We start from the raw sequence: 1,153,433 nt of genomic DNA on the forward strand, positions 1-1,153,433 counted from the left end.
AAAGCAGTGGGCCAATATATTCAATGTGCTAAGAGAAAAAACCTGTCAAACAAGAATCCCATATCTAACAAAACTGTATTTCAAGAGTGTGAGAGAAATTAAGGCATTCACGGATTAACAAAAGCTGAGGAAGTTGATTATCACTACACCTGCCTGGCAAGAAATGTTTAAGAGTCCCGCAGGGTGTAATGAAAGGACATTAGACAGTCAAAGCTGGTGTGAAGAAATAAATATCTTGATAAAGGAATCTGGGTGATGGCAGGCATCTGATTGAAGACAACAGCATCTGAGAAAATAGAAACCCTACCATTTGGATGATTCAGTGAACAAACCGTGGATTCATGGCTGTGGTTTTTCCATAGACTCTTAATCATTTCCTATTTAGGACTGTTGCAAAATAATTCATATATGTAATGGGGATGTGTAAAGTCTCAAAGGATGACAGAAAAGCTATACATTTAAAGTAAGATCTGGGAAAAAAAGCATTTATAGGACTCACTCTCACAGGTCACATTTACATTTAAAATAAAAGCAACCATATGGAAATATTAGGCCAGTTTGTTTTTAAATGTCTATTTCTGACTTCTGAATGTATTTACTTGAGTTTGTAAATGTCTCAAAGAAATGAGGGAAACATGATGTTCTCAAAGGCCTACTTCTTCTTTGCCAAAGTGTCAAGAACATTCATGGTAACAAAACTATATCTACATAGCCACTCTAACACACTCATATGAATTAAAGGGCTTAAAAGTTATACTTCCAAAAAAACATATTTCTTATTTCTTAATAAAATTTTAAACATTCTACTTCTTCAATGGGTTTTTTGAAGAGAGGTTCTACAGTTTCTTGGTCAGCAAATAGAGGAACTGAAGAGCTTGTGTTCTGTAGGCAAATGTTAACTGACACATACCTAATGTCTGTAAGACTAAAAAATGTTTGGAGAGTTGTACATCTGCATGTTGTAGTTGGGTTAAGGAGTTTCAAATTATATAACAGAAGCAACATAATTTTTTTAAAATTAAAGTCAACCTTTTCCCTTAAGGAGTCTACAGTATAAAACAATGATTTTCAATGTGTGCTTATGGATCCCTGGAGGGGGTTGTCCTGAGACCCCTTCACTTACCGAAGAGTCAAAACTATTTTCATCATAATACTAAGATGTTATTTGCCTTTTACACTGTGTCAATATTTGCAATGATAGTACAAAAGCAATGGTGGTGAAACTGCTGGCACAAATCAAGGCAGAGGCACCCGACTGTTAGCAGTAACCATTGCATTCTTCATAGCCAGGCATTCACAGTATTGAAAACAAAAGATGACCTTCACTTAAGAATGTTCTTGATAAAGGAGTAAAAATTAATTTTATTAAACTTCAACTTTACATATTAATATGAACTCACATTTGAATACATACCAATATTACTTAGTTAAAAGGTATTATTAAAAATAAAATTACATAAACTGACAGTTCAATAAATCATATTTGAAAGTATTATATCTACTGTATCCCTATATGGGAAATACCGTGTGTGTGTGTGTGTGTGTGTGTGTGTGTGTGTGTGTGTTTCTCAACATTTCTGCACATTCGGTGATAATATATTAGTAGTTTGAAGTCAGACATGGTGGGTGTGCCTATACCACAGAAATCAGTAAATGGTACATGTCTAAAATTTTACCCCTGAAGAAATATTTACCCCAGTTGTTAAACATTTACCAGCACATCACTGGATATAATCTACCTAAACAAAAGTTCAGTGGGATCTGTGATGGTTAATTTTATGTGTCAACTTGACTAGGCTAAGGGATGCCAAGACAGACGGTAAAACATTATTTCTGGGTGTGTCTGTGTTTCTGGAAGAGATTAGCATTTGAATCAATATACCGAGTAAAGAAAATCTGCCCTCACCAATGTGGGCATGCATCATCCAATCTGCTGAGGGCCCAAATAGAACAAAAAAGGTGAAAGAAGAGTGAATTCTTATTGTCTCTTTCTGAGCTAGGATGTCAGATATAGTAGCTTCTGGTTTTCAGGCCCTTCAGACTCTGGGACTTACACCAGCAGTCCCCCAGTTCTCAAGCCTTTGGCCTGAGACTGGGAGTTACACCACTGACTCCCCTAGTATTCAGGCCTTTGGACTGGGACTAAATTATACCACTGGCTTTCGTCGTTCTCCAGTTTGCAGAAGGCAGATTGTGGGACTTATCCTCCTTAACCAGTGAGCCAATTTCTACAGTAAATCTCTTCTTATATATAACTATACATCTATAAAAAAGATGTATTCGTTCTGTTTTTTCCAGAGAACGCTAATACAGAGTCATCATTAATTTAAGTATATTAGGTGGTCCTGAAACTCAAAAGTTTAAGAACTCCTGATCAAAGATAATCTTGCAGCATTAGTCTTTAACAGTTTGTCCCTTACCTAGTCTATCTGAGAATGTAAGGATATGCTATTCATAGACCCTTCATCAAATCATCCCACCTTGCCTCTTTTCAGTAACCTAACTATACTACTCCTACTCCTAATCCTACTCCTTCTCCTACAACTGCTGCAGTTGCATTTCATTGCAACTATTGCAATAAATAGTTGACATTTATTGTGTGATATGTGCCTGACTCTGCTAAGTATTTTATGATCATTATTTCATTAATTTCTTACAAGAACCCTACAAGATAGGAACATTTATAATTTTCATTCTATAGATGTGAAAACTGAAGCTGTGAGACATTGACTAACTTGCCCAAGTTTAAATCCCGGTCTATACAACTCTAAAATGAACCACTTATTCATTTCAATTAATCATCTATTCATTCACTCACTCTTTTGGTACTTGAGATTTACGTAGGTATTTAATTGGTTGCGTGAAAATGGCCCATCTGCTTTATGGAACATCTCTTGAGGGCTGGGATGGTGCCCTATAATTTTTTTTAGTCCCTCAACTATTATTTATGAACTTTGAGGTACTCAATTAATAATTGTTAAAGACTGAGTTCTCAGTATTTGACAAAGTGTCTATTACGTCAGAGATTTTAAACTCTAAGATACTATTCATTCAGTGAATACCTATAAGCATCTATGATGTAAAAGATGCTGTGCTAGATGCAGAAGGCACATACAGTCTCTGCTAATGGAGCTTATGTTCCAATAGAAGAGATAAACATTAAACAAGTAAATGATTTAAAGTGTGATGACTATTATTTTGCAGGAAATGATGTGTATATGAGAGTCACTAACTTAGTCTGGGAGATGACCAGAAGAAGCCCCTCAAAGAAATGAACTAAAGAATGAACTGAGTGAATTACAGAAAGTTAGATGAAATGAAATGGCAGAGGATTATGTCTCAGATGAAGGAACAAGATAAAACCCCAGAAAAACAACTAAATGAAGTGGAGATAGGCAACCGTCCAGAAAAAGAATTCAGAATAATGATAGTGAAGATGATCCAGGGTCTCAGAAAAAGAATGGAGGCAAAGACTGAGAAGATGCAAGAAATGTTTAACAAAGATCTAGAGGAACTAAAGAACAAACAGAGATTAACAATACAATAACTGAAATGAAAAATACACTATAAGGAATCAATAGCAGAATAAATAAGGCAGAAGAATGGATAAGTGACCTGGAAGACAGAATAGTGGAAATCACTGCCATGGAATAGAATAAAGAAAAAAGAATGAAAAGAAATGAAGACAGCCTAAGAGACCTCTGGGACAACATTAAATGAAGCAACATTCACATTATAGGGGTCCCAGAAGGAGAAGAGAGAGAGAAAGGACCTGAGAACATATTTGAAGAGATAATAGCTGAAAACTTCCCTAACATGGGAAAGGAAACAGTCAACCAAGTTCAGGAAGGGCAGAGAGTCCCAGGCAGGATAAACCCAAGGAGGAACACACTGAGACACATAGTAAAAAAATTGACAAAAATTGAAGACAAAGAAAAAAATATTAAAATCAACAAGGGAAATATGTCAAATAACATACAAGGGAATCCCCATAAGATTATCAGCTGATTTCTCAGCAGAAACTCTGCAAGCCAGAAGGGAGTGGCAAGGAAATATTTAAAGTGATGAAAGGGAAGAACCTACAACCAAGAATACTCTACCCAACAAGTCTCTCATTCAGATTTGATGGAGAAATCAAAAGCTTTACAGAAAGCAAAAGCTAAGAGAATTCAGCACCACCAGACCAGCTTTGCAACAAGTGCTAAAGGAACTCCTCTAGGTGGGAAAGAGACTAGCAACTAAAAAAAACCTTGTACATATATACACTGCTATAGCAAAACCTCATGGAAACAGCAAACCCAAAAACTACAATAGATACACACATGAAAAAGAAAAAGCAACCCAAACACAACACTACAGATGTTCATCAGACTACAAGAGAAGAGAACAAGAGGAAGGGAAGAAAAAAGACCTACAAAAACAAACACAAAACAATTAAGAAAATGGCCATAGGAATACATATATTGATAATTACCTTAAATGTAAATGGATTAAATGCACCAACCAAAAGACACAGACTGGCTGAGTGGATACAAAAACAAGACCCATATATACGCTGTCTAAAACAGACCCACCTCATACAGGGACACATACAGGCTGAAAGTGAGGGGATGGAAGAAGGTATTCCACACAAATGGAAATCAAAAGAAAGCTGGAGTAGCAATACTCATATAAGACAAAATAGACTTTAAAATAAAGACTGTTATAAAAAACAAAGAAGGAAACTACATAATGATCAAGGGATCAATCCAAGAAGAAGACATAACAATTATAAATATATATGTACTCAACATAGGAGCACCTAAATATATAAGGCAGATACTAACAGCCATAAAGGGAGAAATCGACAGTAACACAATAATAGTGGGGGACTTTAAGAAGCCAGTTTCATCAATGGAAAGATCATCCAGACAGAAAATCAATAAGGAAACATAGGCCTTAGGTGACACATTAGACCAGAGGGACTTAATTGATAGAACATTCCATCCAAAAGCAGCAGAATACACATTCTTCTTAAGTGCACACGGAACATTCTCCAGGATTGACCATATGCTGGGCCACAAGACGAACCTCGGTAAATTTAAGAAAACTGAAATCATATCAAGCATTTCTTCCGATCACAACACTATGAGATTAGAAATAAACTACAAGGAAAAAAACTATAAAAAACACAAACACGTGGAGGCTAAACAATATGCTACTAAACAACCAATGGATCACTGAAGAAATTAAAAAATACCTAGAGACAAATGAAAATGAAAGCACAATGATCCAAAACTTATGGGATGCAGCAAAAGCAGTTCTAAGAGGGATGTTTATAGCAATAAAATCTTACCTCAGGAAACAAGAAAAATCTCAAATAAACAACCTAAGCTTACACCTAAACAAACTAGAGAAAGAAGAACAAACCCCAAAGTTAGTAGAAGGAAAGAAATCATAAAGATCAGAGCAGAAATAAATGAAATAGAGACAAAGAAAACAATAGCAAAGACCAATGAAAGTAAAAGCTGCTTCTTTGAAAAGACAAACAAAATTGATAAACATTTAGCCAGAATCATCAAGAAAAAAAGGGCAAGGACTCAAATCAATAAAATTAGAAATGAGAAAGGAGAAGTTACAACTGACACTGCAGAAATACAAAGGATCATAAAAGACTACTACAAGCAACTATATGCCAATAAAATGACAACCTGGAAGAAATGGACAAATTTTTAGAAAGGTACAGTCTCCCAAGACTGAAGCTGGAAGAAATAGAAAATATGAACAGACTAATCACAAGCACTGAAATTGAAACTGTGATTAAAAAACTCCCAACAAACAAAGGTCCAGGACCTGATGGCTTCAGAGGCAAATTCTATCAAACATTTAGAGAAGAGATAACACCTATCCTTCTCACACTCTTCCAAAATATAGCAGAGGGAGGAACACTCCCAAACTCATTCTATGAGGCCACCATCACCCTGATACCAAAACCAGACAAAGATACCACAAAAAAAAAGAAAATTACAGGCCAATATCACTGATGAACACAGACGCAAAAATTCTCAACAAAGTACTAACAAAGTGAATCCAACAATACATTTAAAGGATCATACACCATGATCAAGTGGGATTTATCCCAGGGATCTAAGGATTTTTCAATATCCACAAATTAATCAGTGTGATACCCCACATCAACAAATTGAAGAATAAAAACCATATGATCATCTCAATAGATGCAGAAAAGCTTTTGACAAAATCCAGCACCGATTTATGATAAAAACTCTCCAGAAAGTGGGCATAGAGGGAATATACCTAAACCTAATAAAGGCCATATACAACAAACCTACAGCTAACATCATACTCAATGGTGAAAAGCTGAAAGCATTTCCTCTAAGATCAGGAAGAAGACAAGAATGTCCACTCTTGCCGCTTTTATTCAACATAGTTTTGGAAGTCCTAGCTATGGCAATCAGAGAAGAAAAAGGAATCCAAACTGGAAAAGAAGACGTTAAACTGTCACTGTTTGCAGATGACATGATACTATACATAGAAAATCCTAAAGATGCTACCAGAAAACTACTAGAGCTCATCAATGAATTTGGTAAAGTTGCAGGTTACAAAATTAATAAACAGAAATCTGTTGCATTTCTATACACTAACAATGAAAGATCAGAAAGAGAAATTCAAGAAACAATCTCATTTACCATCGCATCAAAAAGAGTAAAATACGTAGGAATAAACCTACCTAAGGAGACAAAAAACCTGTACCCTGAAAACTATAAGACACTGATGAAAGAAATCAAAGAAGACACAAACAGATGGAAAGATATACCATGTTCTTGGATTGGAAGAATCAATATTGTCAAAATGAGTATACTACCCAAGGCAATCTACAGATTCAATGCAATTCCTATCAAATTACCAATGGCATTTTTCACAGAAGTAGAACAAAAAATCATAAAATTTGTATGGAGACACAAAAGACCCCGAATAGCCAAAGCAACCTTGAGAAAGAAAAACGGAGCTGGAGGAATCAGACTCCCTGACCTCAGACTATACTACAAAGCTACAGTTGTCAAAACAGTATGGTACTGGCACAAAAATAGACATATAGATCAATGGAACAGGATAGAAAGCCCAGAAATAAACCCACACACCTATGGTCAATTAATCTATGACAATGGAGGCAAGACTACACAAAGGTGGAAAGACAGTCTCTTCAACAAATGGAGCTGGGAAAACTGGACAGCTACACTAAAAAAATGAAAATAGATAATTCTTTAACACCATGCACAAAAATAAGCCCAAAATGGATTAAAGACCTAAATGTGAGACCAGACACTATAAAACTCCTAGAGGAAAACATAGGCAGAACACTCTCTGACATAAATCGCAGCAATATTTTTTTCGATTTGTCCCCCAGAATAATGGAAATAAAAACAAAAATAAACAAATGGGACATAATTAAACTCAAAAGCTTTTGCACAGCAAAGGAAACCATAAACAAAATGACAAGACAACCCACGGAGTGGGAGAAAATACTTGCAAATGATGTGACTGACAAGGGATTAGACTCCAAAATTTACAAACAGTTCATGAGGCTTAATATCCTCAAAACAAACAACCCAATCAAAAAATGGGCAGAAGACCTAAGTAGACATTTCTCCAAAGAAGACATACAGATGGCCAAGAGGCACATGAAAAGATGTTCAACATCACTAATTATTAGAGAAATGCAATAACTATGATATCACCTCACACCAGTCAAAATGGCTATCATCAAAAAATCCACAAACAGTAAATGCTGGAGAGGGTTTGAAGAGAAGGGACCCCTCTTACACTGTTGGTGGGAATGTAAATTGGTACAGCCACTTTGGAGAACAGTATGGAGAATAGTTCATTAAAAAACTAAAAACAGAGCTACCATATGACCCTGCAATCCCACTCCCGGGCATATATCCAGAGAAAAATGGTCTGAAAGGATACATGCACCCCAATGTTCATTGCAGCACTGTTTACAATAGCCAAGACATGGAAGCAACCTAAATGTCCATTGACAGAGGAATGGATAAAGAGGATGTGGTACATATATACAATGGAATATTACTCAGCCATTAAAAAGAATGAAATAATGCCATCTGCAGCAACATGAATGGACCTAGAGATTGCCATACTGAGTGAAGTAAGTCAGATAGAGAAAGAGAAATATCATACGATATCCCTTATATGTGGAACCTAAAAAGATATGATACAAGTGAACTTATTTAGAAAATAGAAACAGACTCACTGACCTAGAGAACAACTTAAGGTTACCGGGGGGAAGGGTGGGGGGAAGGGATAGTTAGGGAGTTTGGGATCGACATGTACACACCGCTATATTTAAAATGGATAACCAACAAGGACCTACTGTATAGCACAGGAAACTCTGCTCAATGTTATGTGGCAGCCTGGATGGGAGGGGAGTTTGGGGGAGAATGTATACATGTATATGTATGGCTGAGTTGCTTCGCTGTGTACCTGAAACTATCACAATATTGTTAATTAGCTATACTCCAATATAAAATTTAAAAAATTTTAAATATAGAAAATAAAATATAAAGTGGATAGAAAAAAAATAAAGAATTTTATGATTAAAAAAAAAAAAGAATGGGGCTTCCCGGGTGGCGCAGTGGTTGAGAGTCTGCCTGCAAGTGCAGGGGACACGGGTTCGGGCCCTGGTCTGGGAAGATCCCACATGCCGCGGAGCGGCTGGGCCCGTGAGCCACAATTACTGAGCCTGCACGTCTGGAGCCTGTGCTCCGCAACAAGAGAGGCCGCGATACTGAGAGGCCCGCGCACCATGATGAAGAGTGGCCCCCGCTTGCCGCAACTAGAGAAAGCCGTCGCACAGAAACGAAGACCCAACACAGCCAAAAATAAATAAATTAATTAATTAATTAAAAAAAAAAAAGAATGAATTGAGCAGCTCAAGGAGTAGAAGGGGAGTGTTCCATGAAGAGGGAATGAAAAAATAGTATACCTATTGAACCAATATATTATGAAGAAGGCATTTGGTAACTATTTGTTGAGTGCAGATTTGGCTAGCACACATGGAAAAGTGGTCTTGCCCTCCCATTAAGAGACCCAAGCAATTTTAAGTGCTTTGAATTCTCATGTAATACACTCAAAAAAATATCTAATAGGCAGAATAGAAAGATTAAAAAAATAAATCAAGTTAAAGTAATAAATATGGAATGAATAAATTGGCTTCATAGGATGCCCATAAGACATAGAGAAGACAAGAGAGTTGAGGGACTTTCTTGGTGATCCAGTGGTTAAGACTCCATCCTCCCAATGCAGGGGGCCTGGGCTCAATTCCTGGTCAGGGAACTAAATCTCGCATGCCACAACTAAAAGATCCTGCATGCTGCAACTAAAGATCTTGCACACCACAACGAAGATCCCGTGTGCTGCAACTAAGACCTGGTGTAGCCAAATAAATAAATATTAAAAAAAAAAAGAGAGAGCGAGTTGAGGCAAGGTCCTCGATGGCTGTCTCTAGAATGTGCAACCCTCAGCACCACACAGGCATAAAGAAGTCATGTATCTTATTGGAAAAGAGTCTCCAAGGGAGCAGAGACTCAACACCTGTGTCCCTACAAGAGTCCTAAAAGGTGTCTTATTACTGGGTCTATAAATTATGCAGCCAAATCTTTCACTCATGTTAATCAGCCTGTATTTCTTGTGCCTGTCAGCCTAATTAAAATGTGTGTAAGGCAAGGACATTAGAAGGTTGGTAATCTTGAAGGCTGAGAGGAATGAAGCAGGAGAGAAAGGCTAGGGCTGCACTTCCTTCAGAGGTCAGAAGAGAGACTGTTAACTGCTGGTTATACAAAACCTATTAATATCTTAGTTTTGACTCTAGGTTGAATACACCTTCCTAAACAGCATGCGTAGAGCTCTACAGTAATAAATGCAGAAAATCTCTTAATTGTTAAAGAAATCTTCTAATAAAGATCAAGGAGAGTTCATTGAGCAGGACACACCTAGGACAATTTAGAGATGTTTAGGAGGTCTACAGACATTCTCACAATATCTGCTCTACATGCAAATTTATTAGTTATATCAGCAGTAGTGGGGTAACTTTGTTAGTCTTGGTGATATTCTAGACTAGGAATATTGATGAGGGTAGGCTTTAGTGATACAGTCCTTGAAAGTACCTATGAAGCATATCAGAGATGTCAACTTGATATGTAACTTGAGTTCTAGTGACCTCTTTGTGGTAGTATATTAATCATTAAATATAGTTGTATCCTGAGGGACTTTTATAGTACTTGGGAGTTCTCCAAAAAAGGGGCCTACCACATCCGCTAAGATACATGATAAGAACATTCTTCAAATTGATGGGCTAGAGAAGTCTCCATCACAAAGCCTGCTTAAAGGACCGAGATTTATTCTTAGATCCCAGATAAAAAATAAGCCACATAAAGTGCCTGACGTATGGTCTGTGCTTAGTAAGTATTTGTTGAATCAATGCTGAATAAGAGCTGTATGGTTACATCTCTTAGGAATTTTCTTCTCTTTGATTTCAGGTTCCTCATGCCCTTGGCTCTAGGTGCCTCAGGATGAGAAAGTCACCACTGCTCCCCATATGACTTCCTCACATATTGTAAATGCTCAGTAACAATTCATATAGAAATAGTAACTGAGTTCTTGTGGCATAAATGTTGCTTCTCCTCTACAAACTACCGTGGCTTCATCCCCTATAGAGAATACTTCCACTTGTTTCAGCCATTCCCACCCTTTGCCTACCAGGGCTTCCAAGATTTTCTGCCTGGCTCTACATGTTCCATGAAGTATCCAGAGCCTGCTGATTCTGTGGGGGAAGACTCTTGAAGTTAGAAGAGGCCTCAATCAATTCTCCTGGAGCCTGGATTATTCCAGGCCTTTGAGTCAAACAGTTATAGCATCTCTAGCCCCTGAAGACACAGGGGGAGTTTTAACAGTGGTTTCTTCTTCAGCTGTCAGAGGAGCAGATCCTAGCAAGAGCTGGGAGACAACTCTTGCCATCTTCCAGGCAACGATGTCTGGCCTCTTCAGTTCTCCTGTTCTCCCATGTGCCAGGGTTTCTGCTTAGCCCTGCCCACCTTTGGGCAAAACCGCTGCTGCTTGAGGATGCTCAGCAAGAGCTGAAAGACAGGTACCAGGGCCTTAATAGCAAGATAAGAGCATAAATCAGCAAGTTTCTGTATCCCTCAGGCATCTCTGATGCCTCTGAGAAGCCTGAATCAGGACATCTACTCATTCCACACTTATAGCCTTCTCAAGAAACAACCTGCCATCCTTGGTCCCCATCCCAAAGTTCATCCAGCAGGAGGCAAGGAGACACCTGCAGCTCCACAGACAGAAGAGCCCCCAAATCCTAATCTCTTCCATCATCAAAGAGAGACTATCTACAGGGACCCATGGAGAGCAAAAACTGGAGCTGGGCTGGAAAAAAACACATCCAGGGTTGCTGTACATTTCAAGTTTTAAGGAGTACAGGAAGCTGGAAGTCATCAGGCCTGGTCTCAGTTTTCCTAACGTCAGCTCAGTCTCTCCATGGGTCTAGTGCTTAATCAGGAGTGCCGACATTCCCAGGAGGAAAGTCAGGAGAACAAAAGTCCCAATTCCTGTAGAGAGCTTCCTCTGGCATCTGTTTCTAGGAGTTAATTGGTATGAAGGATGACTACCAACTGCGACATGGAGACAAATGGCCTGAAATCTACCCCATGTCATATTGGCCTCCTTGGGACACCAGAACAAAGCCCAAACAATTCACACAACGGCAGTCCCTCTGTCCTCAACATAAGTGGGACACCAGTTCCCGTCTACTGTGGCTGCATTCTGTAGGCAGGCCCTAGTCAAGAAATGGGCACCAAAGTATGCACAGGCATCTCTGCACTTCCAGAGGAGACAGTGACTTATGATAGTGACCTATGACTTCCCATGACTTACTACTTATGAGGGCTAGGGATTTCAGAACAGTCTTTTCTTAGGCTTTGAGTATTGGGTATTTGGTACACTCTGGATCCTTCTGGGATTTTTGCTGACCTAGGGGAATATAGATAAAGACCCAGACCTCTGTGGGTAAGTATACACAGATACTTTCATACAAAATCCAGATCTCATAAGTTAGACTTCTTTACCACTAGGGAATCCTGATTAGTGAGGATTTTATTTAATGACTGTATTTAAATATAACTCACAGAGACCAGCTACATGAAAGGTCTGCACATCATCAGGGAGCAATTTCAGCTGTTGATGCAGTCAGCTGGGTGCCTCAACCCTCAACAGCTGCAGTTGATATACAGCAACATTCCCTTGCTCACTGACCTCAAATAAAATCTCTTGGAGAGCCTGCAGAATAAGCCCTGCAAGCCCTGGCTCATGTTGGGCCCTGGAAGGGCTGCCCTTTACATTCCAAGTTTTAAGAAGTACAAGAGAATGAAGCAAAAGCCAGCATGCCTGGTCTCAGTTTTTCTAAAATTGCAGTCCCCTGCACCCACTATACCCCATCTCTGCTTGCATTTTTCCTAAGCATTTTGCCATCTACCATATTACAGTTGACCCTTGAACAACGTGGGAATTAGGAGCACTGACCCTCTGTAGTCGTAAACCCCAGAATAAATTAGGGAGTTGGTTCTCCCTATACGTGTTTCTTCCTTACAGGTGGTTCTGTTCATGGGTTCAACCAGGCCAGACAGTGTAGTATTTATTACTGAAAAAAAATCAGTGTATAAGTGGACCCGTGCAATTCACACTTGTGTTGTTCAAGGGCCAACTGTTTATTTTCTCTCTCCTCACTAAATTATTATTTTCAAAAGGGCAGGAACTTTTGTTTCTTGATCTTAGCTATATCTCCAGGTCTAAGAACAGTACACAGTGATTACAGGGGACTACAATTTTAGATGGGTAGCCAGCAAAGGCCTTACTGATGTTCGAACCTCAAAGGGTTATGTAAGCACTAGGGTGAGGATGCATATAGTGGGCTGAGTGCCTGGTACACAGTAAGACTCAATAAATTCAAATAATACTCATCGTCAAGAGAGTGCCTTAAATCACAGGAACTGGCTACTTTCCCCCTTTCCTTAGGGGCTTAAGGAGAGCAAGCATGTTTTCTGTGACTATTACTGGAGCGCCTAACTGACTCCCATTCCAGGACCCAAGCCCTCAAACCCTCAACCTCTGTTTAAGGGCCAGTTCAAGCCCCACTTCCTAAAAGGCATTTCCTAGTATTCACTATTCTCTCTCATTCATGTCCTTAAAAACATCTCTGATCCTTTCATACAGATGCCAGGTTCTTGTCCGAGTTCCATCAGTAAGTCGCTGTTTGTCTTTGGACAAGTCACTTTAAACTGGTTCTCATTTTTCATCAGTAAAATGAAAAAGTCATATTAGACCACCTACCTTCTGGCTCTAATATTTTGACTCTAAGAGCAAAACCCACATCCCCACTCCCTTCACAGCTCATTCAACAATCCTAACGGCAGCTGGTTTCCCGGGGTGCAGTGTCTCACCAAAAGCCCAAGCCCTAACCCGGGTCAGGCACCGCCAACCCCGCGGAGGAATGAGAAGAAATCGGCCGTCCCATCAACACCTGACCTTACCAGAACGCCCGCCCTCCCGGCATTTCCGGCTCTTCCTTAGATTTTCTTCCGGAACACTTGCTCCCGTCTGACTCCGCCCCTCCTCCACTCTTTAGAGTCTATTGGCTGTTTCTTTGAGGAAGCGAAGCACTTCCCGACGTTGATTGGTCTCTGTCATTGTTGATGGGTTAGTTACAAACAAGGCGTGCCTGGTCTCCCTGGTAACGCTCTGCTGATAGTCCTGATTGGTCCATAGCCTAATCCCGTTTTCCGTCCCAACTGCCAGTGGTTGAGTCCCTTGGCGGGGCGCTGCAGCGGTAGGTGTCGCGTACGGGATTCCCGAGCTGACGTGGCTTAAATTTGGGAGGGGGGCAGCTGGAGCCTCCGGCGACAGCCTCTTCCAGGTGAGTGGGGGACGCGCCCCAACTCTTCGCCTCCTTGAGCCTTGTAACGGTCACCCCCGCCACAGGGCCCGCGGGGCTGCCAAAGCAGCCACACTCGGGTTCTCTCCCCATCCTGATTCAGTCCCGGATCCGGCCGTTCAGTCCGCCTCCCTTCACCTACCAGGCCTAGTTCTAATCGTCCACACGCCAGCTGGCCCCGCCAGATGGCTTCGGGGTCGCCCTGTGTGGCCTCTAGGCACATATGCGCTGTCTACCCCATCCCCAGGACGTTTTTCCTCCGGGAGCGACGGAGAAAGGCGCTCCGGTCGGTCCTGTCAGGACGGCCTTGTTCCCTGAGCGGCCTGCTCAGGCTGACCTGTGTACGAAACAGCTGACGTCGGAGAGAACCTGCCAGACCCCTGCGCTGAGGCCCTAAACAAACTTAGTGTCGGGAAGGGGAGGCGGGACCCAGACAAACCGAAAGTCTTGAGGGCAGAGATCGCAGAAACATTGGCGACAGTAACTCAAACGAGGGCCTGACGAATGATCCTGCTAATGATTTGCTGGAGAGATTGGGAGAGAGGGAAGATCCTTGCGATCCCATCAACACTAAAGTCCCAGGAATCAGAGGTGGTCAGGCAGTTAGAGGAATGGGAACCCTGAATAGAGTTCTGGAGGAAAAAGAACTTGATTTGGTGGTGTGGAGGATGTTTATTCTGCGTAACAGGAGTGGTGCGTAGGAGTGTGAAGCAGAGGATGAGCCCCTCGACAAATGAGGAATATATTTGTCTGACTTACGCAAAGAGTTCCAGGTGGTCTGTGGGGAGAGGACAGTTTAAGAGTGGGGCAGAGATATATAAAAATCACTGGATAAGTACTTTCACTTTTGGAGGTAGTTGGAAGCTTTCTGAGCTTTTAAAGACTCTCACAGTTCTGTGCAAGATGGCAGTGGAGAACTCCCCGCAGAAAGGCTGGAGGCCTTTTCAGAAGAATGAAGTAATTAAATGTGGATGGTCAGAATGATTGTGAATGGTCAAAAAATTGCAGACGTTGTACACTGACTGTTTCACAGCTTTTATTTTTCATCCTTTGACCATGGAATGGCCATTTAATGCTTTCCTCTTCACTGCATTAAATTTGTTGGACTACATCAGTAGTTTCCAAACATTTTTAATTGCTTGCCCTATCAGTAAAACTTTTTTTTTGAGCAACCATCCTCTAAATACTGTATATTTAATTATAAATAATGTATGAATAACACTGTAAATATATTACTTATAAAATATACAAAAACATACATATTTAAAAGGATGAAAACAAATTCTTGCCCATTTTCTGGCACACTCCCAACCCAATCTGGGGATCACATAAAGATGTTTCCTTATTTTTTTAGAAAGGTGTTTGCATCTCTGAGGACTTCCAGATTGGGGGAATCCTTTTTATTTTATTTTAATTTATTATTATTATTTTATTATTTTTGAGGACCTCCATTCCTCTGAGATGCAGCCTCTTCTAAAAATAATCATCCTTAGGATATAATTCTCTTTTCCCTCTGCTTGAATATTAAAGTCTCTCTTTTTTTCCCCGTTACATTAGTGGATTAATTAAAAGGATGTTGATTTTATTCTTGTTTATAAAAAATCATTCATAAACTTCTCTAGCTTAACTATATTAGAAATAAATTATTTGGAACACATCTCACCACTGATCATTACCTTCTAGTATATTGTTAGGAACCACTATATGAAAGGATGTTAAGCTCTACAATACTCCATTTTTAATTAAGCTAATTTAAAATCAGCAATATGTGCTTTTGGTAAAAGTAAATTCAATACAAAAGGATATAATATAAAAACAAAAATCTCTTTCTCCTCTATGTACTGATCCTTTTCCACATTCCCTATTTCCCAGAAGTAAGCACTGTAAATAATGTTTATTCTTAAGAAAATTTCTGATTATATTCGAGCACATGTATAATATATATCCCTCTCCTTTTCTCTCTCAAACAAGTTGAATCATAATATACCTGCTATTCTACACCTTTTTTTTTCCACTTTATACTATAAGGTATTTTTTCCATATCCATAAGTATAAAACTACCCCATTCTTTTAAAAGGCTGTACAGCATTCCCCTGTAGAAATATCAAAATGTATTTAGCCTGTCCCCTATTGATGGACATTGATATTGTTTTCAGTCATTAGTCATCACAAACACTGCTGTAGTGACTTCCCCGGCAGTCCAGTGGTTAAGACTCTGTGCTTCGACTGCAGGGGGCACAGGTTTGATCCCTGGTCCAGGAACTAAGATCCTGCATGCCTCGAGGCCAAAAATTTTCAAAAGTAAAAATAAACTCTCTTAAAAACAAACAAACAAAAACCACTGCTGTAGTGAATATCCATGTGCAAATATCCTTTGTTCCCTTGCATGAGCCTATCTATGGTATAAACAATACGGAATTCTTTAGAGCCCTACTACTGTGAGTCATTTCATTTTAGTCTAGTGGTTATATAACTGTAAGTATATGCAAGTATACAAGTGCCCTCATGCCTCCAGCACTATTTTCAGCCCCAGTGAAGAATGTTGGGTGATGAGGTTGCTCAGAAAATAGGTTATCTTCTGAATCTCTACCAGTAAAGAAGCTTTGTCGAGCTCTGTGACTGGGAAGATTACTTAACTTCCCTATGCCTTACACACTTTAATACTAGGGATATTGATAGAACTCCTCCTTGGGGTTGTTTTAAAAATAAAATGAGTAAAATGATGAGGATAAATAAGTTATTATATATAAAGCAATTGGAGTAATATTTAGTACATAGTACTGTGTTTATAAATTATAGCTACCATTTACTTCCAAATTTGTTTAATAAAAACAGGTTTTTTTGTGTCATGAAAACTAGTTTTCCATTTTCTAATTGTAAAATTATATCATAATATTGCATATGCTTTTCCCAGCTATATAGCACCATTTCCTATCAGCTTCTCAAACTGGTTGAGGATCACTTAGAATTAAGGAAAACTACTGAGGCTCAGCTAAACATACATTGAGTGAGTTTGAGGAGTGATCTGGAAATACAGCCATTTTCTATGTTGTTGTTTCTGTGGGAAAATGTGATTTAAATTCCAAAGCAAATGGTGCGTATGCATGTAGTCATAGGCATGTGCTCACTGTCTTCAGTTACTTTATTTTCCCATGCATTTTGTACTAGGTTCTCTGTGATTGGGGCATGCCTTATATTTCTTTTTATATTTTTGTGGTTCTTAGCATAATGCTCCACACCAAGTAGATATTTTGAAAATAATTAGCAGTGAATATTGAGAAAATAAGACTCATGGAATTCTAAATGCCACCTCAACACAGAAGTGTTGGGATCCTGTGGCAGAATTTATAGGTGTGGCCAGCATTGACTTTGAGGGATTGTTTTATTTGCCTGAATGTTTTATTGAACCCTGACCTTGGCATGAAGCTCTTTATTTTATTCTTTTTCCAAATTGCTATTCATGATTCTGGTGCTTTATAAAACAACAGCAAGAGCATTGCTTGTCCAGTAGTCACAGATATTCCTTACATGAATTTATTACTATATCTTTTCCCCTTTACTAATTTTTTTTTAAATTAATAGCTACTTTATTTATTTATTTATTTATTTGGCTGTGTTGAGTCTTCGTTTCGTGCGATGGCTTTCTCTAGTTGCGGCAAGCGGGGACCACTCTTCATCGCAGTGCGCGGGCCTCTCACTATCGCGGCCCCTCCTGCTGCGGGGCACAGGCTCCAGACGCGCAGGCTCAGTAGTTGTGGCTCATGGGCCCAGTTGCTCCGCGGCATGTGGGATCCTCCCAGACCAGGGCTCGAACCCGTGTCCCCTGCATTAGCAGGCAGATTCTCAACCACTGCGCCACCAGGGAAGCCCTACTAATTTTTATATATGCATTTGCCCATTTCTATCCTACAGTGAGCCTCTCAGAGGCAGAGATCCATCTTTCTTCGTTTAGCTTAAGCATGGCTACTTAGTGGCTCTCTTGCCCTCAAGTTCCCAACCTCTGAGCTACCTAAAGACCCTAACTGGGCCTGAGGTGCCCATCCTTTTACACTTCCATGTTATTCCTTTAATGTCAACAGCTATAGAAATCACTCTTGCATCATGGAGTCATAAGGCAAAGTCCAAATAGAAAAGACAAGATAAATCCTTGTACTTAACCTAGTTTTCACGATACTTAGTTCAGATGATGACCAGTTTATTATTATTATGAACTTGTGAATTTAAATATTTTCGGTGGATTTAAATATCTGTTGCAATTTAATTCATAATCTTATTAGAAACTCAGTTGTTCCTTTGGCCTGTGGGAACTTCTTCAGTTTGTCTCCTGGATCCTTTTGACATGACTCTATGTTAGTCTTTGATAGCTTCTTTGCTATTTTGTATGAAAAAATGTTTCAGGCTCATTTTGTACCATTTCCTGCTTCAGAATTGAAATCAGCCATTTCTCTAAGAAGCCCTCCTATTAAAAAAAAATTGTTTTTAAACTGGGGAATAGTATTTCAAGACTAGAAATACTTATTGCTTCTCAGTTTGTCATAGTGTTTTTCAATGGACAGAGCTAGGAAAATATATGTACTAAGATAAAATACCTTGTAGGTTCATACTGGTACTTTTTTTTTTAAAATTAATTAATTAATTTATTTTTGGCTGTGTTGGGTCTTCGTTTCTATGCGAGGGCTTTCTCTAGTTGTGGCGGGCGGGGGCCACTCTTCATCGCGGTGCGCAGGCCTCTCACTATCGCGGCCTCTCTTGCTGCGGAGCACAGGCTTCAGACGCGCAGGCTCAGTAATTGTGGCTCACGGGCCTAGTTGCTCCGCGGCATATGGGATCCTCCCAGACCAGGGCTCGAACCTGTGTCCCCTGCATTGGCAGGCAGACTCAACCACTGCGCCACCAGGGAAGCCCCATACTGGTACTTTTGATTCAAATTCAAGGTTAGTTTTTATTTTGGGGTTCTTAATTTCTTTTGTGTTATATGTCTATCTCCTTTTTTCATAATGACTATATGATAGAATTACTATGCCCATAATTGCTCATTTAATTCCACAGGACACATATAATAGTCAAGGAATAATAATGATAATGACTGCCACCAATTTGGGTTGTTAAAATTTTTATAAGTTTTATTTTGTATATGCTATTTACATTTTCCCCATTTTTAAAAATTGGAGCCCTATATGTTGTCAGAGCATATAATCATTAAATACTATGCTGTCTCCATCCCAGCCTTAGTTCTATGAATAACATATTTAGTGCTCACATCAGTCCTTATGATGATGTTTCTTTAGTCATTTTGGTTATCTCAAGCTTTTTCTCTAATAGATGCCTTAGGAAAGGCTCCTGGGAAAATTTTTCATTAATTTTCTTGCAAGTTGGTAACATTCTGTGTGTGCTCTTTATATCTGAAGGTCATTTTTGCTGAAAATAAAATCCTTAGCTCACATTTTCTTTCCTTAAATATCTCAAATCTGTAACTCCATTTTTTTTTCTGGCAAAAACATTGCTGTTGAAAAGTCTGACCATAGTCTTTTTTTTTTTTTTTTTTTTTTGCTTGTAAGTCACATTTCAGCCTAAACCTCAAAGAATTCTTTTTAAGTCCATTAATTTTACTAGAATGTCTTGTTGGTCATTCTGTTGATATTCTCAGGTATCTGGTGGCCTCTTTCAATATGTAACTTCAAATCTTTTAAAATTTCAGATAAGTGCTCTTGGCTTTTGTTTTTTGCGTTTGTTCTGTACCTTTGCTTTGTTTTTCTTTTTCAGGGGGTCCTATTATCCTCATTGCTTATCTGCAATATTTATCACTTTCTCTTGATTCCTTCTTTACTATTTATTTCTTTGAATTTTTTAAGAAACAAAGCATTAGGAACAATTTTAAATTTACTATAGAAAATATGCAAAGATAGTTCAGAATTCAGTATACCTCTCACCCAGTATTCTCTAATGTTAGCATGTTACAGTAGAAAAGTGCATTTGTCAAAACTAAGAAATCAACACTGGTGCATTACTATTAACTAAACTCCATACTTTGGATTTCACTTATTTCTCCATTGATGTCCTTTTTCTATTCCACGGTATTATCGTAAGATATCACATTTAGTTTAATCTTTTTCTTTTTTAAATTGAGATAATTGTGGATTCACATACAATTCTAATAAATAATACAGAGAGATACCTTGTATGCGTTGTTCAGTTTCCTTCAGTGGTAACATTTTAGAAAACTATTGTATAATATCACAACCAGGATGCTGATAATACATTCCCCAATTTTATTTGTATACGTGTATGTTAAGTTCTATAAAATTTTATCACCTATGTGTAGGTTCCTGTATCCACCACCATAGTTAAGATATTGAACAATTCTAACACCACAAGGATACCTTGTGTTGCCTTTTTATAATTATAACCACCTCCTACCCTCTCACCTTCAGCTTCTCCCTAAGCACTGGTAACCATTCATCTGTCCTCCATTTCTAAAATTTTGTCATTTCAAAATATTATGTAAATGTGGAATTATATAGCATGTAACCTTTTGGAATTGGCTTTTTCTTTTTCGTTCAGCATAATTTCCTGGAGATTCATTCATCTAAATTGTTAGGTGTATCAGTAGTTTGTTCCTTTTTATTGCTATGTAGTATGCCATGGTATGTATGTACAGGCGTATCTTGGAGATATTGTGGGTTCAGTTCCAGACCACTGCAATAAAGCTAATATCACAATAAAGTGAGTCACGCAAATTTTTTGGTTTCCCAGTGCATATAAAAATTATGTTTACACTATATTGTAGTCTTTTAAGTGTGAAATAGCATTATGTCTAAAAAATATACATACCTTAATTAAAAAGTGCTTTATCATGAAAAATGCTACCATCTGAGCCTTCAGCAAGTTGTAATCTTTTTGCTGGTAGATACAGGATCTTGCCTTGATGTTCATGGCTGCTGACTGATCAGGGTGGTAGTTGCTGAAAGTTGGAATGGTTGTGGCAGTTTTTAAAAATAAGACAACATTGAAGTTTGCTGCATCGATTAATTCTTCCTTTCATGAACAAATTCTCTGTAGCATGCAATGCTGTTTGATAGCATTTTAACCACAGTAGAATTTCTTTGAAAATTGGAGTTGATCCTCTCAAACGTGCCACTACTCTGTTAACTAAGTTTATGAAATATTCTAAACGCTTTGCTGTCATTTCAACAGTCTTTGTAGCATCTTCACCAGGAGTAGATTCCATCTCAAGAAACCACTTTCTTTGCTCATCTAGAAGCAGTAACTCCTCATCCGTTAAAGATTTATCCTCAGATTGCAGCAATTCAGTCACATCTTCAGCCTCTACTTTTAATTCTAGTTCTCTTGCTGTTTCCACCACATCTGCAGTTACTTCTTCCACCAAAGTCTTGAACCTCTCAGAGGTCATCAGTGAGGGTTGGGCTTGACTTCTCCCAAACTCCTGTTAATGTTAATATTTTTACCTTTTTTCGTGAAGCATGAATGTTCTTAGCAGAATCTAGAATGGTCAGTCCTTTCCAGAAGGTTTTCAGTTTACTTTGCCCAAATCCATCAGAGGAATCTATGACAGCTATAGCCTTAGGGAATGTATTTCTTAAATAATAAGACTTGAGAGTTGAAATTACTCCTGGGTAATTTCAAAAAGAATTTGGGTTGCAGAATGGATGTTTTGTTAGTAGGCATGAAAACAACATTAATCTCATTATACATTTCCATGAGAGCTCTTGGATAACCAGGTGCATTGTTAATGAGCAGCAATAATTTGAAAGGAATCTTTTTTTCTGAGCAGTAGGTCTCAACAGTGGGCTTAAATATTCAGTAAACCATGTTGTAAACAGACGTGCTGTTATCCAGGTTTTGTTGTTCCATTTATAGAGCACAGGCAGAGTAGATTTAACATCATTCTTAAGAGCCCTAGGATTTTCAGAATGGTAAATGAGCATTGGCTTCAACTTACAGTCTCCAGCTGCATTAGCCCCTAACAAGAGAGTCAGACTGTCCTTTGAGCTTTGAAACCAGGCATTAACTTCTCTCTAGCTATGAAAATCCTAGATGGCATCTTCTTCCAACAGGAGGCTGTTTTGTCTACGCTGAAAATCTGTTGTTTAGTGTAGCCACCTTCACTAATTATCTTAGCTAGATCTTCTGGATAACTTGCTACAGCTTCTACATCAGCACTTGCTGTTTCACCTTGTTTCAACCTCATGAACCAACCTCTGCTAACTTCAAACTTTTCTTCTGCAGATTCCTCACCTCTCTCAGCCTTCATAGAATTGAGGAGAGTTAGGGCCTTGCTCTGGGTTAGGGTTTGGCTTAAGGGAATGTTGTAGCTGATTTGATCTTCTATCTAGACCACTGAAACTTTCTCCATATCAGCAATAAGGCTCTTTTGCTTTATTATCATTGTGAGTTCACTGGAGTAGCACTTTTAATTTCCTTCAAGAAATTTTCCTTTGCAATGACAACATGGCTGTTTAGCGCAAGAGGCCTAACTTTCGTCCTCTCTTGGCTTTTGACCTCCCTTCCTCACTAAGCTTAATCACTCCTAGCTTTTGATTTAAAGTGAGAGACGTGTGACTCTTCCTTTCACTTGAACACTTAGAGGCCATTGTAGGATTATTAATTGGCCTAATTTCCATACTGTTGTGCCTCAGGGAATAGGGAAGCCCAAGGAGAGGGAGAGACAGGGGAACGGCTGGTGGGTGGAGCAGTTAGGACACATACAGCATTTATTGATTAAGTTCACCACCTGATAAGGGTGTGGTTCATGGTGCCCCACAACAATTACAATAGTAACATCAAAGATCACAGACCACCATAAATATAAGAATAGTGAAAAGGCTTGAAATAGTGCGAGAGTTACCAAAATGTGACACAGAGAGAGATATGAAGTGAGCAAATGCTATAGGAAAAATGGTACCAGTAGACTGGATCAATACAGAGTTGCCACAAACCTTCAATTTGTAAAAAATGCAATATCTGCAAAGTACAGTAAAGCAAAGCTCAATAAAACAACCTATGCCTGTACCATAGTTTATTTAACCATTTACTTGTTGAAGGACATCCTTGCTGATTCCAGTTTGGGGTGCTTAAAACTAAAGCTGCTAAGAACATTCATGCATAGGTTTATGGGTGAATTTAAGTTTTCATTACTCTGAGATAAATGCCTAGGAGTAAAATTACTGGGTCACAAAGTAGTTACATGTTTAGTTTATGGCTAATTTCTTTTTGATTTTTAAAATTATCCTTCATTTCAACTTGCTTTTTTTTTTAAGGCAACTTTGTTGTGATTATTCATATACGTATTCCCTTTAGTTTCATCTTTATTTCCAAAATATTTTTTTTTAATTTTAAATTATTTCTTGTGTTTCTGCTTCATTTCTGGGTTTTTCTATTTTTGATGGGGGATAATTGATAAATATTTGTTTTAATTCATATGAAGAAATCACATATATACCTGTGTGTGTGTGTGTTCACCAAAGTTTGCATCATAGAAAATGATAAGAATATCAAAGTTTAATTTTTCTTTTGTAAAAGTAAATATGATACACATTTCTGTCATATACCTACTGTTTGTGCTCTGCTGTACTGTTAGGTGCTCTACATTCATTTAGCAATTAATACTTAGCCATTAATTTTTGTTAAGTAGGTGTCAATATTGGAAGTAGATATTAATCATTTTTTAAAGCTTCTTTGAGGTGTAATTGACAAAAATGTATATATTTAAGGTGTAAGTGATATATTGATATATGTATACATTGTTAAATGATTACCACAGTCAAGCTAATTAATATATTTATCATCCTACCTAGTTACCTTTTTTTTTTTTTTTGGAGGTGAGAACATTTAAAATGTACTCTCTTAGCAAACTACCTGTATTCACCATGCTGTACATTAGATTCCCAGACATTATTCATCTGGTGTAATTGAAATTTTGTACCCTTTAACAAATATCTCCCCATTTCCCCTACCCTCTACTACCTGGCAATCACTATTCTACTCTCTGCTTCCTTGAGTTTGACTTTTTAAAATTCCATATATAGATGAGATCATGCAGTACTTGTCTTTCTGTACCTGGCTTATTTCCCTCCACATAATGTCCTCCAGGTTCATCTATGTTTTCACAAATGTCAGGATTTCCTTATTTTTTTAGGACTGAATAATATCCCACTGTGTGTATATACTGTATACGTTTTCTTTATCCATTCTTCTGTCAGTGGGCACTTAGGTTGATTCTGTATTTTAGCTGTTGTGAATAATGCTGCAGTGAACATGGGAGTGCAGATATCTCTTCAAGATACTAATTTCATTTCCTTTGAATATATGCCCAGAAGTGGAATTGCTGGATCAGATGGTAGTTCTATTTTTAATTCTTTGTAGAACCTCCATACTGTTTTTCATAATGGCCATGCCAATTTACATTCCCACCAACAGTGTTCAAGCGTGCCTTTTTCTCCACATCCTGGCCAACACTTGTTATCTTTCGTCTTTTTGATAATAGCCTTTCTAACAGGTGTGAGGTGATGTTGTGATTTTGATTTGCCTTCTCTTGATGTTAGTGATGTTGAGCATTTATCATATACCTGTTGACCATTTGTATGTCTTCTTTTGAGAAGTGTCTATCTAGGGCTTCCCTGGTGGTGCAGTGGTTGGGGATCTGCTTGCCAATGCAGGGGACACGGGTTCGAGCCCTGGTCTAGGAAGATCCCACATGCCGCAGAGCAACTAGGCCCGTGAACCACAATTACTGAGCCTGCGCGTCTGGAGCCTGTGCTCCGCAACAAGAGAGGCCGCGATAGTGAGAGGCCCGCGCACCGCGATGAAGAGTGGCCCCTGCTTGCCACAACTAGAGAAAGCCCTCGCACAGAAATAAAGACCCAACACAGCCATAAATAAATAAAAAATTAATTAATTAATTAAAAAAAAAGAGAAGTGTCTATCTAAATCCTTTGCCCATTTAAAAAATTGGGTTATTTGTTTTCTTGCTATTAAGTTGTTTGACTTACTTATATATTTTGGATATTAATCCTTTATCAGGTGTGTGGTTTCCAAATATTTTCTTCCATTCCATAGTTTGTCTCTTCATTCTCTTCATTGTTTCCTTTGCTATGTAGAAGCTTTTTAGTTTGATGGAATCTCATTTTTCTATTTTTGCTTTTGTTGTCTGCACTTTTGGGAACATAGCCAAGAAATAATTGCCCACACGAATGTCGGGAAGCCTTTTTTTCTGTGTTTCTTCTACTAGTTTTACAGTTCAGGCCTTGTGTTCAAGTTTTTAACCAAGTTGGAGTTAATTTTTGTATATGGTGTGAGATAAAGGTCCAATTTCATTCTTCTGCATGTGGATATCCAGTTTTCCCAATACCATTTATTGAAGAGACTGTCCTTTACTCATTGTCTATACTTGGCACCTTCTTTGATGATGAATTGATCATCCTTGCTTTGGTCATTCAGGGTCTTTTGTGGTTCTATATGATTTTAGGATTTTATTTTTTTCTATTTCTGTGAAAAAAGCCAGTGGAGTTTTGATAAGGATTGTGCTGACTCTGTACATTGCTTTGAGTGGTATGTACATTTTAACAATATTAACTCTTCTAATCCATGAACACAGGATATCTTTGCATTTATTTGTGTCTTTCTTAATCTCTTTCACCAATATTTTATAGTTTTCAGTGCACAGATCTTTCACCTCCTTCGTTAAATTTATTCCTAAGTACTTTATTATTATTTTTGGTGCTATTAAACATGGGGTTGTTTTCTTAATTTATTATTTTTTTGGCTAGCTCATTGTTAGTGTATAAAAACAATAATTTTGTATACTGATTTTGTATCCTGTGACTTTACTGAGTTCATTTATTAGTTTTAACAGCCTTTTTGTGGATTCTTTAGAGTTTTCTATATATAAGATCATGTCTTCTGCAGAGACAATTTTACTTCTTTCTTTCTGATTTGGATGCCTTTTATTTATTTTTCTTGCCTAATTACTCTCCCTAGGAATTCCAGTACTATATTGAGTAGAAGTGGTGAGAATAGGCATCCTTGTCTTGTTTCTGATCTTAGAGGAAAAGCTTTCAGCTTTTCACCATTGAGTATGATGTTAGCTGTGGGCTTGTCATATATAAACATTATGTTGAGGTACATCCCATCTGTATCTAATTCAGTTTTTATCATGAAAGAGTGTTGGATTTTGTCAAATGCTTTTTCTGCATCTATTCAGATGATTTTATGATATTTATCCTTCATTTTGTTGATGTGGTGTATCACATTAATTGATTTGTGGATGTTGAACCATCCTTGCATCCAAGGAATAAATTCTACTTGATCATGGTGTATGGTTCTGCTAGTGTGAAGTTGAATTTGATCTGTTAGTATTTTGTTGAGGATTTTTGCATCTATGTTCATCAGGGACATAGGGCTGTAATTTTCTCTTCCTGTAGTGTCCTTGTATGGATTCATTATCAGGTAACACTAGCCTTGTAAGATGAATTTGAAAGTGTTCCCTCCTCTTCGATTTTTGGGAAGAGTTTGAAAAGGGTTGGCATTAATTCTTCTTTAAACATTTGGTAGAATTCACCAGTGAAGCCACCAGGTCCTGGACATTTCTTAGTTGAGAGGTTTTTGATTACCGTCTCTTACTGTTATTGGTCTGTTCAGATTTTCTATTTCTTCATGAATGAGTCTTGGTAGGTTGTGTGTTTCTAGAAATTTATCCATTTCTAACAGGTTATCCAATTTTTTGGCATATAATTGTGTATTGTAGTCTCTTATGATCCTTTGTATTTCTGTGATATCCATCGTAATATCTTTTATTTATTTATGTATTTATTTTTGGCTGCGTTGGGTCTTCATTGTGGTGCACGGGCTTCTCATTGTGGTGGCTTCTCTTGTTGCGGAGCACGGGCTCTAGGTGCGCGGGCTTCAGTAGTTGTGGCACATGGGCTCAGTAGTTGTGGCTCGTGGGCTCTAGAGCACAGGCTCAGTAGTTGTGGCGCACGGGCTTAGTTGCTCATGGCATGTGGGTTCTTCCTGGACCAGGGCTTGAACCCGTGTCCCCTGCATTGGCAGGCGGATTCTTAACCACTGTGCCATCAGGAGAGCCCCTGTCTCTTCTTTCACATATACTTTTATTTGAATTTTCTCCTTTCTTTCTTAGTTGATGTACCTAAGAGTTTGTCAATTTTATCTTTATAGAAAATCACTTAGTTTCATTGAAAAACTTAGTTTCATCGATCTTTTCTATTGTTTTTATATTCTTCAGTTCATTTATTTCTGCTCTGATCTTGGTTATTTCCTTCCTTCTGCTAACTTTCACTTAGTTTATTCTTCTTTTTCTAGTTCCTTAAGGTGTAAAGTTACGTTGTTTCTTCGAGATTTTTTTTTTTAAAGTAGACATTTGTTGCTATAAACTTCCCTCTTAGGGAACTTACCTCAATATAATAAAGGCCATATATGACAAACCCACAGCCAACATCATTCTCAGTGGTGAAAACCTGAAACCATTTCCTCTAAGGTCAGGAACAAGACAAGGTTGTCCACTCTCACGACTGTTATTCAACATAATTTTGGAAGTTTTAGCCACAGCAATCAGAGAAGAAAAAGAAATAAAAGGAATCCAAATTGGAAAAGAAGAAGTAAAGCTGTCACTGTTTGCAGATGACATGATACTATACATAGAGAATTCTAAAGATGCTACCAGAAAACTACTAGAGCTAATCAATGAATTTGGTAAAGTAGCAGGATAAAAAATTAATGCACAGAAATCTCTGGCATTCCTATATACTAATGATGAAAAATCTGAAAGAGAAATTAAGGAAACACTCCCATTTACCACTGCAACAAGAAGAATAAAATACCTAGGAATAAAGCTACCTAAGGAGACAAAAGACCTGTACGCAGAAAACTATAAGACACTGATGAAAGAAATTAAAGATGATACAGACAGACGGAGAGATATACCATGTTCTTGGATTGGAAGGATCAACATTATGAAAATGACTATACTACCCAAAGCAATCTACAGATTCAAAGCAATCCCTATCAAACTACCAATGGCATTTTTCACAGAACTAGAACAAAAAATTTCACAATTTGTATGGAAGCACAAAAGACCCTGAATAGCCAAAGCAATCTTGAGAAAGAAAAATGGAGCTGGAGGAATCAGGCTCCCTGACTTCAGACTATACTACAAAGCTACATTAATCAAGATAGTATGGTACTGGCACAAAAACAGAAATATAGATCAATGGAACAGGACAGAAAGCCCAGAGATAAATCCATGCACATATGGTCACCTTATCTTTGATAAAGGAGGAAAGACTATACAATGGAGAAAAGACAGCCTCTTCAATAAGTGGTGCTGGGAAAACTGGACAGCTACATGTAAAAGAATGAAATTAGACCACTCCCTAACACCATACACAAAAATAAACTCAAATTGGATTAAAGACCTAAATGTAAGGCCAGACACTATAAAACTCCTAGAGGAGAACGTAAGCCCAACACTATGACATAAATCACAGCAAGCTCCTTTTTGACCCACCTCCTAGAGAAATGGAAATAAAAACAAAAATAAACAAATGGGACCTAATGAAACTTAAAAGCTTTTGCACAACAAAGGAAACCATAAACAAGACGAAAAGACAACCCTCAGAATGGGAGAAAATATTTGCAAATGAAGCAGCTGACAAAGGATTAATCTCCAAAATTTACAAGCAGCTCATGCAGCTCAATATCAAAAAAAGAAACAACCCAATCCAAAAATGGGCAGAACACCTAAATAGACATTTCTCCAAAGAAGGTATACAGGTTGCCAAGAAACACATGAAAGGATACTCAACATCACTGATCATTAAAGAAATGCAAATCAAAAGTACAATGAGGTATCACCTCACACCAGTCAGAATGGCCATCATCAAAAAATCTACAAACAATAAATGCTGGAGAGGGTGTGGAGAAAAGGGAGCCCTCTTGCACTGCTGGTGGGAATGTAAATTGATACAGCCACTATGGAGAACAGTATGGAGGTTCCTTAAAAAACTAAAAATAGAACTACCATACGACCCAGCAATCCCACTACTGGGCATATACCCTGAGAAAACCATAATTCAAAAAGAGTCATGTACCAAAATGTTCATTGCAGCTCCATTTACAATAGCCAGGACATGGAAGCAACCTAAGTGTCCATCAACAGCTGAATGGATAAAGAAGATGTGGTACATATATACAATGGGATAATACTCAACCATAAAAAGAAATGAAATTGAGTTACTTGTAGTGAGGTGGATGGACCTAGAGTCTGTCATACAGGGTGAAGTAAGTCAGAAAAAGAAAAACAAATATAATATGCTAACACATATATATGGAATCTAAAAAAAAAAAAAAAGGTTCTGAAGAACCTAGGAGCAGGACAAGAATAAAGACGCAGACATAGAGAATGGACTTGAGGACATGGGGAGGGGGAAGGGTAAGCTGGGATGAAGTGAGAGAGTGGCATGGACATACATACACTACCAAACGTAAAATAGCTAGCTAGTGGAAAGCAGCCACATAGCACAGGGTGATCAGCTCGGTGCTTTGTGACCACCTAGAGTGGTGGGTTGGGGAGGATGGGAGGGAGACGCAAGAGGGAGGAGATATGGTGTTATATGTATATGTATAGCTGATTCATTTTTTTATAAAGCAGAAACTATCACACCATTGTAAAGCAATTATACTCCAATAAAGATGTTAAAATAATAATAATAAAAAAACAAAAAAACTTCCCTCTTAGACCTACATCCCATAAGTTTTGATATGTCATGTTTTCATTTTCATCTGTCTCAGGATAGTTTTTGATTTCCCTTTTGATTTCTTCTTTGACCCGTTGGTTTTTCAGAGTGTGTTAATTTTCACTTATTTGTGAATTTTCCATTTTTCCTCTTGTTACTGATTTCTAGTTTCATGTCATTGTGTTAAGAAATGATACTCAATGTGATTTCAGTCTTAAATTTGTTAAGACTTGTTTTGTGGTCCAACATATGATCTATCCTAAAGAATGTTACATATGCACTTGAAAAAAGTGCATGTTCTACTGCTGTTGGATGGAATGTTCTATATATGTTTGTTAGGTCTTTTCTGTATAATGTGTTGTTCAAGTCCAGTGTTTCCTTATTGCTTTTGTGTCTGGATGATCTATCCATTGTTGAAAGTGGGATATTGAAGTCTCCTACTGTTATTGTATTGCTACCTATTTCTCCCTTCAATTCTGTTAAAATTTGCTAAATATAATTAGGTGCTTTAATTTTGGGTGCATATATATTCACAAGTGTTATATCCTGTTATAGACTTACAAGTTCATATCCTGTTATGTATGAATTGATCTCCCCTGTCATTATATAAAAACCTTCTCTGTCTCTTGGTCAGTTTTTTACTTGAAGTCTGTTTTGTCTGTTATAAGTACAGCTACCCCTGCTTTCTTTTGGTTACTATTTGCATGGAATATCTTTTTCCATCCTTTCACTTTCAGCCTGTGTGTATCCTTAGAGATCAAGTGAGTCTCTTGTGGACAGCATATAGTTGGATCTTGTTTTTTTAATCCATTCAGCCACTCGATGTCTTTTGATTGGAAAATTTAATCCATTTAGTTTTAAAGTAATTATTAAAAGGTAAGGGCTTACTATTGCCATTTGGTTAATAGTTTTCTCACTATTTTATAGTTCCTTTGTTCCTTTCTCTTCTCTTGCTGTCTTCCTGGGTTTTTCAACTTCTGATGTATATTTTTTTCATGTCTTAATAATTTTTAATGCCTTTCAGTTCTTTTTAGTAGGTTATGGTTCTGAAGTGTATTTGAGAATGGCTCTTTGACATGCTTCTATTTCCTTTATGGATATTGTTTTCCTCATTTTCCTTATAATAACTTTGTATGGAGATTGTGTTACTTTTCAGCTGTGCATCTTTATGTTTATTTACTGTTGCTGAACTTCTAGAATACTTATTTTGCATAGCTTTTCTAACCTCACAGAGCTTCTGCTTATGTTTTCCACTATTGTTCAAATATATGGCAGCTGGATTTCTGAGATTTCCTGACTCTTCTCCTACCAACCCCATTTTATCTTTATATGGATCTTCCTTTGGTCTCTGTTAGTTCTGTCTTGATGATTTTTCATTCTACTCTCAGAAAATTCTCCTCAGTGGAGGCCCTATTCTGAAAAAGAGCCCTGGCTCTTCGGTTGGAGAATTAATGTGGCCTGCGCTGCCTTAGCCACTTCAGACCTTGCAGGTTTCTTGTACTTACCTGTTGTTGGAGTGGGGATGCATTTCCCTTTTCCAGCTACTGTTCTTTAATTGACTGGACACATTTTCCAGTGAATACCCACTGGATTTTTTGTGGTTCTCTTGGTATTAGGTCTGTTGTGCTCTTACAGTTTCTATAGGGGAGATAAAATTTTGCCTCTGTCCTCTAAGGGTTTTTGGCTAGGTCTGAGAATTAAATTGATGTAGGAAAGATTAACAGGCGAAAAGCATACAAATTTATTTAATATCAGTTTTATGTGGCATGGGAGCCCTTATAAGGAAATGAAGACCCAAAGAAGCAGTTAGAATCTAACATCTATACACTGAGTTGGTCAAACAGTAGTAAATTGTGAAAATGAGACAACACAAGGAGGTCATTAATCATAGAGCAGTGACTTGGGAGATAAGGGTTAGTTTACAAGGTTTGTTTTTACAGATTTCTTTTGGCTTCAGCTCCCATCCCTGGAGACAACAATATTACTTTCTTCCTGGTATAGAGAGAACATCTTCCATATGGGTGTTTTATCTCTTCCTTTCAGGGAGAAAAAGGGGAGATCAGCACACCCTACTTGTACCTGCTGTTTTTCAAGTGCGTTAGCTCAAAATAATCCTTCTGCCAAGTGGCATATTTTGGAGTGAGTGGCACATTCTGCTACCCTTTGCTTCCCTTTATTCCTCCTGCATGGACAACAGTGATACACAGATCTTGTGGCTTTTGGTGTTTTTTCTATATCCATGTTTATTTTGGAGTTTGTGGGAAACTTTGCCTCATTTTATTTATTTGCTTGTTCGTTTTGATAAAGGCTGTCCATGGGTTTTTTATTTTGTTATCTAATTGCTTTGTCTGATTTTATGGGGGAATTTAGGAAGATCCAAAAGCTATGCTATCTGCTATTACCATCTTCTCAGAGTCCTATCAGTTGGTTTTTTTTTGTTTTTCCTTTTGCTTATTCCCAACAGGCTCTGAAAAATCTGAAGATAAAGTGCTTCTGCTTGATATGTTAGGTTCTATTATGACTATTTGATTAGTACACATTTCTGTGCCTAATAAAGACTCTTTAGTTATAGTGTTCATTTCCTTCATTAATGATTACTATAGAAAATTGAATGTCTAGAGCTAAAAAGAAAGTTTAGAGTCTGTGTCCTGGTGAGTTTTGTTTGTTTTTCAGCTGACTGTAGTTGTGAGTCTCATAACTTGATGAGTGACTGATTATTATGTCCCTATGCACTTATATATGACTTTGTGTTGCCCTTTCAGTAATTATATATGTAGTTATATATGGTCCTATGTTGCCCTCCTAGTGGTTCTCTCTTCCTTTCCTGTTTCACACGTCTTTTCCAAATGCTATATGCTGCTTATCTAAGTAACCTGTTATAGAAACAAAGGTCTTGCCATTTCTTAATTAATGACCATGGCTGCCCTAAACACTGTTACTGAGTGGAAGAAAACTATAGCAGAGACTAGTTTTATTCAAGTGCTTATTTTGTGCAATAGCTTTTACATTTCTTCCTGCTGAGGATTTTAAAAGCCGAATAATATTTTGTCACTCAGCATAAAATTTAGCATAATTGCTTATAATAATGCTATGACAGTCCAGTTTATTTTGATTTTTCCTATCAAAACATTAATATTCTCACTTTTAATGAGTTTATGGACTGGCAAGTGACACTGATCTGAATGAATGAATAAATGATTAAATAAATAATGAAGGAAAAAGGAAGACAGAGAGAGAGAAAGGGTATGTGTGCTTGCGTGTGTGTGTGTGTGTGTGTGTGTGTGTGTGTATTCAGGTTGTCTATTTCTTCTTGAGTGAGTTTTGGTGGCTTGTTATCTTTCAAGGAATTGGCTTATTTCATCTATGTTGATGAATTTATGGGTATAGAGTTATTTGTAGTGTTCCTTTATTACCTTTTAATGTATGGTAGGTCAGTAGTGATGTCTCTCTCCTCTTTCATATCTGATATTGATAATTTGTGTCTTCTCTCTTTTTTTGTTTGTCAGCCTGACTGAGCTTTATGTATTTTATTCATGTTTTCAAAGAATCAACTTTTAGTTTTACTGATTTTCTCTATTTTTCTATTTTCAATTTTATTAATTTCTGCTCTAATATTAATTTTCTTTTTTCTGCTTAAATTTGTTTTAATTTGCTCTTCTTTTTCCAGTTTCCTACAGAAGAAGCATAGGTTATTGATTTTAGTCATTCTTCCTTTTTTTCTAATGTATGCATTTAATGCTATATGTTTTGAACAAGGATTACATTTAAATTTTAGTGAAACCACATGGTTTATTGAGAAAGCTTCCTGAAAGAACAAGGTTCATGAGGCACATAAAAAAGAAAAATTTTGTTGAATTATGGGGTGTATATGACCGATTAGAAGTGAATAACAGTCTGGCAGGGGAAGGAATAGTTAGAACTCCATGTTTGCCAATGAAATTATGATGAAAGAAAAGGCATTAAAGATAACCTGTAAGGTGTATTATTTTCCACTAAACAATTATGTATTTGTATTTCATTTTTAAAACATTAGTGATGGTGATTAAAATCTCTGTGTAGTTGTCACTGAAAAGAACAGTGTTTGACTACAGTGTACATACTTAAATGCCTTTTTAAAGACATCATCGTGATGTAGTCTGTGTCTAATATATATCACCTGCACAGTTTTCTTATTTAACTTATAGGTGGTAGTTACCATCATAGGAGAAGCATGTATCTACTTGACTGATTCTTATGTTTTCTTTTCTTGCAGAAATGCTGAGCCGATTGTCAGGATTAGCAAATGTTGTTTTGCATGAATTATCAGGAGATGAAACTGATGAGAATATGAGGGCTTCCATAGAACCTGTGAGTAGCTCTGTTCTGAACTGAACTAATGAGAAATATGTTCCGTGTTCTTCTGAAGACAAGAATTTAAGATAGAAGGGTGTGAGCAGCCTTCCTTGTGCTAGGTGGAAGAGAAGACTAAGAAAAATATTGAGACTTTGTAAATGATCCTTTTCCTGTAAGTTTGTAGCCTATGAGACACAGTGATGGGAATCAAGTCCTGGATGAGATTAGAAACATTGTCCTCATTTGTCCCCCTGGGGCTTACTTAGTGCTAGATTGTTTTAACTCCTCGGATATGTATTCCTGTTTCATAGGAAAAGTTTGAAACAACAAATGGTGGAACTGGAGCACCTTTTGGGTTTCAGACCATCTGTTTGCTATTGTAAATTCATCTATCACTTCTCTTATAGTTTGTATTGTATTTTTTTGAAGGTCACATAGGACTCAAAAAAAGTCCTTTCACTTTCTTAAAAGACAAGCAGTATTCCCTGGTGATTAAGAGAATTTTATTCAACTACTTTCTTAATTTTAAATTTTGAGCTCTTCCACTAAATGTTTCGTGATCTTTGCTTCCCTTTATTTTTCTCTTTGGTAAAATTAGTATGATAAGACTGTAAATGAGATAATATTTGTAAAATGGTTAACATTAACAAAATACTTAATATATATTGCAATGGCTATGATAATAATTATTGGTTAATAATAATATTGGGTAATAACTAATATTGGGTAGTTATTATTGGAAAGATTTCTTTTTAAAATTTAAAAAATTTTTTATTTTTATTTCCTCTGCCAGGTAAGTATGAACGTGTCCCTGTCCATCCCTGCACAGCCTTGGACACCTTACAGTGTACACACATGCTCACTTTGCTCCCCCTCCCTACCCATTCCCCCTCCTCCACCCTCCACCATCCTCCACACCCCCTCCTTTTCCACAACTCTCAGCCCCTCCAAACAACTCTTCTAATAATATCCAAGCAACATCTCTGGAGGACTTCCACAGCCCAGGGCATTCATTCCCCGGGAATTTTACCACTAGGCTGCAAGATTTACATAAGCCAAACCCCATTCTTGACAACTAAGGCTCCTCCTTTCCTCCAACCCATACCCTGCCCCTGGGTCCTCATCTCCTTGGAAAGATTTCTTAAGTAAGGATATGAGTTGGACAAGAGATAAGATAAAGTTGGAATGAAGGAACTCCTGTTTGGAAGCTGATACCTTTTCCCTTGTAAATTGGCAACTTTTTGTCTAAATACCAGGAATTACCCCAAGAATCTGACATGGAGTTTAATGATAGAACACAAGAGGATGTTCTGGAGCGCCTGGCTTATACAGAGCAGTTGGTGCAGGAACTAAAAGAAATCATTGGACAGAAGGATGCTCAACTACAGCAGAAGGATGAAATTCTACAGGTACCATTGTCCTTTCTTGCCAAGCACTTGATAAAAGACATAACAGTCACTTTGATTTTTTTCTTCACTTAGATTATTAGAGAATCTGATTTCCCTACTAGTCTAAGATGATGCCTACTGAGAATAACTTGTTATATGCTGGATAAGTGATGAATAAGCATTTGTGTATTTACCATCATTGTTCTCTGACAGGAAGAAAGAAAAGCTGCTGATAACAAAATTAAAAAACTAAAACTTCATGCTAAGGCCAAATTAACTTCTTTGAATAAACACATAGAAGAGATGAAGGCACAAGGAGGGACTGTTCTGGCCACAGAACCTCAGTCAGAGGAGCAACTCTCCAAGGTATGGTGACTGGGTATAATATACATTTTCTGAGTAGAAAAAGGCTCTCATTATAGCAGATCTTCACTAATCACAAAAATTTATGAAGCTAAAGTAATGCAGCACTAAATGCAGTCCTTTTTTTAAAAAAATATTTATTTATTTATTTATTTGGCTGTGCTGGGTCTTAGTTGCAGCACATGGGATCTTCGTTGTGGCATGCGAGATCTTTTATTTGCGGCATGCAGGATCTTTAGTTGCGGCATGCAAACTCTTAGTTGTGACATGTGGGATCTAGTTCCCTGACCAGGGATCGAACCCAGGCCCCCTGCATTGCGAGCTCAGTGTCTTAGCCACTGGACCACCAGGGAAGTCCCCAGTACCGTCCTTTCTTTTTGAGCTTGCAGTCTAGCTGGGCTATGGGCCAAACACAGAATAAAAGGCCAACAGAAAATATGGAAATTAAATATTAGTTGTGACCTAAACTTTCAGGGAGTTAAAAAGGCTAACAGGAAGAAAAAAAAAATTAAATTGAGGCATTTAAGTAGGAGAGACACATAGCTTTTGGAGGAGTTTTATCTTTAGTTAGAAGATTAAACTAGGTGAACTCTAAGGTTTCTCCCACCTCTGAAATTCTTTAGTTCAGTGACTTGATACAGAATATTCTTTGTCTTTATATGGCCACATAATAGTATATTAAAGTTTCATGCATTGTGGGCTTAATCAGCTAGATTACTTTGGGCTTCTCTAAGTGATGCTCTGTAGGTTTATGACTGCCACCAACAAAAACGTTCAAGGTTGGGGATGGAGAGAGGAGTGAGGAAAGTGCCTATGCCTTTTGAGGAATAGAGCATTGTCCTAATACTTGTTCTTATTACCTTTCCTCTATGGTTAAACCCCAAATATTCACATTCAGCCAGCTAGTTAGAGAACAAGAAACTTCAGTTGTTTGGAGAGTTTGGTATAGAATACAGAGAGGCCAGCACATCACAGTACACATTACCAGTTTGCTTAGATGTAACTCTACGTAAGAAACCTTTTAATTTTTTCTTAGATTTCACCCTGTTTTATTTTTTGACCCACTAGTATTCTTATTCACAATGATTTTAGTTTTTGGGAAATGAGATTTTAATCAATTCTCTAGGCACAACCTTTGGGGTCACTAGTTAGCTCACTAGTACTGTGGTTAGTCTTTCCTTCCTGGGTGTAATGCTCAGAAGATATTACTTTTCCTGAATTGATAGCCTTATTTAACTTCTCAAAGCTTATTTTAGAAGCTTCTCTTACTCTTCTCAACTAATGTATTCATTTTGATTCTTCTTTTCTTACTTTTTGTTTTTTTCCTCTCATTATTCTTTCTTCCCCCTGGCTGTGGGAGCACCAACCTGTCTCTCCCCATGTGGCTTTGTTTCTTTTAACTTTTCCCTCTGCTATGTTGTTAGATTTTTAAATCATCCATTTTATACTCTGCCTTTTTTTTTTTTAAAGCTCTGAGACCTTAAACAAATTAGCATCGTGTAGCTTCATTTCCTTCCTCTGTTAAATAAAAGGGTTGGATTAAATGATTTCTAAGTTCCAGCAATCAGTCACAGCAGCTTTTTAACTACTGTATACCCATGACAGAGCTTGATAGTCTCTGGAAAGCGTAGTTGAAGAAATGATGGCAATCCTCAGATACTTGACTATTATGTGGAAGAAAGTGTAAAATTATTCTGTGTGGTTCCAATAAGCAGACTAGGTTCATTTTGGGGGGTAGGGGCTGGTGGTGACTTCAGATGAGAGGTAGAATCTGGTTCAGTTGAAGGAAGAGATTTTGGAAAAAAATAGATTATTGAAATATTTGAATTCTTCCCCCCACCCTGCCACTGTCTCTTTTATGATGCTTTGCCCCTCACTTAGCAGCTGTGTTTTCCTGAATTCTGTCCTCTAGTTCTTCAAGGCAGTGAGACTATGAGTTTTCTGTTATGTTTTACTCCTGTATGTCACTGACTGGTTTTGCCTTCAGACTAAAAACTATAAAAATGGGAAACATGGTGCCATTACTTCCAAGTATTGACTCCCCTCTGGTATCTTCCTGCTTTTGGTTGCTCTCCAGCATTTTCAGATAGCTGTTTTTCTATATTGTCCAGTTTATAGTGGTTATCTGAGGGAGGATGGTTCTAATAGGAACTACTTGGCCATTCTGAAACTGGAAAACTCTTAAGATTCCTTCCTTGTTGTTACGTCAGGTGTTATTTTTTGCTCCCATCAGTTGGATAACACTATAATCAAATGGCTGTATAGGGCAAATTAGATTCTTTTATTTAAATGACTTTATCTCCTGCGTTTTCAGCATGACAAGAGTTCTACAGAAGAAGAGATGGAAGTAGAAAAGATAAAACATAAACTCGAGGAGAAGGAGGAACTAATTAGCAGTTTGCAAGCCCAGCTTAGCCAGGCACAGGCAGAGCAAGCTACACAGGTAGGGGTGTAAGTCACCTCATAATCATTAAGTTAACAAATCACTAAAGCCCAATGGATTATTATATGACTAATAACATTAGTTCTATAATATTTGTCTATGAATCTATCAATTTCCTTCCTTCCTTCTTCCTTTTCCTTCTCTTTCCTCCCTTCCTTCTTTCCCCACTAAGTCTAGTAACTAGACTGTGCATTGGTGTTTGTCATCCATGGTTGATATTTGTAGATACCCAGTATGCTTTTTCAATATTTGATTTTGCACATTTTTATTTCAGAAGAGTTTTCTTGAATTATATAGCTGTAGTATTTAGTCTGTTTTCTTTTTTGGGGACTTCTATTATCCATATGTTCCATCTTTGATTATCTTCCATTTTGTCACTTTTGGTTCCTTTTTACCTCTTCATTTTCAAAAGTTTCTTCTTTTTTTTTCTTATTTTATTTAAGGCATTCTATTTTATGGTTATTTACTTTTGTGTTCCTTCTTGTTTTGTGTTCTTTTCTGAAATGAATTTTCAGAATTCATTTTGATTCAGAAGAATCAAATTTTTCCTGAATTCTGTCACTTCATTTCTGAGTTTTTCTAATTCTCATTTTTTAATTTTATTCTTTCATGTCTTGTATAATTTTCTTAATTTTTTAAACACCTGTTGAAATAAATTGCAATTTTGATTTTTTTTAAATTAATTAATTACTTTTATTGGAGTATAGTTGCTTTACAATGTAGTGTTAGTTTCTACAGCAAAGTGAACCAGCTATACGTATACTTATATCCCCTCTTTTTTGGATTTCCTTCCCATTTAGGTCACCACAGAGCATTGAGTAGAGCTCCCTATGCTATACAGTCGGTTCTCATTAGTTATCTATTTTATACATAGTAGTGTATATATGTCAATCCCAATCTCACAATCCATCCCATCCCCACTTCCCCCTTTGGTATCCATACTCGATTTGGTTTTTGAGCATGCCTATGGTATGCTTTTCTCACCTGCTCCTTAGTTTTCTTTTTTTTTAATAATAACTTTGGATGGGATTTGACCTTGATCATTTTATGTTTCTTATTTTTGTGTGAAATTAATTTTCCTAAACTTTTAGAAGGAGGCTTGATTCAGGAAAACTTTTTTTATTTAACAGACTTTTTTCTTTTGTTGTTTTTGTGTTGTGTTCAAAGATAAGGCAGGTGGATTTCTGAGACTTCCTGGCTTTCTTCTTCCTGCCCTTCACTCTGGTCTATACCAAATTTGCTCAATAGTAATATAATGTGGGTCATGTGTATAATTTTAAATTTTTTAGCAGCTACATTATAAAAGGTAAAGAAGAAACAGGTAAACTTAATTTTAACAATATATTTAATTTAGTTCAATTTATTAAAAGTATACTTTTAAGATTAATATAAAATTATTTTTGTGTAAATTTATAATCTTTTTTCTGCACTAAGTCTGAAATTTGGTGTGTATTTTATATTATATATCAACTTGGATGCTAAATTTTCATTGGAAATACTTCATCTGTGTTTAGATTTCATAAAATTTTCAATTGAGAAAATAGATTCATATACTCAAGTTGTTCCATGCATATATAGAAACTTTCTAATAACTGAACTGAGTGCTGAAACATCATTTTCCTTTAATATTTGCATCCACGTCTAGAAACTGGTTAATTATTTAGAATCGTTAATTTGACTTTGAAAAACATATCAGCTTTAAAGCTACATCTGTGAGAAATGAAAGCACATGTCCACATAAAGACTTGTATATGCATGTTCATAGCAGCTTTACTTGTGAAACCAAAAACTAGAAACAACATGTCTATCAACAGGAGAATATTTAAACACACAATGGAATACTACTTAGAAATAAAAAGGAATAAACTATGCATCGGTAGTACACCTTTATTTTATTTTATTTATTTTTTTTTTTTTTAAAACATTTTAAATTTTATTTATTTATTTATTTATTTTTGGCTCTGTTGGGTCTTTGTTTCTGTGCGAGGGCTTTCTCTGGTTGCGGCAAGTGGGGGCCACTTTTCATCGCGGTGCGCGGGCCTCTCACCATCGTGGCCTCTCTTGTTGCGGAGCACACGCTCCAGACGCGCAGGCTCAGTAGTTGTGGCTCACGGGCCCAGTTGCTCCGCGGCACGTGGGATCTTCCCAGACCAGGGCCCGAACCGATGTCCCCTGCATTGGCAGGCAGATTCTCAACCACTGCGCCACCAGGGAAGCCCAGTACACCTTTATTTTAAACTTAAAAGTGTGTCTATACTTATTTTTGAACTAGAAAAATAATTCAATAAAAATAAGTATTTATATTTTAATTACCAATTATGATTTACATAGGTATTAACTGTTATTCATGCTCTCTGCATAAAGTATTCTAATAAACACATCACATAGGTGTGTAGGAAAAAAATTATTTAAATGGAATCAATCCATTGCCACTGGCTAGATAGCTGGTATGTTTATTATAACACTAGGAGCAACATGGACACTTATTACTTGCACAACAATTCAGCAGTATATTATGTGATGCAACAAGTAAAGTGAAATATAATCATACCAAAACACAATTGTATTTAATGGAAAAATAATTTATACTTAAGTTAATTAAAATTAAATAATATTAATAATTAAATTTCTCATTTACATTAAGCATATTTCAAGCCCTTGATAGCCACATGAATTGATATATGAAAATATCATAGTTGACAATGAATAGTATAGCACGTGTATAGCCCTTTGTCTTCTATTTCTGTTATCCCTATTCTGTTTAATTTCTATTTCACACCTAGAAGTCTTTTCTTGGTGCAGTCGGTGTCTTGGAAGGCAGCCCTGATGAGTTAGTTTTGAGACTTCAGCTGGGCCAGATTGTTCTAGCACTTTTGTCCTTTTTTCTGTGGACCTCTTGCATTCAGCCAGTATTGGAGAATGGGAAAGCCCTGCCAATTTAAGCTGTTGTTCTAAGATTGGCCAACTGTGCTTTCCAATAAGAATTTACTGGCTATTTGGAGGTTTTCCTGTTCTCAAGGCCATCAGATGTTGCTCTGTGGCTGCCTTCTTCCTATTGTACAGACTCTAATACCAGAGTCTTTTGGTGGCTTGTCTCTACCTACTTGTATTTTGGGGTTTGTAGTACTACCTTCCTAATTTATTGTAAATATTGTCCATGGGTTTTTGATTTTATTATCTAGTTGTACTGTCTGGTTCTATGTGAGGATTCAGAGAAATTGAGCAACTGCTGCTATTGTTTCTGTTTTCCTCTGACAAATAATTTTGATAATTAAAAAAAAAAAAACACAGTACATGCAATTCCCTTCAGTGTTAAGTAGAAATTAGAAGGATATTGGTAGGTATTTAGGGCAAATGAGAAAGGGAGGTCCAAGAATTAAGAGTGCCAATTCTTTTGCTTAAATATTTTTTTCTTCTATGTCTTCAGTTTGCTAAGAGTTCAACAGAGATGGAAGAATTTTTAATGATGAAGAAACAGCTCCAAGAGAAGGAGGAACTCATTAGCACTTTGCAAACCCAGCTCAGCCAGACACAGGCAGAGCAAGCTGCTCAGGTAGGGTGGAAGGTACCTCAGAATCATTAGAATAAAGATCATGAAAGTTTAAGATTATTACATGACAAGTCAATTCAGACAGTCTATTTTTAAAACTTTAGTAGATGAAAGTATAGTAGCTAGAATGTTACAGTAGAAATTAGAAGGGTGTGGTAGTAGAAGAAATTAGAAGTGTTATTTACCTTGATGAATACACCATAGCTTAATTTATGACTGTTTCTTAGTTCCACAGGCCCAGAAACTTGGTTTTAATAGCACACAGAGATTCGGTCTTTTAGGAAGGAATGAGCTTATGCTAAGTTCAAAAGAGACTGTTAGATAAACCAAAAGAAATACAAGTGATTAGGTCCATTATTTCTTTATAGTAAAATCTTAATGATAAGTTAAATTATAGTCAGAAGATTACTTAGTGATTATGTAATGAGAAAGTGGCATAGGTTATGTGATTCAATGTTAAAAGGCACCAACCAGTATGTGACTTTCTTCTTCATAGTTATTTCTGCTACCAGGACCAGACTGTTTGGACTGGCATCCTCAACTCTTTCTCTCTATTTTTCTAAATTTCCAGTTTGACCACCCACTCGTATTTTACCTTTGAGAATGCTTTTGACTCAAGAAACATTTTTTTTTTCTTTTTTCCCTCAAGTGCCTTTGTATAATAGCTAATCTTATCCATTGGGTGTTTGGTGTTTACTTTATTGATAACTTGTAGTATTAGTGGTGCTCTCTGTCTACAGATGACCTACTGCTGTGTATACATTTAAAACTGGATATCCTAAAATCCTTAGTTTTACCTATTAGCTTTTATTGTGTCCTTTTTTGTACACTTTATACAATGTAGGATGGAGAAATACAAAATATTTTTACCGAGTGGCTTAAAACATGGCAAGCCAAGATACACACACACACACACACACACACACACACACACTATGATGGATCTGTTAATACATTTATGTGTATTAACAGATCCATCGTAATACAAGCCATTCAGAATGTGCATCACAAGCAACAATACAAACTGAAAGTATTTTGAGAAGTGAAAGGGGTTACTTGCATGTGACAACCAAGGAAGGTTACATGGAAAACTCAGGATTTAGGTAAAACTATGATGGATAGATAATATAGTTTCAACAGGGTGGGGAAAGGTATTCCAATTGTGGGGAATGGTGTGAGCAAAGTCTCTGGAAAGAGAATATGGTACATTTATGGGAAAGGATGTGTAGATGTGTTTGGCTCATGAAGGACTCCAATGCCTATACATTTGAAACACAGGATTTCAAATTCATAGTGATTTCAGAATTCAGATAATCAAAAATATTATGAAGATTTTTTTTCTCCGACCTAGAAGGAGAGCCAAGGTTGGTTCAAGGTGTCACAAATTGAAAAATCAATAATAGTTGAAGGACCTGTGCAAAATGGACACGCTAAGAGCTGTTTGGCATGCTTAACCACAGATCTTAAGGAAACGAATAAGCAGGTGCGCGCGCGCACCTACACACACACACAAAACCTATGAACAAAACAAAAACACTGCTACCGAGCAACTCACAACCAGTCAATTTATTTCCATTTCATTTTGTTAAGAGCCAGTTACAAATGAGGGTGATCTAGAAGCCTGAAAGTAATGACAGTTGAAAATAGCTGTCTGAGGAGGTGGTGTGGATTTGGATGGAAATATACCAAGTTCTTTGGTAGAAGCAATTCTTTGAAAATGAGATCTGAAGGAAAGATTTGTATTTCCAGTTGTAGAGAATCTTGAGTAAAAGATACATTAGTTTGAAGTTTATATTTATAGGGCATGAGAATTTCACTGAAACTTTTTGAGAGTGAGTGTGATATTCAAAGAATTGTCTAGGGCTTAACAGGAATCTAACTTTGTATGTTTAATATTCTAATCTCCTTAGATCTTTTAAAAATATACCTCTTGTATATTTAAACACTTCTACTAACCATGCAAATACAGTTTTTATTCAAAATTTATGTTTAGACTGACATCTGAATTTGATGATAGGCTTTCTCTCTCATTCCGAAGTTAGCATCAAAGCCTATCTCTCTTCCAAAATTCTCATCCTTGGCATTCAAAATTTAATCTGAAAAACCTATTGTCTATCAATTCTCAGTGTCTGTGTTTGGAGAATAGTCTGTGAGTTTTGTTTGTGCGATATTCTGGGAGTGTAACTTGTATAGTTTCTCTGGTGTGTGTCTTCAGTTGAGTTCCATGCAGCAGGTGGTCCGAGAGAAAGATGCCCGCTTTGAGACACAAGTTCGTCTTCATGAAGATGAGCTTCTTCAGTTAGTAACCCAGGCAGATGTGGAAACAGAGATGCAACAGGTGTGTTGCTAAAACCTAGTAGAATGATTGTAGTTTTGGTTAACATTTAATTAAGTTATCACAGCCACTTTTCCACCCTTACCCACTGCTCTTCACTTGGTCTGGGTTTGCTCATTAATTGCCTTCTTTTTTGGTGTTCTCTTCTGTTGCATATTGCTTATTTATTTTCCCTTACCTTGCCTCTTACCCCTCTAATCAGGTTGTCACTACTCAAAAGCTGAGTTTAATTGGCAAATGTATGTGGTAGTCAGAAATTGGTTTCTCTTCAGTTTGCTGATTGTATCTACCTTTGTGCATTGAAAACCTGATCCAAAGCTTCAAAAACAATGAAGTCAGTTTTAAACTTTAGAAAATTTAAAGATAAAAAGCAGTGATTTTGAAGCTATAAGGTCTTTTATTAACTCATTCATTTTTTTTAATTCATTGAGTAATTTTTGAAAATTGGCTTCATTGTTTTTAAGTTTATCATCTACTAACTCAAAAGTATCTGTTTCTGTTTAGTACGTAGTGCAGTGTGGTACCCAAAGGCACTCCAGCGGTATTTCATGGCTGATTCATTTAATTGTTTTTGAGTGAAAACTTCTTCCAAGTTCTAGGCAATCCTTCAGAATATACCACTAAATAAAGTTTCAGAATATAGCACTTTTTAAAGTAGAATATTAATATATACATGTATCATTGACTTATTCATTCAACAAATGTTTATCAAGTGCCTGTCCCATGCATGAAACTAGAAGAGAAATGGTTCTTGCCTATAGAGAATATTCTCTTTGGTGAGTGGGATATACGTGTACCTATGTTATTTAGGTACAGGACATGACTATATAATTTTAAAAGTGGATATGTGTAATAAATATCTAATTATTAGAAAGGCTCCCTAATTCAGGGACTTCCTTGTGTCAGTTTGGTTGTCGTTGGTGCTCTGAAGAAGACATTTTTGGAGATTCTTTGTTGCTGCTGGATGGGAAGCATGGCATGCTGGTGTCCGACCCTTTAATCTGTCATCCTCACCATCTAAAAATCTTAAGTACACAAGTCTACCTGACATTTTGAAAGGTAAGCAGATAATGACGCTCATGTGATAGCACATTATGTCTAAACGTTTTCTTCTCAGAAATTGAGGGTGCTGCAGAGGAAGCTTGAGGAGCATGAAGAAGCCTTGTTGGGCCGTGCTCAGGTTGTGGACCTGCTGCAACAGGAGCTGACTGCTGCCGAACAGAGAAACCAGGTACTGCCTTGTGATCTCTACTACCTGCCTTGGGAGTATTCATTTCCACTTTAGTTTGCCAGGCAGCAGGTATAAAATCCTGTTAGAAGCCTTCAGAGAATTGATGCCATTTATTCATTCTTTCAACAAATTCCCTGTGCTTAAGTGGTGGTAATACTATGATGAGCAAAATATATACAGTTCCTTCCCTCATGAGGCTTACATTTCACATCTTTTATTGTTGTTCTTTTCCTTTGTGATTTTAGGTCTAGGGTCCTAGTTTCTTTAGAATGTCATATTTTCCTCTAAGGAGTTTCTTTTCTGTCAGTTTACCCCTTCTCTGTCTTCAATGGTTCTTGTGCTTTATGTACTGTCCCTTCTTTGTTTGTTTTGTTGTTTAACTTTATGTTGGTTTGAAATAATCCCACCATGCAATATTCCCTTAAATTTAAAGGTGATTAAGGATGCTGATGTTCTAAAATCTTAAACTCAGGTATCCTATTCCCTGACTGTAGCTCATCCTGTCATTGCCTTTCTTAGGCTGTCCTGACTTTCATTCTCATGAAGATTCCTTGATCCTTTCATGTGTTGCTCTGGTATGTTGGTTCTTTCTTGGCCTCGCTCCTTTCCTTATCTGGTATAGATCTGCGACTGACCATTTGGACTACTCCTTCACCAGCCCTTGGAGTCCCTGTGTCCCTGCCCCTTCACATCCAGGGAGCCAAATCCTAATGTGGAATCGGTGCTATGGTCCACATTCTCTGCTTGTTCATCTGGATCCTGCATGCTGCTGGAGAAAGTCATATCCTTTCTTCTTAATTTTCAACTCTCCTTGAGAAGGACTGTCTTTCTTGCATAGAAACATGTTCCCATATCTCCAGTTCTAACAGAACCCATACCCTGACCCTGAGTCCCCTTTCTGGCTGTCATTGGATAGTCAGGTTCAAATCCCAGTTGTGCTACTTACTAGATAGGTACTATGGAGATAGTTACATATGTGTGATGTTATGGTAAGTTTCCCTTCTCTGCTCCTTTTAGTACCTTGTAAATATCTCTCTCATGGCCTCTAACATTTTGTATTATAATGATCTGTTTAAGTGTGACTCTCCCACTAAACTCTTGAGTTCCTTGAGGGCAGGGACTGGATCCATTTATTCAGTATTTATTGAGTACCACGTACTCAGTATGCCATATATTATGCTAGATGCTGGAGAACAGTGATGATAAAACAGGCACAGTCCCTTTCCTTATTGAACTAATTTTGTATTGGGAGACACATAAGTGAAAAGCTAATGACACAAATAAATATATATATGAATAGAAACTGTCAAAAGAATCAAGAAGCAAAAACAGAGGGTCTTATGCAATTGTAGGTTTGGTCCTGAGTGTCTAGGCCTGGGTTTCACCTAGAAGAGGCTCTTCACTATGCTTATTGAAATGAAAGAATGAATTTATGGTTCATGAGGCTTTGTCTTTTCTTCTTAGATTTTCTCCCAGCAGTTACAGCAGATAGAAGCTGAGCAGAGTACTTTAAGGAACACTATAGAAACAGAAAGACAGGAGTCCAAGATTCTGATGGAAAAGATGGAACTTGAAGTGGCAGAGAGAAAGCTATCTTTCCATAACCTGCAGGAAGAAATGCATCATCTTCTAGAACAGCTTGAACAGGCAGGTCAAGCCCAGGCTGAACTGCAGTCCCGGTACAGTGCTTTGGAGCAGAAGCACAGAACAGAAATGGCAGAGAAGACCTCTCACATTTTGAGTCTTCAAAAGACTGAACAAGAGCTGCACTCTGCCTGTGATGCCCTAAAGGATCAAAATTCAAAGCTTCTCCAAGATAAGAGTGAACAGGCAGCTCATTCAGCTCAGGTCATTCAGCAGCTGGAAGGTCAGTATTTGATTACATTTGAAGCCCATTTGTCTAGCCCATTTGTCTAGCATCCCTTTAAAATTTCAGGGGTCTCTTAGTGACATCATTTGCTTAAACCAATTGAATGAATAGAATGATTAAGAAAGGTGTCTCTTCTGAACTCTTTGTTGCATTTCTCCCATCTCTGACTGAAGTTATAATCTGGCTTAATAAAATTATTATTATAGTACTAAAAACTATTGATAGTAATGTGTCAGGCGTTAAAAAGAACCCTGTGTGAAACATGACTGTGGTCTGAAGGGTTCACTGACTGAAATGAGTAGGATTTGAATTTGTGGAAAACTCAGGCCAGATCTAGTTGCAAAGGTAGGGAGACTGAATTGCGTGGAGTCATCTTTACTTCTAAAGATGGATCTGAATGCTTTTCTTATAGGTGAAAATTTCTTTTTAAAAACTTTTATCCTTTAAGGAGGTTTAAAGAAAACTTTTTTTTTTAAAATGTGTTATTATTAAAGTAATACATGCCTCTGATTTAGTTTAATTCTAAAAGATAGGCATACAGGAAAGATTTTAGAAAGCATTAAATTGAAGATCTGTATTGAAGAGAGCTGAACATTAACCAGAAAGCCTTAAGGGACATTACATGGGAACAGTGTGTTACATGAGCATGCTGTTCTCTTAACTGAACCACGTTCATGTTTAAAACTGTGCTGTAGAATCTCAGTAGGATTTATAATGCTTACGTGGAGAGTGAAGAAAATAAAATAAAAAACACTAAGGGCGTTTTCAAGGGGGAAAGGAAAAATGACTTTTTAAAAAAAATAACTAGACCTGTTTTATTTTACCTTTGAAGGAGGTTTACTGAGATGTCCTTTGGTCCTTGAGAGCATTTAAACAATTTATAAAAATGCTGGTATTGGCATCGTAATTTTAATTAAGATAACTGAACTAGAATAAACAGCATATGGTGTATCCCTAGAAGATAACTCACTAAGTTTCAGGCTTGAGGCAAAGATCATTTCAATTTTATTTTCTTTTCCTTAGATCAACTCCAGGAAAAATCCGAAGAAATCAACCAATTTCTAAATAAGGCAACGTTGCTAAAACATGAAATAGCATCTCAGACTTCTTTGCCAGATGTTTCTAACGAGGGCACACAGGTAATTAAATGTGTACTTCTTATGAATATGATCTATTTGTCTTTGCTGTATCTATACTTGGGTGTTCTAATAGAATTTGTTCCAGAAAGCAGTATAAGCCTTCTGTCTTTTCTGCCTGATAAAATGGTTTTTTGGAGCCAATTCTGTTTGAAAGGAATCATGAAAGACAGTAGTGTCCCAACAATGAATAATGAGAAAAAAGTAGACAATGAGCAGCATAACCTCAAGAGCCTTTCTAATTCTGAGGTCTTAGAACTCTGTATTAGAGATGAGTCATTAATTTTAATCTTATAATCAGCTTTCCCAGTTGAGAAATCAATTTTGTTTTTGGTAGACTGAGATTTGATCAGATTTAAAGTATACAATTCAGTCTAACCAAACTTAAAAGTCTATTGTAGAAATCATAATGCCCACATTAATCAGTTAACAGTAAAAAGTTTAATTTCCTGTTGATTGGCCAGTATATTCTCTCTGCCTTCTATAAAAGTCTCTGGGGAGTTAGATTTTAATCACCAGAAGGCTGCTTATTGAGCTTGAATATCAGAACAAGGAGAGTTAGTTTGATGATCTTAATTAACTAGTGTCAAGCTGGGATAACTGGATTAATTCATCTCCATTATAAGATTATACCCTTCCAAACTGACAGATATATTGGTCAGCAGAGTCCCATAGTTCCTGGGCAGTACTGTGCACTGATAAAAATTTTTGCTTCCTGGTTTTTGGCATCTAGGCTTTCCAATCTCTTCTATTCTCCCATTCTCAACTTTTTCCTCCAATATTTTGTTAAAACATTTTTCAGCAACTCTAAAAAATTCAGATTCCATATATATGTGTTAGCATACAGAATTTGTTTTTCTCTTTCTGACTTACTTCATTCTGTATGACAGACTCTAGGTCCATTCACCTCACTACAAATAACTCAATTTTGTTTCTTTTTATGGCTGAATAATATTCCATTGTATATATGTGCCACATCTTCTTTATCCATTCATCTGTCAGTGGGCATTAGGTTGCTTCCATGTCCTGGCTCTTGTAAATAGAACTGCAATGAACATTGTGGTACATGACTCTTTTTGAATTATGGTTTTCTCAGGGTGTATGCCCAGTAGTGGGATTGCTGGGTCGTATGGTAGTTCTATTTTTAGTTTTTTAAGGAACCTCCATACTGTTCTCCATAGTGGCTGTATCAATTTACATTCCCACCAGCAGTGCAAGAGGGCTCCCTTTTCTCCACACCCTCTCCAGCATTTATTGTTTGTAGATTTTTTGATGATGGCCATTCTGACTGGTGTGAGGTGATACCTAATTGTACTTTTGATTTGCATTTCTCTAATGATCAGTGATGTTGAGCATCCTTTCATGTGTTTGTTGGCAATCTGTATATCTTCTTTGGAGAAATGTCTGTTTAGGTCTTCTGCCCATTTTTGGATTGGGTTGTTTCTTTTTTTGATACTGAGCTGCATGAGCTGCTTGTAAATTTTGGAGATTAATCCTTTGTCAGTTGCTTCACTTGCAAATATTTTCTCCCATTCTGAGGGTTGTCTTTTCATCTTGTTTATGGTTTCCTTTGCTGTGCAAAAGCTTTTAAGTTTCATTAGGTCCCATTTGTTTATTTTTGTTTTTATTTCCATTTCTCTAGGAGGTGGGTCAAAAAGGAGCTTGCTGTGATTTATGTCATAAGGTGTTGGACCTAGGTTTTCCTCTAAGAGTTTTATAGTGGCTGGCCTTACATTTATGTGTTTAATCCATTTTGAGTTTATTTTTGTGTATGGTGTTTAGGGAGTGTTCTAATTTCATTCTTTTACATGCAGCTGTCCAGTTTTCCCAGCACCACTTATTGAAGAGGCTGTCTTTTCTCCATTGTATATTCTTGCCTCCTTTATCAAAGATAAGGTGACCATATGTGCATGGGTTTATCTCTGGGCTTTCTATCCTGTTCCATTGATCTATATTTCTGTTTTTGTGCCAGTATCATACTTTCTTGATTACTATAGCTTTGTAGTATAGTCTGAAGTCCAGGAGCCTGACTCCTCCAGCTCCTAAAAAAAAAAAAAAGGTTCTGAAGAATGTAGGGGCAGGATAGGAATAAAGACGCAGACGTAGAGAATGGACTTGAGGACATGGGAAGAGGGAAGGGTAAGCTGGGAAGCATTGAGAGAGTGGCATGGACATATATACACTACCAAATGTAAAATAGATAGCTAGTGGGAAGCAACCTCATAGCACAGGGAGATCATCTCTGTGCTTTGTGACCACCTAGAGGGGTGGGATGGGGAGGGTGGGGGGGAGACGCAAGAGGGAGGAGATATGGGCATACATGTATATGTATAGCTGATTCACTTTGTTAAAAAGCAGAAACTAACACACTATTGTAAAGCAATTATACTCCAATAAAGATGTTATAAAAACAAAAAATAAATAAAAACAAAAATTCAAAGAATTTTATAGTGAACACCTGCATACTCACCATCTAGATTCTATTAATATTTACTATATTTGCTTTATCATATATCTATCCATTTATCCATCTACCAATTCATCTTAATTTTTTGTACATTTCACAGTAAGTTGTAGACATCAGTGCATTTTTCTCTAAATATTTCATCATGCATATCATTGACTAGATTTTAATATTTGTTTATAGTTCTTTTTCTTTTGAAGTGAGATTTACAAAACATGAAATGTACAGGTGCTAAGTGTACCATTCATTGAGTTTTATCAAATGCGTTGCCCAAATCCCTATCAAGATATCACCCACAAAGTACCCTTTTGCAGTCAACCGCATTACTTCCCTCCAAAGATGAACCAATGTTCTATATTTTCACCGTAGATTCATTTTGCATGTTTTATATCCTATAAATGTAATCATACATTTGTGTTATTTTGTAGAAAACTTCTTTCACTCAGCATATTTTGAGATTCATTTATATTATTGTATGTATCATAATTTATTCTTTTATATTGCTGAGAAGTGTTCCACTTTATGAATATACTGTATTTTCCTTTTGCATGACTGTGCTATAATTTCCTTTTGATGGATAACTGGTCTTTTTATGCTTTGGGTATTATGAATTAAGCTGCTAAGGACATTCTTGTACAAGTATTTGTGTGGACATATGTTCTCATTTGCCTTCATTAAATGCTAGTTGAGGAATTTCTGGGCCATAGAGTAAGAATATATTTAGCTTTATAGGGAAATGCCAGATCTTCTTCCAAAGTGATTATATTGTTTATACTCTCACCTAGAATATATGAGAATTCTAGTTGTTCTACATCTTCTCTAAGATTTGGTATTATCAATTTTTAAAATTTTAGCCATTTTAATGGGTGTGTAGTGGTAGGTCAGTGTGGTTTCAATTTGCATCTCCCCAATGACAAATGATGTTGAACATGTTTACTTGAGATTCTTGGACATTTGTATATCTTCTTTTGGTGAAGTATCTGTTCATGTCATTTCCTCATTTTAAAAATTGAGTTTTTTGCCTATTTATCAAGTTGTAGTAATTCTTTATACTTCCTGAATGCCAATTTATTATCAGGCATGTTTGGTGAATATCTTCTCCCATGCTGTGTCTTGCTTCTTTTTCTTTTTAAATTTTTTTAAATTGAAGATCACATATTGAATTTTTTTTTATTACAAGTGGAAAATTTTTAAAATATTTATTTATTTATTTATTTATTTGGTTGCACCGGGTCTTAGTTGCGGCAGGTGGGCTCCTTAGTTGCAGCTCGTGGACTCCTTAGTTGCAGCTCACCGGCTCCTTAGTTGTGGCATGCAAACTCTCATTTGCGGCATGCATTTGGGATCTAGTTCCCTGACCAGGGATCGAACCTTGGCCCCCTGCATTGGGAGCGCGGAGTCTTATCCACTGCACCACAAGGGAAGTCCCTGTGGCTTGCTTCTTACCCATTTTCTTCATGATGTTCTTTAATTAGCAGACATTTAAAATTTTGATCAAGTCTATTATTTATCAGTTTTTTTCTGGTTATAATTTTCTTTGTCCTGTGTGTGAAACCTTTGCTTAACCCCAAGTCATGAAGATATTCTCTTATGTTTTCTTCCACAAGCTATATAGTTTTAGCTTTCACAGTTAAGTCTCTGAACCTCAATAAATTTTTGTGTGTGGTGTAAGATAAGGGTCAAGTTTTATTTTTTTCCCTATATGGATATCAAATTGTCTCTGCACCATTTCTTGAGAAGACTTTACTTTCCTCATTGGATTGCTTTGGTACCTTTGTTGAAAACAAATGATTAATAGGTCTATTTATGAGCTTTCTAGTCTATGAGCTTTGTAGTCTAGTCTAGCCAATTCTTAGGCCTGTATCATATTTTTTTTCGGGCAAGTCTTTATTGGGGCAACAGGAGGAAGCGAGAACAAGTAACAGGTTCCCTTGCTGGCTGGCTCCCTGAGGGGAGGCGAGCTTGTTCCTTATATGGGGTGAGGGTAGGGGTGTGTCCTGGGGTCTTGCCGGAGGGGTGGCTTAGGTGGTTTGCCCACCCCTTAGGTGGTGTTGTGGCATATGCTCAGTACCCTGCTTTTGCTCCCAATACCCTGTTTTTGCTGCAAGCGCTTCAAAAGTGGCAGTTGGGTTTTTTTGGTCTCTTTGTATCTTTTGGGTCCAGAATTTGCCCCAACTGCACATGCACGCAGTTATTTTTAGTGCCATATAGTTTCTTTGTATTTTGTTGCTCGAGGAGATGTTTGTCCAGGTGCAAGCACTGCAGCACTGCAGCAAAGGGTCCCAGGTCCCAGCCTGTCTCATCCCGCCCTGAGAGACTCTACACCCTTATTCTTAAGGGGTAAGGGACCGAAGGTCTCTTCTTCTGAAACTTCTTCCTGCATAAGGGGACAGGGGCCACAGACCCTAGCCCCTAGAGGTGTAGAAGTCTCTTGCTGACTGTCCCAAGGACCTGTGGGACCTGGGCCACTTTCTGCTGGAGTGGGCTGAATTCCTTGAGCCATCATGAGCCTTACTTCAAATTGTCGGAGCCTAGAAGACACAAACTCAATCAAAAGGTTAAACAAACAAGGACTAAAAAGGAGAAAAACAACAATAGCCATTAAAGGGCCTAGAAAGGAAAGGAACCAGGTTACTTTGGGAGGGCTTCCTTAACTGTTGACCTGACAGGGGAGGCAATGCCGCCCCTGCCAAGAAGCCATTCTGTTTGGGTGTATATTTTTGTTAATCTCGGGGTTAAAGTTCAACATGTTTCTCTATTTTTAGAATGGAATATCTCGACCTGTTGGTCCCAGGTCTCCTTCTTGGACCGAAAAGTCTTAGTCACAGGTTTACAACAGTAGGGAAGACAACAGAGTACTAGACAAAATATAGCCTAAATCAGTATGACTGAAAAGAAAAGGGTTATGAGAAAACAAAAACCTCCTGCCAGAAAGCTTTTTATAGCTAGTGGTATCCAAGGAACGAACTGGAGAACCATTTTTCAGTTTCCCCGACCATATTGAATAGCAAGGATTGGTGGTTAATTGTCTGCTGAAACCAGGTGGTTTGTTGTCAGATATTCTCAATTTTGGTTTCTACCTGGTATGGGCATCAGGACTGTTTTCTTTGCCTCCCAATCTGCCCTGTTCCCTTAAGTAATTTGAGAATTTTCCTTTTGGTGCCCACAGCAGTGAATGACTTCTACTAGTTTTGATTTTTGAGCATTTCTATGTGTTGTAATATCTCAGCCCCGTATGTTACAGTGGAATATTTTGCATTTAAAAGTCCTCTTTCTTTCCAGATTAGCTGCATGGGCATGTAAAACAAGGAAGGCATATATATATATTTAAATTTTATTTATTTTATTTATTTATTTTTGGCTGCATTGGGTCTTCGTTGCTGCGCACAGGCTTTCTCTAGTTGCGGCGAGCGGGGGCTACTCTTCGTTGCAGTGCGCGGGCTTCTCATGGTGGTGGCTTTTCTTGTTGCAGAGCACGGGCTCTAGGCACGTGGGCTTCAGTGTTGTGGCATGTGGGCTCAGTAGTTGTGGCTTGCGGACTCTAGAGCGCAGGCTCAGTAGTTGTGGCGCACGGGCTTAGTTGCTCCGCAGCATGTGGGATCTTCCCGGACCAGGGCTTGAACCCGTGTCCCCTGCACTGGCAGGCAGATTCTTAACCATTGCGCCACCAGGGAAGCCCAGAAGGCATATTTTGAGTCTGTATATATATTTAAAATTTTCCTTCCCCCAAAGTTAAGGCTCAAGTTAGGGCTATTAGCTCAGCCCTCTGGGCTGAAGTGTTAGGTGGCAAAGGTTTTGCTTATATAACACTATAAGTGCTCACAGTAGCATACCCTACCCTCCTGACTCCATCTTTAATGAAACTACTGCCATCAGTAAACCATTCTTCCTCAGGGTTTTCTATGGCCTGGTCTGTTAGATCAGACCTACAGGCATAAACCTAGTCAAGGGTTTCAGGGCAGGAATGTGTTAGTTCTGGGCCTTCAACCAGCATTAGAGTAGCCAGATTGAGGGTGTGGCAAGTTTTGAGAGTTAGTTCTGGGGAGTCAAGGAGTAAAGCCTGCTACTTAGTAAGGCAGCCTCCAGTTAGCCAATGGTGGCCTTTAATTTCCAGAATCTTTTGTACTTGATGAGGGGTCTGGACTTCCAGTGGCTGTCCAAAGGTAAGCTTGTTAGCTTCTTCCACTAATAAAGCAGTGGCAGCTACCGCCCGGAAACAGCCATGTCAACCTTGGGCCATGGAATCTAGTTGTTTGGAAAAATAGCCTATAGGTTGAGGAACTTCTCCTAGCTTTTGTACAAGGACTCCCATAGCTGTCCCCTGTTTTTCAGCTATGTACAAGATAAATGGCTTTTTTAAATTGGGGAGACCCAGAGCAAAAGCTTTGGTGAGGGTCTGTTTGATCTTATTAAAAGCCCTTTCTTGTTCCCCAGTCCAAAGTAATGGCTCTGTATCTGGGCCTTTAGTGGCTTCATATAGAGGCTTAGCCATTAGTCTGAATCCTGGAATCCAAATTCTGCAAAATCCTGCCATGCCTAAGAAAGTACGAGGATTTTTTTTTGGTCTTTGGGGCACTTAGTTCTAATATAGCTTCTTTTCTATCTGGAGATAGCTGTCTGCTTCCAGGGTTTATAATATATCCCAAATATTTAACTTGTTACTTTGAGATTTGTGCTTTTTTCTGGAAGATCCTGTAACCCTGGGTCCCAAGGAAATTAAGGACTTAAATGGTATTCTGATCTGAGGCCTCCATGGTGGGACTACATATTAATATGTCATCTACATACCGTAGACTGTCCCCTTCTTTTAGGTGTATTTCCCTTAGTTTTTTTTTTTTTTTTTAATAAATTTATTTATTTATTTATTTTTATTTTTGGCTGCGTTGGGTCTTCGTTGCTGTGCGCGTGCTTTCTCTAGTTGTGGCGAGCTGGAGCGACTCTTTGTTGCGGTGCGCGGGCTTCTCATTGTGGTGGCTTCTCTTGTTGTGGAGCACGCGCTCTAGGCACACGGGCTTCAGTAGTTGTGGCACATGGGCTCGGTAGTTGTGGCTTGCGGGCCCTAGAGTACAGGCTTAGTAGTTGTGGCGCACAGGCTTAGTTGCTCCATGGCATGGGCATGTGGGGTCTTCCCTCACCAGGCCTCGAACCTGTGTCCTCTGCATTGGCAGGCAGATTCTTAACCACTGTGCCACCAGGAAGGCCCCTCCCTTAGTTCTTTTCTTAGGGCCTGAGTGAACAAGTGTGGGCTGTCCTGAAACCCCTGAAGCAATACTGTCCAGGTATATTATTGCATTTGACCTGAGTGGGGGTTAGTCTACTAAAAGGCAAACAGATACTGAGATGAGAGATGAACTGGGATGCAAAAGAAGGCATCCCTGAGGTCAAGCACTCCAGGAATCTGGACTAATATATTATAAGGATTGGCCACAAGGGGATGTATAGGGACCACTGCATCATTTACTGCTGTAAGGCCTTGTACCATTCGATAGTCCCTATTTGGCTTAACAACTGGCAGAATAGGGGTATTGTATGGAGACTGACAGGGCACTAAGAGGCCATGTCTTAAAAATTTATGTATGAGGGGTTGCGAACCTTTTTTTGCTTCCAACTTTATGGGGTACTGTCTCTTGTTAGAATAAGTGACTTCTGGCTTAAGGCTAATTTTTACAGGTTGAGCATTTATAGCCTTCCCAGGGATTCCTTTGTCCCAAACTGCAGGGTTTACTGTGTGTAGAATATGGCTGGGAATAGGCCCTTGTTCTTCCACTTGATTTGTCTTAGTCAGAGTCAAGATAAGGGGCTGCTTCGGGCCTCCTAACTGTAATATGGCTCCAAGGGAGCCCAGAAGGTCTCTCCCCAGTAGTGGGATAGGACACTCAGGCCCAACTAAAAAGGCACATGAGATCAAACACTGTTCAAATTGGCAAGTGAGAGGCCCAGTGAAGTAACGGGTGTGAGGCTTTCCATCAACACCAGTCACAGTATAGCTTTTGGAGGAAGGAGGCCCAGTGTGAGAGATCAGGACAGAGTAAGTGGCTCCAGTATCACTTAAAAAATTGATTTTCTTACCTGCTATGTCAAGGACCACCCGGGCCTCCTTGATGGAGATAGACATCTCGTTGCGGGGAGCCACCAGAATCCCCAGGCCCACTCAGTCGTCCAGCATGGCCATCTCAGGAGAGGGAGCCCCCCAAACATGGTGACACTGAAACAAGAGGTTCAGGTGGCTACTTGTCACCCACAGGGAAGCTGCATTCAGTGGTCCCGGAGGTGCCCAGATCCTCTCCCTGGAAGAGGACAACTGCCCCACATTGAGCACTGTAAATCTGATACTGACCAGGGTTCTTGGCCTTCCCCAATCAATAGAAATTGATTAGAGGCCAGACAAGAAATTCAGGCAAGGCTTTATTGGGGCCCCTGCTGCAGCAGGGCGGAGTGAGAAAAAGTGATAAGTTCCTCTGCTTGCTCGCTCCTGCCTGTATCACATTGTTTTCATTACTGTAGTTTGTAGTTAATCTTGAAGTCAGGTAGTATAAGTCCTCTGAATTTGTTCTTCTTTTCAAGATTGCTTTGATTATTCTAGGTTCTTTGCATTTCCACAGAAATTATACAATCAACTATCTCAAATTATATTTGAAAAAAAGAAGAAGCTGGATGGGATTTTGAATTGGCATTGTGTTGAATCTATAGATCACTTTAGGGAGAATTGACATCTTAATACTACTGAACTTTTCAATCCATGAGTATAGTATCTCTCTTCACTTATTAAGATCTTCTTTAATTTCTTTCAGCAATGGTTTGTAGTTTTGGTTGGAGGAGTTGTGCACATTTTAAAATTTATTCTGAAATAGTTCATATTTTTTAATGCTGTTGTAGGTGGAATTTATTCTAATTTCACCTTTCCAACTGTTTGCACTTTTATGTAAGTATACAATTGAATTTTGCTTATGTGAACTTGATATTTATTTTATTAATTCTAGTCTCATTCTGTAGATTCTTTAGGATTTTCTACATAAACAATCATGTCATCTGCAAATAAAGACAAGTTTTACTTACTCCTTGCTAATCTTTATGCCTTTATTTCTTTTTCATGCAATGGCTAGGACCTTCATAACACTGTTTAATAGAAGTGGTAAGACTGGGCCTTCTTGCATTTTGCCTGATCTTAGGGGAAAGTATTTCATATTTTACCATTAGCTGTGTTACTAGTTTTAAGTTTTCATTAGTCTTCTTTATCAGATTGAGGACTTTACCCTCTATTCTTAATTTGGTAAGAATTGGTATTAAATTTTGCCAAATGCCTTATCTGCATTTATTGAAATGACCATATGGGTTTTCTTCTTTATTCTGTTCATATGGTACATACTTTAATTTTTGACTATTAAACCAACCTTGTATTGTTAGGATAAACCCAACTTGGTCATAAAGTATTATCCTTTTTATATATTACTGAATTTGATTTACTACTATTTTTGGAAGCATTTTTGTATCCGTACTTATGAAGGATATTGGTCTTTGTTTTGGTCATGAAGATTTTCCTTTGTTTTGTAGTACTTTGTCAGATTTTGGTATTAGGGTTATTATGGCATAAAAAAAATGAGTTGGGGAGTGTTCCCTTTTATTTGAGAGTTTGTGTAAAATTGGTATTATTTCTCAAGAATTGGAAAGAATTCACCAGTGAAACTATCTGGGTCTGGAGTTGATAATGAATTGAATTTCTTTTACAGATATAAGACTAATAAGATTCTCTTTTTCATCTTGTGCCAGTTGGATTTTAGTTTTGTTTTGTTTTGTCCATTTCATTGAAGATGTCAAATTTTTGTTATAACGTTGGTTATAATATTCCCTTTTTTATCCTTTTAATGCTTGTATGCTCTGGAGTGATACCCACCCCTACCCCAATCCCTATTTTTTTTTAATTAAGATATATAATTGACATATAACATTGTGTAAGTTTAAGGTGTACAACTTGTTGATTTGATACATGTATATATTGCAATAGGGTTACCACCATAACATTAGCTAACACCTCCATCATGACACATAATTACAATTTCTTTTTTGTGGTGAGAACATTTAAGATGTAGTCTCTTAGCAACTTTGAACTATATAATACATTATTGTTAACTATAATCACAATGTTGGGTGTTAGATCTTCAGAACTTTTTCATGTTCTATCTGCAAGTTTCTACTGTTTGGCCGACATCTCCCCACTTTGTGCTTCATTTTCTTGATCAGACTTTAAACTAGAAATTATTTGAGTTTTAAAAAAAATCTTTTCAAAGAACCAACTTTTGGCCTTGTCAATTTTCTCTAATGCTGGTCTGTTTTCACTTTTATTGATTTTTGTTCTTTGGTATTCTTTCTATTTATTTGGTTTTACTTTGCTCTTCTGTTTCTAACTTCTTAAGGTGTAACTTTATATCAAACACTTCAGATCTTCTTTTCTCATTTAAACATTTAAAGTTACACAATTCCCTCTTAAGCACATGGTTTGATATGTTGTGTTGTTATCATTCAGTTTTTGAAGAGTTTTCTAATTCTCCTTATGATTTCTTCTTTGATCATGGATTATTTAGAAGTGTGTTATTTAATATCCAGATATTTGGTTTTATTTCTAGATATTTTATTATTATTGATTTCTAATTTAATTTCATTATGATCAGGTAATATGTTCTATATGATTTCAGTGCTTTGAAATTTATAGAGACTTGTTTTATGACATAGCATATGGTGTGTCTTGGTGAATGTAGCTTGTGCACTTGTAAAAAATGTATATTCTGTAGTTATTGGCTGTACCATTTTATAAATATCACTTAAATCATAGTATTATTCAAATTATATTTGACTGATTTTTGTCTAGTTGTTGAAAGTTGACTGATTTTTTTTAGCATTTGACAAAATTTAATATCTATTCATAATAATAAGTTCTTAACAAATTAGACATAGACAAATGTAGCTTAATGTAATAAAGGCCATATACAACAAGCCCACAGCTAACATCATACTCAATGGTGAAAGGCTGAAAGCTTTTCCTCTAAGATCAGGAACTAGACAAAGGTGCCCACTCTCATCACTCCTATTCAACATAATAATGGAAGTCCTTGCAAGATCTGGAATAGCCAAGCAGTCCTGAGAAAGAACAAAGAAGGAGGCATAAAATTCCGGATTTCTTTTCTTTTCAATTCTGTGTTCCAGAGATTTGGAGAGGAATGAATGATGGGGATGGCTCTCTTCTCCGTGAAGTCTGGAGCCTTCTGTAGGAGAATCAAAGACTGGAGTTGACTTGAAAGCTGGCAGTTGGAATTATCTGGAGGCTTTTTCAACTCAATTCTGGCACCAGGAGTAGGATGACTTGAGTTTGCTGACATAATCACATGCCCTTCTCTTGTGGCTTGGCTGGTGTTTTGGTTGCTCTTTCTTCATTGGGATGATTTAGTTGTTCTTCTAAACAGAAAGTTATGAGATTCCTCGAGTTCTAGAGATCAGAAATCAAAATCGGTTTCTCTGGCCAGAAATCACGATGTCAGCTGAGCTGCAGGGAAGGAGGCTTTAGGGAAGAATTCATTTCCTCCTTTTTTCCAGTGACTAGAGCTGTATTACTTACACCCTTGGTTCCTGGTTGTTCTTCCATCTTTAAAACCAGAAGCCTAACATCTCGTCTTAGTCATCAGGTTGCCTCCCAACTCTCGAAACTAGACTGATTTTTTTTTTAAAAGAGTTTTTTTTTTTAAGTAATTTATTTATTTATTTATTTTTGGCTGTGTTGAGTCTTCGTTGCTCCACTTAGGCTTTCTCTAGTTGTGGCGAGCGGGGACTACACTTTGTTGTGGTGCCCAGGCTTATCATTGCGGTGGCTTCTCGTTGCAGAGTACAGGCTCTAGGCATGCAAGCTTCAATAGTTGTGGCACACAGGCTCAGTAATTGTAGCTCACGGGCTCTAGAGCACAGTCTCAGTAGTTGTGGCGCACGGGCTTAGTTGCTCCACGGCATGTGGGATCTTTCCGGACCAGGGATCGAACCCGTGTCCCCTGCATTGGCAGGCGGACTCAACCACTGCACCACCAGGGAAATGCTGCATACTTTTAAAGTGTACAACTTGATAAGTTTTGACATGCATGAAGCCATCACCACTATCAAGAAAATGAACATATTCATCACCCCCCAAAGTTTCTCATGCCCCTTTTTAATTTTTCTCTCACATCTCCCCCTACCCAGGCAACCACTTATCTTCTTTCTGTCATTATAGATTAGTTTGTATTTTTTAGAATTTTTAATAAATTATATGTGCTCTTTTTTTTTCCTGGCTTCTCTCACTCAGCATACTTATTTTGATGTTCATCCTATTGTATGCAGCAAGAATTCATTCCTTTGTATTGTTGAGGATATTGTACATACCACAATTTGTTTATCCATTTACTTGTTGATGAACAAACTTGGATTGTTAACAATTTTTGGCTATTACAAATAAAGCTTCTATGAATATTCTTTTACAAAATCTTTGTTTGGACCTGTGCTTTCTTTACTCTCAGTAAATACCTAGAAGTGAAGTGTCTGGATCATATGGGAGGTTTTAAGACCTTGGCAGTTTTCCAAAGTGGTGTTACCATTTTCTGTTCCCAGCAGCAGTGTATGAGAGTTCCAGGGGTAAACCTCACTTGGTAGTGATATATTATCCTTATACTTTCTTGAATTCACTTGCTAAAAATTCTATTTGTTTCATAACTATTTGGCTGTTTAGGTTATCTATTTCTTCTTGAGTGAGCTTTGGTGTTTTATATCTTTTAGGGGATTTGTCCATATAAAGTGTCAAATTTATAGGCAAAAAGTTATTCATAATAGTCTCTAATTATTGTTTTAATATGTATAGAATCTGTAGTGATGTTACCTCTCTCATTTCTGATATTGGTAATTTGTGTTTTCTTTCTTACACAGGTTAGACTGTCCAGAGGTTTATTAACTTTACTGATCTCAAAACCAGCTTTGAGTTCATTGATTCTGCCTTGTTTTCTGTTTTCTATTTTATTGATTTCTACTTTGATCTTTATTATTTCCTTTCTTCTGTTTACTTTGGATTTGATATCCTCATTTCTTAGCTTCTTAAGGCGAAAGCTGAAGCCATTAGTTTGAGACCTTTCTTATTTCTAATATAGGCATTTTGCATTATAAATTCCCCCCCAAAAATCTACTTTAACAGTATCTCACAAATTCTGTTGTATTTTCGTTTTCACTCAGTTCACAATACTAATTTCCATTTTAATTTCTTTGCCCCCGGGTTACTTAGTTTCCAAATATTTGGGAGTCATATGTCTAGAGGTCTTTCTGTTATTGATTTTTATTTTAATTCCATTGTGGTCAGAGCGCATACTTTATAAGACTTGGCTCTTTAAGAATTGATTGAGACTTGTTTTATGGCCCAGAATATTGTCTGTTTTGGTAAATGTTCTATATGTACTTGAAAATAATGTGTAGTCTGCTGTTGTTTGCTGGAATGTTCTATAAATGCCAATCATGTAAAGTTGATTGATAGTCTTATTCAAGTGTACTATGTCCTTGCTGCTTTTCTGCCTCTCAGTTATTGAAATCCCATATTATACTTGTGGATTTATTTACAGTTCTATCAGTTTTTTTTTAAAATTAATTTAATTTGTTTATTTGTGGCTGTGTTGTGTCTTCGTTTCTGTGCGAGGGCTTTCTCTAGTTGTGGCAAGTGGGGGCCACTCTTCATCGCGGTGCGCGGGCCTCTCATTATCGCGGCCTCTCTTGTTGCGGAGCACAGGCTCCAGACTCACAGGCTCAGTAATTGTGGCTCACGGGCCTAGTTGCTCCGCGGCATGTGGGATCTTCCCAGACCAGGGCTCAAACCCATGTCCCCTACATTGGCAGGCAGATTCTCAACCACCGCGCCACCAGGGAGGCCCCAGTTCTATCAGTTTTTACACCATGTATTTTCAAGCTGTGTTATTGGGGGCTTAGATATTTAGGATGTTTATGTCTTCTTGATTAAGTGACCCATTGATATTATGAAATGACCTTCCTTATCCCTGGTGACATTCTTTGCTGTGAGATGTACTTCTTTCTGATATTAATATAGCTATTCCACTTTTCTTTTGAGTAGTGTTAGCATGGTGTATCTTTTTTCACTCTTTAACTTATTTGTGTCTTTATATTTAAAGCTTATATGCAGCATAGAGTTTGAGCCTACTTCTTATCCAATCCGTCAATCTCTGCCTTTTACTTGGAGTGTTCAGACCATTTCCATTAATGTTGTCGTTGATATAGTTTTAAGTCTCTCACCTTGTTATTTGTTTTCCATTTTTCCAACTGTCGTCTTTTACTTTTCCTTCCTTTTAAAAAATTGGTTGAGTATCTTTTATGATTCTGTTTTTCTCCCTTTTCAGCGTATTAGCTATAATTCTTTATTTTGTTATGATAGTGACTGCATTAGGGATTATAGTCTGCATTTTTATCACAGTTACCTACATACAATATTGTGCTTCTTCAAGTATAGAATAAAAACCTTACAATTATATACTTCTATTTCTTCACTCTTGGGATTTATATTATTATTATTTTACTTATGCATATATTATAAACAAAAAGTACAAAAATATAACATGTTATAAACAAAAATTTTTATTTTTGTTTAGTCATTTATCTTTTAGAAGATTCAAATAATAAGAAAATAAATCTTAACTACCATTGCAGTTACCATTTCTGGTACTTTTCTTTAAGGTAGATCAAGAGTTGGCTGTCTTTTTCCATAAAGGGTCAAATGGTAAATATTTTAAGCTTTTAGGCCATAAATAAAACTTTATTTACAAAAACAGGTGGAAGGCTCCAAATTTTGCCAAACTCTGGTGTAGTTTCATATTTCCATCTGGTTTTGTTTTCCTTCTGCCCAAAGGACTTCTTTTAATCTGTGTGTGCTGTCATGAGCACGCAAGTCTGCTGGTGATGGGTTCTTATAGCTCTTGTATGTTTGAAGACATTTTTATCTCTCCATTGTTTTTATTTTTTTTTTTTTTTATTTTTTTTTTTTTTTCGCAAGGTGGTACCTCATTGTAGTTTTTTTTTTTTTTTTTTTTTTTTCTCCTTTTTTTCTCCATTGTTTTTAAAAGATATTTTTAAAAGCTGACTAGAGAAGCTACATTGATAGGTTTTTTTTTTTCTCTTTCAGTACTTTAAGGCTATTACTCTACTATCTTTTTTCTTGCATTTTGTTTTTGACAAGAAATCTGTCATCCTTGTCTTTTTTTTTTTTTCCCTGGTTGCTTTTAGGATTTTATCACTGGTTTTGAGCACTTGGGTTATGATGTGCCTTTGCATAGTTTTCTTCATGTTTCTTTTGCTTGGAGTTTGCCTTTTGAATCTCTATGTTTATAGTTTTCATCAATTTGGAAAATTTTCTGCCGTTAATTAGTCAAATATTTTTTTGACTCTCTCCCTTCCTTTGGAGACTCCAATTACACATATATTAGATTACTTGAAGTTTTTCCAGAACTCATAATGCACTTTTAGTTTTTTGGATTCTGAAAATTTTCTTTCATGTGCAGTAGACTTGGGATTTCTCTCTTTGTAATCCAGACTTCAGTCTTAAATTCAAAAGCCAACGAATTGGAAATTTGTGTGAAAGATTTTTCTCTTTCTGTCTTCAGATGAAAAGTATTACTTTAAAGGTTACCTAGGCAGATAAGTAGATGCTATTTTTAAAGTATTTTCATGGCTGGAGAACTTTTAGAAGACAAAAATGCCAGAGGCTGTCTGGACATTAGTATGAGAGTTTTGTACTGGAGAATCATTAATTTGTTGTCTTTCTACAATTTAGGCAGTCACTGAGGAGAGTATTGCCTTTTTGCAGAAGAGAGTGGTAGAACTAGAGAATGAAAAGGGAGCCTTGCTCTTTAATTCTATAGAGCTGGAGGAGCTGAAAGCTGAGAATGGTACGTATAAATGAAAACCATAATTCTCTGACTTCTTAGCCCACAAGTGCCTCTAATTTTATCACTATATATGTATAACATGTAGATTCTCTGATTCTATGATAATAAAGGTCTTAGACAGCATGGCTGGTAATTATTGAAGTTAGGATTAATACACATTAAACAATTTAAGCACAATACCAGTGTTTACATAAGTATAACATTTTGCAGTATGGGCTATAGATGCTGCAGGAGATCTGTATTATATTCATTTTGGAGTGGCCAAGGAATCTTCTCAGAAGTATGGCTTGAATAGGACCTTAATAAGACAATGAATTTTTAAATAGCCAAAATAAAGAGAGAAAAGACTTTCCTAGTAATAAATTTGTGGGGTGAGATAATAGAGATCAGTATAAATAAAGGTTCAGAGGTAGAAACCATTTTGGTTTTTTGCTCATACTATATACTGTTTAGAACCTTATCCCTTTTCTTTAGCTTGGCTAATTCTTACTCATGTTTCAGACCTCAACTAGGGCATTACCTTTTTCAGGAAGTCGATCCTAATTTCCCAAAGTTGGGTTAAATGCATTTTTGTGCTTCCAAATTGCATTCCTTTAACATTGTATTAAGATCATCTATTTATAATTTTATGTCTTATACTATAAGCTCTTCAGAGATAAAGTACAAGCTCTTCAAGGGCAGGGGCCATTTTTTTTTTCATCTTTTGCTTTACCAGGAACTAGAATAGTACCTGGCAGATGAGTGGCTGCTGAATAAAGTTTTGTTTGATTGAACTAAATTTAGCACTTTATTCTATTGGACTGTGTGTGAACAGTTAGTAAGAATGAAGATAATACCTCCTTCCATTTGTCACCTGCTTCATAAGGACCTTATGGTTTTAATAACTTGTAGTTAATAACGTTTTACTTATCTATTTTATCCTGGAGTAACTGACTACCATGCTTTATCTTTAAGAGTGAGGATGAATACCAAATAAAGTTTGTACCATTTCCTAAAGTCTATAGCCAATATTTCCAACTTAACCATCTTACAGTTCCACTTAGCTATAAACTAGGGATCGTATACCTTTATTAGACTAGTCCCACCATTGCTGATAAAGAAAGAACACCACAAATTCAGTTCATTATTCAACCCACTGGAAATACTTCTTTGAGATCTTATCCATGATGCTTATTTTGTAGTTTTGCAAGCAGTCCCTGTCACTTTCATGTAGCTCACTGTGGTTTAGAGGTTATGTGAGTTCCATTCTCTTTGTTCTTTCCTGCAGGGGTCACTGGACTTGTTTTCTGTATTAGTTTTTGTGTCTGGTCTCATAGGTTACCTTTGCTTTATGAGTCATGTTCTATTAAACTCACCTTTTGTGCTTCCATTTCTACCACTGTGCTCCTTCCTCAAATAATCTTGTGAAATGTCTGAACATATTATATACAATCTTGAATTCATTTGTTTCATAAATGTTCATTCACTCATTCAGCAAATATCTATGGTGCCTTTCCTATGTACCAGGCACTAATTTAGTTGCTAAGGATACTGCTCTGAACATATTAGAGGACAAGACAGGCTATAAACATGTATATACATAAGAAAATTTCAGGGAGTGGTAAGTATTAGGTTAAAAATAGAACAGGCTACTGCACATGTGCCTGGGGGAAGAAGAAAGTAGCGTCAGAGTGGTTAGGGTGGGCCTCTCTGAGCACTTGATACCGGAATGATGAAAAGGGGACAGCCATGCAAAAAGAGGCTGAGCAAATCGAATCCCAAGCAGAGAAGAGCAGTGCAAACACCCTGAGGTATGAATAGATTTGATATGTTTGCAGACAGAAAGAACGCCAGTGTTCTTGGGATTAGAGTGAGCAAAAAAGGGGTAGTACAAGCAGAAGAGTTTGTAGAATAAGTGGGGTCAAATCATGTAGGTCACGTTAAGACATTTGGATGTAGTGTAAAAAAAAAAGCTTCTTTTGTTTGTTTCTTTAGTATATTTGTCTTCTCAGAAAGAGTATAAACTTCTTGGGGGCTTATTAATACTCAATATTTTTATCCTCCAAGGTACTACTACCCTTTTTAAATATACACTTTGTAAACATGGGGTGGAACTCAGAAGACTGAATTCTGATCCCAGCTCTATGAACTAGCTGTAGGTCATGTCATTTCTTTGTTTCCTCATATGGTGATTGAGGAGATTGGATAGCTCCCTTCTAGTGCTAAAATTTGACATCCTTATGAACATATGTGAAAGAATGTTGAAGACATTATAAGTGCTATATTAATACATGATGTATAATATGAATACAGAAGGGTTATAGATAAGTTAAATTTATTGCCCTAGAAGTCCCAAATTATGCCACAGAAATAGCTGCTTTTTGTCATATGCTCTGGCATTTTTTTAAATGCCTTCCACTATTTATTATACTTCACTCAGGTTAATAATTAACACCTAGTACCATTCTATCTTATATCTCATCTTCTCATCTTCTTTTGCAACTTCTTTAATAAAATAAACGTTTTATCTCCCCCGAACTATTTTGTCTGTTCTTTCCTCTTGGTTATTTCATGCATCTCAAATAGCCTCATACACAATCATACCTCTGTTTTTTTCAAACACTCTACATTTATCTTCTAAGGATATTTATTTTGTGACTTTCAGAAAAACTGTCCTCTCAGATTACTCTCCTAGAGGCTCAGAAGAGAACTGGAGAGGCAGATAGAGACGTCAGTGAGGTAAGTGATGCATTCTTTTTTTTAAAAAATTATTTATTTTATTTATTTATTTTTGGCTGTGTTGTGTCTTCGTAGCTGTGTGTGGACTTTCTCTAGTTGCGGTGAGTGGGCACTCTTCGTTGTGGTGCGCAGGCTTCTCATTGTGGTGGCTTGTCTTGTTGTGGAGCACAGGCTCTAGGTGCCCGGGCTTAGTAGTTGTGGCTCGCGGGCTCTAGGACACAGGCTCCGTAGCTGTGGCGCACCGGCTTAGTTGCTTCGTGGCATGTGGAATCTTCCCAGACCAGGGCTTGAACCCATGTCTCCTGCATTGGCAGGCGGATTCTTAACCACTGCGCCACCAGGGAAGACCGATGCATCCTTAAAATAATCAGAATATGAGCTCAATCAAAGGGAGGTAATTTCAAACCTAAGCTTTTCTGCAATTTTCTAATGTTGACAGAGAATTACATTACCTGGAAAGTGAGATTTAAGAGTCATAATGGTTATTATTTATCTTTTACTCTCATTTGTTTCTAAATATTTGGAATTTTTTTGTTCGTTCAGAACCAACGCAAGTACAGTAGCACTTGCTTGGGATTTGATAACCCATTTTTCATGCTAGGTTATCATTTATTTCAGCTTCTTTACCCATCTCAGAAAAGTTTCTCAGTGAAGAGATTAGATAAAGTCTCTAGTCTCTCCCCAAATCCCCTTCCCCAGTTGGCACAGTTTCACTTAGGATTATATTAAAAAGGGTATCGTCAGAGAATGGTGCTTTTTATAACCTAAAAATTACTGTAAGAAATGTATGGTTGCTCAATATTCTGCTGATTTAAGAGTACTATTAGCTGTACTGTGTTTAATTGTCCTTCCAATCAAGAAGTCAGTGATAGACTCATAAATGGCTTTGGGGAATAATGTAACTTCCTTTTTTAAAAAAAATTAATTAATTTATTTATTTTTGGCTGTGTTGGGTCTTCGTTGCTGCGTGTGGGCTTTCTCTAGTTGTGGCGAGCCGGGGCTACTCTTCGTTGCAGTGCATGGGCTTCTCATTGCGGTGGCTTCTCTTGTTGTGGAGCACGGGTTCTAGGTGCACAAGCTTCAGTAGTTGCAGCACATGGGTTCAGTAGTTGTGGCTCACGGGCTCTGGAGCACAGGCTCAGTAGTTGTGGCTCACGGGCTTAGTTTTTCTGTGGCATATGGGATCTTCCCAGACCAGGGATTGAACCCATGTCCCCAAACTCATTTAATAAAATACTAAATTTGCCATGAGAGTCACTGGTTTTGTTTCCCAAGAAAACAATTATAGAATAATTTATGTGGATTGAGCAGTCTAACACAGTAATCCTTGTAATAGTAACTTGGTTAATATTTTGTAAAACAGGTCCATAATGTCTTCCCAATCCCCAACAGAACTCCTTTTTGATTATTTTATCCTGGTAATTTATCTCAATCAACATGTTTGATATTTGTCTGTTAATGGCTGTCTTATCTAATGCTTCCCATTTCAATAGATAGTTTAGGAAAAGGAATCCCTAACTTCCTCCTTGGCATGGGATGAAACAAAAATTTAATTCATTTCCTGCTTCCCTTTTTATTTTTAAGCAGTTCTTAGGAGAAATAAGTAGTTTTAATCTGAAGAAAGTTTCCCAAGTGAGGAATATTTAGACAATGAGTCTCAGGTTTCCTTAGGTCTTATGAATATGACATGACCTCAGTGCAGGATTGACAGGATGCCCTCAGAGGTCCAAGTTGGGAAAACTGATTTTAAAAGTATTTAGCAGTTTTATGGTAGGAAGGTTTGGACAGAAAAGTTTTAGGTTTTGGAAAATGCACAAAATACCAGTTTTTACTTAGGCTCCTTCCTTCCTTCCTTCCTTCCTCCCTCCCTCCCTCCCTTTCTTTCTTTCTTTCTAATAAAGTTATTTATTTATTATTTATTTATATTGGAGATTTATTTATTTTGGCTGCACTGGGTCTTCGTTGCAGCATGCAGGCTTCTCTAGTTGCAGTGCACAGGCTCTAGAGTGTGCAGGCTCAGTAGTTGTGGCGTGAGGGCTTAGTTGCGGTATGTGGGATCTTAGTTCCCTGAGCAGGGATTGAACCTGGGCCCCCTGCATTGGGAGTGCGGAGTCTTAACCACTGGACCACCAGGGAAGTCCCTACTTAGGCTCTTTTCTATAAAACATTTGATTGAGGCTTTTTCTTTCTTTTTTTAAAAACAGATGAGCATGGTTGATATTGCCAGGCTCAACAAGAGCAGCTCTTCTGCTGAGGAAAGTGGCCAAGATGTCCTGGAGAACACATTTTCTCAGAAGCATAAAGAACTATCCATTTTATTGTTGGAAATGAAAGAAGCCCAAGAGGAGATTGCATTCCTTAAGTTGCAGCTTCAAGGCAAAAGGGCAGAGGGTGACCCTGAGGTCCTTGACCAAAAAGAAATGAAACAGACAGAGAGTGAAGGAATACCTCCAGTTAAAATGACAGTATTGCTTGAAGATACAGGGCAACATTTTCCCCCCATGCCAAATGAAGAGAGCAGTCTTCCAACAATTGAAAAAGAAGAACAGATGAGCATTAAATACCAACACAGAACATCTGAGCAAATATCTTTAAATGACACTGGAATGGAATTAAAATCAGCAAAGCAGGATGATGATGATAAATCCCCTTCTGTGGTATCAGGTATTTGTCAGTATCACCAGGATGAATTGGAAAAGCTAAAAGGTCAAATTTTGGAGCTTGAGCTAAACCTTCATAAAGCAGAAGAGATCTATGAGAAAAATTTAGATGAGAAAACTAAGGAAATAGGAAACCTAACCCAGCTGATTGAAGAGTTTAAGAAAAATGCTGAAAACACCAATAGTGCATTCACTGCTTTGTCTGAAGAAAGAGACCAGCTTCTTTCTCAGGTGAAGGAACTTAGTGTGGTAACGGAACTGAGGGCTCAGGTACAGCAACTGGAAGTGAACCTTGCAGAAGCAGAAAGGCAAAGAAGACTTGACTATGAAAGCCAGACTGCTCATCACAACTTGCTCACTGAACAGATCCACAGTCTCAGCATAGAAGCCAAATCTAAAGATGTAAAGATTGAAGTTTTACAGAACGAACTGGATGATGTGCAGGTTCAGTTTTCCGAGCAGAGTACAATGATCAAAAGCCTGCAGAGCCAGCTGCAGAAGAAGGAAAGTGAAGTGCTCGAGGGGGCAGACCGTGAGAGGGATATCTCAAATAAGGTGGAAGAACTTTCACAGGCTCTTTCACAGAAGGAACTTGAAATAGCAAATATGGACCAACTCTTACTAGAGAAAAAGAAAGATGTGGAAATTCTCCAACAAACCATCGAGGAGAAGGATCAGCAAGTGACAGAAATCAGCTTTAGTATGATGGAGAAAATGGTTCAGCTTAATGAAGAGAAGTTTTCTCTTGGGGTTGAAATTAAGACACTTAAAGAACAGTTGAATTTATTATCCAGAGCTGAAGAGGCCAAAAAAGAGCAGGTGGAAGAAGATAAAGAAACAGTTTCTGGCATTAAACAGAATTATGATGAGCTGAACCCAGTAGGGCTAATAAGTAAAGAAGAACTTCAGTATGAATTAGACCTTGTAAAGAAAGAAAGTGAGCAGAGAAAAAGAAAGCTCCAGGCTGCTCTTATTAACAGAAAGGAACTTCTACAGAGAGTCAGTAGATTAGAAGAGGAATTGGCCAAAGTGAAATATGAACCCAGGAAAGACACCCCACTCAGTGAGAGTGAGAGGAGGGAAATGGAGGAAGATAAAGAAAGCAAAGAAGACTTAGAAAAATGTGTGACTTCTAAGTGCCAAGAAATAGAAATGGTAATATCTTTAAAACAGGTAATATCCGAGAAGGAAGTGGAACTAGAGCATGTAAGGAAGGATTTGGAAGAAAAGGCAGCAGCTGAAGAACAGTTACAGGCTGTGGTCAAACAGATGAATCAGAATTTGCAAGAGAAGACAAACCAAATAGATCTGCTCCAAGCAGAAATCATTGAAAACCAAACAGTTATCCAAAAGTTAACCACAGGTAACAAGGATGCAGGTGATGGGGACTCAGCAGCACCTGTAATAGAAGCAGCAGCCATCAGTCCACTTGGTGCAGGTAGTGGAGAACACTGGAAACCAGAACTGGAAGAAAAAATAATGGACCTTGAAAAAGAAAAGGAACAACTTCAAAAGAAGCTACAGGAAGTATTAACCTCTCGCAAGGTGATTCTAAAAAAGGCACAGGAGAAAGAAAGACATCTTCGGGAGGAACTCAAGCAACAGAAAGATGACTATAATCGCTTGCAAGAACAGTTTGATGAGCAAAGCAAGGAAAGTGAGAACATTGGGGACCAACTAAGGCAACTACAGATTCAAGTAAAGGAATCTTCGGACAGAAAACTCCCAGGCAGTGGCCAGCGGGAACCAGGTTCTCCCAGTCAAGGTTTAGAAGAACCTTTATTCAAAGCCACAGAGCAGCAACCTGCTCAACCTGCTTCAGAGTCTGACTTGTGCCCAGACTGGCCTTCTCATCCTGGAGATACAAATGGTCTGCAGGGCAATACTGCTATTGCCCGGATTAAGACACAGCTGAAAGAAATAGAGGCTGAGAAAGAAGAGTTAGAGTTGAAGGTTAACTCTACAGTAAGTGAGCTGACTAAAAAATCAGAAGAGGTATTTCAGTTACAAGAGCAGATAAATAAACAGAATTTAGAAATCCAAAGTCTGAAGGCAGCATCCCATGAAGCTGAAGCCCACGCAGAAAGCCTGAGGCAACAACTGGAAAGCAGTCAACTAGAAATCACTGGATTAGAACATTTAAGAGAATTACAGCCTGAACTAGGTGAACTGCAAAAACTCATAAGCAAAAAAGAAGAAGAAGTTAGATACCTTTCTGGACAGCTTAGTGCGAAGGAAACAGCCCTTACTAAAGTACAGACAGAGATAATAGAACAAGAGGATTTAGTGAAGGCTCTGCATACACAGCTGGAAATGCAAGCCAAAGCACATGATGAGAAGATAAAGCAGGTACAGGTGGAGCTTTGTGAAATGAAGCAGAAACCAGAAGAGATTGGAGAAGAAAGTAAAGCAAAGCAACAAATACAGAGGAAACTGCAAGCTGCCCTTATTTCCCGAAAAGAAGTACTAAAAGAAAACAAACGTCTCCAAGAAGAGTTGTCTTTGGCCAGAGATACCACTGAACATCTCACCAAGTCTCTGGCAGATGTGGAAAACCAAGTTTCTGCTCAAAATAAAGAGAAAGATATATTCTTAGGAAAGTTAGCTCTTTTTCAGGAAGAAAGAGACAAACTCATTGCAGAAATGGACAGATCTTTAATGGAAAATCAAAGTCTCAATGGTTCTTGTGAAAGTCTGAAATTAGCTCTGGAGGGTCTTACTGAAGACAAGGAAAACTTAGTGAAAGAAATTGAATCTTTGAAATGTTCTAAGATTGCAGAAAGCACTGAGTGGCAAGAGAAACACAAAGAGTTACAAAAGGAATATGAAATTCTTCTGCAGTCCTATGAGAATGTTAGTAATGAGGCAGAAAGGATTCAGCATGTGGTAGAAACTGTGAGGCAAGAGAAGCAAGAACTATTTGGCAAGTTAAGAAGCACAGAAGGAAACAAGAAAGAGACAGAAAAGCAGTTGCAGGAAGCTAAACAGGAAATGGAGGAGATGAAAGAAAAGATGAGAAAGTTTGCTAAATCTAAACAGCAGAAAATCCTAGAGTTGGAAGAAGAGAATGAGAGGCTTAGAGCAGAGGTACACCCTGCAGGAGGTACATCTAAAGATAGTATGGAAGCACTTCTTTCTTCCAATTCTGACATGAAGGAGGAACTAGAAAGGGTCCAAACAGAGTATAAAACCCTTTCTAAGGAGTTTGAGGCTTTAATGATGGAGAAGGACTCTTTAAGTGAAGAGGTTCAGGATTTAAAGCATCAGATAGAAGGTAATGTATCCAAACAAGCTAGCCTGGAGGCCAGTGAGAAACATGATAACCAGATGGTTGTCACTGAAGAGGCAACCCAGTCTGCTCCAGGTGAGGCCCATGAGCAAAACTCTCCCAGTGTGAACCCAAGGTCTGAAAATTCAGAATCCATTCATTCAGAGAACAGTGCCAAGCCTGATATAAGTGAGAATGTCAGCTTACATGATGCAATTAATAATTACCTACAGCAGATGGATCAGCTCAAAGAAAGAATCACTGAATTAGAGGAGGACAAGCAGAAAGACAAGGAATTTAGCCAGACTTTAGAAAATGAGAGAGCTGCTTTATTGAGTCAAATATCAGCAAAGGATGGTGAACTAAAAATGCTTCAGGAAGAAGTAGCCAAAATAAACTCGATAAATCAGCAAATCCAAGAAGAACTTGCCAGAGTTACCAAGCTAAAGGAGACAGCAGAGGAAGAGAAAGATGATTTGGAAGAGAGGCTTATGAATCAATTAGCAGAACTTAATGGAAGCATTGGGAATTATTATCAGGATGTTACAGATGCCCAAATCAAAAATGAGCTACTAGAATCTGAAATGCAGAACCTTAAAAAGTGTGTGAGTGAATTGGAAGAAGAAAAGCAGCAGTTAGTCAAGGAGAAAACTAAGGTGGAATCAGAAATACGAAAAGAATATATGGAGAAAATACAAGGTGCTCAGAAAGGGCCTGGCAATAAAAGTCATGCAAAGGAACTTCAGGAGCTGTTAAAAGAAAAACAGCAAGAAGTAAAGCAGCTGCAGAAGGATTGCATTAGGTACCAAGAGAAAATCAGTGCTCTGGAGAGAACTGTTAAGGCCTTAGAATTTGTTCAGACTGAGTCCCAAAAAGATTTGGAAATAACCAAAGAAAATCTGGCTCAAGCCAATGAACATCGCAAGAAGGCAGAAACAGAATTAGCTAGCTTCAAAGTACTGCTAGATGACACTCAAAGTGAAGCAGCAAGGGTCCTAACAGACAATTTCAAGTTGAAAAAGGAGCTTCAGTCAAATAAAGAATCAGTTAAAAGCCAAATGAAACAAAAGGATGAAGATCTTGAGCGAAGACTGGAGCAGGTAGAGGAGAAACACCTGAAAGAGAAGAAGAATATGCAAGAGAAACTGGATGCTTTGCATAGAGAAAAAGTCCACTTAGAAGAGACATTTGGAGAGATTCAGGTTACTTTGAACAAGAAAGACAAGGAAGTTAAGCAACTTCAGGAAAACTTGGATAGTACTGTGGCCCAGCTTGCAGCTTTCACTAAGAGCATGTCTTCCCTCCAGGATGATCGGGACAGGGTGATAGATGAAGCCAAGAAATGGGAGAGGAAGTTCAGTGATGCTATTCAAACCAAAGAAGAAGAAATTAGACTTAAAGAAGAGAATTTCAGTGTTCTAAAGGATCAGCTTAGGCAGATGTCCATCCACATGGAGGAATTGAAGATCAACATTTCCAGGTAAATGAATAATGACTTTTTTTGCTCTTCCAAAGGTAATTGAAGGCAAAGGAAGTCTCTATTTAAACTATTTCTATTCTCTTTAATATTATGGGACTAATTTTGGTTTAAATTCTCCCCGAAGATGTATTCCCTCTCACTTCTGTCTCTCTCGCTCTCTTGCAAATGACATGCAAATGACTTTCTGCTACAACTTGTATTAACATGAAAAATTCACGTCTGCTTCTCTACCCATCTTTCTACTGAGAGATCTCTTAGATTTCTTCCTTTCTTCTCATTTCCGTTATCGTTGTCTGAATTTTTACCATAGTACATATTATTGTACTCTCAAATTACTGCCTTAGCCTCTGAAACGATCTCCTCTCTTCTCTTCCTCATATTCCACATCAATTCATACTGCATATGCCTGCTAGAGTTACTTTCTTCAAACTCCAATTTTATATCACTTTTCAGGCTCAGGAAATAACAGTGTCCCCCACACTTTGTACTCTCATCTTTAGTAGGATCCTTCTGCCCTGAGACAGGTCTCCTCATTGCCTCTCATACCAAGATTATTCCGTTAAGGGGCCAGACAACAGCTTGTCTAGAGCAAAGAACAAAATTGGGGGCACTCTTTAGAGTGTCCAAGGTCATGTCACTAAATTAGCAACATACTTTGGAGTTTATTTTTATACGAATTCTTAGGTGCAATATACCTTTAATACAGAACATTCAGTAGAGCTAATACCTCTTTATTAAAAAGATGAACACCTTCAATTATGAATATTTATTCACTTGTAGATCTGAGTACATGTTGTAGTATGTGTTCCCTAGGCATCAAGTACTTTTCCCTTGAAATCTGTAATTAATGACCTTCTCTCTTTTTCTAGGCTTGAACATGACAAGCAGATTTGGGAGTCCAAAGCTCAGACAGAGGTCCAGCTTCAGCAGAAGGTCTGTGATACTCTACAGGGAGAAAACAAAGAACTTTTTTCCCAGCTAGAAGAGACTCGACATCTATACCGTAGTTCTCAGGATGAATTAGCTAAGTTGGAATCAGAACTGAAGATTCTCAGAGACCAGTCAACTGATTTAAATAACTCTTTAGAAAAATATAAGGAAAATAAAGAAAATTTGGAAGGGATCATAAAGCAGCAAGAGGCTGATATCCAAAATTGTAAGTTCAGTTATGAACAGCTAGAGACAGATCTTCAGGCCTCCAGACAACTGACCAGTAGGCTGCATGAAGAAATAAACATGAAAGAGCAGAAGATTATAAGCCTGCTTTCTGCCAAGGAACAGGCAGTCCAAGTAGCTGTTGCTGAACTGCATCAGCAGCATGATAAAGAAATTAAAGAATTGGAAAATCTGCTGTCCCAGGAGGAAGAGGAGAATACTGTTTTAGAAGAAGAGAACAAAAAAGCTGTTGACAAAACCAATCAGCTTATGGAAACACTGAAAAACATGAAAAAGGAGAACATGCAACAGAAGGCTCAGTTGAATTCCTTTGTTAAATCCATGTCTTCTCTCCAGGATGACCGAGACCGTATAGTAGGTGACTACCAACAGCTGGAAGAGCGACATCTCTCTGTGATCTTGGAAAAAGACCAACTCATCCAGGATGCTGCTACTGAGAATAATAAGCTGAAGGAAGAAATTCGATGCTTGAGAAGTCATATGGATGATCTCAATTCTGAGAATGCCAAGCTCAATGCAGAACTGATCCAATATAGAGAAGACCTGAACCAAGTGATATCAAGGAAGGACTGTCAGCAAAAGCAGCTCCTTGAAGCTCAACTTCAGCAGACTAAGGAGGTGAAAAGTGAGTATGCTAAATTAGAAGAAAAGCTCAAGGAGTCTGAGGAAGCAAAGGAGGAGCTGCAGAGGTCCTCTCTTGCCCTCCAGGAGGAGAAACGAGGTTTATCTAAAGAGATTGAGAACTTAAAAGTATGTCTGTCCCAACTAAAGAAACAATTGACAGGCTTGCACGAAGAAGGTACTTTAGGAATATTCCAGGCCCAATTAAAAGCAAAAGAAGAGGTACAGAAGTTAAATACTACCCTTTCTTTGTCTCAGAAGAGAATTACAGAACTGGAGGAGGAATTGGTTCGTGTTCAGAAGGAAGCTGCCAAAAAGGTAGGTGAAATTGAAGTTAAACTGAAGAAGGAATTAAAGCATCTTCATCATGATGCAGGGATAATGCGAAATGAAACTGAAACAGCGGAAGAGAGGGTGGCGGAGCTAGCAAGAGATCTGGTAGAGATGGAACAGAAGTTACTCATGGTCACCAAAGAAAATAAAGATCTCACAGCACAAATCCAGTCTTTTGGAAGGTCAATGAGTTCCCTACAAGACAGTAGAGATCATGCCAATGAGGAAGTTGAGGAACTGAAAAAGAAATATGAGGCCAGTCTGAAGGAGTTGGCACAGCTGAGAGAAGAGCAGGGCCTCTTAAGCAAGGAGAGAGATGTTCTTGTTTCTAAAGCTGCATTTCCAATTAACTCCACTGAGGATAACAGCTTGCCCCACCTTGAGAAACTTAACCAACAGCTTCTATCCAAAGATGACCAACTGCTTCACTTGTCCTCACAACTAGAAGACTCTTACAACCAAGTGCAGTCCTTTTCCAAGGCTATGGCCAGTCTACAGAATGAGAGAGATCGCCTGTTGAGTGAACTGGAGAAATTCCGCAAGTCAGAGGAAGGGAAGCAGAGGTCTGCAGCCCCACCTGCAACCAGCCCAGATGAAGTACAGAGTTTAAAGAAAGCTATGTCATCACTTCAGAATGACCGAGACCGACTAGTGAGTATCTAGGTTTCTCTTTCCAATCTTCTTTTGAGAGTTTTTGAAACTTTCTTTAAATTGATTTTCATTTTTATAGAAAATGATAAAAAAAATTTTATTCATATTATCTGGGCACTCTAGGATGATTCAAACCTCTTAGTCTGGATTTAATACCCTATAGTTTGTTTTTGCCTCTCTTTCCAGCATCCTCTTTTACTGCTTCTCTACTCATCCTCTTCATTTCAGCCAAACTGATTTACTCACCCACAAACTGATCTACTTACCCATGTTACCATCCTCTGAACCAAAATGTCCTCTCCATTTTCCTTTTTTGGGCACATATTTCCTACTCTTTAAAGGTTGCCCCAGAGCTCAAATCCTCCGGCTACATTTCCAGATCACTTGATTGTCTATTACCTTCTGTCTGTACTTCCCTAGTGCTTCTCTTTTCCTTTGTCCCATATTGCCTTGATATAATATGGGTGTGTGTGTGTGTGTGTGTGTGTTTAATTTCTATACCTTTATTTTTTATTTCCCCAATTAAATTGTAAACTCTTGGTAAATGTGTCATATCTTATACTTGTTCATATTTCCCATGGTTTTTAGCAGAAGGGTAGTTAATCATATGGTAGATAATCAAAAATTGATGCGTATTCTCTATATGTGTGGTTGTCACTGAAAACACTTTTCTCTATTTTGTGAAATTGTCGTGTAGGGAAATTATAGGAACTTTTGAGACTGAGGCTTTTATATCTGCCGTGAACAAATCATAAAGCCTAGGCAGGGTTAAAAATCACATGAAGGCCTGACAGTCTGACTCAATGTCATTGCATACAGGCTCTGCTACAGCCGCTGAGGCCCTTCTGCATACTTGCTGAATGTATTGTTAATTGTCCATCAACTCTTCCACAGTTCTCAGTCTGTCTCATGAGCATTGAAGTTTCTAGTCTCTCAGCCACTGGCTGCATGTACGATAACTTATTTCAATCACTATCAGTTTAAACATTCAGCCTAGGCCAGCAGTTTGTCACCTCTGCCTACACTATGCTTCCTTTCCCTCAGGACCACCCAAGAGATGAGCTAGGTCTGAAAGGAGCTTAGGTGACTTTGGTTTTCTTCTTTACGTAATTAGTCAAAGGGAAGTTTCGCAAATAAAGTCTGAGGGTCTAAGTGGCAAGGAGTTAACCCAGGGGATTCTAGGATTCTACTAGGGCATAACAAACAACTCTGAAAACATTCTGGAGTTTTCATATGTGTTCAAACTTCCTTAGGATTTTCGCATAATCAAATGAAGCACTCCTACCTAAAGGCTGTAGAGCAAATCTCTAGGGGTGCCTTTTTGTTTGTCTATACTTATTTCAGTCTGAAAATGATTTGAGGTAGCATATAAAGATATGAACAGTTTTTCAAGATAATATAAGGTGAGGAACTGGGAAGGAAAAGAAAATTAGGATCTGAGAGAAAAAGATTAAACCAGGAGTAAGTTTAGTTTAGGAGTAAGCTTATCCCAAAGGGATATCATAATATCCTATTAGAAAGATGGACCACTAATTTTGCTCTGAGGTCTGGCAGCCATCAGAAGTACAGAATTTTAAAACCTTGTGTATGAATTGCAGTGTCCATATTTTAGGGAAAAGGAAGAAAGTAAAACTACTTGGAACAGATAAGAATAGTTATTCTTTAAGTATTGAGGCCTGCAAGAAATTTCTTCTGTGTTTCCATAGGGAGGACACTATGAAGTTATGAAACATTCTTTATTTCTCTACAGTAAATATAATAATTGTTTTATAGGGTTTTTATTTAGCTGTCCCTTGATGTAAGTGCATACCAAAAGAATTTTGAGTAATTCACTAAAGTTACCTCTGCAAGTGGCTAAAATGCAGTTCCAGACACACAGCTTTCTGATGATCTGCTCTATTCCAAAGGTAACATTTAGAGTATCTGGACTAGAGGAGTGAGTGGATTGCATAAAGAATATATGTTTGCTTTAAAACAAAACAAAAATATGTTTTTATTTTAGTTTTGGGTTAAAAGATAAAGCTATACACACATATTTGATGAGTCACTAAATTCTACAATGTTTGATAAGAAAAACGAACAGTAGCATTCCCAACCCTGTTTCTCCTTCTTCTGAGGCAGTCTGCTTTCAACCCTTTTAATTTGTTATTTTGGTGTTTCCTGAGTAGCTAAATATCATGTTTATAGTGCATCTTGGCTTTTCATTCTTTGTATTAGCTGTTGACTTTCTTATATGCTAACAGGGTTTAGTTCTCTTTACTCCCTCTGTTTTCACAGTATAGACGTACATTTTCAATATACAACCCCTTCCCCATTGTCCTGATGTAATTTAATTTTAATTTTGATTAAATCAATATTCAATGTTTACATTTTTATGACTACAAATGCTGTTAGACCTGAGACATGTGTTACTGTTATTTTCCTCAACACCTTTGTTTTTCCTGGAGTGAATAACTGTGTTTTTGTTGTTGTTGCTTACTTAGTTTTCTTTGTACTTATCAATGTAATTAACGCCAGATTTACTGCCATTTAATCCACATTTTTCAAGATGTTTATTCCTATCTATTTAGTCTTCAGGAAGAAATTCTCTTGGAATCTCTTTTTTGCTCTTAAATGAATCAGTTGCCCTGTACTCCTAGGACACAGTTTTCATCTTAGAATACCCCCCTCCATTTCTCTCCTGTGTTAGAGTTCCTGTTTCTTGTATTCCGTGTTTTCCTCATCTTGGTTTTGTGCCATCATTTTGTTGGAATAAATAATTCAGTAGCTCTCTAAGAAAAGATACAGGGGAGGTAAATTTATTGAAAATGTCTTGTCATCTCTTACACCTGATTGATAGTTTGGCTGAGTATAGAATTCTAGGCTGGAAATACTTTCCCTTCAAAATTGTGAAGACATTGGTCTGTTCCCTTTTAGCTTACATTGTGGTTCAGGAGTCTGAAGATATTCTGATCCTTGATCCTTTGTATATGAGATAGTTCTGTCTCTGTCTCTCTCCCTCTCTCCCTCATCTTATCTCTTTCTCTCTCTCTGGAAGTACAGCTGGATCTTGAACAACATGGCTTTAAAATGCATGGGTTCACGTATACGTAGATTTTTTTCAGTAGTAAATACTACAGTACTACAGGATCAGTGGGTGGTTGGCTCTGTGGATGCAGAACAGCGGATATATTCAGTAGAAGAACCGCATATATGAAGGGCCGACAATAGTATACATGGATTTTTGACTTCACAGTGGGTGGGTACCCCCACTCCTTCCTTGTTCAAGGGTCAACTGTAAATAGAATCTTTTAGTCTTGTGTGTTCTGACGTTTCATGATAATGTATTTTGGTGTGGGTCTATTTTTATCATTCTGTCTAGTCCTTTGAATCTAAGAAGTCATGCTCATCAATTTTTGGCAATTCTTTTGAATTCTATTTTACCATTTCCCCCCATCCTTTTTCTCTATTGCCTATTTTTCCCTGGAAATCCTGTTGTTTAGGTGTAGGGCCTTCTGGATTGGCTCTATAATTTTCTTACCTTTTTTATTGTTTTTGCTTTACTTGGGGAAGATTTTCTCACCTTCATCATATGAATCCTATATTGAAGTTTTCATTTTTGCTATCATGTTCCTGATTTCTAAAGATTTTTTTTTTTTTTTTTTTTGTCTCATGGATATATATTCTTAATTTATCTCTCCAAGAAGATTAGGGGTAGTTTTGTTCTTTGAAATTTTTTCATAATGAGTTTTTCTTTATAATTTTAAAATTTCTACTATAATGTTTCTAATTTCCAATATTCTCTTAAGTCTTTGAGTACATGACATTCTTTCTTCTGCTGATGTCTTCTGAATTACTTTTCTTCTAGTTTCTTTTTATCCCTGCCTAATGTTAGCTGTTCTTCAGGTGAGTGTTAATCCTTGGTTTATTCTTCATGTTTGTGGGCAGAGTCTAAAATGCTTGTGGGTGGGACTTACCAGCTGTGAGTTTCAGTGCATGGTGATCTTGCTGAGCTTTTTGAGGGTAGTCCCCATGTTGATATTTTTAGTTCCTCTGGGGTTGGTCAGATTTTCTAGAGAAGACTTCTCAATTTCCCTTATGGACGGTAAAGGCCTGTGTGCCAGCACTCTTCAAGCTAAGTAGGGGAAAGGCTTCAAGCATTCAGAAAGCATACATTCACTTGATCACCCTTGTTTTGGAGCAGTACCCTTACCTTCTACTGTACCTAGTATTCCATAGTCCAGAGACACTCTTTTAACTTTTTCTAGAGAATAAAATTCTAGTTGTCTGTCAGAGTAACAAAAAGTGTGGAACTGGGAGGGTATTTAGGGATGTAGTTGTTCTCAAGCAGTTTTCATCGAATCCTCCTTATTTCAGCTATCACCTCCTCCTCCCTACCCCCATCACCATCTTTTCCAGAGGTACTTGGTGCTGTTAATTCCTGAGCCTTTTGAAGAGTCTGCAGAGTAAATTCTGTTGGTTCTTGGCTTTTCCTACTGCCAGCTTAAGACTTGCCTTTCCCAGATCTGTTAAGTCAGTTACCATTTATGCATCTGCTTTTCAGCTTCTAAAATTAATTTTGTTGCTGCTGACTCCTCTCTTGTTCTTGTTCTTGTGTTTTATGCTTATAAAATGATGCCTTTATTGTAGCTTTAGTGATGTTTCCAGAGAGGGTGAAAGTGATGTGTGTTCAAGGCCTCTCTCTTTGCCTAGATGTCCTGACATTATTTCTTACTACCAAGCTTTTAAAGAATATTGGGGATAAAGAGTTAGAAGATATATCTGGAATGTAGATAGGCAGTTTTACTAATTAAAGGCAAGTTCATCATCATCATCACCACCACTAACTTTTATGTGTGGAGTGCATTAATTTTCTCATTGAATTCTCATAATCTTTATGAGGAGTACTATAATTACATTCATTTTATAGGTGAAGGAAATTAAGGCTTAGAAGGTGTGTGGAACATGCATAGAGTCACACACTATGTGGGCAGGATAGCTGACTCCAAATTCTAACTGCTCTTAACACTGGGCCTGGGCATCAATGCCTTCTTTATAATCAACATCAGCTAAGCTAGAACTAAGATTGGTATTCATATAAGAAAGTTTAGAAGCCTAGCCAGGGCACATGGCTAAATAGGAAGCCAATCTATCTTTACACTTCTTGTTCTAGGGAGTTACCACCCACCAAGAAACTGTAAAGTCCTTTAAGTCTATTCTGTCTCAGAGTTGTAGATCTAGCGTCAACTTAGGACTTCAGGGCCAGTGGGCTGGGGTTGAAGTTGCAGTAGTGGTCAGGCCCTACAGCCTTGATGGCCGCTCCATCAGGAGATTCCCACCAGCCTGGCTGCATGTATTTCACCATTTTAGGGATTCATGCTGCCATTATGTCAGTGGACTGTTAGATGCTGGTAGTCAGTTGTGATGTTGACTGACTTAGCAGGGAGGTGCTGCTGACTTACAGCTGAATGAATGAAATGTGATGAATCACCCTTTTACTTTGCTTTTGGTTAAAGCTGAAGGAATTGAAGAATCTGCAGCAGCAATACTTACAGATTAACCAAGAAATCACTGAGTTACGTCCACTGAAGGCTCAACTTCAGGAGTATCAAGATAAGACAAAAACATTTCAGATTATGCAAGAAGAGCTCAGGCAGGAAAACCTCTCCTGGCAGCATGAGCTGCATCAGCTCAGGTATGGTAATCCCTGCTTTTTAACCCTTTTCTTTTAGTTTTTTGTGTTTCTTTAAATGAAATAATTATAGATTTATGGGAAATTGCAAAAATAGTACAAAGAGCTTTCATGTACCCTTCATCCAGTTTCCCATCACTATAGTACAATTTCAAAACCAGGAAATTGATATTGGTACGATTCAGAGATCTTATGCAGATTTCACACCAATTTGACATTCACTCAAGTATGTGTATAGTTCTGTGCAACTTTATCATATGTGTGGACTCATGTAACCACCACTACAACAAGATATACAGCTGCCCCATCATCACAAATATGTCCTTTGTGCTACTAGTTTATAGTCACACTTTTCCCCTCCCTCCCATCCCCATATCCCTAACTTCTGGCAACCACTAACTGTTCTCCATCTCTATAATTTTGTCTCATTCTGAGAATTTTTTAAAGTATGCAACCTTTTGAAATTAGCTTTACTCATGCATAATGCCCTTGACATCCATTAACATCATTGCGTGTATCAATACTTCATTCTTTTTATTGATGAGTAGTATTTCATGGTATGAATGTACTGCTTTAACCATTCACTCATTGAAGGACATGTGTTGTTTCTAATTTTTAGCTATTATAAATAAAGCTGCTATAAACATTTGTGTATTGGCTTTTATGTGGACAATAAGTTTTAATTTCTCTGAGATAATTGCCCAGGAGTGCAAATGCTAGGTCATATAATAAGTGGCGTTTAGTTTTTTAAGAAACTGCAAAACTATGAATGCAAAACCAGAATGACTGTATTATTTTATACTCCTACCAGCAATATATGAGTGATCCAGTTTCAATATCAAATGCTACATCCTTATCAGCATTTGATATTGTAACTAAATTTTAGTTTTTTACAGGTATGTAATGCTGTTCCACTGTGGTTTTAATTTGCATAATGGATACTAATGTTGAACATTTTTTTACATGCTTATCTATAGGTCCTTTTTGATGAAATATTTGATCATGTGTTTTGTCTATTTTCTAAGTGGGTTGTTAATTTTTACTGTTGAGTTTTGAGAGTTCTTTATGTATTCCAGGTACAGGTTTTTTTTTGTTTGTTTGTTTGTTTTCTCTCTCTAGTTGTGGCATGCAGGCTCCGGGGCGTGTGGGCTCTGTAGTTTGCGGCACGCAGGCTCTCTAGTTGAGGTGTGCGAGCTCAGTAGTTGTGGTGCACAGGCTTAGTTGCCCCGTGGCATGTGGGATCTTAGTTCCCTGACCAGGGATCGAACCCGCACTCCTGCATTGGAAGGCGGATTCGTTATCGCTGGACCACCAGAGAAGTCCCCAGATACAGGTTTTTTGGTCATATACGTGGCTTGCAAATATTTTCTTCCAGTCTGCACTTTATTTTTTTCATCCTTCCATTGAGAAGTTCTTTTTAATTTTGATGAAATCAATTTATTGATTATTTTCTCTTTATTCAGATTCAGTAATTTTTATTGTTCTGTCTTCAAGTTCACTGATTTTTTTTCTTTTTCCTTCATCACTTCCAATCTGCTATTGAGTCCATTGAGTTAGCTTTTTATTTTGGCTATTGTATTTTTCCATTCTAAAATTTCCATTCAGGTCTTCTTTATATCTTGCTGAGGCTTTCTCTGTTTTCATTTATTTCCAGTGTGTTAGTAATTGCTTGTTGAAGCATTTCTATGCTTGGCCACTTTAAAATACTTCTATAATTCCGTATATATAGGCCAACATCTGTGTCATCTCGGGTGTTGTAATCTATTGATTTTCTTTTCTCAATCAAGTTGTGATTTCCCTGGTTTTTAGTATGATGAGTGATTTTCAGTTGTAACCTGGACGTTTTGGAGTCCTGTAAGTTTTAAGACTCAGTCTTACTTAAATCTTTGGTAGGCTTCCACTGACACAATGCCAGCAGGGGAAGGGGAACACTGCCACTTTACTGCTGGAGGAGGGTGAAGTCCAGTGGGCTCCCTACTCAGCCTTCATTGATACCCCTAGTGGGAGGCAGTGCCCTGATACTGCCAGAGGAAGTCCAGGCTCCCCACTTAGTTAGCAGTTAGCAGGGAGCAGTGCCTCATTACTGTTAGGTGAGAGTAGAAGTCTAAGCTCCACACATGGCTTCCACTGATACCACTCAGGGGTGTGGAGGGCAGCACTTCATTGTCACTGGGCAGTGGTGAAAGTCCAGGCTCCCCACTCAATCTCCACTGACACTGCAGGAGGGTGACTGAGGAGGGGCACCTGTTACCACTGGTTAGTGCCCACAGTCCAAACTTCCCTTCTGGCCTCTTCTGTTACTACCTCTGCAGGAACAGGGGGAAACATTTTAGTCTGTTATGGGTGGAGGTGGATGTCCAGGCTCCACATGTTGTCTCCACTGACACCATAGCGAGGGTGAGAGTGAGGGTGGTCAGAGAGAGGCACCTCTTTACCAGAGTGGTGGACAGTCCAGTGTACACACTTGGCCACTTCTTCTTCTTCTTTTTTTTAAAAAAATATTTATTTATTTATTTATTTGGCTGCACCAGCTCTTAGTTGCAGCACGAGGGATCTTTATTGCCGTGCGTGGAATCTTTAGTTGCAGCATGCAGGATCCTTAGTTGCAGCATGCGGGATCTTTTAGTTGTAGCATGCGAGCTCTTAGTTGCAGCATGTGGATCTAGTTCCCTGACCAGGGATCGAACCCGGGCCCCCTGCATTGGGAACGCAGAGTCTTAACCACTGGCCCACCAGGGAAGTCCCCACTTGGCCTCTTCTGACACCACCCAGCAGGGAGGGTGAGGTGCACCTAGTTACCTCCAGGCAAGAATGACACTAATCTGTCCACTAGGAGTTTGTTAATGGCGGTAGGGAGACACTGTAGTCTTTCCATGGTGTTCTGCTGCAGTTGGGTGGTTATTGTCATTAATGTTTCTGTCTTGCTAGTCCTCCCCTTCCTGGGCCTTTGGCAAAAGACAGCAAACTTTTCTTGGCACTCATTCGTGTTCTAAGTTGCTGGATCCTCCCTCACCCAGTTTGGGATATGTAGAATTCAAAAAGAAAAACCAGTGTAGTCACCACCGTGTCATTCCTTAAGTCCTAGAGTCCTGAGCTTCTCTACCTTCTTCTTCATCTTTTCCAGTCGTCTTATGTTTGGTTTTATATATAATTTCCAAGGTTTTTTATCTATACTTAGTGGGCGGAATAAGGAAAAATGCATCTACTCCATCTTGTCTGGATCTAGAAATCCAAGCCCTTTTCCTTTAAAGGTGACTAACAGTGCTATATGTTCTATTAGAGGGAAAAAAATTATGATAGGAACTCAAATTTTGGATGGTTTTTTAATTCATTGTTTCAGATTTGATCTGAAAAGTAAAGGTAACGAATAAGTGCTTAACAGTATATAAAAACAGGTCCTGTTGTTGCAGCCTCATTGTTGGGACTTTATTACTGTTTAGTGTAAGATGGTGGTACATGCCACCTTAGTAAAATCAAACCCAAAGCTTTCAGAGTTTGATACTAAAAGGGGAATCTCCATGTTGGAGAGTGCTGCTGATCAAGCAGCACCTGCTTTGTCTCACCTGCTGCTACAGGACAAACATAGGCAAGTGAATACAGAGAATATGAGGTGGAATCTAGAGTCCCATCCAGGTTACATTATCTACCATGATGACAGATATCAATATAGTAAAATAATTATTGTAACATCCCTAAGAGAACTCTTAATGTGTAGATAGAAGAGATTTGTTCCTTCACAGATCCTAGATGCCATGCACTTTCCTAACGTGATATTTCAAAATAAACCTTAAGCAAGGTTTATAGAGCAAAATGCTTTTTAGAATTTGGTCATTTAAATTTTATGGAGTGAAATTACATCCGAAAGATTTTCATATTCAACATCTTTACAGACTTTCTTATAAGTGAAAATATATTAAACTTATTCCATGGAGTTGGCAACTTCCCCAGATAATACAAGAACACATTTTTTAAATCAAAGGATGATTGCAGAGAAGGTAAAAAAACTGAATTTTTGCTCTCTGGGAATACAAATTGCTTCTGTTTCTTCTTTCTGGAATTGAATCCTAGAAGAAAGATGCTCCATTTCGACCTCATCCTTTTTTCCACCAGGGAATAGCTGCCCTAGCTTATTCTGTTAGAATTTCAATTCACCATCAAGAGATCATCTTCCCTCAGATGCACATTAATGTTCACCACTGAATTTAGGGCCCCCAAAGGTGATTGGGAGCACATGGGAACATCATCTTGACGTCTCCCATATTATCTCCAGAACTAAAAAAATATTGGAACTAAAAAAAATATTGTGTCCAGTTTCTAGTGTAAACGGAAGAAGGGCTGCAAGGCTCTAAAGGGTTATTTTCTGCAGCCACTTGTTCCTCTTTAAACTTCCTCACAGGGCATTCTGAAAGGATACTTTCCTTATAAAGTTGACCCTTAAGGGAAGAGAAAAAGAGGGAGAAAAAAAAATGATTTCTGGTCTATTGATTTTTTTCTTCCCTCATTTTCTCCCTTTCCACCTTTCTCTTAGCCTTTCTCTCTTTACCTTCCACATTTGAGCGGTTTTGAAGAAAAGAAAAATTGTATATCAAGTGGATGTGAGTAAATTATGAGAAGGAAAGGAAGACATTTTACTTCACTTTTAGAAGAAGAAAATGAGGACACAGATTTGACTCACTGACTCTAGGACCAGTTTCTTTAGCCGAATATCTTTAAGACTCCCTGTTTTTTGCTCTTGAAATACTTGGGAGAAATGAGGTTTTCAAACATGAAAAAGCTGGAACATCTCATTCAGGCTTCTATGGCACTGGGTTTGGCTTATGAGAAGAGCCTGGACTTATACAATAACATTTCTCTTCCACTTGTAGCTACTGATTTGCTTATTCTGCTCTGGTTCCTGTGCTCTCTTACTTAAGGGGTAAGTGAGGTATAGCCCATTTATGGCTGTGTTCTCTTAAGTAATCAGGTTTGTTCCTTAGTGCCTCTTCTCCACTGAGGGTCTCTCCACACCATAACTACTTGTCCATCTTTCTAAACAAAATGGCGGCTTAAAGCTTTATGGAAGAATTGTGATCTTTCTTGTGCATTCTCAGTCTTACACTCCTTCTTTCTTATTCTCTCTCATTTTTCACAGACAAATATCGGAGAAAGTGTTTTAGAAAATTTCTGTGCCTTTTCCATATAGTGGCCTTGTAATAAAAATTTATTTTAGTTTCTAAGTTTTAGCTCTGCCTTTTAAAAAAATCTGACTGTAATCCAAGTCACCTCTTGACATAGCAGGATTATTTCATAATTGGTGTTTGTCCTTTAGAAAAGAAAGGACCATTTTACCTTACTTCTAGAGAGAAACAAAAAAGTCAGATGCAATTCAAATAAAACCTTATATTATTAGGAAAAATTAGAGACATGGGTACTATTCAAAGTAAAGAGATGCTGCAGAAATTTGATTACAATCCTAATGGTTTTCTTCAATCATAGTGTAGAAAGAAGTAGAACTAAAGAATATGGCAGAGAGGCAGTTTTTGATAGAACTACAGAAAATTAGCTGGGGTCAAATAGAAGCTTCCCTCTTGGTCAAATTCAGGGGATAAATAAATATCAGCAGTTGATATTTGTTGAGTGATTGTGATATGCCAGGCTCTGTGTTTGGTGCATGACATAAAGTATCTCATTTAATCCTCACAATAATCCTAAGGAATAGATCATTTATTTCCATTTTACATGAGGCTCAGAGAGATTAAGTTACTTTTACTCAGAGTCTCATGCCTAGTGTATGATAGAGCCAGCATTTGAACCTAGATCCTTCAGACTCTACAGTTGCATTCTCATAACCCTGATAGTATACTGCATCATGGCATCGCCTGTCTGAAGAATTACAGTGGTTTCCCATTGCTTAGAGTAAGTTTTACTTAGCATGGTGTTCAATGCCCCACAGGGTCTGACTTCTTTCCTCTCCACCCTCATTTCCTGCCCTATCCACTCTACACACTACTACAACAATTCCAAAACTCACTATATATATTCATTCTTGTGCCTTTTTTTCTGTTTGCTCCCTGAACCTGGAATGCTTTTCCCATTATGGAAACCTGCCTGACTCATTGTTCAGGATTCAGACCAAATGCCTGCTTTTCTTCCCCAATCCTGCCAGTTGCAGTTCTTTTTTAAGTTCTGCTCCATCTTCTTGCTGCACATTTCTGTTTATAACATAAATTTCTCTCTGGTTATGTATTTTCTTTACTACACCTCTACAGCCCATAATACTGTTTTAAATATGCAATTATTCATCTTTGTCTCACAAGTATATTTTTGCCTGTGACTATTTCATGTTTTTTCTAGAATGGAGAAGAGTTCCTGGGAAATTCATGACAGGAGGATGAAGGAGCAGTACCTTATGGCTATTGCAGATAAAGAGCAGCAGCTCAGCCATATGCAGAATCTTATGAGGGAATTGAGGTCTTCTTCCTCCCCGACTGAGACCCACAAAGTGCAATATCAAAGACAGGTGAGTGATTTCAGCGCTGATTGCTACTCAGAGGTAACCACTACCCAGGAAACATCAGCTTCCCGCAAGCTAAGTGCCCATCTGCCACTATTAGGCAAACCGTCTGATGACTTCCTATGAGGTGGGCAGGGTTTCTGGAAGGAAGGATTTAAGCATGAACAATGTTAAGAGAGAATTTCATCAGTGTTTGTATCCTGGCAGGCATCCCCAGAGACACCAGCTTCCCTAGATGGATCACAAAACCTAGTTTATGAGACAGAACGTCTTAGGACTCAGCTCAATGACAGCTTAAAGGAAATTCACCAAAAGGAGTTAAGAATTCAGCAACTGAACAGCAAGGTAGGTGTTTCCTGCTAGGCTGGAGTTCAATTTCTTGTTTCCATGACTAGAATCAAGAAGGTAAGTAGAATCTGGTTAAGCCTGGCTCTAGCTATATTAGGGGACAGAAGTTTTACCTTTCTCAGAGCCTGGGTTGCTTACCCCAAAGCACTGCACACAGGGCCATTTCCTTTTCCTCACCCTTGGAGAGCCCTTGTGAGTGATTTGGAGAAACCCATTCAGTAAGAATAAAAAAGCCAACTCCTTTAGGGAGACTTCCTCCCCAACATCATCTCCCCATCTGTATCACGTGTTAGTAATATTGAGTTAACTCCCCACAAATCCTCCAGCAAGTTTCTCTGTATTTCCCAATAGTGTGTAACAGGGAAGAGTCTCAGGAAAGAGGATTTTCACGTGTGATTAGATAACAGGGACAGAGGTGAGAGATCTGCTCTTCATTTCACTCCATTTGTAAGCTTCCTCATTGTGTATTTAATGTTCTGGAATTAAAGAAGCCAGCTTGCTTTTTCCCAAACGCCAGCCTTGCCACTCTAGACACTCTAGGGAAGCATGATGAAGTAGGGGACCTCTTTCTATAGGGAAGAGCTGCTTTGCCATATGGTTCCTAGAGCAAAAGTCAAGGCAAGATAAAAAAAGATTATTCTTGGTGACTTCACATCTCTGTCTTCTCCCCTCATCCATTCTCTGGCTTCTCTTCTTCCTTCATCTGCTTCCCCTCCACCACCCTCTTATGAATTATTATACTCCTGTTGCTCTCTGACTAGTCAAAGTATTCTCTAGTGGCACCTCCTCTAGTTCTGCCTTCTTCAGAGGAAACCAGCTAGGTAGTGTATGTTAGCACTGGAAGGGATTTAAGTAATCATTGAGACTCTGGAATCCAAAAATTAGCTTTGAGGAGGGCTATAAATGTCCAAAAAATATATGCAAAATGGGGTGTATGTGTGTGTGTGTGTGTGTGTGTAAATTTCTCATCACAAGAACTCAGGCATTCACCAAGGGATCTGTGATCCAAAAATGGTAAAGATCAGTAGGCTGTATCACAGATGAGGAAACTAAGGCCCAGAGGTATTAAGTAATTTGCCTGAGGTGTTAGGAGGAGGTCAGTCTGAGGTAAATATGATAATGTACATGGTAAAGCACAGTGCCTGGTTTATGTAGAAGGTACTTATTAAATGTTGTTAAATTCAACTAATTGACATTGAAGTATCAGAGACTGATAACACTATTAATTTTGGCAGAGAAATTTGCATTTTTTTAAGTAGGTTTGCTGATCAAAATGAATTGGTAAAATTGCAGACCCTTTTTGGGGAGGTTGTCTGGGAGTTTTTAGGGGGGCAGTGGAGAGACTCCAGAGCAGATCCTACCCAGTTCCTCTTCTAGCCTAGTCAGTTTTTTCCAGAAAGTTCTGCCCTTCATTGCTCTGTAACACCTCCTCTTTCTAGAAACTATTCAATAGACCCCATCTCAGCCTTTGTTATATTTGCCCTCCTGAACATTAGACTGTGAATCACTCTGGGCATTTGTCTTTTCCAGACAGTACTTTAAACTGCAATTCAGGGCTATTAGTAGATGATGAGGTCATTTTAGTGGACAGCAACTGAAACATTTTTCATGTAAATGTTTTACTGAAGTAAAACACCGAAAAGCACACAAATCACAAGTACATCATGGTATATTTTCAGAAAGTGAAGACACCTGTATAAGCAGCACCCAGATCAAAAATCAGAACATACCAGAACCCCAGGAGTCCCTTGTGTCTTCTATTCACTACCACCACCTTAGAACTACGTATAAATGGATCATATCTTCTCTTTTGTTTGCTTCATTTATTTTGTGAGATTCATCCATGTTGTTATGTATACTGTGATTTTTCTGTTCTCATGCTGTGTAGTATTTATTACATTGTAGGCATATAACAATTTCTCTGTTCTGCTGTTAAAGAACTTTTGGGGTTTTCCAGTTTAGAGCTATTACAAATAGTGCATATAGTTTTTTTTATAAAACAAGTAAAAGAGATTGAAAATATGTATTATGTAATATATAATAAAGAATATAATTTGTTTTGAGAAACTTTAGTTTCAGTTACTTATATTTATATACTGCGTTCTGGGTCATTATCAAAGTTATGTTTTCTTTAACAGCTTTATTGAGATATACTTCACATACCACTTAAAGTATGAGAAACACTGCTTTAGATCACTGTCATTCTGGGTGAGAAAGAGTTCTTCCTTTAGAAATCAGCTGTAAGGAGGCATCTCCGTCCCTAGGGTTGGTCATTTACTTATTCATCATTCATCAAAAACAAATAACTATTATCTGCCTTCTGTGAGCCTGGCCATACATTAGGTATTGAGGATACACAGTGACCGCTCATGGAGCTAATTGTTTGGTGATATTAAAGCCTCACTCTAAATGGGTCCCAGCTAGCTAGGAGGACTGCTTCTTAGGTCCTAGCATGGGATGGTAGTAGATGGGCTGTCAGCATAGAATGTCTCCTCTCCAAGCCACTGCCCTAATTCTTTCCATGGATGCTCAGATTTTATATGTATCTCTGCCAGCATGGTTGGATATTTGTATGTAATGCAAACTTAAAACATGAAACTTAAAACTTAAAAACATGAGGGGAATGATTATTGGTATCATGTAGTCTCTATTTTTCCCTCCTATTCTGTTTTTCCAGTTATAGATATGATGAAATACAGTAGCTTATGAGTTAGAGCAGAGGTCAGCAAACTTTTTCTTAAAGACTCAATAAATATTTTGGGTTTGTAGGCCATACCATTTCTGTTACAACTACTCAGCTCTGCAGTTGTAGCACAGAAGCAACCACAGATAACACATAAACAAATGGGGTGGTTATGTTCCAATAAAACCTCATTTACAAAGAAAAGGCAGAGACTTCCCTAGTGGTGCAGTGGTTAAGAATCCGCCTGCCAGTGCAGGGGACACGGGTTAGATCCCTGGTCTGGGAAGATCCCACATGCCGCAGCGCAACTAAGCCCGTGCGCCACAACTACTGAGCCTGCACTCTAGAGCCTGCAAGCCACAACTACTGAGCCCGCATGCCACGACTACTGAAGCCCGCATGCCCTAGAGCCCGTGCTTCTCAACAAGAGAAGCCACCACAATGAGAAGCCTGTGCAGTGCAACGAAGAGTAGCTCCTACTCGCCACAACTAGTGAAAGCCCATGCGCAGCAATGAACACCCAACACAGCCAAAAAAAAAAAAAAAAAAAAAAAAGGCAGTAGGCCCTGGCTCATAGTTTGCCAACCCCTAAACTACAGGGATCTATGTCTATCCTAGACAGAACAGTGCAGACATTACAAAAGGTGGTTTGTATGAGGGTGGCTTAAAAGCAGTTAGACTTCTTCAGTTATGGGAATTTTTGCTTCCAGTGAGTTTTACTGGTCTCCCCTTTCTCCTCTAGATCTTCCAAGAAAAATGTGTTGGATTTTTTCAACACTGAGTGATTTTGGGGGGGTTTTTTTCATTTATTTGTTTGGTTTTTCTTGGTGTGGTTTGGGCTGCTTACTGTGGCCAGGGAAGTTGACTTTCTTCTATATTAGGAGAGGACCATATTACTCCCTGTCTCAGAACCCAGTAGTTGTCATTGTACCCAGCTACCTTTGTTTTCCAATTAGTATTGCTTCTTAAACATTTATATTCTTTCCTTTACTAACCGTTCCCAGCCCTGAAAAAACCTACAACCTACTTAAGTTCCCTTGCTGAATTCTCAGATGGGACACCATCAAAAAGCAGATAGAGCTCTAGACTTGGATTCAAGAGCCATACTTGAGTCCTGGCCTGCCATCTTTTAGCCACATAACATTGGACAAGTCACCACTCATCTCTTTTTTGTCATTTGTAAGTGAAGATAGTAGTTCTTCCTCTAACTCTCTCAAATAAGATAATACTTTTGAAAGTGCTTTGTAAACTGAAAATTGCTCTTTAGAGGTAAGGTTATTTGTTGTGTTTTTCATTCTGGCTATGCAAATATTTTTGTTATACCACATGGATTTCTTGTTCTAATTTTCCATATGCATTAAATGTCCTTCCCAGTCAGAGTATCTCTAAAAAACTGTTTATCCTTTCTCCTGTAAATGTTGATTCAACTTTTTTACACAAACATTAACCCAGAATACTTAACAAAAAAGAATACTTGAGAGAAGATTGAATGTGCAGCCAGGTACACCAGTTTCCTTTCACATAATGTACATTATCCAACAAAAGTACTTCAGAGAGACATCTCTGTGGTTGTTAATGTATCTGGATGTTAATCATAACTAAAACTTAAAATTTGACAGCCTGCAAGTGAGGAATTAGAATTATAGTTCCAGGGGAACCGAATTCAAGTCATTGGGTAGAAGCTACAATGGGTAAATTTTTTATTCAATATGAAAAAGAAAAATATCTGTTTTTGACATGGTAAAAAATGGCTTGGGCTGCTGGACACATTCAAGGGAAGACTGAATTACTACCTGTTACTCTTGCAGTAGAGGAGAGCCCTGCCTTGAGTAACTGAAATGCTTCCCCCTGAGTTGATGCTCCCAATATAGTTTCTTACATACATAAGCATAGTAGGATTTATTCTGTTTCTCCCTCTTACCACCTGTTATCATTTTTACTTTCTCGGTAGTTTGTAACTCTCTACAGCATTGAAGAATCTGCCCAGGAATATTATTGTATGAATTTTTAGGTGATAGCTCTGTCTCCAGCCATATTGAGCTCTGAGGATTATAGTCATTTATTAGTAATCTCAACTTGGACCGAAGCTATTGCCTTTCTCCTTTTACAGGCCTCGGTTAGCCTATCCTGTGAGATTGCTTTTGGGTTTCTGCCTCCTAGTTTTTCAGTTAATGTACTAGGCACCATAAATAAAGTTTTTTACCACTCTTCCAGAATTGTCTTCCTTTCTCAGTTGAAAAATTCTGAGTTTTCTCACGTTGGAGGAACACAGTGCTATTTTTGCTATTAATTGAAAGAAAGGTCTTGCATAAAAAAATTAGATCCTTAAGACTCAGGACAGCTTGCCTACACACTGCTCGTAGTGAAACTAGTGAAACAGTCCTATGGGCTGGTGCTCATCCTCTCTCCTATTTCAGTTCTCTCAACTGCTGGAAGAGAAAAATACTCTTTCCATTCAGCTCTGTGACACCAGTCAGAGTCTCCGTGAGAACCAGCAGCACTACAGCGACCTTTTCAATCACTGCGCGGTTCTGGAGAAGCAGGTTCAAGAGCTGCAAGTGGTGAGTGAGAAGGTGAGAGGCCGGGAAAAGTGTTGGGAAATTGAGTGCAGATGATAAAGCGTAAAATGCAGCATCAAAGAGGTGGATGTCTTCAGGCTGAGGATTCATTAGGTGTGATGGAGACAGTGAGAGGAGAGGAGAGGAGGAATAAGGTCCAGGAAAAACTAAAGAGTGAACGGATTAGGGGCTTCCCTGGTGGTGCAGTGGTTAAGAATGCACCTGCCAAAGCAGAGGACCCGGGTTCGAGCCCTGGTCCGGGAAGATCCCACATGCCGCCGAGCACCTAAGCCCGTGCACCTCAACTACTGAGCCTGCGCTCTAGAGCCCGCAAGCCCCAACCACTGAAGCCTGCACGCCTAGACCCCGTGCTCAGCAACAAGGGAAGCCACCACAATGAGAAGCCCGTGCACCGCAACGAAGAGTAGCCCCTGCTCGCCACAACTGGAGAAAGCCCGCGTGCAGCAACAAAGACCCAACTCAGCCAAAAATAAATAAATAAATAAATAAATTAATTAATTAATTTTTAAAAAGAGTGAATGGATTAGAAGGAAAAAGATGAGAGAGGTGGTGGGAGAGAAATCAAAAAGTGAGTGGGAAACAGTGATGACTGAGGCTTTTGGAAGGCTTTTTGCGTTAAGTAATAAGAAAGCTGTAGGAAGATTTGGACCTGAGAAACAAAATAGGCAGAGCTGTTGACAGCAGTGGAGAGGAGAGGTTGTTGAAGTTGGAGGAGACTGAGAGTTAGGGTGGAGGTGAATAGGACATGGAAGGAAGAGGAGGGGTTGGGGAGGAGTTGTTGAATAAGGGAAGGAGCAGAGTAGCTTCTGGAATGTACATGAACCTCCACTAGAAGAAAGCAGATTTCAGTGATAAGCCTTTAAACTTTTAAGAGGAGAGATTCAAGAATGAGAATCTGAAGGAAAATCTAATAAAGAGTTTTATGTAGGAGATTAATCTATTAGAACAAAAGATTCTCACTCTAAATCTGTACTTGAAGAGAGTGATAACGGAGGTATTCCTCTCCACATTTCTCTTTCTCTCCAATGCCTAAGTGAGTTCTCAGTTTGCCTAAGCACAGTTTCTAAACTGCTTTCATCACTGAATTACTAAACTTATTCTTCTTCTAGGGACCACTGAATATAGATGTTGCTCCAGGAGCTCCCCAGGAAAAGAATGGAGCTCACAGGAAGGGTGATCCTGAAGAACTGAGGGAGCCACAGCTAAGGTTGGGGAGGAGTTCTCAACCCCGGAGCGTGTGCTATGTTTGCAGAAATTGGGCGGTCATCGAGTTAGAACAGGAGTCCGTTGTATGGATTTACTATGCCTTCTTATCTTACTGGCCTCACAGAATTAATGTGAGGATTAAAAAGTGACAATTCTAATAACAAATTGTGTGTGAATAGTTCATACAGCAACCCCCCCTGCCACACACACACCTTACTAACGTTATGGTGTTCAAATGAAAGCTATTCAGTCAGTCCCTAAAATCTCTTAAAGCATTTCCTACAGCTTTAAGAGATTTTCCTACATCTCTTGACAGGTATGCTTTTAAAATATTCTTTGTGTTTGTACAGTCTTCTGTAAATTTTCATGCTTTGTAACCTTATGAAGACTTCGGATCCCTTGTATCAGCAACTATGTCCTGCATCTAGTGATGCTGTTGTTCTCCTTTTGTCCCGAAGCTTTTCTGAAGCCCAGCAGCAGCTGTGCAACACTAAACAGGAGGTGAATGAATTGAGGAAGCTGCTGGAAGAAGAACGAGACCAAAAAGTGGCTGCTGAGGCTGCCCTCTCCATGGCCGAGGAGCAGATCAGGCGGTAAAGGGCCGAGGGACACAGCCTCTGTTCACTTCTGACCCTTTCTGATCATACTCATGTGCATTTCAGTGGCCAGACTTGGGACTAATTAGGATCTAGTTCTCATCCTGAGATGGGTGCTGTAGTGAGGGTAGGATCAAGACAAGCCACGTTAATCCAAGCTCAGCCCCTCCACAATTCCCTCTTTGGCCCTGATGCAGAATGGAAATTGAGGCAGCTAATCAAGCACTGCCTCCCAGGCCTGGCGCTGCTGTTGTCATGTTAGCACCTCACACGCAATCTGCAGTGCTTGTGGAACTCAGCGGACTTGCCATTTAAAAGCAGCTCACCAATACTTATAAACATCTCCTCCTTCCTCAGCCTAGCCTACAGAAGGTGACAGACGGACCTACGTGGTACCAGACCATTCTGTCCGCATCAAGGCTGCCCCTGAAAAGCTTATCTTATGGAGGAACAGACACAGAAGGGTTCCTGTGCAGCCAGCCTGGCTCTCATGAGGAGAACAGGCAGGATGGAGCTAGGCTGGGCATGTTCAGTTTCTCTTTCCAGGCTCACAAATCAGATTGAAGTGTTCCTTCTCTCCTGGAGAAAAGTGTGGGCCCTGCCAAGAGAGTCCAGGAGTTTTAGGCTAATGGACATCCCTTCACATGGAGGAAACATCAGGAGTAGAGTTCCATCCTCCCCACCACGATTAAAAAGTGCATCCCTGGGCTTCCCTGGTGGCGCAGTGGTTGAGAGTCTGCCTGCTAATGCAGGGGACACGGGTTCGAGCCCTGGTCTGGGAGGATCCCGCGTGCCGCGGAGCGGCTGGGCCCGTGGGCCACAATTACTGAGCCTGCGCGTCTGGAGCCTGTGCTCCGCAACGGGAGAGGCCGCAATAGTGAGGGGCCCGCGCACCGCGATGAAGAGTGGCCCCCGCTTGCCACAGCTAGAGAAAGCCCTCGCACAGAAACGAAGACCCAACACAGCCATAAAATAAATAAACAAATACATAAAAAAAAAAAAAAAGTGCATCCCTCTAGGCAAATGCTTGATCAAGTGTGTGCTGTGTTTACTCACAGCCCCTTGATACATTTCTCATTTTTGTGAGAAACCATTGAGTGGTTAAAGGCAGCTTCTTCATTAAATGGAGAAGTTCCAGTATTAAATAAATAAGCAAATCAGCAAAAAATGAAGCAGAAAGCAGTAGAGGCTGCCAGTTCAGTTTAATTGTAAGAACCCCACAAAAATCTTTCTTGGATGCTTTTGCCTATTAGCTTTTAATAAATGGAAAAAAAATTAATGAGCTTCTCTGACTCAGGTGTGGTATAGCAGAGGTTTAGAGACACACCTGGGCTTTGAATTCTAGCTCTACATCTCACTGGCTGTGCCACCGTGGAAAAGTACTTTTACCTCTTTAAGCCTTACTTTGAAGATAATAGCACCAACCTCAAACCTGAGGATTAGATGTATGTAAAGCACGTGATCCAGCATCTGATCCACAGTGGGCAGTCAATTCCTGGTAATTATTACCATCTCTACTGCTGCTGAAAGAAATCTGTCTGCCCTTACACTCCTTGCATGGGGGTGGGGCCGTGGGAGCAGCCCTTGCTGCAAGTCCCTTACCCTGCATCACATGACAAGAAGGCCATCAGCCTCTCATGCCATGGACCAATGCCTCTTTTTCTTCTCAACACAGGTTGGAGCATGGTGAATGGGACTCTGCCCGGTCTCCTATCATTGGCTCCTGTGGCTCCCAGGAGCAGGCACTGTTAATAGATCTCACAAGCAACAGTTGTCGAAGGGTAAGAAGGGGGAAGGATAAAGAGAGGGTACTGTGCTCTCAGACAGGGCTGGCTGTGTTGAGGGCAAGGGGTCAAGGAGAAGGAATGTGGGCCTGAGACTGGAAGGGTATGGAAGGTTGGAAGAAACTAGTGGAATCTGCCAAGTTGTTGGCCCCAAGGGGCTTTCTCTCAGGTTACCTCTTTTCTACAGTGGTTGGAGAAGGGAAAGGGACAGATCTCTTTAGGGCAAAACTCTCTGACTTTCAAATTTTCCTTTCAGACCCGGAGTGGTGCTGGCTGGAAGCGGGTCCTGCGTTCGCTATGTCATTCCCGGACACGGGTGCCACTGCTGGCAGCCATCTACTTTCTGATGGTTCATGTCCTACTCGTTCTATGTTTCACAGGCCATCTGTAAACCTAGTTCTCACCTTTTGGATCACTCCCCTCAGAACTTGGAATTCCCTCACCTCTAGCATCAAAACCATCAATTCCAATGGAACAATCTTCCCACTTACAGGTCCTCTCTCCAACTCTCCACAGAAAGTGCCTGCAAAAACAGAGGTGGATATGAGCACAGGTTAGAGCTGCAGGGACCAGTGAGTCTGCTTTCTTCTACTGTCCAGGGCCTGACACTTCTGCATAATCTGAGGAGGCCCCATAGTTGGTTATTGAGCCCAGTATTTGTTCAGATTTTTCAGGGCCCTGATCTTTTATGGTCCTATGAAAGATGCTGAGGAATGTCTTTCAGCCAGGAGGATGGTTCCAATAAACCTAATAATCAGAAGTCCAATATCATTTTGATTGATACTTTCTTTGTCTCATGTACCTTATATTTTCTCCTGCTTCAGAGGGAAGTTGAACCTGCCATAAACAATGGCAGGGGGAGTGTTCTGGGGAACATTATCTCATAGGATATCTAATTAGGTCTCTGGCAAAATGGAGCCAGAATAGAAGAACTCCCCAGGGCTTTTAGCTGTTGGATCACAGGGGAGGACGGCGTCTCTTTCCCTGGCTGTTCAGACATGATTGGAGTGAGAGTCATGGTCCTGGACTATAGGGTGAGGATCCCACTGCTTATCCCTTGATCACATGTGTACTAAGGTATTCAGTGGCCTGTGCCTTTCCTTTCACTGAAAGGCAAGAGGAACTGGCTGTGGACAGTGGGATTCAATTCTTGTCATTCGTGTGTTATCTGAATAAGCCTCGAATGTGGGCCCTAAGACAGTACACTAGGAACCAGTCCTAGGTGAGGCACTGACTGCCAGCCAGGGAGGTCTGACTGGTGTGACAACCACTCCTAGCCGCTTGAAGTACGAAGCTGCTTTGCTGTTGGTGACAGTTATTCCAGTTTCTCATTGCGTCGTCATCTGCCCTCTGCGGTAACAGAGAGCTGAGGAAAATGGAAGGAGATTATAGAGAAGACAAAATATTTAAATCCAAGCCTGAGAATGACAGCCGGGTTTTGAATTCCATTTGTGCCTATTCCCCACCTCTCCTTTCTCCAACCCTTACCCGTTGGTTATTTTCTCATTTTGCACATGTTCCCTGCCTGGTCTCACCACCCAGAGAGGAGAGAGAAAACTGGTGGACGGACTGATCCGCTCTAATCCTTTGTTCTGTGGTGACCAAATCATGGTCACAGCAACCCAGGAACTTTCCTGAACAACTGTAAAATAATAAAATTATTTTCAGAATGAAATACTGTGGTGGCGTGTAAATGCATGTATACACAGTTGCTTACATATATGTGTTTGCATGCTGAGGAGAGGAAGGTACATAGAGGAAGTAGGGATGGAGTAGCCAGGAATTTACCATAGGAGTAGAAAGCTCTGCATATCCAGGCTTCATTCTCACTGGCCAGCATCTGGCTGCTTGCGTCCTTCTAGCCTTAGCTGCTAGACCCCAGGGTGGTGAAGCGGAGTAAGGAAATTCCATCCTAATACTGAACCAAACAAGCTGGGCCTTAGGGCATGAGATTCATGCAGGTTTTTGCCTGGGCCTGGGAGAACTGTCTGGTGCATATTGAAAACATTTTGTCCCTAGGGATCCCTCTGGGTAGGAGTGGGGGAAGGGAAGTCTCATAGGGGGAAAGCAGGATGGGCATTATGATGTGTTTATATCAAGTCACTGCTTGAGAAATGCTAGCTCACTTTCTCAAGGTGCAATAAGTAAATTGAACCACGTCTATCTGGCTTTAAGGCCCCATGCTTGCTATGTCTCACTGCCTCTCATCAAGAGTGAACTTGGGGGACTTCCCTGGCGGTCCAGTGGTTGAGACTTGTGCTCCCAATGCAGGGGGCACGGGTTTGATCCCTGGTCAGGGAACTAAGATCCCGCATGCCACACGGTGCAGCCAAAACAAAAAACAAAAGAGTCAACTTGGGACAGTTGCTAAGGAGAGATGGACTTGATTGTTTTTTAATTTTATTTTATTGAAGTGTAGTTGAGTTACAATGTTGTGTTAGTTTCTACTGTACAGCTAAGTGATTCAGTTATACATATTTTTCATATTCTTTTCCATTGTGGTTTATTACGGGATATTGAATATTGTTCTCTGCTATACAGTAGGAACTTTTTGTTTATCCATTCTTTATATAATAGTTTGCATCTACTAATCCCAAACTCCCATCCCTCTCCCCCCCACCCCCTTGGCAGCCACAAGTCTGTCCTTTATGTCTGTGAGTCTGTCTCTGTTTCGTAGATAAGTTCATTTGTGTCATATTTTAGATTCCACATATAAGTGATATCATATGGTATTTGGCTTTCTCTTTCTCACTTACTTCACTTAGTATGATAATCTCTAGGTCCATCCATGTTGCTGCAAGTGGCATTACTTCATTCTTTTTTATGGCTGAGTAGTATTCCATTGTATATATGTACCACATCTTGTTATCCATGATGGGCTTTCTCGTCATCTATGATTAAATTCTATGATTTCTCTAAACAGCTGTATCTGGATGGTGTATCACAATATCTGGTCTGATCATTTCTATTTTTGACCCAAAATTAGGACTCAAAATGTTCTAAAAGATTTTTTTTTCCTTCTACAAATTTACTCTTCCTTAAAATAATTTTGGTGCTGCCATAATAAATAGGTTATGAAGTAGGAGAAATAATCAGTTGATCTCCATGCTAAGCATAGAATCCTTAGATTTGGAAGTGACTAAAGTCTTACGTTCCTAATGCAGAAATCCCCTCCTCTGTATCTTGGACAAATTTCATCCATTATCTCTTTGAATCCACTGGGGAGCGCACAACTGAGCAAATCAGGTCAGAACTCCATGTCAATCAAGATTAGGAGAGGCTTGGTCAGATAGAGTAACAAACACCCCCAAATTCTCAGTAGCTAAAACAGCAATTATTTTTTAGGATTATTTTTTAGTCAAAGACTCCCAAGTCCCTCACACAATGGATGGAGCTCTACTTGTATTGTCATTCTTAGTTGGGGACCCTCTCACTCAGGGACCTAGGCTGCCAGAGGAGCCACTCTGGAGAGTTGCAGGTTGCCTTGTGTCTACTGCGAAAAAAATGCACAACCTAAAAGTTGAGAATTATGTTTTATTTGGCAGACAAAACTGAGGACTTAAACCCGGGATGCAGCCTCTCAGATGCTCTGAGGGACTGCTCTGAAGAGATACGGGAGGAGCCAGGATATATAGGAGTTTTTGCAAAGACCAGATAGTCGGAACTTCAAAAGATTACTGTTAATGAAAGAAAAACAGATATCTCAAGTTGATGAATTTTCTGTGTATGGGAAGAGGTAAGAGTCTGGGCTCATTGATATGCACCTTAGCTATCTAGGGCCAGTGTCCTGTTCTTTCCCATCCTGAGTCCCCTCAGGCATCACCCGTGGCTTGATAGCTGCAGCATCCTTTATTTACTGATAATGACAGGCAACATTTTTTTCATTCACACTTGGTAAGCAGCGGACAAAGGAGCATAGCAAAGCTTGCGCTGGTCTTGAAGTCTCACTTCAAGTCTCACTTGATGTTTCACTTCTTACATTTCACTGGTCAAAACAAAGTCACCTGAGCAAGTCTGACTTCAAGAGGGAAGGGAGGGGCAGCAAATCTTACAGAACAGTAATACAGAATACCACAGAGACCTTCCATCATCTGGTACCACCTAGTTTTTTCAGACTTCTTCCTACTACCTGGGACCAAATCTTTCTGAATTAGCTCACACTCCTCACTGCCCCCTAAACAATCTCTGAACTTTCCTCCCTCCATGTCTTGCCTTTCCCCTATGAGTTATGCCCTTCCATCATTTGATTGATCAATGTTTATTTGAACATCTACTGTATGCAAACCCCAGTTTTTAGTACTGTGCGTAATGTGGAAGTGACTTTCTTTTTAAATGTTATCTTTCAAAATCACATAAAAATCATTTTTTCCATTAAACCTTTCTTGATTCCTTCAGCCCATACCAAATTCTCTAAATTTCTTCAATATAAACAGATACAGTTGTCCACCTCTTTAGGACACAAATGCTGTTGTACAGAATTCTTCTATGTGTTTTCTAGTTGAATGTTTTGCTCCCCTGACCAGATTATAGACTCTGAGAGTAAGAGCAGCACTTTCTTATGACCTCTGGAACCCTCAAAGCCTTGCAAAAGAGTAAGCACAGAGCATTTAATCCTTATTTATTTCAATGCCTCAGCAGAAGGAACTGACTCAAACTTCAGGAAGTAGCTGTGAAGACAGGGTAGCAGGAAATGACAGAAAACCTGAATACGGAACTGAAGCAGCAGCTCAGAGTTTCTTGCTCTGAAGTGGCAGCAGCTAGAGAGGAGCCGAGTGTCTACTTGAGGAGCCGAGAGCTTAGAGCAAACGCTTGCACGGTTGAAGGTGGGTACTCTGGGCAGTGGGAAAGTTGGGGAGCACAGGACAGGAGTTGAAGTGAGAGGACTCTGCCTGGCTTTTCGTCCTCGCTGAGAAGTAAAGTCCCTGCTAGTAAGCTGCTAACCTTTCATGGCCAGAAGGCCGGCCTGGGTGTGAGGGGTTGTGGATAACAAGCATCTGGGGATGGAAACAGCAGGGAGACGCTGGAGCCCAGGGAATGCGATCCAGCAGCCATCCAGGACCCCTGGTTTCTGCCGACAATCTACAATCCTCTCTAAGGCCCGATGGTCCTAGGCACTGAGCTGGGAGGAGGACCACTGGAGATGAGACAGTCTCTGTCCCTGGAGAGCTTATGGTCTAGCAGAGAGACAAAACCCACAGGAGACATTGCAACAGATCAGGAAGTAGTAGTAGCTAGCGTACACCAGTGCTGAGAACCAAGTGCCAGATGAAGGTATGGCGGTTCGATTAGGGCTAGTTTCTCTGATTGTAGGGTCACAGGATCCCAGAATGTTAGAAATGGAGGGGACTTGATGAATTAGCAAGGTTAACCTCTCCATTTATTTTCCATTGGGAAAAACAGTATCAGAGATGTTCAGTGATTTACCAAATTATTTAAGTTAATATTTGTAAATTGCCTAACCTGGTACCTGGCAAATAAGTACATACCCTCTCTACTTTGACTCCCTAACCCATATTCCCACAGAGCTGGGTAGTCTGACTCTCTGTCCGTGTACTTTACTCAGGCAGCCTCAAGAAGAGGCCCTCGATTGTGCCTGATATGCTGGCCACCAGGCCTCACCGACTTATTCTCTGGTCTCCCACCTCTATATAGTACCTCTTGGCTTCCCTATTTCCGGCCAGTAGCTCAAGCATACTAAATTGTCTCTGTGTCAGAAACCCTTCCCTCTGTTTCAAAAATACATGAGGATGGCAGGCTTATGGGAGAGTCAAGCTGAGACCTGGGAGGAACAGCAAGAAAGAGGACAGGACCATCGGTCCTCACTGCTTCCTTATTGCTCACGAATATTTCAGAAACTTCTCTTTTCCAGTTTTCTGTGTGAACTCCTTTTGTTGCGGAGCAGCCCAGGAGCCAGGACCGTAGGTCTTATCTACGTGCCCCCCTTGCATTACTGTTGCCCCACAGGGGAAGGCAGAGCTGCTCTTGGCAGTGACTCATCCCACAGTCCATCTGACTCGGTCCGTACTTCCCCAGTGTCCTCTTTGCATCTTGTTAACCAATCTACCCCCCAGATTTCCCTTGGACTGGTTTCCAAGGGGTTTTTCAAAGAGCTGGAGAAGGGTGGAGTTTTCAAGTGGAAAGGAGAATTGGAGAGTCTGAGCACCTCTCTGGAGAGACTGGAGCGTCTTAGGAGTGGTTGTAAGAAGGGCTCGTTTAAAAGACAGTAAAGAGTGTGGGGAAGGAGTCTGAGCAGGGAAGGGTGGGCAGGGAGTTGCCAGCCAGCAAGTGGTACCGGGGTCAAGAAGTCTCAGCACCAGAAGAGATGAGCATTGTCTGTTGTTTCCTCTCCACACCAAGATCCAGGATCCCACAGACGCAGAGCACCTGTGCAGCTCCTCGTGCAGGGCCGGCAGGGCAGCAGAAACACTGGGGATGCCCTAGCGGAATAACAGCTTGGCACCCCCTCAAAGCGGTGTTCTCTAAATATTTCTTTAACATTTATTTAGTTAATAAAAGTCAAATAATTCTTAATGTTCAAAACAAGGGACTTATTGCATGCTCTTTTTTGAACCAGCTATCTACTTTCAAAGTATAACTAAACTGTTTTTAAAAATTGAACAATAAATGAATTATTCTCAGCAAATAATGCTTCCCCATGCCTTGTTCAGTTGAGGAATTTCAGCTGAGTGCCCCTACTGACACACAGCTGTGCAGTGGCCAGTCTCAGAGTGGAGGTTGGAAAAATTCTCAATGGTGTTTAGCAGGTTGTAGAGAGGAGTGTAGATGTTCACATTATCAAGAGCTGGACAAATATATATCTCAAGAACTGTGAAAGAAGTTATATGTAGATACCTGAGTGAAATGATGCTGTAATTCCAGGGGTGTTCTAACATCCCTCATTGATTACCTCTTCAAGCCACTAGCTGGCTGGCCTCTTGACACAAGTGAAGGATCTCAGCAGTTTTGACACCCGGGTTATTTAGTATTACCTACACTCATGATGACTTCTGTCCAGACTAATGAGCCCAGGCCACATTAGTTTGTCTTAAATAAATCCACATCCCCCTTCCTCTAACTGAGAAAAAGTGCTTTCCTAAAACTTCCATCTGCTTTGCCTCAGATTCTATTTTCTTCTAAGAAAAAAATAGCATGAAACTTTGGCTGCTATATCATTGACTTCAGCATTCTTGTTTTCCCTCTTCTTGATTTTTTCACCTAATCATTCCCATTTTCTGTCACCCTCAGATGTGGAAGTCTGTAGTAGGTCATGATGTATCTGTTTCCGTGGAGACCCAGGGTGATGATTGGGACACAGACCCTGACTTTGTGGTGAGTGTGGAAATAGCTTTTCTTGGACAATGAAGGGCAGTGGGCAGGCATGTGGGCCACTCTGTAACCCTTGAGGGGGCTTAGAAAAAGTCTGGGACTGGGATAGCCCTCATGGTGGGACTGCCTGGCAGGACAGTTTGCTGTCATGAGTGGGGCCTGCATGATAGCCTGTGCTGAGGATGGAAGGAGACAGGTGCGGAGGAGTTTGACATTGTGATTGACAGACTATGGCAGGCTATGCTGAGGGAACAGGTTAACTGGGTGTCCTTTGGCCTGTGAGCCAGGATTTGATCTGGACATGTATAATTTGGGGGAATTTGGAAGTTGTAGGAGACCTAAAGAAGAAAGTTTGAGGGATGCAGAGTAGAAAGGGAGGTTTCAGAGCTCACCAGCTTAATTTTAACATGGGGGCCTGGGTGGGATAAGCACAGAGAGGAGTCTGAGTAAAGTCTGTGAGTGCCGGAAGCAGCTGATGCAGGGGACGTGGGGGGCATGTGTGTCAGCTGTGTGGCCTCTCTCAGCCTGGCACATTTCTTGCCATCACTTATTGCTGAGTGTTGTCTTTTGTAGAATGACATCTCTGAGAAGGAACAACGGTGGGGAGCCAAGACCATCGAGGGCTCTGGACGCACAGAGCACATCAAGTAAGTACCAAAAGGACTGGGAGGAGGGAAAGAGGTATGGGAAGAGCCCAAGGAAAACTTGGAGACTCAGGAGAAGGTGAGGGGGGAAGGAAAGAGGGAAATTCCTGTCTGTGTGTCTTTGCTTTTCCTTCAGTCTGTCCTCATGTGTCCCTTTGGGTGTCATTGTGTATTTGTTTCATGTCTCTCCTCTTATTCCCCCAACCCTATTATCTGTCTTTTATTTCTAACCACTCTGATATTTCCCCAACTGTGTCTATTATTTTAACTGTTTCTCTTCTGTCAGTAAGGCATGAGGAATTCAGAGAGGGAAGTGCTGAGCTTGTATCATTTACTATCTATCTATTCACATAAATATAAATGTGTGTCTGGATTGTAGGGTGACTTCTGATGGGCCAAGGAGGATTCAGTAGAATGTCAAGGTAAAGAACTCAGAATAAATGCTGTAAAACGAGGACAATATCAGGTCCCATACCTAGTCTAATTGACTTTTAAAATAAAAATTTGTGTTTGGCTACTTAATAGAAGTAGGAAGCCATGAATGGTAATATGAAGAAATATGACACTTGGAAAACCTGTTGATGTATAGGGATCTTAAAGATTATAACCCAGTATTTTACCAGAAAAAAAAAAGCAAAACAAACAATAAACTCTGATACCATAACAGAAAAGGAAGTTACTCACAGACAAATCCAGGGGTTTCTGTGGGATATATTGTGTATTAGGATTGAGAGATTCTCTCTTCTTTAATAATCCACGGATTATTTGGGATCATCTAACCAGGGCTGTTTGCTTTGGATAGTGTCAGAATGTCCAATAGACGCAATAAACAGTATAACAGGAGCAAAATTAAAAAGTAAATAAATTGGCAAAATTAATCTTTTTAAGCTCCATTTTAACTCCCCTCCCCCACAAACAGCAGTGTTTTTACCTCATTTTCTTCTAGATTTTAAAAAGTGTCAGTGGATTATCACATGGCACAAGCAACATACTATGAAAACCTGGCACATGTTTATACAATTTGATAATATTCAGTACTCCGCAGTGTTGTTTAATCAGACATAAATGACTTATTTCAAGTAACTGTAATGAATATCATATTTAAAGAAAGTAGGCAATTCTGGAAGCAGTTGGAAAGCAAAAACATGGAATTGGGTCATGCAGGAAGCTTCTCTGATGCTCCTCTGCAGGCTCATCAATGCCACCCAAATTAAGACGTCTTTCCTTTTCTGAGAAAAGGCCGCTCAGTCCTAGTATCCTGAGAACTGTTAAGATAAGCATACAAACTCTCCTTGTACCTTTCCCCTCCCAGTGCCTGTCTTATGCAGAGTAGGAGTAGGACATTTTAAAGAAGACTCCTAAATCCCTGCCATGATCTTACGGAAAGAGCTGGAGTTTGGATATCAGATAGATTCAGATTCAATTCACAGCTCTACCATTAATAGCAGTGTGAGTTAGACATACAGCCTCTCTGAAACTCAGCTTATTTATTTATCAAATGGGGATAATAATAGCTACCTGGCAGGTGTATGGTTAGAATTCAGTGAACTAGCATATAGCAAAATCTAGTGCAGTACTTAGCACCACTTAGCAGCTCAATAATGCTATTTCTCTTTCCTGTTAATATAGATTAGTTGAATCAGATTTTCTTCCTAAAAACCTAAAAATAAACATGTAAACAGATGGAGATCTTCCTTCTTCCTAAGTGGCGTTTACCTGAACTGTTGTGTTACACAGTCCAGTGTATATATTACTCTGACTGGTGACCCCTGGAGTTGTAAAATGTGGTGACCCTGGGTGTTTCCTTATTAGCCTAACTGAATCTATATCTGATAGAATAAATGGTGGAGACATTTACACAAAAACCCACTGCCCTCCCGTTTACCCAGGCTACTGAGGTATAAAAGCTCAGTCTCTGCTAGTAACTAACCAGGTGATCCTGGACAGGTCACTTCCCTCTCTGATTCCCAGTCTTACCACTGGGATCAAAAAGACCTCTAGAGGACCTTCCAGTAGTAAGCCTCCAATACTCTGGGATTCTTTCTGGCTAGTGTGGGCTAGGACAACCTTTAAGGTCAGATGGGAATCACTAAAGTCCTTGGAAAGGAGGGGAAGTTGAACGGGAGAACAGTAGCTGCAGAGCTCAGATGACTCAAAGCAGGAAAAGGAAGTGATTGTGGTTCTCATTAATCTCACTACCATCCCCCACACCATGATCTTTCTTTTTTAAGTCTGCCTGAAATATATTTAGTTTGGGGAATGGTTTGGTAATTTGGTGAATAGTTCAAATGATCCTATCCATCCTTCATCTATTGTGTAGAGAAGTCCTGGGCCAGGCGGCTCCAAGCAGCCTAGTGTTTCCAGGAGCTGCCAGGTTTTCAAGGGCTCTTGCATTTTCTCCATCTTCTTCTCCCCACTTTTGCTCGCTTGCCCATGTGCCTCTTTACAGTCGATATACCCCCACCCCCACCCCTGGCTGGATGTAAACACTGATCTGCTTCTTGTCACTACAGATTAGTTTTGCCTATCCTAGAATTTCATGTACGTGGAATAATATAGAAGGTATTCTTTTGTGTCTGTCTCCTTTCACTAAGCATAATATTTTTGAGATCTATTCATGGTCTTGTGTATATCAGTCTTTTGTTCCTTTTTAATGTCAAGTAATTTTGTGTTGTACAGATAAACCAGAGTTTGGTTTATTAGCCTGTTGATGGACATTTGGGTCGTTGACAATTTGGGACTATTACAAATAAAGCTGTCATGAACATTTTGATCCAAATCTTTTTGTTAACATATATTTTTACTTCTCTTGGGAAATACCTAAAAGTAGTAGAATTCCTGAATCATATAAAAAGTGTGTTTTAACTTTTCAAGAGACGAGTAAACTGTTTTCTGAAAGAAACATTTTTTCACTCCTACAAATAATGTATGGGTTTCAATTGCTCCACATCTTTGTCTATACTTGTTATTGTTAATATTTTTAATTTTAACTATTTTTGTAAGTGTGTGGGGATTTCAATTTGTATTTTTCTGCTGCCTAATTTTATTGAGCATCTTTTCTTGTGCGATTCATACATCTTTATTTATCTTCATTTTGAAGTGTCTATTCAAATCTCTTCCCCACTTTTAAAGTGGGGTCTTTGTATTCTTATTGAGTTTTAAGAGTTCTTTATATATTCTGGATAAAAGTCTTTTGTGACATATGTGTTTTACAAATATTTCCTTCCAGACTGTAACTTGCCTTTTCATTTTATTAATGGCTTCTATTGAAGATCAGAAGATATTAATTCTGATGAAGTCTAATTTATCAAAATTTTTTATGGTTAGTGCTTTATGTGTCTAAGAAACTTTTGCCTACCTCAAACTGTGAAGATTTTTCCTATGTTTTGTCCTAAAAGATTTATAGTTTTAGCTTTTACATTTAAGTCTATGATCTATTTCAAATTTGCTTTTGCGTACAGTGTGAGGCAAAGATTGAGGTTCATTTTATTTCCATAAGGATATCTCATTATTCCAACATCGTTAAAAGACTAATCTTTCCCCACTGACTTACCTGGCATCTTTGACCATGTACATGAGGGTCTATTTCTAGACTATTTTATTGATTTATATGTCTGCTCTGACCCACACCATACTGCACTGGTTGTTGTAGCTTTATTGTACTGCATTTTTTATTGCAGTCATGAAATCAGGTAGTCCTTCTCCTTTGCTCTCCTTTGAAAAAAAAAACACTTTTTACTATCCTAGGACTTTACATTTCCACATACATTTTAGAATTAGCTAGTCAATTCCTGCAAAAATGCCTGTTGGTGTTTTGAATGGGATTGCACGGAATCTATAGATCATTTTAGAGAGAACTCACATCTTAATAATCTTGAGTTTTCCAATCCATGAACATGGGATATGTCTCCATTTATTTAGGTCTTCTTTAATTTTTTCAGAAATGTTTTTCAGTGGTCACATCTTGCACATATTTTATTTTATTTTTGCACATATTTTATTAATAAGTTATGCTAAAATATTTTGTGTTATTTCATGTGATGGTAAGTGGTATTTATTTTTAACTTTAAATTTCCAAATGTCTGTGACTAGTATGTAGAAATAAAATTGCTTTTAATAGTGATCTTGTCTCCTGGTACCTTGCTAAATATACCTAATCGTTCTAGTAGCACATTTATGTAGATTCCTTAGGATTTTCTACAACTATGATCATACTGTCTGTGAATAAAATCTTACAGTCTGTCACTCACTTTTGTGCTTTTACTTTTGTAATAAAAACAAAAAAATCTGTTCCTTCTCTTAGCTCATCTTTGAGGTCCTGGGTGTCACTTGGTTTCTATAAACTGTATTGCTTCATCAATTCCAAGGTATTTTAAGCCTTAAAATAGGCATCTGAGAGTTAATGTGTTAAAAGTTTCTTAGGTATGCCAATTAGGACATTGAATTACAATTTTTTTTCCTTTCTATATTTCCACCTGATCACTATTTTCATACATTAATTATCTTTGTATTGTCAGAGCCTAATGGTGCCTCACACTCAAAAAAGTTTAATATTTATTTAATAAAGGAATAATATAACTAACACATTTATAGTGGCTTCAGCTATATTCTGAAGAATTTGGTAAGAAGTTGGTCTTCGTTGGCCCCAACATTTTCATTCAAATTATATTATCTATTGTCATGATTCTCTGACTAACCTCATTGTTATCTATTAGGTGAATATTCCTGAATCTCATTTTCTAATCCCTTTTAAAAACTTGTTTCAACTATAATACAGTTATGATCCATGTAACAGTAATTGGATTTATTAAAACTTTGCTAATTTTTCCCATTTGAAAGTAATGTTTAGTCCCATTTTCTTCATTCTTCATCTGAACACTTTGGTTGGGAAATATTGGTCATTTACCTGTTCTTGGAACCAATAACTTTTCTGACACTGACAGTTCTAAAGTGTTGAGGCTGTCGAACTAGCAACACAGGATCTCTGCCTTCACTGCTGCCAAAGGGTTTAGAGCAGGCACAGGAACAGAGGGTTCTTCCAGCTGTTAGCTTAATTTCATCTGGCTCAAAGCCAGTTTTCTAAAATTAACTTTGACTAAAGCTGAGAAGGCTTTTAAAAAAGACCTCTGTTGGGCTTATACTACAAGGCCACAAGATGGATCTATTCTTCCATGAAAGAGGAGACTTTCGGCTGTGAGATGGCCATTCTACCTGTAACCAATATATCTGGTTTTTCTGAGCTAGTGAAGTCCCAGGAACATCACTATCTCAGTTTCCTAAACCTCCATTTCTTGCTGCAGGAAGTCAAATTTTTTATTTAGGGTTCTCTTGCCCAAATGTTTCTCAGAATCCCCGGTGGTCCTTATATGTGTCCAAGTATCAGTCCTGATTGTCACTTATTGGTGCTGGTGTTGGTTCTGGTGCTGAGCTGTCACTTCTTATCTTCAGCCAAAACAAATACACAGAGGTATTCTCTACCCACATGGTAGAGATGAAAGTGAAGTAAGAAAGAGAATGCCTCCTTTTGGTGTTACGTTCTCTTAAGGACAGAAGTGTCCCAAATCAAGGTTATTTGAGCCTTAAAGTTTTGCAACAATTAGTGATGAGAGTGAATTTTATTAGTGAGCCCCTTTTTTAGTTTTTAGTTCTCTCAGGAATTAGATATAGGGGCAGTGTGAAGGGCATTCATTTTTGACAAGAAGAGACACAAAATACTTAATGTATAGATAAATTTCCCAATGCTGCATTTTTCATAATCATCGTTTTTAATGACTTCCTCATGTGCCATTGAAAAGTAATATTGCAATTTACTTAACTATTCCCCATCTTTTCCATATAAATTGTTTCTTGGTTCTTGCTATTAAATACAATGTTTCAGTGAATATCATTAGACATTAAGCTTTGCCATATTTAAAACTATTTCCTTGGGGTAGACTTCTAGGACTAGAATGTGTGGGTAAAGGGTATATGATTAATATCTTTGTGCTTCTTGAGGTAGAGTACCGAATTGTTAAACAACAAATCCATTCAGAGAGGAAAATAACTTTTCGGTTGCTAGAATATAGGTAACACTGTCCTCTAATATTTAGGAACATGAGACTAAATATCAGAAGGTTATTTAGTGAGCAAAATAACAGACTAGAAGAAATACTATTGGCTTATGGAGAGTTTATATCAGGCTATATATGCAGACCACACTAACCTCCTACTCCCAGACCCAACACAGGTATACTTTGGGGGCTATTGCTAAAAATGAACAGAACACACTGCAAGATTTCAATTTTTCTGTGAAGGAGGGTTCGTTGACATCTCTGTGCTAGATGAGTCTCTGTGATGTGGTTACTTCCAGCATTCACCAGCTGAGGAACAAAGTGTCAGAGGAGCATAATGTTCTCAAGAAGAAGGAGATGGAATCAGGGCCCAAAGCATCCCACGGCTACGGAGGTCGGTTTGGGGTGGAAAGAGACCGAATGGACAAGGTGAGTTGAAAGGGGGATATTTGCTTTAAAAAAGTAAATAAATGAATTGATTCATTTGTTGGTTTTATGGTTTAAAACTTATTCAAAAGTAAAATATTCATTTGGGTTTTAATAGAGAATGTCCACATATTATTTGTGTCATTTTTCCCCTGATTTCAACACATAAAATATAGATGATGGAAAATGGGAGCCAAGAATTTAGAAGGGCTGGCCTAGTGTAGACCCAGCCACACTGTAACTCCTAGACTAAGGACACACACATAGAGAAGGGGAAAATATGTTTTAAAATCATTTACTGCTTTTAAATGGATGTGTATTATATCTCTGCTGCAACTTCTCTTACTGTTTTCTTTACTGTATATTTAGTGTTCTTTTTGTACATATTTTATACATCACTTAATATGATTTGCACATAGATGTGAAAAATATTTATGTGACTTTATCTATTAGATGTCCTCAAATATATTATTATTTTTCCTTTATCCATTAGATACTATGAAAGTATGATAAAAAGAAAGCCTGTATGTTGAATCGTATTTTTCCATTGACTTTCCTAACCTCAAAGATAAAGATATAGGACTTCCCTGGTGGTGCAGTGGTTAAGAATCCGTCTGCCAATGCAGGGGACACGGGTTCGATCCTGGTCGGGGAAGATCCCACATGCTGAGGAGCAACTAAGCCCATGGGCCACAACTACTGAGCCTGCATGCCACAACTACTGAAGCCTGCGCACCTAGAGCCCATGCTCTGCAGCAAGAGAAGCCACTGCAATGAGAAGCCCGTGCACCACAACAAAGAGTAGCCCCCACTTGACACAACTAGAAAAAGCCCGCACGCAGCAACAAAGACCCAATGCAGCCAAAAATAAATAAATAAATAATAAATAAATTTATTTTAAAAAAAGATAGAGATATATTCCTATAAGAAAAAAAATTTAATCTCCAAGGAGAAAAAGCAATTTAATGAAAGCTGTTAGTTCACCCTTTTGTCATTGTGTAAAGTGCAAAGTAGGCATTGTATTCTCTCACAGAATTCCTAGGAAAGAGTAAAATAGATAAGCAGTCATTCATTCTGGAATTCAGCAAACAAAGTTGACCTACACAGACCCAAAAACACTGCAAAATGAGCTCCCAGGAGCTCATATAGGGCAGTGCTTCACATCAATCTCTGTATTAATATTTATCCCAGCATGGAATCGGAAATACAGGAGGAAGAAGAAACTTTCTAATTTCTTCTTAGTTGAGACTCTGCAAGGTATCACTATTTGGTTTGAAGTATTATTCAATTCCAAGATTATTAAAGCATCCATATCCAAATATTAAAAGAGACATACCTTTCAAAACCAAGTAGAAAATGGTAGATGGTGAAAAAAGTGGAGGGGAATAAAAAACAGTTAAATTATATGCCATCTTGGACTACTCACGGTGTTGTCTACCAGCCCCCTTTGGTATAAGGAGTCAATCACTGTTAATATCAGGGCTCAGGCTGCACTTCTGAACTTTGATGGTTGTGTAGGAACAAAGATCCAGAACAAAAGCACCTGGCTGTGTTAAATATTCAATCTGGGCTATGGCATCTAGTCAGTCCCCTTAGGTGTCTCCCCAGTAACTACCCTCATTTCTATTTTGATGCACAAAGCCCTTGTTTCACCCTCTTTTTAAGCAGTGGTTTAAACACTGCCCTGTCTATGTAGTCTCTATCCTTCTGGTTCCCAACCCATCCTATGGGAGTTTCCTAAATGATGGGCTCCTAGTGGTATTAAAGAAGAGTCAGGATGTGCAAGGTTCCAGAAAAAGTCATCTTGCTCTCCCATCACACATTCCTCGGCACTCTGTCAGAGATTATCAGTGTGACCTAGAATGGAATTTCTTGTATTCTTACATCCCATCCTATCTCTGATCATTTTATATTTTCATGGTCATTTTTATCTTCTCACTCATTCTGACCTTGATTTTTCTCAGAGTGCTGTGGGCCATGAGTATGTTGCTGAGGTGGAGAAGCAGTCTTCTCAGACTGATGCTGCCAGAGGCTTTGGGGGCAAATACGGAGTTGAGAAGGACAGGGCAGACAAGGTAAGTGACAACTCTCTCCCTGTGCCACCCAACTCAGATCATGTGGGACTACCAACAATCACCTTGAATGTAGGTCTATGCTTCTCCTGTGGAAAGATGGGGCAGTGGCCTCAAGGAGGGTCCATCATGAGGATGGCTCCCACACCTCCCTCAGCAAGTTCTTTGGTGCCGCTGTTGGAGGCCACATGCTGACCTGAAAGGTGTTCATTTAAAAGAGACAAAGACTCTCAAACTCTGAATAAGGAATCCCTAAGCCTTTGTTTTTTTTTTCCCCCCCTGCATTTTATTTAATTAATTTATTTATTTGTTTATTTTTTAAACATCTTTATTGGGGTATAATTGCTTTACAATGATGTGTTAGTTTCTGCTTTATAACAAAGTGAATCAGCTATACGTATACATATATCCCCATATCCCCTCCCTCTTGCATCTCCCTCCCACCCTCCCTACCCACCCCTCTGGGTGGTCACAAAACACCGAGCTGATCTCCCTGTGCTATGTTAAGCCATTGGTTTTATCATACCTGTACGCATGAAGAGAGAAGAGGAAATTCCAAAGCTCCTCCTTTGGTCTAATATGAAAGCCTTATAAATATTTATGCCTTTCAGGAAAACAGACATATCAGCTGAAATATTACTACAATGGTAGCAAATTATCAAGTAAAACAACTAATTAAGGTTACAATGTTTTTAGAAGGTGAAGGTTACTTTTCATAGGACTTAGTACTAACTCCTTGAAGTCCAGGTGTTTTAAAGACTCCTTTGTACAAAAAAGTAGTGATAGTTTTAAAGAGAGAAAGAGAAAAAGGACAGCATGATTACAGATGATAGAGTGGTCCGGGGAGTACGACTGATAACTCATTCATGTTCTCATTTTCACACCTTAGTAGATTGGATTCTCTGAGCTCATTCTTTATGGGGCAGAGTAGTGTCCCTGCCTGGCAGCAGCACAGAGGGGACATCTCCTTCACAGCTAGCTGAGATTTTGTTTGTTTGTTTGTTTGTTTAACCTGCAGTTGTTAATAAGTGGGCCTGAATCCTTAAAGCTAAGTGTTAGAGTGTTATTTGAATTGTAGGGGTAAAAAAACCAGAAAAGTTCAAAACATACTGTAAGGTAAAGGAAAAGCACAGAGGATAATTTTTAAAAGCAGTAATGGAATATGGAGCATGTAATGTTCTCTAATCAGGGTGAAGTTTCTCTTCCTTCTTGGCTCCCCTCCTGCCTTTGCCTAATCTTTCACTGTTCTTTCTTTCAACTCCTGCCTCACCAGCCACAAACCGAATCACTTTAACAATCAGTGTGTCTTGTAAATCAAGAAACAATACATACTAATAACTTTTTATTTTATAAATTTATTTATTTTTGGCTGCGTTGGGTCTTCATTGCTGCGCATGGGCTTTCTCTAGTTGCGGCGAGCGGGGCCTACTCTTTGTTGTGGTGCGCGGGCTTCTCATTGCAGTGGCTTCTCTTGTTGCAGAGCATGGGCTCTAGGCGCATGGGCTTCAGTAGCTGTGGCACGAGGGCTCAGTAGTTGTGGCTCTTGGGCTCTAGAGCACAGCCTCAGTAGTTGTGGCCCACGGGCTTAGTTGCTCCGCAGCATGTGGGATCTTCCCGGACCAGGGCTCGAACCTGTGTCCCCTGCATTGGCAGGCGGATTCTTAACCACTGCACCACCAGGGAAGTCCCATACTAATAACTTTTAAAATGCAAAATCTAGACTTGCTTAGGGACCTATTACTGAGCCATATGGGGACATAGCTAGGTTAGATATTTGCCAACATATCCAGTCCCAAAGCAGCTAGCATCCAGATTCTCCTGGTTGCCTCTCATCCCACCAAAATCTACATCTCTGGGTTTCCACTGTTGTGTAAAGAAAGAGAAGAGGCACAGTATAATCAGTCAGTATAGGATGATATCTCTTGCATGTGCACAGTGCTGCTTTATAGTTTACAAGGCAGTTTTCTAGCTATTATCTCATTTTAGTTTCATGAGACTTAGGAAGAAAAACACTGATTTACTGAGTGCCCACACTTTATGTATCTGGCCCCATATAGTCCTCACAATATGCCAAATAAGTTGGAATCATTTTACAGTTGAGGTTAATAAGGCAGGTATACCTATTTTCATTTCATATTTAAAGGGCCCAAGGGGGACTTCCCTGGCGGTCCAGTGGTTAAGACTCTGCACTTCCACTGCAGCGGGGGCACGGGTTCCATCCCTGGTCAGGAAATTAAGATCCCACATGCCTCCGTGTGGCCAAAAGAAAAACAAAACAAAAAATAGAGGCTGCGGCTCAGTAATATTAAAGGACATACCTAAAGTTACACAACTACAAATAGGAAAGGTGGGGTTGGGGTTTGGATCTAGAGCTATCTGTGTCCAGGGCCCATGGTCATTGGTTTGTAGCACACTGCCTTTATACCAGCCTGTCAGGGTACTGTCTGTTTCTACATTGAACCCCCATACGCAGCTCTGAGCCCCTATAACTAACCCCTGGGCTGAGCTATAGGTGTAAGGGTAAGCGAGAGAGGGAGAAAATGTTCATCTCTGACTCTAATCGATTCTCTCTCCTTTTCTCTGTAGTCAGCTGTTGGCTTTGATTACAAAGGAGAAGTGGAAAAACACACATCTCAGAAAGGCAAGGACCCTGCACTTCAGCCTTAGCAACCTGACTGCCAGACTGCTCAGACCTCAACTCCCAGCAGCCATCATCGACACCCTTTAGTTCCATGGCCCAGCTCCCTGCTATTTTATTTTATTTTTAAATCCAAGCATGTACTTGCTTCTTTTTTTCTCCTATATTGCTTTCTATGAGCTTGATCAAGTTTTCTTTAGTCCCATTTCCCCTCTAATGGATCAAAAATAGGATATTATACTCCTTTATTTTAGGAAGTTATTCCTAAGTTTTAATGTGCATCTGCGGCTTAAGTTTAAAATTAATCACTCTTTCTTCCTGAGTAACACAGGAAATGAAGAATAATTTAATTACATTTCTTCTACATTCTACAGTCTTTGTACCAACTGAACAATTGTTTAGTATATCGATTACATGTGTTTGTTTTTAAACCCTACAAAAATTATTCATTATTATTACTAGGTGAAGGCTTATTTAAATTGACCAACATATTTACCAGTTTACTAGCTCATCATTGTTTATAATATTTCATTGTTTCCTCCTTGCTTCTTCTATTCCTTCTTGCTAGAGATATCCTTTGGTAATTCTTTCAGTGAGAGTCTATGAGAGAACTCCCAGGCTTTGTCTGAAAAAAAAATTTAGTTTGCTCCATTCTTCATTGTTATTTTCCCTTCATCATGTTGAAGATACTATTCCATCTTCTTGCTAGAGATATCCTTTGGTAATTCTTTCAGTGAGAGTCTATGAGAGAACTCCCAGGCTTTGTCTGAAAAAAAAAATTTAGTTTGCTCCATTCTTCATTGTTATTTTCCCTTCATCATGTTGAAGATACTATTCCATCATCTCTGGCATTTCTCTTGGGTTAGTCTAATCATCATTCCTTTGTACATAACATGTCTTGTCTCTCTGTTTTTGTTTTGTCTCATGAAAATTTTTCTTTTTGTCTCTGATATCCTGAAATATCATCAGGCTATACCTAGGTGTTGGATCTATTTTTATTATTCTACATGAGACTTATTGCTCCTCTTCAACCTGAGAATTAACTTTCAATATGAAAAGTTCTCGGGCATTTTCTCTTTAGATAGTGTCTCTCCTCTCTTCTCTTTTATTCTTTCTTCTGGAACTCAGATGTAATGTATTAGAACTTTTTATTCTCTTCTCCATCTCTCTCTCTCTTTTAAAAAAGACTTTATGTTTTCAGAGCTTTTTAGATTTATGACAAAATTGAGAGGAAGGTACAGTCCTGCACCCATACATGCATAGCCTCCCCCATTATCAACATCACTGACCAGAATGGTGTGTGTGTGTGTATATATATTTTTTTCTTTTTTCTTTTTTTTTTTTACCAAGGATGATTCTACACTAACACATCAAAGTCAGCCAAAGTCCATTGTCTCTATAGTTTTGCGTTTTACAAGATATTATATGGTTGGAATCATATACCATGTAGCCTTTCCAGATTGGCTTCTTTCACTTAGTAATATGCATTTAAGTTTCCTCTATGTCTTTTCATAGCTTGATAACTCATTTCTTTTTGCTGAATATTATTCCTTTGTCTTGATGTACCCCAGTTTATTTATCCGCTCACCTACTGAAGAACATAGTGTGGTTGCTTCCAAGTTTGGGCGATTATGAATAAAGCTGCTATAAACATCTGTGTGCAGGTTTTTGTGTGGACCTACATTTTCAACTCCTTTGGGTAAATACCAAGGAGTGCAATTGCTGGATCCTGTGGTAAGAGTATGTTAAGTTTTGTAAGAAACTGCCAAACTGTCACTCAAAGTGGCTGCACCATTTTGCATTCCCACCAACAATGTATGACAGTTCCTGTTGCTCCACATCCTCACCAGCATTTGGTGTTGTGAGTAGTCTGGATTTTGGCCATTCTAATTGGTGTGTAGTGTTATATTATTGTTTTAATTTGCATTTCCCTGATGATATATGATGTAGAGCATCTTTTCATATGCTTATTTGCTATCTGTATATCTTCTTTGGCAAGGCATCTATTAATATATTTGGCCTATTTAAAAAGTTGGGTTGCTTGTTTTCTTATTGTTGAGTTTTAAGAATTCTTTGTATATTTAGGGTAACAGTCCTTTATGACATGTGCCTTTTGCAAAGACTTTCTCCCAGTGTAAGGCTTGTCTTCTCATTTGCTTGACATTGTCTTTCACAGAGCAAAAGTTTTTAAAATTTTAGTGAAATCCAGCTTATCAATTATTTCTGTCATGTGTTGTGTCTTTGGTGTTATATCTAAAAAGGCATCACCATACCAAAGGTCATCTAGGTTTTCTCCTATATTATCTTCTAGGAGTTTTATAGTTTTGCATTTTACATTTAGGTCTATGATCCATTTTGATTTAATTTTTGTGAAAAGAGAATTTTTGTAATGCATGTGTCTAGATTCATTGTTTTTTTAATCTGTGGATGTCCACTTGTTCCAGCACCATTTGTTGAAAAGACTATCTTCTCTTCATCGTGTTACCTTTGCTCCTTTGGCAAGCATCAGTTAACTATAATTATGGAGGTCTATTTCTGGGCTCTCTGTTCTGTTCCACTGATTTATTTGTCTATTTTTTCACCTCTACCACACTGTCTTCATTACTTTAGCTTCATAGTAAGTCTTAAAGTCTGGTAGTGTCAGTCTTCTAACTTTGTTCTCCTTCAATATTGTGTTGGCTATTCTGGGTCTTTTGCTTCTTCATATAAACTTTAGAAACTGTTGATCCAAAAAATAACTTGCTGGGGTTTTGATTGGGGTTGCACTGAGTCTATGGATCAAGTTGGGAAGAACTGACATCTTGACAACATTGAGTCTTCCTATCCATGAACGTGGAATATCTCTCCATTCACTTAGTTTTCTTTGATTTTGTTCATCAGAATTTCATAGTTTTCCTCATATAGATCTTATACATATTTTAAGTTAATACCTAAGCATTTCTTTGTTGGGGTAGTAATGTAAATGATATTGTGCTTTTAATTTCAAAATCCACTTATTTGTTGCTTGTATATAGGAAAGCAATTGACTGTTGTATATTAACCTTGTATCCTGCAACCTTGCCATAATTGCTTATTAGTTTCAGGAGTCTGTCAATTCTTTTGGATTTTCTACATAGACAGTCATGTCATCTGTGAACCAAGACAGTTGTGTATCTTCTTTTCTAGTCTACATACTTCTTCTTTTCTTGCATTATTGCATTAGCAAAGACTTCAAGTACAATGTTGAAAAGGAGTGATGAGACAGGCCATAGTTGCCTTGTACCTGATCTTAGTGGGTGGGAAGGCTTTAACTTTATCACCATTAAGTATGATACTGGCTGTAGAGTTTTTGTGGATAGTCTTTATCAAGTTGAGAAATTTCCCCTCTATTTCTAGTTTACTGAGAATTTTTATTGTGAATTGTGTTGGATTTTGTCAAATGCTTTTTCTGCATCTATTGATATGATCATGTGATTTTTCTTTTTTTCTTGTTGATGTGATGGATTATGCTAATTTATTTTCAAATGTTGAACCAGCATTGCATACTTAGGATAAATCCCACTTGGTCATGGTAGATAATTATTTTTATACATTGTTGGATTTGATTTGTTAATATTTTGTGGAGGATTTTTGAATCTGTGTTCATGAGAAATACTGGTCTCTAGTTTTCTTTTATTGTAATGTCTTTGTCTGGTTTGGGTATTAGAGTAATGCTGACTTTATAGAACAGTTGTGAAGTATTCCCTGTGTTTTATCCTCTGAAAGAGTGTGCAGAGGACTGGTAAAATTTCTCCCTTAAATATTTGGAGGAATTCACCAGTGAACCCATATGGGCCTGGTGCTTCCTGTTTTGGAAGATTATTAATTATTGATTCAATTTCTTTAGTAGATATAGGCCTTTCAGGTCATCTGTTTCTTTTTGTGTAAGTTTTGGCAGTTGTGTCTTTCAAGGAACTGGTCCATTTCATCTAGGTCATCAAATTTGTGGGCATAAAGTTGTTCATAGTATTATTTTATTATCCTTTTAATTTCCTTGGAATCTGTTGAAATGTAGCCTCTTTCATTTCTGATATTATAATAATTTATGTTCTCTCTTTTTTTCTTTGTTAGCCTGACTAGAGGCTTATCTATTTTATTGATCTTTTCAAAGAATCAGCTTTAGGTTTCCTTGATTTTCTCTATAGGCTTCTTGTTTTTAATTCCATTGATTTTTTTTGCTTCAATTCTTATTTCTTTTTTCTGCTTACTTTGGATTAAATTTGTTCTTCTTTTTCCAGTTTCCTAAGGTGGACACTTAAATTGTTGATTTTAGGTCTTTTTTCTTTTCTAATATTTGCATTGCTTTTCCTTATGCACTGCTTTCACTGCATCCAAAAATGTTTGATAAGTTGTGTTCTTGATGTCTCTTAATTTCTCTTCTCTATCTCCATCTCTTCATCTCCCTGTGTTGTATTCTGGGTAATTCCCTTGGATCTATGTTAAGTTCTCTAACTCTCCCTTCAGCTGTATTTAATTATCATTTAAGCTGTCCACTAAATTTTTTAACTTTATTTCATGTATTTTCATTTGTGAAAGTTCCCTTTGATTCTATTGAAAATCTGCTGATTCCTTTTCCATAATGCCCTATTGCTTTCACTATGTTTTTCACCCTTCTTTAACTCTTTAATTATTTTTAAAGTATTCATTTTATAATTTCTTTCACATTGTTATATTATTTGCAGTTCTTGGGGGTGCTAATTCTTCTGTTCAGTTAATCTGTTTTCCCTCATGGTTATTTATTTTTTTGATGGTTTGTAATTTTTGTTTGCAAATTTATTTCAGTGGGGGGAAAGGGATATTTGTTTTATGAGAGTTTTATGTGCCCTGGGTTGAGAAGTTTCCCATCAGAGAAACTTTGCCTTTATTTCTGTCTGAGTTCTAGGGGTTTTAATAGTAATAGATCATGTTTTCTTTATGATTTTTGTTTTCTATTATGAATTCAATTTCTTAAATAGATACAGGTCTATTCAGTCTTCTGATTTTTTCTTAAGTCAGTTATGGTATAGTGTGCTTTTCAAGGAATTTTTCCATTTTTATCTATATTTTCAAATATATTGGCATAACTTCATTTATAGTATTCCCTTATTTTCTTTTTAACCTCTGTAAGATCTGTAGTGATATGTTCACTTTCACTTCTGATATTGTTAATTTGTGTTTTTTCTCTTTTTAATTATTTTTGCTAGAGATTCATCAGTATTATTTTTTATTAATTTCAAAGAAGTATCTTTTGGCTTTGCTCATTTTCTCTATTGTTTACTTGTTTTTAAAATTTTATTGAATTCTGCTCTTATCTTCATTATTTTTTCTTTCATTTTAATGTGGGTTTAGTTTGTTCTTTCTGTAGCTTCTTAAGGTAGAAACTTAGATAATTGATTTTAAACCTTTGTTTACTGTATGGGCTCTTAAAACTATATATTTCCCTCTAAACACTGTTTTTGCTACATTCCACAATGTCATGCGTATTTTAATTTTCATTCAGTTCAAAACATTTTCTAATTTTCCTTTTCATTTCTTCTCTGACCCATGAGTTATTTAGAAGTGTGTTGCTTATTTTTCAGGTACTGGGGAAATTTTCTAATTTTATTGTTATTAACTTCTAATTTAATTCTATTGTGATCAGAGGATATGTTATCTCATATTCCAATCTTTTGAAATGTATTGAAACTTTTTATAAGGACAAGCATGTGGTCTATCTTGGTGAATGTTATATGTGCATGGAAAAAAATGTGTATTATGCAGTTTGGGGGTGCAATATTCTGTAAATGTCACTTAGGTCTTGATAATGTTGTTTGGGCCTTCTATAATTTTAGATTCTTTTTGTCTAAATTTTCTATTAAATAATGAGAAAAGAGTGTTAAAATTTTCAACTATGATCATAGATTTGTCTATTTCTCTTTCTGCTTTGCTTCATGAGTTTTGATTCTGATAATAGGTTTATATCAGTATATGTATTCCTGATGAATGACAAATTGCACTCTTATCATTGAGTTATGTCTCTCTTATCTTTTATAATGCATTTTGTCTTGGGGTCCATTTTGTCTCATATTCATGCCATCCTTCTGTGGTATATATTTTCCTACATCAGTATTCAATTAATTTCTCAGCTTAGAATTTCTGTATAATATAAGTAGTATGAAACTGGGTATTTGTATCCCACACCTTCAGGTGTAGGCTTGGAGTTTCCAAGTCCCATAGGTAAAATTTCCTTCTCCAAATGCTAAAAAAACCTACAATTCCTCTCACTATTTCCCTGGACAGGTGAGTAGACTTTTTCTAGAATTCTTTTATAGGAGTGGGCAGAACCTTACTTCCTGCTCTCCAGCCACCTGTTCTTATAGAAAGTAGAACCCCAGACCCTAGATCCTAATCCCTAGGCACTAAATTTGGGACTTAAAACAGCTTGGGTTTTCTATGTCAGCTCATAATTACCATCATATCAACTGTTTTGATTCATCTGTTTGTTTCTGGAGCTGGGAATTTTTTTCTTCTTTTCTTTTGAGATTCACTATTTAAAAAAAAAAAAAAGAGAGATTGCTCTATCTTTCTGACGTTGCTAAGTGTTTATATAGGATTAAGGAAAGGCATATATTTCATATGCATCTCTCTTTTTTTCTGGAAGTCTCTCCTTACATTCTCTATACTTTCTCCTTCCTTGAAGAAGAGAGAAAACTCAAATGATCTTCTCATCTTGGAATGGAAGTAAGGGAGGAGAGGAAAAGAGTGAACATTGTTTAAAGCTTACAAAAGTTGCTTAGAACAACATTTCTCTTTCATTTCCCAGTATTCAAGCCCCGCTCTCTTCCTGGGCCGCTATCACCCTGCACCCATCCCTCCTGACTCCTCTCTCCCACAGCACTTCCCCATGGGCTGAGAGTGAGCTCTCACGACTGCTCCTTCCACCATAGATTACTCTCGTGGCTTCGGTGGCCGTTATGGGATAGAGGAGGACAAACGGGACAAGGCAGCTCTGGGATATGACTACAAGGGAGAGACAGAGAAACACGAATCCCAAAGAGGTAAGTTGGGATTGGAGAGGAAGGAGGTCACAGGGTACATGGAGCCCTCCTTCTGTCCCTGAAGGCTGACATGGAGGACCCAGAATATGAGGGGCAGGTATGCAGAAAGTGGTGGGATGAAGAGTAAGTGTACGTATATGGGGGTAGGTGGGAGGAGACCAACAGGGGTGGAGGGGAAAACAGCAAGCTAAGGAGCAGGACAGAGGAGGGTGACCAAAGAGAAGGGGTCACTGAGAAAGGGATGAAGACGGACAGGCCGGGTGATGGCAAGAGGGTGATTTGGCTGTAAGTCTTAGAGGCCCCTCTGCTTCACAGAGAGAAGGCCTTCTTCCCTGGGACACATAGGGGATGGCTGGGGGGCGCTCTTCAATTTTTCCTGTTTCTTCCCTTATATTTTCCCCTTTTCTGTCACTTCTTTCTTTTTGTTTCTCTCTTCCCATCTCTCATCCCTCCATTCTCTCTCAAGTGTTTTTCTCCCCATCCTTTTTCGTCTTTTCCCACCCATGCCTCTCTCTATCCTCTGATTTTCACACTTTCTCATTGATCTTTCTCTTTTCCTCATTCCTGTCTTCTGGTCTTCCTTCTCACTGCTCCTACTCCCTCTTCCCATACATTTCTAGCATTTTAACTCCTCTTATGACTCTCAGATCTTTCCATCCTGCAGATTATACCAAGGGCTTTGGTGGTCAGTATGGCATCCAAAAGGACCGAGTGGATAAGGTAAAGCACCAGAACACCAGTGTCTTGAGAATGGTTCCCTGAAGTACATGGAGAAGAGTGAGAGGCAAAGCTGGAAAAAGGATGGGCAAAGCTAGGTGCCCTGCACTGTCCTCTTGGTGTCCTGCTCTCCCCATTGACTGCCCTCAGCATCTAAGGGGCATGTCTTCTGAAGCCTGAGCTTTTTTTTTTTTTTTAATATTTATTTATTTTGGCCGTGCCGGGTCTTAGTTGTGGCACGCGGACTCTTAGTTGCGGCATGCGTGCAGGATCTAGTTCCCCAACCAGGGATCGAAACCTGGGCCCCCTGCATTGGGAGCATGGAGTCTGACCCACTGGACCACCAGGGAAGTCCCAGAAGCCTGAGCTTTAACTAAGGAGAGTGAAGGGAGGCAGAGAGAGACAGAGAAACAGAAAAACTCCAGGGAAAGGTATTCGAAATTTCATTGATTGCTTGGCATTGATTAACTCAATCAATAATTTCTTCCCACTCCATTCAGTCTTCCCCTACACCTCTTCATGTACTGGCCTGAGACCCTCCTGCATTCCAGGCAACTGGACTTAGAGATGTGAGATTCCAGGAACACTGAGCTTTTTAAAAGGAGAGCTAATCCCACCAGTCTAGAACTTCTTTACCCCTCCCTCTGCCACAAAACAACACTATTTGAATACCCTGTCTAACTATAGAGCATCAAAAGGTTAGGGAGACCTCCTATAGTGACCCAATCACCGATACTGCCTTCTGGATTATTACCACTCCCTTCCCCCTCCCCACCACTACACATACTGTTCTCTTACCTGCAGAGTGCTGTTGGTTTCAATGAAATGGAGGCCCCAACCACAGCTTATAAGAAGACAACACCCATAGAGGCTGGTGAGTTTTAATTCCCTTTCTCTGTGCTCTTCAACCTCTTCTCCCTTCTCGTTCTTTTTTCTTCCTAGACTACCTATTCCAAGCCTTTACCTGCCTAGATTAGCTGAGGTAGATTTGACCCCTACCCTCATATTCCCAGATTCCCTCTCCTAGAAAAAATTAGGTTAAGCGGATATCTGAGTGACACTGGTAAAGAAACTGTAAGCAGAGAACCGAGGGAGGAAGGGAGGGAGCCATTTGGGAAGAACACATAGGGAAAGGAGCTTTGGATGGGGGATAGAGGGTAGATGATGGCCAGAGGGCATACAGATTTAAGAAATGTGGACAGGGAAGATGCAGGTTAGGAGAACAAGCCTTATGATTTAAAAAGGGCAAGAGTCTGAGATCACATGGCCTGGCTGTATGGAAATCTAGGCATCAGGGTTACCTTATCCTCCTATAATCCCCTTGTTCCTTCATTGATACCTCTTTACCTCCCTTTCCATGAGTCCCCTCTCTACCTACTCTTCTTTCGATATTTAACTGGTTCCTCTTCTTCATTCCAGTGCCACTCCCCTACCTCCAACCCAAGACAACCCTAATTTTTCTTGCCTGTGTCTGCAGCTTCCAGTGGTGCCCGTGGGCTGAAGGCAAAATTTGAATCCATGGCTGAGGAAAAGAGGAAGCAGGAGGAAGAGGAGAAGGCACAACAGATAGCCAGGCAGCAACAGGAGAGAAAGGCCTTGGTAAAGATGAGCCAGGAGGCTAAGCCACCAGTGGCCACTATGGAAGAGCCGGTGGTGTCAGCCCCATTGCCCAAGAAAATCTCCTCAGAGGTAAGTGTTTGGCCCTTCGGGATCCACATCAAGGATTCCTTGCCCAGACAAGAGCCTAAGGGGTCTGTATCCTTAGGAGAAAATAAGGCACAGGCCTCCCCTGTGTTAGGCAAAGTCTACAGTTGCTATCCCTGTCTTCAGGAAGATTTCAATCTGATTGTGTAATTAAGCTTCATATATACATATGAGAATGTTAGCTGAAAAAAACCAAGATTTACATAGTACAACAGAAGATAGGTCACTAGCCAGTGCAGTCAATTACTGCTGCAACAACAAGAGGAAGGAGCTGTCATTTCAGGTTGGAGCCCATCTTGAGGAATGGTTGATTTGAACTGGCAGAGGTAGGAAGGGGTATTCCAGGTCAGTACAAGAGAGAAGATGGAAGTTTCTTGCTCACTGGAAAGATGCTTCATCTTCCACAGGCCTGGCCTCCAGCAGGGAGCTGTCTGTCATCAGAGTGTGGGCCTGTGAGAACCAGTAGGGAACAACCAGTGCCTACCCAGCCCCCAAGGCAGAATCCCCCAGAGGTAAGCAGAGCTCCAAAGATTCTCTGCTCCTTCACCATCTCCTCATGTCCTAGTAGGTGGGCTGTACAGGGTGATCAACAATCCTGGTTTGTCTGGGACTATCCTGGTCTTAGCGTTGAAAGTCTTATATTCTGGGAAATCACCCAGTCCTGGGCAGACTAAGATAGTTAGTCATCCTAGCTGTCATCTTTCACCTTTTTTTTTTTTTTGCTTTTGCTTTTGCTTCAATGTTTTCCTTGTCTTCCAAGGATTCTGACTTGCTTTCTGCTTCCCTTCTATCATCTTTTGGTAGGTGTTTTGAGTGGGTGGGTGTGGGAGGTTGATGAATGAAGAGGGATGAAAGATTGTGTTCCCTAGGAGAGGCTGTTAGAAGGATGCAAGGATGGAGGGTAGAATGGAAGCATGGGGATGGGTGGGGTCTTAGCAGTCCTCCATTGGGAGATTTTGGAGAGGCATCTCCTGGTGGACAGAAGTCACCCTGCTTCACACTGTCTCTTCTCAGGACAATGAGGAGCCCCCAGCTTTGCCCCCCAGGACTCCAGAAGGCTTCCAGATGGAGGAAGAGCCAGTGTATGAAGAAGCACCTGAGCCTGAGCCCGAGCCTGAACCCAAGCCTGAACCTGAGAATGACTATGAGGATGTTGGGGAAATGGACAGACATGAGCCGGATGAGGAACCAGAGGGCGACTATGAAGATGTGCTCGAGCCTGAGGATCCCTCTTTTTCCTCCACTCTGGCTGGTGAGTGGTGGGGCAGCTCCTGGATTTGGTCAGCTGTAGGGGAGAGGAAGAGGGAGAATTCCCCCATTACACAGAAGGACCTGTCTATTTTCCTTCTCCATGTTGATGAGACCATATTCATATTTCTCATTATGCAGGATCATCAGGCTGCCCGGCTGGGGCTGGGGCTGGGATCTCAGCTGTAGCCCTGTATGATTACCAAGGAGGTAGGTTGGGAGTGGCCTGAGGGGTCTGGTGCCTGGAGGCCCGTGATACGTGAAAGGGGGGATGGATTCTGGGGGTCAGGATAGGGCCCAGACTTGGCATCAAGAACAGGCCTATTTCCCTTCCTGAGGTTTAAAGGGGACACAGGGGTGGAGGGATTCCTGCCTGACCATCCTAATATCCTGTCAATTTTCTCCCCAGAGGGAAGTGATGAGATTTCCTTTGATCCAGATGACATCATCACTGACATTGAGATGGTGGACGAGGGCTGGTGGCGGGGACGTTGCCATGGCCACTTTGGACTCTTCCCTGCAAATTATGTCACGCTCCTCCAGTAACTGTGGCTGTCTGTCTTCTGCACTGTGACTTCCCTTGTCCCAAGTGGCTCTGCCTCCACCCACTTTTCATTTCTGCTGCAAGTGTCTGACAGGATGTCATGAGTTGCCTAAAGCTCTAGACAGACTTCCCTCTCCCTCTCCATTAGGGTTTGGGGCAGAGACAGCATGAGGAAGGAGGTCTCCTTCCCCTTGGTGTCCTGTCTATCCTGGATACCCTAGATGATCTCAGGGATGTTTATCTTGTATCCTGCCTCCTTCCCCATGAATCCCCCCTCTAACACCCACCCCCCCCCCCACTCTACCTTCCTTTGTTTGTGAACTCTGAGCTTCCTGGTTTGCTTACCTGGGAAGGTATGTTTATATTTCCTGGTTGTGCTGTTTGCTTACTTTCCTTCTCTGCAGAAATATCTCTGAATCTTCTCTCTGCTCAGTCCTAAAGTGGAAATAAAGTGGGACCATGGCTCACCTCTATTCTGAGGTAAATAGTACTTTTTATGCAGCCCTCAATGGTCCTGACTCTCATGGCTCCAATTCTCCTTCCATCTTTCAGGGATATCCAGAAAACTCTCTCCTCCACTGCCCATCACTCTGCACCCTGGGTGTCAAGGGCTGTGCCCTTTCCTTAGACTCTACTGATACCCAGTCCAAAACAAGATGGGCCTGGGGAATGGCAATAAGGTAGGGGAACAGGGGCCAGGAAAGGTCCACGATAAGACAGTTCAACTTCTGCTGGCTTCAGCAGTTGTGAGAGGCCAGCCACTTTCTGCCTGGGAGTAATGACTACACTCTTTTAGTGCATAATGATTCTTGAGGCAAAAGCACAAATTAGGGGAAAGAAAGGAGGAAAAGATTTAGCCAAGAAAAAAAGACAAAAACTAAAGAAACAATGAGGTGTTAAGAGGATTTAGAGTGACAGTGGCCTCTACTAGAGAAAGTCTAGGCTTCCTTGTAGCTGGATGAATGAAATCCATGGTCATGTAAGAAGGTAGATTGAGGAAGCTCATAAAGTTTCTGTGTGGTCCAGAGCTGAGGCTGCTGATAGGAGAAGAAGTGAGGACCTTTGGATGGCCAGTGATAGGCAAAAAGCAAATCACCAAGCAAAGTATGGGGATGAGGGAGAATGAAAGGCCAGGACACGGTGAGTTTATCCTAACCCCAGGCCATTGGGCTCGGCAAGGTCTAGAATAGGAGATCCTAGGCAAAACCAAAATCAAATCGAAATGAAAGTCAGGGATTTGGTATAGGGGATCTTTGGTGGGTGGAAAATAGAAGTCTGTGCTATAACTGGTATCTGAAGTTGGGTTCAGCTTTCAAAGATGGAGAAGACAGTGGGATCAAGGAAGAGCTAGGATTGGTGTCTGAGACCCATAGTTGCTGCAGGACTTTATAAAAGTTCATTGGTGAGCTGTGCATGTGCTTAGAGCACTGCATCCCTCAGGCTCATTCCTTGGCTTTTCTTCAAGACACACACACCTTTGTTTCCACAGCGACCTCTATGCCAGTGAGTCACACATCTGTCTCTACACCTCACTTATAAGATTCACCCAGTTAGACTTTCAGAGTGAAAAGCAGCTTTTATTTCTGCCTATAGAGACATTGGGGTTTCCAGTGTGTAGAGGTAAGTCACACTAGATATACACAATCTCATTCTTCACTTCAGTTTGATCTGACATCACACATAGATCAGACTTTTGCAGTGGTTTTATTCTTACATCCAAGTTCCACCTTGCTTTTCACTTTTCCCTTCATTATAAGACAGAAACTTCTTTTCCAGATCCTTATATTATTAAGGCAATAAAGTCCTTTCTGCCTCAGTTCTATAGACCTCGCCCTCCACATTCGGCTGATCTCTACTTGGACTGACTTTCTTGGCGGTGATTCTCTTCAAGGGCTCTGCTCACAGACACCTCCCTGTCCAGGCTCCTGTTCTTGGGTCCACAGTCCCCTTTCACTCTCCTTAGCTGCTTCTTAATCTGAAGCCGTGTCTAGCCGTCTTGCCTCTCTCAGATGATGCTTGCTGCACGTGCTGCTCACTACAGCTTCATCCCACTGATCAAATCATCTGTCTACTCCACCGTCTCTCTAAAAGGCTTCCCTTTTTCTCCAATTGCCCTCTCACCATAAAATGTGCTTGATTGTGTAGGCCAGTGGATACCTGCAATACTCTGGTTTCCTGCGACATATACAATCAGATACCTTGTAAAATGCGTTTGATGATGTTGATCAGCTCAGTATTGTGCTGAAGGCAGCAGCTGGGAAAGTAAAGTGTGCCTGGAAGGGTGGGGCCCACAGAGCAGTGCGGTTAGTCTCCTGAATGCCCTCCCGAACCCTGGGCTGCCCAGAGTGTCAAGGAAGAGCCCTCTGCTCTCTTCCTTTCTCTGTACTTCTCATCCAGCTCACGGTAGCCCCAGATTTTCACCTCCCTTAGTCTACAGCTCCCCTTGCTTTCTTTTTCTAATAAAATAAGAAACCCAAAATGGATTTTCAGAAACTTCATCCTCCATATAGGAAGGACTAGATTCAAAACACACGGAACTGAACCCTGGATCGGTTCCTTTTCTCCCACTTCACTGCTTAGCTGTCGCAGTTATTCATCTTCACTGAATAAAATCTTAGCTCACACTCTAGTTATATTTTTTAGAAAATGGCGCCTTATATACAAATGTGAAATATAAACCAAACAATAAGGATTAGGAAAAATAGAGTTACGTTACTGAATAGTCCCAAGTGGCACATTATAATGGAAGATAAGCATACTTCTACTCTGGGATTTGCTCTAATGCCTTCTTGACTCTTCTCAGGGGTGTCATCTACTTCATCTATACCAGCTCTGGACCATGTTCAGAGGGAAACCCAGGCAATAACAAACATTCATATTGACTAGACTCTTTTTTCTTGTTGTTGGTTAAATTCTTTGTTCTCTGCTTCCCCACAATGCCCATCCTCCTTTTCCCTTCTTTCTCACTTGCTGAGGACTGCTAGGAAAACGGCATCGATTAAGGAGAGAGGGTTAAGGTTAGGGCTAGGGCTAGGGTGAGAGTTACAGTTAGGGTTAAGATAAATAGCTCAACCTTCCTGGCTTTAGCTATACCTGGAGAGCTGATAGGATATACTTTTTGCACTGTGACCCAAGGACGTGAAGCCACACCAAACAAACCAGCTCCATTTGGTTCCCAACTTAAAATCATCATGTGTCTAAAACCTATTTGGTAAAGAAAGAAGAGCTACATGAAATCATGACCATTGTAGATAACTATGTGAGATAAGAATTTGCTGTACTAAAAAGCTTATCCTAATTTACTGCCATTGGCATGTCATTCTTTAGGGCAGTTGTTCTCAACCAGGAGTGGTTTTGCTCCCAGAGGATTTTTAGCAATGTCTGGAGACATTTTTGGTTGTTATAGCTGTAGGGGTGCTACTGGTATCTATTGGATAGAGGTCAAGGATGTTGCTAAACATCCTACAACACATAGGACAGTCCCTTATGACAAAGAATTATCCAGTCTAAAATGTCAGTAGTTCCATGAAACCCTGCTTTAGGGGATGCCAGTATCTATTGTGTATTTTTATTTTACTTTTGTTCTCATAAGTTTTAACTATTTGTTACCAAAACCCAGAAGTGTCACACATTTTTGACAGAATGCAGTCATGGCCAGCAATAGGTAAGAGCAATTATAGGGAATCACTATGTTCAGATGTCTTCCTTCTCAAGATTCCCGATGGGGTACTCAAGTGATGTCTAGGACCTGGCGACTGGTACCACAGGAGCTGCAGTGGGCCTTGTCTGGACTTTTCCAGATACGAGGTCTCCTTGGGCTACCCTGTGCATTCTGACATGACACTGAAGTTGGTGTTAGTGTCTCGTGATCATTTCACTTAGCCCAGGGTGGTGCTGGCCCATGCCTGTGGTCTCCTTAATCCAGACGGATAATATAATTTTCAGAGGAAAAGAACCTTGACTCTCAAATCACTATTAAAATGTTTGAAAGTAGGCTCTGGCTTTTGGTCCTAATTTTCTCCATAAATATAATATCTCCTCTGGATTCTTCTTCATTTTCCAAGGCTGTCCTTCTATATGTTGCCAAGATTCTACACAACAATCTCATTCTAGGACCTCATTTCCACCTCTCATCCTGTGGCCTTTGGTGTCCTCGAGGCTGTTGTGCTTAGCCTAGGTCTCTATTCTTTCAGGCTGTTTGGACTGTCTGGGCTTAGAGGCAGTGGGGCAACTAAAAAAAGCCCTGGACTTGACTGTCAAGACAACCCCAGGTCCAGAAACTTCAAACTGTGCCCTTCACCCTGGGTGCCCTGGGAGGCATGTCAGTCCCCATCCCTACAATGCCTACTCCATATCATTGAAAGTGCTTATAAACTGAAAAGCTCTCCACAAAAGCACAGGCCTGTGCTGGTTATGGAATTTCACGGCTCTCTCATCTCCTAAGGACTTGGACTCATCTTCCAAATGGCCTCAAGTCACCTATTTAAAATACTTCACAGACTGATTTATTTTAGAAAAAAAGTGGTGGCGGGGGGGGGAATAAGTTATCAGTATGGCACTATAGCAGTTATACAAGCCGTGGCTTAGGAAATTCTTCGACCTTGTGCAGCTGCTCAGGTTTTGAAGGACATTGCATGTTCCAAAACACCCAGATAAGCACATTTGCAGTTTACAGAAGGAAGTCCTCAAAACCAAACTCTGTCGAACTTTCAGTAACCCTGAGTGGGAATCCAAGAATGGTGGCTTCTGAGCCTTTAGTAGGTGTGTCTTCCTCTTGGTCTGGCTTTAAAGGTGGTGACTAAAGTCTCTCAGGCCTGCTCACGGGGCTGACACATGCTGGTCAAAAGAATCGGGTCAGTCTTGTGTTCTACAACGTTGAAAGGACAGGACTTCAGGTGCTCAGACATGGAGGCAACTTCATTAAACTCCCAGCTCTTGATTTTGGAGAAGAGGCTGCTGAACTGCCAGATCTATGAGGAAAGAGAGAAGCTCCAAAGTAAACACTGGGGTGATAACCCTCAGGCCGGCTTTGTTTGAACAGTGTGGGGAAATGCCTTTCTGTTCTTCCTGTTCTTAGATTCCTGAGAGTATTTAGTGGCTGCAGCATACATTTGTTAGTCCTTTCTCCAGCATCCAATTCCTAGTTCCCCCTTCCAACTGATAATCATCCCAGCCAGCCATGTGTTGTGTGGAAATGACTAACACCAATCTGCTTATTGACATACACCCTTCCCCCATCCCCCACCTCCCCAGGAACAGTGGTTAGTTCTAGAATAGACATATGGTTCAAATCAGGACAACCAGTGCCAATGAGACTCTACTCCAGAACTTTTGTTTGTGATACCAAGAAGCAGAGTCTCTTTTCCCCTCTGTGCTTGAACTTGGAAGCTAAAGTCTTAGGAGCTTCTGGCAGCCACCAGGGACCATGAAGGGAGAACTGTGTCTTAGAGTGGAGCCACAAGCGAGGAAGTAGAGATAAGAAATAGAGAGTAAAACGGTCATTTGGGGGCATTTTGGGCTGCTAGATCAAGCCATACCTGAAGCCATCACCTTTGCACTCTTCAGTTATATAGGCCAATAAATTCCCTTTATTGTTTGTCCTGTTAAGTTGGTTTTCTATTGCTTAAAACTAAAAGTATGCTAACTAATAAGAGTCTCACTAGAACAGAAACCTTAGGAGAAATCTAGAAGTCTGGCACTCAAATCCCTATGGGCCTTTCCACCTAGGATGTGGTGGCAAAGCCACTAGTTTTAAAATCTGGCTATGAGGATAGACATAATCTGATATCCTTCAACCTGATCATTTCACCCTCAGTTTCTTGTCATTGTTACTATATAAGAAAAGTGTATCCTGTGATCTTGGAACTATTTCCCTTTGTACTTTAAAAGGCCATTTTAATATGAGCATTCTTTAGCTCCAACTAAATTCTCTTTCTTCCTTTCTGCAAGGAAATTAGTTTGTCCCAAATGATATTTAAGAGTGGTCAGCAATCACTGAATTGGGAAAAAATGTGAGCCAAAAAATAATGAAATTTCTAGTATGTAACTTAAATTATTTGCATTTGATTTTACAGAGGAAGATATTAGGTAGTTCTAGATGATACATTGTATCTTGGCGATACAGTTCCCAAAGGCAGGGTCTTAGTCTCATTCATGTTTATCCCTAACACATGGTTGGTTGGCAGTCATTATCTAACACATGGATTGCAGGCATGGATTCAAGCATGAATTCATGAGAGAGAGTCTGATAATTATTTTTTGAAGAAGACTGCTCCGGGAATAAATAATAGAAAATATGCAAGATGTTTTAGACATAATCAATAAAAATAGATGTAAACATCTCCTAACTCCCCAATACCAGTTTGCATATACCCACATACTGGGAAGAGACTCAACAGTGAGATTTTGGAATTATTGACCTAAATGGGCATCGTAAATTTGTGATTCGCATTACCAATATATGTACCATAAGAGAGGATGCTACGGCACCTTGGATATGACGAATTGGGAGTTTCACTTCTATACAGTACAAGCCAATAGAACTTATAATACAGTTAAGCAAGCCTAACCTGATTGGGAAAAGGGAATGAGGTTTTTCCAAAGGGAAAGATTCTTTCATCTATACAGCAGAGTTTTTTTAAAAAATTAAATAAGCATTTGAACCAGGGGAAATCAGTGGACCAAATTATTTTAGAATTTCAAAATGAATTCAACAGGGGCAAAACTTGTTTGTAAATAAATTAGTTGACATAGGGCTGAGGAGAATTTGTTGGCATATTGTATCAGTTGGAGTCCAGGCAGAAAACAGATGGCACGCTCAAACTGGGTAATCTGAAGACAATTTTATAAAGGAATGATATACAAATGTGTGGGCAGAGTATAGAAAACCCAGGCTAGTAACAATCTAGAGTGTTACTACCCTAGGCCTGAAAGGGAGGAAGGAAGTCAATGGAACCCAGAATCGGTAACCTGTGTGGAGAGAGCCATCAGATACAGCTGGAGGGACATGGCCAGTGCAAAATGTCGTGCAGGGGAGAATGCATGCAGGGAGGAAGCCAGAAGAATAGCTATGTCAACCTCACTCTTCTCCCTCCTGACCATCTCCTGCTGATACACTCCCGTTAGATTAGCCCAACTGGAAGCTGGAGGGCAGGGGAGCTGGTTAAGCTAGTCTGTAAAGATCAGCCTCCTGGGGGACAGATCACGATGGAGAATGGATCATGTGAGCAAACGGAAGACATGCAGGACACATACATAAATAGGCATTACCATTTGTATTGCCATTTTTAAGTTTATGGGTCTGTCTCCTCTACTATGCTGACCTCCTTGAGTTCATAGACTGTGTTTTATTCCCGGTAACCTAGTACAATCTCAGTGCCTAGTACACTGCTTGGTGCACAGAAGGCCCTTAGTAAATACTTGTTGAATGAATGAATAAGTGAATGACTATTTACTTGCCTTTCTGTGAACTCTCCACGAGGTGCCTCCATGGGAATACCTCTTCTTCTTCCACTGCAGGAGGACCATCCCTCTCTCTTGTAACAAAGTGGCACAGATATTCCTCATCAGCACGGACACCTGGGAGAGCTGGGATAGGCTGACGCTGTCTAAGAACCCAGCAATGTACTGCAAAACCTCCAGGGGCAGGCTGGTTAGAGAATTCTGGCTTTTTCCTTCACGGCCTGAGAGATGGCTGTTCCCTCCCTCACTCAGCTCTGAAGCAACCTCCGGCTTGATGGCAAAGGTCTTGAGCTCCTGACTATAGATTACTTTTGCCTTTTGCCCTGGGGGACAGAAATGGTTTTGAATAAAGGTACATCCCAAGTAGGCAAGGGGGCATCGGTGCTGGAACCAACCATTGAGACATGACTGAATGTCTGTGTGGACATTCTTGAAATGTAGGGGGAATTCATCCCTCCTGAAGAATTTGTTGCAAGTGAAAGTAAAGGCAGAACTGCTCTTGTTGTGTCTCCTGGTCACACACTCACTGTGGAGCTCCATATGGAGCCCATTCAGGTTGGCAGTGGTTAGAAGGTCAGCCAGCACCGTCCTGGAGGAAAATTCTTCTGGCTCAAAACTGTATGTCTGTGTAGCAAAATCCATGAACAGCCCATCAATGCTCCTGGATTCAGAGATGACATGACCTTTGAGTTCTCTTTCCAGAGCACACAACAGGGTGGTCTTGATGAGATCTGATTTGGGCAGGTCCTCCACAGTGATCCCTAAATCCAAAGTATCTACTGCCTTGTGTTCACTTGGCCTACAACTCGACAAGGTGTCTCTGAGGTGAGCCCGCTTCCAGCAGTAGCTCACGGGAACTTTGAAGGTGTAAACCGTCTTCACTTCCTGAGCCTCAAGTTTGCCATAAACAAAGTCTCTCTCTTTAGGTGTACAAGCAGGCAACTGACCAAAGTGAATAAGCATCCTCCCATTGTGCACCAGGTACATATTATAGTCCTTTGCATCCATAGCTGTTTTCAGTCTTTCCAGAACACCATCCTGCCAAGGGGCAAGCCCTGACTTTTCTATGGCTGCATGAAAGTCCCGCTGCTTCTGGTCTTCCTGTGTCTCTTTCCCTTTGGCAGCGCTCTCTTCTACTGTGTTGTTGCTGCTGGAAATCTGTTCTATCTCTGGGCCGTCCCTGCTCGTGCCCTCACTGCTCACTGATGAGCTCATTAAAGCAGAGGCCGCGTGCTCTTTGCTGAACATATTTTCCCACTTGTCAAACTTGGCTAGGTCCATCCCTTCTTTGGTTTTGGCTAATACCTCTCGTTCTTCTTGGCTCAGCTCTGCCACCTCTCCGTTGGTGGTTGACAGAGAGCCGCTTGTTACCAAACCAGCATCTGCCCCGCCCACCGCTCCTTCCATTTCCTTCCAGCTGGCTTCACCATTCATGGTAGGTTCCTCTTCCATGGGTTCTCTAGCTTCTGGGAAAAGTTCTACCATTTTCAGAGATCTAAAGAGGACCTTCTGGTCTTGGAGGGCCAGGGCTGTGTCCAAGCACTCCTCATTGGGGGTCTCTTTCATGATGTTCTCGTGAAGGGCTGTTTCAGAGTCCACGTTTGGCCAGCGGTTCCACTCCATCGAGCAGCAGACCACGCTGGCGGGGCACACTTGCAGGTGCTTGGCCAGCTTGTGGCGGGAAATGGAAAGGGGGCAGCCAGATTCGGAGTTGAGGCACGGAACCTGCTCTAAAGGGCACAGGAGCTCGTGCTCTGCTTCTTTGCACATGTGGAAGGTAGCGCCGCAGGACAGGTGGCAGTTTATCACCAGGCAGGAGACACCAGGCTCCACAGGCATGTGGCAGTGACGGTTGAAGCATCTGTCACAGTGCCTGTGCTGCCCTGGTGGAGGCCTGTGCGCCCTACGCTGGAGACACCAAAGGCAAGGGGAAAGAGAAAACAAATGACTGCTGGAAGAGAAGCTCTATGCATGTCTGTGAGTGTTTAAGTTTTAATTGACTTATTTCCTGTTTATTCATGTTTATTGTAGGAATCTTGAAAAATATAGAAAATCATAAGAAGAAAGCAAAAACACTCATAATCCCACAACCTAGAAACAACAGCTATCAATACTCTTCTCTTTATTTTCCAATAGTTTATTCTATGTATTAGCTGTGTTGAGAATAGAAAAAAAACAAAGGTGAAAGTAATGGGCTACAAGGTTGACAATTGCTGTTTTTGAGTTGTGGGTTGTGGAGGATTTATATGACACAGTTAATACTATGAATACAATTTTGCGTTCTGCTTTAACTTGCTATTATGACCTGTCTAGGCTGTTTTATTAATTTTTCTTTGCAAACTTTCTTCATAATGGGAGTGTAACCTTCCAGAATGAGTGTTCTGTCATTCATTTAACCAACTACCACTAGGGGGTATGCTGGGAGGACATGGGGCATGTCTGATTTTGTTCACATTTTGGTCCCCAGCACCTGTCACAGGACCTGGACCATTGTAAGCATTCAGTAATATTTGCTGAATGAAGGAATTGTTAGCCATTTAGATTATACCTGGATTTTTTGCTTTTTCATATGTAAAATTTTACTAAAAATCTTTGCTCACAGATCTTTCTCAGGTCTCTGCTTTCCCCCTATTCTGTGTCGGTTTCTTCTAGGTTCTGCTCTAGCATCTCTGGTTTGGCAAAAAGCCAATATATATCATCAGAGCAAAAGGATAAATCTGCCAGATGCTTGGGCTACAGGCTAAATGAAGCCAGACCTGGACCTGTGAAAGGTAAAGTTCCAATAAACACCTGGTACTTACCATAGCTTCCAAATTTCTTCTTGCTTTGTAACTCTAGGGGAAAATATAAGTATGAATGATTAGTAAGAAAAGTATTTTATCTGTTTTAACAGGGGCTAAAGAGACTTCACATATTCTTCCACCACCCTGGAGGTAAGTGTCCTGGCCCACACTTTGCAGTCAAATATACTCTACCTAGATATAACAATTGTTAACATTTTGCCCCTTTCACTTTCTCTCTCTCTCAACAAACACACACACACACACACACACACACACACATACACACACACATTTTTTGCCAAACCACTTGAAGATAAGTTGCTGATGTCATGACACTTCATCTGTAAGTACTTCAGCATGTATTTCCTAAGAATAAAGACATTTTTTGTAACTACAGTAACATTATCTCACCTAAGAAAACTAAAAATAATTTTCTAATATCATGTAACATGCTGTCTATATTCAAATTTCCCCAATTATCCCCAAAATATCTTCTGTACTTTTTAAAAAACAACTCAGTTTTGAACCAGGATCCCTTTAAGGTTAATTTATTACATTTGTTTGTTAAATCTTTTTAGCCTCTTTTCATCTGGAAAATCCCCCTCAACTTTTCTTTTTTAGAAGAGACAGCCTTAAATCTCAAGGAAATTGTATGCTACTTCATTCATGTATTCATTTGTTCATCCATTCATTCAACAAACGTTTTTGATTACCTACTATGTACCAGTAAGTGAGCATAAGGGTCACCTGGACTGCTTGTTAAAGTGGCTTTAAACACTATTGTTCATTAGAATCAACTGTGATTCTTGTTAAATATATAGATCCCTCCATTTCATTTCTTTTTATGGCTGAGTAATATTCCATTGTATATATGTGCCACATCTTCTTTATTCATTCATCCGATGATGGACACTTAGGTTGCTTCCATGTCCTGGCTATTGTAAATAGAGCTGCAATGAACATTTTGGTACATGACTCTTTTTGAATTATGGTTTTCTCAGGGTATATGCCCAGTAGTGGGATTGCTGGGTCGTATGGTAGTTCTATTTTTAGTTTTTTAAGGAAACTCCATACTGTTCTCCATAGTGGCTGTATCAATTTACATTCCCACCAACAGTACAAGAGTGTTCCCTTTTCTCCACACCCTCTCCAGATGGGAATAAAGACACAGACCTACTAAAGAATGGACTTGAGGATATGGGGAGGGGGAGGGGTGAGATGTGACAGGGTAAGAGAGTGTCATGGACATATATACACTACCAAATGTAAAATAGATAGCTAGTGGGAAGCAGACGCATAGCACAGGGAGATCAGCTCAGTGCTTTGTGACCGCCTGGCGGGGTGGGATGGGGAGGGTGGGAGGGAGGGAGATGCAGGAGGGAGGAGATATGGGAACGTGTGTATATGTGTAGCTGATTCACTTTGTTATAAAGCAGAAACTAACACACCATTGTGAAGCAATTATACTTCAATAAAGATGTTTAAAAAATATATATATAGATCCCCACTGTTCAATATGGTAGCCACTGGCCACATGTGGCTATTTAAATTTAAATTAATCAAAATGAACTAGAATTAATAATTCAGTGCCTCAAGTCATATTAGCTACACTTCAAGTGATCAGTAGCTACTCTGTTGGACAACACTGCTCTAGATGCTGGCTGCACCCCTGACCTGAGCGAAGGGTGTATCCTGGAATTTACATTCTTAACACATTCCCCATCTGACTCATGCACTATAAGTGTGAAAGAGGGATCACGCCAGAATCCCTCTTAGGGTATAGAGGGATACCCCATACCCTAATAGTCAGCCTGACCATCAGTAGCTTCAGGGCTAACTAGAAGATTAATCAGACAGAGAGGGAGCTGAGCAGAGTGGAAAGGCTGTGAGGGTAGGACTGAGATGGAGCAGAATAGGATCAGGCAAAGAGCACATCTTTTGGATGCAAGAGTCTAGCTACTTGATCTTTTAACATACAATTTAACATTCAGGTAGGCTCCTGCCATATTCCAGATCACTCCTGGGGGGAAAAAGCCCATTATGGACTTGTAGAAATTCATAAATATTAGGCTCAAGCATCTAGAATTATTTGGTACCCGATAAGGAACCATTTACCATTGTAATTGGGGTGTTAACCAGTAGTAGTGGAAGAATGGAGTGGAAAGACCTAGAGTTAGAAACTGCTATGTAGAGAACATGATGGAGGCTGAGATTGTGAGACTGATGACAGTAGAAATAGGCAAGATGAGACAGACAGGAGACATTACAAGGGAGGATCAACTAACATTTTTGTTTCTGGCTGGAGATGGGGGAAGAAGAAGAGTCAAAGGTGATGCCAAGAAGGTGAACTAAGAAGAGAGAATGTTGGGTGTAATTCTGAGAAAAATAGAGGTCTAAGGAGAGAACTGTTTTGGGAAGAAAAATGGGTCCAGCGAGTGTAATACAAGTTGCTTTAGGTGATGACAGATCATGTGGGTGGGAAGATGAGGGGTTAGAATATAGAGGTGCAGACTTGAGAATTATCCACTTAAAAGTAAGAGGAAGCCATAACTGGGGAAGTGAGAACACAGAATAGAAATCTGAGCCATGAAGGTCAAGGCTAAGTATGACCACTTTGGGGACAATAAGAAGAAGCAGAGCCAGAGGAGAGACCAGTGAGCTAAGAGAGTCAGGACTATGTTGCCAGATGTAAAGGAAAGGGTGAGTGATGGCCTCCAATGCTGCTGTGAGGTTAAGAACAGGGAAGACAATGCCACTGCTCATGGCAGGTCCCCAAAGAGCTCTTGCCAGAGCATTTGCATTTCAGCTGTGAGGTGGGACCCTTGGCCATTCAAAATCTAGTGTTTGTTTGGAGTCGAGGAGAAAGCTATTAAGCACACACTCCAATGTTGGCAGGGCCTGTGCCCTGGCTGGGAGAATGTGATCATCTGCTTTCTATTCATAACAGACATTCATCAAGAATGGACTCTGGATGACTCAGGGTCCCCTGTTGGTTTTTAAGTGGGGAAGAAGAGGCAGGTCACAAATGGAGTAAGGTTATGTGAAAAAAGCTAACAGCACCAGGAATGTCCAACTTCATATTTGCCAACCGGGTTCTGTCACAAAGTTGAGCCCAGTTTCCAGCAAGGGCAAAGCAGCCCTGGCTAGTTCTGTGCACTCAGTGTATGTAGTGAGAACTCTGCCCCTATCAGCAGGCATGTGTCTGGCTGGAGGGACAATAGTGATGAACTCTAAGCCCAGTCATTTCTTTTTCTCCCTCTTCTTCCTCTTCCTCTTCCTCTCCTTCTCCTTCTTCTCCTTCTTCTTTTTTTAATTGAAGAATAGTTGATTTACAATGTTGTGTTAGTTTCAGGTGTAGAGCAAAGTGATTCAGTTATATATACATCTATATCCATTTTTTTTCAGATTATTTTCCCTTATAGGTTATTATAAAATATTGAGTATAATTCCCTGTGCTACACATTAGGTCCTTGTTGCCAATCATTTCTTATCCTTCAGCATTATAAAGATGGTTCTTAGCAACAGCATTATTGAAGCTGGGAACATTTGTGGTGGAGTCTTATTGCTCTCCATCTCTTTGAGGTTATATGAAAATATTCCTTTAAGAGGAAAGAAAAGCAATGCAGGCAGGCAACAAAGATGCTGTTGCTTTATGTTGCTATTTAAAGATCTTCTGCCAGGCTCTGGAGCTACCCCAGATGAGTGACTTTGAGAGAAGGCATGTGCTGAGCAGAAAGACACTGAGTGGAGATGACTTTGTGGAGACATTTGGCAGTGGAGGAAAGGAGAAAGACAAATATAGCCTAAGGGCATAAAAAAAATCACATCTGAACCTTTTGTTGTATATCTGGGGGAAATCTTTCCCACTGAGATAAAGGACAATCCAAAATTGTTGATAGTCTAATTATTGCTGGAGAAACAGTGTAACCAATCATCCTGGTTTGCCTCTGTCCGGTCTCTCCTGGTTTGAGCACTGAAAGTCCCAGGTCCCAGGAAACCTCTTATTCCCAGGCAAACTTAGACAGCTGATTGGTCACCTTAGATTGGAGTCAGCTGGTGTTGCCTCAATTTAATCAAATTAGATTTATCATTGGTTGTCTTGTGACATGAGATGCCCTGTTCTCCCAATTTCTGTTCCTGTGCAGTGACTGGATCCTTATCCTCCATGGGGTCTGTCTGACTTTCCCAGATGGAGTGATTTCTCCATTTTGGATGTCATAGTGGAAGAGAAATAAAATATTAGTGCTTAACATGTGCGTTTACATAACATCTCATTTAATCCTCACAATAATAATGTGAGGTGGGTATTACCATCTCCAGTTTACTGATAAGGACACTGAGGCACAAAGAAGCCTAAGTTTGTCTGGCTTCAAACTCTACTGTCTGCTACCTCACACTGTGTCCGTCAGAGACCCATAGAGACATTTGTGGTCCATCTCCATGATTTGGGGAGAATGCAAGCCCATGGCTAGAGTCTGTAAGGGGAAAGCCTTTTTTCCCCCAGTTGGGGCACAGAAAGGTGTCTACCTGTATAATCTTTCCAAATAGTAGAGAAGCTGGATGCTTCACATTAGGAAGCACCTCCATGCCTATGATGAAGTTTATTTTTTTGGTCCCCCTCTGGACCACAACCCATACTGTGCCCTTCTGAATAGAGGAAACAAGAAGACTGCGCAGGTCCCATGCCTTTGCATTTCAGGGAATACAAATGTGGCAGGGAAGATTTTTAAGGTTAAAAATCTGCACTATAGGGACTTCCCTGGTGGCTCAGTGGTTAAGAATCTTCTTGCCAATGCAGTGGACACGGGTTCGATCCCTGGTCCAGGAAGATCCCACATGCTGCGGAGCAGCTAAGCCTGTGCACCTCAACTACTGAGCCTGTGCTCTAGAGACCACGAGCCACAACTACTGAGCCCGTGTGCCACGACTACTGAGGCCTGCGCACCTAGAGCCCGTGCTTTGCAATGAGAGAAGCCACTGCAATGAGAAGCCCACACACTGCCACGAGGATTAGCCCCCCATTGCCGTAACTAGAGAAAGCCCACTCGCAGCAACGAAGACCCAAGGCAGCCAAAAATAAATAAATAAATAAATTAAAAACAAACAAATTTTCAGGTGTTTATCTGCCATTATCGTTAAAAAAAAATCTGCACTATAATATGGAGTCTGACATTTAAAATGAAATACCTACCAAATCAAAGCATATAGATTATAGAAACTCTTCACTGTGAAAAAGCTGACAAAATTCTATGCCTGAAACAGAGTATGGTTATCCAGGTGACATTTTCCCCTTCAGTTTCTATGCCCCTATATTCACCTTTAAATTCTTGCTTCCTGTCTGAAAAGGCAGTACATACATTCCCTCCTCTTAAAAATGAACTTCAATCAAGTCTATGGCCAAAAACACTCTCCCCAAAATATGTTTGTTTTTTTTTAATGTACCATTTTGACCATTTTTTTTAACATAAATTTATTTATTTGTTTGTTTGTTTATTTATTTATTTATGGCTGTGCTGGGTCCTCATTGCTGCACACGGGCTTTCTCTAGTTGTGGCGAGTGGGGGCTACTCTTCGTTGTGATGCATGGGTTTCTCATTGTGGTGGCTTCTCTTTGCAGAGCACGGGCTCTAGGCGCGCGGGCTTCAGTAGTTGTGGCACGTGGGCTCTAGAACGCAGGCTCAGTAGTTGTGGTGCACGGGTTTAGTTGCTCTGCAGCATGTGGGATCTTCCTGTACCAGGGCTCAAACCCGTGTCCCCTGCATTGGCAGGCGGCTTCCCAACCACTGCGCCACCAGGGAAGCCCCCAAAATTTGTTTTAAAGTTCTCCTGTCTAGAGGAGACAAAGTAATACAATTTAGACTTAAATAGTTGAGAGAGCTGCACAGAACTAGATTTTACTGATTGTACTGTATGAAGTTTAACTAGAATATGAGTAGGTAGAAGGACCAGGTGCCTGAGTTTGGGGGATGAATATTTCTTTAAAGAAATAGAGGAGAATTTAGAAATTGTCAGGGGAGCAGACACTATTTGACGCAGGTTGTGGTGCTTTGTGGATCACTCAGAAAGGAGTAAGTTAATAAGCAAAGGCAAGTCAACTAGAATAGTGGTCCTTAAAATGTGGTACCTAGACCAATAGCATCAGAATTACCTGGGAACTGGTTAGAAATGTACATTATTGGGCCCCACCAAATCAGACCTACTGAATCAGACCTACCAGCTGATTCTACTGTAAGTTCAAGTTTGAGAGCTAGATGAGCCTGATATTGTGCCCCAATCACAAAGAAACTACTGCCCAGTTAGGTGGGAAGGCCTAGGAGAAAGATCTGTAAAGGCAGTTGGCAAATCTATCCATTTCTTTCAATCTCCACCACCAGGCCCAGGTCCAAGCACCATCATCTCTCATCCAGTCTGGAGAAACGGCCTTATAATCAGTCTTACTTCTCCCATTTTGATGCCCATTCATCAGCAGAAAGAGTGATTTTAACAACTTTTTTTTTTTTTTGCTGCATTGGGTCTTTGTTGCTGTGCGCGGGCTTTCTCTAGTTGCAGTGAGCAGGGCTACTCTTCATTGCGGTGCACAGGCTTCTCATTGCGGTGGCTTCTCTTGTTGTGGAGCACGGGCTCTAGGTGCGTGGGCTTCAGTAGTTGTGGCACGTGGGCTCAGTAGTTGTGGCTTGCAGGCTCCAGAGCGCAGGCTCAGTAGTTGTGGCGCACAGGCTTAGTTGCTCCGCGGCACGTGGGATCTTCCCGGACCAGGTCTTGAACCTACGTCTCCTGCATTGGCAGGTGGATTCTTAACCATTCTTAACCCAGCAACTTTTAATTTTAGATCATTACTTCCCTGCTTAAAATCTTTAGGAGATTCTATCCCATCACAAGGAATAAGCTCTGATGTCCTTTTCTTGGCCCACAGGGCCCTACATGAATGTCCCTTGCTTGCCTCTTTTACCTCACCTCTCGCCCTTGAGCACTTAGCTCCAGCCTTGCTGCTCATTCCTAATTCCTGTACTTGTTCTTTCTCCCAAGAGAATTCTTCCCTTGCTCTTTAATTGCTTATGGGTTCCTTCTTGCTATTCAGATATCACCTTACCTGCTACCTCCACAGAGTTCTTACCTGACACACCCAATCTACAGTAAATTAATGAGGGAATTCCCTTGAGGTCCAGTGGTTAGGACTCTGCTCTTTCATTGCCAAGAGCGCAGGTTTAATCCCTGGTCAGGGAATTACGATCCCATAAACTGCACGGAGCGGCCAAAAAAATTAAAAAATAAAAATAAAATAAAGTAAATTAATGAACACTCTCATGTTCTGCTGAGTAATTTTTGACAAGTTATTGAATCTCCCTAAAGGTAATTTATTCATCCATAAAATGGGGCTCATCATAACTCATAGGATTGTGTGAGGATCAAATGAGATAAGGAACGTGTCTAGTGTACAAGAGTCACTCAACTGTTCATCCTTCCTCTATCAGGAAGGTCATTCTCATGGTTACTACCCTTGTCCAGACCTTATTTCTTCCCATTACATCACTCCCAGAGCCCTTGGCTGGTTGTTCAATTTTTAGTTCTCCCCCACTCCAATGGATCTTACATACACTGCCAGCTTAATCATCCTCAAACCCCATTAAAAAAAAAATCTTACCTCACTCCTTTAAGGATGTGAATCTCCCTAATTTCCCCCACTTTTGGCCCCTTGTAAACACCACAAAGTAGTCATTTCTCAAGCACTTAGGAATTCAAATAGTACAGTATCAGGCCCGGAGGACCTTTCAGATGCCCCCAAGGCAACTTGAAGGCCTCTTTGCTTCCCAGGCCTCAAGTTCATAATTTTAATTGTTTACCTACATTAGTTTGTTCATTAATTTGAAAAGGAAGGTTTTGGACTTCCCTGATGGTGTGGTGGTTAATAATCCGCCTGCCGGTGCAGGGGACACAGGTTCGATCCCTGGTCCAGGAAGATCCCACATGCCATGGAGCAACTAAGCCCGTGCGCCACAACTACTGAGCCTGTGCTCTAGGGCTCGCGAGCCACAACTACTGAAGCCTGCGTGCCTAGAGCCCGTGCTCTGCAACAAGAGAAGCCACCGCAATGAGAAGCCCGCGCACCGCAACAATCTGAATGCTGCCAGAATTGTTTGTAGGAGGTTACACTTGTTCTCAACACTTACAGTCATAGAATCAGAAATCTGGATCAGATAGATAAACAGAAATCCTCTGCTCCGGAGCTTCTCAAACTTCAGTGTGCATAGGAATCACCTGGGCAATCTTTTTTGAAATGCAGCTTCTGATCTGGTAGAACAAATGGTCTAGGAAAGGGTCTAGGTTAAACTCTTCATTTTTTACAAGAGAAACTGAGGCCCAGAGAAGTAATGTGTCTTGCTTATGCTCCCACAGTCTCTGACTCTAATCACATGCTTTTCTTTTTTCTACTTCACCTTGATAGTTTACTGAGAAATTCTGTAGAAACCAGTGCCACACAGAGCTACCTGCATGACGATGACCAAGGGCATGTGGGCAGCTTAGATGGTACCAAGGGCAAAGCAGGACAAGGCCTGGAAGAATGAGGAAGAGGTGGTGACCAAGTGTCACTGGCCAACAAGGTCATGAGAAGGCATAAAGCAGGTATATTTAAATCACTGACTCAAGCACTAGAGAATGCAATTAACAGAAAATAGTTTTAACGTTCTTCACTATAAAGTTAGTAGGCAATCAGGGTTGGTGTCAGGGAGATATTTTTAGGCAAGGGGCCCTCCCAGCACCCCTCACATGATGCAGCGACTATTTTGCCTCCTCATGTGGCTAGCCCTGGCAATAATTATTTATTCCTGAGCTTTAACTTTAGTGGAAGTGACAAGGTCAAGAGTTAAAGGACAGAGATTAACTGTTAACCTATTAACCAGCCAATTAATTTGTTACTTTAATTATACATTGTTAATCTGTTTCCCTGCTATGGAGATACTTAATTCTATGGAAAGAAAATGTATAAAGTTAAATATTAAAGTAATCCCTTTGCATCTTGAGATTTTAACACAACCAGTTGGCTGAGGATAATTCCCACATCTGGTCCCATAATCCTGGGCTTTCAGGCTATGATTTCAGCCCTTTCACTATACCCTAAAAACCATCCGCCCTCAAATCTATTCAACCTCACCATCTGCAGTTCTGTACCTACACTAGAAATCTCTCTACCTTTAAACTTTCTAGTTATTTAATTAGCTAGTTAATTCTCATATCTTGTACTTATATTATTAGTTTCAGTGTTTTAAATTACTGTTTTGTATTGGCCAAGAAAGTGCAAACTAGATGGATTATTTAGGAGTAGCTCTGAGTCAGCCGGTCTGGGTGGTTACTGCTAAGCTAACATGCCCATCTTGCTAGGAAAGTACCCGGTATACCCCTTGAAGACCTTTGTGCCATGGAAACTCTGACAAAATTAAATGAAGTTAGGCAATTATACGCAGTGCATTTGACTGTGCCTAGCAAACAGGCATAATTATAACCCAGACACCTATAGCAGAGTTATGGGATGCATCTGGAGGTTACAGAGGCAGGCAAGAAGGAACCAGGAGTTAAGGTGTCTGGTGGTAGGTCTCCTTTTACTTGACATTGGTGGCTTTAGCCTGTACACTGCAACGTTCAGAGTGTACAGAATCCCTTTTGCTGCACAGGCCACTTCCTAGGATGTCCTTAGCTGAACTTTTAACTATATAACACTAAAGCGAGGTCCAGAGGAAAACAGGAAAATAAACACTGCTCCCTTATCCCTGCCAATTTATTTGTGCATGCAACACTATGCTGTTATTCCCAAAGCTAGAAATAACCTATCTACACTTTAAAGTGTTTGACTCCTCCAGTATCATTAATCATTTTACTTTTGTCCCTCTGGATTTGCAAGTTTCAAATTTGTGATAATTTTTGGTTTGCATGTGTATACCATTTTTCAACTTGTAAAATACTTTCACTTCTATTCCATAGATGCATTTGGATTCAAGAGAGCTGGGGAGGAGTGAGTCATGTTTAGGGAATATTGTTAAAGAAAAACAGGCAGGCAGAATTTAAATAATATATGCAGTAAATACAACTGTGCTAAATTAACTGGTAGAGTGACACAGGTGATGGAATTTAAAGTACATGAGAATGACTTGCAGTTAACATAGCAAATGGTGATTGCGGAAAGATCACACCATTTGGACTTCAGAAAACAGAAATCCTGGGTTCTGGGCCTTCCACCTATTTCCTCACCACCTCCTCCCCGCCGCCATCCTGAACCCCCATCAATACTGTGTAACCTTAGACATAGCACATAACCATTATGGTTGATTTTAGAAGAAAGAGCCTAAGCTGTTAGAAAGCAGGTCATCTCTTCCTGCTCTAAGATTTTATATTCAAAGCAGGAGTTTACCTATGACTGGGTCTCATTCTCAGTGCTAACCCTTTTCTCCCCCATATGTAACTAATTTGCTTAACAACCCTCTTACTCAGAGCAAAAAGGTGATATGCCACTCAGCCTCTGCCTCCGTGTTCACCACTCTAAATTTCCCCTGATGAACCTGCCCACATTGAAAAGCTTACCTTAATGGCATGGGCTGAGTCAGCATCTGCTGCACTTGTGTCCCTTGATGGTGAGCACGTAGACTGCCGGAGGTGGCTCGGCATGCATTGGCTGCAGCAGAGGACAGAGTTTTGTCGAGGAGGTAGGGAAAGGAGAAAAATACTTCAACAGAAATCTTTCAAGTGTTTTGAAGTTAAAAATAAAACTATATCACAAGGGGCAATGTGACCAGGCTCAGCTTACGATTTTTTCTTTCTCCTGTATTTGCCCACACTCCGTCTCTGTTGGAGTGGCAGTTAGCAGGGGAAGCCGGAAGGCAAGTGGGGTTTTATATCAATGGGTTTTCTTTCCCTTGAGGAAGAAGGAAAATCCTTGTAAGAAGAATCATTTCAAGGCCCGAGCAGCCTCTCAAGGTCCTGTGCGTGTGGTTGGCAGATCCATCTGTGCCCACAGTGGCTGGTGGAGCACTCAGGACACGCTGCTGCTCTAATTATAACCGTGCTTTCACCTAAACCTATCATTGGCTGAGGCAGCAACTTGTGCAAGTGACATGTGGTCCTGTTTCTGTTTCTCCTATTTCTTGCCATGACAAGTGGCTGTCCTCTCCTGGCCCTCTTCTTTCCCGGATGGTAGGGAAAGGAAGATTTTGTAATTCAGAAATCAGGCATAGAGTAAGTCCAGTCTGAGAAAATTAGAGGTGGTAGGAGGCTTAGCTATCACTTAGTCCAACTCTCTCATTTTACAGATGAGAAGACAGAGAAGAGAAAGTAAATTGTTCGCCTAGATCTTCCAGCACTACGTTGAAAAAAGTAGTGAGTGGTCGGGACTTCCCTGGTGGCGCAGTGGTTGAGAATCCGCCTGCCAATGCAGGGGACACAGGTTCGAGCCCTGGTCCGGGAAGATCCCACATGCTGAGGAGCAACTAAGCCCGTGTGCCACAACTACTGAGCCTGCACTCTAGAGCCCATGAGACACAACTACTGAGCCCACGTGCCACAACTACTGAAGCCCGCATGCCTAGGGCCTGAGCTCTGCAACAAGAGAAGCCACTGCAATGAGAAGCCTGCGCACCGCAACAAAGAGTAGCCCCTGCTCGCTGCAACTAGAGAAAGCCCGCGTGCAGCAACGAAGACCCAATGCAGCCAAAAATAAATAAACGAATTAATTAATTAATTTTTAAAAAGTAGTGAGTGGTCATCTAACTTGTTTTCTAGATATGTTCATTTGTGTTATATTCCACATATAAGTGATATCATATGGTATTTGTCTTTCTCTTCTGACTTAGTGTGGTAATCTCTAGGTCCATTCATGTTGCTGCAAATGGCAATATTTCATTCTTTGTTATGGCTGAGTAATATTCCATTGTGTATATATATATACCACATCTTCTTAAGCCAGTTGTCTGTTGATGGGCACTTGGGTTGCTTCCACATCTTGGCTATTGTAAATAGTGCTGCTATGAACATTGGAGTGCATGTATCTTTTCAAATTAGTGTTTTTGTTTTTTCCAGATATGTACCCAGGAGTGGAATTGCTGGATCGTATGGTAGTTCTATTTTTAGTTTTTTTGAGGAACCTCCATATTGTTTTCCATAGTGGCTGCACCAATTTACATTCCCACCAACAGTGTTCAAAGGTTCACTTTTCTCCACATCCTCTCCAACATTTGTTATTTGTAGACTTTTTGATGATAGTCATTCTGACAGGTGTGAGGTGATATCTCATTGTGGTTTTGATTTGCATATCTCTAATAGTTAGCAGTGTTGGACATCTTTTCATGTGCCTGTTAGTCAGCTGTATGTCTTCTTTGGAGAAATGTCTATTCAGGTCTTCTGACCAGTTTTCAATTGGGTTGCTTGTTTTTTTGATATTGAGTTGTATAAGCTGTTTGTATATTTTGGATATTAACACCTTTTTGGTCACATCATTTGCAAATATTTTCTCCCATCACATAGATTGTCTTTTTGCTTTGTTTATGGTTTCTTCTGCTGTGCAGCAGCTTTTAAGTTTAATTAGGTCCCATATGTTTATTTTTGCTTTTTTTTCTTTTGCCTTAGGACTGATCCAAGAAAATATTGCTATGATTTATGTTAACGAGTGTTTTGCCCATGTTCACTTCTAGGAGTTTTATGGTTTCATGTCTTACATTTAGGTCTTTAAAGCATTTTGAGTCTATCTTTGTATATGGTGTGAGGGAATGTATTAATCTCATTGTTTACATATAGCTGTCCAGTTTTGGTATCAGGATAATACTGGTCTCAGAATGAGTTAGGAAGTGTTCTCTTGTTTTTTAGAAGAATATGTAAAGGATTGTTAATTCTTTAAACATTTAGTAGAATTTGGCAATGATGCCATCTGGGCCTGGACTTTTCTTTGTGGAAAGTTTTTAATTACTAACTCAATCTCTTTACTTGTCAAAGGTCTATTTGCAGCATTTCTATTTCTTGTTGAGTCAGATTTGGTATTTTGTGTCTTCCTAGGAATTTGCCCATTTCATCTAAGTTATCTAATTTGTTATACAAATTATAAAAGTTACACAAATGTTCATAATATTCATAATATTTATTTATAATGCTTTTTATTTCTGTAAGGTTGGTAGTTACATCCCATTTCTGATTCTAGTAATTTGATTCTTCTTCCTCTTCTCCCTTCTCCCCTTCCTCCCCTTCCTCCTCCTCCCCTCCCCCTTCCCCTCCCCCTTCTCCTCCCTTTCATCTTCTTCTTCCTCTTCTTCTTCTCCCTCTTTTTCTTTTTCTACTTCTTCTCAATCTAGCTTGCTTTGATTTCATTGGTTTGCTCTATTGCTTTTCTATTCTCTATTTCATTTATTTCCACTTTAGCCTTTATTTCCTTACTTCTGCTTGCTTTGGATTTATTTTGCTCTTCTTTTTCTAGTTTCTTAAGGTGAAAAGTTATTGATTTGAAAGCAAAACTAGGGAGACAAGGATCAGTGGTTGCCAGAGATTAGGAGAGAGGGAGGGATGAATAGGTGGAGCACAGAGGATTTTTAGGGCAGTGAAACTATCCTATATGATACTATAATGGTGGATACATGACAATTACCTATTTGTCAAAATCCATATAATGTACAACACTGAGAGCTAACTCTAATGTAAACTATGGACTTTAGGGGATAAAGATGTATCAGTGTAGGTTCACCAGTTATAACAAATGGACCACTCTGGTGTGGGTTGTTGATAGTGGGGAAGGCTGTGTGTATGTGGGAGCAGGGGCTATATGGGAAATCTGTGTACCTTCTGCTCATTTTGCTGTGAAATGAAAACTGCTCTAAAAATAAAGACTATTAAAAAAATCACAAATAATTTTTAAAAAACCAGTAAGCAAAAAACCTCACAACCTAAGGGCCAATGTCTCTACCCTAGGTCTGCAGTCTTGCCCTGCAAGATCCCTCTTTGATGACCCAGAATGTGATGGGTAACAGGACATTCAAACCTGCTACTGCTACTATCTCTATTACTTTCCCCCAGTGAATGCTGATACAGTTATTGTTATTATATAATGTATGCTACCAGATTATTCACCTAATTTCTCCCATGCTTGATTAATCACTTAGAAATATTCTTTTTACTTTCTAAATTGAGGGAGTGGTTGGAGTTTCTTCTAATTAAATTGCCTTATGATCAAAGAATGCTGTTTGTATGTTATTGAGTTTGTTAAGATTTGCTTCGTGGTCTAATATGTAGTCATTAGGTACTTGAAAAGAATGTGTATTCTCTACCAGTTGAATGCAGAAATCTACATACTTTCATTAAATCAAGCCTATTAACTGTACAGTTAAAATCTCTACCCATACAAAATTTTTATTCATTTGACCTATGGATAAAATCATCTATTATGATTATGTATTTGTTAAGTTTCCCCAAGAGTTTTGTTAATTTTTACTTCATATATTTTGGGACTATGTTAAATGTATACAAATTCAGAACTATTATATCTTTCAGGTTAAACGTTCCCTTTATCCTTGTCTAATATACTTTTACTTCCAACAAAATGTTTTGCCTTAAAGTTTAATTTAATAGATATTAATATAACTATGCCAGCTTCCCTCCTATTTAAAAAAAAGGTTGATTTGAGATCTTATTCTTTAAATATAGGCTTTTTCAGCTATAGATTTCTTTCTAAGCACTGATTTAGCCTCATCCCATAAGTTTTGGTATATTGTGTTTTTGTTTTCATTCATCTTCGCATATTTCCTAATTTTCCGTCTGCTTTCTTCTTTATTGGTTATTTAGGAGTGTGCTTTTTAATATCCATATATTTGTGAATTTCCTGAATTTTCTTCTACTATTGATTTCTATTTTCATTCCATTGTGTTTGGAGAACATGCTTTATATGATTTTAACGCTGTTAAATTGATTATTTTATGGCTTCAAATGTCTTTTATTCAAAACATTTCCAATGTTCATTATTAAGTTTTAAGCTTTTCTGTACAAAGGTCTTAATTTTCTTAGTTAATTCCTAGATACTTTATATTTTTCATTGAGAGGTACTTATCTTATGTGTTTATTATTGGTTTTTTTAAAAAATTAATTAATTAATTAATTTATTTTTGGCTGTGTTGGATCTTCGTTTCTGTGCGAGGGCCTTCTCCAGTTGTGGCGAGCGGGGGCCACTCTTCATCGTGGTGCGCAGGCCTCTCACTGTCGCGGCCTCTTGTTGCGGAGCACAGGCTCCAGACGCGCAGGCTCAGTAGTTGTGGCTCACGGGCCCAGTTGCTCCACGGCATGTGGGATCCTCCCAGACCAGGGCTTGAACCCGTGTCCCCTGCATCGGCAGGCAGACTCTCAACCACTGCGCCACCAGGGAATCCCCTATTATTGGTTTTGAGAAGTGCCATTAATTTTGTTCATTAATCATATAGCTGGAAAATTAGCTTAACTGTCATTCTAAAAGTTTGTTGGCAATGTAAGTTTATAAATCTGCTGCCATTAAAAGTGGATGACCCCTAAATGCTACTGACCTTTTAAAAAGTCAAAGATAGTTTTGGGAAGAGGGAATTTTGGAGTCTCATTGGCCATCGAAGGGACTAGGAAGGCCTCTCCAGGGAGAGTTGTGGTGCTGATTGTGTAGTACTAGCTATACTTGTGGGAAACTCCTAGTTTTTACAACATTTCCATGGAAATCAAAGTAACACTGAGCCAGATATTTGAGTTAAAAGCAGACAAAGGAAAGAGCATGTACAAGATGCAAGAAGATCCTTTTTCAATACTGTCTGATATTTATTAGTACTTTGATCAGCGACATACAAAGTGTACCATACTGAAGGGGTTCTGGAATTCCAGGCTGTTTCTTAGACTGTAGGCTGCAAAGCTCCAGCTTGTCATACTGAAGCAGGTTTGCCCGGGAGATAAACCTACAGCTGGATCAGCAAAGAGGCTAAGAGAGGAATTCTATTCTAACTGGGCCTTGTTGGTGAGAGATAATGATACAGAGAGTGGAAAGAAGAGCTGGCTATCTCATCCTCAGCAGGAAAACTGTACAGTTCCATGATTTGTGCTATGTCATAGGCATCAGAGTACAAAGCAGGAACTGAGGCCACTAGCCTCTCCAACTGAGGATCTTGCATTTGGACATCACTTGTAGCAATCTCAGTGATTATAGAGTCCCCTGCCCAATGGAAAGGGTCTAAGGGCTGAGGTGAGTGGGAGCTATAGGAATCTGAAACTGCAGGGAGAAAAGAATGAGGACTGGTTGATGCTGTGGGCACATTTTTGGCTGGAAGGACCTGGTTCGGTGGCTTTAGTGATTGCTGCTCTTGTTGCCACTGCTGCTTCCTCTTTTTGAACCACCGATTCCTGAACCAAATCTGGGAGTGGGGGAAGAGAGGAGATTATGGTCTGTTACTGGAGAAGGAGTTTGAGGCTTCTCCCGGGTGAAAAAAGTCAGGTTATAACCCTCATGTTCTCTCCAGATCACTATGATACTGAGTTCTGAGAGAGCAGAGGTAGGTATGAATGGAGTCAATAGGAACAATGAGGGATCAAGGCTGGGCCCCAGAGGAAAAAGAAAGAAAAAAAAGGAGGGTATATCTCAGAGGTTGTGTTGGGGGTTCAGAGAAAGGGTCCTAAACTCTAGAGAAGAGAAGGAAGTTCAGGGATGTAGGGAGAGGTGGAGAATTTGAACTAAGGGATTTTCAAGGATTATTTTAGAAGGCCTCTTCAGTGAGCAATATTCTAACAAAAATTTGGGGCCTTAGCAGACTCAGATGTTGGAGGAGTTACTTGTCTGTTGGTAATGTTGTGAATAAATAATTGCAGGGTTTTGCTAGAGAACTTCCTAAGTAAGAAGTCTGTCTGAATGAGAGTCATTTCTCTAATTTGAGCTCTTTCGTACCTCTGGAGTTCTAATTCCAGTTATACTATGTATTATCTCTGTGACCCAGTCACTTGGCTCCCAAAACTCACTTTTCCTCATCTTTTAAACTGGATGATAATAAAGCCAACATATACAATGTGCCCAGCTCAGTACTAGCACACAGTAGGTACTCAATAAATGAAGTGTTACTACTATTGTGTTACAGAGGGAATTTCCAGGCTGAATAGTAGAATGTAATTTGGATGGGGGCTCAAAGCACACCTCAGAGGATCAGACAGACCTTTACTGTTGACGCCGGTAGGTTGAGTTTTAAAGCAAGTTCTCTCTGGAGGTTTTTATCTGGAAACATGTTGCAGCTAAACAGAGCCTCCAACTCTTCATGCTGTGTGTGTGTGAATGAGGTGCGTTCGTGAGGCTTCTTCCATTTTGCTGTAGAGCAGAGATGGAGAGGAGGTGGTTACACTAACACAATCCCCTTCCCACTCAAATCCCCAAAATACCACAACTGTGAATTTCCCATGTCTTCCCCCCAAGCAGGCTTGGAATCTAGGAGATAAAGATCCCAGGTGTTGACTCTAGGAGGCTGAGCCCTGTGTAACATCACTCTGTCCTCTGTTTTCTGAAATTTAGTTTGTCCCTGCTAGGAAATGTTACCTCTTCAATTTTCTCTGTACCCAGTCTGTCTACCCTGCCTAAGCTCAGGACAGTGGACAGTGGTTACCCTTGTCTTCTTTTCCATATTTTGTTTCTTTTAGAAACTGGGAAAAAAACCTCATGTCCCCACGCCTGAATATATAACACACTCTTCAAAATGGGTTTCCTCTTCTCATTTATTTATTCAGGAACCTAGTCTATCTCATCTAGAAAATGGGCTTTTTCTTCTCCAGGCTTTCTGAAGCTCTATTCGCTCCTCTGAGAAAAGGTTCATAAGAAATGAGACATAACTAAATATGTGGAGACAACTGAAAAATTATGGAATATTTTTTAAAATGGCAATGGAGAGAAAAAGGAAATTTTCTAAGAAAATACAATTACCAAAATTTGCTGAAAAACAACTGCAGACACTGAATGGACTAATAACCATTAAAAAAACAAGTAAGTTATAGAATTCAAGGCAATGTTGTGCTAATTCTCCTGCTATATACCCATTTCAGTATAAGGAAGAAGAGTTTTCACTTGGGCCTCACTTCTGTATTTGAAGTCCCTAACACCAACACTAAAATCAGACAAGAATAAACACTATCAACAAAACTAATGCCACTTATGAACATACACAGAAATAACTTTTACAAATATATTTAATATAATCACATATTTAAATGTACATATTCCTAAACTTATAGTATCTAATTTATTTTTGAAGTTCATATGTATTTGAAATCAAATATATAAAATATTAATTTATAATTATTGATTTTTTTCTACTCACATTTTACAAAAGTATTCTATTCAAACTGTTTGCATTTACCTTAAATAGCCATATCTTCATCAACACACTCTGAGCCTCTTCTTTTTTTTTTTTTTTTTTTGGCCATGCCACACAGCACTTGGGATCTTAGTTCCCCGACCAGGGGTCAAACCCTTGCCCCCTGCAGTGGAAGCACGGAGTCTTAACCACTGGACAGCCAGGGAAGTCTGTCCTATTCTTTTAATTAAATAGTGTAGTTTTACCAGACATATAACCTTTACTTTGAAATAAGTTTTTTGTGATACAGCACTTTTGGAATATGTTTATGAAATGCTGTTACTAGGAATTTTGTTTTAAGTTACAAGAAACATATAATATTAAGATAACTCTTTTGCCCCCACATTCATCCTGTAGGGGTGCATTTGCGATCTCTACAACTTACTAGTTACCATATTGCTTTAAAACAAGACAATTTTTTATTCATGTATTTGTGTTAAGTCATGTATGGAAATAGTACAAATTTGAAACCATCTTTGTTCCCCAGCCACCCAATTACTCTCTAGAGCTCTTCTGTATAGTATAGTAGCCACTACCCAACATGGCTATCAAACACAAAAATGTGACTAGTTCCACCAAGTACTGAATTTTTAATTTTATTGAATTTTAATTAATTTAACTTTAAACACTGGTATTCAATCCAGTTATTGGGAAGCTTTTTAATATGCTTAGAACAACTTGCATATGTGAATCTACTCTTTCACCTGTAAATTTTATGAACTCTAAATGCAGAGTAAGTATTTCTGATGAAAATTTAGCATTTAGATTGAGATATGCTGGTAAGTGTAAATTATTCACTGGATTTCAAAGTCTTGATATGAACCAAAGAATGTTGGGACTTCCCTTGTGGTCCAGTGGTTGAGACTCCGCACTTCCACTGTAGGTGGCACAGCGTGGGTTCAACCCCTGGTCGGGGAACTAAGATGCTGCATGCGCCACGGTGAGGCCAAAATAAAATAAAAATTAAATTAAAAAAGAATGTAACTATCTCATTGGACTGTATATTGTCTGTTTAGCAGAAAGATGTTACAAGTTAAGATGTTAAATCCTATATGATATACACAATGTCTGATTTAATTATGTATTAAAAATAAAGGTAAAGGCTTTAAATTTATTATCTATTTGTGTATTAAACACAACATATAAAAGTAAATTAGATAAAAAGCTCACAGGTGATAAAAAAGAAGAAAAAGACTAACCTTTGTGTATGTATTTACCTTTTTACATACTCTTAAATTATTATCAGCTTGCTTCTGTGTTTATTTGTAATATTATCCCTTTTAGTACTAAGGCTATAACAATTTTTTGCCTCAAAGATTTATGCCTATATCTTGGTGTAAGAACCAGACTGTTCTGGCACCTCCTTTCTTGTGTTTATCAAATGGATCTTGGAGCTGCTGATTGTCTGTGGCTTCCCACTTATCTGTGCACAAAGATGCAGAAGGAAGACAGCAGGGAATCATCAGGGCTTAAGAAGATGAGAACCCCCCAAACATCAACAGGTATACACTGGAAAGTTCACCAGACCATTCTGAGAAAAGTTATTTGTGAAAAGATGCTTTTAGACATACAAAAGTTGAAATAATCCATTACCAGCAGACCTAAACTATAGGATATGTTAAAGATCATCCTTCAGGCAGAAGGAAAACATCATATATCTGAAAGGATTTGCATCTGGAATATATAATAAACTCTTGTATCTTAAAAATAAGAAGGCATATATTCCAATTAAAAATCCTTTAAACCTAATTAATAGATTTGAGTAAGCTTTTCACCAAAGAAGATATATAAATGAAGATGTGGAAGAGTGTGGAGAAATTGGAACTTTCATACAGCAATTGGAAATTACAAGTGGGACTGTTAAATGATATAGCCACTTTGAAAAACCATCTGGCAATTTCTTCCTAGGAATCTACCCAAGGGAATAAGAACATTTATCTATGCAAAGATGTATACCCAACTATTCATAGCAGCATTGTTCATTATTGCCTAGTTGGTAACAATCTAAATCTCCTTATTGAATGAATACACCAACTTTTTGTATTCCTACAATGCAATACCATTCAGCAATAAAAGTAATGGATTACTGATACATTTTATACAACATGAATGAACATCAAAAACACGATGCTAAATGAGATGTATACTTGCTAAGATTGAATGATAGACCCATGAAATTATACTATTCTGTTGTGGTTTTGTTTTTTTGTTTTTTGGCCACTCCATGAGGCTTGTGGGATCTCAGTTCCCCTACCAGGGACTGAACCTGGGCCACAGCAGTGAAAGCACTGAATCCTAACCACTAGACCACCGGGGAACTCCCCTCTTTTTTGTTTATATTTTAAATTTTCTATATAATAAAAAGTTGAAATAAGTAAATAAAATGTAATCTTCAGCAATTATTTTTTCCAAAAGGAGAGGGATTAACCCTGAGATGGAACTGTTATGAGCAGGAACTATGTTTGTTAAGATAAGTGGCTAGAAGTGGAGTGGAGATTCAGTAATCTCTGAATCATTTATGTTTAATAGTAGAAATTTTACTTATCAACTGTACTTTTCTAGAAATGTGATCATGAACAGTTTAAACTCTTCACCTCAGTTTCATCAAGCATAAAAAGGGACTGCTATGACACATGCACCACAATGTCCATAGCAGCATTATTTACAATTGCCAATATATGGAAGCAACCTAAGTGTCCATCAACAGATGAATGGATAAAGAAGATGTGGTACATATATACAATGGAATACTACTCAGCCATAAAAAATAATGAAACAATGCCATTTGCAGCAACATGAATGCAACTAAAGATTATCATACTAAATGGAGTCAGACAGAGAAAGACAAATGCTGTATGATATCACTTATATGTGAAATCTAAAAAATACAACAAACTAGGGAATATAACAAAAAAGAAGCAGACTCACAGATATAGAGAACAAACTAGTGGTTACCAGTGCAGGGGGAAGGGTATTATAAGGGTGATGGAGTGGGAGGTACAAACTATTGTGTGTAAGATAGGCTACAAAAATGTATTATACAACATGGGGACTATAGACAATGTTGTAATAACTGTAAATGGAGTGTAACCTTTAAAAATTTCATAAACAATTAAAAATTAAAAAAAATGGGGCAGCAGAACTTAAAAAAAAAAAGAAAGACATTGACTTTACTATCTGTTTGAAGGAAATGTCCAGACTTTTCACGTCTTGTTATACATTTCCTATACTGTTTACACAGGGAACAGTGTTTATAGTTGTATGTACAGCGGGAGTCTGCAACAAGAAGTATATATTTTCAAATAATATTTTAATGATTTAACAATTTTTGTAAATCATTTTCAGGCAGCTGTAGATTCTCACTGCAAATCCCTTGCTTGCTCGTGCATGAGTGTATTTACAATACAAAATATTACAGGTTTCGTATTTTTGCCCATTAGTGATTGTTTCACATGTGTAATGCTTTGGTTGCAATAATCCATTAAATGGTGGACAAGTTAAATGGTGGACAAGTAATGTGAATGGGAAGTAATTTTAAATCATGTGTAATTGGTCACAAGGCCTAAGCTGCAGTAACTGTTGCCTTTTTTGTTTTGTGTGTGTTAACCTTTGGCTGTAAAGATGGTGTATCTATCCAATAGGGAGCCATAGTTATTTACACTGACCAACCTAATGTTACAACTACTCTGAGATGGCCAAATATAAATTAAAAGCCTTAATTAAAGAGTGCAATGTTGTATTTTAAAAATATTGGGAAGAGAAATTATTTAAAGATATCTGAGAAATTTTTTAAAAAGAAAACAGAATAGGCTGGACTGCCAGCTAACAAAACGTACTCTAAATTGGTAACATATGGAATGCTACAGTATTAGTTTAAAAAAAGGCAAAAAAAAAAAAAAAAAGGCTAACTTAGCACTAGACTAGAATATAGAAAAACCAACAAACAAACAAACACTATCAGATATGGAAAGATGGCATTTCTAGTTAGTAGGAATAGAAGTGGCCATTAGTGTACAAGAAATTAAATTACACTCTAGCTGACAAAATTCAAAAGCAATTCCAGATATATTCGATAGCTAATTTTTAAAAGTTTATATCGAAATAATAAAGGAAAAAAAACCTTAAATGGATAAAATAAATTGCATCAGAGTTGAGAACTTTTGTTATGGAAATGAAACAGAAAAGACTCATTATCCCTTTAATAAAGAATTTGCACCAAAACAATGAGAAAGACATTCACAAAAAGATAGACAAGATGAAAAGACAGAGGGCTATGTACCAGATGAAGAAACAAGATAAAACCCCAGAAAAACAAATAAATGAACTGGAGATAGGAAACCTTCCAGAAAAAGAATTCAGAATAATGATAGTGAAGATGATCCAGGACCTTTGAAAAAGAATGGAGGCAAAGATCGAGAAGATGCAAGAAATGTTTAACAAAGACCTAGAAGAATTAAAGAACAAACAAACAGAGATGAACAATACAATAACTGAAATGAAAAATACACTAGAAGGAATCAATAGCAGAATAACTGAGGCAGAAGAAAGGATAAGTGATCTGGAAGACAGAATGGTGTAATTCACTGCCACGAAACAGAATAAAGAAAAAAGAATGAAAAGAAATGTAGACAGCCTAAGAGACCTCTGGCACAACATTAAATGCAACAACATTCACATTATAGGGGTCCCAGAAGGAGAAGAGAGAGAGAAAGGACCCGAGAAAATATTTGAAGAGATTATAGTTGAAAACTTCCCTGACATGGGAAAGGAAATAGCCACCCAAGTCCAGGAAGTGCAGAGTCCCATACAGGATAAACCCAAGAAGAAACATGCCGAGACACATAGTAATCAAATTGACAAAAATTAAAGACAGAGAAAAATTATTGAAAGCAACAAGGGCAAAACGACATATAACATACAAGGGAACTCCCATAAGGTTAACAGCTGATTTCTCAGCAGAAACTCTACAAGCCAGAAGGGAGTGGCATGATATATTTAAAGTGATGAAAGGGAAGAACCTACAACCAAGATTACTCTACCCAGCAAGGATCTCATTCAGATTCAAGGGAGAAATCAAAAGCTTTATAGACAAGCAAAAGCTAAGAGAATTCAGCACCACCAAACCAGCTCTACAACAAATGCTAAAGGAACTTCTCTAGGTGGGAAACACAAGAGAAGAAAAGGACCTACAAAAACAAACCCATAACAATGAAGAAAATGGTAATAGGAACATACATATTGATAATTACCTTAAACGTGAATGGATTAAATGCTCCAACCAATAGACACAGGCTCGCTGAATGGATAAAAAAACAAGACCCATATATATGCTGTCTACAAGAGACCCACTTCAGACCTAGGGACACATACAGACTGAAAGTGAGGGGATGGAAAAAGATATTCATGCAAATGGAAATCAAAAGAAAGCTGGAGTAACAATACTCATATCAGATAAAATAGACTTTAAAATAAAGAATGTTACAAGAGACAAGGAAGGACACTACATAATGATCAAGGGATCAATCCAAGAAGAAGATATAACAATTATAAATATATATGCACCCAACATAGGAGCACCTCAATACATAAGGCAACTGCTAACAGCTATAAAAGAGGAAATTGACAGTAACACAATAATAGTGGGAGACTTTAACACCTCACTTACACCAATGGACAGATCCTCCAGACAGAAAATTAATAAGGAAACACAAGCTTTAAATGTCACGATAGAACAGATAGATTTAATTGATATTTATAGGACATTCCATCCAAAAACAGCAGATTACACTTTCTTCTCAAGTGCACACGGAACATTCTCCAGGAGAGATCACATCTTGGGTCACAAATCAGGCCTTGGTAAATTTAAGAAAATTGAAATGATATCAAGCATCTTTTCCGACCACAAAGCTTTGAGATTAGAAATAAATTATAGGCAGAAAAATGTAAAAAACACAAACACATGGAGGCTAAGCAATACGTTACTAAACAACCAAGAGACCACTGAAGAAATCAAAGAGAAAATCAAAAAATACCTAGAGAAAAATTACAATGAAAACACGACGATCCAAAACCTGTGGGATGCAGCAAAAGCAGTTCTAAGAAGGAAGTTTATTGCAATTCAAGCCTACCTCAAGAAACAAGAAAAACCTCAAATAAACAATCTAACCTTACACCTAAAGGAACTAGAGAAAGAAGAACAAACAAAACCCAAAGTTAGTAGAAGGAAAGAAAGCATAAAGATCAGAGCAGAAATAAATGAAATAGAAACAAAGAAAATAGCAAAGATCAATAAAACTAAAATCTGGTTCTTTGAGAAGGTAAACAAAATTGATAAACATTTAGCCAGAATCATCAAGAGAAAGAGGGAGAGGACTCAGATCAATAAAATTAGAAATGAAAAAGGAGAAGTTACAACGGACACTGCAGAAATACAAAGCATCCTAAGAGACTACTACAAGCAACTGTGCCAATAAAATGGACAACCTGGAAGGAATGGACAAATTCTTAGAAAGGTATAATCTTCCAAGACTGAAATAGGAAGAAATAGAAAATATGAACAGACCAATCACAAGTAATGAAACTGTGATTAAAAATCTTCCAGCAAACAAAAGTCCAGGACCAGATGGCTTCACAAGTGAATTCTATCAAACATTTAGAGAAGAGCTAACACCCATCCTTCTGAAACTCTTCCAAAAAATTGCAGAGGAAGGAACACTTCTAACTCATTCTATGAGGCCACAATCACCCTGATACCAAAGCTAGACAAAGATACTACAAAAAAAGAAAATAACAGACCAATATCACTGATGAATATAGATGGTTGTGGGATGAATTGGGAGATTGGGAATGACATATATACACTAATATGTATAAAATAGATAACTAATTAGAACCTGCTGTATAAAAAATAAAATTAAATTAAAAAATTTAAAAAAAAAGAATGAAGGTGAAATGATGACATTCTCAGATTAAGAGAAACTATGAGATCTATGGCCATTAGTCCTGTTCTATAGAAATGTTAAAGAAAGTTCTTCATGCTAAAGGGAAAATTGGAACTTTAGGAATGAAGAGGCACAGAAATAGTAAATATCTGGTTAAATATAATAATAGTAATAATAATAATAATATTTGGAGATGTTTTCCATGTGTTAGACACCTAAGTGCTTCATATACGTGATTCATTTAATTCTCAACAAACACATGGGGAGAAGTACAATTGTTAGCATCCTCTTATAAATGAAGGGAAGTTAAGTTCTTAAAGTCTGGGTAGCTAGAGTAGCTTAACTGGGAATCAGGTCTTACTAACTCCTGTGTGCAAATCTAAGCCCCTGCCCACTTCCTCAGGAGGGGCATTTGAGGGTCTACAGCTAAAACTGGCATATTAAACAAAGAAGCATAGGTTTCATCTGAACTTGGGTATTTTCCCAGATCAGGGCTATGGAAAGCACAAGACAGAATTGCCACCAGGGGTACTGCACTTACTCAGCAAGTATTTATTTCCTGCCTTCTACAGCCAGTGCTTATCTCTGTCTGGTGATTCTGCAGTGAACAAAAAACACAAAAACTGCTGCTCGGATGGAGCTTCTAATGATGAATAGTCTAATGAGGGTTTTCAAAGAAGTCCAGGCTAGCACAAACCGGGAAAGTATGGGAGCTCTGCAAAGCAGACAACAACCTTCAGTAATAAGGAGTCTCACATTTACTCCCTGACTTTCATAAGGCAATCAGACCTTCCCTCTGTTCTAAATTTACAACCCTCTGTCCTCAATTTACAACCCTCTGTCACCTCCCTCTAATGGGGATGGAGCTGAGTGATCTGCATCCTTAATCTTGCTCCTTTGGTCTTTTAAACCCTTTTTGACCACTTAAACCCCACATTCTGGAGCCCTCCCCTTCTATCCCTCCCCTCCCCCTGCTTACCTGTCATGACTGCCCATTTTCAAGCCCTCTTGATGTGTCTCTCTGGAAATGCAGTTCCTTCAGTGTGCCCTCATGGTGAAACACCCTGTATTTAAACATAATTTTTGATACCATCAGACCCTTGCACCACCCAGACACACCCCTAATGTCACACCCTTCATTCATTCAATCATTTATTTATTCAATAAAAATATGCTTAGAGACTAAATAACTGTTGCTGGAAATAGAGTCATTATTCTCTTTATACTCAAACTCCCTACCTTTGACCAACCCTTTATGCTGGCTCCTGTGTCCTTTTGATACCACCACCTCTTTACTTTTACTCTTGCATTATTTAAAGTTATAGGTCTGTCTCTTTAAAACAGCAGTCCAATTGGAGAATTTTAACATGGATTAAATCCACTTATGTTTGATAGGATAATGATTAGTAATCTATGAGGACTGATTTCTACTTCCTTATCTTTGTGCTTTGTGTTTTTTCTTTTTTTCACTTTTCCTGCCTTCTGTTGGAATGGTTGCACTGTATTCCCTCCCCCTCTCCCACAATGGTGTGTAAGTTATATGCAAGATTTAATTACCATTAATTTTTTCACATACATACTTGCCTTTAAAAATTCAAACATTAATCTGTTTCTCTATATGTCTTCCAAATAATAAAATGCTCCTTGAATTTTTAACAGTGAATTCTCCATCTTCAGTCTTTTGTGTTACTTTTGTCTAGTATTTTGCCTCTTTTAAAAAAATTTTATTGTAGTTGATTTACATTGTTTTGTTAATTTCTTCTGTACAGCAAAGTGACTCAGTTATCAAACTTGCTTTTATGCCCCTAAAAGTCATCATTGTTATTTTGTCATAAATATTTATTTAGATGTAACCATAGGTTTATCAAGTTCTTTGGTCATCACTGTTTTTTTTCATCCTTCTTTTTCCTCTTGGCACAGTTTTATTCTTTCTGAAGTAGCATCATTAGTAGCTCTTTTAGTGATGGCCCATTAATTGTAAACATTTTAAGACTTTCTTTGCCTGAAAATATATTGATTACATTGTCAATCTTGCATAATAAGTTAGATGAGTATAGAGCTCATTTGAGACATCTGCTGACAGTCAAACTTTTATTCCTTTATAGGTAATCTTTCTCTACTCTCTAGTTGCTTTTAAAAGATTTGTGCTTTGTCCATAGTGTCTAGGTAAGATTTCTATTTATCCTGTCCACATCTCACTATATGTCTTCAATCTAAACTTTCTTGAGTTTTTTCAATTATGGACATTTTTGAGCGATTAATTCTTTGAACATTGCCTTTCTTTGATTATCTTTACTAGCTTCTTCTAGAATTTCCATTAGATTTATATTAGACCTTCTCATTCTATTCTTAATATTTTTTAACTGCTGTCATCTCCTTAACTGTCTGAGCTCTAGTTTGTTTAGCCATAATGCTATATATTTTATCACTCTGGCTAATGCTTTTTGTTGAACTTTAGTTTTGTTTTCTCTGTGGTGCTTTGCCCCCCGCCCCTGCCACCATCTTCCTCAAAATGACCGAAGGCTTACTCATTCATCCATCTGTTTGTTCTTTCATTTATTCACTCATTACTTATTTTTCCCCTCAAATCTATTAATTTATAATTGACATAATAACATATTAGTTTCAGGTATAAACATAATGATTCAATATTTGTAAATATTGTGAAGTGATCACCACAATAAATCTAGTTAACATCCATCACCATACATAGTTACAAATTTTTTTTTCTTGTGTTGAGAACTTTTAAGATTTACTCCCTTAGCAAGTTTCAAATATGCAATATGGTATTATTAACTACAGTCATATGCTGTACATTATTCATCACTTATTTATTGAATGACTACTGGGTGACAAACACTATTCTGGCATTGGGTGGGGGAAGTCAATTAGGACTTTAATAGACTTGACTTCTGCTTCAAATCATAGTAGAAATCATTGGATTGTTGGACTGTGCTTCTCTAGACTGGGGAGGAGACTCTGATCCTGGCCCTTTCCACTCCTCCCATCAGCTAGCCAGAGGGCATAGACTAAGCCATAGATCCAGAAACAAAAGACTAGATTCACACCCTGCAGCCTACCAAAGAAGGAAGATGGAAAGTACCATGTGACAAAAGAAATGTATCCAAAGTAAAGCAAGAGTATAAAGCAATAGACAATAGGAAAGAAAAGATTTAGGCATTAAAGAATCAACACAGGAAATGAGATAATGATCGACAGGTGTTCCAGAAAGAGAGGACACAGTACAGAAAACTCACAATTTATCCCAACATCTCTCTCAGAATCTCTCTTATTCCCTCTCAGTACATCATTCTCTTTTTCAGTATCTCTCAGTTATGTACGTCTATCAATTTCCATTTTTCCTCTCATTCTCTTTGTACTCCTTACCTTATATCCATTCAGTACCTAAAAATTCAGCTTAACTACAATTTGCTTAACATTTATTTTATATACATTATTTATCATGCTCTGTGTTGTGTGCTGAGTTCTAGGGACACAGTGACAAGCAAGAATTAAAATGTTTCTGCCCAGAAAGAATTTGTTATCTAGCGATTTGATTGGCTAATAAGCACATGGAAAGATAATTAAAAGGAAATGCCATTTGATATAGGAATGAAATAATTTTTCCTTTTCCTTTTTTCCTTCTTCTGTTTAAAATATGAATATAACTCAGGGTTCATGGTGCAGGGATAAGCTCTGGCACTTTTATTCACTTGGGAAGAATGTTAATTTCTTTGATCTTTTAGGAACTATTTTAGGTTACTGTCATTGAAATTTTAAATATTTTAAAATATATGACACAGAAATGTCATATAAACTTTTAGCCCATTGTTTATATTTAAAAGAACTTATAAAAATATGTAAAAGATGTTGTAAGAAACAAACTATACAATGATATTCATTATGTTTTATTGTCAAAACTTTAGAGTAAACCTAAGTATCTATCAATAGAATAGATAAATTGTGGTACATTTATTATATGAATTACTCTCTCAATAAAAATGAATTTGGAAAACCTACCTTAAAGTACAATAAATTAATATATCTATATTTCTTTATCTCCTACAACTGAATGCAAGTCTCTTGTATGTAATATTTTGTTTATTGCTGTATCCCCAGAGCCAAGCCCTTGATTTGGAACAAAGTTAAAAAAACAGTTATTTTATGAGTGATTACATGGATGGATGACAGATACATGAGTTAATAGGTACTGATTGGGAAGAGTCTCTTGGAACTTTTTAACAAGAAAATATACTTATAAGCAAAAGGACCAATAAAGAAAAAAAGAGAGAAAGAAGCAAACTGTTAACAGGGATTATTTTAAGAGATAGGAATTCCACTGAATATTCACTTTCTTCATCATATTTTCATTTTTTACAATAATGAGAAAAAATGAAAGTTAAAAGAAAAAATCTCATTTGCTGAACCCTTTCTCCATCTCTCTGCCATTTTCCAGCCTGCCTGGTTCTACTCTGGGTTTACCTCGAGTGGATCCAGAGCAGGGGCCGTCCCAGCTCTCCCTTAGGCAGCTCCTCCTTCCTTTTCTCCATCCCCTTTCTTGGCTGGGTGAAAATGCAGATTCTTCCTTTTCAGATAGAGGCCAGTCTATGAAAAGGCAGGGCTATAGGGTTGTCCTGTAGCACTGAGAGGAAGAGCATGTGCTGGGTGATGATGCCATCTAGGATGATGGCAAAGGTTTCCAGCCTCAAAAGTGAGCAAGGAGAAAACTGTTTGCAGGGGTGGAAACACATGGTGTGTGTGTGGAGGAAAATTGTCTGGAAGGAGCAGTGTTGCTTGTTCTCCACTCTCATCCTGGAGAAAGACCCTGTGCCAGTTATGTGGCATAGACTGTGGTTGTTGAGGACATTATTCTTTCATTCCATTTAATCCATTTATTCATTCTAGGTGGCTGGTACTCCAGGGACACAACCTTATTCCCTGGGCAGGTCCTGTTTTTGAAGGTCTGATTGGCTCATTCTTCCTCCTTAACCCCAGGATGGCTCTCTTCCACCTTTCTTTCTTCTTAGCTGGGCAAGGGTCTAAGACTTCTCTGTAACTCTTGCCTGACAGGACGAAGAAAGAAGGCAAAGATGTAAAAAAAGAACTCTGGCAGTTCTCCCAGGCATCAAAAGTGTCCACAAAGTGATGGGGGAGGGCAGAAAAAGAAGGAAAAGAGAGTGGGAAAATGTAGAAAAGAGTGAGAATGGATTCTGGAGCTGAACTGTGTGCATCTAGGCTACACTATAGATGCGTGACCTTGGGCAATTCACAAGGTCTCAGGGTGGCTATGAAGTTAAAGCCATTAATATCACTAAAACAATTAAACATTTATGTTTGTTTATTGATTGGTTGCTACATTCTCCCTTGATAAGTGAAATCCTCTTTCTTCAAGGTTTTCATAGGTATTCCCTCCCTCATCCCAGGAGGAAGAAAAAGGACAAATCAGTCTGAGGATATCCGGGCCCAAATATTAAACTCTAGGAGATTCATAGTTCAGGAATCCTTCTCAATTGATGTCTCTGGTATGAAGAGTTAATATTTACATCTCAGAGAACATGGTACATGCAATAAAGTCTTCCTCAGACTAATTTCCAGATCAAATAACAGAACTGAAAAATTTCAGAAAAGGAGGACAGTTGGGTTGAAATTAAGATACACAACAGAGGATACTGTGTTTCTTTCCTTCATCATTGTGTTCCAGACCCCAACAAAATGCCTGACATAGGTGTCATTCATCCATTCCACAAATATTTTGAGTGTCTACTATGTGTCACACATTGTACTAAGTGCTGGAGATAAAACAGAGAAGAAGACAAAGTTCCTGCCCTCGTGGACTTACATTCTGGTGAGGAAGTGAGTCTATAAACATGTGAACAAATAATACATTTCAGAGAGTTATAAGTGTTATGAAGGAAATAGAGCTGAGGAAGGGAAAAGAGAGTGCTGAGCTATTGGGTGATATTTAAAAAGGAAGGCCTCTCTGAGAAGGTCACTGTTAAAGCAGATTTGTTGAATAATTACACAGATTCATACAGTCTTCTTTTTATTCCCTCTCATTTATGAAAGAGATGGGTGGGCCTCCATCAACCAAATTTTGGGGATGACAAAATATTTTAGGAAAACCCTAAACCAATGTTTAAAGACGATCTTGCATAACTGAATGACAAAAAATTTCAAGTTCAAACAGTTCCCTGAAAATCTTTCTTTAAGGATATAATGTAGTCTATAGGAAGAGGAAATTCCAAGATCCTATTGTTCCATCCCAGCTACTGGACATATCCTTTTTCCAAGGAAGAATGGAAGGAAGGATTAAGAGACAGGGATAATAGAGTGGGAAAGTCTCACATACTTCTAATTGGAGATCTGGAAGAGAGAGAGAGAGAGAGAGAGAGAGAGAGAGACAGAATATAGTTGAGCAGTATTTTAAATATAATATCTAAGGATTTTCCAGGACTTCCCTGGTGGCGCAGTGGTTAAGAATCCACCTGCCAATGCAGGGGACACAGGTTCGAGCCCTGGTCTGGGAAGATCCCACATGCCAGGGAGCAACTGAACCCATGCGCCACAACTACTGAGCCTGAGCTCTAGAGGCCGCGAGCCACAACTACTGAAGCCTGTGCACCTAGAGCCCATGCTCCGTAACCAGAGGAGCCGCCGCAATGAGAAGCCCACGCACGGCAACGAAGAGTAGCCCCTGCTCGCTGCAACTAGAGAAAGCCTGCTCACAGCAATGAAGACCCAATGCAGCCAAAAATAAATAAATAAATAAATTTATTTAAAAAAAAAAAAAGAATTTTCCAGAATGGATTAATCCAATACTTAGATTCTAGGAGCCTGTTTAATCCCTAAAATTTAAAAAAATCCTCATCTAGACACACCATGAACACCAAAGTGCTCACATACTTGACTGCAAGGAAGGAAAAGAAATATAGTCAGTTCTGTAGATTAAAGATGGCTACAATTTTTTTTGCTACTTTTCCCATTGAGAGGAGGAGGCAGTGAGATGAATGCAGTTTCTCTTTTGCAGTTATGGACTCCCAATTTGTCTTGGCAAGTTCCAGTTTGTTCTCATGCTTCCCTGTTTCACATCCAGGCTTTCTTCCCAACTGTTGGCCCTGCTGACCTGTAGGGACTTCAGACCTGCCACCAGAAGCAGAGGTAAAGCAGTCTTCACCATATCCCACAATTTTATAAGGTCTAATGTCTGCAATAAATCTCTTATTCTATATCATTCATAAGTTAAGCCTTCCTGAGAAACCCTCATTGATAGTCTGTGTTTTGGATGGCCATGGGCCTAGGTAAAATTTTGGAATTCTGTTATTATGCTAGAAGATGTGAATAGCTGCTACTAGGGGTCAACTATTGGTGGTTTTTGCCACATGCAATGTCCAAGGAAGGAAACTATAAAGAGTTTTTCACAGTCCCCACTAATTTCACTTTACTCATTTATGTTGCTTTTTTGGCCCTTGCGGGCATAGGAATGTTTAAATGTAAAGAAATTAATGTAAAATTTTACCAGCTAGGGAGACATGGTAAGATTGAAACGTATGGTCAGCTGAATTATGCCAAAGGGGTTCCAGCTTTTTTTTTTTTTGTCATCCCTGACCTCTCTTTCTCTTGCACCCTACATTGAATCCATAAGCAATCTACTATCAGTATAGATGTGCAGTCTGATAATTTTCACCATTTCCACTGTTACTAAAAAGCCACCAACATTTATTTAATGGAGGATGACAATAATCTTATAACTCATCTCCTTCATTCTGCTTTTGCTCCTGTACATTTGTTCTTTTATTTCTCTTTTCCATATAAGACCCAGGGTCATCTTTTAACATAAATTGATACATGCTTTATCCTAGCTCTTCAACTGTTTTTGTTGTTGTTGTTTTGTTTGTTTGTTTGTTTTTGACCCAGACGAGTGGCTTGTAGGATCTTAGTTCCCCGACCAAGGATCGAACCCATGTCCCCTGCAGTGAAAGTGCAGAGTCCTAACCACTGGACGCCAGGGAATTCCCTCAACTGTTTTCTAATGTCCAAGGAATAAAAGCCAAACACTATGGCTTGTAATGCTGTGCATGATCTGGACCTTTCCTATCTCTCATGTCATCTTTTGCCAATTTCTCCCACCATCTTTCAGCATGTTGGTCTTGTTTAAGTTTCTAGAATTCTCCAAGGTCCTTTAAAACCCAGGTCTTTTGCCCACACTGGTCCTTTGCCTGGAATGCTCTTTCTCTCCTAATTTCCTGTAATTATCTTACATTAATGCTTCAGGTTTCAGTTCAAATACTTCATCATGGAAGCCTTTCCTGATGAGTTCCTCTGTTATATGCACTCACATAGATGATGCTAAACTTCTTTCCTAGCATATAGTAGAAAACTGCTTTGTTTAAATCTGTGTATATATACTTTTTTCTAACACACAGCATACATTTTTTTCATGACTTATGTCTGTGGAGTGTATCTATGTGTTTGTGTTTACCCACAAAATTTGTATCGTACTTCCTATTAAATTTGACAGGCCACTTTGTTTACTTAAATATCAAATATGAACAAATTTGCTGTATTTTGAAATTAATTGCTTATAGGCCTAGCTCCAACTTTCTCTCCACCCCGTAACCCCTCAAGGCAAAGGAGGTACACATCATCTGTACACATCATCTCCATCTTTACCACAGAACACCCAGAGCAAACAAAATTAAGGATGAGAAATGTTCATCTTATTACAAGTAAGCACAGTGCATTGTTTTTTTTTTTTTACTGTGACATCGTTTGGCTGACATCATGAAAATGACACCTGCCCCAGAATAAAATGCAAAGGTAGAAAATGGCATTTTCATTGCTATCATGTCAGATAACCATAAATCACCATAGATTCTAATGGATCAAGGATAACCATGGGTCACAATGGATCACCACAGAACCACCAATAGTGGGTTGTCATGGACCATCAACATGAATCATTATGAAATCACTTTGGATCACCATGAGTCATCTTTAGATCCAGGGATCACCATATGAACCATTGAGCCAGCTTTTATAAAAAGTGCCTGAAAAGGTCAGGAAATGTGGGGGAAATATCTCTTCCAACCTCAAATCTTTTCTTCTCTCTTTCCTTCCTATCAACATACAAACCAACATTACCTATAGGTTAAAAGTGTGGCCTGTGGATCCAGACAGAATTGGTTCCCAGTGCCAGCTCCCTAACCAAGCCCCCCGCCCCCAGTATTACTAGCTATATGACCTTGGACAAGCGACTTCACGTCTGTGCATCTGTTTACTCATCTGTAAAATGAGGCAAATGTCATCCTCATAGATTTATGAGAATTCAATAAAAGTATAAAGCTCTTAAGACTGGGGATTATTGTTACAAATATGCTTAAATTTTCCTATGTTAAAAAGAAACTTTCCTGTCATCTTACAGTAGAACTGTGTGTATCTCTACCAGACGATGGATACCTCTGAGGCAGAGACCAGGTCTTGTTCATCTTCTTATGCCTATCACAGAGTACAGGCCTGCCAATGTATATTTTTTGGAGGAAGAAAGAAAAGAAATAGGGATGGAGATGTTCAGAAATCTCACTAATATTTTTGGTGATGGCCTTGGCCGAGGGTCTTGAACATGAGGCGTTGTGAACGTTAGATTGCTGTAGGTGGGAAGGACATGATTTTCTTTCCTGCATGGGGACAAGTGTGAAATGGGGATCAGGGATGGATAAATAGGCAGTTTTTTGAGTCCAGAATGGGAGACACCATGATGCCCAAAGAGGTGTAAAGGCTAAAATCTTTGTTTGTACATGACATTAAGCCAGTTTCACCCTTGTATGCCTCAGATAAAGATTCAAGGCCTCATCACTAGCCCTTAAACATCTTCAGCGGCTTCCCTGGTGGCGCAGTGGTTAAGAATCTGCCTGCCGTCAGACTCTGGGAGGGCTCACGCCAGGGAGTGCTTCCCAGGGCTTCTGCTGCCAGTGTCCTTGTCCCCCCGGTGGAGCAGAGCCACCCCCCGCCTCTGCAGGAGACCCTCCAACACTAGCAGCCGTCCTGTGAACAGAAAGAGAGCTGGCCTGAAGAAAAAGCTGAAACACAGAAGCTAACAGTTCCAAGAGCATCACAGTGGACTTGGAACCCGAATGATGCCATTCTATGGTTACCCTATATTTAAAATTCTTATTAAATGAGATGTATGTGCCTGAAAACTGATATTGAACTATGACAATAAGCTTAGCCTTCAGGGGAGACACCTGATATGTTCTTCAGCTGGTGTGAAAGGGGAAACAGCACCCTGCTTTACCATGTTAACAGTACTCTTTCTTCCACTGTCACCTAATCCTCAGCACTAGAATGAGATGGACACAAAAGCTGTATTGAGGATGTAAGAGAAGTTGCTCTGCACTTCCACAGCCTTTCAGTTGGAAGATGAAATATCATGTTTATGTGCTATGGGAATGATCCTCTTGTAAAGACACTATTGTTAATGAAGACGGGAGAAGAAAGAATTTCATCTGTAGTGATGAACAGTGATGCCATAATGGATTTGATGGAATATATGGCTGATGCACATTATCCCAACCTGGAGAGCAGGAAAGAAAAGGATAAGGTTCTCATATCACTAAAACAGAAAAATGAACAGAAATATGAGCATGAAAGTCAGAGAGACCAAGATGATTCTTCTTCATCAACGTAAGTCATGGACCTGAACATTGTGTCACCTGGTAGAAGTCTGGAAAAATTAAAAGAAACTCCAAATCACTAACACACACACACACACACACACACACACTCACACACACACACACACAAAGAATCTGCCTGCCAATGCAGGGGACACGGGTTCGAGCCCTGGTCCGGGAAGATCCCACACGCCACGGAGCACCTAAGCCCGTGTGCCACAACTACCGAGCCTGAGCTCTAGAGCCTGCAAGCCACAACTACTGAGCCCACGTGCCACAACTACTGAACCCTGCACTCCTAGAGCCTGTGCACCGCAACGAAGAGCAGCCCCCACTTGCCGCAACTAGAGAAAGCCCGCGTGCAAAGTTTGGCGTGCCAACACGGCCAAAAATAAATAATAAATAAATAAATAAATTTAAAAATAAATAAATAAAGTGTTGTGCTATACTTACGTTAAAAAAAAAAAAAATCTTCAGGTTTGCCCTCCACTATGCCTCTGCATGCACTCAGGATCCCAGCCTCTCCCACTGCATCTCCAAATGCTCTCTGTCTGCAAGGGGAGGCAGAGGAATATAGTAGGTAAGCACTCTGAACAAGTCGTGTCAGCTAGCTAAGGCTCAAATAAAACTAAGATGAAAAACTTCCTCAGAATAATCTATATTCATTCATTGGACAAATATTTATAGAGCGCCTGCCATTTGCCAAGCACTGTTATAGGTTATGAGGATACATCAATGAACAAAATACACAAAGACTTTGTCATTGTGAAACTTATGTTCTGGTGGGGAGCTGGAGTGGAAGACAGACAAGGCAGGACTTATGGCAGTAAAGTACTTAGCACAGAACCTAGCCCATAGAAAGTCCTCAGGAGTTATGTGTAAGTATTATTATTCAAGGCTACTGTCCTACGTCCAAAAATATTTCTCAGACAGTACCAGCTCCATTCTTGATTATTTGAATTTGTGTGTTGTTTAGAGAAAACCTCAGGACTCTAAGTATTTGCAATTTAGCACTTTATCCCAAATGGTCTCATGAAAATATGCCCGGTGTTTGAATCCTGAAGATGCTTACTTGAGCAAGTTCCTAAACTCTGAAATGTAGCTTTTTTTCTTTAAATGGAAAAAAAATGTGTTACTAATATACTCCTTCTGTAAGTATGCTCCCTTTTAATTACTTAAATTGTTTCTCTTTTTCTCTTGGCCAATCTTCTTTATTTTATTATTCTTTTCAAAGTACTACCCTTTTTTTTTTTTTGATTGGCTGATCTCTGTTGTTTGTTTCCTGCTGTATCAATTCCTCCTTATTTTTACCATGACTTCTTACTGTTTCTTGAGTTTATCTAACATGTTAGGCTGATCATCCAGCTCCGATTTAAAACCTTCCTTCTTTTCTATGATAAACATTTAAGGCTAGATCTTTAGCTTAGGCACCATTTTAGCCTCATCCCACACATATTGCTTTCAGTATAGATCACTTATAAATGTGTTTTGTACTGTTCCAACGTGGCCTTTTCTTCAGGCTATGAATTGCTTAGAAGTACAGTTTTACTTTCCAAGTATATGAGTTTTTTGGAAGGGGAAAGAAAAAAATTTTTTTAATTTGTAAATTTCTTGCCTTGCAGTGAGAGAATGAACACAGTACACATTTTCTTTGGTATTTGTTGTCTTTCCTGTTTGGTTTACTTTACAGTTCATTTTTATAAATGTTACAATGTTACATGCATGTTTGAAATGAAAGTGTTTTCTTTATTATTTGGGTACAGAATTATATATAAATGTTACATATATACAGCTTGTTCGCAAAACTTTTACATCCTGATATTTTGTCTGCTTGATCTATCAGGTCCTTAGAGAGCTGTATTAAAGTCTCTTATGTCAGTAGGTGTTTTTGTTTTTCCTTTTAATTGTCTAACTTTGTTTTACATATTTTGAATGTTTGTTTAGAAGCTTATATTTTCTAGAAATCAATAAAAATAGTTCTCAGCCTCCCTTTCTTTCTCTCCAAGTCTCATAGGCTGCTTGTGGGTCAAGATAGTCCATGAGAGGGACTTTCATTATTTCTCTGCATGTCCCCCTCAACCTTCTCTCATACTTGGTCTGTGAGAGTGCTCTTGCCTAAGAAGATTTGAGCATTTTTCCACAGGAGACCAGGACAGGGGCAGAGACTCTGATGCAAGAGGAACCACAGGTGTGGCAGAGAAAGGTGAGGGAGAGATATGGATAGGGTAGTTGAAAGGAGTGAGATGTGCTCTGACCTGAGACAGACCAAGAGGAGAGAAGTGAAACAAGATGGAGAGGCTGAGGGATGAAAGGAGGGCAGGCAATTCTTGGCTGTGCTGTTAATAGCATTTAGACAGAGAAAGGTGTAATTTAAAAAACCTGAAACATAAAATAGAGAGGGAGAGTAGGTAACACACAAGAGCCTGGGACAACTGAATTACAGATAAAAAAAATTTGCTCCCATTTATTGCTTCTCATTAGGTTTCAAACCCTGTACCAGTGTGTGTAAGTGCATGCTCTCATGGAACCCCCGCTAATATGTGAGATAGGTGCATTAACCCCACTTTGCTGATGAGATCATTGAATCTCAGAGAGCTGAATTGAGTTGGGACTAGCTCTCTTTACTTTGCCATTCCAGAAACAAATTTAGAGAAATGGGAATCAGAGACCGTCAAAGAGAAAAAGGTAGTAGGGAGGAGGGGTGGGAGATAAATGCTCAAACAGCATTAACCACAAAAGAAAAGATTGATAAATCAGGCAACATAAATATATCAAGTGTGGTCTCAGCTACAGACTAGGTGTAGTCTCATCTCAAGGGGAAGCTCTAGAGCACAAATTTGCAGCACTGGCCGAGAGGTCTGGTCCTGGCAGGAAAGGTGGGTGGTGATGACTATGGGAAGACTTAGACAGCTCCCATTAACCCCAGGGCAATGCCTCAGAGAAAGGGGCAGCTGTGGGTTATTAGCCAACAGTTAGAAAAGCTGAGGACTGGGTAAACCACGTGCAGTTAAAGGGATCTGGGCAGGGCATCAACAGTATACACTATAAATATCTGTTTGTAAAAACAGATGATTAAAAGAACGCAAAGTGAGACCTGCTTCTGGGAAGATGAAGTAGAGGTACTTTTCCCTATTCCTTTTACTAAGTACAACCCAAAGTCCTGAATATTACATATAAACAAACATAAGATGATATTGTGAGTTTCCTGTTTTGTTTTGTTGTTTTTTTTGTTTTGTCTTGCCATGTATATCCCAGACTGGACACTAGAAAAGCCAGCAACCTGGAAATGCCAATGGGCACAGACAAAAAAAGTACCAAGAAAAGCCTCCTCTTCCTCTCAAAGGACCAGGAAAGGGGCAGCCAAGAAAGACAGGAGACTTTTAGACAATATGAACTCTACAAAAACATTAGAGCCCCACTTCTACCCTGGCCAGCAAAACTGAGTGAAAAGCCTAGGCTTACACCTTTGCCACTGTAAGGAGGCATTCCCTTCCCAGCTTCTTTGCACCTGGGAGATGTCATAGAAGGCTGAGTGGGGAGCCAGGACTTCCTGTTGGGTGGTAATGAACATCTTTCTGTCCACAAGCTTCAGTTAAGACCAAGTGGGAAACCTAGAGTTCCATCCCCATCTGGTAATAATGAGGTATTCTTCCCCATCTTCACGGGAATAGTATCAGATGAGGCTTAGTTGAGAAAGAGGACTTTCATGACTTCTCAGTAGTAACAAGCCCCCCAACCCCTGGCCCCCTCAAAAGGTATCAGTGGAAGCCATGTGGAGAGCAGTAACGAGGTGTCCCTCCCCTTCCTAACCAGGGTGGAATCAAGAGAGGCCTAGTAGGGAAACTAAATTTCCACCCCGGCCCAGCTGTAATGAAATCCTTCCCTCCCTTCTCCCCTTACACCCTACCCACTCCCCACCCAACCCCTCCCCACACACACAGTGTCAAGGGAGGCTGAGCATAGAACTTGAACTTCCACCTCAACCTGACGGTAATAAAGTGGTGCCCCCTCCATCCACCAGGTTGGTATCAGAGGAGGTCTGATAAAACACAAGATTTAAATAATATCCTGAGTCGTATAATGTACAAAATGTCCAGGTTTCCAGTGAAAATCATTTGTTATACCAGGAACCAGGGAGATCTCACACTGAGACAATCAACAAATGCCAACGATGAGATGACACACATGTCAAGTTGTCTGACAAGAACTTTAAAGGAATCATCATAAAATTTTTTGAACAAGCAATAACAAATACTCGACACAAATAAAAAACTTAACGTTTAGTAAAGAAATAGGAAGCCTCAAAAAGAAATAAAGATATAAAGAAGAACCAAATGAAAAATTTAGAACTAAAAAATATAACCAAAAGGAAAAACTCAATGAATAGGCTCAATAGCAAAACTGAGAGGACAGAAGGAAGGATCAGTGAATCTGAAATACAGAAACTACCCAATCTAAAAAACAAAGAGAAAATAGTCTAGGAAAAAATGGACAGAACCTTAGGGACCTGTGGACAAAAAGTCTAATATTTGTATCATCAGAGTCCCAGAAACAGAGTAAGAGGGAGGGCTGAAAACTATTTTAAAAAATGACTAAAAATTTCCAAAATTTTGCAAAAATCATAAACTTACAGATTGAAAAAGCTGAGCTAGCCTGAAATGTGTTAAAACCAGAGAAATTAATACCAAGACATATGATAATCAATCTTCTGAAAACTAAAGACAAAGTCCTAAAAGCAGTCGAAGAGAAATGACATGTTATCAACAGGGGAAACAGAATTCAAATGACAGCACAATTCAAATGACAGCATAATTCAGATGACAGCATCAGAAACCATGAAGACTAGAAGGAAATGAAAAAGCATTGTTCAAGTGCTAAAAGAACTATTAACCCAGAATTTTATTCCCAGTGAAAAACTATTTCAGGAACGAAGGGGAATTTATGAGATTCTCAGATGAAAGAAAACTAAGAGAATTTGTCACCAGCAGACCTACCTTAAAAGAATGGCTAAAGGAAGTTCTCTAAAAAGAAAGGAAATGATAATAGAAGGATTTTTGGAACAACAAGAAGGAAGAAAGAACATAGATAAAAATATGGGTAAACACAATACATTTTCATTTTCCTCTTGAGTTTCCTAAACTGTTCAATGGTTAAAGCCAAAATTATAATACCTTTCAGGGTGGTTCTCAATGAATATAGAGAAAATATTTAACACAATAACACACATATTATAAATGGAGGAGGGTAAAGGGACATAAAGGGAGATAAGACTTCTATAGTTCACTCACAATTTCAAAATCCATTGACTTTGGACATTATTATTACATATATCATATATTATTACTATATATATACTATCTGGAGCAATAACTTTAAAAAGCTATGCAAAGAGATGTTCTCAAAAATTGTAGACAAAATAAAACAGAATTCTGAAAAATGTTCTAGCGACCCATACATAGGCAAGAAAAAGAAAACAGAAAAAACAAACATAAACATAAAACAAAAAATAAAGTAAGAAACCTAAGCCCTAATATCAATAATTACATTAAATATACATGGTCTAAATATGAAAATTTAGAGACAGCGAGTGGCAGAGTAGGTGGGGAGGAAACGAGTCAACTGTATATTTTCTACAATAAGCTAAGTTCAAATATAATTACATAAGTTGGTTAAAAATAAAAGGATAGAAAAGATAAAATGCAAACATTAATCAAAAGAAAGCTGGAGTGACTATCTTAATATCAGATGAAGTACAGAGCAAAGCAAATAAATTATCAAGGACAGAGAGGGACATTACATAATGATAAAAGGATCAATATACCAAGAAGATGTAGCAATCCTAAATGTGTACATATGAAACAACAAATGTGAAGCAAAAACTGATAGAGCTGAAAGGAAAAATAAACAAAACCAGAATCATAATTGGAGACTCCAACATCTCTCTCTCAATAACTGACAGAACAACCAGATGCAATAATTAATTCCCTCAAAGGATTGTAGTAAAGATTTATGGAACAAACGCCTGAGACCTTCAATACTCATCAGCAGGATATACAAAGTCAACCATAATAGACATGATCTCTGACTTTATGGAGATTATGTCTAGTGGGGAAGACAGATAATTAAACATCCATGTTCATGTGTGGGTAAATGGAGTAGTGGAAATTCAGGCTCCTATGGGAGTCAAAAGGGCTTTTTTTTTTTTTGGATTTTATTTTATTTATTTCTTTATACAGCAGGTTCTTATAAGTCATCCATTTTATACACATCAGTGTATACATGTCAATCCCAACCTCCCAATTCATCACACCGCCAGCCCCACCCACCACTGCTTTCCCCCCTTGGCGTCCATACGTTTGTTCTCTACATCTGTGTCTCAATTTCTGCCATGCAAAACGGTTCATCTGTACCATGTTTCTAGGTTCCACACATATGGGTTAATATGTGATATTTGTTTTTCTCTTTCTCACTTACTTCACTCTATGACAGTCTCTAGATTCATCCATGTCTCTACAAATGACCCAATTTCGTTCCTTTTTATGGCTGAGTAATATACCATTGTATATATGTACCACATCTTCTTTATCCATTCGTCTGTCAATGGGCATTTAGGTTGCTTCCATGACCTGGCTATTGTAAAGAGCCATGAACATTGGGGTTCATGTGTCTTTTTGAATTATGGTTTTCTCTGGGTATATGCCCAGTAGTGGGATTGCTGGGTCATATGGTAATTCTATTTTTAGTTTTTAAGGAACCTCCATACTGTTCTCCATAGTGGCCGTATCAATTTACATTCCCACCAACAGTGCAAGAGGATTCCCTTTTCTCCACATCCTCTCCAGCATTTGTTGTTTGTAGATTTTCTGATGATGCCCATTCTAACTGGTGTGAAGTAATACCTCATTGTAGTTTTGATTTGCATTTCTCTAATAATTAGTGATGTTCAGCAGCTTTTCATGTGCTTCTTGGCCATCTGTATGTCCTCTTTGGAGAAATATCTGTTTAGGTCTTCAGCCCATTTTTTGATTGGGTTTTTTGTTTTTTTAATATTGAGCTGCATGAGCTCTTTATATATTTTGGAGATTAATCCTTTGTCCGTTGATTCATTTGCAAATATTTTTTCCCATTCTGAGGGTTGTCTTTTCATCTTGTTTGTAGTTTCCTTTGCTTTGCAAAAGCTTTTAAGTTTCATTAGGTCCCATTTGTTTATTTTTGTTTTTATTTCCATTACTCTAGTAGGTGGATCAAAAAAGGTCTTGCTGTGATTTATGTCAAAGAGTGTTCTTCCTATGTTTTCCTCCAAGAGTTTTATAGTGTCTGGCCTTACATTTAGGTCTCTAATCCATTTTGAGTTTATTTTTGTGTATGGTGTTAGGGAGTGTCCTAATTTCATTCTTTTACATGTAGCTGTCCACTTTTCCCAGCACCACTTATTGAAGAGACTGTCTTTTCTTCATTGTATATCCTTGCCTCCTTTGTCATAGATTAGGTGACCATAGGTTCATGGGTTTATCTCTGGGCTTTCTATCTTGTTCCATTGGTCTATATTTCTGTTTTTGTGCCAGTACCTTATTGTCTTGATTACTGTAGCTTTGTAGTATAGTCTGAAGTCTGGGAGTCTGATTCCTCCAGCTCCGTTTTTTTCCCTCAAGACTGCTTTGGCTATTCAGGGTCTTCTGTGTCTCCATATAAATTTTAAGATTTTTTGTTTTACTTCTGTAAAAAATGCCGTTGGTAATTTGATAGGGATTGCATTGAATCTGTAGATTGCTTTGGGTAGTATACTCATTTTCACAATGTTGATTCTTCCAATCCAAGAACATGGTATATCTCTCCATCTGTTGGTATCATCTTTAATTTCTTTCAACAGTGTCTTATAGTTTTCTGCATACACGTCTTTTGTCTCCCTAGGTAGGTTTATTCTTAGGTGTTTTATTCTTTTTGTTGCAATGGTAAATGGGAGTGTTTCCTTAATTTTTCTTTCAGATTTTTCATCATTAGTGTATAGGAATGCAAGAGATTTCTGTGCATTAATTTTGTATCCTGCAACTTTACCAAATTCATTGATTAGCTCTAGTAGTTTTCTGGTGGCATCTTTAGGATTCTCTATGTATAGTATCATGTCATCTGCAAACACTGACAGTTTTACTTCTTCTTTTCCAATTTGGATTCCTTTTATTTCTTTTTCTTCTCTGACTGCTGTGGCTAGGACTTCCAAAACTATGTTGAATAATAGTGGTGAGAGTGGACATCCTTGTCTTGTTCCTGATCTTAGAGGAAATGGTTTCAGTTTTTCACCATTGAGAATGATGTTTGCTGTGGGTTTGTCATCTATGGCCTTTATTATGTTGAGGTAGGTTCCCTCTATGCCCACTTTCTGGAGAGTTTTTATCATAAATGGTGTCAAATTTTGTCAAAAGCTTTTTCTGCATCTATTGTGATGATCATATGGTTTTTATTCTTCAGTTTGTTAATATGGTGTATCACATTGATTGATTTGCATATATTGAAGAATCCTTGCATCCCTGGGATAAATCCCACTTGATCATGGTGTATGATCCTTTTAATGTATTGTTAGATTGCGTTTGCTGGTACTTTGTTGAGGATTTTTGCATCTATATTCATCAGTGATATTGGTCTGTAATTTTCCTTTTTTGTAGTATCTTTCTCTGGTTTTGGTATCAGGGTGATGGTGGCCTCATAGAACAAGTTTGGGAGTGTTCCTTCCTCTGCAATTGTTTGGAAGAGTTTGAGAAGGGTGGATGTTAGCTCATCTCTAAATGTTTGATAGAATTCACCTGTGAAGTCATCTGGTCCTGGACTTTTGTTTGTTGGAAGATTTTTTTTTTTTTTTTTTTTTTTTTTTTTACAAAACGGGTGGCAAACGCTGGGAGTTAGGGGGCCAGGCTTTTTTTTTTTTTTTTATAGCTACTTTATTTATTTATTTATTTTATTTTTGGCTGTGTTGGGTCTTAGGTTCATGCGAGGGCTTTCTCTAGTTGCGGCAAGTGGGGGCCACTCTTCATCGCGGCACGGGGACCGCTCTTCATCGCGGTGTGCGGGCCTTTCACTATCGCGGCCCCTCCCGTTGCGGGGCACAGGCTCCAGATGCGCAGGCTCAGTAGTTGTGGCTCACGGGCCCAGCTGCTCCATGGCATGTGGGATCTTCCCAGACCAGGGCTCGAACCGGTGTCCCCTGCATTAGCAGGCAGTCTCTCAACCACTGCGCCACCAGGGAAGCCCTGTTGGAAGATTTTTAATCACAGTTTCAATTTCATTACTTGTGATTGGTTTGTTCATAGTTTCTATTTCTTCCTGGTTCAGTCTTGGAAGGTTATACCTTTCTAAGAATTTGTCCACTTCTTCCAGGTGTTCCATTTTATTGGCATAGAGTTGCTTGTAGTAGTCTCTTAGGATGCTTTGTATTTCTGCAGTGTCCATTGTAACTTCTCCTTTTTCATTTCTAATTTTATTGATTTGATTCCTCTCCCTCTTTCTCTTGATGAGTCTGGCTAATGGCTTATCAACTTTCTTTATCTTCTCAAAGAACCAGCTTTTAGTTTTATTGATCTTTGCTATTGTTTTCTTTGTTTCTATTTCATTTATTTCTGCTCTGATCTTTATGATTTCTTTCCTTCTGCTAACTTTGGGTTCTGTTTGTTCTTCTTTCTCTAGTTCCTTTAGGTGTAAGGTTAGATTGTTTATTTGAGATTTTTCTTCTTTCTTGAGGTAGGCTTGTGTAGCTATAAACTTCCCTCTTAGAACTGCTTTTGCTGCATCGCATACTTTTGGATCATCGTGTTTTCATTGTCATTTGTTTCTAGGTATTTTTTGATTTCCTCTTTGATTTCTTCAGTGATCTCTTGATTATTTAGAACGTATCATTTATCTTCCATGTGTTTGTGTTTTTTACGTTTTCTTCCCTGTAATTGATTTCTAATCTCATAGCGTTGTGATCAGAAAAGATGCTTGATGTGATTTCAATTTTCTTAAATTTACTGAGGCTTGATTTGTGACCCAAGATGTGATCTCTCCTGGAGAATGTTCTGTGTGCATTTGAGAAAAAAGTTTATTCTGCTGTTTTTGGATGGAATGTCCTACAAATATCAATTAAATCAATCTGGTCTATTGTGTCCTTTAAAGCTTGTGTTTCCTTATTAATTTTCTGTCTGGAGGATCTGTCCATTGGTGTAAGTGAGGTGTTAAAGTCCCCCACTATTATTGTGTTATTGTCGATTTCCTCTTTTATAGCTGCTAGCAGTTGCCTTATGTATTGAGGTGCTCCTATGTTGGGCGCATATATATTTACAATTGTTATATCATCTTCTTGGATTGATCCCTTGATCATTATGTAGTGTCCTTCCTTGTCTCTTGTAACATTCTTTATTTTTAAGTCTATTTTATCTGATATGAGTATTGCTACTCCAGCTTTCTTTTGATTTCCATTTGCATGAATATCTTTTTCCATCCCCTCACTTTCAGTCTGTATGTGTCCCTAGGTCTGAAGTGGGTCTCTTGTAGACAGCATATATATGGGTCTTGTTTTTGTATCCATTCAGCAAGCCTGTGTCCTTTGGTAGGAGCATTTAATCCATTCAGATTTAAGGTAATTATCGATATGTATGTCCCTATTACCATTTTCTTAATTGTTTTGGGTTTGTTTTTTAGGGTCCTTTTCTTCTCTTGTGTTTCCCACCTAGAGAAGTTCCTTTAGCATTTGTTGTAGAGCTGGTTTGGTGGTGCTGAAGTCTCTTAGCTTTTGCTTGTCTGTAAAGCTTTTGATTTCTCCATCGAATCTGAATGAGATCCTTGCCAGATAGTGTAATCTTGGTTGCAGGTTCTTCCCTTTCATCACTTTAAGTATATCATGCCACTCCCTTCTGGCTTGTAGAGTTTCTGCTGAGAAATCAGCTATTAACCTTATGGGAGTTCCCTTGTATGTTATTTGTCATTTTTCCCTTGCTGCTTTCAACATTTTTTCTTTGTCTTTAATTTTTGCCAATTTGATTACTATGTGTCTCGGCATGTTTCTCCTTGGGTTTATCCTGTATGGGACTCTCTGCAGTTCCTGGACTTGAGTGGCTATTTCCTTTCCCATGTTAGAGAACTTTTTGACTATAATCTCTTCAAATATTTTCTCAGGTCCTTTCTCTCTCTCTTCTCCTTCTGGGACCCCTAAAATGTGAATGTTGTTGCATTTAATGTTGTCCCAGAGCTCTCTTAGGCTGTCTTCAGTTCTTTTCATTCTTTTTTCTTTATTCTGTTCCTCAGCAGTGAATTCTGCCATTCTGTCTTCCAGGTCACTTATCCGTTCTTCTGCCTCAGTTATTCTGCCATTCATTCCTTCTAGTGTATTTTTCATTTCAGTTATTGTGTTGTTCATCTCTCTTTGTTTGTTCTTTAATTCTTGTAGATCTTTGTTAAACATTTCTTGCATCTTCTCGGTCTTTGCCTCCATTCTTTTTCCGAGGTCCTGGATCATCTTCACTATCATTATTCTGAATTCTTTTTCTGGAAGGTTTCCTATCTCCACTTCATTTAGTTGTTTTCCTGGGTTTTTATCTTGTTCCTTCATCTGGCGCATAGCCCTCTGCGTTTTCATCTTGTGTATCTTTCTGTGAGTGTGGTTTTTGTTCCACAGGGTGCAGGATTGTAGTTCTTGCTTCTGCTGTCTGCCCTCTGGTGGATGAGGCTATCCTGCATCCGACATTTCTGATGGAGTGTATTTTCCAGCTGTTTCTTCTTTTGGCAATCACTTCCACTCATGTGAGAAGCAGATAGTTTTGTTATTTATTGCTTTTTTCTTCCAGTTTTATTGAGATATAATTGACATACAGTACTGTATAAGGTGTACAGCATAATGATGTGACGTACATACATCATGAAAAGATTATCACAGTAAGTTAGTGAATATCCATCATCTCATATAGATACAAACAGAGAAATAGAAAAAAAGTTTTTTCTTGTGATGAGAATTCTTAGGATTTACTCTTTTAACAACTTCCATATGTAACATACAGCAGTGTTAATTATATTTATCATGTTGTATGTTACATCCCTGAGAACCACAGAATTTGTTTAGTCTGTTTACATGTTTCTGTTTTAGTCAATTCACAATTTAGTTTGTGTAAATTTCATTTTTTCATATAACCTCTGCAATTTCAATGGATAAACCACTCTTCATTATTTGTGCAACTTACTAAAATAACCAGATGACATCTTTGAAGGTACATCAATTGTTATTGAGTTTCCTTTACTTCTGTGTTTAGCAATATTAGGCCAAACAAGAAACCACTTCTAGAACAGCACACTTTACTTAAAATTCTGGATGTTATATAGAAAATACTTCCTTTAAAATTCATGACTAAACTGGTAAAATCAAAGACTTCCTTGTCAGTCAAATAATTTGACATTTGACTCCTTAATAAAAGGAGTAAGTAGAGAAGTGAAGCATTAGAACCAAAATTTTCCATAGTGATGTCAGCTGATACCTGGTGGTCTAGAGTGTGCATTTTAATGGATTATGTGTTCTGGGGGATAGGAATCTGGGGTTCCTAGCAGGGTGGGTGGTAAGATCTAAAATTCCCTGTATAAAGCCAAAACCCCAAAATGACAACCCCCTCAGAAAGTAAAGCAGAGAAATATCTCTTCTGAACATTGAGATGGTGAGTGTGGAAGCTGTCCAAATCTGGCTCTGGTGTCTAACATTACTACTTCCATATCTTAAAAAATGCCAACCCAGAGATTACATTTAAAATGGGCCAGGGGGATACTGGAGAAGATGGCGGAAGAGTAAGACGCGGATATCACCTTCCTTCCCACAGATACAGTAGACATACATCTACACGTGGAACTGCTCCTACAGAACACCCACTGAACGCTGGCAGAAAACGTCAGACCTCCCAAAAGGCAAGAAACTCCCCCCGTACTTGGGTAGGGCAAAAGAAAAAAGAAATAACAGAGACAAAAGAATAGGGACGGCACCTGCACCAGTGGGAGGGAGCTGTGAAGGAGGAAAGATTTCCACGCACTAGGAAGCCCCTTCGCGGGCGGAGACTGCGGGTGGCAGAGGGGGGAAGCTTCGGAGCCACGGAGGAGAGCGCAGCCACAGGGGTGCGGAGGACAAAGCGGAGAGATTCCCGCACTTCCCGCACGGAGGCTCGGCGCTGACCAGCACTCACCAGCCCGAGAGGCTTGTCTGCTCCCCCGCCGGGGCGGGCAGGGCTGGGAGCTGAGGCTCGGGCTCAGGGATCGCAGGGAGAGGACTGGGGTTGGCGGCGTGAACACAGCCTGAAGGGGTTAGTGCACCACAGCTAGCCGGGAAGGAGTCCGGGAAAAAGTCTGCAGCTGCCGAAGAGGCAAGAGACTTTTTCTTCCCTCTTTGTTTCCTGGTGCGCTAGGAGAGGGGATTCAGAGCGCCGCCTAAACGAACTTCAGAGACGGGCGCGAGCCGTGGCTATCAGCGCGGATCCCACAGCAACAGGGGCGCAGAGGAAAAAACGGAGAGATTCCCGCACAGAGGCTCGGCGCCGAGCAGCGCTCACCAGCCTGAGAGGCTTGTCTGCTCACCCGCCGGGGCGGGCGGGGCTGGGAGCTGAGGCTCAGCTTCGGTCGGATCGCAGGGAGAGGACTGGGGTTGGCGGCGTGAACACAGCCTGAAGGGGTTAGCACACCACAGCTAGCCGGGAGGGAGTCCGGGAAAAAGTCTGCAGCTGCCGAAGAGACAAGAGACTTTTTCTTGCCTGTTTGTTTCACGGCATGCAAGGAGAGGGGATTCAGAGCGCCGCCTAAATGAACTCCAGAGACTGGCGCGAGCCGCGGCTATCAGCGCGGACCCCAGAGATGGGCGTGAGACGCTGCGGCTGCTGCTGCCGCCTCCAAAAACCTGTGTGCGAGTACAGGTCACTCTCCACACCGCCCCTCCCAGGAGCCTGTGCAGCCCGCCACTGCCAGGGTCCCGTGATCCAGGGACAACTTCCCCGGGAGAACGCACTGCATGCCTCAGGCTGGTGCAACGTCACGCCGGCCTCTGACGCCGCAGGCTCGCCCCGCCTCCTCTGTACCCCTCCCTCCCCCCCCCCCCCCCCGCCTGAGTGAGCCAGAGCCCCCGAAGCAGCTGCTCCTTTAACCCCGTCCTGTCTGGGCGGGGAACAGACGCCCTCAGGCGACCTACACGCAGAGGCGGGTCCAATCCAAAGCTGATCCCCAGGAGCTGTGCGAACAGAGAAGAGAAGGGGAAATCTCTCCCAGCAGCCTCAGAAGCAGCGGATTAAAACTCCACAAACAACTTGATGTGCCTGCATCTGTTGAATACCTGAATAGACAACGAATCATCCCAAATTCAGGAGGTGGACTTTGGGAGCAGGATATATTAATTTTTCCCCTTTTCCTTTTTTTGTGAGTGTATATGTATATGCTTCTGGGTGAGATTTTGTCTGTATAGCTTTGCTTTATAATAGCTTTACTTTACTTCACTATATTATAGCCTCTTTCTTTCTTTCTTTCTATTTTTTCTCCCTTTTACTCTGAGCCGTGTGGACGAAAGGCTCTTGGTGCTCCAGCCAGGCATCAGGGCCGTACCTCTGAGGTGGGAGAGCCAACTTCAGGACACTGGTCCACAAGAGACCTCCCAGCTCCATGTAATACCAAACGGCAAAAATCTCTCAGAGATCTCCATCTCAACATCAAGACCCAGCATCACTCAATGACCAGCAAGCTACAGTGCTGAACACCCTATGCCAAACAACTAGCAAGACAGGAACACAGCCCCATCCATTAGCAGAGAGGCTGCCTAAAATCATAATAAGGCCACAGACACCCCAAAATACACCACCAGACGTGGACGTGCCCACCAGAAAGACAAGATCCAGCCTCATCCACCAGAACTCAGGCACTAGTTCCCTCCACCAGGAAGTCTTCACAACCCACTGAACCAACCTTAGCCACTGGGGACAGATACCAAAAACAACGGGAACTACGAACCTGCAGCCTGTGAAAAGGAGACCCCAAACACAGTAAGATAAGCAAAATGAGAAGACAGAAAAACACACAGCAGATGAAGGAGCAGGGTCAAAACACACCAGACGTAACAAATGAAGAGGAAACAGGTAGTCTACCTGAAAAAGAATTCAGAATAATGATAGTAAGGATGATCCAAAATCTTGGAAATAGAATAGACAAAATGCAAGAAACATTTAACAAGGACGTAGAAGAACTAAAGAGGAACCAAGCCATGATGAAAAACACAATAAATGAAATTAAAAATACTCTAGATGGGATCAATAGCAGAATAACTGAGGCAGAAGAAAGGATAAGTGACCTGGAAGATAAAATGGTGGAAATAACTACTGCAGAGCAGGATAAAGAAAAAAGAATGAAAAGAACTGAGGACAGTCTCAGAGACCTCTGGGACAACATTAAACGCACCAACATTCGAATTATAGGGGTCCCAGAAGAAGAAGAGAAAGAGAAAGGGACTGAGAAAATATTTGAAGAGATTATAGTTGAAAACTTCCCTAATATGGGAAAGGAAATAGTTAATCAAGTCCTGGAAGCACAGAGAGTCCCCTACAGGATAAACCCAAGGAGAAACACGCCAAGACACATATTAATCAAACTGTCAAAAATTAAATATAAGGAAAACATATTAAAGGCAGCAAGGGAAAGACAACAAATAACACACAAGGGAATCCCCATAAGGTTAACATCTGATCTTTCAGCAGAAACTCTGCAAGCCAGAAGGGAGTGGCAGGATATACTTAAAGTGATGAAGGAGAAAAACCTACAACCAAGATTACTCTACCCAGCAAGGATCTCATTCAGATTCGATGGAGAAATTAAAACCTTTACAGACAAGCAAAAGCTGAGAGAGTTCAGCACCACCAAACCAGCTTTACAACAAATGCTAAAGGAACTTCTCTAGGCAAGAAACACAAGAGAAGGAAAACACCTACAATAACAAACCCAAAACATTTTAGAAAATGGGAATAGGAACATACATATCGATAATTACCTTGAATGTAAATGGATTAAATGCTCCCACCAAAAGACACAGGCTGGCTGAATGGATACAAAAACAAGACCCATATATATGCTGTCTACAAGAGACCCACTTCAGACCTAGAGACACATACAGACTGAAAGTGAGGGGATGGAAAAAGATATTCCATGCAAATGGAAATCAAAAGAAAGCTGGAGTAGCAATTCTCATATCAGACAAAATAGACTTTAAAATAAAGACTATTACAAGAGACAAAGAAAGACACTATATAATGATCAAGGGATCGATCCAAGAGGAAGGTATAACAATTGTAAATATATATGCACCCAACATAGGAGCACCTCAATACATAAGGCAAATACTAACAGCCATAAAAGGGGAAATCGACAGCAACACAATCATAGTAGGGGACTTTAACACCCCACTTTCACCAATGGACAGATCATCCAAAATGAAAATAAATAAGGAAACACAAGCTTTAAATGATACATTAAACAAGATGGACTTAATTGATATTTATAGGACATTCCACCCAAAAACAACAGAATACACATTTTTCTCAAGTGCGCATGGAACATTCTCCAGGATAGATCATATCTTGGGTCACAAATCAAGCCTTGGTAAATTTAAGAAAATTGAAATCGTATCAAGTATCTTTTCTGACCACAACGCTATGAGACTAGATATCAATTACAGGAAAAGATCTATAAAAAATACAAACACATGGAGGCTACACAATACACTACTTAATAACGAAGTGATCACTGAAGAAATCAAAGGGGAAATCAAAAAATACCTAGAAACAAATGACAATGGAGATACGACGACCCAAAACCTATGGGACGCAGCAAAAGCAGTGCTAAGAGGGAAGTTTATAGCAATACAAGCCTACCTCAAGAAACAGGAAACATCTCGAATAAACAACCTAACCTTGCACCTAAAGCAATTAGAGAAAGAAGAACAAAAAACCCCAAAGCCAGCAGAAGGAAAGAAATCATAAAGATTAGGTCAGAAATAAATGAAAAAGAAATGAAGGAAACAATAGCAAAAATCAATGAAACTAAAAGCTGGTTCTTTGAGAAGATAAACAAAATGGATAAACCATTAGCCAGACTCATCAAGAGAAAAAGGGAGAAGACTCAAATCAATAGAATTAGAAATGAAAAAGGAGAAGTAACCACTGACACTGCAGAAATACAAACGATCATGAGAGATTACTACAAGCAACTCTATGCCAATAAAATGGACAACCTGGAAGAAATGGACAGATTCTTAGAAATGCACAAACTGCCGAGACTGAACCAGGAAGAAATAGAAAATATGAACAGACCAATCACAAGCACTGAAATTGAAACTGTGATTAAAAACCTTCCAACAAACAAAAGACCAGGACCAGATGGCTTCACAGGTGAATTCTATCAAACATTTAGAGGAGAGCTAACACCTATCCTTCTCAAACTCTTCCAAAATATTGCAGAGGGAGGAACACTCCCAAACTCATTCTACGAGGCCACCATCACCCTGATACCAAAACCAGACAAAGATGTCACAAAGAAAGAAAACTACAGGCCAATATCACTGATGAACATAGATGCAAAAATCCTCAACAAAATACTAGCAAACAGAATCCAACAGCACATTAAAAGGATCATACACCATGATCAAGTGGGGTTTATCCCAGGAATGCAAGGATTCTTCAACATACGCAAATCAATCAATGTGATACACCATATTAACAAATTGAAGGAGAAAAACCATATGATCATCTCAATAGATGCAGAGAAAGCTTTCGACAAAATTCAACACCCATTTATGATAAAAGCCCTGCAGAAAGTAGGCATAGAGGGAACTTTCCTCAACATAATAAAGGCCATATATGACAAACCCACAGCCAACATTGTCCTCAATGGTGAAAAACTGAAACCATTTCCACTAAGATCAGGAACAAGACAAGGTTGCCCACTCTCACCACTATTATTCAACATAGTTTTGGAAGTGTTAGCCACAGCAATCAGAGAAGACAAAGAAATAAAAGGAATCCAAATCGGAAAAGAAGAAGTAAAGCTGTCACTATTTGCAGATGACATGATACTATATTTAGAGAATCCTAAAGATGCTACCAGAAAACTCCTAGAGCTAATCAATGAATTTGGTAAAGTAGCAGGATACAAAATTAATGCACAGAAATCTCTTGCATTTCTATACACTAATGATGAAAAATCTGAAAGTGAAATTAAGAAAACACTCCCATTTACCACTGCAACAAAAAGAATAAAATATCTAGGAATAAACCTACCTAAGGAGACAAAAGACCTGTATGCAGAAAATTATAAGACACTGATGAAAGAAATTAAAGATGATACAAATAGATGGAGAGATATACCATGTTCCTGGATTGGAAGAATCAACATTGTGAAAATGACTCTACTACCCAAAGCAATCTACAGATTCAATGCAATCCCTATCAAACTACCACTGGCATTTCTCACAGAACTAGAACAAAAAATTTCACAATTCGTTTGGAAACACAAAAGACCGCGAATAGCCAAAGCAATCTTGAGAACGAAAAATGGAGCTGGGGGAATCAGGCTCCCTGACTTCAGACTATATTACAAAGCTTCAGTAATCAAGACAGTTTGGTACTGGCACAAAAACAGAAATATAGATCAATGGAACAGGATAGAAAGCCCAGAGATAAACCCACACACATATGGTCACCTTATCTTTGATAAAGGAGGCAAGCATATACAGTGGAGAAAAGACAGCCTCTTCAATAAGTGGTGCTGGGAAAATTGGACAGCTACATGTAAAAGTATGAAATTAGAACACTCCCTGACACCATGCACAAAAATAAACTCAAAATGGATTAAAGACCTAAGTGTAAGGGCAGACACTATCAAACTCTTAGAGGAAAACATAGGCAGAACACTCTATGACATACATCACAGCAAGATTCTTTTTGACCCAGCTCCCAGAGAAATGGAAATAAGAACACAAATGAACAAATGGGACCTAATGAAACTTAAAAGCTTTTGCACAGCAAAGGAAACCATAAACAAGACCAAAAGACAACCATCAGAATGGGAGAAAATATTTGCAAATGAAGCAGCTGACAAAGGATTAATCTCCAAGATGTACAAGCAGCTCATGCAGCTCAATAACAAAATAACAAACAACCCAATCCAAAAATGGGCAGAAGACCTAAATAGACATTTCTCCAAAGAAGATATACAGATGGCCTACAGACAGATGAAAGAATGCTCAACATCATTAATCATTAGAGAAATGCAAATCAAAACTACAATGAGATATCATCTCACACCGGTCAGAATGGCCATCATCAAAAAATCTAGAAACAATAAATGCTGGAGAGGGTGTGGAGGAAAGGGAACACTCTTGCACTGTTGGTGGGAATGTAAATTGATACAGCCACTATGGAGAACAGTATGGAGGTTCCTTAAAAAACTACAAATAGAACTACCATACGACCCAGCAATCCCACTACTGGGCATATACCCTGAGAAAACCATAGGTCAAAAAGAGTCACGTACCAAAATGTTCATTGCAGCTCTATTTACAATAGCCAGGACATGGAAGCAACCTAAATGTCCATCGACAGATGAATGGATAAAGAAGATGTGGCACATATATACAATGGAATATTACTCAGCCATAAAAAGAAATGAAATGGAGGTATTTGTAATGAGGTGGATGGAGTTAGAGTCTGTCATACAGAGTGAAGTAAGTCAGAAAGAGAAAAACAAATACAGTATGCTAACACATATATACGGAATCTAAGGAAAAAAAAAAAAAAAGGCCATGAAGAACCTAGTGGCAAGACGGGAATAAAGACACAGACCTACTAGAGAATGGACTTGAGGATATGGGGAGGGGGTGGGGTGAGATGTGACAGGGTAAGAGAGTGTCATGGACATATATACACTACCAAATGTAAAATAGATAACTAGTGGGAAGCAGCCGCATAGCACAGGGAGATCAGCTCGGTGCTTTGTGACCACCTAGAGGGGTGGGATGGGGAGGGTGGGAGGGAGGGAGATGCAAGAGGGAAGAGAAATGGGAACATATTGTATATGTATAACTGATTCACTTTGTTATAAAGCAGAAGCTAATACACCATTGTAAGGCAATTATACTTCAATAAAGATGTTTAAAAAAAATAAATAAATAAAAAAATAAAAAATAAAAAAATAAAATGGGCCAGAATTGATATGTCTCCCAGGTAGCTGGCAGAAATATATTCAACAAAAATTTCAAGGTCTTTAATGCAGACCTTAAGGAATTACCACAGATAAAATTCCAAGGAATCCAAGCTCACAGTTAAAAGATAGGCGGGAAATACTTCAGGTGTATTAGCTTTAATTATTATGGTAACTATTAGCACCAAAAATGTTTCACATTTTTGAGAAGTAATCTTCTCCTTTCTATTTTCTAAGAGTTTTTTTTTAAATTAGAAATTTATGTTGAATGCTTGAAATACATTGTAAATTTAAAAATATTCTCTAGGCTTTTTAGAAGGATGACACAAACTATGCCTTTCAATTTCTTCCTAATTATTTTTCCCACTTGATCATAGTTCACCTAATAAAAATAGAATAACTTTGTGACAGAGATTTCTTTGGTTTATTCTTTTCCCATCGAAGTGCTGGATTTATATTGGGAGCAATATTACAATATTTATATAGCACTTTCTCTGAAGAGCACTTACTATGTGTTGGGCACTGTTCTAAGCACTTTACACCTATGACTAACTTAGTGCTAGTAATAACCAAATAGTTGTTACTCTTATCACCTCCATCATATAGATGAGGAAAAGGAAGCTCAGGGGGTTAAGCAAAATCACACAGCTACTAAGTCTTCAAACACAGACTGACTGGCTACAGAGTTGCTGCACTCTTGACCCCTATGCTACACTGCATCTCTGCAAGGTCTTCCATGACTACAATCTAAATTAGGATCCTTTTATTTCTTTGATAGCACTCTATTCTTTTTTGCCTGAGCATTAGTACAATTTAAAATTATCAATAATTAATTAGTTTAATGTCTGTCTCCTCTAGTCTCTTTCACTTTGAGAGCAGGAGCCATTTCTTCCTTTTCCCTGCCATATACCCAATGCCTAGCACGTAGTAGACGCTCAATAACTAGTTGAGTGAATGATTGCACGAAAGGTAACTAAGAAAAGTGCTTCCTTCATGGAGTAATGTCTCCATCTTGTGGAATTTTAGAATACTGTCCCCCCAAATTTTCTTTTAACAAGGAAGGTTTCACAGGAGAACTGATTCTCCTATTTCCCAGGCTACAAGTCCGGGAAATAGGAGAATTTTTGTTGTTGTCATTGGACTGGTCCTTTTGAGACTTTTAGAGCTGTAGAAAAGCACCGCCCCTTCAAGGCAGGCCTTTCCCTTACTAGATTTGCTTGGTGAAACAAATTGTGCAACTGGGTATTTAACTGGCATCAGTTTAAGTCCAGAACTCGTTTGATTCTACCTTGCCAAAGGTAGAGCACAGATCCATTAACAAGCTCTTGGTTCCGAATGATCACTCAGGCACATCCAGAGCCCCTTCCATGCAGCGTTCTACTACCTAAGAGGTCTATCGGCCGCAGTCCCTATCTCTCCATCACATATTCCTCACAGCGTATGATGGCTAAAGTAGAAATTGTGTACAGAAATAACCTCTGCCCTACCATCACATACCAGGAGAAAGTAAATTGCACTCCATTCTAAATCCTAAATTTTACTTGTATAATGTTTTGCACATATAATTTGTAATAATTGTTTTAAAAATACGATATGTTAAATAGAGCTACTTCTCTACCGATTATGGGCAGTTCATTTTATGAAGTTAACATAAACTTGCTATTTAAACCAGACATGGACAAAAAGAAAAGGAAAAACTTTAAGCCAGTATGATTATAATTGGAGATTATATATACTGAGTTTGGTTTTCCCCTCGTTTAATCTAGGTCCAACTCTGGTTCTCTTTCACTATCCGACAACCAAGGTGAGCGGCCGGAGGCCTAGAACACCAGCGAGAGCCGCTCCTTCCCCACGATTCTATGGTCCTCAGGTTACTCTCGTCACTGAGAACTCTATGGTTCCGGGGCGGGCTGGGAGGCTTGAGTTTGAAAGCTGTGGCGGGAAGATGGCGGCCGCATCTGTCGCCAGCCTCTGTTTCTTCCGAGCGGGAGGACGCTGGGACTGTGCCTTTCCTTGAATGGCCGAGAATATTTCGCGATGAATCTGACGCGCTGGAGTGGGAAACGACGACGTTCAGCATCAGGCTCAGACTCCTTTTCGGGAAGCGGCGGTGACAGCAGTGACAGCCCCCTGCTCCTCTCGCGGCCGGTGCTGAGCCCGCCCCCGGGCCTGACACGCAGCCTGAAGGACCGCGGCCGCCCGCCGGCCAGAGCTGCAGGTACGCCCAGGCACTCCGTGGGCAGCGGGCGAGGTGGGCGCTCGTCGGGAGGTGTCCTCACCGCGCGGAGCTCGCGCGTTTGCACGGCCTGCTAGGCTTCTACTCCCCCTTCTCAGTTTGTGACTAGGACCTGGTGCGGCACGTCACTTTCTATTGACGTGGAAGAGCTTTCAGTCCATATTCAGCGACTGTCTGGTAGTAATCTTCAAGTGGTTTCTGGGTCTTTTCGACCTTTATTTACAGAAACAACTTGTTAGTTGGCCAAATCTCATCACCTGTAGGGAATTCACTCCTAATAGTGCGCAGTGCTCCTTAACAGATCCTTATATTGTCAGGATGTACTTTAAATCGCCTCTTTACAACACATAGGAATCCCAAAACACAGTGGAAGGCTAATTACTGAAGTCTTATGTTAGAACTAAATTCAACTAGTTCCTTTTTTTCTTTTTTTTCCTGAAAGGGGAATGCAAGCAGACGTTTCCTGACGATAAAGTAGACAAGCTGCTATTGGCAAATTGGGGGCTTCCTACAGCGGTTCTGGAGAAATATCACAGTTTTGGTGTAAAAAAGATGTTTGAATGGCAAGCAGAGTGCCTTTTGCTTGGACAAGTCCTGGAAGGAAAGAATTTAGTCTATTCAGGTATTCAAATTTGTGCAAGTTAATTTCTCTACTATTTTTAAGACTTATTAATGTAAAGGACACTATTGAGGTAAGATAGGGTGAGAAAGTGCTTTATAACTAGAGAAAGTCTTAAAATATTTGAAAAGCAGAGTTTCATATTCATACTTAAATTATGAAAATTCCATTAGATGGTAGGGTGGGGGAAGGCAAAAACCCAACAATTTAAACAGAATTATCCGCCTACCATTCCTCTCAAAAAACATATGTCCCAGAGTGAGTGTGCAGTATGAGATGTAAATGTGCTCGTCCCACAGTTGATCTCAGTTGCTTTTCAGTGTGTGAACATTTTACGTTATATGTTTATAAGTTGACCTGCTTATACAGGATTGTATATACAAAACCCTATGTAATATACTTTATGAAAGGTTTATATGGGCTTTCAAGAGCAACTTTGACTTACATAATTTTTAACCATCTGTGCTTAGTATACTGACTTTAGAATCTAATCACTTGGTAAGATGTACGTCCTTTGTATCAGTTTTCTCTGAAATTGTGAGTCATCCAGATTTTCATTATGGCTGCCAAAAATAATTAGAGAGTTAACTGTCAATAGATATAAGTTCAGGCTGTTTACTGACTGTGTAACCTTGCAAATTAGTTGAGAGAGAGAAGCAGAGGGAGGGAGGGAGTGAGCGCGTGCGCGCGCAGAGAGCATGAGTGCCAGGGTGTGGGCTTAGAAAAGTTTTTGGCATGTAAGAAATACTCAGTTAATGCTAACTAGTGGCAGTTGGTGGCAGTGGTAGAATGGCCTGACCGTTTCAGTTGCTTAAACAAGAATTTGGGTGTCATTCATAACTCTGCTCACCAACTCACATTAATTAATCACCAAGTGTAGTGTCTATTACCTCAAATGTCTTGATTCTGGCTACTACTCTCTGTTCTTAGGTCCATTACCTAGTTTACTATCATCTTCTAGATTATGCAATAGTTCTCTAACTAGTTAATCTTTTCTTTCTGCTCTTGCTTTGCTCCTGCAGCCAAAGTGATCTCTATAAAGTACAAATATGATTTTGTCATTCCTTTTCATAAAACTCACTAGTCACTCTGCATTGCTTTCAGGATGAATTCCTTACGTGGTAGGATTATAAAAGTCTTCTCCATGTGGCACTTTCATATCTTTTTTCACTCCCCTACTTGTACTTTATACTTCAGACTTACTAAATTACTTACTATCATCTGAACATACCAGGCTTTCCTCTAGACCTTTACACATGCTGTTTTTTTCTGCTTGGCATTCCTTTCTTCTTGCCTTCTTTGCTCTCATAAGTTCTGTTTCCATAAACTTCCTTACAGCTCTTCTCCCTCAACTTCTATCATAGCTCCTATCACAGTGTATTAAAGCTTTTTATCTACTTCCCCAAAGCAGGGCTTTTAACTATTCAGTACTTAAAGGAAAGGATCTTTAGGTATAAGCTAGGTACTCAGTAATATTCATCATTTATTTGATGTAAAGATTTATTTGTCTCTATTTTCATTGTGAGAGTATTTAGAAACCTGGTTTAAAGTCAGGGGCATTTCAGGGTATAAAGGTTTCAAATGCTAGCTGGGGCCTGAATGATAGTTTAGCCTTGGGCTATTTAGTTACTGGATATGATTTAAAACATTTATTAATGCAGTGTATCAAATATTACTTCTTTTTGTGATAACCTTGCCGAATAACTTGTTTTAGCTCCTACAAGTGCTGGGAAGACTCTTGTTGCTGAACTACTTATTTTGAAGCGGGTCTTGGAAACGGGGAAGAAAGCTCTATTTATTCTGCCCTTTGTCTCTGTGGCTAAAGAGAAGAAATACTATTTCCAGGTAATGTTCTTTTACTAAGTTTGAAATTGTGAAAGGCCTATTATTGGCAGCTTCGGCTTTACTCATTTGAAATAGAATTATAAAAGCAATTGGAAAATAAAATTTCTTTTATTACATCCCATTGTAGCTTTAAAAGTTGACCATTTATGAGGGGAAACTTTTAAATTACTGCATAAAGGAGAAAGGGCCATTAAATCAAAGAGCAATTGGTGAAAATTGTGTAAAAATTTATAAACTTTTCCTTAGGAAATAGACAGAGTACTTTAATTAGCATATAAAAGTGCAAATTAAGAATCAACCTCTTAAGTGAATAGTAGGACTAGACTGAAGCATGGAAAGGAAGTGTGTTTGAGGAAGCATATCCCATCCTAATGCAGGGCCATTTGGGAACGTTAGAGGATGAAGAACAAGATCCATTGGTGCTTATGTAAAGCTCCAGACCTGTGTTTTCTTCTTCTGTTCTCCTGCAAAAATGAATGACAACAGTATACATTTGTGTGATGCTCACTGGTCTTTAAGGTATTTTTACAAATACAATATTTCATTAAATAGAATAAATTTATTCTGATTTCTGCAGTGAAAAAATGTGATTTTGGAATGCCAAGATTATTGCAGTGGTAATACAAAAAATCTGAGTTCTCTTCCCAGTTTTGCCACTACCTGTGTCTTCAGGCCAGATACATAATCTGCTGGGCCTCAGTTTTTTCACTGGTAAAATGAAACTATGGGGTTAACTATGGGTTAACTTAGTAAACACTCAGAAACATTTCATTGAATGAACAGCTCTAAAATTCAGTGGTTCTATAAATCTTTTTTAACAGTTATTTCAGAGGTCAAATAGCCAACAAAGCTGGTTCTACATGGTAACATCCTTTCAACTTAGACCAAAGTAACAAAATAATGATCCTTTTTATTGAGAAGGTATGTTAGTTAAAAGTTAAACTAAAAAAAATTAACATCAAAGTCCCATTGCATTTGACTTGTGAAACCTTTTCTTCTGTTATATAAAAAACTAATCTTTAGTGGGATAATGAGAATATTTTCCTCATGAAGTATAAATTTGTTTCTGAAAATATTACATTAGTGTTAAAGAAAGAGTGGGTTTCTTGCTTGTTTATTAGATTAAAAGTGTTAATGCTTAAGGTAGTTCTTCTTTAATTTTAATTTCTATAAAGAGCTCTTAGAACTTATTTGATTAAGTATGCCATTTTATTTGACTCTGTCTTAACAGAAAATCTCTGTACTGAGTTTTGTCAGTTCTGAACTTCTTATTTTTAGTATATGATTCTAAAAAGAACCAGTGTGCCCTGACCAGGAATAACTAACAGTAATCTGATAAATGTATTTGAATACTTATGTCTGTGTTTTGGGACAGAACCAATTTAAGATTCATGAATTTCAAATATTTTCCCCTGTATTTTTCCTTTTTACTCAATTTAGAGTCTGTTTCAGGAAGTAGGAATAAAAGTAGATGGTTATATGGGCAGTACCTCTCCAACAGGGCATTTCTCTTCTTTGGATATTGCTATCTGCACAATTGAGAGAGCCAATGGTCTGATCAATCGCCTCATAGAGGAGAATAAGATGGATCTATTAGGTAAGGAAATAAGTGTATACTTTCTCTTGCTATTTTTTTTTTTTAATTAATTAATTTATTTATTTTTGGCTGTGTTGGGTCTTCGTTTCTGTGCAAGGGCTTTCTCCAGTTGCGGTGAGCGGGGGCCACTCTTCATCGCGGTGTGCGGGCCTCTCACTGTCGTGGCCCCTCCCGCTGCGGAGCACAGGCTCCAGACGCGCAGACTCAGTAGTTGTGGCTCACGGGCCTAGCCGCTCCGCGGCATGTGGGATCTTCCCGGACCAGGGCACGAACCCGTGTCCCCTGCATTGGCAGGCAGACTCCCAACCACTGCACCACCAGGGAAGCCCTCTCTTGCTATTTTTGATAGAATGGAGTGAAGCTGTTGTGATTTCTGTATGTCTTATGTTTTATTCTATTGTCTGTCATCTACTTCTGGAGATGAGAATTGGCATCTGTAATGTTAGGAACTCTGTAAAAAAAAAAAAAAAGTTTTGCATCCTACTGATGTTATTGACTCTACTTCCTTGTATTTTTGCACTTTACAAAGCATAGAGGGTATCCTTGAACCCTCAAGTCATTTCTCTATCTTTAGATAGTCTTTCCTATCTAAAGTTTACCAGGAATAGAAGGAGGCATCTGCCATCTTTGCAATTAGTGTATATATGTATTCATTATCATATTCTGGTACTGTGGTATCTAGATTAGGCCTGGACCCAGAGGCTACCATTTAGCAGGCAAATGGTAGGGAGCTATAGAAACTGGCACTGTATTTGAGCTTGGAACTTTTCTACCTTAATCCTTTTTTTTTTTTTTTCTTTTCCAACCACTTGGGAAAGCCCACTATGTAGAGGTAGCAACAGGAAGAGAATGGTTATAGCAGTAATAGAAGCTGCAGGAATATCAATTAGCGAGACTAAGAGTGTCAGAAGGTCAGACGGTGGCGTTCTGAGAGTTCTCATTTCAGACAGCAAGTGTGCTCTCAGTGAATGCCTGACGGACGGGGAGACTTGGTTTGGCAACTGTGCGTGTCGTCTTCCGTTCGACAGTAGAGCTCAGATGGGTTGAGATAGCCCCCAAGTGGACTGAGTGGGGCGAAAGACAAGCCACCAAATCTGCAAACAGGACTATGGAACTGTGAGAAAATAGTGTAGAATTAAGGTGCCATTTGGAGTATGAGGAAGTTTCTGATGAAAAACTCCCATGGAAAAGTGATATTTGAGGTCAACAGTTACCACCAATACAAGGTACCCAACTGCACAGAGATGGAGCCTAGAGCAGCAGGAGGTGGTACCTAAAAACACAGGTACCACTGGACCACGTCTTTGTTTGCTAGGATTCTGTCAGAGGTAAATGCATTTTGAAGTAGAGAACATGGATAATTGCACGCTTGGAATGGAAAACTAAGGGACCTCAGCCAAGAACTCAGAAGGGTGGAGGGAAAATTATTTTTCCTCCCCAACAAGGGACTCGTGACTGGGAATGAGAGGACGCAGAGTGGCCGCAGAGTGCACCGTGAGAGCAGAAACCCCACGGGAACGCAAGTGTCCTGAGGGATGCCAGAGAGAGGAGGGGAGGAGGACAGCCAAACAGAATGACATTCATCTCAGCAGGACCCACGGGGCACCTGTGACACTGGAAGACCAGATACCTCCAACCTCCTCCTCCCTCCGTGTCATGATGCTTCACAAACTCGCAGGCAGGGAGTGAGCCCCAAGTTGGATGGTTTAACTCTGAGTGGATTGGGTTTGCCCTAAACCAATGAGTTCTCCACTACCAAGCAGAATTGAGGTTCAAGTAACTTGACATAGTAACAGAGTGATAAAGACAGTTCGCGTATGGGGAGCCTCAAAATGGAGGCCGCCCCAGTGACCCCATGTCTGTGACCCACGTCACAGATCTAAGCCTAAATCAGCCTGCTTTTACCAGAAACTCCTGCCAAGGAAACCTGACATACACCACTCACAATCCTCCAACTCAGCTTTAGCTAGTTTACCTTACCCTGGAGAACAGGACCTGCTAGTTTTGTAAGGAAATCCCCACCCTCCTACCCAGTCGTGCTGTTTCCACGTGGCCTCTTCTCTCTGTAAGCCTCCTTCTTGCCCAAAATCCCTCTGGGAGCGGGTTCCACTGCTTATGAGACGCTGTGCACCCCAAATCCTTGAATAAGGGACATCAAACTCAAAAAAAAAAAAAAAAAGAATATTAATTAGCTACTCATTGTTTTCCTGGTGAACTTAAATGGTAAAGTTAGGGTAGGCTAGGGGTGAGGAGTAAAATCAAAGATTAATGAGACACAGGCTCCGCTCTATAAAGCTTGGAGAGAGAAATCACATTCATCAGTTTGTATCAGAATTGTCAGATTGTGTTGTATCAGATTAAGTGTTTTATCTACTATACCTAGCACAGTGCCTGGCACACTAGGTAGAATAAATATTTTTTGGGTGGATGAATGAATGCTGAAATAAGTCATCATACAATATGATTTGGAAATAGGTAATTGATGAGGAAAAGGATCATCATGTGTCATTATGAAATAGTCTGAAAGGTCTTTATTTTTGTAGGGGGATTTGTGGGGGAGACACCAGTGCCCATGCAAACTATGATGTTATGAAAATGTTTAAAGGAGGCATTCGTTGATACTAATTTCAGTACTTCTTGAGCATTATTCCAAGTGCATAGACTGGTTTGATTCTCCAAGTAGGGGAGGAGGGAATTATGATCATATTTATGTTTTATAGTAGGGTGAGTCACTAGTCTACCATAATCAAACAAAAACATCCCCTTAAAATCATTTATTTCTTCTTGATCTGATTCTGTTTTTCTAAGCACTTGCTAACATCAGTATGGTTGCCCTGGCTGTTTTCCCCATAGAAAAGTCAACCCACTGAATAATTGTCATGGATGTCCTTGATTTTCATTGTACATGTATTTCTACAAGGTTGCCAATTAAGAATTGTCTGAGTAACACGACGAAGTTTTCCTTGAGTTAGACCTGAGTTAGCTAATCATTGATTTTTAGATCCAGAATACATTGTGGTAAGACCACTTATTATACTTGAAATATTTTGGAAAAGAATTGTTTGCTATGTGGAATCTGATTTTTGTTTTATGGTTAGAAATTTGTATTACCTGCAGTGTATTATAATGACAGCTATTTATGGTACAAGATACAAGATATTGAGTCTTTTAAAATTCTTGGAATTGTGAAATTCTGTAAAAACTAGTATCTGGAAAATCTCTTTAGGAATGGTGGTTGTGGATGAATTGCATATGCTGGGAGACTCTCCCCGAGGGTATCTGCTGGAACTTCTGCTGACCAAGATTTCCTATATTACTCAGAAATCAGCATCTTGGTAAGTACCTGAAATAACTAAGTTCCTGAGATTCCAAAGAATGTTGAGAATGTGTTTGCAAAAGTGCGTAATAACTAGAAGTTAAATACATCAGAGGAGGGTAGTACTTATTTAGAACAAACTCATGTACAGCATTTCATTTTTGTTCCAAAAGAAGTACTTAAGACTAAGAGTGATTTTAGATTATTTTGAAAACATTCTTAAATTTCTGACTGCTCACCACTTTTATGATAGAATTTTTAAAATCCAGTTTTTGTATTTGTTATCTGTACACACATCCTTTTTAAGTAGTCAAGGCTAATTATGAAAAATAGCATTTCTTTATCCCCTACTTTCCAGAGGTAACTATTTTCAACTCTTAGAGCTTTTAAAATATTCTATTTACACAGATATCTCTAAATATAGCTACTTGAGTTTTTAGGTTTACACATTATACACTTGTACATTTTATACATTATACACTTTTTACTATGGAAGTTGAAGATCTAGCTCTTTTTTATATTCTTTACTCACTCTGCCCGATCTCCTCCTCCAGCCCCTTAGTCTCTCTTTATCCTCTCATTATATTCCCATTCTTCAAATATACTTATGTTCTAGTTTTGCTTAGTTCAGTATTCAATATTACACTATTATGACTATATAAGTGTCGTTGTCAACTGAGCCATGTGGTATATTATGATTATTTTTACTTTCTAAATAACTTTTTGTTTTCTCTGAAATTAATAAATGTCTTTTGTTTGATGAGTTGGTTTTCTGTGAACTTATCATTGATTTATCTCCAGCCTCTTCCCCACTTATATAAATCTCCACCCAATATGTTCCAATACATTTGTTATTCTGCCCAATTTGTTTTCTTGAAGAAGTTTCTCCTAAAGCCTCCTGAGTTGTTCCAATTTAGATAGTTGGTTAATCTATACATGTGCTGTACAACAGTTATCTTGAGATCTCTTTTTATCATTATCATTCATTCCCATTGCTGTTTGCTTGAGTCAGAGCCCTCTTTTTTCGTGATCATACGTATTTCTCTTGATTCACTTTCTTATTTTAGTGGGGATATCTTCTAGGAAGTTCCACTTTATTTCAGTGTACAGGCTATTCTGGGTATAAATTTTGCAAAAATTAGCATGTCTGAAAATACCTTACAATTATTTCATAGATTTTCCAGGTACAAAAGTCAAGATTTTAAATACTTTTAGAGTTTTTAAGATAGTACTTCATTTTTCTCATTACTATTGAGAAATCCAGTACCATGCTGATCCTTCATCCTTTGTATAAATTTTATAAATTTATTTATTTATTTTTGGCTGCGTTGGGTCTTCGTTGCTGCGCGCGGGCTTTCTCTAGTTGCAGTGAGCGGGGGCTACTCTTACTTGCGGTGTGTGGGCTTCTCATTACGGTGGCCTCTCTTGTTGGGGAGCACGGGCTCTAGGTGCGCGGGCTTCAGTAGTTGTGGCTCGTGGGCTCTAGAGCGCAGGCTAAGTAGTTGTGGCTCACGGGCTTAGTTGCTCCCCGGCATGTGGGATCTTCCTGGACCAAGGCTCGAACCTGTGTCCCCTGCATTGGCAGGCAGATTCTGAACCACTGGGCCACCAGGGAAGCCCTATATAAATTTTAAAATTTTTCTCTGAGAGTTTTTAAGAGATCCTTTTCTTCCTTAGTATTGTGAAATTTCACTGATGTGTCTTAGTGTTGGTCTATTTTCTAACATTGTGCTGGGTACTCAGTAGTTGCTTTCAATCTAAGAGCTCTTGTCTTTCAGTTTAGGGAGATTTTAACACATCTCTTGCAGTATGTGGGAAAACATGCAGATAATCATCTATATCCCAAATTAGTAGGGATATAGAAGATATGACTAATACAATTTGCAAATTTGACCTAATGGATGTATGTAGAATATTTACCAAATAAGAGCAGTATATATATTCTTTTCAGTTACATATGAAACATTTACAAAAAAAAACCCCTACCATATGCTAGGCCATAAAACAACATATTTAAAGGATTTAACTCATTTAAAATATATTCTTTGACAGCAGTGGAATTAAGCGAGAAATAAGTATAAGAAAAACATAACTAAAAGATACCCACGTGTTTAGAAATTAATAAATAATTTTGACCCCTTTTGGGGTGAAAAAAATAATCACAGTAGAAACAGGAAGATCGTTTGGAATGAAAGTATAATAAAAATATTTCCTAATGAAATTATGAAATGCAGCTAGAGTTGTTTTTAAAGGGAAATTGATAGTATACAGTGTGTATATTATTAAAGAGGGGAGACTGGAAAATTAATGACTTATTCATCTCTAGAACTTAGAAAAAGAATAGTAAAATAATGCCACAGAGAGTGGAAGGAAAAATAATAAAGACAAGAACAAAAATTAATGAAAGAGGAAAGTCATTATCCTGAATGTTAAAAAAAATTCTACAGGTCAATGAGGAAAAATACAATCTAATGTATCAATGAGTAAGGAACTTGAACAGACATTTATAAGAGGGTATCCAAATGGTGTCTAAACATGAAATGGTGCTTAATCTCATTAATAATCAAGGAAATGTAAATTACCTCTTCAAAGAGATATTACCACACACTGTCCAAAATACCTAACAGATTGACAATACTAAGTGTTGACAAAGATGTGGAACAGTAAGGAAGTCCTAGCCACAGCAGTCAGACAAGAAAAAAAAAATAAAAGGAATCCAAATTGGAAAGAAAGAAATAAATCTGCCGCTGTTTGCAGGTGACATGATAACTATACACAGAAAATCCTAAAGACACCACCAAAATACTGGAACTCATCAATGAACTATGTAAAGTTGTAGGATACAAAATTAATATATAGAAATCTGTTGTATTTCTGTACACTAACATGAATTATCAGAGAAATTAAGAAAACAATCCTATTTATAATTGCATCAAAAAGAATAAAAATCCTAGGAATAAGTCTAACTAAGGAGGTAGAAGACCAATGCAATCCCTATCAAATTACCAATGGCATTTTTTGCAGACCTAGAGCAAAAAATCTTAAAATTTGTATGGAAACACAAAAGACCCAGAATAGCCAAAGCAATCTTGAGAAAGAAAAATGGAGCTGGAGGAATCAGGCTTCCTGACTTCAGAGTATACTATAAAGCTTTGTTCCAGTACCATACTGAAATCAAACCAGTATGGTACTGGCACAAAGACAGACTTATAGATCAATGGAACAGTGTAGAAAGCCCAGAAATAAACCCATGCACCTATGGTCAATTAATCTACGACAAAGGCAACAAGAGTATACAATGGAGAAAAGACTGTTTCTTTAATAAGTGGCACTGAGAAAACTGGACAGCTGCATGTAAAAGAATGAAATTAGAATACTACGTAACACCATACACAAAAATAAACTCAAAATGGATTAAAGACCTAAATGTAAGACCAGATGCTATAGACTTCCTAGGGGAAAACATAGGCAGAACAGTCTTTGACATAAATTGCAGCAAGATCTTTTTGGATCCACCTCTCAGAGTAATTAAAATGAAAACAGAAATTAACAAATGGGACCTAATTAAACTTAAAAGCTTTTGCATAGCAAAGGAAACCATAAACAAAATGAAAAGACAACTCATAGAATAGGAGAAAATATTTGCAAAGTGACCGACATGGGTTTAATCTCCAAAATAGACAAACAGCTCATGCAGCCCAATATCATAAAAACAAACAACCCAATAAAAAATGAGCAGAAGATCTAAATAGACATTTCTCCAAAGAAGAATACAGATGGCCAAAAAACACATGAAAAGATGCTCAACATCGCTAATTATTAGAGAAATGCAAATCAAAACTACAATGATGTATCACTTCACACAGAATCACCATCATTAAAAAGTCTACAAACTATAAATGCTGGAGAGGGTGTGGAGAAAAGGGAGCCCTCCTACACTGTTGGTGGGAATGTATATTGGTACAGCTTCTATGTGAAGAGTATGGAGGTTCCTTAAACTAAAAATAGAACTATCATATGACCCAGCAATCCCTGGCCATATACCTGGAGAAAACCATAATTTGAAAAGATACATGCACCCCAATGTTCACTGCAGCACTAATTACAATAGCCAGGACATGGAAGCAACCTAAATGTCCATCAACAGAGGAATGGGTAAAGAAGATGTGGTACGTATATACAATGGAATATTACTCAGCCATAAAAAAGAACAAAATAATGCCATTTGCAGCAACATGCATGGACCTAGAGATTGTCATAAGGAGTGAAGTAAGTCAGACACAGAAAGACAGGTATCATATGATATCACTTATATGTGGAATCTAATAAAAGTGATATAAATGAACTTACTCACAAAACAGAAACAGACTCACAGATCTTGAAATCAAACTTATGGTTACCATAGGGGAAATGTGGGGGGAAGTGATAAATTAGGAGATTGGGATTAACCTATACATACTACCATATGTAAAATAGGTAACTAATAAGGCTGTACTGTATAGCACAGGGAACTCTACTCAATACTCTGTAATTACCTATTACTGGAAAAGAATCTGAAAAAGAATAGATAAATGTATATGTATAACTGAATCACTTTGCTGTACACCTGAAACTAAAACAACATTGTAAATCAACTATACTCCAATATAAAATTAAAAAAAAAAATCCTAGGAGTAAATCTAACTAAGGAGGTAGAAGACCTGTACTCAGAAAACTATAAGACACTGATGAAAGAAATTGAAGACAACACAAACAGATGGAAAGCTATACTATGCTTCATGGATTGGAAAAATAAATATTGTTAAAATGACCATACTACACAAGGCAAGTTACACATTCAGTGCAATCCCTTCCAAAATACCAATGGCATTTTTCACAGAACTAGAATGAAAAATTCTAAAATTTGTATGGAAACACATAAGATCCTGAATAGCCAAAACAGTCTGGAGAAAGAATAACAAAGCTGGAGACATCACACTCCGTGACTGCAGACTATACTGCAAAGCTACAGTAATCAAAACAGTATGGTACTGGCATAAAAACAGACACATAAATCAATGAAACAGATTAGAAAGCCCAGAAATGAGCCCACACTTTAATGGGCAATTAATCTATGACAAAGGAGGCAAGAATATACAACAATGGTGAAAAGACAGCCTTTTCAATAAATGGTGTTGGTAAAACTGGACTACTGTCTCACAGCATGCACAAAAATAAATTCAAAATGGATTAAAGATTTAAATCAAGACCTAAAACCATAAAACTTCTAGAAGAAAGCATAGGTAGTATGCTCTTTGATGTTGCTCTTAGTAATATTTTTAGGATATGTCTCCTCAGGCAAGGGAAACAAAAGTAAAAATAAACAAAGGGGACTATATCAAACTAAAAGGTTTCTGCACAGCAAAGGAAACTTTCAACAAAATGAAAAGACTGCATACTGAATGGGAGAAGATCTTTGCAAATGATGTATTCAGTAAGGGGTTAATATCTAAAATATATGAAGAATTCATATAACTCAACATCAAAAAAAAAAATCCAATTAAGAAATGGGCAGAAGATCTGAATAGACATTTTTCCAAAGAAGACATACAGATGGCCAACAGGCATATGAAAAGATGCTCAACGTCACTAATCATCAGTGAAATACAAATCAAAACCACAATGAGATATCACCTCACACTTGTCAGAATGGCTGTTATCAAAAAAGACAGCAAATAACAAGTGTTGGCAAGGATATAGAGAAAAGAGAACCCTTGTGCACTTTCGGTGGGAATATAAATTGCTGCAGCCACTATGGAAAACAGTATGGCAATTCCTCAAAAAATTAAAAGTAGAACTGCCATATGATCAAGCAGTTCTACCCCTGGGTATTTATCTGAAGTAAAACAAAAACACTAATTTGAAAAAGATTTATGCACCCCTAGGTTTAATGCAACATTATTTACAATAGCTAAGATATGGAAGCAACCAAGTGCCCATCAATAGATGAATGGATAAAGAAAACATGGTGTATTTATATACAATGGAATATTATTCAACCATAAGAAAGAAGGAAATCCTGCTGTTTGCAACAACATGGATGGACTTAGAGTGTATGATGCTAAGTGAAATAACAGAGACAGAGAAAGACAAATACTTTATGATTTCACTTACATGTGGAATCTAGAAATACAGAACAGATGGTTGCTAGAAGGATGGGGGTTGTGGGGAGGAAAGAAATAGGTGAGGAAGACTGAGGTATAAACTTCAGTTGCAAAATAAATGAGTCATGGATATGAAGTGTACAATGTGGGGAATATAGTTAATAACTAATAGCTTTGTATGATGACATATTGTAACAAGACTTATCATGCTGATCATTTTGAAATGTATAGAAATATTGAATCACTGTGTTGTGTAACAGAAACTAACAGTGTTGTAGGTCAATTATACTTCAAAAATGAACAAACTCGTAGAAAAAGAGATCAGATTTGTGGGTTACCAGAGGCAGAGTTGGGGAGAGAAGGAGCTGAATGAAGGTAGACAAAGGAACAAACTTCCTGTTATAAGATAACTAAGTACTAGGGATGTAATGTACAACATGATAAATATAATTAACACTGCTGTATGTTCTATATAAAAGTCATTGAGAGTAAATCCTAAGAGTTCTCATCACAAGGAAAAAACATTTTTCTGTTTTTTTAATGTTGTATCTATATGAGATAATGGATGTTCCCAAAACTTATTGTGATAATCTTTTCATGATGTAAGTCAAATCATTATGCCGTACACCTTAAACTTATACAGTGCTGTGTGTCAATTATATCTCAATAAAACTGGGAAAAAACACACATGGATTGCAGGGGTGTAACTCTGGTACAGTCTCTTTGGAAAACAGTTGGACATTATCTAATAAAATTGAAGATAATATAAGACCCAGCAATTTTACTCCTAGGTATATACCTGAAGAAATTTATACACGTATATACCAAAGGACACGACCAAGAATGTTGTTAGCACTATTTGTAATTAGTACTGTGTGTCTTTTAGCATCATTTTCACTTGTTTTTCACAGCCAGGCACATTTAGCCAGTCCTCTGTCTAATGCCGTGCAGATTGTTGGCATGAGTGCTACTCTCCCAAATTTGGAGCTTGTGGCTTCCTGGTTGAATGCTGAACTCTACCACACTGACTTTCGCCCTGTACCACTGCTGGAATCAGTAAAAATTGGAAATTCTATTTATGACTCTTCATTGAAGCCTGTGAGGGAATTTCAACCCATGCTGCAAGTAAAGGTAAGTCATTATTTTTATATAATTACCACCAGTACTTTTGTGTTTGATTGCATTTTCTCACAAGTTAACAGTTTTTGAGTTAAGTAAAGTAGGGGGTTGCAAAGTAGTTGAATATGCATTATATATGCATTAGAAGGATTCCTAATGTTAAGCTAATTGGTTTCATATTAAAGAATTGGTGGTGTTGGTGAGAGAGGAAATGTAGCTGTGTCTTAAATTTAAATATTATCATTTCCTATAAGTGTAAGTATAAAATTTTGTAGATTTTTCTTTTTAACTAGGAAAAAGATTTTCTTATGGCTTTGTTTACACTAAACACTAATGTGGAAAATTGACCTTTTGTTTAATGATATAGGTATAATATAGTAGAGTGGAAAAATCATTTTTTGGAGTCAGAAAGACCTACTTCTGATACTTCATAGGGATACTTGATATGGCTATGATATTAGTTGAATCACATAACTTCTCTGAATGTAGTGTCTTCATCTATTAAATGGGATATAATACTTGTCTTTAGTATTGTAAGAATGAAATTTGATTTAAAAAAATTGCCTAGCACCTAGAAAGGGCCTGAGAAATATCCGCTCCCCACACCCCTAAATACACTTTAAAACGTTTAGTTCACAGTATTTCTCTAAGCCTGATTCTTCAGTCCTGAGGTTAAAGGACTGACTCATGATCTGTGCTGCGAGGGATCTGTTTTTATGCCGAGCGGTACCTCTGAGTACTAAAAAAGTTAAGGGTAAGTTTAGAACTAGGAATAGGACTAAATTCATGTGTTTTAGTACCCTCATAGGTATGCATTCGTAGCTTCTGTATGCCTGGTATGGAATCTTATTTAGTTGCTTCAATCTGTACCCCAAATTTCACCTGACTGTGCCTTGGTTACCTCAAATATATAAGTAAGCACATTCATCTACTCTCCTGTTAATCTTCTATTATCATGCCTATGCCTCCATCTCATTTAAATGTTACAACTCTTACCTGGATTTTTGAAATAGCCTCATAATTGATCTCTTTGCTTCCTACTTTGTCCCCTTCAGTCTGTGCTTAAATCAAGAGCTAGTGACCTATTTAAAATGAATATCACATTCTGCTCAAAAACTTGTGATGGTTCCCTGTTCCATTTAGATTGAAAGCCAACATCTTTAAAGTAGCCTACAAGCCCCTGCATGATCTGTCCCACTCCCTTAGTGCTCTGACTTCAGTTTCTATATTCCTTCTTACTTCCTCCATAGCCTTTTTGCTATTCCATAATATGCCAAGAATCTTCCACCTCAGGTTCTCTTTATCTGGAATGCTTTCTCCCCCAGGCATCAGTAGGGTTTACCCTTTCACCTTTGGACCTTTACTCAAATGTCAATTTCTCAGACCTTCCTTGGCCACCTTATTTAAATTGCTGTGTTCTCCCATTCCTCCTATTTTCTCTGTTTTATTTTTCTCCTTTGCACTTTTCAAAATTGAACTACTATGTGTTTTACTTATCTTGTTGTTTTTATCTATCTTTTCTTACTGAAGTAGAAGAACTCTGAGGGCAGAGCTGTTTTTCTGCTTTATTCTCCATCCCCAGTGCCTAGAACAATATATGGCACATAGTAAATATTTGCTTAATGAGTGAATGGATTAATGAATTGATCCAGTTACACACACTGACCTTCCAGTTTTGAGAACTCCCTGGGCCCCACTGGGTGTTTACAAATGCTCTTTGTTCTGCTTGAGATGTGTTCCCTGTCCCCCAGTTACCTTTCATTAAGATAATGCTTCCCATTCTTCACATCTCAGCTAAATCATCAGTTTCTCAGGGAAACCTTTCTTTCAGATCTTTCTGTCAAATTTATGTCAAATATAAGGCTTCAAAACACCATAAAACTCTCTTTTATAGTACATATTATGATTGTATTTTACATTTGTTTGTTTAGTACTTTAATATGTTTCCCCAGTGAGACCTAAACCCTTTAAAGATAGTACCTTGACTTTCTTTTACTCACCATTATATCCCTATTACCTGAGGGTTGGAGGTCAGTCAATATTAGTTGAATGAATATAAGATATTTCCTACTCACCTTGCATCATAAGGAAGTTTATTTTCTTCTTTTCTCTTTCTGTTTTTTCTTTGTTTTATTACTGACTTTGTGTAACTGATTTTTATCATGCCTTTGTGTAGAAAAACCTTTCCCTTGAAGCAAAATGAATGACTTTAAAATGATATGAAAATGTTTTGAAAGTACTACTACAGTGCAACTTCTCTTTCTTTTTTAGGGAGATGAGGACCATGTTGTTAGTTTATGTTATGAGACCATTCGTGATAACCATTCAGTATTACTTTTCTGTCCATCAAAGAAATGGTGTGAGAAGTTGGCAGATATCATTGCCCATGCGTTTTACAGTCTACACCATCAAGCTGAGGGTAAGTTACTGATGGCAGTGAAAGCCTCCATACTTAGGACATTTGCTTGAAAGTAATGTTAATAATTATATTAGCAAAGCATGGCTCTCTTTCATCATTGCCACCACCTGCCTACTGGATACTCCTTTGTAAAACTATGCTTTTGTGACTAATCATCTCCTTATCCTCCTTACAGACAGTGTGTACACACATTCAGACTAATCTTCAGAGTTTTAGAATGTTGGATTTCTACAGGTATATACTGAGGTTCTTCATCTAGGATCCATGGGCTTTGAGAGGTTGACCTCGAAGCCCCTAAATTGTATAAAAAACTTCACATATACACATTTTTTGGGGGAAAGCAGTCATATCTTTTTTATATTTCCAAACTGTAACTCTAAAAAGAATCATACACACGCACACACACACACACACACACACACAGACACACGTATATGTACATATACATATATACACATGTATTGGGTTGGCCAAAAAGTTTGTTCATAACATCTTACAGAAAAAGCCTAATGAACTTTTTGGCCAACCCAGTATTTTAAAATCGGCTTTACTGAGGTGGAATTTATGTGGAATAAAATGTACCCACTTGAAGTGTGTAACTTCATGAATTTTAACAAATGTGTCCACCTGTTTAACTCCCCCACTGTGATCAACATGTAGAACATTTCTGTCACTCTAAAATGTTCTCTTTTGCTGTCAATCTCCTCCCTCTATCCCCAGCTTCAGGCAACCACTCATATATTTTCTGTCACTCTAGATTAGTTGTGCCTTTTCTAAGAATTTCATATTGTAAATGAAGTCATATTGTGTGTATGTGTCTTCTGTGCCTGGCTTCTTTCACTCAGCATAATATTTTTAAGATTCATCCAGATTGTTACTTTTATCAATTTGTTTCTTTTTTATTGCTGAGTATTGATCTAGTATATTGCTATAACCATTAGTATATATTTTTACTGATTCTAGGATGAGTACTAGCTTATGGTCCCTTGGGGTCAAAGATAAGGGTAGGGAAGACAGACCAGTTCTAGTTACAGAATACTACGATATTTTATGACTTTGTTATGACAGTGGCATCTTGAGGACAGGTGATGGATATCTCAAGCCTAGCTCCAATAAGTAAACTTTGCCTGAAGTTATATTGGGTAGACTCTGATCCAACGTTATAATATGTCTTCTACTTCCCTCTTAATTGATACTTTCTTATTATGCCAACTTGTATTTTTTATGTGAACCATGATAACTTATATTCCTTAATAACCAGAAACATTATTAGTATTTTCTTTGCTTGAGGCTCTGTTATTTTGATTTATAGCAGTGGTTCCCAAATCCTAGTGCTTAGACTGGAGCCTGGGCTATGATGAACTTTTCACCAGAAGAGTAAAGACAAGGCAGCACATTTTTCATAAAGATGAAGTTTAAATTTTGAAATTATCCCTACTAATTTTTTTATGTTAAAATAACTTTTCTTTTGAAATAAGGAATCAATGATAATTTTTTTAAAAATTTAAATTGTCCTTAGAGAAATAAAACTTTGGCAACCCTCTGTGGATCCTCAAAATTTTAGGAAAAGTTTACCTAAAAGACTTAAAAATATATAAAATATAAGATACATTCTATGAGAAGGTTTACTAGTTCAGAAATCCAAAAGTCTAGGAAATTCTTTAAGCAAACATAGTTCTTGCATCTAAGAAAGTCTTCTGGGGGAAGTTACACATAGAGGCAAAAACAGAGGGTAATGTATGATTAATTACCACATTGGTGCCAAAAAGGCTAGAAGAATTGTCATTTAGAACTAAGCTCCTATGTGATTCTGACACTGCTGGTTTGGGGGGTGGGGCACACTTTGAGCAAGGATTTTGATTTTTAGGCTCTGAGTGGTAGTATCTGTAATTTTCTCCTTCCTTCAGCTGTTTCTTTTGATCTCCTCCTGTGGGCTTGATCTCACCCTAATATAGTGTTTCCTAAACTTTGGTACACATTAGAATTGACTGGGGAGATTTAAAAATCGTTATGTCCAGGTTGCATCGCATCACAAAGTCCAGAGGTGAGTGCCAGGCATCAGTATTTTTAAAAGATGTCCAGGTGATTATTATATGTAGTAGTTTCAGAACCATTGCCCTCTGTCATGACTCAGGCAGATAGCAGTTAAAGAGGTCCAAGGGGAGGTGACAGTGTTGATGATTTTTTTGTGACAGGATTGGTAAGATCATCTGAACTTCCACCAGTGATACTGGAACAAAAGGGCCTCCTAGAAGTGATGGATCAGTTAAAACGTTTGCCTTCAGGACTGGACTCTGTATTACAAAAAACTGTGCCATGGGGAGTAGCGTTTCATCATGCAGGTATCCGTATTTATAGTATGTTTTAAGAAGCCCCCTCCAAAAATCCTTATAATTTCTTCATTTTTATTTTTATATTTGATTTGCATTTGATTTCTTGTTAACCACACTTAATACTCTTAGATTTCATTTTAAGAAATTGTGTGATTAAGGTTAAACAAGAATAAAACAAACATGTAGGTTTACTTATCTGTATGGTATATAAATACTAGATATAAGCTTTTTTGTACCATTGGGGAAGTGAATTCTAAAATTATTACCTTTCTATACTTTGTTTCCTTAAAAATTAGGTTAGAGTGGTACTTGCTATCCTAATTTTATGCCACTCTGTTTCCTTTTATCTCAAGGGGTATTGGAAATATTCTCACGAGTATATCAAAATCAAATTAATTTTAGAATTTGTCATATTATATTTTGAGAGGGCTACAAGTGTTTAAAAACCAAATACCTAGGTTGTCAAAATTGCAAGGGTTATGACAGTCACCGAATTAAATAATTTCTTTCAGGGTATGATCTGTCCGTGATGATACGTGCTGAGGATATGATTAAGAATATATAGTTTCTATGATTAGGAACTTAGCCTTTTCAATTTATTTAAAATTTTTATCATGCTATATATAAATAAATTTTAAAAAAATATATATATACCCACACACACAAACACATAAAAGAATATTTTCATTGTATATAACTTATAATGCATACTAATAAAATGAATACCGGTGGACCCACAACTTATTTACAAACTAGAACCCCAATCCTTTTGATTTTTTTAAAATAAAAGAAAATAAAAAATAAGCCACATAATTGTGTATTCTATATGCTGTTTTTCATTTACTCATGTATTTATTCTTCAGACATTTATTTATGTGTCTCACCATGGTGTTGGATAGACCCTGCGGATACTGTTATAAGGCATGTCTCTACCTTCAAGGAGTTCTTGTCTAGAGCAGGGGTCAGCAAACTACAGTCTGCTGGTCCAATCCAGCTGTTTTTGTAAATAAAGTTTTATTGGAACACAGTCTTGCCCATTTGTTTTGCGGCTGCTTTCATGTGACAATGGTAGAGTTGAGTAGTTGCAGCAGAGACCATCTGTCCTGCAAAACCTAAAATATTTACAGATAAAGTTTGACAACCCCTGGTCTAGAAGATGAGATAGAAGTACAGTATACAGTACAAGGGTTGGCAGATTATACTCTTAAATTGGTAGACCGTGATTACTTCTTTGTTTACAGTCATAACAATAGCTTGAAAAAAATCTTTACATGCTTGTAACAGATTATCAGATCCATTTGTAAGTGATCAAGTACAATATTTTCATTATATGTTAATAAATATATGCTATTGTAATTTCTTTTTTTTAGGTCTTACTTTTGAGGAGAGGGATATCCTTGAAGGAGCCTTCCGTCAAGGTCAGATTCGGGTCTTGGCAGCAACTTCTACTCTTTCATCTGGGGTGAATTTACCTGCACGTCGTGTAATCATTCGGACTCCTATTTTCAGTGGTCGACCTCTAGATATTCTTACTTACAAGCAGATGGTTGGTCGTGCTGGCAGGAAAGGAGTAGACACAGTAGGTAAGTGAGTTTGAATTTTGTAATAGTGTTGCTGAAGGACAGTGTCAATCTACCTGAAATTGAATGGCAACCCATTTCTTATCATGCTGTATTTCTTTGTTATCCAAAACACTAATGTCATCCTTTTGGATTTACTTAATATTTATATGAGTATAACTTAAAATTTTCATATCATCAACTATTGATTTTCTAGTAATGTAGAATCAAGATTTTCTTTTGTATTATATACAGTGAAATGATTCAGTATTATGTTAATCAGATGACATCACATTGGCTGTAAGATGACTTAATTTCCAGTATCATCTACTATTTTGTGCTAGTGAAGGGATTAATTTTTATGGGTATTAATTCTGTTTATGTGCCTGCTGTAAGAGTTCAAATAAGGATGCTGAGAGCCGGGAAGTACTCTCACACTTTTGGAACAGGAACTTCATGTACCCTCTTTCTCTTTCTAAATTGGTGCTGGCTCTGAAAACACTTTTTCAGTTTTTTATCTTGTATCAGCAAGTAATGATAATATTACCAGCAATGCAAACAAAAGTTTTGTCTTAAGCAATAGGGAAGAGGCTTGTTTGAATTAAATATGAAGATAGCAGCAAATATTATTTCTTGCCTGCTACATTATTCTGGGTATGACTAAATTGTTGAGTCTTCTAACATTAAAGAACTTTGAGAGGAACATTCTCTGTCACACTTTCTTTCTTCTAGTTTGTTTTTCCGTGTTCAGCAATATAGTTTCTATCTTGTGGTATGAGATGGCTATTCCAGTCTCTGTTATCACATCTGCATTTCAGTCATCAGGAAGGAGAGATGAGGAAGGAAAGGGCCCATCCTACCCTTTAAGGGCACTTCCCAGAAGTTGCACATAGTATTTCTCCTTACACACAATTGGCCAGAACTAAGTCACATGTTTATATTCCCCGACTACAGGGAAGCTGGTGCATATAATCTAGCTGAGTGGCCCTGTGTTCATCTAACATTTAGGGGTTTTATTAAAGAAAGAATGAGAGAATGGCTATTAGGGGCAAGTATTAGTCTCAGCCCTAGTAGCAAATGATTCGTCTGTGTGTAATCCCTGAAGGGCCACTGGTCTGCCTCACTTTTAAACCCTAAGAAGTTTGCTGATTAAACAAACCTTCCAACTCATTGGATTTCTCTTACTATAGGAATCAAAGAAGTTTATCCTGCTTCTGTCTCTTACTTTATCTACGAAATATGCAGATTACATTTAGGTGTTTTAAAAGGGCAGGAGGAAGAGCTAAGACACTCCCTTCTCATTTCTAACTGCCTCCTTCTGTCCTTCCTCCAATTTTCATTTCTCAGTAGACTCACAACTCTGGAGAGTGGAGTGTAAGTTCATTTTACACAGATGCTCTTCTTTCAAGGCCAGAGGGTCTTCAAGGTAATGTAAAGATAAGGAGGTTTTATTTGCCTTGCTACATTCTTAGCCTGTGCTTATCTTTCTCATGGGGAAGAATAATAGGAAGGTTGGCACCCTGGACTAATATCAAGCCTTAAATCAGATAACATTCAAACAATACTAAAATATACCACAACAACTTTGTTTCTGAGGTCTTGGAAACTTCTGAGATTTTGACTTTGCATAATGTTCCATTTTAGGATGGCATATGGCTTGCTCAGAATTTCTTTAAGTGGGGAATGTGCAAATAAAGGGTTTCATATCAACTATGAAGATTTAAATACTTGGTCATTCTTTTTGGACTGTGTAGCATGTTTGTAACTTCTTTGCATTTTATAAATGATGTTAATATTTCCTGGATAGTTCATGGAGTTTTATTTAGATGACTCTTTAATCTCTCTTTGGATTTCTTGGAACCTTCCAGTGTAGGATGATGGTGCTTTATGCCAAAACAGTGACTTGCAAGTTAAAAAGTTTGCAGATCTATCTATATCAAATCTATGAATGATTTGATTCTAATTGACTTCTCAATTATAATATGGATACAGCCTCACTAGGCAGGTGGGAATGGGATCTGGACATATATGCTGGCATTATTTTGGGCATTTTCATAAATCTTGCTCATCCTGAAAAAGGATTGTCTATTTTGTTGAAGAATCAAAGCCTGGAAGAGCTTTACACTGTTCAAAGTGGCTTTTTACCTTGTTGCTAATGCTAGTTGATCCATTTTCTAGGTAGTCTTTTTTGTTTTAAGCTGGGTTGTTTTATAGTTATCACAAGAGCCAGGTGGTATGTTTTATTCACCTGGCTTTTGTTTGTTTGTTTGTTTTGATGGTACTTATGTTTTCTGTAATTATATTTGGGATAACTAACCAATGGTTATCAAGTTTATAGTTCCTTATATTTTTCCTATCTTGTCTCAATTTGGCAGTGTTAAGAAAGCATCATCTGTATTTTCTTTCTGCCTGGGTGGTTAGTATAGTCCACCACAATGCTACTTTTATTTTTATTTTTCTCTAATGCAAATGGCTTTCATTTTGCCTGTTGAATATCTTATTTACCACTTCCTTTCCCTTACTATTGGATTCATTTTTGAAAAAAAATTTGTTTTCTCTAGTCTTAATTGTTGTAATAAGTGTTTATGTTTGTATAAATTGTATATTTGTGTATTTTTTTCTTAGTGACTTTTTTTTAAAGATTTATTTATTTATTTTTTTTGTGGCTGCGTTGGGCCTTTGTTGCTGCATGCGGACTTTCTCTGGTTGCGGTGAGTGGGGGCTACTCTTCGTTGCAGTGCACAGGCTTCTCATTGCGGTAGCTTCTCTTGTTGCGGAGCATGGGCTCTAGGCGTGTGGGCTTCAGTAGTTGCAGCACGTTGGCTCAGTAGTTGTGGCACGCGGGCTCTAGAGCACAGGTTCAGTAGTTGTGGAGCACGGGCTTAGTTACTCCATGGCATGTGGGATCTTCCCGGACCAGGGATGGAACCCGTGTCTCCTGCATTGGCAGGCGGATTCTTATCCACTGTGCCACCAGGGAAGTCCTATATATGTTTTTAATTAATAAGTGCTTTCACATATTTTTGTTCACTTGATTGTTTCAATAGCCTAAAGCATTTAAATTAGTGAGTGTTATAATATGATTTCTAGGTATCTGTTAATAGTTTTGATTTTATATTATCATCATGTATAACTGATATTGAACTCAGGTTTGGCTACTCACTACACGATAGGCCAGTAAGTTAAGTGACAAGGTGTTGAGTCAAGGAAAGTGACTTTATTAGAAAAAGCCAGCTAACCGAGAAGGAGAAGATGGTGGACTAGCGTCCTTAAAAATTATCTTAACATCTTGGTGCAGGCAAAGGGCTTTTAAAGGCAGTGTGAGGGAGGGTGCTTCCAGGTGCATGAGCAGCTTGTGCACAATTCTCGGATTGGTTGGCATCAAGGTGAAGTTTCAAGCATCACCAGTTTTCTGGGTTCAGCTGGTCTGGGGTCTGCATGCTTGCAGTCAGCAGTTTTCATCTGGGGGTCTGCTTCCTATAGAACAACTTAGGAACGTGTGTTAGATCTTTTATCAGTATCTTTCAGGGAACTGAGAGTTCGGTGACTCTGCTTTGTGGCTGGTTTATAGTCTAAATTGTTACCAGTTTCCTGGCCCAACAGCTATTCTTTGTTTCTACACCTTCACATTTCCTAATCATTAACTCTTGAGCCAGCCTTTTGAGACTGAGGGGAGGCCTGGGAGCTTTTTACTTCAAAGGACAGGGACACAGGGACTGGTATGCAGTTTCATAACCAGTAATAATTTGCATCTGCATTTTCCTTTATAGTTTTCAAAATATCTATTACTATTATATACTTAATTACTCAATAACAGTAGTTAATCCTGTAGGGAAGGAAAAAACTTTTCCTCTACCCTCTTAGGTTCTATGCCTAGTGCCTGCAAATGAAACTGACAAATTACAGATTAACAGGAAAAAAGCCATACATATTTGACTTGATGTTAATGTTTAATTTTTTACATACACAGAGTCCCTAATAGAAAAGTAGAAATCTAAAGAAGCAGTTAGATGCTGGGGGCTTATATACCCTTTGAACAAAGGGTGATGAATTGTAGAGAAGTGACAAGACAAAGGAATAGGGGTTTGGGCTTCTAGGGGGTGGTACATTGTGGGAAGGTAGATATATGCTGGAGATTAATGCAAGTTAAGGTTTCTTTAGTGAGGCTTGTGCACACCCATCTCAATACTGACTTTTTGTCTCCAGTGATAAGAATTGTCCTCCTGCTGTGAGAGACAGGAAGGGGAACACCTTCACAGAGAAATTTACGTCCTGCTTCTAAGCAAATAAGGAGAAAGCAAAGAGCTCTTTCTATGTTTGCTGCTTCCCAATTGGCTTCAGGTCAAAATAATCCTTATGCTAAAGTGGCATATTTTGGTGTAGCATATTCTGATCCCCTTCAATCCAAAATTCAGAAAATAAAAACAGTGATAATTATATGATTATAACAGCCACTATCATCTCTTGTCTCCTTTTAAACAAATAAACCAGTTTAAATTCTCTTTAGCAGGTATTTTATGTAGATGTGTTGGGATTCTGCAAATATATAGTTTTTTTTGATTATAGGTGAGAGTATCTTAGTTTGTAAAAACTCTGAGAAATCAAAAGGTATAGCTCTACTTCAGGGATCTCTAAAACCTGTTCGCAGCTGTTTGCAAAGACAAGAAGGAGAAGAAGTAACTTCGAGCATGATAAGAGCTATTCTGGAGGTAAGAGAGAGTTCACTAAATTACCATTTGCTTTTTTGTTCCTATAGTACAATGATAGAACTTTAGTATGTGAAAAATCTTAGCTTTGTGTTTCTGTATGAGATTATTTATAGCCTTCCCAAGTCTGAACCTCTTCTACTTTATATAGTTATTTCCTGGAGTTTAATACAGCTAGTGCCATATGAATCTACTTCAAAACAGTGGATTAAATCACAAATGCCAGATGGTTATTTTTTAGATATTCTTTATTATTTTCTGAATTTTAAAAAAAGATGACAAAAATGGACCTTTGTTCCTCCATCCAGATAATACCTGTTGACATTAAAATAAAATTAAATTACAAATGCACAATTAGAAGTTGCAAACTTCTAAATACGGAAGTATCTAAAGTGAAAAATAAAACCTTTTGCTTGGAGTCCTCAAAGGTAACCCCTTTTAACTGTTTCATATATTCATCCAAAAAAGTTTCTATTCCTATACCAGCATGTCTTGCTGTTGGTTTCATTGCTGGTGCTGGAGGACTGGTATTGTACTCATTCTCTTTTTCTCCCCTTTAGCTCTGTTTAAAAAAAAAAAAAAGAAAGTAATTGATAGCACAGGATAGGTAAGACTGTAGAAAGTAGGCGCTCATACAGTGCTGAAACTCTTTTGGAGAGCAACGTGGCCATACCTACTAAGAATTTTTTTAAAAACGCACAAAGCCATTTATCCAGCAGATTCACATCTAGGAATTTTACCTAGAGATGTATTTGTGAAATTTCATCAAATTAAAGATACAAGAATGTTTATTATAGCTCTATTGGTAATAAGAAGAAACTGGAAACATCTAAAATACCATTAAAACTAAACAAATCTTGGTAAAACTATGCTTTGCTCTCATTAAAAAGAATGAAATAGCTCTGTTTAGAATGATTTGGTATGTTTCCAGTATACATTAAATGAAAGAAGACAAGGGGCAGATTAGTATATGTAATAGAATAGTTTCAGGAAAATGATATCTATAAGATGCCACTTTCATCTTTTTCTACACCGATTCTCACCCCTCTGCTAGGTGGGGAATATTCAATACTTGCATTCTTATATGCCCACATATTTAAAAAAGGAAGGATGAGAAGAATTGATTTGGTTCATGGCCATGAACCATCAACACCTCCTTTATATATGTTATATACTTATATATGTATATTATTTAATTATGTTGTTAATTCCCACATTTCAGATAGATAATGATTCATTTATTTTCATTTATGAGAACATGCTATATCTACTTTTAAGGAAAACTTTTCATGTTGTCAGTAGGTGTTATCTACCTTTGTAATGAATGATGGTGGAAGAGTTAATAAAGAGTCTCTACATTAAGATGCTGATAATATTTTAAGAGAACAAAGTAATTTCTTTTATATTTTGAGGACCTATGTGTCTTATTAAAAAGTTACAGAATATTTCAAACCTCTTGTCTCAGATAATAGTTGGTGGCGTGGCAAGTACATCACAGGACATACAAACTTATGCTTCTTGCACATTTTTGGCTGCAAGTATGAAAGAAGGGAAGCAGGGAATTCAGAAAAATAAAGATTCTGTTCAACTTGGAGCAATTGAGGCCTGTGTAATGTGGCTACTAGAAAATGAATTCATCCAGATTACTGAAGCTAGTGATGGAACAGAAGGTAAATTATTCTTAATTGCAACTTACTCACTTTTTCACCTTTAGTGATTTAGAGTATCTAAGACTGCTTAGTAAAAGGAAATTGACTTTTCCAGCAGTATAAAAGGAAACTGACTTTTCAACTCATTTTTAGTAAATCAGTGCTGTCAACATCAGACAATTAGCATAGAGCCTGCTAACAAATATCCATGCATTGGATTCTGTTTGTAAAATTTATCAGAGCCTTAAAATGTTAATTATAGAATGCCAAAAGACAGCATTTGTTTTATTTTATTTTTAACATTTGGTCCTTTATTTCTCCACCCCCAATCCCAAATCAGGAAGTGTGTATCATCCAACACATCTTGGTTCGGCAACTCTTTCTTCTTCACTTTCTCCAGTTGATACTTTAGATATTTTTGCTGACCTCCAAAGAGCAATGAAGGGCTTTGTTTTAGAAAATGATCTGCATATTGTTTATCTGGTAAGTTCTGTTTTCTTCATTATTATATTTGTGAAAATGGGGAGAAAATACCTATAAGAATCCTGAACATCAAAGATACCCTAAGGGAATATCTTGTCTGCTTTCCTTGACTAGGATAGTACTGGTGGGAATAGAGAAGAAGTAAGAAGAATTGTTGTAAAGTAATAAGCTAAATGTTCTAGTGACCTTTTCAATCTACTTGCCTACTTGTCTTTTTTCTCCAACTTTCTTTCAAAAAGTACTTGAGGTGATTTATTAATAAATGTGTATTATATAGTATGTAAGAACACAGCAAAGGACAATGAGATATCTGGAAATTAAAGATAAGATCATAATGTAAAACTCAAGCAAAGGTTGGTACATAAAGAAGAACACCATTAAGTCACGTACAGTTGTTGTGCCCAACATTGGTTCTGGGCTGTCTAGCAGCTGTAGCCAAGAGGGAAGCTTTGTTAGTCTCAATGTTCATAAGATTAAAAAAAAAAAAATTTGGGAGGAGCATTGCATTTTATTGCCTAAGAGAAATGTCCTAAAAAGACACTATGGGACTTAGATTCTTGATAAAATATTTAGAGTAAATGCAATTAGGAATCTTTAAAGTTTGTTTATATTAGATAATCTTTTATAAATATTGTTTCTTATAACAAAGATTTTTGATAAGAATTGAGTAAAATAAAGTTTGAGATCATATTCTCTGGGAAGAACCTGACCGGAAATAAATACTTAATTTTGCAATTAAGAGCAGATGTGGGGAGTGGTGTAAGCAAGATGGTGGTATAGGAGATCCCTGGCTCTAGTCCTCATCAAAAATACAGATTAGCAACTATTCACAGTCAAGAATGCCTTTCTGAAAATCCCAGAACCTGGTGGTGAGGTTAAAACACTCTCTTAGAGCACAAAAACTGAGAGAGGCCACATGAGAACACTAAGAGCAGTGGTTTCACTTTGACTCTGTTGCCTCTCCTTCAAGCAAGCACAGTGCCACACTGAGGCATCCAGTTTCTCTAGTGGGGAGAAGAGGGTCAAGGTAGTCATCCAGTTTCCTCAGCATTCTGGAGTATTCCTTGGGAAGGTCACTTCTGTCTCGCCTCATGGAGAACCCTGGGAATATTGGCAAGGCTAGACCACCAAGGGTCAGCTAGTAACAAAAAAGTGGGTGGGGCTCACAGTGACCAGTATGTGGATCATGGCAGTGGCTCTGTATCTCTCCTGGCCACCTCGCCCAATCAGAGAGGCCAGTAAGCGATTCCATTCACTGTGACATCAGAATGACGTCCCCATCTGGCCAGGAAGCAGGGTGAGCAGTTCTGCCCAGCTGGCATCCCTGGCTAGTGGCCTGTGCATAGTCCTCAATGTATATTTATAAATTTTTATTTTTTATAACTTTGGGAGAATTCGTGGAGGGAAAAAGTAGTAACAGAGCCAGATTAAGAACGTGATTTATGAGCTCTTAATAAAGGTCATAATAAAAACCTTTTAATTAAAAAAAAAAAAAAAAGAGAGCCAAGCCAGCAGCCCCACCAAACTGCAGAGCTTGCTTGCAGTCTTACCTGACCAGGGAGCCTGACTGTGGAACATAGCCTGGAGTCCTGCATGAACACAGAGTTCATCCTGTGGGCATACCCAACTGTGGAGCACAGTCTCTGTCTACACCTGAACATGGAATCCAGCTAATGGCACCAACCAGCCAGGGAGTACAGTTTGTTCCTGCCTGACCAGAGAACCCAAGCAGCAGCCCTACCCAACCTCAGAGCTCAGCCAGTGGTCATGCCTATCCATGGACCCCAGCTAGCAGTTCCACCTGACCAGGCAGCTCAGGCAGTGGTCCTGCCTGAATGCAGAGCTGAGCCAGTGGCCCCACCCAACCAGAGGCCCTGCCTGCCCTCCTATGGACTCTACCAGCTGGCCCTTTCTAGAACCCCAAGCTAGCCTGACTAGTGAAGGTCTTTCTCTGCCAAAGCAAATGTGAGGATTGGAAGAGGTGACTGCTTCCTCAAATGCACAGACACCAACACCAGTATGCAAGAATAATGAAGAATCAGGGAAACATGACACCACCAAAGAAACTAATAAAGCTCCAATAACCAAACTTAAAGAAATAGAGATCTATGAACTGACTGACCAAGAATTCAGACTAATCCTTTTAATGAAGTTCAGTTAACTACAAGAAAACACACAGATAGGCAATAACAAAATAAAGAAAACAATACATGAACATAATGAGAAGTTCAACAAAGAAACAGAAACCATTTTTAAAAAGCCCCCCAAGCCCTCTAAAACCCAGAAATCCCAGAGCTGAAGAATACAATGAGTGATCTGTAAAATTCAATAGAGAGCTTCAAAAGCAGACTTGATCAAGCAGAAGAAGGAATCAGTGAACTCAAAGATAGGTCATTTGGGGCTTCCCTGGTGGCGCAGTGGTTGAGAATCTGCCTGCCAATGCAGGGGACACGGGTTCGAGCCCTGGTCTGGGAAGATCCCACATGCCGCGGAGCAACTAGGCCCGTGAGCCACAACTACTGAGCCTGCACGTCTGGAGCCTGTGCTCCACAACAAGAGAGGCCGCCATAGTGAGAGGCCTGTGCACTGCAATGAAGAGTGGCCCCCGCTTGCCACAACTAGAGAAAGCCCTCGCACAGAAACGAAGACCCAACACAGCCAAAAATAAATTAATTAATTAAAAAAAAAAAAAAGATAGGTCATTTGAAGTTATACATCCGGGGGGGAGGTGGGGGTTGGGGGGATGGAAAGAATGAAGAGTGAAAAAACCCTGCAAGACTTATGGGATGCCATCATATACATTATTGAAGTCCAAGATGGAGAAGAGAGAGAGAAAATGGCAGAAAGTTTATTTAAAGAAATAATGGCTAAAAACATGCCAAATATGGCGAGAGATATGGACATGAAGCTAAAAGGACCCCAAACAGGTACAACCCCAAAATGACTTCATCTAGACACATCAAACTGTCAAAAGTCCAAGAATCAGAATTTTGAAAGCAACAAGAGAAAAGACTCTTGTCATGTACAAGGAAACCTCAAAAGGCCATTAGTGGATTTCTCAGCAAAAACTTTGCAGAGAGAATGGTATGATATATTCAAAATATTTAAAGAAGAAAACTGCCAGCTAAGAATGCTCTACCAAGTAGTGCTGTCCTTCAGAAATGAAGGTAAGAGAAAGACTTTCCCAAACAAACAAAAGGTGAGGAAATTCATCACCACTGGACGTGCATTATAATAAATGTTAAAAGGAGTTCTTCAAGCTGAAATGAAAGGATGCTAATTAACAGTGTAAAAACATATGAATGTATAAAACTCACTGGTAAAGGTAAATTTATAATCAGATTCAGAATTCTGAATGTAATGGTGGTATGCAAATCACTTTTATGCAAAAGTTAAAGACAAACATTGAAAATAACTATAATTACAATAATTTGTTAATAGATACATAAGATAAAATGTAAATTGTAATATTAATGGCATAAAATATGAGGGGGTGGAGAAGTAAAAGCATAGAGTTTTTGTATAGCATTGAAGTTAAGTTGTTATTAGCTTAAAATAGGATTTTATAACTATGTATACAATGGAACATCATTCAGCCATAAAAAAGAAGGAAACCTTGCCATTTGTGACAACATGGATTAACCTGGAGGGTGTTGTGCTAAGTGTAATAAGCCAGACAGAGAAAGACAAATTTTGTATGGTCTCGCTAATGTGGAATCGGAAAAGTTGAACTCAGAAACAAAGGAGAATGGTGGTTGCCAGGGGCTGGGGTATGGGGGACATGGGGAGGTGTTGGTCAAAGGGTACAAACTTTCAGTTAGAGGCATACCTCCTCATTTTATTGCGCTTTGCTCTGCTTCATTGCGCTTTGTAGATACTGCATCTGTTTTTTAGAAATTGAAGTTTTATAGGAACCCCACGTTGAACAGGTCTTTTGGTGCCATTTTTTTTAACTAAAAATTTTTATTTTTATTATTTATTTTTGGCTGTGCCTTGTGGCTTGAGGGATCTTACCTTGCGGCTTGTAGGATCGTAGTTCCCCCAGCAGGGACCGAACCCCAGCCCTCAGCAGTGAGAGCGTGGAGTCCCAACCACTGGACCGCCAGGGAATTCCCTAACAGCATTATTTTTAGATTAAGGTGTGTGCATGGTTTTTTTTTAGACATAATGCTATTGCATACTTAGGAGACTACTTTTATATGCACTGTTAAACCAAAACATAACTTTTATATGCACTGGGAAACCAAAAAACTTGTGTGGCTCACTTTATTGTGATAATCGCTTTATTGTAATGTTTTGGAACTGAACCTACAGTATCCCCAAGGTATGCCTGTGTAAGATGAATAAGTTCTGGGAATTTAATGTACAGCATAGTGATTATAGCTAATAATACTGTATTGTATACTTGGAATTTGCTTACAGAGAGAATCTCACCACACACACGCACACAATGGTAACTATGTGAGGTGATAGATGTGCTAATTAACTTGATTGTGGTAATCATTTCACAGTGAATACATATGTCAAATCATTATATTGTACACCTTAAATATATACAATTTCATTTGTCAATTATACCTCAATAAAGTTGGGAAGGGGGAAAGAGCAAATGCATGTGTTTTGATAGGCAAGAGAGTGGGGGGTAAATTTGAAATTATCATAAGAATTAGGAAGGCTTATCAAGAAATGTATTTCAATAAAAACACTATATAGAGGAGAGCAGAGGAGAAATTTCTGTACAGGGCCTCCCCCTCCACCCCCCCAGTGAACATGTGTACTACGTGGGTGATAATGTGTTCAAAGTTCTGTGCCTGAGAATGTGTCTAAGGAGAATCTCAAAGCTGGTCTTACCAGTTATCTGGCATGGCCTTAAAAATAAGTCTCATTTATTGTACAGTGGTTATGATTATGGGCCCTAGAGTCAGACTGCCAGTTTACTTCTATGAAAATTAGATTTAATGCAAGTTACTAAAATAATTGCTGATAAAATGTGTGAGTGAGACTTCTGTAAAGCTTTGAAAAAAAGTTATAATCTATATTGGAAAACAACTAGAAGGATACTGTTCACAGATTATTTTGCAACTTTCTTTAATGTCTAACTTCACTTGACCAAAAGAGAAACTGGATTTATGAGACAATGTATTGTGGGTATGGTTTACATAAGAAAGACATGGTAAATTCTAATCAATAGACTCATACTCAAAAGACCTTAACCCTATCTCAAAAAACTGGCAAGTTAATGTACATTTATATTTTAAATAAAACATTTAAGTGTGCATGTACTATTTTGTTTTTTGAATATTTAAAACATTTATGTGATTCAAAAGTCAGAACTATATAAACAGGAATACCCAGTGAAGTCTGGCAGCTATATGTCAATGCCCTGCATGCCGTTTCCTGTCACCTTCATAGATAACTGTTTTCATTAGTTTCTGGTGTATGTCTTTTCTTTTTCATTGTATAAATATTAGCAAGTGCTAATAAATATTAGCAAGTGCTTAGGTACAGTCTCACTTTACCTTTCTTATTCAGAGGATAGTATTCTATATACATTACTTTGTACCTCTTTTTCCCCTTTAACAATATATCTAATATATCTTGGAAATCACTCTTTGTCAGTTCATGGAGATTTTTATTCTTTTTATATCTGTATAACCCCATTGTGTATGTGGATATACCATTGTTTATTCAGTCAGTTCTCTGATGGATATTTGAGTTGTTCCCAATATTTTGGTATGGCAAATGATGCTGCAGTGAGTAACTTTGGCATATATTATTGTTTAGTTTAGTTTTGATGGAGGTGTATCTTTAGGAAAGAATCCTAGAAGTATGATTGCTGGGTCAAGTGTAAAGACATATGTGATTTTGGTTTTGCAAAATTGCCCTCTGTAGCATTTGTATCATTTTCCAGTTTTACCAGTGCTATATGAGAGTGGTTATTTCCCCACAACCTCATAAATAAAGTTATATTGTCAAGCTTTTATATTTTTGAGTGTACTTTTGATTTACACTTTTTATTATGAATAAATTTGAACATTTTTTCTATATGTTTAAGGTAGTATTTTATTTTCTATGAGTTGTCCATGTCTTTTGCACATTTTTCTATTGTATTTTTGTTTTTTTCTTAAGTTTTAACAATTCTTTTTTTTTTTTAATTTTTTTTTATTTTTAGCTGTGTTGGGTCTTCGTTTCTGCGCGAGGGCTTTCTCTAGTTGTGGAGAGCGGGGGCCACTCTTCATTGCGGTGTATGGGCCTCTCACTATCGCAGCCTCTCTTGTTGCAGAGCACAGGCTCCAGACGCACAGGCTCAGTAGTTGTGGCTCACGGACCCAGTTGCTCCGTGGCATGTGGGATCTTCCCAGACCAGGGCTCGAACCCGTGTCCCCTGCATTGGCAGGCAGATTCTCAACCACTGTGCCACCAGGAAAGCCCTTAACAATTCTTTTATATATATTAGGGAGAGTAGTTCTTTGTGGTATAAATATTTTTCTCTTAGTTTTTCACTTGGCTTTTGACTTTGTTTATTGTGTGTTTTGTATAGCATTTTAAAAAAATGTAGTTGAATTTTGAACTTTAGAATCAGTGAGAAATGCTTTTCTTGCTCTGAGATTATAAATTCTCTCACATTTTCTTCAAGTAATTATATGATTGTAGTCCCTCTCTTTTGTGCTCCGTTCCATTTAGAGTTTATTCTAATATATGGTTCTTCAATTTTATCTTTTTTCATAATGGCTATCTGTAGTCACATCTTTATTTATTAAAAAGATTTGTTTACACACAGTGACTGAAAAATTTTCTTCAGCTTTCATTTAACTTTTTTTCCCAATTTTTATGTACTAATTTGCATTTGTGTTTAGATGCATTTCTAATTTCCATTTGTTGTTGGATATATTTCTATTTCATTTGTTGACCTGACAACAGACCAATTTTACCAATATGTACACTACTACCTCTGTTTTAATTAAAAGCTTTTATTGTATTATCTAGTAGGGTTAGTTTCATTGCTCTCCTTTTTTAGTGTTCATAGGTATTCTTGCTTACCTACCTTTTCATATATCGCTTAGAATTAACTTGGTATTTTCATTGGTGTTGTTAAATTTATACATTAACATGGAGGAGAACTGACTGACATCCTTTTTAATTTGATTGGTCTTATTCATGAAAAGAGATGTTTCTCTATTTCTTTGAGTCTATTTTGGGGCTTTCAAGAGTGTTCTGAAAATTTTCTCATAGGGAATTTGAGTTTTTTTTAAATAGCTTTGTTGCAATACAATTCACATAGTATATAATTTAAAGTGTACAAGTCAATGATTTTTAGTATGTTCACAGAGTTGTGCAGTCATCAACATCTAATTTCAGAACATTTTCATCACCCCAGAATGAAACCCTGTACTCATTAGCAGTCACTCCCCATTTTCCTTCAACCTCCTCATCCTCACCTACCCCTGAGCAACCACCAGTGTGCTTTCTGTTTTTCTATAGACTTTCTATTCTATTCTTATTCATATAAATGGAATTATATAATATGTGGTCTTTCATGGCTGGTTTATTTCACTTAGCATAATGTTTTCAAGGTTCATCCATGTTTTATCATGTATCAGTTCTTAAGTCCTTTATATTGCAGAATAATATTTCATTGTAGAGATGTACTACATCTTTATCCATTCATCAAAATGATGGACATTTGATATGTTTTTACTTTTTGACTATTATGAGTAATGCTGCTGTTAACATTCATATTCAAGTTTTCGTGGACATATGTTTTGAATTCTCTTAGGTATATCTCTAGGAGTAGAACTGCTGGATCATATGGTAACTAATTTTAACATTTTGAGGAGCTTCCGAAGTCCTAAAAAGCAGCTGCATAATTTTACATTACCACAAGCAGTGTACAAGGGTTCACATTTCTCCACATCTCTCCAATGCTTGTTTTTATCTGCCTTTTAAAGTATATCCTTATGGGCTTGAAGTGCTATCTCATTATAGCTTGAATTTGTATTTCCCTAATGGGTAGTGATGTTGAACACCTTTCCATCTGTTTCTTGACCACATGAATATCTTCCTTAGAAAAATATCTACTCAGGTCCTTTGCCCATTTTTAAACTGGGTTATTTATCATTTTATTATTGAGTTGTAAGAGTTCTTTATATATTCTGGATACAAGTCTCTTATGAGATATATGATATGGAAATATTTTCTTGTATTCTGTGGGTTGTCTTTTCAAGTTTTCGATTATGTCTTTTGAAGCACAAAGATTTTTAATTTTGATGACAATTAACAACGTTAAGTCTTCCAGTTAGTGTACATGGCTGTCTTCACATTTGTGTAGGTCTTTAATTTCTTTCAACAATTTTTATAGTTTTCACAGTACAAGTTTTATATGTCTTTTGTTACTTATTCTTAAAACATTTTATTGTTTTTAATGCTATTGTAAATGGAATTCCTTTATTAATTTTCTTTTCAGATTGTTTGTTGAAATGTATGAACAATTTTTTAATATTTTGATCTTGTATGCTGCAGCCTATTAAACTTGTTCATTAATTTTAATAGTATTTTGGTGGATTCCTTAGGATTTTCTATATACAAGTTCATATCATCTGCAAATAGAGGTAGTTTTGCTTCTTCCTTTCCACTGTGGATGAATTTTATTTCTTTTTCTTGACCTGTCTAGAATCTCCAGTTAAATACGAATAGAGATAGTGAGAGCAGACATCTTTGTCTTGTTCCTGATCTTAGAGGGAAAGTGTTCAGGCTTTCACCATCAAGTATGATGTTAGCTGTGGACTTTTTGCACATGGCCTTTATCAGGTTGAGGAATTTACCTTCTATTCCTAGATTGTTGAATTTTTTTAATCACAAAAAGGTGTTAGATTTTGTGACGTGCTTTTTCTGCATCTATTGAGATCATCATGGGATTTTTGTCCATTATTCTATTGATATTACATTATTTGATTTTCAGATATATTAATCTTGAATTTTCTGGGTAAATCTCACTTGGTCATGTTGTATAGTACTATTTATATGTTGCTAGATTTGGTTTGCTGGTATTTTGTTGAGGATTGTTGCATCTACATTCGTAAGACACATTGGTCTGTAGTTCTTTATTCTCATGATGATTTTGTGTGGTTTTGAGGTAGTAGAATGAATTAGGAAGTGTTCCTCTCTCTTTTTGGAAGAAATTGTGAAGGATTGCTGTTAATTATTTAAACATTTGGTAATAGATTTCACCAGTCAAGCCATTTGGGCTTAGACGTTTCTTTGGAGTACATTTTTTGATTACTAATTCAGTCTCTATTCTTGTTGTAGGTCTATTTAGATTTTCTATTTTTTCTTGAATCAGTTTTGGTAGTTGGTATGTTTCCAGGAATTTGTCCATTTCATCTAGGTTATCTAATTTGTTGGTATTCAATTGTTCATAGTATTTTTTTATGATTCTTTTTATTTCTATAAGGCAGCAGTAGTGTCCCCTCTTCCATTCCTGATTTTAGTAATTTGAGTATTCTCTCTCTTTTTCTTGATCAGTCTAGCTAAAGGTTTCAGTATTGTTTCAAAGAACTGTTAACAATACTTAAACAAGGAAGCTGTTAGACTGAGGCAGCTTTAATGTCTTAGCAGCTTATGTAAGCAAACCAAAACTTAAGCCTTAGTCAATGCACTTGAATCCAAGAAAGTGAAACTTGAGAACAACCAATCACAAAAAGCTAACTAGGTTTTCCCAAATAAGGCAACTGCTGAAGCTATAACCAGTCCTGTAATTGCTTTGCTTTTCTTCAGCATCTTCTTTATAAAAACTTTGCCCCTAGCTCCTGTCATTAGAGGGCTCCTAACTGCCTTTGGTTTGGCGCTGCCCAATTCTAATTGGTGCATGCTCAAATAAACTCTTGAAAATTTTAATGTGTTTCAGTTTACCTTTTAACAGAACCTATTTTGGTTAGGTTGATTTTCTCTATTATTTTTTACTCTCTATTTCATTAATTTCTGCTCTTTATAGTTGTTTTTTTTTTTTTTTCCTTCTTGCTTTGAGTTTCCTTTGCCCTTCAATTTGCAGTGTCTTAAGGTGGAAGATTAGGATATTGATTTTAGATCTTTATTCTTTTTTAGTATAGGCATTTATAACTATAAATTTCTTTCAAAGCACTACTTTCACTGTATCCCATAAGTTTTGGTATTTTATGTTTTCATTTTTTATCTTCATCCGTTTCAAGGTAGTTTGTAATTTCAATTGTGATTTCTTCTCTGACCCATTGTTATTTAGTAGCATCTTGTTTAATTTCCACATTGTGAATTTCCAATATTTTTTAAAATTTATTTTTAATTTCATTCCATTGTCAGAAAACATATTTCACATGATTTCAATCCTTTTACATTTATTGAGGCTTGTTTTATTGCCTAGTAGGTGGTCTATCCTGGAGAATGTTCTATGTGGCTTCAAGAAGAATGTGCATTCTGCTGTTGCTGGTTGAAGTTCTACAGATGTCTGTTAGGTCTAGTTGATTGACTGTATAGTTTTCACCTTCTATTTCCTGTTGATCTTCTTAGGTCTTCTTTCCACTGTTGAAAGTGAGGGTATTTAAATCTTCAACTCTTATTTTTGAATTGTCTGTTTCTTCATTTCTGTCAAGTTTTGTTCATGTGTTTCGGAACCCTGTATATATTTACAGTTGTTATGTTTCTTTGATGGATGGGTCCTGTTGTCATTATAAAATATTCCTCTTCTGTGAACTTTTTTTTAAAAGTCTATTTTATCTGATATTAGTCTAGTTACTCTGGCTTTGTTATAGTTGTGGTTTACATATTTTCCCTTCCTTTTACTTTTGACCTGTTTGTGTTTTTGAATCTGTAATGTGTCTCTTATAGACAGCATATAGTTGGATTCTGGTTTTTTTTTTTTATCCAATCTGTCAATCTCTTGTCTTTGATAGATTATTTAGCCCATTTGCATTTCGTGTTACTATTGATGTAGTTGGATTTACATCTTCCACATTTTGTCTATTTTCTATATATCTCACGTCTTCTTTTGTTCTCTTGTACTTTTACTGATTTCTTTTGAATTAAGCAAAACTTTCTAGTATAACTTTTAAATTTCTTTAATTTTTCTCTATATTTTTTGAAGTTATTTTCCCAGTAATTGCTCAGGGTGTTAGCATATACAGCTTAAAATTTATACTTACTTAATCCCATTGAGCCCATTGAGATATAGAAACATTATTCTTGTATAGCTGTATTCTTATTCCATTTTTTTTTCTTTTTGGTGCTATTAGTGTTATACATGTTACATCTAATCTACATGTGTTACAAATGCAACACTACATTGTTATAATTGTTATTTTATACAATTTTATGTCTTTAAAGATGCTGAGAGTAGAAAGGAGAGCAAATGTATACTTATAAAATTTGTTGTATTTACATTTTTATTTAAGATTTGTGCTTCCCTTTATTTGTTTCTATGGATTTAGTTGCTATCTCTTGTTATTTCCTACTTCAATATAGCTTTGCTCCCACCTGCCTCCTTTGGGCTGTTATTGCCAAACATTTTGTACTTTTATATGTTTTATACATACTGTTTTGTACTGTTGCTTTTTAAAGTCAGTCAAGAAAAGAAAGGAGGGGAAATACGCAATAATACTATCTTTATAAGTACCCACGCAATTACCTTTGTTGGCACTCTGTTTTTCTGTGTGGAATTAATATACTGTTTTGGGTCACTCTCTTTCAACCAGAAGAGCTTTTCTTTAGTAGTTCTTGTAAGGCAATTCTGCTAGCAACAAATTTTCTGTTTATCTGGGAATGTCTTTGTTATGCCTTTATTTTATAAAGTTAGTTTTCCTTTATATAAGATCCTTGGTTGACTTTTTTTTCTTTCAGCAGTTTGAACACGTTGTTTCACAGCATTCTGTCCTCCATTGTTTTTGATGAGAAGTCAGCTGTTAATTTTTTTTGGTTTCCCTTGTATATGATGCATTGTGTTTCTTTTGCTGCTTTCATGATTTTCTCTTGGTATTTTACATTTTGACTCTGATGCATCAGGGTGTGGATCTTTTTGAGCTTTCCTAGTTGGAGTTCACTTTTAGTCTCTTGCATATGTAAAGTTTTCCATTAAATTTGGGAAGGTTTTAGCCATAATTTCTTCAAATGTTCTTTCTGTTCCTTTCTGTCTTCTTCTGGTACTCTCATTATGCATATGTTGGTACACTTTAATGCTTCCCACATTTCTCTGAGGCTCTGTTCATTTATTTTTCCTTTTTTCTCACCTCTCAGATTGCATAATCTTGATTGATCTATCTTCATGTTTGCTGATTCTTTATTCTGCCAGCTTGCATCTACTGTTGAGCTCTATAGTTAATAGTTCATTTCAGTTGTATTTTTTAACTCTAGAATTGCCATTTGGCTCTTTTTTTTTATCATTTCTCTTTACTCATATTCCCTACTTGATGAGACATTGTCATCATACTTTCCTTTACATTATTAAGCATGTTTTTTTTTGTTGTTGTTGTTCTTTGACCATACTTATAATGTCTGTTTTGAAGTCTTTGCAGATATTTCTGACATCTGGAACCCCTCAAAGGTGTTTCTTTTGCCTGCTTTTTCCCCTGTGTTTGGGACACATGTTTCTGTTTCTTTGCATGTCTCATTGTTTTTTTTTCTGTTGTTGAATCCTGGACACTTCAGATAATATATTATAGCAATTGTGAATATTGATTCCTCTTCCCCCTCCCTGTATTTTCTCAGAAATCATCCAAAATACTTAAGATTGTATTTAACATCAGAATACTGAGATTAAAAATGTCTATGATTAAAGTTCTTGGATTCTGTAAAATCCAGCTTGTATGCTTAGTGGTCTCTTCTCTTGTCAGTGAGTTGTTTGTGATTAAATGAAGTTTCCATATAAGTGAGGCATTATCACATTTAGAAATTTTTCCAAATACTGAAGCCTTTGTTTTTAATATGAAGTTTACATTTACAATTTTGTCCCTTTTGTAATGCAATAGTTTTAGGTAATGAATGATGCTTCTTCCCTTTAGGTTACACCTGTGTTTGAGGATTGGACTACTATTGATTGGTATCGATTTTTGTGTTTATGGGAGAAGTTACCAGCTTCTATGAAACGGGTGGCAGAGCTAGTGGGAGTTGAAGAAGGGTTCTTGGCTCGCTGTGTGAAAGGAAAAGTAGTAGCCAGAACTGAGAAACAACACCGACAAATGGCCATCCATAAAAGGTAAATATCAAGGAGCCTGGACTGTCCAGTTTTTAACACAGTATTGGATATACAGTAGATGTCCAGTTTATTGTAATCACTTTCATTGTCATTAAAATCAAAGTTTTGGCTGAATATAGTAAAAATTTTCAACTTCTTGTATTTACTGAATTTATTGATATTTTTCTTCTTTGTAGCTTATAAGAAACCACTATATATCAAGACTTTTTAAAGTAGAACATTTAATTACTTTCTTCTCTTAAAGAATATATGATCAGAACTGCCAACTTAGTGTGGCTCCATTTGAGGATATGGTTTGTATCATCCTTTGAAGTGATTTGTTACCAGTAGGGAAGAGCCAATTAAAAGATTCAGGTGGGGAAATTGTACAGGCTTTAGCCTCTTTGAAATATAATAAAATTATTTTTCTTAAAGCATTAGTCTCATATTATTTACATCATAGTCAAGTGTAAATTTTGTAAGGATTATATACTTGGATTATTTGTGGCACAATTGCCTTTCACATCAAAACCTTTTTATAACCAAATTTTGATTGAAATATGATTAGGTGATATAATTGTGTATCAAGTGTGCTTTAAAATTTTTGTGCCGTCGTATTTCTTGAACCAAGTCTCATTTCTTAAAATTAGTTAGCATTATTGAAATATGGACAAAATTGTTTTGTTATACAGATATTAGTTTTTTGCTATAGTACTAACGTATGTTAGAATTTACAAACATTGAGCTCTTTGTCCACTAATCCTATATCCTATTAGGAATCTTCTCACCTTCTCACCCTCTTACCTTTTTTGGTTCTTTCTTGTTTCTCAACATACATCGTACTTTCATAGTGGACATAAGTGACCTCTTACCATACTTTTGGTAATTTACTTTCCAGGTTTTTTACCAGTCTTGTGCTATTAGATTTAATCAGTGAAGTTCCCTTAAAGGAAATTAATCAGAAATATGGATGCAGTCGTGGACAGATTCAATCGTTACAACAGTCAGCTGCTGTTTATGCAGGTAAGTTAAACAAGTGTTCCCACATTTATTTAAGACTCTGTGGTTTGAGGCCAAGTTAAGATTACTTTTTTTCAAATTCCATTTTACTGTAGGTTTCTCTAAAAGTGAGGGGATCATGTTAAGCCATAATTTTGTATAGTTCCTGTCATCATCAGAACACCCAAAACTATGACTCCTGTGGGCTCAGTTACCCTGCTACAGAAGAATAGCAGCTGGCTGAGTGTCTGGATCTTGGTCCCCTTCCATTCCCTAGCAACCTGCTGACCATTGCTCTTCTTTCTGTTTTTCTGTCTTTTTTTTGGGGGGGGTGCGTATTGTAAGAAGAAACAGACACAGTTCTCACTGATCTTCATTTTCTCATCAAGTTATTGATTAATACTTATTATTGTGGAAGATGGCAAGTGGAGAGGGATTTCTGGACTTCTTTCTCACTGTTCTAAATATCTCTTCTCTAAGGAAATACTGGTCTTTCTTAATAAAATTAAACTCTTATCTTCTAAGCTAGGCAAACAAGGGAAGCTCTAGGTCTGATTTTACCAAGAAATCCTTAAGCCCTTAGGAGGGAAATCCTGGGCTGCTGGAGAGTGTGTTTACATGTGTAAGAAGTTTCATTGTGAAATTGTGTGCATGAGAGATTACTGAGGGAAAGATGCCAGGAGAGGGTAGTAAGAAGGGAGAGACTTACCCTTCAACTCACTGGCATCAAAAATCTCAGATTACCTCTAGGGTTAATGTTCTTGTAGGGAAGTGATTTTCTTAATGACTTGACACTTGGCTACTCTGGCCTCTTTATTTCAAGAGGGTATAGCTATCAAGCTGGGCAACGTTTTTTTTTTTAAAGAAATTATCAATGGGACTTTCACTCTTTGTAAATAATCCTCTCAGCACTTGACAATTTAAATTAGCTCTCTTGTTTTCCTCTAGGTGAAAAGAGTTCTTTACCTGTTTTAAGAGTTCTTTCTTCCCTAAAGAAAGTAAGGAAAAAAATTGAGAGAGAGAGAGAGAGAGAGGGGAACTAGTGAGGGCTTTTTGTTTGTTTTGTGTTTATGTGCTCTGCCTCAATTTTTTCAAATGCAAGTTCATGATTAAGAAAAAATGAGATGATATTTAATGTGTCTAGCCAATTAGCTAGGCCCTTAAAGATGTCTGCTCTCCTATTATTTTATACCTTGGGCCTGTTAAACTTTATAATTCTGCAGAAAAAACAACAGTGAAACAAAAATACATCTCAAGAAACGGAGAATTGGTCTAGAAAGAATTTTTAATTCAATAAATATTATATGAATATTCTAGGGATGATTACAGTGTTTTCCCACCGCCTGGGCTGGCACAACATGGAACTACTACTGTCCCAATTTCAGAAGCGTCTTACATTTGGCATCCAGAGGGAGCTGTGTGACCTGGTCCGGGTATCCTTACTTAATGCACAGAGAGCCAGATTCCTCTATGCTTCTGGCTTTCTTACTGTGGCCGATCTTGCCAGAGCAGATGTTGCTGAGGTGGAAAGTGTTCTGAAAAATGCTGTGCCTTTTAAAAGGTAAGAAAAATCCCCTTGTCTACATATGTTATTAAATGAAAACAGGTCAATTTGTAAATAATAGATAATATATTAAAATATTTTTCCCTTAGATAATATCATGCCATATTTGGTATAAGTGGAAGAAAATGTGGCTCCTTTTCCCCTTTGAGGATTACTTTTTTCTTTTTTTGTATATTTAAAATATATTCTATGACTTTAAAGACACTTCTAAATGTATCATAACTCTCTCCTAGAAAGTTTGAGTAAAGTTAAGTTACTAATGTTTCTGCATTGATGGATTTTAGTTCTCAGTATATATCCAGGGCTCATCTTAGATTTTCTTCAGGCAAGAAAACTTTAAAATATACTCTTCTTGAATATTCTTTGGAACACTAGTCCCTCAAAAACAGTTTATGAGAAGAGGACTTCTTGATATGTGTGTGTGTGTGTGTGTGTGTAACCAATTCATTTGAATGGGCTGGACTCAGCATATTATCAAGGAATAGCTTAATTATTTTCTCAACCATTATTCTTTGAACTCACTGTTGTATGGAATCTCAGCCAGATTCTATAGCTGTTTAGGCAGTTTCAAGTATTAACAGTTTTATTTTCAGGTTTTAAAATTTTGTTCTAAATGAGAGCATTAATCTCATTTCCAGTTCAGTGCTTCTTTCCTCTTTGGTTTGACACACGCTCTGAAACTTGAAACATGTGGGAAGGGATGGGGCATAGTCAAAGAAAGGGCCTCACTGTGCAGTGCCACCTCACATCATGGGCTCTACTCCGTGTATTTCGGCAGCAATGCAGGTGTGATTCCTGTTAGTGGGCCCTGGTACAGCATGCACTACAGCCAGCATAGCTATAGCTGTATAGCTACCTCTACCTAGATTTTGAAGGATGAAATTGCTTGGAGTCTTAAGCATATGCAACCCAAGCAGAGAATGTGGAGCTGTGGGGGCAGGGTCATCCCCTGTGACCCCAGATTGGAAGATCCACTGGTGGGTGATTTTGTCACTTTTGGGTGTGCCTCTGGCTGAAACCTACATAGAGTATGCTTTAAAACCTACTTATAAAGGTGTTGATCTCCTCTGGAGCCTGTGATTTTCACAGAATCTTTGGATATATTCATACTTGCTTAGAAATATGTAATAAAAGACCTGAGGTGAAAAAATTCAGATGTGGGAGTATCTCTGTGGTAACAGCATACCATATATCATACTTAACCCTTCCAGGGAGTCATCTGAAGTCAGTACACATTTTAAAAAAGTTAATTGGAAAAAATTTGTAAACACATTTTGGAATCTCTTCTGTGTGATTCTAAGGCCATTATTGCCATGACTGTGATTCTTCTGAAAGCCCAGAACCTTCACTGATCAAAATTAATGAAACATAGTAATATGAGAAATCAACATTATCTGCTTCCTCATGTGACATACTGAGAAAGACACAACATTACTCCTGGAATATTTTTATCAAAAATGTCTAATGTGAATTTAACTGTAGAGAAACATCAGACAAACCTAAATTGAGAGACATTCTACAAAATAATTGGCCAGTACTTTTCAAAAATATCAAGGTCGTGGAAACAAAGACTGAGGAGCTGATTCCAATTAAAGCAGGCTAAAGAGACATGACAACTAAATGTACCACCTTACTCTAGATTGGATTAGAAAAAGGACATACTTTGAACAATTGGTAAATTTTGCGTAAGGTATGTAGATTAGATACAGTATTGTATTAACGTTAATTTTCTGAATAGAAACTGATGTATTTGGAGACTGGCCACCCTTTCAGTGCCCGGTACGTAAAAGCCAGAAAACCCATCCAACATTCAGATTGTCTCAAATAGCTTGCCATTACCAACAATCTGTAATGAATTACCTTGTGCATATGTATTTTCATATTGTTGGTGATGTTTCTTCAGAGTAAATTCCTAGACATGAGATTTCAGAAGGTAAGTGCATATATATAGATTTATTAGATTCCAAATTGCTCTGCAGAAGGGTCTAGCCAAGTTGCACTCTCACTAGTCTATTACCCCTCAGCTCACCAGTAGAATCCATTGTTAGAGGTTGTTAAAAAACAAAATTCAGCTGAGTAAATTTGAAGATCCAACTAGCTTTATTAGGCGATTCATGAATTGCAGCATCCAATCTAGGAACTAGAAGGGGTTTTACTAAAAGATGGAAGGTTTTTATAGGAAGAAGGATAGGGCAAAGGAGCTATTAGCAAAATAAAAGAAAGGATTATTTTTATACCAGGGCAGCTTTTTGGGGGTAAAAGTGAAAGGCAAGGGGGTTTTATCATGCAGATTGTATCTTGCGGGTGGGGAGGGAGGATGGACAGATTACCTCTTGGTGCTGACCAGGAAATTCTAGACTGGTTGATTAAGATTACATTTCTGGTGAAGGTCAAAACTGCAATTAGGTTAGGTATTAAATCTAGGTTTGGTATCATGGGCTTTAGCCATTTGGGGCCTGTGGCTTTTCTCTTTAATAATTCCCTCCTTTTCATCATACTCTCAGCCTGAGAGATGTGATCAAAATTTAAGGAATTAGCTTCGCTCTCAACTACTGCTCTGCAGCTTTGTTGATCTTTGTTGTGCTATCCATAGGTCATGACGTCTTTGATGAACTCCTATGATATTCACAGGCCATGACTTCAGGTTTGTTACCGAGTCCAAGCTTGCTCTGCTGCACGACAGACCAATAAATCAGGAGACGAGGTGTTGAGGCAAGGAATAGCAACTTTGTTTGAAAAGCTGGGCATCCGAGAAGATGGCAGACTAGAGTCCTAGAGTACCATCTTATCTGGGTCTGATGCTAGTTTCTTTTATAGAACAGAGAGGGGAAGGAGGTGAGGAAGTAAAGTAAAAAGGCTCTAAGTCTTGCAAAATATCTTCTGGTTTGGCCAGCCTCTGGGAGGGGATGTGTTAATTTCTTCTTTCTTGCAGTCATTCAAGGGTGGGCAGGGGCAGGGTGTTTCCCTGTGAGCTGAACGAAGGCACTTTGGTTTAACATTGAGGCAGAGGGGCAGGGTTCCCCAAGGGAGGCCATTATGTATGCTTATAGCTATAAACAGCATCCTTTTAGTGATTATAGTCACAAAAGCAACGGGAAGCAAAGGTTAAAGTAAAAGAAACAGATCCAACATGGAGTCAGATTTTGTTCTTCCTTGTTACAGGTTCACAACTTCTAAGGTGGCTGTTCTCCTCGTTTCTTTTCTTTCTTTCTTTTTTTTTTAAAGATTTATTGATTGATTGATTGCTATGTTGGGTCTTCGTTTCTGTGCTAGGGCTTTCTGTAGTTGCAGCAAGCGGGGGCCACTCTTCATCGCGGTGCGCGGGCGTCTCACTATCATGGCCTCTCTTGTTGCGGAGCACAGGCTCCAGACGTGCAGGCTCAGTAGTTGTGGCTCACGGGCCTAGCTGCTCCGCGGCATGTGGGATCCTCCCAGACCAGGGCGCGAACCCATGTCCCCTGCATTAGCAGGCAAACTCTCAACCACTGCACCACCAGGGAAGCCCCTCGTTTCTTTTCTGATGTTCCACTCTTAGGGAGATCATTTCTCTGCTGGTCAGTGGCTGTGAACATGCATTTAAAACTTTTGAGAGGATCCAATGCACTGATGTTTATGATAACTATAAATAGGATAACTCCCAGTATTTGGAGTGTGCTTCAGAGCCATAGTCCCCAAGACCCAAACCAGTCAAAGGCACTGTTGAAGGAGTCACCCTTTTAAGCCAAGTGGCTTACTCAGTGATCTTACATAATTAAGTTTCAACTTCACCAGAAGTGTCAATCCAGGTACAACAGATGGTATTGGTCATAGCACAGACACTTCCCTGCTCAGCTAAAAGATTATCAAGGGCTATCTTATTATCAAGAGCAACTATGGCCAGAGAGTCTAAGTATTTTTGTTGGGCAACTAGTGCCCTAGCAGTGGAATCTGCAATGTTCTCTAAGAGTTGAGGAAATGTTCCTGATCATATTCTTCTTTGTTTTAACTCCTAATCAGGGAAGTAGGCCCTGCCAAAGGAAACAGTTCTTGAATCATGAATCCTCCTGTTAGGCCTTTTCTAGAACAGTTAGGGGCACAGTTAGATAACCTAAGATGCCTAGTACAGTTGTGTGCCAGCCATATGGGCATTCATAGGCCCAAGGAGAATGATAACCACCACAGACAAAGACAAGACCTGTCGGGATGCAAACCATTCCTGTTAAGGAATACTGATAAAAGATTTATTCACAGGGACTGCTGCATTTACCTGTTCAAGCCAGGAGTCAGTCAGGTTTTTAGTGCATGTGGAAAGAGAATCTCCCATCCTAAAATAGAGTTATCCTAAATACTGAAGGTTATCCCTTCTTAGTAATGGCCTGGGAGATACAGATGAGAGTGTTATCTTTCCAGGCCAATGCCAGAGTGAAATTAAGAAAGAAAAGGAGAAAGGGTTTCATGTTTAACTAAAGCAAGAAGACTTGAATTTGGTGTCTTGGGCGAAAGCAGTAGACATCGATATCAGCGACTTTTCTTACTCATCATTTTGATTCAGGGGTCTCCAGTGTTGTGTAGGACCAGATGTCAGGTGGTCCTCCTTAGCTGTGAGACATGTACCCAAGGCTCAGTACTTTCTGTAGTTCTGCATCAGTGTCAGTGGTCAGGAGCACTTGGTAAGCTCCCTTCTGACAGGGCTCGAAGGCTGCCTTTGTTCTTAGTGATGTCAAATCAGAAGGGTGGGAGAAAATTGGAAATACTAGTTTGGTGAGTTGTAGCGAGATATTTAAGGACACTAGAAGAATTCAGGATCCAGTCCAGTTTACAGGTATGTAATAAAACCTCAAAGACAATTAACAGGACTAGAATCTAATTCTATCTACAAAGGTGCAAAGATAATTTTTCTCTCTTTAATTACCCCTATTTTTTTTTTAACCAAAGATAATCATAGTAAAACTAATTTGCTTGCATTAAACTTATTTATATAAGTACAGCAAGAATAATGATTGACCATATAAGTCCTTTTTTAAGACTGCTTTGCTGAAACCTGGTAAGCAAGGTACCAGGTCGATTTTTTTTGAAGCAGTTCTTTGAAGCTATCTGGTCATATCTGAGTCTGTGCATGCCTTTCTCAAATATGACATTCCAGTCAAAGCCTTGGTAATATAGCCAGTGTTTCTAATTGTATCCTGTTACAAGGAGAAAAGATTGTTATTGAACTTATGCAAGCAAATAAATTGTTAAGAGAGTAAGAATATTCACTGAGAGTTCCTGAATTCTGAAGGGATCAGGTGGGGAGAAAAAGTTTCATCTTTGTTCACAAAGGTATACTTTACCAAATTGTTGTAAGTCATAGATAGCTTAAGAAAAGGTCTCCTTAAATCTGGAAAAACAAAAACATTAGAGTATCCTCCTCAGGTCATGTAGTCCTATGTAATTAATTCTTTTTCTGCTTGAATACAGTTTTTCAGGGGTCCAGAGGGAGGAAGCCTGAGGCCTTTAGGGACAAAAATAGTTGTTCTTACATATACTGTGGTGGGTGAAGGAATGGGAAAACAGAAAAATGAGATTTGTCAGGGAGCCAGGAAGAACCATGAGGCCATCTTGGTTTTCCCACAGCTCCAACTGTTTGTTTAATTTACAGCCATTGTTTACCCATCTTAGTTTCTCTGATTCAGGAGCATACTGTCATCTGTTATAAGGACATCAGGTCTGGCAGTAAGCGGGTCATTTTTGGAGAAGTAGAATGAATCTCATCAACACTTGACACAATCTTTATATAGATTCTGTTGCCTTTACATGAAAGTCAGCTAGGTCATTTACCTGTTACTCAGGTTCAATATTTTTAGTGTGAGCCTCAATTTTGATGAGTAATTTCAGAAAGTAAGTGAATAGCAGTAAAAGGATTGTTTACTGGTTACCCATTTCTGATTGGGGTCCCAGAGGATGTCATACACCATTTTAAGATAATGACTAGAATTATAAGTTAAGATTACACCAGGATATATCAAGTTTCTAGGAATTTCACACAATTTCTAGAACACTTATACACCTAATCAAGTACAACATAAAGAAGGCTTAATGTTACTTCTTGTTTGGTAATGCTTCCCATGTAATTTAACATACCAAATAAGCCTAACATCTTTTGAAATGTTCCAGGGGCCTCTGAAAAATTTCAGTTAGTTTGTGGTCAAAAGACTTCATTCAGAATTTGATTTGGGGAAGTTTGTCAGAGATATCAAATGGTTTGGACACTTGACTAAATAGGATCACAGGTCCATATGAAACAATACTCGATTGTCTATTTAGCAGATGAAGGAAAATTAAGTTCTAGTTTTATATAAGTACACTATTGATATTAAAACTTAATTTTTAAAATGCTTATAATAATTCAGTTTTAGCCAGCTTGATTACACAAGGTAAAATCCTTTCTCTCTTCAGTGAAGAGAGAAAAGATTTTTGTATGCCTTTAGTTTACCCTTTATAACCAGAAGCTCTAGTTCAGACAAAATTACTCTCATTTCCCTTAACAAAATGCATCTTCATTCCTCATGCCTTTTCTTTTCTTTGTTTTTTTAAAAATTATTATTATTTTTTTTGGCTGCGTTGGGTCTTCGTTGCTGCACGCGGGCTTTCTCTAGTTGCGGTGAGAGGGGGCTACTCTTCGTTGCGGTGTGCAGGCTTCTCATTGCAGTGGCTTCTCATGTTGCTGAGCACGGGCTCTAGGCCTGCGGGCTTCAGTAGTTGTGGCTCGTGGGCTCTTGAGCACAGGCTCAGTAGTTGTGGCACATGGACTTAGTTGCTCCGTGGCATGTGGGATCTTCCTGGACCAGGGCTCGAACTTGTGTCCCCTGCATTGGCAGGCGGATTCTTAACCACTGTGCCGCCAGGGAAGTCCCTCATGCCTTTTCTAGCCAAAAACACATCCTGCTTTCCTTGCATATGGAGATGTTTCCTTTGTTGTTTCTTGTAGCTTTAATTACATATATTAGAATTTTTAATCTTTTGAAAACCTTAATTTCTGGCTAAAATTTAGGAACTAAACAGTTGTGGACTCTTACACTAGCATTCTGAAGCTTGGCAAAATTATAAGTACTCTTTATAACTTCTAGAAACATGTACTTTCTCATAGAAACTTTCTTAGCATGGCACTGTTGACTGAAAAAAAAAAAGCACAATGTGAGAGTTGTGAGTTAAGTTTTATTTGGGGCAAAATGAGAACTATAGCCTGGGAGACAGCATTTCAGGTAGCTCTGAGAAGCCGCTCCAAAGAGGTAGCGGGGAAGGTCAGTGTTATATGACTTTAGTGAAGGGGGTATGAGCAGCCAAGCACACATTTTGGCAGAGGGTTGCTGCTAGTCATGAGGAGCAGGTGTCACTGTTAATGATTTTAGTGCTTTTCTAGATATGAGGAATGTAAGAATTGGGCTCATAAAATCTCCTGAAAATATCTATCTGAAGACCTGTTCTGCCAGTTTTTCCTAGAGCACAAAGTGCCTCATTCCTGATCTCCACCCTGAACTCCTTTCAGGGGGTGTTGAAGGTCAGCAGCTGCAGCAGCTCATGATTTAATCCTTGTAGAGGTAGATGGCAAGTGCCAATAGTTGGCAGCACCAAACATGCTCACTAATAATCCCAAATTTTATCTTTAGTTTTTCAACAATAGAAAGCCAAAAGTAGATAAAGCTATGTTCAGTAATTAATCTTTCACCTATTTTATCTTATTTGGAATGATCTAAATGTTCAATAAATTTCCATTACTTAACCTAAGCTTAGCAAAACTTTAGGGTTTCAGGCTAAAGATTTGGAAAACTTATTTCAAAAGTTCACCTAGAAAATCTTTTTATTCTACTTTTATTTATTTAATTTACTTGCTCTAAACAATTATATTTAGGTTACTAATGAAAATTTCATCATACCAAGTTATTTTTCTTGCTGACAAATTTGTTAGCTTAGGTAGAGTAAAAATATTATAATTAATGCTGACAACTATTAAGACATGTCTGTTTTAATTAAAGCGACAAACTTAAACTAGCTTTTACTTCCTAAAGATTATCTTGGATAACCTGATCTTGAAAAGCATTTGAGTTAGCTATATTCCTTAGAACTTTGGAATAGCCAATCCTTACAAGCTTGTCTTTAAACCAAAAAAAAAAAAAAATACAGCTCTTATTGTAGATCAACTATATTTCAAAAAAAAAAAGATTACATGTCTGATGAAGGTTTAAATTGTATTTAGGTTATGTATTAAATCTAGGCTTGGTATCATGGGCTTTAGCACAAGTGATGCCATTTGGAGCCTCTGGTTTTTCTCTTTGACAAAAAGGTTTTCATTTTTACTAGTCGGATAGATGAGAAGTTGTATCTCAGTATGGTTTTAATGTGCATTTCTCTAAATGTGCGTGATGGTGAATATTTTTTCTTATTTTCCGGATTACTTAAAGAAATATATCTTTGTGAATTATCTGGTTATATCTTTTCCTTATGTTTCTACTAGGTTTTGGTTTTTACCCTCTCATTTTTAAAGAGTCTTAGAATCTTTTCTTTTTAAAACTGATTAGGGTTCTTAGCCATTTGTTTCACATGTATATTTCATATATTTTTCTCAGAACTTATCAATTGTCTTTTGACTTTATTGCATTGTTTTCACCATGCAGAATTTTTATTTTTCTTTTCATTTATTTTTTAGCAATCTTTTTTTTTTTTTTTTTGCTTCTAAATTGTCATAGTTAGAAAGGTTTTTCATATATTGAGATGAAAGAGGAATTCACTCGTTTTCTTCTAGTATTTGTAAGTTTGCATTTGGATTCCTGATGCATTTAGAATTTAATTTTGTGTATGGTGTTAAGTCTGGATCCAATTTTATTTCTCAATGGTTCCCATTTATAAAAAAGTTTATCTTTGTCCCAGTGATTTGAGATGCCATCATCATATATTAAATATCCATATGTAATTAAGTCTATTTCTGGACTTTCTATTCTCTATTTGCTATTCTTTCTGTCAATTAATGAGCCAGTACCATGCTTTTAATTATAAGGGCTTTATAGTGTGTTTTAATGTCTGGTAGGGTAAATTCTACCTTATGGTTTTTCAGTATTTTCTTGGCTATTCTTGCATGTTTGCCCATATGAAACTTAAAGTGCTTTTTGATATTGTATTAGAATTCGATTGAAATTTAATAGAACTGAAATCTTTATAATGTTGAGTGAACCTACCCAAGGATAGGTAATATCTTTGCATTGGATCTAGTCTTTTTGATTTTTCAGGAGTTTTAAAATATTTTCCTCGTATAGGTTTTCAGGAGTTTTAGTTTTCCTCATACAAATTGTGTACATTTCTTGTTAAATTTATTCCTATTTAATCATTATTCTGTTTTTAATTAGTGGCTCTCTTCTATGTCTTCTACATGGTTATTATTTGAATATGTAAAGGCTGTTGAGTTTTATATTTTTTTTATCGTGCTATTTTCTGAATACTTTTGTTGTTTAAATTACTTTTATCATTGATTCTCAAGGATTTTCCAGGTATATTGTCATATCATTTGTAAATAGAGTTATTTTACTTTTTCCCTAACAATTCTTGTGCATCTAACTGATTTCTTTGGTCTAAGTGAATTAGCTAATAGCTCTAATAGGTAGTGGTAGTTGACAGTAGTAATAGAGATAGTGGACATTTTTGCTTTGTTTGTGATCCTAGTGGAAATGCCTCTGCTACCCTAGTAAGATACTGACTTCAGGACTATGGTGTGTGTGTGTGTGTGTGTAATCATTTTAAGAAAATGTCCATTAATTGCAATTTTCTCGTATATTTTTTATCAGGAAAATTTTTTATTAAATTTTGTTAAAGGCTTTTTCAGTATCTATGGAGATAGTCATAGGTTTCTCCCCCTTTACATCTCTTAGCATGTTATATTAATAGATTTCCTACTGTTGAATCAGTTTTATGTTCCAGAATAAATTTCACTGGGTCGTGTTATATTATTTTTTTTACATGATGTTGCATTCTATCTGCTAATATTTAATATAGTATACTTTTGCATTGTTATCCATAAATATTTCCCTTATTTTCAGTACTTTGGGACTGGTTAAAGGTTTGATATGATTACCCTATGAAACAATCTTGGATGGTGCCTTTTTATGGGGTTAATTCTCTGATCACCTTCTCTATTTTATTTTTTCAGAACTTAATCTCTTTAGGCTTTCTATGTCTAGTGGGGTCAATTTTGGTAACCTTTCTTTCCCAACGAAATTATCTATTTCATCTGGATTTTCAAATATATTTTCATAGCGATCTGTAAATTAGTCTGTTAGGAATTTTAAATATTTCTTCTATTTCATTGGCTATGCCTCTTTTTTGATTTATTATTTTGTAAATTTCTACTTTCTGTTTTCTTCTTGATCAGATTAACTAGTGGTCTATTTTGTAAATTTTAAAAAATTAAGTATTTTCTTTTACTAGTTAGGTCTATTAAAAAAAATCTACCTCATTAAATCCTATTTTTTGAATTTTATTACTACTTCCTACTGCTTTCTTTTGTTTTACTTTGTCATACTTTTTCTAGTTCTTTTTGTTGAACTAGGAGTTTAATTTGTTGACATTCATATTTTTATTGATAAAACACTGTTTGTTTTTATTTTAATACTATGAATTTAGTACTGTGAATTTTCCTGTGGTGTCTTATTTTAAATGTAACCATAGATTCTGATATTTAGGACTTTTGTTACATTTTTTTAGGAATTATGGAATTTGCATGTTTTCCCTCTTTTGCCTGGGTAGAAGTTCTTTTTTGTTGTTGTTGTTAATTTTTAGTTTTATTGCATTGCAATCTAAGCATGTTGTTTATAACATTTCTACTTTAGGGAATTCACTGACAATTTCTTTGTTTACTAATATATGATCAATACAAACTAGATAGTTGTATTCTCTATTATAAAAGTAAAATATTTGAGATATTTTCACAAAGTCTACCTTTTTGATTATGTTAATTAAGTCTTATTCATTCCTACTTATTCCCCCCTGCCAGTACTTCATCTGTCTTTTAATAAGAATGGTTTATTAAAGTCTACTAATTGTTAGTACACTTCTCTCTTTGTCTCCTTGTATCTCTTACAGTGTTTGCTTCACAAATGTGGTTGCTTGTTATTTGGAGTGTAAATGTTCATAGTAAATATGACTGATTGATAGTTATCTTTGTTGTGTTTTTGGTTTTGAGCATTAAATTATACCCTTCTTGGAATATCCCTCACTGCTTTCTTCTTGTTTCCCTTTGCCTGGGAATTCCTTTGCCCATCCCTTTATTTTTAGCCTTTTTGAATTACTTTGTTTTAGATATGCTTTTTTATACCACATTGAGTTGTAGTTGTGTTTTGCTTTCTGAAACAAATTGAAGATCTTTTTAATAGATGATTTAATCCCATTCACATTTATCAATATGAATAACATGTTTCATTTCAATTCTCTCAAATTATTTTATAATTATGTGTATTATGTGATATTTGCTGTTTCTTTCTCCACCCAAGGGTATTCTTTGGTATTTTATTTTTAAATTTAGAAAGGTGTATATTTTTGTTTTAATGGGTGCTTTTGTACTTTTTATTATCTGGTTTGTCAAAATTTTAATTGTATCCTGTAATTCCTACCTATTGCCGGAACAACAGTCACTGACATTGAGCTTACTTTAACTTTCTTTTTCTCTCTCCCTTTTTCAAAGTGCATTGTTTCTACTTTATCTCAATATAAAACTTGCATACATTAATTTTCCACCTTTGCCTCCACCCTTGTGGGGGGTAGGGATGGAAGACTAATATAATTTACATTTTTAGTTATTCAGATTACCATCGTTCTTATTGCTGAAGTATTCCTTCCTCTCTTGAGTGGATGAAACTTATCCTCTAGTAGCTTTAGGTTCCTTGAGGAGGGCTTATATAATATAGAATTCTTCAAGTTCTTGTATGTTTCAGACAGTTTTTCCATAACCTTAATATTTGAAGCACACCTTGGCTGGATAGAAATCCTTGGTCTATACTTTCTTTTACTGAGTTCTTTGAAAATGTTGTTTCTTTGCTTTGTATGCTGTTTTCAAGAATTCTTATGGGAGTGTGATTCTTTTGCCCTTCCAAATATGTAGGCCTTGAGAGTTCTTTTCTTTTCTTTTTTTTTTTTTTAACATTTATTTGTTTATTTATTTATTTTTGGCTGCATTGGGTCTTCGTTGCTGTGTGTGGGCTCTCTCTAGTTGTGGTGAGCAGGGGCTACTCTTCATTGGGGTGCACGGGCTTCTCATTGCAGTGGCTTCTCTTGTTGCAGAGCACAGGCTCTGGGCGTGCGGGCTTCCATAGTTGTGGCACGTGGGCTCAGTAGTTGTGGGTCGCGGGCTCTAGAGCACAGGCTCAGTAGTTGTGGTGCATGGGCTTAATTGCTCCACGGCATGTGGGATCTTCCTGGACCAGGGCTCAAACCCGTGTCCCCTGCATTGGCAGGCAGATTCTTAACCACTACGCCACCAAGGAAGTCCCGAGATTTATTTTCTATATCTTTGAAGTTCGATAGTTTTACTAGGCATTTTAGTTAACTCTTGCTATGGAGGAAATTACTTAAGAACTTAGTGTCTTAAAAGCAACTAGTAAATATATATTAACTCAAAGTTTCTGCAAGTCATGAATTTGGGAGTACCTTTCCTCATAGTTGTGGTTTGAGCTCCTCAGGAGGTTGTAGTTAAGTTGTTGGCCAGAACTGTAGTCATCTGAAGGGCTGACTTAGATCTGCTTTTAAGATGCCTCACACACATGCTGGCAGGTTGGTGTTCATTTCTCTACATGAACTTCTCCATAGAGCTGCTTGAGACCCTTATGCCATGATGGTTGGCTTCCCCCAGAGTGAGTGACCCAAAAGAGAGCAAAATGGAAACTGCAATGTCTTTTATGACCTAGCCTCAGTTTTTAGTTGTTTTGGGTGAGAGGCTAAATTGGTCCCTGTTATTTTATCTTGGTTGGAAACAGAAGTTTCCCAGCTTCCATAATTTTTATGCCTCATCCTGTTTTTCTTCTCTTCATGGTACTTTAGTTATGTATGTTTGCTCTTTTAGGGTGTAGAATCTATTATTTTACTATGAAGAGCACTGATATTTTATCAGTCAGCCTGGCTAAGGTCAAACTTTTCCTGTCGTAGGCAATAGCTCAAATCTCTGTTCAGTTGTTTAGACTTTCACCTAGCTGCTTGGAGTCTCTCTACACTTGCATAGTTTTGAGGTCAGCCAGATATTTGGGTAGAATTTGTATGAAAAATATGGGGTTCTCCTTCCCTGGATCTCTCAATTCTGAACTTTCTCTCTTCATTTTGAATCTCTTGTAGTTACTCTGAACTGTCTTTCAAATTCTGTCAATCAATAAACTCCAGGTTTCCATTTAAAGACTCTGTCTTAGTGAGGCCTTCCCTAATGATGCTATTTAAAAATTGCACAACCACCTATCCCTTTCTGGTGCTTCAGTTTTGTTTTTTTTTTTAACATCTTTATTGGAGTATAATTGCTTTACAACGGTGTGTTAGTTTCTGCTTTATAACAAAGTGAATCAGCTATACATATACATATATCCCCATATCTCCTCCCTCTTGCATCTCCCTCCCATCCTCCCTATCCCACCCTTCTAGGTGATCACAATGGCGCTTCAATTTTTTGCACAGCTCTTATCTATTACCAGTTGACACAGAATGCATTTTAACATTTGTTTACTTTCTGATTTCCCCAACTATAATGTAAGCTCTATGAGAGTAGATACATTTCCCTCTTGTTCAGTGCTATTTCTTCAGTTCCTAGAAAAGCTCAGATTGATGCTTAATAAATACTTGTATTAATAAATGAATCAATGCATTAATTTATTTATTTTCCTACCTCTTGTATAGTACCCGAAAGGCAGTGGATGAGGAAGAGGAAGCAGTTGAAGAACGTCGGAATATGCGAACTATTTGGGTGACTGGCAGAAAAGATTTAACTGAAAGGGAAGCGGCAACTCTTATAGTAGAAGAAGCCAGAATGATTCTGCAGCAGGACTTAGTTGAAATGGGAGTGCAGTGGAGTCCATATTCCCTTTTAAATTCTGATACACACTCATTGACCTGCAGTGAATCAGAAGTAAAAGAACACAAATTTATACCCCAAACTAAGAGTTCTTATAAAAGATTAACTTCAAAGAAAAAAAGTAACACAATATTTAGTGATTCTTCTGTTACTCATTTACCAAAGACAGTGCAAGATTTAGATAAAAGTAGAGAGCATACAGATTCCTTTTATTATAAATTTCAGGATGGGCATCAAGAACGTCAGGTGCATTCCACTTCCAGAGCAAAAAAACGGGCTTCTTTGAGTATAAATAAAGAAAAGCTAGGAACCTCTCTGAATGAGGGGAAAGCAAGCACTACGAAAGTTGTTCAGACTCTCTCATCTGAGAAAACAAAAAAAGAAGCTTTGAATTTCAGTTCAGAAGAGATGAGTACAACCTCTCAATCTTGGAAACATAGTAAGCATCTAAAACGATCTAGAGACAGTAGCCCTGTGAAAGACACTAGGATGTGTAGAATCAATTTACAAGAACAGACTCTGTCTAATCCTATTCATTGTGAAGAGTCATTTACTTCAGATGAGAAGAATATGGAATTTAGAAGTCCAGAGCCATTTGCTAAAAACATATCTTTCTGTGCTGAGGGAAGATATAGCAAAGTATCATTCCCATCACAAACAGAACAGAGTTGTTCAAGGAACAATAAAATATCTAATGATGTTCTTGTGGAATATTTTATCACAGGATCCCAGAATAAAAATGTGACTCATCAAGCCACTAGTGTGGTTAGTGAAAATGGAAGAGTATTAGCTGTTGAATCAGAAAAAAAAAATGAAGCGCTGATACAGAATGATTCAAAAAACCAGCATGTTAATGTGAAACACCATGACACCCATCCAATTAACCAGTGCCTGGAAAAGCAGTTTGATAAACAGACAAATACTTACACCAAACTGAAAAAACCAATAGCAAGACAAATGCCCTATGAGACAGATAGCAGTTATATGAATAGGGACTCAAATGTTGTTATGAAATGTGAAAGTACAAAGTTGAATGCTGAGGAAAATAAATCAAGTAATCTTCAGGTATCAGAAGATAACATAAGCAGCACTGAGATACCCAGTGGAGTACATCTACTAAGTGGAGCATTTGGTAAATCAGGAGGCCAGTGTGAGAATATTCTAAATACCCTTAGAGTACAGGTAAAAACAGATGCTTATGCAGCAGACAGAACTAAAAATAATCATGTTTCTGACTTAGGTTTAGATCTCTGTGATTTTGAAGATAGTTTCTACCTGGATACTCAGTCAGAGAAAATAATTCAACAGATAGCAACTGAAAATGGCAAGCAAGAAGGAGCAAAGGATACCAGCCTGGCAACAGGGATGATGCAGAAAAGCCTAGACAAACAGAGCTCAGTGAGCTCCTTTCAGAAAGAGATTCACATTACTTTTCCAGGTGAACAACATTCACCAGGAATGACAAATCATTTGAAACTTAAGACTGTAGATGCTATGAAACAAAGCACTGATTCACATGGGGTTGATAACCTGACTCCAGAAAGCCCAATTTTTTATTCTCCAATATTAATAGGGGAAAATGACCCATGTTTTAAAGGCAGTGAACTTTCTGTTACTGACTCCCAATTAAATAGTTTTCTTCAAGGTTATCAAACACAAGAAGCTATGAAACCAGTTATACCTCTGGTTCCTAAAATGAGAACTCCTACTGATATAGAAGTAGAACGTCTGCCAGTTCCTGAAACAAGTTTGAATTTGAGTGGTAGTTTACTGTTTGACAGTTTCAGTGAAGAGTACCTCGTAGAAGAGCAACCACCTGATGTACAAGCAAAAGAACGCCTTCCTTCTGAAATAACTTCAGTCCATTTTGGTGATTCTCTGTGTCTACAACCAGAGGGCCCAATTAAAAAATCAGATGTGAATGAGAATCAAGATAATCAGCAGCCATTGTCTTGTTTCAGTGATGAGTCTACTGTATTTTCAGAAATGGATTCTGCTCAGATGGTTGAAGCTTTGGACACTGTAGACGTATTTCCTGTCCAAGAGAAACATAATACTGCAGGATCTCTTAGAGTATTAGAACTGAGTGATCCAGTGATTGTGGGTAATGATTATTCCCAAAGAGAAGTAATTGGAGGAGATAAAGATAAAAGGTCTCAAAAATCCAAATTAACTGGGACAAGGCAAGATAATTCATTCATATGGTCAGGGGCATCATTTGATTTAAGTCCAGGACTGCAAAGGATTTTAGATAATGTGTCCAGTCCTCTAGAAAATGAAAAGCTAAAATTAACCATTACAGACTTGCTCAGTTTGAAAGGAAAAAATACAGAGGTAAATGACAAACAAGAAATGATTTCAAATTTGGAGACAAATCAAGTTCAAGGAATTCCATTTTCCCCTAATATTGTGTTAAAAGGCAATATTGACGCACTAGAGAACAATGTCATTCATGGTGAAACCTCCTCCCTCTTGCCTTGTAAAGAAAACTGTATAGTTGATGATAATGGACTCATTCCTCCTATACCATCTGCTTCTAAGTTGTCATTTCCAGGTTTTCTTGGAACATCTTCTGTAAAACTTAAGAAAATTAGTAGTGGTTTACAACTTGGTGAAAGTTATTCATTTGGCTCACCTTCAGATAATAAAAACCGTGATTTAAGTCCAGAGACTAGAAATGGTTTCAAAGATGACAGTCCTATTAGAGACACAAGTTTTTCACCGCAGTTACCACAGGATGGATCGCAGTTAACTCTAGCCTCATGCAGTCCAGAAAGTTTGGCCATAATTGACGTAGCGAGTGACCAAACTCTCTTTCAAACATTCATGAAGGAGTGGCAAAACAAAACTCAATTTTCCATCTCATTGGCTTGTGAAAAGATCAGTAATTTGACATCTTCTAAAAGCGCTACTATTGGTGGTAGGTTTAAGCAAGGTAAGATTTTTTAAAAAATCTTTTACATTTGTATGTAAAATAGTGGACTGAGATGGGACTGAGACTTTTCAGTATTGGATATTAAATGTAATAAACGTGTTCAAAGTTTAATAAGTTTCTCCTATGTGCGTTTACATGTGGAACAGCCTTATTGTTCAGCACAACTAGATTAAAAATAGTTACCCTCTGGTATAAGAGATGGGGGACCTCTGGACACATGGGTAGGAGAGCTGAGCAGTGAGGCCAAGAGCTCAAGCTGGTAGACTGAAAACGTGCAGACCACTAGGAGACTGTTCGTTCCTCTGGCTCTGATCCATTGTTGTGCCTGGATCAGGCACAATCAGGCCTGTGTCTGCCTCCTTCCAAGCAGGCCAGAAATCCCATCTAAACAGCCTTTCTATAGCAGCTCCCCACAGGAGTTCCATACCAGTGTTGTCTCCCAGGACATTGACCCAGCAGCCAGTCTTATTGCTGGTGGGGACACCACAGTTGGTATGGCTGGTTCAGGGGCCAGCATTAGAACAGTGTTTGACAGATTGATGCTTGGGTGTGCCAGGAATCTGTCTCTCAAACAACACCTCTTTCTTCTATGCCATTGTGGGCTCTGCCTTGTCTGAGGCCATAGGGCCCTTCTGTTTGCTTAGCTCCTGGTCATGCCTGGTGTTAGAGTGTGCCAAGCTTACCATTAAACACAGCATTTCTCTAAGAAATCATATATATATGCATCTATGTATATATATATATAATCATAATGTGCAATATTATATAATATGTATATTAGTTAGAATATAATTTTGTAAAATTTAAGATGTATATTTTGACAATGGATCAGACTTTTTTTATGGTACCTTAATGGTGTGACATGGTTTGAATTTAATTAATTAATTAAAGTATAGCTGATTTAAAATATTAAATTAGTTTCAGGTATACAACATAGTGATTCAGTATTTTTATAGATTATACTCCATGTAATGTTATTGTAAAATAATGGCTATATTTCCCTTTGCTGTACAATATATTCTTGTAGCTGATTTATTTTATACATAGTAGGTTGTACCTCTTAATCCTCTACTGATATCTTTCCTCTCCCCCCTCCTCTCCCCACTGGTAACCACTGGTTCGTTTTCTATATCTGTGTCTGTTTATCTTTTGTTATATTCATTCGTCTTTAATCCTTAGGTTCCACATATAAATGATAATATACAGTATTTGTCTTTCTGTCTGACTTATTTCACTTAGGTCCATCCATGTTGTTGCAAATGGCAGACTTGGTGGTTTTTATTAATCATCATTGCTCATGAATTATTTTCTCTTAAACTGTAATATCCATATTCACTTATGTAATAACAGAAGTACATAGCAAATAGGCACTATATTTTTCACAGTGTATATTAGCTATGTTTTCCAAGACTTATCTCAAGTAGAACTTGTACCTCTACTGATAGTCATGAAAGCCTCATAGAACTCTTTCAGGTTTTCAGAGAATTGAAACTTTTGGTTAAATAATGCCATGTATTCCTGTCTTATTTCATGGAAGTAATGATTCAGTATTATGGGGGATAGCTGTAGTCAGCTTGACAACCTGTTGTGGAAATCAAAGATTTGTTCAAATTTCTTAAATCTCTATATTTATGAAAGAGTTTGTTCATAAAGTTCTGAGTATTTGATCTTCAATTCAGGAAGCATATGTGTTAACGACAAGTTTTATGTACTTTCATTGTTGACTAACTCTTTCCATTTTTCATTCAACAAACATAAAATTGAGTACATTTTCTGTGCTAGAGGTTAGAGGGATAAAAACATTCACTTAAATTTAACAAATATGTGACAGTTATTTTTCAGGTATTGGGGATATAATTGTAAATAAGATGGATTAGTTTTTGACCTATGTCTTTGTGAAATTGAAAGGTGTATTATTTTAGGAAAAATATTGACTCAAATACAAAATCATACCTAATTCTTCACTAAGAAGTAAGAATCTTGATTTTTCTGGAGTTTCTAAGTATTAAGAATTGCTAAATTTGCTACAAAATTTTTGTAGTGTGCAAGTGGTCTTTATTTTTGAGTTATAGAAATTCAAAATGCAGCTTTTGGAAAACTTAAAAAAGTTAATTTTAAACTATCTTAGTCATTATTACAGATCTCTTTTAAGAAATCTTTGGTAGATTTTTCATAGTGACAGTTATCTTAAATGATGGGAAGCCTAGAAAGATCTTACACCTAAAAATGACTATCCACATAATGCATATTGTAGGGATCTGAAAAATTTGCTTATCAAATAATTTTTTATTATATCATTTTTTTTAGTATTCAATTTAGTGGTTTCATTTTTAGAGATTTTTAACTATTTCACTTTGGTTTTACATAGTTAGTTCCTCTCAGGAAAGCCCTATTGGAGATGATGGAATTCCTGTTAAAGGTTGTGATGGCATCTTGGTGGTTGGACTGGCAGTATGCTGGGGTGGAAGAGATGCTTACTATTTTTCATTGCAGAAGGAACAAAAGCATTCTGGTAAGTAATCACTATTTGGTTAAGTTACCATATAATTTTAATGTAACCTCTATGAGGATAGTGACTTGTCTGTTGAGAATAGTTTCCTGATATATACCTAGAATTTATTTTTTAGGATTAAAAAAAAAACCTTTAAAAAAATAGTGGCTATTGTGTACATTATTTCATATATTAACTAGAATGATGTTTTAAGAAGCCACCCCCCTTACTCTCTTCTGCTTGTCACATGTGGCTGTTAATACTGTGTTTTCTTCTTCGGGGTAGTGGATCCTGAAGGACTCACTGGCCACCTTGAGGATTTGCTTCTGAAGACTGGATCATGGCAGTTTCTTTCCAGGCTTTTTTTCTCCTATCGACTGTATCTGGAACTCATTTAGAGGCAGTGATGAGCTAGACATCTACCGTAGTTGAATCACACAGCCTTTGGAGAAGTCTTGGAATTAAAAGGATAGGACCTAGGTATAAATTGTGATCTGATTATGGTTGTTGGATACCTAGTTGATTGTTTGGTTTTAGACAGAAGCAAAATTAATAAGGAAACATTTTAAAAGATGCCGTATAATGTCTGTTCTGAGTAAGCATGACATATTTTCAGTTGTTTCGTAGGAAAACATCTTAGGATAAGTAATTACTTGAACTTCTTTTATTTTAGATGTAATTTTATACATTCATTCTAAAATTCCCTCTGAAATGAGTTCCTTTAAACTTCATTTCAAAATAACTTTTCTCTCTTTAATTCCACATTCTGAGAAGTGTAAATTTATTTTTAGGAATCTTAATGTTTAGAATTTTCTCCCACCTGATTAAATAGAGCATTATAAATCACGTAGCCCAACCCTCAATTTTTAGATTACAGAGCACTTCATCTATATAGCCAACATGACCTGGATAAGGTCTTGCTGAACTAAACTGAGGCTTTTGGTCTTTTTCAGTCTTGACACTAAAGATTGCTGCTTCAAATGAATGCATGTACTTTTTGCCTTAAGACTTTTTTTTTTTTTTTTTTTTAAGAAATCAGTGCCAGTTTGGCCCCGCCTTCTCTGGATCCAAGCCTGACTGTGAAAGACAGAATGCGGCACCTTCAATCTTGCTTTCAAAAGGAATCTGATAAAGAACGTTCTGTTATCATCTATGACTTCATCCAGAGCTATAAAATTCTTCTTCTGTCTTGTGGCATCTCCCTGGAACAAAGTTTTGAAGATCCTAAGGTTCTCTGTCTTATTTAAAAAAATTTTACATACTTCAAAAAATATTTAATTTTAATGTTTAGGGTTAATTCTTAAATGACTTGGTATTTATTTAGCTTCAACAATACAGCTTAAGTATTTGAGTAGTCACTCCTTTGTCCAATAACTTCATCCACCCAGAACAGATTATTACGCACCAAATGCCTCTGTGTAGATGAAAACAGAGATGTCACACATTCCAAGCACTAAAGTTCACATCTTTCTTCAGAGACTTAAACAATTTTCATTTTGGTCATAAGTTCTAAATTTTCTGTCTCATAGTAAATTAGAAATGAAAGGAGAACTGTCAGATTTAGATATATGATAGCAGGGTGTTTCAAATATCCATGAGGATAGAGGCAGAAAGTAGCAAAAGCATATAGATATAAGAGATCACAAAGCATAGTAGTTAGAGGCCATTAGCTTAGGGACAAATGACCTTACTAGCCCCTGAGAACTTTTCCATATAATAGCAAACTATGATGCACTCTTCATAATGATGACTCTGAGTTATTAAGGAAAGAGTAACTTATGTTGTTGTAATATACACTTAACAGTATAATGCACTTTCAGAAGACATTTATTTACAGGATCATAGCCCTGAAAAGGGATATCATTTTTTCCCTCCTGTTGAGACTGGATACATGAGGTGTGTGGAATATTAATTCTGAATTGAGATATGATACTAATTGGTTGTTATTATCAATATAATCAATGATAATAGGATAATATTTTAGTTTCTTTAGCTTTTTTGGCAAAGATTTTTGAAGACAGTATCAGGTAAACTAATGATACTATTCTTTCCTATACTTCAAACAAGCCTTGGTTTATATGTGATAAATTTCATATAGTTTGTAAACTGACCTTTACTGGATATAAAAGGTTATCACCTAATTTTGATGTTCCAGAGCCCAAAATGAGAATATGGGTAATGTGAGCTTATTAAAACTATAGTAGTATCCCAGATTTATATAGCACCTTTGGCATAAACTATTTGAAATATTCCATACTTGGTTTTGTTAATCATAACATTTTTGGTGTAAGAAGAGAAGCTATTAATTTATAAAATTTCACTTTTATAAGAGACGTTTGCCAACTTTTACATCAGACTATCTTATTCAACACCCCAAAAGGGTTCTGATCACCAATTTCTAATGGTGGGGGGGAGGGGGTTTCAGTGTATCTCCAACAGTTCTCTGGGTACCAGCTGGGTGTCCTACAATTCAGCTCAATTCTGTTACTATCTACCTGGAATGAGCATCAAATCCCATAGGTTAAGGGCTCAGTCCCACAAGCCCCCAACTTCAGACACCAGTTGCAAGCCCAGCTTGTTACCTGTGCTTCTGGTCAACCAGCTATAAATAAATCAGATTCCCACAACCCCCTCCTTGAGTTTTATTAATTTACTAGAGCGGCTAACAGAACTCAGGAAACCAGTTTACTCACTAGATTACTGGCTTATTACAAAGGATATTAAAGGATACAAGTCAACAGCCAGATGAAGAGATACATAGGGTGAAGTTTGTAAGAAGAGGCGTGGAGCTTCTGTTCTTTCTAGGCTTGCCACTCTCCCTGCATCTTCATGTGGTTACCAACCCAGAAGCTCTCCGAACCCTGTCCTTTTGGGTTTTTATGGAGGCTTCATTACATAGGCATAATTGATCAAACCATTGGCCATTGGTGATCAATTATCCTCTGGCCCCTTCCCCTTCCCAGGAGTTTAAGGGGGTGGAACTGAAAGTTCCAGCCCTCCTATCACAGGGTTGATTACTGGTGGCCACCAGCCGCCATTCCTAGGTGACCTAGGGGCACTCCAAGTCACTGCATTAGCATAATTAAAGACACCTTTATCTCTGTTGGGAAGACCCAATTTATATTTCTTATTATAATTTACAAGATCGCCCCTCCCCGCCCTGTAAAACTACATTCTAAACCTATAAAAGAAGTAACCGAGTCACTTAGTAATTATTGAAATTATGAACAAGGCTTAGATTTCCTTGTTCTAAATCCAATTTCGCTCTGCTAGAATCAAGTATTAGAAAATACAGGTCTTCTAGTCTCATAGGGAAGCTAACAATAGCAGTCAAATCACTAGTTGGATGGTCATGGTGACAGGTCCTCATCCTTGAGAGAAATTCTGTAGGCATTCTAAAACACTGGATATGAACTTGTAATGGTGAAATATTTATGTCTCACTTCTTCCAGTAGTGAATAAGCCACTCAACTGTACAATTAAATATGCTTAAAATAGTATGTTTTATATTATGTGACTTTTACCGCAATAAAAATTTTTTTTTTAATTAAAGAAACCTAAAACTATATAGGCCCATCTTTATTATAGTAGTAGGAAAGCCAAAATTAGCCTTAGTGGAGAAGAATCCAGCTGCATTTTCAGAAACATGACTTTTGTTAGCTGAAAGGCACTTGGTTTTCAAGCCTACTTCTGAAGTAGGTCAGCAGGAGCACTGCAGTAGTGGAAAAGTATAAATTTTCCTTCTTTGAAGGCCACCGCTCTTATTGGTAAAAAATGAGTTATTTTTTATACCAATTATCCTTTCCTTATCCTGGTACAATTATCCTTTCCTTCTCCTCTCCTGGGAAGACCACTGAATTAAGTATTCAGTGAAAACGAGTGAGATTAGAAATGAGCTTTCTTTTTTCCCCTTTTAATTTAAGGGTACAGAAATATCTTTGAAAAATCAAGAAAATATTCTGATTGTTATCCCATTCAGGTGGCATGCTGGTTACTAGATCCAGATTCCAAGGAGCCGACCCTTCATGGCATAGTTTCCCGTTTTCTTCCTCATGAGCTTCCACTCCTGGAAGAGATAGAGACTGGCCAAGGAACTCAAAGCCTAGGGCTGAATGTCACCACTGAGCATTCTGGGCGATACAGAGCATCTGTAGAGTCCATTCTCATCTTCAGCTCTATGAGTCAACTTAATTCTTTGTTGAAGAAGGAAAACCTTCAAGGTAAAAACACAGTTCCTGGCATTTTTACGATGTTATAAGACTGGGGATAGTTATGTATTTAGCCACTCTATCACAGGTGGATAAATTATACTTTTTATGCAGACCCTTTCTTTTGATTGTCTAGTGCAGGAATCAACAAATTTTTTCCTGTAAAAGGCCAGATGATTTTTGGTTTTGCAACCTAGACGGTCTCAGTTACAAATATTTAACTCTGCCATCACAGCACGAAAGCAGCTATAGACAATATGAAAATGAGTGTTCCAGTAAATCTTTATTTACAAAAACAGGCATCTGGCCCTAGTTTGGCCATAGTTTGCTGACTTTTGGCTCTATTGTAATGAGGTGAATTAGTGGCATCTTATTCATTTATTCCTAATTTTATATTTGAATGTTATCAAATGGTTTTTATTCACACTTAGAATATATCTTTTATGGATTTAAAAAAATCAACTGTTTTCTTTTTAGAACTATTAACAGTTATTTTTTTCAGCCAAGGGTGTTTATGTGAATCTTTTTTTTCCATTGTGACAAATAGCGTGGATTTATTGTGCAGGCTGCTGGCTCAGATTGAGTACCTTGACTTCGGAGAGCATAATATATGCTTATGGTGAAAATGACGAAGTGGAACAAAGTTGGCTTCATTGTGAGGAGATATAAACCATGGATTTAGTGGCTGATTAATAAATACTAGAAACAGCAGACTGATGAATTCACAGAGACCAGGGCTTGAATCTGTATTATTTATTTGTGAGGAACCTTGGGCAAGCTATGTTAACTCTCTAAGTCTGGTTCTTATTTTGTAAGTATTAAATGAGACAGAGAACTTAGTGCAGTGTTTGCCACAGAGCAGGCGCTCATTATTGTATTCCTTGATGATTATTATTACTGCTAGCGCAAACCCTCTGTGCTGGTAATAAAGTTCTCCCCAACATCACTGGGGTAGAATAATACAGAAGACCAGACTGACTTATTTGCTCACAGGAGACTTGCTTAAGTGATGTTAATTAGTAGCTCTTCAACAGGCATTATAGTATTTCAGACAGCTTCTCTAAGCCAATCTAGGCAGGCCAAGGAGTGGGAGTATGCAGCACACATACCTCAGGCTACTTTACAATAATGCTGAATGAACATAGCTCATTCCCTCTTAGTCTGACTAGTCTGCCCCTAGGATAGGCATCCTGGGTAGTCTGTATAGTTTCTAGACACTGACATTTGATGATGGTGATATGAATTAGTCTGTAACTTTTTAGATATTTGTTGCCCATTATCAGATTTGTAAGTTTTCAGTCTGATTGGGAGGGGATGGTTCCACTATTTAAAGACAGTTTTTCACCTATAAAAAAAGAAGACTGACTTTCCTTTCCAGAAACGTACAAGAAACCCTCTAGATTTGTAATTTTTAACTTTCACAATTTCTTTCTATGTGCCTTGAAAGCTTCTTTTTTTCCTGCAGATTTTCAAAAGTGGGTGACCAGGAGGTGTTAAATGCATTCTTGTACAGTGTTAAATATTTCTTATTCACAGAATCCATAGAATTGAAGTACATTGAGATAAGGGAGGTTTTTGGAGAGAATGTGGACATCTATCAAATTTTATTTGAAAATAATTATTTCAGGATGTGCTTGTTAATTTTAATGGGCCTCCAGAATCTTCATCTTTTTCTTTTCTCATCCTCTTGCCTGTTGGAAAGGTGTGTTCTAGCTGACTTTCTCCCCATAGAGAACTGATTTTTGTTTGGGTGTGAATTAATACTAATGTGTCTTTGCTTAATTTGACCCAGGACAAAGTATCCTGTCCTCTTCACATTGATCAATTAGGTCCTTTCTAGTTTGAACATAGATGAGATGATTTTCTAGGTATGGAGTGAGTTGGTTTCTCTCTTTTTCAAAGGACCTCAGCTGCACAGATTTATATTAGTCATAATCTTTCTTTCATGAACACTATTATCATTGGTCCATGTATGGTCCTCTTATTATTCACCATTATTTTAATAATATAATGATAACTGTTAACTCACATTCATAACTTAGACATTTGTCTACCTTTGTGCTCCTCCTTCCTTGTACATCCCAAATTTTATTATTATTCCCTTATTTTCTTATTTAAATTTTATTTTTAATTAAAAATTTTAGCATATATGTGTCTAAGTCCAAACAATATATTATTTGGTTTTGCTTGTTTTTGAACTTTATAAAGCATCTGTCACACTATATCTTGTTTTACTTGCTCTGCATCATGTTAGTAAGATTCCTGCATATTATTGCAAGTATGTGTAGTTTATTGATTTTCACTGCTCTGTAATATATCACTGTGTGTGTGTGTGTGTGTGTGTGTGTGTGTGCGCCAAAATGTATTTATCCATTTTCCTCTTGGTGAATGCTCAGGTTGTTTCTAGTTTTGTTTTATTTTGGTTTTTTGTTCTGCTATAACAGGTATTTCTGTGTAAATATTCTTATAAATTTACATGTCTCCTGCTACACTGGGCAAGAATTTCTTTTGCATGTAGAATTGCTCTGTCTTGGAAATGGGAATATTCAACTGTACAAGATTATGTTAAATTGTTTTCCAGAATGGTTGTATAAAGTTTGTTCTTTAAACAGCAATGTGAAAGAAATCTTGCTGATTACGTTGTCTCTACTTTGCCAAGTCATTGGTTGTAAAATGACTGTAATTTTTCTGTCTTGTGCTTTGTTTTTGGTAAGAGAGTTACTCTAGTTTCATGGAATGAGTTGATGAATATAGCCTCTTTTTGTTCTGGAGGAGCTTATGTATCGTAGGAATGATGTGTTCTTTAAAAGTTTGGTAGAATTTGCCTGTAAACTCTCTTTATGGAAATATTTTTAACTACTACTTTGACTTCTTTAATAACTGTAAGATTATTCAGTTATATCTTTTGATTATGTTTTGGTAAGCTATATATATTTTTAAGAATTTATCTAAAGGTGTTGCTGATTTTTTTTTTTATATATCTCTGGTTTATCTGTTATGTCCTCTTTTTCTTTCATAATATTATTGTTTAATCTCACTAGAAGTTTATCCAATTTTTCAGTCTTTGTAAAGAACCAGCTTTTGCCTTTGATCTTTCCTGTTGTTTTTGTTTTCTATTTCATTGATTTCTGTGAACATTTATGTAATCTCTTTTCTTCTAGTTCCCCTGACTTTATTTGCAGTCCTTTTTGTAAATTCTTAAGTTTAACACTAAACTCATTACTTTTAAAATCATGTTTTTCTTTTCTAATTTAAGTACTTAAGGCTATAAATTTTCCTCAAAGTTCTACTTTCATTATATCTTACAAGTTTTGACATATATTGTTTTCATTGTTTTATCCTAAATATTTAAAATTTTCTGGTATGCCTCTTAGACTCATAAATTATAAGAAGATTGTTTTTAATTCTCAAATAGTTGGAAACTTTTATTTTATATTTTTATTATTACCTTCAATCTTTATTATGTTATAGCTAGAGAACATGTTTGTATAATACCCATTCTTTGAAGTCTTTTGAGAATTGTTTTGTAACCTAAAACTTGAACTATTGTGTAAACGTTCTGTGCGCATATAAAATAATATGTATTCTAATTCTGGATGCAGAATTTTATAAATGTCTGTTAATTCAATGTTGTTGTTTAAATCTTTTATATCTAATTTTCCCTGTAGTTCAGGTAATTTTAATTTTATATGTTTTGAGACTATTTTATTAGGTGCATACAGGTTTAAAATTGGTGTATTTTCCTGGTGCATTAAACCTATCATTATGTTGTGACTAGCTTTTCCACTAATATGATTTTTACTCTTAATCTATTTTTTGGAATGAATATGGCAGCATCAACTTTCTTTTGATTAATACTTGCCTCATATATCTTTTTTCTATCCCTTTAAACCTTCTAGAGCCTTACTTTTTAGATGTCTTATAAACCAAAGTATAGCTTATTTCTTTTTCAAACTACCAGTTTTTTTTTTTTTTACAAATTTAGCAATTTATTATGATTATTGATGTGTTTCTATTCATTGTGATTATTGACATATTTACACTTTCCTGCTGTTTTGTTTCTATTCATCTTGTTTGATTTTGTATATAGTTTATTCGTAGCTGTGCTCTGTTCTAATGATTCCATACCTGTAACTCTTAGGGATCTAAATCTGTCATTTGTTGTTTCTGCTGAGTCCCATTCATACTTCTTTGCTATCTTATATTTTTTATACTCTTTGTGAAATCATACAAGATTTGATCAGTAGAGCCCTGCAGGGCTTATGTGGGGGAAGCCTTCCTCTAGAAAGGCTTTGCTCTGGCTTCTGCTTGTTACTAAACTAAACTGCATCCAAGGCCTACATTAGCTTTTCTTGAGAGTTTTGGTTCAGAACAGAAGTCTGAGAATCAGCTTCTCCTCCAGTTGCTACTCCAAAAATCTATTATTCCCTCAACCTTTTTGCAGTAGGACTCCATTCCCATTGCAACCCTATTTCTTCCTACTGTCTACGAATCCATGCTGGCTTCCTACCACTCTTGACTCTTCTTTTTCTGACCCTACTTCCTTATTTCTCTGGTCCCACATCCCATGAATTTCTGCTCTGATTCCAAGTCTCCAAAGCCAGGCTCTGACTGCCCAGTATGTTCTGACTATTAGAGGCCAGTAGCTCTCACGTGTTTGCTTTTGGGGGTGGTTACGGGTGTCCTTTGGGATTTCGCCTGCTGCTTGAGACCAAGAGTGCCTTAAGGAATGTGTGTATGTGGAGCTGGGGAGGGCAGGCCAGGGTTACACAGAGTCCTAGTGACCCATAGTACTGGAGCAGAAATCTTTGTTATGGATTTTTTCTTAATAATTTTAGGATAGCATTTCCCACAGAGTGTTCTATGGACACTTACTTTTCACGATGTTAATAAATATTATACAGATAAAGGGTTTTATGGTCAAATGATTTCAGACTTTTGGTTAAAACGAAATTAAATAGTTGTCTTTGTTCATTTCTACTCAGAGCCTTTAATATATTAACAGGCATCATGAACATCTAAGAGTAATTTATAAATGCTGAAACTCATAGTATACAGTGTCTCTCAATCCCAGCCTTTTATAGAGTATTTTTGAGACTAATATTCTAAAGAACATACTGGGAAAACTGATTTAGAGTGACTATTCTGTTGAGAAATGTCAGCAGATAGAAAAATACTCTGATTCTTACTTCAGGAATCTTATTCTTTACTCTTAGAGCATTGGAAAATATAAAACCTTCATGTTTATCTTTGTGCACACCTGCATACCATGGGACCAGGAATTCTGGAAATTATTTTGGTGAATTAACCTTTTGCAGTCAGCTTAGCAAATAAGATTGGCTACCTTGTTCTTGCTAAGAGTAGAAGCAGAAACATCATCTTGGGAGAAATGCAGTCTCTTATAATTCAGACTGTTCATAAGATTGCCTGTTTTACTCTGCATAGACACAGATAGTAATCCAGTACTCAAGTGGAAAAGTGGAAAGTACTTTAATACCTTTCACTGATGGTTTGAGAATGCTGCTCAGGAGACTGGATCTTGAAGGATAGCTTAGTAGCATCTCTGATTCTCCCAGAAAAATTCTATGTATGTTTAGGTAATCATGTTGATCTAGTCACTTAGCTGGTGAATTAATGTTTTTTCTTTCTTTTTTCCTTCCAGATGTCTTCTGTAAAGTGGAAATGCCCTCCCAGTACTGCTTGGCCTTGCTAGAACTAAATGGAATCGGCTTTAGTACCGCAGAATGTGAAAGTCAGAAACACATAATGCAAGCCAAACTGGATGCAATTGAGACTCAGGCCTATCAACTAGCTGGCCATAGTTTTTCTTTCACCAGTTCAGATGACATCGCTGAGGTTGTATAATGGGAATAAAAAATTTAGAAAAGTCATTTTTAGAGCAAAAAATGTGTATGTGTGTTTTGTAAATGTGTTTACCTAAATACCAAAGATCAGTAAAATAAGACAATCAGTTAACCAGAATACTTTGGAGATAGAGTATTCTAACATCTCCTTTGTAAGTTTATACCTATACTTATGAATAGGAAGGTAGTAAAGAAGTATCCTAGAATGTGTATTCCATAAGGAGATTTGTCTGGAACAGAAGGGGCACCCAGTAAATATTTTTTGTGTGAATGAGATCCATAGTGGTAGCTGTATAACAGCGTAGGTGTTTCTCCATGAAGTTAGTCATTTCATGAACTCTCACTCCTTCTTCACTGCAAAATTAGATATTTTTCTTAGATGTTAGTGAAAAAGGGATTTTGGGGATGCTCTGCTTTTTTAAACCTACTAATATTTTTATCATCTTAGATAAATTTTGACATAGTTTACTTTTTTTTTTCCCCCCCCCCAAAGGTTGGTGTTCTCTTCCCTCCCCACACTCCATAAAGGGTGGTTGGGTTGTTTTAGAAGAGTTACTGATACAGGGTGGGTGCTTACTCTTGATAGCTTTGAAGTTCTATTGTTATCTAGATGTGATTCAGTATTATAGCATATTGATAAGTATTATAGACTTTAAAGCCAGACTTCTTGGGTTTGAATGCTACCGGCTCTATTTATTAACTAACTCCATGACCTTGGACCACTTCATTAACTCTATATCTCAGTTTCTTCATCAGTAAAATACCTCATGTTAGAAATACCTCATAGAGTTGTGAGGAATAAGCAATAAATGTAAAACACTTAGAACAGTGCCTATCTCATAGTAAGTGTTGTAAAGTGTTGTATAAATATTATATAAAGGGCTTACAAAAGCCCCCCCCCACTTTAAGCCACAGTTATGTGTTTTTAAAAAATGAGGAACTTTGTTTCTCCTAATCACATGGTGCATTTGTATTGAATTCAGTGGTGTTTTTTGGGGTGTTTTAAAATACTTTCTTTTGATTTCTTTAGTCCAGAAGTCCCCAAGCCAGAACCTAGCTGGCTGCACCTAAAATTACATGGGGAACTTGTCAAAAATATAGAATCTCTGGATTCAGCACAAGTAGGCTTGGGGCAAAGGCAAGAACCAGTACTCTTGTGATTCAGATGGTTGCAAAGGCATGTGGGCCTTAGGCCTAGACCAAACTCTGGCCTAAAATAAAAGTCCTTTGATATTATTGGCTTGTTCTTATGTCTTCATGTTAAAATGGAAGTTATATTAAAGGTAATCTAACATTTTCATACATTGATTATTTTATCCTTGGTGATTTTAAGTTGAGTCTTTCAAATAGGCAAGATGTTACTAATCATATAGAGCTGTAGTGTTCAATAAAGGAGTCTCTAGCCACTTATCACTGTTTCAGTTTAAATTAATTGAAATTAAATAAAATATATCATTTAAGTTCCTTAGTCATGCTAACCACATTTCAAGTGTTCAATAGCCACATGTGGCTAGTGGCCACTATATTGGACAATACAAATATAGAACAGTTTTATTATTGCAGAAAGTTCTTGGATGGCACTGGTCTTGAGAAGGTATCAGCAAAATATGACTTGCAGGCCAGATCTGGCCTGCCACCTGTTTTTGTACATAAAGTTTTATTGGAACACAGCTATAGCTGTTCATGTACTTATTGCCTGTGGCTGTTTTCATTCTATAATGGCACAGTTGAAAAGGTGTGACAGACAGTAAAACCTACAAAGCTAAAAATATTTACTGTCTGGCCCTTTGTAGAAAAAGTTTCTGACTCCTGGTCTAGAGGGAAGCATGGGTTAGTAGAAAGAAAAAGGACTTTAGAGTTAGAAGACTCTGGGTTCTAATTCTTAATTCTACTACATTTTGGGCATGCAACTTTGAGCAAGTTTCTCCAACTGTCTAAACTTTGCAGATTTGTCATAGAGTTGTTATAAGGATTGCATGTTAAAGCACCTAGCCTGATGGCTGGCACATAGTCAGTGCTCAATAAATATTAGTGTCTCTTGCTCCCATCCAGTTCAACTCCCTCAGTCACAGATGTGTTAATTAAGACCTGAAGAGAGAATTTATGTGTGAAGTTTTTATAATTAATTCTGAAGGATTCACCAAAAATGGAAGCTTAAGATAAAGAACTTTTAAATACATAACTCGAGATCTTTAAATTGTCTTAATTATGATAGGTCTTCCTTCCTGGGGTTGTTGATTTATTGTTACTGTAATAATGTTTCATTTTTCCTATTCAGTTATTTTTTTCTCTCTGCTGCCATTCATTTATATACTCTTTGATATCTATATTAGAGTTGCCTGATTAAATACAAGCACTTGGTTAAATTTGAATTTCAGATGAACAGTGGACAATATTTTAGTATAAGTATGCTCCATGTCATTCAAATTTGACTGGGCATCATGTAATTTTATTTGCTAAATATAACAACCCCAATCCTTATGTGTGCATATGTTCATATCTATATAACACAGTCTTTGGGCAAGTTAGTTATTAACATCCATAGTAAGCCTCAGTAATTTTCATGCCTAGGACCCCAGTTATTCCCACTACTTAAAACTAAAACCAGATTTTTGTTTCTGTCATCACCACTGTTCTAGGGAAACAGGTATATCTTTACTTCCACCCCTGGCCCAACTTGTAGAAAAAATTCTCATGCAAAGGGTTTCAATTTTTAGAATTATTACTCGGAAAATAATCCAAGGTTCATTAAATCTTACTGAAAGTATATAAATGAATGAGTAGAAAGAGTAGATAGTGTTCTGAATTGCCTAAATTGGAACCCCTCTAACATGAACTAGTGAGTTTAAGGTATACACGGGATCTTCCCTCTGACCCACAGCCTGGATCCCTGTTCCGTGTAAGCCTAGTTTCTTCAGTGGGTGCTTACTGGCCACTCTCTAACTTTCATTATTGCTGCATTGGATCAACCACCTTCTCCTGGCTTTTTGATCGGGGCCTCTCAGGGTCTAGCCTTGTGGTAGTGGAATTAGATGGCTTTTTGGGCCCCTTCCTACTTTAGTGTTCTCTGAGTTTTGTGATCACACAATAGCCACGAAGGCTCCCATGTTTATCCTCTATGGGGCTTAAATGATCAAGCAGCCACATTGGTTACCACATCAAGGGGTATTTAGGTGAGCTTATAATCAGAGCCACCTAAAGTCGCAATGCCAATAGTTTGTCAGTCGTTCAGCACAGAATATACATTCTTGTGTTCTTGACTGTTTAAGAGCCTGGTGTTACTATTAATCTAATACTGACTAAATTAGGCTATGGACAGCCTACTTGACATAAGATTTTATTGCCATTATTTATTAAATGTGATAGTTCCAAATTGTCCAAAAAAATTCTTACAATCCATGTTGAAATGTATAGAATCTTTTCTCGAATAACTTTTTAAAATGTTTTCTGAATGATAATACTTGTGATTTGATTCTTGACTAAAGAAGCATTAACTTCTTGCAGGTTTTATTTTTGGAATTGAAGTTGCCACCAAATGGAGGGAGAAAATACCAAGGCAGCAAGAAAACTTTGGGTTCTACCAGAAGAGGGAATGACGATGGATGGAAGCTAAGGCTGGGAAAACAGTTCAGCACTAGTAAGGTGCTCTTTGGGGCAGTCACAGGGCAGAATCTGAACTACTTTTAACATTTTGGTGTCTTGAAAGAATGCTGATGAAATCAAGATCCAATGTAGTCCACCATTTGAACTTATCCAGACAAAAACAAATTGGTTTTTGGTTCAGCTGCCCACAAACACTGTGGAAACATTCCAGCATGGAAAATCTGGATCATAATCTGAGTTAGCAGTTGTGTCCTTCCTATCATTAAAACAGTGTAAAGGTTTGTAAATTCAGACCTATATAGACATTAATTATTGACATGCACTACTCTTGGACTTCTAGTATAATATAATTTCTGTCGTTATATGAACATGAACAAAAAGGTATGGAAGAACTTAAAAAATAAAAAGACAGTCAATATAAATAAAATTTTGTTTTTTTCAATTCCAGAGCAAAATAGTAAGTTTTCCATACATTTGTTTTGAGAATCTAATCTGTTAATTTCAAAGTAAAATGGAATCACAACCCATGGAAACTGTATGCATGGGACAAAAGAGAGAAAGGCTTAATTTTACATTTTTACTGAATGAATTATCAATGGAAAATAAGGATAGAAAGTACAGCCACAACAGCCATGGAGAGAGCAGTCCAAGTTGCCATTCTGTAGAATTTTGACCATAATATTATTAATTATGACTTGCCTGCCCTGGGGAAGTTTCCACAGCTTCATTCTGTAACAAAACTTTTTATTTAATCGCATTGGCCTTTTTACCTCACAAGTTTTTGTTCCTTAATGGTTCATTGAATGTCTGTAGCATGGAAAATTCAAAGTTTTAAAAGTAAATTTCCTTGATACAAAAACCATGAAAGTATTATGGCAAAAAGAAGAAAAAAAAAAAAAGACTGGGAAACTTACAATCACATGAGCAATGGAGGAGGAAAATATAAAGAAAAGAGATGATGTAAACAATTGGGTGGGGTGTGGGGAAGCAGCTGTTTGACTAAGTTGACATCTCATTGATTTTTTTTTAATAGTAGATGTAAATTGACATTACTCAACATTAATATGTTTACATTTTATAATCTATAGTTATTATAGATTTATCATTATGGTGATTTCCAAAATACCCAAATAGTAATTTTATAATAGTAAAGTTGAGTTTAGATACAGGAGTTATCAAATTTAATTTTGAGGTTATATTGTTTACTTAAAAGAGATTCTAGTTTGCTATGGAATTTGGACAAGAATCTGATCCTACTTTATTATAATTCTTTGGCAGGATGCTTTAAATAAATTAAGGACATTACATCCTTTACCAGGCTTGATATTAGAGTGGAGAAGAATCACTAATGCTATTACCAAAGTGGTCTTTCCCCTGCAGCGGGAAAAACGTCTGAATCCTTTCCTTGGAATGGAAAGAATCTATCCTGTATCACAATCACACACTGCTACAGGTAATGAGAAATCTTAAATATGGATAATATCCTGTTTTGCAAAAAAAAATTCATATGTAATATTTGCTTATGACGACCAAGGAATTCAAGTGTTGATCATTGGGTTCAGTGAAGTTCTATAAACATTTATGAAACGCATACTACATCCAAAGCATAGGTGAATATCAGGTAGATAAAGAGATGAAATTTAGTAAGATACAGTTCCTGCTTTCAAGTACTGTATAGAGTAACTCAGATGTCTGATATTGGATGAGAGTATGGCCAAGAATTAAATATTTATTTGAGTCAGTGATCTTATCTAATTTCAGTCCCAGCCCTATTCTGAATCTCTTAAGAGTCTCTCCAAGTTGAATCTAAGTAGGCCTGTGCAGTAATAAGGGAGTGTCTTACTTTACTCAATCAGAAAAGAAAGCTGTAGAGTCCTTTGCATGTCTTATGGCCCTCTTGGGATAAGTATGCATGTAATCTCATGAAGAAAAAAAAGCATTCTTTTTCTAGGTAGTGCACAACTCCACATATTTGTCAAATGCAATGTGCAGTGGAAGAAAGGGCAGCATTAACTCCTTCATAGAGGAGGCATTTTAGTTCGGTGGTATAGAATGTGGACTTTGATATCACATTTTCACAAGGTTTGAATCTTGGTGCTAAGAATCTTTAGACAAGGTACTTAACCATTCAGTGCCCAAGTTTCCTCATGTATAAAACAAGATAATAACAGTCCTACCTCACTGGGTCATCCTGAGGATTAAATAAGTCAATACATGTAAAGTGTTTAGAATAATGCGTGGTACATTATCAGTTGTTGCTGTTATTGAGGATGGGAGCACCGTGAGGAGCTGCTTTTCTCTTTGCTTGCTTAGTCTCTGTTCTAAACAATTCCTCTTTTCCTTCTCCCTATTTAGCTCACCTCTTGGTGCTTCTTGCCTATTTCTTGCCCTGTTTTAAGTTTCATTTTGAAACATATGCTAATGCTGTAAACTTATGTAAAATAAATTCTTGTTGGTGAAAAAACAATCAACCTAGAGTTTTCAAAGCTTTTGCACATTTATTTGTTGCTTATAAAGCAGAAAATCATCAATTCCTTGTTGTTTTCCTGATTGTTTTTCATTATACTATGCCTACATTTAAAGAATATTTTAGAAATACAAGCTTACCTAAGTATAGTAAAGCCCTTTCATTATTAGAATTCATCTTCATGAAGCTATATTCATGTTTTGTAATTTACTTTTGCCATTTTATTTGTCTACCAGTGTTACCTCATTAATTCAAACACTAGACCTGAATATTAAGTATTGATATTATCCTAGAAGAGAAGACAGTGTGCTGAGGCAGAAAGAGACTTGGATTCTTTCCTGTGCTATTTGTTAGCTTTATAAAATTGATTAGGCCATTTAATGCTAATAAGTGTATTAATATCTACCATTAATTGAACACTAATTTTTGCTAAAATTGAAATAACGAGGATATAGTATCAGGAGTTTATTCAGAAAAACAGTATCTGAGATACTTAAGATCTCTGATTCATCTAAAGAAGATGGAATTCCATACAGTAGCTAGTAGAGAGCCTGTTAGAATGAAGAGTATCATAAAACAGAGGATATTTGTGTCACTATATGTGTATTATAAAAACTGCAGTAGCAGTCAGTTACCCAAACTTTTTGAACAACACCTGTGTGTTTTTGAAAAATTCATCCAATAAGTAAATAAAATGTAAAATATTTGGGGGAAAGTAAAGGCCATAAGCATTAAAACAAATAGCTTTCTGTTTCCTAGAAAATGTACTAGCCATCTGATTCTAGTTTCTAGTCATGTCAGTGCTACCTACCATTGATTCTTGTGATGAGTGATGAGGAGGAGGAGGAAAACTGGCCAGGTGATATCTAGAAAGTAACGTTCTAGTCACCATCTCTCACTACTACTCCATCTCCTGCATCCTGTGGCCTAACTCCTCTGGCCCCAGTTGTCCCTGTTCAGCACTCAGTTGCTCTTCTGCTTCAGATCCTCTTCTCTGTATTTTGTTTGTTCCTGGCTTTTAAAGGCTTCGACAGTCATTTCTCCTAAGATCCATTTGATTTGTCTTTTACTCATTAGTATAACTGCTAGCATTTTATAGTGCTAACTTCTGGTACTCATTTTAGCGTAGAAATACTGGGATTTATCATATTCTTATCATGGGATTGTTTCTGTAGAACGAGGTTAATTATAAAACACTGTATTGTAGCTAATTCATATATTCACTTATATCACAATTGGTCTTGTACTTATTATTGTTAGACACATGAACATAATGAAGTGTATTTCATTTAAATTTAGTTTAACAATAACAGAGCATTCATTTTTAGGATAATTCAGAAATGATATTCGTGTTAAAGTAAATGTCAGATTTCCCCTCTTCCCTTCCCCCCCCCCCCAATTTTATGTCTTCATTCTGCTTGATTTTAGGACGAATAACCTTTATAGAACCAAATATTCAGAATGTACCAAGAGATTTTGAGATCAAAATGCCAACACTAGTAGAGGAAAGCCCACCTTCCCAAGCCCTAGGCAAAGGCCTACTTCTTACCGGCAGGTAGACTCTATTTCTCTTTATTCTCTTTGGGAGTATGAATGGCTCAGAAATAGCCTATTGGACAAATAATGAAATCAGTTTAATTTTCTGTTCCAGGCATACACATTTCTATTCTATTTCAAATCCTGAGTCTGTCTATAAAGAAGCTAGTTGATGGCAAAAAGCTGAAAATCTGGGTCACTAATTAAATCAACCAGCACTATATGCTTGTTTAAGTCAAATACTAAAGGGACAAGTTTAGAAGTGTCTGGGACATCCCCCTTCCTGCCCTCTCCATATGCTCACAAAAGGAAGAAAAAGCACAGATCATTTATATTAGATATGGTCAATGAGATTTACTGAATTGAGTGAAGCAGTTTGTTGGAAAGGTTATTACAGAAATACCTTACTTCCTGTTTAATTGAAGGTTTGCTGGACGAGGTCTAGTATATTTGTTAAGCTTTAAAGTGTGTTTCAAATAAGGTTTTTAAATTTCTTAGATGGAAATATTGACTTAATGAAAAACTCAGACCATTTTCATATATTTAAGACTACTTCATGTCCAGCTGATGATGTTTTTCGCACAACAGAGGAGGAAAAAAGAAGGATTGTGGCCTGAACCCCAGGCATCAGGCAAAGATGGAGGAGAGAGCCTCAGACAAAGGAGTGCCATTTTCAGTTAGCATGAGACATGCCTTTGTGCCTTTCCCAGGTAAGGTGACCGATGATGTTTTTTGAGCTTCTTTTGCTGTGGGAATGGTTTTCAAAGCACTGATAAAGCCTGAATTATGAATAAGACTCAGAAGAATACATTAGTTCGTCCATCTTCCTCTCTTTGGTGGAGCCTGTTTTTCCCCTTCATGTTGCCAGGTTTATAACAGTCAGTCATTATTGTCTTCATGATCTGCTCTGTGGGAAACCTCTGTGCTGTTTGCTCAGCATCCTGCTGAAATCATGTAATCCTGGGTCACTGTAAACCTTTTTGCAAAATCCAGTGAATTTTGTTAGTTGTCATCCTCTTTGACTTCTCTACAGCATTTGTCACTCTGTCAACCCTCTCTTTCCTCAATTTCTCTCCCCCCCGACCTCTAAGGGCACAATTTTTTTTTTTTTTTTTTGGTCTCTTTCTAACTTGTTTTGCTCTTTTGTTTCTTCTCCACTTCTCGCCACTGCTGCTTCCTATTGCAGGGGCTAACCCTCAAGGCTATCTTACTTCTGTCTGACCTCTCCTCAGTACTCATCATCAAAACATTTGGACGTCATGATCTATCTCCCAGATCATCCCTATTATTTGTATACATATTTGCTCTTTTACCTTTTGCCACCTGGCAGCTCTGGGTGAGTGCAGTTAACCAGCTGAATTTATTTGAATTCTGTCAGAAATTTATATTCCAAGGGTGAATTCAGGTCTATGATAGTATAACCCATTTGGCAATTTTCAGCTTTGCTTTTTAAATATGAACTACCAGCATTTTACCATTGTAACTATATTTAAGTATTCAGTTCTGTGGCATTAAGTACCTTCACATTGTGGTGCAGCCATTACCACCATCCATCTCCAGAACTTTTCATCATCCTCCCCTGAAACTCTGTACCCATTAAATATAACTTTCCCCCCGGACACCCACAGCCCCTGGCAACCACCATTCTATTTTCTGTCCCTATGAATTTGACCACTCGAGATCATATAATATTTGTACTTTTGTGCCTGGCTTATTTCACGTAGCATAATGTCTTCAAGGTTTATTCATGTTGTAGCAATCGTGTCAGAATTTCTTTCTTTTTTAAGGCCAAATAATATTTCATGATATTTATTTATTCTTACCTAAATAATAAAATTGTGTTTAACACAACAATATTTTATACTGATTCTGTTTAAAATTTTAAAATTAATTTAAATTCAATGTATATGGATTTAACCTGAAAATTTCTGCCATTTAAATATAGTGTTTAGTTAATTATCTAAAATAATTCTTGATGGGGTTTATCCCAGGAATGCAAGGATTCTTCAACATATGCAAATCAATCAATGTGGTAAACCATATTAACAAATTGAAGGAGAAAAACCATATGATCATCTCAATAGATGCAGAAAAAGCTTTTGACAAAATTCAACACCCATTTATGATAAAAACCCTCCAGAAAGTAGGCATAGAGGGAACTTACCTCAACATAATAAAGGCCATATATGACAAACCCACAGCCAACACCATTCTCAGTGATGAAAAACTGAAACCATTTCCACTAAGATCAGGAACAAGACAAGGTTGTCCACTCTCACCACTATTATTCAACATAGTTTTGGAAGTTTTAGCCACAGCAGTCAGAGAAGAAAAAGAAATAAAAGGAGTCCAAATTGGAAAAGAAGAAGTAAAACTGTCACTGTTTGCAGATGACATGATACTATACATAGAGAATCCTAAAAATGCCACCAGAAAACTACTAGAGCTAATCAATGAATTTGGTAAAGTAGTAAGATACAACATTAATGCACAGAAATCTCTTGCATTCCTATACACTAATGATGAAAAATCTGAAAGAGAAATTAAGGAAACACTCCCATTTACCATTGCAACAAAAAGAATAAAATACCTAGGAATAAACCTACCTAAGGAGACAAAAGACCTGTATACAGTAAACTATAAGACACTGATGAAAGAAATTAAAGATGATACAGATGGAGAGATATACCATGTTCTTGGATTGGAAGAATCAACATTGTGAAAATGACTATACTACCCAAAACAATCTACAGATTCAGTGCAATCCCTATCAAACTACCAATGACATTTTTCACAGAACTAGAACAAAAAATTTCACAATTTGTATGAAAACACAAAAGACCCCGAATAGCCAAAGCAATCTTGAGAAAGAAAAACGGAGCTGGGGGAATCAGGCTTCCGGACTTCAGACTATACTACAAAGCTACAGTAATCAAGACAGTATGGTACTGGTGCAAAAACAGAAATATAGATCAATGGAACAGGATAGGAGGCCCAGAGATAAACCCATGCACATATAGTCACCTTATCTTTGATAAAGGAGCAAGAATATACAGTGGAGCAAAGACAGCCTCTTCAACAAGTGGTGCTGGGAAAACTGGACAGCTACATGTAAAAGAATGAAATTAGAACACTCCCTAATACCATACACAAAAACAAACTCATAATGGATTAAAGACCTAAATGTAAGGCCAGACACTATAAAACTCTTAGAGGAAAACATAGGCAGAACACTCTATAACATAAATCACAGCAAGATCCTTTTTGACCCACCTCCTAGAGAAATGGAAATAAAAACAAAAATAAACAAATGGGGCCTAATGAAAATTAAAAGCTTTTGCACAGCAAAGGAAAGCATAAACAAGACGAAAAGAGAACCCTCAGAATGGGAGGAAATATTTGCAAATGAAGCAACTGACAATCGATTAATCTCCAAAATTTACAAGCAGCTCATTTAGCTCAATATCAAAAAAACAAACAACCCAATCCAAAAATGAGCAGAAGACTTAAATAGACATTTCTCCAAAGAAGATATACAGATTGCCAACAAACACATGAAAGGATGCTCAATATCATTAATCATTAGAGAAATGCAAATCAAAACTACAATGAGGTATCACCTCACACTGGTCAGAATGGCCATCATCAAGAAATCTGCAAACAATAAATGCTGGAGAAAGGGTAACCCTCTTGCACTGTTGGTGGGAATGTAAACTGATACAGCCACTATGGAGAACAGTATGGAGGGTCCTTAAAAAAATAAAAATAGAAATACCATATGACCCAGCAATCCCACTATTGGGCATATACCCTGAGAAAACCATAATTCAAAAAGAGTCATGTACCACAATGTTCATTGCAGCTCTATTTACAGTAGCCAGGACATGGAAGCAACCTAAGTGTCCATCAACAGATGAATGGATAAAGAAGATGTGGCACATATATACAATGGAATATTATTCAGCCATAAAAAGAAACGAAATTGAGTTATTTGTAGTGAGGTGGATGGACTTAGAGTCTGTCACACAGAGTGAAGTAAGTCAGAAAGAGAAAAACAAATACCGTATGCTAATACATATATATGGAATCTAAAAAAAAAAAAAGGTTCTGATGAACCTAGGGGCAGGACAGGAATAAAGACGCAGACATAAAGAATGGACTTGAGGACATGGGGAGGGGGAAGTGTAAGCTGGGATGAAGTGAGAGAGTGGCCTGGACTTATATATGCTACTAAGTGTAAAATAGATACTAAGGGGAAGCAGCGGCATAGCACAGGGAGATCAGCTCAGTGCTTTGTGACCACCTAGAGGGGTGGGATAGGGAGGGTGGGAGGGAGATGCAAGAGGGAGGAGATATGGGGCTATATGTATATGTATAGCTGATTCACTTTGTTATAAAGCAGAAACTAACACATCATTGTAAAGCAATTATACTCCAATAAAGATGTTAAAAAAATAAAAATAAAATAATTCTTGATATATGGTTGGATTTAAGTCTTGTCATTTGTATTTTGTTCTATCTGTTCTTTATTCTTTTTTAAAAACTGTAAATGACTATTTTTGTTATTGTTTTATTTCCTCTATTATCTTTTTAACTCTATATCTTAGATAGTTTAGACTTTACAATATGCATCACATCACAGTCTAGCTTCAAATAATTTTATACCACTTCATCCATAACGTAAGGAGTGTTTTTCCATTTCCCATTTTTTGTAATATGTTTAACTTCTATGACTATTATAAACTTTGCTATGTAGTTTTTTTTTTTGCTGTAAACAGTTATGACCTTTCAAAGAAATCAAGAAACAAAAGTGTCTTTTCTATCTGTTCACTTTTTTACCCTTCCTGGCACTCTTTGTTCTTTGAAGTAGACTCAAGTTTCCATCTATTATCAATTTTCTTCACCCAGAGTACTTCTTTAAGGTTTTTTTTGTAGTGCAGTTCTACTGACAGTGATTTCTCTTAGCATTTCCATGTCTAAATTTCTCTATTTTATCCTCACTTTTGTAAGATATTTTTATTTGACATAGATTTATGGGTTTATAGTCCTTCTCTTTTAGCACTTTAAATATATATTTCCATTAGCTTATGGTTTGCATTATTTCTGATGAGAAGTATACCACTATTTTTCTTGCTATTCCTCCAAGCATAATATATTTTTTCCCAGGATGCTTTTTTGATTTTTTAAATTCGTTATTCAGTTTTAGCAATTCGATTTGGATGTGAGTCTCTGGGTGGTTTTTTATGCTTTACTATTTGGACTTTTGAGTTTGCCGAATTTCCTGAATTCACTTAGGTTTTTTTTTTTTTTCTTCTTAATCTATGTGCTTATATTTTTCATTAAATTTGGAACATTTTCAACCATCATTTCTTATAATATTTTTGTCCCTATTTTGCCCTTTTTTCCTATTACTCCAAATATACATGTGTAATACCACTTAGTATAGTCCCACAGATCACTGAACCTTTTTTTCTTTTCTTCTTTATTCCCCTCTCTTCATTTTTTAAAACTCTGTACTGCAATGGATATTTTCTATTGACTGTTTTAATGTTCACTGATCTTTTCTTCTACAGTGTCTAATTGCTGTCATATCCTTTTAGTGAATTTTACATTTCAGATATTGTATTTTCAGTTTTAGAATTTTAATTTTTTATATAGTTTTCATTACTTTATTGTGATTCACTGTTTGTTCCATCATCATTTTTATATTTCTTTAAATTCCTGAACATATTAAAATTCCATCATCTCTGTAATTTCTGAGTCATTTTTCTATTGACTGAATTTTCTCCTAGTCAGAGTTAGATTTTCCTGGTTCTTCATATGTCTAGTATTTTTTTATTGTATGCTGAACATTATGGTTACTACATTGTTAACTCTTTGGATTTTGTAGTCTTCATTTATAGCATTTTCTTCTGGCAGGCAGTTAATTTACTTTCACATCAGCTTGATCATTTTGAGACTTTTAAAGCTTTGTGAGCAGACGTTTAGAGTAGCCTTTACTCTAGGGCTAGATTAACCTTCATTGTAAGGTTTGGCCTTACTGTGGTCTCTACTTTGTGCTCAAGTTGTTCAGCAGGGTTTCTCCACTCAGTCTGGTCAGAGCTTGAACATCTTTCAACATTCAAGAGTATGTTGTTCAAGTAGTTCAGCTGATAGCTGAACTTTGATAGTAGCTATTTCTTTAGTGTTTGTTCTTTGCCTGGTTCTCTGAACTTTCTCCCTGCACAGTTTAGTATTTGGTCAAAAATCCAAAGGGATTACTGTGCATATTTCTGGTGATCCTTTTATGCACAGTTCCTTTCTCTCCAAATTTCACAAGTTCTAGCAGCCTCAGCAGGCCCAAATTACACTTTCTTCTTCCAGCTCAGAGACCACAGTGCTTTGTTTCATCTCTTTCCCTGCTCTGCCCCCATTCATAAACTTGAGACAGTTGCATGGCTCCTCTTATCTCCCCTCTCCTTCCCCTTTCTCAAGGATGGTAGTCCTGCATTGCCTATTGTCCAACATCTGAAAACTGTTATTTCATATAGTTTGTCCAGTTTTATTTTGTTTAGGGCAGAAAGGCCATAAAAGTTGTGGTCATTTGTTTCAAATCAGTATTTATATATTTTTGAATTGGTTATTCATTCACATAGTTCAGAAATCAAAATATATAAAAGGTATATATTGAGAAACTTTGCTTCCTTCCCTGTCCTAGCTACCCTGTTATGTACAACTCTTATAGTTAATTACATTTTTGAGTTTCTTATATATCCTTCCAGTATTTCTTTATGCAGATACAAGCAAATATGAATATGTACTATTTTCTTCCTCTGTTCTTACACAAGCATAAGCATTCCATATACACTGTTGTTTGCTTTGTTTTTTTGTTTAATATTTTTATGCTGAAGACTTGTGATTATCAGTAAAGAAATTTGAATGTAAACCAGTTTAATCTGTGTGCAGATAATCTTTGCAGCAGCCTGTGGGCTTGTTTACTGAGTCACAGAGTAAAAAAACCTGTTTAATTTTGATAGATATTGTCAAATTGCCATCTAATGGGACACAGTTACCATTTACTTCCAAGTAACAATGTATGAGTGTTTCTTTCTCCACAGCCTTGCCACAGAATGTGCCATCCAACCTCTGGATTTTTACAAGTAGAAAAGAATTGTTTCTTATTACAGAGTTAATTTGCATTTCTTTTATTGTGAATGAAGTTAAGCATTCTTTAATAGGTTTAAGGTTCTTTTGTTTTTATTAGTTCTGTGAATTGCTTGTTTATATTTTGTTCTTGATTTATAGCACCTCTTTTATACAATATAGCAATGAGTCCTTTGTGATATCAGTTGCAGATATTTTTCTACTTTTTCTTTAACCATGTTTTTGCTTGTTTTATTTTGTTTTTGCCATGCATATCCAGTCATTTCTAGCCCATAGATAAATTATTTGAATCCTCTTAATTATTTGAATACTCTTTTTCACATGCAGGCCACTTGACCGTTTTTTGTTGAACAAGTATATTTTCAAAGCATTGCACACATTTCTCTCCAGCCCCCTTAAAATGTCAACACACATTAGAAACCAGTTTCTTTATTCACTCATTCATTCATTCCTTCAACAACCATTTGTTAAGGACCTATTAGGTACCAGGAATTGGGCATTTCTGTAGAATGCAAAGGAGGATTGTCTCCCATCCCTAATGGCTCAGTGTTACATGGGAGAGGCATGAAAGAACCATTTTAGATTATGTGTCAGTGCTATAGGAACACTGAGGAAAGCACTACCACAGTGGTAACGGGCAGAGGTCAAGGGTGGCTTTACATATATTACATATCCTTGAAAGCTAAGCAAAAAATTTTTACATGTTACAGAGCTGAATTGCATCATATTAAGAGCAAGGTTTTAGCTTTTTCTGATTTGAGCTTTTTTACATGATCTCATGGTTGTATGTTGAAACTAAATTTCTGTCGTCCTGCTCAGTGTTATAAAACTTGGTTTTGTCTTTGTACCGACTTTTCTAAAATCATTTCTATTTCAGGTGGTTTAATATTAGCTGCTGATTACTCTCAACTTGAGCTGAGGATCTTGGCTCATTTATCCCACGATCATCGTCTCATTCAAGTACTAAACACTGGAGCTGATGTTTTCAGGAGTATTGCAGCTGAATGGAAGATGATTGAGCCAGAGTCTGTTGGGGATGATCTGAGGCAACAAGCAAAACAGGTGGTCTTTACTGAACATGTTTAACATAAATGAGGAGAATTTTTACGATTCAAAAAAAATTTTTTTAACTATCTCAGTCATTTGTGGTTGAGGAATGATTTCTCCCTCTTTGGATTTTTCACAACATTCATCTGAGCCTGTCTCATGGTATTCATATTTTCCTTTGTAGAGTCAATAGAAAGAATCAGGTAGACTTAGTCCGAGCCTACTTAGTTCTGGGAAATCTATATGCATTAGTGGTAGATATTGTGGTGGTGGTGGTAGATATTGTGTGTGTGTGTGTGTGTGTGTGTGTGTGTGTGTGTATTTTTAAAATCTCTAGCCTGTAAGCACAGATATATTTATCTTTTTATATTCACACACATTGAGCCACGGTGCCTTTCATAGAAGGGTGCTCTCTGAATGTTTGTTGAAAAATAAATATTGCTGAGCTGTGGATTATAATCAATAACTATTAGCTTTTTAGTTATTTTAAGATTTATTTATTATTATTTTTTTAAATTAATTTATTTTATTTTTGGCTGTGTTGGGTCTTCGTTGCTGCTCACGGGCTTTCTCTAGTTGCGGTGAGCAGGGGCTACTCTTCATTGCGGTGTGCGGGCTTCTCATTGCAGTGGCTTCTCTTGTTGCGGAGCATGGGCTCTAGGCGCGCGGGCTTCAGTAGTTGCAGCACGCAGGCTCTGTAGTTGTGGCTCACGGGCTCTAGAGCGCAGGCTCGGTAGTTGTGGCGCACGGGCTTAGCTGCTCCGCGGCATGTGGGATCTTCACGGACTGGTGATTGAACCCGTGTCCCCTGTATTGGCAGGCAGATTCTTAACCACTGTGCCACCAGGGAAACCCAGCTTTTTAGTTTTTTGAGGCCATTGGTTAGCTAATCTGCCTGTGAAACTTCATACTGCCCTTGGACTTTTCACATGGGCCCATATTAGTTCCTACTTCTGGATGACTGTTGGGCACAGGGAAAATCAAAGGCCACATTCACACTGTTCCCTGGCCTAAATTAACACTGATACTTGCTTATCACATGACCTGTGGGAAATCTGATGCCCTTTTCAAGAGAGCAGGATTGTTGGCTGAGGTAAAGTCACACCACCTCTAAGATCCTGCTTTACTAGTTTTACATTTACACTTCTTGTTACTCACAGCTGTGATTCTTGACTGGCTCATTAGGCATGAAACACTTCCTCTCACCACTGCCTGTTTAGCACCAACACTTGTTTCTTCCACTATTTAGAAAGCCAGCTTTGTCCTCTCTATTTAATCCTCTCAGATTAAATCCTGCAGTTAGCAAGAATCAAACCCTAAGTTAAATAGGTAATATTCCAATATTTAATCCTCGTAGTAAATACACGAAATAGGTTTTATTATTATTATTCCCATTTTACATAGGAGGAAACCAAGGCACAGAAAGTTAGTAGTTTGCTTAAGGTCATATAGCTATAAGTGGTGGAGCCAGGATAAGTTCAGAATGACAGAACTTAGACATTCTGACTCCATAATCTAAACGTTTATACACTGATGATAGCTGCCTCTATTTAATAAGTTCTTGCATGATTTAATAGTGTTTATGCTATACCAGTTTTTTTTTGTTGAATTGCCATGCACTGAACCATCTAATCTAGATCTCAGTCTTGCTGAGATATCAGCTAGCACTAAGTAATATCTGAATTAAGAAAAAAAAGTGTAAAAAGACCAAAAAGGAAAAGAAAACAGGAGTGAAAAAAATCCCTCTCAATGTAATTAAAAAAAAAATTATTTTGGAAAGTATTTTGGATTTTGATAATCATTTTTTGCAAGTTATCTTTTTAAATTTTATTTAACAATATTTATATAGATCTTGCTTTATGTCAGGTGGTATCCTACACCACACAGACACACACACACACACGTGTGCGCACATACACACGTACATAAAATAACTCATCTAATCCTAACAAACTCATGATGTAGGTATTACTGTCCTCATTTTATAGTTGAAGAAACTGAGATACAAGGTAGATGGTGCAAGATAATACCTCTTGTAAATGGTGGAACTAGGATTTGAACCCGGGCAATACTTATTACTAAATCAGTTTCTTTATTGACCTATTTAGACCATTTTCCTCCACTACTCCCAAAATTTTCTCAAAAGTTTGTGTTTAACCCAAATGAATTCTGCAATTGTGGGATTTCAGGTGGCTGTGAGATGAAGAGGATATTTATTTCCAATGATGTCCTCCCTATTATGAAGCCATGTAGTCTACTCTTCCTGCTTTTTTAGTGCTATTCAAAGGTGAGGAGAGGAATGTTTGTAATGCTTCTCTTTCCTGACTCCTAGGCACTTCTTTAAGCAGCAGTTAATGAAGTATTAGGAGTAGAAAGCTTCTCTGAAGACTTCTGGATAAATGACAGTCAGAAATATTTCCTTTTAAACCACTAGGGTTATTTTCTTAACACACACAGACTCATATTCATTCATATTCTGTCCCTTCTTCTCTTTCTCCCCACACCTCAAAAAGTATTGCTAAAAGGCAGTAAAGGCGCTCACTGGATATCAGCTTCTATGGATCTAACCCACCAAAGCAAATCTAATCATTTCTTTGACTCACTATGAAAAGTTTACCAAATCTCAATCCTAATGAACTTTTTATGTTTGCATTTTATGTAGTTATGACCTATAATTTACTTACTGAGTGTGATGAGTCCCTTTCAGATTTGCTATGGAATCATTTATGGAATGGGAGCTAAATCTTTGGGAGAGCAGATGGGTATTAAAGAAAATGATGCTGCTTTTTACATTGACTCCTTCAAATCCAGATATACCGGTAAGGAAGCATTGAATGTTAATTATCTTCTAGATATTATTCTTCTCAACTCTCTTTCCATATTATATTTTTAAAAATTTGTGTTACAGAATTTTCTATTAACAGAAGTTTTCATCAAGCATTGTTGATTAAATAACGTCAACCTTACTTAGAGATGTGCTTTTTTCATAAAAGTAGGGACAGAAATGGAATAGCACAATGAAGTTGATGTATATGCTACTGTGTCGTTGTGAAAATCTTATAAAATCTAGGAATTGTCCTGTGCTTTAGGTTTACATAGCTTTATCTTGAAACAGTAAACCATTGAGTAAATGTACCAGAAACTGTGAGAGAAAAATTGCTTTTATAAAGCAGTTTGAATATCACCATTTTAAATTCTCTCTTCTTTTGGCAGTTTATTGAGGTAATTTGCACACAATAAAATTCACCTTTTTTAGTTGTATAGTTCTATGAATTTTGACAAATGCACGCAATCATACTGTCTACATTACAGCTGAGGTATGGAACCATCACCTCATCATCTCAAAGAGTTCCTTTATGCCCCTTTGTAATCAACCCTGTCCCCAGTCCCCAAAAAGAAAAACTTTTATTCACACATGACATGGTCTTGTACATAGAAAATCATGTGAATTCAACAAAAACAACTACTAGAACAAATAACTAAATTTGGCACAGGTTCCCACCATACAAGGTCAGTTTGTAAAAATCAGTTTTTTGTTTTTTTGTTTTTTCCTTTTTTTGGCCATGCCAACATGGCATGCGGGATCATAGTTCCCGACCAGGGATGAAATCCATGCCCCCTGCAATGGAAGTGTGGTGTCTTAACCACTGGACCACCAGGGAAGTCTCTGAATCAGTTGTATTTTTATATACTAGCAATAAACAATTAGTGAATGAAGTAAAAATAAAACCATTTACAATAACATCAAAAAACATGAAATACTTGGGATAAATTTAACAGAGTATGTGCAAGACTTTATTGAAAACTCCAAAGCAATCCTGAGAGAAATTGAAGAATACTTAAGTAAATGTGAGGTTTACCATGTTAATTTATTAGAAGGCACAATATTGTTATGATCACGGTTCTCTGTAAATTGTTCTATAGATTCAGTGCATTTCCAATCAAAATATCATTAGACTTTTGTGTCAAATTTGACAAGCTGATTCTAAATTTATATGGAAATTCAAAGGGCCTGGAATAACTAGAATAATTTTTTTGGGAAAAGTACAATGTTGATTACTTACATTCCTTGGTTTCAAAATTTATTATAAAACTACAATAATCAAGATAGGTATAAGGGTAGATGCAGGGGACAATGAAACACAATAGAGCATCAGGAAATAGACCTATACATATATGGTGAATTGATTTTCAACAAAGTTGCCATGGTAATTCAATGGAGGAAAGATGGTCATGTCAACAACTGGTGCTAGAACAACTGGATACCAGTATGGTAAAAAAATGAACTTCTACTTTTATCTCATACTATATTCAAAAATTAACTTGATATAAGCACGAACCTAAAAGTAAAAACTAGAACTATCAATCTTGCAGAAGAAAAGGGAGAGGAGCTTTATGACATTGAGGTAGGCAACAATTTCTTAGATGATAATAACACTGAATTAACCATAAAAAATAAATATTGATAAAAGACACCATTAAGAAAATATAAAGTCAAGCCACAGACTGAGAGGAAATATTTATAGTTCCTGTTATCTAACAAAGGACTTGCATCCAGAATATATAAAGAACTCTTAAACTCAATACTTAGAAAGTAAATCATGCAATAAAATAAAGTTCAAAAATTTGAACAGACACTTCACAAAAGAAAATATGTGAATAACTACATCAAGTGTTATCGTCATTTGTTCTCAGGGAAAAGCAAGTTAAAACCACAAAGAGATACCATTATAGAAACACTAGAATGCTAAAATTTAAAAACATTGTGTCTCTTTTACATTCCTGATTGGTTGTAAAATGGTACGACCACTTCGGAAGACAATATGGCTCTTTCATATAAAGTAAAACATACACTTAACTGTATGATTCTGTAATTCTACTATTGGATGGTTGCCCAAGAAAAATGAGAATATATTTCCAAAGAAAGACTTGTATGTGAATGTTATAGCAGTTTTATTCATAACAGCCAAAGACTGGAAATGTTAAACAACAAAACTCCTAGTGAGTAAATTAAAAAAAAATTTTCCCCAGTTTTATTGAGTTATAATTGACACACAGCACTTTATAAGTTTAAGGTGTACAGCATAATCATTTGACTTACATACATCATGAAATGATTACCACATAGATTTAGTGAGCATCCGTCATCTCATATTGATACAACATTAAAGAAATAGAAAAAAAAGATTTTTTCCTTGTGATGAGAACTCTTAGGATTTGCTCTCTTAACAGTTTTCATATATAACATTCAACAGTGTTAATTAGCTTTATCGTGTTGTACATTTCATTCCTAGTACTTATTTATCTTATAACTGGAAGTTTGTACCTTTTGACCACCATCACCCATTCCCTCTCCTCCCACTCCCCACCTCTGGTAGCCACAAATCTAATCTCTTTTTCTATGAGTTTGTTTTTGAAGTATATTTGAACTACAAACTATGTTAATTCCTGGTATACAACACAGTGATTTGATATTTCTATACATTTCAAAATGGTCACCATGGTAAGTCTAGTTGTCATCTGTCACCATACAAAGATATTACATAGTTATTGACTATATTCCCCACACTGTACATTTCATTCTTGTGACTCATGTGTATTGTAACTGAAAGTTTGTGCCTCTTAGTCTCCCTCACCTATTTTTCTCCTCCCCCCAACTCCCTCCCCTCTGGCAACCATCTGTTTGTTCTCTGTATCTATTACTCCATTTCTTTATCAACTGAGTAAATTTATTAAAGATCAAATTGGCTTTATTCAATGATTCATGAGTCGGGCAACATCCCATCTAGCACTAGAAAGGAGCTCCACTGAACTGTAGAAGAGGAAAGTTTTTTAAAAGCAGAAAGGGGGTAGGTGGATAAGGAAATATTAGCAAAGAATGCATTGTTTCAGGCAAGGTCACTCTCCTAAGGGGAATGGAAGGGCCTATTGGGCAGATAACCTCACTAGTGCTGACCATGTAATACCAGGTTGACTGGTTAAAGGTTACATTCCTGGGGGTGTTGAGGCTGCAATTTGGTTAGGTATTAAGTCTTAGTTTGCTGACATAGGGTTTAGCACAAGTGACTCCATTTTGGCCCTGCTGTCTCCTTTTTAACAGGAACAAATATCTGTCAACAGGATTATGGATAAACAGATTTTGGTATATCTCTTCAATGGAATGCTACTTAGCAAGAGAAGGCAGACACAAGTGAGAACATACAGTGTAATTTATGAAATTCAAGAACATGAAAAAGATACAGTGTAATAAAGTAGATCCATTAGTGTTTGAGGTTGATAATGGGGAGCTGACTGTGAAGGTGATTAAAATGTTTTGTATCTTGTAGTGGTTGTTAGAGGGGTGTATACGTTTGTTAAAATGCATCAAACTGTTCACCGGAAGTGGGTGCCTTTTATTGTATGTAAATTATATCTCAGCATTGTTTATTGTACGTAAATTATACCTCAGCATTGATTGTTTTTTTAAAGTAGTTCTTGCAATCTCTGAATATTTGAAGGCTTCCTACAGGAGTCAGGTAAGAGAATTCATAGAGGTGTAGTCTCTTAAATCTCATCCTTTTCTTTGCTCTTTACTCAGCAGTATCACAGTAATTCTTGAAGAGAAGAAGATGAGAGCCTGATTGCTTTCTGAAATCCCTATGCTAGTGGTCAGATATCACCAACAGCTGCACTTGGCAGGGTTTCTCCCCTTCCTTTCACCCACAATCTGTGCCAGCCACACAATAGAAATCCTCAAATGAGGGGTTTTAATTGGGAGGCATTAGTGTTTATTACTTAGGATGAGCAGAGCTGTGAGAAAGCAGAAATTGCACAAAAGAATAAAGATAGATTAGCAGTCTCTGTACTTGAATGTGTTTTAAAGAGTATAGAAAAAGAATGTTCCAGGAGAGAAGAACCTCTCTAGCTCAGAGACAGGAATGAGCAATGAAGAGACTGGCCCATCTGAAGCAAAGAGTTCATCCTGGAGAGTTATAAGACCTAATAACGGACCTATATAGCAAAGGATGAATGCTGGTATAGGGAATATGAATGTGTTTGAGTAATATACTATATGTAGTCTTTTTGAGTTTTAAGAAGTGAGTTGTGTAAGTTTCTAATAAAATATTACAACTTCATGCATTAGTTTCAGTTAGGTCCTATTTGAATCATAGCATAGATGGTAACAAGGAGCTGTTGGAATGTATTAAGCCTGGAAAAGATAAGCTCAAAGAGTAAAAGAGGGTTAGTGTGATCAAAGAACAGAACCCTGTGAAAAGTAGCATGGAATAGTCTTAAGGTCTTGTAATAAAACCATCTAGGTTTTAGTACCTGCTCTGTTGTTCTGGAGTTTAGTTTCGTAGTTTTTGTTGTTGGTGGTGGTGGTTGAAAAACAGAGATTATGTCATTTCTAAAGTCCCTTTGTTTCTAACTTTCATGGCTATATGAGGTGATGAGTGTTAATTAAATCTATTGTGGTAATCATTTCACAATATATGTATATGTGCTGCCTAAGCGAGCACTGTTTCACAATATATGTAAAGCAAACTGTCATGCTGTACAGTGATGTGTGTCAGTTATTTCTCAATAAAACTGGAAGAAAAAGTGAATGAAAGTTTATATGCAAAATTTTGATGATGTGATATTAATGTTAATCATGGTGAAGTTTTGGTGTATTTCACTATATTGAAACTAGTGAGTGAGATTAAGGATGGACATTGGTTGCAATTATTTCTTCATTTTCTTTGTAGGGATTAATCATTTCATGAGAGAGACAGTGAAGAATTGTAAAAGAGATGGATTTGTTCAGACCATTTTGGGAAGGCATAGATATTTACCAGGAATCAAAGACAACAACCCTTATCACAAAGCTCACGTATGTTGAAATTTCTCTGGATTTTTAACTTAATATTTTAACTTAAATTTTTAACTTTAATGACATGTACTTTTTCAACAAAGACTGAACCCTGCTAATGTCCCTTTTAGAGATCACTAGCATATTAATTGGATCTTCTGTTTTATTAAGGACTTCTGAAGTGATGGTACATGCCAGTATTTGCTGAACACAGTCTCTTTAGGAGACTAATGTAAATATGGGTTCACTTAATAATATTTCAGTTAAAAATGTTCTGTTTTAGTAAGCCAGTTATTTATTAGCTTTGGTAATAAGTTATATATAAACTTAATTCTTACATTTGCTAATTGTTCTTTGTTTCAGATATCATATACTAATTTGTCATATTACACCAGATTGCCAGTGTCTTCAGAGATTAGCCAGTCATTGAATTGTGGTATTTTTTGGTTCATTCCTTTTGTTTATTTATTTTAAAAGCACTGGCTCATCAGAGCTTATTAGGATACCCAAAATATTAAAGAAGGCTATTTTTAATATCATTCAAAAGATGTATTGATGGTATTTACTCAAATTATGATTGAAATCTCTTTCATTGGGATCCATAAAAATATTTTGTGTATCTGAGCATTTAAGTTTCTGTTATAGTCCAAACCTTCCTATTTTAACTGGTTGTATTTTGCCCTTACCCCATACTTTTGTGTGTCAGTGCCCACTACACATTGTATGTAATGAAAATATCCAGCCCCCAAATTGCTAAACTACTGTCTTGAGCTAGAATCTCTCAGAGCAATAATGCTCTTAGGGACCATGGAGGAATAGTTGGGGTTTTGTTACTTCTTCACTCTCTCGCCTCCCATATATCCACATACAGACATCAGATATTTATCAGCCTTTTACCATATCTCCAAGTGAAGTAGGCACTGTAGTTGATGCACTAGGAAAAGTAAGTCTTAAAATGTATTGGAAGAGATAGAGCAAACTAAAAAAATATAAAAGTAGCATGTATACTCAGTTATTTAGGCTTCTAGAGGAGGTAGGACTTAAACAGATGCTTGAAGACTATTTAAAATTTAATTGATGGGCATGAGAAAAAGATAATCACAAGTGACTAAGAGTTTGAGTAAGGATTGGCTAGAAGCCAATCTGATAGGAGTGGAAAGTTTGAGTTGTCACTTAGGAATAGATAATTTTCTACCCGTCAGATGGAATCAGCTATTGGAAGGCTTTTAATGGCAGGCTGAGGAATTTGGGCTTGATCTAATAGGGATTGATTATGTTTTTTGGTATTTACACAGTGAAAAATGGAGGATAGAATGATTAATGTTAATGAACCATATAATTTTTAAAAAACTAATATTTTTGAAGTTAAAAATGTGAGAGTAAGACTTTTTATACCAAATCCTTAGGAGTCAGAGTTCTAACTGATTCATTATGTTGTTGCTGAGGAAAATAAAAATTGTGCCCCTCTGAATCAGAAATGGAATAAATATAGCCAGATTTATTGTTTGGTTTTCGTTTAGTTTGGTTTTACATTTTATTTCAACTTTTACTGTACTGAAAAATATACATAGAGAAAGCACAAGAAACAAATGTAAATTTCAGTAAATTATTATAGAGCTATACCTATGTAACTACCATACAAACCAAAAAATAGAATATTGTTAGCACCCCAGAAGCTCCCCTCATGCCTCTTCCTAATCACCATCCACTGCCTTCCCAGTAATAACCACTATAACCTCTAACCCTCTGGTTTTGTTTTGACCTCTCTATATATCAAATATATGTATTCTGTGTTTAGCTTCTGTCACTCAAAATTACATTAGGCAAGTCATTTATGTTGTTTCATGTTGGGGTAGGTATATAGCTCTGTTATATGAATATACCACAATTTATCCATTTTTCTGTTGATGGGTTTCTAGTTTGGAGAACTTTCTGTTTGGATGGGTTTCTATTATGGATCTTGATGATTTGATTATTCTTGTTCAAGGTTCCTGGTGCACATATGTTTCCGTTAATGTTTGGTAAAGGGTAGACATAGAATTGCTCTCATCTTCAAATTCAGTAGATAAAGCCACGTTGTGTTTTATGGTGGTTGTAGCAATTTGTCCTCCCATATAAGTTTGAGTTCTCATTGCTCTGCATCCTTGCCAACATTTGCTATTAAGTTAACATAATTTTGGCTTTTCTGGTGGGTGTAAAGTAGTATCTTGTAGTTTTAATTTGCTTTTTCTTGAATACTATGTTTTGATATATGGTAAAGTAAGTTTTCCCAACTTGCTTTTTTTCTCTCCCCCAAGAATATTTACCTATTCTTGGTTCTCTGCATTTCCATATAAATTGTAGAAGCAGCTTGTGAATTTCCATACAAACACAAAATCCTGTTGGGATTTTTTAATTGCAGTTGCCTTGAGTTCATAGATCAAGATGGGATTAATGACGTATTTATAAATTTGAGTTTTCCAGTCGATAAACATGTTATATATGTCCATTTATTTAGGTCTTCAGGTCTTTTAAAATTCTCTCACTAATGATGTATAGTTTTGGGGAAGAGATCTTACAAGGTTTTTATTAAATTTATAGCTAGATATTGGAAAGGTTTCATGCTGTTGTGAATGGCATCTTTTTAAATTTTTAATGCTTTTCCTTCCCTTTTTACGTTTTCTAACCCTTTACTGCTGGTATAGAAAGATAATTGCCTTTATTGTTGTTCTTTTATCTAGAAACCTTGCAAATATTACTTACTAATTCCAAAATTTTATCTGTAGATACTTTTAGGTATTCTATCTACACAGTTATTATCTGGAAAAAAAAAAGTAGTTTTATAACTGTCTTTCCAAGTCTTATTTTTTTTTTTTTTTTTTTTTACTTTTGCTTGACTTACTAGCTAGGACAGTGTTGAATAGAGTTAGTGATAGTGAGTATCTTTGCCACTTTTCAGGTCTCAGAGGGAAATTCTAAACATTTTACCAATAAGTAGAACTTTCCTTTAGGTTTTTAATAGTGTCTGTGTCAGAAAAAGTAAGCTCCCTTAAATATGTGCTTGTAGGCCGCAGAGTCTCCATCACAACTACTCAGGCCTGCTGTTCTAGTGCAGATGCAGCCATAGACCCTACATAAATGAGTGAGTGTGGCTGTGTTCCAGTAGAGCTGTATTTACAGAAACAGGAGATGGGCCAGACTTGGCCTGTAGGCTGTAGTTTGCCCATCCCTGGTCTGTTTCTTCTTTAAATGCAATCTGCCTTTTTTCTCTAGGTTGCTTTTTTTTTTTTTTTTTAATTTATTTATGTCTGTGCTGGGTCCCCGTTTCTGTGCGAGGGCTTTCTCTAGTTGTGGCAAGCGGAGGCCACTCTTCATCGCGGTGCGCAGGCCTCTCACTATCGCGGCCTCTCGTTGTGGAGCACAGGCTCCAGACGCGCAGGCTCAGCAATTGCGGCTCACGGGCCCAGCTGCTCTGCGGCATGTGGGATCCTCCCAGACCAGGGCCCGAACCCGTGTCCCCTGCATTAGCAGGCAGATTCTCAACCACTGCGCCACCAGGGAAGCCCCTCTCTAGGTTGCTTTTAATACAGTATTTTTCTTTCCTTGTGGTTTCCAGCAGATTTTCTGTGATGTGCTTAAGTTTTTGGGTTTTTTTTTTAACTTCATGTGCCTGTGTGTGTGTGTGTGTGTGTGTTTAACTGATCTGTTTTTGAGGGTGTTAGGACTTCTTGAATCTGCACCTTGAGATCTTTTGTTGATTTTGGAAAATTCTTAGTCATTTCTTCTTCAGTCATTGCTTCATCGAAATCTCTCCTCTCTTTCTGGAACTTCTATTATAAACTTTTAAAACTTTTCTCTTTAATTCCTCACTTTTCGTATCCTCTGTTCCATGTTTATATTTCATCATGCTTAATTCTGGATATTTTCTTCTAACTTATCTTTCAGTTGGCTGATTTGCTCTTCAATTTGCTGTTGAGCAATTATTGAGCTTTTAGGTTCTAAATGATATAGAACTTTTCCAGCACCCCAGAAGGCCTTTTTATCTTCTCTCCAAGTCAGTACTATCTCCCCACTGCACACATACACCAAACTATAGGGAAAGCACTGTTTAAATGCTTAAGTTCTGTTGTTTTAATTTTTTTGGTTATAGAGTTTCTATTTGGTTCTTATGGTATTTTGTTCTCTGCCAAAATATTCAATTTTGTCTTTTATTTTCTTGATAACGTGATCATTTTATAGTCTAATAGGTTTGATAATAGTCTGTAGTCAAATATGGCTCATACTTGAATCCCTGTAGTCTGTTCCTATTGCCTTTTGTTTTTCTTAGTTTTCTATAAAAATAGTTGTATTATCTCACCTCCTTACCAGGCCTTCTACTTGTTGGGCTGTGAACCCAAATATTTCAAGACCATCAAGTTCTGCTCAGCTTCTTAGCCTCTCAGCTGCCTCTTCTGGAATCTGTTGATTTCCCTGGGAGAAAGGATGGCCTCCAATGCCAGGATCACCTCCTTGGTTTCCTTTCTCTCCCAGTTCTCTAGGTTCTATAATTCTTCACTTCCCTTTTCCTGTCTGATTCATTCAAAGAGGCAGTTTCTGACCACCTTTTCTGGTTATCAGTGGAAGGGTTAGTCCTAATGGCATAATCTCCTATTACCAGAAACCTATATATTTTTATGTATATGAAAACACTCTAGCGATGAGAAGGGACTGAGATTGTGGGACACAAAGCTGAGACTGCCAAGTTTTCTTATTTTGGAATAGAATCAGGGAAGTACAGTATCATGAGAATGAATTATATATTTTAGTTATATTTGCTTGTGTCACAGTAAAAACAACTCCCATATTTCAGTGACTTATAATAAGAATATTTATTTTTAATTCATGTTATAGTTTGGCTCTGGGTTGACTCTGCCTCTGCTCTGTATTTTCTTCATTCTAAAATTCAGAATAAAGAAAAGTACCTACCTGGGATAAGCCCTTTTTTGTGACAGTGTTAGATAGGTTTTAAAACTCCTTGCATGTGCTGTATGTCAGTTTTACTCACATTTTATTGGCCAAAACAAGTCAAGGCCATTCTTTTAGAGTGAAAACCACTTTGAATCACATGGCAATGGGTGGGGGCCATGGGACTTAACAGAGAAAGGCAGCAAGTAATAGCAACAATAACATAATCCACTGCACAGAGGCATATAGTTTCAAGAAGGGGAGCAGTCAGAACTTTGAAATTCAGTCACTCTTTAAACAGTGACAACTGAGTGAGTTTAGAATGGATTCATCAGCATTTGACAAAACAATAGGTAAAAAGTCTATCTCTTTAACCAGTATTTAATATACTAGGAGTTGGATATGGCCCAGGTGACAGGGAACTAGAGAATACCTCTCAGGTTACATAGATCCCTCCAGTGAGTAGACCCTTCCCATTTTCTGAGCCCTTTTGGAACAACAGGAGTGATATTCATGGATAGATTACACCTTGGATATTAACCTAGACCTCTATTCCTACTGCCCCAGGATGTTCACTTTTAGCAGCTGTGGTTGCCTGCCAAGAAGCTCATGGCAGCAATAGTTTCAGGGAAGTTCTAATCTAATACCTGGGGATCTAGGATCTGCATTTTCGCCAGCAGCTAACGATTAGGCCCAATAGCCCATAAAAAGCTCTGATTCATACCAGAAGGCTGCAGACTTGCTGTGGCCAAACTCTACACAGGACTGAGAGGCCACTGATATGGGGGATGTGCTTGAAACCTTCCAACCCACATCACAAAGAATGGTATTCTAATGATATCTATTTAGGATTAAGAGGAATTGTATTTTGAGGAATAGATCCTTTAAAGTGAAGTTTAGAACACTGATAATATATTTTTAAAAAGAATATGGAGCTTCTAGATACATTTCAAGTGTAATGTAGTTTTTGGTTCCTAACTAACTGTCGAAGATTTCTAAACTGAAGCAATCTGACCTTCTTCTGTTTAGTCTATCCTCATGTGAATGATAGCCCAGAATCTAGAGCCCTGGATCATTCTGGTTGTTATTCTTAAGATACAGCTTATAGTGGATGCCCTGGGTCACATCTCAGTTCCAGATTTCCAGTCTGGTTGCACATGTGAGCACTAATCTGTGGACGCTAAGGGCAGGTATGAAACCATGCTGGCGTGTCTGATGGAGCATCTGTTATTGCTGTTTTTCATAGGCTGAGCGTCAGGCTATCAACACAAGAGTCCAAGGTTCTGCGGCTGATATTGTCAAAATAGCCACAGTTAATATTCAGAAGCAATTAGAAACCTTCTACTCAACCTTCAAATCCCATGGTCATCGGGAGAGTATGCTCCAAAATGACAGAACAGGTTTGTTCATAAATGAGGCCCTTGCTATAACATGGTGAGATTAATTACATCAGAAAAGAAAAGGGGAAATGATTTATATTTATTTCTCAGCAGTTCTCAAACATTTTGGTCTCATGATGTCTTTACACTCTTAGAAAGGATCCCAAAGAGCTTTTGTTTATGTGTGTTATATCTACTAATATTTACCATATTAGAAATTAAAACTGGGAATTTAAAAACATTTATTAACATTTACAGATAATAATAATAAACCCACCATGTGTTGACATAAGTAACATATTTTCATGAAAGTAACTACATTTTTTTCAGAACAACAAAAAAATTCATGATGAGTGGTTTCATTTTTTCTGAAAATCTCTTTAATGTCTGGCTTAAGAGATGACAGTTGGAATCTCATATATTTTTCTGTATTCAGTTTGTTGCAATATTACCTGTTCTGTAATCTCTGGAAAATCCTCTGTAGAGGATGATGAATGTCCCAGTCTGTGGGAGACCGATGGTTTCCCAGGATGTGGGACTTTCATTGCTAAAACCAAGATAATTGGTCACCTTGCTGTACGCTTATGAAAGAAGGAGACTGAAAAAGGAAAATAACCTTTGGGTGTTATTGGGAAAATAATGTGACTTTGCAGATGCTTTGAAAGAATCTCTGGGATCCTCTTCAGTCCTCAGACCACACCTTAAGAAGATGTTGATTTTCCTGTTCATGACTTTCCATGAACACATGCACACATTCACACTCTTATATTTGTAGAAAGAGGATGTATGGTCAAACTTATTTGGGGAATAACCTTGTACTGTGTGCTTTGGAGGATTTAGAAGTAAAAGTTGTCAACTTATATTTGAATTTTAAATCTGCTAAGGAAAGGAAGATATGATACCTGACTGTGAAATATTTACCTGACTCTTCACAGCAGAATGATGCAGTGTCAAAATGAAGATATAGGTGGTATCACTCTTTAGAGTGAGTGGAAGACAATGTGGGTATGTCACTGAGATTGACTTGATTGTGTCATGTTGAGTTAAAGGCAGTAGTAGGTCAGTGGGATCAAAGGGAGCTCAGCCTGAGGAAGCAGACCACACAGGGAACAGGAGGATCATGGCATTCTGGGTCAGAAGCCAAGTACCCAAGGGAAATCAAGAGGACAAAGGTATAATGATCAGAAAGCAGAAAAACTAGAGCATCCAGACAGCCAATGATGCAAGATAAGTGGGGCCCAATGGGTCAGATCAGATTTTAGCCAAACTGGCAAACAGATGCACAGCCTTTGCAGCCCTGGTATGGAAGCAACTTGCCATGCCTCATCTGCTTTTGTTCTCTTACCCTGTGAGAGCCACCTCTGAGAAAACTTGGGCTGCAGGTAGTGACAGCTAAAGAACTCTCTCTGAGGGAAGCACCAGATATTGAGGGAGACGGTATTTGTGCTGTCCTGAAGAATAAGTATAGGAAATTTGAATGGCGAAAAGGAAGGACTGCTCTGAGAAACGGGCAAACAATGGAAGGCAGTTACTCTAAAAGTATTAATGTTGAACCTTATTTTAGTGATCAGAGGGGCATAATCTGTACCACTAGGCCCACTAGTTAGGAAATAGTGACTAACTATAATACAGTGATTTTTTTTTAACCATTTTTGGATTCATGAGTTTTTTTGGGAATCTTCTGAAAAGGTATACATCATCTCCACAGAAAAATGTACAGACATAGACCCTTACATATACAAGGAATCTGTATATCCTCTGAAGTCTACATTTGGACCCTAGGTTTAGAATTACTTGTCTAGAGTGTGTGGTCCAACTGAGGAATCACCAGTTCTACCATGGTGACACTTCTGGCCAGAAAAAGACATCAAGGAGTGTCAATCAACTCCATTTACTGATGTCTTTGTTAGACTCCTCATTTCTGGGAGGAGGTAGGTGGAGATTTGAGTTTACCTGATAGGTGGGCTAGGTGGCAACCAGCAATTAGTTATTTTCTTGATAGCTCCAAATTTTGTGTGTTTTAATCTCTTAATTATAATTTCCCAAAATCTCTCTTAAAAAAAAAAAATACTCCCATAGCACAGTGACATGCTGATCAGTTTTGCTACTTTTTTCATGGGGTAGGATTGTTACCAAAGAGAAAACTGCAAGGGATGTTCTGTCCCATCAGAGGAGGCTTCTTCATCCTTCAACTCCATGATGAACTCTTATATGAAGTGGCAGAAGAGGATGTTGTTCAGGTATTTTTGCAGTGTTCATGTCCATTCTATAGAAAGCTGAGACACTGTAGGTAAGGCTAAGATGCATGAGATTTCTGGAACCCTTCCCTAGCCCCAGGATGGCTATAGAAAAGTAGAATCCTTAAGGGTAGAGAAAGAGCTAAGAGTGCTCAGCTTGAAACTCATTTTAAAAGAAATCCCTGATGCAGGGATATTTTTGTCTGTGAGAAGTTAGATGAGAATTTGGAGTCTTGCCCTGAGGATTTCGAAGCTCTGAGCATTCTAGTGAACCTGGCAGAGCTTCTGCTTGTCAGTGCAGACTAGTGTGGGGTGCCTGGCCCTTTTCCAATTTAGAGTTTTAAGCACCATGAGGTAAAGAGCTCCAGTCTGGTTTATCGCCTCAGTGGGTGGGCTGGCAGACATTCTTTGATTGGGCAGAGTTTGTTAACCTCTTTTTTTTTTTCCCTTTGTAGGTAGCTCAGATTGTCAAGAATGAAATGGAAAGTGCCATAAAACTCTCTGTGAAACTGAAAGTGAAAGTGAAAATAGGTGCCAGCTGGGGAGAGCTGAAGGACTTTGATGTGTGATTGTAGGGAAGCCTGGTGTAGGTACAATCACATGGAAAGAATAGAGATTACCCTTTCACCTACTTCATGAAAACAGAAACCCTCAAGTTTTGATGAACTTATGATAGTAATTTTATAGTGAGAGTTTCAGAACATATATGAGTTTATTTTCTGTAGTATGAAAAAACTTTTTGAGGCAAAATATCAAGTTTAATGTTTAATATCAAGTTTAATTCGCTCTCAAAGAGTATCTATGAAATTGCCTTTTATAGTTTAATGTGGCTCTAAACAGTTTCAGAACACATGCTTGAAATACGTACTTAGCACTTTGGATCTTCATCTGTCTGGTTGAGCATGAAGAAAATGAAACTGCTGTCTCAGGGTCATTTTCATCCCAACCAGGATTCAGACACTGGTGATACAGACCCCTGAAGGAGCCAGAGGCAGATAAGGATTTGGTTTCACATAAACCACCAGGGTTAGGTGTTGTGTGTGATTTTCATCCAGTATCGGTGTAAGACTTCTGAAGTGGTATTTTTAAATAGCACTGGCTAGTAAAATTAAGAATTCTATAAAGTGGTAAGACTTGGTATGGATGTAGTCTAGGAATGGATTTTCATGAATTGCCATTTCTTCTTCCTTTCCCTCTCCCAATTCATGCAATGAATATATTTCCAATACTTAGGTATTATAAAACAAGCTACACCTCTTCAAGAGGTATTCTGATCTTAAGATCAGATGTTTATACTGCAGTTTAATATAGCACTGCCAGAGAAGGAAAACACCCCCTCACCAGTCCCTCAGTGCCTCTTTCTCTGTGGCATGGTGAGAATACTCATGCTGAAAGATTGTACTTTATAATCCCAGTCAGAGGTGAATAACTGACTTTTTTTTGCTGTTTTAATAAAATTAATTTATGAGAAACTTTATACCAGCAGTTCAGTTTTTAAAATTGTGTTTGGTCTAATTATCAGAAGCCTGTGTATCCATTTACTTATTCTATAGTTTGCTCAACAATGTACACATAGGAAGTGTTTATTATATTCTTAATCAGTGATCAAAGAGCTCTTTTATATTTATTCATCAGAATTTTAATAGACAGTTGCTTTATAAACAAAGTGTAATACACTATTAGTAGTTGGATATTAGTGCACAAGATCCTCAGATATTTTGGTGCTTGGGGAAAGTGGCAGAAGACGACAGAGGTAAGAGGGAAGTTATATCATTATTTCTCGAATTTTTTCCATATTCACCTGTACAACGTTTCTCAGAAAAGTTGCAGTGCTGTTAGTATTCTGGCGGCCTTGAGAATCCAGCACAAGAGAAACCTCAACCTATTTACATGAGTGTTCTCCAAATATGAGCACAGACATATAGATCACTTCCACCTTATCTTCTGTAGCCATGGCTCTGCATGTGTGGTTACATGCATTTTCTCATCCTTTTTGACCTATCACCTGGGCTTAAAACAGGCACTCCTTGCTTTGCATGATTCAGTTATGAAAAAATTCCAGTTACCATGGTTTACTTAAATAACACTAGTGTCCATACAACACAATTCAAATTTCAGTCAACATGGTATATTAACTTAATAATCACATAAAGTTCAAACTTCAATGGTAGCTCTTCAGTCTACAAATCACTGTTAGTAACAGATGCCCTTTGTTGTAGGCAGAATAATGCACCTCCCCTCCCCAAATGTTCACATCCTAATCCCCAAAACCTGTGAACATTTTCGTCACATGGCAAAAGGAACATTGCTGATGTGATTAAGTTAGAGATCATGAAATGGGGAGATTATCTGGGTGGTTCCAATATGAACACAAGGGTCCTTATGAGAGGCAGGCAGATGGTCAGAGTCGGAGGAGGATATGTGACGATGGAAAGAGTGAGATTGAGGTTTGAAGATGCTGCACTGCTGACTTTAAAGATGGAAGAAGGAGCCATGAGCCAAGGAATGCAGACAGCCTCTAAAAACTGGAAAAGGCAGTGGAATGTACAGCCTCCAGAACGGACACAGCCCTGGCAGCACCTTGATTTTAGCCCAATAAGATCATATTGGACTTCTGACCTTCAGAACTGTAAGATAATAATTTGTGTTTTTGTTTGTTTTTCAGTTTTACTGAGATATAATTGACATACAGCACTGTATAAGTTTGTGTACAACATAATGACATATTATGAAATGATTTCTACTGTAAGTTTAGTTAGCATCCATCATCTCATTAGATACAAAAACGTTTTTTTTCCTTGTGATGAGAACTTTTAGGATCTACCCTCTTAGCGACTTTCAAATATACTGTCCAGTAGTGTTAACTATAGTCTTCGTGCTGTGCATTACATCCCTATTTTCTATATATAAAATCATGTGATCTGCAAATAGAGACAATTTTGCTTCTTCCTTTCCAATTTAGAAGCTGTTTATTTCTTTTTCTTGGCTGATTTCTAGTATAGGGCTTCCAGTACTATTTTTTTTTTATAAATTTATTTATTTATTTATCTATTTATTTTTGGCTGTTGCGTCTTTGTTGCTGTGCGCGGGCTTTCTCTAGTTGCGGTGAGCGGGGGCTACTCTTCATTGTGCTGCGTGGGCTTCTCATTGCGGTGGCTTCTCTTATTACGGAGCACAGGCTCTAGGTGTGTGGGCTTCAGTAGTTGTGGCATGCAGGCTCAGTAGTTGTGGGGCATGGGCTTAGTTGCTCCGTGGCATATGGGATCTTCCTGGACCAGGGCTTTGACCCGTGTCCCCTGCATTGGCAGGTGGATTCTTAACCACTGTGCCACCAGGGAAGCCCCCTTCCAGTACTGGTTTTTTGTTTGTTTGTTTGTTTTTTTAATTAATTAATTTATTTTTGACTGTGTTGGGTCTTCGTTTCTGTGCGAGGGCTTTCTCTAGTTGCAGCAAGCAGGGGCCACTCTTCATCGCGGTGCGCGGGCCTCTCACTATCGCGGCCTCTCTTGTTGCGGAGCACAGGCTCCAGACACGCAGGCTCAGTAATTGTGGCTCACGGGCCTAGTCGCTCCGCAGCACGTGGGATCTTCCCAGACCAGGGCTCGAACCCGTGTCCCCTGCATTGGCAGGCAGATTCTCAACCACTGCGCCACCAGGGAAGCCCCTCCAGTACTGTTTTTAACAGGAGTGGTTGAGAGTTGGCACACTTGTCTTATTCCAAATCTTAGAGGAAAAGCTTTTAACCTTTCACCATTGAGCATGATGTTAGCTTTGGGCTTGTCATATATGGCCTTTATTCTGTTGAGGTACATTCCTTCTATACCTAATTTATTAAGAGTTTTTATTATGAATAGATGTTGAATATTGTCAAATGCTTTTTCTGCATCTATTGAGATGATTGTATGATTTTTATCCTTCATTCTGTTAACTTGGTGTATCACACTTATTGATTTGCATATGTTGAAACATCCTTGCATCCCAGGTATAAATTTCAGTTGATAATGGAGTATAATCCCTTTAATGTGCTGTTGAATTCAGTCTGCTAGTATTTTGTTGAGGATATTTGCATCTGGGTATATCAGCGATATTGGCTTGTAATTTTCTTCTCTTGTAGTGTCCTTTTCTGGCTTTGGTATCAGGGTAATGCTGACCTCATAAAATGAGTTTAGAAGTGTTCCCTTCTCTTTGATTTTTTTCAAAGACTTTGAGAGGGATTGGCATTAATTTTTCCCTAAATGTTTGGTAAAATTCACCAGTGAAGTCATCTGGTTCCGGGCTTTTGTTTGTTGGGAGGTTTTTTTTATTACTGAATCAGTATCCTTACTAGTAATTTCTCTGTCCAAATTTTCTAATTTTCATGATTCAGTCTTGGTTGGTTTTATGTTTCTAGTAGTTTTTCCATTTCTTTAGATTGCCCAGTTTGTTGGAATATAGTCGTTCATAGTAGCCTCTTATGATCCTTTGTGTTTCTGTGGTATCATTTGTAATGTCTCCTCTTTCATTTATAATTTTGTTGATTTGGGTCCTCTTTTTTCCTTGGTTAGTGTAACTGAAGATTTGTCAGTTTTGTTTATCTTTTTAAGGAACCAATTCTTAGTTTTGTTAATCTTTTCTATTGTTCCTGTTTTCTATTTCATTTATTTCTGCTCTAATCTTTATTATTTACATTCTTCTGCTAAATTTGGGCTTAGTTTGCGCTTCCTTTTCTAGTTTCTTGAGCTGTAGAGTTAGGTTGATTATTTGGGATCTTGGGTTTTTTTTCTTTAATTAAAAAATACTTTATTGCTAAAAAATGCTGACCATCATCTGAGCCTTCAGCGAACTGTAATCATTTTGCAATGGTAATATCAAAGATCATTGATCACAGATCACCATAACAAATATAATCATAATGAAAAAGTTGGAAATATTGGGAGAATTACCAAAATGTGACACAGAGACACAAAATGAGTAAATGCTATTGGATAAATGGTGTTGATAGACTTGCTTGACACAGGGTTGCCACAAACCTTTAATTTGTAAAATACACAATATTTGTGAGTTTGTCTTGTTCCTTAATGTAGGCATTTTTTGCTGTGAACTTCTCTCTTAGAACTGCTTTTACTGCATCTCATACATCTTGATAAATTGTGTTTCCTTTTTCATTTTTCTCAAGCTTCTCTTTTATTTCCCCTTTAATTTCTTCTTTGATCCATTGGTTGTTCAGGAAAGTATTGTTTAATTTCCTTGTAATTGTGAGTTTTCCAGTTTTTCTCCTGTTGCTGATTTCTAGTTTCTATACCATTGTGGTCATAGAAGGTATTTGGTATAATTTCAGTCTTGTTGAATTTGCTAAGACTTGTTTTGTGGCCCAACCTATGGTCTATCCTAGAAAATGTTCCATTTGTGCTTGAGAAGTGTGTATATTTTGCTGTTGTTGGATAGAAAGTCCTGTATATGGCTGTTAGAGCCATTTGATCAATAGTATTGTTCAAATTCGCTCTTTCTTTAATGATTCTCTTTTTGGATGAGAATCCATTGTTGAGAGTGGTGTATTAATGTCCCCAACTATATTTGTATTACTGTTTATTTCTCCATTCAGTTCTGTTAGTTTCTGCTAACATATATAGGTGCTCCAATACTGGACGCATAAATATTTACAATTGTTATATCCTCTTGATGAACTGACCTCTTTATCATTATATAATAATCATTTTTTTGTCATTTTTACATTAAAGTCTATTTTGTCTGATATAAGTCTAGATACCCCCTGCTTTTTTTTGGGGGGGGGGGCGGAGCGTTTATCATTTGCTTGACGTATCTTTTTCCATCCCTTTACTGTTAGTCTATGTGTGTCTTTAAGGCTAAAGTGAGGGTCATGTCGTGCTTTTTTTTTTTAATCCATTCATGTTTTGATTGGATAATTTAATCCATCAAAGTAATTATTGCACCCAGATGCTTTCTGGTTGGGCAGGACTGGGAGCTACACTGAACAGTGAGTGGAGCTATGATTCTGCTCCCTTGCCTGGATGGGGAGGGTGGAGGGTGAGGGTAGGCAGACCAGGCTCCAGGGTGGGTAGGGGTATTTGTTTGAGGTCCCAAGTCAGGCAGACCTGCACCTTGCTGAGTTCCCTGGTCAGACTGCAGCTCTTGGCTGCAGTCTTGGCTGCAGTCTTGGCTATGCTGATGAGCAAAGCCACTAGTTGGGACTACTACCTGGGCGTTTTAAGTAGGACCTGGGTCTGCAAGATCTGAGTGCTGGTTGTTGCAGGCCTCACACCCCTTCTTCATCACAATCTGATTCTCAGAGGTCAAGCCCTGCAGATTCCCTTGTTATCCTCATAAGGCAAGACTCCAGTGGGACTCCCAAGAAGGGACCCAAAACACTGGAAGAGCTGGATGTCCACTGGGATCTCTTTTCTCACTGGAAGAACTGTAAGTTCAGGGGAGACCCATGCTGTGCTGGCCTGGGGGAGAGGCAGTGTGGTCAGCATGTAGCAGCTCCTCTCATCCTTCTAACGTGGTCTGTCTCAGTCTCTGTGGTGAAGGGGATGCTTCAGTCTCACCCTGCATTCTAGGATTTTCTCAGTGGTGTCTTGTCCATGAATAGTTGTTAGTTGTTCTTGTGAGGAGGAGAGAAGTTGGGAATGACCTATGTCACCATCTTGGTGATGTCACCCCTAAATTTGTGTTGTTTTAAGCCAGTAAGTTTGTAGTTATTTGTTATAGCAGTAATAGGAAACTAATACACGTGGTGAGTTACCAATTGCATCATTTCTTTCCAAGTCTGTCCATGACTGGTCACTGTACATCTGTCATTCACTTTACATACAGACAATAAAGCATGTAGCAGTGTTGACTCCTGGTCTCCCAGTGTTAAATCCATGTGACATTTTATAAAAATGGTTAACCAGGAGAGAAAATTGGCTAATTAAGATGCAGGTGTACCAGAGAAATGAAAAATGACAGCAGTATAAAGTGAAATTCAAATTGGATGTAGAGTTATATAAGAAATAGTTGACTGTCGAAGTATTGACACTGATGCCATTCTAGATTCTCTAGATATGCAACTTGAAAAACCCAGAAGGCAAAATTATCATCATAAATGAGGGAAATGGTTGTGACAAAGAGGATGAAGATATCCTAGGGGAAGCGATTCCAGCAAAAATCTTTGTTATTTATTAACCTCCAAATTTACTGTAATTCCAATCAAAGTCTCAACAGGAATTTTTTTTTTTTGAGATAGATAATATACTAAAATTCACCTAGAGAAAAAAACTCAATACCTATTAAACTAAACCAAAAAAGATCAATATTAGGACATATTATAAAGATTGTAGTAATTTAATTATTTGATAAGGACCTAGAAATAGACAAATAGATTACTTGGGCAGACTAAAAATTTAGGAAACAGACTTAGGTGTATATGGGAAATGATTTAAATGTCACTTCAAATTAGAGGTGAAAGGATAAGTCATTTAAAAATAGGGATGTAATGATATGTTTTCCATTTGTCAAAATATGAAGACTCCAGATGGATTAAAGCCTTAAATATAAAAAATAAAACTGTGAAAGTAAAGAAGATATGAGAGTTTATTATTTTATAGATGTAAAGGCCTTTAAAACAAAGTTCAAAAATCATAAAGCTAAAAGATTATAAAATTTGACTACATTAAAAGAAAAAAATCCTCAATATGAAAAAGTGATAACATCAAGATACTGAACAGCCTAATCCAGGAGAAGGGCATAGATAACCCCAGAGGGATCCATAGCCTAGATGAGACTGAGTTAGCAAGTGAGACCACAGGGCCCTGCCCCAAACGAGAGAGCAAGGCACACATTCACTAAGTGTACTTTAGCACAAATCAGTGAAAGGTGCTCAAGTGTCTCGAACAGACCCGCCACTGTTATAGAGGGAATCACAGAGGACTCAGAGTGAAGCACAAGGACCAGGACCCTTCTTCCTTTACACCGAGGTCATATAAGCCTTCCTCTAAACCCAGAAACCAATCATCTTTAGGAAGACTCAAAAATAAGGAAAAAGCAGTTATAAAAAATAACTACACTAATTTCCAGAGTTATACTAAAAATCAATAATAGATAACCTGTGTTAAAGAGTCTGACTCCATCTCTTGATGTTTGCTGACAAGTTTCAAGCCTCACCCTCTCTTTTCCCCTTCAGCCCCATGTCTGGGTGAACTGAGAAGAAAGCCTGAGTGCTCCCCTCTTTCCAGTGCAGCCTCTCTCTGCAAATGCTGGTCCCACCCCCAATCACAATAAAAACCCTGAGCCAGTCTCTTTACCTGTGCTCTCAAGCCATTTTAGACCACTTTGAGTGCTACTCTTCTCTCCCCAGAAAGCCTCTTTATGTCAATAGTAAATCTTTTTTGTGTCCTCCTAGGGTGTGTGTATGTGTCATTAGTCTTAATATCCAAACCAAATTTTGGGTAGGGTGTCTAGTCTACTTCTGTAGGATTACCACAACAGAACTATTAAGAGAACATAATAAAAAATTACAAACAGACAAGTCACAAAAGAGGGGGTAAGAATGTAAACATAAAAAGGTGTTCAATTTCACTAATCAGGAAAAATAAAAACAAGATGCCATTTTCACCTTTCAGATTGAGAAAAAATTAATATTGAGAATGGGCAAAGATGTAGGGCAACAGTAGTTCTCATACACTGGTGAAGAATAGTTTAATTGGCAACATCTATTTAAGAGGTTTAAACCAGCACACCCTGTGACTGAATTCCACAGTATCTTCCCTGGAGAAACACTTGCAGATATGCTAAATGCATGTGCAACAATGTTCATTCACTGCAGTCTTGTTTGTAATATCGAGGGATTGGGAAATATCTAAATGTTTACTAGTAGAGTAATAGTAACAAATTATGCTTTATTGACACCATGCAATAATATAAGTAAGTTAAAAAGAATGAATGATGTTTGAAGTCCTGACCTGGAAAGGTACCTAAGACACAGTAAGTATTTGAATAAGCAAGTTGCAGCATGGAAAAATGTTTGGAAGGAAACAAACCAATAACTAGTACAGATAAGGAGGTGACCAAGGGAAATTGCACTTTTATCTTGTCTAAATTTATTATTTGGTGTCACTACAAATATGTATTCATGTATTATATGTGTAATTAAAACACATTTTTGAAAGAAAAATTTTAAATAATGTTTGGATTCCCAGACCAGCTCAGAAGACTACTCTTTAATCCATAAAACAGCTGTTCATTTGCTGTGAAAGGTAGAAGACAATGTTTTTGAAATGCAAGTAAATCAACAAAATTGAAAGTACTTTTTATTTTTATAATTTTATTTTGAAATAATTTCAAACCTAAATGAAAGTTTCAAGAATAGCACAAACATTCCCACTTAAGTGGGAAACCACACTTAAGTTTTGTGATTTGGGCCAATTATGTCTTATATAGCAAACGGGTCCAATTCCAGATCATGTGTTGCACCCACTTGTCACGTCTCCTTAAATCTGGAACATCCATCTTTCCTCTACTTTCATGACCTTGGAAAGTTGGAATACAAGGTAGTCATTTTATAGAATGTCTCTCAGTTTGGTTTTATCCAATATTTCCATATTGTTCATTTTTGGCAGAATTATCACAGAGGTGATGCTGTGTTCTTTTCATTACATGCTGTCAGATGGCACATGATTGTTCCCCTACTGGTGATGGTAACATCGATCACCTGATTAAAATAGTGTCTGCCGGGTCTCTCCAGTGTAAAATTATTTACAAATATATGTGTGTGTGTGTGTGTGTGTGTGTATATATGGTGATTAATAAGTACTTTTTGTGAAGATACTTTGAGACTATGTAAATATCCTATTCCTCTATCCCACTTTAACCCACTAGTTTTAGCATCCACTGGTATTTGTTGCCCATATTATCACTACAGTGGTTGCCAAAGAGAAATTTGAAAATTCCATCCACGTTTGTTGGTTGACATTCTGCAGTAAAGAAGAGCTTTCTCTTTTCCTAATTAATCAGTTAATGTCAATGTGGACTCATGAGTTCCTATTTTATTCAATTCCTATCATTACTTTTTGATCCAAATTATCCCTGATTTGGCCTGTATATTCCTTTTCAAGCTGACTTCTGTGTCCTTTTGACACATCCCCATGATTCTTTGAATATTTTCTGGCACAAAAACATGCTTCACCCTTGAAATCAGCTATTTCTTCAAGGAGCCCCAGTTCCTTTTAGCAGGGAATAGTGTTTAGAAATAAAAATCTAGGCACTAGGTATGCTCCTTTTTCCTCGGGTGTTGCTCCTAGTCCTCTTGGTGTTCGGAATTAGGATATGCATGTGTACAACACACACACACACTTTGTTACGTCATATATATATGTGTGTGTATGTGTATATAGAAAACTCATACTGACAGTTCAAATTCTAGTCCAGCGCTACAGAGGTTATTCTTTCCCTTTTACTTGTTCTTCTCCGTCATTGAGAAACCTGCCTCCTGCCTCCTCAGTGTATTCACCCAATTGCTCAGTCCCTAATCTCCTGACCTGCTGGGCTGGCTTCTGCCCTGTTCCACCGCCTCCCTCACACAGGCACCACTACTGACCACCTGAGGGCTGACCCAGCCCTTCACTCCAGCTCTGTCCTCCTAGGGGCTGTCCCTCTCACCCTGCTCCAGTGCAGTCCCTACATGGGGCTGTGGTCAGAACTTGCTCAGGTTGGTTGACTTTTGGACTGAATGAATGGAAAAAGAAAAGAGAGAGGGAGAGAAGGAAGGAAAAAAGTCAAATCAGTATTTTAAACACTGAATTACAGATACGTGAAGCCTGAGTGATTGTAATTCAAAGAGGGTGAGGAAGTAAATGGATCCTTTTGAGAAAATTCCGAAGGGGAGACTGGGTATTTGGATTTTTAAAGAGTCTATCTTAATAGTTTTACTTTAAATCAGAAAACATTCTTTAGCCTAGGGTTGGTTCGGTTTTTTTCCCATTTTTATATCGAACCGAAACTAGGAGGGAAATGGTGGTGGTGGGAAATTTTTTCTGAAATACTTAGACAGCATTTGGAAGAGTAAGAGTAGTTGGCCAAGGCCACAGTGGAGGTAAATATAAAGAAAGTGCGTGAAGAGGAATTAACCATGCAGCCGAAAGCCAGAGGAGCAGAAGAGCGCAGGCTTTCTGGGGGACTTTTGCAGGTGCTGGTTAATATATGTTCGTAATAACCAGTAGGTGGTGGTGTAAGCCCATAATAGCTTATTTTTTTGCCTGCATGGGATTAAAGTCTGAACTTTAAAAAAGTGAGGAAGTAGGTATGAATGTTGAATTTGTAAGTACATCTTATTTATTTCTACCATTTTAGATTAATAAACTAGTAAAATCTTTCAGTTTGGGGAATTTGTGTTTAGTTTTTTTTTTTCCCTTTCTCTATTTTAGTTCAAATACATATGCTGTACATCACTCCCCCACCCACCTCCCCTTTTTAAAACAATTTTAGTTTGCAAAACCATAGTTCACACTGTTGCAAATGAGGGTCTTACCTCTGTCCATATTTAATCTTGGCAACAATCATTAGTGGTGTATGATATAACATAAGAGAGCATCTATGTACAAACATATACAATTTTATTGATATCTCTACAGACTACAAGAATTTTAAGTATAGTCACAATTGCTGAGTGCAACAGAAAAATAGTAATTTGTCATTTTCTGAAAAGATGCAAAAATTCTGAAGATGAAAGAAAGATACATCAATGATGTCATCTGTTTCTTATTTCCTAGAATAAAACATCACATAATTAAGTACTAAAAATTATAGGTTATTAGAGATTTTGATCCTGTGCACACTTGTCCATAACTACCACCTAGTTTATTTTCTGGCTTTGCAGTTGAGAAGGATGGGCCAATACCAGAGGGGAGCAGTGTGAGAGGAGAGAACTCTCCTGTTTTCTCATTGACTAGTATTGCCTTGGATAGGCGGACTCTCCCTTTTTTGAAGGTGAAATCACTCTTTCAGGGCACTGGAGGCCACATAGTCAGCTGCAGGCATTCTCCCTTTAAACACATGTCCAGTAACTAAGAAAATAAATCCAAACTCCTTTGCCCTGAGAGCAAAGACAACAATCAAAAAGGGAGAGTTGCTCTCCCGTCTTGCTAAGATCAAGTCCAATAAAATATAGCTATGGCAGAACAGGTACCTGGTACCCATGTCTCCTCCAAATGAAGAATGACTAATAAATTTGGACCTGATTTGGTAAATGATTGTTTTGAGAATTTCTACTATCCAACTATTGAGAATTAGTTTTCCACTTCGCGTTGCATGGTATTGAATTTCTTATGATATCTTTGGTGTCTGGTGATGTCACACGTATAAGGCAATTGAAACCTAGATGTTTGAATTGGAATAATTAGTGGCCAGTCATATAGGAGAAAATCACAAAGACAGAGATATTAAGAATTAATGGGGCACTGCCTGGTCAGAAATTTATACAGAACATTTGTTTTGGGTTGCGACACAGAATAAATATCAATCTGGCCAATATCTCCAATATCTTGCTTTCCTTGACCCCTCAGAAGTGGGGCTTAGACACCGGTCAGGGCAGACAAATGTGTCTTCCTTAGTAGTAGTTATCAACCTTGGCTGGACATTGGAACTATCTTGGAGGCTTTCAAAAATACTGATGTTTGGTTCCCACTCTGAAAGATTTTGGTGTAACTGGGAATATTAGAAGCGCCTTAGGTGATGCTTATGCACAGCCAAAGTTGAGAATCACTTCCCTACATAAATGTATAAATAGACCAACTGTGCCTCGGTTCCTCATCAAAGCTTCTTATGCTTCACTCTGGCTCCCATGTCCCTCTTTACCGCAGCCCACTTGTACCAAATTGCATTTCCTCTTCTTTCCGAAGTCAGACCTTTCCTATTTTGAATTTTGTCCTTTCAGGGCTATGTTGTCTGCACATATATACAATAAACTTCTACAGCCATGCTCCCTGGAATGGTGCAATCCAAATACATGACTTACTGGCAAGTATTTCTGGCCCCTGGAGCAGTGTGTCTGTGAAACAGTAACTGGTCACAAGTGGGGTTGGGGCTACAGAGGACAGGTGAAGAAGCTGTGAAGGCTACCACGTTTCTCCTGATGCAAAGAGCAGGCCTCGCAGAAACGACTGACTCCTTTTGGCATTGCCCTCTCAGAACAAAAGTGGTCAAGTTACAATGCCTTCCCATGGAGACAGGCTATAATCACACAGATACTCCTGGGTTGTCCCAATGACCCTAAACCAATGAGAGGGCTTTTAGCTTACTCTTCTAAATCTGCTTCATTTTTCCCTTCTGCCAAACATTTTAAAACCAAGTATCTCAAAGAGCTAATCTTAATCTTCTTCAACCAACCTTGGGCATAATCTTGATTTTCCTCTTCCTTCCTCAAAGCCATGGTGATCCCTTAATGCAGATAACAGACACATGCTTCACATTTTAAAAAAGGACTCCAACAGTAAACTTTTTCCTTTACAATCCCTTAAGATCTTTGAGTACTAGAGACCTGGATTCTGATTTATTAACTGGAGAATCATTCAAATGCTATATGAAAGATTTGAAAAATTATCTTTATGACTGAATTATCAGAAAACATCTCACTCAGTTCTGTCACCATCCTTCCAAAGTTAGATAATGACTGTGATGATGATGGGCACTAAGTCTGGGTCTCAATGAAGTGTAGAGAGCAGAGCTGGTAGTACTGCTTTTGCAGGGGATTAAAATAAATGATAAATCAATCATCCATCCCTCCAAACTCCAAGGTTAATGGATGATTTCTTAGTAGGGATTATTGCTCGCATTATTAGAACCAGGAAAAAAAAAATACATCTAGCCTTATGATGAATTATAATGCTAAAGGCCCATTTTCTCCTGGGACACTAAGAAGGGCTTATCTCTTCAGGGAGTCATAATGAGATATGGTCAACTTGTAGAGAGACTGTGGTTTGCAAGCCTTATCTTCTGATGTCACCTTAAGCAGACAGAATGTAATTTTGATGACAACTAAGGCTCAGAGTCATTTTCTCTATCATTGTTCAAGTTACTAGGAGTATTTTTCTTATGTTCCAAGATAGAGGCAAGACATTTAAATAGTAGAGAAGAGGGATGTAAAGTATTACATGGATGAACAGTACTCGTTTTCCAAAGATGATGATGATGGTAAGATGGTGGGGTGTGTGTGTGTGTGTGTGTGTGCATGCTAAGGTCAGTGCCACAGAACAGAAATGTTCAAAGAGAAAAACATGTCCATATTAGATTCTTGTTATTGCTATCTCTTTGAATTAGAAAAATAATTTTGATACAGTAAAACCTCATTAATTTGTATTCCACTAATCAGGAGTTTGTGGGATGAAGTTACCCTTACATTAAGAAAGGGTTTATAAAAACAATATTGAAAGACAAAAAGAACCTATTCTTTTCAAGCATTTCAGAAGCACCTTACTTCCAATTGACGTGCCAATTATAAACTTTTGATCTATTCATTAAAGCCAGTTTTAAGCACTTCTGTGAAATGCTATTTTGTCCTTTCTGGTATTTTTTCTGTATGCTTTAAAATATTCTGTAATTGTTATCTTTCAGTGATTCATGTAAGCTTTCCCCAAAATAGTATTTTATTGCATACGAACCACACATGTAATTCTGGGTATAATAATTTGTTACCGTGTACTAACGATGTTTAATTTTATACAGGACATATTACATATTCACATTTAATCTGTCTCCAAATGATGTAGAACAGTGGCTCTCAACTGGGGGTAATTTTGTCAATGGCTGGAGATATTTTTGATTGTCATTTTGGGGCGGGTGGGAGTGGGGGTCGCTACTGGCATCTAGTGGAGAGAGGCCAGGGGTGCTGCTAAACATCTGCAGTGCAAAGGACAGTGCCACATAACAAAGAATTTCCTGTTAATGGTGCCATTGTTGAGAAACCCTAATGTAGAACAAGTTAAGTCACATCCTATTGGGGCTTTAGAGATAGTCATTGAATTTGATGCCACTTTGGACTTTATTTCATTGTTTCTAAAATAAACCAATATTTTACTCTTTTAGTTTTATTTAACTATAGAAATGATAAAGTATTTGTTCAGAAAATCAGAAAACTGGGTCCTTGAAACTGATGGTACAAATAGTGTACTGCAATTTGGCTACCAGTGTTTTCCAAATCCTGGTCTCAAGTTTCTTCAGTATTTTTACTATATAATTTTATGTATCATGTTTTTATTTCCAAGTCAGGTTCTGTTACCCTAAGGCTGTTCACAGGAGTCTGGAGAGATTCATAGAAAGGCTTTTTTGAGAAATCAGGAGAATTCAAGGACTCTGAGAAATGCTATCCTGGTATACATTTTCTGACTTTCCTCCATCTCTTTTCAAAGATTACTCTTCTCAAAGATTAATTTGTTCTTCTCAAAATTACTGAGAACATTTGAAGGAAGTGCCACTTTAAACAAATTCACTAAAAATTTAAAAACAAAAAACAAGCAGAAATACTATTTTTGACTACTCAAATAGCCTGGACTTCAGGAAAATGGTGAATTCTTAAGAAACACAATGTGAGTCTGATAAGACCTTGATTAATTAAAATTCAATGAGCCAAACCCATTAATTTTCTTAAAAAAGATTCTTTTTGAAAGAACAACATACATATTATAGGATGGGTCCCAGAATCTGCATATGTTCATTTCCTAAGACTTTTGACTTCCAGAATCATATTAAATGATGGTAGCAGACATCTTTATTTTGTTTGCCTCTACTAGCTCTCTGTTGAGTTATAATAGATCATCTTTTATCATGTTAAGGATATTCTTTATTCCATTTTTAAAAGAGCTTTTAATAAGGAATAGGTATTTGGTATCTGTTGACATAATCCTGTGGCTTATGTTATTTAGCCTGTTGAGTGACGAAATTTCTGTTGTCCATAATGGTGACTAAAGCCAAGATAGCAAAAACACCACCACTTCATAACAATTTTCAGTAGTAAGTATTGAACCAAAAAGTAATTTCTAATGAAAGCCCTTGTTAATCAGAAATGTCAGAATCCCTTTCCTAAAACATTAACTGAGGTTTTACTGAATCAGACTAAAGAGAATGACCAGTTTGGTCTGTGAGTGTCAGGCTGCAAGAGCACCTTTGAATTGAAGACCCCACTGGGATTGAACAGTAATATACTGTGTAACTGGCAGACAAGGATACAAATGGAGCATTAAAAATATATCACTTTAGAAACTGAAACCAGAGTGTGTGAAATCAGTTCTCAAAGCTAACTGCATTGTTCCTGTAAGTCTAGTTTCCCCAAACCTATTGTCAACTCCCCTGCAGAGTATAAGCCAGGCTGAAAAAATGCTTCGAGGTGACCCAACCCTGCACGGTTTGTGACTAAAAATAGCAACTTGTTCTGAAGGTGACAGAAACAGATATAATTGTGTTAGGAATAATTTACTGTACTGGCAATATTTGATTATGACCAAGAACTGCGAATAATGTAAAATATTATGGAGAGAGAAGAACGTTAATCAGACTCTTACCATAAGAATTCAATAATGTCCTAGTATAATGAAAGTTATAGATGAAAAGAAAACTCTGGTTTTGTTTGTTTTTTCAGTTGGGTATTCAAATGTACTTGAAATGCACTGATATCTTCTAACACAGATTTTTTAAAATTGTCAGGTGTGGTCCAATTTATAAAAATAGTTTATCATAAATCTTTTTTTCTTCTGTCACAACATGCTTTTTTTTTTTCTTTTCCTCTTAAGATGTTAATTTATCATGCAAAAATTTTTTTCATTAAGTGCATTAATGCTTTTTGTTTGTACAGGATTTTTTCAAATCAGGACTCCCCGTAGTTCCTAAATGTAAATCCTTAGCAAACGACATACCAAGATGATAGCTCCATTCCACATGGGAAGAGGCAAATTCAGCCATATCTTGGGGTTTTAACCAGGGTTCCAGCCTTTGGGTTGTACAGTGTCTCTGATAAGTCTCCCTTATGATAACTTCAGATGGACTGTAATGGAACATTTTGTGGAAGAAACTTCTAGCAGTTGAATAGTGATGCTGGGAATAAATTTGGTTTCCCTGAATAATGGTTTCTCAAAGCAGTCATAGCTTCTTTAGAAGTTTAGAATTGGTACCATTTCTTATCCTTATATTTCAGCATTAACTGCAAAGAAAAAATAGTCACCGTAAGATGTTAAAAATTATTTAAAAGTGCTAATCAAAGCAAGCTCATATTGAGCTAATCATGCATATCAAAATCTCAAAACTTATAAGACTTCTTTTATTTTTTGAAATAAAGTGCATATAGAAAGATTTTTTTAAAAAACCAATCAAGCTCTAAAGAGTTGCCTGACAGGAAATGATTTTTAATGATTGAGACAAAAAGGGGTGTGTGGATCCCAGCCTCTACTGCCCCCTCACACCTTGTTGGGGGAGATCATGTAATCAACCTAAGTACCTTTTTAGCAGCTGATGCACAATATAGACCCAGTGTACCAGAACCAGTGGATAATTTTCCTTTAAGTCATCCTCTAAGGTAAAGAAGTATCAATATAGTATTAAAAAAACACTTTTCTCTCCCCAGTATGAGGGGAGTTATAATACTTACAATGAGATCCCAGTTACCTTGGCTCTCACACAGGATTACTTTCAGTGGCATCACTGGTTAGGCTTTCTTTTGCAGGACCTAAATGTTTAAAGTTATTACTGTATGAAGATGCCTTTATTTACTTAGGCAGTTTACCTCATGTGCATGTTTGGAAAATGCTTCTGCACTGGTCATCATGCCTGCAGTTTTCTCTTCCAGCTCTCCTAGCCTCTGTCCTCTCTCATCAAGTGCGATCCGTGCACGAGTCAGCTCTCCCATCACCCCTCCGGCAGCACCTTTCATCCCTTCTATACCACCTGGTCCAGGAATGTGCTGTGCAAGGCTGCGTGATGCTTTTCCTGCTGAAGCTTCCCCAACTGGGAGTTCAAGCCATAGCAATTTAAAACATTCTGTCAGTAATTCAAGTAATTATAGTCAAGTTTATCACCAAAGTACTTACATTGAATTCTACTGTCATAGTTCTCATGAAGAGACATATTTGTTCCTATCATAGATCTGTATTTGCAGATGTTAGCATTTACCCAAGAAAAATGCCTATGAAAGAGACTGAGGGAGATATTGGTACCATAATATGCCTTCTTGTGTGTGTGTGTGTGTGTGAGGGGGTGTTCCATACAATTTGGCATAATTGCATTTCTTGACATTGCTGAGTTGGGATGCTCACAATTTTATTGTGACCTCATATTTAACCCATATTAGTGTCTGTTCTAATCTCAGGCCTGATCATTTATTTAAATTTCTGCCCAAGTTGGCATTCCAATCTTCTGTATTCATCTTGCTATCAGTCTTTGTAGGCCTCAGTTGTCGTTTTTCAAAAATCTGTGTGTGTGTGTGTGTGTGTATGTAAATACTAGAGAATGGGGTATATGCATGATGGGCATTAATAAACATTTGTAGGAACTTTATTACTTTATAAAAGACTAAAAATTTCCCCATCATTTACAAAGCGCAGTTTCACTTAATTTTAATGAAGTAACTTTTAAATATTGAAAAACAGCTATCTTAGTAAAAATTTAGTGAGAATTCCCAAGGATATAACGTTAGGAATGGAATCTAGATCAATTTTTAAAAAAATAAGAGCCTTATTGAGGTAAAATTCACATATCATAAAATTCACCCCCCCTTTTTTTTTTTTTTTAATTTTTGGCCATGCTGCACAGCTTGCGGGATCTTAGTTCCCAGACCAGGGATCGAACTCCTGGCCCCGGCAGTGAAAGCTTCAAGTCCTAACCACTGGACTGCCAGGGGATTCCCAAAACTCACCCTTTTTAAGTGTACAATTCAGTGGTTTTTAGCATATTCACAGATTTGTGCAACTATCACCACTATCTAATTTTAGAACATTTTCATCACCCCAAAAAGAAAACTCTGTACCCATTAGCAGTCCCTTTCTAGTCCCTCCTTGCCTCAGTCCCTGGCAACTATTAATTTACTTTCTGTCTCTATGGATTTATCTATTCAGAACATTTTGTATAAAAGGAATCATACAATATGTGGCCGTTTTTGTCTTCCTTCTTTAATTTAGCATGATGTTTTCAAGGTTCATCCATGTTGTAGTATGTATCAAACGTCATTCCCTTTTATGGCTGAATACTATTCCATTGTATGGAGGCACCTAGATCTTTTGCATAGTTAAAAATTCAAGAAAAAAGGAGTTTTGATCTGTAAGACCAAATGGTGGGTCAGATATTCTGGAAAATGTATTCTTAATTTCTCTCTGAAAATGTTCCCTAGTATCTTTCTACTGCATTTTGATTATTGTTCATCAGAGTTTCGCAGGTAGATTTTTTTAAGTAATTTATTCTGTACCATTGGTAAACCTTGAATTCTGAATAAAGAATCTGTTTCCTAGAAGTAAAGGCAGGCAGATTCAAAAACATTTTTTCAGATTTTAGTAGCCAAATGTCTTCACCCTGCCTTGTAGGTATGATCTACCTGCAAATGACACATTTATTAGCTTACTCATTTTTTGTATGAATTGCATGTACTATTAGAATTGCATCTAATATAAAGTGACCAATTTTATTCATGTTTGGTAAACAAATAGTTTTCATGTTATAGAAGCAAAACGCTAGTCTAGAAACAGGTCTTCTGTTACTCACAGAGCTCTTCTCTGTCAAATGTTTGTCCACTTCCACCAAAGAGTCCCTTGAGAAAGCCTCTGTTTTGAGCTTCTGGTGTCTCTATGGGAGTAAACAAATCTCCTAGCATGTCCTATATCAGATCAAAAGAAAATAGCATTAGACTGACTAAGAGTAAAGTAACAGATCAAAAGATAACATGGTGGCAGGTTAGAGCACGTCATGAAAAGGCAGTCTGTTCTCCATATATTTTCCTGGTGATTTTTGCTTTGCTCCCAGTTCTCTCTGGCATTTCTTTCTCCACCTCCTTCCTTTCCCTTCCCTTCTCCAAGAACTGACATCCTAAAATTTTCACTTTTCTGCCCTCTTCGTTTCTTCCTTCTACAATTAGAAAGCATGGGAAGCTAATATGCACCCTAGGATTAATTTACACTTGATCAGTGACTGCCAGTCTAGACTTCTGATTCTTTTTCAATTACCATAGCATCTTTCCTGTCCTAGTTCCCTTTCTGGAACCAAGCATGGACTGCCCTATGAAATGGGAAGCCTTTGGTGGTGTGTAGAGAAAGGCTGGATTTATTCTTATATCACATACAAAATTATGAAATAGCTCAAGATAATTTAAATGAGTCAAAGTAGGCAGCTACTGCATGGTGAGGTAAAATTGTTCTTAATATTTGATGTGATTTAGAATGACTGGGGAGATATCTTGTTAGAAACACAGATGCACAGGCTTTATTCCACACGTGCTAAATCAAAATTTGCATAGATGTGTTCTGGTTATCTGTATTTTTAACTTTCTCTAACTTTTTCTAACTTTTAACTTGCCCTAAAAAGTTTTAACTTGCTTTGATCTTTCTAAAGCAGACCAAAATTTGAGAACCATTGGTTTGGAGGAAGGAACTTCAACCCAAAGTCAGACCTTTGACCTAATGTCAGTTTGTCTGTGAACTTGCAGCATGACTGTCATCATCATCCCCTTTCACCTCTACTCCCCAGACCTGTGCTCTTCCTCCGAATCCTTTCTCTTTGGAAATGGCTGCACCATCTACTAGTTCCCCAACCCAGAAATACAGGAATAATTATTAATTCCTTCCTTTCCTTCACTCCTACGTCTAATAACCCTCCAATCTGACTGATTACACTTCATAGCCATTGAATCTGCTAACTTTTCTCTCTCCTCACTGTTGGCTGCCTTATTTCAAACCACTATTATTTTTGGCCTTAATTATTTTAAAAAGCCTCCAAATTTTTCTCCCTACTTTTAGTCTTAATTCCTCAAAACTAATTGCCATACTGCAACCAGAATATTAGCTTTAATAAACAAATTTGTTAAACCTTTTCAATGACTTGCTATTGCCCTGGGGATAAATGCCAGATTCCTTAAGGAGCTTACAAGGTGTTCCAAGCTCTGTTCTTGACTAACTCTCCAGCATCACCCCTTCACTCTCTCCACTTCCCAACTCAGCACTTTGTTGGAAGTTGCCTGAACTTTGGGGCTGTCGCATGCCTCTGCTCTGTCAAGAATATCATTACCTTTTCCATCTCCAGCCATCCATTCCTATGGATAACTCCTATTCATCCTTCACAACCTTTTTCTAACTACCCCTTCCCTTTTGTTCCATCAACCCAGGTGCCCCTCTCACATGTCTCCCCAGCACCGGCACAGACATATAACAGCATTTTCCAGAGTATTGTGGTTGTCTGTTTACTTATCTCTCCCTCCACACTAGCAGGTAAGGACTTGTATCTTGTTTATGATTGTGTTCCTAGAGCCCAGCCAAGTACCAGGCATATGAAAAACTCTAAGTATTTGTTGAATAACATTTATTATTATTTATTTTTAAAGCTTACTATGTTCCAGGCACTGTGCTCAGTGCTTTATATGAATTCTTTCTTAATTCTCATAGCAGTGCTTCAAGGTAGTAGATTAAGTAAAATGGCCAAAGTTATATAAGTGAGCAAAATGCAACTTAAATAGTTCAGAGCTTATACTCTGAACCTCTATATTGTAATGAATGGGTTTTAGTTTTCTTATTTCTAAAATAAGGAGGAGAAACCAATTAAATCCCTAAGATGCCTTTTAACATTTTGTGACCACATTTACTTATCCAAGGCTAGATAGGCTTTTATATTTATTTTGTTTCTAGGTTCTGCTTACTGCTATGATCAAAGACAAATGCCCAATTCTAACCTACAGGATATGTATTTATTTTGTATGGCTCTTAATCACAATTAAGATTTCTTTAAAAAAAGTTCGTTAACTCCCCGAATTGTATGCAAAATTTTTGTGTGTACATACATATTCCCCACCCTGGAGGAAGATTTTTATAATCTTTCAGAGGATTCTCCATAGGCAAAACAAACAATAAAACACACAAAACAACCATTGATATGTATGATCTCCACATTCTTCGCACATCCCGTTTTTTCTTATTTTTTTCTGTGTATATCTGGAACCACACTAGAACTTGGTAGCATCACAATGATGAACATATATTCCAAACATGTTCTAGGGCAGGCATATTTATTGTCTGGCTCAATAATATTTTAGCTTTTAGACATCTTTCTAATTTTTTCTCTTTTTACAACTGTGTCCGATGTTTATTCATAAATGTGCCTGACCTACCTGTAGATTATCACACATCTCTTGGCTGTATGTTAACCGCTGAATTTCAGTAGGAGAGACAAGGTATAATGCCTGTCCTTCATTGGTAAAACAAAACGTCCGTGCTATCCTCATGTCTGTCAGTGGCAAATAATTAACATCCAACATTGGGCGAAGACTAGGTAGGCTGAATGGAAAAAAACAAATCCACATTTCATATTCAAGTTGTTAGAAGCTTTTAATTTCTTTGTATAAAATGTGCAGATCCTTACATAAAACAATACTTTTTATACCACTATTTTATGGTTGTTTCTTTATCCTCTTGAATTCTCAATGGTAGTAAACTAGACTTTCACATAAAGTCATATTCACAAAAAAGTATGGGCACAGTTCTATCTTAATCCACACAGATACTTAGCAAATGTCCTTGAAGGATGGATTAAATGCAGTGGCCAGCAATTTCAAAATGCTTTTTGGAGCATTTCACAGGTTCCTACAGTACAGTTATAATCTTTGATTATGGCAGAAACACCACAGCTAGAAAGTGGCTGCCTGCATACTTGGTCTATTGTCTCTTTTTAAGGCAGAACTCCTGGGTCTGAGGAGGTTATACACTGATGAAGTGGGTCTAGTTCACTGTGCCTGGGAATGGAGTGGCTTTGCTCCCCATTCCTTTACTTCCTCTATACACAGAAAGTGAAAATCACCTATGACTTAAGGCACCTGCACTGAAGACATGATTAATAAACAAGCATGGCTGGGGGCTGTAACAGAATTAGTTACAAATAATAGATCAGAATTTGCACATCCAAGCTAATACCACATCTCAAGTGTCTTACTGATTGGCTCTATGCTTATCCTAATGTTGTAGTCAAATGATTTTGCTTACATATTTATAAAAATGTACTTTTGGATACTGTCACTAGAGCCAGATTTACAAACTACTAAAGAAAACCAATCTCAATGTTTTTAAAGCACATCTTCTAATGCCAAAAAGAGAAAAATAAACTTGTAGATAAATCTCAAGCTTTGAAATCATTCTACTGATTGTAGTGTGCACAATGATTTTAAATTAACCCAGATCATAAAACCAGCACCTTGAAAAAAAAGTACTTATTTCTCTTATCAAAGTAGTTTGTAATTACAACTTAAGCCCTAGAATCTTACCATATAAAATGGGACCTGAAATGTGTGCTATAGGAATAAGTTTTTCATGAGGTCCTAGCGCCGTGCTGTCCAATATGGTAGCCACTAGTCACGTGTGGCTATTGAGCAGTTGATACATGGCTTGTCTGATTTAAGATATTCTGTAAGTGTAAATTATATACTGAATTTCAAAGATTTAGTATGAAAAAAGTATATTAAAAATACATGTGATGGCGTTTGAAGTAACAAAGATCCTTAGGATATGAGTCCAAAACAAACCCAGTTAAACAGACTTCCATTCATTCAGATTAATGGGTTGTGGTGGGGAAGAGGTTCCTATGGACTTTCCTGATAAGTTGTGTTGTCTATGTAGCATAATAAAAGTAAGCCAACAAAATACAACAGGTGTAATCACTTTTGGTAGGAAAAGGAAAAGAGTAAGTCAATTGCTAAGGGCTAGGAAACAAGCACTCTTAAAGATGAAAAAAAATAGTTTTTTTCTGTGCAAGGACATTTTTATAAGGAAATAGTGTCAAGTAACTAAAGATGGTTCCCACTAAAAATGGCTCTCTCAGCCCAGTTTGAGAACTTTATACATAGATAAGCCTCTTGCATCTCTCTCTACTCTTTTCTAGGTCTGGGTACATTGGCACATAAGCAATCATACCTACCTAGCAACTATCTGAAAACTAGGACTTGAGGAGATTGGGCTTAGTGTAGTTAAGTTCTGCATTGGAAGTACGGAGTCCTAACCATTGAACCGCCAGGAAAGTCCTGTAGTTAAGTTCTGATAGGGTCTGGAAAGAGCTGGGAATGCTTAGCAAGGTCAGGAACATGCCAATTTGTAGACTCCAGTTACTGAAGCCACATGTTTCCTAGCCACACCTTACACATTACTAAAATCATGTCAAAATCACTTCCTTTTCAAATATTTTTGAGATCCTCATGAACACATAAAGAGTTTCCACTAGGACATAATATTAAAGTAGTCATTATCATGTAAAACAGCTTTTACAAAGGGCAGAGACAGATCATTTTATCTTTCCTATTGCTATGACTCCTGTTGCTTTTTAAACTCTTGCTTTTCATTTCTCAAGAAATTCCCCTCCTCATAAATGTAGATGTAGCATGTATTCATTTAAGTAGAAATTAATTTTCAGATATAGCATTTAAGAAAAGAAGACATACTAATATTTTGCAAAAACAGAGTAAGTAGTCACTATCAAGCTAAAAACTCAATTGTGAAATAACATTTTTGAGTGACTAAACGTGAGCTTAGGGGAGTATACACACATTTTTTTTTTTTCCTTCTAAACTAAGGCATGTCTAGGAGTTAAGTCGTTATTTTCAAACAAGACTGGAATGGCCTTCTTCAGAAATCTCTAAAAAGAGCTTGAGAAAGAGAAACCAGATAAAGAGAGAAAGAGTAAGACATATGTAAGAGAATGAGCAGGCCATAAATGATTGTTTTTATGTTTTCAAAACTTTCTCCTTCATTAACTACTTCTTGGCTTACAAATCTACTCATGTCTCCCCTATTAAAGAAAATATAACAATAAAAACACTCTCAAACACCCAGTTTTGCTCTCGAACTACTTTCCTGTCTCTCATCTCTCTTTTTACCAAAATTTTCCCAAAGAATACTGTCTCAGGGGTTGGCAAACTTTTTTTTAAAGAGCCAGATAGTAAATATTTTAGGCCTCTGGTGCAACTACTTGACTCTGCCCTGTTGTGCACAAGCCCCTCCGGGCAGTATGTAAGCAAATGGGTGTGGTTGTGTTCCCTGAACCTTTGTTTATGGCCATTGAAAATTTGAATTTCATATACTTTTCACATATCATGAAATATTCTTCTCTGATTTTTTTCAACAATTTGAAAATGTAAAAACCATTCTTAGCTTGCAAGCTGTACAATATCAGATTGGGGGGAGGGCAGGGTAGATATGGCCTGGGGCTGTAGTCTGTCAACCCCTGATCTATGCCACTGCCTCTCTTCTTGCCCCCTTGAAATTTAGTCTTACCTCCACCGTGCTCCTAAGATTTGCTTTCTCAAAGATCACTAATATCTAGGTGCCAGATCTAGGGTTTTTTCTTGTACCCAAACTCTTTGACCTTTCTGCTCTGACTGCCTCTTGACCATCGTTTTGGTAGTCTTCTGTCCTTTGTTTTGATACTCTGCTGTTGTTTTCATTTCATGAAGTTCTGCTACTCTGATCCTTTTCCTAGCTCTCTGATGACTTCTCAATCTCCTTTGCTGGAGTTTCTTTTTTCTCCACTATCTAAATGTAGACATATGCACCCCTCCCCCCCAATTTTTGTCCTAAGACCAGTCTATTTCTCCTCTTTTTTTATACTGTCTTCTTTGACGATTTCATTCACTGCTACAACTTTCACTAGTGCATTTACATAAATGATTTCCAGAGCTGTATCTTCCACCCCTATTTTTTTAAGAGTCCAGACCTTAAATTGCTGGCTAAACTTCTGCAGGCTGGCATATAAGCACCTCACATTCCAAGCATTCATTCTCAATTCATTCCCAAACTTCTCATTATCAGTCTTTCTAAATTCTGACTTTCTTATCTGCTAATGACCTCACTATTATCCAAGTTCATGATAAAACTTTTTAACCTTTAAGTTCTCTTCTAACCCTGAGATTTAAAGACCTCCATTACCTTTCACAACCAATTGGTTTTACATTCAGCAAATTTCCCTCAATTATCCCTCACATCTGTTTCCACCTAGCCTTCAATATAGTTACGACTTCAGTTCAAAAGCCCAACCAAGCTCTCCCTCCATGTATATTTCTTAATGCATAGCTAGAGCAGGTTAAAATAAAGTGATGACTTTTAGTATACTGTTCAGTGTTGATCTCACTTTTTCCTAGACTTGCAACCTCAGGAAAATTTGTTAACATATGTAAAATGGAGGATGCAAATAACACTTTATTTTCCTATGTCCTAGAGAAGTTATAAGGATAAAATTAAATTCTGTATGGAAAATTCTTGTGTGTACTATGAAACATAGTAAAGGTAACAGTTCATTTCTTTCCTTGTAGTTTATTCATCTTCATATATCCTGTGCCTAGCATGGCATCTGGGAGATAACATGTGCTCAATAAATGTTGAATGAATGTGTGAATGACTGGAGAATCACTCTTTCCTTAGATTCCTTGATGTCAATTAACATATTTCATTCACAATGCAAAGCATTTTTAGCAAAAACAAAAAACAAACAAAAACAAATAAAAACTCAGTCTCCTCAAAGTTTTGAGCAATAAAACATTCACAAATATAATGAAACAATGATCTCAGTTTGCTTCTTGATAACATCTTGCACATTACACATATACTTTTCATAATTGTACCTTGTTTGCACTGTTATGATTACCAGATAATTTATAAAGAAGGCAAGTACCTCATTATCATGATATGCCCATTGGCACAAAAGCATGCCAAGCAGGCACTGTTACACATGACCACCACATCTGCTTGTAGTATAAAAGATGTCTCGGTGATGTTATGAACATAGAGGCAAGTCTGAGAAGGCAGTGAGAAGACTTTGGCTTGTTTTTCTGAGCAGATTATTGTATACTGATGATCTCCTATTTCTTGGGATGGAGAGGGGCAGTTCATGACCAGCTTTCTTCTCCAAGATTTCTCATTTTCATCTATGTTGTTTGGATCCCTCCAGACTTCATATGGTGGTTGCATTAATCTGCCAGTTCGGTCCATACAGGAGAATGTTAGGACAGCTCCTTTCAATGAGAGGAATGTACCTATAAAAACAATTTCATATCACTGGCACATGAAATTCTTTCTAAAACAGCTGCTATTCATCTATGGGTGATAAATGTTTTATATTATGATAATTCATATCTATAGTGTCATAATGTTGCAGTATTATACATAAATCAGTAGATTTGTGAGTTCACCAGTTGCAATAACTTGGAATCATAAAAGGTAGGGTCTAAAAGGAGTCTAAGACATCAACTTGTCAAATCCTCTCATTATATTAATGAGAAAACAGAGACCCAGAAAGATGATGAGACTTGGGCCAGGTCACATAGCAAGTTAGTGGCTGAGCCTGGACTAGAACTCAGGCTTCCTAATTCCTAATCCAGTATCCTTTCATTATACTATATAGTATTCATTAAAATACTTTTTTAAAGAGCAAATTTTAGAAAATTTATACTTTTAATTTATTGAATAACCAGCTGAAAAAAAAATGCCAACTGATTCCACTTCTTTATTTTACAGACTCATTCACTAGAAAATGCTATTTTTCTTCTTCTGAAGATGAACACTCAGGATATTTCATGAAATTTAAATATCTAGAGTTCATGCTAGCAATTTTGATTGTATTAAAAAAAATCCAAACTAGCTTTGGTGTTTAGGCAGGCTTATGCATCTTTTATACAGAAAAATGGTTTACTCACCTGGAATCTCCAAGGTTGAATATCCATGCCAGATTATTACCTATGGGTGATTTTTACCAGTCCCAGAGACAAGATACTATGAAGCTTAGGAAGTAACTTGGGGTAGACTGACCTTTGGACATTTCCAGATTCTCCCCTAAAGCAGCCTTTTCTTTCCTTTCTCCTTTGACATCATGTAGAGAGAGTAAGGAAGTTATCCCAGGCTGATATACCTCAGGAGTGTACATGTACCAGAGACTTAGGAAGGGTGTTATAAAAATACATTCCATTTAGAAAGTACTTTATATTTAAAATTAAAAATAACATGTTTAGATGATGTAACATGATTTTTTAAAAAAAGCTCTAAGTCCAAAATATAGCCTCTACTATTTCAGAAATACACATTACAAAGGAAGCTTAAATTTAAGGACTTCTATAATAAGATATTAACAGTTCGGTCTACAGTAAATAATTCACCAGACAATTAATGAGGATTTTCCTCCTCAAAGAGGTCTTACTGGCTAGAAGTGTACCTTACTCCAGCTTTCCAAATTACCAGTCTTCCCCACTAAAATCTTAATTCATTCAATCAACAAATATTTATTGAGGGTTTACTATGTGTTCTAGGCTCTGTTTTAGGCACAGGGGAATAAAATAGTGAATAAAAGAGATAAAAATCCCTACCTTCACAGAACTTACTTTCTATGATAGAGACAGACAATATATACGATAAGTATATATATGAGATTAGATGGCAATAAGTACTAAGGAAAAAATAAAGCAGAAAAGGGGATAGAAATTCTTGGAAAAGGGTGTGATTAAATTTTAAATAGAGTAGAAGATGTTAAGGACTAAGGTTTGTTCATTTCCCCTCCCCAAATTCATACATTAAAGCCCTCCCCCACTCCCCCAGTGTGGATGTATTGTTATTTGGAGATGGGCCCTCTATGGGAATATTTAAGGTTAAAGGAGGTCATAAGGGTAGGGCCCTGATCTGATAGAATTGGTGTCCTTATAAGAAGAGACACCCAGAGACCTAGCTCTTTCTTTCTCTCTCTCCCTCTCTCTCTCTCTCTCCCCCACCTCCCCTCCCCTCCCCCACACATAGGAAAGGTCACATGAGTACACAGTGAGAAGGCAGCTGTCTGCAACTCAGGGAGAGAGCTCTCACCGGATACCAACACTGCTGGTATGTTGATTTGAGACTTCCAGTCTCCAGAACTGTGAGAAAATAAAATTCTGTTGTTGAAGTCACCCAGTTTGTGGTATTTTGTTAAGGCAGCCTGAGCAGATTTATACAGAAGAGGAGGCTTCTTTGCATTGTACTGTGGAATTAAGGCTCAGGAAACCAGCACAAAATATTCTGGCTACTGTGATTATCCTTTATCTCTGATCCAAGAGTCTCATGTCTTCTATCAGCATCCATGAAACTGGCAACTTAAATTTATTAGCTTGCAAGTAAAGTAAAATCTCAAACTATTCACAGATCTTGACCTTCTAGAGTAGTTACGGGCAGACTTTTAGGAGATGAGATCAGAGATAATACGGAGCTAAGTCATATAGGTTCTTGTAGGACACAGTAAAGACTTAGACTTTTACTTGGTATGAGATGGGAAGATTTTGAGAATAGAGTAATGTAATCTAATTTCCATTTGACAGGATCACTCTTCGTGCTGGGTATATCCTAAAGGGAGTCAAGGTTGGAAGAAAGGAGAGCAGTTAAAAGGTTAGTACAGTAATTCAGGTGAGAAATGGATGGAGGCTTGCTCAAACCAGGTGGTAATAGTATAAAGGGTGAGAAATGGTCAGAATCTGAGTATATTACAAAGGTCAAGCCAACAGAATATGCTAATAAGTTGGAGTTAGCATGTGAAAGAGATACAGTGGTCAAGATTGATTCTAATGCTTTTGACCTGAGAAACTGGAAGGATGGAATTGCCATTAATAGATATGGGAAAGACTGTGGGAGAAAGGAAAGGAATATTAGGAACTCAGTTTGGGACATAAGTTTGAGATACTTATTAGACATCCAAGTGTATGTCATATCCCTGTAACTGGATACCTATGTTAGGAATTTGGGGATAGGCCAGACTATAAATATAAATATATGACCCATTAGATTACAAAAGGCATTTAAGGTAATGAGGCTGGCTGATTTCATATAGGGCTTGAATATAAATAGAAAACAGAAAAGGTTCAAGGAGTCTGTCTTTGAGCATGCCGGTGTTTTAAGTCCAGTGAAATGTAGAGGAGCGAGCAAAGGGGACTGAAAAAGAATGACTACAAAGGTGGAAGAAAACTAGGTAAATAAAGTATCCTGGAATCTAAGCGAAAAGTGCAATGTTATAAGGTAGGGAAAATGGTAAACTGCAATATGTTGCTGATGTGTCAGGTAAGATGTGACTTGAGAATTGACCATTGGATTTAGCAGTGAGGTCAGTGATGACCTATATAGAGCTTTTTGTTGATTGGTGTGGGAGAAAGTTTGATTAGAATGCACTCAAGAGAGAATGGGAGAATAAAACTGGAAATAGTGAATATAACATAACTATTTCAAGGAATTTTGCTCTAAATAAAAAGAAATGAAATGGGGCATTGTAGGAGAATAGATTCAAGGAGGGTTTTTCTCTTTTAATGGGAGAAATAACAGCATGTTTGTATGCTGATCTAGTAAAAAGATGAATATTTATTATAATTATATAAAGGAAACAGGAAAAATTGCTGGATTGACTTTCTTGTGTAGGTGAAAGGGAGTAGAATCTAGTGTACAACTGGAGACATTCACCAAGTCAGGAGCTTACACAGTTTAGTCACAACAGGAGAAAAGGTAGAGACCATGGAGATACAGACAGGTTGGTAGACATGGTGGTGGCAGCTGCTGAAGTTCTTATCTGATCGTTTCAGTTTTCTCAGTGAAAGAGGACACGTGGTCATTAGCTGAGATTGAAAACAGTGGAGGAGGTATTGGAGCTCTGAGGAGAGTGGAGAAAATATGTAATTATTGTTCAAGAGGGTGGACAGAGGACTACCCAGCAGCACAGGAACCCACTTGAGGTTAATGATGATTTATTTCAAAATGAGACTTTTTAGTCTGGTTATATATTCTCCAGCCATATTCAGCTACACAGATACAGAAATAAAGTAGGTAGAATTAAATTTAACCAGGATTGTGATTAACCATATTATGTATGTGTGATGTTATGATTTATGATAAATATCTATTTGGTCTTTATCCCTGTTTCTGGCACAGTGCTCTAAAATCCTTGGAATTTCCTGACAAGAGCAACACAGGTGTCTTTCATTTTGTTAATGAGGTGATTTGGGGGCCTCACCTAAGGATAGGGGCTTCTTGCCAGAGGAACCAACCAGGTGATTAGAGGGTTAGCACTTTCAGCCCCACCCCCCTACTTCTGGGGTGAAGAAAGAAGCAGGAGATTGAATTCAATCACCAATGGGCAATGGTTTAATTAATCACACCTGTGTAAGGAAACCTCCATTAAAAACCCAAAAGGCGGGGGTTTGGAGAGCTTCCGGGTTGAGCAGGTAGAGCTGTGGGAGAGAGCTCTTGGAGAAGGCATGGGAACTCCACGTCCCATCCTACATTCCTTGCCCTAGGCATCGCTTCCATCGGATGTTCAGCTATATCCTTTCATAGGAAACTGCTAAACAGTAAGTAAACAGTTTTTCTGAGTTTTGTGAACTGCTGTAGCAAATTAATTGAACCCGAGGAGGAGGTTGTGGAAACCTCAGGTCAGAAGAACAGGTGACTTGGGATTGGCATCTGAAAGAGGGGGAGGGGACAGTCTCATTGGACTGAGAACTTACCCTGTGGGATCTGACACTATCTCCATGTAGATAGTGTCCGAATTGAGTTAAATTGTGGAACACCCGGCTGGTGTCTCAGAGACTTGCTTGTTTGTGGAGAAAACCTCCACTCATCTGGTGTCAGAAGTGTTGTGAGTGTGGTAGTCATGTGAAAGTAAAGGAAACGCACAGGAGAAACATGGAAGGAGGAAGGACTGGCTTTTTCCCTATACAGGAGGATAGAACATTGTTTTTTCCATCCCAGCATGCAAAATTGCATTTGTACTATTATCACCTGCGGCTTGTTTAAAAACAAATTCTCAGACTCCACCCCAGACCTACTGAATTAGAAACTCTGAGAATGGTTGTAACAAACCCTCCAAGTGATTCTGATACAGACTAAAGTGATGGCTACTGGGATGGATAATCTTTAGGTGTTTTTTCACTCTAAAATTCAGTGATTTAGTGCTTTAGTTCAAATTTCCGTATCATTGATGAGAATTTGTTGTCAAGACAACCAAGATAAGTTAATGGGAAATTAAATTAAAAAAGAGAAGTGGGCTTTTCTTTGTTGAGAGATTTTTGATTACTGATTAAATCTCCTTATTAGTTACAGGTCTGTTGAGACTTTCTATTTCTTTATGATTCAGTCTTAGTCGGCTGTATGTTTCTAGGAGTTTATCCATTTCTTCTAGGTTATCCTACTATATTAAGAACTGTATATCTAGATCGTTGGATTTTTCCCAAAGAAGTGCATTCTTTTAATCTCTTCATAAAAGAAGGGAGTCTGGCAAGAGTTTGAATTCATGACAGTAGCATGTGACAAAAGGGTACATAAAATTTCATTTGTTTTTTGATAGTACCTGTAGAGAATTTTACTTTGCTTTTTTAATTCAATGAATTTAAAATATCTAAAAATCTTAATAGCTTCCCACGTGTTTAGCTATTAAGGGCTTAGACAGATTCCATGCTTTACTCAGCAGTTTCAAGTGACAGTATATGTACTTTGGGGAAAATAGAATTGCTACAAACACATTCAATACAACTAGTAATAAGAACTGTAAACAACTAATAGAGCTGCTACCTATAAGTGGAGAGTGTGTATGTTTGTTTTCCTGTATTAAGCTGTGATTATACTTCAGTCAAAAACAATCATTATGCTTGAACTATATTCTTATTTATTAGTTTTTAAGATGTAATGCATGAATTTCACAAATATGTTTGAAATATACACATCTTATATGGAAAGGCCCTAACTAAATACTTGCATAGAGTGAAATTTCTCATCAAGGTTTAGACTTAAGATTAAAAACTACATCCTTCTCATTTGATCTCCAGACAAAACCTGTTAACTAGTTTCATATTATATCTGTGAGATAGCACATTCACTCATCTATACATTTGCATAAGTTAATTGTTCTTCATCAGAGAGCTGGATTTTAAAGGAATTAAATACTAGCAAGTAAGTCTGACATAGGGAGTGGGCTGGGAAAAGTCTAGAGTAGAGGGTAAGTCTAGGAGATATTTGTGTCAGCAGGCAAAGGACAACAAGAATACTGTAAGAAAAAGAATAAAGGCAAGAAGATCATCTCTGATATACTTTTGCATATGAAAACAAATATATCTAAGCTTAGGTGATATGTAAACAAATATATCTAAGCTTAGATAATATGTAAACAGATATATCTAAGCTTAGATAATATGTAATAAAAAACTGAATTAGTAAGTTAAAATCATATCCTTAGTATACAAAAAGGAACATCTAGAGAAAATGAGGTAAGTCCATCTACACAAATCTTTATCTCTTACATTTTTAATTTTTCTTTATCAGCCCTTCTTTAAGTGAGGCACGTGTTCATGGGTTTTAAGTTTGTGAAACTAAAATATTTTAACCACAATCAAGTTAAACTCCTTTCTCTTTCCACTGTAATTTTCTTCCAGTTAAGTGACATTGTAGTGAATAGGCATTTCAGGAATCTGGACAAGGGAAATTAAGATGCGGGTACATCTAGAATTTAGTAGACTTATGTACGTGATTCACGATCACTACCATGTCTAGGTTATTGAAAGCCTTCTAGGTATAGGAATGGCTCCCAGGAAAACTCCCACCACCCTGATGCAACTCAGCATTAATCTGACATGGAAGTGCAGGGCTGAAGATCGTATTACAAATTGTATATTATGTCAATATTAGAAATATATAGATAATGTAGAAGAAACAAGATTTGAAATTTGAAATGTCTGGATCCAAGAGCTAGTCTGTAGAAAATTCTTCCAAATCTTACAGCTCCCAAGAAACTTGATACAGGTTTTCCAGAATTTTGGCAACAAACATAAAAGTTCATATGATATCCACCAATGATAGATGATTGACAGGTAGCAAAGAGAAAAGGGAAGTGAGGAAATAAGACTGGCTGGACCAGAGAGCTGGTGCTGGGAAGTAGCAGGAAATCAGATTAGAAAGGTAGAACAAAGCTGAGCTTATAGAGATCACTGATTTCCAAGATTTTCAAGAAATTGCTTCTATGGGTAAGTGAAAGGTATCAGAGAATATGGTGTATAGAAATTAGGTGATGAAGACAATATTGTAATAAGACCAGTACAGAGGCAGTAAGTAAAAGGGATCAGAAAAGAAACGGAAGTGATGGAAGTTATATAGGTAGTATCATGGCACTATTAACAGAAATGGGGAGAAGAGCAAGAAGAAATAGTTCGGGGGTAAAGAGAATGAATTTATTATGGAATATCTTTAGTTTAATCATGAGTTTAAACCTCTAGTTTGATCATGAAGCATGAAATAATTTTTTTTACAAAGCAGTGATAGGCACTTCATGTGGCAGGATTGGTAATTACAGAATAATTTGTAGCTGGTAGCACAAAGCAGTACGTAGAAATGAAATACAATTTAAAGTGAGTCTCAAAAAATTAGAGGGGTAGGAAACTTTTGGAGGTTATAAATATGTTTATGGCATAGATTTTGGTCATGGTTTCATGGATGTATACTTGTCTCCAAACTCATCAAGGTGTTTACGTTAAATAGTACAGCTTTTTATATGTCAATCATACTTCAATAAAGTGGCTTTAAAATTAAAATCTCAGCAAATTTCTCAAAGAATTACTGTTGGAGAGTAAAATTCCTAGGGGCAGAAGTGTGGAGGGGGAGATGGGACAGAGAAGGGGGAATGTTTGCTGGTGGCAGAATTTTCATTTATCTTCCTCTGTATTTGGATGTTTTTACAATTAGAAAATTTAAGCACCAGCATTTGAGAGAAAAAAGCATACCACGTCACAATTTTTTTTTTTGTACAAACAAAAAACCCACAGATCTAGGAAGTCTTTTCCAGCTCCTTAACATGGTTTTAAGGCCCTCTAATCTTTCCCTGCCTGCTTTTCCAGCCTCAACTAGCACCATTCTATCTCTAGGCTTTGGCTGTGCCATGCTCTTTTTACCTCTAGGTTTTTACTCATGCTGCTTTAAATTACTCTTAAACATCAGTACTGTGCACAGCTCCCTTCCAAACCGGTCCCACTTCAGATGGCTGCTGTGTTAGAGAGGTCTTCCCCAAACCCCCCCTCCTATGCTGCGCAGTATTCTTTACTTCCCTTATTGTAATTTTCTGTTTACTTTTGTTCTTCCCTACAAATAATCTGGGAATAAAGATCATTCTGTGTCCTGATCACCACTGTATCCCCAGTGACTAATTAATTAGTATGAGCTTGGGAAATGTATGTTGAATGAATGGATGAATAAATTTCGAAATAGACTGTATTCAACTTTGAGGAAATTGCTAGACTCAGATAAATTTTGCTAGGCCAACTGATAAAAGGTAATTTAACAATGTTTTGACGGGAAAAATGCCTTCAGAGCCTGAGAACATGTCACCCACTTTAGCACTGGCAACAGAAGAGGGAAATGCCTCTGATTCCAAACCTTTAAAAAATGGTTCCCATAATCTAGAGCAGTACCAATAGGGCAGGGACTAGTGGAACAGTGGAGACTAGTGGAGAGTAGATACTGGAAAGAAGGTGAAGAAGGAGTCAGGAAGTGAGATGTGAGGAAGAGGGGACAAGTTTTCTACTTTAAATTTGAATTGGCTTTCTGTCATCTCTATATTTTCTTTTCTTTTTCTTTCTTTTTTTAATTCTATCAGACTATTCCACTTGCAAACCTTTCTTGTTGTAGTATGTATTGATTGATTGATTGCTGCGTTGGGTCTTAGTTGTGGCACCCGGGATCTTGTTGCAGTGCGCGGGCGTGCTGGCTTCTCTCTCTAGTTGTGGTGCACAGGCTCCAGAGCACGTGGGCTCTCTAGTTGTGGCACTCAGGCTCTCTAGTTGTGGCACATGGGCTCAGTAGTTGCGGCGCGCAGGCTTAGTTGCCCGCAGCACGTGGGATCTTAGTTCCCCGCAGCACGTGGGATCTTAGTTCCCCAACCAGGGATCGAACCGGTGTCCCCTGCATTGCAAGACGGATTCTTAACCACTGGACCACCAGGGAAGTCCCTCTATATTTTTTTATGAAACTCCACCTTCCTTTTTTCTTTTTATTGTCATAAATTATGGCTTCCAATTAGGCTATTTCTCTTTCAGTGGTTAATTATAAAACAGATCTGAACCTAGACTCATAGCTTCCTCCCTTATAGGTACTGCTTAATAGACAATTTTTTAGAGCAATCTTAGGTTTACAGAAAATTGAGCAGATAGTACAGAGAGTTCCCATATGCCCCCTTCGTCCTTTCCTCTGTTATTAACATCTTGTATTAGTGTGGTACATTCGTTACAACTGATGAAGTGATACTGATATATTAACTAACATCTTGAAAGAATGGAATACGGACAGAGAAACTTGGAGAAGATAGCTTCTCATTATCTCTCTTTAAATGGATAAGGAAAGAGTGCGCAAATATTTATGAACCAGATGCCAGAATATTAAGTTAAATCTATACTTATTTAGTATTTTGCCATCATTTTAAGTCTAAGTCTATCTGCTAAGAATGTTGAAGAACTTTCTTATAGTACTGAGAGATCCATTAAATTAGTTCCAGACACTTATTTCTATGCTTGTGGCATAGAAAACCACATTCGTTAGAAAATCTCTTATTAGAAAACTGTCTTAAACTTACAGTTGTAAACTTGGGTATACAGGAGTTTGATTTTTACCTTTAAATTTGTGAAGAATACATGGCACATATTAGGAATCCAATCTGTATAAAAATTTATTGAGTTAAATAATGGATTGAATTAATACTTAAAAATTCATTTTGACCTTACTGATCTGGTTCTCTCTCAACCAGTATAAGAGAATTATACATATTTCCTTAAAATTAGAACTATAATAAAAGATATTTTCTTATTGTGAAATATGTTTACAATTAAAATATAGTGATCCTAACAGATTAACTTTTAAAATACGGTGTATGTTATGGGCTGCATTTTGTCCCCCCCGACGCCAAATTCATATGTTGAAGGCCTAAACTCCATTGCCTCAGAATGTGACCATATTTGAGACAGAGCCTTTAAAGAGGTGATTAAGTTAAAATGAGGCTGATAGGGTGGGCCCTCATCCAAACCGTCAAATGCCTTTCTAAGAAGAGATTAAGAGAAACACGGGGAGACACCAGGGGTACAAGCACACAGAGGGACAGCCACGTGAGAATATGGTGAGGGGGTGGCCAACTGCAAGCCAAGTAGAGAAGCCTCAGAAGAAACCAGCCCTGCCAACACCTTAATCTTGGGCCTCCAGCCTCCAGAAGTGTGAGAAAATAAACTTCTGTTTTTTAAGCCATACACACACAAAATATGTTTATCTTAATTTGCCTCACTAGTAGAGAGCTGACTGTTCTACCTACAGTAAATTACAATCCATCTATATGAATTTAGCAGACCAGTTAACAAAGAAAACACAACTCTATCTAACCTACCATGCCATATATGTGTTCTTTTAACATAAAATCCCTTATCCTATATATATATATATATATATATATTTTTTTTTTTTTTTTTTTTTTTTTTTTTTTTTAAAGGACTGGCAAGGGTTGACTGGCACCTTAACAAAGCTGAAAGCAAGCAGCACTTCTCTTTTTTTTTTTTTTTTAATTAATTAATTTTTTTTGGCTGTGTTGGGTCTTCGTTTCTGTGCGAGGGCTTTCTCTAGTTGTGGTAAGCGGGGGCCACTCTTCATCGCGGTGCGCGGGCCTCTCACTATTGCAGCCTCTCCTGTTGCAGAGCACAGGCTCCAGACGCGCAGGCTCAGTAGCTGTGGCTAACGGGCCTAGTTGCTCCGCGGCACGTGGGATCCTCCCAGACCAGGGCTCGAACCTGTGTCCCCTGCATTAGCAGGCAGATTCTCAACCACTGCGCCACCAGGGAAGCCCCCTTATCCTATATATTAATAAAATTATTTTTACTTAAGAAATGTTTTTCAGATAACTTTTACTCTTTTCTATATATGAAAAAACTATTGATAAGAATAAATTTAAAAATACTCAAATGAATAACAGAAGGAATCACACATCTCTTCTTCAAAAGGAAAAAGACAAGTCAAGTAGGAAGAGAATACAACATATACTTTAGCAACAATACTCATAACGTGGGTCAAATTCTCTAGGTACTAGGATAAAAAGGGAAGAAATTGTGTGGCATGGCTTCAAAACAAGATGGGCAGGTTATCAAAGAATTCAGAAAGCCACCTCAAGTCAGACTGCTTCCAACTTAATCATCTGAGTTCTTTAAGGATGATGTAAAACACTCATAGGCTCTGATCTGGCATGGAACTTTGCAGAAATGCTTCAATTCATTAAAAATTTTAAACTTTCGCTTTAAGGCTTTCCTAAATGCTTTTCAGAAACTTATTTCCCAAGGCATTGTTTAGGTTGGGAGTTCCACAATTTATTACCATAGAAATGGTTGACTATTTCACCCTGCAAGTAAGCTGCAATACTTGGGATAGTATATGATTTATAAAATTCTCAATAGTTCCTATTATATAGAATACTTAAATCTTTGCTCCAGATCAATACAAATTAAATGTTTTAAAATACCATATATTTAAATTTGAAAAAGTAGCAATGAAGGAATAAATAAAAACTCTTACCACTTGGCAATACCATGACTGGCTCTGTAAATCTTTGTTCATCTTCTGAAGGTAGGTTTAGGGAGATGATTAACACCATTCCCAGACTAGTTCCAACAAACAAACAAGGGGAGATAGTAGAGTCATTTTTCCGAACAAAGGACTCCATGAAGTATAGTGCTGTAATCGCTTCTTTAGAATCTTTGTCAATACTGGAGATGCTAGAGCTTCTAGAGCGATTATAGGAATTTTCTCGACTTTCTATGGAAAGTTAAAAACCAAAAATTTAGTTTTAGTGTGTTTCCAGAACAAGTAAAGTCAGACTTAGTACGTGAAAACCAAAATTATGGGGGGGGGGGGAGTAGAATTTGATTCGTTGTTAACTGATCTGGAAGGCAGTTTATCCAGTTCACCAGCTTATTTTGAAGACGAAGAGACAAATCCTGAAGTGTAAATCATAAACTTAGGCAGAGCTGGGACTAGACCTTGAGTCTCCAGAGTTCCAGTCCACTGTGTTTTTCTCTCTACCTCACCTCACAAGTTAGTTGAAATTCTCTAATGTAGAAAAAAAAGATGTTTAGTCTAAATAGTTAAGGTTACAAGAACTTCTGGTGCAGTTAATTATGCTTCCGTCCTATCTCTCAATTGTTGGAAGTACTTCTAATGATTTCTTGACAATTCCCACTTACAACATTGTGGCTACTTACCTGAAGGGTCACAAATGTTCTGTGGTAAATACATTCCTCTAATTTTGTTATATTTGGAGTAATTAAAATTGTAAAAATTGAACTATTTATATTTACACCAAGACAAAAGAGCAAATGTTATCTCCCTGAACTAGTTACAAGCTGCCTACCTTGAATCCAAATACAGTCTTGGCTTTGCCTAGGGCCAAATACAGAGTTGTAGACAATGCCACCCCACCCATAATCTTTCTGAAAGGGCTTCAGCCCACTTAAAGGAAACAAGGTGGTTTCAGGTTCTCCTGCTCATCATCTCTTACACATGTGTACACTCCAACAAGCAGAAACTCACCACCTCAGGTAAATATTAGGAAGGTTGTATTGTTCATATAATCACTCCAGAGTACAAGTTCCTCATATTCCTCTTTCTACTGCCTTCCCTCTCCTTTCATTTTTGATAGATATAAGTGTGACTCATTTTTATAAAAAGAGATAATAATATAATATATAAATAAAATAATATACAATAAAACCAAATATAAGTTCCTCAGACTATCCCTTTTTCTACAAACCAAAATATAGTATTCCTAATTTCCCCCTTGTATCCCTCAGCAAGTTTATAAAAATAATTGTTTGTAATAGAATTTAGATCTGAGAGGGAGCTTGGATATAATCTATGTATTTTACAGATTTGGAGACAGAGACATAGAGTTAAGTAATTTTCCCAGAATCAACAAGTTAGAGGCAGAAATGTCTAAAACTCAAAATTCCCAATTCAATCCAGTGATTAAAAGTACTACTTCCTTTATAACCTTTATATTTTGCTTCCATTATAACATTCCTAGCTAATGTTTCTAGGTTGCTATTCATAGACACCTGTGAGAGAAGATCATGTGGACCAAATTTAGTATGGCATAGTGTTAAAGGAAAAACCTAAAAATTTTCTTTTTTTACTTGGCCAAGCCGCATGGCATGTGGGATCTTAGTTCCCCGACCAGGGATTGAACCCACGCTCCCTCCAGTGGAAGTGCAGAGGCTTAACCACTGGACCACCAGGGAAGTCCCTAAAAATTTTATTTTAAAAATTTGAAGAATAATATACATCATTACTATCAAGTTTTTTGAGGGGTGGTAATGGTGAATTACTTTATAGCATAGAATTACCATAGCACATTCCTAAGATTATTTTTTCCTATTTCTAGTCCCAAAGCTTTTTATCAGCAAGACAATAGCAGCAGTTACAGGACTCCCTTTTGTGTGTGTGTGTGTGTGTGTGTGTGTGTGTGTGTGTGTGTGTGTGTCTTAATTTTAGGCCTTCTGGCTCTTGTACTTTACTCCCTGCCCCTAACAGTAATTCCGTAAGTAAGCAAATAATCCTCCCTTTTTCAAACATATGAAGATGAGATTGCAAACTTTAGAATTTAATGTCTTCCCTTTTTCTTGGTCACATTCACTTAACAGTTGAGGAAACTAAGGTTATAAGACATTAAATAACTACCTACAGATAGAGACACTAAGAGGCTTACCATTGAGATGGAAAGAAATTGGGAGTGCAGAGAACAGATTAAGGCATAGGTCTCATTTTGTACAGAGGAGGTGAAAGCCTACCCATAAACAGCCATTCTGGTTTTAGAGATGAAAGAGGTGTAGTGAGGAATGGATTTGGAGTCATGGCCACAGCTTGACCAGGTTCTCAGTTGCTCATTGTCTAGTTGACCATAGTTTTTCAGATCTTTCACACCTGACCACCATCCCTTATCCTCCAGCTCTTGTTACTGTGGTATGTCAAATTTTAATTGTATCCACAAAAATTTGTATGCTTAACCTACCTTCTGTTGTAACTGGCAAAGAAATCTCCATGCAAGCAGCTGACTGTGCTTTTCGAAATGGTGGTCTTCCAGGAGCCCAGCGATTTACTTTTGAAACATCAGCACTGGAAAGACGTTTTCCAGAACTGCAACTCTGGGAAGTTGGACTTGTGCAGTGTCCATTTACATGATCTGTACCAAGAGGAAGAAGGCAGCATAAATATCATAATTAAATCTTAATATAAAGGAATCTAAGTGTGTAGATTAATAAATGAAGAGTGAGAATTCCTTTTTTCAAAACATATAAAGATGGCTAAGTCCTTGCTATTTTAGTATTTAGTCCCAATTTCAATTTTGCCAAAGTATTTAGCCAAATTTTTCATGATATTTATTAAATATAAGATTTGTTTTTAAAATCTGACTAGTTAACATAGTTTAAAATTTATTCTATGTCCTCATTATGTATTCTGCCATTTAATAGCAATACAAAATAGGTTATAGTATTAGACTTTCTTTTGCATAATTTAAATATATACCTGTTTATATAAATTTTGGAAGAACTTCAAGTGCTTAGAGTTTAAAATATAGAATGGAAGCATTTTACTGTGAAGTTGAGAATGGTACATAAGAATATTGACTCTACAGCCAGACTGCCTGGGCTCAAATCCCAGTTCTACTACCTACTATTGTACAAATTATTGAAGACTTCACATTTTAGTTTCTTCTGTAAATTGGGACTATTATTATCTAGCTCAGGGATTTTTTGTGATAACACATGTCACATGCCAGAATATTTCCTGGTATGTGGTAAACTCTGAACAAAAATTAATTATTACTGTCATTCTTGTTCCAGAGTATTAAAACTGCTCAGGTCTAAGACAAAATAGTACTGTTTATTTAGAGCCTGTGAGTTTAGCTCAGTTCTGGTATAATTTAAAAACTTGGAAATAATTGCACTAAAATGTTCTTAATGCTAACACACAGTATTTGAAACATAATCTCATAGTTCTACAATATTCAGAATGCATTTTAAAATGTGCTTCTTTGGTTACTCAAAGGACAATAAATAGAGAAGAATCATGTTTACTGTCCACATTGGACATGGGGAACTGGCACTCAGTGTCCACTCCATTATAGCCTTTCTGTATTGAACAATTTGAAAACTTAAAATTATACATTCCCTGGATCCCCTTGCAGCTAGTGCAAAGATGAGAATTAGGTTTCAGTATTTAAATGCTCTAGTGTGTTTTACTATTTTTTAAAAATGAGTTAGCATTTATTGAATACTTAAATGCTAGGTATTTTATACACATTACTCATTTAATCTTCACAACAGCTATGCAAGGTAGGTGCTTTATTATCCTGATTTTTGCAGATGAGGAAAATGAAGGTCAGAAAAAAGGGTTCAGAAAATCATCTAATATTACATATATTACATAAGTAGTATTCATGGAGGCAGGATTCTAATCCAGATTTTTCTCACTTAGTGTCTGTATGCTTAAAAACTAGGCCACAGGGTCAGCTAAAATATTTGGTAAGGAGTAGCAATTTTGATGGCATATTTAGTAGGGTTTAGGAGTAGCTTGTATAATGTACATTGAGATCCAAGCTCTTTGGGACCAGTCATCTTCCATGTTAACATAGATCTCTGAAATCAGATTTCCTGAATGGAAAGGCACAAATGTCACACGATGAGTTAGCCATGGGGAAGCAGAAGTCAAGAGCTCTAGCCCTCCTTCATTAACAAATCTAGTCTTATAAATAGGAAGAACACTGAGGGCAATAGCTGCCACTAACAAAGACTTAGAGTTACTACTTTGGGGGTACAAATTGCCCCCCTCTGGGCATACCAGTTAGGAAAAGTTGCCCCTTCCACAGGTGTGAAGCCTTGTTCTAGGGCTTATCCAGAATAATGTGGGATGGATTACAGTCCTCTTCACGCCCTCTTATCTAGGTACAAAAGTATATAGCAGAGCTCTGAGAACAGTAAAATTTGTTCACTTAGCCAGGACTCTGGACTTGCTAAGCCAAGGTCGCTGCCTATCTATTACCATCTTTTGGTGGCTGTTTCATGTGAATATTGTTTCATTTGAGCTCATAATAGGGCAATATCAATTATTAGATTACTCAATATGCTGGTCTTTTTTTCCCCCTACCCACTGTATGGCCACATTTTCCCCAGCTTCTCATGATTGACTCATGAGGTCTGGCTGACATTACTATACATGGGTAGCCCAGAGTTTTTGGCCATATTCTTCTGTTTTCACTAGGGCTGATTGACTTAAAGGATTTTTTTGTTGTTGTTGCTAAAAATTTTTAAATATATGGAAGTTAATTTGCTTTAATTTTTTTTTAACCACAGTAAATATTCAAGATAGATATGAATAGATACAAAACACTTATGAAGAAATTTGGTTATAGCCCAGACACAGTCATTCTGGAAATTTATGATAAAGAAATAATGCTAAATACAAAAGAGAAACAAAAACCTCTATTGATAAAATTATTCAGTATAGTTTAAGTTATAGATAAAAATTGGAAACCAGCTCTCCTTTACAATTCAGCATAAACTTTTAGGTACATTGTGGTATATATCACATAATAGAGTATTATAATCTTTAAAAATGTTTCTGAAATGCTTGTTGAAACTTATAAAATATCTATGATGTGTATCACTTAGCTCTTGTTGCATAAAAACCACTCCAAATGTTAATAATGTAAAATAACAATCATTTTATTATGCTTACAGATTCTGTGGGCAAGGACTTAGACTAAGGCAAGGTGGGGATATTATATCCATGATGTCTGTGGCATTAGTCAGTAATGCTTGAATGGCTGAGGGCTTGGAATCTTTTGGAGGCTTCTTTACTCACATGGCCTGGGCTAGAATGATGCAAAGGTTGAGCTCAGTTGGGACTGTCAATGGTGGCTTCTTTAGAAGGCTTGGGCTTCCTCATAGCATGGTGGCCTTTTTTACATAGTGGCTCAGGGCTTCAAAATGTCTGGCAAGTGATTTTGAAAATGGGATGGAAGCAATATTTATGCTGCTTTGGTGTTATTGCAATGGAGATTTTACTTTATTTTGTTTTGTTTTTGAAAGCAACATTCCAGTGTCCAGTCACAAGCTTTCTGTATGTCAAGAGGCAGTTGTAGTAGAATGCTGATCTTATAACAATGTGCTCTTCAGTTCAACAATTGATTGGCAGCAGTCTTCTGATTCTGTTTCTAACAGTAGCAAAGTTGTCTGCTTCCCTGGTATGTCTGTTTGGTGGCCTTATTCTGAAAATCATACCTGTAGGCCAAGCTTAGAGTTTACGTCTCCATCTTTCAATGACTTGATAAGCACCTAGTTTCTTGTATTAAGTCACTTTCTGCATAATATAAATGGAATGGTTTGTTTCCTACAACTGCTTCCTGATTACAATGATGTTTTATCTCAGCTGTAGTGCTCTATGCCATTTAGAGAAAATTCAACATTCTAAAAAATTCAACCTTAAAACAATAAGCAGATTAAAGCAAATGGGAAATTGTTATTCTTTATTTTACAGAAAGATTCCCAAATCTAAAAAAATTACAAGTTTCTTTAAATTAGCTGATTCTCTTGTATCTTTAAATCAGTATTTGATTTAGTGTATATATTATACAGAGCAAGGTACAATAGTGATTTACTGAAAAATGGCTTATTGACTCCAGTTGAAATTATTTTTAACGTAGTCCTTGCCAAAGCTTTATAGAAGTATGTAAATGAAGATTTAATTTAATACTTGGTACACTAGTCTTGTTAAACTTTTTAATATACCATACGATTCCTAGAAAATGAAAATTAGTATTATGCCTATGCCACAGAGGGTGATTCTATGGTGAAATAAATGTTGAACATAATACTAAATCAAAATAAGTATTGGATTTTAAAATTCATGAAAACAAATGAAATAAAAAGACTTTGCTTTGAACTATATAAAATGTAGCCAGTATCAAACAGTTAGTTAAAATATATGAAAACCCACATAACTTTACCCTTGCTTACTTTTATAGTTAAGAGGTAACTCTTCTTTCCCTCCCTCCCTTATTATTATTTTTTGATTTGAATTTTATTTTATTTATTTTTATATACAGCAGGTTCTTATTAGTTATCTATTTTATACATATTAGTGTATATATGTCAATCCCAATCTCCCAACTCATCACACCACCACCCCAATACCTCTGCCCATTTTTTAAATCAGATTTTTTGATTTTTGTTACTGAGTTGTATGACCTCTTTATATAGTTTGAATATTATCCCTTATAAGATATATGATTTGCAAATATTTTCTCCCATTCTGTAGGGTGACTTTTCATTTGTTGATGGTTTCATTTGTTGTGCAGAAGCTTTTTTAGTTTGATGTAGTTTATTTTTGCTTTTGTTGCCTTTGCTTTTAGTGTCAAATCCAAAAAAAATAATGCTAAGACTGATGTCAAAGAGCATATTGCCTATGTTTTCTTCCAGAAGTTTTAAGGTTTCAGGTCTTACGTTCAAGTCTTTAATCCACTGTGAGTTGCTTTTCTGTATGGTGTAAAACAGAGGTTAAGTTTCATTCTTTTGCATGTGGCTGTCCAGTTTTCCCAGCACCAGAATATTTTGAAAGAGAATACTTTCCCTATTGTATACTCTTGGCTTCTTTGTTGTAAATCAATTGACCATATATGCATGAATTTATTTCTGGGATCTCTCTTCTGTTCCATTGATCTGTGTCTGTTTTTGTGCCAATACCATATTGTTTTGATAGCTATAACTTTGTAATAGTTTGAAACCAGAAAATGTGATGCCTCTAGCTTTGTTCTTCTTTCTCAAGATTGCTTTGACTCTTTGGGGTCCTTCGTGGTTCCATACAAATTTTAGGATTGTTCTATTTCTGTGAAAAATACCACTGGAATTTTCACAGGGGGTTGCATTAAATCTGTATGGACATTTAAAAAATATTAATTCTTCCAATCCATGAGCATGGAATATCTTTCCATTTATTTGTGTTTTATTCAATTTCTTTCATTAACATCTTATTTTCAGTGTCTAGATCTTTCAACTCCCCAGTAAAATCTATTCCTGGACATTTTATTCTTTTCTTAATTTCTCTGATAATTTGTTGTTGGTGTATAGAAAGGCAATTGACTTTTTTTTTTTTTTTAAGATTTGATGAAAGTTCATAATAATGCAGTTGGCAAGAAAATTAGTTATTTCTGAGATATACATTTTAAAGTAATAACTAGGATTATTACTTATAACATTATACCAGAACATATAAGATTTTTAGAAATTTCGTGTAATGTCTGAAACATTTATATTAACATATTTCCATACAAATAACCCAATGAAAGTTTAGTATTAGTTGTTTTGTTTGTTTGTTTTTTTATACTGCAGGTTCTTATTAGGCATCAATTTTATACACATCAGTGTATACATGTCAATCCCAATCGCCCAATTCAGCACACCACCATCCCCACCTCACCGCAGTTTTCCCCCCTTGGTGTCCATATGTCCGTTCTCTACATCTGTGTCTCAACTTCTGCCCTGCAAACCAGCTCATCTGTACCATTTATCTAGGTTCCACATACATGCGTTAATATACGATATTTGTTTTTCTCTTTCTGACTTACTTCACTCTGTATGACAGTCTCTAGATCCATCCACTTCTCAACAAATGACTCAATTTCGTTCCTTTTTATGGCTGAGTAATGTTCCATTGTATATATGTACCACAACTTCTTTATCCATTCGTCTGTTGATGGGCATTTAGGTTGCTTTCATGACCTGGCTATTGTAAATAGTGCTGCAATGAACATTCGGGTGCATGTGTCTTTTTGAATTACGGTTTTCTCTGGGTATATGCCCAGTAGTGGGATTGCTGGGTCATATGGTAATTCTATTTTTAGTTTTTTAAGGAACCTCCATATTGTTCTCCATAGTGGCTGTATCAATTTACATTCCCACCAACAGTGCAAGAGGATTCCCTTTTCTCCACACCCTCTCCAGCATTTGTTGTTTGTAGATTTTCTGATGATGCCCATTCTAACAGGAGTGAGGTGATACCTCATTGTAGTTTTGATTTGCATTTCTCTAATAATTAGTGATGTTGAACATCTTTTCATGTGCTTCGTGGCCGTCTGTATGTCTTCTTTGGAGAAATGTCTATTTAGGTCTTATGCCCATTTTTTTATTGGGGTGTTTGTTTCTTTAATATTGAGCTGAATGAGCTGTTTATATATTTTGGAGATTAATCCTTTGTCCGTTGATTCGTTTGCAAATATTTTCTCCCATTCTGAGGGTTGTCTTTTCGTCTTGTTTATGGTTTCCTTTGCTGTGCAAAAGCTTTGAAGTTTCATTAGGTCCCATTTGTTTATTTTTGTTTTTATTTCCATTACTCTAGGAGGTGGATCAAAAAAGATCTTGCTGTGATTTATGTTAAAGAATGTTCTTCCTATGTTTTCCTCTAAGAGTTTTATAGTGTCCAGTCTTATATTTAGGTCTCTAATCCATTTTGAGTTTATTTTTGTGTATGGTGTTAGGGAGTATTCTAATTTCATTCTTTTACATGTAGCTGTCCAGTTTTCCCAGCACCACTTATTGAAGAGACTGTCTTTTCTCCATTGTATATCTCTGCCTCCTTTGTCATAGATTAGTTGACCATAGGTGCGTGGGTTAATCTCTGGGCTTTCTATCTTGTTCCATTGATCTATGTTTCTGTTCTTGTGCCAGTACCATATTGTCTTGATTACTGTAGCTTTGTAGTATAGTCTGAAGTCAGGGAGTCTGATTCCTTCAGCTCCATTTTTTTGCCTCAAGGCTGCTTTGGCTATTCGGGGTCTTTTGTGTCTCCATACAAATTTTAGAATGATTTGTTCTAGCTCCGTAAAAAATGCCATTGGTAATTTGATAGGGATTGCATTGAATCTGTAGATTGCTTTGGGTAGTATACTCATTTTCACAATGTTGATTCTTCCAATCCAAGAACATGGTATATCTCTCCATCTGTTGGTATCATCTTTAATTTCTTTCATCAGTGTTATAGTTTTCTGCATACAGGTCTTTTGTCTCCCTAAGTAGGTTTATTCCTAGGTATTTTATTCTTTTTGTTGCAATGGTAAATGGGAGTGTTTCCTTCATTTCTCTTTCAGATTTTTCATCATTAGTGTATAGGAATGCAAGAGATTTCTGTGCATTAATTTTGTATCCTGCAACTTTACCAAATTCATTGATTAGCTCTAGTAGTTTTCTGGTGGCATCTTTAGGATTCTCTATGTATAGTATCATGTCATCTGCAAGCAGTGACAGTTTTACTTCTTCTTTTCCAATTTGTATTCCTTTTATTTCTTTTTCTTCTCTGATTACCGTGGCTAGGACTTCCAGAACTATGTTGAATAATAGTGGTGAGAGTGGACATCCTTGTCTCGTTCCTGATCTTACGAGGAAATGGTTTCAGTTTTTCACCATTGAGAATGATGTTTGCTGTGGGTTTGTCATATATGGCCTTTATTATGTTGAGGTAGGTTCCCTCTATGCCCACTTCCTGGAGAGTTTTTATCATAAATGGGTGTTGAATTTTGTCAAAAGCTTTTTCTGCATCTATTGAGATGATCATATGGTTTTTATTCTTCAATTTGTCAATATGGTGTATCACATTGATTGATTTGCGTATATTGAAGAATCCTTGCATCCCTGGGATAAATCCCACTTGATCATGGTATATGATCCTTTTAATGTGTTGTTGGATTCTGTTTGCTAGTATTTTGTTGAGGATTTTTGCATCTATATTCATCAGTGATATTGGTCTGTAATTTTCTTTTTTTGTAGTGTCTTTGTCTGGTTTTGGTATCAGGGTGATGGTGGCCTCATAGAATGACTTTGGGAGTGTTCCTTCCTCTGCAATTTTTTGGAAGAGTTTGAAAAGGATAGGTGTTAGCTCTTCTCTAAATGTTTGATAGACTTCACCTGTGAAGCCATCTGGTCCTGGACTTTTGTTTGTTGGAAGATTTTTAATCACAGTTTCAATTTCATTACTTGTGATTGGTCTGTTCATATTTTCTATTTCTTCCTGGTTCAGTCTTGGAAGGTTATACCTTTCTAAAAATTTGTCCATTTCTTCCAGGTTGTCCATTTTATTGGCATAAAGTTGCTTGTAGAAGTCTCTTAGGATGCTTTGTATTTCTGCGGTGTCTGTTGTAACTTCTCCTTTTTCATTTCTGATTTTATTGATTTGAGTCCTCTCCCTCTTTTTCTTGATAAGTCTGGCTAATGGCTTATCAATTTTGTTTATCTTCTCAAAGAACCAACTTTTAGTTTTATTGATCTTTGCTATTGTTTTCTTTGTTTCTATTTCATTTATTTCTGCTCTGATCTTTATGATTTCTTTCCTTTTGCTAACTTTGGGTTTTGTTTGTTCTTCTTTCTCTAGTTTCTTTAGGTGTAAGGTTAGATTGTTTACTTGAGATTTTTCTTGTTTCTTTAGGTAGGCTTGTATAGCTATAAACTTCCCTCTTAGAACTGCTTTCGCTGCATCCCATAGGTTTTGGGTTGTCGTGTTTTAATTGTCATTTGTCTCTAGGTATTTTTTAATTTCCTCTTTGATTTCTTCAGTGATCTCTTGGTTATTTAGTAATGTATTGTTTAGCCTCCATGTGTTTGTCTTTTTAACGTTTTTTTCCCTGTAATTCATTTCTAATCTCATAGCGTTGTGGTCAGAAAAGATGCTTGATATGATTTCAATTTTCTTAAATTTACTGAGGCTTGATTTGTGACCCAGGATGTGATCTATCCTGGAGAATGTTCCGTGCGCACTTGAGAAGAATGTGTAATCTGCTGTTTTTGGATGGAATGTCCTATATATATCAATTAAATCTATCTGGTCTATTGTGTCATTTAAAGCTTCTGTTTCCTTATTTATTTTCATTTTGGATGATCTGTCCATTGGTGTAAGTGAGGTGTTAAAGTCCCCCACTATTATTGTGTTACTGTCGATTTCCTCTTTTATAGCTGTTAGCAGTTGCCTTATGTATTGAGGTGCTCCTATGTTGGGTGCATATATATTTATAATTGTTATATCTTCTTCTTGGATTGATCTCTTAATCATTATGTAGTGTCCTTCCTTGTCTCTTGTAACATTCTTTATTTTTAAGTCTATTTTATCTGATATGAGTATAGCTACTCCAGCTTTCTTTTGATTTCCATTTGCATGGAATATATTTTTCCATCCCCTCACTTTCAGTCTGTATGTGTCCCTAGGTCTAAAGTGGGTCTCTTGTAGACAGCATATATATGGGTCTTGTTTTTGTATCCATTCAGCCAGTCTGTGTCTTTTGGTTGGGGTATTTAATCCATTCACGTTTAAGGTAATTATCGATATGTATGTTCCTATGACCATTTTCTTAATTGTTTTGGGTTTGTTTTTGTAGGTCCTTTTCTTCTCTTGTGTTTCCCACCTAGAGAAGTTCCTTTAGCATCTGTTGTAGAGCTGGTTTGGTGGTGCTGAATTCTCTTAGCTTTTGCTTGTCTGTAAAGCTTTTGATTTCTCCATCAAATCTAAATGAGATCCTTGCAGGGTAGAGTAATCTTGGTTGTAGGTTCTTCCCTTTCATCACTTTAAGTATATCATGCCACTCCCTTCTGGCTTGCAGAGTTCTGCTGAGAAGTCAGCTGTTAACCTTATGGGAGTTCCCTTGTATGTTATTTGTTGTTTTTCCCTTGCTGCTTTCAATAATTTTTCTTTGGCTTTAATTTTTGCCACTTTGATTACTATGTGTCTCGGTGTGTTTCTCCTTGGGTTTATCCTGTATGGGACTCTCTGCGCTTCCTGGACTTGGGTGGCTATTTCCTTTTCCATGTTAGGGAAGTTTTCAACTATAATCTCTTCAAATATTTTCTCTGGTCCTTTCTCCCTCTCTTCTCCTTCTGGGACCCCTATAATGCGAATGTTGTTGCATTTAATGTTGTCCCAGAGGTCTCTTAGGCTGTCTTCATTTCTTTTCATTCTTTTTTCTTTAGTCTGTTCCGCAGCAGTGAATTCCACCATTCTGTCTTCCAGGTCACTTATCCGTTCTTCTGCCTCAATTATTCTGCTATTGATTCCTTCTAGTGTAGTTTTCATTTCAGTTATTGTATTAGTCATCTCTGTTTGTTTGTTCTTTAATACTTCTAGGTCTTTGTTAATCATTTCTTGCATCTTCTCAATCTTTGCCTCCATTCTTATTCCGAGGTCCTGGATCATCTTCACTATCATTATTCTGAATTCTTTTTCTGGAAGGTTGCCTATCTCCACTTCATTTAGTTGTTTTTCTGGGTTTTTTTCTTGTTCCTTCATCTGGTACATAGCCCTCTGCCTTTTCATCTTGTCTATCTTTCTGTAACTGTGGTTTTTGGTCCACAGGCTGCAGGATTGTAGTTTTTCTTGCTTCTGCTGTCTGCCCTCTGGTGGTTGAGGCTATCTAAGAGGCTTGATGGGAGGCTCTGGTGGTGGGTAGAGCTGACTGTTGCTGTGGCGGTCAGAGCTCAGTAAAACTTTAATCCACTTGACTGTTGATGGGTGGGGCTGGGTTCCCTCCCTGTTGGTTGTTTTGCCTGAGGCAACCCAACACTGGAGCCTACCTGGGCTCTTTGGTGGGGTTAATGGCAGACTCTGGGGGGCTCACTCCAAGGAGCACTTCCCAGAACCTCCGCTGCCAGTGTCTTTGTCCCCACGGTAAAACAGAGCCACCCCCCGCCTCTTTAGGAGACCCCCCCAACACCAGCAGGTTGGTCTGGTTCAGTCTCCCCCAGGGTCACTGCTCCTTCCCCTGGGCTCCGATGTGCACACTACTTTGTGTGTGCCCTCCAAGAGTGGGGTCTCTGTTTCCCCCAGTCCTGTCGAAGTCCTGCAATCAATTCCCACTAGGCTTCAAAGTCTGATTCTCTAGGAATTCCTCCTCCCGTTGCCGGACCCCCAGGTTGGGAAGCCTGACGTGGGGCTCAGAACCTTCACGCCAGTGGGTGGACTTCTGTGGTATAAGTGTTCGCCAGTCTGTGAGTCACCCACCCAGCAGTTATAGGATTTGATTTTACTCTGATTGCACCCCTCCTACCGTCTCCCTGTGGCTTCTCCTCTGTCCTTGGACGTGGGGTATCCTCCTTGGTGAAGTCCAGGGTCTTCCTGTCAATGATTGTCCAGCAGCCAGTTGTGATTCTGGTGCTCTTGCAAGAGGGAGTGAGAGCACGTCCTTCTACTCTGCCATCTTGCTTAATCCTCCAGGCAATTGACTTTTATATATTGATTTTCTATCTTGGAATTTTGCTGAATTTGTTGATAAGTTCTAACAGTTTTTGGTGGAGTCTTTGTGGTTTTCTATAAAGATTATGTCATCTGCAAACAGAGAAAGTTTTACTTCTTCCATTCTGATTTGGATGCCCTTTATATTTCTTGCCTTATTGCTCTGGCTAGAACTTCCAGTACTATGTTAAATGAAAGTGGAGAGAATGGGTATCCTTGTCTTATTCCTGATCTTGGAGGAAAAGCTTTCAGCTTTTCACTTCTAAGTATGATGTTAGTTGTGGCCTTGTCAATTTATGGTCTTCAGTATGTGTTGAGGCACATTCCCTCTACGCTCTCTTTGTTGTGAATTTTTATTAAAAACAGATACTGAATTTTGTCAAACGCTTTTCCTGCATCTATCAAGATGATCATATAATTTTTATTCTTCATTTTGTTAATATGATATATCACATTAATTTGCATATGTTGAAACATCCTTTCATCCCTGGAATAAATTCTACTTGATCATAAGATCCTCTTAATGTACTGCTGAATTTGGTTTGATAATATTTGGTTGAGGATTTTGTATCTATGTTCATCAGTGATATTAGCCTGTTATTTTCTTCTCTTGTAGTGTCCTTTTCTGGTTTTGGTATCAGGGTAATATTGGCCTTGTAAAATGAGTTTGGAAGTGTTCCCTCCTCTTCTATTTTTTGGAAGAATTTGAGAAGGAGTGTTATTAATTCTTTTAATGTTTGGTAGAATTCACCAGTCAAGAGGTGTTCGATTACTAATTTAATCTCTTTACTAGTAACTGGTCTGTTCAGATTTTGTATTTCTTCATGACTTGGTCCCAGGAGGTTGTATCTTTCTAAGAATTGATTTATTTCTTCTAGGTTCTCCAATTTGTTGGCATACAATTTTTCATAGTAGAATGTTACGATCCTTTGTATTTTTGTGGTACCAGTTGTAACGTCTCCTCTTTCATTTTTGACTTTATTTTAGTCCTCTCTTCTTGGAATCTGGCTAAAGGTTTGTATATTTTGTATTTTCAAAAACCAGCTCTTTGATCTTTTCTACTGTCTTTTTAGTCTCTATTTCATTTATTTCTGTTCTGATCTTTATTTCCTTCCTTCTACTAATTTTGGGCTTCATTTGTCCTTCTTTTTTCCAGTTCCTGAGGTATATTGGGTTGTTTGAGATTTTGTTTCTTAATGTAGGCATTTATCACTATGAACTTCCCTCTTAGAACTGCTTTTGCTGCATACCATAAATTTTGTTACGTTGTATTTCCATTTTCATTTGTGTCAAGAGATTTTTAATTTTTTCTTATGATTTCTTATTTGACACATTAGTTGATTTTCTGTCTGGATGAACTGTCCTTTGATGAAATTGTGATATTCCCCTACTATTTCTACTGTTGTCTATTTCTGCCTCTATAACTCTTAATATTTATTTATTTATTTTTAAGTTGGGCTGGCCAAAAAGTTCATTCAAGTTTTTCTATAAGCTGTTATGGAAAAACCCAAATGAACTATTTGGCCAACCCAATAAATCCATTCAGCCACTCTTTGTCTTTTGATTGAATAATTTAGTCCATTTATATTTAGAGGAACTATTGATAGGTATGAACTTACTGCTATTTTGTTAACTGTTTTCTGGCTGTTTATAAGTGCTGTTTCTTTCTTCTCTTGCTCTCTTCCTTTGTGATTGGATACTTTTCTGTAGTGGTATGATTAGATTTCCTTTCTCTTTTATGTATATAAGTTTTTGCTTTGTGGTTACCATGAGGCTTATATAAACCATTGTTTTAATTCTTTAAAACTTGATGTATTTTTTGACGCATAACATTGTACCTCTGTGTCCATGGGTTCCACATCCATGGATTCAACCAACCACGGAACCCTCAGGTATGGAGGGCCAACCATACTATGACACTTTATAGAAAGGACTTGAGCATCTGCAGATTCTGGTATCAGCATGGAGTCCTAGAACCAATCCCCCAAGGATACCAAGGAACAACTGTATTAGTTTTAGGTATACAAACATATTTATAACAGTCTATTTTAAGTTCATAACAACTTAAGTTCAAATGCATTCTGAAGCTGTACATTTTTACCCTCCCTCCCACATTTTGTATTTTTGGCATCACAGTTTACATCTTTTTATCTTGTGTATCCTTTAAGAAATTATTTTAGCTATAGTTATTTTTACTACTTTTGTCTTTTAGCCTTCCTACTAGATTTATAACTGATTTACCCACCTCCATTACAACATTAGGTTATTATTAATTTTACTATATATTTACTTTTATCAGTGAGATTTATACTTTCATATGTTTTCCTGTTACTAATTAACACCCTTTTGTTTCAAATTAAAGAAATCCCTTCAATAATTTTTTCAAGGCCAGTCTAGTGGTGATGAACTCTTTCTGCTTTTGCTTGTTTGGAAAACTCTTTACCTCTACTTCAATTCTGAAGAACAACTTTTCTGGGTAGAGGTTACTTAGTTGGCAGTTTTTTTTTTTTCTTCTTTCAGCACTTTGAATATATCATGCCACTCCATGATGGCCTACAAATTTTCTGCTAATAAATCTGCTAATAGTCTTATGGGAAATTCCACTGTATATAAGAAGTTGTTTTTCTCTTGTTACTTTTAAGATTCTGTCCTTGTCTTTAACTTTGGACAATTATGTGTCTTGATATAGGTCTCTTTGGATTTATCTTATTTTGAACTTTCTCGGCTTCCTGGATCTGGATGTCTGTTTCCTTCCCCAGATTAGGGACGTTTTCAGCCAGTATTTCGTCAAATAAGTTTCTTCCTTTTCTCTTTCTTCTCCATCTGGGATCCCTATAATGCAAATGCTGGTCCACTGGATGTTGTCCTATAAGTCCCTTAAGTAATCTTCACTCTTTTTTTTTTTTTTCTGATTGTATGAATCCACTGTCCTGTCTTAGAGTTCACTGATCCTTTTTCTGCTCCATCCAGTCTACTGTTGAATGCCTCTATTTTTCTGTGCAGTTATTGTATTCTTCAGGTCTGTGATTTCTTTTTGGTACTTTCATATATTTTCTATCTCTTTGTTTAAATTCATTGTTCAATGCATTGTTCTTATTTTGAACACTTTATCAGGTAAGTCACTTATCTCTGTTTCACTAAGTTCTGTTTCTGGAGTTTACCTTTTTCTTTTGTTTGGATTATGTTCCTGTTTCTTTGTTTTCCTTGACTCTCGGTGTTGGTTTCTACACAATAGACAAAGCTGTGGCCTCCCCCAGGCTTGATGGAGTGGCCTTTTATAGGAAGTGACCCTTAGCATTCAGCCTGGCATGAGCTCTTGGCGGTCTCTAAATCCTTTGTGATTGTCCAAGCTCATTTTTGTTCTTAGTGGCTCCCAGTATTTGACAGTATGCCAAGACCTGTTTCCGCATGGGTATTTTCTCATTCATCCAATGTTTAGAAGTTAATCAGCTACTTCTGGACATCTTTCAGAGGGAATTGCTCCATTTAGAGCTTTAGATTTGGTGTATCAGTGGGAGGAGGTGAGTTCAAAAGTCTCCTATGTTGTCATCTTGGACCATAACTTGAAATAACAAAAAATTGTAACATTAAAATGCCAGTATATCCTGATTGATGCTGAAGAAGCAAACTGACACCTTAACCTGCACCATATAAGTAAGTGTTCACTTCAAGTCCCACATTAAGAGTGGGAAGAGTGGTGGGGGGGGTGAACCCACAGTGTATGCTGAGAAACAAATAAGAAAGAAGTTTGTCTAAATAGTCTCCAAATAGACGAAATCTTGAGTTGCTAAATTACTCATTTCTTAACAAAATGTTGTAATTCCTGAAATTTGCAAAACTAATGTCTAAAGATATAATAATCATGTGGCTAAAATCATCCCCCCCTCTCCCAGTATGAACAAATTTACCTCAACTTTGAAAAAGCTTACGAGTTTTTTGTTTCTTTGAAACACCTGCTGTAATTTACATTCAGTGAGCTGGTTCTTCAAATTCTGAGCTTCCTTGTAAAACACTTGCAAACCAATAATCACTTCTTAATGTTTTTGTGTCTGAATATTCCTTTCACAATGAACTGTACATACAGTATATATTTTCTAAGTCATGTGAAAACTTATAATGAATAATTTGAATCTATTCCTTTTGAGGGAGGAAATCTCCTAATATATTGAGTTTAAATTGTTTGGTTAAAAAGATTAAGACTGAGTTTTATTATTGTATATACTGTGCAATGTTATGCTCTAACAGTGTTCTCTGGATACTGTAGTATCCACCTCCAATTTACTGTTCTTTAAAATAACTTTTAATTTTAAAATTTTAGCTTAATTCCCTCAGAGTCCCACCTCCCATTTAGACAGAGTGTTAACATTTTCTTTGAGTATCCTTCCAGAATTAATCTAATCATTTTTCAAAAGAAGTGGAAGCACATTTCACAATATTTTGTACCTTAATATTTTTTCCATTTCACACTGTGCCTTGGAGACCATTCTACATAGATATACATAATTGTTTTTAGTATAGTATAATAGTTTACATAGGGACAAAGTATCCATTTTTAGGGCTATATAACAATTAATTTGACTATTTTCTTATTAATGAACATTAGGCTTTCAGGCTTTACTATTTCAAAACAAACTTTAGTGACCGTAGTAATACTTCTTTGTACACATGCATGATTATATCTGTAGAATGAATTCTCAGAATTGAAATTGCTTGGCAAAAGAATATGCATTTTAAATTTTGATTGCAAATGGTTTACCAGTTTACATTCACACAACAGTATATGAGAACTCCAGTCTCCCAACATCATCACTAACATTTTGCTTTATACAATTCTTTGATATTTGTTGATCTAATAGGAAAAATACTGTTTTAATATTCATTTCTTTAATAATGAGTGTTGGACACCTTTTTATTCTAAAGACACTTGTATTTCTTTGTGAACTACCAGTACTTAACCTTTGTAAATTTGTCTAGTGTTTTCTTCCATTTCTTGTTTTTATGTATGAGCACTTTGCACATTATAGAAACTAGTCTTATCTGTCAAATTATTGCAGACTGTTATTTGTATTTTTTCTATATTTTTATATAATCAAATTTATCAACTTTTTTGTTTTTACATGGGTATTGAATTTTAGCCATCTTTAGCATAAAGACTTGAAATTGGTGTACATTTATACTTTAGAAATAAATAATTCTACTGAAAATAACAGTAGAAAAATCTACTGATTTTTCAGAGGAGTAAAAGGTGATTTTAAAATTCATCTGAAAATGTCAACATGTAAGATAGCCAGGAAAATTCTGAAAAACAAGTCATAACTATCTGGTCTAGCAACACCAGATAGTTAAATACAGTATTAAATTACTGTTTAATGTCTCTTCTTAACATGCTGGTGCTTTCCTCTATCTCCTTGAATATATGAGGTACAGATCTTCGAGTTATGAGGGGGTTAAGTCCCAATAAAGCCATCACAAATTGAATATATCCTATGTCGAAAATGCATTTAATATACCTAACCTACCAAACATCATAGCTTAGCCTAGCCTACCTTAAATATGCTCAGAACCACTTATATTAGCCTACAGTTGGGCAAAATAATTTAACACGAAGCGTATTTTATAATAAAGTGTTGAATATCTCATGTAATTTATTGAATACTATGCTGGCAGTGAAAAACAAAATGTTTGTATGGGCACTGAATGATTAGAAGTGTATCAGTTGTTAACCCTCATGATCATGTGGTTGACTGGGAGCTGTGGCTCACTGTTGCTGCTCAGCATCACAAGAGAGTATTGTACTGCACATTGCTAGCCTGGGAAGAGATCAAAATTCAAAATTTGAAGTATGGTTTCTACTGAATGTGTATTGCTTTTGCATCATCATAAAGTTGAAAAATTGTAAGTTGAACCATTGTAAGTCAAGGATCATCTGTATATTTACAATAGCTGATTTAATGTCCTTGTCCACTAATTTTATCCTATGTGTCATTTCTGGGTCAGTTTTTACTGACTGATATTTTTTCTTTATCAATTGTATTTTCCATTTATCATGGATTGTATTTTCCTGTTGACATGGTATCATTGCCTGGATGCCTGTGTTATTAAGTGCTATTTGTTTTCTATTCTTTAGATATTGATTTTTGTTCCAGGGCACAATGCTTTTTAGAAATGGTACAGTTTTTTGCTTTTTACTTTGAAATAAATATATAACCACACCAAGTTCCCCAAAAGTATACAGGATAGCAGTATAGCTTGTGGATAAGTGAAATGAATGGCAGTAGTAATACAAGTAACAGGAGGGAGAAATTAGGAATATTTTGTTATTATAAGGTACTTTCACTATCCATGAAGCAGTATAGTATTATTTAAAAGTGGACTTGTATCTGTTGTAAATGTATATTGCAAACTTTAGGGCAACTGCTAAAAAAAAAAAGTAAAAAACAGAAGTATAATTGATAAGCTAAGAAAGGAGAGGAAAAGGAATCATATAAAATGCCCAATTCAAACCACAAAAAGAAGAAATAAGTGGAAGAAGAAAATAGAAACAAAGAAGGGCAATGAATAGAAAGTAACAACTATGGTAGACATTATTCCAACTATATAACCACTTTAAATGTCAATTGTCTAAATACATCAATTAAAAGACAGACTATCAAAGTGATTCACAAAATGGAACCCAACTATATGTCTACAAGAAATTTAAGGATACATATATAGATTAAAAGTAAACAGATAAAGACGTACCACCCTAACATTAATCAATAGATTAATAGCTATATATATATATATAGCCATTTGCTTCAGGATGGTGAGGACCATTGTTAGACCAGTGACCCCATAAACATTGGCCCAATGCCATACTTCATTTGTTGTGAAATGAGTTCCTTGATGAAAAGTAATGCTATGCAGAATATCATAATAAGGCATTCTGTAAGCCCATGGATAATAGTTCTGGTAGAAGCATTCCATTCAGGGAAGGAAGATCCCTATCCAGAGTAAGTGTCTATTCTAGTAAGAACAACATGCTGTTCCTTCCATGATGAAAGTTGTTCAGTGTCATCAACCTGCCACCAGGTAACTGATCACCTGAGACATGGTGCCACATTGGAGCCAGTGTTGATTTTTGCTGTTGTCATAATGGTCACTCAACAGTGGTTGTAGTCAAGATGACCTTGGTGAGTGAAAGTCCATGTTGCTGAGCCCATCCATAACCTGCATCCCTGCCACCATGGTTACTCTGTTCATGAGCCCATTTGGTGATGACAGGGTGGCTGGGAAAGAAGCTGACTGGTATCCACAGAATGGGTCGTTCTATCTACTTGAGTGTTAAAATTCTCCCCAGCTGAGGTCACCCTTTGGTGAGCATTCACATGGGACAAAAACTTTCCCATATACTAGCAACAGAATTTGAAATTAAAAGCAATTAACATTTACACTAGTACCCTGAAAAATAAAATACTTAGGTATAAATCTAACAAAGCATGTTATATAAATCTAACAAAATATGTGCATGATCTATATGAGGAAAACTACAAAATTACAAAAATTCCTTACTGATGAAAGAAACTGAAGAACAAATAGAGGGAGATTCCATGTTCATGGATAGGAGGGCTCAATACTGTCAAGACATCACTTTTTCCCAACTTGATCTATAGATTCAACACAATTCCAATCAAAATTCCAGCAAGTTACTTTGTGGATGTTGACAAACTGATTCTAAAGTTTATATGGAGAGGAGAAAGACCCAGAATACCCAATAGGATACTAAAGGAGAAGAACAAAGTCTTAGGACTGATGCTACTTGACTTCAAGACTTATTATAAACCTAAAGTAGTGAAGACAGATGATACTGGTAAAAAGATAAATATATCATTGGAACAAAATAGCGAGCCTAGAAATAGATTCAACAAATATAGTTAACTGATCCTTGACAAAGGAGCAAAGGCAATACAATGGAGAAAAGATAGTCTTCTCAACAAATGGTACTGGAACAACTGGACATATACATATACAAAAAACAAATCTAGATAGACTTCACACCCTTCACAAAAGTTAACTCAAAATTGATCATAGTCCTAAATGTTAAATACAAAATTGTAAAACTACTAGAAGAGAACATAAGAGAAAATGTAGATGACTTTGGTGTTATATCTAAAAAGACATCATCAAACACAAAGGCACAATCCATGAAAGAAAGATTGGTAAGTTTGACTTCATTAAAATTGAAAACTTCTACTTTGTAAAAGACATTATCAAGAGAATGAGAAGGCAAGCCGCAGACTAGAAGAAAATAGTTGCAAAATATATATCTGATAAAGGACTGTTAACCAAAATACACAAAGAACTCTTAAAACTGAACAAAAAGAAAACAAACTGACTAAAAAATGGGCAAAAGATCTAAACAGATACCACACCAGAAGATAGATGGCAAATGAGCACATAAAAATATTTTCAAATCAAAAATTTCAAATCAAAACAAGAATGAGAAACCACTACACAGCTATTAGAATGGCAAAAATCTAAGACACTGTCAACACCAAATGCTAGAATGGATGTGTAACAACAGGAACTCTCATTGATGGTGGGAATGCAAAAATGATTGTGGAAAGACAGTTTACTAGTTTATTAAAAAGCTAAACATAATTTTACCATATGATCAGCAATCATACTCCTTGGTAGTTACCCAAAGAGGTTAAACTTATGTCCATACAAAAACCTGAATGGATAAATAAACTGTGGTACATCCAGACAACAGAATATTATTCAGTGCTGAAAAGAAATGAGCTATCAAGCCGTGAAAAAAACATAAAGGAAATTTAAATACATATTATTAAAGGAATGAAGTCAATCTGAACAGACTGCATACTGTGTGATTCCAACTGTATGACAGTCTCAAAAAGGCAAAATTATGGAGACAGTAAAAAGATCTGTGGTTGCTAGCAGTTAAGGGGGAAGGAGGGATGAGTAGGGTGATGCAAGATTTTCAGAGCAGTAAAACTATTCTGTATTACACTGTAATGTATTATAATGATGGATACATGTCATTATACATATGTTGAAACATCAAGTATATGCCCTAATGCAAACTATGGATTTGGGGAGATGATGATGTATTCATATAGGTTCATCAGTTATAACAAACGTACCATTCTGGTGGAGGATGTTAAGGGTGGGGAAGGCTCTCGGGGTGGGGGAGGGAAGGGGAATATGCAATATGTAAAATTGCTTTAAAACATTAATTATATTAAAAATATGAAAAGGGAACCCTCATACACTGTTAGTGGGAATGTAAATTGGTGCAGCCACTGTGGAAAATGGCATGAAGGTTTCTCAAAAAACTAAAAATAGAACTACCATATGAACCAGCAATTCCATTCCTAGGTATATATCCAAAAAAAAACCCAAAACACTAACTTGAAAAGATACACGCACCCCAATGTTCATAGCAGCATTATTTACAATTGCTAAGATATGGAAGCAACTTAAGTGTCCATCAACAGATGAATGGATAAGGAAGATGCTTTATATATATATATTATATGTATAATATATATGTATAATATATATATTATATATATATAAAACACGTATGTATGCACACACAGTGGAATACTACACAGCCATAAAAAAATTTTGCCATTTGCTGCAACATGGTTGGTCTTGGAGGGCATTATGCTAAATGAAGTCAGTCAGACAGAGAAAGACAAATACTGTATGATATCACTTATATGTGGGATCTAAAAAATACAACAAACTAGTGAATATAACAAAAAGGAAGCAGACTCAGATACAGAGAACAATCTAGTGGTTACCAGTGGGGAGGTGGGAGGGGCAACACAGGGGTGGGGGAGTGGGTGTTATAAACTATTGGGTGTAAGATAGGCTACAAGGATGTATTGTACAACACAGAAGATATAACCAATATTTTGTAATAACTAAATGGAGTATAACCTTTAAAAATTGTATAAAAAGTAAAAATTCTATATATATATATATATATAATTTTTAAAAGTGTACAGGGAGTTTCCATGTACTCTTCACCCATTTCCCCATCACTAATATCTTCCATAACTATAGTTTAAAATCAAAACCAAGATGACATTTGTACAATTCACAGAGCTTACTCAGATTTGTCAGTTTTAGATGTACTTATTTGTATGTATGTGTAATTCCATATAATTTTGTCACATGTGTCAATTTGGGGAACTACCACTATAATCAAGATTCAGAACTGTTCCATCATCAACAGGATCTCCCGTGTTACTTCTTTATAGCCACACTAGTCCTTCCCTCACCCATTCCTAACTTTTGGCAAACACTAATCAGTTTTCCAGCTCTACAATTTTATTTCAAGACTGCTATATAAATGGATTCATATAGTACTTAACCTTTTAAGATCAGCTTTATTTCACTCAGTGCAATTATCTTGAGATCCATACAAGTTGTGAATATCAACAGTTTGTTCTCTTTTATTGCTGAATAGCATTTAATGGTATAAGGTGCCACATTTTGTTTAACCATTCACCTGTTGAAGGACATCTGGGTTGTTTCTAGTTTTTGGCTATTAAAATTAAAGCTGTTATGAACTCTATATATAAATTTTTGAGTGAAGATCACTTTTCATTGTGTAGAACAGGGGTCCCCAACCCCCAGGTACCAGTCCATGGCCTGTTAGGAACCAGGCCACACAGCAGTAGGTGAGCAGCAGACGAGCCAGTGAAGCTTCATCTGCCACTCCCCATTGCTCCCCATCCCTCGCATTACTGCCTGAACTATCCCCTCCCCTCATCCGTGGAAAAATTGTCTTCCACGAACCGGTCCCTGGTGCCAAAAAGGTTGGGGACCGCTGCTCTAGAGTAAGTACCCAGGAATGGGATTGTTAGATAATACAGTAATTGTGTTTTAACTTATAAGAAAATGCCAATCTATTTTCTACAATGCTTATACCATTTTGCATTTCCACCAGCAGAGTATGAGAGTTATAGCTGATCTACGTTATCCTCATCATCACTTCGTTTTGCCAGTATGCTTAATTTTAGCTATTTAATGCGTATTTAGTGGCATTCCATTCTTGTTTAAATTTGCATTCCTCTAGTGGCTAATGATGTTGAATATCTTTTCATGTGCTTATTTGCCATCTATCTTCTTTGGCAAAGAGTCTTTTCAAGTAGTTTGCCCATTTTTTTTAAAGGAAATATTTCATTTTGGAATAATTTTACATTTAGAGGAAAGTAGCAAATAGAATACATAAATTTCTCATTCTCCTTCCCCAGTGTCACGTTGGTGCACTACTATTGGCTGAACTCTAGACTTCATTCATATTTCACCAGTTTTTAAAATTTTTTTCCTACAGTTTTTATTGAGGTGAAATTCATATAAAACCATTTAAAAATGTACAGTTCAGTGGCATTTAGTACATTCACAATGTTGTGCAACAACTACCACTATATAGCTCCAAAACATTTTCATCACCACAAAAAACAGCACTGACCCATTAAGCAGTCACTGCCTACTCTACTCTTCCCTAGCCACTGGTGACCATCAATCTGCTCTCTGTTTCTAGGGATTTACTTATTCCGGATATTTCATATAAATGGAATCATACAATATGTGGCCTTTTGTCTGGCTTCTTTCACTTCATGTAATGTTTTTGAGGTTCATCCATGTAGCATGTATCAGTACTGCCTTTTTAAGATAAAATATTTTAAGATTGTGGTAAAATACACATAAAATTTACCATCTTAACCAATTTTAAGTGTACAGCTCAGTGGCATTAAGCACATTTGTACTATGCACCAGCCATCTCCAGAACTCTTTTCACCTTGTAAAAATGAAACACATTATCCATTAAAACATAACTCCCCATTTCCCTCTCCCCCAGCTCCTGGCAACCACCATTCTACTTTCTTTATCTACACATATGACTACTCTGGGTACCTCATATAATTGGAATCATACAATTTTTCTCTTTTTGTGATTGGCTTAGTTTACTTAGCATAGTATCCTCAAGGTTCATTCATGTTGTAGCGTATGTCAGAATTCCTTCCTTTCTAAGGCTGAACAAATTTCACTGTATGTTTTACACATATTTTGTTTATCCATTCATCCACTGATGGACTGTGGATTGGGTTGCTTCCACATTTTAGCTATTGTCAATAATGTGTGTTTTCCATGGCAGCTGTACAATTTCACATTCCCACCAACAACACACAAGGGTTCTAACTTCTCCACATCCTCGTCAACACATTATTTTCTGTTTTTTTTTTTTAATGGTAGCCACCACCTATTGGGTATGAGGTGATATTTCATTGTGGTTTTGATTTGCATTTTCCCGATGATTAGTGATTTTGAAGATCTTTTCATGTGCTTATTGGCCATCTGTATATCTTCTTTGGAGAAATATCTATATAACTCTTTTTCCCATTTTTAAATTGAGTTGTTTGTTATGGAACTTTAGGAGTTCTCTGAATATTCTGGATAGTAGAACCTTATCAGACATACGATTTGTAAATATTTTCTCTGTAGGTGGTCTTTTCACTTTCTTGATAATGTCCTTTGTGCAAAAATTTTTAATTTTGAAGTCCAATTTAGCAATTTTTCTTTTGTTGCTTGTGTTTTTGGTGTCATATTTGAGAATCCATCGCCAAATTCAGTGTCATGAACATTTTCCCTTATGTTTTCTTCTAAGAGTTTTTTAGCTTTATCTCTTAAAGTTAAGTCATTGATCCATTTTTTTTTTTTTTTTTTGTATGTGGTATGAGGTAGTGGTCCATCTCCAATATTTTGTGTGTTGATTTCCAGTTGTCTCAGTATCATTTGTTGAAGAGACTATTCCCTGCCCCCCCAAAACCTCATTGAATTGTCCTGAAAAATCAACTGGTCATAGATGTATGGTTTTATTCCTGGACTCTCAGTTCTATCATTGATCTATATGTCTATATGTCTATCTTTATGCCAATATCACACTGTTTTGATATGTGTACCCATGCAGGAAGTTTTGAAATTGGGAAGTGTGAGTCGTCCAATTTTCTCCTTTTTTCAGTATTGTTTTGTCTATTTTTGCTTTGGCATTTCCACATGAATTTTAGGATAAGCTTTTCATTATTTAAAATGGCTATTGGTATTTTGGCTGGGACTGCATTAAATCTGTTAGATTGTTTTGGGTATTACTTAAACAATATTAAGCATTTCAATTCATGAACAAGGGATGTATTTTCACTTACATAGGTCTTAATTTCTTTTAGCAATGTTTTGTGGTTTTCAGTGTACAAGTTTTACATCTCCTTGGTTAAATTTATTTCTAGGTATTTTATTCTTTGGAAGACTTACAAATGGAATTTTTTTAAAATTTCTTTTTCAAAATTTTCATTGCTGGTGTATAGAAATGCAGCTGATTTCTGTGTATTTATCTTATACCCTGTAACTTTGCTAAATTATTAGTTCTTGTTCTTTTGTGGATTCTTTGGGATTTTCTGTATAGAGGATCATGCCATCTGCCACAGGGACAGTTTTACTTCTTTACTAATTTGGATGCTCTTTATTTATTTATTTTGCTTAATATCTCTGGCTAGAACTTCCAGTACAAAATAGAAGTGGTAAACAAAGGCATCCTTGTCTTGTTCTTGATCTTAATGAAGAAAGTTTTCAGTCTTTCATCCTTGAGTAGAATGACTGTGGGCTTTTCATGAATGCCTTTTATCAGTTTGAGGACATTCCCTTCTATTTCTAGTTTTCTGAATTTTTTTGTTTGTTTTGTGTGTTTGTTTGTTTTTTTTAATCATGAAAGGGTATTCAATTTTGTCAAATCCTTTTTCGGCACCAATTGAGATGATCATGTGTGGGATTTTTCCTTCATTCTGTTAGTGTGGTTTTTTACCTTTTTAATTTTCTTCTGTTGAACCACTCTTGTATTTCTGAGATAAATCTCACTTGATTATGGTATATAATCCTTTTAATATGCTGTTGGATTTTGTTTGCTAATCCTTTGAGAATATTTGCATGTATGTTCATAAGGGATATTGGTCTCTAATTTTATTTTCTTGTGGTGTTGTCTAGGTTTGAAATCAGAGTAATGCTGGTTCATAGGATGCATTAGGAAAGGTTCCCTCTTCTATTTTTTGGAAGAGTTTGTTAAGGATATGTGTTAATTCTTCTTTACATATTTGGTAGAATTCACCAGTGAAGCCATCTCATCCTGGACTTTTCTTTGTCAGGAGGTTTTTGAGTACTGATTCAATGTCCTTACTTGACATTGAATAGCTAAGCTCAGATTTTCTTTCTTCTTAAGTCAGTTTTGGTAATTCATGTATCTCTAGGAATTTGCCTATTTCATCTAGATTATCTAATGTTGGCATACAATTGTTCATAGTATTCTCTTATAATCCTCTAACTTTTGTAAGGTTGATAGTAATGTACCCACTTTTATTCCTGATTATAACTGTTTGTATATTCTCTTTTTTTTCTTAGTCTAGGTAAGGGTTTGTCAATTTGTTGATCTTTTCAGAGTCAACTTATGGCTTGATTATTGATTTTCCATTATTTTATTTTCTTTCATCTTTATTTTTTTTCTTACTCTGCTAGCTTTGGGTTTAATTGGCTGCTCTTTTCTAGTTTGTTAAGGTGTAGAGTTGGATTATTGTTCTGAGAGCTTTCTTCTTTTTTTTTTTAACATCTTTATTGGAGTAAAATTGCTTTACAATGGTGTGTTAGTTTCTACTTTATAACAAAGTGAATCAGCTATACATATACATATATCCCCATAGCTCCTCCCTCTTGCGTCTCCCTCCCACCCTCCCTATCCCACCCCTCTAGGTGGTCACAAAGCACTGAGCTGATCTCCCTGTGCTATACAGCTGCTTCCCCCTAGCTATCTATTTTACATTTAGTAGTATATATAAGTCCATACCACTCTCTCACTTCATCCCAGCTTACCCTTCCCCCTCCCCGTGTCCTCAAGTCCATTCTCTACGTCTGCATCTTTATTCCTGTCCTGCCCCTAGGTTCTTCATAACCATTTTTTTTTTTTTAGATTCCATGTATATGTGTTAGCATACAGTATTTGTTTTTCTCTTTCTGACTTACTTCACTCTGTATGACAGACTCTAGGTCTATCCACCTCACTACAAATAACTCAATTTTGTTTCTTTTTATGGCTAAGTAATATTCCATTGTATATATGTGTCACATCTTTATCCATTCATCTGTCGATGGACACTGAGGTTGCTTCCATGTCCTGGCTATTGTAAATAGGAGCCTTCTTCTTTTTAATGTAGGCATTTATACCTATAATTTTCCTCTGAGATGTGTCTACGGTGTAACCTATAGATTTAGTTGTTTGTTTTCATTCGTCTCAAAGTATCTCCAATTACCCTTGTAATTTCCTCTTTGATCCATTAGTTGTTTAAGAGTGTTCTATTTAATTTCCAAGTTTTATGAATTTTCCAGCTTTATTTCTGACTTCTAGTTTCTTTCCATTGCGGTTAAAGAGAAAACTTTGTATGATTTTAATCTTTTTAAATTTACTGAGACTTGTTTTGTGGCCTAAAATATGTCCTATCCTGGACAGTGTTCCATGAGCCCTTGAGAAGAATATGTCTTCTACTTGCATAGAGTACTTTATATATGTCTATTAGGACTAATTGGTTTACAGTGTCATTCACATACTCTTTCTTTTTTGATCACCTGTGTAAATTTTCTATCCTTATTGAAAGCAGCCTATTGAATTCTCCAACTATTATTGTAGAATTGTCTAATTCTCCCTTCAATTCTGTTAATGTTTGATTCATATATTTGGGACTCTGCTCTTTGGTGTATGTTTATTTACAATTGTTTTATCTTCTCACTGAATTGATGCTTTTATCAATATATAATGTCCTTCTTTGTTAGCTTTTGACTTAAAGTCTACTTTGTTAGTATTAATATTGCCACCCAAGTTTTGTTTACTATTTGCATGGAATATCTTTTTCTATCATTTTAATTTTAATATATTTGGTTTTTTAATCTAAAATGAGTCTCTTGTATAGTTGGGTCTTATATATTTTTTAGTTTGCCAATTTGTCTTTTAATTGGTGAGTTTAATCCATTTAAAGTAATTACTTTAAAAAATAATTACTAATAAAGAAGCACTTCTGCCATTTTTATATTTGTTTTCAAAAAATATCTTTCTGAATTGCTCCAATACTGCCTTCTTTTTTGTTTGATTCATTTTTTTCTAATATACCTTTTTTATCCCTCCACATTTCCTTTTCTGTGTATTTTTTAGTTATTTTCAAATGGTTATCCTGGTGATTACAATTAACATCATAAATTTATAACAATCTATTTTGAATTGATACCAACTTAGCTTCAATAGCATACAAAACTCAGCTCTTATAGAGCTCCCTCACCTCCCCTTATGTTGTTGTTGCCTTAATATCTTTATACATTGCATGCCCATTAAAAAAGATTTATAACTGTTTTATACATTTGTCTCTTAAGTCATGTAGGAAACAAAATAGAGGGGTTAAGAAAAATATAATAATACTGGCTTTTATATCTGCCTATTTAGTTACCTTTACCAGTGTTCTTTATTTCTTTAAATGGCTTCAAGTTACTGTCTAGTATCCTTTCACTTCAGCCGGCAGACTCCCGTTGGTATTTCTTGTGTGTGTGGGGGGGTCTACTAGTGATAAACTCTCTTTGCTTTTGTTTATCTGGGAATGTCTTAATTTCTCTTTCATTTTTGAAGGAAAATTTTGCCAGATATAGAATTCTTTGTCGACATTTTCCTTTTCTTTGAGGAACCCTTATACATGATGAATTGCTTCTCTCTTGCTGCTTTTAAGATTCTCTCTTTGTGTAAAGTTTGATTGTAATGTGTCCCAGTGTGGGTCTCTGAGTTTTTCATATTTGGATCTCACTGACTTTCTTGGCTGTAGAGATTCACATCTTTCCTCAAGTTTGGGATGTTTTCAGCCATTTCCTCAAATATTCTTTCTTCCCTTTTTTTCTCCTTCTCTTCTTCTGGTACTCCCATAATATACTGGTATACTCAGTGGTGTCTCACAAGTCACTTAACCTTTGTTCATTTTCTTTCATATATTTTTGCTCCTCTGAGTTGATAATTTCAATTGGCCACTTTCTTCTGCCAGCTCAAATCTGCTGTTAAACCTTTCTGGTGAATTTTTCACTTTAGGTTTTGTAATTTTTAGCTCCAGAATTTCTACTTAGTTCCTTTTTATAATTTCTATTTCTTTATTAATAGTCTCTATTTGTTCATCCATTGTTATCCAATTCTTAATTGGCTTTTTCATTTGTGCTTGTTTTAGCTTCATAATCTCTTGATCTTTTAAAAAATTGTTTCATTGCTCCCTTTGAGTATCCTAAAAGTCTTTAAAATAAGTCTTTGTTATTCTTTTAATAAAATTAATTTCATATAGAATGAACTGTTGTAGTACTTAACTTTTGTCTTTTTTAGCACGAGATTTTTTTTATGTAGTCTGGAATTTTTTCTCCAGCTCCCCCTTCTTTGTTCTCTACTCTGGATAATTAGTTTTATAGTTGCTTTCCACTAGTTTCTAGATCTCTAGTCTATAATTTTCAGAGTTCTTGATCCACGATATTGCAGGAGCTATGAAAAAAAAGCTAGTGGGAAATTTCCTGTTGGTCCAGTGGTCATGACTTGGTGCATTCACTGCTGTGGGCCTGGGTTTGATCCTTGGTCGAGGAACTGAGATCCTGTAAAATGCATGGCACGGCCAAAAAAAAAAAAGAAAAAAGAGCTAGCTACTCATCTAGTAAGTCAGAAACCAGGCCCAAGAATTGTTTGAGGGTTTTAAAATCTTGCAGGTGGTAGGGGTTGTTGTTGTTGTTTTTTCTATTTTTTTGTTTTAATTTCTTAGGTCATTAATTTGATTTAAAAATGTGGTTTGTAAGATTCTACTCTTACGTATTGAGGTTTTCTTTGTGGTTTTAACATTGGTTTAACTTTTATAAGTTTTTCAATGGGCACTTGAAATTACAACACATTTTCAAGGTATAAAGTTCAGGATATGTTAAATAAATCTTCCAAGTAAATTATGTTTCTTTGTTCCCATATGGTTTTTCTTACATTTTGTCTCCTTGAGTTGTCAGCAGATTATGTTAGAATCTCTTAAGGTTATCGCATTTCTGTTTATTCTTAATGTTTCTTGTACATCAAGAACTGTAAGAAATGTAATTATTATCCTACATTATTTGGTTTATTAAAATTTGTAAACAGTTTCATTGTAGATGGTACATTTCAGCACTATAAATATCAGCACTTTTCTAATTTAATGTATTTTGCCTTGAACTCAGCTGATATTAACGTCATACCTCCTGTTTTATTTTTGCTAGTAGTTGTCTTATATGTCCTACTACTAGCCTTTGAATCACTTTGCTTTAGATCTCTCTTGTGAATTTTGTTTTGCTATACATGCTGAAAGCCTTTTTCTTGTAAGTAAAGTAATTCACTTTTTATGTCTATTGACAGAGACATTTCATCATAGTTCTGTCATTTAAAAAAACGCATTTAGTATTTTTACTTAATTTTCTGGGAGACAATTTACATACTAACCCCCTTCTTAAGTTAATGTGACAATTTTCCATAATGAACTGCTTAAAGAGAAGCTTTGGTCTAGAATGGAATGAAACAGCCAAAAACCAAACGTACACAAAAATATATTAAAAACTTTAAAAGACTGTTTAAAAATCCAACATTTTCACCAATTATATTCAAACAACACCCAAATGATATCGGCATATGCATTTTTAGTGTTTCCTTGTGGTTGGCTTTCCTCACCATCTTGCAAGTTACAAACAGCTGCAGTCAGTTGTAGTCTGTCATGCTAGATCATAGAGGTTCACTCAGCTTCATATTAGTTGAAGGCCCTGGGTGGAGGACTCTAAAGTCTTGAAATCCCAAATCATCATGGCTCCACTGATTCCTATAGGGCAAAATTTCTGATCATCTTGCTTGTCTACCTTGCAAATAGGTACTTGAGTGATGCTATTCTGGTGTAGCATCTCTGAGACTGTATTATGGTCCTTGATTGTGACTCTTGTCTATGTTGTGGAAGTGTTCCATGGCTAACATGTTGTGCTGGATGCTGTGTTTTGGAACGTCTAGTTTGGAGACTAAGGTCAAGCAGCCATGGTCATCTTAGTTAAAAAGCACTGGGCAGCATTCTTGGCCAGCAGCTACAACAACACTGTTCTCTGAGACAAATAATACACTCAGGAGTGGCAGGAACTCTGTTTTCAGATTGCAACCTGAACACTATTTGAGACATCAGGACTGCACGTGGTGCTTACTCAGGCTCCCAGTGGTAGAGAAGTTGAACCAGGGACCCAGCCTCCAGTGCCACCAAACTCTGTCAGTTAACCAAAATGCATCTTGCTGCTCCATGACATACTGGTTGGCTTTTCGTCCACTTTTTAATTGTATGTAGAATCACTCTGCATTTGAAGTCACATGATCCTGCTGTCAGCAAAACATGGAGATACTGATCCAAACTAAGGACAGTTGAATGAATTGGCTTTTTAATGTGCTTGCTTACCCACTCGTCATTTTTATATCCAAGTGACAGACAGAAAGGAATTGTTTTTCACTCTCTACAGCAAATTTGTTCTTTAGAGGGGACCACTTCACAAAAGTGGCTGCATGATTAATTCTCAAGGTCACCAGGGTTAGCGTCCAAACCCCATCTTTCCAACTCCTGCAAAGGACAGTGTGATCATGCTCGAGAGCCCTATCCCTACCTGTGATGTCTCCACTGTGCTCTGGAGTGCATGAGGTTTCACCCACTGGCTCCCATTCCTCTTATAGGTGGGAACTTTGTGGTTATTGTGGCTAAGGGCAACCTGAGTATGGCATGGCAACTGATTGGTTCCAGTAAAAATTGTTGCAGGGACAATATTTTTGGTGTTTTTAAAGGTTAGAAAGCTGGGGTCAGGGCAGTCCTGACAGGCTCAGAGTGTAGAATTTGAAGACTCTGGTCAGTCAACAGGAACAGGCTGTGTTCCATTCTGCAAGTTTTATGTAGATTATTTCATCTTCCTCTTCCTTCTCCTCCTCCTCTTCCCCCGTTCTTCCTCTTCCTTCTTCTTCTTTTTCCTTCTCTAGTTTCTGTAGTTTCTTTCACTATGTGGCCTGTATTTTCTTATTTTCTTTTTTATTGTATTATCCTTTGCCTGATTTTTTGAAGTTTTGGGGTATTAATTTTTTTTAGGTTACCTTGAAGATATATTTTTAATTCATCTTGAATTGCTATATATGCATAATATCAATTATTTCCCCTTGTGAAAGGTGAAATTAAGTATAATTCCTCTTCCTCTGCTTATCTTTGCTCTCAGTTCACCACCGATTAACCACCACACTTAGCTATAGAAATATTAACTCTTGTTAGCAACTTTAACCTCTCTTTACCCTCTCGAAAATTAAAAGTTAAAGTATTTCTATATCATTATGGATTTTATGTTTACATTTTATTTTATAATCATATTTGCCACTGTCATTTACCTTTAGTTTTACAATTAAATAAATTAAATAATCACTACTTGTCCTTTGACCGTGGCCTCTCCACGCATCTTTTCATTGGCTGGAGGCTATCCTGTAGTAAATTTTTTTAAGGGTTCACGGGGGCCTGTGTTTCATTTACAGTATTCTAAGATGCATATATAAACTATATTCATAATGTGTGCCAGCCCCTGGACTATGTGCATTCAAGGTTTGAATTCTATAAAATCAATTCATTTTTAGGTTATTAATTCAAAATCTTTATTAAGAAAGAGAAATGTCTGTATTTTTTGTTATAAATTGAGAAACAAGATAGTTTTTCACTGAATGTTAAAATGTTAGGGAATAAAGCAATTTCCCATGATTCTGGTAACTACTTCATAAAAGGCTAACAACTTGAGGGTTCTAATTGCATAACTGTCCAATGTATGAGTTTTTTACTGTTATTACTATTATTTTACTTTTACTGTTATACTGCTACTCCAGATAAGGATTTTTGTAACAAAGAAGTTATTACATTAGTACCCAAAGCTCTCCAACACGTTGTCGTCTTTCCTTTGTCTTCAGTGAACAGCTCATATACACAGTCACTAACACCTTTACACAGATGAGTGTTACCTATTACTTTGGGCTTGAGATTTCCCCTCTACACTCTAGCCCTACATTTCTTTTTTTTCTTTATTTTTTTAATTGAAGTATAGTTGACTTACAATATTGTGTTAGTTTTAGGTGTACAGCAAAATGATATATACATATATTTTTTTCAGATTATTTTTCATTATAGGTTATTATAAGATATTGAATATTGTTCCCTGTGCTATATGGTAAACAGTCCTACATTTCTAATTGCTCACTGAGTGGTTAACATGAATGTCCCTGAGCAACTCAAACTCATTTTCCTTTCCTCTCAAACCAGGTATTCTCCATGAGAATGGTATTCTCCATTTTCTGCAATCTGTAGTCATCCTTGACTCCCCCTATTAGCTATGCCTTACCAGCCCTATTCCCTCACTGTTCCCAATCCCATCAATTGTAAAGTCTCCCATGGTAACAGCTCTTCATTTTCACTGTTATCCTACTTTGGTCCTTATTTGGTGTACTACAATAGCTTCTTACACATTTTCCTCCTTCACTAAAGGATTATACACCACTGAAGAATATTCTTCCTAAAACCATGTTACAAGCAACCCAGGATATATTTTACACCAAGGTTTTACGTTGGAAGAATTTACATACATAAAGACATTTATCCTCTTTCAGAATCCTTATAATTTTTTTTCTGGAGATTTGTGGGAAACAAGTTTTAAAAATGAAATTCCATTGACAACATACTTAGAAATAGGGATTTAATGAAATTTTATTGTGAATCCTTTTATTTGCAAAAAATCCTTTAGTAAAGTGATAAGCACTTGACTATTTTATCTTTTATATATGTGAGTTTTCATAATCATCTTTGTCTAAAGTATGCATAAAAATAGTAAGAATGAAGCAACTGGGAAGGAGATAATTGGAAACTGAAAGACTGACAGTTTTAGAAATTGTTTATTAATATGTTTATTAATAACAATCATGCCTAACTGACCTCCAGATTAGAATTAAAACTAAGAGTTTTCTTTGCTACTTCCAATAAATATGGAAGTGGGCTGAGAATCTTCTGTTTTTTTTTATTATTCCTTTTCAACATTCTAGGAAAGAAATTATGATATGTGGAAATTACATGAATAAATGTCAGAATGCATATTTTTCTAGAGAAAAGCATTCTCATTCTTTAGTCTTCATTTGACATTTGTCACAGTACATGCTATACAAAATGGTAGGTAATTATAAGATTATAAGCTTTGCAATGATATATACCTGATTTAAATTCAGTTTTGCTATAGTTGTATGACCTTAGACAAATTTGAATTTTTCATAGACTTAATTTATTTGTAAAGTGGGAACAATATTACTGATCTATCTCAGATAATTTGTACAAATTATATAGCATAATGTCTGACATGTAGTAGGAGGTCAATAAATGGAACTAGAATGTTGATTCTTCCTTTGACATCAATTACATTGGCAAAATACTAATTCATAACAATTTTGTTAATATTAAACTAATAATACTGTATATGTTAGTGCTTTGCATTTAAAAATACAATAACATAATTGTCCAATTTAATCAAATTCATCTAAGATGATATGTAATCAGATTTTAAATGTAACAAACTATTTGACTAAGAGTTATTTAATTTAGATACAATGAGATGAGGTATGTGAATATGCTCCATAAACTTTGGGTATTATGTTCTGTGATCTAGGTTAAAATCTTAATTCTACAATTTATTAACAATATAACCTCAGTTTCTGCTCTGAAAAAAAAGATTGGGAACAGTGATAACTATCTTAAAGAGTTGCTAAGAAAGTCAAATAAAATAATGTGTGTGAAACAGCTTTGTACACTAAAAAATAATGCAAAGACTAATTATTGTATTTTTCTTATTTCAACCATGACATTAGTAGGATTTAATGCTATGACCTTAAGTCAGAATAAAGGAGATGAAAATAAAGGTAATTCAATCAAATTTCAAAAAAGAAAAAAACTATCTTGGAACAAGCAGATAAAAGTTCTGAAAGAAAAATTTATTAAAGCCTATTTAATTTATTTCAGAGCTAGAATTATGAATAAGCTCTTAACCACCACAAAAAATAAAAGTGAATAAAATCTTCTATAACTTTCTTAAATGGCGAGAACTCTATTCTTTTATGTATCGGACTTTGTTGTTGCTGTTGTTAAATAGCATTAACAACATTAAATCGCATTAATTCTAAATGATATTAATATACAAAATGGGAAAAATAGTTCCAGAAAAAGTGATGTTCATTTACATGGTTACAGTCACAAGGGTCCATATGCATGACTAGTTAATGTTTAAAACCATTCTCATGATCAAAAAAAAAAACAAAACCCAAAACATTATATACCTTGGTGTGTAATGATTTATGAAACATAATTTTGTAAAATGATTGTTAACAAACAAAATGTTGAATGCTGCCAACAGAACTGTATGGTGATTTTTAAGAAAGGCTTTTTGTAAAGCCATTAAACCCTGCCATCTAGGAAACTTGTTATTCATGGACTGGTTGGTTAAAATGTTCAGCCAAATGAATGTAAGAAAACTTAAAATTGTTGGCTTTTGCCTACCGTACCAAGATCAGCCTTAAGATCTGTTGGCAGACTTAACTTTCTTGATCCTTTAACTGAAACAACAGAAAAAGGAAAAAGGCAGTTGTTAATTATATAAAATTAAAGAGGAGTGTGAGGGAACAGTATGTTTTGCAGTATAATTATTGAAATCCTAATGAACGTTACATTTAGTGAGCATTATGGAAGCAGAAATACTGTTCAGTGTTAGTTTGTTGTCATTCAGGAATAAATAATATGCAAACAGAAACATGAGAAAAGCAATTGTTATTACAGTAAATAATTAAGTGCATCTTTGCATAGTTTTTTTCACATGTAGCATGAGAAGTGATTTCTTATTTTGGAAAGAACCAAAAATCAATTCCAGATAAATCTGATAGATAAAGAAATACTGCAACAAATGTATAAGTTCAGATCATAAATAACAATGGTAAGGGGGAAAACTGATTAACTCTGTAAACATTTTTTGAAATAGAAAGAAAATTCTATTATAGATGTGTATGATATAGTGAAGGAAACTTTACCATACCTATGGCAGATGAAATGACTTATATATTGAATACTACAATGTTAAATTCAGTAGATAAAAAAATCTTAAATAAAAAATATTTGAAAATAAATTTAATTATATTATTATAAATCAAGCTGTCATAAAATGTTTGAATAAACCAAGAAAACTCCTACAATTTATTGAAAATTTGCCTCATTATCTGTTAATAAAAATTTTACATTGGGCATCTCATAAAATATTTAACTGGAATGTTATAATAGAAAGAAATTGCATTAGGGGAAATCATGTTAGAAATATTTTCTGTCAATTAATACTTTATTAAGACTCAAATTGATACTATCAATTTATACCTTCTAATGAGTGATTTTCTTTACAATTAGGAAAGTTATTTTAAAATAAAGATGCAGTATGATATAGTAGAAAGAATACTTAATTTAAAATCAGAAAACATGAGTCACAAATTTCTGAATTGTTACCACCTAATTATAAAACTTTGAAAAAGTTTTATAAAAATCCCTTCATCAATTTGCAGCTTAATCTTCCCATCTGTCAAATAACATCTTTGATACTATCTCTAATACTTCAGCTGGAATTACTGGAATACATTTTATAAAACCTAAATATAATAGAAACCTAAATATACTTTTTGTGTGTCATGAAATATTACTCATCTTTTGATTTTTTTCCAACCATTTAAAAATTAAAAACCCATTCTTAATTCACAAGTCATACCAAAATAGGTTGCAAACTGGATTTGGCCTGTGGGCTGTAGCTTGCTGACTACAATACGCCAAGCTAAACTACTTATTAAAGGAAATCTAAGCATTATCATTCTAATAAAAATAATAGCAACAGGCAGTTGTCTCTATAAAAAAGACATTAAATAATTCTATTAAGGAGAAATCAAATCAAATTTGAGCAATTTGGGTTTAGAATCAGCAGTACAACAAAAAGATTATATTTATATAAAAATATGGCAAACTAAATAAATATATGTAATAATTATGCCAGAACAGGTTGCAAATAAAGTATATTTTGTAAATTGATTCACAATTCAGACAGACTGAGGAAGTGGGATGTTACTATTTTAAATCTTTCACTTAATTTTTAAAATAGGAACTAATTCTTTATAATGTAAGGATTTGTTTCAGAATTTATCTTTTTAATTGTTTCTATTTTGTTTTTAAATAGGGTATTTCAGCATATCTATATAGTATAAATTCAAAAATGGATTACAAAGATGCTTTCAGAAAGAGGTCAAACAGTTCCTTTCTATTAGTCTAGTATCTAATTTACTCTGGCTCTCAAATCTGCTCCACTTTTTGGGATACCCCCTCCACTTCACCACCAACATTCTTGGCTTCCTGTAGACTGCTTCCTACCTAAAAATTGGGGGCCCGTCACAAACCCCATCCTCAAATGTATAACTGGGGGAGGAAAAGGGAGCAATTAGATGGTGGGATTGATTGGCAAACTTCTTTAATAACAATGTTAATAACAGGTGTCTGTTATTTATGCACAGAAAAATCTTCACTTGTCCAGCTACTAGTAAACTCCTACTCATCCTTTAAGACAGCTGAAAAATCATCACCTCCTTGAAGGCAGCCTCAGACTTAAGGCTTCATTTGGTGCCATTATCTTAACTTTCACAGCACCTTGTACACATCTTTTATAACACATTTTATTATACTTGATTTTTTTTTACTCTGTCTACTATCGACTAAAATCCTGAAACTTTGAGTTCTCTAGGGATGGGGATTGTATTCCCAATACCTAATTAATTATTGGCATAGAATAGATGTACAATAAGTGTTTGCTGAATGAAAGTTTAAAAAAAACAGTAAAGTCGGAAGGTAGGGGTGAAGGGTTATTCTGAAGAGGGCTAAACAGACAGAAAGCATGTTTCAAGTGGTAGAAGAATATGTTACACGTTAACATTTGAGGAATTTGGGTTGGAAGATGAGTAAGGCAAGAGGGAATAAGAGGCAAGTAGTCCTGGAAATAAACTGAATGAAAACAGTACATATTAACCTTTGCAATGTGCCCTTGGGAATGCAGCTCTCTGAATTTCTTCATTTTTACTGTTACCTAGCAAAAGCATACATACCACTATCATTTCATATTGTTAGCCAAAGAGGAGAAAATGGGAAATAGAAACTTCACATTACTCATTGTCTTAGCACACTGCACGAAGAGAGGTGGAGAATCCTGGCTCAAAGGAATCTTTAAGGTCACATAGTCCAATATCCTACTCAATGCAAGTATTCTCTTACAACATTCTTGACATCATACCTGTTTGTGATAGAAACCTTCAAAGTATAAAAAAATCCAATTTTGGGTTGCTATAATTGCTACAAAATTTCCTTCCATTTGAGCTCAAACTACTTTCCTTTACCATTTACTAGTTTGTTCCAGTTCTAACCTCTGGCACAATAAAAAAAAAAAAAAAGTAACTCATTTTTGCTCTCACATGCCAGTTCTTAAAGCATTATGGGCCATCTCTAGGTACCCTCATTTGGTCAGCAGGAGTCTGTATTTTAATAAGTGTTGCAGGCAATATTAATAAAAGAGGTTGGCAGATAGATCACATTTTGAGAAGTAATGTTTTACTGTTTTATAAACTTTAACCAACCTATGGGACTTTCACTCAAGACCCTTCCACAAAAAAGTACGTCCTGCGATACATCTCAGATTTTCCATTAAAGAGACGCCATGTTGTCCTTAGTTGTTAAATTTGATATAGATATTATGTTGCTGAGCATTTTAAGGTGATTATGATTTTATATATATATATATACATATACATATGTTAACAGGTACTTTTTTGGTTCCTTTTGAGCAATTTTTTTTCATATCTGTCTTTGATCTTCCATTTTCTAATGAGGAAGAGAAGTTGATAGTTACAAGGATAGTAATGCTCCTATTAGAAGAGAATAGATATGTTTTTTCCCTTCTGTAAAGCTCCACAAAGACTTCTGCTTTTCTCTAAGGTAAGTTTCCTAGGGTCTGGCGAAATGAAGCCCAGTGATCAAAACCACAGCTGAAGTCAAACCATAACTCAAACATTTGCCAGCTGAGTGACCCTGGTCTGGTAGTTACTTAAATCTCAGGATGATTGTTTCTCTTCCTTTGTAGAATGGGTTTGATAATTAGTCCCTACTTCAAAGGGATCTTGTCAGTATTAAAGAAATATGTGTAAAGTACTTAACATGGTGTGGTAAATAATATTAGGTATTATATTCATTATTAAACTTAGTTGGCAAGAAAGCTTGTCATTCTGTGGTATTCTGTATCAAAAATGACTTACCTGGACAACATGTCCTTTTTGCAATCTAGTGTCTAGTATTGAATACAGCACGTTTGATAATGCCTCCAGTTGCATATGGTACCATTATTTCTTTCCTCTGCACAATCCCTCAACACCTTGAAAAGCTGCCTGTCTTGGCTCACAGACAGTAATACAGAAAACAGTACCATACTGTAATCCAGCTGCGGGGCAGGGAATATTGCTGCAGCAAATATTAGAACAGTTTGATTTCTTATTATCCTAGTCCTGTTAGATTCTGGGAAAATTGTCAGGAAATTCTTGCTACTTTAACATGTTGTGGCTTACATTTTTGAAAATAAAAACAAAATTAAAAACAAAGGAAAGAAAATGAATAACTGTACATTTAAAAAGGTGAATTTTATTCTAATGTAAATTACATGCCACTAAATCTGAGTTTTAAAAAATTTGAAGGAAAGCATCCCCATAGATAGTGTTATTCACTTACCTAACCACATCTATCACCTTATGAATCACCTAGAAATTGTTAGGGAGTATGTCATAAGAGACCAAAGATGATGCAAATGAGTAAAAGGATTAGCTGATGGCAAAATACATATTAATATTTATAAATTCAGGTCTAAAGATTTGGTGATGGCCAAGCCCTACAGTAGCACCAGATTATAAACCTTTGCAAAACTATTCATCTCTACTCCTAGATTATCTGCCTCCCAAATTCAGGTTCATTTACAGTAATGAGGCATGGTAGTCTGATGGTTTACCATAGCTTATGCCAGAATGAGGTCATATGCTCAGCCCTGAATATAAACAGAAGTTCAGGTATTACAACAGGGTTTTGCCTAGGAGGCTTCAGTATATCTTGACTGTATCATTGCCTGTATATTCATATGCCTTTTTCCTAAGTCCTGATTCAATTTAAAGTAAATAAATAGTGCAGCCTGGCTTATCAGAGGAATGTTGTATTGGCTTCAAATAAGTTTTTATTCAGATCCTTGGTTCCACATTTGAATCAAAATTTTAGGAACAGAGATGAACCCTGAATCAGTCTGAATATGGCTGCTACTTTAATGGGAAATAACATAAAAAGCTAGGTTAGAAGTTTCTAACTCAAATCTTTGATAAGCTGTTTGTTGATTAAAAACAACTGGATTGACTTTTTGATTTCCCATGAAGGATCTACTTTAAGGCTAAGCTACAACTATTAATTGGAAATTTAGAATGGTCAAGGAGAAGAAGTTCAGTTTCTTTAGGCCATGGGAGTTCATCATTGCTTTTATAATATAACCACTATTGTATATTATTGAGAATCTATGTTCTGGGCACTAGCACACAGTTAAGATTAAGAAACTTAGCTAAAGTCATAATGGTAGAAAGAGGTAGGGTAAGGTCAAATTTCTAAGACTCCAAAGCTATGCCCTTTGCACTAAGCAATACAATCTTCCTGACATAGAAGATACCACCTGTGTATCCTAGACATCTTCTATAAAATAAATAAACCTAACACTAAATTAAAATAAAAAGTTGTTTAGATTAAAATGTTTGTAAAGTTTACCTACCTATTGATTCATTACTATATTCCAACCAGTCAGTTAATTAATTTCATTTGTCTCTATCTTCCCTATGCTAGAAACGAAGATAGGACAAAAACACCTGGTGTGTGTGTGTGTATATATGTATGTGTATATATACATATATATACATCTATGTGTGTATATATATATGTGTATATAAATATATATACATATATACATCTATGTGTGTATATATATGTGTATATAAATATACATATATATTTATATATGTATATACATATATACACATATATAAATATACATATATGTGTATATACATATATAAACATACATATATATGCATATATACATATACATATATATATGTGCAAGTGTAGTTAAAAAACACACACACAAAAATATTTTGGAGTTACCGTGCCATGGTGGAGTCCTGAAAGACCTACACACCTCTAATTTTGTTGCCATTTCCCACCCCCCGTTTTTTCATAAGTGGTTAAGATATAGCCAGGCAAAGAGGTATATTTATTAGAATTTGCCCCAGCATACAAAATTTTAATGTCATGACTCTAATTTTCTTGCCACCTAAAAATATGTATTACATTTCTATCTAAATGATGTTAGTGAATCAGTGACTTTTTGTTAGTGTCATATGAGCAAATGTTAACTGATTATGAAACTTTATTTCTGTTCTTGTCTATCTTGAATTATAAACTCCTAGAGAGAACTAGGTTCTTCAACACACCTTTTTGAAAGCATAAAAAAGGAGGTCAAATAATTTGTGGAGTGAGAGGAACTTGAGGTCTAAAGATTAGGTTGGTTCCAGCTAAGCCATGTACTAGCAGGATAAACTTGGGCAAGTTATAGAATTATTTTTCTTAGCCATAATTCTCCACTCATATAAAATGAGTACTATACCAACCTTACAGGACTGCTGTAGGACTAAATATGATAATACCCATGAAAAATACCTTGAGTACTTTAAAGTACTATACCAATGTTGATTACTGTTTTTAGCAAACAAGGTTTAATAAATTCAGAATGTGATAATTTGATTATATAAATTATAAAAACTAAAAATTACTTTCAAAACCAGTTTTTCCTGGAAGTTAAATCGTAAATGTGTTTCTGATGTTTCATGAAAAATATATCTAAGTTCTTTTTAATTTTTTTGTTAAAACATTGTCTCTTTATAATTTAGCAACTTCTCTCTGCTTGGATGTCATAATTGCTTGTGTTTTTTTTTTTCCAGCTCACTCTTTAAAAAAGTTTTATTTTATATTGGGGTATAGTTGATTAACAGTGATGCATCAGCCTCAGTGTACAGCAAAGTGACTCAGCCATACATGTACGTGTATTTATTCTTTTTCAAATTCCTTTCCTATCTAGGCCACCACAGAATATTGAGCAGAGCTCCCTTCACTACATAGCAGGTCCCCGTTGGCCATCTGTTCAACACATAGTAGTGCGTATATGTCAATCCCAAACTCCCAATCCATACCCTCCCATTCCTCCCCCCCTGGCAACCACAAGTCCATCCTCCAAGTCTGTGAGTCTGTTTCTGTTTTGTAAATAAGTTCATTTATATCATTTTTTTAGATTCCACATAAAAGTGGTATCATATGATAATTGTCTTTGTATGACTTACTTCACTTAGTATGATAAGCTCCAGGTCCATCCATGTTGCTGCAAAGGGCATTGTTTCATTCTTTTTAATGGCTGAGTAACATTCCATTGTATAAATGTATCACAGCTTCTTTATCCATTTATCTGTCAATGGACATTTAGGTTGCTTCCATGTCTTGGCTATTGTAAACAGCACTGCAATGAACATTGGGGTGCATGTATCCTTTTGAACCATGGTTTTCTCCAGATATATGCCCAGGAGTGGGATTGCTGGGTCATATGGTAGCTCTATTTTTAGTTTGTAAAGGAACCTCCATACTGTCCTCCATAGTAGCTGTACCAATTTACATTCCTACCAACAGTGTAGGGGGGTTCCCTTTTCTCCACACCCTCTCCAGCATTTATTGTTTGTAGACTTTTTTTTTTTTTTAAGATTTATTGATTGATTGATTGATTGATTGCTATGTTGGGTCTTCGTTTCTGTGCGATGGCTTTCTCTAGTTGTGGCAAGCGGGGGCCACTCTTCATCGCGGTGTACGGGCCTCTCACTATCGCGGCCTCTCTTGTTGCGGAGCACAGGCTCCAGATGCGCAGGCTCAGTAGTTGTGGCGCATGGGCTTAGCTGCTCCGCGGCATGCGGGATCTTCCCAGACCAGGGCTCGAACCCGTGTCCCCTGCATTAGCAGGCACACTCTCAACCACTGCGCCACCAGGGGAGCCCCTTGTAGACTTTTTAATGATGGCTGCTCTGACTGGTGTGCAGTAATATCTCATTGTAGTTTGATTTGCATTTCTCTAATAATTAGCAGTGTTGAGCATCTTTTCATGTGCCTCTTGGCCATCTGAATGTCTTCTTTGGAGAAATGTCTATTTAGGTCTTATGCCCATTTTTTTATTGGGCTGTTTGTTTTTTTGATATTGAGCTGCATGAGCTGTTTTTAGATTTTGGAGATTAATCCCTTGTCAGTTGCTTCATTTGCCAAATATTTTCTCCCATTCTGAGGGTTGTCTTTTCGTCTTGTTTATGGTTTCATTTGCTGTGCAAAAGCTTTTGAGTTTAATTAGTTCCCATTTGCTTATTTTTGTTTTTATTTCCATTATGCTAGGAGATGGACTGAAAATATATTGCTGTGATTTATGTCAAAGAGTGTTCTTCAATTGTTTTCCTCTAAGAGTTATATAGTATCAGGCCTTATATATAGGTCTTTAATCCATTTTGAGTTTATTTTTGTGTATGGTGTTAAAGAATGTTCTAATTTCATTCTTGTACATGTAGCTGTCCAGTTTTCCCAGCACAATTTACTGAAGAGACTGTCTTTTCTCCATTGTATAGTCTTGCCTCCTTTGTCATAGATTAATTGACCATAGGTGCTGGGTTTATTTCTAGGCTTTCTATCTGTTCCACTGATCTATATTTCTGTTTTTGTGCCAGTTCCATACCGTTTTGATGGCTGTAGCTTTGTAGTATAGTCTGAAGTCAGGGAGCCTGATTCTTCCAGCTCCATTTTTCTTTCTCAAGATTGCTTTGGCTATTCATGGTCTTTTGTGTCTCCATACAAATTGTGAAATTTTTAATTCTAGTTCTGTGAAAAATACCATTGGTAATTTGATAGGGATTGCATTGAATCTGTAGTATGGTCATTTTGACAGTATTGATTCTTCCAATCCAAGAACATGGTATATCTTTTCATCCTGTTTGTGTCATCTTTGATTTCTTTCATTAGCATCTTATAGTTGTCAGAGTACAGGTCTTTTGCTTCCTTAGGTAGGTTTATTCCTAGTTATTTTATTCTTTTTGATGCAATGGTAAATGGGATTGTTTCCTTAATTCCTCTTTCTGATCTTCCGTTGTTAGTGTATAGAAATGCAACAGATTTCTGTGTATTAGTTTTGTATCCTGCAACTACCGAATTCATTGATGAGATCTAGTAGTTTTCTGGTAGCATCTTTAGGATTTTCTATGTATACTATCATGTCATCTGCAAACAATGACAGTTTTACTTCTTTTCCAATTTGTATTCCTTTTATTTCTTTTTCTTCTCTGACTGCCATGGCTAGGACTTCCAAAACTATATTGAATAAAAGTGGCAACAGTGGACATCCTTGTCTTGTTCCTGATCTTAGAGGAAATGCTTTCAGCTTTTCACCACTGAGTATGATGTTATCTGTAGGTTTGTCATATATGGCCTTTATTATGTTGAGGTATGTTCCCTATGTGCCCACTTTCTGGAGAGCTTTTACCGTAAATTGGTGTTGAATTTTGTCAAAAGCTTTTTCTGCATCTATTGAGATAATCATATGGTTTTTATTCTTCAATTTGTTGATGTGGTGTATCACATTGATTGATTTGCAGATATTAAAGAATCCTTGCATCCCTGGGATAAATCCCACTTGATCATGGTGTATGATCCTTTTATTGTATTGTTGGATTCGGTTTGCTAGTACTTTGTTGAGAATTTTTGCATCTATGTTCATCAGTGATATTGGCCTGTAGTTTTCTTTTTTTTGATATCTTTGTCTGGTTTTGGTATCAGAGTGATGGTGGCCTCATAGAATGAGTTTGGTAGTGTTCCTTCCTCTGCAATTTTTTGAAAGAGTTTCAGAAGGATAGGTGTTACCTCTTCTCTAAATGTTTGATAGAATTTGCCTGTGAAGCCATCTGGTTGTGGACTTTTGTTGGGAGTTTTTAAATCACAGTTTCAATTTCAGTAATTGTGATTGGTCTGTTCATATTTTCAATTTCTTCCTGGTTCAGTCTTGGAAGGTTGTACCTTTCTAAGAATTTGTCCATTTCTTCTAGGTTGTCCATTTTATTGGCATAGAGTTGATTGCAGTAGTCTCTTATGATGCTTTGTATTTCTGTGGTGTCCATTGTAACTTCTCCTTTTTCATTCCTAATTTTATTGATTTGAGCTCTCTCCCTTTTTTTCTTGATGATTCTGGCTAAAGGTTTATCAATATTGTTTATCTTTTCAAAGAACCAGATTTTAGTTTCATTGATCTTTGCTATTGTTTTCTTTGTCTCTATTTCATTTATTTCCTCTCTGAGCTTTATGATTTCTTTCCTTCTACTTACTTTGGGTTTTGTTGTTTCTTCTTTCTCTAGTTGCTTTAGTTGTAAGGTTAACTTGTTTATTTGACATTTTCTTGTTTCCTGTGGTAAGACTGTATTTCTATAAACTTTCCTCTTAGAACTGCTTTTGCTGCATCCCATAGGTTTTGGATCATTGTGCTTTTGTTTTCATTTGTCTCTAGGTATTTTTTATTTCCTTTTTGATTTCTTCAGTAAGCCATTGGTTGTTTAGTAGCATATTGTTTATCCTCCAAGTGTTTGTGTTTTTTTACAGTTTTTTTTTTTCTTGTAGTTGATTTCTAATCTCATAGTGTTGTGGTTGGAAAATATGCTTGATATGATTTCAATTTTCTTAAATTTTCCGAGGCTCACTTTGTGGCCCAGCACGTGATCTATCCTGCAGAATGTTCCATGTGCACTTGAGAAGAATGTGTATTCTCTTGCTTTTGGATGGAATGGTCTATAAATATCAATTAAGTCCATCTGGTCTAATGTGTCATTTAAGGCCTGTGTTTCCTTACTGATCTTCTGTCTGGATGATCTTTCCATTGAGGAAAGTGGGGTGTTAAAGTCCCCCATTGTTACTGTGTTATTGTCAATTTCTCCTTTTATGGCTGTTAGTGTTTGCCTTATATATTGAGGTGCTCCTATGTTGGGTGCATAAATCTTTACAATTGTATCTTCTTCTTGGATTGATTCTGTGATCATTATGTACTGTCTCTGTCTTTTGTAACAGTCTTTATTTCAAAGTCTATTTTCTCTGATATGAGTATTGCTACTCCAGCTTTCTTTGATTTCCATTTGCATGGAATACCTTTTTCCATCCCCTCACTTTCAGGCTGTATGTGTCCCTAGATCTGAAGTGGGTCTCTTGTAGAGAGCACATATACGGGTCTTGTTTTTGTATCCATTCAGCCACTCTGTCTTTTAGTTGGGGCATTTAATCTGTTTATGTTTAAGGTAATTATTGATATACATATTCTTATTGCCATTTTGTTAATTGTTTTGGATTTGTTTTTGAAGGTCTTTTTTCTTCCTGTTTTGTTCTCTTGTGATTTGATGAATAACTTTCATGTTGTGTTTGGATTGCTTTTTCTTTTTTGTGTATCTTTGTAGATTTTTGATTTGTGGTTACCATGAGGTTTTGATGTAGCACTCTATATATAAAGAAGATTGTTTTAAGTTGATCTTTTCATTTCAAATGCATTTCCAATATCCTGCATTTGTACTCTCCTCTTCTCACAATTGCTGGTTTTGAATTCATATTTGTATGTGGATGATTTTCTACCTTTACTGTGTGTTGGCCTTTACCAGAGAGCTTTTCCCTTTGTAATTTTCTTGTTTGTAGTTGTGGCCTTTTCTTTTCCAACTAGAGAAGTTCCTTTAGCGTTTTTTGTAAATCTGGTCTGGTAGTGCTGAATTCTCTTAGCTTTTGCTTGTCTGTAAAGCTTTTGACTTCTCCATCAAATCTGAATGAGAACCTTGCTGGGTAGAGTATTCTTGGTTGTAGGTTCTTCCCTTTCATCACTTTAAATGTATCTTGCCAACCCCTTCTGGCCTGCAGAACTTCTGCTGAAAAATCAGCTAATAACCTTATGGGAGTTCCCTTGTATATTATTTGTTGATTTTTCTCTTGTTGCTTTTAATATTTTTTCTTTGTCTTTAATTTTTTCAATTTGATTACTGTGTGTCTCTGCATGTTCCTTCTTGGGTTTATCCTGCCTGGGACTCTGTGCTTCCTAGACTTGGGTGACTGTTTCTTTTCCCATGTTAGGGAAGTTTTCAGCTATTATCTCTTCAAATGTTTTCTCAGGTCCTTTCTCTCTCTCTCCTCCTTCTGGGACCCCTATAATGTGAATGTTGGTGCATTTTATATTGTCCCAGAGGACTCTTAGACTGTCTTCATTTCTTTTCATTCTTTTTTCTTTATTCTGTTCTGTAGCAGTGATTTCCACCATTCTGTCTTCCAGTTCACTTATCCATTCTTCTGCCTCACTTATTCTGCTATTGATTCCTTCCAGTGTATTTTGTATTTCACTTATCATATTGTTCATCTGTTTGTTTGTTCTTTAGTTCTTCTAGGTCTTTGTTAAACATTTCTTGTATCTTTTTGATCTGTGCCTCCATTCTTTTTCTGAGATCTTGGATCATCTTTACTATCATTACTCTGAATTGTTTTTCAGGTAGATTGCCTATCTCCAGTTCATTTAGTTGTTCTTCTGGAGTTTTATCTTCTTCCTTCATCTGGGACATATTCCTCTGATGTCTCATGTTGTCTTATTTTTTGTGATTGTGGTTTCCATTCCACGGGCTGTGGCATTGTATTTCTTTTTGCTTCTGTTGTCTGCCCCCTGGTGGATGCGGCTGTCTAAGAGGCTTATGAAGGCTTCATGATGGGAGGGACTGCTTCCTGCCCACTGGTGGCTGGAGCTGAGTCTTGTTCCTCTGGAGGGCAGGGCCATGTCAGGGGATGTGTTCAACGGGAAGCTGTGTGCTCAGAAGACTTTAAGTAGCCTGTTGGCTGATGCGTGGGGCTGAGTTCCTGCCCTGTAGGTTGTTTGGCCTGAGGTGTCCCCGCACTGGAGCCTACAGGGTGTTGGGTGGGGCCAGATCTTGGAGAGGAAATGATGGCCTCCAGGAGGGATCACACCAATGAGTTCCCACCAGTTTTTGTCCTTGCAGTGAGCCACAGCTGCCCCCCCCCCCACCTCCACAGGAGAACCCCCAATACTAGCAGGTAAGTCTGCCCCAGGCTTTTATGAGGCAACTTCTTTTTTTCCTGGTCCTGGTGCACACGAGCCCTTGTGTGTGCCTCCAAGAGTGGAGTTTTTGTTTCCCCCAGTCCTGTGGAATTCCTGCGATCAAACTCCACTGCCCTTCAAAGCCAGATTCTCTGTAGGCTCTTCCTTCCACTGCCAGAACCCCAGGCTGGGGAGCCTGATGTGGGCCACAGACTTTCACTCCTGTGGGAGAACTTCTGTGGTATAATTGTTTTCCAGTTTGTGGATTGACCACCTGGTGGGTATGGGATTTATCACGATTGTGCCCCTCCTACTGTCTCACTGTGGCTTCTTTGTCTTTGGATGTAGGGGATCTTTTTTGGTATTTTCCACCATTTTTTGTTGTTCACTGTTCAGCAGTTATTATTTTGGTGTTTTTGTAAGAAGAGGTGTGCTCACATCCTTCTACTCCACCATCTTGTCTCCACTGACCGGATGTCATATAATTCCAATTGTGATTATTTTTTGTAATTCCCATATTTTTGTTCTCAATTTATTAATGAAAATCAGGGGGAAAGCTTAGGCTTTACAACCAAATATAACTGAGTTGGGATTCTAGCTCCACTTATTTAAATACTCTGAGCTTCAGTTTTCTCATCAGAAAAAAGGCATATCACAGGGGTGTTGTATTACACAAGGAAAAAAAAAAGAAACTGCTGTCTTGGAAAATTGTGGGTTACAATTATTTTTAGGTTCCTTAGTCACTGACTTTACTTGGGGTCTAGAACATTGGTAATTCATGCTTGTTAAAGTTGTAAATCTAGTCACAACTATTTTGTAATGAATGCCTAATTTAAGAAAGCTGTACAACTTGTGTTTGATTCTGATTTGGTCCCTATGAGCAGCATCATATATTCAATGAATCTGCATAAAATTTACAGGACCTTTTTTCTGCTCACTATTTTTGAGAGAGCATTGCCCCTTTGAGGTGATTCTTTGGAATTTCCATGATAATCATAGTTGTTTCTGATCACAGAAAATATTTAATTGTATCATGAAGAGTTAAAGAGAATTTTTACAAAACTACTTTTTGGCTCTTAGGTTTTCCCTGAATTATCTGTTGGCCACTCCATTATTTTCTTATAGGCCTGATGAAATTATCCAGGTTTACAGTAAAAAAAAAAAAAAAACCACCACTATCTAAATTCTATGGCAAATGTCAAAAGCCTTAGGAATTCCTGCTTTATATCTCATGAAGTTGGTGTCTATAGTTTTAACCATTGCTTTAGGGAAATTAGTCTTCATTCACCGTGAGGGACCTGTGTTTTCAGCACAGTAAGTAAGAATAAAGGTTTTGAGACAAATTGTGAAGTCTAGAAAATTATGGAGATATGAATAACTTCTTTGTTCATAAAAGACATTTTCACTTTCACCTGGCAAGTGATGTACTTGATTCCTCTGTCTCACAGCTGGTATTTCATTCCTATAAAAGCCTGGTGCTGCCTCGGGAGTTCTGGTAGCAAGTCCTAAAGGAAGGGAATAAAAAACTATTGGCATGTAATTTTTAGCCCAAGTAAACCAAGTATTTTTACCTTAGAGGTGAATTTCATGATAACTATTTGGAAGGGTGTCTGTTTTGTGCCTTTACCTGAGTATTTTGGTACTGCCTCAACAGAGGACTCTTTGGAAGCAAGAAGCATTCTTCTTTGGAGGATGTGATGGGGTTCTAGACATGTAGAATCACACAGAAGCGGCATTCAAACTAGGCTATGAGACCTAGTTCTAACTCAGGTTTGAGAACAACAGAGTTGATTACTTCTTTTTTAGTATTTTGTGACATTAGTTTCTGTGATATTTTTAATAAAGATATTTTTAAGGACAAATATTTCTATCACCCTAGTCTTCACTTGAATTTGGTAGCATTATAAGTCTATTGTATATTGTGGACAGTGAGAATCATGAAGATGAATAGCTGCATAGGTAGCAGCAGTACTAGGACCTAATGCTAACCTAGAAAATGATGTTAAACTGGGAAAATGAGTTTTAAAGGCAAACCTTCAAGTAGGACAAATTAGAAAAATGCACACCTTGTGGGCAGACATAACTCTACAGTTGAAGGCTTGGTTAGTTTCTTGGGCCAAAGACAAAGGGGCTGCTTCATTTAGGGGACTGCAGTTCTGTTCCAGGTAAGTGGAGCTGGGGCTCATGTTAGCTTCTGCTCACCCCCTTGGGATGTATGTTTATGCAGTGCACAAACTGCACAAGCTTACCTGGTGAGTGAAAAATGGTTACACAGCTTTACGGAAAAATAATAACAATTTGTATACCTATTGCTTTAATGTTGGTTTCTGCAGATAGACTGTCAGTTCCATTTGGCATGGGGTATGTTAATTTTGTTCATTAGTTTATTCTCAGCGGATATCATAATATCACTCTAACTGTAGATATTGTAAATTACTTGTTAAATAGTTGGGTGAATGAGTAATATGAAATGATTGTTATCCTGGAAGCTGAGAACATCAGCATTCTGGTTGGCTTACTGGGACTCTTTCAGCTCCCAATCCCTACTCTTGTCTCTCTCATCATCCTAAAGGAAATATTTAATAGTCATTCTATTAATTAGAATTATTGTTCTATTAATATTTAATTTAATAAAATATTAAACTTCACCCTATATTACTTGTGGTTTATTGGGCTAAAAGGGAGTTTAAGGACCATGTAGGAAAGCAGAGTTACAAAATGATTATCGGTTTCTGGCTTTCCTAATTTCTGACCTCTCCTACTCAGAGATATTCCTTGTAATTAACTCAGAAATCTTGAAAGACTCATACCTGAGACTGGAAAAAAGAAAAGATATCTGCTAACACCACATCTATTCAGCATTGTTTTGGAGGTCCTAGCTAATTTCTTCCTTTAGAAAGAAGAAATGGAACTGTCATTTTAACAGGGGGGAGCATAACTGGATACATAGATAATCTAAAAGAATTGACAAATTACTGAAATAAGTTTATCAAATTTTCCAGACATGAGGTCAATATACAAAAATTAATTATTTTTATATTCTAGCCATAAAAAATAATAAAAAGATATTTAAAAATTTACAACATAAAAATATCAAATACTGAGTAATAAAGCTAATGAAAGATGTGTAAGACCTCTACAAAGAAAACTAAAAATATTACTGAAAGTAAAGAAGACACATAAATGGAGAGATACCAAGTGGAAAATTCATTGTTGAATGTCATTTCTGACCAACTGATCTATAGATGAAATGAAATTGCAATCACTATCCAAGCATATTTGTTTGGGTGCAAACTGACTAGTTTTTTCTAAAAGTTATATGAAAACAAAAGACCTAAAATAGCTATAGCATTCTTGAAAAAGAACTACAAAAACAAAATTGAAGGACCTATATACTACCAGCAATACTATAAAGCTACAGCAATTAAAACAGTGTGGAATCGGATTAATGGTAAACATGCAAATGAAATAGAACATAAAGTCTAGAAACATGCACATACATGGTAGAGTACACTAATTTGTGGCAAAAGTACCATTTTAGTGTAGTGGGGGAAATGATAGTTTTCTCATAAATGGTCCTTGTCAACTGGATACCTAAATGAAAGTAATAAACCTTGACTCTTTCCTCACATTAGAAACAGAAGTACATTTCAAATGGAACTTGAACTTAAAAGTGAAGGTAAAACAGTAAGCCTCCTAGAAGATAGGGAAATAGTTTTATGAACTTGGGATGGGCAAAGATTTTCTTAAAAATAAAACAAAGCACATAAAGCACTAACAATGAAAGAAAGTATTGATCAATTGAATAACATTAGCATTAAAAACTTCTGCTCATCAGAAGACCACCTTTAAGAGAGTAAAAGGCAAGGCACAGGATGGGAAAAGATATTTTGCACTATATACATCCAACAAAAGTACTTCTTTGTATGTATGTATCTACCTATCTACATACATACGCAGAATTTCTTATATATCAAAGAAAGTTGGCAACATAATAACAATGAGTAAAATACTTGAATATCTTATAAAAGGATATTAAAAATAGTCAATAAATGTAAAAGTTCATCAAAATCATTAGACATCAGGGATATGCATTGCAATTTAATTCTACAACAAGACAGCACTATATACACTCCAGAATGACTGAAACTGAAAAAAGAAAATCGGCAAGTATGTGGAACAAATAGAACTTTTATACACCGTTAATGGAAGTAAAATTGGTGCAACCACTTTAGAAAACTTGGTAGTATTTCCTGAAGCTGAACAGCTGAACATACGCATACCCTATGACCTCAAAACTCACTCCCAGATACATGTAACACAGAAATGAGTTATATTTGTATTAAAAATTAGACAAGATTGGTCATAACAGCTTTACTTATAATAGCCCCCAACTGAAAACCACCTAAATGTTCAGCAATAATAAACTGCATAAATAAACTGAGATATATTCATATAATGGAACATTACACATCAATAAAAATCATTCAGCAACATAGATGAATATCATACACATAATGAACAAAATAAGCAAAAAATAAAAGTAAATACTGAATGATTCCATTCATCTGAGAGTCCAAAACCCACAAAACTAATCTATGATGATAGAAGTCAGAATAGCAGGTAACTTTGTGGGGGTTAGTGGCTGAGAGGGGCATAAGGGACGTGTCTGGGGTTCTAGTAACATTCCAAATCTTGATCTGGGTAAGTTTACTTGGTGTATTCATTTGTAAAAACTAGTCTACCTGAACTGTTAACAGTTATGCACTTTGAGGTTTACATATTGCACCTCAGTTTAAAAAAAGTTTACCTCAAAAGAGGTAAGGCCAAGGAATACAAAAAGAAATTAAAAATATAAGCAAGAGTTGTGGTATTAATAGCAAACAAGGTGAATTCAGGTGAAGGACACAATATGAAATGAACAATGGTGATTAATGGTAAAGAATGTATTTTTTTGTAGATATATCTTCGAATATTTACACATGAATATTTTAAAAAATAAACAGATACAAGGAAAAACAGACAGAAACACATGATTAATACAATATTTTAATTGACCTTTTCCCCATCTTTGACAAGTCAAAGTAATCAAAATATAAGTAATGACATGAGAGACTTAAATAACATGATTAATAAGGTAAAACTTATGGCTACCTAATGCCACACATTTACATTAAATAACTCTTGGGTCAAAGAAATATAAACAAACTGTTTACTATATAGAAAATACTCTTAATGCAATCATAATATATCAAAAGCTATTACATGTTAAAACAGAGTTCAAAGAGAAATTTAGCCTTGTTTTATCAATATGTAAGAAAGAATAAATATAAATGAATTAAGCATCTACCACAAAAAGGTGGAAAAGGAAAAAGTAAAATGAAGGAAAACAGAGGAGATTAATAAAGATAAAGCAGAAATAAGTAAGCTAAAAGACGACAAATTAAAAAAAAACCAATAAAACCACTGTTTGGGTTTAAACAGCAAAATAGATCAACTTAGTTACCCTAATTAAAGAAAGGCTCTCAATCTTTTCATATGTGTATTGTATATTTTTAGAAATGTTCCATAATGAAAAAATTTTTCTTTTCAGAGAAAGTACAAATATACAAGATAAGTAACTATAAAGGGTAAATGACAGGGGAATTCTACTAAAATGTTAAAAAGTAGATAACCAATAGTACTTAAATTGTTGGGCATAAGAAGTCCTTAAAAGAAAAGATCAATGATTAGAAAAAAACTACTCTACGGCAAGATATACCACAAGCAAAGTTAAAAGTTAAAATTGAGAAAAATATTTGGATCTCATGTCATAAAGGGAAAATCTTCTTAACTTATGAAGAGGACTAATTAATTTAAAAAGAATGAACAACCCTATAGAAAATGGGCAAAGTATATGAATAGATAATTTACAAAAAATATTTAAAGAACTCTTAAATATATAAAAGGGTGTTCAACATCACTTATAATATGTGAGAGGTAAATTGAAACTGCATTGACATATTCTTTTTACCAAACAGACTTGCAAAGATAAAAAAATTTGATAACCAATATTTTCATGTTATTGCTAGAAGGAGAGAGAACTGTTGCAAACCCCAAGAAGAGCAGTTGGGGAATATCTATAAAGATTAAACAGGTGTATACTCTTTGCCCCAGCAACTTCAATTTTAGGAATTTATCTGATAGATATATCTGCACACATTTAAAGTGAGGAATGTACCAAGGTTAGTCACTGTGGCATTGTTTGACATAGCAATAGACTGGTACTAAACTAAGTGTCCTTTAATTGGTAAAATGATTAAATAAATTATAGTACACACATGTAATTCAATATCATATAAATGTAAATAAGAATAAGAAAATACTTTATGTAATGAAATGGAAAGCAAGATACACTGTAAAGTGAAACAAGCAAAGTACAACGAAGTGCATAATATACTACTTTTGTACAAAACAGAAGGCAAAAGTCTGTTTCTTTTTGGTTTGTTTACAAACACAAATTGCCTGGAAGGATAAACAAGAAACTACCAATAATGTTTATTTTTTCAAGAGAGTAGAAACAATGTATGGGGAAGGATGGGAGGGAAATTGTTTTTATTCCATTTCTTTTTGATATTAGAACCTAATAAATGTATTACTATTCAAATTCAGATTATGGATGAGAATTTAAAGGGAGGTAAAATTAATTGAATTTGATATAGGATATTAAATTATATTTTAGTTGAAGATTTCTGACACGGGAAAATATCAAAGTAATATTTTAAGGAGATTAATTTTGCAACATGATATGCAAAATGAATTCTAAGAGGGAGAGATGGAAAATAGAGACACCTGTTAGAATAATTTTGTAATATTCTAGGTATGGTGTAATAAATACCTATATTAGGATGGTGCCAATGGGAATGCAAAAGAAAGGGTAAATGTATGAGACCATGATTAACATGAAAGCAGTAAAATAAGGATTAAATGGATATGATTAAAACAGAAATTTACACAGGACACAACTAGATTCTATTCAGCCTACATTCCTGAAGAATAACAATAAACACCTAACAACTCTTAAGGAAGTAGATTGAAGAATGTCACAATTCCAGCTGAATTTCTAAAAGTCAAAATTCATTGCTTTATAAAGAGATAACTAAATGTTTATAAATTTGCATGAAGTTAAAAATAAAATATTTAAATAAAATAATTTAAAAAAATAATTTTTTGATACTCTCTGAAAACAGATCTACAATTCAATGTCAAAGATATACCTAATTTTTTGGTGCTTAAAAATTTACACATTACTATGTGTATATTATAGAAAAATCAGGTAAATAAAAAATTTTTTAAAAGCAAATTATTCACAATGCTAACACCCAACAATTTGTACTATACCGTTTTTTTTCACAGACCTTAAAAACTTATTCCTAAGAACCTTTATACTCATATTTTTAATATAATGGGCTCACAACATATATTATCATTTTTCTTTTGCCAATGAATATACATGTTTCAAAACTATGATCCAGAGGGATGGTTTCATATGTTACTGCACCTACAGTATATATTTCCCACTAATTCAGCTCTAGCTATGAGAGTTTCTGTATAATATTATAATTTTTACTTAGCATTATTAATATATCTGCAAAATAACTTCCTTTAAAATGTCTTTAAAAGTATTACACTCATACCTCTGATCTTAATTTTTTGGGAAGCAATAAATATTTTAAGACATTTATTTCTATTTTATTTTGGAATAGAATTTGCTTATGGTTAAATTTCAAAATGAAATTACACCTAATTACCAAAATTATGAATTTCTCAAGAATTATGAAGATAAAGCAGTAGATTACTGCAGTGAAGTAATCTTCAGAAGATTGAAAAATACCACTCATGTTTACCTGGAGTGGGAGACTTGCAACGCTCAAGTTCTAGGGGAGCTGGACTGTCATTCAGCTCAGTTAAACCTGAAAATGAAATGACAAAAAATGAGAAAATTTGCTAAAATTTTGTAGATAATTCTTATTAATTCCTAGAAGTTTTAAAAGGTTTTATTTTTCCCCTGTGAGAACTTATCTATGCTTATGTTATGACAAGTATTTTGGAAAATTTTAACAATGACATAGGAAAAAATAAGCAACAACTAACTGATATATAAAGGGTAATTGAATATGATGGTGGAAAGATATAAAATTCCTTTTCTTATTTTTTCATATGAAGTAACTATTTTAGTAAATGATGTAGTTTCATCTGAAAATAGACCAAGAAAAACATGAAGTAGAAGGGGTTTTTAAAAAGATCTATTCAAATCTTCCACTTCCAAGAGAAACAGTTATTGGCTTTTTAAAAGACCTGCAAGGAGGTATAACAAATTTTGAATATTATACCTATTTATAAAAATGCAGTATTGTATAGTAAATACTCAATGATTTGTTCAATGGTATCAAATTCCTTCTTATAATAAGCACTATATTTTTCTCATTTCTAATATTTCTTATATTCTATTGTCACTTTCCTGAAAAATATAAGGATAGGCACAATAGATTAATAAACATTTTGTAATTCTCACTATCTGCCAGTCTGCATTCCTGTGGCATTCACAAAATATCCTTAGGGTTTTCCTACCCTTATTGGAGAGTTTCATATTTTTTCTTTGTAAATAAATATTCAGAGTTTCTACTTTAATGTAAATCCCCATACCCAGGGGTACTTAAGAGCTATTGTCAATTACCCAAACCATCTTTATTCATATTCCTTTCCACCACCCCCTTCTTTATATAATTTGTACCAATAAACTTGCTGTAGGTTCAAAAAATCATAGAATTTTAGAAAATGTCCATTGTCACACTCTATCCCAACCCTTACGTTTTATAAATAAGAAACTGTAAGTTCGGAGAGTTTAAACTATTTAAGGTTACAGAACTGAGTAGTGCCAAATCTTCAATAGAATTCTTTACATATTTTGCTTAAGAGTCTTTTGTTGGAAGTAGGTATTGTGAATATTTTCCTCCATTTGTGACTTATCTTTCCATTTTCTTGGTGACAATAAGATGTCTTTTGATGAGCAAAAGATTAATTTACCTTAAGGGCAATTTATTGATTTTTTCTTTTATTTTTAATTTTTTTTTGATTCCTGTATAAGTAATCATTGCCTACCCCATGGTAATGAAAATATCACTCTTTGTTTTCTCAAGAAACTTTTTTAATTTTTAGCTTTCATTTACAGGACTATAAATCATCTCAAGTTAATTTTGATTATGGCATGAGGTAGGGATTAAGGTCCATTTTCCCCCTATTTGCCCAGTTGTTCATGATTGTTTTTTTTTTAAATTTTATTTATTTATTTATTTATGGCTGTGTTGGGTCTTCGTTCCTGTGCGAGGGCTTTCTCCAGTTGTGGCAAGTGGGGGCCACTCTTCATCACGGTGCGCGGGCCTCTCACTATCGCGGCCTCTCTTGTTGCGGAGCACAGGCTCCAGATGCGCAGGCTCAGTAATTGTGGCTCACGGGCCTAGTTGCTCCGCGGCATGTGGGATCTTCCCAGACCAGGGCTCGAACTCGTGTCCCCTGCATTGGCAGGCAGATTCTCAACCACTGCGCCACCAGGGAAGCCCCCATGATTATTTGTTAAAAAGATTTTCCTTCCTCATTGATTTGTGTTAGTGCTTTAGTCAAAAATAAATTGACCATGTATGTGTGGGTCAATTTCTGGATTCTCTATTCTGTAATCATTGGTCTATCTGTCTTTTTTTTTTTGACTACCACACTATCTAATTAATGCAGGTTTATATTACATCCTGTAATCAGAAAGTGAAATCTTCCAACTTTGTTCTTTTGCAAAAGTGTTTTAGTTATTCTAGATTCTTTGCATTTCTACATACATTTTAAAATCAGTTTGTCAATTTCTATAAAAAAGATATGCTAGATTATTATTGAGTTGTGATAAATCTATAGATAATTTGGTAGAATAAATATCTTAAAAATATTGAGTCTTCCAACCCATAAAGATGGTATCTCCTCCATTTAAATAACGTATAAACATTTTCTTTCTGTAGATTTGAGTGTACAGGTCTTATACATGGCATTTTTCAAGTCTTCTACTTCCTCTTTGGTATTCTGCCTAATTCTCGTATTATATTTAAAAGTGGAGTATTAAAATTACCAATAATTATTGTCAAATTGTCTATTTATCCCTTTGATTCTGTCAGATATTGCTTCATGTACTTTGTAGCTCTGTTGTCAGGTGCATATATTTATAATTGTTATATCTTTTTGATATATTGACCATTTTATCATTTTAAATTGTCCCTCTTTAGTGAAATTTTTTGATTTAAAATCTATTTTGTCTGATATTAGTAGAGCTATTAGATTACTGATCTGAGATCTTTCTTTTTTCTAATTTAAGCTTCTAATGTTCTAAATTTTCCATTAGGCACTACCTTAGTAACATCTCAATATCACAAATTTTGATATTTTGTGCTTACACTTTCACTAAGTTAAAGATATTTTTAAAATTCCCTTGTGATTTCTTTTTTAAGAGACATGAGCTATTCTTAATTTTCAAATATTTGGGAATTTTAAGACATATTTCTGTTACTCATTTCTAATTTAATTTCTTTTATGATCAGAGAACTTACTCTGCTTGATTTTAATTCTTTATTGTTTCATGACTCAGTCTATATTTGTGAATATTCCACATCTAATGAAAAAAATGCACATTTTCATTAGTGTGATGTAGGTGTCTATTTATGTCAGTTAGGCCAATTTGGTTAAGAGAGTTGCTTAAGTTTTTTACAGCCTTACCAATTTTTGTCCTTAGACAACTCAAGTGAAGTGCTAATCAGATTCTACACAGTACTGAATTGAACTAGGGCTGGTCTGCAGCTTTAATTAGATTAGGTTTCCCTTCAAAATCTCTTTGCTCCTCAATCCAACACTCAAACTTCCCTAACCCTTCCTCAAGGGGCTGATTCCTAATTTTCCCAGTATTTGTGCAGAAAGAGGGTTGAGATGCAGTTTCAGATAGTTTAATTCAGCTTGGGTCAAATTCTATAATAACCCCTGAATGCAAGCACTTTGAGACTGCATAAATTCTCTGTGCTTTCTTATTTGCTACCACTCTCTCAGAAAAATTCTGAGAGTGGTGGGGTTAGTTGGCAGAGAATTGCCAAACTGAATAATTTTGTGTTTAGAGCTATTTCAGATTCCCACTCAAAAGTTCAGTCCAGATAGTCATTAAACCTATAGTTGTTCCTATTCTTTGCAGTCTGTCCATCTATAGAAGGCCCATTCCTTTCCTGACCTGTGTCCAGCTCAGTCACTTGCCCCAGGTATAAAAGCAGCTGCAGTTTTCTGCTTATCTATGAATGGCTCTTATCTCTCTGGAATTCAGTTAATCAAGGCTTCTTTGAATCCACCACTCTTCAGAAGCCTCGGTAGAAAAGTATAATTTTAATTTTATCATTGTTATTATCACAGGATTTTATTATTATTGTTGTCGTCATTGTTACCATAGGGATGAAGAATTTTTATTGAAGAATTTTTATATCTTTCAACATCCTATCTGGAAATGGAAAGCCCCTCCACTTAAATCTACTCTCTTGGAAATACCGTTAAAGCTGTATTGAAGGCATGTGGAACAAAAGAATGGAAACCAGGTAAACTGGTTAATCCATTACTGACACTAGTAGGTATTCACTGAAGTGCTCAGGGTAATGCCAAATAATTGTGCTTTTCCTCATAATATATTGAACACTCAATGGTGAGATTTCCCAAAGATTATGTAGAGAAAGTTATGTCTGATATATGGATAAAGTAAAGCAAATTGACAACTAAATTTGGAAGATTTGTATAGTGATTCATTAGAAAATAGTAAATCCTGGTTAAGATCAGATAGAGATATTTTATGGTAAATAAATAATTGAATATCGGAAGACAAAACCCCCTTGGGTGCAATGAATTATATCAACATTTATTTAAAGATTTCTAAGAATATATACCTATAATGTGTCTTACTGGATAATTTAATCAATATCATATTTGAAGTAGCAACTTGTGAATGTTAAATAAAATACCAATATTCTTTAGGAGACTAATACCCAGTGTACAAATGTCTTCACATATATAAATAGTCTACACTTTGGGAATGTTCTTACCAAATTACCATTTACCATATAAACTTCTCTGGTCTCAATGCTTTCACATTTGATTGACATTTTAGCCAGATAAATTTTTTGTTGTGGGGTGATATATTGTAGGATGTTTATCAGCATCTATGGCTTCTACCCACTAGATGCCAGTAGAGCACTCCTCCCCCCAATTGTGACAACAAAAAATGTTTCCAGACATTGCCAAATATCCTCTGGGGGACAAAATCATGCCGGGTTGAGAACCACTGCCCTAAGTTATATTAGCTGTTTTATTTGTTCGAGTCACATTGAAATTACTGTTAAACTAAACTCTAGAAAACTCACATATATTACTAAGTAATATCTCCCCTATTTTTAGTTTCTTTGTTCATTTTTTTAGAATTCAAAGATGGAACCTTATATTTTACCTACTAATTACAGATCAGTGTGCTTTTCAATACAAAGTTTGGAGTAAGAAAACACTGTAAAACTGATTTCAAAAAGAAAGGAAACCTATTAAAATACAGAACTGAAAAACAGAGATGTAAAAATCACTTGTTTCATTTCTCAACCAAATCATACATTTTGTAACTTATCCCTCTGATTCTGTAGCTTTCTCCTTTTCTTTTATGTACCTCTCTATTACAATAGAGAAAACTTCCTGTTAAATACTAATCTTTGTAAATATGCTCTGATTTCCTCTCCCTTAACTTTCTGAAGGATTTTGCTTCTTTAGTTATTATTTCCTCTGTCCCCTACCACCAATCTCTCTTTCTCTACGGATCATTCAATATTCACATCAACTTTAAAATATGCTCTTTACCTAAAATGAAAAAAATCCTTCTTTTAACACTTTATTCCAATGCAGGTACTGACCTATTTTTTGACACCCCTTCATAACCAAACATCTCAAAAGAGTTATTTACTTGTGCTATTTCCTCACTTGCCACTCCTTAGTCTAATATAATTGTGGCTTCTATCCCAATATTTTTCCAAAACTACTTTTTAGAGAGTCACTAATAACCTTCACAGCACAACACCCACTAGACCCTTTTCTAAGCTTACCCTACTTATCCTATCTGTAGCATTTGATGTGGCTGACCACTTCTTGAAACACGCCCCTTTAATTTGGCTTCTGCAATAGTCTCCTCATTTCTCCTCTTCTCTCTGGCAAGTCCTCTCTGCCAGCTACTCTTCTTCCTTTGGAAATTAAATGTTGAAATTCCTGTTTCTTTATCCACAAGCCCCCTCTTCCCTTCTTCTGCTCCCTCCATGCCTACATAACTTTATTCCCATGCCATTACATACTAAATTACAGCCCTGATATTCAGATTTGTTTACCTGTCCACTTATCGTCTTCACTTGGATAAACAATACACACCAAAATTTAACATGTCTAAAACCGAACTCTATTCCCTACCAACATACTGCGCCCCAACCCTAGCTTCTTCATCTTTGTAAATAATATCATGACAGTCATTGGCTCAAGCCCAAATTTGGAAATAATCTTTGATTCCACTTTCTGATCTCCTAAATTGAATTATAATTAGTAGCTCTGTAAGTGATTCTTGCACCTATCTTTTTTCTCCACCAACAGTGCTATCACCCTGGCCAAAGCTACCTTCATTTCCTGCCTGGAGTATAATATTGGCCTCCCAACTGGTATACTGGCTTTCATTCTTTTTGGCCCCACAATATTTTCTTCATTCAGCAGTGTGGATAACATTTTTAAGATATAAATCAAAGCATATCATTTTCTTGCTCAAAACAGAATTTCTTATAATTGCTTTAGAAGTTTGTATGATCTTGTCCCTGCTCATCTAGACATCAAAATCTTAACCCACTTTCCCTCTCAATCACTACACCCCAAGCCTCCTTGACCTTCTATTTCTAGAAGATAGTTAAAGTCCTTAACCACCTTAGAACCTTCATTATAAGCTGTTCATTCTGCCTGGAATACACTGCTCCCTGCCCTTCATGTGCCTAGTTCTCTTTTAAAAAATAACTCTTTGAGGTTCAACTGACATATTTATAAAGTATTTAGTTTGATAAATCTTGAAATATGTATACCCTTGTGAAACCATCTCTACAATCAAGATAATAAATGTATCCAAGAGTTTCTTTGTGTCCTTTTGTAACCCTGTCTTCCAGCCCTCTCCATATCAGCCCCTTCCCCATCCCCATGCAACCATGGGTCTGCTTTCTGTCACTCTGCATTAGTTTTCATTTCCTAGAATTTTATATAAATGGAATCATACAGTATCTGCCCTTTTTTGTCTGGTTTCTCTAACAATGTAAGACTCATTATTTTGAGATTCATCCATGGTATAGCACATATCAATAGTGCATACCTTTTTATTACTGCGTAGTAAATCACTGAACAAACATACGAGATTTCTTTATTCATTTAGTTTTCGACGGAGACTTTAGTTGCTTTAGTTTTTGATTACTAAAGATATTTGAATTTTTGGCTGCTATGAATGTCTTTGTATGGATATATGCTTTCATTTATCTAGGGTAAATAACTAGATGTAAAGTGGCTAGGTCATATTATAAGTGTATGTTTAAATCTTTAGAATCTGCCAAATGGTTATACCATTGTACATCCCCACCAGTAGTGTGTAAGAGATTCTATTTCTTCTGCATTCTTGCCAGTACTTGCTATGATCAGTCTTTTAAATTATAGTCATGATAATGGATGTATTATTATATCTCATTGTACTTTTAATTTGATTTTCTTAATAATGAATGTTTTTGAGTATCTTTTCATATGCTTATTTTTATCACTATATTTTCATTTGTGAATTATTTATTCAAATCTTTGGCCTATATTTTTATTGGGTTGCTTGCTCATTATTGAGTTCTGAGAAATTAAAAAATGTATTCTAGATACAAGTCCTTTATCAGATATATGCTTTGCAAATATTTTCTCCTAGTCCATGGCTTAACTTTTCTCTCTCAAAACAGTGTCTTTTAAAGAGCAGAAATTTTTACTTTTGAAAAAATCCAATTTATCCATACGTTTGTTCTTTTATGGAGCATGTCATTGGATATTATCTAAAACACTTTTGCCTAACCTAAGGTAACAAAATTTTTCTCCTTTCTTCCTAGATTTATGGTTTTAGGTTTTATATTAAAGCTTATGATCCATTGTAAGTTAACTGTTAAAAATATAGTACAAAGTATTGATCAAAGTTATTTTTTTTACAAAAGGACATTCAATTGTTTAAATATCATTTGTAGAAAAGACTATGCTTTCTCTGCTTAACTACCTTTGCATCTTTGTAAAAAATCGGTTGTCCATATATGTGTAGATGTATTTCTAGAGTCTGTTGAGTTCCATTGACATATTTGTCTTTGGACCAATACCAACCTGACTCAATAACACACTAATTTTTAAAAAAGTCTTGAAATTAGGTAGTGTTGGTTCTCCAAGATTGTTCTTTTTAAAAGCTGTTTTGGCTACTCTAAATCCTTTGCATATCTATATGGACTTTAGAATCAGTTTGTCAATTTCTATTAAAAAGTCTGCTGGATATTTATTGGGATTGTATTGAACTATGGATCAATTGGGAGAGAACTGATATCTTAATAATATTGAGACATGTAATTTTTCATTTTTTAAGGTCTTCTTTAACTTCTCTCAGAAATGTTTTCTGGTTTTCAATGCATGGGTCTTTCACATCTGTTGTTTAATTTATGGCTAAGTGTTGCAGGTTGACAGAAATAAAATTGATTTTTGTATACTGACCTTATATCCTGTACTTTGTTAAACTCACTTACTAGTTCTAGTAGCTCTTTCGTAGACTTCATTAGATTTTCTTCATAGATGATCATGTTGTCTATGAAAAAATGATGATTTAACTTCTTTTCCAATCTGGATAACTTTTATTTCTTTTTCTTGCCTGACTACACTGGCTAGAATCCCCAGTACAATGTTAATTAGAAGCAGATGTGAATTTTACATATATATATATATATATATATATATATATATATATATATATATACACATATATACATATATGTGTGTGTGTGTATATATATATATATATATATATATATATATATATATATATATTTTTTTTTTTTTTTAGTCTGCCTGGTGGGAAAAAAATAGGCACTATTCCCTTTGTTTGAGTGTTGGGTACCATTTCCTTTAATCCTTTCAGATGGTTCTTTACCTATCCCTGGGTAGCTACATCATAGGTATGTGTTGATCTGTTGGAGGAGGAAACTGTAGATCTCTGGGATCCTCTCTTTAGGAGCTGTAGCTGCTTTGGTTTCCCCAGTTTCTCTTCTCAGCATAAGGAGTTGACTGGTTTCCTCTTGGGTTTCCCCTTCTCCCTTTGCTGCAGTCTAGAAACTCTCTCAGGGCAGTAAAGAGGTATGGTTATAGGGTTCACTTCTTTTGTTTCTTATCTGTCAGAAATTACTGTTCTTCATTGTCTGATGTCCCATATCTTAAAAAGCACAGCTTCATTTATTATGGCTGTTTCTGGTTGAGGCAGGATGTTAAATCTTGTCCCTGTTACTCTACCTTGGTCAGAAGTGTAAGTTCAAAGCTTTGTCTGATTCCTTCTTATCTTGTAAGGATTCACTTAAATATTTCCCCCTCAGATAGGCCCTTCCCTAACAACACTCTCAAAAATAGGTCCAACTTTTCCACGTCTAATTTTTTTCTTTCATAGGATTGCTTCCTTTTTTCAACGATAATTGTATATCTATGAATTTCTTTATATGTTTTCTCTTATAAATTGAGGGAAGAGACTATAATTATTTCATTCATCATTATATATCTACTGCCTAAAAAATGTTCACACAGAAGATGCTAAATAAAATATTTTTTAAATAAATGGACTTTTCCCATTTATTGTTTACCATAATTTTTGCCAGTTTTCGTTCCTTGAGGCATTCCTCTTATTCTTTGTTTTACTCCTCCTCCATTCTTGACTTTCTCCATTCATTTTTTTAAAAATAAATTTATTTTATTTATTTATTTTTGGCTGTGTTGGGTCTTTGTTGCTGCGCACAGGCTTTCTCTAGTTGCGGCAAGTGGGGGCTACTCTTCATTGCGGTGCCCAGGCTTCTCATCACAGTGGCTTCTCTTGTTGTGGAGCATGGGCTCTAGGCTTGTGGGCTTCAGTTGTGGCATGTGGGCTCAGTAGTTGTGGCTCACGGGTTTAGTTGCTCCGTGGCATGTGAGATCTTCCCGGACCAGGGCTCGAACCTGTATCCCCTGCATTGGCAGGCAGATTCTTAACCACTGCGCCACCAGGGAAGCCCGCTCCATTCATTTTTGAAAATGTTTATTTGCCTCTCTTTGCTAGTTTTATTTTCCCCTTTTCTTTCAATTTTTCTTTATGTTTCTGATTTGTGTTTCCAGGATCTGTTATGACTCCCCACACTCTGAACAAACTATGCAGTGAAAGAGAGAAAATGTCTGTAGATAGGATGGAAACTTTCCAAAGGATTCCCCAATGCATAACTAGAAATTGATGCATAAGCACCTTTTCTGACAATGTTCTACCTTAAGCATACCTTTCAAACCTCCTTTGTTTCAAATGGTATATTATCAATTTTTAACTAGCAGAATTTGTCATTATAACAAGTAGAAAGAGCACTAGGTGATGAGGCAGCTGACTGGATGTTAGCCCTAAATTCTTCCATAGATTTGTTGTATTCTGGAAAGGTTATTTAACCTGTGACGTGGTTTCATCTTCTATAATAATAATAATAATAATGTCTAATATTTATAGAAGTGCAATTACAAACACTAATCTTGAAAAGTTCCAAAAGTCTCTAAGGGGAAAGTAGGGATTATGATTTTTACTTTATATATGAGAAAAAAGAAACTCAGAGCAGTTAAATGACTTGCTTAAGATTATAAATGTAATGAGTAGTCAATAAGAAGAAAAGGCAGAACTTGATATAAACCTTCTCACCCTATGTCTCTTTCTCTTTCCAAAGCATTTCTTTGCATCCACAAATCAATCATAGTCCTGTGGAAGACACAGAACATATTTTATGGCCTTCTGAGGACTTGATTTTACTCCTGTCTGTCTTGACACTTTAATTCTTTGTTTAGAAGAAACTATGATTTCTTTTGCAAAATTCCAGTGAACCCAGAAGCCATGTCTACTCTCATTTATCAAATTTGAAAAGTCCGCTGGCTATTCATGTGAGCAAAAAGAGTCTCCTGTCATGCTCTATCTATCTCACTACCATCATCGACTTGCTGAGCTGGGTGTAGAGGATCATAACAATTTTAGATATGGTCTTCAGGTTCTTATCATGCATTTATAAAGGTAGAGCATATGCATAAAAATACAAACAAATCTAAATACCAATTAAATGGTTCAGACACTACTGTGTAGAAGCCTGTACACCGTAGGCACTATAGACATTTAAATTAATTAATTTAATTAATTAATTTAAATTAAGGAATTGGTGCAACGGGCTCTAATGGCAGCAGGAAAGGTTTACTATAGGGAGTGAAATCTAAGGAAAGTTTCCAGAGAGTTGCCAGGAGAGTTTCACTTATAAGTAAATTATAAGTGTAGTAAGATACATACACTGGCTTAAGAGGAGTGTTTTTATAGGAGTAGTAGAAAATTCATTTGAAGATGCAGATAAGAATTATATTTTAGAGTACCCTGAATGAAGGTTTAAAATCTTGGCTTTTTTATTCTGAAGGCAACATAAGATTATTGAAGTAATGACCTTTAACCTTAATATCATGGTTGATACTGTAGAATTCAGATTAACTAAGAGCCTGCTTCTTATCCTCAGTATCCAACTTCTTTTTACTATAAAAGCATTACGTGTTTATTATAGAAATACCATAAAATACATTAAAAGAAATTTATAAAATCTACAATCTCATGTTCCAGAAACTTTTTCTATCTGTACAGATGGATGCATTCTCACACACACACACACACACAGTAGGGGGATTCTACCTTGAGAAGGCTAAACTAGGATTCTGAAGTCTGAGTATGTGTGTTAAACCACCTGGAAACTATTTTCAGGAAAGGTTTTGGCTGATACCGTTTAGGTGGTAGGGGATGGGTAACGAAGAATAGTATAGGGGAGAGGTCAGCAAATTTATGTGAGGAGCAAGACAGTAAATATTTAGGTTTCATGGGCCATATGGTTTCTTTTTTTTTTTTTTCAGGTGGGCAATTTTTTTTTTAACATCTTTATTAGAGTATAATTGCTTTACAATGGTGTGTCAGTTTCTGCTTTATAACAAAGTGAATCAGTTATACATATACATATGTCCCCATATCTCTTCCCTCTTGCATCTCCCTCCCTCCCACTCTCCCTATCCCACTCCTCTAGGTGGTCACAAAGCAAGAGCTGATCTCCCTGTGCTATGTGGTTGCTTCCCACTAGCTAGCTATTTTACGTTTGGTAGTGTATATATGTCCATGCCACTCTCTCACTTTGTCCCAGCTTACCCTTCCCCCTCCCCGTACCCTCAAGTCCATTCTCTAGGGTCCATATGGTTTCTGTTGCAACTACTCAACTCTGCCATTGTAGTTTAGAAGCAGCCAGAAACAATATGTAAACGAATGAGTTTGGCTGTGTTCCAATACAACTTTTATGGAAATTTTAATTATGGAAACTAAAATTTCGTATAATTTTCAGGTGTCAAGAAATGTTATCATAATACCTAATAAGTTTCTGTTTTAGTAACAGCAGAAGCCAACACAGATATGTGTTCTATCACAAGGCACCAGGAGTAGAGGCGGTGGGAAGCACTCAAAAAGGGGGTGCTCAGAGTAGAAAACTAGAGAATAGTTCCGAGCAAAAATAAGTCACCCTCTACACCCCAGAAAAATTTTAAGGCTTTCACAGGTATTGACTTCCTGTAGCTAATGGAACACAAAATTTTAGGTTCTTATAAGTGATGTCATTCCATTAATTATGTACAAGCTGGTGAGGTGAGGTCTGAAGAAATTCAGGATACAAGCAACAAACATGTATGTGTCCATATATATATTTTATACAAATATGAGATCGTCTTATATGTATTAAGTTCTTTTTAAACAAACAAACATATTGATTAACATATTATATACATCTTCTCATGTCAATAAATATTCACCCATAATATCACTAGTATCATGTGCACCTCCAATCATACCCTCACTCCCCACTCTTTCTGCACCATTTAATAGAACATCTGACACACCATCTTCAGATTTGCATTTGCTACCATGGTAAATGTTAATATTAGTGACTTTTATTTGTGACCTTAATTCCCCAGTTTCAGAGTGTTTGTTTCCTAAAATCACTATAGAAATGTGTGTTTGTATATTCTATTTTAATGAAAAGCATCAGAAATGCTACCTCTAAGAAATCTAATTACATTAGAAAAAGCAAGTATTGTGTCCTTGGTTATAATAATTTTATAAAATGGCCAAAGGCATAAGGTTTCCAAAATAAGCATTCAATTATTATTGATGCTAGAATATCAGGTTTATTATTTACAAGGACACCATGGCTCTTCCTCCTCAAAACAAAAGACAATGGCTCTTGGACTAATAGCACATGGTACACATGGTTTGAAATAAACACTGAAACAATGAATATGGGTAAATGGGTATATGATATAACTATTTGAAATATTTATATAATTTTTATTAAAATTATCAGGTTGCATTTCCATAACAAAACAAAAATTTGCATGCATGCTGAATGTGTTTTTAAAAACACATTACTGAGCACAGATATATGGATTTAACTCAAGCATTATGACTTTAAAAAAAAGCTATTTGCCTAACCTTTATAGAACTTACTCTGATAGGAAGTACGGATCCGTTTCGTTAAATCAGGATAAAAGTTAGACAGGCCACGCATGCAAAAGTTGTCTTTGGAACATGCCAGAACACCAGCATCAGCAGCAGGCAGAAGAAAGAGAGAAAAATAGTCTAAAGTGAAAGGAAGTGATATCATACCAGAATCTAGAACAGCCAAGATGAAGAAATTGCAGCAAGTTTAGGTAATCAAATTAGAAAGGAGATATTAAAAAAATAAATCAATTAGAAAGTGAGGTGATAGATGAATGATGAGAACGCTGTAGTAATTTTATTCAGTCAAATATCTTATAAAAATAAATGGCATATTTCTCTTTATGCTTTTTACATAGTAAACTTATTTAGCTTATAAATAATATGTATGTTACCTCATAAATATAAAAATAGTTGTCTTTAATTTTCAGTATTAACAAGAAAACTTAGGGATTTTAGTCTTTTTTTTTAATAACAAAGTGAGTACTCACTATATATACTAAATACAAGCAGAGTTTACAACTTCATCACAGTTTTTCCTAATTTTAAAGTCATTAAAATTCTGAGCTCTAATCATAATTTTTGAGGCTCAGTAAGTTTAAATTAAATAATAATTGTATTACCCCTGTCAAAATATACACTTTGTCATCCCACTGTGTATATCCAGCAAGTAATTAAGATGCTGTCTTAGGATTCACAGCTTTTCTGATTGAATTAGTGTTTCAGCATGCAAACAGTGCCTACTATCCCCTAACATCTTTCTCTCAAGAGTCCATGAACTTTCAAAAGTCAACTTTCTCTTTCTCAATCGTGAGGGAATCTCATGGTACATTCATGCACAATTTTTCTTATTCTGCCTTTCTTTCAAAAGCCAGTAGTGGTAGAAGCAGAACCTGTCTAATTTTACATTGCTAGCACTCATAAAATATTGCTAAAAGTTGAGATCCCTAAAAAAATACAAAGAAACTCCAGGTTCTGAAGGAGAACTTTTGTGCTCCTGAAAAGGGTCTAAATTAGCAATTTGGAAAGGGTTTAGGTTTACAAAAGAAAGATTAACAAAGAAGGAGAATTTCAGTATATCAAGTAATTTTTCATTAGTCCAAAAGGAAACTTCATTTATTACCACATTCAGATGTTAAATTTGGCAAATTTGCTATTTAGAAAATAACACCTACCATAATGTACTCTTTTTACTTTAAAATAGTCTTTACGTGGGTATATTTAGTAAAAGTGTCAATATTCAACTGATTATTTTAAAAAACAGTAGAAAATTTTAAAAACTGTATAAAATAACACATAATACTATAGATGCAGTTCCACCTGCAAACCTTTTAGCTCAGCCGAGTTTTTACCAATTAAACTATGTCAGTGGACAGAAAATATACAAAATGTTGGCAATGTTTGCAAAGCCAACTATTTGGATATAAACTGAAATTTTAGTACAACTTTGGATAATCTGACATATCGAGGTTTGGCATTATATGTAGAAAGTATTTTGGCTTGTATTTTAGTAACTTTATATATTTTTCTTTTATAATTTGTCCTGTCAAGAAAAATATCATCTTTCATAGCATTTTAATAATGTTTACTGCATTTGTGAAAATACCTCCAAGAAAGTCACCATCCAACAAGGAAAGGTGACAGCCAAAAAATGGAGTTAATTTAAAAAATTAAAACTAGTGAATGACCTTAAGTTATATTTTTAAAGCTATCATATATTAGAAGAAAACTATCCCAGTTAACACAACCATTGCAAGCAGCTTTTTCAACTAGAGAGTCTGATTTTCTTAGCATTTTTATATTTAATACCTTATTTTTTGTTATTTCTTAGGAATTCAACTTAAGAAACTTGAGATCCTTCCTAACGTTAACAACAAATTGAAGTTTAAACACCTCCTTTACCCTTTCAAAGATTCTTACTATGTTTCTGACCAATTTTACTTACATGGTATTGAAAATTATGTTGACTTTATATTGCTGTGCATTTGAATAGCATCACAGAAGAAAGACAAGAAATCTAAAGGTAAGAAAACAGGTGAGCTAATCAAGTTCATAATGATCTTATCTCCTACCTGCAATGAACTGCTTGTTTTTTCGAGGAGACCGTGGTTGTCGTTGGTATAGGTCACTTGATCTATATAGGTCAATGGTCCCCATGCTTAACAGTACTGTCTTCTGTATAAAATCCACCACAGCCAACCCATTGCAGTTCCCAAATGCAACTCTGAGAGAAAAAAAAAAAAAATGCAACTAGAATGTATTACATCAACCATCATTATTTTTATCTCTGAATTTAAAAATAAATAAGATTATTGGAAAGTAATGCTTTGGGGTTGGGTAAGTCAGGCAGTGACTGGTGAAAGTCAGGAAGGATATGGTGCCTTTACATAGGATAGGTTAACCTTATATAATAGCCATGACCACTGCAAAAAATAGGAATGACCTGCAATCATATTTTCTAATGTATTTTATCATGTAAGTAGTGATTACTCAACCTGCTCTTTAACTTGATTTTATGTTTTTACAGACAAATCATATAAAATCTTTTTGCTATGAAGGGGGGAATAGATCAAGAAATGTCGCACTTCAATAGCTACAGCTGCTTAGGTGTGCAATTAGGTGACTTTTTCAAATGATAATTATTAGGTTCCAAATTAATTCTCTTCTTAAACAGAGTGTATATTTAACACGAGATTTTACATAAAGATTAACTTCATATATCAAAGGTTTTGACACCATAGTAGATATGAACAGAGATCTAACTCATTCACAAAAATTTAAAAATTTCTCAATCTTTGTTCTTTATTTTGTCCCATTTATTAAAATACAAAGGCCATTTGATTAATTTCTTAACTAAATCTCCTGAAAAATTAAAATGGATCTCCTAAGCAGGCATTTTGGTCACCTTAACAATTGGCATACACTAGACTCTCTTTTTTCTCCATTTACAACATGCCCTCTAGCTGAACAATTGTAAATCTGCTTTTTGTTTCCTAAACAACTAAACATAAAATAGTTGTATAAAAGTTGTTTTGCTCATTTTATATAATTCCACGTTGTTTTATTACTTAGATTGAATATGATTGACAAATCATCTGCTTACTCTAAATCTAGTTATTTCTATTCCAACATATTGCCTTCCTCACAAAAAGTGAAAAGTTTTGCTACCATACTAAAGTATTTGATATTTTACATAAAGTTCTACATCTTCCAGGAAGACAGACTCTGGAAAGTTGGAAAAAACATTGTTATAAAAGTCAGACGATCCTATCTCATCATTTATAGGTTATGCGACTGAGAAAAATTAATGAATCTTGTGAGGCCTTAGTTTCTTTACTTTGTAATGAGAATTATAACGCTAGATTTATCTAGTCCACAGAGCTTTTATGAGCATCAATTCAGAAATGTTATTAAAGTACTTTGAAAATTTTCCACACAAAAGTAGAATTGACCTTAATATTATTATAAGAAGTGCAATATTATACATACTACATATTGTAGCAAATTAATATCTCTAAACTTTTAATGTTAAAATGTAGTTAATTACTTCTGCTTACAGGTATGAAAGAATTCCCAAATGCAGTACTGAGAAGAGAAAAAAAGGCAACTGGAATGTATGACACCAACAAAAATATTTTTCTTTTTGAATTAAAAATAAGAATACTGGGGACTTCCCTCATGGTGCAATGCTTAAGAATCCACATGCCAATGAAGGGGACACGGGTTCGATCCCTGGTCCGGGAAGATCCCATGTGCCGGGGAGCAACTAAGCCTGTGAGCCACAACTACTGAAGCCCATGTGCCTAAAGCCCATGCTCTGCAACAAAAGCCACTGCAATGAAAAGCCTGTGCACCACAACGAAGAGTAGCCCTCACTCGATGCAACTAGAGAAAGCCTGCATGCAGCCACAAAGACCCAACGCAGCCATAAATAAATAAGCAAGTAAGTAAGTAAGTAAGTAAGTAAGAATCCTGGAACGTTATACCTTAGGTTTGGGGAGGTTAGGCAATTGTTGAAAAGTCAATATGGATACTGGATTTAATCTCCTACCTTAACTAGGAAGCTGAACAAAATATATTAAACGGCAGTTTTCACATACTGGTCAACAGGCAACATAGAATAAGATGAGAGAAGGATAACAATCGAAGTAAACTTTAGTTTAAACTAAGTGTTCTAGCTTACTGAATGGAGAGATTTCCCAGGCTAGAGCACAGGAAACTTCAACTCAAGGAGAGATCAGAAGTCTCACCAAACCGAGGAGACAGAAATCAGAGTCTGATGTGGCAAAAACAGAATTTATGAGGCAAAATACTGGAGAGAAGAGAGCTGCATAGATAGAATACACCAGAGATTTACAGAACGGTTCTCTTGAAATTTTGTCTGGGTACTGATCTGTGCATCCATGTGAATAAACTACCCCAGGTTTGGGAACAAACCACCAAAAGGATAAAGCAGAACAATTCACAAAGCTCATACAAGGCTGAGAATATTTCATGTCACTACCAGCCAAACTGCTGAGATCTCCAACTACATGGGAAAACAGATATAGGGGTGTCACTTTAGTAGTGGGAACAAATTAGCCATAAACTAAACTAAAGGCTTTTCTAGACCCACCCTAAAAAAGCTTAAAAACAATGATTCTAAGTAACATAACTTCCTTCCAGATAACTATCTATTGAAAAGAATCCAACAAAATATCACCATAAATGTAAAATTCACAATGTTAACTATATGAAAAGTAGTAGGTATCAAGAAAAAGACTGATAACCAGAGGAAAAAAGTAAATCACCAGAAACATACCTAGAAATAAAACAGATGATAAAATTATCAGAAAAGGATATTAAAAATGCTTTGGAAAATATATTCCAGATATTCAAGAAGGCTGAGGAAAATATGAATGTGATAAAGTGAGAATTAGAAGATATTAAAAAGACTCAAATTTTGAGAGATTATTTTATCATTTCAGATATATTTTTATCTGAATATTAGACATCATAGCAGAGAAGAATAGTGAACTTGAATAAATAGCAATAGAAAATTTCCAAAAAGAAACATGAGAGAGAAGAAAACCCCAAAGCATCACTGACCCCTGGGACAAAATTGAGCAGTCTAGAATAAATGTAATTGGAGCCTCAGAAAGGAAGATCAGCAGAAAACATATTTAAAGCAATGAAGCCAAATAGCAAAATGATAGCCAAACTTGGTAACAGTAAACCTAAAGATCCAAGAAACTCAAAGGATCCTAAGCAGAATAAACATAAAGAAAAATACATCATCACATTGTTGAAAACTAGTGATAGAGAAAAAATGTTAAAAGCAGCCAGAGAGAAAAGATATATTTCCTACACAGAGGCAAAGATAAGAATGATGAAATCTACTCCTTGGAAACTACACAGTCCAAAATGACACGACATCTTGAAAGCAACAAATGATAATAATGGGTCAAAATAACATTCTATACTCAGCACATATCTTTCAAATGGTGAAATACAGATTTTTACTCATGAATAAAAATCTGAGGGAATTAATCACTAGGAGACATGTACTATAAGAAATAATAAAGGAGGAGATTGGTTCAAGATAGCGGAGTAGAAGGACACGCTCTCACTTGCTCTTTCGAGAACACCAGAATCACAACTAACTGCTTCCTGTCCAATCATCGACAGGAAGACACTGGAACTCACCAAAAAAGATACCCCACATGCAAAGACAAAGGAGAAGCTGCAATGAGATGATAGGAGGGGCGCTATCACAATAAAATCAAACCCCATAACTGCTGGGTGGGTGACTCACAAACTGGAGAACACTTATACCACAGAAGTCCACCCACTGGAGTGAAGGTTCTGAGCCCCACGTCAGGCTTCCCAACCTGGGGGTCCGGCAATGGGAGGAGGAATTCCTAGAGAATCAGACTTTGAAGGCTAGTGGGATTTGATTGCAGGACTTTGGCAGGACTCAGGGAAACAGACTCCACTCTTGGAGGGCACACACAAAGTAGTATGCACATCGGGACCCAGGGGAAGGAGCAGTGACCCCATAGGAGACTGAACCAGACCTACCTGCTAGTGTTGGAGGGTCTCCTGCAGAGACGGGGGGGCAGCTGTGGCTCACCAAGGGACAAGGACACTGGCAGCAGAAGTTCTGGGAAGTACTCCTTGGCATGAGCCCTCCCAGAGTCTGCCATTAGCCCCACCAAAGAGCCGGGGTAGGCTCCAGTGTTGGGTCACCTCAGGCCAAACAACCAACAGGGAGGGAACCCAGCCCCACCCATCAGCAGACAAGTGGATTAAAGTTTTACTGAGCTCTGCCCACCAGAGCAACAGCCAGCTATACCCACCACCAGTCCCTCCCATCAGGAAACTTCCACAAGCCTCTTAGATAGCCTCATCCACCAGAGGGCAGACAGCAGAAGCAAGAAGAAGAACTACAATCCTGCAGCCTGTGGAATAAAAACCACATTCACAGAACGATAGACAAGATGAAAAGGCAGAGGGCTATGTACCAGATGAAGGAACAAGATAAAAACCCAGAAAAACAACCAAACGAAGTGGAGATAGGCAACCTTCCAGAAAAAGAATTCAGAATGATAGTGAAGATGATCCAGGACCTCGGAAAAAGAATGGAGGCAAAGATCAAGAAGATGAAAGAAATGTTTAATAAAGACCAAGAAGAATTAAAGAACAAACAGAGATGAACAATACAATAACTGAAATGAAAAATACACTAGAAGGAATCAATAGCAGAATAACTGAGGCAGAAGAACGGATAAGTGACCTGGAAGACAGAATGGTGGAATTCACTGCTGCAGAACAGAATAAAGAAAAACGAATGAAAAGAAATGAAGACAGCCTAAGAGACCTCTGGGACAGCATCAAACACAACAACATTCACATTATAGGGGTCCCAGAAGGAGAAGAGAGAGAGAAAGGACCCAAGAAAATATTTGAATAGATTAGAGTTGAAAACTTCCCTAACATGGGAAAGGAAATAGCCACCCAAATCCAGGCAGTGCAGAGAGTCCAATACAGGACAAACCCAAGGAGAAACATGCCAAGACACATAGTAATCAAATTGGCAAAAATTAAAGACAAAGAAAAATTATTGAAAGCAACAAGGGCAAAACGACATATAACATACAAGGGAACTCCCATAAGGTTAACAGCTGATTTCTCAGCAGAAACTCTACAAGCCAGAAGGGAGTGGCATGATGAAAGGGAAGAACCTACAACCAAGATTACTCTACCCAGCAAGGATCTCATTGACATTCGATGGAGAAATCAAAAATTTTACAGACAAGCAAAAGCTAGGAGAATTCAGCCCACCAAACCAGCTCTACAACAAATGCTAAAGGAACTTCTCTAAGTGGGAAACACAAGAGAAGAAAAGGACCTACAAAAATAAACCCAAGATATTTTTTGATCCACCTCCTAGAGTAATGGAAATAAAAACAAAAATAAACAAATGGGACCTAATGAAACTTAAAAGCACAGCAAAGGAAACCGTAAACAAGACGAAAAGACAACCCTCAGAATGGGAGAAAATATTTGCAAACGAAGCAACTGACAAGGGATTAATCTCCAAAATATATAAACAGCTCATGCAGCTCAATATTAAAAAAACAAAAAACCCAATCCAAAAATGGGCAGAAGACCTAAATAGACATTTCTCCAAAGAAGACATACAGATGGCCAACTAACACATGAAAAGCTGCTCAACATCACTAATCATTAGAGAAATGCAAATCAAAACTACAATGAGGTATTTCCTCATACCAGTTAGAATGGGCATCATCAGAAAATCTACAAACAACAAATGCTGGAGAGGGTGTGGAGAAAAGGGAACCCTCTTGCACTGTTGGTGGGAATGTAAATTGATACAGCCACTATGGAGAACAGTATGGAGGTTCCTTAAAGAACTAAAAATAGAATTACCATATGACCCAGCAATCCCACTACTGGGCATATACCCAGAGAAAACCCTAATTCAAAAAGACACATGCGCCCCAATGTTCATTTTGCAGCACTATTTACAATAGCCAGATCATGGAAGCAACCTAAATGCCCATCGACAGATGAATGGATAAAGAAGTTGTGGTACATATATACAATGGAATATTACTCAGCCATAAAAAGGAACGAAATTGGGTCATTTGTAGAGACGTGGATGCATCTAGAGACTGTCATACAGAGTGACGTAGTCAGAAAGAGAAAAACAAATATCGTATATTAACGCATATATGTGGAACCTAGAAAATGGTACAGATGAACTGGTTTGCAGAGCAGAAATTGAGACACAGATGTAGAGAACAAAACGTGTGGACACCAAGGGGGGAAAGTGGCAGGGGGTGGGGGTGGGGGTGTGCTGAATTGGGAGATTGGGATTGACGTGTATACACTGATGTGCATAAAATGGATGACTAATAACCTCTAATATAAACAAACAAACAACTAATACTAAACTTTCTTTGGGTTATTTGTATGGAAATATGTTAATATAAATGTTTCAGACATTACATGAAATTTCTAAAAATCTTATATGTGCTGGTATAATGTTATAAGTCATAATTCTAGTTATTACTTTAAAATGTGTATCTCAGAATAACCAAATTTCCTTGTCAATTGCATTATTATGAACTTTCATCAAATCTTTAACCGTGGTCATTTTTAAGTCTTTTGTCATTTACAGACAGTTCTGGGTGTATTCTGATGCTTTTGCAAATATGTTCCTATAAAAGGGTTTCATCTTCAAGGAATTCATGGAAAAGACTCTGACAAGTACAGGTTTCTGGTAACTGACTCTACTGCTGAACTGAATGAATAAGCATTTTCAGAACTCTGATGGAAAACTGATGAACTCATAAAAGTGCTAACAAAAGATCAAGATGAAAAAAAAAATTAATTACACGGGACTGAGTGAACTGCTGAGGATGATTAATTCTTTTGACTTTCTGTTTGAATATATATATATATACACACATAAATATGTACTATTTGCTCAACTCCTAAATATACACTTTTCACATTTTAATGTTCTTAAAAAAAAAAAGGATGACTAATAAGAAAATAAATAAACATTAAAATTTAAAAAAGCATTTCCAACATAAAATAGAGCAAAAAAGGGAATGAAATGGTGCCATTTGCAGCAGCATGGGTGGACTTGGATGGCATCATGCTAAGTGAAATAAGTCAGACAGAGAAAGACAAATACTACGTGTTATCACTTATATGTGGAATCGAAAAAAATACAACTAGTGAACATAACAAAAAAGAAGCAGACTCAACAGATAAGGAGAACAAACTAGTGGTTACCAGTGGGAAGAGAAGGGGAGGGGTGGGGGAGTAGGAAGTATAAACTATTGGGTGTAAGATAGGCTCCAGGATGTATTGTACAACATGGGGGATGCAGCCAATATTTTGTAATAACTGTAAATGGAAAGTAACCTTTAAATATTGTATATAAAAACTAGAGCAACTGTACTGTAGGAACACAATATGCCTTCTAATCCCTTGTATGTAAAATAGCTACCCTATTCTCCATAGCATTATCTTGTTCTAGAATTTTTTGTCCTGTCAGTATTGATAACTTATCTTTAAATAGCTGAAGTATTAAAAAAAAAAAAATAATAATAAAGGAAGTCCTTTAGGCAGAAGAAAAATGATTCCAGATTAAAATATGGATCTACACTAAGTAACGAAGAACACCATAAGTGGTTAAGTATGTGGATTAATATTAAAGACTTATTTCTTCAAAAAATCATTGATCACTTAAAATGCAAATAACAATGTATTGTGGGACTTATAACATGATAGAAATAAAATATATGGCAACAGTAGTACTAAGAACAGGAAGAGAGATAGAAGTATACTGTTAAAGGATTCTTATATGTGAAATGGTATAATGCTGTTTATTTATTTGAAATTAAAGATATATATAATATACATAATAAACCAAAGAGCAAAATGTAAATTAAAAAAGTTTTTTAATTAAAATTTAAAACTTAAATACTTAGGACAATAGGAGATAAAATAGAATCATTAAAAGATACCATAAAAAAGGAAAAAATGCAAGAACAAATGGGACAAATAGAAAATAGAAAAATCTTTTCACTCAAGGCAACAATAGGGATAATCACATTAAAGTCAATAAATGGTCTATACACTCCAATTAAGGGTAGAGATTGCCTGAGTGGAAAAAAAAATTCAGATCCAATATATGTTGCCTACAACAAATCCAGTTTAAAAATAAACTAAAAGAATGGAAAACGTATACCATGAAAACACTAATTAAATGAAGGCTGAAGTGGCTATATTAATGGATCATTAATATAGACAAAGTATACGTCAGAACAAGAAAAATTTTGAGAGATAAATAGGGAGAATGATTATGAAGTCAATTCATCAAGAAGATATAGCAACCCTATATGTGGATTCATCTGGTAATAGACCTTCAAAATACATGGAGAAATACTGAGAGTTAGAAGGAAAAACAGACATATCTACAATTAAGGCTGAGGATGCAAACGTTCTTCTTTCAATAATCGATAGAATTATTAGGCAAAAAATAATTAGTCAGAATACAGAAGTTCTGAACAACACTGTTGACATCCTTGACTAAACTGAAGTTTATAGAACTCTCCATGCAATACTCATAATAGCATCAAAATTATAAAATAGGTATAAATTTAACAACACATGTAGAAAACATGTACACTGAAAATTATAAACCATTGCTGAGGGAAATGAAAGAAGACCTAAATAAAGAGATGTACCTTGATCAATGGTCAGAAAACTCAATATTGTTAATTTTCCCCAAATTGATCTACAAAGTGCAAGCAATTCCAAACAAAATGCCAGCAGACTTTTTTTGTTTAAGAAATTGAAACACGATTCTAAACTATGTATGAAAATGCAGTGATCTAGAATAGCCCAAACGGTTTTGAAAAATAAAAAAAGTTTAAGGAGCTACACTATAAAATTTCAAGACATACTCTAAAGCTACAGGAATCACGATAGGCTGGTATTGAAAAAGTATTGAAAAAATAATAAACATAAATATTAGTGGAATGGAACAATATCCACAAACAAACTCACACAAAAATGACACTATTTGGCAAAAGTGCTATGGCAACTCAGAGGAAAGATAATATTTTCAATAAATGATAAAACAATTAGATACCCGCAAATTAAAAATGGAACCTTAACTTTCACCTTTCATAAAACGCAAAAATTAACTTAAAATGGATCAGAAGAAAATCATAGTAATCTGGGGTTAGACAACAGTTTAAAAGGGCATGAAAAGCACAAACCATAAAATAAAAAATTGATAACCTGCATGACATCAAAATTAAATCATTTTGCTCTACAAAAGATACCATTAACAAAATGAAAAGATTAGCCACAGACTGAGAGAAGACATTTGGAAAATACATATCTTATTCAAAATATTTACAGAACTCCCAGTAATAATAAGACAACTTGATTTAAAAAGTAGGTAAGGGGGCTTCCCTGGTGGCGCAGTGGTTGAGAATCTGCCTGCTAATGCAGGGAACGCGGGTTCGAGCCCTGGTCTGGGAGGATCCCACATGCCGCGGAGCGGCTGGGCCCGTGAGCCACAATTACTGAGCCTGCGCGTCTGGAGCCTGTGCTCCGCAACAAGAGAGGCCATGATAGTGAGGGGCCCGCGCACCGCGATGAAGAGTGGCCCCCGCTTGCCACAACTAGAGAAAGCCCTCGCACAGAAACGAAGACCCAACATAGCCAAAACACAAACAAACAAAAAAAATAAAAAAAATAAAAAATAAAAAAAAATAAAAATAAAAAAATAAAAAGTAGGTAAAAGATTTGAACAGACATTTCACCCAACAAGATGCACAAATGTGAAAAAAGCACTTGAAAGATGCTGAACATCATTAGTTACTAGGAATATGTAAATTAAAATCACTATTAGATACCAGTGAACCCATCAGAGTAGATAAAATTGAAAAGATCGACAATATGAAGTGTTGAAAAGAATGTGGAAAAACCAAAACCCTCATACATTGCTAGTTGGAATACAAAATGATATAACCTCTTTATAAAATAGTTTATCCTGTCTCATAAACATATACTTACCATATGACTCAGTAATTCTGCTCTTATTTACTCAAGAAAATACAAATGAAAAATACACTGGAAGGAATCAATAGCAGAATAAATGAGGCAGAAGAACAGATAAGTGAGCTGGAAGACAGATTGGTGGAAATCACGGCCATGGAACAGAATAAAGAAAAAAGAATGAAAAGAAATGAGCACAGTCTCAAAGACCTCTGCGATAACATTAAATGCACCAACATTCACATTATATGTATCCCAGAAGGAGAGGAGAGAAAGGCCCTGAGAAAATATTTGCAGACATAATAGCCAAAAAATTCCCTAACATGGGAAAGGAAATACTCAAGTCCAGGAAGCACAGATAGTCCCATACAGGATAAAACCAAGGAGGAACACCCCAAGACACATATTAATCAAGTTGACAAAAAATAAAGACAGAGAAAATATTAAAAGCAAAAGGGAAAAGCAACAAATAACATACAAAGGAATGCCCAACATGGTTATCAGCTGATTTTTCAGCAGAAACTCTGCAGGCCAGAAGGCGGTGGCATGATATATTTAAAGTGATGAAAGGGGAAAACCTATAACCAAGAATACTCTACCCAGCAAGGCTCTCACTCAGATTCAGTGGAGAAATCAAAAGCTTTACAGACAAGCAGAAGCTAAGAGAATTCAGTACCACCAAACCAGCTTTACAACAAATGCTAAAGGAACTTCTCTAGGCAGAAAAGAAAAGGCCACAACTAGAAACAAGAACATTACAAATGGGAAAGCACATCAGTAAAGGCAAACATATAGTAAAGGTAGGAAAATATACACACACAAATATGATCGCAAAACCAGCAGTTGTGAGAAGAGGAGAGCACAAATGCAGGATATTGGAAAGGCATTTGAAAGTAAGAAACCAGCAACTTAAAAAAATCTTGTATATATACAGACTGCTATATCAAAACCTCATGGTAACTGCAAACGAAAAACCTACAATAGATACACACACAAAACAGAAAAATCAATCCAAACACAACTCTCTTCTCTTGTGATTTGATAGTCATCAAATCACAAGAGACAAGAACAAAAGAGAAAGGGAAGAAAAAAGAACTACAGAAACAAATCCTAAACAATTAACAGAATGGCAATAAGAACATATATATTGATAATTACCTTAAATGTAAATGCTCCAACCAAAAGGCTGGCCAAATGGATACAAAAACTAGACCCATATATATGCTGTCTATAAGAGACCCACTTCAGATCTAGGGACACATACAGCCTGAAAGTGAGAGGATGGAAAAAGGTATTCCATGCAAATGGAAATCAAAAGAAAGCTGGAGTAGCAATACTCACATCAGACAAAATCGACTTTAAAATAAAGTCCATTACAAGGGACAAAGAAGGACACTACATAATGACCAAGGGATCAATCCAAGAAGAAATTATAACAATTGTAAATATATATGCATCCAACATAGGAGCACCTCAATATGTAAAGCTAATACTAACAGCCATAAAAGGAGAAATCAACAGTAACACAAAAATAATAGTGGGGGACTTTAACACCCCACTTACATCAATGGACTGATCATCCAGACAGAAAATCAGTAAGGAAACATGGGCCTTAAATGACATATCAGACCAGACGAACATTCCATCCAAAAGCAGGAGAATACACATTCTTCTCAAGTGCACATGGAACATTCTCAAGGATAGATCACATGCTGGGCCACAAAGTGAGCCTTGGTAAATTTAAGAAAACTGAAATCATATTGAGCATATTTTCCAGCCACAACACTATGAGATTAGAAATCAACTACAAGAAAAAAATTGTAAAAATCACAAACACGTAGAGGTTAAACAATGTTACTAAAAAACCAATGGATCACCAAAGAAATCAGAGAGGAAATAAAAAAATACCTAGAGACAAATGAAAACAAAAACACAATGATCCAAAACCTATGGGATGCAGCAAAAGCAGTTCTAAGAGGGAAGTTTATAGAAATACAATCTTACCTCAGGAAATAAGAAAAATCTCAAATAAACAACCTTACACCTTAAGCAACGAGAGAAAGAAGAAAAAACAAAACCCAAAGTTAGTAGAAGGAAAAGAAATCATACAGATCAGAGAAGAAATAAATGAAATAGAGATGAAGAAAACAGTAGAAAAGATCAATGAAACTAAAAGCTGGTTCTTGAAAAGATAAAATTGATAAACCTTTATCCAGACTCATCAAGGAAAAAAGGGGAAAGTGCTCAAATCAATAAAAGTAGAAATGAAAAAGGTGCAGTTACAACTGACACCACGGAAATACAAAGGATCATAAGAGATTACTACAAACAACAGTATGTCAATAAAATGGACAACCTGGAAGAAATGGACAAACTCTTAGCAAGGTACAACCTTCAAAGACTGAATCAGGAAGAAATAGAATATACAAACAGACCAATCACAGCACTGAAATTGAAACAGTGATTTAAAAACTTCCAACAAAAGTCCAGGACCAGATGGCTTCACAGGTGAATTTTATCAAATATTTGGAGAAGAATTAACACCTATCCTTCTGAAACTCTTTCAAAAAATTTCAGAAGAAGGAACAGTCCCATACTCATTCTATGAGGCTACCATCACCCTGATGCCAAATCCAGACAAAGATATCACAAAAAAAGAAAATTACAGGCAAATATCACTGATGATCATAGACACAAAAATTCTCAACAAAGTGCTAGTAAACCGAATCCAACAATACATTAAGACGATCATACACCAAGATCAAGTGGGATTTATTCCAGGGATGCAAAGATTCTTCAATATCCACAAATCAATCAATGTGATATACCTCATCAACAAATTGAAGAATAAAAACCATATGATCTCAATAGATGTAGTAAAAGCTTTTGACAAAATTCAACACCCAATTATGATAAAAACTCTCCAGCAAGTGGGCACAGAGAGGGAACATACCTCAACATAATTAAGGCCATATATGCCATATATTTCCAAATTGGAAAAGAAGAAATAAAACTGTCACTGTTTGCAGATGACATGATACTATACATAGAAAATCCTAAAGATGCTACCAGAAAACTACTAGATCTCATCAATGAATTCAGTAAAGTTGCAGGATACAAAATTAATACACAGAAACCGGTGGCATTTCTTTTTTTTTTTTTTTTTTAAACATCTTTATTGAAGTATAATTGCCTTACAATGGTGTGTTAGCTTCTGCTTTATAACAAAGTGAATCAGTTATACATATACAATATGTTCCCATTTCTCTTCCCTCTTGCATCTCCCTCCCTCCCACCCTCCCCATCCCACCCCTCTAGGTGGTCACAAAGCACCGAGCTGATCTCCCTGTGCTATGCGGCTGCTTCCCACTAGCTATCTATTTTACATTTGGTAGTGTATATATGTCCATGACACTCTCTCACCCTGTCACATCTCACCCCACCCCCTCCCCATATCCTCAAGTCCATTCTCTAGTAGGTCTGTGTCTTTATTCCCGTCTTGCCACTAGGTTCTTCATGGCCTTTTTTTTTTTTTTCCCTTAGATTCCGTATATATGTGTTAGCATACTGTATTTGTTTTTCTCTTTCTGACTTACTTCACTCTGTATGACAGACTCTAACTCCATCCACCTCATTACAAATACCTCCATTTCATTTCTTTTTATGGCTGAGTGATATTCCATTGTATATATGTGCCACATCTTCTTTATCCATTCATCTGTCGATGGACATTTAGGTTGCTTCCATGTCCTGGCTATTGTAAATAGAGCTGCAATGAACATTTTGGTACATGACTCTTTTTGACCTATGGTTTTCTCAGGGTATATGCCCAGTAGTGGGATTGCTGGGTCGTATGGTAGTTCTATTTGTAGTTTTTTAAGGAACCTCCATACTGTTCTCCATAGTGGCTGTATCAATTTACATTCCCACCAACAGTGCAAGAGTGTTCCCTTTCCTCCACACCCTCTCCAGCATTTATTGTTTCTAGATTTTTTGATGATGGCCATTCTGACCGGTGTGAAATGATATCTCATTGTAGTTTAGATTTGCATTTCTCTAATGATTAATGATGTTGAGCATTCTTTCATGTGTCTGTAGGCCATCTGTATATCTTCTTTGGAGAAATGTCTATTTAGGTCTTCTGCCCATTTTTGGATTGGGTTGTTCGTTTTTTTGTTATTGAGCTGCATGAGCTGCTTGTAAATCTTGGAGATTAATCCTTTGTCAGTTGCTTCATTTGCCAATATTTTCTCCCATTCTGATGGTTGTCTTTTGGTCTTGTTTATGGTTCCCTTTGCTGTGCAAAAGCTTTTAAGTTTCATTAGGTCCCATTTGTTTATTTTTGTTCTTATTTCCATTTCTCTGGGAGCTGGGTCAAAAAGGATCTTGCTGTGATGTATGTCATAGAGTGTTCTGCCTATGTTTTCCTCTAAGAGTTTGATAGTGTCTGCCCTTACACTTAGGTCTTTAATCCATTTTGAGTTTATTTTTGTGCATGGTGTCAGGGAGTGTTCTAATTTCATACTTTTACATGTAGCTGTCCAATTTTCCCAGCACCACTTATTGAAGAGGCTGTCTTTTCTCCACTGTATGTGCTTGCCTCCTTTATCAAAGATAAGGTGACCATATGTGTGTGGGTTTATCTCTGGGCTTTCTATCCTGTTCCATTGATCTATATTTCTGTTTTTGTGCCAGTACCAAACTGTCTTGATTACTGAAGCTTTGTAATATAGTCTGAAGTCAGGGAGCCTGATTCCCCCAGCTCCATTTTTCGTTCTCAAGATTGCTTTGGCTATTCGGGGTCTTTTGTGTTTCCATACAAATTGTGAAATTTTTTGTTCTAGTTCTGTGAAAAATGCCAGTGGTAGTTTGATAGGGATTGCATTGAATCTGTAGATTGCTTTGGGTAGTAGAGTCATTTTCACAATGTTGATTCTTCCAATCCAGGAACATGGTATATCTCTCCATCTATTTGTATCATCTTTAATTTCTTTCATCAGTGTCTTATAATTTTCTGCATACAGGTCTTTTGTCTCCTTAGGTAGGTTTATTCCTAGATATTTTATTCTTTTTGTTGCAATGGTAAACGGGAGTGTTTTCTTAATTTCACTTTCAGATTGTTCGTCATTAGTGTATAGAAATGCAAGAGATTTCTGTGCATTAATTTTGTATCCTGCTACTTTACCAAATTCATTGATTAGCTCTAGGAGTTTTCTGGTAGCATCTTTAGGATTCTCTATGTATAGTATCATGTCATCTGCAAACAGTGACAGCTTTACTTCTTCTTTTCCAATTTGGATTCCTTTTATTTCTTTGTCTTCTCTGATTGCTGTGGCTAACACTTCCAAAACTATGTTGAATAATAGTGGTGAGAGTGGGCAACCTTGTCTTGTTCCTGATCTTAGTGGAAATGGTTTCAGTTTTTCACCATTGAGGACAATGTTGGCTGTGGGTTTGTCATATATGGCCTTTATTATGTTGAGGAAAGTTCCCTCTATGCCTACTTTCTGCAGGGCTTTTATCATAAATGGGTGTTGAATTTTGTCGAAAGCTTTCTCTGCATCTATTGAGATGATCATATGGTTTTTCTCCTTCAATTTGTTAATATGGTGTATCACATTGATTGATTTGCGTATATTGAAGAATCCTTGCATTCCTGGGATAAACCCCACTTGATCATGGTGTATGATCCTTTTAATGTGCTGTTGGATTCTGTTTGCTAGTATTTTGTTGAGGATTTTTACATCTATGTTCATCAGTGATATGGCATTTCTATACACTAACAATGAAAGATCAGAAAGAGAAATTAAGGAAACAATCCCATTTACCATTGCATCAAAAAGAATAAAATACCTAGGAATAAACCTATCTAAGGAGGCAAAAGAGCTGTACTCTGAAACCTCTTAAGATATTGATGAAAGAATTTGAAGATGACACAAACAGTTGGAAAGATACGCCATGTTCTTGGACTGGAAGAATCAATATTGTCAAAATGACTATACTACCCAAGGCAATATACAGATTTAATGCAATCCCTATCAAATTACCAATGGCATTTTTCGCAGGAGTAGAACAAAACATTTTACAATTTGTATGGAAACACGAAAGACCCCAAATAGCCAAAGCAATCCTGAGAAAGAAAAACAGCTGGATGAATCAGGCTCCCTGACTTCAGGCTATATTACAAAGCTACAGTCATCAAAACAGTATGGTACTGGCAGAAAAACAGAAATACAGATTAATGGAACTGGACAGAAAGCCCAGAAATAAACCCATGAACCTATGGTCAATTAATCTACAACAAAGAAGGCAAGAATATACAATGGAGAAAACACAGCCTGCTCAATAAGTGATGCTGGGAAAACTGGACAGCTATAAGTAAAAGAATGAAATTAGAACATTCTCTAATTCCATACACAAATATGGATTAAAGACCTAAATATAAGACTGGATACTACAGAACTCTTAGAGGAAAACATAGGCAGAACACTCTTTGACATAAATGGCAGCAGTATCTTTTAGGATCTACCTCCTACAGTAATAAAAATTAAAATAAACAAATGGGACCTCATTAAAGTTAAAGCTTTTGCACAGCAAAGGAAACCATAAACAAAACGAAAAGACAACCCACAGAATGGGAGAAAATATTTGGAAATGAAGCCACTGACAAGGGATTAATCTCCAAAATCTACAAACAGCTCATGCCACTCAATATCAAAAAAACAAATAACCTCATCAAAAAATGGGCAGAAGATCTAAACAGACATTTCTTCAAAGAAGTCATAGAGATGGCCAAAAAGCACGTGAAAAGATGCTCAACATTCCTAATTACTAGAGAAATGCAAATCTAAAGCACAATGAGGTATCACCTCACACCTGTCAGAATGGCCATTATCAAAAAGTCTACAAATAATAAATGCTGAAGAGGGTGTGGAGAAAAGGGGACCCTTTGACAATGTTGGTGGTAATGTATAGATAAATTGGTATAACCACTATAGAGAACAGTATGGAGGTTCCTAAAAAAATTAAAAATAATACTTCCATATGATCCAGCAATCCCACTCCTGGGCATATATCTGGAGAAAACCATGGTTCAAAAGGATACATTCACCCCAGTGTTCATTGCAGCACTATTTACAATAGCCAAGACTTGGAAACAACCTAAATGTCCATTGACAGATGAATGGATAAAGAAGATATGGTACATATATACAATGGAATATTACTCAGCCATAAAAAAGAACAAAATAATGCCATTTGCAGCAACACAGATGGACCTAGAGATTATCATACTAAGTCAGACAGAGAAAGACAAATATCATATGATATCACTTATATGTGGAAACTAAAAAGATGATGCAAATGAACTTATTTACAAAACAGAAACAGACTCACAGACTTCAAAAACAAATTTATGGTTTTCAAAGGGGAAAGGTGTGTGGGTTGGATAAATTAGGAGGTTGAGATTAACATATACACACTACTATATATAAAATATATAATCAACAAGGACCTACTGTATAGCACAGGGAACTCTACTCAATATTCTGTAATAATCTATATTAGAAAAGAATCTGAAAAAGAATGGATCTATGTATATGTATAACTGAACCACTTTGCTGTACACCTGAAACTAACAGAACATTGTAAATCAACTATACCCCAATATAAAAAACATTAAATTAAAAAAAAAAAATACCACCAAAATGGCAGTCTGAAAGAATCACAGCTAGAGTTATAGAGTTGTGGATTGTGGTCCCTAATAGTGTTCTGGAGAGAAATGGACAGAGAACAATAGGTAGAGAAAAAAATACTTTTAATTGGATATTTTGGTTAACCTACACAAAAGGTAATTTCACTGAGAAAAAAGTGTGTAATTTTTTTTCTTCCAATATTTTGTAGGTGAGGAAATTCAAAAGAAAATACTAATCAACAGGGAGATATTTTCAAGATTTGGGATTTATAATAAAAATAACTAATTTTATTAGTCCCTTCTTTGTTTCTTTAATTAATCAACATCTACCTTAAAGTCTGTGTCTTATTAAATTAGCTCTTTTAAGTTGTATGGGTTGATAAACTTTTCTATTTTATTAGTATAAAATATTTTTAAATAAAGAAATTAATATAATTTGTCTACCTTAGAAAGGAAATTAAAAGTATAGATTATAAATTCTCTACAAGTCCTATGGGCATCCTGTTCTATTTTCCATTTATAAACAATGTTAATGTATAAGCACTTACATAAGTGAAAATCAAATATTTTAAAAATATTCCTATTTCATATCTTTAAATGTATGTTGGTGCTTCAAGAAATTACTTTCCTGGGACTTCCTTGGTGGTCCAGTGGTAAAGAATCCACCTTACAATGCAGGGTATGCGGGTTTGATCTCTGGTCAGGGAACTAAGATCCCACATGCTATGGGGCAACTAAGCCAGGGCACCACAACTACTGAGCTCCCGTGCCTCAACTAGAGAGCCTGTGTGCCATAAACTACAGAGCCCATGTGCTCTGGAATCCACACACCACAACTACAGAGCCCACATGCCCTGGAGCCTCTGCGCCACAACGAGAGACACCTGCACCACAATGAAGAGCCCGCGTACCACAGTGAAAGATCCCGCATGCCTCAAAGAAGATCCCACGTGCCGCAACTAAGACCCGATATAGCCCAAAATAACTAAAATTAAATTAAAAAAAAGAAATTACTTTTCTTTCTAAAGCTGTAACTCAAAATATTGACCAAAAACAGGTTTAAATATGAGTTTCTTTAATGACTGGATACTAGATCACAACATGATAAGCAAAAATTTGCTTTTAAGTACCTTAACATTTTTGTTATTGATACATACTTAGGATAAATGCTCATGTGATATGTAGTTGATACACTCTGGAAAAATTAGACTGATTTAATAATTTCATCTTTAAAACAGCTTCGTGTTTTCTCTCTGATTTTACCACCATGTAAAAATAAACAAATAGTGCTAACATTACGTTAAATTAAAATTAAAATGAAACGTTTAAGCCCAATCAAATAGAATTGGAAGCTCAGTTCCTTAGTTTTAGTAGCTTTATTTTAAGTGCTCAGTGTAGCTAGCAGTACCCTGTCTTACTGCACAGATTATAGAACATTTCCTTACTGCAGAAAGTTCTATTGGACAGCTGTAAGTTATGTAAGTCTTAGGTTTATCTTCTCGTAAAAAGTCTAATTAATTTTAATTCCCTGAATTCCCAATATCAATTGTCTTGGTCAAAGAAACTAATACTATTTTAATATTATAAAATTCTGTGTTTAAAGAAATTATAAAAGACAATACCTGAATAAAATGGACTTATTCTTATAACACTACAAATCATTAGGCCTTCATGTATTGGCTCAAATTATAATTTCTAGATCTTTAATTATATTCAAGAACTTAGTTTAGTGTCAAACTGAATTTACTGATAATTTAGGATACCTGGATAATTTACAAGAAAAAGACATAGAGATAGGTATCTAGATCATAAAATCTGTTGTTTTCTTAAGCAGATGGACCTTTCTAATTATGTTAAACACTTTTCACTATGTATAAAAGACAAGGTTATGTTTTAGGGTTTCTAATTCAAAATGAGAAACGTATTGCAAGTTTTCTGCTCCACCTAATATTTCTCTTAACACTTAGCAAAAGTTTATTTTTTACCTGCTTAAAGTGATGACCAAACAATATTCAATATTTGTCAGCTGGTCACAGTAGTGCTGATGAAATTGTTAATATTTGTTCCCCACATAACTGTTAAATAAAGCTGTAATCTAAACCCAGCTAAACTACTTCCCTTCCTGATGAAGGTGAATCACATGATCATCTAATAGCTATTGAAAATTTTAACTTGTCTCATCCTGACTTGACTGATGTTCAACTCTAATATACTATTAATTGATTGTGGTTTGTATACTTAAGAAATCAGATATATCTTATAGTTAAATATTATAATTTTAATATAAAATATCTAAAATAAAATATTCTATTACCTATACTTATTTTATTTAGATCCACTTTAATGTACTGATAGTAGGCATTCAGGGAGGCACATATTTTGATACACTGTAAAAATAAAAGGAATATCTTATTTGGATATTCCAGTTTTTAAAAAAGGAAAAGAAATTATGACTATTGGAAGTAATCTAACACCTGGGGAAAAACTCCCCTCAATTATTAAGAATAAAGCCCAGATTAATAAAGTTCTCTAGCTGATTTACAAATAAGTAGTCCTACATGCATTTACACCATTAAATAGAAAGAAGATTCATTGTCATCAGACTCTACTACAAGAATACTAAATAAGTTACTGAGGCTAAAAGGAAATGATACCAGATTAAAACTACAGAATTGGGGGCTAAACAAGGAACAGAACATTTACCAAAATAAATCATATGCTGGGTCATAACAAAATTTTCAATAAATGTTAAAGGAATGAAAAATGACAAAATATGTTCTTTCAAACACATAATTAAATTGGTAATCAATAATCATTAGGTATATAGAAAAGTCCCAAATATTTGGAAATTAAACAACACAGTTCTAAATAACCCAAGAGCAAAAAGGAAAGAAATATTTTAAACTAAATGATATTGAAAATAACAAGGCAATATTTATGGGAGGTAGCTCAAGCAGTGCTTGCAGGAAAAAATGTATTACTCTAAATGGTAATATAAGAAAGAAAACAACCATACCCCAATTTTAAAAAAAAAAGAAAGAAAGACCTGAAAGCAATTATGCAATCTTCCAGCTTAAGAAGCTAGAAAAAGAAGAGGAAATTAAATCCAAACTAAGTAGAAGGAAGAAAATAAAAATAAGAGGTTAAATTAATGAAATAGACAACAGAAAAACAATTGGGACTATTCAGAAGCCAAAAGTTGGTTCTCTGAATATATTCATAAAATTGACAGTCTCTAATAAGATTGATCAAGAAAAAAAAAGAGAGAAGATGTAAGTTACCAACATCAGAAATGAGAATCCTAGTGACATAAAAAGGATAATGAGGAAATGTTATATATAAATTTTATGTCAGCAGGACTTATAGAAATGGCTGCATATGGAGCTCAAGAAATCCTTTCCTCAAAAAGCAATGATAAAAGTGGACAAAACTGACATAAACCAGTATTTAGGCCTCTGGAAACTTCCCAAAGCATACATCAAATTGAGAATTGTTTGTTGAAGAAAATCTACTGAAACTCAGTAAAAACAGTGGAAGTCTGTGGAATTTTGGCCAGGGGCTGCTCTGATTCCTCCCTCCCCAGTTTCACGGCCCAGGTTCTACCAGAGCAAACCCAAGCCCAGATGTCTTTAGTGTTGAATTCTATCAAACATTTAAAGAAAAAGACCAATCCTTTACAAACTTTGCCAGAAAATACAAGATGGAATTCATTCTACGTAGTCAGTATTACCCTCATATCAAAGTTAGATAAACATATCCCAAGAAAACTAGACCAGTTCCACTTCTAGGTAAATCCCCAAGAGAAATGAAAACATATGTCTACACAAAGACTTATTCATAAATGTTCATAGCAACATTATTCATAATATCCAAAAAGTATCAACAATCTAAATGTCCACGAGTTTTGACTAGAAAAATAAAATCTAGCATATCTACAAAATGAAATATTATTTAGCAATAAAAGGAAATGAAATACTGATAGATTCTACAACATGGATGAATCTCAGAAACATTATGCTAAGTTAAAGAAGCTGGATGAAACGACCACATATTAAATGATTTCATATATGCCATATGTTCAGAAAAGGCAAATCTATAGAGGTGAAAAAGAAATTAGTGGTAGGAATAAGAATTGATGACAAATTAAAGTGAGGGTCTTTTGGGGGAGTGGTTAAAAAGTTCTAAAACTTGTGTTTATGGTTTTGACAACTCTGCAAAATAACTGAACTGTAAATTTAAATGGGTGAATTTTAAGTTATATAAATTATATTAAAATAAAGTAATTTTGAAAACCACTTCAAATTATCATTATGTTTATTGCTTTTTTCATGTCTCACATGTATGACAAATCCCTTGAAAATCACATATTACTAAAATGGACACAAAGAGAAATAAAAAACCTAAATAGCCCCTGGTGCAGCCACTGTGGATAACAGTATGGAAGTTTCTCAAAAACTAAAAATAGAACTACCATGTGCCCAGCAATTCTGCTCCTAGGTATATAATACAAAAAAAAAAAAAAAAAAAAAATCTAAAACAAAAACACTAATTTGAAAAGATAAAGGCACCTTAGTGTTCATAGCAGCATTCTTTAGAACGGCCAAGGTATGGAAGCAACCTTAGTGTTCAACAACAGATGAATAAAAAAAGAAGATCTGGGGCTTCCCTGGTGGCACAGTGGTTGAGAATCTGCCTGCCAATGCAGGGGACATGGGTTCGAGCCCTGGTCTGGGAAGATCCCACATGCCACGGAGCAACTAGGCGCGTGAGCCACAACTACTGAGCCTGCGCGTCTGGAGCCTGTGCTCTGCAACAAGAGAGGCCACGATAGTGAGAGGCCCGCAAAACCGCGATGAAGAGTGGCCCCTGCTTGCCGCAACTAGAGAAAGCCCTCGCACAGAAACAGAGACACAACACAGCCAAAAATTAATTAATTAATTAATTAATTTAAAAAAAAAGATCTGGTAGATAGATATATACAATGGAATATTACTCAGCCATAAAAAAGAATGAAATTTTGCCACTTGCAGCAACATGGATGGACTTGGAGGGCATTATGCTAAGTGAAATAAGTCAGACAAAGAAAGACAAATACTGTATGATATCACTTATATGTGGAATCTAAAAAATATAAAAACTAGTGAATAAGACAAAAAAGAAGCAGAATCGCAGATACAGAGAATAAACTAGTTGTTACCAGTGGGGAGAGGGCAAGATAGGGGTAGGTGATAAATAAAAGGGTTATTATGGAATTATATGAAATCATGTGTGTGAAACTTGAAAATTGTAACGTTGGGACTTCCCTGGTGGCGCAGTGGTTAAGAATCTGCCTGCCAATGCAGGGGGCATGGGTTCAATCCCTGGTCCTGGAAGATCCCACATGCCACGGAGCAACTAACCCCGTGTGCCACAACTATTGAGCCTGCACTCTAGAGCCCGCAAGCCACAACTACTGAGTCCACATGCCACAACTACTGAAGCCCACGCACTCTAGGGCCCACGTGCTGCAACTACTGAAGCCCGCATGCTCTAGGGCCCACATGCCACAACTAATAAGCCCGCGTGCTGCAACTACTGAAGCCCGCGCATCTAGAGCCTGTGCTCCGCAACAAGAGAAGCCACTGCAAATGAGAAGCCCGTGCACCGCAACTAGAGAACATCCGTGCGCAGCAACAAAGACCCAACGCAGCCAAAAAAAAGAAAAAAGAAAATTGTAAAGCACTATAGAACTTAAAGAATCTTCCATTCAATAAAAAAAAAATTAAAAAAGGACATTTTAATGGATTTTTGTAGTATTGTTAAATTGATTTCACGAATACAATTATATATTACAACTAGAAAAAAAATAAGAAAATCTGAATAGCCCTATATCAGTTTTAAAAATTTATCTGTAATTTAAAACCTTCCCACAAAGAAAACTCTAGGCCACATGGCTTTCCTGGTTAGTTCAAGTATCTAGGAGAGAAATAATACAAATCTTTTACAAATTTTTCTGAAAACAGAGGAGGTGAGAACACTTTTCAATTCATTTTATGAGGCCTAAAAACCTTGATACCAAAACCTGACAAACACATTACAGAAACAGAAAATTAAAGGTTAACATTCCTCATCAAAAAGCTCTAAGAAATCCCTAATAAAACACTGCCATAACAGACAGAGTAATATATTAAAAGCATAACACATTATGACCAAATGGATTTTATTCTAAGACTGCAATAATAGTATACTATTTGAAAATTAATCAGTGTAATTCACCAAAGTAACAAAATAAAGGAGAAAATAATACAACCATCTTAATTGATACAGTGAACAAATTTGAGTGAATGTACAAGTCACTCATGATAAAATTTTTCAGCAAATAAGGATTAAAAGGCATCTCTGACAAATCTACAGCTAATGATATTCTTAATGGTGAAATACTGAATACTCTCCCCCAAGGTTGGTAATAAAGCAAAGTGTCCATTCTTACCATGTCTATTCAACACTGTACTAGACATAAAAACTAGAAAGTCAAAAGTAGAACTGATTTCTAGTCATAGAGACATAATTGTCTATGTATAAAATCTTAAGGAAACCACATGCAAGTACTAAGACCAATAAGTGAACTAACAAAGCTATAGGATACAAGTTAAGTATACAAAAACACTAGTGTTTCTAAATACCAGCAGTGAACAATTAGAAAATGAATTTAAAAATAATACCATTTGCAATAGTATCAACATATGCAAAATACTTTGAAATAAATTTAACAAAATATATGCAATAACAGTATACTTGCAAAATTATGGAGCATTGCTGAGATAAATTAAAGATGCCAACTAAACAGAATGCTACACCATGTTTATAGATGGGAAGACAGTAATATCAAATGCCAATTTTCCCCAAATTTTTCCATGGAATCAATATAACCTGAATCATAAACCCAGCAAGCTGTTTTGGATGAAATTGACAGGCTGATTCTAAAATGTATATGGAAATTCAGGAGTCCAGTTCTGGGCTAAAAACCTTTGTGTGATTTTTCAGTCTGACCATAGGCAATTACAAAGGCTTTACTTGGTAGGCTTCTCAAGGGAAAGCTGCCCTCGCAAGACCAGATTTAGTGCACAGCCAATGCACTGCAGTCTCTGAAGGGAGGTGCAGTCAAGGATCCAGGCCCCTCTAGCAGGTTCTGCTCTTATGTCCATTTTCATTCCTAGCTCAAGTGCCTTCATTGGTAGGTATTTTTTTCTGAGGCCTTTGCAGAAGTCTTCAGGCACCTCTGCTGATGCCTCCTCATTGGGGATGAGGGGGTACTCTGAAGATACTTTTTCCCCACTCTGACTCTGTACCTAGTACTCTTCCACTCCTAGCCCTCCCCCTTTCCCCTCTCCTCTGACCTCAAGATCCATAACACTGCCAGAGCCTTCTGTTTGGGGCAATCCCAACAGTGAGAAGACCCTTATTCCTGTGCTGATTCACTTGATCCTCAACTGATGTGCTGTTCCATAGGGGGAAAATAGAACAGGGGGCAGTTGGTGCTTTTTCCAGTTTTACTTCTTGCTTACTCTGTCAAAGTAAGTGATTGAAGTCTTCATTTTGGCTCATTGTGTTAATCAGCTACTCTGATACCTAAGGAGCTCAGCTCTCTCTCTAGCCCAGCTGTGTTTCTGACAGAAATTCAGAAGACCTGGAATAGCCAGAACAATTCTGAAAAAGTAGAACAAATTCAAAGGCCTTATACTACCTGATTTCAAGACTTACTACAAAGCTACATTAATCAAGATATTGTGATACTGGCATAGGGAATAAAATAGATTAATGGAGCAGAGTAGAGATTCTGGAAATAGATTCACAGTTGATTTTTTGACAACCATGCCAAAAGAAGTCAATGGGGAACAGAGGATCTTTTTTATCAAATGGTACTGCAACAGCTGAATATATGTGGAACAGAAAAGAAACCAACTGTTACACATCATACTCAAAATTAATTTGAGATTGCTCATACACCTAAACATAAATTCTACAGTTATAAAACTTCTGGTTAAAAAGAAACTCCTGAGGTAGGCAAAGATTTCTTAGAACACAAAAAGCAATAAACAAAAGAGAAAAATTGATAACTTAAGCTACTTCAAAATTAAAATCTGCTCATAAAAAGACACCATTAAAAACAGGTAAGGGCTTCCCTGGTGGCGCAGTGGTTGGGAATCTGCCTGCCAATGCAGGGGACACGGGTTCGAGCCCTGGTCTGGGACGATCCCACATGCCGTGGAGCGGCTGGGCCCGTGAGCCACAATTACTGAGCCTGTGCGTCTGGAGCCTGTGCTCCGCAACAAGAGAGGCCACGATAATGAGAGGCCCGTGCACCGCGATGAAGAGTGGCCCCCGCTTGCCGCAACTAGAGAAAGCCCTCGCGCAGAAAACGAAGACCCAATACAGCCATAAATTAAAAAAACCAAAAAACAAAAAACAAAAAAACAGGTAAGCCACAGATGGGGGGGGAATATTAGCAATACATATAATTAACAAAGAGACTTGAATACAGAATTAACTTTTAAAACATTCTGCATTCAATAATAAAAAGAAAAACAATGGGTAAAAGTTTTGAACACACTGCCCATAAGGGAAGATATACAAATGATCAACAGACGTGTGAAAAAAGTGCTCAACATCATGAGTTAGACTGTGTGGAAAGGTTAATTAAGAAGACTTATAACACCAAATTTATTGTTGAGGATATAGAACAACTGAATATTTACATATTGCTGGCTGTAATGTAAATTGTACAACCACTTTGAAAATTTTTTAAGTATTTTTTATAAAAATTAAACATACCCCTATCCTATCACCCTGTGATTCCAATCCTAGGTATTTACTGATAGAAATGAAAATACAGTTGACCCTTGAACAACACAGGTTTGAATTGTGCAAATCCACTTATATGCAGATTTTTTTCAATAAATACAGTCAGCCCTCTGTATCTGCAGATTCCACATTGGTGGATTCAACCAACTGTGGATTGTAAACTTTAATACATGATCCTTAGCTGGTTGAATCCATGGATGTGGAACCCACATATATGGAGGAGTGACTATGGGACTTGAGCATACGCAGATTTTGGTACCTGTGTAGAGTCCTGGAGCCAACCCCCTCATGGATACCAAGGGATCACTGTACAAGTCTCGTAAAACGTGTACAAGAATATTCTAAGAAGCTTCATTTACAATAGCCTCCAAATGGAAATAGCCCAAATGTCCATTAACAGGAGAATGGATATACAAATCGTGACGTATTCATATATTGGTAAACTTCCAAGCAATAAAAGGATTGGACACTCATGCACACACATATACATACATATGTATATATTTTTATATATTGGTGAATATTATTTAGAAACCAGTATCTGACACAAACTTGTGTGTATACATATATGTGTGTGTGTGTATATATATGTATACGTATATACACATACAAACATATTTATACAGTTGATCCTTGAACAACATGGAAGATGGGTTAGGGGTGCCAACCCTCTGTATTGAAATTCCCATATAACTTTGTAGTTGGCCCTCTATATCTGTGGTTCCATATCCTCGGATTCAATCAACCACAGTGGTGTAGTAATGTAGTATTTATTGAAAAAATTCCATGTATAAGTGGACCCGTGCAGTTCAAATCCATGTTGTTCAAGGGTCAACTGTATATATATATATATTTGAGTATGTGTGTGTGTGCATATATATATATATACACATACACATATATCCACATACATACTGGTTTATAATTCTCTAATAAAAGGAACCAGAGTTCCTTGCAAAAATTTGATTCCAGGGTTAGGGCAAGGAAACTATAAGATAAATATAAAACAATCCAAATATTTATATAGAACCATAGAAGACCCAGAATTGCCAAAGCAATCCTGAGGAAAAAAAACAAAGCAGGAGGCATAACTCTCGCATACTTCAGACAATACTACAAAGCTAAAGTAATCAAAACAGTGTGGTATTGGTACAAAAGCAGACATATGGATCAATGCAACAGAATAGAGAGCCCAGAAATAAACCCACACACCTACAGTCAATCTTTGACAAAGGAGGCAAGAATATAAAATGGGAAAAAGACAGTCTCTTCAGCAAGTGCTGCTGGGAAAGTTGGACAGCTGCATGTAAATCAATGTAGTTAGAATACACCCTCACACCATGCACAAAAGTAAAGTCAAAATGGCTTAAAGACTTAAACATAAGACATGACACGATAAAACTCCTAGAAGAGAGCATAGGCAAAACATTCTCTGACATAAATAGAACCAATGTTTTCTTAGGTCAGTCTCTCAAGGCAATAGAAATAAAAACAAAAATAAACAAATGGGACCTAATCAAACTTACAAGCTTTTGCACAGCAAAGGAAACCATAAAAAAAAAAAAAAAAAAAGAAAAGACAACCTACAGAATGGGAGAAAATATTTGCAAATGATGCTACAGACAGGGGCTTAATCTCCAAAATATACAAACAGCTCATACAACTCAACAACAACAAAACAAACAACTGAATCAAAAAGTGGGCAGAAGACCTTAATAGACATTTCTCCAAAGATGACATACAGATGGCCAGTAGGCACACGAAAAGATGCTCAACATCATTAATTATTAGAGAAATGCAAATCAAAACTACAATGAGGTACCACCTCACACCATTCAGAATGGCCATCATTAAAAAGTCTACAAATAACAAATGCTGGAGAGGGTGTGGAGAAAAGGGAACCCTCCTACACTGTTGGTGGGAATGTAAGTTGGTGCAGCCACTATGGAAAACAGTGTGGAGGTTCCTCAGAAAACTAAAAGTAAAATTACCATATGATCCAGCAATCCCACTCCTGGGCATATACCTGAACAAAACTATAATTCAAAAAGATACATGCACTCTTATGTTCACAGCAGCACTATTCACAATAGCCAAAACACAGAAACAACCTAAATGTCCATTGACAGATGAATGGATAAAGAAGATGTGGTACATATATACTATGGGATACTACTCAGCCATAAAAAAATGAAATAATGCCATTTGCAGCAACATGGATGCAACTAGAGATTATCATACTAAGTGAAGTAAGTTAGAAAGAGAAAGACAAATACCATATGATATCACTTACATGTGGAATCTAAAATAGGACACAAATGAACCTACCTAGGAAACAGAAACAGACTCACAGACATAGAGAACGGACTTGTGGTTGCCAAGCGGGAGAGGGAGGAGGATCGGAAGGACTGGGAGTTTGGGATTAGCAGATGTAAACTATTATATATAGGACAGATAAACAACAAGGTCCTACTGTATAGGACAGGGAACTATATTCAATATCCTGTGATAAACCATAATGAAAAAGAATATTAGAAAAAGAATGTCTGTACGTGTATAATTGAGTCACTGCTGCACAGCAGAGATTGGCACAACATTGTAAATCAACTACACTTCAATTAAAAATACATAAATATAAAAATATAAAAAGGAAGGAAATTCTGAAATATGCCACAACATGGATAAACCTTGAGCACATAATGCTAAGTGAAAATAAACCAGTCACAAAAAGAAAGAAAAAAAAGATAAATATGAAACATTATGGAGCACGAGAAAATAAGAACCTGCTCAAAAAATGATGGGTATGTATCAAAAGGACACAGAAGCCATCTTGATAGGGTCCCATAGGGCTGAATCTGGAACAATTCGAGCATCACAATAACAAATGATAATAACAGATCTTATCTCATTGAATAAAATAGAAATTCATGATTCCATAGTGATATAAACAAATGCATAAGTAAATATTTATGTAAGATAGGAGGTTATGCTCTCTAACCAGTAAAATGCTTATGAATAAATGTGGAGGAAATAATGGAGTTAGAAAATCACCAGTGGATACTAAAACTAATGAGTGAAACTTGGATAAAATTTTTACGTAATTTCACAAATCTCCCCATAAATTACTTACCATTTACAAAGGAAAATAATAACGTTGTAATGGTGAAACCTAGCGGGCATCATCTTCACCAAACAATCAAAATTATCACGACTAATGTTAGGATAAACTATTTTCAAGTGCCTTTTGATATGACAAACTAAGGAAGACACTGCCTTCTGTGCTATACCTGCCAAAATGCTTAATTTGATTCTAATCACGAGAAAGTATCAGACAAACTCCAATTGAAGCACATTAAACAAAATAACTGGTCTTTACTCTTGAAAAATATCAAAGTGAAAACAAAAAACAAAAAACAACAAATGCTGAGGAACTATCCCAGATTAAAGGAAATTAAGAAATGAAAACTAAAATGTAAGAGCCTGGATTTGATTCTGTTCTGGGAATGTACTATACTTAGGCTGTAAAAGAATGTCCTTGTTCTTAAGAAATACACAGTGATATAGATAATTTTTCAACTCTTAAATTTGTTATCTTTCCAAGTTCAGAGAAAAACCCTCAGTTACTCACATCTTATTAAAAGTCCAATATGGTAATATACCCCCAAATCTAGATTTCAAATGTTCTTACAAGAATCTCTATTCCAGAAAAAAAAAAAATTCCTAAAGAAAAAAGAGAGATCTACGAATTATCTCTGATCATAGACTCAAATGGCAAGTAAAACAATTCAGGCTTGAAGGGCCTCACAGACTAACATAACCAAATTGAGTAAATTATTCCTAAATAACAATGTACAATAGGTACCACATCACACTGTTGTGTGTAGACCATTCTCCATGAATATTTCCCTGTTAATCCTCTGGGTCTTCATAGTGAAGGCATTTACAGCCAAGTTAAGGACGTTTGTATAACGTTCCCAGACATCCCAGGCTTCAAGGTAGCTCCCTCCTTGAAGACATTCCAGGGGAGTAAAGATAAAGACCTCTCCCTTTCTTCCCCAGAGAAGATTTTCTTACATTCCAGAGTAAAGATAAGGCTTCTTTCTCCAGATGGGAGAATGGATAGACCACCAGCAGAACTATTTTCAGATCTGAGTTTTAAAAACTTGCGTTCTTCTCTTGTTATACCACTGCACATGAAGGAACCTTCTGTCCCTCACCATGTTAACATGTTGGGACTGAGGGTCAGGAACTGATGCAAGATGTTGCTCTAGCTGCTGGTTTTGCTATCAGTAATAAACTATCTTTGTCCCTGACACACATGCCTGTCTTCTGTCAATATACACACAAAAGTGTGGCAAGGCTAATTAACTAGCTTGTAAGAGAGGAAAATCTTAATCTTGCAAAGTTTCTGACTTAAGAGTTGACCTTTGGTAAATTCCTCAAAAGAGTAGAACAATCAATAATCAACGGGAAAATAGGGCTACTCAGTTAGCTAAACTTGATTACACTAATCCTTGGGACCTATTCTCTGGGTTAGACTTAGGCCAACTAGGATATTGGACAGCAAGTGGTTTCAAATCTTTTTTATAATAATTGTGATTGTCCTTATGTTTTTCTCCTTCTTTGATGTCTGATATCGAGGTACTTAAATGCTGCTACAAAATCACTGATCTGGGGCACTACTCAACAAATTATCTGCTTCACAAAGAGGCTGAGGCCCTCATAGTCAGTCAGCTGTGGGGGTTGAGTTTGACCAAAAGGGTGGAATTGAGAAATTCTAACAAGAAAAATGGTACAGACCTGGCATATTTTAGATGGAAGTATTCCTAAATGATGACAAACATAATGCAGAAAATGTCTTTTACATATAGGTCACAAATTAAACAGCTAAGGTCTTCTGGAGAAGCCATATATAACTAAAACTGGTTTAGTTGATGATTTATACAGCTGCCCAACAGCAAAAACCCTGACTGGTCTCTTTGTTAGCTGCTAACCCATTACCATTTTAATGGAAAACGCAAAGTTCATTATTTAGAAAGTGTCTGTGGTTTTTCTTTCTCTGCTTTCTCCTTTCTATAAATTCTGTTTTGTATGTATTAGACAAAATTGACCTATTGGTTTACTTTGTATTCAAGTAAATAATGTGGCAACAATTAAGTATGTCTGAGTTATTCTTTGACAGGTGGTAATAAAGTACTGTTCATTCTAGCTCTGGAGCACTACATTACCTCATGTTGTTTCTCTACATCCTAGAAAATAATCAATTTATAAAAACTCCTCAAATTATTCTATTTTGAATATGTCATGTGTATCCTTCTCTAAGCCTAACAGATTATACTTTATATGTATTAATACATTTATTTAATCCTCTCAACATTTTATTGTCATTTTACAGAAAAAAAAAAACTGAGCACAAAAAGCTTAAGTAACTTTTCTAAGATCCAACAGCTAGAAAGAAGCAGAATTAGGATTTGAGTCTCAAAGAATCTGACTCTAGTGTTAATGCTCTTTAACTCTATACTAGACTATCTTAGTAAGTAAAAACAAACAAAAAAACAGAGCTCTCCACTAAGCCTAATTATCAAAGCTCCATGGTTCTGTATCCTCTGGAAATGATGGGAGGAAAAAGAGCTGATAATAATAGAAAAGCTGACTCAACATAATTCCTTTTATCTTTGGAATAAAAGTGAAGTAGTCACACTTTAGCTTCTCATAAGATTCCTTCAGTGACTTTGATTTCTCACGCTCTTTTTTACACTCATTTTGTTCTCTCAGTTACTTTGCTGCATTCTATCAATTTCTATATTTACTCTTTTAAATGACTTTCAGGTCACAGTATATGAACACTTCCATTATTAAATACCCTGACTAGAATATAAACTGAATGAGAGTAGCACTTTTTTCCCCCTGAATTCTAGGGAGTAATTATTTTCAAAGGTCCAAGCTTTTATAGTCATTTTTGATATCTGATGATTCTCACCACCTCACACCCCCAACTCCCAAAGGGAGGTACTTTTCAGAGGCACAGTGCTATTTCTTTGTTTTTTTTTAAGTTTTAAAAATTACACTTGAAAATATTCTAACTTTAAAAAATTCAAACAATAACTATAAAATGAAAGTTCCCTTAAATCAACCCACTGTATGCCAATCCCCTTTTCAGATTACTTCCATTAACAGTTTCGTTTATATCCTCTTGGCCTTTTTCTATATTTTAACAAGTAGATATTTGTTCTATAACTTTCTTGTTTTCACTAAAATATGTCTAAGAGGTATTTCCTTGCTGTGTTTTTTAACTTTTGCATTGTATTCTATAGTATAAAAGTAACATTAAAAAAAGTGTCTTCCTATTTATGGACTTTTACATGGGTTTCAAATATTTTGCTATGATATATAATGATGCAAAGAACATCCTTCAACAAACTTTGTGCATAAGTGACAGTCTCCAGAAATTATTAAAATTTCAGTAAGATTAGATTTTTAGAGTCAAAACATATGCTTAGTTTTATTTAAAAAAATAAAATATATGTGTATGTGAGGATCCACTTTCTGACACTGTTAACAGAAAATACTAGTTATCTTTAAAAATTTGCTCATATAATAAGCTAAAATCACTATTTTGTTATTTCATTTTTCTTTTTCCTTGTTGTTAGTGAAGTTGAGAATCTTTTCAGGTTTGTTAGCCATTTGTATTTCTTTTGTTTACATACCTTGCTTACTTTTGATTGGGTTATTTTTCATATCAATTTACAGAAAGTTTTAATGTATTCTGGAAGTTTATAGCATATAGAAATGTATCTGGATGTTTATAGCATATTACAGATAAACAAATTTTGCCTGGTGCAAATAATATCATGAATCTTGATTTTTATAAAGTTTACTATATATTTTGGTAATTATTTATATAAATTCATAGGAAGCTAGTTTTTTAAATGGCTTCAAAATATTTGTGGGTACTCTAATTTATTTACCTAAAATTTTGTTACAGACAACAAGGTTGCTTCTAGTCTTTTGCTATTAACAACACAATAATGAATATCCTTTATAAATTACTTTGCATTCAAATATTGAGTATATTTATGGGATAAATTTCTAGAAATAAAATTACTCAATTATTTGAAAAAAACTTTATATTTTACTCTTTAATTCAAGTATAAGACACATAAATGAAATTGTACACTTCAATGAATTTTCACAAAGTGAACAACCTTAAATAATTACCACTACATCAAGAAATAGAATGTTACCAGCAGCTGTCTTGTGCATCTCCTGATTTTTGCTCCTCTCTCGTCTCCCCAAATCTGACTTCCTACACCAAAAATCAGTTTTGCTTGCTGTTGATAAATGTTTCCCTTTTTTCTAAAATATTGTTGCACATAAATGAAGTTAATTCATTTTCATTGCTGTAGAATTCAATTGGATTAGTATAATACAATTTATTTATTCAGTCTACTCTGATGGTCATTTGTTTGTAGTTTGGGACTATTATAATACTGCCATTGCAAATAATGCTACTGTCATTTGGTGCATACGTGCTTGCATTTCATTGGGCATATACCTAGAAATGAAACTTCTGGGTTGTAGGGCATGCATACATAGGTATGCTAAAATGAAGTAAATAAAGTTAACAACTTTATAAAGTAGATTCACCAATTTACCCTCTTAGCAGCAGCGTTTGAGAGTTCTTGATACCCAATATCGTTGCAAACACTACCAACATTACCAATGGTAATGGTGTACCTTTTCATATAAATATGAAAATATATTTGTCATTTAGATATTCTCTTTTATGACATGTTTGTTCAAATTTCTTCTGCATTTTTTGCTATCGACTTATATTTTTCTTATTGATGATTCTGTTTACACTCTGGATAGGAGTCCACTGTCAGATAAAATTAATCCAAATATCTCTTCCTTGTCTTGCCATTTCACTCTCTTAATTGTGCCATTTTTTTTCCAAGAAATTCTTAATGTTTTCCTCTATGGTTTATACTTTTTGATTACTGTTTAAGAAATAATTCCTTAACCCAAGTATTATGAAGAAACTCTCCTATTACACTTTCTAGAATCTTTGTGTACAGTGGAAGAGTCAAATTTCATTTTTTCTATATAATTATTCAATTGACTTTGTACTACTTATTGGGTGGCGGGGAATCTGTCATTTCCTCCATTGCTCTGCAGAACCAATTTGGCTAAATATGCTTGGATCTATTTCTGAGCTCTTTATTCTGTTCATTGGTCTATTTGTATATCCTGCACCAATAAGAACACTGTCATGACTAATACAGCTTTATTTAGTAAGTCTTGTTTTCAAGTAGAGCGGTCTTCTAATTCTGTTTTTCTTTAATACTTCTCAGCTAGTTGTGGCCCTTTGCATTTCTCTGTACATTTTAGAAGGGAAAAAATCAGCTGAAATTTATATTGGTATTCTGGTATATCTATAGATTAACTTGTGAAAAATTGTCATCTTTACACTACTACTGAATTTTTCATTCCATGATTTAGGTTCTTAAATTTATCTTAAGTTTTATAGTTTTCTGGGTAGAAGTCTTAAATATCTTTTATTAGATTTATTCCTAGAACTTTTATTATTTTTATTTTACTGTAGATGAAATCTTTATACAATTTTAGTTTCTAACTATTTTGTAAGTATATGAAAATTTGGTCTATTTTTACTTGGACTCTGTATCCAGTAACCTTGTTAAACTCAATTACTAATTCTAATAATTTATGTGCTAAATGATATTTTTTTTACATTTCCTTTGTTTCCAATCCATACGACTGATTTATTTACCTCTCTCAGTACAATGAAAATAGAAGTGGTCACAGCAGTCATCCTTGTCTTGTTTTTATCCCAGAGGTAAAGCTTTTAACATTTTTAAGTATGAATAATATTTGCTGCCATATATCACACTAAAGAAATTCCCTTCTTGTTTTAGTTAGTTGTTAGTAAATGTTTTTTTTGCTTTTCTCATCTATGGCTTAATCATTATGGTTTTCTACGTTATCCTATTAATGTGATGATTTACACTGATTCATTTCAAATGTTGAACAAACCTTTCATTCCTGGTATAAACCAAACTCGATTATGATATTTTTATTGCTATATTTATTTATAGTTTGGCTGGGATTTTTGTATCTATGTTCATGCATGATATGGACTTATAATTTTCACTTTTTGTAATGCTTTTTTCAAGTTCTTATTTTTTAATTTAAAAAAATTTTTAATTCAACTATAGTTGATTTATAGTATTGTGTTAGTTTCAGCATGGTAATTTGGGTTTTTTGTACATTATATTCCACTATAGGTTATTACAAGATACTGCGTATAATTCCATATGGTATACAGTAAAAACCTTGTGCTTATCTATTTTATGTATAGTAGTTGTGTTTGTTAATCCCATTCTCCTAATTTGCCCCTCCCCTCTTCCCTCTACCCTTTGGCAACCACACATTTGTTTTCTATGTGAGTCTGTTTCTGTTCTGGATATAGATTCATGTGTATATTTTTTAGATTCTACAATACAAGTGAAATCATATAGTATTTGTCTTTCTCTGACTTATTTCACCAAGCATAATATTCTCTAGGCCCATCCATGTTGCTGCAAATGGCAATATTTCATTCTTTTTTTATGTCTGAGTAATATTCCATGGTATATATGTACCACATCTTCTTAAGCCAATCATCTATCGATGGGCACTTGGGTTGCTTCCATGTCTTGGCTATTGTAAATAGTGCTGCTATGAACATTGATTGGTGTGCATGTATCTTTTCAAATTAGAGTTTTCATTTTTTCTGGATATATACCCAGGAGTAGAATTGCTTATCATATGGTAGTTCTACTTTTAGTTTTTTAAGAAACCTCCATACTATTTTCCATAGTAGCTGCACCAATTTACATTCTCTCCAACAGTGTACAAGTGTTCTCTTTTCTCCACATCCTCTCCAACATTTGTTATTTGTAGACCTTTTGATGATAGCCATTCTGACTAGTGTGAGGTGATACCTCATTGTGGTTTTGATTTGCATTTCTCTAATAATCAACGGTGTTGAGCATCTTTTCATATGCCTGTTAGCTATCTGTGTGTCTTCTTTAGAAACATGTTTATTTAGGTCTTCTGCCCATTTTTTAAATTGGATTCTTTGTGTGTGTGTGTGTGTGTGTGTGTGTGTGTGTGTGTTTGATATTGAGTTGTATGAGCTGTTTGTATATTTTGGATATTAACCCCTTTCTGGAGGCATAGTTTGTAAATATTTTCTCCCATTCCATAGGTTGTCTTTTCTGTTTGTTGATGGCTTCCTTTGCTGTGCAAAAGCTTTTATATCTGCTTTGATTTCTTTTGCCTTGGGAGACTAATCAAAGAAAATATTGCTACATTTTATGTCAAAGAATGTTTTGCCTATGTTCTCTTCTAGGAGTTTTGTTGTCATGTCTTACATTCAGGTTTTTAAACTATTTTAAGTTTATTTTTGTATATGGTGTGAGGGAATGTTCTAATTTCATTGTTTTATATGCAGTTGTCCAGCTTTCCCAACACCACTTGTTGAAGAAATGGTCTTTTCTCTATTGTATATTCCTGCCTCCTTTGTCATAGATTAATTGACCATAGGTGTGTAGGTTTATTTCTGGGCTCTCTATTCTGTTCCATTGTTCTATATGTCTATTTTTGTGCCAATACCACACTGTTTTGATCACAGTAGATTTGTAGTATAGTATAGAATCTGGAAGGGTATGCCTTGTTTTTTTCCCCCAGGATTGCTGTGGCAATTATGGATCTTTTCTGGTTCCATATAAATCTGTAGATTGTTTTGGGTAGTATGGCCATTTTAACAATATTAATTCTTCCAATCCAAGAGCATGGGATATCTTTCTGTTTCTTTGAATAATCTTCCATTTCCTATATCAATGTTTTATACTTTCAGCATATAGGTATTTCACCTCTTTGGTTAAGTTTATTCCTAGGTTTTTTTTTTTTTTTGATGCAATTTTACATGGGATTTTAAAAAATTTCTCTTTCTGATATTTCATTATTAGTGTATAGAAAGGCAGCAAATTTCTGTATATTAATCTTGTATCCTGCGAACTTGCTGAATACATTTATTAGTTCTAATAGTTTTGGGGTGGCGACTTTAGGGTTCTCTATACAGAGTATCATGTCATCTGTAAATAGTGACAGTTTTACCTCTCCCCTTCCAACTTGGATACCTTTTATTTCTTTTTCTTGCCTGATTGCTGTGGCTAGGACTTCCAATACTATGTTGAATAGAAGTGGTGACAGTGGGTATCCTTGTCTCCTTCCTGAATTTAATAGGAACATTTTTAGCTTTTAACCATTGAGTATTATGTGAGTTGTGGGTTTGTCATAAATGGCCTTTACGATGTTGAGATATGTTCCCTCTATACCCACTTTGATGAGAGTTTTTATCATAAATGGATATTGAATTTTGTCAAATGCTTTTTCTTTGTCTACTGAGATGATCACATGGTTTTTGTCTTTCCTTTTGTTAATGTGGTGTATCATATTGATTGAGTTGTGTACGTTGAACCATCCATCCTTGTGACTCTGGAATGAATTCAACTCGATCATGTTGTATGATCCTTTTTATGTATTGTTGGATTTGGTTTACTAATATTTTGTCAAGGATTTTTGCATCTATGTTCATCAGCGATATTGGCCTATAATTTTCTTGTCTTGTGGTATCTTTGTCTGGTTTTGGTGTCAGGGTGATGGTGGCTTCATAGAATGAATTTGGGAGTGTTCCCTCTTCTTCATTTTCTGGAATAGTTTGAGAAGGATAGGTATAAGTTCTTCTTTGTAATTTTGGTAGAATTCCCCACTGAAGCCATCCAGTCCTTGACTTCTGCTGCAGGGAGGTTGTTTTGTTTGTTTGTTTGTTTAATTACAGATTCTACTTCACTTCTAGTGATCAGTCTGTTCAAATTATCTGTTTCTTCTTGATTCAGTTTTGGCAGGCAGTTCTATCTGTAGCCAAAGGGGCTTGTCTCCTCTGTGTAGAGCCCCAGGACTGGGACTTCCAGTCTGTGGCTTGACCTACTCACTCCCCAGGGGAAGGGTCCACGGGTGCAGACCTTCTCATCCTTTCAGACCCCTACCCAGAGTGGAGGTCCCAACCCTATGACTTTTTTCCATCCTACCCAGTTACATGGAAATCTTTCTTGCAGCTTTAGTTGTATAGGAATTCTTCTGACAGTTTTCAGTTCCATGAGACTTGTTCCACATGTAGGTGAATTTTGAGTTGTTTGTGGGGGGAGGTGAGTTCCACATCCTCCTACTCTGCCATCTTGATCCAATCCCTTTTCAAGTTTTGACATCAGGTTATGTTGGCCTCACAAAATAAGACGAATATGATTTTTTTCTTTCATAATTCTCAGAAAGAGAAATAAGTTCTCAGAAAGAAAATAAGTACTGTTGTTACTTATTTCCTAAAACTTTGGTGGAATTTACATGGATAGCCAATTGAACTGGAGTTTTTTGGCAGTTGAGGGTATCTATGAGGCAGGTGCCCAAGCTTTCTCATACAACTGTAGGTTCTTCAGAGGCTTTGTAATGACTGTCACCCCCACAGTAACTTTACAAGGGAAACATGCTCTCTAACTGACTTACTTATTCCAACAACCTTCAGCTCCTGAACCTGGCAATACACCTTCATAGCTCTTAATTTTGGCATCGCCTTGCCTTTGCAGGTCAGTCTCTAAGTAGGGAACCCTGAAAATGGCTTGAGCTCAGCCAATTTCCATGGTAACTACCCGGGTTAAAAGATAAGCATATATTCTTGCCATATCAAACAATGGGATTATCAGCTGTCCCACACTCCCTTCCTTTCTTCCCCTCATCCATGGACTGTTCCTGCCCGCTTTCCTACCAAAGAATTTTTCAGCCAAGAAGCAAGCTCCCAATATCATATTCACATACATCTTCTACCACCCCCACCCCCCCAAATTCTAAGAACACAGGTTTTTTTCAGGTATTCACCCTTTCAGCTGGCTTCAAGGAGTTCTCTTGGAGCTCATGAGACTTAGCTTAGGGGCAGACTGGGAAGTATAGAAATAGAGCCAAATATATATTTTTTAATGTATTATTTGATAAGAGGTGATTCCAAATTTAGAGGGGAATGATGAAATATCCAGGAAGTGGTATTGGCATAACTCTTAGTCATCAGGTAAGAAATAAAGTTTAATCCCTATTTCATACCTCATACCTAAATAAACTCCAGAAAAAGACTTAAATATATTAAAGAAACAATAGATATAAGACAATATTCTTCATTATCTTGAAGTGAAAAAGGCTTTTCTAAGTATGACACAAAATCCAGAGCCATAAAAGAAAAAAATAGAATTTAAAAATTAAAAAATTTTAAATTTTTGCATGGAAAAAACCATCCTAAACACAGTCATAAAAGAAACAAAGGAAAGGAAAATATCTGTAGGTTACATCACAGAGAAAGCTAACTTACTTACTATGTAAACATTTTTCACAAATCCAAAAGACAAAGACAACAACTCTGCCAAAAAATGGACAAAGAATAGAAACAGAAATGTCACAGTAGAGAAAAAGATGTCCAATTTCACTTAAGATACAAGGAAAGTGTTAATATTATAATAATATACTTCCTTTTACTTAAAATGACAGGGATTAAAAGTTTGGTTATATACTATTGTTAGAAAGGTTGTAGGGAATCAGGTATTCTCAAACATTGCTGGTGGGAGTAGAATTTGGTACAACTTCTAAGCAGGGCAACAACCTAGGAATAAGGATTAATTAGAACTCAATTAGCTTTTAAAGGGAATACAGTCCAACTTTCAAAGACAGGATGTCTGACTGGATTATGCTGTTCTGCACTTTCTACTGACTCTTAGTTTAGCCTGTCAGAGGAAATGAAAAATACATTTTGGAGAATGATAACATCATTTAGAACCTCAAATTATCTCTATAATATTCATATATATATATATATATGTATATATATATATATATATATATATATATATATATATGAGTATATAATGTTCATATAATGTTGAATTAAAAAAAACAAAATGGAAACAAAATCAAAAAGCAAACGTAGGTTACATGAAGACAATATAATGTGACCAAAAGCCAAGATAAATGCTAAGCTAGAAACCAGTTATGGAGTTATCAAACACATATTTAAAGTAACTATATTCGACATGTTCAAGGAAATAAAAGACAAGAGCGATAATTTAAGAAGATAACAGAAAGCTTTAAAAAGAGCCAAATGGAAGGTCTAGAACTAAAAAATAACTGAAATTGAACTCCATAGGTCAATCTACCATTAGATTAGACACCACTGAAGAATTAGTGAACTTTTAAAGACAAGTCAGAAGAAAGTATCCAAAATGAAACACTAACAAAATGAAACATTAATATCCTAACAACCTCCCAACAACATTAAAAGTGGGGATACTATTAAATTTTGACATCAAGAAAACATAGAATCACAGTTTATATTTAAATTATTATTTTTCTTAATATCATATTCAATCTAATCAAAATCCAGGTAAGGGCTTCTTTCCATTTTTAGGATTTCACTTAAGCATTTTAAAAGAAATATTTAAATATATCAAACATATCAGATAAATAATACAAATGAGAAGACTGTTTAGCTACTTACATTCCATATGCTGAGCTTACAGCAAGGCTAGTAATCTGTTGTGGAGGTTCACCATCCACCCAGACCAATTGAATAACAAGTTCTGCTTGATACCCTGGAGGCATCCGCACTGGTCGTGTCTTAACACTAGAAAACAGAGAAAAAGTAATTGCATCATATACAGTTCAAATACATATGTTCATGCTTATTTTCAGAATTTACAACAAATCTTCCTACAGAAATATACAACACCAGGCATTGAGAACATTATGCAGGTAGGCAGTATCTTCTCTAGCTTTCTCAAAATAAACCAAGACACTTGTGATTTCTTAGCCTTTCCTTTAAGTAGTTTTTCAGTCAGATCCACAACTTCACCTGGCTTTCATCAGTTCCTTTTTCTCTTGTGATAGTAGTATTTTTAATTATTTTTCCTACATAATATTTGTTACATATATGTAAGTTATAATGCATAACAATAAAAACTATGACCATTAATCTACCACCCAACTTAAGAGCTCAACATATTCAAAACCTGAATTCCTGCTTTCTCTATAAATTTGCTCCACTTGCAGCCTTCTCTATTCCAGCTGATAGCAACTCTTATCCTTCTAGTTATTGAGTTAAAAAACCTTAAAGTAATCCTTGACTAATATTCTTATACCTTACATCTCATATCTCACATCCAACCAATTATCAAATGTATTGGTGCTATCTTCAAAATATATGCAGAAGCTGACCACTTTTTATAATACTTTAGTACTGCTACCATCCTAGTTACAGTTGACAAATAAAAATATGGGATATCCATTTAAATCTGAATTTCAAATAAACAATAAATAATGGGTTTATTTTGTTTATTTGTTTGTTTTTACTGTATTTCCCATGTAATATTTGGGATATACTGATACTAAAAATGTGCATTGTTTCTCTGAAATTCAAATTAGTGTATCCTGTTCTGTTTTGTTTTGTTCTGTTTTGCTGAATCTGCCAGACCTTAACATTATCTCTAGGTAGGTGCAATAGCCTCCATATTGGTCTCCCATCTTTTACCTTTCCCTTCCATCCCTAAATCTACTTTCACCATAGTGACCAAAGTGACCAGTTTAAAATTTAAGTCTGATCATATCACTTCTGTATTTAAAACCCTATAATCATCCCCATTTAATTAGGAATAAAAGCCAAGGTCCTTACAATGGCCTATAATTTGCCCTCTATCTGACTTCATCTCCTACTACCCTGTCCTCTACCGCCCACCATCCTTTCTTTGTTCTAGCTACACTGACCTCCTTATATGCCAGGCACTTTAAGGCCTTTGTTCTAGCTGTTCCTGCTGCCTGGAATACTCTTCCACCAGATATTCTTCAGAAAACTCCCTCATCTACATTTGGTTTAAGTCTCATCCTCCTAATGAGGCCTATGATGACCTCATACAAAGTCAAAAGAAAATCAGATAATTGCACAAACATATGTATATTGATAAGAATTGTAATATTGCTAAAAATGAAGAGCTGGCAGTGTTGAAAGACTTAATTATTAGCTTACGTATATGGATATCTAAATCCAGCAAAGGAAAGTCATTTAGGGATGGATGCCAACATATAATTTGGTAAAGCATAGATTATATGCAACTCAAGAACCACTTGTAATATACTGTAACTCAAAGAATAATATACTTCTGCTGCTTGGTCCTTTGGAGCTTATATACATATAGGATTATACTGAATCCCTTTGGTTCTCTTGATAATCCTTAAGATTGTCACTACTACTTTACAAGTCAGCATTAAATGCTACAACACATGGTATTGTTTACTTCATCTCCACTACCAGATTTTTGTTGATTTTACTGGTTTTTCTCTTTTATCCCTATCTTTTATATTTTTTTAATTTTATAGAAAAATACTCAGGTCACTGCAGGACCCACTTTACTGATGGGCTTTCTTAGCTAATAAATCAATCTACAGTGCTTTCTTAAGCTTTGTTTAATTTTTTGTTCTCTTTCTCTCTTTCATTTTAATATAAATCAATTAAGTGAAGCAAAGTGATATGAAGGAAAAATTAAATGTGTAAAATTATAACATTATGCAAGTTTTCCATTTGCTAAAGTTTAATGATTTTGTTTCCCCTTCATAGATCTTCCTCTCAGTAATGCCTACTTATACTTCCTTTTTTAATTTCACAAGAAAAATTTGGGGTGTGGGGCAAAAGCAATGATTACAAAAGTACAGCAACTGCTAATTGTATGGTAAGCTGATTTTTCTCCTGAAACCTCATCTTTAAATTTTCCGTAAGTGTTTTTATAAGAAATGAGGAAACCAGTTATCCACAGTTCCTTGAGTAGCAGACTCAGATAGTTTCATATGAGGCTCAGAGAAATTCCTTGATTAGGTTCAATTCTCCAACCAGCTAATACTAGAAACATTTGGTTTGACGATGTAGAAGCAGTAAGTGGTAACTTAAGGAAACTGCATTCTTTTGTACCGTATTACCAGAAAGCATAAAAACAAGATAAACATTACTATAGGCTTGATTAACTTTAAGTTTTATTTGAGCATGACACTAAACCTTGTTTAGATATACTGAGACAACGTAGTTTATTACAAAATAGTATCAGTTGAAAAAAGAGAAAGAAATATTACGCAATATCCTAGTAACCATGAGAGAAAGCCTTTTTTCTGACATAGTATTCTTGTAGTAAACTTGGTTTTCTTTTTGATTCCAAGAAGGCTGAAGACGTTCCCTAAAAATACTTTGTCAATTGAGAAGTACCAGGCAAGTGGCAAGTTTCTACTCTGCCAAACGTTTTCCCATTCTATCAAAGCTATGTTTTCTTTAGGGTTGGTCAGGGAAGGAAATATATTAATTAGTAATGAAGAATGGAAATATTGTACCCTCTTCATAGATATTCCAAAAAAAAAAAAGAAGACAAAGGTACCCCTTGGTGGACTGTAGACCACTTGACAACAACTTAATAAAAGAGAAGGATGATTTTATTTGGCACAGTTTCAAAGAATTATACAATTAACATGTAAAATTGTTTTAAAATTTGGTAGCAACTCTTACTTGAGGCATGGGATACTATCCTTCGTTACTCCTTCACTAGCCACAGTGTTAGTGCTCCCAGATAGACTCCTTGAAGAAGGAAGCTGGGATGAGAGATCAGGAAATGGAGGACTTGTTTCTGGTTCCGGGGTAATAATATCTTCAATATCATACTGAAGTCGTACTTCTAATGACTTAAAAAAAGAAAAATCAAGTTTTGATTTAACCTAGATTTTCATAACAATCACATTAAAATATCTGGAACTCTTTCAGTAATTATTCATTATTTTTTTCAGATTAATTAGTTCAATTAATAGTAAAGTTGAGATACCCCAAACTGAATTAAATAATAAATTATATAGAATATTCAATGGCATTCACAAAAAAATGTAAATTTAAAAAAAAAATAAATTTATTTATTTATTTATTTTTGGCTGTGTTGGGTCTTCGTTATTGTGCACGGGCTTTCTCTAGTTGTGGCGAGCAGGGGCTACTCTTCGTTGTGGTGTGCGGGCTTCTCACTGCAGTGGCTTCTCTTGTTGCAGAGCACGGGCTCTAGGCACACGGGCTTCAGCAGCTGTGTGGCACATGGGCTCAGTAGTTGTGGCACATGGGCTTAGTTGCTCTGCGGCATGTGGTATCTTCCTGGACCAGGGATTGAACCCATGTCCCGTGCATTGGCAGGCAGATTCTTAACCACTGCGCCACCAGGGAAGTCCCTAAAATGTTTTTTAATTCTTCAGAATTATAAGAAAATACCTACCAGTGGAGATAAATTTTCTGTATAATAAATATTCCTTAAGATAAAGTATAAATTACAATTCCATATACGATAAAATAAAAGGAGAAATTGGTCATGGTTATTCCAATGAAAGAAACTAAATTGGATGTGTGTGTGTGTGTGTAAAAACACACACACACACAACACACAAATTGTTATTTGTACAAAGCTTTTTAGCTTTAAAAAGCCTGCATTCAATCTTGACTTTGAATTACTTCAGTATAAATTTTCCAAAATAAATTCCATATTTTTGTTTGTTTCATTAGTTTAGCTCTTATATAATTTCATTAGCTTGGTCAGAATTCCTTAATGAAAAACATATGATAATTTATACTGGAATAAAAAGGTGATCCAAACCCGTTTTTTTAAAGCTGAAAATGTTTTAAAATTACTTTATGACTGCATTCAATGCTTAAATGAAATCAATTTTATAACATAAACATTCACTTTTCAATGTAAAAATAAGCATTTTTGAGATTGAAAACAATTGTTTACAAAAAGTGTAATTATGGAGTAGTGAATACAGCAATATTATCAAAATGATTGTCATAATTATCTTAAAACTTAAAACCTCTGGTGACAATAACAATTACCAATTATTGAGTGCTTACTAAGACACTCTGCTAATGACTTCATATAATCATCACAAGAACTCTATGAAAGTGGCATTACAGTTTCTAGTTTATTATTATTTTCTATTTTTCTATTTTATTTTCACAGGAAGTTATATGAGCGATGAAGTTGAGACTTACCCAGACTGTACTACTGACTAATGGGCCTTGTGACTTGTTCAGAATCACACAGGTATTCATTGGTAAAGCCAGAATTAAAAGCTAGGTTTATCTGACTCCAAAGCCTGGGTTTTAACTAATATATACTTTAAGGGCAATGTTTAATTTTAGCCATTGAGGTAAAAACAGTTATACATAGGCCTTTAATAGATAATCTTTATTTTCTGATAAAATGGTAAAATGGACTGGGTAGAGAAGACCCATATCTATAGGTGCCTTAATTTAGATTTAATTTATCCCATGACAGCATCATTATTTTGAATAATTAAATTATTTCATCAGTTTAAAAATTAAGATTAGGTAAGGCAGCCCCATAATTATTTCCACCCTACAAATATGTTGCTATTTAAAAAATCATTCAAAGTAATCTTATTGTAGTTGAGAAATAATCATTTATGGCAATTAGTTGGCAAAAAGATAAATTTAAAAAATATTTAATAAAGATATAGAACAAAGCTTGCATTAATTTGACATTTATATATAAAATAAATCAGTAACTATCTATATAAAACCTATAGGTATAATCTATCCTATTTAATAATACTAAATTTTGATAGAGAACTGTTTTTGTCATTTTAAGCCAAACTTTTTTTTAATGTGTTATACTAAGTAACAAGAACAATTAAAAATTCTATGAATTGGATTACTGGCCACATACTGTACTCCTGATGGCTTAAAACCATACCAAGCACTAGTCAAGATCTATGATAACTGTTTTCTTTTAATAACTCTAAGTGTGAAAGTTAAATTTTAAATGACTTACCACTATTTCTGTTGTAATTTCATGTCTGCTGAATTTATAAATTATGACATAGGCAGAGACTCCTGATACACAGAATATTCTGCTCTCTGGACACCAGTAGATCATCTGAATGGCATATGGATCTTCCTCTACAATTTCACATGTTTGTTTTCCTTCTCCTACCTTCTGTTTTTCAAACACTTTTGAAGTTTTTAGCTTGTACAGCATCTGCAGAGTTACTATAAGATATTGAATCATAGTTATCTTCTAATTTGAACTTAATTCTTAGATGTTGTCGAAGCCTTTTAAATATACGTATTAAATCACAAAAGTAAAACCCAACTGAACAAAATAAACTACATTTTAACAAGGAATCATTCAATGTCATGCTCTCATATCAGTACCATTTAGCTGGAGGAAGACTATAGGGAAAAAATTAACATTTATTGAACATATACTATATACCAAAGAACATGTAGGACCTTTGTATGTATTGTCTCATGAGTTCCTCAGAAAAGTCCTGCGAAGTGAGTATTTTTATCCTTGTTTATTGACAAAAATACTTGGGCTCAGAAACTTTTAAATGAAACTACTGAGCCTACTTCTCTCTTAAGGGAAACCCCTCAATACTATTTCACAATTTTTTCCTTTGATTGTTAGATGAGAGGTTGATGCTATTCTTCGAGGGTTCATTCCTCTCAACAAATTTTTAGACACTCCTTCAGATGAGAAACATTTGTAATCTACCAGTACCAGTTAGCAATAGTGGGAATCCAATGATCTGGATTATTTTAGAAAGAATCTTTTCTGAGCGGCTCTGTGTTAGGAAATGGTCAGTTGTAATTTCTAAAAAGTCTGGTTTTGTGAATTGTTTTGGGGAATATTTATTTGGAGGAATATTATTTCCATTTTAGAATCTGATGATAACTCCGCTATATAAAAGCTCTGATTCTACAAAGGATCCTTGAGAAACATTCTAAAAATCTAGGAGTTCCTTCCAAAAGTGCATAATCTGAACCTAATCATGAGAAACATTAGTCAAACACAAATTGAAAGAGATTCTACAAAATAACTGGCCTGAACTCCTAAAAATGTCAATTTCAAATACTCAGCAACCATTCCAGACTAAAGAAAACTCAAAAGATATGATAACTAAATCCAACAAATAATCCTAGATTTTCTTTTATTATGAGAGATATTATTGGAACAACTGGTTAAAACTGAGTCAGATGTGGAAGTTAGATAATAGTATTGTATTAATATTAAGCCCTTGATTTTGATAACTATAATTTGATTACATAAAAAAATGCCCTTGTTTCTAGGAAGTATACACTCAAGTATTTAGGGAGGCATGTACTGTTAGAAGAGCATGATGTTTGCAACTTACTCTCAAATGATTATAAAAAGCTATATATATATGTATATATTTATGTGTGTGTGTGTGTGTTTGTGTGTGAAAATGGAGGGAAGAGAGGAAGACTAAAAGGGTGGGGGAGGACAGGAGGGAGGGGGAGGGAGGAAGCGAGGAGGGAAGGGGAGAGAGAGAGAGAGGGAGCAAACGAGTGCTAGATTGAGAGCATGCATGCGGGTAGGAGGGCGGGTGAAGGGAACACATGCATACATTGACATTTGGGGAATCTGGCTGAAGGCTATACAACACTTCATAGTATGTTTTTATGATTTTTCTGTAAGCCTGATGTGACATGGAAATATTAAAGAATACTGCAGACATAATTATTTAACTTTGAGTTAATCAACAGAGATTATCCTTAGTAGGCCTGACAGAATCAGGTGAGCCCTTTAAAAGAGGGATCAGGGCCTTCCCTGAAGTTAGAGAGACACTCCCTTGCTGGCCTTGAAGAAACAAGTCACGAGTTTTAAAGCTGTAAGAAAATGAATTCTGCCAACAACCACAAAAGCTTGGAACAGAACTCTGAGCTGCAGGTGAAACTGCAGTCCTAGCCAACACCTCAACTGCAGTCTCTGAGACCCTGAGCAAAGAACTCAGCTAACCTGAACCAGATTCATGACACACAGAAACTGAGATAGTATATGGGTTTTGTTTTAAACTGCTAAATTGTGGTAATTTAATACTCAGCAACTGAAGATGAATACAGTTGACCCTTGAACAGTATGGGTTTGAAATGCATGGGTCCACTTATTCTCAGATAATTTTCACTAGTAAATACTACAGTACTACACAATCCGAGGTTAATAGAATCCTCAGATGCTGAATCACAGATACAGAGGAATAGTGTATAGTGAGGGCCAACTATAAATTATGCCCCAACTATAAGTTATGGTCAGATTGTGTAGAGGGTTGGCACAGTCAATCTGACTGACTCCCATGTTGTTCAAGGTCAACAGTACACATATTAACATAAACTCAACTTCCAAATTCGGTTAACCTCATTTCCTGTACTGGACCTTATCCCACAAAATTGGCAAATTAAGTGATATTTCTCCAATGACATCCATCGATTTGGAGATTTGCCCTTATAATTGATTACAGTAAAAATATTAAACATGCTGCACACCTTTGCAACATATGTTCTGAATGTAATAAAATAATACTTTATTTAAAAATTAACTTCTTAAAATATTATCGTGCATGCTTAAGGGTGGTATGCACTTCAGTCATTAGAGTGTTCAAGTGTCTTCTCACATTTTAGAAGCTAAGGAGTGACTCTGAGGTGGTGGGAAACGAGCAAAGATGTCACTATACAATTAACTGTATTCGTGGAACAAACTCAGATTTACATGAAAAGGTTCATAAAAATAAAAAATCTGTTGTCCTTTGGAATTTCCCCCTGAACAATTGATCATTATTGTGTGAGGTCAGAAAGGGGACTCAGATTTCATGGCTTTTAATCTTTTAATCATTTTCTCTTGCTGATGCTTTGCTCCACTGCTAAAGGACTCTAGATTGCAGACGAAGATTATCACTAATGTTCAACCTTCTTCCCTCTGCTTTTCTGTTTATCATAGTCTTTCTCAGTTCACTTCTATAGCTTCAGGTATCACTTCTATGCTGCTTCTTCATTAGTTACCATTCTTGACTGTTCTCCCTACCTGATAGACAGCTTTACTTGAATTTCCTGGTGTTCCAACAAAATCCAAACTTCCAGAACTCTTCTGTATCCTTATTTCCAAAGAGTTATCTCCATCTTGATGGTTACTCAGAAACTTAGAGACATTGCTCACTTATTCTTCTCCTCCTAGTCCTGACTATCAAAATCTTAACTATCTCCCAAAACTCACATTAAATGTCACCCCATCAAAATACCCTTCCTAGATCTACCTGGTTCAAATAAATCTCCCATTTCCGATAACACATAGAATTTGGGTTGTACTACATTTAGAGTTCTTATCATATTGTTTGCCCTGTAAGTTTTCTGAAGGGTATGTATGGGTATAATCAAGTCTTAAATCTTTGCATGCCCTTCAACATTGAGCAGAGTACCTGTAGTCCTTAAATTATGTAATTCTCAAGATTTCAAAAGAATTTTTAAATTTATCAAATTACTTCTTTTGATTCTCACAGACTTGGTAGACAAGTGGCAAAGAAAAGTGAAGACTAGTGGGATAAAAGCACTTTTCTAAGAGTGAGGAGGTGAAGGAAATTCCTTGAAAAGAGTTAGTCTGACAAAGTTTGGTACTTTTTCCAATGTGCATTACCTCATAAATATAATAGGTTGCTGATAAAGAGTGATTTCAGTTGTGTCTGTTTATATCATAGAAGGAAAGTACAGTAGAGATAATACTTTAAACTGATTCAATAATATAGGAAATTCATTTTTGTAACACAGCCATATGTGTATGCTAAATATGCATCAAAAATATTAACTGTCCAAACTGAAAAGTGGTGAATGGCTATGAGTAAATATTAACCAAGTGTTTCCTGTAATAGAAGGAGAAACTTAAAACTTACTTGCAGAAGCATCCCAAAACTTTATCGATCCATCTGCATGACTAGATAAGAAATAAATTAGCATTAAGTATGGTAAATAAAAAATCATAATTGTTCTAAATGTATAAAAACTTGAATTACTATTAAAATTTGATTTAAAAATACCATTTCAATGAAAACTAATGTATGCTAAACCATTTCTAAGCTTGAAACAATGGTTTATTTTTTAAATACCACATAAGAATCTAAATTTTAGAAAAAGACAATAATTACTTAGCTTTATTGTAAGAATATTTTATATGTAATAACAATGAAAACTGATCTGTGAAGAATGAACAGTATAATTTTATATAAAATTGTTTACACTGAATAAAAAGAGACCTGAGTTAGATCACATTAAAATAATTTTGAAATGAATATCATAGCGAAATTAAAGTTGAGCATCAAAATATAAAAAGCAAATCCTTAAACCTATCTAGAGTTGTATCATTATTTGGTAATAGGTATAATGGTAATTCTATAAGAAATCATCTACAAATAATCGTCATTTCCCCAATGACTAATGATGTTGAGCATCTTTTCATTAGCCATTTGTATATCTTTTTTTGAAAAAGTCTATACAAATCCTTTGCCCACTTTTAAAAAATTGGTATATTTGTCTTTTTGTTTTTGAGCTGTAAGGGTTCTTTATATATCCTGAATACTAAAACCCTTATCAGATATATGATTTTTAAAAGTTTCTTCCATTCACTGTTACCTTTTCATCTGATAGTGAAGACCATTTTATCTATTTTTTTCTTTGTTGCTTATGCTTTTTCCCCTTTTTCTTCAGTACATTTATTAAATGCATAATTGCATGAAGCCTGAGCTGTGTATGGGCTGTTAAAGAGTTGAGTGCATAGCTAAAACTAGGAAAACTGCTGCCCCTTTCTCATGTTGGCAGAGCAGCTACTGCTCATAGTTGGGTCAGTTCTATGGCCTGCAAAGGAGTGGGTAAATATCCCACAGCAAGATTCTGCTGAACTGGAATGGAGCCAGGAGTGAGGGCACTGAGCCAGCCTCCCAAGGAAGTGCTCTTACAGCCTATTCTTCCTGGTGTCCAAGCTCTTTTGCTCTGAAGACAGATGGGGAGCTTACAGGCTCTCTTCTGGCTGGGATGAAGCAGGTAGGTAATAGAAAAGAAAGCCAGAGAGACTGGGGAAGGGAGACAGGAGTTGCTTTTTATTGACTTGGTCATGGGTTCCATAGTGGAGTCCCTTTGTGTTTAGGAGCATTTTTCTGCTTCCTTTTTTTTTCCCTGAAAATTCTCCTGCTGCCTGAGCTGCCATGCCAGTTAATTCAGCAACCATTTCCTATAATTTCTATGTTTTGGTGTAATATCTAAGAGCCACAGCCACAATCATATTCAGGAAAGATTATCCTTGTTTTCTTGAGTTTTATAGTCTTAGCTGTAAATTTACATCTTTGACCATATTTGAGTTAATTTTTGTATATGCCATGAGGTAAGGGTCCAACTTTATTCTTTAGCATGTGGATATTCAATTCTCCCAACACCATTTGTTGATGAGATTATTGTTTGCCCCATTAAATAGGCTTGGCACCATTGTAAAAAACCAATTAGTCATAGACGTATGGTTTTATTTCTGGACTCCCAATTCCCTTCCATTAAATTATAAATCTAATCTTATGTCAGTACCACACTGTTTTGATTACTGTAGCTGTGTAGGAAATTTTACAATTGAGAAGTGTAAGTCCTTCAACTTTGGTCTATTTCAAGATGATTTTGACTATTTTGGGTCACTTGCCATTTCATATGAATTTTAGGATAAACTTTTTTCATTTCTGCAAAAAGATCATTGGGATTCTGATATGAATTGTAGTGAATCTGTATATCACTTTGAGATATTGCCATCTTAATAATATTGCCTTCTAATTCATAAACATGGAATGATTCTATTTATTTGTGTATTATTTAATTTTTTTCAGCAAAGTTTTATAGTTTCTAGTGCACAAGCCTTTCATCTCCTTGGTTAAATTTATTTATAAGTATTTTATTTTTTGATGCTATTGTAAATAAAATTGCTTCCTTAATTTTCTTTGCAGATTGTTCATTGTTAGTATATAGAAATACACTAACATATATATAAGATTATGTCATTTGCAAATAGATATAATTTTACTTCTTCCTTTCCATTGTGATGTCTTTTATTTAAAACTGCAACAACAGCAACACTTAGAAAACTAGGAGTAGAATAGAACTTCCTTAACCTGGTAAAGGGCATTTTTGCAAATTCCCTTTTATTTTTCTTGCCTCACTCCTCTGGCTAGAATTTCTGGTTCAATATGAAATAGAAGTAGCAAAAGCAGAAATCTTTGTCTTGTTCCTGATCTCAGAAGGAAAGCTTTTAGTCTTTCACCATTGAATATGACGTTACCTGTGGGTTTTGCAAAAATGCCCTTTACCAGGTTAAGGAAGTTCCATTCTGCTCCTAGTTTTCTGCATGTTGCTGTTGTTGCACTTTTAAATCGTGAAAGTGGTGTTTAATTTTGTCAAATGCTTTTTTATGCATGAGATGACTATGTTTTTTCCCCTTTATTCTATTAATGTGGGTATTACATTGATTTTTGTATGTTGAAACACTCTTGTATTCCTAGGATAAATCCCACTTGATCATGGTTTATAATACTTTTAATATGCTGTAAGATTCAGTTTGCTAATATTTTGTTTAGTATACTTGAATCTGTATTTATAAGGAATATTGTTGCAGTTCTCTTTTCATTCAGTGTCTTTGTCTAGTTTGGTATTAGAATGATGCCTCAGATAATGAGTTAGGACGTTTTCCCTCCTATTTTTTGGAAAAGTTTGAAAAGCATTTGGTGTTATCTATTTAAATGACTGGTAGAATTCGTCACAAAGCCATGTGGTCCTGGTCTTTCCTTTGATGGAAGGTTTCAATTACTGATTTAATCTCTTTACTTGTTATAAATCTGTTCAGATTATCTATTTCTTTTTGAGTCAGTTTTGATAGTTTGTGCATTTCTCAGAATTTATTCATTTCATTTAGGGTATTTAATTTGTTGGCATAGAATTGTTCACAGTATTCTCTTATAATCCTTCTTATTTTTGTAAGATTGATAGTATTATACTCACTTTTCATTGTGATTTTAATAATTGTCTCCTTTTTTTTTCCTTGAGTCACTCTAACAAAAGTTTTGTCAATTCTGTTGAACTTTTCAAAGAACAAACTTTTGGTTTCATTGAATTCCTTTATTGTTTTTCTATTCTCTGTTTTGTTTATCTCTGCTTGAATTTTTATTATTTCTTATATCTGCTGGCATCAGTTTTTCTTCTAGTTCCTTAAGGTGTAAAGATAGGTTACTGAACTTTCTTATTCCTTTAATGTAGGTGATTACAGCTATAAATTCCCCTATGAGTACTGTTTTTGCCACATCTCCATGCTATTATTTTTCTTTTTATTTATCTCAAAATATTTTCTAATTTCCCTTGTGATTTCTCATTTGGTCTGTTGGTTGTTTAAGAGTGTGTTGCTTGATTTCCATATATTTATGATTGTTCCATTTTGTTTCTTCTGTGTTTCTTGACAATCTTGCACACACCTTTAGCAACTTTATTATTTATTTCCATAAACCAACTTTGGCTTTGTTAATCTTTGCTATTGTACATTTTCTTTCTATTTCATTAATTTTTGTTAACAGTATTATTTTCCTTTTTACTTTTGGGGGAATCATTTTTTTATCCTTTTTAACTTCTCAAGATAGATAATTAGATCATTAAATTTTAGTCTTCTCATTAACATGCATGGGTATAAACTTATATAAACATATAACATGGGTATAAGCTTACCTCTAAACATAGATTTAGATGTATCCACATGTTATGATATATTTTAGTTTCACTATCTTTCTGTTTGTGATATATTAAAATTTTCTATTGTGATTTGTTTATTAACCAGTAAGCTAGCTGGGAATAGATTGCTTAATTTTGAAAACTTGTGAATGTTCTTTATATATTTTTGTCATTCGTTCCTAGTTGAATTCCCCTGTGGTCAGAGAACATGTTATATATGATTACAATCCTGTGACATTTATTGGCACTTTTATTATGGTCCTGCATATGGTCAATTTTGGTCTGTGTCTCATGTGCACTTGAAAAGAATGTACATTCTTGAATTGTAGAGTGTAATGTTTTAAATATGTCAGTTAAGTCAGACTTATTAATCATGCTGTTCAAAACTTTCTTTATTGTTATGGATTTTTCCTTTAATTTTAAAATCAGTTGCAGAGAGAGGTTTGTTATATTTTCTTCTACTTATTGCAGAATTGTCTATCTCTTTGTATATTTTGGGGCCCTGAACTCAAAATTCTTATGGATTCATCCTTTTATTATTTTAAAATAGTCCCTTTTACATTTGATAATGCTTCTTGCTTTAAAGTTTACTGTGGTAGGCAGAATTCTAAAATATTCCCCAGGATTCCTGCCTTGTGGATAATCCTGTATATTCTCTGGGACTGTGAATATAACAGAGAATATATCACTCCCATGATAATTATATTATGTTGACTTTAAGAAAAGGATACTATTTGGGTGAACCTGACCTATCACATGAAACCTATAAATATAGATCTAGAGGTAAAAGATGAAAGAATTTTGAAATTTGAAGCATGAGAAGTATTAGCTGCATTGTTACTGGCTTGAAGTAAGAAGGGGCCATGTGGCAAGAAATGCAGGCAGCCTTAGGGTAGCTAACATGCTCTCCCCCCATGACACCTAGCAAGGAAATTGGGAGCTCAGTCCACAACCACAAGGAACTAAATTTTTCTAATAAAAAGAATGAGTTTGGAAGCAGATTTTCCCTCAGAACCTCCAGATGACAACTCAGCCTTGTTGACCCCTTGATTTCAGTCTTATGGTACACTGAGCAAAGATCTCAATCATACAGTGCCAGATGTCTGACCTATAGAGCTGTGAGTTAATACATGAGTTTTCAGCTGCTAAGTTTTTGGTGATTTGTTATGCAGCAATGGAAAACTACTTTACTGACATAAGTAGAGGTGTACCAAAATTTTAAATTGTTCATGTTACAATTTTTCATGTATTTACTTTCAAATTTTTAGTATACATATATTTAATGTGTCTCATAAGTGACTTAGAATTTTTTTTTTATTTAGACTGACAGTCTTTGCTTATGATTGCAGAATTCAGTCAAATTATATTTAATGTAATTACTGATACACTGGAATTTAAATCTGCTAACCTCACAATTATAGTCTATTTGTCTAACCAATTCTGTCTTCTTTCTCTCTCTTTTCTGTCCTTTTAAGGATTAATCACATTTTAAAATATTACTCTATTTTATTAGTTTTTGAGTATTATATTCTTGTACTATTATTTTAGTGGCTAACACAGATATTACAAAACTGACCCTTAAATTGTTGATCCTTAAATTGTTCATTTTATACCTACCCAGACAAAGCAAGAATGTTAAATATTTTATCTCTGGTTTCCTTTCTCCCACCTTTTGTGCTAGCATTATGATGTATTTTCATTCTACATCACAATATTATTAAAAATTATTGACATTTTAATACTTATACCAAAACATAATATTATTTTAATTTAGATTTATTCTTGCATTTACCTTTTTCTGTTGTTATTATTTAAGTTCTGCATTTCTATTATTCTATTTGGTATTGTTTTCCTTCTATTTAAAGCATTCACTTTAATTCTCTCAACATTTGTTTGAAAAAAAATTTGCCTTCATAGTTGAAGAGTATTTTTGCTAAGTATGAAATTCTATATTAGCATTTTTCCCAGTAGTATATTTTATACCAATACCTTCTCCTTTCACCATTTCTGTTAAAATATCAACTCTCAATCTTATTATTGTTTGTTTTATTGTAAAGTGTGCACCTCTGGCTGCTTTCAAGAATATTTTCATTACCCTTTGTTTTCATCAGTTTCACTACAATCTGTGTAGATGGTTTTCCTTTTATTTACTCTGCTTTTAGTTTTTAGCACATTTTGAATTTGTGTTCTCAATGGAAAGAATCTGAGCCATTATCATTCAATAATTTATTCTGCTTTATTCTCTCTCTCCTTTCTGTTTGTGTCTCCACTTATATATATGTTCAAACTTCTTCACCAAGTATCGTATATCTCTTATGCTTTTCTTTTTTCTCTGTGATTCCATCTGGATATTTTCTACTCACTATCTTCCAGTTTACTAATCCTTTTTTCAGCTGTCACTACATGCTGTTAAGCCAACTTATTTAGTTCTTATTTTCAGTTATAGTAACTTTTAGTTATACATTGATTTTTTTATTGTGGTAAAAAACACATAACATAAAATTTACTATGTTAACCATTTAAAAGTGTATAACACAATAGTATTAACGATATGCACATTGTTGTGCAGCAAATCTCTAGAAATTTTTCATCTAGAAAAATTGAACTCCACATCCACTGAACAACAACTCCCTTTTCCCCTCTCTCCTGAGCAACCACCATCCTTTCTGTCTTCTGTCTTTATGAATTTGTCTATTCTAAGTACCTGATATAAGTGGAATCATGCAGTATTTGTCTTTTTGAGACTGGCTTATTTCACTTAGCATAATTTCCTCTGGTTCATCCATGTAATAGAAAGATTTCCTTCTCTTCTAAGGCTAAACTAAATAGTATTCCATTGTATACAACGCATTTAAGAAACCCATTCATTTTTTGATGGACATTTATGTTGCTTCCACCTCTTGGATACTGTGAATAAATGCTGCAATAAACATGGATGTGCAATAAACATGGAACACCTTTGACACCCTGTTTTCAATTCTTTTGAATATGTGCTTAGAAGTGGGATTGCTGGATTATATGGTAATTCTAATTTTAACTTTTTGAGGAAACTCCATATCATTTTCCATAGCAGCTACCTCAGTTTACACTTCAACCAACAGTGCACAAATGTTTCAATTTCTCCACATCTTCACCAACACTTATTTTCTTGTTGGTGCTGCATAGTGCTATCCTAACAGTTGTAAAGTGATATCTCATTGTGGATTTGACTTGCATTTTCCTGATGAGTAGTGATGCTGAACATCTTTTCATATGCTTATAAGCCAATTGTGCATCTTTGGAGAAATACCTAAGTCAAGTCCTTTGCCCATTTTAATTGAATTGTATGTTTTTGTTGTTGAGTTACAGGAGTTCTTTACATAGTTTGGATATTAACCCCTTATCAGATATATGGTTTGAAAATAACTTCTCTGACTCTGTAGGATGTCTTTTCACTCTGTTGATTGTTCCTTTTGTTTCACAGAAGTTTTTAAGTTGAGGTAGTCTCATTTGTCTATTTTTGCTTTTGTTGCCTGTGTTTTTGGTGTCACAACTAGGAAATAATTGCCAAATCCAATGTCATGAAGCATTTCCCATTTTCTTTTGGGTGTTCTTTAGTTTCAGGTCTTAGATTTAGGGGTTTTTGTTTTCAGTTGATTTTGTGTATGGTATACGGTAAAGGTCCAATTTCATTCTTTCACATGTGCAAATACTGTTTTACCAACATCATTTGTTGAAGAGGCTATCCTTTCCCCTTTGTATAGCCTTGGTATCTTTATCAAAGATTTGACAATACAGGTGATGGTTTATTTATAAGTTCTTTACTCTGTTTCAGTGGTCAATATCTCTGTCTTTATGTGAGTACCATACTGTTTTGATTACTTTGTAATATTTTTGATTAGCTTTGTATCATGTTTTGAAATCAGGAAGTGTAAGGACTCTAGCTTTATGTTGAATCAAGTTGTGTGAGTATCCTTCCCTTGTTTCTGATCTTAGAGGGAAAACTTTTAGTTATTCACCATTGAGTATGATGTTAGCTATGTGCTTTTCACACATGACCTTTTTATTATGTTGTGGTAATTTCCTTCTATTCCTAGATTGTTGAATGTTTTTATCATTAAAGAGTGTTGAATTTTGTCAAATGCTTTTTCTGCTTCATCTGAGATGTTCATGTGGTTTTTGTCCTTCATTTTGTTGGTGTGGTATATCACATTGATTGATTTTCATGTTGAACCATCCTTGCATCCTGAGGATATATCCCACTTGGTTATGATGTATAATCATTTTAATGCGTAGTTGAATTTGTTTTGTTCGTATTTTGTTGAGGATTTTTGCAATAATAGTCACTGGGGATATTGCTCTGTAGTCTTCTTTTCTGGTAGTATCTTTGTCTGATTTTGACATCATGTAATGCTGGTCTCATACAATGAGTTTGGAAGTGTTCCCTCTCCAATTTTTTGAGGAGTTTAAAAAGAACTACTGGGCTTCCCTGGTGGCGCAGTGGTTGAGAATCTGCCTGCCAATGCAGGGGACACGGGTTCGAGCCCTGGTCTGGGAAGATCCCACATGCCGCGGAGCAACTAAGCCCGTGAGCCACAACTACTGAGCCTGCGCGTCTGGAGCCTGTGCCCCGCAACTGGAGAGGCTGCGATAGTGAGAGGCCCGCGCACCGCAATGAAGAGTGGACCCCGCTCGCCGCAACTGGAGAAAGCCCTCGCACAGAAACGAAGACCCAACACAGCCATAAATAAAATAAATAAATAAACAAAATTAAAAAAAAAAAAAAAAGAACTACTGTTAATTCTTTAAATGTTAGGTAGAATTCTCCAGTTAAGCCCTCTACTTCTGGGCTTTTCTTTTTTGGGAGATTTTTTTATTACTGATTCAATCTTCCTACTGATTATAGGTCTGTCAGATTTTTTAATTTCTTCATTTTTCAGTCTTGATCGGTTGTATGTTTCCAGAAATTTATCCATTTCTTCTAGGTTATCCATTTTGTTGGCATACAATTTTTCAGAGTAGTCTCTTATGAACCTTTTTTATTTCTGTGGCATCAACTGTAATATCTCCTTTTTCATTTCTGATATTTGTTGAGTCTTTTCTTTTTTTCTTAGTCTAGCTAAGAGTTTGTCAATTTTGTTGATCTTTAAAAAAACTCAGTTTTTAATATTTTCTATTGTTTTTCTACCCTCTATTTTGTTTTTATTTCTGTTCTAATCTTTGTTATTTCCTTCCTTCTGCTAAATTTGGGTTTAGTTTTTTCTAATCCCTTGAGGTATACAGTTAAATTGTTGATTTTAGATCTTTTTTTTAATGTTGGCATTTACTACTATAAACTTCTTAGAGGTTTACTTGTAAAGCTCTTAGTTGTGCTTTTGTTGCATCCCATAAGTTTGTTATGTTGTCTTTTCTTTATCATTTTTCTCAAGACATTTTCCAACTTCCTTGTGATTTCTTTAACCCATTGGTTGTTCAAGAGGGTATTTACTAATTTCCACATATTTTGTGGATTTTTCAGTCTTCCTTTTGCTATTCATTTCTAATTTCATTTCATTGTGGTTGTAAAAAAATACTTGTTATGATTTCAATCTTCTTAAAAATTTTAAGACTTGTTTTATGGCCTAACATGTGATCTATCCTGGAGAATGTTTCACGTGTACTTGAGGAGAATGTATATTCTGCTGTTGTTGGGTAGAGTGTACTGTACATGGCTATGAGGTCCAATTGTTCTATACTGTTTTTCAAGTCTTCTGTTCCTTATTGAACTTCTGTCTGGGTGCTCTATTCATTATTGAAAGTGGGGTATTGAAAACTCCTACTATTTTTGCACTATTTCCTATTTCTCCCTTCAATTCTGTCAGTGTTTGCTTTATATATTTGGGTGCTATGTTGTTAGGTGAATATACATTTATAATTTTTATTTCTTTCTGGTGAATTGACTATTTTATCATCATATATTATCCTTCTTTGTCTTTATCACAGTTTTTGGCTTAAAGTCTATTTTGTCTGATAAAAGTATGCTCACCCCTGATGTCTTTTTTTTGTTAGCATTTGCATGCAATATCCTTACCCATCCTTTCATTTCAGGCTATGTACACCCTTATATCTAAAGTGAGTCTCCTGTAGACAGCATATAGCTGGATCTTGTTTCTTTTTCCATTCTTCCACTCTGTGTCTTTTGATTTGGGAGTTTAATTCATTTATTTTTAAAGAAATGATAGTATAGGACTTACCACTACCATTTAAAAGTTGTTTTATGCTTATATTGTATTTATTTTGCCCCTTGTTTCCTTTCTTGCTGCCCTCCTTTTGTTTCATTGATTTTTTATAGTGACATGTTTTGATTTGTTTCTCACTTTCTTTTATTCATATTCTATAGGTATTTTCTTTGCAGTTACCTTGTGTATTACATAAAACATCTTATAGTTATACTGATCTATTTTAAAGTGACAATTTAACTTCAATTGCATACAAAAACCCTACTCCTTAAGTGGGCTACACTGCCCTGCCCATTCCAATACCATGTAGAGCAGACACCGATGTCTTCCCAAAGGCAAAGGGACTAAAGACAGGAAGCAACTCTCACCGATGTACCCAGCAGCCCTTGGGCTTAAAACTGGTCTAAACTTAGAATCACCTGGAGTTAAAACAACATGGATGCTCCCACCCAGATCAATAGACAGACTCTGTGGGGAGGGCACAGGTGATGTAATTTCTAAATACTCATCATGTAATACTAATGGGAAACTGCATGGGAACCACGTAGCAAACATTTCTTCTGATTCTTTAAAGTGCATACAAATTTGGAGGGAATCAGGGCCCCACTCTAAGTTATGATTCTCCTGTTGGGCTCATGAAATGGCACCTTTAACAAGTTTTCTTATTGGTACAGATATTACTCCCTCAGGCTCGTATTCAGTAGCACTGAGCTAGAGATATCAGGCATAGCACACCTGAGACCACTGAGTAGTTTGAAGACTTCAGGTAAGAACTTTCAGAAGTGCAGTTTCCCTGGGCCTGTTTCCTAGCAACTGAGCTCCTCCTGGCATAGGTGTGGCCTTGTTGTTGCCTAAGGTAGATGCCGCTGAGTTAGTGGAAATCACATGGTAGATTTAGGGTTTAGGGTTGTGTGAGGAGTCGCCCTTAGAAATCTACCCAAAAATACCCTTAGTCCTCAGGGCCTTTAGCCCCCTCTCCTCTCAGGGCCCACTTGACCCACAGGAATCCCTGGGGGCAAGGCATGACCACCTGTCCTCAGGTGAGCTGAGACTCCATACCCCAAAAGATCCAGAGCATGAAGCTGTTTACATCACAGATCTGTCTGAAAATAAACCAAAGGTTTCAGTGGAGGGTGGATTAACATTTTGTGTTGGGAATGGACAGAAGCCTTTGAAAATGATGCCATGAATGCATATTTGAGGATTAACAAAGGAAGTCGTGATCTATGTTAAGTAATACAGCACATTATAACTGAAAACAAACCCTACTCTTTTCTCTCTCCCCTCACTTTATGTTAATGATGCTGTAAATTATCAATACATCTCTTTATATTTTGTAACCATTAACATAGTTTTATAGTTATAGTTTTTAAAAATGCTTTTATCTTTTAAATTTTACACCTGAATTTAAAGTGATTCATGCACCACCACTACAGTGTTACAGGATTCTGTTTTTGTCTATGTATTTACTTTTACCAGAGAGCTTTATATTTTCATATGCTTTCATTTTGTTGTCTAGTGTTCATTCATTTCAACTCAAAGGACTCCCTTTAGCAATTCTTGTGAGGCAGGTATAGTGGTAATAAATGGTTTCAGTTTTTGTTTATCTTGGAAGGTCTTTATCTCTCCTTTATTTTTGAAGTACAGTTTTCCAGATATAGTGTCCCATGGCTGGCTTTTCTTTTTTTCTTTATTCACTTTAAATATATCATCCTTCTCCCTTCTAGCCTGTAATATTTCTGCTGAGAAATCCAATGATAATCTCATGACAGTTTTCATACAGATAATGAGTAGCTTTTCTGTTGCTGCTTTTAAGATTGTTTGTCTTTGACAATCGATTATAATGTGTCTCAGTGTGGGCCTCTTTGGGTTCATCTTCATTGGAATATTCTGATACATATCCAATGAATATGGAAGTCCATTTACCTCCTCAGATTTGAGAAGTTTTTAGCCAAGATTTCTTCAAATAAGTTCTCTGTCCCATTCTCTCTCTAGTCTTCTGGGACTTCCATAATGCTATACTGGTATGTTTGATGGTATCCCATAAGTCCTTTAGGCATTCGCCACTTTTCTTCATTCTTTTTCCTTTTGTTCCTCTGACTCAGTGATTTCTTATTACCTATCTTCAAGTTTGCTGGTTCTTTCTTCTGATTAAATCTGCTGTTAATCCCTTCTAGTAAAATCCTCAATTCAGTTATTGTATTCGTCTCTTTAAGAGTTTCTTTCTGGTTCTTTTTAATAGTTTCTATCTCTTTGTTGATATTTTCATTTCATTCATGCATCATTTTCCTGATTTCATTTAGTTGTCTACTTGTATTCTCTTGTCATGCATTGAGCTTCTTTAAGACAGTTATTTTCAGTTGCTTGTCAGGTAATTCACAGATATCAAATTCTTTAGGGTCAGTTTCTAGATAATTATCTTGTTCCTTTGATTGGGTTGTGTTTGCCTGTTTCTTCGTGCACCTTGTTATTTTTTACTGTGAATTTAGCATTTGAAAAACAGCCACCTGTTATGGACTGGCTTTATACAGGGGAAGACCTTCTCCAAGCTCAAGATCCTTGGGGTCTCTCAAACCTTCAATGGGGATGCAACTTCTCTGGGACTGTATGTGTAATTTCCCAATTAGAGAGGTTTGCTGGTTTCTTTTTCAGGAGCTTGCATCTTTTGCTCCTTCTATTATCTGTATGTAGTTCTGCAAGTTTCTTGGCACTTCAATAAGCCACTGAGCTCTCTTTTGTTCTCTGCAGCCCCCAGGCATCCAGGTTCCATCGGTACTCTGACTCAGGGGAGATAAAAACTAGTCTCTTTGGAAGTCTCCTGAAAAGCAGGAACATTGGATGTACAGTCTACTCCACTACTTCCCTCTCATGAGAGAAGATTCCTCCTGAACATGAGCTGTGCCAATTTGGGGGAGAAGCTGATATAGTTGAAATAAAATGGCTGTTTTTACCCATTTCAGTGTGGCTACTCTTGGCTTTGAGGTCCCCTGGGGTACTATGATTTCCTAATTGGTTTCTAGAGTTTTCATAAAGGTTTTTGGACCATATATTGTTGCATCAGTGTGTCTGTGGGAGAATGAGGTCTGGGGCTACTGATTTTGACATCTTGCTGATGTCACTCTCCATTGATTCTTTTATAAGGTATTTTTCTGTCCTTTTTCTCTAAACCTGATTATACTGTGGTATTTGAAGTGAGTGTATTGTTTTTTTGTTTTTTGTTTTTATAAATTTATTTATTTATTTTTGGCTGTGTTGGGTCTTCGTTTCTGTGCGAGGGCTTTCTCTAGTTGCGGCAAGCGGGGGCCACTCTTCATCGCGGTGCGCAGGCCTCTCCCTATTGCGGCCTCTCTTGTTGCGGAGCACAGGCTCCAGACACGCAGGCTCAGTAGCTGTGGCTCACGGGTCCAGTTGCTCCGCAGCATGTGGAATCTTCCCAGACCAGGGCTCGAACCCGTGTGCCCTGCATTAGCAGGCAGATTCTCAACCACTGCGCCACCAGGGAAGCCCCAGTGTATTGTTAATGGCATAGCATTGGGTTATGTTTTTTAATCCACTCTGCTAATCAATGAATTTGAATTTGAATTAATGTATTTAGACCATTTACATTTAAGCCTTAACACTTCCATGATTAATTAAGTCCGTCTTTTTTTTTTTCTTTTCTGTTTTGTCCTTTTACTGTCACTGGGTTGTTTTCCCCCGCTTTCCTATAGGTTAATTGAATTATTTTAGTACATCCATTTTTATGTGTCAATAATGTTTTCCAGTGTATCTCTTAGCCCAGATCTTTTTACAGCATTGCTTTAGGTACTGCATTGTAATATTCATTTAACTTGTCACAGTCTACTGGTGTTATCATACTACCATTTTAAGAGAAGTATAAAAACCTTACCTTTCTTTATACCAGTTTACCCTCACCCATTTATAATTACCTTAAATATTTCCTCTATACATATGTAGAACCACATCAAACAATGTAACCATAATATTTTCTTCAACCATCAAATATAATTTTAACAACTCAAGAGAAAGAAAGCCTATTGTATTAACCCATATTTTTGCTTACTGTGTTCTTCCTTCCTTCCTCATATTCCAAGGTTCCTTCTTTTATCATTTGCTTTCTGTTTAGAGAATCTCATTTAGCCATTCTTTCAGGGTAGGTCTGATGTTGACATATTCTTAGTTTCCCTCATCTTAGAATGTATTAATTTCTAATTAATTCCTGGAAGATATTTTTGCTGGGTATATTATTCTAGGTTGCCAGTTCTTTTCTTTCAGCACTTGAAAAAGATTCAGGTTTCCTCTGGCCTCCATGGTTTCTAATGGAAATATGCCATCATTCAAATTGGTTTTGCCCTGTTGGTGAGGTGTGATTTCTCTTTTGCTGTTTTCATATTTTTTTCCTTGGTGTTTAGTATTCAAAAGTTTGACTATGATGTGTCTTATTGTGAACTTCTTGCGGTTCGCTCACCTTCTGCAATCTCTAGGTTCATGTTTTTTGCCAAATTTGGGAAGTTTTCAACCATTATTTCCTTATGAACTTTTTAAGCTCTGTTCTTCTTTCCTCCTTCCTCACTGGACTTCCATTGACAAAAAAGGGGAGGGTATATGGCTCCTCATTACTGCTAGGCATTGCTGGGAATTCTCTCCCCACATGATCTCTGTCACCACAGGTGACACTACCGTTTCACTACCGTTCAGCAGGGTTAAAAGTCCCAGCACCCTACTCAGCCTTAGCTCAGTGTCAGAAACTGACACCCCCTTCATGGGTAAGTTGAGGCACCTTATTATGGCCTGATGAGGGTGAAAGTCCACGCTTTCCACTCAACCTTTGATGAAGTGGGTAGGGGTGGGGCCATAGTTTTTTTCTGTGTTGGTTAGCTATAATAGAAAGATTATTTTCTAAAAGTTTACTGTCTTTATAGGCTGCCCCTTTCCTCACCTTTTGGCTAGAGAGAGCTAGCTTTTGTTGGGCTTTTTAGGTTTGTGCCTGCAGCTCCAGGTTGCCAGCTTCTTCAGCTCCAATTCTGGGATATATGAGGCAAAAAGAAAAGCCAGGAAACTCACTTCCATGTCATTCCTTGAGTCTTCGGGGACCTATCCAGTCTGACTTCTCTCCATCTTTTCCAGTCATATTATAATAATATCCAGGGGTTTTAATTGTACTTAGTGGGAAGAATAGGGAAAAGTACATCTATTCCATAACCCATAAGCAGAACTCCTTATGATCTTTTAAGTCTTATCTTTATCTGTTGCTATGTTTCCATTTTCATCCCTAATATTAGAGCATGAAGTGGGTTGCTATAGGAAGTAACAACATTTCTGGTGCTCTAAGTTTTGAAGTATACTTTAAATAGTCACTTGATGGAGATACAGAGCACTGATTCCTGGATTTAGATGGAATCAAGAGATATTGGTAAGGGCCTTTCTAAGGCTAATAATCTATGATTTCTACAGAAATTCTTCCTTGACTAATCTCTCATGATTTTTCTATCTTTGACTTTCTTCTGGTCTTATAATCTACACTTATTTATTTTTGTTATATGTCTATGTTTTCAATGATTTGATTTTATTTTCTATAAAGGTTATAATCTTTGGATAGAAGCTGTGTCTTATATTTTAATTTAAACTGTCAGCATTCCTAGAGCACAATTGTGGGAAAGTGTGAAAATTCAATGAAATCTTTTTGATGATAAATTGATAAACTCATAAATCACATCCCACTTACCCAGTAATAATAATTTCTGGATATGTCTGTGTGCCAAGGTTCCAAACTCCTCCACTGATTGGCCACTCCTAAACAGATTATATGGGAAGAATTTATAAGTTTTATTTTTTAAATTTAAATAACTTAGAAACTTAAAATAAAAATATTTTAAAATAACAGTAAAAGTTTCACTTAAAAACAAATAGCTGTTAAGTAATGAAAATGAAATGTGTACCTATTTTTTAACTCTTTCATTGAACAAACAATTCCAAATGCAAAATTTCATATCCTTTAAAAGTATAGATTTTAACAAATATTACCATTCATATTAAAAATGCAAAGAAGTATCTTTAATCATACAAATATGGTGTTGCTACATTTTCCATGTAGTCTATGTACCTCCAAATTGTGGTGGTGCCATTTAACACAAAATACTATGTAAATTGTGCCCCCTGGAGTTGTCCATCTCAACAGTCCTGTTCAAATAACAGAAATCATAATGGGGGGGGTCTATTACAATTGTAAGTATTTGAATCCTGTAGTTAAATATAACAAAATGGAATTCTAGAAAGTTACTTAATGAAAGTCTTTGACAATTATGTCTTATTAACCATTGATTGATAGAAATATTGATTATCAAGAAATAATTAGAGAGAGTTGACTCTTGAATTTCTTAAAACGTAATCCTTCACCTAAAATAATCAAAAGTAACATCTTATGATTCAAGCATATGTTAGTTTAAACATATACTTAGTATATAAATATACATGATAGGTAAGTATATCTTAGTATATAATTGTATACTTTTTATATAAGAAATTTATATTCTCGTAGACTTAAAGCTATGTAGCATTTAGGAAATTTGAATTTCAGAAATTATGTCCTTTATAGGTGCCAGCTTATGACTTGAAAAGAATTTAGTTCAAGTCTGCTTCTATGGAAAGTCAGAAAATAAAATAACAGAAAAAAGTATGATCATATGATATGGATATGAATACAAGAAAATGTATTTCTAATTGTTGCTTTTACCTTATTACTGTATCCTTGTTTTTTATGCTTGACTCCTATAGAGTAGAGCACTAGAATCAAATCTGGTGGGCAATCAGCAAAGTATGCTGTGCATGTAACTGGTGATTCATGAATGTCCACAGGATATGGATTTTCAAAGATTGGAAAGCTAATAGATAAAGATAATATATTAGTGTCATTTTGCACTGATGTAAAAATGAAATAACTTTTATAAAACAAACCCTAAAATCTTCTAAATATTGATTATATTGAATATATTTCACATAATTGTTTTTTAAGCATCATAACACAATGATCATCTGAATAAGAATTCTCTTTTAAAAATATATATCTATAAAATGTAATATGAATACTGGTAGAATTTTACTTGAATAAACTCATTTTCTTTCCAGTAATTCCAAAATTACACAGTGATATCACTTTCTAAAATGGATAGACTAAATTATGTTAAATTGAAAATATGCAGCAAGTTGACATGTCAGTTTATTAAAACATATCAACTAGGTACTTTATCTACATACAATTTTATCTATATATTTATATAATACAAGTATTAAAATATCTTAGAAAATTTTACATGCTTTGCAAGGGACGTAATACGTAGGCAAGTATTTTGGTTTTGTATTTTTATAGGGAGTAACTGAAAGTTGTGTGTGCAATGTAGGTATGTGTGTGATTACACATGTTTAAGATTGTTTCCTATGTAAACTAGAAAACAGTGGGAATGCAGACCTATGGGTGTAGTAAATTTCATATCATCAAGTCATATATCATTTTAAAAAGGGGTATCAGTAAGAACCAAATTAAGAATTCTTAGAACCACAATATATTGTACACTTCTCACGTACCAGATGTATCAGGTACTGTAGTAGATGGAATTGAGTATTATTCTATGCTGCATCTGTTCTCGGTCTGTGTGATCATGTTACTTCTGATACAGCATGCTTTTGGGGGGTGGGGAGGACTATTAAAAATAATTTTCCCCATATTATAGGAATTTAATCAGAAACTTAGTTCAAACACTAGAAAGAGTATGGTGTGTGTGTGTGTGTCTATGTGTGTGTTGACAGGGGTTCTCTTCCCTCCAATCTTAATGGTTTCCCAGATAAGAATAGTAGGATATGCAAAATCACATGGAAAGGAGAAAGTTGTGTTTAATAAATGTCAAGTAGTTTAAACTGAATGGATCAGAGGTTCCCTGTTTCAGAGCAGAAATTATCAATATTTCTGATATTGAAGAAATAGAAGTAAAATAAGTGGATCACCTTAAAGATCAGATCTACAACTTGGGATTTGATAATAGCAAGAGGTTACAATGATAGACTCCTGAGAAGGTGAACAATATCATGAAAATGTTTGGGGAAAATCACTTTATTATATTGGTAAAGAGTAGAAAAATGACATTTAAGAAAGAAATAACTAAAAATGTATTACAAAAATTTACATGTGAAAGTGTGAACTGGTTGTTGTAGAAATGTAAACAAAGATGTAAATCCAAGAAACCAAGAAGAGGAAAATTTTTTAAGCCCTAATGCTTGCTTTCATGTAGAGGATTAACTGGAAAAGAAGGAAGGAAGGAATAAATTAATTTGAAAAAAGAGTACAAAGCTGCAATTTAATTGTTAACATTAAACATGGCTAAAAGTAACTATTTGGAGGGAAAGAGAACATGTTCAGTTTTTCCACATTAAACTTCTTGTAATACACAACAAAATGGGAATGTCATATAGATTTTAAAACATGGTGCTGAAGAAGGCAAAATATTAGATAAAAACGTGCAAACAAAATGTCAATTCACATACTTATATAAGGTAATGAAAAGCATAAGAATTAATGTATAAAAATAATAACTTTTATATTATATATATTTTACCACAATAAAAAAGTTTTAAAAAGAATAAATGTATATGCTAAAGAATGTGAGTACTAAAGACAAAGTATAGTGGGCCTTGGAGGATGTTAGACAATTAGACAAGGTATGAGGAACCAACAAATATGGCACAGAAGGAAGAGATGACTACCAGTGAGATCAGAAAAGTATATTTTAATAAAACCTATATTAGAACTTAGAGAAAGAGGCATAAGTCCACACTTGTACACAAAATTTAATCAGGTTTTATGTTGATAAATAGAGCAGCTAGGCAGAATTCAGTTATGGTGATATTATGGACCAACCCTATTCCGTTTCAAAATATTGAAATACTATGTGCTGCAAATTATCACAAAGAAGAACTTTGGCTCTTACATTCACAAACTACACTGAGAGTAAAACTCAGACTGTACTTCATCCAACAAAAATTTATTAAGAACCTACTTCATGTGGAGATAAAGCCCGTCCTTCATGAGGCCTACAGTCTAGTAGGGAGACAATCTTTAAAACAATAACAAATGGAAAATTTCATCTGTGTCAAAGCTATGAAGGACAGGAACATGGATCTAAGACAGCCCTTAATAGGATATTTAACCAAATTATACAGAAAATGAAAGATTTTCTTTAAGTGAGAAAACGATATCTGAGTTGAGATTCTTATAGATGTTAATAAGGAGAAAAAGGAATGGAAGATTATTCCATGCAGAGGAGAGAGAATGTACAAAAGCTCTGCAAATATAATGGGCTAAAAAATGATCAGTGAGTCTAGAGCAAAGAATGAGGGAAAATGAGCTTCATGCCTATCATTGATAATGAAAATATGTAGCAGGAAGACAGTGTTCATCGGTTTCAAGTCTACTTTTACTGTCCATGTAAAGTAGTGGAGAGCACCGCTCTAACAGCAATATTTTATATTTGTTTCTACTGCCCACAACATAATGAAAAAGAAAAGAAAGTAAAAGAAGGCATCCATCATCTCTTGCCTCGAGATCCTGATCTTCTGTATTGTCTGCCATAGTAGTTCAATAATACTTGTATCATGTGCCATTTTCCTTTAGTCAATAGAGCAGATGGACAAACAGTACATTATGTAATTTTTGTAACAATTGTTTTTGCTTAGGGAAATAGCAGAAATGTGATTCATTTTATGTGTTTGGAGTCCCCAAAGGCATCTTTTTAAACATTAGGTGTTGCCTTTAAAATATCTTACAATATTCTCAGTGTCCCCTAAACTCTCCTGGTTTAGTTTTCATTATTGAACCAAATTACATTTTTGTAATTCTAGCAAAACAATATTCCACATAAAGAATATTTACCATCTGAAGAATTCTAATGCCAATTATCTATAACGTCCTCCTATATTTTAATTGCAATAAATAGAGTTTAAAATAGTGTTAATCCGTACACGGACAACTTACTTGCTTTGTGTCAGATCAACTACAATGAGATCTTTCTCCAGAAGTACAGCAACGGCATAGGGTTCTTGAAATTCTACAAGTAGAAAAGAAAAATGGAAAAGTTTTCATATTTAACATTTTATAAAATCACCAAACTTGTATTTCCTTTATCTCCTGTATAAATGTTATTTAAATGATTTGAGAAGACCAAAATATGAGCCAAAATAAGAAGTAAAAAAGAGCACTTTAAAAAAATATATGTTGTCCACTGTAAAGCAATTATACTCCAATAAAGATGTTTAAAAAAAAAGAGAAAAAGAAAAACGTGGGACTCAAAAAAAATATATATATATATATATATGTTGTGTTTCTCAAACAATGTTTAAGACCATTATAGGGAACAAGGAAAAAATGAGAAGTTGCATAGCATAGAGTTAAATATATCTCAATAATCATGATAGTAGTAGATTATTTGAAGAGAGTCTGTCACCTCCATCTCACATTTATCTTAGTCTTCCATAACCTTCCATTTCAGATCTGATTTCATGCCTACAGGAGATATACTAAGGAAATAGTTCTGCTTCTCTCAGTTGTGATACATATTCACCTCCCTATGAGAGCAACACTCCTTATACTAAAAAAATTACTTTCAATTCAATGTGATTTAACAGGTACTTAAAGACTGCCTACTATATGCCCAAGAGTATATACCTCAAAAAATCAGAGTCTGAGGATAGCCTAGGATTTTCAAGTTCTTAAAATTCAACCCTTCCTTTCTCCCTTTCTCCATCCTCCCTTCCTTCCTTCAATATGTTCCAGAAACTGTCCTAAGAACAAAGGATATATGGGGAATAAGATTGACAAGGTCTTTGTTCTAATAAAGTTTACAATCTAGGGATACATATAAACAATGAACAAGTAAACAAATAAGATTAATTCAGAAAGTAAAGTGAACTATGAAAAAAATAACAAGGGTAATAGTATAAGAAATGACTTCTGGTTGGTGGGGGAGCACTAATTTAGTTATAGTGGTCAAGGAAGACATTGCTTTCCATCTGTAATAAAGGACTAATAAAGGAAAGCCACAGTTACAGTGTTAGCTCAATTTAAGGAAAAAAGTATTTACAAAAACATTTTACATACATGGTATTTGATTCTCAGTAGCTAGAGCATGTATCATCATTTTTTTCATTTCATAGAGAAAACTGGAGTCCAAAGAGGTTATGAGATTGGCACAAGGTTACAAAACTAGTAAGTTATAGACCTGAAACTTTAATGCATGCTGTTTTCATTATACCAGCAGTTTCTACTGGCTAGTTTAAGAGGTATTTAATCCTAAACTCAACAATCACTTGGCAGGAATTTTGTATTCAAGAGTATTCAAGTCTTGAATGGTAAACTAAAATAGATGGCCTTCACAGTCCTTCCAGTCCTGAGAAGCTACAGAACCTATTCATATTTATTTTTTAAGTCACTAGCTATGAGAGAAAAACTAGAATCAAAAAAACACAAAAAAACAAAAACTGAGGAGCCTGCCCTTGTTTGGGTGCATATTTATACAACAGTATACAGTCCTCAAACTATTTGCTACTCAAACTTTTTCAAACTGAGGCATTTCCCCTCTTCTCCCTTATCTCTTAGAGCTGTTTTAAGTTTTCAACATTATTTCAATACGTTTCGGGGTTTGGGTTTTTTTTTGTTTGTTTTTCAGTTTGAAGAATACTACTAGTTTCCTCTTTGTCTTCTCATCCCTCTCTAGGAAAATCACTGGTTGGGAAGCAATGGCTACAAAAATAAAACAGCTGAGACATTGGCATGAATGAACAAAATCTTAAATAAATTTTTATTTTAGGTAGTTACATCTGTTTTAGATTATTGTTTCTTTTCAAATAATAAAAACTGGTAGCAAAAGTTTCACGTTTGTAGAAGTACTCGGTGTGCTGTGGTAACCACTGAATAAAAAGATTTCCTTTGGAGTCAGTGTTAGGTTCAATTTGTGTCTATTATTTATTAACAGTTTGATCCCAGGCAAATTAGTTAACTTCTTTGATTTTCAATTTCTCTACCCATCGAAATGGCAAAATAATACTACCTTAGACTGTTAATAAAGATTAGATGTATATAAAGATGTTTGATGCAAAGGCTGGCTTATAGTAAGTACTCAATAGATGCCAACTGTATTACATTTTTTATTAGATTGGTTGTTTTTGAGCAGGCTCAGCCTTTTAACCCTAGCCCCCAACAAGATGGAAAAGCTCTATCATAAATACTACTTCTCTGAAGAGAAATGCATTATTTATGACACTTGTAGAAGACCAGATACAATTAAATATAGATGCAAAACTGACAAATTCGGAGTATAGTTGGTTAGTTACTCTGGGCAATGCCCCCTGAGATAAGAGGATTAGGCATTTGTGTTCTTTGAGAAATAGGCTGAATTGTCAGATGTCACAAATGATTCAGCAATATTAAAAACTGTTAATAAGTGTATTTTGTTTAACATATGCATAACACTTATCATTATGTGGCTATAAAGGAGATTAAAGTTCTATATTTACTAATACGGAATCATAATCAAAATACTGTATACTGTTAAGTGAAAAAAGTGTGATACAGAACAACATATAGAGTATGCTGTCATTTGTATAAAAAAGATAATGTATATATGCATACATTATTTGGGGGAGAATACATAAGAAACTTAGTAATAGTGGTTGCCTCTGGAAGGGCAGTGAGAAAGTTTTCACTATATACTGTTGTGTATTGTAGGGTTCTTTTCTGGCATTTTCATGTACTATTGTTTTAATCAGAAATAGTTAATAAAATACACTTAAATTTTACTGAGTAAAGTTAAACTATTTCTCCCAGCTTCTAGTAAGTAAAAAGTTCCATCCTCATTACAACTTCTCAGAAAAGCAAAGTAATATATGTGGCTTGGAAGTGATTAGACTTGGTTACAGTACATTTATAATTTGTTTAACATTATTAGAAACTGTCCGAACATCTCTACTGATGTGCAGAAATGTATATACACATATACCTATAGGGTTTGATCCTTGCAACCACACATTTTCAGTTTCTATTACTGGTATGCACACCTTCTTTCTTGAGGCTTTTTAGTAGAAGGCATTTTCCTAAGCTCAGCTTTTGGTCCTCTGTTCTTTCCTTGTTCCTTTATCATTCATTCTCACAACTCCAAAGAGCATCTATATTCTGATGACTCAAAAATAAATATTAAAGACCTTTTCCCTCTCTTTTTCTGCTCTCTAAACAACTCTACTGACTCAAACTTATTTTTCTCTCTTTCCAAGAACTGTTATTACTGCATATGAAACCACTATTCCTAAAATGTTGTCTTTGACTCATCTCTCATATCACTCCCTAATCCAGTTGTTGACCAAATTCAATGGGTTTTCATCTTCCATTCCTACAAGCAGCACTCTGTTTCAGATCTTGACCATTTTAATGTACATTATCACAAAAGCCTCCCGGTTGGAATCTGAAGTTTTAGATTTCAGGGTCTCTCTCTTCAAACCCCCACACTAAAACATTGCTTTCTTTCACTTAATATTTCCTCAAAATTCCTCTGTAGTTCCCTATTTCCAAATACCTACAAAAGACTTTCAACTTTTTCTCTGAATTGATCTCACTCTAGCAGAACCTCACAATTTCTAAAACCTTTACTCAATATTATTTTCAAGGCCCAAGTCATTCTTCAAGCCCTATCTAAATCCTACTTTTTCCATGAAGCTTTGCATGAATATTTCAGTCATCGACTACCTGAGTAGACTATAAATTGGTACATTATTTAAACTCTGATTCGTATAACTCAGCACTTAATTAAGGCGTTATATTTTTTAAACTTAAGTCATCATTATCTTCCTCATGTGGCCAGATTTTCTGATTTGACATCAGAGATCAGTTTCATACTTCATCCATATTCTCAACAAGTTCTTGTCATAATGAGGCCATAGAAGCATCCAATAAATATTTGTTGGTTAATTTACAACACAGGTAATTTGTCTGCCCCTGGCAACTCTGGGAATAAAGTGCCACATTGATTGTTATTTTATATCACTTTATTTCTGTTTTTAAATATGAAACTCAATAATTTAAAACAAATTAATACATTTATAATAAAACTAATAACTATTTATCTTCATAGTTTACAAGGTATATTCCCTTGGCCTTCCAGTAATCATGTGGGATCAATATTATATTCTTTCTTCAAATGATAAATCAAACTCATAAATATGAAGTGACTTGTCCAAGGTCACATAGCTAGTAAGTGACAGAGCTAAATCATAAGCCCAAATACTCTGTCTCCAAGTACAATGTTCCTTTCCCCACATCTATGTTCCCTCTTGAAAATGTCATAATATATATACACATACTATCTTTTTTAATCATAAACTCATATTTCCCTTTTTATATTTCACCCTTCTCAATTTTTAGATTTCATTATTAAAATATTTCATCATTAGATTCCATTATACAGTTTGCATATAAGTTTAGACTGGTTTTTTATGTTTATAAAAAGTCTTTATATTTGGGATGATAAAAATACATAAGCACCTCTCCTCCCAAAGGCTCTTCTAATTATTTTCAAAATTGGAATAAATCACTAACCACACATCAGCAATCCTAGAGTAATCACAGGTGCTGCAGTTGCATCTGAAGCAAAGCCAGATGTGAAACAGATGCAGCACCACCAGAGTTACAGATCACTGATATCAGGTAAGTGCTTTAACTTTGATTGGCACAGGATTGGGATGGGTGGAGCTGGCCTAGGAAAGGCTATTAGGAGACCTCAGTTTCTCCAAGTGATTTCACCCCAGACCCTGATCGGACCCTCCCAGCTCAGCTTCCACCATCCTTATCAAAGTTTAAAGCACTTACCTGATATTAGAACCTGAAACTCCAGCACTGTTGCACTACATCTGTCTTACTGCCATTTTCTCAAGTAGGTACAGCTGCAGAACCTGCTCCAGCACCTGTAGCTCACAGTGTTGCATCACAGTAGGTATCAGCTGCTAAAACTAAAAATATTTAAGCTTAATTTTGTTAGGAACTTATCATTTCAAAAATGATTTTTCAACATTAATAGTTTCATTTTAGTTACTTACCATTTGGATAGGGTGTTTCACATAAAGTTAGAAATTCAACGATAGGATGATCCATTTCAAGCACTGTAATTGCTTTTCCATGCATGATGGTTAAACTTGGTCTTCTGCAAGCTTTGTCATAGGACAGTCCACCAGAAAATATTATGAATGGTTCACTACAGAGGAAAAAAAGTTAATGAGACTGAGTTCTTTAAGATGACACAATCTCACAGTATTGAGGCAAAAAGGAATGGGCTTAGTAGGGATTATATACAATAATTTGACAGAGAGCAAAAGCCTTTCCTGGCCCCAAATATCTCACCCAACAGTTTACTATTCTACCATTCCCTTTTTTCTGGATGTATATTCTCACCATTAAAATTACTAATGAATCAATCGAAAGATGTTGAGGTGAGATGGGGGAAAGGCAGTGAGGTTGGTGAGAGGGGAAGATGCTCACTGACTCAACAGAACACCTTCACATATATTAGTTGGTTACCAAACTCTAAATTACTACTATTAGAATATTAGGCTATGTTACTTTATCATATTAACCAGTAGGCATGTGGGACCCCAAATCACTAAGAAATACAGGCAAATTTCAACATGAAATGAAATGTGACAGTGGCAAGCCCAGAATGGTAGAAGGTAACATGAAAAGTCTACATAATAGAGTTTCTGTGGGAAAGGGTTATGACAAACAGATGGAGAAAACTAATATGTAAGGGGAAAATGATTCACCAAAAGTAAATGTGACCTTCTTCTCAACTTTACCTAGGGTCAGCCAGTTCTATTTTGCTTGTAAAACTAACTTTGAACAAATTTTTTCATTTCTGTTAACTGCAAGTTACAGTTAGATAATAGAGTGGGGTTGAAATGACCATAAAATATCACAGCTGTCAGAAAGTTACGAAATATCTTCAAAATTTTTCATTTTTCTTTTCTCAAATATCTGTATCTCTAGTATATGTATATAAAAGAAAATGTGTGTTGATATGAAGTATTTTTCAATAAGACCAAACTGAAAATATTCTCCAAAAATTTTTTAAAGGAACTAAACACTTTTATTGTACCAAATTCCTTGAGAACATATGTTTCTCTAAATAATTCACTTCTATCCATCTACTAAACTGAAGAATCTACTTGTTTCTAGAACTCACTCCATAAGATTTCCCTTTCTTTTCCATTTTGTATCGTACATAGTACCAAACATTATCAAAGGGACATTTGCTATCTTATGCTGGCTACGTAATAACAACAAAAAACCTTTTTAAAAAGTTCCCATCAAAACCTACATATAAAATGCCTTCACTAATTTTTATTTAAAGTTCTGTCTTAATATTTTCACATAAATATTTGAGTTGTAAGCTAAAAACGAATGAGTTTTGCCCCAGTAATTAGAGATATTAATTAGCACCAATCTACTAATGGTGGTTTTAAGAAGCAAGTTTGTTTTTTTCTATGAAATACATAGTACTTAGATTATTTAGAAGACATCTCCAGACTTAAAAATCATTTTTAATGAAATGAGTATGGGCTTTTGCACCTCTGCTGCTTTGTTTTGCAACAAAGTTCATGACTTGGAGAACATAATATCTTTTCATAAATATTGAGCTTAACTATCTGCTCCAAATATTAATAAAGGGCATAAATATCTATTTTTCCCATGTAAAAGTGGGTGAATTTACTCTCATCTCCTAGTACTAATCTAAACATAGGATAAGAAGCAATTTACTCTCCCTCATTTGTAAGCACATTGGAAAATGTCTTTTCTAGTATTCAAAGGAGGCACAATCTTTTCTGCTCTTATTATGACTTTGCATCACAAAACCCTGGGTCTGAAGTAACTGTTGATATATATGCACTTTTCTGTAAATTACTGAATGATTGAATAAAAAGCTATTTCCTCAGGAAAATGCTCAGGGAACCAGTCATGGATAATTGCATTAGACATTTAATTATCACATTAAATCCTCAGAAGTATTGTTCTCATTTTATTAATGAGGTTAAATAACAATTAAGCAGAAAAACCCAAAAGAAAACTGAGATCTATCAGCCTTCAAAGTCTATTCTCCTAAATTGTGGTCTATACTGCCTGAAGTAATAAATAGTTACAAATTTACTGAATGTTTACCATGTGGCATATATTGTGCTCTGTGTATATATAAAGAAGTTTTACGTAATCCTCACAATCTCGTAATCCTCAATTCTGATGAGAAAAGTACTATTAGCTCAATTTCATAGATAAGGAGTCTGGGCTTAATGCAGGTTAAATAACTTGTTCAGGGTCAAGCAGCTAGTGAGTGTTTTTCATTTCTAGTCTAATAGTTCTCAAACTGTGGAATACACCTTAATAGGTGTTCTACAAAAATAAATAAATAAGTAGATAAATAAATAAATAATTTGACAAACACTTGCAAAGTATATATATCTCCCTTCTGAAATTTTATAATTCATGCCATATATTAAATATTCTGAAAAATTGTATAGTAAAGAATCCAGTTTATTTAAGTAACCCAGAACTTTTCATATTTCTCAAATTTATTTGATTACAGATTCCTTTTTTTCCATGAATACAATTAGCGATTAAAGGGATACAATTTGGTAAATGCTATACCACATGAAACTGCCTCCTTTACTAATTAATACAAGTGTGTCTTGAGAGATTTATCAGATGGATTAAGAAATAACCATATAATTGATAATGTCTTCATACATAAAGAAAACATTAATAACAATTAAATATTATTGATAACAACTTAGATAAATCTCAAAGGCATTATGTTGAGGAAAAGAAGCTAGGATCAAAGGTTACATAATATGTAATTACACTTATATGACATCTCAAAAAGGCGAAACTATAGTGACAGAGTACAGACCACTGGTTGCCAGGGGTTAGGTGTGGGGAAAGGTGTGACTGTAAGGGGACAGTATGAGAGAATTTAGTGGATATGGAAATTTTCTGTATTCTTATTGTGGTGTCAATTTCAGGAATCTATACATGTGTTACAAATCCACAGAACTGTACACCAAAAGAAAAAAAGTCTACTTTATTGTATAATTTGTAAAATAGATAAAATATAATAAAAAGCACTGAGCATTTTTGTCTCAATGAAAGCAACAGGATTAAATAATAAATTGTGTAACATAATGTAATACATGTTAAAATAACATTTGTTGAGTATTATGATGTGCCAGGTATTGTGTGAAGAACTTTACATGCATTATTGTATTTAATCCTCCCAATGAGAGAACTACTACTATTATTCCCACTTTATAGATGGGTATACTAAAGCTTGGAGAACTTAACTACCCATGAAGTCTTATCTGTAGGTGACCACAACAGGAAGGGATTAAAAAACTAGCAGAAGGTAATTTTTATTAACTACAGAGAACCTGATAATGCTAGTGATAGCAAGTAAAGAGATCATTATTCCTTTTTTTTTTTTAAAGGATAAAATTATTAAGCCTTGAGGCCATTGTGATTGGAGTCTCAGTAAGCAAATTGATGACTGGGGACCAATGATTCCTGAGCAGAATGGTTGTTTATCCCTAGAAATGTAAAGCAAGTTTGTGAATGGCTAGTTTAAGATAAAATTAAACAGAAAACATACCCTTTACATCTGTTACCTATGCAGCATAGGTAAGGCTGCAGCATATATGGTAAGGCTCTTCTTAAAATTCCTGCTCCTGCTACAGCTATCCCAATTTTTGACTTCACAAAATATTTGCTGTATACTAGATGGAACGGAAATATAGCTATCTATTTCCACCTCCAGACTATGGCCCATTTTGCTGTGGCAACACCTTTCAGGACTCAACTTCAGTGCCCCTCTGTTTTTGTAGTCTCCTTTTGTTCTGAGCTGTGGATCCACTGTTTCTAGAAGAGGCTTTTCTAATACAGTTGTAATCACAACAAACTGACACAATGTACTACAGTGCATAGTAAGTGGGATGATAGTAATTATGATTAGTAATACATAATTATTTCACATTAGAAATCTGAAGAATTACTTCTATACAAAGTTGAGCTACCAATTACTAGAACAAATCAATTTAGAATCAGTTGAAAAATATTAACAGTGTGAAATAACATGGCTTTGATGACAATAGTAATAACTTTTTTTATTAAGAAATCCACTATGTGCCTCTCATCAAATTTATGATGTTACAAACTTTATGCATAATTCAATTTAATCCTCCCAATCATCACAGTGAGATAGGTATTGTTGATGAGAAAATTAAATTTTAAAAGAGTTAATTAAAATTTTCAAGGTCACACAGCTGTCTTACTCCATAAGCCAATGATCTTTTTTTTAAATATATATCTTTATCGGAGTATAACTGCTTTACAATGTTGTGTTAGTTTCTGCTGTACAACAAAGTGAAACAACTATATGTATACATATATCCCCATATCCCCTCCCTCTTGAGCTTCCCTCCCACCCTTCCTATCCCACCCCTCTAGGTCGTCACAAAGCATCAAGCTGATCTCCCTGTGCTATGCAGCAGCTTCCCACTAGCCTTCCATTTTACATTTGGTAGTGTATATATGTCAGTGCTACTCTCTCACTTCGTCCCAGCTTCCCCTTTCCCTGCTGTGTCCTCAAGTCCGTTCTCTATGTCTGCATCTTTATTCCTGACCTGCCACTAGGTTCATCGGTACCATTTTTTAGATTCCATATATGTGCGTTAGCATATGGTATTTGTTTTTCTCTTTCTGACTTACTTCACTCTGTATGACAGACTCTAGGTCCATCCACCTCATTACAAATAACTCAATTTCGTTCCTTTTTATGGCTGAGTAATATTCCATTGTATTTATGTGCCATATCTTCTTTATCCATTCATCTGTCGATGGACATTTAGGTTGCTTCCATGTCCTGGCTATTGTAAATAGTGCCGCAATGATCTTAATCATTATTTTAAACTGCCTTGCCTTGAATTCTTGATTTCTGAAGTACATTTTCTTCATGTTTACCCTTTTTTCCCTTCATCTGGCACCATCCTATCTTCCATCCCTTAAATCCCATCTCAGGCATCTCCTTTCCTAAGAAGAATTTCAGTGATTTCTCTCTTCACTGTTGTCCTCCCTACTCCCTTTAGGGAGGGTTAGCTGTCCTTTTGCTGTGCTCTCATAGCCTGTCTCTATAAAAGCACCTCACATGTTGTATAGAAACCACGAGTTCATGGACTTACTTCTGGTACTAGACCATAACAGATTCAAAAGCAGGCAGTAATTTCTATTTTAGTGTGCCAAACAAATTGCACAATGCATATTATGCAGTAATAACTTAATACATTTTGTTTTAATTGAATTAAGCTACATATTGTTGAGCACCTCATAAAAAATACATTTATATATAACAAAATAAATGTCATAAAGTCCATGGATCATGCACTTTATCAGGGAAAAACCTCTCACGCCTTCACATGAACCTCTTTATTCTCATTTTACAAACTAGGGTTTCAAATTTCTTAGTCTATAGCAAATAAAAGGCTAGATACTAGTGAATAACACAATGGAAATTAGAAGTCCCAATAGCCCAAAACTGAAGGATAGAGAAAAACTTTCAAAAACAAATAAATAAATGAAAAGAAAAAAAAAAAAGAAACCACAAGCTGCTAGGAACAGTTGATAAGTGTGAAGTGCTCAACTGCTTCAATAGTCCTTGAAGTGCAACACTGTATAACAATGGATGTAAATAACATTGAGCCTGAAGACTCAAGCGAAGTTTAAGTTATAAACACTGTTTTAAGAAGGAAAAGAATATATGTAAAAATTTTCAACCATAATGATTAAATTTTAAGTGTTTTAATACTTTAGTTACACTAGTAATAAAACCATGATCATTTTTACTAGTTATACATAGTAACATTAGGCTGGGCTAAAGAGGTATTGATCCATCTATCTACTATACCTTGAGAAGAGCAGCTATAAGCAAACATTAAATGCACCTGTGACAACAGGAAAATATTCTAGTGTGAACATTTAAGTAATATAAAGTAGAATTATCCAATTTAGACTTAAAATAAAACTAAGGTCTAGGCAAGATTTGTAATTATGGTAATTCTAGATGAGAGTATTGCCACTAATAATTACTGTAAGTATAAAGAACATTGCTGATGCATAGGATATGGCTGCTGTATATACAAGATAAATTTCTATTAAATATTATTTTTTATTTAATTTTCTATATCTTAAAATTTAGCACTATTGTATTATGCCAATATACATAAATGTTTACCTTCCCAACTAACTATAATCTTTCCAACTTCAGAATGTAAGATCCTAAAGTACAGAGACTTGGTTATGTATTTAATTCATGTGTAATACCAACAGGTACATAGCTTCTGCTGTTTAATAATGTTGAATGACTGCTGCTTGTAATTGCATGGCCAAAAAGCCCTACATTGTTAAAATTAATGTATATAATACTCATCTGAATATTCATATAAATTTTAAAATAATTAAGAGTTGCTATTTATAATAACGTTGACATCATACATTTGCCAATTGAACAATAAGAAATCTGTTATTATCAATGAAGAAGATTCAGCCAGTTAATATAATTATGTAAAACTTTAAACAATATATAAACATTAAAGGTTATCTGAATTTCTTGTCTCTGTTTCTTACATACTTTCCCATAACTCCCAAAGTAAAAATGCATACCTGTTTCTACAGGTTTTGTATTCTACTTTAAGAATTGGTTTGCAAGATTCAGATTTTCTTCCTTCTCTTTGAGTTTTTCCTAAAGAAAGAAAAAGGATTTTATTAAATATGATTTAAATTCTACTAACCCATGAGAATTTTAAAAGCTTGATTAAAGGAATATTTTTTAAATGTAATTATGTGTTTTTCATAATATGATAAACACATTTCTACGCATCCTAACATATTTGTTAAATTTATAAACAATTTGTTGAGCCCTAATAATTGACTGTTATATAAACAATAAAGCTATTTGTAAACATCATATTTGTATTGCTTCACATTCTCCATGTATAAATCTAGTATCATAGAAAGTTATTTTAATTATTTAAGTTTCAAGATAAACAACTTCAGAATTGAAGACACACACATACATACTTATCAGCATAATGAAATGTATAACGAAAATCCATACTAGGCTGAAAATTTTACCTATAAAACAAGCAAATCCCTTTCTTATGCAGAAAGATTTGCCATTTAAAACTTATGAAAATCTTTGCATTTTCATCAAATTTATTTAAAGGAAAGTCCATTAGACAATGAACACTGATGGCATATTTCATGATTTTTAAAAATTTTAATGATGTACTCTATTTGCATAAAACAAAAATAATAGTTTCTTATAAGGGAAGGATTATGTTGTTTAGACTCCATAAGAGTCTGAATGAAAGATCAAGAAGAGTTGAAAATGGAAATAAAGATACTTCTGCCTATAACATACTTATCTTTCTAGTTATGATTTTACTTATAATTCTACGTCTCATTTTGATAAAATTCATCTGTTTTTCAAGATATGTTTGTTATTTTAATAAGTACCCTATTTATTCTTGTATTGCCACAGCTGTTTATGGACACAGAAACCTATTCTGTAGAGAGATGTTTACATGCATATAAGTTAAAACTTTAGAATAGCTTCAGAATGGCAAAGCCAAATCCAACTAGGACGTCAGGACAATTTTATCCAATTTGCTTAACGGGCTATCAGCTTAGAATACACCTTATCTGCTCCATGGCATGCTTTCTGAAATTGCCTTCTCTTTCTTTTATCTTATGTCAACTAAAGAAGCAACCCAATAATAAAATATTGGTCAATATCATTCACATTGTAAAACAGGATTAAAAGTATCTATATTATATGTGAAAAAGAACTGCTGACGTTAAATATATTATATATGAAAAAGAATTGCTGATATTAAATATAGATCATTACAAAAAGACAACTTTGGCTCAGGGACTCACTCTGAACAGTGGTCTTAGAGGTGAGGAACATCTGGTTGGTGCTTACTAGTTTTGATAATGAATGGAAATAGAGAGAACTGAAGGAAGTGACAGAGTCAGCAAAGAGACCCATTCTTCTCAGTTGATGATTTTTCTATCCAGAGCTTCTCTAATAATTGCCAAACCATTAGTTGACCAAAACAGTATATTTGCAGTTGTTTATATATATGGGACCAACTACTATTTTTCAATCAATAAACATCACTATCATGCACTGATTTTAGTAGAAAAGAATAATTGTTTAATTAATTAATGTTTTACTTCAATTTCCAACTCTAATAATTAATTTGGGGGTGAAGCCTTTCTGTTTTTTTGTTGTTTTTAATTTTATTTATTTATTTATTTATTTTTGGCTATGTTGGGTTTTCGTTTCTGTGCGAGGGCTTTCTCTAGTTGCGGCAAGCGGGGGCCACTCTTCATCGCAGTGCGTGGGCCTCTCACTATCGCGGCCTCTCCTGTTGTGGAGCACGGGCTCCAGACGCGCAGGCTCAGTAGTTGTGGCCCACGGGCCCAGTTGCTCCGCGGCATGTGGGATCCTCCCAGACCAGGGCTTGAACCTGTGTCCCCTGCATTAGCAGGCAGACTCTCAACCACTGGACCACCAAGGAAGCCCAACCTTTCTGTTTTGATTATGTTCATTGCCTGTCAGTAATTGAAATATGCTTAAATGTCATGTTGCATAAAACAACATTATCAACAACTGCATTTATTGCTTTTCCTTATGTTCAGAGTACTGTATTAAGTGGGAGGATGCAAAGAAATAACTGACTACCAAAAAGCTTAAAATTTACTAAACTGAACAAAACAATTTTTGAAAATGACAACATGAGGTACCATAAACAAGTGATAGACATTAAGTGTTGTAGGAGTTGAGAATAAAACTGTGGCTTCCTTTTACAATAGAAGACTTATCTAGATTTTCACAGAAGACTTCCTAGAAGCTAGATTAAGCATTAAAAGATAGAAGTTGGCTAGGAGAGCATAAGAAAAGACATGAAGGCAGAATGTGCCTAGTATGTTGAGAGAATAATGGATAAGCCAAATTGGGCAGATTAAAAGATTAATGTAGAAGAAGAGTGCAAAAAGGCTGATGAGGTACAAAAGAGCCATACAATAGCAATCTATAAAACTGATTTGCAGTAATAGACAAGGGAGAGTCACTGGAAGCTTTCAAGTTGGGAAATAATATGTGTAAAGCAATGTCTCAGAAATATTAATATGGATTTATTTAATAAAGAAATTTTGAGGATGTAAGATACTGATAATGGAAAACAAGGAGAAGATAATCACAACTGTGCAGGAAAAACTGAAGAAAAGTGAACAGTCTCAAAGAAAAGTGGGATACTATTAATCACACCAACATGTGCATCTTGAGAGTACTGGAAGGAGCAGAGAGAAAGGAGGAGAAAAACATTCACAGAAATATTGGTTGAAAATGTTCTAAATTTTTTGAAAAGCATTATTTATACATCTAAGAACCTCAGTAAACTCCATGTAGGATAAAATCAAAGAAATCTACTCCCAGGCACATCAAGGTAAAAATGCTAAAAGCAAAAAAAAGTATTGAAAGCAGCAAGAGGAAAATGATTCATTGTATACAAGGGAGCCCCAATAAGATTAATAGCTGACTTTCTTACCAAAAACAATGAAGCTAAAAGGTAGTGGAATGACATACTTAATGTACTGGGGAAAAAAAAAAAACCTGTCAACCAAGAATCAAAGTTCATCAAAATTATCTTTCAAAAATGGAGGTGAAATAAAGATGTTTCCAGATAACAAAAACTGACAGAATGTATTGCTAGCAGAGCTCCCTTTCAAAAAAATACTTAAGTTCTTCAGGCTGAAAGAGAGTAATACGAATCTACCCACACAAATAAAGAGTACAAGGAAAAGTAATTAATGTAGATAATTATAAAAGACAGTATAATTGTATATTTCCTCTCCAATCTTAACTGGTTTAAGAAGCAATGTAAAAAGTAATATGTATATAATTGTAATATGGGATATATAATATATTTGAAAATAATAACACAAAGAAGGTGTATGGGAACAAGGTTACACTGGAGGAAGAAAATGACACCAAATGGTAACCTGAGTCCATGAGAACAAAGGAAGAGAACCATAAATAAGAAGCAAAAAGGCTAATGTAACAAATTTTATACATATATATGTGAGTTTGTATATATATATATATATATGTATATATATATATATATATATATATATATATATATATACACACACACACACACATATATATATATATATAATATATACCCTTGACTAAATAACAAATGGGTCAAAGAAAAATACCAAAAATATTGTAGAACAATGTATGCTACAACACTGTTCATACAATGAACAATGTTCACAACATTGTTCAACAACTGTAGAACAATGTATGATACAACATATCAAAACTTCTGAGATGAAGCCTAAGCAGAGCAGAGAGGGAAATTTATACCTACGAGCAGCTATATTAAAAAAGAATATATGAAATCACTAACCTAACCATTCACCTTAAGTCACAGAATAAAAGCACAACCTGAACCTGAAGCAAAAAGAAAGCAGGAAATAATAAAGATTTGAGCAGAAATTAATGACATAGAAAAGAGAAAAATACAGAAAATCAACTAAACTGAAATTTGATTCTCTAAAAAGATCAAGAAAATTGACAATCCTTTAGCTAAACTGACCAGAAAAGAGACAGACAGACAGAGATAAAAGACTTAAATTACTAAAATCAAGGGTAAAAGATGGAACATAATTACCTATTTCAGCCTGAAGGGGCTGGAGTGTGCCCTAGGCTGCAACTGGGGTTACGCAGGACAGAGTCCGAGTCTGCCATTGAAGCCCCATTGTTAGTGCGTGCAAGAAGGGAAGGGTGCAGCCCCACCAAAACATGCTTGCAGTGGGCACAGCTCTGCCTCTGTGAGCTCTGGGAATACACAAGCACCATGGGCTGTCCCCACTCAGAGGCAAGGCTGAAATCTGTGCTGATCCTCAGGAACTGCACAACTTTGGAAGCGGGACTGAAATTTGAGCAGTGTCCTGGTGGCTTTTGAGGATTTATGCCATCATCTCCTTTGTAAGCTCAGTGCCTACGGAACATTCGAGCAGACTACTGGTACTCCCGTGGCTGGGTGGATCCAGCATTAGCAGCTGCCAGAACACGCAGAGGCAGGGTCAAGGTGTGGGTTGACTCCATAGGTCTCAGCGGGTCCCAGTGCCTGATTTCAGTGGATCTGTGTCAGCATATCTATGCTGGTGGACTGGTGAGCACAGCGCCTGAGGGACATCTGGGATGATTGCTTGCATTCTCAAGGCTGAGGCAGGGCCAAGGGCAGTGCCAACAACAGTATACTTTGTGAGCCCACACAACAGGTAATGGGCTAGACCACAGAGCGTACTTCCCAATAGACAGCTCCTGTGGAGGAACACTCAGTGGCTCTTCTTCCAGTGGAAGTGTTTCAGTCCCACCTACCTTACACCACAGCTTAGAAACAGATCAGGGAGCTTCTACTCCAACAGTTGGGGAGCAGACCCTACCCCCAACAGGGCTGTGTAAACCACAGAGCAAAAAGGAGGCCCCGCTCAATGTCCAGTGCAGGCTCTGATCATCACAACACCAGCCACACCCCACATCAAGAGGATAACAGGCAGCACACACTGAGGAAAGCCAAGGAAGGCATCCATACTAAAAACAGCCCTCTAACCAAAAATATTAGACTCACACAGGCTACACAGGGACGGTCCCACATAAAAACAGCCCTTCAAGACCACAGTAGATAACTGTTTCTCCTAAATTCGTAGTCGCAGAAATATAAAATGAAGAAGCAGAGGAACCACTTCCAATTAAAAGAACAAGAGAAATCCCCTGAATGAAAAAACAATTAAACAGATCTCTCCAGTCTACCAGATCCTGAGTTCAAAAAGGACGTAATAAAAATACTGAAGGAATTAAGAAAGGCTATTAATAGAAATGCAGACCACTGTAACAAGGAACTAGAAACTATAAAGAGGAGCCAATTAAAATTAGAAAACTAATTTGCTGAGCTAAAGCAATAAATACCAAACTACATAATTCAGAAGAACGAATAAGTCATCTGGAAGATTAGAATGGAAATGACCCAGTCAGAACAACAGACAGAAAGACAAATGAAAAAAACCCAAAATGAAAGCAACATACAAGACCTATGGGATAATATAAAGCAAACAAATTTACACATAATAGGGATCCCAGAAGGAGAAGAAAGAGAAAAGAGGATTGAAAATGTATTTGAAGAAGTTACAAATACATTGGCTGAAAACTTCCCAAATCTAAAGAAGGAAATTATATCTAGGTACAAGAAGTACAGAGGGTCCCAAAAAAGATGAACCCAAATAGACCTACACCAAGATATATTATAATTAAGATGGCAAAAGTTATAGTTAAAGAGAGGATTCCAAAGGCAGCAAGAGAAAAACAAAGAGTCAGTTACAAGGGAACCCCCATAAGGCTATCATCTGATTTCTCTACAGAAACATAGACCAGAGGGGAGTGGCAAGATATATTCAAAGCCCTAGAAGGGAAAAACCTGCAACCTAGGATATGCTATCCAGCAAGATTATCATTTAGAACAGAAGGAGAGAGAAAGAATTTCTCAGATAAGCAAAAACTAAAGGAATACAGCAATACTAAATCTAACCCAATAGAACTATTGAAAGGACTTATCTAAACAGAAAAGAAGCAAGAGTCTATAGGAAAGAGAAAATCACAGTTGGAAAGCAAATCACTTTAAAAAGCCAGTACATAAATTTTAAAAATAAAAAAAAAATTTTGAAAGTGATGATAACTACAATGAATAGCAAAAGGATAAACATGAAGATGTAAAACAGTACATCAAAATCATAAAATGTTGAGGAGGGGTGTAAGAAAATGGAGATTTTTTTAAAAATGTGTTTGAGCCTATATTACTACGAGTCTAAAGCAAGTAGATATAGTAATGGGTTAATACACTTGAAAAACACTGTAACCACAAATCAAAAACATAAAATAGAGTCACAAAAAACAAAAAGAACACAAGCATAATACAAAAGAAAATTATCAAACCATAAAACAAAAACTAAAAGAAAGGAAGAAAGAAGAAACACAAAATCAACTGGAAAACAAGGTTTAAAATGGCAATCATCAAAAATTACCTTAAATGTCAATGCACTAAACATTCCAATCAAAAGGCATAGAGTGGCAGATTGGATAATAAAACAAGAGCCCACAATACGCTGTCTATAAGAGATTCATTTCAGGGCTAAAGACACAGACCGAAAGTGAAGCGATGGAAAAAGGTATTTAATGAAAATGGATATAAGAAGAAAGAGAGTGTAGTAAAAAGAATTCTACACCATGACTAAGTGCAATTTATCCCAAGTGTGCAAGGCTGGTTCAACATTCAAAAACCAATTGATACAATCCATCACATCAATAGGCTACAAAAGAAAAACCACATCATCATATAAATAGATGCATAAAAAGCATGTGACAAAATCCAACACACATTCATGACAAAAACTCTCAGTAAACTAGAATGAAACTGAGCAGGACCTTGAAAGGCCTTCTCAGAGAGACACCCCACTGTGTCCCCTGCCTCTTGTTTGTAGAAGAAGGTTTAGCCTCCTAGGCCTTTGCCAAGTTCCAAAGAGCAACTTTAATTAAAGAAGTGAGAAAATACAGGAACAAAGGAAAACAGCCAAGCAAGACAAAATAATATTAGTTAGCCATAAAACAACATGAGGACACTTAGCTCCTCCACAAGAGCTATAGATAATATTTGGAGCCATATCCTTGAGTTGTTTTGCAGATACTAAAAAACCCCCACCAGGTGGAAGAAGTTAACTGCAGGCTGACAACCAGCATGTAGACCCCAGACTAGTTGGAACCAGAAAGTTGATGATCGAGATTTTAGAAACATCACCCTGTTATGTCACCGTCAACCAGCCAGAGAACTGAGCACAAGCTGATCACATGCTCTGCAACCCTCTCCCTCACACTGTCTTTAAAAGGCCTAAAAGCCAATGGGGAGTCAGGTCTTTTGAGCATGAGCTGCCCATTCTTCTTGCTCGGCCCCACATTGGGTGCTTTGCAATAAATGCTGTACTTTTCTTGACAAAAACCTGGTATCAGCAGATTGACTTTACTGCACACAGGCAAGTGTACCCAAGTTTGGTTCACTAACAGAAATAGATGGGAACTTTGTTAACTTGATAATACCTACCAAAAATCCTATAGGTAATATGGTTCTTAATGGTGAGAAACTCAAATCTTTCCCACTAAGATTAGGAACAAGGCCAGGCTGTCACCTCTCACTACAGTTTTTCAACATTGTACTGAAGTTCTAGCTAATGAAATAAGACAAAAATATGAAATAAAAGGTATACAGATTGGGAAGGAAGAAATAAAACTATCCATCCATAGATAACATAATCACCTATGTAGAAAATCCAAAAGCATTGACAAAAATCTTCTGGAACTAAGAAGTGATTATAGCAAGGTTGCAGGATACATTGCTAATATACAAAAGTCAATTTATTTCCTATATACCAGCAAAAACTAAGTGGAATTTGAAATTGAAACACAATACCATTTACATTAGCATCCAAAAAAATGAAATACTTAGGTATAAGTCTACTGAATATGTACGAGATCTACAGGAGTAAAACTAAAAAACTCTGATGAATGAAATCAAAGAATTAATAAATGGAGAGATGTTTCATGTTCACGGATAGTTAGACTCAATATTGTCAAGATGTCAGTTTTCCCAATGTAGTCTATAGATTCAATGCAATCCCAATCAAATTTGGGATTTTGTGGATACCAACAAACTGATTTTTAAAGTTTATATGGAAAGGCAAAATATCTAGCATAGCCAACAGAATACTGAAGAACAAAATGGGAGGGCTCAAAGTACTGGGACTTCAAGATTTACTATAAAGCTAAAATGATCAAAACAATGTGGAGAAAGATAGACAAAACAGATCAATGCAACAGAATAGGGATCCCAGAAATAGACCTTCATAAATATAGCCAACTGATCTTTGACAAAAGAGCAAAAGCAATACAATGGAGCAAAGACAGTCTTTTCAACAAATGATGCTGGAACAACTAGACATCTACACGCAAAAAAAATGAATATAGACACAGACGTTACACTTTTTACAAAAATTAACTAAAAATGGGTCATAGATCAATTTGTGTAAACACAAAACTACGTAACTCCTAGAAGATAACATAGGAAAAAACCTATCTGACCTTTGGTATGGCAATGACTTTTTAGATACAACACCAAAGACATAATCTATGAAAGAAATAATGGGTAAGTTGGACTTCATTAAAATTAAAAGCTTCTGCTCTGTGGAAGATAAGAGAATTAAAGACAAGCCACAGACTGGGAGAAAATATTTGCTAAGGCACAGCTGATAAAGGATTGTTATCCAAAATTTACACAGAACTCTTAAAAGTCAACAATAAGACAAACAACCCAACAAAAAATGAGCCAAAGGTCTTAACAGATACCTCACCAAAGAAGATATACAGATGGTAAATGAGCATATGAAAATGTGCTCCGCACCGTATGTTACAAGAGAAATGCAAATTAAAACAACAATGAGATACCAGGACACATTTATTACTATGGCCAAAATCTGGAATACTGACAATATCAAATGCTGAAGAGGATGTGCAACAACGGGAACTCTCTTTCATTGCTGATGGGAATGCAAAATGGTACACCACTTTGGAAAACTGGACAATTTGGCAATTTTGTAAAAAACTAAACATACTGTTACCATAGGATCCAGCAATTGCACTCCTTGCTATGTACCCAAAGAAGCTGAAAACGTATGTCTACACAAAACTCAAACATGGATGTACATAGCAACTTTGTTCAAAACTGTCAAAACTTGGAGGCAACCAAGATGTCCTTAAATCGGTGAATGCATAAATCAATGGTGGTACAACCAGATAATGGAATAATATTCAGCACTAAAAATAATCAGCTATCAAGCCATGAAAGACATGGAGAAACCTTAAATGTATGTTACTAAGTGAAAGAAGACAATCTGAAAAGGCTACATATTGTATGATTCCAACTATATTCTGGAAAAGGCAAAACTACGGAGAAAGTAAAAATGCCAGGGGTTGTGGGGGAAGAGGGTGAGGGAGAGATGAATAGGCAGAGCATGAGGATTTTTAAGTTATTAAAACTACTTTGTATGATACTAGAATGATGGATATAGTCATTATACATTTGTCCAAATCCACAGAATGCACAACACCAAGAGTGAACCCTAAGGTAAACTATGGACTTTGGGTGATTATGATGTGTAAATGTAGGTTCATCACTTATAACAAATGTACCACTTTGCTAGGGGATGTTGATAATGGAAGAGGCTACTCATGTGTGCGGGGCAGGGGGCTTATGGGAAATATCTGTATCTCCTTCTCAATTTTGCTGAGAACCTAAAACTGCTCTAAAAATTGTCTTTAAAACTATATATATCAGTAGAAGGATATGTGCTCACTCCCTCTTGCGAGAGCACCGTAATCACAAATAACTGCTGAACAATCATCAACAGGAAGACACCGGAACTCACCAAAAAAGATACCCCACATCCAAAGACAAAGGAGAAGCTGCAATGAGACGGTAGGAGGGGTGAAATCACAATAAAATCAAATCCCATAACCACTGGGTGGGTGACTCACAAACTGGAGAACAATTATATCAGAGAAGTCCACCCACTGGAGTGAAGGTTCTGAGCCCCATGTCAGGCTTCCCAACTTGGGGGTCCGGCAACTGGAGGAGGAATTCCCAGAGAATCAGACTTTGAAGGCTAGCAGGATTTGACTGCAGAACTTCTACAGGTCTGGGGGAAACAGAAACTTCACTCTTGGAGGACACACACAAAGTAGTGTGTGCATCTGGGCCAAGAGGGATGAAGGAGTGAACCCACAGGAGACTGAACCAGGTGAAGCCTATATTAAAGGCATAAACAATAAAATCAAAAGCAGATAAAATGAGCTTTATCAAAATTAAAAATTTTGTGCTTAAAGGGCACCATTAAGAAAGTGAAAAGACAACATACAGGATGGGAGAAAATATTTTCAAATCATATATTTAATAAGAGATGTGTATTCAGAATATACAGTGAACTGTTACAACTCCATAATTTAAAAAAAAACCCTCAGTTTGTAAATGGGCAAAGCAATTGAATAGACATTTCTCCAAAGAATACATAGAAACAGGCTTATAATAAGCACATGAACAGATGTTCAACATCTTTACTCATTAGGGAGATGCCAATCAAAACCACAGAGTGATACCACCACACACCTACTGGGATGGCTATAATGAAAAAGATAGATTTTAACAATTGTTGATGAGGACACAGTGAAGTTGGAAACCTAATACACTGCTGGTGGGAATGTAAAAGCATGAAGACTTTTTAGAACACAATTTATCAGTTCCTTAAAGTGTTAAATATACAGTGATCATATGACCCAGCAATTCCATTCCTGGGTACATACCCAAGAGAAATGAAAATATATTTCCGCATGAAAACTTGTACATAAACATTCATAGCAGAATTATTCAGAATAGTCAAAATATGGAAACAACCCAAATGCCCACCAAGTGATAAATGAATAAATAACAGTGGTGCATATACAGTGAAACATCATTCACCAATGAAAAGGAATAAATACTTAGATATGCTATAACATGGATAAACCTTGAAAACATGCTAAGTGAAAGAAGCCAGTCATCAAAGACCACATATAGTATGAGTATATTTATATGAAATGTCCAGAGTAGGAAAAATCTACAGATACAGAAGGACCTCAGTGGTTGCCTAAGGCTAGAGGAATAGGGATAGTATAACTGGTAATGGGTATAGAGTTTCTTCTGTGGGTGGCAAAAATTTCTAAAATTAGACTGTGTTGATAATTGCACAACTCTGAATATACTAAAAATCAATGAATCGTACACATTAACTCAGTAAATTGTGAATTATGCCTTAGTAAATCTGTATTTTTTAAAGTTTAAGTTCTCCAAAGTGTAGCAGAAAACCTCAGAACAAAATCTGTCTTTTCCAATTATCTCTCTGGGTTTCTAGTTTAACAATTTCTTTGGGGATCTTTAAGTTTATCCTATTTTTATGCTTGTTGGTTCAATGACATTTTTTAAAATTTAAATATATATTTATACATTCAGAATTGTACTTATTTCAGTAAGAATTATTTAGGGCATCTGACCTTCCAAACTGCCTGTAATTGACCATTACTCTTTATTTAAATATTTTTCCTATTTTCATGTTTATTTTTGTTACATATAAGCTCGTCTATCTTTTAAAAACCCTGTTATATTTTCCTTTGGAACAAATTAAATTTTGAATTAATATGTGGGGAGCTAATGTCTTTATAATATTGAATCTACCTATCCGTGCATAGAGTTTACTTTCCTTTTATGTTCTTTAGTAAAAATAATACCTCACTATAATTTTAAGGTGTACTCCCAGGTATCTGTGTGTTATTTAAAATGGTTCTATTCACCCACTGTATTTTGTTTTGTACACAGAATTCTCATGTTATACTAAATAGTGTTCCTATTAAGTTTTTATTTTTTAGGTGTGCAATTACATTATCAAAAAGTAATTATAATTTTGAACTCTTTCTAAACTTTTAAATATATTTCTTCTTCAAGTCTAATTACATTGGATAGTATTTTTAGAAAAATGTTAAATAACAGTGATATTTGCGGATACCTCTGTCCTGTTTCTGAGCAACAAAGTCATTATTAAGTATTTGATAGGATTTGGTTAAAATCATATATGTAGGGGTGTGTGTGTGTGTGTGTGTGTTTAGCTGAGGGCATTGTGATTGAAGAATAAATACTTGAAACCATTGCAATTTACTGTGAAAGTAATCAATGACTGTAGCACCAGTGAAAACCAACTACAAGGGTAATGTCACTACAGTGCTAATCTCAAGTGAAATAGGTACTAATCTAACTTCACTGGCTGTAGCCACCCTCCCTCTTGTAAAATCATTGTCCAATAATCTGAGTTTCAGACAAAGTCTACTTCTATAGTATAAAAAATTTTGATTTGTAAAAAATAATGACTCTAGATAGTATTTCCCAGTTTAGGAGACAGTGGCTAGGAAGTACGGTGGCAACAAAATTATATTCTGTAGTATATACAACATAACATCCACAGTATGCATGATACAGTCCAAATATGAAGAAGCAGGAAAATCTGGGCCATTATTATGAACAGAGGCCAACTTCAAAGTAAAGCAGATATTAGTATTATCAAAGATTTAAAGCAGTTATTATAACTAAGGTCAATGTTTAAAGAAAAGGAAAGGAAAATGCTAATAATGAATGAAAAGAGGAAATCTCAGCAGAGAAATAGAAAATATTAAAAAGTAGGAAGTGTAAGAAATACCTAAAATAAAAAAATAATTTATGGGCTTAATAGCTGAATTAAGATTACAGAGAAAAATACAAAAATAATTTTAGATCAATAAGAATTATCCAATTTGAAATTCAGAGATAAAAATGATTGACAAAATAGATAGAGATTCAGAGACATGTGAGACAATATCAAAAATTCTACCAGAAAGGTAACTGGTGTCCTAGAAAGAGAGCAGAAAAACGTATTTGAAAAAATAAAAGGCTAAAATTTCCCCAAATTTTGTGAAAGATATAAATTTATAAATTTAAGAAGCTGCACTGCTCAGTAGAACCCTAAACAGAATAAACTTGAAGAAAATAAGACTATGTATATCATGGTCAAATTGCTGAAAATAAAAGGTATAAAAAACATCTGAAAGCAGCCAGAGGAAAATGACTCATTATATACAGAGGTACCAAAACTCAAAAGTATCGCACATTCTCAATCAGAAACAATGTAAGCCAGAAGATAGAGAAACAACATCTTTAAAGTGTTCAGAACCTTAAAAACAAAATACACAAAGTTAACCCAGAAATACACATCGAGCAAAAATGTTTCCTTCAAGAATGAAAGCAGAAGAAAGAAATTTTCAGATATAGGAAAGCTAAGTGAATTCATTTCTACCAGACCTGTACTACAGGAAATGCGAATTGATGTACTTATATCTTCAGGAACAAATGAAAAGCGTTAAAAATTACAAATAAGAGAAAATACAAAAGAATGCTTTTCTTTTGAATTAAAAAAACACTTGGGGAGTGGCCAAGATGACAGAGTAGAAAGACCCTGAACTCACCTCCTCTCACGAGCACACCAAAATCACAACAATCTGCAGAAAAACCATCCATGAAAAAGACTGGAACCTATCAGAAAAGATCTTCTACAACTAAAGACATAAAGAAGGAACCACAGTGAGATGGGTAGGAGGGGCACACTCGTGTTACAATCAAATCCCTTCCCCCCCCAAGGTGGGCATTCGACCCACAAACTGGAGAGTAATTATATTACAGAGGTTCTCCCACAGGAGTGAGAGTTCTGAGTCCCATGTCAGGCTCCGCAGCCCGGGGTTCTGGCATCAGGAAGACGAGCCTCAGAGCATTTGGCTTTGAAGGCCAGCAGGGCTTAATTTCAGTAGCCCTACAGGATTGGGGGAAACAGAGATGTCATTTTTAAAGGGTGCACACAAAATCTCATACCCAATGGGACCCAGGGCAAAAGCAGTAATTTGGGGCTTCCCTGGTGTTGCAGTGGTTGAGAATCTGCCTGCTAATGCAGGGGACACGGGTTCGAGCCCTGGTCTGGGAAGATCCCACATGCTGCAGAGCAACTAGGCCCGTGAGCCACAACTACTGAGCCTGCACGTCTGGAGCCTGTGCTCCGCAACAAGAGAGAGGTCACGAAAGTGAGAGGCCCGCGCACCATGATGAAGAGTGGCCCCCGCTTGCCACAACTAGAGGAAGCCCTTGCACAGAAACAAAGACCCAACACAGCCAAAATAAATAAACAAATAATAAATAATAATTACGAACACTGATGGGCCTAAAAAAAAAAAAGCAGTAATTTGACAGGAGCCCAGGCCAAACCCACCTCTTGGTCTTGGAGAGTCTCCCAGAGAGGCAGGGTGTGACTGAAGCTCACCCTGGGCACATAGACACTGGTGGAAGCCATATTTGGGAACATTCTACCATGTGGACACTGCTGCTGGCAGCTGCCATCTTAGCTCATTAGCACCAAGACTAGGCCCCACCTAACAGCCTGTAGGCACCAGTGCTGGGATGCCTCAGGCCAAACAACTAACTGGGTGGAGACACTGCCCCACCCACCAGCAGACAGGCTGCCTAAAGAATTCCTGAGCCCACAGCAGCCTCTAGATGTGCCCATAGACAAGGCCTGCCCACCAGAAGGCCAAGACCCAGCTCCACCCACCAGTGGACAGGCACCAGCCCTTCCCTTCAGGAAGCCTGCACTAGCCTCTAGACCAGCCTCACCCACCAGAAGGCTGACACCAGATGCAAGAAAACTACCATCCCGCTGCCTGCAGACCCAGCCCACCCACAGCACAACAGACTCTATCCTGGGACCAGTTGGGCCCCAGTACTACCACTAGTAGGTCATACAAGCTTCGGGACACCTCAGATACCATACCCAAGTGTGTCAGGAACTGCCCCCCCAAAATGATCTGAAACAAACTCTGGGGTCCATGAGCCTTGCAGCCAGACTCTAAGTACCAGCTCTGCCTGCCAGTAGTCCAGCACTAACTTCAGCACCAGGTTCATCCAACAGTTGGTGGTCAACAACCCCAGAGTGTCTGGGATCCTGGCTTCACCCACCCATGAGCCAGCACTAGCCCTGGGGCCCCATAGCGTTCTGCAACCAGCTGCCTCATGACCAGGCCCTGCTAAACACCAGCCAGCAGCATCCACACAAGGCAGGGCCTGGCAACCAACTGGACCAGAGGACAAACAAGCCTACCAGAGTGCCCACACAGTCAGCCCACCATAAGAGAAGGACCCACGCAGCCCTCTTAGGGGGAACCCATAGAGCATATACCTTGGGTGATGAGAGGGGAGTACATTGCTGGGATGCATAGGGTGTCTTCTACAGAAGGTCACTTCTCCAAGGTCAAGAAATGTACCTAACCTACCACATACATAAAAATAAAAATAGCAACTTAGACAAAAATGAGATGGGAAAGGAACATGTTCCAGATAAAGGAACAAGATAAAACCCCAGAAGAAGAACTAAGTGAAGTGGAGATAGGAGGCAATCTATCCAAGAAAGAATCCAGAGTAACAATAATAAAGATGATCAAAGAACTTGAGAGTAGAATGAATGCACAGAGCAAGAAGTTAGAAGTTTTAACAGTGAGTTAGAAAATATAAAGAACACCCAAACAGAGATGAAGAATACAATAACTAAAATGAAAAATACACTAGAAGGAATCAATAATAGACTAAATGATATAGAGGAATGGATCACTGAGCTGGAAGACAGAGTAGTGGAAATCACTGCTGCTGAACTGAAAAAAGAAAAAATAATTAAAAGAAATGAGAACAGTTTAACCTCTGGGACAACATCAAGCACATCAATTATTTGCATTATATGGGTCCCAGAAGGAAAAGAGAGAGAGAAAGTGGCTGAGAACATATTTGAAGACATAATAGCTGAAAACTTCCCTAACCTGGGGGAAAGAAACAGTCACCTAAGTCCAGGAAGTACAGAGTCCCATACAGGATGAACCCAAAGAGGAACACACCAAGACATACTGTAATTAAAATGACAAAAATTAAAGATAAAGAGGGAATATTAAAAGCAGCAAGGGAAAAGCAACAAATAACATACAGGGGAACTCCCATAAGTATATCAGCTGATTTTTCAGGAGAAAATATGCAGACCAGAAAGGAGTGGCATGATACATTTAAGGTGATGAAAGCAAAAGAAACTACAACCAAGAATACTCTACCCAGGAAGGATCTCATTCAGATTTGATGGAGAAATCAAAAGCTTTACAGACAAGCAAAAGCTAAAGGAGTTCAGCTCCACCAAACCAGCTTTACAACAAATGTTAAAGGAACATTTCACCTTCTCTAGGTGAAAAAGAAAAGTCCACAATTAGAAACAAGAAAATTACTAAATGAAAAAGCTCACCAGTAAAAGCAAACATACAGTAAAGGTAGGAAATCATTCACACACAAAGTTAGTAGGGAGGTTAAAAGATGAAAGTAGTTAAATTACTTATATCCACAATAAACAGTTAAGGGATACACAAAACAATTAGATGTAAAATATGATATCAAAAACAGTAATCATGAGTGGAAGAGAGTGCAAATGCAAGTTTTTTAAAATGCATTTGAAAGTAAGAGATCAGCAACTTAAAAACAATCATGTGTAAATATATATATAGAGAGAGAGATTGCTATAGAAAAACTTCATGGTAACCACAAATCAAAAAGCAATGATAGATATATACACAAGAAAGAAAAAAAGAATCCAAACATAACACTAAAGATAGTCATCAAATCACAAGAAAAGAGAAAAGAAGAAGAAAGGGGGAATAAAGCTACAAAAACAAACCCAAAACAATTTACAGAATGGCAATAAGAACATAAAAATTGATAATTACCTTAAACATAAATGGACTAAATGCTCCAACCAAAAGACATAGGATGACAACAGAAATTAACACAACATTATAAATCAATTATACTTCAATAAAAATAAAATCCAGATGGCTGAATGGTTACAAAAACAAGACCCATATATATGCTGCTTATGAGAGACCCACTCCAGTTCTAGAGACACATACAGAAAGTGAGGGGATAGAAATAAGTATTCTATACCAATGGTAATCAAAAGAATGCTGAAGTAGCAATACTTATGTACAATAAAATATACTTTAAAATAAATACTGTTATAAGAGACAAAGAAAGATGCTACATAATGATCAAGGAATCAATCCAAGAAGAAGATATAACAATTGTAAATATATATGCACCCAACATAGGAGCACCTCAAAATATAAGGCAAATATTAACAGATATTGATATAAAAGGAGAAACTGACAGTAACACAAATATAGTAGGGTACTTTAACTCCCGACTTACATCAATGGACAGATCATCCAGACAAGAAATTAGTAAGGAAACACAGGCCATAAATAACACATTAGACCAAATGAACTTAGATATTTACAGAGCATTCCATCCAAAAGCAGCAGAATACACATTCTTTTCAATTGCACATGGAACATTCTCCAGGATAGATCACATGCTAGGCCACAAAACAACCTTCAGTAAATGTAAGAAAACTGAAATCATATCAAGCATCTTTTCCAATCACAATGTTACAAAGACTAGAAATCAACTACAAGAAAAAAATGCAAAAAACACAAACACGTGGATGCTAAACAATATGCTACTAAACAAGCAGTGGATCATTGAATAAATCAAAGAGGAAATAAAAAAAATACCGAGAGACAAATGAAAATGAAAGTGTGATGATCCAAAACCTATGGGATGCAGCAAAAGCAGTTCTAAGAGCAAAGTTTATAGTGATACAGGTTTACCTCAGGCAACAAGAAAAATCTCAAATAAGCAACCTAACCTTATGCCTATAGCAACTGGAAAAAGAAGAACAAACAAAACCCAAACTTAGTAGAAGAAAAAAAAATCATAAAAAAAAAAGAAATCATAAAGATCAGAGCAGAAATAAATGAAATGGAGACTAAAAAAACATAGAAAAGATCAATGAAACTAAAAGCTGGTTCTTTGAAAAGATAAACAAAATTGATAAATCCTTAGCCAGACTCATCAGAAAAAAAGGTAGAGGGCCAACCCAAATCAATAAAACCAGAAATGAAAAAGGAGAAGTTATAACCGACACCACAGACATACCAGGGATCATAAGAGACTACTATGAACAACCATATGCCAATAAAATGGACAACCTAGGAGAAATGGACAGATCTTAGAAAGGCACACTCTCCCAAGACTGAACCAGCAAGAAATAGAAAATATAAACAGACCAATGACCAGTAATGAAATTGAATCATTAATTAAAAATTCCCAACACACAAAAGTTCAGGACAAACTAACTTCACAAGTGAATTCTACCAAACATTTAGAGAAGAGTTAGTACATATCCTTCTCAAACTGTTCCAAAAATTGCAGAGGAAGGAACACTTCTGAACTCATTCTGTGAGGCCACCATCACCTTGATACCAACACCAGACCAAGTTATCACAAAAAAAGAAAATTACAGGCCAATATCACTGATGAACATAGATGCAAAGATCCTCAACAGAATACTAGCAAACTGAATCCAACAATACATTAAAAGAATCATACACCATAAAAAATGGGATTTATCCCAGGGATAAAAATTTTTCAATATCTGCAAATCTATCAATGTGATACACCACATCAACATATTGAAGAATAAGAACCGTATGATCATCTCAATAGATGCAGAAAGCTTTTGATAAAATTCAACATCAATTTATTATAAAAACTCTCTAGAAAGAGGACACAGAGGAAACACACCTCAACATAATAAAGGCCATATTTGAGAAACCCACAGTTAACATCATAATCAATGGTAAAAAGCTGAAAGCATTTCCTCTAAGATAGGAACAAGAAAAGGATGCCCATTCTCGCCACTTTTAGTCAACATAGTTGTGGAAGTCCTAGCCATAGCACTCACATAAGAAAAAGAAACAGAGGAATCCAAATTGGAAAGGAAGACGTAAAAGTGTCACTGTTTGCAGATGACATGATACTATACATAGAAAATTCAAAAGATGCCACCAAAAAAATTATCAGTGGGCTTCCCTGGTGGCGCAGTGGTTGAGAATCCGCCTGCCAATGCAGGGGACACGGGTTCGAGCCCTGGTCTGGGACGATCCCACATGCCGTGGAGCAACTACGTCCGTGAGCCACAACTACTGAGCCTGTGCGTCTGGAGCCTGTGCTCCATAACAGGAGAGGCCGCGACAGTGAAAGGCCCGCGCACTGCGATGAAGAGTGGCCCCCACTTGCCACAACTAGAGAAAGCCCTCGCACAGAAACGAAGACCCAACACAGCCAAAAATAAATAAATTAATTAATTAATTAAAAAAAAAATCAGTGCTCATCAATGAATTCAGTAAAGTTGCAGGATGAAAAATCAATATACAGAAATTTGTTTCATTTCTGTACACTAACAATGGACTTTCAGAAAGAGAAATTAAGGAAATAATCCCATTTACCATGAAATCAAAAAGAATAAAAAACCTAGGGATAAACCTACCTAGGGAGGCAAAAGACCAGTATGCCAAAAACTATAAGACTCTGATGAAAGAAACTGAAGAAGACACAAACAGATGGAAAGATATACTGTGTTCTTGGACTGGAAGAACCAATATTGTGAAAATGACCGTAATACCCAAGGCAATCTACAGATTCAATGCAATCTCTATCAAATTACCAATGGCATTTTTCATAGAACTGGAACAAATAATTTTAAAATTTGTATGGAAATACAAAACATGCTGAATAGCCAAAGAAATCTTGAGAAAGAAAAATGGAGCTGGAGGAATCAGGCTCCCTGACTTCAGACTATACTACAAAGGTAAAGTAATTAAAACAGTATGGTACTGTCACAAAAACAGACACATAGATCAGTGGAACAGGATAGAGTCCAGAAATAAACTGATGCACTTATGGTCAGTTAATCTATGACAAGGAGGCAAGAATATACAATAAAGAAAAGACAGTCTGTTCAATAAGTCGTGCTGAGAAAACTGGACAGCCACATGTAAAATAATGAAATTAGAACATTCTCTAACACCATATACAAAAATAAACTCAAAATGAATTAAAGACCTAAATTTAAGACCAGATACTATAAAACTCCTAGAAAAAAAACATAGAACTCTCTGTGACATAAATTGCAGCACTTTTTTTTTTGGATACAACTCCTAAAGTAAATAAAACAAAAAAATAAACAATTGTGACCTAATCAAACTTAAAAGCTTCTGCACAGCAAAGGAAACCATCAACAAAACAAAAAGACAAACTACTGAATGGGGAGAAAATATTTTCAAATTACATGGCTGATAAGGGATTAAGAGTCAACACGTCTAAATCGTCCATACAACTCAACATTGAAAAAACAAACAACCTGATTAAAAATTGGGCAGAAGAACTGAACAGATATTTATCCAAAGAAGACATACAGATGGCCAATAGGCACATGAAAAGTTCAACATCACTAATCATCAGGGAAATGCAAATCGAAACCACAATGAATTATCACCTCACACCTGTCAGAATGGCTATCATCAAAAAGAACACAAATAACAAATGTTGATGAGGATGTGGAAAAAAGGGCACCCTTGTATACTCTTGGTGGGAATATAAATTGGTGTAGCCACTGTGGAGAACAGTATGGAGTTTTCTTAAAAAACTAAAAATAGAACTACCATATGACCCAGCAATTCCACTCCTGGGTATTTATCTGAAAAAAACAAAAACACTAATTTGAAAAGGTACATGCACTCCAACGTTCATAGCCGCATAATTCACAATAGCCAAAATATGGAAGTGAACTATGTGTCCATCAACAGATGAATCAATAAAGAAGATGTGGTGTACACACACACACACACACACACATACACACAATGGAATACTACTCAGCTATAAAAAAAAGAATTAAATTTTGCCATTTGCAGCAACATGGATGGACTTGGAGGCCATTGTGCTAAATGAAATAAGTCAGACAGAGAAAGACAAATATTGTATGATATCACATATGTGAAATCTAAACAATGCAATAAACTAGTGAATGTAATAAAAAAGAAGCACTCTCACAGATATAGAGAACAAACTAGTGGTCCAGGCGGGGAGAAGAGGGTGAGGGGCAATATAAGGATGGGGGAGTGGGAGGCACAAACTATTGGCTATAAGATAGCTCAAGGATATACTGTACAACACAAGTAATACAGTCAATATTTATAAATAATTGTAAATGGAAAATAACCTTTAAAAATTATATAACATTAAAAAAATTTTTTTAATAAAGTAAACTAAAAAAATAGCTGGGGGGAATCACGATGGTAGAGTAGGAAGACATGGAGCTCACCTCCCGCAACAAACACATCAAAATATATCTATAAATGGAACAGTACTCATGCAAAGATAACTGGAAGCTGGCAGAAGAACTCCTTTACAACCAAAGTTGCAAGACAAATCTCCACATAACCAGGTAGGTTGGGAGAAAAAAGGCTTTGGGTCAGGACCTCCATCCTTGGGAGGAATCTGTAAGGAAGAGAATGTCTGCATGGGCAGACCCTTACCCTAGGGAGCTAGCAAGTTGAGCCACAATCTGAGCATCCCAGCCCTGGGGTCTGCATGGAGTAGAAAACCCTCTTGCCTGCTGAGACAAACAGAAGGGCTAGAGAAGTCTAGACTCTGATGATGGCTTGCTAACAATTAGTGCAGAGACAGCCTTGCATTGGCGGCTGCCACCTCGCTGCATTTCCCAATCCAAAGGGGCAAACACCCCAGCCCCGCTCACTCCACAACACAGCCTGGCACAAGATCTGGGCAAAGACTCAGTCTAGGTATGCAGAGACAGCCCAGAAGGCCTGGGTGATATCTGGGTGGAGCCATGGAGGCCACTGTAATTGCAGGCATGGAGCAGTACCACAGGAGTGCACTGCAGCTAAGCACTGAATCTTGGGTAGATAGGCCCTGGGAGAGGACTCATCCAGAAATTAAGAGACAGCCCTGATGGCCTTGGGTGTGAGTTGGGCAGAGACAGCCATTGTCAGCAGGCTCAGGAGTATGCAGTGGTTCCTCTCCCAGTGAGAGCACCCCAGCTCCACCCACTCCATACCACAACTTAGTGCTAGTTCTGGGAGAAGACTGCCACAGTAGCAGCCCAGATCTCAGGTGGCCCATGAGCCACCTCAATTCCTGCCACCACAATGCACCAACCCTGAGACTCAGCCTACTCTAAATGACAGCCTAGCACTAGATCTGGGATGTACACAACAGAGAAAAGGAAGCAACCTTGTGCTGCTTCTGGGCAGACGTCTACACAGGCAGCACATAGGTCTCTGTGACTGTATGGGCCTCACTTGCTTTCAGTGATCACCTCTTTGGGGCAGGGCAATTACTCAAGGGCAACACAGCCTGACAGAACCCAAACCTTAGGGCTTCTACTCCAACTACTGGGAAGCAAACTCTGCCCCTTGTGGGGCAGCAACAGGCACAGAGGAGAGAGGAAGCCCTACCTCACATCCTCCACAGGCTCTAGATATTATAACACCAACCACACCCTCTATCAAAAGGATAACGGCCAGCACACCCTGAGGAAAGATGGGGCTGGTGCCCATACTGAAACCAGCTCTCACACCAAAAACACTGGACACACACAGTCTCCAAAGCAACAATCCCACATAAAAACACCCCTTCAAGATCCAGTAGAAATATGTTTCCCCTAAATTCATAGAGACAGAGAAAGTTAAGTAAAATGAAAAGGCAGAAGAACTACTCCCAATTAAAACAAGAAAAATCCCCTGAAAAAACAAATAATGAAACAGATCTCACCAGTCTACTAGAACCTGAGCTCAAAAATGTGGCAGTAAAAATGCTGAGTGAGAAAGATTATTGATAGAAATGCAGATCACTGTAACAAGGAACTAGAAGCTATAAAGATGAACCAATCAAAAATAGACAATTTGCTAAGATTAAAAGCAATCTAGAAGCAATGAATAGCTGATTAAATGACACAGAAGAACAAATAAGTGATATGGAAGATAGAATAATGTAAATCACCCTATCATGCAGAAAGACAAATTAAAAAAAAAAAGCAACATGTAAGATCTATGGGATAATATAAAACATGCCAACCATAATAGGGGTTCCAGAAAGAGAAGAAAGAGAGAAGGGGATCAAAAATGTATTTGAAAAAAGTATGGCTGAAAATTTCCCAAACCTAAAGAAGGAAACAGATATCGGGTACAGGAAGCACAAAGGGTTCTGAACAAGATGACCCAAACAGATCCACACCAAGACATATCACAATTAAAATGGCTAAAGTTAAGGAGAGGATTCTAAAGGTAGAAAGAAAAAAACAAATAGTCACTTATGAGGGAACCCCCATAAGAATATCAGCTGATTTCTCTGAAGAAACTTTACAGGCCAGAAGGGAGTGGCATGATAGATTCAAAGTCCTGAAAGGGAAAACACTGCAACCTAGGATACTCTACCCAGCAAAATTATTATTTACAATAGAAGGAGACATAAAGAATTTCTCAGACAAGCAAAAACTAAAAGAATACAGCAGTACTAAAGCTACCCTAAAAGAAATATTGAATGGTCTTCTCTAAATGGAAAAGAAGCAAGAATCTATAGGAAAGGGAAAATCCCAACAGGAAAGGCAAATATATAGTAAGGTTTGAAGATCACTTAAATAAGCCAGTACACAGATTAAAAAACAATCCAAAAAAATTGTAAAAACAATTATAACTACAATACATAATAAAAGGTTAAGCATGAAGATGTAAAATATGACATCAAAATCCAAAAATGTGGGGAAGGGGAAAAAAATGCAGATCTTTTACAACATGTCTGAACACGAATGACTATCAGTTTAAAGCAAGTAGATATAGTTATGGGTCAACATACTTGAACTCCACGGTAACCACAAATCAAAAATATACAACAGATTCACAGAAACCAAAAAGAAAGAAATGCAAGTATATTACAAAGAAAAATCATCAAACCATAAAAGGAAAAACAAAAAGAATAAACAAAGAAAATTACAAAATCAACTTGAAAACAAGGAATAAAATGGCAATAAATACATACCTACCAATAATTACTTTAAATGTCCATGGAATAAATGCTCTGATCAAAACACATGGAGTGGCAGAGTTGATAAAAAATAAATAACACAAGAGCCTACCATATGCTGCCTACTAGATATTCACTTCAGGGCTAAAGACAGAGACTGAAAGTGAGGGGATGGAAAATGATATTTCATGCAAATGGAAATAAGAAGAAAGAGATGGTAGCAATACTCATACCAGGCAAAATAGACTTTAAAACAAAGTCTATAACAAAGACAAAGAAAGGAATTATATAATGATAACAGAATCAACATAAGAAGAGAATATTACACACATCAACATATAAGCACACAATACAGATACACCTAAATATATAAAACAAATACTGAGACATAAAGGGAGAAATTTACAGGAATACAATAATAATAGGAGAAGTTAACACCCCACTGACATCAATGGACAGATCATGCAGACAGAAAATCAATAAAGCAATTCAGGTCCTAAATGACACAAGAGACCAGTTGGACTTAGTTTATATCTACAGGACACTACATTCAAAAAAAATAGAATACACATTATTTTCAAGTGTTTATGGAACACTCTCTAGGATAGAGCATATATTAGCTCACAAAACAAAGTCTCAACAAATTTAAGAGGACAGAAACTATTTCAAGCATCTTTTCTGACCACAACAGTATGAAACTAGAAATAAATAATACAAAGAAAAATGGAAAAATAAGAAACATATGAAGACGAAACAACATGCTACTAAAAAAACCAGTGGGTCAATGATGAAATCAAAGAAGAAATCAGAAAATACCTCAAGACAAATAGCAATGAATACAGAACCTTACAAAATCTATGGGATGCAGCAAAAGCATTTCTAAGAGGGCAGTTCATACTGATACTGCTCTTCCTCAAGAAACAAGAAAAATCTCAAATAAACAGCCTAACTGACCACCTAAAAGAATTAGAAAAAAAGAACAAAAAAGCCTAAAGTTACCGGAAAGAAAGAAATAATAAAGATCAGAGAAGAAATAAATAAAGATTTAAAAAATAACAGAAAAGAGCAATGAAACCAAGAGCCGTTTTTTTTAAAAAGATAAACAAAATTGACAATTCACTAGCCAAGGTCACAAAGAAGAAAAGAAAGAGGACCCAAATAAACAAAATAAGAAATGAAAGAGGAGAAATAATAACTGATAGCACAGAAATACAAAACATCATAAGAAAATACTATGAACAACTATTATATGCCCAAAACTAGACAACTTAGAAAAAATGGACAAATTTCTAGAAACATACAGCCTGCCAAAACTGAGTGAAGAAGAAACAGATAATATGGACAGACCAATCACTAGAAGTAAAATAGAATCTGTAATTAAAAAAAAAAAAAATTCGGGACTTCCCTGGTGGCCCAGTGGCAAAGAATCCACCTTACAATGCAAGGGACAGGGGTTTGATCCCTGGTCAGGGAACTAAGATCCCACATGCCACGGGGCAACTAAGCCTGCGTGTCACAACTACTGAGCTCATGTACCTCAATGAGAGAGCCCATGTGCTGCAAACTACAGAGCCCACTTGCCCTGGAGCCTGCGCACCAGAACTAGAGAGAGAAAACCCGCATGCCACAACTAGTGAGAAGCCCACGTGCGGCAACAAGAGACAGTCCCATGCACCATGATGAAGAGCCCACATGCTTCAATGAAGGTCCCGAGTGCTGCAACTAAGACCCGATGCAACCAAAAATAAATAAATAAAGAATAAATAAATCTTAAAAAAAAAAAATTCCCTGCAAATAGAAGTCCAGTACTGGACAGCTTCACTGGGGAAATCTACCAAACATACAAAGAAGAACTTATTCCTATCCTTTTCAAACTATTCCAAAAAACTGAAGAGAATGGAACACTTTCTAATTCATTGAATAAGGCCACCATCACCCTGATACCAAAACCAAACAAATACACTAAAAAAAAAAAGAAAAGAAAATTACAGGCCAATATCTCTGATGAATATAGATGCAAAATACCCAACAAAATATTAGCAAATCAAAGCCAACAATACATAAAAAGGATCATACACCATGATCAAGTTTGTTTTATTCCAGGGTCATGAGGATTGTTCAATATTCACAAACCAATCAATGTGATATACCACATTAACAAAAGAAAAAATAAAAATCACATCATAGTCTCAATAGACACAGAAAAAGCATTTGGCAAAATTCAACATCCATTCATAATAAAAACTCTCATCAAAGTGGGTATAAGGAACGCATCTCAACAAAACAAAGGCCATTTACACCAAACACAGAGCCAATATAATACTCAACAGTGAAAAGCTGACAGACTTCCTGCTAAACTCAGGAGCAAGACAAGGATGTTCATTCTCACCGCTTCTATTTAACATAGTATTGGAAGTCCTAACCTAACCACAGCAATAAGAAACTGGAAAGGAAGTGGTAAAACTGTCACTCTATGCAGATGACATGGTACTCTATGTAGAGAACCCTAAAGTTTCCACACAGAAACTATCAGAACTAATAAAAGAAGTCAGCAAGGTAGCAGAATACAAGATTAATATACATAAATCTGTTGCATTTCTTTACATTAACAATGAAATGTCAGAAAGAGAAAGTAAAAGAAAAATCCTGTTTAAAATTGCATCAAAAATATAAAATACCTAGGGATAAACTTAACCAAGAAGGTGAAAGACCTTACACTGAACACTATAAAACATTGATAAAGGAAACTAAAAGTGATTTAAAAAATGGAAATATATTCCATGCTCTTGGATTGGAAGAATTAATATTGTTAAAAATGGCCATACTACCCAAAGCAAATTACAGATTTAATGCAATCTTTATCAAAATATCCATGACATTTTTCACAGAACTAGATCAATCCTAAAATTTATATGGAACCACAAAAGGCCCAAAATTGCCAAAGCAATTCTGAGGAAAAAGTACAAAGCTGGAGGTTTAACCCTTACAGACTTCAGAAAAAGCTACAGTCATCAAAACAGTGTGGTACTTGCACACACATAAAAAGGCACATAGATCAATGGAACAGGACAGAGAGCCCAGAAGTAAACCCACAACTTATGGTCAATTAATCTATGAGACAGAAGGCAAGAATATACAATGGAGAAAAAATAGTCTCTTCAGCAAGCAGTGTTTGGAAAGCTGGACAGCTACATATAAATCAATGAAATTTGAACACTTCCTCACACCAGATACAAAAATAAACTCAAAATGGTTTAAAGACTTAAATACAAGACTTGACACCATAAAACTCCCAGAAGAGAACATAGGCAAGATATTCTCTGATATAAATTGTAGCAATATTATCTTAGATCAGTTTCCCAAGGCAAAAGAAATCCAAGCAAAAATAAACAAATGGCACTTAATCAAACTTAAAAGCTTTTACAGAGTAAAGGAAACCATCAACAAAATAAAAAGACAACCTACAAAACGGGAGAAAATATTTGTAAATGATGCAACTGACAAGGGGTTAATATCCAATATATACAAGCAGCTCATATAACTCAATATCAAAAAAAAAACCCAATCAAAACATGGGCAGAAAACCTAAATAGACATTTTTCCAAAGAAGATGTACAGATAGCTAACAGGCACATGAAAAGATGCTCAACACTGCTAATTATTAGAGAAATGCAAGTCAAAACCACAATGAGTTATCACCTCACACTAGTTAGAATGGTTATCATCAAAATGTCTACAAATAATATATGCTGGAGAGGATGTGGAGGAAAGGGAACCCTTGTACACTGTTGGAAGGAATGTAAATTGGTGCAGCCATTATGGAAAATAGTATGGAGGTTCTTCAAAAAACTAAAAATAGAGCTACCCATATGATCCAACAATCCCACTCCTGGGTATATATCCAGAAAAAAATGAAAACTCTAATTTGAAAAGATAAATGTGCCGCAATGTTCATAGCAGCACTATTTACAATAGCCAAGACATGGAAACAACCTAAATGTCCACCAACAGATGAATCGATAAAGAAGACATGGTATATAAACACAATGGAATATTACTCAGCCATAAAAAAGAATGAAATATTGTCATTTGCAGCAACATGGATGGACCTAGAGAATATTACATTTAGTGAAGTAAGTCAGACAGAGAAAGATAAATACTATATGATATCACTTATATGTGGAATCTAAAAAATAATCTATACACAAAACAGAAACAGACTTATAGACATAAAAAACAAATTTATGGTTACCAAAGGGGAGGGAGGTGGGGAGGGACAAATTACATGTATTGGATTAACAGATATAACTACTATACATAAAATAGATAAGCAACAAGGATTTACTGTATCAAACAGTGAATTATATTCAGTATCTTGTAATAACCTATGCTGGAATATAATCTGAAAAAAAAATAACTGAATCACTATGCTGTACACCTGAAACTAACAAAACATTGTAAGTTAACTATACATCAATAAAAAAATACTTAAAGAGTATTCAAAGCAAAAATTATAACATTGTATTTAGATGTAATACATATGATAACTGTTGCATGAAGGACAATGGGTGAAGATAAATAAATATATGTGGTTGTGAAATTTCTACATTTCATGTAAAGTGTTAGAATTAACCCTAACAGAATATGGAAAGTTAAGGAAGTACAATATATTGTAATCCCTAGAGCAACAGATTAAAAAGAATATGTGAAGATAAATTGCCTATATGTAAATTCAAATGGAATCATAATAAAAACTTTCAAATAATCCAAAAGAAGGCAAAAAGGGGAGATAAAAGGAACAAAAAATGATAGGACCAACAAAAAACAAATAATAAACTGGTATACCTAAATCCAATCCCTTCAGTAATTATATTTAATATTAATGGACTAAACACTCCAACTAAATGATGTAAGACTGAATAAAAAAGCAAGACCCAACTATATGTTCTCTACAGGAGACAAGACAGATATCTAACAATAAAACCTTAAAATACATGAAACAAAAAAGGACAGAATTAAAGTGAGAAGTAGACAATTCTATAATCATTAAATTTTAATACCGCTTTCTCAGAAATTGATTCCTAGTCAAACACCAGGTAAACCACAGAATATCTGATAAGCGATATCAGCCACATTTAGCTATTTGGTTTTTAGAGTATAAAAACAAAAATGAATAGAATTACAAGGAAAATATTCATAACAGATATTTTAACTTACTTCTCTAAGAATTGAAAAATCAACCAATAATAAAAAACAGTGAAGATTTAAACAGTACAAAGTAAAAATGAGAATTTCAAATTTGACTCAGATCATATATATGTGTGTGTGTGTGTGTGTGTGTGTGTGTGTGTGTGTATATCTCACATCTATATAATGGATATTACTCAGCCATGTAAAAGAATGAAATTCTGCCATTTGCAACAGCGGGGATGGCAGAATAGCATAGAGTACTATGCTAAGTTAAATAATTCAAAGAAAGGCAAATACTCTATGTTGTCACTTACATGTGGAACCAAAAAATAAAACAAAACCAAAACAGAAACAGACTCACAGATATAGAGAACAAACTAGTGGTTACAAGAGTAGAGAAGGAAGGGGGGAGGGGCAAATTAGGGGTATGAGATTAAGAGATACATATTCATTTATTTTATATGTATAAAATAAATAAGCAATAAGGGGTATTGTACAGCACAGGGAGTTATAGCCATTATTTTGTAAAAACTTTAACTGGAGTGTAATCTATAAAAATATTGAAAAACTATGTTGTACACCTGAAACTGATATAAATAACATATCAACTGTACTTCTATTTAAATAAATAAATAAATAAAGCATCTCTAAGTAAGTTTTTAAATGTAAGGTAATCTCTAAGTAAACTGCTAAGGTAAATGTTGCAATAATTTAATCTTTTGTGGTGGAACATGCAACTGTGGTACAAAAAATGGCAAGCCAACCCAAGTTGGAATAATTCCATCTTTTGATTTATGGGTCACCCACTATAAAAACATACCACTATTTTCTCAATGTGAAACTATAATAAACACTCAGAAACTATGAAATAGAATGTATTTGATTAACCTCTAGGTTTTGACCTCTTTATTCTTACAACCAACCAATGGTATGAGGTAAACACGAAACTCAGATCATCACCAATATTATGGAAAATAATATGGCCTCTGAATAAAAGATATTCATACATTAGAAATTTTTATTCTGCCTAGTTAGACAGATCCAACATAAATCCTAAATATCTGCTTTCAATGAGGAATATAGTAAGATAAATACAACCTACAATAAAAACCATGTAGTCATAATTTAGTGGAATCAAATGGCAGAAATGGAAATAAATGGGAGAATTTAGAAAACAACAGATGCTAAAGCAGTATAGAAATTAGGTCCAAGAGTCAGATCTATAAAGTGCCATTCTCTCACTAGTTCCTTACCCCTTAAAATTCATCAAATATCCTATATTATCTCCTCTGCTTCAGGTACATCAACCATCAGTTATTCAATTTTTGGTATCAAAATTGAATAGGTATCACTTACAATGTAGGAAAGTTGATAGATAGGAGGAAGGGAAGTATAGAAACTTTGGGTCATAATGTAGGGATCTGAAGGAGGTATAAAGGGGTATTTAGAATCAGAAGCTATGTCCTATTACCTCTTTCTAGTGATAATGATACCAACTTTCCTACTTCAAGTAATGGCACTGAATCTTCGGAGTTGATTTCTTTTGAAAGCATACATCTTACCATGTGGAATTGTGGTCTGGAAAGGACGACTTGGGCTTTTCAGGTTCCATAAAGTCAAGCTACCATCTGAATGGCTGCACATGAATTGTTTGCCCTCATGATGCCAATCAATTGAATGAATAGCCTAATGAAATAACAATTAAAAACAAGTAGAGGAGGAAAAAAGTTGATATATCATTCTATATTCCAAAGGAAAAATATTTTAACACAGAATTATTATAGCAATAACACTTAAGAAACATATGTAATTTTTCTGACCTAGGTCATACTACCTTTGGTTTCAACCTTCTATAGGCTTATAAAAAGGCTACAAAAACTCACCTCCTAAGATAAAGAAAAGTTAAGTAAATTTCATAATATCGTTAGATCCCAGAACTTTTTGTTGTAAATCCTGGGTCCTCCCTGCACCCTTTAATGTTTCTTTGAAAATTATTACACAGAAGTAAAAGCAAGGTTATCAGAAGATAATCTCTGGTGAGGTAGAAGCCTAGTTCCACTTAAAATAGCCAACCTAAAAGGTAGTTTACATAAGAGTTGCAATTTGAGGGCTTACTACATGCCAGACCCCAGGGTAAGCAGTTTATGTACATTATCTCATTTAATCCTACAAAACAGATATTATGTTTTTCCAAATTACACGTGGTGAAATAGGCCTAGAAAGATGGAGATACTTGCTCAGGTTACACCACTCAAAGCCAGCGTCTGACTACAAAACCCATATTTGGAATCATTGGACTATATTAACTCTAACATACACTATTTAAGTTGAGTTAAAGCAAGAAGAGTTTAAAATTTTTGTATTTACAGATTCATTCTGTAGATGTGAATTAAATAAAATTAAAAAGTAATCATTACATTTTCCTAAATTGTTTTATTTCCAGTGGTTGCACAGTGTCTTGCATAAAGTAGGTACTCAAAAAATCTGTTAAATGAATAAGTAATTAATGTTATCAAATATTTCCACACTCTTGGTATTCTTTCAAAATTAATAAAGTATATATGGAACTTGGGTAATGTGCTAATAAGCACAATGAAAGAAACTCTAGTAAGCATAAAAGTTGAACAGATGTATATACAGCATGATCCTTTCCTTAAAAGAACTTAAACAACTGCGAGATAGGAAACATTTATACCAATATTAATAATACTTATTGTTTGGAACTTTTAACATTTAGTTTTTTAATCTATATTTATAAAACTAAGTTATGTATATATTTATTTTATACCAAACTTATACATATATGTACACACACACACACATATTTCCAAACAATAAGTATTGTTAGAGTTATAAATAAATGATGGCTAGAGCAATCATTAGACATATCAGAAATGAAATAGTATATGAGTGGACCTCAAGATAAGTAAGATTTGATTAATTGCAAAAGATAACCATGACACACTGGACTTATGTTTTCTCTCACCCTGGTCTTTATTACTGACCTGGCAGAGAAGACCTCTTTATTGCCAGGGTTCAGTAGAGGCGGTGAGAGGGAAAAAACGCTCTTCTTTGTCTTCTTCTCTGCTTATTTCTTCTCGTTTTTTATGTGACTAAAGGGAAATGTCACTTTTTGCCTCCTCTACATGTTAACCTGGATGAACCTCAGTCAATTTAAAGTTCTCTCAGACTACTTTGCTCTAAATGGTAGGAGCAGAGCTCCAGCCCTAACCTTTCTTTCTATCCCACTGAATTTCTGTCTACTGGAGAAGACAGATATAAAAATGATATATATAACATAAAACCAAGATAAGTACTATAAAAGAAGTACACTTATTGTACAGAAGAGTAGGCATGTAAAACCAACTTGTTATTAAAGAATAGGATGTCAAATAGTCCATCATTGAAGAGATTGAAGAGCTGGAATTTGAACTGACTTAATGGGTAAATATTCAATTTCTATTTATTTGATTATACCCCATTCTTTTCTTTAAAAAGGACCTTAAGCGTTTGCTGAAAAACCAAATATAATACAACTAATTAAAGAAAAAAAATTTTTTAATGAAAAACAATATGGAAAATAAACTCAGTGGCTGTGACTGAATTTCTTGTAAACAAAAAAGACAAAGAAGACCCAAAAAGCTAGATAACAATCTGAAAAAAGGAAAAACAGCAGTTAGTAAGGAATTAAAAGGTTATCCTCATGTCAGACTCTGAGAGATTTCTCTGTGAGAGATTATTTAAGAAATACTGATGTAATGAAACAAAAATTTCACAGCTAATGTGGAAGTAAGATTCATATGGTTATTTCTGAAAATGATCCTGGATTTCCAAAACAAAACTCTGAATTCATCAGTGGTTATTTATCAAGTGGCTAGTTAGATAGTCCAAATAGCTTTACAGTAGCTAAATAATTAGTAGAATTTTGATATGCATAAGAGGAAAGAAGGGAGTTCATGGTAAGGTATTAGCAGAAGCAAAGGCCTGGAGGTAGGAAATAAATGGTATGTTGAGGAGATAGTGAGTAATATGTCTGAAGTGTGAGAAGTGTGTAGAAGGATGCAGTAAATTAAATTCAAGGGAAAAAGATAGCACCAGGGCCTTAAACCTCCTGTCAAGGAATAAGACTTTGTACTGTTGACAACTGGGAGCCATTCAAAGGTTCTGAGGTAGAGAATTACCTGATCTGCTATGTCTTAAAATGATAATCTTGTTAGTGAAAGATATATTGAAAATGTAAGATATCTGAGGAAATGTGATTAGTTAAAAGGCTATTATAAGTCTTCCACGCAAAAGATAACATCCTCAACTAGGACGCTGAATGTGGGAATGAAAAAAGAGAGGAAATAAATGAGAGACAATATAAAAATTGAATCAAGAAGACTACAAAAGTGATTGCATATGATACATGAAGAAGAAAAAAGGGTCAAATATGACTCTGAGGGTTATAAATTAAAATAACTAAATCAAAATTGAAAAACTAAAACAAAAAACACAGAAAGAGGTCAGACCTTTAAATATAAATTCAATGCCAATGGAATATTCATCTGGACTTATAGATATTAGATATTTGGATCTAGATCTCAGGAGAGAGGTAAGAGTTAAAGATATATGAATTTTTAATTTATCAGCATAATATAGGTAATATTTGAAATGGTGGGAGGGGATATGAACATAAATGTAAACTGAAGGAGAAATGAAGAGAGGGTGAAGACGTAGAATCCTGAAGAGTATCTATAATGTAAAGGAGAGTTAAGGAAAGAAGCAGTGATGGAGAAAGGAGGGGTGAAAAATGAGGTGGAAAAACACAAACAAGGGAAGAAACCATTTTAAGAAGGAAGGACTGATGTAAAGTCACAGGTTTAGGGAGGAACTTAAAAGACTATGGAAGGGGTCACTGATCATTGGTGACTTATGAGAAACCATTTCAGGACACATGATTTCAAAATATGAGACGTAAAGTGATGAGGAAAGTCTGAAAAGTTTGGTAGTAACATGAAGTATACAACTATCTTTATTAAAATGATAGGACATATAATTATGCATTAAAGTAAATCAATTTTATATATATTCATATAATTCTAAGTGTAAAGTGTAGTATTCTACTGACTAAAACATTGTTAATCTTTATTTAAACATTTCATTGCAAAATTACTTTCACTTACTTTTTAAAGTTAGAAACCTTCCTTCCACACTTTTTAAGGCCACAGGAAAAGTAGCTGATTGAGCATTCTCATCTGGATTTCCATTTCAGCTGCTCCACTCTAGTTCCAACTGGCTAAATACACAAATGGTATGTGGACTCTTATCTAACTGCTAGTCTTAAGAGAGGAAGTGATCTTCATACTCATCTTTGTATTTTATGTATTTAATGAAAGGAAAACCCTAGCTTAGCTCTCCAGGACCTTCTTGCCTTATGATTCAATGTGCCTCGTAAGTTGATCATAAAGAGCATAATTGTATGACATTGCTTGCCAGAGTATTGTTCACTAATCATGACCAAATTACCCAGCTGTTATATCATTTACTTCTGAATTCTTTGTCACCATGACAATAATCTTGTATATAGCATAAAATCTTAGTTTGCCAGAACCACTAAGAAATGAATGGGGGGTGGGGGTTATGGGATAGCCGAAGGCTTGTATCTTTAAGCACCAAAATTTAAATTTTACTTTTATAAGGGGATGGAAGAGGGCACAAAAAGAAACTGTTCTAAAAAAATGTGTTTTCCTTTCAAATTTATTTCTCTATTTATCTTAGTGTTGTCTTAAATTCTTTAGCACTCTTCCCATTTAAGCCTGGGTAATTCTAAACAGTGATTTTTGACCTGTATTTTCCTATCTCTCATCACTGTAACAATTTTTAATTTAATTGAGAGCCTAGATGATCACCTTTATTTCCACAGCTACAAGACATAATTTCCCTTTCTCACCTTTTGCCCCTAGCCTCACTCTTTTCACATTAGCTTCTTCTTAAGATGGAAATAATAGCCTAGAATCAATCTTCGAACAACTGAAGTATCAATTAAGAGACCATTCCTTGATAAGAGTTCATTGCTTTCTCTACATGAAAACCTAAAATCTCAATTCTGTACGATAAAACGTACTTGAAGATCTGACTTTTATTATTAAGTATTACTATTTTAAAAATCTCTCTTTACTGTAAGAAGGCAAGTATTAGAAGATAAGGCCTTTCAAACTGACTACTTAAACCTTCTGCCACAGAAAAACAATTTTCTAAAGACGTGAATAGTATCTTTAGAGACCTTAAGGACAAAGAGGTTAAGAAATAAGCATAGAGCCTAAAGGAAGGAAAAAGATAGGTAATAGACGCCAACATATGTAAATGCCCAAAAAAGGCTTAAAAATAATCCATCAAGGCAAAATTTCCACTCAAGAGAACAACCCAGAGGTGGAACTCATGCAAATACCAACAGGCAGTGTGAGGCACTGGATCAGAACTAGGCGGTTTTCCAATGATAAAAATACTGCTAACATACAAAGCTTAAATGTAGAAAACAGGCATAAAATCACAATACTCTTTTCAAATATTCCAGTAGAAATCACTTACCTCATCATAATAAACTCTCAGTTCTGCTCTTTTAGATTTCAAGTCCCAGAATACTACAGTACCATTTTCATAACCTATTAGCAGCTGGAAAACATTAGAACAATCATTTTTGTAATTCTAACATTAAGTTTACCTTGCTCCAAATAAAGATTAACGTTAATAAAATATAATCATACTACATTATACAACTTTATTTAGAATACCAATTTTTCCAAACCTGAATATAGGTTTTCTACATTGAAAAAAATTGGCAAATGAACTCTACTTCAGTATAAACATTTACCAATGAAATCTACCTCATTCCAAAGAGGAAATTGAGAAAATATGTAAGTATATATGAAACAACATAAAAATAAATGAGAATATTGGAACAAAAGAAAAATGGGATAGAAAAGGAAGATGAAATAAAGGATGAAATGTGATAACTTTAACGAACAGTGTATATGCCATTCAGTCCTATGCACTTGAAAAATGTGGTCACAAACTTGGCTTCAAATTTCTTTCTATCAAATCCAATTTTCTGACTTATGTCAGTATTTTAAATTGGTGATTTAGGAACTCTCAGCAGTTCACAAAGGTATCCTAGAGATTCACATCATTAAATATAGTTGATATTGACTTATAAATCAATAAATAAGACAATTAACAAAATATACATTCTGCATTTCAAAAGAAAAGAATTTGAGAACAGAAAATGATTATTAGATGATCATATTCAAGACTCAGTCATTCAGCTAAATACTGCTAGCTGTGCTGATGGTTTTTACTATAATATGATTCTGAGTTTTATTTGTAGTTATATTTTGTCAAATTTAATCTACCATTGGTTAAAAAAAACCCAGAAAGGATAAAACTAGGCCAACGTTCAAATAATGATATTTCGCAGGAATGTGCCTTAAGATGATTTTCTTGAAATCCATTAGTAGTATTTCTCTGGTGAAAATTCTTATACTGTTAATAAAGATGTTTCAGTAACTCCAAAACACAGTGGTAAAAACAGAAAATATAATGGTAGTTGTAAGTTACTCCTACATAGCTTCTTGAGACCTAATCATTTCCCTAGAAATTTTATAACAGAACACAAAAAAACAACAAAAATAAACCAGCTAGTAGTTTTAACAGGAAACAAAATTTCAAATATCAGATCATGAAAGCAATGCATATTACTTTTGAAGGTATAGCATATATTTAAATGTTTTATTATTAAACTGCAAACAATAAATTTTAAAATTGACTTAAAAAATTGAGCTTTTTACATATTAAGTTAAAGTAAATGGCATAATGACTTCATAAATTTTTTAAAAAGTCAAAATTAGTGTAAACAAAGACTTTCTTAAAATTAAATTTATATAAAGTAATATATACTGTACTAAGATATGTATTAACTCCAACTTTTTTTACATACCAGAGAAAATGATAAACAATAAAACCAAATCCTATGAGGTGTATGATAAAAATTTCTATGAAATGTATGGAAAGGAGATTTATAAGTCTAAAAAGTTTGGAAAATCTGACCTAAGCGAGAAAATGAATAATATAACCTTTCAGAAATTGAGCCCCAAGATGTAATGAAATGATATTCTAAAATGCTATTATATTTTTTATAATAAACATAAGAAAGATAGAAGTCATTTTGTTTATAAAACATTATAACCAACAGTCCTAGTAAATCACAAAATATAAAATAATAAACCTCAAAGTATCAAAAATTTGAGATAACTATACAAGATTGTGATATGGGAAATATAAAAATACATTAGAAACACTTAAAGAATTGAGAAAGAGAAAAACAGCCCCTGACATCCAGGAGACACCAGACAAAGTCATTCTGTGACCATGATGAATCAAGACAAAAATAAGATCCCTCTGTAATCATGCCTGATGATCACATCAAAACAGGAATATTGCCCACATCACAAATACATATCATATATGTATGTGTGTGTGTGTGTGTGTGTGTGTGTGTATATATATATATATATATATATATATATATATATATATATATAGGCAAAGAAGTAGGTGATTTCTTCACTACATATTATACATATTATCAGGACCTGGAAAAGTTTCTGAAGAAAATAGGTATCTGCAAAAATATCTGTTAAATTAGTTAGTAAATACCAAATAATCAAAACCAAAGATACTATATATTCTCTAACAAACATGAAATAAAATTAGAACTCATTGACAAAAATATTTTGGAAACTAAAAAATATGCATTTAAGTAATTATGGCCAAACAAGAAATCATAATGAAAAGTATGAAACAGAACAGAACAAAAATTCCTCATATTGAACCTTGTGGGATACAGATGAATCCTCATCAAGAGGGAAATATATGGTTTTATAAATACAGGCATACTTTGAAGATATTGTGGGTTCAGTTCCAGACCACCTCAACAGAATGTAATATCAAAATAAAGTGAGTCATACAGGTTTTTTTTTTGGTTTCTCAGTGCATGTAGACTTCTATACTGCAATCTATTAAGTGTACAATAGCATTATGTCTAAAAAAACAATGCACATAACTTAATTTAAAGTACTTTATAGCTAAAAACTGCTAACCATCATCTGAGCCTTCAATGAGTCATAATACTTTTTCAAGAGTAACATCAAAGATCACTGGGTAGAGGTGGGATCAAGATGGAAGAGTAGGAAGACCCTGAGCTCACCTCCTCCTGTGCACACACCAAAACTACAACTATATATAAAATAACTCTCTCTCAGAACAACCTGAAGACTGGCTGAACAGCTTTTTTACAATTAACAATACTTTTAAAAAAAATCACACAGAGACAGGTACAAGGGTGAAAGAAGTGATCTAGTCAGGACCCACACCTCCAGCAGGTGACCCAAAAGACAAAGGGGATATTACAAACTCAGAGGCCCAGCCAATGCTCACTTCAGCTCCAGCCCTCCCACCAAAGCCACCAAGCACACATAGTCTGCAAAGGGACACTCCTATACAATAACACACTTTCCACACCAGGTGAGGCAAATGTTTTGCCTAATTAATAAAGACAAACACTGAAAGTGAAACAAAATAAGAAGACAGAGGAATATGTTCCAAATGAAATAGGAAGATAAAACTCCTAATGAAATGAAGATAAGTAATTTACATGATAAAGATTTCAAAGCAATGTCATAAAAATGCTCACCAAACTCAGAAGAATAGAGGATCACAGTGAGAACTTCAACAAAAAATTAGAAAATATTAAAAAAGAATCAATCAGAGCTGAAGAATACAATAACTGAAATGAAAAATATACCAGAGAGAATAAAAAGCAGATTAAGTGGTAAAGACGAATTAATAAATGAGTTGGAAAACAGAATAGTGGAAATCACCCAATCAGAACAGTAAAAAGAAAAAGTTTTTAAAATGAGGATAGTTTAAGGGACCTCTGAGACAACACTGAGTGTCATAATATTCATGTTATAGGATTTAGTCCCAGGAGGAGAAAAGAAAGGAAAAGGGGCAGAAAATATATTTGATGAAATAATGGCTGAAAAATTCTCTACCCTGGGGAATGAAATAGATATCCAGGTCCAGGAATCAGAGACAGTCCTAAAAAGATGAACCCAAAGAGTCAACACCAAGATACATCATAAGTAAAACAGCCAGAGTTAAAGATAGAGAATTCTAAAGGCAGCAAGAGAAAAACAAAGAGTCAAACAAAAGGGAACCCCCATAAGGCTCTCATTGACTTTTCAGCAGAAACTGTAGGCCAGAAGAGAGTGGCATGATATATTTAAAGTGCTGAAAGGGAAAAACCTAAATCAAGGATACTCTACACAGCAAGGTTAGCATTCAGAATTGAAGGTGATATAAAGGGTTCCCAAGATAAGCAAAAACTAAAAGAGTTCATTGCCACTAAGCAGGCCACACAAGAAATGTTAAAGGGTCTTCTTTAAGCAAAAAAGAAAAGGCCATAACAAGAAATGAGAAAATACATGAAGAAGATAAATCTCATTGGTAGAAGCAAATATAATAGTAAAGGCAGTGGATCAACTGCTTAAAAAGCTGGTATGGAGGTTAGATGACAAAAGTTGTAAAATCAATTCTAATTACAATGAGTAATTAAAGGATACACAAAAAGATGTAAAATATAATGTCAAAAACATAAAACATGGTGAGGATATTATAAAAACTGTAGAACTTTAAGAATGAGTTTGAATTTAAATGACTATCAGTTTAAAACAAATATCTATCTACCTACCTACCTATATATTGCATAGTAACCAAAAACCAAAAACCTAGAATAGATACACAAATACAAACAGAAAGAAACCCGAACATAATACTAAAGAAAATCATCAAACCACAGGGAAGAGACTAAAAGAAGAAGAAAAGAATAGAGAAGAACTACAAAAAACAACCAGAAAACATATAACAAAATGGCAAAAAGTACATGCCTATCAATAATCACTTTAAGTGTAAATGAACTAAATGCCCCAATCAAAAGACATAGGGTGGCTGAATGGATAAAAAAAACAAGACTCATCTATATGCTGCCTATAAGAGACTCACTTCTGAGCTAAAGACACACATAGACTGAAAGTGAAAGGATGGGAAAAGGTATTCCATGCAAATGGAAATGGAAAGAAAGCAGGGGTAATATAACTCATATCAGACAAAATAGACTTTAAAACAAAGATTGTAACAAAAGGCAAAGAAGGGCATTACATAATGTTAAGGGGGTGTCAATCCAAAAAGAGGAACTAATATTCATAACATATATGCACCTAACATAGGAGCAACTAAATATATAAACCAAATATTAACAGACATAAAAGGAGAAATTGACAGTAACACAGTATTAGTAGGGGATTTAATACCCCACATAAATCAATGAATAAATCATCCAGACAGAAAATCAATAAGAAAACGTTGGCCTTCAATGATACTTTGAGCAGTTGGACTTAATAGATATCTACAGAGCATTCCATCCAAAAACTATAGAATACACATTCTCTTCAAGTGCACATGGAACATTCTCCAGGATAGATCACATGGTAGGCCACAAAACTAATCTCAATAATTTTAAAAGTAAAATCATATAAAGTATCTTTTCTGACCACAGTGGTATGAAACTAGATATCAATTACAGAATGAGAGGTGGAAAAGACACAAACACAGGAAGGCTAAACAATGGGCTGCTAAAAAAAACAATGGGTCAATGAAGAAATCAAAGAGAAAATTTTTTTTAAATGTCTTGAATGAAAATTGAAACACAACTTTTCAAAATCTATGGGATGCAGCAAATGCAGTTCTAAGAGGGAAGTTTATAGCAATACAGGCCTATCTCAAGAAATTTTAAAAATCTCAAAAAACCTGACTTGAAACCTAAAGGAATTACAAAAAGAAAAAACCCAGAGTTAGTAGAAGGAAGGAAACAATAAAGATCAGGGGAGAAATAAATTAAATAGAGACAAAAAAATGGAGAATAAGATCAATGAAACTAAGAGGTTATTTTTTTTAAGATAAAGAAAATTGATGAAACTTTAGCCAGACTCATCAAGAAAAAAGAGAGAAGGTCCAGGTAAATACAATCAAAAATGAACATGAAGCTATACAAGATATCACAGGAATACAATAATTGAAGAATACTACAAACATTTACACGACAACAACTTGAACAATCTAGAAGAAATGGACAAACTCCTATAAATGTACAATATCCCAGGAAAAAATAGAAAGTATGAACAGACCAATTACCAGTAATGAAATTGAATCAGTAATTAAAAAAAAAAAAAAACTCCCAACAAACAAAAGTCCAGTATCATATAGCTTCACACTGGAATTCTACCAAACATTGAAAGAAGATTTAGTATCTATCCTTTTCAAACACTTTTAAAAATTGAAGAGAAGGGAAAACTTCCAAACTCATTCTTTGAATCCAGCATTACACTGATACCAAAGCCAGGCAAAGACACTACAAAAAAAGGAAATTACATGTCAATAAATCTGAAAATTATAGATGTAAAGATCTTCAACAAAATATTAGCAAACAAAATTCCACAATATATAAAAAGGATCATACACCATGATCAAATGGGATTTATCCCAAGGGTGCAAGTTTGGTTCAGTACCTGCAAATCAATCAATGTGATACACCATATTAACTAAAGGAAGGATAAAATCACATGATCATTACAATAGGTGCAGAAAAAGCATTTGACAAAATTCAACAACTATTCATGATAAAAATCCTCATCAGAGTTGGTATAGAGGGAATATATCTCAACATAATAAAAGCCATTTGTGACAAAACCACAGCTAACATCATACTCAATGGTGACAAGCTAAAAGCTTTTCCTCTAAGATCAGGAACAAGACAAGAATGTCCACTGTTATTCAACATAGTATTGGAAGTCCTAGCCCCAGGAATCAGACAAGAAAAAGAAATGAAAGTCATCCAAATTAGAAGGGAAGAAGTAAAACTGTAACTATTTGCAGATGACATGATACTTTATATAAAAATCCCTAAAGACTCCATGCCAAGACTATTAGAACTAATAAATAAATTCAGTGAAGATGCAGGATACAAAATTAATATACATAAATCTGCATTTCTATACATTAAAAATGAACTATCAGAAAGAGAAAGCAAGAAAGCAATCCCACTTAAAATTGCATCAAAAAGTATAAAATACTTAGGAATAAAATTAACCAAGGAGGTGAAAGACCTACACTCTGAAAACTATATGACACTGATGAAAGAAATTGAAGACAACATAAATAAACATAAAGATATTCTATGTTCATGGATTGGAAGAATTAATAGTGTTAAAAAGTCTATACCACCCAAAGCAATCTACATATTCAATGCAATCCCTATCAAAATACCGATGGCATTTTTCACAGAACTAGAATAATCCTAAAATTTCAATGAACCACAAAAGACCCTGAATAATCAAAGCCATCTTGAGAAAGGAGAACAAAGCTGGAGGTATCACACACACTCCCTGACTTCAAAATATACTATAAAGCTAAAGTAATCAAAACAGTATGACACTGCACAAAAACAGACACAGCGATCAATGGAACAGAATAGAGAGCCTAGAAATAAACTCACACACATATGGTCAATTAATCAACAACAAAGGAGGCAACAATATACAATGGGAAAAAGACAGTTTCTTCACATAAGTGGTTTTGGGAAAACTGGACAGCTACATGTAAAATAATGAAACTAGACCACTTTCTCACAACATATAAAAAAATAAACTCTAAATGGACAAAAGGGGACTTCCCTGTTGGTCCAGTGGTAAAGAATCTGCCTTCCAATGCAGGGGGCGGGGGTTCAATCTCTGGTCGGGGAACTAAGATCCCACATGCCACGGGGCAACTAAGCCCACACGCCACAACTACTGAGCTCGCACACCTCAACTAGAGAGCTTGCATGCTGCAAACTACAGAGCCCACATGCTCTGGAACCTGTGCACCACAACTACAGAGCCCACTCACCCTGGAGCCTGTGTGCCACAACTAGAGAGAGAAAACCCTCATGCCACTACTAGAGAGAAGCCCACGTGCTGCAACGAAGAGCCCATGCACCACAATGAGCACTGCAACGAAAGCCCACATGCCACAATGAAGATCCCATGTGCCTCAACAAAGACCTGATGCAGCCCAATAAATAAATATTTTTTTAAAAAAGCCATAGCAATGGGCATACCATTAAAAAATAAATAAATAAATGTACAAAAGACTTAAATGTAAGACCTGAAACAACAAAACTCCTAGAAGAAAACATAGGCAGTATGTTCTTTGAAATCAGTCTTAGCAATATTTTTTTGGATCTGTCTCCTCAAGCAAGGACAACAAAAGCAAAAATAAGCAAACGGGACCACATCAAACTAAAAATCTTTTGCACAGTGAAGGAAAGCATCAACAAAATGAAAAGACAACTATGGAATAGGAGAAAATATTTGCAAATGATGTGACTGACATTCAAAATATATAAAGAACTCATACAATTCAATATCAAAAAAACAAACTATCCGATTAAAAAATGGCATTTTTCCAAAGAAGCTATACAGATGTCCAACAGGCACATGAAAAGATGCTCAACATCACTAATCAACACGAAAATGCAAATCACAACCACAATGAGATATCACCTCACACCTGTCAAAATGGCTATCATCAGAAAGACAGCAAATAATTAACAAGTGTTGGCAAGGATGTGGAGAAAAGGGAACACTTGTGCACTGTTGGGGAGAACGTAAACTGGTGCAGCCACTGTGGAAAGCACTATGGAGGTTCCTCAAAAAAATTAAAAATTGAACTACCATACGATCCAGCAATTCCACTCCTGGGTATTTATTTAAAGAAAAGGAAAACACTAATTCAAAAAGATATATGCACCCCAATGTTCACTGTAGCATTATATACAATAGCCAAGATATGTAGCAACTTAAATGTCCATAAACAGATGAATGGATAAAGATGTGGTACACACACACACACACACACACACACACACACACACACTGGAATATTTCTCAGCCATAAAAAGGAATGAAATAATGCCATTTGTGACAGCATGAATGGACCTGGAGGGTAGTATGCTAAGTGAAATAAGTCAGACTAAGAAAGACAAATAGTATATGTTTTTACTTATATATATGGAATCTAAAAAACAAAGCAAACAAACAAATACAACAAAACAGAAACAGACTCACAATACAGAGAACAAACTAGTGGTTGCCAGAGGGAAGGGCTGCAAAATAGGTGAGGGGGATTAAGAGGTACAAACTACCAGTTTTAAAATAAGTCATAGGCATGTGATGTACAGCACAGGGAACACAGTCAATAATATCATAGTAACTTTGTATGGTGCATAATCTATAAGAGTATCAAATCACTATGTTGTACAGCTGAAACTAATATAATATTATAAGTAAACTATATTTCAATTAAAAATAATCACTGATGACAGACCACCTTAAGAAATATAATAATGAAGAAGTTTGAAATACTGTGAGAATTACCAAAATGTGACACAGACATAGAGTGAGCAAATGCTGTTGGAAAAATGGTGCCAATAGACTTGCTCGACTCATGGTTGCCACAAATCTTCAATTTGAAAAAAAATGCAATATCTGTGAAGTGCAGTTAAGTAAAGCACAATAAATCGAGGCGTGCCTGTACATATTAAAAGGAGAAAAGTATAATAAATTTTTAATAAATATAAGCATTTAACTGTAGAATGTCAAGAAAAAGAGAATAAAGTTCAACAAATAGAAGAAAAAAGGAGTCATTTTATCCAAGAGCAAAGGATACCTTTCACTTATTCAAGTTTTCAGGAATTTTGAGTTTTCCACGTATAGATTTTCTTGTTAATTTCATAGCAAATTACTTTTTAAACTTTTGTTGCTATTTTATACAGGATCTTCTCTTCATTATCTTTTCTAAGAGGGTATTGTTTCTATAGTTGGATTTTAGTATGCTACCTTCTAAATTATTTTATTCTTTGTATTAATTTTAATGTTGATTTTCTTAGGCATTCCAGGTTATATTATCATATAATCTAAAATAGAGACTATTTTACTTCTTCCTTTCCAATTTTTATGCCTCTAATTGTTTGTACTTGTCTAACTGCATTACTAAAACATCTTATAGTGTTAAAAATAGTGGAGGGGATGAGCATCCTTGCTTTCTTCCTAACTTTAGTGGCAATGTCTCTGGTGTTTCCCTATTAAATAAAATACCAGATTTTATATATATATATATATAATATTATTATTATATATATTATACATACATATATAATATATATAACATATATCATTAAAGAGGTATGAATTCATTCAATATTTTATAAATTTATTTTATCAGGAATAGGTGATTAATTTTTTAATATTTTTATTGAAATATACATATAGAAAAGTCACAAATTAAAGCTGTGTCTTTCTTTAGTAATGACATTTTTTTCTTCCAATTTTGAGACATAATTGACATACAGCACTGTATAAGTTTCAGGTGTACCGCATAATGACTTGACTTAGATACATCATGAAATGTTAATCAAATAAGTTTAGTGAACATCCATCATCTCATATAGATACAAAATAAAGTAGAAAAATTTTTTCTTTTGATGAGACCTCTTAGGTTTTGCTTTTTTAACAACTTTCATATATAACATACAACAGTGTTAATTATAGTATCATGTTGTACATTACATCCCTAGTACTTATTTATCTTATAACTGGATGGTTCTACCTTTTGACAGCCTTCATCAAATTCCCCCTTCTTCCACTCCCTGTCTCTGGTAACCATAAATTTGATCATTTTTTCTATGAGTTTTTTGTTATTTTGAAGTATAATTGACCTACCACATTTTGTTAGTTCCTATTACGCAACATAGTGATTTGCTATTTCTATACATTTCAAAATGATCACCATAATGAGTCATAGTTATTGACTGTATTCCTCACATGGCTCATTTATTTTGCAACTGGAGTTTTATTAATCTTAATCTCCCCCACCTATTTCTTTCCTCACGCCACTCTCCTCTCTTGCAACCACTTGTTTGTTCTCTGTATTTGTAACTCTATTTCTGTTTTGTTATATTTGTTCATCTGTTTTGTATTTTAGATTCCACATATAAGTGATTCACAACAGTATTTGTCTTTCTCTGCCTGACTTATTTCACTTAGCATGATATACTCTAGGTCTACCCATGTTGCTGCAAATGACAAGATTTCATTCTTTTTATGACTGAGAAATACTCCTGTGTGTGTGTGTGTGTGTGTGTGTGTGTGTGTGTGTGTGTGTGTGTGTTTATACCACATTTTAATCCTTTCATCTATTAATGGGCACTTGGGTTGCTTCCAAACCTTGCCTATTGTAAATAATGCTGCAATAAACATAGAGGTGCACATATCCTTTCTAAATAGTGTCTATGTTTTCTTTGGATAAATATCCAGGAGTGGAATTACAAGATCAATTTATTTTTAATTTTTTGAGGCGCCTTCATAGTGGAAAACCACTATGCTTTCCATAGTGGCTGCATCAATGTACATTCCCACCGAATGGAAAGAAATTTTTGTTTCTGGATTTTTTTATTACTGTGTTTCATTCTTGATATGAAATGCACAATCAAGTATATTGCGTGGGGATCTATGCACTGTAAGGATTTTTCTTCATCAGGTCACTCCATGTCACCCGCTAAGTGGAGACGTAATTGAGCAGTACTCCTTGCCCAGATAGTACCAACCAATCATCTGACCCTGTCTGTGAACCAGGCCTGAATTCTGTCCTACTCCATTAGTTGGTTTTAGATATTCCCCTCCTACTCCATAAGACCATATATGTGGGTTGAGAGAAAGGCATTGTTGCAACATAGGAATTCTTGGTTCCCCATTTATCCAATTTACTTAGGCCTTTTGGACAGTTCAAGGCTGATTTCCCAAATATACCTCTTCCATTGTAAAATGGACTGTCACATCCCTCACCCAATCCTAGGAATCAATGAATATGATGACATCCAACTCATGCTGGACAGGTCAAGTCACAGTCACTTGGTGTCCCATCGTTAGGTGTTCAGTCTCCACAAGGGCCCATTAGCATGCCAGAAGTTACTTTGAAAATGGAGAGCAGCTGTTGTTCCTCTCTTATGGGGCTTTCCAATAGAGTGTTCTTAACTAACAAATACATTAAGCTCTAGCAGATCATAGATACCAAATGGTAGGGTAGGCTGCACTTGGACTTAGGGAAGAGACCTTTTTTTCTCTAGGCTCCTCTCAAAAGTGGCAGAATTTTGGATAACCTAAAAAACTGATTTGGAACAATAATTTCTAGGGCCTTATATACTATTATCTAAATCCAAAAGCGCCCACCAAGTGACATGACACTTTCTTAATAAGGAGAAATACAAAAGCTTACATTTTACCTTAGAGGAGATGCCCCTCCACCCCCAGACCATTAGACCTTCAAAATCATCACATATAGGGCCAGGTCCTAGATATTTATGGGATAAAGCCTTATGACACATGAGTCTCTGACACATGAGTCTTATGAGCTATATAGCTACTTGCCACTTCTGCTCACCAGATGAGAGTTGGAAGACCTCAGAAAGTGTCCTTACTTGGAAATAGGGTCTTTGCAGATGTAATTAGTTAAGAATTTTGCAACAAAATCATCCTTAATTTAGGGTGGGCCCTAAAATCAAATGACTGGTGTCCTTATAAAAGAAGAAGAGAGGATACAGAGACACAGAGAAGAAGGCCATGTAAAGACAGAGGAAGAGATTGGAGTTATCCTGCCAAAAATCAAGGAACAATAGGAGGCACCGGAAGCTGGAAAAGGCAAGGAAGGATTCTCTTCCAGAGCCTTCAGAGAGAGAGTGGCCCAACCAAGACCGTGACTTCAGACTACTGGCGTGCAAACTGTGAATTAGTAAATTTCTGTTATTTTAAGCTACCCAGTTTATACAACGTTGTTATGGCAGCCCTAGAAAGCTATACCAGGTGTCAGGGTCATACTCTTTCCTTATCAGGGCTTTGACTTTAACAAATAAGACCTTTCAAACTATGTGTTTAGTCTCCTTATAAAAAGATCCTGGGCCTATTTTAAGCACAGTCTGCCCTAGAGCTGCAGAAGTTAAGAGTTCCTTTAAAGTTGTTTTAGAGGGCCTCTGGAATGCCTTAAATCAGTAATGAACTGTTCTAAGTTGATCATTTTATTTTCACACAGTCTCCTGTGTTTTGGTAGGTGAAATAATGTTCCCTCCAAAGCTGTCTATGCCTCAATCCTCAAAACCCATAAATATATTACCTGATATGACAAAAAAGACTTTTTAGATGTAATTAAGGTTTGTTGAGATGGAGAGAGTATCCTGGATTATCCAAGTGGGCCCAATCTGAACATACGAGTCCTTAAGAGTGATGAACCTTTCCCAGCTGTGGTTAGAAAGAGGTTTGATGATGGAAGGAAGTCAAAGAGATGCTAAATTATTGTCTTTATATATGGAGGAAGATGGCTGCAAGCTTAGAAATGTGTAAAGCCTATAAAATCTGAAAAAGGCAAGAAAAGGTTCTCCTCTAGAGCTACCAGAAAGGAATGCAACCCTGTAGTATTTTGATTTTATCCCAGTGAGACCTGCGTTGGACTTCTGGCCTACAGAACTGTAAGACAATACATTTGTGTTGTTTCAAACTACCAGATTTGTCATAATTTAAATTGGAATAGAAAATAATACAAGTGGCATCAAAACAAGCTATTTTATTCCATCATCATTATAATTATCATTGCCCTTTATGAATCAAGCACCACAAATATTCGATCTCCTGTTTGTTTGCCTTTCCATTAGCCCCTCATCCTAATTAATCAAAGGAGAATGTTTGAGTAATTTTGATGTCACCACATGACAGGGTTTTAATACTTCACTTGACACCTTCACTGGGTCCTTTGATTTTAGATACAAGACAACCCAACTCCAAAATCCCATCCTGAAGGTCTACAGTCTAGAACAGGGGTCAACAAACTTTTTATGCAGGGATAGAGAGCAAATACGTTAGGCTTTGCAGGCATTTAGTTCTGTCGCAACTGTTCAGCTTTGCTTTTGTAGTAAGAAAACAACCACAGAAAAACATGTTAATGCATGAGCATGGCTGTGTTCCAAGAAATCATTTTACAAAAACAGGCAGTAGACTAGATTTGTCCCATGGGCCACAGTTTACTATCCCTGATCTAGAACAATTCTGATACTATTGTCTTATCAGGGTTCTGTAGAAAATAGACTGAGGCAAGGCCTAAGTGCTAATGTTTCACTAAGAAGTATAATCTCAGGGCTGCAATAATAACGGAAAAGTGAAGTAAAGCAAAGAAATAAAAGATGATTCATTATCATACTAACCACTATTTCTTGGGGAGAAGCAGAAGAGACATAGCCAATAACCTAGCAGGTGTATTTACTTGGCTTGCAGGATGTCTCTAACAGCTTACAGGGAAAAACCATGATTCAGAATAGCTCAACCATAGGAAGGAAGGGAGGGAGAATTTATTTCTTGTGTCTTGTCTAATAATATTGATCAAGGTTTTCTCCATGGGAAATTAACACCCCTTCACAACAGGGCTGTGTCATTTGACCCCTTTGGCATCTGTTAGGGAAGCCAGACCTCATGCCTTACAGTATGGCACATTATCTAAATCCAGAATTAAAGAGAGGAGCCAAAGACTGGGTATAGCCAGTCAGCTTCAAAAAGTAGTACTGCATGAAGCTGATTAACCCTGCCAAAACTGAGATGAAGCAAGCAGCCAAGGGTTTGAGAGATAAGCAAAGCTGAGAGAATCCAAGGAGATGTACACAGTAACATGCCCACTACAGGCACCTCTCAGTCCAAGAGCACCCTCCTGTATTTGATAGGCTAATATGCAGTTTCTTTAGCAAATGGTGTCTCAGGGACAGGGGGTTCTATTTTCTGATTTTATGATACTATTTTGTTTCAGCAGGAACCTTAACATCAGTAATTTGTTCCTTCTTTCACTTCACCAACAAGCCTCCATGAAAGTTTTCCCCTTCCAGGTTGAATTTATCCCAGAAATGCAAAAATGTTTACATTAGAAAATCTATTTACATATTTCAACGAATAATTAAGGAATAGTCATTTTGTAGTGTAAGTACCTGACAGTTAGCTTTTTAAATTGTAATGTAAGTGCCTGACACTAAGCTTTTGATTACTGAGGCATCTATTGCAAAGACCTCCATCTGAAATAAACCCATTGCCAGCTACACAACTAGATAAAGAGCCAGGATGCCCCACCCAGAAAGTTTCCTTTTTTTTTCTTAAGAAAGCTCTGGTTGACTTAGATAAACTGGCCATTTGACTGACTGCTTGCATTTCCCTTCTTGGACTTTAATTCCTCCTCTTGTTTTAAATTCACCAATAAAGTGAACCTGCGAAACCATAGGCATCCCACCCCGATCTCAATAAAACTCCAGGTCCATGTGCTCGCTCGCTCTCTCTCTCTCTCTCTCTCTCTGTCTCCCCCTCCTTATCTCCCTCTCTGTCTCTCCCTCCCCCCCTGACCACAACATCCCTGTGTGGCCCCAGGCATGCCATGTACTCTCCAGGAGCTATGAGTAATAAACCATGTTTTTCAAAGTTCTCAGATGGTTGTTGCTGAGGTGCGTCTTACAATCATAGTAAGAATCACAAGGGCTGTTCCAGCCACAACACTGGTTTCAAAAGGGTTAACATTTGTGAGGATTCACCCAACTGAGTGTCCCCAGGCATTTCTACTATCACTGTCAATACCATCTTTATCAATAGGCTGAGACTGGTACAAAACACATCTTGATACTATAGAAAAGCATTAAATAAAATTCCACACCATTCATAATGTAAAGCCCTTGGAATACTGGAAAGAGGTGGAAACTTTCTAACTTCATCAATCAAAGGCCTGCAGCAAACATCTTAAAGTTGAAAGCTTGGAGGCATTTGCTTTGCAGTTAGAAACAAAAGAAAGTTCCCATTAAAACAATTTATATTCAGCACTACACTGGGTTCCTATCCAACAAAACAAATATATATATAATATATATATATATTAAGGCAAGTCAAGGAAAATTTAAACACAAAAATTTTTCCTGCCCTTTGGCCTCCTCTCTCCCCTCTACTGTGCTTTGTGCATCTGCATTACGCATTGACCAAACCCCCCCCATTGGCAGAAATACCTGCTCAACGATAAAGAGCAACATTCTCCTAGCACCAACTAGACAACTCCTTAAAAGATAACATTCCTTTTTAATCTTGTAAGGGGTCACAATGACCCATCACTTTGTACTTGCAGAACTGGATTGTGTAAACTATCTACATCATTAAATGTATATCCCTCTGTCTCAAAAACCTATATAACTGTGCTTTGACCTCTAATGGGTGGAACAGTTCTCAGAGTTTTCTGAGAAGCTGTTCCCAGGTTATAATCTTCAATTTGGCTCGAATAATATTTTCCATCTCTTTCAAAAATTGACTATTGGTTAATTTTCCATCAACATATATATGAAACAAAATTTGTCTACAATTGCTATGCTTTTATACACGAAATATTTCAGATAATCTAAAGACAGCTACTAAAAACAACATTCCGTGATGTAGTCAAATATAAAATAACAAAAATGAACAATATATTATACACTAACAATTAATTATGAAACTGATTTTAAGAAAACTAATTCATAGGAGCAATAAAATCTATAAGATACTTAAATTTAAGGTAACAAAAGATATGTATGACTTTTGTGAACAAGTTATAAAGCCATATAAAAAACATAAAAGAAAGCCAAAGTAAATATATCGTGTTTATAAGATGGAAAGATGGAACACTCATGTCTTAATTATGTAAATCTTCTCTAAATTCATCAATATGTTCAAGTTTCAAACAAAATCCCAACAAGGATTTACATAGAGCTTGATAAACTAATCCTAAAATTCATATAGCAGAATAAATGGTCATAAAAAGCCAAGATGAGAGAGGGAGAAGGGGAGACCTACCAAATAGCAAGATATTTTGTAAAGTTATTATAATTATAAAGGGTGCTCTCAGTAGAATAATAGATAAATATATCAATGCAACAGAGAAAAAAATCCAGAAAAAGACCCACCCAAATATGGGAACTTGATATATAAGTGAGATGTCCTTATAAATCAGTGGAAACTGAAATGACTATTCAATAAATGAATTATTTATATGTAAAAATGAAAGTATACCCTTATTTCAAACCAACATAAAATAAATTACACATAGATTAAAATTGAATTGTGAAATGGAAAGCCTTAAAACTGATAGAAAAAATAGAATTATATTTTCCCTCAGGAAGGGAAAGATCTACTGGGTAACAAACAAAATGCAGGAGTCAAATAAAAAGACTGAAAAGGCTGAGTACATTCAAATCAAGAATTTGTATGTGACAAAAGGCTACTGATGGAAAAACTAATCAACAAGAAGTCAAGTGATTTATTCAAGGTTATATGCTAATAAGCAGTGGAGCCACAATTCAAACACAGTCTTCTGCCTGTAATACTAATTTATTTTGCATTCCTTTTAATTTTTAATTACACAATTAACACACATTATATTCTGTCATAAAAATTTGAACAACACAAGTAAAATAAGAATAACTTTGACCATTTTCCGCAATTCTAATCACTAGTATCCTCCCCAGATTTATGCATTTCCTTTTAGGCTTTTTTCCTTGAGTAATCTGAATATATAAGTAAAAACACAAATTCATTATTCAAGTGGTTTTATACTACACTTAGTGTTCTGCATCTTTTCTTTTAAAAATGTGGCTTGAAGAACTTTCCTTATCATCACTGCCTTCCACAGTATGTATATATCATCATTCATTTATTCAATTTTCTATTAATAGATCTTTAAGCTGTTTTCAGTATTTTGCCCTTTGGTCATATAAGTAGGATAGATATCTGAAATGGATTTTCTATCTATCAACATGTTTTAAATGTTGATAACAAATTGCCCGTACTGGTATGTATACCTATGATTTCTGTATCTAGATGCCCATTTTTCAATGTCTTTTCCATTACCTGATATTATTAATATTTTTAATTTTTAATATTTTGCCAGTCTAATGGGGGACAAGGGGCATACTGCATTTCCCTAGTGATTACTAATGAGGCTGGTTCCTCCTCACTGCCAAACCCTTATCTTCAGAGGTAAGAGGCAACCACACCTTCAATTCTTAAAATCATCTTTTCTAGTAGACTTAGTTTCATATTTCTAATTATATTTATAATGTCATTTCTTGATTTATTAATTAGACATTATCTATTGATTTCCTATTATGAAAGATGAGGATTTAGCAAAAGATCTTTATATATTTTGCATATTCATTATTTGTCTGATATATATCTAGAAAACACTGTCTCCCACTTTGTTGCCTGTCTCTTATCATGATTGTCTTGTTATGGCATATTCCTTAAAGCTTTCCTAAGGAGGTCCCTACTCCATGGTAACAACCTGTTTCTTATTGTTTCTTCTAAAACTCTCTGGGTTGCTATTTGAACATTTGTGTATTTTCTCCATCTGGAATTTACTTCTGTAAATGGTATAAGGTAGAGTTCTTACATTTTTTTCAAAATGGATACTAATTGGCCAAAGCCATTTATTCAATAGTTTATCATACCCTGAAACATCTTCTCAAAACATACAAAATTCTCCCAAACACCTGAACCATTTCTGGAATATCTGTTTAGATCTATTGGTCTTCTTATATTCCCCTGTACCAATATCACAATGTTATTCATTTTGAAAAAATGTTTTGCCTATTCTTAAACATTTCATTTTTCTTATGAATTTTAAAATCAGCTTGTAAATTCTTTAAAAATGTAAGTAAATTCTCTATACCCACTTTGATGAGAGTTTTTTTCATGAAAGGATGTTGAATTTTGCCAAATGCTTTTTTCTGCATCTATTGAGATGATCATGTGATTTTTATTTTTCCTTTTGTTAATGTTGTGTATCACATCAATTGATTTGCAAATGTTGAACCATCCTTGCATTCCTGGAATAAATCCCATTTGATCATAGTGTGTGATGTTTTTTGCACACTGTTGGATTCCGTTTCCTAATATTTTGTTGAGGATTTTTACATGTATTTCCATCAGAGATATTGGCTTGTAATTTTCTTTTTTTTGTAATGTCTTTTTATGGTTTTTGGAATCAGGGTAGTGCTAGACTAGTAGAATGATTTTTGGAGTGCTCTGTCCTCTTCAATTTTTTTGCAATAGTTTGGGAATGATAGGTATAAGTTCTTCTTTATATGTTTGTCAGAATTTTCCTATGAAGCTGTCCAATCCTAGACTTTTTTGCTGCAAGGTTTCTTTTTTTTTAATTACAAATTCAACTTCACTCCTAGTGATTGGTCTGTTCAAATTATGTTTCTTCTTGATTCGGTCCTGGTAGCTTGTATGTTTCTAGAAATTTGTCCATTTCATCTAGGTTGTCCAATTTGTTGGCATATAACTGTTGTATTATTATCTTATTATTCTGTATGTAGTATTCTCTCATGATTTTTTTGTATCTCTGTGGTATTGGTTGTTATTTCTCCTCTCTAATTTCTTATTTTGTTTATTTGGGTCATCTCTCTTTTCTTCTTGGTGAGCCTGGCTAAAGGATTATCAATTTTGTTTATCTTTACAAAAAAACAGCTCTTGGTTTCACTGATCTTTTCTATTGTTTTTTTAATCTCTGTTTTATGTATTTCCTCTCTGATCTTTATTATTTCCTTCCTTCTACTAACTTTGGACTTTGTTTCTTTTTCTTTTTCTAATTCCTTTAGATGGTAGGTTAGATTGTTTGTTTGAGATTTTTCTTGTTTCTTTATGAAAGCCTGTATCACTATAAACTTCCCTCTTAGAACTGCTATGGTGTATTCCACTGATTTTGGAGTGTGGTGTTTCCATTTTCATTTGTCTCAAGGTATTTTCGGATTTACTCATTGACCCATTGGTTTTTTGGTAGCATGTTGTTAAGTCTCCACATGTTTGTTCTTTTCCCATTTTTCTCTTTGTAATTGATTTCTACTTTCATACTGTTGTGGTTTGAAAGAATTCAGTATAATTTCCATCCTCTTAAATTTGTTGAGACTTGTTTTCTGGCTTAGCTTTTGATCTATCCTCAACATAATAAAGGCCCTTTATAACAAACCCACAGCTAACATCATACTCAACAGTGAAAAGCTGAAAGCCTTTCCTATAAATTCAGGAATAAGACAAGGATACCCACTCTTGCCATTTCTATTTAACATAGTATTAGAAGCCCTAGCCACAGGAATCAGACAAGAAAAAGAATTAAAAGGAATTCAAATTGGAAGGGAAGAAATAGTAACTGTTACTATTTGCAGATGACATGATACTTTATATAGAAAATCCTAGAGTCTCCACCCCAAAACTGTTAGAATAAACAAATTTAACAAAATTGTAGGATACAAGATTAATATATAGAAATCTATTGCTTTTCTATACACTAACAATGAACTATCAGAAAGAGAAAGTAAAAACACAATCCTATTTAAAATCTCATCAAAAAGAATACCTAGAAATAAACAATCAAGGAGATAAAATATCTACACTCTGAAAAATTTAAAACATTGATAAAGGAAACTGAGAACGATACAAAGAAACAGATATCCTGTGCTCTTGAATTGGAAAAATTAATTATGTTAAAATGTCTATACACCCAAACCAATATACAGATTTAATGCAATCCCTATCAAAATACCCAAGACATTTTTCACAGAACTAGAACAAATATCCTAAAATTCATATAGAATCACAAAAGATGCTAAATTGCCAAAGCAATCTTGAGAAAAAAGAACAAAGCTGGAGGTATCATGCTCCAAGACTTCAGATTGTACTACAATACTACAGTAATGAAAAAGTATGGTACTGTCACAAAAAAAGACATACATCAATGAAACAGAATAGAGATTCCAGAAGTAAACCCTTGTACCTATGGTCAAGTAATCTATGGCAAAGAAGGTAAAAATATAAAATGGAGAAAAGACAGTCTCTTCAACAAGTGGTTCTGGGAAAACTGGAGAGCTACATGTAGAACAGTGAGATTAGAACATTTCCTCACACCATATACAAAAATAAACTCAAAATGGATTAAAGACCTAAATGTAAGTCCTGAAACCATAAAACTCCTGGAAGAAAACATAGGCAGAACACTCTTGACATAAATTGTAGCAATATTTTTTGGATCTGCCTCCTAAGGCAAAAGAAACAAAGCAAAAATAAACAAATGGGGCCTAATTAAACTTAAAAGCTTTTGAACAGCTAAGGAAACCATTGACAAAATGAAAAGACAACCTACAGTATGGGAGAAAATATTTGTAAATGATATGGCTGACAAGAGGCTGATATTCAAAATATATAAACAGCTCATATAACTCAATATTTAAAAACAAACAATGTGATTAAAAAATGGGTAGAAGACCTGAATAGACATTTTTCCAAAGATGACTTACAGATGGCCAACAGGCACATGACATTGCTAATTATGCTCGACATTGCTAATTATCAGAGAAATGCAAATCAAAACCACAATGAGATATCACCTCACACCTGTGAGAATGGCTGTCATCAAAAAGTCCATAAATAGGGCTTCCCAGGTGGCACAGTGGTTAAGAATCTGCCTGCCAATGCAGGGGACGCAGGTTCAAGCTCTGGTCCAGGAAGATCCTACATGCAGTGGAGCAACTAAGCCCGTGTGCCACAACTACTGAGCCTGTGCTCTAGAGCCCGTGAGCCACAACTACTGAGCCCATGAGCCACAACTACTGAGCCCACGCACCACAACTACTGAAGTCCATCGCCTAGAGCCTGTGCCCTGCAACAAGAGAAATCACCACAATGAGAAGCCCATGCACCGCAACCAAGAGTAGCCCCTGCTCACTGCGACTAGAGAAAGCCCACGTGCAGCAATGAAGACCCAAAGCAGCCAAAAATAAATAAATAATAAATTAAATAAATTTTTTTAAAAAGCTATTAAAAAAAGTCCATAAATAACAAATGTTGGAGAGGATGTGGAAAAAATGGAACTCTTGTACATTGTTGGTGGGAATGTAAATTGGTGTAGCCACTATGGAAAACAGTAAGGAGGTTTCTCAAAAAACTAAAAATAGAACAACCATATGATCCGGCAATTCCACTCATGGGTATATATCTTAAGAAAATGAAAACACTAATTCAAAAAAATACATGTACCCCAATCTTCATAGCACCGTTATTTACAATAGCTAAGATATGGAAGAAACCCAAGTGCCCATGAACAGATGAACAGATAAAAATGATGTGGTATATATACATATATGCACAATGAAATATTATTCAGCCATAAAAAGGAATGAAATCCTGCCATTTGCAGCAACATGGATGGACCTAGAGAATATTATGCTTAGTGAAATTACTCAAACAAACACAAAAATATATATCATTTACATGTGGAATCTAAAAAATAATACAAATGAGTGTATATAGCAAAACAGAAACAGATTTCACAGATATGGAGAATAAACTAGTGATTACCAGATGGGAGCGGGAAGGGCAGAGGGGCAAGTTAGGGGTATGGGATTAAGAGATACAAACTGCTATGTATAAAATAGATAAGCAACAGGGATATATTGTATAGCACAGGGAATTAGAGCCATTATCTTTCAATAACTTTGAATGGAGTATAATCTGTAAACATACTTAATCACTATGTTGTACACCTGAAACTAATATAATAATGTAAATCAACTATACTTCAATTAAAAAAGTAAATTCTAATGACACCTGATTGGAATTATACTGTATTTATAAATCAATTTGAAGAAATTCAATGTTCTTTCTCTTACCATTGGGGGACTTGTCTTTCAGGTTCAATATTTATTAGGCTAATTCAGTTTCTATCATTTAAAAATAAAGAACCAAACCTATACTAAATAATTTATTTAGGTGTTTTATATAGTACTTAGCAAAAATTATATACTTGAAGAGATGATATTTATAATGAAAGTGACACTCTAGAGATTTTCATGTTATCAACTTTGTTTCTCATAATTAAAGGAAAATTATGAATAATCAAAATTAATAAGGATTATTTCCATAATCTTAGAACATTTTCTATATTATTACCTATTTATAAAATTAAGATTAGCTAATTTATGATTATTTAATATTGTTCATTTATCATTACCATTACTGAATATCAGGGGCCAATGATTAATGATATTGACAATATTTTTAACTTCAGGCATTGAATATTTGAAAATTAAAGTTGTTCTATGTGTTACATGCCTTCCTCAAAATTCTAGAATTAAATATCAACTTTAGGTGAAACTAAAGACTCAATTTGGGACCATTATTAGTGTAAATAATATGTTCATTCATTTATTTGCTCATTCATTCATTCAACATATTTTAATTTTAGATTACACTGAATGCACTGTGCTAGATGTTAGGTATAAAATAATAGTAAGAAACACCTTTATTCAAGAATAAGGAAAATAAATTCAAGAATAGTGGTACTGTAATACTCACTTTCCCTTCATCTCTTGGGCTATCACTTAAATGTACAACTGGACCTGGATGAGTCTTTGTGGATCTGTTAAATCAATTCAAAAGAGTAATTAAAAAAAAAAAACATTAAAACACCTTACCGTTAGAGACTGAAACAAAGAAATTAAGATTATACTGGAATACACTCCCAATATTCTGGAGTTTAGCTTAGACTGATTTGAGTCTTTGGTTGTTTTTCTTTAAGACTACTTTTCTTTCTCCTACTAACTCTATTAAAGTAGGTCTATTTTTTAAAAAATCAGGTTTAAGAACATAGATCCACATAACAATGGGATTCTTTATTATCTTATATGCTTATATGTTTGTTGCCAGATCTGGTTGTCTGAAAATTTGAGAATGAAGTTTTACTTATACAGCCACAGACTGATGCTGCAAACCTGTTTCAACCAAACTGCAAATTACATACCAAATTTAAAATTTCCTTTGACAAGAAATCTCTGATTTTGCTCCTAAAGGAAAGTATAGTGGCTCCTTTTATTTACAAATAGACTCTTTCTAGTGATAGCCATCCTACAGAAAACTGAGCAACTAGGGAAACCTAGTTCACTGGTTATGTCTCATTTATCTGGTTAACTAGGGTAATCAATAATAGTGTAAGAGCATATTGTTAAAGGGATCTTTGCTCTGTTACTCTGACTTTAAATTTATTCTATTCTAATATCTGGCATGTTTCTTTTATATTTCCTACTTTAACTGATATCACCGTTAAGTATGAATATGTTATGGTTAAATATGACATGAACGGATATGACATAGATTTATCATTGCTCATTTTTCCATATCCTTTCTTCAATGACCTAATTGTGCCAGATTAAATTTAACCCTAGTATAAGTATATTGACATATTTATAATTTATTTCTTAAGCACACATGAAAATCATCAAATATTCTGCACAAAACAATAATGAAGATTTAAATTTTAGAAACTCTTTGGACTCAGACAAAAGTGACAAATTAAGTAACTCCAGGTTCCCTAGATACTGACTCCCCAGAGTAACTCAGAAAAATAAATACATATTTATTAGATATTTTGTTAGTGGCTTTATCCTAAATTTTCTCACTTAAAAATGGAGATGATAGCAGTGTACCTACTGAATAATTGTGAGGGTTAAAATATACATATAGCATCTAACATAATGCCAAAACATAGTACTCAATAAATAGTATGTATTATGATTGTTGTAAATCATTGGAATAATTAGAAATTAGAGTTACTATTTGCATTCTAGGATATGTGCAGGAAGAAAAGGCTTCATAAAATGTTTACAGGGTTTTTTGCAGTTCTTTTATGTTTATATGTAATATATTATTCACATATAAATGCAGTGCTTTATTACAGTATAAATGCCTCTGATAAAAGACAATGTCCTTCAATTATCTTTTGGTAACTAATAGTATCCAACAAACCAAAAACTCTATCTGTCTTTTGGGTTTGATTGGAACAACAAATACCCAAAGTGTACTCCATGATAAACTAGTGAATATATATAAGGTGTTTCACATAAAGACTGTCCCATATCAAAAAAAAAAAAGTTTGGGAAACCTTGAATTAAAATTAAATATTTTTATTTAATAATATTAAATTAAAGTTCTTTTACAGAACTTCTTAGAGCCATAATATGCAAATCACCATTGCAAATCTTCAATATTTTCCAAAATTTTGGTCCATAGAATCCTTTTTCATTGATCCTCTATTGAGGGAATCACTGAAATACACTTTGAGAAACACTAGTTAGACCATATGAAAGACTCTTCCATTTAGCTTATGACTCTATAAAACACTCAAGTTCAGGAAAAAAAATCTACAATTAATCTTTGGTTATTTGTAATAACTTTTTCAGACTACAGAAGAGACTTTTTTTTAATTGTAAAAAAAAAAAAAACCCTGAAACTCAGAAGATAACAAAAGTTAAGAGGAAAAATCTCTCATATTATTTCACTGCCTAGATATGACTGTTAACATTTTGATATTTTTTCTGACTTTTTCCCTAACATTAAATTTCCAAAAACTACCAAGCATTATTTGCAAAATTTATGGCCATTAGAAATTGACTTTAAAAAGCAACTGTGTACTCTGGATTCTATAAATCCCATAAAAATTACTTTAGATAGAATTATCAATGAAATTAAATTCATGGGATAGTCATCTAAACAATTTTTCTAATATCCCTATTTATTTCTCTCCCTCCCATTCACCAGAATGGCTTCTCGATAGTTTTCTTTGTGGACTTTCTCTTCCTTTATCTTAAATACTGGTATTCCTTTGTATTCTGTCCTAGACTGCAGTGTATTCCCATATTATCCATGGTCACGAATTCAAGAGCCCACAGGAGCCAGGCAGGTAATGCAAATAAGTTCAACAGGCTGAATAAGAACTGTGCCAAACTGGATAGCACATTACCCACCTACAAAAGGAAAGTCGTTAGTCAGTTCCTGTTGATTACTGACTGCCATGCAAGAATACTGGACTGGGATTGTTTCATCAGGAATTTTTTTCATGAAAAGCTGGAAATCCAAATTTTTATCTCTACTCTACCAGTTCTTAAATATTGGAAACTAATAATTCAGAATATATTTAAATACTCTGATGGGCAAACAAAACATATCTGTGAGTCAGAATTGGTTCACTGTCTACAAGTTTGCTACCTCATTTATATACACTTTTCATGCACAATCTCAAATATTCTTATAGTTTCAATGACCATGTAAATTCTGATCTCATTAGGTTCAGATCCATATATCCCACGTCCTACCATTCTCCCATACCAATTCCATTTGAATAACTTAAAAACACATACAACCCAACCTACCTAAAATTGAACTCATTATTTTACTCCCAACCTACTCAATCTCCTGCATTCTTTCACTAAATGGCCCCCTTATCAACACAGTTACTCAGGCCAAACACTTCGGGTCACTCTTAATTCTTAATATATTATTCTTACATCTTCCCACAATACCCAAGTATTGCCTCTTCTATCTTCTATTTCTTTAATATGTCAGCTTATCTTCACTCCTAAATCCACCCTAATTTTTACCAAGAATACAGTCTTTTCTCTTTTCAATGATTTCTCCATACCTGCATTCAGAGTGGACTTCCTAAATGCAAATTTGGTCAAGTCAATTCTTTGCTTAAAACTCTTCAAAATCTAGCTCCCGACCTTAGATAAAGTCTAAATGCTCAAACTGGCTTACAAGCCTTTCATACTATATATTTTTATTATCTTCTCAACTTTATCTCTTGCCATCCTTTCCCCCAGCCTTTCCAACCAACTAAACTACTTGAAATTTCTGTGCATGGAACAAAAACTCTCACATTCTATCCTTTAAAACTTCTGTTCCCTCTTCCTGGAAGCCCTCTCCTCCAATTCTCCACTCACCTAACTGAAACTCATCCTTCAGATCTCATGGATGTAACTTCCTTCACAGATACTTCTCTGAGACTTCATCTCTATATTAGGTTTCCTTCTTATAGAATTTTCACTTTATATTTCCAATATATTGTAATTGCCTTTTTACTTAATCTCACCTTTATTATACTGGAATCCCGAGAGGAGAGAAACTATGTCTTCCCAGTTTATACTTGTTTCCAGGAGCTAGCATATCATAGTGCTCAATAAATATATTTGAAGACTGTATGTCTTACATCTATGATTTAGTTCTAAATTTCATGCTCAAATTTTTAATCACATGTAGAAAAAACTGGTTATTTTTTTTTTCTTTTAAAGCTAGGGCTGTCCTTCAGAAACAGCTATTTCTGTGCTATAACCTGGAACATATTTTCCCATATAAAATTTTTTAATGTCAGTTTTGTTCTATACTACTATTTTATAAGGTATTCTACAAACATTACCATTTCTACAAACATCACAAAAATGGCTTCCAGTTTCCAAATAACCAATATACACATTATGGGAACACAAACTATTTATAATTATGGGAACTGCCTACAATTATAATTAGGAGACGTCACTAAAAATACAAACAAGCTAAAAAAATAACAAACATTGAATGAAAAGTATTTCAAGTAAGAACTTAAAATAGAAATAATCTCATATAGCTCAAAGATAATTCTGTATTTCTCACACTTAAAACATGTACTGTTAAAATTTGTTTAAAATTCTAATTATAAAATGATTCTTCTTAATTAAATACGTATTTTATTATACCCTTAACACATATTAATAAGTGGCATGCATTTTCTAATGTATCTCAAGAGGTAGAGAGCAATTAAAAGACTGACTGCTCAGGAAGACTGGAAGTTGGCATTTAAAATTACACCTATCACAGTGGGACTATAATTTCATGGAAAACATTTTTGGAAATCTGGTCTAAATAAAGCAAGAAACAGTCAGGAGGTAAGGTGGCTAGTAATGATTTCTTGAGGATATTTCCAAGTCATTTTCAGAGGCACGTACAACTCTATAAAACACCAGATTTATATAAATGGAAGATTCTATTCAGAATCACATGCGTAAGAACATATTATGAAAAAATAAAATGCCTTATTTCTTTAATTTCTCCTAATTTTATCCTCCTTTATAATATACATTTTTAAATCTTCATTAGTTCTGAAATCATAAAGTATGGACTATGTAAATACATATAGGGTGTAAGTCATAGTTCAGGTAGTATTAATCTGAACTATGAAAAGGATTTGTTAAGTAAATGAATATAGAAACAACATTGCAAGTGTGGTGAAATATTTGATCTGTTTAGATAAAAAACTCTTCTTAATTACTTTATCAGCATTGAACTGACCACAAATGATACACCTATTACTATTTGTACTAATATTAAATTTATATAAAATCTCTATATTTGATCTCTCAAGTTTACTTTATCAATATCCCAAAACAATATTATGAAAACAAATATTAAGTTCAGCCCTATTTAATGTTTTTATAGAACTAAGATTATAGGGGGAAAAGCCTTTCCCAAATAGCTGAAAAAATAGATAACTTTTTGGGAGACACATAATTGTCTACCGGACAAATGTTTTTAAAAATATACACATAGAATATTAAAATATATATGAGCAAAATAGCTCATACCAATTATAATTATAAATGAAAGCTGTAAGTCAACAGCACTTGTATCTATTTATCATACTAATTTTCACTGTCATTAGTTATTTAGTAGCCACTCTGTGGAAAGCACAAAAATAAGCCAAATATGAAGAAAAAAAGAGCAATGAACAAAGGATTCTGCCCTGGAGCAGTTCTTAATCTAATGAGGAAGAGTTATCATTAATTTAAAAAACTCATTAGAACATAATACAAGAGGAATATTGTAATAAGAATATAACTAGTAACAACCTTCCCTATCAAGTAATATACATGTACATTGAAACATTGGGAATAGGGAATAGTAGATTTATTTTAAAGACCACAGTCAAGTTTCATGAAAATAGGCTGTTTTAATCAGAGTTTTAGAGAAAAACAATTATGTAACTTAGAATATATATATATATGTAAGAGAGAGAATGAGCCAACCTCAAGTCAAACATACCTTATTAAGGACCTAATATGTACAGAGCACAAACATTTATTAAAGAAAAATTGTTTTTCCAATTAACACATTGACCAGGAGAATTGTCTCTGTATATGCTACAAAAGATGGCTTGGAATTCCGTGAAGTTTCACATTTGAGGGATTTCACATTTCACATGTGTAGAAACGTAAATATCAGTGCCAAAGTGAAAGTGGTAATTGCCATCAGCCACATACCCAAAGAGCTGTATACATCACAACATGAAAGATACCGATGAACTGATTCTTCTTGGAACTCAGAACAATATGTTAATGAGGCAAGTGAAGAATAAGCTACCAGCATTTAAAAATATGTGAACTGATCATGATTATTTTTACATAAAGCTAAATGTGGTCATAATCCACTTGCCACTCCCACTGGAAGTGGCTATACTAAGGTTGACTATAAAGAAATGAGACGATTTTCATGTATAAGTTTTAGAACAAGCTTTAATATTTTATCATCAAATTTTGCATACATAATAAACCTTAATTATTTACAGTATTTGGAAAGTCTAAAATTAGCATATGTTAATACTACAATATCTATTTTTAAAAGCCTTTAGAGTTTTAAATTATTTTAGATGAACTTTTCACTCAAATTCATCATAAATTAGCTATTGATGTTTCAAATAACTCTGCAATTTGATATATATCCTGCATAACCATAAGATATATTTAATCCAAATAAAGTGGTATTCAAGTTCAAACTTACAGTTCAATTGCCTTGTTCCACATGATAACATATCCAGAAAGAATGAAAGATTCAATATTTACAATATGTGTATTTCCTCTTTCTGTTCCAACATAGAGCCATTTACTCTGGAAAGGTAGATGACAGTAAGTAATTCTGAAAGAAAGAAAATTACAATTAAAATATCTAAATTTTATATCTGGTCAGCATTATATTTTCCTTATGCTTATTACATAGTGATACCTATATAAACAATAAAATTTACCATATACTCAGTAGCACTTAGTTACTAGAGTTTATAGGATAAATAACAATAGTATGTCATTAAAATAATAATGATAAAACAACCACTATTAAATAAGTGTCTAACGTGGGCATTGATATATATTATTTCTAACTGAAAATAGCACTTCAAGACATATATATATTTCTGTTTCACAAAAATATTTGCTTTTACTTGCCTAGGACTGACAGCTAATAAGTGGCAAAACTGGGATTCAAATCCATTCCTGTTTGGTTGAAAAACTGCCATATTTCTACAACGTTACACTGTTTGCTTTTTTTCACTTGAAATAAAAATTAGGTATATATAAAACATAAATTTCAGAGGTCAGAGAGTCTGTAGCTTTGTCTACATGAGGCGATGAATTATTTACTTTTTATTCTGATGCTTGGCATCTAAGTAGTATAAAGAAAACTTATAAGGTCAGAGATCCATTATACTATTCCCTTATTTTTTTGTTCTGCCTTCATCTTCACAATGGGCTTTCTGACCAATTCTGGGAAACTGTTCCATAGCCAAAGCAACCATGACTCCTATATATGAAATCTGGGAATTTATCAGAGTCTTCTATCCACAACATCATCACTTTTTCTAGTTGGGCCTATTTAGGCTCCTTAACCACTCTTAAAAAGACATGGGGGGATAAAGTTCACAGTTATTCCTTATCAGAACTTGTTATTAAATCATAATATTTCCTAGAATTTATTTAGAAAAGGAGCTGGTAAATTGTTAGAAGAGCAAAACAGAATTCTGATGCCAAGCAGACACACAACTATGGAAAAAAAAAAGGAAAGTGAATGGTAAATTCCAAAAAGGATTCCATCTTGTACCTCTTTATATAAGAGTGAACATGCAGTATGTCAAATTTATATTTTCAATCTGGTTCATTGACTTTCTCTACACCAAACTTTATCTATTCAAAAGTATTCTGTTGAAGGCACCTTGCACACTACAATCCAAAAAACTAGAAGCCTTGTTATTACATACACATTTACAGAGTCAACTGACAATCTAATTAAAGTATAACATATATGACATTGGACAATTTTGATTAAAACCTGAAGTCTAGAATTGCTGTTGCCAAGAGATACTCAATAATGTTCCACAGAAAATAACTTGATAGTCATGTTTCTAGGCAATGAACAATCAATTTTCAATTCAATCCATGTAGAAAGAGGAAGCTCATTTTAAAAAGGATCTATGATCACCCTTTCTGAATACTGGGAGAGTAGAAAAAACACTAATCCCATTAAAGTAGACACAAATACACAAAAAATACACAAAAAAGGAGTTCAGGTAGAAAAGGAGCAAACTTAAATATTACATGGTCATTTATAAGGTTAAGAAGAAAAGTCTAAGAACTGCCAGGTTTCAGTAATGAGACCTGAAGCAAGCAGCAAAATTCCAATATAGACAGACTTTACAGTATGTACAAGAACAATGGAATACATGAAGAAGATCCAAACAGAAATATAAATATTCCTTGAACCAACACTACTGTATTCCTCATTCTTATTGATAAGAAACTAGACCCTTTATGACAAAAGGGTTTCATCTTATGTCCAAAGTCCAACTGATGGGTCCTGGTTAAACAAGTAAGAGACTCCCAGAATTAATCTGAACCCAGTTTGAAAAGTAAAACAATAAAACAATAAAAACACTAATTTGAAAAGATATATGCACTCCTATGTTCATTGCAGCATTACTGACAATAGCCAAGAAACAGAAGCAATGTAAGTGCCCATCAGTAGATGAATGGATAAAGAACATGTGGTATATACATGTACAATGGAATATTACTTAGCTATAAAATGGATGAAATCTTGCCATTTGTGACAACATGGATGGACTTTTGCTAAGTGAAATAAGTCAGACAGAAATACAACTATTATATGATTTCACTTATATGTGGCATCTAAAAAATAAAACAAATGAACATAACAAAACAGAAACAGAGTTATAGATACAGAGAACAAACAGGTGGTTACCAGAGGGGAGGGAGATGGGAGGATGTGTGAAATAGGTGAAGAAAATTAAGAGGTACAAACTTCTAGTTACAAAACAAATGAGTCATAGGGATGAAATGTATAGCATAGGAAATATAGTCAACAATGTAATATCTCTGTATGGTGACAGATGATACCTAAACTTATCGTGGTGATCATTATATATAGAAATATCAAATCACTATGTTGTGCACCTGGAACTAACATAGGGTTGTAGGTCAATTATACTTTTTCTTCTATTTAGGATCTATACAAAATTATGGATGTTCAGTCTTCTTATTGCCATAATCATTTCATGATGTATGTAAGTCAAATCATTACGCTGTATACCTTAAAGTTATACAGTGCCATATGTCCATTTTATCTCAATAAAACTGCAAGGAAAAAAAAGAATTGAAACCTAAGGACAACCACTCGCAAAAAGCCAGCTATGCTTTCGTAAATAAAGCAACTACTTAAGCTATAGCCAATCCAATAGTTCTTTGCTTTGCTTTCATGTCTTATCTATAAAAGTCTTGCCCCTAGCTATCTGTGGAGCACTCTTAACCACTTCTGTTGGCACTGCCCAATTCAAATTGATTTTTGCTCAAATTAACTCTTAAAATTAAAAAAAAAAAGTAATGTGATTTACTTAAGATGATTGACATAGGTGAAGGAGAGGGCATGATTAAACTTGTGCTGTGTGTTTGATAACCATAATAAGTGACTAATCAATATCCTTATAGAACTTAATTTATTGTACTTAATAGCTACACTTTCACTTATAATGTATTTCTACCACCACCACCTGCAAGATGAAGGATTTTCTATTATGTGTGGGCCTTGGAAAAATAATATTGTTCCTATATCCATATTCACTATCATTCTTTCATAGTAAATCATCTAAGACATTGTCAGTCTTCCTTCCATTCATCCATTTATTCAAGCTTCACTGAGTAATTCTTTATAAAGAGTACTGTCCTTGATTACAACATACCTAATCTTTTTCCTTAAAAAAATATAACATCTAACAGGAGAGATAAGACAAGTTGACAAGTAAGAAAAATAAAAGTAAAATGTGTTAATTGCTATAAAGAGTTCAAAGGAGGGAGGGATTAATTCAAGTAAGGGAAATCAAGGAGAGCTAAGGTAGAAAACTGTACAGTATTTGAATTGGGCCAAAGGACTCTGTAATTTGATATATTTGTTATATAAGCATATTAAATAAACAAAATACATGTTTCTCAAGCTTGAATAATATACATATCTTTAAAAAAAGTTTTGCTGATCCTCACTTTGACTTACTTTTATAACTTCTTTAACTTATACATAAAAATAAGAAATTCCTCATACTTATGACTCATATATACATAAAACAAAAAAAGCTAAATAAAACTAAAACTAGAATTCAAATGACAATTAATTTACGTGACATATGAATTTTTTTACAAAAATAAAAGAATCTCACAATATGGATATGATTCTGACTCCACAGGTTCTTTTATGTCTATACTTACTCTGTGTCTCTCTTTCACCACTTGCTTCTACTTGAATACCTTTGAATTCTGTTCCATAGTATACCATCAAATAATTTTATAATCATTTGGCATGAATACATAATACATGTGCATAGTCCACTTCTATTTTTTATTAACCTATAACAATTAAAATAATACTACTGGGCGCCAACACAACCATAAATGCATATATAACTTCACATATTGAAATGGTATGGCAGTATTTTTGCATAAGAGGGTTTATTCAAATCATTCAGAATATTTTCATTAGTCTGATTATAAATTACTGTGGATAATTCATAACCCCAAGACTATGTCCATAAATCCTATTTTGAGAAACACTGTCAATACACAAGCCAAAAATATACTGTAAAAAGGAAAATGACTTAAAATTACAAAAATTATGCTGTATAAAATTTAGTGGAAGATTTCAGTTTTGAAACTTTCCCCACTGCTAAGTTCTAACATAGTTCAATTTTAATCTTATTTTTTGTCTGGATTCCAGGTGAAACCTCTATTACCGGGCATGATGACTCTGGCTCCAGTCCCTTCTATAATATTTATAATCATTCTTTACAACCTGGTTATACTCAGAATCAGGTGTATGATTTTGCATATTAAAAATACAAACCAGAGATGACGATTCAGTAGTTCTGGAGTAATATCTAGGAATACTGTTTTAAAACTCTTTCTGGGTGGTTTTGATACACAACCACAGTTAAGAATTACTAAATTATAACAATAACCTTAAATTTTTAGTATAGATAAATATCTCATTAAAATGCCAGATTCTATCCCAGATTCTAGTCACACAAACTGTGACTCCTTGGACTTGGGATGGATTATATGACTGATATTTTAACAAATATTTTGCTATTCAAAATGAAGTCCATAGACCAGCAGCATGGATGTTACCTGGAAGCTTAGCAGAAATTCAGAATCTCAGGCCCAATCCCAGAATTAGAAACTGAATTATATGAAGAACCCCCAGATGAGTCACACACACATGAAAGTTTAGGAAGCACTTCTCTAGGTGATTCTGATACAGATAATTCATGAACTACATTTTAAGAAATGTAGTTCTGTGGCTGAATGACTGCTGCTTACTTACTCTTCAAGTTTTAGGATAAGAACCTAAATTACTAAGTTAGTAGTAGGGATAAAGCTATGTAGTACCCCCCAAACAGCTAATGATGGTTATAATAATGATGATAACGTGAAGCACAATAACAGCTAGGGAAAGGGACAGATAGCTACCCTAAGATTCCCTCAGCATCTTAAGTCAAAAGCTGATATTTAGGAGTTTTAGTGGAAAAACTCAAATCATATAAAAAGAAAAAATAAGGAATTAAATTTTCTTTAAGAAAAAGAATCTGATAATTTTAGACAAACTATACCTAACTGAATTATAACACAAGAGATAAAATTAAATAGGTAGTGAAATTTTAGTTAAATTTCATTCATTGTCTTAATGGGCTTTAATTAACCAGAGAGTAAAAAATTCACTGAATTTTATTGTCCATAATTAGTCCATAAAAACTAACAAATGTAAGTCAAATTTGAAAAATAAGTCAAATCTGCATTTGCATAGGGAATAACATAATGATTTTTGGCAAATGCAATTCTGAGAAGCTTATTTTCATTCTCCTACAGTGAAAGAAATAACATTTTCTATCATCATTTAAATTCATAGAATATTTCAATTTCTGAACGGGAGAACTGAATTAGTGGAGGCCACGTGGGGAGCAGGAATGAGTCACAGGTCTTCTGGTCAGGGTGATAAAAGTAGAAGTATGATGGGGAGCCATAACCCCACCCCAGTAAGATGCCTCTCCCAACCTCAGGTGTTAGTTGAAGGCCAACTGGGGAACCTGAACTTCTATTCCCACCAGTTAGCAACAAGAGGTCATCTGCCCTTCTGTTGCCAGAGCAATGTCAAAACAACTCACCCAAAACAGAAGGTTTAAATAAGACCTAGGGTGTCATAACATTATACTGAAAGTGTTCAGTTTGGATTAAAAAATCACTCATACCAAGAAACAGAAAAATCACAATTTGAATGAATAAAAAAATAGATACCAATATCAAGATGATACAGATGTTAGAATTCACTGAAAAATATTTAAAAGAAGCTATCATAAAATGAACAAGCAATTATGAATAAAATGAAAGAAAAAAAAAAAACCCAGAAAGTCTCAGCAAAGAAACAGGAGATAAAAAGAAGAATCAAATGCAAATTTTACTACTGAAAAGTACAATAAAGAAAATTTTAAAACCTACGGATAAACTGAATAGCATAATGGAGGAAACAGAAGAGTCAGTGAACTCAAATATAAAGCAATATAAATTACCCAATCTGTAAAACAGACAGAAAATACATGTAAAAAAAAAAAAAAAAAAAAATCAGAGACTCAGAAACCTGTGGGACAAAAACAAAAGATCTGATAACAATCATGTTATCAGGGTCCCAGAAGGAAAAGGATGGGACTGAAAAAGGAGTCAAAAAAATAATGTCTAAAAACTTCCCAAAATTGGTAAAAGGCAAAACAAAGGATTCAAGAAGCTGAAAAAACCCAAAAGGATAAACCCAAAGAAATAAAACCAAGACAGATCACAACCAAATATCTGAAAACTAAAAATGAAAAGAAAAAAATCTTGAAGGTGGCAAGAGAGCAACAACACTTTAACTAGAGAAGAAAAATTCCAATGATAGCAGATTTCTCATCAGAAAACAGGGGGCCAAAAGGAAGTAGAACATTACTCAAGGGCTTAAAGAAAAGAACTGTCAACCCAGAATTCTATACATGCCAAATATATTTCTGCTTTTATTAGATGAAGGAAAACAAAGAATTTGTCACTAAAAGGTCAACTCTAAGAGAATGGTTAAAGGGAGTTTACTAAACAAAAAGGAATAATTTTTTTTAAAAAAAAGGAAAATTTGAATATCAAGAGTGAATAAAAAACAACAAAAAGTAAAACTATGGGTAAATACAATATATTTTTCTTCTCATAATTTCCTAAATTATGTTTGACAGTTGAAGGAAAAATTATAACACAGTCTGACTTGGTTCTAAATATAGAGAGAGGAAAATTTATTATAAATGAGGGAAATAAAAAAGAAAAGGTCTTTATACTTCATTCAAACTGGGAAAATGCAATAGCAAAAGACTGTGGTAAATTGTTTATATATAATGAAATGTCTAAAGCAACCTCTAAAGAAGTGAAGTGATACAAAAAGACACTAAAAAATAAAGATAAATCAAAATGAAATTCTAAAAAAATGTTCAATTAAAAACAGGATGGCAAGAAAAAAAATACCAAGTAGGTGAAAAACAGAGAGATCAAGCAGACAACAAAAAATAAAATGAGATCTTAAGTCCTGAGATATCAATAATTACAGAAAATGTAAACACCAATTAAAATACACAGATTGACAGAGTGAATTTAAAAAACATAAGCAAACTATACACTGTCTACAAGAAACTTAACTTCAATTATATTGACGTGGAAAAGCTGAAAGTAACAAGAAGGACTAGATATATCATGCAAACATTAATCAAAAGAAAGCACAAGAGGTTATATTAATATCAGATTAAAAAGAGTTCAGATAACCAGAGACAGAGAAGGACATTATGTAAAGATAAAAGGTCAGTCCACCAAGAAGACAGAGCAATCCCAAATGTGCATGCACCAAACAACAGGCTGCAAAATACATGAAGCAAAAACTGATAAAACTGAAAAGAAAAAAAGAGAGACTCCATGATGCTAGTAGATTTCAACACCTGTCTCTAGCAAATCAGTAAGGATACAGAAGAACTCAACACAACCATCAGCCAACAGAAACTAATCAACATTTATAGAATAACCTGCTAAACAACAAAATAGACATTCTTTCCTAGCAGCCATAAAACATATACTAAGATAGATGACATCCTGGGCTAAAAAACAAACCTCAGTAAATTTAAAATAATTCAGATCATATACAATGTGTTCTCTAAACACAATGGAATCAAACCAGAAATCAATAAAAGAAAGATAATAGGAAAAAAATCTCCAAATACTTAGAATTAATCAACACACTTCTAATCCATGGGCCTAAGAAGTCATCACAAGGGAATTCAAAAAGTACACTGAACTGAATGACACTGGAAACACAATAAATCAAAATATGTGGGAGCTTAGACATTGATTTGAAACTTTTCCTAAAGTAATGCCAAAAGGGAATTTATAGCACTAAATACTTACATTAGAAAAAAGGAAAAGTTTCGAATCAATGTCTAAGTTCCCACCCTCAAGAACCTAGAAAAATAAGAGCAAAATAAATCCAAACCAAGTAGACAAAAAAATAATAATAATAAAGAGCAGAAATTAATGAAATTGAAAACAGTAAAGCAATGGAAATAATCAATGAAACAAAAAGCAGGTTCCTTGAAAAGTTCAATAAAACTGAAAAATCTCTAGCAAAACTGACAAGAAAAAAAAGACAGGAAAGACAATTTAGCAATATTAGGAATTAAAAAGGAATATCACTACAGATCATGCAAACTTAAATATGACAGTAACAATTTTACACAAGTATTTCTGACAACTTATGAAATGAACTAATTCCTCAAAAAGCACAAATTAGAGCAATTCCCCAAATCTGAAGTAGATTGAATAGTCCTATAACTACTAAGAAAATTTAATTAGTAACTTAAAAATTTCCAGAAAAGAAATCTTCAGGCCCATATGGTTTCACAAGAGAATTCTACCAAATATTTAAAGAAAAATTATCACCAATTCTAACAATCTCTTCCAGAAAATACAAGAGGGAAAACTTCCCAATTCATTCTATAAAGATAGGATTACCTGAGAGTGAAATCAGATAAAGACAATACAATAAAGAAACCCACAAAGTGTATACCTTAAAAATATATAACTTTTACTTGTCATTTTAACTCAATAAAGCTGGGAGGGGGAGAAAAGTATGCACCAATACTCCTCATGAATATTGATGTAAAAATCCTTAACAAAAGGTTAGCAAATAGAATTCAGCAATATATAAAAGACCAAGAGAGGCTTATTCCAGGAATGCAAGGCTAGCTCAATATTTGGAAATCAGTCAATGTAATTCACCATAGTAACAGGCTAAAACAGAAAACATGATCATATCAATTGATTCAGAAATAGCATTTGATAAAATTCAACATGCACTCATGATAAAAGCTATCAAAAATAGTATTAGAGAGTATTCTCTCAACTTCATAAAGATCAGCTACAAAAAGCCTACAAGGAACATTATACTTAATGGTGAAAGAATGAATGCTTTCCCTCTAAGATCAAGAACAAGGCAAGCATGGCTGCTCTCACCCCTCTTCATGAACATAGTTTTGGAAGTTCCAGCCAGTTCAAAAAAGCAAGAAAAAGAAATAAAGGCATGTACATCAGAAAGGAAGAAATAAAACTTCCTTGTTTGCAGATAACATGATGATCCACATAGAAAATCCCAAGGAATCTGCAAAGAAAGTCACAGAACTAATAAATAAGTTCAGTAATGTTGCAGCATATAAGATAAGCATACAAAACTCAGTTGTATTTCTACACAGTAGCAATGAGCATGTGGAAGCTGAAAATGCAACACCATTTAAAATCACTCAAAATATGATATACTGAGGTATAAACATAAAAAACAATTATAGAACTTGAATGCTAAAAACTACAAAATCCAGATGAAAGAAATAAAAGATCTAAGTAAACAGATATCCTGTGTTTATGAATTTTAATACCCAACATTGTAAAAATATCAATTCACTTTTTTATAAAACTCTGGCAAAATATTTTTGTAGATTTTGTTGACATGCTTATTTTAATATTTATATAGAAAGGCAAAGGGACAAGAATAGCTAAAGCAATTGTGAAAAAGAAGAATGAAGTGGGAGGAACCAGCCTACCCAATTTCAAGACCATATATATCTATAGTAAAGACTACGTGGTACTTGCAGAGGGATGGAAATATAGATCAATGCAATAGAATAGAGAACACAGAAAAATAAACCCTTTAATATGTCCAACTGACTTTTGACAAATTTGTAAGGCAATTCAATGAAAGAAGGTCAACAAATAGTACTAGAGAACTGGATATCTACCGAGACAATATTGAATCTCTACCTAAACTTCAAACCTTATACAAAAACTAACTCAAAACAGATCACACATTTATATTTACATGTAAAATATAAAATTTTACCAAAAAAAGGAGAAAATCCTTGGGATCTGGGACTAAGCAGTACGCTCTTAGATTTAATTTAGAAGTATGATCCGTAATCACAGAACTAATAAATGGTGCTTCATCAAAATATAACCCATTTTCTACATGAAAGACTCTCTTACAAGCATGGAAATACAAGCTATAGACTGGGAGAAAATATTTACAAACCACATATCCAACAAAGGACTCGTTTTTAGAATAAATTTTTAAATGCTCAAAACTGAATGGTAAAAAAAAAAAATACATGAGAAAGTGCTAACAAATGGAAAATCAATTACTCTGTTGGACCCAGAAGAGAACTGAAATCTTGGAACGAACTACAACTCCAAAATTTCTATATAAGGAGTTCTTAGGGAATCCAAAAAGCAAGGGAGACAAAATCAAGGACACTAGAAAAGTTTGAAGCCTCTGGTACCTACAGCCACAGCAAACGTCGATACAGCCTAACTCCTTATTGTATCAACATAAAACCTCATGTTAAAGTCCTATCTACCTCAAGTACTATTACCCAATACACATGTCTAGCTTTCAACAAAAAATTTATAAGGCATGCTAAAAAGCAAGGGAAAATGTCTGAAGAGACAAAGTAACATTAGAACCAGACTCAGATGTGACAAAAATAATATGCTTATTAGATAAGAAATTTAAAATAACTATGATTAATATTTTAAGTGCACTAATGAAAATAGTAAACAGCATGCAAGATGGGTAATGTAAGCAAAGAGATGAAAACACTAACAATGATTCAAATGGAAGTGTTAGATATTAAAACCATTGTAAACAAAATGAAGAATGCATTTGATGTGTTCATCAAGAGTCAATATGGCCAAGTAAACAATCAACGAACGTGAACATAGGTTACTAGAAACTTGCCAAACTTATATACAATGAGAAAAAAAAGAGGCAGGGGAGAATATCCAAGGACTGTGGGATAGTTTCAAAAGGTGTAACATACTTATAAGTGGAATGCCAGAAGAGAGAACTGAATAGAAGTATTTGAAGCAATAATGGCTAAAAACTTCCCAAAATTAATGACAGACACCAAACCACAGATCCAGGAAGCTCAGAGACACCTAGGAGGGGGAAATATACAAAACTGACACCTAGCTTTATCATACTCAAACTGCAGAAAACCAACAACAAAGAGAAAATCTTGAATAAATCCAGGGGTAGAGGGAAAGCCCGCTTACCTACAATACCTATAGAGAAAAAAAGGATAAGGTTTATGATGGACTTCTCATCATAAACCATGCAAGAAAGAATAAGAGTGGAGTGAAATAATCAAAGTGCTGAGAGGAAAATACCCTCACCAACCTAGATTTGTATATCCAAAGAAATTATGCTCCAAGAGTGAAGAAATAAAAACACTGTCAGAGTGAGCACAGTGGTACAGCCACTATGGAAAACAGTATAGATTCCTCAAAAAATTAAGAATAGAACTACTATATGACCCAGCAATTCCACTCCTGGGTATATATCCAAAAAAAACACCAGAAAACCAAACCACTAATTTGGAAATACATACACACCCCAATCTTCATAGCAGCACTATTTACAATAGCCAAGATAATGGAAGCAACCCAAGTATTCATCAACCGATGAATGGATAAAGAAGATGTGATACAAACACACACACACACACACACACACACACACACACAATGGAATATTACTCAGCTATAAAAAGAATGTAATTCTGCCGTTTGCAGCAATGTGGATGGACCTAGAGATTATCATACTAAGTGAAGTAAGTCAGATAGAGAAAGACAAATACTGTATGATATCACTTATATATGGAATCTAAAAAATAATACAAGTGAATGTATACAGCAAAACAGAAACAGACCCACAGATATAGAAAACAAACTAGTGATTACCAGATGGGATAGGGAACGTGGGAGGGACAAGTTAGGGGTATGGGATTAAGAGATACAAATTACTATGTATAAAATAGATAAGCAACAAGGATATATTATATAGAACAGGGAATTATAGCCATTATCTTGCAAGGATTTTTAATGGAGTATAATCTATAAAAAATACTGAATCACTATACTGTAGACCTGAAACTAATATAATATTGTAAAGCAACTATAATTTAAAAAAACACTCTCAGAAAAAATTTTTAAATTAAGAATTTTTTTGCTAGTAGAGCTGCATGGCAAAAGAAAATGTTGAAATTTTTTCAGGGAGATGGAATCTACATTAAAAAAAAGAAGAACTTGGGAGAAGGAATAAATGAAGGTAAAATAACATATTTTCTTTTTCTTAATTGATCTAAAAGATAAATGTCTATTCAAAGTAGTAATAGTAACAATGCACTGTGTAATTATTGTAAATAGATAAATTAAGTGGCAACAATGTCATAAGGGACAGGAAGAAAAATTTGGGAATATTCCATCATAAGCTATATTTGAAGTAATATATGTTATTTTAAAATTTTTTATTGAGACATAATTGACATATAACATTGTGTAAGATTGAGGTGTACAAGGTGTTGGTTTGATACATTTATATAGTATAATATGATTACTACAGTAATGTTAGCTAACACATTTATCACTTCACATAATTATCATTTCTTTTTTGTGTGGAGAATAGTTAAGATCTAGTCTCTTAGCACCTTTGAAGTTCATAATACAGTATTGTTGACTATAATCATTATGATGTACATTAGATCTCCAGAACTTATTTATCTACTAGTTTCAAGTTTGTACCCATAAAAAACGTCTCCCCAGTTCCCCCATACCCTAGCTCCTCATAACACCATTTTACTCTGTTTTTACAAGTTCAGGTAAGATTCCACATATAAGGGATATCATACAGTATTTGTCTTCCTCTGCCTCACTCGTCTCACTTAGCATAATGCCCTCAAGGTCGATCCATGTTTTTGCAAACGGCAGGATTTCCTTCTTTCTTGTGGCTGAAATATTTCTTTGTACATATAAACTACATCCTCTTTATCCACGGATGGACTCAGATTGTTTTGATATCTTGGCTACTGTGAATAATGCTGCAATGAACATGGGTGTACAGATATCTCTTTGAGATTGTGATTTCAATTCTTTAAATATATACTCAAAAGTGGGATTGCTAGGTCATATGGTAGTTCAATTTTTAATTTTTTGAGAAGCCTCGATACTCTTTTCCATAATGGCTATATCAATTTACTTCCCCACCAACAGTACTTAAATGTTCCTTTTTATCCATATCCCAAACAACATTTTTTATCTCTTGGTCCCTTTTATACAAATGGGTGTAAGGTAATATCTCATTGTGGTTTTGATTTGCATTTCCCTGATGATTAGTAATGTTGAACATCTTTTCATGTATCTGTTGGCCATTTGCATGTCCTTTTTGAAAAAATGTCTATTCATGTTCTTTCCCCATTTTTAAATTGGATTTTTTGCTTTTTTTTGCTATTGAGTTGTATACATTCTTTATACATTTTGGATATTAGTCCCTTTTCAGATATATGGTTTGTGGATATTTTCTCCCATTCCCTAGGTTGCCTTTTCAATTTACTATTTCCTTTGCTGTGCAGAAGCTCCTTAATTTAATATAGCTCCTTAATTTAATTAAGCAATATTTAATATTGTTTATTCTACATTGTCAAGGATCTTTTTCCCTATGTTTTCTTCTAGTCGTTTTACAGTTTTTGGTCTTGCACTTAAATCTTTGATCCATTTCAAGTTAATTATTGTGCATGGCATAAGACAGGGGTCCAATTTCATTCTTTTGCATGTGGATACCAGTTTTCCAAACACCAGTTATTGAAGAGAGTGTCCTTTCCTCATTGAGTGTTCTTGGTGACCTTGTTAAAAATTAGTTGTTAGGGTTTATGTCTGAACTCTTTATTCTGTTACATCTATATGCTTATTTTTAGGCCAGTACCATACTGTTTTGATTTCTATAGCTCTGAAATAATGCTTGAAATCAGGTATTGTGATGCCTCCAGCTTTGTTCTTCTTTCTCAGGATTGTTTTGGCTATTCAGGGTCTTTTGTGGTTCCAAACAAATTTGATAGTTTTTTCTATTTTGGTAGAAAAAGTCATTGGAATTTTGATTGGAACTACATTGACTCTGTAGATTGCTTTGGGTAGTAAGGCCATTTAAACAATATTAATTATTCCAATCCAAGAACATGGGATATCTTTCCATTTATTTGTGTCTTCTTCAGTTTTTTTAATCAATGTTTTATAGTTTTTGATGTACAGGTTTTTCAGCACCTTGGTTAAATTTATTTCTAAGTATTATATTGCTTTTGATGTTATTATAAATGGGGTTGCTTTCTTAATTTCTCTTTCAGATAACTGTTTATGTATAGAAATACAAAAGGTTTCTGTATGCTGATTTTGTATTCTGCAACTTTATTGAATTCACTTATGAGTTCTAAAAAAATTTTAGTGGGGTCTTAAGGTTTTCTGTGCATAAGATCATGTCATCTGCAAACAGAGATAATTTTACTTCTTCCTTTCTAATATGTATGCCTTTTATTTCTTTTTCTTGTTTAACATCTCTGGCTAGGACTTCCAGAATTATGTTGAACAGACATGGCAATTCTTCAAGAAGATGTAACATCTTAATGTATATGCACGTAACAACAGACATTATAATACATGAAAAAAAACTGATAGAAATGCAAGTATGAAGAGAAGAATTTATTAATATAGCTGGAGACTCTAACATCCAGGCAGAAAGTCAGAATACAGGTGACCAGAATAGCAGCATCAATCAACTTGATGTAACTGACATTTATAGATTACTCCAAATAAAAACAGCAAAATTATATTCTGTTTAGGCTGACATGAAATATTCACTAAGACAAACGCATTCTGAAATAAAACACACCACCTTAACAAATTCTAAAAGTAGGAATTACATAAAGTGTGTTTTCAAAATATGATGGAACTGAACTAGAAATCAAATACAGAAAGATAGCTGGAAAATTCCCACACATTTAGAGATACATATCTAAATAAAGCATGGTTCAAAGAAGACATCTCAAGAAAAATTTTTATATATTTTAACTAAACGAAAGCAGAACTACTCAAAATTTACAGGACACAGTGAAAGCAGGGCTAAGAGGAAAATGTATAGCACCAAAGTGAATATTTGAGAAAATAAAACAAACACATGGTTACCAAAGGGGAAAGGTGGGGGGGGGATAAATTAAGAATTTGGGATTAACATATACACACTACTATATACAAAATAGATAATCAACAAGGACCTACTGTATAGCACAAGGAACTATACTCAATATTTTGTAATAACGTATATGGGAAAAGAATCTGAAAAAGGATGAATATATGTGTATATATATATAACTGAACCACTTTGCTGTACACCTGAAACTAACACAACATAATATGCTGTAAATCAACTATACCTCAATTTAAAATAAAACTTTTAAAAAAAGAGTTTTAAAACCAATAATCTAATATTACACCTTGGGAAACTAGAGAAAGAAGAGCAATTTAATACTAAATCAAGAAGAATAAAGGAAATAGTAAAAAATTAGAGCAAAAGTAAAAAAAATAAAAAACAATAGAGAAAATCAACAAAACCAAAATCTTGTTCTTTAAAAAGATTAATAAAATTGATAAACCTCTAGCCAGGCTAATCAAGAGCAAAAGAGAGAAAACACAAATTGCCAATGTCAGAAACAAAGGAGGACCATCATGCTAATCCCATGGACATTAAAAGGATCATTAAGGAATGCTATGAAAAATTCTATGTCCATAAGTTTGATAACCTGTAAGAAATGGTCTGAGTCCTTGAAAGACACAAACTACTAAAACTCACACAAAGAAAAGTAGATAATCTGAATAGGTGTTGGGAGGTGGAGATATTGAATAATATCCTTTGAATTGAGAGGGAACTTTAAGACCAAAAAATGAAGGAGGCATCTCCATAAAGTGCAATTATGAAGTTTACTGTAGTTATCTTACACAAAGGCAGGACTTGGTGGACAATGATTCAGAGGCATTTGCAGCTACACTCCAAGAGGATGAAAGGGGTGCAGAGAGATATAAAAGGGCCAAAGGTAAAAATAGAATCTGCCTACCAAGTGAGAAGCATGTCCGTACCAACAGGAACAAGGGTTTCCCCCCCACCCCAGGGGTCTCATGACCATTAAGCATCTGTATCAGCAAAAGGCATTCTTCTAGTTTTCATAACAGATGAGGGCAAGGGTAGAAGTTGATTGGGGACTTATCTGGTTTGGGCATATTCCTTGTGAGTAGGCTAAAGCTCAGTCCCACAGAAAGAGGAGGGATTAGGACTTCAGGCCTAAGATGGAGCTAACAAAATGGAGTCAGTGTGGTTCAGTCACATGGTAGGACTACACCTATTAAAGAAACTGAATGAATTAATAACCTTTAAAAAAAAATAAAAGAAAGAAAGCAACAGGCCCAGATGGGTTCATTAGTGAACTCCACTAAACATTTAAGGAAAAGAAAATACCAATTATCTATATCTCTTCCAGAAAACAGAAGCATAGGCAACACTTTCTAACTCATGCTATGAGGCTAACATTAGCCTAATACCAAAACCAGACAAAGACATCACAAGAAAGGAAAACAATAGACCAATGATTCTCATGAACATACCCGCAAAAATCTTCAAAATATTAACAAATCAAATTTTTAAAATGTATAAAAATAATTCTACACTACAACTCAATGTGATTTATTCTAGGTATGCAAGGTTAGTTCAGTATTTGAAAATCAGTTAATGTAATGAATTATATCACCAGTCTAAAGAAGAAGGATCATTGTCAATAGATGCAGGAAAAACACTGAAAAATTCCAGCGCTCATTCATAACAAAAATGAAACCAACTCCTGTTAAATCCGAGTTCCCTTACTGAGTTTATGATTAACCTCTCCATAAAAAACTTTATTCCCTTCTTGTCCCCTCTGACATCAATTCTGTGCTAACTGAAAACTAATCAACCAGAGTCAAATGACTAAAATTGCTATTGTTGATGACATCATTAATGTACTAAAATTGCTACTATAGATATCATCATTAACGTACAAACTCAGGTTGTTTCTCCAGGGCAAGATGAGCTAACAGACCCCTGAGCCATGGACCACCTGGCCTGAGAATCATAAACCAGAGACATCCTGACTCCCGAAAAAATGATTAAGGAATGTCACGAGATGATGATCAATCCAGCCTCTATGTTCTTCCCCCTTATAAAAAAATGCTAATTCAAAGACCAAGTTGGAGTAAATCTGAGACACGTCTCCCACTCCCTTGCTGCCGCCCTACAAATAAGCCCTAACCTGGCTTCAAACAACCACTGTCAGAGTTTGGCTTTCTGTGCCATGAGCACACGAGCCCTTGCTCAATAACAAAAACTCTCAGTAAACTAGGAATAAAGAGGAACTTCTTCAACTTGATAAAGAATAGCTACAAAAATGCTTCAACAACATCACACTTAATGGTGAGAATAGATGCTTGTCCCCTAAGATCAGAAACAAGGGAATGATGTCCCCTCTCATCACTCCTATTCAACATTGTATTAGACGACCTAGCTAATGCAATATGAAAATTAAAAAGAAATAAATGATATATAGATTGGGAAAAAAAGAAATAAAAATGTCTATGTTCATAGAAGACATGATTGTCTATGTAGAAAATTCCAAAGAACTGACAAAAACAACCTCCTAAAACTAATAAGCAATTTTAGTAAGGTTTCAGGATACAGGACAATTGCTGTCAATTGCTTTACTATGTACCAGAAATAAACAATAGGAATTTAAATTTAAAAACACAATACCATCTATAATAGCACCAAAAAATGAGATGCATGGATATAATTCTAACAACATATGTACAAGATCTATATGCAGAAAACTTCCATGGGTTAGTAATGGGACAGGGAGGGAGGAGAGTGAGTGTAACTATAAAGGTGCAGCACAAAAAAGATCTCTGTAATAATAGAACAGTTTCTTATTTTGATTGTAGTGGTGTTTACATGAGTGTCCACATATGATAAAATTGCATTATTTATGCAGACTTAACTACAAACACACACACACACACACACACAAATGACTACATGTAAAGTTAGTGAAATCTGAAACTGTGAATAGTACAATGTTGATCTCTTGGTTAATATTATACTATAGTTATATAAGATATTATAATTGGAGAAAACTGGGTGAAGGGAATACAGAACCTCTCTGTACTATTTTTGCAACTTCCTGCAAATATACAATTATTTCAAAATAAGAAGTTTTCTAAAAAGTGAAATAACAACAAACAAAGCCTGAGAGAATTCATCTAATAAACCTACAGTAAAATAAAGAATAAAGAATATTCTTTAGGAAGAAGAAAATGAATCCAAACAGAATTACAGGAAGAGATGAGGATCAGAAGAAAGAATAAATATACAATGGCAAAAATATATTAATATAAACTGAATATTGAGATTATAAACTATATTAGCAATACATTATGGAGTTTAAAGTGAATCTAGAAATAAAACACATGTTATCAATTATACAAAAGGCAAGAGGGATGGTAAGTGGAGATAAACGTTAAGTTACTGTCATTATAAAAGAAGTGACCAAAGAAATACTGTTTTAGAATGAAATAAGTGAAGCTTCTATGTTGAAGTCTCTAAGTTAAACCCTCAAACAAAAGGGAAAAAATACATATTAACTTCACATAGAGAAAATAGGATAATCAAAAGTTTAAATCAAAAGAAAGGAAAATTAAAAAGAAACATAAAAATTAGAGTGAAATAAAAAACATTAAGATAGTAGATATAAACCCAGGTATATCAGTAAACTATATTAAATGTAAATATACCAAGTGCAAGACCAAGATTGTCAGACTAATTTTTTAAAGTATATGTTTACAAAAAAGAACATAGAGAAACTGACAGTAAAACAATAGAAAAATACACACCAAGCAAACACTAACCAAAGAAAGCTGGTATAGCTAAATAAATATCAACAATGTATATTTTAAAACAAGATACATTACTAAAGAGAAAGGGGATATTTCATACTGATAAAGGAATAAATAAATATATATAACAATTCCAAATCTGTATGCATCCAACAATTTAGCTTCAAAACATATAAATTGTTAGCATTAAAAAGAGAAGTATCCCTCTACTTCACTTCACTGTGCAGCAGAAACTAACAACATTGTAAACAACCATACCCCAATAAAAAAGAGAGAGAGAAAGAGAGGTAGTCAGATCTATAATCATAGTGGGATATTTTAACACTCCTCAATACTACATAGAACAAATACAAATAGAAGTCAGTAATAATTTAAAAATCCAAACAACACAATTAACACACCTGGTCTAAGTTACATATGTAACATGCACCCAATAACAGATGAGTAAAAATTCAGTTTTTGTGCACATTTACCAAAATTGTCCATATTCGGAATCATAAAACAAGTCTTAACAAATGCAAAAAGAACTAAAATCATATAGACTATAATCTCTCCACAGTAGTATTTCATTGTTTACTAACAATAAAAAGATAAATAGAAAACCTCCAACTGCTTGGAAATTAAGTCATTTATAAATAACACAAGAAATCATGGAGAAATTATAAAAGACTTTAGCTTCACATTAATAAGGATAAGACATACCTACAATCTCCAAATACAGCTAAAACAGTATAATTTACAGGAAAAATTTTAGCCTTAAGTTCATCTGTTATAATGAAGAAATATTAAATTAATTACATGAGATTCCGTCTCAAGCATCTAGTTAAAAGAAAGTTAATCAGACACAACAAAAGTTGCAAAGAGTAGTAATCAATGAACTAGATAGAGCGACATATGTTGTTCAACTGAGGAAGTCAACAAATCCATCAAAATGATAAATCTATCAAAATCACAAAAATGATAAATATGCAGATTGATCATGAAAAATGATAACTCAAAACTCACCAATATCAAGAATGAAGAACAGATGTTCTCTATCCATTCATCAGTTGATGGACACTTAGGTTGCTTTCATGCCTTGGCTATTGTAAATAGTGCTGCTATGAACATTGGGGTGCATGTATCTTTTTGAATCAAGTTTTCATCTTTTCTGGGTATATGCCCAAGAGTGGAATTGCTGGATCATATGGTAGTTCTATTTTTAGTTTTTTAAGGAACCTCCATACTGTTGTTTCATAGTGGCTGCACCAATTTACAGCCCCACCGACAGTGTAGGAGGGTTCGCTTTTCTCCATACCCTCTGCAGCATTTATTATTCGTAGACTTCTTGATGATGGCATTCTGACCTGTGTGAGGTGATACCTCATTGTGGTTTTGACTTGCTTTTCTCTAATAATTAGCGATGTTGAGCATCTTTTCATGTGCCTGTTGGCCATCTATAAAGAACATGTGGTATATATATATATACAATGGGATATTACTCAACCATAAAAAAGAATGAAATTAGAACATTCTTTAACACCATACACAAAAATGAACTAAAAATGGATTAAAGACCTAATGTAAGACCTTATACTATAAAACTCTCAGAGGAGACTTGGGGCAAGATGGCGGAAGAGTAAGACGCGGAGATCACCTTCCCTCCCACAGATACAGTAGAAATACATCTACACGTGGAACTGATCCTACAGAACACCCACTGAACGCTGGCAGAAGACGTCAGACCTCCCAAAAGCCGGGTGGATGAAAGGCTCTTGGTGCTCCAGCCAGACATCAGGGCTGTGCCTCTGAGGTGGGAGAGCCAACTTCAGGACACTGGTCCACAAGAGACCTCCCAGCTCCACGTAATACCAAACGGCGAAAATCTCTCAGAGATCTCCATCTCAACATCAAGACCCAGCTTCACTCAATGACAAGCAAGCTACAGTGCTGGGACACCCTAGGCCAAACAACTAGCAAGACAGGAACACAGCCCCATCTATTAGCAGAGAGGCTGGCTAAAATCATAATAAGGCCACAGACACCCCCAAAACACACCACCAGACGTGAATGTGCCCACCAGAAAGAAAGGATCCAACCTCATCCACCAGAACACAGGCACTAGTCCCCTCCACCAGGAAGCCTACACAACCCACTGAACCAACCTTAGCCACAGGGGACAGATACCAAAAACAACGGGAACTACGAACCTGTAGCCTGTGAAAAGGAGATCCCAAACAAAGTAAGATAAGCAAAATCAGAAGACAAAAAAACACACAGCAGGTGAAGGAGCAGGGTCAAAACACACCAGACCTAACAAATGAAGAGGAAATAGGCAGTCTACCTGAAAAAGAATTCAGAATCATGATAGTAAAGATGATCCAAAATCTTGGAAATAGAATAGACAAAATGCAAGAAACATTTAACAAGGACGTAGAAGAACTAAAGAGGAACCAAGCAACGATGAAAAACACAATAAATAAAATTAAAAATACTCTAGACGGGATCAATAGCAGAATAACTGAGGCAGAAGAACGGATAAGTGACCTGGAAGATAAAATAGTGGAAATAACTACTGCAGAGCAGAATAAAGAAAAAAGAATGAAAAGAACTGAGGACAGTCTCAGAGACCTCTGGGACAACATTAAACGCACCAACATTCGAATTATAGGGGTCCCAGAAGAAGAGAAAAAGAAAGGGACTGAGAAAATATTTGAAGAGATTATAGTTGAAAACTTCCCTAATATGGGAAAGGAAATAGTTAATCAAGTCCTGGAAGCACAGAGAATCCCATACAGGATAAATCCAAGGAGAAACACACCAAGACACATATTAATCAAACTATCAAAACTTAAATATAAAGAAAACATATTAAAAGCAGCAAGGGAAAATCAACAAATAACACACAAGGGAATCCCCATAAGGTTAACAGCTGATCTTTCAGCAGAAACTCTGCAAGCCAGAAGGGAGTGGCAGGATATACTTAAAGTCATGAAGGAGAAAAACCTACAACCAAGGTTACTCGACCCAGCAAGGATCTCATTCAGATTTGATGGAGAAATTAAAACCTTCACAGACAAACACAAAAGATGAGAGAGATCGGCACCACCAAACCAGCTTTACAACAAATGCTAAAGGAACTTCTCTAGGCAAGAAACACAAGAGAAGGAAAACACTTACAATAACAAACCCAAAACAGTTAAGAAAATGGGAATAGGAACATACATATCGATAATTACCTTAAATGTAAATGGATTAAATGCTCCCACCAAAACACACAGAGCGGCTGAATGGATACAAAAACAAGACCCATATATATGCTGTCTACAAGAGACCCACTTCAGACCTAGAGACACATACAGACTGAAAGTGAGGGGATGGAAAAAGATACTCCATGCAAATGGAAATCAAAAGAAAGCTGGAGTAGCAATTCTCGTATCAGACAAAATAGACTTTAAAATAAAGACTATTACAAGAGACAAAGAAGGACACTATATAATGATCAAGGGATCGATCCAAGAGGAAGGTATAACAACTGTAAATATTTATGCACCCAACATAGGAGCACCTCAATACATAAGGCAAATACTAACAGCCATAAAAGGGGGAATTGACAGTAACACAATCATAGTAGGGGACTTTAACACCCCACTTTCACCAATGGACAGATCATCCAAAATGAAAATAAATAAGGAAACAAGCTTTAAATGATACATTAAACAAGATGGATTTAATTGATATTTATAGGACATTCCACCCAAAAACAACAGAATACACATTTTTCTCAAGTGCTCATGGAACATTCTCCAGGATAGATCATATCTTGGGTCACAAATCAAGCCTTGGTAAATTTAAGAAAATTGAAATCGTATCAAGTATCTTTTCCGACCACAACGCTATGAGACTAGATATCAATTACAGGAAAAGATCTGTAAAAAATACAAACACATGGAGGCTACACAATACACTACTTAATAACGAAGTGATCACTGAAGAAATCAAAGGGGAAATCAAAAAATACCTAGAAACAAATGACAATGGAGACACGACAACCCAAAACCTATGGGATGCAGCAAAAGCAGTGCTAAGAGGGAAGTTTATAGCAATACAAGCCTACCTCAAGAAACAGGAAACATCTCGAATAAACAACCTAACCTTGCACCTAAAGCAATTAGAGAAAGAAGAGCAAAAAAAACCGAAAGCTAGCAGAAGGAAAGAAATCATAAAGATCAGATCAGAAATAAATGAAAAAGAAATAAAGGAAACAATAGCAAAAATCAATGAAATGAAAAGCTGGTTCTTCGAAAAGATAAACAAAATTGATAAACCATTAGCCAGACTCATCAAGAGAAAAAGGGAGAAGACTCAAATCAATAGAATTAGAAATGAAAAAGGAGAAGTAACCACTGACACTGCAGAAATACAAACGATCATGAGAGATTACTACAAGCAACTCTATGCCAATAAAATGGACAATATGGAAGAAATGGACAGATTCCTAGAAATGCACAACCTACCGAGACTGAACCAGGAAGAAATAGAAAATATGAACAGACCAATCACAAGCACTGAAATTGAAACTGTGATTAAAAATCTTCCAACAAACGAAAGCCCAGGACCAGATGGCTTCACAGGTGAATTCTATCAAACATTTAGAGAAGAGCTAACACCTATCCTTCTCAAACTCTTCCAAAATATTGCAGAGGGAGGAACACTCCCCAACTCATTCTACGAGGCCACCATCACCCTGATGCCAAAACCAGGCAAAGATGTCACAAAGAAAGAAAACTACAGGCCAATATCACTGATGAACATAGATGCAAAAATCCTCAACAAAATACTAGCAAACAGAATCCAACAGCACATTAAAAGGATTATACACCAGGATCAAGTAGGGTTTATTCCAGGAATGCAAGGATTCTTCAATATACGCAAATCAATCAACATGATACATCATATTAACAAATTGAAGGAGAAAAGCCATATGATCATCTCAATAGATGCAGAGAAAGCTTTCGACAAAATTCAACACCCATTTATGATAAAAGCCCTGCAGAAAGTAGGCATAGAGGGAACTTTCCTCAACATAATAAAGGCCATATATGACAAACCCACAGCCAACATTGTCCTCAATGGTGAAAAACTGAAACCATTTCCACTAAGATCAGGAATAAGACAAGGTTGCCCACTCTCACCACTATTATTCAACATAGTTTTGGAAGTGTTAGCCACAGCAATCAGAGAAGAAAAAGAAATAAAAAGAATCCAAATTGGAAAAGAAGAAGTAAAGAGGTCACTGTTTGCAGATGACATGATACTATACATAGAGAATCCTAAAACTGCCACCAGAAAACTACTAGAGCTAATCAATGAATTTGGTAAAGTAGCAGGATACAAAATTAATGCACAGAAATCTCTTGCATTCCTATATACTAATGATGAAAAATCTGAAAGTGAAATTAAGAAAACACTCCCGTTTACCATTGCAACAAAAAGAATAAAATATCTAGGAATAAACCTACCTAAGGAGACAAAAGACCTGTATGCAGAAAATTATAGGACACTGATGAAAGAAATTAAAAATGATACAAATAGATGGAGAGATATACCATGTTCTTGGATTGGAAGAATCAACATTGTGAAAATGACTCTACTACCCAAAGCAATCTACAGATTCAATGCAATCCCTATCAAACTACCAATGGCATTTTTCACAGAACTAGAACAAAAAATTTCACAATTTGTATGGAGACACAAAAGACCCCGAATAGCCAAAGCAATCTTGAGAACGAAAAATGGAGCTGGAGGAATCAGGCTCCCTGACTTCAGACTATATTACAAAGCTACAGTAATCAAGACAGTTTGGTACTGGCACAAAAACAGAAATATAGATCAATGGAACAGGATAGAAAGCCCAGAGATAAACCCACGCACATATGGTCACCTTATCTTTGATAAAGGAGGCAAGCATATACAGTGGAGAAAAGACAGTGTCTTCAATAAGTGGTGCTGGGAAAATTGGACGGGTACATGTAAAAGTATGAAATTAGAACACTCCCTGACACCATACACAAAAATAAACTCAAAATGGATTAAAGACCTAAGTGTAAAGCCAGATACTATCAAACTCTTAGAGGAAAACATAGGCAGAACACTCTATGACATAAATCGCAGCAAGATTCTTTTTGACCCAGCTCCTAGAGAAATGGAAATAAAAACACAAATAAACAAATGGGACCTAATGAAACTTAAAAGCTTTTGCACAGCAAAGGAAACCATAAACAAGACCAAAAGACAACCCTCAGAATGGGAGAAAATATTTGCAATGAAGCAACTGACAAAGGATTAATCTCCAAGATTTACAAGCAGCTCATGCAGTTCAATAACAAAAAAACAACCCAATGTAAAAATGGGCAGAAGACCTAAATAGACATTTCTCCAAAGAAGATATACAGATTGCCAACAGACACATGAAACATCCTTAATCATTAGAGAAATGCAAATCAAAACTACAATGAGGTACCATCTCACACCGGTCAGAATGGCCATCATCAAAAAATCTAGAAACAATAAATGCTGGAGAGGGTGTGGAGAAAAGGGAACACTCCTGCACTGTTGGTGGGAATGTAAATTGATACAGCCACTATGGAGAACAGTATGGAGGTTCCTTAAAAAACTACAAATAGAACTACCATACGACCGAGCAATCCCACTACTGGGCATATACCCTGAGAAAACCATAATTCAAAAAGAGTCATGTACCAAAATGTTCATTGCAGCTCTATTTACAATAGCCAGGACATGGAAGCAACCAAAGTGTCCATCATCGGATGAATGGATAAAGAAGATGTGGCACATATATACAATGGAATATTACTCAGCCATAAAAAGAAATGAAATGGAGGTATTTGTAATGAGGTGGATGGAGTTAGAGTCTGTCATACAGAGTGAAGTAAGTCAGAAAGAGAAAAACAAATACAGTATGCTAACACATATATATGGAATCTAAGGAAAAAAAAAAAAAAGGTCATGAAGAACCTAGTGGCAAGAGGGGAATAAAGTCACAGACCTACTAAAGAATGGACTTGAGGATATGGGGAGGGGGAGGAGTGAGATGTGACAAGGTGAGAGAGTGTCATGGACATATATACACTACCAAATGTAAAATAGATATCTAGTGGGAAGCAGCCGCATAGCACGGAGATCAGCTCGGTGCTTTGTGACCACCTAGAGGGGTGGAATAGGGAAGGTGTGGGAGGGAGGGAGATGCAAGAGGGAAGAGATATGGGGACATATGTATATGTATAACTGATTCACTTTGTTATAAAGCAGAAACTAACACACCATTGTAAAGCAATTATACTTCAATAAAGTTGTTTAAAAAAAAAAAAACTCTCAGAGGAAAACAGAAGAAGAACACCCTTTTACATAAATCATAGCAATATCTTTTTCGATCCATCTCCTAGAGTAATGGAAATAAAAGCAAAAGTAAACAAATGGTACCTAATTAAACTCAAAAACTTTGGCACAGCGAAGGAAATCATAAACAAAATGAAAAGACAACCCACAGAATGGGAGAAAATATTTGCAAATGAAGCAACTGACAAGGGATTAATCTCCAAAATCTACAAACAGCTCATGCAGTTTAATACCAAAAAAACCCACAAACAACCCAATGCAAAAATGGGCAGAAGACCTAAATAGACATTTCTCCAAAGAAGACATACAGATGACCAAGAGGCACATGAAAAGATGCTCAACATCACTAATTATCAGAGAAATTCAAATCAAAACCACGAGATATCACCTCACACTGGTCGGAATGGCCATCATCAAAAAGTCTACAAACAATGAAGGCTGGAGAGAGTGTGGAGAAAAGTGAAAACCATGGTTCGAAAGGATACATGCACCCCCAATGTTCATTGCAGCACTGTTTACAATAGCCAAGACATGGAAGCAACCTAAATGTCCATCGACAGGAATGGAAAAAGAAGATGTGGTACATATATACAATGGAATTAAAAAGAATGAAATAATGCCATTTGCAGCAACATGGATGGACTGGAGATTACCATACTACGTGAAGTAAGTCAGACAGAGAAAGAAAAATATCATGATATCACTTATATGTGGAATCTAAAAAAAATGATATAAATGAACTTATTTACAAAACAGAAACAGACTCACAGACTTAGAAAACAAATTTATGGGTTACCAAAGGGGAAAGGGAAGAGGGGAGGGATAAATTAAGAGTATGGGATTAACGAATATACACTATAAGATATATACAAAACAGATAAGCAATAAGGATTTACTGTATAACTCAAGGAACAATATTCAATATCTTATAATAACCTATAATGGAAAATAATCTGAAATATATATATATAACTGAATCACTTTGCTTTACACCTGAAACTAACACAATATTGTAAATCAGCTATATTTCAATTTAAAAGAGAGAGAGAGAGGGGGTCTGGGCAAGATGGCGAAAGAGTAAGATGCGGAGATCACCTTCCTTCTCACAGATACATTAGAAATACATCTACACGTGGAACTGCTCCTACAGAACACCCACTGAACGCTGGCAGAAGACGTCAGACCTCCCAAAAGGAAAGAAACTCCCCACGTACCCGGGTAGGGCAAAAGAAAAAAGAAATAACAGAGACAAAAGAATAGGGATGGGACCTGCACCAGTGGGAGGGAGCTGTGAAGGAGGAAAGGTTTCCACACACTAGGAAGCCCCTTCGCGGGCGGAGACTGGGGGTGGCAGAGGGGGAAAGCTTCAGAGCCACTGAGAAGAGTGCAGCCACAGGGGTGCGGAGGGCAAAGCGGAGAGATTCCCGCATGGAGGATCGGTGCCGACCAGCACTCACCAGCCTGAGAGGCTTGTCTGCTCACCCGCCGGGGCGGGTGGGGGCTGGGAGCTGAGGCTCGGGCTTCGGTCGGATCCCAGGGAGAGGACTGGGGTTGGCGGCGTGAACACAGCCTGAAGGGGTTAGCACACCACAGCTAGCCGGGAGGGAGTCCGGGAAAAAGTCTGCAGCTGCCGAAGAGACAAGAGACTTTTTCTTGCCTCTTTGTTTCACGGCGCGCAAGGAGAGGGGATTCAGAGCGCTGCTTAAACGAACTCCAGAGACGGGCGTGAGCCGCGGCTATCAGCGCGGACCCCACAGCAACAGGGGCGCAGAAGGAAAAGCAGAGAGATTCCCGCACAGAGGATCGGTGCCGAGCAGCACTCACCAGCCCGAGAGGCTTGTCTGCTCACCTGCCGGGGCGGGCGGGGTCTGGGAGCTGAGGCTCGGGCTTCGGTCGGATCGCAGCGAGAGGACTGGGGTTGGCGGAGTGAACACAGCCTGAAGGGGTTAGCACACCACAGCTAGCCGGGAAGGAGTCCGGGAAAAAGTCTGCAGTTGCCGAAGAGGCAAGAGATTTTTCTTGCCTCTTTGTTTCCTGGTGCGCGAGAAGAGGGGATTCACAGCACCGCCTAAACGAACTCCAGAGAGGGGCGCAAGCCGCGGCTATCAGTGCAGACCCCAGAGACGGGCATGAGACGCTAAGGCTGCTGCTGCCACCACCAAGTAGCCTGTGTGCGAGCACAGGTCACTATCCAGACCGCCCCTCCCGGGAACCCGTGCAGCTTGCCACTGCCAGGGTCCCGTGATCCAGGGACAACTTCCCCAGGAGAACGCATGGTGCACCTCAGGCTGCTGCAACTTCCCGCCAGTCTCTGCCACCACAGGCTTGCCCCGCATCTGTGCCCCTCCCTCCCCCCGGCCTGAGTGAGCCAGAGCCCCCGAAGCAGCTGCTCCTTTAACCCCATTCTGTCTGGGCGGGGAACAGACGCCCTCAGGCGACCTACACGCAGAGGCGGGTCCAAATCCAAAGCTGAACCCCAGGAGCTGTACAAACAAAGAAGAGAAAGGGAAATATCTCCCAGCAGCCTCAGAAGCAGCGGATTAAAGCTCCACAAACAACTTGATGTGCTTGGATCTGTTGAATACCTGAATAGACAACGAATTATCCCAAATTCAGGAGGTGGACTTTGAGAGCAGGATATATTACTTTATCCCCTTTTCCTTTTTTTGTGAGTGTATATGTGTATGCTTCTGGGTGAGATTTTGTCTGTATAGATTTGCTTTCACCATTAGTCCTAGGGTTCGGTACGTCCGTTTTTTGGGGGTTTTTTTTAAACTTAAAAAAATTTTTTTTCTCAATAAATGTTTTCTTAATAATTTTTTCCTTATTTTCTATTTTTAAAAATTAAAAACAATTTTTTTCTTAATAAGTTTTTCATATTTTTTATTTTAAAAAATTAAAAAAATTTTTTCTTAATAATTTTTTCCTTATTTTTTATTATAAAAAATTAATAAATCTATTTTTTAAAATTAAAAAAATTTTTTCTTAACACTTTTTTTCTTATTTTATTATAATAGCATTATTTAATTTTATTTTATCCTCTTTCTTTCTTTCTTTCTATTTTTTCTCCCTTTTATTCTGAGCCGTGTGGATGAAAGGCTCTTGGTGCTCCAGCCAGGCATCAGGGCTGTGCCTCTGAGGTGGGAGAGCCAACTTCAGGACACTGGTCCACAGGAGACCTCCCAGCTCCATGTAATACCAAACGGCGAAAATCTCTCAGAGATCTCCATCTCAACATCAAGACCCAGCTTCACTCAACGACCAGCAAGCTACGGTGCTGGAAACCCTATGCCAAACAACTAGCAAGACAGGAACACAGCCCCATCCATTAGCAGAGAGGCTGCCTAAAATCATAATAAGGCCACAGACACCTGCAAAACACACCACCAGACGTGGATGTGCCCACCAGAAAGACAAGATCCAGCCTCATCCACCAGAACACAGGCACTGGTCCCCTCCAACAGGAAGCCTACACAACCCGCTGAACCAACCTTAGCCACTGGGGACAGATACCAAAAACAACGGGAACTACGAACCTGCAGCCTGTGAAAAGGAAACCCCAAACACAGTAAGATAAGCAAAATGAGAAGACAAAAAAACACACAGCAGGTGAAGGAGCAGGGTCAAAACACACCAGACCTAACAAATGAAGAGGAAATAAGCAGTCTACCTGAAAAAGAATTCAGAATCATGATAGTAAAGATGATCCAAAATCTTGGAAATAGAATAGACAAAATGCAAGAAACATTTAACAAGGACGTAGAAGAACTAAAGAGGAACCAAGCAATGATGAAAAACACAATAAATGAAATTAAAAATACTCTAGACGGGATCAATAGCAGAATAACTGAGGCAGAAGAACGGATAAGTGACCTGGAAGATAAAATAGTGGAAATAACTACTGCAGAGCAGAATAAAGAAAAAAGAATGAAAAGAACTGAGGACAGTCTCAGAGACCTCTGGGACAACATTAAACGCACCAACATTCGAATTATAGGGGTCCCAGAAGAAGAAGAGAAAAAGAAAGGAACTGAGAAAATATTTGAAGAGATTATAGTTGAAAACTTCCCTAATATGGGAAAGGAAATAGTTAATCAAGTCCTGGAAGCACAGAGAGTCCCATACAGGATAAATCCAAGGAGAAACACACCAAGACACATATTAATCAAACTATCAAAACTTAAATATAAAGAAAACATATTAAAAGCAGCAAGGGAAAATCAACAAATAACACACAAGGGAATCCCCATAAGGTTAACAGCTGATCTTTCAGCAGAAACTCTGCAAGCCAGAAGGGAGTGGCAGGATATACTTAAAGTCATGAAGGAGAAAAACCTACAACCAAGGTTACTCGACCCAGCAAGGATCTCATTCAGATTTGATGGAGAAATTAAAACCTTCACAGACAAACACAAAAGCTGAGAGAGTTCGGCACCACCAAACCAGCTTTACAACAAATGCTAAAGGAACTTCTCTAGGCAAGAAACACAAGAGAAGGAAAACACTTACAATAACAAACCCAAAACAGTTAAGAAAATGGGAATAGGAACATACATATCGATAATTACCTTAAATGTAAATGGATTAAATGCTCCCACCAAAAGACACAGAGTGGCTGAATGGATACAAAAACAAGACCCATATATATGCTGTCTACAAGAGACCCACTTCAGACCTAGAGACACATACAGACTGAAAGTGAGGGGATGGAAAAAGATACTCCATGCAAATGGAAATCAAAAGAAAGCTGGAGTAGCAATTCTCATATCAGACAAAACAGACTTTAAAATAAAGACTATTACAAGAGACAAGGAAGGACACTATATAATGATCAAGGGATCGATCCAAGAGGAAGGTATAACAATTGTAAATATTTATGCACCCAACATAGGAGCACCTCAATACATAAGGCAAATACTAACAGCCATAAAAGGGGAAATCGACAGTAACACAATCATAGTAGGGGACTTTAACACCCCACTTTCACCAATGGACAGATCATCCAAAATGAAAATAAATAAGGAAACACAAGCTTTAAATGATACATTAAACAAGATGGACTTAATTGATATTTATAGGACATTCCACCCAAAAACAGCAGAATACACATTTTTCTCAAGTGCTCATGGAACATTCTCCAGGACAGATCATATCTTGGGTCACAAATCAAGCCTTGGTAAATTTAAGAAAATTGAAATCATATCAAGTATCTTTTCTGACCACAACGCTATGAGACTAGATATCAATTACAGGAAAAGATCTGTAAAAAATACAAACACATGGAGGCTACACAATACACTACTTAATAACGAAGTGATCACTGAAGAAATCAAAGGGGAAATCAAAAAATACCTAGAAACAAATGACAATGGAGTCACGACGACCCAAAACCTATGGGATGCAGCAAAAGCAGTTCTAAGAGAGAAGTTTAAAGCAATACAAGCCTACATCAAGAAATAGGAAACATCTCGAATAAACAACCTAACCTTGCACCTAAAGCAATTAGAGAAAGAAGAACAAAAAAACCCCAAAGCTAGCAGAAGGAAAGAAATCATAAAGATCAGGTCAGAAATAAATGAAAAAGAAATGAAGGAAACAATAGCAAAAATCAATAAAACTAAAAGCTGGTTCTTCGAGAAGATAAACAAAATTGATAAACCATTAGCCAGACTCATCAAGAGAAAAAGGGAGAAGACTCAAATCAATAGAATTAGAAATGAAAAAGGAGAAGTAACCACTGACACTGCAGAAATACAAACGATCATGAGAGATTACTACAAGCATCTCTATGTCAATAAAATGGACAACCTGGAAGAAATGGACAGATTCTTAGAAATGCACAAACTGCCGAGACTGAACCAGGAAGAAATAGAAAATATGAACAGACCAATCACAAGCACTGAAATTGAAACTGTGATTAAAAATCTTCCAACAAACAAAAGCCCAGGACCAGATGGCTTCACAGGCGAATTCTATCAAACATTTAGAGAAGAGCTAACACCTATCCTTCTCAAACTCTTCTAAAATATTGCAGAGGGAGGAACACTCCCCAACTCATTCTACGAGGCCACCATCACCCTGATACCAAAACCAGACAAAGATGTCATAAAGAAAGAAAACTACAGGCCAATATCACTGATGAACATAGATGCAAAAATCCTCAACAAAATACTAGCAAACAGAATCCAACAGCACATTAAAAGGATCATACACCATGATCAAGTGGGGTTTATTCCAGGAGTGCAAGGATTCTTCAATATATGCAAATCAATTAACGTGATACATCATATTAACAAACTGAAGGAGAAAAACCATATGATCATCTCAATAGATGCAGAGAAAGCTTTCGACAAAATTCAACACCCATTTATGATAAAAGCCCTGCAGAAAATAGGCATAGAGGGAACTTTCCTCAACATAATAAAGGCCATATATGACAAACCCACAGCCAACATTGTCCTCAATGGTGAAAAACTGAAACCATTTCCACTAAGATCAGGAATAAGACAAGGTTGCCCACTCTCACCACTATTATTCAACATAGTTTTGGAAGTGTTAGCCACAGCAATCAGAGAAGAAAAAGAAAGAAAAGGAATCCAAATCGGAAAAGAAGAAGTAAAGCTGTCACTGTTTGCAGATGACATGATACTATACATAGAGAATCCTAAAGATGCTACCAGAAAACTACTAGAGCTAAAGTAGCTCTAGTTGAGCTACTACTAGCAGCTGGTAAAGTAGCAGGATACAAAATTAATGCACAGAAATCTCTTGCATTCCTATATACTAATGATGAAAAATCTGAAAGTGAAATTAAGAAAACATTCCCGTTTACCATTGCAACAAAAAGAATAAAATATCTAGGAATAAACCTACCTAAGGGGACAAAAGACCTGTATGCAGAAAATTATAGGACATTGATGAAAGAAGTTAAAGATGATACAAATGATGGAGAGATATACCATGTTCTTGGATTGGAGGAAGCAACACTGTGAAAATGACTCTACTACCCAAAGCAATCTACAGATTCAATGCAATCCCTATCAAACTACCAATGGCATTTTTCACAGAACTAGAAAGAAAATTTCACAATTTGTATGGAAACACAAAAGACCCCGAACAGCCAAAGCAATCTTGAGAACGAAAAATGGAGCTGGAGGAATCAGGCTCCCTGACTTCAGACTATATTACAAAGCTACAGTAATCAAGACAGTTTGGTACTGGCACAAAAACAGAAATATAGATCAATGGAACAGGATAGAAAGCCCAGAGATAAAGCCACGTACATATGGTCACCTTTTCTTTGAAAAGGAGGCAAGCATATACAGTGGCGATAAGACAGCCTCTTCAATAAGTGGTGCTGGGAAAATTGGACAGGTACATGTAAAAGTATGAAATTAGAACACTCCCTGACACCATACACAAAAATAAACTCAAAATGGATTAAAGACCTAAGTGTAAGGCCAGACACTATCAAACTCTTAGAGGAAAACATAGGCAGAACACTATATGACATATATCACAGCAAGATCCTTTTTGACCCAGCTCCTAGAGAAATGGAAATAAAAACACAAATAAACAAATGGGACCTAAGGAAACTTAAAAGCTTTTGCACAGCAAAGGAAACCATAAACAAGACCAAAAGACAACCCTCAGAATGGGAGAAAATATTTGCAATGAAGCAACTGACAAAGGATTAATCTCCAAGATTTACAAGCAGCTCATGCAGTTCAATAACAAAAAAACAAACAACCCAATCCAAAAATGGGCAGAAGACCTAAATAGACATTTCTCCAAAGAAGATATACAGATTGCCAACAGACACATGAAAGAATGCTCAACATCATTAATCATTAGAGAAATGCAAATCAAAACTACAATGAGATATCATCTCACACCAGTCAGAATGGCCATCATCAAAAAATCTAGAAACAATAAATGCTGGAGAGGGTGTGGAGAAAAGGGAACCCTCTTGCACTGTTGGTGGGAATGTAAATTGATACAGCCACTATGGAGAACAGTATGGAGGCTCCTTAAAAAACTACAAATAGAACTACCATACGACCGAGCAATCCCACTACTGGGCATATACCCTGAGAAAACCATAATTCAAAAAGAGTCATGTACCAAAATGTTCATTGCAGCTCTATTTACAATAGCCAGGACATGGAAGCAACCAAAGTGTCCATCATCGGATGAATGGATAAAGAAGATGTGGCACATATATACAATGGAATATTACTCAGCCATAAAAAGAAATGAAATGGAGGTATCTGTAGTGAGGTGGATGGAGTTAGAGTCTGTCATACAGAGTGAAGTAAGTCAGAAAGAGAAAAACAAATACAGTATGCTAACACATATATATGGAATCTAAGGGGAAAAAAAAAAAAAAGGTCATGAAGAACCTAGTGGCAAGATGGGAATAAAGACACAGACCTACTAGAGAATGGACTTGAGGATATGGGGAGGGGGAGGGGTAAGATGTGACAGGGTGAGAGAGTGGCATGGACATATATATACTACCAAATGTAAAATAGATAGCTAGTGGGAAGCAGCCACATAGCACAGGGAGATCAGCTCGGTGCTTTGTGACCATCTAGAGGGGTGGGATAGGGAGGGTGGGAGGGAGGGAGATGCAAGAGGGAAGAGATGTGGGAACATATGTATATGTATAACTGATTCACTTTGTTATAAAGCAGAAACTAACACACCATTGTAAAGCAATTATACTCCAATAAAGATGTTTAAAAAAAAAAAAAAGAGAGAGAGAAAAAAAAGAATGAAAAACAGGAAATTACTATAGACACTACTGTTAAGGCCAATAAATTTAAAAATTTTGATGAACAGGATAAATTTCTACCAAAACATAACTTACCAAAACTGACTTAAGGAAAAAAAAGAATATGTGAATATTCCTAAACCTACTAAAGAAATGAATATGCCATTTAAAATCTTCCCACAGAGAAAAACCCAGGCCCAGATTGCTTTACTGGTGAATTTTTTTTCAAATTTTAAGAAAGAAATAACACCAATCGTTCACAAGTATTTGCATAGAAAAGAGGAAACATTCCCCCATTCATTTTATAAGGTCAAATAACTATGACATGAGAACCTAGCAGAGAATTCAAAAGAAAGGAAACTTACATGCAAAGCTCTTATTAACATAGATATAAAACTCTTAACCAACTTATTAGCAAAATATTAGCAAATCCAGCACATATATTAATGTTAATACATCACAAAAGTTGTATTTATTCTGGGAATACAAGGGTCATTTAACACGCAAAAATCAAGTGATGTCATTTACCACATTAATAGATAAAAAAGAAAAAAATAGTATGATCATCACAAAAGATACATAAGAACTATGTAATAAAATTTAACACCATTCATGGTTTTAAAATATATATGCTTATAACAAATTAGGAGCACAAGAAACTTCCTTAAACTAATAAAGAATATCTATTTAAAAACCTGCAGCAAACATACACTTAAAGGTGAAATAATAAAAATATTTTCCCTAAGATCAGTAAGTAGACAAGAAAATCATTGTCCTTGAACTTTTTATTCAATATTGTACTGGAAGTCTATGATGGACAGATTCCAAGGTAGTCCCCACAATCACCACCTCTTGATATCCTTGCCCTTGCATAATCCCCTTCCCCTTCAGTGTGCACAGGACCTGTGATTTGCTTATAACCAACGGAATATGGCAAGGGTCATGAGATGCCACTTTCATTACTAAATTACATGTGATTGTAACAATCATCTTGTGAGGAGACTCTCTCCCTTACTGGCTCTGAAGAAGGAAGCTGCTAGGTTGTCAGATGGCCTATGGAGAAAGGCATATGGCAAGCAACTGACAGTGGCCTCTGGTCAACAGCCAGTAAAAACTAAGGCTCTCGATGCATCAACTTGCTAGGGAACAGAACGCTGCCAACAACCAAATAAGTTTTGAAAATGGATCCTTTCCCAACCAAGCCTCAGATGAGGTCACAGCCCTGGCAGTCACCTTAACTGTAGTTTGTGAGATCCTGAAACAGAAACTCATCTAAGCCACGCCTGGTTTCCTGACCTACAAACTCTGAGATAAGAAATGCATGTTGTTTTAAGCCACTAAGTTTGTGTAATTTTCTCACACAGCAATAAATAACTAATACAACGGGGGGGGAAGGGGAAGCTGGGACGAAGTGAGAGAGTAGCATTGACATATATACACTACCAAATGTAAAATGGAAGGCTAGTGGGAAGCTGCTGCATAGCACAGGGAGATCAGCTCGATGCTTTGTGACGACCTAGAGAGGTGGGATAGGGAGGGTGGGAGGGAGGCTCAAGAGGGAGGGAACATGGGGATATATGTATACATACAGCTGACTCACTTCGTTGTACAGCAGCAACTAACAACACTGTAAAGCAATTATACTCCAATAAAGATATAAAAAAAAATTAATAATAAATAAATAAATAAATAAATAAATAAATGCTTCAGTACTCCAACAGTGGAAAAAAAAAAAAAACTAATACAAGGTCCTAACCCCAGTGCAATAATAAAAAGAAATAAATATAAATACATATATAACTAAAGAAGGAAATAAAACTGTCATTATTTGAAGACGGCATGACTGTGTACATAGGAAAATCTACAATAGATAAACAATTTGAATTACTAATTGAATTTAAGTAAAGTCATTGGACACAAAGTCAACATATAAAAATAAATTATATTTTCATATTCCAACAAAAATAATATGAAAAATAATATATTATAATTTAATTATGTACAATTTACAATATATTATTCTTTATCATTATGTACAATTTTCAATAGCATTTAAAATTATCAAATATTTATGACTAAACATAACAAAAATGTAGAAGACCTCTACAGAGAAATCTATAAATGTCATTTAGAGAAATCAAAGAATACCTAAGTAAGTGGTGGGATATATACTATGTTTGATTCCCTGACTGTGTGTGATTCAGACAATGAATCAATGTCATCATTGTTAATGACAATCAATCGATATTGCCATTCCCCATCATCATGGGGAATGTCAGTTCTCCCCAAATTGATCTACAGATTCAAGATATTTCTAATCAAAATCTCAGCAGATATGTTTGTGGAATTTGACAAGCTATTTCTAAAATTTACAAGATGTTAAAAGTTTTAAAATTAAAGAATTTAAAAAATTAAAATTAAAGAATCAAATTAAAGAATATCCATTAAATTGAATACTACATAACAATGAAAATACCAAACTACAGCTACATGCAGCATGGATGAAACTTACAAATATAATGTTGAGCAAAAGAAGCCAAATAGGGACTTCCCTGATGGCACAGTGGTTAAGAATCCACCTGCCAATGCAGGGGACACAGGTTCGAGCCCTGGTCCAGGAAGATCCCACATGCCGTGGAGCAACTAAGTCCATGCACCACAGCTACTGAGCCTGTGCTCTAGAGCCCACGAGCCACAACTACTGAAGCCCACATGCCTAGAGCCCATGCTCCGCAACAAGAGAAGCCACTGCAATGAGAAGCCTACACACAGCAATGAAGAGTAGCCCCCACTCGCCACAACTAGAGAAAGTCCGTGCACAGCAACAAAGACCCAATGCAGCCAAATTAATTAATTAATTAATTAAATTTAATTTTTTAAAAAAGAAGCCAAATATAAGCAAGCAGATATGTACAATTCCATTCCTATAACTGTCAAAAACAACAGGCAAAACTAATCTATAATGTTTGAAATCAGAATAGTGCTACACTTGGGGGTTAGGTAGTGATTAGAAGGTAACACAGAGGGATTTCTGTGGCTTTAGCAATTTTCTGTTTCTTGAATTGTACATTTGTTACATGGATGTAAAATTATTTCAAGGCATACACTTAATATTTACACAGTTTCTTGATAGTTCGGTAACATTTGCACACACACCAAAAAAAGAATAAGGAAACTTTTTATGTACTGATAAGGAATGATGTTGAGAACATATAAAGAGAAAAAAACAAGGTACAAAACTGTATAATGTGCTACAACTTGTGTAACAGAAATACATGATACTTTCATATTTGTCTATAAATACATAAAGAAGAAAATTATGTTACATATAATATTTGCTTATATGTGTACAGAATGAATCTCTAGAAAGACACAAGAAATAAATAGCACTGCTTGGCTCTGCGGATAGACACTGAGTGTCCAGGGAACAGGAGTGGAAGAAAGATCCTTCACTGTACATACAACTTTTATCTTTTGACTGTCAAACCAGGCAAATATGTTAATTACTTAAGAAAATTTTAAAAGAAAAGTAATTCAGATTATCTTTATAAAGCAATAAAATATTTTAAATTGGGGTTATAAATAGTGTCCCCAAAAGCCAACTCTGATGGGTCAAGTTTGCTAGAGACTTCAGAAATAAGGTTCTTAATAACATATTCCTTGCTGGCGGTTTAGCTAATATTCCTTAGAAGTATTCTGACAATATTAATTAGCAGAACACCACAGACAGAAAAAATAAACTCTGATATAATCAGTACAAATACTTTATAATCTGTATATTATAGCCTATCTGTTGAATTTTACTTGAAAACCATAGAAAACAATTCTAGGCTTTCCCCAACGTTACATGATTTATGATCAGTGATAGCAAGGACTGTTAATATGCCTGAAATGTAAATGTTTGATTTTATTCATTTTTCAGATCATGCATCACAGAAATCAAAAGTTTTTCTTCCATATTTAAGTTTATAAACTCAGATATGAGAGGAACCCAAAGATCATCCACCAGAAGCAGCTGGAATATCTAAACCTATTTCTCAACAATCTAAGCCTGGTTGCTACCTTCAAAGACTATAAAACCAAAGACTGAAGTTGCCCTAATTAAAAAAAAACTAAAATTTACTAACTATATAAACTAAATATGTATATATGTACATGGCATAAGCATAAAGATACATAAACAAAGAATACTGCCCAACATTCCAGTTCTACAAGGATTAAGTTGCAACCCACTGCAGTCACCCACTGACAGTGCCCCCAGAGGGGAATTCAGGACAGAGAAAAACAGGATGGAGCATTCTGTGTTTTAGATATATGGTCCCTAGACAGTTAAGATTCATATCTAAGGAAGAATTTCAATGACCCCAGATTCTTGCATCTTCCCATACATAGAAAAGCACTTAAATCATTAACTTGAGATGTCTGTTCTTTGTGATTAGCAGTAATCTTTTATGCTTGACTACATGTATTTCCCAGCCAAAAAATTAATATATATACTGGCTCCTCCCCTACGGTTTTGGAGCAGTTCCTCAGAGCTATCTGAGAGGCTATCTCCCAAGCTACAGTCCTCAGTAAGACCCTCAATAAAACTTCACTCACAACTCTCATATTGTGTGTCTTTCTTTCAGGTGACAAGTATATAGGAATGTATACAGTTAAATGGCCGATTTAAGAGGGCTTAGAGTTCCCAAAGATGCTTGGTTAAATTCTCCTTCATTGACTTAAGCCCTGCATTCACGATACATTTAAAGATATTTTCCCCTCCACAATAAATTGTGATATTAATGATTATTCTCAAGTTCAAGATAATTAATTTATCTTTCACAAAAAGATAAATATCACATTTTTGTAAGCATTAAAATAGGCAATGTCGGACAGCATTGTCTTTTAATTTCATGTAAAAGAATGAAGATAGAACACTCCCTAACACCATACACAAAAATAAACTCCAAATGGATTAAAGACCTAAATGTAAGACCGGACACTATAAAACTCTTAGAGGAAAACATAGGCAGAACACTCTTTGATATAAATCACAGCAAGATCTTTTTTGACCCACCTCCTACAGTAATGAAAATAAAAACAAAAATAAACAAATGGGACCTAACTAAACTTAAAAGCTTTTGCACAGCAAAGGAAACCATAAAAAAAATGAAAAGACAACCCTCAGAATGGGAGAAAATATTTGCCAATGAAGCAACTGACAAGGGGTTAATCTCCAAAGTCTACAAACAGCTCATTCAGCTCAATATCAAAAAAACAAACAGCCCAAAGAAAAAATGGGTGGAAGACCTAGATAGACATTTCTCCAAAGAAGACATACAGATGGCCAAGAGGCACATGAAAAGATGCTCAACATCACTAATTGTTAGAAAAATGCAAATCAAAACTACAATGAGGTATCACCTCACACTGGTCAGAATGGCCATCATCAAAAAAACCTACAAACGATAAATGCTGGAGAGTGTGTAGAGAAAAGGGAACCCTCCTACACTGTTGGTGGGAATGCAAATTGGCACAACCACTATGGAGAAGAGTATGGAGATTCCTCAAAAAACTAAAAATGGAACTACCATATGACTCAGTAATCCCACTCCTGGGCATATACCCAGAGAAAACCATAATTCAGAAAGATACATGCACCCCAATATTCATTACAGCACTATTTACAATAGCCAGGACATGAAAGCAACCTAAATGTCCATCAACAGAAGAATGAATAAAGAAGATGTGTTACATGTATACAGTGGAATATTACTCAGCCATAAAAGGAACGAAATAGTGCCATTTGCAGAGACGTGGACAGACCCAGAGACTGTCATACAGAGTGAAATAAGTCAGAAGGAGAAAAACAAATATCGTATAATATCACTTATATGTGGAGTCTAGAAAAATGTTATAGATGAACTTATTTGCAAAGCAGAAATAGAGACACAGATGTAGAGAACAAACTTATGGATACCAAGGGGAGTGGGTGGGATGAAGTAGGAGATTGGGATTGATATATATACACTACTATGAATAAAATAGATAACTAATGAGAACCTACTGTATAGCACAGGGAACTCTACTCAATGCTCTGTGGTGACCTAAATGGGAAAGAAATCTAAAAAAGAGGGGATATATGCATACGTATAACTGATTCACTTTCCTGTACAGCAGAAACTAACAAAACATTGTAAAGCAACTATACTCCAATAAACATTAATTTTAAAAAATAGGCAGTGCCTGCAAAGTTCCTAAGATTTAAACTTGTCCAAAATCTGTCAGCTTGGTCTTTTATGTTCCTACCAGTTAAATATACCTCAAATGAGTTAATAAAATTATAATTGGAAATCATCACCATCAATCATTTCTTCTCCCCAAAATGGCTATAAAAGAGGCCAGAACATTTCCTTCAACATTCCAATTGTGAGGGGAAAAAAACTCATTCTGCCTATCTACACAAAAGGGTAGGGCCAGATCTACTCAAAACACTGACAAACAAAAAAATCTTACAAGCAGAGAAAGAGATAAAATCAATATGGCAATATCTGAGTAGGTAATATTTTCAGTGGTAAAGGTACAAGGAACAGTATAACAACTCTTGACTGACCTTTCAATTTTTCATATCCTGAAATGTTTGCTACATTACTTATTTTAAAATAACATAACCAAAATTAGATCTAATATAAAGAAAGAAGTCCTATCTAGTTTTAGCAAATAGCTAAAATATAAATTTCCTCCTCTCAAAAAAATACTGGATTAATAAAAACTTCCATTGATGCTGAATCCCAAAATACTGTGAACATAATACTCATGAATACTACTCAGAATATTGAAGGTTAATGATTCAAATATTACAGTATGCATACAAGAAGAAAAAGAAAAAGCTCCAGATAGAAAAAGGAAGAATGTCTGTATAGCTGCCATCCTTTTTTCTCATCAAACGTATAAAAACAGGTTTACTTCATTAAGCTCTGCCCATACAGTGATGATTCCTTATGAACTATTACCATTCAACAAAATAAAATAAGCACTTTCTTGAGCTCTCAGCAGTGGCTGCCTGTCTCTATTATCTACCTAACTCAGTTTTGACTAGTACTTGCTAATCTGTGTAAATTTACTTCTCAGAGGTTTCTTTTTCTTTCATTAATATCAATTTTTCCTGTGATAGCCTTCTCAATCACACCAAAAAGTTTGACTGTTTCCCAAATAATAAACAAATATCAGATTATTTAATAGTTAAATAACCGATACAGATAATAAAATACAAATTTTACTTCATCTCAACGTGGATTATCAGCTAAGTAGATGTCTGTTATATTCTAGCTCTGGTTGAAACCAACACTAGAAACATTAAAATTTGGGACAATTTGTTACAAATAAAATCTAGTAACATTTTCCATATCCATTCATAAAATTTTCTTTTTCCAATTATTATTTCATTCTAAAATGGGAGAATTTGAATTCTGATCAATTCACCATCTTTGAAAATATTAATCTTGGATGTGCAATGTTGCGCAACACTTAGTACCAATATTTTTGGATGTCTAAAACCTCTGTCTCATATTTTTTTAAGGTAAAAAATATTTAAGCAAAAGGGTGAAAGTGTAGGAGGTAACTTCCATGATCAAAAGGTGTAGAAATACATTTAGTATTTACTTGACTTTTAAATTTTAGGTCTGGGTTTTCAGCACCTTGACCTAAGGAAAAGAACACATCATTGGTGAAGTCCTAGTTTATAGCAAGGAGAACAAGAATGCTAGGAGTTCCCCATTAGAAAAGGACTGAATCTATATCAATTATGAATTTTCTATGAAAATAAACTATTATAAAAGTAAGCATAAATATTATTTCTAGCTATTAATATTATTTTTTAAATTCTTTCAAAAATTAACCTGAAACTTGCTCGGGAAATAATTTTCTTACACATTAAGAAATTGTTTAACTCTTACATTCTTACCGTTCTCTGTTAAATTTAAGAGAATGAAGAATAGCTGGCCTTTTTTGTCTAAGGTTCCACAAATGAAGTGTATCATCTGAACCTGCACTGACCAAAGCACCCTGGAACAAAATGAAGACAAAGTGAGCGATTTACTTAATTTATGTTTTTTTTTTGTGAAGCAAAAACAAGCTAATTTACTGAATTTTTCACTGTTTTTAATGTTATTTGTATTTATATAATGTAGAAATACAAGGAAGGACAATGCACATACTTCAGTCAGGAAGCCTAAGAATGCTAACAGTAGAAGAAGCAGGTAAACTACTGTATATGGATTGGTGAGAATGATTAGTTCAAGAAATATGCATTTATCAATAGAGGGATTATTATTATAAGAATCATTGTGACTATTAAAGATTTCTTATATTTTCTTTGGGAAAAACTAAGTTTAATTTTTTTGTTGTTTTTACTATTTACACATATACCATGTAGCTCTACAGAAAAGCAAATATCCAACCCAGTTTTAAATTGCAATCTGGTCATATAAAAGTACACTGTTTGTAAAAATTTTCTGTATAGTTAAGAAGTATATAGTCTTCCTAAAAGAAGTATATAGTCTTCCTAGAAGTATATAGTCTTCCTAAAAATTTTCTATATAGTTAAGAAGTATATAGTCTTCCTATATAGTATATTTGATATAATTTAATTTGTTTTCTTACTTCAAGAAGCTTCATCTATGACAAAAGAAAACATCTGTAATAAAAGAAAATATTTCTCCAACTAGAATTCAGTATAACTACAAAAATAATACTAAGATCCTTTTTATACAAAGCCTCCAAATAAAAATGAATCCTACTTCAAATACAATAGGATGGGTTCTACCTATTAGTATGGCAGACACCATATGGGCAGAAAATTAGCTGCCATGTATGACTTCATATACATATTTTAAACTATTTATTTTACTGAGTAAAGTAAGATCATCTTAAACTATGTCAGAACTTTTGCCATTATGAGTTTCCCGGCAAAAAAATGTCAATGCTTGCCCTATGTCAGAGCCTGAAGCTACTCTAGAGTATTGAATGTGTTCTGTAAAAGTGATCTTGCACAATTATGGTAGTCCTGAGATACCTAAAATTCTTTTCATACTTTACAAAGTACTCGGTTACAAGTAACCTTTCACAGTTTATTAAATCAATCACAGATATAAAAATGATCAACCATGTAGATGTTAGGAAGAACTATATTGAAATTCCTAGAATTTACTTCTTCTTTAGGAATTAGAGGAGAGAAGAATATAGGAATCTAAATGCCGTTCCATAACAATTCCTACGACAAACATATGCTCATGTAGCCTATGATGGTTCTCTTGATATTATATACCTATGATTTTAGTCTCAAAGAAAAATAACTTTTAAAACAATAATCATAATCAGAGAGTATAACCATTAAAATGTTTTAAAATGTGTACAATTTGCATATTTGTATATAAATATGTAAATACACATACTCAAAGTGGTATACATTGATATATACATTTTAAAATGAACTCATAGATAATTACATTCATGCAATAAAATGTATCCTACACATGCCTTGAGGATTTTTGTGTTTGTCTGCTTTTTTTGTAAACTGTTCTCAAGTGTTCTACATATTCAAATTAGAAAATTATTAGGACTGCTTGGAAGTACTTGATGAACTACAATTTTTTTTGAGATATAGAATAGTGATCTCATTTCTCAGGAAAGTGGAAACTCATTTGGGATAGGGTGAAGATAGACTATGATATATGAAATTAATAAAACATTCTCTACAGTAAATAGTTATGTGTTATACAAAAGATATAATATGCCAAAGGCAATGAAAGTAAAATAAATCAGATGTTCAATAATATCTTAGTGTAATAGCTGAATAAATCTAGGAAGGAAGTCAGTATTAATAATTCTATGATAAAACTAGGAGATAACTTAGCATTTGAGGGAAGTGAACAGAACCACTGAACAGCGCCAACAGAAATACAAGACACATGAAAGTAAGCACATTGGCAGGGTGTCTAGGGCTCATTTACAAAAAGCAAATCCATAAGAAGCACTACTAATGAAGATCTGTGAAAAGATTAAAAACTGAATAAAAACACAGGTCAAGAGGTCAGAAGCTGGGAAGTTTGGAAAAAGGTACAGAAGTTGAGTATAAAGCAGATCAAGGTGAGCAGTTTAGGATAGACAATGTAAACACTGGAAAGATGTTGAAGGCTTGCCTTTATTTCTTCTTAGTTATGTAACAGCACAGAGGCAAACTTATGGCCTTGAAGACAATTCTCAGAGGACAGGACACAGAGAAAATCACCTGGAAACAATTTATGCTTGCCAGTAAACATCCATGCAGAAGGCAAAAGGCTGAGATCTCTCAACTAGGAGCTATAGAGTAACACTGAGACTTCAAAAAGGTTGTCAGTCTAGATACTAAAGACTAGTTATTACGATAAAATATTTTTTTAATGTTTCCCCTGCTCTTCCTTATTTCCCTGTCTCGTTTTGGTACCCCACAGCAAGTATGCCTACAACATGAAATATGCTAGGCTGGTCAACAAGGAGAATCTCACAGCCTTCTGAGAAAGATTTTTGAGCTAAGAGAAGTAAAAAGTGGACATTTCCCAATATCACAAATTTTTCATGCCTCAGGTATCTCTAGTATAAAGTTATATGAAACATTTCACCCATGGTTATGAGTAAAAATTCTTAGAATATATATATGCAAATATATAGAGATACTGAATAAAAGATCATCATTCATGCCACAAGAAACAACCAGTGATACCTCTTTTTTTTCTTTCGACACACTGAGTTCAATCTCCTAAGTGCCCAAATTTGGTATGTCATAAACTCTTAAAACATTTTTGCATTGACTGGATCACTTAACATAAAAGAGTTCAAAAGACTCAATAATCCATTGTAAAAATATGAGTCAAGAAAGCCTTAAGTAGCCTTCAACTACTGGAAGACCTGCAAACTTTCTGAGCTTTACAAACTTTGTCTTTAGGGAGTTCCTCATCACCATAGGTCTATAAAAATAGGAGTAGGGTAGGCAGCCAATTGTTATAAAGCTATGCATATGTATACCAACAAATGAATATGGAGATATATACAGACAAAGAAGCCCAAAGTAAATAACTGAAAAGATTATTTAATGGAAGATAAAGACAAAACATGAAAATTAACGCTGGATTAGAAAACAAATTGGTGGGAGGAGAGTGTGTAGACGGAGAGTTTAATGGTCAGTGTAGCAATCAAAGGATTTTAGTAATTTTTTAAAAACCATTTAAACAATTAATCTATAAATTATACTATGCAATCACAATAACAGGATCTTCTGGTACATACAAAATTTTTCCTTTAAAATTTAATAAACTGACAAATACAAGAGTACAGTCTTTTATGAAAAATGTAACCATGAACAATACTGCATACGTATATATCTTTAAGCATGTAGAAAAATAATATTAAAAAGATTACACAACGTGTGTGTGTTTGTGTGTGTGAGATAGAAATATCTAAGAAAATCCTTACCTCATTGATCAAGAATTGGAGCTGCAGAACAGCTGCACCACTTTCATGTTGACAATAACAATCAACGCCAGGTCTCCCAAGTCTAAAATAATTAAAGTCAAGGATTCTAACATTTTAATTAGCATTAATATTAATGTGTAAAGAAAAAACTAACTTACTTAGCAACTGACATTTGGCTTACTAGTTATCTTTATTTTTGTAAATAAAGAGTTGAAAAATCTTGGTCTTAGTTCATGGAAATTACATTATATAGCATTGTTTGTCAGCAAAATGGCTGGATAAAATGTCCCTTGTACATAACCAACCCCCCTCAACAACAATAATTTTGCATCTACACTCACAGACAAAAGTGCCTTCACAGGAGCTTCAGGATCCAGGTTGGAGATTGTGAAACCCTGGTGCAGTCCAAGAATGAAGATAGCCATTTTGAGGAGACAGGCTTGCACTTAGGCAGGTGACTCACTGACTGTGGTCTCAGCTATAGAAACAGAAATAGCTCTGTACCCCTGAGAACTTAGCTACAGCTCCATCTGGCTCTGGGTCTGTCACCAGCATATGCCACATGTCAAGGGACCCAAAGGAGTCACACTCATTCATGTATAGGTAATAGGCATAATAAAGAACTTAAAGAACTTGTTCCTGGCTGTAGAACAGGAAGTGACCTTTGAACCAGCTCCAGCCTCACTAGGCTGCAGTGTGGGAACCCCTGAAGGTAAGCCCCTGGAAGTAAGGTACAGTCCGTCAGACTGTGGATTCTGAAACGGCCTGTAACAGAGCTCCAGCAAGTCCCAGCCACAGTCTAGGAACAATCATGCTGGCAAAGGAACCCTATAGGAAACGCGCTTGTCTGTACCCTCTAAGATCCTAAAAGGGGTTTATACTCAGCTCAAGCCCCCTCACTGCCACAGTCTTCTAGAATTTCTGCTTGCACAAAGACCAGGCAGGAGACACTCCTGTCTCTGCCCCCTGGAGTTCCTGAAAAGGCCCTGTATGTGACTCCAGCTTCCTCATAACTACAGTCTGCCAGTCTACGGCAGTCCTGAGGGTCCAAGGTCTCAGTAGGAAACACCCCTGGCTGCAACCCTGGAGATCTGAAAGGGCCCTACACTGAGTCCTAGCCCCTCCCAACTGCAGGCTGTGAACAGTTCTGTTTCCACAGGTATCCAACAGGACACACTCCTGTCTGTACTCCCAGAGATCCTGAGAGGGCCTAATACTCCCAACCACAATCCACAAGCAGTCCTGGCACAGGGACCTGTCAGAAGACATAACTGCACTCCAAGAGATCCTGAAAGGGCCCAATACTCAACTCCAGCACCTCTGGCCACAGTCAGGGACCAATTCAGCCCATCCAATGATCTGGAGGGAGACATACCCATCCATGACTGCAGAGCAAATCTTGGCTGTGGAATCTGAAACAGCATTGAGGCTCAATTTCAGCACCTCTCAGCCACAGTCCAGGGTCAGTCCTGTCCATACAGGGACCCATCCAGTGACCAGGCAGCAGCCCACCCAAGATCTGGCAGGAGCCACACCCACCATTTACCTGGTAATAGGCTTGCTATCTGGGGACCCATACATGGACCCTAAAGCAGACCCTTGTCCCAGTCCCACCCTACTGAACAAGGTACTGCAGGTAGTCACATCTACCCGGGGACTGGAAGGGATCCACACCAGCATAAGACCCAGTATCAAGCCCACAAATCATAGATGCTACTGCAGACCCAGCAAAAGCCTCAAAACTGGCTCCAATGAAGCACAACTGCAATTATGGAAGTAATCATATCAGCTCGGGAAACAAACAGAAGGTCTTTATCTTCTGAAACCATTCTGTAAAGACTGGAAGAGGTGTTTGCTTCACAAATGCACAGACACCAATGTAAGTCTACATAGACAACAAAGAATTATGCAAGTATGACACCACCAAAGGAAAGTAATAGAGCTCCAGCAACTGACCCCAAAGAAGTGGAAATTTATGATTTCCCTGACAAAGAATGTAAAATAATCATCTTAACCTGTATGAAATGCAAGAAAACACAGATATACAACTGAGCAAAATCAAGAAAACAATTCACGAACAAAATGCATTTAATAAAGAAATGGAGAGAGATCAAGATGGTGGAGTAGAAGGACATTGGGCTCACCTCCCCCAATGAATGAATCAAAAACAGATCTACACATGGGCAACTCTAGCTGAAAACAAACTAGAGACTGGCAGAAAGGCTCTTTTACAACCAAGGCTATAAAGAAAGACCCACATGGAGTCGGGTAGGAAGGGAGGAGGGGGATCAGGCTGGGACCAGTTCTTGTAGCAGGAAACAGAGAAGAGGAAGGGGATATCACAGGTTGGGAGATCCTCCCTGGGGACTGAGGGGTTTGAACTACATATTGGGCACCCCAGACATTGGGTTGGACATCAGGTAGATGAGTCCCCTGAGCAGGTTTAAAAACCAGTGGGATATACCAGAGAGTTGAAAGAAACTGAGACTCCACTCACGCATGCTTGCTTACTCCCAGGAACAAGGTGGAGAAAGTAGGCTGAAAACACCCCAGGGCTCTGGCCAGTTTCCCACTACTGCCCCAGTGCACCCCAGCCTGCACCTGGAGACTGCTGCAGCCCCTCTTGCTCCAGCACATCTCTCCGCTAGGGCAAAGGCTGCCACTGCTAAGGAATAACATATTTGGAGGTGATGGAGCTGGTGTGCAACCAGCCCTGAATCTGAACAGGGTGAGGGCGGCCACTGCTGGTGTGTGGGGAGGAAGCAGTTTGGGAGCAGCCTGGGGCTCTGACTCCTGTATGGGAACCAACCCAGTAGGCACCCTGGCCCACGGCAGGCAGTTGCTCCAGCTCCTCTTGCTCCAGAACTGCTCTCCGCTAGGGTGAGGGTACACACACTTGGAGGAAGCAGAGCCAGCTAGGGCCAGGCCCTGCTTCTAAACAGGGCAAGGGAGGATGCTTCTGGTGAGCACATGAAGGCAGCGGATCAGAAATGGCCTGGGGCTCTGACTGGCTTGCTGGGACCATACCAGGGCATACCCCAGCCCCACTGGGGGCTGCTCAAGCCCCTTTTCCTCTTATGTTCCCTTCCACTGGGGAGGAGATGCCAACACCAGGGGCAGGGGAGAGTGCACACTTAGAGGGAATGGAACCAGCTCCAATCGACACATGGGACTTCAGCTCCAGCATCTTGGGCCCCAAACCCACTCCCATAGGGTGGTGATAGCCACTGAGCATAGAAGAAAACCAGGCTCACACCTGGCTCTGGCTCTAGGCCCTCCACCTCCACCCCTGCCTCCCAGCAAGGTGGTGGCTGCTAGCACACCCAAAGGGAAGATGTGACCTGTGCTCACTTCAGATTAGCAATCCCAAGAAAGCCACTGAGCATGTGAAGACTGCATGGGGATGCTGTCACACATGACACCCCTGCAAGACTGAAATAGGTAACTGTTTCACCTAATTTTGTAAAGACAAAGAAAGTTAAGCAAAATGAGAAGACAAAGGAATTTGTTTCAAGCAAAAGAACAAGAAACAAAGCCCTGAAAAAACAACTAATGAAACAGAGATAAATAATTTGCCAGATAAAGAGTTAAAAGCATTAGTAATAAGAATGCTAACTGAACGTGGAAAGAGAATAGATGAACACAGTGAGAATTCTAACAAGTAACTAGAAAATATAAAAAAGAACCAGTCAGAGAAAAAGAATATAATAACTGGAATGAAAAACATAGTAGAAGGATTTAACAGCAGACTAGGTGATGCAGAAGAATGCATAGGCAATCTGTAAGACAGAATAATGGAAATCACCCAATCATAACAGCAAAAAGAAAAATAAATTTTAAAAGGTAAGGATAGTTTAAGGGATCACTGAGGCAACATCAAGCATACTAACATTTGCATTATAGGGGTTCAAGAAGGAGCGATAGAGAAAGGGGTTGGAAATGTGTTTGATGAAATTATGGCTAAAAAATTTTCAAGCCTGAAGAAGGAAACAGACATCCAGGTATAGGAAGCACAGAGGGTCCCAAACAAAATGAACTGAAGAGACCCACACCAAGAGATATCATAATTAAAATGGAAAAAGTTAAAGATAAAGAGAGAATTCTAAAGGCAGCAAATGAAAAACAAAGAGTCACATGCAAGGGAATGTCCATAAGGGTATCAGCTGATTATTCTACAGATTTTGCAGGCCAGAAAGGAGTGGCATGATATATTTAAAGTGCTGAAAGGGGAAACCTACAACCTGGGATACTCTGTCCCACAAGACTATCATTCATAAATGAAGGAGAGAAAAAAATTTCTCAGACAAGCAAAAACTAAAAGAGTTCATCAATACTAACTAAACTGACCCTAAAAGAAATGTTAAAGCGTCTTCCCTAAATGGAAAAGAAATGGCTACAACAAGAAGTAAGAATTTATAGGAAAGGAAAAACCCCACTAGTAAAGGCAAATATATAGTAAAGACTGTGGATCAACCACTTAAATAAGCTAGTGTGAAGATTAAAAGACAAAAATTGTAAAGTCAACTGTAACTACAATAAACAGTTAAGGGATAAATATGAAGATGTAAAATATGACATCAAAAACAGAAAACATGGGGCAGGGGAGTAAAAACTGTAGACCTTTTAGAATGTGTTTAAACTTAAATGACTACTGCTTTGGAAGAAGTAGACATAGTTATAGGTCAACATATATAAACTCCATGTTAACCACAAATCAAAACCATAAAATAGGCAATAGGTACACAAAAACTAGAGAGAAAGGAACACAAGCATACCACACACACACACACAAAACTATCAAACCACAGGGGAAGAAATTAAAATAAGAAGAAAAGAACAGAGAAGAACAAAAACAACAACAAACAAGTAACAAAAAAAAAGTAACAAAATGGAAATAAGTACATACCAATCAATGCTCTCTTTATATGTCAATGGATTAAATGCTCAAATCAAAAGATATAAGGTGCTGATTGTATTAAAAAAAAACCAGGACACATCTATATCCTGGCTATAAGAGACTCACTTCAAAGCTAAAGGCACCCAGACTAAAAGCGAGGGAATAGAAAACAATATTTCATGCAAATGCAAACGACAGGAAAGATGGGAGTAGCAATACTCTCATCTGACAAAATCAACCACAAAAGAAAAAGAAGGGCATTATATAATGATAAAGGGATCAATACAAGTAGAGGATATAACACTCGTTAACATATATACAGCTAATATAGGAGCACATAAGTAAATGAAGCAAATATTAACAGATGTAAAGGGAGAAACTGACAATAATACAATAAGAGTAGGGTACTTTAACATCCTCTTACATCAATAAACAGATTATCCAGAAAAAAAATTAAGAAACAGTAGTCTTAAATGATACATTAGACCAACTGGACTTAATAGGTATCTAAAGGACTTTACATCACCAAATGGCAGACTACACATTCTCTTCAAGGGTGCATGGAATGTTCTCCAGGACATATTACATGCTATACCACAAAACATGTTTAAACAAATTTAAAAGGATAAAAAGACATCAAGCATTTTTTTCTGAAAAAAAAAAACTAGAAACTAATACAAAACTAGAAATCAATCACAGAAAGAAAAATGGGTAAAAAAAAAAAAATGGAGAACTAAACAACATGCAACTAAAAAGCCAAAAGATCAATGAAGAAATCGTAAAATACCTCAAGACAAATAAAACTAAAAATGCAACTTTCCAAAATCTATGGGACACACACAAAAAAAGCCATTTTAAGAGGGAAGTTTACAGTAATATAGGCCTTCATCAAGAAATAAGAAAAATCTCAAATGAACAACCTAACCTACCATCTGAAAGAATTTAAAAAAAAAAAAAGAAGAAGAAACAAAGCCCAAAGTCAGGAGAAGGAAGGAAATAATAAAGATCAGAAAGAAAATAAATAAAATAGTGACCCCCCCACAAAAAAAACAGAAAAATCAATAAAACCAAGAACTGAATTTTCGAAAAGATAAACAAAATTGATAAGTTTATAGCTAGGCTCATCAAGAAAAAAAAAGACAAGATCCAAATTAACAACATAAGAAATAGGAGAATTTATAATCGATATCACAAAGGTACAAAAAAATCATAAGAGAATACTACAAACAGTTATATGCCAATAGATTGAACAACCTAGATAAAATAAACAAATTCTTAGAACCATATTCTTCCAAGACTGATTCAGGAAGAGACACACAATCTGAACAAACTATCACTAGTAGTGAAACTGAATTTATAATTTTAAAAAGCTCCCAGTAAACAAGAGTCCAGGACCAAACCGCTGCACCAGGAAATTCTACCAAACATAAAAAGAAGAACTAATATCAATACCTGTCCTTCACAAACTATTCCAAAATAGTCAAGAAGAGGGAACACTTCCAAATTCACTCTATGAGGCCATTGTTATCCTAATACCTAAACCAAAGACACCGCAAAAAAAAAAAGAAAAAAAGAAAGAAAGAAAATTACAAAGGACAGAGACAGATGGTGGAGTAGAGGGACGTGAGCTCACTGCTCTTATGAAAACACCAAAATCACAACTAACTGCTAAACAACTATCGACAAAAAACAAAACAAAATAAACAAAAAAATCTGGAACCTACTAAAAAAATCCCCTATATCCAAAGACGAAGAAGAAGCCACAATGAGACAGTAAGAGTGGTGCAACTGCTATAAAATCAAATCCCATACCCACCAGGTGGGCAACCCACAAACTGGAAAATAATTATACCACAGAAGTGAAAGTTCTGAGCCCCGCATCAGGCTCCCCAGCCTGGGGGTCTGGCAATGGTGGCAATGGGAGGAGGAGCCCCCAGAGAATCTGGCTTTGAAGGCCACCAGGGTTTGATTACAGGAATTCCAGAACTGGGGGAAACACAAACACCACTCTTGGAGGGTGCACGCAAGGTCTCGTGTGCATCAGAACGCATGGAAAAAGCAGTGATCTCATAAAAGACTGTGCCAGACCTATCTGCTGGTATTGTAGGGTCTCCTGTGGAGGTGGGAGAAGGCTGTGCTCATTACAGGGACAAAGACACTGGTGGTGGCAGTTCTTGAGAGTACTCATTGGTGTGAGTCCTCCTGGAGACTGTCATTTTCTTAACACCTGGCCCCACCTTACAGCCTGCAGGCTCCAGTGCTGGGATGCCTCAGGCCAAACAACCAACAGGATGGGAAAACAGCTCCACCCATCAGCAGACAGGGTGCATAAAGTCTTCCTGAACCCACAGCCCTCTAGACACACCCCTTGGCACAGCCCTACCCACCAGAGGGACAAGACACAGCTCCACCCACCAGTGGGCAAGAACCAGTGTCCTGCACAAGCCTCTTAGACAGCCTCATCCACTAGGGAGCAGACAGCAGAAGCAAGAAAAACTACAGCCCTGCAGCCAATGTAAAGGAAACCGCAAACACAGAAAGTTAGACAAAATGATATATGGCAGAGGAATAAGTCCCAGATGAAGGAACAAGATAAAACCCCAGAACAACAACTAAGCAAGGTGGAGATACACAATCTACCCAAAAAAAGAATTCACAATAACAGTAAAGATGATCCAAGATCTCAGAAAGAGTGGAGGCACAGATCGAGAAGACACAAGAAATGTTTAAAAAAGATCTAGAAGAACTAAAGAACAAACAAACAGAGATGAACAACACGATAACTGAAATGAAAAATACACTAGAAGGAATCAATAACAGAATAACTGAGGCAGAACAGATAAGTGAACTGGAAGACAGAGTGGTGGAAATCACTGCTGCAGAACAGAATAAAGAAAAAAGAATGAAAAGAAACAAGGACAACCCAAGAGACTTCTGGGACAACATAAAATGCACCAACATTTGCATTATAGGGGTCCCAGAGGGAGAAGAGAGAGAAAAAGGCCCTCAGAAAATATTTAGAGATAACAGATGAAAACTTCCCTGACATGGGAAAGGAAACAGTCACCCAAGCCTAAGAAGCTCAGTGAGTCACAGGCAGGATAAACCCAAGGAGGAACATGCCGAGACACATAGTAATCAAATTACAAAAATTAAAGACAAAGAAAAAATATTAAAAGCAACAAGGGAAAAGCAACAAATAACTTACAAGGAATCCCCACAAGGTTATCAGCTGTTTCTCAGGAGAAGCTCTGCAGGCCAGAAGGGAGTGCCATGATATATTTAAAGTGATGAAAGGAAAGAACCTACAACCAAGAATACTCTACCCAGCAAGGCTCTCATTCAGATTTGACAGTGAAATGAAAGCTTTATAGAAAAGCAAAAGCTAAGAGAATTCAGCATCACCAGAACAGCTCTGCAACAGATGCTTAAGGAACTTCTCTATAGGGAAAAGAAGAGACCAAAACTAGACACAAAAAAAATTACGAATGGAAAACCTCTCTGGTAAAGAAAAACACACAGTAAATGTAGGAAATCATCCACAAACAAATATGATATCAAAACCAGCATTCGTGAGAAGAGGAGAGCACAAATGCAGGATATTGAAAATGCATTTGAAATCAAAAGACCAGCAACGTAAAACAATATTGTTTCTATATAGACTGACATCAAAACCTCATGGTAAAAAAAAAAAAACCTCATGGTAACCCCAAACCGAAAAATCTACAATAGATACACATGCCAAAAAGAAAAAGAAATCCAAATACAACGTTAAAGTTAGTCATCAAATCACAAAAGAAGAGAACAAAAGAGAAAGGGAAAAAAAAAGACCTACAAAAACAAATCTTAAACAATTAACTAAATGGCAATAAGAACATACATATCAGTAATTACCTTAAACGTAAATGGATTAAATGTCCCAATCAAAAGACATATACTTGCTGAATGGATACAAAAACAAGACCCGTATATATGCTGTCTACAAGAGACAAACTTCAGATCTAGGGACACATACAGACTGAAAGTGAGGGGATGGAAAGGTATTCCATAAAAATGGAAATCAAAAGAAAGCCAGAGTAGCAATACTCATATAAGACAAAAAGACATTAAAGTAAAGACTGAAACAAGAGACAAAGAAGGACAAGGGATCAATCCAAGAAGAAGATATAACAGTGGAAAATATATATGCACCCAACATAGGAGCACCTCAATATATAAGGCAAATGCTAACAGCCATAAAAGGAGAAATCAACAGTAACACAATAATAGTGGGGGACTTTAACACCCCACTTTCATCAATGGACAGATCATCCAGAAAGAAAACCAATAAGGAAACACAGGCCTTAAATGACATGTTAGACCAGATGGACTTAACTGATAGTTATAGAGCATTCCACCCAAAAGCAGCAGAATACACATTCTTTTCAAATGCACATGGAACGTTGTTCAGGATAGATCACATGCTGGGCCACAAAGCAAGCCTTGGAAAATTTAAGAAAATTGAAATCATACCAGGCATTTTTACTGACCACAATGCTATGAGATTAAATATTAACTACAATAAAAAAAATTGTAAAAAACAAAACACGTGGAGGCTGAACAATATGCTACTAAAAAACCAATGGATCACTGAAGAAATCAAAGAGGAAATCAAAAAATACCTAGAGACAAATGAAAATGAAAGCATGATGATCCAAAACCTATGGGACACAGCAAAAGCAGTTCTAAGAGGGAAGTTTATAGCAATACAATCTTACCTAAGGAAACAAGGAAAATCTCAAATGAACAACCTAACCTTACACCTGAAGCAACTAGAGAAAGAAGAACAAACAAAACCCAAAGTTAGTAGAAGGAAAGAAATCATAAGGATCAGAGGAGAAATAAATGAAATAGAGACAAAGAAAACAATAGAAAAGATCAATGAAACTAAAAGCTGGTTCTTCGAGAAGATAAACAAAATTGATAAACCTTTAGCCAGACTCATGAAGATAAAAAGGGATAGGGCTCAAATCAGTAAAATCAGAAATGAAAAAGAAGTTAAAGTGGACACCACAGAAATACAAAGCATCCTAAGAGACTACTACAAGCAACTATATGCCAACAAAATGGACAACCTAGAAGAAATGGACAAATTCTTAGAAAGCCACAACCTTCCAAGACTGAACCAGGAAGAAATAGAAAATATGAACAGACCAGTCACAAGTACTGAAATTGAAACTGTGATTTAAAAACTCCTAGCAAACAAAAGACCAGGACCATATGACTTCACAGGTGATTTCTATCAAACATTTAGAGAAGAGTTAACACCTATCCTTCTGAAACTCTTCCAAAAAATGCAGAGGAAGGAACACTCCCCAAACTCATTCTATGAGGTCACCATCAGCCTGATACCAAAACCAGACAAAGATGTCACAAAAAAAGAAAACTATAGGCCAATATCACTGATGAACATACATGCAAAAATCCTCAACAAAATACTACCAAACTGAATCTAACAATACATTAAAAGGATCATACGCCATGATCAAGTGGGATTTATCCCAGAGATACAAGGGTTTTTCAATATCTGCAAAGCCATTAGTGTGATACACCACATCAACAAATTAAAGAATAAAAACCATATGATCATCTCAATAGATGCAGAAAAAGATTTTAACAAAATCCAACACCCATTTATGATAAAAACTCTCCAGAAAGTGGGCACTGAGGAACATATCTCAATATAATAAAGGCCATATATGACAAACCTACAGCTAACAACACAGTCAAAGGCAAAAAGCTAAAAGCATTTTACCTAAGTTCAGGAACAAGAGAAGGATGTCCACTCTTGCCACCTTTATTCAACATAGTTTTAGAAGTCCTAGCCATGGCAATCAGAGAAGAAAAAGAAATAAACGGAATACAAATTGGAAAAGAAGAAGTAAAACTGTTACTGTTTGCAGATGACATGATCCTATACATAGAAAATCCCAAAGTAGCTACCAGAAATCTAAGAGATCATCAATGAATTCTGTAAAGTTGCAGGATACAAAATTAATACACAGAAATCTGTTGCATTTTTATACACTAACAATAAAAGATCAGATAGAGAAATTAAAGAAACACTCCCATTTACCACTGCATAAAAAAGAATAAAATACTTAATAAGTATTTAGGTAAGGAATAAACTTACCTAAGGAGGCAAAAGACCTGTACACTGAAAACTATAAGATGCTGATGAAAGAAATCGAAGATGACACAACCAGATGGAAAGATATCCATGTTCTTGGATTGGAAGAATCAACATTGTGAAAATGACTACACTACCCAAGGCAATGTACAGATCAATGCAATCCCTATCAAATTACCAGTTACATTTTTTACAGAACTGAAACAAAAAATCTTAAAATTTGTATGGAGACACAAAAGAGCCCAAATAACCAAAGCAAACTTGAGAAAGAAAAACGGAGCTGGAGGAATCAGCTCCCCTGACTTCAGACTACACTACAAAGCTACAGTCATCACAACAGTATGGTACTGGTGCAAAACTGAAATATAGATCAGTAGAACAGGATAGAAAGCCTAGAAATAAACCCATGCACCTATGGTCAATTAATCCACAACAAAGGAGGCAAGAGTACACAAGCAGAAAAGACAGTCTCTACGACAAATTGTGCAGGGAAAACTGGACAGCTACATGTAAAAGAATGAAATTAGAACATTCTTTAAGATGATACACAAAAATAAAATGGATTAAAGCCCTAATTGTAAGACCGGATACTATACAACTCTTAGAGGAAAACATAGGCAGAACACTCTTTGACATAAATCACAGCAATATCTTTTTCAAGTCATCTCCTAGAGTAATGGAAATAAAAACAAAAATAAACAAATGGGACTAATTAAGCTCAAAAGCCTTTGCACAGCAAAGGAAACCATAAACGAACCAAAAAGACAACCCACAGGATGGGAGAAAATATTTGCAAACGATGCAACCAACAAGGAATTAATCTCCAAAATCTACAAACAGTTCATGAGCTCAATATATTAAAAAAAAAAAAAGAAACAACCCAATCAAAAAATGGGCAGAAGATCTAAATAGACATTTCTCTAAAGAAGACGTACAGATGGCCAAGAAGCACATGAAAAGATGCTCAACATTACTAATTATTAGAGAAATGCAAATCAGAACTACAAAGAGGTACCAGCTCACTCCACTCAGAATGGCCATCATCAAAAAGTCTACAAACAATGAATGCTGGAGAGAGTGTGGGAAAAAAGGAACCCTCCTACACCATTGGGAATGTAAATTGGTACAGCCACTATGGAGAACAGTATGAAGGTTCCTCCAAAAACTACAAATAGAGCTACCATATGATTCAGCAATCCCACTCCTGGGCATATACCTGGAGAAAAACATGGTTCGAAAGGATACATGCACTCAATGTTCACTGCAGCACTGTTTACAATAGCCAAGACATGGAAGCAACCTAAATGTCCACTGACAGATAAATGGATAAAGAAGATGTGGTACATATATACAATGGAATATGATTAAGCCATTAAAAAGTATGAAATACTGCCATTTGCAGCAACATGGATGGACCTGGAGATTATCATACTAAGTGAAGTAAGTCAGACAGAGAAAGACAAGTATCATATGATATTGCTTATATGTGGAATATAAGAAAAATGATACAAATGAACTAATTTACGAAACAGAAATACTCACAGACTTAGAGAATGAACTTATGGTTACCAGGGGGAACAGGTGGTGGTGGCAGGGATAGATTGGTAGTTTGGGATTGACATGTACACACTACTATATTTAAAATAGTTAACCAACAAGGACCTACTGTATAGCACAGGGAACTTGGCTCAATATTCTGTAATAACCTAAATGGGAAAAGAATTTGAAAAAGAATGGATACTTGTATGTGTATAACTGAATCACTTTCAGTTCACTGTACACCTAAAACTAACACAACATTGTTAAAGAAGTATACTCTAAAATAAAATAAAAAAAGATAATTATAGGCCAGTATCTCTGATGAATGTGTATATAAAAATCCTCAAAAATATTAACAAACCAAACTTAATATATAAAAAGGACAATATACTATGATCAATAGGATTTATTCCAGGGATGCAAGGAAGGTTACAATATCCACAAATCAATCAATGTAATACACCATGTTAACAAAATAAAGAATAAAAATCACATAATCATCTCAATAGGTGCAGAAAAGCATTTGACAAAATGCAACATCCATTCATGATAAGAACTCTCATCAAAGTTGGTATGGAGGGAAGATATATCCACATAATAAAGTCCATTTATGACAAACCCACATCTAACATCATACTCAATGTTGAAAAGCTGAAAGCTTTTCCTCTAAAATCAGGAACAAGACAAGGATGCCCACTCTCACCACTTCTATTTAACATAGTATTGGAATTCCTAGCAACAGCACTCAGACAAAAAAAAAAAAAAAAAAAAGAAATAAAAAGGCATCCAAATTGGAAGTGAAGAAACAAAACTGTCACTATTTGCAGAAGACATGACACGATATAGAGAAAACCCTAAAGTGTCTCCCACCAAAAAAAAAAAAAAGAACTATTAGAACTTACAGATTAATTCAGTTAAGTTGTAGAATACAAGATTAACATACAGAAATCTGTTGCTTTTCTATACACTAAAAATGAAATAACAGAAAGTGAAAGTAAGAAAACAATCCCATTTGAAATCATATCAAGAAAAACAAAATACCTTAGAATAAACTTAACCAAGGAGGTAAAAGACCTATACTCTGAAAATTATAAAACATGAAGCAAGTTGAAGCTGATACAAAGAAAATGAAAGATATCCTGTGTTCATGGGCTGGAATAATTGATATTGATAAAGTATCCATACTACTCAAAGTAATCTACAGATTTAATGCAATCCCTATCAAAATACCCATGAAGTTTTTCACAGATCTAGAATAAATCATCTTAAAATTTATATGGAACCACTAAAGACCCCAAATAGCTAAAGCAATCTTGAGGGAAAAAAAAAGAAAACAAAGCTAGAGGTATCAGACCCCCTAACTTTAGACTCACTACAAAACTATAGTCATCAAAACAATATGGCACTGGCACAAAAACAGGCGCACAGATCAATGGAACAGAAGAGAGAGCCCAGAAATAAACCCATGCACATATGATCAATTAATCTATGACAAATATGGCAAAAATATGCAATGGGAAAAATGTCCCTTCAATAAGTGGTGCTGGGAAAACTGGATAGCTACATGTAAAAGAAATAAATCAGAACATTTTCTCACACCTTATACAAAAATAAACTCAAAATGGATTAAATATATAAATATAAGACCAGAAACCATAAAATTCCTAGTATAAAAGACAGGCAGGACATTCTTTGACACAAGTCATAGCAATATTTTTTTGGATCAATCTCCTCAGGCAAAGGAAACAAAGGAAAAATAACAAATGGGACCTAATTAAACTTAAGAGCTTTTGCATAGCAAAGGGAACCACTGGCAAAAGGAAATGACAACCTACTTAATGGGAGAAAAAATTGAAAATGATATGACCAATAAGGGTTAATATCCAAAATATATAAAAAGCTCACACAATTCAATATCAAAAGAACAAACAACTCAATTAAAAATGGCAGAAGACCTGAATAGACATTTTTCCAAAGAGGACACACAGATGGCCAACAAGCACATAAAAAGATGCTCAACATTGCTAATCATCAGGGAAATGCAAATTAAAACCACAATGAGATATCACCTCACACCTGTCAGAATAGCTATCTTCAAAAAGACCACAAATAATGTGTTGGCAAGGATGTGGAGAAAATGGCATTCTTCACAGAATTAGAACAAAAAATTTTACAATTTGTATGGAAACACAAAAGACCCTGAATAGGCAAAGCAATCTTGTGAAAGAAAAATGGAGCCAGAGGAATCAGGCTCCCCGACTTCAAACTATACTACTATACTACAAAGCTGGTACTGGCACAAAAACAGGAATATAGATCAATGGTATAGGATAGAAAGCCCAGAGATAAACCCACGCACACATGGTCACCTAATTTACGACAAAGGAAACAAGAACATAAAATGGAGAAAAGACAGCCTCTTCAATAAGTGGTGCTGGGAAAACTGGACAGCTACACGTACAAGAATGAAATTAGAACACTACCTAAAACCATACACAAAAATAAACTCAAAATGGATTAAGGACCTAAATGTAAGACTGGACACTATAAAACTCGTAGAGGAAAACATAGGAAAAACACTCTTTGACATAAAACCACAGCAAGATCTTTTTTGACCCACCTCCTAGAGTAATGAAAATAAAAACAAAAATAAACAAATGGGACCTAATTAAACTTAAAAGCTTTTGCACAGCAAAGGAAACCATAAACAAGACGAAAAGACAACCCTCAGAATGGGAGAAAATATTTGCAAATGAAACAACGGACTAAGGATTAATCTCCAACGGACAAAGGATTAACCTCCAAAATATACAAACAGCTCATGGAGCTCAACCTCAAAAACACAAACAACCCAATTAAAAAATGGGCGGAAGACCTAAATAGACACTTCACCAAAGAAGACATACAGATGGCCAAGAGGCACATGAAAAGATGCTCAACCTCACTAATTATTAGAGCAATGCATATCAAAACTACAATGAGGTATCACCTCACACTGGTCAAAAAGGCCATTATCAAAAAATCTAGAAACAATAAATGCTGGAGAGGGTGTGTGAAAAGGGAACCCTCCTGCACTGTTGGTGGAAATGTAAAGTGATACAACCACTATGGAGAACAGTATGGAGGTTCCTTAAAAAACTCAAAATAGAACTATCATATGACCCAGCAATCCCACTACTTGGCATATACCCTGAGAAAACCATAATTCAAAAAGGGACATGTACCACAATGTTCACTGCAGCACTATTTACAATAGCCAGGACATGGAAGCAATCAAAATGTCTATCGACAGATGAATGGAGAAAGAAGATGTGGTACATATATACAATGGAATATTACTCAGCCATAAAAAGAAACGAATTTGAGTAATTTGTAATGAGGTGGAAGGACCTAGAGTCTGTCATAGAGTGAAGTAAGTCAGAAAGGGAGAACAAATACCATATGTTAATGCATATAAATGGAATCTTAAAAAATGGTACCAATGAACCTAGTGGCAGAGCAGGAATAAAGACGCAGATATAGAGAATGGACTTGAGGACATGGTGGGGGAGGGGGAAGCTGGGGCAAAGTGAGAGAAGCATCAACATATATACACTACCAAATGTAAAATAGATAGCTAGTGGAAAGCAGCAGAGTACAGGGAGGTCAGCTCAGTGCTTTGCGACAACCTAGAGGGGTGGGATAGGGAGGGTGGGAGGGAGGCTCAAGAGGGAGGGGATATGGGGATATATGTATGCATATGGCTGATTCACTTTGTTGTACAACAGAAACCAGCACAGCACTGTGAAGCAATTATACTCCAATAAAGATGTATAAAAAAAAGATTTTTATTTCAACTATTACATTTTTCAAACCCCCTAAAAAAAAGAACAAAGCTGGAGCCACCACATGTCTTGATTTCAAACTATATTACAAAGCTACAGTAACCAAAACAGTATGATACTGGTGCAGAAACAGACACAGAGACCAACGAAACAGAATCAAGAGCCTAGAAATAAGCCCACACATATACAGTCAACTAATATTTGACAAGGGAGCCTAGAATACACCATGAAGAAAGGATAGTATTTTCAAAAAATGACATTGGGTGTTTTCTATACATAGAAATAAATATTCTGATGCAAAAGAATGAAATGGACCCCTATTTTATATCACTCACAGAAAGTAACTTGAAATGAATTAATGATTTCAACGTAAGGCCTGGAACTATAAAACTCCTGGAAGAAAATATACACAAAAATCTCCTTGACATTGGTTTTGGCAATGATTTTTTGGATATGCCACCAAAAGCACAAGGAACAAAAGCAAAAAAAAAAAACAAGTGGCACTACAGCAAACTAAAAAGCTTCTGTACAGCAAAAGATATAATTAACAGAATGAAGAAGCAACCTACAGAGCTAGAGAACATACTTGCAAACCATATATCAGGTAAGAGGTTAATATCCAAAATGTACCAAAATATTCATAGAAATCAATAGCCACAAGAGGAGGGGAGGGGCAAAGGACCTGAATAGACATTTTTCCAAAAAAGACATACAAATGGCCAATAGGTACATGAAAACATGCTCAACATCACTAATCATCAAGGAAATGCAAATCTAAACCACAATGAGCTATCATCTCACATCTGTCAGAATGACTGTCATCAAAAAGACAAGAGATAAAAAGCATGGGTGAGGATGTGGAGAAAAGGGAACCCTTGTGCACTGTTGCTGGAAATGTAAATTGGTACAGCTATTATGGAAAACAGTATGGAGGTTCCTCAAAAGATAAAAATAGAGATACCATATGATCCAGCAATTCCACTTCTGGGTGTACATATACTAAGGAAATGAAATCACTCTCTCAAAATGATATCTGTATCCCCATGCTCTGCCGCATTATTCACAACAGCCAAGACATGGAAACAAACTATGTGTCCATCAACAGATGAATGGATAAAGAAAACATTTTTTATATATGTGTGTGTATAAATATATGTACATATATACATATATATGTATATATATGTAATGCATGTATACACATACACACACACACCACAATAGAATATCATTCAGTCACGAGAAAGAAGGAAATCCTGCCATTTGAAACAACATGAATGGACTTTGTTGGCATTATGCTAAGTGAAATAAGTCAGACAGAGAAAGAAAAATACTGTATATTATCACTTATGTGTAGACTCTAATAAACTTGAACTTGTAGAAACTAAGAGTAGAATGGTCGTTACCAGGGTCTGGGGAGGTGGAGGAATTGGGGAGCTGTTGATCAAGAGGTACAAACTTGCAGTTAGAAGATGAATAAGTTCTGGAGATCTAATGTATAACATTGTCATTATAGTTAAAAATACTGTATTATATACTTCAAAGTTGTAAAGAAACTCTTTACAAAGTTATAAAGAAACTAGATCACAAAAATAAAAAGATAATTATGGGATATGATGAAGGTATGTTGGAGGAGGTCATCAAGAAGATAAAACCACCGGTCTATCCAGGCAATTAGAGGCTCCATACACCCTCCCTTGACCTTGGAATGTAAGGTCCATCCACCTACTATTCTCATACTAGTAGCCATTTCAAAGATGCAGCTTTGAGAGAGTAATGTATTATTGAGACCATCCAGATTGAATACATGGTTGAATCCAGTTAAGGCCTCTATATAAACTTTCGGGATTCTGGTGGGCCAGAGTGGTCATCTATTCATCTTGAGTTTTCCAAGACAAGCCTTGTATGCAAATTGCCTTGCTGATTAAAACTGCCACCTACCAATCTGGACTGGTCTGTCTTTTTCTTTGGCCTCTCCTTGCCCTCCGTGTATGGAGCCCAGTTTTGAATTTCACCTGGGGAGCTCCTGAGGTTGGGAACAATACCTAATACTACATTGTAATCATATTGCAATATGTAAATGTATCAAACATACTGTATACCATAAATTTATACAATGTTATATGCTGATTATATCTCAATAAAAAAATAAGAGGAAAAAATAAGAGATTCTGCTTTACCTTCATTTATTCCTTCCCCAACACTCTTTCTTTACACAGATTTACATTTCTGACATATCATTTTCTTTCTCCCTAAAACACTTCTTTTTAACATTTTTAGGTGCAGCTCTGCTGGCAGTGAATTCTCTAATTTTTTGTTTGTCTGAGGAACTCTTTATTTCTACTTACTTTTATCCCCAAATTTTACTTCTTTTTGAAAAATTTTAATTATTTTCTTATTTTATTTTTTCATTGTGATAAAATATATATAACATAAAATTTACCATTTTAACCATTATCAAGTACACAGTTCTGTGGCATTAAGGACAATCACATTGTTGGGAACCACTACCACCATCCATCTCCAGAACTTTTTTGTTCTTCCCCAACTGAAACTCTGTACCTATTAAACAATAACTCCCCATTACGCTCTCCATTCCCAGCCTTGGAAGTTACCATTCTAGTTTCTGTCTTTATGAATTTCATTACTCAAAGAACTTCATATAATGACAATACATGTCCTTTTGTGACTGGCTTCTTTCACTTAACATGTCTTTAAGGTCCATTCATGTTGTAGCATGTAACAAAATTTCCTTTCTTTTCAAGGTTGAATAATATTCCACCATGTATATGTACTAACTTTCTGTTCATCTATCCACGTTTTAAATTTTTTTAAATAATATCGTTCCTAGTGAGTGTGAAGTGGTATTTCATTGTGGTTTTGATTTGCATTTCCCTAATATTGAGCATGTTTTCATGTTTAATGGCCATTTGTATATCTTCTTTGGAGAAATGTCTATTCCAGTCCTTTGCCCATTTTTAGCTGGGTTTGGTTTCTTGCTGTTAAGTTGTAAGAGTTCTTTACAATATTCTGATATCAATCCCTTATCAAATATATGATTTGCCAATATTTTCTCCCATTCCATGGGTTGCCTTTTCACTCTCTTAATAGTGTCCTTTGATGTACAAAAGTTTTTAATATTGAAGAAGTCTAATACATCTATTTTTTTCTTTGGTTGCCTATGCTTTGGACACCATATGCAAAAATCATTGCTAAATCTAATGTCATGAACTTTTCCTTTATTTTTTTCTAAGAGTTTTATAGGTTTAGCTTTTAGGTCTTTGATCCATATTGACTTAATTTTTGTATATGGTTTAAGGTAAGATTCCAACTCTATTATTTGCATGTGGATATCCAGTTTTCCCAGAACCACTTGTTGAGAGGACTGTCCTTTTCCAATTGAATGGTATTGGCACTCTTATCAAAAATCATTTGACCATGTATTCAAGGGTTTATTTGTGGGCTCTCTATTCTATTCCATTGGTCTATATGTCTGTCTTTGCGCTATTACCACTGCTTTGTAATAAGTTTCAAAACCAGGAAGTTTGAGACCTCCAACTTTGTCCTCTTTCAAGATTGTTTTAGCTATTTCGAGTCCCTGAAAATTCCATATGAAATTTAGGATGAATTTTTCTCTTTCTGAAAAACATACTGAGTTGATAGGGATTACATTGAATCTGTAGATCACTTTGGGTAGTACTGACATCTTAACAATATTAAGCCTTCTAACCCAAGAACACAGGATTTCTTTCCATTTATTTAGATCTTCTTAAACTTATTTCAGAAACATTTTGTAGTTTTTAGTGTACAAGTCTTTTGTCTCCTTGGTTAAATTCATTCCCAAATATTTTATTCTTTTTGATGCTACTGTAATTGGAATTGTTTTCTTAATTTCCTTTTCAGATTATTCATTGTTAGTATATAGAAACAACTGATTTTTTGGTGTTGATTTTGTATCTTGAAGCTCTGCTGGATTTATTAGTTCTAACATTTCTTTTTAATTTTCAGGGTTTCCACTTCACTTGTGAAATATAATTTCCTAGATACAGAATTATATGTAAAAAAAAAAAAGAATTATATGTTGTTGGCTTTTCCTTTCAACACTTTATATATTTCACTCTTATCCTTGTTCCTCTACTAGTAAGGCAGTTTCCTTCCTCTGGCTTCCTTCAAGATTTTCTGTATTTGCTTATCTACAGTGAATATTACATGCCTCATGCAGTTTTCTTTTTTGTATTTATCCTGTTTGTTGTTCCCTGAGATTCCTTGATCTGTGATTTGGTGTATGTTATTAATTCTGAAAAGTTCTCAGCCATAGTTTACTTCAAATATAGTTCTTCTGTTCTTCTCACTCTTTCTTCTCTTTCTGGTAGTCCAAGAACATTTACTTTACACCTTTTGAAATTGTCACACAGCTCTTGGATATTCTGCTGTTCTTTTTCTTCAATTATTTTCTCTCTTTACTCTTTAATTTCTATTGACCCACCTTCAAACTCAATGATTCTTTCCTTGCCTGAGTCTTGTCTATTGATAAGTTCATCAAAGGTATTCTTCATTTCTGTACAGTGTTTTTGATTTCTGGCATTTCCTTTGGACTATTTCTTAGAGTTTCCATCTCTCTACTTAGATTACCCATCTTACATGTGGTTAACTTTTAGACACATTGTCTAATGTTTACATTAGAGCTCTTAGCATATTAATCATAGTTATTTTTAATTTCTTATCTAATAATTCCATAATCTGTGTCATAGTTGAGTCTGGTTATGATGCTTGCTTTATCTATTTAGATTGCATTTCTTATTGCTGTTTAGACGGCATGTCTTATTGTTTTGGAATGGCCTACAAGTTTTTGTTGAAAGTCAGACATGAAAGTATGGGGGCTCCCCTAACAATTTGGCCCCCAGGAGTTTTATGTTTTCAGGCTAATCGCACATTCAGCATCTAACAATTTGAAAAAAAAAATTACTATTTGAGTGTTCCTACCAGCTTATGGTTCCAGCGGCTTCTAAAATATCTGTGACTCGCTAGATTTGCTGTTCTCTTCAGATTTTGGGGTGGAAGTATGCCCTGCAACCTTATTTCTCTAATAGGTTCAGGAAAAGTTGTTGATTTTAGGTTTGACCAACATTTTTATTTCATTTTATTTCATTTGACAACTTCCAAGCTCTTCACATGTAGAAGTTGAAACCAGATAGGCCATAAAACAAGCCTTAATACATTTAAAAGGACTGAAATCATATAAATTATGTTCTCTGGCCACAGTGGAGTGAAGTTAGAAATCAGTAACAGAAAGAAGTTTGGGAAATTCACAAATATGTGGAAATTAAAGAGCATATCCCTAAATAACCAACAGGTCAAAGGAGTCACAAGGGAAACTTTAAAATAATTTTAGATGAATAAAAATGAAAACACAACATAATAAAACTTAGGGGATACAGCTAAAGAAGTTCTTAGATGGAAATTAAGAGCTGTAAGCATCTATACAAAAAAAAGATCTCAATTTAATAACCTAAAATTGCACCACAAGAAACAACAAAAGCAGAGTAAACTAAACCCAAGCAATCAGAAGAAAGGAAATGAAAAAGATGAGTTGATATTACTAAAATGGAGTATAAGACAAAAATAAAGAAAATCAATGAAACCAAAAGTTGGTTCTTTAAAGAAAAAAAAACATCAAAATTTACAAACATTCAGCTAGATCAACCATAAAGAGAACACACAAATAATTAAAATTAGGAAGTAAAAAATGGGACAGACTACAAATCTTACAAAAATAAAGGTTATAAGGGGATACTATAAACAATTATATGCCAACAAATTAGATAATATAGATAAAATGAAAAAATTCCTAGAAAGACATAAGCTACTGAAATTGATTAGAAAAGAAATTTAAAAATCTGAATAGACCTTTAAAGCGATTGATTTAGTAATCAAATAACTTCTCAGGATGAAAAGCCCAGATGGCTTCATTGCTGAATTCTACCCAAAAGTTAAGATTAATACCTATTCTTCATTAACTCTCTTAAAAATCAGAAGAGAAAACACTTTCCAACTTATTCTATTAGGCCAGACTACCTTGATATCAGAAACAGACAGAGATATTACAAAGAAAGAAAACTAAAGACCAATAATTTATTAATATAGACACAAAAATTCTCAGCAAAATATAAGCAAACTGAATACAGCAACATCTAAAAAGGGTCATTTCTCATGACCTGGTGAGATTTATTCCAGGATTGCAACACTGGTTTAACATTTAAAAATCAATTAATGTAATATACCATATCAATAGAATAAAGAACAAAAGTCCCTTGGTCATCTCAGTAGGTGCAGAAAAAGTATTTGAGAAAATTTTGTACACCTTCATGATAAAAAACTCTCAATGAATTAACAATAGAAAGAAATTTCTTCAATCTGATAAAGGGCATGTACAAAAAACCCACTGCTAGCTAACGCCACACTAGTGAAACAATGAATGCTTTCCTTCTAAGATCAGAAATGAGACAAATATGTACTAAAGGTTTTATCAAGGGCAATTAAACAAGAGAAATAAAGGACACCCAGATTAGAAAGGAAGAACTAAAACTACTTGTAGGTAACATGATCTTGTACACACAGGAATACCTTCTTTTATTGTGCTTTGCTTTATTGCACTTCTCAGATACTGAGTTTTTTTACAAATGTAAGGTTTATGGCAACCCTGCATTGTCAGATGATGATTAGCCTTTTTAGCAATAAAGGCATGTACACATGTTTTTCAATTAAGGCATATACATTTTTTTTAGACATAATGCTATTGCATACTTCACAGGCAATAGTAGAGTGTAAACATAACTTTTATATCCATTGGGAAACCAAAAAATTCATGTGACACTTTATTGCAATATTTGCTTTATTGCAATGGTCTGGAACTGAACCCACAATATCTCCAAGGTATGTCTGTACACAATCCTAAGAAATATACTGAAAAATTATTACAACTAATAAAGGAGTTCATTAAGGCTGCAGGTAACAAAATCAATGTACAAAAATCAATTATGTTTCTCTATATACTAGCAAAGCACTATCCAAAAATTAAATTAAGAAAATAATACCATTTACAGTAGCATCCAAAGTAATAAAATAGGAATAAATTGAACAAAAGAAGCATAAAACTTGTATTCTAAAAACTATAAACATTGATGAAAAAAATTAAAGACATAATAAATGGAAAGACATCTCATACCCATAGATCAAAAGACAGTATTAAGGTGGTAATACTCCCCAAATTCAGAATCAATTCAATCCCTATCAAAATCTCTATCAAAATTCCAGCTGCGTTTTTGCAGCAATAGACAAGATGATCCAAAGATTCATATGGATATTTAAGAGACACAGAATATAAAAATAATCTTAAAAAACAAGAATAAAGTTGGAAGATTCTAACTTCAAATTGTATAGAAAGGTACAGTAATCAAAACAATGAGGTACTGGAATAGGGTAGACATATAGCTAATTGGAACAGAACTGAGATTCTAGAAATAAACCCTCACATACTTAGTCAAATGATTCTCAAGAAGGATATCAAGACAATTTTATGGAGATAGATTTTTTTTTTTAGGAAATAGTGCTACAACAACTGAATATCCACATGCAAAAGGATGTAGATCCCATCCTAACACCATATACAAAAATTAACTCAAAATGAATCACAGCTTAAATTAAAAAGCTAAAACTATAAAACTAATAGAGGAAAACAGTCACAGTAAAGGGAGTCACACGAATTTTCTGATTTCCCAGTGTGTATAAATGTTGTTTACACTATACTGTAGTCTATTAAGTGTGCAATAGCATTATGTCTAAAAAAAAATGTACATACCTTAATTAAAAATACTTTATTGCTAAGAAGTGCTAACCATCATCTGAGCCTTCAGTGAGTCGCACTCTTTTTGCTGGTGGAGGACTTGAAATATTGCGAAAATTACCAAAAAGTGACACAGAGACATTAAGTGAGCAAATGCTGTTGGAAAAATGGTGCTGATAGACCTGAAGACACAGGGTTGCCACTATGTCTTCAACCTTCAATTTATAAAAAATGAATATCTGCAAAGCAAAATAAAATGAGGTATACCTGTATTTAATTCATAGAACTGTATATTATTAAAATAAAAAAGTCAAATTTACTATATGATAATATTGAAAGATGAAATTTAAATTGATTAATGTATTCTCTAACAAGAAAAGTAACATCTCTTAAAAATAACTATTATGTTAAAACATAAATCTGTCTTTAATATAAAAATGAATCAAAAAATTATAAAGGACAGAGATTGTCAAATTAGGCAAAAAAGCAATACTCAACTATATGCTGCCTACAAGAACACACTAAATATGAAGACACAAATAGGTTAAAGTAAAAGAGATGGAAAAAGATGCACCATGCTAAGAATAATCAAAAGAAAGCTTTAGTGGCTATATCCATATCAGACAAAGTAAATTTCAGATCAAAGAATATTACCAGAGACAAAGAAGGTCATTTCATAATGTTAAAAGAGTTAACTCAACAAAATAACTTAATACTTCTAACTGTTCATACAGCTAAAAACAGAGCTTCAAAATACATGAAATAAAACAAAACAAAACTGATAGAACTTCAATGATAAATAGATCATTCTAAAATGATAGTGGGAGATTTCAGTACCTCTGTCTCAGTAATAGATAGAAGTAGATTAAAAAATCAGCACAAATATAGATTTGAATAACACTATCAATTTTACCTGATTAATACTTACAGATAAATCCACCCAACAATAGCAGAATACACATTCATTTCAAATGCATATTTAACATTTATCACGATAGACCACAGACAGGGCCATAAAACAAGCTTCAATTAATTTAAAAGGATTCAGGTCATATAAAGCATATTGTCTGACCACAATTGAATTAAATTAGAAATCAATAACAGAAAGATCTCTCTCTGGAAAAATCTCTAATGTTTAGAAACTAAATAAAACACTTATAAATAACCTACACGTAAAGAAAAGAAATCAAGCAGAAATTAGAAAATATTTTAAGCTAAGTGGAAGGAAAAAACAACATGTTAAAATTTGGGGATGGAGAATTACAATTCTGCCAAGATGAAAGAGCCCTATTCCTCCCAGTTTCTGTCTTTCACAACTGAAAACAAAAACAAAAACAAAAACAAAAACCCTGTCCTGGAGATGACATTATAAACAAGCGAAAGGGAACTTTGAGGTAGAAAGGAGAAATGCCCAGGCATCTCAGGAAATGGGGAGTGACACAGCAGTGAGTTCCTTGAGTTTCCTTATTGTGTCCCATATATCCTGGACAGGACACTGCAGAAGTTTCCAACCCAGGACCACCAACTAGCACCAGCAAAAAATAAAGACAAAAACAAAAAACAATCCAAGAAAAGGCTGTTCTCCCAGTCAAAGGACAGAGAATAGGGTAGGCTAAAAGCAAATTGTGACATTACCCACAATTCTAGCCAAACAACAATGAGAAAACCATACTCTAGCCAAACAACAATGAGAAAACCATACTCTCCTCCTTCCCACTCCATGGGAGTTCAACAGAGCTGACTACAGAGCTGATCTTCTACCTCATCTCACTCCCAGCCTGCAGAGAGCACACTTCAACTCCCCCAGCAGGTAGTATTTAAGGGCACAAGCAGGTTGCTAATCACCCATCCCCTGCCTGGAAGAAGCAGGTAGCCCTTTGTTCCACTGCCAGGTTGTATCAGTGCACTCAGCAGGATGCTGATCACCCATCTCCATACAAGCGGAGGCAGGTGGCAGCAATCCAATCCTGATGCAGTAGTATTAGTGAGTCTAAATTAGCAGTTGATCTTCCATCCCCTTACAAGCATAAGGAAGAGTTGTTCTAATTCCCCCACCAAGGTAGCATCAGTGGAGTCCAAGGGCAACAAGATTGAATGAGGTAGTATAAGGTGGGGCTAGTCATCATTAGCCTTCACTCACACCCTCCTAGCACTCCAAGTCAGCAAGGTGGTCTTTCGGAACCAGAATCCTCACTTCCACCTGACAGCAACAAGACTGAACAAGGTGGATGAAGCAGGGCTAGTCAGCAACCACACTGTATCAGAGAATCCTAGTAGGAGCTGAACCTCTATTCACATTGATGAGGCAAAACAAGGTGGTGCAGGGAGAAGTGATTGATACTATGCTTCCTATATCTCCTGATGTCACTGGAGCACAGCGGGAAGATGAACTTCCACCCCATCCATCTGAAGTGAGGCAGTGTCAGTCACTATCCTCTTTTTCTGGGGGTATGTTGACAGGGCTCACCAAGAAACTGAACATGCACACCCACCTGGCACTCAAACTGCAAATGAAGAAGTAAAACTGTCACTATTTGCAGATGACATGATACTATACATAGAAAATCCTAAAGTCTCTATCAGAAAACTACTAGAACTAATAAATAAATTCAGTAAAGTTGCAGGATACAAAATTAATATACAGAAATCTGTTACATCTCTATACACTACCAGAAAGAGAAATTAAGAGGACAATCCCATTTGCAATTGCATCAAAAAGAATAAAAGACCTAGGAATAAATTTATCCAAGGAGGTAAAACACTTATATACTGGAAACTATAAGACATTGATGGAAGAAACTGAAAACACAAATAAATGGATAGATATACTGTACTCATGGGTGGAAGAATTAATACTGCTAAAATGTCCATATTATCCAAAGCAATCTAAAGATTCAATGCAATCCCCATCAAAATACCCATGGCATTTTTCACAGAACTAGAACAAATAATCCTAAAATGTGTACGGAACCACAAAAGACCTCAAATAGTGAAAGCAATCTTGAGAAAGAAGAGCAAAGCTGGAGGTGTCATGCTCCCTGGTTTTAGACTATATTACAAAGCTATAAGTAATCAAAACAATATGATACTGGCATAAAAGCAGACACATAAACCAATGGAACAGAATCAAGATCCCAGAAATACACCCATGCATATATGGTCAACTAATATTTGACAAGGAAGCCAAGAATACTTAATGGGGAAAAGACAGTCTCTTCAATAAATGATGCTGGGAAAACTGGACAGCCATATGCAAAAGAATGAAGCTGGACCATTATCTTACACTATACACAAAAACTAACTCAAAATGGATTAAGAACTTGAACAAAAGACCTGAAACCATAAAACTCCTAGAAGAAAATATAAGCAGTAAGCTCCTGGAAATCATTCTTGGCAATGATTTTTTAGACTTGACCCCAAAAGCAAAAAAAACAACAACAAAATACAAAACTAAGTGGGACTACATCAAACTAAAAAGCTCCTGTACAGCAAAGGAAACTGTCAACAAAATGAAAAAGTAACCTATCATATGGGAGAAAATATTTGCAAATCATGTCTGATAAAGGATTAATATCCAAAATATATAAAGAACTCATATGACTCAATTAAAAAAAAACCCAAACAATTCAATTAAAAAATTGGCAGAGGAGCTGAATGGACATTTTTCCAAAGAAGATATACAGATGGCCAAGAGGTACATGAAAAGGTATTCAACATCACTAATCATCAGGGAAACGCAACTTAAAACCATGATGGGAAACCAGCTCACACCTGTTAAAATGGCTATTACCAGAAAGACAAGGAATAACAAGTGTTAGCAAGGATGTAGAGAAAAGGGAACCCTTGTGCACTGTTAGTGAGACTGTAAATTGGTGCAGGCACTATGAAAAACGTATGGAAGTTTGCGATTGACATGTAAACACTACTATATTTATAATAGTTAACCAACAAGGACCTACTGTATAGCACAGCGAACTCGGCTCAGTATTCTTTAATAATCAAAATGGGAAAAGAATTTGAAAAAGAATGGACAGTTGTATGTGTATAACTGAATCACTGTGCTGTACACCTGAAACTAACACATCATTGTTAATCAACTATACTCCAATATAAAATAAAATAATTTTTTAAAGAATAAAATAAAATAGAACTACCATACAATCCAGCAATTCCACTTTTGGGTAATTATCAGAAGGAAATGAAAACCTAACTTAAAAAGATATCTATACTCTCATATTCATTGCAGCATTATTTACAATAGCCAAGATACAACAGCCTAAGTGTCCAATGATGGATGAATAGACAAAGAAATGTGGTATACATAGAGAGAGAACAGAATGTTATTCAGCCATATTAAAAGAATGAAATCTAGCCATTTGTGACAACATGGATGGACACTAAAGGCATATGCTGACTGAAATAAGTCAGACAGAGAAAGACAAATACTGTACAATCTCATTTGTAGTGGAATCTAAAAAAAAAACAAACAGAAATACTGAACACGTAGACATAGAGAACAGATTGGTGGTTGCCAAAGGTGGGAGGTGTGGGGTGGGCAGAATCAATGAAGGTGCTCAAAAGGTCAAACTTCCATTATAAAACAAATAAGATCTGAGGACGTAATGCATAGCCTGGTGATTATAGTTAATAACACTCTATTGTATATTTGAAAGTTACTAAGAGAGTAGATCTTTAAAGTTCTCATCTGAAGAAAAAAATTTTTGTAACTATGTGTGGTGATGCATGTTAACTAGACTTATTGTGGTGATCATTTCACAATATATACAGATACTGAATCATTATGTTGTACACCCTTAAGATAATGTTATATGTAAATTACACCTCAATAAAAAAAGAAAAAATGATCCAACAATATGCTGTATACAATAAACTCACTTCAAATACAATGACATAAGTAAGTTTACAGTAAAAGGATGGAAACAGATATAACATGTAAACATTAATTTGTTTTAAAAAAGTAAGAGTGGTTATACTAAGATCACATAAAGTCAATTATAGAGCAAAGAAAATTACTGGAGATAAGAAAAGACATTACATAATGGTAAAGGGATCAATCCATGGAAGATATAACAATCCTAAATGTGTGCACACCAAACCACAGAGTCTCAAAATACAGAAAGCAAAAACTAATGAAGTTAGAAAGAGATAAATATATCCAAAATTAGAGTTTGGAGAACCTAATTCACTCTACTTTCAGGATTTGACAAGAATTTTCAGACAAAAAATTAGCAAGAATATGGAACTCAACAACACAATCAACCAACAATATCTAGTTGACAAATATAAAACATTCCACTCAACAAGAAAAGAATGCACATGTTTTTCCATAGTCCATAGAGTATCCACCAAGACAGATCGTATCCTAGGCCACAAAACAAATCTTAACAAATTTAAAAGAACTGAAATCATAAAGAGTGTGTTTTCTGACCATAATGGTATCAAAACTAGAAATCAATACTAAGAAAACTTCCAAACAGTTGCCAATTAATTAAAATACTTCTAAGTAACTGATGGTTCAAAGAAGTCTCAAAGGCAATTTTTAAAACTACATATGATTGAATGAAAATTCAAATGCACATATCAAAATTTGTGGAATCCAGTTAAAGCCATGCTGAGAGGAGAATTAATAACACTAAATGTATACCTTAGAAAGGAGAAAGGGAATCAAATCAATAACGTAGGTTCCTACTTCAAAAAACTAGGAAAAAAGAGCAAAATAAGCTAAAGAAAAGTAAAGAAAGGAAATAATAAAGATAATTCAGAAAAAAATTGAAAAGAATAAAACAGAGAAAATCAATTAAACAAAAAGCTAGCTCCTCAAAAACAAAAAATCAGTAAAATTTATAAACCACTAGTAAAACTACAAACTATGCAAATTTAACAAGATAAAATAGAAAGCTAAAATAGTCCTAAAACTAATTTTTAAAAGTGAATCTGTATTAAAAATATATCATAATCTCTAGGCCCAGGTACTCTCATTAGAAAATTCTTCCAAACATTTAAAGAATTAACACCAATTTTATACAAACTATTACAGAAAACAGAAGCAGAGGGAACACTTCTCAATTCATTTTATGAACCCAGTATTACCCTAATACCGAAAGCAGATAAAGACAATACAAATAAAAAGTTAACTCAAGGGCTTCCCTGGTGGCGCAGTGGTTGAGAATCTGCCTGCCAATGCAGGGGACACGGGTTCGAGCCCTGGTCTGGGAAGATCCCACATGCCACGGAGCAACTGGGCCCGTGAGCCACAATTACTGAGCCTGCGCGTCTGGAGCCTGTGCTCGGCAACAAGAGAGGCCGCGATGGTGAGAGGCCCGCGCACCGCGATGAAGAGTGGTCCCCACTTGCCGCAACTAGAGAAAGCCCTCGCACAGAAACGAAGACTCAACACAGTCACAAATAAATAAATAAAAAAATAAAAGAACGTGAATTTCTTTTAAAAAAAAAAAAAAAAAAAGTTAACTCAAAATGGAACCTGTATTTAAATATAAAATGTATAACTATAAAATTTTTAGAAAAAAATGAAAGAAAATAATTAAGATCCAAGGTTAGACAAAGAGTTTTAAAAGGTGATACCAAAAGAGCACATGCCAGTCTCTGGTGTCCGAGCTGATAGCCGTGGCTCACGCCCATCTCTGGAGCTCATTTAGGCGGTGCTCTGCCTTCTGTGGGCAGACAGGGAAGGAATCCCCTCTCCTCGCACACCCCAAAACAATGGTCTCTTGCCTCTTAGGCAGGTCCAGAGTTTTTCCTGGACTCCCTCCCAGCTAGCTGTAGTGCACTAGCCCCCTTCAGGCTGTGTTCACGCAGCCAACCCCAGTCTTCTCCCTGGGGTCTGACCTCCGAAGCCCGAGCCTCAGCTCCCAGCACCTATAAAGGAAAAACTGATAAACTGGACTCTGAAAGGCCCTGTTAAGAGGTGAAGAGACAAGTTAAAGACTGGAAGAAGACAAATATCATATTATACCACTTATATGTGGAATCTAAAATATGATACAAATGAATTTATCTACAAAACAGAAACAGACTCACAGACATAGAAAACAAACATGGTTACCAAAGGGGAAAAGAGGGGGAGGGATAAATTAGGAGTTTGGTATTAGCAGATACAAACTACTATATATAAAATAGATAAACAGGGGACCTTCAAGATGGCGGAGGAGTAAGATGCAAAGATCACCTTCCTACCCATAAATATATCGGAAATACATCTACATGTGGAACAACTCCTGTAGAACACCTACTGAACGCTGGCAGAAGACCTCAGACTTCCCAAAAGGCAAGAAAATCCCCACGTACCTGGGTAGGGCAAAAGAAAAAAAGAAGCAACAGAGACAAAAGAATAGGGATGGGACCTGCACCTCTGGGAGGGAGCTGTGAAGGAGGAAAAGTTTCCACTCAATAGGAAACCCCTTCACTGGCGGAGACAGGGGGTGGGCGGGGGAAGCTTCGGAGCCACGGAGGAGTGCACAGCAACAGGGGTGCAGAGGGCGAAGTGGAGAGATTCCAACACAGAGGATCAGTGCCGGCCAGCACTCACCACCCTGAGAGGATTTGCTCACCCGCCGGGGTGGGTGGGGGCTGTGAGCTGAGGCTCAGGCTTTGGAAGTCAGACCCCAGGAAGAGGACTGGGGTTGGCTGCATTAACACAGCCTGAAGGGGGCTAGTGCACCACAGCTAGCCGGGAGGGAGTCCAGGAAAAACTCTGGACTGGCCTAAGAGGCAAGAGACCATTGTTTCGGGGTGTGCGAGGAGAGGGGATTCCTTCCCTGTCTGCCCACAGAAGGCAGAGCACCACCTAAACAAACTCCAGAGATCGGCACGAGCTGTGGCTATCAGCTCAGACACCAGAGACTGGCATGAAACGCTAACACTGCTGCTGCAGTCACCATGAATCCTGTGTGCAAGCACAGATCACTATCCACACGCCCTCCCCCGAATCCACTCCTTGGGAGCCTGTGCAGCCTGCCACTGCCAGGGTCCCATGATCTAGGGACAACTTTCCCAGGAGAACACACGGCATGCCTCAGGCTGTTGAAGTGTCACAGTGGCCTCTACTGCCGCAGGCTCACCCCGCATTCCAATTATAATGACCATACCCCTCCCTCCACACTGCATGAGTGAGTCAGAGCCCCCTAATCAGCTGGTGCCTTAACCCCATCCTGTCTGGGTGGGAACAGAAACCTGAGGGCAACCTATACGCAGAGGTGGGGCCAAAACCAAAGCTGAACCCCAGGAGCTGTGGGAACAAAGAAGAGAAAGGGAAATTTCTCCATGCAGCCTCAGAAGCAGCAGATTAAATCTCCACAGTCAACTTGAGGTACCCTGCATCTGTGGAATACCTGAATAGACAACAAAGCAACCCAAAATTGAGGCGGTGGACTTTGGGAGCAACTGTAGACTTGGGGTTTGCTGTCTGCGACTGACTTGTTTCTGATTTTTATGTTTATCTTAGTATAGTTTTAAGTGCTTGTTACCATTGGTGGATTTTTTTTATTGGTTTGGTTGCTCTCTTCTTTTTTTTTATTACTTTTTTACTTTTTTATTTCTTTATTTCTTTTTAATTATTATTTTTTTCTTTTTTTCTTCTGAGCCGTGTGGCTGACAGGATCTTGGTACTCCAGCCTGGTGTCAGGCCTGAGCCTCTGAGGTGGGAGAGCCGTGTTCAGGACATTAGACCACCAAAGACCTCGAGCCCCACATAACATCAATTGGCGAGAGCTCTCCCAGAGATCTCCATCTCAGCACTAAGACGCAGCTCCACCCAATGGCGAGCAAGCTCCAGTGCTGGACACCCCATGGCAAACAACTAGCAAGACAGGAACACAACCCCACCCATTAGCAGAGAGGATGCTTAAAATAATACTAAGTTCACAGACACCCCAAAACACACCACTGGATGCAGCCCTGCCCACCAGAAAGACAATATCCAGCCCCAGCCACCAGGACACGGTCACCAGTCTCCTCCACGAGGAAGCCTACACAAGCCACTGAGCCAACCTTAGCCACTGGGGGCAGACACCAAAAACAACGGGAACTACAAATCTGCAGTCTGTGAAAAGGAGATCCCAAACACAGTAAGTTAAGCAAAATGAGAAGACAGACAAATATGCAGCAGATGAAGGAGCAAGGTTAAAACCAACCAGACCAAACAAATGAAGAGGAAATAGGCAGTCTACCTGAAAAAGAATTCAGAGTAATGAGAGTAAAGGTAATCCAAAATCTTGGAAACAGAATGGAGAAAATACAAGAAATGTTTAACAAGGACCTAGAAGAAATAAAGAGCAAACAAACAATGATGAACAACAGAATAAATGAAATTTAAAATTCTCTAGAAGGAATCAATAGCAGAATAACTGAGGCAGAAGAACGGATAAGTAACCTGGAAGATAAAATAGTGGAAATAACTACCGCAGAGCAGAATAAAGAAAAAAGAATGAAAAGAATTGAGGACAGTCTCAGAGACCTCTGGGACAACATTAAAGGCACCAACATTTGAATTATAGGGGTCCCAGAAGAAGAAGAGAAAAAGGGACTGAGAAAATATTTGAAGAGATTATAGTTGAAAATTTCCTTAACATGGGAAAGGAAATAGTCAATAAAGTCCAGAAAGCACAGAGAGTCTCATACAGGATAAATCCAAGGAGAAACACACCAGGACATATATTAATCAAACTATCAAAATAAAATACAAAGAAAGAATATTAAAAGCAGCAAGGGAAAAACAACAAATAACATACAAGGGAATCTCCATAAGGTTAACAGCTGATCTTTCAGCAGAAACTCTGCAAGCCAGAGGAAGTGGCAGGAGATATTTAAAGTGATGAAAGGGAAAAACCTACAACAAAGATTACTCTACCCAGCAAGGATGTCATTCAGATTCGATGGAGAAATTAAAACCTTTACAAATAAGCAAAAGTTAAGAGAATTCAGCACCACCAAACCAGCTTTACAACAAATGCTAAAGGAATTTCTCTAGGCAGGAAACACAAGAGAAGGAAAAGACCTACAAAAACAAAGCCAAAACAATTAAGAAACTGGTAATAGGAACATACATATTGATAATTACCTAATGTAAATGGATTAAATGCTCCAACCAAAAGACATAGACAGGCTGAATGGATACAAAAACAAGACCCATATATATGTTGTCTACAAGGTACCCACTTCAGACCTAGGGACACATACAGACTGAAAGTGAGGGGATGGAAAAAGATATTCCATGCAAATGGAAATCAAAAGAAAGCTGGAGTAGCAATTCTCATATCAGACAAAATAGACTTTAAAATAAAGACTATTACAAGAGACAAAGAAGGACACTATATAATGATCAAGGGATCAATCAAAGAAGAAAATATAACAATTGCAAATATTTATACACCCAACACAGGAGCACCTCAGTACATAAGGCAAATGCTAACTGCCAGAAAAGGGGAAATCGACAGTAACACAATAATAGTAGGGGATTTTAACACCACACTTTCACCAATGGACAGATCATCCAAAATAAAAATAAATAAGGACACACAAGCTTTAAATGACACATTAAAGAAGATGGACTTAATTGATATTTATAGGACATTCCATCCAAAAACAACAGAACACACTTTCTTCTCAAGTGTGCATGGAACGTTCTCCAGGATAGACCATATCTTGGGTCACAAATTAAGCTTTTGTAAATTTAAGAAAATTGGTATCATATCAAGTATCTTTCCTGACCACAATGCTATGAGACTAGATATCAATTACAGGAAAAAAACTGTAAAAAATACAAACACATGGAGGCTAAACAATACGCTACTAAATAACCAAGAGATCACTGAAGAAATCAAAGAGGAAATCAAAAAATACCTAGAAATAAATGACAATGAAAACAAGATGACCCAAAACCTATGGGATGCAGCAAAAGCAGTTCTAAGAGGGAAGTTTATAGCAATACAATCCTACCTCAAGAAACAAGAGGAATCTCAAATAAACAACCTAACCTTATTCCTAAAGCAAGTAGAGAAGAATGAAAAAAAAACCCAAAGTTGGCAGAAGGAAAGAAATCATAAAGATGAGAGCAGAAAAAAATAAAAAATAAATGAAGGAAACAATAGCAAAGATCAAGAAGACAAAAGCTGGTTCTTTGAGAAGATAAATAAAATTGATAAACCATTAGCCAGACTCATCAAGAAAAAAGGGAGAAGACTCAAATCAACAGAATTAGAAATGAAAAAGAAGTAAAAACTGACACTGCAGAAATACATAAAGGTTTGTGACCACCTGGAGGGGTGGGATAGGGAGGGTGGGAGGGAGATGCAAGAGGGAGGCGATATGGGGATACATGTATATGTATGGCCGATTCACTTTGTTATAAAGCAGAAACTAACACACCATTGTAGAGCAATTATACTCCAATAATGATGTTAAAAGAAAAAAAGAAATACATAGAATCATGAGAGATTACTACAAGCAACTATATGCAAATAAAATGGACAACCTGGAAGAAATGGACAAATTCGTAGAAAACCACACCCTTCCGAAACGGAACCAGGAAGAAATAGAAAATATAAACAGACCAATCACAAGCACTGCAACTGAAACTGTGATTAAAAATCTTCAAACAAAAGCCCAGGACCAGATGGCTTCACAGGCAAATTCTATCAAACATGTAGAGAAGAGCTAACACCTATCCTCTCAAACTCTTCCAAAAAATAGTAGAGGGAGGAACACTCCCAAACTCATTCCACGAGGCCACCACCCTGATACCAAAACCAGACAAAGATGTCACAAAAAAAGAAAACTATAGACCAATATCACTAATGAACATAGATGCAAAAATCCTCAACATAATACTAGCAAACAGAATCCAACAGCACATTAAAAGGATCATACACCATGATCAAGTGGGGTTTATCCCAGGAATGCAAGCATTCTTCAATATATGCAATTCAATCAATGTGATACACCATAATAACAAACTGAAGGATAAAAGCCATATGATTATCTCAATAGGTGCAGAAAAAGCTTTCGACAAAATTCAACACCCATTTATGATAAAAACTCCCCAGAAAGTAGGCATAGAGGGAACTTACCTCAACATAATAAAGGCCATATATGACAAACCCACAGCCAACATCATTCTCAATGGTGAAAAACAGAAACCATTTCCTCTAAAATCAGGAACAAGACAAGGATGTCCACTGTCACCACTATTATTCAACATAGTTCTGGAAGTTTTAGCCACAGTAATCAGAGAAGAAAAAGAAATAAAAGGAATACAAATTGGAAAAGAAGAAGTAAAACTGTCACTGTTTGCAGATGATATGATACTATACATAGAGAACTAATCAATGAATTTAGTAAAGTAGCAGGATACAGAATTAATGCACAGAAATCTCTTGCATTCCTATACACTAATGATGAAAAATCTGAAAGAGAAATTAAGGAAACACTCCCACTTACCACTGCAACAAAAAGAATAAAATACCTAGGAATTAACCTACCTAAGGAGACAAAAGACCTGTATGCAGAAAACTATAAGACACTGATGAAAGAAATTAAAGATGATACCAATAGATGGAGAGATATACCATGTTCTTGGATTGGAAGAATCAACATTGTGAAAATGACTCTACTACCCAAAGCAATCTACAGATTCAATGCAATCCCTATCAAACTACCAATGGCATTTTTCACAGAACTAGAACAAAAAATTTCACAATTTGTATAGAAACACAAAAGACTCCGAAGAGCCAAAGCTATCTTGAGAAAGAAAAATGGAGCTGGAGGAATCAGGCTCCCGGACTTCAGACTATACTACAAAGCTACAGTAATCAAGACAGTATGGGACTGGCACAAAAACAGAAATATTGATCAATGGAACAGGATAGAAAGTCCAGAGATAAACCCATGCACATAGGGTCACCTTATCTTTGATAAAGGAGGCAAGAATATACAATGCAGAAAAGATAGCCTCTTCAATAAGTGGTGCTGGGAAAACTGGACAGCTACATGTAATAGAATGAAATTAGAACACTCCCTAACACCATACACCAAAATAAGCTCAAAATGTATTAAAGACCTAAATGTAAGGCCAGACACTATAGAACTCTTAGAGGAAAACATTTACAGAAACGGGATGACACTAAAACAAAATTTGGGAGGAAATTCACAGCCCTACAGGCATATATTAGAAAAGAAGAAAGTTCTCAAATCTGTGTCCTCAGTTTCCACCTTAAAACACTAGAAAAAGATAAAATGAAACCCAAGATTAATCAAAAGAAGGGAAATTTTAAAAATCAAACCAGGAATCAATGAAATAAAATATAGGAAAACAATACAGAAAAGCAATGAAACCAAAAGTTGGTTCTTATGAAAATCAGTGCAGCTGATAAGCTTCTAGTCAGACTAATCAGGAAAAAGTAGAAGACACAAATCACCAATATCAGGGATTTTAAAAGGAGCATCAATACTTATCTCACAGACAGTAAATATATGCCAATAAATTTGATGATGTGGGTTACTCATTTCTAAAGAAACAATAAACTTTATTTGGTCATAAATATTTCACTTACCTAAATATTTAAGGAAATGTAACTGGTATTAGTATAGCAAATAACGAACCAAAAATTAAGGATACATTCGTATAGCACCAGTTCTCGTCCCAATAGCCAAGATTTTCTGAACTGGATCAAAGGCTAATGCTGTGGGCTGATAAGGAAAACCATGCCGAACTGTCTGAAAGAGAGAAAACAGTGAAAATAGTCATCAGGGAAATAAAAATTAAAATCACAACAAGATACCACTACCCAACCACCAGAATGGCTAAAATAATTATTTATTTAATTTTTAAAAAATTACTACCAAGTATTGTTGGTAGGAGTGTAAAATGACACAACCACTTTAGAAAAATGTGCTGTAGTTCTTTAAAAACTAAACATATACCTGTCCTATGACCTAGAAATTCCACTCCTATGTATGTACCCAAGGAAATGAAGAGCATATGCCCACATAATAATTTGTATAAGTATGCCCCTAACAGCTTTATACGTAACAACCTACAAACAGCCCAGGTGACAATCAACAAGAGAATTCAAAAACAAAACTGTGGTATACGCATACAGTAGAATACTACTCAACAATTAAAAGATAAAAACTAATGACAGAAGCCAAAACATGGATGATTCTCAAATATATTATGCTAAGTAAAAGAAGCAATACACAAAGAGTACATATAGTATGATTACATTTATATTAAATTCTAAACAAGTAAAACTAACCTATGGTGAAAAAAATCAGAACAGTGGTTGACTTGAGGAGAACTGACTGGAAGGGGTATGAAGGAACTTTATTGAGTGAAGGTAATATTCTATATTTTGACAAGGTTTGAATTACACATGTGTATACTTTAGTCAAAACTCATCAAACATTACAATAAAATTTGTGACTTAACATATAAATACATATATGAGTGTTCCAGTATAATTCTTTCAACTCCTCTGTATGTTTGAAAGCTTTCATAATAACACAGCGGGAAAGAAAGGAAAAGAAAAATATAAAGAGTTCATAATATCACAAAAGAGATAAGACTAACATGTAAAAAAGGAATATGCAGTATTAGACAGGAATTAATTTCAATATGAAATGTGCTATAACTTTTCAAAAAAAATAGAGGACTCACATAGGTCAGGATAAAAGGGATTCTATATCTTGTTCAGACACATATTTAGTGCTCTAAAAACTATTTTTAATGGAAATATCTTTATAATAAAATATGGCTTTTGTAAATATTTGAAGATGAAAATATTAACTATAGCATGTAGTTTATCTAAAACTCATTCCCCAGAGAAAACACAGTAAGGAGTTCATTGCATAAACTCATTTTCTTTTAAAGCATATATAAACATATATGCATATGCATATTAACTAATATATAACCAGATCTGTAATCTGGTTTTCTCACTTAGCAGTATTTCATAGAAATATTTCCACAAAAAAATATGTTTAGGTGTATAATGCTTCAACCTATTTAAAGGGTGCAGAATTTATTATAGTATGAATATACCACAATGTCTTTAACCAACCAACTACTGTTCTATAACCTCCAAAGAATTCTCAACTAAGTTGGTTAAAAAATTATTACTAAGAAAACCCATTTTCTATTCATGATCCTTAACTGAGGTGTTTCCCTTTTGATTCTGAACTGTCCTTCTTATTTTGACTTATAAACAGAATTGTCAACAGGAAGATATTCATAATCTTCATGCAGATCAATGTGGATAATAATCAGAATATAGTTTCTCTCAAAAAAAATTAGAACAGGTGGGAACACTTCCCAACTCATTCTATGGCCAGTATTACCCTGATCCCAGAAACAAAGTCATCACAAGAAAAGAAAACTAAATATCACTAATTCTTAATTAATATAGGTATAAAAATCCCCAATAAAATATTAGCAAACCAATTCCAGCAACATATAAAAAGGAAATACAATATGACTTGGTAGAATTTATCCCAGGAATGCAAGGTTGGTTTAACATCAAAAAATTAATGTAGAGAATCTAGGGGGCAAGATGGCGGAAGAGTAAGACGCGGAGATCACCTTCCTTCCCACAGATACAGCAGAAATACATCTACACGTGGAACTGCTCCTACAGAACACCCACTGAACGCTGGCAGAAGACGTCAGACCTCCCAAAAGGCAAGAAAATCCCCACGTACTTGGGTAGGGTAAAAGAAAAAAGAAATAACAGAGACAAAAGAATAGGGACGGGACCTGCGCCAGTGGGAGGGAGCCGTGAAGGAGGAAAGGTTTCCAGGCACTAGGAAGCCCCTTTGCGGGCAGAGACTGCAGGTGGCAGAGGGGGGAAGCTTCGGAGCCGCGGAGGAGAGCGCAGCCACAGGGGTGCGGAGGGCAAAGCGGAGAGACTCCCGCACAGAGGCTCGGCGCCAACCAGCACTCACCAGCCCGAGAGGCTTGTCTGCTCACTTGCCGGGGCGGGCGGGGGCTGGGAGCTGAGGCTCGGGCTTTGGTGCTAGCCGGGAGGGAGTCCGGGAAAAAGTCTGCAGCTGCCGAAGAGGCAAGAGACTTTTTCTTGCCTCTTTGTTTCACGGCGCGCAAGGAGAGGGGATTCAGAGCGCTGCCTAAACGAAATCCAGAGACGGGTGTGAGCCGCGTGGCTATCAGCGCGGGTCCCACAGCAACAGGGGCGCAGAGGGAAAAACGGAGAGATTCCCGCACAGAGGCTCAGCGCCGAGCAGCGCTCACCAGCCGGAGAGGCTTGTCTGCTCACCCGCTGGGGCAGGCGGGGCTGGGAGCTGAGGTGCGGGCTGCGGTCGGATCGCAGGGAGAGGACTGGGGTTGGCGGCGTGAACACAGCCTGAAGGGGTTGGCGTGCCGCGGCGAGCCGGGAGGGAGCCGGAGAGGAGGTCTGCAGCCGCCGAAGAGGCAAGAGACTTTTTCTTGCCTCTTTGTTTCGCGGCGCGCAAGGAGAGGGGATTCAGACCGCTGCCTAGACGAACTCCAGAGGCGGGCGCGAGCCCCGGCTAACAGCGCGGACCCCAGAGACTGGTAGGAAACGCTAAGGCTGCTGCTGCCGCCACCAAGAAGCCTGTGTGCGAGCCCAGGTCACTCTCCACACCGCCCCTCCCGGGAGCCGGTGCAGCTCGCCACTGCCAGGCTCCCGTGATCCAGGGACAACTTCCCCGGGAGAACACACGGCGCGCCTCAGGCTGCTGCAACGTCACGACGCCTCTGACGCCGCAGGCTCGCCCCGCCTCCTCCGTACCGCTCCCTCCCCCGGCCTGAGTGAGCCAGAGCCCCCGAAGCAGCTGCTCCTTTAACCCCGTTCTGTCTGGGCGGGGAACGGACGCCCTCAGGCAACGTACATGCAGAGGCGGGTCCAAATCCAAAGCTGAACGCTGGGAGCTGTACGAACAAAGAAGACAAAGTGAAATCTCCCCCAGCAGCCTCAGAAGCAGTGGATTAAAGCTCCACAAACAACTTGATGTGCCTGCATCTGTTGAATACCTGAATAGACAACGAATCATCCCAAATTCAAAAGGTGGACTTTAGGAGCAGGATATATTAATTTCCCCTTTTCCTTTTTTTGTGAGTGTATATGTGTATGCTTCTGGGTGAGATTTTGTCTGTATAGCTTTGCTTTCACCATCAGTCCTAGGGTTAGGTCCGTCCAATTTTTTTTTTTTTTTACTTAAAAAAATTTTTTTTTCCTAATATATGCTTTCTTAATAATTTTTTCCGTATTTTCTATTTTTAGAAATTAAAAAATTTTTTAATAAGTTTTTTCATATTTTTTATTTTAAAAAATTAAAATTTTTTTCTTAATAAATTTTTTTCTTAAAAATCTTTTTCTTATTTTTTACTATAAAAAATTAATAAATCTATTTCTAAAAATTAAAAAAAAATTTTTTTCTGAATACATTTACTCTTAATAATTTTTTTTCTTATTTTTTACTATAATAGCTTTATTTTATTTTATTTTATCCTCTTTTTATCTTTCTATTTTTTTCTCCCTTATATTCTGAGCTGTGTGGATGAAAGGCTCTTGGTGCTCCAGCCAGGCATCAGGGCTGTGCCTCTGAGGTGGGAGAGCCAACTTCAGGACACTGGTCCACAAGAGACCTGCCAGCTCCACGTAATACCAAACGGCAAAAATCTCTCAGAGATCTCCATCTCAACATCAAGACCCAGCTTCACTCAACGACCAGCAAGCTACAGGGCTGGACACCCTATGCCAAACAACTAGCAAGACAGGAACACAGCCCCATCCATTAGCAGGGAGGCTGCCTAAAATCATAAGGCAACAGACACCCCAAAACACACCACCAGACATGGACGTGCCCACCAGAAAGACAAGATTCAACCTCATCCACCAGAACACAGGCAATAGTCCCCTCCACCAGGAAGCCTACACAACCCGCTGAACCAACCTTACCCACTGGGGACAGATACCAAAAACAATGGGAACTACGAAACTGCAGCCTGTGAAAAGGAGACCCCAAACACAGTAAGATAAGCAAAATGAGACGACAGAAAAACACACAGCAGATGAAGGAGCAGGGTCAAAACACACCAGACCTAACAAATGAAGAGGAAATAGGTAGTCTACCTGAAAAAGAATTCAGAATAATGATAGTAAGGATGATCCAAAATCTTGGAAATAGAATAGACAAAATGCAAGAAACATTTAACAAGGACGTAGAAGAACTAAAGAGGAACCAAGCAACGATGAAAAACACAATAAATGAAATTAAAAATACTCTAGATGGGATCAATAGCAGAATAACTGAGGCAGAAGAAAGGATAAGTGACCTGGAAGATAAAATGGTGGAAATAACTACTGCAGAGCAGGATAAAGAAAAAAGAATGAAAAGAACTGAGGACAGTCTCAGAGACCTCTGGGACAACATTAAACGCACCACCATTCGAATTATAGGGGTCCCAGAAGAAGAAGAGAAAAAGAAAGGGACTGAGAAAATATTTGAAGAGATTATAGTTGAAAACTTCCCTAATATGGGAAAGGAAATAGTTAATCAAGTCCAGGAAGCAGAGAGAGTCCCATACAGGATAAACCCAAGGAGAAACACGCCAAGACACATATTAATCAAACTGTCAAAAATTAAATATAAAGAAAACATATTAAAAGCAGCAAGGGAAAAACAACAAATAACACACAAGGGAATCCCCATAAGGTTAACATCTGATCTTTCAGCAGAAACTCTGCAAGCCAGAAGGGAGTGGCAGGATATACTTAAAGTGATGAAGGAGAAAAACCTACAACCAAGGTTACTCTACCCAGCAAGGATCTCATTCAGATTTGATGGAGAAATTAAAACCTTTACAGACAAGCAAAAGCTGACAGAGTTCAGCACCACCAAACCAGCTTTACAACAAATGCTACAGGAACTTCTCTAGGCAAGAAACACAAGAGAAGGAAAACACCTACAATAACAAACCCAAAACATTTAAGAAAATGGGAATGGGAACATACATATCAATAATTACCTTGAATGTAAATGGATTAAATGCTCCCACCAAAAGACACAGACTGGCTGAATGGATACAAAAACAAGACCCATATATACGCTGTCTACAAGAGACCCACTTCAGACCTAGAGACACATACAGACTGAAAGTGAGGGGATGGAAAAAGATATTCCATGCAAATGGAAATCAAAAGAAAGCTGGAGTAGCAATTCTCATATCAGACAAAATAGACTTTAAAATAAAGACTATTATAAGAGACAAAGAAGGACACTATATAATGATCAAGGGATCGATCCAAGAGGAAGGTATAACAATTGTAAATATTTATGCACCCAACATAGGAGCACCTCAATACATAAGGCAAATACTAACAGCCATAAAAGGGGAAATTGACAGCAACACAATCATAGTAGGGGACTTTAACACCGCACTTTCATCAATGGACAGATCATCCAAAATGAAAATAAATAAGGAAACACAAGCTTTAAATGATACATTAAACAAGATGGACTTAATTGATATTTATAGGACATTCCACCCAAAAACAACAGAATACACATTTTTCTCAAGTGCGCATGGAACATTCTCCAGGATAGATCATATCTTGGGTCACAAATCAAGCCTTGGTAAATTTAAGAAAATTGAAATCGTATCAAGTATCTTTTCCGACCACAACGCTATGAGACTAGATATCAATTACAGGAAAAGATCTGTAAAAAATACAAACACATGGAGGCTACACAATACACTACTTAATAATGAAGTGATCACTGAAGAAATCAAAGGGGAAATCAAAAAATACCTAGAAACAAATGACAATGGAGATACGACGACCCAAAACCTATGGGACGCAGCAAAAGCAGTGCTAAGAGGGAAGTTTATAGCAATACAAGCCTACCTCAAGAAACAGGAAACATCTCGAATAAACAACCTACCCTTGCACCTAAAGCAATTAGAGAAAGAAGAACCAAAAAACCCCAAAGCTAGCAGAAGGAAAGAAATCATAAAGATCAGGTCAGAAATAAATGAAAAAGAAATGAAGGAAACAATAGCAAAAATCAATAAAACTAAAAGCTGGTTCTTTGAGAAGATAAACAAAATTGATAAACCATTAGCCAGACTCATCAAGAGAAAAAGGGAGAAGATCAAATCAATAGAATTAGAAATGAAAAAGGAGAAGTAACCACTGACACTGCAGAAATACAAAAGATCATGAGAGATTACTACAAGCAACTCTACGCCAATCAAATGGACAACCTGGAAGAAATGGACAGATTCTTAGAAATGCACAAACTGCCGAGACTGAACCAGGAAGAAATAGAAAATATGAACAGACCAATCACAAGCACTGAAATTGAAACTGTGATTAAAAACCTTCCAACAAACAAAAGCCCAGGACCAGATGGCTTCACAGGTGAATTCTATCAAACATTTAGAGAAGAGCTAACACCTATCCTTCTCAAACTCTTCCAAAATATTGCAGAGGGAGGAACACTCCCAAACTCATTCTACGAGGCCACCATCACCCTGATACCAAAACCAGACAAAGATGTCACAAAGAAAGAAAACTACAGGCCAATATCACTGATGAACATAGATGCAAAAATCCTCAACAAAATACTCGCAAACAGAATCCAACAGCACATTAAAAGGATCATACACCATGATCAAGTGGGGTTTATCCCAGGAATGCAAGCATTCTTCAATATACGCAAATCAATCAATGTGATACACCATATTAACAAATTGAAGGAGAAAAACCATATGATCATCTCAATAGATGCAGAGAAAGCTTTCGACAAAATTCAACACCCATTTATGATAAAAGCCCTGCAGAAAGTAGGGATAGAGGGAACTTTCCTCAACATAATAAAGGCCATATATGACAAACCCACAGCCAACATTGTCCTCAATGGTGAAAAACTGAAACCATTTCCACTAAGATCAGGAACAAGACAAGGTTGCCCACTCTCACCACTATTATTCAACATAGTTTTGGAAGTGTTAGCCACAGCAATCAGAGAAGACAAAGAAATAAAAGGAATCCAAATTGGAAAAGAAGAAGTAAAGCTGTCACTGTTTGCAGATGACATGATACTATACATAGAGAATCCTAAAGATGCTACCAGAAAACTCCTAGAGCTAACCAATGAATTTGGTAAAGTAGCAGGATACAAAATTAATGCACAGAAATCTCTTGCATTTCTATACACTAATGACGAAAAATCTGAAAGTGAAATTAAGAAAACACTCCCGTTTACCATTGCAACAAAAAGAATAAAATATCTAGGAATAAACCTACCTAAGGAGACAAAAGACCTGTATGCAGAAAATTATACGACACTGATGAAAGAAATTAAAGATGATACAAATAGATGGAAAGATATACCATGTTCCTGGATTGGAAGAATCAACATTGTGAAAATGACTCTACTACCCAAAGCAATCTACAGATTCAATGCAATCCCTATCAAACTACCACTGGCATTTTTCACAGAACTAGAACAAAAAATTTCACAATTTGTATGGAAACACAAAAGACCCCGAATAGCCAAAGCAATCTTGCGAACGAAAAATGGAGCTGGGGGAATCAGGCTCCCTGACTTCAGACTATATTACAAAGCTACAGTAATCAAGACAGTTAGGTACTGGCACAAAAACAGAAATATAGATCAACGGAACAGGATAGAAAGCCCAGAGATAAACCCACGCACATATGGTCACCTTATCTTTGATAAAGGAGGCAAGAATATACAGTGGAGCAAAGACAGCCTCTTCAATAAGTGGTGCTGGGAAAATTGGACAGGTACATGTAAAAGTATGAAATTAGAACACTCCCTGACACCATGCACAAAAATAAACTCAAAATGGATTAAAGACCTAAGTGTAAGACCAGACACTATCAAACTCTTAGAGGAAAACATAGGCAGAACACTCTATGACATACATCACAGCAAGATTCTTTTTGACCCAGCTCCCAGAGAAATGGAAATAAGAACACAAATAAACAAATGGGACCTAATGAAACTTAAAAGCTTTTGCACAGCAAAGGAAGCCATAAACAAGACCAAAAGACAACCATCAGAATGGGAGAAAATATTTGCAAATGAAGCAACTGACAAAGGATTAATCTCCAAGATTTACAAGCAGCTCATGCAGCTCAATAACAAAAAAACGAACAACCCAATCCAAAAATGGGCAGAAGACCTAAATAGACATTTCTCCAAAGAAGATATACAGATGGCCTACAGACACATGAAAGAATGCTCAACATCATTAATCATTAGAGAAATGCAAATCAAAACTACAATGAGATATCATCTCACACCGGTCAGAATGGCCATCATCAAAAAATCTAGAAACAATAAATGCTGGAGAGGGTGTGGAGGAAAGGGAACTCTCTTGCACTGTTGGTGGGAATGTAAATTGATACAGCCACTATGGAGAACAGTATGGAGGTTCCTTAAAAAACTACAAATAGAACTACCATACGATCCAGCAATCCCACTACTGGGCATATACCCTGAGAAAACCATAGGTCAAAAAGAGTCATGTACCAAAATGTTCATTGCAGCTCTATTTACAATAGCCAGGACATGGAAGCAACCTAAATGTCCATCGACAGATGAATGGATAAAGAAGATGTGGCACATATATACAATGGAATATTACTCAGCCATAAAAAGAAATGAAATGGAGGTATTTGTAATGAGGTGGATGGAGTTAGAGTCTGTCATACAGAGTGAAGTAAGTCAGAAAGAGAAAAACAAATACAGTATGCTAACACATATATACGGAATCTAAGGGAAAAAAAAGCCATGAAGAACCTAGTGGCAAGACGGGAATAAAGACACAGACCTACTAGAGAATGGACTTGAGGATATGGGGAGGGGGTGGGGTGAGATGTGACAGGGTGAGAGAGTGTCATGGACATATATACACTACCAAATGTAAAATAGATAGCTAGTGGGAAGCAGCCGCATAGCACAGGGAGATCAGCTCGGTGCTTTGTGACCACCTAGAGGGGTGGGATGGGGAGGGTGGGAGGGAGGGAGATGCAAGAGGGAAGAGATATGGGAACATATTGTATATGTATAACTGATTAACTTTGTTATAAAGCAGAAGCTAACACACCATTGTAAGGCAATTATACTTCAATAAAGATGTTTAAAAAAAGAAAAAAATTAATGTAATATCCTATCTCAATAAAACATAGGACAAAAATCACATGGTCACCTCAATAGATGCAGAAAAATTATTTTGGAAAATCCAACACCCATTCATGTTAAAAAGCACTGAATAAATAGAACTGTAGAGAGCTTCCTCAATCTGATAAATGGCATGTACAAAAAACCAACAGCTAACATCATACTAATTAGTGAAAGAATAAATGCTTTCCCTCTAAGATCAGGAATGAAACAAGTATGTCAGCTCTTGCCACTTCTACATCCTATCCAGGGCAATTAGGAAAGAAAAAAAGAAAGACATCAGATTTTTTTGAAAAAGGAACTAAAACTAAATGCAGATGACATGATCTTGTGTATATAAGCCTAAGAAATACACTGAAAAATTATTAGAACTAATAAAGAAGTTAAGCAAGATTACAAAATTAATGTACAAATCAATTATATTTCTATATACTAGCAATGCACTATCCAAAAATGAAATTAAGAGAACAATGTCATTTACAATAGCAACCAAAGGAATAAAATATTCAGTAATAAAATGAACAAAAGAAGTACAAAACTTACATGCTAAAAACTACAAAACACTTTTGAAAAAAATTTAAGACAACCTAAATAAAAGGAAATGCTTCTCATACCCATGGATTAAAATACTTACTATTGTTAAGGTGACAATACTCCACAGATTGATCTTCAGAATCAATGCAATCCCTAACAAAACCCCAGCTGGCTTTTTTTTGCAGAAATTGACAAGTCGACCCTAAGATTCATATGGGTATTCAAGAGGCCCAGAATACCAAAATGATCTTGAAAAGGAAGAACAAAATTGGAGCACTCACATTTTTAAAATTTAGACAAATCTACAGTAATCAAGACAATGAGGTACTGGCATAGGATAAACGTTTAGATCAATGGAACAGCATTGAGATTCCAGAAACAAATGTTCACATTTTCAGTCAGCTGATTACTGTCAAGGGTGCTAAGACAATTCAATGAGAAATGAACAGTCTTTTAACAAATGATACTGCAACAACTGGATATCAACATGCAAAAGAATCAAGTTGGACTCTTATATGTACAAACTAACTCAAAATGGATCATAGACCTAAATGTAAGGGCCAAAACTATAAAAATTTTAGAAGAAAACATATGCTTAAATCTTAGTGACTTAGGATTAGGCAATGGTTTCTTACATATGACACCAAAAGCACAAGCAATAAAATTAAAAATAGATAAATTGAATGTTGTGAGAATTAAAAACTTTTGTGCTGTAGAGGATACTATCAAGAAAGTAAAAAGACAACCAACAAAATGGGAGAAAATATTTGCAAATCATATATCTGATAAGGAATTTATATCCAGAATAAATAAAGAACTCTTACAACTCAATAATAAAAAGACAAATAACTCAATTTAAAAAATGGGCAAAGGATCTTAATAGACACTTATCCAAAAATATATATATAAATGACCAATAAGCACATGGTAAGATGCTCAACATCATTAGCCATTAGGGAACTGCAAATCATATCCACAATGAGCTATAACTGCATACTCACTAGGATGGCTACAAAAAAAGATATTAATACAGGTTGACTAAGAGAAACTGTAGAGAAACTGGAGCCCTAATACAGCTGGTAGAAATGTAAAATCATGTAGTGTCTTTGGAAAATAGTTTGGTATTTCCTCAAAATGTGAAATAGAGTTACCCTATAACCCAGGGATTCCACTCCTGGGTATATATATAACCAAGGAAAATAAAAAAGAAATCCATATAAAACTTTTATACAAATATTCATAGCAACATGACTCAAAATATTCAAAAAGTAGAAACAACTCAAACATTCATCAACTGATGAATGGATAGATGAAATTTGGTATGTCCGTACAATGGAATATTATTCATCAATAAAAGAGACTGAAGTATGATACATGCTACAACAGGAATGTACCTTGAAAATGAAAGAAGCCAGTCATATATTGTATAATTCCATTTATATGGAATGTACAGAATAGAAAAGTCTATAGAGAGAGAAATTATTGGGTTGGCCAAAAGGTTCATTCAGTTTTTTCTGTAAGATGGCTCTAGTAGCTCTTAGTCATCTTTAACTCCATTCAAAACAATTTTGTTAGATTGTATGTGACAGCTGTCATATCAGTGTATATTTTTAAAAAGTCATCAAAATTGGTGAATTTTTGTGTAGCCATTTTAAAATTGAAGATGGAAGAAAGAAAGCAACATTTTCAGCATATTATGCTGTATTATTTCACGAAAGGTAAAAACGCAACTGAAACGCAAAAAAGATTTGTGCAGTGTATGGAGAAGGTGCTGTGACTGATCAAACGTGTCAAAAGTGGTTTGTGAAGTTTTATGCTGGAGATTTCTTGCTGGACGATGCTCCACGGTCAGGCAGACCAGTTGAAGTTGACAGCAATCAAATCGAGACATTAACTGAGAACAATCAACGTTATACCACTCGGGAGATAACCGACATACTCAAAGTATCCAAATCAAGCGTTGAAAATCATTTGCACCAGCTTGGTTACGTTAATTGCTTTGATGTTTGGGTTCCACATAAGTTAAGTGAAAAAAAACTTCTTGACCATATTTCCGCATGCAATTCTCTACTTAAACGTAATGAAAACGTTCCGTTTTTAAAACAAATTATGACGGGTGATGAAAAGTGGATACTGTACAATAATGTGGAATGGAACAGATCCTGGGGCAAATGAAATGAACCACCACCAACCACACCAAAGGCCAGTCTTCATCCAAAGAAGGTGATGTTGTTTATATGGTGGGATTGGAAGGGAGTCTTCTATTATGAGCTCCTTCTGGAAAACGAAACAATTAATTCCAACAAGTACTACTCCCAGTTAGACCAACTGAAAGCAGCACTTGATGAAAAGCATCCAGAATTAGTCAACAGAAAACGCACAATCTTTCATCAGGATAATGCAAGGCTGCATGTTTCTTTGACGACTAGGCAAAAACTGTTACAGCTTGGCTGGGAAGTTCTGATTCATCCACCATATTCACCAGGCATTGCACCTTCTGACGAAATGTTCTAAAAGTGATTATGGTGGTTGTTACATAACTGTGAATATACTAAAAACCAGTGAAATGTATGCTTTAACTGGGTGAATTTTATTTTAATTTGAAAGAAAAAATACTGTTCTCCTCAAGAATATCAAATATTCTGATATTGCATCATCAGACAATGTATACAATAAGAAGTTAGGATCAGTTGGGATACCTGGCTGATTTCAAAAGAATCAAGGCTATCAACTGGAATGACATAGATGCAGTTAAAAAAAAAAATTAAAGCAGAGAAAAATGTAGGACAACTGAGTCTGAAGACAACTTGTCAAGGTCAAAAATTCTCAATTTTAGACAGAGTCAGAAAGGGTTGTTGAAATACTATAGTTTATGTTCAGTTGGTGAAATAAGCAAAGCTGATCACCAACAAATAAAATGAGGTTCTTAAATATCTAATTTTTCCTAATATTATTTTGTTTCTCTTGCTTTGTTTTACTCTCTGTATTCGTCTGCTCAGGCTGCTATAACAAAATACTGGATAGCTTAAACAAGGGCAGTATGAGGCAAAGAAGAACTCATATTAGGCCTGGCTGACTGGGCTTAATATTATCATAATATTTCAAAACAGCCTCAAAACCACCTATGACAGAGACTGTCTGTTGCTCCCCACTATCTTCTTCTCCACTTTTTCTATAGTACTAAAATTTTGAGTTCAGCACATGGCAATCCAGTTCACACTATATTTCTCAGCCTCCACTGCCGAGATTAGATTCTAAACAAAGGAATGAAAGCAGAAATGATATAAACCCATAAACATAAGGGCAAATACAACTTATTTTTCTCACCTTTCTACTAATTGGAAAATGGATTCAATGGCAGGAATTGGATCAGCCATCTTAGAACATGAGATGAAAGCCATATGTCAAGGACAGTAGAGCACCAAGATAGAAAGACCTTGTTGGGTTCCAGATACCATAAAGCCATTGAATCAGTCCTTGGTTGCTTAATCTTAGACAGATTTCATGAAAGAGAAATAAACTTCTACGTTGTTTAAGCTGCAGTTATTATGGCTTGTTAAAACATCTTAACTGTCATCCTAACACCCATACCAACCATTCATTCCTAAAAAGAAGAAAATATTTATTAGACCACCAAGTTAGTTTATAGGGAATGTTCCCTAGTATTGCTCATTAGTCTGAAAAATGAAAGAAGCAAATATGGGACTTCCCTGGTGGCCCAGTAGTTAAGAATCAACCTGCCAATGCAGGGGACACGGGTTCAAGCCCTGGTCCGTGAAGATCCCACATGCCAGGGAGCAACTAAGCCCATGTGCCACAACTACTGAACCTGTGCTCTGGAGCTTGCGAGCCACAACTACTGAGCCCACGTGCCACAACTACTGAAGCCCTTACACCTAGAGCCGGTGCTCTGCAACAAGAGAAGCCACCTCAATGAGAAGCCCGTGCACCACAACAAAGAGTAGTCCCCGCTCGCCGCAACTAGAGAAAGCCCGCGCACAGCAACAAAGACCCAATGCAGCCAAAAATAAATAAATTAATTAATTTTTAAAAAGATACAAATATGGCTTTTGATTCTATACTACTAGAATTCCAACTTGCTACCGTATTGGTGATTCATGCTTATATTTACCATATCTCTATACTATTGATGTGCCAAAGCTATCATTTCTATAATCTGAGCATAGAACTCCTAATATCATATACCAGTTTTCATCTAATAACATGAATGCAACAATTGAAAACTACCAGATATAGAAAATAAAACTACCTATAGATTACAGAAGATAAAATATTACAATTATGAAATAAATTTATTCTATTTAAAATTCCTCTAGATAGACGATTTGCCTCTAAATATTTATGATTACATAATATGTACATTTTCTGATATAAGTTCACTTGCCTGGTTAGGTCTACAAATGTTACACTCTGGGGAAAGGGTAGAGTGGGGTAAATCATTCCTGATCTTGGATCCAGAAACTGGAAATTAACCACAGTCTCAAAATTTGTTCAGTAAGTCATAAAGTCATATAATCTGAGATAAAATATCTGGGCTATTCTACTACAGAAAAGAACATTCACATGGACACACATATTTTGGTAAGCAAAAACCAATTATTACTGTAACTGTGGAGCAACTCCCATTGATGGGAAAATTCCCTCAATTTCAATGATATTTGTTTCCAATAACAGCCAAATTACTTGAACTTCGAGGGTTTTTAGGGATATGTGTGTATGTCCATAGCTCTTCTCTAAATGTGATGTCATCTTAGATCCCTGAAAATATTGCTGAATGATTTCCTGCTCCCTTGGATGAAGAATAAGACTAAGAGAACTATGACAGGCATATGACACCATGAAGTGGCATAATGGTAACAAAAATAACAAGTCCCTATGAAACCCCGTCACTTTGCGATAGAAAGGTAAGATTGTTCTATATGCACAAGTATGGCAAAATACCTTCTCATGCAAATGCCATTGGCAATTATTGGTACCAGTTTCTCATTAAGACTTTTAAATCTCTTGAAAGAATGAGAAAACCACCATGCTCAAAGATCTAAAAGGCAGTTGATATTAAAATTAAAGGAGAGGGACTTCCCTGGCGGTACAGTGGTTAAGACTCCATCCTTCCAATGCAGGGGGCGCGGGTTCTATCCCTGGTTGGGGAACTGAGATCCCACATGCTTTGTGCCGTTGCCAAAAAATTAAATTAGAATAATGCCCAAATATACCCCCATTTTATAAGATATTTGGAAGTAGATATAACAGAAATGTGATTTTATGATTAATATTTAAAAATTTTATATCCTAGTTTCTTTTTTCATTTTAGTTTTATTTTTATCAAACTCAATCATGCCACATAATTTAAAAGGTCAGATAATTCTATAGGACATGTCACGAAAATTAGAAATAATCTGTCCCCTTCCCTTGCCCATTTCCTGCTTTCTAGAGGATCTTGTTGCTATTTGTTTTGATATTTACCTAATGTGTCTGAAAATAACATTTTTATATTGCTATTTACTGACTTTTCAAAAAATTCTCTTTTTTCTCCCACCTCCTCATTACACATACAAGCACACTTGCCATATCCCTATCTTCTCAATAAATCATAGCAGTTAGTGTTAACACTCTAGTAATACTGCTCTCTTATTTTGCCTCACAAATGTTTTATTCCCTGAGGTTACATTTTTTTAAGTTGCATTTGCTAAGTTTTTATGTGCTTTTGTCACTAATTCAACCCCAAACTTTTCCCCAATTGCCCACATTATCTTTCAGTGTGTTAAACACAACAGGTATATAGATTCAGAGAGAGGAAGGAGAAAGAGACAGAGAGGGAAAGAGAGAGAAAGGGACAGACTATTTACATAAAATTCAAACAATCCTTAATGACTTAAAGCAAATCAGCTGTTGCCTGGGTCCAGGAACAGAAAGAGGGATGGGCTGCTGCAAAGGCCACAAGTGATGAAAATGTTTGTCTTAGTGATTTCACAGGAAACACATGACATAGTACAGTATACATAATTTCAGATTGTTTTAAGCATTATAAAGTAAATAATTATGAATATAGGTACAAAATACTAAACAAGATACTAGTAAATCCAATCCAGTAATGTATACTAACAATGATAAACCAAGACCAAATTATTGTTTATCCCAAAAATTTAAGTATGTACATATACCTCATATTTCATTTGTTACTAACATATTTCATCCTTTTCTTTTCCTTAATTTAAATTTTAAGTTTTTGAGACCTTAGCCTTGAAACTGGGGGCACTTCTGCTTACAAAATAAACCTTGACAAGATACAGACACAGAAAAGCAAATAATATTCTTCATCATATAAATGTCTTTGCAAATGCCATTTCTAAAAAGGAGCCTATACCTTACAGATTGATGCTACCTCTTGTGAATACAATCTTTAGTTTTTAAGCAGTCTCTAATTCTGATTGGTTGTTTTATTTATTAATGTGTTCCCCTGACAATTATATTTAAATTGACATAGCATTTTCAGAAAAATATAAATACATGTGAGTTTTCTTTATAAAGCCAGAAGAAGATCATTAGTACTTTTTCTTTCATAAGGATGGAAGAGAAAATAAAATTTTAAAGTATGTCTCTGTTGGGTTTAGATAGAGTTTGGTTGCCTAATCTCATTTAAATTAACACAAAGACAGCTCAATATCAGGATATGTACTGACATTCATTAAATCAACAAATAAAAAGATAAAACCTCAAGATTATATCAGTAAGTTCTGGAAAGACATTTGATAAAATTCAGCAGTCAATCCAAGTAAACATCTTACGTAAAACAGGATTAGAGGAAAACTACTTATATATGATAAATATTAACAATAACAAAAATAACAACAAATATAATACTAAACAGCAGAAAGGTATAGTATTCCCATTAAAGTCAGGAAGAAGAAATACATGCTCATTATTCCCATTATTGTTCAGCTTTGTTTTAGAGATTCAAGCTAATTTAGTCAGATAAGAAATTGAAATAATAAATATATAAATATAGGAAAGTAAAAAACAAATTACTAAAATTTTTTGGAAGAAAAAGAATCTGGTAAGTTGTCTAGATACAAGGTAAGCAGACAAAAATCAGCAACTTTTCCCTCCACTAAAAGTAACCAATTACCAATAAAACTGGGGGGAAATCCCCATTTTTATTTTTGGTTGTTAATTTGAAGTCCGTCAAATTTTTTAAAAGTCCAAAAATAAATGTTTTATTCAGTAGCATTGAATAATATATAAAATGGTTAGGGAGACAAAATATTTTCCACTAGACTAGAACTTAGTGATTAATAATAGAATTATATTCATATGTACCAATGTTTATTTAATACTACAGAAGTTACAACACAACTGTTAAAATTCTATTGGAAATGCAGAGCTGATGTAGTTTCTGTTGTAGCTAGGACAACAAAATCCCATCAGGATTTAGTATTCAAGAAGCAATTATTTGTTTATATACTTCAAAAACTTTTTCATTATTGTTGTGTGATTTAAGCTGCTAAAAGCATCTCTTTCCAAAGTATCTACAAAAACCTAGTTTTCTGTAGGAAAACATATTTACACATAGGAAAAACTGGAAATTTTATTTATACATAGTAATAAACAAATGAGGTCCTAATTATTAGTGTTTTGCAAAAATAAAATATTTACCTACTTATCTCTCAAATTCCAAGTCAAGGTCTCACTCCTACATGAAATATTTACTAAAATTCTAAACCAACACCACAGTGTAGCACTTATTCAAAATTATTGAAGAATGATTATTGCCCTTTGGTCTCCCCAAATAAGTTCTAAACTCCTTTGTGAGCAGGGACCATGCCTTTAATGGTGTCCCCTTCACTAAGCTTAGTGCTATGATTAAATAGTTAGGTATTTTAAAGTTCATCAATATGATTTGTCCATGTAAGCAGTAGTTCCTTCAAAAACTATTCTCTATTTTTAAGAAAGATGAATAATTGCAACCAAATATTTTATAAGTATTGAAATAAACTCTTTATCTAGAATATCTCTGTATCTGGAGCTACTGTCTCAACTTACCATAGTAATGAAAGCACACTTGAGATTTTATTTTAAATGTTCAATAGTTATCATTCTCACCCTTTTCCCTCTGAGCACCTTCGTGAATTATTGTAACCACATGCAATTACATAATGCTAAGGTGTTAGAATAGAAAAAGAACCCACACTTGGATAATATATTTAATATATATAGTTATTTAATTGGGAATATGTTATAGATACTAATGTATCATTAAATCTAATGTAAAAGTAGGCTATTCTTTACTACCTAATTGTGTTTCTTCCTACCACATTATATTACAAACTACTTGAGGTTAGAGATTCTGTTGTTTCAAGCTTAAGAGCCTTACAGGCATTCAAAAAACTACTGATTTTTATTACAACAGTTTAACATATATAGCGAGCAACTTAGACTCTATAGTTCACACTGTTAATCTTACCAAAAAAATCTGACTCATAAATGAGATAATGCATGTAAATGTGCTTTATAAATTGAGCATACTATGTAAATATATGTTTACAGTACTTAAACTTAATAGAAAGGTGTCCTTTCAAAACATGAGGGAATCAAGTTCAAATTAAATGAATTTATCTTCTCTAATACTATCTCATTATCTCTCATATTATCACGTTCTCTCATAATATCACGTAGGTATGCTAAAACATACCTTCAAAAAACACACCAAGTAACATATGAACAGGCCTAATTCTCACTACAGAAACGTATAGAGATATATATACAAATATGTATTGACATAAGTAATATGAACACGAGCACACTAATAACAAGTAACCATGGGTATACCCAAAGGTATCCAATTCTATCATCTTTACTGTTTAATAAAGGACACAACTGAAGGATAGAACGTCTTCAATGTGGCCAGATTGTTCTCTCCAAAGTACTTCCACTGTTTGTGTTTTGTTTTGTTTTTTCCATCCACAGGACTCATTTTTATCTTCTAGATGATTTTACCATCTGGCTTATATATTTTCTCTCTACTCTGAGCCCTATTAACAGCCTTATGTCTTCAGTATCCTTGCTTCAATCTATCATACACCTTGACTACATCATTCTTCCTTCCCTTTCAATTCAACTGAGCATCACAATTAATATCACCAGCCTCAAATGAACACAGACTCATCATCATACACTTCCAGACCTCTTTCAAGAACCCAGATTTGGCATTCTCTATATTCACTCACCTTTCCTGTCATCACTTCCATTCCATCTTTCTTACTATCATAGTATTTCCACTTAAACCCTCCTACTTATTTGATACCCTTATTTTCTTTCTGGCTACACTAGTGTCTATTCCCAACTTATTTAACATTTCAACTTAATTCTGTATCATGCTTGAAAGAAATATATACATCTTTTTTGAATCTATTTTATTTGTCTATATAGCTATCAAACAAATTTCTGGGAACTTAAAGATCTTTTCCCATTGACAAATAAGAAAAATGGAAATCAGTAGTCATAGAAAAATAATCTAGACTAGGGGTAAAATAAAAATCACTTTTAAAAGAAAAGAAAAGAAAAATCTTGTGAAGCAAAATTACAGGTAGGATGATGTGGAAGAATATTGCACTAGGAGTTAGGAGAGCTAGTCCAGGTCCTAACTCTGTCCCTGACTATCTAACCTGGACACATTACTTAAGCTCTCAGTTTCTTCATCTATAAAATAAAGAGAATGAGCTAAATTATTTCAAGGTGTTTTCCAATTCCATACTATACTCCTAATACAAAAACTTGTACTAGAAACAATGGCAGACTTAGAGACACATGATAGACCAATAGATATTTCTCACAAAGAATGTATTCCTTAAAAGAAACAATGGGCTTATATTTAATGGTATATTCCCTGATTCAAAAGGACTAATTATCTACTTAGTTACCATGTTAGACTATTAAAAATGATTTGCTGTTTATTTAGTTTGATTCCCTTGTGAGCTACATACTTGGATTTCAAACAGTCCACTGAGATAGCTGATACTATTGTTATTTCTATTAGTATAAACAGTCTTTAAGTATTTGAGGGCCACCTCTCTTCCTCAGATGGCACCTTCTTAAATTTCCAATAATAGGAAGGGTAGACATTTTGAGCCTCCATTACAAATAAAATAAGATCTAAATTTACAATCTACTTGCAGAAACAGCTTTTTGCTCCCTACCAAAGAAGTAACGCAGAGCTGATGTCTTTCTTTCCTCAGCCTAGTTACTGTCAATTGCAAAGAACGTGAAAATGAAAATGTTCCTCTTGCTACATTAGAAATAGACAATGGAGACTATATGCATACAGTCCTTGCCCCCAAGGTCGCTGTCACCACCATTTGTTTACTATGTACAGGGTACAGTGAAGAACACTTTACATGGTTTTATCTCATTTAATTTGCATTTATTTCTGTAGCCCCATGAGGTAGGTGGTGTCATTACAGAGGAAGAAATTGAGGCTTAGTAAAGTTAATCAACTTATCCAAAGTCACCAAGCTAATGGATAAACAGTTCGATTGATAGCTTTGGAAATGAGAGCCATGTAGCTTTTTGGTACTCTAATCTTGTCTCAGGATGAAAGAATGTAACCTTCTGATTTGAATGATAAGAATTTAAAATCAGAACAAGAAATGCCTTTGAAAAGGATCATAAGGAATATCAGAGCTTCAACTTGGGGTAGAATCAGTATCAGCCATTGTATTAAGGAAACCACAAAGACAATAACCAAACACTTCTGCTCCTAACTTCACTAAGTTGTGTAAATAAGATCAAGTGAAGGATACTTCATGCTTCAATCAAGAAAATAGTAAGATTGTATCAAAAAAAAGGAGGAGCTGTAGTCATCCCTGATCTTTGAGTCATAGGGTATGGGAAAAGGGGCATTACAAACCAGCAAAATGCTTTTTTTCCCCCTTTTTATTTAGTTATTTAGTTTTCGTCTTTGTTGCTGCACGTGGGCTTTCTCTAGTTGCAGCGAGCGGGGACTACTCTTTGTTGTGGTGCGTGATGCTTCTCTTGTTGCAGAGCACAGGCTCTAGGCATCTGGGCTTCAGTAATTGTGGCAAATGGGCTCAGTAGTTGTGGCTCGCGAGCTCTAGAGCGCAGGCTCAGTAGTTGTGGCGCATGGGCTTAGTTGCTCCCTGACATGTGGGATCTTCCTGGACCAGGGCTAGAACCCGTGTCCCCTGCGTTGGCAGGTGGATTCTTAACCACTGCGCTACCAGGGAAGTCCCCAAAATGCTAAAAATGCTTTTTTTATCTCCTACTATTCAGGGCCATTCTGGAATAAGCTCTTTCATGTTAGGTTAAGAAGAAACTGATCCATGCCAACCTTTACAGTTCTTATGGCTTTATACCTCAAGGTACTTAGAAAAATCTAAAGTGTTAGCTTATTAATTTCCCTGAAATGTGTAAAAACAGTTCATTTTGCAAAAAATAGGGCAGAAAAAAACAAGAGCATGGGTGATAGCAAAAGTATGGTGGTTCAGGGTACAGTAAAAATGGATACAAGAACTCAGAAATTTATAATTAAGAATGAGAGAACAAAAAGGGATAGCAGGGGCAGAGGGGGAGAGACAAATTAGGAGTTTGGGATTAATATATACACACTACTATATATGAAATAAACAACAAGGACCTATTGTATAGCACAGGGAACTCTATTCAATATCTTGTAATAACCTCTAATGGAAAAGAATGTGAAAAAACAGATATATATGTATATGTATAATTGAATCACTTTGCTGTACACCTGAAACTAACAAAACATTGTATATTAATTATACTTAAATTTTTTAAAAAATGGTTAAAAAAAAAGAAGGAATAGGAGAACAAGGTCCACGCTCAAAGGGGAAAGAAAAAGGCTGGCAGAGATCACCAAAGGGAAAAACTATAGGCCAGTGACCCTGCACTCTGTCAAACCTCCACCTCAAGTTGCTGCTGGTAATAGGCCTCAACTATAGGTGGCACAGTCAGTCCATTAGGTAAAAACTGAGAAACAGGTGGATGCTTGAGAGGGCAAAATGTGAGCTATTTATGCTGACTCTAAGAGTTCTACCTACCAAAGCAGAATTTCAGAAGCAGTGTAAATCTTTTTTGGCTCCATATACCCCCATAATTTCCATTAATTTAGTCCGTTGCCCAAAATACAACTCTCAGAAGGTCAACACATTTTTTAATACCACAGCAACAAAAACTTAAATAACAAATACCTAGTAAAGACAACACCTGGGAGACACAATTTATAAAACAACACATTGACTAAACACCTTTTCACAATGGGACTATCATAATGATAGCAGTGTTTTTACTACTGAAGTGTGGGAGGGGTGTCAAGATAATAGTAGGGAAAAAGTTAAGAAAGAGAAGACTGGAAGCTGAATACCAACCTCATCTACTGAAATAGAAGCTATGAATGAAGGTATTTTTCATGTTGAAATACATTAATCCCAAAGGTAATACTTAAAGATTTATAATCCCTGATCCTTGGGTAGTAGCAGTAGAAAGATGAAGAAAAAGAAACCTTAAGAACGAACACCTTTGGTGTACAGATCTTTCACTTCCTTGGTCAAATTCATTCCTAAGTATTTTATTCTTTTTCTTGCTATTCTAAACAGGATTGTTTTCTCAATGTCTTTTTCAGATAGTTCATTGTTAGCATATAGAAATGCAACTGATTATTATATGCTGTTTTTTTTTTTATGCTGCAACTTCACTGAATTTATTAGTTTGAACAGGATTTTTAGTAGAGTCTTCAGGGTTTTCTATGTATAAGATCATGTCATCTACAAACAGAGACAATTTTACTTCCTCCTTTCCAACTTCAATGCCTTTTCTTTCTTTTTCTTTCCTAATTAGTCTGGCCAGGACTTCCAGTATTATGTTGAAGAGAAGAGGTGGGAGTGGGCACCCTTGTCTTGTTCTAATCTTAGAGGAAAAGATTTTAGCTTTTCACCATTGAGTACAATGTTAGCTGTGGGCTTGTCATATATGGCTTTTATTACACTGAGGTACCTTCTTCTATACCTAATTTGTTGAGAGTTTTTATCATGAGAGTATATTAAATGTTGTCAAATGCTTTTTCTGCATCTATTGAAATGAACATATGATTTATATCCTTCATTTTGTTAATGTGATGTATCACATTTATTGCTTTGTGTATGTTGAGCATCCTTGCTTACTAGGGATTTATCATCTGACTTGACCATGGTATATAATCCTTTTAACGTACTGTTGAATTCTGTTTGATTCTATTATGTTGAGAATTTTTGCATCTATGTTCATCAGGGATATTGGCTTATAATTCTCTTAAAACACTGGTGAAAGAAATCAAAGAAGACACAAATAAATGGAACGATATCCTGTGTTCATGGATTGGAATAATTAATATTGTTAAAATGTCCATTCTTCACAAAATTATCTACAGATTCAAGTCAATTCCCCATCAAAATTCCAATTGCATTTTCCACAAAAATAAAAAAAAATCCTAAAATTTATATGGAATCACAAAAGACTCCAAATAGCCAAAGCAATCTTGAGACAGAAGAACAAAGTGGGAGGTATCACAATTCCTGATTTCAAACTATATTACAAGTCTGTAGTAATCAAAACAGTATGGTACAGGCATAAAAACAGACACATAGACCAATGGAACAGAATAGAGAGTCCAAAAATAAACTCATGCATATATAATCAATTTTCAACATAGGTGCCAAGAATGTGCAATAAGGAAAGAATAGTCTCTTCAATAAATGGTATTGGGAAAACTGGATAGTCACATGCAAAAGTATGAAACTAGACCTTTATCTCATACCATATACAAAAATCAACTCAAAATGGATTAAAGGCTTAAACGTAAGACCTGAAACCATAAAACTCCTAAAAGAAAAGATACAGGAAAAGCTCCTTGACATTAGTCTTGGCAACAATTGTTTGGAATTGACACCAAAAGCACAGGCAACAAAAACAAAAATAAACAAGTGGGACTATATCAAACTAAAAAGCCTCTGCACTGCAAAGAAAGCCATCAACCAGCAATCTACAAAATGGGAGAAAATATTTGCAAACCATCTATCTGATAAGGGGTTAATATCCAAAATATGTAAGGAATTCATATAACTCAAGAGCAAAAACCAAAACAAAACAAATAACCCAGCTAAAAAAATGGGCTAAGGACCTGAACAGACATTTTTTTCCAAAGAAGACGTACAAATGGTGGAATTATAAATTGGTGCAGCCACTATAGGAAACAGTATGGAACTTCCTCAAGAAATTAAAAATAGAACTATGATATGACTCAGCAATCCTACTTCTGGGTATACATCCAAAGAAAATAAAAACATTATCTCACAAAGAGTTATATGCCCTCCCATATTCACTGCAGCATTATTCATGAGATACAGAAACAACCTAAGTAGACACTTAGGTTGATGGATGAATGGATAAAGAAAATACTGTGTACACACACACACACATGTGCACACACACAATGGAATATTATTTGGCCTTTAAGAGGAAGGAAATTCTGCCATATGTGACAACATGGATGAACCTGGAGGACATTATACTAAGTGAAATAAACCAAACACAGAAGACAAATATTACATGATCTTACGTATATGTGGAATCTAAAAAACAGAAGTCGAACCCACAGAAACAGAGAGTAGAACAGTGGTTACAGGAGGCTGGTGGGGTGGGGAAAAAGGGGAGATATTAAAGGGTACAAACTTTCAATTATAAGACAAATAAGGTCTGGAGACCTAATGTACAGCATGGTGACTATAACTAATGATAATATATGTATCTCTGAAATTTGCTAAGGGAGTAAATCTCAAGGATTCTCACCACACTCACACACAAAATGGCAACTTTGGGAAGTGATGAATTAGTTTGTTTGTAGTAATCATTTCACAATGCATACATATATCAAAACATCATGCTGTATACCTTATATACAATTTTTATTTTTCAAAAAGAAAGAAAGAAATAAAATTTTAAAATCTACTCATCAATTTCATTAAAGGATCTGGATTCAGGATAAATATGCTTATTCATAGTAGCAAAAACTAACAATGCATGATATCGGAATCAGGATTCATTATAACAAGAAATATATGGGATAAAAAGACCAAGATAAAAGATTTGAACAAATGCAGAAAGAGATCCACATACCTGCATGGATAGGAAAAATATTAAGGTACTACTTATCTCTCAAATTAACTTACAGATTTAATATATTTTTAAAATCAAAATCTCAATGCATTTTACGTGTACTGGAAGAGGTAGATTAAGATTCTTAAGTTTAGCAAGAAATACATATACTTTTAAAAAGTGTAGTAAGAAAAAACTAGGTCTACCACTTAATAAAACATGTTCTAAATGTGTAATGATTAAATCAGTATGCTACTAGGGTAGGACTAGATACCAATGAACGAAATAGAATTGATATCTCAGAAGCAGACCATGATTTTTGGTTGAATTTAACATATGATAAAGAAAACATCAAGAATTACTAGGAAAAGAATTAATTATTCAGTAATTGGAATTCAGGAAATTAAATAACTACTCAGAAAAATAATTTTAGGTTCTCCATCACACCACACAAAGTCTTGATGTTTGATTGAACTCTAAGTCTTGGCTAAAATGTTTCAAAAGTGCCACTGTATTTCTCACCCTGGAGTTCTTTGATAGATGGAAAAATGACCAAAAATTCTTTCCCTCCAATCAACGAGTAGAGCCTATATTCTCCCTTCCTCTCTATCTTAGTCATGTGATTTGCTTTGACCAATAGGACAATAGTACACATGACCCAACATTTGAAAAGTGTTGTGCACTGGGGACTGGTCTTTTGCTGATCTTAGAACCTCAAGATCATCATGTGATCCAGCCCAAGCTAGCTTAATGGAGAATGAGCAGCCACAGGGAGGAAAACCAATCATAGTTGACAGCCAGCACAAACTCCAGACATGTGAGTGAGGCCATGTTAGATCATTAATCCACCAGCCAACCCAACAGCTGATCCCAAACATGGGAGAGAGCTGAGCCTGTGTCTGTGGTTAGCTGGTGGGTCCACAGCAGAAAACCTGCCCAGCTAACTCACAGAATCATGAGCAAAATAAATGATCATTTGTAAAGCCAGAAAAGGAAAAGAAAAAAGGAAACAAAGCCTTTGGATTGGCAGTAACAAGATTTTGTAGATAGACCTGCCTATTTTACAGACAGGACTGCCTTTGTTACTAGGCAGGTCTGTCTGAAAAGACCCAAGATAGTATTCAAGTATTTAAGTGGCTGGAGGTTATTTTCAGATAAATAAGCAGAAATTAAGAGAACTACTAGTGATAAATGACTTGGCAATAGTGAAACAAGTCATAAAAACTGGCAAATTTGACCTGGCTTAGAGTGTAACTCTCAGGTTAAACAGACTGGATTTTGAATCATACCTCTACACTTATTAGTCATGTGACTTTAGACAATTCATATAACCTCTCTAAGCTTCAATTTTCTTATCTGATTCATGAGAATAAGAACAGTTTTTACTTCATAGGGTTGTTATGATGACAATCAAAAGACGTAATCGCTCCAAAGTGCTTCATACTTTCTGCATACTTATTGTATTTCTGGTGCATGACCAGAAGTAGGCACTGAATAAATTTTAACTATTATCATTGCCTTCTTTTATAATTTAAATTTAATGTAAAAAATGATACCAGATATTCATTTTGACTATCCTTGGCTTTGTCAGGTCCTTAAAACCCACTTACTCTATGTTTAGCATCTCTGAATTTACTGTTACCTTCTCATCCTGACAGGCTGATGATTTAGTCTAGTTAGTGGAAAATGTGGGTATATTTATGTGTGTGTGTGTGATGAAACATGAAAAAAAATGATGAAAAAATATTTAAATGCCAAGTTACCTAAACCTATGGAGTGGCAGAAAGGCATTAGCTTGAACTGATCAGTACTGGCAAAAATAGTTTATGTTCTACTTTATTCAACTGTCTTTCCCTAGGCAAGATAAAGCAGATGAGTCAATAAGAATTAGGCCCCTGCTTCTAAATGAGTTAGTCTCAGAAGTAGAACAAGCTAATGAAAAATAAGCCTTCATTTTTGTTGTAACAATTTTAGGACTAGGAACAAAGCAAGTCATATTTGTATTAGATGGAGTGGAACAGAATTATGAGACAAAATAAGCCCTGATCATATACTAAAATTGTTACAGTGACCATCATGCTAGTTCAGTTGATACTTTTAGACTGGACTTGATCCCTATGCCTGACTCTAAAAAGAGCACTTTAGACAGACACTGAAGAGCAGAGCCAAATCATGATTCAAGAGTCATCAACAGGGCTTCCCTGGTGGCGCAGTGGTTGAGAGTCTGCCTGCCAATGCAGGGGACACGGGTTCGAGCCCTGGTCTGGGAGGATCCCGCGTGCCGCGGAGCGACTAGGCCCATGAGCCACGATTGCTGAGCCTGCGCGTCTGGAGCCTGTGCTCTGCAACAGGAGAGGCCGCGACAGTGAGAGGCCCGCGCACCGCGATGAAGAGTGGCCCCCGCTCTCCGCAACTGGAGAAAGCCCTCGCACGGAAACGAAGACCCAACACAGCCAAAAATGAATAAATAAATAAATAAATAAATAAATAAATAAAAATAAATAAATAAGAGTCATCAACAACATTATAACAATTATAAAGAAGAATGCCTCCACCATGAAAACAACATGCTCTGGAACCAAGAGAGCAGGCCAAGGGGAAGTGGTTTGCACCAATATTTCCTTCTTAAGCCACTGCCCACCTTTTTAAAAAGTCTGAGGTTAAGAGCACTCAGTTGAGCAACCAGCCAAATACAGAATGTGGGAAATTCTAAGACAAATGACCTAGTTTCTTCAACTATCAATAGCATGGAAGAAAAGGAAGGGGAACTATAATAAATTAAAATAATCTTAAGGGGGCTTCCCTGGTGGCGCAGTGGTTGAGAATCTGCCTGCCGATGCAGGGGACACGGGTTCGAGCCCTGGTCTGGGAGGATCCCACATGCCGCGGAGCGACTAGGCCCGTGAGCCACAACTACTGAGCCTGCGCGCCTGGAGCCTGTGCTCCGCAACAAGAGAGGCCGTGATAGTGAGAGGCCCGCGCACCGTGATGAAGAGTGGCCCCCGCTTGCCACAACTAGAGAAAGCCCTCGCACAGAAACGAAGACCTAACACAGCCAAAAATAAATAAATAAATAAAAACCAAAACAAAAACAAAACAGAAAATAATCTTAAGGGACATACGCAAAGAAACAGGATGCATGGCCCTTGTATCATTTTACTAACAAATCTATTATAAAAAGACATTTTTGAGACAATCAGGAAAAACTGAACAAGTATTAGATATTAAATAATATTAAGGAATTATAATTAATTTTGCTAAGATAGTATCACTATGGTTGCTTCTTTTAAATCCTTACATGTTAGTAATATATACTTAAGTATTATTGGGTGAAATAATAAATATCTAGGACTCGGTTTATTTTTACTTTTTGGAGGAGGAAATACATTATTTATTTACAATTCTTTCACTTTATCCACAATTTCCCATACAAACATAAGAACTAAAAAAAATAAAACCACCACTTGGGAACACAAGTGTCTTTCTTTAATTAGTCCAGTAGAGGGAGGGTCACAGCCCTCTCACTCTGTGAAGGAGACAGTTGAGGCACACTGAAGGGGAAAAGGGCTAGAAAGAATGCCTGAGAAACAGCTTTCAATGAGAAATACGACATGTGAGCGTGGTGGGCTTCTCTGGCAGACTCATGGTGTTACCCACAGGGGACACTGCCTGGCTTCCCAAGAGGGTGCCAGCTGCTTGCCACCATCCCCCACCTCTTTGCTACCAAACACTGAACATCCAGCACAGGTCACACATCTCATGAGCTGTGTGGGGTGTGACAGTGACAGTGGGGGACACTGAATGCCTCTCTCTCTGGGAAGAGCCCAAAACCCCAGGGACACACAGGAAACCCCTTTCCTTGGCATTGACAGTCACAGCTTCTGTCTTGAATACAATGCTGACCTATAAAAGTAAAAAACAAAAGGACTCCTCAGATTCCAGGGGAAAGGCAGGGGCTAAAAACATGCAGAAGGGCTTCTGCCTCTGTAGTCCTCTCTCTGGGAGGCTGCTAGGGGTGAAGGGTGGGGAGCTCTGACTGCTGAAGATGGGGAAGGAGCAGGGCAGATGCTCCACAAAGGCTCTAGGATTTGTTTTAAATTACTCCAGTAAACCAATAACTCCAGTAAATTGTTTCTATATTCTACAAAATAACTGACCTGATTTCTTCAAAAATATCAAGATGAGAGAAGTCAAAGACTGAGTAATTGCCCCATTTTAAAGGAAACTAAAAAGACATGACAGCTAAATATAACATATGATCTTGGATTAGATCCTGGCTCAGAAATAAATTTACTTTTATCTTGCCATAAAAGACAATAGTGAGACAACTGGCAAAATTTGGATAAAGTCTATAGATTAGATAGCAACATTATACCAATGTAGATGTCCTGATTTTGATAATTGTACTGTGTTTTTTTTTTAAGTCTTTATTTCAAGAAAATAAAAGCTTATGTATTTAGGGACAAAGGGGTATCATGTCTGTAACATACTTTCAAACAGTACAGAAAATGAGAAAGAATAGTAACTCAAATGTGATAAAATAATATTTGTGGAATCTGGGTGAAGATATATGGAATTCTTTGTACTACTTTTGTAATCTTTCTGTATATCTGAAATTATACTTAAATGAAATTTAATAAAATAAAATATTCCAATAAAAAAGTTGTGTGTTTGAGGAAAGGGTAATAGACAAAATAATAACAGCAAAATGTGATAACTATTGAAACTGAGTGAGGGATACATATAGTTTTTTATATTCTTCTATTTTTGTCTATATTAAAATTCTTCCCTATAATATTTTTGTTAAAGAATGCTCAGTTGGCCAAAGTGATAGATCAGAGGGTAAATAAGCTTTCCTTGTCTTTCAATTTCTTTATCTGTCTCAAGGATCCTCTGGCATATATACTATTCAACCAGTCAGATTAGTACTGTCCTTTAGAGAAATCTGAAAAACATTGAAATACCTTTTCAGAATTCAAAGAAACTTCAAAAGTCTCACTAAAAATAGTTGTCCAGTGGTATACTATGTAGAATAGATTCATATGCTTCTTATTAGTATTGGTTTCCAAAAGGAAAACATCAAATATACCACATATCTTCAAATAAGTAGGGGTAAGAAGGATATTGTATAAAGGGGTGTTCCTATAGCAGGGGTGTATTCCCCCCTGCGTACTTTTCACAACACTATTTAATCAATGTCTTACGGTTTAATATAGGGTATTTTGCTTTTAGAAATTGTTTTAACTCAATGCCAACAAAAGCTAAAACTGAAAGTGGCATTGGCCAGCTTTAAGGTAGCAACTGTGAGTTTAGCAAGATAAAAAACAACTAAAACTCACCCAAATTACTTTGTAAATTACCACATTATGTATCTATAGTGTTTCCTATTAGCAAACAGTGCTATAGTAACCAAGGTCCCCTTCATCCAAAACAGAGACCCGCTCATATTCTTGAGCACCACTTTTATCACAGAGACAATGAGGAACAATTCAAAGAAAACAAAAATAAAATTTACATTAAGAGCTCAAAAACATCTGTATTTCCCCAAAATATAACTTTAGGTTACCCAATTCCTCAACCCATAGTCCTTGTAGGCTGGCTGGGTTTGCCCATAAAGTTCTCTTACTATTTCCATCTCATAAAAAGCGGTGGAGTTCATTCACCAAATATGCACAGAATCTTAATTCCTAAGACTTAAATTCTTTTTATTTCTTTTGTTAAGGAGACTAAGGAGGCTATCTAGTTTTCCTTTCAGAACAAATTTCAAATATAAAAATGAAGTAAACATTGAGTTGTTGGCAAAGTAGTTATCCGTTGCTAATTTACTATGAAAATTAAGGTAGGCAGCAGAGAAAGGAAAACTGAACCGATTTACCTTTTCACAGTAAACCTGGTGATAACTTTTGACTTATTTTTCCTCTTTTCACTTAACTTCAGATATCTCAAAAGGCATTTCAAGTGCCATTTACCTGAACCACCCACCAAAAGCAAACAGCACATTTGATACAAACTGTCAAAAACTAAGCGTCTAGTTAAGTTTTCCAAATAAAAAATTTTCTCCTGTGAAATCTGATATCTTCTACTCTAAACAATGACATATATGTATGGAGCAGACATTTTATCAAAGTGATGAGATACTAAGTACCCCATCACACCATCCTATAATTTTAAATGAAAAAATTATTTATACTTTCAACAGAATTTTGAAAAACATGTCACGGTTTTTTTATTTTAAAAACTAAAATAAAATAAAGTTATTCCAAAATAAAGTTGCTGAGCACAAAAATGGCATAATAAAAGTACAGCTTTATTGAACAGCTTGTTAAAGGCAAAGAGACATATGAAAGTATTATTTGAATAAGAACTGGCATTCAAGAGATTAACATTAATAAAAAGACATTAATGGAATATGGGAGTAGATTTGTTATACTGAATAAAACATTAAATAGAGTTCGAACTATATCTCTAGTTCAAGAGCACAGAATGGGTTATTTTCCTTTGCAAAAAACTTGGCAAAAATATAACAATAGTCAACACTGTCTAACCTTAATGTTACTTTAATGTAATCTTAATGTCTTTGAACTTGATTTCTGCACTTGTAAAAGGCATACATTCAACTTTATTATCTCTAAATTCTCTTCCATGTCTAAAATCTTGTGATGATTTCAAATTATCTCCAAGGGATTCAATGGTTTCCCCAAGATTTGGAAGTCTTCAATCTGCATCCCAGTTGCATGAGCCAAGTAAAATAGTCCTGAATTCAATCTGTGTATTCATATATTCCATAATGTATTGTATAAGGAGGTTACCTAATCATGGGGAAAATACACTGTATATCATGTCTGGCCCTTAACAAAAAATTATAAGACATACTTAAAAACCAAAAAGAACACAGTTTGAAGAGACAACAAACATCAGAACCAGCTTCAGATATGGCAGAAATTTTGTAACTATCAGTCCAGGAATGTAAAACAACTATGATAATATGCTAAGGGCTCTAAAAGAAAAAGTGGATAATACACAAGAATAGGTGGGTAATGTAAGTATAACGATGGAAACTCTAAGAATAAAAAAAAAAATGCTAGAAATAAAGCACACTATAAAATGGAAAGGAAGAACACTTCTTGTGGGTTCAGCAATAAACTGGACACAGCTGAGAAATGAATAAGTGAGCTTGAAGAAATGTCAACAGAAACTTCCAAAGCTGAAATGCAAAGAGAAAAAGGAATGAAGAAATCAGAATAGAATATCCAAGAACTATGGAATAATTACAGAAGGTGTAATACATGTAATGAGAATATGAGAAAGAGAAGAGAGAAAGAAACAGAACAAATACTTGAAACAACAATGACTGAGAATTTCCAAAAATTAATGACAGACACCAAATCATAGTTCCAGGAAACTTAGAGAATTCTAAGCAGGATAAATACCAAAAAATCTACACATAGGCATATCATATTAAAACTTTGGAAAATCAAAGACCAGGAGAAAAACCTTAAAAGAAGCCAGAGAAACAAAACCTTACCTGTAAAGAATCAAGGATAAAAACTATATCAGACTTCTCTTCAGAAACCATGTAAGCAATAAGATAGTGGAGTAAAATATTTAAAGTGTTTAAAGAAAAAAACCACCAGCCTGGAATTCTGTATCCTATGAAATTATTCTTCAAAAGTGAATGAGAAATAAAAATTTTCTCAAACAAAAATTGAGTGAATTTGTCACCTTACAAGAAATGTTAAAAGAATTTCTTCAGAAAGAAGGAAAATGATATAGGTCAGAAACTTAAATCTACATAAAGAAAAGTAATGTGTAAGAGAAGGACTAAATAGAGGTTAAAAAAATTTTTATTTTTCTTATTCTTAATCGATCTAACAGATGATAGTTTGTTCAAAATAATTAATAGTGGTGATTATTATAATAATAATCAGAGTGTTATTTAAAAGAGGACTTGGATTAGTTGTAAATGTATACTGCAAACTCAAGGACAATCACTACAGAAGCATAAAAAGAAGTATAATTGATAAGTTAAGGAGAGAAAATTGAATCATATAAAATGCTCAGTTAAAACCAGGAAAGGTAGGAAAAAAGTCTAAGACAAAAAAAAAAAAAAATGACCAAAGAACAAGAGCAACAAATACAAAATGGTAACAAGTACAATATATGTTAATCCAACTACATTAATAATGATTTTAAATATCAATAGACTAAATACACCAATTAAAAGACAGAGACTGTCAAAGTGGATAAAAAAAAATAAGACCTCAACTATACTTTTTCCACAAGAAACCTACTTTATTTGTAAAGACACAGATCAATTAAAAATAAGTGAATAGAGAAAGGTACCAAGTGATATCACAGTTCTCCTGCATCACTCTTCCCTCCAAGCCTTCATCTTGAATCTTAATCTCTAACTATATATGATCAAACTAAAGCAAGCAAATACAATCTTTAGACAAATTAATTGCTTTCTGTGACTATGCCCTATGCACTTCCTTGCCTGCATCTCCACCAGACTCAGTAAGTTAAGTTTTTGAGTATGATTCATTCAACAGCCTGGCCATCCTGTTCCCAAATACAATTCTATCCTCAAAATACATAATTGCTAAGGATATTATTTTACCTCACATAATTTTCTTTTATCAAATAATCTATGTTTGCCAATATAGGAGTGACTAAAAAGAAAGGGTTTGAAAAATAGAAGAGAGACTGTTTCAGCATTGTAAAATGTTTGCAGTGATGTAGGACAGATAATAATTTCTCTCTGGAACTTAGTTAAAATAACTGGTTTAGCTGATGTCACAGAGTTCAGAAGAAAAATCAGAGTATTACAGGCAGCTTACTTCACTCATACACAACAGAGCTTCCCAAAGGATTTTCAAAAATTAGTTTTATTTCTATAAATAGTTTATTTTTGAAAATCAGTTTTATTTCCACAGTAAATGGAATTTTGTATATCCACCCAGCTATACAAAAATACTAAATTAATTTGCTGGGTTGAACTCTCAGAAAAGCAAGAGTTAACTTCAAATCTTCTTTTTACCTGCTGGAATTTAAAAATGGCTGCATCTCAATAGATGCAGAAAAAGCTTTTGATAAAATTCAACATCCATTTATGATAAAAACTCTCCAGAAATTGGGCATAGAGGGAACATACCTCAACATAATAAAAGCCATATATGACAAACATACAGCTAATATCATATTCAACGGTGAAAGCTGAAAGCATTTCCTCTAAGATCAGAACTAAGACAAGGATGCCCATTCTTACCGTTTTTATTCAACATAGTTTTGGAAGTGCTAGCCACAGCAATGTAAGAAGAAAAAGAAATAAAAGGAACCCAAGTTGGAAAAGAAGTAAAACTGCCACTGTCTGCAGATGACATGATACTCCATATAGAAAATCCTAAAGATGCTACCAGAAAACTACTAGAGCTCATCAGTGAATCTGGTAAAGTTGCAGGATATAAAATTAATACACAGAAATGTGTTGCATTTATATACACTAACAATGAAAAATCAGAAAGAGAAATTAAGGAAATAATCCTAGTAACCATCACATCAAAAAGAATAAAATACCTAGGAATAAATCTACCTAAGGAGGCAAAAGACCTGTACTCGGAAAACTATAAGACACTGATGAAAGAAACTGAAAATGACACAAACAGATGGAAAGAAATACTGTGTTCTCGGATTGGAAGAATCAATATTGTTAAAGTGACTATACTAGCCAAGGCAATCTACAGATTCAAGGCAATCCCTATCAAATTATCAATGGCATTTTTCACAAAACTAGAACAAAAAAAATTTAATTCGTATGGAAACACAAAGATCCCGAATAGCCAAAGCAATCTTGAGAAAGAAAAATGGAGCTGGAGGAATCAGGCTCCCTAGCTTCAGACTACACTACAAAGCTACAGTCATCAAAACACTATGGTACTGGCACAAAAACAGAATTAGAGATCAATGGAATAGGATAGAAAGCCCAGAAATAAACCCATACACCTATGGTCAATTAATCTGTGACAAAGGAGGCAAGAATATACAATGGAGAAAAGACAGTCTCTTCAATAAGTGGTGCTGGGAAAACTGAACAGCTACATGTAAAAGAATGAAATTAGAACATTCTCCAACACCATACACCAAAATAAACTCAAAATGGATTAAAGACCTAAATGTAAGACCAGATACTATAAAAGTCCTAAAAGAAAACAAAGGCAGAACACTCTTTTATATAAATCACAGGAATATCTTTTTGGATCTGTCTCCTAGAGTAATGAAAATAAAAACAAAAATAAACAAATGGGACCTAATTAAATTCAAAAGCTTTGCACAGCAAAGGAAACCATAAACAAGACGAAAAGACAACCCTTAAAATGGGAGAAAACATTTGCAAATGAGGTTTAATCTCCAAAATATACAAACAGCCCATACAACTCAATAACAAAAAAACAAACAATCGAATCAAAAAATGGGCAGAAGACCTACATAGACATTTCTCCAAGGAAGACATACAGACGGTCAAAAGGCACATGAAAAAATGCTCAACATCGCTAATTATTAGAGAAATGCAAATCAAAACTACAATGTGGTACCACCTCACTCTGGTCAGAACGGCCATCATCAAAAAGTCTACAAATAATAAATGCCGAAGAGGGTGTGGAAATAAAGGAACCCTCCTACACTGTTGGTGGGAATGTAAATTGGTACAGCCACCATGGAGAACAGTATAGAAGTTCCTTAAAAAACTAAAAAGAGGACTTCCCTGGTGGCGCAGTGGTTAAGAATCACCTGCCAATGCAGGGGACACGGGTTCAATCCCTGGTCCAGGAAGATTCCAAATGCCACAGATCAACTAAGCCCGTGCGCCACAACTACTTGAGCCTGTGCTCTAGAGCCTGCAAGCCACAACTACTGGAGCCCACATGCCTAGAGTCCACACTCTGCAACTAGAGAAGCTACCTCAATGAAGAGTAGCCCCCGCTCACCACAACTAGAGAAAGCCCATGCACAGCAACGAAGACCCAACGCAGACAAAAATAAATTAATTAATTTTTTTAAAAAACCTAAAAAGAGAGTTACCTGGCTGCCTGCCAGGGAGTATTTTACAGAGGAAATAAAATCTGCATTATTTTCTCAAAATGGAGAGGAAAAGAAAATGTGAATAAATGGAGAAATAGTGCAAATGAAAACAAGAAATTATACTTATTTAGGAATAGTTGTTTTCAAGTACACTATTTCAACTATATAATTATACTAAACAATAGCTGTTGTCCAACAATTATATAACAAATTCAAATCAACCAACATGGATTACTGGTTGTCAATAAGAAAAATTTCTCTTGTCTAAGTATTGAACCAGGCCTGCTTAGCAACATATTGTAGGAACTTTAGCGACAAAAGCTACTTTAGAAGTAATAAATTGCTAAAAGAGAAAAAAAGCAGCCTCTAACAGCTGTCAGCTGGAGCTTGCCTGGCACTAACAGCTAGGCAGGCCATGGTGTTCTTCTGTTGAACACGAACAATTTCACAGAACACAGATATCAAACAAGGCCACTCTATGAAGCAAGATAAAAACAAAACCACTGCAGAACCATGTCTAGGTCAGATAAATATAAGAACATTGCGCAAACCACACTAATGATTAAACGTTCCCCTCATCTAGCTAACATAAGCAACTGCTGCTCTTTAGCAATTATAGTTTTATGCCATTCCTCTTGCTTCCTGGATAAAAATTCTTAGGATACCAAATGACAGAAATGTCCCCAACTTTCTAACAACACTCAATTCATGCTTCTTTGAACTTTGCTAAAATCACCTAACCTAAGCCCATATCCTATAACAAGCCCTTCCTAACATCCTCTTACTGGGATGTCTCATGGTTCCCTATGGTATGCAATCTCCTTTGTTGTAATAAACCCAGATTTGTCTGACCATATTTATACAGTCTTTGGTTGATGGGCACAGACACTGCATTTCCTTTCAAATATTCCAAAACCCAGGCTACACATTATTTTGACCAGTCTTTAGCCTGAAAATTGTCAGTATGGTATTGGTATAAGAACAGGCAGAAAGATGTAAAAACATTGTAATCCCAGATACAAATCCTAATACATATCAAATGTTAATATATGGGCTTCCCTGGTGGCGCAGTGGTTGAGAATCTGCCTGCCAATGCAGGGGACACGGGTTCGAGCCTTGGTTTGGGAAGATCCCACATGCCGCGGAGCAACTAGGCCCGTGAGCCACAACTACTGAGCCTGCGCATCTGGAGCCTGTGCTCCGCCACAAGAGAGGCCACGATAGTGAGAGGCCTGCGCACCGCGATGAAGAATGGCCCCCATTGCCACAACTAGAGAAAGCCCTCACACAGAAACGAAGACCCAACACAGCCAAAAATAGATAAATTAATAAATAAATTTTTTTAAAAATGTTAACATATGACAAAGGAGTATCACAAACAGTAGAAAAAGGAAGAATCAGTTAATAAATGGTATGTTAAAACTGATTGTCTATTTGGAGGAAAAATCATTTTAGAGTCACACTATGCAACCAAATTCTGTTTGGATAAAAACATTAAAATACAGAATATCAAAGCACCAGAAAAAAAATAGAAATAGGTATTTAACCAAAACTCTGAATTTCAGAGGCACTTCCTTGCTTAGGAGATTAAAAAAAAAAGGGACCAATAGATTTAACCATACAAAAAAAAAAATCAATAAATAAATGTAAATATATATATATGTATATATATAAATGAAAATCATGAACTAGGGAATATTTTCACAAAAATATAATAGACAACGGATTAATATGCTTAATATATAAAAATGTTATACAAACTAATAGAAAATTACTAAGAACAAATAGATAAGAGGGTAAAGGATATGAAAAAATAATTCATTTCTTCAACCAGTTGAAGAAACTCAGCTGGTTAATAAATATATGGAAAAATAATCAAGGTCACTAATAATCAAAAAATACAAATTAAAATAAATTCTATTTTTCATCTACTGAATTAAAAAAAATATTTTTAAATATCTAAAGCTGGTGACTATTATTTAACTGGCAGTTATATATTACTAAAGTGAGCTTAAATTGGTGAATCCTTTTGGAAAGTAATTCAGCAAGATATATAACCCAACTCATATATATATATATATATGTCTATATAACCCAACTATTTTACCTCTAGGAATCTAGTCTGAGGAAATAATAATAAATATGCTGAAGGTTTAATGCTCACAGACATTCATAACAGCATTATTAAAAGAATGGAAAACTGAAACAACCTGAATTTCCAATAATAAAGGAAGAGTGCATCCACTAGATGGACTGTTATAAAGCCATTAAACTTATGTGAAGAAAAAAAACCTTAACAGCATGAAAAAAACATTAATGTTTAATAATAAGCAAAAAAGTCCTAGAATGTAGAATTCTATATAGGATCCACAACACAAACCAAAATACAACTGAGAGACTGAACATACAATACAATATATAATGCTGGACCAGGTATGACAACAGAACTCTGGCCCACAAACTCTGCAGCAGCAAGTAAGCTCAGAAAACCAAACCACAATCCCTGCAGCAATCATTCCAGGAAGCCAAACCACAACCTCTGCAGCTATCAGCCCAGAACATTAAGATTTGGTCAATGATGCTGGGCTCCCTAATTTTTGCAGACCCCTCCTCCACAACACTTCAAACTCAGTACTAATAAGAAAGCCAAATATGATTCCCAAACCAATCATATAGGATGCCCTACTTAGAGTTAGTCTGCCTCCAGCTTCTCATGCCAACAACCCCCAATAAGAGTAGACCTTACTCAGCCATAAAAAAGAGTGAAATAATGCCATTTGCAGCAACACAGATGGACCTAGGGATTATCATACTAAGTGAAGTAGCTCAAACAGAGAAAGACAAATATCATATGATATCACTTATATGTGGAATCTAAAAAAATGATTCAAATGAACATATTTACAAATCAGAAATAGACTCGCAGACGTAGAAAGCAAACTTATGCTTACCAAATGGGAAGGGGGGGAGGGATAAATTAGGAGATTGGGATCAACAGATACATACTACTATGTATAAAATAAACAAGTATAGCATAGGGAACTATACTCAGTATCTTGTAATAACCTATAATGGAAAAGAATCTGAAAAAAGAACATATATATACATATATATAACTGAATCACTTTGTTGTATACCTGAAACTAACACAACGTGGTAAATCAACTGTACTTCAATTTAAAAAAAAAAAAGAGCATACCTGAAGCCTACCCTTTTTTTCACTATAAAGTTTTCCCCACTCCCTTGTTGGTCTTTGAGTCTTTGCCAAAAGCAAGTAATGGTCACTGACTCCCTTGCTATAGCAAGCTTTGAAAAAACGGCATCTGTTCTCATTTGGGTGGTCATTTATTTCCACATAACAAAAAACTAAACAAAAAATTCTGATATAAAATGTACCTCAAAAAAATCACTAATCATTATCTGTATCTGAGTATTCAAAGTACAAATTTGAATAATTTAGGAGTGTTTTTCTCTATACCTGTTGTATTTTCTGTTATGAGCATGTTTATATTTGTAATAGAAATGTAATTTTTCAATAAAAACATCTGATGGACTATTACTCAGCAATAAAAAAGAGACAAATTGCTGATAGATTCAACAACACAGACATATATCAAAAACATTATGTTGCATGAAAGAAGATATACACACACACATAGACACATACACACAATACATACTGTGTGATTCTATTTATATGAAGTCCAAAAACAGGCAAAACTAAGCTATGGTGATAAAAGTTAAGAATTCATTGCCTCTGGAAAGTGGTGGAAGTGGAAACTGACTGGAAAGGGGCAGGAAGAAACTTTTTAAAAATTTAAGATATGCTATATCATATTTTGACTGATGGTTACATAGTGTTTATACCTGAAAACTCATTGAATTGAGCACTTAAAATCTGTTAATTTTATGATGTGTAAATTACACCTCAAATTATTCCTTCCCTGCTCTTTCCTATGTTGCTTTCAGCTGTCAGCTCTCGAGTGTTCTGCTCCTAGTAACCAATCCTCTCGATATTTATCTTTTACTCCAAGCTTCTTAAACCTATAGCGCTCCTCAGAATAAAATACACGGGCATGTGAAAAATGTTTAAATTAAATAAAATTTTTTATCATAAATGTATAATCTTGCTTTGTATGAAGACAGAAATTAGGTTAGTTATCAAATAGCATGATTTGAAGATAATTCTTTGAGGATTACACTGAGCATACCAAGTTTAAACACCTTTCAATCCTTTAAAGAGAATACTGATAAATAAAAGAGAATCTGTGACTTAAACAGCTATTTTGGTATATTAATAGTCCCAATAAAACTATTAGACTTGTTAGGAGAATAAAAATTGTGGCAAAAGAAATATGCTTTAAACATTTTCCAGGTTCTTTCAGTTTAGAATAAAAGAGCTTTTAGCCAAGAGAATAGAAATAGAAAGAGAAAGACAATAAATATGTTAAAAATGATGCAAAAATAGCAGAAGTACAAATAAAGAGGAGGGAAGAAGCAAAGAATTTAAGCCATTTTTTTAAAATTTCATTAAAAAAAATAAAAGAGGAAGTTTCATAAAAGTTGCCAAAAAAATGAAGTACACATGATGCAAATCATTAATCCCATAAAAATATAAATGGTTCATATAGTGTGTGCTGGCCTTGCAAACTCATTCCAAAAAAATGATGGCCTAGGGCTTCCCTGGTGGCGCAATGATTGAGAATCTGCCTGCTAATGCAGGGGACATGGGTTCGCGCCCTGGTCTGGGAAGATCCCACATGCCGCGGAGCAACTAGGCCCATGAGCCACAACTGAGCCTGCACGTCTGGAGCCTGTGCTCCGCGACAAGAGAGGCCACGATAGTGAGAGGCCCGTGCACCGCGATGAAGAGTGGCCCCCCGCTTGCCGCAACTAGAGAAAGCCCTAGCACAGAAACGAAGACCCAACATAGCAATCAATCAATCTAAAAAAAAAAAAAAATGATGGCCTAGTTAAAAAGTGCCTAATATAGAGTTATACATAATATAGGTCTTTAATAAACAAGTACATAATAAGTAATATACATAATAAGTAAATGATTCACCTAATGCCTAGGCTAATACTAATACCTGTGTCAGAACAAAAGAGTACTGAATATTGATCAGTTTGAAATGTAGACAAATATTGAATCACTATGTTGTGTAACAGGAACTAACATAGTGTTGTAGGTCAGTTATACTTCAAAAACAAACAAACCAACAAACAAACTCATAGAAAAAGAGATCAGATTTGTGGTTACCAGAGGTGGGGTAGGGGGTGGACGTTGGATGAAGGCAGTCAAAAGGTACAAACTTGTGGTTATAAAATAAATAAGTACCAGTGATGTAATGTACAAAGTGATAAATATAATTAACACTGCTAATTATATGTGAAAGTTGTTAATAGTAAATCCTAAAAGTTGTCATCACAAGAAAAAATTTTTTATTTCTTTAATTTTGAACCATATGAGACGATGGATATTCACTAAGCTTATTGTGCTAATCAATGATAGATGTAAATCGCATCATTATGTTGTACACTTTAAACTTATACAGTGCTGTATGTCAATTATATCTCATTAAAACCAGAATTAAAAAAAAAAGAGTATTGAATATTACCGCAAATAGCAATGGAATTTTGGTTAAGATAGAACTGGAAAAAGCAAAGAAAGATCCAATAATAAACTACCAGGAGGCTTTTAAATTATATAAGTAACCAATAAAAATAGTATACAAATTATTTATAAATGGATTTCTCAATAAATCAAAGTACGTTCCTTATCAGTATTCTGCTCCTCCTCTTAATGCACTCTAATTCAGTTCTTCAAGTATATTTAGTCTATTAATCTGATATCCTATAATGTAGAAGAAATCTACGTTAATAGACTTGACCAATCCACTTTCAGCTTCTTGCTATATAATTCTAAGTAGCGTGAGTCCTTGCAAATGTTTTCTTTTTTCACCTGTCTTTTAAATATTCACTTAAAAAGAGAGACGTGCAACGGGATCCCATCCTATCCCTCCAGTAAGTTATTTCATAGATAAAAATTAATACTGTTGAGTGCAACCTAAAAAATCTACTCCACTCTTATTCACTTTGATATATCCTATGTCTTTTATATTTTCCTCTTTTCTAATATTCTCAGGGAAATATACCCCACAGTAGCAACAAAAAGTAGGAATAGCTCAGGCTGACTTAAAATATTATTTTCCAATTCCTTAAAAGATGTGACCATCTCTAGAAAATAACTTTTAAGTCTACTTTTCATCTTGTGGTACACTGCACAGCCCACCCACTTCCTCACATACAGTCATCCAGTTCAGAAATGAATCAGAGAGCTTTGTTCTCAACAACACACACAAAAGCACAGGATAGCTGATCTCAAAACAAACCAACAGACTCTGTAACAGCACACAAATTGAACTAAAGATAAGTTCAAGTCAGATGAAAATGAAACGTGGACCTTGTTTGGATCCCAATCCAAACAATTCAATTATAAAATGATACTATGGAACAATTTAGGAAATTTAAACATTAACTGCATATTAGATTACATAAAGAAATTTTGTTAATGTTTTTACATGTGACAATGGTTTGGGGTTCATAGCTTTTAAAAGAGAGAGGGAGTCCTTATCTGATCTCTGAAGTTTTTACAGATAAAATGGTATAATGTCTGGGGTTTGCATTAAAATAATGAAATGGGAGATGAAGATTTACAAAGTTGATAATCGTTGAAGCTGAGAGTTTATTATACTATTGTCCCTGTTATTATTTTGTTTTCCATAAAGTAACTGAAAAACAAAAGACAGGTGAAAGTAATGAGCATCTTTGTGAAAGGCAGAATAATGGCTCCCCAAAGAACCTGTGAACATGTTAGGTTATACGGCAAAGGGGAGTTAAGGGTTGCAGATGGAATGAAGACTGCTAATCAATGGACCTTGAGATGGGGAAATTAATCTGGATTATCCTGGTGGGCCCAATGTAATCACGAGTGTCTTTAAATGAGGAAGAGGAAAGCAGGAGAGTTAAAGTGATGCAAAGTGAGAAAGATTCAACTGGCCACTGTTGGCTTTGACGATAGAAGGGGGCCACCAGTCAAGGAATTGTGAGCAGCCTATAAAAGCTGGAAAAGGAAAGAAAACGCTCTCTCCTAGACCCTCCAGAAAGGAATGCAGTCCTACCAATGCCTGGATTTTAGCCCAGTGATGCCCATTTCAAACTTCTTACCTCCTGAACTATAAGATAATAAATTTGTATTGTTTTAAGCCACTAAGTTTTTGGTAATTTGTTGCAGCAGAAATAGAAACTAATACAATCTTCTAGTAGAACCACGTATTTTTATATGGAGGAGATAAAGCACAGAGTTTACTGAGAATTCAAATGAAATATGTATTCTCCTCAAGTAAAGAAAAATTTCCAAATCAGATACCCTTACTATGCTTACCTCAAAATGCTATCAGAATCTACCATCTCTGCTACTTTCCCAACACTTTTCTCTTATTTAAAATCAACTTACACACTTACTCTTAAAAGTACTAATCCTATCAATTCTACTCTCTATTATAGTGTGACCTTAATTCTGTCCATCATTTTACCATAAATATTTTTACCGTAATCAACTTCCTCTTGGTCTAATTCAGCTGTCTCTTGGTAGTTCTGGTTTGTTTGCTTGTTTTTCATTTGTTTTGTTTTCACCATCCTTGATCTCTTTACAATGCCGAGATACTCTTGAATTTGTCTCTTAATAATCTTTCTTAAGAAAGCTTCAGATTATCTGCTTCTACTTTTGAGTTTTCCTCATATCATTCTGCTCAGTTCTCCTATGTCTCCTTTGCTAGCTTTACATTTTCCATCTACTTAAATGTTGACAAACTAAGCATTTCCCCCAGACTCAACCTAACTGCTCAATTTACTGTACTACTTATTTTCAAACTTTTTTGGTTTGCAGACTTATAGACAGGTTTTTAGTCAATTTATAATGAACAAATTAGACTGAACATTAAGCCATCCAATAAATTTTCATGACAGTCTAACTTTACTGTGTTCATTTAGGTAAAGTACTAGATTTCTAATGTGACTGAAATCTATAGGTGATTAACAGAGGAGAAAAACTGAAGAAACATAACAGTTTTCTCTAGCTACCCTACCTTTTAAATCCAGGTATTAAACCTACATCTAAAACCACCATTATTTGTTGCTTTTATGCTATTTTCAATTCAAGAGATACTTACTGTATATATATAATCCAATTATAAGACACAACTAAAATTAATACACTAAATATTATATATTTTAATTAAAATTCATTATATTGATTATGTATCATCATTACATAATATATTCAAAGTCATTCTCTACACCATCAACAACAATTGGCAATTTGGGGCCTCCAATAGAACTAAAATCATACTCTTCTTTCTAGTATCTTACATAAGTCCAGAAAGTACCATAAGTGATTTCTCTGATAAATCAACCAAAACACATTATTTCACTCATTAGAGTCAGTTGGCTGAGAATGGTTTATGTCCTAATCATTTTTAACTCTGTATAATAAATATTTTTTGAATAATAAACTTGTCAAAATATCTTCTTCTTGTATTCCTTCAGTGACTATGAATGCTCCATTTAACCAAGCCTCTCTACATGTATCACAGTAGGCCTATTATGCACTTTTTTGAAGTCTTACATTCTATTGTTTACAACTACCTTCTATAAACCTTTTAAATACAATTTCTATTTTTTTCTTTCTAAAACTTAATCACTGATTTTCTACCAGTCCTTATAAATAACTTTTAGCTTTACTTAGATAAGTAGAAATGATTCCCCGGTATGCTTAATATATTTTTTTAAATAAAAACACTTGTGTTTAACACACATCAAAAGACTAGCCTTCAAATATTAAAAAGAAGTAAGAAAAGTTATCTTCTTTTTTAAATTAAAAAAGAAAAGAATTCTTGCTATAACTAAGATCTTTTATAAAGATTATTATTTTGACAATTAAGTAGGAAAAAAACTCAATTTTCTCTGATGAAAAACTCAATTTAAAAGCTTAAAACAGGACTTCTATTGTACTTGAAACCTTTAATGGATACAGTCAAAGTTATTGCTATTAAACTAATATGTAAATGGTTCATGGAACCATAATGTAGGAAATCAATATAATCATTCTATCATTACAAGTAAACTATGAAACTTAACTATGATTTTTCACAGGCACATCTTCAAGTAAAGTCGGAAGGGGTCTACAGAAATGCACTAAACTTCAAGAGATAGGAATCTACTCTAACATTACTGATAATCCTACAGATAACCAAAGTCAGAAATCACGTAAGATTTTAAATTAGTTCTATATTGAGATATACACAAAGCATGACACCGTTTGTTTTTAAGAACATAAGAACTGCCATACTAAATGAGACCAACAGCCCAATTTGCTGACAATATACTAGCACCAAAGGACCTTTTGTGAGAAAACGTAATTGTTCTCTATGGTAACCTAAAAAATTTGTAATCATACTTCCCACAAATCTATAATCCCTTACTCAAGCCTGCCCGTGCACCCTTATGCTCTCAGGATAGGCAAAGTAGAGAGCCTAGAGTACTGAATAACTTGGCTTTGGTTTTTCTAGCTCTTAAAAAATTTTTATTTTAATTCTTTTTGGTTCTTAAATTTGTTAACACCTCAATCCTAACAAGAGAGCTTAATTCTTCTGGTTTGCCTCCATTACTATTCTTAAAGATGTCTATTCGCTACTGTACATTCTAGTGACGGGAGCATGAAGTCTTTGTCAGATGCTTTATCCATAATAAGTTATCCTGCAGTGTCAACTGTACTATGTTTTATTCAACCCATTTATAAGTATAGAATGAGACAAGTCCACACATCTCAGGGAATCTTGTATAGTTCTTTTAATGAATGAAAACTGCAGAAATGTGGAACTATGATCATGGTCTTGTGCCAATCCCAGGTACAGAATCTCCCAAGTAAAATGATATGAAATTGGAAGAATATGGGACAATGAAAAACCTGAAGAAGGGATATCTAGGCAATTAATCTCCTTTCAGCTTTCCAGGGTCCTGGAAAGCCCAACTCTCCATAGTCCACGACTATGTTTCTGAGCTTACACCAGTTTATCTGGGAAGATCTGATATTATGTTTGGTATGAATATCATGATTACAAATCCATTTCCATGTAAGAAGTTACACTAGTTATCTACATGTTGTCTCTGACACCATGACCATTTATAAATTCAACTTATAAATGTTGATGAATAGTGAGTTGGCTAATTTAAGAGTTTATTCAAACTTTAGGTATTATGCCATCTGGTTCTAGTGATATATTTATTTTGTCTATTTTGTTAATTAGGTCTAGAACATCCTGTGTGTTTGTCACTGTCAGTCTAATATTTCTGAATTGTTCCCCTAAAAAGATCATTTGGAAACAAAAATAAAAACTGAAATAAATTTAACTGAATCTTTCTACAATCTTCTTTTCCATATCTTTCTAAAAAATATATACCATGTTCCTAAAGTGGTGTCACTCTTTTGCTCAATGGTTTCCTTGTGTTTATGTAATATAAAATGTATTTAATAAAAGCCTTTTCCAAAAAATTGTTCAAAATATATCTAGTTTGCTCTTAATACATCACTCTATCAGATTCCTTGCTCTCATTTATTCATTCAGCAAATATTTGACTGCCTTCTATGTGGCAGGCTCTGCTCTAGGAATTAGAGATAGTTGTGAACAAAATAAAGCCCTGTCCTCATTGAGTTACATTATAATAGGAGAAGCAAAAAACCAAGCAAATAAATATATAATTTAATAATAGGTAGTTATAAGTGTTATCAAGAAAAAAATATCAGGATAAGGGTAGAGAGTAAAGGGGATGAGCAGTGGTCAATGAAGATCTCTCGGAGAAGTTAACAGTTGAACTAAGAACTGAATGATGTAAAGGGAACAAGTAATATAATTATTTGGGGGGAAAATGTTCCATGTAAAGGAAACAGCAAATGCAAAAAGCCCTGAGGCAGGAATCATGTCTGAGAAACAGTAAGAAAGCAAGTGTAGCTGGTGAAGGATAAGTAACAGAAAACAGTTGAAAATCATGTCTTGTCAAGGGCCAGATCATTTAGAGCTTTATAAGACATAACAGGACTTTTGATTTTATTTTTAAGAGAAATGAAAAGCCATTGAAGAATTCTGAGCAGGAATGACATGATATGATTTAAATTTTAAAAGGATTCTTCTACCTATTATGAGATGAGACTGTGGTGAGGACTGAGTGAAAGCAGGGGAAACCCAAAAAGGCCATAAAATAGTAGCCCAGACAAGACATGTGGTGGAAGAGACATGGTCAGATTTGAGATGTATTTTAAAGGGAGAGGCAAGAGAATAGTCTTTATCTTCTCAGAATCTCTATGTTTCCTAAGGAATTAATCATGTTGCCTTTTCTAATAAGAAAAATGAAGCAGAAAAAGTACTGGATTTGAGAATCAAAAACCAGAGCATTCAACTTATCTATGTCTCTTACCAACTTGGAGATGTAAGGATACCACTTAAATTCTCTGGTCTCAGATATCTTCTCAGTAAAAGGAAAATATTAACACTATCCTTGACTTCTTTATAGGACTGTTACGAAGGTCAAATGGGATATTTTACAGATGAAGCTTTCTAATTTTAACTTAAGCAAATTACTAGATTAACAAAAACTCTCCATTCTCTTTGTAAAACACAGATTGATACTAATGGTTCATTAAATGCTTGAAACTAGTAAACTTGTAGCTAGAATACTCACACTCTCCTGCTCCCAGACTAACTAGGTGTGGGCCAGGTAGCTATAGGGATGAACGCAAAATAAATCCAGAAAAAAAATATATACATATACACACACACACATATGTATGTTCATCTACACTCTGTATATAGGTCTGTATATATATATATATATATTCATCTAGATTATACACCCATGTGTATAAACTGTCAGCTGATATATATATATGTGTATATATATATATATATATATATATATATAGAATTTATTTGCTTGTTGAAATATATATCTCATCTGACACTGAAGCTTCCTCCTTATTCTACTTTAAACAAACAAAAACTGAAAATTGCACGTAATGAATTTGGGATGGTTTATGGATGAGAAGTTCACACAGAACTCTAATCAGAGAACCAGTGTGCAACAAAAAAATCTTGGTCATTTACCAAGTGATTTGTAAATTGATGCATATTTAAATGTTTTCATTTAAAATAAAATGTTTAAGACATATATCATTATTAATGACTTTATGCTTTAATCACTTTTCAATTAATCAACCAACCATGTATATGCTACTTCATTCATAAAGTATATCAAGTGCCTGCTATACTGGTTCTCAATATTGACTGTGCATCAGAATCTCCTGTGGGGTCTTTTTTAAAAATGCAAGTGCCTAGGCCCCATTCCTAGAAACTCTAATTTTCTAAGACTGGGGTGGAGCTAGAAATCTTTCTTTTAGACAGAGTTAAGAACCAGTGGCCTAATAGGTAGTGAGCACCCTAACAATAATAAGAAAATAAAATATAATTGTCTCCCAGAGTTCAGAGTATGATAGTAGTGACAAAAAAATCTTTTTTAACCACAATAAGTTGCTAAATTCACACTATAGCAGATGCTATAAGCAAACAGAGAAGAGGGGGAAAAAACCCTAACTCTGCCTGGGGTGGGTAGATGAGGAAGGGAGTGGTCAGAGCTGGTTTCATACAGATGGTGTTTCAACTGTAAAGTAATGAAAAGTAACTGGAATTCTCTAATTATATTAAAGCTGGAAGAGATATTCTAATCTGTAGCAATAAGCTAAGAAAAGGCATTGAGATATGAGAAAATATGGTGCTTTCAGGGAATACAATATATTTAGGGTATCAAGGAAATGAGGATGGAAAGGTAAACATGAGCCCCTTCTGAAAGGAACTATATAAAGATCAATTAAACAGTTTGAAGTTTAGTGTATAGAGCAGTGGTTTCAAATTGTGTTCACGGAATTCAAGTTTGGAAAAGGCAGTTCATTATTGCACAAACATCTGAACAACATGGGCATTCAAATGCATACATACTGAACTTAAAACAGATTGCAGTAAACCGATGCCATTAACCTATTTTTTGCTGACCTTGAACAAAAATTGCTTCTACCATTTCTCTTTTTGAACTTCATATAGATATGTCACTGATTATAAAGGTTGTACTTTTACTTTTTTAAGGTTAGCAAATGTCCTATGACCTGTCTATGGATAATATCATACAACAAAACCAAATATAAAAAAAAGTTTTTTATTTATTGGCTGAATAATTTATTATAATTTATTTTTTTTAATGTACACCAATAAAGTACCATATTTATTTGTTTTAATAGGTGTTATTCTGCTGGGATTTTACATAAGACTTTTGTTTCTAGATCACCACTGCTCTAGGGAAACCAACATAGAATTTTTAGCAGGAAAAATGACATAATTAACATTATAATTCAGAAATAACCATTATTATAACAAAATGAATTGGAATAGGGTAAAACAAGAGGTGAGAAAATCAGTTAGGAAGTGATTTCAAGAGACCAGGCAATACAAACACATGAAAGAATACTCAACATCATTAATTAGAAAAATGCAAATAAAAACTACAATGAGGTATCACCTCACACCGGTCAGAATGGCCATCATCAAAAAATCTACAAACAATAAATGCTGGAGAGAGTGTGGAGAAAAGGGAACCCTCTTGCACTGTTGGTGGGAATGTAAATTGATACAGCCACTATGGAGAACAGTATGGAGGTTCCTTAAAAAACTAAAAACAGAACTACCATACGACCCAGCAATCCCACTACTGGGCATATACCCTGAGAAAACCATAGGTCAAAAAGAGTCATGTACCACAATGTTCATTGCAGCTCTATTTACCATAGCCAGGACATGGAAGCAACCTAAGTGTCCATCGACAGATGAATGGATAAAAAAGATGTGGCACATATATACAATGGAATATTACTCAGCCATAAAAAGAAATGAAACTGAGTTATTTGTAGTGAGGTGGATGGACCTAGAGTCTGTCATGCAGAGTGAAGTAAGTCAGAAAGAGAAAAACAAATACCATATGCTAACACATATATATGGACTCTAAAAAAAAAAAAATGGTCATAAAGAACCTAGAGGCAGGACGAAATAAAGACGCAGACCTACTAGAGAATGGACTTGAGGACACGGGGAGGGGGAAGGGTAAGCTGGGACAAAATGAGAGAGTGGCATGGACATATATACACTACCAAATGTAAAATTGATAGCTAGTGGGAAGCAGCCGCATAGCTCAGGGAGATCAGCTCCCTGCTTTGTGACCACCTAGAGGGATGGGATAAGGAGGGTGGGAGGGAGGGAGATGCAAGAGGGAAGAGATATGGGGATATATGTATATGTACAGCTGATTCACTTTGTTATACAGCAGAAACTAACACACCATTAAGCAATTATACTCCAATAAAGATGTTAAAAAAAAAAAAATGGGCACAGGTTCGTGGTGCCCCAAAACAATTACAATAATAACATCAAAGATCACGAATCACAGATCACAACAAATATAATAATAATGAAGAAGTTTGAATTATTGTGAGAATTACCTAAACGTGACACAAAGACATGGAATGAGCAAATGTTGTTGGAAAAATTGTTCCAATAGAATTACTTGACGCAGGGTTGCCACAAACCTTCAATTTGTAAAAAGCACAGTATCTGCAAAGCGCAATTAAGCAAAGCACAATAAAATGAGCTATGCCTGTATACGTTATGCTTTATACATTGCAGTATTCAAGGCTCAAATTGTCCCAAATTTGGTCAATGTGAACTCCTTGAAGTTGACCCCTGTATCCACACAATCCCAGTGGTATTGATAGCATTCCTGCTTTCTGGCATAGCAAGAAGTATCAAGCTCATCTGGTACATTTCCTGCCCCAGACCTAGAATCAGCCATTCTTTTCAAGGAGCCCTTCTTCCTTTTGTTGGGAAATGGCTTTCAGAGACTATGATCAGCACTGGGGATGCTCACTTCTACCAGACTGTCATTATTTCTATGCCCTCTCAGTAAATAAAGCTAGGAAATATGTGAATTTCAGAAAGAAAACTAAATCATGCATTCATATGGATATTTCCAATTTAAGTGAAAAATTAAATCATCAATTATTATATTTGTATTCCTTTGCTTTCGCACTGAAAATCTTGGTTTTAATGACATTAACATGATTGCATATGTGCTTATGCATATACATAACATTTACATATATAATGTATATTATGCGTAAAATAGTTTCAAAGCTACAATACTAGTATTACTACTAACAATGGAACTATCAATTGTGGGACTTCCCTGGTGGTCCAGTGGTTAGGACTCCAAGCTTTCACTTGCACAAGCTGTATGATCAAAAAAAAAAAAGGAACTATGAATTGCAACTGAATATTTCATTGTGGTTCTTTTTGTTCTTTAGGATATACCTCACCATGGAGGCCCATTAAAAGCTTGAGTTTTAATGTCATTTGAAATAATTTTTTTTTTCTGTGTGGTTTATACTATCAATTTTATATACTCCTAGGTTCATTTGTATCCATTTGTTTCAGATTTGTAGGAGTTTTTTCCTTTTTGATCCAAGTTTTTTAATTATATGAAATGTTCACATGGTTCCAAAATCAAAACTATAAAACAAGGTGCAGTCAGAGAAGCTTTTTAAACACTTTTTGTCCCTCCTTTTCACAATAAAGGTGTTTTTTAAGGTTATGAAATTGGACTGAATTGTTAAAGAGAACCTGATACCAGAGAGAGATTCAACAGAGTGCACTGTTAGTAACAGTTACAGGGGGAAAATTACATGTTAATGAAATAAGCCTTATTCAAATCAGTAAACATGCTATAGATCCAAAATAAATTTTACAGACACACACAAAAAAAGGAAGAGACCAGGCAAGAAAATATGGTGGAATGAACAAGTACTGGAGATGGTGAGAAGGGAATAAATTGTAAAAATACTAAGGAAATAGGATAGAATTTGACAACCAATCAAATAATAGAGAGGAAAATGGTTTTCAAAAGAGCAGATTCTTGATTTGTACTTTAATTTTGGCCATATTGAAAAGGTAGAAGTACTCAGAAGGTACCAACTGCTTAGTACTCAAAATAGAATGTTCTTTGCACATCTAATCAGTGAGTCCAAATTAATTCCCCATTTTAGTAACAGTTTTAATTTTGGAGTTTCCTTAATGCATCTTTACATATTTTATTACAGTCCAGGTAACCTAAAGTCATATAACCACTTTTTAAAATTAACTATATTCCTATCTAAAGATGTCACAGAACTTTTGCCATTTAGTGAGATTTCAATACTATTAGTGTTCAGCTCACATAGCTTTCTATCCTTATAATTTCTTTGAATATTGTTACCTAATATTTTATAACCCACTGGTTATAGTCATTCCACCAAGAACAAGGTGATTTTAAAACTTTAACAATCATATAAATATGCGTTTCATTGCCTTTTCCAACTTATACATTGCCTTCACCTAATTGTCTTGTTTGATCTTCCCAACTACCCTCTTAGGTAAGAAGAGCAGAAATACTTATTACCATACTACAGATGAGAAAATCAAGTCACAAGGCAGATAAATGGCTTTCCAAAGAATATGTGGCTGACAAGTGGCAGAGCTTTAAATAAAATATAAATTTTCTGATTCCTAGGCCAGTGCTCTTCCTACCATCCCATATGTTTCTGAAGTAATACATATTTAACTTCTGTCACTTTGCATGACTGTCTTGCCTAAATAAATAGGAAGGTGATTATCTATCCCATTTTCCTCTCTTGCATTCACCCATTTCCCCTGAAATGTTTTACTTAAAACCTTCTCTACCAGTTTATACCATCAACAGTCCAATGCCATTCTGTTTCAGAAATTTATCTTTTCTATATCAAGTTTACCTCTACTAAAACTATCCTGCATTACTATCACATTAATGAACTGAGAGACTTTGGAAATTTTTTAAGATTCTTGGAATGGTAATAGTAATACATCAAAGATTAGAGAATCAGGGCCTAAGTCCCCTGCTTAGCAGTTCAAATTTGGCCTTTAGGACCCTTTCACATATTTGCCTCATGACCACTATTAAGCTCCTCCCTAATCTGACAAAATATCTATTATTTCAAAGTGAGGACAAAATTGTATACAACTTTGTATACAAAATTGTATTGTATACAAATTTCACAGGGTAGATTAGAATTAAATCTGTTTATCTAACCTAATTCTAAATAAACTTGCTTTTATGTAATCTAATTTATAATATTTTAATAATTATAGATTTGTTTTTATAATGACACTACTGGGGTCAGAGATTAAGGGAATAATTGAAACTTATCCCATTACACATAATATGTTTACCACAAAAATAATTTTAATAATTTCAAAAAAATTTGTGTTGAATTACTGAAAAATTTAATACTTAATTTCAAAAATTTACTATTTCTTCTCATGTATTCAAACACATTTATAAAACTATATTCATCTGCATCATATGAATGACTTGGTAACTTTCTTGCTGCACATGACAGGTCAAAAGCACATTCTTAGGCTACCCCCCAAAAAGGGACAATAAAAATTATAAATCACTTGATGTCAGAAAATAAAACAATTATCTCTATATATTAAAACAATCCTTGTTTTGTAAATTCTCATCTCTCCCCATCAGAAACTCTTTCTTTTACTTATTTATTAGAAGTTCAATATTAAAGTATAATTACCGAAAATGCTTCCTCACTAAACCAGAACACAGGCTATTTTTGAGTTCTTACAAGTATTAAGCCCATTGCATTTGTATGTTTGTTTATTAAGAATTTAAAAATCTGGGTGTGTTTTTATTCAGAATTTTAAACACTGCCATTAGATCTTTTAAAATGGACATATTCATCTAGCTCTTATCTACTTAATTCTAGCAACATCTTAAGAGCTTTAATCATTTTATACTGAACAGTGAAATAAAATTAGTTTCTCTGAATAACAGCATGGGATTAACTATTTATACATAAATATTAAATTAAAAAAGTAGTCCATTAATGGGCCTTAATATTATCTTGCATAGTCTACTTTTTATGTTTGCTTATTTCCCTCTTAAACTATCATTGCTTTTTAAGTTGATGCCTGGAATATCTTAATTCAAACTGGCCTACCCACAAAATTCTCTGCACCAGACTCTCTGATACTGGCATCTCAACAATTTCCAGTCCCTAGAGTGTGTGTTTTCATTCTTTCCTCACAGCAGTAAAATAAAGAAATAATAAGCTTTAAGCCAATTCAAAACTTACCTTACAAATCTGGAAATAGTCTGAAGTCAAGGTTTCCTGAATCTCCTCTCTGAGGACCCCTGCAGTCCCTCCTGGATGCATGGAACCACTTCCAGCCCCACCACCACTGTTACTGCCACTGCTGCTACTACTGCCAGGGGAAGAGGCAGTTAAGCCATCCAAAACTTTTCGGAAATTAAACTTCTTCATTTTAAAAACTGTTGAGAAATTCAAAGGAAAGGGTGACTTAACACATGGAATTATACGTGGGTAAAAGTGTTTAGCGTTTCATCAGTCATGGCAGTAGCCAGTCCCCATTTTACGAGCATTGGCTTTAAATGAGTAAAAAAAAGGAAAAAAATCAACCTTTGACCAAATTTTAATTCTAAAAAGCATATCCTTCAAAAAGAAAAAGAAAACACAACTCCTAAAGCACCAGTATTCCCTCCTCAGACACCAAATTTTCAAGGGCTTTATCCCCAGCTGTAGCTACGCTTTATCAGCACGCGGGTAAAAATAAAAGGCAGTGTCATCATCGTCATTAGCATTATATCATCATTATTATACAATCAAACCAGAGTCCATCAGACCAAGACTCTCTTTCTTAAAGGCGGGCTTTCCTCCTAAAGGTTGAGCTCAGAATATTTTATTTTCAGAAAAATGGTGGTGGGGGAGAGCTCGTATTTATTCTGCCACCACCTTCTGGGCTCTCCCTCATCATCTTCAACGCTCCCTTTTTCTCAACAGGAAACGCAGGGTGGTGAGGGGGCCTTTTTCTATTTCCCACCCGGAACAGCCCGGACCCCAAAACACCTGCAGGTGACCCACAGCAACAGCCGACGGGAGGGGCCAGCAGCGGCGCCGACTGCCTCCGCTTCCCCCTCCGTCTCCCTCTTCCCTCCCCGCGTCTCTGCCCCCACCCCCCTGCTCTCACCCTCCACACCACCACCACCACCACCCCCGCCCCGCTCTGCCCGCAGCCGCCGCCTCGCTAGCCCGCCCGTCCACTCTCCCCGCAGCACGGCGGTGGCTCTTGGGGGACATGAGGCAGTGGTGACGACGGCTGTGGCCCGAGTCCTGCCACAGCCCGCTGGGCAAGGAGAGCCGCCGCTCCCGCGGTCCCTCCCCGGGCCGAGCGCCTAGGCACGGGGCTCTCGCCCGCGGGCGCGCTAACACGCAAACATCCTCACACAGACATTCGCGCGCCCAGCCGGAGCACACGGAAACACCCTCACGCAGACATACGCGCGCCGGCGCTCACGCGCACAGACACACACACAGGTGTGAGGCAGCCGCGGTTGGACGGCGGCGTCGGCGTCCCAGAGGGATGACTGACTCCCGACTTAGGCACCTTCCACAGCCGCCACTATCCGCCTGCCAGCCCGGAAAGCTGAGGGTGCGGAGGGAGGCGGGCTCGCAGGCGTCTGTCCGGCCCGGCTCCGGCAGATTCTCCAGTTCCTCTGGTAGCGGCGCCCGGCGCTCTCCGAGGTCCTACCGGAGCAGGCAGTCTCCACCAGGCTCCGCCCCCCGCCGTGGGAGGCAAGCCCCGCCCCCGAACCACCCCTCGCTCGCCCTCCCCTTCTCCCCTGGCTGCTAGGGGCCCGCGAAAGGGGCGGAGAGCTCCGGTACGTCAAAGGGCGGGAGTAGCCTCGGCTCCAATCCTAGGCTCCAAAGAGCCAAGTTCCGCGGTGCGAGGCGTGGAAGAAATTTGTGGATAGGTCGAAAGAAGAGCCAATGAAAGGGGGAGGGGAAAATTTAGAAAGGCAGGTGAAGTATTTGATTGACAGCGGTATTGGCCACTATGTTGGGGGGCCGTGCTTTGGGGGCTGTAATTGGCGCCACCTGTTGAAGGACGCAAGTGTGAATCAATAGAATGCCAGGAAGCGTGAGAACTTGGGCGCCTTCAAGGCTACAGGAAGGGTTTCCCTAGGTCTGAGTCTGGACAATATTGTAATTTGGGCAAGTATTTTGCAGTTTACCACCTCTGAGCCTCTTCCCGCTCTCCAAGTGCATCTATGGGCTCCCCTCACTGCCGTGCTACTTGTATAATTGTTTAACAGGTCACATCTGCCAAATGGAATGTTATTGAAATAGAGTTTGGGAATATACAGCCTTTCAGATCCTGAGGAATGAATCGCTCACCTTGTTCCAATACGTAGACTTGTCCCTTCCCCCCATTTTCATATATACAAAAAAAAAAATTTAAGAAACATCTCTCTCACTTAGTAAGCCATGTCAAAAATATTTTTTAAGCTTTTTCTATGAGTCACAATAATCATTTTGAAAGATGCATGGGAAGATGTGGTTCTGAGTCCTAACTTGCTACTGAATTTGGGGAATTTTGGACCTCGATTTCTTCATCTCCGAAAATGAAGGGCAGCTCAGGGGACCATAGCCAGCTGTAGACTACAATCTGGGCAATGCAACAGAGCTTATTAGTAGTCATCCCATATATTCTTACATTTTAGAGATCTTCTAGGATAACCTCTTCTTTTTCTTTCTTTTCTTTTCTCTCTTTTTTTTTTCCTTTGGAGGAAGGGAATGGAAGGGATGAGGGATGAAAGGGGAGACCTGAAAGAGAAATGAGTTGCCCAAGGTCACATAGCAAGGAAATGGCAGAGATGGAATAGAGCCCAGTTTTTTTGGATCCTCAGCTCAATGCTCATGTTCTCTTTTTAATTTTTTTAGTACTATTTTACTCCTTTGGAGACCTCCCAAGGACCCCTCCAATACTGCCTAGTAGTCTCTTATTGCCACAGCTAGAAAGTAACGCTCTTGTAGTCAGACATGGTATTGTATATTTCTCCTATCTTACCCAGCACCTGACACAATGTTTCACACATAAGAGGTGCTTAAAGGGTTTTGAAGAATTGGGTTATTGACAGTTATTAGTAAAAGATTTATGAGATGGCACCCAATTATGTCTGGTTTTGGAGGGGTAAAAATAAGGGTGAAGCAAATGCCATGTCTGATGTAAACCCATTTTAGTAGGGTTCCAAATTTTACATTGGATTCCTAACAATGTGTATCTGTCCTTACTCTCTTTTTCTTCTTTTTCTTCTCTTCTTCCTGGCCCATTTCACCTCTAAGCATGGGTGCCTGTTGAGGCTGAAGAGTTTGCTTTCCTCTTTTTTATGTCTTGCTTTTCTTTTAAAAAGGGGAGAGGGGAATTGCTTCAACTCTTTGAGAAGTAGGCATTGTGGTCTAAAATAATGGATTTAGATGCCCTCCTTTCCTTCATCAGAAAGTCTATTGGCAACTCCTTAATTTTCAAATAAAGGGAAACAAACCTATAGCAAGTGATCGTTTGGTCTTTTGATGAGAATGAAGAAAGAAGATATCCTAATTCAGCAAAGTGAGAGGTAATGTTTGCAAGAAAACCCCCTAAGCCACTAATCACTAACACTATACTATCTTAGCAAACTAAGTGATGGTTTTATGCTAAAAATTATGAGAGAACTGAAAATGAAAAAGCACACAAAACAGATTGACAAAGACTCTGCTTGAGGACCTGGAGGGAATTCATTGGCTTTCTTGAGTTAAAAAGAGGTGACAGGGTAGATATCTCTTCAGATGGGACAACAAATAGGAATGGGAAGTGGAAGAAAAGTCATCAGAATATATAAATGTTTTCAAACAAATATTAGAAGCCTAAAAAAATATGATTAGAATGATGAGACTGTGGACTCTTTGAGGCTATTCTAAATATTCTTCTTCCTCCACAGTAGATACGTAGCACAGTGTCTTATACATAGTAAGTGCTCAGTAAATATTAATTTGAATAAATTATAGCAAGTAAAAATCTTCACATAATTGCAGTCTCACAGAGAGAGAGAGAGACACTGGGGACAAAGGATATTATGATCCCAGTTTACAAACTGTGAGCAAAAGATAGAAATAAGCAAGAGAAAGGGTGGATTATGTACATGAGGAGACAGCATAAACATTTATAGCCTAAAAATCTTACTAGGTAAGGGAAGCATAGTGAAATATCTATGGAAGCAAATTCCATTCTTAATTAATTAAAGAGAAATAAGATGTTATTCTATAAACCAACTGGTAAAGAGAATGAGACCAGACTATGAAATATACCTTATAAATAATATAGAGAACTTTAGAATTGAGTCAGATACTAAAATTGTAGAACTTTGTTCTTTCTACTGCAAACTAGAATACCTCATGGAGTGGAGTTTCTGATAAGCCATGATGTTTTCCTAAAATGAAAAGTTTGAAGAACTTCAAGAAAGAAAAATAGCCTAACTTGGTCCTTGGAGAAAAGTTATCAGATCATTTAAACAAATCTAATACATTAGAAGGGATTTTCGGATATATGTTTAAAATATATTACAACTCACTTTATGGGTTTGTGATCTTGGCTTCAAGCCAACAATGAAGCTAACAGATGCTGCTTTTCCACACCCCAAAAATAATCAAATAATTGTAGAAAGTATGTATGTGTGTGGCACTTCACACAGAGAAGATTTACTAAACTGACTAGGCTTGGAGAAAACTAAGCCAAATTGACAAAACACAGGTAAATGGTCCATCATACATAAAGATGATCAATTCTACCACTTATTTAGCACCTGTATGCCAGACAGTATACTATGAAATTTATAAGCATCTTTTTTCTTTTTTTTTTTTTTTAATTTTATTTATTTATTTATTTTTGGCTGTGTTGGGTCTTCGCTTCTGCGCGAGGGCTTTCTCTAGTTGTGGCAAGTGGGGGCCACTCTTCATCGCGGTGCGCAGGCCTCTCACTATCGTGGCCTCTCTTGTTGCGGAGCACAGGCTCCAGACGCGCAGGCTCAGTAGTTGTGGCTCACGGGCCTAGTTGCTCCGCGGCATGTGGGGTCTTCCCAGACCAGGGCTCGAACCAGTGTCCCCTGCACTGGCAGGCAGATTCTCAACCACTGCGCCACCAGGGAAGCCCTATAAGCATCTTTTTAAACTTCATCCTTACTATAACTCTATGAGGTAGGTATTATCCCCATTTCACATGTGAAGAAATTTGCGACTCAAAAACATTTGAGAAGTTCACCTAAGTTCACTTATGTATATAACCCAGTCTTCAAATTCAAGGCTAACTTCTAAGATTATGCTCTTAATCACTGCCCTATCACTAAGTAGAGGATTAAATAGAAACAGGAACAGGAGAAGTGTGGGGGTCAATTCCTCTGAAATAGTGAATATATGTGTATTAGTTTGCTAGGGCTGCCATAACAAAATACTACAGAGTGGGTGGCTTAAAGAACAGAAGCTAAGTATCTTACAGTTCTGGAGGCTAGAAGTCCAAGATCAAAGTGTCAGTAGGGTTGGTTTCTTCTGAGGCCTCTGTCCTTGGCTTGTATATTACTTCCTTCTTACTGTATCCTCACATGGTCTTTCTTCTGTGGTGTGCATCACTGGTATCTCTGTGTGTCCAAATTTTCTTCTATAAGGACACCATTCAGATTGGATTAAGGCCCACCCTAATGGCCTCATTTTAACTTACTCTCTTAAAGGCCCTATCTCCAAATACAGTCACATTCTGAGGTACTGGGTGTTAGGGCTTCAAATAAGAATTTGGGGGTAGGAGGGACACAATTCAGCCCATAATAATGTGACAGTCAAATTCAAGGTTCTTTGAGGAGAACATCTATTATGACCTGGGACTGTGTAAACAATTTTACATTTCATTTCTTATTTAATTCTCACAACAGTCATGTATGGTAGCTATTGATAACTCTATTTTACAGGTGAGAAAATGGAAGCAAAGAAGGGTTAAGTAGTATGCCCAATATCATACATTTAGTAAGTTGTGAAATAGGAATTTGGACTCCTATAAATCATACCTCAAAGCTCTTTCCTCATGCTGTTAGCTTTCTTTAGAGAAAAAAAAGAAATCCCATTATATAGATATTTGATATCAGAAAAGGAAATTATTATAGAATATAAATATTAGGATAAAACAGACAGAAGAGATAAAAGAAAGGAAAAATATATGCTAAGGAGTTTGGATACTAGACCTAAAAAGACATTTGAGAGTTGGGGGAGAGTGAGAACTAGCAGCAGAGAACATTTGGGATGACAAGATAATAGGAAGTCTTATCTCACAATAAATCTCAGTATAATTTGAAGTATGTTAAGAGTCCCAGGGGAGTATTCCCACCAAAACAGAAGAAAATCAGTTATTCCGTAACTAATTAGACATTGCTCAGAGAGGCTGTAGTCTTAGAAATATCATAACAGCTGGATGATGACGCAAGACTTACCATAAGGCCAGGCTGGGAATTATTTACATTAGCAAGTGTGAACGTTTCCAATCTGCTTACTAGAGATACTGGCTTTTGGACTGAGCAACCTAACTTATCACCTGTTTCTGACTCCTCAGTCAAGTTATAGCACCAGCCTTTAGTATTTGCCAGTCTAGGAATTAGAATTTCATTAAGAGAACACAGTTGAAAAACAGGTTCCACCTATAGCCTTTCTGGCAAAACTTTCAAAAGGATTAGGAATTATATTTCCTTCCTAGATCTTCGTCTGACTTTTTTCTGACTTTATTATACATCCTTCAGGAGGGGTACTGATTGGTAATTGTCAGCTTTCTGTCATATGGCAGGAAATAGCAACCAGCATTAAAATCCCTTATTCAGCCTACTCCAAGCCCACAAAGGGAGAAACCACAGGGTTAATTAAATAATGTCATAGCCCTCATGGGTTTTAGATAAACAGGCAAGTGTCATTAGGATAGACCCAAAACATACAAAGTATGGCTCAGCATACAATCAATGACAGAATTGCAAACATAACTCATGCCTTCTAGGGCAAAACGCAAATATTTGCCATTAAACATGTAATTAAAGTCAGCTCTTCGTGCATATTTAAAAATAGGTTTTCACATATCCATCCATCACGTTGGGATGTGGTAGGAGAAAGGGATTTAGTCTTGAGACAGGACTAAGTTTTCTAACTGAAGCACTAACAAGTCCTTTCAGCCTCCTACCCTCAGTTTTTCCTTTATATATGTAGGTTATTTTAAGAAAAAAATGGGATTATGTATGAATTTGTAGAATTCAAACCACTATACAAATATATTGTTATTATTTTCATTATTCTTTTGCTTTAGTGAAACAGTTTACAGGAACTTACTTTAGAGTTGAATTTATTTTCCCATTATTATTAATATAAAAGATGCTTGCGTCTCTGGATTTACTGTTGCTGAAATTGAAGGAGAGGTTTGGACTAGATGATCTTTAAGGTTCTTTCCAATCCAGAATTCTGTCTTTATATAATTTGTTTAGTCAAGGTTCACTGCATTCTCTTCCTAAATACTATAAAGCATCATTGAAAAAGTAATTAAAAAGATATCCATTTAGGTACAGGCCGACAGAGTTGAACTGCAGCCTACAGTAGGCAAAACAACACAGGAATCCTAAAAACCTTCTGTCTACCAGTTAGACATACTTGGAGATCACATTTTTTATTAATATTTCTATTTATATGAATGTCATGTATATCTGATTATAAAAGTAAGGTGTGCTTGTTATAGAAACTTTAGAAAATTTAAGCATTTATTTCTAGTCCATTTCAGGACATTTTTGAACAAATTAGAAGTGTCCAGTATATACCACTTTGATTTTTGGTTTTTTTTAACTGAACATTTTGTTGTGAACTCAAAATTTTGTGTTCCACATTTCATTAAATATTCTTCAGAAATACTGTTTTGAATGTCAGTATATATTCAGTCATACAGATATTTCCACAATGTATTTAATCATTTCCACATTCTTGGATATTTCATTTATTTCTAACTTTACACTATTATAAATGATAATGGAGGGAAGACTTTTATACTAGATCTTTGGCAAAGTTTCAGATCTTTTTTTCATAAATGTGCCTCGTATATTAAATTTTTGCACGATATTAATTCCTCAGACAGGAACTCTTCAATCAGATTTTTTTAGGGGACATTACTGTGTCAAAATAATATGTCTTCATACTTATTTCTACATTTTATTTTTAAAAGGTTGTACCCTCATTATACCCTCATTATGAGCTTATGTTCCTGTGGAGAACTCATGTTACAATAAACCTTTTTGTAAAGTGATATCCCATACCAGCTACATTGACATTTTTGTTTAGATGTTGAAAAAAATTCAGAAGGTTTTAAAATTATAAGAATTGGTAAGCATAATCAACTAAACAGAGCAGAAAAACATGACAAGGTAAAACATATAATTTCAGTAATGCTTGTAATTTCAGTTTGGAGGAAGAAAATATAAAAGTTTTCATAGAACTGTAAGCTTAGAAAGAAACAGTAATTCACATGTTTGATTTTGAAATTTAAGAAATAATAACACAGGGGCTTCCCTGGTGGCACAGTGGTTAAGAATCCACTTGCCAATGCACGGGACACAGGTTCGAGCCCTGGTCTGGGAAGATCCCACATGCCGCAGAGCAACTAAGCCCGCGCACCGCAACTACTGAGCCTGCGCTCTAGAGCCCTTGAGCCACAACTACTGCAACCCACGCACCACAACTACTGAAGCCTGCACGCCTAGAGCCCATGCTCTGCAACAAGAGAAGCCACAGCAATGAGAAGCCCATGCACCGCAATGAAAAGTAGCCCCTGCTCGCCGCAACTAAAGAAAGCCCGCACGCAGCAGCGAAGACCCGATGCAGCCAAAAATAAATTAATTAATTAATTTTTTTAAAAAAAGAAATAACACAAACCTTCATTCAATTATATCAACAAATTAAAATTATAATTTTGTCATATGCTATTGTTATTTGAGGAGGAAAATGAGAAAATAAGCACAGGGAGAGCTTAAAGGATAAAAAAGAAATACAGATAGACCTACAGAATAATTTCACAGGAAAACAACCAGATCTTAAAAGAATATTTAAGGCTTTTAAAAATAGGTTGGATTTTTGCCACTATAGACTAAACAGAGATGCGAACTCTTGGAATTGGTTATACAAATTGAACAGGAGAAAAAGATTCAGACCACAGGCCATAGATGCTCTGACCCTAATGTAAATGATAACAACTATAAAGTATTGACAGCCTTTCCTGGGTTTGGAATATGGAGATAAGAGGAAACAGTTTCTTTTATGACCAGCCTCTTGTTTCCTGAAGCTTTGATTCACCATGACTCGTGATACTTGGACCAATTTAAGTAGGAATATGCATTTGTTTTTGTGATGGCAATCACAAAATTTAATAATGCCATTACTTAATTTTTTACAATGGCTAACGAAGGGTTAAGATAAGATTTTTGTAATATGGACAATAAAATGTCCATATTAGTTATTAGCTCTGCAAAAATTGGCACCCTAGAATTTTAGAGTATAAGCCAGGGTGCCGGCATGACTTTGCTTTCCCATAAACAAAAGTTCCCAAAGAGAGGAGAGTAGAAGGATGAGTGACTTCTTGTCTGCCCAGTTGCAGACTCTAAGACAAGAGAAAACCCTGTAAGTGTGTCCTCTCTGGCCCTGCAGGATAAGCTTTCCCTTTCAATCAGCTCCTTGGCTAGCTTGGGCTGACAAAACATTGTTGTTCTCTCAACTTTTGCAAAGTAGAGGAACCTTACAAGTATTTTTTCAGTAACATCCAGAGTGATTTATGGCTTCTTCTAGATCTCCTCAGTTAGAAAAACAAATTTTATTTCTCTGCCTCACTCCTTCCTCCCCATTATCACACTCTCTATTGTCTTCAGCCATAATCCTTTATTTAATGCAAATATTACTTTGTTTTGCATAGTTTTTCAAGCATGTCTATGTCTATCTAATGTTCTTTAATTATGGAGACCAAATTTCTTGGATTTTCTGGAACAGTTTCTATTAAAAATATTTTATGCCACTCTTCTCACAAACCATTAAAACCACTTCAAAAAACTTTCCAGCTACTCAACAAATACCACTGTTTTCCATGATGCCATTTTAAAATTTGGCAAAACCTGTGGAGAAGGAGGATACACAATAATATATTTTTAAGAGCAGAAACTCTGATTTCAGACAGACCTGAAATCAGGTCTGCTACTTATTCAGCATGAGACCTTGGACAAGTTATTTATCTTTTCTGTGTTTCAATTTTCTTATCTATAAAAGGAAGATAAAATTACCAACCTCATAGAATGGTTGTAAAGATTAAGTGAGAGAATTCATGTTGGCACTCAGCACACTGCCTGGCACATAGGAAACCCTCTATACATGTTAGTTATTATTTTTTCAGCACCAGAAGTCTCATATGAACATTGGTGATCATAAAGGAATTGTAAGAAAAAAACTTAATTCTACTGCTAAAGTAAAATATTTTAACAGGAAAACTACTAAAATGCTATTTGTTGTGATTAGGACCTTGGGAAGTAGGCAGCTGGGTATTTGTAGGTTAATAATTAACTAGCACTTTGGAAAGGAAATCTTCATAGAAACTATAAGCTTGGCTGGGTTCAGTTGGGGAGGCCCAGAATGGTAAATCTTGGAAAATAGACAATTAACTTAGTCATATTATCTTTTTAATGAACACTGTATCCTTAAGTCACATCTTAATGAGAACTTGCTAGTGAAATAGGGCAAAGGAAAATGTATCTATAGATCAAAGATGGTTGAATATGTTTAAAGGTTTTCAACAAGGAAACATTGTTCCTCCAAACAGAAAGAAAATGTATAAACTCAGTCTCTCTTTGTCCAAACTCCGGATGGAGAAAAGTTGTTGCTGTTATTGTTTACTTGCTTACTCTTTGTTGTTGTTTTGTGTTTTGTCTTTTTTTCCTCATTAACAACTTTTGGAAATTGGAATAACCATTGGCAGCCACTGGGTATTATAAACTCTTTCCTGATAATCCACATGAAGTACTCAGAGACTTGCCAAGAAATGCTGGAAAAAAACTGGAAAGAATAAATAATTATTAAGCAAACCGAGTTCCTTAAACAAGTATGCGGAGAATAATGTGCCATCATTTCAACAGCAGATGATGAAACTGACAATGCAAATATAGTATTAACTAATATATCTCTTGGCTGAATTTTTAAATTTCTCTTCACGTAATTGTATACTTTTTAAATGAAAGTTATACATTATATGTATAATCTAATGTGATTTAAAGACTCATGCCACTGTAAGACTTTTGATGTCAATTTGTTTACAAATAAGAAAAAATAAACCTTTTGTAAGAATATATGCCCTGATTTATAAATCTTAAAATGTGGTTACCATATTTATAATTCATCACCTCTTACAGAGATTTCCACAATCCAAGAAAGGAAGAAGCTAAAGGAATCAAGGGTGGTAGCTACAAAAGCATATGTTCCAAAGGATGTGAGAAGCAAAGCAGAGAATGAGGAAGGAGCTTAATTCCCATTATATATACCAGGCCTGCTGAAGGCCTTAGCCTTTTATAGTACAGGATGAGAAAAGAGGAAAAATACCAAGAATAGATATGTCAGTTTTATAATCTGTAAAATGGCTTACAAACATCAGTTTTTGTCTATTTTGTTCATGGTTATATCCTTGGCACTTACAGTAGTGTCTGGCATGTGGTAGGTGTTCAGATTTGCTGAACAAATGAATACTAGTGTATGATATTCATGCTCCATGCAAGAATTTGAGGCCTGAATTTTTTGAAAATGTAATTAAGCCACAAATTAGATAAAAGGCTTCAGTTATTTAACAAGTATGTATCGCATGCCTATTTTGCGCTAGGTAGAATGCTGGATGTTATAGGGCACAAAAGAAAGAGAAAGAGAAAGAGTAATACAGACTCAAAAGACCTATAATAATTGAGTATGGAAAGTGACAGACATGCAAACAATTACTTATAAACAGAATTTTGAGAGTAATGTGAATGGTATAAGCAGAGCCCTGTGATTGCATTGAAAGAATAAACAATTATTTCCTACAGGTGCCTCAGTGAAGAAGAGCTGAAAGAATTGAGAAGGTTGGTTTTAGCTCTCCCTGAATCTTTTTGTATACTTAGCTTCCTCAACACAGGTCTATGTTGATTTTCCTTCTACTTCTTTGAGGTGTTTTTCACCTCCTTCACTGAGTCATCTTTTCCCAACTCCTAAGGATTTAAGGAGTAAATGGAATATGAGCAAGAATTGGTAGTTATCATAAATTACTATTTCAAGAAGTTTGGTAGTAAAGGAAAAGAAGAAAGTAGAGAAAATTTAAAAGTGAAAAGAGAGGGGCTGGAGGGGATAGAAATGAAGAATATTCTTCGACAGAGAGGTAAAACCAGAAAGAAAAATATTAAAGATTCAAGAGTAAAATAAGATAACCAATGAAACAAGGTCACAGTCCATAACAACAATTTCATTATCTTTGTACTTTCCCCAACCCTCCAACTTCTCCCCTCTCATTACAACCCTAGCAGATGGTTTTGCCCTTAATAGAGAAAATGGAAGCCATTAAATGAGAATATTCTCATCCTCTTACCATCATCTTCAAGGCAATAATAGATAATAACATCAGCACCCTCTGTGCCTTCGCACTCTCACCCCACCCCTTTGGTAACTGAAGAGGGAACTCTCCTACTAACAGCCCCTACCTCCCACCTTATTCCCTCCTTCTCACATTTAACTACACTCTCCTGCTTCTACCAAGCTTCACGTATGTCTTTCTCTTTGTTTATCAGTATGACAATTAAGAATCCCTGGGAACCTCTCACCTTCTCTACATGCAAAAGTATGATCATTTACCCTAATTCTCCAAGTTATGGTTGATTTTTAGGACAAAAATATTCATGAGAAAAAGTCCTACACAGTTATAAGTGAACATAAGATATTTCTTCATTCTACAATAGAAATGGTGAAGTAATGGTGAAGGAAAGATTTTCTCTTGCCATGCCAGGGAGCATGCTTTATCAGGTGGGAAGGAAGATTTAGAAGATTCCTACCTAGGAGGATTATAATAGGCTTTATTCGGCTTCTCAGTAAGAATAACAATTTCCTCAGCATATTATTTTTTAAATTATTGAAACTATTTTTTAAATCCCAGATTAATACTAAATTAATTGCTTTAGAATTTGCATGGTGTTTTGATATTCAGATAAAAATAAACAGAAGCCCAGTATTCTTTTTGCTTTGGCATTTAGATTTTTTTTAATACGATAAAAAAGCAGGCTTGCCTCCTGGGTGTAAGGAGAGCTTCTAGCTGTAAGAGTCAATCAATCGGGAAGGGCATTTGTGGGTAGAAGTTGTGAAAAATTGCCAACTTGACCTTGAAAATAATGAAAAATAATTGAGACTCGTGGCAATGAGCGTTTATTTCCCATGTGCTGCAGTCGCTCACATTTTTAATTTGGTTTAAATTTCTGTCCCCTACCACCTACTCACATATATTCATGTGCACTATTAACATCATAATGCATATTAACAAGCCCTCACAGCTGGTTAAGAAGCTTCTTCTAGCAGGCTAATAACATCTATTTGACTCAGTGATGCTGTGCATAACGTAATCTAATAAAACTGTGTCATGTACACTGAAAAGCAGCCAGAATAAAAGAATAGTTCACCCACCCAAAGAGGCAGCAACTAGGAACACAGCTATACTAGCAAAATCATCCTCATTAATATAGCTCAGTGGAATTTGTGTCCTTGTGTATAATTCTTTGATTTCATATACATGCATTGTGGTGGGTTGATATAAAATAATAGAATCTCAAGGTTGGGAAAGATATAAAAGGTCATCTACTGCAATCAACTGTTTATTATTTAAACTATCTCAACAATATTTGCTCCAAGTTGTCTTCCAGCAGGTATCTGAAACGTTACCCTCCTCTTCCCAATATCCTACCCTTACCTATCCCCTGCAACAGCAAGAAGGAGTAAAACACGTCTAGAGAAAAGGTTTTCAACCTTGGCTGCACAATGGAACATCCATGGGAGCTTTTAAAAATCTCCACACTGAGGCTACAGACCAGGTAAATTAAATCAACCTCTGGGGATGGGACCCAGAGATCAGAATTTTTTTTTTTTTTTTAAAGATTGATTGATTGATTGATTGATTGCTATGTTGGGTCTTCGTTTCTGTGCGAGGGCTTTCTCTAGTTGTGGCAAGTGGGGGCCCCCTCTTCATCGCGGTGCACGGGCCTCTCACTATTGTGGCCTCTCTTGTTGCGGAGCACAGGCTCCAGACGCGCAGGCTCAGTAGTTGTGGCTCACAGGCCTAGTTGCTCTGCGGCATGTGGGATCTTCCTAGACCAGGGCGTGAACCCGAGTCCCCTGCATTAGCAGGCAGATTCTCAACCACTGCGCCACCAGGGAAGCCCCAGAATTTTAAAATACTTCCCAAGTGATTCCAAATGCAGCCAAGGTTGAGAATCACCTCTCTAGAGGCAATACATCCTGAAAATGGTAAGATTTTTACTGGAAGCCAAAGTCGGTCACGCTGCAACTTTCGCCTATTAGTCCTAAAACCAGCTTTCTTGGGAATTCTCAGCTGAAGTGCAGGGAAAGACTCTCATCTTCTTGTCAGATCAAAAATTAAATAATAGGTTATATTTATAAGCATGAGTGAAAGTTTCAAAACTATAAGTGAAGACATCACATTGACACCCATTTGTTTTTAGCCCTTGAAGGAAATATCTCCTTAAACTTTTGCATATTTGAGTGGAAGAGAAGCCCCTGTCTAAAGAGGATTAGACAGAAAAAGTTTCATGTAGAGTCTGGGTCTATGGACATGATGCTGTCACTGCTTCTCTACCCATGAGATGCCTGCCCATCTCTTTCTCATGTGAGATGTGATAACATCCAAGTAAACATTTTCTTTTGGGACACCGAATGATGGGCTTCCTCTATACCTAGCAGAGATATTGCGAAGTAACAACCATACAAAAATCCTTAGAACATACAGCAAGATATTAAGACTGTAAAACATCTCAAGATGTTGTTTACTTCCTTTTTTGTTATAAATATATAAAAGATATCTTGGGAACTAAATGACCTAAGTCTTACAGTATTGTGTTCTCCTGATTATCAAGTCCATCCATTCTCAGAAGAAGAAAGCAATGTCGCATCTTTAATGACCTAAATGAACCAAAATGGACAGTCCAAGTATGGTAATCACCTTTTCACATGAAGGACTCTAGAAATATTTAATAATAGACACCACTTCTTATTCAATTTCTTTTCTAGGTTAAATATACCCTCAAATTCTTCAACTATTCCTCATAAAACATGTTACTTTCCTTCAATATCTTGGTCATTTTACTCCTATTACTTTCCAAATACCTGTAGCCCTCTTAAATTATTGTTCCCAGGAATATGAAGATTATCTTCTTGATCCTAGATACCATAAAATAAAGGTCATCTTACTTAAAATATTAAGATAAGTAGTTGATCAACAATTTAAAAAATTTAGTAATATGAAGAACCATTAAATAAGTGATACTCTTCTAGTATATAATGGTACACTATGAATGAAAGGCTATAGTCTCAGGCCTAAACAATTAAAAGAATAGAGTTGCCATTAACTAGTCAGAGAAAAACCTAGGAAGGAGAAAGTTTTGAAGGAAGGGCAGATCAGGACTTAATTTTGGACCTGTTACTATTTTGGTCCCTGTTAGTTAGTAGTTGGATATTTAAGTCAGGTATTCAAGGAAGAGGTCTGAGCTATGAATAGTAGAAAGATATAAATTTGTGAGTCACCAGTGTTTAGATGGTATTTCAAGATATGATTTTGGATGAGACCACTAAGGGAATGAGTATAGATAGAAAAGAGAAGAGGCGCAAAGACTGAGCCCTAGGGCATTCTGACATAAAGGAGTAAGTGATAACCAGGAAACAAGAATGAAAATGAGCAGTGAGATAGTTGAAAAACTGATAGAGTGTGTTCTGCATGCTAGTGTGCTCAACTATGTCAAATATTGCTGAAAGTCTATAAGATGAAGACTTGAGGTCATGGATGACATTGACAAGGGTGGTTGTGATGGAGTGCCAAGAGCAAAAGCTTATTTAGAGCAGATTCAACAAAGAATGGGAATAGAGGAATTGGAGATCAAGTGTATAAATACTTTTTCTTTGGGTTTTCTGCAAAAAGAAGAAGAGAAGTAGCATGGAGCTGGAAGAAACTGAGATCGAGAGAAGAGTGATTTTTTTTGAGATAGAATAAAAACAGCATGTTTGTTTACCATTAGGAAAAATCCATTAGAGAGGAGGAAATCAATGATGCATGAAAAGTGGGGAGGATAGTTGGAGAATATCATTGAGTGAGAGAGAAGGGAAAACATTGAAAACACAGGTTGAGGGCCTGATCTTATCTAGAAGTACATAGAATTTATCCATAATAACAGGGGAGAAAGCAGAGCATATGGTTACAGACGTGTTAGGGTAGATAGAAAAGGTGGTGTTGCTTTTGAAAGTTCTTTTATTATTGCTTCTATTTTCTCAGGAAAAGAGGAAGAAAGATCATAAACTAAAAGTGAGGATGAAGGAAGAAGTGTTGGAGGTTTAACAAGAAGAAGGTATGAAATAATTATCTAAGTCTAACAGAGTGGGAGTATAATTGCTAGGCAGCATTAAGGGCCCATTTAAGATTAATGATAACGAATATAAATGGAGACCAGCCAGCTTAGTTGTGTGTTTTTCTTTAGTCATATCAACTAAACAAGTACAGGCATGCAAGAAGCATAAAATTGGTTTTAACTAGGATTGAAGACAAGTGAGAACAACTTAGTGAGAAAGTAGAAAGAGGCTGAGAGTATAAGCAAGGAGTTAGTCTAGTGATTGACTATAGAATTCAAGCTGAATAACTAAGGAAGTGAAGACATAAATGATGAGATAGTGAAAAGGAAACAGGATAGATACTTTATTGGTCTTGATGGGTTCAAGGGATTGTTGGAATTGAGGTACTAAAAGAAATGAACTAGAAAGGTTAGAGAAAGAGGTAGTCAGTGTGTAAAGTTTGACATTGAAATCATGCAGGGGTTTCAGTTATTGACAAGCACAAGGTTTAAGTTATGACCTATAGGGTGAGTGAGGTAAGGTGAAAGACAAGGTCATTGGAAGAGAGGAAGTTGAGAAACTGAAAAATCAGGCAACTGGAAGGATCATCTATGTATATAAAGAAATTACGAAGAATCAAGACAGCAGTGTTACTGGAGAGAGTGACAAAAATGAGGAGGAGTGATCTACCGGGGGTCAGTACATGACTGCAAACAGGTGGGGTAGTGGGTGGAATAGACATCTGATGACATAAAAATCAAATCTTAAGAGGAGATGGTTTAGAGGTTGTTTTGGATATTTCTGCACGCAACATACTTGTTTTCATCTCCAGATTATCATTGATATTTGTTTAACACATATTCTACATTTTTATTTGTGACTTAGATGAAATGATAGAACAAAATAAATCTAAGGATAGAGCTCCAAACCATGCCACTAGAAACCTCCCTCCAGGTTGATACTGACCCATTAATAAACATCCAACTAATTATTGCTTTGGTTTAATAATATAATTATCTTGTGCATCCATAAGGATGTCCAGTATTGTGAGACAAGTCATGCCTTATTGAAATTTTGATATTTTATATCAAGTTCAGTGTTTCTCAGCTTAGCATATGCTGCCCCTATAGTAGTCCACAGATACATCCTCAGAGGTCCTCAAGTTCCATATGAGAACTATTCTAGTGTTCTTTTATTTAAATTTTTAAAATTAATACAGATATATTCAATATAATTTGGATGACCTCTCTATAAGTTAAGACTGCTACACTTCTGTTTCTGGGTCTGCATTTATCCTCACATTGATACCAAGAAGTACTACTTTAATTGTTAGTTTAAAAAAAAAAACACAGAGGATGCCTTAATACTTAAATGATGCATGCACACAAAAAGCAGGCCAAATGACATCATTGTGTCCTCTGTAAGTGATGATTCTGCAGTGTTTCAAATAAAGAAAAGACGTGGGTGACCTGAATCATCACATGGCATGTGGTAGGATTGGAAGATCAAACCCATGGAAGTTAGTACCACATTCACATTGCTAAACAGTGATTTTAGCTCATCTAAACAATACCAACTGTCACATGAAATTAATGGGATGAATTTAAATAATTCTGGTTTTGTAGCTTTATTAGATTCATATTGGATGATCTTGGTATATAGTCTTATCTATATTTGATTATCATTAAAATAAAAATAATTTAGATTTAATTATTACTAAAGTTGGTGAAACACCAGTCTTTTCCATTTTCCTTATATTTCTAGTCTGATGACTCTGATTTTAAAAAGTGAGAGAGATGTCCTTTATGACCCCATCTTGGCAACCAGAAAACTATCCACTTTTCTACATCCTATAAAGTCACTCTTGTAGTACTGTCAGTAACACTCCCCACTCCTTTATCTCAATAGCTTAACATAATAAAAGTTTCTATGTACCTCATACTACAAGTCTCATGTAGTTCAGGAGAGAAGCTCTCCTCATCATAGTCACTCAGACACCCAAGCTAATAGACTTCATCTGGACAGGAGCTTCCCTGATCACCAGAACAGTGGCAAATTGCACACAGGCTCTTTCAAGTTTCCACCTGGAAATGCTCCATATCGTTTCCAATCACGTTTCGTTGGCCAAAATGAAAAAAAAAGTCACATGACTGTTCCTTCCAAGGAGACTAGGAAGGCCAGTCCTAACAAGTAAGTAGCAGGGGAATTGGAAAAATAATACTAATGACTGTCCATATCCCTAGAGTCTTACAGGATGAATACCATATTCACCAGTTTAGAATTAACATTTGTGTCAATCAGAGTTCTTTAGTTGCAAACAACAGAAATTGACTCTAGCTATCTTAAGCAACAAAAAGGAATTCATAGGAAGAACTAAAAAGAGAAGATTAAATAACCAGGTTCAGAAAGATAAAAAATCAGAGCTATTCTGGGTGTCTCAGTAGTAAAAATAAATGAACGGCCTCTTCAAGGTGTCCCTATTAGGGCGAATGAAATCCACACAAATTCAGTGTCTTTGATGCTCATCCAGGAGTTGGGAATAGCTTGGTTATAATCAGTTACATGCCCACCCCATGGCTAGGGGACATCAAGTACCCCTAATATCCCACGTCAGTGGGGAAAGAGGTAATTTCTCAAAAGAAGTATCAGTGTTTTTATGAAAAGAAGGATAGAGGGACACTGGAAAGCCAAAAAGTAACCTTTTTTCCCTGTTGAAAATCTGAACTTCATTATGCTGTCTCCTGGCATCCCTTCAATTCTTGCTCCCTCAGAAGTTTATTGATATTCTCATGGTCATAGGATAGGAGACTAAGAGAAAGATCCTGTCTGCCCACAATTATCTTTCCTACTGACATGCCACATAGCTGAAATCTTTCACCACTATAGACATTTTGTTGTGCAGTCATCATCTCCAGGAGGGGTTTAACATCAATCATCACTAAAACAATTTATGGATAAATTTGTGAGATTAGATGGCCATAATTTTTCAGAGCAAGACCATGTGGGAAGGAAATGAAGGATGATGGGGACATTTTTAAAAGTCTGCATTCTGGGAAACTTCTTGAGAATGATGATTTGGGGGTGGAAGGCAGTTCTAGAGAGAGGTCCTGGGCAGTCTCAAGTACAAGTTTTATGATTGGGAAAAAGAACCACAGGAAACATTTTTACCGGAAGAGAATGAACACAAAATTCTTTCTGTCATTCCACACTTGCAGCATCTGACCTTTGAAATTTGGCTACTATTGAGTTTTCCATGAGTACCACCTGTTTTTCCTACTCTCGAGACTCAGTTATAAATAAAATGAGTTATTAATATTTGGCAATGCAGCTTCAAACACTAAATAGAAAGTTTTACTGACTACTCTGCCGAGTCCTTGAAGACAGATGGACCAAGCATGTGTGCATCATTTGGAAAGGCAGCAGTTTGCAATGGAGGGCCAAGACTTCATTCTGTCCGCCCGGCCTCCCCCCAACACTGCTTCTGCAGGCTGAGCTCTCTGCATAATCAGAGATAGTTCTGCACATGTGAGAAAAAGACAATAGCACAAGTCTGGGGTGGGTTTGTATTATATTTAGTTACTTTTATTTATTTAATTTTTTTAAGGAGACTGATGCCAAAGAGTCTCTAGATATGCTTATAAAGCATTTTATAATGAACCAAATTCTCCCAGTAGAATATCTCACTAGTCATAAATTAAGCAATCTTGTTGCTGCACGTGCTGTCTCAGACCTTAAGTAACTGCTACTTTGCAGAATGGCCCAAATGCAGAAACAAATACAAAGTAAAGAAACGGGCTTCCCTGCCAGTTTGCTACTAAATTGCCTCTTCAGTTCCCTAAATGAATTCCTAGTGGCCTAAAAGAGTTGGCATTGATTCTAAACCCTGTCAGACTTCTAGGAAAGGAACTTAGAGGTTAGTAGGAAAAAAATGATAAATTATTTAGATTTTAAAAGACTAAAGATGAAATAAAGAAAACATTAGTCCCTGCATTCATGCCTTAGGCCAAGAAGTTAAAGTCAATTTTTCTAGGAGGCAATGTGCGGCACAGTGATCTTAAATTTTAAGGACTTAGTCCAAGAATGGACTAAGAAATGCATTATATACAATGCTACTGGTTACACTATAGAAATGCATTATACAGAATGCTACTGGTCACAGTATAGTGTACTGAGGCAGCTATTTGCTACAGGCTAAATTAGGGGGACAGCTAAACCTTCGTGGGGTCACTGTAGACCTGATACTGGATCTAAACCTAAATCTAATCATGTCGTCGCGTCATTCTCCTGACTAACATACTCCAGTGATTTTCCATGGATCTTAGAGTGAAGTCTAAAATCTGTGACGAGGCCTGCAACATCCTGTCTGATCTAGTCCTTGCCTACCTTCCAGCCTTAGCTCATGAAATATGCTTTAGCCACACTGGCCTCCTTTCAGTCCTTCCAGTACCTCAAGCTCCTCCTCACCTCAGATTCTTTGCAGATACTTGCTCCTTTAATGGGGATACTTGTTTTCCATTTGGTTAAGTGGCTAACTCCTCACATCTTTCAGGCCCCCAATTAGCCTTCCTTAGTCTTCCCTAACTCCTGGAGGATGTCAGGTCTCCTAATTACATTCATTTGTTTAAAAAATCAAAAATAATGAAAACAGGGTTATTATAAATTAATGATGAGCAGTAATTTATAATAGTGATAGAGCAAAGACATTTCCCAAATTCCGAAACTGGTTGTTCCCCAAATCTCATGTGTACATAGATCTATTTTTTTTAAGTGTGGTATATGTTTTTCAATCATACATGAAGTCCCAGGCTAATTTTAAAAGATTGATCCACCCCAAAACATGCTTGAGTATGGTGCTTTCTGTATTATTTTGACTACACTTAGCCAGTTTATAATATTATTTATAGACAAAAAGACATTCTGAATTCTACATAAAGGCACCAAGAATACATTTATCCTGTGACAGCAGCTTTCCCGTGACACTCTCCCTCCCATGACAGAGATGGTACAGGGACCTGGGGAAGAAGTGGAAAGAGGAGAAGTGACATAGGAGCAGTCACCCGATGCTAGGTTGATACTTCTAGACACACATAACATTTAAGTTCCCACCTCTACACCTCACTTCTCATGTGCTCTGCAATAAGAGAACAAATAGCAGGGGTATCACAGATGGGAAGAATGGTATATGAAACAGGGTTGTGAGTAATATTGAGAAAATATCCCAAAGGTTCCAGTTGTTTGTAAATCAGATGTTCTCAGATCTGGGAGTACTTGACCTCATATCTATTAGTTAAGACATATTCTTCCCAAAATAATAATTAGAAGATTTTTCTTAAACCTGAAGGCAGAGAGAAGGTATCTGAATAATTTATGCAAAAGCCAAAAGATTTATACCTGCTCTGTCCAGAGAAAACCTTGCTAGAGACTAGAATTCTTTAAAGATTTTAAAAAAATTATTTATTTATTTATTTATTTATTTATGGCTGTGTTGGGTCTTCGTTTCTGTGCTAGGGCTTTCTCTAGTTGCGGCAAGTGGGGGCCACTCTTCATCGTGGTGCGCGGGCCTCTCACTATCGCGGCCTCTCTTGTTGCGGAGCACAGGCTCCAGACGCGCAGGCTCAGTAGTTGTGGCTCACAGGCCTAGTTGCTCTGCGGCATGTGGGATCTTCCCAGACCAGGCGCGAACCCGTGTCCCCTGCATTAGCAGGCAGATTCTCAACCACTGCGCCACCAAGGAAGCCCGAGACTAGAATTCTTATGTCTACCTGCCAGACAGACAGTGCTTTTTTCCCTTGGGCACAACTAGCTGAAGACTCGTCATTTTTTTTTTTCACTTTCCTTCTCTTTCTTTTTAATATTCCCTATTAGTCCACAAAGTGCTTCAGTCATTACAGCCTTACCTCTCAATATAATTTCCAAGGTTAGAGCTTAGCCTTCATCATCACATTTTAGACTGGCTTCCTGATGAGATGTTAGGAGAGCAGACACCTTAGTCTCACCAGCAACACTTTATAAATGATATTTAAAGTGGGTCTCCCCTGTGAAATTGTTTTGCAAAGAGTGCTATCTACGAAGTGTTGATTCCTGTGTCTCACTCCTAAATTTAAAGCTCTAGCTTACATTGGGAGTGTTTTGACATTTATCTTCTTCTTATATTTCTCTTGCCTCATTTTCCACACCCATTGCCTCAAGTCTATGAAAACTGTATATGAACCTAGACAAGAGAAGAGGCTGGTGATGGTGCGTGCAGGGGCAGGGCAGGGGAAGGGGATGCCAGAGTACATTTTTACAGCAGAGGACCTTAGAGGCATCAATCTGAGTGATAAGGGGACTTCTCTTAACATTGTGATTGTGAAAGGAACACACTGTTTTTTCTAGGCACCTGTGTTTATTTGAGGGTAGAGTGAGAGTAGAGGTGGCCTTTTTGATAGATTTTTTTGTTTCACCACTTTTGATAGTACTGATATGGGTAAAGAAAAAATTTTTTCTCTACCATGTGGATCATCAGCAGTCCGAGTAGGACAATAAATGTCAAATGTTATTGGTCTTAGTCTCAGGGATAAAAAAGGAGTGACAGGAATATGGCAAAATGAAGAGAGCCCCATCTAAAAGAGGCAGCTGCTATTTGGTTCAGGTGGATTACTGCCACTTACGAACATGGGCACTATGTTATCAGTCTTTTCGAGTTTTCAAAAGAAGCCAGAAATCCAGACTTTTGTGTGAGCTCTCCCAATTGTTTTCAGTGTTGGCTCAAACTAACGCTTTTTTGTGACTTTACAAGACAGTATGGCATCTTTTTTTCAGGAGACGTTGACATCCGTTCTATCTTGACTGACTCATTTGGTGGGAACAAGAAGTGCACATGCCAGTGCAAATAAAGAAGGGGGAAGAGGTTCAGGAAGAGGGGGGTGAGTGGGGGAGACATTCTGCAATGTATAAAGATAATAAGTATTGATGCTTTACTTTTTACCAAAATATATATATTCCACCAAACTGAGTTCTTGAGATAAAGAAGATAAAGAAGAATACTGGGATACAGAACTGTGATAAATCTAGTAAGAGCTGTGCTTATAAAGAATTGAGGTTGGTTAGTAGCAAAAATATAGAGAAACGCCCTGTATGATAAACAACAAAATAATTCAAGATACTAGTTGCCTGAGATGCAATCTGAGAGGGGTACCATAGGGCTTTAATTGTATTGCTGGTGTTTTATTTCTTAAAATGGGCAGTAAGTATGTGAATGTCCACTATAAATTGGTATGAATTTCTATATGTCTGAACTATTTCATAATAAGCACATTTTAAAAGAATGTTAGGCCTTTGTCAGACCTCTGAATGGTTTTTCTACCAAACAATTATATTTTTTCAAGGGCAAATGGGTCTTAGACTTTTCTTCTCTCACTAAAAATCTCTCAGCCTCTGACAGATGACAGGAGTCTGTGAGCTGAAAAACACACCTCAGGTTGGCAGTACCATTGAGAGTTTACCAGAAATGTGCTAGCTGACAGCACAGCCATGCCTCCAGCAATTAGACCCTACATATCTGTTTGCTCTCTGAATCCAGACAGAGATGTTTATGAATGACAGTGCTGAAGAGCCTGCTGTGGTTTTTACAAGGAGGTAATTGAGATTAGTAATTCCTGAGTAATATCCAGGCCCCACAGTGGGCATGTGAATTGCTATCGTCATCACCATCATCATGACAAGCAACATTCATGTAGCATTTAAAAGTATACAAAAAGATCTTATGTACATTACCTTATCTGAGCCTAGCAAAACCCTGGAAGGAACTGGGGAAAAGGAGTATTATATTCATGGAGAAAACTGAGTAACAGAGTAATTTTTCCAAGGTCAATGAGCTATTAAGTGTCAGAACACTGAACTCAAATCCAGGTTTTCTGATTCCAAACATTTATTTTTTCTTACTGTGCTCTGGGTCAGCTGAATGGTTGAGCTCACCCAACTTCTAATACTGAGAGGCATTTGATAAGGAGGTCCTGAGATTCCAACCCTCAAAACATAATTAATCAAACATCTCTAATCCCCGTAATAGGTTAACAGAGATCTATAGCCATAACTTTATCAAAACTCTTTCTACACAATTATCTACCAGTGACTCATTTTCCCTAATGCCACAATTAGAGTCTACCTTCCTGGCTTGGACCAAAGGTTTGGCCATGCCCCAGACTTGATGACCAGTCCTGTTCTTATCATGGGTAATTAAAAAAAAAATCTTACATGTGAGAATAATATCTCACCATTCTAGTATTATCTGTCTGACTGCTAGTCCCATCTAATACGGTGCCCATGTTCTTGTAACTATAAGACTTGTTTTTCTTACAAATTATTTATTTTTATGTTTTAATTCTATATCCCAGCAACATACTTACCTTCTTATTTGTAGTGGTTTTTGTCATTTGATTCTCATGTGTTTTACAATCATACAATGATATCCTCTGTAAATAGTCATAATTTTACATATTCTTTCCAGATTTTACATCACTAGTTTTTTTCTCTCATATAGTTGAAATGAGTAATACCTCCGGTGAAACATTAACTAGTAGTGGTAACGGGGCAACCTTGACATGTTCCTGACTAGCAGGTGTTCCTCAGTGAATCCTCATTAAGATGCTTCTGGTGTGGGGCTTCCCTGGCGGCTCAGTGGTTAAGAGTCTGCCTGCCAATGCAGGGGACACGGGTTCGATCCCTGCTCCTGGAGGATCCCACATGCCGTGGAGCAACTAGGCCCGTGTGCCACAACTACTGAGCATGCACTCTGGAGCCCGCGAGCCACAACTACTGAGCCTGCGTGCCACAACCACTGAGGCCCACGCACCTAGAGCCCGTGCTCCGCAAAAAGAGAAGCCACCGCAATGAGAAGCCCGCACACTGCAACAAAGAGTAGCCCCCACTCACCGCAATTAGAGAAAGCCCCCGCGCAGCAACAAAGACCCAATGCTGCCAAAAATAAATAAATAAAATAAATAAATTAAAAAAAAAAAAGATGCTTCTGGTGTGATGAGGAGCATCACTAGCAGCTTGAGGAGGTATGTACCTGCTCCTCCTCGCTGAGGGAGAGAGTGTGTGTTTTGTAGTTTTTTGAGATACTACTGACATATAACAACACATATAAGTTTAAGGTGTACAACATGATGATTCGATATGTGAATATGTTGTGAAATGATTACCACAATAAGGTTATAACTTCTATCCTCTCACATTATTTTTGTGTGTGGTTAGAACATTTAGGATCTACTCTTTTAACAACTTTAAAGTATATAATACAGTGTTGTGAATTACAGTCATCATGCTGTACATTATATCCCCAGGACTTATTCATCTTATAGCTGGAAGTTTTTACCCTTTGACCAACATCTCCCCATTACCCCCAATCCCCAGCCCATGACAAACACCATTCTACTCTCTATTTCTATGAGTTTGGCATTTTCAGATTCCACATATAAATGAGAACATAGAGTATCTGTCTTTGTCTGACTTATTCACTTAGCATAATGCCCTCAAGGTGCATCCATGTTGTCACAAATGGCAGGATTCTCTTCTTTCTCATGACTCAATAATATTCCACCATACATATATGTGATATATATATATATCTCATATATATGCCATATATATATAATATACATATACCATATATATACCATAACTTCTTTATTCATTGATTTATCAATGTATAATTACATTATTTCTATACCTTGGCTATTGTAAATAATCCTGCAATGAACATAGGGATGCAGATATCTCTTCAAGATAGTGATTTTAATTTCTCCAGATCAATACCCAGAAGTGGTATTGCTGGATTATATGTAGTTCTATTTTTAATCTTTTGAGGAACCTCTATACTGTTGTCCAGTTTACATTCTCACCAATAGTGCACAAGCATTCCCTTTTCTCCACATACTCACCAGCAAATGTTATCTCTTGTCTTCTTAATGACAGTCATTTTAACAAGCGTGGGGTGATATCTCAGTGTAGTTTTGATTTGCATTTTCTTGATGTTGAGCATCTTTTCATGTACCTGTTGGCACTTTGTATGTCTTCTATAGAAAAAAGTCTATTCAAGTCCTCTGCCCATTTTTTGATCAGATTGTTTGTTTTCTTGCTATTGAGTTGTATGAGTTTCTTATATATTTTGGTTATTAACCCCTTATCAGATAGACAATTTGCAAGTATTTTCTCCCATTCCATAGGTTGCTTTCTTAATTTGCTGATTATTTCTTTTGCTATACAGAAGCTTTTTAATTTGATGTACTCCTACTCATTTATTTTTGCTTTTTCTTTTTTATGGCTAAGTAATATTCCATTGTATATTTATACTACATACTCTTTATCCATTTATCTACCAGTAGACACTTATGTTGCTTCTATATCTTGGCTATTGTAAATAATGCTGCAATGAACATTGAAGTACGTATCTCTTTTCAAAATAGTGTTTTTGGTATCTTTGGGTAAATACCCAGAAGCAGAATTGCTGAATTATATGGCAGTTCTATTTTTAAGTTTTTGAATAGCCTCCATACTGTTTTCCTTAATGGCTATACCAATTTACTTTTCCACCAACAGTGTATAAAAGTTCCCTTTTCTCTACATCCTTGACATTTTTTATCTCTTGGTCTTTTTTATAAAAGTCATTCTAATAGGTGTAAGGTGATATCTCATTGTGATTTTGATTTGCATTACCCTGATGATTAATGATATTGAGCATGTTTTCATGTGTCTGTTGACCATCTGTATGTCTCCTTTAGAAAAATGTCTATTCAGGTCCTCTACCCATTTTTAAAATCAGGTTGTTTGGTTTTTTGATATTGAGTTGTATGAGTTCCTTGTACAATCTACCACTTTTACTGTGTGTTTGCCTTCACCAATGAGATTTTTCCTTTCATAATTTTCATATTTCTAGTTGTGATCTTTTCTTCTTAGAGAAGTCCCTAAAGGGACTTCTTGTAAAGCTGGTTTAGTGTTGTCAACTCTTAGCTTTTGATTTTCTCTTCTTCAAATATGAATGATAGCCTAGCTGGGTAGCACACTCTTGGTTGTAGGTTTTTTCCTTTCATCACTTTGAATATATCATGCCACTCCCTTCTATCTTGCAAATTTCTGCTGAAAAGTAGGAAGAGATACGTATAGGAGTTCCTTTGTATGTAACCAGTTACTTTTCTCCTGTTGCTTTTAAGATTCTCTATCTTTAAATTTTATCATTTTTAATTATAATGTATCTTGGTATTTTATTCCAGGAATGAAAGGATGGTTCAATATCCTCAAATCAATAATGTGATACACCACATTAACAAAAAGAAGGATAAAAATCAATGATTATCTCATAGATGCAGAAAAAGCATTTGACAAAATTCAACATCCATTCATGGTAAAAACTCTCATCAAAGTTTGTATAGAGGGAACATATCTCAACATAATAAAGCCCATTTATGACAAACCTACTGTTAACATCATACTCAATGGTGAGAAACTGAAAGCTTTTCTCTAATATCAGGAACAAAACAAGGTTGCCCACTCTCATCACTTCTATTTAACATAGTATTGGAAGTCCTACCTACACCAATCAGACAAGAAAAAGAAATGAAAGGAATTAAAATTGAAAGGGAAGAAGTAAAACTCTCACTAACTGCAGATGACATAATACTATATATAGAAAACCCTAAAGTCGCCATCAAAAAATTATTAGAACTAATAAATCAATATTTGGAAATGATATGACGGACAAGGGGTTAATATCCAAAATACATAAACAGCTCATACAACTCAGTATCACTCAATATTCAAAAAACAAACAACCCAATTAAACAAGGGGCAGAAAACCTGAATAGATATTTTTCCAAAGAAGACATACAGTTGGCCAACAGGCACATTAAAAGATGCTCAACATCACTAATCATCAGGGAAATACAAATCAAAACAACAATGTGATATCTCCTCACACTCGTCAGAATGGCTATTGTCAAAAAGACCACAAATAACAAATGTTGATAAAGATGTGGAGAAAAGGGAACACTAGTGCACTGTTGGTGGGAATGTAAACTAGTGCAGCCCTTATGGAAAACAGTACAGAGTTTCCTCAAAAAAACTAAAAATAGAACTACCATATGATCCAGCAATTCCGTTTCTGGGAATAAATCCCAGGAAAATGAAAACACTGATTTGAAAAAATATATGCACACCAATGTTTATAGCAGCATTATTTACAATAGTGAAGGTATGGAAGCAACATTAACATCCATCAACAGATGAATGGTTAAAGGAGATGTGGTATATATACACAATGGAATATTACTCAGCCATAAAAATGAACAAAACTTTGCCATTTGCAGCAACATGATGGGCCTGGAGGGCATTATAATTAGCAAAATAAGTGAGACAGAGAAAGATAAATACTATGTGTTGTCACTTATGAGTGGAATCTAAAAAAATAAAACAAGTTAATATAACAAAACAGAAACAGACCCACATATAAAGAGAACAAACTAGTGATTACCAGTGGGAAAAGGAATGGGGGAGGGGCAGGATAGGTGTATGGGTTTAAGAGGTACAAACTATTATGCATAAAATAAATAAGATAGAAGGATATATTGTACAACACAGGGAATATAGCCAATATTTTATAACTTTAAATGGAGTATAATCCATAAAAATATTGAATCACTATGTTGTACGCCTGAGACTAATATAATATTGTAAATAAACTATTTTAATTATTAATTAATTAATTAAACATATAAATTAATTAAATAAATAAGTCTTTTTTTTAAAAAAATGGTGCTTTCCAGCATCAGTGTCCTGGTAGAACAAGCTCCCCAAAATGGCTGTCACCAACATTTATGTCCCCAGGTGGATCTCAGTTGCCTCTTGTCTCTCCAGGTGGCTCTCCAAAATCAGCAACTAGGTCTGACCCAGTCTCCTTTCAAATTACTAATTCTGTGCTGATACTCAGAGCACGTGATATTTTGTGCAAACCCTTTAAGAGTGGAATCTCTGTTTCTAACAGCCCTGCAGTCCTCCTGTACACAAGCTCCATTGTCCTTCAAAGCCTGGTGTTCTGGGGCTTGTCTTCCCAATGCAAGACCACCAGGCTGGGGAACCCGATGTGGGGCTCAAACCCTTCACTCCTTGGGGAGAACCTCTGCAGTTGTGATTATCCTCCTGTTTGTAGGTCATTTAGCTAAGGGTGTGGTTTTTACTGTACTGCATCTCCACCCCTCCTACCCATCTTTTAGTTCCATCCTTACATCTTTAATTGTGGAAAAACTTTTCTGTTAGTCTTCAGGTTGTTCTCATAGATAGCTGCTCTGCAAATAGTTGTAACTTTGGTGTGCCGGTGGGTGGAGGTGAGCGCAGGGTCTTCTTACTCTGCCATCTTGGCCATATGTCCCTTGACGCTCAATTGTATAACTTCTATTAGCTGAAGGAGTTCTAGGAAGCATGAAAACCTTAGGCTTTCTAGTCACACAGAGAATATTCTAGTATGTTCTCTCTCTCTCTCTCTCTTCTCTTTCTCTCTCTGAAAATCATTCACACTGTCATTCCAGAATCTTTTCTATATGTCACTGTTAAACCCAGCACACCCTAATTAAGAGAGAGCCTAACAATCACTTAACACACAAAAAAAATCTTGGCCAAATTTAGAGATTTGGTTTGTCCAAGTAGAAATTGCTTCATATTAATGCTATAGAGAAAACAAGTTTCTTTCTCTTGGCAACATTTTTCTCATAAGTAGATGACTATTACTTTGTGGTCTTGTAATAAAGTGCTCCAACCATTATCAGACATGTCAACTGCCAGTCTGAACAGGTTTGAAATGCCTGGAGCTCTAAAAACTGATAAGAAAAATCAGAGCTTATTTCAGCTTTTCAAAAGCTTCTTGACACTCTAGGTGACAGATATCCTTATCATGGTTTTCTCTTCTAAGTAAAATAAAAAATCAGACAAGCTAGAGTGGCAAAGTGAGGCACTTTGTATTAATGTTCTTGTCCCCAGCATGCTGATTTGGTCTTTTAAGTTATTTGTTTGCAAGTATGTAAGAATTTTCCAGTTTTTCACAGTTTTCTCTTTGTTCTGTAAAGAAATTAAATGTACTTTTCCAAATTTAATCGTACATGTTTAACCTCTGAAAACTCAAATTTGTATTCTCTAAGCTTCAATATAAAGCCAATTCGTTAAACATTCAACAGATATTTTTGTTTGTTCATGCATTGTATACAGACACTGTAATAAGAACTGAAGCTACAATAGTGAATAAAATAATGGACTCTGCCCTTACTCTTACTGAGCTTACAGTAGAGTGGAGAAACAGACATTGTCAGTCAAAGAAGGTTTATCAAGGAAATTTAAAACTAAGCTAAAACCTTGTATTGCTTAGGAAAGTAATGCCAGCTGCTGAAACAAACCCCAATTTCTGGGCAATTTAATACACTAGTGATTTACTCTTGTTCATGTTACAGCCAAATGAAAGTCCCAGGCACCTTCATCTTTGGCTTCTGTCCTCTTCCAAGTTCTCTGAATCCTTTTCAGTCAGATGGTGGATGGCAAAATAGAACAAGGTTTGCTTGTGACAGGGTTTCATGGACCAGTCCTGACAGTGGCACATCACTTCCACCACATTTTATTAAGTTACATGGTCACACTTAACTGCAACGGAGGCTAGGATTGTAGTGTAGCCATGAGCCAAGGATGAAGAGAGAAAGGTCGATGCTGGTGAGCACAGGTAGTGCCTACCACACCTGAAGGGAGAGTAGCAGTAGCTGTGAAAGTTGAAGGGGAAGAGGACTGGGAGAGAGGTAATGAAACACGTTACAGGATGAGAGAACATAAAATAGAAAACACGGAGGTGAGAGAGCATAGCATGTGGGACTTTAAAGTTGTCCAGTAGGGCTGGATTATGGAATTCAAATTGGTGAAGTGAATGATGGGCAGGTCATGAACATCTTTGCAGACCACTTTAAGAAATATAGGAGAAAAGAATATTTTATCCCAAGAAAAGTGAAGCTCTGTTAAATGTGTTACCCAAGGAAGTGAAATGACTAGATCAAATATTTAGAAAAACCATAATTCCCGTAGTGTGAAAAGAACTGGAATAAATGAGAGAGAGCAAGACTGGAGGCCAATTAAGAAGCTGTTTCAATAATCCAGATGATGGACTCTAAACTAGGATAATGTGACTAAAGGCCTTGAAAAAATATGGATTGTTTTGGGAGATATTTAAGAGGCAGAATTGAAATAATATGGTTTCTAATTAAATGTGGGTTGCATGTAGCATCAACCTGCAACGTTTCAGATGTTTTTCTGTATTTTATCTAGGTATACTTACTTATTCATCTAGGTAAGATAGAGAAAACACTCCTAGTTCATATCACAACCATTTATCAACCCTGGAATGAGGTTGGGGTATTCCCAACTCAAAGAGCAAGATATCACACCAATATGTTACATTTAGAATTATAAATGCAGTTGAGGACTTTACTTCTCGTGCAAGGCCAGTTGCCTGAAATCATTACATAAATCAATAACTGAGATGAATTAGGAAGTTTCCAGTTGACTCTGGTCATCTGATGTCTCATTTTTCTCATTTTATAGACTTCTAAAAATTACAGGATTGCTCAAATTGAAACAATTTTCTGCTTCATAGCAAGTCAGGTTATAGCTTGGTTTGGAGTGAACATTTAATTTTGTCACTGGCTGAAGAAGTCAGGGACATCTTAGTCAGACAAGAAGCAGGAGATGCCAGTAGCCTTGCTGTGCAAAGGCCTTTTCAGCATATTTCAGGACATATTGGTTGAGCAGAATCCTAGCCTGTGTTCTGGGACCTACCACCTGAAGATATTCTGTCTTTGCAATATCAAATCATAAGGATGCTGCTTGCCAAGACTCACACTGTTGTCCACCTGGCCAGGCCTGACCACTTTAAGAATTGAGAATAGTGGGCAGAAGGTCCTGGTTGACAGTGTGGAAATTAGGCCATGCCTACAAGCTCATATTTAGAAGTAACTGCCTGTTGGATTCTGAAGTCCCCTTGTGTATCCCCTACTTTGCTCTTGATCAGTGATCCTGAGTGATGTCATGCTGTTCCTGACTCTGTTTCTTCAGTCCTCTCTCCTCTAGACACACCCAGCACCTTCCTACTTCCTCATAAATCCCACTTACTTCCTTGTGCATTACACACGCTCTGGTGTCATACTTTGATCTTCAACCTGTCTGAACAGGGCATCTGGCTCCTCCCCAGGAGGAAGGTGTGTATTTCTTCCAGGTACTCCACTTCCATCCTGGAGCTTCCCCTAAATTCTGGAGAGCCTCTTTCTTACAACTGTTATTCTGGCTTCACTCCAGTCATTGCGGTTGCTCTCTGCAACTGGAATTACCCATTGGATCCCATCTGTTCCTCCAAGAGTGATACCACTTGCTTTCTAGTCTTGTAAAATGTGATCATAGAGCTGGCTCCATATTTCTTTTTTGAATTTGGGATTTAAGAAACTTGCAGCAGCAGGAATTAACTAACAACAATTACTCCTGTTTCTTAATAAAAGTCTATTATTTATGTTCTTTGTTTCTTAAAATTAGAAACACATTTTGAATCTCAAATATATTTTAAGTTGACTTTACCCATAACTTAGTTGACAAGTACCTAAAACTGCTACTTGATTCAGAGGCCATGATTACTAAATACCATGGTTTTAAAATATTCTGTAGTTCGTAGCTAAATTTTGTAGTTAAACTCAAAATACTGCCTTAGGTGATTTGCCCCTGTTTTTCTGAGTACAGTAAGATTATTAATAACTATTGCTATTTTTTGAAGTTTTTTAAAACTCTCAAAGGCTAGGATTCATAGAAGATACAATTTCTCACTGATTCTTCCTTTCAAGATCCCATGACCTGTTTATATTCTGACTCCAAGATGAGCCTTGATTAAATATAGCATGCAGTAGAAAAATGAAAGAGTGGTCTTCAGAATTTAAAATGCCATAATAATAACTACCACGTTCTGAGTACCTAATGTACAATGAATGTACAATTCATTGTGTTAGTTGCATTTACAGATATTATTACTAATCCTCATAGTAAGAGGTATGCCGTTTTACCTCCCTTTTGTAGATAAGGGAAAGGTAGTTGAAGCCCAGAAAGACACAGCAGATACAACTAGTTAAGATGAGGTCATACTGAAGTAGGTTGGGCCCCTAATCCAATAAGACTGTTGTCCCTATAAAAAGAATGCCATATGAAGAGATAGACATACACATACAAGGAGAACACCATGTGAACATAAAGGCAGAGATTGGGGTGATGCCTCCACAAGCCAAGGACCACCAAAGATTTCCAACAACCCACCAGAAGCTAGGAGACATGGAACATTCTCTCTCACAGCCCTCAGAAGAAACCAACCCTGCTGACACTTTGATCTTGGACTTCTAGCTTCCAGAAAACTGTGAGAGAATAAATTTCTGTTGTTTAAGCCACCTAGTTGGTGGTACTTTGTTACAGCAGCCCTAGCAAACTAATATATAAGCTTCAGAGAACAGAAAAACATGAGATATGGAGAAATTGACAAGAAGCTCAGTCACTTGTGTAATTAGGAAATAGGAAATGAACCCAACCCGGAACAGTTAGAACAGACACTAGGGTTAGAGAGGGGTCATCAACAAACCTGACTTGATCTCAAATCAATGAGTTGGATAAACTCATTCCAAGATCTGAGAGGAAGCAAAGCCTCCAGGTAGATTTAGGTGAGGGGAATCTGGGGACAGGAAGAAAGTCAGGTGTACTGTCAGTAAACAACACTGCCCTGTGACAAATTCATTCTTCTTACAAGTGTTTGGTCAATATATTTATTGATTCTCTGTGGTTACCTTGCCTACAAATGAAGGTCACTGAAAGGTTTTTGTGTATTCACTGGTTTTAAATATTTGGTTACTCAAGAAAGTTAATTGGGTACCTCTCTATTCATTTTGCAAAAGTAGCAGCAGAACATGTGGTGATAGAATAGTGGCAAAGCAACTTGTCTCTCTTCTTTATGACTCTTTCTCTCCTATACCCATGAAGGATTCCTTTAAAAAAAACCAAACAAACAAACTGCAGTACACTTCCTACATATAAAAATGTGCTTGGTCATCCTGGTAGCATTGGAATTGTACATTTTATTGGACAGCATTTGTGAATTTTTTTTCATTTCTTCTTAGAATTATAAATCCAAGGAATTGGTTTCACCATTCTGCTGTGGGGGTAACAAAAATATATATAAATAATTGGCTAATTTGCATGTAAATGCCAACCTACAGCATGTGCCAATATAGGGATGGGTCCCCACAAAGTTAAATGTAAACAAATTTCTAGTCCTACAGGCTTCATTTCACTGCCAAGCTTGAGCAGGTGATTATGCAATAACACTTGGTAAACAGAACTTCAATGACAATTTATAAGGCTAGGAAAATATGCTAATGTTGTTAAAATATAGTCTAGTATTCCCATTCATGTATATTTGAACTCTTATTTGCCAGTGGTGATCTTTCAGCTCCTTGGTGGATCAGGAAAAGCCATATTCCAATTACTATATCTTTAAATTTATTTATTCTCCTTCCTCTCTTTCTCTCTTTCTTTCTCTCTCTCCCTCTCTCTCTCTCTTTTTCACTTTCTCTCTTCCTCAATAGTGTTTGAAGAATTAGGGCAATATGCTTCTTGATTCCAGTCTCTAAGCGGGTAGATGTTTGTTGTAATCACTGTTTCACTCTAGACTTCAAGGCCTAATCAGCAGAATAGGAAAACTCCCCAACTTTTAAATTAGAAGTCTATAAGCAAAGAAAGCCCTTAATTCTTTGTTCTCTTCAGCTTGGAAAAATAGAAAGATATTCTGAAATTTATTTTACTTTTGCTTTTGAGAGCTGTGCTGTGTTGCTTGTCACCTGACACTGTACAGAGGTTTACATTTTTTAAAAATTCCTTTTGAATTTGGAACGCGCAAAGACCAGACATCAATAGAAAAAAGCCTCGTTCTAAACATTTATTTTTTAAAACACTTTTAGTGTCAGTTTTCTTTTAAAAGGACATTTTAAAAATTCCTGAGTTTATAAGATAATTATTCATTTTTCCTCCCACCCACTCCTTTACCCTGCTTCAGTTCTCATCAAATCATGTGAAGATTCTCTCTCTCTTAAGGGGGAAATAACAAATAAAAATTAAAAGACCACATTCCTCCAACATTTTATCCAAGGAAGGGGTATCTCTATGTAAGAAGAGCCAACTGACCACATCACCCCAACTCTAAATCCTAGAAATTCACCTTTCCATCCACACTACCATTTTGAATTCTCAGAGGTCTACAGGTAAAGCTCTAACCCAATAAGACCAAATCCCTTTCCTTGGTTCCCTTTGGCTTGGCTAGGCAGGATGGAACCTTCAACACAACTCTATTAAATAGGAAGAGAAGAAGAAAAAGAAAATAAGCAGAGTACAAAAGGATCAAAACAATGCAGCAGTTTCTGACAGTCTTGTAGCCAGCTCGCTTTCTATCCTATTCCATCTGTACCCTCTCTATTAAGACATATACTGAGCCTCAAAGCCCTCTCTTAATAACTCTCACCAAGAGGTCATTTTAATCCTCTGTAAACTAGACTAAGCTAGACTGAGTGCCTTCTGCTTTCAAACTGTCATTGCTCCAGTTCTAGTAATGAAAAACTTTCCTTGTTCCCATTACAAAAACCTGCAGTAATCTCACCTTTCAAATGAGATCCTAATTCCTTACAAGGTGTGACTAAAAGTGTAACCAAGGGAATTCCCTGGCGGTCCAGTGATTAGGGGTCCACGCTTTCACTGCCGAGGGCCCGGGTTTGATCCTTGGTCAGAGAACTAAGATCCCACAAGCCGAACGACATGGCCAAAAAAAAAAAAAAAAAGCTTTAAAAGTAGAACCATATTTTATAAGACATGGTGTAAATTTAAAGTTTAAAACAAATTACCCTTCCCAACAGGAGACGTTTCTTTACACTACTCTTTGTTACTACCTGAGGTAATAAACAGAATGCCAAATTTGGAGTTAGGAGACCCAAGTTTGAATCCCAAATCCATCATTTATTAGTTGTTTCACTCAGAACAAGGTACATAACTTCACTAAGTTTCAGTGTCCTCATCTGGAGAATGGGGATAATAATGTCCCCTCACCACCTGCCTCATCATAATGTTCTACCAAAAAGATAATAAAAGATGATAAAGTTTTATAATCACAAAACTTTAAGCAAATGCAAGTTATTAGCACTACTGTTGTCTGCGAGCCACCCTAAATAAAGTATTTTTAGAGGAAGACAGAGGAAAAACAAAGAAACAAATAAATATACAAATACTTAATCCAATAAAGCTCAGCTTTAGTATGGTATCACTCAGAAAGAAACAACAGTTCAACAACCAAAATAGAAATTATTGTGATAATAATAATTTAAAAACAATTTAAATCTTTACAGAGGTCTCTCAAAAATATCAATTTTATCCTAACGCATAGCAAAATTTCTTTGTTTTCTCTCTCCATCTCTCTCTATATGTACTTTTCACCTCCCTCAATTCTATCTCCAAACTGCTTTAAAAACTCAGAATAAATCTTTTCCCCAAACCAGCCCATTCTGGTTCTTACTCCTTTCGCTTTCTGGCCTATTATGTTATCCTTCCAATAACCATCTTCTCTTACCTGTTTATAGATGTTCATAGATGAGGAGTCATGTGACTCTCCTTCGGTCCAAGATGAGGAGTCATGTGACTCTCCTTCGGTCCACTGCCACCATTCCATCTGCATTTGTTATTTACTTTGACCAATTGTTCTTTTAGTTCTTCAGAACTTTTGGGTAGCCAAAGTTTGGTGGCTTGTTTAGATAACTCCTTTGCATTATATTTATAAACTCTGTCTAGAAGTGAGATCACAAATTACATGGCCTACTCACTGTCACCCCTCCCACCCATGTTCATGGTAACATCACCAGTGGATTACTGCATTTTTTTCTCCCCTGAGCTCAACACACTACTCCAGACCAGTTGTTCTCAAACACTGATGTGCATCAGAATCATCTGGATGACATTAAAATAGAGATTACCTCAGAGTTTCTGAGGCAGTAGGTCTGGGGTAAGGACCAAGTATTTGCATTTCTAACAAGTTGCCAGGTGATGCTAATGTTATTGGTTGGTGGGCCACACTGTGAGAAACACTACTTCAGTCAGTTACTACCATAACTGAACACAGTTGGCCCTAAGATGGACCCTATTTGCTATCACTTGTTAGGATACCTTATCTCCATGGGTCTTCAGAAAACAGGTAACTGCTCTCCAGAGCAGATGAGAACCCTTAACAGTTCATATTACAGGTATCCTATAAAAGCTCTCCTCCCTTTGATTCACAAAGCTTCTGGTTTCTCCTTCCAAGATGCTTCTATCAGTATCATGTATTCTCCATCACATGTCCTTTGTCTTGGACTTAGATCCAGCTTTTTGTACTCTGCCTTTGGACTGAATACTGTGAACTATCAAGTTAATTTCCAATCTCACCTTTGATCAGAAGAAAGCAGTGAAGGGGTATCTGCTTCCCTTAGAAGATAATTTGGACAGGAATCACAGGGTTTTCTAACAGGGGGTGGGACAGTACAAACAGTCCCCAGACTGACAAAGAAAAGTTATGCTGGACTTTGCTTGCTTCTGTACTATCAAGCATTCAATGTGGAGAAAAAACTAAATGGTTAAAACTTAGAAAACTAAATGTGTCACTCTTGCGGGGAAGAAGGAAATGAGGGGGAACACTCAAAGTTAGAGGGAATACTAAAGAAGTAATTAATGTCTTCTCTCTGATAAGCTGCAAATAGATAGCTGAGGACTTTTAACACTGCTCTCAAGCACAGATGCGCCTTGAGGTATACCCACCTGCAATGATACATGTACACAAAGAATAATCTTTAAAAAAAAAAAAGCTATATCCAACAAAAAGTTAAACACACAAGGGGACTAACACACCTGAGTGTCTACTTTGTGCGAGATGGCTAAACAGAAACAGTTCAAGTACAGGCCAGACATAAATGATAAATGACAACTGACCTGTTAAACTGGTGTAAACATCTATTGAATACAATTAAATAATTACCCAGAGGTTATCATTTAGCATACTGCGTTAGCCAAATCTCACACACAGTGTAATGCAGAGATGACTCAACAACATTCAACAAATATTTACCGAGTACCAAGCTGGCAAACATCAGTGTATACGACAAAAAACCCCCTGCCTTTACACAGTTTATATTCCAACTGGAAGAGACAGACAATAAGCCAAAAATGTAATAAATAAACAGATTGGCAACATTTGAGCGAATATTTGAAGAAGGATCTCCAACACTGGTAACTTCCTCAGGTAACTTCTACTTTCACTGCCTTTTGTACGCCTGGCTGAATTTACTGATGGCACCGGTGAATCTCTGCTGGCCCAGAATGCAGGTTGGTTCACCATGGGTCTTTGAACAGGAAGACTGATTTAAACTCCTACAAGCTCCAGGAAGAAACAGGTCTGGCGTTTGTGTGAGTGAAGCACTTGTTGCTTCCCCGTCCAGACTTTTAGATTTTCAAACTATTGTTTCTTCAAACTGTTGACTTATACTAGTTTGATATATTCTTTTGCATTTTATTATTATAAATAATAGTAGCAAGAGTTAAAGTTTATTGGGTATCAAGCTAAGTATCAAGCTTAGTATTGAGCACTGTATATATAGTATCTAACTTAATTCTCACAACAATTCCATGAGATAGAGAATGTTATTACTTCCATTTTAAAGATGAGAAAGCAGAAGCTTAGTGAGGTTAAATAACTGACTCAAAATCACACAGATGATAAGTGCCAGAGTCAGGATTCAAGTCTGTCTGACTCCAGAGTCATTTTAGCCTCTATTTAGTAACTAAATTTAGTACTGAATTAAATGTATTCTTCAATAGAAACTTTAAAATGTATGGCAAAGATTATCTAATTCAACAGTTTTTTGAAGACATTGCTCCAGCCATCTTGGGTAATTCACACTCACAAAGAATACGACATTTGTTCTTACAATGCTTCTGATTGATCCAGTGTTGTGGTTCTCCATGTGGTTTTATTTTGCAGTAGAATTTTGTGGTTTTATTTAGCAGTAGAATCCTCTACTAAACAAGATCTTACAATAGAAGACTGAATCAGTCATAGTCCTAGCATGGTAAATTCAAACACAGATGGAAAACTCAAAAAGGGTGACTGAAAAGGGTTTAATGAATGGACTATTCACAAAAGACTGGGTAGGGTAAAGAGAAACCAGCAAAGGATGGTAAAAATAACACAGGACTAACCACAGTGGGATGCAATGGCCACCCCTAGACTTGAAGGGGCAAAGGAGGAGACAGAATGGTTACCAGAATCTGGCAAACTGTAGCTATAGGAAGGCACCAGCAGATAGGAGCTGTGGACTTTTATAGAGGAATGTAGCCATTGCCAAACCACAACCTAGAAGGGAAGGAGTCAGGGAAATAAACACCCCTGATTCTCTCTCCTCTGCCCTACAGTCTCCTACTGCTCCTCCCATTGGCTGAACCCAGCTAGAGGTCAAGGAAGCCCAGATGATGCAATCCATGGAAGTCAGCTTCTTGGGGGCAAAGAGCAAGATGGAGAAGGGCAGAGAATGGATTTAAACAGGCAAACAGAATATCCAGTGCAAAACCAAATATGCAAAACTCAAAGCAGAGCTACTCTTGTTGAATTGGGGGGGGGGGTGTGGTTCAGAGTCTGCCAGCTTGCCTCTCTCTAATCTTGCTCATTGTGACCACAGCAATCTCTAGGGCACCTTTGTCAAACCCCAGTGCTCTGGTCTACTCCTTATGTTATAAATATCTTAGTCACAATAAACAACAGGTCTGTGTGCCTTGCAAAAGTACAATATGCATGTGAATAAGATAACTTGGACTTACCATAGGACAATGAGGGGCACCAGACATGTCTCTGAAGGTTCAGGGTCCCAGGCTCTGAAAAGAATAGTCTGATTACACACATGATCATTCTGAGGGGCCCATGAATCTGGGAACCTGAGGCCTGAATGAAATGTCTATAGGTCCTCCAGCTGAAGACACTCATATACCCCTGGACAGGCTTTGGGTTTGTAGGCTAAGGGGCTTCTTTTGAGTAGCCTCATTTGTCTTTAAGTAGAACCCTTCCAAAGTGATTCACATTTAAGTTTCATTGTCCATCAGATTAGAGAGAGGACTTTATATCCAAATACACTGAAATGCGTAGTTTCACAAGGATAAATAAGGAGGTGCAAGAGAGGGGAGACAGGGGTAAAGATACAGGGTCATTGGGAAGAGGGTTAAGTAGACAAGAGAACTGATTAATCAGAAAAATGACCACAGGGCTTCCCTGGTGGTTAAGAATCCACCTGCCAATGCAGAGGACACGGGTTCAAGCCCTGGTCCCGGAAGATCCCACATGCCGTGGAGCAACTAATCCCGTGCACGGCAACTACTGAGCCTGCACTCTAGAGCCCGTGTGCCACAACTACTGAAGCCCGTGAGCCTAGAGCCCGTGCTCCACAACAAGAGAAGCCACCGCAATGAGAAGCCCGCGCACCACAGCAAAGAGTAGCCCCCGCTCACCGCAACTAGAGAAAAGCCCGCATGCAGCAATGAAGACCCAAGGCAGCCAAAAATAAATAAATAAATATTAAAAAAAAGAACAGAAAAGAAAAATGACCACGGAGTGCCCATCACAAACAGATCACAAAATCTAATACTGTTACTGGCAGCTGAGAAGCAATACCCTCCAAATGTGCTCTGAAGTCTGAATCACAGCCTGGCCTCCCCAGCGGGGGCTGCAGCAGGTCCGTCAGTCATTGGGCAGAGCTGCTGCGCACACCCTCTGCTGCTATGCAGAGAAGTCTGACTAAGGAAGCCAAAACTAGGATGAAGATGGGTGGGGTGGAGAGGCGCCAGCACACAGGAACCAGACAGCCAAATATTCTGTCACTGGTACTGCCACTTAAATCTCTTGGTTCACTGGAGAGAGGCTTTTTTGTGGGGAGGGGGGTCGTTTTTAATCTCAGTAACTATAATGGCCTTCACGGGAACAAAAATAAGCTGAGTTGAGGAGAAACTCACAGCTGTTCTTTCCTTTCCGAGTTTACACATCTCATTTTATTCTGTGTTGGTGCAGCTGCCCAGACAAGAAGAGCACAGGTTACACCTATGACAGGTAGAGAGCAAGGTGGTATGACCTGCAGCCTATATCTATCCTGTATCCCCTCTGTGCCACAGCCCCTGGCCTGTTCCCCTCACTGTGTGTCTCTCCTCTAGGTTGGTGAGCTTTATATTACTAGCATAAAACATTTGTCACACATGAGATAGACTCAACTCATTTTACATATATTATCACATTTAGTCCTCAAAGTAACATTATGAGGTAGGTTCTATGATTACCATATGTCTATTCAGATGGGGGCATTAGGACTTGGGGAGGTCAAGAGACTCAGGAAATAAATGGCAGGCTGGAGTGCGAGCCTCAGTAGCCTGATTTCAGTATCTGTGCACTTAACTGCTAGACCATCCTATCTTGTCCTTACATGGACATTTGCTTTGCTGCTTCTGTTCTCTGAGCCAGCCTGGCCTCCATGTTTCTGACCCTGGACTGATCACTTAATCTTTGATTTCCAGTTATTTCCTCTGTCACATATGCTGAGAAGGGAAGGTCAGATTCACCTCGCTTGGCTTCTCTCTGCTCATAATGAGGGCCAGTTGGAGGGCCACCCTGAGGGGCAGCGGGTCCTGGGTCAGTGAGGGATGAAGCACCCAGGTCTCTTCCTGGAGGGCCACACCTCATCAGCTTAGAATCCCATTTTCAGATCCTAACCTTGAATGCAAAACCCTGCCAGAAATGTTCCACTAAGTCCAGAAAGCTTCCCCAAACCCTCTTAGAAGGAAAAGGAAGCTGGGCCATTAGTTGGAATCTATGGCAATGCCCATAGAAAGCAATGCTCCTGTGGCAGAACTGAGTCAGAGAGAAGAGGAAAATGAATCACACTCCAGAATCATCCCACCAGGTATTTTCAGAGAATTAAGGATGACTTAAATACTCATGTACAGGAATTCAATTATAATTTGGAAATCTACTAAATTTTCCTTGATTAAAATAATACATGGGTTTAGATAAAGCAATTCAATTGGTTAGTCATAATACTTAAAATTGCTGAAGAAAATGAAAACTTCAGGCATCTATTTAGAGTTTCTAGAAAAAAAATTTAGACTATGTTCATGTTTCACATGTACATTTTAGTATTTATAGGAATAGATTTTAAATTGTTTGCTTTCTATATATATCATGGAACTTCATGCTTCAATTCCATATCTTCTGCCTTCTTTCTTTTCTAAGTAACACTATCCAGTATTCTGGTAAATTTGGCATATGCATACATATGTGCTTTTTCATGTATAAATGGAAATACTATTTTTAAAAGATTCAAAAGAAAGTTTACATGAATCATGGAAGCAGCTATTTAACCACCTTTGTTTTTCTTTCTCTACTCTGCCCCCTCTATATGGTATGAACTTTGTCCTCTACTCTAAAGAATAAAAGGATATGTGGAATTACACACATTTTGGCATATATCAATAGTTATTCATGGTTTTAGTCTCTAAAGCTTAATCTCATCCATAGAAGTAATTTTATCCTTTGTATTAGGACACATCTGGTTTCAGGGAAGAGAAGTCTACTTAAAATAACTCAAGTAAACTTCTGAGCATATAGCTGGAAAAGCCAAAAACTCTCATTTGAAAAGGTACATGCACCCCAATTCATAGCGGCACTGTTTACAATAGTCAAGACTTGGAAGCAACCTAAATGTCCACTGACAGATGAATGGATAAAGAAGATAAGGTATATATATGTACACACATACACAAACACACACACAGTGGAATATTATTCAGCTATAAAAAGAATGAAATAATGTCATTTGCAGTAACATGGATGGACATAGAGATTATCATACGAAATGAAGTAAGTCAGAGAAAGACAAATATTATATGATATCACTTATATGTGGAATCTGAAAAAAATGATACAAATGAACTTATTTACAAAACAGAAATAGACTCACAGACATAGAAAATAAACTTATGGCTACCAAAGGGGAAATGGAGGGGAGGGATAAATTGGGAATTTGGGATTAACAGATACACACTACTATATATAAAATAGGTAAACAACAAGGACCTACTGTATAGCACAGGGAACTATACTCAATATTTTGTAATAACTTATAATGGAAAAGAATCTGAAAAAGAATATATATATATATATATATATATATATATATATATATATATATATATATATATTCTTACTGAATCACTTTGCTGTACACCCAAAACATTAGAAATCAACTATACTTAAATTTAAAAAAATAGGGGGGATGTGGAGTTTATTATAATGATACAGATCTCCTACAAACCTAGACGCCTCAGAAAAGTCAAATCAACCTCAGCAACAGTCATTCTCAGTTTTCAGTCTAGGATTCCACCATAAACAGTATTCAGCTGCCAATGCCCTCAACTTCTAGGCTTCTTGGTTCTTAATGCATGTGTGTGTGAGAGAGAGAGACACACAGAGAGACAGAGAGGCTGATTGGTCAGTCCGACCTATACATTAGCTCTCTTTGAGTCAGATGACTACTTCTCCTGCGGTCACTGTAGCCATGGTGGGACAGGGTTACTTGCTACCAACAGAGTCATACTGCAGATCCTTTCAATAGGTTATACATTTAAGTGGATGTGAGTGCATGTTTGAAGTTGAATGGGAGGGAAGGGGGAGAGAAAGTGAAAAATATCAATTTCTAATATATTCATTGAGGGAAAGCTAAAATGGATGAAAAATATCTTTACTCAAGGATTTTGAAAGGTTCATATTGCGCTTTCAAACCCTAGGTTTCTAGGATGTCCTTATTTTACAATTTAGTCACACACTGTATGTTAAAATATCTGTTCTCCAGCCCCTAAACTACACCAAGCCCTAGAGCATCCAGTCATGAAAAATAATACATATTTTTAATATGTATTATTATTATTAATAATACATATTTATAAGTTGTATACAGCAGTATACAACTTACCAATAGGTCGTGTCCTAAGAGTTTATTGGTATATTAGTTTTCTAGGGCTGCCATAACACATAACATAGACTGGGGGGCTTAAACTACAGAAATTTATTTTCTCAAAATTTTAGAGGCTAGAAGTCTGAGATCAAGCTGTCATGAGAATTGGTTTCTTATGGCCTTTCTCCTTGGCTGCAGATGGCTGTTTTCTCCCTGTATTTTCACATGGTTTTCCCTCTGAGTGTGTGTCTGTGTCTTTATGTCCTCTTCTTATAAGGACACCAGTCACAATGGTTAAGGCCTAACCTAATAACCTCATTTTTATTTAAGTACCACTTTGAAGACACTATCTCCTAACGTAATCACATGCTGAAGTAGTAGAGGAGGGTGGTTAGGACTTCAACATATGAATTTTGGGGTGTACACAATTCAGCCCATAACAACTGGTAAGTCTATTATTTGGAACTAAGAATAGAGGACACGTTTTGCCATCTCTCACTTGGACAGTAGCCTCCTACCTGATATCACACTTTGCTGCACTATTTTAAATCTGTCAGAAAGCCACGAGACTGACCCTTTTCTAAACTCATTGATCCTTTTCTAAATTACTAATCTGATTTTGTTATTTCCTGCCTGGAGGACTTCTCTGGCTCCTTAACACTTTGGTGTAAAGTCCAAACGCTTCCTACAGCACACACAGTTTCTCACGGTAAGCTGCAGTCAGTCTTCCCAGCCTCACCTCCAGCCACTCCACATGATGCCTGGACCACTGACTGGTAACCTGCTGAGAAATTTATATATTCTATATTTTATGTTCTTATTTATTCTGTGTATTTGAACCAATGTCATAGTACTTTAAATATGGAGATGATTTCATATGATTGCTTTCTACCATTCTATTGTTAATGTATATCTATTTCAATTACATTGTAAGTGAAACAGGATTTTGAACTAGTCTAGGAACCTAATCTGCTGTTCTGATTGGTTTCTAAAATATTTGTGAGGCACCTACCATATGTCAGGTACTCTCAACATTTATTACATAAAGATGAAAATGTCACTGAGTTTAGGAAGTTCACAGTCTAGCTGGGAAAGAGGACAGGCAGGTAAACAAATAACTGTAATACAATGTGACAAGTATGTGAATAGAAATATGCATATGGTACTCTAGGAATGCAATGTAGATTAATTTTACCTGAGGTGGTCAGGGAAAACTACAGGGAGGAGAGTTGATATTTGAGCTGGGAACTTGATAAGAGAGAGAATGGAATTTCAGGCACAGAGCAGCAAAAGCAAATCATATACAGACACCTGCCAGGACATCAGTCGACCCTGAAGCACTATCTCTTTTCTCTGAGGATCTGAAACTAAGGATTGAATAGACTTTTCTTTTGAACTTTCAAAACCTAAAGCATCTAATATCATATTCCCTTTTCTCTAGACAGTGACTGCTGAGTTCAGACTCCAGGGCTCCTATACACCTGCCTGTCTGAAAGGAACCAACTTCAGATTCCAAGGTAATTTACCTTCTAAAAGAGGGTCCTGAAGTAATTTCCAAGATGCTTCATGGTACCTCTCTTCCTAGAATAAAGAAAAAGAAACTTAATCTCTGGAAAGTTTCCCTGCTACTTATCATCATTCCTTTTCAGAACATTGGTTCTCATCCCTGACTGTTAAGTTAGATTTACCTAGGCAGATTTTAAAGATTCCAAGGCCCAGGCAGCACCCCAGACCAAATAAATCAGAATTTCTGAGAATAGGACCCAGGCATCAGTATTTTTAAAGCTCCCCAGATGATTCCAATGTGCAGCCAAGGTTGAAAATCACAGATTCAGAATGTATGGGGATTTTCCCCCTTAGTACAGATGTTTAACTATCATAACTCTCAAGCTTCTCCAACAAGATTAGGATTACTTATTCGTTTAGAAATGGAATGGACAAACATTGCTTTTATTCATCCCCAAGGTAAAATTTGTCTCCCTCTTTTGGTTTATCTCAGTCACATTGTCTCTCTGGTTGACCTTAATGTTCATCTCTCTGATGTGTACGTATTTTTCTCTCAGGCTAATGGCCTCAGGTGAGGAGACAAGTTTTGGCCAAGTGGTTTTAAGAGAAAGGTCTGCAGCCTATCCCACCTCTGGTTCATTGCTGCTATAGCTGGAGGTCCCCTTAATTTAAGGTTGCAGACTCCTGTGTCTTTACCCAACTCAAAGGTCTTCTTTGGAACTAAATCTCTGCAGTTCCCTCTCCATGTCTGGCCTGGTCTCAGGCCCTGACCCACAGGCTGAAATCAGGATCAGTGCAGGTGTTCCCATTGCCTGATCCTCCCAGTGTGCTGATGAGGGAGAGGATGAGGGGAAGAGAAGGGAGGAACTTCATGTTGAGGGAAGATGGACAATCAACCTTCGTCCTGAGACAGGAGGCCTGATCTATGCCCCTCTTTCTCCCTGATTTGAGAGGAGAAATTTGATAATACAGAGTGCAAGGGGGGCTGGACAGAGGAGAAAAGAGTGAGCCAATTAGCTAGACCACCAGAAAGTCAGCAGGAGAGTGGGGAAAGGATAGGATCAGAGCCCCAGCAATCATGGTGACAGTGACAGGAAAATGAAGCCCAGACCAGGCAAGAGTCTGATGTTGCAGTCCACTGAGTCAAAAAGAACCGATTTCTCATCAAATTAACCAGCTAACGCCTGTGGATGAAGCATCCCACACAACTGTTGGCTCTAGCCAGGCTGTTCTTTTGTCAGCATTGAAGTGACATCATGTAAATTCACAAGCAGATGCCAAACTTGATGAAAACTAATGATTCACTCCGTGTCTGTTGGGCATACACAGCTAATTGGATGACCTCTAAGGTCCCTTCTGGCTTTTAAATTCTAAGATTCTGTGATCCCAAGTGACTGCCATGAACCTGGCATGTCCCAGAAAGTGCACTTGGAGAATTTCCAAGGAGCTTTGTGTCTAGGTGCCAGCATGTTATATGTGAAAAATGAGGAGCTCACCATGCCAAGAGGCAATTTCCAACAGGGGAATGGCTGCTTATGTGTACTTATTCTTCCTAATCAGTCCTCTCAACAGTATATATACAGAGCGCCAGTGTCTCTGATCAGTCCCTACCCAGGCAATGAATTTTTTTTTTCTAGCAGAGATCTGACTCTTCTTTCTGGTTGCCCATAGATAGTACTCACTTAGGACCATACTATAGAAGGCACACCCACCTCCCACTGCTATTAGCAATCTGTCCACCCTTCTGTGGCTTTCTAAGCTTACTTATTCAGAGGCACCATGGGGGCCGTGGTCTTTATTTCTGATCCCTCCAGGCAGTAAACACTGTGCCAGTTCCTTCTGGACTGAGAACTAGAGCCAGCAGAGAACTCAGCGGAAATAGGAGCTCTGCAAGGATGGAAGCAGACCATGTGTTCCCCACCACGTGCATAACAGGTCTCTGTTCTCATGCTGAGGTAGCAGCTGCAGCACTGCACCCTATCTCCACCAGACCCTTGCCTCATTCTCTTTCTAATCATTTATTCTGGCTGTTCTTCTTTCTGCCACAATAATTCATAGTGATTTCACATATAATGCTCCTCTCAACATGGTGCAGCATAAACAGTGAAATTATAATAAAAAGGATAAACAGAAAATACTGTTTACACAATTCTTTGTTTGCATGTGAAAATCAGGGGAAAGACAAGATATTTCACTTCTAATCATGAGTTGGGCGCACTGGTAGAGTTTGGCTTATAATCACTTTTTAAAAAAAATAACGTTTTCTACTTCATGAGTTTTCTTATAGTAAAATCTTTGTTAATAGGAACCCAGCTACTGAGACTGAGTTCACTTGCGGATATTTTCTATAGCTTTATATTTTTAGATGGAGACCAAGTACAAAAAAAAATTAGACATCATGGGTTTAATTTTTTAAAAAGACTAACTTTAAAGCATGTTCGGAAGTCCATAATGAATTGGTGCAATCTTATAAACCTCTGCTGGGTACATCATCTGCAATAATAGGTGATAGACAGTCAGGAAGATTCACTCATTCTACAGAATCCTCAAACTTTGAAGAAACATTATGTTCTCTGGTAATTCCATGTCTTCAAATTACCCAGAGTTGTGAGAATCAATAACCTGAGCTCAAGAGGGGAACTCATGTCAATTACTTTTGCCATGCCTGTAAATAAAGCACATCTCTCGGATGAGAAATCCAAGTTAAATGCAAGAACTCAAACAATTCTGGGACTTTTGAGCCAGAAGAAAAGAAATTTGCTCTGAGAGGGATTGAGAAAGCCAGTTAGGCCAGTTCCTAGGAAACAGAATATAATCAGACCCCCAGAATCCATACAGCCAAGGCGAGGCCGAAATTTGAGAGAAATGGTAGGAAAGACACTTATGAATTTACGCCATGTCTTCAGACCAAAGTATGTTTATTTTAGGATAAGGAGATTTGAGGTTCAGATAAGTTTTTGCTACCTTTACTAGGATCCTTAGCACCAAAAATATATGCTGTGCTTTAAAAATTAGAACACTGTAAGTGTCTTTATACTCATTCTTATTTATTTTTCCATTCCATTAAATTACAGAGTCACTGTCATCCATTATTTTTTTCAATTGTTTTTCCTACCTCATATAATGTAAATTCTTGTTCATTATAGCTCTTGATTTTGGACTATATCTCCCTGCCCTACTTGGTCCACTATGAAGTGACTGCATTTACTAAAATGGAAAAGAAGACTCTTATGTAAAAATTCATATGTAAGGTTGAAATTTTTTCCTAACTAAATTCGCAAGAAAAGTCAATTTTACAGAACCATTACAGATTAATGTTTAGTAATCATAGAAAATAGTAAAGCAGCCTAGAGATTAGAAAAAGATAACTTTGCCTAATTAACAAAAGTGGCAAGGTAAAAGAGAGTAACTTTTTCTATGACTTGGAACTATGGACAAACAAGTATAAAATTACAAACAGATTTATTTACAACGGTGAATAAGCACACAGATAAAGAAGTGGTGACCATCAGGACCCAGTATGGGGTCTTAAAAAGAAAAATTATTTTCTTTCATTAAGATTAGAGGTTTGCTAAATAAAAGAAATTCTAAAGACAAATTATGATTTCAGTAAGTCTTTTAGACTGTCATGGACAAGATGATTTGGTGTGAGATAAGATGACGGTTTAGAGTGGGTTGAAGTTTCTTCAGAATGTGTCACTCTCTCCCACTATACTGTGAGCGCAATGACAGAATAGAGCATATTTCATATGTCTTTGTATCACCGGTACTTAATTCAATGCTTGACAAATACTAAGTACCCAATCCATTTTTCCTGAATTCATAGGCACTTAAACAAGTCTACTCAAAATGAACTTTTTAACAGATAAAGGTCAACCACAGCAGAATTATTAAGTGACATATTTTAAATGCCCTGTACATGACCATTATCCTTTTCAACACTCTCATACTAGCAATCAACAAGTAAAATTTTAAAGGCAAGTGGTCTAGTGCATAAGAATCAGAAACTTATAGCCAGAAAGAGGATTGTGGTCCTATATCTCATAATGCCTATTATAGTGCTGCATACAGAATAGGTGTTCAATAGCTATTTTCTTAACTTTTTTTTTTATTAATCATACCATTCTCAAGCTTTAACATTTATGGTCATTGGGACAAGTAGATATCTACATTTGGCCCCCCTATCTCACACAATATACAAAAATTACTCAAAATGGGTCAAAGGCCTGCATGTGAGAGCTAAAACTATAAAACCCATAGAAGAAAACAAAGATGTAAACGTTCATGACCTTGGATTACAGAATGGTTTCTTATATATGACACCAAAAGCATGAACAACAAAAGAAAAAATACATTAAACTGGACATCACCAAAATTTTAAAACATTTGTACTTCAGTGGACATCATAAAGGAAGTGAAAAGACAACTATGGAATGAGAGAAAATATTTGCTAGTCATATATCTGACAAAGGACTTGTATCTAGAGTCTATAAAGAACTACTACAATGCAATAACAGGAGGACAAATAATTCAATTTAAAATGGGCAAAGATTTTGAATAGACATTTCTCCAGAGTTGTATAAATGGCGCATAAGCACATGAAAAGAAGCTCAACATTATTAGCCATCAAGGAAATGCCAAACAAAACCACAAGGAGATACCACTTCACGCCGCTAGAATGACTATAATTTTAAAAAGATAGACAATAACAAATGTTAGCAATGATATAGAGAAGTTGGAACCCTCCTAAACTGCTGGTGGGAATGAAAATGGTGTAGCCACTTTGGAAAACAGTTTGGCAGGTCCCCAAACAGTTAAACATAGAGTTACCATATGATCCAGCAATTCTACTCCTAGGTATATATCTAAGAGAAATGAAAACATATGTCCACACCAAAAATTGTACATGAATATTTATAGCAGCATTATTCACAATAGCCAAAAAGTGAAAATAAGTGAAATGTCCATCAACTGATAAATGGATAAATAATATCCATACAATGGAATGTTCTTCAGCAATAAAAAGAACTGAAGAACTGATGTATGCTACAACATTGATGAACCTTGAAAACATTATGTTGTGTGAAAGAAGCCAGTCACAAAGAACTACATATTGTATGATTCCATTTATATGAAATGTCCATATAGGCAGATGTACAGAAATTAAAAGTAGGTTAGAGGTTGCCTAGGGCTGGAGATGACGGGAGCACTGAAGGGTAACAGATAAGGGGAGCAGTGTTTCTTTTTGTAGTAAAGAGAATGTTCTAAAATTATGGTAATGGATGCACAACTCTGTGAATATACTAAAAGCCACTGAATTGTATACTTTACGTAGGTGAATCACTTGGTATGTGGATTATACCTCTATAAAGCTGTTTTAAAAGAAAACCTATTGTGGGCTTCCTGTTTATCGTAGACGTGGAGATACACTACCCACATCCCCCTTCAAGGAAGGACTTGCTGCCCAGCTGTGAGGGGCATAGTCAGCAGAGAGCCTACAGCTGTCAGATCCTTCAGGGTTACCCTCAGATTTAGGGAGCTGCCTTGCCCAATGTGAGATGATAGAAAATATATACATTGGTCTCTGCCCCTGGTTCCTGGCACAAAGCTCCTAAAACCCTTGTAATTTTTTAAGTGATAAGAACACTTGGAGTGCCTCTTGTTCTTAGAGCACTAGGAGTACATTTTGTTCTAATGAGGTGACTCTGGGTGGCTCCTGGATGGGGGCTGATAACCGGAAAAACTAAGCCATGATTAGAAGCTTGAAATTTTCAGCCCCATCCCCTCTGCTCCCTTTCTCCAGAGAGAGGAGAGAGGCTGGAAATGGAGTTAGTAATTGACCATGAGTACATGAGGAAACCTCCATAAAAATCCCAATAGCACCGGGTTTGGAGAGCTTCCAGGTTGGTGAACACATCCACCTACTAAGAGGGTGACACACCCCACCTCCATGGAGACCACAGCTCCTGTGCTGCAGACCTTCCCAGACCTCACCCTATATATCTCTTCATCTGGCTGTACATCTGTGTTCTTTATCATATCCTTTAATAAACTGGTAAATATAAATGTTTCCCTGAGTTCTGCAAGCCACCCTAGCAAATTAATTGAAGCAGAGGAGGGGGTCGTGGGAACTTCTGATTTGTAGCCAAATTGGACAGAAGCTGTGGGTAACCTGGGGGCCTACTCCCTGTGAGTAGGCATCTAACGTAGGGTAGGAGGTGGTGGGTCTGAGCCCTTATCCTGTGGGATCTGGCACTATCTTTGGTAGATAGTGTCATAATTGAGTTAAATTGTGGGACGCCCAGCTGGTGTTGCAGAGACTTGCTTGTTGTGGGAGTAAACTTCCACACATTCGGTGACCAGAAGTGTCACAAGTGAAGTGTTCTGTGTGAGTAGTAAAGGAGACTCACGGGAGAAAAGCACAGGTGGAAAACTGAGTTCTTCCTTTACATCCAAGGTCACACCCTTCCCAGGACAGCCCACATTCCAGTAAGGCAGGAGTATAAAGACCCAGATATTTCCACTGGATCAAGAACAGTTCTGACTAGCAGTGCTCACTACAGAGCTCCTTGCTGCGTTGACTGAGGCTTTGTCAGACCTGCATCATGGTTTGACTTCTCCCTCTGCTCAATCCTGCTTCCTCCTCTTTCCTTTCACACGTATTGATCTCTAACCTTGAACCTCAAACTAACTCAGCATCTGTTTCCAGGGAAACCAAACTGTGACTATGTTAAACATGGCAGATTAGGCATACACATATGTATTCTATATCTCAGAAACTCCATTCAAATGAAGGTAAAGTAATATTGGTCTTGTTTTTAACTCAGGTGAAAAGAAAAGAAGCTCTGTCTATGAAGGGATAACAGTTGTCTTAGCAGAAAAGAGGAAACAATAAAAATGCTTGTAGAGTTGGATACCAATGAGAAGTTGGACGATTTCTTCCAGAAGACCTCTGAAAGTTTCAGGACTTGGAAGGACAGGATGTAGATGCAAAAACGAAGTTGATAAGAGGGGACTGATTGAAATCAATATGCCAAATGCTTACAGCTCCTAGGCTTCTTCTTTTATCTTTGCTTATGACTAGAGATTTATTTCCTAGAAAAAATGGAGTAGGGAGACTCTGAATTTGTGATCCTAGGATCACTACAGGAGGTGTGAGGTTCGGAGCTGAAAATATTGGAAATAAATGAAAGTCTGAATGTTGAATAGGAAGACTGCTCCCCTCCCCTCTGCTTCCTCCGATAAGTTCTCTTCACAAAGGCTGGAGTGTGGACCCCAAAAAAAAAGATTGGGGATTTTTCTCTGTAGAACTGAATAACTTCAGAAAAGACATAATTACTCAATACTGGCATTTGAAGGTCCTCAGTGAAGAAGCTATCTGACTGCTTTATCACCCTACACTGCCCCCACACATGGAGTTTCCACTTTTATAGTACGTCATTCTTAAATATGAATGGTCAGGCTAGGGTGACCAGACATGTAAAGAAAGCCTTCAACATGAAAAATAGACCAAAACAAACAGGAAAAAAAAGAGCATAGAAGAAAATGCAGGGAAAAGAAATCAATTTCCAAGAACAAAATACTCATAATTTAATATCTGTGGTAAAAAAGGAAAAGTTATTGCATCTATGAAGCAAAAGTAGGAAGGGAAGAACAATTAGAGGCTAAGAACTTTTGGTAAACAAAAATATGATAAAAATAAAAATGCAATAAAAGGCTTGGAAGACAAAGATGTGGAAAGCTCTCAAATATAGAATAAATGACAAAGAGATGAATAATAGAAGGGAAAAGATTAAAAAGAAAAGACCCAAGTATCAAGGCTCATAGAAAATGATAGCATAAGAGATAAAGAGCAAATTGTGATGAAAAAAACAAATCACAAAAAAAGGATTGGAAATGACTGGACTTTTCAACATCAACACCAAAAGCTGTAAGATACTGGAGAAATACCTTCAAAAGTCTAAGGGAAATTTTAACCTTAATTCTATGCTGAATTACATTATCAATCAATTATAAGAACAGACTAATGATGTTTTTAGGCATTCAGGACTCAAAACTGGACCTTCCATGTACCCTTTCTTAGGATGCTTCTGGGAGATGTGCACCACTAAAAGCAACAGAGTAAACTGAGAAATGAAGAGTTACATAATTCAGGAAACATGAACTCTAACACAGGAGAGTAGTGAAAGATGACAGTAGGGTAACAAGTCCAGATTTGAGCAGGAGATAGGGGCAGAAAGAAGGTTCTCAAAGACCACAAAAAAGCGGGGGGGTGGGGGGAACTGTTAGGTTATCTGATGAAATTGACCATACAGAAATAATATTGTGAGATGTTTCTAAAAATCTATGGTTCATTTAGAAAGAATTAGCAGTAAGTGGATAAGAAACAAAGTCATTAAAAAACCAAGGAAATTTCTTACTCAAAAAAAAAAGGCAAAGAGGTATACAAGAAGGGAACATAATCAGGGTACAATACCTAGCTAAGCAGTAAACATTATTTATATCATCATCATAATGTAAACGTTAAGTATTAATTTACCCTTCCCAAATTATATGATTGTTGAGAGGATGGAGTAGACAGAAGAAGAAGAGGTAGAGGTATGTAAAAGATAAATCCTCATCTACAAAAACAAGATATCAATAGATAATGTTTTAAAATGATGAAACAATAAACAGCAGTCAAGTATTTCATTTTGAAATATAGGAAACAGAATAGAATGAAAAAAAAAAACTAAAAGAAATGGGCATGGTTGCCTTTGAGGAGCAGTACCAGAGGTAGGGAGGGAGAAGTAGACAGGGAACAGATACATTTTGTTATGTCTTATATTTGACTTTCAAAACTATTTGCACATATGATTCTGATAAAAATAAAATTGAATTGAAAAGTAAAACCTGTAAATATCCCCAGCTTCCTAGCATAATCAATCTAAACTACTTGTCACTCAAATTTTGAAAAGGGGAAAGAACATGAACTGCAGATTCAGACAGATGTGTCACTTTTTAGCTGTGTGACTTTGGTCAACCTTTTAAACCCTTTTATTGCATCATCTAAAACAGGATTCATAATACTTTCTGGTAAGTGTAAGGGAAGTTAATAAAAGTAGTCTTGTTCAGGCTTCATAGGCAATAATAGGCCTTTGACTGAACAGAGACCTTAAAAGAGTTACATGCCAAACTGCTGACCAGCAGAAGCCACGAAAGTAGGTCTTGAGAACCAACAGATAGGGAAGGGAGTAAGTCCAGCAGGTCTTGAGAACCAGCAAAGGGAGTAAGTCACAAAGCTTCCTGGGCCCTGGGAATCTGGCCAGTTCCCGGGGATCACTGAACATTCTGAGACTTATGATTAGAAATACAAACATTTAACATAATAGCCAGAGCTACACATTTGCATGTAAGCTGATGATTATCAGTTTGCAGATTGGCGATAAAAGCAGGATTCCTTTGGACGACACTCTGAAGTCTTACCCTTTGGGTGGATGCACCTCCCAGGACCTTCCCAACTGGGACTTCAGATTGCTATTCCAGGGACTTCCCAGCATTGCTTGGATCTGGATGAAATTCTCCCAAATTGCTGATGTATGCGCTTCTGTCTCTTTATATATTGCTTGTTCTCCCAACCTGGTGATGCAAATTCTCCCAGGTTGATGATGATGCTTGTTCTCTCAATTTGGTGATGAAAGTTCTCTCAAACTAGTAACGTACGTGGCGATGTAAGTGCTCCCAAATCGATGATGTATGTATATATATATATATATATATATATATATATATATATATACTGCTTGTATATATATATATAATATATATATATTGCTTGTCCTTATACTGTAACCTACTACTAGTATAATAAATTTCCTTATTTCTTGCTTATTGCAGTGTGGAGTGGTTATTTTGCCGGTAAATCCTCTAAACCTAAAACCAAAAGTAAGTCTTTCAGCAGAACATAAATCTTTTGGCAAAACAGTAGGATTGTTGTAGAACTAAGATAGTACCCTATCTTATTGTGATACGTAACATGGAACCCAGCATATAACTGAGGCTTGAGAAGTGTTAGCCTTTGTTATCATTTATCTGGCCATCAGGAACCTCCATCAGTTTGCCCTTCTTTTCCAATCTCCATTTGTTTTTCTCCCTACAACCTGACATGGCTTTCTTTTTGCTTTAGCCATATCTTCTTTCTCCATGCTTGTTACTGGCTTTGTACAAACCTCTATCTCCAAATGGAAAAATCTTCCTTAACCTTTTTTCTGAAATTCTACATGCATCAAAACAAAAAACAAAAAAACAAACACACAACAACAACATCCCCTGGACTTTTCAGTTACGTAATTTAATAAACTACCTTTTGCTGCTTAAATAAATAATAAATAAATAAATAAAATTCTACATGCATCATTTTCTTTGAAACTCATTTCTTCTCAGTGTACCTCCAGGTCTTTTAAATTTGAGGAACTCGGGTTATATGGCAACCTGATCTGAAGGGAGTCGCTAGGGGTCTTATTTTACTGCTGAAATTGGATAGGAAAATTGCTTTTCTTAGCTTGGATAGTAAGTTTATTTGGGGTAGTTTGGGAATGAGTGCTCATGGAAATTATTGGGTCTAAGCACACTTAAATCACTACTTGACACTCTTTTCTCTTCTTCCTTAAAACGACCCCTGTGAAACCCCACCTGATACCTTTACTCAGAATTCCCTTGATTCTCCTACATATGCCATCACATATAACACTTTGCACCCATTTAAATGTTGCTTTTCTTAGGTGAGCTCATCCTTTACTTTCTAAACCAGTTGTAATGAGGGCAGATACAGCTCTCCATTTGTTTTGCATACTCCCATGACACCTGATACATACCATACTCATAAAATCCTGATGATGTGTTATTTGATTCTAACTGATACATAGAGTGAGGTAGCCCAACATATAGAGAAGAAAAAATGGGAATTTAGGCATTTCCTTGGAAGAAATCAATTGTCAAGAATCCTTGGGAATACACAGTGGCCCCTTCAAAAGAGAAAATATGGCTGTGAGAGTAGGAAGAAGAGAACCAAGGCAGGTACGGGAACAGCAGGGATTTTTGGAGACATAGCATGAAAGGGAGAGAGACTGTGTAATCAGCAAAATGGCCACAGCTCTTCTTCAAGTGAAGCTCAGGTACTGCAATAGTACTGGGGCTGGAAGCATCACCATCACTATTATTATTTAGATCTTTGAAATGTGCCCATCACTGAGCCCTGAGACACATGTACAGAAACAAACACATGTTTCAATATTTACTCTCTGGGGCCTGAATCCATGGTGGTACAGTTGTCGATCCTCCCACAGCCATCAGGCACATGCTTGACTAAACAGATGGCCTTCCAGAATTTTTTCACTTGGGTAGGAGGGTGGAGGCTTGTATAGCCAGAATTCTTAATTCAATATATCTTCCTGAGTATATTCTCTGAACAGGCCACCTTATAAGCACTATGGGAAGGGCAGTTGACAAGGTGGAGGGGTATGGGGGAGGTGAGGAAGAAAAGGGGCAGCAGCCATGTATCACAGAACACACAACTTAAGAGATCAAAACTCTAGTTTCAAGTTGTTTCTTGCCACTAAATTGCTAGTTGACTGTTCTAGTTTCAAGTTGTTTCTTGCCACTAAATTGCTAGTTGACTCTTCACTTCTCTTGGTCTTAGTTTCCTCATCTGTGAAAAGGGAATAATAATGTTTCTCTTGCTTATTTCTCATACTTTAACAAGGATCAAGCAAGTTTAATATGTGTTAAAATACTCTGTAAACTGTAAAAGATTACATCCTCATCTCATGATACCCTAGTGTCTAAGACAACTCTTTTAAACTTTTTTTCCCCAAAGGAGAAAAATAAATGCTTTCTTCTTTTAAAGGCTTTGTAAAAAACTTACTTACATAACAAAATATTTATTTATTACCTAATATTCTTTAAATTTCCACAATTATTCTAGATTAAGGAGGAGAAAATAATTTATTTTAAAAAAATTCAGAATGATGTTCTATATCAAAATATTTTTCAAAAGGAAATAGAATTTGAGTAAGAGTTTATGTAAGATAAACTTTTATTTCTACTTCAATATTCTTATAAGGAGGCCCTTTAAATTAGTGAAAGGTCTATACGTGAACATTTCATCCATATATTTATTTTTAAATCATCTCCCAGTTGAACCCAGAAATGAGAAGAATGAATGAATAAAAACAGATAATGCAAGACTGAGTGATATGGGAAAAGGGCAGAAAAAATATTATGGAAGAAAAGATGACACACAGAGAAAATATCCTTGTAGGAACACATTTTTTTAAAGAAGAAGTTTTCGGGGGGCATTTATTCTATAATCTATACTCCTAGTTCCATGATAATTGTATCTAAAGTTTAAAAACTGTAAGTAGTTTAATTCTCTCCTGTGCCCTGAAGTGAAACCAGATTCTGAAAAACAATATATGATAGCATGCATCACATATTATCCAGGGATGCCACGACTGGATTGGCCTGGGTTCCAGTTACCAACTCCTGTCTAACCTTAAGTGAGCTATTTCACCTCTGCCTCCTCATCTATAAAAATGAGGAATTGGCACCTGGTAATCACTGGCGTTTCTTTACCTAGGACTACAGGCCATGGGGCTTCTTTTGACTTCTGAGAGTTTGTTTTCCAGTTTATTGGAGAACAGTAACAATGTTTATGTTAATGTTTTATTTCTGGATGGAAAAGAGATCATTGAGATGTTCCTGAAGTTTCGGTATTGTGAAGACAAAAGAGCCAACTGGGCTTTTTCATATAGAAGTTAATATGTAAACAATGCAGGAACAGGTAAGGGCCATCACAAATCACCCTATACATCAGTAATATCTGGGATCAAACTGACTCTTGTCTTTTTACTCTGTTCCTTAACTCAGCCTCAGCCAGATCAAGTTTTAGTCACTCAAAAGAATCTTGTCAGAAAGTAATTTTTAGTTTTATCTCCTGTAGGCCATTGAAATTTTTGAGAATGAAAGCAATTTACTTCCAGAAATATGGTTTGAAATAGATAAAAAATAAAATTGGATCATGGTATTGAAAGGAGAAGTAAGTTTTGTATTTTTGTTATATTTAGGAATAAGTGGAGAATTTGTATCTAGCTTAAATGTGTTTGATTTGAAAACCACAATCTAATGTTTTTTATTGAGTGTATTTTCCAAAGTGTCCATTGGATAGTTAAATGACAAGAAAATAAGTAAAATTTTCAAAACATTGTGCAGGTAGTGATTTATAAAGAGCCTCACTGAAGATGGTGACTCCTTTTCTTTCTATCCTTTCCTCGCCTTTTTTTCTTTCTCCTTTCTCCATTAGCCATGTCTTCCTGACAAAGCCCTCAGACTGTGTAGGACTTGGCTTCTCTGTGATGGAGAGGGAAGACAGCAGCTGTTTAAGGACGATCTAGTAGCCCAGTCACAAAAAGGGAGTGATAAGGGCTGACACTAGGTGATGGGATTGCTTTTCTTTCTTTTTTTAATCTTGCTTTCTTTCCTTCTCCTTTTTAAAAAAGCTTTCTCTGATTATCATTCCTTTCACTTGGGCTTAGCCATTTAAATCACTGCTTCTGGGAGGGAGATGCAAGAGGGAAGAGATATGGGAACATATGTATATGTATAACTGATTCACTTTGTTATAAAGCAGAAACTAACACACCATTGTAAAGCAATTATACTCCAATAAAGATGTTAAAAAAAAAAAATCACTGCTTCTTGTTCCTCTTTTAAATTTTCAAGATGCCAACCAAAAAGGATGAAAGCAGGGGGGAAAGTGTAACTATTTGATAGTTGGGGAGAAAAAAATCCTTAGCCCCAAAGGAGAACTATCTTTTTAAAAATTAATATGTAATGTATACCTATAGAAAAATGCATATGTGATAAGCATATAGCTTGATTAATTTTCACAAATTGAATACAGCCATTTAACCAATACTCTGATCAAGAAACAGAATATTAGCAGCATTCCAGAAACCCTAAACCCCAAGGCCCCTTCTAGTCCTTACTTTCCTCTTCAAAGGTTACTGCCGTCCTATTTTCTAATAGCAGAGATTTACCTGTATTCATATTTTATATCATTTGAATCATATCATATATATTCTTTGTGACTGTTTTCTTTTGCTCAATGCTACATTTGTGAAGTTTATTCATATTGTTGTGTTCAGTTTTAGATCTTAATTCTCCATGGCAAGATAGTATTCCATTGTGTGAATGTATCACAATTTATTTTTCCTTTCTATTTTTGTTGGACATTTGGGTAGTTTCCAGTTTGAGGCTATTATAAATAGTGTTTCTATATACATTCAAGTGCGTGTTTTTTTGGTGAATATATGTATGCCTTTCTATTGGTTATATCCTGGGAGTGGAATTGCTGAGTCTTATGCACGTTTTTGGCTTCAGTCCTACCAAGCACTTTTGGAGATATAATGGTTTCACACTTCAGGGAAAGAATTTGGTTTTTGCTTTACACACAAAGAATAACTTTCCTCTTCCTTCCCTCTTATAGTTAAACTTCCCCGCATTCATATATGTTTTATTCTTTTACATGAAGCTTATTTGCTTTTCCTAGATTTAATAAAAGTTGGATAGTCTAAGCTTAACAGAGCCTTCTTCTGAGAAGAGAGACTGAGAATGTTGTATAAAACTTTTCACTGTGCTCCTGTTTGCCCTTTGCACAACCATGGCAGAAAATTATTTTAATTTTCTTCAGTGCTATTTTCAGGAGCTCTAACCATATACTTAACTTTTCTGAAATCATGCATAGTTCCATTCCCTAATCATACCAGTTTGTACTTCTCTCCACTCACCTCTTGATTCACCTAGAGACCTCACATCTGTTTTTCAACTATACTGAAAGAAAAATAAAAATCAATAGGTGATCATCTTTCCAGTTATATACAGGAGCTACAGCAAATAATTTAAGGACAGAAAAAAAAAGATAATCTTTCAAGGGACAGACTAGAGAATATGAATGCCTTACATCAGCTTTTCAAACCATTTGAACCAGAGGCCCCATTAATCCTTTGTCTATTAATCCAGTAATTGTTTGATGGTCTCAGGAAGGATTTCAGCAAAAAGTAGGTCAAGGGACAAACTATGATCGATTGCTGATTAGCCTTGAAACCTTTGTGAGGTTTCTGGAATTACAGAACTCCCATGATTCTGCAGGCTTCCCATTCAGTCTGTTTCAACTCAAAGTTTTGGACCTCCACCATCACTGAGAAGCCTTAAAACACTCTTTTGGTTGATAACATAATGCTGGCATATTTGCCTCCTACCAAGGTTAGATCCAATTCGAGTATCCATTCTCCAAGTAGTTATTGAACCCCTGCAACATAGCATGCTGATTTATATATTTATTTAAATCAGCATGCTGCTGATTTAATATTGGACTAACCAGATACAGTTCCTGTGTCCTTGTAGAATTTATAGCCTAGTGAATAGTTTTTAAAAATGGAAATGAGTAAATATATAAGCACAGCTTGTGATTAGGCTAAGAAGAAAATAAACAGAATAAAGTATCCAAGCATAATGAAACAAGAAGGACATTGGGGTCTATAGAAGGTAATATTTAAACTAAAATGTAAATGATGAGAAGGAACCAGCCACTTATAGAGCCATGGGGGGAAGTGTTGGAAGGGAACAGCATATGCAAAAAGGCCAGTGCAGCTGAGGAATAGTTGGTCAACTTTTAAAGAAATGCATATTCCCTCTGAATTTATTTTGAATTTATGATACAAAATTTGGATTTTCCAACTCATTTAAAATGTAGCAAGGACAGTCAATTTGTTAATAGTAAATCTTGTATAAATGTGAGAGATAGCCCTAATTGCTCTATGCTAAATACTTGTAGTTTGGCAGCAGGTGTGTGGATTAGAACTGGAAAATGGGGATAGGAACAAGGAGTCCAAATTAAGTGACAGAAAATAATCAGTGGCAGAAATAATGGAACACCAGGGCAGTTGACAAAGGCATAGCGCTAACACAGCTGAGGTCCAAAGTGTTTGTCAGGAGCCAGAGCTGCAGTCTAGGTGAACAAAGTCAAGTAATATTGGCAGAGCCAGCATTCTAAAACATCTAAAAGATTGCTCTCAAACCAACAGGGTTTCCTGGTCCCTTGCCTCCTTGGAGGAAGCAAAATGGCGAGTTGGACAGGCTGGAGCAGGCAAGGGACCAGAAGTAGGAAGTCAGAGCTGGAATGTACAAGAAGGGAGAGGGTCATGAGACGGTGGGTCAGATATTGGACAGCATCTAAGGAGGAAAGTCACATAACCAGAGAAACAGGGGGAAACCAAAAGACAGGTATGAGGCAACCAGAGGAATGCAGGACTTTGATAACAGAGGCAAGGGATTTTAGGCATCCATTTCACCATCTCAGAGGAAGATAGCTGCTGTTGCAAAACAGGGACCAGGATTTTAAGAGCTTTAATCTCTGTAACTTCCTTATGTTTTTACTTTTTACTATAAATGTAGTAAAAAAAAAACTATTTTGCCAAAACAATTAGAAGGAACACCCTTAAAACCTATACAGCCTGTGAGCCTCAAGAGACTGTGAGACTGGGGAGCTAAGGAGTCTGTGTCCCTGTAGCCAAGCTGGTGTGGGTAGGGGGACAGATCTCCAGGGATGGCAATAGCTACAGAAAGAAAAACAGGAGAGCACAGAGAGCTGCTTTGGAAACCTTGGGGCTGAGCGGTAGAAGGGCCTATATGCAGTTCCCTGACATTCGGTGACCAGATATGAGGTTAATTCCACTTGGACTCATGCTGAATCTCATGAGGCCTGGCTGGAAGCTCAGGGACCCAGGAATGCAGGTGAATGAAAGCATAATTCAGCCAGGCAGATGTAGTGGTGGCCACCATCTCTTCTTCAGTTGAGGTGGCTTACTTAGACCTGAGCTAAGATAGACCCCCAAGAAGACAATCTTCAGAACCTTGCTACTTAGAGTATGATGAATAGACCAGCAGCATCAGTTTCACGTGGGATACTGTTAGAGATTCAGAATCTCAGGCTCCAGCCCAGACATACTAAATTAGAATCTGCATTTTAAATTACAGGTGATTCCTATGTAATTTAAAGCTTGAAAAGTACTGGTCTAGGACATCCTTGGAGAATCCAAAAGAGCATTACAGACTATATAGAGGACAGGAGGAAGAAGCTCATCTGTGGAACTGGAGACAGATGATGAATTGCAGTTTGAACCTAAGCTAGACTGGGGAAAATCCGAGGGTGAAGGCCCAGCACAGCACTACTGCTGGGGGAAGGGTGGCACCTCTTGGTGAGAGAACAGATTCCTTTCCTTGGCCAGCAAAACAGGTAAGAGTTTAAAAAATATCAGGTAACTCTAAAGATCCTCTTAGGAGAAAGTCCTAGATAGATGACTGGGAGAAGATACTTAGCCATGAAGAGCCAGGGATTAAGTTGGTGACAGACTCTGTTATAAGACAAAAAAAGAAGAGAAAAAGAGAGATGGAGCATCCAAAGGAGGCAAATGGCTGCATTCCATTAGAGGAAGCAAGCCCAACTCACACCAAAAGATTTCCAAGTATGCAGAACAAAGAAATCTGTTTGCTTTTCTTTGTTCCTCTGAACAAACAGCAGTCCTGTGGAATATTCCTACGAAGACTAGGTACCATTTCATAAAAGCAAACTATGAAGTCAGAGAAGTCCAGTATGGATATCTGACCATCCCAACTTGTCCAGCCTCATATCCTACTAGGCTTCACTTTATACTTTATATTCTAGCAATACTGAGGTGGGTTTAGATCCAGAAATTTCCACACACTTTAGTGTGTAAAAGAGATGCCATGTGGTAGGTAAGGGAAAACGCGTGACATTAATAAGGAATCCTAAACTATTTTAAAGGCTTTTGAAAAGGCCAGATTTTCTGCTGAGCACGTTAGGGACAAAACTAGGGACTTAGTTTCATGATGAATTTTGTACTCTGAATTTTACCCTCAAGCAAGGATGAATAAGTAACCTGGGTTTCACTGGTGATTATTATATTTTTATAATTATTTGTTTGGTTGACTACTAAGAGATCATCTTTTTGTCTTTGTGTCTACAGCACTCAGCTTTGTTCCTAACACAGAGAAAGTACTCAGTTCATATCACTTGGAAAAATGAATAAATGAAAGATTTGTCTTGGCTCAGAGGCTCATACAGGCTTCCTGTAAAGGCAAACATCAGTCTCCAAATTGGTCCAAAGCCAGCAAATAAAACATACAAACAAACAAATAAACAAATAGAAAATCATCCCTGGAGTGGAGAAACAATCAGGCTGAGAGGAAGGAAGATGCAAAAATCAGCCCTGACTTCCTCTTGTTAGTCCTAAATTTCCAGCTACTTCCAGAGGTACCTATTTTAATGACACAAACTTAACAGGTCAAAAATTATCCCCTTCAAAATATTATACCTTCCTAAATTCTCCATTATCATTGATGACACATGTATTTCAGTTTCCCCTTACTCACAATCTCAAATTTACTTTCTTTACTTTGTTCCATGTACATCCTGGTACAAAGTTCTGTGGTTTGTTTTACTGAATGTCTTTCATATCTCTTCTTTCCTATCTTATCCCATAGTTGTCATTCTTGTACAAACACTAATCATTTCACTATCATATCATCATAATATCCCCCTGACTGGACTTTCTTCCTCTGGTCTCCAGTTCTTCCCAGAAAGGCTTTCAAAAAAAGTTTTCATCTTGTCATTCTCTTAAGAACAACCAATTTCTTCCACTTGTCTATTGACTCAAATATAAATAGACAGGTAGATAGATGTTTATGTATTAATATTTACTCATTTCTTAGTATCTCTGCATGGCATAAGTCAAATTGATATTCTTACCATTCCCCTCTACCAACTCTTGATAATTCCCATTTTTGTTCATTTTTAAATGATTTTTCTCTTTGCCTGCATGGCTCTCAACATCTCTCCATCAATTCATGACTAGCATTCAATTAAAGTCAGGTTCAAGACTGACTTGCTACCTTCTTTGGTTAAGCTTAGGTTACACTGATAATCACCTTGATTTTCATTTCTAAGTACTTTCATATATATATATATTATATATATATATATATACACACATATAAATTATGTATATAATTCTTTTAATATATTAATATTGCTTATTTTATCAACCAAACTAATTTATATAAAATTAAGGGACTTTATTACTTTAATGTTTTAACGTAGAATAGAATTATACAGAAACTAGATTATTACTAATGATTTTAGAGGAAATAAATGAATAATTTTGCTTTGAAATATTGCTGTTGCCATTTGTTTTTCTTCATAAATAGATTACTTGATCCATACATCTACAGATTCATTCATTCACTGATCAACTACTTACTTATTGAGCACCTATTGTTCTGAAACTGAAGTGTGATCTGGAGATCCCGAGATGAATAAGACACTATCAATACGCTCAGGAGCTTACAGACCAGTGAGGAGACAGAGAAAAAACTAGATAATTGCAATTATATCAGACACCTGGAATTGTCAGCTACTTTTCTAGGAATTCCTCTCCCCGACCCACATAGTCACAAAAGGCAGTATTACCCTAACCTAGTAAGCAATTGTCTCATGAGTATTTTACATTTTTATTGAAGAAATGATTCTTAAGTCCAGCGGTAAAAAGTTATATATCCTTCAGTCAAAGTTTTATTTGGTGCCCAGCAAGACAACAGCAGTTAGATTGAGTAACTCACCAGTGGTGATACTGGTCTAAAAGGAATGACTAGAAGAAACTTTGGGACCTGAACAAGATTTACTCTCCATTTTTCTCAAGGAAAAGTGCTCTGAATAAAAGAGCCCAAATTGAATTGTTCTAAACTGAATGGGCTGGGGACTTCTAAATAGCCTATTTCTTGAGATGATCCAGATTATATAATTTAAATTGAGATATCCAGGAATCATTTTATTTTCAACAAGTTCTGTCTTTTCCTCTTCCCTGGTGTTCTGTGGTAAGTGGCTCCTATCTGATTTTCAGTTATTGACTTCCTCATAATCTCACATTCTTAGTTCCTTCTCTTCTATGATCTTCAGTGGAAATTGGTTTGTCTTGATTCCCTGTTGGAACATATATTTTAGGAGTGTGAGTGTCACGGTTCATGGCATTCTGATACTGCAGGTACAGAAATACATCTATTTGGTAAGATGAGGTGAAAGGAAAAAAACATTGATAGTGACCCTGATAAATGTGAAAATAGAACAATAAAATGAAATTCAATAAAGAAAATTCGAAGTAGTTGATTTATAGACAGAGGCACAAATATATAAATACAAGGTAGGGAAAAATACTGTGCAACTGTGTAGAGCTTTGCAGCTAATACAGTGATTTGCAAGGGGAAAAGGAGAGAGATGAACTGCATTTAGACTTCTTACATACTTGAAAAATTTTAAGAGACTAGTGCTCATCAGGTGTTCTCCAGGGACAGGAAAAAAAAAGGAAAGGAAAGGAAAGAAATTGGCTTAGAATAAAGAATATTATTTTTAGTGTATACCAGCAAAGCTTTCCTTACTATCAGATGGATGAAATACTGAAACAGGCTCCTAAGGGGACTGTAAAATCTCTAATCATTCAATAAATACTTATTGGGCTTCCCTGGTGGCGCAGTGGTCGAGAGTCCGCCTACCAATGCAGGGGGCACGGGTTCGAGCCCTGGTCTGGGAAGATCCCACAGGCAGCGGAGCGGCTGGGCCCGTGAGCCATAATTACTGAGCCTGCGCGTCTGGAGCCTGTGCTCCGCAACAAGAGCGATAGTAAGAGGCCCGCGCACCGCGATGAAGAGTGGCCCCCGCTTGCCACAACTGGAGAAAGCCCTCGCACAGAAACGAAGACCCAACACAGCCATAAGTAAATAAATGAAAATTAAAAAAATAAAAAAGATATCTTATAAAAAAAAAATACTTATTGCTATCCTTAGGGAATCATAATAAAGAGGACAGAAAACTCCCTGAGCTGGAAGATTTAGTTCTTTGCCTTCTTAAAGAAAGGTAGCTGAACAATCTTTCAGATTCTGCCTGACTTTAGAATACTTCCAAAAACATGATTCAGGGGAATTCAGGGTTCTAGAAAGTGAATTGTTTAGAGCTGTATGCTGAATTGATCCCAAGCTATAATCTGACTTTCTAAAATAAAAAACAAAAAGAGGTACCTGTATTTTATATGGGCCCTTCCCTTAATTTTAAATTTGACTTTCCAAAGTTTGTTGACTTCCATGACTAGTTGTGGTTTGGAGAAATGGTTCCTATTTTATACCAGTTTTGCCCTCATTCACCACTTGTGACCACTAACATTTTCAACTGTCATCAAGTTCAGAATGAATATTAAAGATAGAAATAATTCAGTCTAATTAGCATAACAACTAAATAAAAATGTTCTGTCTTATAGTTTCTAAAACATGCCCTTGTGAATCTATATTCTATTCTGGAACCTAAATTCCTTTTCCTTCCCTGGCCCTACCACATCTTAATGGTAGCTCTGAAGTGTCCTGAATTCTAGAAATGTGAATCCTGTGATTGCATTTCTTGATCCAGAGGCCACGGTGGTGGGGGTGAGGAGAGGCTTTTGAGGAACGCTGGAGGGAAGACATTCAACAAAATGAGAGATGACTTACCTAGCAAGGCAAGAATGACATTCACTCTAATAGCAAACCCCCCATTTCAAGTTCTAGGTATGAGCTACCCAACAGAAATATCATGTGAACTACATGGATAATTTTAATTTTCTGGTAGCTACACTAAAATATATTTTATTTAACCCAGTATACACACAATATTATCATTTCAACATGCAATCGATGTAAAAGCATTAATGAGGTATTCTACATTCTTTGAAATCTGGTGTGCATTTCCTACATACAGAATATCCCAATTTGGACTAGCCACATTTCCAGAGCTCAATAGCCACATATATCTAGCAGCTACTATGTTGGTCAGAGAAGTTCTAGATCATATATCTAACTTCAGCTGCAAGGAGAGGAAAGAGCAAAGCAAGGAAAGGGTGGACCTGCTCTGTGGTATTTGCCCTAGCACTTCACTAATTCTTTTCCCTCTTACCATATAGGAAAAAATACTTTGAGAGGGCATGGGACAGGACATTGCCACATCTTTGCTTAAATGGCACTTTCTCAGTCCCACCTGATCACTCTATATAAAATTGCAACTCTTTCCCATACCACACTCCCTCTTCACTATGCTCTTTATTACATAGCACTATAACCTTCTAATATACTATATTATATATTTATTATCATGTTGTTCATTGTCTGTCTTCCTCCCCTATAGAATATAAGAGAAGAGAGGGCAGGATATATGTCTGTTTAGGTCACTAAGGTAACCCAAGTAAATGGACCAGTGGCTGGCATATAGTAGGTCCTCAAAAATAGCTGATGAATGTTGGAGGAATGAGCAGAACTTTAAAGCTTGGATTTTAAAGACATTGGGGTCCAGAGAAGTAAAGTGACTTGTCAAGGTCAAATAAGCTGGTCAATGGCAGAGCCAGTCCTAAGACCCAAGTTTCTGAACCACTCATATGAAGCTTTTTACACCATTCCATGTATAAAAAGAAACGCAGAAAAATAATTCAGTTATTAGATGTGAATTACAAATTACGGTATTGATAGTGCAACAATTTTGCATTGGATTATGGGTTCCTAGAAGGCAGAGACTATGTTCTTATTCAGCATTGAACCTCTTCCCCAGCCCCATCATTGCAAAGAATGTTTTATACATTGTAGGTACTGAATTAATGACAGAATTAGTGGTCAGTGGTATCTGGTTTGCAGTATAATGTGTGGTTTTCTTTTATTGGGAAAGCAGTAGAGAGAAGTTGCTGTGTTCACCACAGAAAATTACTAGCTTTTCATCATGGCTTGGAGAGCTCAGGATGAGGTTGACATATCTTCTGCTACTATCAGCAACTAGCCTGTGTAGCTGAACCATTAGAATCTAAGAAAAAAGAAGGTGACTCCGGAGGCAGATTTTAACAATGTCTAGTTTCTAATTCTCCCTAAAGATCTGACATTTACATAAGTGTTGATAGTTTGAATCAAATTTTATGTATGTTCCTGAGATTCTGGCTTTTTAGACGGAAATCAATGTGGTGATGGTAAATAATGAAGCTGAATAAATGAGCAACAAGAACTACCCTTTGTATGCACCTGTAATAAAACTTAGCTATTGTCATGATGTGATTACATTCATGATATTTTTATGTAATAAAATACAACCTCTCTTTTAAGAATGTTCACAACATCCTTAATCCTTGATACCCCTGGGAGAATGGAAAGAGATAGTTGTTACCTTTCTTCCCTAGAGAAGGAAGCAGAGATGAAGAAAGATATCTGCTGGTTATTCAGCAAGTTAGCAGCCAGATCACAAATCCAAATCTCTAAGGACACCTAAGAAAGACTTTGAATAAGAGTCTAGTGATCTTTGATATCCGTTTGAACTAAAGGTCATGTCCTCATTTAAAAGCAATACTAGCCAGGACTCTGAGAAATCCCATTTGCATAGGAAATCCACAATCAAAGGTTTACAGAAACATACTATTGGCATCCTAGTAGCTTGCTCAGCTTGAACATATGCTATCTGATCCTTTTTTAGAATCATAAAAAAAAAAACAGTGCTGGAACTTTGGGTGCAGCTTAAAGTACAAACCCAGGACAACTAGGAGCAATGCCCCTGTAATTGAATTTGAATTTGAATGGAGAATTTTTAGTAATTTTAAAACAAATTGTGGGCATCCCACTATCATTTTTTTGAATTTTAAGTTTTCTTTAAGGATTACAGATTGAAAAGCCATAAAAATTAATCCATATTTTGCAGATTAATTTGGCTGGATATGTTAAAATATCTTCATTTGCCATGGCTAGGGTCCAGTATAAGGGAGAGAGTCTTCAGAGGCTAATGTTTTCCTGTATTTTATTGTCAGGCAAGTGCTATACAAATGCAATTTGAGTTTCCATTTATGGTTCCATCCTATATTAATCTGATTCTGAAACAAGCAGTGTGGCTAAGGAAAGAAAGCACTGTCTTGAGAGTCAGAAGAATAGGTTTAAATCCAGCTCAATCACTTGCAATACAAGCTCAGGAAAATCATTCAACTTCTTTGAGCCTTGGATTTTTTATCCCAAGAGAGGGAAGGGAGAAAATTCTAGATGAAGGGAACCTTATGACCAGAGACCTGAAGGTGAAAGTTATAGAAGATCTTGGGCTTGACTAAGGCAGACACTACATATTGGATAAAAAAGGAGAAGAAGGAGGAGAAGAAGAAGAAGGTGGCATGGATAAAGTTAGATAAATAGGGTCAGAATAAGGGTGTGAACTTAACTCAGTGGGCCACTGGCAACCAGAGTAATGTGAGAAAATGGTGTGTAAAGATTGGCCAAGTGTGGTAGCAGTATGCATCAAAGAGCAAAGCACCTGGAATTGGGAAGGCCTCCAAAAGTGATCTGCAATAATTCATCTGTGAGGTAAGGAGATCTGAAGTAACATTGTGGTAGAGGGAATGGAGGGAAGAAAATCAGGAGGACTTGGTGAGTCTCTCATATATATATATATATATGAAAGGAGGAGAAGGATGAGTCAAGGATGACTACAAGTTTTAAGTCTGGGTGATAGCAAAGATGACGATTCCACACACAGAGAAAGAAGATGGGAGAGGAAAATGAAAGGGTTTCTAAAATGTTGAATTAGAGTGGTGATGGCAAGTCATCCATGGGGATACATTGATTGAGGTTTTGATGTGTGGACCCAGTGATGAGGCTATATCCAGATTAAGTATGACGATGATAGTTGAAGCCATTGGAACAGATAAGCTCTCCTGGTGAATAGAGAAAGAGAGAGCATAACTTAGGATTTAAGATGGAACACTGGCAAATTAAATATCATTATGTATGTAAAGTGACAGGCATATAGTAAGAGATCAATAAATGGCAACTTTTACTATAGTTAAGAATACAGATTTAAAAGATAAGGCAGACAAGGGGCTTTCAAAGGATAGAGGCATGCATGGTAAACCACAGCAGCTCCCCTATCTGATTAAAGAGTGCAGTCTCCATGGTAAAGGAGTCAGGCTTCAGTGCAAGGATGCCCCAGGGCTCCTGAGAATCATCTTTGACAAAACTCCTTACGAACTATAGGAAAGAGCTGAATATTAACAGCTAATATTGTTGGTGGGTTGAATTTCTGAGAGATATAGTAATTGGTCATTCAGGCATTAGCTGGAAGTGATGTAAAATATGACCCACAGATTTTTTTTTAAGCCAGAGTTTGAGTCTACCATTATTATTTTCCTAGCCAGTTAAGATCAACCTTGGGGCCACAAATTATTCTTGCTTGAGTTAAGTCCAAGGGCAGTTAACATCAAATGGAACAGGGACTTCCACTTTGTAGTGTTCCTGCAACTTCATGGCCACTTGACCTCAGCTCTCTGTACCTGGACAGCTCTCTAGTCAAGCAGCCCTAACATGAGGCCTCTTAAATGCCATAGTACCCATGGTACCCATATAGGGAGATACTCCTAGAAAATCATCTATCCATTTGTTAACGTATATTGAGTACCAACTCTGATCCAGGCCCAATGTCACCCACACTCAAAAAAAGAAGGTTCTAAGAAGGGGTAAGTCACTGAATAGACAAGGAAGTGGAGAGAAAATAATTAGTAAGAGCTAAAGAGATATAGGCTGCTAATAAGATGCTGCAAAGCATTTAACTCTTCATCTGTCTTCCTAAGCTCTCTCTACTTTATAGCAGAGAAGACAATTAGATGTGTAGGCTGCTCAATCCTAATTTCTGAATTCAAGAAGAAATTAATGGTTCCAAAAAAGAAGAGTTTTTCCACTTTTCCTACATCAATCCAGCATGAGCACAAATGTATCTCTGTTAAGGCTAGGGGGAGAAAAGGGGAGGGAGAATATGATTACTGCCAGAACAAGCTCAACAGACAGGAACAGAAAAGAATTTTACTGGCAGAAATTAGAAATTGTTCTTTCTCACTCCACCAACACATAAGTAATAAACGCAGAACTACCTTCTGCTGCCTTTATAAACTGTGTTACAGAAACGATGCCTCAAGGGATACAAGTAGAATCTGCCATGCAGTAAAACTCTACCACCCCACCTAACACACCTGAAACTATTTTTAAAATATTTAATTTTTGCTCATGATTTTTAAAATATTAACTCAATAGTCTAAGTTAATTCATAAATGAGGCTAAAACTTTTTGGCCACAGACCTTTGCAAACCCTCCAGAACAGATTGAAAAGCATATGGTGCAATCTTTAGAATTAATAAAAACTGCCACACACACACACACACATACACACACAAAACATACATGCACACAAGTTAAGTGAATGTTTCATGCATGAGACATGTAATGTTTCAGAGGGTACCAGATATGTGTAATGAGATATTAAAATAAGACTCTGCCTTTGGCCAAAGCTCTAAGGTAACGAACGCCAACCACTCCCACATTCCAACGTGAGGTGCTAGATCCCCTAAGCAGGTCTTGCTGTTTTGTAACCATTAGTTGATCACCCATTCCCTGCCTAGGAAAATAAGGCTGGAGATGCTGAGAGAGTTTTTGGAGACTGAGAAAAAGATTTCTTCTAGAGTGAGCTGTGGAAGTGGGGTGACATTCTCCTTCCCCATCATGCCCACCTCGCACCAACATGGAACCCTCTATTCCACCTCAGGCCCAGTGAGAGGAGTGTCAGGGAGGACACCAGAGTTCAGAATGCATCTCCAGGTCAACCGTGAGGTATCTAAAGGGTTAGAGACTGCCGGAAGTACCCTGAGGCAGCAGAATAGAGCACTGCAGCTGGTAGGTAGCTACATCCCCACTGACAGCAGAGCCAAGGTGTTTGTTTGCTGTGAGTCAGTTGTGGACAACACAGGAAAGAGGCTGTTGACCTGGAACTGGTTAGAACAGTGCTGAGGAGGGTTTTCTGTGAGGAACAAGCAGCAGTCAGCCAAACAATAGCTCAGCCAGAGACTATGACATGCCCTTGAGCAAAAAGATATGTAAGGGCTATCAGTTTCCTTGGCATATGAATATAAGAAAAAGGAGAGAATGAATATACTTAACCATGGGAGTTGGAGCTAAAATATCATTCATTCATTGAACAAATATTTTGCGAGGGCACTACCATGCTATAATAAGGAATAAGAAATATGAAGTCCCTGTTCTCAAGGAGCTAATGTTCTAGTGGGGAAGCAGACAAAAAGCAGTTAAAAATAAATAAATAAATAAGATGACAGAGTATTATTATTGCCACAAAGGAAATAAATAGAATATTTGAATAAGGAATAACAAGGGAGAGAGACCCTTCTCTAGGGTCTGGGAAGGATTTGTTGATGTGTGATTTTTAAACTGAGACCTGAAAAATGACATAGATCCAGATTTGTGAAGAGGCAGGGAGAGAGTTTTCCAAACATAGAGAAAAGCAAATGCAAAGACCCTGAGGAAGGAAATTGCTCGGCACATTCCCAGAACTGACAGACGGCCAGGGCAACTAGATCAGAGTGAGAAAGAGGGAAAGATGAGCTCAGAGAGGGAGACAGGAGCCAGACCATGCTGAGATTGGGAGGCCATGTTGAGTACAATGTGACCTAATGAAACAAAGTTGAGACCTCTGTGGACTAAGTGAAATATACCTTTAAAAAAGAGCAGAGACTGAGCAGTAACTATGAGCTGTCTAGTAAAAAATCATAGCTAACAATTATTGAGTTCTTTGGTGCCTTTTAGTGTACTATATTAGAGGTCAGCAAACTTTTCCTACAAATAGCCAGATAGTAAGTACTGGAGACTTTGTAGGCCATACAGCCTTGGTCACAACTACTTAACCCTGCTGTTTTTGTGCAAAAGATGCCATAGACAATATGTAAATGAATGAGTGTGGCTGTGTATCAACAAAACTTTATTTATGGACACTGAAATTTGAATTTCGTATGTTCATGTGTCAGGAAATATTCTTTTGATTTTAAAACCATTTAAAAATGAAAAAATTATTCTTAGTTTACGGACCTTAAAAAGCAAAATAGGGGCTTCCCTGGTGGCGCAGTGGTTGGGAGTCTGCCTGCCAGTGCAGGGGACACGGGTTCGGGCCCTGGTCCGGGAAGATCCCACATGCTGCAGAGCAGCTGGGCCCGTGAGCCACAATTACTGAGCCTGCGCGTCTGGAGCCTGTGCTCCGCGGCAAGAGAGGCCGCGATAGTGAGAGGCCCGCGCACTGCGATGAAGAGTGGCCCCCACTTGCCACAACTGGAGAAAGCCCTCGCACAGAAACGAAGACCCAACACAGCCATAAATAAATAAATAAATAAATAAAATTTAAAAGAATAAGGCTTTAAAAAAAAAAAAAGTAAATACCTTGAAAAAAAAAAAAAAAAGCAAAATAGTTAGCAAGACTGGTCTACAAACAATGGTTTGCCAACCACTAGTCTACATACTGTACTTGCAATTAACTCTTGTAATACTCTCAACAACCCTATGAGATAGTTACTATTAATATGCTCCCTTCATAGAAGTGGAAAGTAAGGCAAAATTATCACAGCTAGAAATCAGCAGACCAAGCAAGTCTGGTTCTAGATTACATGCTGTTAATTTTGCAATCTTGCCTTATGCTAATAAATAATTCAAATTTAACATATTCAAGAGAGCCCTTCTGGAATGGTGGTGTAAGAAATGGTAGAGTAAAATTCCTTTCCTCCATAAAAACAAAGAGAACACTAGCAAAAAAATAGTAAAAATCAACTGTTTCAGAATTCTGGAAATTAACCAAAGACTTGCTACAATCTGAGAGGCATTTATTTAAGAAAAGTGGTCAGAAAATGGTGAGTTTTTTAGTGTTTTAAGTTGCCCTATTCCCACCCCCCTCTTCCCAGCTCCTCAGTAGCCTTGAATATTAACAACCTTGTGAATATGATAGCTGTGAATATCAGCCTAGCAGCCACTGGTAGGAGACAAAATTGGTTTGGAACACCACCTTATCAGAGAATTATCATTATCTTACTTGTCTGACAGCTCCCTGGAAGCCCCAACTCACAGGGCTTTATTTGATCTGGCCCAGAGTTCATTCAGTTTATATAGTCTTTTCCCTGAGGCATCTGTCAAAAACAATTCGTGGTAATTGTTTAATGTCACAATTGCCTACAAGGAAGATAATTGTTGGGACAAATAAGAGGTTGTCCAAAAAACCTAAGAAGAAAAGCTGGGGAATAAGATATCCTTAGGGGGCTTTGAAAAGCTCCATCATGTTCTTGGAAATCTAGAAGGCTACACACATGTGCAAGGCTGTGTACATGCCCAGGAAAGAATTGAGAAGCTCCTAAAGTCTTGACTCTGGCTGACATTGAGGTTCTACATAAACAGGTAGTGAGGGATAAAGCAGAGTTGTGAACTGCCAGAGAGCTGAAGGTGTGCCCCAACACACACACAGAGCTCATTAGCAAAGGATAGGAGACATATTAGTTCAAAGCATTTAAGAAAATCACTGTGCAATTATTAGCTGACCACTAAGATAATCAAGCAGAGAGTTTAGCAATGGAACATGTGCAAAATTTACAGAATTAGTTTATAAAAGTTACTAAACAAACAAGAAGCAATAACAACAATAAGGGGAAAAACAACAAACCCTGGGAAAGAGGGGCAATCTGATGTGCAAAACTGACACATTATTTTAAATGCCTAGTTATGAACAAAAAAATTAAGATACATACAAAGAAACAAGAAAAGCAATCTATGAAAACTGCATTGGACATTCTAAACAAAGACTTTATATAACCTATTAGAAATATGTTCAAATAACTAAAGGAAAGTAAAAGAAGAATGTCTTACCAAATAAGAAATATCAAGAGATAGAAATTATGATTTTCTAAAAAGCAAATATAAATTCTAGACTTGAAAAGTACAATACTGAAATAAAAAATTTACTACCATGACTCAACAGCTGATTTGAGATGGCAGAAGAAACAATATCAATGAACTTGAAGATAGATCAAGATTATCCAGTTTGCAGAGAAAATAGAATGTATACATGCTTCTAGAAGTAGAAGTAAATGAAGAGAGTGTCAGAAACCTTTAGGACACATCAAAAATATTAACATAGGCATAACAGGAGTCCCAGGAAGGAGGAAGTGTAGGAGGGAGGGAGGGAGGGAGAGTGAGAGAGAGAGAGAGACAGAGACAGAGAGAGAATGGGCAGAAAGAATATTTGAAGAAATATTTGCTGGAAATTTCCCAAATTTGATGAAAAACATTAATCAACATATCCATAATCAAACTCAAAAAAGTCCAAGTAGGATAAACTCAAAGAGATCCATACTGAAACACACTGTAATCAAACTGTTGGAAGCCAAAGACAATGAATCTTGAAATCAGTAAGACAAGCAATTTATCATGTACAAGGGAGCTTTAATAAAATTAACAGCTGATTTCTTATCAGAAACTGTGGAGGCCAGAAGACAGTGAGTTGATATACTCAAAGTACTAAAAGAAAACCACAGTCAACCAAGAATTCTACACCCAGCAAAATTTTCTTTCAGAAACAGTGAAATAAAGACAGTCCAGATAAACAAAAAACTGAGAAAATGCATCACTAACAGACCTACCTTACAAGAAATACTAAAGGGAGACCTTTTGGCTAAAATGAAGGATACAAGACAATAACTCAAATCCACATGAAAAAATAAACAGAACCAGTAAAGTTAATTATTTAGGTAATTATAAAAATTATAATTATAAATATATTAAAAAAACTATAACACTTGGCGAGGAACCAAGATGGCGGAGTACAAGGACGTGCTCTCACTCCCTCTTGTGAGAACACAAGAATCACAACTAGCTGCTGGACAATCATCGACAGGAAGACACTGGAACTCACCAAAAAATATACCCCACATCCAAAGACAAAGGAGAAGCCACAATGAGATGGCAGGAGGGGCACAATCACAGTAAAATTAAATCCCTTAACTGCTGGGTGGGTGACTCATAGACTGCAGAACACTTATACCACAGAAGTCCACCCACTGGAGTGAAGGTTCTGAGCTCCATGTCAGGCTTCCCAACCTGGGGGTCCGGCAACGGGAGGAGGAATTCCTAGAGAATCAGACTTTGAAGCCTAGTGGGATTGGATTGCAGGACTTTGACAGGACTGGGGAAAACAGAGACTCCACTCTTGGAGGGCACACACAAAGTAGTGTGTGCATCAGGACCCAGGGGAAGGAGCAGTGACCCCAGGGGAGACTGAACCAGACCTACCTGCTAGTGTTGGAGGGTCTCCTGCAGAGGCGGGGGGTGGCTGTGGCTCACCGTGAGGACAAGGACACTGGCAGCAGAAGTTCTGGGAAGTACTCCTTGGCGTGAGCCTTCCCAGAGACTGTCATCAGCCCCATCAAAGAGCCCAGGTTGGCTCCAGTGTTGGGTTGCCTCAGGCCAAACAACCAACAGTGAGGGAACCCAGCCCCACCCATCAGCAGTCAAGCGGATTAAAGTTTTACTGAGCTCTGCCCACCAGAGCAACACCCAGCTCTACCCGCCACCAGTCCCTCCCATCAGGAAGCTTGCTCAAGCCTCTTAGATAGCCTCATCCACCAGAGGGCGGACAGCAGAAGAAAGAAGAACTACAATCCTACAGCCTGTGGAACAAAAACCACACTCACAGAAAGATAGACAAGATGAAAAGGCAGAGGGCTATGTACCAGATGAAGGAACAAGATAAAACCCCAGAAAAACAACTAAATGAAGTGGAGATAGGCAACCTTCCAGAAAAAGAACTCAGAATAATGATAGTGAAGATGATACAGGACCTTGGAAAAAGAATGGAGGCAAAGATCGAGAAGATGCAAGAAATGTTTAACAAAGACCTAGAAGAATTAAAGAACAAACAGAGATGAACAATACAATAACTGAAATGAAAACTACACTAGAAGGAATCAATAGCAGAATAACTGAGGCAGAAGAATGGATAATTGACCTGGAAGACAGAATGGTGGAATTCACGGCTGCACAACAGAATAAAGAAAAAAGGATGAGAAGAAATGAAGACAGCCTAAGAGACCTCTGGGACAACATTAAACACAACAACATTCACGTTATAGGGTTCCCAGAAGGAGAAGAGACAGAGAAAGGACCAGAGAAAATATTTGAAGAGATTATAGTCGAAAATTTCCCTAACATGGGAAAGGAAATAGCCACCCAAGTCCAGGAAGTGCAGAGTCCCATACAGGATAAACCCAAGGAGAAACACACCGAGACACATAGTAATCAAATTGACAAAAATTAAAGACAGAGAAAAATTATAGAAAGCAGCAAGGGAAAAACGACAAGTAACATACAAGGGAAATCCCATAAGGTTAACAGCTGATTTCTCAGCAGAAACTCTACAAGCCAGAAGGGAGTGGCATGATATACTTAAAGTGATGAAAGGGAAGAACCTAAAACCAAGATTACTCTACCTGGCAAAGATCTCATTCAGATTCCATGGAGAAATCAAAAGCTTTACAGACAAGCAAAAGCTAAGAGAATTCAGCACCACCAAACCAGCTCTACAACAAATGCTAAAGGAACTTCTCTAAGTGGGAAACACAAGAGAAGAAAAGGACCTCAAAAACAAACCCAAAACAATTAAGAAAATGGTCATAGGAACATACATATCAATAATTACCTTAAACGTGAATGGATTAAATGTTCCAACCAAAAGACACAGGCTTGCTGAATGGATACAAAAACAAGACCCTTATATATGCTGTCTACAAGAGACCCACTTCAGACCTAGGGACACATACAGACTGAAAGTGAGGGGATGGAAAAAGATATTCCATGCAAATGGAAATCAAAAGAAAGGTGTACTAACAATACTCATATCAGATAAAATAGACTTTAAAATAAAGAATGCTACAAGAGACAAGTAAGGACACTACATAATGATCAAGGGATCAATCCAAGAAGAAGATATAACAATTATAAATATGTATGCACCCAACATAGGAGCACCTCTATACATAAGGCAACTGCTAACAGCTGTAAAAGAGGAAATTGACAGTAACACAATAATAGTGGGGGACTTTAACACCTCACTTACACCAATGGACGGATCATCCAAAATGAAAATAAATAAGGAAACAGAAGATTTAAATGACACAATAGACCAGATAGATTTAATTGATATTTGTAGGACATTCCATCCCAAAACAGCAGATTACACTTTCTTCTCAAGTGCACATGGAACATTCTCCAGGATAGATCACATCTTGGGTCACAAATCAAGCCTCAGTAAATTTAAGAAAATTGAAATCATATCAAGCATCTTTTCTGACCCCAACGCTATGAGATTAGAAATGAATTAACAGGGGAAAAAACGGAAAAAACACAAACACATGGAGGCTAAACAATACGTTACTAAATAACCAAGAGATCACTGAAGAACTCAAAGAGGAAATCAAAAAATACCAAGAGACAAATGACAATGAAAACACGATGATCCAAAACCTATGGGATGCAGCAAAAGCAGTTCTAAGAGGGAAGTTTATAGCTATACAAGCCTACCTCAAGAAACAAGAAAAATCTCGAATAAACAATCTAACCTTACACCTAAAGGAACTAGAGAAAGAAGAACAAACAAAACCTAAATTTAGCAGAAGGAAAGAAAACATAAAGATCAGAGCAGAAATAAATGAAATAGAAACAAAGAAAACAATAGCAAAGATCTATAAAACTAAAAGCTGGTTCTTTGAGAAGATAAACAAAATTGATAAACCATTAGCCAGACTCATCAAGAAAAAGAGGGAGAGGACTCAAATCAATAAAATTAGAAATGAAAAAGGAAAAGTTACAACAGACAATGCAGAAATACAAAGCATCCTAAGAGACTACTACAAGCAACTCTATGCCAATAAAATGGACAACCTGGAAGAAATGGACAAATTCTTAGAAAGGTATAACCTTCCAAGACTGAACCAGGAAGAAATAGAAAATATGAACAGACCAATCACAAGTAATGAAATTGAAACTGTGATTAAAAATCTTCCAACAAAAGTCCAGAACCAGATGGCTTCACAGGTGAAATCTATCAAACATTTAGAGAAGAGCTAGCATCCATCCTTCTCAAACTCTTCCCAAAAAATTGCAGAGGAAGGAACACTCCCAAACTCATTCTATGAGGCCACAATCACCCTGATACCAAAACCAGACAAAGATACTACAAAAAAAGAAAATTACAGACCAATATCACTCATGAATAGATGCAAAAATCCTCAACAAAATACTAGCAAACAGAATCCAACAACACATTAAAAGGATCATACAGCATGATCAAGTGGGATTTATCCCAGGGATGCAAGGATTCTTCGGTAAATGCAAATCAATCAATGTGATATACCATATTAACAAATTGAAGAATAAAAACCATATGATCATCTCAATAGATGCAGAAAAAGCTTTTGACAAAATTCAACACCCATTTATGATAAAAACTCTCCAGGAAGTGGGCATAGAGGGAACCTACCTCAACATAATAAAGGCCATATATGACAAACCCACAGCAAACATCATTCTCAATGGTGAAAAACTGAAAGCATTTCCTCTAAGATCAGGAATGAGACAAAGATGTCCACTCTTACCATTATTATTCAACACAGTTTTAGAAGTCCTAGCCACGGCAATCAGAGAAGAAAAAGAAATAAAAGGAATACAAATTGGAAAAGAAGAAGTAAAACTGTCACTGTTTGCAGATGACATGATACCATACATAGAGAATCCTAAAAATGCCACCAGAAAACTACTAGAGCTAATCAATGAATTTGGTAAAGTTGCAGGATACAAAATTAATGCACAGAAATCTCTGGCATTCTTACACACTAATGATAAAAAATCTGAAAGAGAAATTAAGGAAACACTCCCATTTACCACTGCAACAAAAAGAATAAAATACCTAGGAATAAACTTACCTAGGGAGACAAAAGACCTGTATGCAGAAAACTATAAGACACTGATGAAAGAAATTAAAGAAGATACCAACAGATGGAGAGATATACCATGTTCTTGGATTGGAAGAATCAATATTGTGAAAATGACTATACTACCCATTGAATCTACAGATTCAATGCAATCCCTATCAAACTGTCAGTGGCATTTTTTACGGAACTAGAACAAAAAAATCTTAAAATTTGTATGGAGACACAAAGACCCCGAATAGCCAAAGCAGTCTTGAGGGGAAAAAACGGAGCTGGAGGAATCAAACTCCCTGACTTCAGACTATACTACAAAGCTACAGTAATCAAGACAATATGGTACTGGCACAAAAACAGAAACATAGATCAATGGAACACGATAGAAAGCCCAGAGATAAACCCATGGTCAACTAATCTATGACAAAGGAAGCAAGGATATACAATGGAGAAAAGACAGTCTCTTCAATAAGTGGTGCTGGGAAAACTGGACAGCTACATGTAAAAGAATGAAATTAGAACACTCCCTAACACCATACACAAAAATAAACTCAAAATGGATTAGAGACCTAAATGTAAGACTGGACACTATAAAACTCTTGGAGGAAAACATAGGAAGAACACTCTTTGACATAAATCACAGCAAGATCTTTTTTGATACATTTCCTAGAGTAATGGAAATAAAAACAAAAATAAACAAATGGGACCTAATGAAACTTCAAACCTTTTGCACAGCAAAGGAAACCATAAACAAGACAAAAAGACAACCCTCAGAATGGGAGAAAATATTTACAAGCGAATCAACAGACAAAAGATTATTCTCCAAAATATATAAAGAGCTCATGCAGCTCAATATTAAAGAAACAAACAACCCAATCCAGAAATGGGCAGAAGACCTAAATAGACATTTCTCCAAAGAAGACCTACAGATGGCCAAGAAGCACATGAAAAGCTGCTTAACATCAATAATTATTAGAGAAATGCAAATCAAAACTACAATGAGGTATTACGTCATACCAGTTAGAATGGGCATCATCAGAAAATCTACAAACAACAAATGCTGGAGAGGGTGTGGAGAAAAGGGAACCCTCTTGCACTGTTGGTGGGAATGTAAATTGATACAGCCACTATGGAGAACAGTATGGTTCCTTAAAAAACTAAAAACAGAATTACCATATGATCCAGCAATCCCACTACTGGGCATATACCCAAAGAAAACCATAATTCAAAAAGACACATGCACCCTAATGTTCATTGCAGCACTATTTACAATAGCCAGGTCATGGAAGCAACTTAAATGCCCATCGACAGACGAATGGATAAAGATGTGGTACATATATACAATGGAATATTACTCAGCCATAAAAAGGAACGGAATTGTGTCATTTGTTGAGACGTGGATGGATCTAGAGACTGTCATACAGAGTGAAGTAAGTCAGAAAGAGAAAAACAAATATCGTATATTAATGCATGTATGTGGAACCTAGAAAAATGGTACAGATGAACCAGTTTGCAGGGCAGAAGTTGAGACACAGATGTAGAGAACAAACATATGGACACCAAGGGGGGAAAGCCACGGGTGGGTGGGGATGGTGGTGTGATGAATTGGGTGATTGGGATTGACATGTATACACTGATGTGTATAACATTGATGACTAATAAGAATCTGCTGTATTAAAAAATAAAGTAAATTAAATTAAAAAATTTAAAAAAAATTATAACACTTGTCTTCTCCTATCTGATTACCAGCTGCTATCTGAGGGTCCAGCTTCTAATAAGCTCATGTCTATATGCTGACTGAGATCCTGCCCAGAGCCCAAAACAGCCCGTGGATACCTTCTCCCACCTTCTCTCTGTGGCTAACTCCAACGGTAAAACCAATTCACCAGGATCTACCTGGAAGAAACGTGTCCATACATTTAGCACCCCAACTTTTATGGTTGCCACCTAAGGGTCAGACCCTCAAATCACCTAGCTGTGATAACCAGTCTGGCTTGCATTCATTCATGAGTTCCACAGGACTTTAGCCAACAAAGAAGCAGGTGGGTTTTTTTTGTTTTGTTTTGTTTTGTTTGTTTGTTTGGGCTGTGCCACACTGCTTGCAGGATCTTAGTTCCTTGACCAGGGGCTGAGCCCGGGCCCTTGGCAGTGAAAGCACAGAGTCCTAACTACTGGACCACCAGGAAATTCCCAAAGAAGCAGTATTTAAACAGGCATGTGAGCCCTGTCTGCAGCTATATATGTAGGCTCAGGGCAGAAGGAGCAGGCAAAATTGTTCATCTCCCAGTTTCTCCCCAGAAGAAATTTACTGTATACTTTACTAGCTGCTGCCTGAGGGGCTAGCTTCTAATCAGTCTGCACCTAGGCAAGGACTGGAATCCTCCCAGGAACCAAAAAGAACTGGTGGGCTAGTAGTCACTTACCCCACATTCTCCCTCTTGCTCGTTCCAACAAAAGAACCAAATCTCCAGCTTCTACCTGGTAAAAGCTTGTCCACATATCCAGCATCCCAAATTTTTTGTGCCATCTGAGATATGGGCCTTCAAATCACCTAGTTCTGATTGCCAAAAGGGCTTGGCATTCACAAGTCCCCCAGAACCATATTAATTTTAAAAAAGGAGTTTTCAAAGAGGCACAGAAGCACTTGATGCGGCTATTCCCTCACCAGGCTCAACACAGAGGAAACAAGCAAAAAAGCCCATCTCCCAGTTTTTCCCTGGAAGGGGTTTGACTGCACACTTCACCAGATGCTGCTTGAAGTCCTGGTTTCTTATCAGCCTGCCTATAGAAGCTGACTAGACTCCTTCAAGGAGTCTGAGTAGACCTGTTCCTGCTGTCACCCCCTGGCTCACTCCAGTAATAAAATCAAGCCTCTATCTTCTCCCTGAGAGAAGCTTGTCCGCATATCTAGGACCCCAAATTTTATGGCTGCCACCCAAGGTACTGACTCCCAAATCACTTAGCTCTGAGAGCTATCAGGGCTCAGCATTCACAGTCTCCCAGAACCACACAAAACAAAGAGGTGATTCTATTTGGTTTGTAAGCACTCCCAGAAAATATTCCTTCTGGTTCAGCACAGAATGAGTAGCAAAGAAAATGCTGCTCCCAGTTTCTCCTTGATAGGGCCTAAAGTGCATATCTAATGTGCTGACTTTCCTAGACACTGCCTGAAGGTCAGGCTTCTTGCCTCATGGAGCTGAAGGTGCAGGCAATTTGTAGTCCTCTGGGAGTCTGAACAGGCATAAGTATGGGCATTCTCCATGCTGTTGGGACACTGACAGGTCCTGGCAAAACATCAACTACAGACAGCCACTAAGAACAAAGATAGCAATTTGGATAAAAGTTTGATAGGTAAGCAGGAATTCTAGCCAGGTTGATTGATGAGCTTCTTCTCCTACACAAGACCAGTCTGTCAAGACTAGAAGAGGTGGTTTTATCTAATGTGCAGAAAACAACACGGAGAGTCAAGGAAAATGAAGAAACAGAGGAATACATTCCAAACAAAAGAACAAGATAAATCTCCAGAAACTGACCTTAATAAAATGGAGATAAGTGATTTATATGATAGAGAGTTGAAACTATTGATAATAAAGAAGCTCACTGAGGTCAGGAGAGGAATGCACAAACAAAGTGATAATTTCCACAAAGAGATAGAAAATATTAAAAACTATCAAATATAAATCATAGAGCTGAAGAATACAATAATTGAACTAAAGAATTCAGTAGAGGGGTTCAACAACATACTAGATCAAGTGGAAGAAAAAAATTAGCGAACTCAAAGACAGGGCAGTAGAAATCATCCAATCAGAAGACCAAACAGAAAAAAGAATAAAAAAGAGTGAAGATAACTTAAATAACATATGGGACAACATCAAGAAGGCCAATATATGTATTATAGATGTCCCAGAAAGACATGCTATTATATATGGAACATTCAAAAGACTCCATCAAAAAAAAAAAAAAAGCTGTTAGAACTAATAAATGAATTCAGTAAAGTTGCAGATGTAAAATCAATATGCAAAAATCAGTTGTGTTTGTATACACAAACTACTGGAAAGAGAAATTTTAAGAAAACAATCCCATTTAAAATAACATCAAAAAGAATAAAGTACTCAGGCATAAATTTAATCAAGGAGATGAAAAATCTGTACATTGAAAACTATAAAACATTGATGAAAGAAATTTAGGAAGACACAAATAAAGGAATGATATTTCATGTTCATGGATTTGAAGAATTACTATTGTTAAAATATACATTCTACACAAAGCAATCCACAAATTCAATGCAAGCCCCTTCAAAATTCCAGTGCCTGTTTCACAGAAACAGGAAAAATAACCCTAAAATTCATATGGAACCACAAAAGACTCCAAATAGCCAAAGCAATCTTGAGAAAGAAGAACAAAGCAGGAGGTATCACAATTCCTGATTTCAAACTGTATTATAAAGCCAGAGTAATCAAAATGGTATGGTATTGGCATATAAACAGACACATAGACTAATAGAACAGAATGCGGAGCCCATAAATAAACCCACGCAGATATGGTCAATTTTCAACAAAGGTGCCAAGAACATACAATGGGGAAAGAATAATCTCTTCAATAAATGATGTTAGAAAATCTGGAAATCCAGTATAGTGGTTCCTCACAAAATGAAAAATAGAACTACCATATGATTCACCAAGCCCACTTCTGGGAATATATCCAAAGGAAATGAAAATAGGATATTGAAGAGATATCTGCACTCCCTCTTCATTGCAGTATTATTCTCAATAGTCAAGGTATGGAAACAACCTAAGTGTCCATCAATGGGTGAATGGATAAGGAAAATGTGGTATGTATATATATATATATATATATATATATATATATATATATATATATATATATACACACATATACAATGGAATATTATTCAGACCCAAAAAAGAAGGAACTCCTGCCATCTTCAATAACATGAATTAACCTGGAGGGCATTATGATAAATGAACTAAATCAGACAGATAAAGACAAATACTGCATGGTATCACAATATGTAGAATCTTAAAAAAAAAAAATTTAACTCATAGAAACAGATGGTAGAGTGAATGTTGCCATGGGCTTGGCGTGGGTGAAATGGGGAAAGATGGTAAAAGGGTGCAAACTTTAATCTATAAGATGAATAAGGTCTGAGAATCTAATACATAACATGGTGACTATAGTTGATAATACTTTATTGTATAATTGAAATTTACTAAGAGAGTAGATCTTAAGTGTTCTCATCAAAAAAATTAAACACATGAGATGATGAATGTGTTAGTTAACTTGATACTGTGAGTTCTTTCACACATATACATGTATCAAATCATCACATTGTATACTAAGGTATAATACAATTTTATTTGTCAATTATACCTTAATAAAGCTGGGGAAAAAAGGATAAAAGATCACAAATCAGGGGCTTCCCTGGTGGCGCAGTGGTTTAGAATCTGCCTGCCAATGCAGGGGACACGGGTTCGAGCCCTGGTCTGGGAAGATCCCACATGCCGTGGAGCAACTAAGCCCGTGAGCCACAACTACTGAGCCTGCGCGTCTGGAACCTGTGCTCCGCAACAAGAGAAGGCCGCGACAGTGAGAGGCCCACGCACGGCGATGAAGAGTGGCCCCCGCTCACCGCAACTGGAGAAAGCCCTCGCACAGAAACGAAGACCCAACACAGCCAAAAATAAATAAATAAATAAATAAATTTATAAAATAAAAAAAAAATCACAAATCAGTAATCTAAACTTCCACCTTAAGAAACTAAAGAAACTCAACCTAAGGCAAGTAAAAGGAAGGAAATAATAAATATCATGGAAGAAATAAATGGAATAGATAATAGAAAAACAATACAGAAAATTAACAAAATTAAAAGTTGAGCCTTTGAAAAATTCAACAAATTGACAAGTCTTTATTTATCAAGAAAAAAATATCTAAATTTCTAAAATCAGGAATAAAAGAGGGAGCATTACTACCAAACTTACAGAAATAAAAAGGATTATAAAGAAATACTATGAACAACTGTATGCCAGTAAAATACATAATGTAGATGAAAATGGACAAATCCCTAGAAAGACACAAACTACCAAAATTGACTCAAGAAGAAGTAGAAAATCTGAATAGACCTATAATAAGTAGAGAAATTGAATTAGTAATTGACAGAATTCCCAAAAGAAAAGCCCAGCTTTTCAACACTTCACAAATTCTCCCAAAAAATAAAACAGGGGGAAATACTTCCTGAATAATTCTATGAGGCCAGTAATATCAAAAGGAGACAAAGAAATCCCAAGAAAGAAAACTAGGGACTAATATCCCTTATGAATACAGAAGCAAAACTCTTCAACAAAATACCAGAAAGCAGAATCATATGTCACAACTAAGTGAGATCCATCCGAGGAATGTATAGGTAGTTTGACAGACAAAAATCAATCAATGTACAGCCACTATGGAGAACAGTATGGAGGTTCCTTAAAAAACTACAAATAGAACTACCATACGACCCAGCAATCCCACTACTGGGCATATACCCTGAGAAAACCATAGGTCAAAAAGAGTCATGTACCAAAATGTTCATTGCAGCTCTATTTACAATAGCCAGGACATGGAAGCAACCTAAATGTCCATCAACAGATGAATGGATAAAGAAGATGTGGCACATATATACAATGGAATATTACTCAGCCATAAAAAGAAATGAAATGGAGGTATTTGTAATGAGGTGGATGGAGTTAGAGTCTGTCATACAGAGTGAAGTAAGTCAGAAAGAGAAAAACAAATACAGTATGCTAACACATATATACGGAATCTAAGGAAAAAAAAAAAAAAAGGCCATGAAGAACCTAGTGGCAAGACGGGAATAAAGACACAGACCTACTAGAGAATGGACTTGAGGATATGGGGAGGGGGTGGGGTGAGATGTGACAGGGTAAGAGAGTGTCATGGACATATATACACTACCAAATGTAAAATAGATAACTAGTGGGAAGCAGCCGCATAGCACAGGGAGATCAGCTCGGTGCATTGTGACCACCTAGAGGGGTGGGATGGGGAGGGTGGGAGGGAGGGAGATGCAAGAGGGAAGAGAAATGGGAACATATTGTATATGTATAACTGATTCACTTTGGTATAAAGCAGAAGCTAACACACCATTGTAAGGCAATTATACTTCAATAAAGATGTTTAAAAAAAAATCAATCAATGTAATACACCATATTAATAGATCAAAAAACAAAACCACATGAGGTAGTAGAGCATAATGGCTAAGAGCACAGTCCCTGGAACCAGCTACATAGGTTTCTATAGTAGCTCCACCACTAGCTAGTTGTGTGATCTAGGGCAAGTCAGAAATTTTCTATGCCTGTTTCCCCCTCGGTTATTTCGAGGATTAAGTTAGTAGAATGTAAAGCACTTAGAATAGTGTCTGATACATAGTAAGTGCTAGTCAAGAACTTTCCGTTGTTATTATTTTACTATTTTTTATTACTAAATTATTAAAGATCATGAAAATTATGACTTATCTAACTCCAAATTATATTTGCTGCTGTGCCACAAGTATCTCAACTGACATACTCAATTTACTATCTTCATATGTTATAGAAATGATGTTGAGAATCAACAGATGCTTTCAGAGATTAAAATAAACTCATCAATATAAGAAAAAAAGTTTACCATAATCAAAATCTTGATATCCCCTACTTAAACCTATTCGTCCTCCAATGTTTTCCTTCTCAGAAAATGACAACACCCAGTTTCTCAGGCCAAAAAAAGATTTAAGTCAACTTTGCTTTCTTTTCCCCCTCATATTCAATATCCAGTGCAAAAGCAAACTCTTCAAAATTTATCCCAATCCATCCACTTCCTGCCTTCCCAGCAGTAGCATGTTAGTCTGAGCTGTCATCACCTCTCTTTGGATTACTATACATACTCACCTCCTGACTGGCATTTCACTCCTGCTCCCCTACAGTCTAGTCTCCACACAACAGCCAGAACAACACTTTAAAACTGTAAATCAGATCATGACTGTTTATTCCATGCCCTACAGGGCCCTACATAATCTGGCCCCAGGACACCTCTTTTCAACCCTGTTTTCTGTGAATTCTTCCCCTGCTCGCCTCACTGCAGCCACAGCTGATTTCCATGTTGATCCTCTCGCTGGCCAAGCACATTCTTTTCTTTTCTTTTCTTTTCTTTTTAACATCTTTATTGGAGTATAATTGCTTTACAATGTTGTGTTAGTTTCTGCTATATAACAAAGTGAATCAGCTATACGTATACATATATCCCCATATCCCCTCCCTCTTGCGTCTCTCTCCCATCCTCCCTATCCCACCCCTCTAGGTGGTCACAAAGCACTGAGCTGATCTCCCTGTGCTAGGGCATGTCCTTTTGATTACCTTCTCCAACAAACTGGCCTTAGAGTACAAGCTTGGGGTGGGAGGGGACAGGCTTTGCTGCAGATTGCAAACGTGGAGTGCAAGTAGGCAACAGGGAACTGTAGATGTACACCCTCAGCCCTATTCAGCACCCTGATGGTGTCAATTTAACCTGGTTACATAGCATAACCTTTGCCCTGTTGCTGAGAGATCCAGGCAGGCTCCAGATCCCAGGATTACTTAATGTATTAGTAAATGTTTCTCCATTGCCTCTATTTGTTATTTGAATTCATAACAAGTAAAAAGTTTACAGGCTATAGTACAAACTTCCAATAAATTCAAATAGGCACCTGTGCTCTCTTCTGCCACAATTAACAATCATAAATATTCAGTGATTTAAGACTTAAAATTATCACTGTTTTTTTAAAAAAATAGTCATTTTAAGAACTACAGTGAAGCTCATCTCAGTCTTCATTTAAAAAAAAAATTTTTCCTTATTTAAAAATTTAAAGCAACTGAACGTCTTCATTATAATTAGGTATGGCTGCAAGTAACAGTGACTTAAACAAGGTAGAAGTTTATTTCTCTATCAGGTAAAAGTAAGGTGGCCCAGGGCTTGTATGAGAATCCACAGTCTTCAAGTATTAATGCTTTTTCCAGATCACTGCTTTGACATTCTATGACAAAGTCTTTGTCCTCATGGTCCAAGAGGGTAGCTAGAATTTGGTCATCACATCATATTTCCAGGCAGAATAATAGAGAAAGGGATGAAGGAGAAGGGCAGAAGACACCCATCAGCTGCTTTTTAAAGTGGTTTCCTGAAAGGTGCTGCACAATATTTCTGTTTACCTCACATTAGCAAGATCATAATTACCTTGTCCTGGGGGTCAGCTACAAGGAAACTGGAAAATGTATTCTGGGTGGCTATTTGCCTAGGTAAATACTGGGGTTTATATTACTAAGGAAAGAGAAGAATAAACATTGAGGCTAACAACTGGCAATCTATGCCACATTTCAGGATAGAGCTCTGGAAATTCTGTTTCTAGAGCAGCTTAGCCACAGTTGTTGCTAGGGATGAGAAAATTAATCCATGTAGCTATTAAGATATGCCTGGCTAGAGGTAGAAGAAAATGGAGGTGGAAATTTAGGTTAGAAAGTAGGAATAGAACGCTTTGATTTTAAAATATAAAAGGAAATTATTGATTAGAAAATACTGATGAGGGGCTGGAAAGGTGGCTATGCTTTTAATGGATACCTCCTCTGCCCTTCATGCTACAGAAGTGGGAGAGTTTGGGGAGAGTCGTGTTAAACTGAGGGTTAAAAGCTGAAGTTGACAAACTATGGCCTTAGGACTAAATGCAGCTCACTGTTTTTGTAAATAAAGTTTTATTAGAAACCAATCATGTTCATTCATTTACATACTGCCTATGGCTGTCTTCATGCTTATAAGGGTAGAGCCCCGTAGTTGCAACAGAGACCATGTGGCCTGCAAAGCTGAAAATATTTGCTATCTGGGCCTTTACAGAAAAAGTTTGCTGACCTCTGGTTAAAACACCTGTGTAAGGCAGTCCAGTCTCTGACATTAATACTTGCTATGTTCTTAAAGCAATTTCACATGTAAAAATAATAGTGGATTGTAAATATGATCTGAGATGTAATTACAAGAATGTAATAGCTGGATATTATTGAGGGACGGGCAATATTGTTTGTCTTAAATAATGAGTTGTCTTTGCCCTGGAGAAATTCCTATTTCTTATTGTAGCTTGTTGAGTTCTCTCTGGACTTAGCATTCTTTTGTTTCCATAAGACCCTTTGCCTTGCTACTGGAGCAACTGAATGTGGACCTTCCCTCTGATAGATAATGATAACATCCCCAAGGAGTCATCTCACATATTGTCCCTGCTGTTGTTATAATGCAAAATGGAGAGATATAATTTTCTTAAGATAATAACTTTACCTTTACATATAAGGAAAGCATCAAAGCACAGTGAAAAGGAAAAATAAAATCATCTTTCACATTCCAGATCAAATGTTACTTCCTCTGTGACAGTTTCCATGCTCTGCTAGATGGAATTATTGTCAGCCTCATCTGTCTTCTGTAGCAAGCAGCTTGTAGCTCTATTGAATCTGTCACATTATGCCTTGTTTTGAGATTGTCTGTGAACAGATCTCTCTCCTCTTCTAGAAGGTGAAATCCTTAGTGGTATAACTTTTATCTTGTTAGCTTGTGAACACCCAGCATCCAACACGTTGCCTGGCACCTAATATGAGCTCAGTAAATGTTGAATTGAAATGTGAAAATGTGCTCTCACCACCACATCCTTTCTCTTTCTTCTCCATTACAGAGGTTGGCAGACCTGCCTCCAGCTCACCTTGTTCTGGCCACTGTATTGTCCTTCCCTTTCCCTTCTTAGTTTATTTGCTCAATTACAGATCTACATAAACTGTATGTGTGTGGAAAACGTGTCTTTCATGATGAAATTTTCCAAATATGGATTTTCTTCTAACTCTAAAAATTCTCGTTCTGTGATACTTTTTTCCTCTGGACATTATTTTCCCTCAACCCCTTCTCCACTCCTAAATTATATTCACCTTTATGCACCCACCAAACAGTGAAGCAGAAGAGAGAGAAAAGGGGCTTGATTTTTCTATATTCCCTCACCTCCCTTCCTCTTGCTCCATCAATCCAAAACACTTGAACCTGTCTTGGCAAGAATTGACTCTGGTAAGAAGTGCAGCAGCTTTCCTGCTCTGAATTTTATTTTATTTTATTTTTTTAACATCTTTATTGGAGTATAATTGCTTTACAATGGTGTGTTAGTTTCTGCTTTATAACAAAGTGAATCAGTTATACATATACATATATCCCCATATCTCTTCCCTCTTGCGTCTCCCTCCCTCTCACCCTCCCTATCCCATCCCTCTAGGTGGTCACAAAGCACGGAGCTGATCTCCCTGAGCTATGTGGCTGCTTCCCACTAGCTATCTATTTTACTTTTGGTAGTGTATATACGTCCATGCCACTCTCTCACTTTGTCCCAGCTTACCCTTCCCCCTCCCCGTATCCTCAAGTCCATTCTCTAGTAGGTCTGCATCTTTATTCGCGTCTTGCCCCTAGGTTCTTCATGATCTTTTTTTTTTTTTTTTAGATTCCATATATGTGTATTAGCATATGGTATTTGTTTTTCTCTTTCTGACTTACTTCACTCTGTATGACAGACTCTAGGACCATCCACCTCACTACAAGTAATTCAATTTCGTTTCTTTTTATGGCTGAGTAATATTCCATTGTATATATGTGCCACATCTTCTTTATCCATTCGTCTGTCGATGGGCATTTAGGTTGCTTCCATGACCTGGCTATTGTAAATAGTGCTGCAATGAACATTGGGGTGCATGTGTCTTTTTTATTTTTTTTATTTTTTATTTATTTTTTGGCTGTGTTGGGTCTTCGTTTCTGTGCGAGGGCTTTCTCTAGTTGCGGCGAGCGGGGGCCACTCTTCATGGCGGTGCACGGGCCTCTCACTATCGCGGCCTCTCTTGTTGCAGAGCACAGGCTCCAGACGCGCAGGCTCAGTAGTTGTGGCTCACAGGCCTAGTTGCTCCACGGCATGTGGGATCTTCCCAGACCAGGGCTCAAACCCGTGTCCCCTGCATTGGCAGGCAGACTCTCAACCACTGCGCCACCAGGGAAGCTCCTGCATGTGTCTTTTTGAATTATGGTTTTCTCTGGGTATGTCCAGGAGTGGGATTGCTGGGTCATATGGTAATTCTTTTTTAGTTTTTTAAGGAACCTCCATACTGTTCTCCATAGTGGCTATATCAATTTACATTCCCACCAACAGTGCAAGAGGGTTCCCTTTTCTCCACATGCTCTCCAGCATTTATTGTTTGTAGATTTTTTGATGATGGCCTTTCTGACTGGTGTGAGATGATATCGCATTGTAGTTTTGATTTGCATTTCTCTAATGATTAATGATGCTGAGCATTCTTTCATGTGTTTGTTGGCAATCTGTATATCTTCTTTGGAGAAATGTCTATTTAGGTCTTCTGCCCATTTTTGGATTGGGTTGTTTGTTATTTTGATAATGAGCTGCATGAGCTGCTTGTAAATTTTGGAGATTAATCCTTTGTCAGTTGCTTCATTTGCAAATATTTTCTCCCATTCTGAGGGTTGTCTTTTCGTCTTATTTATGGTTTCCTTTGCTGTGCAAAAGCTTTTAAGTTTCATTAGGTCCCATTTGTTTATTTTTGTTTTTACTTCCATTTCTCTAGGAGGTGGGTCAAAAAGGATCTTGCTGTGATTTATGTCATAGAGTGTTCTGTCTATGTTTTCCTCTAAGAGTTTGATAGTGTCTGGCCTTATGTTTAGGTCTTTAATCCATTTTGAGTTTATTTTTGTGTATGGTGTTAGGGAGTGTTCTAATTTCATTCTTTTACATGTAGCTGTCCAGTTTTCCCAGCACCACTTATTGAAGAAGCTGTCTTTTCTCCACTGTATATTCTTGCCTCCTTTATCAAAGATAAGGTGACCATATGTGCGTGGATTTATCTCTGGGCTTTCTATCCTGTTCCATTGATCTATGTCTCTGTTTTTGTGCCAATACCATACTATCTTGATTACTGTAGCTTTGCAGTATAGTCCGAAGTTGGGGGCCTGATTCCTCCAGCTCCGTTTTTCTTTCTCAAGATTGTTTTGGCTATTCAGGGTCTTTTGTGTTTCCATACAAATTGTGAAAATTTTGTTCTAGCCTGCCCTGAATTTTAAAACTCATGAGAAAGGAAGAGCCTCTTCCTACCCCACTCTTATCAAAACATGGCCTTAGCTACAAGGACATATGATTCCTGTATTTTAAAAACAAACTTATGAAAAACTAATTGTGATGAAAATGGGAGCCCACAAGAATAGATACTCCCATGATGCCCTTCACAGGCCATGGAGTAGCTCTGCCTTTATTAGCAAGGGACTCATGACAAGGGTCAAAGACGGGCTCCTTTCTGGCCCAGCCTGGTATCTGTGAGCCCTTTTACCTTTTACTTGTGCTGCTGCCAGTGCTGCCTCTTAGTGTTCCAGCTTCCTAGGCACCCACCAGATTCAGCTGCCAGGCTGAAAGGAAAGAAGAATTGATTTCAGTTTCAAGCTAGAGAATGTCCTCACTGCTCCGACCTTCAACAGGGCTATTTCACTTTCTTGCCAATCCTCAGTCCATAGCCAGAGTTGTGCTCTCAGCGTTGTTTTGATGCATTTCTCCAGGATTTCTTCCCTCATTTCTTCTCTCTGGCCTCTCATCTTGGCTGGCCCTGTGCCCTGACCCTCTCCAAACCTAGCAGGGCCTCCTCACCAACCAGGATAATCATGGACACTAAGAGCCTTGCAGCACTGGCTCTTGGCAGGCTGACAGGCACCAGAGAGGACCAGCAGCTGGAAGAGAACCAAGGCTACCTGGTCCATCCCTCCTAGTCTGAGAATCCCTTTGTAAATGAAGAGATACTTGTCCTAATATTGAGGTGGTGTGACCTTTGGCAGGATCTATTTTTGTCTCCTTTTTTATTTATTAGATGAAAACAATACCAGAAGTCACAAATCTTCACACAGAGACACTCAATGTCAGAGCAGTGGCAAGAGCTCCTTGAAAGAAAGCAGTGATTGCTTTAGGCTAGAACTATTAAAGATTTGAGAAAGCAGTACAGGAGAACTCAAATTTGCTCAGACTTTCCAACAATAAGATCCAAACTAGATTAGCTCTGTAGTCAAGCAATTACACTTTTCTTTCCAGCGAATATATCTTATTTTCAGAAGTCAGACTTGGAAATACTGATTCTTGCACAGTACTGCTATTCTAGAATCCTTTATTTACCCCCATTCCTCTCCCCTGGGCCACATCCTAGGAAAAGGAAGTTGTGTGACTCTCTCTGAAGCAAAGTTTACCCTTCTGGCTAGGAAGCAAAATGAAGATCCGTAGATTCTTCTGCAAACTGGAAGTCAGGAATGGAGAAACATGTGATTTGGTTTCAGTTCTACCTCAGCTACTTGAGCAAGTTTCTTCACCTCTCTGGCCCTCGATTTCTTCTCCATACAAAATAAGTAAGCTAAATCTTTCTCTAAGATTCATTCTTAACTGCGTCAAGTGCATCACAACTCTGAAAGCAAGAGAGAAATGACTGGCTCTCAGATGCACTGATTTCTCTTTGCAGCATGAATGGAAATTTTACTGAGGACACTGCCATATTGCCTTAGACATGGGGGGAGGAGAGTTGTGAGCAAAGAAAATTGTGCTCCAGAGTCCTGGGCATCGATTCCTCTTGAGAATTCATAGAGTTGACACACATTCCTCTACTGGCATCTACAGAGGCAGCAAGAATCATCTTCTTTAAGCATCATCCTTGCCCCCCGCTGCCCATCCCGTTTACTACACATGGAGCGAGTACTTTTCTATGTCAGGCACTATTAGAAATACAAAAATTAATTTGGCAAGATTCCTTTCAAATCAAGCTTACAATATTTGGTAGGAGCGCAAGGACCCAGCAAGGCAAAAACCCAAGGATCCTAGTTGAAGAATCATTCTGATCCTCTTTTTCACCTGCTCAGGAAGGGAATTAAGCAGTGGTTCAGAAGATCTTTGACACCAGACACACCTGGATTCAAATTTGGGCAAATTAATCTCTCCCATTTAGTTTCCTCATCTTCAAAATATCACAAAAATAGAACCCCTCTCAAAGGATTAGTGAGATAATAATGCATGTAAAAGTTCTTTACCTTCTTGTCATAAATAGTTTTTGAGGGTTTTTATATATTTTGGAAGATAACTAAGGATACAGTTTTGAGTGCAGAAGTGGCCCTGCCCCTCATGAATTTTTCAGAGTGGTGCAAGTAAATATATAGTTTAAAAAGCGATAAGTGCTATGTGTCATTTGGACCCTCCAGGGAACAGATGCAAATACAGAATTATAAGCAAAAGAGATTTTGGGGGGGTTAATGCCTGAGAAACATTAAGGGCAGAGAAAGCAGAATAGGGCAGAAGAGTCTCAGACTGAAATGCAGATCTGTCAAAGGCTCAGCCAGGTCAAGAGGGACTTAGGAAAAAAGATTGTCCATTAGAGGAATCCCACATTGGACAGAAATGACCAGGCAGTAGGACTATCTGCTATGTCCACTCATTAGATTGGGGCTGCCTGGAAGAGTGTGGCCGTGGCTAGAAAGCTGGGGCAGGTCCTGAAGTCACTAAAAGAAGGCATCCAGTCATCTGTACTCTTTGCAGCTGCATAGCAAATTCCTGAAGGAAGATCCACTTGGTGTACCTCCATGGCTGTCCATGCTATGAAGGAAAACTCTAAGAGAGGTTAATGCAGAACCTAACCTAGGCTTCCCTGACAATGTGTCATTTACATGGAGATGTAGAGGATAAAGTAGTGTTAACCAGACCACGAGGTACCAGCAGGAGCTGTCCAGGGTAAGAAAGAGGATCTGTGAAAGCAGTCTGCCAGGAGAGGGCAGGACTTGGGTTAAGGAACCAAAAGAGAACAAGATTTGAAGCTGAAGAGGCTGGAGCCAGATCTGGCAGTACCTAGTAGGCCATGAAAAAGGATTTTGGTCTTTTTCAGAAGAGCAAAGAGAAGCTGGTGAAGAATTTTAAGAAGGGTGAGGGAGAAGTCAACAACATGATCAGATTTGCAGTTTTTTAAAATTACTGTGGCTGCTCTGTTGAGGCAAGAATTAGCAGAAGAACAAGAAAAAGTGCATGGAGACCAGTTAGGAGGTTCTTGCACAATGACTTGGACATAGTAAGCCCTCCAAAAATAAGACCAATCATCGTTATTATTAATACTTACAAGCCTGAATTATGTACTCTTACTCTTGTTCTTTGTATTAAATCTAGACACTTTTGCATTTGCTTTAAGCTCTCTACCAATTACCTCCAGCCTAGTCTTCATTCATCACAAATTATACTGTTCAATAACCTCACATCCCATTGCTCTGTTTCAGACATTTTACTTCAACATAACGACCTTACTATTCCCTGAACACTTTATACATTTCTGCTCCAAACCACAGTTCATGCCCATCTGGATGTCCTTCCCCACCCTCTGCCAAAAATTATCTTCCCCGCTTCTCAAACCCTGCTAAAGTCGTCCCAGACCACCCCACTTAGCCTAATATGCCCTCCATCCCATCCTCCTTCTGGCACTAAAAACTTTGTAAGGCAGAGGTATGTATTGCAATGTGTTCTTTTCATGGTATTTTCCCCTCTTTTGACCTTGTAGAAATCAAGGGCTTGAGGAGTAACAGGCACTTAGAAAATGAAAATGTAGAGGAATAGCTTATATTTCCAAAAAACTTATCATTTAAAAAAATAGTCAGAAATGGTCAATATAGATTGTTTATGATGGAGAACAGGAGCAAATGGGAAAACTGCTAGAAAAGGAAAAAAATAAATGTGATGTGCTAGGAAAAGACAGCTAGTAGTAATAGGAACTAAAATGTACTTAACACTTACATTGTATCAGTTACTGTCCAAAGAACTTAATATATATTATCTCATTTAATGTTCACAACAACTGTATGAGGTATGATTCTTATCCTTATTTTGTAATGTTGAATGATGAGCATCACCCAGTCCCCTGAGCTCTAAAGAGAAAGAACATTTTCCTGGGCAGCTAATTTTTGAGCCTTAGTTGTGCCATGTGGTCGGAGGGGAGAGGGTCACTGGAAAAGCTGATAGAAGCCAAATGGCTTAGAAGATAAAGTTGACCCCCAGAGGGAAAGATTGGGTAGTGGGAAGTAGAGGGAGGAGAGGCAAGGAAGAAGGAAGTGTGATTTGGAAAGGTGAAAAGTTTACAAGATACTTTAAGGAAGTTTTGCATATCCCTTCTCAATGTCCTCAAGAATTTTTAATGAAGATCTACATTGCCCTTTAGAATTTTCTACCTCAGGTTTTTTTAGTCTTCAATAATGTGCCAAGTCTGGCCTTGATGAAAGCTAGATAGCCCAGCTCCTTCAGATTTCCCTAAAGGTATGGTCTCTGGGAACTCTGGAGAAGTGTACATTACAGACATTAACTTTAAATGGAGAGGCACCTCTTTCTCTGGATCTGGAGGGTAGGATGAGGGAACACAGTTGGGAAGGGTTTTCTCTGTCACAGTGAAGGGCAATTTTGAAAGAGTAGTTTCATGGAATGTCGGTGCCAAGGAAATGAAAGCAGGGACTTTGTGCAGAAGCTTTAGAATTCCCACGTTGATCAAAGTAGTCCCGAAGGCTCAGGAGAGCCAAAGAGTGGAGGCTACACTGAGGCCACAGTGAAAGTGAAAAGCCTTAATTTCCACCAAATTGCAACTAAATCGGCACTGTTCTGCTTCCTCTTCCTTAACATTCAGCTCATTGACTTCCCCACCCACCCAAGAACCAGACTTTATGTCCTGATCCCCAAGTTGCTGGTGGCAAGAAGAACGAGCAAAGCTTTGCTCAAGAAAGAGTTATTATAACAAAATAACTATAATTAGCGTGGTAGTGCAGGGAGAGAAGCTCCATTTCTTCTGCTGAATTCAGGGCCTTATTTGCATTTGAAAAACAATCTCATTAGAACAGTGTATTAGATTATAAGATATTTTCCAGGAAAATACTTCAGAAGAACCGTAGCGATCCCTTGCATGTACACACACAGACACAGACATATACCCTTAATTTTCCAATTAAAAGTACATACATACATTTTAAATTAAAAAGCAACCAGAAAGTAATATAAACTGATCACTAGATGTTCCTAAATTTAAGGCGGAAAGACTCTTGGAAGTTTAGAGAGAAAAGGACTAGGAGTTTGGATGAACAGACATTAAGGAAAGCTATATGGCAAGGTTAAGAGAGTTGTGGAATTAATGCTGTTTAAAAATAATTGTGTTAAAAATCCTTCTCAGGGAATTAGTCCATTTCACTGACTTAGGTGATTACAAAAGTAATCCCTTTTTTCAGGAATTTTAATTGGGTGGCTACAACCGGATACACATGGGGAACCCCTCCTAGTGCTAGAATTGCAGTCAGCATGTTCAATTCATCAATGGGGGATGGTAAATCCCCCAATTCAAAGGGGTTCCATATAGCTACCACGCACCTAAAACCACCCCCAAATGGTTTCCTTGCTTTCATGTTCCACTTCCAAGTCTTTACTTTTGGCTAAACCTGCTCACATATTAGGCTACTTGCTTACTTTCATTCCCCCTTACACTTACCTTACAAAATATTTCTGTTTTCTCTCTTGGTTGCACAATTACAGAAGATAAAACTATTTAGGACTGCAAGGATCCTTAATGATCATCTTGTCCTATTCTCTCATTTTCTTTTCTTTTTTAAAATAATTAATTAATTAATTTTTTGGGCTGCGTTGGGTCTTCGTTGCTGCATGCAGGCCTTCTTTAGTTGCATCGAGCAGGGGCTACTCTTCATTGCGGTGTGCGGGCTTCTCATTGCGGTGGCTTTTCTTGTTGCAGAGCACGGGCTCTAGGCATGCAGGCTTCAGTAGTTGTGGCACGTGGGCTCAGTAGTTGTGGCACATGGGCTCTAGAGCACAGGCTCAGTAGTTGTGGCACACAGGCTTGGTTGCTCTGCGGCATGTGGGATCTTCCCGGACCAGGGCTCAAACCCATGTCCCCTGCAACGGCAGGTGGATTCTTAACCACTGCACCACCAAGGAAGCCCCTTCTCTCATTTTTTAGGTAAGGAAACCAGGACAAGATAGGTTAATTTACCCAGGATCATATAGCCAGTTAAAGGCAGGGGTGGGGAAAGACATAGAACCCAGGTCCCCCTCCCACAGGCCTCCTACTGTCATGCCTGGTCTTCAGTAGCTTTCCTTGGGCGGCTCTCTATCTTCTAATTTTCCCTCCTGGGGGCCTTTGCCAGCTCTTTATAGCATCTTTATAAATGACAGGGAGCTCAGTATGACACACACACAATATTATGCAAGGGCGATCTCAAATGCCCTGGTTTGTTTCCTAAACACATTTTGTGGCCTTTTGGCTTACTTTGCACATTGGACATATGTTTCACTTTAAGTAGGCTGGCCCAAATTCCTTCTCTCTAAAAGGAGTCTTAAAACAGGAAAAAAGAACTCAACAGAAAATCCTCTATTTTTCTTTTTAAAGAAAATGGAAAATACAACAAATGCATAACAGAAAACTGGGAAAGTCATGATCCTATCACTTTACCCACTATTGTAATCACTATGATGTACTTCCTCCAGGCTGTTGTCATAGGCATGTCTTTTTCATATCATTGTTATCTGTCCTTAATCTGACTTAGCTCTAAATTTGTGCTGGAATAAGCTTTCTACAAACTGTCTTGTTCTTCCTCAGAATCAGTGAAAGGACATCCACAGAACACGAATAAATCTTAGAGCTTCACCCAGCACATAACTGGGAGTTATAAATAATTTTTCTGTCATTATATGGTTGGGGTTTGTGGTATAGCCTGCTAATTTTCTATTTAATATCCATAATCCCCTTTTATCTTACTAAGAGAACTCCAATTTTATTTAAAGCAACTTAATACCAAGCTTAAAAAACTATATTTCTGCAGCCTCTCTTTTAGTTAGGATTGGTCAAATGAAACAGACCTGGTGAAAAGATGTAATCAGCAGTCACGGGGGGAATAGTGCAGGGAATGCTCTTTAAAGGGGACTGGCTGACTCAGTTGATAAACATTTGTTTTGTTCTCCCCGATTCCTCCCTCTTCCTACCTGTATGGTAGATGTGATGGCTGGAGCTGCAGAAACCAACTGTGACCATAAGGCAATCCTGAAGATGAAAACTACAGGCTAAGGAATAAGGCCAACCTTGGCATTGTGGTGCTGCTATACCAGCTCTGGACTACCAACTTTCCAACTTTATGTTGTTTGACAGAAAAGTATATGCCCATCTTGTTTAAGCTATGTTTTTATCAGAATTTTTTTTTTTACTTGAAGCCAAAAATTACTGACACAAGAGCCAAACAACTCTGAAATGCTTTCAGAGAGCTTCCCTTAAATGCTCTCTTTGAATGCCCTAATGGTTCCTCTAAGTCTGGATCCTTTGGTTACTTGGGATTTCTCAGTCCTCTCTACACACCTCGACCTCCTGCATTGATGCCTTGGCAAGACCACAACCTCACCCTTTGGACTCTTTAGACTTGACTCTCTTGACACCCAGGGCTAGGTTCTTTTCCTCTTACCTTTGTCCATTTCCCGTTGCATTTGCTGAAAAGGCCTGGCTTTGCCTGGGAAGCTGCTGCTCCTTCTAAACAAGCCCCTCCTCATTCCACCCCTTTCTCAATTTAGCGTCTGCACCTGCTGGGGGTCAGCCTAGACAATTTTATACTAAATGCTTAACAGGAGATTTACATGTAATATTTCTTTGTAGAACATCACCTAAGATGTGCTCAAATTTTATCTACTATTTCCAGATATATTTTTCCCCTTCCTAACAGTCTCTATCAAATTGAGTGACTAGTCCCCAGAGTTCCAGCAAGGGGTGATCATTGCTGATTAGACCCAGCTGAAAAAAAATCTATCCATAGGTGGCTAATGAAGAAGCTTTTGGGGGAAAATTTTCCCCCAAAGTTTAGCCATAGAACTAGAGAGGCCCTTGTTCCATTATATTATTTTTACCCCTTATCTTTCTCCTTGAGTTATTATTCTAGCAACACACAGGATCTGAAATTTTTAAGATGCAGATTTACTTAATGGATAAGTGATAACTTTTAAGCCAATCTAAAATATCCAACTTGTGGATAAAAATAAGCAAAGTAAATTATTAAATGGTAACTTGGTACCTGGATTTTAGTGGTAAGTACAATTCTTTCCTAAACTATCACTCAGCAACATTAGCTTGTGACTATAAATTAGTCTGGTCAAGTATTTTCTCCTTGGATTCTCGTGGCTATCCTTAACCCAAACCCTCAGGGAAGCAATCTTCCTGGTCCAGGTTCCCTACTAATAAAGCACTCACAGGACTATTGACTAATGTGATTTAACTTGGCTCATGCATGCTCCCACTTGCATAAGAGCCTGGCTTGAGATAGGGAAACACGGAAGAGATCTCCTTGGCTGGCCCTGGGAGGAATGGGTCAGAGAAGAATGACTTGGCAGAGATGGAAGGCTAGATAAACATCTCTGGGCATGAGTATCTGAGGCTTGGTTTTCAGAGAGTCATCATTACTCTCAATGAATTAAGAACTGCTGTATATATACACTAATATGTATAAAATGGATAACTAATAAGAATCTGCTGTATAAAAAAATAAATAAAATTTAAAAATTAAAAAAAAAAGAACTGCTATAAAGACATTACAAAGGTAGTCCATTCTGACAGGGGCAGTTCTAAAACTTGGGGCCCTCAATAGCTTCCTTCTCTATCTTAATAGAGGCTGCTCATAAGATCTAATCCAGAGATTAAATTATTTCTTCCCTAGGAAATCTCATTTACCTTCTGTGTTATGCAGAGCAATTCTACACACACATACAGCCCAACTTCTACCTCCAAATTTTCTTCCCACCACCCATGATGACTTGGCAAACAGAGAGCATTCTAGCTACCAGGACCTCCTCTCAGAATTATAAACAACAAAACATTAATTTCTTTTACACATAGATAAAAGACAAAATGAAAATAGCTCAGTTCAGGTGGTAGAATTCTGGGTGGTTTTTTTTTTTTTTTTCTTCTTCTTTCTACTTTCAGTCTTCCCATACTTTCTTTGATTATAATACATATTAATAAACACTAACATTTCCTGAGTACTGACTCTGGGCCAGGCACTCTGCTAAGCACAGTACATATTTTATCTCACTTAATCCTCTTTAAAAATCTATGGATTTACATACAAGGAAACTAAAGAAATTAAGTAACTTATCAGTGAGTAGCCTGCATCTAAGTCCAGGTCTAGCTGACATTAATGTCAGGACTCTTAGCTACCACAATATTATTTTTATAACGGAAAAAGTACACATTAAAAAAAGATTATAAGATGTTGAAACTAGAGATTTAGTCATGGATTTATCTCAAGGAATTGTACTGTTCTAAAAACGAGAGGGTACATGGCACGGTAGTATATATAGTATGGTGGTTAAGAGCCTGGATTTTGGAGCCAGAACTCACGAGCTCAACTCTCAGTGTACAGTCTTGCTACCTCCATGACCCTGGGCAAGTTACATAACTTCTCCATGCCGTATTTTCTCCATCCACATAATGGAGATAATAGCACGTACTATGGGGTTACTGTGAAGATTAAATCTATTATATTACATAAAATGCTTAAGTAGTGCCTGACACATAGTAAGTACTATGAAAGTATTGTTGTCCTTATTGTTATTATTATTATTATTTTATTACAAGATATTTTGAAGCCAGGCTTGTATCCTCCTGAAAAGAAATCTGGGCTATAATTCTCCTAAGCTCCTGGATCAAGGATTTTAAGAATGAGACTGCCTGACCTTTCCTAGCGGGACAGCTGTGAGGTAAGGGATGAAGGGAGCATGGTGGTCAATCTCTTTTGGGGCTGAATGGATGCACTTTGCAGAGAGAAGTCTCCTGGTATCATTTTAACTACACAGTCAACACTCAGAGCAGAAAATTCCTGTTCATCTTTTTTTTCCTTCGTGTAATCAATTAAAATTATTATATTATCAAAGGTCTGTTCATCATTTTTAAAAGCAGGGGAAAAAATGTCTAAGAATTACCTAATGAAACTCAAATAAATAAAAGTACAATATATGAAATAATAAAAATATTTCTCCAGCAGAAAAAATAATTGCCTAATATATGCTCAAAAAGTAAAGTGAGTCTTTCTGTTATTAAGCTAATGGATGAGTACAGGAACTTAAGTTTCACTGTGGGTAGAATTCCTAAGGCATTCAGGTTTTCCAGAATGGTGGTCCCTGCTCAGGAAGTCACGGGTCTTGAATCCTGGACCTCCAGCAGATGTCAGTGGCTCCCAAATTAAGGCCGAAGAAAAACTATGAAATACATATCAGGTGAAATCAGAGAAGTGAATCCAACTGGAGGAAAACAGAGAAAATGGTCGTCTCTTTGGTGTAGGGAACATAAGTCAAACAAATAATGCTTCCTCACTTCTCACCTCACCACTGCCCAGTGTAAAATTCTCCTCCAAGATAGCCTTAGCCATAGTACTTCTGGAATCTGGGAGCTCCCTCTCTCTAGGGCAATGACTCAGCTGTTGAACAGCTTTCATGCTGAACTGAAATCTGCCTTTTAATTTCTACTCCTTGGTCTAGTTCTACATCTTGATAGGGAAGAACAAATTTATTCTGCCTGTCACATAAGAGCCTTTGAAATATTTGCAGACAATAATCTGCTGTTCCTTTAGTTGACTTTTTTTCTTCTCCAGGCTAAATGTGACCATTTCTATCAACTATCTCTGACTTCCTGACTCTCACCATTCAATTTGCCTTGCTCTAGTTGGTCAATATCCCCCAAGAATTGTGGTACCTACCATGGAACCCAGTACTTCAGTGTGGTCTGACCACAGCCCACTGCAATAGGACCAGGGTTGCCTGTGATCTCCACCTCACTTCCCTTCATGCAGCCAAAGTTTGGGTTGGTTTATTTCAGCAGACACATCATAGTCTTGGCAAATAGTCAACTTGTGGTTAATTAAAATTCCCAGTTCTTTCATATGAATAAATACTGTCCAGGTAATCTCCTCCATCCTTAATAACTGTGTTTCTTTTTTACCCTAAATGTAGAATTCTGCAATTATTTCTGATACATTTTATTTTATTGAGTTAGACAAGACACTCCAGACTGTCTAGACAATTTTGCATTCTGATTTAGTTCTGTGGCTATACTTTCTAGCTTTGTGTCACTCGTAGGTTTAGTAAAAATGCCATAACCTATTCATGCATTGCAAAAGTAAAGCAAACTTTTCTGACATTATTGAAAGTGTAGGCTTGGGCACATGTTGCAGAATGACTTCTAAATTAGCTTGAGCAATTTATAGACAGCATTTTTCAATTCTCTCCAACCCACCCGCATGACATGTAATGCAAGGCACACAAAGAAGAAAAAGAGGCCTCTTTCCCGTGGGTAGTGAGCAAGAAAGAAAAAGGAAAGAAGTAGTGACACTACCTCCATCTTCCCTATTCTCCTATCCCTAGTCCCAGGATTGGACACTCTTGTGCTCTGATTCAGGCATCATCCCTTGGGGGTAAATGAGGCTGACAATGTGTTTATAGCTCTTTCTAGACCAGTGCTCAGCCTAGCCACCCAACTTCCCTGTCCAGGAAGATCAGAGGCAACAGGTTGGTATCGAGGCATCATTTGAAGAGGATGGAAGTCAGATGCAGCAGCCCCAGTCTGTACAAGACCCAGCCTGTTGATAATTCTCTATCTTCCCGCCAGCAGCCATCTCTTCCTCCCTTTTCTCTTCACCTCCACAGGACCAGTACCAGACAGAAAAGGAGTTTCTCCCTCATTGATTCAGTTCCTACTATTCAGACCCAGTCAGAGGAACTGCGGCTAACTTTTATGAGCTTAATATTAGGAAAACAAAGTTTACTAATAAAACTAACAAATAGAAACAATTTTATGGCCAGGGTCTGCTGACCAGTATAATGTTTTCTCTGAACCCAAACATATTCAATCTGACTTTTATATCTCCCCTCCCAAAGGGAGATAATCATAACAAAAGTCTCTAGGAGATTCCCTTACATAGGATTATATGGGCTGCTTTTTCCTCATATTTCAAGGTCAGGTAATCTCAAATGGAACTTTAAGAAATGTCTTACACAGTCATCAGAGTGGGAGCCATAAAACAAGAGACTAGAGAGTAGGACCGTACTTGGGACCTGGCTCTAGAATCAGTCCTAGATTTCAGTATTGGATTCTTTACCTATCAGCCATGTGGTCCTGGGCAAATTACTATCTTTCTGCTCCTCAGAGATGGGTACATAAAAATAGAGTTGATGTGATAAGAATTAATCAAAAGTCTTAAATTAGTTATTATGGTCCCTGGCATCTATATAGTTCTTAATAAATATGTTATTTTAACATAGTTTTCTAATATATATATTCAGCTTTCATTTTTTCTAGTATTCGATTGGTATGCTTTGATCTAAAACAATTAAGAAAGATGGTAACTGTTGTCACCAGATTCTTAGAATCCTAGCATATTAGAGATCTAGTCTGACCCGTCCTTTTGCAGATGAAGAAATTGAGGTCCAGGTAGGAAAAAGGAGCTTCTTAAGGCACACAGTGAGTGCATGGCTGAGCCAGGACCATAAACCAAGTATCCTGATTCTCAATCCTGTCCCCAGTTATAGCAGAAAGGAATCAGAAATAGCTATATAACCAAATGCAGATTTAGATGCTAATATATATAATATAACTATATGTAAATTGGTATACATATATATTATTATGTAGAGAGAAATTTTAAATATTACCTATAACACAATGAATCTTATGCTCAAAACTCCTACTTTAAAACCACCTCTTTACTAAGCAGCATGGGGTCATGGGGAAAGGGCATAGAACTTGGAAACTGAGTGGGCCTGGATCCAAATCCCAATTCCACCACTTACTGCTTGTATGACCTTTAGCAAGTCATTCAACCAAGACGGGAATATTAACCCCTATCAGTGGCTTTTGTGATGCATAAGGCTCATCCGAGTATGGAGACACAATGCCTGGAATATTGAGATACCCATCACATGTTGGCACCCCTCCTTAGATGACGCTCACTTGATTCCCCTGATTTTGGTGCTTTGCTAGGAGCAAGCCACTGCCAGGTGCTAGTGAGATGAGAACCACGTTTGAGAGGAAAGACAGTGACCTGTTTTCTTTGTCATGGGTGGGATGGGGACATGGTACTTGGAGTTTCCATCAAGGCTACTTGTGGGTACAAGGTTGTTTCCTAGAGGACATCAGCTCAGGAAGTATACCAAGACCCAGGATTACTTACCACAGGGAAATTGTCTCTAGATTGTTTAATGTCAGGCCTTGGTTTTATTGGCTGGCCTTAGAGCTGTCTATGCACTGGGATTATATATCCCAATCCTCAAAGTCTGTTATCACCTAAAAGCAGCTTTTGCTTTTGGCACTTGAAGAGTTGATTGCCACAATCTTCTCTTAGTAAGCTTCCTTATGCATTGGATTTTATAAATATTTATGGAAAGAAAGAAGGCAAGAAGGCAGGAAGGAAGGCAGGAAGGAAGGAAGGCAGGAAGGTTGGTTCAAGGATGCAACTGTGATTGGTCCTTGAGAACTAGGAAATAAAATTTTGTTCTGAGAGTTAATCTATACAACCAATTCATAACGGATCAAATCAGAATATGCAAAGTCATCTTAAAGGGACAGTACAGATTCTTAGCCAAATAAGTGGTTCCCCAACCTGGCTAATGATCAGAGTCACTTGGGACCCTGTAAACATTCAGATTCCTAAGCCTTTCCACAGACCCAATAAATTAGAATTTCTAGTTGAGCCAAAAAATATCTTTCTTTGTAAACCCTCCAGGTGATTTTGTGGCAATAAACCCCAGCCTGGCTAGCCGACTGGCTTTGGGAACCACTGCAAGAGGTCTGAAAAGGATTAACATATATAAAGCACAATGTGTAGGTCTGAAGAGGGTTGGTCAGCAAAGGGAATGTGGAGAAAAGGGCACAATTGGCACATTCTGGCTCAAGTAAGCAAAATTCTAGAATTGGGTGCCCTGCCAGTGTGCCAGAAACATCCAGACTATCTGGAGGGTGGATTCCTTTTGAGAAGATAGCAAAGCCAAATGAGCAGAGCCTGATGTTATTAAACATTTGAACCGACTAACTCCCCTTATCAAAGTTCCTTGCTCACTGAGCAACTTTCTGATGATTTCTCTTGCCTTACAACTGGTCTATAGGGAGCAAAGGTGCAGATCAGGCCAAATGTTTCCTATTGTAAATTAATAAACTGGCATTCTGGTTATGTATCTGTCTCTTGTGAGTTAGTATGAGTCAGCATCCTTGAGTCTGATCAACTCAGAGGTTCTGCAGAAATTGAATTCTGATGCTGCAAAGCTGAGGGCCTGACCCTAGGTCCCAGTGAATTCATCAGAGTAAAAGCATCCCATGCAGGCCCCAGGAAACCAGCCAGCTAACCTCTCTTGGAGAAGGAAAATGAGAAGGAGCCCATTTCCCAGGGACACACACTATGGAAGATTTTCTTTTTTCCTTTTTTTTTTGGCCACGCCACGTGGCTTGTGGGATCTTAGCTCCCCTACCAGGACTCGAACCCGGGCCCCCTGCAGTGGTAGCATGGAGTCCCAACAACTGGGCCACCAGGGAATTCCCTAGATTTTCTAGATACTACATGTGTTTTATTGGGTACATTAGCTCAGAAGGGGTTATGTTGTAAGAACCTAACCTAATAAGCAGAGTCATTTAAATTGCTTTTTCTCTTCTCAAAGGGCTTTCATATGTATTAGCTCATTTGACATTTGAACTAACCTGTGAAGTGAGTCAGGCATATATTATTATTATTATTATTATTATTATTATTATTATTATTATTATTATTATTTCTGAGATGAGGAATCTGAGCACATAGTCACTTATCTTAGATCCAAAGTAAATGGCCCAGTTAGGACCAGAATCCAGATCTTTTGGCTCTTATACATTATGCTTTTCACTTCTCCTCTAATTTAATTTTAAAAATACTCTAAACAAAACCCTAAAGAAGCAATAGAATCACCTGAATGGGATACAGTGGGACTGTGTTTGCACGTGTGTATGGGGGATTAGGTTAAGGACATGGGTATGGAGGGGTAAGTAGACAGCAGAGCAGAAGAGAAATCAGATCAGTGGTGATAATAAGAAAGCACATCAAATTTTTTTGCTTCTTAGCCCAGAGAACTGAGGAATGATTCAGTTGAATTGAGTACCTATTGTGCACAAGGCCTCATGTGCTAGGTGTTATCAAGAGGAGTAGAGCTTCAGAAAGAATATTTTTAAACATGTATTTTGGTGTGGCAAAGAGTGACACCCCACCCCCAAATCCTCTTCCTTCTTTAATGCAGCACCAAAGAGTATAATCCACACCCAGTGTATTTCGGGGAGGTGGAAAAGGGAGACTGTGGTAGTTGAGAAGCTGACTTTGATTAGGACTCTGGCAGCTAAGACCATTTGGAAATGAGGTCTTGATGACATGTCATCAGGGATGGATGTTTGTGCAAAATTCTTCTTGGGGAATAAAAAAGAATGCAGCTTCCTCAACATTTTTCCATCGTTGTATTTTACCTTAGGTCTTTAAGTCCTCGCTGACTTCACCAGTGACAGTTCCCAAAATAAACCTGTTTTTTAAAATTAAAACAGGTTTTTTAAAAAACCTGTTTTTTACAATTGCATGAAAACAAAATCTAGATTCCAGAGGAGCAGGAATTATGAAAGGGGCAAGTCCCTGTGCTCCTCTTTCTCCTGCTCTGACATGCTCTTCAGCATGATCTGCAGCTGGAACAAAGGGTTCCAGCCAGACCTCTCTGTTGATTAGCCCACAGACACTGCCCAGTGGTATGCTTCAGTCCTCATATTTTGCAAACTGGTTTCTCTTTATAAATCTGTACATTCTGGTGTGAGCACTCCGGGGTGGCAAAGGGAGAGAGAGCTGCCTGTTCCCAACCCAATCAGTTCATGTCTGGCTGGATAAGCCTCCCACCTCTCTGGCTGATTCATCAGGCTCAGTCTATTCAAACAGATGGGACTTCTATTTAGGTATTTTAATAGCATGTATTTAAGATACCCTATTGAGAATCTGATCTGACAGAGGTTTGGTGAAGTGTTGATGTACTGAAAAACCAGGCTCACTAGGTAAAGAACTTCTTCCCAAGCCAGATAATTTGAATCCATTCAATCAAGTACTTCATTAAGGGTCTACTGTGCAACAGTGTGTGCCCAACATTGAGTTAAGAGTCAGAAAAGTAGAATGCTTGGCAGACAAGCCCTCAAAAACTTCTTTCTCTAGGGAGAAATAGTGCATTGATGGATGTCTTTGTAATTTTACAAACATCTATGACTGCCTACTATGTGCAAGGAGTTTGAGCAGGTAAGGAGCTAAGTAGTCAGGGTAGTGGCCATAACATCCCTTTTATATCAAGTCTACATCAAACATTGCAAAGGGAAAGTGGCTCTCTATTGTCTCATGGTGAGAAAAATGAAAAAAAAAAAAGATCTAACATTTATTGAGCACCTAAATTGAATGTATTGAATGGTCTTCAGTACACCATGTTCCTTCTTGATACCATGCTGTTGCTTGTTATTGCCCTAACTTTAAGTAATATCACTCGCCCACTCTGCTATGCTTATCCATATCTGATCTTTTTTTTTTTTTTTTTAAAGAACAGATCTGACTTTCTCCAAAAGCTTTTCACTCCCAGCCTTCACCCAATAATGATATCTTTTCTTCATAGCCTTTAACCTGCCTTTTGGAACTTCAGTTTAGTACCTAAAGGCATTCATAATGTTTTGTATTAGTCTCAATCTTTTAGGTTTGTGAGACTTGGATAGTCAATAATACTACAAGCTCTTTAAGAGTAAAACTCAATTTATATTTGTTCAGTTATTCAATATCTGGTAAGCATCTACTTTGCACCAAATCACCACTGTGAGGGAAACATATAAATAAGAAAAGAACTCTCAAGGAGCTCACACATACATTTTCTATTCTGAAATGGAATCAGAATCTGTCTGGAAAACACTCAGCATAGTGCCAGACACATAGTAAGTCTTCTATAAGTGAACTATCATTAGCTATTATTTCTCTGATAGTGGATAAAAGAGTGAGAAGTAGAGATAAGAACTAAGAAGGGAAGTTATAACTGTTAGGTTACTTTTGGAGCTATGTAACAGGAAACCCAACTCAAATGACTTAAGCAATAAAGGGGACTTACTGGCTTATCTGAGAAATTCCAGAGGAAGGGTAATGATTGGTTATGCTCCAGTCAGGGTTTTGTCTCCATTTCTTTGTGATTCTTTTGGTGTCACTCCCCTGTTTTGGCTTTATCCTCAGGCTGGTAGCAAGATGATTGTAGTAACTGCAGGCTTCACATTTATACATAGCATCCAGAGGAAGAGAGAATTCACCTCTTCTGGTGGATCTCTTAAAAGTGAGGAAAAATCTTTCCTCAAGGCCCCAGTAAATCTCCCTTCTCATTTCAGTGTACCAAGTGAGTCACAACCTTTTTCTCAACCAATTCCTTGACCAAGAAATGCCATGACTACTTGGCTTGAACTAGGTTTCTGACCCAGGCACTGTTAAGAGGATGAGATTACTATATCAATTAGAATGGCCTGCTTAAACTGCAGTAACAGCCAACTCCCAAATCTCAGTGGCTTAATACTGCAAAAATTTGTCTTGCTCTTACTACATGCTGGCATAGGTCGGCAGGGGGAGCTCTACCATTATAGTCACTCTCGGACCCAGGCTGATGGAGGCTTCATCTTGACACATGCTTTAGCAATCACTGTATCAAGGGGAAGGGGACCCGGTGAATCATACACTAGCCCCTAAAGGCTTCTACCTGGAAATGACATATATCACTTCTATTCACATTTTATTAGCCAAAGCAAGTTACATGGCCACACCTACCTTCAACAAGTTATGAAATGCAATTCTATTATGTATCTAGGAGAACGAGAATATCTGAGAATAGCTACAATCACTACTGCAATTACTCTTGGCCCAATCAGGACCAGCTGTACAGATGACTTCTCCTGAAGCACATGTACTTCCTTGGGAAAGGGATCCCTTAGCAAAAATTAGGTACCACTAGGAAGGGAGCAATGGATGCTAAATAGGCAATCAATAATGTTTATTATAGAAGTTATGTGAAGGCAAAATGATCTCAGACATCAAAGAAATGGAGAAAGGAAGATCATGAACAGACTGGCAAAGGTTGAGGGAGAGAGAACCACTGTAGGACTGTAGCCATCTAGAGATCTGCACAGCAGGAAGGGCCCGGATGAAAATAGGCAGCAGGGCCAGGACATGAGTTAGCATCTTTGCTGCTACGCTTCCCAGCCCAGGCATGGGAGCATAAAAAGTATATCAGGAAGGTATGTAGGGATGGTGGATGACTTGAGGGGCTTTGTGCGAGGTCTTGGGTTGTTAAAGAAGTTGAAGAGTTGAAGAAGTCAAGGGGTCCTCAAATGGGCAGTGGGGCCAAAGTCATAATATAACCCAGAACCAGTCATATTCTTAAACTGGGTTAAGTCCTTGAGAAATAACCTAGAACAAAGACTTGTGACAGCTGGTACAGACAGACAATATGGAATCCAAATGATGGAAAACAGAGGACAGCCAATATGAGATACTGATACAAAGATAAGGCCTTCTGTCCCACCGAGTCTATAGATGTTAGAAAAAGGAGGTCTCCATGGGAGAGGAGAGTGTGAGTTTACATTAGAGCCATGTTTCTACTCAGGGGAGGCAACACAATATAGAAGAAAGAACTCTTCTAGATCAGCAGTCAGGGAACTTGTGTTTGAGTCCCAGCAATGACTATAAATATGATACAGGCAAACCATCAGAAACTTCTTTCAACTTGTTTCCTCAGCTGAAGAAAGGGGATAATCATGCCTCCTCTACCTTCCTCAGTGCTTTATGTGAATCAAATGAGATAGGAAAGCCCCCTGGTAGACTACAAAGACCTAGATAAATGTCTGTATGAGATTATAACAGACATGTGGAGCAGTGGGAAGAGTTGAGGGTGGTTAGGATATAGGTGAGACTATCTCCAACTGAATAGAGCCCAGAGGGAAAGACAGAGTGAAGATGAAGTGGAGATATCAGTGGGCTGATAGGCATTGTCTAATCAGTCAAGACTTTTTCAATTGCAAGAGACAGAAACCCAACTCAAATTGGCGTAAGAATAAAATTAAATGTATTGACCTACATAATAGAAATAATTACAAGGGTAAAAATGGCTTCAGGTATGGCAGGATTCAGGTGCTCAAGTGTTGTGGTTGGAAATCGCTCTCTCCATCTCCAGTGTCTGCCTTCCTCTGTGTTGGTTTCATTTTCAGGCAGGTTGTCCTCAAATGGTGACGAAGATTGTCCCCAGCAGCTACCAGTTATGCTCTAGCAGTTTAGTAACCCTAGTAGAAAAAGGCAGTACCTTTTTCTCATTTCAACAAAAGTCCTGAAGTAACTCTCATTATCTGGCCTGGATCATATGCTCCTCTCTGAATCAATCACTATGACTGGCATCAATCCCAGCTGAATCATATGGATGGAGAATGGGAGAGAAATGCAAACTGTGGGAGAACAAATGAAAACCACTCACGCCCACCATAGGAAGTAGGCTTAAGAGGCTTTTTCCTGAAGTGATGATTGTGGAGAAGAGGACACAGGACACAGGAGGGAAGAACATCAAAGCAGGATTTGCAGCAGAGGGAAAGTAGCACTTTTTGGAGAAAAGCAAGTTTAAAAAGGGGACTTACCAAGTGCACTTTGGGAGATAGGGAGGTGGTATAATGAGACAGATGCTGAAATGCAGATATCTGTTGCTCAAAACACTGTGAGAACATATTTAAGAATCCCCAAAGTGGCCCAATGCACTCTTTGAGAAATAGTAGTTTAGGAGGCAAAAGCAGCCACTGTCACAGACTTTCAATTAGTTTTTTGCTTGTTAGGTGTTTTTGTTCTTAACTGCTGGGGTGGGGGAAGGAGGAAAAAGACTGTGTCAGTCTTAAAGGAACTAGACTAATGCAGGAGACATGGAGAGAGGTCTCCATATCACTGCCATAATTTTATAGCTTAATGAGTCTCAGTGGAAAAAGCAGCAAAGAAATTATCCATAAATTTACTAAAGTTATAGCCTGTCAAAGAGATGTGAAATGTGACATAAACAGCATGCTAGGTCCTCTCCACCCACCAACTAAACATAAAGGCCACCCTGTCTTGCCTTTTTTCCACCCTCCTACATACACATTATACCTGCACACAGGCACATAAAAGCAGGGAAGGATTCTCTTGGAACATTCTCAGAATCATTCATTAGACCTCCCAGGTAGGTCACTACCCTGAAAGGAAAAGCTGCCAGCCTCCTGTTTTTGAATCTGGTAGAACACGGCTGATCAAAGTTGACTTCACATTGAGAAAATGCTTGTGAGAGGCAATTTAGTTCTGGATCCATCCTCTGGATCTTAACAATTACCATCACCTCCACCCCTGATAATTGGTACACTTCCAAGCATGTTCAAACAAGAGGGCTTCACCTCATACTTAACCAAAAGAAGACATTAGCCCACTATGACCCTGGACTTAAAGGCTTGACTCTGTGACAGAGAACTGGAGCACAGAGATCACAGTCCCAGGTTAGTACTCAGATGGCCAGAATGAGTCTATGTTAGGACTTAGAGTCTAAATCCCAGGAATGGATATAAAGGGCAATGCAGAGAAGCTAATTCCTTCAGAAAAGAAAATCCAGAGAGACCTTCAAGATGGTGGAGGACTATGACGTGGAGATCACCTTCCTCCCCACAAATACATCAGAAATACATTTGCATGTGGAACAGCTCCTACAGAACACCCACTGAACGCTGGCAGAAGACCTCAGACTTCCCAAAAGGCAAGAAACTCCCCACATACCTGGGTAGGGGAAAAGAAAAAAAGAAAAAACAGAGACAAAAGAATAGGGACGGGACCTGCACCTCTGGGAGGGAGCTGTGAAGGAGGAAAGGTTTCCACACACTAGGAAGCCCCTTCACTGGCAGAGACGGGAGGTGGCGGGAGGGAAGCTTCGGAGCCATGGAGGAGAGCACAGCAACAGGGGTGCAGAGGGCAAAGCGGAGAGATTCCCGCACAGAGGATCGGTGCCGACCAGCACTCACCAGCCCAAGAGGCTTGTCTGCTCACCCGCCGGGATGGGTGGTGGCTGGGAGCTGAGGCTCAGGCTTCGGAGGTCAGATCCCAGGGAGAGGACTGGGGTTGGCTGCGTGAACACAGCCTGAAGGGGGCTAGTGCGCCATGGCTAGGTGGGAGGGAGTCCGGGAAGAAGTCTGGAACTGCCTAAGAGGCGAGACGATTGTTTCAGGTTTCATGAGGAGAGGGGATTTACAGCACCACCTAAACGAGCTCCAGAGATGGGTGCCAGCTGTGGTGATCAGCGTGGACCCCAGAGATGGGCATGAGATACTAAGGCTGCTGCTGCAGCCACCAAGAAGTCTGTGTGCAAGCACAGGTCACTATCCACACCTCCCCTCCTGGGAGCCTGTGCAGCCCACCACTGCCAGGGTCCCATGATCCAGGGACAACTTCCCCGGGAGAACACACAGCACGCCTCAGGCTGGTGCTACATCACACTGGCCTCTGCTGCTGCAGGCTCGCCCCACATTCTGTACCCCACCCTCCTCCCCCCCACACCTGAGTGAGCCAGAGCCCCCTAATCAGCTGCTACTTTAACCCCGTCCTATCTGAGCAAAGAACAGAAGCCCTCAGGCGACCTACAAACAGAGGCGGGGCCAAATCCAAAGCTGAACCCCAGGAGCTGTGCGAACAAAGAAGAGAAAGGGACATCTCTCCCAGCAGCCTCAGGAGCAGTGGATTAAATCTCCACAATCAACTTGATGTACCCTGCATCTCTGGAATACCTGAATAGAAAACAAATCATCCCAAAATTGAGGTAGTGGACTTTGGGAGCAAATGTAGACTTGGGGTTTGTGTTCTGCATCTAAATTGTTTCTGGTTTTATGTTTATCTTAGTTTAGTATTTAGAGTTTATTATCATTGGTAGAGTTGTTTATTGATTTCGTTGCTCTCATCCTTTTTTAAAAAAAATATATATATAGATATATTGTTTTCCTTTTTCTCTTTTTTGAGTGTGGATGTGTAAGCTTCTTTGTGTGATTTTGTCTGTATAGCTTTGCTTTCACCATTTGTCCTAGGGTTCTGTCTCTCCGTTTTTGTGTTTTTGTGTTTTTTAGTATAGTTTTTAGCGCTTATTATCATTGGTGGATTTGTTTTTTGCTTTGGTTGCCCTCTTCTTTCTTTCTTTCCTTATTACTTTTTAATTATTTTTCTTTTTAATAATTTAAAAATTTTTTTTATTTTAATAACTTTATTTTTTTTTCTTTCTTTCTTTTTTTCTCCCTTTTCTTCTGAGCCATGTGGCTGACAGGGTCTTGGTGCTCCGGGCAGGTGGCAGGCCTGTGCTTCTGAGGTGGGAGAGCCAAGTTCAGGACATTGGTCTACCAGAGACCTCCCAGCTCCACGGAATATCAAATGGTGAAAGCCCTCCCAGAGATCTCCATCTAAACGCTAAGACCCAGCTCCACTCACCGACCATCAAGCTACAGTGCTGGATACCCTATGCCAAACAACTAGCAAGACAGGAACACAAACCCATACATTAGCACAGAGGCTGCCTAAAATCATACTAAGGTCACAGACACCCCAAAACACACCACCAGACGTAGACCTGCCCACCAGAAAGACAAGATCCAGCCCCATCCACCAGAACACAGGCACTAGTCCCCTCCACCAGGAAGCCTACACAACCCACTGAACCAACCTTAGCCACTGGGGGTAGACACCAAAAACAATGGGAACTACAAACCTTCAGCCTGTGAAAAGGAGACCCCAAACACAGTAAGTTAAGCAAAATGAGAAGACAGAGAAACACACAGAAGATGAAGGAGCAAGGCAAAAAACCCACCAGACCTAACAAATGAAGAGGAAATAGGCAGTCTACCAGAAAAAGAATTCAGAGTAATGATAGTAAAGATGATCCAAAATCTTGGAAATAGAATGGAGAAAAAACAAGAAACGTTTAACAAGGACCTAGGAGAACTAAAGAACAAACAAACAGTGATGAACAACACAATAAATGAAACTTAACATTGTCTAGAGGGAATCAATAGCAGAATAACTGAGGCAGAAGAACGGATAAGTGACCTGGAAGATAAAATAGTGGAGATAATTATCACAGAGCATAACAAGGAAAAAAGAAGGAAAAGAATTGAGGACAGTCTCAGAGACCTCTGGGACAACATTAAACACACCACCATTTGAATTATAGCGGTCCCAGAAGAAGAAGAGAAAAAGAAAGGGTCTGAGAAAATATTTGAAGAGATTATAGTCGAAAAATTCCCTAACATGGGAAAGGAAATAGTCAATCAAGTCCAGGGAGCACAGAGAGTACCATAGAGGATAAATCCAAAGAGAAACACACTGAGACACATATTAATCAAACTATCAAAAATTAAATACAAAAAAAAATATTAAAAGCAGCAAGGGAAAAGCAATAAATAACATACAAGGGAATCCCCATAAGGTTGACAGCTGATTTTTCAGCAGAAACTCTGTAAGCCAGAAGGGAGTGGCAGGACATATTTAAAGTGATGAAAGGGAAAAACCTACAACCAAGATTACTCTACCCAGCAAGGATCTCATTCAGATTCGATGGAGAAATTAAAAGCTTTACAGACAAGCAAAAGCTAAGAGAATTCAGCACCACCAAACAAACTTTAAAACAAATGCTAAAGGTACTTCTCTATGCAGGAAACACAAGAGAAGGAAAAGACCTACAATAACAAACCCAGAACAATTAAGAAAATGGTAATAGCAACATACATATCGATAACTAACTTAAATGTAAATGGATTAAATGTTCCAACCAAAAGACACAGACTGGCTGAATGGATACAAAAACAAAACCCATATATATGCTGTCTGCAAGAGACCTACTTCAGACCTAGGGAAACATACAGGCTGAAAGTGAGGGGATGTAAAAAGATATGCCATGCAAATGGAAATCAAAAGAAAGCTGGAGTAGCAATTCTCATATCACACAAAACAGACTTTAAAATAAAGACTATTATAAGAGATAAAGAAGGACACTACATAATGATCAGGGGATCAATCCAAGAAGAAGGTATAACAATTGTAAATATTTATGCACCCGACATAGGGGCACCGCAATACATAAGGCAAATGCTAACAGCCATAAAAGGGGAAATCGACAGTAACACAATCATAGTAGGGGACATTAACACCCCACGTTCACCAATGGACAGATCATCCAAAATGAAAATGAATAAGGAAACAAAAGCTTTAAATGATACATTAAACAAGATGGACTTAATTGATATTTATAGGACATTCTATCCAAAAACAACAGGATACACTTTCTTCTCAAGTGCTCATGGAACATTCTCCAGGATAGATCATATCTTGGGTCACAAATCAAGCCTTGGTAAATTTAAGAAAATTGAAATCGTATCAAGTATCTTTTACGACCATGACACTGTGAGACTAGATATAAATTACAGGAAAAAACCAAAAAAAATTACAAACACATGGAGGCGAAACAATACACTACTAAATAACCAAGAGATCACTGAAGAAATCAAAGAGGAAATCAAAAAATACCTAGAAACAAATGACAATGAAAACACGATGACCCAAAACCTATGGGATGCAGCAAAAGCAGTTCTAAGAGGGAAGTTTATAGCAATACAAGCCTACCTCGAGAAACAAGAAAAATCTCAAATAAACAACCTAACCTTACACTTAAAGAAATTAGAGATAGAAGAACAAAACACCCCCAAAGTTAGCAGAAGGAAAGAAATCATAAAGACCAGATCAGAAATAAATGAAAAAGAAATGAATGAAACGATAGCAAAGATCAATAAAACTAAAAGTTGATTCTTTGAGAAGATAAACAAAATTGACAAACCATTAGCCAGACTCATCAAGAAAAAAAGGGAGAAGACTCAAATCAATAGAATTAGAAATGAAAAAGGAGAAGTAACAAATGACACTGCAGAAATACAAAGGATCATGAGAGATTACTACAAGCAACTATATGGCAATAAAATGGACAACCTGGAAGAAATGGACAAATTCTTAGAAATGCACAACCTTCCGAGACTGAACCAGGAAGAAATAGAAAATATGAACAGACCAATCACAAACACTGAAATTGAGACTGTGATTAAAAATCTTCCAACAAACAAAAGCCCAGGACCAGATGGCTTCACAGGTGAATTCTATCAAACATTTAGAGAAGAGCTAACACCTATCCTTCTCAACCTCTTCCAAAATAGAGCAGAGGGAGGAACACTCTGAAACTCATTCTACGAGGCCACCATCACCCTGACACCAAAACCAGACAAAGAAAGAAAACTACAGGCCAATATCACTGATGAACATAGATGCAAAAATCCTCAACAAAATACTAGCAAACAGAATCCAACAGCACATTAAAAGGACCATACACCATGATCAAGTGGGGTTTATCCCAGGAATGCAAGGATTCTTCAATATACACAAATCAATCAATGTGATACACCATATTAACAAATTGAAGGTGAAAAACCATATGATAATCTCAATACATGCAGAAAAAGCTTTCAACAAAATTCAACACCCATTTATGATAAAAGCCCTGCAGAAAGTAGGCATAGAGGGATCTTACCTCAACATAATAAAGGCCATATATGACAAACCCACAGCCAACATCGTCCTCAATGGTGAAAAACTGAAACCATTTCCACTAAGATCAGGAACAAGACAAGGTTGCCCACTCTCACCACTATTATTCAACATTGTTTTGGAAGTTTTAGTCACAGCAAACAGAGAAGAAAAAGAAATAAAAGGAATCCAAATTGGAAAAAAAGATGTAAAACTGTCACTGTTTGCAGATGACATGATACTATACATAGAGAATCCTAAAGATGCTACCAGAAAACTACTAGAGCTAATCGATGAATTTGGTAAAGTAGCAGGATACAAAATTAATGCACAGAAATCTCTTGCATTCCTATACACTAATGATGAAAAATCTGAAAGAGAAATTAAGGAAACACTCCTATTTACCACTGCAACAAAAAGAATAAAATACCTAGTTATAAACCTACCTAAGGAGACAAAAGACCTATATGCAGAAAACTATAAGACACTGATGAAAGGAATTAAAGATGATACAAACAGAGGGAGAGATATACCATGTTCTTGGATTGGAAGAATCAACATTGTGAAAATGACTATACTACCCAAAGCAATCTACAGATTCAATGCAATCCCTATCAAACTACCACTGGCATTTTTCACAGAAGTAGAACAAAAAATTTCACAATTTGTATGGAAACACAAAAGACCCTGAATAGCCAAAGTGATCTGAGAAAGAAAAACGGAGCTGGAGGAATCAGGTTCCCTGACTTCAGACTATACTACAAAGCTACGGTAATCAAGACAGTATGGTACTGGCACAAAAACAGAAACATAGATCAATGGAACAGGATAGAAAGCCCAGAGATAAACCCACGCACATTTGGTCACCTTATTTTTGATAAAGGAAGCAAGAGTATACAATGGAGAAAAGAGAGTTTCTTCAATAAGTGGTTCTGGGAAAACTGGACAGCTACATGTAAAAGAATGAAATTAGAACACTCCCTCACACCATACACAAAAATAAACTCAAAATGGATTAAAGACCTAAATGTAAGGCCAGACACTATCAAACTCTTAGAGGAAAACATAGGCAGAACACTCTATGACATAAATCACAGCAAGATCCTTTCTCACCCACCTCCTAGAGAAATAGAAATAAAAACAAAAATAAACAAATGGGACCTAATGAAACTTAAAAGCTTTTGCACAGCAAAGGAAACCATGAATAAGACAAAAAGACAACCCTCAGAATGGGAGAAAATATTTGCAAATGAAGCAAGTGATAAAGGATTAATCTCCAAAATTTACAAGCAGCTCATGCAGCTCAATATCAAAGAAACAAACAACCCAATCCAAAAGTGGGCAGAAGACCTAAATAGACATTTCTCCAAAGAAGCTATGCAGATTGCCAACAAACACATGAAAGGATGCTCAACATCATTAATCATTAGAGAAATGCAAATCAAAACTACAATGAGGTATCATCTCACACCAGTCAGAATGGCCATCATCAAAAACTCTACAAACAATAAATGCTGAAGAGCATGTGGAGAAAAGGGAACCCTCTTGCACTGTTGGTGGGAATGTAAATTGATATAGCCACTATGGAGAACAGTATGGAGGTTCCTTAAAAAATACGACCATATGACCCAGCAATCCCACTACTGGGCATATACCCTGAGAAAACCATAATTCAAAAAGAGTCATGTACCACAATGTTCATTGCAGCTCTATTTACAATAGCCAGGACATGGAAGCAACCTAAGTGTTCATCAACAGGTGAGTGGATAAAGAAGATGTGGCACATATATACAATGGAATATTACTCAGCCATAAAAAGAAACGAAATTGAGATATCTGCAGTGAGGTGGATGGACCTAGAGTCTGTCATACAGAGTGAAGTAAGTGAGAAAGAGAAAAACAAATACCGTATGCTAACACATATATATGGAAACTAAAAAAAAAAAAAAAAAAAGGTTCTGAAGAACCTAGGGGTAGGACAAGAATAAAGATGCAGATGTAGAGAATGGACTTGAGGACATGGGGAGGGAGAAGGGTAAGTTGGGACGAAGTGAGACAGTGGCATGGACATATATACACTACCAAATGTAAAATAGATAGTTAGTGGAAAGCAGCCACATAGCACAGGGAGATCAGCTAGGTGCTCTGTGACCACCTAGAGGGGTGGGATAGGGAGGGTAAGAGGGAGGCGCTAGAGGGAGGAGATATGGGGATATATGTATATGTATAGCTGATTCACTTTGTTATAGAGCAGAAACTAACACACCATTGTAAAGCAATTATACTCCAATGAAGATGTTAAAAAAAAAAATCCAGGATGCTTGAAATCTTACCTCATATGCATGCCTCCTATTACTCTGTCCTCTGTAGCTGTTGCCAGGAAAGGCTGTCTGGTCACAAACCCTAGAATTCTGACATTTTCTGTTGACTCTCACATCTTGGTTTCAAGGCCCTGTCTACTCCCCAGTGATTGATAGTAATTACTGCACACAGTGCTGGGAGAGGTATTACTTTAAAAAGAACAGCACATAGATATAAATTATCACAAACCCAGCAATTTCACTCTTAGTTATATACCCCCCCAAGCTGAAAATAGGTACTCAAATACTTGTACATGAATGTTCATAGCAGCATTATTATTCACAATAGCTAAAATGTGGAAACAACCCAAATGTCCATCAACAACTGAATGGATAAACAAATTGTAGAAATACACAAAACAGAATACCACTCAGTCATAAAAAGGAATGAAGTACTGACACATGCTACAACATGGGTGAACCTCTAAAATATTAATGCTAAGTGAAAGAGGCCAGATACAAAGGGTCACATATTGAGTGATTCCATTTATATGAAATATCCAGAATAGGTAAATGCATAGACAGAAGGAAGACTGGTAGTTGCCAAGGGCTGGGGGGAAAGGAGAATGGGGAGCAACTGCTTAATGGGTATGGATTTTGTTTTGGGGTGATGAAAATGTTTTGGAACTGGATGCAGATGGTACTTGCACAATACTGTGAATGCACCAAATGCCACTGAATTGTTCAATTTAAAATGATTAATTTCATGTCATATGAATTTCACCACAATAAAAAAAAGGGAGGGGGATACTGACTCAGCCAGCATATACCTTTATCCCCTAACTCCCTCACTTCTACCTGAAGGTGTATGTAGAAAGGTGAAGTATTGGCCATTATGTGACCACGAAGCAAAAAATATTTGCCAAGAATGGCTGAGCATAAAGATAAAAGGAAGCTAGGTCTTTGATATCATGAAGGAAACCATGGTATCATCAATTTTAATTTATTATGAGACAAATAAAATCCCTAGTTGAAGAAATAGGACAATCTTTCTTCTTTACAATTTCTTCTTTAAAGATTGACTTTAACATAGACTAAGTGAACAAATTCACATGTAAGCTTTCAGTCAGACGCATTTGTTAGATGTACTTTTGGTTAGGTGGTTTCACCAGTTGCTGGGAAAATGCACTTTGCTGCGTAGATCAGCACTCACCATCTGTAAGCATTCCAAACAGGAAGATAATTAATACAAAATAGCATCACAAACATTAGGTATTCAAGTAATGACAGAAACGGAAAATAACAGTCTTTTATATAAAGGCCATGGTTTACTCCTGGCCTGAATAAACATAATTGTTTATTCATTCAATATGTATTGATGACTACTTACTATGTGTCAGGCATTGAGCCAGGGATATGAGCCAGAACACTGCAGTGAGCAAGAAAGATAAGCCTCTGCCCTCATGGAGCTTACATTCTAGTGAGGGGAGAGACAGACAATAAACACATGAGCAGTCTCACATACACTGCCTGTTAATATCATGCATACAGAGCAACACACTGGGCTTCCAACTCCTTTGATTTAGGACTGGCTGTCAGCTCCTCCGTCTCTGGTGTGGTTTCACAGGGTGCTCAGGTTCCTCAGTTACCTAGGAGTCAGCAGCACTTTCAACATCACAACATTGGTCTCAGTAGTCAACAATTTCTCAGTTCCTTATCTCCACTGCTGATGTCATCCCTACATTTCACCTTACTTCAGGAAACACACAAACCAAGAAAACACTTCATCCCAACCATTCCCACCCCTAAAAGGGGAAAAATTAAACCAGAAGCAAAATCCATTACTGTTCCCAAGAGAAAGAGCCTACCAACAAAACAAAGCCTGCCTTTCTGGTAGAGGATGAGGGAGGAGAAGAGAGTGGGCACAGCATTCAGGTCAAAAACTTGTACATGAGGAATAACACAAATAATCACTAAGCACAATACAAAACTAGCAACTGAAGAGAATGCCTTAGACCAGTGCTGTTCAAGAGAAATATAATGCAAGCTACAAATGTGAGCAATATACGCAATATAAAATCTTCTAATAGCCATATAAAAGAAACAAAAAGAAACAGGTGAAATTATCTTTAATAGCATATTTCCTCTAACCCAAGATAGCTACAGTACTATTTTTTCAACAATTATCAATATAAAAAATTATTAATAAGATATTTTACCTTCTTTAATCCCATTCTGAGTCTTCAAACTTTGGTATGTGTTTCATATTTACAGCACATCTCAATTTGGACTAGATATAGTCCAAGTACTCAATAGACACAAGTGGCTAGCGGCTACCACATTGGATAGGGCAGCCCTAGACAAAATACTCACTAAGTTCCCTTTTCCATGAACATTAAAGCTAATGGCTCCCCAGAACTAAAGCTTCTAGACATCTCATTGGCTGCATCAAAGAAGCTATATTCTGCTACCCTCTACTGTTAGTCCTGGGGACACAGCCCTAGGTACCACGAACCACAAGTAAACATAATTCACTGATTAAGAAAAATATATATATATAAATGTATGTATGTGTATATATACACATACATATACATATTCAGGCAGGAACAAAATGATATGACGTGGTAGAGAAAAGACTATGTTTTCCTAGTGCCAATTCATCTGTCCATTCATCCATTCAACATTTGTTGAGAGCCTATCATGCACCAGAATTAACTGCATATGCTAGTATCCTGCCCTCAGGGAACTTACCATCTTTTGGGGGAGAAGTTGATAGATATAAATAATTAAATAAAAAAAAAAATAAGTTCACTGTCCATAGCAATTTTGCTATGAAGAAAATAAAACAGGAAAATATCATCATGAATGGGAGAAGAGATTACTTTAGATACGGCAAAGAAGGCTTTTCTGAGAATGTGCCATTTAAGCCGAGAATGAAATAAAAGGGACAAAAACGGAGAAGAATGTTCTGTGCAGAGAATACAATTAGGGCAAAGACCTCAGGCAGGAAAAACCTTGGCATATTTGCAAAACAAAGAATGTCAATGTGGTTAGACAGTAGTTAACAGGGAGAAGAATAGTAGATGTAGTCATAAAAGTAGCCAGGGGCCAGACCTCTTAGGACCCATAGAAAAGGGTCAGGAGTTTAGAGTCTAGATGTTATTCTAAGAAAAAGTCAATGAAGGGTTTTAAGCGCCAGGGGTGGATGGGGGGGTGGTTTGTTAATATGGCTTGGAGTAGGCTGGTAGTGGTGGGGTCAGATTTAGAATATATTTTCAATTTATCAGCAAGTCCTATCAGCTCTATTTCAAATCTGATAGGACCTGCTGATGAATGGGACATGGGATGAAAAAAAGAGAGGATGGCCAACTACTAGACTTTTGGTGTGAGCATGCAGGTGGAATGGTGGTGTCATTTACTGAGATGGGGAGCTGAAACAGGAACAAACACTGCTCCCGCTCCTGTATTTCCAATCTTGATAAATGGAACAACCATTCAGTCAGAAGCCAGAGCTTCATCCAAGGCGGTGCCATATCCAAAGAGTCACCAAATCCGTTAATGCCACCTCCCCAAACTTTCTTAAAGCTGTCCCCTCTTTTCCATCCCCACTGACTTGGACAGGTCTTTAGACCTATTACTCATTAAGACTATTGAAATCACCTTAATAATCTCCAGGTTTCAATTCCAACCCAATGTCAACGCTACAAATTGTTCCCCTGCTTAAAATTCTCCAACAATCTTTGTGAAGAGCGACTTGGCAATAACTATCAGTTTAAAATGGACATGTCCTGTAATTTGGCTATTTCTCTCTTATGGTTCTATCCTATAGAAGTACTCAGAGAATGTGGATATGAGGGTAATTCATTATAGCACTTTAATAGTGAAAAACTGGACACTACCTAAACGCCATTCAAGAAGGGAATTGTTACATAAACCATCATATAATTATATTATAAAATTCAATCTAGTCCTTATCTTTAAAAATGAAGCAGGTTTAAATATACTGATATAGAAAGATCTCCAAGATATTTCAAAAACAAATGGCAATGTGTATATGATTGTATTTATTTAAAAAGCATTGAAGCAGGTTTAAATATACTGATATAGAAAGATCTCCAAGATATTTCAAAAACAAATGGCAATGTGTATATGATTGTATTTATTTAAAAAGCATTGCAGTATATCTGTGGGTATGTATGAGTATGTTGTTTCTAAAGGCCTAGAAAATGTCACATTAAACTATCAACAATGGTTACCTCGGGGTAAATGAAATAGGGATGGGCTGGGTGGGGAGTTCTCATTTTTAACTATATATATATATTTCTTATTGGATGAATTTTTAAATAATTAATACATTTATATAACAACAACAACAAACTGTACCACTATCCTGTATGCTTTGACATGATTCAAGGCACTTTAGCACCTGGCACCAGCCTTCATTTCCAGACTAATTTCTCAGACTTATTTACATTAGGTAGGCGATAATGTACTTTCATGTGATGGGAAATGTGGGTTGATTCTTGAAGCTGGGTCGTGTACTAGACCTATCTGCTTTGCAACTGGAATAGGAAAGGCAGCGTCTAGTATTCAGGAGGACAGGAAGCTCTTTCTGAAGAGAAGCTAAGGTTAAGCTAAGGTTCCTTCCCTTGAGGGCACACCAGAATTAGTTCATTCCTTTAGCTCTTCAAAGGAAGAAGTAAAATTTCAAGACTCTTGCCCCTTCTCAACCCATTTGGCTTTACATGTTTTAAGAATACCTGTACTTATCTTGTTCACAGTTTATTTTACTTTTATAATATGAAAATCCAATAGAAAAGACAGCAAATTTAGTGCCATAGTTCCAGTTCCTTTCTGAAAATCTTCTTCATTTCCCCAAGAGATTTTTAGATGTTAAAAAAAAAAAAAAAAAGTGATAGTAGCCCAGCTCTGATAGAGATAACACATGTGAAATAGCTTTGGTAGAAACAAAACGTTGAACAAACAGAAGGCAGAATTATACCAATTTCTAAATTCTAAAGATTTTCATATTTGTTTTTTGATTGTCATTTCCTAGTTAACGTTTTTTAAACTCAGGAATAAAGAGAACAAGAAAGTACATATGTAAGTCTTTCTATTGTGGTCCTGGCTGGGAATCTAATCATAAGAGCCAACCGGTAGAGAGAAAATGAACTGCTCTTCCCAATCTTGTTCCCATTCAGCGTCTAATTCTCTCAAAATGATACCAAAAAGAGTTATGAAATATTCGATTATTTCCGCCTTAGTCTGTGAGATTAGAAATGAAGTACCTTGGCAAGATAGGAAGAAAGAAACCTAATTAGCAATTGTTTATGCTCTGGTTTGCTACATTCTAAATCCTAAACCTGCCACCTACACTAGTCCCTCAATTAAAATATCATTCAACTGGTTTGAATTGCTGTAGAACATCAGAAGATTTTTGTTGTTGTTGTTTTGTTATTATTATTCGGCCTCATTTTAAAATGTATTAGCTACCACTTACCTCCATAAACTATCAGAGCAGAAAGGAATCATTGGTGATTCTAGCATAATCCTCTCATTACTGACAGCTGAGAAACTAGCCCAGAAAGATTACATCAGATAATGCTGTCACACTGCAAGTGTCTAGTTAACTGGAGCTGGGACTAGAACCTAGTCTCCTGACTTCCAGTCTCTGCTAAATTGTATATTTTCTTTTAATCATTTAAAGTTAATGCTCCTTAAGGTGTTTTGGAAAAAGCGGTATCTAAATAAGAAAAAGGCTTCGACTTCAAGGGCAGATAGAATGAAAGCAGTTTTCCAGCAGATACAAAGCTATGGATCACCTAGGGCCAGTTATTTATTCATCATCTTACTTTTGGCCAAATATATGAGTAATATTTTTTTAGTGCAATGAGAGGAGAAAAAAGTTGGAAAGTGGGGGGGAGTGGGAAAAAAGTAGGTGGGAAAACGGTTCCTTGGTTAGGGAAACATCTTGATAGGCCACTTTGGATGTGATAGGATCTTTCAAGGCCCTGCTTGGAGTAGGAATAAAACAAAGAACTAAATTATTTTCTCTAATACATTTATAGCTTTCCAAGGTCTTTGGAAAGAAAAGGGTGATAATGAGAAGGAAAAAGGAAGCTGAAATTTTAGCAAGGAAGGCAGGACTCTACTTGGGATGAAACATGTGAGAATGGCAAAGACACTCTTTAAGAACAAGGATGTATATACAATCCACTCATATACCTTGACTATTCAGTGCTGAGACAAAAACCCCTCTCATTGCCCGTCCCCTGCCCATTACTACAAAAACTTCAGTGAAGATCTGCTACACAGACTTGTGTCCATAGTACTGTGAGAGTTGGTATACGTAGTGCAGAGGAGAGGTGAAGAGGCCAGGGAAGCAGGGAGGCTTCCTGAAGTAAGGAGAAACCTGGCCAGTGTAATGGCTAGGATACCAAACGAAAATGTTTCAAGGAAAAAGTGGGTTGATAGCATCAAATCCTAAAGAGCAGCCAAAGAGATTGAGAAATAAAGGGCTGTTAGGTTGGACAATTAGGACTGGAGAAAGCTGTTTCAGTGTAGTAACAGGGCATAACACAGACTGCAAGAGGGAGATGAAAGAAATACGCAACAAGTCTAGATGAGTCTTTAAGAAGTTGGTAGATAATGGATAAGAAAAATAGAACAGTAGCTTTAGGAAGCAGAACATGTAAGTTGGATTCAAGAAAAGACAATAACAAGAAACATGTATTCACTGAAATGAAGATCTGAGAGTTCACCTACAACTACATTTTAAAACTTAACATCTGATTATTATTTTATTTAAATGAACTTCTTTCTAAATTATGTTTAGAAAACAATGTTTAAAAGTTGAATAGCCCCATATGCACGAGGTACATACATAAAGTCATTCTTTTTTTTTTTCTTTTACCTCAAATAAAAATTTATTTCCAATATATTTATCAACAACCTAACTATACGTCTTAAAGAACTAGGAAAAACAGGGAAAATTAAATTCGAATATATCAAATAGAATGAGATACTATAGATTAAAATGGAGACAGAGGAGAGAAAAACAACAAAGAAAATCAGCAAAAGTAGGTTCTTAGCAAAGATCCAGGAAATTGACAAATTTTCAAATAAGGTGACTAAGAAAAAAGAGAGAAGATTTAAATTATTAAAATAAGTGGTGGACATTACTACTGAATTTACAGACATAAAAAGGATGCTAAGGGTATACTATGCACAACTGCACCTCACGAGATTAGATAATCCAGGTGAAATGGATGAATTCCTGGAAATTCTCCCACCAAAACTAAACCATGAAAAAATAGAAAATCTGATTAGATTTAAAAAATTAAGAAAATTGAATCACAAATCTAGAAAGTCCAACAAAGACAGCCATGTACCATATGGATTCACTGTTGAATTCTACCAAACATAAAAATATATAAATATATATATAAATATATATATTTTAACATCTTTATTGGAGTAAAATTGCTTTACAATGGTGTGTTAGTTTCTGCTTTATAACAAAGTGAATCAGTTATACATATACATATGTCCCCATACCTCTTCCCTCTTGCATCTCCCTCTATCCCACCCTCCCTATCCCACCCCTCTAGGTGGTCACAAAGTACCAAGCTGATCTCCCTGTGCTATGCGGCTGCTTCCCACTAGCTATCTATTTTACATTTGGTAGTGTATATATGTCCATGCCACTCTCTCACTTTGTTCCAGCTTAGGCTTCCCCCTCCCCGTATCCTCAAGTCCATTCTCTAGTAGGTCTGCATCTTTATTCCCATCTTGCCCCTAGGTTTTCCATGACCATTTTTTTTTAAGATTCCATATATATGTTAGCATATGGTATTTGTTTTTCTCTTTCTGATTTACTTCACTCTGAATGACAGTCTCTAGGTCCATCCACCTCATTACAAATAACTCAGTTTTGTTCCTTTTTATGGCTAAGTAATATTCCATTGTATATATGTGCCACATCTTCTTTATCCATTCATCTATCAATGGACACTTGGTTGCTTCCGTGTCCTGGCTATTGTAAATAGAGCTGCAATGAACATTTTGGTACATGACTCTTTTTGAATTATGGTTTTCTCAGGGTATATGCCCAGTAGTGGGATTGCTGGGTCATATGGTCGTATTTTTTAAGGAACCTCCATACTGTTCTCCATAGTGGCTGTACCAGTTTACACTCCCACCAACAGTGCAGGAGGGTTCCCTTTTCTCCACATGCTCTTCAGCATTTATTGTTTGTAGAGTTTTTGATGATGGCCATTCTGACTGGTGTGAGATGATACCTCATTGTAGTTTTGATTTGCATTTCTCTAATGATTAATGATGTTGAGCATTCTTTCACGTGTTTGTTGGCAATCTGTATATCTTCTTTGGAGAAGTATCTATTTAGGTCTTCTGCCCATTATTGGACTGGGTTGTTTTTCTGATATTGAGCTGCATGAGCTGCTTGTAAATTTTGGAGATTAATCCTTTATCACTTGCTTCATTTGCAAATATTTTCTCCCATTCTCAGGGTTATCTTTTTGTCTTCTTTATGGTTTCCTTTGCTGTGCAAAAGTTTTTAAGTTTCATTAGGTCCCATTTGTTTATTTTTGTTTTTATTTCCATTTCTCTAGGAGGTGGGTGAGAAAGGATCTTGCTGTGATGCATGTCATAGAGTGTTCTGCCTATGTTTTCCTCTAAGAGTTTGATGGTGTCTGGCCTTACATTTAGGTCTTTAATCCATTTTGAGTTTATTTTTGTGCATGGTGTTAGGAAGTCTTCTAATTTCATTCTTTTACATGCAGCTGTCCAGTTTTCCCAGCACCACTTATTGAAGAGGTTGTCTTTACTCCACTGTATATTCTTGACTCCTTTATCAAAGATAAGGTGACCATATGTGCATGGGTTTATCTCTGGGCTTTCTATCCTGTTCCATTGATCTATATTTCTATTTCTGTGCCAGTACCATACTGTCTTGATTACCGTAGCTTTGTAATATAGTCTGAAGTCAGGGGGCCTGATTCCTCCAGCTCTGTTTTTCTTTCTCGAGATTGCTTTGGCTATTCGGGGTCTTTTGTGTTTCCATACAAATTGTGAAATTTTTTGTTCTAGTTCTGTGAAAAATGACAGTGGTAGTTTGATAGGGATTGCATTGAATCTGTAGATTGCTTTGGGTAGCATAGTCATTTTCACAATGTTGATTCTTCCAATCCAAGAACATGGTATATCTCTCCATCTATTTATATCATCTTTAATTTCTTTCATCAGTGTCTTATAATTTTCTGCATACAGGTCTTTTGTCTCCTTAGGTAGGTTTATTCCTAGATATTTTATTCTTTTTCTTGCAATGGTAAATGGGAGTCTTTTCTTAATTTCACTTTCAGATTTTTCATCATTAGTATATAGGAATGCAAGAGATTTCTCTGCATTAATTTTGTATCCTGCTACTTTACCAAATTCATTGATTAGCTCTAGTAGTTTTCTGGTAGCATCTTTAGGATTCTCTACATATAGTATCATGTCATCTGCAAACAGTGACAGCTGTACTTCTTCTTTTCCAATATGGATTCCTTTTATTTCTTTTTCTTCTCTGATTGCTGTGGCTAGAACTTCCAAAACTATGTTGAATAATAGTGGTGAGAGTGGACAACTTTGTCTTGTTCCTGATCTTAGTGGAAATTGTTTCAGTTTTTCACCATTGAGAACGATGTTGGCTGTGGGTTTGTCATATATGGCCTTTATTATGTTGAGGTAAGTTCCCTCTATGCCTACTTTCTGGAGGGTTTTTATCATAAATGGGTGTTGAGTTTTGTCAAAAGCTTTCTCTGCATCTATTGAGATGATCATATGGTTCTTCTTCAATTTAATATGGTGTATCACGTTGATTGATTTGCGTATATTGAAGAATCTTTGTGTTCCTGGGATAAACCCCACTTGATCATACTGTATGATCCTTTTAATTTGCTGTTGGATTCTGTTTGCTAGTATTTTGTTGAGGATTTTTGCATCTATGTTCATCAGTGATATTGGCCTGTAGTTTTCTTTCTTTGTGACATCTTTGTTTGGTTTCGGTATCAGAGTGATGGTGGCCTTGTAGAATGAGTTTGGGAGTGTTCCTCCCTCTGCAATATTTTGGAAGAGTTTGAGAAGGATAGCTGTTAACTCTTCTCTAAATGTTTGATAGAATTCGCCTGTGAAGCCATCTGGTCCTGGGCTTTTGTTTGTTGGAAGATTTTTAATCACAGTCTCAATTTCAGTGCTTGTGATTGGTCTGTTCATATTTTCTATTTCTTCCTGGTTCAGTCTCGGAAGGTTGTGCATTTCTAAGAATTTGTCCATTTCTTCCAGGTTGTCCATTTTATTGCCATATAGTTGCTTGTAGTAATCTCTCATGATCCTTTGTATTTCTGCAGTGTCATTTGTTACTTCTCCTTTTTCATTTCTAATTCTATTGATTTGAGTCTTCTCCCTTTTTTTTTTGATAAGTCTGGCTAATGGTTTATCAATTTTGTTTATCTTCTCAAAGAATCAGCTTTTAGTTTTATTGATCTTTGCTAGCATTTCCTTCATTTCTTTTTCATTTATTTCTGATCAGATTTTTATGATTTCTTTCCTTCTGCTAACTTTGGGGGTTTTTTTGTTCTTCTTTCTCTAATTGCTTTAGGTGTAAGGTTAGGTTGTTTATTTGAGATGTTTCTTGTTTCTTAAGGTAGGATTGTATTGCTATATACTTCCTTCTTAGAACTGCTTTTGCTGCATCCCATAGGTTTGGGCCATTATGTTTTCATTGTCATTTGTTTCTAGGTATTTTTTGATTTCCTCTTTGATTTCTTCAGTGATCTCTTGGTTATTAAGTAGTGTGTAGTTTAGCCTCCAAGTGTTTGTATTTCATACAGATTTTTTCCTGTAATTGATATCTAGTCTCATAGCATTGTGGTCGGAAAAGTTACTTGATATGATTTCAATTTTCTTAAATTTACCAAGGCTTGATTTGTGATCCAAGATATGATCTATCCTGGAGAATGTTCCATGAGCATTTGAGAAGAAAGTGTATTCTGTTGTTTTTGGATGGAATGTCCTATAAATATCAATTAAGTCCATCTTGTTTAATATATCATTTAAAACTTGTGTTCCCTTAATTATTTTCATTTTGGATGATCTGTCCATTGGTGAAAGTGGGGTGTTAAACTACCCTACTATGATTTTGTTACTGTCGATTTCCCCTTTTATGGCTGTTAGTATTTGCCTTATGTATTGAGGTGCTCCTATGTTGGGTGCATAAATATTTACAATTGTTATACCTTCTTCTTGGATTGATCCCTTGATCATTATGTAGTGTCCTTCTTTGTCTCTTGTAATAGTCTTTGTTTTAAAGTCTATTTTGTCTGATTGCTACTCCAGCTTTCTTTTGATTTCCATTTGCATGGAATATCTTTTTCCATCCTCTCACTTTCAATCTGTATGTGTCCCTAGGTCTGAAGTGGGTCTCTTGTAGACAGCATATATACAGGTCTTGTTTTTATATCCATTCAGCCAATCTATGTCTTTTGGTTGGAGTATTTAATCCATTTACATTTAAGGTAATTATCGATATGTATGTTCCTATTCCCGTTTTCTTAATTGTTTTGTGTTTATTATTGTAGGTCTTTTCCTTCTCTTGTGTTTCTTGCCTAGAGAAGTTCCTTTAGCATTTGTTGTAAAGCTGGTTTGGTGGTGTTGAATTCTCTTAGCTTTTGCTTGTCTGTAAAGGTTTTAATTTCTCCATCAAATCTGAATGAGATCCTTGCTGGGTAGAGTAATCTTGGTTGTAGGTTTTTCTCCTTCATCACTTTAAATATGTCCTGCCACTCCCTTCTGGCTTTCTACTGAAAGATCAGCTGTTAACCTTATGGGGATTGCCTTATATGTTATTTGTTGTTTTTCCCTTGCTGCTTTTAATATTTTTTCTTTGTATTTAATTTTTGATAGTTTGATTAATATGTGTCTTGTCATGTTTCTCCTTGGATTTATCCTGTATGGGACTCTCTGTGCTTCCTGGATTTGATTAACTATTTCCTTTCCCATATTAGGGAAGTTTTCAACTATAATCTCTTCAAATATTTTCTCAGTCCCTTTTTCTCTTCTTCTTCTGGGACCCCTATAATTCGAATGATGGTGCATTTAATGTTGTTCCAGAGTTCTCTGAGACTGTCTTCAATTCTTTTCATTCTTTTTTCTTTATTCTGCTCTGCAGTAGTTATTTCCACTCTTTTATCTTCCAGGTCACTTATCCATCCTTCTGCCTCACTTATTCTGCTATTGATCCCTTCTAGAGAATTTTTAATTTCACTTATTGTGTTGTTCATCACTGTTTGTTTGCTCTTTAGTTCTTCTAGGTCCTTGTTAAAGGTTTCTTGTATTTTCTCCATTTTATCTCCAAGATTTTGGATCATCTTTACTATCATTACTCTGAATTCTTTTTCAGGTAGACTACCTATTTCCTCTTCATTTGTTAGGTCTGGTGGGTTTTTGCCTTGCTCCTTCATCTGCTGTGTGTTTCTCTGTCTTCTCATTTTGCTTAACTTACTGTGTTTGGGGTCTCCTTTTCACAGGCTGCAGGTTTGTAGTTTCCATTGTTTTTGGTGTCTGTCCCCAGCAGCTAAGGTTGGTTCAGTGGGTTGTGTAGGCTTCCTGGTGGAGGGGACTAGTGCCTGTGTTCTGGTGGATGAGGCTGGATCTTGTCTTTCTGGTGGGCAGGTCCACGTCTGGTGGCGTGTTTTGGGGTGTCTGTGGCCTTAGTATGATTTTAGGCAGCCTCTCTGCTAATGGATGGGGTTGTGTTCCTGCCTTGCTAGTTGTTTGGCATAGGGTGTCCAGCACTGTAGCTTACTGGTCGTTGAGTGGAGGTGGGTCTTGGCATTGAGATGAGATCTCTGGGAGATTTTCGCCATTTGATATTAGTGGAACTGGGAGGTCTCTTGTGGACCAGTGTCCTGAACTTGGCTCTCCCACCTCAGTGGCACAGCCCTGACGCCTGGCTGGAGTACCAAGAGCCTGTCCTTCACATGGCTCAGAATAAAAGGGAGAAAAAAAGAAAGAAAGAAAGATGAAGATAAAATAAAATAAAGTAAAATAAAATCAAGTTATTAAAAAAAATAATTATTAAGAAAATAAAATTTTTAATTAAAAAAAAAAACTGGACAGACAGAACCCTAGGACAAATGGTAAAAGCAAAGCTATACAGACAAAATCACACAGAGAAGCATACACATACACACTCACAGAAAGACAAAAGGGGAAAAAATATATGTATCGTTGCTCCCAAAGCCTCCTCAATTTGGGATGATTCGTTGTCTATTCATGTATTCCACAGATGCAGGGCACATCAAGTTGATTGTGGAGATTTAATCCACTGCTCCTGAGGCTGCCGGGAGAAATTTCCCTTTCTCTTCTTTGTTCGCTCAGCTCCCGGGGTTCAGCATTGGATTTGGCCCTGCCTCTGCGTGTGGGTCACCTGAGGGCGGTCTGTTCTTTGCTCAGACAGGACGCGGTTAAAGGAGCAGCTGATTCGGGGGCTCTGGCTCACTCAGGCCGGGGGGAGGGAGGGGTACGGATGTGGGGCGAGCCTGCGGCGGCAGAGGCCAGCGTAACGTTGCACCAGCCTGAGGCGCGCAGTGCGTTCTCCCAGGGAAGTTGTCCCTGGATCACAGGACCCTGGCATTGGTGGGCTGCAGAGGCTCCCGAGAGGGGAGGTGTGGATAGTGACGTGTGTTTGCACACAGGTTTCTTGGTGGCTGCAGCAGCAGCCTTAGGGTCTCATGCCCGTCTCTGGGGTCCGTGTTGATAGCCGCAGCTTGCGCCTGTCTCTCAAGCTCCTTTAAGCGGCGCTCTTAATCCCCTCTCCTCGCGCACCAGGAAACAAAGAGGCAAGAAAAAGTCTCTTGTCTCTTCAGCAGCTCCAGACTTTTTCCCGGACTCCCTTCCAGTTAGCTGTGGCGCACTAGCCCCCTTCAGGCTGTGTTCACGCCGCCAACCCCAGTCCTCTCCCTGGGATCTGACCGAAGGCCGAGCCTCAGCTCCCAGCCCCCACCCGTCCCGGCGGGTGAGCAGACAAGCCTCTCGGGCTGGTGAGTGCTGGTCAGCAGCGATCCTCTGTGTGGGAATCTCTCTGCTTTGCCCTCCGCACCCCTTTTACTGCAGTCTCCGCGGCTCCGAAGCTTCCCCCCTCTGCCACCTGCAGTCTCCGCTCGCGAAGGGGCTTCCTAGTGTGTGGATAGCTTTCCTCCTTCACAGCTCCCTCCCACTGGTGCAGGTCCCATCCCTATTCTTTTGTCTCTGTTTTTTCTTTTTTCTTTTGCTCTACCCAGGTACGTGGGGAGTTTCTTGCCTTTTGGGAGGTCTGAGGTCTTCTGCCAGCGTTCAGCAGGTGTTCTGTAGGAGTTGTTCCACATGTAGATGTATTTCTGATGTATTTGTGGGGAGGAAGGTGATCTTCACGTCTTACTCTTCTGCCACCTTGAAGCTCCTCCCATAAAGTCATTCTTAAGGCAACTTATTGCCAGAAAAAGTTTAGACTACATAAAATTGCATCTATTATTTGAAACATGACGAATAAGAGAAAAAAATCTGAAACACTTTTTTTTAAATGGGAAGAGTATTCACTTTAATTATGCTCCAAGATGTTACAGAGCTAGATTAACAAATTTCAGTCAGTATAAAATAGATTTATTGTCAATATTCAATCATAATACAACCCAGGTAAATGAATCATTACTTTATACAAGGCTCAGATGTTTAAAATCTATCTCAACTTTACACATGTACTATAAAATGATAAATACTTAAAATGACAATGCAAGGGAAAATATTATAAAAAATACAATTGTTGTAGACCCTTGTATGAAAGTTCTTTAAAGTTCTGCCTTAAGGAATAATACCATGCTACATATCAGAACCAAAAATAAAGTATTTTCCTTGAGGTTACAATGCTCAGTGATATACTGGATGCACTCCAAAATACCATGCCTGACAAGAATCAAAAGAGACAAGGCTTTCAATAATGTTGAGAGAAAAAAAAAGAGAGAGGAGTAATCAATTGTTATATGCTGATTTCTGCTGGAATGGCCTCTTTAAACAATTTATAGCTCTGTGGAAGAACTGAAAAAGAAGGGGACCAGTCTCAGCTTTATATAAAGGATTTCCAAATCAGCACAAACTCAGACAATGTTAAAAGGTACTGTTCCCAATGCTCTCCACTCTTCAACCATTTACATGGACTCCTTATCCTAAGTCCGTGTTTTTTCTCTAATTTCTTCCTAAGGGCTTACCAAACACACTTTCTGTTTTCTATTATCCAACATACAAACCAAACGGCATTAAGTACAACAATAATATCTGTCAGTCAAGTCAGTTCTAAAGACACCAATTTTGGTTTAGATATTAATCATGAGATTTACGCATAACCATCCTTCTTCCACACACACTCCCACCTCCCCTTACAAACTGACTTCATCCTAAACTGTGAAGCAATATGAAGCTTTAAGATTTTTTTTTCCTTCATCAATGATTTGCCTGTTGCCAAGCTGCTTGGTTGGCAGCAATATCAGGAGTTGTTTGGAATGCTTGGTCAGAATAAATAAAAAGGATGTGATCAATGAATTACTGTAACCTATCAAAGTGGGCTTCTACAGGCAGACATGAAGAATTTACCTATAGACTTCTCTCACTCATTTCAGAAGGGAGAAAAATGTGTCTTACAAGGGAAAGGAAAAAGATGAGATAAGGAAATACAGCAAAATACTAATACTGTAGTAATAGGAAAGGGTACGCTTATAGCCAACCTACCTCGTGGGGAAGTTTCTGGCATAAAAATCAAACTTTCTCTCTCTCCCATTACTCTTTGCACAAGATTAACAGTTGACTTACATCAAGAGAGGCAGAAGGCCACTGAACACTTTTCTTCAAAGGTAGGGAATTTCTTTTTGAAATGCGCATTAGAGAAAGGAGGAAAAAGTAGGGAAAGCTCACTCAAAGAGGTCCTCAAACATGCGTTGTCCCATTGCTATGTACGCTTCCTTTTCATCTGGTGTCATTTGGGCCACCAGCTCTGGCTTCTGGCTCACTTCGCTGTAGGAGAACGGACGGCCAGCCACCGTGACAATGGGGTCATCTGCTACTTCCTCAAATTCATCCTCCTCCTCATCCTCTTCCCTATGATGTGCAGCCACAGCTGTAGCACAGGGTGGAGAGTCATCATCTGACTCACTGGTCTCACTCTCAGAGTCACTGCCATTGGCAGTGGTCACAGGAGCAGCCGCCCCCACTGAGCCTGCTGTGGCAGAGGGGGTCTTCTTCTCATGAATGAGCAGTGCTCGCATGACCTCCTCATTATCATCTGGCCCCGCACGGCCTTCCTCACGCTCCTGAAACGAGTCTATATCTAAGCCACCTGAAAGGAAAAAAAACCAGAAAGTCAATATTCTTAAATATAAAAGGCATTCCTTTATAACTAATAAAATATATAATATTTTAATATATTATATTTAAATATAGGATAATATTATAAAATAACACAGACTTCACTAGTTCCATTTTTTGAGCTACTGTCCATAAGATATTCAAAATGTTTCTCACAAACTGGAACTTAAGTAGCGTAATGGTTAAGTACAGTTGACCCTTGAACAATGTGGGTTTGAACTGTGCAGGTCCATGTATACATGGATTTTTTTTTTTCCAATAGTAAATACTACAGTACTACATGCTCCATGGTTGGTTGAACCCATGGAGGTGGAGAAACCATGAATTTAAGTTATACTCAGATTAATCCCTGCACTGTTCAAGGGTCAACTGTACATGGGTTTTAAGAAATATATGGCTTGGATCTGAATCCTGGTTCTTCCACATGCAAGCTGTAACACTTTAGGCAAGTTATTTAGTCTCTAAACTTTGGTACCTTTTTCTGTAAGATGGGATAATAAAAGCATCTATCTTCTAGGGCTCTGGATAAGAACATGAAATAATGTCTATGAAGGACGAATTTTGTAGCTGGCATAATAGGACATCAAAATACGGCTCCTCACCTTGCTCAGAGTAAAAGCCAAAGGCCTTACAATGGCATATAAAGTCCTACATCATCTGAACTCCTCCTGCCCACCTACTTATCCCTTCTCTTATCCCTTGATCATTCTGCTCCTGTCACAGTGGCCTCCATGGTATTCCCTGTACACACCACACACACACTCCTACCTCAGGGCCTTTGCACTGCCAGTTTCCTTTGCCTGGGATATTTTTCCTCTAGGTATCCATACCCCCTTGCATCTTTCATGTCTTCACTCAGATTTCACCTTCTTTCAATTCATCCCTACCTCTATATTCCCAATGCTCTATTTTCTTCCCCATAGCATTTATTTTCTAACATAATAATTTATGTCTACTGTCTTTGTCACCTGCTTTCCACAGCTGTAGGTGCTCCACAACAGATATTTACCTTTTTTATTCAGTGATATATCCCATGCACCCAGAATAGTGCCTATTGCTTGTTAGGCACTGAATAAATATTTGATGAATGAGTGAATAAATGGCAGTTTTATTTTCCTGAAGCAAATTAAGTGTACTTTGAACTGTTTATCTAGGAATCTAGAATCAGAAATGAAACTTCTCCCACCACACACCTCCTATCATTTTGTGTACATATTACAGATGAAGAATTTAAGAAAAACATTTGTATTCTGAAAATAATACAAAATATAATGCCATTTAAATACATAAAAGAATTTAAAATGTTGATTGAAACCTGACTCTTTGATTCAAATCCTGACTCTTAACACTTATTAGCTGTATGATTTTGGTCAAGTTACTTCATCTTTTTCTGCTTCAATTTTCTCAAGTACAAAAAGGGGGAAAAACAGTGTCTACCTCACTGGATTATTGTGGGTATTAAGTGAATATTTGTGAAGGCCTGGCACTTAGATTAGTGTTATTTATTATCAAGAGAAGACCCAGAAATGACCAATTCTGGCCATGGATGAAGTGAAAGTATCTTCTCATTAACATATTAGAATGAATTAGTTGTAACCCTGGACATTTTAGAAAGTACAGAACTCCTGAGATAAGATATTGGGCACATAAGAGAGAGAAAGGGAAACAGGAATTGAGAAGTTAAAAGTTTAGATCAGAGAAAACAGGCTTTTGATAACATTGATGTAAAAATGAGGGTTAAAATCAAACTTAACCATTTTAAAATAGTGCCAAAGGCTGAACCTCCTCCTTAGAGCCCTTATTACCAATGCAGTATTTCAAAAGGAAAAAAAGACAAGGAATGTATGCAAGTCTCTAAGACTATACACTTCTAAAAGAATTTTCCAAATACCTTAATATTACCAACATAGTATTTTGAATAATGTTTAAAGTAAATATAAAATTAGAGGAAAAGCAATTTAGTTTTGTAAACTAAATGAAGTCATATCTAAAAGATTTCTGACAAGGTTCTTGAGAGATTTAGCCAAAAAAAGAATTATTCTGTTACAGATGAAGACAGAAAACAAAAAAATAAGGATAAATGAACAAATCTCTAGATGGTAAGGTAGAAACACTAGTTCTAGGAACAGTCTTATTTAATAGAGTTATAAATTACGAAGAAGATGTGTCCTGGGAAACTGTCAAGTTCACTGATGATGCTAAGCAATTCTGGGTTCTTAAAGGCCAAACTGATAGCAAAAAAATATAGGAAGAGCTGAAGGTTGTATAAGTGGGCAGAAAAGTGGCAGATCTATTTCATTATTGGCAAGTGTAAGAAAATCTGCCTATAGAAAAATAATCTAAAATATACTAAAAAACCTTATCCAAGCTATCAGATAAAGGGCAGGAGAGAGTCTGAAAAAAATCTCGGCACATAATTCTAAAGTTGTTGGTCTTAATATGCTTCCAGAAGCAAAGCAATAAACTGCCATGTAAAAACTAGAAGGATATTTGAGATAAAACTCAAATAGTTAATGATAAATTCATGCATAAATAACATGTATTGTTCTGGTCACTAGGTCTCAAGTAAAGTATATTACAATTGGAGATGGTCCAGAAAAAGATAATTAAAATAAGACAAAAATTGTAGGTGGAGATGGCTTGGGGGAAGAGAACGCTTTGTAAGGAAAGTAGAATCAAAAGGAATTAGAACTTTCAGTAGAGTAATAAGGACATGACTGAAGTCTATAAAATTCTGAAAGATGTTAAAATAACTTGAACTCTGAGGAAAATTAAGTGTAGGACAAATAAGAGTCACTTCACACATTCACTGGATAGAGCCTATTCAACTATAATAAAACCTAACGAAGACAAATTTAGACATAAAAGCATATCCTATTTTATACACAGAAGGAAATAGTCACAAAAGGGAACAGGGTAGACTAGATGACTTATTTAAAGCCCTTATGATTCAAGTTGTACCATTCTAGGAATTATAAACACTGACTGTTAAACATATGAGCCTAACTGTATACAATACTGGCTAACAATAGTTTTATTTCATTCGATTTTGTTCCTAAGTTCACAGAAAAAAAGGCTTGGTTGCTTCAAGAACAGGCAAGAAGCCAAGTTGGGGAAAACGAACCTATTAAATAGTTGACAGCCTAACTACTATGTAATCTAAACCAATATGCACCAAAATAACTAAACCTCACAGCCAAGGTAATCAGTGGGAAGGAGGGAGAGTAAAGTATGATTGCCAAGGAAAACTTTTTTCTGGTTGGAATTAAAACAACAAAGAGAATCACAGTAGAGAATCACACATCTGCTTTTACCATGACTACGCAACTCCACACTACTTTTACAATTCTTAGCATACACAGTAAAGAAATGCTAATTATGAAGGGAAAAGAGGTTAGAAAAATAAGTCAAAAAACAAGTGGTTTTTAATTACTGATGATTCTTTAGTATTAAAGAAACAGACTCAAGTGATATGTTGGCAATGATACATATCCTAGGAATAGGGGTGGGTAGGTTCTAATGCTGATGAAATCTAACCAGAGGTAAAGACTCCCTCTTTCACCTCTGTTTCCCAGTTTCTGAGCAATACTTATCCAGTTTTAGTCTCCCATTTTCTACCTAGTCCTAAACCATCATCACCCAGTCTCTGAATCCAGTAATTCGAGACTAAAATTTAAAAAGTAAAATCGTGCAGTTCTCAAGCTTCTGATTATTATATAATCCTTAACCTTTCAGGGCTCACAGAGATTTCCAAAATCTTCTAGCATAAAGTTTTGCCAATCTTCTTGGATGGTGAGAATCCTTGTCTTTACTCATTTGGTATCTTTTTATATATTTCAAGTAGCACATCTCCTCGGTATTTATGAGGAGACAACATAAATAGTTTGGACTAGTATATAGTTATGGTTCCTAATTCAAAGAAACAAAAATGCATGCAAGTTAGGGCAACAGAAGATTAAAGAAGAAATGAATTTGGCCACTTTGAACACAAGAGTACTTTTTCAAGAAATTAACATAAAGAGATGACAATTTCTCAAATCTAAAATGGAAATTTAAAAAGCTGTTTTTTCAACTAAGTTGAAGTTTAATACAAGTCTACTGGTTGGTTTTAATGCTTATTGCTCAATTTACTTCCTGCTATAATGCAACTGTTTTATAAAACAGACACAGTGGGTTTCCAATAAAACTAAGAATTGCCCAGGTGATTTCCTAAGGCAAGTTCATTTTCTACCATACCCAAGACATATTCATCTTACTTCTTCTACTCTTACCTTCTTTCATCTCTTCAGAACTATATGCTCCTTGGACAGTGCTCTCTCTTAACCAAATAGGTCTCTCTTTGGCAGATTTCCCCTCCAGTGAGGCTCGATGAAGATCTTCTTGGTCATCCATGTTAATGACAACATTCTGAGTGTATAAGTCCTCATAAGAGGGACCCTTGGTGGCCCATGTTTCCCGGTGGTGCCCACCTGCCAGGCCAGCAGCTGCAGCAGCAGTTGCTGCACGGTCCTTGCTAAATAAAAAGATTAGAGGAGGAAGGGAAGAAGAAAACTTGAAGTTTTGGTGCTAGAAAAGAAGGGGAGCTGGGGAAGTAGTTACTGAAGAATTACATATAAATTCTATCTAGCAATCATGCACACATGCTTTCATAATTCTGGAAAATCTGCTCTTATACCCCAGGGTGAAAGTTACATTGGTTAGAACAACACATCATATTTATATTTAAGTTCCTCAAACACTGAATCCTCTGGTGTATATAAATGATTGACGTTGTACAGATTAAGATGTTTAAATATGTCTACTTAGAGAGAGGGGAGAATGAAATAGTGACATAATCCACTTAAAGACACTAGTCTGGCAAAAATCTCTCCCAGGAACATCTTTGATGAGTATTTTGTTTAAAAACAAAACAAAAACCCCAAACAAAACAAAACACATGTTATATTTTAAAAAGCATGCTCTCAGCTCAGCCCAGAAGAATTCAAAGTAGTTCTGTGGACTTTTCCCTTTCTTTTGTGTGCTGAGAAGCTAGAATAGTATTCTACAAAGCCAGACTTCAACTCAGAATTAATATTCTGCGACTCACCAAATAAGGCAAATCTTTATGCAGAGATCAGCTTCTTTTCAACTTGTATCTGTCCATCTCTGCACCTATGCTGACTCTCCATATCCAGGCCCAACCATTATTTCTACCCCACAGCAACCATGATCTATTTCTGAGTCTATTTTGTTTTGCCTTTTACTTCTACTACCCATGCTCTTCTTAGTCTGTTCCAGGTTGGATCATTCCTTATCTTTCTCTAGTCACTTAATGTTTCCTCATCTCTATGAGTTTTCAGTCTTTCTGCTGCTCCCCGTTTTATCTGATTGTTTCACTTTCAATGTACTCCACATTCTTTTGAATATACCTGATTTTCTGTGTGTCTAAGCTCACACCTTGTCTTTCTTTGCCTGCTACTGATGCTTTTCTGCATCAAGTTCTAGGCATGACTGTCCCTCCTCTTCTGTTTAGACAGTTCTTTTATTGCATAAACTATCTTCATATTTCATGAACTACTTGCTTACTTAGTACCTGCTCTGTATCTTTCTCCATACCTTTTGCTGTGTTCCTTTCTGTGTCTGCTGACTGATTCTCTTGGCCCTATGTTTCTCCTTTACTTCTCTGCCATTTTTCCTAAATCTTTTCCATGAATCCTGGACTGTCTCCTGTGTAGTGTGCTGTCTCATTCTGAGCCTAAGCAATATTTCTTCATTTGTCTTTAAGTTCTGTATCAGTTTTCTCTCTCAGAAGCCATTCACTGTTTTTCCTTCTCTTTGGTCCTACTTCATATCTGCTTACTCCATTGCTCCTCATTTCTCCCTGGGCCCACTCACATCTACTTGAGTTTTGTCTCATGTTTAGTTGAGATTTCTCTGATGTATACTACTATCCACATATCTGATTGGCCCATTACATCTCTCCCTGAGAATACTGTGTTTCTGACCAACCTCTGGAGGTAATCTTGGGTTCATCCCATCCCTCCCTCCTGTCCTGCCTCTGGATATCTACAGACCCACTGCCACTTTTTCTATCAAAAAAATGCACCCTCTCTAGTTGTACAAACCATGCTGATCTGGTCACTTAATCCATGCCTTGTAACTACTGCCTTTAGCTGTACCAGGGCTGCTTTGTAAATCACTCTTTCCTATAGCTTTTTCATCAGTTATTTGCTGGCCCACTCTGAGTCTAGGCCTACAAGGCCATCTCTCTGTACCCAATCTATCTATTTGTCTTACTATATTTTAAAGTCTTATGTTACAGCTGGAAATAACTGGTTTCTCTCTACCTTTTATTCCTTTCTGCATTCATCTAATGTTACTTTTTGCATTATTTACTACATTTGTCTCAATTTAATCCATATCTGTCCCTAGTCATTCCTTTTCTATCTTCCATGTTGTCTTCTAAAAGGCTTCACTATAATATGACTGTGCTTAGTCTGGTTTAAGTTGTCTTTTTGATTTTTGCTTTCTCTCAAGCATTCAGTTTTCCCTTCTCTCTTGGCCTGATCTGTGTTTTCATGTTTCTGTGCTCACTCTACATTCTAGTCTCTCCTCTCTCACCCAGTTGTCTCGTTGACTCCTTTTAATGTCTCTTCTATCTTCAGCTAACGTTCTTATCTTGTTGTGCTGAGACTGTTCTGTATGCTTGTCTGCGCCCACATGTGTCTCCCTGAGCTAGCCAGATGCCTTTTCTGTCTCTTTCCACCCAATCAATATTTCTCTAGTTCTGACCTGGATAACTACATCCTGTCCTTATTCATCTCTCCTTCACCCAGAATCTTAAATGATTCACTCACTCTTTCTGAAGCTATTGTTTCTCTATATCATCTTGAACACATAGTTTTCATCTGTGCTGTATATTTAGCATTAACTCTGAAGACTATCTTCCAAAGGTTAGCAAGTGTTCAGTACTTTGAGTAGAGAAGGATAAGAATAGAGAAAAAGAACAGGACAATTCAAATAAATGTTAGCATGAGACCATTTTTAAAAAGTCTTTTGTTTTCAGTATTCCATTATAGAAACTCAAGATTGGTTTTATTCCAGTTTGAGGCAGGAGAGTTTTGTTTTGTTTTGTTTTTTTGGCCACACCATGTGGCTTGCAGGATCTTAGTTCCCGGACCAGGGATCGAACCTGTGCCCTCGGCAGAAAAAGCAGAGTCCTAACAACTGGACCACCAGGGAATTCCCTGAGGCAGGAGAGATCTCACCACAAGTTAAACAAATTTTTTAATTTGGAAGAATTTTTTTTAAAAGATAATTTTTACCATGGAGAGTTGACTACACAGATTTTATTTCTACCTTCACCACATACACAGTCAAATTAAATCATCAGCAAATGTGACACTAAAAAAAATTTAGATGAGAGACATCAGAGTTCACTCCTTCTGCATATTTAAATTTCTTCTACGGAGAGAATGTGCACATTTCACTTAAAGATGACAAAAGTAACAATTTAGTTTTGAATCTTTTTATATTATGTAAGAAATTTTAGAATTTTAAAAGATATAACTTACTCAGGGGTGAGAGAGGAATATTATTTCAAAAATAAATAAAATTTTAAAGATCTTTAAGGTGAATGCTAAATAAGAGATGATGGAAAAGGAGAGGTTACTGGAAAGAAATTCCATTTAAGAAGAATAGGAAGACTTTAAATATCACCAGTGGGTTGACTTGCTGAAAGGCAGAAACTGTCCATCAGCTCTTGGGTTAAATCTACTGACAGTCCTGCAACGGCAGCCTCTGGTTCCTGTTCTAGGGAATTTAATTGGTTACATATTAGTAACCAAACAATCATGCTGCTTTTTTTTTTTAATTAATGAATTATTCTTGTCTATGAGCCCCCATACAACTCTATTGATGTTTTTCTTTTCTTGTACTGGGGCAGGATGGCTACTACAGGACTGCTGTGCTCTGAAATGGATCCTATAGTACAGAAAGGCTAAATCAATACCACTTTCAGGATGTTATATCCAAGCAGTGGAGCTTGTCAAATGCTTGGTGAGGCTATCTCAGCCAGGGTAACACCTTCTAACCTAGCTCTACTGGTCTTTCTCCTGACCACGTACAAGCGGTTATATTTTGTTCTGGCTGGAAGTCCAGGGAGACCATTCAATCTTTCTTGCCTGCCTCCATTTTCCCCTTTCTTCTTAGTGACCAAACTGTTGAGTAGCCTCTTTCCTGATTAGTTTATTTCCTGTATTTCCTGATTCTTCTTCATCCTTTGAGTCACCATCATGCCTACCTAATGAGAAGCAGGTGATTTGATATAGTGAGCTGCTATTGGGCATCTGGCTCAGACTTATCTCCAGCATGGAGTGAGGGATACCTAAATGAAGATCCTGGAATGGGAGGCAGACTGTGGTAGATGTGGAACAACAGAGGTAGAATGCCAGTGGTGGTGGTGAATGAATGCTACTGTAGAGGGGAAGGATCTTAATAAACAAGAAGACAGCTATAGTTAGGAGAGGAAACACAAATATAATTCATAAATAGTATTATATTGTATAGAAAGCAATCAGAGAAAATGTCTAAACACACTTCAATATGAAATAACCCATAAGCTTAGAAAGGTATGTATTTTTGTAAAATCAATTTCCCTCACAGGCTTCTGTGACAGGGTTACAGTATTATTTAAATGCACAAAAAGATATAACAAATAAATTCTTGATAAGAGACCAACGACCAGTAAGAAAAATTTAAGGCTATCTGTAATGTGGATGATATTGGTTGCCTATAATTATGGCTCCTCTTCTTCTTTGCTTATTGATTTTATTCAAGTATTGATGGCTATTTGCTCCAAAGGACTCTGGCACCTTCCTCAGTCCTAGGAGGTAAACCTTAACCAGTCCAAGCACCAATCATGTGATCTCATTTCCTCTGTGAGATGCTGGTTTAAAATAAGCATATAAAGCAATTCTGGTCAGCGAGACATTGAGGGTACAGTAGGATGAAGGTGGCCCTCTGAGAAAGCTTTTTTCCATCTTAAAATAGGACACAAGGAAGGGATGGTCCATTTTCTGTGCTTGAACATTTTCATCTAAATGTGATACCTAGAAAGACATGGCCATCTTAGGCTAGCTCCCCTGGTGGTGCCAAGAGGAAAACCAACAGGCCAAGTTCGGCAGAGTGAATATGGAACAAATCTAGATCCTTGAAGATGTAACTGAGCTGTGGAATTAATTCTGAATTGTGCTACCTAAGAACTTCTGGTCATGCTAGAAAGTTTTTCTTACTGTTCAAGCTACTTCTAGTTGGTTTTCTGTTATCACAGATAAAGGCATCCTAACTGACACAGATGCTAGAAAAGAAAATTCACAATAACTTGTACAGATACAAAACCTTCTGTATAACTGGATTGTTTTTAACCACCAAAAAGAAACTCAATTTGCTCAGGACTGCCCAGAACTGGCTTTTCTGCGACATCAGTACCAGAGGGCACAAAATACTAAGAGTGCTCCCAAAATCTATACAGTTACAACTTGGACTATTGTGTTCTATGGAAGGGAGTAGATGGGTATAAACTCTAAGCCCTCAGCTTGAAACTGGGAAGAAGAAAGAAAAAGGGAAGAATAGGAGAGTACTCCCTGACCTCAATTCTCATTTATACTTTTCAAAGAAGAAAAACCACTTTTTATGGCATGGCAAAATTAAGGCTGCCTCTGCAATTCAAAAATTAGGGTACACTGACAAAAATAGGGAGCCACAGTAAGAAGTATTAACCCATAGGTAACACCCACTATACTTCACTTTCAAGAAAGTTGCACTGAAAACTAAGGAAGGCAAGAAATGTGTGGTTAAAAACTTCAAAAACAAACATACAAAAAAAGTGAAAGCTGTATTCCTTAAAGAACTTCAGGCTTCAGAACTTGACAAGGAAAATTCAGATATCCCCAAGAGGCACAACCAATTTAGGACTAACTAACAATTGGCTGAGTTGCAGTAGGCCCAAGCAGATTGAGTACTTAAAAGTCAAACCTGACTATTTAAAGATTTTTGCCTAGCGCCCATACTGTACTGCATTCAGTACAAATAAATTTCATCACAGGCACAAGTTAATACGACATGTGTGGCAGAGCTTAGAATCCACATAATCTTATAGCTTTTAGTCTCCTGGTAAATTACTTACCCAATCCTGCTCTCCAAAGTACAGGTAGTTAAAACAAGGGCAAGCTTAAAAGTGCTCTTGATAAGAGCACAGGGCCTACACTCACCTCTGTTTCAGGGCTGGTATTTCTGTGGGTTCTGGCTCAAGTATTTCATAGGCCAAGTTCACATCCTCTGTCTCTCGAAGCAAAGCATAAATGGGCTCAATTTGTTCATTAAACCTTGCCAAAAGTGTGCGTGCATCTTTTTTGGGCATTGCAGATTCATCTTCTTCTACCTCTGTATGGCAAAAAGTACAGCGGAAAGTTCCTATAGAGAAAACAAAAGTCTCAGGTCAGGGAAGAGAAATTCTCAAGACTAGCCTTCAGCAAACAGTCAATATCTTCACTCTTCCTCCAACATTTTATTATTAAAACTTTCAAAAACATGGAAAAGATTAGTTTACAGTGAACATCCATGTGCCCACCACTGAGATTCTACAATTAACATTTTTCTATATTTGATTTATCACATATCTATCCATCTATCATTTTTTGAAGCATTTCAAAGTAATTTCACCCCTAACTGCAGCACAGCAAACAGATTTTAATCACAACACTTCTATCATATCTATACTTATTTTAACTTAAAATCAAATTCTTTACAGCTTACCACTGAAACCTGTATCCTTTTCCAACAGTTTTCTTTTTGCACAGTACACATTTGAATCTATGTCATGGGGAAAGTCAAATAAATACCTAAAACCAAAAGTCTCTGGTCATTCTGTACATTGTAACAAGGTTATTTCTTCAAATCTATTAACTATTTACATCTAAATAACTTTAACCAATCCATTTCCAAAATTAAAGTTCAAGAAGCCTTTATTGTTATTTCTACAGCCTTCACATTCAACTTATAATTAAATTGTAGTAATTCCTTAGAAACATCACAGATTTTTCACTTCTACTATTATTTCACTAATCTGGGCCACTATTACTTAGCCTGAAATTTAGCTTCCTAAATCTGGTCTTTGAACCTTTAGGCTCTCCCTCTCCAATTCCAAGTTTCCTAGGCCGCCATTTGAATCATCTCATCCCCCTGCTCTAAAGTCTATCTGATGGCTGAACTTCTAAAGTCCACAGCATCAAATCTAAACTTCTCATCCTAACATTCAAGATCCTGTATAACTTGATCCAAAAACATCATAACCCTACCACAGTCCTTTACTTGTCAAGTAAATTCAAAACTTGAGAGACAATATACTAGACATTAACATTTATTTTATTTGTATAAGTGCTTTCTTTCTAATGCGCTTCAATTTACACTTTTTGATCCCTACACCAATCCTGTAAAATGACATCAGAACTGAGGATCTGAGTTTTGTGATTTGTGCAAAGGCACATAGCCAATAAGAGAAAAGTAATAAAAGCTGCTATTGTATACCGAGTGCTTACTAAGTACCAAGTATCGCCAGTCATCTGAAGACAGTATTATTATTATTGCCCATTTAAATCTGTAAAATACAGAGGTTCTAAGGGGTTGAGTAACTTGCTCAAGATCTTATTACTACTAATTGGGAGGTGATGGCAGGATTCAAACCCAATCCAATATGATGAAACTCACACTCTTAAATATTACTTAACACCACTAGCCCCACTTGGATCTCCAGTTTGGTCCTTATTCCCAATGCAAGGGATATGCATCCTTCCTTTCTAACCCAATTAACCCAAGAGATTAAAAGAGATCACACAAGTACTTAGTGTCTGGCACATATTAAGTATGCAAACATTTAGTTTTAAATAGCCCAATATATGACTGACACATAACCCCACCCCCAACCCCTCTTCCCCTAGTAAGGAATAAACAAACTAGACATCTCTGCTTCAACATTAACACTAGATTCTACTGATATATTTCAAACAGAATAAGTTTCTTTATTGCCTCTCAAACATAAACAACCAATCACAAGTAAATTCTTTGTTCATATACCCTGTCTAAACACTCTTAATCTATCTTCCTGCTATCCATATGCTACCTCATCTTTTACATCTATTTCAAATAAGTGAGAAAGAGAAAAGCAGCCCCTCATAGCTAAGAAGGAACCTAGCACTCATAGCTAGGCTGTGATGCTTTTCTGCCAAACGGAATCTCACAGATCACCAACATCAGATAAAAGGTCCTCTGAGACCATGATGGAAGTGAGGCAAAACCAAGCCAATCTGAGTCTGTCTGAATATAGACAAAAGCAAGGTCTCTGCACAACCACACACAAACACACAAAACCCCAGCTAACACGAATGACTGCTACTTCTTCACCAATTACACTTTTAGCCTCACCCTGGTCTTCTCACCTCTGGGATAAGATTTATTAAGATATCCAATCATAGAATTACCCTCACTTCTTGATAGTACCTAAACCACAGCAAATCCCCACCAGTTCCCTGAATCCTCCCCAATATTATCTAACAAAAGCCCATATTCTCTAAGTTTGTTCAGCATAGTCTTGCTGAGATATCACATGGTTTCTTATGGTGTGTGGTTTCCTTGCTGCAGAAAGCATCAACAAACCCAGTTTTGTACACTGTGGGCATGATGGTCTTTGACTAATGGGCATCAACATAAATATTCTGGCTTAACTGATCAAGAATACTATTTACCAAAATAAAGAAAGAGGAAGAACAAGTTTGTTTTTCTTTGTGGGAGAAAGATACCTTTCTTGAAGAAAGATAAATAAAGATACCTTGCTTTGGATATCTGAATCTACGTTGCCCACTAGCCATCAAAATGGATATGTTAGAAGCCAACTTATTACAACTGCTTAGAGCTCAAGAGTGGAATTTAAGACTAGAAATTTTGATATGAGAATCAACAACATATAGATGGTAACTGAAGCCATAAAGTAGATCAGAGTATCCAGAGATTAAGGAGTAAGAAGCATGGACAGTCAAGGTATAAACCCAAGGAAAGAAGAATCCTTGAGAGATAGAAATGGTACAGCCAGAGGGATAGGATGGTGTTTCAAGGAGGAAATGGTATGGCGCTAATTTTCAAGGTCAATAAGAATTGAAAGCCAGCCTTTATATTTAGTAACAAAGGGTAAATAGAGACCTTGGCTAGAGAAGTTTTAGTTTGTATGCTATCTTAGAGTATTCTCTAACTATTCCAACCTGCCTCAGTCTCTTCTCTTCAACAGAAATATAAAGAAAATAATCCATGTGGGAGTTAAAACGTAAGTCATACAGAGGCATACCTCAAATATATTGCAGGTACAGATCCAGATCACCACAATAAAGCAAATATCGCAATAAAGCGAGACCGAGTCAAAAATTTTTTGGTTTTCAGGACATGAAAAAGTTATGTTTACACTATACTGTGGTCTATTAAGTGTGCAATAGTATTGGTCTAAAAAAACAATGTACATACCTTAATTAGAAAATACTTTATTGCTAAAAAATGCTAACCATCATCTGAGCCTTCAGCAAGTTGTAGTAGTAACGTCAGAGATGTTACTGACCACTAACCACAGATCACCATAACAAAGATAACAAAAAAGCTTGAAAGATTGCGAGAATTACCAAAATGTGACAGAGGAACATAAAATGAGCAAATGCTACTGGAAAAATGGCACCAACAGACTTGCTCAATGCAGGGTTGCCACAAACTTCAATTTGTAAAAAATGCAATGATCTGTGAAATGCAATAAAGCAAAGCACGATAAAACGAGGTATGCCTGTAAAGTAAGATCTAACACAGCTCTCAAATACCTGCTGAATTGAAAAACACAGATGCGGGACTTATGTTGACTGTTGAAAAATGAGCACTTAGAGAGACCATCAAGGAGAACTACAGAATACTGCAGAAGAAAAATTATCTAGTTTAGTAGTTTTCAAATTATTTTTAAAGGAAGAAATCCCATTCCTCAAGTGAAAAAGTACCTAAACATAAAAGTAAGTGCTCTGGTTGAAGAATAAAAAGATAGCTAAGCAAAGGGCAACGCTATAATCCTCTCATTATATGTCTTCAAAGCATTACAAATCAGCCTCCTCAATGTCTTGTACCAGGAACACTTTGCTGCAGAGCCTTTGTACTTGCTGTTCCCTCTGCCCAGAATGCTCTTCCTCCAGAAAGTTAAATGGCTAGTCTCCTAACTTCAGACCTTTACTCAAGTCACCTCCATGAGAGCTTCCGTAGCCAACATTACCTAAAATTTCAACACTGTCCTGTCCTCCCTTTCTTTTCCTTAACATTTGTCACCATCCAACATACTATGTTTTATTACCTAGTTTATTAGGTTATTTACCATTGAGATTGTCATGTTACCCAATTAAAAAGAAATGTCCTCCCAACTACCCCATTTTTCTCTTGAAGATAACATACATTCCAAACTTCAGTGTTAAGTAAACAAATCAACACACTTGCCAGTGTAGCTCAACTGTATAAAATAGCAATGCTTTTATTTGGGGAAAAGAGAGAGAAAAGGAGATCACTGTTAACATCATTTCATAGCAAGATTATTTCAGAACGATAGTCCTTGAACTTGAATAAATTTAGTTTCATTAAAAAAAAACAGGGGGAAAAGAGAAAACACAGTATGGTCATAAGGAACCTGAGCTCTAGCCTCATCTAGGTACCTTTCCAGAGACCCAGGCTTAATGTAGATTAAGGCTTAACAAGAATTACTTGTAGAGGGCCCATTTTGCAGTTCTGAAAAGAGTGGCTTTCATATTACTGTCAAAAACTGTGACGGATCTGAAATTTTACCCTACTCGTAAACTAACAAATTATCCTACCACGGTTTTATAGATGCTGAAGACAGACACAAGACTTATAGGTTAGAGAAAAGAACTTTATTACTCATGGCAATAGCAGTACCAGTGTCAGGTTTTGTGCCAGTTCCCTGAGTCCCATTTCCCATAGGGTAACACAAAGATGGCCAGATGACAAGTGTACATGCAGTGGATCATGTTCCAGGAAAGAAACCCTGAGCTTAGGAACCCAAACCTTTTATAATGGGCATAAACATGCTTGTCTTTTGCTCTGTAGGGTGATACTACCTTTACCATGCTGGACACTAAGTAAACAGACTCTGGAGGGAGACTTTTTTATTATACTGAATAGTAAGCAAACCTGCCTTTTGCTCTGGAGAGAAACAATAACTCTATCTTCCAAGGCTGCTCACTATATAAACCTCTTTGAAAAATACAGTCTAGAAAAAAGGCAGTCAGTAGCATCTCTGCTTGTAAAACATACATAACATGTGAGAGACCCATGGAGAACTGTCTTCCAACAACAACCATGTCTGGCAAACATTACAAGAAGAAAAGCTAGCCTGACATATGAGTCCTATGTTTATCATACAAACACAAGTTGTAGACAAGAAAGCAGCCTGTCAAAAGCCAGGCCTGGAGTCCGAGAAAAATAAGAAATTCTACATTTTATGGAAAATGACTTAAGACTAGCTTAACATACCAGGAGCATTTTTTATAAATTTTACTAAACATTATAAAAATGCAAATCAATTTCCCCAAAATCTGAAAGGGAGATGGGGCTCAGCACACACCGTACAAAGTACCATTCTGCTGAGGGGGCAGTACTGTAACACATATAGACACAGAATCTGTCATCAAGACGCTTAAAGTTTAATAGAGATGAAAGGTATCTGGAGACAAGGAATCTAATGCATACCCCTGGTGGAGAGCTGCTGTTAAGTAATCAATATCATAAATATCCCAACTCTTCTTGAAACTGGACTATACTATACTGCACAGAATATACTATTCAATAAGAGAAGAAACTGGAATGGAAACTCAGAGCTCTTTACCATTTTTCCCTTGCCACACATAAGACCAAGAAGCCACATAAGGGAGAACATGCAAGCTAGATCAAAGAATGTGGCAGCAGAGAGAAAATGAAGGCTACAAGGATTCTTTAGGCAAAGCTTGACAGATGATGAGATATGGAGAAAAAGAAGAGTTCAATGATAACATATATGTCTGATCATATACACCCATAAACTACACACACACAAAAAAAACTAAAAAAGCTACTTTACAAATATTCCCATGTATTCATCATAGCCAAGTCTGTGCAAGAGTATTATTCAAATCTAACATACGAGGGAATAAAGACTCAGAGAAGTTAAGTTCACCAGGTCATAGCTTAAAAGCAAAAATCATTAAGCCTGGATTCAAATACAAATCTTTCTGATTCAAAAGAGTAAATTCACCGTACCATCCTGAATTACACATCCCTTTCCTTACCTCCTGTCATCCCTGCCAGCTACAATTTAGCAAACTTTTCCCATGTATATACATAGGTTCTAATTTTTAAAAATATGGAACAGAAAAGAGGATTTGTAACAAAAAATTTATTTAACATTAAATGTGCATCACATGCCTGGCATTGACTCAGCTGAGTCTTAATGTATCAGGTTTGCAAGAAGGATTAAAATATATCCAGATGTAGATAATTACCAGGCATTGAAAATAGGGAGAAAAAAGATCTTTTAAAAATAGATATTTCAAAACTATATTTTAGGGTTGTCCATGCAGTAGTATATGAATATCCCAATTCTATGACTCAGGACTCTTCTAGTGAAGGTAAGTTATTACTCCAAAATGAGAAAAGAAATAGAGACCTACTTGTCGGGATGAGAGGGAAAGAAGAGGGAGAGTGAGGGGAAAGAGGGCCATACAGTTTTAACTTTTGCCAGAAATAAGAAACGTAAAAATAAAAATAAATGTAAAAATAAAAAGGAATCAAAGACATGGGGGAGGGGAGAGAAGGGACTGGGAACAAAAGGAAAAAAAAAACAGTAATGTTCAACAAAATTCAAACATAACATTTTCCTTTGCTAAACACAGAAAAAGAAAATTCAGGTGGTGTCTATTATGCTGGCCAAGGTCTTCTACTTAACTGTTTACTCATCATTTTAATTATGTGAGTATTCAGTCAAGGGAACAATGAATAAATACAGGTAAAACCAAAGGGGAAAAAAACGTTTACCCTCCTTAGTTTAACAAGAAGAAAATGCTTTGGAAATTTATCATAACTGAGGAAAAGGGAAGAGGACATTATGGGTCAAATCCCCAAATAATTAGATATTACTTGGATTGTGGTTTTTCCTTCTTCACTCCAAAATACACAATGAATAGGTCATGACCTAATGCCTAGAGTTCACTGTCAAAGATTTGTCAAACATATTAATTGCAACTGGAATATTACTCAGCCATTTTCCTACAAAAAAAAATCAATCAATCAATCAAAATAAAAGAAGCCCAATTGTTTTGATATGCTATAGGTGCTGCAGTGCTGAAGCAGGAGTCATGCTGCAGCCCAAGTCCTCAAGGCTGGCCAAAGAAACAGGCAGGATCAAACCTTCCCTGCTGCAGAGGCCTCATTCCAACACAGCACAACTAACGTCCCAAGGATTTCCCACATTCTCCCTCCCTAAATCTTCCTAATCATCTTCTGAGCTGCTTTTTTGGAGCTCACATTCTACTGGGGAGTAGCCAAGACAAAAAATAACGTCAGGTGTTGATAAGTATAATAAAGAAAAACAAAGCAGGTGGCCTCCTAGAATGAGTTTGGGAGTGTTCCTCCCTCTGCTATATTTTGGAAGAGTTTGAGAAGGATAGGAGTTCTCTTCTCTAAATGTTTGATAGAATTCGTCTCTGAAGGCATCTGGTCCTGGGCTTTTGTTTGTTGTAAGATTTTTAATCACAGTTTCAATTTCAGTGCTTGTGATAAGTCTGTTCATATTTTCTATTTCTTCCTGGTTCAGTCTCGGAAGGTTGTGCATTTCTAAGAATTTATCCACTTATTCCAGGTTGTCCATTTTATTGGTATATAGTTGCTTGTAGTAATCTCTCATGATCCTTTGTATTTCTGCAGTGTCAGTTGTTACTTTCCCTTTTTCATTTCTAATTTGATTGATTTGAGTCTTCTCCCTTTTCTCTTGATGAGTCTGGCTAATGGTTTATCAATTTTGTTTATCTTCTCAAAGAACCAGCTTTTAGTTTTATTGATCTTTGCTATCATTTCCTTCATTTCTTTTTCATTTATTTCTGATCTGATCTTTATGATTTCTTTCCTTCTGCTAACTTTGGGGTTTTTTTGTTCTTCTTTCTCTAATTGCTTTAGGTGTAAGGTTAGGTTGTTTATTTGAGATGTTTCTTGTTTCTTAAGGTAGGATTGTATTGCTATAAACTTCCCTCTTAGAACTGCTTTTGCTGCATCCCATAGGTTTTGGGTCATCATGTTTTCATTGTCGTTTGTTTCTAGGTATTTTTTGATTTCCTCTTTGATTTTTTCAGTGATCTCTTGGTTATTAAGTAGTGTATTGTTTAGCCTCCATGTGTTTGTACAGATTTTTTCCTGTAATTGATATCTAGTCTCATAGCATTGTGGTCAGAAAAGATACTTGATACGATTTCAATTTTCTTAAATTTACCAAGGCTTGACTTGTGACCCAAGATGTGATCTATCCTGGAGAATGTTCCATGAGCACCTGAGAAGAAAGTGTATTCTGTTCTTTTTGGATGGAATGTCCTATAATAACAATTAAGTCCATCTTGTTTAATGTATCATTTAAAGCTTATGTTTCCTTATTTATTTTCATTTTGTATGATCTGTCCATTGGTGAAAGTGGGGTGTTAAATTCCCCTACTATGATTGTGTTACTGTCAATTCCCCTTTTATGGCTGTTAGCATTTGCCTTATGTATTGAGGTGCTCCTATGTTGGGTTCATAAATATTTACAATTGTTATATTTTCTTCTTGGATTGACCCCTTGATCATTATGTAGTGTCCTTCTTTGTCTCTTGTAATACTCTTTGTTTTAAACTCTATTTAGTGTGATATGAGAATTGCTACTCCAGCTTTCTTTTGATTTCCATTTGCATGGAATATCTTTTTCCAACCTCTCACTTGATTCAGTCTGTATGTGTCCCTAGGTCTGAAGTGGGTTTCTTTTAGACAGCATATATATGGGTCTTGTTTTTGTATCCATTCAGCCAGTCTATGTCTTTTGGTTGGAGCATTTAATCCATTCACGTTTAAGGTAATTATCGAGGCCACCATCACACTGATACCAAAACCAGACAAAGATGTCACAATAAAAGAAAACTACAGACCAATATCACTGATGAACATAGATGCAGAAATCCTCAACATAATACTAGCAAACAGAATCCAACAGCACATTAAAAGGATCACACACCATGATCAAGTGGGGTTTATCGCAGGAATGCAAGGATTCTTCAATATATGCAAATCAATCAATGTGATACACCATGTTAACAAACTGAAGGAGAAAAATCATATGATCATCTCAATAGATGCAGAGAAAGCTTACGACAAAATTCAACACCCACTTATGATAAAAACCCTCCAGAAAGTAGGCATAGAGGGAACTTACCTCAACATAATAAAGGCCATATATGACAAACCCACAGCCAACATCGTCCTCAATGGTGAAGAACTGAAACCATTTCCACTAAGATCAGGAACAAGATAAGGTTGTCCACTCTCACCACTATTATTCAATATAGTTTTGGAAGTTTTAGCCACAGCAATCAGAGAAGAAAAAGAAATAAAAGGAATCCAAATCGGAAAAGAAGAAGTAAAGCTGTCACTGTTTGCAGATGACATGATGCTATACATAGAGAATACTAAAGATGCTACCAGAAAACTACTAGAGCTAATCAATGAATTTGGTAAAGTAGCAGGATACAAAATTAATGCACAGAAATCTCTGGCAATCCTATATACTAATGATGAAAAATCTGAAAGAGAAATTAAGGAAACACTCCCATTTACCACTGCAACAAAAAGAATAAAATACCTAGAAATAAACCTACCTAAGGAGACAAAAGACCTGTGTGCAGAAAATTATAAGACACTGATGAAAGAAATTAAAGATGACACAAACAGATGGAGAGATATACCATGTTCTTGGACTGGAAGAATCAACATTGTGAAAATGACTATACTACCCAAAGCAATCTACAGATTCAATGCAATCCCTATCAAACTACCAATGGCATTTTCCACAAAACTGGAACAAAAAATTTCACAATTTGTATGGAAACACAAAAGACCCCGAATAACCAAAGCAATCTGAGAAAGAAAAACGGAGCTGCAGGAATCAGGCTCCCTGACTTCAGACTATACTACAAAGCTACAGTAATCAAGACAGTATGGTACTGGTACAAAATCAGAAATATAGATCAATGGAACAAGATAGAAAGCCCAGAGATAAACTCACATACATATGGTCACCTTATCTTTGATAAAAGAGGCAATAATATACAATGGAGAAAAGACAGACTCTTCAGTAAGTTGTGCTGGAAAAACTGGACAGCTACATGTAAAAGAATGAAATTAGAACACTCCCTAACACCATACACAAAAATAAACTCAAAACGGATTAAAGACCTAAATGTAAGGCCAGACACTATCAAACTCTTAGAGGAAAACACAGGCAGAACACTTTATGACATAAATCACAGCAAGATCCTTTCTCACCCACCTCCTAGAGAAATGGAAATAAAAATAAACAAATGGGACCTAATGAAACTTAAAAGCTTTTGCACAGCAAAGGAAACCATAAACAAGACGAAAGGACAACCCTCAGAACGGGAGAAAATATTTGCAAATGAAGCAACTGACAAAGGATTAATCTCCAAAATTTACAAGCAGCTCATGCAGTTCAATATCAAAAGAACAAACAACCCAATCCAAAAATGGACAGAAGACCTAAATAAACACTTATCCAAAGAAGATATACAGATTGCCAAAAAACACATGAAAGAATGCTCAACATCATTAATCAGTAGAGAAATGCAAATCAAAACTACAATGTGATATCATCTCACACCAGTCAGAATGGCCATCATTAAAAATCTACAAACAGTAAATGCTGCAGAGGGCGTGGAGAAAAGGGAACCCTCATACACTGTTGGTGGGAATGTAAATTGATACAGCCACTATGGAGAACAGTATGGAGGTTCCTTAAAAAACTAAAAATAGAACTACCATACGACCCAGCAATCCCACTACTTGACATATACCCTGAGAAAACCATAATTCAAAAAGAGTCATATACCACAATGTTCACTGCTGCTCTATTTAAAATAGCCGGGACATGGAAGCAACCTAAGTGTCCATCGACAGATGAATGGATAAAGAAGATGTGGCTCATATATACAATGGAATATTACTCAGCCACAAAAAGGAACAAAATTGAGTTATTTGTAGTGAGGTGGATGGACCTAGAGTCTGGCGTACAGAGTGAAGTAAGTCAGAAAGAGAAAAACAAATACTGTATGCTAACACAAATATATGGAATCTAAAAAAAAAAAAAAAATGATCATGAAGAACCTAGGGGCAAGACGGGAATAAAGACACAGACCTACTAGAGAATGGACTTGAAGACAGAGGGAGGGGGAATGGTAAGCTGGGACAAAGTGAGAGAGTGGTAGTGTATATATTGCCATATATACACTATCAAATGTAAAATAGATAGCTAGTGGGAAGCAGTTGCATAGCACAGGGAGATCAGCTCAGTGCTTTGTGACCAGCTAGAAGGGTGGGATAGGGAGGGTGGGAGGGAGGGAGACGAAAGAGGGAAGAGATATGGGGATATATGTATATGTATAACTGATTCACTTCGTTATAAAGCAGAAACTAACACACCACTGAAAAGCAACAGTCCAATAAAAAGGTTAAATCAATCAATCAATCAATCAATAAAAACAAAGCAGGGAAAGAGGATAAAAAAGGAGGGTGGTAGAAAGGGGTATTGCTTATTATACAGGAAAATCAGGGAAGGCCTCTCTGATACAGCAATGTGTAAGCAGAGACTAAAAAGATATAAAGGAGCAAGTCACGTAGATATCTGGGCAAAGGGAAACAGCATATAAAAAGGCAAGGACTTATATATACTACCAAATGTAAAAAAGATAGGTAGTGGGAGGCAGCCACATAGCACAGGGAGATCAGCCCCGTGTTTTTTGACCACCTAGAGGGGTGGGATAGGGAGGATGGAAGGGAGCCGCAAGAGGGAGGAGATATGGGGATATATGTATATGTATAGCTGATTCACTTTGTTTTAAAGCAGAAACTAACACACCATTGTAAAGCAATTTTACTCCAATAAAGATGTTAATAAAAAAATAAAAGGGAAGGAGAAGTAAAGGGATGTCTGGTGAGTGCAAGGCACAGTGCGGCTGCTGTGCAGTGAACAAAGAAGGGAGAATGGTAGAAATAGTAACTGAAATGGGGGGTGGGGTGGAGTAGGAGGGGATGGAGGAGAAGGGAAAAGAACAGATAAAAGACCTTCCAAGTTCTACTAAGGACTTTGACTTTTCTGAGGGGTCAAGCCTTTGGAGGGTTTTGAACAGAAGAGTGACATAACCTAATGTGTTTTTTACAAGGGTCAATGGCTGCTATGACGGTCTACATGAGAATCAAGAATGAAAGCAAGGAGACCAGCTAAAAGAGTAGTGCAAAATCTAAGCAAGAGATAATGGCTTAAACATTTAGAGAATAGCTAACATCTATCCTTCTCAAACTCTTCCAAAATATAGCAGAAGGAGGAACACTCCGAAACTCATTCTATGAGGCCACCATCACCCTGATAAAACCAGACAAAGATGTCACAAAGAAAGAAAACTACAGGCCAATATCACTGAAGAATACAGATGCAAAAGTCCTCAACAAAATACTAGCAAACAGAATCCAACAGCACATTAAAAGGATCATACACGATGATCAAGTGGGGTTTATCCCAGGAACACAAAGATTCTTCAATATACGCAAATCAATCAATGTGATACACCATATTAACAAATTGAAGGTGAAAAACCACATATTCATCTCAATAGATGCAGAAAAAGCTTTCGACAAAATTGAACACCCATTTATGATAAAAACCCTCCAGAAAGCAGGCATAGAGGGAACTTACCTCAACATAATAAAGGCCATATATGACAACCCCACAGCCAACATCGTCCTCAATGGTGAAAAACTGAAACCATATCCACTAAGATCAGGAACAAGACAAGGCTGCCCACTCTCACCACTATTATTCAATATAGTTTTGGAAGTTTTAGCCACAGCAATCACAGAAGAAAAAGAAATAAAAGGAATCCAAAACAGAAAAGAAGAAGTAAAGCTGTCACTGTTTACAGATGACATGATATTATACATAGAGAATACTAAAGACGCTACCAGAAAACTACTAGAGCTAATCAATGAATTTGGTAAAGTCGTAGGATACAAAATTAATGCACAGAAATCTCTGGCATTCCTATACACTAATCTGAAATGAAAAATCTGAAAGAAAAATTAAGGAAACACTCCCATTTACCACTGCAACAAAAAGAATAAAATACCTAGAAATAAACCTACCTAAGGAGACAAAGGACCTGTATGCAGAACACATAAGACACTGATGAAAGAAATTAAAGATGATACAAACAGATGGAGAGATATACCATGTTCTTGGATTGGAAGAATCAACATTGTGAAAATGACTATACTACCCAAAGCAATCTACAGATTCAATGCAATCCCTATCAAACTACCACTGGCATTTTTCACAGAACTAGAACAAAAAATTTCACAATTTGTATGGAAACACAAAAGACCCCGAATAGCCAAAGTAATCTTGAGAAAGAAAAACAGAGCTGGAGGAATCAGGCTCCCTGACTTCAGACTATACTACAAAGCTACAGTAATCAAGACAGTATGGTACTGGCACAAAAACAGAAATATAGATCAATGGAACAGGTAGAAAGCCCAGAGCTAAACTCACGCACATATGGTCACCTTATCTTTGATAAAGGAGGCAAGAGTATACAATGGAGAAAAGACAGCCTCTTCAATATGTGGTGCTGGGAAAACTGGACGGCTACATGTAGAAGAATGAAATTAGAACACTCCCTAACACCATACACATAAATAAACTCAAAATGGATTAAAGACGTAAATGTAAGGCCAGGCACTATCAAACTCTTAGAGGAAAACACAGGCAGAACACTCTGACATAAATCACAGCAAGATCCTTTTTGACCCAGCTCCTAGAGAAATGGAAATAAAAACAAAAATAAACAAATGGGACCTAATGAAACTTAAAAGCTTTTGCACAGCAAAGGAAACCATGAATAAGACAAAAGACAACCCTGAGAATGGGAGAAAATATTTGCAAATGAAGCAAGTGACAAAGGATTAATCTCCAAAATTTACAAGCAGCTCATGCAGCTCAATATCAATAAAACAAACAACCCAATCCAAAAATGGACAGAAGATCTAAATAGACGTTTCTCAAAGAAGATATACAGATTGCCAACCAACACATGAAAGGATGCTCAACATCACTAATCATTAGAGAAATGCAAATCAAAACTACAATGAGGTATCACCTCACACCAGTCAGAATGGCCATCATCAAAAAATCTACAAACAATAAATGCTGGAGAGGGTGTGGAGAAAAGGGAACCCTCTTGCACTGTTGGGGGGAATGTAAATTGATACAGCCACTATGCAGAACAGTATGGAGGTTCCTTAAGAAACTGAAAATAGAACTACCATACAACCCAGCAATCCCAGTACTGGGCATATACCCTGAGAAGACCATAATTCAAAAAGAGTCATGTACCACAACGTTCATTGCAGCTGTATTTACAATAGCCAGGACATGGAAGCAACCTAACTGTCCGTCGATAGATGAATGGATAAAGAAGATGTGGCACATATATACATGAAATATTACTCAGTCATAAAAAGAAACGAAAGTGAGTTATTTGTAGTGAGGTGGATGGACCTAGAGTCTGTCATACAGAGTGAAGTAAGTCAGAAAGAGAAAAACAAATACCGTATGCTAACACATATATATGGAGTCTAAAAAACAAAACAAAACAAAACAAAAAAACGGTTATGAAGAACCTAGGGGCAGGACAGGAATAAAGACGCAGACATAGAGAATCGACTTGAGGACATGGGGAAGGGGAAGGGTAAGCTGGTATGAAGTAAGAGAGTGGCATGGACTTATATATAATACGAAATGTAAAATAGATAGCTAGTGGGAAGCAGCCGCATAGCACAGGGAGATCAGCTCAGTGCTTTGTGATCACCTAGCGGGGTGGGGTAGGGAGGGTGGGAGGGAGACGCAAGAGGGAGGAGATATGGGGATATATGTATATGTATAGCTGATTCACTTTGTTATAAAGCAGAAACTAACACACCATTGTAAAGCAATTATACTCCAATAAAGATGTTAAAGAAAAAGAGAGATAATGGCTTAATGTTTCTAGACAATTCTATGAAAAAAATTTGAGTAAAAGTTTTTTACTTCCCTTCACTCAAGAAGCTTCTAGGATAAACAAAACAAAACAGAAGACAATTCACAGTTCCATGTTAAAACCAAGTTACTGGGACTAGAATCGCTAGGATTTTAGTGAAATAAAGAGGAAACAAACTTCAAGACACATCACTAACATATGGTATTAATTTTACCACTATGTAAAAATCCAACCACTGTATATATCTTAGGAATCAAATTTGGACATTGGTTCCCCTCCCACTGAATATTTTATAGATTATGTATATATGAGGAAAGGGAGTAAACTGGAAAGCTTGGGAAAATAAGACTGCCAAAAATCCTAAATATTATTCCCCATTATGCCACAATGTGTTCTGAAGACGGCCTAATTCAACATAGCATATTTTCTATACGAACACTACTATAACAAGGTGTTTCAGTTCCTAACCTAGGATTTCAAATTAATCAAAGTGACATTATCTTCTAAAAGCAGTGATAAAACATCCCCAAGCTTCTCTAATAGCTTCTCTATTTAAACTGTCAACTATTCTCCAAATCAAAGGGTGCTTTGAAGTTAGAGTTGAAAGAAACCATATATGGTATAGAATAGACTGAACTTATCATTTTACATATCCTTAAAAAAGGCCTACAATGATTGTAGGATTTGCCCAGGGAATAGTTACTAACATAGCCCAAGACTGGAAGCCAGCCATGGCTCTGGAATCCTAATACACTGTCACTTTGCTGTCTTATAGCCACTGCTTAAAAAACAAAACAAAACAAAAAAACCCTCTGAAAATGACATACCCACTGAAAACACTGATTACACAAAAAGACCCAATGTAATAAGTGCTCTGAAAAACCCTTACAATACTAACATAAGTTGGTCAAGCGTTAATAACCAGAGCTGTTATAACAAAATATTTAATTAAGAATCACTTTCCCTGTGGAGGCCTGGTGTGCAATGGCTACAAACAGCAGCCTCCTGGGCAGTGTACAGCCTGTTGCTTATACAGGTTGCCCTAAGGGACCTTGGAGACAGCCCTTTCCAGTGGACATTCATGTCTGGATGCTGTCCCCAATCTAGACTCCAGACAAGTATGTACAGTGCCTTTGGAAAGCCCCAGGGCACAGTGGCTAGGGTCCACATTGGCCAAGTCATAATATCCATCCACACCAAGCTGCAGAACAACAAGGAGCACGTGACTGAGGCCCAACTCAGGGCCAAGTTCATGTTCCCTGGCCACCAGGAGATCCACATCTCCAAGAACTGGGGATTTACTAAGTTTAATGCAGATGAATATGAAAACATGGCAGCAGAAAAGCGGCTCATGCCGGATGGCTGTGGGGTCAAATACATCCCTAGTTGTGGTCTCCTGGACAAACGGCTCTCACTCATGAGAGCTTTGGCACTGTCCCCTCCTTACTCATGCCCACCAATAAATCCTACTTTCCTGTCAAAAAAAAAAAAAATCACCTTGCTTTCTCAGATTTCAAAAAGGCTTATGGAGGAGGGAGGGTGAGGTGGGGTTGGAGACATAAAGTGACACGTTATATAATCATAAAACTTACCAATTGTCAACAGAGAGAAAGATGGAGAGAGGAGGGACTGGGTTGCGCGGGAGACCATAGAGAAGAAAAACTAGGCTTGCCATTTTAGTCTATCTATTTTTCTGTTATTTGAGTCTTCAACAAGTTTACATTCATATATTACTTACGTATTTTTAGAAGAAAGAAAACAAATATTATTTTGAATTCTCCAAAATCACTCGACTCCTTTTAATACACAAAAGTTACACAGTCATTCTTGCGATATTCTTTGAAAGCACTATCAAGTCCTCTGTTAAACCTTTTATAACTCAAAATGTTCAGGGGTATATATATTAAAATGTTAAGCCAAATACTAAAGTCTCAGAAAGTCACCCTTTATTCTAATTTCCAAACTTATTTCATAAAGCAAATTTCTTCAGTTTACTTGGGCAAGGGGAAGTGTATGAAAAAAGGAATTGCTATTATAAAATAATAACAGACATGAGAAGAGCAGAGTTATATATTTTATATAATTATTTTACCTATAATAAAATGGAATTTGAAAAATCATCCTTTAGCAATTCACTGCAGAACATATAACACTGTGAAATATTCATTTGCATGCAAAAGGAAAAAAAATAGAAGTACGTTTAATGTATTTTTAATTTCAGAAGATCTCAAATGTATTCATAATGTACCCAATATAACTCTACCCCCAAAACTCAATTTAATCAATGAAACTCGCTTCTGTCCTTCCTTAACTGAACACATCTAGGTTTGGTCTAAACATGCATTATTCCTAGATTCTGGAACTCATTATAAAGGGGAAAAAATGTATTATGCCTGGGAGGGAAAACAATAAATTGAAGTGTGGTACTTGGGTGAATACTGAAGCTTATATCAATAATAAATTCTCTGAATTAGGCCCAAATCAAATTCATCTCAACATGCAGTGAGCAGGCAAAAAGTATGTGGTTTTGATATGACTATTTGAAAGACAATAATCAACAGAATGTTATATGCCAGCATCAAAACTAAAAAGCAACCTTTCACAAATAAGTTTGTTCCTATGTAATCAGCTTCAAAATACAAAAAAGATAAAACACAGATGATTTTTTTTTAAAAAGTTTTCAAACCCTTAAAATCAAGAGCAGCAAAATTTAAAAAAAATCAGCCCTAAAGCTTTTGGTGGAAAGTGAAGGGTAGCAGAGAGAAGACATTTGTTCCTTACTATTTTTCCATAACTAGTTTTTTTTTTTTTTAACTTATTCTAATAATCACCTTCCTTCTGTCCCATCATCAGTCTCCCCAAAATCCACACCTCTGAGCTTTCCAGTGTAAGTTTCTAATGAACCCATCCTGGGCAAAGATTCCAAACCAGCAACTGAGCAAAGTAATCCTAGAAAGATTTCTTTTTATGTTTGTTTGTGTTTTTAGCATTTCAGGAATTGGAAACACTGCTTATAAGACATCTTCTTGCCTTAAGTAGAGAGAGATGAAGACAGGAAAACGCTTGTTCTATGAAGGTGAGCACGAAGGAAACAAGTCTTTAAGAGGCTCATGAATACAGGACCCTGACCTAAAATGTTAGGTTAAAGGAACTGAAGAGGAATTTCAATGATGTGGGGATCAGGAAACTGATCTGTCTAAATCAAAAAGCATTCCTGCAGTCACAAGGAAAAGAGGGACTCGTGATTTAACACCAAACTTAGAAATGAATATCCCAAGTACATAAGAACTTTACTTGAATATTCTGAGTGACTCAGAACTAACCACTGGAAGAGGTCTGTTTCCACTGTTGGCTATTTTTAAGAGTTATTTATTGGACACATTTTAGAGTCAGTTTTTAAAGACTTCTTTTACACTAATCCTAAAATCTACCTGACTCTAAGTCTTTTCCATGGAGCCACACAACAGCTGAATCTCCATGAAAGCTATCGTATCTTCCCCAGTACTCATTTAAAACATTCTGGAAATCTATATGGCCCTACATTTTTTTATTACTTTGTAAGATCCTCCAAAACCTACAGTATAACAGACATGTGTGTGTGTACCCACACACACTTGATGAGTTGAACTAGATAATCTCTTAGCTCCTATTTATAAGATTGTATTAAACAAACATTTATAAGATTCCTTTTTTAAAAATTTAACTTACTTCAAAGTTTATTTAAAATGGGATCCCCTGGTCTCTAGGTGAATTCAGTAACAGGGGCTCCCAAACTATTTCTAATTCAAACACCTAACAATTTTACCCAACCCACAATAAAACTACATTGCCTTATGTGCCTTTACAGAAGCTATAAAACTATATTTTTTCACCTAATACTCCCACTGCTGAGAATCCTTAAGGAAAAATTTTAAAAACAAGAATAAAATGCTATATATACAAAAATATTCAAAGTGTCATATCTATACCAGCAAAATATATATATATATATATAATCAAAGTGCCCTAAAGGGGTGGAAAGGAAAACAGGGGAGAAAATCACACCTAAAAACATATTTAGAACACTAGGTAGAAACAGGAGAGTTGGTACATTAAGGGACCAAAAGATCACAAACTATTCTTGACTATGACTGTAATTATAAATAACACGTAAAAAAAGGGTGGTAGTTTTGTCGTAATTTTTTCTCTTCAAAATTTTTTCTGGCACCATGGCTGCATAATTTTTAAATTAAAAATGGAAAATATAAAGCTATTTCCATATCATCTAACTTTAACACCTAAAAAGAAAATACAATCGCCCCCTCCCTTTTGGGGAAGAATGTTGCTGAATTTAACTTAGAAGTGTCATTAATGAAATCACTGTGGTTGAGATTGCTAAAGTAGAAATGCTAAGTCTCTTCACATGGTCAGAGCCTTGCTAAATCTAAAACATGCATTTATGAACTACAATATGCTATTCTGCTGATTGATGGATTTCATGCCATGCTACCTTTGTTCTGATTACATAAGACGCCCATATTTCAGGAAATAAAACAGCTGATTTTGCCTGATTAAGTTTCTGAAACCAGGGACTAGTGGGCAAAAGCTAGGCTATTCCATTTTAATAAAATTAGCAGATGGATGGACCTAGAGACTGTCATAAAGAGTGAAGTAAGTTAGAAAGAGAAAAACAAATACCGTATGCTAACACATATATATGGAATCTAAAAAAAAAAAAAAAGGTTCTGAAGAAACTAGGGGCAGAACAGGAATAAAGACAAAGACATAGAGAATGGACTTGAGGACACAGGGAGGGGGAAGGGTAAGCTGGGACGAAGTGAGAGAGTGGCATGGACATATATACACTACCAAATGTAAAATAGCTAGTGGGAAGCAGCCGCATAGCACAGGGGATCAGCTCGGTGCTTTGTGTCCACCTAGAGGGGTGGGATAGGGAGGGTGGGAGGGAGATGCAAGAGGGAGGAGATTTGGGGATATATGTATATGTATAGCTGATTCACTTTGTTATAAAGCTGAAACTAACACACCATTGTAAAGCAATTATACTCCAATAAAGATGTTAAAAATAAAATAAAATAAAATTAGCTATACATATCAAGCATCAAACACTGGGAGAGTTCAACCCCAGAACACCAAGGGCAGAATCTAAATGGGAAGTATGGAAAGAATCTACAATTTTCAGGAAAAAGAGAGGTGGGGGAGGGAAAAGCTATAAACTGAAGTAAGAAAATTGCTGGCTTATGTGTGAATTAATGCCGGTAAAACAATTCTTGCTGGATCCAATTTCCTGAGCCCAGAATTCCTGGATACTCATCTAGGAGTCACTACTCTCTGTCCAGTGGCAGAGTTGCCCATATACTTGAGTTAAGAACTTTTTATCAGGGAAGTAGTAAAGCCTAGAAGGCTTCAAATCTAATTCCTGAATACCACCAATTGCTAATATAAACCATAGTTTATAAACCTAAGAACTGTTGACATTGGAATGGAGATAGAAGCCCATTAGATACCTCCATCACTGGTCAGAAACACCATCAATCTCCAATAGCAACCAAGAAATAGAACAGCTTTGTACAGCACTGGCTTCGAATGAAAACTGTAACTATCAATTTAAACAGAGAATAAATATTACAGCAGAAAAACTTCCCTCCTCCTCCTCCGATACACATACCAAATGTTTATTTCTTGTCTTCTTCAAAATGAGGGGGAGAGAAATGAATACTGAGCAAAACAGGAAGGGAACAGAGGGAAAAAGTCCAAGATTTCTAAAGGGAATGTATAGAAGAACAAGGGAGGGTTGTCAAGGTACTAATAGTGGAAAAACAAAACAAAACCAGACTGACAAGGAGGTTGGGGGGTCTAATATCACCCAATTATCATATTCTCTCTGTAAAGGAAAGTCCAAATGAAAAACCAAATTATAATCAAAAGGCAAGTATATTCTCATAAAGAGGGTTCCCAGTAATTAAGAATTTTCAATCATGGTATCTCAGGCTTCACTGAGACATAACTGCCAATTAAGTTGACTATTAGTGTTGGCTGATCAGGGCATCCTCCCATGAGCGATACCAATGTAAAGTGACTTATTCTTGCTCTCCTGAACCTCTTCTTTCCACCATCATGTTGACCGTAACCCTCATATTAAGAATACAGTCTCTGTTCAGACTGGCCACAAAACAACTGTTTCAGTTTTAGCTCTCTTTCATAATATGTTTTCATGCTCCCTACCCTATCTCAATTCCCTCACACAAATAATCTTGACTATATTTGGTCAGGCCATCTCTTCCACAAGCCACCTGTTGATTACAACTAATTTCATTCAGACACAAACCCTAGGTAAAATTCGAAGAGCATCATGAATCAAACTCCTAAATACTGATATATAAGTAGTGGGATAACTTCCTTTTAGAAACTTTCATGAAATTAAATAAGAATCAAGTGATGCATAAATGTAGTAGAAGCATATTCCTTTAGATTACCCTCTCTGAGGGACTGGATAACACCTTCACTGCAGTCAAGAGTGACGAAGACGACCACTGTAACACCAACATCTGCAGAAAATCAAAAACCAAAACCCAGAGCTCCTTTAAGAAATCTGTTAGAGTGAATAGCAAAAATCATGAGACTTTTCTAGTCTACTTTGAAAGAGCTCCAGATATAGTCTACAACCTTCCTCTATAGTACACTCAAGCAATTCTTATACTCAGGATGGCTAAGATTTTCTCATAACCAAGACCTCTCCTAGTTAAGCCCTTTCAAGGTAAATAGTTAGGTTCAGACAAATTAAACATTTAAGACAAATGTGAATTCTTTAAATGACTTTTCATCCAAGATGACTGCTTCACAGTAAATAAGGGGAAAAAAAGTCATAGGCCATCACTGCTCTTTTTGTGAATAATCTTAATTGATGTTGGCATTATTTCCCATTAAAATTTTTTTAAATTCTTTAAAATGTACAATATATAACATATACAAAATTAAACATGTACATAAACCTGTAATTTTTTTTACAATAAAACATTTCATGTGTAAAAGCTTAAATTATACTTTTCAGATAGTTATTTTAAAGTCAGATCTATGAACTAAAAAGTAACCTATACTCCTGAATTCAGCCATAACAAAGGGACAATCTAACTTAACAGCTGTGATTCTTTCTATAGATTTTTACAAATTTTTAACACAAAATTGATCCACTTGAGTAATTAGTAAAACTATAGTCTCTTTTCCAGTTTACAAATAACAGCATAACTATACTGTTATGTATAGTTATGTACAGTATAACCTAGCATTTTAAAGTGTCCCATGTTAATGTTAGACATGTATTTTTAGAAAAAACATGCTTTGTAGATTCTGTGTTGATTAGAAAAATCCTTAAAACTAAAGCATTTAATTAAATGAAGCAATTTATAACTCCTGTTGACGATTCGCTTCCATTAATGAATGGCTAAGAAACTAAATATCTATTGTTAACTTGGAAAGAGTGCCCCTCTTATTTCATCTGGCTAACTTTTACTTATCTTTCAGGCCCCCGCTGTTTAAACTTCTTTGAGAGGGCTCCCCAAATCCACATTAGATGCCCTAGTTATATCCTCCTGATAGCACTTTGCACTTCCACTAATAAAGTATTTAAGTTCTAATAATACATATTTATTATAACTGTCTGACAGTGACTGGCACAAGTAGATACTCAAATATTTGTTGAATGAAGAGTTCAAATGTAAACTTAGTAAAGTCAGAATAGCCTCAAAGTGGTAGAGAAAGTCAACCCTTTAGATTAGGCTGCAGTTGTAAATAAGGGATGGGGGCAAAAACAGAGGTAGAGGGCCATGGATAAAAGAACAGTCCATGGATGAGTACTCCCTTGCAAAGGAGAAAGGCTTTGCAACAGCTTCTAAAAGTAGTATGACAGTCAAACAGGACATTAAGACTAAGAATGACTGTATGCTTACTTACACCAATATATCCACTTTTATAATGATATATATGATCAGTTTAAAAACTAGATGAATCAACTTAAGAAAAAGGATACATACTTTAAAAAGTTACTTAAAAGAAAGATTCATAAACTGGAATAATCTCACCTGTCATGGGATCAAAGAGCTGATTAGCTTCTAAATCTGTAAAAGTACTACTACAGACAGGACATTTGAAGGAAGCCCGGTTGGTGGAATCTCTCTCATCAGTTTCAATCCTCCTTCTCATGTGGTCCAATTTATATTTTACCACATTAACAAGAGTACGATAATTGATAAAGTAGTAGTTGTGGCGAGTGGTTTTCCCATCTGCAGCAGTCTCTACCCTCATTCTGCACTTGATGAATTTGTCTCCCTTTAAATTATTCAAGACTGATCGAAGTTGCTTCCGATCAAACTTGAGCAGCTCCAGCATGTCCTCCTCTTTCACACAGGGGTTTCGGATCAAGATGTCCAAGGCCAAAGCATGCTCAATGCCATAAAACCCCCGGATCACATACTTGGCTAACCGCTTCAATGCTGCAGGAACCTCAGTGAGGACATCTGGATCCGCCATCTTTAGCAGCAAACTTCAACTTTAAATTTACTGAATTCAGAAAAAAAGGAGAAAATTAGCTAGGCATAAGGACAACGTAATCATTTTAAATCTAGAATAATCAACCCATTAGGTAGCTGGTAATTGCTATTCTTGGAGTGCCACAAAGGTACTTACAACATTGTTTTTAAAAGACTTATAATGCCTAAGCATTTAACAGAGAACAAGACTTTACTCTAGAGTACACAAAAGATTACATCTTAAAAGCTTGACATATTTCTTAAATGGTTACTTTCATGACCTACTGTGTGTTTAATTCCAAAAATTAACATTACTTATAGCAATGATATACTATATCAAGCTCACTTTATTTCAGAAAGAGAAACACAAAAATCTAAACGAAGTCTCATTATTCTTAATGTTACAGATCTTTGGGAATGCTGGGGAAAAAAAACCCTGAGAAACTTAGCAGTTAGCATATTCTTTTAAGTGCCTTTATTTCTCTTCTTGAGTAAAAATTTTCTACCAAGATAGATTCTAGGATGTTTTACATAGTCATGCTCTCACAATAAAATCACAACAAACCAAGAAATGCCTAAGTAATCACCAGCTGGGATGTTTGGCAAAATTACTGTTATAAATCTGAAAGAAATTAACAATTATATCCAGACAGCTTTACCAACCTTGAAAAGTTAAATGACCAAATAAGCAAACGCTATACGGTTCTAAAAAACAGTAACAACAAACACCAAGATATCCTTAAATACTGGATCCCCTGCAGGACAAGTAGAAGCTAACTGTACCCAGAAAGCTGTCTTCTAGAAGCCCAAACTGGCATGGGCTAGACTTTCATGTGGTTGTTAAAAAGCCTGGGATTTGGAATTAGAGTCAGATAGCCTTGTTTTAGTGGCTGTGTCATCCTGAGCAAGTCCCTTAACAACTTCAAGCCACACTTCACTCTCTGAGAAACAAGGATAATATCAACTACTTCAATGAGGTTGTTGTGATGAATAAATGAGAATGTAATGTGCTTAGGAAGCACCTGTTAATAAAGACACCATCTATATCAATTTAATACATCTCAAACTAAAAACGGCCAGGCACACAGACTGTATCACAGACTATATCAAATGAAATTTCCCTACACTATAAGGAAATTTTTAACAGACATCCTATTGAATTATTTTCACAGGGAATCATATTGTTATTAATACTAGTTTCTATTGAATCTTTTATTTAAAATCAGTAATCAACCCTATCACCCTATTTTATAAGAAACAGTTTTATATCCACAGTACTATTCTAAAAAGATATTCCTAAATAACCAATGAATACACATATGGTGGGGGGGGGGGGTGGATATAATACCCTACCTTTAATAAAGGAAAAATAAAAGGAAAGTCAGTTATATTTTGGATTGTAAATACTCAGGCATGACTATATATAAGAGATAACAAAGGAGCACCTAGATCCAAACCTGTGGTCCTAGAGCCTTCCTGTCATCCCAAGGCTTAAGGATGCCAAGCAAGTGCCTGGGTTCAACACCAAAGTAGTAGCATAACACACTGCGATATGCATTTTATTCTTTTCAATTTGGCCTATACATTGAACTTGAACCTAGTTTTGGGGTTTTTGTTTTGTTTTGTTTTACATGGTCAACAGTTGGCAGAACACAATATGTGGCTTCGGAAACAGACCAAAGGATGGCAGACAAATGTCAAAATAACCTACTTTTCCAGTATTATTTCCTATTGTACTCCCCTCCCTGACCTTCCACCCCATATACTCCATTTTCCAGGCCAATGGTTCTCGACCCTAGCTGTAAAGCAGAATCATCTGGGGAGCATTTAAAAGTACCCACCCTGGGCCCCATTCCCAGAGATTCTGTTTCAGCTGGTCTGGGCAGGCCAGATTAGGCATCACACTAATTTTTAAAGCTCCTTAGATGACTCTAATATACAGAATAAGTCCCTGACCACTGTTTCCAACAAACTGGGTACCTGACTATTACATACCTGGCCAAAGCACATCCTGCATGGGGAGGGCCCTGTGCCACATCATTCAGCCTGTTACCTTTTCCTGAAACACCCTAGGGGGCCCTAAAGATTTGAGAAAGGGAGTGACAAGAGAACTCTGTGGTCCAATAGTTTTAGGTTTTGAATGCCAGTTCCACCATTTCTTAGCCTGTGACCCTGGAAAATTCTCAGCTTCAGTTTCATCAGATTAACAGTGCCTTCCTCATAGAGTTGATGTATGAGATTAAATGAGATAATTCATGTAAAGTGTTTGACTTTCAAGGTTGGCATTGTAAGAGTTCCATTAAGTACTAGCATACATAATAAGACTCCCTACTTAGAAAAGTGACTCTTAAAACAATTTGAGAAGCGGGCTGAAGTAAGTGAAAATGGAGGCACTGTGGAAGCATTAAGAGCGATAGTAATCAAACCTAAACTACGAAAGACAAGAAAAATTATAACAGGACAGGATGAATGAAACTTATTAGAGAAACAAACTCAAAAGGACCCAATAATACATTGGAAATGGAGTTACAGAGTAGGAAAATTTTAAATAGCTATTTGGGGTTTTTTTCCCATTTTTTTTTTATTGTGATAAAATATACATAACATAAAGTTTACCGATGAAGTATTTTTAAGCAGACAGTTCAGTAATGTTAAATACATTCATAATGTTAACCAACTATCACCACCAACCACTTCCACAACTCTTTTCACCTTGTAAAACTAAAACATTATACCTATTAAACAATAACATATAGCTATTTGTTTTAAACCAGTGTAACTAGAAGAGAAAAGTACTACTATGAGAAACAGGTTAACACCTGAAGAGGAACAGGTTTGGAAGAAATGAGGCATTCATTCAGTTTTAGTTGCTTGTCTTTGAGGAAATACCACAGAATATTACTGTGAAGATGTCCAGCAGGCGGCTGAACAAATGAAACTGGAACTCAGCAAAGAAGTCATGCTGTGCCACCTTGTTCAAAATCTCTGCACTCTAAAATCCTCCTTCCTGAACACTGTGTTCTCTCCTTCACTGCCTCTACTCCCCCAATTATGCTGAATCTCCTCAATCTCTGGATTTCATAATACTGAGATGAGAGGTCTCAAACTGGTAGCCTGTGCCACATCGTTTGACTCAAAGAATGTTTTGAAAATTTTCTGAATTTGTGGTCAACATTAAAAATCATGAGATTTCACATCAATTTCAATTTTTCAGGCCCTCTTGAGAACTGCAAATATCTGCGGAAAAAAAATGAGACCATGTTCCCACATGGAAACAATCAGCTAAAGAGCAGCTGACATTTTTAAACAGGGAAGGCGCTTGGCTGGCCTCTGGAGACTTTTCAGTGTGTGACCTCTGGGGGCCAGGCCTTGTTTCTTCTTTTTAGCCTCAGAATCCATCAGTCACCTCCCAGCCTCACCTACCACTCTACCCAGACCAGACCCCCAAAGGCAAGTTGGTTTTGTTTTTGAACCCTATGTATTCTAATCATACAAACACCGGGCAACAGAGTTGGAGAAACAAAGTTGAAATGAATGCACTCTCTGTGCTTGGTCTACCCTCCTCAGCTTCATCTCCGGCCACGCTGGCATTCTCTCAATTCTGTGAGCCACACACGCATTCCCTACTTCCAGGCCTTTGCACATGCTGTTTTCTCTGCTCCCGCAGCTAAGCCCAAAGCCCTTCTCCTAATCATCCTTCACATCTCAAATGACATTTCCTCAGAGACACCCTCTCAGATTCCCCTTAGTAGCTCAGAATGATCCCCCCCACCCCTTCACACGTTCCTGTAGTTCTTTCCCCTTCTTCGCTGCAGTGAACAGACTTATACTTTCTCCATGTCTACCTCGGAGACCAAGAGATTAATCTTGTTCACCACTGACTTTCCAACGTGCAGCACAGCTGGTCTAGTACTTCCATAAAACTTTCAATAGGTCTTGTAAAGCACCTTTTCTTCAAACACGCCCACCCTGCCAGCTTCCCCCCAATTCACTTCCTCCACTGCAGCTTCCAGAGTAGAAAAAGATAGGGTATTGGAAACCCTCTTCTTAAACTTCAAATGGTTTTAAGGAGGTGAAAGCATCAAATTCGTGATTCTAAAGGATTATGCTGACTGCAGCGTGTAAAAGAAAAGAAGGAAGGAGTGGATGTGGGGAGTCCTGTCAGATTATTTCAGTATAGTTCTATTCCAATTCCAGAAGAACTTGGATTCTACACAACCAACTGGCTTTCTCGGCTACCATATTTCACGGTACTCTCCACGCCTTCATACATACAGTGGCATATCACCGCGAAACCTCCGGACAAGCTAGCCTCCACGAGCCCGGTAATGTTCACCTCCTCCCCACTGTGACACCCCGACACCCTAGATCCCCTCGGACTCTGCCAGCTGAGTCCAGAGGCCACATTCGGCGCAGCCAAGCCCGTCCTACCCGAGGTCGCACATGGGCCGCTCCGAGTCAATAGTACTTTGGAAGACCAAGAAGAGAACCGAGTCAAGAGAGTAGCTAAGGGGGAGGAGGCTAGCTATGGAGAAAGGAGCGAAAAGTAGAAGACACCCTGAAAGACGGCGCCGGGCCAGGGAACGGAGAACAAGGAACAGGGAACAAGGTTTACCAAAGCGAATCCTCGAACACTCCCACTACAGCTTCCCTCAGCGCCTCAACTAGTGGTTTAAACGAGCCACGCCACTTGTGCGACAAGGAGAACGCCCTATTCCTGCGACCAGCTTTAGAAACCACCCGCTACTTTTAACCAGGCGGGCCAATCAGCACACTGAGGCCTTCAATCAAGACAGTCACGCTCCTATTGGCCAATGACATTGAAGACTCAGCCTTCCAATCCCAGCTCTGATTGGCCTATAATCCCGGAATAGGCGTTAACCTCAGGAAGGCAGTGGCAAGATGGCGTCCCTGGATCGGGTGAAGGTACTGGTGTTGGGAGACTCAGGTGAGCCGGTTAACCCACCTCTGGGGCTCCCGACACTTTTGAGTTATCCGAAAATCCTCCCCTTTCACTCTCCCTTCACACACCCACCGACTAACTGACTCTGGCCCGTGGCTGAATTCCCTCTCGAGGCCTAAAGACTACACTTCCCAGAGGACTTTGCTCAAATCGCACGGGTTGGGGGGCGCGGAGCCGGGGCCTTTCTCTGCTTTCGCTGGTTTCTACGTCGGTTTCCAGGGCGACCGAAGCCTAGTGATCCTTTGTTTTAAAAGATCTGCGGAGGTTGAGTGTTGTACTGGGCGCCGTGCTGAGACAGAAGTTCGGACCTTGCCTTTAAGAGATTTTGTTAATTAAAGAAATCAAATGTGCACTAAGAAGAATGACACTGTTCCAAGTGCTTTGCATATATTAACTCATTTAATCCTGAGATCAGTCCTATTAAACAATTTCACAAATGACAAATCTCTTTTACAAAAAAAGAGATGTAAATGACAGAACTAGTTTGAGCCGGGAGTCCCCATACTTAGAACACTAACCCATATTATTTCGTGAACTATCAGGTGGTAGACCTGTTTTACTCTCAACTGCGCTTCTTTTTTCTTTGTTCTGTTTAATCTTAATTGAAAAACTATTATGTGCTAGGCTGGAAGAAATAGAAAAAATAAGATAAGGGCCATTTTATGATGCAGCTAGGACTTAATGCTGAGCCCAGTTTAATCCTAGTGTTAAAATTCTTACCTTGGACACTTGAGAACAGGAGTTGAAGTCTGTGTTTCTGTCTCCCCTTCACTATCCTGTTTCTCATACCCTCCACTCCTAAGCTTCTTAAGAACTTGGAAAAAATGTTAACCTTGCATTTCATAGATGTGCTTTTCTGGAGTTGACCTTTGGATGTCTGCTTGAGCAAAGACGTTGTGTCAGATGCTTGGAGGTGGAGAGGACATACCCCAAAGAACTTGAAAACTAGCCTTACCAAACTGAATAAAATTGGTGAGGGGAGGAGGTTGAGAACATTTTCACATTGCCTGCAGATTATTTGCATTGCAAAGTATTTTACAGAGAGCATTATTTAATATTCCCTTCAGAAAGTTGCATTATGAAATTCTATGAACATAATCCAATTTATGTCAACTTTAGTTCTTTAGCATGAAGTGGTGCTGAAGTTAATTTAATAAAAGCACTCAGTTTTGCAGATAAAGAAAGCAACGGTGGTCTAAATGGGCTTCGTAAGAGTTATCACCAAGTAGGATTTAGAAGAATCCAGAGCTAACACCGTTCTTCATGATATGTGAAGTGGGTGCTCTCTCTCATTTATAATTACCTTTCTATTGCATCTAACAATTGCTTCATGTTACATCTTGTTCAAACTAGTCGATTTATTTTTTTCCCCCAAAAAAATTTCCCTATTACAATACATAGCAAATGCTGAATTAGGTGCTGGGGATATAACTGTGGAATCAGTGCATTACACAACAGGGTTGAATTGGCTGCTGTATTAAATGTGAAAAAGTGATCAGGCAGTTAGTAAGCTTTTTAAAATTATTATTATAGTTTAGTTGTAAAACAGAAGACACAGCCATGCCCACCAGGAAAGTGATTGATCTTGTCACACATTCACTGATATTAGGCTATATGTGCAAAGTCAGTTATTGTCTTTTTATCAGTTCCCATTTAACAGTGATTTGCTGTCTGACAAGTTAGAATATACTTTTTACATTTCATCTGCCTTTGTATTTAAATTTCAAAGTTTACTTTTGAATAAAGGCTCATTTCCCCTGTGAGATTTTGAGGATTTCGCAAATATATAAAGGAATGACTAGGGATTTAGAAATTTGTTTGTATCCCATAGAGATACTTGATAATTTAGTAAGGAATCCTGAAAGTCTCTCTAACATGCACATACTCTTTTCTCTTTGTTCCTTCATATGTAAGGGATGAGCTTAACGCATTACCAGCTCTGTTTGGAGCTGGCATTTATTTGATTATATTGAACTTTTTTTCCCCAGCAAATCAAGTGCATTCTTTTGATCTAAGTTAGTTCTAATGATGAAAACATAGAATCAATCTCCCCAAATTCTTCAAGTTAACCACTATTCTTGGCACTTCTGGTGTTCTTACTGTTTAAAGTTCATCCCATGTTAGCTAACTCTTATCACCCAATGCAGTTAATTCATGGAGAGCTATACAATATTATTGCATAGAGATGTTTACTCTGACACAGTTAAGCTTAACTAGAATTTCAAGACTTGTATCAAGCTGATAACTAAATGCCTAGTTATATTCCTCCAACATAAACAAATCTACATGCAAACACAAAAATCAACGATATGCCCTAAAGGCCATAGATATCAGATGCAATGCAGTAAATAAAATACAAAACTCACTTTGAGTACTCAAAAATCTTACGTGCATGTATGTAAAAAAATAAAATGAATGAAAGGGCAATCTGGGAAAATGTTTGGTTCAATTACATGAGCAGCTAGTATATGAAGAAGTCATGTAAATTGATAACAGTAAAACCTAGTAGATAAATGGGTGGAGCACATCAATAGATAATTCATAAGAGAGGAAAAACAACTGGTTAGCAAAGATGAACATAATGTGTATCTTTACCGGAAGGTAAAGAAATGCAGACTAAAGCAAGATGTCACTTTTTTTTTCTCTTATAAGCTAACAAAGATGAAAAAGCAACTACATACTGTTGAGGTGCAACAAGACCTGCAGGCTTATGTGTATGGCGGGTGGCAGAGTAACCAGATAAACGTTGTCAATGTATATCAAGAACTGTAAATGTTGATTTCGGTTTACATATTAATTTCACTTGTGGGAAGGTATACTAATAAAATAATTTTAATTTTAAATGAAAGTGTAAACAGAAATCTTTTCTTAGCATAGTGAAAAGTTCAGAACACCCTAATATCTAATAATGAGAAAATGGTTAAATAAATCATTATGTCTCCTCTCTGAACTACTATGGAGACATTAAAAATATCTATGAAGATTCTGTAATAACATGGAAATTTTTAGCCACTAAATAAGTACTAATTAAGGCCCTCTCTGAGTACTGGAAATAAAAAATGAGTAAAACCCAGTCCCAGGCCTCAAAGAACTTAAAATCAATCAGAGTGAATAAAATCTATAAACAAGCAAGTGTAATAGTGTATTTTAAGTGCTCTATAGAAAAATGTACAGTGTACAGTGGAGATGCAGAGGATGGTGGATGATGTGCTTAGTTCTACCCCTATGGATTAAGAAAAGACTTTATATCTAGAATGATGCTGAGTCTTGAAAGATTAATTCACCAGGCCAATGGGAGAGGGGAAATGGAAGGAGAGGATGGGTAGGATATTTCAGACAAAACCAGCTGTGTAAGCAAAGGCTTATGTTTCATTGTGTTTAAGTACACTGTGTATATATTCACAATAACAACCTGCTTATAGAAAAACTGTGCTTATGAAATTAAATCTGCATTATTGACAGTAGTGCTCTTTGGGTGATTTATTTTCTTCTTCTTTCTGTACTTTCTAGATAGACTGTAAATAAAACTTTATAATAAAAAGTGATAGGTCCATGCACAGTAATGCACACAAAGAGGTTGGCTAAATTTTTGATAACAACTAGTGACGCATAAAGATTCACCAACAATGCTTGTTATAATGGCATCCCAAAATATGTTAATTGAATGAGTAACTCTACACATAAATGTACAGGGATAGCTCATTCCCTTTCCTCTTCCTACAGATCTCAGAATACTAGCCCTAGCATTAGTAATTAGATTATCCTAAACCCAGGAGATCTATAAGAAAAGAAAGTGCTGTCCTACTGAATGGGAGAAGATATTTGCAAGCGACATATCTGATAAGGCGCTATCCAAAATATATAAAGAACTCATACAACTCAATATCAAAAAACAATCTAATTAAAAAATAGGCAGAGTACCTTAATAGACATTTTCCAAAGAAGATATACACATGAAAAGATGGTCAGCATCTCTAATCATCAGGGAAATGCACATCAAAACCACAATGAGATATCATCTCACACCTGTCAGAATAACTGTCATCAAAAAGACAACAAATAACAAGTGTCGTTGAAGATGTGGAGAAAAGGGAACCCTCATGTACTGTCAGTGGAATTGTAAATTGATGCAGCCACTGTGGAAAACAATATGGAAGCTTCTCAAAAAATTAAAAATAGAATTACCATATGATCCAGCCGTTCCACTTCTGGGCATTTACCTGAAGAAAACAAAAAGACTAATTCGAAAAGATGTATGCACCCCTATGTTCATTGCAGCATTATTTATAGTAGCCAAGATATGAAAGCAACCTCAGTGTCCATCAATAGATGAATGGATAAAGAAAATGTGTGTATATATATACATACAGGTGGACTATTAGCCATAGAAAGAATGAAATCTTGCCATTTGCGACAACATGAATGGATTTAGAAGGTGTTATGCTAAATGAAATAAGTCAGAAAGACAAATACTGTATGATCTCCCTTATATGTAGAATCTAAAAAAAAAAAATGAACAAACAAAATAAAATGAAACAGACTCATACAGAGAACAAACTGGTGGTTGCTAGAAAGGAGAGGTGGGGAGAGGGGTGAAATAGGTGCAGGGAATTGAGGTACAAGCGTCCAATTATAAATAAGTCACAGGGATGTATTGTACAGCATAGGGAATATCACCAGTGGTACTGTAATAGCTTTGCATGGGGACAGATGGTTACCAGACTTATTGTGGTGATCATTTTGTAATGTATTTAAGGGTTGTACACCTGAAACTAACATAATATTGTATGTCAGCTGTACTTCAATAAAAAGAAAAGTGCTGTCTATGACGTTAAAGGGCCATGATGTAGAAGAAGAAGAAGAGTTGTTCTCCTTTTCCAAAAGATAAGTCTGGGCCAAGTGGTTGACTGCTTTCTAAAAATCACTGTATGGGAGAACTGGAATATCTAAATATGGAATTGTGAAATGGTGAATCCCTGTCACTGATAGTGTTCAAGCATAATCTGAAAGACCGTCTAACAGGGTCTGTGGAAGGGACCTCTGCATTGGTGGTCAGGATAGAGGAGATTACCTCTAAGATATGCTAAGATTCTACAATTCTAAAATAGGCTGAATAGATGAAATCATTCCAAAGGAAAGGGATTAGTTTATTTGAAATTGCCCTGGACCAGTAGTTCTCAAAGTGAGTTCCCTGGATCCGTAGCATCAGCATCACCTGGGAATATGTTAGAAGTGCAAAATCTTTGGGTTCCATGACAGACCTGTCAAACTGGAAACTCTGGGGACAGGACCCAGCATTCTGTGTTTTAACAAATCCTCCAGAGGATTCTGATGCTAAATTTGAGAGAACCAGTGTCCTTGACCATCTTCTCTTTATCAGTGAAGCTTATTAAATCGTCGGTATGGTACGAACACCCTTTAAACAACCATGCTTTACATATCATTATTACTGCTCATTCTCAGTCTTACTTTTGCCGTAATATATTGCAGCATGTCTTTTAAATGACTAGAGTTCTTGTATCTTTTACAGGTGTTGGGAAATCCTCCCTAGTTCATCTCCTGTGCCAAAATCAAGTGCTGGGAAATCCATCATGGACTGTGGGCTGCTCAGTAGATGTCAGGGTATGTGTTTCTTATATATTACTTTTTCAGTGTCATATTAAAGATAACTCCTTCAAACTCATGATCCAATTACAGCCCTGTAGTCAAGACTAAGTAATAATAATAGCTGGGTTTTATTAAGTACCTACTTTGTGCTAGATACTATGCCCAATGTTTTACATGTCTTTGCTTATTTAGTCTTTTTTTAAGCTGTAAGATATAGCTACAAAAATTAAGGCATAGAGAAGTAAAGTAATTTGATCAAATTCATTCAGTTCGTAAGAAGCAGAGTCAAGATTTGATCCTAATTAGTCTGATTCCAGAGACTTCACTTTTAATTACTGTGCTGTATATCTAGAGTTCGCTTAACATGCTCCATAAGTCATTCTGCTCGAGCCTTTCCCACTAAGACAGCCAACTTTTGGCTAGAAATATAGTGTAAAGGCAAAAGCTTCTGGAGCCTTATGTCTAGGTCATCTGTTCCACCTCACATTTAGGAAACCCAAGTGCAGTTTCCGCTGAATTAACTATCTTCCCTGATAATTTGGTCTTGCTAATTCCAGCTATTCCTGTCCAGGCCTCTCTTGTACTGGCATACCTCTCTCCATTGAGTTAAGAAATAAATAAGGAAGGAATAGCAGTTAGCTAGATTGACAGTTATTTTCCTTCAGTTCCTTGAACCTGTTATTCCACAGTCTGCGATGTATATTGCCACTGATTAGAAATCCTCTGTCAGCCTAAGTGTTATTCCTTTTTAAGGTAATTTCTTCTCTCTAGTTGCTTTAGAAAAAAAAATTTTTTTTATAATCTTTGATGTTCTGTAGTTTTGCTAACCTACATCTAGGGGTGGATTAGTTTTTATTCATCCTAGTCAGAAGTTGTACGCCTCGTATATATCTTCATTTTTCAAAATTTTTAGCCATTATCTGTTTGCCTTACCTCGTTCCTTCTATCTTCTTCTTTTGAACTTCTCTTGGATTTTTGTCCTCCACATCTTTTAATTGCACTTTCATGCTTTCTATTGTTTGTTTCTCCGTGGTGCATTCTGGATGATGTACTCATATCTGCCTTCCAGTTAACTAAGAATCTCTTCAACTATGTCTAATCTGTTTTTTAATAAATCCACTCAGTTTTTTATTTCAGTAACTGTAACTTTTAATTTCCAGATGTTCCTTTCGGTTCTTTTTCAAATGTCAAAATTTTTCAAAATATTCTGATCTTTCATTATATATTACTTTTCATTTTAATCATATTCAACATAATATTTTATGGTTTCTTTTGGCTCGTTCTATTTTTTTTCTGGGTGGGTGACAGATCTCCTACTTGCTATATATGCAGACTCTACCTCATGGAAATGTACCTCTTGTATGGTTTGTAATTCTTGAAGATGACCACATCTTCAACAGGATTTTTTTTCTCCTCTTTCCTTTTGAAGTCTTGTATGCTGTGTTGTGAGAGTACAGTACCTTTCATTTCTGTTGCTGCCAGAGCCCTAGAGATTTTAGTGATCCTTGTAATTTCTCAGCTTGGAATTTCCATGCAATCTTGATAATGTAAATTTCCCCCAACATCTGATTGTGGTTTCCATTTTTTGTGGATCTTTCATCTACTTTCTACAAGGTCCCTGACAGAAAGTTTTTCCTGCTTTCCTGAGCCAGTGGACAGAGTTTTTCCTACTCTCTTTCACTGACTGGGCTGCTCATCAAGGGTCCACATTTCAAGAAGGGAATCTGTTCTTTGTCACTCACCCACATATACTCTTGCCTTAAAAGCTGGAAAACAGATCCCTATTCTTGGCTGGGTACTAAAACTTTGGGGACCAACCCCTGAAGCTATATCTGAATCTGGGTCAGCTCCCACTTCATACTCTAAGTTTTTCCTTCATTTCTAGCATCTGGGGAATTTCCTTTTTTTTTTTTTTCTCAAGCATGTCCTTTTTATTTAAAAAAAATTTTTTATGGCATTTCTATGAGTTTGAAGTCAGAGGGGACCTGTCTATATCATTTCAGCCTACTCTGTTCCCGAATTCTTAGCTATGGAAGAAAAAGAAATTCTAGATAATGAATTCAGTGGCAACTTTATTTAAGTTTGGGAGACCCAATAATAAGCTCTGGACAAAATTTCCCTTTGGGCTTTTCTAGCTCCCTTTCTGTGAGAAAGCGTAACATATTGAAAAGAAACTTAGATTTGAACTCCCACTTCCTGGGTCAGTCCCCTATTGCTTTTGCTTTTTAAAGAGAGACTTAGACTAATCAGTTTAGTTCTCTGAGCCTTAGTATGTCATTTGCAAATTAGAGGTAAATAATACCTGCTTTATCTAGCCTACAGGTTTGTAGGGAGGATCAGAGAAGCTTAAAAGGTGTGAGGTTAAGGTCTAGTGCTTTACAATTTGAAGATGAAATTGAACTTAAATTCATTTTCCTGCCCCGCCCACCTGCCCCTCTTATCTACCCAGAGCCCAGTCTGCTCATGTAATTTACCTTTTGTCTTATTTGGGTTTTTTCCCCTTTTCTTATTGAATTGGCTAAATCCCCAGTACAGTGTTAAATAGAAGTGGTGCTAACAGGCATCCTTGTCTCATTCCCAATCTCAGGAAATTATTAATGTAATACCATTAAATATGGTTTTTGCTATAGGACTTTTTGTAGATATGCTTTATCAGATTAAAGTTACCTTCTCTTTCTGTTTCGATGAGAGTTTGAACCACGAACTGGTATTGGATTTTATCAGGTGCTTTTGCATGATAATCATAATTTCTCTGCTTTATTTTATAACTATGGTAAATTATTTTGATTGATTTTTAAATGTTAAACCAACTTTGCATTCTTGGAGTAAATCCAACTTGGTCTTGATGTATTCCTTTCATATATTACTAGATTCAATTTACTAATATTTTTTTTTTCAAATATTTGCATCTAAATTCATGAGGAATATTGGCCTATCATTTTCCTTTCTTATAATCTCCTTGTGGGGTTTTAGTATCAGGATTTTGCTAGCCTCGTAAAATGAGTTGGGAAGTTTTACCTCTGTATCTATTCTCCAGAAGAGTTTATGTAAGATTGGTTTTATTTCTTCCTTAGGTATTGGGAAGAATTCACAGTTAAAAACCTCCGGACCTAAAGTTTTCTTTGTGGGAGTTTTTAAATAACATTAAAGAAAATATGAAAATGACTATTTCTTCTATATCAATTTTGATAACTTATGTTTTTGAAATAATTTGTTTCATGTAAATTGTCAAAAAATTTGTTTTTATATCCTCTGTTGTCTTTCAATATCTGTAGGATCTGCAATAGTATTCCTTTTTTCATTTCTGATATGGGTAATTTGTGGCTTTTCTCTTATTTTCTTGGTTAGTCTTACTAGAGGTCTATCTAGGACCAGTTTGGGGCTTTGTTGATTTTATCTATTATATGTCTGTTTTCTATTTTATTAATTTCTGTTTTTTTCTCTATTATGTCTATACTTTCTTTGGGTTTAATTAGCTGGTTTTTTTTCCTAACTTCTGGCACTGGGTAGTTGTCTCAGTGGTTTTTTTCAGGCTTCCCTTTAGAAAGCTCTAAAGCTCTAAATTTCTGTCTAGGCACAGCTTTAGCTGCATCTCTGAAATTTTGTTCATTAGCATTCAGTTCAAAATACTGTCTAATTTCCATTATGATTTCTTCTTTGACTCATGGGTGGTTTAGAAATGTGCCACTTAATTTCCAAACTTTGAGAATGTTTATTATCTTTTAATTATTGATTTCTAGCTTACTTTCATTGTGTGTAGAACATGTGCTGTATGATTTCATTCTTTGAAATTTGATGAGATTTGCTTAATGCCAGTTTTGGTAAATATTTCATGTGCACTTGAAAAGAATGCATATTTTGTAACTGTTGAGTGCATTGTTCTAAATATATCAATTAGGTCAAGTTTGTTAGTCTTTTTGTTCAAATCTTCTCTATCTCGACTGATTTTCTTTGTTGCTTGTTTCATCAGTTGCTAAGGAATGAGTATTATAACCTCCAACTATAAGTGTGGATTTGTCTATTTCTCATTTTAATTCTGCCCATTTTTGTTTATATATTTTGAGGTTGTTTTACTAGGTGTGTTCTAATTTAAGATTGTTTAAACTTCCAGAAGGATTTAACATTTTATCATCATGATATATCCTCTCTATATCCAGTAATACATTGTACTTTGAAGTCTATTTTGTCTGGTAATAAAACAGCTAAATCCACTTTTTTTCCCAGTTTTATCGAGATATAATTGGCATATAACTTTGTATTAGTTTAAGGTGTACAACAAAATGATTTGATATATGTATATACTGAGAAATGATTACCACAATAAGTTTAGGTAATATGCATAACCTCACATAGTTATAATTTTTTTTCTTGTCATGAGAATTTTTAAGATTGTGTTCATTAATGAATGAATGGATAAAGAAAATGTGTTATATATACAGTGGAATATTATTCAGCCATAAAAAAGAAGGAAATTCTGCCATTTGAAACAACATGGATGGACCTTGAGGGCATTATGCTAAGTGAAATAAGTCAGAGAGAGAAAGACAATTACTGTATTAGCACACTTAGATGTGGAATCTGAAATAACCAAACTCGCAGGAACAGAGAAGAAATTGGTGGTTGCCAGAAGTGGGGGTGGAAGGGGGAGAGGGGTAATATGGGTGAAGGTGGTCAAAGGTACAAACTTCCAGTTATAAGGTAAATAAGTTCTGGGGATATAATGTATAACATGGTGACTATAGTTAATAGTATTATATTGTATAAACCAACTTATTTTTAGTTAATGTTTTGTGGTGTATCTTACTTCCATCTCTTAACTTTTATGTTTCTTGTACACTTGTATTTACAGTGTATTTCTTGTAAATAAGATATAGTTAAATTTTGCTTTGATAACCAGTCTGACGTCTTACTTTTTTAATTTGATTCTTGGACCTTGCCCCCAGATTTTTTTTTTTTTAACATCTTTATTGGAGTATAATTGCTTTACAGTGGTATGTTAGTTTCTGCTTTATAACAAAGGCCCACCAGATATTCTGATTCAGAGTTATACATGAAGCCCAGGAATCTGCATTTTAAGAAGCACCTGAGACGATTCTGGTGCAGGTGAACAGTGTTTTGAGGAACACTGGGTAGGATGTGGAATCAGTTTTCCAAGTGGATATGGAAGTGGTTAATGACAGGACTTAGAGAGGCAAGACTATGAATCAGATGCTGACAGGGAGTAAAACGTATTAACAGTAAGGGAAGAGGGAGGGAAGGGAGAATAGCTAGATGGTCCAAAGCCTCATGCAAGGTATTTCCTATTTTTCAACTCCAGGGTAATTCAAATGTGGAAGAGTGAACAGCATGCATCTGAGAGGGCAGCAGGAGAAGTTTTGTCTTCAGGGTAGAGGCTGGCATCAGTTAATACAATGAGGTTGAGGATAAGAATACAATGGAATTTTATATAATCATGCAGTAAGTTTCTAGGACAGAAGTGGAAAGATTTGGAAGAAGGAAACAATTGGGATTGAATAATGGGTAGAGGAAGTAGAAAGCAGTTTGGGAATCAGAATATGAGAAACCAATTAAGGACCTAAAGTATATGGTAACTGAGGATAACAGGTCTTGAGTGTAGCTGGTAGCAAAATTTCCAAAAGAAACTTTGTCTTAGCAGCCTCCTGTATATGAAGGTGGAGACTCGGGGTGTATCTGTAAGGAGTGCTTCTACGTATGTCCCAGAGGGCAGATCAATATGAGTTTAGTTAGTTCCCAAGACCCTGACCAAGTTTTAGAAGTAACAGTAGCGATTTCCTTTGGAAACCCCTGCTTTTGGAGAAAGTGAAATTGAAGTTCCCTTGAGTTAGCTTATGAAAGACTGCCGACTTTTGAACTCCCTCCATAGTTCCAGGGAACAGTGGGGAGGACGTAAAACTGCCCAAAGGGAGACTGGAATAAAGGCTACAGTAGTCGAAGACAAGTGTCATGTAGTAATGTGATGGATTTTACTGGAATGAGTGTGTTACTGACTTCTTTAAAGCCAGACTGGCCTGAATTGCATTACCGTGGAAGAGTTGGGCATGTGGGGCTGAAAGTGATCTTGCTTTTATTACTTTTCATTGAATTGGGCTGGTTGATTTGTCTTCTTTGAGAAAAATGCATTTCTTGAGTGACAACATAAGTAAAAGGCATTTTTAAATGATAATCTTAAGGAAAGTTCTGATAGACATGTAAATTATTTTGACTATTGTTGTAATAAAGTGAACAGTTCTTCCCTCTAGCAAGGATGATTAAATCTGATAAAGCCTTTACCTAAATAACTTGAAAGAACACTTTCTTCTGTAGCAGCTTTTATATTGCAATTACAGCTTCTGTGTTACTGAAACCTGACAGGGGATCTCCAAAATCAGTATAGATCCATAAATACGCACTCTTCAGAACTCTTAAAAACATTTGCCCTGTTTAGCTCATTTCACATCTGTTAAGAGCCAACTAAAAATAGAGATGGTAAAGGTGATAATGTAATTGTTTAATTTCAAGTACTGGGTGAAGCTAATAAGCTTAAAGTATGTACTCAGTAATTATTAACATTTTGGATTTAGTATGCAGTGCAGAGGTGTTCATAACTGAACTGAAGGGAAAAGGGAGAAAAGTTTTATTTTGTGGTATTCTTCATTCATTGCTGTGTTCTAATTTTGTTGCCCCAAGTCTAATGGGACCAATATAAATGCATGGCTACGCTTAATTATGAAAACAAAACTTACAGAATTTAATCTTTTCACAAATTATAAATAAGGAAATTGATTTGTCATTTCTAGTTCACTTTAATGGGATTTTTAACTCTAATTTACACATTGCACACAATCAATATCTATTGAATTCCTCTTGGGCAGCATAACAATATACAAGTACTGGGGAGAAAAAAGATTTTTTTAAGGGCAGTCTTCTTACCACTAAAAATATGAGGTGGGAACTGGTAGGTGGGACAAGGTCTTTATATAAATGATCTTTAGAATAATGGTAATAATAAATGATGGCTAACATTTTTTAGTGCTTACTTTGGCTAGGCACCTATTTTACATACTAATCCACAAGCCTTAATGCCCACAACCGTTTGAGGTAGGTACTATTCGCTTCCCTATCTGACACATGAAGTAGTTGAGGCACAGAAGTATTAACTGACTTGTCCACGGTCACAATGCTAGTAAGTGATGGAGGTGGAATTCAAACCCAGACAGTCTGGTTCAAAAGCCTGTGCTTTTGATCACTACTCTGTACTACCTTTTGTTCCAGAATGGTATTAAGAAAAAGGTATTCTAATGCTGTTAAATACAGTAATGACTAGACTCATATGGAGATTTAAATTTAATTTAAATGAACTAAAATTAAAAATTTAGTTGCTTAGTTGAACTAACCACATTTCGAGTGCCCAGTAGTCACATGTTGCTGGTGGTTACTATATTTGACATTTCCATCATCACAGAAAGTTCTGTGGGATAGCGCTGATATAGAATATAAGTGTTCAAGCGAGAAAGTGAGGTGCTTGTGAAGAATAGAAAATTATACTGAGTGTTAATGATTGAATGGGTAGCCTGGGCAACGGACAAATGTACTATTCCTTAAGAAGGGGGATATATATTACAGGTGAAAGAGAAGGAAATGATAGATTTAGCTCTGGACATGATGAAGGGAGGGATCTGTGAGCTATCCAATGTCAAGAAAGCATTTGACGTGTTGAAGCTCAAGAGAGAATTCTGAGTTGGAATTATCTGTGTAGGGATAATCCTGAACCATGAGAGCTGATGAGGTTTTCAGAAAGGAAAATTTAGAAAGAGAAGAGCTGAGGAAGAACCTTGTGGTATATTTAGAGAGTTGATGATGAAAAGGGCGTCAGAGAAAGATTGATCAAAGAGATAGGAGGGATAGCCAAGATGATGAAATACCGCAAGAGCAAAAAAGAGATGAGAATTTCCTGAAGGAGGGATTTATTTTTAATATGAAATAATATAGAGATATAAGGACTAAGAGAAAAAAAATTGGATTTGGTGACGATTTATTTTTAATATGAAATAATATAGAGATATAAGGACTAAGAGAAAAAAATTGGATTTGGTGACGATTTATTTTTAATATGAAATAATATAGAGATATAAGGACTAAGAGAAAAAAAATTGGATTTGGTGATGATTTATTTTTAATATGAAATAATATAGAGATATAAGGACTAAGAGAAAAAAATTGGATTTGGTGACGATTTATTTTTAATATGAAATAATATAGAGATATAAGGACTAAGAGAAAAAAAATTGGATTTGGTGACGATGAAGGTAGTGCTGACCTTTGAAAATGCAATGGAATGTTAGTGGCAGAAACCAAATGATGTGAGTAGGCAGAGAGGAAATAGAAACAGGTTTAAATCAGTGGTTTAGAGGTTAAATAAAGGAGCAGATGGGTACAGAATAGAAGGGGAAAGTGAAGGGTTTTTTTAATTTATTTTTTTATTTTTATTTTTTTTATAAATTATTTTTATTTATTTTTGGCTGCGTTGGATTGCCACGCGAGGGTTTTATCTAGTTGTGGCGAGTGGGGGCTACTCTACATTGCAGTGTGTGTGCTTCTCGTTGTGGTGGCTTCTGTTGTTGTGGAGCACAGGCTCTAGGCGCGCAGGCTTCAGTAGTTGTGGCACGCGGGCTCAGTAGTTGTGGCTCGTGGGCTGTAGAGTGCAGGCTCAGTAGTTGTGGCGCACGGACTTAGTTGCTCTGTGGCATGTGGGGCATGTGGGATCTTCCCGGACCAGGGATCGAACCCGTGGTCCCTGCACTGGCAGGCGGATTCTTAACCACTGCACCACCAGGGAAGTCCAAGGGTTTTTTTTTTAAATAGAGGAAATGAACTTGGCTGAAGGCAAAACAAGATTACTGGTAAGGAAGAGGCAATTAGCAGACACCTTTATGATATTATTCATTCATTCATTTGTTCATTCATTATATATATTGCATACCTCCTGGGTATCAGACACCGCAAAGAATTAGAAGTACAGCAATGAATGAGACAAATTCAATTCCTACTCCCCTGGTACACTCTCATTGTTGACTTTTTTCTGTCCTTCTGTCTTTTCTCCCAACTCTCTCCTAAGACCGCCTACCTTCCTGACTCTTTAATAATAGCTCTACAGGCACACATACTAAACCAAACTTACTAGAGAATATCTACAACATCCACTGCTCTTTCCTGATGTGTATCATTTTCTTTACTAAATTTGTTTCTCCTTTTTAAAAATTACAAACAATGAATAAACTCTTCAAATGAGACAAAACCTTTTATACTTAGTCGTGATTTGATTTCCAATAAAAAGTTAAGACGTGAGTAAATGAGAAGTACCAAAGTTACAGTATGGTTCCTTTTCCCATTTGATGATCAGCACGTACTGTTGCTACCTGTTGAGAAAAATCCTTCTTTATATAGCTGTAAAGTCTGTAATGACTTTAAATATTCGTTCCTTGATGACCTGATTTAAATATAAAACACATTTCTTATAGTTTGGCATTACCCCCCATCATGTTGGGCTCTTAGTATAGCACCAACATACCACTTATTGTGTCAAGAGCAATACTTGTTAAAATGTCAAGCTTTCCCTTGGAGATCACTCACCCATATAAAAGATATTATGTCATAGCTATGAGCTACAAGCCACGGTTTAAAGTTCTTAGGATTCATTACATTTGAATTAAGTAACGCTTAGCTTAATTCACCAGTTTGGAAAGAAAGAAGGGTACCTTCTCTTCTAATTCTGGAAGGAAACATGAAAAGATTTAATTAAGGAAGGTATTTTGTGGTGAAGAGTACAGATGAGTGGGTGAATCTGGCTTGGAAGTGTGTGTAGCCAGAAGGGAGCTGGCTAATAGACTTGGTACATTGCAAGGCTAAGAGGACATGCTACCTGGAAGTTGTAGTACATAGTGGCTATTCTGGAAGGAGTTACAGTCTGTTTACAGTCTGTAAACATTAGACATTTGAGATAACTTTAGAGAAAAAAATGATGTACTTAAATGGTTGCCCAGCTTAATTATGTATGAGAATCACCTAGAGAGCTTTCTTTAAAATACAGATTCTTGAGCCCCACCCCAGAAGCTTCAAGAGTTGTCCAAGAATCTGTATTTTTTTAAATAAGCCTTCCTATTGGTTCTGATTTAGTTTGTTCTTAGAACTGTACTTGAGAAGCACTGGAATTCAGTAAAATAATAAACTGAGTATAAAAAAACCTTAGAGGATGATATATCCTGAATTTATTCCTTGATTTAACTAAACATATCAAAGCATCTAATATGTGCCAGGTATTATGCTATGTTGTAGGCCTACCAAGATGAATAATATGGTCCATGCTCTTAAGCTCAGAGTCCAATAGAAGAGATATCGGCAGATAAATAAGACAGTGTGGTTAGTGAAATGATAGAACTGTGTAGGATGTTATGGGAGCAAATAAAAAGAGTACCTAACTGGCCCTGATTGGTTTTGGAGCCAGGGAGGGTGGCAGGATCAACAAAGCTTCACTAAAGTGGTTGAGCTTTTTGATACCAGGTAACTGACTCCTTATAATACCTTGTATTGTTCGTTTCAGTTGATTTGCTTAGAAATCTTGATAATATAAATTATAAATTTCCTTGCTTTCATAAACAGAATTCATGTAGTTTAACCTTTTTATTGATGACTTAACATTTTCACATATTATTAGTTATTTATGCCATATAGCAAAATAGTGATACCTTTTATCACAGTATACAAGATTACTTTCTGTTATCCACAATGGTCCCCAACTGCTGTGATTTTGCTGTTGTCATTTTTGTGTCCTATCCTCTTTGTTGCCAGTCTGCTAATTGTCTTCTCTTAATGTCAATGTGGCTATCTGTAGAATATCTTATTTACTTAAAGTTTTCCTTGGACAAAAGGATTTGGACCAAAAAAAAAATGTGAATAAGTAAAAAGTATGAAGCATTCTGTTAAATATATATTGATATATGCATTTTATGACATTTATTTTAACTATTCAGCTATCTTGCTTTCTGTTATTTCAGAGCCATTTGATATACAGAACATAACTTCTTTGTTTTATAAGCAAAGAAACTGAGACTCAAAGATATCAGGGATAATTAGTAGCAATCAATGAATATAGTCTAGGCCTCCTGATACCAAAAGAGTTCCATTGTATAAAATCAGTAATTCTTAACTAGAGGTTACAGCAAAATCATTTGGAGAATTGTTCAAATTATGCATGCCAAGGACTGGACCCCAAAGTTACTGATTCAGTAAGTCTGACATGTATATTTCTTTTTTTTTTAAGGACTTTTTTTTTCAGCTTTATTGAGATATAATTGACAAATAAAGTTGTACGATATTTAAAGTGTATATTGTGATGATTTACTATATTCTTACACATTGTGAAAGGATTCCTCCCATCCAGTGAATTAGCACATCCATCACCTCACATGTTTATTTATTATTTATTTGGTGAGAACATTTAAGTTCTACTCTCTTAGCATGTTTCAGTTATACAATAGAGTGTTATCAACTACAGTCACCATATTATACATTAGGTCCTCAGACCTTATTCATTTTAGAGCTGAAAATTTGTACCTTTATACCAATTTCTCCCTATTTCCCCCACCCCTGCAACCCCTGGCAACCACTTTTCTATTTTCTGTTTCTATGAGTTTAACTTTTTATTTAGATTCTACATATAGGTGATAGCATGCAGTTGTTTTTGTTTTTTTTTTCTCTGAGTGGCTTGTTTCACTTAGCATAATTCCCTCAAGATCCAATCACGTTGTCGCAAATGGAAGGATTTCCTTTCCCCCCCCCGGCCCCCGTGGCTGAATAATGGGATAATATTCCATTCTCATGGCTGTATATCACATCTTCTCTATTCCTTCATCCATTGACAGACACTTGAATTGTCTTCATATCTTGGCTGTTGTGCACAGAACATGGGAGTGCAGATATCTCTTCAGTATCCTGTTTTCATTTCCTTTGGATATATACCCAGGAGTGGGATTGCTGAATCATATGGTAGTTCTATTTTTAACTTTTTGAGGAACCTTCATTCTGTTTCCATGGTGGCTGAACCAATTTACATTCCCACCAATAGTGTACAAGGGTTCCCTTTTCTCCACATGCTTACCAACACTTATCTCTTGTCTTTTTGATAACAGCCATATTAAGAGGTGTGAGGTGCTATCTCACACTTTTGATATGCATTTCCCTTCTGATTAGTGATATTGAGCACCATTTCAGGTATTTGTTGACCATTTGTCTTCTTTGAAAAAATGTCTATTCAGTTCCTCTGCTCATTTTTTAAATTGGGTTTTTTGCTATTGAATTGTATTATTTCTTTATATATTTTGGATATTAACTCTTTATCAGATGTATGATTTGCAAATATTTTATCCCATTCCATAGGATGCCTTTTCACTTTGTTGCTGGTTTCCTTTGCTGTGTAGAAGCTGTTTTATTTGATGTAGTCCCATTTGTTTACTTTTTGCTCTTGTTGGCATGTATATTTCTAAAAAAAAAAATCTTGAAAGATTCTGATGTACACCCCTGATCCACCGTATTATAATCTGGCTCTTGTCTATATTCTAATAGATAAGGTTGCCATATATCAGATTTCGTTTCTGAAATATAAGCAGTAAATTCTTATGGAGTCTAACCATGAGAAAGAGAGAGATTTTGGAGTTTACTCTGAGTAAGAAAGTCATTGGAGAGTTTTGAATTGAAGGGGGATATGATCTAACTTTCATTTTAAAATGATCACTCTAGCTACTATATGGAGAACAAATGGAGGGTGCTGGGAAAGTAAGTTGGTGAGGCTCTAGTGGGGAAATCAGTTAGGGGATGATTACATTAATTCAGGCAAAGAGATAGAGGCTTTGAGGGTGGTAATAGTTGAGGTGGTGAGAAATGAATGGGTTTTGGATTTTTTTTTAAGGCAAAAGCAACAGAATTTGCTGACAAATCAGATATGCAGTATGAGGGGAGTTAAGTTTTAAGTTAAGAGTTAAGTTAACGCTTAAGTTTTTGGCCCTTCAACTAACTAGAAGGCTGGAATTGCCTTTTACTGAATCAGAGAAAACTGGGAGAAGAATGGGTTTGGGAGGAAGATTGGGATATTATTTTTAAATATGTTAAATTTGAGGTGCCTGTTAGACATCCAAATTGTAGTTAGGTGATATGGTAGTCTGAGGTTCAAGGGACTGGTCCAGGATGGATATAAATTTGGAATTCATCAACGTATTTATGACATTTTAAATCATAAGAGTAGATGAAATTGTCAAAAGAGCAAGTGTTGCTAGATATCCCAGAACTAAACCTTGGAACACTCTAACAATTAAGAGGGTAGAGAGATGAGGACAACCCAAATGGAGACTAAAAAGGCTTAGCCAGTGAGGTGGGAAGAAAAGCAGAACAGTATGATATCCTGTAAGTTAAGTGAAGAAAGTATTGAAAGAGGAGTGATTAGTTTTATCAGATGGTAAAGTAAGATGGAAACTGTTCATTGATCGTTGGATTTAGCAGTGTGGAAGCCATTAATGACCTTGATAAGGAATATTTCAGTGGGGTGACTGGGACAAAAGGTGTGACAGGAATGAGTTCAAAAGAGAATGTAAGGAAAAGAATTAGAGACAGTTGAGAAGAGACAACTCTTTGGAGGGATTTTGCTGTAAAAAGGAATAGAGAAGTGGTATGGCAGCTAGGGGAAGACATGAGGTCAAGAGAAGGTTATTTTAAGATGGGAAAAATTATGGCATGGTTGTTCGCTGGTGGGAATTATCCAACAGAGAGGGAAAATTTGATGATGAAAGGGAGAATTGATAGAGCTACCTCTTTGATAAGAAAGTAGGGATGGGATTTTATGCATAAGAAGGGGATTTGACCTTAGGGACACAGACAGTTTATCTATAATAGCTGCAAGGAAAGCAGATTATATGGGTACAGATGCAGGGAGTGGATAGATAAGGGAAGAGCAGGTTGTAGAGTTCTCTTCTGATTGCTTCTGTCTCTGGAAGCAAGATTATTAGCTGTGCTTGAGGACAAGGAAGAGAGATTGGAAGTTTGAAAAAGAGGAGTAAGTGTGAAATAGTTACCTAGGGGAGGAAAAGAGGAAATAGACTATGGAACTGATTGAAGGAGAGCTCCAAAGGTAGACTTGAATTTAAAATGAATCCAGTTAGCTTGAATGTATATTTTTCTGAACATTACACTCGCTAGCTGGGTTGCAGACATGGAATACAGGAAAAGGTGGATATAATCAGGGCTGGAGTTTTGTCTAATGAATACTATGTGAGGGAGGGGTAAAAGAGAGATTAAAATGATGAATAGCAGAATTTATGCTTAGTTAGGAAGGAAGTGAAGGTTTGGAAGTGGAAGGGGGGACTTTGGAAGGTGTTAGGATCCATGAACTATAGGGACCTTTGGGGTCAAAGATTATTAGAGTTGGAGTGTTAGAGAGAGGAAGCTGCAAAGATAGGAGGTGGTGATTAGAGAGTCAGAGGGTAAGCTGCTGATATGGAATATTCAGTGCTTTAAACTGGAATGAGGGTGTTTATGAGTTTTCTTAGTGGCTATAATAATTATTTTGATGGATTGATTTGTTAGGTTCATGACTACAAAGAAGGAACCCCAGAAGAGAAGACCTACTATATAGAATTTTGGGATGTTGGAGGCTCTGTGGGCAGTGCCAGCAGTGTGAAAAGCACAAGAGCAGTATTCTACAACTCTGTAAATGGTAAAACATTTTTTATTTTTACCATATATTAATGGTCTCAGATCGTCTGATGGAGGAATGCTGGACTCAATTTAAGGAAGATCCAAGATACTCCCAACTCTTAATTTAAATCTGCATATCACATTCCAGTTCGTGTTTTTTAGATTCTAACTGTATATTTCAGAACATTAGATATTTGCTTTGTCTAAGTGTTTCTATTTATATTATTGTCATAAACTAAATATTGAGAGATAGTTTGAGTGCTCGACATAAAACATGGAACCTTCCAAAACACTGTCCTCTGGGAGTGCTGTTTCTTCAGTCAACTGAGTATATACCATTAGGAGTCCCATGGTCTAAGCCAGATGTCACAGAGATACTGAGATTTTTTTTCATCTGCTCCTTAGAGAGAGTCCTGTGTAATTATAAAAGCTGCCTAAGCATGTTTTTAGGGGTGCAGAAATTTCATCCAGTTATAGATATACAAACACCTGGAGCAGACTTCCAGGTAGAGGTGTTTAATAGGACATAATTGCAGTTCATAGAGTGCCTACTCTGTGTCCAGGAACTAAACTACTGACACCTGTGATTTACCTATAGAATTTTTTTATCTTCTCTTTTCTTTAATTCATTTTTTACCTTTTTTTTTTTACTGTGAAATATAATTTCAACTTCTCTTTGATTGATGTACCAAAAGATTTGGTATCTTACCCCTTCCTTTCTGGTAGATGCTTAGCTATTAATTGGCCTTCATTTATACTATGCTTAGATCTCATTCTATATTAAGTAAGCATTGTAATTATTCAGTACCATCTTCATTACTTATATTCCTCTTTCAGTGTCTTATCCCATATCAGAAGATGTTGTAGATACTTCAAAAAGTAGAGAAGGCTCTTGCCATTGGATACGTACTGTAGAATACAGGATGAGTCATGTTAGTTCAGACCTATGTCGCATTTAGCTTGGAATTCTATCTGAAAGTGTCACAATCTAATTGAAGAAACAAAATATTCATAAATGAAACAAAACACAGTTTAAGATGGTGACATTAATATATGACATCATAATGATACATGATAAAGTACATGATAATGGCATATATTAATAGAATGTATATAAATGAGAAAACAGTAAGATAAGACTGGTATTGTATTAGGTGACTTGCTAAAGAGCAGGAGAGAAAGAAATGAAGCCTGGTTTAGATCTCGGATCAAGTGATAAACTTGGATTATATCGGTCAAATGACTTGTCAAAGTTGATATCAATCCGATTTGGCAAAGAAAAATTTGGATAAATAACACTTTTCCTGTTTAGATCTTTTTGAGAGTTAGGATAAAAATTATAAATAAATAATAAAGTTAAAGACCATTCAAATCCTAGAAACTTTATGGAATTCTGAGTTGTAAGCTTAGTAAGTACTGAAGAAATCCATCTAAATCTGTATTTATTTGGTTATCTTTTCTATACCTACTCTCCATTAGTGATTTGTGTCTTCCTTAAATATTATTGAAGTAATTTCATATATCCTATGTTAGTTTTACAAGTAAGACTGAGAGATATTCCTGTTTCTTAAAAAAAAATCCCTATTAAGAACAATCTTAATAGGGACTCACAGACATAGAAAACAAAATTATGGTTACCAAAGGGGAAAGGGAGGGAGGGATAAATTAGGAGTTTGGGATTAGCAGATACATACTACTATATATAAGATAGATAAACAATAATGTCCTACTGTATAGCACAGGGAACTATATTCAATATCTTGTAATAACCTATAATGGAAAAGAATCTGAAAAAAAATATATATATATCTCTGAATCACTTTGCTGTACACCTGAAACTAACACAATATTGTAAATCAACTATACTTCAATGAAAAAGAAAGAAAAATCAGTTTCTGTGTTCTTCGAGCCTACCTCTGGAACATTTCTCTTGGTAGAAGCATTCAAGGTTCTTTACTCCATCTACCATCCCTAGTTTTCTAAGAAACAGAGCATATAAGGATCACTCCATTCAAATACAGTCTATTCTTAGCAATAACTTTCTTCCCTCAATGCCCTACCTCTTCCCACTGTGATGAATGAGGCTGGTAATCCCCAAAGGAAACCTGTAAAGTGTCTCCACCTCTCTGTTTTTAAAGATTTAGAACATATTCTGATCAGCTATCACCCTGACTTCTTTCCTTTGGGCCTCACTGTGTCCCGTCCCTTCTAGCTCATAATCTACAAAGCAGGAACTCTCAGCACAAATGAAAGAAGGAAAATAAGGAAAAAGGTGCTCAATGCCCTTAAAAGCTCATAAGCCTTAAATAGAGACCCTCAAAAAATAAACTCCTCCCTGTCCATCTAATAGTTCATTTAGGCCTTTGTAATCTTTTCACTCTCCCAACCAAACCCACCCATAGTTTTGTGGTATTTATACCTAGGAAATAAGGAGAGGAGAAAATATCTTCCACTCCTTTGCCCTGAAGTGACTTTATTCTGCCTTCCTCCAGTCTTTTACTGTCAGATTACTTGATTTCAAATTCTGGCTACCCCACTTACCATGTGACCTAGGGTAAATTACTCAACCTCTCTGAGCCTCAGTTTCCACATGTGTAAAATGAAGATAATAATTCTTACCTCATAGGACTGTTCTGAAAATCAAATTAGATGCCACACGTAAAGCACAATATTTACCACATAAATAATGAATAAATGTTAGCTATATTCTTTAATAGTAGCTTTTTATTCCTTTTTTAAAATCTATCCTTGTTCATGTTTCCTTAATGCCTAATAGAGCCCCTCATTGAGGAAGGTAGAGTGAATGCAGTTGGACACAGGGGCAAGTGTCAGATCTCTATTTTTTCCAGATCCCAGGAGAGATACAGATTTATCTGAACTAACTGGAACTAGTCAACTATAATTTGCACAAGCACCTTAGCTGCACAATGTCTGTAAAAACTAGAGGAGCCAAATAATTCTAACTCTTATGCCCTTCTTTTTCAAATTTACATATCTTATATCTTGAAGATGGAAGAATCATCAGTTTCACATTCTCTCTTCACAGTAGAATCTGGGTAATACAGGCAAGGGTTGGGGGTTTAAAAACCTATCGTCTCTTGATCACAAGATGGTACCCTAAATTTCAGTAGGCATTAAAGCTTTTCCTTTTTTGTCTATATCATATTGTAATAACCTGCTTTACCTTTCTGTCTAGGATCTTAACTGATTCTGTTTAATTGTATTTCTAAACCTTATTACATTTTGCTATTTTTCAATCTCTTAAAAGTCCATCTGTTTTCTACTATTCATACTTCTTGACTATCTTTTCCTACCTCCTTCTAGTGGCATATTTCTTTTGCTTTGTTAACTAGATCTCTTACAGGTAGAGCAAGCTTACATAGCTAGCCATTAATCCGAAGAACTAAACGATTAGACTTTGAGTTGATTAGGTTCAGGTGATCTACAAGAAAACATCTTGTCAGCTAAAGAATAGGAATTGTATCAAATTAAATCAATACCATTTTAATAAATTTTTATTATTAAATATTTTAATGAGTGTAAGTAATATGTGTATATATGATGTCTATGACAGATGCATAATGTGGAAAAAAATACCTTTTTGAATGAATATAATTTCCTATATACTTGAAGTAGTTTTGATTCTTTTTATTGATGAAGTAGTTCTGTAATTAGGACCAGGCAGAGTAGGCACTTATTAAGTGTTGAATGAAGAAAAAAAGAAAAGACATTCTAAAGTTTAATGACATTCTGTCAGCCCTTGTAGAATTTTTTAAAAGTTATATAACTGACAAAGAAAAGCTTTTAGTTAATTATTTTTAAATAATTATTTGCAAGAACTTAGAGGAAATTTTAAAAGAATTGTGCCTGAGTTTGTTAGTCGTACCAAAATGCATTCAGTAAGCAGCCTAATGTTTTGCCAATTGTGAAATGAAGAGGAGTTGTTACAATATTGACATTATTTTCTTTGATTATTTTAGGTATTATTTTAGTCCATGACTTAACAAATAAGAAGTCATCCCAAAACTTGTATCGTTGGTCATTGGAAGCTCTCAACAGGGATTTGGTGCCAACTGGAGTCTTGGTAACAAATGGGTAAGCCCAGATTACTTCACAGTTGGTTTGAAATGCTATAGCAATCCCAGGAATGTACCCTCCAAAATAACATTTTGTAAAATGTTTGATTTGCATATATTTTCTCCCAGTCTGTAGATTGTCTTTTCATTCTCTTAACAGTATCTTTCACAAAGCAATAGTTTTTCATTTTGATGAAGTCTGATTTCTCTTTTATGTATTATGTTTTTAGAATCATGTGTAACAACTCTTTGCCTAATCCCAGATCATGCAGGTTTTCTCCTGTGTTTCTTCTAGAAGGTTTACAGGTTTTGGTTTACTTTTAGATCTATGATCTGTTTTGAGTTAGTTACAATGTGTGAGGGTTTGGTTGAGGTTGATTTTTGTATATGAATGTCCGATTGTTCCAACATCATTTGTTTCTCTGAATCCTAATCTTCTTCATAATGGTCGTTAAATATAGTGGCCTGATAGATGCAAGGTTTTTTGTTTTTGCCTAAGTGGTACCGAGCATATAATACAATACCTGGTTATCTGTCTCTTTGTGATGTTAAGGTGTTATCAGACTTATCTATTCATGATAAAATTCACCATTTGCTTTTTACCTAATGATTTAAAAAGAGAAAAAGGATTTTGAGATCAAATTTCAAATTGGATGTAAGATTTAATGAAAGAAAGTGAGAAAAAGGAAAGCTAAAAAGAGAAATAAGAGAACAGATTATAAATATACATATATTATGTGCAACATATATGTTATGTTACATATATACAATAAATATGTATGTTAATGTGCAAGAGATTATGAAAGACTGCAAGTGACAAATATGTGTATCAAAGATGATGTTTGATAAAATATATACAAAAAGTTGTATGTAAGCCAGAGTTAGAGTATAGGGGGGAAAAAAGTCCTAAAGGAGGGCACTTTCAAAACTTTATTCTCTAATAAAGCAAATTTCAGTTTTGGACCATGTCTCCTAAGTCAACATTGATGTTAGTAAGAAGAATCAAAGGCCTTGAACTCAAACTATTGTTGGCTTTGATGCAGTAATTAGAATGATAGTATTTTTATGAAATGGGAGGTAACAATTCAAAACAATTTTGTTCCAAGGCTGAACAGTAACTGAGGCTCTGTAAGGTTATTGTGAAGGGCAAAAAATTTGGTAAGTTCTCGTGCGTGGGCGCACACACGATCACAATTTAGATTATTCAAAGAGAAAGAAGAGTGATGTCAAAGGAAGGAAAAAAATTATGCTCACCTGGTTTGTATTGATTGGGTTATGCAATATTGATTCCCTGTCATAAGGTGTTGCAACCAGGTTTTGCTGACTGTTATAAACTGAGCTTATAATATGTCAGAAATCCAAATCTGTTTCATTTCTCATACGTGGGTAGAATTTATATTAAATGAACAACATTGAGCTCTATGTTCCTCTCATTAATAGAAAGACAGTGACCCAAGGCCACTAACCCTAAGTGATTCTTACTACCTGTTCTGTGTCTCCCACAGCTCTCATGTCAGGACAAACAACTATTTGGTACTTAATTCTTTCCTTTACTATTCATTTTGCATTTCAGCTGTTTCTTTCCCTTTCCATTTGTTGAATCCATCTTTCCCCAGGCTGTAGCATCACCTATGGTTGATATATTCTGGCCTTCAACATTCCTATTTCTGATTTTCCTAAAATGATCTATTTTTCTTTACTATTCATAGACAGAAATGAGTATGGTAGTTGTAAAGCTTATGCATACCCCAGAAGGTACCCAGAAGCTTGACATCTTCCCCTCTGGCAAAAGGCATGACTGCCATGCTAGGGTGCTGGGTTTTCTCTCCACTGAGGTTTGAATCCACCCTCTGCATCTACCCAGAAAAATTCCTGAGCTGTTAGCCTTAGAAGACAGAGCTTTGGGAGAAGTCAAGTCAACCTACTTTCATATACCTGGTGGGCACTCAGTTTATTCAAGTAGTCTATAAAGACCGATGGGACAAATTTTGAGTAGTTGAATTAATAGTTGGAACCTGAAAGATGGCGAGGACTGATTGAAAAAATGAACAAGTAGGTGGGAGAAAAGTAGGTTTATAGGTAATGGGTGAGCAAGAGTCAGTGAAGTATCTGTAAAATAGTGTGAGTAGTTGCATTTAAATATTACACATCTACATCAGAAAGGTAAATTCTATTCACCTCTTCATTATTATTTATCACAGGGATTATGACCGGGAACAGTTTGCTGATAACCAAATCCCACTGTTGGTAATAGGGACTAAACTGGATCAGATTCATGAAACCAAGCGCCATGAAGTTTTAACTAGGACTGCTTTCCTGGCTGAGGATTTCAATGCAGAAGAGATTAATTTGGTGTGTATTTTTTACTAATGCATGTTTGTATTATTATCAGGTAAAGGCAAAACCAAAGACTTCGAAAGTTCTGTATTCTCACAGAAGAAGCTTTATATTTGAAATCAGGCATTTGGGTTCTAGTCCAAAAAGTAATGAAGATTGGAGCCAACATAGATTATGAGATGGGCAAAGCCTCCTTATATGCTGACCTGTTGGAATGTTCAAACTTTGTTTTATTCTTGCTTAGAAAAGCCTGTTAGCTTCTTAAACTACAGAATTTACCTTAAAGGGTAAACAAATATATAAATGAGAAAATTACAAACTGTAAACTAGGAGTGCTTCATAAGCATTAGTTTATATAAACTAATGTGTAGTTAATAATGTATAAGCATTAGTTTATACAATGGATTGAGTCCCTTCCTGAGATATTTAGCTCAATTAGAACTGGACATTAAGAAGGCTAGAAAAGTTCTCATATAAGCTAGTTAGTGTTGCCTAGAGAATGATCCTGGCCAGCAGCTTCAGTCATGGTTTATATGTCATTGTTCGCAAGTAGGATTTCTGCAACGTATCAGTGCACTGGCATTCCAGACGTGGTGGTGGTAGTTTAATACCACTAATAGCTAACATTTATTAAGCACTTATTAGTACCAAGCACTGTTCTAGTGCTTTATGTACATTATCTCACATGCATCATCTTCACATCAATCCTATAAGGTAGGTACTATAAGTACCTCCATTTTAAAAACAAAGACTAGAAGCAAAGAGGGGTAATTAGGCCAAGGTTACACAGGTCAAACCAGGCACTCTGACTCCAGAGCCCATGCTCTACAATTAAGCCTGTTTTCCACTTAATTACCCTTCAGCTAACATTTAGAATCTCGGAGCTGAAAGAATTGTTAGAAATCATCTAGATCACCAATTACTCAAACCTGACTATGTATTCAATATTATAGTATTTGTGAAAATTTTTGAATAAGTGCCCCACAGCTGGAGCTTTTTATTCATAGGTTTGACAGAAGGACTCAGTAATTTTAACTAATGACTCAGCTGATTCTGATGCCCTTTCTCTGTGAATCAACATTGGTGAACGCGGCTTGGTTCAACTCCACCTGTACCCCCATAACTGAGTCAGCTTCTGCCTGCCATTCCATTGTTTTTTACATTCTGCTTTGCAGTGGAGGTGCTTTATTTTTCTCAGCTGCCACCATAGAATATTCAGCATAAATGCCCAGGTAGTCAACACTGGACCATCATATTCCAGAGAATTCCTGTTACATAGAATATATAATATCCTTGTTGAAGAAGTATTGAGGTTACTTTGAACATTGTTTCCAAAGGGAAATTTACCATTGAATAGGCTTAATTTGTTCCAGCAATTACTTTTTTTTTAATAATAAAAGTAGCTGGCATTTATTAAGTGCTTACACATGCTAGACACATCCTATTTTACTTTTAATGTATTTTAGAATGCATCTGTTTCCAGTGCCTGTGGGTTTCTGTGACAATCATCTAGATATTTGCTTTTCCTATTTTACTTCCAAAGTCAGGGTGATCTTTAATTGTTAACAAGATGTAAAGGTACTCAAGTGGCAAACATGGTCTTCACAGAATTCACATACAACATACTTATGGCCTTTTATCAGTGTATACCTTCAAGAACACAGCAGAAACAAGAGGGTCTTGAGGATGCAGGGAAGAAAAACTGAGGAGGAGAATTAGATAAGAGTTTCAAAAAGAGGTAACAGTCAAAAAGACTCAGCAAGTAAATATAAAATCTCAAGTAAAAACTAATTTAACAGTATTAGTGCTAGCATCTTTGGTTACTGTATGAATTTACTTAAAATTATTAAAAAGTAAGAATTAACATAACTGTATACATCAAAGATAGAAGCAAAGCTTTCTTGTGCCTGGAAAAAAAAAAGGCAAGTTGTTTAAATTATAAGCAGGGAGGAGATTACTTATTTTTTTAAATCCTATTAGGTTTTTTTGTGTCTAGCACAAATTTTCCTCTGTTATGTTTTTACTTCAAAGTGATCATTCTGAAGCATCTTCCCTAGTTAATGTTTCTTTCTCAAGGTTAGGCAAGCATTTAGAGCTATCAATTTTCAGGCTTTGCCCTCCGCCATGATCAATAGCAGATAGTTATAGTTCTTTCAGATCTAAAATTCTCTTCCTAAAATCATAGGGTTTCTCTAGCCTGGTCAACCGGAAATTGTGGAGGCTTAGAAATAAGTTTTCGGGAGGTTTTGTCTGTTTGTTTAATGTTTGATTTAATTTTTGTATTTAGTACTTTAGCTCTATTTGGAGTCATCTCTGAAGTCTTTTGACATTCTGATGATTATGTGATCAATATCTGTTTTGTAAAACATATCTAATACAGATCTAGTTAAGGTCTGTCTTTTATATGCCTCAATTGCTGTATAAATGTGTTCAAACATGATTTCAAATACAACAGTATACACGATGACATTTCAGTCTGCTTAATCCATATATAGAATTATCTTTTATTATGTTAGGTGCTTTTGTGTCTGAAAATTCAATCTGATGGCATTTTCTTGGGATGAAGAAAGACGGAAACTAATATTTCAGTACCTACTATGTGTCAGACATGCATTATCTCATTTAATTTTCACAAAAATCCTATGGGTTAAGTATTGCTATCTCCATTTCACAAATGAATAAGCTCAACTTTAAAGGTTTAATAACCTAACCAATGTCACACAATCTAGAGATGTTGGGATAGATACTCAGATTCAGAGCCTGCTGGCTTTGAAGACCTCTGATTTTTCTTTTACTCTATGATCTTTGAAAAGTTGTAGTCTCTCTTTTCTTTTGTGGTTTTGGAAAATGTACAGCTTCTGGTCAGAATTTAAAATGTGAGCCTTGAATGTTGTATATCGGTAAAATAGGGATTGTTATAAAATGCATTGGAAAGGAATCATGTGGGCTTAGAGATTAGAATCAGAATAAATGCAACAATAATAATTTCAGTGATTTCCCAAGGGACACAGGTGATCTATAACTGAAAAAATAAATACTATCCTTGCAAAGGAGCCTATATGATATCCCCATGGTTGGGTCTTAGGTGGCATTTGAGGTACAAATCAAAGTACTCGATCTCTTGAGTTGGCAAGTCAGTGGTGACAAGCTAAGGCAATTCAACATCGGAATTCCAGGAAAGGGACAGTAAACCTTTTAAGGTCTTTACTAATCATTGCAATGTACTAGTCACTTCATTATAATGTTTCAGATTCTTTTGTCTCTTCAGAGCCCTATTTTTTCCTATTTTTATCCTAATAGTAATATATCTGTTGTTTATTATTTATTATTAAAAATAATATTTAATGATATTTTAAAATAAACTTTTCTATTGTTTATTTTAACCAAAAAATATATCTGTTGTTTATTATTATCTTTATGGCCTACCAAGAGATGTAGTGCCTTGCATTCAGTGAGTGAGAAGTCCCTGGCCACTGTTCTGTTTGGTTTTTGCTCCTCTTGCTCTTTATTTTCATGCTTCCTACTATTCCTAAGAACTTTATGGTACTTAAGTTTGTTGAGCACTGGTGACTAACTAGTACTAAAAAGTGAAGTGTTGTCCTCAGAATGGGAGAAAATATTTGCAAACGAAGCAACTGACAAAGGATTAATCTCCAAAATATACAAGTAGCTCATGCAGCTCAATATCAAAAAAAAAACAAACAACCCAATCCAAAAATGGGCAGAAGACATAAATAGACATTTCTCCAAAGAAGATATACAGATTGCCAACAAACACATGAAAGGATGCTCAACATCACTAATCATTAGAGAAATGCAAATCAAGACCATAATGAGGTATCACCTCACACCGGTGAGAATGGCCATCATCAAAAAATCTACGAACAATAAATGCTGGAGAGGATGTGGAGAAAAGGGAACCCTCTTGCACTGTTGGTGGGAATGTAAATTAATACAGCCACTATGGAGAACAGCATGGAGGTTCCTTAAAAAACTAAAAACAGAACTACCATATGACCCAGCAATCCCACTACTGGGCATATACCCAGAGAAAACCATAATTCAGAAACAGACATGTACTACAATGTTCATTGCAGGACTATTTAAAATAGCCAGGAGATGAAAGCAACCTAAGTGTCCATCGACAGATGAATGGATAAAGAAGATGTGGCACATATATACAAGGAGGGGAGGGTGGGAAGGAGGTGCATGAGGGAGGGGATATGGGGATATATATATACATATAGCTGATTCACTTTGTTATATAGCAGAAACTAACACACCATTGTAAAGCAATTATACTCCAATAAAGATGTTTAAAAAAAAAGTGTTGTCTGTTTTTAATAGCTCTATTTCTGCTTTTGAAGGTAAATGTAGGCAGGTCACCTAATTAGTATGTTGGTTTTGTTGTTAGTAAGACATTAATAATCCTGTTTTCCTTTATGAATTATTTAATGATGAATACAGTGGTTCAGTGTCCTCTAAAATTGCCTAAATAACAAAGAGTAAGTGGCCTCATCTTCCTTTAGCACTTTCCTCTTTGCTCTGTGCATCATAATTTGAAAATTACTTGAATGTTTTATGAGAGTATTATGCCTAATATTTTACTATAGAAATGTGCAAGAGGAACAGTAATGACTCTCAAAGAGCTTATGTTTCCTAACGTTTAATTGTGGATCTTATGTTTTATCTTCTAGGATTGCACAAATCCACGGTACTTAGCTGCAGGTTCTTCCAATGCTGTCAAGCTCAGTAGGTTTTTTGATAAGGTAATGGCTTCAATTAAGTTATTTTTAAACTTAATTTATGTATTATGAGAGTTTAAATTCTTTGTAGAATGCTGTGTGTGTTTATTCCTTCATCCTAAACTTCACAGCCTGAATACTACTTGTTTTGATCTCTCTTATCTGTTGGTATAACTGCTCAAGGCTTGCTGACGTGTTTATTCTATCACCATTGTTCTCTAAGCAAAGAATGAAAGCTACTGGATTCAGATGGGGTTTTTTAAGATACCTAATTCCCTCCTTAAAACAATTTATGTTTCCATATTTTCTAGCATTTTTGTGCTTATTCACCACCCCCAAGTCCCCACAAAAGACACTAAACTGAGGACATTCTGCTTAAAGCCCTGAGTTATTTTTGCTCTCCCAGCTACTAATATTCTCCATATAAATGTTACTGATACTTTTAAGGCTATGTCATCTTCTTGATTCCCTAATTTTCCCTATCAGAAACCTTTGCATTCCAATCTTTGACTCTTACCAGCGTCATCTTATTGTCCAGAACTGGAATGAAAATGTAGCATTTTCAACATACTGGTAAATTAGAGCACTGTTTGTCTTTCCTTCACAAGGCCATACAGCTGCATTGCATACAATATTGACCAAGTTAAATTGTTTACCCAATGTTGACATTGTGTAGTAAAGTAAAATAGGATATATTTCTGTATTATTATTGAAAAAAGATTAATTTCTGTCTTATATTTCCTTTTACAAGTAATCTCCCAAGAAAAAAATTTTCCTCCTCATAGCTCTTCTTTATGAATCATTTTTCTTTTAACTATTTAGAGATCTAATATTTGGCTCTTTTGTCCAATGGGTCAGCATAAGATGAGCCCCACACTCCATCCCTGTTTAATATTAGGCCACTGGGAAATTTTTGCTTTATTGCAGAACTTCCCAACTGGTGTGTGGCCAAAAGGGTACAGGTGCACTGAGATAGTGATCCCCTCAGTTCTCAGAGCAGCCAGAGCCCCTGGCCTGGCTCTTCCATTTACTCCATTTGTACATTTGCTCATGTATAAATATTAGCATTTTCTAAATGTGTCATGACATGAAAAAATGGTTGGAAGCACTGCAAGGAACCAGATTTTCTCTCCACGTTGTTTTCAAACTTAAAACGTAAGAACTTCCATTTGGTTTAGATCCGTGGCTGCTATCTATGTCCCCTAGGAGCAGCATCATATAGATCTGTGTCTGACATGGAAAGATCCCACAGTATATTGTTTAAATTTTAAATAATCTATTAATTTTAAAATTAAAAAAATAAAATGTAATAAGTTATATCCTAGAAAAACAATGGGTTATAGATCAGTGTGACCCAAGTTGTCAGGCAAGACTTTACTTGAAAAAAAAAAATTAGAGGGAACTTGGTTGGTTTTAAGAAGAGAGCAAGTTTTGATAAGAGGAGACTTCCCTGGCGGTCCAGTGGTTAAGACTTCCCTGGTGGTCCAGTGGTTAAGGCCTCCCAATGCAGGGGGCCCGGGTTCGATCCCTGGTCAGGGAACTAGATCCCACATGCCACAACGAAGATCCCGCGTGCCGGCAACTAAAAGCTGGCACAGCCAAATAAATAAATAATTTTTTTTAAATGGTTTGATAAGAGAAGGATATCGCAAGTTGAGGGCAGGGAATTATGAGCAAAATTGAAAAGCAACTTCTCTCTTAGTTTCTTAAATCACAGACAAAGTCAGGTGGATTAAGAGGTTGGCCAGGACTTCCCTGGTGGCGCAGTGGTTAAGAATCCACCTGCCTCCTGAAGTGGAAGGGATTTACAGAGTAAGAAATCTCAGTGCCTTATTATATGTTTAACTGTACTTAAATAACATTTAAAATTTAAAAAACAAAAACAAAAAAAAAAAAAAAAAAAAAAAAAAAGAATCCACCTGCCAAGGCAGGGTACACGGGTTCGATCCCTGGTCCTGGAGGATCCCACATGCCATGGAGCAACTAAGCCAGTTTGCCACAGCTACTGAGCCTGCACTCTAGTGCCCACGAGCCACAACTCCTGAGCCCACACACCACAACTATTGTAGCCGGCACGCCTAGAGCCTGTGCTCCGCAACAAGAGAAGCCACCGCAATGAGAAGACCGTGCACCGCAACGAAGAGTAACCCCCGCTCGCCGCAACTAGAGAAAGCCTGCGCGCAGCAACGAAGACCCAACGCAGGCAAAAATTAATTAATTAATTAATTAATTTTAAAAAAAAAAAAGTTGGGCCAAACCTCCAGTCTGAGGTGGTTGCCTGAAAGCAAGGGACTTGGCAGCTAAGATATGACTTTACATCATATCTTCCAGAATTTAGTGTAAAGATTTCTTTTCCAAGGGACTTCCCTGGTGGCGCAGTGGTTAAGAATCCACCTGCCAATGCAGGGGACACGGGTTTGAGCCCTGGTCTGGGAAGATCCCACAGGCTGCGGAACAACTAAGCCCATGAGCCACAACTACTGAGCCCATGTGCTGCAACTACTGAAGCCCGTGTGCCTAGAGCCCGTGCTCTGCAACAAGAGAAGCCACTGCAATGAGAAGTCCATGCACCACAACGAAGAGTAGCCGCCACTCGCTGCAACTAGAGAAAGCCCACTTGCAGCAGCAAAGGCTCAAAAATTAAATAAATAAAAGATTTCTTTTCCAAGAGGGAATCTAATCCTCTTCCACACTCCCTTCGCTAATAGTAATTCCTAACCACTCTAGAGTAATAGAATTTTCCCTTCCTACCCTGGAGAGAGGAAGGAAAATCAGTCCTGTCATGGTTTTTGTGGGGTCAAGTATTTTAGATGTGTACTAATCATGAACCAACTTTTCTACCTTTGAGGCCAGTGAGTGGAACCTTACCCTGAGTCTCTTGTGGCTAAAAGTAACCCATCCATAGTCTCGAAGATAAAAAGAATACAGATGATATGGCTGTCAGGCCAATGAGAGCAAGCTGCTGCAGGCCTGGAAGAAGATGCTCCGCTTTATTCCGAGGAAATTCCTAGCTTCATAATTCTATATTCTAATGTCTTAGAGTTAATCTCCAGCTAATCTGTATTCTAATCTGATGAACTTTTCTTAATCACATGTAAAGCTCTGCGTAAAGAAAGTAATACTGCCTCTGTCACCACTGCAGTTTCTCAAGTGTTAGAACAGAGTTCATTTTTTTTTTTTAATGTTTTTCATCATGTGAATGTAGAGAACAAACGTATGGACACCAAGGGGGGAAAGTGGCGGGGGGGGAGGGCGGTGGTGGGATGAATTGGGAGATTTTGATTGACAGGTATACACTAATATGTATAAAATAGATAGCTAATAAGAACCTGCTGTATAAAAAATAAAATAAAATTCAAAAAAAAATGTTTTTCATCATGTGAAAATATGGTGCTCTTAAACTCATTATGTTAGGGCATATATTTTGAAGGCTTCTTTTCAGTAGTAGTGATGGATTTGTACAGATACATCCACTGTTTTACCTTATTTCTCCTACTGACCAAATACAGACAGTTCCGAAACTGCTGAATTAAGGGTGCAGATTAAGTCGGAAAAGAAGTTAATTGACTGCTTTTGATGTTGTGTCATCTGTCTCCATTAAGGACTGACAGGATGTACAACTGTATTTACTAGAGGGATGTGGCAGTTTCCTACATTACACAGGCAGACTCCTCTTTAAAGAATAGTTATGCTACTGTAGTAGCAAAAGTGCTTTGCTTTTATCTTATGGATTCTGTTTGGTACCTTTTGGGGCTGACTGCTAGGGAACTTTGAGCCAAATTTGCAGCCATACACTAGGAATTGCACGGGATCTCATGTCACTTTCTGGTTATTTAGTCTTTTTTGTTGTTCATGTATTTTTTGACCTATCATTAATGCTTTTTGGAACAAGAGGCAGGCTTTTATAAAAATACTTCCACAATCCTGATCTCATAAGCACCAGATTTAACTCATTGTACTAGATGTCTATTGCTGTTGAAAAGACTCTTAATTTGGGTATACACCTTTTAGTGCCATTAGTGGCCATTGCAGTTACCACCTTTTCAAGGTATATGTGCTAAGCCCTTAAAATCTTTGTTTGTTTTTCACAGGTCATAGAGAAGAGATACTTTTTAAGAGATGGTAATCAGGTCTGTATCTATCTTTTCTTGATAAAATGATTTCTTGAATTTGGAGAGAGGTTTGACTTATTTGAAATTAATTTCCAAATTTATTTTTGAAATTTTTTTTTTTAAAGTGGGGTGGGAGGGAGTCCTTTGCAGGCCCAAGCAACTGACTTTCTTCTGTCCTGTTAAATACAAAAGAAAAAATCAGATCAAGGGAAAATAAGGGTCTAAGAAACAAAAAGAATCCAGAGATTAGGTTACATTATAAAATAATAGAATTGCTTGAGACTCCAAAGGCATATATCCAGAGTCTATCACAATGCAAATAATTCATATAAAAGTCCAATAGGTGAATATTATGAGATTCACCACCATCCTGTCTGATTTAGATGGCACTATCACCAATTGCTTGGCAAATGTTTTTCATTTTGGTAGAATTTCTTTTTATTATTTAATCTGCTGTGGTTTTCTGAGTAAAACCGCAGAAAGATAGTTCTTTAAAGAACGACAGCCCAGCATACAGAAACAGAAAATAAGGAGAACATTTTAAAGGCTATTAGCATTTGAACTCTGCCTGCTTGAGTCCTAATATGATTATCTTTCTTGCCTACAGATTCCAGGCTTTCCTGATCGAAAAAGGTTTGGGGGAGGAACATTAAAGAGCTTACATTATGACTGAATGACACTCATCCTTTGGAAGAGTAAGCAAGCAGTGGCAGTTTTTCACAGCTTTCTTCTTGCTGTATCAATTATTAATGTCTCAGGCTTTTAACGAAATCATCTTAAAATGCCACCCTTCAGCCTCACCCTTTAATGGAAAACTGAAAGGAAGTAACAGCATGGGAAGTCCAAACTTTGTCCCCATTCTCTCTGTTCCTCACCTTTCTGTCCCTGTTTATAGATTATATAAAAGCCTTGTGGAAATACGAGATGTCAAAATGATGCAGTAAATGAGCAGCGACAGAATGCTGCAGAGAAAATTTACCCTTGCCCAGAACTGGAGGGTTTTTATGGGTCTGTAATTTTCCCACACTCCTTGCTGAAGGCTTAATTAAGTACTTCAAAAATGTATCTCTATTGTTTTACCTTCTGAGGGGAAAGGTTATGTTAACCAGCCCTGAGTTGTCCACCCCAAACACTCTCTGTCATTTTCAAAGAAGCAAAATGGTGTTATTTAACTGCCTCCACCTTCATCACACAAAAGAATGCCTAATAATAGCAACCCTTGTCTCTCTCTCCTCTCCTTTGCAAATGGCTCAGTGGCTGGAAGAGGCAGACTAATAGCTGGAGTTAAATATAAATAGATTAATAATACATAGAGGACAGCAGTACCAGAAAAGAAGAATTATGCGAGAAATTGACAGCTCACTAAATCCTTCACTCTTTAGGTTACAGCTGTCTGCACCCTCTTACTGTTTTCTGTTTGGAAATAGGTAGGGTGAAATCTAAGACCTGCACAAGCACAGTAAGAGAGATTTACAGCCTCTTCATTTTTTATTTTTATTTTTGAAGGAAAGGTCAACTCCTAAAATGTCCCTTAACTATAGTCCGTAAACTAAGAATATTATTCTTTGTGTCAACAATGTATTTATGGAGAGAAGTAAAAATAACTTCCACAGCAACACATTTACATGAATTATGGACTAGGATTCTTGGATTTCATAATCCAAAATTTTTTGGGGGTGGTGTGTGTGTATATGCATAATTGTTCATCATTACTTTTTTTACCCATCTTTTTTGCTTGTATAATTGCCTTTGCCCCAGTCTTTGTTAATATATAAACCTGTTTTACGAAACCTGTAATTTGCTGCCTTATTCAACAACTCCTTTTCACATGTATTCTTCTCTCTAGGAGGTCTCTGCACTCCTGATTTTGCTCCATATTAAAATATAATAATAATAAATACACAGTTTCAGCTTCTCATTTTAAAACTAGGGGAAAAAAACACTAAATTCTCTTTCTATTCCGTACTTTGGAAATCAAGGTGTGCTGAAAGAGGATATTAAAATGATGATGTTAGAGAGTGCTTTTAGAAAGTCAGTCTTGGGAATTTGGCAAGGATTTTTTTTTTTTTTTTTTTTTTTTTTTTTTTAAAGTTATTTATTTATGTATTATTTATCTATTCATGGCTGTGTTGGGTCTTCGTTTCTGTGCGAGGGCTTTTCTCTAGTTGCGGCAAGCGGGGGCCACTCTTCATCGCGGTGCGCAGGCCTCTCACTATCGCGGCCTCTCTTGTTGCGGAGCACAGGCTCCAGACGCGCAGGCTCAGCAATTGTGGCTCACGGGCCCAGCCGCTCCGCGGCATGTGGGATCTTCCCAGACCAGGGCTCGAACCCGCGTCCCCTGCATTGGCAGGCAGACTCTCAACCACTGCGCCACCAGGGAAGTCCCTGGCAAGGATTTTAAAGCACTTTTCATCAGCTAGAATATCCTGCAGTCTTTCTTCACATCCTCCCCCACAAGAGTTAGCCCTGATTTCTTTTTTGACATAAAGGAGAGCTATGCAAATCAGGATCTGTATGGAATTTGGCACAAGTATTTTGTGACAGTGGCTGTGCAGTTAAGAAGTAGAAACCAAATGCATATGCAGAAGACCTTAACCAACTGAAGCTCTTTGTATTCCTCTTTTAAAAAATAAATCAATAACCCTTAATTAGAAAGAAGATCTATTCCAATTTCTCTATTTTCTCCCTTATTAAAAAATAAGATGAAAATAACCTATCACTGATGGCTTCAGGGTCAACCTTGAAAAATTAACAGTACTCAACTTCATTTGTTCTTGCTGTCAGGCTTGACTCCTGAATTATAGATTTCTAAGACAAAATGATTTTAATCATCTAAGGTAAGTTTGTTGCAGCATTTGTAGCAGCAAAATAAGGTTGTTGGCCAAAGTGAATGTTATTAGCCAGAGTTCTTCAAAAAGAATCTTTTGAAGCATAATTTTTGCTAAGACTTCCTGAGACCTGCTCATAAAAATTGCTTTTAGGTAATAAACAAGTTGAAATACCAAATACTTCCTAAAAAGTGTTAATTAAAGCCTTAATTTTCTTACTTTCTTGATGGAACAAATTGCTAGCTGTAAGAGAACTTTTTTTTTTCCCCTGTTGTGATTCAGATGTCTAACCAACGTTCTTACTCACTGTGGAGGCAACCAGATATGAAGATCTATGGCCACTCATCTGTCCCCCAGGCTGCTTAGTTGGAATCCAACTAAGGATTTGATTTGGGTTGGTCTCTCTACCTTAGTGCTCTAGAGAGAGAGCCACTCCCAAAGGGGTTGATCCATATCAGCTTTACTCAGGTTCTCAGAAGTTCCTGAACTTGGGACATCTATGATATAATCCAGGTGCCGTGACACTGCTGTTTTTCTCTCCATTCTGGAAGTGGACTGCATAGAACTGATGTGCTGGGCCATCGGACTGAGGTGAAGAGCTCCTAACCGCTGCCATAATCAGAGCTTTTGAGTCTTCATTTCAACAGTATGTGCTTTAGCACCCAACCTAGGTAGGGCCTTATATGGGTATCTAAATGTTGGTTTAATTGAAATTTTTAAAGCACAGGTAGCGTCTATTTTAAGAAGTTTGAAGTCTAACAGGATGTCTGCATTGATTTAACATCTGTTAAAATTCAAAGGAGGATACTCTGGGGGAAGGAGGAGAAGGAAGTTAAAAAATTCATTTCCCCATAGTCCCAAAACTGAGTTCAATTACTGTGGTAGGAGAGGAAGGGTTCCAGGAAATCTAGCACTGGGAGACCCCTGAGCCTCACATATTCCCCTGTATGTTTGCCTAACGCAAAATTGGAGTTGGAGCCTGCCAGCGCTGCTCCATAGAGTAGGAAAAGGATCCAACTTCGAGTAACAATTAATAAGCACCTACATTTAAGGACTCAAAGCAATGGCTTTCAAACTCAAAAGTGCATGAAAGTCCTCTGAAGTGCTTGTTTAAAATGAGGATTCCAGGATTTCTTCTGCCCCCCTCGCCCAGTTCTACGTATATGGGATAGAGCCAGGATTTTGTATTTTTAACAGGCAAACCAGGTGATTTTGATGCAGGTAGCTCAGGATCCACCCTTTGAAAAAAATAAACCCATATCAAAAACGTAGGGAACACATGGATTGTAGACTCTACCCCATGGCACCGTTATAGCAGAGTTCATCAAAGTTCATCTTTGGCTTCCTCTTCATGATCGCCCCTTAATGAACTAAGTAAGCCACTCCTCCCTCTCAAGGCTACACATGCCACAGCAATCGTAACGTGATTGTCACATCCTCTATTGGCAAAACAGGAAATATTTGTCTTCGATGTACTGCTACCCATTTTTAATACTAGCACTTTCTACCCTCTGGGTATATCTATTTCTAATGAAATGCCTTGCCATCTTATACATAGCCCCTCTCTTATACCACATTTGTTTTCTCAGCTGGCCAACCACTAAGCTTTACCAAGGTCATCAATAAGTAAAGGTGAAGAATGAAACCCCTAAACTTCAACAAAGATGTAAAATCTTGCTCAGTGCCATCAAATATATCAGGTAATCTATCAGTTTCATCTTTTTCTTGGAGACATCGGTCCTGAAGTCCTCCGTCCTCTAACTGCACTCTGGAGTGATTGCTCTCTAGGCCTGCCACTTGTCCTTCACACTACTCTGTAATAATCCCCAGTTTCCTGGATGTAATATTTTCCATTTTCTTGGTGTGGATCAGTGGTCTTCCAACTGGGATGTGTGGAAGAATCTCTTCCAAGAGGTACATGGGCACGGATAGTTTTAAGGGAATCATTTTCCAGATCACTGATTCTCATATGAATGTATCTTTGTTAAGACTGATCTGCTTGTGAAGCAGCTCGTGCTGGCTCTTATTTACCACCTCTACTTTCCCAATTGCCCTTTTCCCACTACAGAAAAGGAGCATCTCACTACTAGTGCAATAGAAATATGGCATATTGCCCCAGGGTGTAAATGTCTTCAGGATGCCAACAAAGGGACAATTCTAAATATTAGTTTTAGTTAAGGATTTTGTCTGTTCCACTCCTCACAATTAAAAAAAAAAAAAGAATTTGCAGAGCTCTTAAGGAAGAGCTCCTGAGAACAAAGCAAAGAGCTTTGGTAGGAAACATCCAAGGCTGTGGCACATTCTTTCATGGCAAGTCTTCTTGCCTAGTCTATCAAAATATCAAAATAACATTTTTATCAAAAATAATTATATAGGCAAAGGTATATAAAATTAACATTTTTATTTTCCCAACCCTTTCTGGTAAATGAGTTAGACAAAGCACCTCCAAGTGAAAGAGTAACAGTTAAAGTCACTGATTCCAGTAGCTGGGTAACAAAGCCTTTTCCAATCAGGTTTCCAATTATTTGCTTGCAACAAAATTAAAGAAGAACCAATCTGAGTTATTGACTGATAGGTCATTAAAATAATGTTTAATGATAGGTCAGTATGTGATTTTTGGTATTTAATTCAGAAGGGATTTGAGTGCTACCATAAGAAAATCCCTTCCGTTCATAACTGCTTATTGATGTGAACAAATTTTCTCAACATTCATGTCTATAAAAGCAAAAAATAGGATTAAATGATGCTGAATCCTGTGTCATTCTAGAAGTAAGAATTATTCATGGATATTTGAATTAATGTGGGAGGGAGCCATCTACCTCATTAAAAGAAGCATTTCCAGAAAGACTTTGACTTTTATATTTAATAATTATTTATCAAAATGTATAGTATTTATAGGACACTGTCCTAGAGAAGAATCCTCCAGTGTCCTGTCTGGAGGGTAAAACACTCGCTGATAGCATTCTGGAAATGCAGTTGGAGAAGGAAGCTGGAGATTTCATCATCACTACACTTGGTTTTGGTCCTACTCCCCACTCCCTGATGCTTGTGAGTCCAGAGCTTCTGCAGAGAGTAAACCTATCTTGTGCTAGAATCCAGAGGTGGCAGGTATCTGGTGTCTCCAATTTCTGGTCCTTTTCAAGTTCTTCTCTTCACCTGTTCCCTATATCATTCACTGAACCCCTCTCCCTCTGCCTGGTTTTTAGCATCTTTGTTCTTATTGCTCACCATTTTGATACTGTGACTCTGCTCTGGTCCAGTATATGTTTGCCTTGTCCCTGCACACAACCTGCTTCTTCCACTGGGTGTCTTTTTGGATGCTAATCACCCTGCCTAGAAGTCCCCCTCTTTCCCCTGCTTTAAATGTCTGCCAAAACTGCCCTTTCTGGAAGCCTTCCCTCACTAGACTCCTCCACTCTATTTCCATCAGTGCCCTAAAAACAGGTCTTTGAATGCACTGCACTTCTCTGTCTTTGTATACAATCCTCCCTCTCCTCAATGCCCTATCCAACTCTTACTCTGTGTGACTTGGCTCAGCTATCATCTCCTCAGGGAGCTAGTCAGAGCTCTGTGGTCCCTACTCCCTCCCATAGCACACTGACTCTTTCTCGTCACAGCACACATGGCACTCCATTGTAATGGCCCGTTTATTGGTCAGTCTTCTCCAGCATGCGCCCTCCTACAGGACCAGACTCTTAGTCATCTCTGTATCCCCCTACACCTCACAGGGCCTGGCACATAGCAGGTCCCCAATAATTGTAAGATAAATAAATAAGTGTGTGATTAGATTAAAATGGAAAGCCATCAGACATAGAGCTATGTGTTCTGTGTTTTATTTAATCTCATTTCTCCTGTGTGTGTATGGCACAGTACCTGGCACATAGTGGTTACAAAGCAAATACTCGTTTTCTTGAATTATTGTTACAAAAACAGAAAAAGACAGGAAATAAAGTGAACCCACTTGGGAGAAATCCCTAAATAGGGAATTGATAGGTTTATTCAATTTTAAATATTTTCAGGCCCCTCAAAATAATTTTCATCCAGTCAAGGATCTGTTACCACTTTCTTACTCTTTCAGAAATCTCTCACACCTTAGGAAGGAACTGAAACACCTCTTAAATCTGCCTTCAAAGCTGATTTGGAAAGAACATATAAAGTTTATGGAAAAACAAAGCAGTAAAGCTTTTCCTTTGTCGTTTATTGGTTCCCATCCATTTTTTCCCCCTAATCACAAAGCCTAACTTCTAGGATCAATAGAGATTCAAGACCCAATGTACTCATAAACTCAGATATGCAAGAAATATTTTTCTTGAATTCACTTTTGATTTTAAGTCTGCATACTGCAGGAATAATAAAAACTTAGCCTCAGTAAAGCTAAGGTTTACACCCCCCTTTCTCCCAGGTTTGCATATAAATTCCAGGGAAGCTTATATAATACCACAATGTCAGTTGTCTATGCTGACATATGCTGAGATGTGCTATAAGCTCCCTGGTCTGCAGGCATCAATCCACACAGTTTGCTATCAACCTGTCACTTGTTTATATCAACATGGCTCCTTTGGCCTGGTCCTTTCTGTGCTAACATCTCAGACACAGGCAAATCATTCTGCTGCTACTGCAGTACACTGGAGCCTGGGGACCTCTGGAGGTTGCTTAGACCCCTTTATCTAAAGCAGAATGTGTCAAACTGGCAGCCCATAGTCATTCACACCTACATGCATTTTTTTGACATAATTGTATCAGTTATCTATCACTGCTTAACAAAACACCCCAAAACTTAATGGCATAAAATATGTCATTCTATTTGCTCACAATTTTGTGGGTCAGCAGTTTGAGCTAGGTTTAGCTGGTGGTTCTCCTGCTGGTCTCACCTGGGATCACGTACATGTCTGCAGTCATCTGGCAGCCGCATTGCCTCATTCACACATCTGGCAGCTAGTGCTGGGCTGTTGAGTGCCTGGACCTCTTGGTCTCATTCTCAAGGAAGCTAGCCTGACTTCTCTGCATGGTGGTCTCAAGTAGCAAGAAATGGGCAAATCCTAAGGCACAAACATTTTTCAAACCTCTGCTTGTGTTGTGTTTGCTATTAGCCAAAGTAAGATTCAAGGAGGTAAGTAAAAGACTCCGTCTCATGTTGGGAGGAGCAGCAAAGTCACATTACAAAGGGGCATGCATACAAGGATGAAAGGAATTTGTGGGCATTTTTTGCAATCTATTACAATGGCTTTATTCATTCATTCATCCATTCACTTGTTTAAGTTGCCAATGTTTAAAAATTGGAGCTTCGTGTATAAAAGTCGTATCTTAAAAAATCACCTAGCCTACTTTACCCATTTACATTTCCTTCCTGTCCTGCTGCACTTGAGTTTATGATAATAAAGCCTAGTTTAAAAGATTGTGGGCTTCCCTGGTGGCGCAGTGGTTGAGAATCTGCCTGCCAATGCAGGGGACACGGGTTCGAGCCCTGGTCTGGGAAGATCCCACATGCCGCAGAGCAACTGGGCCCGTGAGCCACAATTACTGAGCCTGCGCGTCTGGAGCCTGTGCTCCGCAACAAGAGAGGCCGTGACAGTGAGAGGCCCGCGCACCGCGATGAAGAGTGGCCCCCGCTCGCCGCAACTAGAGAAAGCCCTCGCACAGAAACGAAGACCCAACACAGCCAAAAATAAAAATTAATTAATTAATTAAAAAAAAAAAAAAGATTTAAAAGATTGTTTTTGTGAAATTAAATGAGGTAATGTCTGTGGGAAAATCTGGCATGAACAAGCTCTCGATATATGGTTTCTTCCTTCCTGAATGCCATTAGCCATGAAGTTGATACCTGACCATGGCTAAGGAGAGTAGCCAAGATGAAGGACAAGGGAGTCATGGAAAAGGTGGCTGGAAAGTAATCCCTTGGTCTCTTTCTAGAGAGGTACAGGCATTAGGAAATAAGATTCTTGAAGAATTTATAACACTAAATACATTTAAGGAATTAAGAGGAGCGATAGTAAATATCTCAGTTTGCTTTAAGCGAAGTGCTTCAGGCTCTGAACTGTTCACCCAGCTCATCCCTGGGAGCAAGTGTGGAGAGCTGTCTAGACCCTGTCCCTGCTTCAGATAGCTGCGTGAAAATGCCTGTGTCACAGCACGGATCATTTTCTCACTGCTCTCCAGAGACTGAACACTCTGCCCTGTTCCTTCCCAGCCTCAGTCGGGACTGAGTGGAGAAGCCTCTACCTCACACAGCAGGCCCTAACTGCCACAGTTCCTTCCGCAGAGAGCTTTAAATTCTCTGCCTTTAGTCATAAGCCTCTTTCTTTTAACTGGAACAAATCATTGGTCAACATTTACCTCGGGTGAAGAGGAGACAGGCCTCTGCAAACTCTTCAGAAACAGCCCGGGTTTCAAAACCAAAGACAGTTGTGTAAGCAGTTTGGAAACAAACATGCTGGACTTTCTCCCTAGTGTAGCAGTTAGGAAACGCTAACTAGTTTGGCTAGTTTGAGCGACCAGCTGACCAGCGAGCACAGTGAAGCAGTAGAATAACAACATCCAGAGGTGGTTTGAAGGAGAAACAGAAGCATTTTGACTTCATACCCTCTCTGAGCCTGGGTTTCCTGAAATCGTCACACCTGCAGCAGAAGGAAAATGGCAGAGTTGAAGGTAAGAAACTGTCTGGCCACTTCGCTGTGGCTTCTTCAGCCACAACTCATGGAAGCGTCTGAGAATTCCAGAGCTTCAGAGTCAGAAAGAACTTAGAGAGACCCTCGTCCAAGCTGTTGCGTTCAGAGGCTTCGCTGTGGTGTCCGTAAGCATGGCTGGGGCTGGGGGATGATAAAGAAAAGAGATGATGGTCTCTAATTGTCCATCTCTTGCCTTGCTCATTTCATATATTGTCTTGGGAATCTGTAGACGTCATAAGGGCTCTCCTCCACCATGGACAGACATGTTTCTCACTGTGTCTGTTTGCCAGCCCCTACTCTCCCACACCTTCCTGATGCTGCAGCTTCCTGGACAGCCTCCAGCCGACCAATTAGGCCTGTTTAATCTATTCAGTTATTTTGAGGCTCACAATTAGTGCTTGGCCAGTAGAAACCCTAGCACTTCCTCTAGGAAATAATTCCTTTTTATTATTTAATCTTCAATTGAAAAAGATGTGTGGGTTATGTGCTACTAATGAATTAACTCATAATCTTCAAAGTAAATCTGGAGGTAGCCACTTTACCATTAAGGAAAATAAAGTTCAGAGAGATTAAGTCACTTGCCCAAGGTCACTGCTGATAGGTGATGGAGACTGGATTAGAAGTTGGGTTTGTCTGAATCCATGGCCAGGCTCCAAAAGGAGCCTTAGTGGCATCTGCTAGACTGAGTGCCTTAAAGCCAGTGTCTAAAACCATGCCTAGTGTCCACCCCAGGCTGGCATCAGTGCCCAACACATGCATGTGGGCCTGAGTAGAACTGCCCAGAATGTTGACTCAAGCCAAGCGTGCCAGATTCCAGGCTTCTCTCCAGAGTTTGAGCACTTCCTGAATGCCCTTCAACTGATGCTGAGTTTGAAAATCAAACATCTTCCTAATTAACAGGGGTCCTAAAACCACTCAACACCAAAGTAAAAGAGTTTGCTTCTTTATGCCTGATCAAGAGTTAGAAACACTGAGAAAGAATTCTCATTCTTTCATTCGGCAAATATTATATGCGAATACATGATGCCACGAATTAACATAGGAAAGGCACTGAATCTAGACTAGGCAGGGCCAAGAGAAACTTCTCCAAGGAGACTGTTCCTAAGCTGAGTCTTAGGAGAGATGTAGAAATTGACTTAACTGTAAAGGGGCTAGAGGAAACAACAGGTGCAAAGGCGCAGCACACACAGAAAGCCCTGCACGTTCTGGGATCCAAGAGTTAAATTTGGGTTGCTGCAGGGACAGGCAAGATGAGATACCCAGGATGTGGTCAGATGTATGGATCTGGATCTCAGGGGAGGGGGTAGAGCTAGGAGAATAGATATGGGAGGTCATCATATCAATGGTGGTAGTTGAAGGCTTAGAAGAGGGGGAGTGCATAAAAACTTCATTTCCTGATGAAAGGCTATGGGGAAGTTCAGCAGGGGTGGAAACATCCTTACCATTTATAAATAAATTATATCTAAAATCCTATCCTGCTGAAATTTTTAAGCAACTTATTATGCACAGCACCAGCACACCAACGTAAATTGCATGCTGATCTTTGTTCTCAATTTCAAAGGCATTTTTCCCAGGCTGCTGTCTAATCTCTGCAAGGAAAGGTTAGCTCTACAGATCACAAATCCAAACACAGAAAGCCAGATTGCATCACTCTAATCAATACACATTATAAGTTAAAAAAAATATTTCTCTGCTTTTATTTCTTCCTTTTAATGGATATGTCAACACAAAGTCTCAAATGAAATCACATTTACATAAAAGCAGCACAACTGGGGGAAGAAAATTCAAAAGATAAAATAGTAAAATTAAATTTTAAATGAACCACCCAATGTTCTTAAGTCTTCTACAAGTCCACTTCTACAAGCCTTGATTTCTTCATTTCTAAAAAACAGAGCTGTTTAACATGCAGACTTTGGGCCCCAGCACCAAATACTTTGATTCACTAGGTATGGGTCTGTATTTAACAAGCTTTGGCTTGTTAAATTAGCTTTTGGCTAATTCTAATGATTAGCCAGAGATGGGACCCCATGGTCTACATAATTATTGTATTCGTTTCCTGTTTCTGTTGTAACAAATTACCACAAATTTAGTGGCTTAAAATGACCAAATTAATTTTCTTACAGTTCTGGAGGTCAGAAGTCTGAAATCAGTTTCACTGGGCTTAAAGTCAAGGTGTTGCCTGGTTCCTTTTGAAGACTCAAGGGGAGAATCCATTCCCCTGCATTTCCAGCTTCTATAAGTTGCCTGCATTTCTTGACTTATGGTCCCTTTCACCATCTTCAAAGTGCATCACTCATCTCTGCTTCCATCATCACATCACCTTTTCCTCTTCTATAATCAAATCTTCCTCTACCTCCCCCTCTTACGAATACTTATGATTATATTTAGGGTGCACCCAAATAATCCAGGACATCTCCCCATCTCAAGATCCTTAACTTAATCACATCTGCAAAGTCTCTTTTGCTATATAAGGGAACACTCACAAGTTCCAGGGATTAAGACATAGATATCTTTGGGGCATCATTATTCAGCCTACCGCAGTTTAGCCTACTTGCAATAATCCTCAAGTTCCCCTAACAATCTATATCCTATGTTCCCAACAAGGTTAACTAGAAATACTGGACTCTTTGCACAGGAGAAAAAGGTAGCTATAGTTCCATCTCTACCCTGACTTCTCTCTCTTTCCCTCATGCCCAGGAAAAGGAAGTGAGGTATAGTATCTGCTCGTCCCATCAGGGTGTTACCCAGAATCAGAGTCATGAGAAAGCACCTCATAAAACTACTCTGACAAATAAATCATATCCTGGGGACCAGGTGAAAATTAGAAAGCTGTACACTAGGGAGCTGCCAAAGAACTGATGGTACTGAAGTTACATGGAGCTCAATAATTTGTTCTTTCATTTAGAAAGGATGTGTATAATTCTCTTGGAAGGAAACAAAATTGTTTCTATGTGGGATCAAATTATTCAGAAATCTGGATTGAAGAAAGCATATAAACACACTTGCTTAATGTCAGACGTTTTTATTTTCAATTTTTTGGTATAAGGTATATTTGTATAGTCACTGAACCAGCTGGAGTTGAAAGCTTGGATTTTCACAGCTGATATAAGCAGAGTTCAGATTCTGTCCTTGATCTCAAAGCCTTGGGAAAGCAGCTGCAGAATACTGCTTCCTTGATTCTGATACCTTCAGCAGTAAGGCACATGATATTTTAAAACTCTAACAAACTCATCTGTAATTTTTCTCTCAGGGGATTAGGAAAACCAACTGGTTTGAGAATGACTCAGCAGTTTTCACCCCCCTCTTCAGCCAATGCACCTCAGCTAAGATTGAGAAACCAATTCAGAACTCACACCTCTCTCTGAGCTGGGTGGCTCCCTTCCAAAGCACCAACTGTTCTTTCTACTTTCTTTTCTACTTTTTAAAGCAGTCTGAAGCATATGCTTTAAAATTACATATAGTAAGTCTCTTTTCCTTTGTTCCCAACGTACAAATAACCCTGGACTCTGTTCTGAGGCCAGCAGTTGCAAAGAATGGAGAAGGTTAATGAGTAAACCCACCCACTCCTGCCAGAAAGCTCAGCGCTCAGACCTTCTTGCCTCCCTTTGCAGAGAGAAACAATGCTGCAGTTGAACAAAGTGAAGCCACTGTGATACTCAGTGGCTTCAGGCAAGATTGGTCTGCAATTCCATTCCACAGAACCGAAGATAATTTCGGGTCATTACCATTTCTCAGCAGCTCAGATTCAATCTTCTTGATGGTGAGCAGGAGGTTCATTAGAGAGAAGAAAATTGTATTCAGTGGAGAGTCAGAATGCTGGATGGTCTCTGCCCTTTCCCCAAAGAAATCATTCCAAACTGCATGCCGCTGTTAACCAATCTCTGTGTAATATAACTCACTGTTTTTAGTGCTGATAGATTTTCAAATATAAAAAAATATTGTGTCTGGAGGCAAAAAAGAATAATTTCACTTCCATTGCTTTCTAGGTCATAACATTTCACATTTGATATTCCTTCCAAATATGGGCAGCTGTTGCCCTGATCATTGCTCACACATCCAGGTGTGTTACATCAATCTCATCCTGCTCCGAGCTGCTGAGAATTCTGGAGGGTTTATCCTCCACCCACTTACTTCCTTCTTATATCTCTTAAAGACATGTACTCAGATGGTGGCATTTCACTCACTGAGTGACACTGCACTTTCATTATCGTGGGCTAAAATTAAGTATTGATACATTTATGAGGAACAACTATAGGAAGAAAGTGGCCTTTTTTTTGATGTTTAAGTTAGAGAAAAGGGGGTTCTAACCCTACTTAGAGCAGGATACATACACTCGTGTTAGAATAGGCTGTAAGGCGGACTTCCCTGGTGGCGCAGTGGTTAAGAATCCACCTGCCAAAAAAAAAAAAAAAAAAAAAGAATCCACCTGCCAATGCATGGGACAGGGGTTCGATCCCTGGTCCGGGAAGATCCCACATGCCACGGAGCAACTAAGCCTGTGCGCCACAGCTACTGAGCCTGAGCTCTAGAGCCCATACTCCACAACAAGAGAGGCCACTGCAATGAGAAGCCCGCGCACTGCAACTAACGGTAGCCCCAACTCTCCACAACTAGAGAAAGCCTGCGTGCAGCAATGAAGACCCAACCCAGCCAAAAATAAATAAATAAATAGAGTAGAAAAGAATAGGCTCTAAGGGAAAAACTAAATCAAACAATAGATATCTACTGAGTACCTTCTATAAACCAGGCGCAAGGCATATAGAGGTAAACCCGATGCCATGGTTCCAGCCTTCATGGAGCTTATAAACTAGCAGAGAAGCCAGACAGTGAACAAGAACTCACAGGTGTGTTTAAGTGTTGTCAAAATAAGTTTTAGTGGCTCCGCACACTTTACTTTATTGAGAAACTCCCTTTTCTTCCTCTGGATGAAAAGTAAATTGATGACAATCAGAATGAACTCCATTGTGTCACTGAGGACAGATTCTGATCTGGCTATTCTCCTGAAAGCCACCCATATCTTCAAAACTTGTTTTCCTATATCCACATAGATGCAAATATATTTACAAGTGCTCCATAGATGAGCCAGATGATGTAGGTTTTTGCCTGTAGCAAGGCTGGTTGGAGGGCTTTTTCTCAAGGGTTTTGCTGTCAGATTGGATCCACACACTCTTTACAGCTACTTGTTTCAGCGTATGGAGGGGAAGTGGGGCTCCAACCTCAGGGAGGTTGCAAGCTAGGCCAGCCAGATCTTACTAACCTGGAGTTGAGGTGATGCCTGAGCCATCTCCCCTCTCAGGAACTCCCTGAGGGGCCCAGAATTAAAGAAGCTGTTCTTGGAGTGGGATAATTAAGAACAAGCCCATAAATCAACTAAGTACAGCTAAGGATGGAAAGTCCATGTAATATCCAGCACTCTTCTCCCAATTAATTGGTGGTCTTCAAAATTCACACAGAGAAATTATCTTTCCTAAATGGTTCACATGCCAAGACATAGCAAAGATGTTATGTATAGAATGTGATACACAAACATATGTGCATAAAGAAATTTTTACCTTCATAGACAGTCAAAATAGCAAAATACTCTTTAAATCCCATTAATGGTGACCTTTGTGTCTTTGTCACATGCAGTACATTTCTGGATTCGGTAATGAGTGTGCCTCAGAGGATCCTCGCTGCCCAGGTGCCCTGCCAGAAGGACAGGTATGAGTGAATAGAATATTAGCTTGGAGAACTCTGAATTATAAGAATGAATGACCAGCTTTCAGGCCAAGTGCTTCTACCCACCATCTTGAAAATTAGCCTGTGAACTGTCTAGGAGTTTCACAAATCATTAAGACAATTGGGATGCAGAACAATGACAATACAAAGGTTAAAGTTGGATAATAGTTACCTATGGCAAAGCACTTAGTCCCAAAAAAGTAACACTAAATTTAGGGCTTTCAAGAAGGTCCCCTAGGTCCAGGGTTAAGGGACTTCCTTAAAGTTCCCTTGAACAGCATAAGATATGGCAATGATGAGAAAATAATCAGTCCTTGTTAAAAAAAAAAAAAAAAATGTGTTCACAAAGATGTTCACACTAGTGTTGGTTACAACAGCAAAAATATGGCAAACAAAAATTTTGTCAAAAATTATTAAGAATATTTCATGGCATGAAAAAATGCTCATGATATAGTGTTTCCTCTTTTTTTAAAGTGCTAATTATTAACAGGACTACACATATCATAGGGTTCCCATTTTGGAGGATAAGAATGGAAGGAAATATACTCATATGTCAACATTGGGTTATTTCTGGATGGTGAGATAATGGCTTATAGTTTATAAATTTTCTACAATAAGCATGTACTACTTTTCTAATCAAGGAGGAAAGTCACCTAAAACATTATTACAAGAAGGATGTATGGGTTGGAGATGGTCATGTGCAGTGAGTGGCCCAGAGCATCCCCATCCAAGACAGAATTCCCCCACTGAGTTGTTTGATGAGAAGGTGGAATGCTTTTCTGATGGAGTGATGTCATTTATTGCCTCCTTTGTTTTAGAATAATCCTCAAGTTTGCCCTTACAATCTGTATGCTGAGCAGCTCTCAGGATCAGCTTTCACTTGTCCACGGAGCAGCAATAAAAGAAGGTAAAAGGATTAGGTTAATTCTGACCTGCAGTCTATGGGAGCTCTGACTAGTATTTAGTGCTGCCTCCTATACCCGGGCCACAGCCTCCCAGGGTTGCCCAAGAGCCTGCTTCTAACAGGCTGTGCTCTGGGTCATAGTCAGGGGAGGATGAACCTCACCTCCAGCTAGAATCAAGTGACTGATGGAAGAAGGGGAGAGAGCAGCTGCACAGAGCCTAGAAAACAGACATGTCTAGTTCCATTTATAATTTGTTACTTGTACTCAGAAGAAAGTGTTCCTCATAGTCTGGCCTTCCCCTGGGATTGTGCAGTTGAGTTCCAAATTTTGATTTACTTGGGAGTTTTTTTTATAATGATTAACTCAAAATTATAGAAGATTCAGTGCAATATCTTCCTCAGCTGACTAGAAGTATTATGTTCTTTGGATGAAAATGTTGGATAATCCAAGCTTGGGTTAGATGAAAGGTCATGTATTATGACCCCTGGTGGTTTGAATTAATAAGGTTTTTTCTCCTCGGAATTTGTCTTTGCTGGAAACCAGCACATTCATTAGCACAACGTGTCATGATCCATGTTTGCTCTAATCCTACAAGCCAGGTCAATGAACTCAGTCTCTTGGTTAACTCCTTTGGGGCAGGTTGGTTTCAGTAGCTGTTGTGGTTTAGGGAAGCAGTTGAGTGTTGTGAGTTAAACAAGCAGTGTCTAATTATGGGAATTTCAGAATAGGACACCTGTGTAGAGGGCTGCTGCTTGTATTGGAGTTTGGGGGAGGAGAGCAGGCAGTCTTGTACTGCTTAGTGGAAGGTGATTGGGTTTGTCTCCAGCGAGTCCTCCTGAGAAGTAAATGAGATAGAACAAAAGCACCATGGACCACACAAATGATAGGTTGTCCCCCTTAGGGGTTAATCGTGCCCACTCTGGAGGCAGGCCTCCTGAGTTTAAATCCTGGCTCCTTCTCTTTCCAGCTGTGTGACCTTGGGCAGGTCATGTACCCTCCAAGAGCCTTCTGGTTTCTCATTTGTAAAAGAGATAATAATAGTACTTATCTCATAGCTGTGATGAGGATTAAGGGAAAGAACGTATGTAAGGTGCTTAGCACATTGCCGGGTACATGGTGAGTGCTCAATTAACATTAATTATTATCATCATCATTATTGCCACAGTAGCAGAGTGTCTCCCTCCAATACAGTGTATCCCTAGGAGGCTGTCGGAAAACTGAGTGGCAGGTGCTATGCTACCATGTCAATATCAATATTGCTTCCCTCTCAATAGATCTGTACATGGAGGGGAAAGAGATAGTTTCCCATACTTGTCAAATCAAGATTAATTCTATCACTATTTAATCATCTCTCTCTCTCTGCAAGCCCAGATAGCCAAGGTAAGGTAAGCACACAGACAATTCCTGTCTATTCTAATTTATGACAGCCTGGCCTCCATGACTATGTTCTTGACTTTATGACCCATTCACTAACTGGACACCTGGACTCCGGATTCTGCTGCCTGCCCCCATTATTCAGCAATATCTTCAGCCAGCAGGAGCAGAGCCCTGTTCCAGGAGGCTGAAAAGGAGCTGTTGGCATTTCATTAAGACGCTGGCACCATTCCCTGAATCAGAATTAAATCTCTGTCCAGCAGTGTAGTGCTGCCTGGGGAGTTTTATAAACTCAGCTAAAAAACAAGGGACACTAGGCATGGTTCACCCATCTGTTTAGAACTCTTCAAAGGTATCCACAAGAATTTTGTGAAAATGCTCAAAATCCCCAGTGGGAAGATGGAACCAGCCCCATCCATAGATGAGAAAGCCTGAAATTCCTACATTTAGTCACTACTCATTCAAGCCACAGAATTCAGGAACTCCCCCACCCCCACCCACAAACTATCAGAGAGTATATCTATCAGGGGTTGATTTTTATCTGATTAGTTAGCTGATCCCTTAGGTCCTGAGAAGGTGAGAGCCAGGACAGAGATTGTAGGAAATCTGGATCATCAAAAAAACCCAGATGATTAGGGGTAGGCAGATAGACAATTCAACACACATCTAGTAAGTGAGCACCTATTGTGTGCCAGGCATTCTAGGTACATAAACTCTGAATCCTCACAACAATCCTTGGAGATAAGGATGAGGAACATAGGATCAAGAAAGTTTTGGGAATTCCCTGGAGGTCCAGTGGTTAGAACTCTGAGCTTTCACTGCTGAGGGCCTGGGTTTGGTCCCTGGTCAGGGAACTAAGATCTCACAAGCCACACAGGGTGGGCAAAAAAAAAAAAAACAAGAAAGTTTTGTAACTTGCCCAGGATCACACAGTCGGTTCTAAAATACACACACACATGTTCTCAATTCCGTATAGAACCTAGAGAGGCCTAGTTAATTCATGGCCCAAAGTCCAATGTCTGAGATTACTTCACCTAGAGCTAGAGGAATCAAAAGAAAACTGAACAAATCTAGCTAGCCCTTTAATCTCCCAAATGGCTCAGTGTAGGGCCAGGTCAATTCCACCCCCTGAAGTAGACTGTCCTGGGGCTTAAAGGGCCAGAGCTTGTTCAAGCAGGTCTGGTCTTCCATTGCCCCAAGTGGTGTTCCTCTTCCTGCTGTACCCTGTCAGGGTAACAGCCTCTGAAAGGACTTGGGTCCCTCTTAGTGAGGTTCAGTGTCCCTCTCAACTTCTGGATGGTTCTCCTCCTGGTGTCCTTCAGGGTTCCTTCATCAGAGTCTTCTCTTCCTGAAACAAAGCCAGAAATGTACTATAAGAAAGTAAAGATGGATGCTCTTATAATTTTAGATATGTTAATTTCCTAAACATCTTACAAATTAACATCAAAAAGACAACCCAATAGAAAAATGGTAAAGGACTTGGGCAAGTAATTTATAGAAAAATTCCAAGGGACCAATAAACATACAGATTCTCAACCTTACTCATATTAATGGTAATACAAAATAAAAATGAGATAGTATTTTTCACCTACAAGGCCAAAATTATTAATAATACCCCCTACTTGTAAAGATGTGGGTGATCAGGCACTCTCACACATTAGTGTTGTGAGAATAAAGTGGTACAACAATTTGGCAATTTTTCTTATTATGCATTGGAAATATCTTAGAGATTGTACAAGAAAATTGCTAAGTTCTGATGCTTCTGAGGATTGGCTCTGAAGAAATTGGAGGAGAAAGCCATCTAAGTCTACCTTTTCAGACTTTTTAAATTACTTGAATTATTTTTATCACTGGCATGAATTACTTCTATAATTTTAAAGAAGAAAATTGATTTATATTTCAAAAATGACAAAGAAACCACCCATATTGTCTCAATCTGTGAAGGATTCGTTGTCCTCACTTTCCAGAGCCAGAGCAAGGATTAGTATCCAATATGTACATAAGCTAATGTTTTTCTATGGATTTGCCTGCACAGATATCCCTCAAGGTACTTTCCCTTCCTTTATAGTTGTCATTGGGAAAGGCAATTCTTTTTTTGTCAGTATGGAAATAACCAAGGGCTACAGGCTCAATTTGAAGAGTGATGGATCGTGTGGAAAGGTGGGAAGAGGCCAGGGCTATGGGCAGCAGTGGCTATTAAGAAATGATGCTGTGTCATTGCTTCTCACATTAAAGCCCACAGATCATTGTTGACTTGAGCGTCTTCCTAATGGTATTTCCTGAGCCAGTCTGTGCATCACTCATAACATCACCCTAAGGCTTATGTGTCCTTGTTTCCCCCCAGCTGGCTATATAGGATTCTACCTTCGGTTTCTCACAAGCCTTTTGAATCCATTGACCAAGGCCATGTCACTCACAACTGGGATGAAGTTGATCCTGATCCTAACCAGGTAACCTGGTCCTGTGAATTGGAGAATAGCATGTATCCAAAGCCTTAAGTACAAATATTTAAGTCTAACCTGGGTCTTTGAGAAATTAGACAGATTTTTTAAATAAATGCTAAAGTGTATCTGTTCTTTTGCTCAAACTTGGGTAGGAATTTTGGAATTGATTGACTGTGCCTGTGCACGTGTGTGTGTGTGTGTGCGTGTGTGTGTGTATAAGCTTTCGTTTTTCTAGCCTAATGGCTTTAGGAGTGCCCCAGTGAGTTGAATGAATGGAAATCATATAGGCTGGTGAAAACACATCTATACACCCGTAGGTTGGTTGGTTTGTTTTTTTTTTTGTTTTTTTTTATTTTGGTTGGTTTGTTTTAATCTAAACTCACCACAGCATACTGAAAACACATTCAACACTTATGCCTCTGAAAAGAGGCCTCTGATATAGAGAAGAGAGGCTTGTTGTCTGACCTGGATTCTATAAGTCTAGTGTCACCTAGGAACTTCCATTCCTTGCCTAAGAGTTTCCTTCTTTTGGTCTAGTGACAAATGGGCTTTCCCTCTGCAAATCAGTATTATTTATGTACTCTACTTTCAGTAACAAGACAGACCCATTGCTATAATGGACTGAGCTCCTTTTTTTTTCTTTACCTTTTGAGCACCCCAGTGTATTCCCTTTGCCCCTGAGTTTAGGTACATGTCACTGATCACAAGAGCATAATGCAGGAAGGAAAACAGACCTGGGTTTGCACCCCTGGCCCTCTACTTGTCACTGTATCTTTGAGCTACAGTGTTTCACTTGTAAACTGGGATAATCATGACATCTGCCATGCAGTGCAGTTTTGTGAAGTTTACTTGACAGAACAGGTGGTGAACATGCTTCGCCCAGTGCCTGGAACACAGTAGGCAAGAACCATGACTCTGATACAGCCATTTTGATATATTCACTTAAAGGCAGTGATAGTACATGTAAATCTCAGAATTTATATTCAGGTAATTCTTTTTTCATTTTACATTTTTTTAAATTCTGAGGTCTCCATCTGCCAAACTGGCAGAAAACAACTTCGTCTCAGTCTTCCCTGAGAATCTCTGGTTTTAAACAATGCCAAAGTAGGACTGGGGGTTGGGCCATGCTGGTTGGTTCTCTTTCACTTGATGGTGTTGAGATGCCCATTGTTCTGCTGCTATCGTGTCAGGCCTGGGCATGGAATCATCTGCAAGATACTTCTAGTCTTGTTGTCCCAGACATGCCACACAACCATTTCTTCCTTCTGGGAGTTGCTAGGACATGGGCTCAAGGGTCCCCTCTGTATTCAAAGTTCACACAAATTGATCAGTCTCTCTCCCTCGCCTTCCGTCCACTCTCCTCCCCTTCCACAACTCCTTCCCACAATCCAAGGAAATCTTATTTCCTCTTGGTTTACCAAGATGTGTGGTCTGTATACCTGCTAATCCCTTTCCCTTAAACGCTTAGACTTTTTGTAGAACAAGACAGAATAATTTAGAGTCACTTTTGGTTTCCTGCCCTGCTCCGTCTTTTCCCTAATTATGGAAATCTCAGAGAACCAAGTAACTGCTTGAGTGCTACTCACCCCTCTCCAACAGGGACAGGAAGAGAAGCCTTAAGAGTGGAAAAATATGTGAGTTAGCAACATACAGTATCATCCACCTCACAGTCATTTTGAAGCCAAGACATTCTGTTTAAATAACTGACCCTTAAACTTGTGTGAAGTTTAGTGCATGAAGCAGACATCCTCCCCGGTCTACCACTGGCCTATATATGGCCTTTGAGCCTATGGGAAAAGGCAGCCCAATCCCCAACCCTGCAGGCACAGTCCCCTGCTGAGACACTGCCCCTTTCCGCTTCAGCAGATCAGGGCCCTGTGCTGGACACAGTTTGCACAGCCAACCTGTGGACCCCATCTTTACCTGTCTGAGTCTCACCTGGGATCCTAATCCAATCCCATACATCCTTCTCTCCCACACTCTGGGGTTAGGAACCCACCTGGCAGACACACTCATTTAATCATTTACCTCACTCATTTAACCATTTACTTCCCCACTCATCTCACAAAAGGCCATACATCATTCTATCCAAAGTCGCTGTTCATTCTTTGAGAATCTGCTTGACTCCTCAATGGGTTACATCTCAGATTCTCCAGTTTCTCTCTTAGAGTTACAATGGTCATACTTGTTTGTTTTAGATTAATAAATAGACCTGACTGCTTAATAATAGGACTCCACCTTTCATTAGAAATAATAAAGGATGGTTGCCTATACCTCTATAGGATTCTTGGTCAGGCTAAAAATTAAGCATTTATTATATACTAGCTTTGGAAGGTTGAGAAGCTATTTGAACCACAGTAAGTTTTCTAATTCTTTTCTTCAGGAGGCAAAGAGAATCCCCAATTAAGTTTCTGACAGTTCTCTCAAGTAGAGCCAAATCTCATATTATACAAAGGAACAGTGTGGCTGTAAAGTCAGCAAGTAAGACAAAAATTAAGTACAAACAAAATTATCTCTGAAAAATCCCTTAAATCACCCATAAAGTATAGGATACATGGCTTTGTGTGTGCTACTTTGTATGGTAATTCGTATGCACACTAAATTTGAGAACCATTGAACTAAATTTGAGAACAATTGAGCATTGACTAAAAGAGAGATTATAGACAAAATCTGAAGGCAGATGTTTGGGAATTCAAATTGTGGAGCCCTTAAGGTAACTATCGACCAGTGGTGTATAGGGTGGAGAGGGGAGTTCCAATGCCTCTGCCTGCTCATATCACCCACACAGTTATCTAAGTCTCTTTATACATCATCATAGATTTGTGCGTGGTTGTGTGGGCAACAGTGGAGCCACACCTATATCATTTTGTTTGGGGTGGGGAGGTGAGGTTTTAAACCTAACCTTTAAGGAAAATGTGAGTGTGATGTGTAATATGTAATATGCTCAGTAATATCCTTTTATTATATAATATTATTATTGCTATGGCTACTATCAATACATTTTTTTAAACATGAATACAACACTTCACAATGATAATTTGGGGGTACAAGTGGCTTATCCATGGAAGCTAACCTCATTCTGATAGAATTTTTCTGGTTTTGTCTTATTATAAAGGTAATGTATACTTATAAAAACTTAAATGATATAGAAATTAACAAAGTAGAAAATGGAAATCTCACCCCATATGTGAGAGTCAAGTACATCAGTTGTGCATGTTAATTCATTATTTCATAAGTAGTTAACATATATTTAGAGAGAGAAGTTTGAGGAAACTGCATTTAAAAGCCTGAGTTAATGTAAAGGCATCAAAATAGCTGCATCAGAAGTTTCTGCTTGCTTTCTAGCAGAACCTCAATACATATTTGTTTCCTTCTCCCCTTCCCCATTTCCTTGCTTTGCATTTTTCCTTGAACTTGTTACCTTCCTCCGGTTTTGAATCTTTCAGGTGCTTTCTACATAGTGGCCACCAAATGTATTTCTTCTGCAGTATTTCCCCTGCTCATTTTCAATGTTGTGCTCACACATGTTGGGACAGATGTGCCCCAGAACTCTATCGTGCCTCTTTGGACACCAGCTCCATCAAGGTAGAGGTTTATCCTCCTCCCGCTCTGTAACCTACACCTGCCATCCTGCTTCCCTTGTCCTGATACACACCCTGGCTGTTCTTGCAAAATCTATCCTTTTGTCTTTCCATTTACACCTTCTTGACAATTTAATATCTCTTTCTAATTTTATGCTTCATTAATTAACCACAGCAATCTGCATTCATCACTTTCCCCCCATCTCCTTGTAACCTCTTCCAAATATGTACTCCATACTCAAAGAAAAAGTCTGAGAAAATTATATTTAGATACACATCTGACAGTTCTTCTCAGCTGAAACCTGTAGAGTAGGTATGTTTTCACCTGTCACAGACCAAATCCAATGCTTCATCAGCTTCACCAACTCCCACATTAGTCATCTCTGGGAATTTGAGAACATGAGAATTACTTAATATTTCCTCCAAGGGAGCATTATGGGATATGCTACCATCACCGTCATCTTTGATACCCTCCCAGGAATATTGGAAACTATGCCCCCAAACCTTCATTTTCTTTTAGGGTATATTTAATTAATCATCTAAGAATTAATGCAAACTGTTTTTGAGTGTATTTAGATTCAGCTGTGGACATAACAAGTTCAATCCATTAATATCTCACATAAGAAATATACCTAATTTTGTTCATCATGCACCTTCCTCTAACTTCTGGAATCCCAGAATTTAACAAACAAATCTACATATAATTTAACTGTAAGTTTACAGATTTCAGTTAGCATTCCTGAATCAGATTTCCTCTTTTAAATGTCAGAGTCCTTTAAAGTTTATCTTTGTTATCACTACAGCCCTAATGTCTTAATTGTTGGAAAGTCAGACTCTTGACCCAGTTAAGCCTCAGCTGAGGAAATTACCTTTTAGTTCTCAATCAATATCATTTGGACCAAGTGAGAAACACCTCAAAGCTAATTAAAGATTATATCATAAAATTCCCTCTGCCTCCAGGACATACAAATTATCAAAAATGTTTCAAAACAATACATCCTTAGTCGGTGTTTGATGCCTTATTTGTCAAACTCTTTAGATCTCACTATCCTAAAAGCCCCCTCCCTCCAAAAATGTCTTGGATTTCCCACCTCTTTAAGCTTTTGCCCAAGTCTCTCTTATTCATAGCAACTTCTTGAGAAAGTAATCTAAGCCCAGTTTATCACCCCTATTCACTCCTAACCCTTTGCAATTCAACCTGCCCAGATCACTCTACTGAAAGTATGTATACCTTCTTTAAACAACAATAATGCACCCCTTACCATTAATACATGTTTTTATTCAAAACTTACATAAAAGTGTCAATGCCTAATAATCCCACCAATGCAGAGTTAACCACTTCTAGTGTTTTGGTTTCTTTCTTTCCAGTCTTTTTCTTTGCATATATATGTAAATAAATAAGGTCTGGGGTCTCATGTAGCCAGAGACCAAAAGTAATTGAAAATAATCCCAATCTTCATGTGCTTCTCCTGAAAACCTTAAGGAGCATCCAGGCTATGACCCACAGCAACACTTTTCAAAATCCCCTTCCCCCAATTTTTCCTAGACTCCAACCCTCTCACACCTCTTGTCTTCCCCAAGCTCCTCAGGCCTGGACCACTTGTTCATGGCTTGCCTCTGCCTGCCCCTACCTTCTGCCTCTAGAAAATGACAGAGTGTAGGTCCTCATCCCATTTTCCCAGGACACACACACATACATACACACACACAGACACACACACACAACATTGATCTACATGGTGAGACTGGAGTTCAAGGGACTGAGGGAGTGGGAATGAGCAAAGCAGAATTTTCCATAGGGAGCAGGGAAGGGAAGGAGAAGAGGCTGTGCATACTCTTATATTAATGCTGTTTGTGTCTGTCTTTCTCTATCTGACTTACTTCACTAAGTAGAGATTATCATACTACTTATATGTGGAATCTAAAATATGATAAAAATGAATTTATTTATAAAACAGAAACAAACTCACAGACAGAAAACAAATTTATGGTTACCAAAGGGGAAAGGGGGAGGAGGGATAAGTTGGGACTTTGGGATTAGCAGATACAAACTACTATATATAAAATACATAATCAATAAGGTCTTACTGTATAGCACAGGGGACTATACTTAATATCCTGTAATAAACCATAATGGAAAAGAATATGAAAAAGAATATATATACATATACGTGTATAACTGAATCACTTTGCTGTACACCAGAAACTAACACAACATTGTAAATCAACTATACTTTAATTTTTTAAAAAGTAGTTACATATATATTTGCTGTAAGTACAGTCATTCTCTAATACAGTTTTACATTCTGGTTTTTTTTATTTATTTAAACATCATATTTTGTGCCTTTTTCCATGTCTTTTTAAACTTTTTGAGTGTAGATGATTTTTCATAATTCCTCTATTGTCAGATATTTAGATTGTTTCCAGTTTTACTATTATAAATCATCCATGGCTAAATACAATCCTTTTCTCCTCAACGTCCCAAAGCCTGGAACAGTTGACTTCCCTCTTTTCTTTTATTTTTTTATTTTATTTTATTTTTTAAACATCTTTATTGGAGTATAATTGCTTTACAATGGTGTGTTAGTTTCTGCTGTGTAACAAAGTGAATCAGCTATTCATATACATACATCCCCATATCTCCTCCCTCTTGCATCTCCCTCCCATCCTCCCTATCCCACCCCTCTAGGTGGACACAAAGCACCGAGCTGATCTCCCTGTGCTATGTGGCTGCTTCCCACTAGCTATCTATTTTACATTTGGTAGTGTATATATGTCCATGCTATCTATTTTACATTTGGTAGTACATATATGTCCATGCCACTGTCTCACTTCATCCCAGCTTACCCTTCCCCCTCCCCCTGTCCTCAAGTCCATTCTCTGTCTCTGTGTCTTTATTCCTGTCCTGCCCCTAGGTTCATCAGAACTATTTTTTTTTTTTTTTTTTTTTTAGATTATCCTCTTTTCTTCCTGGATCTGTGTCGTTTCCTGTGTTCTGTGACATTGTGTAAACCTGCAAAACAGGCCATCTCCAAGGTCCTGAACTAGACTCTCTTGCCCCTGCCCTGTCTCCATCATCCTCCTGGGAGAGAGGGAAGTACTTACTCTCTCCTGCTCCTCACTTCCTCTTCCTTCTTGTCTTTCTTACCTTCTTTTTTTCTTCTCTTTCTTTTCACCCCCATCAGCCCTTCCCTTCTGTATTAGTTTGCTAGGGCTGCCTTTACAAAGTACCACAGACTGGGTGGCTTAAACAATAAAGATTTATTTTCTCACAGTTGTGGAGGCAAGATGTCTGAGATCAAGGTGTCAGCAGCTGGGTTTCTTCTGAGGCCTCTCGACTGGCTTGTAGTTGGCTATCTTCCCCTGTGTCTTCACATCGTCTTCCCTCTCTACGTCTCTGTGTTCAAATTTCCTCATCTTACAAGGACACATCATTTTGATCAGAGCCCACCCAAATGACCTCATTTTAACTTAATTGCTTCTGTAAAGACCCTATCTCCAAATACAGTTATATTCTGAGGTACTAGGGGTTTGGACTCCAACATACGAATTTTGGGGAGAAGACAGTTCAGCCCAATTCTCCCTTTGCCTCCTCCCCTTTCCTTCCGATTATCAGTTAGTGAGTCCCACTTTCATTGGACTCTGTTTTAGAGATGAAGTGTTAATTGCTGCTTATAAGAAATACCCAGCTTTGGTGAACTAAGAGGAGGAATTCCTTGAGCAGCAGGGGGGTTTTCTAGCCCACTTCACTTCCCACCTATCCCCACATGTATACATCTCTGCAGGTAGAATTATAGATATCTAACTTCACCCAACATAATTTCAGCCCAAAGCTTGGTATAACCTGGTAGGCCATGTTGCAGGAAGTCAGTCCCACCACTTGGGTTTGGAAGCTATCCTGGGGCTGCCTTCACTGTAGAACCTCATTTATACTCTAGCATCCACTTCTTCTCCCTCTCGCCATCTTCCACATCTCCCATGTTTTACTTTTTAAAATCTAACAAACATCATTCGTTCCCATGACATTAACTATTACCTCTCTGCAATATGTTTTACAAATCTCCCCACCAACTTCAAACCCCACAGGGGACATTGCCATGTGTGTGTCCCAACTCAACAGGATCCATACTGAAGACATCATAGTCCCATCCAAACTTTCCTCTCTCTATGGCTTCTCTAGGTCTGTTAATGACACACCATTCTTTCACACTCAACCTGCTATTACCCCTCCCCTCCACCACTCAGCCAATCCTTAGAGTCATCTTTGAAAACTTCTTTCTCTCTTTACATTGAATTAGGTGCCATGTCTATAGAATGGTGATTCCCATCTACATAAAAGTTACCGGGGTGACTTGTTGAAAATGTAGATTCCCCGGACTCCCCACCCAGAGATTCTAATTCAGTAGGTCTGGGATGATGCACAGGAGTCTCTGTAGATGATTTCCATTCAGATTGGCTCTGGACCACACTTTAAGAAACACTGCTGTAGCATTTGCTCCCAAGATGTCTCTGGTATCTGTATTCTCCTTCGTTTTCTTCACACCCCTGGTTTGGATCTCTTTTCCTCTTACCAGGACTGTTAAAATGGCCTCCTAACTGATCTATGTGTCTTCCCACCCTATCCCTCACATTGCTGCCAGACTCAACTTACTAAATTATCATTCAAAAATATTTAAATCCTGTCATTACCTCTCCCTCCCACTGCCCAGCCAATCAAGTGCAGGCTCCCATGACAGGTGAATTTTATTGTATCTTTCAAGCCCTTCCCTCTCTTCCATGTCCTCTACCCATCAGCCACACTGGAACCTTCACCATTCCAGGACAATACTCTAAATTTTCTTGCCTGGGTGCTTTATTCTCTTTCATCTACCTAGAATTTTCTCTTCTTCCCTCACAAGTATCCACCCATCCAAATGCCACCCATAATTTAAGACTCATCTTAAATACCACCTTCTTCATTGAACTCTTTCAATATTTCTCAGAGTATTTGAGAGTAGGATCTATGTCTCCATCATTTTCATATAACCTGCAGTGTCCAGCACATGCCTTCTTCCAAACGGTAGAATCACAAGTATTTGTTGAAGTAACTCCCTGATAACTCAGATCCCATCATCCTATAAATAGACTAGATCACATTTCTCTAAATGCATTCACTGGCACTTGCCAACACCGCAGTGCACATTGCCCTTTTCAGCCCTTTTGGACAGTTTGCTGGCTCTTTTTAAGTACATCTCCATCAACTTGCATTTCACTGCTTGGAAAGATGTTGAAGCTGTATGCAAACCAGCTTATTTTACTGTGTGTGTCTCTTATTGCTCTTGTGTAAGAATGTTAAATATGCCCTGTACCAGGAATTATTCCTGAGGGAACATTCCTGCTTATATTTCTCTTCCAAAGTCATTTCCAGTTATCCATTTCCTTGTTTTTCAATCATGAATTGCCCATACTTGCAGGGTCTTCTTGTTCCCTGAGGGCAGAGACTGTCATGTTCACCTCTGGTACCTAGCACAAAACCTGGCACATGGAGTGGTACAATAAATCATTTGAATGAGTTAATATATAGGGATTGGACAAGAATGCTGACTTTGAAGGACCTTAGCAGGATTTGGGTCCCAGGAGTCAGACTGGGCCAAGGCAACTCAGCACCAGAGGAGCAGTAGATAAGGGCCCAGATTAGAAGACCAAGTACAAGACCATTAAAAGGAGGCAAAGCCTGGGTTCAGGAGCCATGGAGATCATGAATGGTTTAGAAAGCAGATCAAGACAGGCTGAGATTAAAGAGCTCAGGGTTTAGGTTGCTAAGGGAGGCTGAGAAATTGTTGGTATCAGTTCTTAGTAAAGAAAACTTAACTGCTCTAAACCATTTGTCTTGTCACTCTAAAATAGAGATAATAATTATGGGAGCCTTAGAGGGTTGTTGTGAGAATTAAATGTCATCCAACAAATATTTATGGAGTGACTACTATGTTTCATGCTCTGGGTGCTGAATAATGGATATAAAACCCTTAGCTTTACCCTCAAGGGCAAGGTCAAATAGGAATCCAGGTTTCTATCCATGAAAAAATGTCATCTAAATACTATGCTGGCTCATCTTTTTTTGTCTTCTCATGAAAGACTTTTAAAAGTCTAAACAAACTACAGTGATTTGAATCTTCCTTTCCTGTGCTCTTACCTATTACCTCTAAGACTGCCAAAGAGTCGCTCAAAGCCTGATTTCTCTCCACATAAATTATGTTGCCTTTTTCCTCAAATTCTAGATTTGCTGAAGAATTTAATGAGCGAATGTTTTATTTTAACCCCCTGTCCCATCTTCCCTAGTCTGGGCTGAAACTCACTGTAGTGCATTACCCTGGGCCTCTCCTAGCCATAGCTGCTGCTAACGACTGTTTGCATATTATGATCACAAAAGCATCTACAAGTTACTTCCAAAATCTTGGATAGATGTTATCAACTTCTAATGATATGTCTACCTCTAGCCCACCAATGTTGTTGAGAGTATCCAACTCATCCAATATAGTTGAGTCCAAGGCAGCTTTGGAGGGAATCTCACATAGTGTTGAAGGTGATACTCAGATCATCCAGTACACCTCGCAATCTTCTGACTTTGGAAATACTGAGTCCAATTCTTTGGTTTCATTTACATCCTTGAGTATGAATTTCAAATCCTGATCATTAAATATTGCCACTGATTCTCCTACTCCTTTGGTAACCTTAAATAATTTTTAATTCTAACTTTAGTCTCTGTTGAAGATGCTTTCCAAATTATTTTTGACCATCTCACTTCTAGTAAGAGTTTATTTTCCAATAGAATTTGCAGACCACAGCTGCAAAATATGTGAAGCAATGATAGAACTGAAAGGAGAAACAGAGTTAATCCACAATTATAGTTGGAAACATCAACACCTCTCTCTCAACAGTTGATAGAACAAGTGGACAGAAAATCAGAAAGGATATGGAAGAACTGAGGGGTTTTCACATGTATAAAGAACTGACTTATATTTTAGAAACAATCTCAGGACTTTTAGAAACATTTGTCAATTTACTAGCTATTGCCTGAATGTCATTTTGACTTCCAAAAGTCTCACAAATTTGCTTTAGTCTTGTTCTTTGAGATATTAGCAATGTTCTCAGTATCTTATATTTGTTCATTCATTCAATCATTCAATACAAATATATTAATATCCACTATAGTCAAGATGTTGTATTGGGTACTTCCATTGATTTCATTGTTTTTGAAATGTTAATAATTGAATTCTGTGTGGGGGTTTCTTTAGCAATAATATATAATATAAACAAAATTAACTGTTAAAAAGTTATAGAATTAAATCAGTTAATAAGCATCCAGTGACTTGCCAGAAGTCACAGAGTAAATAGGAACAGAGGCAGCAGCAGAACCCAGGTCTACTGGCTCAGCCCAGTGCACAGTCCCCTTGGGCTGGCCTTGGATCAGAGGGTTACTGCTCCATAGCATGCAGTTAGTCTGAACATTTGGCTTTAGCAGGAGATGTTTCCACTCTCCACTCCATAGCCTCTTCCTGTTCATCCTCTCCTCAAATTTCCCTCCCTGCATTCAACATGATATTGCACCAAAACTCTTGACCCAAATCTCTTACCTGAAGACTCAAAGCTGGCTTCTGCTTGTGGGTAATGGGTTTATCAGAACTACCTTGGGGTCTTTATTATTGTTCATGATATGCTGAGTATAGGTCCTGCACAATCCTCTGCCCTCAGACTCAGCAGATAAATTACTCCTTTCCCTATACCATCTCCATCATCTGAAGGGCATCACCTTTTGCATTAGAGAAGGTTCTTCAAGACCACCGCCTCATCCAGGATGTGGGCTCTATTGAAGGCATGTTACCTACATCATCATGTAGGTGCCCTTCCACCTTCCACTCCAGGCTCTCTCTCTTCATGACTGATGTGCTACAGAAGACTTTGAAAAACTGACCAGCAAAAACCTAACCAAACCAACCCATTGTCCTCTCTGGTTCAGTCTTTCCTACTCAAAATGTACCAACCTCTTCTCTAGGGGCCAGGACTTTATTTCTGCCCACAACAGGTATTTTTAGTTTCAGGAAGATCTACAAAGGTGCTGTCTTGCTGTCAAACCCAAGTTCATGTACCTGATGCACAGTGAGGCTAAACAAAATGAGATGTCAGAGTTTGGAGCAGAGAAAGATTTATTGCAAGGGCCAAACAAGGAGAAAAGGTGGCTCATGCTCAAAAGGGCCAAACTCCATGATGATTTCTGGGGAAGAGTTTTTAAAGGCAAAATTTGGGGTGAGGACTGCAGGGGGTGTGACTTTCTTCTGATTGGTTGGTGGTGAGGTAACACAGTGGTGTCTCTGGAATCTCAACCTTCTGGTTCCAACCAGTCTGGGGTCTAAGTGCTTGTTGTCAGCATATAGTCACCATCTTCCACTGGGTAGGGGTCTTAATTTCTGCAGAACAACTCAAAGATATGCATCAGATACAGACATGTATATCCCTTGAGGAGGAACCAGGAGTCCTGTGACTCTCTCTTCTTGAGCCTGCTCTTTGGAGCTCAGAGAAGGCCTAGCAAACTAAAGCCTTTTTTTTTTTTTTTTCTACAAACAAGAAACAGGGGACACCTGGGAGGACCCTGCAGGGTCCTGCTCAGTTTCAGTCTCGGTGCAACAAACCAGGTAGTGCTTTCCTATTACTGGGATTCTCTCTTGCTTACTTGCTCCCTTTTGTTTATTTCTCTTTTTTTCTTTCTTCTCTCTCTTTTCTTGCTCTTCTTTTTCCCTTAGGTTTGCAAACCTTAGACTTGTATTATTTAAACATCCTTGCTATTTGGTAACTGGCCCTAGATACAACAATTTAGTTGATTGACTGATTGGTTGGTTGACTAAGTGGACTTTTCTGAACATGAACATGAACAGCAATACAAAAATCACAGGCTCTCTGGGTTGGGTGTGCTGATTCTTAGACCATAGCTGCACATTAAAGTTTTTTTATAAGACAGAGCTTTTATAAAATACTGATGCCTGGGCCCTACCTTCTCAATCAGAATTAAGATTCTGATTTAATTAGTTTTCGGGTCTCAGAGACTCTCTGGGTGATTCTCATGGCTTGTTAGGGTTTAGAATCTCTGGATAGATCTAAAAGGTTGCCCAGGTAACCACTGATCGGATACTTAAATCCCTTCCATTGGGAAATCTAGAATGATGACTCCTCTTAGAACCAAGATTCTATGTAGCATTATCTTCCAGACAATCTTCCTGGGTGTACAAACTCTGCACTGCTAGTAAACAGGGAAGCAGCAGGTAATGGTTCATGGTAAACCAAAACCCCCTTCAAAAAGCCAGCAGCGCTTAGCTGTGGCCCTGGCTGATGTCGGGGGAATATCCTCCTAGGTCAATGGTGCTCGACCAGGGAATATTTGTCCCCCAGGTGACATCTGACAATGTCTGGAGACGTTTTTGGCTGTTATAACTTGAGGGAGTGCTACCAGCATCCAGTGAGTAGAGGTCAGGGATGCTGCTAAACATCCTGCAATGCACAGGACAGCCCCTGCAACAAGAATTGTCTGACACAAAACGTCAGTAGTGCCAGAGTTGAGAAACCCTTTCCTAGATCCTTGATCTCAGGTTCCCCCCACTGCCCCAGGAAATATCATCCTCAGTGGAATTAGTCCTAAACCTTTTCCTTCTTTCTGAAGCATGATTTCAACAATGTTTTTCAAATCAACATCTTACATTCTTTTCAAGTAGTCCCAGAATGTGATAATCCTGCTTTGCTTTTAAGAAATAAAGGCTGCTGCCTGACTGTGTACATCAGAGAGGCAGGATCACGCCAGCGCTGCCTTTTCCACGTGCTGCTTCCTTTCCCACCCAGCTGCCTCTCTGGACTACAGAATGAGCTGAGCCCCATGACCCACTGGAGGGCCTGCCTGGCCTGCCTTGACCAGGCACTGCAGCCAGTGGAGCCAGCCCTTGGGGTGCAGGTCACTCCATGAGATGTCCTGAGGCTGCTGGGTTTATCAGCTGCCAGACTGCCTGGGTCAGGCCCGCGGCCAAGTTGATGAATAAGTGCTGGGCTGACACGTCTAGTAGGGCTCAGACCTGCTGATTTTATTTCCTACTTGCTTAGATCATTTCATTATTAAATTAAAGATTGTTGTGATTTAAACTGAACCGGCAGGAAGCCTGGGGACAAACACGGGGTTTGGTGAAGAAACTGAACCTGGTACTGCATTTACCAAATCCAATCTCAGCTGGGTGCTTTTTCTTTCTCTTAAAGAAATAATTCAAAACTCCAAGGGCTAGAAGTAAGAAGTAGAGCCTTCCCCTGCAGTGTCAGGAGCCCACACAGAGAGGCTGGCACACCAGGAGAGGGAGCTGATTATAAATAGCATAAAAAGCAGCATCAGTCAAAACTCACTGATGTGCCAGAGCAAAATGTTAAAAGAAATAGCTTCTGAAATAGGAAGCAATGATTTTTTTATTTTTGTAATTTAAAATGCTAAGGAATGAAGACAATATATATACATATAGGTTAAACATTCACACACAACACAAACATACACCCTGCATACACACACAGAACCCAACTGAGCCCCTTTAAGGAAATGATGGATAATTATTAAATTGAAAATAACAAAATCACAAGTAGTCAGAGCCTCACAGAGTGAGCAGCTGTCCTTCTTCATGCTATTTATTGAGAAAGTCTATGGTTTCCCCTTGTGAAATAATTTTTCTGTGTGTGTATTTTTTTTTCCAGCTGAGATGGAAACCATTTGAGATTCCAAAAGCCTCTCAGAAGAAAGTGGACTTCGTGAGTGTAAGTCAATACTATCCACACCTGCCCACCACTCTCTTCTCTTCTGCGGTGAGTGATCCAGCCATTTGCAGGCTGGGTGCCCAGCAGAAACAGCCCTGGAGGCAGGCAGCAGACCTAGCACCACCTGCCTCTGCTTTTGGGGCTGGCAGAGGGATGTCTTACGTACAGGCACTATATGGCCACTGACACCAAAGGGCGCTTGTGAGCTATTTACAACATCTCCAAACAGCCAATGGAAATTGGGCATTTACCTACTTCACGTTTCTTTGTTCCTGGCTAGAACACGGGTTCTGAGCCTTTTTGTTCCATGGACTCCTTTGAAAGTCTGGAAGCCAGTGTTTTTATTTTATTTATTTATTATTTTTTTTAAGCCTGTGTTTTTAAATGCATAAAATAAATTACATAAAATTACGAAGAAGCCAATTATATTGAAATACAGCGATAAAAATATTAAAATAGCAAATTTGGTTTGGTTTATAGTAATATATATGCTACCTTCTTAATGCACTAAATCACAAGATCTATGAAAAGATCTAATAACTATGGTTATTAAAAGTATGAGCATAAATGATATTTTGGGATATCTGTAACAACTATAATGTGATATGAAAGCATCTATGGTTTCTATTAGTACAAGGTTACAGGCACTTCTACAACTGCTGTGGTTTGTTGCTTACATTCACGTCAATTGAAGGAAATGATAAATTTAAGTCAGAGATTAGTGAAATACATATATACTTTTTTTCCCCATCCAATTTCATGAACTCCCCAAAATGGATCCCTGGGCTAGAATAGCATCGACTCAGGGTGGCAACTCTAGTTAGCACAATGCTGATTAGAAGTTCTGCTTGGTAGTTATAGGTGCTGGGAGTATTGGAACACCTGTGCTCAGAACAAAGCATATATAGGGGAGAGGCTGGGAACTACAAGGAGGTGGGGCTCAAAGAAGCCAGTGGAGGGTTCTGTACACCAACCTCAGCTCATAGCTTACTTAAGGAGAGTCCAGGTGCCCAGCCTTAGGCCAAATTGTTTGTTCCATGTTGAATTCTTTATCGTATTAAGTGCTCCAAGCCCTGTGTGGGCTCATCTAAATAGGCCCCAAACTTGCAAATTGAGTTAAAATATAAAAAGAAATCCCTCACCCTGGATGAATTATAGCTATCTGGAGGAACAGAGCTCCCTCCTTTTGGGAAGGCCCATGTGTTAAAGTCTTTGGGACTGTGGGTTATTAGCAGAGAGGATTACAGTTGGTCAGAATACTTTCCTCTACCCTGTTCTAGAAAGGTTAGGGCTGACCCTATTCATAAGCAGAGGGCTACCCACATGGTAACGTATATTTGAGGGGCATTAATTGGTCCTTAATGCTGCAACTTTCCTCCCCAAGCCTCCTAGATGCCTGATTTTACCTCCAAAGGAAACTCTCCTTCAGGTTGATCTTAAGCACCAAACTGATAAAATGCCAAGTAATGAATTGATGCTCTGTAAGGTCAACTCTGATGGAGCCATTAAGACCATCCAGATCTAGGGCCATGCCTGGCAATGAGGGTGAGCCACCATCTAAAAAACATAAGTCAGTAAATTCCGGTTCCCCAGAGGCAGCCTGGTCCCAAAGGGAAGATCCTAGTAGAATTTGCCTCATGACTCTCAGGGACCAGCGGGAGGGCTGGCCTCATTCACCTTTCCCTCTCGTGCGGGTCTCTCCCAGGGCCTGCATACCTTGTGTGGAGCTGGAGACATCAGGTCTAACAATGGGCTTGCTGTCCACATTTTCCTCTGCAACACCTCCATGGGCAACAGGTAAGTGGCTCAGAGCTATGGCACGAGAGCCCCCTTCCCCAAGAGCTACTGGCAAGAGGGTGAAGGCTGGTTTGTTGTTTTTGTTACTTTTTTTTTTTTTTACCCCAGAGCAATCTTGGTATACATTTTAAAATAATGACAATAAATGAGCATTTCTATCTTGACTGACTCCTGTGGCATAAATAAGAATGTCACATAACAATGCAAATAGAAGAGGGACAATGGGGCACTGAAAGCAGGAGTAGTCTAAGTATTCTGACTCAAACCTTGACTTTAATCAGGTTTGAGTCAGAATATCCTTAACTTCTAAGGTTCCCCAGGGCTGTTCTTGAGTCCAAAGTCATACTATATGAGCAGCCATTAGGGCTACCTGTTGGTGGCAGACTTTTGCTTCAGCTAATAACTTTGCGTAAGTTTAAAGATCCTAAATAAAAGAACTTACATATTAGATTTTTTTTAATCAGAAACACTTACATAAAAGTCATTTTTGCCTTTTCTTTGGGAAGCAGAATATCATAGCAGTTTTGCACACTACCTTTGGAACCAGACTGTTGTGTCCAAAGCTCAATCCATTCTTCCTGGCTGAGCAACCTAGGACAAGTCATTTAACTTCTCTGAGCCATGAATCAGGGCCAAGATCACGGCCCTGTGACAAGGCACTGGAGATGTCCCTTGGAGTCCAGCATCATATCAGGTTCCTCCTCTCTGTCTACCTGAGCTACATTAGCCTTCATTCAGTTCTTTCTACCTGCCATGTGCCTTCCTGCCTCAGAGCAGGCGCCTGTGCTGTTCCTTCTGCCTGGAATGTTCTCCCCACCCCACCCCCATCCCATCCCCAAGCCCTCGCCTAGATGATTTCTTCAGATCTCAGGTCAAACATTCCCCCTTCAGGGAAGCCTTGGCTGCCTCCTCAGACTAGATCAGGTTCATTATTCTTTCAGTCCCCTGAACATCACATTCACAGTGCCATTACAGTTTATGATGATATGGTTCTGTAATTGTTGGATTGCTGTCTGACTTCCTACTAGACTCTAAGGCTCCATGAGGGCAGAGATGGGGTCATTTTGCTCATCATTTTACACCCAGCACTAAGCCTGGCACATACCAGGTACTGAGCAATAATTTGTGCAGTGAATTAATTTGCCTGGACAGTGTTAAAACTGAAAATCATAGGAATTATTCTATATGTTTCAGATGCTTTTACAGTTCAGACGGAGACTTCTTGATTGGTAAGTTTTGAAGATTTCAGACCCTTTCATTGGTAATTGATCCCTAGTCATAAGCTACTTTTTAATTGTATGCATATGACTTTCCTTTCAATCTGTCTTACTTAGTGCAGTCTACAGACTGAGGTGTAAAGGCAATTGGAGGTCTGGAAAAGATTCTTTGTGTACCCCCAAGCCCCTACTCTATTTCCTGGTCTCCCTGCCTTTGCTCGTTTCTTCTGGGCCTTTCTGATCTGGGAGATCTGGGCAGCTGAAAAGAAATGAAGAGTAATACCAACATTTGATTAACTTGTTAAGATAACTCTATTTGCCTTCAAACTCACCCAAGAAAAGACCATCTGTCATTGATATCTGCAATATAAATACAAATTTTCATGAGACCATCAAGATGGAAAGTCTAGTAGGGATTTCTCTGGTCTTCCCATTCTTTTTCGATGGTTTTAGTACTGATATTCTGGAGTGAACATTTTGATGTAGACAGTAGACATGCAAATGCCAGCATCCTGCTGGAACTATCAGAAATGGGTCTTTTTCCATCCTATTTCTGCTGCTCTTTCTGGTCAAGCCACAGAATTGTGCAAATACAAGCTCCTTACCTGGCAACCAAAGAAAAGAAGAAAAAAGCAGAATCAATTTTTCCATTCATGTTTTTCTAGACAGTAAAATAGCTAACCTAAGTTGTCAATTCTGTCATATTCCCCCATAAAACTCAATAAAGTACTTTTCATTTGGAATGAAAAAGCAAATGCAGCCCTTAAGCCTTTTACTCTTCATGAAGTCATTCTCGCATGAAAAGAGCTACTCACTGCCACCCTGTCTTTTTTGTTAGTTCCCCAGAAAGGGAAACTTCTCATTTACACCGAGTTTGGCAAGATGCTTGTTCAGCCCAACGAGATATGCGTCATTCAGGTTGGTGATGTGTCCCCCCTCTCCTCCCCGCTTCTCCCTAATTTGGGAGCAATCTGATGTTGCAACTGCTGCTATTTCCAACTCTAAAATTCTCTGTCATGTCTGGGCAATGGGGAGGGAGTTTAAGTTATACAGAAGGCTCCCTGTGCAGAAGGGTAACTAGACTTGTGTGCCTACTTTGTTTTATTTTTTTTTCAAACTTATTTTATTTATTTAGTTAGTTACTTAGTTAGTTATTTTGGCTGTGTTGGGTCTTCGTTGCTGCACGCAGGCTTTCTCTAGTTGTGGCGAGCAGGAGCTACTCTTCGTTGTGATGCAAGGGCTTCTCACTGCGGTGGCTTCTCTTGTTGCAGAGGACAGGCTCTAGGCACACGGGCTTCAGTAGCTGTGGCACGCGGGCTCAGTAGTTGTGGCATGCAGGCTCAGTAGTTGTGGCTCATGGGCTCTAGAGCACAGGCTCAGTAGTTGTGGCGCACGGGCTTAGTTGCTCTGCAGCATGTGGGATCTTCCCAGACCGGGGCTCAAACCCATGTCCCCTGCATTGGCAGGCGATTCTTAACCACTGCACCACCAGGGAAGCCCCCTACTTTGTTTTAAAATAGCACACAATCACAAAGCAAAGAACATTGTCAATTCACTTTCCTAAATATTTATACACACTCTGGATAAGGCCCTGGTGGGGGTGGAAAGCAGTGAAGATGGATTTCTTTAAAATTTGGCTAAATCAGGGCACTGTTATCTATGAACCCAGTGAGAGAGTAGACTAGAATTGGTTTGGGTCACAGATGTGATTAGAGGTTAAGTTTTTCTTTCTACCTCCTCTTTGAGCTGGTCACCTCTCCAACATAGTTCAACAGGCTACAGAATTACTTGTGCAAGTGAGGCTGGCTATGGCTCTTGGGCAGCTTCTTTATAACTACAGGTATAATTTGGGAGAGCACACCAGTGTTTACTTCTGTTCCAGAGAGGAATGCGGTTCAGCATAGATGTCTTCGAGGAGACCAGGGGCTACATCCTGGAGGTCTACGGCGTCCACTTTGAGTTGCCTGACCTGGGACCAATTGGTAAATCTTCAATGCAAGCTTCTAAGCCTGACTTGAAATATAGGACACAGATAATTGCATGAAAGTTAAACATCCATCTCCCCTCTTTATCTCACTCAAACTTCAACTTTCCTCTCTAGACAACTTCTTCCCAAGTATAGTTGGGAATTTCAGAACATATTAGAGCTCCCTGAGCAATCGCAGACTTCTTATTTCAGACCTCTAAGTTCAGGGGCTCCAGATGGCATAGCTGACCCATCTGATGAGATGACAGCTTCATTAATTAACTGGTCAGTGCACCAGTCCATCAGCTTGTCTCGGCTCCCATGTTGTGCTGAGTGTAATGACAGGAACCACATTAAGGGTAGAACAAGCTTCTTCCCATCACATACATGCATAACAGAAAACGATCCAAGCCAGCCCATGGTAAATCTCTCTCTAGAATAGTATACAGACCATTGGAGAGCAAAACAATATGTAATAGATTTCAGGTTATACACAGTATACCCTAGAAGATGTAGAAGTCTGGGTTACTGTAGGCCAAGTCTCCAGGAACAGCTTCATAGAAAAGATAAGATTTGACTAATCCTTGACGGAAAGTTGAGGGAAAATAAAGAGGAAAGAGATCAGCTTAAGAAAAAGTGTACAAGTGGGAATGGGTTTTGTGGATAGAAGGAAGATCATGTTCTTAAATGAGAGGCTTGTGTGTAGACAATAAAATGGGAAAAGCCATAACAATGGTAGGGGCTATGTGGCTATGGAAAGGGGAAACGGACTGAAAGACATACAGTCTATGACCCTCACATTCCTACTGAGCATCCTCCAAAAAATCTACACACTTGAGGGTCAAAAAGCGTACCTCACTCAGTCCTGTGAAGGAGCTAGAAACCACAGCCTCCATGAGGCAGATTAAAACTTCCAAAAGTGAACCAAGGTCCCCCACCCCCAGTTCTTCTGGCAAGCTGGAGACAGGAGAGCAGGAGAGAAGTGAAGGCAGTAGGAGGGGTTGTTCTCAAAACGTCTCTGGGAGTGAAAGGAGTGATTGGGAAAATTGGCCCTTGGATCCATCTTTGGCATGTTTGCTGAAGGTGGTGGCCACAGCCCCCAGCTCTTCCCTTTCCTTGTCAACAGATTTTTTTAGAGCAAACCAGGGACAGGCCAGCATGTGCCTTCTGGTCACTCCCCTGGGGGATCCAAATAGTCAGAGGAAGGTGAGAGGCAGCAGAGAGGCAGTGGAGCCATGGTGGGCCATCTGTTATCCTGCTCTCCACCCTCTCTTCCCACTTTGCTCTGGCTTCCTGCTGCTCCAGAGCCAGCAGAGCCTCCGGGTTCCATGGAACACGTACCCTCTGGAAAATATATATAATTTACTAACCAGCTGGGGACATATTTTTTTTTTAAACCCCAGGAGCTGGAAATGATAAAACACTCCCCAGGTCTCTCCTTTTGGAGTTAAATTATGTTTTTGTACTTACGTTTTTCATTTTTGGTCTTTTGATTTATTTTTTTCTCTCTGGAGGGAACATTCACAAAACAAAGGTAAGCAGGCAAGTCCCAAATACTGTCTCTCTCAGTGGCAGACAGATTGTCAAGCTGCAGAGCAGTTTTTCAGGTTTGGGTTGATTCTGAGTTCTGTCTGAGGAACAGAGGCACGCCTGGGGCTACAGTATGTAACCTTTTCTTTCTCAAGGACTGTAGATGAGTTCTAGAGTCATCAGAGTTTTCTTGGAAAAAAAGATCTAGTATTCTATCATATCTTCCCTTTCCTCTTTTCTAGTTTCTTCCTCTCCTCCCCTTCCCTCCCCTGTAGTGATGAGATAATGCATGTAAAATGTTTATAAACCATATTCACTCTACAACTTTAGGACGTAATGCTGGTGATGATGATGATGATATTTTCATGATTTTTTACTGACCAAATTCCTTGGGTCCTCCTTAAAAGTCACCAGACTGGGATTCCAATGAGCCTTTGAACAATGAAAGCAAATTGTGGAGTAGCTTTTGACGTGGAAGAAAGCCCTTTCTCTTTGTGCAACAGTGGGCATCTTTCCTATGTGATTTCAGAAGTGTCTAAAAGACTTTTGGGTCATTTGTTCTAGGAGCCAATGGCTTGGCCAATCCTCGTGATTTCTTGATACCTGTTGCCTGGTATGAAGATCACCAAGTGCCAGGTGGTTACACTGTGATTAATAAATACCAGGGCAAGCTGTTTGCTGCCAAACAGGTAAAGTAAGCGGGTTTGTAGGCAGGGGAACGAATGAATAGTTATTAAGCACCTTCTGATTGCCAAGGCTAGTATTAAGTATTTACATATATTATTTCATCTTTACCACATCACTAAGATACTACAAATAAGGTGCTACTTGCCTTATTTGTAGTCATGAAAACAGGCCAGGTGGTGATAACTTACCAAATGTCACAGTAAATGACAGAATCAGCATTCAAACCCATATCTTTCTGACTCCAAAGGGCATGCATCCTCTTTCTATTTATCAAGCAATAAAAACCCCGCAATATCTAGGTCTCTATAAATGGTGGGGGAAACATAATATACAGGCAGGGCAATGTGTTCTGAAAAGGGAAATGAGTTAATAGCAGTTCGTCTAAGACTTATATTCAACAATGGTCACCATATTTTCAAATACAAGCAATGATTGATAGAAAACAAGCAGAACTCATTTAGTTTGACTTCGTTTATAGCACCAGCCTGGTAAACTCAGGAGATAAGCAAAGGCATAGATAATAATAAAAATAACAATATATAATCTATAATATAATACATTATTACTTCATATACTGGATATATAATATAGTAGAATAAAGTAAACATACAGTAAAAATAATCCAAATATCTCTTCTGTTTACCATTATTCATTTGCTTTATTTTTGCCCATTTAACTTATTGCTTATATTTTGCTAGGGCATTGTTATTTTCTTTGGACAGCATCTAGAAGGTATGCTAACCAGCAGAGGCCAACTAGTTTGGCATTTAAAATTAACTCTTGAGGGTTCATTGTCACCCTCATTGACACATAGTCACCCTTATATTCTCTGGATCAGGATTTCTTAAAATGTGGTTCAGAGACCATTTGTATCAGAAATTCTCAGGATAGCTTGTTTAAAATGCAGGTGCTGAGCCACTACTCCAGCCTGGCAAAAAATGATGACCTCTGGGGATGCAGTGTGGAAATCACATTCATTTTTTTTTCCTGTGCTATACAGTAGGCACTCACCAGCCATCTACTTCGTACACAGTAGTGTACATACGTCAATCCCAATCTCCCAGTCCATCCCACCCCCCACCCCTTGGTGTTCATATGTTTGTTCTCTACCTCTGTGTCTCTATTTCTGCTTTGCAAATAGGTTCATCTGTACCATTGTTCTAAATTCCACATATATGTGTTAATATACGATATTTGTTTTCCTCTTTCTGACTTACTTCACTCTGTATGATAGTCTCTAGGTCCATCCACGTCTCTGCAAATGGCGATAAAGAAGATGTGGTACATATATACAATGGAATACTACTCAGCCATAAAAAGGAACGAAATTGTGCCATCCACGTTCATTTTTAAATGACTATTCCCTGTATTATATTTGACATACATTTGATAGAGGATCACCATTCTAGAGGTAGCCAGCAGCTCCATGGGTTTCCACTTTCCAAATGGACTCTGTGCAGGTTATTCTCTGTGTGAGCCCCCACTGATCCATTCTCCCATCTCTGCCATGATCTGTGCCCTGGGAGGCTGACCTACATGGACTATATCACCTGGACTCCCTAGCCTAACTACCTTCCTATAACAGAGCACTGATCCTCTCTTACCCCAGGGCAGACCCAAGAAGCATCACCTTAGGATTGCTCTGAAATCTCAAGTCCCTGGGGCTGGAACTCTTAGAGACCTTCTAGCCTTCCTGCACTCACCAACCCAGGCACTGAACATACCAGAATCTCCTCTGGGCAGCAGTTAGCTGGAGAGCAGTCACAGCCAAGTGCCTGCCCTCAGCACTGGGAAACCCAGACGGTGGCCCAGATTGTCAAAGAATTGCTGGCATCCACAGATTCTCACAACTGTGTTAAAATTGTTGAAAAGGCACTGCTGCTTGGAGCATGTGCTGTGCTTGTGCTGCACATGTGATCAGAAGCAGCTGCAGCTTATGAACGGGAAGACTAGGGTTAGCGGCGTAGTGAGGACGGTTTAAGAGAATGTGAAGCAACCACAAGATGATTCAGGGTGATATTTTTCCCAAAGATGGTATTATTAAATGATGAGAACAGAATCAAATCAAAAAAGAGACAGTAATGCCAAGTACGAACCGAGGAATCATAGCTACAAAAGCATTACATGCTAAAATCACCCTTTCCTGCCTTTTTTTTTTTTTGTTGTTGTTAATCAGGATGTCTCCCCGTTCAATGTTGTGGCCTGGCATGGGAATTACACGCCCTACAAGTACAACTTGGAGAACTTCATGGTCATCAACTCAGTGGCCTTTGACCACGCAGTAAGTCTGGCCCACGGAGGGGCCCCGGGGAGAGGACACCCGTAGGTGGGAGGGGTCCACAGTAGACCCCTGACATTCACAGATTTAACACTACCAGTGTCACCCTTGGAAGCCCGAGATTTAGTCATTTGTCATTGTGCTGACAGGAATTTGAATCATCTGCTGCAAGGCTTCAGTGAAGGAGTAAATAACATAGCTAGAGGGCGATCCAGGCTAGACGCTCAGCACTCACCCTGCAATACAGCTCAGTTCTCTGCAGAGTATTCACAGGAACTCTCCTACATGGCTAAAAACTTGGTTTCTTCCTGGAAAATATATCCCCAAAAGAAAACCAGTGCTAATGTTAGTGATGGAGTGGTGAGGAAGGAACATTTCTGGATTTGGAAAGTTCTCTGTCCTGCTCATAAATACCAAGAGTCTGCTTGCTCTGACTGCCCACTCCAGTGCCTCCACGCCCGGCTCTTTTTAGCCATGATGGAACAGACAGCCCTTTTCTAAAGTTACTCATAATGTTCCGTACTTGAATTTAAACCAAAGAAATTCTAGATTATGAATTCGGTCATATTTTTCAGTCAATCACGGGACTACAAATAGGTCCCCAGCCCACAGTGCAGGCCCCCAAGGCCCCACATTCTTGATAAAGTGCTACTTCTGAGATCCTGGGGGAAAGTTCACTTTGCATAATAGATTAACTTAACCCACAAGCTGGAGGGGTAATTAGGGCAGAAGCCAGAGAACCAGAGACAGAAAGCTTACTCTGAGCCAGTTCAGCTTACCTCTAGGGGCCCAAAACTACCCTTCTGAAGAGCAGCCACACTTAATAAAATCAAAAGGGAAAAGAAAATGAGGCATCATGCCCAAAGCAGCAAGAAAAAGGATCCTGAGACACTGATAGAGCTTTATTTGAGCTTCGCTACCTTTTCTTTAACAGTTTCAGATCATTTCTCATGACAGATGAAGAAGTGTTCATTTTCACAGCATAAAGCGTTTTTTGACTTGCATTTACACATGCCCAATCTCCTCTGTACTGCTGCTATAGTTGTTTTCCCAAAATTCAGACCTGATCATTCTATCACAGCATTAGAAAACCTTTGCAGGCTCCCTGTGGTTTAGGATTAAGTCTGAGCTCTGAAGCATGGTATCTGATGGTCTTCGCCATCTGGCCCTGGGCTCATTTCCCAGTACCGCCTCTTGCCCCTCTCCCTTTTGCCAGTGCACTCTGGGCTTTAGCTTTCTTGCCTCTTAACAAAATCTCTGTGCATTTTGATCTTTCCTGTTTTCTGTGCTGAAAATGCCTTTTTGCCTTTTCCTTCCTTTCCTTCCCTTCCTACCTTCCTTCCTTCCTTCCTTCCTTCCTCCTTCCCTCTCTTTTTCTTTCTTTCTCCTTTTATTCTTCAGGTCCTACTTCAAATGTCACCTCCTCTTTGAAGCCTTCCCTGATCCTCTCAGTAGAGATAGGCACTCTGTACCCCCTTGGCTCTCTATTTGTAAAGCTAGATTGCCCTTGGCACCTTGCTGTGATTCATTATTCATGCACTTGTTTTATTATTCCTTCAGTCCCCCTCACACACACACACCACCACCACTAATGACGCTAAAGGGCAAGGAGTAGTGCTCAATCATCTTTGAACCCCAGACCCTCATGTGGCATCTGAAAGCAAACGTGATCATTGATTGCCATTAAGTTGAATCTCAGTCTTTCCACCGAAAGATTCTAAAGTTCTTGATAAATCATAATATTGTCCCCCCACCTATTCCGCTCTACACTACCACCACCCAGACGAGTGATGCATTTTAGACCTGAGAGTCAAACAAGGGTAAGAAAGCAATGAGGATACCATCTGGAATCTCTGTGATTCCTCCAAAGGGATGCACATCCTACATCTATACCAACCCTTGGATATTATTTTATTTCTATTTCCACCTTACTCTGAGCACCCCTTCTGCCAAGAGCTCCCTGCAGCACATCCCAGCTCTGGTCACTCTGACCTGAGGTTGGGGGGCATGCACTGCTTGTTGTCAGACCCACAGGGTAGTACTTACAAGAAATCAGGGCTCAGCAGGGTGAAAAAGCTGCTCAGAATCTCCTTAGCTGGTGTTAATTCATTTTGCTTCAAGCACAGCAAGAGGGGAAAGTCAGATGAGTGATTACTACACCTCGATGACAAGACCAGACTTCTTAGCCTGGCCTGTGGTTTGATCAGAAATCACAGTTTCACTCAAAAACCCCTTCATGCGTGGGTGACGTGTGTCATTGTCCAGTCACCTCCCTTTCCTCGTGTCTTCAGGCTTTCCTTGTCCTTTCTTTCACAGGACCCATCCATTTTCACGGTATTGACTGCCAAGTCTGTCCGCCCCGGAGTGGCCATCGCTGATTTTGTCATCTTCCCACCGCGATGGGGAGTTGCTGATAAGACCTTCAGGCCTCCTTATTACCACAGTAAGTCTTTTGCCAAGTTACATTTGAAAACCAAAGAGACGGCGGAGTGGTGAGCATTACCCGCGGGGAACGCTGCCAGAGGTGTTTTTGGACGCCCTGCCCTGGCTGGAGTTCAGAGCCTGCCTCCCCAGGCCCAGGGCTGCTCCCCCAGAATTTTAGCTACTTAAACGCCACAACTTGTGTGGGGATGGCAGTGGCGTTTGACTCTGAGAAGGAAACAACTGTGTAATGCCTAGAGCCCAGTTCCTCTGGCCCTGAAGAATGGCACAAAGGCTGGTAAAGGATGAAGCAAGATGTTTCTTTACATTTTAGGTGTAAAGGGAGGAGGAACCGTGGGATGTTGTTGGTTAGTTTGCTGTTTTTGGAAAGTTCATTATCTAAGTCTGGTTCAAAAGCCAATAAAATGTGCCTTCTCCAATAATAATTGGAGGGGTAAAGCAGATTGCAGTCCACACTAGGGGATGGATCCTATTCTGGAAGCAGTTTCTGCAAAGCAGTTGTTGTCTAGAACAGAACTTACCAGATCTATGCTTTTTTTCTTCGTATTAATACTGTTTTTACTTACTGCGAACACTTAATGACAATTTCCTGTGGCTCTAAGGTTCTTTAAAAGTATTAACCCATTCAATCCTCATAACAGTTGTGAAAGGTAGGTAGTATCATTATCTGCCTCCACCCCCGCCGCTTTTTTTTTTTTTTTTTTCAGAGATGAAACTGAGCTGTGAAGGATTAAGTAACTTGCTCAAGGCCTCACAGCTAGTTAAGTGGTGGAGTCAGGATTTAATGAAGGCAGTCCGATGCCGGACCAGACAGTCATGGGCACTAACGGATATGCCTAGCACAGTGCCCGGTGCATGATATGCATCTAATAAATATTTATTTAATAAGTGAATGCATCGCCAAGAATGAATAAGGTACCTCATGGCTGTACTTAATGAAGCTGGCATTTTTAATTGTGCAGTAGCTAGCTATAAACCCAACCTAAATGTCAACGCACAATTCTACTTCCTGGAGATTGCATTTTTGTACATAGAGTTCTGGAAAGACTCTGAGGTGCATGTCAGCTGCAACGTTCTAAAAAACAAACCCCTTTCTTTAGTTAATCTCAGGGCTTTCTGTCTCTGAGGCTCATCTCTATATGTTCCCAGGTGCCAGCACTTTAACAGGATACAACAGTGACTAAATGAGCAATTTAGGCATTTGTAGAGGATGGAGAACAAGGGCCCTCAGAATGGAAGAAGGTCACTTCATGGTCAAATGTCAGCATCACCTTTTTCAGGTGATATCACCTGAAAAGGACGCAATTGGTTAACGCTTCAAGGACACCAGATACTCTCTGAATAAAGATGTAACAAACTATGTCCTTTCTGAAGAATATCAAGCCCATCACAGGTCCCAACTGTTCTCCTCCTGGAAATTAGTCCCCTAGAGGGCCTGTTGTCAAGGCAAGAGAATTGCTCTGGATTATAGCCTGTACGTCACATACTAATCCCTGATACTTCACTATTTCACATAGTTCTTATATGGAGGCTGCTCTTTGTGCCTGAGGTAGTGGTTTTCAAATTTTAGCATGTGTCAGTGTCACCTGGAGGACGTATTAAAACGCAGATTCCTGGGTCCCACCCTCAGAATTTCTGCTTCAGAACACCCAGGGTAGGACCTGAGAATTTGTATTTGTAACAAGTTCCCTCGTGATGCTCATGCAGCTGTTCCAGGAACCACACTTTAAGAGCATTAGGGGATATAAAAACCACTTAGAATGACTTTTTAAAAAAAAATTTTCCCCTGGGTCCACTCTCAGAGAGTTTAATTAGTTGGTGTTGAGGTGGAACCTCAGAATCTGCATTTTGAACTAGCAAGTCAGGGGATTCTGATGCAGGAGGTCTACAGACCACATGTTGAGAAATGCTGGCCTGGGGCTAGTCTCCCCACCCAGGTTCGCTCCTGTGCTACAGTTCTCAATCCATTGCTTGATTTTAGTTTGTAATTCAGACTGCCTGAAACAAATGGCCTCGTGAAATGCCTCTTCTAATTTTTTTTAAAGACTCTCAAATAAATTTGGCCCAGGATAGATAAATCTCGGAGAGGTATGGTTGCCCTGAGTTAGTTGGAAAAACCCCAGAACCCTGAGTTAGAAATTATTTTTACCAGAGATATTAAAAATAATGCTTTAGCAATAATCAAAATCTTTGCCACTTTGATGTGACTTTACAGAAGTGGAGAATGATTTCTGTAGAAATATTGCCTCCAGTCATCTTTTTTTTTTTTAATAAATTTATTTATTCATTTATTTATTTATTTTTGGCTGCATTGGGTCTTCGTTGCTGCACGGCTTTCTCTAGCTGTGGTGAGCAGGGGCTCCTTTTCCTTGTGGTGCATGGGCTTCTCATTGTGGTGGCTTCTCTTGTTGCGGACCATGGGTTCTAGGTGCACGGGCTTCAGTAGTTGTGGCGTGCAGGCTCAGTAGTTGTGGCTCGCGGGCTCTAGAGAGCAGGCTCAATAGTTGTGGCGCACGGGCTTACTTGCTCCATGGCATGTGGGATCTTCCTGGACCAGGGCTCGAACCCATGTGCTCTGTGTTGGCAGGTGGATTCTTAACCACTGTGCCACCAGGGAAACCCGCCTCCAGTCATCTTAATGCACCTTAGTCGACTGGATTCAGCATTAATCAAAAAGGCAAGGTCTACCTTCCCAGTGTCCTTTGAAATACAGAAAATGATGTAGAAATGTCATCACCAAATCATTGCTACCTAAATTCATATTCAGACCAAAGCTGAATTCTGTCTTGCTCTCGTCTCAAAATTAAGCCATGAAGGTGACCCTGAGGATACATACTAGATCAAGGAGTGTGACAGCATATTTAAGTCATGAACAGAACTGCTTTTAAAATATAGACACTTTATGCTTACAGTTGCTTCTTTTCCTCTATTTCTGCTTCATGGAGAAACAAGTAGAGCTATGATCTGGGTCTTACCTTTTCTGCAGGGGCCTGCAGCAGCATTTTGTTTTCTGGGCAAAATGGGTATGGCTGCTTAGGCAGTTCCACAAGTATTTTGGCACTTGGCTATATTCACATGTAAGGAAGGGGGTGGAGCATTCATCATGTCAAATGTTTGGCTTTGCAAGGGTTGCCAATGCCATATCTCTCTTCTCTGCCCAAGATGTGCACTCTCAGTACTCTCATGGGACAGACTATGACTATGAAGAACTTTAAAGAGGCTGTTTCTTACTCATTTCTATCACAGTACTTAGCACAGTGTCCGTATATGCTGGATGGACGGATAGGCAGATGGATAGGGTAAGGAATGGACAGATGAATGGATGGATGGATGGATGGATGGGTAGATATTCACCCAGGTGTTATATTTCTTTAATTCTTGCTCTAGATAAAGAGCTTTGTTTCAACAGAAACATAAGATTGAAAAAGTGGGAACATGGTGATTTTTGTCAAATTTTGTTGATTCTGGAGGCACAACTGGGACCAGTATACTTAACTTATATGAAAGAAAATTTCCATTTAACTTGGGAGAACTTTCTAACACCCAGAGTCTTCAGTAATATGATAGGTTCCTTTGTTGAGTAGAGCGCTTCCATTCACAGGAGGAGTGCAGGCAGAGTCCAGAAGGTAATCTGTCAGGAATGATATACAGAATATTTCTGTTTTGAGCAGGAGTAGGGGTCCCTTCTAATATTAAGATTTTCAGATTCTATGAAGAGAATGTCAATGGAAAAAGAATGAATCTAAGAAGAATTTTGGAGAATGAAAGAATAAGATGATATTAGATTCAGATATAGAAGATATTTGTTAGAATATATAGTATTTATGGATTAGTTTTTATAGATAATAAGATTTTTTCACACAGATTATTATTTGATAATGGCCTCCAAGCCCAGGGTTCTTTCCATTACATCACATTTCCATCAACACACACACACACACACACACACACACACACACACACACACCACTTCAATTTTCTAACTTGGTAACCAGAAATATGGTGATACCCTGTATGACTGTGAGACTATTTGAGAAAGGATTCAGATCTGAGAAAGAGGATAATTTTTATATGGGGCTTGTAAGCCTAGATGATGGAGTACATCCCTTCTTTATTATGATTTGCATGTTACTTATTATTAAAATTCTTGTCTGGGCCCTGATTTTCTTTAGATCTAGCATAATTTCATCCAGGCAGTGGAACTTAAGACCTCTGATAATCCACACGGCCATGGAGTAGAGCTTTGCCTACCGAGAATTCCACACTAATGAATGTTTTGCAGTTGTTTTCCTGTCTATCTATATTCTTTATTATTTCAATGAAATTTATCAGATTCTCCTATCTTCTTGACATTCTGTGGAAATAATGTTTGAGAGGTCTTGGTGTTTTCGGGCCTTGCCTGGGATAATAAAAATAATACTGTTTCAACCTTCCCAGGGAACTGCATGAGTGAATTCATGGGACTCATCAAAGGTCACTATGAGGCAAAGCAAGGTGGGTTCCTGCCAGGGGGAGGCAGCCTGCACAGCCCAATGACTCCCCATGGGCCTGATGCCGACTGCTTTGAGAAGGCCAGTAAAGCCAAGCTGGCACCTGAGAGGATTGCTGATGGCACCATGGTAAGCAAGTTAGATGTGAGGCTCTGGTGGCCTCTGGGGTCCCCAACCTTATTGAGAGGCTATTTTTTATTTTCCCAAAGTCACAAAGAAGGAGTCAGGAGAGGAGAGTGTGTGTCTATGTGTATGTTCCCATGTGTGTATGCACACACCCCAGTGTATATACTAGACTCCTGATGTGGTAGGGTAAAAAGAGTTTGTATTGTACTTGGAGTCAGACCTGGGTTCAAATTCTAGCTCTTGGTTCCTGTGTGACCTTGAGTAAGTCACTTAACTTCTCTGTGCTTCATTTTCTCCATCTGTAGAATAGGTAGGGCATCCAACCCAGCCAGTGGCTGTGATTTAACCCTGCTGACTGTACAGCACTGTTCGAATATAAGGGGGGATATTTTTAATACTATGTGAGGAGTCTTCCCTTATCTGTATGCAGCCCTCTGTATATATGCTCTGTCTCAGAGTCATCTCCTTCTTTTTGAAGTAATCTTCTAGGGCCACAGGAACAGGGGATACAAGATGTCACCTTTAGCTAGTTTCTCAAGCCCAGGAGGGTCAAGAAAACCTTTGCCTGACTATAGTCAGAGATTGTGAGCAGCAGTTCTCAGCTGTTTTCTCATTTTCTTTTGCTCTCCTTTGGCATGGGATGAAGCTGATGGGATTTAAAACCTGTTTTGTATTCCTCCTGTGTCACGCTGTAAACACTGAGGCTGAACACAATTGCAGTTGGCTGCAGTACTTGATTTCATTTTATTTTGCATTCTAGTTTATGGACCACAAGGAGTAATTTTATGCTAAATCATATGTAAATTTGCTTTAAAGTTTTAAACAAATGCCTTCAGTGCCACCTGACTTTAAAATCGATAGCACAGACCTGCCTGACTCCATGCCCAGCTCGCAAACTACTTAATCAGAGAGCTTATCTGTCCCTCTGCCCAACGCAGTTTACTTTCAGTTCCAACTTGAGGACCATAGTTGATGGAGCTGATCTGCAGGGGCAGGGTGCGTGTCCCATCTGCTGGACCTCGGCTCCATTTCCCCTCGCAAGGGCCTCTGCAGAGTTTCTGTAGAACCCCTTCATCTCTGTGCGAGAGCTCTATGAAATATTGATAATCTTAAGCTATTACCTCTGAAAGTTCCTGGAAGTTCACAGGCTACCCCAGAGTTACCACTTAGTAACCTTCAGTGCCCAACTTGACTTTGGATAGTGTTACCAGGCAGCAGTGTTTTGCCAACAGTGAGGCACAGGACAGGGCTGTTTCTATGAGGAGCAAGGCTTTGGGGAATGTCTAGGGCTTGGAGCTCTAGTGAGAAGGAGCTTTCCTATGGAGGGGAGCCCAGACTACCTGGCAAAGGAGGGTCCAACACTTTACTAGACCTAACTGGATCTCCCTCACCATTTCCCATTACATAATTTGGATCCAGGCTCATCCATATGCCTTATCCTTATACCACTTTGGAATAAATTAACTTTATAATACTGTCTTCATAGCTCAGCTGGGATGGAGTTTTGTTACTCCAGTCAGACAGCAAGGCCCTAAGAAGTAGTCAGCAAAGAGACAACAATAATTATGGCCTTAATAATGACCTTTATATCTGAATAGTGCTTTATAACGTGCACAACACCTCCATATGATCTCATTTGGTCCTCATATCAAGCCTGTCACGGGAAGTCAGGCAGAGACAATCAACTCCATTGTTTTATTTTTTTAATATGTATTTATTTATTATTTTATTTGTTTGTTTGTTTGTTTATTTTGGCTGCTCCTGGTCTTAATTGCGGCACATGGGATCTTCGTAGCAGCATGTGGGATCTTTAGTTGCGGCATGCGCACTTCTTAGTACCAGCATGCAGACTCTTAGCTGTGGCATGCATGCGGGATCTAGTTCCCCAACCAGGGATCAAACCCAGGCCCCCTGCATTGGGAGTGCAGAGTCTTACCCACTGGACCACCAGGGAAGTCCCTCTCCATTGTTTTAGGCAAAAAGAAGTTAATGTATATTAGACACCAGACATTAACATGGGTTCTCTGAGTTGTGGCACAAAGAAAATTTTTATCTTCCTTTTGTCCATGTATATTTTTAAAATTTCCAGCAACATGAGCACATAAGAATTGTAGGGTTTTCTTTTTTTTAAGCCATAGTGAGTCGGAAAATCAGCAGTAGGTGAAGCTGGAATGTCTAGGATGCACAGGGCACTTGCATATTCTTCCTGTTGCAGATGAAACCTGCCTGAACATAGCAGGACATCCACCATTCAGAACCTTCTGGGACGGGGCTTTTAAAAGTGCTACAGCCGTTCCTGCTCCCTTCTTCCCTTCTCCTCCTCCTCACTCTCTCTTTTCCTTCTTTTCCTTTTCCCAGCCTATTTCTTGGTCAGAGTCCTGCAAAAGAAAGGTTCAAATCCCAGCTCTATGATTTCTTACTACTATCACCTTAGACAGTCATTTCCCAGCTCTGAACCTTAGTTTCCTCATCTGCAAAATGGGAAGTATGTTCTCCCTCACGTGGACATAGCCACAGTAATGGCCCCTGAGAAGAATATTCCTAGGACTCTCCCACCTCTGCCCTTGGATCAAGCAAATTTAGCTCCATGATGCTACAAGGACAATGTGATGCTTACATGTCCAGTTCCATTTTACAGAATGAAACTTGAGTGTGAGAGAAGTTAAGGATCTTGCACAAGCTACTACCCACTTATAAGTAGTAGGGCCAGAGCCAGAACCCAAGGCTTGAGTTTTTCTCCTCACCATGCTAGCACACATGATTTATTATTCAAAGATTCTACCTACTCATATCGTCTCTCTTGACATCTAATCAAATGTGTTTTATTATCCACCTCACTTCTTCTTTCTTGTCCCCATCCTCATTCCCTACAGGCATTTATGTTTGAGTCTTCTCTAAGTATGGCTGTCACCAAGTGGGGGCTGAAGACCTCTAATTGTTTGGATGAGAACTACTACAAGTGCTGGGAACCTCTCAAGAGCCACTTCACCCCCAATTCCAGGCACCCTGCAGGAACTAATTGAGACTGGAGCATTGCTACCATAATCGAGAATGGATTTGTGTGATTTCCTTTAGAATCTCATGCTCTTTGGCAGTATTGGGGGAGGAGGTTGGTTAAAATGAGAACTTAATTTTTCACAGTCAAGGAACTCAAACATTTATAGATATGTATTTGGAAAGTTCTGTCAGCTTAATTACTCAATAAATACTTGCTGGTGTTCTGTGAAAGTGGCAATTGGTCATAATCAGGCCTTGATGAGGCAGACCTGTGGTGCCTGGGAATGGAAGTCCATGAGATTGGACCAGGAGATTAGGTTCTCCTGGAGTGAGAAGACAGGCAACAGAACAGAAAGGAATGGGAAGCAGTATTTCTCACTACTTTAGTTCTGTAGTTTTAACACATTTCCCCCACTTTGTTGCCAAATTTTGCTGCTACCAAATTTTTATTTAACAGTGTGTAATGAGAGTCAGCTATGTGTCAGGGCCTAGGAACTAGGGTTGCCAGATAAAATACAACACGCCCAGTTACATTTGAATTTCAGATAAATCACGAATAATTTTTAGTATAAGTATGTCCTGTGCATTATTTGGATATACTTATACTAAAAAATTATTCATAGTTTATCTGAAATTCAAATTTAACTGATATGCCTGTATTTTTATTTGCTAAATCTGTCAGTCCTACAAGGGTATGGTCGTCAAGGAGATAGACATGGTCCTGGCCCTTACAGAGTTTGCATTGTAGACAGGGAGACAAAATACACAAACAATATAATTACAAATTGTGAAACAGGCAAGGAAGAAAACAAATAGGAACTGAGATGGGAATGACAGGTGGGATGGGGAGATCTTTCTTTAGAGAGGAAGGTCTTCAATGAAAAAGTGACATTTAGCCAGACCTAAAGGATAGGAAGGAGCAAGTCATTGGAAGAGTAGGGCTGGGCTGGGGTGGGCTGGGGAAAAGGAGCATTCCAAGAAAAAGCCTTGTGGGTTCAAGGAACTGAAAGAAGAGTGGATGTGGGGAGCCCAGGAGCAGGCCATTGCAATAGTCCAGGCAAAAGACACCATTGTCCTGGACTAGTGAGGTGGCAGCAGGGAGAGAGTGGATAAATCCCTGAAAGCTTTGGAGTAGACCTGAAAGAACTTGTTAGTGGGCTGGATGTAAGGGCTGTAGAAAGAGGAGCTGCAGACAGGGCTGGGACAACTGCTGGGTTTCTGGCAGTGGCATTTCATGATCTCAAACAATAAGGTATCTTTGAGGGTGACAGTAGTTGGTGTGCCTTCCCAATGTTCCTTAATATATTAAGAAATCTATTAAAAATAAACCATTGTAAACTAGTAAAGCAGTTAATCCTTCAAAATTTTTAAATTGACCCCTATAGCAGGTTGCCAGTGGCTCACCTATATCCCATTAGCAATCACCATCCTGTGTTGACCAGCTGCTTCCAGTTGCCAGCAGGACACTCACAACATTGACTGAGGCCCAAACCAGAACAAAAGTGCTGAGGATTTTTTTTTTTAACATCTTTATTGGAGTATAATTGCTTTACAATGTTGTGTTAGTTTCTGCTGTATAAAAAAGTGAATCAGGTAGTGCTGAGGATTGGATGGCCCTGGATGCAGCCCTCAACCAACGGAACAGAAATTAGTGGATAAATACGCCAGCTCTCTTGCTCCATACTTCTGAGGCTTGTGTTCAGCTGTGATTCCCCTCAATTTCCAGAAGGATTAAGCTCCACTGCCCATGGTGGCAACTTCTAGAAAGGCATCCATTAGTAGCTTCCTTCCCTCTCACCCCCCCACTCTCCTATGGTGCTTCCTGGGCTCTTTTCTCAAATAACCCCAAACTAAGACAACCACTAAATATTCCCAAACTCCAGCACTTCCGTAATGAGCTCATTCTAACCCTCCTCTTATACACAAACCTAGACTCTCACCCATTTTGGTTCACTCTATCATCAGTGTGGTGACAAAGACTTCCTAGAGCTAAGGAAACGTTCTGGGTTTACATCCGTTTAGCATCCAAGCCTGTGTACTTTATCTCCCCAGTGCTGGCAGCAACTCATCAGCAGGAGACAATATTTCACCCAGGCCAGGCTCTTCACACTAATTTAAAAAAGATTTAGTTTCCTTCTGTTGTGCTTCAGATCAGCTAGAAAGATCTGTATCATTTCCTTAATTCCCTATTCTCGAAGATATCTTCCTCTACTATGCTTCCCAAGAAATACACCATCTCTTGGCTTAGAAATTAAAAAATCTTTTTTAAAAAAAAAGCCACCCCGATTAAGGTTCCTCCAATGACAGGAGGGTTTTCTGCCAGGTACCCTTGGCATCTTTATATATTTTTGAGAGAATGCCATGGAAGCCACCCTTCTCTTTTTTCTTTTTGGGAGACTTCTCTCACAGCCTGGGCTACTGGCAGTCGCTCTAGACAAATGGTTCTCAATAAGGGTGATTTTGTACCCCTCGCCCAAGACATCTGGCAAAGTCTAGAGACATTTTTTGGTTGTCACAACTGGGGAGGGTGCTACTGGCATCTATCAGGTAAAGGTTAGGGAAGTTGGCAAACATTCTATAATGCACAGGACAAAGAATTATCCAGTACTGAATGTCAATAATGCCGAGGTTGAAAAACCCTGCAGTGGTTTTCAACTTCAGCTATACATTGGAGCTCCTGGCAGCTTCTGAAACTCCAAGTGCCCAGGGTGTATCTCAGATCAACTAATAGAAATACTAGGAATGGAATCCAAGCGAGAATTTTTTTGAAACTCCTCTGGTAATTCCAATGCACAGGCAAGGCTGAGGACCACTGTTTTGGAAACTACCTTAAAATAGTATCCAAAACATTCTCTGTTTCCAACCTTAGATCCTGGTCCAAATCTGGGCTTCCTGGGGTCTACAGAAAGGAGGTGGGAAAAGTTCCCAATGTTTCATGGAATGAGATGGGATGGGATGGGATGGGGTGTGTAGTGAGCAATTACCCAGGAGGAGAAGCAGGCTACAAGGCAGTGGTGGGGAGGGCCACTGCCTTCCTCCAGAAAGCACAAGCTTTATTGCCCAGATGGGGCACAGAGAGAGTGCAGGGAGGACAAGAGGGAAGGTAAGAAACCTAATGCCCAGATGTAAACTATAAGTTAATAGTTAATGTGCAGTTTCTGTGTTGTAGTTTTCCAGAGTGATGAAAGAGTTATCACTTCTGGGTTTGAAGGAAGTTCTGTCCTTCTGGAAAGATATTTTACTACTAAAATGAAAAAAAGGTGGGGGGGAGCTTGAGAGCTGACATTTAAACTTCTTTGTTACATTTAGTAATCAGCTAGCCTTCAATTTAATATAATCAACTTTATATAATTGCATGACAAATCTGAAGTATGTCCAAAATGTATCCTTTTGTGAGTCAGTGTCGTACATAATTAAGAGGACAGATGCTAAAGCCAGACTGCCTGGGTTCAAATCCAGGCTCTACCACTTATTAGCTGTGTGACCCTGAGTGAGTTATCAATTTTTCTGAGCCTCTATTTCCTCAGCTGTAAAATGTGGATAATGATAGTACCTACTTGATGAGGAATTCAGACTTTGGAATCCAGACTGTGCTTATAGCTGAATGAGTTTGAGCAAGTGACTTAACCTCTCTAAACCTCACCTTCCTCATTTGTAAGAAGGAAATGATTTATTTTACAAGGATTTGGTGGGGGTTAAATGAGAGCCTGCATTGAAAGCACCCACACTGCTTTTGGCACATAGTGAGCATAGGCAAATTTAGCTATTATTATTGTTATAGTTTATTGTTGCTATGGTGACTCAGTGAATACTTATTAGTTCCTGCCTCAGAGAAGCTATTGTGTGACCTACTGTAGGATACACTGGAATGAGTAAGCCAAGGTCCTTGTCCCTAAATAACTAGCCTTTAGCTGAGGAGGAAGGCATGTACTCTTCTAATGCAATAAGTAACAGAAGCCCAAAGTGTGGAAAATTTAAAGTACATACTGCCTTCTTTTTGTCATCTTTTAGGTCTTAAAACAAGAAAACCATATTGAAGTTCAATTTAAGATCTCAACAGTGCATATTAATAGCTCAATTAAAGTGAAAATTAAGACAGAATCTAAAATGGCTTTGATATAAGTAGCTCACCTATGACTAACTACAGAGCTTTTCCTGAGGAATCTTGCCCAATCATGTGGGCCTTTGGACTCTAATTAGCTTACTCTAGGTTTTTTAAATCTAAACTTATATCAGAAGCTTTGACACAACTCACTACAGCACTATTAACAGTGATACCTCATAAAAAAACAAGTGTATGCAATTCTATACAGTTCCTGGAATAGAAATTTAACAAATGGGGCAATTTCACTCATTAATGAGCATTTACTGCCCTTATTTTATAAATAAAATTAAAATCTAAAGGACAGGTATATTTTACAACACCACTTCTCTTAATAAAAGGACATGGTATCAATTGAGTGCATTCAACTGTAACTGAAAATCTAACATTAGCTTAACAACTAGGACTTTATTTCAAAAAAGAAGTCTGCGGTTGGCAGGTCAGGACAAGGACAATGATAACACGAAGTTATCCTGGAACCAAGTTCATTCTGGTTTTCTGCTCTGCTATTCTGGGATATTGTCTTATCTTCATCTCACTTCCATGTTCTTGGTCAGGGGAAGGGAGGAAAGCAAAAGGGTGAAGGGACAGAAAGATTTCTCCTTGGGAAATGTCTTTTATTGAGGGAAGGAAGCCCTCCCCAGTAGATTTCTCTTACGTCTCACGTGCAGAACTGGGTCACATGTCCACCCTTAGACCAATCCCAGGTTCATTCCCTGGGCGTGGGGTCATGCCCACCCTCCCTGAGATAAAGGGACTTCCACCACCCTCCTGAACAAATCAGGGTTCTATTAGAAGAAAAAGGAGAGTGAGTATTGGTGGGCAACAACTACTGCCTGCCATGGATAACTTCTTGTGGAAATTTGGCAAGAATAACATGGGAAGTGTCGGTTTTGAATCAAATATTTTTACTCTCACAGCCCCAAGAAGAGATAAATCTACTGATACCTGCTTTACACAGAATATGCTCCAAACATCTGCCTAGTTTCTCTCCAAATACATCCTTATTAAAATTGTTACCAACCTTCCCGGGTTGATCCCCAACAAAGGTCCTTCTGCCAGTGTTGTTGGAGCTAATAGAACAAGACCAAGTTCAGTTCAGAAGCAAAGGAAAACTTTATTCTTTGATCAAAGAACGGAGATGCGAGCTCGAGCCCTAGAGCACATGCTCTCTCTGGGACAGGCAACCGGAGGGGCTGCTTTATAGGGTTCTCATCTGCGGAGGGAGGGGCAGCGGAGTTCTTGAGGGTCATGCGCAGTTGTGCTGTTCACGGCACTTCAAGCTGCAGCCTCTCTTCACACAGCACGTGGCCATCTTGAATTGAGGTGTCAGGCACAGCTGTTCTGCCCCAGGAACTCTAATCTGATGTGTTAGGTGCAAGGCCTCTGCACACAGGCCCCTATGGGCAAGTGAAACTAGACTAAGCACAAGAGAAGAGGTTTAGACCTTAAATTATCACCTAGATTCCATCTTATTTTTCCCAGGACCCCAGTGGGCTTTGCTGGTGACAAAATGGCTTTTCAAGTCTTCTTTTTATACAGGGTAAGGAGGTCAGCTGGCAGTTGTCTCAATTGTCCCGACAGTCTCATTTCTAATCACAAACAGGTGACACGGACAATCAGAGCAGTAGGACAATCAAAACCTAGAATACTGATCCTCAAATTAGCAGAGTTTCTTTTTTTTTTTTAATTTTAACTTTTTAAAATTTTATTTATTTATTTTGGTTGTGCCAGGTCTTAGTTGCGGCAGGCGGGCTCCTTAGTTGCAGCCGGCAGGCTCCTCAGATGTGGCTCACAGGATCCTTAGTTGTGGCATGTGAACTCTTAGCTGCAGCATGCATGTGGGATCTAGTTCCCTGACCAGGGATCGAACGCACGTTCCCTGCATTGGGAGGTGGATTCTTAACCACTGCGCCACCAGAGAAGTCCCTTTTTTTTTTTTAAATAGACTTTATTTTTTTAGAGCAGTTTTAGGTTCATGGCAAAATTGAGGGGAAGGTACAGAGATTTCCCAAATACCCTCTGCCTTCAGTCATGCATGGCCTCCCGCATTATCAATATCCCCCACCAGAGTGGTATATTTTTTACTACAGAGGACCCTACATTGACACACGATTGTCACCAAAAACCCATAGTTTACATTAGGGTACACTCTTGGCATTGTACATTCTGTGGGTTTGGACAAATATAATAACATGTATCTACCCTCACAGTGTCCTACAGAGTAGTTTCACTGTCCTAAAACTCCTCTGTCCTCTGTCTATTCATCCCTCCCTTGGTTGCTTCCAGGTTATGGCCATTATGAATTAAGCTGCTATAAACATCCAGATGCAGGTTTCTGTGTAGGCATAAGTTTTCAACTCCTTTTGGTAACTACCAAGGAGCATGATTGCTGGATCATGTGGTAAAAGTGTGTTTAGTTTTGTAGGAAACTGATACTGACAAACTGCTGAAGTGACTGTACCATTTTACATTCCCACCAGAAATGAATGAGAGTTCTTTATCAGGGTTCTTGAAGAATTGGACAAGTTGTTTCTCCTATCCAAACCTTTCCTATAGAGTTAGGCTGTGAGACTAGCAGATCTTTAAAGATCCTTCCAGCTCTAACTATATACCTGCGAATGTGCTAGAAAAGTGCACATGGGGGTCCCTGTTCTTGAAGGCACCATCTCTTAATCCCTCCAGGCTGGATTAGGTGTCCTTTCTCAGTATTGGGCTCCACACCACATCAGTCTTTATCGCTTTCAAAGATATGCCCTCTGGAGTCAGCCTGCCCAGATTTAAGTTCTAGCTCAGCCCTTATTAGCTAGAGGACTCGAGCAAATTATTTAACCTCTCAAAATTTTATGATGATATTTAAGGTATGATTTTAATGAGTTTTAAGATATGTTGGGAGGTGTGTAAAGCCCTTACTTTAGCTTAGTAAAAAGCTTAACAAGCGTTGACTGCTGTAATTATTTTTCTCCATTTTGAGTTCCTCCAAGAAGAAGCTATATCTTCAGATTAGTATCCTTAGTGCTTAGTAAATGACCAGGGCTCAGTAAGTATTTGATCAACACAGAAAATGAGCAGTATGACACTAGCCGATGATGTAACCCTGGACGACTTGATCATGGCTAAAGATGACCTCTCTGGTGCCGACATCAAGGCAATCTGTACAGAAGCTGGCCTGATGGCCTTGAGAGAACGTAGAATGAAAGTAACGAATGAAGACTTCAGAAAGTCTAAAGAAAATGTTCTTTATGAAAAACAAGAAGGCACTCCTTAGGGGCTCTATCTCTAGTGGACCACAGTTGCCTTCCAGGAAAAGGTTGGAAGTGTCCTGACCCCTCGGAGGTGTGAGGTTGGGGAAGTTGCCTAGGAGTCCATGTTCCAGTTGACCTTCATTAGCACAGCATCCTGAGTACCTTTTGAGCATGATGTGTAGGATTCCCATCTGGCTCTCTTTGTATGTTGGTCATGTGCAGTGCTCTCTTCCCAATAAAGCGCCTCTTTCTCAAAAAAAAAAAAAAAAAAAAAAAACACCACACACACACACACACACACACAGAAGAGACCTGATGGCCAGTGTCCTACTAGAATTCAGCAGGACACAGGCTCCTCTATCCCAGTGGCTCCAGGAGACTAACCATCCCCAGTACCTGCAGACCAACAGCAGCTCATTTTCCTTGTGGCCTGCACTTGTCTCTCCTCCCAAACTCCCTGATGGGACCAAACTGCTTCTGTGCCACTCCTGCAGAGCATAATTTTGGCGAAGCTGCCCATCCAGCTTGTAGTACATGGCACCAGGGTTACTGAAACCCTCCATCTCCATCTACCCTCACCCAAGCCACTCCATATAAAATAATACTACTACTCTTTGATGCTGTCTCCATCTCACATAAAGAATAAAACCCTCTTTAGAAAACTTTGTTTTTAATTGATGTGAAACATATAATGTAAGCAGAAAAAAGTGCTTAAATGTGCAAATGTAGTTTCAAGAGAAGTCCCCTCTCACCTTTTCCTCCTATCCACAACAAGTTTATATCAGACTGCAGTCCTTGAATCCCTCCTGTAATGATTTCTGGAGCAGCCTCAGCCAAGTTGCCTCTCTCCCCCACCCCCAAGATTTTTCCAGAGCCTAATTATTAAATAAGGGATGAATGATTTAAATGCAGTTGGTGATAAGAACTGACTTTAATCTGATAAGATGATACTCCTTGTGATTATGGGGGAAATGAATTTGAACTTTAGTGCGTTTGCTCCAGAAATCTCAGATGTTTCACCAGCCATCCATCTCCAGGGACATTCAGAGATCAGATGCCAGACTTTCAGCTTGACTTTAATCCTATAAATCCTGAAACTTGGCCATACGATTAATGCTCACTGCACCTTCTTGGGATGATAAAGGGTCTCCAGGTAGATGACACTGTCCAGGCCACAGTGGTTATCAGCAGAAGGAGTCATCTCTAGCTCAGCTAGAGAAACGGCAGTAAACAAGGCAGCCAGAGAGGGAACTATCGGGTGTATTACAGTCATAGTTATAGGTACAAATGGGTCCTGTAATAGAAACATGATAAAATTCTGTTTGTTCACACAAAGGTAGAAAGTGGCACTGGAAGCTTTGAAAATTCAGAATCTTTGAATGTTTTCATAGGATTATGTTTTTACTAATTTTAAAGTGCTGTTCATATTTTTAAATCACACATATTTGATCAAGACAGTTTCTTGTTCAGATCTCTAATCTCTTCAAATACCCCATTAATGATCCTGAAGACTGTAGAGATAATCAATACCCTGTATCTTCCCCAAAGTTATGAGAAGTTATGTGCCAGGAGTGAGAAAGAAGAAAAAGAAAAATAAATCAGGGACTGGACTCAAGGGGATTTTGATCAGAGCATGAATAATCTTTTTCTCCAGGCAGGATCCATAATAAAGGGTAAAAAGACACAGTACTTAAACAAACCACCCTGTTAGAGAAGCAATATTGTTCCAGAGAGAGGAAGGGATGTCATACAAGGATAAGGAATTATTAAGAACACTGACTCCTCATGCATGTGCCTAAAGGGGAACTAACAGAGATAATATATTTAGACTTTCATAAAGCTTTCGACAAGTTCACATCTAAATAAGTCATCCTGGGATCGGCAGGGGCTGCTTTGTTCTGCACTGAGAGCTGTCTCAAAAATTGAAAATAATTTCTGGCCTGAAGTCTTACAACAGCCTGGTTACTAGTCATCCTCCAGCCTCTCCTACCCCAAGATGTTCCTCCAGGATCCAGAAGGATCTTGCAGGAGTGCAAATTCAATAAGGTTACTCCTGCTTAACACCTTCAAAGGCTCCCACTGTCATCAGGTTGAAGTCTAAATTCCTTACCTGTGATAAAGGCTTTATGATCTTGTTCCTGGTTACCTTCCTCAGTATATAACTATCAATTTTTGGATGCTCAGCATTTGAACCACTTTATGTTTGGGAATTCCTTACCTGCTTTAGAGCTGAACATACTACATGTTTGCTTTTTCAGTCTCCCTTGCAGCTAGAACTCACGCACACAACCTAGGCTCAGCCAATCAGATGCCCTGGACTTAGCAGCAAGTGATGGGAAGATACGGCGGCCTTGAGGAACTCTTTCCAGCGGCTGTACTTGTAACAAACTTGAGTTCTTGGGCCAACAGAAGCAGATTACTGGTGTGGGCTTCTGTGCCCAGTACCCCTAGCAGCATCAGTCAGACAAATGGCAGCACTGAGTGCTCAGATGAGGTGTAATCGGTGTTCTCACCAGGTCACTTCTGAGTGTGATCTGGGGCACTGTTCATGGTGATGAAAAATCTTTTGAAATTGATTAAACTCTTAAGAACACAATGCTCAATAATTCTCTATGTTAAAAAAGTGTTTAAAAAATCCTGCCTATGCCTCTCTGGGTATTGCCTTCTTTCAAAGTTTAGACACAAAAGATATACTGTAAATGTTTTTCCTGTTACTGAGGTGTACTAAAACAACTCTTGAGGAAAGAAGATTGGTATAATCAAGAATTAATATATTTATTTATTTATTTATTTATTTATTATTTTTAAAAATTTATTTATTTTTGGCTGTGTTGGGTCTTCGTTTCTGTGCGAGGGATTTCTCTAGTTGTGGCGAGTGGGGGCTACTCTTCGTTGCGGTGCGCGGGCTTCTCACTGCAGTGGCTTCTCTTGTTGTGGAGTGTGGGCTCTAGGCGCATGGGCTTCAGTAGTTGCAGCATGCAGGCTCAGTAGTTGTGGCACATGGGCTTAGTTGCTCTGCAGCATGTGGGAGTTTCCTGGACCAGGGCTCAAACCCGTGTCCCCTGCATTGCAGGCGGATTAACCACTGCACCACCAGGGAAGCCCAAGGATTAACATCTTTAATTTACCTTGGTTAAGTCTTAAAATCATCAAGAAAAAAAAGACATTTTACATCAGAAAAATTGGGCAGTGGATTTGAGCAAGTAAATAACAAAATAAACATAAATGGACAAAAATATATGAAAAAAGTTATCCTTCAATAATAAATGAAATGCAAATTAAAACATTTTCATTAATTAGGTTTAAAAATAATAATAGGGGCTTCCCTGGTGGCACAGTGGCTAAGAATCCGCCTGACAATGCAGGGGACGCGGGTTCAAGCCCTGGTCCAGGAAGATCCCACATGCCACAGAGCAACTGAGCCTGTGTGCCACAACTACTGAGCCTGCGCTCTAGAGCCTGTAAGCCACAACTACTGAAGCCCGCGCGTGCCTAGAGCCCGTGCTCCGCAACAACAGAAGCCACGGAATGAGAAGCCCACGCACCGCAACAAAGAGCAGCCCCCGCTCACCGCACCTAAAGAAAGCCTGTGCACAGCAAGTAAGACCTGATGCAGCCAAAAAAAAAATAATAATAGTAAACACTCACTGAGACCTGAATGTATGCCACTGTTCTAAATATTTTGTAAGTAATAACTCATTAAACAATGAGTTTAATAACAATGTAAGTTTTACTAGTTTATCCATTTTAAAGATAAGGAAACACAGAATTTAAATACATCCCAGGTCACTTCACCAGTAAGTAGCAGAGCAGGGAGATAAAGGTTAAGCAGGGGTGGGACTGAAAGTTCCAACTCTCTAATCACATGGTTGGTTCTCCAGGCAGCCAGCCCCCATCCTTAGGTGTGGCCCAAAACTCACCTCATTAATGTAACAAAAGATACCTTTATCTGTTTCATCACTTAGGAAATCCCAAGGGTTTTAGAAGCTTTGTGCCAGAAACAAAGACCGAATATATATTTATTATAAATCACAGTATAACAGGATTTCACTTTAATTTGAAGCTATGACTATCTCCTGGCCATTTGGGTCTTCTTGTACCTGGGAAACAGCAGACAAAAAGAAAAAAAAGGAAAGGTTTTCACACTGGCAGCACTAAGTGACCTTGATTACAAGGAGCTAGGGCTGCTGCTACACAACGAGGGCAGAAAGGGATATGCCTGGCACCCAAGGGATTCACTGGCTTATCTTGGAGCTTTCATGTCCAGTGATAACTGTAAACAGGCAGTTGCTGCAACAAAGCATCTGATGATGCTAGAGTAACTAAGGTTCTGGCCTTTGGAAATGAAGGTCCTGGTGACTCAGGCAAGCAACCTAGATCTGCAAAAGTTATGGCCAAGAGAAGGGAAATCTACAGTGGGGGGAAATGAAGATTATCAGCTAGGGCCTCAGACCAGTCACAGCTGTGTAGACTGTAGCTTGTTCCACTAACCCTCCTGTTAGACTGTACCTGACTACCACCCTGAATGATACATTGCAGATTAGACTCAATGTGTGCACAGACCCAAGCAGTACATGGAGTGGATGAGGAAATAGTATACCTCTTGTGCGTGCCTCACTTCCTCTCAGTCCATCTTTTTACTCCAGTTGCTGCTGCAGCTCTCATTTGCCTGCAGGTGTGACCTGACAATACTTCACCTCAGCTGCACAGCACACCACCTGCTTTCTGCCCTATGCTTCCTCCTCCACGAGATGCCAGTAAGAACCCAGTCAGCCAGTCTGAGGCATGCCCATACCTGGGAGTACAAGGGAATTAACTGCATGAGATAACTCTGGACCAAGAGGGAGAAGAGCTAGTACGTAAATATTCACTTTTTCCGTGTCTGGGGGTAAAATTCTGTGTCCATTCCACAGAGCTCCTCAGAAGGCCCCTATAGGAATTAAGCCCATTACTCCCAGAGGCAACGGGCCAAGAGCACAGTTTGGGCTCTGAAGATCACAGGGGCTGACAGAGCAGAATAGGAGCACAACAGGGCAAGGTGTGTTGGCTACGGCTAGAATGGGGGCCACTGTTGGGTGAGAAGACAGGGAGGGTGGAGGCCATGCTGAAGAACACAGGTAAAATGCTATACAGCATTGGGTTTTCCCTCAGCCTGTTTCACTCTGAGCAGTCTCCCACCTGTTCTTTCAGATCACTTCCTAACATAAACTATCTACATACAAGCTTTTCTCTCAGGCTCTGCATTTTGGGGTACTCCAGGCTCATACAAGGATCAAATGAGACAATAGTTGTGAATATGCTTTGAAAGTTAAAAGCAATATACTCATGTAAGCCAGCCCCACAGAGCATGCTGTTCTTCCTATAGCACTTGATTTTACTTTGTCTTCATAGATGAAATTGTCACCCTACTGTTTCAAGACTAAACTACAAAGCATGGGGTAGCTTTTATTGAGCAATACTCTGTTACTTCATTTTCATCTTTATGACCTTATGAGGTAGTAGGCATTACTATCTCCATGCCATAGATGATGAAAGGGGGGCCTGGTAAACTCAAGCTAAGATTCTAGACCAGATCTGACCTTCAAAGCCCATGCTCTATACCATTTTACCTGTTCTTCAGCATGGCCTCCACCCTCCCTGTCTTCTCACCCAGCAGTGGACCCCGATCTAGCCATAGCCAACACACCTTGCCCTTTTGTGCTCCTATTCTGCTCTGTCAGCCCCTGTGATCTCCAGAGCCTAAATCAAATGCCATCTCCCTAGACAGAACTGCTTCTTCATCAGCTTGCCAGCATCACTTTCCTGAATCGCTATCTTTTTTTTTTTTAAACCACAAGGTTGTAACTGTTCTGCTGCATTTACCACTGGGGCTGGAGCCAGACGACAGCTTAGGTTTTAAGTAGTAATAAGCACTCAAATAATAACTGTTGAATAAACAGTTGTCAGAGTGTGTACTCCTTGAGCACAGGGCCTAAGTTGTCCTGTTGACTGCTATAATCTGAGCACAATAGCACAATGCCTGGCTCATAGCAGACACTCATTTGTTGAATGACTGAATGAATGAACATGAATCTGTTTCTTCATTAAATTGTGAATTCTTACAAAGTAGGGATTCTACAATGTCCAGCAAATGTTTGTTGAATCAAAGTAATATTAAGAAAGAAAAACTTTTTAATGATTAATAGACTCATTTAAACAACAGTACATATAGTCATCATTGCCGGACTTAATATGAGATGTTAAACGTTCGATCCAATTTTCCTTCCCGGATAAGTTTTTCTTTCCTATCCTGTATAGATAGAAAAAAAAAAAAAGTACATTAAAAACAATGCATTCTGGCACAATTCACGGTATAGCTCTGAAAAACAGGAATGAAACACTCCCAGCCTAATTACAATCCCCTATTGTCTAAAGCCTACAGAGTATGAGTGAGGAAGTAATAATCTGAAGAAATAAAGGGACCATAAGAAAACACTCCTATTGAAAAACACCTATATTTTAGTAAGTAGAATTATATTATCCCACATAAATAGCATACACTGAAAGCAAAATGTAAATACCTTCTAGGTAAGTGTGGCCTACCTTTCTGTTAAGCAATAATTTATCAGATAATCAAAATATATACACTCCAGGAGAGTGGACTGGCCGGTTTAAGGCAGAGCTACATCGGTGGGCCCCAGCGTAGATGGGAACATGAGGCCTGGGGGCTGGGTTGGGGACCTAGCATCAGAGCGGTCTAGTGTCAAAGATTCGCATGGCTTTCTGTGCAGTCACATACCCAGGCCTCTGGTGGCAGTGAGCCCCACCACAGGCTGCTTTGGCTTTTCTGTTGTTGGAGTATTAATATATTTTAACATTAATTCACAAAATGTGACCAGCATCACTGGAATTCATCCAGACAGGGAGCATACTAAGTGATATATGTATTCTGCTAATACTTAACCCAATAAACATCTCTTTTAAAAGCAAACAAAATAAACTAGATATAAAAATTTGCAAAGATAACATCTAAAGATTAATCAGAATAGAAAAGGTTAACTTCTGCACATCAAATGAGAAAAAAGAATTTAACTTTTTAAGTTATTTCTATATTCTCTTGCTTAATATACACATTATAATTTCCTTACCTAATCTAAAACACATCAGGAAAACAAAAATAAATAAAAATAATAAAACACAACAGGAAAACTCTTTCATGAGCTAAGTTCAAGTCTTAGATATTTAAAGTGACCAATTCATTACTTTAAATTCTAGAGTAGCCATTAAATTAAATTTGAAAGACCCAGAGGCAATCGTAGTTTATAAGAAAGTATATTTCTATATGAGATGAAACAATAAAGCAATAAAACTAAACATATAATTGAAACTTCCTGTTTTAACTCAGTTGGAAAGGAATAAAGATAAAAGAGGAACTGAAGGAAGAGTAGAAAGACAAGATGGGAATTGTCAAGAGAGAGAGCTGCAGCCAGCACAGAGGGAACCTATCACACAGATACCAAACACAAGGTCCTAATACTTACTCTGTCGGTTTTGAAAACATAATACCAGAAGAGGAGGGGCCCAATTCCAAACAGAGCTCCTAAAAGTGAGGTCTTGGGAGTGGGTCTGAAATTGGGATAGACATTTGCTGATCTTGCATAGGTCCAACGAATCAAGGCAGGATCTTCCTAAAATGAATGAAAACAAAAGATACAGGAAATTAAGTTCTACACTAAGAAACAATCTCATCAGGACTTTTGTGGAGAAGCACAAGAGATGCCCTTTGTTCTCTTCTACAGTTAAGGGTATACCCTGAATATTCCTAAATAGCTTCAACGAAGATCTTTCATTTCCAGTATTTGTTGAATAATTCTCTGATGATCCTGTTCAGAATTTAAAAGACTCATATCATCCTTCAGCTTCCTACTTATTTAAGATTTAAGAATCCTCATCATTTTAAGCTGTCAGAGAAGGCACTTTTTTTTTAAATCATTTTTTTCTATTCTTTTCTGGATTGTTTTTGGCTTCACTGTCTTTCTCGAAGTATGACAAACAGAACCACACAGTATATCCAATGAGGACAAACAGATTTCATATGCTCTATCATACTGTGAACTTTGTTTCCAGGACCTTTTCTAATGCTATGCCCACACTGGTCTTTCCAGGCTACAAATAAACTGCAGGAAGAGGAAGTCAGAGGTAGGCTAACTCTGAACTTTACATTTTTTAAGCTGACTTCGCTGGTATTTTAAGAGCAAAATTATTACATTTCACATTATTAAAATACTTTTTTGAAAGGACAAGGTTGTTAAAGAAAAATAATCAGATTGTCTTGGTTAAGAAAAAAAGTAACTGTCAATTTTAATATATTTATACTAGAATAACTATGTAAGAATAGCAAATCTACCCCAAATATGTAATTAAATTTAATTAGCTAAATACCCTAATGATTTTACAAAATTATTTGCTCCAGTTAACTGATAGATAAAAATAAGCAAATGAAATCAGCTTTAAAACTTTAATACTAAGCTGTGAGGAGAACATTCAAGGTCTTAACCAATGCCAAGAAGTCATGATTGGTAGGACATAAACAATTAAACTGGATCTTTCACAGTAACATTTTAAACCAAACTGTTTGTCAAACTCTTTGCAGAGACAGTAAAGAAGGTGAAGACACAAGATACAGGTTCAAGGGGACATTTGAGCTCTATACCTGAAAGGATAAATACATCTATCTATTCTTGTATCTATCCCTTCCTGCTATACATGCATTTGAATGACTCTCTCATGCCAGAATTCTCTACCAGTCACCTCTCTACACCTAATATCTGCCAGATCTGTCTTCCAGAAACAGACATTTCATTTCATAAAAATACCAATAGCTCCATGACCATAGTTCATTGAACAAGGTACTGTTGTTGAAAGAGGTTCCAAAACACCTGCCGTGGGAGACAGTTCTCCTTCTCTGACACCACTCCACGTCCAAAGGACTATCAGCAGCATGTGACATGGTGAACACCACTTCTTTTTTTTAATTTATTTTATTTATTTATTTTTGGCTGCATTGGGTCTTTGTTGCTGCGCGTGGGCACGGGCTTTCTCTAGTTGCGGCGAGCGGGGGCCACTCTTGGTTGCAGTGCGTGGGCTTCTCATTGCGGTGGTTTCTCTTGTTGCGGAACATGGGCTCTAGGCGCTTGGGCCTCAGTAGTTACGGTGCATGGGCTCAGTAGTTGTGGTGCACGGGCTTAGTTGCTCCACGGCATGTGGGATCTTCCCAGACCAGGGCTCGAACCCGTGTCCCCTGCGTTGGCAGGCAGGTTCTCAACCACTGCACCACCAGGGAAGCCCATGAACACCACTTCTTGAAATCATTTCTTCACTTGGCTTCAAGGGCACACACCAGCTTGGCTTTCCTCCTAACTCTCTGGCCATTCCCTCTTAGTCTCTTTTGCTCTCTTCCTCCTTATCTCCCCAGTCTCTTAATATAGGACCTCAGACCCTGTGGGTCTTTCCTATCTACATTCACTCCCTTGATAATCTCTAGTCACATGGTTTTAAATATCCACCTATAGGCTGATGACTCCCCAAAATTATGCCTCCAGCCCTAGACCTCTACCCTGAACTGCAGACATAATATCCCACTCCCTGCTTAATGCTGACATATTGTCTAATTGGCAAATGTGATGCCAAATATGATGTATCCCAAACTGATTTGCCAATATGCCATTCCACCTTCATCCCTGATCCTTTCACACTCTTCCCTATCTTGGTAAAAGGCAACTTCATTCTTCACTTCAGTCAAAAACCTTGGAGTTATCCTTGAGTCTTCTCTTTCTCTTACACCACATATCCAATCTGCCAGCTAACCTAATTGGCTCTACTTTCAATACATAACCAGAACGGACCACTTCTTACCAACTCCACTGCCATCACCCTTGTAGCCACCATCAACTAAGAAATTAGATTACTGTAAAAGGCTCCTAACTAGTCTCCCTGCTCCTGCTTTTGCTCCCCCAGAGTCTCTTTTCTACTAAGCAGCCAGAGATGTTGTTAAAATGTAAGTCCTGATTATGGGACACCCGACTCAGAAAAGTCCTTTCAATGGCCTATGAGGCTTGGTGTGATCTAGTCCCAGGTAACTTTCCCATCTCATCTCTTCCTACTCTGCCCTCACCTTTCTCCATGTTAGTCACAATGGTCTCTTCAGTATTTTGGGGATTAACAAGGCACACTCCTGTCGAAGGACCCTCGTATTTGCTGTCCCCTCTGACTAAAATGTTACTTTCCCAGAGAGCTGAATGGCTAGCTCCCTCCCCTCACTTCTCAGAGAACTTCAATGTCACCTTCCAAGTGAGGCCTTTCCTGTGCCTTTCTAAAACTGCAGCTGCTCTCCCTCTCTACTACATACACACACTCCTAATCCCCTTCCTTGCTTTATTTTTCTTCTTATCACTTCCCATTACCTAACAGACTAAATGATTTAATTTTTTAACTTATTACTTGTCTTCCCTCTGGAAAGAAAGCTTTATGAGGACAGGAGTCTTTGCCTGTTTTGTTCTCCACTGTTACCACAGTATCTAAAGAGGACATGGTACATAACAGATCCTGAGCAATTATTTATTCCCTAAATCAATCATTCTTAGACATTAGGCAAAGAATTTCCATGTATTGCTCAATATATAACTGTCAGGCCCTCATTTACTTAACAGAACAACCAGTGAGGCTGGTGTAAAACCTGTTTTACACAGCAAAACTATAACTGCCCTGGGTCACAGAACTGGAAAAAAGAAAATCTGGAGTTTAAACCTCAGCTCTGTCTGACTCAAAGTCTCATTTTTTTTTTTTTTTTTTACTACATCTTACTATCTGGCACATCAAACCCAACCGTGTGAGTATGTATATAATCAATGTCTCTGTCCTCACCTTCTCCCAAGTAAATGAGGTTCTGGCTGAAGACAATATAGCCAAATGGTTAAGAGATGCTTTGGGTTACACAGACTACGGTGCAAATTCTGCTCTAGCACTTGCTAACGTATATCACTCTATGACATACTTGTCCTTCCCATGTAGTCTTTCTCATCTGTAAAATGGGGATAGTAATAGAGCTTAACTCTTTGAATAGCTGTGATATTTGAATATCATTCAGAAAGAGTTTCAGTAGTGCCTGGCACATTGTAAATTTCTTTCAATTCTCACAACTTCCTAAAATTCCTGCGGAACACCAATGCAACTGCTGGGAAGTCTTTTTTCTTTTTTAATCTAAAAGCACACTTCTTAAATAATAATAGCTATCAGTTTACTGGGCATGTATTATGTGCCGGGAATGTTATACAGACTATCTCATTTAACCTCACAACGATTCTATAAAGAATGTACTACCATTTCCATATATGAAAATTAGAAAACTAAGGTTCAGAAGGGTTAGGGATATTGCACAAAGTCATATAGTTTGCTAGTACATACTGCCTCGGCGTTTGACTCCAAAGCCCAAAGCTTCAGCAAGCTGTAGGGTGTTTGGGTCTTTAAAAGATATAAACCGAAAAATCACTATATACCCTTCAAAAGAGAGCAGTATTGCTATAATTGTGAACTGAAAAGTGGAAAACATCTTTAAAAAAAATACACACACACACCCCACATTTCCTGAACACTCATCACAAGCCAGGCACTGTGCTGGCCGGTCACGTGCCTTATCTCATTTAATCCTCCTAACAGCCTCATAAGATAGGAATTACTATATTATCCCCATTTTTCAGACAGGAAAACCGAGGCTAAGCAGCAGAGTTGAACAACTTTTTCAAAATCACTCAGGCGGGAAGTGATCAAGCCGAGGCTCAAAACCAGCCTGGTGTGAATCCAGAACCCGTCCTCTTGACCACCGAGCTCTCTGCCCAAGGTCAAAGGGCTAATGAACTGGCCTGCTCTCTGGGCCTGGAAGAGGATCCATGTCTAAAATACTCTCCGGGAACGGTGACCGCCCCGCGGCGTGATCCCCCTTGTCAGGTCTGAGCTGCCCAGCCCGACGGGACCGTCCCGACTCTGGCCCCTCGATTCCCACCCGCTGGCCCCTCACTCACGATGACCCCACGACGGCTGGGGTCGTTGTACTGAAGCAGATACTCCCGTTTAAGCCGGGATCTTATGGCCAAACGCTCGGCTTGTGCCTTCCGGGTTTCCGGAGATATGTCGTATTCAGCTGGGTCGAGGGTAGTGGGCAGGGTGGCCAGGCGCGACGGCTTGTACTTGGGGAACGACATCTTGGCGACCCGGCGCACAACTGCGCCTGCGCGATCCGAAGCCCGCCCTCTTCAGTCTGACCTTCGTCCCGAGGCAGTGCGCCTGCGCGTCAGCCAGAGGTTGAAGATGGAGTTCAGCCTCTTTCCTCAACCTTCCTCACGGTCTTGGCCCCCTAGTGGCGATCTGCGCAGGCGCAAGGTACTTTCCTCGCCTTCCCCACCCCCCTTCCCCTACCACCCTCGAAATCTATCGCTTGTTGCTCCTTCCTAGCAGCCGTATCTCTACTGACATACAGAACTTATTATGTGAAGTTGAGCTGAAAATGGGATTGACTGTGGATTTCTGATTCAGTGTGGGTTCATCTCTGTGACTTGCGACAAGTCACTTAACTTCTCGGAGTTTCCTCTTCCTTATCCTGGAGATAATGACCCCTATTCTATCCACGTAGCAAAACTGTTGTGAGGATTAAAATAAATAATTAATAGATGCCAACATACTTTGCAAAGCACAATTTCTCTTCCAAGAAAAAGAAAATTAGCTTTTCTGTGCGTTACCATATTAGATCCATACAACATAAGCAGAAGAGTATTTTTCATTGGCATGAAATAATGTTTAATAGGAGAATGATGTTAGAAGTGTTCCCTGCCTGACTATAGGTCAGAAAAAAATGGTATTGAATAAACCTCGCAAAGAAACAATATCTTAGTTAAAATACTAAAACCTCTTATGTAAAATCCCTAGCACTCTTCAGGTGCTAAGAAGAAAAAAACATCCTTAGAGATACGAAAATAAGCATAAGGGCATTGTGTCTTGCTGCGAAAGATGATTTGGGGAAACAAGGAGGGTAACCTAAAAGGAAACGTTCTCCACCCCTACTGTCCTTCTCCTCTCCCCACTATCACCACAGAAAAAGGGCAACTTCAAATTGTATGGCAGGGTCTTTGGGTACCAGTCAGATACTCCTTAGGGGAAAACATGTAAACAGTATTTCCATAACTCAGGCAGGGAATGCTGGATCAGCTTGGGTGAAGCGTCTGGGGACATGTAGGTACGCTGGGAAATGGTTACTAGGCAGAGAAGGGGCCTAGGAAGTGTTGGCACTTGAAGTGATGAGGAGCAGGACTGCTGTTAAATTTACTCAACATTTTAATACTGTTTTCAAATTTTATTAAGCACTCGCCGCATGAAGCACACTGCACACTAGTCAGTCTTAGTCAATCTTCTAGGCTCAGTGGGGGAAACACAGAAGAAATGAAGGACAAGATGTTTGTCTCTGAGAAGCTGACAATCAGGCAATACAGAAAGAACAGACAGAATATGATAATATTTGCAAAGCAGTTTAATGATCAAATGAATATAGAGCAAAGTGAGCTCAGGAGAATGCAGGCTGAGGGAATGTAGAAAAAAAGAAACTTGAGACAAATCACTCACACTCCATTTTAAAGGAGCAGGGGGAAAAAAGTTCTGTTTTTTTCTGAGGTGTTTAAACATATTAGGAAAATAAAATGAAAAGCAGGAGCAGGTTGAAAATTCTAAAGACTACCTTGATAGTTTCAACAACCTTTTGTTAACAGATTAGATGCTGATCTAGGAAGAAGGGCATGTTAAAAAAAAAAGAAAAAAAAGAAGAGTACATTGAGTACAAGCCACTGACAAAGTTAAAAAAAAAAAAAGACTTTTTAAGGTTAAGAGAGGGAGAGAGAGAGACAGAGAGAAGAAACATCATTTTGTTTTGGATGAGTTAAGGGGATTATCTCCACATTTGCTTTTTTTTTTAATGAAGTCATTTATTTATTTATTTATTTATTTATTTATTTTTGGCTGTGTTGAGTCTTCGTTGCTGTGCACACAGGTTTTTGTCTGGTTTTGCGGCGAGCAGGGGCTAATCTTTGTTGTGGTGCGTGGGCTTCTCATTGTGGTTGCTTCTCTTGTTGCAGAGCATGGGCTCGAGGCGTGAGGGCTTCAGTAGTTGTGGCATGTGGGCTCAGTAGTTGTGGCTCACGGGCTTAGTTGCTCCATGGCATGTGGGATCTTCCCTGACCAGGGCTTGAACCCGTGTCCCCTACGTTGGCAGGCGGATTCTTAACCACTGCACCACCAGGGAAGTCCCTCCACATTTGCTTAATTATCATACAGATCCCTTCAGATAACTGTTAAAAATATGAAGTCCTAGGTTTTGTTCTGCTCTTGTAGATTCAGAATTGGTCTTCAGGGGAACCCAGGAGTCTGTATTTTTTACAGTTTCTTGAAGGGATTCTTACAATAGTGCATGTTTGGGGAACATAGAGATGAATATAAGAGGTCTTCCTTTTCCCAGAAAAGGCCATCTTAGAGTGAATCTATTTAAGATGGAGACCTAGATTCTATAGTGAAAGAAAAAGACTTGATTGGGACTTTAGCTTGAAACAATACAACCAATTAATTATGAAAATGAATTTATCTTGTATTTAATACATTTTAGGTCACAATTACAACTGTGTGCTAATTCTGATAAATCAGGTGTTAATTTGTGGGGACATTATTTTTATGTAGCTCATTATGCTTCACTCATTTGATTTTTTGCAGCAGGGTCATATTTGCAAAAGTGCTGGAGGGCTTTGTCCAGTTTTCCCAAGGCTCTCTTAATCCTTTGAAACCAGATTATTTCCTTTTGAAACACTGATGTTATCATCATTCTTATTCATTTTTCTCTTTTTCATTTGCTACCTGGTCCAGCTGTAAGATCCCCCTGTATTAGGAACTTTGCATGTGGATCTAGCAGTTCACCAACATCACTTTCATCAATTTCATGAAATTCCACATCTTTTGCAAGATTTGCAATAGATTTCTATTGCATTCAAGAACTGGATATTTCCAAATGGATGACCAAGACTTCGATGGGGTGAATGTAGGCACTAGGGTTAGCAGATGGAATAATTTCAGTGAGCAGCAGTTTCACAGGTGGTCATATCATCAATGGGTATTTCATGTTTTGAAGATTTTTACTTCTCTAAGAAATCTCCTAATAGAATTTATCAGAATTTATTGGATTACAGGGACTAAATACATGTATCTGTACTTGGTCGGAAGAGGGGGGATGAAGTGGTGAAGTGTAGAAGGAGAGAAGTGCAGGGGTGGTTAAGCTATATAAATGGGGCAGGGTTTCAGGGAACAGAAGATGGACAGGTGAATACAGAAACTGTAAGAAGCAGATAAGTTCCAGCTTGCAACAATATGAAGAACATTCCTTCTCTTAATTGAGTAGGATCATATGTATATTTGGGAATAAACTCTTCACTTTGGGTTGAAAATAAACCCAATGCCCAGAGATTTAATTAATCAGTGATTAACAGCAGTTGACATTTAGTGAGTATTCTCTATTACTATTATTTTTTAAAATCTTGTCCTAACATTGAATGTTAGCAAAGGATATACTCTCAAGCTAATGAAAGGTCCCCTCTTTACAGGAGCCCTCTCCACTACCCTGGTAAGGACCGTAAAAATGTGTTCGCATGGTCATTCTGTTTTTGTAAAATTAGTAAAGCTAAGCTGTTTGAATCACAATTGCCTAAGACTGCTGTGTCTCTCCTCTCTGACTTCCCCCTTCGATCACATTTTTCTGCTGTTGGGTGGTATTGCGGTGGCCTTAGATATTTGGGGGATCTTACCAACAAAAGTTGGGGTTTAGTAAGATATATTTATTTGATTCACATCTTTGCCAGGTGGAGTTAAGTTATTGCTAGCCATCCAGGTACAGGATGGCTTCCAGGGATACTGCCATCACCTAGTGTGCCATGAAGGTTCAGGATGAGAGTTTGTATTGTGATGTAAACTTGTCCTGTGAATCCTGGCCCTGGAAATAATGAGGATAGAGGAAGAGAACAAGGTTTGAAATAAACAGAACTAGAAGCTAATTTGTAGAATGTTCTTCTAGTCATCACTGAATCTTTTTTTCTCAAAGATTTTTTCTCCCCTCCTTCTCCCCCAAATTATATAAACTTCAGATCCCATCAAACCTGGATCTTCCTGTTTGTCAGCCTTGAAGGAAGAGACTCAGAGTGCTTTGTGAATTAATTTAATTGCAAGGAGATCCAGGAACATGGGGGTAGCAAGGAAAGTCATCTCTTTTTTCGCATAGCCACCCTGGGAACTTGTCTTCCAAAATTGAAACGAACAGCAGTTGCAAGGGACAATAAGAAAAATACTCCAGAGTTTTCAGAGTCTCACCTAAGCTCACGGATCCCACTTTCCCTTTGTTTATTACCTAGTGTTAACTCTTCCTTTAAACAAGGATATTATTGAGTCAGTTTGACACTATTCAATATAGATTGCCCCAAAGCACTACATGGGAGGTTGACTTTCATTGTATCCAACTCATCTGTGGCTCTTTGACTTGGACACTGTCCAAATTAGTCATGAATAAGATTATACAACTGTTTTTCTGTATCCCTAACAGATACACCTAGGTCAAAGAAGCTTATCATATTTGGAAAAGACTCACATAGAACTACTATCTTAAGAAGCAGCTTGTATCCAGAAGACACTTTGAGACTACACAGCCTCTTACAAACATACATCACTTTCTACTTGTTTCTATCATAGCTTTTTAATAAGTCTTGATATTTCACGGGGCAAATCTCTCTGTTTTATTATAGTTCACAATTGTCTTAGCAACTTTTTTTTCCTTTTCTCTTTCAGAAGAATTTTAGTATTAAACTATCAAGTTCCATGAAAAAAAAATAATCCATTGGGATTTTTATTGGAATTGCACTAAAGTTATAGCTTGACCTGAGAACAAACATCCTTATAATATTGTATCTTCCCATTCATTAGTTACGTCTTTTATTTCCTTCAATCATGTTTTGTAACTTTCTCTATAAAGAATTCTGCCCTCTTCTTTTAGATTAATTCCTGCTACATTATAGATTTCATTGCTATTGTTAATTGTTTATTTTTCCTATTATATTTCCTAAATGGTTATTGCTGGTATACGGTAATATTATTGATGTTGGTATGCTGATCTTGGAACCAGTACCCTTACTGAACTTTCTACCAGTCCTATTAGCTTTTCTATATATTCTTTTCAATTGTTCTGTGTAGTCAGTCATATCTTGTGAAAATAGCAGTCTTGCCTTTTCTGTTCCAAGTTTTATACTTCTTTTTTTCTCTCATTGCATTAGCCAGGACCTCCAGGACAATATAATAGTAAAAGTAGTGAATCTCCTATCTTGTTCCCAGCTCTAATAGGAAATCTTCTGTTAGTTCACCATTAAATATGTTTGCTGTGGGGTTGGTAGAAGCGCTCTATCAGGTTAATAAAATTCCCTTTTATTTCTTGCCAAAAGTTTTTTAAAATAATGAATGATTGTTTAATTGATCAAATGCTATTTCCACATTTCTTGATCTATATGTTTTTTCTCTGTTAATTTGTTTAAAAAGACAGAGAACCTTGGTAGGTTTTTCTGATGTGGTGTCATTTTGCATTCTGGAAGTAACTCTACTTCATGGTCATGTGTTTTTCAATATATTGATGAATTAAATTTATGAGCATTTTTTATAGAATTTTACCATTTATGTTCACAAATGAATTGGCTCTTCTTATTTTGTTCTTATGTACTTTTGGTAATATATTTAAACGAAATGAGTTGGATAGATTTCCTTCTTTTTTCTTCTTTTAACTCTCCAAAACGGTTTGTACAAGACAGGAACTATAATTCATGAAAGCTTAGTAAATTATCTAATAAAACTGTCTGAGTCTTCTATATTTTTTCAAGAGAGACTTTTGGCTATCAATTCAATTTCTGTAATGATTGTTGGTTTGTTCAGGTTTTCTTCTGGAATCATTTATTGTAATTTACATTTTCTCAAATATCTTTCTTTAAACTTATTGCCATGGAGTTTCTCATCTTATGATCTTTTCAGTCTCCATTGTCTTTTATAATTATGATCCTCTTTTTGCTTCTATTACTGTTTATTTATTGCTCCTTGTTTTTCTTCCTCAATACTGCTAGAGTTCTGTCTATCTTGTCTTTTCAAGAAACTATTTTTAATTTTCAAAATTATCTCTAATCAGTAATTTTTCCTCTTACACTTTTTTCTTCTATTTTTCTTGAGAGTACTCCAATGTTCTTCTTCCAGCTTCTTAAGCAGAATGCTTATCTCATTTATTTTTGTTTATATGTGTTTTATAATTTTTATGCATGTAATTCTGTACATTTTCATTTTAGCTACATCTCCACAAGTTTTTATTAGTATTTTCATTGTCATGTAGCTCTGAGTATTTCAAAATTTCCATTATGCTTTTTTCCTCAACTCATTAGTTATTTAGAAATGCAAAAGATGTTTTGTTTTGTCTATCTTTTTAATGTTAATTTCTAGTTTAACAGAATTATTGTCAGAGAACTTTGTATAATATTAGCCCTTTGGGACTTCATATGTGATGAGTTTTTTGTTCAGTTTGTTTTGTTTTTAACACACCATTTTTTTTGAAATGTAACCTACATATAGAAAAATGCATTAATCGTACATATGCTGTTCAATGAGTTATTACAAAGTGAACACACCCTCATGATCACACAGTCATTTTTTTAAGTGATTTTTTAAAAATTTATTTATTTTTTATTTATTTATTTTTGGCTGGGTTGGGTCTTCATTGCTGCGCACAGGCTTTCTCTAGTTGCGGCGAGTGGGGGCTACTCTTTGAAGCGGTGTGCGGGCTTCTCATTGCAGTGGCGTCTCTCGTTGTGGAGCACGGGCTCTAGGCGTGTGGGCTTCAGTAGTTGTGGCTCGTGGGCTCTAGAGCACAGGCTCAGTAGTTGTGGCGCACAGGCTTAGTTGCTCCGTGGCATGTGGGATCTTCCCGGACTAGGGATCAAACCTGTTTCCCCTGCATTGGCAGGTGGATTCCTAACCACTGCGCCACCAGGGCAGTCCCACACATAGTCATTTTTTAATTGAAGTATAGTTGCTGTACAATATTATATAAGCTACAGGTGTACAGTATAGTGATTCACAATTTTTAAAGGTTATATTCCATTTATTTTAAAGGTTATATTCCATTTATAAAGGTTATTATAAAATATTGGCTATATTCCCTGTGTATACATAGTCATTTTTATAATAGTTCCATGTGAGCTTTAAAAGAATGTATATCCTGTATTCATTGAGTGAAAGGTTAGATCAAGCTAGTTAATTGTGTGCTTTGGATCTCTCATATCTTTATTCATCTTTGTCTACTTGATCTATTTCTAACATAGAGTTGTGTTATAATCTTCCAGTGCCATTGTGGTTTGTTCATTTCTCCTTGAGCGAAATTAGAATACACAGGGTGGATTGAAGGTGATATGAAAACATTTTAATGTGCATGCATCTGTGAATTGTTTTTACCATAAAAACAAAGCAGTTCATACATAATGGTTCGCTCACTCCATCCACTTATTGTGCTGTATACAAACGAACCAGGAAAAAAGAAAGATTTCTGCTTAAAATATACAGTACACTTAGAAACACATCTGTCATGTAGACCTGAACAAAAGCTTATGAATATTACAATTTGCATTCTTCTTCTTCAGAGACAGTCTTTTCATCCTAGTCATATATCTGTTCTTACTACTAAAGTCACTTACATAAGGACATATTTGTACTTGAAAGGAACAATAAGTTTCCTACAAAGTGTAAGGTGACATTTTCTTGCAAGTTGTCAATTTAGCATAAAAGAGGGTTAATACTCTTAACTGAGGCTATGTCATGCCTTCTTCTTGGGATAAAGTTCTGCCCTACCATCATCTTTTGCTTGGGAAAAGCAGTAGCCTCCTAGTTGGTTTTCTTATACATGTGCACACTTGCCACACTTCCATTTTTTTTTCCCACACAGCAGCCAGAGTGACCTTTTAAAATATCTGTTATCCTATCTCTCCTAATTAAAGTCTTGCATAACTTCAAGATCCAGTGAGGTCTGCTCCCTACCTCTTCAGCTACACTTGGCTCCATGCTCCCCCATCACTGTCTGCGCTCCAGCCACACTGGCCTCTCTTCAGTTCTTTCCTTCCACAGGGCCTTTGCACCTACTTTTCGCTCTGCCTTAAACATTATACTCTACACTTCTATTCATCCTTCAGAACTCACTCAATTCTATATTCCCATAACTAACCAACAAGGTCAAATTCTCCTATGAGCTTTCATAGCACTATAGACCTCTTATTTACAGCACTAACTCCAATCCTAACTTTACATTTTGTATTATTTAGCTAATCCCTGTCTCTCCTCACCCCCCACATTAGAATGTAGGCTCTTTGAAGACCAGGACTACATCAGGCTTGGCTCAGCCTCCATCCCAACACTAGCGCAGTGCCTGGCACATCATAGCAGTGATGAATGAATAAATGACCAGTTGTCTATCTTCACTTCAAAGAGAATATATTAACCAAACATGCCTACACCCTTCTTGCTGCCTCTGCTTTCATCCCATCTTCACTTCCATGCCATACTCCATTCTCATCACCTCTCCCCCCTGTGCCCCCAACCCCAAATTAAAAATTCAAGGAAAAAACCATTGTCCAGTAATGTAGACTTTTACTGAAGATTTTGTGTAGTTACAGAGGAGGGGGTACATCACAAAGCAAAATGCCCTAACAATGCCCTTTTAACATCTCTGCTTTTCCCCCTAGTTCTTATTTCTACAACAACTTTGAGGTGTCTCATCCCTCTTCTTTTGCCCCCTGCCAAGTCTGCTCTGGGAGCCCCTCTAGCCAAGCTACCTCATCCTCTACCTGCCTCTGAGTCTATGCTCAGCAAAACAAAGCACAGCCATAGACTGAGCCACAACTCCTAGGGGCCTTGGTTTATAGGGCCTCTTGCATTTTTTAAAAATTTGGAACAGAAAACGTTGCCCCTTTTTTCACTTTTTCCTTTGCTTGATGATATTTTTCCCCCCATCAATGCGACTCTGTGCCCTCCCTGCTGTCTGTGGCCGACTGAAATATTATATCCATCAAAGTCCACTTCAAATGTCCAATAAGCAAAGGTGATTTTTCTCTTCCTTAAGTATGTTCACTACTTCTTTTATTCTACTTGTTATTTCAGGCAATGTTATGGTTGTTTTTCTCTCCCTCTCCTTTAAGAGCAAGTTCGGTTTCCTGTTTTACACGTGCCCTGAAGAGCGTGGCTCAGAACCCTGTGCACAGCCCGGCTCTAGTCCTGATTAGATTACAATGAAATTGTTCGTGTATCTTTTCTTAGGCTTTAGTAAAAGCCTCTTCAAGAAAGCGGCTAAATTTCATGTTTCCAAATGACAGCCAATGTTTCCATTTTGGAGTCAGCTAGCAGAACCTACTCCCTCCCGCCCCACCGCTGTGAAAGAGCTCTGTAGATATTGTGGGTGGGTGCAGTACAGCTTTGGTTTAATAGTCTTGGAGAGAAGTTCTCTCTCCAGCTAAAAGATATAGTTCACATTTTTGCCCGGGTAGACTCTAGCTTTCTAAAATGCAGCATCAGTCTCGCCCTTGAAAAACTGTCAGGGCCCCTGAAACAGAGTCTAACTCTTATGACTTCTTAAAAATGCCAGCGAGATGGCTAACGAAAAATGTTGGCGTACAAATTTAAGCTCCTGAGGTCTAGAGAGAGACCTATTGCTAGCACTCTATTCTGTTACCATTAGTGTGATCTTCAGGTGAACAGATCTTCTCAATGTTTCATAGTCACCTTGATCAAGCAAAATGGATGGAGGCCCAGTGATGAGGTTACTTCACTTATATATGGCTGAGGGCAGCTAAGATATAACTTACCATCACTTGCTCAGATTTCCTGCCAAATTATATTTATGTTCTCAACATAAAACTAAATATCTTTAGCTTCTTTTATTCCTATTAGCCTCTTCATTACCCTGGATTAAACATGGATAAAAAGTAAAATGAAGTTCTTTGGTTTATTTTTTAACATTTTTTCCATTCCAAATACATTTCATTATAGGAAAATTTTAAGATAGAATGAAAAATCAAAATATTTTTAAGAATCCATATTTCTACAACCTCAGAACAATCACAAGATTTTTTGTCATTTTTTCCAAACTTTGTTCTATGTAGAGGATGTTTTTAAAACATTGTAATCGTGCTATAGATATACTGTATGCTGCTTTTTCACTTAAGATGGTATGTAAGCATTTTTCTTTAGTCTTTATTATGGATAATAATATCCATATTATTATCCATAATATTATGGATACATAAAATTCCAACAAGAGCAAATAATTATAATTTACTTATCTCCTGTATTTGAACTTAAAGTTGGTTTTTTAAAAAAAAGAAAGTATAAATAAGTACTTAAATAAACTCCAATTTTCTAAACATTTTACATTTATTCATGGAGTTATTTGCTTTTCATTTTTAATTTAATTTAATTTATTTTTTTAAACAGCAGATTCTTATTAGTCATCAATTTAATACACATCAGTGTATACACGTCAATCCCAATCTCCCAATTCATCACACCACCACCACCCCCTCCCCCCTGCCGCTTTCCCCCCTTGGTGTCCATACATTTGTTCTCTACATCTGTGTCTCTATTTCTGCCTTGCAAACCGGCTCATCTGTACCGTCTTTCTAGGTTCCACATATATGCATTAATATACGATATTTGTTTTTCACTTCCTGACTTACTTCACTCTGTATGACAGTCTATAGATCTATCCATGTCTCAACAAATGACCCAATTTCGTTCCTTTTTATGGCTGAGTAATATTCCATTGTATATATGTACCACATCTTCTTTATCCATCCTTCTGTTGATGGGCATTTAGGTTGCTTCCATGACCTGGCTATTGTAAACAGTGCTGCAGTGAACATTGGAGTGCATGTGTCTTTTTGAATTATGGTTTTCTCTGGGTATATGCCCAGTAGTGGGATTGCTGGGTCATATAGTAATTCTATTTTTAGTTCTTTAAGGAACCTCCATACTGTTCTCCATAGTGGCTGTATCAATTTACATTCCCACCAACAATGCAAGAGGATTCCCTTTTCTCCACACCCTCTCCAGCATTTGTTGTTTGTAGGTTTTCTGATGATGCCCATTCTAACCAGTGTGAGGTGATATCTCATTGTAGTTTTGATTTGCATTTCTCTAATAATTAGTGATGTTGAGCAGCTTTTCATGTGCTTCTTGGCCATTTGTATGTCTTCTTTGGAGAAATGTCTATTTAGGTCTTCTGCCCATTTTTAGATTGGATTGTTTGTTTTTTTGATATTGAGCTGCTCGCATATTTTGGAGATTAATCCTTTGTCAGTTGCATCATTTGCAAATATTTTCTCCCATTCTGAGGGTTGTCTTTTCGTCTTGTTTATGGTTTCCTTTGCTGTGCAAAAGCTTTGAAGTTTCATTAGGTCCCATTTGTTTATTTTTGTTTTTATTTCCATTACTCTAGGAGGTGGATCAAAAAAGATCTTGCTGTGATTAATGTCAAAGAGTGTTCTTCCTATGTTTTCCTCTAAGAGTTTTATAGTGTCCAGTCTTACATTTAGGTCTTTAATCCATTTTGAGTTTATTTTTCTGTATGCTGTTAGGGAGTGTTCTAATTTCATTCTTTTACATGTAGCTGTCCAGTTTTCCCAGCACCACTTATTGAAGAGGCTGTCTTTTCTCCACTGTATATTCTTGCCTCCTTTGTCATAGGTTACTTGACCATACGTGCGTGGGTTTATCTCTGGGCTTTCTATCTTTTTCCATTGATCTATGTTTCTGCTTTTGTGCCAGTACCATATTGTCTTGATTACTGTAGCTTTGTAGTATAGTCTGAAGTCAAGGGATCTGATTCCTCCAGCTCCGTTTTTTTCCCTCAAGACTGCTTTGGCTCTTCAGGGTCTTTTGTGTCTCCATACAAATTTTAAGATTTTTTGTTCTAGTTCTGTAAAAAATGCCATTGGTAATTTGATAGGGATTGCATTGAATCTGTAGATTGCTTTGGGTATTATAGTCATTTTCACAATATTGATTCTTCCAATCCAAGAACATGGTATATCTCTCCATCTGTTGGTATCATCTTTAATTTCTTTCATCAGTGTCTTATAGTTTTCTGCACACAGGTCTTCTGTCTCCCTAGGTAGGTTTATTCCTAGGTATTTTATTCTTTTTGTTGCAATGGTAAATGGGAGTGTTTCCTTAATTTCTCTTTCAGATTTTTCATCATTAGTGTATAAGAATGCAAGAGATTGCTGTGCATTAATTTTGTATCCTGCAACTTTACCAAATTCATTGATTAGCTCTAGTACTTTGCTGGTAGCATCTTTAGGATCCTCTATGTATAGTATCATGTCATCTGCAAAGAGTGACAGTTTTACTTCTTCTTTTCCAATTTGTATTCCTTTTATTTCTTTTTCTTCTCTGATTGCCGTGGCTAGGACTTCCAGAACTATGTTGAATAATAGTGGCGAGAGTGGACATCCTTGTCTTGTTCCTGATCTTAGAGGAAATGCTTTCAGTTTTTCACCATTGAGAATGATGTTTGCTGTGGGTTTGTCATATATGGCCTTTATTATGTTGAGGTAGGTTCCCTCTATGCCCACTTTCTGGAGAGTTTTTATCAGAAATGGGTGTTGAACTTTGTCAAAAGCTTTTTCTTCATCTATTGAGATGATCATATGGTTTTTATTCTTCAATTTGTTAATATGGTGTATCACATTGATTGATTTGCGTATATTGAAGAATCCGTGCATTCCTGGGATAAATCCCACTTGATTGTGGTGTATGATCCTTTTAATGTGTTTTTGGATTCTGTTTGCCAGTATTTTGTTGAGGATTTTTGCATCTATATTCATCAGTGATATTGGTCTGTAATTTTCTTTTTTTTGTAGTATCTTTGTCTGGTTTTGGTATCAGGGTGATGGTGGCCTCATAGAATGAGTTTGGGAGTGTTCCTTCCTCCACAATTTTTTGGAAGAGTTTGAGAAGGATGGGTGTTAGCTCTTCTCTAAATGTTTGATAGAATTGACCTGTGAAGCCATCTGGTCCTGGACTTTTGTTTGTTGGAAGATTTTTAATCACAGTTTCAATTTCATTACTTGTGATTGGTCTGTTCATAGTTTCTATTTCTTCCTGGTTCAGTCTTAGAAGGTTATACCTTTCTAAGAATTTGTCCATTTCTTCCAGGTTGTCCATTTTATTGGCATAGAGTTGCTTGTAGTAGTCTCAGGATGCTTTGTGTTTCTGCGGTGTCTGTTGTAACTTCTCCTTTTTCATTTCTAATTTTATTGATTTGAGTCCTCTCCCTCTTTTTCTTGATGAGTCTGGCTAATGGTTTATCAATTTTGTTTATCTTCTCAAAGAACCAGCTTTTAGTTTTATTGATCTTTGCTATTGTTTTCTTTGTTTCTATTTCATTTATTTCTGCTCTGATCTTTATGATTTCTTTCCTTCTGCTAACTTTGGGTTTTGTTTGTTCTTGTTTCTCCAGTTCCTTTAGGTGTAAGGTTAGATTGTTTACTTGAGATTTTTCTTGTTTCTTGAGGTAGGCTTGTATAGCTATAAACTTCCCTCCTAGAACTGCTTTTGCTGCTTCCCATAGGTTTTGGATCGTCGTGTTTTCATTGTCATTTGTCTCTAGGTATTTTTTTATTTCCTCTTTGATTTCTTCAGTGATCTCTTGGTTATTTACTAATGTATTGTTTAGCCTCCATGTGTTTGTGTTTTTTACGTTTTTTCCCCTGTAATTCATTTCTAATCCCATAGTGTTGTGGTCAGAAAAGATGCTTGATATGATTTCAGTTTTCTTAAATTTACTGAGGCTTGATTTGTGACCCAAGATGTGATCTATCCTGGAGAATGTTCCATGGGCACTTGAGAAGAAAGTGTAATCTGCTGTTTTGGGATGGAATGTCCTATAAATATCAATTAAATCTATCTGGTCTATTGTGTCATTTAAAGCTTCTGTTTCCTCATTTATTTTCATTTTGGATGACTTGTCCATTGGTGTAAGTGACGTGTTAAAGTCCCCCACTATTACTGTGTTACTGTCGATTTCCTCTTTTATAGCTGTTAGCAGTTGCCTTATGTATTGAGGTGCTCCTATGTTGGGTGCATATATATTTATAATTGTTATATGCACTTCTTGAATTGATCCCTTGATCATTATTAGTGTCCTTCCTTATCTCTTGTAGCATTCTTTATTTTAAGGTCTATTTTATCTGATATGAGTATTGCTACTACACCTTTCTTTTGATTTCCATTTGCATGGAATATCTTTTTCCATCCCCTCACTTTCAGTCTGTATGTGTCCCTAGGTCTGAAGTGGGTCTCTTGTAGACAGCATATATATGGGTCTTGTTTTTGTATCCATTCAGCAAGCCTGTGTCTTTTGGTTGGGGTATTTAATCCATTCACGTTTAAGGTAATTATCGATATGTAGGTTCCTATTACTATTTTCTTAATCGTTTTGGGTTTGTTTTTGTAGGTCCTTTTTTTCTCTTGTGTTTCCCACTTAGAGAAGTTCCTTTAGCATTTGTTGTAGAGCTGGTTTGGTGGTGCTGAATTCTCTTAGCTTTTTCTTGTCTGTAAAGCTTTTGATTTCTCCATCGAATCTGAATGAGATCCTTGCGGGGTAGAGTAATCTTGGTTGTAGGTTCTTCCCTTTCATCACTTTAAGTATATCATGCCCCTCCCTTCTGGCTTGTAGAGTTTCTGCTGAAAAATCAGCTGTTAACCTTATGGGAGTTCCCTTGTATATTATTGGTCGTTTTTCCCTTGCTGCCTTCAATAATTTTTCTTTATCTTTAATTTTTGCCAATTTGATTACTATGTGTCTCAGCATGTTTCTCCTTGGGTTTATCCTGTATGGGACTCTCTGTGCTTCCTGGACTTGGGTGGCTATTTCCTTTCCCATGTTAGGGAAGTTTTTGACTATAATCTCTTCAAATATTTTCTCTGGTCCTTTCTCTGTCTCTTCTCCTTCTGGGACCCCTATAATGCGAATGTTGTTGCGTTTAATGTTGTCCCAGAGGTCTCTTAGGCTGTCTTCATTTCTTTTTATTCTTTTTTCTTTATTCTGTTCCACAGCAGTGAATTCCACCATTCTGTCTTCCAGGTCACTTATCCATTCTTCTGCCTCAGTTATTCTGCTATTGATTCCTTCTAGTGTAGTTTTCATTTCAGTTATTGTGTTGTTCATCTCTGTTTGTTTGTTCTTTAATTCTTCTAGGTCTTTCTTAAACATTTCTTGCATCTTCTCGATCTTTGCCTCCATTCTTTTTCCGAGGTCCTGGATCATCTTCACTATCATTATTCTGAATTCTTTTTCTGGAAGGTTGCCTATCTCCACTTCATTTAGTTGTTTTTCTGGGGTTTTATCTTGTTCCTTCATCTGGTGCATAGCCCTCTGCCTTTTCATCTTGCCTATCTTTCTGTGAAGGTGGTTTTTATTCCACAGGCTGCAGGATTGTAGTTTTTCTCTCTTCTGCTGTCTGCCCTCTGGTGGATGAGGCTACCTAAGAGGTTTGAGCAAGTTTTCTGGTGGGAGGGACTGGTGGTGGGTAGAGCTGGGTGTTGCTGTGATGGGCAGAGCTCAGTAAAACGTTAATCTGCTTGTCTGCTGATGGGTGGGGCTGGGTTCCCTCCCTGTTGGTTGTTTGGCCTGAGGCAACCCAACACTGGAGCCTACCCGGCTCTTTGGTGGAGCTAATGGCGGACTCTGGGAGGGCTCACGCCAAGGAGTACTTCCCAGAACTTCTGCTGCCAGTGTTCTTGTCCTCACGGTGAGCCACAGCCATCCCCCGCCTCTGCAGGAGACCCTCCAACACTAGCAGGCTGGTCTGGTTCAGTCTCCCCTGGGGTCACTGCTCCTTCCCCTGGGTCCCGATGTGCACACTACTTTGTGTGTGCCCTCCAAGAGTGGAGTCTCTGTTTCCCCCAGTCCTGTCAGAGTCCTGCAATCAAATCCCGCTAGCCTTCAAACTCTGATTCTTTAGGAATTCCTCCTCCCATTGCTGGACTCCCAGGTTGGGAAGCCTGACTTGGGGCTCAGAACCTTGACTCCAGTTGGTATAAGTGTTCTCGAGTTTGTGAGTCACCCACCCAGCAGTTATGGGATTTGATTTTATTGTGATTGCCCCCCTCCTACCATCTCATTGTGGCTTCTCCTTTGTCTTTGGATGTGGGGTATCTTTTTTGGTGAGTTCCAGTGTTTTCCTGTCAATGATTGTTCAGCAGTTAGTTGTGATTCTGGTGTTCTTGCAAGAGGGAGTGAGAGCACGTCCTTATACTCTGCCATCTTGGTTCTCCGTCCATCAGAAGTCTATTTCTTAAAAAGACCAGCCTCCCTTTTCTTCTAAATATTCTAAAAACATAAAGTCCAACCAAAGGGTTTTTAAAAAATATTTATTTATTCATTATTTATTTATTTTCATTTTGGCTACACTGGGTCTTAGTTGTGGCCTGTGGGATCTTTAGTTGCGGCATGCAGACTCTTAGTTGCAGCATGCAGACTCTTAGTTGCAGCATGCATGCAGGATCTACTTCCCCGACCAGAGATCGAACCTGGGCCCCCTGCATTGGGAGTGCAGAGTCTTACCTACTGGACCACCACAGAAGTCCCCAACCAAAGTTTTAAAATACACTTTTGTGGTAGTTTTTTCACAAGTGGTAAAGACAGTTGGATGTGATATCCTCCCAGAACCATCATTAAAATATCAGGGTGACTTCTTTTTTTTTTTATTATTATTGAAATCTTCAAATATACACAAACGGAGAGGAAATGGTATAATGAACCAACCCCATGTACTCATCCCTCAGCTTTTACAATTTTAAATATTTTGTCAATGTCATTTTATCTATCCCCCGACATATACATTTCACTTTTGTTTTTGCTGGATTATTTTAAAGCAATCTCTGACAGTATTTTGTTTTACCCATAAATACTTCAGCATATATTTCTAACCGTTAAGAAGGTTTTTTCCCTACATAACCACAATGCTATTATCACATGGAACAAAATTATCAATAATCTCAGGAGCATTTTAAAAATAGGACTCTGGAAAAAGCAAGCCAAAAGAATGAGTAATATGGAATTTCAAGCACTAGGGTAAGCAGGTTGGAAAGATGCTTTTGGCAAAGTTGGTACTTTCACTCTTGTAAATGACATCACAGAGCCAGATGCCACTTTCTCCTACATATTCGAAATTGGATTTACTTTCTTACCCCAAAATATATTCCCTTGTTCAGTTCAAGGCATTAGCCACCATCCAGGAGCTCAAGGTCAAGACCCAGAGTCCTTGTAGAGTCTTTTTTCCCTCCCCTCTCTCTGGTGCTCCATTTTACCAGTTCTAAAGTCCTAAATCTCAGGGTGAATATCGCTCATATCCATCCCCTCCTCTCCATTCCCACTTCAGCTCCTTTTGGACCCCCATTATCTATCTCTACACTGAGGTATGGGAACGTCTTCATTTGGGTTCCCCCAGAAACAGAGGCCTGAGACAAGGATTTGAGTATGGATCATTTATTCTACAGGTGATCCCAGGAGACCTGGGAACTGAGTAGGGGAAGTGAAAGAAGCCAATACAGGGTGTGTTATCAAGCACTGCAGGACATTGGAACTCCATCCTACTGGAAAACTCTGGGGTACATTATAGAACACACCTCAGAGTCATCCCAACTGATGGGCAAGGTAGCTGGGGTATTTATCCACCACCTCTCCACCCATCATCGCTTGATGGCTGCTCTCAGGGGCAAGAAGTCTTGCACTGTGTACAGGCTGGCTGAGCATGCTGCCAGTCAGAAGGCAGAGGGTCACAGGCCTTCAGTGTATAGTGGTGAATAAGGAGGGGACATGGCAGGGCACTAACAGCACTCACTACATCACCTCCCTTCTTGCTCTCTCTCCACACAAAGCCCACAGATAACTTTCCAAAGTGCAAATCTAGTTCTGGCACTTCTCTATTTAATAAAAAGGGTATATGGATGATGCTAAAGAACAACCTTGCTTATTTACCCTGATGGAGGTGACTGTCTTGAGTGGTACTTGACCTTATGATCCTGGGCACCTTTGGCATACCTTTTGCATATGAACAAAGTTTTGATTGGACTTTGAGTCCAATTGTGAATTCAGTGGAGAGAGAGCTTTATTCATATGTGTATCATTAAAACCTTGTCTACTTACAGAGCAGGTTGGGAGGGGGAGGGACAAATGATTGCTTCTGGTTTGGATTCTGCTAGTGCAGCCCTTTACACCTCAGCAGTTTTGCATAATCCTTCCCAAGCAGTGGAGTGCCTCCCTCCACTGCCACTGCACCCAAGCTACCATGGCAATACTTTGTTCTTCTTTATGCAGTCACATTATCTGGAATCTCAATGTGATTTACAAGCTTACATAACTTCCCAAATGAGTCAGCATGCTCATCAAGAAGGCAGCATGATGAAATGGAAAAAACACAGCATTTGGTACCAGATAGAACAAGTTCAGTTCCTGCATCTGCCACTTCCTAACTGTATGTCAGACAAGCTATTCTACCTCTCTAAGCCTCAGTTTCTTCCTCTCACAAATAGGGATCAGAGTACCTGTCTAGGAGGGTTATTATAAGGATTAAATGAGGTAAAGAACACTCAGTGTGATACATAACAGGCCCTGAAGCAGTGTTCACCTTCCCCATCCTACATCCTGATTTTACACATCTGGCAGCAAGCTCTTGACCGTTCCCAACCTGCAGTGAGTGAAAAATGCTGATTTATCTTGGTCTGCTTTTAGCACCAGTGGATTTTAGATGAAAGTCCAAATCAGTTCTTTGTAAAGGAAATTGCTCTTGCTCCACTCTGGGCAAAGCAGCCACATTGTGTGTGAAATAAATCCATACCAGAAAGGGCTGGGGTGCTCTAGGAAGGACTGGGCTGGCACCGCCTGGCTCAGTCCCAACTGCAGTGGCAGCGAAAGATCGCTGGCGTTCAGAGGCGACTTTGTGAGCACACGGTGAGACAGACAGCCAGAAAAACAAAATGTGCAGGAGAGGACGTGACATCCCATCTACATAGCTGCTCACCGCGGCGGGGAGCAGTTAGGAATAGCATAGCAGGATGCCTTTTGCTAGAAGTGGCAGCGTACAAATGAGGGTGCTGCTGTGCTGGCCAGGGCTGGGGACGATTCTGGAACTGTTTTTCCAAAGTGGCTGGAACAAATGCCTACAAGTTAAAATAAATAAATAAATAAAATCCCTGGTCAGCAAATGAGCACTGCTGCAAACGCTCTTCCCTGCTGGTCACAACGCTCTTAGGGCAGGATTACCAGACAAGCTCATTTCCAGGACCTTTATAGCCAGCATAATCCATAGTTAGCAGTCAGCTAGGGTAAGCAGAGAAAGTATTCATAATTAAGGGGTGATTGGTGAGTGTACTGTATCCATAAAAGCAGAGAAACCTCTAAAAAGAAAAATCAGGAGCCATTCTTTGAACGTAGAAATGCTAGAACGTTAGAACAAGAAAGATTCTTTCAGATCATCGAGCTGTTCTGGTGATATTTAAATACTAAAAAAATAACAGAACCTTTCCTTCAAATAGAATCTTATGCAGACTCTCCCCATATAAGGCAAATAAAAGGGATGCTGCTCTGAGCAGGGCAGGGGAGGAGGACAGAGGGCAGTGTGGTTCTGGCGCCCCAGCCCGTGAGTCAGCCTCACTATAGGTCCCCCAGTGTGGCCCAGAAAGATGTCCTGGAAATCCTGAGGCCCCACTGACCCCTGTGTGAAAATCTCTAGTCTAGTCTACTCCTCACATTGTACAAATGAGGAATTTAGGCTCAAATTAATCTAAGATCGCCCAGCAGAATTGGGACTAGAGCCCAAACCTCTTGATTTTAAGTTCCTTGCTCTCCTAAAAACCATCTCCCCTTTAAAAAAAAAAAAAGTCTTTAAAGATAAAGTTACCTCATGAAATAGCTTGTTAAAGTAAATGAGAAGGCCAGAGGCATCCAAGTATAAATACTGCCTTTGGAAGTGATCCCATTCTATCTTCTTATCGCTGTACCCAAGTGCAATTTCTTATTACATTTACGACTTTTAGTATGGCAGTCACAAAATCCAAGGAGAATTGCTAAATTAATGGTCTCTTAACCCAGGATAAGTCTAACCAGTTTGTGCCTTCTAGAAAACAACATCTTAACTACAAAAGCTTAGTATTTTTAAATTTTAAAATATATATGTATATTGGCACAATAAGAAAGGAATCTGAAATGCATGGTGGATGGTGATGGCCAAAAAAAGGCTCTCACACAGGGGAGCACAAGTCATGTCAGACTTCTGATCTACTTCCTGTTGTGACACGTTGGATAAGTCACAACCTCTCTGGACCTCAATTTTTTTTTAATCTATAAAATGATTAAATCATTAAAGTCACTAAAAGTTAATATTCGACAGAACCCTGACACAGAACTTCCCAGTGCTCTGGGTCAGCCAGCACTGTGCCTATTTCATGTACGATAGAGGTCTCTGTCTTCAAGGCTGAGGACCTGGCAGTATAATTACTATAGAAAAGAGAAACGAAGCAATGTGGAGATCACCGTGGGATAAAAGGAAAGAGGGAGGAGGGAAGTGGATGGAGAGAAAAGCAAAGGCTCTCCTTACATGCTTCAGAGGACTGGATGTTGGTCAGTATCCATCCTGTACATTTATGTGACACCTATTACCCTGAAGTTCTCTAAATGGCAAGATAAATAGCATATGTAGATGAAGAAAAGTCTGTGAGACCATAAACTGAAATGCTAACTGTTTTTTTCTGGGTTGTATGATTATGAATGTCCTGCATTTTCTTTTTTCCTTTCTTCCTTTCTCCTCGTATGTATTTCCTAAATTTTGTACCTCATCTATATATTACTAGTGTTCCCCCACCAGAAGGTAAGTCAGATAAGTGCGGGAATTTTTGTCTATTTTGTTCACTGCTGTATTTCCAGTGCCTAGAACAGTGCCTAGCATTTTGTAGGTGCTCAATAACTATTTATTGAGTGAATTAATGAGTGTGTAATTCAAAATATGTAATTAAAAATGATATAAAAACAGACACAGATCAATGGAACAAAATAGAGATCTGAGAAATAAACACATGCATATATGAACAATTAATTTACAACAAAGGAGCCAAGAATATACAATGGGGAAAGGACAATATCTCCAATAAATGGTGTTAGAAAAACTGGACAGCCACAAGCAAAAGAATGAAACTAGACAACTATCTTACACCATGCACAAAAATCAACTCAAAATGGATTAAAGACTTAAATGTAAGACCTGAAACCATAAAATTCCTAGGAGAAAAAATAGGTTGTAATTTCCTTGACATTGATCTTAGCAATGTTTTCTTTTAAGATCTGACTTTAAAGGCAAGGGAAACAGAAGCAAAAATAAACAAACGGTACTACATCAAACTAAAAAGCTTCTGCATGGCCAAGGAAAGCATCAACAAAACAAAAAGTCAACCTACTGAATGGGAGACGTTTGCAAATTAAATCATATATCTGATAAGGAATTAATATCCAAAATGTGTAAAGAACTCACATAACTCAACAACAAGAAACAAAAAACCCAATTTAAAAAGGGGCAGAAGATCTGAATAGATATTTTGCCAAAGAAGACACACAGATAGCCGCCAGACACATGAAAAGATGCTCAACATCACTAATCATCAGGGAAATGTAAATTGAAACCACAATGAGATATTAAAACTGTTAGAATGGCTAGTATTAAAAAGACAAGAAATAATAAGTGTTGGAGAGGATGTGGAGAAAAGGGAACCCTTGAACACTGTTGGTGGGAATGTAAATTGGTGCAGCCACTGTGGAAAACAGTATGGAGAGTCCTCAACAAATTAAAAAGAGAACTACCATGTGATCCAGCTATGCTTCTACTTCTGGGTATTTATCTTAAGACTATGAAAACACAAATTTGAAAAGATATATGCACCCCTATGTTTATTGCAGCATTATTTATAGTAGCCAAGATATGGAAACAACCTGTGTCTATCAATGCATGAAAGGATAAGGAATATGTGGTATGTGTGTGTATACATACAGCTTCTCTTCAGAAAGACATTGTGTCTTAGAACCTTGAGTATAATCATAGCCAACTTCATCATTGTGTGTATGTATATACACACATACACACACACACACACACACACACACACACACACACACCCCATGGAATACTATGCAGCCATAAAAAGAGGGAAATTTTGCCATTTGCAGCAACATGGATGGACCTAGAGGGTATTATGCTAAGTGAAGTAAGTCAGACAGAGAAAGACAAATACCATGTGATTTCACTTATATGTGGAATCTAAAAAACAAAACAAGCAAAACAAAACAAAAACAAACTCACAGATACAGAAAACAGACTGGTGGTTAACAGAGGGGAGGGGGTTTGTAGGGGGAGGGTGAAATGGGTGGAGGCAATCAGTTGTATGGCAATGGATGGTAACTAGACCTATGATAGTGATCACCTTATAGTGTATACAAATATTGATTTATAATGTTGTACACCTAAGATTTATATAATGTTATGTACCAATTTTATCTCAATTAAAAAAGAAAATTAGTGTGATTTTTTAAATCGCAGGCAACACAGATCATGTCTTAAAGCAGTAGCAGTGGCTTTTAATTCTTTTGGACCACGGCCCACAGTTAAAAGTGTGTTTTAAATTGTAACATCACAATACATAAATCAACACACATATATGACATGTAACAAAGATTTCACCAAATAACACTTTATTATTACTACTTGTGATGTACTCTGGTCTTTCTCATTTAACCTCCCAACAACTCCATGAGGATAGGGTTCTTAGCCCCACTTTACAGAGGAGGAAAGTGAAGCTTAGAGAGGTTAAATAACTTGCCCCAAATCAGCAAGTGGCAGAGTTGGCTTCTAATGAAGACCTCTCTGATGCCAACCCCCATATTCCCAACTACAACGCTTACTGTTTCCTAATGGACTTGCTTTGGGGTTTCTATTCAAAGCCCTGACCCATTTGATGAATGTTCAATTAAAGACAGTAGTAGAGTGTGGTAGCAAATGATGAAGTGTTACCAGTGGGTGTATATAAGAGAAAAAGAAGCAACGTTTTTTAAAATGCAATATCCTAGGCATTTTTTTTGTTATTCAACTCAATCCTTCCTACAACTTTCAAATTTAGGAATCATCTTTTTTTTCCATCTTACAGATTTGGATGCAGAGAGGTTTAGCAACTTTTTAAAGATAAGTATTTTATGTAGCTATTGGACTGTAAGCTCTCCGAGGATAGAGACTGACTCTCTCATTCGTGCTTCTATTTTCAATGCCTAACAGTACCTGGTACGTAGTAGGAGATCAATACACATTTCCTAAAGGAATAACAGAAGGAAATAGCCAAGTGTTAAATCCAGATCTGCCCAACTCCCAAATCTAATTCTTTCTACTTCTGAACTCATAATTTATTAAAAACAATTGGTATTTGGCCCATGGCTTTTAACCCCTTACTGCATAATTGGAAGTGTTTTGAGCTCTGGTTCCAATGCCTGTTTGAAGCTCTAGGTACATAATTAGTTACTGAGTTCCCATCTCTTGGCGGAATCTGTAATTAAGCAAGTTTCATAATACATACTTAGACATAGTCCCTGGTTCCCTAAAATGCGTTAACATTCACCCAGAGGACCAGACTTGGAGAAAAACACAGGGCTGGGAAATATTTATTATACTCCAGTATCATTCCTCTCCCTGGTCACCATAAGCAATTACAGAACTGGAAGATGCTTTTTTTGTTTTAAATCAGTAAACACAAATTTTAAAAGGCATACACTTTCATAGAGTTTCTTCACAGTGCATCTTAGAAGTGAAACAAATTTTGACTCGCTAGCACACAATGATATTAACATATTACAGTTTCTCTCCAGGAATTGGATAAAGGTGAGAAATGAAAGACATGTCAAGCATGCTGTTCTAGAAGGACATGTTCAGATGTGCCTGGGACCTTGCCCTGCGTAATGCTTCAGGACTCAACAAGGCAGGCCCGGTGATCTGTGAATCATCTTTATCTTCTGATAAAGAGTGGGTGAATAAAGTCATTTCTTCTTGTCTTTCTGACTCATGTGTTGACCAAGGCCATACCTGGCCATGGCCCCAGGCATCCTAGGACACATCACTGGGCCTTTTCACTTGTGTGCTCATCTATTTCTTCATTCCTCCACTTTTTTCAAGTACTTACTAAGAGTTCTTATAGGCTCAGGCTCTGCAAGATGCTGTGCAGGGGCTACAGGAGGAACGAAGTACGAGCTTCTAGACTCTGTGGGCATTATTGATAATACACCTGGAATTCAGGTGTGACTGTGAGGCCCCCAGCAACTGAGCTGGTGACTTAAGTATTATCACCTTCCCTCCTCGCCAGCTCCTGAGATCTTGGGAAGTCTTTCTTGTTACTGTGCCCCGAGGTGTGTGATTCTCCCTTATTTCCCTCAACACAGGGGGTCACCCTGACATCAACACAAAGGTGGCCCTCTTGCCTTGAGTGAAATAGCACCCATGTTACCATGACTGCATGATCAAAGAGGTTCAACCCTTTACAAGTTAGGCAGTTGGAGAAGATGCAGGATCAGTTCCGCTTTGTGGATAATTCTCCTTGCTTCCTATAGTGAGGTGGGCTACCTCTATTTCCAGTCTGCACTAAATCTACTGTTTTCATTCAAAATATTTTTTAGCTTGGGGATAGGACTGGCTCTCCTAGAGTCAAATATTCTCTTTATATTCTCCTTATTTCCTGCTCTGAGTTTCCCTCTATAACATCTACCCTGCTCAAAATCTTTTTTTAAATAACAGTTTTATTGAGATATAATTCACCCTTTTAAAGTATACAGTTCAGTGGTTTTTAGTTTATTTGCAGAGTTGTACATCACCACTGTCTATTTTCAGAACATTTTTATCACCCCCCCAAAAGAAATCACAGACACATTAACAGTTGTTCTCCAGTCCTCCCTTTCCCCAGCTCCTGGCAACCACTAATCTATTTTCTGTTTCCATGAATTTGCCTATTTTGGACATTTCATACAAATGGACTCACACGATATGTGGTGCTTTGTGACTGGCTTCTGTCAATTAGCATGAAGTTTTCCAGGTTTATCCATGTTGTAACATGTATCAGTCCTTCCCCCCTTTTTGAGTGAATAATCAATTGTATGGATAAACTACATTTTGCTTATTCATTCGTCAGTCAGTGGACACTTGGGTTGTTTCTACTTTTTGGCTATGATGAATAATGCTGCTATGAACATTCCTGCCCAAGTTTTTGTGTGGACATATGTTCTCAATTCTCTTGGATATGTATCTAGAAGTGGAGTTGCTAGGCTGGCTCAAATCTTAAAGAAACATTTCTAATGGTCGTCATTCTTATCTGTTTCCCAGGGAACAGGTTTCTCTATGTTCATTAAACAAACGGGAATGACCAATAGCAGGAACTTCTTCACCAAGTCCTGGACACAGCACCTGCTTTTCCAAGTCAGATACAAAGCCCAAACATCTCCACTCTAAACAATATGCAGCTTTGAAGGACTGTGGCAGACAAGAATGGGGACAAGTCACTGCAGTGGCTCACAATGAATAGCAGCTTGCAGCACCCAGAGGAGGTATGCAGAACCAGCCTTTTCTTATAAACAAAGGAACATTTACAGTTATGTCATTCTGTGCTTATAACCGATTCCTTGAAATCTAGTCCCTCATATCCTGTCAAGAATCTTGGACTATGATCTCTGATGGTATGCGTATCATGGAATAAGCAGTTTACAACCTTGGAATCCTAAATTGCCCTTTCCCCACCATCCACTCTGAAGGCTCCTGTTTATAACTGAAGTCTGCCCTCTGCTGGTCGCGGGCAGCCCAGACTCACACCACAGAGCCGCTGAGGAGGTTTCTTCTAAAATCATCTCTTCTCCAGGAGCATTTTGGAAATTGCTACAATTTATTTAGCTGTAGAAATACGAAGAAATGACCTCTTCTGCAGAGCATTCCTCTTTTATTTTTTATTTTTTGATGTTTGTGGGTTTTTTCCTTTTATTCAACAGTAGCAGAACTGGGCCAGTTTCGGTTATATTTATGAGCCACTTTCATTTGTGATAAATAACCATTATTTGTATTTATGCAGTGCCTGCCCAGGCCCTTCTGCTTATATTGACTCATGAGTCACTAAAATGCTTTCCTATGGTAGAAGCGGAAAAGGGCTGTTCGAGATAGGAGATAGTGCAATTTATAGGCCGTTAACTGGCCAGTAGTTTTCCAGAGGTGGTTTGTAGACAGTGGTGAGTAAAGAAAGACCCAGAGACTGATTCTCCTCACATTCTGTAGGGTATCCATCTGCCCTGTTAGAAGGCTGCAGGGCATCAGGCATTTGGGGACCCCAAGCAGACCTGGCAATCCTTTCTTCCTATTCCTTCCACATGGGCACTCTGGCCAGGAAAGCAGGTGCAGGACGACGTGAAAGGTGAGTAGGGAAGGAAGCCAGAGCCCGGGGAGACCATGAGACAGTGTGAGCAAAAGTCTGAACCAGTGATAAGAGGAAAGGAAGAAGCTAGGGGAGGGAAGGTGGATAAGAGAAAGAAACAGTGGGTAAGGACAGAACAGGGGACTAAAGAAGTGACTCCATTTTTCTGAGGGCTATTATCTGCTTTTTGCAATGCAGCTAACTGTAAAAATCTGTTTAGTTTTTAGTTAACAAAGGAAGGGAATCCTTTCTGATATTCCAGAGTCCTTGAAAACAACCCTATGCCTCTGACCTAATGTTTTAGGAACATTTATGCTTTCTGCCTTGAGAGAAACGCAGCACCTTTATGAAAGAAAACTTAATTTTTAGAGAGATGGTTTGGGTTTCTAACCTCTGAGTAGGTGGTGGAGGGGGGGAGGAACGAGGGCTCCTTATTGTGAGCATACATCCTAGCCAGAGGCCTGCAAATCTGTTCCATCCCCCAAGTACTTGATCCTCAAGTTCAGCCAGAGTGGGGGCTCCACTGCCCACCCCACAGTCACCCTCCCCACAAGGGTCTGATTACCCCTTGTCAGTCTGCTTGGGGCTGCAGAGCCCCGGGCTCAGGGTGTAACAGAGATCCCCGTGTCTTGTTCTTTCTCTTCCCCTCAGTTTCCCTCTTGCCTCCTCCCTCACCTCCTTCCCTGGTCCTCTGGACTCAAGTTCTCTCCTCCCACATTGCCCCTCTCCAGACTTTGTGACTCAGAACTTAAGCGCTTGAGGAAAGACAGGGCTCAGTGTATTCCTATGAGTGGGTGCTGATGCCCCTTTAAAATCCACCTGGGAGAGAGAGGAGAGAGAACCAGGTCTTCTGCCTTTCCTCCCAGAGATAAAGGTTATTCTTAGCAGTGAAATCGGTTTGGTATTTGGGGAGTCTTGTGTTTCTCTCCTTCCTGTCCCAGGGGCTTTGCAAATAGCAATTCCTCTTCTTCATGCAGGGAAGACAAACGGGGAGAAAGAGAAGAAAAAAAGAGAGGGAGGCCGTCACTGTTGCCCTAGTAGGCTCCTCTCTGGACTTTGGAAGGCCGATCCCGTTGGTTCTGTTGGAAAGCAGGGGAGTGCCCTCACCCCAAGCCCAGAAGGCCAGTTTAATTCTAGCAGTCACTTTTGAGGCGAGAAGGCTAACGGCCAAATGAACTTCCTTCAGGCCTTTCCACAGCACTTTGTATGTAGCACGGGTTCGATAAATGTTTGCTCAGCCAGCCTCCCGCTTGCACACTTGTTAGTAAGGGTCTCCCAGGACTGCCCTCACTGGGTGTTAGGACGGTAGCAATCAGTTAAGGAATTCAAACCCCAGCATTAGACAGCAGACTTTGGAGAACCAAGAACTTGAGAAATTTTTTTAATTTTTTTAAAAAATGTTTTAAAAAGGTAAAAAAAAAGACAAAATGGCGGGCAAACCTCGAAAAGACTTACGTAATGCTATTCCACTTTGGAGCCGGATGGTGAGATTTTGCAGAGCCGCCAGCAGGGGGAGCTCGGGCAGTGTGTCAGAATGCCAGCGTCCAGGTTGCCAGGAGCCAAAACCTCCCGTTAAACAAAACAGTGAACCTTTGTGGTTTCTCTTGGGTTCTTAATCCTGGGACGCTCAATCCAAGACGGCCTGATTTTCATCCTAGGGGACCCAGCTAGCTTCTCACAGAACACTAGCTGGGTCCTGGATATCTTAATAGGTCTCTCCTTCTTTTTTCTCCCTCCCAAATTGCTTTCTCTCTGTCCTCCTCTATTTCTAATCCCTTGTCTCAAACTCGCTCAGTATCTCTTTGTGTGTATCTCCTTCTGTAATTCCCATTTCCTCTGAATATGTGTTTCTGCCTATGCTTCTTTCTTGTTTTTTCTCTATCATTCTAGGCCCACTAGTAAATGTTAATGAAAAATAAATGGAGATGAAACTACTGCAGACTGAGCTCTGAAAGGTTTTAAGATCTGGCAAAAACTAACACTTTGAACAGAATTTAAAATATGCTATACAGCAAAAGTGGCTAATCCTGCCAGCACTTACAGTTCAGTCATGTCTTCTGTGTATGTTCTCCTGTCTCTGTCTCTAGGCCTGCTGCCCTTGCCATCCTATAATTCTCTGTTGTCCATTTGCTGTTGCCAAGCTGCTACCCACCTCCCCCAAACCATTGACCTCCAGGGGTCATCTCCCTCCCTGACCAGCCCAACAAGGTGTTTCAGGTCCAGAATAGTTGTACCTCTAGTGACACAGTTTTTCGTTTCTTAAGTAAGACCCAGCCCAGAACACACTGGAACTCTTGGGATTTGGGGTCGAGGGGCTCCAGGTGAGAAACTGGTGAGGAGCTCAGCCTTGAGCTCTACCTGAAACCTCTTGTCCTCCAATATCAGGTGCTCCAGCTGGACCTGGTCTACTCTGCCAGAGTATCTTCGCTCATGGTGACTTTCTCTCGGGGATCTTCCTCATTGTCTTTCTTTTTCTCCAGACTGACACCAGGGGACCTCTGGCTTATCACACAGTCTGTATATATCTGACCCCTTTGGGGGACAAAGTTTAAATTCTTTTTCTGGCGTTTTGGGCACTGAGGACTCAAGAAATGCAACTGAGTATGTGTTTTAAGTTTCCAGAATATCCCATGACAGTCAAGAAGCACCCCTAGCATCTTACAAAAGGATGCTTTGCCTGGACCCCACAGAGGCCAGGTGAGTGCCCTGAGCATGGACTTTATACAGATGGCTCTGGGCAATGCCGCTCAGCAGGCACTGTCTCAGTTCCAGCCCCAGGTACTGTGGCTACTGTGGTGGTGGTGGTGAAGTGTCCTCCTCGTTTCTACATTTCGTGCTTGCACCCTCATTAGGATGAGTCTCCCAGGACCCATCCTATGTCCAGATTTATCCTGTTCTATCCAGGTTCTCATTATTTTTCAGACCCTAATTATGTGTATCCCTGAGAGGCAGATTCTAACATGAGATCAGGTAGGACATGAGACTCTTTAATCTTAGCACTTTAACTTTCTTTCAGCCTCCTGTAGCCAAGGAAGGTAGTGGTGGTATGATCTGATCACCCCTCTTCCTGCCCTGCTCAATACTTGGTAACCATTATCATTTCCTAGTTTCAGAACCTGTTTGGACCAAGTTGAAGACCAAAGTAGGGAGTAGGGGGGCAGACAGGCAATACAATCCAACATTTAAAGGCACTGACGACTTGCTTGCCCTTGCTGGGCCCTGACCACACAGAGAGGCTGAACAAGACATAGGCCCTGTCCTCAGGGAGCGAATGCTTCAATTGGACTGACCCACTATGTCTCTGAACAGGAATAAAAATGAAACTGCTGCAGAAAAACCCAGTGCTACAAAGTGCTAACATCATCAGGCAGGTTGCCTCTGCAGTGCAATCCATAATCTCTGTGACTTGCAGAACCAAAAGAGTTGTTATATGACTTTCTAAATTAAGCTTTTGCATTACTTTGGAAACTTACAAAGCATTCCTTCCCACAGACACTGTTCCCAAATTAAACACTTTGTGCTTGTGCAGCTGTTCAAATGTTAGTGAATTGAAGATGGAAAGGTTCTTAGGAAGGGAAGAGAGGTGGGTGCCTAGAAAGGAGAGGGGAGCCCTGCGGGGGAGGTTTTTTTTGTTTGTTTGTTTTTGCAGGGGGTGGGATTGAAGAGCTGGGGGTCAGATATCAGGGATTATAGAACGGTGGAAGAAGATTATAATCAAGTTAGTCAGCGCATAAAATGTTTTTTAAATGATTAGGTCTAGATAAGGGTAGGTTAAGGGGGTGCATTATGATCAAGTATTTAAAAGCATGCTTTTAAGTGGAAAATTTGGTGAGTGCCTGTTCTCCACCTCTAATCAGTATGAACCAGAGGAAACAAACTGCCAAGGTGGTATCTTAAGGTCATTGTAAGGCCCACTTTTGAAGATTTGACAACAGTTAAACACTAGAATGGATCACAGAGTTTGGCTGGGCACCCTCCTCCAGAGGCCTTTTTTGAAAGAAGCAGCCTTTGTGTTCTGCAGGGCTGCAGGTGACACCCGGCGTAGACACGGGCATGACCTGGAGAACTTGGCTCCCCGATTCTCTTCTAGATTGGGAGAGAAAAGAACTCATGTAACATTAGAGGCCTTTAGCAGCAGCTGGAAAGAAATAGACAGATAAAAGGCCCACGGTTCCCACTGGCCCACCTTTCACCAACACGCCAGGGCCCCTTCTATCAAGCCACCCCTGTGTTATTAGTTTCAAAACTTGTGCCTAAATCTTTGCCTGCAAAGACATGAGCCATCTTGGCAAATGGTTGTTCAGAGAGTCCTTGCTCACAAAACTTCTGTCTGCAGTATTTGGACTGGCTACAAGGCCTCTCACTTTTGCACATAAGCCGACCTCACCTTATCTCCGGGACTCTTCCAGAGAGGCAGAAGTTATTTGGTGGTGATGTAAGAGGAGACACAGATTCCTCTTGGAAACCATTTTTATAGGGGTTGGCTGCATGGTAAGGGATGGAAAACAGGGGTTGGAGCAGAGTAGAGTGAGGAGGTGAATAAATCCACCATTAGCCGGATAGTGTTGTCCACGTGGCTGAGGGAGCAGGAAGCCCAGCCTGCAGCAGACGGGGCCCCAGGAGCACAGACGCAGAGAGCGCTGGCTACCTGGCTCCCCCTGCGGTTCCAGGGCAGAGCCCTGAGGAGGCTGTCCTCTGGTCTTGGCTGTGTCCCAGATTAGCTGTCTGTCTGTCCCTGGGCCACCTATCCACTCTGGGTCTCATTTCATTATCTGCAAGAGGAAAATATTTATGCAAACATCTCTTAGGTTCCCATAAACTCTATGTTCTCTCATTCTGTATGGCCTTGTGTTTTGGTTTTAAATATTAACGATGCCTTTTACCTGTACGGTGCTTTATGATTTATAAAGCACTTCCACACGCTTGCCTCATTTGATCCTCACAACCATGCTATGAGATAGGTAGGACAGAAATTATTCTCCCTATTTTAGAGATTAAGAAACTGAGGCTCAAGGAGGTTAGACAATGTGTTATTACACAGTCAGAAAGTGGAAAGCCAGGACTCCAGCCCAGGTCTGCTAACTTGAGCTCAGTTCTTCATCTTTTGTGGGGGAGGGTCTAGTGTGCTTTTGAAATAGGATAATTATGGATCATCTATCTAGAAAAATGAGCTTGGGATTCTTAGATGCTTAAGCTCAACATGGACCCCAGGTAAAATCCCCTTACTCTCGACCACCCTATGAACTCTTGCAAATGTGTGAACGCCTTGTTTCTCTGACCAGATTGCAAACTCCTTGGAGGTTCAGGCCATGTGTTTTCTCTTCCCTCCTATACCCCTCCAGCAAGTGTCACAGAGCCAAGCACCTAGCAGGGGCTGTTGCATTGCCAGGAGAGGGAAAACAAAGAAAGAATGTGAAATACATAAATGGGACAGATGTATGTTTCCACATTTGACCACTTGTCTCAAAAGAACTATTATCCTTGTACTAGTTCTGCCCTAGACAGTAATCTGATTGCCAGACTATTCCCCAAGTCCTAGAATACAGCACAATTTCCCCTGATGGCAACAGCAATATCCTTCTCCTCGGCATGATTTTCCAGGCACAAGATGGGCTCATAGGTACAAAGAGACATGGCCTCAGTGATCTCATGCCTCAGGAGCCTGATGTACGTAAAGAAGACCCACTGGCTGCCTTAGCTGAGGAGTAGAGGTGAATTACTTTGGGAGGGTCTGCTCTGAGCTAAAGCTGAGAGGGAAAGGAGTGCTCAGGCAGGAGCAGCCAGAGCATCTGAGGAAAGCTGCCAAGGACATCTGGGTGACTGGAAGGAGAGAGTGCCTTCTGCCAGCAGGAGGGATGGGCGGGTCTGGGGAATGAACCAATAGGGCTGAGCCCAAGGCCTGTGTGGGTTCTGTGACCACTTGTGCACACTTGGCACCTAACCTCAGTGCAGTCTTGCTTCATGTCCCTAGACCCCTACCCTCATCAATGACTGTGACTTCAGTCCTTTTGTCAGGACCACAAGGGGGGAACACTCAGGGATAATCCAGAGGTGAAGACAATCGACTTGATAAACAGGGATGGCCCCAACTTAAGACCTTTGCCCCATTATTACCCTGACATCTCTTCATTATCCTATATCCCAAGTCCTTACTTTCCCAGATTTGGTGGAGAAGGAGAAGGATTCCAAGACTGTTGCAAGCAGGGCCACTCCCAATAAATAAGACCATCCCATACCCTAGGGGCTCACAGAGTTGAGCTCCACTGGCCAGAAGAATCTTAATTCCAGCTGAAGGAGGTCTCTGTCTCTCCCCTGGTAGCTACCAATGACTCCACTATGAGAAGACTCCTAAGGTGATAGAATATTAGAGATAATATGCACGCTAGAGATTACATGTTCATCCAACACCCTCATTGACGGATGAGCGAACTTAAGAGTATGGTGACGATATAAGTGTCCAAGGCCACCCAGGAAGTTAGTGAAACAACCTGGACTGGAACCTGGAAGTCTTGACCCAATACCATGCCTTGCTAGCCCTTCTCCTAGCTTACCTGACCCTGGCCCTTTTAGACGCCGGAAGTCTCCAGCCAGGGGCAACTCTGAACAACCAAGCAAGGAAGATCTGAATTTGCAAAACCTCTTTGCAGAAGCAGCTGCTCTTTAGGAGACCCTTGATGTTACAGCCAGGACTGGGAACTCTGTCTCTGCCTCCCTGCATCCCCCCAAATTGCTATTCTAAAAGCCTTTCTGGTTACCAAGCCTGCACCCTCTGGCCAAACACAGCACCTGATCTCATCCACTAATCAGACAGTCCAGGTGCCTCCTAGAGGTGGGTGTGACACCTTGTCAGGTGCAAGGTGGAAGTGGAGAGCCTTGCACAGACACTTCATAAATGTTCTGCAAGTGAATAACTAAGGTTCCAACGCTTCTGCACTCCCTTTAGCCCACCACTTCTGAAAGCATCCAGCAAACTTGTATTCAATCTGCGGATCAATCAAGTCAAACAAACAGATCTTTATTCAACTATAATTGGGAAGGCAATCTACCAGGTGCTGAGCTCTATACAAAAACTGGTCTGAGTCCTTGCCTTCAAAGGACTCACAGGCCAACTCGGGGAGACCAGGTGAAATTATATTTGGATTATATTATAAAGCAGCAATACAAGTGCCATGAAGCAACAAATGACCATTTGCAACACTATTGGAATAGATAATTTGCGTATTGGTGCACAAAAGAACACCATGAACTGCACAGGCCAGGGAAGTCTGAGGAAAAGGAAAAATCTGATCAGGACTTTAAAGGATGGGAAGTGGAGAGAAGGGACGAGCATTTCAGAAATTGGCAACTGTAAGAAAAGGTACAAAAATAGAAAAATACAAGTGTATTGAGGGTAGTGAGTAATAATAATCGCAATAGTAGATGATGCTTATCATGTATCAGACATTGTTCTCAGCAACTAACATTTATTAATTCTCTTGATTCTCATGCAATTTAAACTATTTCTATTATTAAGCCACTTTTACAGTTGAGGAAACTGAAGTGTAGAGAGGTTTAAGTAACTCACCTGAGGATACAAACTATAAGTGACTGAGCTGGGATTTGAGCCCAAAGGCTATACATCCAGCCACCGCTTTATACAGCTTCTCTCATTGTGGCTAAAGGAATTGATTTGTTGAAAAGGTGTGTTGGGGGAAAATCACAGAGGATCTTGATTTTTGTGGGCAGCAGGGAACCATTAAAGCTTTCTGAATAGGGACGTGGATCTGGATTTAGGTTTTTATTTTTTATTTTTTTAAAATTTTTATTGGAATATAGTTACTTTACAATATTGTGTTAGTTTCTACTGTACAGCAAAGTGAATCCGTAATACATATACATGCTGGATTTAGGTTTTTAAATTGAGATACACACAGGAAGAAAATCCTAAGGACACATTCATATAGGAAAAAGCACAGAGAAATATATTAGCACATACATGCAGATGTTCTTCCTTTTCATAGAGTGCCTTGTCCAGAGTTACTTCTGGTGGCATCTCAGATCTTAAACTACCAGATAATCAAATCCTTGGTCACTGGCACCGAGGGAACAACCAAAAGGTAAGCGGCCTTCAAATCTACCCAGGCACGTGCTCAAAAGCTAGGGACAGAGATAGGCTTGGAGGGTGGTGTATATACGGAAATAGGAGGCATCAGGAGAGAGTGGGAAAGAGTGGAGGGATGGAAGGTATCAGAGAACAAGTGAGAGGTCAGCACAATGAGTTGGGACCTCAGGTATGTAATTCAGCAATACCTTAACCATGATTGGATTGAAGCTTCTGGAAGAAAAAAATATATTGCCAGCTGTCTCCTTGAATATTTTATAATAGCAGATAATTTTTTAGTCTCTTCCCTCAATTTACAGGCTGAAATGGAAAATTCTTTTCATGCACAGAATGCTTTTATTTTTCTCTCTCTCTCTTTCTTTTTAAGACTCAATTTTGCTAATACATTCCATCAAGGACTATACAGCTGAACTTGTTCTCATGACCATCCACTATAATGAACGTGGGACAGATGAAGTAATAAGACCTCTGAAAGGGAGGTAACTGAAATGAGAACATCTTTTTTTTTTTTTTTTTTTTTTTTCAGGAACTGTATGCACAAAGGAGCCTGCTTAATCCAATGAAGTAAAAACATTAGGTAATTTGAGTCCTGAGCAGAGATTAGATAATGGTCTTGGATGGGACCTTGGGAACAGTCATGGGAGATGAGGCATCATCCTGTTGAGATGGTCTTTGGGGAATATCTGGTTTGTGTGAGTGTTGTTTTGCTCCTGAGTCACAAAGCATGGGTTGTAGGGCTGGCCTTGGTCTGGGCTCCAGGCAAAGTTATGTACTTACCCTTGTAAACTGTGGTATTCAGTATAAGCATTGCTGCGATTTATGTCCACGCCTTTATGACCCCACTTTTGGAAATGGACTCCAAATCTGAGTTCCAGGCAGCTGTTTTATGTCCACCCACAGCAAAGCAACAGATAGATGATGTAGGGGCGGCGTGAGGAATGGTTTGTGAATGCCCAAATCTTGTCCTCTTGAACATATATTTTTGTTTGAAGAATGGGTTGATTCATATGTGTTTAAGTGAGGACAAAAAAATACTCTAATGTAAGAAAATCAAAAGTTGTGTAGACATACCCTCTTCAATCACATGGCATTGAGAAACTGTGGCTGTTGGTCTCTCCTGCCTTCGCTTTCTTCTCAGCTGCTACTATCTGAGAAGACTTAAGCCCATGCCTGACATTGAGTCATTTCTGGCTGAGGCTATGCATAAGGAGTTTGGAAATTTCACATTCCCAGACCCACATTCTAGGAACCAAGTCACTACTTTTGGGCTCCTACGTTGACCTAAATTCTTCCCTTTCAGCCAGATCTGCAATATCTGGCACCAAGAACAAACCTGGGTACCCCTGTGGCCCCAGGACCACAGTTCTCTCTATGTTGGCCTTTCTCTGTATGTTGGCCCAAGTCCCAGAGGTGAACTGTTATCCTGGTTTCCCCTCATAAGTTCTGACTTATTGTTCTGCCTGGATTTCTGCTTCTTCCTCTAGCACTAGGTACTCTACCCAACTTTCATCCACCCTTGTCCCTTCTTTCCACCATGGGGTGATCTGTGATGCCAGCTCATGGAATGACTGTGCCATAAGAAAGCACATTTGCCTTATTGGACCCTCATATTGATTCCTGTTCACTTAAGTCAGTGTCTCTCAATAGGAGTGTTACCACCCCCTAGGAGATATATTGGAAACTCCAGGGGACATTTTTGATTGTCACAATTATTAGGAGGGGCACTAGTGACATTTATGGAGAGGAACCAAGGATGCTGGCTATTTGATCATGTGCAGCACAGGCACTACACCAACAAGTGTCGTGTGTCCTGTGCAACCTTCAAAAGTCACACTGGACATTTGTGTGGAAAAACCTGTTTATAATTATCTGGCTGTGAAACTCAATCCCATCTTACTTGGAAATACAAGTTACTTCTGCATATTTTAATATACACTGACTTTTCTGCAAACACCTCCTAGGCATTTTTAAAGGAAGAGAGGATTACACTGTATTTGTTCAGAACTTTACCAACAGTAGTCACAATTTCAGAAAAGCACTTCGCTGCCAGCAATTTGCTCTTGTTATTTGAGTTGTCCGCACACGTGTCTCTGTCTCCATTTGTCTCTGTCACGTTCACTCGGATCTCAAAGCAACTGCTTCATTCTACCTGCTAGTTAGTCATCCCTAAATATTAATACACTCCAGTACATATTATTTAATTATAAATTATTCCTCTTCTACCAGTAATTTTTCTTTATCTTTATAGTTAGGACATTGTATTGACTTTTAGAAATGTGTATAGGAGGTTTACAACTTGTGAATTTCTTTTCAGAATAATAAATGGGACCTAACAAAACATTCACTTAAAAATAGGTCATTGGATCTGATGGGGTTGAGAATCCTTGACCTAAGTGGATACTGTGATACTGTCCATGGAAGGCAGAAAAGGACTGAAGAGGAGGTCGGTGCATTCCTGGAAGAAGGCTGTAGCTGCCTACCAGGAGGTCTCATGGGTAGCAACCCCTTGAGGAACTAACCACCTTCCAAATTCCAGTGTTTACTCTCATCAGGTTTTCAGAAGTTTTCAGAATCCAGGGTCACCTGAATCACTCAAATCCATGAGGTTACTCATAGCCATAGTACATGTTTACAGTGGGAGGCATTTCTTCCCAGGGACTGAAAAGCTTATGTCCACTGCCCAGGGCAGCCAGTCCCAGGATCAGAATGAATACAGGATACTGAAGAGAGATCAGAAGGGGCACTCCTGTCCCATAGCAACCACAAAAGGCAGGGTCTCTCCTTGGCATAGGGCTTGGGTGTGCACTGCCGAGTTAAGATGCCTTGGGTTTTTATTTCCTGTAGTCCAAGGTGACCATTTCCCCTCTGCCCACACCCTCACCCACCTTCATATAGTCTTCCCCCAGGCATTGTACAATTCAGTTGATTAAATACCTTCTACGAAATGACATTCACATTCTGGACCTGCCTTCCTCTGATTACATCTGGATTGCCTCCCTTGATTGGAGTTTCCTGAGAGCCACACATTTCAGACAGTCTCTTGCTTTACTCCCACAGGTGACTAACCACATCCATTGTGAACTTTACTAGTTCAACTCAGAAGGTGACCTTATGTCCCTGATCTCCAAATTCATGGAGAGGGAGACCTCCCACTGTTGCTTCCATATTCTGCCAAAACTGATGTCAGAAATGAGGACTGAGACTGTCTCAGCCTCCTTTCCTGCTCTGCACCAGTCCTATAGCTGGGACAGTTCTCCTGATTCTTAGCTCCATTTGATAGAGAATATTCCTGCCTCACTCCAGCTCCCCACTGACTCCCCTCCACCCACCCCGGGTGACAAAGTTTCAGCACAGATCAAGCTGGAGACCACCTGAATTATGGCAATAACTGATTATGGTTCAGAAGAGATAACATGGGCATCAGGATATTTGGTTTTGGGGGGTTTTGTTTGTTATTTATTGTTTTTGAAGGTACAGTGACTCCACTCATATAGACTGGTCAGAGATGGAATGATGAGCCGATTAACTGAACAGTCTAGGTAATTAAGAGATAGTATATATAACAGAGATGAATAATGATTTTTGAAGAATTATTAATGAAATACAGTTAATTCAAAATGTATATTAACTCTAATTGAGTTGTTTTTTCATGGTTCAGAAGGGAAAAGTTCAGGAAAGTATGCTTGCGCCCCACCCACCTCTCATGATTATATTACAGACTGAAATAATTGTTTCCTCACAGTTTTCATCTCAATCACCCCAAATCCTCTCAGTCTTATCACTGTTCTCCGTGCTCTTTGACTTCCCAGAATTGAAACATTCAGTATTATTTCTGCATCAGTAAGAATCAGTCACTGTAACCTCCTTGTAGCTTCAGCTCATTTTTGCATTATTTTCATTAACTTTTTTGATTGAGTGTGAAGAAGCTTCCCTCACCAAATCAAGAATTTATGTTAGTGTATATCTGTAAGGCTTTAATTTAATGCCGGCCATTCTTCTTCATTAAAAGAAGATACAGTAAATATAGCACAAGTCCATCGCTTTCTCCAAGAACTTTTAAATATTGAATGAACACTAAACTGAAATTTAAGTGTAAGAAATATTTTAAATTGTACATCATTTATTCATTCATTTAATTATGCATTACATGAAACATTTGTTAAACATCCATCTTGTGGCAGACACTGTATTAGGCGCTGGAGATACTAAGATAGTAAGTCATGGTCCCAGTTCTCAAGGAGCTCATAGTTTAAAAGAAGAGAGACAGGTAAATAAAAATACAAGTTCAACTCAGTGAAATGGGTACTACATGGAGGTTTGCTGATGCTCAGTTGTGGCACAAAGGAACTAAATGATCAACTCTACTTAAAACAGAGGGCTACAGGGACTTCCCTGGTGGTCCAGTGGTTAAGACTCTGCACTTCCACTGCAGGGGCGCAGGCCTGATCCCTGGTCGGGGATGGGGGTGGGGGGAGCTAAGACCTCACATGCCCCGCGGCGAGGCCAAACTAAGATTAAAAAAAAAAAAAAAGGCTACAAAAGGTTCACAGAGGAAGATGCTTATAACAAGTTTTGAAGAAGAGGTAGAAATTTTTCCACTAGATACAGCAAAGAAGGACATTTCAGAAAGATGGAAGAGTGTGTGCTAATGTAAAGAGGCAAGTAACAGTAATTGTAACTTGTTCCCAATAACTGGGAATTAGAAGCAGTTTGATGGGACTAATGCCTAAGACAAGACCTTATAGGAGATAGGGCTGGAAGGGCTAGATCCTAAATGGTATTGAATACCTTGATAAAAGGTTTGGATTTCATTCAGTTGGCAGTCAGCTGTAATTGGGTGCTAAACGGGGAAGTGACATGATCAGATCTGTGGTAAGAAGACCATGATAGATTCCGTGTGGATGGATATATGGTAAGATCAGAGATAAGGAGTGTGGCTGAAATAGTTGGCTGACTACTGAATATTCATGATGCAGGGAAGCATTTGCTCCACGAGTGTCAACATTTCCTAGATCTTTCCAGGTGGAACCATGTGGCTAGCTCTGGCTAAAGGAATGTGAGTAAAAGTGTATAGGGCATTCTGAGCCAAGGTGGTTAAGTGAATCTACCTCATACTGTCTTCCCTTCCACAGCAGCCCTGGAGGTCTCATGGTGAAGACGGTCGTGTCACAAGATGGGAGGAACCTGGATCCCTGAGTCAGAGAAGAGGTGCCCAGGAGAGCCACCCAACCAAGAACACCTACACTGAACTTTGCATGAGTAAAAAAATAATTTGTGTGTGTGTTAAGCGTCAGAGATCCAAATATTGTTAACACTGTTAGATTACCTTAATCTAACTAATCTGACTAGTGCAGAAGGAGTATTAGGAGATGTTTGCAATATTTGAGATAAGATAAAGACTTTCCATATTATATGCTGAAGTATAGGAGCCGTTGGAGAAGACAAGTGGAAGATGGAAGAAAGAGGGATAATAATTTATGGATAATATTGAGAAGGCAGGAGGAGATAGGATCCAGAGCATAAGAAGCATTAGCTCCTTCAACAGGAGGCGGGAAAGAGGGATGCCTATTTAAAACAGAAGGGAAGACACATCTATAGGTGAGCAGTAAGAAGCCACCTAGTTTTCTCTAAGACATAGGAGGTAAAGACATCTGCTGCGAGAGTGAAAGGATAGCAATAAAGGTCCAAGACAACTATTAATAGTAATTTCTGTGAAGAACAGGAGAGAGCTGGGCAGAGATATTTAACAAGTGAAAGGCCACCAGCCCACATGGTTGGATGAATTTTCTCCAGCCCAGCTCATCATTCTGGGTGTAGGGGGCAGATAGGTGGATTTTAGGATTGATCCAAGGTTAAAGGATTGCAGAGTAGATGCATTGCAAGAACAAAGGAATGGTGGAATTGGCTCAGTAAGTTAGGATAGGCCCAGCTGCTGTAACCAGGGACCCAACAGTAATTCAGTGGCTCAAACAAGATAGAATTTTCCAATTCCAGGTACAATGGAGTATTGCACATATTCCACAATGGATGCAGCTAAAACAAAACAAAACAAAACAAAACAAAAAACCTGGACATAATATATAGAGCAGATTTTTGAGGACTCTGAAAATTAAATAGTAGTTGGTGATTGGGGAAGAGGACTAGAATTTGAAGTACTATCAAACTGGTAGTGAGTTTGTCATTGTTTTGCTCCAATAAGCAGCATAAAACCTAAATGTGGGTATCTGCACAGAGGGAGCTCCAGGAGAAACCCTCTAGCTCTGGCTCAAAGAACAGAGAAGAGTCTCCTAATGCTCTGAGAGAGTGGGGGAAACCCGCCTTTTTTCTTTTCTCCATTCTCTTACACGCCAGCCCCTAAGAAATCCCGTGGTGGCAGTGGCAGTGGCAGCATCTGTAGTGACAGTTGGACCTGCAGGATTCTAAAATGCTGAGGGAGGGGAACCTTCGTCTCTGATCAGAGGAGCTGTGATCACCTGTGTGGGACAGACCCCTGTTGCTTTTTGTTTTCTCTCTGTCCTCCTGCTGGTTGATCCTGGACATCAGTGTAATTGCAAAAATTGTGCAACAGAGTCAATAAAAAGCTCCAACTTTCTGGTTGGAGAATTCCAGGTAACCAGAAAGTACTGAAGAGATTGCCACAGGGAGGAGATTGGGAAAGGAACCCCATAAAGTTGCTTATGAATTCTTGGGCTCACTTCCAAGTGCATATGCCCATGCCCATGCTGACTCCAAACAGCATACAAGTTTAAGAACTGAACTTAAACTTGTTCAGTTAAACTTGTTCTAATAAGAACTTGGAATTCTTATTAGATACTATGGAGGACAGAAGGAAGTGGAACAACATTCCTAAAGTGAAGAAAGAAAAAACACTGTCAAGCCAGAATTCTATATCCAGCAAAAATACTTTCAGGAAGGAAGGTGAAATAAAGACATTCTCAATGAAGGAAAACTAAGAGCCAGCAGACCTGCCCAAAAATAATTGCTAGAGGAAGTCCTTCAGACTGAAGCAAAATGATACCAGAGGAAGGAAACTTGGGATATCAGAAATGAAGAGAGAGCAACAAAAATAACAAATACATAGGTAAATATGAGAGTATTCTTCTCCTCTTGAATTATTTAAAATACTTTTCTAAAGCAAAAATTAGAAAATATCTAGAACTGAACAAAAATGGAAAATACAACACATCAAAATTTGTGGATGCAATTAAAGCATTGCTTAGAGAGAGATTTATAGCATTAAATGCTTATATTGGCAAAGAAGAAAGTTCTCAAATCAACAATCTAAACTTCCACCTTGAGAAACTTTTAAAAAGATGAGCTAAATCAACCCCAAACAGCAGAAGAATGGAAAAAATAAAGATATGGGCAAAAAATCAATGAAATTGAAAACAGAAAACCAATAGATAAATATCAATGAAACAAAAAACTCAATAAAACTTGATAAATCCAGCAGTAGGCAGGGATTGCCAATATCAGGAATGAAAGAGGAATATGACTACAGACCCTATAGACATTAAAAGAATATTGAGGGGATACTATGAAGAACAACTCTACACACAAAAATTCAACAACTTCAATTAAATTGACTAATTTCTTGAAAATTACAAACTATGAGATGTACTAAAGATTAAATAGATATTAAAGAGATTGAATTCATGATTTAAAATCTTTCAAAAAAGGAAGCTCTAAACCCAGATGGTTCCACTGGTGAATTTGCCAAATGTTTAAAGAATAAATAACATTATTTCTACAGTTTCTTCCAGAAAATATAAGATGAGGGAACAGTTCCCAACTTACTTTATGAGGGCAGCTTTACCCCAATACCAAAACCAGACAAAGATAGTACTAGGAAAGAAAACTGGAGACTAATATACCTTATAAACAGAAACACAAAGATTCCAGCAAGATATTAGCAATTGAATCCAGTAATATATAAAAAGAATAATACACCACAATCAAGGAAGTTTATCCTGGCAATGCAATGTTAGTTCAATATTTCAAAATTATTCAGTATAATCCACCATACTAATATCAAGACACAGCATTAAGAAAATGAATAGGTGAACCACAGATAGAAAGAAAATATTTGCAAAACGAAATATGTATCTGATAAAGGACTTGTATTCAGAATATATAAATAACTCTCAAGATTCGACAAAAACAAATTGGACAAAAGATTTGAGCAAACATTTTACCAAAGAAGCTATATAGTTGGCCCACAAGCCCATGAAAAGATGCCCCAAATTGTAGTCATTAGAAAAATGCAGATTAAAACTACAGTTTACCCAGTAAGACAGCTGAAATTAAAAAGACTGACAATATGAAGCCTTGGTGAATATGGAGAAACTGGAATCCTCATACATTATAAGCAGGCATGCAAAGTGGTACAGCCACTTGGAAAATCAGTTCGGCAGTTTTTTTTAAAGTTAAACATATACGTACCATGTAGTCCAGCGATTTCATTCCTAGATATTTACCTAAGAAAAATAAAAATATGTCCTCACAAGACTTGTATTTGAATATAGCATAAGCATTCATAATAACCACAAATGGTAATAATACAAATATTCATCATCTAGTGAACGGGTAATCAAAATATAGCATATCTATGCAATAGAATATTACTCAGCAATTAAGAGGAATGAACTACTGATACACATAACAGCATGGATGAATCTCAAAAGCATCATGCTAAATGAAAGAACCTAGTCACAAAAGTCATAACGTACTATATGATTCCATTTGTATGAAATTCTAGAAAAGGCAAAACTATAATGACCTGAAGCACATCAGTGGTTCCCTGGGGGAAAGGATGTACTGCAAAAGGGCAGAAGGGAGCTTTTGCTGAGTGAAAGAAGTGTGCTGAAACTGGATTGTGGGGGGCTGGCTGCATGACTCTGTACATGTATGCATGCAATTTACCAAAATTCATCAAACTATACATCTAAAATGTAGGTAAATTTTATTACATGTAAATTATGCCACAATACAGATGTAAAAATAAAAATGAAGGTTAAGTAAAGATGTTTCCAGACAAACAAAACATGAGAGAATTCAATGCCAGCAGCTGTAAACCAAAAGAAACACCACGAAGTTCTTCAGGCTAAAGGAAAATGATATCAGATGTTAGCATTGAAGAGCACTGGAAAGGGTAAATGTGTGGTTAAATGTACAAGAATGTTGACTGTTTACATCAAAACAATAATAACCCCATATGTAGAACTAAAATACAATACAATGGTAATAATAGCTCAAACTGTGGGAGGGTGATAAATGCAGTTTAACTGTTGCAAAGTTTCTTGCCTTATTTAGGAAGTGGTAAAATCAAAAGTACTTACTTAAGGTAGACGGTAATACATCAAGAAGGCATATTGTAATCTCTAGGGTAACTGCTAAAAGAACTATTGTAGGAATGTGTAACTAAAACGTGAAGAAGAAAAATGGAATAATAAAAAATGTTTTCATAATCCAAAAGAAGGCAGGACAGTTGGACCCCCAGGAACCTGTTGAGAATCCCGGGCCTGATTCTCTGCCCACCTAGGCCCCTGCCAGCTGCGCGGGTCCTGGGGGAGTGGGAGGGAGGGAAAGGGGAGCAAAAGTAAAGGCCGGACCTCCGGGACAGCACCCCTGAGTGGTGGCTGGGGAAGGGAAGAAGTTCCTACACCCAGTGGGACCCACCCACGGTTAGGGGTCCAGCGGAGATGGGGTAGACCCTGGAGGAGATGGTGGGGGGGGGGGAACATCAAGGAACAGAAGGGAACGAGGTGAGTGCTTTCCCTGTCCACTTAGGCGCCGGGAAGCCTGTTGGGCTCCCAGGCCTAATCCTCTGCCCTCGGAGCCTCCCTCCTGCCGTGCAGAGCCCAAGCCCCACCCCTACACCCCCACGCAGGGCCACACCTCTACACTCGGAGACCCCCTCCCACGAGCTGGGCCTAAACCCCATCCACACAGCCTCACTCAGGGCCCTACATCCAAACGCTGGAACCCCACACTCCAGAGGGCCTTCTTTCCATATGCTGCCTCTCCCCTTCCATGCATGTCCTAAGCAGAGGCCCCGTGCCACACTCAAACTTCACCCGCCACCTGCCTAGGTCCTACCCCACCCTAAACCCTGCCTCTGCCTAAGTTCCACCCTCCACCTAAACTCTGCCTCCACACCCAAGGCTTTTTTTTTTTTTTTTCCTTTTTTAGATTGGGGTTCTGTTTTACCTTGTTGATTCTTTTATATTTTTATTTTTCCTAATAAATCTTTTACTTTTCTGATTTTATTTTATTCTTTATACTTTGTTAGTGATCTCTCCTTTTGGCTTGTTGGCCCCCCCCCCCCACTTTTTTTTTTTTCTTTTTTCTGCTGTGGTTTTATTTTACCTAGTTGCAGTTGTTTCAATTATAGTTTTATTTTTCCTAATATATTCTTTATCTTTCTAATTTTATTTTATTTTTTATTCTTTGATATTGTACTGCTCCTTTTTTTCTTTCTTTCTTCCTTTTTTTTTAACCATGCCATGAAGCTTGCAGGATCTTGGTTCCCAGGCCGGAGGTCAGGCCCATGCTCCTGTGGGGGGAGCTCCAAGTCCAAACCGCTGGACTAACAGAGAACTTCAGCCCCCGCAGAATATCAATCGGAGTGAGGCCTCCCGGAGGTCCTCATCTCAGCACCAAATAGCCAAAACAATCTTGAGAAAGAAAAACGGAGCTGGAGGAATCAGGCTCCTGGACTTCAGACTATACTACAAAGCTACAGTAATCAAGACAGTATGGTACTGGCACAAAAACAGAAATATAGATCAATGGAACAGGATAGAAAGCCCAGAGATAAACCCACGCACATATGGTCACCTTATCTTTGATAAAGGAGGCAAGAATATACAATGGAGAAAAGACAGCCTCTTCAATAAGTGGTGCTGGGAAAACTGGACCGCTACATGTAAAAGAATGAAATTAGAACACTTCCTAACACCATGCACAAAAATAAACTCAAAATGGATTAAAGACCTAAATATAAGGCCAGACACTATAAAACTCTTAGAGAAAAACATAGGCAGAACACTCTTTGACATAAATCACAGCAAGATCCTTTTTGACCCACCTCCTAGAAAAATGGAAATAAAAACAAAAATAAACAAATGGGACCTAATGAAACTTAAAAGTTTTTGCACAGCAAAGGAAACCATAAACAAGACAAAAAGACAACCTTCAGAATGGGAGAAAATATTTGCAAATGAAGCAACTGACAAAGGATTAATCTCCAAAATATACGAGCAGCTCATGCAGCTCAATATCAAAAAAACAAACAATCCAATCTAAAAGTGGGTGGAAGACCTAAATAGACATTTCTTCAAAGAAGATATACAGATTGCCAACAAATACACGAAAGGATGCTCAACATCACTAATCATTAAAAAGTGCAAATCAAAACCACAATGAGGTATCACCGCACACCGGTCAGAAAGGCCATCATCAAAAAATCTACAAACATTAAATGCTGGAGAGGGTTTAGTGAAAAGGGAACCTTCTTGCACTGTTGGTGGGAATGTAAATTGATACAGCCACTATGGAGAACAGTATGGAGGTTCCTTAAAAAACTAAAAATAGAATTACCATATGATCCAGCAATCCCACTACTGAGCATATACCCTGAGAAAACCATAATTCAAAAAGAGACATGTGGCGCGAAGGGGCGGGACATGGCGTCGGGCACAGGGCACGGAGCAGGGCACGGCGCAGGGTGGGCGGTGTTGACGCCCGGCGGGATGACGGTGATGGCATGAGGGTGACGGGGGTGAAGGCACCCACACCACGCACTCCCACCTGGGCCCAGACATGCCGGTCCTTGTGAGGCAGAAACTTGAGAGGGAGCTGTCCTCTCCCTGAAGCCTCGCGGTGGAACAGCTGTCTGACCCGTTCAAAGGGAAGGATGAAATCTCTGCGCAGGCATGCGATGTGAATGGAAGAAGCCTGTCACTATGCAAACAGTACGGCACTCTGAACACACACTAAAGACAGCTCTCATCTCAAAGAACCCAGCACTTGTGTCACAGTATGAGAAGTTAGATGCTGGGGAAAAGCGTCTGATGGATGAAGCCTTCCGGCCAGACAGCAATCTCTTTGGACCCATTACTTTGCATTCACAGTCAGACTGGATAACCTCCCATCCTGAGGCTCCCCAAGACTTTGCAGAGTTTTTCAATGATCCTTACAGAAAGACACCTTCTCCACAGAAGCACAGTATTTATATACAGTGCATTGGATCGCTAGGAAACACTGGAAGTATCAGTGAAGAATATGTGAAATGGTTCAAGGGCTACTGTGAAGCATTTTTCAATGGCTTGACGGTAAAACTCCTAGAACCAGTTCCTGTCTCTGCAACGAGGTGTTCCTTTAGAATCAATGATAACACACAGAACCTACAGATTCATGCAAGGCAGATCCTGAAGTTCTTAAAAAAGAAGAAACCTGAAGATGCTTTTTGTGTTGTGGGAATAATAATGATCGATCTTTACCCAAGAGACTCCTGGAATTTTGTCTCTGGACAGGCCTCTTTGACAGATGGTGTGGGGATATTCAGCTTTGCCAGGTACGGCAGTGATTTTTACATCTCACACTATGAAGACAAACTGAAGAAGCTGCAGAAGAAATCTTCACGTGACTACTCAGTTTTTGATAATTAGTACGTTCCTGAAGTGACTAGTGTTTTGCTGCTTCAGTCCTGTAAGACTTTAACCCATGAGATTGGACATATCTTTGGACTTCAGCACTGCCAGTGGCTCGCATGCCTGATGCAAGGCTCCAACCACTTGGAAGAAGCTGACCAGCGTCCCCTCGACCTTTGCCCCATCTGTTTATGCAAGTTGCAGAGTGCTATTGGCTTCCACCTTAAAGACAGATACAAAGGGACACGGGTTCCAGCCCTGGCCTGGGAAGATCCCACATGCCGCGGAGCAACTAAGCCCGTGCACCACAACTACTGAGCCTGTGCTCTAGAGCCCGCAAGCCACAACTACTGAGCCCACGAGCCACAACTACTGAAGCCCGCATGCCTAGAGCCCGTGCTCTGCAACAAGAGAAGCCACTGCAATGAGAAGTCCGCACACCGCAACGAAGAATAGCCCCCGCTTGCCGCAACTAGAGAAATCCCGCGCACAGCAATGAAGACCCAATGCAGCCAAAACTAACTAAATAAATAATAATAATAACAAGAAATTTACATTAAAAAAAAGAAGAGACATGCACCATAATATTCATTGCAGCACTAGTTACAATAGCCAGACATGGAAGCAACCTAAGCATCCATCAACAGATGAATGGATAAAGAAGATGTGGCACATATATACAATGGAATATTACTCGGCCATAAAAGGAAATGAAATTGAGTTATTTGTAGTGAGGTGGATGGACCTAGAGTCTCTCATACAGAGTGAAGTAAGCCAGAAAGAGAAAAACAAATACCATATGCTAATACATATATATGGAATCTAAAAAAAAACTGGTTCTGATGTACCTATGGGCAGGACAGGAATAAAGACACAGACGTAGAGAATGGGCTTGAGGACACAGGGAGGGGAAGGGTCAGCTGGGACGAAGTGAGAGAGTAGCACTGACATATATACACTACCAAATATAAAATAGATAGCTAGTGAGAAGCAGCCGCATGGCACAGGGAGATCAGCTCCATGCTTTGCAACCACCTAGAGGTGTGGGATAAGGAGGGTGGGAGGGAGATGCAAGAGGGAGGGAATATGGTGTATACGTATGCATATAGCTGATTCACTTTGTTATACAGCAGAAACTAACACAACACTGTAAAACAATTATACTCCAATAAAGATGTTAAAAAAAAAGAAAAGAAGGCAAGAAATGAGAAATAAGAAAGCACAAGAGGACAGATAGGAGAGAAATAGCAAGTGTTAGACTTAAACTGTATCATTAACTATTAATTATTTTAAATGTCAGTGGTCTATGATCCATTTAAAATACAAAGTTTGTCAGAGCAAATAAAAACACAAAAACCAGCTAAATGCTATTAATAAGAGCCACACATTAGAGAGAAAGATGAGAAAGATTGAAAAATAAAAGGATGAGTAAAGACATCCTACCCAAATACTAATCAAAGTAAATCTGATGTCGTTAAATTAATATCAGACAAAGTAGATGTTGAGGTAAGCAGTATTGCTAGAGGTTAAAGGGGACATTTCATAATTAAACGTATTTTAAAATATTACCCGTTTCTATCTTCCTTTCTTTTGCTAAGTGCTATAATTTTCTAATAATAGAATAACTATATTCAGGTAAGATGATGATTCCAAAATGCCGTGTCATTTCAAGCACCAAAATATGATGAAACCAATTTTTTAAAAATTATTGCCCATCCATGCCTGCCATTAGACTTTTAAGAGTGACACCTTTGAAAATGTTAGGACTATTACATTTGCTGATCACCAAAGATTTTATTTGTCCCTATATAGCATTAATGTGCAAAACTACTTATTGCATCTGTCCCGTTTAATAGTCTGCTTCTCTTTCCTCTTTATTCTTCTGAAGTCATGGGTAATGAATTCACTCAGAAAACAGGAGTGAGTTAGCACTGCCAAGTCAGACCAGTTTCATTAGCTTAATGAAAATAGTTCAGGGGAAAGACCTTCATCAGCTATTATGTGTCTTGATGAGAGTTCGGACATTACTTGTCTTTAAAAAAATAACTACTGTAGCTTCGTGTTCAGCTATTTTTTTCTGGACATGCATCTACCTTCTAATATACCCTTAAACAGAAAGTAATAAATGTAAAGCTATAGAACTTTGTATAAATGTCAGGTTCTGTTATTATTTCTCACCAAATTCAGAACGCCATCATTCAGAAACCACATATGATTCAGTGAGGTGCTTTTGCTCATAAAAACCATTTAGTTTCTCTCAGAGAGCTGTAGCCAGAGGAAGAGACACTCACTAAACATTGAACCAGGAGCTGTTCAGGTAGAACACTGTGGAGGACACACGGAATGTGTCCATCGTTCAACAACTTCATTTGAATCAGAACCAGTAACAAAACAACAACAAAATGGAGGGGCCATCCCTTCCAAGCTTTGATGTCTTATAAGCTGGTGGAGCTAAAATTTACTGTAACTGTAGGCACACTGAAACTGCGAGATCTGAGACGGTGTGGCCAGGGTGTAGGGCCCTCAGAGGAGGGAGTGGTTATCAAAACACAGAGGAAGCATCCTGTGCAGAGAGGAGCTAAGACTTTTGGTTGGTGGAGCAGGAGAGAGCTGGGGAGGGGAGCAGAAAAACCTTTGCCTTACTCTCCTTCCTCTTTCGCACCTCCTGCCAATAATCTCTACTGGCCAAACACAATGGGAAACCAGCAAGCAAGTTGGTACAGCCTTTGTGGGAACAGAGTAAGATGGAGAAGTGTACAGAGAGGATCTGGAGGAGCACAGGGAAACTATCTGGCACAGGGGCTGTCGCAACTGTCTAGATAAGAGACCACTTACTGAATTTGAATCTCAGCTCTGCCATAAACTGTGTGCTGTTTGACTTTGTGGAAGATGCTTAACTGCTCTGAGCCGCAGTGTCCTATTCTGTTAAAATGAGGGGGAATATCCTTACCTCACAGATTATTGTGAGGAGAAGGTTAACATGTGTGTCATTTAGTGCAGTGCCTAGCACACAGTAAGTGCTAGATAAATAAGTTACTTTCCCTTCTTCGTTGAACTTATTCTCTGCTTGCCTCTTTTAAGCCAAGCCTAGAGATCTACTTTCTTTTTAACATTAGCATGCTTTAGAAAGATCCTCTTATTCGTAAAGGTCCTGGGGAAGTGTTAGGATCACTCCTATGTCAGATACATTACAGTTATAATTGCTTTGGATCATGGTATTATTTAAGCAGAAAAACAGTTATTTTTAATTCTTCAGAAATGCTGTGCACACTACAAGGGACTAATTTGGCCCTTAGCAAATAATTCAACATAAATTACCACCTATTTACCAGAAGCAGCAGTTTATTTCCTAGGACCACTAGACACTGACATCAGCTGTACCCTATTTGTTTGTGTCAGGTAATGAGATACTCTGCATGCAGAACACTTCATTGGATCGCCTTTGGGGGAAGCTCAGAAGATTTGCTATAAGCCAATTGCTCATTCCAAGGATAAGAAGAACATTTCTTATTGTAAACTACACACAGATTTGCCAGGTCATTTCCAAGTTCTGATGGCAAGTCTATAATGTATTCTTATAGTCATCTAATGTTTTTATCCATGATCCCTCAGGCTGGAATGTTTTCTGCTATTCCATTCACCCAGAGGAATTCGAAAACAATGATGGTTGCCCTGCTGGCTGGGCCCCCAGAGGAGTCTGGACCATGCCCAGACTACAGGTTTTCCCTGTGGGATGGTCTGATGACGGGGGTGGGAAGGGGTGAAACTGAGGGTACTAAGTGCAGTGTTGAGAAAGGCCCACAAAATGATAATAATGCTTGCATGTGTATCCACTCCCCACTTAGCAATTTCACAGCCATTATGCCAGTTGAGGTGGGTAGGATAATTACCTGCTTGCTCTTTTCAGATGAGAAAACTGACTTTCAGGGATGTTAAGTAGCTTGCCCAAGGCCTTCCAACAATTTGGGTTGACACAAGGATTAGACTATAGGTCTAAAGAACTTGTCTAGGGATGAAAAAGCAAACTTACATCCCAGAGTCACTTGCTAACTGCCTGGACTCTGTAAAAGAATGAAACAAAGACCACCAGAGCTTTAACAGTAAAAAAAAGAAAGCAGAGTAAAGTTTATTTCTTTGCCTGACAAGAAAACACTCATCAGTTTAAAAAAAAAAAAAAATTCAGTGACTAGTTTGCTGAGGGGGAAAAGTCAGAATTTATAAGTGCTTTAGAAAGGTAGAGGGGATTCAAGGTGGTTATGCTAAGTAAGCGTTGAAAACTAATCCTTTGGATAGAATGGAGCCAGACCCTAAGTCTTAACATGATCCATTAAAACAAGCCCCACTGTCCATTGATCTGGAGAGTCTTTAGTTAGGCCCAGTGAGGGTCTGGGTGAGGGCTCACTAGAAGTTGATGTTCCTTTTTCAGCTTCAGCTGGTTACAATAGTTAAGGACGGCATTCAGTTTTGACACCTTCTCAAACTCTCAAAATTCTCAAATATTTATTGGAATTACACAGAGGGCTTGCTGAAACAGATTGCTGGGCCTAACCCCAGAGTTTCTGATTCAGTAGGTTTGGCATAAAGCCTGTATTTCTAACAGGTTCCCAAATGAAGTTCTGTGGCTGTCCAGGGTCCATGATTTGAGAACCACTATCCCAGACGCATGATGCTATAAAGGGGGAGTTTTCATTGTATACCTCTTTGATATCAACGTCCTCTTTGGGATCTAACTACCAGATGACTCCCTTGCACCCAGGAGGGACAGAGGTCTCTCCTGATAATAACCTTCATATTCAACTTACAGAAGACCTGCCTTTTCTTCCATCAGTAGTTTTCAGAGGAACTATTTTTATGGGGGAGGAGGGGATAAAGAAATTGCTCATAGAATCTAAAGTCAACACACCTTCATACCACAAACTTTATCTATTCATTTCCCTTCCTGGTGGGGAATCAGTAGTGAATTATTTGACTTGCCTTTTTAAAAAATAGCATTACATGCATTGATTCAATCTCATTACATTTAGTTTGCTTTTATTACCTTACCCTCCCTGATCAGTAATCACATTTTTCCATCCTCATAACCTTTTCCCATCTGATTTTTGATGAGTGTACAATCTGATTTATTTCTGCTGTGATTCAGCCTTACACTTCTCCAAGCTTACAATTCGCCTTGTAAGAATCCAGTGTTCTCCATTTACACCTTCACTGTTCCTTTGTTAGGCACATATCCTAAGTAAATAGTAGTTATTTGTGTACCTGTTTGTGTCTTCCAGTGGACTGGTGTCTACAGAGAGAAGGAGCTTATTAGAAGGCTTTGTTTTCCTCATACCACTAGTCTAGGCCCTACTCATAATAGGTGCTTAATAAATATTGGTTTCAATTTGTTGGCAGGTCTTAATGAGATATGTCTTAGCTGATTCTTCTTTTTTAATTCATATAAGTAAAATTCACACTTTTTGGCATACAGTTCTGCATCATGACAAACATAAAAAGCCCTGTAACCACCACCACAATTAAAATACAGAACAGTTCCATAATCCTAAGAAACTCCATCATACATGCTGCCTCTTTGTAGTCAAAAACTCCCCTTTCCCTTAGTCCCTGGAGACCACTGGTCCATCCTTCGTCCCTGTAGTTTTGCCCCTTCCTGATTGTTATATAAAGGGAATGGTGCAGTGTGTAGCCTTTGGATATGGCTTAGTTCACTTAGAAAAGTGCTTTTGAGAGTCGTCCATTTCAGTGACTGTATCAGTAGTTAATTCTTTGTTGCTGCGTAGTGTTCCACAGATGCTCCACAGCTTGTTTATCCATTCACTAGCTGAAGGACCTTTGGGTTGTTTCCAGTTGTAAATATTTGCATACAGGTTTTGGGTGAACATAAGTTTTCATTTCTCTTGGATAAATAACTAAGAGTGGGATTGTGGGGTAATATGATAAATCTATGTTTAACTTTTTAAGAAACTGCCAGAGTTTCCCATAAGGTAGCTGTACCACTTATCAGCAATATATGAGTTCCTGTAACTTTGTCAGTTTGTTTTGCTTTAGACATTCTAATAGATGTATGGTATTTTGTCATTGTGGTATTAATCTGCATTTCCCTAACAAATAATGATACTGAGCACCTTTCCATGTGCTTATTTGCCATCCATGAATTATCTTCTTTAATGAAATATCTGTTCAAATCTTCTGCCTATTTTTAAATTGAGTTGTTTGCTTTCTTACTGTTGAGTTTTGAGAGTTCCTTATATATTTTGGATAAAAATCCTTTGTCAGGTATGTGATATGCAAATATTTCCCCCAGTCTATAACATCTTTACAAAGCTTTAAATTTTGATCAAGTTCCATTTATTAATTTTTTTCTTTTGGGAATCATGCTTTTGCTACTCTAAGAACTGTGTGCCTAACTCAAACGAAGATTTTCTCCTATGTTTTCTTCTCAAAGTTTTATAATTTTACATTCTTATTTAGGCCCATGACCCATTTTGAGTTAATTTTTGTATAAGTTTGGAGCATGGTTTGAGGTTCACCTTTATGCATTTGGGCATCCAATTGTTCCTGCACCTTTTGTTGAAACAACTGTCCTTCCATTGAATTGCATTTGCCCTTTTGTCGAAACCCAATAGACCATACTTGTGTGGGTCTATTTCTGGATCCTCTATTCTGTTTTACTGATCTGTATACTTACCTTTTTACCAATACCACACAGTTTTTATTTAAAAAGACTTTTTAGGAAGTCTTGTAACCAGGTACTAAGAATCTTTCAACCTTGTTCTTTTCCAAAATTATTTTTATTACCAACCCTCCCTGGTCAGTCCCCAACAAGGGTCCTTCTGCCTGGTGTCACTCGTGCCAATAGAATGAGACCCAGTTCGGTTCAGAAGCAAAGGAAATCTTTATTCTTCGACCAAAGAATGGAGATGTGAGCTCACGCTCTAGAGCACATGCTCGCCCCAAAAAGGCCAGCAGTGGGCGGGGCTGCTTTAGATGGATCGCCTCTGTGGCGGAAGGGGGCGGAGCTCTTGCCTGGCAGGTGCAGCTGCACTGCTCACGCTCCAGATCACCCCAGACCACAGTGCGGGCACAGCGTCTCTGCACATGGCCCACCGCCGCTGCCGCCGCCGCCATCTTGAATTGGGTCAGGTGCAGCGTCCCTGCGTTCGGCCGGCTGAGCTGAGGTATCGGCGCAGCCATTTCACACTAGGAACTCTGGTCTGAAGCGCTGGGGGCAAGGCCTCTGCACGCCGCCCCCCCGCCCCGCCATGAGCAAGTGAAACTAGACAAAGCACAAAGGAAAAGAAAAAGGTTAGACTTTATCTTACTACCGAGATTCTATTTTTATTGCCTGGGAATTGTTAATGGGCTTTGTCAGTGGCAAATCCCTCCTCTGTCTTTTGTCCTGCTCCTCATTCTTGAGGGGCGCTGAGGGGTGCAGGTCCATCTTCTGTAACTGCTTTCTGCTGAGGGCAAGGAGCGGAACTTCTCCTCAGCTGCCTTTAGATACATTTGATGGTCACCAGACCTCAGCCCTGGCTGTTGGTATCCCTGAGTGACCACCTTTTGTCTAACCTTTTGGAGACAAAGGGCACCAGACAATTTGAAGTAGTGGTTACCAGTGGGGAGGGGGGAGGGGCAATATAGGGGTACGGGAGTAAGAGGTACAAGCTATTAGGTATAAAATAAGGTACAAGGATATATTGTACAATATGGGGAATATAGCCAATATTTTATAATAACTATAAATGGAGTATAACCTTTAAAAATTGTGAATCACTATATTGTACACCTGTGACATATAATACTGAACGTCAACTATACTTCAATAAAAATAAATAATACATGGCCCAAATATTAGCAGGAGAATAATGGTCACATGTCAATTTTCTTTCCTAAAAATGCAGTTATCTGGGTCTTTTGCCTGTAGGCAAAAGTGTGCCCTGATGTTGAGGCTCACTGCCATGGCCTGAATATCCCTGGTCACACTTTTGTTGTTTTTTGGAAGAGAAGCTTTGGGTCAGAGAGAGGTTCACATGAGTAGTCAAGGGGATTCATTGCCCCAGGTTGTTTCTCCAGAGGTTGGGGCTCAGGGGCCTCTTCGCTAGAGTGTGGTGTAGCCATGGAGTGATCCCTGCAACTTCAGCTTGGAAAGGGTGGTTAAGATCACCAAGTGCAGTCTGTTCTCCTTAGGAGTGAGTTGGTCTTGCAGACTGCCAGCTTTCCAGGTTTTTAGGTTCACCCAGGCCCCTGGCCAGAAGGGATGCAGGGCAAGGTCAGTGGGTGCAGGCAGCACCTGGTTACCATATTTCATGAGGGCTTCCATGGTTTCTCCTATCTGGAGGGTATACTTGAGTTGTCCCATTTCAAGGGGGTTAAGGTGTCCCTTGTCTCAGGCTTGGGAATGGGTCTACCATACATGAGTTCAAATACACTAAACTTTAACCTATCTCTTGGAGTTAACCGAATATGGAGCAGGGCAATTAGAAGCAACTTAATCCAATTTTCTTGAGTTTCCTGACATAGCTTGGCTAAGGCCTTGTTTCAAGGTCTGACTGGATCTCTCTACTACCCCTGGTGATTGGGGTCTCCAGGCTGAGTGTAAGGTCCATTTTATGCCCAGGGCACTCGTTATCCCCTTTGTCACTTGAGAGACAAATGCTGGACCATTATCACTTTGTAGGAGTCCTGGGAGCCCAAACCTGGGGATTATCTCTTTTAGTAATAATTTAGCCACTTTGGCTGCCAGCAGAGAACACTTCTACCCACCCTGAAAACGTATGCCTTAGCACCAAGAGATACCTGAAGTTGCCTGATGCTCTCAGCATGACAGTGAAATCAACCTGCATCTTCTCCAGGATATGCTTCTCTGGTCTGATGGACCTTATGTGGGGACCTCTGGGGGGTCTGGTGCTGGGGTTGTTCACTGTGCAGACCAAGAGATACCTGAAGTTGCCTGATGCTCTCAGCATGACAGTGAAATCAACCTGCATCTTCTCCAGGATATGCTTCTCTGGTCTGATGGACCTTATGTGGGGACCTCTGGGGGGTCTGGTGCTGGGGTTGTTCACTGTGCAGATGGGGCAGGTCTCAACTATCCAACTGATTATACTTTTCACGCCAGGAGTTACCATGACCTCAAATGACCAATTATATAGGACTTCTCTCCCATAGTGAGTTCCTTGATGAGCCTCCCTGATGGCTTGACAAGCTGCAGTTTAGGGAAAGAAGTATTGCCCATGTTCATCAAGTAGGCACCCATGGCCTCCTGGATCTCTATTGAAGCTCCATTTTCAGGCTCTAATTCTTCCTTTGTATAGATTGGGGAATAATTGGATGGATCTGGCCTTCAAGGTATGAGAGGTAGTTGCCAAGTTACTGTTTCTAGGGCCACCCTTTTGGCAGTTGCGTCTTCCTTGTTGTTTCCCTTTATAACCTCTGCATCCCCCTTTTGGTGACCCCCTGCAAAATGAATCACTGCCACTTTTTGGAAGCTGTACTGCTTCTAAGAGTGTGAGTATGCTTATGCCATGTTTCACCTGTTTATTCTCCACAGTAGGCATACCTCTTTCCTTCCAAATAGCCCCGTGTGTGTGTGTTTGTTTGTAGGGTGGCATATGCATACTGAGAATCTGTGTAAACATTTAAGATATTCCCTGACCTGAGCTCTAAGGCTCAAGTGAGGGCTATCAGCTCAGCCTTTTGGGCTGAAGTCCCTGGGGGTAGTGCCTCTATGACTTTGGTCTGGGAGGTTAATGCGTATCCTGCTAGCCTTTTACCCTCTCCCATAAAACTGCTCTGTGAACCATTCCTCTTCGACATTTGGGAAAGGATCACTTCCTAGGTCAGGGCAACTAGAATAGATCATGTGTATGGTTTCTACACAATCATGCTCCAGGGGCCCCATTTCTATACAATCACCCTCCAGGGTAACAGGTGGCAGGATTTAGCATGTGTCAGGTTTTCATTATAACAAGTGGGTTGTCTAAAAGCATAGCCTGGACTTGAATCGACCTTCTGGGGAATAACCGTTCTGTTACCTTAGAAGTTACTAAAGTGTGAACTTGGTGTGGAGTCTATATAATGATTGGCTGACCAAACGTTAACTTTCAGCCTCCTTTAGCAGGGTTGTAGTAGCTGCTACTGCCCAGGGGCAAGGAGGCCATCCCGTAGCAATCTGATCCAATGGTTTCGAGAAATAAGCAACCACCCCAGTAAGGGGTCCCAGTTTCTGAGCTAATACCCCAAGGGTGATTCCCCTTCTCTCGTGAATGAAAAGGTCAAAGGGTTTAGCTAAATCTGGGAGGGCCAGGGCAGGGGCCTGAAATAATTGCTTTTTTAATTCTTGAAAGGCCCCTTGGCATTCTGAATTACATTCAAAAGGATCATCATCTTTTCCTTTTAACATTTCATATAGAGGCCTAGCTATTAGACCATAGTTAGGGGTCCAGATAGGGCAAAAACTGACCATCCCCAGGAAACCTCTAAGCTGTCTTCTAGTTTTAGGAGAGGCAAAACTGAAAATGGCTTATTTTCTTTCCTGGGGTAGGCTTCTCTGACATTCTGTGAGAATGAAGCCTAGGTAGGTCACCCTAGTTTGTGACCTATTGATGGGCCAACTTTCTCCATCTCCCAGCTGGTATTGGGGCCAGGCTGTATTACATAGAAGACTGAATGTTTCTGCAGGATGCACCCTAACAGGCTGCCCTTCGGTATAGTGGACGTTTGGTTCCCCATACCTTAGATGCTCTGTTTTGGATTTGTTTCCCACTACTGAGGGGGGCGGTTGGAGTGATTTACTGGCACACATTTGGCACATGATTTGACCCGAATAAGATTTCCAGTTCAGGAAATTTGGAACCAGCACCAAACTGTTAATGGATTCCTCAAAAGACCAAAATATGAGATGTCCAAATGTCACGGCCTCGATATAACTGGGGGTCCCCCTTGAATCTGTAACAGCCTGTGCTTGAGATAGTTAGTCCCCGCTCAGTCAGAACATCCCAGAGGAAGTTAGACAGGACCACCTCTGGGCCAGAGCAGCTTAGCCACATTAGTTCCTGGCCCACCTGGTCCGTTAGGGAGTAGCACAGCTATCTGAGGCAGCAGTCTTCTCTTTCCTCCTTTTGGCCAAAAAGGAGTTTTCCAACTTCTCATCAGGTGAGAGCTAAAAACATGAGGGATTCCCACAGGGTACTCACCAGATCGCTGGGGAGGGGAGCCCCTGGAACCTCGGTCAATAAAGAATCACCCAAGGTTCGCCTCATAGGCAGAAGAGGGCAGAGGGCAGGTGGTGGGTGTTTCCTGTTCTTGTCAGCAGCTCACAGGGCTTCCCGATAAAGGAGTTCCTGGTCTTATGAGCGGCTCACAGTGCTCCCCAGCCCATTTCAGAGAAACTAGTGCTGGAATTGGTCAAGTCACCAGTCGCACACCTACACTGGGACCCTTTCTCACTCAGGCATCCCTCGTGCCTTTGCCTGAACTCCTCATTCCGTTTTGTCAGGCGGTCCTTATTACCTGGGCCTCTTCCCAGTCTCACCTTTGTGAACCTCCCAAAGCCTCCGCCATCCTCCCGCTGGAGCCAGGGTGAGCCTGGAGCCTAGTGGATAGGTGCAGGCAAAAACGCCACAGTCCATCCCACCTGTGGTGTCAAAATTTGTTCCCGATCCTTTTGAGTCAGATCCGAACAAGGGTCCTCCTGGATGGTGTCATTTGAGCCAACAGAAGGAGACTGAGTTCGGGCCAGAAGCAAAGGGAAGCTTTATTCTTTCATCAGAGAATGGAGACGTAACAAGCTTATGCTCTAGAGCACTTGCTCTCCCTGAAAGGCCGTGGGAGGGGCTACTTTATAGGGATCTCATCAGCAGGGATGGGGGTGGAGTTCTCGAGGGTCAGGCACAGCTGTGCTGCTCGTGCTCCAGATTGCAGGGCGGGTGCAGCATCTTTGCACACACACACCCAACTGAGGTGCTGGCGCAACCATTTCGCACTAGGAACTCTGGTCTGAAGTGCCAGGTGCGAGGCCTCTGCACACGGCACCCTCTGAGTAAGTGAAACTAGACTAACCACAAAGGAAAAGGAAAAGGTTAGACTTTATTTTGTTACCCAGATTTTATTTTTATTTCCCGGGAATTGTTAACGGGCTTTGCTGGTGACTTTTTTACTATTTTAATTTCTTTGCCTTTCCATATAAATTTTAGAATCAGGTTGTGAATATCTGCAAAAAATTCTACCCTCAGTTGATTCTTAACTTATACCATTTACAGTGGCTAGCCTATGGTTCTCAAACTCCAGTGTGCTTAATAATTGTAAAACGCACATGCCTGGGCCCAACTCTGAATATTCTCATTCAGTAGTTCTGCCTATTTTAACACTATCCCTAAGGTGAGCTAAGGTAGGTGGTCATGGACTATGATTACGTCCTAGCTTCCCTGGAACCTAGGAAATGCTCCACATTTGAGGAGCATTTGAGGAATCTTATAAGCTTTGAGGAATCTTATAAATATCACATCCACAAACTCGGTGAAAGGACACGGCATTGGGTTCACAGTTAAACCTAACAGCTGATACTATATGTTATACAATACTGTGGCCAGTCAGTATTGTCCAGCCAGCGCTGGAACACAAACCAGAACCTCGCAGATGTCTAACTACCCTGCTTTAGATGATGAGAAAAATGATGTGGATTTCCTTGTCCCGTGAGTAGCTCCTCTGTGGTAGGTATTCCATGGACCACTTCCATGAACATTTTCTTATACTCAGGGCAGAATTCTTAAACCATTCTCAGACAAGGAAAAACTGGATTGGAGGGATTCACAAGGTAAGTGAGAGAGTTGCAAGGAGAAGCATTAATCAAGTGAATAGATTCTCTAGAGAAAAATTAGATTAACGACCGTAAATATTAACTTTGTTGTACATTGAAATACGAATAGACCAACTGGCTCAGGGAATTGGACATTCTTGTTAATTTAATTTTCTGGATAATGGGAGATGGAAGGTTAACTGAAAAAACCTTCCAGTAGAAAAATCTTTCTAAAATGAATTAGTGTACTTTCCTTGTTAATTTATTACTAAGCATTCACTGCTTTGCTTATTTCCTAAGGGTAGGAAATAACAATTTACAAAAACCAAAGTGAATTTAAGAGGCTTCTCACAGGTCCCTAGACCGAGAGACTCACTGAATAGTCCTGGCAAACAGGTGGGAAGAAATACATTATTGTAGAATGCCACTGGGGAAGTGAATTCCTTTCCAGGTATTAATTGCTTTGCTAATAGGCAAAAGCTGCTTAGAAAGGGGGAGGGGAAAGTAACAATTTAGAGGAAGACCAACCTTCAGTCTTAAAAGAGCCTTCTCAGAAGCCCCAGAATCAGCAGCCCTTGTGAAAATGTCTGGCATATGGCAATATTGGTTCCCATTGAGAGAAGCAAATAGGAGATCCCACCACCCAGCACAGGACACTTCTTGGTCTTAAATTTTACCAAGTAACCACCTATTCTTGACTCTTCCTTTAAGTCTTCTTGAGGCACCATAGGGAGGCTTGATGAATCTTTCACTGGGCAGTGTAGTCTAGCGTTTACTAGGTGGGCTTGGACCAGGATGCCTTCATCTACACCCTGGCTTCACCTTTTGTTGGTTATATGACCTTAGAAAAGTCATTGCACTTCTCTTTCCCTCAGTTTTACTATCTGCAAAATGGATGAAACAATAGTACCTACCTCATAGAGTTTATTATTGTAATTAGCAAATGGGTTCATGTATAATTATAAGATATGCAGAATAGTCCGTGGATAGTAATCAGTACTTACATGTTAGCCACTACTAATAATAAAATTCTTTATTTATGAGGAAGGATTTAAGACCGAGAAAGCATACTTTCTGAGGCAGATGTTGTAGGACTTGGAGTGTGGGTGCTGTTCCTCTTTTTGCCTGAATTGCTACCATATATTTGTTGTATATATACAAGGTGGTTAGGTCTGCAGCATAGCTGCAGCTTTCCCTGCCCAGTTATGCTTCTTCCCTACTCTCCTTTCACAGGTGTCAGACCTACCTCCCAGTCTGAAACCTTTCCCTGCCCTAGCCTGCTTCCACCCCCTTTATCTTGACTCTTGAACTCTTGACTCTGTCCCATTATGCTTCCCGGAGGACCCAAACTGACACACTGGGCTCATTGGCCCCCAAGAACGCCTCCGAGGACAGAGCCCACTGGACCCTCTCGTGAGAGGCAGTATCTCACACTGAATCCTCAGCAATAAACCCTCAGACGGTGGACACTGAGCTGCTGGATGGGGAGGGTTACAGGCAGAGGACTGAATGCACCAGCACTATCTTAGCTCTTCCACTTGAAAGTTGTGCCTTTGGAGGATTAAGAAGATTACTGGGGACTTCCCTGGTGGCGCAGTGGATAAGACTCCCCACTCCCAATGCAGGGGGCCCGGGTTCGATCCCTGTTCAGGGAAGTAGATCCCACATGCATGCTGCAACTAAGGAGCCCGCATGCTGCAACTAAGGAGCTGGTGAGCTGCAACTACGGAGCCCGCCTGCTGCAACTAAGACCCGGCGCAACCAAATAAATAGTAAAAATAAAAAATAAAAATAAAAAATAAATAAAAAAATAAAAAAATAAAGATTACTGGAAGTGAATAGGTATCTCAGAAGATGGTGTCAGTATTTTTCTTCTCAACTCTGATTTATAATACCAAAATGACAGATTCCTGGCAAAACAAGGGACACAGGTTAGGAAGATTTAAAAAAAAATGTTTTAGGGACAAAGCTTACTAGCCAAAGGGCTCCACATGAAGTTTGAAGGGAAGGGAGAAAAAGGCTCAGAAGAAACTTCTAAATCTCATGAATGGAAGTTATTATGAATGACATAGAAAAAAGATTCACAGTGGGAGAAAGAGAAGCCCAGTAATTCTAAGAAAATAACAGAGAACCAGACTGGGAATAATATTTAAGGCTCAATTATTCATGTTTCAATGTATAAGGTAATATAATATAACTGACACTTTAAGATAAGCAAATTGTCCCAGGTTGGATTTCTCAGGAAACAAGCACTGAGACAGAGATTAGCTTGCAGGAAGTTTATTAGGGAGTGCTCTTGGGATTAATACCTGTGAACTAGAAGGAAAGAAGCAGAACTGATCAGAGGGAGAAGTGGAGTTTCTGTGCCGTCTCAATGGAATGTCTCAGCCAACCTTGTTGAGGATGACCCTCAGAGCTACCCTGAACTGAGGCAAGAGGGCCTGGCCTTTATCCCCACATCAGTCAGTCATTGGATGCAGGCCACCCTGGAAGGGGCATGGCCTTGGGAGATGAGGCAGCTCTCCTTAGCTGAGACAGTCCCCGAGGAGACTAACAGGTGAAGACCAGCTTCAGTGTCATTCCCGGTAGCTTGAGTAATAATTCCTTTATTCCTGAAGGGGAATGGGTGGTACATCATAACATCCACCTCACAGATAAGTATAATTTCATAGATCTTACTGAGACTTGGGGAAATGAAACTGGTTTAAGCAATGAAATGGTATGTTTTTCAATGTAAACATATCTGATAAAAATGGATATATAGTACCACCATATATATATAGTGTCAAAACTGCAAATGTATGGAATCCACAAGTACAGTATACAGCATATGTAGAGGATTAAATGAGAGTGAGAGAGTACTGTCATCTGTGGGAGCATGCTAAGAATGCCAGGCTAAAAAGGAGGATGCTTCCCTAAATCAAATGATAAAAATGTCACAGAGGCAGGAAGTAATATTGTTATTTACTTCAACTACTTGGACAGCTATTCAAAATCTCTGCAACAATCTTAGAATTTAATACATCCTTGACTTGCCTTCCTAATAATTTCATCTTTCAAAAAGTACAAGAAGGAATGAAGGGAACTGCTGTGCTAGACTCAATCTGACCAGCAAGGAAGGATTTGTTGATGATGTTTGTATGATAGAAATCTTTTAACAAACATGAAATAAAATGCAGTCCTTGCCTTCCTGAAGAAGAAAGAAAGGGATCATGTCATTCTAGAATCTGTAATAGAAAAAAAAAAAAAAAAAAAAAGAACCTTTCATCATAATAGACATGTAATTGAGGCTTTAGGAAAACAAACTTCAACAAGTTCATAGAAATAGAAATATAACCCCAAGGCCAGAGGCAGTAAAAAGGACGTTGGTTTTTCTTAATTGTGAAACTGAGAAAAATTAAACTTTGTACTATACTAATTACCTGCAGAAGCCAATGTGATCCAACATGGAGTTCTCCAATGAGTCTATGTTTTGAAATGACACATACAAAAGATGAAAGAAAGGTCACAAACCAAGATGAATAAAAAAGTTATAAAAACGTTGTAAGAAAGTGACAGAAGGCAAAAATCCAGAATGAGGTGAGGAGTGCCAAATGGTAAGGACCGCAGAAAGGGCTTTAAAAACACACACACAGTTTGAAGCAAGATGAAGGAACGGATAAGCCGACTGCTTAGAGAAGATTCTGTTAAATGATAACGGAGAAAAGGCAGAGCTACTCAATTGCTTCTTTCTTCTCCAATAAGGAACATGATCTTCAAACTGAGAAGGGTATAATAGATATCACAGAGAATAAATTGAAGCCCAATCTCAGTGAGGAGAGAGTCAGAGAGAACTGGTATGCAGGCTTTGCAGTCTGAACAAAAGATTATAGGTCTCAGGGAAATAGAAAATAGGACAGGTGCCAGAAATCTAAGCCAGGCAAAAATACAGATTTTCTAAAAGGAGAAAAAATGGATTATGGAATCTATAGAGTGAGCTTAGCATTACTTTCTGCAATATTCTAGAATGCATATTACATAAACATTTGTGAACTAAGCGTTAAGACACTGAATTAACTTCATATTATTTTCCGATAGAGCTAAAAGATAGATAGAATGTAAGAATACCAGGCATAGTTAATCTTTTTTCAGCACGATATTTTGCAAAGATGCTCATAATATTCATTTGAACAAGGTGGAGGGATGTTGCCCAGTTTGTACACTGGTTAGAGGGATCCACTGCTGACCAGACAATTGCATTCAAATGTCTGTTAATTGATCCATGTCCATCATAGAGGAAGGCCTCTAAGGCTGTAATGTGTAGCTCTGTACATGTTCTTTTCCTATTCAACACTCTTTCGGGTAGGTGCATATGAAGACACTATAAAACAGAGTAAAGAGAATATTGTGAAAAGAATAAGAATAAGCAATTCATAGAAAAGGAAATAGATCCTCAGATGCATTAGGAATTGGAGCAATTCAGGTTAGTAAAAATTAAAGGAATTTGTACTAATCAATATTACTGAAAGTGTGGGAAAACACTCCCCTTGTACACATTGGCAGGAATACACATTGGAAGGCCTTTTTGCAGGACAATTTTTGCATTTGTTATCAACATTTGAAAAGCATATACCTTTTCAATTCCATTTATGGGTACATAGCCTAGAGAAATTCCCACAAGTGTACCCAAAGAATCAGGTACAAGGTATTTGTTACAGTATTTTTTTAATAACAAAACTGAAAGACAAGTTTAATGTCTATCAACAACAGGAAAGTTAAATAAGTAATACACATCCCTACAATGGAACACTGCATCAGATAAAAAAATGACTAGTATATGTAAATGCTGAAATGGAAAGGACTCTAAAATATATTATGAAGTGAAATGGCAAATTTCAGAAAAACAAGTACAGCATGATATCCCACAAAATGAACTATTTCTAGGAGTAAAGAAATGCATGGGAAAAAGTCTTGAAGAATATATTCCAAGCCACATTGGGTGAATACCTCTGGAGAGGAACATGGGGTTAGAGGAAGAAGGGCCAAAGGGATGTTCACTTAATCTATGGTGTTTGGTTTTGTGCAATGTTAATGTTATTTAGCATGTTACCTGTAAAATTAAAAATAAATTTAAAATTTTTAATTAAAAAATAAATTAACTAATTTTAAAAATATGTAATATTTTAAAGAAAGAAAAGGCACAAAGGCACTACTCTGAAGACACGTATCCTCTGCACTTGCTAGTAAGTCACCTTGCTGCTCTGAGCTTCAGGACCCCTGTAAGAAAGAGAATGAGCACTGCCCTGAGACATCGATGATAAAACGAGATATAAGTAACAAGGTTTCACAAACTTCACAGTGCAATGAAATTTCTTATAATTAAGGTATATCCAAGTTGAAGTTTCAGTGGACCAGGGTTAGGAGGGTAAGCTAATAAATTGATCGAAATTATCTTAATGAATGGAACAATGGGTCTCACACAACCAGAATAATGGACTAGAGAAGAGTATAGACTTTTATTTAAAGGTTCAGAACATGAATTGCATAAGTGCAGGATATAAGAAACCTAGTGTTAGAATCATCATTGTAGAAGCCGTTCTACAATGTAGATGCTAAAAATATAATTTCAAGCCATATTAAGAGAAGCCTTGGGAAGAGAGATGTGGCCACAGTTGCCACCTGGGTCATCCACCAAGATTGACTGGTCTAAGCTTGTTGACCAATTTGAAACACTGAAGTGTGTATCATACAGGAACATAACAGGTTTCTCTGAACTTCTCTTCATTGAATGCCATACCATTTAGCATTTAATATGATTTCAATAATTTTCACTGTTGTTCCCATTATATTCTAAGCTCCTTAAGGGCACACACCATAGATCATACTTTTTCATTCCCTGTAAAACTTGGAGGAGAACTGAGCATATAAAAGGCATTTAGTAAATATTGAACATAATAAAACAGATTTTAAAGACTGAAGATAATGCAGGCCCCGCGTCCGTCGTTCTGAGATCAGTGATCCCATACATGATTCTAAGAGTAGATGTAGGGCAGTGGTTGTACCTATACTGCCAGTTGACTCTTTTGTTACTTTTATATGACCTTGTTTTCTTAGGATGTTCTTTTTTTTTAAGCAGAGTACAGTGGAAATTTCAGTGGATTCATTACTGTATCATATTACTAAAGGTTTTATGTGCAGAGGATTTTATGTTACAGGTGACAGAAATAGCTAAGACACCTGTAAGAATGTGAGAATAAGTTATCCATCAATCAGAAACAACTGGGGAAACAGCTATTTAAGCAAGGAAGCCCTTTATAGAGTTTTATGAGAATTCAGAGAGGTACAATTTTTCTCTCTGTTAAAAAAATCCACTCAGGGTACTAATTTTAGCTTTCTCAGAGTTGTGACACTCTCGAAGGAGGAAATATGTCCGTTGGAATATGTGGAAAGGTGGGAGCAGTTTTTATCACTTTGTGTTGTTTCAGTGAATCCTTCTTCCCTAGCATCTATCTGTGGTTTGTCTCAGAATCAGCTGATATACTTTTTAAAAAGATATATATGACTTGGTCTCCCTCCTTCTGGTCTGAAATGGAGCCCCAAGTTCATGATTTTTTAAGTGTTTTTATGATGCATGGCCAGGAATGAAAAGAACTTGGCTATCACTGTAGAAAAAATATTTTGAAACCTTAATGATATGTTTCTCCTACTGTCGTGTTTTAAATATTGTCTTCATCTAATTCAATTAATCAATGATTTGGGTTTGAGAAGAAAACAAAAGGAAATATATTCTGGAATTTTACGGGTGAGATGAGAAAATAAGGTCAGGCATGTGTCACAGTGGGGATGGATATATTTGTTATTTGGGATCATGGCAGGGAACTGATAAAACATGCAAATAGGATAATTGGGGAGAGTTTAAAGAAGCTATTTACAAGGTGTGGAGAAGATAGGGAAGTCACAAGGGGTGGGTAAGTGCCCCAGCTAGCAATAGTGGGAACCACTGAACCTGGAGGGGCAGGAGAAAGGAGTGATGGCCAGAACTCCAGCTGTAGGAGAGGGTCACCCAACAGGGGCCTTCAGGAGAGAAACAACCTGCAACCCAGCCAGGAGGGAACTGGGGTACTAAACGCCCAAACCTTGCCCTTCTGCTACCTTCCCATCTTCTGCCAGCCCCTCCCACTGGCCAAACCTAACTGGAGGCAGAAGGCAAGGAAGCTGGTTGATGAAGTACACATAAGTCAGCCTCTTGTGGCACACTGCAGTGTGGAGAAGGATGGAAAATGGATTTAGAGGAGTAAATGGAGAGTATCTAGCACAATGGATTGTCCCCATGCACCTCCATGAACACTTCCGCTTCTTTGTTTGTTTACCAATTTTAATTTATTAAATGTAGAAAACATTGGCAAACTTTCTAGTTGCTTGGTACCTGATCATTGTTGAGATATTTGGGGAAGTTTCCGTGTTCGGAGCCCTGGCTCTACAAGATAGAAAACAGAAAACTAGCTTCCCCAGCCCCTCATTTGCAGCTAGCTTGAGGTGTGAGCTGTAGTACATCAATTAGACATAACAAAGCACAGCAGATTCCTGCTTGAAGAAAGAAGCTTTGAATATTTTGCTACTCGGGATGGCAAGAGAGGTGACTGGCTTTCAGAATTGGTAGGGTTGCAACTGATGTCCCATGACTGGAGGAGTACCAACACACTGCACAATTCCAGCAGGTGTCATTCAAACCATGGTGTATTCTACACAGAAATAGCACTGATGCTAGTGGCAGTTGTAGTTTCAGTAAAACCAAGTTCCTCTAAGCAACTAGTTCACTATAGCATCCATTGCTCAGTGCTTGAAACAGTAGTGGTTTTCTCAGCAGGCTACTTCTAAAGTTTGGGGCCCTGTTTCTGGAAGCTTATTCTCAGGCCTGATTCTAGCCTTCCCAACGATTTTGTGAGCTACACAAAACCCTAGTAATAAGTTATTTTTCTGTTTAATCAGCTAGAGTCAGGTTCTGATGCTTGTAACTGTGGACCTTGAAATACACAATACTTCTTTTTTTTAACGTAAATTTATTTTATTATTTATTTATTTATTTTTGTGTTGGGTCTTTGTCGCTGTGCACGGGCTTTCTCTAGTTGCGGTGAGCGGGGGCTACTCTTCCTTGCAGTACGCGGGCTTCTCATTGCGGTGGCTTCACTTGTTGTGGAGCACGGGCTCTAGGCGCACGGGCTTCAGTAGTTGTGGCACATGGTCTCAGTAGTTGTGACACACGGTCTCAGTAGTTGTGGCTCGCAGGCTCTAGAGTGCAGGCTCAGTAGTTGTGGCGCACAGGCTTAGTTGCTCCGTGGCACGTGGGATCTTCCTGGACCAGGGCTCGAACTCATTTCCCCTGCATTGGCAGGCAGATTCTTAACCACTGTGCCACCAGGGAAGTCCCCATAATACTTCTATTTTCATTTCTTTTTTTTTTTTTAATTTATTTATTTATTTATTTTTTGGCTGTGTTGGGTCTTCATTTCTGTGCAAGGGCTTTCTCTAGTTGTGGCAAGCGGGGGCCACTCTTCATCGCGGTGCGCGGGCCTCTCACCATCGCAGCCTCTCTTGTTGCGGAGCACAGGCTCCAGTCGCGCAGGCTCAGTAGTTGTGGCTCACGGGCCTAGCTGCTCCGCGGCATGTGGGATCTTCCCAGACCAGGGCTCGAACCTGTGTCCCCTGCATTGGCAGGCAGATTCTCAACCACTGTGCCACCAGGGAAGCCCCTATTTTCATTTCTATTCTTATTTTTTATTCTCTTATATTTATCTAAATTGGACACAATATGACCATGTGAGAGATAGAATAAGGAGCATCCTGGCTAACTGCTTTATATCTGAAGCAAGAAATGCTGGTATGCACATAGTTGTATTTGAAAAAAGCACAGTAGATTGAAATTGAGACCTTATGAAACCTGGATGTGATTTGTTCTGTGAAATGCCTCTACTTTGTAAATAATTAAGCATTGCAGTAGAACTCATTTATCAAGTATCCTAGTTCTATCACTTCTGGTATATGCTACAGACAACTTTGTTGGAGAAATACAAACCTAGGAGAACCCAATTATTCAAGCTCTGGCTTTGCTACCAGAATACCATGTAACCTCGAGCAAAAGCTTTCTCTATGCTTCTCCTTTTCCAGGTCCAGAAGTGAGAGGTCTACAATATGTGATCTTTGATGTTCCTTTGAACTCTAAAATCCCATGATGATATATCTTCCTCAAGATCTTAAGGGAATATATTTAGCTTTTTCTGGATTTTAGGTCCTGAGGGACCACAGAATTTGCAAATCAATTCAGGTACTGAGCTCTAGATTCTGTAAGAATAGTTTAACCCTTGACAAAGAAAATCTTACCCTATTATTTTTAGAATCAGCAAGTCATTCTAACTTTGCTAATTACAAAAATTCCCATTCATACCTTAAACATTACAACCCATGGCCTATGTTCTAATTAATGGTCACTTTGTCACAGAAAATTGAAAGCTTGGCAAGGGAGATTTTTAAAAACAACTGCTGGACTTCTAATAAGATGGGACAGGGAGTTCACACTTTGGCATTGCTGTTCTTCCCTCAAATACATGGTAAAGATAAACTATGAAAAAGAAAATAAAAATAACATTGCAGAGTTCAAGGGGGGAAAAAAAAGATTGCTGTCTCCAAGGATGAGCAAAAAAACAACAGAATACCAAAGAGTGAGTAAGGCTAAAGCCATGGACCTGCCAGTCTCCAGGTCCAGAATTAGGTGGTGAAGGCTGTGTGACTGGAAGTCTACTCCACTTGGGACAAGGGACTTCAATTAGGATCATCGCCTTAGCCAGAAACTGCCTAAGCTTTGAGTTAGGAGAGTCTAGGTAGCTAGGGAGGTGAGAGGACACAGATCCAACCTTGAAAGCAGGAAAAGAACCAAGCCACATGTTGGCCTGGTGACTGGACCTGAGGTATCTCTGACATCACCATGGCCAAGAGCCCTGAACTGCCTTTATAGAATCTGGTTCTGAAACAATTCCAGGGGGCCAAGTGAAGAGACAATCACAAAACCAATGAATTTGGAGAAGCAGACACAGGAAAGGAAGAGAGAAAAAAAAGGAGACTGAAACCAAACAACAATAAAAACATTTCAACTCAAAATTAGCTTGCAAATCAAAATTCCAATAGCCATGAAATCTAATCCTAAAAAATAAAGTCAATAAAATATGAAATCAGAACATAAATTCACTCCAGAAGGAAATTAATTGTAATGAATATATAATGAGTATAACAAAATGGTTAAAACAAGGAAGCTCAAAGAGATAAATAAGAGAATAACAGTTCTAAAAAAAAAGCAGCTATTACGGAACAAAAACAGGCATAAATGAATCAAAAACAGTTGGATATGCAAAATGACCAAATAGAACTACTCTTCAAGTAGCCCCTCGAAATTTTAAAATTACTTAATAGACAGAATGAGCTCTAGACTCAGTGAAGAAAGTACTGGTCACTGGAAAGCTCACATTGAGGAATTCACCCCAAATTTAACACGGAGAGACAAAGAGTTTAAATATACAAAAGAGTGGATACAGGCATATAATATGAGTCTCAGAAAAAGAGAATAAAAAGAACGACAGCATAAGTTGCTTCACATAAAAGTAATGGCTGAGAATTCTCCAGAGCAAAAGAAAGACATAAATCCTCAGATTGAAAGTTCAGTCTTAGTAACGAAAGGATAAATAAAAATAAATCCCCACCTAGGAATGCTGTCATGAGACTTAGAACATAAAGAATAAAAGGAAATCTTAAATGTTCCAGAAAAGAAACACAGATTATTATAAAAAAAAAAACCCACAGATTATCAGACTTCTCAGCAGCAACATTAAATACTACAAAACAATAGAGAAAGCAGTCTTCAAAATGCTGAATGAACAAAACTTTCAACTTAGACTATTATATTCAGCCAAACCACAATTTGAGTGATGAAGAAAAATAAAGATATTTTCAGACACACAAAACTAAAACTATTTATAATCCACAGACCTCCATTGAAAGAACTTTTGCTTTGCCAACCAGGCTTCCTGCCCATCTCTTCTTCAGCAGTTCTCCACCCCAGGCCACTCCTACCTCACTTTCCTCCCTGCCTCTGCCATGCTTGGTGCCCTGATAGTGTGCACACCATTAACCCTTTCCCTCTGGTCTCTCTCTACTCTTCCTCACTTTACTCTCCCCCTCCTTTGACCTGGTTCTCGTTATCCCCATGGTGCCAAGCAACTGCCGTCTCCTGCATCTTACCCTCTAAGCCAACCAGCCACATATCTGTTGCTGGATTTTCTACTATCTTCTTCCCTTGAGAGTGCAACCTAGGCAATCTAAGCCTGGAAGCATAAGAAAGGCTTCCCCATTATCCTTTATGCAATTGGGTTAGTGCAGGAAGTAGATGAAATATGTAGAAATAAGAGTGCCAGGGAGAAAAGGAAGAGGTCCAGGTCATAAGAAGAAAGATATAACAGGAAGAAACACTGAGAATTCCAACTATTGCTATAAGTCACTCTCCTAAAATCTGTCTCTCTTTTCACTGGGGGTGTATATGTGTGTGTGAGAGAGAGAGACAGAGAGACAGAAAGAGAAATGAGATTGAGATTTTGCAGTTTTTAAATACATGTGTCTCAATTTGGGAGTAGCTAATACAATAACACTTTAGTTTCCTGACCATCTTGGATAATAGGGTTTAATGGAATTTCCCATCTAAACATGAGTCATTCTCATTTGTGCTGTGAAATTGCCACGGACAGGGATCCTTCCACAAAAGACTGCATTGACCTAAGGCCTGATCTTTCCCCAGTGCACAGTCTTACTGGTCAAGGCCTCAATTCTCCATCTACAGTCAGGCAGCTTGATCTGTGCTCTGCATGCAGGAGCACCCTGGCTTAGCATGTATGCCTTCTTTTCAGTTTCTAGGGTTTGCATATTGTTTTGAGGGTGGTGTTTGTCTATGGAGGTTTTTGCAGTAATAAAGGACTGTTTTATTTCAGGCCTTTTGACCAATTTAATGGCCTATTAAAGCCACCTAACAACTTTTAAAGAGGCTTCACAGAAATAAAATTAAGACCATTTCTGTTGACTTTGGCACACTGAAATTTAATTTCCCCAAAGCACCGCATAAGTAAAGAGCAGAAAACTTCCAAATATGACAGGAACTGACAGGTATTATTTTTTATTGATGAGAAATATAAGAAGTAGATTCACTCTAAAAAGCCAAGTAATTTGAGAGTTCTAATTTAAAAATAAGAGATTAGCATATGCACCATTTCTCAGCAGATTTTGCAAATGAAATGTCTTTTTGAGGCATTTATTTCTCTTTTCTTTGATTATAGAAAGAGGCAGAGGGAAAAAAATTCAGGTTTTTCTGGCATTGCCTTAGAGATGGCCATGATTAACTTTTGGAGTCATTTTTTAACCTGCTTTTTTTCTCTTAATACATATAATAATTAGTTTAATATATCATAAAATTTTCTTATGAAATTCAATACTACTACAACATAACATTATTTTATAATTGTATAGTATTCCACTGTTTGACCATATCATAATTTGTTTAAAGGAGGATTCTCTTTTTGGCTATTTGTTTCCAATTTCTCACAGTGATAAATATTGTTGCAACAAATAACCTTCTACAAATTTTTTTTTTATTTTGCACATCTTAGATTATCTTTTTCCCTTCCTGAAGGCTGGAGTAAATGACTTGAGAGATAACTTTCAAATGCCAATTTTCTTCAAGCTCAGGCTCTCCCAGGAATGTTGACCTTCTGGTTCACAGTGGTATCAATTGCCAGAAGGCTTGATGTTAGTAGTAAGATGGTGCATCATTCTTAATGGACAGGCTCATGGTTAGTAAACTCTTCATTTCCATCTTGAAACCCTAGACTTGTTTTTGCCATTCTATTCAAACCAATTTAAAAAATCAAAAACAAGTCCTGAACTAACTCACAGGCCAAATTTTTGAAGCAGCTGAAATTAATTTTGATGTGTTTAATATGAGGTTGGGAACTGTTCTCTGAGAATTGTTATTTTTAGAGTTTTTGTAGCTGTTCCTATGCCTTCCCAATGCCAATTCATTGTTAAGTGTATCAGATCTGTAATGTACATTTTAATTAACTCTGTGGTTGAGCCAAATAGAATTCTGCAAAACGTGATTGAAATTTTGGAGACGCTTGATGGGCATCTTAACACATAGTTCAGTCCTATTTAACATGAGTCAGAAAAAAGGCATCTTTGGCTCACGAATCTGCCGCCCTTACACTAGCAGTCACTCAAATCCCAGCAGGCAGAAAATGAAGTCACTTTGGACCAAAGCCTAAGAACACAATGACTCAGAACACAAAATCTTCACTTAGGGAGGAGTTTGAACATAAACAGTTCCACTAATGTCCAGGGAGTTTAAATTCTACTTCTAGTTAGGAGGACTATTACAAATACCCAAAAAAGTAGGGGAGGGAGGAAGGGGGATAGAATTTTCTCCTATTTATCTGTTTCATTTGATTATTTCTCCTTTATTGGTGCTTTTTGATAGTATAATATCTAAATACATAATCATGAAATACTATAGTTCTCATAATTTCATCATCAATAAAAAAGAGGAAGAAAATGTAGGTTTATTCAAGCTGACCTAATTACTATAAAGTAACCTTGATAGATTAAAATAAAATCTTTTTTTTCTGAATATAAATAATATTCTGAGTATCTTGGGTTTCCAAGGTGCAGCAGCTGAAAATTAAGTTTATGGCCTATGGCAAAAGCAACATATCTTAAGATATGTCAGATTTTCTGGCTGAAAACAAATAACTAGGGAAAGTGGGGATAATGAAAGCATAGAATTTCCAAGTTAATTCCTAATATTTTTAGCAGTCCTGACCCCAGAAGAATTATAATTGGTTTTTAATAAAGGCCAATTCAATAGCATCAGTGTAGAACGTGATGTTCATGGCACCTTCCATAATCAAGGCTTGTTTTCTTATAAACCTCTATCCTTCAAGTTGTAAAAATCGGGTAACGCTGCCTGGCTCATTAATAGTTTACATGAGTTCAGACTAAAAGGATGCCAGAGAAAGAAAGACAAGCCTTCAGAAGGGTTGGGAGAGGAACCCAGAGGAGAAACAGAGCCTATGCTGAGAGCCTGGGGGCATGTGGGGCATGATTTCAACCATACCCTCCACCCACACAACTGAGCCAGAGGAACATGTGGGGAGCACAGAGTGAGTGCAAGAATAAAAGCTCCTTCATGTTCTCTCTTTATAATCGAAATGAAGGAAACCATGTGATCTTCCATCATCCATTTGTAACTCAAGGTGAATTAGAGTTGGGAAATTAACAAAAATGCCTAGGGTCAATGTGCTATGACTATGGAGAGAAAGAGCAGAATCAGGATGTAATAAGATGAGTCTGGGCTTATTGCCAAGCTGGCCAGGCTACAAGGATGGGATTGGACTTCTCCCTGAGGAATATGAGCATAGAAGTCACCAGATGACAGGGCCCCATTCCCTGACTCAGTACGTAGAAAATAGGAACCACTGGGGAAGGTTTCAAGGGGTGTTATATACGAATAAGAATAAACAACACCGGCACTCTAGAGTTTACAAAGCACTTTCAACTTCTTTTTCTCATATCTATTCCATGGACTCCTCACATTTCCAACAATGGGTAAACTCTTAAGAGAAATGATACCTGAAATAGTGTGTAATTCCCATGTTACCAGGGAAAGATTCAGTAAAGCTTTCCAAATAAAATCATGAGAGAGCCAGGTTCTGAGGGAGTAGTTAGCACACAACAGAGTGTAGCACTCTGGACTTGCTGCACTCTTGGGCTCACTTAACAGGCTCGGTTTTGTTCTGCTCTCCCAGGGTGTTCAGAGAGATAGAATGTTCCACTACTTGTGGAGAAGAACCTGTACGGGCCAGTCCTACCCAGACTGTGGTAAAGAGATACCAGACGGGGCTGGGAAGACCTTGCTGCCTACAAGCCTTCACTCTCCTCCTAGGTGGCCACATGATATTTCCAGAGGAAATATATCAGATATTTCCATCTGACACTATTTCCACTATTCATCCACTTTCCAATCAAGTGAGGCTGGCATCCTCAAGTGGGTAAGTCAGTGACCAAGGCTGAACTCTCTCCCATACTTCAGATTCCCAGTGCATGGTTTAGCCCTGGGAAAGAGGGTCCTGCATTGATACAATAACCCTCATGAAGTAGGGTTACAAGCAATGTCTAGTTTTGCCTTCAATATCATAGCTCTGTGTTTTACTAACACAAATCCACACCATCTATAGGGGGCATTAAATCCTGGAGAACCAACTGAGCCGAAGCCAACAGCTCTTAAGTGTTATATTCATGGCAAGGCTCTAGAATTTTACAGCCAGGTTTGGCCTTGCCCCATTGTGAAAGCCTATGACCCTAAAGGGCCCTGGACCAGGCATGCAGCAGCACCAACTGTGGGTCCAGCAGTCTGAGCTCTTTCAAGCATTAACTCATTCATGGAGAGGAGTTCTTAGTTTCAGAGAATGAGGGAAGCATTCAGTGGAGGTATCTCGCATCTCTCCCTGCTCAAGCTTAAGTCCTCATTCAGCCCTAAAGCCCTGGAGGTAAGTGGTGAAGTCCCTGGGGCTGCTGGAGATGGCTCTGGAGTTCTCCAGGCCTTGGGGTTGGGCCTGCAAGTGAGTCAGTAGAATGTTAACCTGAGGTTTGGTGGTAAGAGAGCAACAACCCTTGGGGACCCTATGAAGCCAAATGGGTGGCAAGCAGGGCTCAGAAGGCTCCCTCTGAGGTCCTCCTAAGCAGCTGTGTTACAGGATGGAATTTCTCTGGGCCTTTCACTGTTCTAGCTGCCACCTCAGTCTTCCGTGAGCATTCGCAAAAAGAAGACCCAGTGAGGGTGTTTCAGCAAGAGAGAAGCAATGACAGAGAAGAAAAAAAGGCAAAGAGAAAGTTGGAGAATGAGCAGTTTAAGGGAATACAGGAAAGAATGGAGGGAGGACTGAGAAAGAGCAGTTACTGTAGCTGTACCCCCTCTGTGGCCCTCAGCATCTGATACTATTTACATCCCATTTTGACCAAACCTCTTAACAAAGATTTTTGCATTAACAGGTAGGTGTCCTTATTTGTGTTTCATAGATGGAGACATGAAGGGTGAGGACTGGAGTGTCCTTCCTCAAGAACACACAGTGTCAGAGATTTTCCCAGCTCCTCATTTGTCCTCTGGCCTCTGGAGACTAAAATACCTATTGATTACCCTTAACCACTTTATGTCCTGTGAAACCTCTCCCTTCAGTGGGTTCCAAGACATAATCTGCCATAGCTGTTCTGTGCACTTCTTAATTAGAGAGCATTGTAGCATTGTTTTTCCAGAATTGTACCAAAGCATCAGAATAATGAAAATAAATGACAGAATCTGAGAGATAGAAGCAGCTCTTGAGATCATTGAGTTCAGTCTCCTCACTTTCTAGATTAGGAGCCTGAGTGCAGTCCAGAGAGGTGAAGAGGTTCACCAGAATCACCTGGCTGCACACAGAAAGCTGGAACTGCAATTTAGATATCTTGATTTCTAGGAAGCTATCTACCCAAGAGTCTTACCAGACACAGATTTGTTTCTTTTTTTATACCCAATCCCAAGTATTTAGCATTCCCAGAACATTCCAAATAGGTGAACCATAGCAAAGAACTCAGTGTGATCCAAAGCACTGATTTCTGGTGTTTCTTCAAGGGTGTTTTTGGCTTTCAATCTGTTAACCATAAGGAATATTGAATTTAGCAAAATACATCGAAGTTTTCTACGCAACATGTTAAGAACAGCTGAAACCAATTAAATGCTAATCAATTTTACCCTGTCTGATGCAGAATGGAAAAAATGTTCCAGAGGTCTCTCCACCCTGAGATGTTCTTGGCAATGGGTCTCTGTGCTGTGGGCCCCCTCCCATCTCTCTTAGTCATGTACACTCAGAAGAGGAGACCTGGCCAACTCCCTTCATTACTGGGAGGAGAGTAGAACCCAGCACAGACTTTCCCTTGAAATGAAAGTTCATCTTGGGAAAAGAAGTCTGCAGACTCTGGGACAATGCACATCACAACTGTGAGAATAGAAGGGACTGAGGAAGGCAGTGAAGTTCAACCACATCTATCAATCCTCTGTGACCACATCGTGGAGTTTACTGAGGTCTCTATTACCTTATCTCCTGATGCTGCTTTCCCCAGACCCCACCTTCCTCTATGAGAAATAGGCAGCAAAGCAGACGATGTCCAAATATGGCAAACTGGGGTTTGAATTTTGGCTCTGCAATTAATAGATGTGATGTTAGGCAAGTTATTTAACCTCTCCTGGCCTCAGTTATTTACTTATTGGTTAAAATTGAGTAGTAATTCCAACTTTTAAAAATTAAATGAGTAATGTTTATAGAGTATCTGATACATAGAGGATGAGCAACAGGTCTTCTAATTAATTATTCATAAACTCTCCTGTATTCAATCCTTTCAGTCACTTTTCTATCAGCCTAGTTCATCAATGTCTCACAGTGTGTGTGTGTATCTGTCTGCCTGTCTATTGACTATCCTGCTCTATCTGTCCTGGGGACAGCTAGATGAGAATATGTGTATTAGGAAGCCACAAGCCAAAGGGTCCTGATCCACTGCTTGTGTGCAGAATTGGGAACATATCACCCTCGACTTTGCTGAGGGTTCTGTGTCCAGGGTAACTATCATCTTCTATCCCCAAGGTCTGAAATTCAGGGCCTCTAGAAGATACCCAACATTCTCCAATTCACAGCATCAGTCTAAACATATATATTTTTGAATCTGTTAACTTTCATGTTCCTATGTCTATAAAAATATCTACATGGGTAGATAAACATATGTATCAAATTATATCTTTATTTTATTTACTTAACTTTTTATTTAAATAAACTCACCTCTTGATTAATTAAATATATTTATATTATTAATTAATCTAAAATATTTTACTAACTTGGTGCTTTTACTCTTTTGTATTTGTGTAAAGGGTAGGAGTGAGAAGGGGGGAAATGATGTGCCTGAGTCAAATCACCAAGTGTTTATTAAGACTTCAAATAGACCCAGTGACTTCTGCTTCCAAGAAGATGGAGGAAATGTAATTTTCCCCATTGCTCCCACTAAGCACAACTGAAAACCCTGGACATAAAATGTAAAACAAATATAAGAAACCTCGGAAAGGTGGAGAGAGGACAAGACTTCTGGACCTGAGGAATGGCATGGTGGTAAATTCCCTGGGTTTTCTCTTTGCCTCACACAGACTGTTACGATCCCACAGTCTGAGGTTCTGTTCTTTTTTTTTTTAAGTCTATTTTTTTCTCTATTGTTCAGATTGGGTAATTTTTATGGTTCTTTTATTTCACTTTTTCTTTCCTTTGAAAAAAAAATGAACAGAATCTCAGACTGTGGGATCATAACAAAAGATCTAACATTTGTGTCATCAACATCACAGAAGAGGAGAAAGAGGATGGGGCTGAACAATTATTGAGAGAAATAATAACTGAAAACTTCCCAAATTTGACAAGAGACATATATTTCCAGGTTCAAGAAGCTGAGCAAACTCCAAACAGGATAAAGCTAAGAAACCCATGCCAAAAACACATTATAATTAACCTTCTGAAAACTAAAGACAAGGAAAACTTGAAAGAAGCCAGAGAAAAATGACACCTTATCTATTGTAGAAGAATGACTTGTATGACAGCAGATTTCTCGTTAGAAATCATGAAGGCCAAGGGGAAGTGGCATAATATTTTTCAGGTGCTGAAAGAAAAGAACCTTCAACCCAGAATCCTATACCCAGTGAAAATATCCTTCAGGAATGAAGGGGAAATCAAGACATCTCAAGTGAAGGAAAACTAAGAGAATTTGTCACCAGACCCATGTCAAAAGAATGGCTAACTGAAGTTCCCTAAACAGAAAGGAAACAATAAAAGAAGGAAATTTGAAATATCAGCAAAGAAGAACATAATAAGCGAAATTATGGTAAATACAATAGAATTTTCTTCTCCTCTTGAGTTTTCAAAATTATCTTTGACAAAGCAAAAAAATTATAACACTGTCTGATTTGGTTCTAAATGTAAGATATTTAAGACAATTATATTATAAATGGGGGAGGGTAAAGTACACAAAGGGAGGTAACACTTCTCTAACATTACTCAAACTGGTAAAATGATGACACCAAAAGACTAGTAAGTTAGGTAGATATAATATTTAGAGCAACTATTTAAAAGCTATGCAAAGAGATACACTCAAAATCACCACAGATAAATCAAAATGGAATTCTAAGAAATGTTTAAGTAACCTACAGGGAGGCAAGAAACAAACAAACAAACCAGAGAAACAAAAACAGAGAGAAAACAAAAATAAAATGGAAATAATAAAAAGTGTTCAGGAGCTCAGTGGGTGCACAACTGTACAAACCAGCACACAAATGCCGGGCTTGCTAAGCCACCACTACTACCTGCCAGTAGGCCCAGCTTCACCACTGCCACACTCACAGGCCTGCCCCTGGCTGCAACCAAGTGCCATCCATCACTGATGGGGGGAGGGGAGGCATGTTTTCCAAACTAAACTTGACCGCACAGGCCCGTGGTCTCACTCAACAAGGTTGGAAAAGTCCACTTACCTTTTACCTTCATGGTAATGTCCTTACAGTACTATCAGCGGCTGAGTGACTACAGGCCACCATCCCTAGGCTACACCCAGGGAACTGGGAGAAGCCAAGTACCTCAGAGCAAATATGCAGAGCGGCTGACCATCATAAAGGGTTGGGGAAAGTGATCAGACCCACCTACACTAAGGCATCATCCACCCTAGAGGACTGGTTAGGGAGTGCTTGGTTGAAACAGAACACAATGCCAGACCCTAGTCACCTTGTTAGTTTTGAAAGGTTTTCCTTTTTTTTTTTTTTTTTTTTTTTTACAAGATGGGAGGTTACAGTTGTCTCTTCTGTCCAGAAGAAACATGTTTTCAAAATAGTAACAGTTCGAATTTTTCTCCCCTTTTCCCTCTCATGGTTCATTAGGCTCTGAACCTATGGAAAAGATTTTGCAGTTAATTAGAATTTGCATTTTAAGTAGTTAGGAACTATTCGGGTTTTTTAAAAGCATCGATTAAAAAGACGCACATAAAAGTTGTTATCTACTCTTCTGGCAAACTATAGCTTGCCTCCAAGATACCAGTATCTCACTTTAATCTTCTCTGTTGAATTCATTTATGTAGCCCAAATTCTTCCTTGTTCCTTTTCATAAGCCAACACAACTCTAAGGATTTGGTTTTTAATGAATACTGACAGCTCACTTTATTTTTTAATTTTTATTTTACTGACAGCTGTACAGTATAGATTCTACATAATAGAACTTCTTTTTTGCTTAAGCACTTGCATGGATATTAGTGCTTTGAAGTTAGTTTAAAAAGTCACAATTTATAAATACAGAAAAAAGAGCAACCCAACAGCAATTTTTGTACCAAGACTGTCTGTAGATTTCAGTACTGTCTTTACTGTAAGCTGATCAAAACATCTGGAAAAAAAGACTAAAACTGCTTTCATCTTCGTGTGTATTTATTATTTGACATAAAAAACTTATTTTCATTAACAAAAAATTGAAATAAATAAAATTAAATGGAAGATTAAGGCCCCTAACATATTAATAATTACTAAACACAAATGGTCTAAATACACCAATTAGAAGACAGAGATTGGCAGACCAGATTTAAAAACATGACCCAGCTTATATGCTGTCTATAAAAGACTCACTTCAATTATGATGATATTGACAGGTTGAAAGTAGAAGTATGGAAAAAGATATACTATGCAAACATTAATTAAAGGAAAGAAGGAATATTAGTAACAAAGTAGACATCAAGCAAAGAAACTTACTAGAGACAGAGAGGGACATTGTATAATAATGAGTCAACCCATCAGGAAGATAGAGTAATCTTAAATATGTTTGCATCAAGCAACAGTGCTGTAAAAACCAATAGAACTGAAAGGAGAAATAGAGGAATTCTGAAGGAAGAGCAGATTTGAATCACTAGAGATTTAGAAACCAGAAAACATGACAGGACTGGAAATCAGTAAAGATGGACTTTGTACAGATGGGCCAGGCTGGGACCCGTGAGAGACAGAGTCAGCTACATATGATGGCACCTGAGAATTCTGGCAGAGTGTGGTATGCAAGATGATTTCAGGAGGCATACCACTGAAGGTTTTTTTTTTAACTTTATACCTAAGTATTTATTTTAATGTTATTAGGGGAAAAAATACTTGGGCACAGAAGGTAGAAACATGTTTACACAGACCACCTAGATTAACATTTTGCCATGAATTTTTCAGACCCTCATGTACTAAACATTTCACCATGACTTTTTGGAAGTAGGGATAGTAAGAATAACTGCTCCTATCGTCTTTCCCATAGTGGTCTTGGTAGGTTATCATTCCCACATTGAGATTGCATCCAAATTGGCATGGGCTGTCAAGGTGTCCTAACTGTGTCATACCACCAAGCAGGGGCACCACCCACTCTGAACCAAGGAAGCATCTAGGCTTAGTGGCAACATCAGTCACCAACTGGCCAGTCTTGAATCTAGACCAAGGAGTTTTTCACATGTTTAAAATAATCTCTTTTCTTGTATGCATTTGAAAACAAAATTATATTTACTACTTGATTGTCATTTTTTATTTTAATTTTTTAAAATATAACTTTTGTTTTTGCAGTGTGTGTGTCAGCAGTATATTGACCAAGTATGACTGAGACACAATCAAAATTCAACTTAATGTTTTGTTTCCCAGGTCTCCTTTAAACTTGATCCAGTGGGAAAGCTTTTTTTTTTTTTAACTACCACTGGATAACATCCCAGCAGGCCCAGTGTCCTTTTTTCCACTAGCTCTTAGGTAAAAGACAGTCTTACAGTCTTTTATGTTCTAACTCAGTTTTAATTTGGTAATTTGAATGTCAAGTCCTAGATATTAGCCAGCTCTTCCACCTCCTCCCCATCCCCTGGGCAAGGCCTCTACTTGACAGCTGCCTGCCTTCCAGGAAGGCAGTGTGGTTGACTTCTGCTCTTTCCACTCGCTTCCTCCTTCATTTGTTAGCTGCTATTTTACTTCTTCCCAGGTTAGAAAAGGGGAGGTCAGAGAGAAGAGAGGTAAAGGCGCTAGGACAGTATTTTCTGGCTGGTGGCTGAGGGCTCTCTTGGCCAAGTAGGTCACACCTCAGTTCTTCTTGCCTGGGCACTTTCACATAGATTTCTCTCTCTCCCTGTGGCAGGGCACTTAAGTATTTCTAGTCCTTTCACAGCCCCTAAAAAGACAGCATTCCCCTCTAGCTTCTTTTTGCTGGAGTTCCTCCAGGACCCTAGATGATCTGACGCAACTTCTCTTTATTCCAAGTGGCCCACATCTGGTCCATGGGAAACAGTAATACCTTCCTTGTCCCCAAAACACTGGGAATGCAGCCCACTCCTAACATAACCACTTCTACCCTTTCTTAGGCAGGAGTTGGTTGCAATTACTCCATCTCCCCTAACTGTGGGGAACATATTCCATAGCTCTCTGTGTCGTCCCAAGGAAACTTGTCACTTGAAGTCTGAAGAAAAGGCAGTACCCCCTTTCTGCTATAGCACCAGACCCCACCTGAAAGATCCTCCACAAATCCTCCTCTCCCTCCACACTTTGACTCATTTTAAATATCATTGATCTGGCTAAGGGGTACAAAAATCATGGAACCAGTTCTCCACAATTTCCTATGTAAACTTGCATATGAGGAGTCCATCTTACACTAACTTTGGCAATATATGCTGTATATTACATTGGAGCCTCAGTCAAAAACCATGGTTGGAAACCACATTCTAACATCCTGCTATATTTATTTGCATGATTACTTTCTATTTAAGGAAAGTGATAATCAGTTTTCATTCATGATAGAGTTTATTTTTTAAATTAATGTATTTAATTATAGCGTGAGTTGATATTTTTAAATATTAAGTGATAAAATACAGGAGGTAACATAGATAAAGCTAAAACACAGAAACAGTATATCAGTAATAGTCATCATAGATTATAAATCTAAGGTATTTTATAGAGATTAATTTAGTAGAAGTGAGAAGAATACATTGGAGGAAGGAGAAAATGTAGTTTTCCCATAAATCCCAAAAATACAAATACACAATCATGAAGACAATAGATAGCACAGGGAGCATTTGGGAATAGAATGCCTTCTAAGAGTTAAGGTATAACACGGGCTGCAGTGTACGATTATGTCCTTTGTTTGCCATATTCTCTGACTTTTGAGGAAACTGCCCTATCCCTCCCAAATGCATATAAAATAAAAGTACATTCAAAGGGACCTCAGTCCTTAGCCACAGTTGATTGTTCCAGGGCAGGAAATTGACTAGAGTTTGGCTAATTATACTCCTTCCTTAGGAATTTGGAATTAGGACCAACAGATTACAACTCAGTTTAACTATCCTGCAGGAATGGATTAACCATTAGTGTACTGGCAAATTGTATTTCTGAACTTGTGAAATAGACAGCCCTCATCTCAGAGCCTGATGATATGTGTTACCCAAACTCGTGAAAACTAATGAGTGAAAAAACCAGAACTCTGATTTTTACATTTATAATGAGAAATATAATGATCCAGCAAACTAGGTACTTTGGCATACAGATAAGCATATCCTGTCACTGCTTAATCTACATAAGCAGCCAAATTATTGGAAAGTTCTTTGAAATCAGAACAAGGGATGCTAGCTCAGTGAGCATAGTGGCTAGTGTCTGGACCACAATAACATGATGCATCCATCCCATTTCCTCCAGGGGGATATGCAACCTTGGGGGTGGGTTACATCCTGTGTTCTTTGTATCTGGGGGCCTTTTATTCCACCCCTTGCTGAAAATACTTTGTCATTCCATTGCCAGCTAACACCATTTTAAATTGGCATTTTGTTTTTTAAATATGCCAAATGTGGTAGGCTATATAATGGCTCCCGAAAAGATATCCACATCCTAATCCCTCGAATCTGTGAATATTACCTTATATGGCAAAAGAGGTCTTTGCAGATGTGATTACATTAAATATCTGGATTATCTAGGTGGGCCTAAATGCAATCACAGTGTCCTTTTAACAGTAGGGAGATTTGATGCATAGACAGAAGATGGGGAGGCAACATGACCCAAGAGGCAGAGTTTGAAGTGACTGATGTGGGCACAAGTCAAGGAACTGTGACAGCCAGTAAAAGCTGGAAGAGGTAAGAAGCAGATTCTCTCCTAGAGTTTCTGGAAGGAGCACAGCCCTGGAGTGAGCATGGCCCTGCTGACACCTTGATTTTATCCCAGTGATACTGATTTTGGACTTCTGGCCTCTAGAACTGTAAGAAAATAAATTTCTGATTTTATTTTATTTTATTTTATTTATTTATTTATTTATTTTTATGTCTGTGTTGGGTCTTCGTTGCTGTGCGAGGGCTTTCTCCAGTTGTGGCAAGCGGGGGCCACTCACTATCGCGGCCTCTCTTGTTGCGGAACACAGGCTCCAGACGCGTAGACTCAGTAGTTGTGGCTTACGGGTCCAGTTGCTCCGCGGCATGTGGGATCTTCCCAGACCAGGGCTCGAACCCTTGTCCCCTGCATTAGCAGGCAGATTCTCAACCACTGCGCCACCAGGGAAGCAAGCCCCTCTGAATTTTTTAAGCCACCAAGTTTGTGGTAATTTTTTACAGTAGCCACAAGAATCTAATACACCAATACTTAACGGTTTCAGCTTGAGAGTCACCCTTTCTCGTACAGATGACTTTACATGACTGAATTCTGATTCATTATGTGTGTGAAGTAAAAGAAACTGACCTTAGTGACCATAAGCAGGAAAGGCAATTTGTAATAAGGGTTTGCGGGAGTCTCACGAAGCCTGAAGGCAGGAGTGCAGCTGGACCTCAAGAACAGATAGAACTAGGCAGCCTGGGAATTCTCTTTCACAGCGTCTCATCTCTGCTCCTTTCTGAGCATCTCTCTGCTTCGCCGTCTCTCTTGCACCAGTCAGGCTTTCTCTGTTGCTCAGCCTGCATAGCAGGTAATGGCTTCTTCCTCCAAAAGCTCTCAGCCATAAATTTTGTTTTCTCAGCTGTTAAATGAAAAAGTCGGATAATATGCTCTGCAAGCTCCCTCTGGCTCTAAAATTTGATGGAATTCTATTGAGTCCTGTGTGGTAAGTGATGGAAGGAATGGAAAGTCAACTATGGTGGGTGTGAGGGAGCAGAAGTGCCACAGAGAAGGTAGCTACAGGGTGAGGCTCAGATACGGAGTTGGAATCTCTTAGGGCCCAGTGAGCTCACGGGCTTGGCCAACTGGAGAAGAGATTCTGACAGGCGGCTTGAGAGGCTTCACTCTGATACCGTAGTTTTAAGCAGGCACTATCCACTTATACCTAATGGCTGACAGAAACTCTAGCTAGGTCGTTGCTTACCTCTAATTAGCATTGATTATTTATGAATTCCTTCCCCTCATTTTATAGGAGGACACTTTCATTTTTTAACAGAAATGAGTCATACTGCCCCAGTCTATATGTGTGTTCCCTCAGAGCACTTCCTATGGCTTTGGAGGAAAGTTCAGTCTGGCCTTGGAACCACAGTGTGACAACTAGACACATCTTTGCCCATGCCCTACACCTAGATACTCACACCTGCTCACGTGACACCTCCTCTGGGACCCTTTCACTGACTCTGTCTTATTAGGACCACCCCTTATGTATATCCAGAGCCCCCCTTACTTGTTATTAAGCTTATCACTCTGGCTGGCAGTCAGCTATTTACTTCACAACACTATGGTTCCAAACTGTGCCTTTTCCACGTACATCTCCCATGCCTAGCACAGAGCATGGAACATGGTAGAGACCCCACAAACATTGAATGATGAGAAGGTCAAGTGTCCATTTACCCACCTTAATTATGTTGCTCTTCTGACAGAAATCACGGGCCCCTTCCACGTTTCCTGCTTTCAAATTGTGACCCCTTTTATATTATAATGAACATTTCATCATGAGGTATAGTGAAAAATGAGATGCTTACTACCCTAAACAGGGAAGAGTCGATGTTTTCTTAGATTAGCCTGATTTTTTGTCCACAAATATCTAAATGAGGTTTTTTTTAAAACATGGCAAATGTTCTGGGAAACATAGGAAGGGATATAGGGAGGAAAACCAGCCCTTCCTGCTCTCAGCTTCGACCCTGAAGGGAAGCCTTCTAAGCATCCTCCCAGTATTGTTATAGGATGACATGCACTGACCCACTCCGAGTTCCCCTTGTGGCTTTATTTCTCACGTTCCTATAGTTTGGAAAGCAGAGTGAATTCATTTTGAGAATTCAGCTTATGTGCAACATTCTAATGATTAAATCCATCTAGAGAAACATCACTCATTGCCTGACTGAGGTTATTGTTGTGTGGTTAGCACATATTTTCTGAGCATGAAAGGAAAAGGTTGATGTGTGGAGCCTCAGAAGAAATATTTTACTTGGCACCTGCTCCAACTACTTCCTCAGGACCACTCCACCCCCAGGCAACCTACCTTCTCTCAGAGGTCTCAGTTCCTATCCAGAGCCTCAGGAGTTTAAAGGAGCCATGAAGCACCCCAGGGAGGGGCTCCCACTCAGGAAGGAGGCATTCTTCGCCCATGAAATTAGGCGAAGGAAAGAGACTCCGTTTTACACAACTGGGAGTATGACTTCCTTTTTTTTTAAAACTACTAAGCAGCATAGACATAACTACTGCATCTGTCAAGGCTGCACTGCTACTTCCAATACCAAAGTGAGTGTCTGGGTTGGAGGAAGAGGATGGAAGTGTAGGCGAGGTCGTGAGGCAATGAGGAAGAACCCCTCGCTTGCCTCTACAGAGCCAGGCCTTTGCCGATGTCCACACGTTGACATGCTGACCTTCCAATGCTTCTTGTCACTCTAGACCAGTGGTTCTCAACTGGGAGCAACTTTGCTCTCCAGGCAACATCTGACAAAGTCTGTAGACATTTTTGTTTGTCACATCTTGGGAGGTGTTACTGGAGTCTAGTGAGTAGAGTTTAGGGATGCTGCTAAACATCCTGTAGTGCACAGGACAGCCCCCTACAACAAAGAATTATCCAGCCCCAAATGTCGATAATGCCCTGCTCTAGACGCTTCGACTTAGTCACCTTATTCCTGTCCACGGCAGCAACCATTTTTCCGAACTGCAGCCCAGAACAGCCTCCCGAGCTTCTGCCTTACACAACTGACTGCTTAGTGGGTGTCTTTACCTGGAGGTCTCAAAGGCTCCTCAAACGCAACAGGCCAAAAACTCATCTATATTCTCATTCAACAAACATAAAGAAGCATTTGCTACATGATAGGCACTAAACTCAGGATGGAAATATAGCAGTAAAGAAGATAGGCTCCCTGCCACCTTAAAAATTCTGGTTTGGTGGAATGTCTAAGCAGTCAAATAGGCAATTATAATACTGAGTGAAAAGTGATCATTAATTCAACAGAAGACTAGGCTTTAGAATTGGTGAGAACTAACACTCGAATGTATAGATTGTATGCAAATTCCACTCTACTGTTGTAGGTTTAAAGGATACAACTGTCAGCAAAAGGATAAGCGATATCAACTAGAGATGCTTGATAAGTACAAATTCTTGGATCTCCTCTGGACCCTCCTGACACACACTTTGTGTTGGTGACCAACAGTGGCCAATCTGGGATGGGTATTGGGAGATGGAGTCCTGTCAGGGAATAGAAAGCTATGAACTCAGGGCACGTTACCCTGAATGTGCTTAATAACCTGCATTGGTTATAATTTCTGTTTTATTTTTCCCTCTGCACATCAAGGTTCAAGATATAATTTCTTACTCTGCCACAAGTGCCATGTTTCTGCCTTATCCAGAGGCTATATAATAATAAATAGACTCTACACATGGGCCATGGCACTGTTTTTACATAAATCACATTTAGCTTGAGGACATGGAGGATCATTTAACTACTATAACATAGGCTTAGAAGGATTAAATGTGGCAGACTATTAAAATGGTGCTTTAAAAGGGAGAATCTAACTCACGCTTGGAGGTTAGGGAAGGACTCCTGGAAGAAGTATCTCTAAGATATGACCTGAAATACCAGGGAAAGTTATCCAGATGAAGGTTATGGTGGTTTGTGCATTCCTGGAGACTTTCACTTTTCTCAGTGTAGGTAACTGTGTGGATTCTCCCAATTTCTCTGGATGCCATGATTTAGATACCTACCCTCACTCTCGGCCCTGGCCCTCAATAGTCCCAGCCTTCTTCTCTTCCCCAACGCCCTGCCCTGCTGCTGAGGTCCCCACTGCCTTGCAGTTGGACCTGCCTACATACAACCTGGTTGAGACCACATTGTTGTTTTGTTTTTAAGTGTATGGGTTTGTTTCTGGGCTCTATATTCTTTTTTTTTTTTTTTTTTTTTTTGCTGCATTGAGTCTTTGTTGCTGCGCGCAGGCTTTCTCTAGTTGCAGTGAGCAGGGGCTATCCTTCGTTGCAGTGCACAGGCTTCTCATTGCAGTGGCTTCTCTTGTTGCAGAGCACAGGCTCTAGGCGCTCAGGCTTCAGTAGTTGTGGCATGCAGGCTCAGTAGTTGTGGCTCATGGGCTCTAGAGCGCAGGCTCAGTAGTTGTGACACACGGGCTTAGTTGCTCCGTGGCATGTGGGATCTTCCCAGACCGGGGCTCAAACCCAGGTCCTCTGCATTGGCAGGTGGATTCTTAACCACTGAGCTACCAGGGAAGTCCCGAGACCACATCTTTACTCCCCAAATTACCAGCTGTGGGACATCAGGTGGTACCAGGTTTCTCACCTGCATCATTCCCCTCAAGAACGTAGCACCTCAAATTACCAAAGGACTGTTGTTCCAGAAACAAGTTGATTAGAGTTCATTGCATTTATTGGTCTGTCCCTCACCTGTTTCCCCTTCTAAAGTAGTTCTCAAGTGCGCCTTCATATTTGAATAACATGAAGTTTTAAAAACTACTAATGTCCCCAGAGATTCTTACTTAATGAGTATAGGATACAGCCTGAGCAGCAGGATTTTTTAAATCTTCCCAGGTGATTCTAATATGCAGCAAATTCTGAGGACCTCAAAGCCACATCCACGCCTGCTGGGCCCACAGCACAGAAGCAGTGATCTGATTTCTATGACGCCACACCTGCACTCTGCCCAAATCTGCCAGGTGTGCGCCTTGTCCATCTGTTTCCAGTAGTCCTGCCTGGGCTCACGCAGAATTGTCCATTCATAATGCTCGACTTGGAACAGTGTTATTGATTCCCCCCCAAAACAGGGTCTCTTCAGTTTCCTCAGCAGCCTTCCCATCCACTCCATTCTACCCAAGTGCAACCTTACTTCTGCTTCTCCCACAGCAAAGGACTGTTTATCTGCTTATCGTGTTTCCCTGTGTATTAGTTTATGACTGCTGTAGCAATTTACCACAAACTTATTGGCTTAAAACAACACAAATTTATTCTCTTACAGTTCTGAAGTTCAGAATCTGAAATGGGTTTCACTGGGCTATCATCAAGGTGTAGGCAAGGGTGCATGCCTTCTGGAGGCTCCAGGGGAGAATTCATTCCCTGGCCTTTTCCAGCTTCAAGAAGCTACCCACATTCCTTGGCTTGTGGCCTCTTCCTTCATCTTCAAAGCCAACAGCATAGTGTCTTCTAATCTTTCTCTCTATCTGACATTGCTTTCATCATCACATCTCCTATTCCCTAGTGATTACATTGAGCCAACCTGGATAACCCAGAATAATCCATTATTTCAAGGTCCTTAATTATAACTGCAAAGCCTCTTCTACCATGTAAAGTAACATATTCACAGGTTTCAAGAATGAGGACTTGAACATCTTTGCAAGGCCATTATTCTACCTACCATTCTATGTTTGAGGCAGTCATCATTTTGTAATCTGTCAGCTTTCAATTATCTAGAGGTTCTGAGAGCCTAGAAGATGTGGACATTGTAACAGGACTTCAGTTTGCAATAAAATGAGAAGGTTGGATTACACCAACACGGTGGGCAGTGGTGGTAGCAGTGGTGGTTTTGCCCCTCAGGGGATACTTGACAGTGTCTGAAGACATTTTTAGTTGTCACAGGTGTGTGTGGGTGTGCTACTGGCATCTAGTAGGTAGAGGCCAAGAATGCTGCTAAACATCTTACAATGCCCAGGATAGTCTCCTAAAACAGAGAATTATCTTGGCCCAAAATGTCAGTAGTGCCAAAGTTGAGGAACACTGAATTAGACCATTCCTACTCAAAGTGTGTTCAGTGGACCAGCAGCCTTGATGTGACCTAGAAGCTCTTTAGAAATGCAGAATCTCAGGCACCAGGCTGAGAATCTGCATTTTAACAAGATTCCCAGGTGATTCCTGTACCTATTTTGAGCAGCCCCGACCAGAGCAGTGATTCTCAACCCTAGCTGCACATTAGCATCACCTGGGATGTTTTGAAAAAAGACACTGATGCCTGAGTCCAAACACATACCAGTTAAATCAGAAACTTTGGGGCTTCCCTGGTGGCGCAGTGGTTAAGAATCCGCCTGCCAATGCAGGGGACACGGGTTCGAGCCCTGGTCCGGGAAGATCCCACGTGCCTCAGCGCAAGTAAGCCCACGTGTCACAACTACTGAGCCTGCGCTCTAGAGCCCATGAGCCACAACTACTGAGCCTGCGTGCCACAACTACTGAAGCCTGTGCGCCTAGAGCCTGTGCTCCGCAACAAGAGAAGCCACCGCAATGAGAAGCCCACGCACAGCAATGAAGAGCTGCAACTAGAGAAAGCCTGCGTGCAGCAACAAAGACCCAACTCAGCCAAAAATAAATAAATAAATTAATTAATTAAAAAAACGTAACTCTGGGCGTGGGCGTGGGCGTGGGCGTGGGCGAGGGGCGGGGGGCGAGGGGCGAGGGGCGGTGGTGAACCAGGAACTAGTGTTTGTTAGAAGCACTCCAAATAATTGTAATGTGCAACCAAGATTGAGAACCTCTGTTTTATGATCACTAAAGCTTTGCTATTCAAAGTGTGGTTGGTAGACAAACAGTATTAGCATCACCGATGAACTTCTCAGAACTGCAGAATCTTAGACCCCACCCCAGACCTCTCGAATCAGAATCTGCATTTAAACAAGATCCCAGGTGATTCGTATTCATATTAAAGTTTAAGATGCACTGCTAAAATTCCTTCCAGCCTGAATATGTATGGAAATATGTTAATATAAATGTTTCAGACATTACATGAAATTTCTAAAAATCTTATATGTTCTGGTATAATGTTATAAGTAATAATCCTAGTTATTACTTTAAAATGTATATCTCAGAAATAACTAATTTTCTTGTCAACTGCATTATTATGAACTGTCATCAAATCTTTAACCGTGGTCATTTTTAAGTCTTTTGTCATTTACAGACAGTTCTGGGTGTACTCTGATGATTTTGCAAATATGTTCCTATAAAAGGGTTTCATCTTCAAGAAATACATGGAAAAGATTCTGACAAGTACAGGTTTCTGGTAACGGACTGTACTGCTGAACTGAATGAATAAGCATTTCCAGAACTCTAATGAAAAACTGATGAACTCATAAAAGTGCTAACAAAAGATCAAGATGAAAAAAAAAATTAATTACATGGGACTGAGTGAACTGATGAGGATGAGTATAATTTTTGTGACTTTCTGTCTGAATTTAAAAAAAAAAAAAAATTCCACAAGGACTCAGAGGCAAAGAATATACAAATCAATTTTCACTGCAAAGTAAAGGAGCTGTTACAGTGGACTGGACTGAATATCAATATTATGACATAGTATGAGTGTGTCTCATGTTTCGTAATTGCAATCATTGTTGCTTTTGTTGTGGTCATCCATGTACAATGCTTGGTGTCAGTCGATTTATCTCTTGTAAAAATAAAATACAGTGTGTGTGTGTGAAAAAAAAATAAAAAATAAAAAAAATAAAATTCCTTCCAGCCTGAATTTGTCAGTGTTCTCCAGAAAAACAGAACCAATCGGAAGTACAATATATAGAGAGAAAGAGATTTATTATAAGGAATTGGTTCACATGATTACGGAGACTGACAAGTCCCAAGATCTATGGGGTGAGTCCACAAGCTGGAGACCTGCAGAGCCAATGGTGTAGTTCCAGTCTGAAGGCCAGCAGGCCCAAGACCCAGGAAGAACCAATGTTTTAGTTCTAGTCCAAAAGCAGGAAAAAGCTGATGTCCCAGTTCAAAGGCTGTCAGGCAGGAGGAATTCTCTCACTCAGGAGTAAGTCAGCATTTTTGGTCTATTCAAGCCTTCAACTGATTTGGATGAGGCCAGCCCACGTTAGGGAAAGCGCTGTCTTCTTTACTCTATCTACAGGTTCAAATGCTAATCGCATCCAAAAACAACCTCACAGAAACACCCAGAATAATGCTTGACCAAGTGTTTGGGCACCCATGGCCCAGTCAAGTTGATAGACAAAATTAACTTTCATACCACTTTAAAAATTCCATTTGCTTTCAAAGTATATAATTCAGGCTTCACTAAGCCCTCTCACTGTATCCCTACATGGAAGAAACTATTCAAAAATCCTGTTTAAACAATGCTCTTCTTTTTCAAAATACTGCATTTTTTGTGACTATATTTAGCTGTGCTGCTCGTAGGTAACCATTACATTTTAAGCAACTCACAGCTTGTTAGCTTCCAGGGACAAGGATTTCTAAACAAAGTAGTGTGTGGAAAAGCACTTTCCCCTGAGAGGCAGGGGTGTGGTTAGCTGCCAGAAACTTGGCGAAAACTTGTTTGGGAAAGTGGGGTCTCTAACAGAGACACGCCCAGATGGTGCCAAAGGGAGCAGAGAAATGAGTTACAGAGCAAAGGAAGGGTGGGAGGCAGCCCTGGTGACACCACTTGAGTTAGAATGAAGGACTTCAGAGAGCTGTTGGTGGAGGTCTGAATTTCCAGTGGTCAGTACAGCCTGTCAGTCAAGTCTCAAAGTTGGTTGTGAGCAGCAAAACTTCATCTTTTCGGGCTTCCTTGGTGGCGCAGTGGTTAAGAATTTACCTGTCAATGCAGGGGACACAGGTTCGAGCCCTGGTCTAGGAAGATCCCACATGCCACAGAGCAACTAAGCCTGTGCACCACAACTACTGAGCCTGCTCTCTAGAGCCCACGAGCCACAACTACTGAGCCTGCATGCCACAACTACTGAAGCCCGCACAACAAAAGCCCGTGCTCCACAACAAGAGAAGCCACTGTAATGAGAAGCCCACGCACCACAACGAAGAGTAGCCCCCGCTCGTCACCAACTAGAGAAAGCCCGCGCGCAGTATTGAAGACCCAATGCAGCCAAAAATTAATTAATTAATTAATTAATTATTTAAAAACTTCATCTTTCCATCTAAACAGGATGAGAATAATGGAGTGAGTGGGGGAAAAACACATTTTTCTTCTACAAAATGTAAAAAAGAAAGGAGAATTGGGATATCTTTATATTATCTAATTTAATCTTTGAAGTAGGAATTACTATATCCATTTTATAGAAGACAAAAATTGAGGCTTTGAGAGATTAAGCTACTTGTGTAAGGATATAGAGCTAAAAGTGGGCTAAGCAAAACCTAAACACGCAGTTTTCTCTAATTGCTGTTCATTATGCTGAAGGCAACAGTTATGGGTTGAATTCTGTGGCCCTCCATATGTTGAAGTCCTAACCCCTGGTACCTCAGAATGTAACTTTATTTGGAGATAGGGTCTTTATAGAGGTAATCAAGTTAAAGTGAGGTCATTAGGATGAGTTCTAATCCAGTGTGACTGGTATTCTTCTAAAAAGGGGAAATTTGGAAACAGATGCACATAGAGGGAAGATGGTGTGAAGAGACATAGGGAGAAGATGGCCATTTGAAGCAAGGATAGAGGCATGGAACAGATCCTTCCCTCATGACCCTCAGAAGGAACCAACCCTGCCAACACCTTGCTTGCAGACTTCCAGCCTCCAGATCTGCAAGATAATAAATGTCTGTTGCTGAAGCCACCCAGTTTTTGGTAGTTTATAACAGCAACCCTAGCAAACTAATATGGTGACTCTATGGTAAGGATTTAATCAAGAAAACAAAATCCACATCAGTTATTTTTACAGAAAGAATTTAACTAAAGAAACTGATTAAGCAGGTATTGGAGACTGAAAAGTAGAAGAGAATTCAGGAAGCAGCTACCATCCTAGGGCAAGGGGAAAAGAGGAGAACAGGTCAGGGTTATCAGAATCTAGAAGCTTAGAAGAGTGGCCCTGCTGAGCTGGGGTTCAGACATGGGGGCTGCCTGTTAGTGCTGGTGCCTCTGGAGCTCAGAGGAAGGACCCGCCAAGCTGGAACTCATCTCTGAGGAGATGGGGCCAGTGGCTGGGGCTGGTATCTCCAGGGGGATGGTTCAAAAGTGTGAAAAAAATGGAAACCAGAACCCATTGTCATTGACATAGTGAACAACATTTCCTGGGGTGACACTGACAGGAACAGAAAGCAAAACAGTTCCAAGAATCTCCTCCAGCCTTCCAGTCTCCCTTTAGTATCCCCTATTGTCAGAGTGTCTCAGGGAGCCAGCCAGTCAAGGAGAAATGTGGCTTGAAGACATCTGTCTTATTATAAAGGTCTAGATGGTTTTCCTTCAAGAAGACCCTGCTCACCGTCCCTCCTTCAGTCCCATTACTAGTCAGCCTAGAACTTGGCAAAGCTTACCTGCACCATCTGGTATACCAGCACTTTATAAAATCCCTGAAACACATTTGTCATCACATTGCTCCTCTCCTCAAAAACTTTTAGTAACTCACTGTTGTCTCTATAACCCTATTTTCTCTCAACCTTGACCAGGCCCTCAGCCCTGACCAGCAATGATTTCACTTGTCTCTACTAAATGCCCTTTCTCATTCTCCGTGTTGGCAACTCCACACACCTTCCACAGCTCTTTCTCCAGCCTATCCTCGTCAATCTCAGCAGTTGAGATCATTTGTCACAGAGAAAATGGGCCATCAGATCGGAACCCCTTAATTTCTCTTTCCTCTTCTTCTAAACTCACCTATCATGGCCACAACTTTCCTCCTTCCTGCCTAGCCCAGAGGAAGAGATTTCAGTCCTCCTGTCTCAGGCTAACCTCCTCACCGCCCTGAGTCTCAACCCAATCCCTCCTGCCTCTCCCCAGGCCTTGCTCTTTTGTCTATATTTTTATAATCTCACCCTCTCCAAGAGCTACTTCCTATCCAAGTCTTCTCCCATCTGAAAAAAGGGTTCCCCAAATCCAGCTAGCTTTTCATGCTCTCATCCACACATATCTTCACTTCATCACTTTTCAGTCACTCCTCCACCTATGCATACTGACATCTGTCACTATCACTCACCTAAACACCTTCCACTAAGGTCAGCAATGACCAAATAATCAAATTTATTTTGTACTCTCTTACCTGATCTCTTGGTAGGTTTTATGATGGTTTTTGTCTTGGTTTAAAATTAATATGCAGTCATTATAGACATTTGGGGGAATACAGAAAAGAATAAAATATAGTTTAAAAAAGTTCTGAGGGGGTTCTGAGAAGCCATGGGGCATTTATGAGACAACTGGGATTCTTGGAGTAAAAAATTAAAAAGGAGAATAGGAATTAACTGTTCAGAGGTCACAAAATATTTACACTGAAGTCTCAACTATTGACGTCTTTGGAGAATAGTTCTGGATAATCCAGCATTCTGAATACCTAATGCTCATCCCTTTAACCATCAAGACATTTGAATCTTATCACATAAGCCTAAAAATCTGTTTTAAAAATATCATACCCCCCGCTTCTTCAACAGAAAATAACATACAGAGTTTAATCTTTTATTGACAACTAAAGGTTATCATATGGTGAGTAGAAATAATAATAGAACTATACTTGTTTTCTGCCTATTATGTGCCAGGCCTGTGCTAGGTGTTTTGCACATATAACCTGAATGTAATCTCATATAATTTGCACACCTCATCTGTGTTTTGTAAATGGGCAAACTGAGGCTCAGAGAAGTGAAGGAGATTGTAAACTGCAGCCCACCTTCTAAGTGGCAGGGCCCTGTATTTGAACCTAAAGCCTTAGGTTCTTTCTGCTACACCAAGCTGCTGCCTGGTGGGCAGGAGGTTGGGTTGGGGAGCACTGGGTTCAATTCTGTACCTTCCTGGAGACCTTGGAAAAACCCGTGGTCTGCTCTGTGACTAAACCACAAAACCTTAGGTAGACTTTTTTCAGTAGAATGCAGATAACAGAGAAGTCAGTTCTTGGCTTTTGTGTTTCAAAATAGTCTTCATATTATTTTGCTAGGGCTGCCATAGCAGAATACTACAGACTGGGTGACTTAAACAACAGAAAGTTATTTTCTCACAGTTTTGGAGCCTGGAAATCCAAGATCAAAGTGTTGGCAGGTTTGGTTTCATCTGAGGTCTCTCTCCTTTGTTTGCAGATGGCTGCCTTCTCTCCATGGCCTCGTGTGGCCTTTTCTCCGTGTGTGCGCATCACTGGGTGTCTCTGTGTGTCCTCATCTCCTCTTCTTATAAGGACACCAGTCAGATTGGACTAGGGCGCACCCTAATAGCCTAATTTTAGCTTAATCACCTCTTTAAAGGCCCTTTCTCAGAAGACAGTTACATTCTAAGGTACTGGATGTTGAGGCTTCAACATATGAGTTTGGGGGAGACACAATTCAGCCCATAATAGCCTCTGCAAAAGAGAAACAAAAAAAGGTTTTGAGATCTAAAATCTTGGCTTTTACTTATCAAATGCTAATGCGCCAAAAGATTTAGGGCATAAAATCATTTCACACTATTATTATTATGTCATATTATTAAATTATGAATCCCATATTTCATACTTGGATTAGATTCCTCTGAATTTCCACTGAGCTCTAAGACACTGATCAATTATAGTTCTGGTTACAGAAACAAAAGAGAAATTTAAGACATGCTGTCTTTACACTGATGTCCCTAGACAGCACTGATGTTTTAAATGTTTATATCTGATTTTTGTTCTATTTCTGACTCTTCTGTTGCTATCATGCTAACAGCACTTTTTCTTACTGTTTGCAATATACAGCTAGATCCTCCTGTCACTTACCAACCCCAATCTAGCCTAGAAACTTGATAACTTGGGTGTGTTTGATTATGTAACAAGAACAAATAAGCTTTATTGGAGGCTTTAACGGGTTTGCCTATGAACGAACTCTTTGGTGTATGTCTTCTATGAAATCTGTTTTTGTGACTCTTGAGACTTTGTTTGCTACTTCCTGTCCCTAGCTGTGTTTCGATTAAGTCCAATCCAAGTTTCAGGTAAAAGAGATGTCACCATATAGTAGAACCTTTGCAAGGGAAAATCTTCTCCTCTTTTCACAGAGGAAAACCTTGAGCTTGGCAAGGGGAACACAGGGGTCTATTTAAATCCCCCAATTCATGAATACTCCATTGGCATATAGAGTGGATACTATGACCCAATGTCTTCTCCTCCTACCCACCTGCACACTTTCTGCTATTCTTTGTCCAATCTGCATTTGACCTAGACCTGAAGTTGTCATTGTCTCAGGGTAGATTTGTTACAGCAAAATGCAAATAACAAGTCAGTTCTTAGCTTTGGCGTTTCAAATAGGCTTTGCAAGAAACAAGGGTTTTGAGATCCAAAAGCTTGGCCTTTAGATATCAAAAGCTAATAACAAAAAAAATTCAGGGCATAAAATCATGTCAAATTATATATTATTAAATTGTGAATCCCATGTTTCTAGAAGAGCAATATAGAAAGACTCTCTTTGTTAGTTCCGGTTATTTTGTAATCAAAGAAAACAACCAAATAAGCTATTTCTGTATAGGTACTCTAGTAAGAATAAAACACTATGTTTTAAAAGAAAATGTGCCATAAACAAGAGGCTGAGAAGACTTCCAGGGGAGGGTCTATGATCCAGTCCACCATCCCAGGGTTGCACAAGAGGAAAGAGAAAGAATGTCAGCTAGTAACTTGAGAGAGGCCCTTGTGCCCTTCCACAAGCTAAGCCAGGGAGGAAAATGAACAGACCACTCAGAATCCTGCTGGGGAAATCTGAGCCCAGGGAGGGGCAAGACTCTACCCCCGTGGGCAGTGGAGCAGTTGCAGGGTCTGGCCCTAGAGAAGGCGTGGGCTGAGAGGCCAGAAGCTACCTCAGAGAGTCCCTGTGCACTGAGGCAGCAGGTATGGACCCGAAGAACAGGAGGGCCAGGAGGACCAGAGGGTGAGGGAGGTCATTGGAGATGCCAGGCGTGCATCGGTGGTGATGACCCAGGGTTATAGCCCGTCCTCACCAACGCACTCCCCCAGGGGAAAAGAGGAAAAACACTGAACCCAGGGAGCAAACTCAGACTCTGCTACCAGGTAGGAGGAAGGCTGAAGATAGGACTTAAATTCAGCATCGAAAATGCACAAATGTTACTCCCCTACGCCCTAGCCCACACCTGAGTTGGTGGCCTGAAGAATATGTTCCCACTGCACGTGTGGTTTACCCTTCCAAAAGCTGTAAAGTACAATTGAAAATTATGCTTCCAGTTAAGACTTTTATTCCACCTCGACTCCATTGAGATGCAGAAGCTAGCAGTCTGCAAGGCACGTTCTCCAGTTAAGCCACTCTTCCCGATCTCAGCTCAGAGGAGGAGGATCATACACGCCCCACTGCACCAGTTACCACAGACTGGCCAGGGGGCTTGATTGGAGCCCATTTTTTCAAAAGGGCCAGAACAACTCAAGATAGCTTAAGCAAAAAAAAAAAAAAAAATTAAGAATTTATTGGAAAGCTACCAGGGTATTCCATGAACCTCAGAGACAGAAAGAAGAGGTAGACCTTACACTAGAACCAGGCCTCTGGACCCAGAACCAAGAGATCAGGAATGCACCCCATGCTCCCCATTTCCCAGGGATCTCAGGCTCTCTCCCCTCTGCATGTTTTTGTACCTTTGCTTCTCTTGTCTCTCTCTGAAGTACAGCTTTCTCTTCTGTGTATGCTTGGCCCCTCCACCCAAGATTAACATGCAGTTTCTCAGCTCAGAGCCTGGGAGAGACGCCTAGAGGCTCAGGAGCTCATTGTAACTCAAGGAGTTTTGTTTCGTTTTAATCTTTTTAAAGGGGCTTTTCATTTTCCATTAAAATCTTTTCCAGTGTTTAAAATTTTAAACCAAAGAAAAACTGAATTAATAGTAAAATGAACATTTGTATACCCTTCATTTAGGTTTATTAATTGCTATAACTCTGTGATGTTTGCTTTCTCTCTCTGTATAATACATACACATATATACACGTTTTTCCTGAACCATTTGAAAATAAATTATGTCTATCATGAGATGTGATCCCCAATTTCTTCTTCATGTATCTCCAGAAAATAAGAACAATCCGGGAGAGAAAATTAGGTTGACTCAAACACCAGATCAGCTCTCCCTGGGTCAGGTGTCCCATCAGCTGTGGTGAGGGGTCACAAGCCAGCTCTGGGGGTCCATCTGTTTTGTTGGAGGGAAGTTCTCAGAGAAGAGCATGACTGGGTGGGTACTCAAAATGATTCTACTTTATCCTCACTACTTCTTATCCCTTTTAGAGTAAGGTGATATATATCATATATATATATAAAATATATACCACGTCATGAACCCTTGAGATTGTCTATGAATAGCTGAAACCACAAAACTGAAATCCACGAATGACAAAGGTCTACTTCATTTTAAAAATGGCTCAAATCTGTCCCTGCTAACTGTCTATAAAACATTCTGCTCTAGACCACTTCCAGCAATGGAATTCTGATATTGGAAGGTTCTGGAATAAAGTACTTGTATGCAGGTTCAGTACCTATGAAAAAATAAAATAGTTAAATAAATAGCTAAGTAGTAATTAAGAACTCACTCTGTGCTAGGCACTAAGTGTTTTACATACATTATCCAGTTCCATCCTCACAAAAACCCTGTGTGATATTATTATTCTTCACGTTTTACAGATGAAACTGAAGAGCAAAGAGCTTAGGTAACTGGCCCAATCAGCTAGTAAGCTGCAGGTCTCTCATACACTGGAATCTGTAGTCTTAACCACTTCTCTGTATTCAAAAGCATAACTGTGCCCTGAATGCCTAAGGAAACTATTAATTTTCCCCTCCCCCTATAGAGAAAGAGAACTTGAGCCCATTTTTAATAACAAAGGATGGAAATGGCCCCAATACTAAAACTGGATAGTCTCAGACAACCCTTATCATTTTTACTGCAGGAAGCTCACCAGGGAACAATCATCACAGAGTAAGTATTCTTGTGCCGTTTAGCACTATCTCTGAACAGCCCCAAATACTCCAAGTTCAACTAAAAGGTCACATGCCAGTTAAAAAGAGGTTATCCTTTTCTTAAGAACGCGATGGTGTTGGAATGAAACCATCCTTTCTAATCACAGTCCTGCCTCAGCCCACAACATGTCAATGGGAGTCTCTGAAGCACTTACTTAGCCAAGTGGCAGGCACTGTGTCTCCCACACTAACTGTATGTTCTGAGGGCCTTTCACAAGAACATGCTGGGCTAGGCAGTGTGTCCACGGAGTATACTTCTAATTACCCTCATCCTTGCAGAGACCCAAAATGTTGACTCTTGATATATTTAGTCCACAGACAAATTGATAAATAAATACACTATATTCCTGCCTCTGAGCCTGATTTGGATGCAGGGGATGAATGTTGCCTCCCACTGAGCCCATCACAATGCTTCAGCTCACTGTTCAGGTCTGGTTTAGGGCTTCTGGGGCTCATGTCCTCAGAGGCCATTCTCAACTTCACAGCCCCTGCTGGCAGCCTCATCAAGAGGAACCCTTGCTTCAGGCCGTCCTGGGTTGGTACTGCCCGGGACACCACAGTTATGCCATAGGAGATCATCACTCTCTTTCCCGACATCCATCTCATAGAAGAGGAAATAGTCCCAACATATTGAGCTTTTCCCGATAATTCCTTATGACTCAACCACACAGATAAGTTTTAAAGATTTTCTTAAGCCTACTTATGTTTTCTAATTTTAAGGGAGTGGAATGTGTTCTGAAACTTCCTTTTGGCAGTGTAAGGTACTACTTCCTGTTATTGACCTCAGCTGTACTCTTTCAAGTTTCCTTGGATGCTCTCTAGTACAACTCTTTTAATTTTAGTTGCCAAATCTCTTTGTAAAGGGAAAATTTACCCCCGTGTCTGCTAGGCTCTTTCAGGCTGCTTGGAAAAGACACACCCTCATTAGTAAAGGAATTCATTGCAAGGATACATGAGAATGTGAGCCAGGAGGCATCCTCTCCATCTTGACCGTAGACTTCCAAATCTGGGGAGCACACCAGGCTTCACGAAGACCTGGAACAACAACTCAACATTGTTCTCACTCAGTCTGAGCTCTAGTCACCCACTTTCCCTTTCTCCATCTAGCATTTATTCTTCCAAAGACAACGGATGGGATCCGTTTGTCATGCCCCACCCTAGTGCTCCCCTTATTGGTCACATTCTGTGACTCTTGGTCTAGATCGTGTCCAACTGCACTTCTCAGCTTTTGGCTCAAGGAGAAATCTCTTGTTTCATCGTTTATGGCCAGGATAGCAGGATAAACACATGGTATATAAATCCAATTTGAAAGAAAGGTGGGAGCATGACAGACATTTGAGGCTTCATGGTGTATCTCCCAATATATGTTTAATAAGTTCTGTTTTATAACTTCAAGTTTTCCTTAAAGCAGGAAAAGCTACAGACACTGGCAAATTGTGGAGATTATAGACTTAACATAGCAGGCCTGAGACTGCTATCCTTAGAAAGTCCTGATTGCAAGTTTGGTCCATGGCTGGCATCAGGAAACTTGGATTTCAGGAGGGTTCCCACCATTCCCAGAAATGATGAGAGTGGTTCATTGTGCCTAATCTGTGCAAACAGTATGGCTTGTGCTGAACACTTGCTTTCCTTTTAAAACTCTGGAATTCTAGTAGGACCAAGCAGAGTGTGCCTATATGACCAGCTCCCAATAAAAGCCCCGGTCACGAGTCTTAATGAGCTTCCCTGATAGACAATATTTCACACTTGTCCCAATTTGGGGCTGGAAGAATTCCATGCATTCTGAGTGACTCCAATGGCAATAGACTCTTGGAAGCCTGCACCTGGTTTCTTCTGGTTTTTGTCCCACATGCTTTTTCCCTTTGCTGATTTTGCTTTGTATCCTTTCACTATAATAAATCGTAGCTGTGAACACAACTATGTGCCCAGTCCTGTTGGTCCTAGCAAATCATGGAACTGGGAGTGATCTTGGTGATCCCCCAACACACAGTCAATCTGGTCCACAGATTTCCATTCATACTGAAGTAGCACCATTTCCTCACATTAAAAAATAAACTGTACGTCTATCTGCAAGGAAGAGATATTACATTCCCCCCCTTCCCCTCCCCCATACACCCATTACAGCTATTTAAGTCAGTAACTTGAAAGAGTCAGCTTTCTTTGGAAGAAGCCATAAGTGCCTAAAAATTTAATGAGGGCAAAGAAGAAACATCAAGGGGGCAGACCCAGCTGGAGGGGGCTTCCCGGCAGCATCTCTGGTAGGTTCACTCTGAGTCGTATTCAGCAGGTTAATGGCAGCATTTCTATTTACCATGAAAAGCCAGTAAAAATGAACATTTTCTGCCATGTTCACACATCCTAAATGAACCAAGTTCTTCTACTGCATGACCTTCATGTGCAGGTCAGTTTCTTTAACTAGCTGCATTTATTCACTTCCATTTTTAGGTTTTGCTGTTGCATTAAAAATAATACCTAAAGGTCTGAAAGAAGCCCTGCCATTGCTAGAAATACCTGATTTACTCCCGGGGAGTAGCCCAGACCCTGGAAGAATCTCAGTCTGTGAGGTTTTATGATAAATGTCAGTGATTGTGCTGATAATAGACTGTTCCACCAAAACTAGGCAGGGGAAGGCATTGCTTTTCAGTGGGGAAAAAAAATCATAAACTGCTTTCTACAAAGCCCATGGCTGGTGCGTTAGCATCCTGCTTCTTATCCCAAGGGGGGAAGTTAGGAGAGAAGAAGAGAGAAAAAAGAGAGAGGGAGGGTAGTAGAGGGAGGGAGATTAAAAGGGGGAAAAGAGAGAGAAATGAAATTGCCAGAGAATGAGGAAGGGCTCTCTTCAGCCTTGAGCTCTGGCCATGAAGAAGTCCTATCCCCAGGGGTTCTCTCAGGACAGTCCCAACCTATCCATAACCTGCGACTGCCAATTAACTTCATGCACCACTGAGGCCACCCTCTCATCCAGCCCAGACCAGTCCCACTCTGACTGGAACATATAGGAGGGTGGGCCCATCATTTTGATCAAACACGCAGCTTTTCCAGTCTCCACATAAATTTCAAAGGCAGTTGTTTACTCCTTCATCTGGATTAGGGGAGGGAATATCCAGTGTCCCATGTCCCAGAGACAAGTCTGTTGTTCCTCTGCCCATAACCCTACACGTCCTCATGGTGTCCCAAGCTGGGAAAGAGCCCAGGAATCTGGCCGACTGCCTTGTTCTGGATATTTGTTGATTTAGTCTGCCCAGTGTCCTTTCTTGGGAAAAACCTCCTGCCCCATACTATGTGTTTTTGGGAAGCTGTTAATCAGAATGTGCTGCCTGCTATAGGGATGGTATCATGACCCAAATACAGCCAAGCACAGGACCACTCCCTTGACAATATGCTTTGTCCAAGCACATGGTAGCAGTGGGGGGAACATGACACAAACAGGACCAATCAGAATCCTTCCCTGGGTTGGATGTACACGACCTTGGGAAAATACACACTCTCTTCTTGCTGTGGTACCAAAGCTGGGAGGATGCAATTTGGGGACTTGCACTAGCCATCTTGTCAGCCATATGGAGAAACTAAAACTGCAGAATAAGCTGAGAGTCTGATGAAAGAAAGAGAGAGAGCGAGCAAGTACTTATAGCACTGAGTACTGTATTCATTTCCTGGGGCTACCATAAAAAATTTCCACAACCTTGGTGTCTCACAACAACAGAAATTTCTTCTCTCCCAGTTCTGGAGACCGGAAGACTGAAATCAAGGTGTGGGCAGGGCAGTGCTCCCTCTGCAGGCTCTGGGGGGAGAATCTGTTCCTTGCCTCTTCCAGCTTCCGGTAGCTGCCAGCATTCCCTGGTGTTCCTTGGCCTGTGACTGTACCATCTCCCATCTTCACTTCCCATGGCCTTCTACGTGTGTCTCTTCTCCTTTGTCTGTGTTGAATATCCCTCTGCCTATCTCTTATAAGAATGCATGCGATTGCATTTAGGGCCCACCTGGAAAATCAAGGATAAGATCCTCCTCTCAAGATCTTCAACTTAATCACATCTTTGCCATATAAGTAATATTCACTTTTTTGCCTAAAAGGTAACATTTGCAGGTTCCAGAGATTAGGAAGTAAATAAATCTTTGTGGGAGTCGGGGGGGGGAGCATTTTTTTTAGCCTACCACAAGTCCCATTCAAGTCTCTGAGACCTTATTTCTTGCCAGTAAGTTCCTTCTTGTCTTAGGCTAGTATAAGTTGAGTTTAATCACTTGTGTTAAAGGTATCTTAAATAATACACATCCCCATGTCTGCAGCAAGCTGGGAAACAGAGGAAGCAGCCTAGTGCAGTGGACAGAACATCTGCTCTTCTGCAAGTGTTTGAGAAAACCATTTCCTTTTCCCAGCTTTGATACTTCACACCTCTTGCAAAGATTAGGCTTAAAGGACTGTTGCATTTGCATATGCTAACTATTTTGTTGTTTTAAACACTCTGTAATTATATTTATGGCCTGATGATCAGTTGGGACTTTTTTCAATTATGATCAAAAAACTCAACCTAAGAGGCTTGAGCAAAACCAAGCAGTCAACAAAGCTAAAAAATCTGGGGCTAATCAGGTACAGCTCAGTTTGAGGCTCTGATGATATTATTGGGCTCCATCTCTTGGCTCTGTCTCTTTACGATTGGCAGTATCTCAGGTCCCAGGAAGCGGCCCCTTGCAGCTTCAAACTCACATCATCTTGTCCCCTGGCCAGTGGAAGAGAAAGTAGCCTTCCCTGATGGGTAGAACAGAAATCTTGAAATTGGATCTCATTGGCCCTATTGGTCTGACTTCTGTCAGATGTCTACTGCTGAACTGTGTCCAAGGGAATGAAAGGCATTAGCTTACCCTAGAGATCATTGCTTTCGCTCTAGAGTGGACTAGAACACAAGGATGAAGAGTGGAAGAGGAATGGTATTCTAGAGGGATGTGCAATATGGTTACCTGAAGTGGGGTGAAAGCATGCTGGCTGCAAAAGGAATAGATGTGTACTTAATATCAGAGATTTCATGATATAAATTCCTTTAGTTTTTCAAATGAATAGGCCTGTCAAGCTCATGATAAATAGATTGATTATCATAAATCATAGTTTTGTGAACACAATTGGATAATTTATACTACCAATTCACAGAATTTTCAGAAATTAACTTGGAGAAGATTGTGTGAATCTAGCACCTTTAGACAGGGTAGAATAGGCATACATATAAATTATACATTGTTCTGTGTATGTAAATAAACACATAAATATGTAATAAATATTTCCCTAAGTTGCTGATGAAAGCATCTTGTCACAGGTGCTCTCAATGATTAAACAAAATGTCACAATGAATTTGATTAATGTCACAATGAACGTGATTAACAATAATAAATATTGCATTCAATTCTAGAAATGTTCTTTGGGCCTGAGTGTGAGATATAGTTTTCTGTAGCAGTGGTCTTCAAACTTTATGGTGACATACCTCCAGCAATAACAATGGACTAAATATATACATTATAAAACATACACAAAATATAAAACAAGAAGATGAGTTAAAGACAAAATAATCAACATTTAAAAAACACATCATTTTACTTATTAATGGTTGAAAAACCTTTATGCTCTCACTGGAAAAATAATAATAATAAATTTAGTGAGAGTGGTGTTTTTATTTTATTTAGAAAATATTTGCTTAACGTTTTGTGACAGAGACAGTTGAAGGTCTGATCCTAAGTCCAGTTTATTTTGATATTTGGTTTGATGACTGTGAGAGGTGAAAAAGATAACTCTTTTTTTTTTTAAATTTATTTATTTATTTTTGGCTGTGTTGGGTCTTCGTTTCTGTGCGAGGGCTTTCTCCAGTTGCGGTGAGCGGGGGCCACTCTTCATCGCGTTGCGTGGGCCTCTCACTATCGCGGCCTCTCTTGTTGCGGAGCACAGGCTCCAGACGCGCAGGCTCAGTAGTTGTGGCTCACGGGCTTAGTTGCTCCGCGGCATGTGGGATCTTCCCAGACCAGGGCTCAAACCCGTGTCGCCTGCATTGGCAGGCAGATTCTTAACCAGTGCGCCACCAGGGAAGCCCTAGCCAATCTTTAATAAGCAATGAAACATTTGAGGCATCCATATTTTCATCACTATATAGCAACTATGGATGGTGTAATTTGCTCTAATACTTGTTTTTCCTGCTAATCCTCAAGGGTGTGTGTGTGTGTGTGTGTGTGTGTGTGTGTGTGTGTGTGGCTTTTTGAATTTTTTTTGCCAATTCCAATGGTGTGTGCTGACCAAAAAATGCATTTTAGCTTGTCATTATATTGTTTTCCATGTACTATTTCTACTATTCCTTATTAGGTCAGGAAGATAATTGTTCCCCCTCAAGGTATGTCTTTTGCTGTTATGTAAGAAATCTAAAAGAGTGTCTCTAAATATTTAATATCAAATTGAGTGAAATTTTCTAAAGTACTGAATTGAGTACTGCATATCTTCGAACATTGCCCCACCCCCCCAGAAAAATGATAGGTACCTGTCTCAATGTCTTTATGTTCCAGATACCTGGTTTCTAAAGTTCTTGGTAATCCTAAGTACAATATTCCTAACAAATAACTCAAAGCATACTAGGGATGAGGATATCACTAATAATAATGAATGTGAATCCATATTTCACATAGTTTTATTGTTACTTTTGTGTTTGACTCATTGTCAGAACTAATTAAGTCATTTGTTTTTATCTTGTTAATGTGTCAGTCAGCGAGCTCTTTTCAGAAGTAGGAAACGTGTCAGCTCTGCCCTTTTCTTATTAATAGGAAGAAGGTTTATCCTCAATTTATGGTTCTGTTCCTAAAATGTTTTTAATCTAGTCTAGTTAAAACTAGATCATATAATATGTAAATCCATTTAAGTGGGCACACTGCAGTATAACACAATATGTTAAAGGAAACGATGCCGTCAGTCCCTGTGTGGAGAGAAGGCCCACTCTCTCCTCATGGTGTTTGGCAACAGGACATAACTCATGACTGTCTGACATAGGGACTAAATATGGGCAACAGAGTCTATCTACATATTTGCAAAGTTAATTTCTATTTTTAGATTGGAAATAAGTAAAAATAGACATTGTAATATTTTTTCCCCATGCACTCTGAGGACCCTGCACCCCAACTTTGGAGAGTGCTGGTTTCACAGTGTAGGTTGGTGATTCGTTGCTGCAGCGGACATTCTTGGCTTGGTCCCAGCATTCATTCCTGCTTTTCCTGTCAACATTACCCTTATTTTCTTTGGGGTGGGTCCTCATTGGCTTAACTTAGCCCAGCCCAGCCTCCAATCAAAGTGACTGGTATGGAGATGTCAAGAAATTCAATTTAGGCTTTCTTTTTTAAAAAGTGAACCCTAAGATTTTGTAGCAGCTCCCAAAAGAGGCTCTCTCCCTCACCCAGATGGGGTAGTCCAAGGGCATGATGAGGTTGGCACTGCAGCCAGTTTACCACCCTGAGAGCATAAACTGGAACTCCCAGAAGCCACCATATGGAACCCAGGGATGAAATAAGATTGCTGAAGGTAAAGACGAGAGATGGCAAGAAGCAGGATCCTTGCTGACCTTATTTGCGGTCCGGATGAAGGCTTTCCTGAAGCCAGACTTACCCTTGGATCTCTCAGCTACTAGGTGAATAAATTCTGTTTAACTGCATAAGCAATTTAAGTTGGCCTCTCTGTCATCTGCAACCAAAAAATTCCTCACTGATACAGCTATCAACTCCTTTGTTTTGTTGTTATCGTTGTCGGTTCATTTTGTTTTGTTTTGTGTTTATTATAGAGTCAAGTTAACCATACTCTGTAGCACAGAATTATCATCAGTATCTGCAAGGTCCGTCCATTGAATTATTCCCCTAGCAGCACACATTAATTATAAGCTTATGTACCAGGCACTGTTCTAAGTAATTTACATATATTAACACATATAATCTGCAGAACAACCCTACGGAATTTGTATTATTATTATCCCCATTTTACAAATGAGGAAACTGAGACCAGAGGTAAGTAACTTGCCCAAGGTTACTCAGTAAGTAATAAAGCCAAGATTTACTACCAAGGCAAATTTGAACCAAGGTAACCTGGCTCCTAAACCCATGCTCTTAATCACACAGTATACCAGAAAGGCTACACTATGCACATACTAACATTTGGCATTGTCCAACTCTCTAATTTTTGCCACTGTAATGAGTGTAAAGTAACATTTACCATTTCTTATGTAACTTTGGACAAGTTACTTAAACTCTCTGTGTCTAAGTTTCCTTACCTGTATATGGAGGTAATAAAATAATACTGATTTTATAGGGTTGTTGTGTAGTTTAAATAATGCCAGTGACTGTGAGCATCTTTTCTCTACTTGTTGGCCATTCAGGATTCCTTTTTTTGAGAAACTGCTTGTTCATACCCTTTGACCATTTTTCTACTGAGTTTCCTGTCTTTTTCTTATTGATTTGCAGGGGTCACATATATATTGCAGTTATGTCCATTTTAGATATTACACATCTCCTTCTAATCTATCACTTTTCTGTGGTGCCCTTGTTTAACAGGAATCTTTAATTTTGATATAATCAAATTGATCAATTGTGCTCCAAATGTGGAGAGAATGAAGACATGAAAAACAATGTTTATGCCCTCAGCAACTTAAAATCTGGCTGAAGAATCAAGACTAACAACTATATGAACAAGTGTCAGACACCGTATAACAATATGCAATAAGATGCCAAGTTGCAAGTCTATGTAATCAACTATTAACCTCTGAAAAGTACCCCAATTCTTCTGAGCTTCAGTTTCCTTACTTGGAAAGTGGACACAATAAAAAAATACTTTTCAGTTTGTTGTGATAATTAAATAAAATAAGACCTGGCTCTTGCGGTTAGTACCTGGCATATAATACCAACTGCAATTCAGATGCAAAGCAGATTAATGAAATAATAATGGCTACCATTTACGGAGGGCTGCTACCTGCCTGGCACTTTCTATAAGATACCATATTTAAATTTCACAACCCCCTGCAAGGCATTATTGTCAGATGCAGAAACCTAGGTTCAGAGAGCTTAAGTAATCTGACAAAGTCGCACAGCCAGTAAAAGGTGGCAACAAGACTGAAAGCCAGGTTCATTTGACCTCAAACCTCATGTGCTTTCCACTATGCCAAGTTATTGCCAGAAAAGGTACTAGAAAAGCAATGAAACTTTACTTGGATCCTGAAATTTATTTTAAAAAGACAGAATTTGAATAGACAAAAGGAAGAAGGAGGAGAGGAGACCATGCCAGATTCTGAGAGGGTGCAGTGCATGTGCCAGGGATGAAAAGTATTGTGAGTTCTTACAGGGCAGAAGCAAAACTTGTGCAACATAGTGCCCTTCAGTCCCAGCACAGAGATTGGGACAGGGTAGCTGGTGGGGGAATGCCTATTCCCTACTTCTCTTACTTCCATAACGAGGAAGCAGGAGTGCATTTTCTGACTGGGAAGCTTGAAGGAGGAGCTAGGGATGTGTCCCTCTGACCCCTCAAGTTTGGGAAGCAGGCCTGCCCCAGGAAGCATGTATTTTCTGCTTTTCCAGAAACTGTAAAACTGCAGTCAGTTTTATACAAGCAGACTTTCCAACCCTGTTTGTGACTGGTGGGGTATGTTCCATTCTGGGGTGAAGTACAAGCAGGCCCTTGTTCCTGCAGATCTAAAGCCACTGCCACCATTCCAGTTTTTACCAGGGACAAGGCTGACATTTTGCTTTCCACCAGTCTGACTCCTGCAGCTATCTCAATGGATTCTGAACTTGCATGGGCAATATGGGTGTTATTTGAAGCCCCCTAAGGCCACAACCGTCGGCACTCAACAAACCATGGTAAAAGAGTGAATGTGATAAGTTCAGAGGACAATGAGAAGATGGCCTGATTTGAGCAGAGGACACATAAGTAGCTTAAGTAAGGTTAGATGGATGACTTACAAGAAAGGCTTTTGGATTTGACGTGGGAAGAGTGCTTAAGTTTCTGAGCAGGGGAAGAGCATGAGGAAGACAGTGTTTATGTAGAGAGAATACGGCAGTGCGCTGCAGTGGCGACTGGGGGGGAGAACTTGGAGCTGGAGGGAACCAGAGGTGGTTTCTATAATTCCTAAGTGAGGGAGGATGAAGGTCTGGCCTAGGGAAGTGGAAATGTGAACGGGGGTGAAAGGATGAAAAGGAGATCTCAAAGGAAAAACTGCCAGGATATGGTCACAACTGGGGTCTGAGAAGTAGAGATAACGTTTTTGAGGGAGCACTCTGAAAGAGGTAGATGAGCAGGCCCAGAGCTGGTGGGCACGTTAAATCTGAGGTGTCAAGTTGGTTTGCTCTCCGCACCAGGGACACCGGGCGCACGGTAGGAAAAAAGCTACGGTGTGAGCAGTTTGCGGAGTCAACACTGTCAAAGACGCAGCACACATTTGAGGACCTCTGGGAAGAAGTTGGTGGAGATGTGAAGTATGAACATAGAGGGTGCCCGGGATGACCGGGGTGGGAGTAGGGACACAGGTGAAGCTGGGAGGAGGAGAGCAGAGGGACGCCGGTCGCTCCTGGGCTTGAGGGAAGGACGGGATGAGGCTACAGGCAAACGCTGGAATCAGGATCTTCTCAGCAGAGGAGGATGGCCTCCACCTCCCCCCCTCCCCCCAGGAAATCCACAGTTGAACCCAAAGCAGCTTTCCTCAGGCTGGCTGGTCTTCTGGGCCCTGCGCCCCCTTCCGCGCGCTCTGGCGACAGTGATGCCCTGGACCCGGAGCTGCGGGGGTCCCTCTGCACCTCTGGCCCTCTCTCTATCAGCCGTAGGGAGCGACTTCGGCTCCCCACGCCGCAGGGCCTTTCCTCCCAGGTTCCCGCCCCAGGGCGAGCCAGGGCCCCCAGCATTACCGCCCCACCTGGCCACCGCCGCAGCCCGCGCTCGCAGCCTGGCCGAGCTGCAGCAAGCCAGCGGCCCCTCCCGGGGGTGGGGTTTCGGCTCCCCACACCCACACCCCCTCCGCCTTTGTTGCAGTGTCCCCCAGGACCACCCCCTCTGTGCCTTGGCCTCCACGTCCTGGGGGCTAAACTAGGGGCCTGGGTTTCGGGAAAGGGGTTCGGCGGCGCCAGGACGCCCGCGGGCTCCAGGACGTAGCGAGGGGCTGGGAGGAGGGAGCGGAACCCTGAGCCGCGGGGGCCGCTGCTGCAGAAGGGGGAGGAGAATGGGGAGGAGCTGGGGGGCAGGCTGTCGGGGAAGGAGGGGTCTTAAGGGGCGGCGAGGCCAGGTCGGATTTCCTCTGAGGCTGGCGATCCGCGAAGCTCCCACCTTCCCTTAGAGCTCGCTGCAGCCGCCTGCCCCCGCGCCCTCCGGACACCGGAACGGGACCATGGTGAGAGCGGGGTGCGCTGCGCGGAGCCGAGCGCACTGGCCCGACCCCTCTGGGCTGCCGAGGGTGGCCGGGCGGAGGGAGCGAGCCTCCGAGGCACGAGGAAGTTTCCGGGGTCGACACGGGGCTCGGTGCCTTCACTCTCGCTCTTGTCTTTTCCGCAGATGTGGACACGCTGGCTCGCGCTCGCGCTGGTGGCGGTCGCCTGGGTCCACGCCGAGGTAGGTGAGCCTGTGAGGAGGTCCGAACTCAGGCGCCGGGGCCACTGGGGTCTGCGCGTCGCGCCGGCGGTGCGTGAGTCCCGGGGATGCTCTCCCCGGGTAGGACTGGGAGTTTCCATCTGCCGGGTGAGGGGGGCGCTCGGAGCAGAAATGCTGCTTACGAAACTTAAACCTTAAAATCAGGAAAAGTAGTTTGGGCCGTCAGCGGGAGCCCCCGCCGCGGCTAGTATGGAGGGAGAGTGGGGAGGGGGAGAGAGGACGAGCAGGGCCGATTGGGATGCAGGCGGCAACAAGAGCAGGAGCCGAGTTCAAAAAGGCGCCTGAGTTCTTTCCTTCACTTAAGAGGAAATTGAGAATAGTTGGAGACTTTTCCCTTCCGAGTCTGTCTCCTGGGGGAGGGGGGTCGGGGGATCTCGGGAGATTCTTCTTTTAGGGCGGGATAATTTTTTTTCTCTTTTATAAAGTAAAATGATGATTCTCTGGGTTTGTTTTTTTTTTTCTTTTCTTTTTTTGTAAAGTGCCCTCGGATTTTGCGTTATTATTAGCGCCAAATAACGGCCTTTTAAAATCTCAATTTTTTTCTTAAACTGGCGTTGCGCAAGTATGAGTGATCCATTGCTCTGCTCCTTGAGGGTTCTGCGTTTCCAGTCAAAGTATTTCAGCGCCTTTTGGGTAATGTTTTCTTTTCAACTCCAGTGACCTTCCTGAGACACTACAAACAAACCAACAAACCCTTCGCTCACAAGCCCCTCCATTAACTCAAAGGTTTATGGACAGAAAATAAACAATTCTAAATTCCCTGGGCTCTAGTCTCCAGAAAAGTGAGGTCAGAAACCAAACATTTGATAATTATGGCAGGAAATGTGGAAGGAATTAAAAAGCATGAGGGAGAAGAAATGGAATGTACATTACAAAAGAAATAGCTCCCTGGTGGGTGGTTATTCTCCCTCTTTGAATTTTTTTTCTTCATATTACAGTTTAGCCCCACCCTTAGCATCACAGCTTGACTGCCCAGAAAAGTCATAAAAGCCTGCAAGGTCTTCACGATTACAAAAAAAAATACACATTATACTGAACTCTCATTTAATTCACTACCACACTTTTGGTTGATCTGGAAACACGTGCTGTTTTTACTCACAATGAAATAAAAATAGCTAATATTTTTTGGATATCTACTTTGTGTTGTAATAAAACTCCATTTGAGTGATGGGGAAACTAAGTCAGAAAGGTCACATAATTTATCTAGTGTCCTAAGTTGTTAAATGGTAGAAGTGGGATTTGAACACAGTCAGGCATCGCACCCCAGGCTCTTAACCACTGTCTCACACAAGGACTTCATATTTGCCATGTACTTCTTATATAGCAGACATTGGTTGGGCTGCATGCCTCATTTCTTTTAAAGCTTCCCAGAACCTTGTAGGGTCAGTTTTGTTATCCACAATTTACAGAGGAAGAAACAGGTTCCGGAGACTAGGTAACCTGCCCAAGATCTCACAGCTAGTTCTCAGGAAGGATCTGAACCCAGCTCCTTCCACTGGTGGAGCTCATCTTGAACTCCAGATCTGCTTCTAATGCATTTTGTTCTCCAGGGTTTGAGTTTGAGGGAGGATCCTTCACTGGCTGATTTAGTCCTGGCTGAGAAACAGCCTTCATCCTTGCTGTTGCCCTCAAAAGGCAGCTGTAGTCCATTGATGGATGAGGTGAATCCCTGGTTTGTTTTACTGCAGGTTTAGGAATTGCCAGCTAGTGTGTGAAATTGCTCTGTGAACTGGAATGCACATTTGAGGAGTGAGGATGCCATAGGTTCACTCGCCACAAGGCTCTGTAGCCCAAGGTCTGGGATCTATTCTCCCAAGCTGTTTGTACTACACGCCCTCCCCCCCCAACCCCCCAGTGCATTGCAGGGAAAAGCTTAGCCCTCATAGGAAGTTCCCCCAGCAGCAATTTCCTGCTTGAGGTGGAAGAGCAGAAAGTACTCTCACAGAATTCCCAAGGCAAAATCGTGGGGAAGGAGGCAAAATCAAGAAGTGCTGAGGCATGAAAACGGAGGAAGTGGTGCAGAAAGAAGGCTGTGAACTCAGGGTATGTGAGGAGTAGGTATGATGTAGCTTTCATTTCATGACTCCAGATTATTAAGGATTATTTTTTTTATCAGTACAATCTCTTGGTATCTGGCCCTGGTAACATTTGGCAAGTTTTTAATCAATGTTTTAATAATAATAAATGAAAAGGTAAATTAGCTCTAGCAATTTGGATATTACTTTAAGCATTTTATCGTGTAGTTAATGGTGCTTTTGCAGTGGAATATTTTTCCTTGTTAGCTGCAACAACATATAGCAAACAAAGCGAAGTAATGTTATTTACTGTTTTTATTGACATGAATCCACTTTAGTAGACTTTAGGGCTGAAATCGTACAAATATTGTTGAACTTTTAAAATGAAATTTGAAAAACAGTTTTCTTGGTGCTTTTTGACTTAATACAAGCGCAAGGATTCAATTCGGCATATTTTTAAAGTATGTGATTGCACAACAAATTATGTTGATAGTTGAAGAAGCCAAGCCTTTGGAATAGTAGTAGACCTCTAGAATCAGGTGTCCCTAGCTTGAGAAAAGGTGGTTGTCATCATTATTAGTGCCAGTCTGTAAATCCTGTTTGGTTAGATTCAAGAAACTATTAACAAATCTCATTAAGGAAAGTGTTATATTTTTAATGTTTTCCATGGTCTCTTGGCACCTCAGGGTTGATTTTTTTGACTGCTTCCTCTCTTTCTTTCTTTTTGTCTTAATACTTCAGGCAGCCTCCATCAAAATTCCATCCCATCCACTTGAGCTCACAGCCATGTACTCTTTAGAGTCTGCTTGAAAGGGGGTGTTGGCATGTCTCTTGATGAGCATATATTAGTATCTGCTATGGACGAGGAATGGGGGCTTGCAGCGGCAGAGCAAGCTACCTTGTTTCAGAATCTTTTGGGAGAGGGCTGTGTGGGCCTGCTCACTCTTCCCTCACCCATCCCCCTCCCATTGAGAATTCACTGAGAGGTGTGGATAGTGGAGGCTGGGAAAGGTTGACATGTGCCCTTGAGTCTCAGGAGGTGGGTATGAGTCTACTCTAACACCACAGGCTGGAGGGGACCCTGTGGCCCAACTGCCTGCTTCCAAAAGGCAGCGTTGGCAAGTGCCCAAGCACACTCCACTCTCCGTTGGTGGTTATCTCTGCTGGCACTCTGATTTCCAACATTCCAGGTCTATAAATTCATCATGATAAGTCACAAGTACAGGAGACTGATTCACAAATCAGAACACTCATTCCAGTAAGGGAATACTTAACCTATGAACTGTGAGTGCATCACTTAAGATAATAGCAGCAAGAACAATAACAATTATACATATAGGCAAGAAGATTATTAGGGCATTGTCCCTCTGAAGCCAGGTTTCATAACCTCATTTATACCCTATTATCAACATACAGTTAAGCAACCACTAGGGGTATTACTGGCAGATGTGGGGTCTCCTCTTTATTCTTTACAATTATTCTAATAGCAGATTCAGGAAGGTCTAGAGTGTGATTTTCCCATTTTCCCTTGATTTTCTCCACATCCTCTGACTGCTTTTTGAAGCTACAGCAAAAACTAGGATTTTAATATCCATCTTGTACATTAACCACTAAAATAATCTCTTGTTTGTTTATCCTTTGGCAAATAAACCCCTTGCTGTGATTCTGGAGACCATTGTTAGAAACTGGGATGTTAAAACATGGCAGTGACTCTGCTGAATAGCCAGAACAGATGGACAGGCACCCTGCACATTGAGGCCCTGGATATTGAAAATGTCTTTAGCAAGGACATGTCACAATTCCCGTAGACGTCTCTGGATTGGGTAATGGAAAGCAGGAGTCCATTCTCAGGCTCAGAAGAATGAGTTTGGGAAGAGCTGTGAGGTGGGGGCATGGGCTGCATGAATGTAATGTCCCAAAGAAGAAGATAAAGTCTTCAAAGTCAGTGAGTCAGGAAGACACATGTTTCCAGGAGAACAGGGAAAGGGTGAGCTGTAAATACCAGTGGTCACACATAGAGAATTGAAAATGTCATGGTGTCTTTTTCCTGCTCCTTTTCAAATAAATGGACATCCAGACAGAAATTTCTAGTAGCCACAAATAGTATTAGCTTAAGGACACCAGATATTATAGGACTGAAAAACAACTTATACTTAGATGGGTTCATTTTGTAAGCTACGTGACTGATGTCCTGCAGGTCAAATGCATACTTTTCTCTAAGGTTCCATCTTCTGTCACTTGTGACTTTGGCATGAGGTGCTTTCTCCAAGAGTGAGTCATTAACAGCACAGGCCTTCCCTTCACGGTGCCCATCAGTCAGTATTCCCTGATGTAGGCTGAGCGTGCCCTACACAGGGCAGAGTCATGGATGAAGTGCAAGACATGGTCTCTGCCCTCAGGTTGCTTACAATCTAATGGTGGGCCGTTAGATTTAAACTGTGGCAGCTGTAATGTATAATATTATAACTGCATGATGAACAACTATCTTTATTATTATTATTGCTTTTTTTTACATTAACAGAGGACTTCCCCTGATTTTTAAAGTTATTTTACATTAGTACAATGCACAAATCTTTAATGTATAGTTTCATGAACTTTTGCATATGAATATACCCATGTAGCCACCACCCAATCAAGACTGAGGGAGTTGGTACAGTAAGGAGGCTATGAACTCAGGGTGTGTGGAAACAGTTAAAATGAAAAAAAGTGAGGTATAGATATGATCAAGGTTACATTTCATCACTTGATGATCATTATCATTTAATTAGTCCAGTCTCTTAATGTCTGTCCGTACTAACATTTGGCAAGCTTTTAATTCATGTTTTAACAATAATGAACCTTTAATAATTCATGAAAAGGTAAATGAACCCTCTCTATATGAGACTTGCACTTTGGATATTATTTTAAGCATTTTTAACTTGTAGTTAACAGTGCTTGCAGTAGAAAATTGTTTTCCTTGTTAGCTACAAAAACATAGCAAAGACAGTTAAATACAGTCTTTATTGACATGAATTCATTTTAGCAAACTTTGTATAGCTGACTTGACTGTTTTGCTGATGGATATTTCAGGGCTCCATATAATCTACACTGAGAAACCAAATCAAGGAAAGAAACTCAAATAATTCTATTTGACCACTTTACCCTGGTCATTATTACTTTTAAAGGGACTCTACATAAGATGCCTATCACATTATTTATGAAAGCTAAAAACTTAAAACCTACTACATACCTAACAAGAGGAGAAGAGTTAAGAGTTAACAGCAATGTATGCCACTAAAAGTTATGTTTACAAAAAATTTAAGGCTCTGGCAAATGATTATCATTTAAATAAAAAAGCAGAACACCCCCCCACTCCAATGCCTATCCTCACAACTATGTAAAAATTTATAGAGAAGTATGACAAAATGTCTTAAAATCCATCATGAGGATTCTTGTGACATCTCACCTTTTTCGAGAGGAATTTATCCTTCTAATATATGCTATTTTATTTAAATAAAAAAGTTATTTTCTGATAAAATATGGAAATTAAATATGTTCATAAAAAGCTCAGAGAATATAGAAAAAACTAGAACAATGAATAAAGTTGCCCATAATTCTACCACCTAAAGATAAACTAGCCCTTCATCCCTCCTTTGAGAGAAATTATCAAAGTCAATTAAAAGATGTATGTGATATGCCTACTAGACACTGTAAGCAATGAAAATTAGTGCCTCCCAACACTATGATAAATCACCTGCAGAGATGGAACAAACATGGTGTGCATGTCACCACTACCCTCTCCCTTACCCATGGCAGACCTTACTAATCAATCATAGAATTCTTCCTTCTGAGCCTGGAGGAGGTTAGAAAATCCTTCTCAGCAATGCTCTAGACAGCCACTAGCAGTTACTCTGTGTGTGTAACTGTGTGAGATAAAAGACATTTGCCTTTTCTGCTGGAAAAGTCAATCCAATTTGACAGACATTGGTATATCTTTAGCCAGAATTAAGATGATTAGAAGACAGAGATTGGGACTATGAAACAACGACAACATGGGGTAATAGGTGCTGGAGCTAGGGTAGCAAATGGATGAAAATGTCGAGAAAACAGCAGTTTGTTCCTGGCTCAAGCTTCTAAGTTCTTTAGATGAGTTCGAACACCTTAAACACGTAAACCAAACTCTCTAATATTGGCCATCAACAAAAATATGAGAATTTTCTTGGCTCTTCTGCTGGAGTAAATAGTTGTTCTTGCTAAGGCTCTAAGAGCTGCTGCTGTCCTAGATAACAGCTTCTGCATTAGCAGCCGCCTGGCAAGAAACTGCTAATGGAAAGCTCTTTGGGTAGTTGGAGTACAGAATATATCCTGTAAATCTGCATCTTCTGCTGTGGTTGGAGGATTTCCATGTAATCTCTTTGCAGACTTTTTATATGCTCATTTGGAAGCCATCACTAGTAAGCTCTTCCCAGGATTGTCTGAATTTATGACCTTTAAAATGTTTCCTGTATAACCCCAGACACTTTGTGACCAACTAAGCTGTTGCCAAAACAAGTCATGTGACACATGGCAAAAGCATGATATGTTGCAGGCCCGGTTTATACATATGTGTGGCATGGGAGATTGGCTTGAATTGGCTTGAGGTAGGGAAAATGTCTTTTACTACTTTTTATCGTAGTCAAGATTTAAAATCCTGTGTCTGAGGCAAAATTTGTCTTATTCCACAGTCTGTCATTCTGTCCCTCAGTGATAGTAAATGAATGTAATTTATTGATCTACAGCAGTGCTAGTTACACCAGTCACTCTGCACATATACTGCTATTAAGAATAGTGTGGGCTTCCCTGGTAGTGCAGTGGTTGAGAATCTGCCTGCCAATGCAGGGGACACGGGTTCGAGCCCTGGTCTGGGAAGATCTCACATGCCGCGGAGCAACTAGGCCCGTGAGCCACAACTACTGAGCCTGCGCGTCTGGAGCCTGTGCTCTGCAACAAGAGAGGCCACGATAGTGAGAGGCCCGCGCACCGCGATGAAGAGTGGCCCCCGCTTGCCACAACTAGAGGAAGCCCTCGCACAGAAACGAAGACCCAACACAGCCCAAAAAATTAAATAAATAAATAAATAATAATTAAAGGTGCTAATAATTTTTTAAAAAAAGAATAGTGTGGAACTAAAAGCAGTACCATATTGGTCCCTATCCTGAAGTAGCTGCTACCACCATAGCTACTGTACAGCTCAAATGGACCTGGCCATTAGGGGGCCAAATCTATGGCATTCACAGAAATTACCACCCCCTTCCTCACCTCTTGCTGCTGGTGCAGAAATCCCTGACATGCAGCTGTGGGATGGATGCCTTCTCAGAATTTGAGAGGCTCCGTGGGAGCTGCTGGGGCCATTTTCAGGCTGTTCACCGTGACCACTTCACCAGTCTGTCCAGTAGGTGGCAGCTTTTTGTGTGGAACTTCATCTGAAATTGTGTCTGTTCCTGGAGTGTTAGCGCTTTTCTCTTATTTCGTGTTTTCATGTCACTCAGGCCTTCTACTGAGTTCCTTTCTTCATTCTCTTCTCTTGTTCTCATATCTGGGTGTTTCCAAGTCTTATCTTTTACGTGGACCGCGTTACAGAACTTTCTTATTATTAAGAAGAACATAATGAAAGAGTCCTTGATTTAGAAGTCCTGCTCTTCCCCTTTCTTGCTAATGTTACCTTTTTAAAGCCACCTAATTAATATGTCTGACTTGCAGCTTCAGTTAAGAGCAGGGGCTTTGGGGTAATGAATAGGTTTGAATTCTGGCCATGTCGAGCTGTGAAACCATGAGCAAGTTACTTTACCTCCCTGAGCTTACTTTCTTCATTTGTAAAATGAATAATGGCTAGACGTCTCTCTTGCCTATCAATCCAATTAGATAATAGAAAAGCCTCTTCTCCTCATAGCACACAGTCAACACCAAACACTTGCAAAAAAGAAGTGCATCTTAAGAGTCCCTACTGGGCACTGATAAAGAATGTTTTTAACTAATGATTTCAACAAGAGAATTCTCAATTTACACATTAACATTCACTAGGCATTGTCTGTATTTGTACAACCTGTGCACTGGCTCAGGTTGTTGTTCTGTTCACTGATTTATTGTTGAGAGGAAGTATAGCATAATGGTTTAGCACTCAGGCCTTGAAGCTACATTACCTGAGTTTAAATCCTAGCGTAGCCCTTATTAGCCCTGTGAACTTGGGGAACTTACTTAACCTCTCTGGGTCTGTTTCCTCATCTATAAAATGGGCTTAATATGGAGTATTTACCCCGTAAGTTAGTTGTGAGAATCAAGTAAGCTATTCCATGTAAAGCAATTAGAAGAGTGGTTTGGCACACAGAGTACAGTAAATGTTAGCTATTATTATCAAGCTTGTGGCATCTCTACTTATTGGAAGAGCTCCAAAAGCTATGGTTTGTGTGTGTGTGTGTGTGTGTGTGTGTTTGCACACTCGCATGTGCTCATGGCTGGCAGAACTCCCCTTGCTTCCTTTATTCTCTCCAGAGATTAAGGATCACCTTTTAAAAGACAGCTAGAATATTTATTTCAGTGGATGCTTTGACGCCCAGAATTCATATCAGAACCCTTGCCTCTACTGAGCCAATCTTGCCTTCAAACTTCCAGCATTTCCTCTGTGAAGCCACAGCTCTGTTATTCCTCCGGGAAAAGAGTTAAGGACTCACTGAGCACCTTCCATGCACAGGCAGTGCATGTTGAAAGCCAGCATAGGTTTTCCCTGAAGACTGAGTGAACAAGACAGAGAACTGGAAAGGGAAGAAGAGTGAGAAAAGGCAAAAAAGAGAGGTGATAAAACTCCTCTGGAATTTTTCCAGATTCAGTTTTTCTCCTGTGCCCACCCTTCTTACACATGGAGGTGGCCACCAGATATCTTGGATTTTTTGTGGGCTTTTTCATTTGCATATATTCTTGCTGTAGTCCCCGTAGCACGGCCTGTTCCCGTGCCACAAATTCTCAATTTGGGGTTTAGAAAATATGATCAGGCAAAGGAATAGAACGCTTTGCTTTCACTGTTTGAAAAATAAATACCTTCTCTCAAAGACAGGGTAGGAAGTATTCCTGGAGCAGGCTGATTTGTCCGTTTGGGAACCAAGGCAGTGCTTTGGGTGTTTTGCACACAAACTTGAGTCCTCTGCTGGGCGCTGCTGTGTCTGGCAGCCAGCCCTGACTGCAGCCTCACGTGGCCACCAATTCCCAGGCCCCGGAGCCTGGTCTCTTTATTGCTCCCTGTGTTGCTCTCTTCATCTTTTCCCTCTACCTTCTTGTCTTTCCTTTTCTTTCTCATCTCCTTCCTCCACCATAACAGAGAGGTCATCGTGGAGTGTTTGGGCTGCATTTTCAGAGCTGCCAAAACATGCACAGAGCACCAGGTTCACATTTCATGCAGAGAGAAAGCTGCACAAAATCTTGATGCCATTATTTTGCTTCACCCATCTGGGACAAAGTAACAGTTCTCCAGGTAAACTCAAGGAAGGAAAGGTTTCCTGTTGTCTGTCAGGCACTGAGTTAATGCTGGTGACTAAGACACAGACCTGTCCCCAGAGGGCTTGCAGTCCACTGGGGGAGGCAGACAGGGCGGAGTGACCCAGCATTGTAAGTGCTAGGACAGGGCTGACAACCTAACCCAGCACTGGGGGTTGTGGGAAGGCCTCAGAGAGGGTGTGCCCCCAAGCTGAGCCCCAAATATGAGTGGTGTTAGCCAGACAACAGCAGGGAGAGGGAAAGAGCCTTATCTAACTCTCACAACATGATGCTGTTACTATAATCTTCATTTATCAGTGAAGAAACCATGGCTCAGAAGATTCAGTTAGTTACCCCAAATCAGTCACCTAGTAAATCGTAAAGCCAGGATACAAACCCAGGACTTCCAACTCTCAAGGAAGGCAAATACTCTGTGTTCAAGTGTGCTTAAGGTCCAATGAGCCTTATTTCTGAAAGTGACTTTGAAAACAAAGCAAAGACCTTTTCTCTAGGTTATATGGACTCAAAAACAGCTGCACAGGCTCTGTCATTTAACTCTTCATGCTCTATCAGCTGCAAGTGCCTGGATCAATACTTGAGGCCTGGTCATGGTCATTCTGGCCACATCGACATGGGGATGGCCTCAACTTGGTTCGGGTCCAGGTGCTTCTTTGACCCACATTGAAGTACAGTATAGTTGTTCCATCAGAGCACTTGCCTCATAATGGTCAGTGACTCAGGAGCTGCTTTAAAACAGTTTCTTTGTCCTTCAGATGTATTCACAACAATTCCACATTGAATAAGACCAAACTGCAAGACAGCTCTAAGACTCCAGCTGAGTGTCTGGGTATGGTTATTCAGACTGTCGACTGCACAGAAGTGGCTGGCCAAGGGGGCCAGCTGGGCTGACTCCATCCTGCACTCTGCTTACCAGTCTCTGTGCCCTATCCTGGGCCTTGTCTGCCCACCCAGAGGGAGAACCACCTTTTTTCTAACTGATGTGCAGAGCTTCCCAGACCCAACATTTTCTCTCAGATATAAGATGCTTATTCGACTATGGTGGCCATTTCTCCTCTGTACATTTTGTAAATTGATATCATTCAGAGTCTTAGCAAGCTTTCATAACAGGCCTCCATCAAAAGCCAGTTCTGTATTTTTGTGGATTTTCCTCATGGATTACCTAAGATGATACAAATGGAAATTTTTAAAAATCTGTCCTTTTACAACCAAAAATGTGCTACTTTTGGCTCTTGCCCAACTCAATCTAGTTTGGGAACTATGATTCCCCAGGAATTGAGAAAAGCATTCCTAGCTTCCCCCGGATTGCTGGATTAGCACAGCTTCTCAGCCCACAGCTGAATTCCAGCCCCGAGGAAGAAACGTCTTAGACAGAGTGAACTCCCAGCCTGGAGCCTGTCAGAGGTTGTGTCATGTGTTTGCATTAGCTGAATAAAAAGCAAGCAGGCTTTCTGGCCTTACTCCCCCTCCTCCCCACACCCCCCTCTGGAGAGGCCGGTTAAAGTCTAGACAGTGTCTGCTTGGCAGTGAGCCTTTTCAGCACAGTCTGCACAGTTGTGCAGCTCTGACTTGGGTTGCCTCTCTTCACTCATTCCCTCCCCCCTCGCCCCCGTTTTCTTAGTTAGCCTTAAACTGTCTCAGGGGACTGGCATGAGCCACACATGTAAGAAGCAGGTGAATGAATTTATGAGACCGTCAGCATTCAGCTGTCCTGAGAGGTTCAGAGTTGAGAAAATATCAGCAGTGCTGGCTGCAGCTGTGACTGAGTTTACAGAGATTCCCTGATGTGAGTCAGCTTCCAACAAGCCTCCATTTATTGGCCAGAGATGGGCTGGAGGGAACCCAGGACAGACAGTGGCACCCAGGTAATGAGCCTCGTGCCGTCCTTGGTGGAGTGAACTTGGGCAAGTCACTGGGCCCCTCATCTGCAAAATATGGGGGTTAGAGTAGGGGAGCTCTCAAACCCAGCTCTGAAATCCTATCCATATAAAAGGAGGCAGACATTTTAGGTTGGATTGTCAAAGTATTCTACTTAATGGAGTTAGGATATTTGATTAGCTCTTGTCTTAATTGACGGCCCAAGGAGGAGCAGTTTGAAAGAGAAGCTGGCCCAGGAATGGGAAAAGAGAATGAGTAAAAGCAGGAGGCATTTTGTGTCCCTTGCTTTCTCCTGTGTGCATTGAATGAAATATAAACGGTACATCACGTGGCACCCGAACAGTCTTCATGCCCAGAAATCCCAGTTGCTGTCTATTCTACAGAAAGGTATCACTTGATTTTTCCACTTTAGAAAGCAGCTAATCCACAACACTGGGCAAGAAATGAAGGATGCTGGGTCTTCTTGGGGTTGAGCAAGGAATCTTTTTTTTAAAAAAGAAGACAACCCAAGATTCCAAAATGTGCAACTGGAGCTTTTACTGAACTTACAAAAAAACAAAAACAAAACTTTCTTCTGACCTTTGTAAATGTTCACATTTTCTTTTCAAAATAATGATGCAATATTGAAACAGCTTACAAAAATCATTGTCTGAAAGCATTGCATGGACCCTATTTTGTTTTCCAGAACTCTTCTTGCCTTCTCACCATTTTGCCTGGCCCATGAGCAGGATCCTGGGTTTTCTCAACAGGAATTGATGAAGTTCCTGCCCTGGTCCTCATGCCTTCTCTCTAAATCTGTTCAGGGCTCTTGTTACAGCTGAGGGCACTGCTCTTTGGCCTTGACCTCAGTGGTTAAATCAAGTGACTTGAGAGGGTGAATGCAGTAAGGAAGCAGAGGCCAATGCAGATGTTTTAGTCCTGTTTAATGCTTGGTACCTTAACTGCACTCTAGTTCCCGAATCCCACTAGGCAATCCCAGTATGCTAAATTGTGCTGACTTTTGGTTCTGAATGGGGGGCCAGCCCAGTGCTGTCTGTGGCTTTCCTAATAAGGCCACTTGTACAGTGTCAGAATTGAATTCAAATTGGCTGTGCTCCAGGGTAGACTATATACACAGACACACCCATAAATTTTACTACTTAATTGACTTAAGTTTCACTACTTGGAGAATGTGACCATCTACTTATAGCTCAAATACACTCCCCTCACAAAAACAAATTCCTGTGGAAACTAAAGAAGAGAAGCATATATGTTGTTAAATTTCCCTTAATTTGATTGTTGTGTTTAATCTAGTTTGGTACTTCTGTTATAATGTCCTGATTTCTTTCTGAGCCTAGTGATATAGATCAGTGCTTATTTTTGTGGTTGTGAAGTTTGCTTGTTAACTTAATCAGTGTATGTCATTCATTCATTCATTCATTCATTCCCTACCTCATTCCAAGAATAAGAAGTATGTTTTTCTTCTCAAATTCTATGGCTAGCATGTCCTACTAGTTTTTGTTAGGGTCACGCTAAATAGACATATTTTCCATTTTGGAGAAGGGCTCAAGTTTATGGCATAACAGTTGCAACAGAGAAAAATAAAATGGATGGAGAACTTAAAATTCCTGATGACTCACCAGGATACCTGGCTCATCTAGATTTTAATGTGAAATTGACACACTAGTGTGGAATTTCTATTAGAGCAGCTAAAACTTTTGAAGCAGAATTCCAGATGCTCGCACTGAGCCCAGACACAGACATACCAGAGTTCCCGTCATTGTCAGGGTCCCTATCAGGAGGACCCAGGTGTGGCTTCTGGGGGGCCCAACCCAGCTCACAAAACCTGCTTGGGAATGGTGGCAGAATTCACAAATGCTCAGAACGTTCAGCTTCACTTTTCCAAGGGCATTCCCATCCTTGGGTCTTCACCGTATGATATGATTACAGTGCTACAATTAATTGGGGCAGGCTGAGGTCTACATCAGAAGCGGGAAATTCACCTGGCTTCTCCTTAGCGTCCTTAGGATCTTTCAGGAATCTGTTCATTTGTGCTTTGTCCCCCCTACCCCTCCTCTAGCCTTCTGTCCTTGGCATTTTCTATTTTCTTTCGTTTCTTAGCCTGTGTGGCCTTGGCCTTGCCAGCAGCCACATGCAGAGAAGCAGACTTCCTAGTTTAGCTCTTTATTTTAAGGGTAAAGCCTTTCACTTTATGCATTAATTGGTGTCTGTATTATGTTCAACAAAAGAGTAATTTTCTGCGTGGCATCAAGGGCTGGCTAATAATCAAAGAAAACCCCAGCACAAGGATATCCACTTCAGGTATGAGTTTGTTTGGGATTTCTCAATTTCATTTCCTGGGGGATGGGACTAGAAGGGAGAATGGCATTGGGAAGTGTTTTGAGCAGAGGCCAGACATTCAAGTCTTTGCTAAATGTTGAGTAAAATAAATTCAGTACTCACTGCAGACTTATTTCTTAATAAAATTTTCTAAGCTGTCTGTGGACCGTATTGTTTAAAGGGCAGTTAAAAAGTTAACGGTTTTCTCTCTGAGAAATACAACTGGAAAAGAGTCTTTGTGTTTTTATTTTCTATAAAAGAACGGGTATAATATAACCTGGATGATAATAAGAAACTGTATTTTTTTTGTTTGTTATATGCCCTATCTAGGCTTTCTCTTTTTTTACATAAAAATAAATAAACCATGAAGGTGATATGAAATCCTGTAAGAACAACCAACACTTGAGGATTATTAACCCTGCTGTGTTGGTCATTTGACAGCTTAGGTAATTGCATTTTCCCTCTAAATTCCCTTTACACATCTGATCAAACAGAAGGCTCTTCACTTCTTGCCTAAGTTGCTTCACCAAATTGCTGTGTGAATTAGAGAGCAAACTGGGTTCCTCCCCGGGGGCTATAGTTCAGTTGGTGATTGGGTTATTTTTCTAAGTAATGCTACCATTATTTGGCCTAGGGTAAATGGCATTGTCATTTAGTGACCATAATTACTCACGTTACAGTGGCCTGGAGTGCAAAGAACTCCTCATTCCCCAATGATCTGTTTAACTCCAGGAAAGTCTTCTCTCTAACCAGGTTGGGGAAGCGAGCATGTGTGTGTGTGCGTGTGTGTGTGTGTGTGTGTGTGTGTGTGTGGCTTCCATGCAGCTGAGGACTATTATGGTCTCTACATTACCAGTCTGTGGATTTACATGTGACAACAGCCATATTCAGAAAGTCATGACATTCTCTTTGAGGGAGAGACAAAGGATTCTAAGGCCAGGGGTGTTCAAAGCATGGAACTGTCCTAAAACAGTTTCTTGTTTAGAAATGGGTGGAGTAAATAGGAAGAAGGAAAGTAGTGTTGGGGAAGACTACAGGCAGAGGGGGGAGGCTGTGGTGGGAGTGGGAGACTCTCACCGTTAGCTGTAGTTGGGTAAGTAAAGGAAGAAGGGGTGATAAAGTGAAGAATATCTGTTTTTTTGTCTTAAATGCTTTGTGAGGAAATGCTGTGAGTGAACTCTGCTGATACATACGATCAGAAAAGAAAGGTGACTGTTTTTACTAAATGAATGTGTGGACCATAAGCAAAACTCACAACAGCAAATGATAATGCACAAGCTGTAAATTAAAACAGCACCTGTATATAGTGCATATAGCAAGGGAGATAATGATACAAAGTACCTTACGTAAGGTGAGTGCTCAGTAAATAGTAGCTGCTATTCTCTTGTTGTTGCTTGAATTCCAGGGGAGAGTAGAACTACAGGGAGAGACATACAGAGCCTAAACCCGTGTTTCTCAAACTGAGTACTGAGTGATGTTAATATATGTGCTAGGTTAAATGGTTTTTTAGTTGCAAGACCTCAGAGCCTTATAATGTTCATGTGCATTATTTATCTTCCTCTCTAAAAGAAAGTACTATGAGCAATGTTTTCCAGACATTTCACCACAGAAAACCATTTCGAAAAATACCATAAATATTTAAAGACTAGTGGAACAGTTTGGAAATATGGGTCAATTCTAGACAGATTTCTATAAGCAGAGTCTGTTTACCCCAGGTCTTAGTGAGCTTGCTGAACTTACTTCCTAAACTATAATTCAATTTCATGAAGAAGGCATGGGACTCATCGGGATCCCAGGGCCAGTCTGACAGAAGATTCTTCTGAGCCTGACTCTAGACTGGACCATTGGCATGTCCATGTCTATACCTACCTAGAACTGGCTGGGGTTTTTTATTACCAGCTTGAAGTATCCAGGAATCTTCTTTTTGATTTTTCACTTGCCCCATCCATACCCAGTCAGTCCATCAGCAAATTCTGTCGGCTCTGCTGTCAGAGTATATCACCTCTCAATTGACTGTTCTGTCTCCATCACCACCACCTTAGTCCATGCCACCATCATTTTGTACTTGGACTACTGCAGTAGCATCCTAGCTGCTCTACCCCTTTGCCCTCTAGCTTTCTCCATCTACTTCTCTGCACAGCAACCTGAGTAATCTTCATAAAGCACTTATATAATCACGTCACTCTTCTATGTAAAACCCTCCACTAGCCCTCATCTCATTAAGAATAAAATATAAACTTCTTACCCGTGCCTACAGGGCCCTACATGCTCCAGCCCTTGCTTGCTTTTTCCAACTCACCTCTCATTGCTCTCCCTGTTGGGCCCTGTGTCACAGCCACAGTGGCCTTTCTCCTGGTCCAGGAACATGACAAATTCCACCCTGCTTCAGAACCTTCACACTTTCCTTCTGTCTGAACTGCTCCATTCATCCCTCAGGTCTCAGCTCAGAAGAGTGTTTCCTAACTATTCGATCTAAGTGGTGACCTCTCTCCCAGATTTCTCTGTCAGACATGCTCTATATTCTTCTAAACATTCATCACAATCTGAAATGATCTTGTTATTTGTGTTTACTCACTGTCCTTCCTCTAGAATATGTACTCCTTCAGGACAGAGCCCTTCTTTCTCCTTTACCAGTGAATCCCCAGCACCTAGAACTGAGCTTAGCATATAGTAGGTGCTCAGTAAGTAATCTGTGGAATTAATCCACTGGCCAAATGTATTGATCAATGCACTCAAATATCTCATCTGCAGTATGAGAAGATGCATAGTATCCTGCCCACCTCAATCATTTCTGTGCCAGATTCTGCAAGTATATTGTGCACCTGGGAAGGTGGGTAATAGCACGTGTCCATCGACACTTTGCTTAACCTTGGACATGGTAGTAATGCTGGGCTTGCTTAGTCTGAAACCTGGATTCTGATTCTCTCAGCTCCAGGTAAAGTTGGAATTTATACAGACACCAGCTGAATAGTAAATATTTTTATTCTTTCTTTCCATGATCAGCAATTCTGATTTAACTGGGCCTCATTCCCAGAGTAAGCAAATGTCCCAAGGAATGTAAAATAAAGCATTAAATTTTGTTATCGGTGATTCTTTGCCCCAAGGCCTCTGGTCAGTTTGTCTTCTGACCTCACCATTTGCTGAGACCTTTACTTTTTGGGATGCTTTCTGCTTTTGTTCTTTCTTCTATTTCATTTGGATGGGACCTGTGATGTCCCCAGTATGGGTAAAACAATGTCTCTGGATTTCCACATTAGATCTCAGAGAGGTCTTCTCTCCTGGGGAAAGCTCCACCAGAGGCACAGTGACCAGTAGTGAGTGGAGTCCCAGGGAACAGACCACCCCCTTATCTGCAGTTTTACTCTAAGCTCTCCTGCCATTGACCCACAGACCATGTTCCCGACTTCCGCCACATCTTGCTCCGCTTTTCAGTGAAGTCAGTTCAGTGTGTGGCATTTCTCTCGTGTTCAGTCAGTTAAAAATGAAGGAGAACAGAGCTTTAAGAACTATACCGCCACATAATACTTGGGAATGTTTTTACCACAAATGATCGTCTGTGTGTAGTTACTAAGCTAGTGGGTTTGGGGTAGAGTTTTCTAATGCAGTCCTTAGGGAAAACAAAATGAACAGAAAAGGAGGTCTTTGTGCATTGTTGGTATAGTTTAAGGGTCTCACAGGATTTTAATCTCTGCAAAGATAGGGAGTTTGCTACAATGGAGCAGGATACCTGGCACATTCTCACTAGTGGGCCTCCTGTCAGCTAAGGCCTGATTGGCCAGCACAAGTAGGTTTTGCCGCTCCTTCCCCCCAAGCTGTGGCTTCCCAACTGCTCCAAGGAAAGAACGCAAGGCAGGAATATCTCAAGAAGAATAGAATGCGCATGTTTTCATTGACTTTAATCTCAAGGCACTAAAAGTGTGTGTGTGTGTGTGTGTGTGTGTGTGTGTGATATTATTGAAAGCTGACGGCAACAGAGCAAGTATATCAGTAGAGCGGAAAAATGAAAAAAAGAGTTTTGAGAAATATCCACCTCATTGTGAAAGTTGTCTGTGGACTTCTATGCAAAAAAAAAAAAAAAAAGCGGATTTAAGTAGTTAAGGCTCAAAATATGTAGTTTAATTAGCCCTTTAACACTGTTTCATGAGATAAGCCATACAGTCCTAAAATAGGAAGTAGCAAACATTTTATCTTCCTTATAGAGGATACCAGAAGGGTGAAGTGCCTTGTCCACAGGCATTGAAAGCTGAGTCAGAATTAGGCTTAAGCGCCCACAATGCCTGTCCAGTTTCAAAGGACTAGGTATTCTTTCAGTTTCCTGGTCTCAGACGCAGCCCAGCATGCTGCCTTCCCCATGTGATCAGATAATATCTGTTGACTTCTATAATACACACCACTTCTGAAACAGTCCCAGTTAAAGTCTTAATCTTTCTATCTAAACTCTCCTCCTTGACTCAGCTCTCAGTAATGTGTCAGAACTCAGAACTTACTGTTTAGAACTGTGCTGTTCAGCAGGAAAAGCCACTAGCCACAGGTGGCTCTTGAGCACTTGAAATGTGGCCAGTCCCATTAAGATGTGCTGTAAGTATAAAATATATGCCGGATTTCAAAGACTTAGTATGAATAAAAGAGTGTAAAATGTCTCATTAATAATTATTACATGCTGAAATGGTAATCTTTTGGCTATGTTGGCTTCATAAAACAAATTATTAAAATAATTTTATCTGTTTCATTTGGCTTTTTAAAGTATGGCTACTAGAAAATTTTAACTCATTTATGAGCCTGGTGTTATATTTCTATTGGACAGCACTGCTCTCGACAGTTGTCACCTAATCATATGTTGTATTTAGCCACACATTGTCTTGAGTTAGCTCTTATTAGATTGTGTTGTTCTGTTATTTAAAATTCCATCTTCTCATCTAAACTGTCACCAGCTTAGGGACATGGACTAGGCTTTATTGTTCCTTGAGTCCCTAGCATCTAGCTTGCTGTTTGGTATTTTGTTGCTTGATTATTCCATATTTTGCTGACTTTCTCCAAAATAGGTTTTGTCCAATTCCACTCTGGACAATGATAAGGAAGTGCAGGTTAAATTGTGTTTGGAGGTGTAGCATTTTTCAAAAGGATTGATTGTATGTAATTCTTAATTTGTTCCAGAAAGATTAACAGTCCTCTAAACTGGACTTTTAAAACGCAGGAAACATGCAGTGGGTGCTGGAATTTCCTGACACTCCTGCCCAGCAGAGAGCAGCAGTGTTAATTGATGATTAAGGGTCGTAATTGCCACCCAAAAATCTTGGGGAAGCTCTACATTAAGCTCAGAGATTTTGAGCCCCATTTTCCGGAACCTGTCGGGGTATAGGTCCAGGTAAATAAGGCACATTGGCCCCAGTGGCTGCCAACCTTGAACCAGGGTTGAGAGGAGAGGGCTACGACCAGCCATGTTTGCTAAGTAACTGCCGGGAACTCTGACCGGATGGCTGTGATTCCCAGAGTCCCTGAGAAAATACTAGGGGATGCACCCTGGGTGGCCTTACCCTTTAAACATCCTACAATTTTGTAACTGAGGTTGTGGCTGGACCACATGCTCATAATTTCTAGGCTGGCTGTATTATACCTAAAATACAGCCATTTCTGCTGGTTCCCTGGGAGAGTCTGACCTTTCCCTGGGTTTTGTGACCAGAGGATCCCTGAGCCACTGCTTTTGGGTCTGTTGTTAAGGAATATTTAAGAATGCAGCTTTGGAAACCTCCCCTCTTCAGGGGGAGATTTATTAGGTCTCACTGCTGTGGAATGATCCCACTCCATTGACCACGTTATTGCCGTAAATTCATTGAGAACCATCTCCCTTTGGCAAAGATGCATGAAATGAATGATTGTCTCTTTAGAGAAGTCATTAGAAGGATTTGTAATGACAAAGATTTTTAAGTAACAGTGGTCTCATCTGCCCGGGTTTCCCAGCTTTGCAGCAGCAGAACCCCATGAATATCCTCATGTGACAGTTGAATCAAGGGAGATTAAAGCTACAAGAGGCAGCTCAGGCCCAAAATAGTACTTTCTTTGGGTTTTTCATCTTTCCTAGGTTATGCCCTAGGAAAACTGAGTCCCAAAATCTGTAGCTGGGTTTCTAGGGTCTCATAGACACCAGGTAAGAATTCCCACATTATAAAATGAAAATAAGCATTTTCCACTTGGGCAGCCTAATAGTTAAGGTGACCATGTGTCACAGTTTATGCCTGCTGTCCAAGTAATCTATTTGAAAGTTCCCCCTTTTACTCTCAAAAATGTCCCAGTTTGGCTGGTAAAATGTATCATTGTCCTACTATGAGCACATGTTCCCCCACTCAAGCTCACATACCCCTACTTGCCCTCAGCATTCATCCAGCATCCCCCTCATAGAGGAGCTAGGCTCCACAGTGATATATAAATTAAGCCTGCAGCTTCCTTCACTGGTCCTCAGGCTCAGATCCAGAAAGCTCCTGGGGCCAGAGACTGCCCAGAGAACAGTATCACCTGCACAAACTCTTCTCCACGGGTCAACTTCCTTTGGATGCCATCTGAATGTAGCCCTTCATTTGCATTTGGAATTGCTCTGGGTATGTACCCGGGCAGTGGGAAGTGAGGAGGAACTGGGTAGGGAGAGTCCTCAGGAGTCTGGGAGTGGGTAGGCTAGAGAAACAGACCCTGCTTGTGGAGCCTGAGGGTGATGACCACCACCTGCCTCTGGCATTTCGTTGGAAGATTGTATTCCTCAGACTCCAGGTTTTCCCCCTACTTCCCCCCAGTGCCCCCCCTCCCCCTGCCCCTGTCTGGCAGTTGCCATGACAGCACAATGTCTGAGCACTTCTAATTACATCTGTCCATTTCTCCTAGAACCATACCGAGCCACACGTATGGAGACTTCATTTAGTCCAGAGTTTCTTGCTGGGTTTTAACCCCTTCTGCATACCCTGGGCTGGAGAATAATTGCCAGGATGCTGCAAACTTGACAGATGCTTTTCAGCTACACTACCCCAAAAGAGTCCCAGGGCTTTGTCTATGTCTTTAAAGAGGAGACTTAGGCTGCTCTGCTATGCTGGGTCTCTGGGTCTCTCTGTTCTATTTTGTTCCAATCAACCCTGCCTTCTTGGCTTTCCCCCCACTCTCTTGCCCTCTCCATCCTGTCAAATGGTCTCAGCTCTTGGTTGGACATCACAATTCCTTTTCCCCAAGCACCAGGGGAAATAAATCACTTGGGCACAGCTAAGTCTTTGCCCTGCCCTGGCAACTCACATTTCAGTGTATTCCAGTGCACTGCAAGGTCAGCCTAGTGGATGAGCCAGAGGGGAGTGGCTAGAGATATTCTCAGACTGGAGGAGGGGTAGAACAAGGCAAGAAGCCTCTTTTTCTCATCTAGGAAGACTGACCATCTTGCCTTCCTTCTACCTCATAGCGCAATGTCGGGTGGGGTTCCTGAGAAGAGGTAACACAAAACAGCTGCCTTGATAACAAGCCCATTTTCACAGTTTCTCTTGGCCTCTTCTCACGTGCTTCTCTTCATCTCCACTTCTCCCTTTTATAGGCCACCTTGTTGGGCTGCTCTTGGGTGGCCTGTACGCTACACTCTCAAGTCCCACCCAATTTTGGCCTCCCTGAGGGACCTCATATTCCCGCATCACCTCATCTTCCACCCTCCCTCCCTCCACCAAATTCTCATTCCCTCAGCGTATCAGCTAGGTTATACATTAATTGTGAACAAGGACATGACTGAAAGTCATTGCAGTCCCCCATTGTTCTCCTGCCCACTTCATCAAAACACACACACACGCACGCACACCCCAATGTCTTTCTGTGGGTCTAAGACAATCTCTAATTAGTGAAATTCCAAGCTAAATATTTATGGCCTGGTGGAAAAGAGTGGAGTCTTGAGGCTGTTTCCCCAGAAAGACTGGTCCTGGAAGGGGGCAGCCCCAGGAGGGAAGCTGGCACAGGGGCTGGCTTTCTGCCCCTGCTCCAAGTCCTTAGGGCAGTGGGGTTCAGTCCCCCTTTCATACTTTCAACAAAGGTTGACTGAGTGTCACAGAGTGCTATGCCAGGACCTGTGACAGAACTCTAAAACATCATCCTTGTCCTTTAGGAACTTATAGTTCAGCTGGGAAGACAAAATCTGCACAATCAATTAAAAATTTTTAAAAGTGATCAAAAGGAGTTCATACAGAGAGGAATGAAAGTTCAGAGAAGGAAGGAGGAATTCATACCAATCAAAAGGAAAAAGTCACTGAGGATGGAGTGGTGTAACTTGAGCTAAGCTTTGAAGGACAGGAAGAATTGGGGCAATCCAGATGATAAATCAGACTTCCCAGATGGTGACATTATTTTTTTAGCTGGTCCTGTGGGACATTCTTTGCCCATCTGAAGGTTAAAGAAGCAGATAACAATACCTCATGGTGTTGACATTTTCAAAGGGTAATGAGTTCTCTTTTCAAACGTAGAACCTTAGGTGCCCCATACCCTTTATTTTAGTCTGCTGTGGCCACCTGCTCTACTCACAGACACCTCCTGAAGTGCCTATAGCCAGAGGACCTGAGAAATGAGGATTCCTGGAGGTGAGAAGGCCAAGGAAACAATGAAGTCATCCAGAAGAGAGGAAGAAGACTGAGCCACGTGCCAAAGACCTGGTTAAATGTGGCCAAGTAGATGACAGTGTTGGCATTGGTGCCAGGTCATGTGAACCACCCTGGAGAGTAGTGGAGTGCCTTTCAGTTTTAGGGAGAGCCATGTGCAAACTGGGATGATGGAAAGGAGCCACAAATGGTTATTCCCCAAATCAGGGAAGGTACCCAAGTTCTCTGCCACTTTGGATTCCTTCCTTAGGAGTTATGTGGTATCAGGAGCTACCTAAATTGAGAAGAGCCCAGGCCAAAAGGGCTGGTGAGGAGAACTTGTAGGTCTTAGCCTGTATTCCTATCTCTTCTGCCTTCCACCAAAGCAGGGGAATAAATCCTATATTCCACTCAGAAGTCCAAAGAATGTGAATTCTCTTTTGTTCAGGGCTTGGGAAGCCTGGGGAGGTGGAGGGTTGGCTTGCTCGGGAAGGAGTGCCGGGAATGTGTGGGGATGTTGGTCCAGATGTGGCCAGCACTGCAGGGGACACTTCTAAAACTGGCTCTCAGAACTCTTCCACAGCTGCCCTGGAGCTGTCTCCCCTCTTTAGTTGAGGGAATTGGGACTTAGGTGTGTGGATTTTTTTTTTTTTTTAACCTTTAATCAACCATTTTCCTTGAACTACATGTGGAAATAATTAGAGCATGAATGCTGAGTAAATGTAAGTCCTGGCAGTCCCAGACATACTTCAGTGACAGGTTCTTGGCAGGAATGAAGAATTGTGAATCTCATGTGAATTTCCTTTAGCCATTCTCTCCCTTCTTTTCTTCCTTTTTTTTTCTTGCAAGGCAAACACAAATAGAATAAAAATGTTATTAATGGCATTCTAGGGGAGTAGAGGGTTCCAACCAGTTAACTAAGAGTGAAATCAGGCCACTCAGTTGGGGTCCCATTACTGCTCCCCTGATTTCCTCTGCCATGATCCAGGAGGGAATGAAAAAGCATTGCTTAAGAAAATCCTTTGACAATGAAATCCAACTTTAATTCCCCCACCAAAGCCCAGCAAAAACCCTGAAACACCCTCAAGAGGGTCTATACATAACCAATATCTTTAGTTTAGTTTAGGTTAGTTTCCTTGGGAGATTAAAGTTTGATATTCAGGAACATCTGAAATGGTAAATTCCTGTGCTTACTAGGTAAGAGAATTCTAACAGTTTAAGGAACTTTGGCATCATCAACAACACTTGCGTTTTATAGATGGGGAATCTGAGGCCCAGAGAGGTCAAGCACCTTGCCCTAAGTCACGCAGTGTGTTAGAAGCAGAGATATGTCCAATGCCTCTCTCCAGGCTCTTGCACCAATTCTCTTTACATAGGACCTCACTGTCTCTGCCTGGTCTGACCCCTGGGTTACTGATTCAGGTTTTAGCAGAGGTTTAAAAGGTTTTTTTGTGGGGTTTTTTTTGCCCTACTTCCCAATGTTTGCCAAAGCATTTCTCATGCAGTGCCATTCATCATCCATTTCTAGGAGCTCTCTAGACTTCCTGGTTTTGCTCCCAGTTTTCTGAATGTGCCTACTCTGCTTTCTTGGCTGGTCTGCCTTCAGAGCCCTCATACAGTTGTGCAGGCTCTTCACCACACAAGGAGGTGAGGGGGGCTGAAATCCAACCTGCATTCTGCTTGCCAAGCCCTGTAACCTGGCCCAGTGTTGCATCTGCCCAAAGGGGACGACATCTTTTCTGATTTGCACAGGGACCCCATGGGCAACCTGCCTTCCTTCCTGCTCCTCTCTGTGCTCATCTTGTCCCTTTCTCTCAGTTGCCCTCAGCCCTCCATTCCCACCCTTTCCTCCTGAGCTCATTTGTTCTCATCATCTACACAGATGATGTCCAGATGTGCACCTCCAAACCTTTATTTTCAACTTAGTGGGATGTTTTACTGTCCCTTTAGACTAATGTCCATAACTGGCTCATCATTGCCTGCCCCTCTTTCATTCAGCCCCTTCCCAGGGCTCCACTCTGACAGACACACCAGCAGCCTTCCAGGCCCTCAAAGCCAAAGATCTTGGCAGCTCCCTGGATTTTCTCCTTCCTCTCTTCTGTCTGGTATGTTGCCAGATCCCCTTGTTCTTTAGAGATTGCTCTTGGATTTCTTCCTTTCTCTGAATCCATGTCACTACCTTCCATGAGACTCATCACCCCAGACTCTTTCTAGCTGGTTTCCTTGTGCCCCCAATTCCTCCTGACCTATTTCTTCCCATATACCACCACCCAACTGTTCTTGAAACCCTCCTGCTCAGAAACTTACAGATTTTCTGTCCAGATCCTACCATTCTTCAGGACGAGTCCCACCTCGTCCATGGAACCCATCTCCTAAGGTCAGCCCCATTTACTTCAGGACTGCATTGGTCTGTGTGTGTTAGTTCCATCTCCCGGACTAGGTTAGAAACTTCTGTGAAGGCAGAGGCCACATCCTGTACTCTTTTAGAGTATATGCCACAGGGCTTGTACCATGCTGGTCACAGGCTGTTATCCTTTTTTTTTTTTTTTTAATAAATTTATTTATTTAATTTATTTATTTTTGGCTGCGTTGGGTCTTCGTTGCTGTGTGCAGGCTTTCTCTAGTTGCGGCGAGCAGGGGCTACTCTTCGTTGCGGTGTGCGGGCTTCTCATTGTGGTGGCTTCTCTTATTGCAGAGCGCGGGCTCTAGGCATGCAGGCTTCAGTAGTTGTAGCACGCGGGCTCAGTAGTCGTGGCTCACGGGCTCTAGAGCGCAGGCTCAGTAGTTATGGTGCACGGGCTTAGTTGCTCCACAGCATGTGGGATCTTCCCAGACCAGGGCTCGAACCCGTGTCCCCTGCATTGGCAGGCAGAATCTTAACCACTGCGCCACCAGGGAAGCCCCTGTTATCCTTCTTGTTTGTTGTTACAGGCATTATCAAATATGCTTTCTGAGAGGTTTAAACTCCTTGCTTTGGCTTTCACTGAAGAAGACTAGAGGACTATCCATACCCTCTACTTTGTCCTTTAAAATGGACAAGTCTCAGGCAGATGGTTGGAAAACAGAAAATGAATACCATGCTCAAACCTAACAGACTAGTTCAGGGTGGAGAGTGGTCTGGCTTAAAAGTCTCCATTCAGGATTCTGATGAAACTGAAGGGTGAAATTGTGAAACCAGGGAACTTACAAAAAGCACCCTTTAGGAAGACTGCTACACATCTTGGGAATTCCCAGGGGTCACTCTGAGGACTATTGACAGATAGTGGGGAGCCCAGTAGCCCCTGTCAGAGTGGCGTCACTGCATGTGCCTGAGTTGGGGAGAGAACATGGCACTCCACAGGAAGACACCCAGCTCACTGCTGTGGACCGTGACCTGAAGGCATGAGAGCAGAAATGCCTACCTACCTCAGTCACAGCACAGCTCAGTTACAGCCTCCTTACTGCCAACGGGGATGAATACTCCACCCTCATAGACCCTGGTGAGATTATTTTAAGTCCATGTGAAAGGGCCTAACATATTTCTAACTCTGTGCTTACTAAATGCCGCTATTTGCTTATGCTACGACTGGACGAGACCATTGCAGAAAACTGAACTTACCACTATATAGAAACCAAGCCTCCAGTCTGCCATGCTGTATCTGGGCCACCTCAAAAAAGTCCTAACATATGGAGGGGGAGGCATTCTAGAGATGGCAGATGAACAGCTGGGAAGGTGAAAAGGCTTCCATATGAAGAAGGCAGTGTAGATCCTTGTGTGACAGGGCCAGCACTTAAGACAATGTGACAGAATCTGTAAAATAACAAAGACAGTGGTTAAGGTAAACAGCTTTGTCCCATTTGAAATTTGAAAGTAGGCATTTCCAGGCACACAATACATTATCACATAATGAGTAGAAAATGTGCTATCCTATGAGCTATGATAGAGGCTGAACATAGAAATTAATACAATGAAAAATTAGATAATTCTTGAATGACAGATCCATAATAGAGGTTTTTTGTTTTTTTTTTAATCTTAAGGCTAATCCTCTTGGGAGTGATACAGCCCTTATTTTGATATCATAAAGCTTAGCCATGCCTTACCCCAAACATCCTGAGTGCATTGTCACTGGCCACTGACACTGACAGCAACCTGAAGAACCCCAAATTACATTTAATGTAAAAAACGTTTACTGAGCATTTTTCTCTGGCAAGACAATGTGGTGAGTCTGTGGGAAGCCAAAATGTGCAGGCGTTTAGTCTACTTGAGATACGCTTTGTGTGCATAAAATATTAAATAGGGCTCTGACTAATAGACTAAAGACCTCAAAGCCTTCTTGTTTATGGTGAGTCAGATTGACTGAGAAGCTAATTAAGATTCAGTTTCGGTCCTTTTACTTGTAAGGCCCACTTCCAAAGCCCTGTGCCCAATTTTGCAGTCATAGTTGTGTATTCTTTTTCTTAAGGGGGGCCCCTCAACTTGTTTAAGCTTCAGGCCCCACAAAACCTGGGTCTGGCCCTGGTGCCTAAACCTTAAGATGAGGGATTGGTTGTGAGCACCCAAGAGGGAGGGACAAACACAGTGCCTATTGCCAAGCGCATCAGAGCAACCGCTAGAAGTCACTCCTTCCTCCTCTTTCCTGGAATATGTAGGACACAGCAACACACCCTTCAGAGAAAAAGAATCAGAGAATTGAGCAAGGTCACATGATGCTCCAGCCATATTTCAAGGTCCTGAAGTGGCCCTGCTTTCTTCCTGGCTTTCTCAGGCCTGTGCTACTGGGTTCCATTCCAGAACGGCCGTCCCAGCCTGTGCCCCACCCAGGTCTCCTGCTCTCCCCAGTTCTGTGAATTCCTTTGTCCCCAGCTCTGGTGCTCAGCGTATCTGAGGGGCCCTGGTGTTCCTGTGAAGTTTCCATGACTAATTCTGGCAAAGCAAGGAGAGCCTTTCTCATGTCAGCAAAACCGCTCTGTCACAGAATAGTGGCAAGGGGAGCCAAAATTCCACCTTGGCATACGTAGGGCTGTTTTTTTCAAAAAGAAAGTTGGGAAGGAGAAAAGGGATGGAGGGGACAGAGCCGACCCAGTTCACATTAGTGAAATGATGGTATATTAAGCTGACAGTTTTATGGCTTTGCTTATAAGCTTCCTCCCCTGCCAAAGCACACTGTTCTTCCAGAAATTGTTTTACTTCAGAAGACTTCTTTTAAACATTCAAAGCATATTTTATGTTCAGGCTTAGTGCTGGTCAGCCCAGAGACTCAGACACCCTATCACCTCTACTGGTGGTTTTGCAAATAATTGGTTTTCCCATGGCTTGCAGAGGATCTTTTTCAAGTGCAAAAATAATTTCTGGTTTTGTTTTTTGTTTTTTGTTTTTTTTAGACCTTGGATCCAAGACAATACCTTTTCTAGCTTTGATTTGTAGAGAGGCAAAGTGGTTTAGTGGAAAGAGGGCTGGAATTAAAGTCTGGAGACCTTGGGCCAGGACCCAGGTCTGTACCCATGAGGTCTTGGACCAGTCAATACAGCTGTGAGCCTCCATTTCTTCTTCATCACAGGATGTTACATCTGGAGGGGCCTTAGAAGTAACCCCTGCCTGCCTATCCTAAAAGGTTTTGAAAATAAAAGTAATAGTAAAAATTACAGACTCGTCAAAATTGCTATTCAAACAGCAATTATCACCATGCAGTGGCTCAGAGAGGACATTTTTCCCTGGTAAAAGTCAGCAATGTTCCCGGTCATCTTTTACCAAGGGGAATTTGAATTGTGCAGATTAACATGAGACCAAACCCCCAGAGCATGGCTTGCGACACATAATGAAAACAACATAAAAGCAAGTCAGGGAGAGGATGTAGAAGGATAAAGCTAGAAACTTGATGTTTCTCCATAGGGAGCAATTATTTTGTTGATTTTTCTCTGTATATCATGGTGGCCTCACTTCCAGAATACACTCCCTCTCTCCACTCAGTCACACTCTCACAGGTATATTCAGACTACCAGTTCATATACCTGCGACCTCACACTCCCAGAGAATATTCAGATGCCATACCTACGACCTCACACTCCCAGAGAATATTCAGATGCCAATGTCGTTATCTCTACGTAGATGAAATTCTCATACAGCTTTGGGACCTAATTCCTAAAATTGTTATGGTAGTAAAGCAAACAATTTTCTTTCTGTTGTGAGAACTGCACTGAGCCTGTGACCTCGCCCTGTGCCAGCCCTTGTAGCTGTACCCTCTCCCTGCAGCTCATTTGACTGTTCCCCATAAGGGATTATCAAGACTCTGGGGTCAGGCTGACCTGTGTTCCAGTTCTGACCCAGCTCTCGCTAGTTATGTGGACTCTGCACATCACAGAGCTTTTCTGAATCTTATAATTCCTCCCTGTCTGTTACATGGAACTAAAAATATGGAAACCTACACAGACATTGTGAGGACAAAGAGATCTGTGAAGAGCCTCACTCAGTTGTAGGTGCTCCGATTAATACTAGCCCTAGGTCCTGGTCACTCCCCCCCCCACAAGATTGCGGCCTTACACCTGGCAGGTTTTTTGTCTCCAGCCTCTCTCCAGGCTGCCTTGCACTTTGAGTCGGTATTTCCAAGCTGGAAGGGACCAGACGCAATATTCGAAAGCACCACCTTCATCATGTCACCTGCCCCGTCCCAAACTTCCCAGGGTCTTCACTGTGCATCATATCCATGGAGAGCCCCTTGGATCACCTGGCCTGACCCGCCCCCTGCCACCTGCGAGCCCCACCTCATCTCTCTCTTCCTCCACTCACACACCAGGCAGCCATTGTCCTGTGCCTTGAGCATGTTCCTGCCATGTTTATCCCCTCTCGAGATGTTCTCCCCCACTCAGAATCAGTCACTCAGCAGACGGGTAAGACCACCTACCACTCTGAGGAACTTTTCAGGAGCCTCAAGGATGCTTCTGACATCCCTGCTCCCGGAGAACATGGGGCTTGGAGAAGGGCTTTCAATGACACAAACAAAATTTTCTTCCTTACTGATTTCTACATGATAGCACGCCTGTGAATGGGCAGAATAGGGGGCTGGGGTGCCGTGAGGGCTTCAGGTTAGATGTTTTTCCCCAAGTCAGCAAATCCCTGGTTCTTGGTGTCCTGATGCCTGCAGGGCCCCCGCCCATTCTCCCACCCCACTTTGTCACATCTCGACTGGGAGGACAGAGCTGGGAGGAGCTGCTGAAGCCAAAGCTGCGCTTCTGCATTGCGGCTCCAAGCTCCGTAAGACAAAGAGAGAGATTGCCCCCTATTGACAGATGTGCCACCTGCAAAGAGGAATGCTGTTTAGCTAGCATTTCTCTGTGGTCTTCAAACACGATAACAGGGTTGTTAGGCCCTTGGTTTTTTCCATTCGGTCAGTGCTGCTCTCAGTGTTATCATTCAGTGTAAGGAAGGATGGTTGGGGACTTGACAGCCCAAGGTGATGACAGCATCTTGGTGGGAAAATTATATGAAAATCAGTTGCCCACTGTAATAACGGCCGCTTCCTGTTGTGTGGCAGGCACTCTGCCGCATGCAGTACATCTCATATAACCCTCCCACAGTCCTCATAGGGATTAGTGTTCCCATTTTACACACTAGAAACTGAGGTTTAAAGAGAGTACCTTGCCCACAACCATGGTAAGTAAGGAGCAGAGGTGGGAGGTGGACATCAAATCTAACTCTGTCATGCCCTTAAGCACTTTCTCCTGACATTTGCTAATTACGCAAATCAAATCCCCATCATAATTTCCTTAATCTTCAATCTTATACATATGAAAATAAATCAAATATAAAAGAATAGTTTTCCCTTTGGTTGGGTAGAATCCTAGCTCTGCCACTTTCTACTTATGTAACCTCTTGAGGCTCAGTTCCCTCATTTATAAAATGGGGATAGTTATGATGTCTGATTTATGGTGTTGTCGTAGAGCTTAAATAAGATCCTGTAAAATGAAAGTCACTTAGCAGGGCGCCAGGCATTTATAAATAGGAGCTTAGTCATCTATTGTCTGAAGATCTGGGTTGGAATCCTAGCTCCTCATTTTTAGCTGTGGGACCTTGGGCAAGTTACTCGACCTTCCCATTTTCAGTTGCCTCGTCTATAAAATGTGGTTAATAATACGCATGTTTTTGCAGGGCTGTCCACAGTAAGATGAAATTGTATGTATGAAAACGCTTTGTAAATTTTAATAGTACTATTCAAATATTAGTCGTTATATTCTATGTAAAGGGTATCTGTTTCTTTAAATGGATTTTTGAGAATTATTTCTGAAAAATGACTTGGGTTGAGTTCGACCTATCAGTAAAAGCTTTTATTTTTAATACTCACTAAAAGCATAAGATTGAAAAGAGACGCTGTAAATGCCACAGGTTATTCTGCAGGAAACTCTATAATCATTAAAATGAATAATACTTAACAAGCAGCTTGCTTTACAGTTTATGATGCAGTTCCAAATACATTATCTCATTTCATCTTCACAAGGTAGGGCAGGTATTTACCCCTATTTTACAAATGAAGAAAGCAAGGCTCAGAGAGTTGAAGTGACTAATTATGGACATACAGCTAGTAAGTGGTAAAGGCTTGTGGGACTGTCTGCTGGTGTGTCTTTGAGCGTAGGCATATGTCTGAGCATGCTTTTTTTATGCAGTAGTGTGTCTTTAACTCACATGACACACTCACTGGGGGTATATATTTGTCTGTAGCCCTCAGCATGTTGTTTCATGAAGGGGGAGAGGAGAAGGTAGTCTTATCTGAGATTTTTTTTTTAACACTGGTCAGCAATAGCCTTTTCCTCTTCATTTTTAGAGCTGCTTGCCATTCCTAGGGAGTTTCCAAGAGGGCCCTGCCTGGAGAATATACTCGATTTTATCTCCACTCCTGGTTTAGGAAACAACAGCTCTCCAGTACCCCCAGCCTGCTGGGAATTACTTCCTCTTTCTTTGCTCCCTGCCAGCTTTATTGAATTCGCCTTAGCAACATCCAAAAGAGAATGGGTTTAGCAACAGCCTGTGAACCAATGAAATGTGAGCATGGCAAGGGTTTCTAGACCAATGGGAGCCCTGCATGACCGGCAAGCTGGCTCAGAGAGAAAATAACCTAGAGTTTGCAAAGCAGCCTCCGGGTGGCAGCAGACCAACTTGTATTGGACATACCCACTCAGCTCTCAACATCCACTTTGTTTATTGCTCTCTTTGACCTTTTCTTGGACGTAAAACATTTACCGAGTATAAGAATTTTACAGTTACAAGCTTTGTGGGTGTGAGTTCTCTCCATGACACGGCAGACATGGCCTGAAGGATAGAATCTTAGGTTCCATCCCCCATCTTTACTATAGGCAGTCCCACGACCCCATCCCAGCCTCTGCCATCTTTGCTGGTTTTTCCACGGCCAATGCTACCCCAGTGGGCAGGAGCCTGGAGGCACTGGTGACTACCTGCCCATCCAGTCAAGAAAAGGGCTCAAGAAATCACATTCTCCTTCGTTCAACCTCCACTACTGCTGACCTGAGTGGCAGATGAGGTGGGGCTAGCTTTCTGCCACCAATTAATAGGAGGGAAGGACTGTGTCACTGACAGATTAGTGCCTGTGAACACCCACATTCTCAGTGGCACAGATTGGGACCATTCCCTGCCTTGTCAGTTTTGCTGCATATGTCTGAACACGAATGTCTGACCACAAGTGGTTTGAGAACAGTTCTGTCTGTCAAGTGATTCTTCGGCCCTCTTGGTCTTGAAGCCAGAGGCAGATATGGACAGGGGCTGCATAAGACCACGTCAAATAATAGCAGATCCATGTTTCCAATGGTTTAGCCATCCTTCTTTTGCCTTTTGAGATGGCAGTGCCTTGAACACTGCTCGGTGAGATTTTGGTCCTTCAGATATCCGTATTTCTCTCAAGCATTTCCGCTTCTGCCTGGCTTGCTCTTCTCATCCTTTAGGAGTCAGTTAAGGCATCCTATCTTCAGAAAGTCTTGTTTGAGTCTCACCTTCCTGTTGTTAACACTTCCTCATTGCTTTCTAGAGGTCTCTTTATTCTGTTTCCTTGGATAGCCATGGAGCTTCTTGAGGACGGAGACTGTGCCTTTTTATCTCCAGTCCTTAGCCTAGTATTGGAATTTCATGGGTGCTCAATAAACGTTTTAGAAGAAAGGAAACATGCAAGAAAGAAGCTCTTGCTCTTTGAGAAACAATCTTAGAGATTCCTAGGTAGCTGGGCCTGAGAAGGAGCAGTGCCAGCAAGACTGATGCTGGCTCTTGGGCAGAACGTCTGGCTGTTCAGGACCCTTCAGCACCATGAGCCTCGACTCTAGGCCACGGCCCAAGCCTGAGAGATAATCACCACCATTGGCTCATCCGGAGATGGGCTCATCTCACTGACAGGGTTTCCTTGATGATTTTGTGTTTTAGGAGGAACCAAGGAGCAAATCCAAGATCTGTGCCAATGTGTTTTGTGGAGCCGGCCGGGAATGTGCAGTCACAGAGAAAGGAGAGCCCACCTGCCTCTGCATCGAGGTAAGTCCTGAGGGCGGGAGCCAGAGGACGGTGGCCAAGGCCAGGGTTGGTTACCTCGCTGGAGCTACCAGTCTGCAGAGCAGTGCCAACGATTTCATCATCTTTATAAAAGCACACCTTGTCTATCTGAGAGAAGTGAAATTTTTATCTCAGAAGTTAAAAATCAGATGTGAATGTAGGGATATTTTTCCTTTTAAAAAATGTTTAGCTTTATAAGAGTTTTAAATTACAAAATTAACAATTGCTTTTTATAAGTCAAGTAGTACAGACATTTATGCAAACATAAAATTAATAATCTTCCCCATAACCCTCAAATCCCATTAGTCTGAAATAACCAGTGTAAACAGTTTGGTGTATATTTGTTCCACAGGGGTTTTTTTTCTATGCAACTATAAACATATAGGGTTTCCCCCTATTTTATACAAAAATGGGATCATAATATAGACAGATCTAGATATATGCAACTTGTATCTTATACTCATTAATATATAACAACAACCCTCTAGGTCAGCATGTATAGTTCTAACTCATTTTTTAATAGCTCAATATTTAGTGATATACAGGAACCAGATTTATGTAATCATTTTCCTATAGATGGACATTTAGGTTGTTTCATGGGTTGTTTACCACTACAAACAATGACATCTTTCTACAAATATTCTTACATGCTGCTGGCTTTACCTCTGTAGGATTGAGTCCCACTGGGGCATGCTAGGTCAAAGGATATGCATATTTTAAAATACTAGATGGAATGCAGATTTCTCAGTTTGGTTTTGTTTTTAATGAAGTTTAAAAAACAAAGTGACCTTTTAAGAAATACTTCTTTTGTAGGCAGGAGTCTCACTCTTGGCAAACATAAATAGCCTGGATGTGTGCCCTTTTTTTCCCCTTTCTGTCAAATGAACCCAAGACTGGAAATTCATCTGTAATTCTACAAGTAAATACACCCACCTTAGTCCTCTGTTGAAGGATCTTGACCCATTGTCCCAGAAAGGAAGTCCCTCAACTTAGAAACTTGCAAACCAAATCTTCTGGGGACTCTGGGAGGTCCTCACTAGTGGTGTTCCTGGCCACTACGTGGCCATTTAGGGTCCAGAAACCTGGTGTCTAGCCTCAGCTCGACCACATATCATTGTGTGATTTTAAACAAATTAGTTGCCACTGGATGCCATAAAGACAGACCATGTTTGGCTTTGCTCAGGGCCAGCACATGGTAAGAACCCAGTGATAAGTATTGGTTAAAAAAAGTTGTCTTTCTGGGCTTTGGTTTTCTGGTCTATAAGTTGGAAAGGTTGGGCTACTTTCCAGTTCCAGGGTTCTGTGTTCTTTTACCACAGCTACTCTTTTTTGCTTTAGTGCCTTTATTATGTCTGAGCAGAAGTTGCTTCCCCCTTACCCCTTTCAAAAACCATGGAAGTCTCAGGTTTCCCTGGTGGCGCAGTGGTTAAGAATCCTCCTACCAATGCAGGGGACACATGTTGGCATGTGCCCTGGTCCGGGAAGATCCTACATGCCGCAGAGCAACTAAGCTCGTGTACGACAGATACTGAGCCTGCACTCTGGAGCCCACGAATCACAACTACTGAGCCCACGTGCCACAACTACTGAAGCCCGCCCGCCTAGAGCCCGTTCTCCGCAACAAGAGAAGCCACCGCAATGAGAAGCCCGCGCACCGCAATGAAGAGTAGCCCCTGCTCACTGCAACTAGAGAAAGCCCGCATGCAGCCAAAAATAATAAATAAATAAATAAATAAAATAAATTTAAAAGAAACAAAAAAAAATCATGGAAGTCTAAAGAAATTGAGCTTGCCTGTCACAATGGCACTTTATGTAGTATAGCCAAAGTAGAATCAGGTTGCCAAGTGAACCTTAGTTCATTTACTATCTAGTACTTCACAAAGACCCAGGCACCCCCTGCCCCTGCCTCACAGCAACTGTTGTGAGATTAGGAGAAAAACAAAATACTAAATAAAGCAAGAGAGCAAAGATTCTTGTAGCTAAACCCTGGAATAAGTGAAGAATTGGGGTGATGGGGGTAGGGAGCTGTATGTGCCTGCCTTTCAGTCTCTCTACATTCCCAGCTCTGGCTGTTTTGTGTCATAGAATGGGATCTTAGATCATCCAGAGACATTGATTGACTTTCTACAAAGTGATAAAGTGATAGATAATCCAGATTCCTGACTTCGAATAAAATGCCCTTCCTGCTAATTTGATAGGGTTGGAATAGGGGGGATTTATTTCTTTTCATTGAGTAGAAGAGATGACCCTGGGCCAGGATCAGCACAGAGCACCACGAGGGGCTGCAAGGTGATGTGGTCCCTCCAACAATGAGTGGGGTAGGGTCACTGATGCCAGAACTGAGGCTCCCTGTTGCCCTGGCAGGATAGAAGGCATCTCTGCTGGTGGGGACTCCCGTCACAAGATGGCTCTGTGTGCGTGTGCGTGTGCGTGTGTGTGTGTGTGTGTGCGCGCGCGTGCACACACAAACTCAGCCCTAACTGCACCAACGTCCTCCGCGGTCTGTTTCAGCAATGCAAACCTCACAAGAGGCCTGTGTGTGGCAGCAACAGCAAGACCTACCTCAACCACTGCGAGCTGCATAGAGATGCCTGCCTCACTGGATCCAAAATCCAGGTCGATTACGATGGACACTGCAAAGGTAAAGAGTGCTGTCATCACCACATCACAGCTCCAGCCAGGGAGCCAGGGAACGGAGCAGTGTGGCCTGGCTTCCTGGAGTCCTTTCCACCCTGAGCATAGTGCCCAAAGCTGTGGAGACCACCCAGTGGCTTGGAGAGGCATCCCCTTGGTGCTCAAGAGCCTGCTGGGTTTGCCCTGGGTGGCCCAGGCCTCTACCCTGTGCTTCCTGCATCAGATTCCCAACGTGGCTTCCAGCGCTGTCTGGAGATGGATAGTGGATAGGGAACCACATCAACAGTCAATAATATGGTAGTATTTAACTGAATTCTGTACCTTTTTAGAAAGCAGATAAATTTCACATATCCTATGCTTTTTAAATTTGGGCACCTCTCAGCCCTGATATTATTATATTTCCTCTAATTCACACTCAAACCATTGCTATTATGGTAAGAGGGAAGGGGTCCCAAGCTTGTTGCTAATTAGACACCAGCCGCCTGGCCAGCCTTGAACTTCCTTGGAGAAATAAGAAGCTGTTTCCCACATGTTGGTCTCCATTTCTTTGTCCATAATGATTCTGTATGAATTCTCAAACTCCCAGCAGCACCGCCCCCCCGCAAGCTAACAGTAGGAGGTGTGAGATCAGGAGGGTAACTCAGTGGCCTCAAAATGTCAAACAAAGCAGGGAAGCAAAGATCCCCAAACGTGGGACCTGGAAGGAGAGGATACAAGGACTCAAAACGAAGTGATGGAAAGATATAAGTGGCCCCCTTAATGTGGGCAGTTTTAATCCTATCAATACATAGAAATTTATTTTTTCTTCACTTTGCATTATGCATTTTCTCCTTTTGTCTTGCAGAGAAGAAATCTGTAAGTCCATCTGCCAGCCCAGGTGAGTGCCTGATTTTTCTACAGTGTGCATCTTAGGGAGGAAATTCCATGTTCCACAATCCCTGCCAAAGCTCACAAGATCTTCAGTGTGTCAGAACTTGTGACCCAGAACTGGTCGCTCCTCAACATAGCTCACAAAAGCTGCAAAACTGCATTTTTTTGTGCTTGTCACGGGAAGCAGCTGGTTGGGTCAGAATGTTGGCTGTGTTTTCCATTTTTGCTGAGTAATGATTGAACTGCAAGGATGGGAAAGCCACCAAGTCCCTCCGTCAGTGCTCTGTGAGACCTGCGGGTGTCACAGGACAAGGAGAATCAGACAGGACAACTCTTTTTGAAAGAGGTGATTGGAAATGACAGTGAGACTCTTTCCATGGTTTTCTATGAATACAAATTTTAAATTTCCTCATGATTTATAGATACCAGACTCCTTTAGCATACACTTTTCCTTAGATCCTCACAATAACCTTGTGAAGTTGCTTTTACTATAATTACCTTATAGATGAGGAAATCTAGGCTCAGAGAAGTTAAGTGAATTTCCCTGAGTCACACAGCTAGGAAGTGGCAGAGTGGGGGAAAGTGCCCATAGTTTCATTTCCCTGGCTCAGTGCCCTTTTCACATCCCAACATGTGTTGCCTCCAGGAATTCCCTTTTGCCAAGGCTTTCCCTTCTCTGCTTCCCCATCCACTGGACTCTCAGCCCCACCTGTTGTTGCCATGTGGCTTACAATGAACAGCTGTCCAGAGCAGGGCTTCAACATGCCCTTCCTTGGCCTCATTTTCTGTTGTTCATAATAAAGGATAAAATTTTAAGTGGGAGAGAGGAAAAGCTATATAGAAAGAATCAGAAATCCAGTGCATAAAGAATTGTAATGTTCTCACTTATTCGTTTATTATTTCAGCTCATCTGTGAGCCAAGAGAGCTGTTCTATTGATTGGTTGATTTCTTTTCCCCTGAGCTTCCTAAAGTTAATGAAAATGTCCTTTATTTTTCTTTCTTTTCTCTCACCTTAGCAACATAATCTCTGTTTCAGCATTCTCGAACTTTATATTTTTAGACATGAGCTTGAATCCTGGGTTAGATACTTTCTAGTGTGTACCCTGGGCTGACTCCTCTGTAAATGTGTGTGATAATCCTGTTTCCCTGGATTGCTGTGAGAATTCAGTGAGATGACACATGCAGACTCCTGGGCACTGAGTCCCCACGTACGGGGTGCTGGGTGACATTGGGGTCCTCACTGCTCGGCTGGCCTCCCTCCCCTTTCCTGCAGTCGTTTGCTATCAGTCCAACCGCGATGAACTCCGGCGTCGCATCATCCAGTGGCTGGAAGCGGAGATCATCCCAGACGGCTGGTTCTCTAAAGGCAGCAACTACAGTGAAATCCTAGACAAGTACTTTAAGGTAATCCAGAGTTGGAGTCAAAGACCGTTCAGCCCGGAGAAAGGGAGACTTCCTCTCCCATTACCTGATCACATCTTCCCAGACCACAGGAAATATAAACCTGCATAGAGTCCCTGAGTTTCTTCATAGATCATTCCATGAAGCTGTGACAGACAGTGGGACTCCAGGAGTCCAGCCTTTGGGATCTAACACACATGGGCTGCTCCCTTTGGGCAATTAAAGCCACAAAGGTCTTGGAGAGCCTGTCCGTGAAAAATATGGCCAGGCTGTATCCCCATCCTCCATACGACACCTTGTAGAGCTGCCTGCCAATACCCAGACCCAGGCCACTTCAGCCTCTTTCCCGCCCAGTTTGGCTTTTCTCTAAGTCTTCAACTTGACCATCCATGGCCTGCAGAGTTTCTCTTCATCTGAGGAGAGTCAATGGACTGGTATTTCATGGGTCCAGAATTCTTCATGAACCTAGATATTGCTGTTCCCATTGTGTTTAGTTGAAGAGACAGATCGTTCCAGTTGGAGGGAGGAGAGATGCTGCTTTCAAAGAGGAAAACGAGGGAGGAAATAGTATTTAGCAATGAGTAGGGCTGCCATGATGTGGAGATCTTTTGGAGAGCTTGAGACAGTTGTTGGAAGAAGCAGTTAAGGGCGCTTTTCCTGCTGACTGATAAGGACATAGTTGCACACATAGGTACATCACACTCAGATAAACATACCACACACAGAAACACAGACATACACACACCACATACAGAGATGTGCATGCCACACAGAGATACATCCTACACACACGTTCAGGTGCCCGCATTCCCGCACCTGCGCAAAAGCCCCCCGCGCTTACAGACACACACATCTCTGGGTAGATGCCCTTGGAGGCTCATCCCCAGACGGACGCCCTCACATGCCCCCAGGGTGTGTCGCAGGCCTAGCCAGCCCGGACTCAGGGGCAACGCGCACACACACAAGGGACTTCTTGGCACCTCTGTGGCCACTGAATGTGGTCAACACCTGCCTAGCCTGTGGCTTCCTCTTTCTAACTGGCATCATGGACCCCACAGATGGAAACATACCAGGTTGGGTTGAAATAGGATATTGGTCATTTAGGACTTCATTTGCGTTACCGTCTTTAGGTAGAAGTTTCTCTCTGTGACAGAAAGTAAATCTCTCTGGATTCCAAGTGTTTGAGAAGAGAAAGCACAGCCTTCTCACTCTGTCTTCTCTCTCAACCACTCCCACAGTAGGGAGCCCTGGGGGCAGGGTTGTTTCCTTGTCTACAGAAAGGGGCCAGGAGAGTCGGACAGGAGCAGAAGGTAACTTAAAAGAAAATGATTTTTCAAAAGCCAAGTGAGCAGCGCCTGCTGGGTCGGTCGTGAGCAGTGACTTTGCCATGGTCATTACAGCCCAGGAGCCGTGGGGCCCAGGACGCTCTTTCCAGGAGACCTCCTGGGACCTTGTAACCATTCGTGGTGGCCCCTTGATGGCACCCTGCCTTGGGCATCGCTGGCAGCTGCTGTTAATTTGATTCTCAAGGACCAGGGCCACACACCCCCTCCACACATTGCCACCTCCTCTGGCAGTAACTCTCTCTAATAGGCTCCCATCTAAACACTGCAAGGCCCCTTGAGAAAGTAGCTTTTCTCTAGGGCATTCTCATGCTAACCAAGAAAGCTTACTCCTGACTGACAAACAAATGCTTGCTCTTCCCTGTCTTCCGAGAAAACAGGGTTCCACTATCTACTTGTTGATGATTATCAAAGAACCATATGGTGCAATCTTCAAAGGGAGGCTTCTTTCCACTAGGCAGACAGCTGCCTGTTGCTGAGAGATCGGTATCTCACAGCGACTGTTTCTGAACCAGTGAATTGCCCTCCAGCCCAGTTGGCATTCCTTACATCAAAATCAGTTGCAAAACAAATCTAATAGGAATTTGGGTAAGACCAGAATCAGACTCTCATCTCAACTGGTGATTCAGTCACAATTTTTAGACAAAAGCATAACAGAGTGAAGAGGGGAAGACCGGGTAGAAAGAGCCTTTTATGACCGTGTCACACACACACACCCTGAATTCTTGGTGGCCAGGGCTGAAATTGGAGCCAGGGTATAAGTATAGTGGCCAGAGACCTGAGACCTTTTCCTAGGAATTAGGATGAGAATGATAACTAGGGATTAAGCAAGGGCCTAAAGAGTTGTTTTATACATACCCGTCATACATACCACGGAAAGATTTACAACCTTAGAGTGGAATGCCCATGACACACGACAGTCATGCAAGGAGAGTCAGTATCTGTATCTTTCCCTTCTACCTGGAAACCTAGTCAGACTTTTCTTCCAGAATCCCTTCCACCGTCTGGGAGCCACTTTGAAAGTAACATGGGGGTGCTGATTATTTCCCAGGGTAGCAATATGAGGCAGCCTAGGGAAAGAATTTTGAAAAAAAAATTTTTTCCACTAGAACTATTTAGGAGAACAGCAGTATCCAACTTGGACTTTGATCAGAGCCTTGAAATTGCCACCCTCCTCCTGCAGCTAGGGCCTGGGCATCCTGAATTGTCCCAGATGGCTAAGGTCTCAGTTTAGCATCTTGCCAAAGGGAGGACAGTACTGAGCTCACTACACCCTTGCCTTGTGCTCATGGGGTGTGAGCTGGGTCATGAGGACAGGCTGCACCGTCTATAGTGAAGCCTGCAGCACAGGGGGGAGGGGGAGGGGGCTTGCACCACCTCCACGGGCAGGTTATCGATGCAGATAACATGCAGGGGCCTTTGCCTTTGACTTCTCACTGATGAAGTCAGCTAGGTGTACCAGTGTGAGAAGTAAGCACTGAGAGCAGGCCAGGGAGGCTGGAAATCAAGCAGCAAGAAATGGTCCTGTGATTCCCGAAGTGAGCTCTGAGGGTCACCTGCATCATTGTTCCCAAGCAGCTTGTTAGAAATACACATCCTGGGCTCCGACACAGATTCTGATTCACAAGTTTGTTCCATGATCATTAGGGTTTGAGAACATGGAGTGGTGGAGTGAATTCAAGAATGTCTGGAACAGGGTCAGGGATGGGGCTACAGAGACCTCTTAAGCACCTCCAGGCTCCTTGGACAGTGCAGGCCTAGGTTCAGGCTGCCATCCTGAGCAGGGTCTAGGATTGAAAGGCCCTCAGTGACCTCTGCCCAGACACTTTGACTCTCTCATCTTGGGGCACAGGTGCCTTCCTTCTCTGGGTGCCCCAGGGCTTCGAACCTTTTTTGCTCGAAGGGCAGAGCAGGGTTGGACCGTGTCAAGAACAAGATGAACCAGAGATGGGTCAAGCTGAATGGGGGAATGATAGAACTGGGGTTTTACAAAACGTTCCTGAAAGATCACTTTGTCCCCTTTCTAGAACTTTGATAATGGTGACTCTCGCTTGGACTCCAGCGAATTTTTGAAATTTGTGGAGCAAAATGAAACCGCCATCAACATCACCACCTATGCAGACCAGGGGAACAACAAGCTGCTTAGGTGAGTGGAGTGAGGGGGTAAGGGAGAGGTCCACGAGGGAAGGCTGGATAAGAGAAGGGATTTGAACCCCTTCCTACCTGCAAAGGAGCCACCAGTGTCAAAGTCAATGTGAAGTAAAAAGCAAAATAGGGATTCTGTCCTGGTCTCTTCTGTGAACGTTATGATATCTGATCAAGTAGTTACTGTTTCTGGCCAGAAATTGCAAGGAATGGAAGAATGTAATTTTAAAATAAATGATCACATCAGACCAAAGTTGTTTCTGAGTGTCGTGGGTGATGTTTTAATGGTTAATTTTCTTAAGGAATTACTTTAATGTTCTATTTAAGTATAGGTCTAAAATAGCTTTAGTTCTGATTTTAAGATAATCAGTGCTATTTCATGTAGAGAACTCTAATTGTTACAAATGTAAGCACGTTCCTCTTCTTTTCTGGTATTATTCCAGAGAAAATATTAATAAAAATTAACCCCTAAGAAACTTCTGGTGTGGTTCCAGTATACTGGTAAGAATTAAAAATAGGAAAAGCACCTATTTGTTCAAAAGACTTCAAAGCATGAAGCCCAGATTCTAGGATTCTTTCCTAATAATAGCCCATGACCTTAAAGTATAATATCTGTAAACCCTTCTTATTTTGATAACCTGAAATGAGGTAATATTTTACAAGTTCAACATCTGATCCTCATAATATCCCAGTGAAGGAGGGCTCCTCGTTCCCATTTTACAGATGAGAAAACAGGTGCGGGAAGATTGAATAACTAGCCCAAGGCCATTTGGGTTGTAAGTGGTTGAGCCAGGACTCAAATCCAGGCCAAGGGGAGAGGGAGGGAGCTGGAGTTCTAGAAAACTTTTCTGAAAGATCTCTTTGCAGAAGGGTGATAGTGGTGATGCTGGCTTCAACTCATGTTCTTTCAAATCACACATGCATTTCATAGCATCTGTTCCTACCGCTTCTGTTTGATTTTTCTAGTTGGGTTGACTTGACACGTATAGCATGGGGAAAGGCAACTGCTAGTGGAAGGCATGCAGGTGGTAAAACATTTGCCAATCCAAGTGAACAAAACCATCCAGGAAACTTTAGTCATCTTGGGCATATCATTTGAACAGTTTGAGTGATCTGACATCCCATATAATAAACTAAAGGTTGGATGCTTACAGGAGTCGGGACGCATAATGGTTATAGGAGGTCAGTGTAGAAACGTTCTCTTTAAATAGTCCCCTTGGCCGCCTGCGGAGGCCTAGGTCTGTGTAATCCTGATGCTTAATTCCTTTCTTCGAGGCTGAAGCTGAGGTCTTGCTGACACGTTTCTGCTGTGTTTCGTTTCAGAGGACTCTGTGTCGATGCTCTCATTGAACTGTCTGATGAAAATGCTGACTGGAAACTCAGCTTCCAAGAGTTCCTCAAGTGTCTCAATCCAGCCTTCAACCCTCCAGAGAAGAGTATGCCTAACCTAAGAAATAGGGAGGGGGTTGTAGGGAGTGGGGGCATTTAGAGGGGGCCAAGATAGAGGGGATCGTGGAACCCTCCAGAGCTTACTAAGAAAACTCCCTTGCACGATTCTAGACTGGGCCCCAGCCCAGCATCTCCGAGCTGAGATTCAGGTCCAAAAATCTTCGGGTTGATGGTGGCGTTTGCTCAGATATGGTGCCTCTGGGGGACAAGCAGGTCTTGTCTGGGAAAGGGGTAACATGCACAGACTATAGCCAAGACGTCCTGTTCCAGCCTCGCCCTAAACTCTTGCCTCTTATTTCTGGTCCCACAGAGTGTGCTCTGGAGGACGAGACATATGCCGATGGAGCTGAGACCGAGGTGGACTGTAATCGCTGTGTGTGTGCCTGTGGAAACTGGGTCTGCACAGCCATGACCTGTGACGGTGAGCTGTGTGCCTCACGCAGAAGGAAGGGACGGCACGGAGACAGCCTCCTTCGTGAAATCACCATGAGAGAAGTCAGGGTGGGGATGGTGGGGAAGAGTGCAGTGGCTGGGTCCCAGCAGGGAAACTGGGGAGCGAGAGACTGGCTCATACTTGTAATGTCAGAGCTCTCATGGGGCAGCATTGAGGGCAAAGCATTTATGCCAGATGCGTTATGCTGGAAAGTCACTCCAGAGGTTTGGAACAAGAGAGGTTCGAGACCCAGGACAAGATCAAATGTTGATAAGAGATTAGAATGGTAATAATAATAAAGAAAGCAAATGCGTAAGAGTGAGAACTACATGCCTTTCTTCTAAGCACTTCACATATTAACCCACTTAATCCTTATGACAGCTTAGGAAATCCTATATGTCAAAGACTTAGGTGGTTGGAAGACAAAATCACTCTTGCTTGCCATCCGTGCCAAGCAGGAAAAGGAGGCATGTTCATAGACATGTTTGAATGAACAGCACTGGGTCCCCAAAAAAAAGAGAAAGTTGAGATAGTTGAGACATGGGCAGGGTGGGTTGGGAGATAGAGATGTCGGGGAGAGTTTGGGGAGGAGGGGGCCGTGCACAAGCCAGCATCACCACTATCACCCTTCTACAAAGAGGTGTTTCAGAAAAGTCTTCTAGAACCCCAGCTCCATCCCTCTCCCCTTGGCCTGGATTTGAGCCCTGGCCCAGTCACTTACTACCCACGCACATTACTTTGGAGGTGTCCATTGCACTGGGACACTTTATAGTTAGAGAAATGTGGGTAATTCACCTCGCCTTCCATATGTTAAATGGGAAATGAAATTGAGAGCCTAAAAGGTAGATATTAGTGGGGTCCCTAACTGGCCTCCCTCAGCCCACTGCTCTGAGCCTTGGTTCTTCTTACAGGAAAGAATCAGAAGGGGGCCCAGACCCATACAGAGGAGGAAATGACCAGATACGTTGAGGAGCTCCAAAAGCACCAGGTGAGTTGCAGCCTCCATGCTGGTTCAGGTATCCCTGTTGCCACCAGGCCCTTCCACCACTCAGACACTGCCTAACTCCCCAGGTGACCAAGGAGATGAGCTCTGTCCCATACAATAGGTCCCGAACGATATACCTGTATACCTTGTGGGGCCAGTATGCCCCAACAGATGTAGGTTACAACTTGGTAAATTGCTTTATAAGTTAGAATCAGCTGAGTGGTGGGTTGCAAATGAGTTGGAAGTGGTTTGCAAATGAGCATAGTCTAAAAACGCCTCCTGTTTCTTTTCACAACCAGTGCCCAGACCCAAAGACTATGAGGCCATTGAGGGCAGACTCTATGACTTGCTCACCATTGTAGCCCTGCATTTAGCACAGGGTCTGGTGTATAGTTGGCTCTCAGTGAGCATGAAATTCGTGGATTTGGACCGCAGCAGAAAGGATTTAAGTTAAATGCCAAGCTAGCTAGAACATAGCCTGGAAACTTAGAGAGATTCTGCTTCCTAGAGACTTGAGAAGATAATAAATCAGAATTCTGTTCGGTTTCTATGTCATTAAGTTGAAGGCTTTCTTGGGGAAAAGGTTCTTAGCAGAATAGTGATCCACTGACATATTTTTCTGAGGGCCTAGGGAGAAAACATGGATATGCTGGACTTCTAGGCCTGTCTTTCCACTGGCTTACCTGTAGTTTTTTTTTTTTTTTTTTTAATATTTATTTATGGCTGTGTTGGGTCTTCGTTTCTGTGCGAGGGCTTTCTCTAGTTGCGGCGAGCGGGGGCCACTCTTCATCGCGGTGCGCGGGCCTCTCACTATCGCAGCCTCTCTTGTTGCAGAGCACAGGCTCCAGACGCGCAGGCTCAGTAATTGTGGCTCACGGGCCTAGTCGTTCCGCGGCATGTGGGATCTTCCCAGACCAGGGCTCAAACCCGTGTCCCCTGCATTGGCAGGCAGATTCTCAACCACTGCGCCACCAGGGAAGCCCTACCTGTAGTTTTTTTGTTTTTTTTTTTTAAATCATGCTTTTTCTTTGTTTTTTTTTTTTTTTATTAATTTATTTATTTATTTATGGCTGCGTTGGGTCTTCGTTTCTGTGCAAGGGCCCTCTCCAGTTGTGGCAAGCGGGGGCCACTCCTCATCGCGGTGCGTGGGCCTCTCACCACCACGGCCTCTCTTGTTGCAGAACACAGGCTCCAGACGCGCAGGCTCAGTAATTGTGGCTCACGGGCCCAGCCGCTCCGCGGCACGCGGGATCCTCCCAGACCAGGGCTCGAACCCGTGTCCCCTGCATCGGCAGGCAGACTCTCAACCACTGCGCCACCAGGGAAACCCCCCTACCTGTAGTTTTAACAGAGGATGTTGCTCCTTGAATCATCTGTCTGTAAACTGGGTCTGGTAATACGGGCCTTCTCTCTGACATACAAGTTTTTAAGGAATATAATGGTCACAAGAACTATTGAGATGAAATATTTGACTTGAAAATCAAGAATTATTAGTATTGAATTGGGCGATTGGGATTGACATGTATACAGTGATGTGTATAAAATTGATGATTGATTAAAAAAAAAGTGAAGAAAAAAGAATTATTAGTATTAATAATAAATGCTCATATTTATTGATGGTTTTTCATATGCATTGTCATTATTGTCACTGATAGTGTAGAAACCTCATGTCATTTTTTTAAACAAATGCAGAAGCTCCTAGCCCTTTGTTTTTCCATATTTCAGCAGCCTTGAGCCTCCAGATGAGTATAAACCCTTAAAAGCAAAAAGAACTTAATAGGAATTCCTTTCATCTAGGGTGGAGAAATGATCAGAGCAGACAGTGGGGAGTGAATTATAATAGCTAACATTTTTTAGTGTCTCTGTTTTATGTGAGTTGCCTCGGAAGCAGATGCTAAGGCAAGGACTCAAGTACAAATAGTTTATTTGGGAGGCAGTCCCAGGAAACGGCAGAAGGGGAGTTGGGAAGAGAGCCCAGGAAGGGAAGGAAACAATAAAGAGTGTGTATCCAGGCATATTACCGCTGGGAGCAAGTGGAGCTTAGTCCTGTTGCAGAACTCCAGAATAGTTACTGTGCACAAGGGAGCGGGGAGCTGGGCTATGCCTGTATGAACTCCCATCAGCCATTGGCTGAGAGCAGCCACCAGCAAACGTGAATTCCCTGGCACTTCTGCCCTGTCAGCATGTGTGGGCAGAGCAGGCTCCAGCAGCCAGAGAAAGCCTCAGGCAAAGAGATGCAGCTGCTGGCAGTAAGAAGCCAGGCCAGTGTACTGAAATGTTATAAGGCATGGGCTATGGATGGGGCACCGACAGTGTGTACTAGATGCCAGACACTGTTGTTTTTTATTCCCTATTTAATTTTTTTATTGAGATGTAATTCACATACCATAAAACTCACCCTTTTAAAGTATACAATCCAATGGTTTTTAATATATTCACAAGATTGTCAACCATCACCACTGTCTAATTCCAGAGCATTTTCATCTTCCCAAAAAGAAACCCCATACCCATTTGAAGTCACTTATATTCTCTCCTCCCCCAGCCCCTGGCAGCCACTAATCTACTTTCTATTTCTATAGATTTGCCTATTATGGACACATATAAATGGAATCATATGATATATGGCATTTTCTGTCTGACTTTTTTCATTTAGTGTAACGTTTTCAAGGTTTATCCTTGTAGCATGAATCAGGACTTCGTTCCTTTTTATGGCAAAATAACATTTCATGGTGTGGATATACTACATTTTGTATATCCGTTCATCAGTTGATGTATATTTAGGCTGTTTCTACTTTTTGGCTATGATAAACAATACTGCTATGAACATTCGTCTACAAGTTTCAGTGTGAACTTATGTTTTCAGTTCTCTTGGGTATATACCTAGGAGTGAGATTTGCTGGATCATATGGAAACTTTGTGTTTAACTTTTGAGGAACTTCCAGACCGTTTTCCAAAGTGACTGTACCATTTTATATCCTCACCAGCAGTATTCCAATTTCTCCACAAACTCACCAACATTTGTCATTGTCGTTATTTTTTATTAGCCATCCTAGAGGGTGTGAAGTGGCATCTCATTGTAGTTTTGATTTTCATTTCCCTAATGACTAAAGATATTGATCATCTTCTCATGTGCTTTTTGGCTATAAGTAAGAATGTCTTCTTTGGAGAAATGGGCCACTGTTATAAGAGGTAGTACTAATTTTGTAGTTGAAGACGTTGAGACACAGAAGATTTCATAATATGCCCAAAGTCCCCCAGAAAGTCACACGCCCATGATTCACGCTCAGGCAATCTGCCTCCAGAGCCTGTTGTTTTTTATTATTATTATTTATTTGTTTGTGTGTTTGTTTTTTGGGCTGCATTAGGTTTTCGTTGCTGCCCGCGGGCTTTCTCTAGTTGCAGTGAGTGAGGGCTACTCTTCGTTGCGGTGCACAGGCTTCTCAGGGGTTCTCATTGCAGTGGCTCCTCTTGTTGCAGAGCATGGGCTTCAGTAGTTGTGGCACGTGGGCTCAGTAGTGGCTCATGGGCTTAGTTGCTCCGCAGCATGTGGAATCTTCCCGGACCAGGGCTCAAACCCGTGTCCTCTGGGTTGGCAGATGGATTCTTAACCACTGCGCCACCAGGGAAGCCCCGAGCCTATTGCTCTTAATGCTTCTCCCAACTTGGGTTCAGAACATTTTGTAGCACCTCCATTCAGCATCCTTTTCTTCATTTTTAAAATGAATATAATAATGTCTGACGTTATTGTTTCATAGGAGTTTAAATGGAGTCAGCTTTTAATTTAGCAACAGTCCCTATACAGCCGTGTCACGAGTAAGACATGATCCTTGTCCTCAAGTTGTTCATCATCCACAGAGGAGATAAACAAGTAAACAGAACTCAGCATAAGCATGTATCTGTCAATGCTATGTAAAGTTTTGAAGACTAGATAAATACCAATAATTTTTTTTTAAATTTCATAACGCTTATTTTCTCTTGCTTCTCAAAGGAAACAGCTGAAAAGACCAAGAGAGTGAGCACCAAAGAGATCTAATGAGGAGGCATCTGGGAAGGGTGTCCAGAGCCTGGCACCTTCTCTTCCACTTCAGCGCTGAGTCCAGTATACGCAAGTGTCTGCTACAATCGCCAAATCACCAGTATTTGCTTGTATAGCAATGAGTTTTATTTTGTCTATTTGTTTTGCAATAAAGGAAATGGGGGTGGCTGGCTAGGAGGGCAAGGGCCATAGCCTTCATTTCTAGGAGTACTTTGAGAGAAACTGTAAATGGTGCTCGGGGGCTGGAGGCAAGCTAGGAAACTGCATCGGTGTTGGGAGAGTGTACCCAGATCTGGAACACTTCTGAGCCTACCACAGCTGTGAACAAACATGCTACAGGGGGTGCAGGCAGTGAGAAAGAGCTTAGCAGGCTGTCCCCAGAGGAGGGATTTGGGAAGCTCAGTGGAGAAGACTGCATTCGGCTTCCAGCCCTTCCTGCTGCCATCAGCATAACAGACCTCTAGCATCTGTGCTTCTCCTCATGGCCCCAGCCACTGGCTCTAGATACACGGCCATCCTGCTAGTTACCCAGTGTCTGGGAGGGTGCACCCAAATGATGCAGATACTTGTAGACTTTGAGCCCCTTAGAGACCTAACCAAATTTTTAAAATACTTTTTACCAAAGGTGCTATTTTTCTGTAAACTTTTTTGGCAAGTTGATTTCATTCTTCAGTTATTATCATTATATTATTGTTGTTGTTGTTTAATATTTTATTTTCTTGACTAGAAATTAAGCTTTTGTAATTACTTTTCATTAGTCCTGCCATTTCAGAGGCGGGAGAGTTTGGGGTTCTTCCTTGTGCAGGGCCTGCTATCACCCGGACTCCCCCCAACCCTGCCACATACTAGATGCAGCCCAGAGTTTGCCCCCTGGCTTCCAGTGGGTCAGCAGTCTGCCAGAGGAGCAGGGAGTACCTCAGACAGAAGCCAGGAGAAGTGTCTCCATACAAAGCTTGTAAGATCCAAAAAGCTAATTTGTTTTCATTCATTCTGATAGATCCATGCAAATCAGTATTCCAAAGGATTGAGACCAGTGCAGCTAAGCAAGGCTTCGATGTCCCAGCCTATCAATATGCTCATTGATCCTCCACTAACTAGGAGAGTGACTCTGTCCCTGTCTCTTCCTATTTCTGGGCCTCAGTTTCCTCAGCAGGTAGGAATGCATTAAACTTTTGACTTGAGAAATTGTAAATTCTGTGGTTCTGATCATTGGTCCAGAAGGAGACAATGTGGTTTTCCTCCTTCTCCTTAAGATAAATGAAACCTTGTTGTTATATAAGAGTCAGACAGCCAAAAACAAGCTGACCAAATCTGACCTCGGTCTGAATGGCCCCACGGGTTGTGCTGTGATGTAGAGCCTTCTGGTAAAGCCTGCCCAGGAAGAGAGTGGGAAAGAGAACCACTTCACTTTGTCTTCACTTTTGCATTTCACCTTTAACCTTCTTGGGAACAGAAATGGCTTTCCCTTTAGAGATGAGGATGAAAGAAGGTTTCACATTTCGAGAGGGAAAAAAATGGACCTTGAATCTTAAAACTGTGATTGGGGAGAAGTCAGTCATTCCTGTGTCTTTTGGCCTCTGTGATAACTAACCCCACTCAATACCATGTTTAGGATGCGTTTGTAATAACAAAATTAAAAACTTGACATAAGATCTCATTTTCAGAAAGCAGATTACAGACCACCAAAGGGAAATGATGTAGGCTACACTGCACAGGCAACTCTGAGACAGTTGTGCTGAAAATGGAATTCCTTCTAAACAGGTTTCCTTTTTCTCCTTTGAAAACATTCCACTTTGTTTAGAATTCTGAGCTTTTGTAAATCATCCCACTTAAAAGCTGTCTTCCAACCCAACTTGTGTGGTCTGAAATGCACCTCCCTGTCAAAGTGCCTTGGAGAACCCCCAACAGCACGCCTTGATCAAGATTTGCCAGCCCTTGGACACTATGGAAGAGAGGGCAGGAGTACCAGTCTGTTTAAAGCAAGAAGGCAGAATGTCTCCTCACCAGTTACATTTAGGTCAGTGGTTGCTATCCAAGACGACCCTACCCTGCAACATTGAATTCCCAAGAGCAAAATCTGCATTCCTCCTGTAAGTAGGGAAGCTACTGTCTGCACCATAGGATCATGTGATCTGACAATCATTCACGGAAAGCTGCTAAATAGCCTAGTCTGGGGAGTCTTGCATGAAGCTTTGCATGGAGCAAATAAACAGGATTAAATCGGGTTCAGTTCCTCCAGCTCTCTAAAAGCACAGGGCTTAGACTGCAAGCTTCCTTGGGCTTTCTCTGTGTGTGTATGGTTTTTATAAACATATTACAGCATCTGTTAAGATTCAGTGTCCATGGAAACCTTCTTACATGCCATGACTCTGGACTCCATCACTGCTTTTGGAAAGCAGGGCTCCTCCACCTGCTAATAAGCCCATGTGGACCAGTCTGAATGTCTTCCCTTTATACTTGTGTTTTTAAACAGTCAAATTCCAAGAAGCAATTTGGACAGGTTTCTGTTGCCTGTGTATTTGTGAAATGTATTTGTATTTAGTAGGCTTCCTTATTGCATTTAACTTGTTTTTTGTTAACTCTTGATTCTTTTTTTTTTTTTTTTTTGGATACTATTGATAAATAAAGAAATTAAAATAATAATTGTATTGTTTTCTTTCCCCCAGTCAAGGCCAAATAAAGTTGCAAGAACATTAACCATTTACCTCATAAAAGTAGATTTGAGTTTCAGGAGGCTTAAAAGAGGCCTGAAAAGTTTCTGCTAATCTTGGGACTACAGCTGCAGGGGGAAAGGTTTACTCAAGGACTGATAGAACAAGTTTATTTAAAAGAATCACCAGTGGTGGGTCTGGGTAGGAAGTAATGAGAAGTCAGGGAACAGTATTGGGTAGAGGTTAAACTAAATGACTCCTAAAACTGCCATGGATCTTATGAGACTGAATGGCATCGGGTGAGGCTGGCTGCGGGTAAACCTGTATGAGAAGCCAAACAAACCTGGGAAGGTGGCACAGGGAGCATACGAAGATCTGGTAGGATAATCTTAGTGGCTGTTTACCAGATACACGTGTATACCATAGGGGTAAACATTTCCAAGTGGACTGAATGTTGGCTAGTTAAGACCCTCTGTTTTGCTCTATCTTGGAGACACATGACCAATACTAGTTCTCCATCTCCCTTTCCAAGTGATTCTTACAGATATCATGTACTCCCCACCAGCAATAATTAATTCTGTCTTCCAAGAGAGCTCATTACAGTTGGTTTAAGCTTTCTTAATTTTAGTCATAATGTGTAGAAGTCTTGCTTCTCTAAAATTATAGCCGGGTCACCTTAATTGGATTTGGAGTATTATTCAAATGCTAATCAGATATTAAAATGTCATCTCTGGTTGTGTTATTGCTACAAATTACTGATCTCATTAATCACCGTTTGATTCTTTAAACTTTCATTCTCAGAATTCTTAAACCCAATTTGAAGGGTACCTTGTCCACAACCACTTTTAAATGCTGGCTGGCCTCTCCCAACCTTCTACCATGCTCTGGGAGCACTTTTCCTGCTATTACAGTATGCATGTGTTCAGGAAATGAAAATGAATTGAAATAGCCTGAAAGAAGCATAATTTAGAAGGTAAGTTTCCTATAATCAAAATGTAACATTATGAGCTCTGTAAGTTAGAACAAATTACTGTGATTAACTTTAGTTTTGGAGTGCCTGTGTCGAGTCCCCATCAGTCCTCTTAAATTACTTCTGAAATAAGGGGGAGGAGGGAGTAAAAAAAGTCTATTGAATGAGTAGATCTAAGCAGATGCCCTCAGAGCCCTGGGGTAAATGTAGCATAGGTGGAATACATGAAGAACGTAAACCCTGGGCTACTGCTGCTGAAGGCTGATTGATGAAGTAACTAGGAAGTTTCATGTTGCTGTCTGAATGAGAGGTCTTCCTGCCAATAGGAGTTCACTTTTAAAAATTACTTAACACATTTCTTATTGATAAACTAATACATGCACATGGTAAAATAAAAAATTCAAATTGTATCAAAGAGAATACAGTGAAAAAAATTCATCCTCTTAGAGGGTGTGTACACTTATAAATTCGCTTATAATTGCCACGTGTCCTTCAAAGAGGTTGCATGCATTTACTTAGAATTGCATCCAAAATACATACACTGAGCATGTCTATTTTCCCAAATGTTTGCAAGCACTGTGTCTTCAAACTTTGGGGTTTCTAACAGAGGAAAAATGATAACTCATTGCCTTATTTTTAATTAATCTATTTTATTATTCCTTATGTGAGATTGAGCATCTTTCCATGAATTATTGGTCCTTGTTCTTTTCTTTCATTCCCTTTGTTCATTTTCTGTTGGTTGTTGGCCTTTTCTTACTGGTTTATAATAGTTCTTCATATATTATTATTAGCCCTTTGTCATGAGGGTGGCAAGATCTGGCAGTAGTGGACCAGATAGAAGGCTACTTCAGGAATGAGGTGAGAAATAATGGTGACTTGAATTTTAAGATAATGGCAGTGGGGGTTAATAGAATGTTAATGAGGTAACATTGACAAGAGCTGGCTAATGACTAGCTGTGGGAGTTAAGGAGGAGGTAATGGTCATGAATGACCCGAAGGTTCCAGCTTGGATGACTTGGTAGATAATGGT

At 37.7% G+C, this 1,153,433-nt stretch overlaps 12 protein-coding genes, 2 long non-coding RNA genes, 1 other non-coding gene and 2 pseudogenes across 30 annotated transcripts; 10 read left to right on the top strand and 7 right to left on the bottom strand.

Annotated features, from left to right (window-relative positions):
* The first annotated feature begins 13,870 nt into the window (after positions 1 to 13,870).
* Positions 13,871 to 100,778, top strand: GOLGB1 (golgin B1). 9 transcript variants are annotated; one of them, XM_059921016.1, is made up of 22 exons: positions 13,872 to 13,993; positions 34,034 to 34,128; positions 35,370 to 35,522; positions 35,715 to 35,867; positions 38,179 to 38,307; positions 41,735 to 41,860; positions 44,073 to 44,195; positions 45,310 to 45,423; positions 46,888 to 47,290; positions 48,317 to 48,432; positions 64,722 to 64,836; positions 67,481 to 67,554; positions 69,759 to 74,962; positions 75,832 to 77,743; positions 83,239 to 83,417; positions 89,748 to 89,913; positions 90,115 to 90,252; positions 95,356 to 95,511; positions 96,627 to 96,724; positions 97,182 to 97,316; positions 98,995 to 99,100; positions 99,360 to 100,778. In XM_059921016.1, exons 2-22 carry the CDS (start codon positions 34,036 to 34,038, stop codon positions 99,492 to 99,494), a joined length of 9,828 nt encoding a protein of 3,275 aa, XP_059776999.1. In that variant the 5' UTR covers positions 13,872 to 13,993; positions 34,034 to 34,035; the 3' UTR covers positions 99,495 to 100,778. The 9 variants fall into 9 exon arrangements, with proteins under 9 accessions (XP_059777008.1, XP_059776999.1, XP_059777000.1 ...); XM_059921017.1 differs by having other exon boundaries at positions 95,356 to 95,499; XM_059921018.1 differs by having other exon boundaries at positions 44,088 to 44,195.
* A 2,021-nt stretch (positions 100,779 to 102,799) lies between these two features.
* On the top strand, positions 102,800 to 151,486 carry HCLS1 (hematopoietic cell-specific Lyn substrate 1). 3 transcript variants are annotated; one of them, XR_009502924.1, is made up of 18 exons: positions 102,800 to 102,839; positions 103,739 to 103,926; positions 106,349 to 106,432; positions 107,003 to 107,076; positions 113,423 to 113,552; positions 115,514 to 115,624; positions 118,208 to 118,262; positions 125,183 to 125,293; positions 125,958 to 126,013; positions 126,815 to 126,884; positions 127,488 to 127,699; positions 128,122 to 128,226; positions 128,729 to 128,966; positions 129,104 to 129,172; positions 129,372 to 129,986; positions 139,620 to 139,738; positions 139,861 to 139,900; positions 151,048 to 151,486. XR_009502924.1 is itself a non-coding variant. In XM_059921027.1 (14 exons), the coding sequence occupies exons 2-14, from the start codon at positions 106,349 to 106,351 to the stop codon at positions 129,506 to 129,508; spliced, it is 1,452 nt and encodes a 483-aa protein (XP_059777010.1). In that variant the 5' UTR covers positions 103,699 to 103,926; the 3' UTR covers positions 129,509 to 132,130. The 3 variants fall into 3 exon arrangements, 1 of the variants encoding a protein (XP_059777010.1); XR_009502923.1 differs by lacking the exon at positions 102,800 to 102,839 and having other exon boundaries at positions 103,699 to 103,926; XM_059921027.1 differs by lacking the exons at positions 102,800 to 102,839; positions 139,620 to 139,738; positions 139,861 to 139,900; positions 151,048 to 151,486 and having other exon boundaries at positions 103,699 to 103,926; positions 129,372 to 132,130.
* On the bottom strand, positions 131,063 to 150,773 carry FBXO40 (F-box protein 40). The gene is made up of 5 exons (XM_059921026.1): positions 150,546 to 150,773; positions 150,323 to 150,413; positions 139,769 to 139,801; positions 136,965 to 138,875; positions 131,063 to 134,476 (listed from the first exon to the last, which is right to left on the bottom strand). Exons 2-5 carry the CDS (start codon positions 150,404 to 150,406, stop codon positions 134,315 to 134,317), a joined length of 2,190 nt encoding a protein of 729 aa, XP_059777009.1. The 5' UTR covers positions 150,407 to 150,413; positions 150,546 to 150,773; the 3' UTR covers positions 131,063 to 134,314.
* Positions 151,487 to 155,557: 4,071 nt separating the features above from the next.
* On the bottom strand, positions 155,558 to 169,597 carry ARGFX (arginine-fifty homeobox). Its single transcript, XM_059919982.1, is given in 5 exon segments — positions 155,558 to 155,715; positions 155,718 to 156,129; positions 156,919 to 157,067; positions 166,024 to 166,108; positions 169,527 to 169,597. Coding segments are annotated over 4 exon segments (726 nt in total). The 5' UTR covers positions 166,031 to 166,108; positions 169,527 to 169,597.
* A 28,371-nt stretch (positions 169,598 to 197,968) lies between these two features.
* POLQ (DNA polymerase theta) lies at positions 197,969 to 304,063 on the top strand. Its single transcript, XM_059922134.1, has 30 exons — positions 197,969 to 198,149; positions 198,610 to 198,789; positions 200,501 to 200,631; positions 202,072 to 202,228; positions 205,455 to 205,563; positions 212,599 to 212,818; positions 215,078 to 215,225; positions 217,421 to 217,567; positions 218,929 to 219,141; positions 223,684 to 223,826; positions 225,289 to 225,493; positions 225,813 to 225,955; positions 238,978 to 239,171; positions 240,049 to 240,173; positions 241,467 to 241,710; positions 255,586 to 258,695; positions 261,064 to 261,207; positions 262,219 to 262,415; positions 265,166 to 265,406; positions 271,057 to 271,250; positions 274,763 to 274,900; positions 276,140 to 276,314; positions 278,757 to 278,883; positions 279,453 to 279,574; positions 286,885 to 287,069; positions 289,762 to 289,873; positions 294,782 to 294,906; positions 301,055 to 301,208; positions 303,312 to 303,427; positions 303,880 to 304,063. The coding sequence occupies exons 1-30, from the start codon at positions 197,969 to 197,971 to the stop codon at positions 303,991 to 303,993; spliced, it is 7,794 nt and encodes a 2,597-aa protein (XP_059778117.1). The 3' UTR covers positions 303,994 to 304,063.
* Positions 304,064 to 320,543: 16,480 nt separating this feature from the next.
* STXBP5L (syntaxin binding protein 5L) lies at positions 320,544 to 702,370 on the bottom strand. 2 transcript variants are annotated; one of them, XM_059922135.1, is made up of 27 exons: positions 702,182 to 702,370; positions 647,438 to 647,535; positions 609,515 to 609,596; positions 605,970 to 606,070; positions 562,910 to 563,044; positions 556,625 to 556,688; positions 533,565 to 533,648; positions 528,557 to 528,680; positions 497,662 to 497,740; positions 491,007 to 491,161; positions 485,902 to 485,974; positions 482,614 to 482,761; positions 481,606 to 481,673; positions 465,837 to 465,877; positions 461,927 to 462,144; positions 459,613 to 459,785; positions 456,574 to 456,699; positions 415,366 to 415,517; positions 413,303 to 413,374; positions 400,269 to 400,334; positions 344,666 to 344,836; positions 342,175 to 342,414; positions 330,278 to 330,638; positions 325,740 to 325,905; positions 323,132 to 323,243; positions 321,165 to 321,385; positions 320,544 to 320,585 (listed from the first exon to the last, which is right to left on the bottom strand). In XM_059922135.1, the coding sequence occupies exons 1-27, from the start codon at positions 702,368 to 702,370 to the stop codon at positions 320,544 to 320,546; spliced, it is 3,561 nt and encodes a 1,186-aa protein (XP_059778118.1). The 2 variants fall into 2 exon arrangements, with proteins under 2 accessions (XP_059778118.1, XP_059778119.1); XM_059922136.1 differs by lacking the exon at positions 413,303 to 413,374.
* On the bottom strand, positions 374,785 to 375,938 carry LOC132365085 (actin-related protein 2/3 complex subunit 1A-like; annotated as a pseudogene).
* A 122,973-nt stretch (positions 702,371 to 825,343) lies between the features above and the next one.
* GTF2E1 (general transcription factor IIE subunit 1) lies at positions 825,344 to 879,432 on the bottom strand. Of its 4 annotated transcripts, none has more exons than XM_059922137.1 (7): positions 879,334 to 879,432; positions 874,272 to 874,749; positions 872,670 to 872,741; positions 851,017 to 851,218; positions 845,038 to 845,279; positions 840,317 to 840,737; positions 825,344 to 825,524 (listed from the first exon to the last, which is right to left on the bottom strand). In XM_059922137.1, the coding sequence occupies exons 2-7, from the start codon at positions 874,717 to 874,719 to the stop codon at positions 825,518 to 825,520; spliced, it is 1,392 nt and encodes a 463-aa protein (XP_059778120.1). In that variant the 5' UTR covers positions 874,720 to 874,749; positions 879,334 to 879,432; the 3' UTR covers positions 825,344 to 825,517. The 4 variants fall into 4 exon arrangements, with proteins under 4 accessions (XP_059778120.1, XP_059778121.1, XP_059778122.1 ...); XM_059922138.1 differs by lacking the exon at positions 879,334 to 879,432 and adding an exon at positions 879,150 to 879,301; XM_059922139.1 differs by lacking the exon at positions 872,670 to 872,741.
* Positions 867,127 to 867,257, top strand: LOC132365608 (small nucleolar RNA SNORA70). The gene has a single exon (XR_009503138.1). It is a non-coding gene; the product is annotated as a small nucleolar RNA SNORA70 (small nucleolar RNA).
* Positions 879,433 to 879,608: 176 nt separating the features above from the next.
* RABL3 (RAB, member of RAS oncogene family like 3) lies at positions 879,609 to 917,195 on the top strand. Of its 2 annotated transcripts, XM_059922142.1 has the most exons (8): positions 879,609 to 879,666; positions 885,212 to 885,303; positions 899,917 to 900,046; positions 904,008 to 904,122; positions 906,305 to 906,455; positions 911,138 to 911,209; positions 915,277 to 915,315; positions 915,905 to 917,195. In XM_059922142.1, the coding sequence occupies exons 1-8, from the start codon at positions 879,621 to 879,623 to the stop codon at positions 915,968 to 915,970; spliced, it is 711 nt and encodes a 236-aa protein (XP_059778125.1). In that variant the 5' UTR covers positions 879,609 to 879,620; the 3' UTR covers positions 915,971 to 917,195. The 2 variants fall into 2 exon arrangements, with proteins under 2 accessions (XP_059778125.1, XP_059778126.1); XM_059922143.1 differs by lacking the exon at positions 911,138 to 911,209.
* A 7,427-nt stretch (positions 917,196 to 924,622) lies between these two features.
* On the top strand, positions 924,623 to 969,670 carry HGD (homogentisate 1,2-dioxygenase). The gene is made up of 14 exons (XM_059922144.1): positions 924,623 to 924,770; positions 930,419 to 930,490; positions 931,327 to 931,415; positions 935,132 to 935,237; positions 949,562 to 949,621; positions 951,327 to 951,418; positions 952,613 to 952,647; positions 953,474 to 953,553; positions 954,518 to 954,617; positions 956,696 to 956,820; positions 958,995 to 959,099; positions 961,413 to 961,539; positions 965,976 to 966,157; positions 969,028 to 969,670. The coding sequence occupies exons 1-14, from the start codon at positions 924,756 to 924,758 to the stop codon at positions 969,175 to 969,177; spliced, it is 1,338 nt and encodes a 445-aa protein (XP_059778127.1). The 5' UTR covers positions 924,623 to 924,755; the 3' UTR covers positions 969,178 to 969,670.
* A 10,829-nt stretch (positions 969,671 to 980,499) lies between these two features.
* On the bottom strand, positions 980,500 to 982,134 carry LOC132365419 (uncharacterized). Its single transcript, XR_009503099.1, has 2 exons — positions 981,099 to 982,134; positions 980,500 to 980,598 (listed from the first exon to the last, which is right to left on the bottom strand). It is a non-coding gene; the product is annotated as an uncharacterized LOC132365419 (long non-coding RNA).
* Positions 982,135 to 982,651: 517 nt separating this feature from the next.
* Positions 982,652 to 988,785, bottom strand: NDUFB4 (NADH:ubiquinone oxidoreductase subunit B4). Its single transcript, XM_059921029.1, has 3 exons — positions 988,555 to 988,785; positions 984,019 to 984,165; positions 982,652 to 982,787 (listed from the first exon to the last, which is right to left on the bottom strand). Exons 1-3 carry the CDS (start codon positions 988,732 to 988,734, stop codon positions 982,725 to 982,727), a joined length of 390 nt encoding a protein of 129 aa, XP_059777012.1. The 5' UTR covers positions 988,735 to 988,785; the 3' UTR covers positions 982,652 to 982,724.
* A 26,119-nt stretch (positions 988,786 to 1,014,904) lies between these two features.
* LOC132364815 (uncharacterized) lies at positions 1,014,905 to 1,028,540 on the top strand. Its single transcript, XR_009502925.1, has 2 exons — positions 1,014,905 to 1,015,144; positions 1,028,378 to 1,028,540. It is a non-coding gene; the product is annotated as an uncharacterized LOC132364815 (long non-coding RNA).
* A 6,569-nt stretch (positions 1,028,541 to 1,035,109) lies between these two features.
* LOC132365420 (archaemetzincin-2-like) lies at positions 1,035,110 to 1,036,150 on the top strand. Its single transcript, XM_059922145.1, has one exon. The coding sequence runs from the start codon at positions 1,035,182 to 1,035,184 to the stop codon at positions 1,035,914 to 1,035,916; it is 735 nt and encodes a 244-aa protein (XP_059778128.1). The 5' UTR covers positions 1,035,110 to 1,035,181; the 3' UTR covers positions 1,035,917 to 1,036,150.
* Positions 1,036,151 to 1,068,353: 32,203 nt separating this feature from the next.
* LOC132364389 (cyclin-dependent kinase 2-associated protein 1-like) lies at positions 1,068,354 to 1,068,585 on the top strand (annotated as a pseudogene).
* A 31,710-nt stretch (positions 1,068,586 to 1,100,295) lies between these two features.
* FSTL1 (follistatin like 1) lies at positions 1,100,296 to 1,149,974 on the top strand. Its single transcript, XM_059921030.1, has 11 exons — positions 1,100,296 to 1,100,421; positions 1,100,583 to 1,100,639; positions 1,133,363 to 1,133,467; positions 1,135,997 to 1,136,126; positions 1,136,964 to 1,136,996; positions 1,138,264 to 1,138,394; positions 1,141,762 to 1,141,880; positions 1,143,203 to 1,143,315; positions 1,143,639 to 1,143,749; positions 1,144,673 to 1,144,749; positions 1,148,735 to 1,149,974. The coding sequence occupies exons 1-11, from the start codon at positions 1,100,419 to 1,100,421 to the stop codon at positions 1,148,777 to 1,148,779; spliced, it is 924 nt and encodes a 307-aa protein (XP_059777013.1). The 5' UTR covers positions 1,100,296 to 1,100,418; the 3' UTR covers positions 1,148,780 to 1,149,974.
* The last annotated feature ends 3,459 nt before the right edge of the window (positions 1,149,975 to 1,153,433 follow it).

The sequence above is a fragment of the Balaenoptera ricei genome, chromosome 4, assembly GCF_028023285.1.
Source record: "Balaenoptera ricei isolate mBalRic1 chromosome 4, mBalRic1.hap2, whole genome shotgun sequence".
In the NCBI taxonomy this organism is placed as follows: domain Eukaryota; kingdom Metazoa; phylum Chordata; class Mammalia; order Artiodactyla; family Balaenopteridae; genus Balaenoptera; species Balaenoptera ricei.

Excerpts from the sequence above, each read along its gene's own strand:
- HCLS1 (XM_059921027.1), top strand. The coding sequence starts at position 106,349 with ATGTGGAAGTCTGTAGTAGGTCATGATGTATCTGTTTCCGTGGAGACC. Across the intron at positions 115,625-118,207 it reads AGAAGGACAGGGCAGACAAG|TCAGCTGTTGGCTTTGATTA; the intron begins GTAAGTGACAAC and ends TTTTCTCTGTAG. Across the intron at positions 128,967-129,103 it reads TTTTTCCTCCACTCTGGCTG|GATCATCAGGCTGCCCGGCT; the intron begins GTGAGTGGTGGG and ends CTCATTATGCAG.
- RABL3 (XM_059922142.1), top strand. The coding sequence starts at position 879,621 with ATGGCGTCCCTGGATCGGGTGAAGGTACTGGTGTTGGGAGACTCAG. Across the intron at positions 900,047-904,007 it reads ATTCTACAACTCTGTAAATG|GTATTATTTTAGTCCATGAC; the intron begins GTAAAACATTTT and ends TGATTATTTTAG. Across the intron at positions 906,456-911,137 it reads ATGCAGAAGAGATTAATTTG|GATTGCACAAATCCACGGTA; the intron begins GTGTGTATTTTT and ends TTTATCTTCTAG.
- FSTL1 (XM_059921030.1), top strand. Across the intron at positions 1,133,468-1,135,996 it reads CCACCTGCCTCTGCATCGAG|CAATGCAAACCTCACAAGAG; the intron begins GTAAGTCCTGAG and ends GGTCTGTTTCAG. Across the intron at positions 1,143,750-1,144,672 it reads CACAGCCATGACCTGTGACG|GAAAGAATCAGAAGGGGGCC; the intron begins GTGAGCTGTGTG and ends TTCTTCTTACAG.
- POLQ (XM_059922134.1), top strand. The coding sequence starts at position 197,969 with ATGAATCTGACGCGCTGGAGTGGGAAACGACGACGTTCAGCATCAGGC. Across the intron at positions 274,901-276,139 it reads AACAGTTCAGCACTAGTAAG|GATGCTTTAAATAAATTAAG; the intron begins GTGCTCTTTGGG and ends ATTCTTTGGCAG. Across the intron at positions 289,874-294,781 it reads CTTCAAATCCAGATATACCG|GGATTAATCATTTCATGAGA; the intron begins GTAAGGAAGCAT and ends TTTTCTTTGTAG.
- GOLGB1 (XM_059921016.1), top strand. The coding sequence starts at position 34,036 with ATGCTGAGCCGATTGTCAGGATTAGCAAATGTTGTTTTGCATGAATTA. Across the intron at positions 35,523-35,714 it reads AGAAGGATGAAATTCTACAG|GAAGAAAGAAAAGCTGCTGA; the intron begins GTACCATTGTCC and ends GTTCTCTGACAG. Across the intron at positions 77,744-83,238 it reads AGAATGACCGAGACCGACTA|CTGAAGGAATTGAAGAATCT; the intron begins GTGAGTATCTAG and ends TTTTGGTTAAAG.
- HGD (XM_059922144.1), top strand. Across the intron at positions 931,416-935,131 it reads CGGAGCAGCAATAAAAGAAG|CTGGCTATATAGGATTCTAC; the intron begins GTAAAAGGATTA and ends GTTTCCCCCCAG. Across the intron at positions 951,419-952,612 it reads AACACCTCCATGGGCAACAG|ATGCTTTTACAGTTCAGACG; the intron begins GTAAGTGGCTCA and ends TATATGTTTCAG.
- NDUFB4 (XM_059921029.1), bottom strand. The coding sequence starts at position 988,734 with ATGTCGTTCCCCAAGTACAAGCCGTCGCGCCTGGCCACCCTGCCCACT. Across the intron at positions 984,166-988,554 it reads CCAGCCGTCGTGGGGTCATC|GAAGATCCTGCCTTGATTCG; the intron begins GTGAGTGAGGGG and ends CATTCATTTTAG. Across the intron at positions 982,788-984,018 it reads ATGTTTTCAAAACCGACAGA|GATAGGAAAGAAAAACTTAT; the intron begins GTAAGTATTAGG and ends CTATCTATACAG.
- FBXO40 (XM_059921026.1), bottom strand. The coding sequence starts at position 150,406 with ATGCCGAGCCACCTCCGGCAGTCTACGTGCTCACCATCAAGGGACACA. Across the intron at positions 139,802-150,322 it reads ACTCAGCCCATGCCATTAAG|AGTTACAAAGCAAGAAGAAA; the intron begins GTAAGCTTTTCA and ends ATTTTCCCCTAG. Across the intron at positions 134,477-136,964 it reads CGTGGAGAGTTCACAGAAAG|ATCTGGCAGTTCAGCAGCCT; the intron begins GCAAGTAAATAG and ends CTTTCCTCATAG.
- LOC132365420 (XM_059922145.1), top strand. The coding sequence starts at position 1,035,182 with ATGCGATGTGAATGGAAGAAGCCTGTCACTATGCAAACAGTACGGCAC.
- GTF2E1 (XM_059922137.1), bottom strand. The coding sequence starts at position 874,719 with ATGGCGGATCCAGATGTCCTCACTGAGGTTCCTGCAGCATTGAAGCGG. Across the intron at positions 872,742-874,271 it reads GCTCTTTGATCCCATGACAG|ATGTTGGTGTTACAGTGGTC; the intron begins GTGAGATTATTC and ends GATTTTCTGCAG. Across the intron at positions 851,219-872,669 it reads TATCCAGTCCCTCAGAGAGG|GAACTTTCCGCTGTACTTTT; the intron begins GTAATCTAAAGG and ends TTTTCTCTATAG.
- STXBP5L (XM_059922135.1), bottom strand. The coding sequence starts at position 702,370 with ATGAAGAAGTTTAATTTCCGAAAAGTTTTGGATGGCTTAACTGCCTCT. Across the intron at positions 528,681-533,564 it reads TGAGAGTTTATTATGATGAG|GCTATTCATTCAATTGATTG; the intron begins GTAAGTGATTTC and ends TTATTTCATTAG. Across the intron at positions 497,741-528,556 it reads CCAGACCACAATTCCACATG|GAAAAACTCAAAGAGAAGGA; the intron begins GTAAGATGTATG and ends TTCTTTCTTTAG.